Raw genomic sequence first — 1,089,441 nt, forward strand, 5'->3', positions numbered from 1 at the left:
TGGCTACATGATTACTATTATTTTGAATATGGTGTTCATGCACAGTAACACATTGAAAATAAATCAGAGATTATCATTGCTCCATGCAACAGGACACATGGATAGTTCTCAGTATGTGTTATTTTGATGTATTAGGGACCTTCAGCTACTCAGGTAATGACTGAAGACAGCAGCTGACTCACACTTTCCGGACTCATTCAAATCTTCCCTTAAATATTCTGTCATTTCAAATTAATCCTGGATTTCATCTTGTCTGGCCAGAAAGTAAAAAGAATCGATGTATGGAGAGTGGGAGTCACCTTCTAGGTCCTGGAAGTGATGTGCAAGTGTCTTACACTCATGTATGACCACACAAGATTCTTGTATTGAGAACCAGAAAAAGGCAGCCACTTCCACAATTAAATTCTTTACAAGGTGGGAACTGTACTAAGCCTTTCCTCTGCAAACAGTGAGAGAAAGCACACTCCCCAAACTGCTGAAAACTGACTGGACGAACAGTCATTAGAGATTATGGAGACCTATACTTTAATGTGCAATCTCTGTTTTAGACAACAGACACGAATCTGCAACCTGACGGTGTACTGTAGGCACTGGCCACTCTGGCAATGTTCTCTGTCACGTTGCATCAGTATTTCAGCATTCACAGGGACCATGAGGAAAGCCATAATATCCACAGCCTTCTAAACTGGATCCCTCAACTGGAATGACAGAAACTAGACCTTGAAACCTCACTTTTCAGATATTCATTGAAGTACCCTCTGCAGAAGACCTAAAATCTTGGCTATGGTACTCACCTGGTAATGAATAGTCAAGTCTGTGCTCCTATCATCCCAACCTACCAGGGGCATAGGGGCCTGCTTTGGTATTTTGGTATCTTTTGTATAGTCAATTACCTGGCAGAACAGTTCTTCGAGCAAGGTCAGATCCAAAGATGCATCCTGAAGATTTCAATTTGATTCCTGCAGAGGTCTGGTTTCCCAGCCCAGACCAGGCTTCAATGAATCCAAACACATTCAATGTCAGAGATTAAAATCTCACCAGTTCCTCCAAGCTCTGTAGTGGCTGGGGTAAATTACTGTAGCCTAAGTAGCACACAAAACTTCTGAGGACTAGAGAGAGATGCCCAATGACATTTGAGAGTTGGAGTTTGAAGCTCTCTGATTCTAATATCTGTGAAAGGACTCTGTGATTATTATCCTCCTTTGCTGAAATCCATGGATAAAAAAGCTATCTAAAATGTAATGATAAATATTAATGAATAATACCAAATGCAAATTGAAGCTATGAAAAGGCAACCAGGACATACCATTAATTTAGCAAATGAAAAAGGAATATACATAGCCAAAAGCATTATGTTACTAGCACTGTTAGAGTACTAGTATATATGCTATTTTGTAATTATTGAGCTTGGTATTCAAGATACCATAAGTTTTCGGAGCAAGTTACACCCACAGTATTATTTTTAATTGGAGAAAAAAGAAGGAAAAAGGCAGTGGTTGTACCCCCAGTACCGTCCACTGTATGATGTGATTGCACTGTCTCATGTCTCACCTACAGCCTCGATATTTGGTCCTCACAGAGGGACAGCAGCCTCTTAGAGGTACCTCATGGGTATGATTGCTGTTAGGTGCATACATCTACCACAGGCATGCTTTGGGTTCCTAAGAAAACTCGGGAAGATCACAGGCTTATCATACATGTCATCATTTGATTTTGACAGGCACACCACTCCTCTTATAATTAGGAGCTTTGAATATTAATTTCCCAAATTCCCACATCATCAAGAGGATGAAATTTAATCTCCTTCTATGTCACAGTGGACTGCATCTGGGATTTGATATGTTAGGAGAATGCTGGACCTTGTGTATTTATATGAAGAAGGAAATGGCAACATTTCAGTGTAACACTGTACTATGCTTGCCCCTCAGGGGAGGGTTTATATAAAGAGTGTTTCAGTAGCGGAGGGTCATTTTTGAAACTGACAGGGCATTGATTTCTTTAAGGTCACAGCATCTAGCAAGACCCCATAGATAGCGGTGAGTCAGCCTCTGATGCTCAGGAACAAAAGATCGCTGGAACAAGTCTAGTGACTAGTGGCTGGGGGCAGAAGAAAGGCAACGAGCTAGCAGGATACCCAGCCAGGTGAAAACCTGTTGCCTGAGACTAACTATCAGACTCCTGATTGTCTGCTGTGAAACTGAGGACTGCAGATTTAAGTAGGAGCAAAAATGAGGGAAAGGCTACAAGCTAAAGGGAGACATTTCTCGGATCCATAATAGGGAGCTGCTGTCACAATGAAAAGAAAAAATACTGAAAAAACGGAGCTCTTATTAACAACTCTTACTAACAACCTCTAATAAGGTGAACTTTTTGTAATTTAACAGGAAAAAAAAAAAAAATATTCAATTTCATGAACTTTCCAGAGGAAAGCCAGTGTGGGTATTTAACCTGTACTTTGTCAACTCTCCCTACAGAAATTATCTTTCTTCTTTGGGGATTGAACACTCCGCAGTAGTAAATGACCATACTATCTTTTTCCACAGTCCCATATGTGAAATAGCTACATTTTTGCCCATGATTAATGAGATAAGTTCAAATAAAGGTTATGTATTTAACTAAACCTCAGCAGCAGAGTTATGAGACACACATTTAATATTTTTTTCATCAGAAGCTACATGCTGTTCTAATTTGCTGATTGCCAAATTATGTCATCCAGCTACAGAATATTTTTTTTTTGTTGATATTCAGGACTACAGAGATGTCTTATTTTAAATAGCAAGATAGAGAGAAACTATGTAATATAAAGGAAAAACAATGACCTAAACTACAAAATATGGTTATCAGACATTGCCAATAAATCCCCCTGTTAACTGAATAAATATGATCTGAGGCTACCCATATCATTCTTATATGTAAGACCACAGTTAAATTAATAAATCTCCTACTGGTATAGATTTACAGCATAAACAGGCAGTAGGCTAGAGAGGTTATACAATCTTCACCTTTTTGCTTTATTTGGGAGAACAGTGCATGGGAAGAAACTGTTTCTACTTTTTCTTCTCATTTACTCTCCTTTTTTTTCTCTCTCACACCAATAGAAAGAGATAACCCAGTCATTCCAATTTTTTGAAAGGCTTGTCAACTCATGTCATTTGTTCAGACATCTTGCTACCAGCTGTAGAATGGATACAATTAAAATATGAGGGAAGTGATAAAACTTTCCCTAAAGAGACTGGAGTGCAGTACAAAGGAATCAGCTGAGGGTTTTATGATAATATTTTTTGGCTTATGCCTGCACTGCAGTCTGCAGAGCTGCACAGAGTTACTAGAGCAAGATTTATATGAAGCTATTGAGCTATGGCAGTACCAAGCCTTGTGGGGGCAAGGTGATCTCAACTCTCTCTCACTCCACACATTGTCCATAACTATATGGAATGTTTCTGGCAGGGCTTCAGTAGGATTTTCAAAAAGTTGGAAAGAGGTTGATGATCCTTTTTCTCACCTATTTATGTTTCCCTTTGCTTCTGAAGAAAGGGTGGATTGCAGAGTCCATGGATTTCTACAGCATAACATCAGGCAAGCCATAAATGAAAACAGTATGAACTACAGTCAATAAATGGACAATTATAAATTTTGTATATTTGTGTGCATGTGTGTTTTGCACTGCACATCACTGTGAGCTACGTATGTTTTGTTTTGTTGTGGTCACAGTCTGTTTAGAGCAAGAAAATTCTGCTTGTCCCATGCAATCCAGAGTCAGAGTTTGGGAATGTGGAAGAAGGATGACTGAAGAGCATCTTAGTGTCACTGACAAAATTTAATGACAGATGAACTGTTTAGGGAGAATGGAGAAATTTGCATCTAATACAAATTTTTCAACCTTGAATCCTTAGGTTTTAAGCAAAGAATACTTAAGTTTTCAGGTGTAATAAAAAGAGCTGTAATAATAATAATAATAATAATAATAATAATACATAAACACAACAATGAGAAAGTATTTTTTTCACTTTTTAGAAAATCTTTGAATTTCTGTTGTGTCTGTAAAAGTATTGTGTTATGTACACAATTTCTTTGCTCTAATTCAAAAGGGATAGGACAACTGAAGTATGTTAATTGGGAACTGCATTATATTTTTCCTTCTGCTCTCTCCTTTTTCATTTGAATGAATTTTCAGACTCCAAAGCCTTATGGAAAGGGAACTCTTTTAGACAGGCAACTGAAAATGATCTTGGAAGAAACAAAGCCGCTTGAAAATACTCTATAAGGTCAGCACAGAAAGCACAGAAAGTATGGTCCTGAAAGACTAAATCAGAAGCTTATTGTTTGTTCTTTTTCTCTGATTTCTAATTTTCTCTTGACAAAACTGAAAACAATGAAATACTGAGCACTTTTCAAAATGTGTTTTCTTTTTTCATATCTTTGCAACAATTGGTGGAGGGACATTTGGCACATAACAAATCTGACTATTCGGCACAGATATTTTAAAACTCAGAAGCCTGAACGATAAAAATCAGAATAACTGCTTTGAAATACTGTGTTGTGCAATGTTTTGTAATCTGTATGTAGTTTGCTAAGCAAGATATTGTGCTTTTTTGTTATTATTTTTCTTTAATAACTGTCTTTCCTGTGCAGTAAAGTTGCATAACAAACCTTTGCTTCATTACAGGTCAATATGTCTAAACCCAAATCTCAAATGTAGTTGAGCAACTGCAACTATTTGCAATATTGTCACAGAAACTTCATGGAATAACAACCTGAAGACAAATGTAATAGAATTTTAAAAGATGTCATGCAATGCAATGCTATAAATATCCTATCATTCCTCAGAATATTGATATTTAAAAAGGCATACGTAGTCTTCTGAACAAATACAAAATATTTTGTAAACCCATAAACATCATATTAAGTTGTCCCATGCTAGAAATATCCAGCTCAATATTTTCACCAAAGCAGGAAAATTAACGACTCAGCCAAAGGCAAAGAGTGAGATGTACAATTGTTAGTTCATATTTCAAATACAAAAACTTCAACAGATAGAAACATTAAGGATACAATTCCATATATACGTATATAAAACCTTAAATGTCAATTTAATTATTAGACATTGTCAGTTCTCAAATACTTTGTCTAGCTTATTTTGTCAGTCCCTACTCAGTACTCTTTGAGTATGGAAACAGAAGAAAAACATAGTCATTACACAAGAGCTTAACTTGACAACAGTACTATTCCTGTGCATAAAACTATTAGAATTCCTATAAAACACTGGAGTTATTACAAAAACACAGGGCTATGGATTAACTCAGGGCTTGTGTGAAAACAATCGTGCACTAATATGTAATTTCTGAAGAACGAGGAAGCTAAATTAGATTTTTTTTCTAGAGAAAATCCTTCACACACACACAAAATAGCAAGACTTGAAAAAATGTCATATTATCTGTTGGAGTAATGAAATTCATTAAGTTTCAAACAACTTCCCCATAAATTTAAATAATCATTGTTCACACTCCTATCTATTTCAAGTGTATTAACACAGGTAGCACCATGAAGAACTAATCCCATGTGATTGCTTGAGTAAATATGGGTGAAGCACACTGTGGGTGTGATATTTAATTTTATACAACAAAATGTTGTAATATTATGTTATTCTTGTGATGAATGAAAGAGAAAAAGAGCAAAAAATCCAAGATTAATCTCACTTCACAATTTCATTTGAGTGTAAATAAAAACATGAGTGTAGCTAAGGAATTCTGTGTTTGGTGTTACAGATCAGAAAGAACTTGCTATGACCCATACATTAATTTAGTCTTTTAAACTTCTCTATAATTTTAATAAAAATTACAGATTTCTCTTGTTATACACAGACACATTTTAAGAGATAAAATATTGAAGCAATTTTACTTGAAACTTGATTGAGACATTTGAAAGAGAAGGAAGGAGCTTTAAACCACTAGGTTGGATTGATGTAAATTGATTTGTGCAAGGTTATTTGTTTAGGTAATAGAAGTAATAGAAGGAAAGCCCTGGGTCTCACAGAAGTGATGCTCTGAGACGTCTCATCCTGTCATCATGCTCAAAGCAGGTTCACAACAGGGCATACTCCATTTAGGCAGGGAAAATTCAATTAGGATCATTCTATGGACTTAAGGATCCCAGTGGGGATCAGGATGGGCAATATTCAGATTTCATTGTCTCACAACAATATATGCCAATGAAAGACCTTTTTTTGCTCTGCCTTGTGCTCCCCCTTGTGTTTTCAAAAACACTGTTAATACGATTTTGGTATCAGAAAAAAGAAAAAAAACTATTTGTGTATGGTATATTTTATTAATTAAAATAATTTTTAAATGACTATAATTAACAACTATCAGCAGTGGAAAAAAAACTATTTGTTTATGGTATATTTTATTAATTAAAATAATTTTTAAATGGCTATAATTAACAACTATCAGCAGTGGGAAAAAAAAGAAAAAAGAAAAGAAAGAAAAGGCCCGCCAAAACTATGGAAAGCTCTGATTTTGGAACTGCATAATGACTAGAATTTAAAAAAATTCCACATATATATAAATGAAAAATAATTAAGGAAGAAGTGTCATTAACAAAATGAAACAATTAAATAGTTTAACAAAGTATGTATGTCAGCACAGGTCTGAAAGTCATAGCAATATCTTAGGAAGGCTGGGAAACACTTTAAGAAGACTATGATTTTAAATATGCAAGTAGGAGAACTGACAACCCTAAAATTCCAAAATCATGAGTCAGACATCCAAAATTATGAGACTGGCTAAATAACTGATTAAAGGTGATACTGTTTTTGATCTGTTCTTGTGATTTTTAATGTCTTCATACCCCCTCAAGTCACTGTTACAGAAATGTCAGTTGTCCAAAACATAAATAAGCTGGTCCTGGTCCACAGAGCAAGAGCTGTTGTAGCCCAATAATCCAGTTCATCTGCTTTTCCCCAGTATCAGAATGTGATTAATCAGTCATTACCCCTTGGTCATACTAATACCATTTTCTTATCCAGAATTCTTTTCTACCACTGAAGAACTCCTGCAGCAGTTTTCATGAATGTCTTTTCCACAAGAGCAGCAAAGGTATGTATTCAGAGCATCCTTCCTTGAGGTAAAACCCAAATTCATGTGAATCCTATTAGCTCTGTGGTAAAATTCTATGGAGACTTATAAGACACTGTACTGAACATAACAGATGAAAATTAAAAACACAAAGAGAAGAAAAAGCTTGAAGGACAAATTCCAAGGCATAAAATTAATAAATTCTATTTTAAACACATCAGGAGCAGGAAACTTGCCAAAGCAGATGTAGGGCCAATAAGTACAAAGGTATAGAAGAAACATTCAGAAAAGATAAAGTTACAGTAGGAAAGCTCAACAAATGTTTTTCATCTGTGGTCCCTGTGGAGAAGTATGGAAAGTATTCTCCCAAAGATCCCTTTTTCTATGCAAGACTTATCAGAGAGTCTTTGTTATACTGAACTGCTGGAAGAAAATGGAACAAAAAGACAAGATTTAAAATAACAACTCTGAGTTCTAGGAACTCAGGTCTCATCTCTTCACTGACCTATAGGACTACTTTAAAAGAACAAGGATGATCACATAAGAATAAGGAAATCTGGACAGTATAATCTATCTGGATTTCCAAATGATCTAAAAGTTGCTAAAGAAATGAAACAGCTATTGGGCAATGTGAAGGTCCTAATCCATGTAAGTAGTAGTTTAAAAATAGATAACATAGGATAGGAGAAAATGAAAATTTTCACAGTGAAGAGAGGTAACCAGTATAGGTCTACAAGAATAAGTGTCACGATTTGTCCTTAGAGACCCTGTCTCTAAAGAACAAAAAGAGGGATATTATGAGACTGAGTGACAACAGTGTAAAAAGGTAAGTGGCATATGAAATTCAAGGTATATAAATGTAATGTGATAGACAAAAAGTGAGAACCTCTAAGAAGGTTTCACTTGGATCTGGGGATTAAAACAGTTCCATGGAAACTTCAGCTCAATAATGATGCAAACAGAAATTTGGATATTATAATTTTTTAGGGATCAAACAAAGAACAAAACAGAGAACATCAGTATGGTATTGTACAAATCTTTAGCATACACACATCTTGAGTAGTACTCCAATATTCCAGTGCTCCCAAAAAGGAACCAGTAAAATATCACAGGTACAAGTGAAATCAAATCTATGGGAAGGATTCTTTACGTGGAACAACTGGAAAGTAGTGGAACAGTAGAAAAACAGTAGAAAAAGGTAAGTGGCTGCAGGCTTGAAAAAGAGACAGCTAAAAATCTGTATGCTAGACACTTATGAAATTCTGAGTAGCATGGAGAACAAAGTCTGTGAATCAATTGTTCATTGGCTTTTCCAGAGCAAGAAATTGGAGATATCATGGATAGTAAACTCACAGAATCACAGAATCACAGAATTGTAGGGGTTGGAAGGGACCTCAAGAGATCATCGGGTCCAACCCCCCTGCTAAAGCAGGTTCCCTAGAGCAGGTTGCCTAGGTAGGTGTCCAGATGGGCCTTGAATGTCTCCAGAGAAGGAGACTCCACAACCTCCCTGGGCAGCCTGTTCCAGTGCTCCATCACCCTCATCGTGAAGAAGTTTTGCATGTTGGTGCGGAACTTTCTGTGCTCCATTTTTTGGCCATTGCCCCTTGTCCTGTCCCCACAAACCACTGAAAAGAGGTTGGCCAAATCCCACTGTCTCCCACACTTAAGATATTTGTAAACATTGATAAAATCCCCTCTCAGTCTTCTCTTATCAAGGCTGAACAGACCCAGGTCTCTGTCTTTCCTCATAGGGGAGATGCTCCAGGCCCCGTATCATCTTTGTGGCCCTCCACTGGACTCTTTCCAGGAGATCCCTGTCTTTTTTGTACCGGGGAGCCCAGAACTGGACACAGTACTCCAGGTGAGGCCTGACCAGGGCAGAGTAGAGGGGGAGGATCACCTCCCTTGATCTGCTGGCCACGCTCCTTTTAATGCACACCAGGATCCCATTTACCTTCCTGGCCACCAGGGCACGCTGCTGGCTCATGGTCAACCTGTCATCCACCAGGACCCCCAGGTCTTTCTCCGCAGAGCTCCTCTCCAGCAGGTCATCCCCCAGCCTGTACTGATACATGTGGTTGTTCCTTCCCAGGTGCAGGACTCTACCCTTGCTCTTGTTAAACCTCATCTGGTTTCTTCCTGCCCATCTCTCCAGCCTGTCCAGGTCTCGATGAATGGCAGCACAGCCTTCTGGAGTGTCGGCCACTCCTCCCAGCTTTGTATCATCGGTGTACTTGCTGAGGGTGGACACTATTCCCTCATCAAGGTGGTCAATGAAGATGTTGAACAGGACCAGACCCAGCACCGACCCCTGGGGAACACCGCTAGTCACAGGTCTCCAGCCGGACTCAGACTCAAAGCAAACAGAAAGGCCATTTCTTTAGGCAATGTTTAAATAAACCGCGGAGTTCCACATAGCATGTTCTTGATGCTAAAGGCTTATATGTGTTCAAAAAGCTGCTGAACAAAATCATTGGAAGATATATCTATCAAAGGCTATTACATGGAGAAACATCACCTCTAGATCCAACAGTTCCTGAGTCACAGATTTCTGGACGCTGGGCAGGTATGGTTGTTTTGTCCATAATTTTTTCCTGAGTATTTGGCATTGACCAAAGTTCAAGACAGGATGCTGGCGTAAGCAAGCATTTTATCTGGCAAAGATTCACCTTCATCTGTTTAAAACATCAGTCACGGAGAATTCAAGAGATCCATTAAGTTCCAGTCATTGCTTACCTTCAGTATTAAATACTGGTTCATACCTATAGCTTGAGCTTGTCAGAAGACTGGATGCTCTCTAAGCACTTTTCCTAAAAAGAATTTATCATCAGATAGGTCTCAGAAATAGACTCCCACATCAAAACAGAAGAGGTGTGGACTTACTGGGCTGAGGGATGAAAGGCAGACAGGAAAGCTTTCATCTCAGCCTCTGCATCTGTGCAGTATGCACTGCTGCATCACATCATAAGGTCATGGCTCTGCAGGCCTGTCAATCAGGCAGGCCGGTGTCTGACCTTACCACACACCTCAAGCATGTAGATATGCATTCTACCCAATGGCGGAAACTCTTTATTTTCCCTTTCCCCCAGCCCACATCTGCCTCCAGTTCTGAATTCATAGAACTCATAGAATCATAGAATATCCTGAGCTGGAAGGGATCCACAAGGATCATCAAGTCCAACTCTTGGCTCCACACTGGATCACCCTCAAATCAGACCATACGTCTGAGAGTGTTTTCCAAACACTTCCTGAACTCCAGTAGGCTTGGTGCCATGACCACTTTCCTGAGGAGCCTGTCCCAATTGTTTCTCTTGGCTCTCCAGCCAACTGCAGAAGCAACTAACCACGTACTCAGTACTCTTCCTATTTCTATCTGCCTCCAGCTATGTTCCTAAACCCCATCTGCCATTTAATATGGAAATTCTGTAGAAGAGACAGCAGGAGAATGTGCTGTCCTGTGATAGGACCACAGATGTTTGTATTGCATACCCAATACCTGAATTCTGTATTCCTGTATCAGATAGGTCTACAGAGCCATTAATGGCAGAGAGCAGTGCTTTGATATATGATTCATCATCAACACTAACCCTCTGTCCCCAGACATGCTTTAAGATACAACACAACACATATAAAAGTAAGGCAAAATAAAGCATAAGAAAAATATATCTATGCTTTCTTCATAGCTGTAGTTTGCCAGTTTATCATTCAGTTATAAATAAGAACAAATATGAAGAATAATCTCTAATACCTCATCTACCTTGTCATTACCATATCCCATTATTTTTCAAAATGTCATTTAGTAGCTATGGTTTTACCTTAGATTTGTTTAAGACCATTGATCTACCCTTTAGGAGGACTTTCAAAACACACCAAGATACATTATTCTCTATAATTTAAATGCTTTCAAGCTACATTTTAAGAAGGTACCTTAAGTTCTCTGATAGGAGTCTGCACTTGTGATAAAGGTAGGAGCCTTTACTATATAGGTTTCACTCCTGGATGTTGGGTCAATAAGTGAAGAGAACAGAGATACAGCAGGCAGATAACATTTTGTTTCTGTCAGTATATTGGACCAGCTGGCTGCATAGCAGACTTTGACAAATAAAGAAAACACTCTTTGTCCATTGCATTTTAATTATCTGGGAACTAAGAACTGGTCAATATCTCCAGCCTGAAGCTTTCCATTCCTCCACCCATACTTGCTTGTTCCACAGGATGCTACTTACATGTTTTCTTGTCCTTTGCTTTCATTTTGGAATTTCATTCTAATTTTATTATATACATATCTTGCTTTAGCAGTCCCAGCTTTTGCACTGAGTGACTATTGTATGGAAGGATCTTACTTCTGTTACTTAGAACACAGCTAACTGCCCATCTTTGTTTTCCTTTGAAATATCTGGTGTTTGAATCTCAGATCAGTAAGACTATCAGAGCTAGAAGTGAAGATTATCACAATATCCTAGGCTTACTCTCTATCAATTGAAGACATATATATGCAAAAACACAAATAGGAATACAATTGCATCTAATTCTTTGCAAGGAAAATTGTATGAATATGTAGATATATGTACGTGCAGTTAAAATGTACCAATAGTAGTGTGTGCATAATAATAATTCCATGTCCTGTATAGGCATTTGGAATAGTTTTTCCTTTGGCCATGCAAAAATTGGTTAGCTTTGGAAGTTACACAGTTGTGAATTTTGTGTGCACAGTGGTACGTCGTCCTGATTGCATGGACAAATATTTGCATCTGCTGAAAAGAGCAGGAATTTGTGTGACAGCACAATGTGGAGCTCCAAAAGGGTGGATAACTGAAAATAAGAAGTCACAGACAGAGTCAATGTAAATAATTAGAAATGTGGTCATTCCAGTAGGAAGTCAGTAGGAAAAATGAATGAGATGACTGCAATTATTTAATTCAGAGCAAAAATGAATAAAATGGAACAAAATAATGAATAGTTTAAAAGGGACATACAGGGCACCTCTGTGCATCTTTTTTCACAATGTAAGACCAAGGAGATATTAATTTTTCAACTGAAGATATTTTTAAGTATGACAAATTTGAAGATGAGAAATGGTATTATAATTCCATGGAACATTATTAACTGATGAAATGCACCCATATGTCAGAAGCTTCATAGCATACAAAACCATTTATATGAATGAGGGAGCAATGATAAAATGATTTAAACACACACACACAAAATCCCGATTTCTAAGTTGTTATTCTTACAGTGGGTGTTTCTCTTTTGATCATTTTAAATTGTTCATACAATGATAAACCAATCCTGCATTTCTGTATATTATTTTGAAAATAATCATAATAATAATCTGGAGCTCAGCACGCTAGGTGGCATAAGAAATCAAGTAGGTAGACCTGTTTTCTGATCAGTTGTGGCATTCGGAACTCAGGAAAATGGTCTTGAGAGTTACCTGTAGCTTTTTTCAGTTTGACCCATGATATCTAGGAGGAACCCTTGTTTCTATGTCTTTCCCCTAGGAACACAACTATGTTTATGTAACCCCAGTTCTTTTGTTTATGTGTCTATGGTTAAGATCTCTCACTTTCATAAGACCTGATTCCAACATATCCCTGTCAGTGATGCAGGAGATAAAAGTGCAAAGGGGGTAAAAAAATGGAGAAAACAGACTGCCTACAACATGGGCAGTATCACCTCTTGAGTACAATATGAGGAGATGGGGTTATATTTTGGTTTACTTTTTTTTTTTTTTTTTTTTTTTTTTGTGGGACCAACTGGTGCTTTTTTTTCCCCTCTCTATTAATGGCTTTGATAGGAGAAAAGAAGGTGTGGGGTTCACCCCTTTCCGGAGAATTAGAAATTAGCCAAGGCTCTAGAAAAGATAAAGCAGTATGCACAGCTCCATCTAGTTGTATTTGTCTAGTATAGGAACACTTCTGAAATATATATCTAATTCCATGACTGCTTTTTAATGTACAGGACCAAGTATGTATTTTCAATGTCCTAAGTGATCCCTCCCACACCTATGGCTCCCAAGCCCATGTGTGGGCTTGAACAATTGATCCGAATTCAATGGCCATGACAGATAGACTTGAAAAAAAACATCTTCAAAATAAATAATGAACTCAGATGAATGAAACTCCTCAGTTCTCTGAAGGTAAGTTTATTTGACAATACTATTAGAACAGTATTAGAACTACACAGTTCTATCCAAGCAATTGATGAGGAAAAATAACTGACCCCCTGGTGTGTTGTCCTGAGCATTTTCTGTTTTGAAGTTTTTTTGCAGCTATGCTTAGTGGTAGTAGCATAGCAGACAGGAGAAGATCAGCGTTCATGATACACTATTCTTTTTTTACTTTGTGTCAGACAAACTAAAAATTAACATCTCTTATTTGGGACGGAAAAAAAAAAAAAAAGACTAGGTAGAAAGACTGGGCATGGCACAAACCAATAGCATAATTCAATAGACAGTCAGTATGTTTCATCTTGTTAGAAAATTATGCCTCTGTTATTGCCCTGCCTGTTCGTACACCTGGCAAACAATTGTCCCTCCCCCTACAATAAGTTTTGAACCAATTGGCCAACCATTGGACAATTTTAGTCAAATTCAACTCAGAAGTTAAGTCCTCAAGGAATAAATTCCTCCAAATTTCATGAAAACAGACAGACAATGCAAAGACAAAAACCTAAATTAGTATCATCACCAAAGGAAAAAGTGCACTGTGAGCTGAAAAGTTTTGTTTGAGAACATGGAATGCATTTCAGATAGGACTGAAGGAAAGTAGGATATAAAAGCATTATAAGTCCAAAAAAAAAAAACTTTATCTTGAAAGTCATTTTGTATATGAATTTGAATATTGTCAATAATATAAGGTACATGATGTTTCTCACCTAGGTCAGATTTTCATTCTAGATACTTTCTACAGTGAAAATTGCAAATTTGCAACATTTTTGCAATAAGACATTTTTTCATATCCTATACATACCAGTAATGTTAATTTTCTTAATTACATATACAGGTATATAGAGAATTAAGGCATGATGTAGGCAGCAGGATCTCTGGGTGCATTTTCTTGGATGAATAAATAATTCATTATTTGATTAATAAATAATATTTTGTTACCATTTTTTCTCAAGCATGTAAAAATAAAATAAATAAATAAATAAATAAGGCCTCCCCTGACATTTTTTTCTTGGATGTTACCTAACAGCACTCTTTTGAGTTTCAGAAGTATTTTTGCCTAAATTTTGCAACTGGAGAAAGTGGGGTACATGCAGATTTAGAAATATATTTTGCCTCCCTGGTAAAGGCATAGTCTATCTGCTGCAAGTTTCTGTGCTTTTTCAGACACGGTGAATAAAAGGAAGAGTAAAGGGAAGGATGTCCAAAATATGAGCATTTGCTTTTTTCCAGGAATGGATTTGTCCAGCCAGATTTTACATATGTAACTGCTGCATTTTGTGATTGCCATTGAATCACGGCAGCACTACTACAGATGCAAATTTTACTTACAAACAATATTGACTATGTGGAAAATCTGACTAGAAGAATTATTGGCAGTGATCACTTTCACTGTGCATAGACTGGTGGTCAGGTAATCTCCAGTGCTTTGACTGTCAAGAAAGAGGTCATCTGGAGTCTACCATGACCTCCCTTATGCTCTTTATGACTTGTTTTCCTTCCTACACTAACTAGGTATTCCTGGGGGAGTGTGTAGGGAGACAGTGCAACCCCAAATATTTCCTTCATGGTCCCATATATTGTTTACAGTCAGTAAGCAACAAGAATAAAACTTCATTGATGTCTTGTCTTTCTTTTTGGTTTGTTTAATTTGTTCCTTAGTCACTGGATTACTTTGCCTTCCTTTTACTGTCTCAGCTCCTCCTAATTTTCCTGACAGTGTTTTTAGAAAGACACCTCTGAAGATGGATTACCATCTTTCCCAATCCTTATCATTTTGAAAATCAGCAGAATTTCAAATCATAGGCATTCAAATGCCTAAATCAAGGATGAAATGTAAAAATTGTTTGTTTGTTTTTTCTCACTGCATAAACTCAGCAGAATCAAGAATAAATTTTTCAGCTGGCCTGATGCTGCCTTACTGCATGAGGCATGAAACTGGTAACAGCTTTGTAAGCACTCAGTCGCAAGCCAATTGCACCAGTTTACCTGTCAGGATACAAAGATCATGTCCACCAGACCATTCTAAATGAAAGGATTCCTAAGGAGTTACTTGGGGCTACATATTCAAAGTCAGAGTCTGGAGGTGGCTGCTCACATCCCACTCCTCGGGGAGAGGAAGACTTCTCACATCCCTCTAATGGGGGACATGATGAAGCGTTTTCAGAAGTTGTGTCATTATGCAGAATTTCAAATCCCAGGTGCCTTGTGGGATATATTTCTAAACCAAATGTGTTTGTTGTTGGTGGTAGGTGGTTGGTTTGGTTTGGTTTGGTTGGTTGGTTGTTTTTGTCACAGACCTGAATATTCTGTAAGAGGAGATATTCTGGAGTTAACTGTAACTGAAATAGAGAAAAATAAAGGAGAATCTCAAATGCCAAAAGATTTACTCAGGCCTGATAATGAACAGCACAAAGAACTTAGCTTTCGAATAACTCAGAAGAAGCCAGACAGTTAAAAAGCAGCACCTATTTAAAGTTCTTACTCAATTTCTAAACTTACTGACTCAGGATAAGTAAAACAAACAAACAAAAAAAAAACCTCCACAAGCATTTTTATTAGACTCAAGTTCTCCTTGGGCTGATATTTGTAAAATTGCTTCATTAGTGAATATACTTTGATCACCCATCTTTTTGCCAGAAATGCTGTTTTGGGGAATTTTAGGAAAGGATCTCAAATTAAAGATGAATATAGTAGCTCTTACTTGTGGAAGGAATTGGTCTGACAGTGCCTTCTATTAAACTGTACTATAAACAAGGCAATGGTTTGATGCCATACTGCTGCTAAATGTTTATAGTACTTCTCACATTGTGAACACCTCAAGTTCAGATCTTCCATAAACAGAAACTCCGATAGTGTCTTGCTTAAAAAGATAATCATAGCATGCAACAAATGGCTGTATTAAACTGCATTAAAAGGCTTTTCTGAACACATTGTTTGCATTCTTCAGCCTTGCTGTGGCCGCTAGAACCTTTACATAGATGTCCTTAAATCCAATAATAGAATAAAGTAGAAATTTTACTACAGACCTCAACACAATGAACACAACTTGCATAGCATAAGCAGCTTACACGTTTATTAAAATTGACTAAAAATTGTCACAGAAAGCAGTTGTGGATCTTGCTATTAGAGACAGAAATGTAAAGATCTTTAGAAATATTATTATATTTCTAATATTATATGTGCACTCAAGCTTCAGCAACACTTGCATTAATTTTAAGCAAACTGTTTCAACTACTGCCTGGAATCAGTCTCACGGCAGCAGCATGGAGTTCCATGAAGGCTGATTTACTTTGCCCTGCTGAAGTGTACAGTGCAGGTATAACTTTTCTGAAATTTTGGATACATGACTAAAAACAATATTATATGCGTGTGTTTATATGCTACTATGTGTACAGCATTATGGTTAAATGTCAGAAAAGTTGCACAGAGTTAGAATTTTGAATAAGAAGTCTTGCCTCAAAAGTGCATTTCCATAGAGAGAAATTATTTTTATTTTTTTGTTTCTTTGTGGTAAAGTTTTACAAGCTGCAACAACGAAAGTTCAGCACATAAGGAAATGCAAGAACGCTACCAACACACAAGTGTGTTAATGTAGGGTGTAGTGTTGCTGCTACTATTTGTTTTCTATCCAATAAAAAGGTCACTTCAGAATGGTGATGCAATGCAGTAATATTATTTAAAGCATAAAAAAAATTCACCAAGGATATGTCATAACTCGATAAATTTAGGGATATCTGAACACTGAATCATTTGCATAGCACATTTTAAACTTCGATTTTAGAATCACTTTGGGCAGTAACTAGCTGGGAGCAATGTTACTTTGTGTGTAATTCTCAGAAAAAAAAATGCTGAACTCAGTCATTAATAGAGCTACAAAAAAAACAGCTGCCTTGTTGGTTTTTTTAGTATTTTCACAGTAGATTTTCCAAAAGCGTTGACAGTACAGGACTGAATGGCAACATTAATATCATATTACTGTAAATTTTAACTGATACTATAGAGGACTCTTAAGTGATGGCAATTGTACAAGAAGTACTGATAGTTAGTGGTTTTTTTTTTTAAGAATATAATTAACACACAACAAAAATGTGCTGAGATTAGACCCAAATTGAAAGGGTTTGAAAGGGCAGGAAAACACAAACAAAGGATTTACACCACACTGCTGTGTAGTTTGAATATTTTGCTGTTCAGAGAAAAAAAAATAAAAAAAAAAAAAAAGAGAAAACACCACACCATTCTCAATGATGTCAACTATTTACCAGGCGAACTGAAGAATACTGCATTTGGGAAAATTTGTCAGGGATAAAAACTGGACCTACCAAAATCTAGGATTAACTAATAAAAATAAATAAATGGTTTGCTGGAACAAATAACATGATGCTATATTATGGAAACCCATATATTTTCCATTCTTAGTATTTGCTGGTATTTTCTAATGCTGGTTTAATAGAACAAATACACTTCAGAACTTCTCAAAGTGCTAATGCGGAGAAAACACCATCAGCAGAAACAGCCTTTCTACTCTTCAGTAACTTTCTTTTACTTTTTCTTTTACTTTTACTTGGTGACTACTAAGATTTTAAAGAGCTGACACATTGCTAGGCATGTTTTTAGCAGCCAGAAACAACAGCATGGAACTGAGACACTAACAGGTAAAAACAGAAAAAGAAATCATTATCATGCGATTATAGACCAAAAGCTCACATTACTGACAGACAAATTATGCCCATGTATTTCTTCTCCTGCTTTCCTCCTGTGTTCATCAGAGCAACCACAACACTAGAAAAAAATAATAATAGTTCTCATTAACATAAGATATCCTTGCTCCTGATAACATTTATTCCGTCATCTTTGATCCCTATTGTGCTATGTCATTTCTCTATTTATATTAGATACTCTAATAGAAGAAGTTTCTCCTTTATGTTTGCAGAATGTCCAGTAAAGGCTAGGGGAAGGGGAAGGTAAATTCTTTAAAACAAAAACATTAACATAGCTGGTATCTCCATTATTTGGTCACAAGAAAAGAAGGAAATCTTCCAAATGAGTCTTCCATCTATTATTCCTAACCATACTAGTTTCCAAATACAAAACAAAGCCCATTTATGTTTTTCTGTTAACTCTCTTTTTACCACTGCTTGAATTAATAGGTATATAGTAGTAATATAACACTGGTTACTCTGCAGCTGTGATATTGAGAGAGAAAACAGGAAAAGGTGTGGATTTGTCTGTAAAATAAATAAATAAATAAATAAAAACTCCTTTTGGTTTCTTTTACTAGAGAGAAACTTACAACTAAACAGAGAACTGATGGCTCCAAAATTGTCAGTCTCTCTGTCAACCATAGCAACTTCTCAAGCTATGGAACAATTTTCTTTGGAACACGTAAGTAAACTTTGATGTCCTTCTCTGAGTATTCCCTAAATCATTGATATCCTCCTTCATTGGACCTGACTCTGCACAGAATACCTTTTCTTTCAGAACAGTAACCTGCAGTTTTCCTAGACAATATCTTCCTTTGAAGCTGAGTTACAGGATAGAGCCATGCAAATGTCATCCCAAAATAATGCTTTCCATCCAGGGACAAGCACAAGCATGCTGTACACAAGCTTGGAGCTTCTCAAGGTCATTTCTGATCACAGGTATTACTATGTAATTATGACACCTTTCCATCCTTACTTTTTTAACACTTATTAGTTATAGTTGAATAAATGTTCACTATTCGTGCATATACTATCAGATCTTTCTTCTTTATTTAATTTTATTTGTAATCTAGCATTAGATAAGAGGATTTAAGTTATGATATTACTACTAAAGAATTTGATAGGTCAGAAGGGACACAGCTCAAAGTTTAACTTTTACATCTTTGCTTTGGTTTGTAAGCCTCACAGTTTGAAACATTTTCTTTTCCTTCCTGACAGACAAACTTGATCTGACATTTACATAACATGATTAACTTGGAACTCTTTGTTGCCATTTTTACAAGGTCACTTTTAGAGTATACCCATACTTTTCTTTAGAACAAACTGCAAGCAGGAGGATGGATATCATATAGTATCTCAAACAAATTAAAAGCATAAAAAGTATAGTTAGAAATACTATGAGAACATTTTCACAACCAGGAGAGAAACCTTGCATGAGAGGTTCTGAGATATGTTAGTGTGTAAAGACGGAAGTTAGAGGGGAAAAAAAAATGCTACACTTTTCTTTGCTTTATTTATTACAGTTTTGAATCCTCTAGTTAATAATATTCGATTTTCTTTCTCTCTCCTCCCTACACTCCCTCCTCCCTTTCATCCCCTTCAACTAGATTCAGGCTGCCTGATCAAAACAAATTACAGGACAGCCTTATAAATTAGTTACAGTAGACTAATGTCTAATGGTGACATGTCTGTTTTGCCATGGTGATGCTCATCCTCTAGAGGTAATGTCACCTAGGTTGTCAGACAAGCAACAGCATTTTCATAAATAATCCATGTGATGCTAATACAGGATGATTTGTGATGCCTTATAAAAAGTTTGGTTGAGTTTGATTGAGTTTCTCTCAAGGTACTGTACAGTTAACACTGTGACCTGATCTGACTTGACTGACTGATTTCTGAAAAGGCTACTCTAAAATATTGGTGTGTAACGTGAAGGCACTATGTCAACCAGACACAGCTATGAAGATAATACACAGAAGACCGTAATATTTGGCATGTATCTCTGATTAGATCAAAAATTCACAAATGCATTAAAATACTTATAGAGCAAAAAAAAAAAAAAATCTGACATTTTTCAAGCATAGATTGACTAGGTGAGAAGAGAAAACAAAGGGAGTTGAATCTCTTCCCCCCAATTACCATGGCCTAATACAGTTTGCATGCTTCATCTCACATGACACTGACTTGTCATTCAACTGCACAGACCTTCTCTCACTCTTCCTGCCCAACCAGATCATGGTTTATCTGGCCCCAGTTTTACCTTTTAAAAATGCAAACATCCAAGCTGGTATATAAACATCAGCTAAAGCTACAGAGAAAAAAAAATCCATTATGGTTAATCTAATGAGGTTATATACCTTATTTGTAGAATAGCACCTCCTTTTCAACTAAAAAGGGCAAAAGTACAAATACACGACTGTAATGTAAATGAGTCCCTAACTGCAGTTTACAAATAAGAGATACTCATAGTAATATTTGAAAAATGTCAGGATGTCAGAATGTTCCACCAGAGACGCTGAACTGGAAACCACCATCAAACTACCCATGTTTCCATGCAATGGGTTTTAGTTCTACTGGATGATTGGCTACTTCTAGTTAAGGGCAGCCTGGACTTTTCACATGTGCTGCATTTACCTCTCTTGTTTGTTTAACAGGGCATGTTCTGCCATGTCTTGGCACACATCCTGGGAAATTACACCGGCCTCATGCAGAGCTGACCAAACCTGTGAAAACAATGTTGTTCTTGTTTTGAAGAGAGTATTAACCATAAATGTGGTGTTTCTGCAGCACTTTTGAGTATGACTGAGGTGTGTTATGGTTTGACGTAACAAATGTAAAGACACTCACTAGGTCTTTAAAAGCCATGACATATTTTCTTGAGGGTCAGAGTGAATGTGTGCATGTGCATGTGAAAATGGAGACACAAACTGAGAGGAAAGAAAGAAAGAACGCAGGAAGATAGAGGACTTGAGAACAGAAAGCTCTGCTTAAGAGGAAGAACTTAGTATGGATCAGTTTTACCAAGAAATGCAAACCTCACTTGTCAGATTTCCTATATTCTTTGTTTTTCACAAAATAGTTTATGATGCAAATACTATAGTACTCACATATAGAAATCAAAGGGCTTATTGAAAAAAAAAAATAAATTAAAAAAAAAAGGAAAGAAAAGAAAAAACTCCTCCAGCAAATATGCTCCAGCATACCGCTCACTCTCTGATCAAAGGCAAAAATATAATGCCAAAATAAGACAATAATTCAATACTGAGATCAAGCTATAGAATAACATCCAAGGATGCAAGGATCAGCACAGCTGTCTATTTAATATGAAGAGAAAGAGAGTTTTGATATTGTTTCAATTTGATCTCTTGGGCATGCAGCTTCCCATGTTAGTAGCATACTCAAGTTCCAGTGCTTCAGCCATGTAATTGCAATTGTTCCCTTTTAGCTCTTACACTCTGCACTAAGCTGACAGTTTTATCAACTGACAAGCATTCCTGGAGAAATGGAGACTCTCCAAACTGGAACACCTTTGGTAATGTGTTGGTGACATTTCTTCTCTGAAAACACCAGTGCCTTTTAGAGTCTATGATATTTTTCTCCCAAATGTTTCTGCAGAGCTTTGTGGAAACAAATGAAGCCACCTTGGCAAATAAAGTGGATTCCAGTTTTCAAAATTTTGGCTCCATCATGCCTCCCTTATGACATTATTAAGGTGCTCCAAGAGTGCTTACACTTCATAAGGCAATTCACAGGTGAAATCAAAGCAGTTCTTCCTCAAACCTGAAGGGTCACTGCAAATAGACAACATCCACCTCAAAATTAGACTATTAGACTGCTTGACTTCTGGTAAGTTATCCCAAAGGATGAATAAAGACACCTACACAGGCTGTTAAGCATCCTGTACCTCCAGTCATCAGTGCGTATCTTCAGATTTCATTTAGGACATGTTTACAGCCATAGTGGGAGAGGTCCACGATATACAGGTTGCTCAGGACAGTTTTTAGCATGTCAGGAAGCTTTTCTTTCACAGAAGCACAGAACGGCTGCAGAGGAGTTTAGAGCAGCACTCCTTGGTTTAAGCAACATCTGATACTGTCCCTGCTCATTCCTCTAAAGCCACTTATTCTCGGATGACACACTGGCACAACAGAAAAACAGCTGCCAAAGTTTCCTATTTGCCCTCTGTGGTCATGCAGGCTTTAGTTCTTTTATTCGTTGGGCTGTTTCACAGCTGTAGACCTCAGTTCTTTTAGAGGTTTTGAGATACCAGCTACAAGAGATTGACTGATTTTTCATTAACTGCACATTTGTAATAATGACTTCTCTCTCGAACTCACAATTTGGTACAGCCTGTAACTGCTTCTCCAAACATCATTCCCAGCTGGATGTTTGTGGTTTAAGACATTTCAACAAGCACACTGCTGTAGTCCTTTATTCATAAGAGGTTTATTAATATGAAGACCTCGTGAAACTGAAATCCTAGTTTGAACTGCTTGAAGAGAAATATTATGCACTAATTAAAGGCATTTTTGAAACTAGATGTGCCCATGTGCCCTCCCTGTTCTAGTACAGGTATCTGACTACTACAAGGAAAACAGTTGTCCAACAAATGTCCCATTCTATGATCTTTCAAATGATATCCACCTCTAGGGCAACTACAATGCAAATGTTGAATAACCTGGAAAGATCTCACGTTCCACGTACACTGTCAGACCTCTGACTGTCCCACCTCTGCCCACAGCAGAGAACCAACCCTACTTCAGCTCCTCCCCTGTGACCATAAGTCCCAGCTTTAACTATGCTGTAGGTGTGCTTTGGAGCTCCATCACAGCCCCACCTCTGTCTGGCCACAGGTGCCACTGACTCAAACCCTGACACATGGACTGACTTCCTGGCTTGACCTTGGACCTGCCTCATCACCATGGAAGATCTGGACTCTGTGCTGCCCCAGCTGCCCCCCAGCCTGCCCTCCTCCCTGGCTGGCATGGTGGAAGAGGCCTTGGCTCATGAGGTCCCTACCCACATGCATGGGGACCCCACCACCACTCCCAGCCCCTGGCCACAGGCTCCCACAGGGCGCAGACACAGAGATTTTAATTTCAATGGAACATTTTGGATCATCTACAGTAGCTGATCTTTAATAGTCACCAGTGTAAGTCTTATACTATAAGCTCTTTTGAATTATTTGGAAACCCAACCAAATATCAAAGCAACAATTTAAGACTATGATGAAAGTACAAAGGTGTTGCCTACACAGTCATTGTGGCATATATGCCATGAAGCTGAATCAGTAAACTCTGTCTCCCAAAAACAGAACATTAGTTAACTTCTAGAGAAAGAACTGGAGCTCTAGTTAGAAAGGATTTGGGGGATGCAAATCTCAGGGTAGGCTTATTTTCCTGGCAGTAATATACCATAGCTGCTTAGGACCGGAAACTGGAAAGTAAGCAAGCACTTTTTCTACAGCAGAAAAAAATATGTACCAATATCTGTAACCAAACAACACAGCAACATAGGCAGCAGGGATACATCAGTGATTAACAGGCAGCATCAACTGCTCTTCTCTAATCATTGGCATTGGTAATGGACTTTCTCCCTTATCACTTTTTTTTTTAAAAAAAAAAAAAGTCAGATATTAATCATGTTTTCAATGGAATTGTTCAACAGTTCTCCTGCCCTTCATTAGCACCTCTTGATGAGATGCATATTTGCATGTCTCAGTATTAGCTCTACCCTGCCAAATACATCAAGCTTCTATTCTTCCTCGACATAATTTAAATGCATGCTAAAGAGCTACTGATATCTTTAAAAAATAGCTTCAAAAAAGCCCTTCTTGACAACTAATGAAGTGTGCTAGAGAGAAGCAAAATGGGATTTTTCTGCATGGCATATGTATGATATATCCACAGATTGCCTCAGATCTTCTTTTTTCCATATCTGGATTGCTTTGGATGGGATACTGTTTTCCGATAGATACTTTTTTTCAGGCCTTTTCAGGCTGCATTGAATATAAAGGTCCAAGGCACACGAATTATCCAAGAAGTTTATGTCTTTGGAGGAAACACAGAATATAATTAAGCAACAGTTTTCTCAGGAAGAGAATACTGTCCATGTTTCACAGGAAATTCCAATTCGGTAAATTTTATTTTAATTACCTGGTTTCATTTTTTTATGTGAAATGACAGCTGTTCTACAACAAGGAAAGGAACGTAGAGACGATCCAACAAAGAGAGTTGGCTAAGACAAAACTGCTCAGTTCGGGGAAGAATATAAAGAATCATGTCTTTAGCAGATCAGTGCTTCAGGAAGCACTGCAGCTAAAATTTCTGAATATTCCCATTCAATTCTGGGATCAGAGACACCCGTCCCTGCATTTTACTGATATTTAGGTGTGAAGATGAATGACTTGTTCTCTTCCTACTCTAGAAGTGAAACCCCTCTTTATCAGTAGTCCTGGATTTTCAAAACACTTTTCTAAGTGGTTCTAAGTGGCTGGCAATGCCAACTTTATGATCATTTTTAAAACTATCAAGCTACACTGCATCTTTTTGTAAGAAATCAAATCAAAATTGAAGAGACATACTGTATTTATTATTTACTTCCTGAGAGGAAAAGAGTTTGATAAATATAAAGGAAATAAACACTAATTTTTCTTAAATGACATTTTAACCAATCAGAATGCATCCCCTGAATATGGGTTATGACTAGGTAAAATTGCTCCAGGCTTCAGTGTTATTGTCATTTGAGAAAGCAAACAATAGAAGCCTATTTTCAGTCTGTTGTGATCCAGTGGTTGTTTCAACGATGTAACCATATCTTCTATATTCATGAACGAAGATAACTACAGAACATTCCTAATCCTTTAGTGAGAAATATAATATTGCAGTCTCCCTCCCTGTTTTTGTTCATCCCTGCACAAACGCACCTACCCCTCAACTATTAGAAGTACAGTCTTGTTATGTTCCTTTTGCATTACAGATGCATTAGAGCTCTGCTTAGGCTTCATAATTGAGTTATAGCAGTCATCCACATATTAGATTCTACGCTGAGCTTTGGCAAGACTAAATAATAGATTGAAAAATACAATTATTGCTTACCTACAGAATTCCTTTCCTTGGAAGGTAAAGCATATATATCAGAAAAGTTTTTTTTTTTCTTTTTTTTTTCCCTTTTCCCCAGGCCTATTCAATAAATGAACGTTACACCAGGATTCTTACACAGAGTATCTTTGAAATGGGTTTTGTATTGATTTTTGTAACTACCCTGTTAGATGACGTTATCCCTTAGTGTGTCATGTTTAGATGGGTCTGCCCGAAGCAGGTCACTGAGGTGATAACTGTCATTTGGAGGGACAGAAAAGCAATCATAGCTTTTTCATTACTTACTGTTTTCCCCCTGCAAGTGTGGGATCATTTGACATATTATGGCTTCTGTGATTTAAGCTGCATTCTGAAATTAAGTGCTAGAATATCAAGCTGTGGGTTTAGAAAAATAAACTTCATGTCAGAGGAACCACATGCCCTCTAGGTCATAACTATGATCCAGAAGAAGTAAGAGTCTTCAGCAAAAAGAAAAGGAAAAGAAAAGGGAAAAGAAAAGGAAAAAGGAGAGAAGGAAAAGAAAGAAAAAGAAAAAGAAAAAGAAAAAGAAAAAGAAAAAGAAAAAGAAAAAGAAAAAGAAAAAGAAAAAGAAAAAAAGAAAAAGAAAAAGAAAAAGAAAAAGAAAAAGAAAAAGAAAAAGAAAAAGAAAAAGAAAAAGAAAAAGAAAAAGAAAAAGAAAAAGAAAAAGAAAAAGAAAAAGAAAAAAAGAAAAAGAAAAAGAAAAAGAAAAAGAAAAAGAAAAAGAAAAAGAAAAAGAAAAAGAAAAAGAAAAAGAAAAATAAAAAGAAAAAGAAAAGGGAAAAGGAAAGGAAAAAGGAGAGAAGGAAAAGAAAAAGAAAAAGAAAAAGAAAAAGAAAAAGAAAAAGAAAAAGAAAAAGAAAAAGAAAAAGAAAAAGAGAAAGAAAAAGAAAAAGAGAAAGAAAAAGAGAAAGAAAAAGAAAAAGAAAAAGAAAAAGAAAAAGAAAAAGAAAAAGAAAAAGAAAAAGAAAAAGAAAAAGAAAAAGAAAAAGAAAAAGAAAGAAAAAGAAAAGGAAAAGGAAAAAGGAAAAGGAAAAGGAAAAGGAAAAGGAAAAGGAAAAGGAAAAGAAAAAGAAAAAGAAAAAGAAAAAGAAAAAGAGAAAGAAAAAGAAAAAGAAAAAGAAAAAGAAAAAGAAAAAGAAAAAGAAAAAGAAAAAGAGAAAGAAAAAGAAAAAGAGAAAGAAAAAGAGAAAGAGAAAGAAAAAGAGAAAGAAAAAGAAAAAGAGAAAGAAAAAGAAAAAGAAAAAGAAAAAGAAAAAGAAAAAGAAAAAGAAAAAGAAAAAGAAAAAGAAAAAGAAAAGGAAAAGGAAAAAGAAAAAGGAACAAATATGTTTTGTAAGAGGCAATAGGATCCAAAATCGTTAAAATAATTGCTGTGTGGACTGTGCTTCCTGTAGTAAATGAACAAAATTATATGCGATTTATAACCCGAATCTCTTAATTTTCCAAGCTAAAACAAAAACATTGTGAGAACATGACCAGATTTTTAAATAAAACTCAAGCCAGTTGAACACTAGGTTACAAAAAGAAGCCAAAGAACTTGCTTTACCAGCCTTCAAAAAAACTACTGTACTTCCATATGACAGAGTCTGCAAAGCTTTTCTGAGTATGACCAGCTGTCTAGGAAAATCTAAGGTGAGTTTTAAACCAATCTAAACTCACTGTAAAACAAATCTATATTAATGCATAGACAGAAAATGCAGAATATGGTAGATATTAACTTATTCTGATACAGAGCAAGGATACTTACTATACTTAGACTGAACTTTTGTAATTTTTAAAAATTGATCAGATAAATTCAAAATCATGTTTGTACATGAATTACATGAATAAATTAATCCTCTATTCCAGATAAATTTTTATATACAATTTTTACAACATGGCATATTTTTAAAAACAAGGCATAAAACCAATTTATCCCTCCCCCAATTAATCTTGTAATTTTCAATGTAAGAAAAAAAAAAAAAAAAAAAGATTCTTCTTTTCTGATCAAAAACACATTTAATTCACAAGCCAGATCATATACATTACATGAAACTTATTTTTACTATTCTCAGCCTATACTTGTCTGAAAACTCCTCCTACTACAATACTTTATTACAGAAATGTTTATATATTATATGGTCACTGGGTAGACTGCACAAACAATCCTGGAAGCAAGGACTAGAAGGCAGTGCTGCAAAATATCCCACATATACACCAACTTGCAGAATTTGCTCTGATGTATTTTCTCACTCTTTAAACCTGTGAGCATTGAAGGTTTTGACATACTGAGAAACAGTTTCCGCCCAAGGCAAGGATTGTAGTCTGGTGTAGTCTGGTACCCTCTAGGAGCAGAATGTCTTGACCTAAACAACTTTAGGCTGAAGAATCTAGGCCACACCCAAGCTGTGTGAAGGTTTTAACCATGAAGTTATGCTCTTCTACTATGTTTCAAAGAGTAAGTGTAATCTATTTCTCCAGAAAAAAAAAAAAAAAAAAAAAAAAAAAAAAAAAAAAACCTTATAATTCTCTTTTATGATTCCAGAGTAGACGAGGTCCCTAGACTCTGGAGAGAGAAACACATATGCTTATGCTCAAGCTTGTCTGTCTAGGCTAGTTCTTAGTAGCTATTACATTAGTAGTCAATTTGAATCTCGTGCTGAAATATTTAAATTGCCCTACTAACCATGGGAACCACAAATCACTAACTAAAATGCTAAATACTACCAGACAGGGATAAACTCTTCAACAGGTTAAGAGCAAGATTAGTAAATCACACCACCATCCCTCTACCCTTTCACTTTCCCCAAAGTAAGCTAAAAAACTAACATAGAAACAAATTATTTTTTAAAAAAAAGTAGACAATTATCACATTCATCAGTACTGAAGTGGATATGGATATTTTCTTCCTAAACACAAAAGTTCAAAAACTGAAAGCCATAAAGCATTCAGTTAGTCTTCATCTATTTTAAAATGCCCCACAACAGATTTACTATCTAGCAGCTAAAAATAAATGTTTTAATAGGTGTTATTTTACGTGTAGGTTTTGTAAGTGATGTTTCTATAACATTCCTATCTCATTTAGTTAGAAAAAAACTTACCATAAGTAAAATCAAAGATTTTCCAAATATGTTCAAAGTACTCTGCTTACTTGGTGCTAATTAAACGTGACTTGACAGTTGAAAATGGCCATAAAATATAAGGTGATCAAGTTACATATTTCTCTTTTTGTTGGATACTTGACTGTTTAAATAACTACAGTATATAAAATCAAAATAATGGATGCTTCCTGAATTGAAAAGTGACAATTTCACAGATCTCATAACCAAACATATTGAGAAAGAAATTGGTGGAATTAATAGTGAATGCTACCAGTCAATGTATTCAGTAATTCATAAGAACATAAAACTGATGAAGTTTATAGATGACACAGAGATTGGTGGACTCAAAAATAATGGTGAGAACAGGTCTCTTATTCATAGAACTCCAGATCACATGGCATCATGGGTATACTCAAGTAATGTGCATTTTAATATATATTTGATACAGTCAGTATTCAGCCAGAGGCATGTTTTGAGAAAGTGCAAACCCAGGTTTCTGATGGAATGCTAGTCACACTCTTATTAATTATGATTCTTTTTTCATTCATATGACAGCTTAAAATTTAACTATTTATGATTTAAAAGAATTTTTGAATTTCTTTTTCATATTTACAACAAAAAAATCACCAACAAATATTCAAAAACAGTTGTTTTCATTTAGTGTTTTTATTATTATTATTATTTTATTTGGTATTGATATGCCAAGTCTTATGTTTTCTGGTTGTCATAAAATTCAAACTGCTGGTACACATTTTTTCCTTGGAAACAAACAAAATCATTTTAACATTGATTAGTGCACTCATTCTCCAAGATTCTAGAGGAGTTCTGATAATCTAAGCTTTTTCAAATTATTTAAATAAACCCTACTAGAAATATCCAATGTTAACTATCAGGAATTAATAAAAGATGCATACTATTCTTTTCAACATTAATATGCTTCCTACAAAGGGGAAGTAATAGAGTATTGTGAAGGAAACTTTATTGTTCCTACAGAAAGCTATAACTGTGGGTTAACTGTCAAGGAAGTATGACAATACTATCCTTTTCTCACTGACATTATATTGTGAAAACACAGAATATTAAATCAGGATACTATCAGTTATTCTTCCTTACTTAAATTCAAGCTACAAAAGGTAGTGAAAATTGAGTGAAATTGACACTTTCGAACTTCTCAAATCTCTTTCATAATAAAATGAGTCACTCTTTAATTTTATTTTTATTATTATTATTATTATTATTATTATTATTATTATTATTATTATTATTATTATTATTATTATTCACACTTTCCTTTCTACCTTATTGGGTCATAGACTTGCCAAATGACTTTACATTGTATCATCTTACATATGCATTATTGCCTATCATGTCAACTTTCAGAGATATAATTCCAAAAATGTATTAAGGTTATTTAAAATCCATGCATATAATTCCAATATAGAAACACTATAAGAATCCATTGTAAAAAAATCCATTCAACCACAATGTATTTATAACTTCTCACAGACTATTAATATGCATCATCCCAACAAAGACTCTCATTGTTCCAAACTGAAAATGGAAGAACTGAGTGAAGCTGGGAGGATTCTTGATCCACAGGCTTCTGTTATTCATTCTTAAGCTAGCATGGCTTATTTTTCGTGGATATACTTATTTACTTTGTCTTCTTTCAGGAACGTAAAAGGAGTTTAAAGTAGCTTTAGCTGGGCCGCGAGATTGGGTTAATAAGATTATAACAAATCTTTTCAATTCTTCAGTCGTCTTGCCTTAGGTTTGACTATGTGGTCTGAGGAAGCCTTTGAGCCTCTGCTGGAACAACTTTCACATTTCTCAATACGCAAACTTCTTTTTTAACTGCAAGCTTCATTAACAGAAGCCAACATTTAGACGGCCATTGTGTATTCACCATAAAATTATTGCAGCTACTTTGCAAGTCTACTCTTCAGCATGACATATACTGACCAGATGACCCCATTATCTCTAACTGGGTCAAGAAAGAGGCCAGACAGGAAGCATCAGCACAATGTGCTCACATATTTCTAGATGTTCCATAAGCTGAAATGGTGCTACTTCTGGGAGCCTTGGGCAAAGGTTAAGCCATGCATTTCTTCTTCCTCACATCCACACAGTGTCTGGCTTACTACCTAATTTGACATAGTGCCAACCATGTCCCATGCTTTTCCCACTCCCTGTCAGAAAATTCTATAATTTTTAACAAAGCATCTGCCCTTTTTAAACATAAACAGACCTTTAAAAAAAAATGAAATATTTCAAGGAAATTCAGTACCTTTACATCATGTTCACCTGACACTGCCGAAGAGCCAAAACTACCCAATAACCCATAAAGAAAAAAAATATTATAGAGGCCTCTTCACTTTCTAAAGAATACCTCTCTATAATACAGAGACATGTAATTTCTATAAGGTCTTCTGTAAGATATTTATTTTATTCTCTCTACACTTTTATTGACAAGACTTTCGACAGAGGGTTCTGATTTAATGCATGACTTTTTGTAATTAAAATGTTACATTTTAGAAAAAAAAAGTAAATAAATAGATTTTCTATAAATAAATGGCATTCTATGCACTTAATAGAAAGGCAAGAAATTAAATTGCCAGCAAGTCAGTACCAGCCATTCCAAACATTGATTTACACATCTGTTCTTAGCCAATGTTAGTTTTGTCAATAGTTGTGATCCATAATACCAATTTCTAAACACTATAACTGTTTGTAAACACAAGATACCTTTTTTTTTTTTTTTAATGGCCTAAGTGGAGGGAAGGATCTGGGGAACTTCAGATCATGAAGTACAGTAGTAAAACTGTAAAAACTGTAAAAAAAAAAAAAAAAAAAAAAAAAAAAAAAAAAACAGACACAAAAACATATAATTCAGCAAGGAAGAAATAAACTGGAATTCACAGAGAAGGTCTGTGCTTACAGTTTATTTATGATCTCTGTAGGACTGAAGGAGAATATTAATGAGCACGATCTGTTTGACATAATATATTTGGACTTTTAAAAAGTTATCTGCCACATCCGTTGTGATAGGCTACAAAATAAATTACAATTCCAAGAGAAAAGACAAACACCTATTTGTATAAAATGAAACAAAGAGGTAGGATAAATAGTGACTCTGTAGAGGTAGGTCAGCAGCAGAGTCTTGTAGGAACCTGTAGTAGCATCTGCAGTGTTCAAAATATGCTGATGTTACTAAGTTATTCAAGGAAATTCCTAGTTAGCCATTAAATGTTAACCGCTATTAAGAGGAAAATAGAGAATCAAATAGAACATATTAAAATTTCATTATCCTCTGACTACAGGTGCAGTTCTGGTCCCATAATGGGTAAAACAGCACGAGAAAAGGTACAGAGATGTGTGGCACAGTGTCTGCACAAAGAACAGTTAAAGAGAGAATAAGTTCTACCACCTGGAATAAAGATAAGAAAGAGCTTTAAATAGATTTATGAGAAAGTGATATAAAAACAAAAGTGGCTCTGGGTGAATCAAAATCATGAAATGGCAGGCTAAAAAGAGGAAGTATTTTTTCACATAATGAACACAAAAAGGAAAAGCAATGACTCCCAGCTATGTTTATCGAAGAAAAATCAGAAAGATACTGCCTCTGACTCACCAAGTCCACATATTGCTGGCAGTCAGAAGGGTACACAGGGAATTATCACTGTATGCTTCCCTAGGCATCTGCTGCTAGTCACCAATGAAGAAAGGAAACTGGGATAAGATGGACTCTTTCATCTGATCTAGCATGGCAGAACTAATGTTTTTATTCAGGAGCCCCTGGCATTACAGAGGCAGAACAATGTCAAATAGCTGATTAGCAGTATCTTGCAACAGGGAAAAACAGATGTTCTTAAACTAAATTGCTTTATTTGGAATGCATACAGGACTGCAGCAGAAGTTCCCACAGAGATCCTGCAAACGGTCCAAACTCAGTGCTTCCACCACAACTCTGTGTCCATCTTGGGAGGGGGGAAAGTCAGGATGAGGGAGGGCTGGAGGGGTTATCACATATCTTTTTGATATACCCATCCATACTCACTGTAAGAGCACCTATTTTAAAAGCAAACCAACCATACAATCCTGGTATTATTTGCTTTTTCTTCTAATTTACTGACACCAAAAACCACAAGCTTTTTGAGATCAAGTCTGTCTAAAACTTTATAAATGAGAAACAGACAAATGTCAATGTCCACCTCTGTTGCTTTACTGGCTTCAGTTATGTCCTTCATTTATGGTTTTCATAATTGTAAAAATACTGCTATCCTGCAGAAAAAGCCTCTCACAATCAGATTCAATACAGATCTCCCCCTAGTTATGAAGAAGAGATTGTCAGTCAGGAAGAACTAAAAGGAGACAGAAGGAGCATAATGACTTTAAAAAACTTTTAAATATAACTTGGATCTCCAGAGCTAGTATTCTATAATCATAAGGTTTTGCTCACTGCCAGGCATCATCAGAGATCAAAAATGAAGTCTTTGGGGAGGTTGGTACTCCCATATTTTTGGTTTTCTCTTAATTGCAACTTAGCTCTGAATTTCTTTGGTATTTTTACATTATCACTATAATGTTTTATTACCATTAAATGGCATGTTCACTTTCAGGTGTAATTGACATTTTCTTGTGTGGTAATGTAGGGTCTGGTTATAGGACTTTAGCTAAGAGCCACAGTTTGTAATTCATAGAGTACTTTGAGATTTGCAAAAAGAGTCTCATAAATCAATTTAAAGAATAATAATGGAAGGCAATGGAATTAAGTTATTTACATTACATTTACACTCACTTTCACTTCAACTGACTTTTCCATGACATATAAATATGAAGTTCTACAGAAGAGGAAGATCTTTCATTGCTTCAGCAAGTAACTGACTGGTATTACAAGCAAAACTAAATATTCCTTATAGAGATTGTGCTAGATAGTGAGCTCTAATCATCTATCTTCTTTGTTGCATTTAGGCATAATCAAGTGGAATAGGAAAGGAAGCGTGCTGCATGGGAGTTGTACAAGATGCACTATAATGTAAAGATTACCTCTCAGAGGTCTCCATTGTACAACGTTGAACGCAGTGACTGCTGAAGCTCATTATTGTCATGTTCTGTCCGGTTTTGCAATAGTCTCCACAAGACAACTCCTTAAACCAGGAATCACAAAATCATCACACAGAAAAATATCTGTGTCCAAGAGACATTACCATCTCATGGTCAGATACTGAAATGAATAAAGCTTATAAAATACTGTTTCTTTTTCTAGTATTCCAGTTCTGTTCCATTGACTAAAAAGAAAAATAGAGATTTAGGCCTGCCCCATCATTTCCTTCTGCTATTATAGCTATCATTGGTCCACAGTGGATGAAGCTGTTTTTGTCTGAAGAGAAGAGAGACCGCAATTCTCCTTGGAACTCAGGAGCAGGGGAATGAGAGGTTTATTCTTTCTCTTGCACTTATGTAAGAATTAGGGAAAACTATACCCAAAGGTGTCAGCAATGTACAAAATCCCATATTGGTTTAATTTTGAGATTCAAAACCTTCTTTTAACAGAAATAAAACTAAAGCATTCTTCACACTTCACAACAACATGTTGGGAGCGTAGATGGTCCATTTTTAAAGTTAAGAAACATGTAGCCAATGATCTTTTCATCATTAACATGAGTAAAACTTGCTGTTTGCACTTCTACATGACCACTAGCTCTGAATTTTAGAGGCCTGATACTTTCCTGAATCACAGAGCTGGAATGTTGGAATAGAGGGTTACAAGCTTTACAGGAGAGACATGCAGGGAAGGAAGGGGCCAAGGAAGAGGGGGGTGGGTTGCCCTCTATGTTAAGAAATGGATAGATTGTGAAGAGTTCCCTCTAAGAAACAGCCAAGAGCAGGTTGAAAGACTGTGGGTAAAAATTAAGGACTGGACAGACAAAGGACACCTTGTGGTTGGAGTCTGCTACAGGTCACCCGATCAAGAGGAGCCTGTTAATGAGGCCTTCTTGCTCCAACTACAGGAAGTATCACATTCACAGGCTCTCATCTTCCTGGGGGATTTCAACCACCTGGATGTTTGCTGGGAAAGCCACTGAGGACAACTTCCTCGTCCAGGTATTAGACAAACCAAACAGAAGTGTTACTGGACCTGGTGCTCACCAATGCAGAAGAGCTCATAGAAGAGGTTAAGACTGGAGGAAGCCTGGGTTGCAGCAACCATGCCCTGGTTGAGTTTGTGATCTCAATGGATATGGGCCTGGCTAAGAGCATAGTCAGGACCCTGAACTTCAGAAGAGACAACTTCCATCCGTTCAAAGAATTAGTGGATCAGATCCCATGGGACACAATCCTTAGGGACAGAGGATCTGATCAGAGCTGGCAACTCTGAGGGTAGGAAACCAGCATGGTTGAACAAGGACCTGCTGGTTAAACAAGAAGGAAATGCACACATGGTAGAAACAGGACCATGTGCCTGAGAAGAGTACAGAAATGCTGTCCAGATGTTCAGGGATGGAATCAGGAAAGCCAAGGCTATGACAGAACTAAACTTAGTAGGGGATGCAAAGAATAACAAGAAGGGGTTCTACAGGTACATTGGCCACAAAAGAAAGACTAAGGAGAGTGCATAACCTGTGTCAAATGAAGACGGGGAATTGGTAACAACAGATGTGGAGAAGGCAGAGGTACTTAACAACTTCTTTACCTCAGTTTTCACTAGTGGCTTCCCACATCTCTTGAGTCCACGAACCTCTAGGTGGGGGCTGGGAGAGCAGAGTCCCTCCCACTGTAAGCAAAGAGCAAGTTCAAGACCACATTATGCAACTTAACAAGTACGAGTCTATTGGCCCTGATGACTTGCATCCCAGGGTCCTGAGGGAACTGGCTGATGTAGTTGCCAAACCTCTCTCCATCAAATTTGAAAAATCATGGCAGTCAGGAAAATCCCCGGTGACTGGAAAAAGGAAAACATCACTCCAATTTTTAAAAAGGCTAGAAAGGAAGACCTGGGGAACTGCAGACTGGTGAATCTCACCTCTTTGCCTGGCAAGATCATGGAATGAATCCTCCTTCAGGCAATGTTAAGGCACATGCAGGACAAGGAGGTGACCCAGAACAGCCAGCATGGCTTCACCAATGACAAAAAATGCTTGACCGATCTGGTGGCCTTCTTTGATGGAGTGACGACACCAGTTGACAAGGGAAGACCAACTGATGTCATCTACTTGAACTTCTGTAAGGCTTATGACACAATCCCACATGACAACCTAATCTCTAAATTGGAAAGATTTGAACGGTGGACCACCCTGTGAATAAGGAATTGGCTCAATGGACACTCCCAGAGAGTAGGGGTCAATGGTTCTATGTCCACGTGGAAGCTGGTGACGAGCAGTGTCCCTCAGGGGACTGTCTTGGGACTGGTGCTTTTCAATATCTTCATCAATGATGTAGACAATGGGATTGAGTGCACCCTCAGAAAGTTTGCCAATGACACCAAGCTGAAGGTGGTGTCAACAGAAGGAAGAGATGTCATTCAAAGGGACCTGGACAGGGTGGAAAAGTGGGCATGTGTGAACTGCATGAGGTTCAACAAGTCCAAGCGTGAGGTGCTGCACCTGGATTGGGGCAATCCCAGACCGGAGTACAGACTAGGAGAAGAACTCATTGAGAGCAACCCTGAGGAGGACTTGGGGGTTCTGGTGGATGAAAGGCTCAACATGAGCAAGAAGTGCACTCCTGCAGCCCAGAAAGCCAACTGCATCCTGGGGTGTATCAAAAGAGGTGTGACCAGCAGGTCAAGGGAGGTGATTGTACCCCTCTACTCTGCCCTTAGAAGGTCCCACCTGGAGTACTGTGTCCAGGTTTGTGGCCCACAGCACAAGAAAGATGTGGACCTGTTAGAGTCCAGAGGAGGGCTACAAAGATGATCAAGGGGCTGGAGCACCTCTCCTATGAAGAAAGGCTGAGAGAGCTGGGGCTGTTCTTCCTGAAGAAGAGAAAGCTCCAGGGAGCTCCAGGTGGTCACTTCCACCTTTCAGTACTTGAAGGGGTCTTATAAAAAAGATGGAGAAGGACTCTTTACTCAGGTAGATAAAGATAGGACAAGGGGAGATGGACTTAAACTACAAGAGGATAGAATTAGCCTAGACATTAGGAGGAAATTCTTCACTGTAAGGGTAGTGAGGCACTGGAACAGGTTGCCAAGAGAAGTTGCAGATGCCCCATCCCTGGAGGTGGACAAGGCCAGGCTGGATGGGGCCTTGGTCAACCTGATCTAGTGTGTGGCACCCCTGCCTATGGCAGAGGGGTTGGAGTTAGATGATCTTTAAGGACCCTTCCAACCCAAGCCATTCTATGATATGATTCTACGATTCTGTAGTACAAATGGCTGTTTATCAACAAATTCTTTACCAGAAGAGCAATATTTCCTGCTTATCATGCAGTTAGCTCCGTTCTTCTCTATAAATGAAAATAATACAGTGCTTTGGTAACCAACAGAACACAGTACTATACATAAGACATCTACAACTTGTTTTGTTTTGTTCAGAAATAAACTTGATATCTTTTAAGGTAAAATAATTCTGAATAATTAATAGGTTTTATACATCAGATGCAGTATGTGAATTGCTTACATGCCAAAATGGGCAACATTTGACAACAGTTATTATTTGCAGTAAATAATCCAACACTTTGAACAACCAGTGTTATTATGGTTTAGGATAAACTCTTGCCACATCTTAATAATATTTTGTACTGTCTGCATGTTTTTATCTTATCAATTAACAACTCTGGCATTCACTTCATTGAGACTGACTTTCCCTAAATGTACAAAAATACCTAGGTACCTAGAGTATCTAGTTGCTATACAACATATACACCTGCCTTTGTTTATTCATAGCCTCAGAATCAATTTTAACTTATTATCCACTTTTATGCAGTACATAACAATTGTATTTTTACTGTACCCTACTCAGTGCATTTGCTTTATTACTCATTCCTATACTGCAGTTTCTTTTCATTATATAGTAGGCATTTGAGTTATGAAAAACCACTGCTTGCTTTATTCTTTCCCTAAAGTGGATTCACAGAAATTACATAAATTGCCTTATATTATTCTTCATTATCTTTAGCAATACAGTTTCCTACTAACCCACTTCATGGATCACTGCAAATGCAGAGGACAGGTGGAATGTCCAAAGGACAATGAAATATCCATATTTCCATAGGTGAAAATTCATTCAGTCTACTCTGTGTTCAATTCAGTTTTCCTTTACTTCTGATCATACTTCAGATAAAGAGAAAAAGTGATTGTCTCTTTGAAACAGACCCTATGTGTGGAATGCTATCATGTATCGAAAATATTATAGGAAGATTCTTAGTGATGAGATTGTTTCACAGTATGCCTTCAGCTTAGTACAAAACAAGACTAGTTTCAGTGGTGGTTTTTTTGTTTGGTTGGTTGGTTGGTTGGGTTGGGTTTTTTTTGTTGTTGTTTGTTTGTTTTTGGTTGGTTTTTTTTTTTTTTCATACCAGGCAGCATTATTTCAGTAATGCATTAGGCTAGATGTTCTACAAATAACGGTAATTGCAATTATGATCACGTTAGGTGAAAGCTACCAATTACCAGCTTTTCTGATTATAACCACTGACCATGTTCTCCAGCTTTCTGCTCACGTGTTTTCAGGTTGTATTTATCTCACGTAAGAGTCCTAATTTCCCAACCAAATTCTTCTCCAAAGACCTTCTGGGTACTAGAAATGACATTACACTTATGAAAATGTGAATGGTGTAAAATATCAGCTAGCTCAGCAAACCATTCTGTGAACAACTTTTTGTTTTATTTGTAGGGGATATCTGTAGACAGAAATACAGAAATAGAATGGAGACAAGCAGGGCATTAGTGACTAAATGACTCTGCCCTATAGAAATTAGATCTTAGAACTGTTCAGAATATTTTTAATAGAAATTCATGTCAGAGTTACAGAGTGACTCTCCCCTGAATAGTGAGAGCCAAGGACACTGTTATCCAATGCTCAGGAGAGGCCTATGTAAGAACCAGTCCCGTAGCATAGCTCCTTGCGTGCAGCCAATAGATACCGCATTTTGTACAACAGTGAACAAAGGAGAGACCAGAAACCTTGCTGTGTCTAGCATATGCTTTCTTAGCCATGGTGACAATGTGCCATGCAGCATGGTACCCAGGAGCCACTGGAGAAACTGTCCTTTCGTTGTTAGACTCTTGGACCCAGATGAAGCTGCAGGAGGATGCAGCTCTGCAAGTCTCGAGCTACAGGGAGTGCCTGGAACCTCTTGCTGAGCCTGGATCACATGGTTTTCTAGCCTGCAGGAGGTGTGCAGTTGTTAAGGAGCTGTGCTGCCAAGTGAAAGAGTTGCAGGCAAAGTGACAAGATAGACCAATGGGATGAGAAAGAGATCAACTCAATGTTCTCTGAGACCCAAGAGCTTCACGAGCCTGAGTCTTCAATTGTAGCAGAGAAGCAAGAAGAGCCTGTCCCCATGAAGTTGGAAAGTGGAAACTTTTCATCATGACAAAATGGGGAAACTGATGACTTCTCACACTAGGAGGAAGGCTCCTGCTTTACCTGAAGGCTTGCAGTTACACAATAGGTTTAGTGTCCTTATAGCTGGGAGTGTTATTAAATGGAACATCTTTGGCAGCTGAGCCTGATCTACTCAGGACCACTAGGAGGAAGTGGTGAATGATACTGGCAGCAGACTCCCAACTGTGGGGAACAGAAAGCCCCATCTGTTAACCAGAGCTGCCTTCTAGGGAGATGTGCTGCTTGTGGGGGCCTTGCATTCACTATGTTGTGGAGAGGCTACAAAAGATCACCTGGCCCTCTGACAAGTACCCTTGCTGTTCTTCCATGTAGGCACCAATCATAATGTTAAGGGTGACTTGGAAAGTCAAGTGTGACTACATGACTCTGGTGGTCAAGAGCACAGAGGCCCAAGCTGTGTTCTCCTCAATCCTGCCAATGCAAGGGGTAGTCTGCCTAGAACTGGATGGGTCCTATGACCATGGGACACCCTTCAAAGGTCAACAACTGCTTGATATAGACAGGATCCACCTGACTGAGTGGGGCTAAAGTATGCTTGCCAACTGGCTGGACAACCTGTGAGGAGAGCTTTAAACTAGAAATGACGGAGAAGAGATTCCTCAACAAAAAAGTGAGGTAGCTGTGGATGGAGTAGACAAGCCAAGGGCTGGATATGATGGAACTGAAAGACAGCAGTCTTCAAAACAAGGACAAAGTGAAATCAAGTATACTCGTAAAAAGGAAAAAGCTCATGGAACAAATTTATGGTGAAAACTCTCAAGCCTATTCTGCGGAATAAGCACACTTGGATGCCTCTCTGAACTGCCTGTACACAAATCATAGAATCATAGAATCATGGATTCATTAAGGTTGGAAAAGACCTCCAAGATCATCTGGTCCAACAATCCCCTTACTACCACTATCACACACTAAATCTCATCCCCAAGTACCACATCCAACCTTTCCTTAAACACCCCTCTGGTTTGGGGTGGTTTGCAGTGAAAACTGCCCTCAAGTAGGTAGAGTGAAAATCTGAATCTTTGTCTCACACATCCCAGGTCAGCCTGTTAAGATACATCAGATTGTCTTGAAAGTTTTACTGTTGTTTTTTCACTTCACAACTGTGCTACTTTTCCAGCAATTGCTTCAGGGTAATAATTTTGAAACATCAAAACTTAATGCAAACTGAATCACTGTGTCTTGCACAATAAGATGAGCACCACATCACTTTAGAATCTGCACCATTACAGATCAGAGTTATGCCTTGTAATTTTTCCTCTTTCCTTTTTAATACTGGTACCACATCAACATTTCTTGACCTTCTTACTAATTTTTCTGCTAAGGTAATTTTTCTACTGTTTTTCCTCTTTCCCTTATGTAACAGTCATCCTACCCATTGTTCTTTATGTTGTCCTCAGTCATTTCAAGAAAATTGCCCGTGAGAGACCATCCAAAGCATTCATTCTACTTAAAGGTTAACTAAGAAAAAACTACTATTACTACCATAGTCTGACTAAAAATGCTAAAGCATATTTGTCACTGCATATTTCATAATATGAGTGCCTTGTAATTAGGGGGCAAGGATACGTTTACAAAGCATCTTTTGGATCAAAAATACTTTCCTCATATTTTTTCACAGTAATGACGTACTGGTGAAGACTGCCCAAAACAGTGCACTGAATCATATACCTCAGACACATCAAAATATATAGAAAAGCTTCAACATTATCTACAAATGATGCCAGCACAAAAACCTTCCCATAACTGTTTTTCATTTCTGCTAGGAATGCTAAAAAAAAACTGCTGTCAAACTCCATTTTATTTGATGTATGATGACAGTTTCAAGAAATATACTAATTTCTCCAAATAAATTAGATTACCAGCATATTTAATGAAAAACAAGTCTCTGCTGAAGTTCCTAAAGCCAACCTATTGAATAAAGTACCAGCATTGGCTCACACTGTTATCTGCAGCACAGTTTATGAACTGTAAGACAAGAACAAGTTAATTATATCTCTGTTGCCTCAGTAATATGAACTAATCAGGTGTTGAATGGACTGTGAAAGTGAATTTATTCTACTGAAATCACATAATATGTTTGTATGAAAAAGACTGAGAGTCTACTTTTGAAGCCAAAAACAAATTAAAGTTTTAATAACAAAATGCACTGTGGCCTCAATCCAACTTATCACGTAAAATAAATAATCACAGCATACTTTTAAATACGAACCATTACTGTTGCAATACAGTCATCTCTAGACTAGCTGCTGATGTTCTCTTCTCTTTTGTATGCTAATTATCTAGATCAGAAGGTGTGCATACATATATGTTTGAACTTACTAAATGCACAAACACATATATAAACTAAAGTCAAATGGGATAGACTGAATTAATGTTAAAAATGGACAGTAGTGAGAAACAATTTAAAACAGTCTTTTTAAGAGTATGAAGTATATTTTGGAAGCAGATCTGGTAAAATGGCATTAACACAAATGGGAAAGCGTAATGAGCCATTAGATGCACAGTGAACAGATTACAGAGTTAAAGACTAGAAGAATTTGGCAAATTTTCTAGTAGTCTAGATTCTTAAACAAGACAGTTACTTCTGTTATAATCTCCATAATTTTCATTTTTCACTAATATTCAGTCATCTATGCAAATAGTCTCTTTTTTAAACCAATATACCTGTTTCATAATACAGCAGTGGTACTATACATTTCCTCAGCAGTTTTCATCTAGTAATATTCATTTGTCTGTAGTACCTTGTGGTCACATTTAAACACTGTTATTTATCTCCAATATTACCTTCAGTATTTCACTAGTGATGTTTGCAGCTACAAAACAAGTAAATATATATGCCATTACAGGATTTAGATTTACAGGGGGGTTCACTTCACCTGGTAGAAATAAATTGGCCTATGGCATAGATTTGTTGCAAATTCAGAAATACACTGCTTTCACTTTTTATACTTCAATTAAAAAAAAAAAAAAAGGAAAACACTTTAAATTGTTTCATATCAAGTCTTAATATAAAATTACAATATATTGAACCATGATTTACAGTCAAAGTGGAGCTTGCAGGGATTCCTGTAAGGGAAGTCACACTGACATAGCATGAGACTCATACACATGTTTTTCCCTAACCCCTGTTCATTTGCTGAGAGACAGTTGTCTCCAGGCATCTGCAGTATGGTGCCATTTTTTATTTTTCACTCATTTCAGAATCCATTTACTACAGAGACATAAGCATCTATTTCCATTTTAAGTCATATCAACTGTATTTGTCCAAGTGGGCATATATAAATTAATTTTGTATTATTACTATTAAAATACATAAGTATTCTTTTATTCAGCTATATCCATAGCCTCCTGCTTCTACTGATATCAATTTGAAAATCATCTTTGTCAACCACTGGACATAGTAGATCAATAAAATATTTAAATTCCTTCAGAAATAGGAACTGTTGCTAATTATAGTTAACAGATACTTGTTACGATCAAAATGTCATTTCTGTAATCTTCACCTATAAAAAGTCTTATTATTAACTAATAAAATACAGAACAAACGTATTTTTCATTGCATGTTTTCATTTCTAGGATTAATTTGATTACTCATCTGTATGCAGTGAAAAGTTTATGCAGTCTAATTTGTATTGGGAGTAACTAAGGATCACATTTTGACTTGTCTATGCAACATTTACCTTGCGTGATAATGCCTCACCTTCCCAACTGAGTAACTGAAGTTTCATTGGCAGATGATTAATATAGAAACAGCAATAATACATGCATCTGTCCAAAGAACAGTAATTCTCTAAACAACAATATGAACAAAATCTGTGTTGCAGAAATGCCATCATGATCTGACCACTTCACAGTCTTGTGAAGAAGAGCTGTTCATCTGGAAGAGAGTGGTGGACTAGCAACTACTCACCACTTGCCTGAGAACTGCAACTTTTTCATCTGCCTATGAGAAGCTGTGAACTCCAGTGAAGAAGTGCCACGTGTGTTAAGTACACATTGATTTACATCTACTTACAAAATTAATAAAAAACTGTTTTGAGCAGAGAATGGAAGAGTATCACTTTCTATTCCCCTAATCTGAGATTTACTTTAACAACATTTGCATATTTGTTACATATAGACTACATGGAATTTACCAAAAATCTTTATATCAAGTCCTCTGTAGCTCAGTGGTCTGACTCTCATACTAATCCTGCAGTCCCTGTTCCCAGGCAGACACTTCTGCTGTACCCTGAGCAACTCTCCTGTGATCCCCTTTGAAAAGAAACCCAGGGATGTGAATGAGAAAGGAGTCACTTGACTAAGCTGTCCAATCTGGATGGTCCACAGACAGGTGTGCAGTACATGGCATGGTTATCAGCACCACAGTGTATACATGAGCACACAGATACAGCTCTCAATTAATGCTGATGACCAAATGGAAGAAAGAAAAAGTAGACACTGTTTTGCTCTATACACATTCCAAGATGGTTAGAGACAAACTGAAACCCTACAGGTGTAGTCATGTTTCTCTGTAGCCTTACTACACTTTCAGCAGACTATCTTAGCTCAGAAACACTAGAGACTGGAAGTGGGTGGTGTCAAATAATAGTATAGTATAGTATAGTATAGTATATATAACATATATATATACTTCATTTTTATCAATCAAGCACTATGAATTCCATTAATATTTAACTTCTGTTTACTTCTAAAAAATTCACTTTCTTTGAAAAATCATGCATATGAGTAATGAAGGTGACAGGAGATGTGCAGCTTTAAACTAGATAAGAATCTGGCCCAAAAAAAAAACTATCCAAAACTAAAAATGCCTCTTCTGATACACCATTTCCCACAGCTGTCCATAATACTTTATTTTCTACACTGTTCTGTCATTATATATACGCACAGGCATGGATACACACACACAAACAGCTGTGCGGATAAATTTCTGATGAGATATCATGTGCCTTTACTTTTGATCAAAAGCACTGATGGACACAGTTGATTCTGAGATATGTGCTTTCAGGAAGCATATTGGAAATAACTTTAGGAACATTTTTTTTTCTTTTTCTACTAATAAAGGAAAAGATTCAAGCCACATCTGTAATGCTGTGTTTCTGCTTGTTCTACCAAGGATATGCCAATAATTCAAGGTAATCAGCAGGGTACATTACAGAGGAAACTCTGAACCAACAAGCTGTACAAACAAAATAGCAATCAGAAGATTTAATGCATTTCTGATGTACGTTTAAGGCATTGACACTGGGCCACAGATGTACATGTGTTGTGTTTTATCTTGTTGAGATATGGCCTGTGAGAACCTATTACTGCACATCATCACCCACAACTACTGGGCCCAGCAAAGGAAAAATTCCATCACACATTACTCCTGCAGATATATTAGAGAAACAAATTGTACTTGGAATTGAAAAGTCACAGGCTTATTCTGTCTTAATAAATTCCTGCCAAAAGGCTAAGTGTAAAACCAGAAATACTTCCCAAATGTTGTTACTGTATTATCATCTTTGACATCTCAAGGGCTGCTCAGGGGATCATCTAGATATCATTTCAGAGTTCTCACAATAAATCTGCTTTTTTTAACCTGTGCTTGGTTTTATGTAGCTCTTTTGAGTTTACTGTACTTGAAATTTAACATCCCCTGTACCAAAAGACAAAGGCTGCTTTATAACAAGAGCTCTGGCACTTTGGTGATCTGATGATACAATACACTTTTCAAAATCATAGATAAAACTTCAAATGTTACTTTAACTTTTCCAAAGAGATAGTCTAAAATCCTTTAATGCAACAATCTTTATAGATCTGATAGTGTCCTGCACTGCAACCTTTCTATTCTAAATTATGCATTATATTTTGATCATTTTTTATTTTTTACAATACTTACCAACACTCTCAAGTGTTTCCTATCACACATACCTTGTAACTTTTCCATATCTCATTGTAGTGTATAGCAATATAGTGAACATCTCAACAACATATATTATTTCTATCTTCTTTTATGTTTTTAATTCTCTACTTCTATTCAAATACATGAGGAGTTTAAAATATATCAGTATGACAATGACAACATTAAATAGAATGTACTAGGAAAAAGCACATATTCAAAGTTATTCCAAGAAAAGCAGTCTTTCGTGTCAACCAGCAAAAACATTTTGTCCCATTTTATTTCTGCTTCATCTAAGCAAGGGAAAAAAAAAAAAAAAAAAAACTATGCTGCTTGTTTAATTACACTGTTTTATTTTGAGGTTTTGGTTTTTTTTTTTTCCTTTTTTTGACATGCCACACTTCAGACCTGCCAGATATCCTGGGATGGAACAAAAAGGTCTTTAGGCAGAACCCAGGCCTGGTGGAAAATTTAAGTAGGCAGGTACAGGGGCTAGACAGCTTGCTCCTTTGCACAGACCAGTCTGCCAATCTTATACCCAAAACCATATTCTTACAACCCCCTCTACACATAGCAAATGCCCTCAGTGTTGTGCTATTAAAGCAGAAATATGGAGTGATGAAAGCCATCCCTGTGATCATCTTGGTTCCAATATAAATAAATACTCATTCTTAAAGACCCTGAAACAAATTTTCTTAGTATCCTAATCCCAGCAAGGAAGAACACTCTAGAAGAAGAAAGTGCCTCAACAAGTGCTTCTAGCTGTCCCATATGTGGGGCTAGAAGCTAGTGCTTCTAGATATACCCAGGTGGTATAATGAGAAGATGGTGACATGCTCTCTTAAGGGTGTTTCATGCTCTCATCAGGTTGTTTCACACTGAGGTTTATAAACAGTGCAACCCCAAGGTAAATATCCCCAAATGGCTTCCATTCAGGTTAGAGCTAGTAAGATCATTAAAGAAAACAGACACATGCAGCAAGTGTGCCATGAGTAATGGTACACTAGAGAGTCCTATTGGTATAGATGCAAAGGCCTTTGAAACAGATACGACACAAGAGATTCCCCTGAAGTTCCAATGCAGATCAGTCAGATCACTGTTGGAGGAGCTGGCCGTGAGTGGTATGGATGCCAGCCACCCTCACTCAGCATACCAGGGAAATGGAATGACTTTGAAGCAATCATAATCATATGGGGGTAGCCAAACAGCAGAAGCAACCTCTCATCTGCCTATGCTAAATCTGTCAAGGGTCATGAAAGCAAAAGCTGTAGCTGGTGATCTGACATGGCTGCCATCCCCTCACAGGCAATGCTACCTCACATCTTTCCCACCAGTCATTCATTTTCATCCTTGTCCATGTCCTCATATGTTCTTTTGGAGGTGAAGAATTAGAAGGCTACAGTGAGTACTCTGGGTGACCAGTATGCTTTTCCCAGAATCTTGCTTATCTGGGGGATGTCTTTCCTCCTTTTCTTTCCCACATGTGTCATTTTTTCTAACAGCATTAAAGTCGATATGGCTACTACTACTGAGGTTTACATGAGCTCACATGTAGTGTTTCAAAAGAGCTTCAAACCTCTCCCTTCTGACACCATGCTCAAGGTGTCAGAACATAGTGATCAAAAATTTCTGTCTTCGCTTCAGTGTTTGGCAAAATCAGAAGAGCAGATTGCTGCTTGCTGTGTACAGGCTCCTCCGCACAAATTTTTTACATTAGCTATAAACAGGTAGGCTTAGCCAACCACAGATCAAGTAGCAACTTGTCATTTCCACTGTGATGAAAGTCAACGAGTGTGGTGTGAGATATGAAAGTACACTGCAAAGAATGATGTTCTCATTTTTCTGGCATCCAAGCAAGACAAAGAAGACAAGTGGGTTTCACAGTTGTGCATCAGTGCCTCATAGTTTAAAACTTGTTAATATTACCAGGCTCTGGTAAATGAATGAAAAGCAAATTGATCATTAAATGGTGTGATAAAATGTAGGAACAAGACATCCAGATACCAGGAGCTTTCTACATACTGGATGTACCAGACCTATAAGCAACAAGCCTACAGTGTACACCTGCAGACCCCACTAAATTGTTTAGATTGCACTCTTTACTGTAGGTCAGGGCTGTTAATCACCAGAACGCCCTAGGGCAGTCACATACAGCCTTATTTATGGGCAAATCAAGAAACTGAAATACTCAACCGTGCCTGATTAGCTGCACTAATATGCTACTTGTGGCTAATTTCTGAGCTGCTTAATTCGCAGGTGTTTGCCCCAGCCAATAAATCATGCTTTCTGCCTCCTCTTTGCACTCATGGACCTGCAATGCATATGTGGAGCCTGTTTAAGTGACAAGCAGGAAATAATTGATGGTGCATTAAATCACTCTAGTGTTTAGTGAACTGGCTCCCCTTTGAAACAAGCCTTGCTACGTTCCCACTCCCAGGCTCATTTCGGTTGTTATTGTAACCCAAGTCTTCTGTGCCACTGCTTGCAACCTTTCAAAGGTACAATGTGTACATTTCCTCGTTTTTATTTGTTTTACTTGTAGAGCACACTATTTGCATAAGACATTGCTATTAAAATTTCCACAACAGTTAGTCGTCAATGCAGTGAAGCAGAACAAAATTGTACTGACTGAGAAGTTGAAAGGGGATATACCAGGAGCCCTAGCAGCTCCAGCCTTGCAGTTTCCCTTTAAACATTCTGAAATGAAGCTGTCAATAACTAGGGGTTCTCAGTCATGTTTTATGTTGATCATCATTAACTTGCTAGTTTTGATATTTATTTTTTTTCTGCATTAACGTTTCAAGCAAGAGAAAGTAATCTGAAAGTTGAACTCATGGAAATTCTGAACTCTTAACTCAAAGTCAAAATTGGGTAGATTCATGTTGCTTCTTGTATTTTGACGCAAAACTGAGGTTTTCTCAAGGGATGCACAGAGAAGCAGGACAATTTCAAGACTTCAACTGAAAATGCTGTCTACTGTATCCTGGAAGGCCTGAAGGGAAGGCCTCGCACTTCTTCGTCCGTCTTGCAAGATTTTGTTACATCCCATATTAATATGTGGTTGCCTAAAGCAATTTTTATTGTAGTGGAATCTCTGTTTTTCAGCTTGCATTGTAACTGAGATGGGCACAGTTCCTCAGGGAATTCTGGATGAGTCTCACAAATCTTTTTTATATGGCTTATGGAGAACCTTTTGGAGCAAAGGATAAGAGCCAGAACTCAAACACTTCTTTCCATTCCAAGGAATCTGTTATCAATGTCCATGATAGAATTGTTTTGTCAGTATTTTGGGGTCTAAGTAAAATAATCTCAAAGTAAAGGATTTCAGCAAAAGATTCTATTTTTTGAACATTTTTACTGGCTGCTTACGCCTTATTCTGAGAACAAACAAATTGAAACTAATGCGAAATGAGGTTGTCTTCTTATTAGTGTACCACACAAAAAGAATATATGTGTCCTGCAAGCCACAGTGTTTCCGAGTTTTCTGGTTATAGCTAAAAGTGGGGATTTCTGTAGAAATATTTTCTGAAAAGTGATATTAACTTAGCAGAATGTCACAGTGTCTGAGGCACATTTACCTCAGGCTTTCTGTCTTGCTGCTGCTAAGACCAGCACTAAAATTTCAGCTTTCCAAAATCAAGGCAGCTAGATAAAAATAAAAGAAATAGCAAAAAGCATACAAGTGGTACAAAAAGTTTTCAAAGAGAATGTATTAGACTTTCATGACAAATAAGAATCACCCCTGCCATCAAAAAAAATGTTTCTCATAGCTCCAGAGGAAACCATATTGTTAAGCAGAAAAGGTAAAGGAGACAATGGCAAATCTGGAAAAAAAAAAAAAAAAAGAAAGAAAAAAAGAAAAGAAAAAAAGAAAAAAAAATCTCCTCCTTAGTCATATCCTACTAAGGAAGTTTTAAAAAATAATAAATTGTGAAAAATTCAGTGTAAAATCACTGTTAGACATATCAAAAGAATTTTAGGACTAACTTCCTAAAAGCATAAAAATAATAAGAGCATAACCAAAAACAAAACAAGAAAATGTTTTGTTTTGTTTCAAAGCAAGAACAAACATGAAGCTTGATATGTAATCTATAAACAGAAGGTCAAAGTTTAAAAAGAGAACTTAAATGCTCTGTACTAGCCATTGGTGAAGATGCAGTACTGAGTTACATGGTCTTTTACCTTGACCTAATAAAATAATATTATGCTCTTATCATCTGAGGTTATAAAATGAAAGTTCTGCTGTAATGGTGTTCATTCTTGCTTTTCCCTGCTTTCCTTGGACGCCAAGAACAGGATCTGTGAGCTTCTGGAGAAGCTGTAAAGTCATGTTTTGCCACAGACATGCAAAATGGTTAGGTTATGAAATGGGTTATAAGACATTTTTTAATACATTTGTAAATTTTAAATCCAGAAAGAGCCAATATGTTTACCCAAAGTAATTTCCTTTGCTATACAGTTATAACATTTTTCCTAAGTTGTTCCTGAAATCAAAGGAACTGTTCTTTTCTATTAAGAATTTGTTTAGATTCAGAAACTAGAAACAACTTGGGATATAAGATTTTTGTTGTTGTTAATTTTGTTTTTTAATTTGGCATACTTTTGCAACTTTTTTTAGTGGTAATTCAGTTATAAAAGCTATGTGTGAGATTTTGCATTTTGATTTATCTCAGGCACATTGAGAGGCTATTAAGAAAAATTTCTAACAAACAAAGGTGAGTCATAATGTTTGACCTGAAAAATTTAGGGTGAGATTTTCAAAGTTCTTCTGTACTGCATTTTTGTAAACCAGCCTGCCAGCCCCAGTTTAAGGAAGCATAAATTTCAGTAAGGGGGCATGACATTTTTCACCTATTCATCAGTTTTGTGCTTTCTTTTTAATATTTAGATTGCAAAGATGGGTAGTCAAGAAAAATAAAATGCATGCATTTCAATTTCAATTAATATCATTTCAATATAACAGCATTATATTTTTGACTCAAAAATATATATATATTTTTGGAAGTTTTTAACGCAAAAAAAAAAATCCCTAAAAAGTCTTTTCATGGAAGTGAATGTTTTGGGTTTGTTTGGTTTTTTTGTTTTTTGTTTTGATTTTAGTTAAAATGGGCTTTTCACTTGCTTATGGCATTTCGTGAAAATTTCACAATCTTCTTGCTAAAGACTTTTAAAGTGTTTTCTCAGGGATTAGGTTATTAAAACTCATTATATAATCAATACCACACTTTTATGAAAAAGGTAACATTTTCTACAACATTCAGTGGATACTGGAGGTAAATAGTACTGTTGAATTGAATGACATTTGAATAAAAAAGTGCAACAAATTTAAACTTGATAATAATGTCACAAATAAATAACAGTATGACTAAAACAAGGAGAATAAATCTGTACAGAGCTTCAGCTCTTCATTTAGAATCTGTTGGAAGAATTTCTAGGAATAACAAATTACCTTTGGGCCAGCTAAAGACCATGAGGAAACTGCAACTCCATTAAATGAGGACAGGGGAAAAATACATATATGCATTGCCATTATTTCTAATCTGACTTGGTATTTTGAATATATTAGGAGTTTTTATGTCAATCTAGAGTAATACTCAGTATTACTGAGTAAGAGTAATGAAAGCTTAATGCTCATTGGCTCAATTCTGAGTACTTTTTAACATCCAAGACCTTGATCACATGATAAATTGAACACTGAAAGCAGTTCCTGAAACCTAACCTTTAAATAGATTTAGTTTTATGTTATCATAATTTTCACTACTTTTTAAGGAAAACTACTGAAATGTTCATTAGGATTTTCACACAAGGCTCAGCTCAGGATAATAAATTTACTTGTTATTTCTGTTTACATTTTTCATTTGTTTCCCCACTCATCTTGTTTAATAAAATAGATAAACCTATGCCTCATTTATGTTAACTTCATACTTAACAGACACACAAAAAAATCTGAAGCAAGGGTAGTCACTGGTGATTTTCAGACCAATTCATCACACCCATATAATAGTCTGGAAATCAAGCCTGAAGTTTCTGTTCTTTCAGGAAAATAATAAATAAATAAATAAATAAATAAATGTATATCATAAAATAAAGTAAAATTTACTTAGAAATATCTTTAGACTATCTTTATTTATTTATTTTTTAACCAACATATGTCCTAATTCAAACGCCAGTGAATTCAATAAAGAGATCCCTCTTAATTTCAAGAGTTATTGAAGACTCCCAGGCCTAAATACTAAGTGAATACTAAGTATTCACTTTTAATGATATTCCAATGTAAAATTTAAAAAAAAAATCTAAAAAAAAAAAAGTTGAAAGAATGTCCTCCAAACAAATATTTCCTAAAATAAAAAGGTTGTGTTTTACAATTGCAAATATTCCGAAAGAATATAAATTCCAAAATTGGATTCCATCTTCAAAAAAAAAAAAAAAAAAACTAAGCACATTCAGGAGTAGAAATCAGAGTTAAGATCATCCAGAAAGCCTTACTCACAAGTATAAGCAGAAAATAAAACAAGCTCCTACTTTATGCAGTCTTAGAGAGGTTTATTAGGATAAGGAGTAACATTGGCTTGTGATCACTACTGGGTGATCTTGTGATCACTCCTAGCATTCTGGTCAAGTTCTCTGAAGTTTCACTACTATTCTGAAATAGTGGTGAGGAAAGAGTTAATATTGTTTGGGTTCTCTTAGATATTCCTCTCCATATTTCACTGAGTGTTTTACAAAATGAAACTAAACCATGTCATTTTTATGATTTCTGATTTTTGAGAATAATTCTGAGAATACACTCTGAAGAGATCTGTGCTGGAAGCAACCAAAAGATATTTGCCATTTAAACACATAATAACAATGATTCCTGTTACTATTGAATTTGATTTTTGTTTGCTTCATTCTCCTTGAATTATTTTCCCAGAAGAATAACCACTGTATATTTCATCACATTCTGGATAAACAGCAAAGGAATAATGTATAACAATTTAAAAAAAAAGAAAAAAAAAAAGGAAAACAAAAATATATAATGCAACTTAGTAACACTATGTAATTGTCATATTGCTGAAATGTAAGCATCAAAGAGGGATATGGGAATGTCAAAAAGTGCAGTTTCTGTATTTAAGAATTAAAGGTGTGCCTGCCCTTACTGTCAGAATACACTTTCAGGAGGCAGCAATGAAAGTTTATATTACAAAGGTCACTCAGAGAAGAAGAATGTCACAAAGTTAAGTACATCCAGGGAAGATCAGATAATAGGGAATATGTTTTTCAAAGCTAAAATGATAGATTGCAAGAATAGTAAAATAGAGCACATGGCAGATAGAATGGGAAATCAAGACAAGAAAAAAATAAAATAAAATAGAAAGGTAATACAATATAAGTGAAGCTGTAGAAATCATAAAAGAAATGCCTGGAAACAAGAGGGAAACTTATTGAATAAAATAAAATTTATTCAGAGTATTCAGATGGCAAGATTGAGAAAAATAACCAGCAGAGTGGCATCTTAGCTGATTGCAAGATGCTTGACGAATACATTTAAAAAAAAAATTGTCATGTGTTTTCATATAACACCATATGAATAATTTAACACCAATGCCAAGATTTATGAAACGAGTATCATCAGTGAAATGTTAATGCCTGAGACAAGAAATTGTGGGGGCTTAGGGTAACTATACAGTTCTAATTTATAAAAACTTACAGCATTAACACAAACTCCTAACACTGGGACAAGATCTTTTTGGATTACCACAATATTAACAAAGATGAAAGCTTGATGATATTTGGAAATTCTATTATAGTTATCATTTAATAAAAAATTTGGCAACCAAAATATGTATAATACTGTCAAAGCAATATTTATACCGAATAGCAAGCCTAACTATTTTTACTTAAAATTACACTTCCTTTGATGAGCCCATCATAAAGTTTCTTTGTGCTGAACAAGAAATTTTATGATGTCATTAAAATGTTACCGACACAATCATTATGTAATGCCCTTGGAAAACCTATAAGAAAGGGCATGTGTGAGCTGATTGATTTGCTTACTTGCATGCCTGGCCACAACATGAGTATGTCTATTTACTGTGGATGGCATTTGTTGCATCTAGACAAAAATAATAATAATAATCATCACCATGCTAGGTTTTCCTATTACGCATAATATCTGGCCTTGGTCTGGACCACGAGATACCTCCAGTTACAGAAATACAAGCTTTGTGTCAGCCCAAGAAAATACATCTTGCTGTGGAAATGTTGAATCCCAAATGTTTGAAGATTCTGGGGTCAACCCATCACACCTTAGAACTGTGAATGTTACTGTAACAATTGACACTATGCAGGGAGGAACACTGGAACATTCCTGCTTTTGTGTTTTTCAGACTGCTGTATATCAGGCTTGACTACCAGTAACAGTCATCTCTATTTTTCTCTTTCTTTCTCTTTTTTTTTATTTTTTTTTCAGTACATTGTGGCTGACTTTGAAAATCAGCTCTTATTTTGAAACAGCAAAGAGATGAAAACTGGTAATAAAAAATGAATAACGTATTAATATATTAGACAAACATCACAGTGCAGTATTGGCATACAACAGTAAGGGTGGGATTCAGAGTGATTATTTAGTTTCTTTGCACTGGTGTGGTATAAACATCCACACACACACACACACACACACACACACACAATATAATTAGTCTGCAAAGGGTTTTTTTCTTCTCTGTCTACGACTAGTATTCTAATTTCAGTAGTCATGATTTATTTTCATAATAAAGGAAAATCTGCTGATTTGTTAGCCACAGATTTACTTGGCCATCTGTTCCAAAAAGTAATAGGAAACAGGAAAGGAGGTCATTTACATGGTCATCTTATCCTTCCACCTGCCCAGGGCCACCTCTGCTTTCATCATTCATGACAGACACTTGTTACAAGTCATTTGAAAACTCACATGATGAAGATCCCATAACCTCCATGGAAGAACAGTACACTTGTTACTTTAAGAGAAGCATTTATTTGTTTGTTTTAATGCATAATGTATATGTCTTTTGGTGAAAAGGAAAAAAAGTTTATTCCTATCATATACAAAACCAAAGCTATCATGCCCCTCTTTCTCTAAGCTAAACACAGCTTCAACCAACCTTTACTTATAGGTCATATTTTCTGTATTTCTGATCTTTCTCATTCCTCTGCTAATTTGATCTACCTCTTTCTAAAAGCATAGTGTTAACAAACTGAATGTGGTATTCCAGCTGGGACCATTCCAATACTGAAAAGGGTAGAAGCATTAGGTCACAGGTCTTTCAGGCTATATTCTTGACAGCCCACAGTGGTAGCTGTCTTTTTGTAACACCATTGACATTGTTGACTCAGGATGAGGTCCTCTTACATACACTTTTCTTGACTAGCCAGCTTGTTTTTATGCAACTGTTTATTCTTATCTAAGCACAGTGTTCTGATGATTCCGTATCTTTATCTTTTCAATTTGTCAGAATATATATGTATATATATATATAAATTCTAATCATGCCAAAAACACACTTCAAGCCTAAGCATATATACAAATTCCTTAAACATCCTCTCAAGTCCTTGGCCCAATTCTCAAGTGACAAACTCAAACCAGGACACATCTCCATGAAGTCTCATCCGCTGTGGTCTTCCACTTTGACAATCAACCACTAATATCTAGAAACAGCGCATGGTTTCCCTTTTTTTTTTTTTTGTGCTACTATTTTAATCTAAACCATATTTGCCAAGCTTTCATGTAATACCATAGTGCAAATCATCTTACCAAAGGACAATGTCAATTTCTTCTCTGCTTTCTACAAGTCTTTTCACTTATCATGTATTTGTTTTCGTATTTGTTTCTCACCATTTCCTGTTGGGTGTTTGTTCTTCTCTGTTATCAATTCTTTGATTATTTGGTGCATATTTTTTTTCTAGGAACTAAGTTACTGTAACCAGCATATATTTCCTACTTCTTCCTCCTTTTCTTGTTTGCATCTAAAGACCTGCTTTGCCATTTTCTCTTCTTCTGGAGCTTCCAAAAGGTGTCAGAGAAAATGGCTACTGCCTTGCAACTGCTTCAGTCAGATCTAGAGTGTCACAGGGTGATTTTCCTCTGGTTCACATGATTTACAGTACCTGCAGAACTGCTCTCTCACCTGCTCTTTCCCTACTATTGTCTGATTTTTTTGCACCCTGACTGTGATAACTGTGTGGTCATAGTCATTACTTATACTGAAGGTGGTAAGCTGCTGTACTTCCCAGTAGCCTTTGTGTTACAGCACATCCATAATTATTGAAGAGGTAGAAGAATAGCAGCAGAGTGAACTGTTGCCAAACTAGTAGACTATGTTTCTCTTTAATTGACAAGCATGTTCTTTTACATTACTGTTTCCTATCTTTTGCCTGAAATATTTCTTACAGATAAAGGAAAGCTCTCTCCTCTATCTCTTTCCATAAGTCTGTATTCTTCCTTTACTTCTTGATTTCTGTTACTGGGAGTTACACATCTTGCATGATCTAATGAGATGAATGTTATAAAGTGAGAATGGGAAGCTGTGTGCTTTCACTGAACTAATCTCTACCCTGGTCTAAGGGGTTTATTTGCAGCTGAAAGTCCTGGCAGTCTAGAAGTAAATGCCTCATAAAGAATTATTTAATTTAGTTAATAATGTTTGAATCAAGTCATTCTTCATTTTCCATAAAACTAGAATAGGCCAGAAGTAATTCAATTATTTTTTACAAGTACTAATGAATAAAGTAAATGTGTAATTTCCAATAAATTACATAGTTACTTGTGGTGTGAAAAATTGTGCACTCAAAACAAGTAAAAAATGTGTCACTTTTATTTTTATAGTATGTCCTTTAGAAGAGATATTAAAGCACTGTTTACTTTATCCCATGGTACTCTATAGAAAACTGTAGATTAATTTTCCCTCAGAGAAGCCATACAGTATTTCAACCCTGAAAGAAAAAAAATGCCTCAGAGAGAATCATTCAGGTACCTTGTATAAATTCTTCGGTAATAAGAAATAGGTATTTATGCACTTCACACATAGCCTGTATCTGTTGAGGAAACATATTCTTGCCCCATTAAAGGAAAGATTTGGATTTTTTTCTGTCTGAGTCTTTTTGCCCCAGTTCTAATTAAAATGCAAACTGAGGCATAATCCTGCCCTCTCAAACAGTATTTTTCTGTTCTGAAGCATGTGGTTAGACTTTCTTTTCTCTGGGCAATGGATAGGACAGAGGAGTCATGAAAGGAAAACAGGGAATGAAATACCACTCCTGCCATGCACTTCCTTTCTCTCCTGTTTTCCTTCCAAAGCTCAAGAGAATCTCTATGTGTTCATGGAAATGACAGAAGTATTGATTTCATATTCTCAAATATAAAAAGAGGCAACTTAAAAGAGTACAGTATTTATAAAAATGTGACTTACTGCAAGCTGGGATCCCTCTTGGCATACCTGCATGCAAGTGCTGTCTGTGAGTAATGCACCCACTGATTGTGCTGGTACACTGGGGGGAAAGAGGAAAATACAGAGATTTAGAAAATATGTATCTCAGTAACCATAAATGAAGCAAATCTACTTTAGCTTTACTGTGACCTGCAGGAAGCAGAGCATGAACTGCTTTGATTTATCACAAAACTGGAGCTTGCATCCAGAAATGTAAGTGTGAGATCATTTACTTAAAAGCTGTAGTCACCACCATAATCTTTAAGGAGCCAGATCCTGAAGCAAGGTGCTGATGTGCTAAGGCCTAGAAAGCAAGTCAGGCTTCCAGGATGCTTTACAAATATGGCAATATTGATAGGCTGTAAATTGGTTCATTTGTGCATGCTTCCTAGCCAAACAACCCTTAAGGAAAGCATGATAATAGCACAGATCACCAAACACATTTCACTAGGCCTCTGTGCCTGAAGACGTAAGTCTTCAGAATAAAATAAACCAGCTATGCTAGTTTTGAAGACAAGGTATGCTTACTTAGTTCTGAAATAAACCACCATGTGGCACAATACAATCTCCTTCTCTGCAGGAGGCTTTGCCTACAGGACATGAAACCAGTTCCTTCATAGATAGCACTAGCTGCAGTGTAGGAGGACGGGCATTGATTCAGTGAAGTACTGGCCACTGAGACAGCCCAGAAAAAAACAGTGCCACATATTCAGGTATAGACAGAAGGACAATGATTTGTAAGACCTCCAAGCTCTACATATTTCTGTGTTGTAGAGGTGAACATAGTTTTTGCCAGAATTTCTGTAGGTGTAATGACCCTTTGGGCATAGCATTTGCACTTCTGGTAGAGAGAATTTAGATTGTGACCCTGGTCAGCTCCACTGATCATCACCTTTTTTCCCATCTCCTTTTCCAAGTACATCTCATTACTGCATTCTCTGCCTTAAAGCAAAATTGCTCAGAGAACTGATAGTAAAACATTAAATAAGTGTTGAATAACTGTTCACTTCTTACAATGAGTCTCCAGTATCATTCTTTCACTAATCTAAAGACACATAAATACAAAGCATGCAGTGAACCAGCTTTTACAAAGGAGGCAGGATAACTAAATAGTAAAATAATAATTATATTTTTAAAAAATAGTTTGTTTTTCAGTAACCTGACTCAGAACAGAATCTCCAAAACTAAATAACAAATTATCAGGTTTTTCACAGTTATATACTAAGAGTCCATAAAATAGTGTTTCTTATTGTTAGAAATGCTTGGAGTACCTTATCTTCTGTAATATGCTAATGGCACATGCTGATTTCCAAACCAGTAACCAGTGTAGGCTAACTGCTGGAAGATATAAAAACATTTACATAGATGAACAAAACTGTGTGTGGTAATGTATTTGTAAATCTATCTTTCAGATATAATTTCCAGACATGAAGACATGATAATTGCTCTGTAACTAGCTCTAATTAATTAGGACCCTAAAAAGCTATAACAAATTGCCATCAACATATTTGAAAGCACTTTAGAAAGATATTTCTGAATTTTTCACTCAATATAGAAATGTGGTGATAATTCAGTTATTCATACTCCTTCTTGGATTTGTTTCCACATGCTGTATCTAGAATGAACTAAGAAATTATGTTTCCTTCTTAAAAATATCAGGGCTTTCCAAGTTTCCAGTACATATTTACTTTTTAATTTATTTTCCAATGGGGAGAGAAACAGAGCTGCACAGCAATTTTAAATGTATTTTTGCAAAAACCTACAGCAAAGTAAATAAAAATTGAACCACCCTAAATTAAAGGGTTCACTTACATATCCTATATCCTGTGTATATAGAAAAATATTAAATACTTTGAAAGGAATTCACAAATACCAGAAACTGAACAAGGAAGAACTTGAACTAGCCAGTAAGAAATGGTGAGAAACACGACATTCACAGTCCTGGGAAGAAGGCAGATGAGTCCTGGGTACCCAATGCAAGGATCCCAGCAATTCCCTTCTGCCAATACAGCTCTCTGACCCCTGATATGAAGTTATACACCCTCTTGTTTCCACTTTCTCCAAACCCAAGGATTTTGCATTCATGACTACTCTATGGTCCAGCTTCAACAACAAAATGGAGAATCAGTCCTTCCCGGACAGCCTCACAGAGACGTGGTGGTTATGCTGCACATCTATGGGACATGAAAGCTGTGAGCCTGAACCCATTCAGGCCGAGCCACTTTTTGATCCAGCTCAGTCACTTGTTGTGAAAGCTCAGCCAAGACAATTAAAACATCCCTGGTCAATATACAGTAAACCTAAGCATCTAAATCATCAAACTAAAATCTACTCCTGAAAGGTGTTACTTCATTTCAAAGTGTTTTAGTGATGAGTCATCTTTTCGGTACTTTTTTTCCTAATAGCAACATATATCCAAAACAACGAGTCCCCAGGGTCTGCATTTTTAGAAGATGTTCTATAAATGTTTTCTCAGTTCCTCACATTATGTTCATAGAGCATAATATTTTAGTATGCTATTATTTTTGTTGTCTTAAAGTTACAAACACGTAAATAGCATTTATATTAAGTTTTGTGCAGATGTAAATCTTGGCAGGAAAAAGCATGACCAATACAAATTGAACAGTTTTAAACATTCGTTTGACTTTTTAGAACACAGTTAACCCTAACTTATGAGTGCTTATAAAATCTGACAGTTCTGAATGGAGATACAGAGCAAAATTTCTTTTAGAATAAGGCCATTTTCTCATGGAAATTGGCTCTTTGTATTCCTGAGTTATTCCCTTTTAACTTGGCTTTTTTATGTGAAAGGTTTTTTTAAAAAGTCTTTTTTTTTTCTCCTTTTTATGAAGTTGAAAGACTACTTTGCAAACATTCTGCTTTACAAAATCAAAACAAAACAAACAAACAAACAACAACCAAGAGTTATGAACAATGGTCAGGAAAATGGATATGACCATAATTTCAACTCATTTTTTTCACCAAAACATGGTGTAGGCACTTTATTCACTTCAGCACATATCACTTTAGCTAGGGGGAACATAGGCTGAGGACATTTTGTCCAGTGTAGCAATGTCACACTTTGTCATAATATTTAGAAAACAAGAGACGAGCATTACGTAAAAAGCTTGAAAACTATGATATCCTGTTAGAAAGCAAACCAGGAGTCCTACCCACAGGTATGCTGTACGGAAATGGCACGTGGAAGCAGTTCTCACTGTCCCTTCCCCACGTCTGCTGTATCCATCTCTCCAGGATTCCCACTTCTGCCATCTGCATGAGCTCTGAGCATCCCCATTTGCTGCTTTTGTACTGCTTGGTGAGAAATATTGATCAGAGCCATTAGCTGCACAAGAGTAGAAGAAACAGCAGCTCCTAATGCTTCACCTGAAACAAGAACAGTAGCTCAGTTACACTACTCAGTGCCCACCTGTGTCAGTTTGGCGAGCAGATTGTTTGGCGAGCAGGTTGTTTGGTGATGCTGACTGAGGACTGCTGCCAGCAGGTCAAAGAAGGCGATCCTTCTGTTGAAGCTGCAATTAAAGTGGTGTGTCCAGTTCTAGGCTCCTCTGTACAAGAGAAATGGAGCCACTGGACGGGGTCCAGAAAAGAGCCACTAAGATGATTAAGGGCCTGGAGCATCTCCCTTATGAGGAAAGGCTGAGAGAGCTGGGACTGTTCAGCCTGGAGAAGAGAAGGCTCGGGGTAACCTTATCAATGTATATAAATACCTGAAGGGAGGGTGTGAAGAAGACAGAGCCACACTCTTTTCAGTGGTGCACAGTGACAGGGCAAGAGGTAATGGGCACAAACTGGAACACAGAAATTCTGCCTGTGAGGATGACAGAGCATGGCCACAGGTTGCCCAGAGAGGTTTTAGAGTCTCCTTTCTTAGAAATAAAGTCATTTGGACCTGGTCATGGTCAAGCATCTCTAGGTGGTCCTGCTTGAGCACGGGGTTGGACCAGATGGCCTCCAGAGATCACTCCCAACCTCAACCGTTCTGTGATTCTGCAAAATATGTCCTGAGTCAGAAGCAGGGAAAGGTAGCAAAAGCCAAACATTGTAGGTATGTCTCTTGGACTTAGCCAGGAGGTCATCAGTTTATAACATACATGCATACATATATATATATGGGAAGGAAAGGGAGCGTATCCTCAATTTCCCCTCTCCTGAAGACTTTTCCCCACAAGATTATGTGCTCACTTAGCATTTGACAGAGTTCTTTTTTTTTATGTCCTTAACAAAGGGACTGTGCTCTCTGAAGACTTCCCTGCATTTCCGAAGGATGTCCCTTCTGAGTTCTTCATCTCATGAATGTCCCCCATGAATAATTTCTCCTCCTAAAGTCAGTATTCCCCCTGAAGGCTGATTCACGGCAAGAAAGTCTTCCTCAAGTGATTCCTCTTCAGTGACTGAGGTGCCATGTTTATGGAAAAAAAATAAAAATAAAAATCTTTTGAGAGTCTCAGGGCATTGATATCTTGAATCTCAGCAAATTGCCATGGGGTAGAGCATTCTGGTGTTATCTGTTCATACCAGAAGGTGCAGTCTTACAGATTTTTATGTTAAGATGCAAAACAGTGGCACCTGGCGACTCCAGTTCCTTGAAGAGAAACAGTATTTTTGTATTGAGTCTGTTCCGTTCCTGTATTCATCAAGTCACTTTGCTGAGCAAGAACAGATCAGTTAATTTTTTGGCCCAGCTTGCTGCATAGCCATATTAATTGGAATTTTCCATGACGGATTTATAGGGCACACTTAAAATGAAATATACTTGCTAACACCTCTGCAGAGGAGTTTATATTAGAAAATAGATGAGGACTAACTGGGTTCCCTTTAGAAAACAAATGTACATGTATACACTGCACATTGCAAACCAGGTAACATACATTGCTCAGGGTATGAATTAAACACAGAGAAAAAAAAATAAGGGAATGAAAAGATCAAGAACTTATATTTTAAAAGCTTCCAGTTGTCTTTTCCCTTTTCTGGAAAAATAATAATGCAAAATATTTTTCTACTTGTTTTTTTCCCCACAAACCAGCTACCTCTCAGCCACCGGGTGGTGAAGTTTCGCTCTAAATAAAGCATTGATGGTATGAAAGAACAGCTGAAAAAAAAAACGACAGTCAGTTCTGACTGTCAATCTACACATTTAATGAGAAACTCTGCTCAATTTAATGAATCCTGGTGCTTCAGTCTACCATCACTTTAAGTAGAACCTGCATACACAACTACGTGGTGTCAGTTTGGGGCGTACATTATGGCAGTGCAATACACCTCTGAAAGAAGAACTTCATTTTCTGAACTATTAACCATATAAGCAATTGTTACTAACTTACTGTGAGAAATGTGTCTGAAAATGCATGTGTCCACATGATTGGCTTGGTGAGACAGATTGAAAATGTTTAATCAAGACCGAATAATTCCATGTCTACAGTAGCAGCTAGATTAAAAACAATCAAAAGAAAAAAAATGCACTATCACTTCACCAGCAGACATGCTGGGTGAAAGTCTAATTGGTTTCTAGTTGAAGATAAACTAACTTTGCTGTGAACTGACTAGTTGAAATCTGGTGGCAAGAGGGGGGTGTTCATCATCTTGGACTTGATCTTTGACTCCTGAGTCTGATAAAACTTGAAAAGGAGTACTGTTCTTTGGAGTGTGCATTTGGGGGGAATGGGGGCACAACACGGAAGAGAACAAAAATGAAAAAAACACAACTTTTTCAAAGCTGCTATATTTCCTATCAGAACTAATAAGCTGGTAATAACGCCTAGTTCAGGACCGTTCACTCATTGCAAGAATATGGGCATAAAGTCACCACTAACAAACGCCTGAATTTTTGCTTGTGTTTATCAGCACAACCAAAACATTCAGCTTGTTTTAGGGAGCCCTCTAAAAGCCTGGCTTTGAAATTCCCCACAGAATCACTGACTTTAACAGTACCTGATCACTGACTCTGGTGATTGCAGGCCATAAGCAAGCCTGAGCCTCTTCCCCTCCCGCACTCCCTCGCACAAGCCCATCCTTGCAGCCTCACAATGGGCTGCAGCCTGGTTCTTCTCTGCGTGAGGCTGAGAACCGGCCAATGCAAATACAAGCTGGAGAATTTAGGTTGTGTCACGTAGCAAAAAACAGTGAGTGGAACAAATGAGTCAAGCAGCTCAGAGAGCTGGAAATCTCTAATTACCAGACCCAGCCAGAGACAAACACTGAAGCTGGGGCGGACTATTTGCAACTAGTGTCACTCAAAGAGGGCGACAAGGAATTTATGAAAGGTCAAAGAACTTTTCCATATGTAAAACTTCCAGTGGGAACTCACCGGCCAAGCTGCGAGACTTTGGCAATGCTGCCACCTGCCGACTTCTTGCTCTCCGCTGTTTATTTCAAGACTGCTTTGCTTTTTTCCACCCTTACTATTTCTGCAGGCAACATAGGCTGGTTTTGTTCTCCTCACCTGACAGAATTTCCAGTTACTCATTGAGATTATAACATTTACTTGAAAATTTCTCTTTATGTCCTTGGGTTGTTGTGGCATTTTCTTGTCTGCTGAGTACCAACTATCCTGCATGCAACCACAATATCACCCGTGGGAAAGATAAACATAAATATCAGACAGCTATTACTTGCCTTTGTTAAATATAGCCTCCTCTCCTAAACGAAGCTTTCACTCGTATCACTTATATAGCTGTGGACTATGGTATATTCCTTGTCAACATGTCCCTTATTGCTTGATTATCAGACTGTTAAAAACACTTTTCTTATAAAAATACCTCTCACATAAATACAAAAAAAACTTCCACATCAAGCTCTGTTAACAAAACCTCTATACTAGCAATAAATCTTAATTATAAAATTTACACAGAAATGTGTATAAATGTATACAAATGCATACATGCAGGGAAAAAGGATTAATTAAATGAATGAGAGAGAGAGAAAGACAGAGAGAGAGAAAGAAATATAACCTGACCATATTAAAGAAATATTTTCTCTGTGATTTGCTGCTTCTGCTTTCTGTGGACATCTAGTTCAATTTAAAAAGAGTGGGGAAAAAAAAAAAAACACATTGCAACAGTATTCCCCTTGCAGGCTTCTGATTGCTCTGTATGTTTGTGTGTAGAATGAGACTCGAGCATCAAGGAGAGAAGAGTGGAATTAAGGGACGAGCTGCTCCGGCATCTACTCTTGCTGCCCAGCTGTGCGGCAGAGCAAAAAGTCTGCTGCAGCGCTGGTGGACTTGCAGGGACATTCTAGAACTGTGCCTGGACAGCAAGAAGGGCTGCAAGAGCCACTTGGTCATCACGAGGTGGGAGTGCATCATTTCCATGCTCGTACAGTCTCATTGTGAAGGAGGATCTGATACAGAAGTCCTTCCAAAGAACAGTTTGGGTATGGCAATCTGCAGCCAAACTCTCAAAATCAATTCAGCAGCTGTGCCCTTAAGTGAATATTGCCCCTCTCCAACACACACACATTTTCAGATAGCTGTTGAAAAAATATCACAAGGGATTTGGAGGAGAGTATGCTGGCCCTTCTCCCTCAAAATCCTGATTTTGTTTAATTGTGTGTGAGAGACTGTTTGGGATGATGGCATCCTGTTTTCATTTAGCTCTCTTCTCTGCACTTTCCTACAAATATGTCTGAATTTTCATGTTCATTTGTTTCACATACCAGCATCACTCTTGCTTGTGCTGCAAGTACATCTGGGCCAGAACCCAGACACAGAGTGCTTTTGTCTCACAGGAACGGCAGGAGCCAACCCATCTGTGTATCACTGAGTCGGGAATCAACTGCTTTTTTCAGCTTGCCCCATCCCAAAACCAACCTACAGTGGTCACCCCATGGCCAAACCCTAGAGGCAGCACGTGGTAGTGGCAACAGCCTCTGACCTCAGGGTGAAACCACCAGCCCTTGCACACAGTCAGCCCAACACAAGTATGATTTTCATTTCTTTGTTCCCGATTAAGGAATCTGCACCTGAATTTTAATTGTGAGAAAATGTGCCCAATACAGAGCAAGAGACAGAGAAAGCGTGCCCTTGGAGGAACTCCTGCTGCAGTTATTTGGCCTAAATCACTAAATATCTTACATTATGTTTAATCATTATAAGACAGATAAACTAAGGGTAATGACTGCAGCAGTGGACAAGCCCTGATGATTAGCTAAGGTACCTAAGGGTGTGCATTTTAAAAAAACATTTGCATAACGATGTGACTGTTTAAAAATTACATAACAGTACAATAAAACTGCCAGAGAATGGCACAGTCCAGCTGCCTCAGGTTAGCTGATGTGGTCCTGAATCTCTCCACCAGCTGCTTTCTTTTCTGAACTGCTTGTCCACTTGAAATGTAAAGGCACACTTTTCCAAACTCCACCGGCTCTCACAGTTTTCACTTACATATAAAGCCTCTGGCGGGCTGCATGCTGTTTTCTCAGAGAAACATTTCATACCTGTAACATATATTAGCACCTTAAGAGTTACTGCCAAAGGAATACCAGCATTTACAGATCACCTTTATCTGCTGTTATGAAGTCGTGTGCTAAATATTGCTCACAAATGTATGTGATAATACAGATTGTGTAAAGCAGTTTTCTCTTAAAAAAAAAAAAAAAAAATCAACGCTGCCAACCACCTGCTAAACTCTCAATACATCTTAATCGTTTAATTGAACGGTGAGCTGGATTGTTAAAAACCTGTTACCACTAATGTGCTCTGCACTCCAGCTCCAGCACTATTATTTATGATTTTAAATCTGCATTTAAATACCAGTCATTAATTATTCATCAATAATTAAAAATTAGGGGAAGGTCAAATGTAACCTCCTATCTGTGACTCATAGAATTGAAGATACTGAGCACTGAGCAGTCTGACCAACTCTAAACATTGGGCTTCCTGTGGTAGATTAAGAGTTATACAAGACCAATGACAAACGAATCACCAGCCAGTGGAGTTCTTTAACAAAAAACTGCAAAAACATGACAAACTGAGTAAATAAATGACTGTTTTCTAAACAAAAGGTGCTCAATTTCATCCCAGTTTCATTTTGCTAAAAAGAACTTTGCTACCATGAATTCTGAGCTGCTGCCAGGATTATTGTTATGTAGCAGTCATCATTTTGTATTGAAATTGACGTTTTTTTCTAGAGAAGTTGCAGATTGGTTCAGAAACATCCTTTTACTTTTCTGAACAAATGAATGCAGCTTCTATAACATGTAAGAGGAACATCTTACAATGGATGCATGACAAACTGTCCCTGAGGAGACTTTCTTCAAGCTAAAAAGATAAAGTGGTTCCCACTTGGCAAAAATTCACTATTGTTTTAAAGAAGCAAATGAAGGGGGAAAAATGTATTTTATGTTTACTAACCATTTAGTAAAAGAAAATTCTTCTTCAGAAATAAGAAAATACATTACAAGCTGAAAAGCAGCCCCCCCACCACCACCCCAACACCACCACCAAGAAAACCAACAGTTTTTGTTGAGAGTGACATGCCTTCAGCTTATTAGCAGGGTTTACACTATTTACTCTATTTATTACTTGCAAAGACAACAAAGGGAAGAAAGTATGGAGAAGTAGCCTTTTCTCCCAGTAAAACAAATTGTCTAAAGAACATCACTTTTCAGTAGAATGAATATGAAATAAATAGGTCCAGGGACTCCATTAGCATGTAAGCAGACATTTCACATGAAATTTGTGGTGGCAGGTAGAGAGAAACACAGAAGAGAAGTATTTGTATTTTTTTAAATCCTGGAAAATAGAAGTATATTTTAGCTATGTCATAACCACTGTAATACTACTTTCACACAATAGTTTATAAACCAAGCTATTATTAAGTGATCTGTGAGTAGGCTGGTGTATTTTTTCCCAATGTCAATGTAACTCTTTCCTGAGGAAATGCACATTGCAAATCTGAAATATTTTGTGATTGAATGAATCACAAAGGATTCTTCAATGGCTGAGGCATACTTTTGCTTCCTCTCCTCTCACACATTTGGTATTTAATCTGTTCTTAAGCACATTAGCCTCATCTTCTCTGCCATGAAGTATCTGTGGAAGCTGAAATATGCTGACTCCTCCTATGCTTTAACTATAGCCCAATTAAACTTCTGCTTCTGTAATATTTCCGTGGGCCGGAAATTACAGGGAAGAGTAGAATGGCATTGTCCCATAGCTCTAATGAGGATAAACACAGGGTTAGGAAGAAAAATACCTTTAGCTGGTAAGAAAACTACGTTATTTTTTGCAAATTAATGTTGGATACTATGGACATAGAATGAAACGGATATAGTGCTCTAACACACGCACAAAGATGTTTGCATGCACAGTTATCACTCTGAACAACAGGAAACATTTAAGAAGGGTGTTTGAATGACATTTATTCAAACTGAGCCCTATTATCCCTGTTGAGTAGACAGATTGGACATAGGTCTATTAAAAAGAAACAGTGTTTAAAACAGTTAAAAATGCAGCACTTAATTGTTCATTTCCAATATATGTAAGGTCATACCTTATGTGTGGTATCTATGTACTGACTACGTACTGATTAAAATGAGTTTAATATATTACTTTCCTGGAAAGTAGGTACAAATGAGTCAGAAAAAAAATTGATTAGTTCTGTTTTGCAGGTATCAAATGTGGGAAAATTAGCAGTGATCAAAAATGTTCTTGTTCTGCAAAATACACTGACTTCTTGCAGTGTTTTAAAGTTTGTTTAAATATGCAATGCAAGGAAATCCTACGTATCAACACAGATCTTGCTTCCATCTGAGGTACTGTAAACCACTGTTGATTTCAGTGGAGGCAGGATCAGGTTCTTAGAAATGATAACAAACCAACTCTGAATTCTCTTATATTTACCAAAGATAGTTGTCATCTTTGACAGAGATGCAGAAATGGCAAGAATATCTATTCATGTGCTTTAGACAGTGGCTTTTAACAGCAGGAAAAAAGATATCAAAGGGGCCAGCTTTACAAGCATATGCAAGAGTCGTATTATAGATGACTTTTCCGAACAAAGGTTTGCAAGATCAGGCCAAATTAATTGTGAGGCTTTCACCAAGCTTTCAGATAGTGAGGAAAAAGGGGAGAAATGGTTATTAAAATGGTATTTTTAAACTTGTTGCAGGGTACTGACAGGGTTTAAATTAAAGTACAGTCGTTCAATATCCTTGAATTAGTACTTTTTTATTAACAGACAAAGAGCACTCCATTAAACTTCTGTTTCAAATCACACTACGTGTCACTAAACAATCAGAGCATGTTTTCTCTTTCTTTTGACCTTGGCAATTAACATATAAACTTTCAAAGCACTACACTCAGACCTCTGAAAAGAAATATGATACAGAACACAATTAGTGACATAAAGATGAAGGAGACAAATAAAGGGTATCTAAATATAAAGAAATTTCCTAAAAAGTCTTCCTGAAAATGAGACAGTGTTATTAGAGATTAGACAGTTTAAAGTGAAAAGACATCTGACATTTGCATTGATGCTGTAGTAGTGTAGCTCTGACTTACAGTAGGTGTAATTAGAGCACTCACTCTATGGAGGAAGAAAGACCTGTCACTCTTCGGCAAAGCCCCAAGCAAGGCAGAACAGCTAACAATGTCTTATCCTTAAATTACGCTTCTGTTATGAAAAAAAAAATAAAATAGAAAAACAAGGTTTGAGGTGGATTGTGTAGTGTTAGTAACCGAACCTTTCTCTGCTTCTTTGTTAATATTATTACAGCAAGTTATTACATATTTTTTTGAAGCCCAGAGGACAGCTCAAGATTCATCTGCTTGAGTAAATGCACTGATAGGATTATTTTGGAAAAGCATGATGTAAGCAGGCTTTTTCTAATAGAATGAAACCCCTCAAGATACTCATAATTAAATTGATTAATTTGGCTTGTGAAGGTGCACTGTGTCATCTGATTTTGGAGGCAGACAAATATCCAAGTGTTAGAATATCATTGCCTTCTTGTCCTTTCTTTATTTACAGATAACGTACTGTTGGCTAACATGGGAAACATCTCAGACAAAAGCTTCTTTTCAGCTGAGCTTATTGATCAGAGTTGTAAATTTTAGTTTTCTCAAAGCCTGGACAGGAAAGAAGTTCCATGCATTGGAAATGGCTTTGAATGTTCTAAAATACATGAAATGCAAACAGTTCAATTCCTGTTCAACCTTGAAGACATCCCCTGTAAACCCCACTGTTCATAAAAAAATCACCTCTTCTACTAAGAGGAGTTTAGACAAAACAGATGAGGTTCTCACTCTTACATGACCAGGCACAGAGTACATGATACCCACAATGATGCCTTCCTCTTTTCTTGCAATGCTATTGATTTTTCTGTCATCTGCCCTCAGAGATGCACTGGAACTATTTTGTCATTATGTTGCTTGCTGTGAGACACACGAAGGACAACAAAAAATCTAATGCTGTTCTCTGAAATAGTAATCGTTTTACAAATTTCAAAATGGAGATTGAGACTCCTTGCCAGATAGTTTCGTGAAGGGTAGCTGACTTCCAGGCAATGGCCTCACACCTTTTCAGGCAAGTAATGAAGGTTTTGTTTTCTAAGGATACCTAAACATTGTCTATTTAGATGGAGCAATACCTTTCCAGGGAAGTTGAAAACAAAACAAAGAATTATTGACAGTTTCAATTTGTAAGGATCCTTTTGGCTACAGTGACAATGAAGAGAATGTTATGGGCTTCACTTGCCAAACTCAAGAAAATACATAACTGAAATCTATGCCAGCAAATGAAATATAAGGCACATAAGCAAAAACAATACAATATAATGGAAAAATCAGAGCTACTTGGCCAGTAATCAATTTAGGACTACCAGGAAATAAAGCAAACTGGACCATCAAAGAAGAGTTTCTGAATAGCTAACCTACTTCTGTTGAGTAGGCATTGCATTAAAGTTGATCGTCATTTGAACTACTTATGAATAATTGATTCAGGAATAATTTCACCAACAAAAATCTCCAAGTTCAATTTGCTATGGTTTGTGGAACATATTTATATCCATTTATAACAATGCTAATCGACAGCAATCCAGACTTTGGAACCCTTAAAAAATTAATTGAACATCACAAACTCAAATACAGTCGATCAACATAATCTAATAGAGTGTCTTCAATAGATTACCTAAGAAAGTTCAATCATAATCACAGGACCCTTAACTATTTCTATTCTCCTGTGGTTATTAAAATAGATGGGATTTGCCAGTATGTCCTGAAGATTAATGAATCAGATTTCTGGCAGATCAGAGTGGGAAACTAAATCAGAAGAACGCTGAACAGCAGTCTGTCCTCACATGCAGTTTTTGTCAAGAGTTCCATTTGGAGTATCTTTGTTGATCACAATAACAGAAGCATGACCCCAAAATGAACCTAGATTCCTGTAAGAGAACTGTACCTACAGTTGCTCCCCAAGATGAATAAAATAAATAAATAAATAAATAAAAATAAAGCAATCTTGAAATATTATGTCATCTTAATGAAAGATTTTCAATTTTTAATTATTAATCACAGAATCACAGAATTTTAGGGGTTGGAAGGGACCTCGAAAGGTCATCGGGTCCAACCCCCCTGCCAAAGCAGGTTCCTTAGAGCAGGCTGCCCAGGTAGGCGTCCAGACGGGCCTTGAATATCTCCAGAGAAGGAGATTCCACAACCTCCCTGGGCAACCTGTTCCAGTGCTCTGTCACCCTCACTGTGAAGAAGTTCTTTCTCATGTTGGTGTGGAACTTCCTGTGCTCCATCTTGTGGCCATTACCCCTTGTCCTGTCCCCACAAATCACTGAAAAAAGGTTGGCCAAATCCCTCTGTCTCCCACACCTCAGGTATTTATACACATTGATGAAATCCCCTCTCAGTCTTCTTTTCTCCAGGCTGAACAGACCCAGGTCTCTCAGCCTTTCTTCATAGCGAAGATGCTCCAGGCCCCGTATCATCTTTGTGGCCCTCCGCCATCCTCTCTTTCCAGGAGATCCCTGTCTTTTTTGCACTGGGGAGCCCAGAACTGGACACAGTACTCCAGATGAGGCCTGACCAGGGCAGAGTAGAGTGGGAGGATCACCTCCCTTGACCTGCTGGCCACGCTCCTTTTAATGCACGCCAGGATCCCATTGGCCCTCTTGGCCACGAGGGCATGCTGCTGGCTCATGGTCAACCTGTCGTCCACCAGGACCCCCAGGTCCTTCTCCTCAGAGCTCCTCTCCAGCAGTATTTATTATTAATTAATGAGATAATATATTTCCTTTTTCTTTTTGAATTGATGAGTGAATGCTACAGAAGTAGACATTTAATGTCATATTAGTTATGGACATACAGACAGCTAAACAGAAAATGTATGTGCCCTGTAGTCCTACACTGAATGTCTACTTACATACAACAGGAGAGATGAAGCATATTTAACTCAATGCAACAACAAAAGAATGATGAGTTATAAGATCTCTGGGTTTCATGCATATTTACATGAGAGGACACTAAATGCAGAGTGTCTTTTCACTTAATACTGTCTAACTTTTTGCTGTTATCTATCTCCCTTCCCACCCCAAAGGAAATTACATTGATTTCATTATAAATACATTTTTATGTACAAGTGCATGTGCCTTGCTATGTAGGACAGCAGCACAATGAAAATAACATCTCACTTGCAAATCCAGAATAAATATGAGAAGGGTCTCTAGTAAAAGAAATGGTTACAGCACAAGCTCTGCACAATCAAAAAACATACCCTGATGTACCTGAAGTGATGAGGTAAGGTACTACGTCTTCTTTCACCTCATAGGTACAAGAGACACAATGTTCAGTGACAGCAACACTCTTCCTCCTCATAGGCCCTTCACATGATGATCAAATTGGTGGCTGGTATAGAGCACCTCTGACATTGAGAATAAATTTTGGCTACAGAAATCTGAGTGTTACAAAAAAAAAATCAAGAAAAGAAGTAAATCCCAAAAGAGATCTTAATAGAAAAAATGTACTTTTATTCTACTTCTCCAGTTCTGTTCAGTTTGCGTTCCTAACCAATTTTTCAGGTTTCCTACACAGCTTTATCCAAGAAACTGATGTTACAAAACATCAGAGAAACTGTTTACAAAACAGTTGTATTTATCACACATCTTTGCTCAGAAATGAACCTGACACAGCAACATTGACAAATAATTTGGAAAATTACCATGCTCCAAACATCACTTTCAAGAAATCCCTCCTGGAACAGTCCAGTGAGTGCTAAAAGAATCAGCAGCAGAGTATTATTCTTGCTTTCACGGAAGAGGGCTACTGGGCATGAAGGAACTTCTGCAATAAGCATACATTTTTGTGCATGTCTTCCTTTCCAGATTATTTTGGTAATTATGTGGCTAACCCTTCACCTACCAGGGAGAGGAGAATCCCTTCAGGTTTCAGGAGTGCAACAGCTAGCAGAAGAGCTCCTGACGAGCCAGCTTCATCAAAGCCACACTGCCACAGAACCAGAATGTCAAGTACAGATGGACAAGGACAAGTAAACCTCTGCACCAACTGAAAGCATCCAGTGGTTCTTCCTAGAATCAGATTTTCATGTTTGATGGGTTCTCTTTGATACAAGAAAAGAAGCAAATCCCAAGTGAATTATATGGTGAGAATGTTACCAGGTTTCATGCCTTCACTGCCTCTTAAGATGACCTGAACAAAGGTGCCCTATAATCTAAGAAAGTGAAAGCAAGTATTTGGAGATTCTGTAGCAGGAGACTGGACCTGCACCTTATAAACTACATAAACAAGGATCCCTAATTCTCCGCTACCAATGCAAAGAGAAGACTCAAATGTGTTGTGAAGCAAGCAGACCAGTCTTTCAACACTGAATTGTAACGACCATAGTGAGTTGCATCTAAGTAGTGCACTTTGCATCTAAGTAGTGAGCAGAGTTAAGTGTGGTACCACATTCTCCCCTGCAATGCAATGTCAGTTCCAGTGGAGAAGTAGTCTGGTTCTTGCTTCCTTCAATGTGCATGCAGCAGTCATCATCGGCTTGCACATAAGTAAACCACACACTTCCAAGGCTACTAAGGTTAAACCAATATGTCAGAACAGATTGAGCATTAATTTGTGATATGAAGATACGAAAAAAAATTTGGAAGTTTGATCTTCAGATCCTTTTTAAGATAGAGCCTCCTGAGTTCAGGCAAATAATGCTGTTTAGGACTAATACTGAAGCAGACATAAGGTTTAAGAAAATTGCCTTAAAAATGGCAATTTTATATTGTTGGCATTCTTCCTATAAGGAGATTCACCGTTTCCTTTGGTGATGCTTGAAATGAACCAGGATCTAGAACCACAACCCCCAGTAATATAGTGGTGTGAAGCTATTGTATTTATAGAAATACATTTTCTACATACATAAAGAATGCATGCCTCAGCACCTACATTTTCCCTTTCCTACTTCATACCACTTTCATTGTCAAGGTCTGGCATAAGTGTCTGGTTTGGCAGAACACTGAGGGATGTTGTCCTGAGAGACCTCTCCACTGTGCCTATAGGGACAGGGCAGCAGTGAGGTTCCCCCTTCCTAAGACACTCCAGAGAAGAATCCTGTTGGGGGAAGCAAAATCATAGCAGCTGCTCAAACGTGGTCTGAGCAGAAGGGAAGAACTAGCTCACTGGAAAGCAACCACCTCCTTAAGTAGGTCTGCAGACACAAGTGAAGGACACAAGTTGGAATTTTGCAGCCCCTCTCAAGGGGTCCTTTCCTCATAAATGAGTCTCAAAAAAAAAAAAAAAAAAAAGACAAAAGAAAATAACAGGGCTGATACAGGCTGTGGATGATAATGAGATATCTTTTTGTCATCCATTTCAAACTGTTCTTCAAAACACTTAGAAGTATATTTTTCTTCATGGTCACTCAGTATTTTTAATGTTATGACATGCTATGCAGCATACTGGTAGGAGATTCATATTCTCTGTTCAGGGGGGGAAACATAGAACTGAACAACTGAAGAAGTTACAAGACTTTTATTCAGGGAGTAATGTGCGTTGTCGTGGAATAGCAGGAGAAGACTCGGATTATAGGTTTATCTGTCCCTTTTTATGGGTGACCTTGAAAATGCTTAGAGAAAGCTGGAGAGAAAAGCAATTACATTTTTGAAATTACACACCACTGTTCTCATTCATCTTGATAAGCACTTTTAAGGAATCCAAAAAAGGCTGGAATAATGCTTTTATAAGAGTTATAGAGACCTTGGTTCTGCAGAGTCAGTTTTAAAATAAATTTAGATGTACAAAGATGAATTTTTATTTCCTTTGTGTTGCTAAATTGGCCAGTTCTAGAAAAAAAAAAAAAAAAAAAAAAAAAAAAAAAAAAAACCACTGCAATTCTATACTGGGGCAGTTGGCAGTTGGAAAAAAAAAAAAAAAAAAACGTGTACAGGATTTTTTTCCTTGTTCTGAAAAGATATACAGCAACTTGGTTTATGTTGTGCAGCCATCCCTAATGCATCACAAGAACCTGCATTCGTCCGTTTCTGTGTGTTTAGAAGTGTGACTGAAGTGTTGATAGGAAGCTGCATTTATAGAAACAGGACGGTATGCAAACAATAGGCACAAGATCTTAGTTATTCTTATTCCTGCTCTTTAAGCTCCCCCGTGTTCATTTAGGCATGATCTGTCTTCGTGTCTCTTTTGCTCTCGTTATTATCTTGCCTTACCAATTAGGTAAGGTACTGAATGGCCTGTTATTCCAGCCTGGGAGGGCCGAGGGTCAGAAGGAGTCATGTTTAATGCTAAGTAGCTGTGAAATGCTAAAGGCTGTAAATTCATCAGGGCAGTTGGCCTGGCCCACTGCAGGGCAACGGGTGTAAGTGCTTTTCTGCTTGAATTACGCGTTGAACTGCGCTAGCTTTGAAATGCCAGCATCCAGGCTGAGCTCAGCGAATGCTCTACAAGCGCAAAACTCCAGCCTCTGCTCTAATAGCAGGAGCAATAGGGGTTATATTTGGAAGCTCTTGGCAGCAAGATAGAAAAGGAAACTTCAAAAATCATTCTGCTTCTTTACTGAGGACCCCCTTAGGAGTACTACTGGGAGGAATTGTGTCGACCTGCCACCGTTAATAGTCACTCAGCAACCCAGCGCAACCACCGCTCCAGAATCAATGTGTGGCAGCTATTCAGTAGCAGTACCACATCTGATGCTTGAAAGGATGGAAAACACGATATGTGACAGCTGCTTATGAATGATAGTGATAGTGAACAAAAAGCCTAATGGGTACTGGAGTCTTCCCACCCAGCATACAGAAAAGGCGAGGAAGGGAATGATGACTTTTCCTAGCACGGCTGCACTCTTCAGCAGGCACCGTCCTGTGTGCCAGATTGGCATCTCCAACAGCTCAGCAGCAATTATTCACATGCCACCTCTGAAGCTGTGGCTTGCTGCTCTCATAACCTGCACTATATCACATACCATACTGCTGACTGTACATCAAGAGGTTTTCATTTCTTGGACAAGAGAATAAGAGACCAACGGACAAATCAGAAAATGATAAAATCTATTTGTCTAGATTTGTGCAAGGAAAGCCAGTGTTTTCATAACCAACATGCACAAGGTTAAAATCTAAGCAAGGCTAGGTTAGCTTTAGAAAGGTTTTCTGATACACCAGAAAAATGGCCAGGCTTTATGATATATTTTTACAACTGGCTTTGTTGGGAACGTGGTTTTATATGTCTTGGCATGCTTGAAATTTAGTATTTAGAAATATCTAAATAATTTCTGGAATTGTTGATTGCTTCCTGAAATCCTATAATCCTCAAATTTGATGTACAGCAATGCATTTTCTATGGTAGCTTTGCTTATGTCTACTATATGGCTTAGCATAACAAACTTTTAACTCCACATCTGAATAGATACTTGTTATACCTTACTTCAGTGCACTTCACTCTTCACTGTGTGTGCATAACTATGACTGGTATTTAGATAAAAATATTCACTTGTTCTGGGAGGGAATCACATTTGTTAATTTGACTGAAACTTTAAAATGTGCCTCAAAACAAATGTCATAAGTTATTCATTGTGACAAGCTCCTATAGAAAGTCTTCAGTGTAAAACAATAACATCTCTAGCATGCAGAATGGCACAACACCTGCTCAAAAGGAAAAAAAGAGGACAAGAAGAAATATCATCAGGAAATAGCCTATTTATTAAAGACATTATAAAAGCAGAGGTGACTATAAAGTTGGGGTAAAAAAATGGGTGTTATCACAGGTCTAGGTCAGTCATCTGTCTGTAGAAGAAAATCCTACACACAATTGTCAGTAGCTCCTCTTAACCTTTTAAAAGTCCTAAGAAAGTATTATTTTGTAGATGTCAAATAGAAAGACTGCATTAATATTCCCATGTGTGTTAATAATTAAGAACTATTTTTACTAGGTATTTTTTAGTTGTCTTAGCAAATGCTTTCTGATATTATGCTCAAATTTTTGTACTATGGTATAATTTCTTTTGGTTTAAAATACATAATCAGCTTTTCAAATATTTATATACCACCAAGAAACAATTTCAAGGCTATCTTTGACTGTGATTTTATCTTCATTCTAAGGAACAAAAAGGTTAAGATTTTAATCCACTGTAAGGGTTTTGCTGAATAAACCTCTTGTTTGTAAGAGTTGGATTAAGACAACACCGAGCCTACTTCACATAACTACAACACACTGAATCTTGTCAAGAAAATAAACTCTTTTGTTTATCCTTACTTATGCACAGGCCTACGAACAACTCTTATAACCACCTAGTGATCCTGCCTACGTTATCTTGTCTGCAAACATGTTCTGAATGCTGAAATAGCTGAAAGGAACATACAGGATTAGGAAAACACACAGAAGCTGAAAACAGGTTTTAACTCAACTATGGGAGAAAAAAAATCCCCTGCACCAGGTGAAGAGCTTTACAGTCTCTCTGATCTCCCCTCATCCTCTCACATTGTCTGGAATTGCCCCACTTTGTGAGAGAAAAGCTATGATGAAAAGCTCCTTAGAATGATCCAGCCAGAAGGAATACATCTACTTTAATTTTCCTAAGAACAAATAAATCAGTATATAGACAGCTGCTTTTATATTATGTTTTTCAAAAGATACAGTTAGCACTGGTTAGAAAAAAATGTTAGATTTGAGCACATAAAACAGAGACCCCAAGTTGTTTGCAAATCTGAAAAATACTGCTTAAAACAAGTTTCAGCTTTTGCATTTTAGCCCAGGATGTCCCATGTATGTTACAAACTTCATCAGCTGTCCTTTTGCCATTAATGACAGTTGACAGCATCAGCTGAAGAAGTAGTGAGGTAATTGTTTAAGGACATTATCTAGCATTAGGCTGCAAAGGAACAACTGCTTAACAGCGTAAAGGAACATTACACAGCAATTTAGGACAGTTATTCTGGTTTCCTGACATACCCTTCCAATGACCCAAAATGGACTTGCGCCAGAACTCTGCATTTGTTAAATTTGCAGAATCTCAAGACTGTAACTGATCCAGTAGTTCTCTTCAAAAAGATTCTCTACCAGTATCTGGGTACACCTTCTGTCACAAGACCAGCAACTTCAAGCCAACTTCTCAGGGTCTACAGGCCTCTGTTTATCAAGTGGAATGAACATAAAGCCCTTGATATTTTACTATCATAGTATTTGACTTGCATTATGAACATTAGCAGCACCTCTTCTTTTGTAATTGAGGTGGAAGACTGTATCTGTGGCACAAAACAGTTGCTAATACCAGCATTTTAAAACCTGGATTTGTTATTGAATCTATCTGACAGAAGCAGGCTTCTCTGCCCTCTTCTAGCAGAGAAGCCTAATAACCTGTGCTGATGTTATGGACATAGAGCAGCTTCAACCCATGCTTTAGAAGTGGAAGCCACCATAGCCTGAGATCCTATAGGTTCTGTAAGAACTTACTGTCACACACAAAGAAAGAGATGCATTTTCCAAGGTTTAGACTCAGCAAAACCCTCTCATCAAATCTGAAGTGATCCTGGTTTTTGCTACCTTGAGACTGCACTTTTGCCCGACTCAACACCTGCTGACAGGAGGGATTGTAAAATGATTCCCTGCCTCCTCAAGGGTAAAGACAACTTGCAAGCAAGAGGAAAAATGCCCATCTGCAGGTCACTCAAAATTATCTGGTTTGTTTGCCATTCTGAGGGGAAGAGGGAGGTTGTTGCCAGAAACGGAAAATCTGCTCAACAGGGCACATAGGTCAGTTTCAATAAACTTCATGATCCACATGAAAAGAACTCTGATTTTCTGACTGCTGTTTTCCAGCCATCAAGCTCTTAGACCCCAACCTAACCACGCCTCTCTACAGGCTCATGACAAGCTCTGGGCCTGCAAAGCTGCAGAAGGCCAAGCCAGGACCTCAGTTTGTCTAAAAATATGAGGAATTATTTCTTTTTTAGAGAACACATATTACTTTTTACATGAAATTTTAAGTTGATGGTATCATTTCAGAAAAATTGGGGTTATTTCAGATTTTTAATTTTTTCTAGGAAAAATGGCATCTATTCTTGACCAGTTGGACACGCGCACACATGACATTACATGATATTACACAGAGAACCAATCAGTAAATCATAACTCATGACACAGGCAAGAGAAGATAAGGTATTCCCTTCATAGAAGGAGGCCTCAACTACAACTCACAGGTAAGAGTGTCAAGTAGGTTTATGTTTCTCTGAACAAAGACTTTAAAGTTCTAGAGTACTCTGTATATAAGAAGTTGAGTCAGAAAAACAGATACAACTATTTTTCTAGCTTAATGTGGTCACATGCCTATAGTTACTGTTTCCATCTTTTTTGTTTGGTTAGGTTGTTTATGATCAGAAATATAAGCTGCGGTCCTTCACTCATAATTTGAATGCTACTACTGGCATTTCTTATGAAAACAGTCAGCTCTACTTCAAGGCTGTACCACAGGGAAGAAAATCTGGCATAGTCTATCTTTAAATCCAGTGGTATTACTCCCACTTTATGATGTGAGATAGTTTAAGTAGCATGGGACATATCACAGATCAGAGTCCTCTGCATAACAATTTTTTCCTTTGGCAATTGGCAAAATGTCGATATTACTGCACCATTACATCCTCTAAAATGCTGCTTTTACCAGAAAGGAGTACAGCAATGAAGTACATTCGATTAAAATCACTGATTGAAACTAGAAATGTTCACCTGCCACAGACTCCGCAGAACCAACAGCAGAAATAAGTTTAATAATACCAGTACATAAGAGCATCTTAACAGCACTGTTGAACTACAAGATTGAAAAGCCTAGTCCTTTCTTTCTTAACTTTCTGTTACAGAAAAAGTGGCAAACGGTCAAAAATGCCACTGACATTCCTCTTTTCTCCTTCACAGGAGAAATCTAAGCATTCCTATAAGCAGCCTGAGAATCTGGTGCATATACAGTGTCTGTCTAATACCTGTTATATTATGTGCCAACAAACAATAGAAGTGCTAAAGTGCTATCCTTTCCTTGGAGTTCATTTTATAACACATATAAAATTAAATGTTAACATTACTAAGTACTACTGTGTTTGTACATGATTACAAGAAAAGCAATGCTTTTCCCTGCTTCAAGTTAAACACTAATGAGACCCAGCAGAGCAGTTGCATGTGGAATGATAAACAAGGACAGAAAAGCAAAGACCAATCACACAATCTCCAAAACAGACAGAACAAAACAGGAGCTAGAGAGAGAATTTAATGCTGCTAGTACTTTCTGATAATTTGGTCCATTTTTCTTCATACACAAAGAAATATTAGAGGTCCAAGAAAGTAATCTGGAAATATCATATATTTCATTCACCACATTTCTTTTGACACAAAACCTCAGGCCATAACTGAAGCACAGACTGACAGAAGTTTGGCTCTAATGAAAAAGAAAGGTTTGGAAACAGATACATAACTGTTACTCATCGCAATGGAAAAAGTATTATAGTTCCATGTAAGTACTGCACAATGCCAAATGCACAGGGTACATTTTTTGTCTCAAGCAGATCACTGCATTTTGCTTATTGACAAATTCAATCACAAAATCAACTAAGAAACAGATTTATTTTTTTTCTGTTCAGTGTATAGAAACAATCCCAGGGGATATGATTTTGTAAAACTAAGATAAAATTCCTATATAAGTTGCTGAGTTGGAAAAGACAAGGTAAGATAGAGCAGAAATTCTACTTGCAAAGGAAAAATATTTAAGTTGCTGCCTGGACTTAAAAATCTGATTGAAGACACTAGACAAAGACGAGTCTAGTGTGTTCTTTGTGTTTTCTTTTCAGATTCAAAAGAATCCAGCTAAGTCCATGGAAAATGTGAATTACTCCAGTGACACAGTACTTCATATATGATCCTGCACACCACTGGCCGGTTTCAAGTAAATTTGAAAGGGAGGCAGAAGTCCCAAATATAGTCACTTTCCTACAAGCAATGTAGCTCAGAACACGTAGAACTCTGCCACTTGACATTCTTTTTGTTTGCAATAGTGCATGCAGGTCAGCTAATCTCTGCAACTATCGCAAAAGGGGTCACAAATCTGCTCTCTCCAGGCTGTTGGGTGACTCCAAGGAACTGGTCAGGCTATGGAGTCAATTAGGATTAGGCAAATGAGGCTAGATAACAACAACAGAAAATTCCATTAGATTCCTTAGAACACCATTCAGAGACAAATCTGGTTTTGCATTTTTTTTTCATTTACAAGTAAAACAAAACAAAAGTAAACAAAGCAAAGCCACAGTGTTCTTTTTGCAAATAAGGGCAGTAAACTTGCTCTTCCTTAGGTGTTCTATAAAGCACTGCATGATCATTGCTTAAGTGTTGCTCTTGCATTATACATTTGGAGGTATGCAGATTTGTCTGGTAACCAAACATATTTTATTATTTAATTTTATTTAAGTTTTATTTCTATTCTACAATGAAAAGGAAAACTTGCTTTCTTCTTGTCACCTGCAAACTAACAAAAAGGATAATTAAAATGATTACGTGTACAAATTGGGACATTCTAGTTAGTTAATTTACTTTTCTACAGGAAGCGTAGCTTTCTGGATTTCCATAATGTAAAACCATTTACTCTTCTACTGAGTAGGAATTTCTAAACACAATATCCCTGTGGTATGGTTTAAGGACAATTTCCACAGTAATACATTTTTTTCCATAATATATATGAAATAAACATATGGGTATAAAACACCACCATTTCTTTCAGCAGCAGCAGTAGTAAAAGGAACAGTTAGTGAGCTCAGCAAGTGGACCTCAAGCAAGTTTTTACAATTCTTTGTCAGGAGTTTTCATTGTCTGGTGAGAAACATCAGCCACTTTTCTAATAATTTATCAGTAAAGCCATAAAGAAGGGACCTCTGCTTAGTATTCATTGATGCTTCCATAATTAAAAATATAGCACAGATTTATTCATAAAATAAAGAACACATTCACTCGGTATATGTGATCATCTTTTCCCTTCAAATAGGTTCACAGGATCAGGAGTCTACACTCATAATAAAATCTTCCACTCCTAATAAAATGGAGAAAAAATATAAACTGGTGAAGAAACACACTCACAGTTCACAAAGATGAATCACTATATATGTTGGTTAATAATGTCTCAATTTAAAACAATATAATTCCTGAAAATGGTGTATCATTTGCTTCATTTGAGCATTATTTATATGGCTTTGTCAGTAATTACCAGAAGAAAACACGCACTTTTAAATCCTTGGTCCTAAAACTTGCATGTAGGCATCCACTACTCAAAAACTAGATTGATAGCTAACAGCAATATAAATGTTAATCTATTTCTAATCCTGTAGAGAGCTGTTTTCTCTAACAGTTATGGAAATGGAAATGATGTTAAAAATGAACATACTACATTTCATGCAGCCTACATATATATTCTGTGCAATACATATTTGGAACATAAAAATGTAAGCATCCTAAACAGAATGCCATAATATATTAAAGATCTTATACATCAAAATACTGGATGCTCTTTGAGAATAGCAGAAGCAGGATCTCTGCTCCCTTGGACCACTGATTTGGGAATACATATGTTCTTATCCTTCATACAAGTATACTTATCTATTATACTTATTCTACAATATTCAGTATGTCTGGATTGGCAAGTAATCCATTTGACATTGACAAAAGAGCTATGGAGAAGTCTTTTAGAGTAAAGTCCTGCATCTACTGGCTTCAGGAGAGGTAGCATTTTCCCTCATCTTTCCCATTTATTACAAAACTGATTTGGTTCCATGGGAAGAGATGCAACAAATACAAATCTATTTCTATATCTGCCTTCCTATACTCATGCCCTAAATCTGGGGATATTTTTCCTTAAATGTATAACTCCTCCCCTCTTCCCAAAATCCTACTGCTCTTGTTTCGATGAGTGTACCGAAGACATATTTGGTACCTAAACTGAGGAAGGTCAATTTCAATCTAAGTGATGGGGGAAAATTAATGAAAAGTCACAGAACTTGGGGGATTGGGGAGGAGGAGAAGAGGGGGGAGGGGGAATGTATTATAAAAATAACATATTTTTGCCTAAAGGTGTATTGAACAGTTTGTTGACTTATTTATACACAATGATTTATAGATAGGGTACATAAGGACTATATTCAGTTATGAAATGTCCATTGTGTCAAACTTTCTAATACCCTGGGGGAAAAAAAAATCTACTCTCTGAACATTTTTTCTAATGTGTCATTTATTAAAAATATTACACAAAAATATGTACCATTTTTCTAATTCAAGGATGGCTGCAGTACAAGGTTTCATGTTATCACTCAGAGAAAACGGCATATCAAACTTAGAGCAACATCGGCTCTGGTGAGGCTGCACCTCGAGTACTGTGTTCAGGTTTTGGCCCCTCGCTACAAGAAGGACATCGAGGTGCTCGAGAGAGTCCAGAGAAGGGCAACGAAGCTGGTGAGGGGTCTGGAGAACAAGTCTTACAAGGAGCGGCTGAGGGAGTTGGGATTCTGCTGGAAAAGAGGAGGCTCAGGGGCGACCTTATCGCACTCTACAGGTACCTTAAAGGAGGCTGTAGCAAGGTGGGGGTTGGTCTATTCTCTCACGTGCCTGGTGACAGGACAAGGGGGAATGGGCTACAGTTGCACCAGGGGAGGTTTAGGTTGGATATTAGGAAGAACTTCTTTACTGAAAGGGTTGTTAGGCATTGGAATAGGCTGCCCAGGGAAGTGGTTGAGTCACCATCCCTGGAGGTCTTTAAAAGACGTTTAGATGTTGAGCTTAGTGATATGGTTTAGTGGAGGGCTTGTTAGTGTTAGGTCAGAGGTCGGACTCGGTGATCTTGGAGGTCTTTTCCAACCTAGATGATTCTGTGATTCTGTGATCTGAACATCTGGACACCCAACAGAATTCCCTTGAATCCCTTCACCTCATCTGTCTTTGCTGTCCCTTCTGAAAGAGATGAAATGCATGTATCTGAGCAGTGTCCATCTACTAGGCTCATACGTCTTGCACCAGAGTCAGAGGAGTCACGCAGTGTTCTCCCTTCCCTCTTCCAGTCCTGACATTTGTTTCTGTATGAAAAGGCACTGAAGCATTCTTCTGCAAAGTCTGAAGATGCAATCCAGACCTATAAAAGACCTTCATTTGAATATCAAATCAAAAAGACAGCCTTTCTTCACAAGAAAACTGTGGGTCAGAAAAAGTCACCATAAATGAAATGTGGTCTTCAAAAAACTCATTTTTGTGAAGAGTGCTGTTATCTGAACAGAAGTGCATTTTACCTGTGACCTTCAATCAAAACATCTCTGTGATCTACTCCATGGCAGTGTTTCAGTAGAGTTTCATGTCGTCCTGACTCAGCAGCCTGCACCTTTCCAAGCCAGAAATGCTGATGAAGTCTAATATCTGTGTTCCATTTGTGTGCAAATACTTCAAAGACACAAATAAATTCCACTGCTTATTTATGAAACACTTCAGAGCTGTGGCAGTGGACAGATATTAATGCACAGCTAGGGACTTATTAGTTTCTACTGAAGTTCCAGTGCCAACAGTATGGAAGTATTTGTAGCAAAACTGAGATGCTCACTGAAGTCAGAGACTCGAGAGAATGAATCTAACTCTGAACTTCAAAACTTACCAAAATGCATTTTTTTCTGTCAATCTAAAAATGTGGTTTTTATTGTTGTTTTCCTAAGCTTACTGTCTGTTCTCCAGTGTTGGAAAGCTGGGGGATGGGAACGAGGGGCAAGAACCAAAAATCAAGGAAGCTTTCTCAAAAGATAGCTCACCTACCTGTTCTCATGCTGTCCAATTTCAGATTTTGAAGGTGTGAATTGCTCCAATAATCTGAGACAATTTCCTGGCTAAAGCTCAACTAGTTGCTTTAAAATGTGAAAACTATTTCCCATAATTTGCACTCTTCACTCTTGCCTTAAAACTATTCTGTAAGCCGCTCCTGAAAGGCAACCCAAACCATCTTATGACAAAGGATAGAGAAATATTATTACTTCAGCCTAAGTCAATCTATTAGTTTATAACAGCACCCACAAGAAATCATCCTTGCCCATCAGGCTTCAGTACTCAGAAACAAAGCACCCAACATCTCTTTCCTACTGACACTTCTGTTCATTTTTCCTGTACATGTTGCTTAACCTTAGAGGGTGTTACATCTGAATTTAGTTAAAAGTCAGGTCCTGCATTACCTTTCAGTATCTGTGCTTTGCCTTGCACCAGCACCACACATGGAAATAAGATGCTCCGCTTCTTGGGCTGCATGTTCATGAGTGGAAAGAGAAAGTGAGAATGTATATTAGGAATGGAGCAAAACTGGGCAGATCCAGTAAAGCTGTAGCTTCTACCTTTGCATCTGCCAGTATGTTGAATGTGACCATGAACTCTAGTAGATATTTGATGTAAGATTAAAACGAAATGGCAAAAGTCACCATTCCTTGCCAGCCATGCCACATTAACTACCAAAAATGCAAGGACATTTTTGCATAGTCCATCAGCAGTCACAGTCATAGGCTTGGTAATATTAATATAAAAGTTAAGGTGAAAACTGTGAGGGTTTGGGGAGAAAACAGGATTTTTCTGTCACAACAACAGCAGACAACTGGAGAAGACACTGGGACTGTATAGCTCCAGCTTTCCTGGTTGTTTGTGCAGTTCCTGTGCTACAAGTTTTATTCCAGAATGGAAATGCAAATACACTGTACCTACAAAAATGACCCAGATGATATCAATTCGCAAATATTGTCCTCCAAAAAGTTTACTGGTACCTTATATGATTAAACTCTAAGACATCTACATTGAACATAAAACTAGTATGATCAAACTCTACCTTCCAGTCCTGACCTTCTCCTTCATTACTTTTAGTTATGTTTCTAGATATTACTATTTAAAGCTTTTCTGTGATTTATAGCACATTACTCTTTTACACACTTTCTTTGGTTTCCAATGCCAGGTCCTAAATAAAGGCCAAAAAACACTTCAAACAACTTAATCCTTCCTAGAAAAGGCTGTTAGCATTCAAAGATGACATTACATCAAAAGCAAAGGTTAAACTCCAGAATGCATTCTTTGAATGAAGTAACAAAAGCTCTATTATATCCTTTGATCACTTGAGCTCACCTGTAGGAAATGTTACACCTTTTTATTAAACTGTTGAATTGTCTTTGCTGTACAAGCTAGAGACATTCTTGACAGGCTTAAAGTTATTAACACCTCTGAGGAATGCTCAGCAGAGCCTATAATACTCTCTCATGTCTATTCATGTTCCTACACCAACTCTATAGTTTCCTAACATCCCAGGCACTCTTTCCACTTCGTATTTGTGTAATAAATTTATTGAAATGAGTGAAATAACAGCATATTGGCAAAATTCTCTATGACACAGATGTGCCCAGTAAAATATTTGATGGTTACAAATAAAAAAAACTAGCACTAAATTAGCAAATTTATTGGGTTACCAGGACAGATTTGTAAAATAAATCACTAGTTAATTACTGTCAAAAATAAAACTTTGTGGCTTTTATTAGTATCTGGCCGGTGCATTTACCACTGCCCATTACCAACTACTGTGCACACAGTCAACCCATCTTCCATTCACATAGCATATTTTCATATTCTCACACAAATTGACCCACACAACCGATACACACTTTCTCTGTCTCTCTTTACACTCATAGACATATCTAGTTTATAAGCATGCAAATATGGCCTATTAAAATAAAAATCAATGCTGCATCTTTAGATTCTCTTCTTTTAAAGATTTTGTTAGACACTTATTTAGTTTTAGAAGTATAGTCAACTATAAACATACCTTCTCGTATATTTAAAAAAAAAAAAAGAGGAAGAAAAAAAAAAAGGTTTATAAGAAATTTCTGGCAATCCAGACTGCTATTTAGTTTTAATATCTTCAGCAATGAACAGCTGAAAGTTATTTTCTCCCAGCCTCTGTGGGTCCTTTGTTTCCTTTTATTTCTCTGGTTCTTTTGCAGAGCTCATCTCTTCATGCTTAAACAATATTTATATGAAAGCCTAGCACGCCTGCATTGGCACAGTCTTTCAGACACACACAGGACTCAGAGCTGATTCTACTTTTCACCTCAAGTTCTTCTCTACACACATTATTTCCTACATGTCACAGAGCTTTTGAATATTTCTAATACACCTTACACTTCAGGTTCTGAGCTGTCTTCTGCTGAATAAGCACTCATGCATAAAAGCTAACTACCAGGCCATCACTACATACGTATACAAAAAGAATTCTAACATAGGAATGAATGCGATGAGACAGCTAAAAAACACAGCACAAACAAAAACCAAGTATGAATGCCAGTACCTTTTCAAAAGAATAAATATCTTTTAATAAAGAAATGCACATGCTATCTGTATTGTAGGCATAGCTCTACACACAAGCTAATACAATCACTAAAAATTAAGTTTATATCCTTCTTTCATACTTGACCTATGATTTTCCTAGAGAACTTCTGACTTACTCATGCTTCTATTCTTGGCCTATTTAGAGATAACTATTCAGTGGAGGCTTACAGTGAGCTTCTGGATCTTAATCCTGTTGTCTTGATTAGTCTCTCTAATGATTACACAGTTTGATTGCCTCAGAGGGAGGAGGAGAAGAATGGGGTAGAGGGATAGGAGCAGTTTGTATAGTCCCCATTAGCTTTTGATTACAGGAAAAACAAGATAGTGTCATGTTGGCTGAGTTCAGTGGGGAGGAAGGCAACGTGCCTTGGAAAAATTCTGCACAATCAAGAGATTAGTAGGATTAAATGTAACCAAACCTTTCCTAAAACAGAAGGATAAGCAATATGTTTTTAAATGGTAAACACCGCCTCAATTGTTGACTCATTTGTGAACCTACTAACACAGTGAGAATGTGAGTAAGAATAAAGCAGCTGCCTTTACCTGTTTCTCTGCTGAATCCCATGGAATAGATTTAAGATCACTGTACCTATCTGACTTTGTTCACTAAAGATTTATGTATCTCTTCAACCTTCAACTCCATTGGGCAACAAAATGTGACTCATTTCTAAAACTACAATTTTTTCTGTACATGTGGGTAACCAGAATGAATGAGTAAAAGCTACCTCACTTGCAAAATGTTTTCATTGGCACTTTCCACAGGCTTTGAGTGATTTAGAGCTTGTTTTTCATAAAACTTGAAAATAGATTTCATAGCAATTAACCCAGAAAAAAAAAAAAAAAGGCAATTTCCTTTGAAAATTTAGAGGATGTAAAAATGAACTCAATAGACTTTTCCTTTTTTATTTTTGATCCCTTCTTAAGTTAACAATTAATTTTTTCCTTTTCTCATTTTATGAAAATAGCTCATTATTTGCAGTGACATGTGGAAAATTGCTCTACTTCAAATGTCCCCAGTTTCCAGAGAATAATTTCATCTTTTCCATAATCCTATTGCTGTCTCATGCAGAAAGAAAGCTTCGTGCTTCCCAGAAAAGCCTTTTTCAGTCCCATCAGGAACTCTATTACCAGAAAGAATATTCACACCAGTGAAAAAACATACTCAGTACCATCCTCTCCTAAAAGCCCATCTGGTGTGATGGCTCTCACTGGAGACAGCAGCTCCTACGACTGGAAAAAAAATATGTCACTTCCTCACCAAGCACTTCAGTATGTGCTGCTAACTTTTAAGTCATCCATCACTGCTCATGTCAGCTTGCTCATCCCTCCAAGTCACAGTATTTAGTTGAGAGGGCTAATTAGAGTGAAGTATGCAAGATACATGATCCTAAAGGCCATGAAAAGTTGTAATAATTCCCTCCTATATGTGCAGAAACACCAGAAGAGTGGAGGAGCTTTGGCCTGTCAGGTGCTATTCTTGCAACATTAAAATAAAGATGTTAAACAAGACTTTATATGGAGTTTATGTAATAGGCTTAAGAGTACCTATTGTGTCAACACAAATTGGTTGGTCAATAACTGTAAGGAGAGAGAATATCTTTTATGAGGTCAGGTGATTTAGCTATAAAATACAAAAAAAAAAAAAAAAAAAAAACTGAAGTCCTTCATCAAGTGAAATACTCTTGGTTTCCAAATATGAGTTAGCCCATGTAACTCCATTTCCAACCAACCTGAGGATCTAAAAATGAAGGTAGCAGCATAAGAGAACTGAAAGTCTACAGCTCGTGTAGGTATATGGGCTGAAACTCACAACAAACTCAAGCATAGCCTAGAAAAAAAAAAATTAATTTCCTTTAACTTCAGATAATTGGCCTTATTACTCCTCGGGATGAGTGTCAGATTAGCATTCCCATAAATATGAAGTAAGCAAAGTTCTTTACATGGACCTTCCTACAATACCTAAACCAGAGAGCAGTCAGTATCATTCTTTTTCTGTTAAGAATCAGAATCCAAGCTTTACACCGCTTGTGGTAGAGCATAAAGTGAGTGGAAAAAAAAAAAAAAAGGGGGGGTGGGGAAGGGGAGTGTTTTTCACTTTCTCGGGACTAAGATTTCCAAATGCAACCCCCCCCTCTGTTAGGAGTTCAGACTCATTTGGGGGAAAAAAATAATAATCTTATTTTGGAAAAATATAAGGAAGCTGAATAAAATAATCTGAAAGATCAGGTTAACATGGATATTTTAAAAAAAGGAAAGTGATGATTTCCAAATAGCCACCTCAAAGTTGGATTATTTTCCAGATCATTTGTTCAGCAACCTTAGTAATCAGTAATGGAGCTAGGGATTCTTTTGACACATTATTCATCACAAGCAGAAACTAGAAAGTCGTAATACTAAAAAAAAAAAATAAAAAAAATTTGCTGCCCTAGGCATGTTTTAGCTTACTGTCAGCTCAGTCTGTTTTAGTGATTCACCTGTAACAGTTCCCTTGCTGAACTTATAACTAATAACAATAAAATATTAACAAAATAGTTTTGCTTGCTGGTGACTCTAGAGATAGGAATGAAAGCTGTCGTGTTCTTTGTTTTGTTTCAAGTCTGACAGCTACTTTTGCTCCCATTACTGCTGTATCATTTCAGTACCAAAAGTATCATTGACAGCCGTAGCACCATATCCCTCACCAGTGTAAAACTAAACAGGAGAACAGTAAGTTCTCTTCACCTTAGAGAGAATTTGTTTTCTTGTAGTGACTCTTCTTCCTCAACAAACTCAACATCCTCCAATTCTCTCCAGCTTTTCCAGTTCCTCCCTGATGTTCCCAGAAAGCATTGCAATGTTTTTCCTCCTTGAGCTGCCTCGTTTCCTGTGTTGAGCTCCCTTTCACCTCCTCCAGCTCTTTCTGCTCTCCTGCTTTATCCAGCCCGACTCCTTATAACTGCAATAATTCACATTCTCCAGTGCAATGTTTTTGTCAAAAGCCGGCTCTGTCCCACTCTGTACATCTCTCTCCCTCTCTTTCATAGCTGGTGGATGTGAAAGGTTTGCCAGTTCTCACAAAGCTCTCCTATAAAATCATCCCAAAATATCTCATAGGCCTCATAGGCTAAATTTGAAATTTATATATATATATATATATATATATATATATATATATATATGATTGCAATTACCATTTACCTATAAACATGCCTACGGGCCCAAGGAGAGATTGGGTTCCATCTCTACCCATAGCAATAAACAGCCCTCAATGCAGTTTGTAGTTTTGTAGTTAATCAGTTGTTTACTAATCAGACCAAAGATAAAGGAAGCAGATACTATAATTTGGAATATCACATTTCACTTGAAGCTACATAAGTTTGTTTAAAATCTTTGGCAAAGGCAGGAAAGCTTTCAGGTAGTACTATGAGCTATCATTTTAGGTTTAGTGTCTATTGTTTCCATCAATTTGCTGTATGATTCCCACCTTGTTACCACAAAGTAGCATGTGTTGTTTTTGATGTGGTCAAACAGTATGGTGTTTGAAGGCTTGTGAACTTTAAGATGTCTGGAGGGTTTGCAAGCTAGTTTGACATAACTGGGAGACTGAAGTGGGATCTGAGACAGCTTGAGGGGGACAACCACACATAAGTGGATAACACCAATATCTCTAAATTCTAAGCCAGAATATTTCTGTGAATAAAGTATATTTCAAAAATAAATAAATTCTAGATACATGGAAGCTTTTATCTACTATGATAATTTCTACACATCTAGATGCACTAAGCACTACATATGTCACAATACTCTGCTTTTGGAATTTGTCTTCTCCAGGTGTTTCCTTTTCCTATACTACAGTCCCCACGCTTTGCCCGATTGCCTGTTCTTTGCTACTGTTGTCTACCCACTCAAGTTATTCCAATTGGACTATGTCTGTAGACTACCAGCAGAAGCAGAGGAAGGACAGATCTACTGGGGGATCTGGGAATAAATCAGCTTTGGTTTTCATGCCAACATGTGATATGCCCTTTGCTTTAATTTCTTGGGCTGAACACCAGAGATACCTTTACTAAACCAACCTTTTGAACTTCCCCAAGAATGCTGAACGAATGACATTGGATATGACCACATTATTGTTATATATAGTTAGAACTGAGCTTGGCTTTCGATGAGACCAAACACATTTTTTTCATTGAAGGCATCTCCAGCAAGACAGGCCAGAAGGGTGATGTTCACTATTGTTTAAATATCTGCCAAACTGCAGTTTTAATATTAAAGGCTCATTCAGGTCATGCCAATTTTTAACATTTTTGGTATCATCCTCAATGATATTTATGCTAATTGCCAAATGCATTCAGTGAACCTAATTTTCAGCTTCAGTGAAATAACTTCTACACATCTAATTTAAAAAATAGAACACTTAATTTAAACAGAACATACATAAAGGGTTTTTTTTTCTCTCTCTTTTGCCTTATACTGCTATTGTTAAGCCTGAATCAGATATGAAATCTAAGCTTGTTAGTGGAAAAAAATCCATTCACATTCAAAGTTTAATGTTACTCAGCTTTTCATACAATCACTGCAATAACACTCCATCTGCCTATTATGAGTGTCCTTGACAGAACATTCACAGAGCTAATCTTTCACAGAGAAAAAATAAAAATAAAAAATGAGAGTGATAGGGTATGTATATATGCTTTTATATACATATATATATAAATGTGTGTTTGTGCACACATAGAAGCATATATACACTTAGAGTGTATCTATGGAGGAACTTTTTTTTGCTCTGGATATTTGTGACTACTCACTGAAGCCAAAAGAAGTTATAACCTGAGCAGGGAAAACAGGGTTTCTGGATTCAGTTATGTTTTTAAATTCTTACAACGACATAAATGGTTCTGAAATTCTCATAATAACAACCATTGTTGCATGCAGCTTCACTACCTGTAATAAACAAAATATTGCTGTCAAAAATAATCCTATTCAGTGTTTGTGGTGAAATCATATACCCAAGCAACAAAAAGTTTCAGAAAGTTATGACTCCATTCAACTATTTACAGCTGCTGGCCTAATATACATTTTGGTACAACTTCTTTTTTAACCTCTTAATGAAATCTAATACTGCAGATCACAGTCTAGCTCCTTAAAACTGCAGCTTGCATGATACCTTTGTGGTGCATTAATCTTTAAGCCCCTTGAGGCACACTGAACATCAATTACACAGCGCTGTTGCCCAGAGGTGAGATATGTGAGATGGAGCTGAAGACAGACTGCAGCAGCGGCATCTTATACACAGATCATGAACAATCCATCTTCTTCAGGGTGTGGGGGCAGAACAACTTCAGAAAGCCATCAGTGCGTAATACGGTATTTGAGTGTATTTGCGGCTAAAACTAACTTGTCGCACAAGGAAGAGCTCGCAAATCATCCTGACCTTCCTGACCCCATGCAATCTGTGCTGAGGAGCACAGGCTATTAAAGAGTCTTGCAAGGTCCATACAAAAGGAGCCAAAAGAGACTTTTATAACTACCTTGAATTTCTCAGAGCAGCCAGCTTAGCAGGAGGGTGGAAGGCAAATAACAGCACCAAAATTGAGAAGAAATACTAGTTTTGCTTAAAGACAGACAAGTCCAGTCTCAGAATAAAGGGGAGACTCAGTTCAAAAATTTGAAATGAACTCCATGCTACTGAGATTTTCTAGCAGTTCTAAATCTTAAAGAGTGAGTCTGTAGTCATTTTTCCTACAAAATAAGGCTTCTGTGGAAACTACGATAACTATCAGCCTCCTCTATATGTTCTTCCAGGTGCTAAGTTTGGTCTTAAGGTGTTTACAGATTAAGATAGTAAGATGCTCATTGTCTGAAGAAGTACAAATCTAAAACATACCAAGTAGCTCTTATGAACATCAGCTTGCTTAGCTAGAAACGGTAGACAGATAGAAATGGCACCATCACCTTTAAGGTCATCCAGCGTTTCCTGTTATAAGCCTAGCTGCTTGTAATATGGATATATGTATACCCTTTACAAGCAGCTACTTGCAATTTCATCAAAGCTTGCCATGATGCTATGACATGCAACCACTTTGAAAACTCTCCACAGCAGCCAGTTCAAGAAAACTCTAAAACACTGAATAACAAATATATTTACTTATTCAGCATTGACTGAATAAGCATAACACCGAATAAGGATGACAATATATCAAATAAGGGATGTTAGAGTATGATAGATACATTGCCTAAAGATTTTCATTGGGACATCATGGGGCTGAAGAAAGAGAATGAGTAGCCAGGAACCAAGATTCTTGTCATGCTCCAGAACTAAGAGCTTATTATTTGCTTTTTAATGTTTACCTATTTCTATTAGTCAGAGTAACATGAAAGTAAAAGAAGTTTGCACCCATCTGAGTTCAAATATTGCACGTATCTTGATACCTATTGCACAGCTAATGAACTATCAAAATCAGTACACATTACTGGATGATTTCTTTCTTCAGAAAATACTGGGTACACATCTTGTTGCAAATATTTTTTTTAAGTTAGTATTTACTACCTGCTCAATTCCTTCCATTAACAGGCTTACTCTGAACTCCTTAGCAATTTTTGTTTCATCTGACATTACTATCTTCTGTGTTTCAAGAACCTTTCCCATTTTAGAGATATCCTTTGCTGTAAATAATGCTCAATGCTAGCTGAATGTGTAAAAGCATAAATATTTCTCAAGTAATCAGATAGAAAAGCCACTACTGCAAAAGTTCATTAACTCCTTCTGTTTGCTTGTCAAAAGTCTGACTATTGCCTGTGACAGCCTAAGTCAAACAAGGAGTCTGCTCCTGCTCATAGTGATCAGTACCCTTTCACAGGAGGCAGAAGTTTTGAGAAACCACAAAGAAGACCATTGATTTCTGAGTCTGCCCAAAGTTTCTCAGTAGCATAGGCAAAATTCAATTTATCACCTTTAAGGTAAAAGTAACTTACTTTGTTTTCATGCATGGGATAGTAAAATTCATTTTTTTATTGCAGCAAAATAGGTGCTGCCTTCTACTTGTGCTCAGTCTCTGCTTAAAGATGGCCTCTGTTATCCCTGTTTGTCTACCATTTCTACTTTTCTCATAATTTGCAGACTATCAGTGTTTTATGTAACTAAATAAAAGCAGAAAATTTTAGGCATTTGCTTCAACTGTATAAACAAATAATTAAATGCAGTAAATGCTCACTTCTGTAAAGAACAAACATTACGTAGATTATATCTCTTCCTAGATTCAGTCTTGCCTTCAGTATGTTGCTGCTGCAAAAGCTTGCTTTGCTCGTAAATTAGCTTCACACAATCACAACTTTTGTTCAAGAAGAACAAAACCGAGATTGAAGTTGGATATTTTGCAGACACATAAACGGACTTGAACCTGACAGCAGCTGTGCTGGCCTTTATGAACTTTGTGGAGTCATTGGTTTTAGTAGGGCCAGGGTCTCATTCCCTCTTTTTTATTAAATATCTGGGAGGTTTGGAAGTATCTTTCACTAATAGAGCAGCAGGGGAGATCTTGAGCTCCGTGAGATCTTTAACTTCTAGATAGCTAAAGCTAATCTAAAATAGGCTCCCTCTAAAGTTAATGGATGTAGATAGACATCTCTAGAGTGTGTTTCATCCCACCTAGTTTTGATGTATACCAATGAAGAACTGCCCTCAGGAGATGCATGCTTTTCTGTGCTGATTACAGAGAGAATACAAATGACTAGTGTGTTTAGACATCTAGCTTTCAGATAGCTAACTTTACATGAAACAAATACCACTCTCAATAGATATTTACAGGTAGATATTCTATAAAATCTTGTGATCTTATTTCCAAAATAAAAGTAAAAATGAAGAATAAACAAGTTCTGTAAAGTTCGGTATTAAAATTGTTATACAGATGCATGCAAAGAAAATAATAGGTCTCTCCCCAAACCATTAACTTTTCCTTAACATGCTAGACAATTCATATTTCTTTGGCCAATACGAGAACAACTTTTCTATGTTACATTATCTGTAGCATCACACAGCTATAATAATATTCAGTGCCTTTATATATAAGCATTTTCAAAAAGTACTTTCTGTGTGTAGATCTCAGAATGTCTTAAAAACGTTAACAAATTTAGCTTCCCTGTGAGCAAAGTAGTAGTATTGTATTTCCTATCTAACTGTTGAAACTAGATCAGCACATTTGGGATGGATTCTAATGCTTGAGAACTACAATTTTTCATTCAATATTCACCCTATGAGCACAAGTATAAAACAAAAAAAATTTTGAAAGCTGCCTTCTGGAGGAAATGGTGTTTGGCAGCAGTGCCAAAATTACAACTGTCTCTCTTTTTATATGACCTGTGATTGGCGATTATCATATAACAAAAGATTAAAATCAGACATGCTGAGATATTTTAAAATCTTATGAAATGAAGGAATATATTTCTAACACAGTTTGGAGGAAAGCTTTCAACTTATTACTAGGTATATTCTTTTCCATCACAGTACACTATGCATAGTATGTTGAGTGTGTATCACAAGAATAGTCTGAAAAGAGGTACTGCCATTATTTTTAAAATGTTTACTTCTTGAACACAGTGTTTGCTCTGTATTAAAATAAAAATCAAAAATATTCTTGAAATCTTTTTTTTTAATACTATACTTGAACTCATGAGAAAATGTCATTTAATTTCAATTGTCACAAATAACTTATAGCTGCATACTATTAGGTAAGCATGTACTCTATGCATTATGCAGTGTTATGAGTATAAATATACACATATATTCACAGGGATATATTCACATTGGAGACTGCTAAAATTTTCAGGGGATTTTCTTTTATTATTTTGATAATTGACAAATGTTTCCAGTAACTTTCTACTAGCATACAGACCTCACTGGAAAAAAAAAAAAAAAAAAAAAAAAACACTTCAAAGACTATTTTCTAAACTTGTGTCTTTGAGTATCACAAGTGCTTTGTATTTCAAAAAAGAGATTTATTCACAATAATATTAGTTAGCCTGGAATGCTTTATTTATTGAATGAAAATATAAGATCATTCAGTCATTTAGCTGTTCAATCCTTTCGTATTCTTGATCATTAAAAGGATCACTCTCTAATTAATGAAAGTAGCCTGCTAGACATTTTTCATGCATATCCTTTATATATATATATACATCTATATGTACACATATACACATACACAAACATGGAAATTACAATGTCTCTGCAGTATCTTTCAATCTGTTAATCACTGGTGAAGAGTAGAGGATGAATAACTCTATCACTATCTACTCCAACTGTTAGAACGTTTGCATCCTTAGGAGCACATTAACTGTCCATTAACTGTGGAGACACAAAAGCATTACCGGATTTGCTTCTAAAGGTACTTTGTGGTCCAGATCAAAATCCATGGACCTCCAGAGATCAATGTTAACTGTTTGGCGCCATCTATCTTAGTAGTAGCAATTTCCCTGGCAGGCTAGCTACTACCAAAATAATACTGTTGCGTCTGTATATAGCATGGTATACCTGATCCCCATTTCCAATAAGTACCGTGGACTAGAAGTTATTTATAGCTAATTTTGATCAGTGTGTCTGCTCCCTCGCCTTACTCTGTCCAAGATACCTCTCTCAAGGTCTACAGTGTATTGTTTTTTTTTTTTTTTTTCCCCAGCAAGAAGCAAATAGTTCACACAAGGCTACTCTTTCTCTGAATGTGACATTTCTTGCCTTCCAGCTCATGAAAAGAGAATAGATAACACTGGCTGAAGACTCAAGACAAAGAACACTGAACATCTGAAACATGCAAGGAGTTACAATATATGGCATTTCTCCCTCAAGTTAGCAGTCTGTTGCAGCCACAGGGCTTTTCTCATCAGATGAGCTTACCTGCTTTTGGATCTCAGTGCCAGAAATACTTTAAAAAGTATCTACTAATTATCTGATAAATGTGTTTGTTCATGTCTGAAGTGCAGCTTATCTAATTGCCAGTGCCCTTCCTATTTTCCTCCAAGGGGTGGGTTTAGTTGAGAATTCTCCCAAAGAGCTTGCTTTTCATGTAAGTAATTATGTGCTTTGCTTGCTTGGAAGGGATATTAGCTCATCTGCCAACGGCAGCAAGCAATAAAAAACTATTCTCAAGGAAGATTCAAATCTAAAATAAAGCAGAAGCAAAGAATTTTGGATTTGTGGCTTTAGACTTTATTAAAACTCCAACTGTGAGGCTTGCTAGAAAGTAATAGCAGATCTGTGTTACTGGAAGTGCTGTCTTAAGGGCATAAACCTGTAAGGCCAAGTTACAAACCAGCTTTGTACTTGTGAGCCAGGAGACTGAAAAGTTAATAAAAACAATCAAACAAACAAGAAAAAATTAGGTGTTATTAAGAGGGTAAACTCAGTTCCTCTTGGCAATTGCTTCTACACCTGAGCTTCCCATTACTGGCTAGGTCCTACCAATCTAACCTCCAGGCCCAGGTGTACCTTTCTTTATGTTTTGCAGGTGTTTTCCTGCAAGAGGCAGGATATGATTCAGCTTCTTATTAGGTTTCTTAGGCTTGAACAAGAGGAGGAGGACCCAAGAATCCTGCTTGTAGGATATATTCTAAACATTACCTTCAATGTTTCTTTCTGAGGTTATAAGTACATATGTAAAACTCCAACCCAACTAATCTTGCTCAGAAATTGAAAGTTTTATTCCAAGGCAATTTAAAAAAATTATATATCTTCCTAATCAGAAAGAAAAAAATCAAATGTATAGATCCTGCATACAACAGAAATCCTGAATTCTTTAATTCATGTTTATGAAAGCAAACCCTTGCAATAAAGTAAAACTATTTCATTTCAAAAAAGTAGAAAGCATTAATCTTGATAATACTGAAATATTTGAAACAAATTGTGACAGGTATCTTTTGCATATAAAATTTTAAAATGTTAACATTTATCATTAGATTAAGCATTTGGGTGAAAGAGAATAAGCTACACAGATTTATAGACAGTTATATAGGTTAATTTTATGATGTCCTTCACCAAAGGCTTTTAAAGAGTCTAAAATACTGTGGGACAATATATATATGCACACAGAACCGAGTAACAGTAAAAGACAGAAAACAATGAGCAGTTTTCACTGTTTCAAGTGGTTGTAACTGAAATCCCACAGAGATGTAGGCCATAGGCTGTGTTATGTAATGTAAATGTTCCATAAAAGAGATGAGGAGACACAATTTATTGTTGCTCATGAAGGCTGACAGCTAAGCACTACAGACTAACCTCATCAGACTCAGTGACAGAATGGCAGATAAAATTCAAGATAGATTAATGTAAATAAAAGGGGCAGAAAGAACTTTTCTTATTCTCAGACATAGGGATGGTCTCTTAACTTATTGTTACCTCAAGATAAAAAGTCTTGAGGCTATACCGGGAACTTTATGAAAGTGCAAACTCAGTGGTAAAATACACTTTGTGAGCAAAAACAATATCCAGACTAGGACACTTCACCTTGGAAAAACAAAAAAAAAAAAGAGAGAGAAGAGAAGAGGAGAGGAGAGGAGAGGAGAGGAGAGGAGAGGAGAGGAGAGGAGAGGAGAGGAGAGGAGAGGAGAAAAAAGAAAAGAAAAAAAGAAAAGAAAAGAAAAGAAAAGAAAAGAAAAGAAAAGAAAAGAAAAGAAAAGAAAAGAAGAAAAAAAGAAAAGAAAAAAAAGCAGAAAGAAAAGAAAAGAAAAGAAAAGAAAAGAAAAGAAAAGAAAAGAAGAAAAAAAGAAAAGAAAAAAAAGAAGAAAAAAGAAAAGAAAAGAAAAGAAAAGAAAAGAAAAGAAAAGAAAAGAAAAGAAAAGAAAAGAAAAGAAAAGAGAAGAGAAGAAAAGAAAAGAAAAGAGAAGAGAAGAGAAGAAAAAAGAGAAAAGAAAAGAAAAGAAAAGAAAAGAAAAGAAAAGAAAAGAAAAGAAAAGAAAAGAAAAGAGAAAAGAAAAGAAAAGAAAAGAAAAGAAAAGAAAAGAAAAGAAAAGAAAAGAAAAGAAAAGAAAAAAAAGAAAAGAAAACAGACTGAAAGGGATATAATAGAGGCCTCTACAATCAAAAGTGACAGAAGATGATGAACTGAGAACAGTTGTTCACCATTTCTTAACAATACAGGAATGAGGGGCAAGAAATGCGATTAGTAGATTGCATATTCAAAACAGCAACAACAACAAAAAAAAGGACACTTCTTCTAACAACCCTTGTTAAGTTATATGGCTGTTTTCCAGACAATATTGTGGCTGCTAAAATTTATGTGGATGCAAAAGAATGACAGAAAAAAAATCATGGAAAATAAGGTTACTATATATTGTTACAGAGCCCATCACTAGTAAAAATAGGAAGGTGGTGTGACATAATTTGTTGGATGGTGGGTTAATATACCCAATAAAAAACATCTCACACCTTCTTCTTACACTATTGCTTATGCTTCATCTGTTGTGAACTTACATTCTGTAGTTAAAACCAAAATACACGACAAGAAGGAAGCATGTTTGACTATCAAAGATATCAAATCTACTAAAATGACATCATGTAATTTCTTGCAAAAGATGAACAACTTCTACTCTGAAATGTGCCTAATGGCTAGCCTCCACTATCCTTACAAAGTCTTACTTATCCAAAAATTAGAAGCTTCATTTTCAATATTAAGTTATTTCAAGAAAATTTGTAAGCAGTTTTTATAGCTACCACTGTCTCCTAAAAGCTCTTTGTCCCCTCGTTGTTGACTGTTGTTCCTTGGTCTTCCCTTCATCCTTAACGTGCAAAAGAGGCAGAACAATCATGCCTCCCTCCAGCCTTCATTTTGCTGGTTTAAGAAAAAAGACGAGCTGTTTATGAAATGAAACTTTTGGACTTGATGAAACTTAGCAAACTGACATTATTTTATACACTTTTTTAAAGCAAGAAATATTTCATTTTGATAACAATGCCTTTTACAATGATTGGGTCCTTCAGCCCTTAACAGGTTATGCAGTATCCAAGTATGCAGTCTGGCTGCACTAATGCTGCTTGGGAACCTCTAAATCTTGACCACCCAAATAAAAATATCAGCAAAGCCAGTTTCATAAGTGGCAAAAAGGAGATCATATTTGGTTGATTTTGCTGTTGCACTTGTTGTCTTGTCTTTGGAATTAATTATGGCACCCTGAGTGGAAACACACAAACAAAAAAAAATGTAAAGAGAAAATGGAAATACAGCAGTACAAGAAATAACAATAAAAATATCATTACAAAAGCACTCCAAAAAGTCAAAATGGATTAGCAGCTAGTTAGATAATAGCTTGTTGAACAGCAGTTATAAGGATCTGTATAAAATGGAGTACACAAGTAGTGTACAAGGGTTGTTGAAGACAACAGTAATCTGAAGATCACAGTGGGGGGCATAATACAACAGATATAAAATATGTTATTGTTTGTGCAATACTGGAGATAACTTCGCTTTTCATTTCCTTTTTTTCAATGTCTTTATGTCCTGTTCAGAATGTGTGTAATAACTTCCAAGGCATACAAAAAAAATTAGGTATTAGTAAATACTAGCAGTGGGTTCAATATTCTGCATATATCTATATCCTTATGGTTTAATATTATTTTAGTAATGATAGTCTTTCATCTTGAACATCCTTCTCATCCAGCTAGATACTACCTCTTCCATCAGTATATATGAAACAGCTTCATCTCAGCAAAACACATTATAATTCACTATCATTTCACTGAGGGAAAAATCACAAGATTGATAAAATTCACAGAAGACAAGCAATGATAGGAGATCAATGAATCATTTTTTTATTTTTTTATCATCTCCCAGTAAGTATCCTCATGCATCCAGAAAGAAAAATGGATGAAAAAGAAGTAAAACAAAAGTATGGAAGTGTCCAACACATCTTAATAACCAAGAAGTAAATCTGTTTCTCAGTGGAATAGATTTATGCCAACTCTCAAATACCCTAATCTGACTATAAATTTACCCTTCCTACACTTTATCACTCTCTATATTATTTTTTTCTCTGAATAGACTACTACTAATATTGTTGGCTGCAAACCCCACCAAAGTATGAAATTCAATTAAATAAGTGTCTATTGCTATGAGTACTGCAAAGAGCTGCTATTCCTATAGGAATATATTTTCAGCAAGATAGTGCAATTTGATGTGGCTGTCTTATTTAGAAATGTGCAATTTAACCATGGAAGTCAAGTATCCCTGGTTGATTGGAAATATCTACATCTATGTCATTTTGATATGTTATCTGTATCACAGCAGCTGTCTCACAGCAATTTACCATGCAAGTGCTGTCTTGTGAGAGGGGATGCCAATACTGAAGCACAGAGGGGTGCCAGCTCACAAGGGTACAGACCTTCAGTAATACACCTGCAGAGTGTAGGAGTCCAGTCATTGTAGTAACCTAGTAGGGTCTTTTGTTTTTTTCTGTGAAAAGTGTGTGTGTGAAGATACCATTAAAAACAAAACAAAACAAAACAAAATAAAACAAACTACTGGGAACTACTGCACTGTTACTACAAATAGCAAAGAAGATGGAGACAGGCTCTTATCAGTGGTGTTCAGTGGCAGGACAAGAAGCAATGGGCAAAAACTGAAACACAAGACATTCCATCTGAACACCAGGAAGCACTTCTGTACTGTGCAGGTGACAGAGCAATGGCACAGATTGCCCAGAAAGGTTGTGGAGTTTCTCTCCTTGGAGACCTTCAAAAGCTGCCTGGCCATGGTCCTGGGCAGCCTGCTCTGGGTGGCCCTTCTTGAGAAGGGGAGTTGGACCAAATGGACTCCAGGAGTTCCTCTCAATCTTTACCAATCTGTGATTCTGCTTCACACAATCTCACACTCCTTTCCAAAATGAGGTACGGCAAAAGCCAGATTACTTCTCTCTGAAGTGCAATAGAGAAAAGTGTAAGCAATAATACACATTAATAGTTCTTTGATGCACCAGGAAACAAGTAAGAAGTGCAAGGAGCCGGTAGGAAGCTCAGGGAGAGGGATGCTTGAAGTTCCCTGATACTGTTATGAAACAAGCATGCTCCTGCAAAGTACTTTTTGCTTCAGTGTTGGATCTGCAAAGAAACAAAGGCTCCACATCAGCCTAAAAGGAACTGCAATGAAACCTCCCCTTCCTCTTCTTTCCTGCCCTATTCCCCTCCCTGCCTCTTTTCTCTGTTCGCTGTCTTGCTCTCCTATAGAATCATAGAATGGCTTGGGTTGGAAGGGTCCTTAAAGACCATCTAACTCCAACCCCCTTGCCATAGGCAGGGATGCCACCCACCAGAATAGGTTGGCCAAAGCCCCGTCCGGCCTGGCCTTGAACACCTCCAGGGATGGGGCACCCACAGCTTCTCTGGGCAACCTGTGCCAGTGCCTCACCACCCTTAGAGTGAAGAATTTCTTCCTTATGTCTAATCTAAATCTATCCTCTTCTAGTTTTAGACCATTCCCCCTTGTCCTATCATAATCTACCCAAGTAAAGAGTTCTTCTCCATCCTTTTTGTAAGCCTTTTTGTAAACTTAAGTATTCAAAGGCAGCAATAAGCTGTCTCCCTGGAGCCTTCTCTTCTACTACTTCATCAGCCAGTATTCAGTTCAGTTTCAATTAGACCTTCTAGTTTGACTGGGAAACTAATAAAGTGCTCAGTAAAGCAACCATGGTTGATTTTGATATGGGACTTGAATATTTTTGCCTTTTAAAAATGTTTTTGACTCTATTACTTCGGTTTATCATTTCTTGTTTTATCCTGTTTTAAAATCATTCACCTAACCATCATAAACATGGTATATAGCCACTTTATTAGAATTTCTGTTCTGATTAATTAATTGAGCCCATATTTCAATGCAAACAAAATGCATTTGTGAGAAACATATTGAAGGACAAGTGATTCCTAATCGCAGCTATTTTACTAGCACATCTTACCACAGCTACTTTGTTGTTTTCAACACAAGGAAGAAAATTGGGTCACGTGAGAATTGTCACCTCTACTTTCAGAGCAGAATTCAAAGTCTGGTCCCAGTCTATTGTAGTGATTTTCAAACACTTTGATAAACTTACCAAGTATACTTATGAGCTTAAATGTAATTTCAGCTCCTTTGAAAGTTGGGACCCGAAGGCTTGATCCTGCACGATGCTGGATTACATGTGTAATATTTCCATGATCTTTTCTCTTCTGCTACCTTCAAAGTAAGTCTTCCCTACCACTACAAAATAGACTTCCATATTCACACACACACACAAACAGACACACACAGGAAGACCCTTCTCTTTTTCTGTACTTTCTCTTTCCTTGAACCCTTCTACATATTCCTTTAACATACTTCTGGTACTCCCTTCTAAAGGAAAGTTCAAAGACTAAGTAGTTTAGCACTATTTGGATAAGCATGAAATTCTAGTTGCTTATCCAAATTACACAAAACCTCTAAGTCTTTTGAACTTTCCCTCAGATGGGAGCACGCAAAATTTTATGCTTATCCAGGACACCTGGATTTTCAAACCTGAGAAGGAATTTTAGGAGAACAGTATTTCTCCCATGGGGCAGTACACGTACTGGAGTGAACACAGGAATAAGAATTGAAAAGCATGGATTTATAACCCTGAATTTACTACTGTTTTTTTGAGACTGACCATCATCTAGTCTTATTTTCTTTTTTTTTTTTTTTTCAATAAACTGAAACAAATAAAATAACCTTCCCATCACAAAGTAGCTCTTGAGACTTTTAATTCATATCAAATTTTATAGGCATTACTCTACAGAATGAACATAATGTGCTGTTACCTCTTAATGCATTTCAGCACCAGAAGTTCCAGACTTCTGACAGTGCAGAACAAAGAAAAATACTGTAAGGAATCAAAAAACTTTTTTGGTTATGGTAACAGCAGCAAAATCTATATCTAGGTTGCATATATTTGATATATTCCTTTCAGCTCATCATGTAAGTTCTGGCATCATAAAATGACATTCAAGTGTCCCTTTATGACTTTGCAGGTTGATCAACATCTTTGAGACAATGATCATGTCTTTTAGTTGGAAAATGTCCTTCTATTTCTCAGCAATATCATCAGAATGGCCGAGTGCTTCAGTTAAAACTTTCTTTTCTATAGTTATTTCTGTTCACAAAAGTATGATTCTGAGAATGCCACTAAAGAATACTATTGCAATGCGTGAATGAGAGGTCTGATGATTGCCCCACAAGAACGGAGTGATGGAGACAGAAAGGCATCTGCCCTTCTTGTGGGACCTGTGACAGGCATCTTAGCCAAATTTCTTTCTGTGTCTCTAGTTGTGACAATACCATCAGAAAAAATTATGTTTCATACCTGTCGTTCTTATAAGAGTGCAGCAGAAACACAGTAAAATAATGAAAGCAGCATTATTAACATTAAATGTCATAACACTTGACAGCTTTGTGTAAATGAGGACCTTACTGAGAAGAAAGAAAGAAAGAAAGAAAGAAAGAAAAAGAAGGAAGGAAGGAAAAGAATAAGAAAGAATGCAGCTTTTTCTTAAAAGTGAATTCAGGACTAAAATAACAGCTGATCCAGGCTGCAGTACAGGAATTCAGTGTGTCTAACACACACAAACACAAATTAGCTTCTCTCACTCCCTCTTCTTTTTCAGTCAGGAAAGGGTAATTTGCCTATTTCAACATGAATTGCTTATTTCTTAGCAAAGCCTTCTGCTATTTTACCCTTTCTTCAGCAGTTAGGAAGGGAGGGGAAAGAGAAAGGCATGAAGGAGCAGAGGGGCAGAGAGAGAGATGCAGGCTTGACTGAGCGACAGCACAGGAGAGGAGCAGAGGTGCCGGGTGCCCACCCTCTCTCCCCCTCTGTCAGACACACACATACGGAGCAAGTCGGAGCATCCCTCCCCTGTTGTCACAACGGACTTAGCAGGTCCTTCTGATGAGGCTTCCAGCATTCTCATCACCTTGCCTTGTCAGAAGGTTGCTATCATTTAGAAAGGCACACAGTATTTTGAAAGGATTAGGGGATAAAACACAGCTCAATCCTTTACAAAAGAGAGACAGAGAAGGGAAGGGGGAAAGCAAAGTGTCAGGTGCTGCAGAGGGACTGGACAAGAACAATGTACACAAATAAAGATACCAAATTGCTGGGATTCCTGTTCCTGTGAAGCAGGGGCAGAAATAAATGATATATGACAAATATTTAATGCAAGAGCAAAACAACAGGAGTGAAATGTAGATTATGACATTGTATGAAGGTAGAGGACCAGATGACACCAGCAAGGGTGAATACACTCCCACACAGAAACTCATTTTCCACATCAGGGGAAAAAAAAATCACTAGTTTGGCAGTTATGTAATACTGACAGTGGATGTTTGGGCTTTACAATAATCATATTAGCTACAGATATTTACTGAAATGGCAAAAAATATTGCTCATTATTGTAATAGCAAAGCCTGCCACGTTTCTTTTACTCTTTCTTGGGTTTTTATCTTAAACTGAGTGTCAGGAAATCCGCTTAAATATTCAGGCTGTCCACACTTTTCCCCCCACAGAAAAAATGTTGTGTTGGAGGCTTCGAGATTTTTCTTCTATTCTGTTTCACAAACTGTTAATCTTCTCATGAACCTGACATGTTTTAATTGGTTGTACTGATGAATGACTGCTCACTCTGTTCTTAACAAATACCATTAACAGATTAAACACCTGTAACTTCATTGGGTATTTAGAGCAAACACTAGCAGCATTATGAATGATACATAGTCTCTTATGAAAGTCAGAATTTAGTTATGATTTGGCACTAACAGTTTCTAATATAAAATACTGAAACACACCACTCATTTAGAGAAAGTGATATTTTAAAAATCGCTTTTTTCAGCACCTCAGTATATTTCTTCTTGATTTCCATGCCAAATCAAAATCAAGAGACAAGGGTTTATAATACTCTGTTTACCAAAGAGAACATCTTACTTGTTTCCCCTTAAGTGAATGCAAGAACTATTAATGACAATATTTATAGTCACAAGAAAACTTGATCAATCACAGCTAACCAGTTCACAGAAGCCTTCTTTTGCTATCTTCTTTGAAGATATAAAACAGATTTCATTAGTATCTTCTGCCAAGATATAGCTAATTTACTTTTCCATTGCTTTCTCCATTTCTTTCTCTTCTTTCACTGTTAAAGTACTTTTGTTTAGAGATCAGTGGTTACTTAAGTAAGCCAGTATGTAAGCAATCACTTGTGTACACAGATTCTGAAATGTGATACATAACAAAAATTTTACTATTGCAAAACTGTCCCAACAAGTTTTGCTGAAGTGTGCATACTGACCAGCCAACCCATTGACAAATGTGAGGCTTCTGCAAATGTGGTTTCCTTGTGGCACAGGAAGAAGTCCAAGTCATTTTGAATTGCCTCCAATCACCTTAAATGCTTAAGAGACCTGATAAGCCTGCTCCATTGCTTTAAACAATAATGCTTGTTAAGAAAAAAATACAATTCAAAATAAAAAGGCTGATAGCAAAGACACATCTTTGCTTTCTTATGTTCTGAATTTTTAGGTTGTCTATAAAGAACATATCGTCCATCAGCTCTAAAACATGACTTACGAATTTTAAAATGTATTGACATACTTATTACAATAAAAATTATTACAATGTTTATTTTTAAATACCTCATAGCTATTTTTACATGGTAATTTATTTCTTTTCTTACCAGAATTGGTAATATTCAGAATCTTACTAGAATTGTTTGTGTGGTATTGGGTGTTAGTAACATGTTTACCACACAAAATCTCTTGCATGCTGTACTCATATTTTTGTTTTTAAAATGATTTGTAATGTCACTAACATGGCATCCCTCTAGACTATATTTAAACTTCCTTGCTGATCTGGACAAGGAATAAATTCAAGTAGTTATGCCCATTCATGCCCTGGCTTAGCTGATCACTAAGTAAATGTCTCTGTTCATTTCCTGCCACCACTGGCTTTCCCCTAGCCACCCACGGGCTGGACAAAACAGATACACACTGACCCTGTAAATTAAATTCCTACTGATACCAAGAACTTTGTAGAACAAACTTGTAAATAAAAGAGATGGTAATATAGGCCTAATCCTGAGTCCTACTGGCAGAAAGACTTCTTTCAGTCACTGAAGATCTGAAACTTGAAGAAAAATGACATATACATAAAAAGAAAGTGTTGTTCTTTTCTATTAAGATGTGCAATAAGGAAGAGATTAATTATGTATTTTTTCTTTTTTGGATGGAGTTTAGTGGTTACATTGCTGCAGCAATGTATATGTATATATATATAAATATATGTTTAGCAAACCAGGTCAGCAATTAGATGGATGAAGAAAACAGGTGCATCAGACTAGTTTTGCAGTAGAGTTTATAAGAGAAGTGCCACATAGGTGCCATACTCTCTTCAGTAGCCCATCATGCAGCAAGAAGATCCTGCAAGAAAAGAACTTAGCAACGAACTTAGTCATGCAAGAACCCTCTGCCCAAGGGCATTTCTGACTAATAGAGTACCCACTGAGGTTATTATACACTGGTTGCCCACATTTCCTTCTAATTGGTAAAAAAATGTCTGCCCTGCCCTCATGGTTGGTTTGCTGTCTGACCTCTCCTGAAGATGAGAGGTTCACATCAAAACTTCTAACTGAGGGTAGTAGTGTCTTATTGCCTCCTTTTATTTTCCCTGCTAGTCAATGGAGAAGGACCAAGATAATTATTCAGTGCATTTAAACAAGCACCAGGAAACACTATGGTGTGTGATGCAGCTTGAAGAAGAAGCTCCGACTAAGGGGAAGACGGAGCAAGAAGATTCTGAACCATAAATCTTGGAGATACCATGAAGGCATAGCAGAACGCAAATTCCAGTTAAGCTACCAAACATGACAAAGCCATTAGTTTGAAGAGAAATAGTATCTTTCATTTCAGATCCCACACTGGACAGCCTCCCCATTTTCACTGGGCTTCAATTATATATATATATATATAAAGAATTATATATATATATATATATATATATAAAGAATTAACATTCCAAGTCAAGTAACACACTCAAGTTTTATCTTTAACTTGTATTTTTATGTTGTTCTTTTTTTGTTTGTTTGTTTGCTTGTTTGTTTCTTTTTGCTACTTTTTTAAGTTTTTACTTTTGGTTAATCACTCATCTAATTCACAAAACAAAGAAAAAGCAATTTTTCTTAATCTTTTCTAATTTTTGCTCCTCTGCTTGTAGCTGATGAATCCTGTCTGGCAGCAAACACCATTGTAACTCCTAAAAATAGCACTGCAAAGCCAGGGATGGGCTCTACTGAAACCAGTCAATTTGTTAATTGCTTAGAGGAACTTGACTTAATGTGACAATGGCTGCCCTCAATCAAAAGTTTCAAAGGATTTTGTGTTACTAAATGGCTGTTTTGGAAAGGATATTACCTGACTCAGAAACTACAGCAGGGTGTTGGCAAGCTTTAAGTTCCCTGGGAAGGACTTCAGCAGTCAAGCTTTAGCCTTTTCTACTCTCTCTCAGCATCTACTTGGCCACAACACAATCCCATTTATCCTGAAATACCAGAACCAGAGCACACCAGGACCAGACTAGACAAAAGGGGAGAAAATAGTGAGTTAACTACTGTAAGTACATGTAGCTCCCTAAATTGCTGTGGTCTGTCCTGAACGTGATTCACATCAAATATGTAGAGTGTGTGGACAGAAAGTTCAAAGTTATCTACAATTGTATGACATACCACAGTTCTGGTAATTAAATTGACAAGTCTGAGTATATGAATTCAAAATATATTTATGGCTATTTAAATGTTTTATTCTATTTTCATTCCACTTAAAACTGTTCTTACTACTACATTTAAAAGATGCAATTAAATCACTGTCTTAATTAAGAAAAATAACACCAGTTACCATTAAAATAATAAGGACATGATATTATGACAGAAGACTTTGCTATAATCAAATGTAAGTAAAACCTGGTCAGTAATGTGTCAGTCATTGCACTACCTTGCCACCTTCAGATTGTGTATTTTTCTCTCTGAAATTAATGACTAGCTCGCTTTCCAAAAAAAAAAAAAAAAGTTTTAATAAAAATAAATGAATAATAATAATTGTGCATAATTAGTAATGTTATTATCCAGATTAAGCATGTCCCACTTTTGTTTGGCTGCTTTGGAATAAAAGGCTTACAAACCAACTGAATTTGAGGGGTTGGTTGTTGTTACTTTCTGACTGTTCTTCATTGTCATCTATTGTCAAGGGGCTAGTGATTTACAAACTGCAGTAATTCTCTGCTCAGTGGCTGCAGAAAGTTTTAGAAATAAATCTTTGCTATAAGCTGCGTATACAGAAATTTTGAGCTATTGGAGAAATTAAACCTTACACTTCAGATCATTTCTCATCACTAGTGATGTGCCAGCCATTACCACCCCTCTACCAAAAACATTATGGTGTGCACGAAACAAACTCTTCTTCTTCTAGGGTGGAGAGTGACAGCCAGTCAGTGCATAGTACATTTCAGGATAAGACAAGGAAACTTGGTCAAAGACATCCAGATTCTACTTTTTACAAAATGAGATTTATAATGAGGTTGCAATCTTCAAGCAGAGCTGGGCAGGATCTCAGTCTATGAGACTTTGTCCTAAAACTCATACAGAGAATTTCAAAACAAATTTGAAAAGTCTGCAGAATTAAAGGTCTATAAACTGACACGCAATGGATAGTGCTTAGCATACATCAAATGTATGTCAGTAATAAGGACTGCCACTCAAGAAAGAAATTTTGCTGGACGTTGCAGGTTGTCATCTTTAAGGCTGCAGTTCTGATGCAGACAGCTCATCTGTTATGCTCCACAAGTCTTCAGTTTGTGGATATCTTAGTACAGAACTATCCAATAAATTGCTTAAAGCTGTAGTAATGTTATGCATGACAAGCAGGAAAATTGCTCTGATCAGGCAAAAGTGCAGAGTCAGACAATGCAGTTGTATTTCCTTGTGAATATACAGGACAGAAAAATCAAGACAGCTCTTCTCTTTGAGTGGATATGAAATATGTACTTGATGCTTTCATTAAAAATCAAGTAAATGGCATTTTTATATCATCACTGTCACAGAGGGCCACCAGACCTCTTTTACTGAGAGAGAAAGATCTGTCTTTCAATGGCACGCTTGGAACAATATCTCTTACTCTTTCCATTGGAACATAAACAAAAATTTTCTCTATTAAAAATACATGAACAAAAGTAAACGTTCTTCATCTAGGATCACTGCAAATATATTGCCATTTCTTTTTCTTCTACCACTGAGAATGCCTTCCCTTTTCCTAGGAATTCCTCCAGATATTTTGGCAATGAAGGCACAACACTCTGCACTCTGCACATGGAACCACTTCTGGAGAGCACAAGTTCCAGTTCGGCTGCAAGAGGGGCATTAAAAATGAAGTCAGTGTGTCAGTCACAGACACACACACACACACACACACACAAAATAAATCAGCAAAGTGTCATATGTTAAGAAAAAAACTCATTTGGACATTCCATTGACCAAGACAAAAAGACACAAATTATATATCTAGTGCTATAGTTTCACAAGTGAGTGGTGTATGTTTACAAGTCAACTTGGAATGCAAAGAAAGTTAAAATAAGAATTAAATTACAGAATATAAGAGAAATATCAGTAATAACTGATGAACTTCAGTAAGCATCAGGAAGAAATAATATGCAAGTAATGAAATGTGGCTCCCTGTATTTTGGAAATCCTTTTAGGCGAAGGCCATTAACGCCATGAAATCAGAAAGTAAATGACCTGAATAAGCTGAAAAGACCTAGTTAAAGCAGTAATATCCAGGAATATTGTAATATTCATTTCTCACAGTCCTTGCAAACCAATCATTTATTTATATGACACTGTATAGCTTTGCACGATACACCACAGTCTGAAAGGTATGTTGATGTATGCCTATGCACTAAAAATGTACAGTGACATTCTAATATTTTTCTGGACCAAGGACCTATGCAATGAACATTGTATATATAAAAAAAACACTACACATAATTAGTATATGAACAAGAAATATGAAGAACAACAGAAATGGGACACAACCTAACTCTGAGGTTAGTCCTGCTTTGAACAGGCAGTTAGACCATACAATTAAAAGAGATGAAAACGAGACAGGTTTTCTTTGGCAAATGTTGAAAAAAGCAGAAGAAATCCAAATTTAAAAACTACTGGTAGAAATGGTAATAGCACTTGGACTGAGTAACAAAAGTTAAGGATGATAAACAGAAAGAATTGAAAACAGATCTCAAAAAAAAAAAAAAAAACACCACCCTTTAGTGTACATATGCTTGGGTGGCAAATCATGTTTCTTCAGTTACTAGTTTATTATAGAGACAAAGTATTCAAAATTATGGAGACTGTACACCAGGTTTTTCAAAGCAGTAATGGGAGTTAAATAGCATGTTGATCGCATCTGTGCTGTAAACATAGCATTGTTGCTCCATTCATCCTAAGAGCAATTCCAAGTGAAGTGTTGGGTTCACATTATATATTTGGCCCATATCTATAGCTGAACCCAAATAATTGAATGTTTTTCTATTGCCCTGCGTCAAACAAGCAAATATGCTCCAGGTGGACACAGAAGAGCTGTCAGAAATTGTCAGAAATTGTCAGAAATTGTCAGGACCCAAAGCAGCTCAAAAACTGAGATGAGAGTCGACAGCAGGCCTGGAGTAATCCTGACCCTCTGCTGAAGTCACATTAACTACATTTGGGTTTGCAAGACAGAGGATGAGAAAGTACCAAGACAGCTAGCCTGGGGATAGGCTTCAGGTTATTAAGACAGCTACGGGGTTAGCCAGGAGGGATACAAACTTCGGTGAATTTTCTTGAGGGGAAGGGGGGAAAAATGGGAGTGAAGACCAACCGAGTAGCCTGCCTGGTAGCAACAGTTTTACAACAGCAGCCTTCAGCTAGCCAGAGGCGTCCATGAAAACTGCACAGAATCACTTCTAAAATCCATCTGTAATGTCCATTTGTTGTAAAAATTAATTCCCCAAAGAAGAGAGCAAAGGAAAAAAAATCAAACATAGCAAATTTTTCTGACATTACAAAATGAATTGCAAGTCTATACCCTTCTCAACATAGCATCTCTGTTAAAATAAGTACTTCCTTGGCAGTTCATTTCCCACGACAGCCAAATCCCCAAATATTAGTACCATGAAGCATTATTAGATATTGAACCACTGAAGAAATACAGTAGCAAAAAAAATAGCTGTGCTGTTCTAGTTCATTGAACTAGACTTCTGAAACAAAGTGTGGGTCTTTCTGATAGCTATACAGGTGTGACAGACAAACAGTATGACTGAATAACGAAATAAAATGTTTCTTTGTTAAATACATTAAACCAGTTTATGTAGATGAATAGGTACTGCTCACTTGCTTTCCAGTAGCATTGGCTTACAAATTATTTGTGGGAGGATGCTAAATTCTCTCTTTGGTATGGATCCAGCAAAACTATTGCCAGATTGCACCCCCTGGGAAATGTGGGACTTGGCATGGGATTTGGCACAGGACTTTACAAATGTCAGCTTTCCTGTAAAAACATCATGTCTGTTGTCATGAAAACATCAGCTATGAGTAATTTCTTTTCTTAATATTACTAGCCAATACAAATAGAGATGGGATGTCAGTCATGTGCAGCCATGCACCCAGAACTGGATTTTTGTAACACAATTGACCAGAATAGCAATGCACAGAATTTCAGTTTTTAAAATGGATGTCCACACTTTGGATCAGTACATGTTGTTTTTAAAAGTGTATCCGTGCTGTACTTCAGAATACTTGTCATTAGGACAACTTAGGAGGGAAAAAGCAAACAATATGAGCTCAGTACTGATATTCAACCCAGAGCTGCTGGGGTATCACTCTATTTCATTTTCTTTACAGACATTTGTCTCTGGAGAGTATGGACTTTATTTTTATTTTTTATTTAATGAATAAGCCCCAAGAATATAATGCACTGGCAAAAATCTAGGATTTGAATGGGACAGTCATGGAAATAAATTCAATTGTCTGTGATAGCTTTTTTCCCAGTCTGGCAAGCGATGAACTGCACGAATGCTTTGCTGAATCAGTACCCATAAACTAAACTGCTGGCAGGTCCAAGACTTTAAGTGTTTAATTAGTACCTCATTTCTAACATAGTGCTTAATGTGTGGGAAAGTAGAGAATACCTGCTCCAAGCAAATGAAAGCAAATCATTTTTGGAAGACAACTAGTAAGCTCAAGAAGCCAGAAAACACTTTTTGTCTGAAGGGACATCTTACTTGATGCAGATATTCAATAGATCTTAGTCATTTCTGTATGTATCAACCTGACAATGCATACATTTAGCCCCTTGAGTCACACATTGTATTTGCACTGGGATCCCCTCAGAAATCTCACACTGATGGCAACAGCATTTACATCTGAACCTTATGAAAAAACACTGCTGAAGATCCCCAAATTAAGCTCTAACCATTGCATAATCTTGTCTTAAACTCCCCTCTTTATACAAAATTAATTTAAGCCTGTATTTATATCTAGTACTTGTGTAGAACAATTATTCATGAAGAAGTACACAGAGCAACTCTTAGAGGTAAAAGCTTCACTATCGGACCAGTGTCAAAGTAGGTCAATTTTTAGGAGTAACAACCTTGACAGTGTCCCTTTAATATGTTGATCTGTTTCTGTAAAGCACATTAAGAAAAGTTTAGCGTGAAAGAGGCTACAAATGTGTTTGATATGATATGGCAATGTGTACATTTTGAGCATACTAAAGCTGCCAAAGTACTTTTAAACTGCTTTTCTTTGCTAGCTAAGGGCCCAGTTCAATGGGGAAAAAAAATCCAGACTTCTGTACACTGAGAGCTGCAGAAAATCTGTTTTTCTGTGACATCTGTAACCCACTGAATGTATTTTCAAGGTGGAATCTACATCTTTCTTTGAGAGAGAGAGAATGAAAGTTTATTTACTTATCATTTGTCTGTTTGGACCACTGAGAAACTTCAAATGAGATCTGGTCTGGATGTTTTCTGGATAGTAAGGACAAAGTCACTTGCCTTGAGGATTTACAAGCTCTGAGTACTTTGTTTTCAAGAATACTGCTGAATCACCTCGCCTGCTGCACTGTGTTACGACTGACTTGCTCATGATGTCTGTTTTACACATCTGAATCTATCTACTTGAAGAGTGTTTGGTGCTGCAAGAGATAGACAGTCTGCATCACCTTTACAGGCACTGTTAAGAAAAGCCACGCTTGCCACAGGGAGTTCTTTTAAGAAGAAATCTTACCACTTCGTTTGTTTTTCTGCATTGATTAAAGAAGATGTTAATTCAGGAGGCAATGCATACAGAAAATGTGTAAATAGTACAGATAGTTCAGGATACAGCTCTCTGTAAAATGGGTACCGTTTAAAAGGCAGTCTCAAATTTTATAAAGAACAATTCTTAAATAAACTTTAAATAGGAAATTCCAAGCTGCCTTTATTTTTGAAATGCTTTGCACAACCCCTGTCTAAATACTCTATTATAAATTATTACTCTTATGAAGCACTTACTGATGTTTTATGATTACATCATCATTCCCACTGTTGCCCACTATTAAAATAAGCTAGAATTACATTCAGTAGATTTGTTTTATTTCTTTCCTTTTAAAAAAATTATCCTATAGTAGTCACCATTTTTGTATCATCGGCAGTAAAGGGGATAGTAATCACAGTCTCTGTTTTAGTATCTGATATTACACCAGCAGATGCAGTTGAAAAAGCAGACAGGTTTTCAAGTACATAAGTCTTTCTTCAGGTTTGAAATAGAAGCAGCGAGACTTTAAAGCACACAGGTTATACATACATACAAACCTGTTAAGTGAACACTATTAAATAAATTTGAGTAGCACTTCATTCAAACTATTTTCCAGGCATGTTTCTGGAGTTGCTTCCAAAATATTTTAGAACTATAAACATATAAATAAAAGCACTTAAAAACATGGCAAAGAGATGGTTAAAAAAAAAATTTAAATCACAAAGTAATCCCTAAAGCTTAACAAAATGAAGACTGATGTTCTACAAAATGTCAAAGAATTAAAAGGTATAAAATATATATTAACACAAAAGTGTACTTTCAAGGAATATATGCATAAGTGTTAATTATTGGCAAATGACAATCAAATATTTTTATTGTGCACAAATAACAAAGTGTAAAATTTGACTTACTGTGCAATTTAATATATAAAAAGAAACAGATCAACAGGAAATACTTGACAGCCCCAAGCAAATAACTCACAAAATGTCATCTTCAGCCAAAATATCCTTAGAGCAGCTTTGATTTATAGCAATTTAGTGTTTCCCTTTAAAGGTCAGGGGGTAGGGGAGTCAAAGATTCTCCATTTCACCATACAGCTTCAACTCTTCGTATTCACTCTCAGCACACCTGCTTTGAAAGAAGGCACCAGTACCTGTCAACATCGAGTGTTTAAGTTGTTGGTTTTTTTTTTTTCCTTCCTAAAATTATAGTTATTAGCAATGGATCCCTGCATTGTTTCAATATTCAGAAACTTGCCAAATTACAGAAACTTGCCTTTATGGAAAGCTGCCTAATTGCCTGATCCTTCCTTAATATCAGACCACAGTGCACAAAAGCATTATCAGACCAGAACACTGTGCTACTGCAATTAATACAGGGAAGCAGAAAGCCAGTGTCTCATCTTTGCAACAAAAATCCTTCTGCACTGAACATCTCTGTAAAAAACTATCATAAGCAATGAGTCTTTATATATATATACATATGTATTTAAGTCTTGTCCTAGAGATATCTCACTGGCTTTTCTACAGAACAAAAAGCTCTAAAACAGAATTAAGAAGTTCCCTCAGACACTGCTGGCATGTAAAAGTCAGTCCTGAAACTGAGCATGCAGTGAAAAAAAAACTACAAGGCTACAGCAACAGTATGTTGTGTACACCTCTTCCCTACAGCTTTGTTAACATGCCGCCAAGCCAAAAATCATAAATCAGCTCTACCTCCCTGGAGAGCCTAGCTTTACATATGGCTGCGTCCAAAGACTGGTGAGGTGCAGTTGGAATAGACTCAAGAGTGGGAGAAACAACTCGAATGGACAACACGTCCAACAACATACCCACCAAAGCAGAAATGTAGCTGCAATACTGACAGGCAGCCAGGGATGGAGCAGGGAGGAGGAAGCCATGGCCAAGTGTTGTGTAATTAATAATGCCAAAGAGAAGTCTGAAGTGTTTCTACTTTCTCTTTCTTTGCTAGTAACCAAATACTGGCAGAGCTGAAGATTTATGCAGACATTTACAAATGAGGTACTACGAGGCAAATGGCTTAGGACTTTGGGAGGGCTCCCAGTCTGGTGGCTGAGCAACCTTGCTGTAGGGACAATAATCTCCTTAATCCTGCACAGGAAATTTGACATGCACAGTCTGAAGTCACAGAAGTCAGTTTTAGCACAAGACCTGAATGCAACAAGTCTTGTTGGGTGTTGAAATCACGTGAATCGGTGTAAATCAGCTGTGTACATGTGACAGCTAAGAACAAGAGAATTACATGAGTATTACTAAATGTATCTTACCCAATAGAGCCAAGTAAGTGACAATTGCTAGAACCTGAAGAACACTTCCTGTTATTTCTCAGAACCACTTAGAAATAACCAAGTTATGTTAACTACTGTGTTAACTTCACCATTCATTCAGGACAAAGTTAACTCATCCATATAATTTAAATAGGGAATAAGCTTGCTACAAAGCAGATCAGACAGGCTCTACATATTTTCTACCTGCCACTCCAATCCCGTACAAGATGAGAGAAATAAATGTGTTTCTTACATTATATTGTACCTTGTGAGCAAAAAACATATCACTGAGCCTGGGCAGACAAGAAAACAATCCCTCCTTCAGGGCGTCGCATTGCAGAGTTTCAAGCACTGAAGAAACAGCATAATGTAAAAAGAAAGCTCCTGAGAAGTAGAGCAATCTCAGAACCCAATACTGAGTATTTGTGCACATACAAGTACAAATAGGGAAAAAGAATAGGGTAGTTGCAGTAGCCTTTAACAAAATTTAAAAAAAAAAAAAAAAACTTGCAGTGAAAGACAGCAGCACCAAAGGAGTGGCATATTCAAGACTAAGGCACTGAAAGAAACCTTTCCCATTTATAGCCAAATTTATATGAAGACAAAATATTTAGGATTAGAGAAGATAAAAGATCAAAAGACTGAAATTATGTTTGTTTAACTGGCTTTATGAAAGGGTATTTTAAGAGGTGAGCTGCACAAACAAATTAAGTTTATGTAGTTTTGACAGATTCGACAAAGGGTAATGAAAACCACAACTACCACTGGGAAGCAACAGCAGGTAATCGGCTCCTGCAAGGGTGTGGTCAGGAGATGAGAAAAAGATCAGCTGATAAAAAGATATTGCAAAGAGCAAAGCCTTAATGTGCTTTATCTTTTGATACTTCAGATTTCAGCCTTGTCATGGTTTACTATTATTAAAACGCAGGTAACAACAAGACGCAGAAATGGAAAGTAAGCCGGAGGGTATTTTCACCTGAGACACTGGAGCTGCCAACATGTTAATTGCTGAGAACTATTTGGCCTCCAGAACTTATCTGTCCTCTTTTCAGTCCAGGAGCTAACAAGACAAATAAAAATCACTCAGGCTCCAACCAGGTGTCTGGAGGTACCAGCCTAAGTCGAGGCTGCAAATATTTGGTAACTACATCTTCTCAAATCACTGTAACTACCTGAACACCCCTCCTGTGCCATCCTCTCTCTCTATCTCTCTCTCACACACATGTACACACTCCCCAAGTGATAATTCATTTGCCTGAAAAAAAAAAAAAATCAAAATATTTTCTAAGAATAGATGAAAATCCTCCAGTTCATCTCCCCAGTTACTGGTCAGGTGTATTGCTGAAGAGATCCCAGTGTGAGCTAAATGCTATGTTAGCTAATGCACTGTTTCATACACTACACATTTAAGAATACCACTGCATTGCTCCATAATATTACAAAACTTTCTTGATAAAAGCTCACACACATTTTCAGCTGTAGATTGATTCAGTGGTGTAAGCTGTACTTATTTTCTGGTATTCAAATGCACTTCCACTGACTTCCTGGCATGCCCTGTGAAGTGTTTGGAGATTAACCAAGTGCTTTTTAAAATCCATTTATATTACTGGTTAAGGAATGGATGTCTATCACGTGGAAACTTACAATAACCTTGTCTACATGGAACTGTTTTGTCATTAGACTGAACTCACTCACCCAGTAATCCACCACAAAACTACCTAGATTTCTAATGTGTGTGTGTTTGTTGTTGCTGTTGTTTTGTTTTGTTTTTTCCTGCTTTTTTAGCAAATAAAGTCGCCACACATATCCAGTGGGTGCTGGAGGTAGTACAGTCATGTATCACAAACATGGAGAGCATTCAGCCAAGAAAGGAAAAAATGGAGGGAATGGTACCCTTTCCCTTTCAGTGGCTGCAGATTGGATGACACAAATAAGTGAGCATACCTAAACAAGTAAGGTAATTAGTGCAAAATATAATGTACTTTCCATCAGCTAATGAATGTATCTGAATAATAAATATCACAATACTGTGAGAAAATATACTGCTACTTTTCATTTTGTGTATAAATGTAGGTGTATAAACCCCCATGTATATATTAGATTTGTAAAATGCTTATATAGACAGTATATATAATGTTTTTATTTATACCATATAGTAAATGTTTTATTTGAATGGAAATAAATATATCAAAAAACTTATATATGTGTGTGTATAGATATAGATATATTTACATATGTAAAGGCTCATTTCCCTGAGGATGCATGAAAAAAAAATCGTGATTTTGGAAAACAGAAACAGATTTTTGGCAGTATACATAATTTTCATAAAGAACTGTACTATGACTAAGAGTTTCCCTGAAGACAAGTGACAGTCAAGTGAACAGAAGTTGTACAATTCCAAGCAATAACTCCAACATACCACTACAGCAGCAATAAAACAAGCTATCAACTCCCTTTCTAAATTTGCTTCATCATCTTGCTGGGTAAGCATATATCCAGTAGCTGGCAGAGTACTAATTCGCACATCTCCAGAAAGACATTAGAACTACTGAAGAGGTTTAAGGAAATGGCAGCTACTTGGAGCCATTAGAAAAACTGAGACCGGGCTAGCTGAACTAAACAGATTTTATTTTTTTTTTATTGGAAAGGTAGAAGTTGTGTGTCAAGAAACAGCTTAGAGACAGAGCTCAATGTGGTAGAGGGTAAACATCAAACTGACTGGGCAAAACAACCAACATGAGAAAGAAAAGGTGTGAGTAAATGGCTTGATAAGGAACGTGATGAGAAAGATGAGAACTATTGATCCAGTGAAGAGAATGGCAGAGTTATTAAAAAGGAAGGAGAAGCACAAGGTTAATTGTTTAAAGACACCAGGAATGGTTATAGGAAGATGTCTGAGGTCTTAAGCATCAAGCTCTAACTGGGGAAATGAGGTGCAGGAGAATAAACGTTGCATGAGAAGCCTAGGAACTGGAGACTGGGATCTGGTTATAAAGAGAATACTTGCACCTAAATCAGGATTCTCCATCACAAAAAATGCATAGATTTGCAATACAACTTTTGCTGACACAAAGGCCCCAGCTTGGTCTGATATAAATTAGAAGGATAGAGCACAAATATAAAAGAATATGTGACTACAAAGCTATTATATAATATGCAAGAGGGACAGAATTTGTGGCCTATTAATGTTTAGGATATTCTGAGTAGTTTAACAGCACACCATCTCTTTTTCTGCTGTTGAACACAATGTCATGGAAATGGTGGGAGTCATGACTGGGACATATTTATGCTCCCTTCAAATTTTTCATTCATGTTTCTGTTTATTCACTTGCTTTGCAATAAAAATTTCTACAATCTTTCCAAGAGTTCAACATTACAATGCTTCAGTATTGCTACAGCATACATTTTTATAAGCAGAGATCATAGAGATGACTGCACCATTACATTCTGTGTTTTCACACAGACATTAATTATTAAAAATGCCTTGAACACTGCAGCTCTGATTACAGCTTCTGGATATTTAATTAATATTTTCAGTGGAAGTAAGATAAATTATATTTATTACATTAATATCAGCAACTGACTGATACTTTCCAAACAGAGACTAATCCTTTAGAGCTTGAGAAAGGAGGTTAGAGACAGTGGGGGGAAAGGAAGATATAAAGATATCTCTGTTCTGCATACCCTCCACAAGACAAGATGGCAAATTTCTGGTAAGAAAAGGAGCACTCTATGTGGAAGTAAGTTAAACCTGAGATTCAGTAAAAAGTGTTTCTTTCTGTTTGGAGTGTGCTACAGGATTTAGCTGCCAGCTATACAAAATATCTTGGTGTGTTCTAAGATCTGTTTCATATTTACTTTGCACAGTATTATGAGGTTTTAGCTTTCTGCTTGGAAATAACTTACTCTTTGAAAAACTAAGTATGACAAACAATCATTTGGTATCACAATGGCTTCTGAGGGTTAATATTAATCTCGGAATTGCAGAAGAAGAAAGAAACAGGCATGAAAGAACTATTACTTGTTGGTGATATAGTTTTACTGCTTAGGAGAACTGCAATAAATCACACCAGAAGTTCTAGTTGCAGGATTTTTTTTCTCAGATTTTGTTTAACTCTCTTAAACAATGAGCTTGTTTGATATTTTTTTTCCCTATCAGATTCCCTATACTAGAAAGATCATTAAAGAGTAAATGTTTGTCTTTTTTTTTTTTTTTATTGACCATATGGTCACCTCAGAGATTTAGGAATTTTGTTTAGGCCCCATCTGTGCCAGTAAGAGTTTACTGGCAATGTCAAGAACTCCATGTTGTACAGAAGTGGACACAGAGTAGACACAATCTAAATCTGAGGTGACATGGTGCCACAGACAGTTTGTATATAGATCTGATATCAGATGCTCAAATTCTGCCCTGGGTCATACACGCAAAGACTGACATATTATGGAAAAAAAAGAAATTCATAACTTTTACAAGGTAAGCAGAGAACTTTTAATTCATACAAAAATTACATAGCACTATCTGCTGAAAAGAATTGGCTCTCTAGCAGTCTGAAGCTTCAAAGTAGAAAATCAGAACTCATACCTTTGCAGCATCTTGAGATTTGAATCACAAAAATTGTCTTCTAAAACCAGGGCCCTGCACTACGAACGGTAGTACAGGAAACTTTCTAAAGGAAGCCAAAAGGCTGGGTGATTACCTAAAATCATTAAACTAGAAATTTACTCTGAATGGTTGGATTTCTTCTTGAACCTGGCACTGAAGGAAGTGGTTAGGAATAATCTTTGGAAATAACACACAGAACCTTTGTTCTAACTGATTAGGTTCACAAATAAGAATGCATGTTTCATATTCCTTTTGCAAAATTCTCCACTTGTTCATGCTCTTTGTTACAAGGACAGAAGCTAAATACTCTCTGTGCTGTTCATGATTGTTTTCACTGATTCTGGGCTGGGCTGAAAATGAGAAGTAAAATGTAAGAAGTAAGGTTTAGCCCTTCGAGGGTCAACAAAAAGATTGGCATTAGTTTGTTCGAAGCAGTTCATAAATGGGGGGGGGAATAAAATTGAAAACATCACAGTTTTTCTCTCCCCCCCTCATGCCTCATCCCCAACCCCCAGCTCCCACCCCCCACCCTGGTAACACTGGGAAAATGTGTATTTTAAAAATTTAGTGAAAAATTAGTCAAATTACAAGTAAAGAATTTCCTTTATCAGCTACTCTTTTTAGATAACATTGTAAATTGTAAATGAAATACCCACTAAACACATTCAGTTAGATTTCATAATGAAATGTATCAGGCAAGGTATTAAGGGCAAGATTTTGAAGAAAGTGACTGTAAGTTCCAAGTTCCAAAGCATTTCATAAGGGTGAACAAATGTAAGGAGCATGGTCACTAGTACTCTTGTCACTAGCATAGTTACTAGTAGCATGGTAATAGCAATAGCAATAGTTTAGTCTCTAGTAGTACCAGAGTTACTAGCATTCATTAAAGAGTAGACTACTACTTCCCTGTATGACATACCTTGCCTGAAATACATTGTGACACTACCAAAACTAACTAGATTGATATGGTGTAAATTAGTACAGCAATAAGCCATTCCATATTATATACTTAATGAGAACTAGCTGTTTACAGACTCAACAGATCCCTTACAAAGAGATATTAAAGGGCAACAGAAATTGAAAAAAAAAAAAAAGTGTCATGCTGCCTTTTCAATCTTTATGGGTCAGTTGCAACCTACAGTCCTAGACAGAGAAAATGGGGCAGTGGTCTAGGCCAAGCCCCCTTCTCTAAATCCCTCTTGAAATACAGCAGTGGAGCACAACTAGGCTCACTTCTGTCCCTAAAGCAAAAGGTCTGTATGCTTCTTGCAAAAGCATTGAGTGGATAGTGCCATTGCATATGTTTATATACAATAGTTTTCTAACATTCAAAGAACAAATGCAAATGTAAAATATGCTGTGATGTTATACTCAGAGAAAAGTACTCCTGAGTTACACAGCATATGCATTTAAAGATTATTTCAGGAGGATTATCACAGTCTCCTGTAACATCAGGCTGTAAGGTTTTGAGTTTTAGATGTGGCTGACCAGACTGACTTTTACATGATCTCCTTGTCATCACACACCACACTCAAGACTAAATAAATAAATAAATAAGTGAATAAAAAATCCACCCACAAATCACAAGTAGGTTTTTGTCTCTTTTTTCAAATTGTCACATATATATATATTCATGCCATGTGCATGCTGACAGCTGAAACATCAACCACCAAGAAACAGTAAACAAAGAAAAAGCAGAAAAGCAGTCTGCAAGTAAGTTTGGACCAGCTCTAAAACTGTGGTAATTTAAATGTAAAGTCAAAATGCATAGGGACGTCCTGCTTCAAAAGACAACGAGTTAAAAAAAATAGGAACCCCTAACAACTGATGGTGCTTCTTAGTTGAAGGTTCAGATGTGGACCACTGATCTTGGCTGACTTGAGAGCTGACTTTATTGCACTTTTATATGAACCATTGACCCGGTAAAAGGTTGTTAAAGTTATTATTGTTATTGTTATTATTGTTAATTTGTCTAGCCAGCCACAGTGCTGGAGTAGAGTGATAAAGCCACACCCCAGGTTGGAAAGAGCAGCCTGCAAAACTTGCATTTATTTCTATTCATGAAAGAAGGAGCATATCCCAAGAGGGAGAAGTTCTTTGTCTCCATCTTCTTTAGGAATGACAGTAAGGACATCATTATATTTTCTGATACCATAAAAGCCCTAGAAGATGTGTTGAAACAACACTACTTGTAATAGCCTATTTGTTACGTAACCTTTTCCAGTCATTTTATGATTGTATCTCCCATGCCCTTCACATGAGTCCCTAACTTCAACCATAAGAGTCCAACTGATTGTGATTCAGTGATCAGAAACTCTCTCACCTACTCTTTTCTGGACTTTTTTATTACACAGTAGTACCAAGTGCTACTGAAAATAAATATGTGTAAGACAACTTGTATGACCTAACATGTGTCTGAATGTTTTGCATATAGCATGAGGCTGTGGTCTACACTCCTTCACTAGACAATGGTAGGTTTATCTCAGGTATCTTTGACCCCTTCCTGGAACAAATCACACTCTGTCTCCTGATTACAGAAGGAGCTTAGTGAACTTAAACTTGGCACAGGACCTTAAAATTAGATAAGTCCCACCCATGCACAGTAGTTTTCCTACTCAAATTCTGGATCATGTTCCAGATTCAGTTTGCCAAGGCTGTTACACAGTAAGTTTCATATCCTGAGCACAGTGCTCCAGGGCTTCTATGTCAAACATCTTGAGAAGAGAAGAAAGAGGAACAGCCATACTTCTTTTATTCATACCATACATACAAATAAAGACAAATGAAGATGATCTTACCATTTTAACAAATGAAAACAGACCTCAGCTACAGTAGAGCAAATTAAGAAAACAGTCTTTCCTTTTGATGAAGCAATATACTTTAGGCAAGTTTTTGAGGGCATGTTTAAAGTTTTGAGACTGTGCTTACTAATGAAAAGTTATTCAAGACCTTAGGCTCCATTGAGGTAGGTGCTGGACAAACACTGCCAACTCCCTAAGTCAGAAAAGGGACCAGGGAAAGGACCAGGAAAAGGGAACAGAAGTTACAGAAGTTCTTCTTTTTAAACATTCTTAAGAATGTTCAAATCATTTTCATTTTGTAAATCCATTCTGTTTTGCCAGCTTTCACCCAACAAAATGTCTTTTTTTTTTTTTTTATGGTGGTGATCATCCTTTTTGAATGCTATAGTTGATACATCTCTTCTTTTAGTCCTCCTCCATTTTGAAGAGTATATGCATGTACAAGTTTGGTCTTCAGGTACACTAAATGCAGTTCCATCATACAATCAGTCCAAACCTATGCATCCTACTAGCATAGCTTCAGTTTTCTTTAGTAAAAAGTTTCATAACCAAAACCAGATTCACTACAGTAGAGGGCCGCCTACATAACAAAAATGAGACTTTCGCAACCTTATTTTTAACGTATTAGATAACGGCTCCTTTTTGAGGCTTAATGAGTTGATGACACAAAAAAAGCTTCCTCCAAAGCTACACAGACTTTGTTCATCATGTGTGTGGGGAAGCAATGTGTTTCAGTATCCTCCCTTTCTTTAAAACAAATGTTGAAGCTTTGTTAAATTACATGAAACTTTTTTTTTTCAGCTTCTTCCTGCCTTCAGTAGAGGAAAAAGTGCTAAGAGATGCTGAAAGAAAAAGAAATGTGCTTTTGTCTCCACAAATAACAAAGACATGAAAGATTGTCAGGGCAGGGTTTCTTTTATTCATATACCTATCTTACTGAACAGGGTAAAAGACAGTGAGATAAAAGAACAAGGTGGTACTTGACTACATATATTCCTCATAAATCTGTAGAAGGGCTGCTCAAAATAGCAGGTTTTGCACTCCATGTGCTCTGATAAGCATAGCTTCTGTTCATTCTTGCTTCCCTCAGACAGCAGACAGAAAATACGTGGGGAAGACATGCCTATAGCAGAGCAGTTTCACGTCTTGTTTGCCACTACTGAATAGACTAAGCACAAAACATGAAAAGAAACTTTGAAACAAACAGTCTGGGCTACCCACTTCTACATGCCAGAACCTCATCTGCTCTTCAAGGCAACAAGGTTCTTCTAAAGCCCTCCTTTATCTGAAAACACAACCTGAAAAATGCACTAAAAATTCAAACTGTCCTTGATGTGACTCATTTCATGTCTTGTACCCCTCCCCAGCTATGTAAATTATGGAAGTAGTTCTTAATTTCTGCTATACAAGAAGCTGTGAAGACTAGTCACTAGTCGTATTTAAATTCAGGGTTGCAAAGAATTTGAGTCTCTGCATTAAAGATCAGACTTGAATGTTATCTACTTCCCTGTAGGACAAACCTTGGCTGGAACAAACAGATGCAGTGAAATATCAGATGCACTAAAATGCTAGGACCCAGTAACATATCAATGGAAATATTCTTTGGTGCAGTCCCAAACTAGTCAATTCATAATGGAAGAGAGAGACGGGGGAGGGGAGAGGAGGGAAGGGGACCCTCTTCTTCTCTAGTTATGTACAGTACAGATGCAAACAGATTCCACAAAGTATATCTAATTAGCTGAACAATGCTTAGAAAACTGAAAGGCTCCACCAGATGGGCTGCAGGACCCACTGCAGGCTTTGATCAACCCCTGAATAACCAGTGGTAGATTTTCTAGTTTAACCATCAGGTTTATAAAGCTTAATTTTCAGGTATGTCTGAACTAAGATGAGCAGTATTTCTTTTTAAAATGAAAGCTTAATTTTGGTGTGGAAGGCACCTCACATTCTGTCGCCATTCACTATGAAGTTTTAGAGGAGTCAGGAAAATGAACCCCAGACTTTGCACTGAGAAGTACACCATTAGGAAACTGTGCTGTTACTAATACTGCAATTTAAATGGTAAGATTTGGTGTGACCAAATCTTTTCTCCTATTTCTGAGAAAAAAAAATCCTCTAATAATAGGTAAACTGTTTCTTCAGCTGAAGAGTGTTACAGGTCCCTGACTCTTCGATCCAAATATCCAGCCACTTTGTCACTCACATTTAAACAGACAAAATGAGCACTCCAATATATCAACACTCCTTTTCTTCCATGAATGTTTCTACTTGTTGTTTCTATGCATTTGTTCTTAGAAAGTATTTACTGATTTGTAAACATTTTTGACAGAAATTAATTTCCACAACTATTAATTAATGTGCTAGAAAGTAATTTCTGATTAATATCAAGTGGCTTTCAGGTGTCACTGGTCATATGTAAGTATGCTGTACTAATAATTTTAAATTTACTATGCAATATACAATTAAAAAGAAATTAAAAAGAAAGATATCAATCTTGGGGCAAAATATGTTCTAATGAACTTTTGGCAACTAGTCTTAAATTAGTATTTGTTCTTGAACTGTCAGGAGAAAGACAGGTAGATGGAATTAGGTCACCCCTGGGTCCACTAGCAATTGTTATCTGTTTTCCTTTCTTCTTTATTTACTCAGAAAATTTATGGTAATATATATATATATTTGTAGTAAACAGACCATAAAATTTATAATTTTACCCTCTTCTAATGTACATCAAAAGTGCACAATGTAACCCAAATACATACAAACAGATGCAGGAGTAATGAAATGCTACTAAAAGCTGTACTTCAGTGCCCTAGGTGTTAACAGGTACAGTATTGCAGTAAGGGTGTCCTTCTTAACAGAAAGATTACCAAGACCTTTTAAGCCTTACATCCAAAGTCCTGAGATCTGAGGAGAAAATAAACCAGACTAATCTTGTTTTCTATTGCTTTAATGTATCACTTTCTGCTAATTGAATTAACAACAGTAAGTTTATCTTCTCTGAGTCTGCCAGCTTTGTTTCCATTTAAAGTGATAAGGCCTCTTGGTTTTGAAAAATTCATTACCTTACAGTTTCAGACATTGAGAAAGTCTTTCAGAACTCACCACCACTGCAACACTAAAAAGCTTTAAAAACTTTGATCTTTATGAGTGACATATTGCCAAGCAAGGCTGAGAAACGACAAGCCTGGCAATCATATGCAAAGCAGAGGTTCAAGCAATGGTCACCCAAAGAAGGGTGGATAGCTGAGTAACGCACTTGTTTTCTTTAGTCACAAAACTCAAGGAAGAAATACAATTTCATAAAGATTTGGTTTTCACACAACTTTAGAAGGAATTTCTGGCAAAGCAATTCTCCTATTCTTTGGGGCTTCATTCAGGCTTTGACATCTTATTATGAATTATTACTTAATATAGCTGTGAATTTCTACTGAGGAAGCAGACTACCCATTCTCAGCACCTCAGGATGCATGCCAAAGCAAGTACGTAAGAAAACACAACTGAGGGAGCACTGCCTGTGCACATCATTGTAGTTTTTTTTTCCCACCATTGATGCTCCACGTAATTCACCTCTGGCTAGGTTACTGCAGAGGAAAAAACATAATTAAACATGCAGTCTATCATGGTAGCAGGGCTAGCTGTATCCCTCTTCCCTTCCTTATTTGTCTGAATATATCTTGCCCTCTCCAAGGATATAATTCTCCAGTCTACCCTCTTTGGATGGACTGCTGCACAGCATGTGCTTGCCTCCCTCCTCTGCCTGTGCTCTGAGCTGGCTGGACACAAACAGATCGGATCCAGAAGCTGGACAGGCAGCAGTAGAGCACTGGACCTCCGTTGGTAAGCCCCACTGAGAGACTGGCTCACGTCCACACGGGCAGATACCTCAGCTCCACCTCAGCATACAGCAGTCTGTGCCTCAGCTCTTACTGTACAGCCTGTTAAGCTGATGTTGGCACATGTGAAATTTCTGTTCAGAAATCTATGATCAGCACTAAATAGATCAGACAGACAGACCACCTTATTATTTAATAATACCTTGACATAGAAGAGTAAATTTTGTATAACAGATCTGAAAACAAGAGCTTACATTCAACTCCACCATAATTCAAGCCTTTCTGTTCTTGCAGTGAATAGTACAGCAAGCTTCTTTGGGTGCCTCAGATTATATCTGTACAAGAGCCTGGTTCTTCCCCAGAACATCCCCCATCATAAATTGCTGCAGCCCTCCTGGTCATCTGGTTTCAAAGTCTAAGATCTACCCTTGGAAATCAGTCTCTGCATGGCTCAGAGAAGAGCTAACAGTACACTCAGTTCTAGGTTTTAGGGGGGATAGATACCTAAAATGTGGCTCTGAGAGTCCACCTATCAATAGCATGATTGATGCTAGCAACAGGAATGGATTTCAGTAAGAAAACTGTCGTGCTGTATATCATAACTAACTTCATATATAAATTGCTTTTATGAGTCCAAGCTCTTAACTGATCGGCTGCGTTCAAATATTTCACTGCTCTGGAGGAGGCAGATCTGGTTAGCTGTCTTTAGTCACAGTTCAAACTGACAGCAAGGTGTTGTAGAACAACAAGAGAGTCACAATAAGCTCACCCAGGTAATACTGTAAGCACTTCACCTAAATGTCAAAGAGACCATCTTGTGTCTTAAATTTAAATTGCAGTTACATATCAGTCAAATTTCACCAGATGCTGCTCCATGAAGGAGATTTTATTTCAGAGGGGAAAAAAGTACTACAACTTGCCAATGTTTCTAATGACCTAAAGAGCGCAAAGAAAAAGATGAGATGAATTAAAAAAAAAAAAAAAAAAAAAAGAAGAAAAATATGCTAGTGCATTATTGCATATGATAAGTCCACTGTGCATTGCTGATCCTGCTCAACGTTCAAAGCCATGCACCATGTTTTGCCCATCACTGAGGCCCTAGACAGGACGACTCAGTAGGGGTGGGGTTGGTGGGGTTATCATGGAATAATCACACCCTTGGGTATTGGGTATGCAACCAAATCTCAAATCTCATAACACCCCAGAGGTGTGATTATCTGCTGTCATGCTTTAATTCTTAATTAAAACAAGAGCTGCAGCTCAGATAAGATCTGTGAGAGGATTATGGTCACTCTTAGTTAGACAAGGGGGAACATGTATCTTTGGAATTAAAATTCAGGTGCTTGGGTGAACGCTGCAACGCTGAGCTGTTCTTGAATCCAGCTTGTCTAAGTTTTCCCTTTGATATGATTTAACCAGGAGGCAGCACACACAAAAAGCTGCAGTCCCCAGGAACCAAACACTGAGCAGCCCCATAAACTGCACAGAGCTGCCACCATTTGAACATTCTTGCACTTCAGTAACTTCTACATTTTGACTTAAAAAAAGACCTGTAAGCTTAAAGTGTGCTTCTAATGATGCTAAAAAGACTGATTCTTGTTACTAAACATTAATACAAGCCACAGCAGCCATAAAAACACTGGAGGAATGTCATGATGAAATGTGTACTAAAATACTCAACTAGCAAATATAAAGATGGATATACGGCCCGAGGAAAAATGAACATAAAGCACTTTGTGATTTTTTTAAACTTAATTTTATTTTTAACAAATATTAACCCAACTTAAGGTCTCTTTTAAAGGTTACATTTGCATTTACAAAGAACTTTCAAGCAATTTAACTACAATGAATTTTAACAAGGCAGCTTCCTGTCCTCGCTCCTTAACTATTTTTAAATTTTATGAGACTCTTCTGGCAGAGTTTTGTAGCTGTTAAGATGAAAGCCTGGATGCATGCATACTTTAAAAGTGGAGGAGGAGGAAAAAGAAGAATAAAAAGAAGAAAGGAAAATAATCAATTTGGTATCAAATTTATTCCAAAGCCGAAAAGTGCATTTTTTTCTGATTGTGAAAGAAGACATGCAGGGAGGTCAAAGGTCAAGCAAAGAGGAGACAGTATTGTGTAGGAACTGTCACGCATCACCACCTATTTTGACATGCACAGGGCCGTTTGTTGTCTGTCGAACATGCAAATTAAGTGCCTGCTGTCATAGCTAGCCGATATCTGAAAGTGGAAAATGAGACCACCTGTAACCAGTGAATGGAGTGATGGACAAGCATTCAGAGCTCGTCATTTCCAACGCCATTCACACCACCTCCGAATTGCATATGACATGTAAAAATCTTTTCTTAATATTCACAACCGGGAAGTTTGGGGAATTATGGAGGCTTCAACTGCTGCATCTAATGGGTTCTCCAAGCAGACAGCTGTGACTGTGAGCTGGCTTGATAATTAGGTGTCCAGGAAGATTTTATGCTATGAATCAGTTAAAAGGGAGAAAAGAAAAAGAAAATAATGGCAAGCAAAACTCGCTGGAATGGAAATCATATTAACCCTTGCATGCCTTCCTCAGCACTTGGCTTTACAACTCCTGTGAAGCAAGATTTGCAGAAATCAGACACATAATGATTTGTCTTCTGTCGCTGAGCAGCACTCTCTTCCTACTCAGAAAATTGCATTCCAGCCCTGTTTGATGCTTTGTTTTCCTGAAGAGATCTTAGAAGCATTAAATCTAAATATGCCATTTCCTATTCTATATGAAAGCAAAGGCAAGACTTAATTTGAATTTCTAGTTAATATGGTGCACAGAATTTTAAGAAACAGATTCATTGTACTAAAGTCATGTCCTGTCATGTGCCTGTATATATGAAAATCAAATAGTTTAGCTAGCTCTTCTGTAATCCTTTGTATGTTATCCCCACTTCTGTATGCATATCTGTCTTTGTGCATGGGACACCATAAATACTGCACGCAGTATAATGCCAAGAAAAAAATAGGATCTTTCTCATTTTTACTTCCACTTGATAAATATAGCTACTCTAAAATGTTTAAGATAGGAGAGTATGGATGTGCCAAGCAGCACAATAAGCTCACAAAGCTTGATATTTTATGCAGGGCCTAACTAATTAATGCCAGTGTTCATTCCTAAATAAAAAATAATAATAATAATATCTTCAGTGTGCAACTTCTGTGCTGTGTTCTGAAAGCCATTCTGGCTGGGTTTCCTCACAAACATAAACAAGACATGCATATGTACAGCAGACAGCCAGCATTCATAAGAGTTATTCAACCCGCCGAGGACGTCAGAATTCAGCCATGGAATATTTCCCACAAATGTTTCCAAGAATAACCAGAGAGTCTGTGGACCCCTTCCTGCTGCACAAAGATTGCAGCCCTGCTCCAGAGTCCCAGGGAGTGAAGCCAGGTTCTCAAAACCAGAGGCAGGCGAGAGTTACTAGTACAGGCTGCTCTCAGTCATGCAATAGAAAACTCATATTTTAAAATCCGTCTTATTTTTTAAAAAGCATTATATCTTTTTTAAAATTATTATTTGTGTTGTGCCAAACTTTAAAATGTGGTAGCTGTCCCACCATTCCCTATGACCAGCGTTCACTGCTTCTCTGATTTAGGTCTCTGGTGCTACTCTCTTCCCTCCTGTAGGCAGGGAGAGTTTAGAGAAGCTGAAATGGGACTCACTCACCCCTTAGATGGGGCAGGGAGGAGAAATCAGAAAAGGAAGGAACGAAGAGAACTAGTGAATAGAAACCCAAGGAAAAAAGAGCAGAAGAGACACCGGACAAAGATAGATCCTAGCTGCACAATAATCCTACCTGTTCAAAAGCCATCCCTATCCCATCTTGAATAACATGGCTGCCCTGTCTATTCTTCTCTATTCTTGTCCCACTTATGTGCAAGCTTCTTGGAAGCGCTATTTCCCTTAAGTTTCTGTATGCTCTATAGAAAAGAACAAGACAAGCATTTCAAGGAGTCCTGTTTCCCAGTCACATGCCAACAACCCCCTTTGATGGTTTACATCTCGAAGACTGTTGGGAAACAAAGCCAGATAGCCGGAATCTGATACCAGTTTGTACTACACTGCCAGGCACAGCTGAGAAATCTCCAAAGGCAAACCTAAACACAACCCTGAAATGCTATCACTCTGTTTCCTTGTTGCCCCAAAACACCTTAGTTTGCTGCTGGGCAGACTGAAATGGAAAAGACAAAAAGCTGGCAAGCTCCTTCATCCCTCACACCCACTCCAGAGAATGAGCTTGTTTCTCTGTGCCTGAAATCAACATCCACAGGAGGCTTGAAGAAGGCAGCAGGAGGGTGGTGTGTTGCTAATCAAATTCTAATCTATACACAATAGAAAATCTAAAACACCAACAGTTAAAACCATCCAAAGGCCACAGCTCCAAAGTACAGAGTGCTTGGCAACAATGTCAGATTAAAGATTTCTTCTTCAAAACACCTCACAATTACTATCCACTTGCAACATACAAACATGCCCCAGCAGTGCCTTCACAACTGCCAGACTGTCAGTGTGACCTGGGTTGAAAATTTTCCTCCTCTTTGAGCATATTCCAGCCTCTTATCTTGTTGAACTCACTGTAAAATGATGAGAAGAATAAGCATAAGCCTCACTGACTGTTTTCTGATGTGTCCCTGAGCCAGCTCACTGCCTGCAACATCTGTGCTGGCACAAGCAGGACAGCAGCACACTGCCATGCAAAAACAAAAACCTGCAGATCCAAGTAGGACTTAAACTGGCATTGTTGCTGAAGGACTCTGCTGCATAGATCTGCAATCTGGGGCACACTGTTCGTCTGCCTACTAGGGAGATAAATTGGAGGCCAGAAAGTTGGGCTCCACTTCCCAGCGTGGCCCTACGCAGTCAGTTCACCCCCATGAGCATGGGAATACCAGGGCCCTCATGCTCTTAATGACAGATAGTCACTAATAAAAAGTCTTCTTATATGCATTTTACTTTTTTCTATTTTACAAATTAAAGCTTTGTTTTCTACATACAAGGTAGTAAAATACAACTATAACATTCAACATTTGCCAATGTACTCCTCAATGTGTCTTGCTCCAAGTTTCAAGTAAGAGCTAATCATTTTCAGACATGGTAAAACTGGCAGTCAGGTAACACCAGGTCGGTATATCCATTACACAAGAAGTCAGAGAGAGATCAAGGTCTGTCAGAAAGCTGTTATACAGGCAAGGAGGGAGATGTGACCATCACCTTCCTTCAAGTCAAACCAAGGAGAGACTTGTACACTGCAGTCGGGTGACAGCAGTGAGACAACCATCTCTCATTCAGGCCAGACTTCTTAGCTAACCAACACATTTCCTAAATTTTAATTTCAGGTGAACGGCTTCAAACAGGTCACAAGCTGTCACTAAATGCTTTTCCAGTACACATCTAAGTATCAGAGGAAAGGGTGTGATTTTTTAAAGAGAATTCTAAGCATTTCCTAACTATGTTTTGCAATTCCAGGAACCCAAAACAATCAGATCTGAAATGTCTGCCTGCATGCTGCCACATGTTGCCACTCTTCCCATGCAATAAGCAACATGCCAAGCAGAACACCTGATCTGCATAACGGCACAGGTAATAATGGTAGAGTATTTGTGGAAAAAGGTCTTATGGACACAATTTACAATTATGTAAATCCTACTACTCACTGGGACAAGTCACAGTCCTTGGAGCAGATCCAGAAAAAATAGTACATGGGGTGAAGTGTTATATAGCCCAACCTTGTCTGACTTAGGCATGCCCAGGTCAGCATAAGCCACCAAATACTCATCACTTCTGAAAATTTATCTGCTACTTGCATTTCTTCAGTAAGTATTTTACCACCTAATCTGGGGCTTGTGTTTCTGCACATTCCTTCTTGTGGAGGCTTTATTTGGTTTTCTTAACTTATTTCATGTGCCTGACTTGAACAGTCATCCGGTTGGCATGAAGACAATCCATGGGCCCAGAAGTTCCTTTATTCTAGAAAGATCTGCAATATAGGTCGGGCAGACAAATACAGCCCTTCACTTTGTATGATGCTTCTACAGAACGGTACTTATTCTGTCAAAAGTATCTGTCGCTGAGGAGCAGCAGGACTGAAAAAGACACAGTAGATGACCAACTGAACTTCAGGGAACTCTAGGTTCAACCTTAAATGAAATGAGACAATTTATCTTTCTATACAAACAGAATTTACCGAAATACAAGACATGTTTACCACTCAAACACAAGTCCCACTTAACCCTAATACTAACAGCTAAGTGTGACTTATAGTGGTGTAGATACTTTGAATTGTCTCTTTTCTAAAGGCAAATTTTCATCCTAATTAAAAAAATAAAATAATAAAAACTCTCAAGAGATCTCCAGTAAAATTTCCAGGCTACATTACCTATTATACATTATATTATCTTTAATATGCATTTACACCACTATCTGTATTAAGGAAAGTTACTTTAAGCTTGCTTTGATACACACAATAATTAAAATATGCAGTTACTCTTAATATGTAGAGCATCACCAGAAAATTTTATTCCTACATTAATTTTTCTGCTTATATTATTCATTTTCCAAATAAATATACTGAAGCTTTCTGCAAAAATTTTCTAATGGATTGTGCTGTAAGAAGGAAAAAGAAAAGGACAAATATGCTTTTCTACTCACATTCCAGATAAACTTAACTTCTCACATCATTTTTAATTGATGGTTTTATAAGTATTTCTTCATGTGACTTTCTCTCTCTTTTAGAAATACTCTCACTACAATCTACATATTTCTGATACATACAAAAGCAAATGAGAAGAAAACAGCGTGACTATAAAATACACTATCAGAGGAAGTAAATAGCAACAAGCTAAATAGCAGCAACAAAAAAGTGAGCACCATGCATTGTGATGAAGTCCTCAAACTGGAGTTTTATGATGGCAGCTTAAAGTTTCTTACATGCCCTTGTGTTGCAGCCCTGAATGAGCCAGGGACAGCTGCACCAATTCTCCACAATTAGTCAAGGTCAGACAGTGGAAAGGGAGGACATTCACTATTTGTCAAGAGAACAATGGCAGGAGGCTCAGCCTTTCTCAGCGAGGAATGACTGTTCACTGCATTCATTCAATCAGTGGTGAAATTATGCCTGGCTTTTTTTTTTTTTTTGTATAGTAGAAAGGGGCAACCTTTCTAGACAATCGAAGTGTAAGAACTAACAAGGCAAAGCAACAGCACAAAAACAAGCTTGTTTTAAGTACTGAAAGCATATGTTCTTGACACAAATTAATGTTTTGACACTTGCAGAGATGAAGGCAGTAATTTCCACAAGCTTCAAGTAAAAATACTAAACCCACTTAAACCTGTTACTTTATTATTGATCACTAGAGTTGCAGATTTAAAGAAATGGTGTTTTGTTTTAGTTTTTGTTTTAAAGACATATTTTTCATAAACCTGCAAAAATATTCAGAAAGAAAAGAGTTACATTTTGGGCAAAGACTTTCCCTTAATGTAAGTAACCAAGTTAAGGTGGAAAACTTGAAAAACAATCCAAAATAGCTGTCATTCACAGGAGGGAAAACAAGAAAAGTTAAACATTTTTATTAACAATGAAATTTTATTTTAGTGTTTAATTCTTTGCACATGGGGCTGCCTTTTGAGTTTCTTTATGGTACTGCACAAATACAGAAGAGCCAAAATGTAGTTATAAATAATGGATATGAAGTAGTAGTTTTGATATAAAACTCTCATGGTGCTGCACTGGAATAAACGGCTTTACTTGTGTAAATCCTGTCACTTGCATTAACAAGTGCAGGGTGCAGAATGTGCTTAAACTGTTACATGGAGACTATACTGAGACCACCTATTTTAAAACTGTGATGTGAATTTAGATATATTAAAAATTATCCATATTCACTGTAAACAGTATTTAAGCAAGTTTATTGTAGTACTGAATGCTAATATGCTTTTAAATGTTTTGTCATATTTGCATTCTTCAAAGGCAAACAATTTTTAGATACTTAGGGCAGGAATTCTTACAGTTAAGGAGTTTGAAAGCATTACTGTGAGTTTGTGTAATTAAAAACATCAAAGGGCAAATACTGTTTTTCTGGACACCACCTGAAAAAATAGATTGCATTAGCTCTAGAAGAAAGGAATTTCTCCTTCAGGTAGTTTTTGCAGCTACTAAGGCTGCACAAGCCACACCTGTACTTGCACACTACCATAAAAGAGGAAAAGATGGAAATCCATGAACCATTGTAGTATCAACTTCTGCGGATTACTTCTACTATGACCCCAGCCATATTTACCTCTTTTGTTGTTCTTTTGTTGTTGCTCCCCTGCAGACACATCAGGATGTTTGAAAACATTAAAAAAAAAAAAAAAAAAAAAAAAGCTCACCATCTGTTTGGTGGTTTTTCCTCCAAAAAATCTTTCCCCCCCGTGACCTGAAGCTGCATCAACCCTGCAGTTAAGGATCCATCTGCCCCAGCTGAAAAACTGATTCTAGAAAGATTCTGTAACGGAAGGAAATGGGAGAGACTTTACCTTTACTTAACTTTACAGCCCAAATATTCTACATTCGTGATAAGGCTTTACTGAATTACATCTGAAAAAATGGGTATTTTAATACATTTACTTTAGAACATCCCTTTTCACCTGAAGCAATTCCAAGAAATCCTTTAAACTAGTATGAATTGAATTCTTCATATATCTAATAAAGACTATGAATAGACTGCGTGAACTGTGCCTGTTAATTGAGACAAGAAACAAGTGTACTACCTTCTAATTCTGAATCTTTAACAGCACTTTGTTATTGCATTGTTTACAAAGCAAGGCATCCTTGACTGGTTTCTTTATCATATTTCCTAGGTCAACTGAATGAATTAGAACAAGAGAATGTCAGAGTATAAAGTACCTTTTCATGCCATTTGGATAGATTCAGGCAAAATTACCTCTTTTCCAGCCTTGTGGATCTGCAGGAAGTTAATGCTTTTTTCTTTATGTTTAGCAGCCCCTTCCAGTCTGTCTTTCTGTAGAAAGAAGCCCTGCAAGGTAAATGAAATCTGCAAATGGGAGTAAACATTGAGGACATCTTTAAGCTGCTTGTCATACACCTTCTGTATTGATAAGTATGGTTACTGCTTCCTGTGATGAGACTTTAAACTTTAATTTTGTTCATTTTAATCTTCCTCTCCCCCAACCTAAAGCAAAAGCTTTGCACCATCCTCCCCACATTAGCTGCTATCTATTTGCTAGGTGAAAACAGCCCCCCATGTTTGAAAACAGTGCTGATCAACAGGAAATATCTGTTTCTTCTAACACTGAAAAAAAAAAAGGAAATGTATTAGAATAAGAAAGACACCATTTCTTAAGCTATTCCAGTCTTTTCACTAAATCTATCATAAATCAAACCAACCAAAAAAAATCAGCTTGGGAATTATTGGATCTGAGAAAAAACTTATTCAAATGAATTCTTCTAGCTAAAGGCAACTGTTATTTAACTGCATATTTTGAATTTTTCAGACTGAAAAACTAGATATTTCTATTTCATACTGACTTTTCATATATTTGGAAGGCTGAATTTTGAAACCTCAGAGCACATTAGGAGATAATATTTTGTGGCATTATTGAGAGTTTTTTTTTTTTTTTTTTTTTTCCCCAAATGTGTCTACTGCCATATCTGGTATCAGTACCTGACTGGCTTGCAAATTTTTGCACACAGCCCAAAAAAGGAAAAGTATTTCTTGAAACTTTTATCGAGTATAAACTATGCAAGTCATAGCACTTTACATAAAAGTTTTACCCACAGGGAAAAAGAAAAGAATAATGAAACTGATATTAGTGTTGAATATCTAGTAACTTACAAGCTATTTTTACAACCTTCATTTAAAGTCACCATGTCATCTTTTCTCAAAACACCATTAAATCTAACTAGAAATGCCTCAAATTAGAGTAAAATTCTTCCTGAACACTGCGGGCTGCAGAATGTTCCCAATATATCTATTCAAATATACATGTTGCCTATAAAAAGTAAATAAATCTTTTTATGTGATTGCAAAACATGTCTAAAATGTTTTAATTCATCAGCATAGTTTTATGATAGACATGTATTCTCTTTAAAACTAGGTCTAAGACTGATGGATGTACAGTTTACCCAGTAATAAGAATATACAGTAGCTTCAGGTAGTTTATAAAAAAGAAGTCACTGATGGTGAATCAAGTGCTATAAACAACATTCAGCACAGTATCCAACCTGCCATTTGGATAGTACATTTATGCATTTGACAGTGAGTGTCTTTTCTTCTGGAGGTTAATAGAGTCACAACTTATGTATTGGCAAAGTTGAACTAATCTATACAGACTGTCAGGAGAAGGCCAGGTGGAAGGGTAACTTAGAAAATATTGAAATAACTTTCTGCCTGCAATAACAAGACTGCAAATTAGGAAGAACTAGGATTCTGAGTATTCCAGTTCCCTCTTGACGTTGCTCATAGTGTACTAACTTCTGTCCCCATCAACTGAGAGCCTGAAACACAGAAAAGTCACAGAATCATAGAATGGTTTGGGTTGGAAGGGACCTTAAATATCATCTAATTCCAACCCACCTGCTATGGGGAGAGGCACCTTCCACCAGACAAGGTTGCTCAAAGTCATCTATAAAGACCTGGGTATATAGCAAATTATTTATGAATGGAAATGTATACCACAAACACACTTGTTAAATCTTAATGTACATCTCTATGAACCCAAAATGTCACTGACTGCTGAATTTGTTCATTCTAAATACTATGCTGTACTGAAAACCTATGAAATTAAGCTGTTTGAAAGAGAGCAAACTGATCAGGTACCAAGACTTGATGGACAGACCAAATAAACCACCTTTATTTAAACCTATTAAACTATTTCTAGTTTAACAATATTCAGTACTAAGGGGAAGCACTAAGGCAGGCAAAATGCAGTTCCCACAAAATTTATATCACAAAACAAATTATTATGAGAAGAATTAGCATTCTTTAAAGAGAGGGAAAAAAAAAAAAAAAGCTGAACCAAAATTGTAACAAAAATCTTTTTTCTGGCTTTCTAAAATCAACGGAATCACAACCACAAGTGTGGTAGAATCCTGAAATTCGATTCTAAACTCCCTCTGAAATTTGTTATGAAACAAGGTCAGAAATTCTACTGTAGACCCAAATAAAAATAGGAATCAAGGTTAGAAATTCTACTGTAGACCCAAATAAAAAATAGACAGAATTATACTATAAATCTGAACATAAACTCTTCTTTTCAAATTACAAAATTGTGAGCATGTATCACTGTACACTACCAATAACTTCTGTTACTATTATTTTTTGCTGCTATAAAACCCATAAATTGATATACTACTATAAATTGCAGAAATGCAATTTGAATAATTTCACACTTATCTGTTGCCTGGAATAGTTGCAGGAAGAAAAGAACATAAGAGTAGGAACATTTATCAAAGCATCTAATTTAAAATCAGGATAAAAAAAAAAAAAAAAGAGAGAAAATTTAGAATGTGCATTTATCAGCTATTCCCTCCAATATCTGCTAAAACCAATGACTAAGATAAGACCTCAAGTTCTTGGTATTCAATAAAGGGCCTTGACTTTCAGAGGACAAGTGCTCACTGCTTTCTGAATCATTAAGTAGAAAATTAAGGGCTGTGCTCCTCCATCCTGGCAGAAGCATACTATATGATTTAGGTGATGAGTCACTGAGCTGGAATTTCGATGATCAAATATTCACAATGAGATCCTTGAGAATGAGCTACAGACCAAGACCAAGAATTATTCACAGAAGTTATCGGGTGAACAGTTTTAAATAATGAGCACATATGAGAGTCTTTGCTTATACAATTTGTGAAGGAAAAAAACCCAACACATATAAATTGTGGAATAAATAACTAATTTTAAAATATGCATCTGGCTCCAAAACATATTTACTACATTACAGTGAACTAAAAGCCTGTAGACTGAGTGCCCTTTGTATTTTCTAAGCATAAAATTTTCACAGCAGCCATGCACTGCAAGAATACGTCTGAATTGAAGTGATGGTGAGAGTTGTTGTGGAAAACATAATGTATTGCTTCTTTGATCAAAGGTCAAACCTAGAATAGTAATGCAAACGCAAAGCGGCTGGGCATAGGTGAGAAATCTTTCATAAATCCAGCAGAAGTGAAAGCTGTCAGCAGTTTCTTTTTATGAGCTTGTCTGATGACAGTGGCCTGAGGTACCAATTAAAGGGAGTTACTTTATGACATTATTAGTGCAAAGTGTGTTCAAAGGTGAGCCTATTTGTCATGCCTGATTAGCACCAAGTATGGGAAAAAAAAATTAAAATGGCAACAAACCAAGCAAAATCTGTTTTTAAAAAGATCCAGTCAAATTGATTTGACTTTCATTTGCTCAACTACAAATTCTATTTCCTTCAATTTTTTTTGCATTTTTTTTTAATTAATGATTCTGAACAGAATTTCTTGCCATCCCACTGGTGCCATAAGACCTATTAATACTCTAGTGCAGATAATTTTATTGAGAATTTGGGTGGGAGGTTTTGATTTACTGGACTGTCTAATCATGTTGTTATTCTACCCTTTGCTTCTCTCATTCTAAGCTATTTGACCAACACTCCACAAGCCCATGACTTAAAAAATTGAGCATGTAATGCAAAACTTTCAGCAATTATACAAATTAATAACGAGGCTTGGTATGAATATTTTCAGCAAAACTTGAAACCCCCCTGAAAAACTCCAAGACTTTTGCAAACTCTTCTTGAGAGAGGGTCTAGAAAAACATTTTTCATCACAAAGTCAGGAAACTGGATGAAACTTTGAGAGCAGACCTCCTGTAAGGATAACCTTTTCCTAGTGTAAACGTCAGTAGGGCTTTCCCATTTTCCCACTTCCTCAAGTAAAGAAAGGAGGTTTTGTTAATCACTCCCCAAAATTCCTGATTTCAAAATCTGAGATTGATCAGAGGCAGTCAATAGGTTTCCATTTTATTAACTGTCAGTAAAGCCACCTTCTCTTCCTAGTGTGGAACCAAAGCAAAGCATTACAACCAAATGCAACCATACTTCAGACAGCTCAAGAGGAAAGGGCAATTCTATTGATTTAAATGTTGACACTTTTTTTTTAAGTACAACCTATGAAAAGTTGCATTAAAACATCATAATTTGCCTAAAAGTCATCTTACAATGCTATCTAGAATTTAAACTATGAAACTGACTCTTCTTGCCATCTTTTTGGCTTGACAAAAGCCAAAAAACCCACCCCCAAAAAACAGCACCAAACCTGTCTAGTCATTTCCCTCCATCCACAATATGAAAACAAACCTTTCGTGCCATTATGAATCCTAACCATGAGTCTAACTACAGAATTCACTAAGGTGAGTGGCATTTCCTAGACAGTAGCATTTTACCTGAATAAACATGCTTGAATCTAGTCCAACATTAACAGTGGTTGCATCCAATTCATGTTAAGTAACAGGAAGGATGTGTACATACAGAATGCGTGTCTCAGGTACTGAGAATCTAGTCTCACTAGGTATGCAACATAGAGTCCCCTACAGATTTGCAGATGGAATACATAATGCATGCAAACAGAACATCCAGAATGTTTTCTGCTGAGTCCTTAGCTCACTGGCTGAGATCATCTATACAGAGGAAACTCAACACACTAAGATAAGCTCTACAGCAATGTCTCAACTGCCTGTCCACCACAAACACTGAAAAGGCCGCTTAAAATTTGTACACTCTTCTAAAAATGGAAATGTTACTGCTGTCATTAAAATTAATAAAAAAGCTAAAGGTATAAAACTGTAATCAGTTTGGCTGCCCTAAACTGTTTTAATATGTTGGGATGCCAGTGTAAGACAAGAGAATTCCATTCAAATCAATTAAAAATAAATCAGACGCTAAATAAACAAAAGTACAGTGGACAATGAGAAATGTTTTTCCTCCTTTGACAGAGAAGAACAAGTCTTATTTTAGATTTTAAAAGTCTAACCACATCTCTTAGCTGTGTACCTGTGCAACTTGATGGGAGCTTTTCCAGGGCTTTTAGTAGTCATTAAATGAGTAAACCTACAGTAATTCTTGCTCTTTCCTTACCCTCTCCTTGCCATGAGCAAGGATAGTTACAAAAGCTTGATAGTTACAAAAGTGACCTCACGCTCTGTCCCTCATTTCTGTTCTTAGTTCCTTTTTTATGTCTCTTCTTTACCTATCATTTGTTCAGTAGTATCCAGGTGTCCTCCAAATTTCCAATGTAGAAGTTACCAACAATCTCACATATTAAAACCATTAAACTTAAAAGAAGTACTGAGGAAAATACAGTTATCAGCTTCACCACATTAATTACAAATGACTTATGGCTCCAGTGTGGGTGTGAGTCTTGGAGTACTTATTAACATGGGAAAATAAAATACTGAGAAAAACTTTGAGGCCAGGTAGAGACAACGTACAGGCAAGAAAAAAATTACAAAGGAATTTCTGGGAGTACCAGTGCAGTACAAGCACGGGTAGTGGAACTTGCCACTTAGTTAGGTCAGAGCATGAAAACAAGATTATGAAAACCAGATAATTACAACATCTTGTAGAAAGCTATTCCTTCTAATGGAAAGGCCAACCAAAAGGAGATGAAGTAGTGGGGGGGAATCACACCTAAGCACCATGTAGGAACTAATAGCAATGGTAAAAAATTTATTCTTTCCTAAAAAGATTGAGGTAAATTGAGTCAAAACAGTCAAAAGATTTACAGAGCCAGAGAGAAAGAGGTGATAGCAGCAGCAGCAACGTAATTTCTCATTTTCCCTCAAAGGCTTACTTTTATTATTTACGGGAGATTGACTATTGACCAGCTACTTCAGAGAAAATTAAACTAAGGAAATGAATTTTGCATTCTTGCCTGTGGAGTCCGTTGCCATTCTCGCAGGAGGAAGACAAGCTAGGATCCGTCTCTGTCTCTTTTGGGCTCTGCTCTTAACACCTGAGAGTTCTGTTGTCCCTTTACACCATTTTACCCATCACCAACAAGTCAGTGCCCTAACATCAGCACTTTTCTCCGCTGACTCAAAAATAGTAGTTATGGTAAAAATATATGAGTATGTGGCACTAGCACCAGACTGTTATCCTTTAGAAATCATGTTTTCACATTTGTATAGTAAAAAAGTTCTCCAGTGGAGATGTTTATTAAGTATTAAACAAGTTCTGAAGACTGCGAAAAGCAGATTGAGACTGCAGCTCTTCTCATAAGAATGCCAGAGTAATTAATCCAAAAAAAAATAAATCATCAGAGCTTCAAGGGGCTCAATGAAATCCAAGAGAGCTGAGCCACACTAACCGTTCAAAGAATGTGACCAGCTTAGGGACTATGTAATAGTTAATGCTAAATATACAAAATACAGTAGTAGTCTTCTACTACTTCTCTGTCTAGAAGATACTCTGAATATTTGTTGTTCTATGCTGAATTCAAGTATGAAAATGAGTATTGTCTTCCAGGCCCAACTGCCCATGGAGCTGAAAAAGATTTTTCTCCTCCTTCACTGCCTATGTGGAGGTCAGGACAGGTTAGAAGCATCAGAGACCACCTACCATCAGAGACAGAGGTCTCTGATTTTGAGCAGTGTGAAAGAACACGAGACAAGGCAAATGCTGAGCATCTTCTCCCACATCTCTGTAATTCTTCTCGTACACATCATACCAAGCATTAAAGGTGTGCTGAGAAGGAATTATCATCATTATCATCTGGATCACAGGACTACCCAATACACAGTAACATTGAATCATAGAATTATTAAGGTTGGAAAAGACCTCCAAGATCATCTGGTCCAACTATCCCCTTAATACCAATGTCACCCACTAAAACATGTCCCTAAGTACCAAGTCCAACCTTTCCTTGAACACCCCCAGGGACAGTGACGCCACCACCTCCCTGGGCAACCCGTTCCAATGCCTGACTGCTCTTTCTGAAAAGAAATGTCTCCTAATTTCCAACCTAAACCTCCCCTGGCACAACCATTCCCTCTTGTCCTACCACTAGTTATCTGTAAGAAGAGGTGAACCCTCAGCTCCCCACAGCTTCCTTTCAGGCAGTTGTAGAGAGCAATAAGGTCTCCCCTGAGCCTCCTGTTCTCTAGACAACAACCCCAGTTCCCTTAGCCGCTCCTCACAGGACTTGAGTCCCAGGCCCTTCACCAGATTCACAGCCCTTCTCTGGACACATTCCAGGGCCTCGATGTCCTTCTTGCAGTGAGGGGCCCAAAACTGAACACAGTACTCAAGGTGCGGCCTCACCAGAGCAGAGTACAGGGGGATGATCACCTCCCTGGTCCTGCTGGCTATGCTATTCCTGATACAAGCCAGGATGCCGTTGGCCTGCTTGGCCACCTGGGCACACTGCAGGCTCATGTTCAGGCGAGCACTGACCAACACACCCAGATCCTTTTCCTCTGCACAGTGCATGGGGTTGTTGTGGCCAAAGCTCAGGACCCAGCACTTAGCCATGTTGAACCTCATCCTATTGGCCACTGCCCATCGACTCATCCTGTCCAGGTCCCTCTGCAGGGCCTTCCTACCCTCTGGCAGATCAGCACTTCCCCCCAGCTTGGTGTCTTTGGGATTATTTGCAGGGATCTTGCCTAATCACTTCCCTCATATCACTGAGGTATTTGCAATTAATGATGTCCCAGTCCCTCCTGTTACTAATCAACATGTTTTTCTAAGAATCACACTACCTGCTATAACCAATCTGTAAATTTGTTGCAAGGGATTTCTGGAGCACTTAGAGCCTTGCAAAGCACACAGAGAGGATGATGTGAAACCCCTCTGGCCTTAATTTCAATGTACCTCAATGAGACTGAAAGGTACATTCTTTTTCATTGGGTTAATGATGCTAAACAAAATAAACACCTGAATGTACTGCCTACACATTTCCCAGCACACAAAGAAAACAGATTTCCAGCTCAGTAATGTTACCTGTACCTCAAGACCTATGCACGTTGCCAATCACAAACAGAGAGCAAGGACTAATGCAGAATTATACTGCACACTTAAAAAAAATTAAACTTTTGCTGAAGCAATAATAATTGGTATTCCTCTTTTTATACATTCTCTTTAAACAAATCCAATATACCAACATTACTTAACTACAAAAAAATTCACTGCCCTAAGAAGTCCTGCTATTCACAACAGAAGTTAACTTCCAGACAGCTAGTTCTCCACCCATGATCTTTTCTTTTGTTTCAGAACTTCAAAATGCTGAAGGTACTCTGCTTATTTATCTTAACATGCTAAATTCAGGTGGTTGAGAAATACCTAAGATAAAACTCCATACTCCTGTCATGATTTTATTTTTTTTTAAAGTTACCTCCCAAAACTTATTCCAGCAAAGCCTGCTGGCATTACAACACAGAAATGAACAAACATTTCATTCTGGGCTTTCCGATGTTACATTCCTTTCTTTCAGTTGTTTTCAGTTCTACAAGATCTGCCTCTTTCATATCAGTTACAAAAATATCCAGATAAATTCCAAAATTCTGTTACTTAGTGCCCTTTAATAATCACTGAGAAATCTTCTAGGACTTTTTTTTTGCAAGTCTTTCTGTTTTCTGAGTTTAGATTTACCATTTTCAAATCTCAAAGTACATCTTCATGGAGAATCATCAGACATAAAACATAAAGAGTAAAATATTCCGTAGTAGTTTCACTATTTTATAATCTAAGAGGAAGGCTTCTGAACCTATTCTGATCTTACACGATTATCTAGCGTGTACCAATTTGAACAGGAAGCCCTTAATGTCCTTCTGCAATGCTGATAGTCAAGGTGACAAAAGTCTTGCTTACTTTATTGTGCTGCAGTTGACCCTAGTCAATGTATTTATGACTTCTTTTGAAGTGTAATTCAAATTTAAGTGTTCCCATTATATTGCAAACTGTGTTTGGTATACTAAGTGATATAAGTCTGTAACTCCCAGATAGGGTGACATATTTAGAACAAGAATTCTTAATGCTAAGGACATGAAATATACTCTTAAACCTAGCTAAATCAATTAGAAACAACTTCCATATCTTAAAAAATCTAACCAGCAATCTCATCTCACATAGTATGATGAAGGCCCAGCATCACTAGGAGAAACAAAAATTATTATGTAATACAACATTATTCTGCCTTTCTTTTTCAGCCCAGGATTCTAGAGGAAAACACAGAAGTATCCTAAATTGCCATTGCTTCATATATCACTTTACTCTTTAAAAATGAGAACACAGTAATATTTTAACAAACAAAATGGTTAAGTATTTCCAGGTATATTCAGAGAATAACTCATTGTTTGATCAAAGACATTTTTACACAGTTGCACAATGAAAACTATCTGTATGTATGTAAATCGAAAATAGTGAATGCAGCACAATGGAAGAGCCATTTAACCTGTGAATTGCAAGGTTATTTTTGTAGCTGTGTCCTGTCTAACCAGTGCAGCAGATGATTTATGGTCTCCAGCAGAGCTTCATCATCATTGTTCTCACCTTTATTTCCATCATAGTTAATTAAAGGGAAGGTCATTGTCACCTTATGTTTTAAACCTTCTTAACATAATATATCACCCTGGGTATGCTTTAATAAGGGGACCTGTGAAGGAATGCTGTTATAAGAAGAAAAAAAAAAAGAAAGAAAAAAAAAAACTTTACAGCATAATCCATCCTGTTAACAATTACGCCTTAAATTTACACATAATGAAAGTTAATAAGCAGACAAAATGAAGGCTACATCTTGATACTCATTCAAATCTTGATTAATTGGCTGCACGATCTAATGATCTAATGAAATAAACAGTACTATATGCTTTTCCTGGCTTCAGGCGTAGGTACAAGAGTGAGTTTCAAAAGTAAAGATCTTCCCCTGAAATAATTTTTGCATACAAAACACTGTGCCAGTAAAAAGAAGAAAAAAGCAAAGTACGTATTTTAAATATTACCAAAGAAACCTCTTCTGATGTTATGTGTACAAAATAAACCACCTTTAAGTTGAAGACTGGCTCAGACAGATTAAAAATATTCAGACAATGAAGACAATGGTTCTTAATACAGTTTCAGTAGGTGTTAGCATTTTTAAACCCCCTAAGGGAAAAATTCAAACTGACATATAATTACCTACTAAAGTGAACCAACTCTCTAAAACACACACACATCTAAGGGAAAAATTGTTTAAATATATATTTAAATACTTACTCCAGAAGATCTCCAAAAGTCTTCTGTGCTTAATCTGTTTTAAACAGTTTTCAAACTATTATGCTGTTTAAATGATGGGCCAAAATATGAGCTAAACATATATGGAAAATGGAGTTCTCAGTAGCTGTGTTTCACAGAATCAATATTCTCATTAGCCACAGACAGTTATAGGAGTCCAGAATGCTGAACACTTTTATGGCTTTGCAAGCTCATTTCCATGCTGGAAGACAAAGCTGATTTTTATTACAGCATTATTGGACCGTAGTACAAGCCCTAAAAGAGGCAATGTACAAAAGTATGGTCTTCGTCATTTGTATGCATAGTACCTGCTGTCCTTCCATTGTAAATACAGCAGCCTTCAACTTGCCTAAATGGTGTCAAGTTTTCAGCTCAGCCAGCTGGCCTCTGCAGGTAAATCATGGACCACAGAACCAGTCTTTTTACTGGCAGCTAAAAAATGGGATTCATGGATGAAAGTCCTGTCCATCAGTTTAGATGTTACCACTAATTTTGTCTTCCTGTACACACCAAAGCTTCCCCATCAGTGGAGAAAATAACTGCTCTATATAGGACTAGAAACACCGATTCAGCACCTGCTTGTGCTGGTTGCTACTGCTGCTTCCAGTGGGGAACCTCCGACATATTATTACACTTCTAGATGGTAGCTCCAAGATCTGTCTTGTGCCTCTGTGGTTTGAGAAGTCAGGAAACAATTCCATTATTTTCCAGGAAGGGAAATTTTTATCAACACCTTCCAATGACTGGGCTGGAAACATCTGCAGAAGAGTGGCTAATAACCTGCCCCCTGGACAACTTGCTCTTGACCCCAGCTATGCTTTTGAAAGTAACATATACCTGTCCAGACAACATAAGTATGACATTATTACTCTCTGGAGACAATATAAATACATTAACTCCTTATTTGTCTTGATTTGTTTCCTGACAACAGTAATGAAAGCCCTAAAGGCCTGAGATCCAAGCCTGTGAGCAATTCCATGAAGAGTCACAGACTGGGTAATGGCAGCATAAAAAAGGTTGCCATACAATCATGACCATACTGAAAAACTCTGGCACCTGAAGACAAACATATTAGGATACTCATGCAACAACAAAACTCATTCATGCATGTGCAATACGTTGCTATGTAATTACAAGAACTGTGAGTTAAGTAACTCCATACGCTCTATTCAGAAGTAGACCATTCTAAATACAGTGATGTAAAACTTACACATCAACAAATAATTTCAATTAATAAGATAAATAATATACTACAATAATGTTGATCTTTTCAACACATCCTGTGCTTTTATCTAGCCAACACTCCAGGAGCTCCAGACTCAGTATTATGTTATACAGCAGCAAAAGAACAAATCAGAGAGGTGGATGAGGATGAGTCCAGCTTCCTAATAACCTAACTGGCTTATTCTGCTGTGTAGTTCTCAATCATAATCATTAGAGCAGTTCATTTTGCTTCAGGACTAAAGTATGTAATAGAGCAAAGCCTAAAACCAATGTCACTGCTTTAAACATCCAACTAGATAAATCCAATAAAAATTATACTCATTAGACAAAATAGAATAGATCTTAAAAAGAAAAAAAAAATAAATGAAAGGAAAAAAGTACTGTGGAAGCCATACAAGAGGCAGAGCACTTCAGTTTTGACTAGTGACCTGAAGACAATAGAGATCTAACTTAAAGAACCACCTAAGCATTGACCAGTGCAAGATAAACTAAGGGGAGCAAATAGGGAAGGATGTTTGCCAGTAGCTTTTCTGAAAGAAAATCCCTCCTCATCAATGTCATTTCTGTTAGTCAACATTTTACTTTGGTAATGCTGAAACAAAAGTGTTTCTTCTACATTTTTCGATAGGCAAATTTTATTTGCCAAATTTTATCTTAATTTATTAAGAATCATAAGCTGACTGAAAAAACTTTATATATTAAATTAGCCAGTAATTTGAATTTTGCACACCTGAAATAAAAATGCAAAGAGAGTGACAATCATATATGGCATCTTCTGCCTTAGAATAACCATGGAATCAAATAAGACAGCTTTCTGCCTCTTCCTTTTTCTACCCTTTCCCCCTTTTCTGTCTATCCACAGGATGCTGTCACATTTTGCATGACCCTGTCACTCTTCTACCCTCTTCAAGAACCAGTTGAGCTTGCCAAGTCATCCAAAAACTCAACAGACAAAATAAGGTCAATAATTTCCTGCATAGGGAGTGGAACCATGTGAAGTTCAGTAAGTGCAAGGCCCATCATAACGGAACAGGACAGAAGAAAAGGATGCTGAGAGGACAGAGTATAACCACCTGAAAATACAGAGGCAGTCCTTGCCATATGTACATCTCTTCACACACATTCTTAAAAGGAATCATGGCCACAAAGCTTAATCTACCGGATGTTTTAGCTCACATCTCTGGCCTTCCAATTGTGTTCAGTTCTCCTATGTTATTGCACAAAAAGAGATATTTAGTTAAAGCACATCCTCTGTATAATCGGTGTATTGCTTCAGCTTCTCCTGAGATGTGAGGAGATGTCTTTTAAGGCCTTAATATCATAAAAACATAGAATATCCCAAGCGGGAAGGGATCCATAAGGATCATTGAGTCCAACTCCTGGCTCCACACAGGACCACCCAAAAACCAAGTCATGTGGCTGAGAACATTGTCCAAGCACTTCTGTCCAAATGGTTCTGATGTAACCCCCATTTACTATAAGCCTTTGAGTCTGACCCATCAGCCAATTGTTCACCCATCATGTTATGTATTTGTCTAGCTGTATGCTGGACATTTTGTCCAGAAGCATACTGTGAGAAAACTTTGCTGAAATCCAAAAAGTTGACATATTCTGGCTTCCCTTGGTCAACTAGATGGGTAACCTTGTCAATAAAGGAAATTAAGTTAGTTAAGCAAGACTTTGCCCTCCTGAATCCAAGCTGGTTATGACCAATCACTGCAGTTTTCAATAACATTTTTCATTTAAGACTATTATTATCAGTCTCAAATATTCAGCTATTGTGAGTCAAACAAGAAAAATCATGACCTGAATGCCTTTAAAAAATATACCTCTATTACACATTTGGCAAGTCCTCTGACCTCGCGTTATGGAAGGTGTGTGCAAGTAACTGCACCAACTCTGCCTGACATACAAACATAAACCTGGCTCCTGCTTCAGAAAGTTCTGCTCATTAACAAGTAGTACAGAACTTACAACATCTTATCAAATCTAAGGACTAATTAACTAATTACTAATTGCATGAAGCTTCTCTGCTCTTCATACACCCATCAAAGATCTATAATTAATATAATTTCATAGTTCCTACATGGTTTTGCACCCTTTTGCTGACAGCAATGCACTCACTCCTTAGTTTTCAGGAGTTCCCCTTTCTCCTCTTTCCCTCCCCAGGCTTGGCTTGGCATTAATGGATTAATGGAAAGGATGACCTCTACTTGCTTTTCACAGTGACCTTCACTATGTATTCTCTTACACACACACACACCAAAAAAAAAAAAAAAAAAAAAAAAAAAAAAAAAAAGAGAGAGAACAGGAGTTGTCAGGCAATCAGATTAAGTGTTTTTACGTGCGTGGGGGCTGGCACTTCCCTCCTCTGACGGTGCCTGCAGCAGAAGCCAAAATCAAAGTTATTCAATACGTCAGCTCTGACAGACTTCCTGCAAGGGAAGAGAGATGATATGCTAGCAAGCACAGAGCCTCTGCCTCAGAAGGATGGGGCAGTTCTGCACAGCCACACAAATCAGTGTCTTCACCTTTTTGAACTTTGCAGAGATGGATTTGTTGTGATGATGTAAAAAAGTCTCCTCTGCAAACAGCTTTGAAAAAGGTTCTCAAGGTTCACTGTCTGCACACCTAACAGAATTTTAGTACCCCCACTAATCTGCAAAAACTGATTGACCCTGACACTGATTATCTAGTAATAGCTCCTGCCTATCTTCATGATGACTTGTGTGGTGTCTTAACGTGAGATTATGAAAATGAGACAGTTGCCTGCAAAGAGAGACCACAGGATCCCCCTCCTAAAGCAAATGTCCTCTACTCAGGTAAGTGATCCCCTTAAGTAGTATCACCTCTCTCTTGGTACCTGTCAATAAGCCCGCCTCTGTTAGGAAGCTCCTCTTAGACAGGAACAAGCAATCCACAGAGTGCAGCTATGTAGTGACCTGAGCCTTCAGAGCTGCTGTGGGACAGGTAACAGGAGGTTTTCTTAGGCTGTCTTCGACATGCAAGGGTATGAACCAAGCCTCCTTTTTCTCCTCCACAAATTAGAGAACCACTAAATATTAAGTACTTCAAGGAAGAAGTTTTGTTTGGGTGGTTATCATCAGCAAGAAAGGGATGAAAAAACATATTGCAAGAGAAGGTAAGTCCTAATATGCCTTAATTTATAGTGGAGGAGAGTGTGAGTGTTTTGGCCTGAGGGACTTGGAGTCTCTACTTGACACTGGTATTTAAAGTGACAGATGATTACCCAGAAATGGAAATACAGTGACATTAAAATATTCCCCAAGACATGTATTATTTGATACCCTAGCTACTCTGAAAAAAAAATAGAAAAGAAAATAATGATAATTCAGACTGGCTTGAAAGGTAGCACATGCAGGCTGAAGTGTGCTTAAAAAAATATGGAAAAAATAGTGAAATGACTCTATGTCTATATCTAAGACCAAGATCTGGTCTTAATGGCTAAAAAAGACATACAAAGGTTGGGTAGAAATCAGTAAAAGGATTCACATGGGAACCATTGTGAATGGACTTTACTTACTCAGATGCCCACTTTTTCCCGATATGAAAGATCTCATGATCAATACCATCCCATCTATCAGTCTACAGAGACACAATCTAGTGTTATATGTAGCAGTACATTCTCTATTAATATCCAAAAAGTAAAGCACATTCACAACTCACTGATAACATTCATAGGTTGTAAACAAAGGTTTGCACCCCTAAATATCAGTGGTCTTCTTCCTCTACCCATCCTTGAAACAACCCTTTTTCCTATTTCCTCCCAAGGAAATTCATACAGTTCAAAAGCAAAGCCAGAGAGTTCTTCAACAGACCAAATATCATCTATCAAAGCCCCCACTTCTTCTAGATCTCCATGGTTTAAAATATAACAATAGTGCCACCTACTAATAGTCTGAGGCTGTTTTTACATGACTTTTTAAATTTCCCTATTGTTAGGTTTCAGAATCCTAGCTGGTCTCATGGTTGTCTGCCAGTTCGGCATGCCCCTCTCCAATGCGAATGATTTATTGGAGACAAAAAGTTAAAATTTGTGAAACAAGTTCAATTTTCACCATTACACAGTGGAGTTAGAGAATAGCTAATGATAAAAATATATATATTTCAAGCACTGTTTACTATTTATATCTTTATAAATCATGTATAGCATCCTGCTGTATTCATATTTTTACAGCATAAATTACATAGGTGACACGTTCTGACAGTCATACAAAATCTGATTCCATGACACATTTCCACTTTCTGCTTTTGGTATTTAAAAAAAAAAAAAAAAAAAGTTAATGTCATTCTGCCTCATATTTATAGTTCCTATAGAGCGACATGGAGGAATTTCAGAGTAGATTAGTCACATTGATATGCATTTGTTTTCTTACATAAGTGAGACTGCTTATACATAAAATCAGTAATTTTACTGTAATCCACATCTCAGCAAGGCAGAGCTTTCTATACTAATTTGTGTAAAAATCCTGTACACTAAGAAAGGTCTATAAATATTCTCCTTGGGATTTCTAAATACACCTGCCTCTTTCAAAACAATTCACATTTCTCTAGTGATTCTGAGGAGAAAACACACAAAAACATAATGGAATATTTCTATTCCCCTCAAAGTGATCAGCATTATGACATAAGGTGGTGAGAGTAGGGCTAGGTACTTTTTAACTGGATGAAATTCAAAAACCAAGACTAATCAGTTAACACTTTCCCCTGACTTAGCCTACAAAACATTAAAAAAATAAAAATAAAATAAGTGCCTGGATGACAGAACTCCAAACACAAGTCAGACCTTCATTTTTCTTCAATCAGAGAAGCACCAAAATATACTATTAGTTGTCTCAGATATACTAGAAAATATACAATATTACTTATGTGTCCAGTCTCTCTTGTAAAACATGTAGCAGCAAACACAGACACTCACTTAAAAAAAAAACAATCAATCAAACAAACAAACAAAAAATGCATTGGTTTTTATTACATTTATTAAGGCAAGCAACACACCCTGTAGACTTCTTCAAATTATGGCAAGAAGCTATGGAGAAAGTGATGATGTTGTTGTCTGGCAAATCAGAACAGCTTTCTTGTTCCTAGCACAGAATTGAAAAGTGTTTCAGGGTCCAACAGAGAGTTAGCAAAACAAAAGACAGAACTCAAAAAATTACGCCCTTACTACACTTGTTTAGCACCAATGGTGATAGGTCAAAATTTCAGTTATGGTACAACTTCTCTAGACATCTTTAAAAGGAAACATGCCAAGCAGGTGGTGGGGCTCAGGAGGGGTTGGTTGTTTGGTCTTGCTTTTTGGTCATTATTTTTTATTTAATGGGCTTAGGCTTGTTTTGTTTTCACTTAGTTTTAAGAGAATGTTTGAATACTAGTTTTTGGAGGGTTTTCCTCCCACCTGCAGTCTTTAACATTGCCCTTCCAAATTTAAGCATAGTACATGATACTCCCTCCCTCTCTGGAATGCAATTCCTATTTCTTTTGCATTGAGAAAATAAGGGTTCAGAAGTCCATGCTAAAAGGGTTTTAGGACTGATTGTCCTAAACAGGAAAGAACAGAGGAACCCAGGATCTAAACCTATAAACCTGTAAAGGATCTGTAACACGAAGTAAAAATGAAAAAGATAAAATGCCAACCCTCCCTCTACTGGAGGTTATGGAATCATTTACTCCTTTTCAGACAAACACTTCTTAAATAGCTGTATGAAGAATAAGGATTGAATATGAAGCAGAGATATACTAAACCTTACTGATATTTGAATTATGAATAACCTGTCTTCTGCAAGTTCGATTAGGCACTCCCAAGTTAAATACCATTAATATAATTAGATAATTTGCAAGGCAACCATATAAAACTGAGTTTATCCGAGACAAGTTTTGAACATTTTTTGATTACTCACTTTAATGCTACATTACTTACAACTAAAATGCAAGACTGACAAAAACAAAATGATGGGAGCTGAATTTGCTTTTTAAATCGAAGATCACACAGAGACGCTGTGAGTCCAAAGGCTTCATACCACACCCAGCAAAATAAGGTCTTTGCAAAATTTTAACAACCAAAGCTGCTGGGTATGACTTAATTCAGGTTTTAATAGGGCTGGAGGATGTATAAGCCTCATAGCTTCAGTCTTGAGACTATATACATAGGAAGACAAACTAGCAAATGTCCTAGACTCTAGAAGGCAAAACGTAATGCTTAACAAACATTGCCTACTTTTTATTAAACAAAACATTTATTTTCTCATTAAATGTGTGATGTTTTATGCATCTCTCTCATTTTATTCATCCAAAAACTATTCTAATGGTCCAAGGAAGCTTGCAAAGGCACAAGCAAACATGAAATCTACTTCAGTGATGGGAGGCCAAAAGATAAAAGCTCTTATAAATCTCACTACCTAGCTTTACTGTGTAGTTTTTTAAATAGGCCTTTACAATGAACTCTACTTTGCAATGAACTTTTAATCTTTCAACAAGTTATTTCTGCAATTCCATAACAGGACATAGTATGTCAGCCCTTTCAGCCTGTTTTTCAGATAATATGCTAGAGCAATGTTACCCATGTCACTCGGTCACAGTGTTTATTAGAAGACAATCCCTATGAAGAAAGTAAGTACGTTGGAAGAAATGCATTAACTAAATGCAAAGGAAACTAGTAATGACTATGCAACATGTTAATCTGAAAGTACTATCAATATCTCATGTTAATTCTGTCTCAAAGGAGCACCTTCTTGTATGACTACGATATGCTTTTATCCTTTAAAGATGTCTGCCCTCTCTAGTGACTATTAGAAGGATTTCTCCCAGGCGTTCTGATCATGTTTCAAACCACTTATACTCTTGGACAGCCAAGGGACTGCATTTGCCCTATCAGAAACCTAATGCTGAATACTCAATACTTCAATGCGTCAAATTTATGTACTAGCATGAATTAAAAAGCACCAGGCAGTGAACTAGTAAAACTTCAAGGAAAACACACAGTACTGTTCTGATCTTATATGCGTATCTCTGACAAGTTGCCATCTTTTCATCAGAAACGTTACGTTCATCAGAACTTTACGTGTCACCAAATCCAAACCATAGTACATTGGCTCCATAAATAGTTTTGTTATGTTTAAATAAGTCTTGGCTAAAAGTTATATATTTCAATTCTCTTGGCTTAGAAAATAGAATTTCAGTGTTTTTTTTTTAAACTTGAAATCTGCTAGGAATTTGTCTTCTAATTCTAGGTGGAAGATGACCGCCACAAAACAATAAAATTTCCTCAGTGAGAACTGTCATAGAATCTTTGAGACACAAAACTTAGCCTAAGTAGTATGTAAGTACACAGATTCCAGTTACTCCACCCAAATTATTGCTGTTTTACAGGAACATCTGATGATTACAAGTTGTACATTTCATGTATTGTGCTTCCTATAATTTTGCTTTCTCTTACATTGAGCACTGCTTCGTTGCCCAGCCCAGCCCCGGTCCAATCACAAAGGAAAAGTTGTACAAAGTTTTCTTCCAACCTTTACTGTTCAACTGCTTAACTCTTGTCCCTATCCATCCTGGCCTGAGATGTGACTCCAGGAATACACAAGGCACAAACAGCCTCTCCCCGACTCCACTTGAAGGGCATGAAATCTGGCCACTCAATACTCTGGCCACAGAGTTTTGTCTTCAAGGCCAGGATTTCACACAGTGTGTCCATAGTTGAATGATACACACAAAAGAACTTCAAAAGTGCCATGCTCTTAAGATAGATGTCACAGCTGACAGTTATGGTATGGAGCTGTCAGCTGGAGCAACAGTACATTCACTGCCTAAATATTCTGCTCTCCCTCCACCCTAGGGCTGGTACCGCCTAACTTTTGAATAACTCCAGGCCAGGATTTGGTGCTTAGGGAACAATTCATGAAAACCTGCATCTTCAGATAATTCATCCCTTTCCGTAGATCACCTCTTCAAGTTTTGTGAGCTCTGGGCTAAAATTACAAATTTGGAGCATGCTTTGTCAAGCTTGTGCTGATCAAGGGAACTGACAGCATAATTGCTTTATCAAGATGAGTATCTATTTGATGTTCTTTTAAGATTCTGCCCAGCTGGACTGCTAAGCAGAAATTTATGAGGTTTTAGAACAGATGTAACCAGGCTTAGAGCTATGGGGATCCTTTTCTTCCTCCAGATGTACATGTACTCATGTACAAGAGTTTTAGATTTAGTTTCATCTCTCTCTTCTGCCCTCTCTCTCACACACACAAACACGCGTTTCTTGTGCTGCTTATGCCAGGGACATTTTAATTAATCCACAAAATGCCTAAAATAATATACTATGTTTACGGGATCAGGGGAATTTAAAAATTAATAATACTTTAAAATGCTTTCAGCCTCACTATATATTGTTTCAGGCCACAATTATCCTTGCTAGCAAGTTGCCAAATCTTTGTATCTGCCTGCATGCAGAATGCATGGAAAGAAAGTAGTACTGGAGATATTTTAAGACTAAATACAGAGTATTCAAACAAGTATTAGGTAACGTATTGATTTAAAAGGTCAAGTATATTTCACTGTATGGCAATACTATGAAGTTTAGAAGAGCAATTTATCAACCAAAAATGTGTGAACCTCAAAATTATACTTTTAATAAAGATATTTGAATATTTTTCTCTATGTAATGATTGCAGTCAGTCCAGATTCAGAGGAAGTTAAACTCACATTGTCATTAATTTTTTATAACTGAATTTAAAATACTTTACCAAGAGAATCCCTGGGAGGAACATTTAAAATAATTGCATGCTTACATTAGTTAGTAGCAATTCAGAACGATCACTCTCAAGTACAGGCACTGAAAGAACTTCCATGAAGTTAGGATGAAAGCTCAAAGTCTATCACATGCACAACATTCACGGAAGTTTAATGCAATTAAAGGAAATTATTTAAAGTGATATAAATAATCCAACATTATATGTATTTATCTTCTGTAAGATTCTTTTGTGGAGATACAGAAGAAAGATGATCACAGCTGGAAGATCTATAGGACGATAGGTTTGATGATTGAGCTTTGATTATGTCTTGCATTTCAGAGATAAAGGACAAGTCCTTTACTAACCTGTTTACAGTCCAGCAACTAAGGGATGAAAACTACATAAAGAAACCACCCAGTGCAAGATTCAGAGAGATTCTGTTAGCTTATCAAGGTAGACTTCCAGCTAACAAAATACAAATATATTCTGTGATAATACTAAATACTAAACACTAAAAATACCAATAAAATAAATACAAAACATTATTTTAAATTATTATTGTCTCATTTAAAGTAATTTATTAAAAGAATTTTGATTCAAATATTGACACTAATTCTTAAATTCTTACACCCTTTTGCTATGATTTTTCGCAAAAATAAGAGGTAGCTGACTGTGGACAGTGAAGGGCATTTGTTGAAGCTTTTTATACTTTATGGGCTAGAGTTCTTTCTAAAGATTTTAGCACTAGAAATGTATCAGTGAGTTCACATGTTGCTAAATTCTGAGCAATGATGAGATGAGGAAGAGTCATTTGGGTTATTCTAGGCCTAAGGCCAAATCCTGGCTACAGTTTTAATTCTGATTCAGTATTCCACATCTTGAAAGATATTCTCAAGAGATTTTGGCTGCATCCAAACTAAAACCAGGAAAGGGTCTCTTCCAATTTAGGAGGCAATTGTAAGAAAAGAAGCAGGGGTAGAATCAGATTCAAATCACAAAGTAATCACCAGGCTCCATCTCCACACAATTCAAAGGAGAATTGTTCCCTTTGTTTTGTCTGTTTTTTGTGTTTTGTTTTTTTTTTGGTTTCTTTTTTTTTTTTTCTTTAAAGAACAGTAAGAACTACTTTACCTTTTCATCTCTTTCTCTTCCTTGCTGCAGTTTCGTCTTTAGCTCGTATAAACGCTTCCTTCCCTGCCTTCTTACTCTTTTCTTACCCAGCATTATGCCACTGCAGGTTCCCCAGTCTTCCAGAGATGCTTCTGCTCAATACTTGCAAATCTTTTTAGATGACAAAAGAGGACAAACAACAAAACCACACATGAGAAACAGAATTCCTATATGTATACTCCTATACTGGAATTCCTTGAACTGCCATGAATAAGAGTAGATCTTCATCCAAGTGCTGAAACTCAAAGACAATTCTAATACAAAAATTTACAATGTAAATTGTAAATAATTAATTGTAATAATTACTCCCCCATCTCACCAACATAAGATCTTGCACCAGTTTTGAAAAGAAGGCAAATAGGATGTTAAAAAAAATAGTTTAATAAAATCCTGGACTTGTATGTGGAGGTTTTCCGTTTGAACTCCTTTCTTTCTTAATATTCTATTAAATAAATTGTGAAATCATTATATGATCTGAAATAAAAAGCCACTGGTTCAATTATGCCTAATTTTTAAACACATTATTGCAGTGAATTTAGTAGAAATGTATGATGCTTAACTCTGGGCAGAATATGGTCCATTGTAAATGACTACTGTTTCTCTCATTGTAATTTAATTCTGATAAAACATAAAAGCGTTTTGTGCATCTGTATTTAAACACAAGGTAAAATGCATATTTGACAACGCAGCTTTGTTTTTGGACTGTTGTGCCAAGCTCTAACTTATTTTTGGTGTGAAAACATTTATGCATGTAAGGAAAACATTGATTAATTTGTCTGACAATTTAACTCTGATTTCCGAATTAGCTGGAATCAATTCTCCTCATCTGCCATATGATTTAAATTTCCATTAATATATATTTTAGAAGAAAAGCTAAATATAGAGATCTTATTCACACATTGTTTTCTCTCCTGCACCAGTATAAATCAAAACCAAAAAAAAAAAAAGATTAGATGGCAACACAAAAAAAGGTAGGATTTCTGTAAGACCCCATGTTGCAGCTATAAATGGAAAAATATATGAACGTGTTCAATGGAGCTGAAGTTTAATATTACTATCCAAATTCCATTTTATCCCACTGTCACTGCCACCAAAGGAGGGGTTTTATGTTGGAGATAATATGATACTGCAGTATAAGCCCTCCTCAGATTTCAAACAGGTCAACTTGTCAAAGCTTTTTAAGGGAGCCAATTACATTAATTTTCCACAGCAGAGAAATACATATTTCATTTCCATCTCCCACTAGAGATGGGGCCCAGGGATTCTGTTTCGAAAGGCTCTTATCACTAAGTAACATTCGTACCCCCAAAGGAACCTTTGGCAGTCACTGGTCCATTGATATAATTGAGCAAGGTATGAGCTGTCTGACACTGCCATGGCATTGCTCAATAGCGCTGTGCACTAAGCATTCGGAACAATGAAGCTTCAGCAGACGGCCGCATTGTCAATAAATTTCAATTACACTAATTGCCAAGAGTTCAATGAGTGCACTTTGAAAGGGGAGGGGGAAGGACGGATGGAAGATTAAAAAAAGCCTGTGCCTACTAGGGCTAAAGAATAGGATGCAATAAATAAACTGCAGCTTTTAATGGGGGCATTAATGTATTTTTTTTAACATGGCTTAACAAGATTTTACAAGCTGTACCAGTTTCAGGGATCCTGTTTTACATTTCTTTGTTACTGTCTCCAAACAACCTATACAGAAACTCAATTATGTGGCATTATCTTTCAGGGAAGAATCATTTTCTTAGGTTTTTATGTTGTTCGTGTTCTGTTTAGGATGGATAATGCATTTGAAAGCAGAATGCTGTAATGTCAATTTCATGAGCAAACGAGGCTGCTCACTGAACAGGCAGAGAGCGACCAAGTGCCTCACCTCACTGGAGTGACACAGCCCCATACGCCAAATTAATTAGACCTATGTAGGAAACTTGCATATACACATGTGTATTCTCTACAGTCACTGTTCATATTAAACACACAGCAATGTGCACGCTGTAGATACAAGTAACTGCGATATTTACCTTGTACCCATAGCTTATTTACTGCAATGTCTCAACTTGCATAAAAATACTGGTGACTATTCTGAGACAAATATGGGAGCATTAAATTTGCCTCATATGGGCCAAGACTCTCCAAACGTATTTCCTGCGATAATAATTCTGCTTGGTTTTTCAATATAGTCCTCTGTATAGAAGGGAGCTCAGAGAAAAAAGCACTTTTTTCAAATCTATAAAAATTCTAAGTGAGTAGTTAAATGCTTAAATTAATAACTATAGGATGAAATGATATGAGAACTTACAGGACTGTTAACAGTTCCCACTTCTCTATGAAGTGTACGTTTGAATGTATGTATGTATGTATGAATTGTTTATGTCGGAAGGGACCTCAGGAGGTCTCTACCTCAAACTCCTGGTCCTAGCAAGGTCAGCTCTGAGGTCAGATGGGGTTGCTCAGGGTGTTATCCCATTGGGCCTCAAAAATGCCAAGGACAGAGACTGCCCAATCTCACTAAGCAACTTGTTCCAATGCGTGACTGTCCCTGTGGTGAAAAAGTTTTTCCTTATAACTTCTTGGATGTTCTCATGTTTCAGCTTAGGCATGTTGCCTCTTTTTGTCCCACAGTGCCTCTCATTTATCTGTCAGTGAAAGTCCTTGTTCTAAACACAGTTTAATTGCATGGACAAAATTCAACAGTTCCCACAAACCTATAACACAAAAAGGCACACCTAAAAGTGTGGCAGTATCAAGATAAGGATTTGAAAGTTGAAAGTGGGTCTGCCCCAGTCCACACTACTGGCTCTACAGGTATTCAGGAAAAAAAGAAAAAGAAAAAAGAAATAATTAAAAAAAAAAACAAAACTGTATGTTAACTTTTTCAAGATTTGTTTCTTTTATAAGAAACTAGAGAACATAATAAAGCCAGTTCACTTTTAAAAATTAGGTCTTTTACATCCCAATGCATGACCACTGACAATAATGAGTAAAGCTGTAAATGCCTCCCTAAGACATCAGAAAAACTCACAGAACTCACAGTACACTAGCTCAAGGCACAAGACTGTTAGGAACAGTCACTTGTCCACTTAACAGATTTTTTAACAATTAATTTGAAAAACATGAGCAGATCACCTCGGTTTTCTGGGTAGAAAGAGCAAATAGAGAGGAAATGAAGCAAAAGAGAGGAAATGAAGAACCAAATGGTAGAAGCAACTTCCTGTTCCGTTTTGCTTGCTTGTGTCTATGAGATGACAGACATCTACAGATTAACCCCCCTTTTTACAGCACAGGCTAGTGTTTTATGTAGCACAAAACTGGAAAACAGCACACAGTATAGGAGGAAGGCTCAAGAAAGAGCTTGCATCACTAATATCACGGTTAATTGCACTTTAAATGCAGAGTAGAAGTGAATGTGGTATAGCATCAGAAGGCCAGAGGTAAGGAACTTCACAGAGAGCACGGGGTTGTGGAGAATCCCCTGGACAACTCTAGAATTGAAGAAATGATGAGTATTTTCAACGTGAAGTGCAAAACAAGAAGCAGAAATAATAAACAGCATTCTAGAGCTATTTACAGCAATTTGTTAAAATTCCAAAACACTCAATTACCCCAGATCCCAGAATCACCAAATATCCCAAGTTGGAAGCAACCCACAAGGATCATTGAGTCCAGCTCCTGGCTCAACACAGGACCACCCCAAAATCAGATCATGTATCTGACAGCACTGTCCAAACGCTTCTTGGTCTCCAGCAGGTTCAGTGCCATGACCACTGCCCTGGGAAACCTGTCCGAGTGCCCAACCACCCTCTGGGTGCAGAACCTTTCTCTAACACCCAGCCTGACCCTCCCCTGTCCCAGCTCAATGCCGTTCCCCTGGGTCCTGTCGCTGTCCCCAGAGAGCAGAGCTCAGCACCTGCCCCTCCACTTCCCTCATGAGGGAGCTGCAGGCTGCCATGAGGCCTCCCCTCAGCCTGCTCTGCTCGCGGATGAACAAACCAAGGGACCTCAGCTGCTCCTCATGTGTCTTGCCCTCTAGACCCTTCACCATCTTTGTAGTCCTCCTTTCGACACTCTCTAATAGTTTTATGTCCTTCATAAACTGTGGCACCCAAAACTGCCCACAGTACTTGAGGTGAGGCCGCACCAGTGCAGAGCAGAGCGCGACTATCCCTTCCCCTGACTGGCTGGCAGTGCTGTGCCTGATGCACCCCAGGACTAAACCTGGCCCTTTGGGCTGCCATGGCACACTGCTGGCTCATGTTCAACTTTCCTTCGACCAGAATCCCCAGGTCCCTTTCCATGGGGCTGCTCTCCAGCCTCTCGTCCCCCCAAGCCTGTACATCCAGCCAGGGTTGCCCCTTCCCAGGCACAGAATCCAGCACTTGTTTTTGTTAAACGTCATATTGTAGGTGATTGCCCAGATCTTGTCTCATCTGTCAAGATCTCTCTACAAGGCCTCTCCACCCTCAAAGGAGCCAACGTCTTACTCAATGTACCTTCAAGTCCTACATCCAAGTCATTTATGAAAACATTAAAGGGAACTGGCCCCAAAATGGAGCCCTGGGGAACCCCACTGCTGACTGGCCGCCAGTCTGATGTAACCCCATTTACCATAACCCTTTGAGCCTGACCTGTCAATGTAACAGTATGTGTAATAAAAGGCTGTGCTGTTGTTTGTTTGTTTTCCTAAAATTACTGCAAAAATAAAAGCACATTTTGATGCTTCTGTCTTTTCCTCAACCCAAATAAACCAAATTTATTGGTTCTCACTCTCAGACTCCTCTTTCCCATCCATCTTTCTGCATTCAATTTCCAACTGCTAACCTGGAAGTGGAATTCAATGGGAAAACTGTGAAAATTTTAAGGAGCCTTCTGAAAAATCAGTGCTTGCAAGGAGGAATAGGGACCAAGTGTTTTTTGGCCCCAAAGAGGTGAGTAGTGCAGTGTGCTAGCCACCCTGCCCACCTGCACATCTAGCCTCATCACGGCTTGTAATTTCGCTTATTTAAGGCAGGGTGCTGCAGCCAAAGGACACAAAGCTTGTTTCTCATTCAGCTCACAAAACAGCTTGTTCAGGGTAAGAATTCTGTGCCAGGTATTTTTGTTAACTCCAGCATTTCCTTAGCAATTTCTAAACACTTTTAGGAACTGTTAGTAAAAAAGTAACTGTTTCACTGTTTTGAAGTGAAACAGGGCAGACTGTTTAGGTTCAGCTGCATTAGATGTTCTGATCACAGACTTTTTTTTGACTGACGGCACAAGTAATATTATTAACAGCAACAACAAACACCTCGGCTTTTACACAGAAAGAGTGCCAGCTGATAAACAGATTTTCTCTCTTTGTGTTTTTTTCACAAAAATTTTAGATACCAAAACCAGCCCAAGTATGTCTCTATTTCTCATGAAATTATGCCAAAAAAATATCACCACAAAAATCTAGAGAGTCAAACCGTTCTTTCATCCAGGCATTTATATAGTGCTAATTACAGCAAGAGGAATTATTTTTAGATTTAAGATCAGGATTCGTCATGATCCTGTATTTCAACATCCTGCAGAGGGTAGGCAGTACAATGGCACAGAATCATTCCTGCATTGACCAAAATCTTCTGGTTGAACAAAAGCTATTTCTGATCAGATATCTGACCTTGATTTAGTGACAGAAATTCCACCAAATTTATTGGTAATGTTGCCAATGGTTATTTTTTCTTAAAAATGTGTACTTGGTTTCTGTCGTTGCCCTCACCTGTATGCACTGCTAGAATTGTGCCTGCTTGTTTGAAAAGACCAGCAGGTAAATACGGATGCAAATAAAAATGAGAGAGCATCAAAGGTGCTGTGTGCACCTTTGACATGAAAATCTCCCCTGAACCAACACCTTCACATCTTTTTGAAAATTAATTCTAATATCAAGTTGCACATGCTTCCTGTTTTCCATAGAATATTTTGTTTATAGGTTACAGGATCGTGCCTATAGAAAAATCTATGTGAAATAGATAAATCACATATGAATTAAATTATCACACTTATAACAAGTTTAATTTTATACTTATTATATCAATCCTGGATAGTTATCCATCCACTGGAATTTATTTTTCTAAGACTGAATTTTGTGTACACTGCAAGGTACTCCACTGGTAAAACCGAATTTTCCCCTTTCAGTGCCACACTTACGAACAAGCCCTGAAAGATAAGAAGGTGGGAAGAATCTCTCCATTTTCACTTCAGAAGCGAAGATGTTCCCTAGTGAAAGAAAAAAAAATACTTGCTTGTGAACTGTAACAAATAATGTTTGATTTCCTTTTTATTGTTTTGGAATATGCTTTCATATATGTCCAAAAAAACCCCACCAAGTAATAGTTAATGGTACTTAGACAAAAGACCTTCAAGAAAAAGAGAGGTCTTCTGTAGGAAGGTATATGTGATGCTATAGCATCATATCAGCATAAATAGTGTGGTTTACATGTGAATATTGTGGTTGTGTGCTTTCTGATTTTACGGGACAATCATGTAAATTCATTGAACCAAAATAATTTTAAGCTTAAATCATGATAACTTTGGATATACTAACTTTCCAACTGGAACCTTTTTATTAATATCAGCTTTTGAATCTACAGTGCTAGACTTCAAATTTAAAAAACAAACAAACAAAATATTTCCTGGTTTAATCCCACATTTATAAGACCTGTGAGACTTAATGACGTCAAATGATTCCTGATGTCTGAGAGTCAGTTTTTTCCTTCCTTCCATTTACACGATAAAGCACTACTTCCATGATAACAGGACATAGCTATATGCAACTTTCTGCGTGATCCTGCAGCACTTTACAAGGTTTTTGCTTTCCACAGACATAAATTCATTTAACAGCATTTACTGTGTACCCAGATTGTAGTAAAAACTCTCTTTTGAACTCCTAAATACTTAGTTCCTCTCAGAACTTTTGTCTAAAAAAAATAAAGCTTGTAAGTGTTGTTGAAAATTCTGAGAATCTATCAGAACAGTATCCTGTCCAAGTGTACTAGAGAAGTGTGATATATTAAACCTGACAGGATGATGTTCATTAATCTTTGAAATGTAGTCGGGACACTGGTAATTCCAAGAGGCATTACATTAAAATGAAAAGCCCCCTTATGGCAAATGAAGCTGGTTTTTTGTTTCCTGTCATCATCCATTTGTAACTGCCAATAGCTGCTAGTTAAATCAATGCACCTGATAAATATTGCTTGGCTGAGGAAATCTAGAGAATCATCGTTTCTTTGCACTGGGTATTTATCTTGTTTTCTTATTGCATTTATTTTTCAGCAGCACTGTACTCTGAAAACCTCCTCATACCATTTGGCTTTTCAGCAATTAACGGTGGCCTAGGGGCAAATTGAGGGAGAGATGGTTTCAGACCAAAGCACATAGTACAGCTGTTGCTTTACCACTCTTCCTTGCAGAGGAAGAGGCTTGTGGACAGAATCTTGTGATGACTTTATTCGCTATCTGCCTCTCTCAACTGTACGGTAACATTTGGGACAATTTGGAACAGAAAAGCTTTATTTCTCCTTAAATCCAGGGAAATACTGCATCTACAAGACAGATCTGGAAATGGACCCATATACCAGAATCAAGTGAAGACTGGATCTAGTCAACAATTCACCCCTCCCTCATCTTTAGACCATTACATTATCAAAATTCAAGGGGAAAAGATGAAAGTGTTTTACTGTTTACAGTTTAACCTTTTCGCTTCAAGTTATGTAGCTATGACTTGTAAAGGAAATGCAGACAAATGAGTGGGGGCAAAAGGTGTGTATACTTGATACAGTCTTTAAAACTCTCATTTGTTTATTGTTTTTGCCTGTGGTGTATAAAATATGAATTTTAAGGCTTATCCATATTTCTCTACACTATATATTTCTAGATCTTGCTTATGAAAATATAGTGTTCTTGAGAAGTGCCCATTTACTTTGATTGCTCACTTATTTCATGTGTCTAGCCTGTGATCTTGGCAATCCAGTATTAGTGATCATTTTTAATTATGGGCACATCCATTGGACTGAGTTTGCTCTGAATTAAAATTTTAACATAATTTTGCGTAGCTATTCTATAATACCTGTTGTTGTCAGAGTTTAAAAATGCTGATATGCTTTTGTCTATTTTTCTTTAATGGTTAAATTCCTGAGATATTAAAGGTTTCTTTCAGTGACATGCAAAAACTTTTACAGGAGGCAAACTTTTCATCAGGGCAAGTGAAAAACTATTTTATTTAATTTTCAACAGAAAGAAGCTCTCTCTAGTGATTTACTGGTGGCATTTATTTTTCAGATATGTAAAGAAGCAGAGAAAGCAGTACTTTGAATGCTGTTCTGAAACATAGGGTCAATGGTTTTCTCTACCAGAAATCTCCTATTTGATCTTGGGCAAGCCGATCTGAACACTAGCCCTCCATCTTTCAAACAGGTTAACAATTCCCCCTGTGATGCAGTAGTAGTGTGAAGACACAGATATTATACGACATGAGGCCTACAGCTAGCATCTCTGAGAGCTGGCAGCTCTGAGAGCTGTGTGGATACAAACAATATACCACCAAAACCAGATAATGTCTCAAGATGAAGTTATCTGGCAAAAGAACAAGATCCACTTAGCAAATCTGCCAACACTTTTGGTCTACAGTTGGCTATATCCACTGCCAAATCCAATACCATTCTTCTCTCCCAAGACAGAAAATGCATTAGAACTTAATTTTGCCTCATTTTCACAAGTAGGTTTTGGTCCATGACCTCCATACTAACGTAGTTGGACGTGTTTAGTTTGAGCCATACTTTTACCTGAGTTTTTATGGGCAGATTTGGTTCAGGTTTTGTACACACACCACAGTAAAGGCTTCATCTAGCAAAATAATTAATGCATAACTTGAAGCATTAAAATAATGTCACAGAACTCAATGCAGCTGACTATGTATTTAAGGTTGCACATACATACGTGCCCTGTAACTGAAGTCACAAGTTTGCAGGGTTGCCCTCTGCATTAATCCCTTTCCACCACACCATGGAGAGGGCTACTATTTTGACTGAAGAATCATGACCAAATCCTTCAGCACATGCTGTATGGTTTTCCTGAAGGTAAATGCCAGGGAAAAGGAGGGCGAAGAAGACTACGCTGCTGCCTGGTACTACACAAGCATGCAAGGTAAAAGCTGCCAGAGGACTGCTCGTGCTCTACTTCCAGCACTGTGGATCACAAACATAACAACGCAGACAATGTCATGCACGAAGGCCATGAAAAAAGCTATTGAAAAGCGAAATCTTAACACACTGAGAAGGAAGAGCAAGGAAGCACTGATGTATTTTATTAGAAATAACCAATCTTAATAGCATATAAGTATATAAATATCCGCATCCCATTTTTGCATCATCTTTTATTATCATTTGGTAAAGTCTTGCACTTCTGTCATCACTGCCTTTCAACGTGCTTTACCATAACAGTGGCCATCATCAGGAATGCTATTATTATCTCTGCCATAAATACAAATCTATCATCTCTGTAGCAAGCTTTAAGATCGGGCTTAAATACAAACAATACAAACTTACACCACTCCACTGATCCCCTTGAACCTGTGAAAACTGTCAGCCAATTCAGTGCCTCAGCAGCCAATTTTAATGGAGCTGCCTTTAGAAATCCAACCGTGGCTGACTGGTATTCACTGTCTTGCTCACATCCTCATTTTCAGTCAGGAATAGCTTGCTCCTATGTTTGACAATATATATTTCACATTTGGTAATTATTCTTCATCACATTATCATAATGTACCATGTCCTAAGGGCAACAGCCCTTTGAGATTCAGTTCTCTTGGCCTCTCCCATTAATACAGGCCTACTGGCTGTTTTACATGACTGAGGTTTGACTCACAGAAATACAAATAACATAAATTTAGGCCACTGGCTTTTTAATCTCCCCTTGGCTCCCCAGAAAGGCAAATGACAGTATTCTAATCTGTTTTCCATTATAATTAAGGCTCTCATTTAGTTTACGGTTTTATAATTGGAGCACCAAACCTCGAGAAAAATCACAGGTCCTTTCCACTTCACAGGCACATCAGGGCAATTCTGTACGTAACAGAAGAGGCCATAGGCAGTAACAGAAGAGATATTTATTTAAGAGAACAGACATGGTTCATAAGGTTCACATTTCCAAGGTGATGAAAAGCATGTCTACACAGCACAAGTGGACACATACTAGCACTGAGCAAACCACAAATAGTTCATATCTGGTGCAGTAAAAGCAACCCCTGCCCCATGACATGCCCCATGACATGATTTAAACACGCTCATCACAGTAAAAATAGTTTGGGATTTATAATAGTGCTTCCCTGAGACTGGATCTTTCCAAGAAGATAAAGTTTTCATGTGGACTTTGGGGAACTCTAACTTTGTTGGCTTTGACTGGGGGGATGAAGCCAGCTGAAAAGATGGTTCTTCTTACAGCAAGGAATTATGAAAAAGTGCTCTCAGCTGACAAAGACAAGCAGCAGAGATATGCCAAAGGCTGGACTACATATCCCATAACAAATAACCTTGGTTTTGTTCTGAATGAGGTATTTCAGTTGTTAACAATGCCAGGAGACTGGAGTGTGTGTTTGTTCTTTCTGCTTTGTGTCATTAATGCTATTCCAGAACAGGAAAACTTCATTCAAACCATTATCAACCTACACACATAGTGCCGATTAAAAAGAATACATTTTGACATGTTTTAATTTTAATCATCCACAGTTAGGGCAATACAAGTTCCCAAGGAAGAAGGAAGTGACAATACAGGATTTTTTTTTCCCCCACAGTCTAAAGAAATCTGTAAAAGAAACTTAGGGAAGCAACAGTGAAGTGACACACAGATACGCCAGCACATACTTAGGAGCAACAAGGGTGAAACTGAACTGTAGGATTACAAATGCAATAGGGTTAACGCATGTGGCAAAAATCATCATCCACCAGCATGGGAAAACCAGGCACGGTAACAGCAGCGTGCACAATGAAACAGGGTTAAAGAATTTCCAGTTCTTTCAGGATGCCCACAGCTCCTCGATTGCACAAGGGCCACGACCACAGAGATGTTGGTTATATTCAAAACAAGTGTCTGCCAAGAGAAGTACTGGTGCATCTCGGGGGGGATTTCTGACCTGCATTTTCTCGAGTAGCTGAGCTTTTCCCAAACTGCTGGTGTATACTCAAAGCTGGTGCTTAGTGAAGCAGATGCTATTGTAAACGACATGTGAGCTGGTCTCTCTGAGGCAGCACGGAGGGGCACATCTTTATTAAAGTAAGCCAGCCCCTCTTATCATGAGATTGCTCCAGGAGTCAAAACATGGTCCCAGCAAGGACAATGACAACAGGGCTTGTACCGTAAGCCTCTTCAAACCCTAACTTTAAAAACCAAGGCAGGCATCGCGTGACATGATGGCTCCTTGCTGTTTACTGCCACACATGCATTTTGACATGTATCGTCCACAAACCTTATGTCACTTTCTGTATCCCCACCCTCTCGCTTACAAGCTCAGTTTAAACTAAAAAGAGCTATCATTCCTTATCCAACCTTTAGTTTGGGCAAAGCGCTTCCATTTTTTTTTTCTCTTAGTCCTCGGTGGTACCAGTTTGGGTATTATTTACATGATGTATAAAAAATAATTACAAAAAGTTGTTGGAAGAAAGCTATTTCACTTTGCTTCCAGATCAGGTATTAAAATCAACTTCACTTAAACTCCAACGCTTTGGCCAGCAGTCAAAAAACTACGCAGTGAGGTGATTGTGACTTTGTTGCTAGAGGAGCATGTTTTTAAAAGAATTACATGGGAAATACACTACCTGCCATACATACCACAGGAGATGGCATGTAGCACCGCAAATGTTCAGAGGGAAATGGGATGCATGTACCTACTACACAATAGCTGTCCTCCAAAGAAGCCCATTGTTGAGATGGTTCAATGCTTCTCCACAAAAAAAAAAAAAAAAAAAAAAAGCCCTTTAACCTTTTTCTAACAATGCCAAGGGAAAAAAAATGATTCAGCTTTTCAAATGGTAAATTAAACTATCTACCAACTAAGGTTCAAATTGGAATTATGTCACAGTCAGGAGAGAAGAGTCTGGAATTCTTCTACCTGCCCTTTTTTTTTCCCTTTGATTTGACATGAAATCAAATGAAATGAAATGGAATGAAATGAAAAAATAAGAAATAATAAAATAAAATAAAATAAATTATAATAAAAGAAAACAAAAAATAAAGCAAAATAAAATAAAATAGAGAGGGGTATTTTTACTCATTTTTTTTTATTGCTATTCTGCAACTTCCTCAAAATGTAAGAGGCTCTAAAATTGCAGAGCAGTAAAAGGAAAAAAAAAAAGAAGAGAATAAATCACAGATATTATCAATTTCATTGCAAGAAGAAAGATAAGGATGAGAAAAGAACATGTTAGGCCTGCATAAGTTTGATGTTCCCATTTCATCTAGTCTATAGTGTTTCCCACAAATGGAAAAAAAAGATGAAGATAAAAGTTGCTCTACTTATATCATGTTAAAGGTAAAAATTTTGAAGTTGTTTCTATTTTGGAGAAATTGTTCTGCCATTTTTCAGCACAATCTACTGACATGTTATCTGGCTTCATCAAACACATGAAAGAGCCAGTAAGAGAAATGGTTTGAGCAGGTTTTCTCAAAAGCAGTCAAGTATTTCCAAAGACTATTTATGTCAATAACATAAGCAATACTTACTATATAAGCCATAGCTCAAGTGGCTGCAAATCAGCCTTTATAACCCTAAAATCTTACCACCAGCTACTGACCGAGTGGAACAGCGTTAACTGAGTTGAACCATTTGATTAAATCTTAGAGGTCATATACTTCAGTGAAGCTGCTCAAACACTGCAATTTTTGCCAGATTGTGATACCTGAAGTTACCACTGAGCTACAATGAATTTAGCAGTGAAGCAAACTCCAGTTCTACTAATTTTGCCACTCTAAAGTTTATAGAAGCTGAATTTCCTTCATCCTTCGTAACATGTTTATGAAGCGATTTGCCAAACTTCACTACTACTTCACAGACAAGGCAGTAAAATGTACAAGCTAATTTGCAACAAGAATCTGCAAATGTTACACACATTTATAAAAAAAAATGATATGCAAATTAATCTGACAAACAAAAGGGAGACAGCATGTTTATGTCTAAGGCAGAAACCACTGTAGCTTTGGGAAGACGGATGAAGACCATTAAATATAAAATCTGACTAAGTCAGCAATGGTTAACACTGAATATCTGAACCACTAATCTTAAAGCAGATAGGACAAAAGAATCTATTGCAGCCCTAGAAAATGTAGGGGTGAACATGTGCTTCACACAGTGTGACAGTATCTGTAGATTCTATGTCATAGGGATGAGATGTTACCTGTAACTCATGGAAAGCCTAATTAATGCAATTACCTTGTGCAACGAGGTGTGATATGTTTAAAATTAACTCATAAGCAAGTTGTGGTTGTGAACACTTCACAGCCTCACAAAATCAAGGAAGCAGAGAACGCACCTGGTCAATAATAACTTATTGGTTGTCAGATCGCTTAGAAACATGCTCTTACATGGAGTTTCAAAATTTTCTTATGATTCTGCAAGACCAGCCAAAATTATAGGCCAGGTCTTACGGATGCATGGGCTAAATGAAGCACGTGAGATACAGGAGTCCTAACACAAGTCAACGACATTAAACACAGGAGTCAGGAAAAAAATCAGGAATTATGGCAAAATGCTCTTAAAAGGGGGAAGTTAGAAAAGAAAAGGATCATTGGCAAGTGAAGTGGCAATAAAAATTAAAATCATTTTATGACAGAAATATGGGCATAACCCCAGAATTCTAACAGGTACATTTTCTAGTCAAAAATAAATAAATAAATAAATAAATAATCAAATCTGATAATAGATTTCCATGGGCAAATTTTCTTTTGCTACTGGGTTTTTAAATTTTACTTGTCTTCCTGTAAGGCACTAAGAAACTGCAACACTGGAAGCCAACAAAAGCTAAACTGTTTTAAGGTGTCAGGGGTGAACACAGCCACCAGACGTATAACTAGAAATATCCACCTGTACAATTTGTATTCTTATATTGAACAAAGATGCACATGTTTTCCTCTCTGGTTCTTACGTATGAGGTAGCATCAGAAATGCGAGACTGACCTGGTACATGGAAATAAACTGAAGACATGGCTCCACTGTAGCGGGCAGATGACACGAACACAGGCGATGCGCAGTAAGTGCTTTTTTTAGCTTTGAACACCAGGCTTGTTGTTCTGGCACAAACTTGTCACCTACCAAGTCTAATACACTGCTCCACCCGTAGCCAGCACCAGATGCTCTGGAGAAAGATACAAGAAACCCCCGCAGATGCAGGATAATCTCTCTCCCTTGAAGGTCTCATCCTAATCCCTTTAGTTATAGATTCCCTCAAATCCTGATGCATGAGGGTTTTTATCCGTTCAAATACTCTTTTTAGCATTACTATCATAACTCTGGATATTCTTGTTATCCATATAAATGCCCCTTCCCTCTTTGAAGCTTGCAAAACTCTTGCTTTCCTCTTCATCCAGAGTCAATGAGTTCCACAGTTTATATAGGCACCTTTTGCTAAGTGCTTCTTTATTCTTAGGAGACAGGGAAATCTGCGGTCTCCTGAGCTTTGTTCTCTGTTGCATCACTTTTTTTGTGTTTTTTTTTTTTTGTTTTGTTTTGTTTTGTTTTTTTCATAAATCACATACTTCATCACTCTGACTCTCATCTGACTCCTCAGGTAAAATAATTTCAGGTATTTTTATGTCACTAGCCTTTCTCATTACTTTTATCTGAACCTGTCCAATTCTGCAGTATTTTTTCCAAGACGGACTTCCCATTAATGCCCAATAAATCTTCAGTAACACCACACTGCTGGATGAGACAATGTCTGTGTGTGCAATTACTTTGATTTTTTTCCATATTTCTTCAAAATGAATGGTAACTTAACATATTATTTCACAGTTACCTAGTTTGACTGTGTTCATGTGATATTCCATAAGGTTTCTCTGGAGTTGATTAACAAGTAACTCATGAGGAGGTTATTTAAAGTAACGTCGTTTTGCTGTCTCATTTCTCCTTCATCTTCCCAGATAACTAATAAATACATTACACCACAACAGACCTAGTACAGAAACTTGTGGCTATTAACCTTTTGCCATGACGAAAATGGACCATTTGTTCATGCTTTGTCTCCTGCCTCTCAGCTACTTTTTGATCCATGATATTACATTGCCTCACGGCTACTTGGTTTCTTTTAGCAGAGATATTATCAATCCCCAACCTTCAAAAAACCATGCATCGCTACCCTCAGAATCACGCGATAGCTTACAAATCATGACATATTAAGACATAATAACTGTTCTGTGTCTCTTGGTGTCTGATTTCTGAGCAAGACTGATTCATGACCGTAAGCTTTAATCCTCGAGCTTCTGGACTTTTTTTTTTTTTTTAAAGAAACTTTTCCTTTTTTTTTTTTTTTTTTTTTTTTTTTTTTTTACAAAAACTTCTCATTCTTCGGTAATGAAGAATTTAAAAGAAACAGAATCAGGTGATATGAGACTTAAGAAAAAAAAACCTAGGAGCTAGCAATGCTGAGTAGTCTCTCACCTATGACTCTGTCAGAAGCCTTCTCAAAGACATACTTAACATCCCCTCTATCCATTTGCTGACATGTTTAAAGATTTTAAGACGTTAGGTTGCCAAAGTTTGCTCTGCAGAACCATATGATTAGCTATACATTATTATCTTCCAATTCCTTCTCCTATTTTGTTACTGCAGCCAGTTTTCCAAGTAGCCAGGAAGGTTTATCAATAAGTAGTCCCACAGAGTTCCTCTAGAGCCTTTTTAAGAACATGGTCAGCACTGCTATCAGTTAGCCATTTTTAAGCAAGCTGTTTTTTTTTTTTTGTGTGTGTGTGTTTTTGTTTTTTGTTTGTTTGTTTGTTTTTTAGCAGTTCAGCCTGTTCACACTTACAACTTCTTCAAAACTCTTGGATATATCCCATTTGGGCACAGTGACTTATTTCTTTTGAAATTATCACTGTTTAAGTACACTTTTCAAAAGTGTAAGTTGAAAAAATTATCTGCACTGTTACAGATCATCAAATTGCAGACAGAAAATCTGTGCAAATAATCAAGTACTCTATGTGAAAGAATAGATGAATTACATATTTTTTTTTGGAATGAATTCAAATTGAACTCTAATTGTGAAGGGGAAAAAAATGACAGATTAGAAGCAGAGAAAAATAACAAGATATTCTGGGCAAAACTAGCAACAAGGATTACTTAAGCGATTTCAGAAACCATACTTATGACTATTTTTTTGTTTTTTCTTTTTTCTTTTTCTTTTTAGTGCTTCATGCACATTGCTTTATTTCCTCTAGCTATTTAATCTGACCTGTTGGAGAAAAAGAGATGTATCATACTGAGATAATACAATGCTATAAGACCTAGATGAAGTAGGAAGTTTTACAACATAGCTTACAAAAAAAAGTGTGCACTCTTTGGAAAGACCCATGCGCATTTATGCTTTTAAATGCAAACTCTAAGGCTTCACTCCTCAGCTGTTATTCCCCAACATCTTTGAATTTTTTGCAGTTGTGGGTGGATCTGTGGGAGAACCCTGGAAAACATGAAAGTCCCTATAAGAAATTAACATACTTCAGGTCTGAAAAATCACACAGGATTAGATGGTATACAGGATAAAACTTGGGCTGGTCTGCATAATTCTGTTACCTGCAGCACCTAAAAGCAGACCTGTAAAAGTTCTGCACAGACCATTGCTAGCCATCAGCAACCAGGAAGATAAACAGATGAAGAAAGTAGGCCGGAATTCAAAGGAGGAAAAAAATAAAATAAAGATAAATAAATAAGCCCTCTCAGACAGAGTACTTGATGTGGGGAAGGAAATACGGTTCCTTTCCCAAATCACTAATACAAATACTGGCAAGAAGTTGGGAAACATAGCTTGCTTGTTTCACTTGATAAATAAAAACCTTTTGAGTTCAAGGTTAAAGGTTTGTCTTGTACCTCTGTACTTGTTCTACCATATATTTGACATGTGGGTTCCAGAAACTCAAAGTTTCAGCTCATAATATTTGAAAAGTGAGGTTTTAAAAACAAGAAAAAAAATGTTCTCTTGTGAACTTTTACATGGCAGACTTGTACTTACCAAAGTGCACAAATCAATAGGAAATTCTGCCATTTTAGACCCTACCCTGATGAAGAACATCCCCAGAACTGGTCACTCCAAAACCAAAAACTACAGAGCACAACAGAGCACACTGGTCAAATCTTGCCATCTCTGTAAATCTCCTGAATTTGTATTGTACATTTTTATATCATTATTGTGGTCTGACAAGGTCACCATGCAATGCCATACCTGATGCTGCTGTATCAGTTTGAGAACAAATTGCTTAGTTCTCCTGTATCTGGAAAGCACACCACATAGGAAATATTGGTTTACATATAATTTTAAAGCAAAAGCTCATTTCCTATAAACACTGTAATTGCAAGAAAACATGAATTTACTCACAAATGCCAAACAGCGCTTACAATTTTCCAAGATTTTTTTGGCACAATAGTTATATTACAGTGCCATCCACTGACTCACTCCTGCAAGTACGTGCACCGACACAGCTGCTGTTTTACATCGACTTGGTTTAATTCCCACTGAAGGGCCAACCATCCCCAGACAGATATATTCCCAATTCATTTCCTCCTGCAATGATAACTGTGAAATTTACCCAGCTCACGAAGGAAGAGAAATAATTTCTCTAATAGCCTTAATGGGTTTTTAGAGACCTTGGCTAGCGGCCAAGTGAGACTTAGACATGGCTTTGCAGGCAGCGTGAATGCAGAGCTTACTTTCATATGTGTGTGCACACGCGTTGTGTGCAGGGTTTTATTGTAAGATACGTTTCGGAAAAAAAAAAAAAAAAGTATTAATTGAGCCCCATCAGCACTGATGCACCCACCAAGTTTTCCCTCACTGACATCAAGGGATATGAATGAAAACTAATTGTGCTTCAAAGAAAAGGCAAATCACAAGTCTGTTGTAGGATTAGGTTTTTCTTTAATTAAGATTGTTGAAATAAACAGCAAGAGAGCTGTTACAGACTTTTTCATGTATAGTTTAGTTCCAGTTTCTCTATTGAAATGTGAGACTATCATGTTATTACAAAAGGAGATCAAAGAAAAGAATATACTAGAAAAGCCTGAAAAGCTTTCAGAAAAAAATAAAATAAAATATAGCTTTGCTTAAGTAACACTCCCTGAAATAGTCCACCAAAGAGTATTTCACTTACAAAGAGTTTGATAAAAAAAACTCTTACAATTAAGATTTCATAGTATGTGCCTTAATCACACTTTTATGCAAACAGAAGAGAGCATGTAGAAACAGATTTTAGAAGAAATAACTTCGACAATTCAGGGGCTGTGCTTTAACACAGTAAAATACATTCACTCGTTTTTTGTTATAATGTATGTCCATGTGTGTTGTACACTGACTGGCACACACATGTCAGCATGGGAGAATGCATAGGCACACCAGCATAACCACACCGCAGCGACTCTGCAGTGCTTTAAAAAGCCTACAGAGGAGGATCTGTTTGTGTGACAATTCCCATGCTTAGAAAAGGGTGACGGAGCCACGAGGAGCTTCAAACTAAGAGCACGTTAGGCAGAAAGGAGCCTGAGGAGCAGAGGGTAGTGCAGCTGGTCAGACTATTTTGTGGCAGCACACACACAGCATGCTGTTAGGGACAATCCGGGGTTATGCACTCTGCCATACCTGTAATGAGTACAGTGTGAAAAGAGTTTTAAAAATCCTCCTCTGTGGCAGACTGTCACAACAGCACTATTGCAGTTCAGCAGTAGTACAATCCCCACCACCACTACCACAATTTCCTTACATCTGCTGGCACTATCCTTCATCATCTTATTTGCCATTGTGGAAAAAGAGAAGAGGACAAGCACTATCATAACAGAGGGAGTCACATATCCAGAAATAAATCTCCCTCTGTGGTTGCAATGACACAAAATTCAAGAAAATATTTGGCTACAAACTTGTTGCCAATCACTTTGCTAGATGACAATATCTGCTATTGTTTCTCACTGTCACAACATCAAGAACAAATTAGTAATTAACATATAAAAGTAGCTTTACAGCCACAAAGTAGTACAGATTTCTCCAGCTGCAATATTGCAGGTTTTTTAGCAACTACAACTCTTTGCACGTAGTTGGGGCAAACTACAAATCTATTACGATTACATGAAAGGTTTTTAGTACACTGATATTGATGTTTTCATAGTGGAACACAGAGGAGTTCAAAAGGCTACCCCGTCAGTTCATTAAAGCTGGAAGAAGATGTTGCAACTGGGAAGTTTTCCTTAGGAAGCTAAGTTCTGGTTAATGTAAAAGTAAAAACTCAGCACCATGGGTTTCAGGTCAGTTGAGTGACACCCGACTGCAGAGTCCAACTATGCTAGAGACCACCTGCATAAACCCAAGAAAGTGTTAGACATAAAACTAGAGTATTCAGAAGGAGAAGGGAAAAAGAAATCTATTTGAACAAAGACAAGAGTCATGAAGCACTACGTTTGCACTCCTGAATCCCGAGACGCTGCCTTTTAAACTGTTCCTTTTAGTATTACTGGAATAGAGTGGTTTTATTTCAACTAAACCTCCTACCTGCAATCATCTTGACATTTTTGGTCTCAAAATATGTGAGTTATTTTTCACAATGGCACTGGAAGCATGGAATAATCTTGTTCTTGCAGAAAAGGAACAAAAGTCCCAAATTCACCAGTTTTGCTTTACAGAAACATTCTTTCCCAGACCTCTAGTCTCAGCATACCAGAGATTAAATGATGGTTTAAGCTTGACTCCCTTGAGACAGACACTTAGAGTTGTTTGAGCATTTCTGTTTTATCCTTTTTCTAAGACCTACAGTGCTGAAAAGAATTCTCTTCCTCAAAGACCACTGAAGTCTGACAGAGATAGTACTAAAAAATTGGTGGATTTTAGCACTCAGGAAATTTGGAGACTGAGCATATCCTCTAGAAGTAAGCCATAGATATGCATCTCTTCAGGCAAAATTGCCATGTGTCTGCAGTAATCATTTTTGTACATAATATTGTTCCCAGCATCTGGAACCCCATCTTCTGTTTTCCCTGGTTTTTTTCCAACATCTGTTTATGTCTTCTGCTGCACATGTATATCAATTGGCCAACGTATTGCTGTCATCTTTTAGGCACAGAAAACTCAACTTTTGAATAGCCATTAAGTGCAGTACATATACTGCAGTGCCTAAACTGACAAACTGTACAATGAATGTCTGTGATTGGAACATAATAGGACACATTTTAGGTCTACAGACTTTAATATCATATCCCTAATACTGCTTATTGTTCAGAACTACTGCAGAAATCCACAGTCCAGTCCTGCCAGTTAAAATCTGGTGTCCACGAATACATCTAGACTGTCACTTGAAAGGAGCTCTCCCTTCACCAACTCTATAGGTAGCAACTCTGGACATGAAGCCCCAGCAAAGCAGAAGGCCATCCCCTAAAACATGCAGAAACCTATTTCCCTGCGGACTCTGGAAAGCTTTGTATGGTTAACGTGCTGCCAGGCTGTCCTGGTTTCAGGTAGGACAGAGTTAATTTTCCTCCTAGTAGCTGGCAGGGTGCTATGCTTTGGATTAGAATGAGAAGAGCGCTGATAACATGCTGATGTTTTAATTGTTGTAGAGCAGTGCTTACACCAAGTCAAGGACTTTTCAGCTTCTCGCTCTGTCCTGCTAGCGAGCAGGCTAGGGATGCAGAAGGAGCTGGGAGGGGACAGACCCAGGACAGCTGACCCAAACTGGCCAAAGGGGTATTCCATACCATCTGATGTCATGCTGAACAATATATAGGGGTGGCTAGCCGAGGTGGAGGGGGGCCGGCTGCTCGGGGATAGGCTGGGCATCGGTCAACGGGTGGTGAGCAATTGCATTGTGCATCACTTATTTCGTACACATTATTACTATTAATACTATTATTATTATTATTATTATTATTATTGTCATTCTTTTTCCTGTCTTAATAAACTGTCTTTATCTCAACTCACAGACTTCACTTTCCCGTTTCTCTCCCCCATCCCAGAGAGGGAGGGGGGAGGGTGAGCGAACGGCTGTGTGGTGTTTGGCTGCCAGCCGGGCTAAACCACAACACAGGCATACCCAGGCAAGGTTTTCCTCAGCTGCTTGCAATGCCCAGGAGGTGGACAGAGTGCAGTACACATCATGTCACAACCACTCTTGTGGCCACTTATCAGAAAAAGCTGTATAGATGTAAGCAACAAAAATTAACCTTAACTTTAACAAAGAAAACACCCATTCATAACTTCTCCTGAATGCTTTTTTCCTTTTTTTTTTTTTTATTGATGGCTCATAAGATCACTACTCTACCCATTAAGCTGTGTTCTAGTTAGGTTTTCTTATCTATATTCCTCATGTTGCACTTCTGTTTTTGTTCTACCTGGTTAAAAAACAATGGCAAAGTGGTTTAATACCTCTTCCAAAAAGATAGTGGAGAGACCAAAACCACACATATTTAGAGGCTCCAACTTCTGTAATTGCCTCCAGATCATACATGCAGAACATCTAATTTGTCATTTCACTTTCTCATTTAAGTTCATCCATTTTCTGAGGCAACCATTCCTGTTTAGAGGCTGTACTCGTCCACATATGTGAAAATACGCAGGTGCTGACCTGCAATATCATGTTCTCCTACTAGTTTATAGCCACAGCGATGGTTGCTCTGACATCCATCCTCTCATAGAAGTACTTTAAACCTTTCCTTTCTCAGGCCAGTTTCAGAATTATCAATCTTCTGTTAGGATCTCTACCTACATTAGTTCTCCTTGAATCTAAAATTTGAATGTTATTTTTATCCTGTTTAAGTCAGTAGGTAGTATAGAAATGTTTTACTCACATTTAGAGGAAATCTGACCAAACTAAGCAGTCCATGCAAGTTGTTTTGAAGCATTTTTTTTTCCCCTGAAAAGATTATGGCTTAGAAGTATACCCTAGATTCATACTGCATAGTCAAGCATCCAGTAGTGTGTGAGGGGCAGAAAACAGGATGAGAAAACTCATAGATCAAGATAAAGACAGGGAGATTGCCTACCAATTACTGTTGCAGGCAACACAGACTCAACTTGGGGAAAATTCATTAACTGCTCCATTGTGGGCTTTTCCCATGGGCTGCAGTCCTTCAGGAAAAAACCTCTGCTGCAGCATGAGCTCTGCACAGGCCGCAGCCCTGCCAGGAAGCCTGCATGGCTTAGCATGGGGAGATCTGTCCTGGCATCCTGGAGCACCTTCTCCTCCTCATCTTCCCCCTGACTTCGGTGTTCCTTTGGCTGTTTCTGACTCTTGTTATTCCCCTCCTTGCCTTCCCCCAGACTATGCAGCATTTTGCCCTTCCTTAAATGCACTTCCCTGAGGCGCCGCCATCTTGGCTGCAGGGCGCAGCCGTCCCCTGCAGTGTGGTTGCTGGGGCCATTGGGGCAGCCCCGCAGCCCTCACTACCAGTGCCCAGGCACCCACGCCTGGTACAGCCAGAAAGTTACGAACCAGAGAGTAATAAGGCCAGAAGGAACTAGTAGAAGGCTCAGCCTAACACAAAGTTTTACATTTTACTCAGATAAGCCCTGCGCTGTCTAAAAGCCTACATTCATCTTCAAGGTACTTTCCAAATGGTAGCCATTTGGGGTTTGAAGACTATGAGTGAGAATACACTGCTCATCAGCTTAGTTTGTTTCACCATTTCAAAAGTGTGCCTTAATTTTCATGTGAACTTGCCTGGCTTCAGTTGTGTTTCTTGTTCTCATTAATGACGAGACAGTATGCAGCACTCCCGTACCAGCCTTGGCAGCTCTGCATACACACTGCTTTTGGTGCTCTGAAGTTCTTACAACATTCACTCCACAACTTCTCAATAATACTTTACCAAATCTCTGATAGCATAATATTGGTCACTGTTTTCTCATCTGTCACCACTTTTACTAATTTTTCACTAGATTTATCAGGTAGAACAAAACATTCCAGGTGCAGGGCTGTCACCTGCATGTTCCTACCATACAATTCCATACCAAGGACTTGTCTGATGAACCACTCAGAAGTTGAAAATCAAAGGAAACATCAAAATCCAGCTGTAGGGTATTGACACCTATATAGGTGGTTTCAGGCACAGCACTGAAAATATAACTGTGCTGCACCAAGCACAGCAGAGGAATGGCTCACATACATGGAGGAATGACTTTCCTACACAGTGCAATACGTTGGCAAGTGTGATGGCAGACTGAGGTGCAAGTGCAAATGGACGAGCTATGTGGGCTGAACATTAAGAAAGCATATGTTATGCTTTAAAGATGAAGAATGTTAGGTCACCACAGAAGGCAAGGCAGGCATCTGATGTAAAGCACACTTGAACAAACTTTAAATGTGGCTTTCAGAAGTATTTGCTGACAAGGTAGCATTGGTCCAATGTCCAGTGCTTCAGAAATTTCAGCTTACATTTTTTATTTTTTGTGTCATCACATCCATTTTTCTCTCTCTTTTCTTTTGTATATGAGTGACTATGCTTGTTGATTCCTTAATTCGGTATCTTTGTTGTTGTTTTGTGTTTTTTTTTTTTTGTTATTATTGTTGTTTTTGTTTCTCTACTTTCACTAAAGTATTATTTTGTTGGTTCTCAGGTCTCAGGAGACACTTCTGAGGATTGGTGTCTCCCACTCCTGGTTAGCAGTACTGTGTATGCCCTCCTGAACTCAACCAGGGATAGGGGAAAGGAAATAGCTTCATATTAGAGTAGGATGCACTTAGTTGAAGGATTCCTTCTAACTAATAATACAGAAGGCAATAATCAGGATGACTTACTAGCAATTTTTAATTTCCTTTGCATTGCTAGTCCATAGTGGTGTATCAACGTACTCTAAAATCAGAAGTGAATGTCATTGCTGAGAAACTGAGGCACAGAAGGCTTAAGTGACTCACACCAACTTACACAGCAGAATAATTATGAAGCCAGTCAAGGAATGGTTTTCTAGTGCATTTAGATCAGAACCTGGCTAGCAGGTTCATACATTGCTGTACAGCCATTGTGTTACATAGATTTGTGTAGATTAGAGATGAAGATTCCTGGGTTTTAGGAATTTAGACCCCAAATTCTATCTAAAATGTTAGACACACAGCTGTATATTTCTGGTGTAGTTCATATAGTAGTTAGCTGTGATGCTGAGAACTTTATTATATTACTAAATCACAATATCTCAATTATGTTCTGTTATTATACTGAAATATTATAGTATTCTTCAGTCCCAGGTGACTAGAAGAGACACAAAAAAATGCTCCACTGTACATAGCATAAAAATTAATTGGCCTCCAGATATAGAACTGTATCTGGAGAAAAGTGGAATTGTACTGTAGATAATTAGGTCAGACTTGAGGGGCTCCTAAACCTGCTTTTGACCCTTAATATTTTTAACTCATGGACGCAGTTACAGTCAAACTGTTATACTCCAGAGGGACTGTAGATTTAAAGGTCTTTGCTCATCATACCGTTTGGGATTTTCTCTCAGATAATAAACAAGAGAGACCAAAATTTGTAGGACTGAGGAGTTAAATGTTATATATAAGCATTGCAACTGATACTAATAACATTGTTTCACAGCTCAGAAGAGATGCTAATATTAATACATTTTAATGTATTAATCGTTACAGTATATGCAATGCTTTGGAACTTTGACAAACGCTAACGCATTTGTAATTCCAGATTTAATTAACTTGTGTAATAAATATATTTATCAAATCCTAAACACCTCACTTCACCTCTCTGCTCAACCCACTCACCAATGCAAGCTCATTCAAAGAAATCTAACAAGTAGAATTCAGTAAACTGCAGCTGCTGTTCTGTCTGCCTTTTTTAATGAGAAAGTATAATAAGACTTTAATTGCGTTCCGTGACTATCTAAAATCTAACACCCAGCCAGCCTACTTCCATGAGCAATGAGTATGTCTGTATTAGTGTTTTAGTCAACTGAGGAATACACCTCTGAAGCAAATGTCTCAATCCACCTAAGTTACTGTGTGTTTGTTTATACTGTGTAGTGTCTTGGAAAGTCTACTTGGATTAAATTAAACTGAAAGATGCCTCCCAAGACCACACCTAAATGCCCATCAGGTGAAATCAGGCATTCAGCCCACAGGACTACACTAGAACTAGCCAAAAGTAAACCTCTCAAAGTACGTATAGTATGGACGTTGGATCATTTAGCCTTACCAGGCTAATCCTATTAGGCTGGACTAATTTAATGACCAATGTAGACATAGCCTGTGAAGGTGTGCCTATAGGTCCAAATTCTGATGACAGTTCATATTGGCATGCCTATGCTTTAAACTGCATCGATTTTTAAGGCTACAGTAGTAGATTATAGAGTACAACAACAGGACAGTCCAGGCAGCTAGAGCCCAGTAAGGCGTAGATCTGTACTTAAGTACTATACTTCCCAGATGTTTTATTTTATATTTTATATTTTATATTTTATATTTTATATTTTATATTTATTATACTTTAAATCCAGTTTCTGAAGCTATGTCCACAAGCTGACTGTTGTTCAAAAAGAATGTGCTGTGTCACTCAGATGCAAGGTATGCAGTCTGTCCCTCTGTAAAGACTGGGCAAGACAAATCTTCACTGAGTAAGGAGGGGAAGAGTCCTGGTCTCCCACATCAGATAAAAGCACAATGCTGAATAGCTGAGCAATCACAGTCTGAACTGGCTTGGATTAATTAACCCTGCTGCAACTGCTCTGAATGCAGCTGTTTACCTAACATGCATTTGGTATTGTAGTGAATAAAGCTCAAAGCTTTGAGCTCCAGGGATAAATCATGTAAAACTTATTTTTCACACACCCACAGAAACACATACAAACATAAACACACCCATTTCATTTGAAAAGCTTTCTCAGACCATACTCACTACCCCCCCCCCCCGCCCCCGTCCACAAGGCCAGTACTAAACCTGCTACTTCAGTTTCCATCCGTCTAAATCTAGTGGATGGTGGACTAGAGGAATTGTGTCTCTCTTTGATGCCTGTTTTTCATTGTTTCCAAATTTATCAGGTGAATGCAGCATCTCCTAACTCTTCCACATTCACACATTCATTACACCTCTTTTCAAATACCTTTAGCCAAGATTTTTTTTTTTTTTAAGACACTGAAGTCAGTCTGGATCTAAACAACCAGAGATGCCCCTGCTTTTTGAAACTCATTTAGAGCTTAATAGCTTCCACTGTTTTTTGTTTTTTTTTTTTTTTTGAGCTGTTGATGGCAGAAGTGTGGAGCTTGTTACCCCTTAAATGACAGAGAAAAATTCCTGAACCTCCTGAAGGATGTAGCCACATTGCCAAGAAAAACACCAGAGAAGAAAAGTCTACCAAGTATTACACTAAATAGGCAGAAGAATCAAATCATTTTTTTTTTTCCTGTGGAGTGAGCAGTCCTGACAACTTAATTTTCAGAAGATATTTGTGGTATGTGAACTAATGCAAAATATGCACCATTCCCTGGTTTAGTGTATTAGAAAGAACTACTCAAATAGCTGGGTTTTGCATGGGTCTTGCGTACCCAGAGTTTCTGTGACTGCTCAAATGGAAGACTTCAAAATCTCTAACCTGATAAAAATAGAATTGGTCAGTTAGTCTTTGTCAAATATATTATTCAAACAGTAATGCTGTTGTTCATCAGTACCATTATTCAACAAACAGCTTTTAGCAGCATTTGACCAATTCCATAGCTGGCTGAATATTATTCGCTGATTAAGTAAATTCGTGCATAATGTCAATATTTGTTGAATAATTTGTTTGAGGAATTTTTTTTCAAGAATTTGGCTAGCTCCATTATATACCAAGAGAATCTAAGACATCACCTAATTAAAAATAATTAAAAGTCTGTTTATAAAAATTGGCCTTATTTATTGGTAAATTGTACGTGCTTTATGGCATTGTACTATCTCTCCGTTTCCAGATAAAGTTTAGATAACCAAGACAGGAAAGAAGACTCAGACAGTTCTGAGAGCATTCAACTCATATTTTCACTATTTACACAAGCCAAGACACACAGAGTATACATTGAAAGATGCTGTGTATATATCCATATCTGTGTAAGATTTCTTTCAAATTGTGTGACTTACATTTCAGGCCATTGACATAATATAGAAAATATTAAGAAAATTATTTTTAATGGATTATTAGCAGTAAACACATTTTTATGTAACAGTTGTTTTTTGTTTTGTTTTGTTTTGTTTTTGTAACTGTCCTTTTGTGAATTTTTCTATGGAAGCTATTTTAACATTACATTAAATCTTATGTTATAAATATGTTTTGTACAATATGTACACATACATGTGCAAGTATAGATGCGTACTCTTCTACATACTCATTGAAAGATGACATTTAGATTTCTATGTAGTTAATTTCCATTGAAATTATTATGATAATTGCAATCTCCATATTCCACAGCCAATAGATAGATATTAATAAATTGAGTAGTGATGTATTAATATTATTCAGAAGCTTGTCCCTCTTTTTGTCACCAGTATTTGAGTATGAAACCACTTTTTAATCTTGCAGTTCTTTCATCTATGTCAGCGGTGATCAAAACATCAGCCTGGTTCTCTATCGCCTAACAAAGAAATTATGCAAAGCACGAGGCTAGTATGTCATTAAAATCTAGTTAGTCTTAGGGGAAAACTAGATATACACAGGTGAGATCCATTAATTTAATAGATAAAAATGATTCACCCCTTAAAGAATGGTGAGAAGGCAGCAGAGGGAAGCTGTTCACAAGATTAGCCTGTTGGAAGGATTTTCAGTACATGGGATTATCTGTAATGAGATTAACCACTGGGAGATCAAATTCTGAATGGATGCTTCAGGGAGACAAAACGCTTACTAAAACAAAAGAGAAGTGGGAGGTAAAAGGTACTGGATTTAAGATAAAGTCTGATCCTAAAAGTCCTGTTGGTTGGGCAGCAATAACAGGAGGAAGACTGGTTGACTAACCAGCCAAGACAACTGGAGAGAGACACAAGAGACACATCAGTAAAGGTCTAAAGGCAGTGTGAGGAAAGGGTTTCTAGAGGATGGAGTAATGTGGAAATGTGGTAGAATGAGGCCACCAGTCCTTCCGCATCAGTGAGCTACTGAGAATTCCTATGCAAACAGAAAAAAATGATGCTGCAAACAATCATGATGTGCATCGCATTTCCTGTACCATTATGGAGATAGCTCAGACAGGATTTTAATTACGGGCCTAGAATAGCCCATGCATTAAAGACTGCAAGACATTGTAAAATAAACAGTAAAGTTCATTTTTAAAACCAGGCAGAAAGTTTGTAAAGAGGTACATTTCGCAAAGCGTTAGTGGTTCTGGTAACTAGTCATTAAACAAATTTCTGAACTTCTTTTCAGTGGTGCAATATTTAGATAAAGCAAGTGATTTTTGGGGAGGGAGTTACCGGCATATCATAAAAACATATGGAAATGAATTGTCACTAAATCTAAACTAAAGTATAAAATGAAGAATTTTCCAGAAGTTTCAGTCCAACCCAGCATTTTGCCACTTCCAGTTAACATCAGGTGCCACTTGTGGGTAAGGTTAAATTTTTGAGGCATAGCCTAGAGAAGAGGTAGACATTGTACTTCTGCCCAGAAATGCAGCTCTGGCTTTGCCACTCAAATCCTAGGCATTGTGCATATATTTTCCTGTTCTTGAAAAAGAATTTCCTGCCAAAGACTCCTCACCTGGCAATTGCAGCACACACATGAGAAGCAATAGAATGGGCTCTAAACCATATGTAACTTAAAGGGATTAAAAAAACACCCCCCACACACACACACCATAGTGTCTGATAAGAGACTCCAAACAGGAGTCCAAACTATTTTTCCTTGAAAAGTTTGTTTCAATGAATATTTTAGGGGAACGACATTTAGTTTAACATGATTTTGATAAATCTCTATCTATATGTGTGCATGTTGTATGCACACATTTATTTTCTTTGGCTTCAGACACACAATTCAGTATTGTAGGTTTAAATTTTAAATGATACCTACTTAATGCAGTTCCATGCAAATAGACTCTGTAAATCAATTCATAAAATTTTTGTCATGTACAAGTGAAATAAATTTTAAATTGAAACAGTCTACAGAATCCATGTTTATCATGTTTCTGTATTCTTAGCAAGACTGTTTACTCAAGGAAATATTATTCCTACAGTTGTATTAGAGTGAACACAAATTCCACAGGTTTTAAGTAATTAAGATACTCAGGATTTGAAGATTGAAATGTTGTTTCCTCACACAACACTTCTGAAGCCGTATGCATGCTCTGCTAAGCATCTCACTACAGAATTCCTCACAAACACTCTACACCCAGTCTCTTTCATTACTGAGCCTTCAAGAGTGCTTGACATTTTTGTTCAAAAAGTGACTGGATCAGGTAACGGTAGTTTTGTTTGCCAAATCAAAAAGTGAAGTCAGATACTTGAGAGCAATTGTATATCATTAGAGGGAGACTACTTACATTTTTCCTGACTTACCTTTTAACACACTCTGAAAAATATATAATTAGTATTCAGGCACTGGATGTGAATCCATCATCCCCATTTCTCTGTCCTCTGAGAACTTAAGAATTTCAGTCTCATCTGACATTCAATATCTAACTTTTAATAGCTAGGAAAAATTCAAGAATCATTCAAACATATAAAAATAATCTTAGGGTTATATACCTCAATACAGTACTTTCTTTAAAGTTGGGAAAAATAAATATTTACAGTAACTAGAAAACTGCAGTAAAACATAATTGAGAATTTTGTTGTTTTCTACGTGATCAAATGATAACTAACCTCTAGTACACTTTGGTACATTATGCAGTATATGAATTTAGTAATTAGCTAGAATTACTAGAATTAGTGCTATGTTGCAGTAGAGGGAGAAAATTATTTAATGGGTAAAATTTCATGAATCAACTCTGTGATCTGTATTTCATGCATCTAGCTCAGTGTGCTGTTAGATCAGCACTTTTTTTTTAAATTTTATTTTATTTTTTAATTTTTGAGATTAACTTAAGGTTCCTTTATGCTGTTTAAGGATTCTTTAAGCTCAGTGCTGAAAACATCTTTAGTCAACTCTTACATTGTTCTCCAAAGGTTTGATTGATCAATTCAGTCTTCCTCTTATTCACAGAATAGAAGAAATAGAAGAAAAGCCTTAAAAATAACGCATTGCTTGCTTTACAGAGATGAGAAATTAAAGGAGTAGGAGACATAGAGTAACTGTATGCACTTTCTATCCTTCTTATAGAAGCCATGACATTGCGCAGATAGGGACAAGTAACTCATGCCCTGGTTAATGCCCAACCCTGCGAGCATGTATAGGTAAGTTTATAACATGCCTACTGGTAAAGATTGAATAGGGAATTTAAGCCCTGCTCACAGAGTTACTGCTTCCTGCCCCATCAGAAAACATCTCTATATGTGCAGGTGAGAGCAAGTATAAAAGGGCAAGGAAGAAACGAGAACAGCAGGAACATCACAAACTTTCTGGTCAAACTGGAAAGTGTCTCTACTATTAGACAGCTGCTGAACAGGTTTTTTTCAGATCACAGCTTTGTACCAAGGTGTCCAAGCATATTTTTTATTTTTTATTTTTTTATTTTTTCCCCCTCTGACATTTGCTTAAGTACAGGAATTTCAACTAGTTCAGGGCAGGTGTTTTGCAAAACTAGCCATTGAATCTGCGTATCACTTCTGAACGGCCCTACTATTACACTTTGTCTTTAAAAGAGGTGAATTATATCTTTTGGTTAATGGACCAATGACTGAATAAATAGTCACTAACAGTGTCTTATTTTACCACTAACTAGTATCATTAATGCTCTCTCCTTTCTAAAAGGCAATCTTAACCTACTGCCATCCCTCACTGGGAAGTCATTCTTGGCTAAGCTCCTGGTGATTCTGTGTGTCAGGTCAGCTCCTCAAAACTGTGTAAGTAAGGCAGGTTGAATAACTGAAAAGCTGCCTGGCTGTAGCATTTCAGAGCCATGTTCATTAACTTAGTACTGCACACATCTGCAGTACATATCTTAGTACACATCTTAGTACATATCTGCAATCTGCTTCATTATTTCCTTTTCAAATTGGCGTGACTAGAATCCATCTCAAGTCCAAACAGAATATAATGTTGCTTTCAGCAGCAAGATGCTAGGCTGTCTTAATTTTTTACAGATTCTGCTTAAGAAAATCTGTACTATCACAGCATTTGAAAAAAGAAAAGAAAAAAAAAAAAAAAGAATAATTTACAGGGATATATAATTAATTTAATACCTAATAGCCATCACAAAGAACCATATTACCACATAACATAACTTATCAGCTCATACGCTATATTTTTGATGAACAGAGAATGAATTACAATGAAAGGTTAAGCTGAAGTAAAAAGTAGCTATACATCTTCTATTATTTGTGCTTCTTTTTAAATATCTATTTTTCACTTTGGAGTTTCTCATTCCCTTAGGTACAACATGAACTTAAAACCAACCTAGATTCTTCACAGGACTTTTAGAGCATATGATGGATCAATAATTTGTTGGTTTGTTTATGAAATATGCCAACTTACTGGGACAGAGTCATTTTTAAGAGGAAAGAAAGATCAATATATATGTGCATAGATTTATGGGTGTTTTTGTTACAATTGAAATAAGTCCTTCTGTTTAAAGAACCCTAAAAAGGCAAGCTCAGCTTGCTTCTTTTTTTTTTCTTTTTTTTCTTTTTTTTTTTCATTGTTACACTGATTTGAGCAGGCCATTTTAATTCTAAATGCTAAGAAATGCTACGTGTGAACCTTTCATTCTGTTAAAGTCTTTTTGGAGCTTAAGCAGAGTTCTAAAAGGTCAAGCAACAAAGATTTCTTAAAACTTTATGATCACCACGACTTGTCCACTTCTTCAGATATGTCAAATGTTCACCTAAAATTATGAACCTTGTCCAGTATTGCACTTTTTCTTCCACCAAAACATATGGATAGAAGGTTTTTAGGAGAAAAAACAGCACTAGGTTTACTAGATGGGAGGAACAGAGGTGCTCAGACCCTTTAATAACCTCCAGTCCCCAGCCGCATCCCACACACAGGACCACAGCTTTTTCACAGCTCTTGCACCAGCAGTGCAGGTGTGATGGGCAGAGAGACTGAGCTTCATAAGATTTAGGTTTCTTACCCTGCAGCTGCAGGATACAGTACCCAGTCCATACAGTACAGCCTCTATAGGAGTGGGGAACTTCCCTGTCTACATCAGCCTTGTGTTAGCTTTCAATACTCTCAGTGTTGTGCTACCCTTTAAATTTTAAATATTAAATTCGCCTGTCTCCTTCCCTTTCTGCTGCCAAATCTGAAGACACAGAAGTCCCTCAGGGTTTCAGTGATGCCAACCCTGTTCTCTTAAGTTTCTGCTGCCAGCCATGAGAAGAGCTACCCACCTCCTGATGGCACACAGCACTCTGCAGACATTCTGCACACTTCAGCTAAAATTTCAAGCCAGGCGCATCTCTGCCTATCTCACCCCTAGGGTTCACTTTGGTTATTATCTTGTTCCCAGAATCCATGAAAAACATAACAGTTAGAGAGTGATAATGCTGTATACACAACATATAACTTCTACCCAGTAGAAACAGCATTTCCCTGGCATAGAGGTAAGAAGTCAGTCTTTCTTCTTCCTGGGCAAGCCAGGTGTTTGACCCCACCTCTCATGGGACTATTCTGCAGAATAATCCTAGGAAGAGAGATTGCATCTCCTTCATAAAGCTGCTAAGCAAACCTTTTATGTACGTAGCCGAGGGACTAGAACCTGTTTCTCCTAGGCAGACTACTGTAAGATGATCCTACAAGTGATGTGAGTTTTGTTATCTGTCTGTCATGAACATATCCAAAATCCTTGAAACCCACCCTGGTCACTTAACATCTGTGATCTCACATTTACAAATAGGTGAGAGGCATGCCCATACTGAATGAGGCACGTTTAACGTTTCTGTATGTTGCTTCTAGAGAGGATGGATTTGAAAGAAAAAAGTAAAGCTCAATGCAAATCCCACTGCAGTCAGTTTTTCGCTGAATCCTAATCACTGTTCTCTCACTGAATACAACAGATCTGAGATTCAGACCTTTCATGTGATTGCACCTTCGTTGCTGCTATTACGGATGCATATTGAAGTTACTGAAAAAAATACAGAACAAACTGGCCATTGCCCCTCTTAGCAAATCTGCTCTACTCATGTGACGGGAAAGGTCTGTCTTTCATAACTGTAATCACAGACACAAAAATCTCTTCTTTCACGTTACACATGCAAAGCTTGGAGATGAATTATTGCATACATATTATATATTATTACATACGTATTGTATAGAAATATAAACAAAATATATATTAGAAAAAAATATTTAATGAATAGATAACTACTAAATGATACCTTTTTTGTTGAAAATGTCATTAAAGAATTTAATTCAAAACTGATTGTTAAGGAAAAAAGTATACAGTTGCACATTTTCGGTCCTTCATGGAGGTTGTTTTTTTGCATACTTTGTCCACAATTACAGGGTAATTCCACAAATTTTGCTTAGAGAACAAGACACCACAAAATTGGTTTTTACTGCTTGAAGAACTAAGCTAGTTTATTGATCTTTCAATTCACTGTGTGATTTCAGATATCTCCCTTAAAATACACTAGAACACTTGGGGGTTGTGTGTAGGAAGAGGATAACAATGCAAGCCCCCTACTAAACACAGCTAATTCAACACTGCCAAATTCTGCTCTCTTCCCCACTGAATACATTCGCTTGAACATTTTCTTTCTTTCTCACTTTCCTTCTCTCGGCTATACTAGCCAGAGATATCATTAAATTAACAAAAAGAAAAAAAATGAGAAAAAAGCAAGATCACCTTGAAGAAATTCAAATGAGCTCCTTAAAAAAATAAAATAAAATAAAATAAAATAAAATAAAAATAGCTAATAATAATGATAAATAAAATTTAAAAGATACTGTATTATTTGGATTATTTCTATGAAACTGTGATGTTTAGTGTCTGGAAGTGTAACTGTCCCACCTCTTCAGTAATATCCCAAATGCTTCAAAACTCAGCAGCTAACACAGGGTAATATAAAACTTTAACATCTTGTTAGCCTCAGAATTAAAACAGGTGCTCAAATTATCTAGGAAATTTATTTTCCGTTGCTCTAATCTGTTATTTTATTCCTTTATCAACAAAACAGCTGGAAAATCTTAGATTGAATAAAGATTTCAAGGTATTGAGAGTTGCCTGTAACTGTTTATAAAATATACTCAAGAAAATTTATCTTTCTTGATTTGTTCTGATTCTTTCGCTGTCCTGGATGAAATTCTTTGTTTCTCTCCTACTGATTAAAAACAACATCAAAGGTGGAGAGAACTATCCGAGACTTTCTGGTCATTCTTTGAATAAAATGAAGAAAAAAGAACACATTTATTTCCTTTTTTTTTTTCTTTTTTTTTTTTTTTCCCCTTCACAGTATTTGTCCAAATCCGAACATAATTCCTTCCTGGGCTTCTTCTACCGCTGCTGATTATATTTCCTAGTTTGAAATGAATTCATTGCAACTTAAGTAGATTACATATCACAGATAAATATACTGGATGTGAGTGCCTACACAAGCGGTGGCCCACTTCAATGAATAATTTATAAATATTTACTTTGCTCTACCAAAACATACTACATTATGCTAAATGTTACTAATTAATATTTCTATTGTGAATTATGTCTCTGTTAACTGTTGTAACTACATGTAGTAACTAAGTAAAATATGAGGCTGTATAGCAGACCTTTTACAAGAGACTTGAAATAATACTCTTTTAATAGTTAACAATTAATATTCCATTCTTTTATGCTTTACAGTTTAATTCACAAGTTTACTCAGAGTTAAAAAGCTCTATATCACCCCAGAAAGTATATATCCAAGAAGCTGTGCTAAATTTTGTGCTTATTTATCCCCTAAGTCTTTAGATTAATCCTGTTTGTTGAATTTGAGCTGATTAAGAAGGTACACAGTCAAAGATAAGTATGTTAGACCTCAATAATGCACAGTTAATTGATGAGTCTACTTAAAATTACTAAGCTGTTCACATTCGCTGTATTCGAGATATTGTTTTCACAGTTATTTTACACACTACTCTCCAATAATCAAATGCAGCTATTGCACTATTCATCTTTTCTTCGGTCTCTGTTATTTAGACAAAAATACTTACTTCAAAAAGTTCATCTGTTCTCAAACATAGCAATACTCTGCTTTTCCAGTTTTTTTTACAACATGAACAAATAATTCCTAGTGATAATAATATGAATAATCTAATCTAATAAAACATTATAATGAGACGCTGGTTTAGGAATTTTGCTACAACATAAAATGCCCAAAGTAACAAATAACTCTATTTGAACTTTCAATATGAAAATTAGAATCTCCTTTGTAAAGAGGCTCATTTACAGATTTCATTAGGTTTTGCTGAACTGAGTAGGAAACTCTTGTTTTTGCTATTTTTCAATTTGCTGGAAAAAGATGTTCCATGACTGAGCAGTTGTTGACTGTGCTGAATGCTAGAATTCCTGAAACAATGACTAGTTTTGTTAAAACCCTTGGAGATCGGATTACACCTTACCTTCAAAGTCCCAAAGGAATGAAATTCATTATGATTGTGATCCCATTCTTTGTGCATGTTGACAATGTCTTCAGAAAAAAAAACCACAGTGATTGAAAAGACCACACAAAACAATTTCAAAATGCTTTAGGCACAAACTACGTGAGTGACAACTACAAATTTAAGTGCTGTAATTCTTGGATTAATATAAAGAAAGTGATTTAGATTATTTTGATAACAGCCTTTAGGGAAAAAATGACACTTAAAGGAATATAAAGATTTGAGGTTTGAATTACTTGCCTAAGATGTGTTTTCATAAATAACCTGTCACCTATATTTTGGAGGGAGAACAAAAAAAAAAAAAGAAAAAGAAAAAAAAACTGAGTTATTGGCTTTTTACAAAGTAAACTACCTACTGTATACTCCACAAGTGACACATACATTTTCTTACCCATATCCAAAACCTTGAGAACTTGAAACATATAATAACCTATTACAGAGCCAAAGCATGGACATGGTAAGAAAGCAAATTCACAATTTACTTTTAGTTGACTAGAAAGAGCAAAATGGTTCTCTCTTCAAAATATGCTTCCAAACAGAGACTTCTCTTTATAAACAGCTGTTTTGAAGACTGGCTAGAGAAATTAATACTGTATCATAACTTACGGCCTTGTATCCTTACATGAAATAAAATTACCTGTTTTAAGAAGTGTATTTGTAGCCTGATTATGCTCAAAGGTTCTACTTGTTTGTCATAAGGGAAAACAACGTCACTAAGTTGGTTAATAAAGAATTAGACTAACTTTGAAACATCCTGCTTTACCATCATTAATTTTTTTCATAGGGATACCTGGTACTTATCAGTGCTTTTAAACAACACCCTGGCACATCCCAGGATCTTTATAGAAAGGAGAAGCCTGGGAACTCTGTAGATCTTCAAAGAAATCCAGCATGCCATTCCCTTCTATTCCTAAATTTCTATAGGAAATTTGTATCCCATATAACATCCTTGTTCATTGAGGCTTAGCCCACAGAAGAATTATTCTGCCACTTACCCTGCTATATCTACTGCCTGATTTTGTGTTAAAAGCTAAAATGGAAAGATTCCAAAGAAGAGTATTACATCTCTCCTGTATCACTTGCTTCCCCTTCTGACAATCCAAAAGGTCCCTGCTTAGACAAAGTTTCAGCTCTCAGCCCAATCAGTGCTGAAACCAAATAATGTAAACTGTGAGAGGAAGCAAGAGACAGCATTTGTTGTGGTTGTCATTCTCTCACTTTTGTAGATGCTTTCACATCTGTTTTATCATTCAGCCTGTTATTCAAGAAAATAATTTGACCTTACCCAAACAAGATATTTTTAAGGTGCATCTTCACAAATTCTTTATGGAGGACTGTTAAATGCATAATACTTGTATGTAATATGATTTTTAAAGAAAAGTAAAATTTTAACTACTTTTGTGAGCTTTCTTGGTGCAAATAAGTACCAATAAATTAGGAAATCTGCAGACAAGCTCAACAAAGAATAATCAAAACTGGCATCTGTTTTGCACCTCAGAATCTTTGCTTATAGAAACTGCAGAGATAGAAATGCACAGCCTGACTCATTGCTGAGGGGCAAACTAGAAAAGCTCACCTGGACCACGGAAACTGCAGATGAATCACAGGCCCCTTTCAGTAACTGTGAAAGATTATTGAGTCAAGAAGGAAGAAAAAGAGGAAGAAAAGTAAATTTACCTTTGTCAAGACATTAAAAAAATTCTCTCTTCCTCCTCCTCAGAAGAAAAGACACACATAGCAAGAGCATTCGGATAGAGCACACATACAAAAAACACAATGCAAAAATTCAGTTAAGTCCCTACTGAAGGTACCAGCCTACAAATAAGCTCAGATCATCATTACTATTCCTGATGAAACTTTAGGTGAAAGCATCACATACACCCCTATTCACATGGACTTCGCATATTTGGGATTGTCATATTTGAGATAAAGTATTCTATAGGTTCATTGGATATATCAGGTTAGAAGGGACCTGAAGAGGTCTCTAGTTCTCTAGACCTCTTATAGCAGGGTCGGCTATAAAATCAGACCAGGTTGCTCAGAGGTTTTATCTCGTCTTGTCTTGAAAGTGTCCAAAAACAGAGACTGCACAACCTGTCTGGGAAACCTGCTCCGCTGCCTGACTGTGCTCATGCTGAAAAGTTTCTTCTTTCACCCAGTCATACATTCTCTTCTTTCAGCTTATGCCCACTGTCACTTGTCCTGCCACCATGCACCACCAAAAAGCCTGGTTCCATTTTCATGATGGCCTCCACACAGATACTGTAAGGCTGCTGTAAGGTGCTCCTGAAGCCTTCTCTTCTCCAGACAGAAAAAGCCCCATCGCTGAAGCATCTCTTCATAGGGCAAGTACTCCTGCCCTCAGTCGTCTTGGTGGTCCCCTGCTGAACTTGCTCCAGTTTATCAATGTCTTTCTCGTTTTGGGGACCCAAAGTTGGATATATTACTCTAGATGGGGTCTATAAGTGCTGAACTCATAGATGGGAATAATCATTTTCCTCTACCTACTGGCTATGTTCCTGTTAATATAACCCAGGACCTTCTTTGCTGCAAAGGCACACTGCTGGTTTATGCCCAGTTTGTTGGATGGATACCTGAGCATCCGCCAGGATGTCCAAGGCTTTCACAGAGCTTCTCCCCTGCTACTCTGTCCCCAGCCTGTATTGTTGCACAGGGTTCTCTCTTCCCAGGCGCAGGACTGCTGAATTCCATGAGATTCCACCCCATCCCTGGAGGTGTTCATGGCCAGGCTGGATGGGGCCTTGGCCAACCTGATCTGGTGGGTGGCATCCCTGCCAATGGCGGGGAAGTTGGAGTTAGTTGATCATTAAGGTCCCTTCCAACCCAAGCCATTCTATGATTCTATTCCTGTTGATCCATTCCTTCAGCCTGTCCATGTGTTTCTGAATGGCAGTCCTGTCCTCAATCACAGTTGGTTACCATCACCCAGTTTGGTGCCACCTGCAAGCTGAAGCAAGCATTCCATTGCCTTATTCAAGTAATTGACAAGCATATCAAAAAGGACACCTGTGGTCAACTAACTACTGTTCTCTGAGCCTCAGCATCCCTGACCTCCATATCTTTTTAAAGAAGTCAAAGAATCGCTGAATGGTTGAGGTTAGCAGGGGCCTCTGGAGGCCATCTGGTCCAACGCCCCGCGTAAGTAAGGCCACCTAGAGCAGGCTGCCCAGGGCCACGTCCAGGTGGCTTCTCCAAGGAGGAGACTCCACAGCCTCTCTGGGCAGCCTGTGCCAGTGCTCAGTCACCTGCACAGTAAAATCTTTGGAAACCCGTCCACACCTATAAAGGCTTTTAAAAACTGTGTAGATCAATGATTATGGAAAGGTTTCGCCCTCACATGCTTTGAAAGTCAATGCTAATTTTTATTTAATTAAAATGTAACCTAACAGGAAACCAATCCAGAGGACAGAGAGCAGTAGTGGCATAGCATAATCATTTTGAACTAGAACACATGGTTGCTGCTGCATTTAAACATGTCAGAGCCAGAAGCAATTTATCTGACAGTATAAATGATAAGGAAATACAGCAGTGTTACCCTGAAGTGATCAAGCATGCACCAAACTCCAGTGTCACTCATATTTCACACAGCCCCATCCAGGAGCAGCCACTCAATAAGAGGTCTTATTGTGCACCTATTCTATAAACAATTAACATCACTGAATAGGAAGCAGGCATTAAAAATGTTACTGTCAATGCTTCACCAGAACCTATAATGAAAGAAAAATGCCGTTGGCCAAATTGTTCCATTGAGTTCAGTGGAATTTGGATCTGATCATACTGTTTAAATATTACAAATACAAGGAGAATAACAAGTACTCTTCTCAAGGAAATTACTGTTACAATCAGACTGAACACAGCACATTAAGAAAAAGATGGAATGCATATGGGGATGCACATGTAATATGTATTATATATCCAAATTTATATATAAGTATATGTCATTGTATTTACCTGATCAATGATTCATAGGTTTTGTTCCCTTTTGCTTGAATGGAGCATTCACACTTGCTTCAAATGCAACTTTGGAAGATCTGTGCTATCACTTGGAGACAGCTCATGCCCCATCTTTTCCAGGCCTCCTTAAATACTTACAAGATGATCAAATTTAAATTCTTGCCCAAAGAGATTTTACTGACCCAATGACAGAGTAATATGGGTCATCACAGAGTAATTTAGGTATGAAATCTCCATGGGAGGCTGTCCAGTCAAACATATGGCTTAAGGCACACTTAACATCAAAGCTAAATTAGATTGCTTAGGGCCTTGTGCAATCACATTTTGAAGTTCTCCAAGGACGGGTACTTCACCACCTGTCCGGGAAACTGTTCTAGTACATTAATGTAGTAACAACACTAGAAAAATAATGCAAGCAAAGGGAGGTGTCTGACAGCCACTGGGACATCGAGGATTTCCTCTCCATCCAGCAATAAGCTATGTTGGGCCCCATATCCACAGGTCTGCTTGGACAGAGGGTTCCCAAGAAGTGGGGTATGTACAGGAGCATGAGGGCTGAAGAGTACAGGGCCCTGCAACCACAAGCAGTTCCTAGCCACACCAGAACCTAAGAGGACACTGTAGATGTGGCCTACCAGACCCTAGTCTGAAGCAACAGAGTAGTTTGTGATACCAAAGGACCAACCTAATAAATTAGAAACTGGCTTGTGTTAAAATTGAGGAAAACAAGAACAGGGTGGAGGAGAGGAGCTGAAAGCTGTGGTCACCCCCAGGTTTGCTTTGACTGTTCTGAGTAATAACACACAATGTTGGAAAAATGGCTGAAATCATGTTATTAGCTTGCCAGCAACATAAGAAAGTGTGTTGCTCTCAATAAGAGTACATGTGAATATGGTTCTGAGCACAGGTTTAATGTCAATTATCAGGCTCTGATTTTCAGTTTTGGAGGAGAGTGATGATAGTAGCTGATAGTAGCTGATTGTCACTTAATAATGAAGCAGTTCTTACTTTGTAAGCAACTCTATGACACTGATGTCTGCTTAGCTTTTTCCATGTTCTTCCTTTTTCTGCTCTTCCTTCACTCCATAACTAACTTCCTTTCGCTTCTCTTTTTGAATGATTCATGTCTTTCTAAAATTCATTGCGAACCTGACAAGATGGGCCCTCCTATGACCAGCTCATTGTCCTACATCGTTTGCAATGTCTCTAGTTAGATTGTCAACTCTGTTTGTGCAGGGCCTAGCAAAATGAGGATCAATACTTGGCTGACCCTTAACCGTGGCAATAAAACACATGATTAATTACAATGCCAGGACTTTTGTATTTTATTTAATTGTTTATTTAATGGTCTAAGAACACTAACAGAAACAAATTCATTGATGAAATATGAAAAGTATAGAGATTCCCATTACTCTGTTCTCTCCATTCCACATGCTCTTTAAATCCACATTTATAAAGAGAAATAAACAGACATTCTGCCTCAAACTTTGCTGACTTTTTTTCACTGTATGAAAGATAAGCCACTGCTACTATACAGAGAGCTATAGTTTATTCAGCCTCCAATATCTGATATCCCTTACCTCCCAAAGTTACCTTTAGATCATTAAAGAATTTTATCAGCTAGAGCTAGACCTTTTGCACACTGATACCCATCAAGAAGAGAAGGGAGCTTCCAGTGTCTGCACACTGATAAGAAAGTCCTGCTCAGAAAAAAATAAATGACCATCTTCTGTCTTATTTAACACTGTTTATTCCTTTTTTTTTTTTTTTTTTTTTTAACTATAGTCTTTCTCGGAGAGTGATTAACTAAGATTATTTCTTTTTAGGCAAAGTAAGATCATTATGCTGTCCCAACATCTTCCCCTCCTGTATTTATCTGGTTATATTTTATTGTGCTTGTCATAATGTTACCTTATAAATATTTGTAGGCATGAGTACTTTTATTACATCTTAATCAGGGCACTCTTACTGTAAGTACTACCCATAATTTAAAAATATGGAAAAGAAAGTTCTTTTTATATTTAAACAATTGTATTTTTTCTGTCTGAAAAGGTGTGGAGTGGACTGCAGTGGACTGATACAGGTTCCTATGAGGTAAAAGGATACAAAACCTGATAACTCCCTTTACTTCTATGAGCAGAGGGGGACTCAAGTGAGCAGCTTTTGATTGAGGATGGACCTATGGATATCTCGGGTCTGAAACTGGGCACAGTCACTGCCACAGCAGGCAATTACTATCACCAGACACAAATATACAATTTCTTGTGCAAGTGCCCCTATTAAAATCAGAAGTGTATGCAATGGCCACTATATTCAAGATTGAATATATGTGGTAAAAGCAGTTACTTGAGAATAACTGTGTTAGCTCCTTGTAATAATTTTGCCACAAAGGTTTTTGCATAGGGGAGGGAAAGAGGTAGCATTGACATATGCTTTTTGCCTCCATTGTTAAATGCATTTTCACCTCTCTTCTTTATACCTTGATTTGCTTATGATGCATTCATAAAAAGTCTAACAGTTCATAAATTGATGGAGAGCACTGTTTCCCATGCAAATTACTGTGGCAGAGGGATAATGTAGGCAGGGACGCATATGTTTTATATGTACAGAGAGAGTGTGCATGGGGTGGAGGATATAGAGGCAAGAATCAGATCACCCTGATCATCATCAACTGCAGGAGATGCTTGTTTTTTAGTGGCTGGCTTTACAGCAACTGAGATCTTTTGAAGTCAGCCTTTACCTATCAACTCACACTGAGCTCTGCAATTCCACTTAGCACTACACTGTTTTGCTGTCCTTCCCTCTGCTTGGACAGGCTGACCTTGATGCAGTGAAGGAAGATGATGATGACAAAAGAAAAACTGTTCAAACAGAGAACACTCACATTTGTACTCACCCTAATAGATTTATGCTCAATATTCTGGCTCACAGCTGAGGTGGCTGAGTTTGACAGCACATCAAATTCAGAAAGGTCTCAGGCACTAAAAAGCCAGCACCTTCTTCCAGCAGGTTGTACTGATAATCTTGCCGTACATTTAGAATAAGGAAATCAGGACCTAAGCAGCATGGTGGTTTAGACAACTAACAAGTAGAAGACTGCTAAAGCTAAGGACCCAGAAGCGAGTGTCTGAGAAAGGAAATAAATTTTATCCAAACTGTTTTTTTTGTTTTGTTTTGTTTTGTTTTCTGTAAGAATTGTCACCTGTAGCAATATCAGCTTAACTCAAGATGATTTTAAACTTTCAATTGTCAAACAATTAAGTATAAGAATACTTATACCAAATGAGGGTAAATAATATCTCACATTTTTGATTTGAATATGCATTAAGCAGTAAAAAGAATCCTTTAAATACAACAAATATTTAGAATGTTTGTCAGCAAGAAACAAAGAGAAAATGAGCTAATTTTTAAGTGTTGTGCAGAAAATTTAAAGGCATAACCTCTTTATAGTCAGTCTTATAATACCAATTATTTAGTGTAATGCTCCTGCAATATGTTTAAGCAGATTCTTTTTTAAAACATGAAGTAGTCAGGCCAGTTACTCTAGCTTGTCTTTGCTACTGTGGCCTAGAGGCAGGTATTTGCATTACCCTCCAGCCGTGCCTTTCCTAAGGTTCCGGGCATACTCTGGCCTCCAGAAAGTTTGCAATCTGGAAGGCAGGGCCCAAGTCCATTACACTCAATGCATTATGCTACCAATATTTTATTTTTTAAGTATAAGGGTAGAAGATTCCTGACAACAGTTCCAGCAGTCGGTCCAGAGATGGTAAAGTATGACCACTGTACCCCTAACATGAATTCCCCCAGTATCTACAGGACGGTGAGTCAACCTATGCTGCACTTTTGTAAGGGCCAACTCTGCCCAGTCCTGCCAAGAAGAAAAGGCAAAGTATAAAATTATATTGGCTAGACAGAGCAGGTATCATTGCCTGGGAAAGCTTCTCTTTCTCATGTTGTTAACATAAGCTTTAAATTCAGTGATAAATAAAGTGTGAAGGAGAGTCCTGGATATCAAGCCTGAGGAAAGACAAGTTATAATGATTCCATATTAGCTGTTAAAAACCTCATTCAAGACACAAGATCCAGGATTTTGCAGCAGTGCACAGTGTCTCAGGCTTCATAAAAACACATATTCAAGGTTTTAATTAGCACTGTGACAGTTTTGAAACTGCTGTCAATCAATCTTTGGAAAAAAAAAAAAAACCACTTGTCAAGTTTGCATGCCCAGTGAGAGTTAAATTGAAATTAAAGTGAATTTTAAAAGATGGGAAATAATTAGGGCACCAAGAAAAAGAAGCCAGAGAAAAAGAAAACTGCAAGAGAAATATGTTACTAATTATGGTTTTTACTTTTTCTAATTAATCCTCATTCCAGTCCCAGCACACCTTTAATAAAATTAATGAATGATTATACAGGGAGTGTTCTACTGTTCAATATTTGGTTATGCAGATTGGCCACACCAAGTGCATCCATAGAAGCTTGCCCAAATGACCACGAATGTGCCCATCGGAAATGCAGAAGAATGGTCTGCACTATACAAATGGGATTCCCAAGCTCCTATGTACAGTTTATTAGCATATTCACACAGCTCAGTTTCAAGTGCAAAGGCAAAGTTGTGTATTCCCTAAAGCCTGCTCAAGAAGATTACAGAGGATGTTCGCATAGAACAAAAAAAACATATCAGCATCAAACATTTCCATTCTCCCATGCAAAAGCTGGAATCTGTGAGGACTGGAAACATTAGCTCATGAAAGAGAATTGTGGGGGGGAAAAAAAAAAAGACATAAAACAAGTGTGAGGCAGGCAAACGAAACAGTAAGCTAACACAGACTGCAGAAAGAAAAAGCAACAAGGGAGGGAAACAGAGGAAAACCTGATATTGTGTTCTTCAGCCAGGTGAAATGAATGCACCAGAAGCCCTCACAGAAGACAAGCAGGACTTTATTTCACTAAAGCCAAAATGGTCAAGCATTGTCATATCTCCTTAGGCTGCCACATTCAGAGATATACATACCTGGGAAGCAGAGAATGTGCACACATGCACATAGAAACACTGACAAAACATACAAAATGTCCTATGTAAATATAGACAAGAAACCCTTTATCTGCAAGGCTAGTACACAAATGCAGTGTGATTTATACTTTTTCAAGCAACCAGCTGTTAAGGGTACCTACCTGAAATGTCTATTGCTTTAAGGCAAAGATACTGATGCTATTGTCTCTGCATAGGTCTATAAACAGAATGAAATTACGTACCAGTGAATAGTGATATCTGTAACTGCTGCAGCTGTCCTAAAACATGGTTAATACTGTACGTCTGACTCACTCTAAGCAAAAGTAGCATCCTTCTGGCAATGCTATGTGAACTCGTACCTGAAGATTAGGTGGCAAGTAATAGAGAAGGAAAATGCTGCATCCAGCCACCTAGTGAAGGGGTTCAGTTCCCACACATTGCCCTATTTCAGAAGCCCTAGCTTTATCATTAATGTGAGGCTGTTCAAAAGTGATGGTGCATAATACAAATGTTCTAAAAATAAAATAAAAAAAAACACTGACAAGGGCAAGCTTTATCCTACAAAATTTTTTACTATAAACTCAGACAAGCTGCTCTTGCAGTGTCTCCATGCATTCATGGAGTTCTACTTCTGGGGAAAAAAAAATTTAAATAGTGACATACAGTACTCTGGAGAAGTCTGTGTGCTTTCCATGTTGTCTCACAGTCAAGCCCTCCAGAGGAAAAGCTCTTAGAGGAAAAGAAAGGTGATGTCCTTCCCAGCCTTTTCCACTTCTTCTCCTACCTAGAAAATGCTAAGAGTTCAGAGTTGCTTAAATATGAAACAAAATGCTACTCTATGATATTGATATAAGTAAGTCAGACGCAGTCTCGTTCACACCCTTCATACTTAAAATCTTATTGAGTACATGAAAATAAGTCCAGGATGTCTCCATGGCTCACTATACATCTTAATAATTCTGCAGCTTGCCCATAAGATGAATCAACAAGCCACATTGCCTCCCACATCTTCTTTCTTTCTTTTTTTCTAAGCCTCTTTTTTTTTTTTTAATCCTTACTTTCTCTCTTATTTCCCATGGTAGAGATGCTAGACCATCAAGGGAGATCCTCAACCAAACAGCCTCCTGCAATGCTCCCAGTGAAACTGTATTTTATCTCACCTTTTAAACAATAAGGGTATCGTTGCTTTTAACACATACCTAAGATATAAATAGCCCAAGTCTGAACTCGTTTTTCTCAAGAACCATTTTGAAACAAGGTCACTGCATTAAAATTTTATTTTACAAAAATGATAATTTATTTCCCCAAAAGGCGAATGTTATTGTAACATTTCTTGGCAGGGTGGTTCCACCTCCTTCAGAATGACTGCTGTTAAACATTTTTTGCAAGGGTATAATTAGATACATCACAATGTTATAGTCAGTTTCACAAACAGGTACTGCTAGAACTACTGATACACCAACAGCTTTCCATGACCCCTATCTGCCTTTATGCGTGTATAGTTCTGCAGCTGCCAAATATATACTTTACCTGAAAACGTACTGCGAACTGAAATTATATCAACTGCTTAACTTATCCCTGTGTGTTAAGGCTGTATTTGCTGCAACTTCCAATATATATACTGTTAAAAATATGTTTTGAAAATGTAACCTTTAGTGCCTACTGTTTTATGAGATATGTCACTCAAAACAAGTCCAGACAAATATTGTGACACTTGAGTTCTTCATTAGAATAAATACTGATCCACACAGTTTTTCTTTTGTGTGTAGGGAGTAAAGCATCAGATAGCTCCAGAAAGTCAATTAAAGGGAGAGACGGTGCATCTTAATCACAGGGCTTTTCCTATCTATTTTTTCCAGTAGTTACTTAAAACCGCTAACTTGAAATCACAGTCACACGCTGTCTTCAGAAGTTCACTCAATCAAAGGGCCAAGCTCTGAGTAATCAAAGATCTTAAATCACTGGAGCTCCCAACATCAGCCACAGGAGGATTAAAAATCCAGTAGCCAGAACTCAATTCTTCGATCTAGCGAGCACCAACGCATTATGAGAAGTCCCTAAAGCCCTAGATCACAGCCCAGCCTTTGCCTACTGTGGAGCTAAGTGGAAACCGTCTTTAATTCCTTAGGAGATCCTATCTTGCCAGATGAAAATAGATATTGGCCTCTGTGTGTAGGATGATTAGAAGAATGGAAGAGGATTAAACAAGATGCAAGGGGAAAGGCTCAGAGTGGCTCATTTACATGGTATTACCGCTGACAGATAGGTGTTAACAGAACAAAGCAACCTAAAGGCAAAACTGTATCTGAATTAAAGCTGTATTTATTTACTGAAGTTATAAAGGGATTAAGTCCTGTTTATTTTACCACATCCAGCACTGTTTTATCTATTAAGCACTTTGATGCTTACTCAATCATTCTGTGTCATGCATTGCACAGCTGTTTGGGGATGTGTTTATCTTCATTTAAAACAGAAGCTTTTAAATGTTTCAGACATAAAATATAGATGCTAATGGCAAGTTAAACATGCACGGCTGTCTGCTTGTCTCCCAAAATAGAGACATTTTTAAAACAGACAATGGGAAAATTAAAAAGCACATTCATAAGTACTTTGTAGATTGCTGACAGGAAGAATCAAGTACAGGACAGCATGTGTCACACACACGTGTGAACACAAAGGCAGTGTCACTAACAGAGTCATTGCATTTCTATTCATTTCTAGTTATTTGGAAAGCTTTCATAAGGCAGGGAAATAATTTAGTAAAAATTCCAGCCAACCCAAATGACCAGTCTTTATGGCAATTAATAAGATTTCTCAAAAGGCAGCTTGATGTTTCATAAAGGAGCTCCCTTTTTGCTCTGGCTGGAGCTCTGTAACAGCTGCTCCCAAGTGACCTCAAGGGACAACAGAAACTTTTCCCCCTCTGCCAGCAACACCACAAAATCAGTTATTTGTAAGGCCCAGTGCTGCTTGATTACTCTTACACCCTTTACCCGCCTCATTTACCATCCTAAGCTTGCACATGACCTCTGACAGCCAGTCTTCCCATTTCCCTTCATCCAACCTTCCAAGTGCCTTTTCTTCCTAACCATCCCAGCCCCTCCTTATTATCCTCTGGGAACTGAAAAGCTACCTGTGCCACTCACCTGGCCCTTCCCTTCCTGCACTACAACAGACCTGCTTTTCTTCTCTCTCCTTCTCTTCCTGCTCACTGCAGTAAGATCCCATTGCGAAGGCAATGTTTGTGTCACAGCCCAAACTTAACCAACACATTTTGCATGAAGTGCAGTGAGAATGGTGAGAAGAGAGAGGAGGAGATGAAGACCAAGGCATAGAAAATCTTTCAGAGTCTCATTTTGCAGTCCCGTACAGAACTACCACTGCTCAGTGCTATTACAGGTTTGCCTGCTTGTACTCCCTGCAAGAATATATTTACAAAGTCATTAGGAATCACTTGAATGCAGTCCCAGTCTTATTAATCCTGTCAGCGACATCGAGACTTTTGTCTTCTGATGCTCCACTTTCTGGTTTCAGCTGGGGCAGAACTGAAGTGGTAAGAGGCTGTGGGAATAGGCTTTTGCATGATTTTGTTCTCAGCAGAGAAAAAAAGAGCAGGTAAAAGAAAATGGAAAATAACTGCTGTCCCAAATAGTACAAAAAATAGTAACATGTTTCTATAGTCTGAACACTCAGCTCCCTACAAACCCACAGCTAATATTACTTGACACTGTACCCTAGACACATTATGAGAGGCCCACTCTAGATGAAATAGAGGCAAAGCTAGCTGCTTGGTAGGAACAGCTTCCACGTACTGCTAGGAAAAGCCGTGCTTCTTTTGTTAATAAAGTATTCCACTCCTTTTTGCAGAAGGCTTATTACTCATAAGAAGCTAGCCATGCTGGCAAGTAGAAGTCTGTGCAAATACAGATGAAGCCAAGCCCCATGTCCCAGAAATGTTATGATCAAATGGGCAAGAAAAAGAAAACACGCACATACACCCTAACACAAACAACAACAAAAATGCACAGAAGACATAAGTAATAGATTCAGTCCTGCCTTCAGAAAGCACCTGGGAACCTTCATGTCACATTGGGCAAGTTGCCCCTTCTTTATAAAGTGTCTAGCAGCACGCCTGTAGCTGGGTTCATATCTCCATGGTCACCACAATTAGGTCCTTCTTCCAGTCACCTGAACTCTCTCGACTTGCTTCTCGACTGTCCCAAGCACTTTCTGCAGTAATGTTCTCGACCTCGCCTGCAGCTGAAACATGACCTACTTACACTCGATTTTGAAAGATAGTGTGACCCTGTCATTGTTGAAGATTTTTTCTCAGTAGTGCAGTTTCTTGTATTCTCCTACAAGATCAGACTCCACCATTAATACTTTAGATGTGAATACCGGCCCTGTTACGTCAGGTACACTATTATGCACAAAGGAAACAAGATTGAAGTAAACAAGATTTCCAGGCATTAAATAATAATAAAAGAACCCAGAGACTTTAACTAGCCTTTTTATAGAGCTTCAATGCCTCTTAAAATAAATAGGTCAGTGTTGATAGAAGGACTGGGCTCTGATTTATCCTTCTATATTTTCAGAACACTTTCCAGCATGCAAGCAGAATACAAAGGAAAACCACAGGCCTATCTGTTCATGCTTCTCTTGCCTTAGTATTGATATTAATGCCAACAAAATTAGTAATTTGACAATTAGTTTTCCACTTACCTGAAAAGACATGAAAGGCAGAGAGAAAGTAGTTTAACTAGATTATAATGTGGCTGTGACAAGTCAGGTTCCTGTCATGTTATAGCCTTCCAACTTTAACATTTTCATGTCTGCTTGGCAGGTTATTAAAATAAATGAGGGTGTGTTGGACTGCTGTTGCACTTTTCTCTAATGGGAGTTCAGGAATTTGCAAGCCACTACCGTAAATTGACCGATCGTGAAGTCTGAAAGAAGTTGGCTAAAGTGGACAATTAGGAGCATTTCTCCACAGCTGAGTGAAATATTCCTTGTTATTTTAATAATTCAGGCACAGGCTAATTTTCGGAGGCTGAGTTTGTCAAGATAATGTGCCTTGTGCTTGTCTGCTTGTCATTTTTAACTCAATCCCACATGTTACAGGTGCAGTCTAGCTTACAAAACAGGCAAATCACTCACAGTGAAATTTGCATATGGAATATAGATATATTGTACTAAAGAAAAACAGTCCAAGAAGTCAACAGATAGCTGTGATAGGAATGCACATGACAGTAAAAACTTTTGATGCTACATAGCTGTTGTAGCCCTCTTTATGCTGGTATAATTAAAGGCATTATTTGGCAGTATGCATACACAAATATGTATAACGTGAACCATCATGTAGATTTCTGCAGTAAAGAGAGATGGTAAGGCCACAGGATTCCCATGTGGCATGCAGATGTCCTGGGAAGACTCGGTTGCTTTTTTCAACTTAAAACATCTTGATGTCAAAGAATGTGGAACATGCAGGACTCAACTGAGAGGGTGAAGTCTTCTTTATAAAAGATGAAGTGGGTTCTGTAGGCATTATTAAACCCAGCTTCTGAATGCTAAGACTGCACTATTGAGACAGCATTTTGGAACCTTCCGTTCTCTTTTCTTCTCTATGTCACTTACCAGTTGCTGCCTCTCTGAGAGGCAGTGGGAATGGCCTTCTCACCATGCATTTCTCTCTCATTTTCTCAGACTGGATTTCTAGCCTAACCCAAGCACATACAGAGGTGGAAGAGAAACTCTTTAACCTTCTGCAAGCTTCCCCAGAAGACTTAGGACTTAGGGATGAGCCAGAAAAATTACTTCCAAGACAAGACAATTGCAAAGTTGCAGTGGATGAAGCATTTCTAGGACACAGCATCTTGAAGGTCAGCTCAGACCTCTAAATTACTAGCCTGTAATCTTCACATGGCAGCACCCTCAGGGAAGGCCTTATATACCTTCCCTGACATGCCTTGCTTAGCTCCATAACCCCAGCAGCACGTTATGACGACCATCAGGGATGGACATACAGGGAAGAAACACTGTACTAATGAGAGTGCAGTTAGGTGTTTACACAGAGGGTAAAGGATTCTAAATTATTTGTTAAAGCTGGACAATAGCTGCGTCTTAGTTTTCTCAACTGTGATACATCCATATAGATATACACAGACAAATGTATGTATGTAGATATATATGTATCTGTTTTTATATGAATGTGTATATCTGAATATATATTTGTTTATCTAAACATATTTTTAAGGTATAGGCAGACTCAAGTCATTACTGGCATTTTATCAGCTCATATAGGTAAACAAATTTCTCCCTTGAGGCCATGCAAAAGAGCTCTTTGCTAGAAGACAAAGCCACACACCACGTTGAACTCACCAGTCAGAAGGGTCATGATGCCACCTGATCTCTGGTGTTGCCATCACCACTGCATATTCAAGTAGCAATGGAGCAACGCTACCATCTCCCAGTATGAAACAAAACTGAAGGCGATTTTATTAAGTGGGTTGAGAGATGGTGGATATGGATCCCCAACGGCAACAAAAAAGAGCCCATTAAAATCTGCAGCACCATGAAAGGTCTCGTGGAGAGAGAGTGTACTTATGCTTAACAGTGATGTGGCTTGAATGCTTAAAAGAATGCACCGTGAGAGCTCCTGTTCTCAGGCCATTCCTAGAGATATTCTAAAACACCGAGAACAACCTGAATCCCGATATTTGCATGCAAGTCAGGCTATCCATATGTGAACATGAGCATTTATCATATATTATTCATTTCCAATTCCATTTTGAAAGTTTCAGTCATTCAGTCAGGAAGCAAACTCAGTCCTAGGCAGCCGAGGTGGTCACTCACTCAGCATGAAGAATGAACAGCACAGAGTGAACAGCTGAAGCAAACAGTTCAACAAATCACTCACAAAGACTATTCTTATAAAATTGCCAGTTTAAGAAAGCACATCTGTAAACAATTAACTTGCACTCACAACAATTTGCAAACAGAATTCATGGAATGAATCACGTGTTAGAAATCAGTCTGAACGGCTCTGGTCTTCATACATGAGAAAGAAACGTCTTTATGTCAGAGCTAAGACACTGCTAAATAATGAAATAGTGGAGAGGAGGATTTGCGGCATATGCACACCACCCCTTTCCAAGAATTTAACTTAGAAGCTTCAGAAAGGCTGCCATGGTTGCTGGATCTGGGCTTGAGAGAGAAAAAGATCAAGATATGATCCAAAGACCATTCTTGAGGAACATGCTATCTCTGCAAGGGAAACAATGAGCAGTTAAGGTAGCCGGGCCAAACTCTCTGGTCAGGTAGGGCATGAAATACTCCAAGATCAACACTGGGTCAGATCAACAGAAATGTCAGACCTCCAGCTTGACAGGTGCCTTCATCAAGGAATAAATCAAAGCCAAAAAATCCACAATATTATGCACAATGAGATGGCAAGAAAAATGTCTACTATCTCATACCCACAAGTACCATCCTATGGTATATCTAGTTAAAAAAAAATAAATATTTCCCAGGAAAGGCAACAAAATGAGCAGAGAAAAAAAAACTGTGAGCTGAATACTTCACTCTTCCTGCAAAGGAACAATGTCTCAACATGTTACTGATGCCTATTTACTCATTTATTTCCCCTAATCTGTAGCAGATTTTAGCAGGAAGCTGCCCTCTGTTGTACTCTCCAACCCTTTGGCTCTCTCAGAGGAGAAATGGGAAGAAGGCAATGGCTTTTTTGTTTATGTGTCAAACTCATACTGATGTAAATATGATACACTGTGTTGCTTTATATAATGTTGCAGGATCAAGAAGCATGACATCACTTCTGGTAGCACTGACTGCATGCCGTTTCAGGACCAAATAAATATATAGCCAATTACCTCTGAGAATGATTGAAAGATCTTGTCTGCTTGTGGTTCAAAAGCCACAAAAAACCTATAAAAAATACACTTTTAAAGGCAGGCACTTGAATCCAACATGTGTCAGCAATACAAATTAAACTCACTGCATATGGAACTTAAAATGTCAAGAACATTACACCTGATGTTTTAAAGTTGTAACAACACAAAATGTGGTGCATATGTGGTCCTCAGAATATGTTTTAGTGGCCAAGTGAAATGCTATTATCAGCAAAGCATTGAGACCAAAACCTAACCATAAATAACCCTGCAGTATTTAGAGGTTAAAGAACACATCACATTCACAAATGTTAGTGTTCGCTTAATTGTTTATGAGCCTAACACTGAGCAAATCTGAGCTCACACCTTGTCTCTTTAGCACTTAACATTTAAAGATTTGCAGCCATTACTTTACAGAATGAAAGCACACCAGTGTGTGTGAATGCAGATAGTCCTGGTATGAACATTCAGATGTAATATTTCAATGTAGATGCAGTGAAGGGCTTTTTATAAACTTAAAATTGACTTAAAATGTACTTGATCTTAAAAATACTTTAAAATATCTGCATGTAGAACTGATTTTGAGGCAGTATAGGTAAACTCTTATGCACTATACTCTCAGCCTGTTTAATATCTGCAGTTCTCTTTTGCAGAAGCATATAATTGTTAATGTCTACATTTTATCACAAAGTTGTAAATCCTCAATTTTCTCAGAACAACAGAGCAACTACATTTCTATTGTCACGTTCCCTCCTTTTTTTAAAAAACAGCACAATTACTGAACAATTCTATTGTATGAATCATTTATGCTGCTTCACCTGAGATGTAATAAACTGAGACTGAAACTGGCTGAAAGCCTCTCCTGAATGGAAGACGATAAAATGCTTCTTTTTAACAGAAAAACTGTAGCTCCATCACCCATTCGTTTATGACTGTTCACAGAGACATACATAAGTCCAAGCACACTTAATTCTGTGCTGTTACACGTAATGAAGTCTGAAGTATTTCAGAGAGAATAAGCATCTGACATTTGCAGACTGCTTTTAATATAAACTGTATAGTATAATTTACTTTGTAGGTTTGTAACACAAATGTTAAGCATAATTAACAGATGGATTAAAGAAGCTTTGCTTGCCAAGATACAAACATGGACAAAAAAAGCATGACAAAAATTTTCATTATCTATTATTAAAAATAATAATATCAGACAATATCAGTGTATGATCATCAAACATATATGGTACTTGATGCAGCTTCATGAAAAAAGGTAACATCCCTCGGTGTTTGGGATTTTATCTACCTCACTCCATTGTGAAAATGGTTGTCTAGCACCTAATATGTAAGCCTGTGGAAAGTGTAGAAATATGCTGAAATATGTTTTCATACACACACCCTCAAGGAGACTGCAGAGTTGTTAGTCCACTGTCTGAACATGGCAAACATGTTTGGTTGTGTCATGATGTATATATCATGATATATGTGGATGATAGTATGCAGTTGCATTGTTATACAATTATCTAACTACACAAAATATACATAAAACTGCATACAAACGTTAAGAAGAGCCCTATTACAAACAGCTCTTCTCTGACTATCTTCTCCCCTTCAGGAAGCTCTTACAGAGAAACCTGCCCTTTACAGGAAAATTACAGTGATTAGTTCCAATAACTTGGACAGCTAAATAAATATTTACAGTTTGAGACCATACAGTAAAAACTCATTTGCATGGACCTAGGTGACCTCATATGGATTATCAATTTTTGCAATTAGTGTGTAAATAAATAAACAGGATTAAAAAAGTCAAGGATACTGAATCACACAGTGTACTTTGTTCATTTATTTTGACAAGCAAGGTTTTGTTTTAATTGTGAATAATAATGCTACCAATCATCTTTTAGTTAAAGTATTATGGGATATTTGATAAAAAGGACATACTATGAAAATACACCTGCAAGGTTACAACTCTTTGCAAGGGAGATCAGTTGAAAAGCAAATTTGATCCAACAATGTCTATATTTTCAAAGGAGTATTAACTTTTTTTCTTTCATTTTATCACAAAATTTCATTATATGTTTTAGTTTCAATAAACCACAAAATGTATTTCCAGTTATCAGTTGCTGAGACATTTATTTTTTTTTTAATTTCATGCTTCCACATACTTTTTCCTTACTTTACTCTTTGTGTAATCTCAGGCAAAGCAGATTCTCCACACTTTGGCTTAGCCACCTACAAAAACTGTGTAAAATGCTGATTCTGCAGAATTAGTACAATTAATCAATGTTCATAGAAGCACATAGCTTCAGAATGATAGCAGGATGTATGTAGGAAGTCTCGACACTTACTCAGTTTCCTAAATTTGAAGCCTCAACAGAGTAGTAAAAACAGGTTAATTCCACTTTAAATGTTAAAACTATTAATGAGTCATGATTTTCACATTTTAGAGACAGAAAGTGCCATTATTTCTCCAACTTAGAGCTGCCATTTTGCTAATGCACCCCAGAATACACTGTAGGGGTATTAAGGTATAAATGCCATGCTTCTGAGACAGAAGGAGTGCCAGAGTTTTTCAGCAAGTTCCATTTTATGGTTCTCCGGTGTGTAAAAATATTAATGCTTACGAACAGGACTTTCCATATGTCATCAAACTGTCTTTAATGTCTCCCTGCTCTGAGCTGTATTCCCTATGACCAATTCTGCTACCAGACTGCTAGAGCAGCAGCCACTTAAATAACTGTTGAAGATTAATTATTCTCATTATTTCGCAGGACTTCCCAGCACATATAAAATGGTAGATAAACTTTATGGCAAGACAGGGACTGTGCTGTCTTCCACACCCTCACCTTCCTCTTTCCTCCCCACCAAATCCACATGATGTGGAAAAATATTCAGAACTGTTCCTAGTTCATCACCTGTGAAAGTCAATGGACAGTAGATCAGGCCGTAGTCTTGCTACTAGAGGTCATGCTTATAAGGGCTGGAGCACTGTACTGCTGCTTAGATATGATAGCAATTGTAGTGCAAATGCTTACTAAGTAAAACAGCATGTTTTACTCATCATTAGCATTGTTTTTATCTGTTAAAATATCTCTTTAAATAGATTTGTTGGTTAATAACATTTTATATTAATGCCTCATGTTGATCATTAAAGAACAGATTGGAAACTGAAGTAGCTGTGCCTAATTAAGTAACTATTACTACTCCAGTAATGGCACATGTGAAGCATTTTATCTGCTTTCTTAGCAGATTGTTAATTTAAACGGCTGGCATAAACCAGTTAGAGTTAATCAGCTGAACAAAACTGTGCAAAGACGATGTAAGGATCATTTTAATGCTAACTTGGAAGGATACAGCTGCTGTAAAATATAATAATTAATAATTAATAGAGTTGATGAGAAACTAATTTCTGAAAAACTGGACATCATTCTAAAGTTACTCATGGGTAAAAGTCCCTGAATTTCTTCAGCATAATGGCCTGAAAAAGCCTCACATTCTAAGGAGGAAAACAGACTTCTAGCAAGGGAAGCCAGTATTTCTCTGCCTCTATATCCACACTGAAAGCAACTGCAAGGGCCATGTACAAGGCCACAGCCCTGAAGGACTATGTTTTCAACAGTAAAACACACAAAAATGTGCTTTATGTGCTTTCAAAATCTCAGTTAAAACCTTCTTACCATGTACCCAAGGTTTCAGTTGCCTATGGACCCTTAATAAAAAACTGTGCTTTCAAATTATCAATGTTTAATTAGGTTGTTTGTTTTCTTTTGGTGGTGATGGCAGTGCTCATTTTTGTTGTTGTTGTTTATTTTGCATGTACAGGATTTCAACTAATTTACTCAAATATTAAGAGAAACTTCGGGGGTGGGATTTTCTGGGGGTGTGGGGTCAGGGTTGTTTCATAGCAATACAAAGTGAACACAGCTTAAAGGACGAGGACCTTGGCCCTGCTATTTTATAAGTATTGTCTTATTTGGAGTGTCACACCAGTTCCATCAAGATTTGAAAAACTCTGGACTTTCTACTGTTTGGAAAAGGAAGGGCAGTGGAGAGAAGACTTTTGTCTCAATATTAACATTTGATTTTGTGAACTGAGGAGATATCACTAAACATTCAGGGGATTGGATGCTCACTGCGATACACTCTTTGGGAACCTGTGCGTATATGCCCAACACAAGTTATCAATCCAATGATCCTACAGCTATTAGAGATGTCTCCAAACAGCACTTCTACATCAGAATGTAGAGGAACCAAATGGATGGAAAACTATCTATTTTAACAAACGACCACTTCAGGCTGCACAACTCCTCTTGAGGCCTATGCACCTTATTACCACCATAGCTACGTCTTGTTCATAATCATTGAACAACACAGTCAATGGAAAAATATTAACAAGAAATTCGGTCCCAAATTCTTGCCTCAAATTTGTTCAGTTTTAGACAGTAAATCTCACGAAGTTAGTGTATTGTAATCTGATTACTCAGACCTGTAGAGCACAAAGGATTACAACTGTAAACATGGTTTCCAGGTTAACAGATGAGGAACTCCAAGGGGACAAAACATTATACAAACACTGAAATCAGTAGGACTAAACAGCAGTAATAGTCTGCTGAATTTTAATCAAGTTTAATAATGGTCTGGATTTTAGGAATAAATAAAATCACCATGTCTGAACTGCTTTCCCCTGAACTCCACGGAGATGTGCTGGAGTTACTCTGCAGGGCATCCCGCTTCAAATTATCAACATACTTGGGACAGACAGTTAAAATTACCATTGGATTAAATCTGTAATGCGAGGGTTAATTTATACAAATCAGACCGTGACTGACATATTAGCAGTTTTTATGTTCCATAGATCTATACTGCAGAAGAGGATGAAAATATCTTTAATGAAATTATGGCAATGAAAAATAATCCATCTCTTCAGAATCTATAGGCAACAATGAAATAGCAGATTCTTCAGTATTGTATGTTTTATAAATTTCTGCTTAAAGAAATGCAGAAAGGAAGAAAGCCAGCTTATGTTTTTGCATAAATCTGCAAAGTGGAAGAAGCAGCACCTATGGTAAGGAACAGACATATTAAATATATTTTTATATAGGTTTTTAAAGGATGACATATCAAAGACATTTGCAGGTATATGCACTGGGTCACTCAACCTGATAGAATGAGGACTGCAACATTTAAAATGCCTTCTCCAGAGTCTTTTCAAGGTCAGAAAAATGTTTAAAATAAACTAGGAAATGAGGAAAAATAGAGGAGCAGGTAAGCGAAATGTACTTATCAGCCTTGTCAGCCTTCTTTGAGCTAGCAAGAAGAACAGCCATGAACCAGCACATCCTCAGAATGCCACAGAGATGCAGATGTCTTTGAAACGTCTTCTTCTTAAACATCTGTCTGGGCAAACACATCAGGAGGGTTTCTTGTCTCACCACCCCTTTGCCAGTCTGACATTGATGTAAAAATTGCCATTTCCATTAAAATGCCAGCCCTTATTCAGAAATGTATCCAAAGTCCCTGTGAGCACAGAGAGCTCCATATTCATTATCCACATATTGCTTGTGTCATGTAACTGGACTACTTTTTGGCTTTAAGTTGATATGCCTTTTTTTTTTTTTTTTTTTTTTTACAGTATGTATGCTGACGTACAGTAAATGTATGACTGTATTATTCCTCCTTCCCAGCTGGAAACCACACTTCATTTGGAATATTTTTTAAGATTATCAGCAAGAAAGCCAAATGCTGGGTGAATCATTATTAAACACAGTAGGCATGACTTTTCCTATAAGTCCTACGGCAGCTTTGTTTTCATTCAGGGATCACTAAAATATCTTCAGGTAACATTTCATAAGATTTTTTAAATCGTTGTCCTTGACCTCTTAAAAAAATAATAATAATCCTTTTATTCTTCTAATCTGCATAATTTCACAGCACTACTGATCCACAAAATTTCATCCCCAACAGGGTAAGTCTGCTGCAAAACAGAGATGCCAGACAGAGATCAGTGAGTGACTGCACATTCCCCTGACCCTCGAGCTTACTGTACAGGGATACTGACACGGGAAATCAGATGGACCCAAACACAGCAAGGGTTGCAAAGAATAACGAGAAGGGATTCTACAGGTACACTGGCCAGAAAAGAAAGGCCAAGGAGAGTGTACCCCCTCTGACAGACGAGGAGGGAGAATTGGTAATGACAGACATGGAGAAGGCTGAGGCACTCAACTACTTCTTTGCATCAGTCTTCACTGGCAGTCAGGCTTTCCATGTCTCTTGAGCTTCTGAACCTCTAGGTAGAGGCTGGGGGAGCAAAGTCCCACCCACTGTAAGTGAAGAGCAGGTTTGAGACCACCTGATAAATCTAAACAGGTACAAGTCTATGGGGCCTGATGACATGCATCCCAGGCTCCTGAGGGAACTGCCTGATGGAGTTGCTACGCTTCTCTCCATCACAGCAGAAAACTCCTGGCAGTCAGGTGAAGGCACTTGTGACTGGAAAAAGGGAAACATCACTCCCTTTTTTAAAAGGGGTAGAATGGAGGACCCAGGGAACTACAGACCAGTAGACTACAGACCAGACCACATCACAATGAGGTGATCTGAAACAGCCAGCATGGCTTCACCAAGGGTAAATAGTGCCTGATCAATCTGGTGGCTTTCAATGATAGAGTGACTGCATCAATCAACCAGGGAAGATGGACCGATGTCATCTACCTGGATTTCTGTAAGGCCTTTGACACAGATGCACGTCGAGTTAGACTGAGTGCACCCTCAGCAAGTTTGCAGATGACACCAAGATGAGTGGTGCAGTCAATACAACAGAAGGCAGGGATGCCATCCCAAGCAACCTGGACAAACTTCAGAAGTCGGTCCTTGTGAACCTCATGAGGGTCAACAAGTCTTAAGTGCAAGGTCCTGCACCTGGGTGGGGGCAATCCCAGGCATGAGTACAGACTGGGAGAACTCACTGAGAGCAGCCCTGCAGAGAAGGACTTGTGGGTTCTGGTGGATGAAAAGCTTGACATGAGCCAGCTGTGAGTGCTTGCAGCCCAGAAGGCCAACTGCATCCTGGGCTGCATCAACAGAGGAGTGGCCAATATATTTTTCATTTAAAATATTGATATTCATGGAGAAAACTCTGTAACTGCATCAAAATGCCTTCTGATATGAAATAAAATATTCTTATTTCCATGCTACATTGTGGCTTGTGATCAGTCTAGATATTTGCATTTGTGAGGGTATAGACACCTTAGCACTCTACAAAGTCTGTGGAGCAAAAGCTTCTCTTTAAGAAGTAATCTACAATAACCAAAAGCCGAATGGCCAGAGAAGATTCTTGTTGAATAATGCCTGCCACTGCATGGGAAAGGTCACTCCAAATGAAATGTTTACTTCACAAAATAAAGTGAATAAATTTAATCTGTAAATTTAAAACTCCTCTGGTCCTGCATTAATGTTCCTTTTCCACTTATTCCACAAGTCACAGAATGATCACAAGAATCCAATGTTTTGACCCCACCGGTCTTATTCAACCCATACAAAAATTCTTGATGCTGAAATATTTTCTGGCACCAGTGCCTTCTCACTGCTAAGCACCAAATGTTGTCCCATGAAGTACCTGACAGCACAAAATGCCGCTCATCCAGACATGAAAGCCATATATGAAGGCAGCCTTCAAACAAGTGCTGAGCACTCCAAATCTTCTTTCAGATCCAGCTGCTATACACATCTGTCTATAAGTACCAAGCTAAAGTTTATTTATGCTTTCTCAGCAAGCAGACTTTGTTCCAGACTTCCTCAATGCTCATATTATTAGTCTATGAATGCTGAATTATCAGAGGATAAGCAAGAAGCAAAGCTGCTCTGGTTGCTTACAGCAGAGGAGATGGGAAGAAGCTGCAGAAAATGAGAACATTTAACAACAGTACACGTAGATGGTTTCTCCTCTAAAAAAGTAAAAACAAAAGGACTCCCCTCTCCAGGAATCTCCTCTTCAATTATCCTAATGGAAGCATGGTCTACCTCTTCATGATAACATCAGTCATTCCCAGAACTTAAATAAAATATAAAATTAATTCTTATCAAATATCAAACCTGCAAACAGAAAAACGTGAGAAGTATAAATTACATGTATTCAAGTCTATACAGACTGGCAGAAATCATGAGAGAAGAGACTTACACCCTTTCTGTAATCAAGCCTTGTTCAAGAAATTTAGCAACATTCTGGACTTCCACAGGGAGAGCATCTCAACTGGAGAGCAGCCCCACAGAAAGGGATCTGGGGTTCTGATCAATATCAAGTTGAACAGGAGCCAGCAGTGTGCCCCGGCGGCCAAACGGGCCAGGTTTAGTCCTGGGGTGCATCAGGCACAGCACTGCCAGCCAGTCAGGGGAAGGGATAGTTGCGCTCTGCTTTGCACTGGTGCGGCCTCACCTTGAGTGCTGTGTGCAGTTTGGGTGTCCTGATATAAGAAGGACATAAATCTATTAGAGAACATCCAAAGGAGGGCTACAAAGATGGTGAAGGGTCTAGAGGGCAAGACACATGAGGAGCAGCTGAGGTCCCTTGTTTTGTTCAGCCCAGAGCAGAGCAGGCTGAGGGGAGGCCTCATGGCGGCCTGCAGCTCCCTCATGAGGGGAGCGGAGGGGCAGGCGCTGAGCTCTGCTCTCTGGGGACAGCAACAGGACCCGAGGGAATGGCATTGAGCTGGGACAGGGGAGGGTCAGGCTGGGTGTTAGGAAAAGGTTCTGCACCCAGAGGGTGGTTGGGCACTGGGACAGGCTCCCCAGGGCAGTGGTCACAACGCCAAGCTGCCAGGGTTTAAGTGTTTGGACAGTGCTCTCAGGCATATGGTCTGGTTTTTGGGTGGTCCTGTGTGGAGCCAGTAGTCGGACATGATGATCCTTGTAGTCCCTTCCAACTCAGGATATTCTGTGACTCTGTGATTCTTCCTTGCTGCCTCAGCTTCAGCATGGCCACTGTTCCTCCTCTACCACAGGAACAGGTCTAGCATCAGTAGCCATGGCACCTCACAGGTGATACACTGGCTTCCCTAGTGAAGAATTTGTACCCTGCAACATTTAGGAAACCATCAGTGTGATCTTTAAACTATTCATTTTTGAGAACTTGGAGAGATTGCTAGAGTAGCAAAAGAGAAACAGACTACCTAAAAAGAAGGAAAAGAACAGAAATTAGAGAAAATGCTAAGGAGAACAATGGTGACAGGTTTAGGCAACATGGCCTGTGAAGACAAGTAGAAGGAACTGTATTTGCTCAGCTTTGGAAAAAACACTGAGGAGAATCTCCAAAAGTAGTTTAAGATTTGTAGTAAAACACAAGATGATCAATATTCTTTCATATTATAGAGAGGGACACAAAAAGTAACCAGCTTCAATGGTAGCAAAAGACACTTTAGGAGAGCTCTCAGGCAAACCTTTAAGAACTGTTCCAGTCTGGACAAGGTTGCCCAGGGGGCTGCAGAATCTCTCAAACATTTTTAAGAAAATATTACACAGTTGTCTGTGAGGGATGGACCAGGCATATTTACCTTATCATGATGAACAGAAAGGCACTAGCTGGCTTTTTGAAGTCGTTCCTAAGCCCACATTGCTATGAAAATTATCTGCTTTGTAAAGGACTTAAGGAATGCTTTCAGAACCCTGTGTGCAGACTGCAAGGTGGGGTAAAGGTTTTGCTCAGCACAGAGGCCAGGCTCCATGGTGCTTGGCTCAGGGCTCAAGAAGGTCCGAGGCAAACAACAGGGAGCAGCAAGGCTGGCTGCTCCATGAAGGAAGGGGAACAGGGAGATGAGGGTGAAGCAGGGCAGGCAGAGGCTTCATCAGCAAAAGCACAGCTCCATGGTACCTAGACAAGATCGGCAAAGCAGGTTTAGTGGCGGTGATCAGGTTAAACAAGAGTCCAGACTACCAGACAAGTCTGCAGAGCTGAGGCAGATCCACAGCCACGACAGGGTGTCTTTCTCAGTGGAGTGCGTGGCCAGGCACCAGCACAGCCACTATGAAGGTCAGGCAGCAACAAAGAACAGGGTCTGAGCTTAAACACAGCTGTCAATCAAAAGGGGAACAAACCCACCAGGACCTCTCACAGCCGTTTCCCACACTTCTTTCACAGCAGTTGGACTCTAGACCAGGCAGCTGCACCAGATTAGCACTGACTAGAGGGAAGGGGTACACTCAGAGACCTGACAAAAACTTAGGAAATGATATAGAAACCAGTGCTGTATTTATTTACCTTTCCTCATTAGGTAATATTTTTGTGCTGTTTATAAGTATTATCTCCAAATTTCTACTCTGGTGTAATTTAACATTTTAGTTGCCTCTTCAGGCGTGCAAGTACAGTTCCAAAGTAAAACAACTGATCCACCTTAATAATATAAAATCCTGGCACACACACGGATAATACTAATATACTGAAAACTTGCCCCCTTGGAATGAATACCAAACAGGTAGAAAATTATAGCAAATGAGTATGAATGTTTGGATTGCTGATAGTAATTGCAATGTTTTAAAATGTTAACAATATTTAAGTCAGATTTTGTTAAATAGCTCAAGTTCAAATAAATTCTGTAGTTGCAGTATCTTTATAAAAATTGAGAGATGAGGTTTGCAGCTATTCTTACTGATACAATAAATAGAAGTGGTTGAGATTATGCTGTCTGTGGAGTAAAAATCATAATGTAAATGTGATCAAAATTTTGTTACTGATTAGTAGAAATGCACTATCTTTTTCCTTTTTTTAAAAAAAGCTTCATTTATTTCATGGCTACCCCATTACAGGAGCAGCATACCTAGCTTCTATCCAAAGATCAGCTATAACCCTTTATAGCAGATATTCACCTGACCTTCTAATCTAAAGCTTGTGCTTGCTACTTTACAGTCAGTTTTTCTTCAAGCCAACTTGTCAAACAAATGGGTTACGTCTTCCAAATGCCAGTGATAATCTAAAGTACGATCACCCAGGATGCCTTATCTTTTGGAAAGCAAGAGGTGGGGTCATTCTCTTCTGTTAAGAAAACAGAAATAAGTGTTCAACATGACAAGTCTCAGATCTCTGAGACTTGGCTAGCCATGCAAAGTTTCATTTATCAGAACCCACAATTCCCTATCAGCTTGGATTCTACTCTCTCCTTTTGAAGAAGAACTCTACTTGCCTGTTTGAACTGCCTCTGGGCTTCCCGAGAAACCTCCTCCAGAAGAAGGAGCTCTTCTCTAGTTCTGTCATGTTCCTGCAGCAAAATACTTTGCCAAAGTCTCAGCAGAAGGGCCTATGGTGGGCTGATGATAGGACTACTGAGAAGAACAAATAGCAACCGCAGCACCAAGTGTTGTTTTAGCTATGAAGGAAGCTCCAATGCTGCAGAAACCAAGGGCCAAAGATCCATAACAGGTTCAGATTTTCAAGATGGCATAATCCTTTCACCTTTATACGTGTGAAAAGTTCTCCACAGTGTTTAGTTCACATGTTGGAAATGTAATGTATTACCTGTTAGATAATACTGTGATTTTTACAGCTTATCTAGGCATGAGATGGAGAAGATGCTGCTTCTGTGTTTACATTCGTTCTGTCCAACATTAGTCTTTACCTAAACTGGCACATACTGAGGAATCATCCTGCCTGTAATAACCGCTATCAAATCTTTCAATGTACATATGTATATATGCAACTGATTCCTTTTAATATACTACCACAGAATATGTAATTTGATGAGTTAATTCAGGTTAAGTGATGCTTAAAATGATGGAACTTGCTAAATTACACTGACTTGGGATATTGTAAGAATGTGTCAAAAATTAAACCTAGTTTGGTGATAGATTATGAGGCATTGTGTTCATCATTCACTTTAAGATTTCTCCGCCTTCTTGTTTTCCAGAGCCCTGAATGGTGTTGGATACTTTGGCATATTTCTGTTAAAAGACCCTTGCATTATTAACCACATCTCAAGAGCAATAAGTGACAAAAAAAATAAATAAATAAAGGCTTAGAGTTGTCTTTCAGCTCTTGGATTTTCTTATCACAGGTTTGTGGGGCAACAACTTCTGGAAATCAAAAAAGTAAATTGAACAAATGTTCTGCTAAAGGACAAATAGAGAACTTTCCTTTTGGATATGAAATGTGATAGCATTTGATATTATATATTAAATAATTCTTATCCTTTTCTTAATCATATACTTTTCTAAACAAAAACCTCAAACTTCCTAATTTTTCATGTTGAAATGATTCCTAGCAGATCCTGGACTCCAACCCTTCCCTTCTTCACTGGAGACCCTTATTTTCTTAAAAACTTACTGATTTTTTCCTCTGGTTCTTTTCATTTTAAAAAGACACGCAAGATACTTTTGTTTCATGAAAGTTACAAGCAGGTAAGAATTTAACAATTAACAGCATGTTTTTCATACTAGTAGTGCCAGTTATATGCTGTTTAAGCCTATAATCTAATTGCATGCTAGTGCTGGCTTCAGAGATGGCATGACATTAAGTCAGACTCGCACTGCATTCCCCAGCAGTGGAATATTCAATTATTTGTTCTGACTCATGTAATTCCCTGTATTCCAAGCTTGTTAATGTCATTACAGGGCTGAAATAAAGTGATTACTCTAAATGAGTATTTATCCAATAGGCAATGCAATTCCTGCCCTCTCCAGCTGACAACAGATGATTGCAAGTGTTCTTCTCCACTCCCTCCCCTGCACCTCCCCCTCCCCTGTCAAGGAGGAAACCATAACATGGTGGTGCTCTGTGAAATACTGTCAGATGGCGTAAAATATATATAATAAAATAAAAGGAAGCGCAACCTTCCCCGGTAGAGTTAAAGCTAATGACCACTGCTTCCACTCCCAGTCAGTGATGACAGGTTGAACTAACTGATAATGGCATGCCTGCTGTTGAGCTGGCCACTTATGTTATTTCTCTTGACATGGTTCTGGGGAAGGCCTAATTTTTTTGACATTTGACCATGCAAATTTGAGTCCTGATACATTATTCTGCATTTACATCCTCCCAGTGTTGCTGTTTAAAATGTGCTACAAGCTCCTTGAGCTCAGCTAATAAAGGCCACAGAATGAAAGAAAGTTAAATATGAATGTAAGAGGAGACCTAAATGAAGGGCTAGCTTGTACATCTCACAGATGACCTTCTGGAAATGAGCAAGTGGAAAATCCTTTTTAAAGCAAATGGTAAGAAGTGTAACATTGATTTCCTTTTCTTCAATTTTTTTTAAAGATTCTAAAATATTCACAAAAAGGAAAACATTAAGTTTTACACAGACATCTCTTCAGTCAGCAATTCAGCCGAGTGTATTTTAAGCCCAGGTTCCATTAATGACTCTTAGTAATACACCTTTCCCAAAGAGCCAGAAATTCAGAGTGCTTCATTAAATATAAGGAAAAAATATGGCTTGCTCTCTTTCTTTCTCTCTCTCTTTTTTTTTTTACTTGCTCTTAAATTTTTCACACTGTTGAAGTCCAAATGTATTACCTGCGAGCAAACTCAACTTTTTTCCATCTCTTAAAATTAATTTGTATGAATTTACTTCTTATGAATGGCACTAGTCTGACAGCTCTGAGAAAAGCACATCTCTTTTTAGCTACCGAGCAGGTGTAGGCTGGACCGCAGTTTTAAGGCTTTTACATCAAATTTGAATGGTGTATACACAGGGAGAGGTCAGCCTTCCACTGGCCTTCTACATGGTCTGGAGTCACAAAAACTATGATAAAAGTTTAATTACCAGATTTTTCTCTGTTGTCTTCTCTCTTATTGACTGTTTATTACAGTGAACCTCTCAGTGCATAACCCAATATCCACTGAATACAACAGAAATATTTCTGGCTTACGTGCTCTGCTTCACTCTCACATAAAAACTCCAATAATGAGCTGGCTGCAAGAGGATTATGCTGCATGCAGCCTCCAGTGTTTGGCGTGTAGTTAGCACCCAGAAGGTATCAGGCTTCTCCCAGTCACTCACCCTGCAATATAATGTATTTTATAAAGAGCATAAATCAGCACCACTAAGCACAAAGAAAGCAGCAATCTGCCATGAACAAGAAAACTTTGATCACTGTGCAATCTGGGCCTCTGAATAAACCATCAACTCTAGAGCTACTCTATCCTTTTCTTTAATAATACTTTCCTTGCAATTTACTGTGATTTCATCTGCCAACAACTAAAAACTCTAAAATGCAAAACGAAAGACATAGTCTGTGTGATATTGGTATGTTTTACCTGGAAAACTTGAAGGTGTTGATGATGCACTGTATCTCATTATTACATTATATCATATTGTTTATTACCTTGGGATATTATGCTATAGACAAAGCAAAATAACATCAAAAGTCTGATTACTTTTCATTATTATTATTATTTCTAATATCTGACCCGATCAAGACCTGATGCTCAAATTTCTTTTTTGATGCATACATTATATGTGTAACAAATCTAGCTCAGACTGACCAACAGTGGGGAAAAGATAAATGATCTTATCGTTGCTCACTAGCCCTGTAAATATGAAGTTACTTCCTTCAGTTTTCAAGTAAGTGTTTCTTTTGCAAATACAGCACTGGTGTCACCTTCATTAGTCATCTTGTGGTTATAATGAGGACGAGGAACACAAATGATTTCCTCACTCACTCTAAATAGATGGTCTCTCCAGAAGACTCAGTCAATTTGCAGACATATCTGGTTGTTGACCCTTAGTATCTCTCCTCCCCTTCTCTCCTGATCAGCAGGGAATAGCTATGAGAAGAAGCCGTTTGCTCTATCCATTCCCCAAGACTAATGAAGAACCATTCACCATCTTCTTCCCAACTCTGTGGCTTACGCAATCGGGTTCCATCCTTCCTTGCCTTGCAGAGGAGCAAGTGCCCAGCAGGCAGCTACCCCAAAACACATTAAACAAAGGAATACAGCAGTCCGAATAACAGCCTGCATATTCTTATTTTACCAGAGTATTCCTACTTCTCCTATGATACCTGCTGTTCATAAAATGTTTCCTCAAGGTACCTGGAATAACCCAGTTTCTCCTTTCCTTCATTTTTAAGAAATCTAATTAAAAGTAAGTAAAGCCATAGTGCTGTACTGAACAGATTTTGTTTATCATTCAACAGAAACAAACTGGAGTATGTATTCACTGTGCTAGATAGTGTTGTGAGTGAAAATCAAAGGAGAACGGAGACTATAGGAGTCTTTCTTTTACTAAAGTAAATGCTAATGACATTTGAACAGCTAATTTAATCAGAAATCAATTAGATTACTACCAGAAAGCCTCCACTTGAGCAAATACCAGTATCTCTAGTTGGTCAGAAAGTGGTTGTAACAGCACCAGCACCTTAAAAAATCCTGTATATTTTTCTTTTGTATAACTGTCTAAAATATGTTCACAACCTGCTAAAGCACGAATCATCTTGAAAATCCCCCCATCCGAAGCGCTGTTTCATCCCTTTGCAGCTGAGGCTGCAGGGGAAGCCATGTGAAACAGCTGGCTATGCAATATCCCCCTACCAATTACCGCAGTTAAACTATAGAGGATGCAATCTAAGGCACATACTCCAAATCAAATAGCATTGTCCTCTGCAACACTTTAATTCCTCCAGGACTGATACCTGAGATCCAATTCGAACATCTATATTGGATAGCCATGTTGCAATTTTTAAAATGACACTGTAGGCAAAAGAAGTCCCAAATTTGCTTTCTTTTGAAAATTCAACAGACACCTGCAACATTTGCTTCACTGAAAGGAAATCACATTTTGGAGCTGTATTTTCCTGGGAGAAAAAGTCATGAACACCCCAGTATTCATCACCAGTCTGTTTTAGTAATCCGGTAACACAATAACCATGAATCCAGCAATACCAGAAAATAAAATATCTGAGGCAGTGACCAGCTTTTCAAAAAACTGTGATGCAGGGAGATTTTAAACACTGCAGTGTGTTTGTCTGCGAAAAAAAAAGAAAAGAAAAAAAAAGAAAAAAAAAGATCCAAAAGCACAGTGACATAAGTGGAAACTTGAAAAGGGAAAAAGGATACAGGCTAAAGCTATAAGCACCTTGAAGACCACAATTCCTCCCCTTTTATCACTGGAAAAAAAAAAATCCACTGACTGCAAATGTTTCTCGGTAGTTACTTAGTTCAAAAGGCTGATGTCCAGCAATGTACCCTCAAGAGTTTCTAGACTTTTCCAAATTGTCTCCATTTCACTTCCAATGTTTCTCATCTAAGCACTCCCAGGGGAAAAGAAGAATTATAATAAATGTTATGAGATGACCACAGGATGCAGTCCTATTAACCCCTCAGTAAAGAGTAAAAACATATGAGTTGCTATTCTGGTCCAAATATATAAGGTCCATTCTCAATGTCAGTTTATTACACATCCCCTGTACCAACAAAGTAAGAGCTAGAATTTGCACACACCTTACAGCTCTGCAGACAGAGACCCGGGAGTCCTGGTGGACAGCAGGCTGATCACGAGTCAGCACTGTGCCCTTGTGGCCAAGAAGGCCAACGGTATTCTGGGCTGCATTTGGAAGAGTGTTGCCAGCACGTCAAGGGAGGTGATCCTCCCCCTCTGCTCAGCCCTGGTGAGGCCACACCTGGAGTATTGTGTCCAGTTCTGGGCTCCCCAGTACAAGAGGGACATGGAGCTACTGGAGTGAGTCCGGAGGAGGGCTACGAAGATGATGAGAGGACAGGAGCAGCTGTTGTACAAGGACAGGCTGAGAGAACTGGGCCTGTTTAGCCTGGAAATAGAAGACTGAGGGGAGACCTCATCAATGTATATAAATATCTGAGGGAAGGGTATCGAGAGGACGGAGCTGGTCTCTTTTCAGTTGTGCCCAGTGACAGGATGAAGGGCAATGGGCACAAACAGAAGCACAGGAGGTTGTGGCTCAATATGAGGGGGCATTTCTTTACTGTGAGGGTGACAGAGCACTGGGACAGGCTGCCCAGAGAGGTTGTGGAGTCTTCTTCTCTGGAGATACTCAAACTCCGCCTGGATGCCATCCTGCGCAGTGTGCTCTAGGCGATCCTGCTCAGCAGGGGCGTTGGTGAGATGATCTTCAGAGGTCCCTGCCAACCTCGGCCATTCTGTGATTCTGTGATACAGTCCTAATCTAATTTGTGTATCACGTCACAGCACTGGGCAAATTGCAAGTGCTGACTATCTTCATGCAGATTCAATTTAGCCTATACCTACAGCAAAGTACTTTAAATATTAACATTTCCCTATTTGTATCTCAGCAAAAACAAATTTTGTAGCAATACTGAATAACAACTACTTCCTACATGATTTATCACCTTCTTTTTTCAAGTGAAAGTGACTTTATAATGAATAAAACTAACATTGTTCCTCTTAAAGTATTAAATATATGTATCTATACCACTGCCCTCTGCAGAACAGAAATAATAACTCTTGCAATACTCTTTTTTCAAGCCAGGGTGTTTTAAAAATATGTACAATAGACTTAGCTTTCAACTGCTATCTATGTACTCACAGAATCACAGAATGGTTTGGGTTAGAAGGGACCTTAAAGACCATCTAATTCCAACCCCCTGCCATGGGCAGGAACACCTCCCACCAGACCAGGTTGCCCAAAGCCCCATCCAGCCTGGCCTTGAGCACCTCCAGGGATGGGGCATCCACAGCTTCTCTTCTATCTAAGAAGATATTTCTTCCTTCTATCTAAGCTAACTCTACCCTTTTCCAGTTTAAAACCATTACCCTTTTCCTGTCGAAGCAAGCATATGTTTCATCCTTTTCCAAGTTAGGACCATATTTTATGAAATCACATTACACCTAGGCAGATTTTCACTTTGCAATGGAAAAGTATTTAGGGAGCAGCTGTATCTTCAAAAACCTGAATTACTGACCACATATTTGCACCCTGAATTACTGACCACTTATTACAACATCAGTAAAACTTCCAAACTGTGACCACTAATGATAAGTAGAATTTAAGGGCTATTACAAGGATTTAAAATAAACTCATAAAACTCACAGATAAGTAAGCAGTAAAGCTTAGCTCCCTACTTAACCTGGTTATCAACAGCAAAATCAGAATAACAAGTTCAGTTAATACCTAAGAAGAGAAATCTGCTCTATGCAGAAGAAGCAAGTAGATCCCTCCCAAAGACCTCTATTTCTCAAAATCCCATCTCTTTACAAGATTAATGCAGGATTAATACCAGGGCAGCTGTATTTTTGTCACTTTAGCTAACCACAAATATTCTGCTTCTACATGACATTACCTTAATGCTAGCTAAGTATAACTTACCGTGCTCTGGGGTTATTTGCTGTTGCAATTTTAGCTTGCGTTCATACTTTGTCCCAAGCATTAAAAAAAAAAAAAAAAAAAAAAACCTGTCTTAAATAACTTTTGCCAGAGCCTTGCTCTCCATTTTGATCTTGTCTGTCCCTACGTGCAATTTCCACTACCTTTGCAGATTCTGTTATTAATATATATAACCTCCATTAAGCAATAGAGTTAGGCCACAGGCTTTCTGCCCTGTTAGGCCTTATGCTTTGTTAGACCGGTCTTTATGCTCAGGTTATAGAAGTGACCTGGATTTTTCCATCTTTCAGGGAATCTGTAAAGTAGCAGTTAGTTAATTTGGAGAGAAGAAACAGCAACATTTAATGCTAATGTCTTAACCATGAGACATAAAAGATTGTTTCAAGCCCCATCTGAACCAGCAGAGAATAAAGTAACACTGAGAAGCAGGGCAGCAAAGAGCAAATGACCTGAAAGACTGAGACTGCATGCGCGACAGGGAGGCTATAATGACACAAGCTGGAAATGATGTGACAATACAATATATATATATCTGTTAATAAACGGTCAGAGGCTCCTGTTCAAAGTCCACTGACTGATGCTTCTAAAAAGTGAAAATCAAAAGAGAAAGACCACAGGCTGTGAGTGCCTTGAAACACAACCCCGTGCTGCAGAGCTATTGAGAAGGGAAATACTGTCCTGGGCTCTCCATCAAAACCTCTGCTCAGTTCTCCCTGCCCTCATCCTCAGAAACCCAAGAAGGGCAGCTCTGGCAAGTCCAACACTTACTACCTGGATGAATTTTTATTTACTACTGTTGCTTTCTCACTGCCAGCACGAAGCACAAACATACTACACATACAGTAGTATGGACTGAAAGGAACATGAAAGGAGGAAGGGAGGCAGACTTCAGTCAGAAGTGGAGGAGCAAGAGAAGGCTGAGCAGTGAAGCATGTGCTCCAAATAACTTCAGGTAAATCAACAGTAGCTGCAGTAAAGCATCACCAAGACTTCAGACAATCCTGAAGTACCTCTGCTGTAAAATGGCATCTTGATACAGCAGCAATGAAGAATCCTTAGCAAACCTAAAAAGCTAGTGATGCTGTTTCTATACAGGACTTGAGCTACTGGAGTCCCTAAGAGATTAAACACAGCAGCCAGCAATATAATGCAGATTGTGCCACAGCCAAAGAATATTTCAGTGTTGTCAAGAAGCAACTGGGTCAAACACAGTCTGAGGTTTAGGTTGGAAATTAGGAGACATTTCTTCTCAGAAAGAGCAGTCAGTCATTGGGACGGGTTGCCCAGGGAGGTGGTGGCGTCACCGTTCCTGGGGGTGTTCAAGGAAAGGTTGGACGTGGTGCTTAGGGACATGGTTTAGTGGGTGATAGTGGTGGTAGGGTGATGGTTGGACCAGATGATCTTGGAGGTCTTTTCCAACCTTAATGATTCTGTGATTCTGTGATTCTGTGATCTCAGTACAATATATTATCAGTGGTCATTTCTATCTTTCTTGAAAAGTGGCTGCCCATCACTTCCTGTGTACTGATCTATTTACCTCCCATGTAGCTGCCATTTATTTGCCTGCACTTCCACAAATATGATCTCTTGTTCTACTTGAAACACTTCCCATAGGAAAAATGGAATTTGGACATTTGTCCTGGACTACAGGCAGAGCAGAAGCAGTAGTTTTGTCTACTTGCCTGATGCCCAGAACCCCTTCACAAATGACCACGCTCTCGCATGACACAATTTGGATTTACTACATGGTTGCACAGGAGTCACTGGACACCCACTGTAAACTCAGTGAACCCACAGTGTGTCAGATTTGCTGCGCACCCAAAGCCTGTGTGCACGGTGAGCCTGACATGACTGGTTTGTCAGACTCACCACATGCGAGTGTGTGTGCAAATGTAGCTGGGTGCTAAGCTGCTGGGCAAGTAAAGCCCTAACTGTGCTACAGCCAGGCAAGGGGCCATTTGCAGGCTCATTGTACATACAACAGACTTGAGGGTAGAGTATGATAGACCTTTGGGGACAGTGCAAACCTACCTGTGAATCTCAACACATTCCTGACCCAACAGCCTTGCAGCCAAAATGGTCACGGCAGTGTACAAAGGAACAGCTGCCACTACAGGCAACAAACCAAAGTGACTCCCTATAAAGAAAAATAGAAGTGGGCTATCTATGAAAGGAAATACAAAATTGTCATCCTCTTTCCCTCCGTTTCATGGAACTGCTTGAATATATATGGTGGCTAAATCTCCTTTGCTTTGCCAAGCACATAAAATCTACAGCAGTGTTATCTCACTCTTGACCCCACAGTTGAAAATGTGCAGCAAGCACAATGGTGCACAGTTTAGTCATAAAGAAACTGGCCCAAATCAGTTGGTCCTTCTACAGAAACCAGTGCTATGCAGAGAGTGTCCTGAAAAAAAATTGTAGTTTTATTACCACAGTATAGCCCTCTGCCTAGGCCAATTTCCTCTTTGCAGAGCTAATTAGAGTAGAACACATTAATCCAGACACTCTGCCTAGTTTGCCAGCTGCTCCACAGAGATGCAGAACATAGTTCTGTCCTCTCAGCCAGCCACAAGACAAACACATGCATGTCTGTTGTGGAAAATTCATTGTTAATACTCGTTCCATAGTTGGCAAGCTCTCATTTGTTTCCAGTCTCATGGAGTGACTTCAAAAGATGATGAAAAGGTCCTTGCAAAACTAAGAATCTGGCCACACATTTCAATATGACAAACACAAAGGTGGATGTATTAACAAGACCTTTTCATGGAGACAAAAGCAGAACAAGCATCAGGGAAGGGAAGCTGGCACCCAGTATACCCAGCATAGCAGTGATGCTAGGTGAGTGAGATCAGATACTCTGTCAGGGCATTCACATGAACCAGTAAAACAAATGTTACAGAATGCTAAATTCTAGCTTGTGAGTCCCAGCCTCTTTGCTAGTGCTTCTGCAATGTAAAAATGCACCGTCGTGCCTGGGGGAGAAAAATCACAAACTTCTGTTTCATAAAATAGCTTTGACAGAATTTGCTCAGAAATGTCCTCTGTATTTGGTTACTCTTTTGGAAAATTACCGTATTTTTATATAGCAAAAGAAGTAGAACTCACTTTGGTTTCCATGTAACTCTCAACTCTCATTTGAGAGTTTTCCTTCTCTTAACATCAATATTGTTTTGTATTGCTTCAGACTCTGACCATTTCATGACTTTGCTATAGTGGTCATACTTTAAAATTTAAACTTCAGACTTGAGGAAAATTGGTTATACTAGGCAATAAAATTGTACAACAAAGTAAAATTTTACGATATTGAATCATACACTGAAATTTTGGTTTTATACATTTTAAAATCTTTGGATGACATATGAAATTTGAATGCATCTTTTTATTATTAGTATTTCTCTCTTTGCAGTGCTAGTTTTCTTATACTTTTGTGAGGATTAGGCTGAAACAAACTAAACCTTTTTTGAAGAAGAACTGAAATCTGGACTGTATCCTCATTTTCAGTAATCTGGAATTGCTATCAGAGCTTTGATCGTATGAGGTCCTACAGATGGAAAAGTTCTACTTGAAAATTCCCCACATGTTGGGGAATGTCAATAAAGTTCTTTTAAAGTGTCAGGAGCGATTGCTCTGTTTGTAGTTTTGCTAATACTAATTACAGTGGTATCGTCTCCAGTCGGAAGAAGATATAAAGAAAGAACTAAATGAATGCTTCTTATTCCCCTAGACACTGCAGATGGTAAACTACACACCAGCACCTAGGCACATAAATGGATGTAGTCATACACACGCATGCCACTCTGTTTCTTTGGGAGGAATACATTATAGTATCTGCACTTTGGGATAATGAAGGAAACGTAAATATAGCATTCTTTTCTTTCAAGAAATGCTTTCAAAATGCACATACTCCACTCCCCCTAAATTATGATAGAAGATGGGTCATAATAGCTGATGTAATAGGCAAGAAGGGAGAATGGAGCACAATTCCCTAAACTCAATAAAATAAGCAATTACTCTTGTTATCTGAATGGCTCTGTCAGTGGAGAAGTTGTCTGTGTCATAACAGAATCTAACAATGCCTGTTGCCTTTAAGCATCAAAGGCTTTGGCCTTATTATCTTCCTAAGATGTGCATGTATAATAAGTTTTCCCAACAAATGACGAAGAAGCGTCTCTGGCAAAATATAAAATGGTGATAAACTATGTCCAAATGATTAATTCACAGAAATTCTCCATCATACCGCAGCGACATGTGCCCGTCTCTTCCGTTATGCCCTTGGAGATTTTCATACTAAACATATGTGCATATTTTTCATGGCCACTGATATTTGAATCGCAGCCTGCTCCCATGCAGAACATAAAACACTTCAAACTGCATAATGCTGACTAAATTATAAGTTCTCCAGTGGCCTGAGGTAGCAAGGGCCATAATAATGAGTGTGCTTAATTGGTTTGTGTAGATTTTTCCCCTTTAATTTTAATGCCCTGACTTGCTGCTGCCTTTTCTAAAGCTAGGAATTGTCTCATACAATCATAACAACAGAAACTGCATTATGCTTTGAAAAAATGTAGGATGCAAAGCAGAAGCTTCAGTCATCAAGCACAGTGATAGCCAATTCAGCCCTGTCGGTCACATGGAATAGGAAATGCTTTGGTGACTTTATTCATATTTGTAATCATATTTGGGCTGTTTCATGTGTAAAGACAATTCAGATCACGTTTACTGGATACGCCAAAAGGCTGTAATCCTTCCAACCACATTCATATTGCACATTCATACTGCACATGCAAAAAAAGAAAAAAAAAAAAGAAAAGAAAAATAAACAGCTGAAATTTCATTTGATTTAATGATAATGAAATCAGGTAAATGAAGCCTGCTAAAATACTGAGAACCTTACTCATGGCATTACAATAGGTCAAAGTGGACATCTGTAATGAACACTCAGTGATTTTGCAATGTTTTCAATGTTCTGGTATTGGTTATTTTTCTTGGTTTTACTCAAAAGACAAATGGATGAAAATGCTTACACTGCAGCAATATTCACTTCCATGGTAATTGGAAAAATATACACAAACTGTGCTAATATCCACGGATGTTTATAGTCAGGCAGATAAAAAGCGCCTGGGCACATTTTAAATGTTTCCATCAACTTCCACCACCTCTAAATGGAGACCACTTTTGGCCAGCACACTGAGAAGCACGGAGCTATTGACTTCACAGATCAGTGCAGAGGAAGACAGGCTCTTTGCAAAATCCTTTTCATGTGCCCCTCTTTTGTCCCACTGTGTTTTGGGAAGCTCATTTCTACATTCCCTGCTCTACATGATTGAGACAGATGTTTAAAATCACTTCTCACAGGATTCAAACCAACCCCCATCTGCACCTAACCACTTCATCTGGCCTACAGCCTGAGGCCCTCTTTACAGAAGACTCTCAACTGATAGAGCCCAAGTGCTCCTGTACTAATATGGCAGCTACATGAATCTTCCGGCACCAATTTGCAGACCTCTTCTTCATTGTGAGAACAGACTGAAACTCTTTTTGTAAGCTTCTCTATATCTTATAAGAGACAGTGTTGAAAGCCTTACTGAAGTCAAGGTAGACAATAGCCACTGCACTTCCCTCACCTACCAAGCCAGTCATTTCATTATAGAAGGTTATCAGGTTGGTCAGCATGACTTCCCCTTGGTGAATCCATGGTGATTACACTTACCTCGTTGTCCTGCATGTGCCTGAAAATGGTTTTCAGAATTAGTTACTCCATGACCTTTCCAGGTATCGAGGTGAAGCTGACAGGCCTGTAGTTCCCTGCGTCCTCCTTCTTGCCCTTCTTGGAGACAGGAGTGGCATTTGCTTTCCTTCAGTTCTCAGGCATTTCTCCCAGTTGTCATGATAACTCAAAAATTATTGACAGTGGCCTCACAGTGACATCAGCCAGCTCCCTCGGCACTCATAGGTGCATCCCACCAGAGTCCGTGGAATTGGGTAGGTCCAGCTGTATTTAACCATTCTCTAACATGATTCTCTTCCAGCAGTGATCTCTTCCTTGCTCCAGACCTCCTTGTCTCTGGGCCCTCAGATTTCTGAAGGCAGGTCTTGCTCGTAAAGACTGAGGAGAAGACGGCATTCAGTACCTCAGCATTTTCCCTGTTCTGTGTCACCAGGGCCCCTGACCCATTCAGCAGCAGGCACAAATTTTTCCCCAAGTTCCTTTTTCTACTTACGTACCTTCAGAAGCCCTTCGTGTTGTCTTGCTAGATTCAAGTCCAGGTGGACTTTGGCTTTCCTAACAGCATCTCTGGGTGCTCAGACAGTGTCTCTCTTTTTTATGTTTGAGTTTTACCAGGAGCATCTTGTTCATCCCTGCAACCCTCTTGGAATTTTTGCCTGACTTCCTGCTAGGTGCAGCAGGCTGCCCTTGAGCTTCAAGGAGGTGATCCTTGAATGTCAACCAGCTTTCCCAGGCCTCTTTTCCCTCCAGGCCTTATCCCATGGTACTCTGCCACCAGATCCTTGAAGAGCCAAAGATTGCTTTCCTGAAGCCCTGAACTGTGATCTTGTTTTTTGCCTTGCTCTCTCCTCTCAGGATCCTGAACTCCACCACCTCATGGTCACTGTAGCCAAGGCTACTGCAGCCTTCAACCTTCACAACTCCAACCAGGTCTTCCTTGTTTTCAGTCATGAGATCCATCAAAGCACCCCTCCTCACTGGCTCCTCTATCATTTGGGTCAGGAAGTTGTCGTAAATCTTCTCCATGATCCTCCTGGATTGCTTAAGCCCAGTTACGTTGTTCCTCCAGTAGATACTGGGGTGGCTGAAGTTCCCCAGGAGGACCAGGGCCTGCAAATGTGAGGCTATTTAAAAAAGGCCTCATCCACTTCTTCTTCCTTGTCAGGCACATTACAGCAGACACCTACTAAATGTCACCCATATTGGTCTGTTCTTTAATCCTCACCCATAAAGTCTCAGTTGGCTCATCATCCAGCCCTAGGCAGAACTCCAAATACTCCAACATAAGGGGCATTTCTCTCACATTTCTCTCACATAAGGGGCAACTCCATCATCTTGTCCTCCTGGCCCGTACTTCCTAAAAAGCCTGTATCCCATCTCAGCACTGCAGTGACATAAACCATCCCACCAAATCTCTGCAATCCCAATATCAGAGCCCTTCAACTGCACGCAGACCTCTAATTCCTCATGGTTATTCCCCATTACTGTATGGACACTTTCAGAGAGGCACCCCAAGATGCTAATTTCCCAGTAAATGTCTGTTGTTTCTTTTTGTTTGGTTTGTTTTTAATTATTTTTTTTTTCTGTATTGGTGCCTTGTAGGCACTTCCTTTATTACACTCAAAAGCTTGAGGTGACACTGCCTAAGGCCCTGTTTTGTTGATTTTGTTTACTATCATTCTTACCACGGTTAATAATACATAAGCTCCTAAAAGCCCTGTAAACAGGAAGGTGTTTGGTCCTGAGAAGTTTCTTTGGTCATGAGTATATTTGGCTACCCATGAAAAATAACATTTATATTTATTCATGATTGTAGTACGGCAGATACCAGCAAAACAGGCAAGATTAACTCAGCATTCCTCATTTGATTTCAAAGGCCATCAGGTATATTTCATAATCTCCTGAAACATTTAACTTCATGTTTTGGTACCTTAAACGGTCTGAATGACTGAATTTCCAATCTTCAGAGACATCACTAGATGATCCATTTGGCACGGGCACCTTTTTCTTTGTATAATCTGTTCAATACATTGTCTTTACTGACAAAATTAAATAGGGACTCTATTTTAACACATTAAAAGTCAACAGACATGTTGGTTCATCAGTTCAAATTCTTGCTACAGATATTCTTAAAATGCAAAAAAAAAAAAAATTATTCTATTCACATGTGTGAAGACCCTTGCTTGCTAAAAAAAAAAAAATCAGATCATTGAGCTTCAAGCTTTCTCTTTGACTCTCTCTCTAGTGTAACTTGTCCTCTATTTTAAAGTGTTGAAACAGTGACTGTATAATACATCAGAATTCTCCTGCTCTGAAGTGCTCGAGGGTACTGAAGGCCTGCAATCATCTGCAGCGCAGCAATCTTCTGGAAGTCAAAGGTGCTTCATTCAGTCCAAGTGGACAGCTAACTTTCAAAGTGGCTTTCTGAGGGAAGTGCCAATTTTGATTTGTATCCCTGTTCAGAGAGCAGTGAGCTGAGAACTCATCTGTGGCTTCGGGCAGCTTTTAATTTAAAACTAAAAATTATAATACTACAAATAAAAGAGAAGAGACAAGTCCACTGACGGTGTGGCATGCAGCCATCCCACATAACACTTCTCTGAGGCAGGCATTCCAGCTCTTAAAGCTGAATAAAACGTTCTCTTTATCATACTGAACTTCACTTATCCCTAGAGGTTTTTCAGACAAGATTTAGAAACAAAGGTGGATTTTATGAAATCTCATTTAAAAAACAGTATGCAAAATAGCCAGATTCCATTATATTTTAATGAGCAGGTAAGCTTTGTTTAGACCTAGCTTTAGAAGTGGAATATTTATACCGCCTTCTAAAGTAAAACAATACATCATGTATCTCTTCGGCATTCACATGTGAATCTTGTCAAGATCTGTTGCAGAGTTTTCAAGTGTCATTTTTAGGATGAAAGGTTCTCACAGAAGTTCCTCACAAACAAACTTTCATGAGCTGATCGATGTCTGAGGTATCTTGCTGTGAGTAAGACACTGTAGTTTGTTCAAATTAGCTTACAAGATTTCTCATTTCAGCTCATTAAAAGCACAAATGCTGGATGCTAATGACTTACAGAAGAAAGGGGATACATAGAAATTACCTTGGAACACACCCCATGTTCCCTAGCCCTCTTAGGATTTAATATGTGATGAAAGGTTCAATTTTGAAAAGGCTAAATTACCAATAAAAAGGGCTTCTCCCCAGTACTTCAAAAGGACATTTATGACATGCCTCTAAAGTTCTACCTTCAGTTTATGCTTTAATTAACTTCTGAGTGAAATACATACATGTTTTTCAATCCCACTCAAATACACAAGTTTTGAGCACCTATATCCACCTGGTCCTCCACTAAACTGAGTCTAACCTCTTCTAAATCCAAACCTAGTGCTCAAAATTATGCCATAAACAATCATAAATATATATATATATATATATATTTTCCAGGCAAAATGCTGCACAAAATGATTACTCAAAACAAAAAACTTATCTAACAAGGCCCTGTTTGTGGCCAAGACTCATTGTTAAAGGATTTCCTTTCCCTATAAGAAAGAAATTCAGCTTTTCTACCAAAAGCAGCCCTAATGTGGCCACCTGTCAGCTAGGCAGTTGTCCAGTGTTTCTGACTGATTTCTTACAGGCCACAGAAAAAGCATTAGTTTGTAGTAACTTTCAAATATAACTGATATGGGCTGAGTAGATCCAATGGCCCAGAGGCAGTAGTTGGTTTATACTGCAAAATTTTAGTCTCTCTATCTTAGAGCAACATCTCCCTGTAAGCTGAAATAAACTGTGGACATATGTACCCTTTCTTTAAATTACTCCTGGTCTGATGTCATTCATAGTATGATTTTAAGATTGCATAAATAAAATATATATGGGGCTGTTAACCAAGTGCTAGGCAGAAATATAAGCGTAACCTAATTTTACTCATGACTTGAAGTAAATGTAAGCATTGTAAGAGTTACTCTCTAGCTTCTGTGTACCTAACACCCAAGTACCTGTGGCCTGGGTCTGTGACGGATTATTCAGTCAAAAGGAAGCCAAAAAAGACAAGTATTTAACCCTTTACACATACCCAAGTAGTTGGGCATCACACTCGGATTTAGAGTTACACTTCCCACACATTACCTAATAGCCCTCCAATTTTTATCTGAAAGCTAGTCAAATCATTTCTCTATCCCACATCTTGCCACTAGCTGAACAAATGTAGTAGCTATGATTCTTGTGGTTCAAGAGATATCATTGTCACTATCAAATTTTCCTATTAGCATAATTGAACAATTTCCAAAGCAATTTGGCCCACCCTAAAGAGATGTTGATGAAAGAGATAAAAAAGAATAATAACTAATTACCGAGGTAGTCTATTGTCAGAATCATATACAGCATTTGCTCTTTCTGTTGTTTAATTCAGTTTGGTGACTGCAGCCTTCTGATGATGAAGACAAGTCAAAGAGCTTTAGTGATGAAAATGAGCACCTTCAATCCCCTTAATTTATAAAGTATTTAAATCTTTGTACTTCTGCAAGGGCTGTCACTTGTGTTATTTGTCCTTCTCTTTTTAATGGATAGTTGTAGTTCCCCTACGTTGATCTGAAATCTGACACATTCTTTTCTAATTAAGGACATCTAATGGGAAAGTTACACTTTCCCATGATGCCTGCTGCAATAAATCCTTCTAATTATTAATGTATCCAGGCAAGTGACATCTCATTATTTTGGGTGACTTCACAAAACCATTTGACAGGAAATAATGATGACTCAACCACAAGCCTCATTTGGAAAGAATTTAAGCAGATCAGAGATTTTCACAACCATAAAAATTTTTGATTCATATGGCTTAAACTAATATATACCTAGCCTTAAGGGGGTCTAATGAGTTAAACTTTATCCCAGCAGCTGACTGCAAAACGGAACAATGTTGATGTGTTTTGAGGGCTGTGTGGGAATGGTATCGCTTTACTTCCTTTGGGCTTTCTGTTTTATAGTTTTACAGCAGTTATATGTTGGAATGACAGGAGTAGGGAATGCACAAGGCCAGTTTCAGGTAGCACTCACAATGTGGTTCACCACTCACGCACCAATGTGGGTGTTTCTTTCCTGTGTGTAAACAAGAAGGAAGCTTTGATGTGCATCAATTTTATAAAGTCTCGGTTGATCTAGCTTCCCAAGGCCCTGCCAGCATATGAGCTGACACACTGCACCGGTGTTACATGGAGAGCCACAGACCAAAACACTGGGGCACGGCATGAAGCACTAACGTGAGTGCATGCCCCCAAGTGCAGGTGGGGGGCCTCCTCCACCGCTCCCCGGGCTCCCCCAGCTCCTTGCCGGCTGCCCAGCTCCCTTCTCCCTTCATGGCAAGGCCGGGCAGAGCCCCGGCCCCGCTGGGCTGCGCTGGGGGCCTCTCTCCCCCTCGCTGCGGCCCGGCTGAAGCGGCCATGTCCGCCCCTTCGTCTCCGCCATCGCCGGGTCGGCAGCTCCCCCTGACGGCCGGCCGCCGCCACCAACAGACCGCGGCCGGCGGCGAGGCCGAGCCCCGGGACCCCGGGTTGAGGGAGGCGGCGGTAATCTGGCTTCATCTTTGATCGTTGCTATCTCGCAGCGAGGCTTTTGGGGAGGGAATGTTAATTTCTCTCGCCGTCAATAGCCATGAATAATTCAAACGGCTGTCGCGGAGGCTGAGGTGCCCGCGATAAGGGGTATGAAAGGAGACAAACTTTTTTGCAGCATGTGGAACTGCTGGAGAGCTGCGGGGTGGGATTTTTCCTCACAAAATGTCAGGTTCTTCATGTGGGGAGCTGGCAGGAGGTGGAAGGGAGTGGGGGGCATGCTGCATGGCAAACAACTTTCATTACAGATCCGTGGTATCAAGGGACCACGGGAGGTCTGCTGGCTCTAGTCCATAGTCATAGGATTCATAATCAGCTATGTGGTGAGTCCAGGCCGTCCTGGGCTTTACCCAGTCAAGTCTTGAAATCCTGCAAGAATGGAGACTGCACAGCCCCTCTGGATAGCTGCTGCACTGCTTGACTGTTTTCATGGTGAAAAAGCAACACCTGATATGCAGTCTTGTTTCAACCTGTGCCAGTTGTCCCTTGTCCTCCTGCCATGGATTGGGTTGGTCGGGTAAACCCATGCTGACTGTTCCCAACCACCTTCTCCCAGCTTTCATTGTGAATCTGGGGAAGGAGAAGGATCCAAAGCATGGGGCATATAGCAGTGTGCCTCTCTGGTCACCAACACATTTGCAAATGTTGTTTCAGTATTTCTACTTCCTCATTTCAACACTTCAAAAAGAATGAGCAGGTCAAAAAGTCATTTATCACTAATGACAATGTTAATTCTTTCTGGAGCTTTCTCTTGTCACCGTTGGCCTCTCTCTTACCAGCTAAGTAAGTAATATTACTAGCTGTCTATTACTGAAAGGGAACTCAAGCAAAAAAAAAAAAAAAAAGATATCACACAATGTGTCTTGTCATGACAGGAGCAGAACTCAGGATGTACTCCCTCCTGGTCACATATTAATTCCCAAATTCATCACATGACAACTACTGCCAAGAACATACTCTTCTATTCAGACCTGGTGAGACAAACAATCTCTTCTTCCATCCAGTGACCTCCACATGAGGCTTCACTGCATTTTAAATAAACATGTCTAATTTACAAACAAAAAAGCAACACAATGGTCAAGTGAATTATTCAGATTGCAACATGCACTTGAATCTGATAATAAGCACTTAACGGGGAACAGAAGCTCATTGGGGAATGTTAAAAAACCTAGGGTGACAGACTGAATAAAGCAGGTACATTAAATGAAAACAGCAAAGCTGGTAAAATGCTTTCTGTTGGAAATTATAAGTACAAATATCTTATTGGGATTGTTTTTATGGGAAATTTCTAAATAAGTTTTTTTGTGTTTGATTTAAAAAAAATGTAGTTGCAGAGCTTTCATTCATGTTTTAAAAATTTCCATGCACTTTTTCATTTTAAAATGCAAAAAGAATGGGAGAGTTTCTTTTTCCCCCGTTTTTTTCCTTCCTGAATCATCCTTGCTCCAATGAAGGAATCACTATTGTGTATTTGTCACAAGTCTTCTTAAATGCATGAAACAGAGGGTTCCGGTTGTTTGTTTTTTTTTTGTGTGGGTACCTGTGTGGAAGTACACTTGAAGGAATCCAGCATAACATGGGAAACCATACACAGCAGGTAAAAAAGGCATTAGTATTTCTATCCCAACATCAGCTCTGGCTTTTGCATTTGTTTTTTCTTTGGCTTTTTCTGCCTGTGAGGAAGAAGCAAGTTGGAGCGGAGAGCCAGAAATGCCTTTGTAAAATGGTGGTGCAACCCTTCCTGTATTATACATTGTCTCCAGGAGTGAAAGAAGGTGTTAGCCACGCTATGTTTATGCACAGTTTTCCCAAATTAAAATATACACCCATAGATCGATCATGGCCAATATATGACAAGGCTTTTGCAAATCCCCACATAACAAACAGGCTAAATCAGTTTCTTGGTTTTGTTGCTATATCCAGCAAAGACAGAGGTTGTTTTTTTTGGTGTTTTTTGTTAGTTTTCTTTTGTTCCTTTCATATGAATTGCCCACATGAATTGCTCTTTATGGTAGCTGACAGAAGAGAAAGGCAATGTAAAACAAGCCAACTATTAACATTTGTAATACTTGTTTTATCAAGCTGCTGCTTATCAGATCAGAGAGTGGCAGGGCCTTCCAAGATGCTAAACAATGGTAGAGTGAATGCCAAGAGGAAGATGAGCTCCAACAAATTAAATTGATGTCTAAAGGAACACAACTTCTTCAGCTACTTGACTCAGAACATGCCTACCGTCTCCTTGTTTACACATTGTGCTTGCACAGAGGTGATGCAATCCAAAATAGTGAGTTTCTAAATTATCTCAGCCCAGACTGTCACTCTTCTATGCATATAAATCCAGGGTGGCCTGAAGTTGATGGAGTTACATCAGTACAAATTAAGCCAATATTTGGCTCTTGACTTCATCACTTATTTACTGGAAAGTACAAAAGAACGTTTCGTTTTTGTTAGAACTTCTCTGCAAGCATTTTGGCAAAAGTATAAAATGATTATTAGGTTTAAGCAACACCATCAGAAAACACATTACATCCATCAGCTGTCACAAGGGCACTGCCTAATTTGAGGTCCTCATTGTCCTCCAACTGCGAACAACAAAGTGTCAGTAAGAATGTTAGAAGTCAATACCCTTGGTTGATTATCAAGGTTAAAGTCTCAGGATACTTCAGAAGGTGCATCTCTTCTCAGGGGGAGGAAATAAGGAAGAGCTTGTCTGCAAGTAATTAGTGCTGTGTGGAAAACAGCACCTGGAGAAATTGGCTTGCTTGAGAATTGGACCCAAGTCCGCTGGCTGGCTGAATCATACTATTAGTCAGTCTGTTATCCGGATGAAACCTAGGAAAACACCTCTGGCTAAACCAACAAGAGACATTCAATTGTTTCAGGCTTTGCTATCTGTTTCTAAATCTAATAACTTGTTTCCTAACTCTGCATTAATTTGAGTTATTATTTTTCTTTATTGTACTCCTCAATGTGGTGAGTGTCAAGAGTGATAATGGAAGCAATCGGGTATTGTGCTCTTCAGTATGTACTACATTTTTTCTCAGACTATTCAGAGCCCACCAAGGTATCAGCGTTTTAGAGTAGATCCTCACCCACATCATGATGATGCTGAGCTTGCTTGAACGTTAACACACACACAGAAAATGCTGGCAAAGGTTGGCTGTAACACGTACACTGACTTTGTCCCAGGAAACGGGAGGAAGACCCCAAAGCTGGTGGATCACTGTGTAGTCTAAAAAAGTAACACAGCAAGCCCAAAGAATGGGAACTGTGGATGCAATAGTGATGCAACTGAAATGATGGGATGCTTGGAACACAACTGAAAAACTACTATGAAGTGCACTGCAAAAGAGGATGTCTATAAACCACCAAAAGACAATCATCAAGGTATGCAGAACACCCATGGTATTGGCTGAGGCGGGCATCAAGACCACAAAATATCCTTATGTGGTATTCCCAGAGATGTCTGATATACACGTGTCCTTGGGACCTGGTGGGATGCACTCACAAGTACCAAGGGAGCTGGCTGGTGTCATTACAAGACAACTCTCAATGACCTTTGAAAGGTCATAGATATTGTGTAAGGTTCCTGAGGACTGGAAAAAGCCATCCTCATCTTCAAGAAAGTCAGGGAAGAGGATCCAGCCTCACCTTGATGATGGGCAACATGATAGAGAAAATAATCCCGGTAATCATTTCCATATATTTTAAAACAAGGAGGTGCTCGGCAGTAGTCAGCATGGATTTACAAAGGGGAAGTCGTGTCTGACCAACCTGACAGCTTTCTATGGTAAAATGTTTGGCTCAGTGGATGAGAAAGAGATTGGACCTTATTTTCCTCAGCTTTAGTAAGACTTTTGTCACTACCTCCCACAACATCTTCGAAGAGAAATTGATGACGTATGGGCTACATAAATAGACAGTGAGAAGTGAAAACTGTACAAATTACCAGGGTTGTGATCAGCTTCACAAAGTCCAGCTGGAGACCAGTCAAGAGTGATGTACCCAGGGGTCAGTACTCAGTTCAACACTGTTTAGTCTTTTTATTCATAACCCAGATGATGCCATCTGAAGGGACCTCAACAGGCTGGAGAACTGAGCAGAGAGAAATCCCATCAAGTTCAACACGGGAATGCAAAGTCGTTAGGAGGAATAACCCCATACGCCTGTACAAGCTGTGTGCAGATGACTGGAATGCAGCTTTGCAGAAAGGGCCCTGGGGGTCCTGGTGGACACCAAGTTAAAATGAGCCAGCAATGTGCCCTTGTGGCAAAGAAGGTCGATACTGTCCTGGGCTGCGTTAGGAGGAGTGCCACCTGCAGAAGTGAGGTGATTGTTCCCCACAGTTCAGCACCACTGAGAGCACATCTGGAGTGGTATAGGCAGACCTGGGCTCCCCAGTACAACAAGGACGTGGACATCATGGAGCAAATCCAGCATAGGGTCACTGAGATGATGAATGGATTGGAGCATCATAGGAAGAGAGGTTGAGTGAGATGGGACTGTTTAGCCTGGAGAAGAGAAGGATGAGGAGGGATCTTATCAATGTGTAAAAATAGTTGATGGGTGGGAGTAAAGATGACACAGACAGATTCTTCTCAGTGCTGCTTAGTGACAGGACAAGAGGAAATAGGCACAAACTGAAGCACAAGAAATTCTGATTAAGCGTAAGAAAAAAAAAAAACTTTTTGATTGAGAGTATGGCTGAACACACTGTAACAGGTTGCCCAGAGAAGTTGTGGAGTCTCAATCTGTGGATATATTCAAAACCTGAATGGATATGACCCCAGACAACCAGCTAGAGCAGGGTGGTGGCCAAGATGATCTCCAAAGACCCCTTCCAGCCTTAGTGAGTCTGTGATTCTGTGAAATAAAGCTGTGGCATTGTTAAGGACTAGTTTGTGTGTGTGCATGACACGTACACTAAGTTAGCAATTAAAATGCATGATAGGAGATAAACGATACAAGGTATTGAGAACACAAGGCTGTGTTTTGTCTTCTGTGGCTCGGACTGCTGGAAGGTCTGCAGGATGGACCTCTTGACTTACCAGCACAGAGAACGATGCTGTCTGTTACACTGTGAGCAAAGGAACAAGAGCAAGTCTGTGATAAAAAGTGTGTACGCTTTGGAGTCCTGAGATGGTGAAGAAAGTGAACCCCAGTCTGACTATGAAGTCTGACTATTCAAAAAACTATCTAAAGGAGAGACAGATCCTGGATCCCAATCAAAATACTACCTGTGCTTCTCTCTCTGGTGTTTTTCAATCTGTTGTCCTTTTAATCCATCTTCCCCTTCTGTGGACAAACTGGCAGCAGAGAGTGACTTGGAAAAAAAACATACATGAAAAATTTACATATGGAATTCATACATGAATCTGTTGAGAAGAGCTGAAAGCAGGCTCATAGTGATCAAATCCATTGCACTTGACTGCAAAGTGATTTTGTTGTGCAGCTCAGCAAAATGGAAATCTCTGCTCCAGCTAATTGGAGGCCACTGATTCTGTGGTGTTACAAATAGCTCAGGCTTACTAAAAACAAGAACTTGGAGCCACATATCAAGTATATGCATTAACACAGAATTCTTTCAGACTACTTATAAGAAAGTATGCCTTGAATGGGCCCTACATTCACCTTTACCTGTTTAATCACCTTCAAGAACTGTGCCTCAATTCACTCTCCTGACATGATATGGCACTCTCAAGACCAGGCAGACCTATTTTGAGTGTTGCATGCACGCTTTAAGGAGGACACTGCATTAACAGTTTATTTCAATAATACAAACTTCTGAAAGACTGGAAATTAAGTATTCCAAATGAGCTTTAAATAAAGCACAAGTTGTTTCGGATTTAATGGACAAAGCTTGTTCCCACTAAATGTACTGCCAGGAGGGCTTTGAAATAAAATAAAATAAAATCTAGAGGTGGCAAGTTTGGGGCTATTAGTGTCAGAGTCAGACAAGCCAAGCAGTTCTAAACTCAGATGATCTTAGTATTAAAGATATCTGTTTGTGAGAACTTTTATGTTCCCCCTTCACTCTGGAAACCAAAGTTGTTCCCTTGAGAAGCTACCTGGCTTCTGAGGCATTTGCTGAAGCATGAAAAATACTACAGATGACTGCTTAAATCATTTCCAAATATTGAAATACCTCTATTTAAAATTTGATCTCGATTAATGCTCAAAGTGTAGAATAATGAGAATGAAATTCCATAAGAGCTTCCTGTAAAATAGCAGTACTCCTCTGTAAAATAAGACATCCTAGGGTTATCAACTACAGGTTTATCAAGTTCATAATTCCGGGCTAAACTTTTACCTCTAATGCTTAATTCTACAATTCTCAGAAGGTATTATCATTCATTATCACGTAAGCAGTCCAAATTTTGCTAGCCAAGATTTTCATTTAAACTAAAAAGCAGGACACAGAGAGTAAACAGCAAATGGGAAACAGCTTTTCACTTTTGACATGTCAGGACAGGTCAGTGAAGTGATGGGCTTAGTCCCCGAATGGTCTCTTTGTCCGAGTGAGTGCCTGCAGCCAACAAACAGATCGTAACCTTCATTTTGCATCATGTCTGGCACCCTGTACGCTTGCTTTGGATACCCCTGGGCATGCAAGTGCCAGCAGATGTCTGGACAACTGAATCAAGCTCCTGGGCTAGGCTGCTTAGAAACTGGTGTCTGAGGGTCCAGTGGCTGTACTGACTAGACCTCTGCTGACCGCAACAGAGTGTATACAGCTACATGTCATAGACACAGAGATGTAGGTGTTGGTCTCAAACATAACTCCTTGTTCCTCCACTTAGAATTGCAAATGACTCAGGCAGAAGGAACAGACCACCTTTTAAGAAATAAGTGCAGCACAAGATATGGAAAGTCCCCAAACTCTAAAAATGCACATTTTTGTTCCTGTATTAATAAAGCTAACTCTTTAGATACTGAGACTTCTGGATGGGACAGCGTAAGAAAGCTTTTCTACCTGTTTGGTAGACATAAAGAACCTATACTTGTGCTCCAATCTCCTTTGTTAGGCTTGTGTTCTCTTTAAATCTCTTTGCTGCTCATTCTTTGAACGTTTTCCCTCACGTTCCCAAATTTATGCTGTTTATATCCTTGGTCACAGGGAAAGTAAATCCTAATTCTTCCCCATTCATGCCTTGTAGGGGCACACCTGGTGAATTCTGAATTATTTTCTGCACAGAGAGGATTCAGCTAGAGAAATAAACCTTGCCATATAGCCTTGAGATTACTGCAGCCTTCTGGGCAGTGGTATATTTTAACTTAAACCCTCAGACTGCAGAAAGAATGCATCTTTCAACCTTTAAGCTGCCATTCAGTACCCTTTGGAAAAGGGACCTCCACCAGCCACATTTTAAAAGAAAGAACTTCCCCAGCTCAGTTTATTGCAGGTGAGTATTTCTCCTTTTAAAGAATACGGTCAGCAAGCTCGGAACATGAATTGCTGAAGTCCTCTCACCTTCGGGTTTCCCTGTTAGCTGGCTTGAGCTAACTCTCTGCACAGTGTATTGTTATTTCAAACATGGCTGTACTGTTAACATTGGAAATGGCAATAGAATGACCACCAAGGGCCTCAGGGCAATAACAGCCCTTGATGATCATAACCAGCTGGTAACCATCTTTTTCTGCCTTGCCCCTCTATAACCTCTTCTCCTCCTCCTCAGGGTTGGGCTACCTGTGTTCAAGGTCAGCTCCAGTGTGGCACAACTGTACAACTAGTCCTTGGGCATTTGGACTGAAGCAGCAGTAAAACATTTGCAAAGAAGAACCTCTTAGCAAGCCACAAAATCAACACTGAAGGCTGGCATAACTTACCAGGACCAGTGGCTCTTGTTGAACATGCAACCAAAGGAAAGCACTTCTTTTTTGCAGATTATTTCTGTTCCTTACACCTGTTTTCGAAGGCAGATTACATTTTTACATGATTATGGCTGACATACTTCACCAAGGCTGTCCTCTTCTTTTTCCTTCCACCTTTATTCCTTACTATATTTTCCTTCAGTAAAGTCTCCACAAAGGTACAGCATCACACCTTTCAGCCTATATTCCTCTAAACTCCTAACCATAATAGACTGTTTCTACTTAAGAAAAATGCCTCCCTTCCTAGCTAATTCATTCGACAGTTACTTTACATGCATATTTTTAAAAAGGTTTGACTTCTGAAAGTTATTGTGACATTTTTAACGTAAATAAACCCAAAGAAACAAAAAAGCCAAACGAGCAGTTTTCAGTGGCTGCTACCTGATACAGCTCAGCTGCTCTACTGGCTGCTGTTGGCACCTTGGAGCCTTCCCTCAGGTGGCTGAATCAATGAAGCCATCTCAAAATCAGCTGCCAAACCTGAGGCAAGATGAGAGATAGCAGGCACTTCACTCCTTTCACTGCTGCTGTTGCCTCTATTTGTCACTATGCGCACTTCTATCCCTATTTTTGCCAAACTCCACTAAAACCAGAACAGTGAGAAGGAGAAAGACAGAATTTTTAGATGCATAGAGAATTATTTGAAATCACTCCTCTGCATTGGAGCTCTAAGATCTTTTGGATTTCTCCTGCATTAAGTACCCCCTGACTCACAATGACTTAAACCAGTGGTCAAGTAATGGATTTGTAAGATTTCAGACAGATAAAAATAGTATCAGAGGTTTCTGATGACTTGTATTGCAATTGCTCAATTAAAAAAAATGTATTAAGCAGAAAATTACTGTACTAATCCTTTCAAACATAAAAGCTAATAAAAAAACATACTTTGAAGATCTGCTGGTGTTACTGTTCAGAAAACCCAGACAACATCAGTTATATGGTTTTATTCTCAAAACAACAGATCAACAATATAAAATACTTTAATACTATTTATGTTTAAATATCAGTGACAGATTATGCAGTTCCTTAAATAAAGTGCTATTTTTACAAATAGGTATTTTGTGTTTACTTTTACTGCTGTTCTAACCTCTTAATATTGAGTAGATAAAGTGTATTTTAGTTACTGAAGAATGCAGCATTGCTTTTCCTTTAGACACCTCCTCATGAAACCACTGTATTTTCAACTTGGACTCGTCTGTATTCAGCCAACAGTGGTATATTCAGCTATATATTTCTCCATGTAGAGGCTCTCATAATTCATGGTGATTTTCATGACTTCTTCCATGCTTCTGTTCTTCTTGACTGTGCCCAGATAGGCTTCCTATGGGTTCTTCATCTATAGGCACTAAAAAGTAGGATGAAAACATGAATCTTATATGGCCATTCATTCTTCCTCCTTCTCTTTGTTCTTCTCAAGTCCAAACCACTGAAGCCTTGAACAGTTCAACTCGTAAGTTGAACTACAAAAGCAATCTTTTCATTACTTTCTTTGATGCTTTGTGGCATTGGAATTATAATCGACATTACTTCAGAAAGTTTTGTACAGGTGCAGTTAGGACTAATGTTTCAAATTTTCCTTTGTACACTTGGATTGACTCAGCCAGATCCCAGACTTCACCATAAGAACAAAATCCTTTTTTTCCAGTAGCTACCTCTTAGGAGCAATAGCTTCTTGGGGTTTTATAGAGCAGCCAGGTGCTGTAAAGAAAAGAATAAAATCTGATAACCTACAGCCAGCAAGACTCACAGCTTTACTCGAAGAAGACAGACTAATTCCACAATTACCACAAACAGGTTTGTATTTCCTTATCTCGTTGTTACACCAGACTCCAAAAACTTGACCCTGTAAATTCACTTTACTCATCTTAAGCCCTCTCCTGTATGGAGAACATATGAAAAGTCAAAACCAGGGGCGAAAAGGTCATCTGCTGCCATGAACCCTTCCAGTATCTCTTTTCTCAGTGTGCACCTTTCCGTTTGCAAGTCTATACTGGTTTTGCTCTTATTTTTACTTCTTACTCTGCAATCTCTCTAACTCTCTCCTCTGGATAATTTCTATTTGATATTTTTGACTCTGAACTCAGAAGTGGAAAGCAAATACACAAATCCCTCCCCGCTGTCTTCTACTTTATTCTGTCACATCTTTTTAAATACCTATACGTTTATCTGCAGGTATGTATGTGTAAATATATATCAATATGCAACATAAAATATTAGGTAACGAGAAACTGGAAGATCAGAATTACTGCAGAAAATTAATATTAATCACAGATTGAATGGCACCATATTCCTTTTTCATCATAGGCATAGTTTTTCTTCATCTAACCTGTATCTGCAGAACATTCAACTTATTCTTCCGGTACCTAAACCCTCCCTTTGTTCAGTACTGCCCAATGTCAGAGCATTCCCTTTTCTTCCTGCCTGCTATGAGAACAGCATTACATTTAGGTGAGGGAGGGCAGCTAGAAGTCTACAGCAAGTGGTGAGGCTCATTTTTTTTCTTCCAAGTATTTCGATAAATTTGATATTAGAAGGCAAACTAAGCTAACTGGCAGTTACATTCAACAAACTTCGCCCCCCCCCCCCCCCCCCCCCCCCCCCGAAATGAGGTTAAAAATGCCCTAGGAAAAGAAGAAAATGGTGTCCTTTAGAATATAAACCTTGGACGCTCTCTTTCTTTTGCATGTCATTTTTGTAGTGACAAATTCTGTTACAAGTCTCAGACTTTGACAAGGGAACTCCATGAGCTATTTCCATTTTTCATCACAGAGCTGAAATTTAACACTTCCTTACATGAATTTTTTTAACTAGCACACAGAATTTTATTTCTACTTTTAGGAAAGAAATCCTATTTCTACTTTTCAGGAAGAAATCAAAATTCTCCTATGAAGAAAGGCTGAGAGAGCTGGGGATGTTCAGCCTGAAGAAGAGACGGCTCCAGGGTCACTTTCCAATACTTAAAGGGGGCTTATAAAAAACATGGAGAGCAACTTTTTGCTTGGGCAGACAACAGCAGGACAAGGGGGAATGGTTTTAAACTAAAAGAGGGCCAATTTAGATTAGTTGTTAGGAGGAAATTCTTTGTTCAGAGGGTGGTGAGGCACTGGCACAGGTTGCCCAGAGAAGCTGTGGATACCCCATCCCTGGAGGTGCTCAAGGCCAGGCTGGATGGGGCTTTTGGCAACCTGGTCTGGTGGGAGGTGTCCCTGCACATGGCAGGGGGTTGGAACTGGGTGGGCTTCGGGGTTCCTTCCAACCCAAGCCATTCCATGATCCTATGATTCTATAAAATCATTTTAGTTTCAGTTATTTTGCTCCTTTTTGCTTTTTTCCTGCCAATATAATGTCATATAATACACATGAGCTTTTTTCATCTTTTTGTTTCTGATTTGGCAAGTTTGTATTGAGATGCAGCTCTCCCTCCGTTGATGTTATTTCTTTCAGTGAACCTGCAGACCCATGCCAGCTATGTTCAACCTCTTAATTAACTGCTTGATGACTGAACGGATCTTGATCGAACTCGTATGCAATTAGTCCTGGCAACTAGGTATCCAAAAAGTCTGATTTGCTTCATTACCAGAATCACATAAGCAAAAAGGTTGCCTTGAAGTACAAACAAACACTTGTTGGGATAGCGTCATTTCTTAAATCCAGACTTTGTGCTGCTGCTTGCTGTTTCAGTGAAGTCAGAGTACAGACCAAAGCAGAATGTTTTGTTTCTCAGAGCAGTCATCTTTCCACATGCTTCCATGGGCTGGTCACCTGCTCTAAATTTAAAAGATGAAGCAGCAAGCTAATTCTATGAGGGCTTTTTTGACACAGTTCACTGGGTTATAAAAAAGCTCTATCTTCCTAGTAGTTCCTGTTGTCAGGAACAGGGTGACTAGAACACTTTGGCAATTTTCCAAGATAATTTTTTTTCCCCTTGGAAACTCCCAAAGTGTCAAAAACAACATGACATTCACACTTGCAATTAATTTGTACCAACAGAATTTTCTGAAGGTTACCAATTCATTTCCCCTAAAAAAGAGACAAAGGCAACATTCTCTGTGCAAGTTCTGTTTCGCCTGTTCAGAACAGGGAGAAGAACTGCAATGCCCCAGATCCTAACAGTTTATGGGTCCAGTAGCCACTGCATTACTTACAGGTAGAGCAGTCATTTGTCTTATGCAGTTCAGGTAAGAATTTAAATACGGAGCTCTCACAGCCCGGACATACAGCCTAACCTAGTATCATTGGCAGCAGCCAAGAAGGAAGTGGTCTCAACATCCTTCTGACAGAAAACAAATGTATGTCAAAGCCTATTGTTTTCTGCAAAGAAGAATCATCTCACTGCCAGCCCCAGGGGTGACACAGAACCTGATATACAAAGTAATCTCTCTTCCCACGGTGAACCTTACTGTAACTGAAGTAGCTCAGCTGCCAAAATCCAACATACAGTTGACAACTTTTCTACTAGTTCTTGTAGCGAATATCATAGAGAGTTCAGAAGCAATGACCTCAGAAGGAGCTGCTCAACCAGGAGGTAGCTGAGGATGCAACAAACTAGCAATTGAGTTTGAACTGCCAAAAAAACATCATGAAGAAACTGCAGCATCTTCTCTAAACAAGCCTGTTGTGTGAAGTTAGTTATATGATCATGCCTTTATTTCTGATGGTATTGCTTTTACTTTTTCTGCTTATTGTTTTTTCCTTCTAATGCTTTCTTAGAGGTATAAATGTAAATAATTACTGCTCTTCTCTTTTTCATCCTTGAAACGTTCACATAGATGTTTTTCTTTTTCTTCTGCCTGACATCTTGAAGCAGGTTTGATGAGCTCCTAAGCCAGGGGCAGCAGTAGAGGTGCTGAGCTCAGGCATTGGGAATGGGGTGTTTCCTGGGGAACTGAAGCTAACTGGAAAAATGAAGCTGCTGATGTGGGAAGCGTAGGGAAGTTGTAGACAGTCACGAGTTTGGTGATGGTAGCCAGTCTGCAGACTTCCCAGAATTATAAGCTACATTCCTAGAAAGTGAGAAATTAGTTTCTTTTTCCCCGCTTTTTCATTTCTGAGCCTTAAGGATACGTTCAAATCTCATTTCATTATCTTCTTTACATCCCTAAAGGCTGGAAACTTCATAAAGGCAAAGGTATACTTGCAGCCAATTCATTTTAGGTACTGAGCTTTTAAAATTACTCCACATATTGAGCAAACCACAGTGATAGGTATGAAACAGTGACACTGACACAGTTGGAAGAGCAGGATATTACTATTATCCTATGAGTTACATCTAGCTTTCTGAAAGGGAGAATCATCAGGTGGCTTTCTTGATAATGGTGTTCAGACACAAAGTGCCCAGAAAGGCTCCTAGGAAGAGTTCTAGAGAAACTGGTGGTTGTGGACCATGCAAAAAGCATAAAAATTTCACATATTTTTCAAACACATCAGACGAGGCAGCCTGTTACAGATGCCACGATGCCATCCAATGATTAGAGTGTAATAAGACTGGGACTCATTCCAAGGTATTTTAACCTGAAGTATTGGTAAAAAAAAAGGTTACGAAACAAATGCACAAAGCAAATAATAACAAATCGCTAAGTCACAAGTTCTAGAGGAACTTAAATGGTTAAGCAGCTGAACTGCTGAGTACAGAGTGCAGGTTCTTGTTTAAATTGACAGGTAACTGAGAATTGATGAGAATTGATGTTCATCTTTCTAAGGGTTCCAGGGAAACATCAATCACAGACATGACAGTAGTAAGAGGCAGATTAGTATGAACTATAACAAAGAACTGAAATAGTGAACATTTGAAACTTTGTGGAAAAGAATTTCCTCATCAACCTAATGGAATTCTTTGAAGGTACCAACAATCTTGTAGACAAAAGAGATCCACTTGTGTGTGCAGTTTTCAAAGGCATTTCACAAGATCCAAGGTTGGTTCTTAAGACAACAAAGAAGCCACAGGGTAAAAATGTATCTTGTGTGGATAACTAACAGGTTAGAAGGCAGAGGACAAAAGGTGGGAGTAAATAATAATTTTCCATAGTGGAAAGATTCACCAGTAGCATTTCCCAGAGTTCTGCACGAGGACTCAGGATATTCAACATATGATTTGGAAACGGGCATGTAGATTCAAGCAACAAGTTTTCTTAAGTTATCCATGTAAATAAAAACAAAGGCAAACAGAAATCTGGCAAAAGGACTTCATGAGACATCGGTGACCAGACAGTATGGCAGACAAAACTTGATGAAGATAAAAATGAACTAATATGAAGCAAGGCATATTATATAAAATGGTAAGATCTGAGCTCACACTCAGTAGATGATCCGGGTTGTAACACACAGTTCCAATAAGGATCGATTCAGTCTTCTATTGTAGCCAAAAAAGCAAAGTACTAGAAATAACTAGGAAAGGGCAAGAGAACTGAAAACAGAGAACACAGCTGAAAAACAATGACTGTATCATGTGTAAATTAATGGTATGCCTACATCTTGAATATTTTACGGTATCTTCAAGTCTGAAAGGATATAGTAGAAAATGAAATGAGGATAGAACAACTATAGCAAAGGGAATGCTTAAGCAGCCTATAAAAGTCTTCAATGCAAAAAAAAAAAAATACTGAAGAATAATGTCAGATATCTGTAAAACCATCAGTGGCATGGAGGTAGTGAAGAGGAAACAAGTTGTCCACTATATCTTCTGATCCAGTAGGATGAAGCAAAAGACATTGCAAGTTCAAAACAAATGAAAGCAAGCAGCTCTCACACAAATGTCAAATAAGACCAGATGAAATAGCCAAACACAGCTGTATGAATCTTGGATCTGATTCAGTATAGCTGCTCGTATATTCTAAAACATTACACATTCCTGGAAATCACTTCAAGTTCCAGAAATTGCATAAGGGTCCCATTGCTACTTTTTACAATACAAAGCAGCTTACCTGGTGCAGAAACTTCTTTTATCTACATGCTCTTTTCCTCCTCCTCCTCTGTTAGTGCTTCTGTTGCTGTCACTCAGCCAAATCTACTTCATGAAGCTCTCACACACAAAAACCCATAAGCTAGATCTCTGATGAGCCTCCTTGCAGCATTTTGTCAACTGGTCAGCAGGAGCAACTGTTGCCTCAATTCATACAAAAGGATGTTCTAACCAACTCTGTGCCACCATTACTGTTTTCTGCTGTCTTCAAGACACCAACAAGTTGCTTGGAGACACTTTACATCTGTATGTTTCTTCAGCTCTTGAGTAATTCCAGTTCACTGCAGCACGTTACCAAATCCCAAATATCAGCTTCTGCTCACCCAGCAGTACCTACAGAAGAGGCTCTTCAAGTCTGGGATGTTATCAAGAGACATCCAGAAGTTCCCACACAATGATGACTGCTCTGAGAATGGGAAATAAGCTGCACTACACGTACAGTGACACCTGACAGTGGCTTTTCAACCAAGCAGACCACACAGAACTCAGAAAGTAGCCTAACTACCCCAGCAATGCCCGGTTTTCACCAAGACAGCAGTGAGACCTACGGTTTGCACCTGCTTTCACAGATCTAGTGACATTCAGCTGATTGAGATTGGAACAACTGGGACTCACACTCACTATTTAGGCCTGCTAAAGCATACAATAGCTCAAATGTTATTTAGCATAACCACTAAACGAGTGGAACAATTTTGTGAGTAGATGCAAACAGCAAAATAAGCAGCTGAAGGAGAGCAAGAAGTACCTAAGAAGGTAAATTTCTCAAGGCCATTCAATGGCTTTCTTGTTCCTCCCAAAACACAGATCCAGAAATGCTGGTAGGAATAGGTTTTGCCCTATTTCTTGATCTTGAGTAACAGATGTATACCTGCCTTTGGCTCAGGTGGTTAGCAGGGCAGAGGTTTAAACCTTTATATCTAGGTGTGACGGTAGTAAATGTATTCATTTGCTGTGGGTCAGGAATGTCTTTCTATACATTTTAATAGATCTACATTTTTATTATAGATACTACATTTTAAAATGCAGGGTTTTATCCAAAAATGGCTAGCAATTAACACTGATGATTGGAATAGATGTATTCCAAAGCAACTATAGGCAATCATATAAAAATATTACATATAAAAAATAAATGCATACACACATGAATACATAATTAAAATAGCTATTTAAGCCAATATACTAAATTGCAAACCTCAATTATATTGAATCTACTTGATCACACCAAGGAAAATTGTCTTATATGAACAGTATGCAAAAGCAAACTATGTATCATACAAACTCACCTCCCACTGCTGCCCTTCATCATATACTATAGTTTGCTACACTTATATCCATTTCCTGTGTTCAGTAATAATAAATGTGTAACAAAAATCTTGTTTTCCTTTTAGATAATGTTGAGGTGTGCATAAAATCTTCAAGATACCTCTCTTTATCTTGAAATCTTCTCTACAGTCTTAGCAAAAGACACAGACGTGCATCGATCATTAACCCAGAAAGTGGTTCCCTAGCTTGTTTGTCACATTCTGTCCTCTAGCTATTATTAATTAGAAGTACTCATATATTGTTCAATTAATGCCAGGTGCTACTTACTTTGGGAATGAGCAGGAGGTCGTGTGTTACTAACACTACTCTCAAAGGAAGAGTGGAAGTTGTGTATAGTTTCTTGTAAAATCTGTCTCTCTCGTCCCTGCGAAAGAAAAATAAATTAAAATGAAGTATTTCTGTTTTACGAATTAATTTATCATGAGTTCATAAAAAGATATGAAAACATCCATTTCTATGCCCAGAGAGTCACAGTGCACTACTAGCAATAATGACAAATCCTTACCTCCCAGATACATAGAAAGCCTTGTGGTCATCTTTTCCTGAAACTGCCAGACAGCAGTAGAAGCATTTTCAGGATATTCTCCATGGCTATATAGCATGGAACATTACCCACCTCCCCAAGTTTTTTTTTTAGTCTTATCACCTGCTGCTTTTGATTTTAACTTGGGGGAATTATCTTTATATTTTGTTTAGCTGAGCTTCCTGTATCACAGAGATAAAATGAACCTTGAAACTTAAAAAGCAGCTGAGCAGTGTCAGCAGGTGTAATTAAAGAGATGCTCCAGTCCATAATCTCTCTCTGATGCAAATATTGCTTACTCTACACCATTCCTCGAACTAGTAACTGTGAATATAAAATTAAATGGCATCAAAAATGTAAGGAATGAGAGAAGTGCTATTTATCTAGTAACAAAAAAAAAAATCAAAAAGGAGACCTTTTCCATTAAATTCTTTTTAGTGTCACTGAAATCAACATTCACTAACTGTAACAGGACCAATGTTCATGTTAGTGTTAGCTTCTCATATGATTGTCAATACTCTGTAAAAGAGCTGTATAGTTACTGAACTAGGAAACAGTTAATGAAAGAAGTGGGAATACCACAAAGCAATGTACTTTTAACTAACCAAATACGTTAATGTTTTGTTTGGAAAACATTTGTTTAGCTTTTCTATCTAACATCTGCAACTGAATTTTCAAATATATGTTGAATTAACAATACAAACAAACCTTGAATTAGTTTACTAAGCACAGTACTCCAAAACGTACCTTTCCTGCATTCAGTTCAGAAATAGCTGCCAGAATTTGCTGCCTTGATCCATCAGTTTTAATACCCAACTCTTTCAGATCGCCATCAGTAAGAGTAAGGAAGGCTTCCATATCCACCTGCATATGAAGAAGCAAAAAGTAGTATTTACCTAAGTGTAGATTCATTATTGATGGAGAATTTTTTTTTTTAGTTCTATAAACTCACTGGAAATATTGGTGAAACAAAAACATTTAATTAATTAACAGCACTAAATGGTACCCACTTTTCCACTGTGCTCTTAGGTTTTAAATCTGCTGTTAATAATTCAGCTAATTATGATAATACGGTAACACATTTTAAATATTCCTAGATTTTATTGTTTTTAGAAAAGCACAGTCAATACAAAATATAGTCTCAAAAAAAAATCCTCTCCTTATTGTAACAATTATTTGGATAAGACAACAGTTTTTCTCTCTCCTCTTTAAAAGCATTTTTTGATTTTCAGAATCTTATGTGTACTTTTCCAGTGTCTCCTGAGGAAAACTTAGGGTTTGTTCATATATCAGTTTATACTATATCAAAACATCTATAAAGCTGTGATAAAAACAAACATCTGAAACTTCATATTGATACAAACTTCACACACAAAACGTTTCTACAAAATGCTTCCTTCTCTAAAACTCAAGGGAAGGATAATAAGCCCAGTGCACTGTGATGCAGCTAAAGCATTTGTATGTGGTGCTGAATCCTGAACTCCGCAGCAGTGGCAATCTATTACATGTCTATTCACTGCCCTCTGCCTTCAAACAACTGAACGCACAGGTATTACTCACATCTGATAATGTCTTAAACACTGTAATAAATTATTTTTGCTTATTTTCAGTAATGTGTCTTAATTCCATCCTTCAGGCAAGTCACTGTCACGGGTCTCATCTACAATAATGTTTAGGTTTCCCAAAAATCTCCTACTTATTCACAGCAGATAAGAGAAAACAGCCGTCTCAGTGACTCGCACCCTGCTGCTCTCCATCTGCAAGGGAGATTCCAGCTGTGATTCCAGGAATGATACAGTGTGTCCTATAAACTCTTTATGCCCATTGTATACAGACAGAAAGAGAGAAATCAGGATTTAAAAACAGAAGGGGAAAAAAAAATCTGAAGCATCTATCTATAACAAAATTGTAGATTCACTTTAAAAAACACTGATACTTGCAGTTTCCTGGAGAACTCCAGAAATACCACTTGGTCCATGTTTCAAGGTCCTTCAGCCAAAAACTGTTGTACAACTTCAAAGTTGATAATTTGGATCACAATTCTAATGCAATGTGTGTTGCACCATACTTTTCTAAAACGGTAATTTTTTTTTAATTACCTCTTGTTCCTCAAAAATAGGTTGATATTTCTCAAGTGACAATTTTTTAAGGATGCCAGTCAGCTCATCTGCAAAAACAAAACAAAACAAGGGTCACAAAAGATCAATTTTAGTGATCTCTAAGGAGATCACTAACTGCTAAAGATATATTATTAAACGATATATTTCACACAATGACATATGATAGCAAAAACCCAATCACATTTACTCTGCATCAGAAATAAAAATATTGTTGTGTTCTCACCTAATTCAATATACTGTAATTCTATCTAATTGTACCTTGCTAGGATAAAATTCGTTTTTTGCATCCTTCTTTCTTCCTCATAAAAAGGATCTTAAATAAGTGTACCTCTGAGGGCAACTTATGCACTTTCATGTCTAAAATGCAGGTGCTTGGCCCCAGATGGCTGATCCAGATCATGCAGTCTATCCAGCAAAACTCCTCAAGCAGGCACTGAACTGAATGAGGTATTTCTGTATCATGATCCAGGAAGGCAAGATGTAATGCAAGCAACTACCCAGTCACTCATTCAAAACCCTGATATAACAAGGGTATATCGAAACTCTTCTCCTCAAGTACCTGGCATCCAGTATTAAACACAGATAGCTTTAGTCCAGCTAAGATAAAGCTTGGGCAGAATTTCAGTTCCATAAGCTTACTTTCCCAGGATAACAGCACTGGATATTGGGTTTCCTCTCAAAGAGCAAGGAAATTAGAAGTTGGAGAACCTGATAGCAATTCTTAACACACATTTAAAATGTCACTAGCCAGTTAAAAGACAACTGCAGTTTTACAACAACCCACTATTAACTCTCTTAATTACACAGTACCTCTCTCAATTCAGGATCCTGTTTATTTTTATCACTTTGCTGTCACAAGTGACTAACGTTTTCCCCCTCACCCTCAACAGTATCACCAGTGATCAACTGAAGAAGAGAATCAAAGTCAAAATGAAGAACATGAATGAAAACATTACAGCACAAAACAATATTAAATATACTCTATATAAACTCACATTTATTGTAAAGATAATCACCATTCCACTCCCAATTTTGCTTTTGTTTATTTCACTTCTTTGACTGTCCTATTTCTTTCACCACCAGTAGAAACATGAAAGAGAATTTCACTCTCTAAGCTTCTCAAAAGACATCAGGTATCTTGAGATGAACACGTTTTTCTGTTCAGCATTCTGGAAGCCTCCTTGTTCACACAGAAAAGCTCACAGAAAACTGAAGTGATAACTCTAGCTGAGTCTTATTTTTGTTAGAGTTTGGCTTTTTACCTCAAGGCCAATTTGTTTGGTATGCTTAACATGATTTGTAAGGGTTGACATGGTTTCAGGCTAAAAGCTTTAGCACCCTAACTGAGGTTAGTCCACAGGAAAAGATAGCCAGCTGTAAAAACGCAGTGAGAGAACTTCACACAGCTTGATGAAAAATACCATCTTAAAGAAATAAAATAAAAAAGTTACATTAGAACCCCTCAGATATATTATTAACTTTTTTCTTCTTAGGTTGGCTACCCTTGTCATTTTTCAGCACACTGGTGTGCTTAAAGTTTAGGCTGGAAGAATACTGGAAGAAACTTCCAGGATCTTCAAAACCTAGAGACTTGCTGTCATAAATAATGTCATAGAGTGGCCAGTCACTTTCTTCTATTCTGGGAGCAACTGGAAGAAGCCTTCTACTGAAACTGGGATGCATCAAGCACGGCATCGCTAGTCGGTCGAGGGAAGTGATTGTCCCGCTCTACTCTGCGCTGGTGCGGCCTCACCTCGAGTACTGTGTGCAGTTCTGGGCACCACAGTACAAAAAGGACATTAAACTGTTGGAGAGTGTCCAGAGGAGGGCGATGAAGATGGTGAAGGGCCTAGAGGGGAAGACATATGAGGAGCGGCTGAGGTCACTGGGCCTGTTCAGCCTGGAGAAGAGGAGGCTGAGGGGGGACCTCATCGCAGTCTACAACTTCCTCACGAGGGGGAGTGGAGAGGCAGATGACCTATTCTCCATAATCACCAGTGACAGGACTCGTGGGAACGGTGTGAAGCTGAGGCACGGGAAGTTTAGGCTGGACATCAGGAAGAGGTTCTTCACCGAGAGGGTGGTTGCACACTGGTACAGGCTCCCCAGTGAAGTATAGTCACTGCACCAAGCCTGTCTGAATTTAAGAAGTGATTGGACTGTGCACTTAGTCACATGGTCTAAACTTTTGGGTAGACCTGTGCGGTGCCAGGAGTTGGACTTGATGATCCTTATGGGTCCCTTCCAACTTGGGATATTCTATGATTCTATGAAACGACAACGGTGACCATCCACCACCTCAGGCTGAGGCTGAAATCCTGATGGTGGGACCACAACCTCCCCAGGCAGATGCTTACATCCAAACAGACCTCAAGAGGAGCAGAAGAGCTGCCCTCAATTGCAGGGACCATTTAGTAGATAAGCAATGGCTTGAAGGTCTCACCCAGAGAGTGATGGTCAACTCTATGTCCAAGTGGAGGCCGGTGACGAGTGGTGTCCCTCAGAGGGTCTGTCCTGGGACTAGCATTGTTTAATATCTTTATGAACAACAGACAGTGGGATCGAGTATACCCTCAGCAGGTGTGCAGATGACACCAAGCTGTGTGGTGCAGTCGATACAACAGAAGGCAGGGATGCCATCCAAAGGGACTTGCACAAACTTCAGAAGTCAGTCCACATGAACCTAATGAGGTTCAACAACTCTAAGTGCAAGGTGCTGCACCTGGGTTGGGGCAATCCCAGATGTGAGCACAGACTGAGAGAACTCACTGAGAGCAGCCCTGCAGAGAAGGACTTGGGAGTTCTGGTGGATGAAAAGCTTGACATGAGCCAGCTGTAAGTGCTTGCAGTCTGGAAGGCCAACTCTTGGAACTAGGGGGTTGGAAATACCTAATCTTTAAGGTCCCTTCCGACCCAAACAACTCTACGACTCTTTGATAAACAACTGTAATTCTAATACTTTTCACAAACTTAGACAACATTTTAAACTGTAGGCCTTTCAGGATTTCTTTTCCTCTTTCCCTCTTCCTGTATTATACACGAAGTTTGAACAACCTCAGAATCCTCTCATTTTTTTTTATATCCTGCACTGCATAATGTTTCACTTTTGCTTTTTCACGAAATCTTTGTTTTACTTATCCTATACCCATACCTAGTCTCCTTACCTACATCTTTATAAAGGTTCTGGGAGCTTTGACACATTCCTCCTATTTAACAACTATTAGTACTATTCTATAGGAGTAGGGTAAAATTACCTTTCTCCAAGTTTTCACAGCCTCCTTTTACTCTCACATGGTTTCTTCTTTCAGGATTTTCTACATCACTGGTTCTCAGAATAGGGAAAAACTGCTGATGGTCCACCAACTGATTGCCTAAAAAGAAACCATGCGCACTTCTGAACCACGCTGCCTACTGGTCCTTCACAGTGATAATCAGAGAAAATGAATTAGAAAATTAATTTAAATTTTCTTGAAATAAAAAGAAAAAATTTAACATTGCATAACTTACTCTTCTGATTGCTGCTGGGCCTCTGACTTGCTGCTCCTGACTAAACTCACAGTAAGAGAAGCCCTTGAATTAAAGGACCACTCAAGTATGAAAGCTCACAAGCACAACGAACCCCAAACTACTTAGGCTTCTCACAACCTACACTTCTGCTACAGAGAAAACTCACTGTATCATGGCACTAGCGGTGTAGTCATAAAGCCCTGCTTCTCAAGGGGAGAGTGTAACAGCTGATAGCTTGGAGAATTCCCCTTCTTATCCAAGAACCAGTTCTCTTCCCTTTATATATTTCTAAACTGACAACTCTTACATTATCAAGCCATCATTACAAAATGGCACTAAAATGTGAAAGGATTTTCTCCAGCAGTCAGTACAATATGTTACAGCTAAGCCATGATAAGAGGACAGAAAGTGGGTCAAATACCACCTCCTTTTAGTGTCAACTACAGGGAAGTACAGTGCCAGTACAAAGTTAAAATAAACGAAAATAAAAATCAATCCTGACACTTGCTAAAACAAACAAAACCCACCAAAAATAGGAAGCGTGCCTCTTGAAGAAACTAGATAAAAGGTACCCACATCTCTTATTTAAAAGATTCTGAGTCATGTTATTTTTCTCACTTTTTTGAAATGTTTACAGGGGAAAAAATATGAAGTAATTGATATCCTGTTTCCAATATGGTAAGAGAACTTTTTAAAATAAATGTAATTTAGATCTAAAATTTAAAATTAAAAGGCAGTAATCTCACTGGAAAAGTAGTAACCTAAAATTAAAAATAAGGTCAAAATAAGGTTACTTTTTGCAATTTAAAAAAAAAATACAGCTCTTAAAAGCAGATCCATGTACCAATGAATTGTTATGAAACAAAATTGTATTTCTGTAATGAAATGTACTGAATGTAATCGTCACTGAATTTATTAAAAATACACTTTCACTCCAAATTTGGAGAACGTACATTTTCTACCCTTAGTAAAGAGCAGAAAATCAGTATTTAAGCCACAAAGAGGGAGAGGGGAGAGAAAGGATGTGCTGTAAGAGTGGCCTACCTACATGCTCTATGCTAGCTTTGAGATGGTAATTATCTCCCTCTAAATGGAAGAGATCACAGCTTTTGGAAGATAAACAGACACAGCTACTGCTGGAATGTCAATCCCAAATCAGAAAACACTAAGGTATTTTTTCTAGAAAGAAAACAACTCTCACTCTCATGCTGATAAACAATAATCCAGTACAATTACAGTTTTAAACACTATGTGCTCTTGATACATCAGTCTCCTGTAATTACAGAGACCTACTCACCATCTTCTGTAATAGTACCACTGCTGGAACCATTGCTCTTGGCCTGTCTGTGAGAAGAAGAGAGAGAGGACTCCACGTTGTGAACCTTAGGAGACGGGGAGGGTGATGGGGAAGGCGTGAGAGTTGGTGATGTGCTTTTAGATGTAGATGAAGTCCCAGATGGAGGTCTTTTGTTCATCTCCAGTTTTTGCTATAGTTAAAGATATAATCATTTCATGAATGAAAAATAGAAAAAAGGTGTTTACCTATATATGTTGCTTCAATATTATTTATGATTCATAGCTTTATATTATTTCTGCAGAGCACATATTCACAACTGGAAGTATCTGCTTGATTCATATTGAAATACTTGGAGTAATACTGGCATATCCCAGGTGAGAGTCAGTCCCTCAAACTCATTAAGGAAAACACATTTATTAAGGCCGCTATTTTGGAATAAGAAAATTATTTTTCATAAAGCAATTCTACATATAAGCCTTATAACTACTCTGTATAAAAGCTGAAGTTATTTTGACTCAGGTGAACAGAACAGAGGTCTTTTTCACTGAGAAATTTAATCAAATAAACAAAGCCTCAATTACAGCTTCTCAAAGTACATCAGATGATATTTTAAAGTAACACTTCATGCTAGATTAACAGAAATAAGTAGCAAGCACAAACCAAGTTTTAGGTGCACTTAAACACCTTGCTTCACTGGAATTAAAGTTTCCAGTCAATCCTTAAACTTGATATTATCTAACATCAGTTAAATGATTCCAAATTTATTAATATTTTACAGATATTTAATTAATGTGGAGGCATGGAGGCATGGAAATGGGAAAAGTAGTGAATTATAAATATGTAAAAAAAAAAAAAAAAACAACAAACCAACACACCAAACATAAGTAGGTATATCAGTCTTTTCAAAGAATGGTTAATATAACTCACATCCTAAATTCCTAGATCTACCTACCACTTCAAACATTTTGATGTTTGCACTATATGACCTAAAGAGAAGTCTACGTGACATTCTCCTGGATTCCTGAACTCAGAGTTTAACTTAAAATACTTTTGTCAGTCAGGATGCTACAATAAAGACATAAGAAAAACACTGAGGTAGGTAACAAGGCAAGAAGGAGAGAGAGTCTGTGACTCCTGGCTCTAAGTTTTGTTACTGTGTTGTGGCATAAAGGGAGCATTTGTAGTTAATCAACACGATGCAGATTAAAAAGATAAGACTAACTTAAGTTGGTAGCATTCTTCCATTACTCTGTCCTACACCAGAATGCACTACGCCCTCAGCCCTGCATTTGACTAGAAGCATGATACAGATTTGAGAGGTTTCTGCAGAGCACTCTGAGCTCATTTCTATGTTTTGTCCCTTGATACATTCCGAAATTTCTCTCTGTAGTCTATTATTTTACATTTGTGCTTTAAAATGTTCCTCCTTCTTTGGTGCATTGTCTGCGTTTATGTAAATTACATCACTCTGTAAATTGTTACTCAGCCTTTTGCTTCTTTTCTTTAAGGCTTGTACAATCTCTACCCTCATGGACAGCTTTTGCAAATGGAGCAGTGTAACATCGCAGCACTTTTTAGATCGGTTATTTCCAAGTTTAGACAGCATGATCTTAATGGGAGGGCACAAGCATTTCCACGATGGATATGCGTGGTAAATTTTCACCACTTAAGCTGTTTACTACAACCACAAAGTAGCTTGCTTAAGCTCTTGCAGCCAGCGTGGATCCCTATGCAATTGCATACTGCCAACAGAAAACTCTTGTTTGTGTATCATGTCTGAGATGATTTTCTGGACACCTATACTGAGATCCATGTTCATTACTTTTTTTTTTTTTTTTTTTAAATCAATGAGTAGAGTGAACTTCATCTAGACATCTGAGCAAAGAGCACTGAAAGAGTTGTTGCCTTTCCAACACACAGGCATCAATTCTATTTAAAAAAATATTAAACAGTATGATGAACTGCCTTCCCAGAAGATGATTTACAGGGCATCACTGCTCTCTACTTCTCTATCCCCTAACGTCTAACATCTTTCACTGTGAGTAGGAATAGTAATTAAACTTCTTACTAGCAACATTGCTGTAATAACAGGCCCTAAGATCTGCAGCTCAAAAGTTATAGGCACAGGTATTATCTCTTAATAGGCTAACTAATATAATCGCGGAAAAAAAAATGTAGTAATATTTTTTGGACATACAAACTTTCTGAAATTATTTCCAAGCTAAGATGAGCTGAGAGCAACTGCTGGGAGTTTAATTAGAAATATATTGGTCAGACCACCTCTGAAAGGAAAAGCACATGGTACCTGTTCAGAAAAGGAGAATTTAAGGAGTGAAAAGGATAATGAAGTGGCTTTGTCTACAGGAAAGAAAGAGACAGATCATTTATAACCTGGGGAGCAGTTATGTGGGTAGAAGGGAGAAAAGATTATGAGTCCATAGCTTCTGGGGTCCAGCAGAGTTGTAGATTTTAGCTCCCAATCCCATCTTTGAAAAGTGACTTGTAGTCTCTTTAGAATCAGGGCTGACAGATCGGAGACGAAGTGACTGTTCATGGAAACCATTCTGACACTGGCAGTTGCACACTTTTCTTTTTCTGACCATTGTTTGCCAGAAATTTCACTTATTAAATCACTAAACTATTTTGTAACTTCATTTATCATCAAATTTAACTTATTAAATATATACTTTGCTTATTGTTGCCATATAAGACATCACAGAATGAGATAGCAAAGGTAGTAATTTTGTATTATGGCCATTTTTGTTTCTTGAGGCACAACTCTAAGAAGAATCTCACGAACAAATGCAAAGAACACAAAACAAAATAAAGAATTGTTTGGAGATTCCACAAGCAAAAAAAATGAGAAATTTTGCTCTTGGTCATGTATACTACCATTTGCAGAATACCAGACTTACGAACTAAAACCCTGAGTCATGTGCTTTCTTTCTCTTGCTCTCTGGAATTTAAACTTTCCCCATGTGAATCAACAGAAGTCTGTTATGATCACATCTTCTGTTACAACGCTACTCTCTAACTTGTCTCTGTGAAGAGGAAAGATTTTTGATCTTTACCCTTAAAAATTTTGCACTATACAGCTGCTGGCTTCAAAGTACACAAAAAAAATAAAATGGGCAGGTCATGAGGGCAAAGCTATTTCAGGAAATTCACAGGAAATTCAGCACAGATAATATAGCCTGCATTTGTGAGCAAAACCTGGCTTTGGTAATGACAACTTAACGCTCATACTGTTTGAAAATAAAACCTCATGGATGAGTACATGCATACTGTTGGAGTGGACAGATCCCGGTACACACAATCTCATGTTCTTCACTCAGGTTGTGCCTTTGGAGGGAAACTGGCTATACCATTTCAGAGGAAAGCTCAGGAATAACTAACATGTAAAATGCTGGACTCAGTCAGGGCCATAGGAAGAAGTCGTAATAAACCAAAATAATAGTACACATTTACCCTAAGATCAAGTATTACATTTATTGTTTTTTAAAGAGAGTGAAAATAATAATAAACCAAAATCATATTTTATTATGTCTGACCTTCTGAGAATTTGTAAAGAGAATGAAGGTTTGTAGAGCTGAAAAGTTTCCACTACTGTAGCAGCTTATTCATTCATTTTAGGCTGTGCAATGTCATGCAGTTTTATTTATGAATCACCCATGACTGAGGCATGACCTATTAAAATAAATCAATTTAGAAGCAGAAAAAATGGCATTCATCTGTACCTTTACTACATGGCCATTGCCAACAGTTTGAGCACACTGCAAATCAGACAGGGTGGATGAAGGAGTTGGCTGGACTGGACTATTCTGTTGGCTGGGCTTCTGTTCAGGTAAGCCTGCTGCTTTTCTTCTCTGGGCTGCGATTTGAGACAAAACATTATCTGCACTGCCACCTAAGAAGAAAAAGAAACCAAACACAGAGTCAAGGAGACCATCATTTTTAAAAGTCTGTTAATTCTCAGTTTACATTTCTCCACCATTCACTCCCTCTTCAAAACTGACTGCATTAAGTAAGAGACAGAACTGTAAGGTTCGGATCTGTTCAGCAACTTTCAGCATATAATAAAATATAAAACTAAAAAATAAAAAAATAAAATATAAAATATATAAAATTTTATTTTTAATTTTATTTTAAAAAATATAAAATATAAAATATAAAAAGCATATAAAAAATACACGTAGCAATGAACAAGTATACGCCTAATCCACCATGGGTGGACTCAGTAAAATCAATAAGGTTTCTCTCAGACAGGGGTTAACAAGTGAGATGTGAGGTTTTGTTCCCTTACATTGGTATCCAAAGTTCAGTCCTGTTCCAACAGCTTATAGAATTTTCAAATATGCAGCACTACAAGCCCTCAGAAGAGGTTTAATTTCTTCTACAATCATGAGAAATACTTTTTTTTTGGTGAACCACATTCAAACGACTTTTGTATTAAAAACAAGAGAAGCGTGGTACCTGATCTGTTATGCAGTTCTCCTCCGTGCCTGTTAATTCCTGCAATGTTATTGGATCCACCAGAAGAATGGGGAGAATGGTTGAAGTTGTTGGAATTTGAAGGAGATGCAGGTCTTCTTGCAAATGCTGGTAATTTGACTGGCCTTGTACCTTTGCTAACAGACATCTGGAAAATAAAAATAATTTTTATCTTTCTTATTTGAGCAAAACAAAAAAAACTTCAACTACTATTTTATTTATTGTAAGTTCAGAAACTTTCTCTGTAAAATAATCTTATCTTACATTTACAAATACATTTATAAAAAACATACATAATGTATTGAATATATGTAGTTATATAAATGCATGTAATATATTGAATATATATCTTCAATGAATGACATGATATAATAAAGGCATTAATTCTCCTTAACCTTTGGCCAACATAAAATGTGCATATGTGTGATGCACTTGAGAAACAATATAGAAAATATTACGAACAGTGGCAAAAAAAATCACACGTAAAACTTCTTTCATGCAGAATCCTTTTTTTTGTTTGTTTCTCCTATCTTACAGAACAGACTTACTACATTTCTTTCCCCTACACCCTGATCAACACATTTCTTTCCCTACAGAGGGAACCATGGCTAGTTCTCCTCTACTTGCCCTGCTCCTCATGTGCTCCTCATGGGACCCAACTATCCACTTACAAACATCTTACTATACTCATTTACTACAGCCATCCTTCCAGGACGATGAACCAAACTTTACCTTCCCGGGATCTATCACTTGCCTTCTCCACCACACTCCACCTAGATTTCCTCTACTGGTATTAAGCTAACTTTCAACTAAAATAGGAATACAAAAAATGTCTAAATGTCTACTAAAATGTCTTTATTGTCCCATTTCTAGAACTGACAAGAAATACAACTCCAGGCTAGTAAAATAAACTTTTCTTTAACCTTCGATATTAGAGTCCTAATTCGAGGAAGCAAGACCTTCTCTTTTTTCCTATGAAAGCAAAGGTTGTCAAGGTTGTTTTGCTTCCTGCAAACAAGGCATTTTCCTTTTGTTTTGTGTTTTCACTACTAAAAAAAGTAAAATCAGGCAAGCTCCTTCTATAAAAATTAGACTTTATTCAGACTTTTCCCCCTTTTACACTATTTGTACTGAGTCTGTACATCTTCAAGCCAATGTGACCACTAATTGCTAGTTTTATCACATACCAACCCTTTCAGCATATTATGTCATTATATTTTCATATACATTGTATCTCACCAGTATTTCTTCTCTTCCCTTCAGGTCCTAAAAATTGAGAATCTTCTATTCTTTTCTTCTCCCCCATGCTGTCTTCAAAACCAGAGCAGTTTCTGGCACACTAGAATGACTGTGCCTAGTTTGGCAACTAAAATGTATGGGTGTAACCCGTTGTCACTTTAGCAGTTTGCAACAAATTCATTATGGCTAGACATTATTCTGGTTTACAGCGAACAAGTAGTTTTATTTTATAGAGACCTTTCATTCTATTGATGTTCCTTCGACAGAGACATATATTCTTCTTAAACAGGAGATCTTAAAAGGACAAGCCATTACTAGAGACAATGGATTCAAAATCATTTCTAAACACAAAACGAGCATGGTTTGCCAGCCAACACGCCCTGGACATATTTTTTCACATATTTCATTCACTTACTACATCAGAGTTCCCACTGCTGTTAAAATCGTGCTTGATCACTCTCTGTGGCCAGGCAGTTCTCATCTGTTCAGCTTTGCCATCTTTGTTGATTCGTGTTCGGTCAGAATTCCAAAGCTCAAAACTCGAGGGTGGTAAGAAAGGGGGTATCACTGCTTTCAGTTTATCGCTGGGCAGCCTGGTAAATGGAGCACTACTTCTCAACTGAGAGAGGAAAAGAAAGAAAGGGAAAAAGAAAAGAGACTCTTCTTAGAAAGATATCTGGGAGCTAATGATGTAGTTTCAACATTAAACAAAAAGATGGAGACAAATGCATTTTTAAACAAAATTAAATGGAAATGAGATATAAAAGTAGTATTTGTGAAGATGTACAACATATAACAGACACAATCCAATGTTCATACTGGCACCAGTAAGGAAGCTCGTTCATTCAATACAATGAATACAGTTCATTAAATCATAGAAGCTGTTTCTTTCTTCATTCATTTCAGCAGGAATGTTAACAAGTAGTTTCCAAAGAAATAACAAACAGGATGCTTGGTAAGGTTCTCTTCTCTGAACCCCTAGATAAGACACCTAGAAATAGGGAACAAATATTTGTTCCCCCTCTACGTGTATTCTCCAGAAAGAGAACCACAAAAATGACACTGGGTCCCTGAAGTTCTGTCAGTCAGTCATATCAAAATTTGCTCAATCTTCTTAAAAGAACACACAAAAAAAATCAACAGCCAAACTTAATGACATCTCCAGGGAGTAAACTGTGGGGGAACTTAACGCTCCAGTGTAACAAAAATAGAAAGAGAGTAATATAAGCACAACTCCCAAAGTAAGTTTCATGGTTTCCTCCATTATTTCTCAGTTTCACATTGCACTGTGCTCCATGTTTCCCTCATAGCATACTTCTTGTCAACTGTTCAGTCTACTTTACTAATTCATTGCTGTTCATACAAAGGTACAGACAGCTGTTTAAAAAAGTTCTTGAAAACTCGAAGTGAAAAAAGTATCTATTAAGAGCTGCCATACTGTACTATTTGTAGTACTTACTAGTCTACAGAACTACAGATGTACCACAGCTTGTCAGTTCCTGTTTAGTGATTATCAACAACTGATAGCTCTCTTTTTAATGGTGACTTGGATAGCAGGTTAAAAACCAAAAACAAACAAGAAACATGTAGCTGCATGATCTTCTGAATTGGACTGAAGATGCCAAGAGCACTGCAACATACCATGGTTGTCAATAATTCATCATTCTTCCCTCCTTTTGCAGTGTTTACACCTGAAAAAAAACATAAATGAAGTGTTATTATCTGCATGCCCCTGCTACTTATTCTCAAGGGTAGCTTTTGTTTTCAAACATTCAACAGCTGTACCCCCTGTAAGCACACACAAGCAAATTTTCCACTGAGACTTTTAGTTATTTCAATTAAAGTTAAGCTGATAATCTTATTTCACATCACAAACTGGAGGGGTTTTGCACAGAGAGCATAATTTCACTAGATGTGCTTTACAATTTGGGTTTTTCTGATCTTTTGTCTCAGGTTTATTTTTTAACATAAATCGGTTGTCACTATAAAAATTAGTTCATCAAGGATACTAACAACTTTTGACTGAGCTGCCTCGCCTGTCAAATTTAACGGTGCTTGCTACAGAACAGTAACACTGCTACATTAGCATTTTCCTGCTGAAATGATGTTGCAGGTGTTCAGCACAAATACATTATGTGATTTTTCAGCTATATTAAACTAAACAAACACTAAATCAATAAATTAGAAATAGTATCATCTTGACTATCCCCATGACAGTTCACTTCCCATCAGACAACTCTGGGTTTACCACTACCTTTGTTATTTGTGACCCAAGCTGTAGGAGCATCAGGGGTTCCAGAGGTGTCTGTATCACTCTGTGAAACTGCTTTAATGGTGGAATTTAATGAAGATCCGGGCTCATCAGGAAAAGGCCCAAACTGATTGGAAGAAAACCCGTGGCGCAACGTCTGAGTCAGCTTCAGCTTGCGGAATCGATTGGACATCCTGCTCCACCAAGACTAGATTGAGAAGAAAAAAGAGCAAATTAGTTCCAACTAAAAGAGGAAAAGAAAAGTACAATTAAGTACTCTTTACTGCAGTGATAAAGGAATTTTACAGAGAAACTACAAAAGCAATGTTAAAATGGTTTGCAGTCATCAACAGAATCCTTCCCCATGATTTGTACAGGTAAGATTTACCTTTCTCCTTATGTTTCATTTGGCAAATAAATAGCTTACAATATTTTTCTACTGTATCTAGAAAGACAAGTTAGATAAAAGCATTAGGACAATTTGAGTGGGATTTTTTTTTTGCAGCTACATGGCAATTTCTTAATCTTACAATAAACTTCCAACTTCACCATCTATTCCAGCACTCTGACATCAATGAACTGGCATACATGTTTTCTTCTTTTTAGAGGCATGCACGAAAGTTTATCTGATCCGCACGAAAGCCTCTCCTTGAGATTTTAAAAACCGGTGGCAAACTGAAAGAGTTCTAATAGCATTCCTATCAGAATCAAGATTCGCAATACATATGGTGCTGCTATACAGTTAACTTAAACCCTGTCAGACTGGAGAGACTATAGACTGACAGGCAAGAAAGACTAGCTGTGAAAACAACACAAGCCTAAGGACTACTGCACCTATAGCTTCCACCCATATAGGTATTGTATATGTGGCAATTGTCGGAGCTTTGCTCAAGAATTTATGCAAATAGATTACAGATTTCTACATTTTTGTAGGCAGATGATATAAAATGCTTCAACTATTCGGGATGATTACACTTTTTCGTTATGTTTCTCCAGACTATACAAGACTTATAAGTCAATATTAAGAAAGCCCATGCAGTCCATTAAACTTCATGTGGCTTGCAGGTTAATAAGTAAAAATTCTAAATATGTCCTGATTATTTCTTAGTAAAGCTACTTCGCTTTCTGGAACACTTTAAAAAAAATAAGATACTTTAAAATGATGATATTTCATCAAGGCTATTTTATAAGATATCCAACCCAGACCTGTACTTTCCTCGTTTACTCTTTATTCTTAGCCATTCCTTCTCACCATATATATTCCCCTCTCTCCCTGACATTTAACATTTCTGAACTGCTTTCTGATATATCTCTTCCTAACTGTCACGGAGCAGAACTAAGTAATATAGATTGTAAACTTACTCCCCATAAATCAATCCTTCTAGCAGATGATCATTAAAAAGATTTTAAATCTGCACAGAGCATTACTAATGGACAGAGTCCTCAGACCTCTGTATCTCTTTGGAGTCATAACTAATAAAGATATACATTACTTTCATCAACAAAGACCTGGTGGAAAAAGAGAGACAAATAGTTCCGAGAAAGCAGTAAAAACCACACAGTTCAGCATTTATTCACCTTCCAAAAGGAACTGAAAGGGCAAAAATCCATCTAGTTTTAATATGGAGAACAGTGAGCTTACAAAAGAGACTGTTTGTACAACGTGGCTTGCTTGTTACAGGAACAAGCTAGCTTCACTGGGCAAAAAGATCACTTCTCAGTTCCTCTCATCTTTGCTACTCTTTATAGGCTTCTGATCTGCTAACATAGGCTCTCACCACAAAGTCACCTAAAATGGAGTAAGTGTAGCTACTACACTACCATACAAAGTACTCTACTACTCTCTGGCACCGAAGGAAAGCTAGTAGAGAAGCTCATCTTGTCTTCTGGTGTTCAGAGTAGGGTCGTCTGAGCTGCGGAGCATCCAGCGTGTTGCTGCAGAAAGTTGTGGTCTATCCATATACCTTGCCCATGAGAGACATATAGAAGCTAGAACAAAGGGCTTTAAGCTAGATTGAAAAAGCCAAATAAAAATGCACCAGTGGTTAAAATAGCGTCTGTCAAAAGGCTATGATCTAGTAGCAGTGGGAGAATGCAATAGTATCAAAAAAAAACATAAAAGAGGTGTTGCCACTTGAGAAATATCTTATATACTTCTAACAATATTAGAAAAGAAAGAATTAGGGGAAGCACTGGAAATCTCTGTCTTCAAACAACTTTATAAACAACTTTATCCTAAAAAAGAAACTGAATGTGATAACTTACATTGCTCTGCTACTGACATTGAGGGTATTGTTTGCTGAAAAAGCACGGGCAACAAGAAAAGAGGAAATAAGATCTTTGCATACACCAAGGACACAACTTTGTTTCCAAGTCCAGAAAATGGTGGGAAACGAAGTACTTATTAGTTCCTAAGTGAACCTCTAAGTAAAAGGGGTAAAGGATGAGAAAACAGTCATTGACCACATAGAATCACAGAATGGTTTGGGCTGGAAGGGACCTTAAAGACCATCTAATTCCAACCCCCCTGCCATGGGCAGGGACACCTCCCACCAGACCAGGTTGCCCAAAGCCCCATCCAGCCTGGCCTTGAGCACCTCCAGGGATGGGGCATCCACAGCTTCTCTGGGCAGCCGGTGCCAGTGCCTCACCACCCTCCGGGTAAAGAATTTATTCCTAATATCTAATCTAAACTGACCCCTCTTTTAGTTTAACGCTACTACCCCTTGTCCTATCCCTACACTCCCTGACACAGAGTCCTTCCCCAGCTTTCCTGTAGGCCCCCTTTAGGTGCTGGAAGGCCGCTATAAGGTCACCTTGGAGCCTTCTCTTCTCCAGGCTGAACAACCCCAACTCCCTCACCCTGTCTTTGTAGGAGAGGTGCTCCAGCTCTATGATCATACTTGTGGCCATCATATGGACTTGTTCTAATACTTCCATGTTCTTCTTGTGATGGACCCCCAGAGCTGAACACAGTACTCCAAGTTGGGATCTCATGAGAGCAGAGTAGAGGAGGAGAATCACCTCCCTCGACCTGCTGGCCACGCTTCTTTTGATGCAGCCCAGGATATGGTTGGCTTTCTGGGTTTTAAGCGCACACATTGCCAGTTCATGTTGAGCTTCTCATCAGCCAACACCCCCAGGTCTTTCTCTTCAGGGCCTGCTCTCAATCCATTCTCCACCCAGCCTGTACTTCTGCTTGGGATTGCCCCAGCCCAGGCACAGGACCGTGCACTTGGCCTTGCTGAACCTCATGAGGTTCACACAGGCCCACCTCTTGAGCCTGTCCAGGTCCCTCTGGATGTCATCCCTTCCCTCCAGCATGTCGACTGCACCACACAGCTTGGTGCCATCGGCAAACTTGCTGAGGGTGCACTTGATCCCACTGTCCATGTCACCGACAAAGATGTTAAATAGTGCTGGTCCCAGTACTGACCCCTGAGGAACACCACTCATCACTGATCTCCACCTGGACATTGAGCTGTTGACCTCGACTCTTGGAGTGTGACCATCCAGCTAATTCCTTACCCACTCAGTGGTCCATCTGTCAAATCCATGACTCTCCAATTTACAGACAAGGATATCACAGGGTAAAGTGTCAAATGCTTTGCACAAGTCCAGGTAGATGACATCAGTTGCTCTTCCCCTATTCACCAATGCTGTGATCCCATGGTAGGAGGCCAGCAGATTTGTCAGGCACAATCCGCCCTTAGTGATGTGCCTTTGGTTAACAGACTATTGAAATGAGCTTGCACAGATTAAAACAAAAAGAACTGATTACCCAGAGTAATTATAGACAACACAAACTCTGAACCAATATTATCTTCAAGGTAACTGGAGTGGATGGAAGAAATTACAGAAGCAAAAGGCAAATACATTACCACACCTACCCCAAAGAAGAAAATCTAAAAATTTACTGACCAATCAGCTTAACTTAGAATCACAGAATGACACAATCACTTAGGTTGGAGAAAACCTCCAAGATCATCAAGTCCAACCATTAACCTAGCAAAGTTACCTTGCCAGGTAACTGCGTCTATCACTAAACCATGTCCCTAAGCGCCTCATCTACATGTATTTTGAAGACCTCCAGGGATGGTGACTCAACCACTTCCCTGGGCAGCCTGTTCCAATGCCTCACAACCCTTTCTGTGAAGAGCTTTTTCCTAATATCCAACCTAAAGCTCCCCTGGCACAACTTGATGCCATTTCTTCTTGTCCTATCATTTGTTGCTTGGGAGAAGAGACTGATCCCCACCTCTCTACAACCTCCTTTAAGATGTAGCGAGAGATAAGGTCTCCCCTGAGCCTCCTTTCCTTCAGGCTAAATAACCCCACTTCTCTCAACCACTCCTCGTAAGATTTGTTCTCTAACTTGAAAGGACATCACTGAAAGAACTTTTTATGTAATCACAGCTTGTAAGAGACAGCTGGCATAGGTTTGTCAGGAATAAATCACACCAAATCAATCTCTCTGACAGACTAACTGGTGAAGTGGAAGAAAGGAGGAGAAGCTGTACCATAGCTTAACTTTAATAAAGCTTTTATCAATATTCCATGTACCATTCTCTGAACAAATGACGAAAATATGCTTCTAGTAAAATTAATAGAGGAAAAGCATGATAACCAACAGACACATTAACAGACAAATTACCAGCAATTTACTCTAGAATGGGGAGGGCATATTCAGTGGTGTGAAACATGAGCTTGGAAATATTCGTTAACAACATCAATGATGAAACAGAATTCATTTTGCACAGTCCATGTAAGACATCTATCTGGACAGTTTTGTGAGCACCTTAGATACTCTAAATTACACTGATGAATTGACTTTAGTAGGTCATTACACTGATGAATTGAATTCAGTGCGGGGGGGTCAAGGTCATATGTAAGCAGAAGAAATCAAGTGTATAAATACAGAAAAAGGAACAATAAACAAAGCAGTTGTACTGAAGAAAGAAAATCGGAGTTCCAACATAGCACCAACTAATCATAGGTCCTCTAAGAATAGGTCCACAGTGTCTTACTGCTGCAAAAAAATGGCAAATTTCACTGACCACCCCATGAGATACACAACTGTGCAAGTGGCTTTTGTACCCTGCTATGTAATATTGAGACTTTAGTTAGAATCTCATGACTTGTTTTGGATACCTCACCTTAAGACTAATACAGACAAACTACAAATAGTAAGAAGTTTAGGAAACAGTCTGCGAACAAGGAAATTTGAATACATTTTACTATTATTATAGAAAATAAAAGATTTAAGAGAATTTCCGTCTTTTCTAAGTACGTATATAGTTCCTATAAAGGTGAAGGTGGACACTGATAACTGAAAAACAATTAACTTAATAAGCAGCAAGAGAGATTTAGCTTATACCAAGGGAAAAAAATCTGACTGTAGGAACAGACAAGCAGTGGAACCAGCTGCAAAATTACACTATGGACCTTTTTCATCACAGTGAAAGAAGAGAGAACAGAAACTTTGTCAAGGATGTTCTTGGCATATTCATTCTGTCTCCTTACGTAAAGACAGGTGGGCTCATCGAGTTCCCTCTCATTCTTCCATTTCTATGATTCCACGTTTTGCCATCTGCACTGACCTAGACAGAAAATTTATGTACTGTCTGAGTCACTATAAATATCTCACTGAAACCTTCCGGGCAATTTGTTTTACAGTCCTGGCTCAGCACAGACAAGTTGTCCACATGGAATCATCACTGCTACAAAGCCAAGGACAAATCCCTCACTTGTGCATTCTCCTCACACACTGGTCTAAAGCAAGATGTGTTTGATGACCACCTCAGTCACTCTGAAAATATAATTTTTCATCTCTTTATTCTCTGTATGGAGAATAAGATATGTAACACACTCGTGATCAGACAGAATGGTTAATAAAGCACTAAGCAATGTTGGAAGAGGAGGTTATATTGGCTTTATATACGTGTATTTACACATGCACATGTATACAGGAGAATTGAGAATTATATAAAATATTTCTGCTGAAAAAGTGCTTAAGGCTTAACTTGTAAATACTGTAAAGTTTTGATGTTTTGCAACCAAGTATTCCAACACATCAAAATATTAAATGTCAGTACTCATATTTAAATCTTTATCGACAAATCCTACAAAATTGTTTTTTTTCTAATTTCACCTCAAAATCTTCTATGACCCCAGTTCAAGCATTTGCTTGAACTCTGCAAGAGTTGCAATCTGACCTGCTGTTGATCTGCTTTCTATAATGCCAAAGACTGTTCTGAAATCCCCAAGCTAGGTAACAAAATTCCTAAATAGGCCCATCTAAACTGATACTCAAGTTGTATCATATCAAATAATAGAACAATCATATGAAAATATCACTTGTCACTTCATTGTTAAAATTGCAAAATGGATTTGAGCTAAAGTAGAACTATAAATGGTCTTTAAAATTCATGTCAGAAATAGCCTGGAAATTAGCATGTGTGTTTCCAAGACTCTGATAACATTTATGCTAAAAATGCGAGATTACAGAATCAAGGAAAATCTGAGGTATAAGACCATAAACAAATTTTCACCTAAACAAATAAAATCAGCAACAACAACAAAATAAGCTAATACTTTTTTCCTTCTTTTTTTAAACACAGACAATATAAGTCACAATGTCCTTGTTCAAATGGCACACACTTATCTCCTACTGGATTATTGCCAATTTCTAGATAAGCATACAGCATTCCAGTGACTCTCCAGAGGACGGGTAAGCATGAATTGCACTCTCTTCCATTTTTCATATTAAAACCTCTGCTATGCCCTTAATTTTCAGTGCCAACCTCCATTCATGGTTGAAATAAAGTCTACCCTCTCTCGTAGAAGTCTGCAGCTTCATGATGAATCTAAACTTGTCCCTTTTATTCTCCTTACAGCACTATGATGAAGCCTCAGTCTGGGCTGTCCTGCACATAGTCACAGTATTTTCAAGTACACTACCTGAACTTCAGTTTACTTCCTACATCATGCTTTTCTTCTTCTAGGGCCCACTAAATACCATAAAAGAAAATTATAAAGAACAATTGCTGGAAATCCTACACAAAGCAAATACATAAACAGGCAGCTTCTCACTTTTTTTTCGGAGATCCCAAACACATTCACTTCAACTTCAAAGAAAAAAGATCAGCTATGAGTAAAGGAAAAGTTTACTAAAAACGGAGTACAATTGGATGATTTAAAATTAAGATCATAAGGGAAATTCATTTCCAAACTCATGAATGTAATACATTCTACTATTTAATTATGACATCTATTTCTAGGCACTGAAATGTGCTTTGATGCTGACTCTTCTTTAGAAGTCTTCCCTTTGCCTTGTTACTTGAAGAGAAAGAAAGCTGAACATACGCTACGTATCATAAAACCAGGAAACAACTAGGAATTCAGAAGGGGAAAAATCCCCACAACTAGTTACATATTAGATCCAAAGTACTTCTTTCTTAGCAATGACCTTCTCTGCTTCATTCAGTAAGAGTGACTGAATATATTTACCTTTAAACCTCCTTTGTCATCTGGCAGCATTGGGACATTTAAGGATTGCCTACTTCTGGAACAAGGCAAAGATGATCTGTTGTTGAGTTTATTCTTGTCTTTGTCTACTTGCATGCATGCTGATGCGAGTAACCGTACAAGTTCTGTGTCTAAAAGAAAACAAATTCAGATACTTTTTAGTCTGTTTCGCTTTGCCAAATCATGACTGATATGCTGAAACACCTCTCAAACAAAGCAGATGAATACCCAAAACTTTGTTTCTTGGCCTCTGTTTCCCACCCCTTCTCCCCACACAGTGGGCTGCAGTCTTATCAACGCCTCTCTAAACATTTATCAGTACAAATAATCATGCCATTCAGTCATGTGTGACCAAATGAACTGCCTGCTCACACACTTTGTAGAAGTTAAGAACAGCACTGGGATGCTCCCCTTTCTCACCTGACATAGAAGAAAGCAGAGAAAAAGGAATATTCTTTCTTCAAGCACAGGTTGCAGAAAAGAAGCTTGAAATTAAATCCCAAAGAGAAAGAAGATGTTCAGCCTAGACAATGAAGGGACTGAAAAGACATGGTAAGAAAAACATAGAGGAAAAAAGGTAAGAAAAAAAAAAGGAAGGAAGAAGAGGAAAAAAAAGAATAAGATGAGGACAGGAAAGCAAGAAATATTCTGTAAAACTGTATTTTATACAGAAATAAGGAAAGATTTTCAGAAGGACAGACAGAACCAACTTATATCCCCGTTGCTGAACAGGTAACAAGGTGAACTATTCTGTCTTACAGGGAGCTAGTTACAAGAAAAACACATTCACCATTTTTTATTTTCTAAAATTTTATACTATTAGTTATCAACTTTTGGCAAAGCAAAGATACATGCTAGTGATCAAAAACAACACTGTGAGTAAATACAGAGAACATAAACATTCTTTCTGTTAGCACTACTGTTTTTCACCTTCAGAGAACGCAATCTAGCTTCCAGGCAGGTTTAATAATAAAGTCCCAAATTAGGTAGGCTAAACAAACTACAACAAAATCTAAATGCGTTTCATCCAAGTCTCCCCAAAGCATGCTGTCTTTTTCTAAAGCACTCCCATGACTAAAAACTTGAATGCTGAAGTGTGAGTTAATCTCAGCCTTTACAGACCTAGTGGGAGCTCCAGCCAGTTCACTAGTCTTGTGCTGATTGCACTTACTTCGTCCTGTCCCTTTACTGCTGCCAAGTGGAAACTCCTAGCTCCAGTTCCTAGCTCAGAGCTAATGACACTACCTGAGCCACCACAAGTAAATGCTATTGAACTGGCTGTGATGACATAAACAACATTTTGTAGCACCTTCAGAAATAAAGACAAAAGGACCACACAAAATCTATTAGCCCATAAATGTATATATACATGTAAACAACTAATTAAAAAAAAAAACAAAACATTTTCAGGCAGTATCCATTCTTGGTCCAGTCTAGCACAGACCGCAGTCAGTATCTTGAAGCAAATTTGATGCAATTTCTACATCAAAAGAAATGTTTATCTGGTTATATTGCAATTACAAACATTTCCTCAGTGCTCTCTAAAATAACATACCTGGATCATTCAGGAGCATTATCAGGTCAAAAGCTGTGTATCCATTTTTTGCACGAAGATTGATGTCAGCTCCTTGATTTAATAAATACTTTACCACTTCTTTGTTTCTTCAAGGGAGAAAAAAAAAAAGCATTGCTTATGTTAAAGAGAGAGACGGAGTACCCCAATACACCATTTCCATCCTTTTATATCATTGCTCCTCAATTAATGATCATAGTTTTACCTCTTCAACAGCTAACCAAGCCCACAATGTGTCCACAATTTATTCAGGAGCTCCCATGACTCTTTTGTCAGTCACTGTTTACTCATTATAAATCACAATAATTGGCATGCAAAGAGTCAGCCTAAAAAAAACATAATCTGAATAGTCAGATTCTTTATCTGACCCTTTAGAAATGATCATGGTATTTGTTGCCAGTTTCCCTTTGAAAGGCCATTATCGCCTAGGGCAAAACAGCAAGTGGAAATACGAAGGTCAGTCCAGAAGTCATCACACAACATCGCTAATACTTAAACACAGCTTCATATTCAGAACAGATAAAAAAATTCCATTTAATAAAACCCCAACTGACTAAAGATAATTTATGAACTCCAAACAGTAAAGCACTTAGAGACACAAATTTCCTTGATGTATCTAAAATGCAAAAACAAATCAGCAGTAAATGATAATACAAACACCTCCTAATAAAAGCTCATAAAAGCAAGTTGCATAAAAGGAATCATCATCCCATTCCCATTAACCCCTCTCCCTTCTCATATACCTGAATAAATAATAGATAAATAAAAAAATAGCAGGACTAGCCTTGCAAATTAAAAACAATACAAAATAAGCAATGACAACAAAGCTGTGGAAAATATTTTTAATATAAAATTCCTCTTACACGGAGACTAACCTTGTATAAAAACAAACTCTGACACACATAAGCCATACTGAAGAACAATGTGCTTAAGTAGCAATAGTTCACTGCCAGCTCTAACTCTGAAGCTGACAGATCTCAAACAGATCTCTGAAGATCACTTCAGAGCATTCCTTCTATCTGAACATACTCCAAATAAAGTCAACCTAAAATGAAGAATGAACGTTCTCTCTCTCTTCTAACAAAAACTCTGTTTTATCCCCAATGTAGCTCCTCTGCACATTTCCCATTACTTCTTTTCCTTAAAAATGTGTCCCAACCTCCTTTCCAGTCCTGCACCTTCAGGGTGCACACAGTGACTCAATCCTCTACTGCCCCTGGCTCACACAGACCTTGCTTGCTCCTTCCTTCTAACTAGAAACTGCCCCCAACTACTGTTGCTCCTAAGAAGGGGTAAGCTGAGATTCTTCTGAGTATAAGGATTTCCAGTCCTTGTTATCACAGATGAGAGGAGTGTCTGAATTCAGACAGGAGTGTCATGTATTTCGACATTGCCAACTTTATGACAGAGATTACACGTGAAATTCAATTTATAAAATAGCTTTTGATTTAAAAAAAAAAAAAAGTCTGTTCTCCAGTGGACACACTCCAGAAAAGTTAAATGAAAACTTCTGAAGAAAGGAATTGTAAGAACGGTTTTAAGACTGGCAAACGTGGCACACAGAAAGGTGATTACATTGAGTTTCATAACTTGGTGTAGGCTTACAACCCTGATCTGGGGTGATAATATATTACAAAGGACTAAAAGCCATCAAAGGCTGGAAGTCGAAATCTGCATCAAAGCTCCTAGTGCCTGCCTGGAGCACAATGTTCCCAGTGCTTACAGAGCAAGACTCGTGTTTCCATATATGCCACTCATTTCTGAAATCCAAACTTGTTTGGGTTTGTTCTGAAAAATTGAGGGCATCCTACGTGTTTTAGAAAATTGAGGTCACAAGCCTCCACAATTCTTGTAAGAGCTCTCTGCTTCCAAAGTCAATATCAGAAAGATCTTTTCTATCTGGATATAAGAAGAATGAAACTTCTTTTCTGTTCGACCCAGAGAGCATACAACTTACCCATGGTATGTGGCCTGCATTAGTGCTGTCCAGCCATGAACATTATCCTGTTTGTCAACCTCAGCATTTTTCTCAACAAGGAGCTGGACAAGGGGCAGCTGCCCAGTTACAGCCGCAATCATTAACGGAGATGCGCCATCAACATTGGTAATATTGACCTGACTTGGGTCTTCATCAACTATCTCTTTAACCAGCTGAAAGTTGCCTGCAAAACAGTGATATAAAAAAAAAAAAAAAAAAAATCTACATCAGCAACATAGAACTGCTTAGCCACTGAATTAATATGTACTTTGATTTGCTGACACTGGTCTACGTTTAGTGGAATTAAAACAGAAGAAATACGGTATGTATCACTTCAATGTATATAGTCCTTTAAAACATTTTGCACATTAAACAATAAAGCAGTATCAATAACAACAGACTTATAGAACTGTCAGTACTACAGAATTGCAATACTACAGCTTCAAACATTAAAAGTAAGTATTTGTACCGATCTCTGTTTCTTCGTTTCGTCGATACATTTTCACTGGCTACGGGAAGTTGTGATATAAGCTGGAGGCACTGTTTTCCCTCATATTTTTACATACCTGCACACTTACAGTACAATTCTGTTACAAGAATAATTTTCTCAAATAATGACTAAGCCATTAATGCTGTATAAACTGCAGTGTATCTCATGTGAAGACACGTGTAGGGAACTTTTCCATAAAATTGTCTGAAGATGATGCAGAAGGAAAAGCAACGATGCTGAGACACTGCTGATACAACTGCTTTGCCATTCAGCAGGACTAAGATCCCCCATTGCATTTCTTTAGACAGGTATCACAGAAAACCACAATTCTAGAACCAAAGAAGGTGGGTACAAAGGCACTCTGAAGGTGACAAAGGTCATTCTTGCCCCGAGCAGGTAGAACAACACCCTAGGTCATATCGACCAGTAATTCCTCCTACAAAGGTTGTTTGCTGCTTCTAAAAACCACGACTGATACAATTCCACAACCTCCCAGTGAATTAGTCTATACCAGTGCTCAAACTTCTTATATTCAGAATGTACTTTTGTTTTAATTCTACTTCTGATATTTAATTTCCAATGCAAAACTTCCCTACTCCTTCCTCAAGAGTAATGCACTATTCCTGTCATCCTTTTTTAGAAGTAAACCTAACAGTCAAGTTTCCAGATAAAAGAGGCTGGCAGTCACTGAGTTCTTGTCTAGATTACAAAAAGCAGTGCAAAATCTGCTACGGAACATACGTTAGCTAGGTTGTGTTTCTTTTTTTTTTTTTTTTTTTCCTAAATCTTAATAAAGGTAGGAACAACAATTTAAAAAAATGTCTGAGGCAGTCAGGGTCATCCTAAGCAGAGGGCTTAAATTTGCCCAGCTCCCTTACTTTTTTGATGACATATGGTTGACAAAAGCACAGAAGAAGCTGAGAGGAAAGAAAGATCTCGGACTGAATATGTACCATTGCAGGAACAGAGGCAAAAAGAAGCAGACTGTCAACTGCCATGCAAATGGAAAAATTCTTACACTTTAAAAAACAAAACAAAACCAAAAAAAACCACTTCAAACAGTAAACTGCTTTATGGCATGGACTGCCTTCAACTCAATCACTGGTGTCAGTATTTTCCTTGAAAGACAGTCAGAATTCCAGATAAACCCTGCAGACACTTGAATGCATGCACTGAAACTAACATCTACCCCCACCCATCATCTAATTTCTTGGAAGGGGAAAGAAAAGCACAGACCTCATTTTCCATGTCCCAATTTAGTAAAAGACACCAAGTGGCTTTTTTAACACAGAACTGCATCAAAAATTTTGTTAAACAGAAACCCTGGAACCTACAGAGACTCCAGAATTGACTTCGAACTCTGTCCTGGATACTTCTTAACCTAGCAAAGTCTTCTTAAACAATGCTGCAATCCACAGCTGTGTATTCTAGAGAAAAACAAATGCAGCACACTGACTAATATTCATTTGACTCCTTCCTACCCAGCTTTAATGTTTTTAAAACTCAAATCAAAAGTCACACAGGTATGAGAAGGACGGCTGAACTTTCTAAAATGTAGCTGACATGAGGCTTTCCAGAATAAGTTCTGGCAGCTTATGTGTGAAGAATTGACATGTATGACAGAACTCCCACTACTGCTACCTATCATCTCTTTCTTCCTCACAATTATGTCTGCCCATTTCCAGTTCTGTTAGCCCCAAAAGCCATAAAGTTTCCGAGATGGTGACTTACAATAGTTAGTTAAAAAGCAACTGTTTAGCTGCAGTACCAAACCCTGGATTAGATCTCGATGCTAAGGCCAGGCTTGACCATTTGAAAATACAACTCTGGATTTTCAATAGGAATGAATGCAGTAAGAATAAAACTTGGAAGATAACTGTTGATTTAAAGGTGTGTTGCTGAAATCCATTTGGACAGATGTTGAGAAACAGTGGTATTTTCCTTCACAATTTTATTTGCATACAAATAAGAAAAGACACAAAAACTCATCAAAAAGGTACTAACTCAGAATTCTCCTTCGGGTTGCACTTCCCCACTGAAAGCAAGAAGATAAACCTCATCAGAGCATTCATGATTACCTTACAGGCAGAAGCAGGTAAATGGACAAAAAGCTGGAAGGAGAGGTAGCTGCGCTCAACCCTGAAGTTCACTTATTCTACATACACACATCACATCAACCCTGAAGTTCACTACATGCATATATCACAGTCTGGAGGGGTACAGCCAGCTTTCCATGGATCAGGTTTTCTTTGCCAGAGCCACAGAAAGCACAGCTTTGTTACACAGCACAGTATTACTACATCCACTGCATCCACGAGGCTGTATTACCAATGGCACCTCACTGCCTGGGACGTCTTGGCCCCAAGTAAGGGAAGGCTGACTGGGGAAAAACCCTTATGAGACTCTCATAGGTCTCATGGGACACCTCTCATTAGTTCACTGGATGTAAGATTTAATCTCACGTGAGAACGACTTCTTTCCTTATTTGAACTGATATTAAATAAATCCATCAAGTCCTTTACTTTTACTGCTCAGTGACTTTTTTTTTCTGTCCACGTAGCTAGGACCGCTGACAGTAGGCTACAGGTGCTATTGTATAGCTCAGAACATGTTTAAAAAGCAAAACACCAATTATAAAAGCAGGAATCAGAGAAGGCTCAAAGACTGAGCCTCTCTAAGCTGTCAAACAGATTGCCAACAGGGTAGAGTTTCTGATCTCTGGCATTATCAGCAACCTCAGCAGAAAGTGAATAGTCCTGTTTCCCAAGCCAATGCCATCAGATGGCAATACTCAGGCCAAACCCACAATTTCAGCACATATTCCTATGCTAGAAGATCCAGGAAAATAGGTAACCAGCAAGCAGTTAGCCATTCACCAGGAGTGCAACCCATCACAGCTTGAATCGAATTTAAATCAACAGGATGGCACCGTCTTTTTCTCTTTGTGACAAAACAGATTTATCAACTTTGTGCTCATGAAAAGTCGCTGCCAGTCATGAAAGAACGTGCAGGATTCGAGACAATTGCCCTTTTCCTGAAGCAACTTTAAACAGCAATGAAAACGTCCATATGGAGTAAAGACCAGTGTATTTTTTGCAGTTTTATTTTCATACTTCAAGATTACCAGGAAGGAAAAAAAATCATGTTAAAGGTAGCATGGTCTTGGAAACTACTAAATCACACCATTGTGGTATGAAGGGCACAACAAGGAGCTCATAAGGACTTTTTCATATTGGAATGTGAAAAAAAATAAAAACTACAGAAATAAATGTACTTTTTAAATGAAAAAGAGGGAAAAAAAGTAGTTGTGGGTTAAAACAGAACACAATTCAGTTTCCCATGTTAGCAAACAAGCGTACTCTGTAGTTGCAAGAACCAGACATGATGGAAAAACCCTGTCAGTACTTACCCAGTTTCAAAGCATGGAAGACATCAGGTTGCCTCTTTTCTGTATCTGAAAAACACATATTTCTATTAAGAGTCATTTAAAAGGCAAAAAAAATCTAATAAAATTTTATAGAAAAAATACACAATATATAGGAAAAAATATATACAGAAATATACCATAAAAGATGCTTGCACATGCATTTAGTAAGAATGAAGAGAGCACAGATTTTTATTCCCTTTGGGAACAACGACTCACCTGTATGGTTCTCTGTGCAGAGATAAGGCTACACACTGTAATATACCAGTACTGGCTCTGCCTTTCAACTTCCATTCTGTATCAGGAAATTTTATTTGGAAACTTCTGTTTCCTGCCTGGAAGACTTAAATATCAATGAAAGAACCACAGTGCAGTTCTGTGGTCTGGTGTAATTCTCTGTACAACGGCAAACACTCAAATAACACAGGACTATTTTGGAAAGGGATTCAAAAGGAGTTTTGTAAGATGCTCCCTTTTTACTTCCTCTTGAATATTGACAAGCTTATTTTTGAAGGTGACAAAAATAATAGTGATGATTCAAATACACAGTTTGTGCATTAATAGGGATCCTTCAGCTCCCAGATCATCATCATCTTAAAAAGAACTGTAATTATTACAATTGTAAGACTTTGAGTGAAGGATCTTTAGTTCTACGTGCCTTCCCAGTGCTTTGAAACGGTTGGCAACATACACAAAGAGGAAAAAATAGTGACATATTTTGCACCTTCCATTCAAACCAGAAAAATATATCCTTCTCTGTCTTCCAAAACATTACTGTCACTACAGAGCCAATGGGGCAAGAAGATTTGTAGGAAAACAAGTGACATTGAGAGGTCTCTCGGGTCCGATTCTGCCATTTTATGGTAAAACAGAGAAGGTTCATGTTCATGGCTTGACTTCAAAGGAAGTCATTTGAAAATGCTGAACAAAAAACAGTCGCTGAAAAGCCCCCCAAAACATGAGAAACTCTTAATTTAAGACTGGGAACTGGAGCTGTGGGTCCTAAGTTTTCTCCTGATTAAGAAACTGCTCTATAGAAGGAACTGTGTATGAACTCACTGATGGAAAACAGATCTCAAAAGACTAATTGAGGAAAGGATGGGACTCTGCACTTGGCATGTGCAAAGCCTGGAAGAGACGCTGCCTCGGGGAGCAGGAGACCACGAGGAGGTGCCAGAAGACACAGGCAACACCCAGGCTGTTAGGGGCAGTTCTGATTTTGCTACTGAAAACAGCTCATAGAAGAGAGGTGCTTTCATTCGAGATGCAATTCACCTTATCTATATAGGGTCACGGTTAATGGTTCGGAAGACAATTTCCTTTTCTGCTGCCTTCCACAGGAGAGAAAGGATCTGTTTGTTTGTTTGTTTGTTTCCCCCAGGATATACTGATTCCAGTGCCAGAGGAGGCTAAAGCCATGGCCAAACATTGATGCAGAAATTTATGTGGAAGCCTAACACTGTTAACCTCTTCTCCACCCCAGTTACTACCTTACTGCTGATGGAAACTTGCCCTCAGCAGAGGTGGCAGGCACACTCACCCGCTTTAATGCAAGTCCACTCTAGTTTAAACAGACTTCAATGCTTTAAGTTGGATGATTATAGAAGACTTTCCAGCAGCATCAGGCCAACTCTGCATGCACAGAAATTACATGCAAATGCACAGGCAAGATATAAAGCACTGCACTAGCAAATCCCCCAGATGTCTGATTCTGCACACTGTAAGCAACCAAGGTCTGTCAGAGGCTCATCATGAGCAAACGTCTGCAGGCAGACAGTTCTGCCTGGTAGCTTGGCTGTATGAAAGCCCTTGCTCCAACTTAACCTATGAGTCAACATCTGAGCGAGTTCAAACTTTCTCTGGGGCAGAAGGAAATGTCAGATTTCGGTCCTGAGTCTTAAAGTACAAGGGAAGCTTGACCTGCAGGAATAAGACCCAATTTAAATAAAAATTAACAAGCTTTAAGTAGGAGACTGGGATTGTGGGTATGTCTACGCTGCAGTGTAACAGAAAAATAATTAGCTAAGATTTAAATAAGCCTCTTTGGGTATCACACGTGGCAGAGAGCTTAGAGCGGACTAACATAGCCTGCAGGCTTTCTGCCACCATGGCTGAATGGGTGGTAGCACCTGGGAAAGCTGTTCTTTAGGGTCACTCCTACCCTTACTGAAAATTCTAGAGCCGGAAAACTAGATGCCTATCCTGCCTCGCTGCTTTTCCAAACCCTCTAGTTAAATGTCTCCCAGCATCAGTTTGCATTATGAGGCACAAACACGTCGAAAAGAGTCCCCGGTCAGCCACACACAGAATAAGGTCTCAACCTCTGAAATGACTTACTGATGTTCAAATGTCCAACACAATGTCCGGACCAAACTGCCTGACTTCATGAACAGATTTAATACATTTCTGTATTAAATAAATTTCTGGAGAAGGAAAAGGAAGCAAATTCACAACAAAACTAGAATAAGCCAATCATAACATTATTCTATAGAACCACCTAGCAAGAAAAGCTAAGTTAATTTGGAAGGAAATCAGAGATATCTAACAATAAGTAGATTTAAAAAAATAAAAATCATTAGGATTTCAAATGAACAGGTGACAACAGATAGGCTTAACCTTTATCTTCAATAAAAATGAAAATCCTACAAGCATGCATACAGAAAGCTGTCAACAGAATACAAATTTGCTTCGTAATTCAGAAAGAAAATAACTAGTAACAACATACAACATACTATTATGCCCTTTTGGTTGATTATGTGGCACTGGACATATTGTTTGACACTTGATAAAGTTATAGTCAAAGTTAGCTCACATCTTTCAAAACCGTTCGATCATCAACACAAGGTATTACCTCTCTACAAAAACCTGGATTTTTTACATCCTTAAGCTCTCCTGGTTAAAGCTACACCACTACACACTCATTAACTGCACAGTCAGACTGTTTATCTTCCCTTATCTCATTCAACGCACATAATGCATGTATTACAGTGCAGAACTAAAACCACCATAAAAGCAGCATTTCTGCAGTTCATCTTACTTGAGATTTGCATCAAGATGATGTACTTCTGATCTAATTTTGTACATAAATTAGCACAGCATGTGTGTATATGTGTACATGTGTGAGCACGCACGCTGCAGGCACATCGATGCTTGAGTGGAGAAGGTTGTTACAAGTTTTATGAAGTTCTGAAATTAAGTATTCCCCTCACCTTCAAGGATCAGAAAAGTGGAGCACATGATAACTTGTTATTCATCCACATTAATACTTCATCTTCTTATACTACACAGTCTACTATCAAAGGGCTTTGAGAAGGGTTCATACCCTCAGAGAGCTGAAGACCAGAAGAAACTATCAGGTTAACCTAATCTGTTTTTCTGCATATCACAGACCTTGTATGTGACACATAGCAAAGACAATCTGATGATAAGTTTTAGAAAAGCATTCAACCTTGATTGCACACGTCAGGGTTTCTACACCTTTTCTAAGTCATTCCAGGTCTAAACTTCACTGCAAAGATTGCTGTCTTATTTCCCATTCAAATTCTTCTGACTTTAAACTTGCAGGTTTTTTTCTTTGGCTGCTGTACAAAAAGACCCTCAAGTACTGGATGTCCTGTCCTTAACGTGGAAGCTTTATTAATCACTTCTCTTAACCACCTCATGAAACTAGGCAGACGGAACATCTTTAGTCTCTCACTACAAGGCAGGTTTTCAAGATTTTCTATCTTTTAAAAGTTTTCTCCAAGTTCGTGATATCCTTTCTTTGATGTCCTTATTCTTTTCTCTAGTATCTCTTCTTTAGACCCCTATCAAGTAGGCCTTTTTAAATTTTCTTCCTAAATGAGTGCCTCTATCATGTGTTTTAAAGGTTAAAAAACCCAAAACATTACAATATTTTAAATGTTTTAAACATTTTTACTGCAGAACAGGAATTCTACCATGTTAACCTGGAATACATCTGCTGAAGTCGAGTATTCCTGCATCACCCAAGGTAGGTAGGTATACCTACTCCAACATTTTCAGTCTAGTTACAAATTTTAAAGAACGTGGTGTACATACAACATAACACCTTCAATTTCCAAATACGCAATCAAAACTCCAAGAAGACAAAACAAAAATTTAATGCTCCATACCTGCCTGGGGTCTAATTGTTGTGAGAGATTCCAGGTAGTCCTTCATGTCTTTATGTTTGAAGCCAACAGAGATTTCGAAAGGTGTTTTATGTAGTACATTCAGGTGATCGGGATTGGCACCCTTCTCCATGAGCTGCTGTGCCAAGCTCACCTTTCCACTAACAGCTGCCAGCATTAAAGGACTCCAGCCCATAGTCTTCACAGTGTAATTGCAATCAGCTCCCCAGTCTAATAACAGATGTACCACTGCCTCATGTCCATGTTGAGCGGCTGCCATCAGTGGAGTGATATCAGGAAGGTCGTCTCTGCTGCTGTTAAGCACATTTGTGCTAAAATGGTCGTAATTGTCTACAAAAGCTCCAGATTCCAGCAACAATTTCACCATGCTGACGTGGCCACCTCTAGAGGCCATTGTGAGGACGTTGGCTCCCAACTTATTCTGTGCGTTGAGATCAGCACCATTTTCCAGCAAGATGTGAGCCACGCTTAGATGTCCAAACCTTGAGAGAAATAAAGAGGAAAGGGGAAGAAGAGAATAAACACCTTGGACGGCAGAGGCTTCTGACATACTCTGAAAACAGTCATACTCCAAACACAGAAAAATTTGTTACCAATTCAGCGTATCGACTAATGGAAATGACTGAGATACTTGCTATGTGAGATCACACACACATCACTGAATGTGACCATGGTCACCTTACTGGTGGACTGTACCTTCCTGAATTGTTTCACATGCACCAGTGACCATATCCATAAAAAAGGCATTTGCATCACCCCTTGCTTTGCAGTTGGGAAAAAAAATCAACAAACTCCCAGAACAAAAGGCGGCTCAGTGAAGACAGGCAACTGTGATGCGTTCATGAAGCTCAAAAAAGAATATAGCGAGTGGCCACTGCTTTCATAAAGGAAGCTGAACTTAGCACCAGGGGGACCAGATGAGCTCTCCTCATGTAGAACACCTCAGGGAAACTGGACTCTGACACTGGTTTCACCAGCAGCACCGCTCTGATAGATGTTGACTGTGAGAGGCTCTGGTAATTTGTCATTAAGCAAAAGACAATCATGAAAGCCATACGTGGTGGTTTTACTCAGCTGGGCTCCACCACAACCGCTCTCTCACTCCCCCTCCTCAAAGAGAAAGAGGGAGAAAATATGATGCAAAGGGTTCAAGGTTTGAGATAAAGGACGGGGAGATCATTCAATTATCATCACAGGCAAAATAATGATCATAGACTCAGCATAGGGAAATTAGTAACATTTATTACCTATATAAATATATACTTATATATTTGAGAAACTCAAACTAAAAACACCTTCTCCCAACCCTTCACCTTTTTCTACCTCCTCCCCTCAAGCGGAGCAGGGGAACAGGGAATGGGGGCTGTGGTCAGTCCTTAAAGCTGCTCCTTCACGGTCACTCCCTGCCCCTGCTCCACGTGGGGTCCCTCCCACGGGATGCCGTCCTTCCCGAACTGAGCCTGCAGGGGCTTCCCACAGGCAGCAGCTCTTCAAGAACTGCTCCCACACGGCTCCCTACCACGGGGTCCAACCCCCAGGAGCAAACTGCTCCAGCATGGGTCCTCCACGGGCGGCAGCTCCCCCCAGACCCCCTGCTCCTGCGTGGGCTCCTCTCCACAGGCTGCAGCTCCGACCCGGGGCCTGCTCCTGCGGGGGCTCTCCATGGGCCGCAGCCTCCTCCAGGCCACATCCACCTGCTCCACCGGGGGCTCCTCCACGGGCTGCAGCGTGGAGATCTGCTCCATGTGGGACCCCTGGGCTGCAGGGGGACAGCCTGCTCCACCAGAAGCCTCTCCACAGGCCACAGGGGAACTGCTGCTGCATGCCTGGGGCGCCTCCTGCCCTCCTGCTGCACTCACCTTGGGGTCTGCAGGGCTGTTCTTACTCCTCACTCTCCCAGCTGTTGTGCTGCAGCAGGTTTTTTTCCCCCTTCCTTAAATCTGCTCTCCCAGAGGCCCAACCAGTGTTTCTCACTGGCTCGGCTCTGGCCAGCAGCAGGTCCCTTTGCAGCCAGCTGGAGCTGGCTCCGATCTGACATGGGGCAGCTGCTAGGCTCTGCTCACAGAGGGCACCCCTGCAGCCCCCCGCTACCATACCTCATACCTACACCATACCTCAAACCAGCTTGCTCACAGTGAGAAAATGGAAACCTTTTATCCCTTCCCAGTTGAGGAGCAATCCCACACTTTAATAAACATAATACATTTATAAGATGTGTACTTTTGCACTGCTTGTTGTAGCTATCATAAGTTACTATATGCTTGTGCAGTGTTTAACACAACCAAGCTTTGTTCCTGAAAGCTGCTTTTGCACTCTGAAACAGAACAAATAGTACTTGAGGAAATCCCCAGGAACGCTACTGACCACTAACAGAGACATGAGACACAAAACACAAACTCCCTAGCTTCTTTCCAGAAAACATTAAGTTGCAGAAGAAAGTTTCCAGGGACTGTCAAGTTGTGAGGAGCCTGTCCTTGTAGCCTTCACTGTGCCACTTCAGTAGATCCCGCAATCTCTGCAAACGTGATTACGTTTATACATATATGATATCTCACCGATTTCAATGGGACTAAACACAGCCAGAAAATTCAACATGTACATAGTTTGAGACCTATGCTTGCACAGTCATTATATTTTCTTTTCGGTTATCCATTAAAAAAAAAAATGTTCTTCCATTTGAAGCTTCCTCCCCAGGCTTCAATATTTATCATACGTTTCAAATAGTAGCAAGTCATTTCTTTAAAACAATTAGAAGACTATGGTCATTTAGTTTATTGTTTTTAGAGAATGAGGGTGAGGTTTTCATTAAGGAAAAAATCTAAGAATGTTTTTGGGGCTTTTTTTTTTTTAACCTTTGTAAAATAACAGAACTGCTGAACCTTGTCTTCCTTGTTCTTACTGGAAAACCAGCTGTGTGACTCATTCTTTGGGAAGTTTCTGAGGGCTTTAATTGAAAAGAGAATGTTGACTTTCAAACAGACTTTTTTTCTTCCAAGTATTTTAATCGGTTATGAAAGAAAAAAAAAAAATCTCCTCTCAATTAAGCACTGATTTATCAAAGTAGAGCACTGCCCCCCAACCTTGCAAAATATGTAAACCCAGCGGGTATTTGTATACATTGAGATAAGCAGAAACTCAAGCATTAGCAATACTGGAACCATCCGCAGCTCTGCGGTGAGTGATACGAGAATGGTACGATACTAAAAACAACCCAGCTCAGCCACTAATACCCAAAATAATGATTCTGCATATCCTCCAGCGAGCCCTTTAGGAAAATAAGGAAAAGGCAAGCAAAATGAATTGTTTATATTTAGTTCAATCCGTTTTAAATCGGAGGTGATTTTCCAACAGGTAGGGCTAAGAGAAGAAGGACTGAAACTGGTCAGGAGTTTTGCACGTATATCCCTGCCAAGGAAGGGAGGATGAGCATGCAGCATTTTGGGGTTCGGGTGACACCTTGCAGCTTTGGGGTGCTGGCTTCACCCTGGCAGTATCAAGGGGTGCCCAGCTCCAATACCTGGATACCTGGGTTGGATGCCTCTCCACACCAGCCCCGCCAGCCCCTCCTGCCCCCCGGGGAGCCGCGGGGAGGGCGGCAGGTGGGCGCCCGGGAGCGGCCCGAGGAGCCGGACGCCCTCCCCGGCAGGGACCGGGGCGCAGGGGCTGAGCCCGTCCTCCGAGCAGGCCGGTGCCTGCGGGCGCGACCCGAGGCTGGGGACCGGCGGCAGCGGCTGCGGGCGAAGACCCCCCCGGGTGGGGGTGAAGCGTGCGCCCCTACCTGGCCGCCTGCATCAGCGGGCTCCAGCCGTAGTGGTTCCTGCTCTGCACCGAGGCCCCCTTCCGCAGCAGGAACCGCACCAGCTGCTCGTGGCCGCCCGCCGCGGCGAACTGCAGCCCTGTGTTGCCGGCCTCGTCGGTGCAGTCCACGGGGACGGCAGCGGCTGCCGGGACCGGGACCGGGGTGGCGACGACCGCCGCCGCGTCTCCGCGGGGCTCCGCCGGCTCCTCGCTGCCGCAGGCGGAGGCGGCCGCCGGCTCGGCGCTGCCGCCGGGCAGCCCGAGGAGGCGCCGGGCGGTCTCGCAGTCGCCCTGCTCGCAGGCGCGGAGGAAGAGCTGCACCTGGGGGGGAACCCCGCACTCCCCCATCGGCGGCGGCGCCGAGCCCCGGCCGGCCCGGCCGCCCCCGGCCCTCGGCGGCCGCTGGGAAGGCGGCGGGGAGGAGGGGAGGAGGCCGGCGGGAGGAGGCCGGCCGAGGGCCTGCGTCGTCCCCTCACGGCGGCGCTGCCGCCGGCCCCCGCGCCATCTTCGCGCTGCTTCCACACAAAGAGGCGGCCCCGGCCATCGCGGGTGCCGCAGGCGCTTTGGGCTGGCAGCGGCACCTTCCTGCCTCCTCCTTCCCTCCCTCACAGTCTCCTTCGATACAATTCTGCGCTACAGAACCCAGTCATTACCCAACAAACATCGCTTTGCACCCCAGTAGTGCCCAGCGGCTGGTCTCCGAGCATAAAACTCCGATTTTTGTTTCTAAGTCTCTTCTCTCTACCTTCAGCCTCCTAGGTAGCCTGGAACCTTTTCCAGCTTAAAGTGATGTACAACACCTAAACTAAAAAAATGATGAAGCTCTGGTGAAATAACTCCTGAACCACAGTTGACCAGTTAACTTAAGAATATGTTATCATGCCCCTATAACTTCTTTAACTTCCAGCAGGTTGCTCTCTATCAAAACTTGTGACTTCAAGGGCAGAACACGGCACTTGTTACAATGGTGGAGGTTTGGGGCAGAGAGAATTAGGAGATGTTGCACGGGGTGTAGTTGAAACTGCCAGGTGTCACTACAATGAAGCCATCCACTGGTTTTATTCAGAGACACCCATACTTTCCATGTTATATGGCTTTCTTCCTCTGATGCACTGGCAAATCCAGATCACAGGACCATCATGGCAAAGGGCCTAACAAGCTGCACTTCAAGAAAGGCTCCATCAAAAAAGTACTGACTGTGTAAGGCTGCTTAAACCCATCCTCTGGGAGAGTACCGCTCACAGCAGGTTAAAAATGACTTAGACTTTTGCAAATTTATCCTCACAGAAACAATAGGACAAATTCCTAGACAGGGTAAGTATTCAGTGATGCTTCCTCCATTATAGATATCATACATTAAATAATGTAAAACATGTAAACATTTAACATGGGTACTTTTGTTAAAAAAAATCCGTAAGCACAAAGATGTTTATGCTGACCATCATCAGAAGCAAGATAACACGGCTAGGCAAACTTTTGGTCTAGCCAATAAAACCGCTCTCAACAGTACAGAAGTGTGAGGAACTCGCTGTGATGAATAAAACTGGACGGTGTAATTAATTTCATGCAAGATTTCAGAGCTTGGAAGAATGGAATGACAAGAGTGATTAATGCAATACATTATTCAGGATTCAAGAAAACTGGGTCATACTTACCATATCAAAGTGCATGCTTGGATACAGTCAAATTAGTGACAGGATCTCTCCAGTTTACCTTTTGAGATAAGCTGCTGAATGTGTTGATCATACAAGTTTATGTTATGTAGCTGATGATCATGCTATCAAATTCTACTAATGGTTTGAAACTCCAGACAAACATATCACAAATATAATTAGAAAATTAGCAGCAAAAGATGCAACTCTTCTTTGAAGAAACTCATAAGCAACAGGAGATATTTGCTGGGGTTTACAAAATGAAAGAGAAAATTATTTATGCTAAATTCTGCTATCGTTATCTGATGATCATTGCTATCTTCAGTCAGCTTTCTAGGCATTTATAGAGATGTGATCACATAGTGATTTCTGCCACTGATAGGAATCAGGTAATAATCAGATCTCTTCTGAAATGAATAAAGTGCTATTGGATATTCTTATGGTGATGCATTACCAAGTCCTCTGGGAAATGCACAACTTAGTTTCTTCAGCAATGGAAGAACAGCCAAAGCCTTTCAAACTGGTCATTAGGGTAAGAGAATGGAGAAGGCTTAGGCTACAAGAGAATATAGGAGAAAACAAAACCAAGGCTTTCAAGTGCACATGGTGCATTGATCATTTGGAAGGCATCTGCATCTGGTTTGTCCAGTCACTGAAAAACACATTGCTTTTCACATGGAATTCCTTTGTGCCACCAGTGTGCTCATTTGGATAAGTCAGTGTTGGATTGCAACGAGGGCAAAAAAATGAGAAAAGTGCAAGGACAAGAGCAGGCACACCAAGGAAGCAGAACAGATGGGTCAAGAACAGACATGTGAGGCCAACACTTGTGAACCTTTTCCAACAGAAGTCCCCACTGCGAGTGATATCTAAACACCAGCAGGGAGATAAATGGGCCAATATAAGCTTTATTAAAGCTACTTACAATACAATGTAACATAAAGGAAATAAACTTAGAGCCATTGCTCTGCAAGAGATGGAGCTCCTCATTTGCAAAACAAAACACGGGAAGCCATTAGGGCATGTAATGCACCAGTGGAGCTAGTAAAATAACTATAATATGGCAAGCGTGCAGTGATGTAGAACTACAAATTGCCCAGATAACATGACAGAAAATGTGGTTGCCTTTACGGTAGTAGTAGGGTATAATACAAATGGGCATGTCCTCACACCATGATACCTGAGCAAATTTCTACCTCGTGTATCGTTCAGGGTCACACAATATGAAAGACTGCAGAATTACTATCACCATAAAAATATCTCAGAAAGGACAAATGCAAGTAGTCAAGAAATCTGTTCCAAAAAAAATCCAGAAAGCTGCAGGTAGCTGACTCAGTCATAATCTTCATTATGAGAGTCTGGGGATGATGGCACCTCAAATCCCCAAATACGATGGCATTATTTTTATGGCAATTCAAGGAATAAAAGGCTTATTTTCTATTGAAAGACCTTACTGATGTGAATCACAAGAAAGTCATACTTCTGAGAAAAAGAAAACTGAAAGTTTTAGCATCTGTTTTGTGTGAAGATACTTGTCTATCTCTTACTGAAGAAGGTTGACCTATATTAGAAATGTCATCAGAGAAAAGAAGATACTTCTCCAGTATCATGAGACTCATAAATGTTAACTTTGGTCCTTTCAGACACAGAAGCAGAAACAACCTTGAAAAAATGACTAAAAAAATGGTAAGTGCCTACAGTATGGGATGACTACGGCTAATTCCACCACTCAATTTCTCCTTGAGTCCTTGGATCAGAATTTTAATCATGGCATATATGTAACAAGTCTCCACTTTGTCTTCTATAACCAGCTGCTGTAACTTTGTAATTACTTCACTTACATGTTTCTGAATATGCCACATTTTTCATCAAACTTTCAACAATTATTTGGAATCCAGTATTTCAATTTACTATGCCCCACAAGAATTTATGAAAAATCAATTCATACAAATTTCAAAGAAAAATTCAAATGCAATAGACCTCAAACAGTCCCTTTGGTAACATGTCCTGTCATACCGTATTCTGTGCGCAGAACTGCAGTTTTGTTTCAATAGTTCTTGATACTCAAGCTTACAAGCCAAGACTTCCTTTATGTGTAGGATTTTTTCTAGTGTCTACAGTTCACGCTTTCTATTTAAAAAAGGAAATTTATGTATGAACAACACATACCCATAGCAAACAATATACTGAATGATGCCTTTGGCATGCACATCCTTATTATCTTTAAGCTATCCTGGCTTGCACATTGTCATTTGAACGAGGTATTTTGTATATGTGTGTGTGTATGTGTACATATACCTATATATGTCTACGTATATATGTACATATGCACATACAGTGTTCTGCAAACCAGTACAGGCGAGGTCTTGTATAAGTAGCATCCACCAAATCAGTCTGTTTTTATTGGCTTGTCAGTATCAGAATTATACAGCATTCATTCTTCAGTCTGGTACGAGATGCCTGAAATAGTTGATGGTTTCTATCTCACTCATCAAGTCTGTGTTTTTAACCTATTTTATTTTTAGGCCTCCATACCCTCTGTTCTTCCTCCCATTTAAATTCCTGATATGCTCTGCCTCTGCCTACTCGTTACGCAGTCAGGCTGTCTCCTGCCACAGGGGCTATCCTGTAAAATTGGGGTCCCCACTGCAGCACAAAGGACCTCAGCACCCACCCCAAATTCACACAGACCTGCAGCTGGGAAAGCAGCACCCATCCCATCCCATGTTTTGCCTGCATTATGCAACTACACCAAATAATGACACTTTCAAGACAAACATTTTAATAATAATATAAAAAAAAATGCTTGGCACTGGTCAAAAAATGGGATGAAATAACGCTTAAAAAAAGACAAGCACACTTGTGCTGGCAAAGGAGAGAATAAGCTGCCAAGGTGGGAGTCAGGGGGAGCAGTTTTTTTGCGGGCCAGTGCTGTGTTGTGCCCAGTTAAAGCGACTGTGAACAATGACCCATCACTGGTCCACAGCTCTTGCCAATGTACGTTTCATAACTCAACTGAATCTTCTCCCTGAACAAATTTCCTATCTCTCTGCAGTGTATCTGTATACCATGTTCCTCTGATAATTTTTTCCTTTTTTTTGAGAACACCTCAATGTTGGTTGTTACTAAAACTAGGAGTATTATCCTGAAGCACGATATGGTACTTTCTTTTCCCCAGAAAGTATGAATTTAGGAAGCCATTTGAACTTTGAGTTTATTCAAAATGCAGTCTCTATCTGCTCATACATCTCGAAACCCCACTTCCCCTCTGTAATTTTGCTTTATTTTGACTAAAAGTACAGATCTAACAAATAAAATCTTGTAAAAAGAAAACTTTGGATGAGGAAAATTTTAAAGCATTTGCAATATTTAATACCTCTATTTTTTTCTGTACTGCACATCATCACTATAAAGGAAGAATAACTACTACTACTGATACACATGTAAAATAATTCATCTTACTGCTTTAAGTTTTCGTTGTCTGTAGACCAATTCCTTCAACAAGCCCATGTATTTTAGATAAACCAAATATTGTCTGCAATTTAAATGAATGTTCCAGTGAGCAAGAGATATACTCTTACTTTCAGGTATTATATTTACTATAATATAAATTCTTACGGATAACTACATACTGTAGTTTTCTCTTACCGTTTCTTAGTTTTATGTCTGATTGCTTTTTGACAGGTTTAGTCAATATTTTGTTTCCTCCTTTTTTTTTTTTTTGTGAAAAAACACTATTACACTTTTAAAAAATAAACTCTTCAAATGTATTATTCCACTGACCTTCTGTTTTGGCAATTGAGGGCATATTAGATCTTCCTGATAAGCAATTATAGATTTTATATTACTTGTCTGGTTACTCTACTTACTTATGACTGAAAATCCTAAAGTAACTGAATTTATATCTCACTAAATATTCTTACTAATCTTGAAAAAACAAAAATCTCAAAACCAATTGTTTTGTTATTAAACCTGAAAAAGCCAATAGAATTTCTGAAAAGTAACTTTTCCGTTAAAATGCTGTTGCAAGCTTTGTGGATAGTAGGAAACTCATTAACCTTATTAATAGTTTTTTTTTTTTTTTTTTTTTTTCTTCTGGGGCTTATTTTTACACTCAGAGCAGAGGTTTTCCCTAAGTCTTTATACCTGGGGTATTTTAGCTCAGACATGTCAGTCTCCCCATTTTAATTAAACTGTACAAACTCTAAAAAAGGTTGAGAAAAAGTGTCTTTGACTTCACATTTTTTATATCTTTTCCAGATGTATTTGTGAATGCAACTGATTTATTTTTTTTTTTAATTTTTATTTTTTTTTTTTGCATTAGCATCGTTATTGTACTTTCTCTTGCTGAGTTTCCTCAGATTTATGTGCTTGAATATCATCCCTTAGGGAACTGCCTTTTATTAGCATTACTTCCAATCCTCGCTGCAATGATGATCATGGAAAGCCTTCCCAGTTACTTGGCTTAATGGCGTTATTACTACTGAGAGCCAACCATCAGACAGAGTAGCACACTTCTAATGTACTACCTGCTGCAACCTTTCCTACTGCTGTGAAAGATAGGTTAACACTCGGATTAGGTTAACAGTTGGACTTGAGGATCTTAGAGGTCCTTTCCAACCTAAATGATTCTATGACACCATGGAAGAAAGCTGGTGCTCTCCTATTTTGGTTTCAAGTCCTTTCTTCCTATGCTGGTTATCTTCTTCAACAATCTTGTCTGACCGCATCCTGGTTACAGGATGTCTCTTGCAGTATTTTCACGTTTTCAGTTTCCCATTTTTTCACCCCAAACTTGTTTTAGTGATGTAATCATATTCTTGTGCACCCTCTGTATTGTTCTAATAAGTAAAATTAACCCCTGCAGCAGAATACTCCTGTTTTCTTTCCCACTGTTCTTAGTTAAATCTCAGCCCTGAATTTTGATCTTTACATGTTCTGAATTTTCCCCAATAATTCCTTTTGGGAAGAACTCCTTCTCCTTTGATTCATTCCAAGAAAGCCTTGTTTGGTTCCTCATGCTTAATATTTGTTACCATCTTCTAAGTAATTTGCAGCCTCCCACAAAGGGAGAAATCAAGACTACTTATTCCAAACAACCAAACCTAAGCCCACAGCATGCACCAGAAATGTCACCTGCATCTTTAGGGTTTTAGCTTCCTTTACATACAATGTATATTCTAATGTTCAGCATGTTGGTATTTAAAAGTTGGCTGCAAAGCATCTTTACACATATATACATTGCTACTATTAAACTTAAGTTTTATTGCAACATGTAAATATAATTTGAAACTAGGTTTTATGTACATATAGTTATCTATAATAGACAACTGTATTGCTGGATAAGAAATTATTAAGTTATATCTATACACACACATACTCATCATCAAATCCACCAAAACTCCTTGATTTATGGTAGTTTTCCAGCATCAGGGTGACTCATTATTATTCAGCAACCTTCTGTCCAGAGCAAGGCCTCCAGAGAAGTTGACTGCCTCTGTGTTTGTTGTCCCATCTACTATTTGTTAGCATCTAAAATCGGAAATAGCTCATAACTGCATGCTATGACCCTGTCTGGTAGTGACCAGGTTTTTCCTCTTGCTTAGCATCAGAAATGTTTTCGTTCACTCCTCAGCAGTGCTGGTGAGCACACCTAATTCTGCTGCGTCCCTCTGGGCATGGCCAGAGTCCTCGGCTGGGTTGAGCTTGACAGGCCTCCAAAATCAGAGGACAAACACCTCTTTGTAAAAGGCATAGTGCACATAACACTTCAAAAACAGTGTTTCAGCTCCCTGCTGCTCTTGAGAGATAAAACTGCATCAGCTGTATTATGCCTAATTTGTTTTCAACAGCAAAACCACAAATTCTCATGTGATCGCGTGGCCTCAGGATCTTAAGTTTAAACAAAGAGGGCTAAATGCCATTAAGGGGTAAAATGAAAAAGCCAAACAGAAAGTTCAGACTAAGTGCCGTGGTTGCTTTTTTCCATAGTTCTGTCAAGTCATGGAATGGGCTGCCTGTTATCTGGATAGTGAGTTTGGGATTTCACTTGTCTTCTGGACTTCTATCTATGAGGTCATGTTAAAGACTTTTTTCAACAAAGAGGACCACTTTCTCCAGCGAAAAAAGAGCTTGTCATTAACTCCCACAGCTTCTTGGCCCATTTTCTGTTCATTTTTGTCAAATCACGTGCTGTCCTGGAGGCAGCGGAGCTGATGAAGCCTGGTTTCCTACAGGATTCTTTCCTTCCACCCCAAAGCTCTTCCTAGTCCCTCCACGGCACGAAATGTCCCTTGTCACCCTCCTGGATGCCTTGGGGCCAACCTGGTGATCCCCATGAGGTAAAGCTGCTCGCCGTGGCCATGGTAGCCCTGTGCCATCCTAACTTTCCCTCACTGGGGGTACATACACGTGTCCACCACACAGCTCCCTCACGCTCTGGGGTGACCACATCCCCCCACCACAGGTAAGAAAGGTTCACTCTACACCCACAGTGCCTCGACCAGCAGCACAGGGCCTATCCCCACCGCTCCCTCCCTGCCCCTCACAGCCCCCGGGGCCAGCGGGAGCTCCGCCACCGGGACATCCCGGAGCAAGCCGCAGGCTGCGCCCACCCTGGGGCCGCCAGGTCCCGCCCGGTGAAGGGTCTCGGTGCCGAGCCGAGCCGGCCCGAGCCGTGCCCCGCGGGCTGGCCGGCAGCGGGGCGGGAAAGAGGGAGGAGCCGCGGCGGAGGAGCCGGGCGGGTTTCCTGGCGAAGCCGAGGGGGGCAGAGCAGGCGCCGGCTACGCTGCGTGGCCGGTGCAGGTTGGCGAGAACTTATTGCCGAGCTCCCCCGGGGCGAGGCGTGCCCGTGTCCGCCTCTGTGTCCGGGAGAGGCGGCTCCTCCCGCCCGCAAGCCCGCTCGGCATGGCCGGCCGCCTCGGCCGCGGCGTGTGCCGGGGCAAGCGGGGCCGGGGGTCCCGCGGCGGGGGCGCGCTGCTGGCGCTGGGGCTGCTGGCCGCCCTCGGCTTCCTCGCCTGGCGGCGCGGCCCCCCGCCCCGCCGCGGCGACCCTTCGCCTCCGCCGCCCGCCGACGAAGCCTCGCTGCGGAAGCCCGTGTACGCCAAGCCCGGCCCGGAGCCGGGGGCGCTGGGCGAGCTGGGCCGGGCGGTGCGGCTGGAGCTGAGCCCGGCCGAGAAGCGGCGCCAGGAGGAGAGCATCCGGCGGCACCAGATCAACATCTACCTGAGCGACCGCATCTCGCTGCACCGCCGCCTGCCCGAGCGCTGGCACCCGCTGTGAGTACCCGGGGGGCAGCGGCGGGGCCTCTCCGCCGCCCCTCGCACCCCGTCGCTCTTCCCAACCCGCTAAACAGCTTTAAAACCGCAGCCCTCACTAGCAGGCTTGAAGCCGTCGATGCTTTTCCTTCTGCTCCCTTCTGAAAGGCATAAAAAGGCGCCCGGTGCAGGTGCTTGTGTGACTCGGGAGAAGCGAAGTCCCTCCGCTACCCCCAGCAGCCTGGTGCCAGCCCGGGAGCGCAGTGCTTCTCCTGCTGCTGTCCCTTGGGTAGGTCACCGCAGCCAGCACGCTTTTTTCCAACCACTCCCAGCTCTGCGAACATCGTACTTCCCAGAATTCAGCCTTGCACGGCGCTTGAGGGGCTGATGCCGTGCAGGATGAAGCAGGCTGTTTTATCACCAAGCAGGCTCAGATACAGACTTAGCAGGGTCACATGCTGTTGTGTCATGTAGAAATGCGCCCTGAGATGCATAATGCTCTTCTAAACTGGTGCTTTCCGTGTTCCTCAATAGTCAGTTGTTGGGACAATTTACCAGAGATAATGGCATCAGTGCTTTAAAAATAAGGGTTAGATACTATTCGATGGTCCTAGTTGGCAGGCAACAGTTTGGTGCGGTCATGAAGCTGCTACTGCACAACAGGTTGGGTTATATGGTTGGTTCTGGCCTGATGCAAATGCTTTGCTCGGTGGTTCAGAGGTATTCTGTCCTTTGGTTCAGTGGTGCACCACGAGTGGGCAGCCAGCTGGGGAGAAGAATGGTCTTAAACTATACATTGACCAGTTGTGGGTATGTGCCTTCAGCCAAAGAGGGCAAAGCCATGGTTGCTACCAGCCCCTCCAAGTCCTTTCCTCTGTTCCTCCAGGCCTTGACTTCCACCAGTTTATTTCATTGCAGCGGGCTTGTGTGGTCGCAAGGAGCTGTGGAAAGAGCAGGGCTCTGCCTCCACCGTACCTTCTCTTCGTGTCAGTGTGTCCTGGCTGGTAGCTCACCCGATTCTAGTTACAATTGCTCAATCTAAAACATGAATCTTATGGTAGCTCTTAAAAAATCACAGTGCGAATGCAAGGCATTTTTATCATAAACTTAAGCCTGGTGGTAGGCTTGTTTTTCTTAGTTAGGTTTTACCCTCCCTTTAGAAGCAGTCTTTAGATCGTAGGCTAGAAAGGACCACTTTAGTCGCGTTCCTACAGGAAGAATTTAAATCATTTTAACAAATTTCTTTGGACTCCTGCCATTTCTCTCAGACAGGATGTTGGAGGAAATGGAAGATCACAGTTGTTGAGCAGGGGACATTGTAAATAAAGGGGGGAGATTCCTGAAATGAAAGTAGTGTAAGTAGACAGATAAATCTTGCTACAATTAAGCATCCTTTTTGATTTTAATACTTCGATGTTGAAATGACAAAAGAGATCCAAACTAAAGGATTGCAAAGCGTCAGTGATGTAATCTTGGAGATAATTGTCTTCTGAAGATAGGGCTGTATTGTACTGCTTTAGTATCTGCTGGTACACTGAAGTTCTTCATGCCTTTCTGCACAGTTAAATCTAAATTATGGCAGGAATACCACAGAACATGTATCCAACTCACACAGGAAATGTAAACAAGAAATCCCCAAAGACAATTTTGCAATAAGGTTGTTATTACCTTTCCTAAGAGGGACGACTGTGTAAGAGATAAGTGGAGAAAAAAAAAAAAAGTACTAAAAAAGGTATCAACAAGCTTGCACTGACCAAAAATTCATTGCACTTCAGTGTAACGTTAGAAGCTGTATGGATATGTCAAGTCTAGGAAATACCTGGTTTACTTTATTTTCAGGTTGGTAATGCTTGACCAGCCAGTTCAGTTCAGCATTTCATGATCTTTAATGCACATTGGGGCGTTAGGAGAGGCTGATGGCAGGAAATAAGAAGTAATGGTAGACTTCATCTGTCCCTAAAAATGATGCAAAAGCTATATTTTTAGATGTGATCAATGAAACTATTCTGGTACCTAATGACGGGAAAGTGACAGATATACCACTTTTTTTTTAGTGGCGCTCTGGAGGAGAGGAAGAGAACTGTGTACTGGTAAAGCTTGGACCTCTTCCAAGTTTGTTATTTAGAAACTGCGGTAAGGAATAGAATTAGTTGCATGTAGATAGGTGTGATCTATTGAGAAGGAGTTGACCTGGCTTTTGTCAGGCACGGCATGTCTCAAACCTATTGGAGTGCTTTGAAAAAACAGAACAACTGTATGGATAAGAAGGCATAATGTGTTGGTATTCTCGCAGCCTTTTGATGAGTTCCTTAAACAGGTGTGAAATAAGGTGGAAATTCCTTAATTATCCATAACTGGATAAAAGCTGGGAAGCAGTCACTTACTTTTTTTTTTGTAGTGAAGGAAGGCTGCTGGTAAAGTTCCACAGAAATCTTGCGGGACCCAGTGCTGTTCAGCTTATGGGAAGGCTCCTATAATGAAATGACTAACGTGCAGCTCTTCAGCCTGGAAGACAAGCTACTGAGGGGTGCCTCTTGCTGAGTCACTGCAGTGCGAGGTTGGTGCATGAAGTGGGTGAAGCAAATTGAGCCACCTCCTTGCTCCAAGAATCCGTTTGCTGTAAAGTATAAGGAAGTCTGTCCACTGTGAAATTCAAATCAAGGATTCATCAGATATTAACAGATAATGGGCTTGGAGACATTCTGCATTCTGGGCTATGTGCTTTTGGTCTGTTTCAATATATTCTTATATGTTTAGAGGTGAGTCTGGAAATTTAGATCGAAGGAAAATGGGAAGATGAAAAGAAAGGCAAATAAATATTGGCAACGTCCCCATTACCTGAATGCTCCACTGCTCCTTTTAGTCTTAATGTCCTGCCACGTTCATTAGTGACCTACTCTCTGGGTGATACCAACTATAATTTTTGAATATAATCTTATAATAAGATGGAGAATATCTGAACTATTAAACCTTTAAACCTGATCTGCAAAATTACGGATATAAAGTGCTGCTTTATCAGAAACTAGTGACATAATTTTTTTCCTCTTGATGTGTATTGTACATCCTGGGCTTGCTGTCAGACCAGACATGTAGCAATAACTATTCACTAATAAAAGGTAGTTGTGGAGGTGTCCAGTGTTGTCTGGCTGTAATGGGCGGGAAGAGAAGGATGATGGTCTGAGTTTAGCCCCCCAAATAATATAGTGTTTGACTACAAATTCTATACAGATGTTATACACTGTATTACAAAGTTTGATCGACATTAGATATTTCTCCTACTAATAGATTCCTGCAGATGTAAATGTTCAGAGGACCTTTATTCCTTGTTCTCACAGACTACCATAACGTGTTATTCTTGGAACTGATCATGTTTCTCTAGATTTACAGACCTAGAGTGTTTGACAACTTCTATAGTTTCCTTTAGATGGTTGCTGCTTCCTTTAACTGTCTTAACTTGAAATCAGTAACTGATAATACTGTGTTTCATCACACAAAAACTTTTTGGTCTTAATTGGGCTAGAACTGTGTGCATATAGACATTATATACATAAATAATTAAACCATAATCATATTTTCTATAAAATATAGGTAAGAACGTATGATTTACCAGGAAATTACCAAACGGTGATACAATATGTGAAAGGCTGGGTGTGAAATATGTCAGAGGATCATAGAGTGACTGAGGTTGGATTAAATCTCAGGGGTTTCTGGTCTAGCGTCCTCAAAGCAGGCCAACTTCAGGGTTATTGCTGCAGGCTTTCCTTGTCTGATCAAATTCAGAAAGTCTCAAAGGACGGGTACTCAGCAGCCTCTCTGGGTACCTCTTTCAGGGCCACTGTGAATTTTTTCCCAATCATCATGTTACCTAGATGGGCCAGATTTTCTTCTCAAAGTCTGTCCTTCATTTTTTCCATTTATACAGTGTGAAACAACAAGTAAGCATCCTGTCAACCACTGACTTTCTGAGGGTCCTGCTGGGTCTGTTCCCCTGCAAGTGCCACACAGTGGGCTCAGGCCTGTGCGTTTTGGCTCCTGGTGCTGCTTAGCATTCCCTCCCAGGCAGCATGGCACGTCCCCTCTTGTAGGGTTTCTCCTGATGAGCTTGTCTTCTGGTCTGTGGGACTGCACAGCTCCAGGATCTCTTGGACAGTCTTGTACAATGTGTGAGAAAGACATTTCTAGTTTTTCTGCCTGAGGTCTTTTCAGTTAAGGACTGTGCCCAAGAGTTTTTCCTGATTTTAGACATTCTACCTCTTTTTTTTTTTTTTTTGAGGGGGGTGTGGAAGGGAGGTATATTCTTCACAGTACGTGTGCATTGCCCATTTATTCAGGGATGGTTTCCTTTTGGCTGGCTCTAGTTATAGGAGGAGCAAGGCAGGGAGAGGCGCTTTCGTGCTGACTCAGTATTTTTCACATACTCGGCATTTCATGCTGTCTTTTTCATGGTGGAAGCCCGAATCAGCCCTTTAGGCTTCATTTCACTCATGCTGAAAAGCAAACGGAGTTGCAAGTCTTTTCTGTCATTCCTTACCTGGCAAGTGATTTTGGGTCACCACAGAACCCCCCCTCCAAACCCTGAATCTGGTCTGCTTAATCGTTAACAGCTGTAAAAAGTCTTAGAGGTTCGTTCTTTAATTCTAGATAATTTTCTGTGGTTTGGAGAGAGGGCTTGTTTAAATATATGTAGATATGTCTTTAAATATACATGTGCTTAAATACATGCACACACAGAGCTTAGTTCCTCTATCACCATCGTTATTTATGCCTGTAGTATTATTTCTTTTGGGGGATGTTGTCCTTGAGTTCAGAGTAGCAGACTTCTGCTAAGATTGTCCTGACTTTCAAAACTGCTTTTTCCACCTATTCTGGGATTTGAGTGTGAGTCACTTACCGTTCCTCTTGGTACCGTGTTTTGTTTAGTTTGCTGGATTGTAAATACCAAATTACGTAGTCTGCTCATCTGGCATTATCTCACTAGCAAATTCCCCGAGCAACCTTCAAGACTGGTTTTGCTCCACACTAAAAATGACAGCACCTTGTTTCTATGGGCCGGCGGCTCCCGCCAGGATTTTCACCTGCTGCCGTGCTGCAGGAAATGGCGCCACAGCTGGGGGTTTCCTCTCCAGTGCCCTGGCTTCACTGTGAGCTTCTCATTTCATTTTCAGATAGCAGATAAAAAACAGTAGTGACTTCTTAATGCCAAGGAGTCCACTTTCACCATAAGTGCTGTGCTTATCTGCAGAAGTTTGAACTTGCCCGTGTGCCTCTTTGCAATGCAGGCATTGCCTGCACCTGGGTTTATTAGCTATGCTCTTGCTTTACAGCTGAGCAGAGTCCAAACCAGACCACACTTCCCTACTCAAGAGCAAACATTTTGCGTAAAACACTTGCAGTTTTATACACTTTCAGTATCTTCATAACACTGTGGTTTAGGTTTTTTTTGCTTGTTTTTGTTTTTCTGAGCTTTTCTGGAAGGGATGATTGGTTATCAGCAACTACATTAATCATGATACCTTGTAGTCATTACTTTATTAGTTTGCAGAGTTGTTCACTTGCGTAAATATAGGCTTTAGACCCACAAAGCGGAGTGTAACTGGGCCTTCTCATTCCTTCCTCCTGCAGTTAAGTGGAGGAGTAATAAATCTCTAGCACTAATACTATTTTTTAATTTTTTTTAATAAGTAGGCTTTCATTTTGTAGCAGTACAAATACAACAGTGCTTCCACATGTGCTTTGGTACTTTGGGATATCTTACTATTTTTGAGATGCTGTTTCCTATCTTCTGTAAAAAATGTGTCGATTGTCTTTGCCATTATGCTTCTGTTCAGTGGTCACCCTCCAACATCTAGTAGAGCTCGCAGTGTTATTTCGTGAACGCTTTTCTTTATAGTTCTTTGCGGAGATCCTCAGCTTCCCCTGACCTCTAGATGACTGCTTGGTTTCAGTTGGTTTCATTTTGATGTGACATAGTTCCCAGATCAGTGACAGTAAAGCACAAAGTGCTTTTTTTTTTTTTTTTTTTTTCCAAACAGTGCTTTCACTATACACAAGTGTCTCTAAGGACCAGGTGCATCTGCACCCTGCCGTTACTGATGGTTGCAATAACTTTCAGTTATTGTATTACTTTGCAAAATTTTTTTCTTGTCCTGAATCAAATTACTCACTTGAAGGTAAATTTTTGAATGTAGGTATAGGAAATCATATAGCTTGGTACAAATGTTAAGTGTCTCACTGATTTGGAAGAAGATTGCAAATGTGGGTAGCCATTTGAGCAAATGACAACACTGCTTTAAATCTGCAAAATAAATAAATAAATAAATAAATAAAAACGTATTTTTTTCCCAATGGATATGTGCAGAAATGCTTTCCAGAAGCTGGGCTAGGTAGGAGCATCTATAGTCTTTTTATAACATTACAGAATTAGGAGGATCTATAGATTAAAAAAAGAAAGTGAATATTAGGATATGGATTTATAGACAATTTTTTTTCTTAATACATTTTTAATCTGGTTTAAAGAGGTTTGTATTTTTCTTCAAACTTCTTCACTAATATTTACTTGTATATCAGAAGACTTTCTTCCTTGCATCTTATGGTGTTTTTATAGCAGCCCTTTATGACCTGAAATCCCAAAGAGGTGTTTGGAAGTCTTATCTTTTCAAGACCTTATTGCCACCGGTAAAATAAGACTTTAAAATAATCTGGAAAACTGCTCCATAATCTAGCTTGCCTCGCTTTTCAAAGACTTGGTCACATTACAGTCTCATAGACTGTGCTGTGTCCTGGGGAGGGAGTCTTTCCTATCGTGATGTATTCCCCCAGATGCATGTTTGATAGCATGGATCCGGACTGTGGCTTCCTGCCAGGATAGAGGGAAGTGGGTGGCAAGAGGTACAGCTGGTGTCTCTCCAACTCGCCCTGCTGACGCCTTCATCCTGATAATTTGGCCATCCTGGCAGTTATCGGGAGCTTGCCGCTAATCTGCTTTGCTAAGCAGAGCAAGGCACACCTTCCGTAAACTTCAACACCTTTTTCTGCAATATCTGAGTGCTGTGCAGCTCGGGGGTGTGCAGAACCAGGTGCAGTCTTTGCATTCCTTGCTCGGATAAGGCTTTAAGGCTTTTAATTTTTAAGCAGAACTGATGCTTATTTCAAGGTACTCTCAGCTGAGAAAATATATAAGAATGAAAAGTTGGGTGGTGTTTGGAGGAGATAAGAATAAGCCTATTTATCATATCCTTCAACTGCGTTGAAAATGTTGCACTTACATACCTTGGTTTGGGTTTTGATGCAGTAGGGCTGCGTGGCTTTTGGCGCAAACAATGGGCATTATGCATAGATTGCTCTCACAGGGAGGAGCGAGGAAGGCTTTTCAAACACAAATTCATCCTGGAGCAGGTAGTACAGCCACAATAACTGCAGGTTGGCTCAGAAAGCAAGGCTGCAACCTGTGTCATGCTTCTGAGCTTGGGATGCTCATGGCTGGCTAAGAGGAAGGCTCAGGGGAGGTACAGCTTTGGGAGGGTGGGACAAGGAGGTATTTTCTCTTGGCAGTCCCTCACATTGATACCTCTGTGATTTATGGGGTGGAGGAGGTGAAATTGGATTCAGATGCCCACTGTGTTCAAATTAGGAAGAGAAAAGGCACTTGTGTGGTGAGCCAGTGTGCCACTGCCTGCCCTCACAAACCCAGCAAGCCTGGTCCCTGACCTACTGGGTCAAACCCAGCCCAAAGAAATGTCTAGCTCTGCTGGCTGGGTGATACTGTGACAATGCACATGTGGCATGTCAAGTACCACGGTCGCATAAATAACGTTAAATCAGGTATGGCAATAGCACGTACTCTTTTGAACTTCCTGAGAATCTTGAGCTTGCCTATGGTTTTGGACTATGTAGTGAAAATTTAAAAAACAAACTTAAAAAATGTTAGCAGTCTAAAACAGTTGTATTGTGGTAGATTACTGAGAATAACTGAAACCTACTGATTTTCACTACAGACTTTTTCATTAAAATGTAGTAGTCTGTTACTTCTAAAAGAGAGGTATATCTTTACAAAATACTAAATTATTTGTGAGCAGATTGTGTTCTTAACAAACCTCTGAAAACTGTTTCATTTTTTTTTTTCTTAAAATACGAGTATCTGGGCATGTAGAACATAAAATTTGGATATTAAAAATGTATTTTCTCCTGCCATGTTGCTGTTAGAGCTGTGGTGGAAGTCTTGCACAGAAGTATGTCAGCAGCCATTCTTTATGAACTCATGGCAGCGTGCCCAGTCTACACACGTCCATGCTCTCTCTCCCTGCGTATAGATACGCATCTCTGAGAGAGACAGCTCTTTAAAATGAAATAAATTGAGTGATTACGCTAATTGACACAAAAACTCCCCAAAACAGCCCATTTAATTTTGTTTAGGATTCTCCTGACTGATGTCTCCTTAGTTTCTAATGGATAACCTAATTGCAATGCTTGCTAACAACGTTTTGTAGTATAGTAGATTCCACAGTTAAATTATTAAACTTGTCAGCCTTGCAGCCTCAGTTAGAATGGAATTTGCAAAGGCAGTGTAAAGAAATAAAATGAAAACCCCACAAGACTGTTGCTGTATGGTGATACGTTTTCATTTGGTGAAGGTAAATGTTTGAGTAGGTGCTATAGAGAAGGATCAAGAAAAGATGGTAGACAGTGAATGTGTTTTTAAGTTTGTGCTCCCTGAAGGGAAGGCACGTACCAGGGTTATTCTCTCTCTCTTCCTGTCTAGGAATTTAAAGATTTGTAGCTGAACACAATTAGAATTAAAGTTGAATTAGAATATAAGTTGATAAACAAAAGCTTTGCTTTGTATAATGCTTATTTGTATAAATACAAACAAATACAAACAAATCCCTGTGGTAGAATGAGGCAATGAGAAGAGTGGTGGAATTTGTTGGAATTCAGATGACAGAGCTGTTGTGTTTATTTCCCATGCTTAGAAATGTCACGTTTACTAGCAGCTCTTTCCTTGTAACCACATGGTGCTTCTTTGAACTGTTTGGTGGTTACGATACTGAGGTTCAAGGTGGTGTATCAGTCACTAGTAGGGGCCATGGGTAGTTCCCTCTCACTTAACTTCAGCCACGGAAAGAAAAGCATCTACTCTACTGTGAAACCTCTGTTGACAAAGGAGAGGTGAGGGCCTACAGAGGCCTGTTTGTCCATCCTGAATAAGTATCCCAGGGAATGTGAGGGGGATCACGTTCTGTGTTTGTCTTTATGGACACGCAGAGCCCAGACAACCAGTTCACGGATGGCACCTGGCTTTCAGATGGTTGCCGTGAGGTGCAGGTAATGCTGTCTGACCGTGGGCCCCCGGCCTAGGCGAGGACAGTGTTGGACGCTTAGGGTTGGCGCTGGAGCGTGCCTTAGGAGCGGAAAGCAGCTTGCAATATAGGCAGTATAAATACACATTCTCTATCTGCAAAAACATATTTTTGGACTACTGTCACCAGTTTATATCCTCCCTGTCATTTTAATGACATATTGTAACTGATATGCGTTTGTTGTTCTCAGTAACCCAAAGTAGGAGTGAAGTGATTCACATAGAAAGTAGGGGCTTGGATACTTGAGTGACACATGGGGAATGGAAATGCATCTGGAAGTTTGCAAGGGTGGATACAGAAGATGTGATGTGAAGATGGTTGTTGTAAGTAGACTCTGGGAAATGGAGGAGACCACTAGTCGTGAAGTCAGGTTTCATATCTGTAGTGTTTTTTTTTTTTTTTTAAAGCTTGTTTTTCTTTTTAAGTGTTAATGTTTAGTGTTGATATGTATCCTTAATTGTTAAGCAATGACACTTCTAAACATTTTTATTTCAGAAAATCATTCTTTTTCATGATTTTCTTGCATCATTATTTTTCTAGGGTTTAAGCGCTTTAGCTTTGTGATCTCTACAATGACGTTATTTTTTAAGACTGAGCAAAACTATCTGAAATTTCCTTCAATGTAGGAAGATAAAAGTATGCTGCGTTTTAGCGACAATATTTGAGACTGGCAGCCATTTAGCAATAATCTAGGAATGGATATGTGTCTTGGAAATAACTTCTGAGTTAAACATGCAAACTTGCCTAGAAGCTAAATGACAATTTTTATTTTTATTTTTTTTAAGTTAGAAGTTTTCAAAATGTTAGCTGGTACATGCATGCTGATTGTTCCCCCCCCCCCCCCTCCCAGAATAAATGCAATGCACTAAGAAACTGAGCTTTTGATAGTGCTCTGGGTGTTTTGGTATGTCAGGTGAGTGAGGTTTTCCTGCTAGGTGGAAGCTGGCTGCAGGGACTGAGGGCTGAGAGCAGGCACAGGCAGCAGCCACAGGGAGCCAGCTCTCCTCCTTGCCATGCTAATAGATCACTGTGCTTGATAAGAGTTTTTTTTTTTTTTTTCAGTTTTAGCCTCTTTCTTGACTTCACAAACCTAAGAAACACGGGCTCTGCTCTGTCCTGTAAGAGACTTTAAGAGACTTTTCTCCACAGCCTTGGTAATGCTCGATGGAGGAGGCAGAAATGCACGATGAATCAGGAGCAGTCTGGGGACTAACATATTCTCTGCCAAATTATGTTTCCTGTCTCCAGCATGTAATTTTCAAGCAAATCCATTGAAGTCTTTAATCTATAATTAGGTTTATAAGCTTCTTTAGACCTTTTGGATTTCCTTTCCCTTTTTAAATAAGGGAATGCAACTTTATTATTCCATGAATCTTCTTGAGACATTTTCCAGAGAAAGCTTTCCTGGAGGTTTTCTCCTATTTATTTTCTCTTTCCTTAAGTTTTCTAAAATGGGTAGGTAACGATCCTGTTTCCATCAAGAAATGAACTGAAATTACCTCTTAGAAGTGATTGTGATATATAACAAGATTTTTTCCTGGCAGTAATGAACATAATTGCTTTTCAATAGGCTGAAGTAAATATGTATTTCTAAAATTGGGTTCATATGGTTGGTTTTCTGTGATGTTCTTAGAGAAAAAAAGTTAATTAAAATGTTACTCCTTTTCATGTGTTAATACATGAACATTTGGCAAAGTAAATTATTTCTGTCACCAGGCACTGGTGTGAGGTAGATCTCTGTGAGTAGTGTCTTAGCAAAGATTACAGCTTGGAGGGATGAGCAATTTTGTACTTCACTGTGTGAGTGCGTGTGTGTGTCTACGTGTGAGTAGATGCGTGTATACATATATAAAATGAATGGTGTTACATAGCATTCTTGTTATGTTTGAGAAACACATGTCTGTGTTCCTACTCTGCCCAAGTATCGTTTCTCGTCATTGCTTCCTCATTTTTCAGGTATTTATTACAAAAGTACTCTACATACCTTTTTTTTTTCTTTTCCACTCATAAAAAATTTAATTTTGGGAGTGTTTTCTCAGATACAAACTTTGTTTCACTTGTTATACCACAGATCTTAACAAATATTGCCTACTCTTTAAACAAAACTATAAGAAGTCTCTTTATTGCTAGCACAGCAGCATTGCATAGCAGTAAATGTGGTCTCAGTGTGCTCTAGTTCTAGGTAAGCAGTTCCCGTATCATTCTCTGGGTGTTTTGAGGGGGGGACTACTGTACGTTGCTGCCATATTTGCTTCTTTTTTTTTTTTTTTTCTGGTTCTGCTTTGGTTTACCCATTTAGCCCTAAGTTGTGTGGGTTTTAGAGGATTTCTGGTCTTGGTGGGAGAGACATCTTACGTGCTGCAGTACCTTCTGGTCCTCAGCAATTTACAGAACCTGAAGTGTGACCCTGTGCTCCCAACAAACCTTGGTGTCTTCCAGGCAGTAAGCAGGAAGCACAGAAAGCCTCTCAAATCTCAAAACCATTTATTTTGGTGGGTAGCAAACTTGCCAATACAGAGGGCTTGAAGAAATGGGGAAAAGTGGTGATAAGTACTGACGTTATTTTAAAATTCTTTCAGATGAGGGAAATCTTTAATTTATACTTTTGGCTCATCTGGAAGTTTCTTGGCATCCTTATGTTCATTTAGGGAAGTTCATATATATTTTTATAGGAAATACATTCTGGAGCTTAATTCAAAGGTTTGCAAACCTGCTGGCTCTCCACGGAGTGAAAACCATGCATTTTTAAAATTATGTGTTTTTGTGGATTTCACTATTATATCTTGGCAGCTCTGTGGTCTTCCTGAATTATGCTTTAGTGTACATACTTCTTAGTTTTGTTACTGCTTTTTTTTCTTTATATATTGCTGTTTCTTCACAGTTATATTTTGACTGTCTAGCACTTGTTTTATTTTCCAAAATACAAGTGTACAGTAATTTATATTTTTTTTAACCCCACTTCAGTTTTTTATTTCTCCTTTTTTTTTTTCTTTCCGTAATCTGTGAGTCGTATTTTAACCACTGCTTGCTCCTATACCTGTAGTAATTTTGTGCAAAGGCAGCTACTGCACATACACCAGCCCTCCTATTATTTTTCTGTTTAGATATTTTTGAGGGCTGCAGAATTTTAGTCATAATGTTGCTGTAGAAATAGGACTTCTGGAAGGCCAGCTTTCTAAAAGTGTTTGTATGACTACTCCATATACACAGGGTTCTTCTAAGATCCTTTAGATAGTCTTTTTTACAGTTAGTAAGTAGCATATGGACTCTTCATTTGAGAGTATTTTTCTGAAAATTAACAAATTCTTTTGCACTTTGACTAAATGTAGTCCCCTTGCTTACAGATGCAAAGAGAAGAAGTATGACTACTATAGCCTGCCGAAAACATCAGTTGTGATAGCTTTCTATAATGAGGCTTGGTCAACTCTTCTGCGGACTGTTCATAGTGTTCTCGAGACATCTCCAGATATACTTTTAGAAGAAGTTATCCTTGTGGATGATTACAGTGACAAAGGTAGGAAGAATAATTCTAAATAATGTTGGGTCTGTTTTGTGTGGTTTTTGGTTTTGTTTTTTTGTCAGCCAGTCCACAGGAGGAAAAGATCTGCTCTTCTGGTAACATACCATGAAATTGTACAAAATGGGAATCTAACTGGAAACATTTTGCCTCTTCCATGGCAGTGAAAATTTCAAGTTCTGGATGAAATTTAGTTTTGAATGGGGCAGCATGTTCGCTTTGCTGTAGTGCGAGTGCCTGCATACATGTATAACTGCAGTCTGGTCAGAGCATTTCACGTTTGCTAATTTGAGCATGTTTTGGTTGCTCCAAGGTTGTGCTGGTGTCATTTATAGTAATAAGTAAAGAGTTTGTCCGTTTTTATGTGAATTATGGGACACAAGCCAATGCTGACTTTTTCTACCACACATGAATTGTGTTAAGAACAAAACGTCTGCATGGTAAAGCCTTTACATTTGAGATACACCTAACAATTTGGAAGTGACTTGCAGAGGCAAATATGAAGCATTCTCTTTCTTAAAAGAACTGACTTTTGTCCATCCTTACCCTTTCCTTACATAGACAGGATAGCAGAATCAGAGCTCTAAGTCCAAGCATCTTCAGAGCACTACTGTAAGTTCTATGCTTCTGGAAAAAGATCATTCTGTAGCGTGCCATAAATGAATAAATAGAGAACTATATTATTTTCTTTCTGTTGTTACAGAGCATTTAAAGGAGCGTTTGGAAAACTACGTGGCTGGCTTACGCAAGGTGCGTCTTATCCGTGCAAACAAGAGGGAAGGGCTGGTTCGAGCCCGACTGCTGGGGGCTTCTATAGCCAAAGGGGACATCCTGACCTTCCTGGACTGCCACTGTGAGTGCCATGAGGGCTGGCTGGAACCACTTCTGGAAAGGTAGAGTTACGCTCTGTCCTGACTTTGTCCTGAGGCAGAAGGAAAAGAGTCAGTTTGGCACATTCCTGCGCTCTGCAGGGGAAAAATTGCTCTTCACAGACCTTTTCCAACGGTTACCACAGTCTGGTCCCTCACGCAATGCAAGTATTTTTCTCCTGGCAGAGGGATAGAAAGTAGGAGTCTGGAAGATGAGGAGGTAGACTATTTATTTATTTATTTATTTTTCTTGAGAGCCAGGCTGCTCTTTTTCTTCAGAGAAGTGAAAACTTTGTTTTCAGGAGGAGAATCCACCCCCAGCTGTGAAACTACCTTAGGTAATGTGGTTATCAGCCTGGGTGAGTAAGATGATCATCTCAAAAGATATGGATCCTGAGACATCCTCTTTTTCAGGACAGCATACACATAAGGAGGTTGGAAGAGAAGTCAATAAACTCCATCTTCCTAGTCCTGAGCTAATCCAAACTGCTTGCGATACAGAGCATCATGGGGCAGGTAGGACAGGGAGGAATTAATGTTATGTCAGCAGTGACTACTACTTGGAACACCATTTGTCCTAGGATACTGTAATTTAAAGCTGTGTAGTTTCTCTATATTACAGGTCTTTAATATTATTAAAATAATATTAATATTTAATATTATTTTAAAAAGAAACCAGAATACTAGATGTCTGGTACAAATATTTATGATAGGCCTCACCCAGTCAGCAGCCACAGAGATGCTCAAAGAGCGCTTTTCCTACTGTGGGTTCAGCCACTGGTATACCTTGCTGCGGCACCCCACCATCCCATCACTGCATACATGAAGTTGTATTGCTTTTGCCCCTTTTGCTGAACCCTTAGATCTCTGCCCCCTTTGACATCATTAACAGACAATTAGAGTACCTGAATCAGACCTCCTAGATACTGCATATAGAAAAACATCTCCATTTAAAACATTTTGAAAATAAATAAATAAATCATTTCTGCAAGATCAGCGGCTTGATTTGCCTTCTGTAAAGGTCCCATCTCAGATATTGCCTATGTCAGAGAAGGGCTGTGCAAACTGGAGAGAGATTTCCAAGAGGAACAAACGCCCCATTGTACATTTGAGATTGTATCTGGAATAACTATTTTCATCTTAGAAGTGTCTTTTTTTTTTCTTCTAAATTTCATGCTGGATATATTCCAGATAATTGTGGGTTAACTATGAACAGTACAGATAGTGTGAAGAAAGAAAAAGAATTACAAATAAAAAAATAAGTATGAAGAAACAGAGGGCAGACTTCACTTTTTTTAGCAAACCACTAGATGGCAGTCTTGAGAAAGAGTTTGGGTAATTCCAATGTGTGAAAAATTGCCTTCTGTAAAAAGTTATCTTTGGATGTGTCTTGGAATCGGTGCCCTTTTTGCTCTAGATGCAGATATCCAACTCTAGGGGATTGTTTGTATGGCATTGGCTCAAATGTCTGGAAACAATATGACAGTGTTAGCATTTTGCCATGCAGCCACTGCTGTATTTGTAAACTGTTTGTGCATTGTACCAGCTAGTTACATCTTAATTTACAGGAAAAGTTATAGTTTTTCACTTACCAGATGACTGCAATCATGTGCCAAATATTTATTTTTTACTCCTTTTCAAGAACAACAAGGCTTTTTTCCATTTGATAGGGATTTCTTTTCTCTCTGTGTTTGTAACCTTCTCCTTGCTTTGTGCATAACCTTTATGCAAGTGAGACAGGAGACAGCAATATTTGTATAAGCCCTTTTGTGGACTCTGCCAAATAGGACTTCAGTGTAGGATTTTAGAGAAGAAAACAGCTGTGTTGCGTTTACCCTGTGGCAACAAGAAGGGACCGTTTCATATTTAAGGCAGTCTTTCTCAGCTCACACAATACTTTTTTGGAGCCACTTCTATTCTCCTCTGTATTTAACCACCACAAGATGCTCTAATTTCAGAGAGTTGAGTGCAACAGGGCCGGAGCCCCTTGTTCAGCCTGTGGGTTTTAAGCCTTATAATCCCATGAGGAACCAACTCTCCTTGAATGATAGATACATCAGATCTTGTATGGCCATAGAGCATGTTCTTTTTTTTTTTTTTCTTCTCCCAAAGAAGAAAAACAGAAGAACATGCAAATCAGCAGATGCAGGGCTAAGCAAGTCCCAAAGTCAAGCAAGCTACTTTTTCATTGAACTAACCAGAGATGTCTAAGACTAGCATGGAAAAGACTGCTGAAGAGGGATTTAGGAGAAAAGCCTTAGCTTCAGCTTGCATGCTTGAAGTTGATCTCTTGTGGTATTAGGAGAGGCTTTTCAAGAAATTAAGGCAAAGCGTCCCACTATCTTTTGTGAGGGCAAATACTTTTGGAAAGGAATCCAGAAAACCCTGCATGGCATTGAGACATGGGAGGAAGTTTATCTCCTTGCAGAAGTAGGCTTGCAAGGGATGTCCTCAGCTCTGATGTGTTCTTAGTACTGATAAGGATCTTAACTTTCTTTAGATCACACTTGCTGATAGTGATGTTATCTGCAGGACTATCTTGTTTGTCCTTTTAACTTCCTGTGGTGGTAGGGTTTCTTGAGGCCTCCTTGGTGATCTAATTCCCACATGGAAACATCTCGTGGTTTTTTTTTGTTTTAAGCTCATGGCATCTTTTTGAATTACTGTAGTAGTGTTTAGTGTAACCTTTTGAAGATGATCACATTTATAAGAACAACTGTGACTTTGAGGGTCATAGACCCTAGACACCTTATTTGTCCCTGGAGAATGATAATGGCCATGCTGAAAGATGACACAGTTTTGCCTTTGAGAAAATCCAGGAGTCCCACTTAGATCCTCTTCTCTCTTAACATTTCAGAAGCAGCTACCTGTACAAAACAAAATAGATGTTTTTTGTTGAGAATGTGATGCTAGATATGACAGCTGAGCCAGATGCAGAACCTCTTATCTCAAGCCAGCTGACGTATCTCTCACTTCCACTGTCCAGGAAGAACGCTGCTTGCCAGATGCCTGCAGCTGAGTCCATCCTGGTGCATCCTCCTGATGCATCCTCAACAAAAAATTGGTGATTATTCTTGTAGCTGCTTTTTGCTTGTATTGCAGCATGAGTTGAAACAGGGCAAAATTTTGTGTTTGGTATTCACCATTGTTTTCTTTTCTTGACAGTTCTGTTTTTGAGAGAAGTTTCTAATAGAAGTCACCTTTCTCTTATTTTAAAAACATCTTAGGATTGCGGAAGAAGAATCGGCTGTTGTCTGCCCTGTTATTGATGTTATTGACTGGAATACATTTGAGTACTTGGGAAATGCTGGTGAGCCACAGATTGGTGGATTTGACTGGAGGCTGGTCTTCACTTGGCATAGTACCCCTGAAAGAGAACAGAAACGAAGAAAGTCCAAGATCGATATGATCAGGTTAATTTTTATGCATCCTGTTCTTAAAATGTCAATGTTGTGAGTGCTTTTGACTTGAGTTGGAAATGTCAGGTGCTGACAAAATATGTAATAAATGAGTGCTTACCACTTACAGTTACATTACATATTTTGTTTGGTTCCCTATTTTCTGAAGTAGCTCCAGAAAAAGCACCATGCTGCTGGAAAAACTACTGCTCTAAAAAATCAAATTCCCATGTAATCTTTTGTGTGGAATCCTTATTGCACAAGTAGTCACTTCTTCAGACAAACTGCCAGACACTTACCAGCGCAAGGAAAAGTTGTAACTTCTTAATTAATAAAGAAGGATGTCCTTTATGCAAAACGAAGAGATCCATGTTGTAAAAAGTGTGTCATGGTCAACAGTGAAAAAGGGGAAAAAAACATGAAGCAACTAGAGAGCGGAAGTCATTCAGAAGACTATCTGTGCTGTAGCAATAGTGGTGGTTCCTTGGTCTGTTTTCAAAGGTGAACCTGTTTGCAAGTTCCTCATTTCGGTTGAAATGGTGTAGTCTACCCACCGTAGTTTCTGAGGGACTAACTGAGGAGTTCATGTGAATGTATTCATATAGAGGCTTTTAATTATGTTTGCAAGAGTTGCTATCTGTAGGTGTTACTGTACATACATACTGTATTTTAGGAGAGGTGGGGTAAGTCTGCAAAGGATGCATCTGGAAGATGGGCACTGTAGACAGAATCCTGAGAGCTGAGAGCATGCTGCACTCCACTTGGAAGTTGCTGTGTTTCAGCAGTGCATTGTGAGAAATGAAGCAGCTGTTCTGCACTTTTAACGTCACGATTTTGTTAGTCCTTGCTTTTATTTATAATCTGTCATCTTATAGCCTACAACAAATACAGAATGATTCATTCTTGCCCGTCTTTTTTAGGTCGCTTATCATGATAATAATACCCAGTACTTCACAAATATTAATGAATTTATCCTCAGCGTAGAGAAAAGAAGCTTGCTTTTTTTTTTTTTTTTAATGGGAAAAGTGAGGCAGTAAATTAGCCCTTCTCAGCATATATTAGTTCACATACTCCAAAAAAAGTTTCAAAATAGAGTCAAAACTTTTAAAGCTGCTAGCTTAAACATGATGCTTTTCTTCTCCACAAGAAGGAATTGTTTTTGGAATGCCAAGGGGAAAATGATGAGGGATAAAGCTTCAAGGTAGACTGAGGACCGAGCTCTGCAAGTGGTACAGTAATCTGGAGAAAGCAGCAGTGCTGAGAGGCTGATATCACTGACAGTTATGTTTGGAAAGACTAGATTTGGAGTGAGACAGAAGAGCTTGAATGTTTATATTTTTTCCCTTCTGTCTCACCTTATCTCTTTCCGTTCTTTGAAACAACGTATGACAGTATAAGACTGTGTTGCTTCAAAAAGATGGCTGGTAAAATTAGTTTTGACATATTAAGAATAACTGATCGCTACACCTAGCATTCGTTAATTTGTATATCAATAGCAATTTAGTAAATTTCATAAGTGTCAGCTGAATTTATTTCCAACCTGCATTATTTGGTTGGCACTTTAAAAAGGGTCATTTGCTTAGACTGTAAACAATTAGGAGCAAAATTGAACATACTCAATTTTATATACACAAGCACACGCTACCCTACTGAAAGAACATCCCTTAACTATGCTGTGGCTCAGGGCCTTGTGCCCTTTTAGCATGCCCCATCAGTGTGGTTCCAATCTTGGCCCCTGATTGTTTGTCAAAAATAGTAAACAAACAAACTAACAAAAAATACAGGAGGGTAGGTCTTCTTAGAAAGAAAAAATCTCTCCAGAGGCTATGTTTATTTAATTCTGCTCTGCTGATGTCTGAGAGCTTTCCTGCTTGATATTAATGGAATGTCGTTATTAATTGTTAACGCACAGATCTGTGTTTGCTTACCACTTAAGGAAAATACAGATGTATATTGCACTTGGAATTTCAGAACTGACTAAAATAGTTCTGCTTATGGTCTGTGTTTTGAAAGTAAGAGGCTAGTCATTTATGGGCAGTTTCAAAGATGCTGTAAGTGCAAAAATTTATCAACATAATTTTTATCTTCTGTCATTTCATTGTTATTTTTATTTTAATACATTCTGGAGCTCGTTTATGATACAGTTTTATTAGTAAAAAGTTAAATTCAAATGGCCTAACAGTGTAGTACCTAACTGATTAATGGCTGACTGTTACTTTGTGTTCAGAAGACTGAGAAAATGGAAAGTAAAAATGTATTTATAATCCATTGCATTGGTTCTTTAATTTATATTTTTTTCTTTTAATTCAATCCAGAGTTACTGTTCTCTCTTATAGGTCTCCAACCATGGCAGGAGGATTGTTTTCTGTGAGCAAGAAGTATTTTGATTATCTTGGTTCATACGACACAGGAATGGAAGTCTGGGGAGGAGAAAACCTTGAGTTCTCATTTAGGGTAGGTGGTTCTATTGAATGTTTTTTTTTCATAAGCATAAAAATATGTTTCTTACTTGTTTCTTCACATCCTTTTACTCAAAGAGATGTTCTGAATGTCAGTATAAAATATAAGCAGCTGTATGATATTAGAATATGAAGTTTACATTCTGTGGCTTGAAGCGGATAGCTGGAAAGACATGTTTGTAATTGACTCTGGAGTGCTCTGTAGCAGTTGATAGAGAGAACAGACAGCAGCTGATGGATGTTATCAGTGGGACAGGATGAGCTAGCCTGTGTTTCTTAAAGGCTTTATTCTGTTTCATGTCAGGAAAAGTTTGTATAAAGGTTACGAAACACAAGGGGAAAATCTCCAGGAAGTGTAGTGAGGTACCCCACCAGAGGGTGGACCTGGGCTCAGGCAGGAAGCAGACACATAGCTGTGCTGGAATGGAAAGGACTTAGGGCAGAGGAAGAGAGAGGTCTGAGCCAGACCAGGCTGAGGAGTAAAGCAGTCGTGTCCTCCTCAGCTTTGCTGTTACGTGTTACTACTGCTGATTCCCACTGAGCACTGCCTGCTCCTGGTTTGTCCCACATCACCCTTAGTGTGTTGAAGTAATACAGTGGTGCTTTAAAATGTACCCCACAGTTGCATTTTTGACTTGCAGGGAGTTCACAATTTACCATCCATGCCTTCCCTTTTTGTTTTTTTCTGTTCCTCATTAGATACATGTTATGGTCATATTTGCATTTTTGTCTGTCGCTGGATTGCAGGGGGTGGGGATCGGTGGTTTGGTTTTGTTTTTACTAGGTGAGAGCAGCTTTCAGGGATAAATAGTATTTTTATGTTAAAAAAACACTCTCACGAGGAAGGAAGCATCAGCAGAATACCTTGCTTTAGATGTCTGCCTGTTAATAGAAGAAATGTGCCGTCTTTGTGGCTGCTGTGCCTGTCTCCTGTACTGCAGAAATCCGAGCAAAGAGGGCACAAAAATTAGGGAAGAAAAGGGCTAAGGAGGACAATAAGCACTGACCCAGAAATGATATGGTTTCTTTCTGCAGGAGGAATTCTCAGTTGTTTGATCTGAAGTCCTGACTGCCTCCTATCTCATGTAGAGATAAGTTTCTCTGGCACCAAAGTCCAACCTCACAGCTCACTCGTCTTAGCAAATTCAGGGGGCCTCAGCCTGAGGCTCAGAGCAGCTTACCCACCTCCGTGAGGTCTGTGAGCTTCTGAAGCAGGCATCTCCCATCTGGCTGCAGTTCTGGTGCAACCTGCATTGATGTGTGCATAACAGTAGTCTCTTCTTTCCACAGGAAGGCACTTCTCTTTAGGATAATCACTCAGTCACAGGGTCAGGAGCTACAAAATAGCTCTTGATGAAATGTTTTTTGTGCCTCCTTTTGCAAGGCTTCTCAGGAAGCCGCAAGCAGCAGTGGATTGGGTTCATATTTGTGGCCCCAAAGAATTGATGGTGCTTGTCACTGTGAAAAGGCAGTCTTAGCTAGGGTAAGACATTTCATGTGGTGTAGGAGGGGGCTCCATCACTCACAACCCAAGGTAGGTTAAGCTGGACAGCAGCCTGCTTGTGGATGCCAATCCCAGCTCTCTTTGGTGAGTGAGAATTGTTTTTCTTGCTTATGAGGGACGAGGAAGGGGTGATGGCGATGCGGTAGTCGTGCATTTCTGGGGAGAGATGCTTGCCCTCCTAGGGCAATGTACATGCCTGGTGGTGCGTCTCTTCCTTGTTCAGCTGTGACAGCGTTGCAGCAGACAACTAAGGAGAGATTGGAGACTTAGCAGCCAGCTGCCTCAGAGAGCAAGACACCGTCTGCTGCAAACGTGCAGCATCACAGTAGCAATCACAGTAGGCGTGCACATCTCTTGAGCAAGACTGGCTCTTGGAAGCAATTGTTTGTGTCTGCTAGTACATGCACAACCAGACCAAGCACCGGTGAGGTGGAGAGGATGCTGGTTTTGAAAACAGTACGGTATCCACTGCCTCTCAGCAGAAATTTGCACCTCTCCCAAAGCAACAAGCTTGGAAGCAACAACCACAGTTGGCAGAAATGGGCGTTACAGGATCTGCTTCGTGGTGGTGAAATGTCTGCTGGGATCCTGACTGCCACAGATTTGGTGGCCCTGAAATGGTTGCCTTCTGACCGGTAGGAACTAGGGGTAGCACTGCCCCAGATGACAGTGATTTTCTTCTCTGAGTTGGGTTTTGGAGCTGTGGGGCTTGCAGGCCAGCACCAGCTCCTTGTAGAAAGCCTGGAAGATGGCCGTCTGCATGCAGTTCTTCACTCTCTGCTCTTCACACCTCACTTTTTAGGAAACTGAGGTTTGCAGACAGGAGGACAGGCCCAGCCCCTGCCCTATATTACAGGGACTGGCCCTGGTCTGTCTGCTGCTGTCAATCCAAGCTATTGCCATTGACCTCTGCTGGGCTCTTGCAGGGGTCTCTGTTTTTATGTTGCTACTTCCCCAAAACAGGCATTTGACCCTGTGTGACGCAAAAGTGTGACTGAGCAGTGGCTTTGCCTCTTTGACCCAGGGAAAGGTTTTCTTCTCAGGGGCTGGTCCAGCTCCCTGCAGGCTGCAGATGGACTGAGTGGCTGTCAAACTGGGGACAGACAGTTTGGCATGGTCGACCGTGCCATGGCAGCTGCTCCAAGGGCCAGCAAATACACCTGGGCACGTTGATTTCACCAGTGCAGATTGCCAGAAAGACGTAGGCATTTGGAACCAAACAGCAGGTGACACGCTTTCCTCTGTTTTATTTCAAGCCCCCCTGTGCGTGCCTCCTGCAGTGAGGCTGTTTGTGGAAGGGAGCAGAGCACTAGGAAAATGTTCTTTGTGTGCTCTTCTTGCTGCTCACAGTGCTGAAGAAGGTCAAGAGGGATAAATCAGTGCTAATCCTCATCTGTGTGGTTTCTGGACCTACCGGACCTGAAACTCACTGTAAACTAATTCATTCTTCTTCTTGTCTCTGAAGACACCACCCCCTCCTGGGGACAAGAAGGGACTTGTTCTCAAGCCTCCTCTTTCTCTTACTTCATTTATTCTAAGCTGAAGAAGTTCTTTGTGGTTTTGAGAGGTGCAATAAGGACAAAGCTTTGGCTGAAAGCTTATGACTAAGAGAGATTGAGGCGGTGTACTGAATGCAGAATTGAGTCAATGCACCTTGATTTGGGATAGCATTAAGCTATTTGGCTAGATAAAATTTTACTTCATGGGCATAATGGGCACTGAAGCTCCTCTTCCCAAGGGATGCAAAGCAGTGCCCTCTCATCTCCTTCGCCAATTGATCTGGTTGCAGATTTTTTATTTCTTTTTTTTTTTTTTACCCTGCAGCACCACTAGCAGGGAAGTTTTCTTCTGGGGAAGGCTGGTATGTCTGTGATCTGTCCTTTCACCCACCATCACAGCACAAAGGAAAAATGCATATATTCAAAAAGGCAAAATTACTTACTGCTAAATCCTTTTTTTTTTTTTTTTTCTTTATAATTTCCTTGTCTGTTGGTCCTGCTGCAACTCCAACTGACTGGGCTCTTCTCTAATCTTTTTGTATTGTTTCACAGTGTGGAAATTTCTTCTGCAATAGCAGTAGCTTGCATGGGGGACAGGCTGCATCCCCCCTGTCTTTCTTCAGGATGTACCATCTTTTTTTTTCTTTCTTTCTTTCTGGAGAGTTCTAAAATGCTACCACAGAGAATGTAGCTCATAGGGCAAACTACTTTCTTGACACCAACTTGCTTTTCTTATTTAGCATTTGTTGACCCAGCAATTGGGTCACTTCTCCAAGGAGCTTGGCAGGGACAGGGATCCCAAGGTGAGAGCTGTGGTGTTATTGTTATTCTTCCCTAATGCAAGCATTCATCCCTGTAAAGAAAAGAAAAGATGTTTATAGCCTGTGTACATCAAGATGAAAGTGAAAGTAAAACCAATGTCACCTTGTTTTTTTCTTGTAGTCGGGAAAAAAAAGGTATGCTTTTATAATCAGAGCTGCTAGCCAGACAGACCTAGTGGAGAAACATATTTGCATGCACACGAGCAGGCAAAGTATAAATGACATCTAACGTGCCTCTCTATTACAGGACGTGGAAATAGTTTCAGGGGAGAAGCTTCCACAGAGTCATTTATTTAGCGTTTAGTGATCAAATTTGGTGTCTCTGTTGAATTCCTTGATTTACTTTCAACTCTCCATTTGTACCTGATTCTAGATAGAAGTCAAAATATGCTTTCTTTTAAAATAAATAAATCTTTTGAAGAATCAGCTGAAATATATCTCATTTTTTGTAATAGGAAGACAAGAACTTTTAAACCTTTTTAATGAAGGAAGAAGAATTTAATGAGCACTGCTTAGCAACCTACAGTTATTTTCTTAGGGAAATTCAGAATTTTAATTACTGAAAATTCAGATGTTGTGGAATTCTCATTTTGGCAGCAATTTAATAAATAGAGTGGGGCTGCTTTACTCCATTTAAATCAGACTTTCTCATGGAAGAGTTGAAGAAAGTGCATCTTTTTATAACTCCACACTTTTGCTTCAGTAGACTTTATGGTCCATTGCTCACACGTTCTTTTTGAAAACAGACTGATCAAAACACAAATCATCAATGAAAAAATACTTATATGGAATAAAACGAATATGGAAATTGATAGACTTTAATAAATTTAATGGACCTTAATATTTGCTGACAAAATTTTTGTCTGATAAATTTCAGTTTTAAAAAACTGTAATTTTGGATGTAAAAATTATAATGTAAGATAGCTGTTGTTTTGAAACAGAAATCTCAACAAGGGAGGTCCTAAAGTGAAAGTGGTTGGCTGGTTTTCTAGTGGCTTTTGAAATAGCAGTAACTTATATTTGTAAAAATGGAAGTTGTTTAAGAAGAGATCAGTATGGAACTGTAAGTTTGCTGTGTAACTCCTTTAATCATTTTTCTGTTCAAAAGAAGACCATATCTCTTTCCCATATGAGAAAAAAAAAACAGAGAAACCTCCTGTGAAAGCCAAGAAATCAGTTTAAATCCAGGAAGTGAAGATTGTCCAGTGCTCTGCACAGTTGTGCAATGAATTACCTCTACCTTTAAGAAATCCTTTAAGTTGCGTTAAAAGTAAACGTATGTATTAGAGGGCTTAAATTTTGTCAGTAAGCACAGTATTGTGCCACTCATAGAAGTGTTTGTCAGTCTAACATCATTATCCAAAACCAAACCAGCGGAACTGAGACAACATTCAATGATCTCTAAATTAAGATATTTGAGAGAAATCACAAGTAACTTAAGAAAGAAATTAGCCATCTGAAGGCAACATCTGTCTTGTGTGTGCTGGAGGCCTTCATCTGTAGTGACTACTGGATCCCTAAAAGTTCTGGGAGGGAGCTGGGGGAAGGCCTACCACTGATCTGTTAAGATCGTTAAGAACCAAGGTTTCATTTTCTGCTTCATGGTTTTCCCGCCTGCTGTGTTCATTTCCATAAAAGGTAATTAAATATGTATGCGTCATACAAAGGGGTCATCAGGCAGCAAGCCTCTCTACCCCTTAAACAATTCTTAGCCAATTTCCCTTGTCCTCCATTTACTTGGGAAAGATGAGTTGCCACCTACATGTGGTTGAATAAGCGAGGAGAATTAGCTCACTGGAGTGCCAGCTTGCAAAAAGCTTCTAAAGAAAGTCTGTGGGAGCCGTTGGTGATAGCCTGAAGGTTGTCCAAGTGCAGCAACGTGTCTTCCCTTTCCTCCCACCTGACTAAATCTCAGGAACCATGTTTCAGGCACCCTTCAGAAACCGGGAGCCTGCCACGTTGTGCTGATGCGCAGCATTACATGGCAGGCACCTGGCTGTGTTTTTCTTTCCGTTACCTCAAGCTGGACATCTGAACCGATGGTAGGGATGTGGCCATGGGGTTGGACTGCAAAAGGTCTGTTAAGAAGCGTTGGCCACAGTTTTCAAGGGCAGGGAGTATAATTATGGAAATTTGTACAGAGTGCTGAGGCTCATGTCCATGCTTGGCACTTGGCTCTACCTCCTGAGGTGTACATTTCCTGGCCTGGGGAGCCAGAGCCCTGAGTTCTGCCAGTTCCCCATTAAGCCTCATGTACTTCCCTCAACAATAAGTAGAAATACTGGTTTACTTAGACAGGGGAGGGCTTTTCTCCACTGATACTGGTTGGCCCACTGTGGGTCAGTTACAGAATTTGTTTGTTTGTGTGTCGTGTCTTGGGTTCCTGTTCCAGTTTTCCTATTAAAAAGGTTAGTCACATTTTATGACTAGGCACCCATACCTCTATTCTCATATGGTGAATATACAAATGGGAGCACAAATAATCATATTCCAGCATGACAAGCTTACAGGTTTTGACAAGTCAGCTTGCCAGTAGAATACAGGCAAAGAAAGGTTAGATTTCTGGTAACTGTCATCGGTTTCTTTCTGAGGAGGCTATTCATATGATTAATTTGGACTAGAAATACAGCTCTTTTGTTAATAATGCCTGTATAACTTGAATAGTAGACCACATTTAGGCCTGTAGAAATATTGTGGACCGTTTCTTATTGTGCATTCAGAGAAAATAAAACTAAGAAAGGGATAATTGCACACCTGATAAAACCAGAAATGGGGTTATCACCTTGTTACTCCCTGCGATTTGCTCTGAGTTCATGAGGAAGTAACTTAATCCACCTTATTTGCTAGATGAGACACAAAATTATTGCATGCATTGCTCATAATACGCTGTGATATTCTTGGGGAAAGTGTTATCCTTGCAAGGGTTTGCTGTCCCTATATCCTTGTGCGTGCGAAGACTCAAATTAATGGTGCACAATCTATATTCTTTGTTCAGATATGGCAGTGTGGAGGAAGTCTTGAGATCCACCCATGCTCACACGTAGGCCACGTTTTCCCCAAACAAGCTCCCTACTCACGGTCTAAGGCTTTGGCGAACAGCGTACGTGCAGCTGAAGTGTGGATGGATGAATATAAAGAGCTTTATTACCATCGAAACCCACACGCTCGCCTGGTGAGTTAAATCCATTGTTCTTGGAATTAGAGTTGAATTTCTTTTCAATGAAATAGCTGATAATTTAACTAATGTTTAATGTGAAGGGCTTTTTAATATTTTTTTATTTCTTCTGAAACATTTTCCCAAACAGTTAATAAATGTATATATAAATATAAAAATGTATAAATGTATATATATTTTTAATTTCTTGGGAAAATTAGAAATTTGGTAAGTTGGGAAGGCAGCTAAGCTTGTGACAATAATGGGTGAATGAATAAATAAATGAAAGAATAAAGTTAAACAGTTCTTCCTTTCTTGGGTCAATTGCTTATCTTGAAATGTGTGCTTCTGTGAAACAGGTGATCTGGTGATCCAGGATTGTATCGATTAAAAATAACAATAATAATAAATTACAGAACAGAAACAATTAATGCATGTTAGTCAACACAGTTCAATGGACCGTAGATCTTTAAGTGACCAGCTTGGTAATTATATTTAGTAAGATCACCAGTCTTGTGTTAATGGTGAAACTTTGTGTTTATATAAAAACAAAATGGATTTTCCCAAGTTTGATTTACTGTTGCACAATGTTCAATTTAAATAAACAAACAAAAATAAAAGAAAATCAATATTGAAAACATTAAATTGATGAAAATCAATTCTGGGAACTCAGATGAAAATAATTTTATTGGAGTGTTTGTACTGTCTGTTCTGTTAGTTCTTGTTTTTTTCAAGTTAATATTTTTATTGTCAGTGAAGAAGAAAATATGTTAATTGGTTAGCAAGATATTTCAGAAGATAAATAGTGTGAAATTTGAGCAGGTCAGAACAGTAAAGGAGTGTGCAAATCGGTAGCTCGCTTGTATTTATAAGGATGGGCCTGTAGACTGGAAGGCAGAACCAAGCTGTGCAGCACAGGCTGCTGGACACCCGCCTCTGACTACACCTGATCAGAAATGAGAGGTGACACAGTGAGTTCCTAACATGTGCGAGTGTCCCATATCCCGGTAGAAATGCCTGTGACAAGAATATTCTTCAAATCACCATGTTTTTAAAAGAAGTGCTGGAGGAGACTGGGGAAGCAGAATTTGTTTAGCTTCCACCTCATGTTCCTTAAGATTAAACTGGGCAATTAGGTTATTATAGTCCATGTGTTAGTAATAATTGTTTTAATTTAACGTCATAAACTGCATTTAGGTTTTATCCTTGGAGTCTGACTTTGAGAGAAGTATGTTTTTTGTCTATCCAAAGACTTTGGGAGTTCACAGGCAACACTAGCCTGATTCTGCGTGTGTCATATGCAAAGAGGAAACAGCAATACATGCTGGCAGTTTTTCTTTTTAAGTTCTGGGCGGCTGATGCCTGTCATGACAGAACTTTAAAGGTTATTTGCGTGCTAGTAACATAAGCTTCGCATGTTGGCTTGCTTGTAACATGGTGGCTGTAAGCTGAGACTCTTGCATTTTTTTTCATGCAGCAAAGCTGCCACCAATGCGTTGTGGTTTCCATAGTATTCTGTGCACCATAGGCTTCAGTAGCTGAATTCAGAAACTTTTACTTCATCTAACCCAAACATGCAGTTCCACGGTATAATGGAAAAATGATTGATGCTAAGGCTGCGGAATTTGGTTCTGTGAAGTTTTGCTTTAAGATTAATGTTCAGACCTTGGAGCTAATATGTCATGCTGTTTGTTTATTCAAGCAGGCATCTCTGCCTCTGTTTTACATCTGCTTTGTGTTTTCAGTGATATTTCCACAGTTTTGAGAAAAGCAAATATATTATTGGTGTGATAAAAGAGTGTGTCAAGTGACCTGCAAGAATCTGGAGACTGCAAACAGTAAATCATGCCTGAGTGTCTGAAGTCCCTAGTCAATATAAAGATAGATTTGGAAGATAGGCATGAAAAGATGTGAACTGTGCTCCCATCCATAGACAGGAGAAAGTCTACATTGAAGGCTTTTCTCTGAAGATTTAAGATTTCACACTTCTCCACCCAAAAAATACCCACATGAATTTCAAAGGAAACCTTGGCAGATTTTACAAATTTCATCAGTTAAGTGGAAAAACGTTTTTATAGGTAATTTACAAATGGATGATGGAATAATTTAAAATTCTCAAAATTCATTCACTGCTTTTGAGATTTTCAATTATCCAGCTAAAAGAAGTGTATTTTTCACTACACTTTCTCAGTTTCAGCAATCTGTATTCAAGGACTTCCTCACTTGCGGATATTCTGGAGTTTTCTCAGGCTGACTGTCTTCTAGAACGTTTTAAAATTCTGTGTGTACCATTCCAATTCAATTCCTTTTTTGTCAACATTTTACAAATGGAAGGATAATGAAATCAAGTGCAGCACCCAAACATGGGGATTTTTCCTGGTTAAAAATCCTACTTATCACTTTAGCATACGGTTCCTAATAATGTATACAGATAATTTAAAAGGGAGCATCTGTTCTTTTTTTTTTTTTTCTTTCAGGAACCATATGGAGATGTGACGGAGAGGAGACTCCTTCGAGAGAAGCTGAAATGTAAGGACTTCAAATGGTTCTTGGAGAACGTATACCCAGAGCTTCACGTACCTGAGGACAGACCAGGCTTCTTCGGCATGGTATGTGGTGGCTGGGAACGGGCTTCCTCGCAGTTCCCTGAGCTCTCCTGCTAACTCACTACGAAGGTATTTTTATGCCAAAACCAGTTTGGAATTTTGATAGAATTTAGTTAGAATTGGTAGACTTCAAAATGTGGTTTCTATCAGAATCTTTATGTGGAGGGATACTATTTATAAAGGAGTCCTGTGAAAGGGTGGGAGAACTGGTAACGTTGCCATGAGATACACCTTCAAAATGACATCTTGAGAGTGTTAAACCAAGCAAAGGATGACTTTTTAATTTCTTGAAATGTTGCATAACAACAACAACAAAAAAAAGCACTGAAGTATTTTGTTCAATTTTTCAATTAGAAAATAGAAACAGTGTGCTTTGACACATGTATTTGTACATTTTATCTGATTAAAATTGATGACCAATCATACAGAACTCTATATCAAAACCAACGTGTCAATTTTTAATCTGGAGGTCACTTTTGACCAGCATTCGTTCATAAGCAATTTTCATTGGCTCAGTATAAGAATCTTCTCCTTTTTTAAGAGACAACAAGTTTCTATGCTAATTGCAACTTACAAATAACTATAAACTGTAGCTTCATGTATATATATATCATGTTACTGTAATCTCAGTTGGAAGGGATAAAGACAGATAATGAAGCAAATACCTCTAAAAAATCATCATATACCTGCTGCATTGTCATATCAGGAAGATGAGGCTGCACCTTTCTGCCTGGCAAAGATGTATAACATACCTCCCTGATTACACATGTCCCATTGACTTTTAGGTACTTTTGTCGTATCTCAGTCACTCTACAAATCTAGCTAAGCTGCATTCCAGCACTGCTTCATTGCATCCAGACAGTATCACAACAGCCCTGGCTTGCTGTTGTCTGCACTCCAGTTACTCAGTTTCTGCTGGGTCTTCTTTGGAGGAGGGAAGAAGACTGATCACTGTGTGCATACGAAACAGATAGAGAAGACGCGGGGAGATGTGGTTCCTAATAGCTTTGTTACCTGTTGAATGAAAAAGATTCTCATAGGGAAATGGCACAGTTTTCCCCAGGGAGCTACATTTCCCTCTGGGTGAGCATCGGTCAGCAGCAATGCAGCAAAGCCACGAGGAGCCTCTAAAAGAGCAGCCACCCTGCTCCGCTTGTCTCTGAGCTTGCACATGAATTGGCAAAACTATGTGATCAGTGGTAGGAAGGGTAGTATCCTCCGTTACCCAGCACCTCCACTCTGACTCCATCCTTCACCTGCCAAAAGAAAGCCTGGACTCGAGGTGGTGATAGAGTTTCTCCCTTCTTGGGAAGGGAAGAGATTTGTGCAGTTCTTTTCATGATTAACTGTGTGTGTCATCCTCAAGAAAGGTGTCTAGGACAATACCTTGAAAAAATAATTCTTGTTCAGAGCTCCTGGAGGTATCAACGGGGTAATTTAGCTGTGCTCTATATATTTCTCTAAAAACAATTCGTAAATGCTGTCATCTAGTTGTGAGCATAATGAGAATACACCATTTTCTGGCAGGAAGAATTTAAAATGTGATTAAAGTACAGTTATACTCTAAAAAAGTGACAGTACAAAAATGACACCTACTGATTCAACTGATTTATGGATACTGAGTCCCATCTGCTAACTTCAATGAATCATTGATCGTGTTCTTTACTCCTGTGTTAGTTGTATAGTGCTTTTTTGGTTCACAAAAACACGGTGTTTAAAAATGTTGGCTTTGTTAACATCTCTGCTTAGCGTGAGGTTATTTAATTGTTCAAAGAAATTGCCAAGGGATATGGGGATTTCTCCCTCCCTTGAAAATCTTTACACTGAATTTGAAAATCTTTCTAAGATTACCCACAAATCACACAAATCACACAAAACCCACAAATCTGTCAGCCACAAAGTAATGAAAGAAATGCAAGAATTGTTGAGTGGAACTCGGTGTCCTGCACTGGCAGTTAGACACTTGTGCTAATGTTTTTCTCTTGATACCTTGACAAAGTTTTATTATCTCTACCAGGATTGGCTGTCTGAAAATGCTTGCTGCCTACAACTTTTATTTAAACATACAAATTTTTGGATATTTTTGCTCGAGTCATGATTACCTTCTTATGAACTCCCTGAGGCCTAGAAATAGGGAAAGGTGTCTTACTAATAAAATTACTATGCTTCATGCAAAAACCATTTAGCAACAATGAATCTGGAATGTCACAATGGTGATTTCACTAGGTACTCTGAACAGAATCATACTTTGAGAAGGGGTACTATGAATATTACTTGTGTTCTTGTTTGTGATTTTTTTTTTAATATGTCAGATTTTTCTTTAAAGTTCCAGAGCTGGAACAGTGAAGTTCAAAACTTAAAATTTCCCCTTTTATATTATCTCAAACATTAAGCATAAAGAGGTCGTTATGAGAATAAATTTTGGAAAAAGTTTTAATTGCTGTTTGAGATACCAACAGTAGACAGAAAATAACCATAAGGACAAATTCCCTAAAAATATCTTACCAAAACTCCATTTGATCAAAACCCTTTCTTGCATAGCATCTGTGCAGGAGCACCTTGTAAGTCCCTATTCACTATTTTCACTGAAGAGTGAGGAAAATTTGGAGAAGTCAATCCGGCTTCCCATCTGAGCTCCTAGCAGTGTTTAGCACAGTGGCATGGTGAAGCAAACCGCACTAGAAACTTCGAGAGCTCTCACTGAGAGTGCAGGGTGTTTCTTTGTGGGACACCTCAGCTGTCAGGTTATAGGCATAGTCATGGTCCATCTCCTTCCTTGGCTCAAGCCACCTGCCTTTTTTAAGCCATTTTAAAGCCTTGGACAGGTATATAAGTAGTCCATGGGAGTGCATGTGCAGTTTCGGAGCTCTGCATAGGACAGAAATTAAACCTTTTGACTTTGATTCTGTTGTTGGTGGTTTGTTTGTTTTTGCAGCTTGCAGTGGCTGGTGTGGGCACCTCTAGGAAGGGCTCTGAGCCATCTCAGGTTTAATATCAGCACTGTGACATTGCTGCATCGTGCAGTTATGTGAAGATAGGGGGACTGGGCAGTGCTGTGACCTTTTACTGTTAGTGGTGAGTGGAAGCGCACAGCTACAAAGCAAGGGAATATTCAGGCTGAATGTGAAGCAACTAAGCCAATAGATATCTATTCTAACTATCTAGTCCATGACTCTTCACCACCTATCCTTAAAGACGTCTGTGGCCAACGGAGTCAACTGAGAGGCCAAAAACTTGATTTTTTCTATTAATAGCTTACTTCCACATTCTTCCCCAAGAGCATCTGATGTTCAATGAATTTCCAAATGCTTAATTATAATTTTCTTTTAATTAAGACCAGACATAACCTTAAAAAAGATCAGGAAGGAAGACAGCATCAGCCTTTAAAACTAGGAAGAATTTTGTTCTGCTAAGAAATTAGAGATCGTGTTATGAATTACCTAAATAATGTGGTATATATGGACAGGCTTTCAGAAGAAGGGATCTGAGCTATGTAGCTCAAGATGTATAAGCAAAAAAAGTATTGCATGTCCAGTGTTACAAGTTCTTAGAGGTATCAGACTCCAGAACAGCCTCCTGGGGGTTATACCTCTAAAACATCATTATAATAAAATTTGTAGAATTTGCCACTTGAGATTGAGTTGGTACCTAAGATATTACCACTGACTAGATCTTGAGATTTGATACCCAACATAGGATACCCGTGCAGGATTTTGCATGGTCCAGGGGCTTTTCCACCACTTCGTTAGCTGTGCAGTCTCTTAAAGCTTGAGACAGACTTCTTTAAGGAAGTGGGAGAAATTCAAGTGTTTGATACTAATTTCAAGTGAACAAAACATAGCTTGAGATGTGCTTGTATATTCTTGAGCTTCCTAGAGAGATCTGCACTTGTTGAGGTGAGCAGCTGAATTGCAACAACAGTGTCATATCATCAATTCATTCAATCTTAGTCATCAATGTTGTACATGCAGTTCAGGAGTTAACAGGAATCTGAGGATATTACACTTTTTTTTTTTTTCCCAAAAAGGTGATATGAAAATAGCATGCACTCAATAAAATTGTTCCCTGTGACTGCTGGAATTACCTTTGAGGTAAAAATTTACGCTTGGTCAGTACCATGAAGTTGTTGGCTTGCTACAATTTCATGTCTTATTGTGTCACAGGATATTATCTGCCCATGCCAATAATGCATCAATACCAGTGTCACAGTGGAGGAATAAAGAGGATTCTCTTCTATTCTGTGGATGAAAAGGAAGGTTGGCTGTGCTCTGCTGGCTGTGTTTATCAAATAGTATCATGAAGGTTTAATGTTAAAAATCTGTTGTTCATTCAGTGCTTACAATCATATGAAATTGATTTTATCTTGAAAAAAATGCAAAGAATTGTTTACAGAATGTCATCTGTATCTCTATAGCTATATGCAAGTGTCCAGAAATTAGGAAAAAACAGACTATGTTTCTCCAAGTAGTAAAAGGTAAAGGTCTGAGCTGATTATCTCAGTGGTTGCTATTTATTACCTGTCCCAGCCTCCAAACAGAACAGTAGATAATTGGCATTGTAAAGTAGACCTGCAATGTTTCACCACTAGACAAAGGTGGAGAAAAGGCACAGCCAGTAACACAGCATGGGCAGAACTTTTTAAAACTGAACTCTGTGTTTTAATGGCAAGGTGATCAACATTTTTCTTGCTTCTGTTTCTCTAATGCAGCATTCTGCAAAAGAATTGAGGTAAGTCATGGAGAAAATTTTGTTCTTATTGCATGACTTGTTTACAGTGGATATTGGAACAAAGATAGCTTCAGCAATGAATGGACGATTACTATTTTGATAGAACTACTGTATGTAAAAAGAACTTAAACTGTCTATTCTCATTTAACAAGGGAAACACTATTTTCACAAGTTCTCCTAGGCTTTTTTCTGCCTAGGAACAGACCACTAATTTTTCAGCGTAAATGGTGCTGCAATCAGATTTGAAAATCTGATTACTTTCAAATCTTTGCCATCTCAGGTCAGGTCGTTTATCTATTTATCAGGTCATCTGCTATCCCCACACATAAGGTCTAAAACATCTATTTGGTTTCCTGATAAAGTGTGGGTATGAAAGAACATCTACCAATGTCTGATAAAATAAGCTAAAAGAACCAGGTAGAAATGTGGACCATGTATGTTTAGGAATATGTCTGCATATATCACAAGTATTTATGCCTCAAAGAAGAAAATGAGAGAGCAAATGAGAGTAGCATCATATGAGTACAGAATGAGTTTTAAACCATCTGAAGTGGAGCTTAAGCTAGTAGTCTTTTATACAGTTTTTTTTTTTTTTGTAGTTGGGCATCATGTAACATGCATGGGAGAGCATTCTTGTGCCCAAGTTGTGGTAGTTCTGGTGGTGCATGGCATTTTAAAATAAATTATTTAAAATTACAGGCCACAAAAGGCACATGCTAGAGCAAATGCCAGGTAATGACAGTGAAGGGCACACACTTGGAGTGATAGCAAAGGCTTCAGGTTGTCTGGAAAGGCACCAAGGATAAGTCCTTTGCTATGATCATCTTCCTCCTGGAGTCAGTAGACTGTCAAGCAAAGTCATACATTGCTAAAAATACTAATGAGAGACCCTCTGATCTGGAGGACAGCCACCGACAACAACAGAAACTGATTTATGTTTTCAGAGAGATGATTATCATTTTTAAGTGGGTATGGCTTTAAGTTGAATTTTTTTTACATAGAATGTAGAAATGTCAGAAGCTTATTGTTTTGTCTGTCCTATGGTGTGTGTTTAAAAAATCATCTGTAAAAGAGTTTTCTTTCCTGTTTTGTTTGTTTGTTTTGGTAAATATAGTTCTTGCCTAGTGCTACAAAGGTAAAAAAAAAAAAAAAAAAAAAAAAAAAAGTGTCTTCTTTTGACAGCTCAGAATTGAGGTGCAATAGTATATCGTATTCCCATCAAACCAAGCAGCATTGCCTGTAGAAAGAATGACCAGAGGATTTATTTCACTTCTGGTATACTTGGATGCTAAAAATTTGAATAATTTTTTATAATATGCCAAAATTGGACGTTTGATGAAACAACAATTTTAATGAAAAATTGCACCAAATGTATAGCAATAACATGTTCAGAAAGGAATTAAAAGGCACAGCCTGCAGTTCTACATTTATACATTAGCCAAATTTATACATTAACACATTAGTAGGTTTGCCAAAAGAGGTGGAAGACTGGGGGAAGGACGTGCAGGGGGAAAGGAGGTGAAGACTGCTCAGTGCAGGAGAAGTGGCTCTCCCTGCTCTACCCTCCTGCTACTTTCTCTCTGTCCTATAACATGGCAGCTTCGTGGGCAGTTGTGGAAATCCTTCCCGTAGGCCTCCTTCTGCAGAGGGTGAGAGGAGGAGGAAGAGCCTCTAGCTTGTCTCCGTAGGACCAAGGCACCATGGCTTTTCTCCCTGGCCCTAAGTATGTTCGTTCCTCCTGGCTTGGGCTCACAGCCAAAGCACACCGAGTGCTGGGAGCTGGCTGCTTGTCAGTGGGAGTGGGTACAAAGCAGTAGAAAGAAGACATCAGGTAGTAATAAAATTCGATGTTGGGAAAGTAAAAATATATGTAGAACACAAGTGTTTAAATTTCTTACTTCTGTGGTTTGTTCTGCGGTGTGCTTGGGTCTTGTGAGGTTTAGTTGGTTGGATTTAGCCTTCCACAATTCCTTTGTGTCTTGCTTTTTCTCTGCACTAAGAACAGAGGATATAATTATTACGGCTACCAGTGAAGAGAAGTGAAATTGCAAGCTGCTGAAGTAACTTCTGAGATTTGCTCTGCTTGTTCTTTTTGTCTGTTATGTAATTACACCCAGTAATGGGGGCATTCAGGTTGAACGTGTGTTTACAAAACTTTTGTTCCTTTTTATTTTTTTTAAATTTGGTTAATTGGTTAATACTAGGATTCTGTAATTGTTATGGCATTGTTCCACTTAATTTCAGTTACCTTTGGCTCCTGAATACTTAAATGCGAATCCTTGTTAATTAGCCTGATTTTTTTTTGAAATGATGTAGCTTAATATTTTAAAATTTATGTAAAATGTACGTACTTATTTTTGTCAGAGATCAGCACTAGTAGTAAAGAACATCTAATGCCATATCTAGTGTCTCTTCCAAATGATAAATCTTACCTGTTTTCATGGTTTCAGGTTTTAAAATCTGACTGTCTGTTCAACCTCAAGAGGGTACTGGTGTACTTTCTAGAACAAATCTGTTTTACATCTCTTATTTGAAAAGCTGAGAAAAGGGTGTAGTCTTCTTTTCATAAGCAAATTGAAGAAGTAGATCCTGGGTGGTGGAAATTCAAGACGCAGCAGACTCTTTCGTTCTGTATGCATTGCAGGCTTGCTGGATTTCAACATAATTTGAAAGTAGGGAGCTGGGTTTCAGTATAGCTTAATGGTAGGTGATTCCTGCCCACTTCATTTGACATGGTGTCCTTCCTAAGGGAAGCCATCGTGGCTGGCTGGCTCAATGCCCAAAGTCAAGACAGTCCCAACAGTTTTATTTTGCTTTAGTCTGAGAGAAGTGTTGCTACCAGATCCATTTGGTTCGTTCTAAATCATTTGAACCAGCTCTGGGATATAAACCTCACAGTCTAGCAGCATGGCTGTAAAGTGACTGCAGTGTGTTTTCCTTACTTTAATATATTCTTTTGTTTTGATTAGCTGAAAAATAAAGGAATGGTCAACTTCTGTTTTGATTATAACCCTTCAAATGAACATGAAGTAACTGGACACAGGGTCATACTATATCCATGTCATGGGATGGGACAAAATCAGGTAAGATTCATTTTTTTAATGTTCATTTTGGCTAATACTATGGTTTTAATGTGAAAACTATGGTAAAAAGCATTGCAATAGGGCTAAGAGAATATATTGCCACAGTGAGATGATCTTAGATCTGATTTTGATTCTCCCACTGGATGCTTTTAATTTCAATGTATCCTGAGGTCAGATATTCATAGTTCTAAAGATGTCTCTCTCCAGACCAGGGAATTCATGAATACCTTAGTCATGCCTTTCCACAGAGCTCATTAGCAGGGGTTAATAGCACAACAGTGCAGTTATCAGGCTTACAAGCCAGTGTTCCCTCATCTCCATCTGGTCTTTGGACAGACTGGCACATCTGTGATGTTTGGCCTGTCCATGTCACCAAAGCCCTTAATAACACTGCAAACCTCACCTAATTCTGCCTGTGTCTGTCACTGGCCTCTTCTTCTTGGTACTTGTCTAACTGCACAAGAGGTTTGGAAAAGCATCTTCTTCTCCTCTACTCTCATCTGCAGAAACATCCTCCTGGGCTGAGACAATACAATCCTTGAGAGTATGGATCCGTTCTAATGTGTTTTTTTGCTTTCTTGCTTTTTAAGTAATAAAGCTGAAAATGCTTGCTAGTATCTTTCTCCGTGCTCATTGAAACTCTGTGCAAGTGGTTAGATATGATAGCCATAAAGCCCTCCACATAACGCCACGATAAAAATGCCATGGGGCACCAAATGCCAATCTACAATGGCTGTTTTGCATGGCTTTTAATAACCACCTTCTAAAATTAGTATTTGGAGTTTGACATGTGGTGTATAACATACTTGGTTTTTGGCTTCAGACTCAGATTAGACTATCTGGCATGCTCCTAGTGGGGAGGGGTAGAGACATATGTACTTTGAACAAGACCCTACATAACTGTGTGATGGTTTCAGTGGCTTAACTGTGTTTTTATGAAATTAATCCAAACATTTGTTTCAGAAAGGAAAAACAGGTTTGGAAAAGGACCAGAGATCTGTGGAACATAAGCAGTTTATCAGCTGTCTTTCTGAGCCCTGTTTTAAAAAATGAAAAAGCTTGAGGACTGAAAACAAGTCTGTATTGAGGAGGAAGCTTCTAATATAAATTGCTTTATAAGTTAGGAAATAAAAAGAACAGTCTGAGCGCTCTGTTTCAATTCTTAACAGAAGTAGATTTGTTTCTGCCAGCAAGTTTATTGCCTTAAGTGGTAGAACTATTGTTTGGTATTATTTATTAGTTTGTGTAGTTTGTCTTAACTTGCCTAAAGTTTCTGTCCTGGATGGAAGCGAATCATGCATTATAAAAGCCAAAGTGTATCGATACTGACAGATGTATGTCAAGCACGTTAAGCCACACCAACCCATTTCACTCCCTCAGCTCAGCTTCCTGCCCAAGCTGAGCATGTGTCTCTACACCTATACAGAAGATGAATTAATAGCAAGATAACATAGTTAAGCCAGTTCCTTATCACAAATTTGATTACATTCATAGGCTGAGAAGTGTCTCATTTACAGGGTTACTTGCTCACACCCAAAAGGCATTTACAGATTTGTTTTTTCTTGTATTATGAGGTAGAAGGCTAAAGAAAAAAAAGTACAATTCATAAGAAAAGAGTTCTTACGAGATTACATTTTTTATAGTTATACTTTGCTTATTGAGCACTAAAAAATCTAGTGAGTCCACTGTGAAGATACCACATCACTGGATTTTGATGCTCTCATGTCTCTGCTTACGGTGTGATGCTTCCAAGTACCTGTGACAGAGCAAGCACCGGCCTGACAGCAGTGGTGCTCTCTGAGATGTGCAATTACTGCTCCCTCTGCTGGCATCCAGGGAGCAGGAAGGAGGAGGAATGGAGTAGATAACCTGACAGCAATGTAAACCCACAAAAGCAAATATGAAATGACAGAAGAGAATTGCAAAGCCTGCAGAGGGAAGGCTATACACAGAAAATGGGCAAAACAGTATTAGTGAAATTGGGAAAAAGGCGTGGAAGGTCTGATGGGAGCCAGGTTAAGGGGGGGGCAAGGTAACAGAGGGCAGAAGAAATACGGGACAGAGGTAGGACAGCAGGTATGAGTCAGGGCATGTGCAGCAGAGGAAGAAATAGTTAGGAGCTCTGCACAGTTAAAGTGAAAGAAGCGGGATAACTGGAGACTGATTTGGTGGAAGGGGGTAGGAGGACTTGACTTGGAATCAGAGAGAGCAGTTGGCAAATGAGGCCATGAGTAAGGCTGAAAGTAGTAGTTCCATGACAAAAAGTGGACAGCAGGAAGAACTGTGGGTGTGGGAATAGAAGGAGGCTAAACTAAGATGAGATGTGGAAACACAGGTGAGATGGGAAATAGGAATCGGGACTCCTGAAGTTGCAGTTCCTTTTTCTGGCTCACAGAATGCTTCTCTCAATTTCCTTCCCTTCTCCATGGCCTGTAGACAGTCATTCTTAACAATGACAGGCTATTCTCAGTCTTGTGAGTTTCTTAGTTCATCTCAAATCTCCCACATGTACATCCGCCACTTTAAGCAAATGGAACTGGTGGTAGCAAGGTCATCCTCTGGTTGTATCAATGCTGAGAGCAGGGGGCTTCACCACAGTTTTGTAGGTATTTACTAACAACAGGTAGCCAGTATCTTCTGTATCATCTTTAGAGGGGGATCTTCCATCCTGATCCTGAGCTCTTCTGCTTGTTCTCCTCCACTCTGCTTGTCGCTCCATTTGTAGGGCTTTAGCAGCAAACCCTCACAAGCAAGTTTCAACTCAGTGCTCTCCTCTATGCCACGTGTCTCAGCTCCTGTTTCTCTGCGTAGTTCTTTACCACTTCCCGTTTCACACTGGCTGGCTCACAATCTTTCTCTAACTTCCTTGCTGTGTCTCTCTCCTCAGATATTCCTTCTACCAGTTAGTTCCCCACACTAGGTCATGTTTTACACCTTGTCATGTATTTCCTTTTCCCACCTAGCTCCCATTTTTTCTCCTCTATTTTCTTCCTTCTGATCCCTTCCTCCACTTGCCATGTTTGTTCCACCATTCACCACTTTCTTCCCCAGACAGTGATCATCACTGTTGCACATTCACACTATCTTGTGGTGTGCAGGGAGTGAACTTTATTCTCCAGTGTACAGCTCAGGAAAGTTATTCTCCAAAAACATCGTGGTAGAATTTAACATGAGTGAATGTTAACTTGGCCAGCCATACGTATCTTACACTCCAGTGCGCCCATCCTCTGGCATGATGCACCAGTGGCAGGTGGCTGTTTATGTAGGGGACAGCTGCAAAAGCTGTTTTCACTGAAAGCAGTTCTCTACTTAAGGTGACCTCTGAATATCTGTGTGCACTGTGGCGAGAGGAGAGAGCTCTGTGCTCTTGATTATTTATGAAGTCCAGTTCCTATTCATTTTATCTCTCAGTAAGTAAAACTACTCTCAGAAAACTGTCTGAGGTCCTTGGTAATTTGTTGCTGTTTTGCCTGGAATCCAACTGAACAGTGCCATGGCCTAAGGGATAGGGTTCCCTTCAGTCCTTTTGAATTGCTTTTGTGTAAGCAGTAAGAAAACTAACTGGGGGTGGTTTAAAATTTGTGTATTCTTTATAGCAAGAAGGTGAAGATATGACTGAGGTGATAGAAACTAAGTGCACGTGGAAGAGAAGCAGAAAAAGTGCAATACTTTGGCTACTGAGTGCTTGCACCCCAGGCTATTGTGTGGTGGAAATGTCTGCCCAGGTAGAGAAGAGTAAGGGGCTTTGAAATTCAAGACCAGGAAAGTCCATTGCCCTTCTTGGTATGGCTAGGAGGCTGGACAGAGGGACCAATGTGTGCTGGCAGGAAGCCTTCCTGATGTAAGAGGATTGGTAATTACTGAGCTGTGTCTGACGATACCCCCAGGCTAGTCCCATTTGAGGCAAACAGGGAGAGACAAACAAAGAGCTTAGTAAAGCCCCTGGGTTTCCATGAAAGGGGGATCAGACCTGGTAAGATCACTGCTGGTTCTTTCACCCAGAAAGTACCTGTTAAGTGCAAGCATCTACCAGTGTGCAGAAGAGCAGCAGGTAGCCAGATAGAGGGCTGAGAGTTAGGTTTCAGAATCTGGTGAGGTAGCCACCATCCCTTGTACCAGCGTGCCCAGATGCAGCTGTGGCATGTCCTGCAGATTTCCCAGTAGTGGCAGGCACTGGGCAGAAGGCCTCAAGGCCTCATCAGGTAAGGCCTCAGAACAAGGTGTAACAACTTTAAACTAAAAGGGTGGGTTTAGATTAGATACAAGGAAGAAATTCTTCACTATGAGGATGGTGAGGCCCTGCAACAGGTTGCCTAGAAAGGCTGTGGATACCCCAAAGTATTCAAGGCCAGGTTGGATGGGGCTTTAAGCAACCTGGCCTAGTGGGTGGCATCCCTGCCTACGGTGGGGATGGTGGAACTGGATGGTCTTTAAAGTCCCTTCCAGCCCAAACCATTCTATAATTCTAAGTTTCTCTATGGCACTTAAGGAGTCTACCAGCTCTCTGAAGGAAAGAGATGCAGTAAGGCCACTAGTTACTGGGCCACAGATCAATTTGAAAATGTTTCTTTTCTGTTCATAGAACCCACTGAGCAAGGAAAGAGCACTAAAAAAAGTCCTCCTTTTGAGGAGGAAGAGATTTACCTGATGTATTACTGGAACTTGAAAAAGCCTGAAGCCAGAAGAATTTATTCCGTTTGAAGCAGTATAGGTAGGGTAAAGAACTGTATAATCATTAGGCAGGGAGACACATGTACTTGGTTGTTAATAATATAACCCTAATCCTTAATGTTATCCAGAAATTAACCATTTTATTAGCTTTTCTCTTCCAAGATCTGATGCAAGACCTTGAGATGTTACTCAGGAAAGACGTTAATAGTAAGAAGCGCTCTGCCCTAGTAGCTGCTTTATCTACTCTTGGTATATCTGGTATAATCAGCAGCTTGCAGGCTTTCACTAATATTCAATGCCAGTTGCTCATTGTGATGCCTGAAGAAGCAGGATCTTCACGTGCTAATCAGATACCAAACTTGTGAACTAGTGCTTAAAGTATAGGGAGCAACTATGCTTTTTGGGGTAGAAAATAAAACATCAGGTCAATGTTACCACATTTGACTTTTGATAATGATGACACATTTCTGGCATAAAACAAATGTTATAAAGCAGCCTACATTAGGCTGTAGGTCCGAATAATATTTTTCAAGGGGAAGTCAAAGTCTCTTGGATGTAATGCCAGGTGGTAGATTTCAAGCTTGAAGTTGCTTTTCAAAACACTTTTATTTGTGGCTTGCTATAAATGAATGATGGTGAAAATGTTAGTGCAGGGGGATCTCTTCCATTACTACCCCCGCAAAACAGCCATGAAGCTCTGCAAGCAGTGGGCAGTATTTGCCTGCATACAGCTGCAACTGCCATCTCAGCAGAGAAGTTCCTCCACAGGAGATTTCTTGAAATGGATACCACCAGTTTAGTCTAAATCAGAGCTCTGGCACCTGGAACTGGATGTTTGCAGACTTGGTAATCATATAGTCCTATTTACATGAAAAGTGCCTTTCCAGTTTCTCTTTAAAGGCTAATTAGCTTCTGGTTATTAAGGATGGTTCTGTGAGAAGTTCAAGTATGTATGTTTCTAAATTGATATAGTCCCTTCATACCACCTTACAATCTCTTTCTCCAGGGGATAAGCAAAACAAAAGAGGATCCCTTCTCCCCCTCATCCTTTTATTGCTTTCCACTAATGCAGCTATACTATTGGTAACAAGCAATTTTCTGATGTGCATAAACCTCTTGCTAGCCTACTGAGTATAATCTAAATCAGTTCTAAACACACATCTGTGCACTATAGTCATCTGAATTATTTACAAGCATGCTAAATACAAACAACTCTCATACTCTGCTATCCCCTTTAATCAAGTCCAAAATTTGGCAAATGTCCATGATAAATATAAAAATTTTAAGGAATGTTTCAACCATAATTGCTGCAGAAGCCAGTGTTTTAGGGCATGTTCAGAAAATCTCTGTAGAATATTGTACAATAAGCAAAGGCCATAAATTGGCTTTATTAAAGTTCTTCTCATGTTTAAAGGCATCTGTAGCTGATTTGCTCCAAATATCTTAAAATGTCATATAATAAAATGCTCATCACCATGCATCCTGAGTTCTTTGTAACCAGAAATGAACCTTGACCAAACGGCACTTGAACTGTCCAGTGAGCAGCTCCTTAATTAAAAGTAACATTATTTTGAGATAGATGAATTAAGAAGGTATAATGTCAGGGTGTAAACTGGTTCCTGTTCTACTTTTAAAGGTGGGTGAGAATGTGAAAGTAAAATATTACACTCAAGTTTGTAAGTTGTTATTTAAAGTTGGAATGTCTGTTTTCCAGTGCATTTATTCAACATTTCTTGTGTTTTAAGTGCTACCAGGGTAAATCAGTGCTGTGGTGGGATTGATTTTCTATAAAATAGTAAGCAAAGAACAGCAGTGAAGGCTCCTTGAATATTTTTGGCAGAATTTCTCTCCACAATAGCACCTTTAATATGTGAACTTAATTATAGTATCTTAGTATGTCCTCCTTATAAACACTTGCTTGCGTACATACGAAATTACTGTTGTCCCCTGTTTCTTCTCTTGCATTTTTAGTTTTTTGAGTACACATCCCGTAATGAAATACGCTACAACACCCGACAGCCAGAAGCCTGTGCAGCAGTTGACACAGGGACTGACTATTTGACAATGAACTTGTGTCAAGAAAATACTCCTGATATTCCTGAAAACCAGAAGTTTATTTTCAGAGAGGTAAGGGTACCCATTTGGTTTTAGGTTTGTTTTCTGGGAGGAGGGAGTGGAAGAAAAATTGTTGATTTTTGGGGGGAGGGGATGGGATAAAAATCGTTGTTTGTTTTGTTGGTTTGTTTGTTTTCTTTTTATTTTACTGCCTACAAATTATGCAGGCCACAAATACTCCTGTGTCTGGAGTGGGATTGTATTTACATAGAGTATTGTTCCTAGAGATTTATGACTGTCTTGGCTTTTAATATCTAAACTTAGAACAGGGTAGCAGCAGAATGCAGATAAAGAATATCCCAGTCATAAAAGAACAGAAGGCTGAGGAAAGAAAGCACCCTTCCTTAACCCCAGAAGAATCAAGAAAGTTGAAACATCTATCTTTGTCCTGTGCTTTCAGTACTTCCCAGTGCTTTCAGCGGACTGCTCGGTTCTTTCTCACATCCCGGTCCTACTGCCTTTCCCTGAGAACTGAAGTGCTTCCGTACCCCTTCCCCAGCCAGTCTCGTGGATGGCCTAGTTTTGCTCTCCTTTCATTGACATCTTTTATTTTCCAGAATTTTCACCGCCATATATCCCTGATACTTCACCATTGCTTTAAACTTCCCTGCTTTGGAGAAGCTGCTGGTTCTCTTCTGCAAACAATCTGTCTTGAACCCTCCCCACAAGCACCAGAAGTCCTCTTTGAGCTTCTCAGAGTGATGTGATGCAAGTTGTATAACTTGATGCCCCATCAAAAGATACCTTCTGTCTGTACACAGAACACATCTTACTGGCTGTGGGGGCTCAGCAAATCTATACTTCTTTTCTTCCATCTTAATGCCAGCTCCCAAAGAGAAGAAATACTGAGAAGTACAGAGTATATTAATAAACATAACATGTGATCTTAGAAAACCTCGTGTTTAGTAGGTTTTAATCTCTGAAGGAGTTCCGGAATGCCTCAGAGAAAATAAATTGCATGAAAAATGATGGCCTTGGACAGCTTCTGGGGTGTTATTATTCGGCTAAGGGAAAAGGTCAAATAATATATCAAAATGGTATATTTACATAATGTATCTACATAACGCATCTAAATTCTACAGGCTCCACAGCTGACAAATTCATGCCCGGATAATACCACCAGTGGTAGGTGGCAGAGTAAATTCTAAAGAAAAATGTGAAAACTACTGTCTGTCCACTGAATCTAGTCTATGCTGAAGCTCACAGTGATACTACTGAGTAAAACAAAATATTTAAAAGGCTGGCTTGAGAAATGATGTTTCATTTTTAATGCTGACTTCATAAAGTTTTTCAAGGTCATATGTGTTAATCCCTGAGAGTGACATATTTTGAATGAACTTCAGTCATGTCAGGGAATGACTAAGAAAACACAATCTTGGAATACATTTGTTTCCACTGCATTCCTAGCCATTAACTTTTAAAATAATTCCTTAAGTTTCATATGCTAAATCATCTTTTCTCATGACCGCTTTGTTCTTGGGTGTGATTTGAATCTACTGCTCTGCACTGGTTCCTCTTCTTCTGTTGCGTTTGATCAAAATCACTGTTCCCCATGTTTCAAGGCAAGTAGAGGGCCAGGTATCATCAGCACTGCATTTCTCTTGCGTTGTGTAGAGAAGCATCAGGCACTAGCAAAGCTGTCCTCACAAAAATAACAGAGATGTAGCATAATCAAAGATTTGAACAGCCTTCCCAGCTGCCTGGCCAGAATTAAGTTCTTCCTGGCACCAAGTCAAAAGTGAGTGAGGCAGATATAGATTAGTCCACTCAAGAATTTGAGTTAATCACAGATGGAAACAGGAAAGTCATTCAGCAGCTAAGCCTGTGAGCAAACCTGTGAACAAGCGCGCATCACTGGACGTCAGAGGCTGCGGTGCAAGGTGCCGTTTGTGCAACATTCCTGATGCCTGAACAGCAGCGTTTCAGAGGAGTCAGGCTTAGACTCCTAAGCAGGGTGTTGGCGTTTTTATTTCCAAAGCCTCTGACAGCTTTGAAAGAGGTGTGGGGATGTCACCTGGGCCAAGAAGGGCCCTCGGAGAACGGCTGTTCTCCAAAGTTGGGTACACAGCCTTTCTGCGACTTTCTTAGTTGACAGTGCTCCTGGATAGGAGCGAGCTATATGAACTGGAGATAAAATGTTTTTGGAGAGTGCCATAATAGGAGGGCCTGAGGGCTCAAATAACGTTCTTTGGGGAACCTGACTGTAGAGGCCAATCAGACCTTACACCTAGTGAGGCAGATGTGCTCCCCTCAAGCAAAGCAAGCTGACTGCATAGAGATTAGCAGGGAAGAGGTACGCTTTGAATTTTTTGCCTTTTCCACCAGAAATACACCCTCTAAAGAAAGGGCAATTTTCTTTTTGCCAAAAATATATCCAGCATATACAATTAACTGACATGTGAATTTTACTTGCAAAGTGTGCAGTAAGTTGGTGAATTTAGGTAATGTATTTTATTTGTCTTTGATTTTTTCCACCTATACTCTGATGCAGTAACAAAAGGGAATGAAAGGGAGCTGAGCGAGTTTATCCTTTACAAACTTAAATGTCAAGACACAAATTAAGTTTAAAAATGGGGCCTTTTGATAAAGTTTTAGAGATTCTCAAGTTAGGCATTTTGGATTCACTGCGTAGCTCATGAGAAGGATGTGTGTGATGTTTATTATGAGTGCGTTCTGTTACTTTTAAAATACAATGATGTGTTTGTAATTTTTAAGACACAAAAAGCAAAAATTATTTCTCTCTTTTGCAGGATGGTACTTTGTTTCATGTACAAACCCAGAAGTGCTTACAAGCAGAGTCGAACTCTTACAATGGTAATCCAGCACCAGTATTACGACCGTGTACTGATTCAGAATACCAAAAATGGTTCTTCAAAGAAAGAAGTTGATCCAGATGTCATCTAGTATATAGCTGAATATGAAAATGTTCTCTTTCTAGTCAGCAGATAGTCAGCCTTTTGAAAATTACATAAGTGATATATTTTTGTATGAAAAGAACTGTAATTAGTTTACAAGCATTGAATTTTGTTTTCTGGAGCATTAAAAGGCACTAAGCATTGGGAGCTACGTGAAGTAAGTACTGTGGCTGTATCATGCCACAGAATCTGCTCCTCTTCGGTTCCCTGTATTTGGCAGCTACATAACTGTTTTTGAAGTGTCTTAGATTATTTTTCACAAGTGACAATATATTTTTTAATCTACTGTGTGAAAGTAAGGCAGTCAAAATAATTGCACTAATGTTATCTGCCAGTAACTAAAATGTTTATTTTTCTACTAAAGCATTCTGCAGTTGTGCCTTTTGACAGATGCTGGTTAATAATTCTCCTTGTCTTTTTAATACCAAGAGGATAAATGTAGGCCAGATTCCACCCCTGAGTGGCTACAACAGACCCCTCACTGAAGACTGTGGGTTTGCACATGAAGGCTGAGAAGGTCTGCATATCTTTGCACAAATAACAGTCTAGATGCATACATATTGCACATGCTTGACAATACTATACATTAAATGTTGTGACAATTTCAGTTGCTCATGGCACTTGATTAGATTCTGATCATGCTTAAGTCTGATTTTGGAGTAAAATGGGGATTTTCTCATCTTTATTAATTAAGGCAACAACATTTAAAGGTGATGCTCTGTTTAGATATAAATGGATCTAGCTGTGCAGCTAGACTGCACAACTGACTTTAACATTACGTGGATTGCATACATACAGCATGCATACAACCTGCAAGATCAGACCTAGCAATAATTCTTTTGACATGAAGAGGTTGTTTCAAACTTAAAATTACAGAAAAATCTAAGAAATTAATATCTTTAATTAAATTGTAATTGTTTAAATGGCTCTTTAAAATGAATGGATAAATTAAAAAAAACGGTTTACAACTAATTGATAGGATATGCAGCTGCTATTAATTAAAAAAATGTCTTTCATATATAACTTGCATTTTGTCTGGGAACTCCTTTTCTGATAACTTGTTTATGCTAACACACACAGTCCTACAGAAAACACAGGGTTTAATCTGCATCAGTGCAAGATGTTTTCAGCTGTGGTGTGTGGGGTCTGCTTTACCCATTCAGACAAGGAGTTAAGTATAGCTATATGTTTGGTCATTGACTATTATCATTAAAGTGTTGATTAAAAGAGTTTCAGCTCATGAGGAAGGTGTCCTTATGTCAGCTGGAGGTATGTTTTATGCATAGAAGCATGAAGATTACAACCTTTTTTCCCCCAGAAGTCTTGGCATCTGTTCTGGTTAGTTTTAGATTTCTTCCATTATTTGTCTTTGTTCTTGTTTTCTATATGAAATGTACAGACCTTTCTTTAAATTTTCATAAGCTCATGTCATTTTGGCATATCTATTTATATGATTAGGGTGTGGGGGGAGGGTTTCTGCCTGTAGAGGATGCCTATGGAGGTTCTTCCAAGATCTGTCTAAAACCCTGTAGCTGAAATGTTATTTGAAGACCTTCAAAGATCTCTGTGGGTTGGACTGATGAAATTGATGTTAGAACTAATAAAATATTTTGTGACTCGGTAGAGTGGCAACTGTCTTTACAACTATTTTTTTTTTCGTATGGTCAGTGGTTTTCTTTTAACCCTCTCTCTGATCTCTTAGGGTCTGATCCCTGCAGCACTTGGTAGAAGACAGCTTTATTTTATGCTCTCTCAAGTTCCCATTACTGAACTCATTAATGCTTTTGTTCACCTGCTAGCAGCAACTGTGTTCAGTTTGTGGAGCCACAAATCAAAGCTGGGTGTCTGCATGAGAGAGCTGTTAGAACTCCACCAACACAGCAAGGTTTTTCTGTTCATTTCTGTTTTGCCTTCGTGACTGTTGATTGCATTACATTAATAAGTTAATGAAAGCCCAGCAATTACACTTGTAGACAAAACTCTCATTGACCTTCAAGGTCAATGAGGTTTTCTTAGTTTTGAGACTTCCAGATTTTATCAGCAGGTGTTCATATGCAAATGAAATTTAGTAATTGGAAATTGTTTTCTGTACATCTTGCTACTCTGCATTTTTTTTTTTTTTTTGGAGGGAAGTACTGATGTTCTGGGCTTCTAGTTACATGCAATTGAGCTGTTTTCTCCTGCACCAGCAAACCCGCTAGCCTGGGTTGAATATTTGCTAGACAAACGTGCTTATGTTTAGTTCAAAAGCAGTCACTGACTGTAGTAATATCACCAGCTTGCTCCATGTATGTTGTTGGCCCTTTAGTCCACCTACTTCACAGTTTTCTCCTTGATACTTTCCTTCTTGTCAACTCAAAGGAATTGTATTAATGTCTGGCTTCAGGTTTGGATGATGAAGGAATCGATCAAGTGCCTGATTCACAATGCACATTTTCAAACTTCCTCCTGCAGGAGGTTGTGGCCATCTGCTGAGGAACGCACTGTAGACTTTGGGCTTCTCAGTAAAGAAGGGGCTGGATGCCTCAGAGAACCGGAAAAATTGGAGGACTTAGTCATAAATTCACACTCCATCTGGTTCTGGCCTCCTAAGACTCTTTTTTGAAAAAGAGAGATGAGGAGTTTCCACATTGTCCAAAACATCAACCAGTACTTCCCCCATTTCTTAGTACTCATCTTTTATGTTTAAAGACACACTTTATTTTTTTCCTCTTTGCCACTAACATTGTGAAGCATCCATAAAAGCAAATCAGGCAATTCAAGCTTATTGATAAACTTATATTAAAATAATGTGATACTGGCACTGCAAGCAGGGAAATCAAGGGTTCTTCTTTCATTTTGTGCTATTAGGTTGTTCAAAAAAAAAAAAAAAGGATTTTTTAAAATGAAAAATGGAGATGGGCTAACAATGGTATGCCAAGAATGTATCATCCCAGCACATGATTTGCTGTATACAATTTGAAGATTGATACACAGAAATCTGTCTTCCAAATGGATTTTAATTCCTTCTTCATTGTCTAGCAGTAAATGCAACCTCTCTGATGTTTACTGCCATTTTTTGGATATAAGGGATCAGCTTGATGTTGTGTTCTCCCAGGTTTCTTCCCTTACTTTTTTCTGGTGTTCCTTGAACATCCCTAGAGATGGGTCATATTTGGCACAGCGGAGGCACAAAAGATTAAACCAGAAGTATTTCACAAAACCGAACTGTGCAAAATACTTTCCCAATGTTCTGTTCTAGATACACCTTGTGAGAGGAATATAAATATGCAAAGATTTTTTTAACTCTTAAAATACCTGGTGATATTATCCTCAAGATGAGAATTTGGGGTAGTAACTGCTGATTGAACTGGCTGTTTTGGGGGAATTTAGGTATTGTCTTAAAAAAAAAATATGCTTATGTCTTTGTATTTCTGTATCAAATTAAAAAAAAATAAATGCACTCTGATACCCAATTCTTTATTATATGTCTTTGAACTCTTCAGGTAAGTATTTTTGCTGGTAGTTTGTTTGTTTTGAATTATTATTTTTTTTCTTTTATTCTTCTGTAGTTCTCCCTTCATTTAAGTATTGTGGGTCTTCGACATGGCCAAGACCTTAATGGACTTTTTTCTTCAAGAAAAGACAGGACATAAACCTTCTTTCTAAGAAATAAAATAAACCACTAAAACCTCTGTATGCACAGTATTGGCTGAACCTTTATGATGGAGGATCGTTGCAGCTTGCACAATCACTCTGGAACAGCAGTTGTCATTGTATGCACATAGGTCAACATGGATTGGAAGCAGTAGTTCTTGCTAGCTCTGCTGAAACAAAGACTTAGAACTGTGTTCAATTTTTGCTATATTTATAGGAAGTGAAAAGATCTATTTGACGGAGAAATTCCTGTTGGTAACACTGATGGAATCGTGCTCCTGTTTCCTATGTCTGGAAACGCTGGCAGATACACAGCGATACTGCTGGCAATTCAAAATCTGATGTTGTAATTTCATTTGGCTCTCTTGGCAGATTAATTTGAAGTTGAGCTTTGTTCTGATACCTTGACGGAATGACAGCGATCAAGATGTCTAGAGAGACGGTAGGGTTAGGATCGCACGTCTGTCTGTATACAGTTAAAACTGTAGGATTTTTTGGCAGTGTGTGAGAACACTATAGAAGCTCACGAGGAAGGCAAACTCATGACTGCTAGCAAGTTAGCAGATGTAGGTGGAGAAGCCCTTGGGAGGGAGAAGAGATGGACAGTGGAGCTCCCGTGGTTCTGCCAGGTTGCTAGTGCTTGGCTCCAACCACTGGAGTTTGAATTAGAGCATTGCAGTATTCTTCCACTTCCCATTTACATAGCAAAACAATTGCGTATGTGCATGTGGTACTAAAATTGCTATGCCTAGATCAACAGTTTTCAGGCTATTTTTCCAATCCATTACTCACACTTATATGAAGAGGCAAAGCCTGGTTACACCAATCCTCGTCAGCGCTGGCAGGACTGACGTGGCTGTAGATGACAGACTTGTAAAGGCTTCCAGGATTTCCAAAGGGGGCTGGAGACTAAACCAGGTCAGGACCTTCTCTGTGTTTTTTTCCTAACTCCACAAGCAAGAGCAAAGAAGATGTAAGACACGGGGAGCGAGTCAGTGGTCTGATGGGTGGTAAGACATGCTGCATGCAGCGTTGGGCCGTCTCCTGGCGTGGGGGAGGACTTGCAGCAGAGGCAGTTTCTTGGTGGCAAGGGAAAAAGCAGTCTTCTGGGTTTCTTGAACTTACACATCCTCTGAAGGGATTTAATATGCAGCTGAAAGGAAAGCGATGGAGGGAGTAATAGCAGTGCAGATATTTGGACCTGAAATGCGTGAATTGGGTGCTGTGTGATGAGCAGATCTAGGGAATACATAACAAAAACTGTTAATTCTGCATACTCTGAGAGAAGGCTTGGTAATGACTGGAAAAAAATGGAAATTATCATTAGCATGAAGGTATTTGACAGAACTGTTGTTTACTGGCATGTAGTTGAAGGGCTCACATGAGCAAAATGCTGAAGTGACCGGGTAACATGCCAAAGAAGAAAATTACATTTGTTTTTCAGGCAAAGAGAGATGGGTTTACAGTTCCTACAACCTGATATTTTAGCCAAAAAAGGAATAAGCAGATACAGAGGGTGTCTGGTGTAGACCACCAAATAAAAATAGAAAGCATTTTTGCATTGCATATAAACAACTTGTGCTGCTTTAGAGGATTCCATCCTAGGGGATGCACTTCACCAATTTTATTGTAGCAAAACATTCTGGGGATGTCTGGGGAAAAAAAAATAGATAGTTGGGCAGGAGGATGTGTCTGACATAATTTTTAAAAATAGGTTTGGTGCAATTCTCCTTTAGGCCTTTTAGTTAAAATGAGGTAGTACCTGGTTGTCTGTTATGCATAAGCAAAGAATAGTATGAAAGGACAAAATTCTGAGTGCTGATAGCAGGAAAGATGAGGATTTACAAAAGATAACTCTCTCTATATATCATATTTAAACTTATATGCGTATTATATGAAAAACGTTGATGGGATTGCAAATGCAGTCTTTGAAAGTGTCAGAAATGAAGTTCTTTGTTAAGCTAAACATAGCTTAACTGCATCTACGTTACAGCATTGTCTCTAATTACATGATCATAAACTATTTCTTGCATTGTTTCCTTTTTTTTTTTTTAATACAAAAAACTGTCTTTTCAATGCCTCGCTGAGTATACAGGAAGGATTTGAAGAGGCTTATTTGGCTTAATCCTCATTGTTCAATGTATGACTTTATTTACTTCTCTATATTAAGTCCCCTGCCTGAAAAATAAAGGTTATTTTCTCAGCATTTTTCAACGTGAAACTTGAATGTTGCAGTGTCTTAGTGCTTCCTAAACCTTTATTACTCTATCTTCACGCCATGAAGCATGAGCATCCCTGTTTTACTGACAGAGAAGACAGCAACAAAGACATCAATGTCAGAAGTACCACCTTATTTGATGCTCTAACTTGATGCTTAGCTTTGGTTGGTACAAATGACACCCAGCAATACCCAGACTTCTGCAGTTCAGGTGCAGGAGCTAGGACTCGTTTGACCAAAGGTGGTGGTGTACAAAACAGAAATGTGTGTGTGTGTGTGGTCATCCCAGGGTAGGGCAGGATCTCCTGCCGAGCGTCCAGAAAGGGGGAAGGCATCATCAGAGAGTGCCCCTGAAAGGTCTGCCTTGAGTTTCCCAACAAACAGGTAAGTGCTGGCTTTCCAGGCCTGCTTTTGGAGCTGGTTTCGTGCTCCATGGTACGCATTAACTGAGCAAGGCAGCACTTCCCAGGTGTGTTTCTTTGACCTGCATCCCCAGCATCTGGTTTCCCCATGCCCACATGGGCACCACCAGCAGCTGGGCTCAGGCTGCCACGCTCTATGCTGTTTGTGGCCTGTGGCTGGAGAGAAGCTAGGAGATGCATCCGATTCCCAAAATAATAAAGAGTCCGTTGCTGCTGCATTAGTAACCCAGACGGATGTTGAGCAGCTGCTGCTAATATCCAAGGTATTAATTCTGTTGTACCATATAGCTTGGACTCGAGCTCTCTTACAAAAAGGCTGACTTCCCTATAACTAGGAGATTGATTTTGAAATAAAACTCAGAAAGCTGATGGCATTCCAGAGACAGTGCGAGCGCGTGTGTTAACAGAGTGCCAATATTGCAGAATGATAACCAAAGTGATCCAAGTAGCTGTAGCCCTCGTGGCCAAGAACTAGAGAAAATCACAGAATGATGTGGGGATACAAGCAGTGAGGAATGGTTTTACGTGAAATGGGTTTTGATGAACAAACTCAGGACCTATTGCAGATACAGCTGAGAAGGGCGAAATGTCGTTTAGCATATGAAATTCTGATTAAAAATAATATTATGCAAAATCAATATGGCCTCTGCTCCTGTTGGGATCCTAGGAAGAGCTGTTGGTGTTGTGATAACCGGTTTTCTAGAAGGAGACGGCTTACTGTAAGTTTGCAGGTGACAAATTGGGGGCAGGCCACATGTACAAATAACAAGTGCACATTTGGCTTTATCGCAACGCCAGGTCAGCCACATGGGAGCAAAAGGGTAACGTGTGCTTTTTGGCAGAAGGGGTTCAGAAATGGGCCATGGATGGCTCCACAGGGAGGCAGCCCCTGAGGACAGCTTGGCTCTCCTGCCTCTGGGGGCTGCTTCCCACAGGGCCGAGGCTGCCATGGGTGGCCCAGTGCAGGCAGCTGTGCCTACATGGAGCAGAAAAGGCAGAGGTGCCTTGGAAATGCCTCCAAGGGCAATTCCTGAGGTGAAATTCAGTACAAAAGTGAGGTGCAGTTATTAAGCTTAGCTTATGGGTATGAGGGACAATCAGTGATGCTATGTCCCCTTGATTTGATACAGGCACGATGAGAGCCGGTGCTTGGAACCTGGAATAAGGTTATTAATGAATCTGGTGTGCGTGTTAATGACTGAAATAACGTATTGGGAGAGGTGGCAGACCCTTTAGGACCAATGCCTTTCAGTTACCGCCGTTGGGCAGCATCCCGAGGGAAGGGCCACAAGGCTGGGCACGTTACAGGGTTACAAGCACAGGATTTAGGCCCACAGTCTTCTCAGCAGGCTGCAAACCAGAGCAGGGCTGCTGAGGGCCCTGGCAGGACACCGGCAGGGGTGGGCGGCGTGGGAGTGCGCTTCAGGCCTTGGAGGCGGTGTGTGGAAGGGCTCGTTGGGTGCAGGGGGCTCCTGACCCCCACGCGGGGCTGTGGCAGCCCTCTATCCCCTCGGGAACCTCATGTTTCTTCTGTGCATTGCTGGCAGCCGCAAGCTGCAGGTGCAGGAAAACAGACACAGACAGAGCCAGGCTCTGGGAAACGGTGAATTCTGTGGGGAGAAAAAAAACAGTAATATAAAAAAAAAATAATAACAATTAAAAAAAAATCCGATTTTTTTTTTTTTCAAAACGCCCAACTCCCCAGCGTGCTGCAGAGTTGCCATGGCCCGGGCTGCGTGTGTGTGTGTGTGCGCGCGTGTGCCAGCGGAGGTGCCAAGCCGGAGTGGGAGCGCGTTTGTGTGCCGGGGGGGCTGCGGCGGGGAAAACTGGGGGGGGCCCGGGGGCTGCGCCCTCACCCCGCACCCCCGCGGGTGGGCAGCGGCCGCGGAGCCCCCTCCCCGTTCCCACTCGCGATCGCGGCCAGGTCCCCGCCCCGGGGGCGCTTTGCTCTGCCCCCGCACCCCGTTTTCCCCGGGTTTGGGGCGGGGGGTCCGTCCCCGCATCCCGTCCCTCTGCCCCCCGGGAATGCGGCACTAACCCCCCCGCCCCGGCTCGGCACCGCTCCCCTCCCTCCTCCTCCTCCTCCTCCTCTGGCGTTTTGGGGGGGGGCTTTTTCCCCGTCGGTGTTTTCTGCCGGAGCATCCTCATCCTTTTTTTTTATTTATTTTCTCCTTGGGGAGGAGGAAGGTGTGCAGTGACCACCCCCCGCTCCGCGCCTGAGAGGTGCCGTTCCTCCTCCCGGAGCGGAGAAGAAGGCTTTTTTTTTTTTTTTTTTTTGGGGGGGGGGGATGAGAAAGAGCAGCCGGGAGGCAGAGGCAGGTCCCGCTCCCCTGCTTCTGCCGCCGGGGAGAGGAGGAAGAGGGCGGTGGGGAGTGCGTGTGTGCGTGTATTTGGGGGGGTTATTTATTTATTTCTCGCTCCTGGTGGTTGCAGCTGGCAGACCTGGGAAGGAGTAGGCGCCATTGCCAGAAGGATTATTGCCAGGGGAGGGGGGGGGGGGGAGAGAAGAGAGGAGACCCCGAGGCTCCCGGGGAAGCAGAGAGGCGTTTCTTTTCCTCCCGCCTCGGCTCCTGCCGCCGGGGGATGCGCCCGGGCTGAGAGGGGCTCGGCTCCCTCCCGACGCTCAGCCCTCCTCCTCATCCTCCTCCTCCTCCTCCTCCTTCTCCTCCTCCTCCTCCCCCCCATCCAGCAGCATGCATCCCTCTCCGCGGAGACCGGCCGCTGCCACCTCCAACCCTGCCATGCTCCTGCTGCTCCTGTGCCTGGGCTGGGCTCCGCCGGGCTGGGGCTGGCCGCGGGGCAGCTCCCGGGGGGCTGCCGGGCTGCCCCCCAACGCCACCACGCCGATCTCCATCATGGGCTTGATGCCCCTCAGCCAGTCCGAGGAGGACCAGAAGAGCAAGATCGGCCGGGGGGTGCTGCCCGCCGTGCAGCTGGCCATGGATCAGATCCGCAACGAGTCCCTGCTCAACCCCTATTTCTTGGACCTGCGCCTCTACGACACGGAGGTAGGGACCGACGCCCAGGGCCGGGGCGCTGCGGGCGCAAGGGCAGCGCGGACACGGGGGGGCCGGGGCTGGGGGGAGAGGGATGCCCGGCCGGCCGGCGGGCCCTATCCGGAGCGGCTCCCCTGACACCCCCGCGAGGTGCCCGGGCACCCGCCTGCCAGCCCCCCAGCAACAGATGCACGCCGGCCGCTTTTCTTGCCGGGTTTATTTTGGGGGGGAAAAACGGGCTGGATTCGTCCCTGCAGCCGGGGCAGGAGGCAGGGCTCCCGAGGGGGGGGTCCCCATTGCTCCGGCCCCGGAGCCCCCCGGGGCCGGGTGGAGGAACTCGGAGGAAAGAGTTAAATCTGCGGTGCCTCTGCCCGGCCCCGGAGTGCTGCCCCCGGCCCGGTCCGGCCCGGCTCGGCTCGGCCCCGAGCCTCTCCCCCCTTCCCCCGAGGATGCTCGGCGAAGTTGGGTCCCGGCGGCGGCCTCCCCCGCCCCCCCTCCCCTCCGAGCCAGCGGCGACGGGTTCGGGTCACAACTTCGGGAGCCGTGCGCTTGCAGAGAGAGGCTCGGGCCCCTCCTGAAGATGGCACTCGCCTCGCGTGGATCGCCGCAGCTCCTTTTCCAGCACAACCCCCGGCAGAGCGAGGGGATGCTGAAAAAAAAGCTCAAACCCTCCCGGGTGACATTTAAGGCAGCCCCCATCTCTTCTCCTCTCCGACTCTGGGAAGCCGAGGGGAGCGCGGCTCTATCGGGATGCGCTGCGCCGTAGCAGGGTCCCCGTCCCCCAAAACCTCAGGCAAATCTCTCGTTTTGGGGTGGCAGCGCTTGGTTTTGTCGGGGTACGGTTCAGGTACCTTGGGGCAGAGAGGCGCAGAGGGCGGCATCGCTGGAGATGTCGTTCAGGAGGAAGCGTGTTGCCACCGTGTTTCGCTGTATCCAGCGGGAATACAGGCAGGATCAGCCCCGAGGAGTCTTTTGTGTCCTTAAAAAATGAATCCTGGGGAACTCTGCAATCATAATGAAAAGAATTATGGGGGATTTTCTGAATGACATTACCTGTTTCATAAAGTGAGGCACTGGCTGGGAAAAAAAAAATCAGTTCTCCTAATCCTGTTTTCATTACATTATTCTATTTAGCTTCATCCCTTGGAAGGAATTGTTACAGAAATAACACATGCAGGGGAAGCAGATCTTCCTCGGCAACATCTTCCCTCTTCATCCAGAAACGCCGTAATCAATAAGGTGCCACGCTTTATTGCAGTCCAAACATTTTGAAGTTGTTAATACAGATTTTGGGTTCCAAAGAAGGTACTTGGTATTAAAATATTCAGAAAAAAAAAAAAAAAAAAAAAAAAAAAAAAAAAAAAAAACATACCCTATTTGTTCTGGAATGAGTATCAGTTTCTTAAAAAATTGCATTTTTTTACTGTTTTGTACTCTAGGGACATAAAGAATCAGGATCATGTTGCCAGCTTGCTGGGTAGCCTTGAATGCTTTTAAAGCAATTAATAAATGGATGGTTATGGAATGCTAAGTTGGGTGAACGTATGTATTTGGAGAGCAGCTGGATCATTATTGCATGCTTAACAGTGACAAGTAAATAACTTAGCGTTCCTAAGGAGCGCTAGATTGACTGCACCAAAACGGAGCAGGCTAATGGCTGGAATAGCCATTAAATATGTAGTGGCAGTGCAAACTTTTTCACTCAATTCAGACATTATCTTATTTCTTCTGGGCACTTACGGGAAGCAGAAGGGTAGATTGCTCCTTGTGCCCGCTTGGTGCTCAGCCTCTTTCCTGAGGTTGCCAATAAATAGATACGCCTGACGGGCCTGGATCCTTGTCCTTACATAATCACAGACCGGGGATACGTTCTCCCTTTCAGGACTTTGCAGATGCTCGTGACATTGTCAGCTCTTGAAAAGAGAGTGTGAAACCTTGAGCACACGGGGTTTTTGAATGGCTCGAGAAAATAATTGTAATATTTCTTTAGTGCTTCGGAAATGTATGGCAGTGATTCAGAAACTCCCTCACAGAGTTCCAAAATCACCCATTGCTACGAACCGATGTTTGTGTGGCAGCTTTATGTAATGCTTTAATAAAAAGAGCATGAAAAATAATTGTAGAAATATTATGAAAATGAAAAAAATGGATCTTTTTATTATTATTTAAGTAGTTTTCTGGCGAAGTTGAACTGAATGTTGTTTGCTTGATATCTCTGACTTGTGCAGTGGAGCATAAGAATGCCCTTACTTTCTGACCAACCATCTGAAGAATTGCAGAGGGTTTTCTAAGTTGGGCTGTTGTTTCTCGATATGTAAACTCGCTACCCTTTGAGTACACGAGCAGCAGCCCTGGTGTTTATCAACACGTTTAAGCTGAATTAAGCACATAGTTCCCTACAGTCCTTTATCCATGTCTCAACCAGCTGTGATTCTGATTTGTACCTTTGACACAAAATCTAACCACAGGTCACAGCAAGTACATGCAAATGCAGAGGCTGCTGGCTTGAGTGCTGTTGTTGATGGTTAAATGAGTCTGGAGTGTGACCCTGATCCAGTTCAGTGAACCCCATTTTGCTACCCATGGGCGCATCTTTGTTTGTTTGGACCTTCCTGCCTAGGTTCGGTGAATAAAATACAGCTCGGGTGTAGGTGTTTGCAAAGGCCAGTCTAGGTTAGTGACTTAAGGTAGTCCTGTTCATTTCAATGAGAACAGGAGCAAACTCAAGATGAGACTCTTAGACACGGTGCCATAATTAGGTTATTTTAGAAACAAGAGTGATCATCTGTAAGGAGTCTTATCCAAAGCCCATTGAAAGTAATGGCAATAATTCACTGATCCCCATGGCCTTTGGACCAGGTCCAAGAAGTTAAGGGCACTTGGTAGTTTATGATGTTAGGTCAGTAACTGTGATATAATATTTCTTCTTTTTCCTGTCCCTGTGATTGTAACATCAGTTTGCTGAAAATGCAAATAAATCCATTGTAGAGCAGTGAAATAAGCTCTATACATGCTTGATGCAGTTCTCAACTTCATGTAAATCAGGAAAGATGATAATTACTTAAGCATCCTGGCACACATCTGTTGGAGGAAAAAAAGCACAATAACCCTAAAATAAAGAGCTAAGCAGTCTAATAGAGAATGTTATGAATTTCAACAGTATTTAATTTGCATCAGGCAAAAACTGACCATGCAGAAAGCAGAGGAAGAGGCATAGTGGAAGAAGACAAGGGCTTTAATGGAAGTTGGATATCTGCCCTTCCGCATCTGAATATCTTCCCTTGAATATGGAATATATTTCCTGATTTCTTTTAGGATTGATGCTGCAAATGTTGCACAGAGAGGCTGAATTTGTTTTGAATCTAAACATGTATAGCTGTGAATGCAGGTTAGGAGTCTGTCATTTGTTTGGGAAGATCAAAGGGAGTCTTGACAAGCTGAAAAAAAAATCTTCCAGAACTAAGTGGGATATATTATCACAAAGAAAGAAGAAAACTCATACTATGAGATTATTTCATTTTCTCTAATAACTACAAATAACTTGTAGTAATCCTGATGTAATCTCATCTTTATATAATAATAACATACTCTAATACATTTAAAGAGCAAGCTGGTATAGAAGGGTGGACTCGGAAACATACACAGGACTCCACAAAATCTTATAAGGAAAATGTGAACTTCTTGACATTTAATACATATTTGCTCTCTTCTATTCTGCAATTAAATAGAAAGTGCCTTGCCTAATTTACCTGACAAGAAGTTACAATCTAGGTATGTTATAAATAGTCTTTCTCTTTATTTTCCTCTTTTACTAAGAAAATCTCAGTGTTTTTCATCAACCCCTCCCCCCCTCCCTTGAGGTATAAGAGAGTTGTATGTCTATACACCAGTCTGGGTTACTCCTACCAGCTATTCTACGTTAAAAAGGGCCTTTGGCCTCCAAATAAAGGTGTTTTTTTTTTTGCAAGTCATGACTGGTGTCGGCAAAGTCTACTCATGTCTTGTTCCTGCATACTAGAGTCAGTAACTTATTAAGGACAGTGAACATATTCTAGAAACAGGAGGGATGGTTTGTGTCAGTGGTGCAAAATAAAGGATCCTCCCAGGAGCGTGGAACAGAGTTCAGGGGCTGGTCCTCAGAGGAGGACAAGCAGCTCCTGGCTGCCACCTGACCAGCTCTGCCCCAAGAGAATGGAGCAAAAGCAGATCCCCTGAGAGAAATGCACACGGTGTGCTGGCTAGGCTCGCTGTCTCAGGAGGCACAGGTTGGAGACAGCCACTGGATTTGTGCAGGGAAGCGTGGTACATCAGATCCAAGCCAGGATACTTGTTCCTGTATCATCAGAAGAGCTTGTGCCTGGTATATGTTGAAGTAGAGGGGTAATTTCTTACCTTTAAATATCACCAAGTACTTAGTGCTTTCTGATATATGCAGAGAGTTTAGACGTTAAGCTGACGACACACTTGTGTTGTCACATGCATTCTGCCTGGAATGAACATATATTATAAAACAGACAGCATCCCCTCTGACTTCCATGCAATATGGCTCCACTTGAGGCATATAATCTCTTTTTGCTTTTGAGTTTTATAAACTTGGAGGGAATCATCTAAAAGTTAAGCGCTTATGTTAATTCTATGCTGGCTTTTCCACTGATGCTAAAATGTGGGTGGGGAGAGGAGAGAAATCATGTATTCACGGCACCCACTCCTCTGGGTGTGGATCTCAGACCTGCAGAATGTATATCCTCTAAATATCTCTGCAAAGAGATTAAAGCCAATGTATCATTTTTCTGGCATATGTCTTGCAATTTCATCTATAACTTATCCTATACACACTGCAAAACACACTGTTATGGGATCTTTTGATTCAAATGCCAAACACACTCTGTCAGCATGGAAAAGTTATTTTTTAGTAAATCCAGGAAGGAGTTTCCTTTTACATTTGCAGAAAGAGGGGGAAGACCCTATCCTCTGAAATGGTTACCAGCTGAAGCAAATTACTCAGGTTTGTGGAAAAGATGGGGTGTAATGTCTTGGCGATAACTGTGAAGAAAATATTTGTGGTAGGAAAAGGGAGAGGAAGGAACTAGAAGACAGACATTTAATGATGGCATTCACACCAAAAGTTGTCAGTTTAATATATGCATTGTTTTAATTGAACACATGCAACTATTTGGGGAGACAACAAATAGCATCACATGTCAAGGCATCTCCGATCAGGCATCAGATCAGCATCTCACATTATTGATATAAGCACAGCAATATATGCATTTGTGTCTCGAGCCTTGTTCTTTGCTTTAAATTTCTTTGCTTTATGGAAATTTTCATGGCGTATAGCAGAACAGCAATGCATTTGAGGAAACTGCAGAAGCTGGGAACCAAACAATTCTTTCATGACACTCAAGCGGAGGCCATTGCCACCACAGAAAAGAAGAATTTTTCTTAGGAAGGTTTGAACCACTGCATACAGAATTCTGGCTCAGGAGATGAATGGTGGAAGTTAAGAGAGGAAAAAAACCGTGATCCATTGTGGCTCAGCTAACTTTTGGGAGCAGCTGGGGCAAGTGGAAAAGTACACTGAGGGCAGTCAGCACTGATGTGACTCAGTCCTGTGGAGATGTGTGTTGGTATCTGGCAGCCCCATACATTGCCAGTGCTCCATTTCAAGCAGTGAGATTCCAAACGGAGAAGGGTGCGGTACAGATACATCACTTTTTTTTTTTTTTTTTTAAATTGTTTTTGTGCTAGGGATCCTGGAACTAAGCCTGAAGTCTTTGAGGAGGCAGTCACACTGTTGTCTGATTTGTGGGTCTACCTGAGCTAGAAACGATATTTTTAGTTCTTTCCTTGTCCCCTGGTTCTGGCGTTTATATACCAGTAGCCTGACTCCTGAAGCAAACTGGTTCAGCCACAACATCATTCTGACTTAAACAAAGTGCCCCTAAGAATAGCTGAAATATATCTCCAGTCATATGGTGTTTCCCCATGCCATCCTGATTATGCTTGAGGGATGACAGAGCCTTTTTTGCTAGCCAGGGGTGCTTCTCTTTGCAGAGGATTTTGCTATGGGTAACATCTGCTGGATTTGGGGGCTGTTTTATGCTGCCTGCTGCATGGGAACAGCAAACACCAAACTCTGTTCTTTCAGATTTATTTTTTTTTCTTCTGTTGGAATAACCGTGTAATCTCATCGCCAAGTCAGTGATTGATGTCCAATTTCCATGTCGTTAGCTTTTCATTATCATAAGACTTCACCTCTGACAATTTTATCCATAGCATTTTCCAAATAAGTATTCCCGAGTGTGAAAATGAAAGCTAACAGATTAAAGGTAAATATCCATCAGAAAATAAGTCACAAAGATCTTAGAATATAAGGGCTAATTCAGCAGGGCTGTCCAAATTGTTTTACTGAGGCTCCTGAGAGATGAAGGCCCAGATAATGGACTAATTGCTTGAAAGTGAGCAAAGTGAGGGGTAGGATTAGAAAACTTAGGTTTCCTGCTATGGCCATGGTACTTCTCTTAAATAATTAACATGTTCTAAGATCAGAGGACCATTAGGATTAGCCAGCAACTACAATATAGGCCATATATTTCACTTGGGGATCTCTGCCTGTTCCTCAATCAATGAGTGATTGAGCAAGCCCTCCAAACGTGTCTTCAGGATCCCCCAAATCCTCCTCCCTGCAAAACTCTTCTCTGTGATTTGCATGAAATCCCCTTAAAGGTGCATTGCTATTTCCAGCTTACGCTCTGCTGATCCTCTTCCTTTCCGTGGATGTAAAGACCATTTTGCCACAATTGCCACTGGAGGAGCTGATGATGTTATCTCAGTTATTTTCAGAACCTTTTTATTTATTTTTTCTTTTCTTTCTTTTGATTAAAGAATCACTAGCACATACCTTTGAAAGAAGATATTTGTTCGATCTGTTTCCTTCAAGCAGCTATGCATTTTGATTTTGATACCCCTTATCTGAGACTGGCCTCAGTCTCTGCTGCAGCTTCAATGACCTCCAGAATTACATGAAGATACAGACACACAATAGGTGTCCAAGTAACCATTTTACATCCAAAACCTCCAGGGAAAAGTAGTAAGAGGCCCCTTTTGGGTTGCTAATTAACTTCCTTTCCACTGTTTACTGCTTCTGTTTTCACAGGGAATTTAATGTTTTTCTGGCAAAGAACACATATCTTTCTTTACAATTGTTATTCAATATAAAGTGACAGCTTTTGACAGATTAACACTTAGTATGGTAAATAATATAGCCTGTAATGTTTTTCAAGCATTGTGATTTTCAGACATTCACTCCTGTGTATCTCAACTGCATCATATAGAAATATTTCAATATACATGTATAGTATGAAAACATTAAGCTCTGCCTTTCTCTGGGGTCTTTCATATCACTTGTAAGTTCTGTAAAAGCACCTTGAGTTTTGCTTTCCCCTCACCTCTGTGAATTTGGAGAGCTCTGAGTATTAATAATTTACTGGAAGTTGACTGAGAGAGAGCCCGCTTCTTCTTTTTTCTCTTCCACTTTCTCCCTTTCTAAAAATTGTAGGCAGGACTGAATTCCATGATGTTGGTGAGAATCTAGTCTGGAGGGATGTACTGGTGGCAGGACGACTTTATGTGATATAGTAAAAATAAATTAAATAGTAATAGCTACTGCTACATAAAGAAAGCAATATAAAGACATTTTACATTCCAGATCTTTAAACGTAGACAGGCTTCCCTCCTCTCATCATTTCTTCTTGTAGCGAACGCTGATGGTATCAGCTCCAGATCACTTTTTTTTTTTTCTTCTCTTTTTAAGTTTCAAGTTAGGTTCCTGAACTGAAGATTTGCTTTCCAAAAGCACAGAGTGATTTTCAGTTCCTGTCAACATCAGTGGGATGCTCAGCACTTTAGCACGCCAGCCCACCTATGAAAATGCAATGTGCTTCTATGAGAAAGAGAACTAGAATTGCCACATTTAATTAAGAACAAAGGCATTCATAATTGCTGGCTTTAAACTTTCAGATTGCCTGGTGAAATAAAATGCTAGTTTTGTTCAGCCTTTGGGATACAGCTCCTTTCAGGATTGATGTCAATATTATTGGAATTAAATATCCTTCAGGATTAGATTATTGCATCTCAAAGATTGTAAAGAAAATGCAAGGTACAGGTACTTTAAAAAATCAGACATTTTTAAAAAAACAGTCATTTTGGTAACTAACACATATCCACCAGATTTTTACTGCCTATGGAAATGGCATGCTTGACCTTGACAAAGGTTATCTCATTTAAAGGGGATAGTTAACTGAAGGGTAGAGAACACGTTTTCCTTGACCGGTGAGTTCAAAACTTTGGTATTACTAGAAATCATTTTTCCATTCTAGATTATTATAGAGCAAGTTACAGATTAAGGCCCCCCTGAGCATTAAACTAGATAGACCAAGCTGCCTCGTTTTTTTTTCAGCCTTTTGTGTGCTCCTGTGGCTTTCTTCTGAATCTTTTACAGTTTGTCATCTTCATTCTCGAAGTGCTACCACTAGAATTTGATGGATTACTTGAGGAATAATCTCACTGATGCGGTATATACTAGTAATATTATCTCTTTTCTTCAAGCCTGCTGTTGAGCATGAAGGAAATGAATCTGATCTGTGTGCTGCAATGCTGGGGAAGGAGGAAAGGAGCTGAGCTGAGATTTTCAGGCTACACAGGAGAAGCGAGACACTATGGTTTGCGGCACAATTAATTTTCATTTGCCTTCTTCAGAGGAAATCTGGCTAGCTACAAGCAAATTTGGTCAGTCCTGGTTGGGCAGCAGAAAGCAGATACCCTGATCATTTGGGTAACGCTGTGGGAGGTAAATAGCTCTAGCTAAACAGCCGGCTACTTGAAAAGCTGAGACACACTAGAGCAGATAATGGTGCCTCGATATTGGAGCTGCTGTTGGCACAGGTGGAGGCTTGGTCTTGATGTGAGAACAGGAACTGCCATCCAAAATAAATTGTAATGGATTCCAATGCATTACTGAGGTTTCTCAGGATATGTGAATGCTCCATACTCTAATTACACTGAGCGATTAAGCAACAAGATGGGAGACACAGGGGACAAGAGGGGTGAATGATAACCTACTTTGAAAAAACTAACATTTGAGACTGGGATTAGAATATCCTATAAATGTTAATGGGTGTTACTCAAGGGGGATGAAGTTTTGTGTGGGAGGAATGAGGTTACATATAGCTTGAATATATAGCCAGCCTTTAACGCAGTTAACGTAGTGTATAGTCAACCTTTTACATGAAACAATAATTCCTAAAGTGATTTATGGTTCAGAAATACTGATCAGGAGATTGAGAACTCAATTTAAAATACTATAAAGACAGAGGATAATGTGGTAAAAAAGGCAACACAAAAAAGATTTCCCCTATTGCCTTTGAAATATATTGGCTATAGGCAAGACATTTTTGCTATTTTTTTTTTTTTTTTTTTAAGTTCTCAGGGACTGTGCTCCTACAAGGGGGCATGGTTTCCTCCTACAGTTTCCCTCTCTGAAAATTACTCAGCTTGTCTGTGCAGATGTCACAATGGAGATGCCAACAGTGAGTCATCTAGTCACCAGTTGTGTCCTAAAGGCTTTAAGCTAGCTCTTGCAAAACCTAGAGTGGTCCTTACTGTGCTGAAGAACAAGTATCTACCTTTAGTAAATTCCCCCAAAATAGCAGGGAAGGCAAGGTGTAAAATGAAATTGCCTTAATTTTCTGACACTGAAATCAAATTTTAAAATGATTAGCATTTCAAATAATTGTAAAAATTCGGCTTCAAATTTGAGCACTGCATGCAAGATGCAGTTACTTGATTTAACAGGTCAGCATTTCACAATCTCTGCATTTCATAGTAGATTCTGAGGGTGTTGAAGATAGTTTCTTAATTGAATTTTCTCAAAGGTGTGACAAGGACATTAAAATGTGTTTTTATAGGTATTAACCCTTGGGAGATGTTATTCTGAGACTGAAAATGATATCTGTATGATCAATCATATATATGGCAAATATGGTTAGTTATTTCATCAAAATGAAAACATATGGGCATGTTTCGGCAAATATCATGGGATTAATTAGCAATAAGAATACTGTATAAGAAATATTCATCTGGTTAGAGAGCTAAGTGCTTCTCTCAGGAAGCAAACTATAAGGAAGCAAGTAACATGAGGCTGCACTTGTCCATTATCTTGTTGGTTCCTTTGCCAGTTATGGGTTAAACGCAGCATTGCTAAGGAGGCCCAAACGTAGCACAAGGAGAAAAAACAAAGCAAAACAAATAACACTCCTCTAGATTGAAGCCACTTACATACCTATAAAGCGAGGTGATGCCCCCTAAAATCCATTCTCTTAAAATTTATGTCCATTCATACGTTGCCGAAAATGGTTTCATAGTCTCTGATACACCATTTCTCTCTCATGAATTTAAATCCATCAGCAGGGGCGACAGGGGTTGAACAAGGTGTGGCAGCAGATTCATGTTTTGAACACAGAGGAGGATATTCAAACCACATTTTTTTGTTGCCTAAATATGAGTCAAAGCTGAGACCTCATGCAGCCCCATGTTCCCTGTTGAGTTGGTGAAAAGCTTTTAGGCATAGGAGGAGAGCAGTTCAGATCACCTTAGTTGTTGAGGTTTGGCAGCATAAGTGTTCTGCTTTCCTCCCTTCCTCTCCCCTGGTGTAGTCAATATTGAAATAATGCTGGTAAGGAAGGCTGGCCCAAAGACTATTCACCAACAAAATCCTTTTTAAGCCTCTAAGAAAGGTATTAAATGGGATTTAAGCAACATCTTGGCCTACATTGGCCCTCTGCTCAGGAAAGAATTTCATCCTGAGTTTAAAAAAATGCTTAAAAGATATATTTTCAATAATCATGTTATGGAATTATAAGAATAAGGAATAGAAAATACCTATCAAGCCATGGCATGAAATTGTTGCTACGTAGGACTGCGCTTCCAGAGTGCGCCTCCTACTTAGTCTTGTGCCCAGCTAATGTGCTAAATTTTTGTCTAGGGGATTCCCCTAATGAATTCTGACCCTGCTGCGTTTGATTTGGACATTGCCTTGCACAGGAAGAAAAGCTGTATTTCCTTCCCCACACGAAGGGCTCAGTACAGCCTTGTGGCTATAGGCAGTGGTGATGAAGACAAGCGAGGGATGTACGTTGGGTACTGCTATGTCACCTCGTGTTTGTGCCTGAGAATTCACGGAGAGCAATAATAATAATTGGTTGGGCTCTTTTCTTGCCCACCCAGTTGCACGAGTGAGCTGGCAGAAGAGACACTGCGGACAGTTAGCAATAAATTGAGCTCCTGCTTGGGGCTAGTCCCTGGGCCCAAGGCAGACATTTATTGCCTCTTTATTCAGTATTATTTTGCTCTTTTTGCTTTTATTTATCTATGTATTTCCCTGACCTTATGTCACACAGTTTATAGACTGTAATTGTAAATTAGAATGCTTATAATTAGACTTCACTGGGAGTTTTTCTCTTGAAGCTTTTTGGTTGTATGTCAGTTTCAAAAGAATTTATTGACCTGAAAATGTTTTGAAACACTGTGTTTTGAAAATTTAAAATAAAAAAACCTTACTTTCTGCATCAAACTAGTACTTTGTTTTGAAATGTCAACTATTCATGAAATAAATTGCCAGGCTCTGAACATATTATTTCAAATTTGATTTGTATCAAATCAAACTTCTGCCTATGAGCCCTTCCATTTGTTTTTCTTTCAGATTATTGAGTCATGAAAACCTTTGAGGTTTTGGGTTTCCATCCCAGCTTGGCACAGGGCATTTCTTTTGAAATCTTGCATTTCCACAAGATGGCAAAACAATTTGCTATTCAGCTGTGTGTATAATGAGACTGCCCAGAAAATCGGAGCTTTTTTCTCCTTGGATAAACAAGCATCTCCCAGGCCAGATGTTCCTCCCCTCCCCATCTGTGGGCTTGGTGCTTGCATTCCCCCCCTTTCCAGTATCAGTATCCCAGTAAGTGTGGGGTCTTTCTGGGCATGGGTGGGATGGAAAGATGTGGCTGCTGTCTATGACTGCTGGATCTCCTGTGGTGTGGTGGTTGTGTTTCTGTTCCCTTCTCCCCCCGTGAATTTAGGTAATCCTGCAGCAAAGATTTTCTCTGGCAGCACTGCTCTCTTTGCATTCCTGGGTACACAGCACATGCTCCATTCCATGGCCTGCATTATTACCTGGAAAGCTGCAAATAGAGTGACGAAAGTACTTAGCTAGCTAAGACGGTATGTGAAATGCCTGTCCAAAGCTAGGCGAATGTGCATGGGAGAGACAGACCTGAATTCTGTGCATGCTCAAAACTTTCACTGATCTTAATGAAAAAAAGGTGTTTTTGAGAAAAGCAGAACCAGGCACGGGATATATCGCTTTGAGCTAACACAGCTTTTGCACTGGAGACATATGAAGTATCATCAATACACAGCACTCTGTATTCTCTGTTCGGTCTGTATGAAGCTGATTGAAAATTTGATATGTGCAAGATGAAACAAGCGGAAGCAATCTTCCTGCCCAGCTGCGTACAGAATGCTGAAAATAGGAGTTCAGTGCACAACCATGCTGATCAGTCCCTCGAATACCCATTTTCAAAGGAATCATACTGGTTTGTTTATTGATTTGTCACCTATGGATGAGTATTTCTGCTACAGAAATGTTTAAAATGACACGTGTTTAAAATTAGACTTGGCAGAGCAATTTGCCTAGAGATTATTCTTGTGAAGTATTGATTCACAGCACTGCTGTGAGCAGGATTACTGTCCAAATTGGAAAAGCCAGCCGTAGAGAGGTCTTTATCCTTTAATAACAATTAGCTCCTTTCTTAGAGGGCCACAGCTGACTGAAGCAGAGGAAAGCTGCAGAATGTCAGGCGACCAGAGAGTCTGAGGCCTGCCGGCTCCTCAGGGATGCGGACTGCAGGGGAAGGAGGAAAAAAAGAAGAAAAAAAACCAGAAATATGGTTATCTGGAACTGGAAAGTAGATGTTCTGGTGCTGTTGGTGTTACTGGTGGCCAGGTGCTCTGAAGGACTGAATCGCACTCGCCTCTCCCTTCTTGGGCTCTCACCCACCAGCTGCCTGATTGACCGCAAAAACCTGACAGCAGGCATCCTGCCTGCTGTCCGCCTGGCCCTGCAGCACTTACACAGGCATTCCTGGATGCTGAGGAACTACGAGCTCCAGGTTACCTTCCACGATACGCAGGTAAAAGGGTGCAGGTGTGTAGCTGACTCCCATCCTGGCCAATTTTCTTCAATCTTCTGTGCAGAAATTAAACATGGAAAATAAATTCTTAAGGTGTGCCTATTCAGCTGGCCAAAACACCTCTGACAAAATTAAGAGGAAGGACTCCCATAGCAGTGTGATATGGGACTGACAGCCTATTCTTAAGGAGAGCACTGACCTGAGCTTCTCCCTCCACATCCCAGGTGTGCTTTGGAGCAGATGTCCTCAGACACACACACACATGCTCTATACATGTATGTATGTATATGTTCTCCATATACAGTAGCAAATTGCTTGATATTTTGAAGTTACAAAGCAGTGCATCAAAAATATTTGCTTATCTATAATCCTTTAAACATGAACTATGCTGTTATGATTAAGTTATTAAAATTAGACATTATTACACCGATAACAATTGCACCGCACTATATAATGGGAAGAAGGCTCTATATGTCTTTTTGCGAGACTCTAGAAAATTATCCAAGGGAGAAATTCTAATGTAATTTTAATTGTGCCTTTCGTTCATAAGCACTTTGTGTTATTTTTGAAGTGCTTCAACATACAACAAATACGATCCCATATGCTATAAAGTCACTTGAAGATAGCTTCCATGTTTAATAATGTAACACAAATGCATCAACTATATATACTCATTATGATTTTTTTTCTGTTTTGTAAATTACATTTAGTACAACTCACTGTTTTATTTGTTTATAAGACCTTATGGGAAATGTAATTATAGATATGCAGTCCTGAAAAATACGTACATCTTAGTTTCCCATGTAAAACTACAAAGATGAACAGTAACAATTCAGCTTAAGTAACTGGAAAGTGTGGATATGAGTGTAGGTGGGCAGCAATTAAAACCTACTGGTATTTGCTTATATACAGTGCTTTTAATTCTGTTTCGCTGGGACTGGGGGGATGTTTGTTTGTTTATTTTATTTGCTTGGTTTCTAATTCTAGGAGTAACTCCAAAATATTTTTCACCACATAAGCCTTCAATAGATTTATATTGCAAAGCTTCAGCTATGTTGCACTGGCCTCTACAATTCAAACTGAAACATCCAAGAAACTTGTAATTATATTTTTGAATCAGCCCGTGGAAAAAAAGACATGTCATGATGGCTTGTGAGAGTTTAACAAAATGTGGGGCATGAAGATTTCTGATTTTTCTTCTTGGTTCTGAGAGTGTAGAATTTTAAGTACTGATTACAGACAAGCTGCAGAGGTCCTTGAATTTAATCGTCTCTCAGGAGCAGTATGGCTGTGAGAGAGCTGATTGTTTATTAATGTTGTGAACCCAGATCTGCCATAAGTGACCCTATACAACCGTCCAATTAACTTTCTTTTTAGTATAAAAAAGAGGTGCTTGGCTCTTTGGATGTGAGATCTTTCAGGACTGTGACAGATAATTGACTTTTTGGCATAGTTAACTAGGAAGAGAAAAAAAATGCATCTAGAAATATTTGTGTTTTGTTGAAAAGTAAAAATAAAAAAAAATCACGTCATCTAACACATAACATTGCATAGGGCTTGAAGAGCATTGTAGCTTCTTTCACGAGTACAGGGCAGTGGAGCTCCTCTCTGTCTTGTGGCTTTGAATCCACACTTTCTGTTTCCCACGAGAGAGCACTGCCCTACTGCACAGTAGGGTGTTTTGGGGAGAGTTCTCAGTCTTTTGTTTTGCTACTGTTTTATTTCAGCTAATTAGGCCTTCACTCTGGCATGTGAATGGTAACTATGAGGTGAAAGAAGGACTCTTGCAAGAACTATCTGAATTCTTTATATCAAGTGAAGCTATTTTAACAGAGGTCTTTCAGAAAACTTTCTTCAGCAGAGCTCTTATAGCTTGGTGGCTTAGGCACTGAGCTGAGAACTGAATGCTTTCTTTGACCGATTTCTTTTAGCTCCTATAATTTAACATGCACTTCCAATTACAGTATTGAAATTCGTTGAAAGTGAAAATGCCTTGGACACTCATGATGAAGCACTCCATGTGTAAAATAATAATAATAACAAAAATGCTTAAGTACTCACTGGGATGTGTTTCCTACCTGTAACTGAAGCAAGGCTGAACTTGGGTTCTGCAGAGAGCCCAGATCCTTGTGCTGTTGGACAGGAGGTGTGGGAAGGCAGAAAAGCTGCATCTGCAGATTTGTGAATCCAACCATGGAGCAGCTTTTTAGTATTGTAAGGGAAACTGTTCCCTTGAGATTTTTAACTGTAGGGGTGGGCGGCCAGGTGTAATTGAGCTGTCTGTGTATCACTTTATTTCTGTCTTTCACTGTGTGACTGACATCTGGAGGTTCTTCATCTTTATCTTCAGGGTGACCAGGTTGGCAGATTCTTACAGGCTTAGGCAAATCTAAAAATAGTTTTAATGGTGGAAAAAGAACAATGTTTCAGTCCTTCAAAGTTATTCTTCTGTTCTTACCCAGATTTCTGAGAGCTAGTAGCCAGTAGAAGGACTGTGATGTCAGTGCTTTGACCAGCACTGAAGCTGACGGGAAGCATTCACATTCTGTGACAGGGGCATGGCTTAAGCATATAACCAGACTTAACTCTACCACTGTTTTTTTTTTTTGTTTGTTTGTTTGTTTGTTTGTTTTTCCTGAGGAGTGCTGATTTGCACTCTGATTGCTTTTTGGCACTTGACTAAGTCTATCCAATGCGTAACTTCTCTGACAAAGATGATACATGTTCTGGTCTGACTTATAGGTTGGTTGTCTTTCCTATGGTAATAAACTGGTTCCTTTGTAATGGAATGACACAATAACATGATAGCTGTGTGTCAGCTTCTTTAAGGCATAGTTTTTATGCTTATAAAAATAAAAAAGCATATGATCTGTAACTCCATCTTGTACACATGCATGTCCTCTGCAATTCTCTATGAAACCATCTTCCAGGGCAAACATAGTAAAAAAGTGTCTTATTATTCAAAAAGTCCATGCTTGGTGATACATTCAGATAGGCGGGTTATTATTGGCTTGCTCAGTGACAAAATTATTTGACAAGAAATTTTGAAAACTTTTGTAAATTGGTGTTCTGTGAAACTTACTAAAAGATGGCATGTTTAGTAAGTCAATTCTTGACATTTAACATTCATATGAGCAAGGTACTGTGTTTTACCTCTTAGAGAGTACAGTTTCTCAATACCTTATCACAGGCATGAAAATTGTGAACCATAAAGTACTTGTCAAATGCTAATTTTAGCTTTCCTAAACTGCTGTATCACTATCTTTATTATTAAAATTGTCTAACTGAAAACAAGAAGAAAAGGTGTTCTGTTATCTATTTTTTCCCCAAAAAAAGGACTTAATTATGATTCTTGGCAGTAGCTCTTTGTTTTCTAAATCATATATTTAAGACAAAGTGTAAGTACACAAGTCTGACTAAATTCCTTGTAAGCTACTCTTGTGAACTGCCATGGAAGGTATCCAGTTTCAGTTTCATGCTAATATTTTATTTTTCAGTGTAGCCAAGGTTCAGAGATGTACAAAGGATACACAACAGTTGCCTTACACTAATCCTTTCTAAATGTTATTCTAACTAGTTCTCATACAGAAAAAGGAGATGTAGCTTTTGCTATGTTTTTACCCTAAACTACTCAGTCTGCTACTCTCATCTCTGCGATTCCTTAGTGTCACCTTTTGTTTATTTCAGGCATTTGAAGTGGATCTTTATAACGCACCTGAATATATCAATAATGTATATGCAGGCATCTGGTGTGAGAAAAATGATTTGGGCTTTGCATTTGTTGTATTCCCCTTCCTACTTCCTAGCCATAAGGAATTTGAGTGGAGGAGCTAGCTGGTGGATTCAATGAGGGCTGACAGCCCTGAAGAGAGGTTTGGCATTATGAATCTGGCAGTGTTTTTGGGTGTGAGAGAGCAGAAGGGCTCTGCTAGGGCTGTGGTTCATCTGATCTGGCTTTAGAGGTTTGTGCTGTGGGTATCTCCCTTCAGCTAGTGAGGCGGAGTTCCCTATGCCGTCAAGGAGCTGGCACTTCTATGTGGAAAAATTCATCTGACCTATTTTAGGTGGCTATTTTAAGATAAAAAGAATTGTGTCCTAGAGAAAGCTTATCTCTCTCTGCGAAGTATAAAGGGAGGCTCAGATGGCTAGTATAGATGTAGATGTCTTCTATGTAGAGATTTGTGTTGCATCAGCTAAAGCCTACCCTACAAGCCTGTGGGAATTTTAATGTAAAAAGCTGTGGTAACAATGTGTTTCCATCACCTCCAGGTTTCAGTGGGATTTCAGCAGAGGGTCCTGAGAACTCAGTTCCCACCACCCCCACTTCATCTTTATCAGTTTCAAAAATTCCTTCTTTGGTCTCTCATGTCTAGCCAGAAAACCTGGAAACCAGGCCAGCGAGGCCATACAGTGTGCTGGGAACCCGGGAGTGGAGCATGGGGAGCTCCTCCATGGGCACTCAGGCCACTCCTCACCTAAGCTGCTCTCTGGCCTTGTGTTTAACTCTTGTATAAAGAGAAAATTGTTCATGCAGAGCGCAATTTCATTCAAAATCACATGAATTGTGAATTCATATTGCTGTCACCAAGCCTTAGTTTCAAAAGCCAAAAGGAAGAATAGCTCAGATAGTTTTGACATAATTTTTGAAATTACATGTGCTTATATTTTGCTTTCAAGATGAATTTCAATTGAGATGTTAGGGAGTTTTACAGTGTATTAAACATTAAAGTCAAAGCTAAAAGTCAAAATAAAAACATCTAGCCATGTGGAGATTAAAATTTCTGTCAGCACAAAGTGTACTTTCCTTTTCCAGAATTCTCTTTCATGGAAAAATTAAATATTTGAGATTTTCTGTTTGTACTAACATGAACCCCCCCCCCAAATTTTTTTTTCACAAAATCACTTGCTCTTGTTCTGCACCTCTCCACTCATGTCTCCTTATAGATGACTTGCTGGTGCAATATTCTACACAGATGTATATTTCATAATCTTTCTTGTAAAGTTTCACAAAATGCCTCTTTTCAGATTCTAACATGAAAATGGAGATCTGGCAGAATAAAGAGATTCTGGAAAGATTACTGCATATACTACACTTCCATTCAGGGAAACTTTAGCAGATCTTGTTATGCTGGTGTCTTCTGTCTGAATGAATCCAAGTCTCTGGTGAATACTATTGCTCTTGGAGCAATTTACATGATTTTGATTTGTGACTTGTGCAGAATTGTCAGCCTCTACAAGAAATATGACCAGTGATGTCTTCATTCTGCTGTCATTTGCAGGCATAGCCTGCAATTTTCTTAGCTTCCACTTTAAAGCAGTAAGAAAACCATGCAGGGGCCTGTTTTACTTTTGAAGGCAAGTCACTTTAAAATAAAAATTCATTAAGTTCTGGATCTATTGGAGTTAGGCTAAAGTATGGCAGCCTCACAAACTACTCTGAGAATGGTGGACTACTAGTTGACTAATAAAGTATCCAAAGAAGTAAATCAGGATTTCTTTCAAAATAGGTTGAGGTGGTCAAACTGCTTGATTGAAAGTGAAAAAATAGTTTTGCATAATAATTAAAGTTTATTTATCTTTCTTTGGCATAGACAATCTTCTAAAATAAAAGTGTCTTGCACTTTCAGATGCTGTCTGTCTATTTCTGATACCAGCTGATACCATCTCATTAGAAGCATTTCCTTGTTTAACACAGAGCAGCAGTAAATATTTTAAACATATAGAAGGGCTTTGGAATAAAAAAGGAATGAAGCACTGTTCTCTGAGGTTGTTCATACCCAGTTCTGATTATTTTCCAAACCTTATATATGCATCATAGGAAATTCCTGAGTCCTGCTGCACCCATTCCACGGCTCTTATCCTTGATTCCCGCTACAGGGATCTTCTTCCTTGTTGTTAGCATATACATTATCTTGATTCACATCATTACTGCTCCAGAGCTCCTTTCTGCTGCCCGTGACCTCTGACTCTGAGCACCCTGTGTTTTCTCATCTGACCACAGTCAGCAGGAGAGGCAGGGATACAACAGAGAGGAGTCATCAGCAGGATGTCTGTTGATGTCGTGAAGAAGAAGTAGGTGTTTCACAGGATTTTCTTTTTAAGAAAAGTATCGGGATAAAGTACCTCCCTAACAGCTTATGAGCAATTTCCCAGCACAGGACTCCTTTAGGAGTGCATGACTTGCTACCATCTAAAAGACAAGAGATGCAAAGACTCAAACGTTTTTCATAGACTGCTGTATGTGAAGAAGTGAGGTTTGAAGATATAGTGAGGGATGTTAATTCTGGAGGCATTTAGCAACAGGAGGAATAGCAGAGAAATGTATTCCTTTTCACATTTTAACCTGGAATGGGCTTACTGTTGCTGAGCGGATCCAGTATTTCTGCTGTATTTCATAGTTTGGAGGCTAGAATGGCAAAATTTCTGAATTTTTCTCCCTCAGAACCGTAGTATCTCTTTTTGAAAGACATGCAATTTTTATTCAGAATCTTCCAAGGGTGAAGAATTTACTGCATCTCTTGCAAAGTTGTACCAGTGGGTCTTTTCACATGTTATTTCTGGTTAAATTTTGCTTCTGCTGTTTTTCAGTTGTTGTAATATATAATGCCATATCTATTAGATTTGAGATCATACTGTCATCTCTGCACAGCTGATTGTGGATCATGTTCATCTCATCCCTTTCTATTGGCTGTGATAAACAGATGAAGCATGTTTGTTTTCCTGCTGCAAGGCACAGTCTCCAGGAGTTACATCATTCACTGAATGAGCTTTCTGGAGAGAGAGCAGAGGAGTGTCACCATTCTCTGTTCGCCTGCTTGACTCCTACTTCACCCTCACACAGTAGAAGCATGGTTCCCATAGCAATTGCCTCTCTTATTCCTACTGATGTGCTGAGGTCCAAAGAACAGTGGGGATACAAATCTGATATAGGAAGAGAGCTCTATTTATTTCTAAATTGTATGTGAAGGTAAAAGTATCTCTAGAAACTTTCACATGTCCTTGAGTTATCAGCATATAGAGAGTACTTACTCTTCCTTCTTGGAATAATGCTGAGAGTCAGGCGGTGTTCATGAAGTATAAGGAGTTTAAACTGTAATTGTTTCACTTTGGACTTCTTGATAGACAGAACCACAGTATGACCTTTTCCGCTCGAGAGAAATTAGAAACCCATCTCCCTGATGACAAAAAAAATCATTAGCATGAGAAACTGAAGATATTTTAAGATTTTAAAATGTTTCACGTATCAGTGAAAGATTGCTAATCTTTATTTACTGAATACTGCATATATAAATTTGCAGTTCTTTCAGTGGAAATTATATGATAGATGTGTTGTATACTTTGGCTTTAAACTTACCTGCATATGTAAATGTGTGTTCCTATGTAGTACTATAGGAAAATGTGTGGGACTGTGGTTGGTTTTGGGTCCAAAAGGCTAGTTTCTTGTTTTCGGTTTCATTTCTCCTGTATGAGACCTCTTATGTTTCATATACTTTTACTTGAATTTCTGGAAAGTAATTACTTTCAATAAAATTTTCTAGTTTGAGATGTTGGTCTTTCTAATGCTCCCATTACTTTCTTTTTAAAGAATTACTTTCTAATACACTTAGCTTGTAGGGCTTTCTGCCTTGATAGTCATCCAAAATTATTTCATTCTTACTTTTATCTAAATACTGCTAGTTTAGACTTCTAAGGTTCCTAAAAAAAAAAAAATAAAAAAAAAAAAATAAAGGCTCTTCTTAAGACCAGATCCAGAGCCAAGATCCATATGCATGTGTAGGACCCAACAAAGCTGAATTGAACTATGTGATGGTAGGTACTAAGGTGACATATTGTCTGATTCATCACACCTATTTTTAGAAATGTATGTCTAAGCTAGTTGGCTTTTACAGTCAAGGTGGATATACATTTATATGCCTTCAGGATGAGATGAATCCTGTCCTAGAAGACGCTGTTTTCTTCCACTGTCTGTAGAACTAACAGAATATTTACCTTAAATGTCTAAGTTTGGTCAAATTGATGTATCTGGTCATATAGATGGGGATTTGTTGTTTGTGTTGTTCAGATACATGAAGATAATTAGCTTGTTGGCCAGTTGCTTTGCAAAACTGTGTATTCATAATTTTCTTTCTTGTTCATATTCATGAACTAATCTTCTCTAACCCAGGGAATACCTTCATGTCTACTTGTGGTACCTGGGTGCCACCTATGTTTTTACATAACAAACCAGTTATTTTATGTCTGAGAATTAAACCCACTAATGGAAGTATATCTCTGCACTCGAAGGACTGTTACCTCCCAGCATCTGCTTATGTTACCTGACACTTTTTTCTTTGCCTTCTCTGCGTACTTCATGTCTAATTTTCTGCTTCTAGTCCTTCTTTTAGCACTGCATTCAGATTTGTTTTTGTTATTGAATATCTTCATTTTGCAGGATGCTTTGATAATTAATGATTTTGCAGCATCCAAAATTTAATCTCTTTTGTTATTTTCTAAACATTTTTCTAAATTAAGTTCCTTGCTGTTATTGTTGTTATTGCTGTTATTTTCTTGTCTTCGTTAGTATTCTCACTAGCACCCAGTTTAATAACATCTGCAAATTTCCAGCAAATTAACCAGTTGTTTATTCCTTCCATGTAAAAATTAAAATGTTAAGCAGGACCATTCTGACACTGATCCTTTGACAGTCTAATTATAATCGCCTTTGCAAAACTTAGCAATTAGTTGTTTATCATCCCTGTGGTACTTCAGCTACAGTTCAGACCATCCTGTCACACATATGTAATCATATGTAATTAATTGGTGAGATCGTATAAAATGATATGCTAAATTTCAAATATTCTAAGTGAGTTCAAGTTTAGTTTTCAATTAAAATTCATTTTCACTGGGCAGATGCATCAGGAAAGGAAATACATTAAAATCAAAGTGCAATGCATAACAAATGAAATAGAAAATAGTGGATACAGTATTATAAACATATTAGATAAATCAGTGATACATATCTATACACAAGCTGTGCTCTACTCCATCATAAATATGAATACAGGAATAATAGAAGGTGTTCAGAGATGAATGACAAGACTGCTTCAGTTGGAAGAGAAACAAACACAACTGGGAATGTTTAATTTCAAACAGTATTTGCCTATCTTGTAAATACTTAAGCACTGTTTCCAGCCACTTGATCAAATCCCCATGCTGCCTGATTTGAAAGAGGAGGTCAATCCCAAGTATCATGCATTCTATGAGATTTACTCAACTGAGTTTCCCTAAAATAAAACAAAACAAAATAAATCAACACAACAACAAGAAGAAACCCAACCCCCCAAAACTTTTTTTTCACTGTTGTATTTTAATAGGATTAATTAAATATTCATTGGCCTAGACATCGCAAGTAGGACCCTATGGTTGTGATTTCTGCCTGCACTGGACTATCCACATGGTCTCTTAGTATTGCCTATCTTATTTGACTATCAGTTGATTCACTTTTTGTATTGTCTACCGCATAATGCACAGCACTTCCTTTCATTAGTTTGAGCTGATATATAAAATTGCTGCTTCCATTGTTGCCCCCAATCAACCTTTCCTTCTTTTGACTTGGGATTGCCCCAAAAGGGCTTTTTTTCAGGCATACGGAAATGTGGGAGAACTCTAGGTCCTCTAAGTGAAGTTAACTGTCTTGGAGACTTTCCATAGCACTCGAGAGAAAAAAGAAACAAGCAGAAGAGCTCTCTGAAGTGAGTGCTGGAAAGAGCGAAGAAGGTGGTGTGATGAATTATCAGTCAGGAAGCCACTCTAATGCTCCTGTTTAAAAATAGAAGTCTCTTGTGTGGTTGCAGGGTAGAACTTGAAAAGGTAATAGGATGCATTCAGAAATCAAAAGGCAAATAAAATAGGCAATAAAAATTTACCATGATTAGATTCAGTTTCATGATATTTTGGAGCCTGACTCATGATTTTTGAATATCTGGGATGGACGATACTAGAAAAATATGAAAGAGCTTTGTAATGTGTAGCAGAAAATGAGGAGCATAGTACCTGCCAGCCCTTTTGCAGTGGCACTTCCTGCCTTTTTTCCCTGTGCAAAGTAGACATTTTCTTTACAGTATTATTTTTCTCTGTACTATTCTCTGTATTATTCCATTTGAAGAAATATACCTTGCTAACAAATTCAGACTTATCTTAATTAATATAGTTTATCTATCTGAACCTTTCTTTTGGGTTTCTTCTTTGTAATGATAAGAGATTGAGAATATATTTCTTATGAGCCTTTTGCATTTGCCTATGGTAACAGCGTGCAATTCATATATAGGTCCAATAGTAGCAAAGCAGAAATATGAGTTGAAATAGCATGTGTGATACAGTAAGTAATTCATAAATAAAGAAAATGAACTTGATTAGATAAGAGTCTTCAAAATTTCTGAAAACAGAAATGTAGTGTAATGATATTTTACATTTAAGCTTTGCTATATTGAATGGATTTTATGGATCAGTAAATAAGTAAAGACAGATCCTTAAATAGACAAACAAATTCTAAATACTCTTTTTCAGTTCTAAAAGCTGTCATTTAAAACTTATCCCTCTAACCAAATATATACCTCCTAAAGACTGAGAAGACTGTGCATTTGCCACTGGTGTCCTTCAGAGGTCCAGCAACAGTGGAGATAATTTTGTTTAATGCCTATATTATTGACCTGGAGGATGGGTTGGAGTGCACCCTTAGCAAGTTTATAGCTGACACCAGGCTGTAGGAGTGGTTGATGACTGGGTGTAGGGATCTGTACAAAGAGAACTCAACAAGATTATGTTAAGAGGAACCAATCTGGGGCTATTGAGTAAGAGACATTGACAAAATGGTATGAGTCCTGCAGAGGGTTACCAAGACGGTTAAAACATTTGGAGGACATGATATGCAAAATTTAGTTAAAAATTTATTTTGAAATACTGTTTGTAAGGGAAGGTGAAATAACAATATCTGGTGAATCACTAGTAGGAAGGGAAAGTGGAACTACTGTATTGAGCTATCATCTCTCTTCATCTCATGGAGTACTTATATTGCTCTTATAGGTGCTGGAGGGAAAACAAAGCAGAGCACAAGCAGTCCTGAAGGTTTCTGAAGGGCATTGATGATAAATTCCTAACAGAAGTGATCAAGGAGCTCATGAAGCGATGAAGTATGGGCTACAGAAATGGACAGTAAGGTAGACTGAAAGCTGTCTAAACCCCGGCATCAATACTGGGGCCAGTATCACTTAATCCCTTCATTAATGATCTGGATGATAGGGCAGAGTGTGCCCTTAGCAAGGCTGCAGATGATACAAAAGTGGAGAAGTGGCTGATATACCAGATGGGTGTGCTGGTTTTCAGAGGAGCATTGTCATACTGGCGAAATGGGCAGACAGGAACCTTATGAAGTTCAGCAAAAGAAAATGCAAAGTCCTGCCTCCGAGGAGCAGTAACACCAGGCAGCTGTACACACTTCCTCTGAGCAGCTAGAAAGTAGCTTTTTCAGAAAAGGCCCTTGGGGGTCCTGGTGGACAAAAAGCTGACTATGAGCCAGCATATGCCACTGTGGTAAAGAAGGTTAACAGGCTTCTGGGCTGCATTATGAAGAGCATTGCCAGCAGGTCAAGGGAAATGATCCTTCACCTTTACGTAGCATTGGTGAGACTACTTCTGGAGTGTCAGTTCTGGGCACTCTCGTACAAGACAGACATGGACCTATGGAGTGAGTCCAGCCAGGTGTCACGAAGATGCTCAGTGGCCTGGAACATCTCTCATATGAGGAGACGCTGAGGGAGTTGGTTTGGCCTGGAGAAAAGAAGAGTCAAGGGAAAGTCTTAGTAACACGAAGTAGTGCAGCTTAAAAAAATATCCTAAACAAACAGCAAAGCAAGAGAGAAAAGTGCATAGTGAAACAAATGCAAGGAGGGACATTACACTCTCATAATCCCTATACATCTTAAATTCTGTGGTAATAATAGAAATGTAAATGGATTGATGCTAATTAATGTTTGAGCAAACCTGCATTTTGTCATTAGTGATTTGCAAAAGCATAGTGAAGTAAATGAGTAAATTGTTCACTACTCCTGCACTCTGCATTTCAACAGTCATTTGGCAGATAAACAAATTCTCTTAATAATGAACAGGCGAATGAAAAGATCTCCCCAATAAAGCAAACAGCCTGAGAAAAGAGTTCTGTGTTTCAGGATGCTGTTAATTCCTCATCCTGGAAGAGAAGTAAATTTTTTTGTAACTCTGATAAGTCACTGAACATTTTAAGATAATGGGAACCACTCAGCAGTTGAGTTCATCTGTTGTATTGAAAGTGACTCAAATGTCAATCTATATGTAAGATTAACAGCGGTAGAATCATAGTCACTCATCATGAGGCTCAAAATGTTTTTAGGGATTTTTGGGTAGAATTTTTAAAATACTTCAGGAAAAAAATGTAGAAAAATCTTTATTATTTGAAAACAAGATATTTTGTATATAGAAAAAAAAAAAAAAAAAAAAAAAAAAAAAAAACAAAGAGCTTTTCTGGTTCTTATGAAAGTGTCCCCTGTTTGGTAGCCATGATTATTTCAAATCTGAAAGAAAGGCATTTCAATATAAAGGGAGAGCATTATTACAAACTTACTGTTGTTGGCAGCAATAGCAGTAGCAGCAGCAGCAGCAGCAGTAGTAGTTATAGCAGCAGCGATGTATTCTCACACATCACGTGGTCTTAGAGAGAAGCAGCTGTCAAATTCCCCATCATCCTGAATCATCAGATGATTTCTGATCAGTTCCTCTGCATCAGGGAGCCCACAACACTGTCACTTGGCTGTTTGCAAGCAATGCCTTGGGTGAATACTCTCACAGGTTTTCTCAGAGGCCACCAGTTCTACAGTTTTATGACACTCTGACATGGTGCTGACAGTGTAGCTATCTGGTATAATCCGAGGTGTGACCTGATGCTTCTTGTGTGGGGCACTGCAAGGTGAGAATTTACTAAGGGGTGCATGCAAGCCTGGTAGGAGACTGTATGGACAGTGCTCTGAGAATGAAACAGGGGTGTATCAATAAGACACAAGACAAACATAAAAATTATTTTAAAGAGATTCTTCCAGTGTGGCCAGAGCCTGAAATACTATCCTGTCCAGTGAATGCTGTGTTGGGTTGACATGAAGGTTCTGGTAGCAGGGGGACTGTAAGGGTTGGCCTCTGTGAGCAGAGCCCAGCAGCTGTCCAGTTCAGGTCAGAGCCAGCTCCAGCTGGCTCCAAAAGGGAACCCCCGCTGGCCAGAGCCGAACCAATAAATGATGTTGTTTGTGCCTCTGGGAGAGCAGATTTAAGGAAGGGAAAAAACCTGCTGCACTACAGCAGCTGGGAGAAAGAAGTGAGAACTGGCCCTGCAGACCCCCAGTTCGGTGCAGCAGGAGGGCAGGAGGTGCTCCAGGCATACAGCAGCAGTTCCCCTGCGGCCTGTGGAGAGGCCCCAGGTGGAGCAGGCTGTCCCCCTGCAGCCCATGGGTCCCACATGGAGCAGATCTCCATGCTGCAGCCTGTGGAGGAGCCCCCGGTGGAGCAGGTGGATGTGGCCTGGAGGAGGCTGTGGCCCATGGAGAGCCCCCGCAGGAGCAGGCCCCGGGCCGGAGCTGCAGCCCGTGGACAGGAGCCCATGCAGGAGCAGGGGCACAGAGTGACTGTGAAGGAGCGGCAGAGACGAAGCATCAGGGACTGACTGCAGCCCTCATTTACCATTCCCCTGTGCCCTTTGGGGAGAGAACGTAGAAGACGGTGGATGAGGGGAAGGTGTTTTTAGTTTGCGTTTAATTCTCACTGTTCTAGTTGGCTAGTGATAGGCAATAAATTACATTAATCTCCCTATGCTAAGTCTCTTTTGCCCGTGATGATAATTGGTGAGCAATGTCCATGTCCTTATCTCAACCCTTGAGCTCTTTCCATCGTATTTTCTCTCCCTTTCCCTTTGTGGAGGGAGTGAGAGAGCTGTTGTGGTGGAGTTTGGTTGCCCAGCAGGGTAAAACCACCAGAAATGCCTTTCTAAAACAAAGAATTGGTGGGAACAGCACCTCATTGGTTTGTTTATTGAAAACTCTGTAAGTCATAGGTCTGATTAAACAGAATGAATATTTCTAATGCAGTATAAATTGATGATCCTAAAATTGGGGACCATTTCAGTCAGATGACTTCCTGCGGCATTCTGTAGCTTTAAGCCGTTTTTGCGGTAGGACTTCCATAGCTACTGAAGGGAACTGAGTAGTTTTAGATAATACATTTGAAAGCCTTCTGAGAGTCAGAAGTCAGCAAACTCAGGGCCGTAACCTGTGAACATTTTTACTGGACGTGATCTGTAGATTTCTGTTTTTATTTATTTATATTTATTTATTTATTTATTTACTTATTTATTTATTTATTTATTCCTGATGTTAGCTGGTGGAGGAGATTAAAATTTAATGGGATCTTTAAAGCCTAAGTTTAGCGCCTTCTTCTCCTCTGTCTTCAACACTGATGATGGGCTTCGGGACCCAGGGTACCCTGAGCTGGAGGACCATGACGGTGGGAATGACAAACTCCCAACCGACCCTAAACGTGTGCGGGATTTGCTGCTCCACCTGGATACGTACGAGTCCATGGGTCCGGATGGGATTCATCCCAGGGTGCTTAAAGAGCTGGCTAACGTCATCGCGGGACCTCTCACAATTATTTTTCAATGATCTTGGGAATCTGGAAAGGTCCCATTGGACTGGAAGCTGGCAAATGTTGTGCCAATTTTCAAGAAGGGTAAGAAAGAAGACCTTAGCAATTACAGGCCTGTCAGTCTCACGTCAGTGCCTGGTAAAATTATGGAGAGGATGATCCTTGAAGTTACTGAAGCACACCTGGGGGACAATGCAGTCATTGGTCCTAGCCAACATGGGTTCATGAGGGGTAGGTCCTGCCTAACAGATTTGATTTCCTTTTATGATAAGATCACCCATCTAGTCGATCAAGGGAAACCAGCTGATATGATCTTTTTGGACTTCAGCAAAGCTTCTGACACGGTTTCCCATAGGATCCTACCAGACAAAATGTCCAGCATACAGCTAAACAAAAGCATCATACGATGGGTGAGCAATTGGCTGACAGGCAGGGCTCAAAGGGTTGTGGTAAATGGGGCCACATCTGGCTGGCGGATGGTCACTAGTGGGGTCCCTCAAGGCTCCATTTTAGGGCCAGTCCTCCTCAATGTTTTTATAAATGATTTGGATGTAGGACTAGAAGGTGTTTTGAGCAAATTTGCTGACGACACCAAACTTGGAGGAGTTGTGGACTCGGATGAGGGTGGAAAGGCCTTGCAGAGAGATCTGGACAGATTGGAGAGCTGGGCGATCACCAACCACATGAAGTTTAACAAAAGCAAGTGCCGGGTCCTGTACCTGGGATGGGGCAACTCTGGCTATACGTACAGACTGGGCGACGAGACGCTGGAGAGCAGCCCCGCGGAGAGGGATCTGGGGGTTGTGGTTGACAGCAAGTTGAATATGAGCCAGCAGCGTGCCCTGGCAGCTAGGAGGGCCAACCGTATCCTGGGGTGCATCAAGTACAGCATTGCTAGTCGGTCGAGGGAAGTGATTGTCCCGCTCTACTCCGCGCTGGTGGGGCCTCACCTCGAGTACTGTGTGCAGTTCTGGGCACCACAGTACAAAAAGGACATTAAACTGTTGGAGAGTGTCCAGAGGAGGGTGATGAAGATGGTGAAGGGCCTAGAGGGGAAGACATATGAGGAGCGGCTGAGGTCACTTGGTCTGTTCATCCTGTAGAAGAGGAGGCTGAGGGGGGACCTCATCGCAGTCTACAACTTCCTCGCGAGGGGGAGGGGAGAGGCAGGTGACCTATTCTCTGTTATCACCAGTGACAGGACCTGCGGGAACGGTGTTAAGTTGAGGCAGGGGAAGTTTAGGCTGGACATCAGGAAGAGGTTCTTCACCGAGAGGGTGGTTGCACACTGGAACAGGCTCCCCAGTGAAGTAGTCACTGCACCAAGCCTGTCTGAATTTAAGAAGAGATTGGACTGCGCAGTTAGTCACATGGTCTAAACTTTTGGGCAGACCAGTGCAGTGCCAGGAGTTGGACTTGATGATCCTTATGGGTTCCTTCCAACTCGGGATATTCTATGATTCTATGATTTATGAACTGAAGAAACAGTCTGGAAAAAAAATCAGATACAATTGAATATTGACATGTGCAAGTTCCAGCCTTAGCAATAGACAAAGAAGATATTAAATACTTCCCTTACTTGTCTTTAGATTTTTGAGGCATGTTACTGAATTTGGAAGTTTTCCTCAGTTTTAAATAAAGAGTTAAAGATATGTTTGTCCATTACCAACAAGAGGACATATCTTTTGACAAAAAAACATGATTAGTGATGGTTTGGTACTATATTTCTATACCAAGAGAATTCCTAAATCTTCATTGATATATATTTTTATTTATTGTACTATGTGCGAATATAGTCAAGATCTCTTAACTTAAATACATCAAAATCTTATGAGAAGTCATGACAAGAACAAGAACATATAACAAAATTCATTTATGATCTAAAGTATTCTTGAGAAAGTCATTTGAAGTAGGATCTACTATTTTTTTTTCCTTTGCTTATCTCTTTTGCTACTCATTTCTGCAGCTTTTTCTCAGTTCTTCTATGTTGGGCGTCTCCTTCACTGAAAATCTGCATTTCTTCCTGTCTTACCACGCATGAATTCACATATTAACATCTGACAAATTCTACCAGATGTCATTGCAGTTGTTTCTTAGGTTTGGTGCTGGAGATGTTGTCTCCACCTCAGAGACTCAGGAGGTTTGTGATGACTGTGGTGGTCTGTCCTACTGCTTCTGTGCTCTCCACAAGTTGTGCATACTGAGTGGAGCTGCCAATGGAAGGGAAATGCCAGAGTTATAAATACACTTGCTGCATCATATAGAACAAACAACCACCATAACCTCTCCTTGTCATTGTAGAACAGCTTGGAAGAAGATTATAAACTATGGAACAGATATTTCAACTTGTGGAATGTAAATTACTGAATATGCTGGTTTTTATTGTGCCAGTGGTAGTATAACATGGAAACGTCTCAATCAGTTTGTGCCTTTCTCAATCACCAACAAAGGATCTGTATTAGGGGGATTGTCCCTTACCTTTTAAAAGGGAGATCACCTTTTCTGCAGCCCTCTAATTTCCCTTTGCCCACCATTCCTTTCACCTCTTGCAGCTATCCCCTGCATTCTCCTTCTATTCATGACTAGTTCTTACTTTTCACTGTATCTTTTAAATTGTTCTGTCATCTAGCTCTTGCTTTCCTTCTTTACAATTTTTCCTTCACACATACACTGCCATTTCTACTTGCTTTCATAATTAGCCAAGTGATTATCTATAAGGTTTTATATACTGTGCATAAAAATAGTATCAGGAAATTAGCTTGCTGCTTAAACAGCCCCATTGCCCTGCAACAGCCCACTGAATCCGTTATGCCAGATATTACTGGAAGCATTGATTGCTGCACTATTCCTAAATGAAATACAAATTTATGTGCTTTATCTTCGCACGACAATGGCAGTCTTAAATTATACTTTTGAGCATACTTTATTTTACTGTAGTTTATTCTGGGCAAATGGCTTTCACACATAAATCATGCGGTTGTTCCTCCAGCCAGCCTAGCTGGGAGGCATAAACTGGTTATTGTAAGGTGAAGTTGTAAATATTAGAAGACATGGTGTCACTGAAATTAGAGGTGGAAAAAAACTGTTTTGCTGCACTGTTAGTGATCTTCTAGTTGAGGATAATCTAACAATACATTTCTGTGCTCAGCACTCAGGAATATGTTTATTCAGGTCCTTACTGTTAATCATCTGATAGAAGTTGCATGTACTATTCCACGTGGAACAGACTGCAAAATGTTACCTTTTTGCTGCTGATAGAGGATCCAGGATTAATATTTGGCATAAAAATGCCAAAGGAAGTGGCTGATCTTTCAGTCGAAGGACACAGATAGTTTTTGGCAGCAGGAGGCTGATGCTGGATGATATACCAGAGACTTAAAAATTACCAGTCAGACAAATAAACAAATAAATAAAACAAATGTCATTAAGAAATCATCTTCAGGCTCTTGACTTAGATTTCATAAAAAATAAGGTGGAGAAAAAAAGAAAATTTATTGCAAAGGTTTACTTATGACTGGGTGCAAAGAGGAAATTTGAGAAGGAGCATTTGTATGTGATACCAGCAGAAGGTAGAGTTAACACACGGAGTTAATCCTAGGAGTTACTGCACACATTTTACACAGCATCAGTTCTTCAGGGATTCAAGCAAACAAATGTGGCATCACTGCTTTTGTGGTAAATTGAAGTAGCTTAATTGTTTAGAAAGCTGTGTGATCTTTGAAGGGTACTGTAATAAAACATGTAGTCTGGCCTCTGTGCTGATCTGATAAAAGGAAAAATAAAAACAGCAGAGAATGGATACATTGATGTATGCAGCATGTTGTCAGAAAATACATAAAAAATATATGCAATCCTAGACTTTTAACCTCCATTTCAGTCGTCTTGGCAGATTTGGAAGGTAGACAATATAATCGCTGATTATAATTTTTTCAATCTCTCTGGTCTGTGTATATTTAATAGCTCACTATTATCAAAAGGTTATCAAATCTAATGTACTTTTTTTTTTCTTGCCTTTGGAGTCATACATTGGGGATGGAAGAAGGGGTAAAGCAAGTGCATTGGTCTTTTTTGCAATCTGAAAGCATGTTGCCTATTGTCCCTTTGTACCTTGCCAGTCGAAAACATTCCCTCACAAGACAGAATCTGATCTCCATGGTTTATTGAGCAGAAAGATCCATCAAGCTGTTTTTCTTTATTTATTGGGAAGGACGTTAAGTATTTCTGATTTAAGTCTGTACTCTAAATCTATATGCTGATTCTGATATGCTTAGAATAGGTGTTTTCCATGCAATACATTAGCACAAAGCAGGCAACATAGCTTGTCAATCACACTGATATGCATGTTAATCACTACTTTCCTAGATTCCTTGTCATCCACAAGAAATGCCTTGATGGCATTGGGACCAGCGGCATCAACACCAGTACAACATCCACCTCAACATGCTGTCAAAAACCCTTCTCATCTTCCTGCAGCTCTTGCTCCAAACACTCCTTCCCCTTCCCCCCCCCCCAACAAGACCCTGATGTGAGATCACAGGACAAGACCAGGCATCTGCGCATCAGGTCAAGAGGAGATATAGGAGAGGCATCAGGTATGAACCATCCTCCTGCAATAAATCCCCCCCTTTTTATAACTTAACTGACGTTTTAACGTGCCATGTTCATCATAAACGGATTAGCTGCCATGACCGAACAGACTCAGAGTTTATCTGAACTCGGCCTGAGAGCTGGCTGGCTCCACCAGGAAGGCGACTCCAGGCTGTGCCCCTCCTGCTTCACTGCTCACAGCGGAGGCCAAATGCAGCAGCTACGGTACTGAGGGGTGCTCCCGTCCCACCGGCACCAAGGTGAACAGAGACTGCACTGCTACCAGAGGCTGACGTGTCACGGTGGGGCACAAGGTGTGGCTGCCGACTGCTCTACCTCACTTTAAATGCCCTTGCAATCATCCACTCCAAAGGCTTCTTTCACTTCTGTGGACTGCTACGCTTCCTCACCGTCTTTCTTCAGAAAAAGCTTTCAAATCCATCTTTAGGCTGGTGAAAGAGCATCGTTTCTGTCCTCTGATAAAGATAATAATCTAGGAGGCATCACTTGAATATTTTTCCTTATTTAATCAGATACAGTAATACAACAGCATTGACTCAGTGAAGCATAATTTAGTAATAACTTACATTCTGTAGTGGTTTTGATCCAGCTGTCTGAAAACACTTTAAAACATTAATACATTAAATTTAACATTGTCTCTCTTGTGAAGTAGGTAGGCATTATAGCCTTAATTTTACAGATGAGAAAACACAGGCACAGAGAATTTAAATGCTTTGCCCAAGGTCAAATGAGAGATTCCTGCTAGAACTGAGAAACTGGGAAGAGAAATTGCCAGTGTGATGTCAGCACCATCAAAGCTGCAGCACTCCGCCCAGGTGTTAGCATTTTAGGGAGCAAAATCTATGCATCAGTGAAATCTACATACATTAATGAATATATTTGTTTATCTTCATAGATGTAACAAGACACCAGGATAAAAGACTTCATAATAAACAACACATTTTTAAATTGTGAGTGCGTCCAAGTGAGGGGTAAAGGAAAGATGTCTTTTGGACCAGCAAATTAGTCACAACTTTCTTTTCCAGTGTTGTAGCCTAGCCATCTATACCTTTGGTTTGGTTTGGTTTGGTTTCTTCATATAGTTGTTTCTGAGAAATAAACGCACTAAATAAATAAATGAGTAACCCTTGCAGTGGCTGACACAGGTTAATAATAGTCTGGACTGCTGTCTCTGGAGATGAACACAGTTCTTGGGCATTCCTTCATCGTTATTATTATTATTAATAATAGTAATAATAATAATAATAAAGGAGGGGGGGAGGGAGAGAGGCAAACAACAGGGAAGCAAAAGGTTGAGGCAAAAGCTTGATTACAGATGGTCATCATGACTTTGGTGGTTTCCCATAAGAAAAATGAAGGTCTGGAGTGCTGTTAGGGGCTGCTGTGCAAGAACAGGGATCTCTGAGACATTCCTGGGTAGGTCTGAAAATGTTAGCCAGAATAGGGGAATGTGTAAAATCAGTTTTTCTTCAGAATTCTCCAGGATATGTGTCTGATTAAGTATAACTGTCAAGGAAGGGCCATGTCATGAGCATTATGATTTTGAGAGAGTCTACAGAAGGGTTCCAATGTTGTATTTAGAAGTAGAGCAGATGGGTCTGTGTAGAGATATTATTTATTCTTAGGTTTCTGAAGCAGGTTGAGAACAACAGTGTCAGATGGTGTCAGACTTGGCCGCCTGAATGGCCAAGTCACAGCACAGTCAGATTGTCACAACAGAAGACAGGACACGGACAGAAAAATGAGGATGCCAGTCTCAGGATAATAGGGAATAAATCATCCTGGTCTTTATGTTGCCTGTTTCTAATCTTACAGTACTGCCCAGCTGTGCCTCTTGCAGTGTGTTGGGATGGTACCTTTCTGACTGTGTCCGCTTGGCAGATACAAGAAAGGGTTTTAAACCACCTTGCTTTGTAAGCCTAAGCACTGCACCTCAGAAGAGTAGGCAACGTCTCCATGCAAAGCAGGTCTTAAATAAGGTTTATTTAATAGTAATGAGGACTGAAAACAAAAGTCTTAGATTTATGTGTGAGAAAGTAACAGTGAAAAATGGCTTATATGGTCTACAGAGCTGAAGTCAGTTTTCCATTTCTGTAGTGTTATATTCTCCCATTTCATAAGATAGAGCGTGCATGTTGCATCCAACTTCTGTTTTCCCTGGGGCCAAACAAGTAATGTTCTCCTAAGCAGATTTTTTTGTGGCTCTGGAAAATCATTTTCTTCTCTTCAGCTGTTCCATCTTGTTACATGGCTGCATATATCCTAGAAGCACTTGCAAATCTCTGATTTTTCCTCCCCTCCTTTTCCTGTAATCAGTTGCTGTCAGCCACTTCCATAAGTGTATATTGGCTTGTTGTCAATTTGCCCAGCTTAATCTATGTAAATACATATAAATGCTTTTATGTCTACTCTCTTTCCCTTCCCACTTAATTTATTCTGAGATTCTCTGCATCTACCCTGATTTATATGGCATGCAGCTCTGTTCCCAAGTTCTGAATAGACATATGCATCCTGTACATCTTTGCTGCTACCTGGTATCTACACACTCTATACATCTTTCATGCAGTGCCTCTTGGGCTCATTCATCCCTTTAAGGAGGTGTTAGATCTTTTTAGGAACCATGGGTAAAACCCTTTGTGATATGGAAAAGTCCTACTAGATTGATTTTTCCTTGTTTTCTGTGGAGAACAGGAAAAAAACATCATATTCAGATAGAAATATGATCTAACTGCATATTTGAAAATCACAATTCTTGCTTCCCAGCTGCAAGTAGCGAACTCCCAGCTCCTCAAGCCAAAAGGCAAAGGCTCTGTTTCCGTCCAGAGAAGTCCAAGCTGTGAGCTAGCAGAGGTGGGGGAAGTGGAGAGGAGTGATGGTCCCAAGTTAGAACCTAGAGTATGTTTCTAGTTATTGTTTTACTATTGCATATTTTTTCATACCTGCACCTGTACCCATTTGTTAGTCTATTTTATGATGCTCCACAAATGTCATTTGTTCATCATATATCTCAATTCTTAATTGTGTGCAAATTTTGGGACCCCAGGCCTGGAAGTTCAATATCCTTTGAAAGCTGTCCTGTTTTATCCTTAGAAGCCATTTATTTCTGAGAAAGAGAGAAATAAGCTGTTTTCACTTGCACGTGTTTTCATAGTCTCCTTATGGAAAGCGGACCTTGGATGACTTTATCACAGTGGGAACAGATGTATGGGTAATATAAACACACATCAGGTCATGGCCTCCTCCCCTGAACTTCTCAGCCCCAAATTCCTAGCAGAATAGGAGGAATGGGAGACCTTCCTTCTCTATCTATGTAGCTCATTAATACTCCGTTAGAAACGAACCTAATGCAGGGGGTTGTTTTGTGTCATTACTCCTGAACAGTACGTAACAGAGTCTTGGACTGAGGGTAGCGTGTGTCCTTGTGTTGTTTAGAGGAATGGACAATGAGAAACATTGCTTTGTTAGAACACAGCAAAACAAAAAAATGCTGAAACCAGAAAGAAATCCTCTATGCCTTGCCTCTTGCCTCATTAAAAGATATGAGGCAAAAAATACACAGTGGCAGTTAAGCATTTCCCAGCTGAGACAAATGAAGATAGACCTGACGAAGGTGCTTAGGAAGGCATTTGTACAGCAGTATGTGTGCGCTGGGCACAAGGGAATGAGTTTTCATTCCCTTTCCTAGCTGGAAAACCAGAGTGTTGCTGCTGACAGTAGTGTTTGGAAATGCATTTACACTGCAGGGTGTTGTCACTCTTACTGGGGTATGGGACTGACACTAAAAACAGCTTTGAGTGTCTCCTGTCTCATGGGGAATGTAGTAGATAGAGGTTTTCCTGCTCAAAGATATGGCTACACTGATTTAGTTTTGATGCAAGTGTGTATGGACAAATTAACCATCATGTAAATGCTGTTTCCCATGAAGATAGGGTAAACTAATAAGAGCTAGGAAAAGCCAGAATTGTGGAAATATGAGGGAAAGAGGATTTATATATGTTAACTGGCAAGGAAGAGAAACAAGATACTCTATGCATTTCGGAGAGAGGAAGACAAATTGATTCCTGCTAAAGGCTTATATTTTATATAGACTGATGCATGATGTGAGTGTGATGCATATGTTATGCTGGTAGCCGATGGAGGAACTAGGGCCCAAGACCAAGACCAAAGTGTTTTTTTTTTTTTTTTTTTTTTTTTTTCCTATGAAACAGCTACGAAAATTATTTTTTTTTATAAACTGATCTGCATAGATTGGCCTAAACTGTATGGATTTTTATATACAGATTTGTACAACATAAGACACTTCTCTTCCTCAAGGACTGACTTAACATGACCTTTTAGAATCCTACACCTCCACAGAAATGGCTTTTATCACAGAAAGTGTTATGCAAATGAAAAATACTGAGGGTTGCCAGATAGCTGGTCAGAAGGTCCCAGTGTTACTTCACCGTGAGAGTAAAGTAATGGGCAGAGAGGAGATATAGCAGCCAGAGGTTTTCTCAGAGGCATTTGCTACATTGCTCTCATTGCCAAGTTTTCCTCCCTCCCATAATTTATAGAACACTCATTGGTGTACTGTCTTCTCTACTGTCGGAGAATATAATAGTATGCTTTATACCATGTATAATATACTATACTACTCATTCTAAAATAAAATAATGGTAATATAAAATAATAGTGTCAGAGATGGCTTCAGACCTTCAGGCCTCTTCAAGGAACTGGTTTAGAGCATTTTGTTGTGCTCGGTGCTGATGGCACAGAAAGATGGCTCAGAGGTGGTTATGATTCTGTTTTTGACCTGACTTAGGTTTCCTTTTATACACTATTGTGATGTTGTATTTTGAAGTAGGTATTGTCTCTCAAATGCTGCAATTTTAAAGACAGACACAAAAATAGAGTTAGACAAAATAGGAGTTATTTACCACTGAGGGGAGACTCCTCCTTTCCCACTCACTTGGAGGTGAGTTGATGTTAAAAGAGAATAGGAAGGACATGGATAATCAATTGTTTCAGATAGATCAGAAAGGACCTATTGCACAGACCAAAAACAGAAGGAAACTCTGACAGTGCAGTGGCAGCCAAAGCATTTTCATTATTGTGACCCCTCTCTTAAAAAAAAAAAGGTTCATCTTTCCAGGAACAGCGTATGCCTGCTCCTACCCTTGGGGGTGGTAGGGTTCTCCTTTGCAGTTGCACAGCTTCTTTCAGGTCTTTTTTGGAAACTGAACCTAGATCTTTTGGCATCAGAAGTAAAAGCTCACTGAGTTGCTAGAAGAGCAATTACATCAGCAGGTTGCAGTGCTAGGCTCCTGTACCAATTCATCTGCCAGCAATAGAAGACTGGTCCATTATCTTTCTATTTTAGGAATGTCCAGGATTTCTTTTTCAAGAATCTAGGTTTTGATTTTCATCTGAGAATATTTTCTGAGTGGTTTGGTATGATTTTAAAATTGAAGTGTTTTCAGTCAAGCTCTTTGCCAAAGGGAAATCTTTTCCCCAGTTGCTCTCTGCCGTTTTGGGGGAAATTTCAGTGCAAACGGCATGTACCGTGGGCAGAAGTTGTCCTTTCCACACACAGACTGCTGTTCTGCTGTTCGCTGGCTGCCTGCTGGATCTCAGAGATCTAAGTCCAAACACACAGACAATGTGGAGCTGGTTTTCAGCATTTTTCTCATCCTGCTATTTTGGTTTAATACAACCCTAATTTTCATGAATGTATAAGAAAGACAAATTCTTTTATGAAATGGAAGTTATAATTATTACTTGAATCAAAGGTTTTGGTAGAAGATGGAAAAGTGGTTTTGGCAGACATTGTAACGTAATGAAAACTTGCGGATTCATTATGTCCTATGCTGTGTTCTCAAGGCATGCATTATTTAACAACAATAACAATCCTTGCACCAATTTTTTTTTAATTGACACTTTAATAATAATTTCATTATATATTACTAGATTCAGGCATAGCTTTGTATTTGCACAGTCTGTCAAAGTCCGTATATCTTTTGCTATCAAGATGGATGATTTAAAATATACAACTTAGTGTCTTCAGGCAATAGGAGATGCAAACTGACATGTAATGTTGGTCAAATAAGAAAAAAACTATCACAAAATTAAACAATAATCATTTCATGTTCAATATGAAATGTGCTGATCTAAAACATTCTCCTCCTCTTGCTGAAATACTGACGATCCAGGATAGGAAACCATGTAAGAAGAATCTTTGTATGAAGGAATTTGTTCCACAGAACCACATTTTACTTTTCCCCTGACAAGTTCTTTGAAGATGAATATTTTAATGGGTGTTGAAAATCTTTTAAAGATCTGGAAGATAATCAGCATTAACCAACTTGCTTCCTCTGTACTTTTGTAGGATTGTCAAATACAATCTTAATTTTCCACAGGCATTGTATGTTTATTAGAGATGACATTTTCCCATTTTTTCTCCAACCAGATGGTTCATATGTACAAAGAAATCTGAGTTAAAAAACAAAAGACTGTATGTAATTCCTTAATACTCCTCAACTGCAATATTTCTGAATTTTCTTACAGACTCTTCCAGTTGCTACCTGTATGGCAAAACTTTTTAATTGAAGCATTTACAACACAAACTGCCTACATAATTCTTGCATAACTATTTTTTTAATGTAAACTTCATCTGTGTGTGTATGTGTAGGTGTATACATAAACATGATTACAAAATTCCCACATGCTTGACAGTATTTTTTTCCCAAAGACCACATTTACTAACCACAGAATGGGTTAAGTTTATATTATAGCCCATTTCTGTCTTTTATTAGTAAGATCAGATGTAATGTATATTACGCTTGATCATTTTATCCTGGACATGTGCTTTACAAATTTAATTTAATACAAATAGGCTTTTTTGAGCTATACTACGTAAAGTCTTATGCATGCACAGAAGGAATTAGTGAGATTAGTGCCTGTGAGCACTGTGCAGGATATTCAACATAGAGCAATAATTTGGGTCACAATACCTTATAAGGTCAATGGTAGTAAGATTTTTAGCATAACTTTAAGCTGATGCATCATTCCAACAAGCAAAACTTTTTGGACTTTTGACCCGGTAAGTATTGCCTGAAGATCACAAATGTTTGGTTAACAGCTCCTTCTGGAAAAATTCATTCATCTGTCTAGAAAGAGTTTGCCAAATGCGCACATAGCCAGATTAGCCTCTTACATGGATGGATAAATGTAAACAAGGGACTAATGCTACCCTGTAGGTCATGCATTGGAGCTAAGAGGTTCAAATGAAAGACCTTTCTTTCCACCTTTCCTAATCTCATATTATACTCAAATCAGGTGCATTCTGAGGAACATTAGGAGTATTGGTAGTTTTTTTCTTTGGATATCTTCAAGTGAATAACAACAAAATTGATCATTTCTTGGTGAAACTGTGAGTAGCACGTAAGCACTCTGTAGAATCAAGAACTTGCTCTTTTGGTTTTCATACATTCATTTGAAATGCTTTATTTGCTTTGAAAGGATTAATCTTAATAGCTTTAAAAATGAAAGCCTAAAACTAGCAGGAGTTGTTGGCTTAGGACCTACAACAGGGAATTAGTTGCTTCCCACTCACCACTAATGAGTAGATTTTTTTAAACACTGTTTATTTATGAGCAATGTTGAATACAAATCCTTTTTAAACAAGTTATTTTAGGGAACCTGCTCTACTTGACTTTGAAAAATATTCAACAAACGTATTAATGTATTTGCCCAAGTAGTGGCATAACTTAATCTCATATTAAAATTGCAGCACACTTAAAGAAAAAAAATCTAGATTATTAGTAACTATGGACTGCTGAAAAGCTACCTCCAAAAATGATTCTTTTCTTAGCATAATTTACTTTTGGGGCAACCTAAGATATATCATGCATAATATCATGCACTCCATTCTGTATTATGTGCTACATAAAAAAGCCAGAAAATTCATATTTAAGGTGGTCAGCAAAATCATTTTCTGATATTGAATACCACATGGTTTAAGCAGAACAGGGGAAAAAACTCAGTTCTTTGAGATAGTGTAAGTGTCACTCAGTAAGTTTCCTCTAATTTACCAGTGTTATTCCTGTCTCATGCTGGCAAAAATAGACCTTTGAACAGACCGGAATAATAAAGGGGTGAATCAGATCCCCTATTTTAATATATGAGGACACAGATAATTTTTTTTGTTTGTTTTCTTGGTTTTGGTAATTGACCAGTAACACTCTTTCTGTAAGATTGTCTTCCAGATTTCTAATTTGAATAAAAAAAAAAAAAAAAAAAAAAACTATTTAATCAAGCTTAAAATATTATTTTCCTTCTTCCGTGACCTTAGGTTTTGTTTTAAAATTTTATTTTTCATCACCGTTACAAAATGAAATTTTCTTTGTTCTGTAATGTTCTCAACTTCTCTACTTCATGTGTTTTTTCTCTTTGTGTTTTTCTGCTTTCATATTTCCAATTGTAATGTTCCTTTCCACCCTTCACATTCTTGTGCTGTACCACAGGCACTTGCTTTTTCTGACGTGCAGCGATTCTTAAGTAAGGGCTTGCCTGTATCTTCTTTCTTTACATACCTAACAATCCCAAAAAACAAATTACTTTTCACTGAGAAGCAGAACTGCGCAGCCCTGGCCATCTGCTACTGCTTAGCAGGGGGGCGATTTTAGTCCTGCAATAGCATACCAGAAAGGTCAACTAGTTATAGTTGTTCACATTACTCCTTTGACAGGTTGACCTATAATTGTCTTCTCCTGCTGTAACAAATTAAAACTCAGTTACAGTGGGTAATGATTTGCTCCATTATCTGTAAGATGGAGGTGGGATAATTTATTGCATTCCCATTCTGTACTAGAATTGCCCAACAGATTAATTTGGGAAAAAAAATGCAGCATGATAAAATGTAGCATTAAGTGGATTGTACTCCGGCTCCTCCATCACCCGAGTGGATATCTGATTTCATATTTCTGAAGCGATATGCACAGTAAAAAAGTGTTTACACTGCAGGTTTTGCTGATATGTATATGTAACATGCTACCAGAAAGTATTGAAAGGTGTTGGTTCCTGAGAAGAAAGAGAATGTCAAGATTGTCATTGAAATAATTTATTTGAAAAACAGATATATTAAAATGTATAGCAAAGGAGCTATTTGCATGCATCCTGCAATTGTGTGAGTATCTACAAATGTAGCACTGATTTTTTTTTTCTTGTTTGTCCCTTGGCCGTTTCCAGCCGAACCGCTGTGCATCAGACTCCATTATTATGTTTGGCAGCTGCAGTGCAATGTAGTTTTAGAACTTTGTGATTTCATCAGTGTAGCACAGCAAGCACTTTGCTGGCCAAATTAAGAAAAAAGAAAAATAGCCAAAAAACTTGAATTGAGATATTTTCTGTATCCATGGTAATGATGCTCTGTAAGGCAAGAAGCCTCCATTACATTGTCATTAATGACAGTTCACAACAACCTACCCAGTTCTAAGTTGCCTTATACAGACAGGATCAGCTCCCTCTCCTAGCACCGCTTTTTGCACAGTTTGACCCTTACTTCTTCCTCAACAGCTAGCTCCCTCAAGATTTCTTTTCTGAATCTCAAATGTCATGGTGTTGGAAAGAAAAACAAACAAACAAACAAGCAAAAAAAAATTACAAACACACAGAAAGTTAAAAAAGTTGCCCATCAAGTGTAGGTTTGGTTTCCTTCAGATCCTTCGATGAAGTGGTGACTTTTCTGGATCTTGCAAGATGAGCAGATCCTTTCCTTCTCAAAAGACTGTTTTCACGCATTTTACCAAGGCTCCTTTGGATGTACTATGACATGAAAATCCCTGAATAGCCCAGACTTTCAAGTAATTCATATAAAGGCTAGGAGATCTGGACAAGGAGACAAGGAGAAGTAGGTTCAAGAATAGTGGAGGGAAGTTGGTAGATGTTAACCAGAAAGGGTTCTAAAATATGCTTTCTTCGACCTTTAGTACTGCTGGAAAGAAGCTTTCCATCGTGCACATATGCTTTCTTTTGTTTTTGGGGGTAGCACGGGTGTTATACATGTGAAAATGATGGACCTCTTCACTGTGTCTCTAGGGACAGTGCACATGCTTCTCATTTTTCCTAGTTTACTTTATCAGTAGAAAATGTATATTGTTTGGTTTTAAGCTAGTGGGTTTATTTTATTTTAGAAAATCTGAAAGGCATATAGATGGCAAAGCCACTTTGTGAGTTGAATGGAGTGTCTCTCCTGTCTTCTCTGCATGCACACATTTAAGAAGAAGAATGAGAGTTAAAGCAGTTGAGGGTAGACAACACAAATGAGAACTGGCTTCAAGTAAGTGAGTGAGCCCACTTTTTTAAATCTCTGAATCAGTCTTCAGAGAAAGTACTACCATTGAAAGCCATGAATATGTTTTAGTTCTTTTTGAATAAGGATAATGTGAGGAGGTGTGTAACTCCAGTTCAGAACAGTTTTATTCCATTTTAATTTAAAGCAGTTATTAAAGTTGGATAGTGCTCATATCTCAAAGTACGTCTTCAGGGTTGGTCAAAGATAGGGTACATTTATATTTCAGGTGTAACTACCATTCAAGCTCTATAGCACCTTTTATGGATTTAAATATTATTCTTTCCTGTCCCTCCTTACTTGTGCTATTACATGAAGATTTCAAACAAGAACTGAACCGACTACAGCAGAAATGTTAGACAGAAGGGTACAGAAAATACTAAAATTCTTTAAAGCAAAAATATGTTAGGAAACATTTTGATCAGCATTCTTAATGGGTTTGTAACATATGTGGATATCTGTCAATAGGTATTTGTAGTACGTGTAACTTTTAGCTGGGAGTCTGCTTTCAAACATGCTAGTACGGGCTCTGTCCAGCTTTGTGCATACCTCATTAGAATCCCTGAAACACTGGTTTGAAGGCACATCTGGAGGTCATCTAGTCTAACTTCTTGCTCCAAGTAGTTGCCCTTGCCAACGCTGCAGCAGGACAGCCCTGGCTCTGGTTAGCCAAACCTCAAAAACAACCAGAACAGAGACTCAGCAGCCTCCCCTAGGCCACCTGCCACAGTACTGCTCCAGTGAAAACATTATTCCTAATGCCCAGAGAGATCTCCCAGGCTGCAATATGTAGCCATTGCCAGTCGCTGCATCATATGCCTCTACAAGAGGTGTTCAGGACTGTTACCTTTTCAAGTACTGTTAGGTAGCTTCTATATTACGACACAGCTTCCTCAGCCTCTCCCTGTTGGACTGACTGTCCTGGTACCTAGACTTTTTCTGGAGAGTATTCCAGACACAGTGTCAAATAGAAGGGAACAATATCATCCCTCTTCCAGCCTAATCACATCTATTTACATTACAGTCTAACTACATCATCCTTGTGTTTGAGAAATGCTTGACAAATACCGTAAGATGTTTTCTAAAAGATCTGTTCTTACAAGTTCCACAAAAATGGAACTTCATCTGAAGTTCACAGTTGATGAAGTAACAGAAGGAAGGTACAGAAGGAAGGCAATTGTGGCCTAGCTTCATCTTTTCTTTCATGTTTGTGGATTTAGATGAGTATCAGCAGCACACGTCACTTTCACTGCTGGTGACAGGGATGACAGCAGAGGAGAGATCTGTGCCATCTCTGTGTGCACAGATTGCCTTTCAAGCAAGGAGACATAGCTGGTCTCCACAAAGGCGTTGAGGTCAATATATGAGATTTGCTTCATTACTACTTTTAAAATACCTTTTTAGTTGTTTAATTTAATGGCAGTATTGTTAAAAATGTGTTTTTTAAAGCAGAGATGACTAATTACTTAAAAAAGTAACTGGAGAACCCATCCTAATACCATACAGTATATGTTATTAATTTTTAAGGATATTAAGAAAGTAGATGCCTCCTATTGCAAACTCCTTTTGTAAGTCATGTAAAGTTCTATGTATAAATTGTAAACCAGCAGAATTTCACTTTCTTCTGTAACTAATTCTAAACTCTTGACTTTCTTTGTAGCCCTTTTTCCAGTTTGACACTTAGAACAGCTCTCATTTTAATAAAAAAGTGGATACTTATTTAATGTTCTGCTTGCTTTTTCTTCAACTCAACTTAGAAGGATATTTGCTTCCTCTAGAACTGTATTCTCTGTGAGCAACCAGATCAGAAATGGGGTTTAAATGAAGTACTACTTGGCATAAAGAGGCAGTGACAAATTTGTTTTTAGTCACAAAATAATTTAAGACTTGGTGACCAAAACACCTAAAGTTCTTTATGCTGTGACAACAAATAGGGACTCAAAAAGAGTACTGTTTCACAGGATGTATCTTGAGTAACCAAAAAGATACTCCTAGGCCAGAAATCCTGTCTTGGTACAAAATCAATGATAACAGTGGCATGAAGCCAAAGTGAGAGAAAAACATAATAAGCAATTAGTATGAAAAAAAAAGGTTAAAACATTGACAGGTGCAGAAAGACTTATAAGTGCCCTGTTGGGGCAGACTTAAAGGAAGTGTCTGATAGAATGCATTTTTATGCATAGATCTTTTTCTGTAACAGAGCGCATGGAAGTATGAAGATTTTTGTAGGGAAGATGACTAACATGCATTAAAAGCTTCTTTTGATGGGGAGGAGACAAGACGTGATGAATTAACTGTATATGGAATTATCTGAGAGTTACAAACGGTAATGGCAATAAAGTGGAAAAACAGTATGTTAAATGGTGAATACGGTAACGTGAATAGCAGTGATAACAGAAGCTAGCCATAATAATAAAGAAGTAACTATACAAAAACATTACAGTTTTTACAAAGAAAAAGTCTCTCCCTTCCCCTCCAATTCACACGGAAAACAATTTTCTGAAAGACAAAAACGGACTTCCTTAACTGTTTTTTTTTAAATTTTATTTTTATTTTTCTGACTGGAGTCTTTCATTGTATTGCCAGTCTCACATCCTGCAAAATTCAACATGACATAAAATTTACAGATGGAAAGAAGTAACCGAGTAGGCAAGCAGAATCAAGAGCTGGTTTAAGAAGAAATGTCAGAACACAGATCCATGTTGAGTAGAACGAGCTGTAGGAGGAGGAAAAGATGAGGAGATAAGAGAATGAAGAAGGAGAAGGGAAGGGTTAAGTTAAGGCTGAATTTCTGAATTGTGTGGAGGGGTCTGCAAAGAAAGACAACTATCTCAGTTTTACTGACAGACTGAAAAAAATGTGAGAAGGGGTTGGAATAAAATGTGGCTGGGAGACATCACCAATGTTATATTTCATTTAGAGTGGTTTTTGTTTATTTTAGGTTTTTGTTTTTGCTTTATTATCTCTTCTTTTATTTCTCTAACTGGGACAATTTGTTTGGGCAAGCCCTCTGTGGGGATGGGAGGCTGCTCTTGCTGGGCAAGCTGGACAGAGGTCTGCCCAGCAGGAGGGGCGCAGGGCAACAAAAGCATCCAGGCGGCTGTGGGGAAGAGCAGGGACCAGAGCACCAGTGACTGAAAAAAAAAATCCTAGAGACAGAGGGGACTGGGCACACTTTGCTGCAACTAATTCACTGAGCTGGCTAAGACCAAGCTGTGAAGCATGGACCTGCCTACATCTTCCATCAAAAAAAATAAAATAAAATAAAAAAAGAAATTTGAAATAGTTGAGAAAGACAACTTATGGGTCTATCTTGATGATTTCAAATGGTTCAGGGCATCTGTGCCAGGCTATTTCTTTCCAGAACAATCAACACATTGTATTAACACTTTCAGTACTAGTTATGAAAATAAAATCATATTAATATGTACTCAAAAAATTGTGTCTACAATTACTTTGCCTGCTGTATAAAGTAAGTAAACTAGATTTTTGAATGCTTGATATGAATTCTGCCTGGGATGTAACAGTGCCCATTGCTTTCATGATAATCTTTCCATTCCCTGGCTCCAAAATAAAAACTTAATTCAAACCAGTTAGATGAATTTTAGTACACTAGCCAAACAATTTGTATAAAAAAATAGCTTCAGATTCAAAGTACTAATGGTTTTGATGCAATAGCTACTACTGATATTCAAACCTTTTTTTTTTCCAGGATTTTTTTTTTTTTTTTAATTCTGCTTTCTCAATTTGTTCATTGAAAAATCTCTATTTGACAAAAAACCTTCTACTTTTTGGTTGACTGTTTTTTAGCTGCTAAAAGTGCTGATTTCTATCTACAGCTGCTGGTGGAAACAAGCGACGAAAAAGAAGACTGAAACCAGTCTTCAAATAATTTTTTCAGATTTTTTTTCCATTCATTGAAAGAAACAGAATCTTCATAGGAAGACTGAGGTGGGAAATCCTTTTAAATTAATAGTCACAATACCAGTTTCATGACTCTTTTCAAGATAAGGCACAATACCAGCGCTTTTTCCACCTCCTCAAACGTTCCCATAGAATTTGTAATGCAGTAAGTGAATGTAACACAGCTTTTCAATTAAGAGACTACTCACATCTTCTAGCAAACACTGCCAATACAGCACTATGCTCACAGGCTGCGTGTTAGCTGAAGTCTGTGTTTGCTTCATGCTCTAAAGTGCTGGCACCTCAACTGTGCAGATGTGGCAGTCTGGTAAAGTACACAGCCTCAAAGCTCCTACCCCCAGAAACCAAAATACAAGAGGACCTAGAGGACAATGCACCCTAGCCTCATCATACCACAGGATGACTTGGGTTGGACAGTAATGGATGAATCTTACAGAGTCATTTACTGCTCTTTCAGTGTTTCTTCAGAGAAAAGTATTTTCATACCCATGTGCACTCACCCTGAGTTCGGCCAGCAAAAATTTCTTCATTTACAAGACTGAAAGGGGAAGGGAGGAAAAAATTATGCCTAAAAATCTAAGTGCAGTCTAATAAGATCTGACTGTTTTTTGGGAACTCTTAGTATATTGTCTGCTTCCAGCTGGAAATGTACCAAAGTGAATCTTAAGCTACATCTTCCTTGCAAAATACTCTGGTCGCTGCCTAACAGAGGTTACTGATCTGTGGGGGTCTTTGGGCTGATCCAGTGGTCAGTTCTTATCAAGCTGCTGGACAGAGAGACAAGGGAACCTAGTCTACCAATGCAGACGTGTTCACTCCCCCCCCCTCCCCCATCAAATATCAAAGCAGGTGTTTATTTATAAATATTTATCTTCTAAGATATGATGTTTATCTTTTAGGAGTGCAAAACAGTACTACACTGCCTGTTGTTTTCCTCCTTATCATTTCTGCATCTTGTTGAAAGTGCATGAACATATGCAGCATTCAAATTAGAGTTTGCAAATCAATAAATAATAGTATTTGCACTACTGCAGATGCAAAATCTGATGTCAAGTTATGGCCATTTAAAATGGTTTTATCAGCATGTCTCTTTATCTTGACAAAAATAACTAATTTCTGGAAGGAATAACTGTCAAGCAAGCCATTCAACTATTTTAAATAACATGTTTGCTTTTAATGTTTTAGATGCCTTTTGATACTTAGTGGGCTATTTGCTCTATGCAATGCAGCCAATTTGTGCAAATGCAACATGAAAACTACTTGCTTGCTGGTAAACCTGTCGTTCAGAAGGCTGGCCACTGCATGACATTTTTGTAACTTCTTGTACAACATCTGGATTAAACAATGATTTCCAAGTAGAAGCAAAGATGAAGCATGGGAAATGAATTCAGCTTACATGAGCTTCTTACTTCTTGGGCTGCAGCTGTGAAACAAAGAAGAAAAATTGCATAAATGAAGATTTGGACATCAATTTCAGAATTAAGAAATAAAAATCTGCCAGAACACGTGGATAGAGAAGAACAAATTGGGTAATAGCTTGATATCAGTACTAGAGGCATATCCAAGCCTATGCCTTTACAATGACAAACATCTGCAGTATATAGAAATGTATATGTCCTTATGCTGTAATGCAGGTTTTTTTATAAAAAACAAAATCACCTGGATATATTAGGCAAAAGCTTGAAGCAATTCTCTTTAAATTAATATTAGGAGATCAATCCTGCAGAAATATTACAAGTGTCTTTGGAAGAAGAAACCAAACCGAGTTGATAGCTTGGGGGGGAAGTGGAAGTCCTAAGAACAATCATCAGATGGAATCAACAACTCTTATAGAAACAGAGGTACATTCATAGCTGTTGACTGACTGATTTTTAACTCCATATTAAATTATTCCTAACTGAAAATTCTTAACAAGCTAGCAATCATAAACATAAGGGATTTTGTGTTAGACGCTTCCATTTAGAATGCTTTCTATTAACAGTTTGCAAAGAAAATTATTTTTTTGATCTTCTGGTTGCCTTTCAGCTGATCCACCAAGCTATGAAGGACATTTGCATTTTTTCCTATTGCCATAGCAGTGCTAGTGACATTAGTTTAGCTCTATAAGGCCTCAAGGGTGTTAGATACAAACACAGACGACACTAGAATGTTTGGCTGAGGAAATTCTTGATTGTAACCTGATAGCATAATGAACAACAGAGCGCGTCAAGTGTTATTACAGTTAATGGGCCTCAGTTTTCTTGTCAGGAGCTTGAATGTATCTAATCCTCTTTGCAGAACAGCTTCCACAATGACAAGGCAATAAAAAAAAAAAAGTCAGGACTGCCAAAACCCTGTTTTTTTTTTGTTTGTTTTGTTTGTTTGTTTTGTTTTTTTTTTCCCTCCAGATGGAGAGAGATAGGTAAGTGGGAGCATATCAGAATAACAAAGCCTGTAGAAAGAATCAGTACACTAGAGAAAAACACCACCAGAAGGCAAAGGCAGCATTCCAGTACAGCTCATGTCACACCATACACAGACTATCTTGTTTACAGCAAATGAACTTCTGAAGCCAGCAGTAGCTGAAAATGTGACTGTAAGCACTAAGCCAGTGGTAGCAAATCTAGTATTACTACACAGAGATGGCCAGTCTCCTGGAACTTTCGATATTCTGGCTGACCAAGAATGCAACTAGCATTTAAAGCAGAGGTCAGACGTGAAGGGCAAAAGACAAAATATATACAAGCCTGTTTTTTTCACAACAGAGAAGTGACAGATTCAAATGTACAGGTGACTAGTTCAGCAGCTACTTAGCAATATGGCTGACTAAGGAAATGCAAGAAAAGCATTCCAGACAACTTGCCAAAAAAGAAAAAGTAAAGCGCTCAATAAGCAAATTGTAAACCGTTTGTTTATAACTGAAGAAAATTTATTGTAGAAACATGGTGAAGGATAATATGTCATTTATAAAAACAATTATATAAACAATTAATGTAAAGGACAGTGGTCTTCCAGCACAAAATAATGTTTTCCTGTTCATTAGTCTGAATGTTTAATGCAACTTATTTATAGAATTATTATATCTAAATATGAACAAAAAGGGAATTAATAGAGTGATTAGCAACAGAAGGTGTAAAGAGTACACAGCATCATTTAGTTTTATAAACTTTAATCAGCTACTTTAGCTGAACAGAATTCCTCTAAAAATTTTTACTTTCAGCATACTGCCATTAGTAAGTCAGATATTACTATTGTAATTCCTTGTTGTGGGTGGCCACAGTCACTGCCCAGTACTTAATGACAGAGACAAGAGATTTATAGCAGAGACATAAATACTCTGAGTAGCAGCAAGGTTATATATGCTGGAAGTGCAAGTCATGCACTTCTACAACCATAATTCTGAAAGAATAAATATTAAGCTGTGGCCCTTAGGGTGCAGCTTGAATTATTCCTACAGCTTGGTTATGAGGAAAGCTTACTTACTGGAAGACTTGAGGTTTGGCAAAAGTGAGGCCAGAAAAATCAAAGCATGAGAGAGCATCTTGAAGGCAAACATGAAAAGAAGAACATCACCTGGAATAAGATAATGGGTGAATTGTAAAGTGGCCTAAAACCTCCGTATACTTTAAACCCACCTAATATCCCATTTTTCTCCTTGTAGGGAGAGAATCAGTACAGGACTTCCACCTGTGAAGAGCTAAGCAGGAATGACTAGCTTGCCACAATTACATCTTGAACACAAGCTCTTGTGGCTCTTGCATTCTTTAAGCTCACAACTTTAAGGCTGTCCAAGAGCAATTTTTGAACTGAAGCAAAGTCACTTTCCTGTGAGCTAGCACAGCTCCTGCTTGGTATGGTGGATCCTAGCTGCTGTAGGCAAGGAGCCATCAGGGCTCTACAGACTCCTGCTAACCCAGGCCTGCTCCAGCTCAGGCCTGTACTTCTCTGTAGCGAGATGGGAAGTTGTTCACATGCGGGAAATACTGTTTACTTCCATGGTCTGAGTGAACTCTTTGTACCCTGCTTTTAGATCCTCACAGAGGACCAGCCAAAGTCTCTGGAACATTCACAGCCACGCAGCAGCATCAGGGCTAGCTGCTCCAGGCATGTCTCCACAGCCAGGGCTGCTTCAGATGAAGACCTTCTGTAGAGCCTTCCTGCTTGCTAACCTCTACGTTAACTGAAATCAACCTGAGCTTATAAATAGTTTACAATTTTCTTTAGAAAATAAAATATATATATATATATATAAAGAAAAACAACTCCACAAAACAAACAGCTATCTTGCCTAGCCTTAGTCACAGCTAAACAGCTGTGAAAAATCATTTCTGCTAATACAGCACCAGTCACGGCAGAGAAATACAGCTTTTCACAGGTGGCTCTCATTTTCTGGGTTGATGACTTGAGACCTAAGCATTTGATTTTTCAGAAGCACTGAGTAGTTACAGCTGCAGCTGAAGTTAATAGTAGCTGGGCTTTGAGGATGGGAGGAGCACTATGTAACAAGTATCCCGAAAAAGCACTTTTCAGCATTTTCAGGATGAGCACACAGAATTAATAGTAAGTTTTATTTTTTAAAATCTCAATTTCTTCAGGACTTGTTTTAATATTAGACATTGTGCCATTTGTTATTATTACAGGTATGTTGTGAAAATGATGTTTTAGAATGCCATAAAATATCCAGGTGAACTTAGTGAACTTAGAGAAATTGTGGAGGAAATTAATGGCTTTTAATATGAACTCATACTGAGCTCACAAAAAGAGAATTTGGGGCAGTAAAATGCAGCAGAACTGAATCAAGTGGGATAGAAAAAAAGAAATACTGCTGTTTCAGTTTCTTCTGTCATGTTCTCCTAGTAGCGTGAAATAATTCAAATGCATGCTAAAAAAAGTAAGGTTAGGTATAGTCTCTTCATTCTGTGTAACTCCCTCTATGTGAATTAGTAAAACCTTATCTTGATGCAAATGAAAACAAAAAGATCTTGGAGGAATGGAGTCCTTTGCCCTAGTGCAAGGAGAGATCCCATGTTCTTGTGGTCTGTAAATGCACAACTGTAAGCAGTTAGTCCTCTGGCAAGGGACCTGCTATAGTGCCAGGTGGACCCTACAATCAAAGCTTTAGTTTCAGATTTTGGTGGTAGCTCATAAGTAAGAGTAAGCAAATAAAGTAGTTATCCCTAGCTTTTGTGGTGACTGATGTTTTTCCTTTCCTAGCAGGAGGATGTAGGGACAGGAATGCATCAAAGGTTCAAAAATATTAATGTGGCAGTCTAATCAGGTCATCTCCTGAGATAGGAGGAGAAACCAACCATGTGCTGAACTGCTGGGTTTCTGTTACTTGTTAAAATATTAGAGGGAAAAGGTGACCTGGCAAAGCATAAGGAATCCTTAAAGTTTTGTACTTTCTTTCTTCACTGCATAGCTGTGACTGATGTAAGAAATACTGTAGCTAAGTCTGGTTCATATCCACATATCTAGTTGCAGTTGGCCTGTTTCTGATTATGCTTAGGATTTTATTGTGGTTTTGCATTAGAATTAGTTAATGACTTGAAAGGTGAGTTTTGGTGGATCTGCTTGTGCTCATTTAAGATTTCCCCTGGCTGTTGGAAATTACCATCTTCATTACAGTCAGAAGAATGAGGCAAGTGTTTGTGGTTCATCCCCTCCACTTTTATAACCCACATTAAGAAGGTTTCTGGTAAAGAAGTCAGACTGAACAGGAGGAACTGAAGTGCAAGCTCATGTCTTGTTCTCTCAGCTCTTTACTAAGGTTCAGCTAGGGCAGAGCAAGTATGTTTGGTGCTCATATTAGTACCCGAGTGTCAGGCTCAAATGACTTCTAAAGCTTTTGCCCACCTTCTTGCCCACTTCTGCTGGCAGTTCCTTGTCAGCAGGAAACTGTATTCTTCAGCAGATTTCTGCAGAGGCCACTGTAAGCCCTGGATAACAGTTCTAAGTGTTCCTCCCATTAAGTTTTTCAAAGGCTGGATTTTGTGTCCCTGAATTTCAGCTTTGAAATGATTCCAAGCATTGCCCTATGCAGCAGGATAACAGTACCTGAAAACTGGGACAGCATGGTCACAAGATTGCATGCTTTCAGTGATGCACAAGTGTAGGAAACTTTCCAACTCCTAGTAATAATACTACCTCAGATGGGAGAATAAAATTTTGCTAGGTTTTGTTGTTATTTTTGTAAGCTATGGTCTCTGAAATAAGTCACTATCAATTCATCTGGTTTGACCCAATTCAAATTAACATTGAGGTTTATCTGCCTTGATCTGATCAGGAGCTACACAGCTGCTTGGTAGCCATAATGGATGTGGTTATGAAGCTATGTACAATGATTAACAAAAATATTGTCACGTACTGTGTTGCTCAGAAGTGTGTGTAACGTTATGTCAGCATGTGGTGTTCTTCCGTGCTAGCTTTTTTAACATAAAGAATCCTTGTTTCACCTCTTACTTCAGAATACCTTTACTTCTGGCTGCTCTTATTTCTGCTGCTTCTGCTTTCTGTTGATGTGCCTCCCTGAGGGACTTTCACACTGGCCAAATTTGTCAAGTTTTGCAGGTCAGTAACTGGTAAACTGAAACTTAAAGTTCTTGCTGGTTTCTACTCCTGGCCTGTGCTGAAAGCACTTTCTGGGGTCCTACAATGTTGTATCAGTGTTTCTATACTTCTGCCTCTCAGTGCTGTTGGCAGGTAGCTGGGATTCAGTGAAAAAGGAACCTTTTAAGATCTGCGAAGATGTGATTATAATGTTTTCCTTCACCTTTTTGTTACTGTTGGCTTCATAAGCGTATTTGTTCTGGGCTATGAACTGTGGATGGTGAAACGCATGCAGTGCAACGCTGCAGCCTGCTCCTTTGGTGAAAATTAGTTCTGCTATTCACTGTCTCTTATCCCAATTTGTAGTAGTTTCTTGAAAGTTGCTTATCCTTTGGCATTAAACTGGCTGTAGTATGGCAAAAGTGTGATATGTTCAAGTTATGCTGGTGAAATAAACTCTGCGAATCCTTAACAGGAAAATTGGAGAGAAGAGAGGTGGAAAGGACTCAAAGAGGTTGTGTTTTCCATGTACCTGTCCAAATATAAATGGATTGATTGCAACTGTAAGTTCTCACAAGTGTTTGTCTAACCTATTCTTAAAAACCTCTTGTGATAGAGAGGTTCTAAATCCTCTTGTAGTCATATATCCTAGCTTTCAGCATTGGGCATGGGGAACATTTCTGTCTTAAATCTGTGATGTAAGCCAATACTTTACTACCAGCAGAAGTGGAGGAGAAAATGGTACACCATACCCCTTGAATTTACTACTTACGAACTTGAAGACTGATAAATGATGACCAGTTTTCACTTTCCAGAATGAACTGTCATAAACCCTTTATCCTCTTCTCTATAGACTTCTGCATGGCTCACTCAAGAGTCAACTGTGCAGAATCTGAGTATTTCTTTAGTTTTAGCATTCAGGCTGGATATTCTGATAAAGACTTTACCAGTGCTCCACAGAGCAAAAGGACTGCTTCAGTTGTCCTATGGACAATACTCTTTCTTATTGTGTTGTGTGGTGTTTTCTTTTTCTTAATTTGGTGTGGTACAGTAGATCATCGGCTAGAAAGAGGTCAGCACCTGCCCCTGTTTTCCTTAGTATAGTCCTACATCTATGGAACTGAAAATGTAAAGTTTCTATTTGCACTTAATTCAAATGGAGGTCCGTGCTTGTAATGGGAACCGCCTAGAAGGTTAGACAAATGAAGTTGTTCAATGTAGAGGCCTTTTTTTCCCTACTTAAAAACAAATGGGGGGAAAAGAGTGCTGCTCTTCAATCAGTTGGATGTTGGTTTTGCTAGACATGTATGTTGTCTCTAACCTATTAAAGATGAAGTGTCAAATCAACTTGGAATATACATAACTGGAGTCTGTAATTTGGGTGAGGACCTGTGAAGCCATCTGACAGCAGAGACTTCCTACTGAAACAAATGGCACTCAGACCTGTATGTGTAGGAAGTACATGTTTTTTGATGTATTTATGGTAATAAAGTAGGGATTAGACCACTCACTTCTTCCTGGCTTTTCCTGTCCTTCATATGAAGAAGATATTTTCTGTTCATCTGCTATATAAAATGGTGCATATATGTTAGCTACAGGCTTACTTCTGCCCAGAAGTAATCTTTGTCATACTCCTTGAGACTAAGTCTTCTGTGGCTTTTAGTTTCGAAACTTGCTAACAAAACCCTGCCTCAAAGTCCTTGCATACTGTCAGTTTCACAGCTGAGCGGCCTTTGAGATACAGCACTCAAAAACGAGGTCACCTGCAAATCTTGACTTTAGGCTGTCAGCACAGAGATGTTAGCAACACATATCTTTAGTTCAGACTAGCAATATATGGAATACTTCAGAAAACAGTTTGATAACCTATCATTCAAAATAATGTCTTTTACTTCACTTCTAATAGATCTTTTATAGAATGTGCCTCCGTACATGTAGGGTGGCACTATCTAAAATAACATTTCAGATTTATCACAACTTTGGATTGTTTTTGTCTAGAAGATGAACTAAGACCAGGTATTAGCTCCCATTTACTATAATAACACCTTTAATCCTGTTAAGCCACCACATGAGCAAAGGAAGACAGAAAAATAAGATTTTGTCTATGGCTGTCTTTAATGGTGTTACTGGTGATGATTACTGATACACTATGTGAGGTTTTTAGGTTGCTCATAGAACAACCTATGAGAATCCCTAGTGTTCCCAGGTAACTAATTACTTCTTATGCAGAGAAACTATTATGCTCTACACTTATGTTTATCTTTGCAGCACTAACAACTTCTTGCTCTTAGCAAATAAATTGCTTTATCAGTGCTTTTTCTGTGAAGATCTCCTTCCTTCCAGACTTCCACCCCTTCTAGAAAAAAATAATTCATTCTATTAACTGTTTGTATTGGAACAATGAAGCAGGCATTTTCTTATCAGCTATGTCCTTGACTTACCTAGCAAGTAAGAAGTTTTCTGACACCCTGAGACAGAGAAAGGGTGTCTGAAACAAAATATATGAAGCATTTAGCTGGGAATGGGGGCAGCCTGGCCACTGCTCTGAACTTTCCTCACCTAACCTGCCTTAGTCAACCCATATGAAAACTTCAAGTAGAAAACTATATGAGTCTGCAAAGTTTTTAGACGCCCTCTATATAAGTTATCTGTGTATCTCATACCCTTAAGGAGAGAGTCCAGCCTTGACTTAAGGTGGGGAAGTAGATGTGCTGGCAGTTGAGTAATTTGTGTAAAATAATCCAGTTAATCAGGAGCAGAGCTAGGATTTAAAATCTTGTTTTCTCAAGGATGACAATTTAGGTCTTAAATCATGTTGTGATGCAACGACGTACTTAGAAAACAAACTAGCACTGATTCTGAAACAATACCAGCTAATAAATGTGATGGAAAAACGTTTGCATAGCTGCATAGTGTATTGCCCAGAATGAACTATATGTGGAAAGCTGCAAAGACCAAAAAAAAAAAATAAAAAATTAGGGGCATCTTGCAGATGGTAATTTATAAAAGGCTAAATTAAGCCTATGCAATAAGCTCATGGTTAGAACAGAGCTGTATATTTCTCTAAAATGTCCATAAGAAAGCATGATTTACTCTCATTTCTAGTGGTGACTTTCTTGTTTCAGAGACAGGTTACTGCCTTTCCAGCCCTCTAGTCTTGGCATGCCTTGCTGCCTAACAATTGGATTAAACTGACAAGCAAAACTGTGCTCCCTCCCTGCTGCAGCTTCTCACCTCTCACCCTGCTCCTCTGTCCCAGCTGGATGTAGGATGTGGGTGAAATCTTGCTCCTAGGTTGCATGTGTTCATGGCCTGGTCCAGGAGAGAGTTCAGTATCATCCCATAAATTCATGGAGTGTCAGCTAGAGCAGCTGACTGCATCCTATAAACATAGATGTTTCTTCCTTCCAAGAAAGTGGAGTAGCCTTTGAAATGAAGTATGGTGAACATCAGGAATGATGCATATCTGTCTGTTCTAAAAAGCAGAATTCTTTCCTTAGAGCTAGCAAGTGCAATTGGAGATGCTTATAGATAGAAATATGATATCAATGGAAATTTAGACAGGAAACTTAAAATGTTGAACAGTCTTTTTTCTGCCATGCTAATCCCCTGACTAACCTTGTAATTTAACATTTGCTTCATAATTGGATTAAGTAGAGTAAAGAAAAAATTTGCTTAATGGAAGTAAGTGGAAGCAATGAAGTGAAACATGTAAAAATAACTTGGACAAAATTCTTTAAAGTATGCTGTGGAGAATGATGGGGGGGGGGGTGGGAAGGCAAAACAAACTAACAGCCTCTCCTCATGTTCAGTCAGGTACATATGAAGCAGCGCTTCTCGTAGGTCTCTAAGATTGCTGTATTTGTGTAACACCCTAAATTGAGAATATAAACTTACTGGGGATTAAAAAGATAATCTCATGAGGTCCTTTACAACTGTAATTCTAAAATAGATTAGGTATTTTTCTAGGATGTTAGTTCTGTGTGTTATTTTTAAATACATCTATTTAAACATTTCTATTGATAATAAATTTTAATATTCAGTTCATTTTATAAAAATTCAATATTTTCTCATGAACAGAAATTTAAGAATTTTGGGGAGTTTGAGCAAATTTTTTTGTTTTGTTATTTGACACAAAGTGGAAATAATGGTGATTTACCTAATTATCTCTTGATTAGTTTCCTGTGGGAGATAAAGAACAAATCTTTTTGGCACATGTGGTTTTCACTGTCCTCCAGTGACTGCAGGTGACAAAGGCTCTCTGCCATTCAATACCATGCTTGGACCTGTTACAGTGAGAAGTCTCTTTTTTTGTTGTTGTTCCCTTGTTATCCCCTCTTTAGGAGGTTACTGAGAAGGAGGGTTGTGTAAAGGAAGCTCACAAATTGTAATCTTAACTGAGACTCAAGTGATTCAGCTGGGAAATAGGATTATATATAGTAATTCAGACACATCTCTTGTTTTTTATTTAATATCCAGCAATGGGCTGACTTGGCCTTAACTGTAGCATCATAATTTTTCTACACTTGTCTATATATACACACAAAAACCCCTTTGCTTCTAAACAACTTGCATTTCTATTAGACATGTGAGATCCAGTTATTGAAATGCACATGCTGTGCTGTACTGAGGTTTTGGAAAAATGTTACAACTTCTCAACAAATCAGAAAGCAGTTCTTTGTCTTATGGTTTCTTTAATCCAAATACTTCTAAGAATCAGTACAGAGCATGCTCCCTTACTTGTGTGTTTTTTGTTTAAATGCGTGTCATTTTTCTGATCTCATGTACGTGATCTAGCTGGCAAGTAAGAGTCAGTGCATTGTGAGGCACTGGAGCAGGCTGCCCAGAGAAGCTGTGGATGCCCCATCCTTGGAGGTGTTCAAGGCCAGGCCGGAGGGGCCTTTGGGCAACCTGGTCTGGTGGGAGGTGTCTCTGCCCATGGCAGGGGGTTGGGACTGCGTGGTCTTTAAGGTCCCTTCTGACCCAAACCATTCTGTGATTGACTTCATTTTCACATAATTGGTGCACATGTTATTTAGAGATATAGGTCTTTTAAAATAAGTTAAGTAACTTTAAAGCCTGTATTCTCAAATTTCAGAAGAGAATTAGACATGTAAATCACTTTGACATTTCTGAAAATATTGCTTCAGTCCTCTTTCATCCTGTAACTTAAAAGGACAGGCAAGCCTTTAATCCTTTGAAGTCACAAGTCTGCATTATCACTGGAAAAAATGGCACTGTATTTCCACATGCATAGAGCTATCTATCTGTCCTAGAAGACTTCTGAAGGAATGCTTGTAAACTCAATTGAAGTAAAGATCCTCCTGAGGATCAGGATGTCTACAGAGGCATGGGCAGCTCTGGGAGTGCTGTTTTGGCGATTTACAGTGTAATTAAAATGCCATTTATTTTAGTATTTATTTACCAGACTGATGCAACTGTTTGAATGGATGCTGCTCTTGGGTAAAGATAAACAAAGTAGGGTAGCAGATAAACAAAGCTGGTAAACTCTTTGGGACGAATAGAAGAGAGTGTATATGAGGATCATAGACTATCCCAAGTAGGAAGGGACCCGCAAGGATCATCGAGCCCAACTCCTGGCTCCACACAGGACCACCCAAAAGCCAAGCTGTGTGTCTGAGAACATTGTCCAAATGCTTCTTGAACTCCGGCAGGCTTGGTGCTGTGACCACTGCCCTGGGGAACCTGTTCCAGTGCCCAACCACCTCTGGGTGCAGAACCTTTCCCTAACACCCAGCCTGACCCTCCCCTGTCCCAGCTTTGTGCTGTTCCCTGGGTCTTAGCTTCGCTTAGGTCCATGAGTTTGGGGCTTAGTCTAAAATACCACTATAAATGCACTGATAAAAAGATGGCAAAAACGGTTTAGCTAACACCACTCCTTTTTGCTATCAAAATAAGGTGAGATCAAACATAGCTGTTATGTATAAGGTGAAAAAAAACATTCAAATATAACTTGATGTATTTCTTTTAGAGCTGCTTAGCCTGTGTACTCAGGCAACAAAGTCGTTTTAATATTTATACAATATTACTGAACTATTCTTTCTCTTCCTTGCCCTTAGACTTCCCATAATTAGTCATGATGTTGATGGATGTCCAAAAATGTATTTAGTTGCACAATGAAACGGTGGTCTGTTAAAGGAAAGTATTTTTCCAGTGACTGCATTGGCAACAGCTATTCTCTAGCACCCTGCTGCAAGGCCTTCCAGTGTAGCATACCTTGCTTTCCTTAAACGTCTCTTTACCTGGACTTGCTTGCATTTAATGACCTTAACTTTTACAGCTTTTACAGTTGTTCAGTGTACCTCTCCTTTCTTCAAGGTATTTCATCAAATATTTCTTCCTCCTAATGGCTGTCTGTTGCCTCCTTTCTCTGGTCTCTGTGCCAGTCCCATCTGCTCTGCTCCTTGCCAGTGTCCCAAAATGTGGCATCAGTCCTCCCATGTGCCACTTCTCCACAGTGCTCCCTCCAGATATAGTTTTGATTTACAATGAAAACAAATTTGGAGAGAAAAGCATTTAGCTGCATTGGTTTAATCTATATCCAGAAGAATAATGTGAAACGTATCGTTCTTGTTCTCTGCAGTGCTAGAGAATTTTACTGAGGAGTGAGAAATCCTTGTACTTCAAACTACAGGTAGAATTTGAAATCACAGATGGAATCCCACTGTGAATGATTTGATTTCAAATCTTCATATCATGTCTACTGCAGTGAGGGAGTCATAAGCCTGTGTTTTCTGCCGTATTCCCATACGGTGCACAAGGGAGAGCAGAAAAGCTTCACATTATTTCATACCCACACAGAGCAGTGAGCCAAACAAACAGATGAAGAGGAAGTGAATATAGCTCAGCATAATGCAAAAGAATGGACAACAGCTTATATATATGTACATTAAGCATCTTAATTGAAATTAATCAATTATGACGCCTGATCATGTAGATCTTATAGCAGAATTGAGAAAGCAGATGAGGATTTCCCCAGAAACTATATGGCATGAGGGACGCTTCGGGGGTTGTGTATAGGGCTGTCTTAAAGCAGACCCAAGTGAGGAGCTGTTAGCCTCAAATTACATGTTCTTTTCCGTTTGGAACTTCACCCATTGGTCATTCATCCATCCCCATAAATTCTGGTAGAACTAGGCTGTATTTCTTAGGAAATCAACTATAAGATGTTGGAAAAATGTCATCCCTAAGTGATTTGGGTAAGTACTTCTTAATTTTGCTTTAAGAATTTTTGTACTCTTTTTACTTCTATGTGTTATGTAGACATTTGAATTTCATAAATCTGTTCTCTGGCTGGTAGGTTGTGTCTCTACAAATATTTTATTTCCCACAGACTTAAAAAATGTGACAAAATGAATCTTGATTTCACCTTTGAGAAATGGGAAGAGGTCTTCAAACTTCTAAAACATAACCACTTTTATAAGCTGCATTTGCTTACCTAGTTTATAGGTTAGATTACTGAGGATGGGCATAATTACAGTTTACTGCTAACAAAAATAATGGTAAATGTTGGTGCTTCCAACTGCTACAGATTTCAGGGCAGGGAGGAGAGCACAGATGTGTGAAGTGGGATAGATATCATCATGGGAGGGCTGATGTTCTTATAGATAGTTTCTGTTTGAGAAGCGCAAGATTTAAACTTGGATGGGGGAGGAAAAAAAAATCTGTGCTCTTTGCTTCTGACTCCAGAGACCTTAAACTGCAGTGCTCTCAAATGAATCCTCTCTGGAGGAAAACTATACCCTCTTGTGGAGACTCTTTGCCTTCTTTTTGATCTCAGTGTGCTTAAGAAAAAGACATTATTTTTTCAGGAGCCTACGGAGACTCAGGTCTCACACAGACCAAAATCTGCTAACGTCTTATCACTGTTTTCTCACAACTACCTGTCTTGACTGTTGCATTCTTCTGAGGCTGCTAAAGTGCTAAAGAAGCACAAAACACCTATTGCCCTGTGTTTGCCACTGATCCTATATGTGAATGGAAATGCCACTGTGATACTAGAGCTTTCATTTTTGATTGTGACCATTTCTATAAACAAAAAGAAATGGAACTAGCAAGTTTTGGCAGAAGTTTTTCAAACCATCCCCCCCCCCCCCCCCCCCCAATTATCTTTTTTTTTTTTTCTACAGCTTGCATTGACTTTTCTTGAAGATAGATAGTTCTATCTGTCTCACTGACTTGGAAGTCTAATAAATTTCAAGTTTAATAATCAATTCTGTTTTGAAGTTGGGATCTGAAATCAACTAAGAGGAACTTAATTATGTTCTTAATTCAGGATGTTGAGCTACCACAGCTAATTGTACTTATGCTGTGTACACAATATCAGTGTGAATAAATAGCTTCCTTTACATAAACTAATGTGCCCCTGTCTTGAGACATGTTCTAAGCAAAGGTAATGATCATGTTATTTATCGTTACAAGTCTTCCAGCCTGCTAGTGGTGCAAATTTATAGTAATAATCATGATGGGTGTACTCTTTCTGAAATTATTTGTTACTGCATTGTGGATGATTCTTATGACTGAATTACTGAATCTGTTCCCTTGAACATCTTACTAGACATTCATAAAATAGCTTTGTGTGAAGACCTCAGATACACAGAAAGAGATGCCTATCTTTTTCTCTAGTCTGATTTGTGGCATGAGATATATGAAAAATAACTACAGAATCATAATGTTTTCAGCTCACTTTTCCAAAATTGGGGAAAAAAAATGGCTCCATCAATAATATATTTTCGTGGCTGTTGCCCAGCTAGTTCTCCAGGAACATCTTGCTTGGCACTGGAGACACTCAGGATGTACAGCAGCCATTTGTCCACTGTGTTAGGTTTTACCCTATATTAAAAGGGGCGGACCTAACACTTCCTAACCTAGGTTTAATAACTTAACTCAAATTCTAAAGTAAGTGTTATGAGTGTGGATTAGAGAGCAGATAACCAGTGGAAAAAATGATAATTCACTAGGATCAAGGGATCACAATAAATGTATTTATGTGCAAACAACTGGTTTAAAATGGCAGTACGTTTATTGAGTGTTTAAAAAAGCCTGTTTGCAAAGACTGAAATAAGTAGGTAAATATACTAAAGCACTTCTTTAAAAAGATAAAATTGACATCTTGAAACATTTAAAGGAAAAACTAGTTTCATGGAAAAACATAGTTTTCACTCTTCAGGAGACACTTTTTAGAGGTAATACCTTTGAAAGTCTTTTTAGTCAAGAAGTTGATAAAATAGAAGGAATGAAGTAATAAAGCATCTTTATTAAGAAAAGATACATGAATTGTAAGAAATTTGGTAGGTGAAGTTAAGGAGGTAATGAAAGATGTTCTTCATATCTACAGAAAATGGTATAGGGTACAATAACTAATTTAAGAGAGGTTTTATAAAATTTGTAGATAAGTAAATGATGATTTAGGACTCCAGTCTCTCTTAAAAATAAAGTAGTCCATCCAAATACAAAAAAGGCAGACTTCTTATTTTTGAGGAAAAGCAGGTTGTGCTTTTTGTGGCAGTCAAAGCTGCCACTGATGATAAGAAAACGAAATTATTACTGGTTAAATTTTCAAATGAGACAAGTCTTGTGTAAGCCAGTTATAGAGCATAAAATCAGTTGTATGATCCTGGGTTCATTTTGAATATTGTTTGACCTTATGTTTCTTTATCTTTTAAAGATCAAGGAGCAAAGGGTCTTGGCTGCTTATACGTAATGGAGAGATTTATAAAGAAACTTATGTAAGATATTTGGAGAAGAGTACAAAAAATGGGTACAGAGATAAAGTAGCAACTCGATGGATTTGGGGATCACTTAATGGCTGAACAAGTGTGATTTGTAAGCATTTGAGAATATCAAGGTGATGAAAAAAGGCGGTATTTGGAAAAATAATCATGAGGGGGAAAAAAAATAGTTTATTAAATGAATGCTTAAGAAGTAACCTGACTATAGCCTGTGGCAGGATCATGCTGAAGATTGTTGTGTGGGATAGAAATGTGGCTGTAAGCAGGCAGGTAAGAAACTCCTGCTATTCAGACCACCACCTGACCCTCCTTGGGCTGTCTTTAATTTGCAGCAGGCCTCAGCTTAGTAGGAATCTCTTAACTTTAACAAAATATAACAATAATTGAAATAATTTTCTTTCATTAGGAATCAGAAGGATTTATAGGCTACAGACAGCGTAAGCACATAACAGGCATGCAGCATCAAACAGTACATTTCCACCCACTGAGAGATAAAAACAGAGTTACAAGTGATTCCTGAAATTAAGAAGCATCCTCTGAGATGTCTGTCTTCATAATTGAAGTACTATTGTGAAGAAATTGGCTCTTTACAATGATGTCATTTTTTGAATACAAGGAAAGGGTATGTTCGTGCAACAATGTCAAAATTTTGGCTTAATGATTAGGAAAACAGAAGCATCCTAAAGTTCTGCTTCTGGTAAGGAGCAAAAACCCTGAAAGAAGAGCAACCCCGTGCTCTACTTCCAGCAAGTATGTACAGGACATCCAGTCAGTCTTGTCTGGAAAATCTGCAGAAACTTAATCTGCTAATTAGTATATCTTTCTGGTTGTATTCTGTCAGCTTGGCCTACACGGCATGTATGTGAGGGGATTATTTGCTAGCCAGATAGAAATGGCACAGCTTCAAGAAAGCTCACTGAATTTCCACCCCATGTATTGGGAAAGTAATTGCTTATGAATTTAAGATCACCTGAATAAGCATGGGTATGGCATCAATATTGACAAATAGCCACAAACAAGACCTTTCATGGTGGCTGTTGATTCCTAATTCAGAAATAAAAATAGAACTGAAATTCTTATTCTGGTGAATTTTCAAGGTTGGGTCTAGGAAATCCATAATGTATTAGTAAGAACAGAACAGACACATCGCAACCTAGATTATATCAAGGTAGGAGTCCGGAGTTTCCTCATTATATGGAGAACTTTTTCTTTGAAATAACTACTAAAAGTATTTGATTGAGGATGGGGTGTGTTTAAGTAAGATCTGTCCCTGATGTATAGAAGATGTTTGGGACAGAAAAGCATGTCTGTGACTAGTGAGGGGCTTACCCTGCGTCCCACCAGCAGCTGCAGGAGCACAGCAGCAGGGTCCCAGCCTGGGAGCTGTGTGTGGTGTCCTGGTGGCTGTGCTTTGCCCTGGGAGCCTGCACCGGTGGTATGAGGGACGGAAATGGAAAAATCATGCAGATGGCTCGTCTACGACAGTGAAAACATCTTAAGTTTGTCCACTGTTCCCATGGTGACCATGCCAGCATATAGTCTCCCTGGGTAACAGGCAGGAGGAGGAGAATGCTCGGAGTCATGAAATACATAAACCAGCATATTCTTGTCAGCAAAACAATTTCTCAAATAGCAAGTGGGTAAGTGTATTTTGAAGAACGGCACCTGTGCTTGCACTTGTTCAGTCTGATGATGGCAGTGGCTCTATTGATGGCACTGTCAGCTATTCAGACAGCTGTGTGTAAGAAGTGACTGCTTCACATTGGGTGAACTTATTCAGAGCCTTGTGATACCTGAATAAAAGGCCAATCTGCACACTGCATCTGTTCTGGTTTTGGGTGTAGTCCATGTGTATTTTGAAACCGGGTGACCCTGAACCACCTGCATTTCAGTAGCCTTTGTGTTTGTCTAAAATGAAGTAGGCTCAGAAGATATCCACCCCTTTCTCATGCTGATAAAATATTCTGTAATAATGGAGCTTTGCCCACAGGTTCCACCAGCACAGATCAAACTGGGGGGTTTTCATCTTGGGACCCAAAATGGGCTGTAGTTACATCTCCATGTGTCCTGAATCCCCCAATTCCTCACCAGAATCGCATTCGTTTGTTCCTCTCTTATTGTAGTTAGATGGAGTGGTGGGGGCTTGGCCATCAGGTTCTGTATAACCATACCTTATTCCATCAAATTTTCAATTTGTTCTTTTGACTTCAGCTCTGCCTCTGCCCACACCTTCCCCTTGCAGGTGCCAGCTCAGGTGGCCCAGCTCCTGGGCACAAGGTATGCCTATTCAGCTGAGAGCCCAGAAGAATACTTCATGAATATGTGAAAGACTTTTTTTTTTAAACATAAATTTATATTATACATATGCAAATATGCAGTGCATGTTTATCATCTGCATCAGCAAGACATGTGCTGTGTGAAACAGACTTTGTACAGATATTTTTGCAAATTTGCCTCAAAGAAACTCCTGGGAAATGTTCCATTTGTGCTTCCTACAGACCTAAGGCATATAAAGGTGGATGTGAGAATCTTAGTCCAGCAACTCAAATTAGAGTACGATAGGCCCCGTTGATTCTGTTGACAGGGTCTGAAACACTTTGACCTTGTATTATGCTGAAAATTTTGTTTATGGGCGAAGAGGAAGCATATGACTATTTACATAAATATAAAGCTAAGCATTTATAGTTAGTATAATTGAAATCATAAGAGTTTAATTATTATTAGCTGCAGAAAAAGAGAGAATAACAATGCTGATAAAAATTGTTACATGCACATCTTTAGTTTCTGCCCCTTTCTCAGTTTAAGTCTTGCCTGTCTACGCTGCTCCTCTGGATCCTGAGGTTGGTGGTTTCACACTGGTGTTGCCCATGTGGGGCAGGGTCTTATGGTGGGTTGTCAGCATCCATACCTCTTTGCTGGGAGGGATGTGATGTTCATCTTGATGTATTCTTCTTCCTTGCTGTAGAATCTGCTTAGGGTGATTTTTTTTTGTTTGCTAGAATATATTTCCACCTTTTTCATTGGTCTGCAATTCCAGATTACATTCAAACTTTCTGTATGTGATGACTTCTTCATGTGTTAGATGTTTTTTTGTTACCTTCTAACACCAGTTTTGTCCAGCCTGCTCTTTTGGTTAGTTCTTGGTATTTGGTTCAACCGTTTTTTTTTCTTTTTGATTGACCATTAAAGACCTGTCTGTGGTTAAAGGGTGTTATGCTACACAGTTGCACATACTATGCCAAATTCCATGGTCTTCTCTCAGGTACAGGACTGGAACAAGTCTGTCTGCAACACCCTCACCCATAAAGGCCACCCATAAAGAGGGTGAATTTGGAAATTCTGACTTTCACTACAAGGTTGCTGACACCGAAAAGATGTTAAAGTACCTTACTAATCAGTACGGCAGGAAGAAAAGAAAAGATGTATACAGAAACACTTCTCAGAAATGAAAGAGGAAACTGCTACAAAGCATTGCTCTTGGGTCCACATTTGGACACAATGCAATATTTCCAAATGGAGGAGACTGTTTTCATGCAGGATCCCAACACCTAATGCTATGTAATTGCAAATGAAAGCACTGAAGTCACCCAAATGTGCCTATATACATGCTGATTCTTCTTCAGATCCCAACCTCCCCCCCCACCCCAAAAGTAGCAGTCACTTTCCTGCCTATCAGTGTGTATCTGGTGCGTTTGCAGCTGGAGACAAGTTGAGAGCATGGGGGCATTCCTTGACATAAGTACCACCTAGCAGTGAGGAAAGCAAGGTCTCTGAACTGTTAGTAAGAGCTGTGTAAATGGTATTTCTATATACCACTAAAACCTGAAATGCTTGCCAAGAAAAATGAAGGATGTTACCAAAGACACTTTCTCTCTGTGAGATGGGATAAATTCATACACTTGACCTGAACAGTTTTTTTTGTTTTTGTTTTGGAATGTTTTCTAGCAAGCTCTTTTTTTTTTTTTAAGAGGGTCTCAGCCATAGATTCTATAAGGACCTGGTGATTTTGAGACTTCCATTACAGCTCTCTTGACTTGCATCTGTATCACAACCCATGGAAATTCATTCACTAATTCTTACGTTAAATGGATATATTCTGAATTGCATAGAACTAATTCTTTTTTTTTTTTTTGAAAGATATCCAAACTTGATTTTTAATGGTCTGGAGGTTTTTGTAAAATTTCAGTTTATTTTTTTTATGGTATAGTTATTAGCTCTCCCACTTTTTTTTTAAAAAAGCATATCTTCTTCTAGACTATGTTCATCCTTCAGTGGTTAGAACATATCTTTTCTTCAAAGTTAAAAAGCCCTCAACTCTCAGCATTATTACACTTACTAAGACATGCCTTCCTTGTGTTTTCTTTGTGTGGGTTTAACTAGGTAGAACAGTTTTGTGTTTTATGTTTTGGGATGCTTCTTTTTAGGTAGACTATAAAAAAAAATCTATGTTAAGATTTCAGTGTTTCAGACTTTTTTTTTCCCCTGAATTCTTGTTTTCAGGATTGAACACTGTCTTATATATTACCTCACTACTTACTCTGATCCTTTCTTGTTTCAACTTGTACCTGCTGCCTCTCATCCTCTCACTATGCACCACTCTGCACAGCCTGGCTCTGTGTTGTTGACCTCCTCATAGGTATGGGAAGGCTGTTAATAGTTGCCCTCAAAGTCCTCTCTTCCACAGTCTGAAGCAGATCCAGTTCTCTCAGCTTTTCCTCATGTGGCAAGTGCTCCAGTCTCTGACTGTCCCCACGATCCTTCCATGGACTCATTCCAGTTAATCAATAGTTTTCTCATATTAATGTGCCAAAAATCAGATGCAGTATTCTACATGGAGTCTAACGAGCACTGAAACAAGGAAGATAATCACTTCCTTCCTCCTGATGCCTTCACTCCCGTCATTGCAGCTGGTAATACTGTGGGCTTCTGCTAGCAGGCCATGTTGCTGCCTCATGTCTAATGAATGATGTGGTCAGCCAGAAGCTCCAGGTTCTTTTCTATAGAGCCACTCCACCACCATTCTGTCCCCAGACTTTTTGGTGCATGAGGTTCTTCCTTCCCAGGTGCAGGACTTGGCATTTGTCCTTCCTGAATCGCACAAAGTTCCCATCAACTCATCCCTCCAGCCTGCCTGAGTCTCTCTGGATGGTAGCTGTGCTCACAACTTCATTGATTGAGCCTGGTTTGGTGCATATACAATGCTGATGAGCAAGCACTGCATTGATAAAGATCAAAGGGACAAGTCCCAGGATAGATCTCTGCAGTACTCCACTTGTTGCTTGACTCCAGGCAGAGTAAAACTCATTAACCATGAGCACAGTCATCCAAGCAGTTCTCTGTTCAGCTGGTTAACCACTCATCCACATCATGTCCTAACTTGGAAACAAGAATATTGTGTGAGACAATGTCAAAAACTTTGCTAAATTTGAGGTAAATGACATCTGTTGCTCTCTTCTCAACTGCAAATCTAGTCTTACCACAGAAGACAATGAGGTTGGTCTAGCAGGATTTACTCTTGGTAAACCCCTGCTGACTGTTCCCAATGACGTTTTTCTTCTTCCTTTGCCAGAAGTGTGTTCAAAGAAGGCTTGCTTCATGACTTTCCCTAGAATCAAAGGAAAACTGATTGCCTTGTAATTTTTTTCTGGGTAATTTCTCTTGGTCATCTTTGAAGATGGGTGCATAAAGCCTGGAAACCCTTCTTGGTGAAGGCTGAGGCAAAGAAATCTCAGGTATTCTCAGACATGCCTCAGGTATGTCTGTCATCAACTCATCAATCCTGTTCAGCAAGAGGGCACGCATTTTCCCTGTTAAGCCTTTTATTACTAGCATAGCAGTAGAAACTTTTTTCTGCCCTTAGCATCTCTTTCTATGTCTCAAATCTGTTTGAGCTTCAGCTTTTCTGACACTATCGTGCATGATGGGGCAATGTTTTTGAATTCCTCTGGTGGTGGTTGCTGTATGGGGCTCCAATGCTTGTTTGCACTGGACCTCCATCATGAATTCCGTGCTTAGCCAAGCTGGTCCCTGATACATCTGCTAGTATGCCTGAGTGTTAGGATGAATCATTCTTGTGCCTGGAGGATGCTGTCCTTAAAGACTTGCCAGCTGTCCTGAGCTCCTTTGCTTTTCAAACCTGCCTACCATGAGATTCCACCTACAAGCTTCCTGATCAAGCTAAAATCTGCTCTCATAAAGTCTGGAGTCTGTACTTTGCTTCTTCTCTTCCCCACAGGATGATGAACTCTGTGTCAGGGTCACTACAGCTAGTGCTACTGCTGATTACCCTGTTGCCAGGCAGTTCTTTCCTGGTTAGTGAATAGCAAATCCATGTGTGCAGCTTCCAGCCCTTGTATGGTCACCACTATAGAGTTCACAAGGAAAAAAGAATAGAAACTATGCTCTGGAGTAAATATACTGGCTGGTATCTGTAAACAGTAGACCTCAGGCGCAGCTGAGAGTTTGTGTTTATCTTGCATATTTTTACTGTGATGCTGAGAAGTTTAATCCATCGCTGAATGGTCCCAATTACTTGTTGCTGAATCTCAGTTGATATGCATGTTTTCCAGGAGATCAGGATTTTGGAGCAAGAGTAGGAGGAAGAAGGGGAGAGGAAATACTTTGACCTCCCATCCAGCTTTCTTTACAAATACAGTAAACTTGCATGCATTTCTGAAGTCCAATGGATTCTACTCTATTCACCATTGGTGAGGCTTTACCTGAGTACTGTCTCCAGTTCTGTGATGTCCAGCACAAGAGACACGTGGATATACTAGAAAGAGTCCAATGTATCAACGAACCAAGATGATCAAAGGACTGGAGCATTGCTCCTATGAGGAAAGGCTGGAGCCTGGCACTGTTTGTCCTGGAGAAAAGGAGGTTCGGAAGGATTGTATCAATATGTTTAAATGAAGGGAGTATACAATGAAGATGGAGCCAGCCTCTTCTCAGTATTGTTCAGTGCTGGGAGCTGAGGCAATGGGCACGAATTGAAATATAAGAGGTTGCATCTGAACACCAGGTACCACTTCTGTACTGTTCAGGTGATGGAGCACTGGCACAGGCCGCCCAGAGAGGTGAGGAGAGACCCAGAGGGTCTCCTCCTTGGAGATCTCCAAAAGCTGCCTGGACATGGTCCTTTGCAACCTGCTATAGGTGGCTCTGCTTGAGCAGATTACCTCCACAGGTCCCTTCCATCCACATAGTACATAGCCGATAGTCTAGCATTTTTTTTGTTTGTTTTGCTTTGTTTTTGTTTTGTTTGTTTTTGATAGGACTTTGGCTTCATAGATTCTTACCTTGCACTAATTCATGGGAACTTCTTTACCTCTCACTATGATTATTTTCCTCCTTATATTTATTTCTGTTTTAAGAAATTCCATAGAACCAGTTAAGAGAGAAGTTGATTTCACCTTTCTCACTTGCAAGGCAGTGTCTGCTCAGAAGTGGAAAATCTCTGATTCTACTGTTTTATTTTATAAAGCCAGATAGGACAATGTGAGATTTTGGTGCCAATAAGTTAGTTGTAGTGCAAATAATAGAAAAAGCTCAGTGAGTACTCAAAGATATCTTACATTTCATTGGACTACTCCCCCACCCCTTAGGTGTTCAGTAACCAAAAATATAATTGTGGAGAAAAAGAATAACCATAGTGCAATTTTTATTAAATGTGCAGAATCCAATTAGAAATTAGTTATTCTGTGAAGAGTATTAAAAAAAGCCTGGTGTCCTAGAGATTTGAGTCCCTCTGCCTGATCTCTGCATACACAGTGATAAATATAATTTCAAGCTTTCTTTGTTACCACTGTGATTTTTCTCCCTTCTCAGCCATTATAGCACTGCCAGCTACCTCATATTCCCTAACACCTTGGAAAGAGGCAGATATGTCTAATGTGGGACTTGCATGTGGCTAGTCAGCACCTGTGTGCCGACTGCTCAGTGGATAACTGAACTCATGGTACCGTCTCACCTGACAAAATCAAAAGCTCTAATCTGGATATTCCTGGTATTTGGTCATTAGCTTTCATCAAACTTAAAGTAAGCTTCTGGGACTTCAGGAAGGTGGAGGGTTGTGAAAGGGGATTATGGATTGGGAGAGGGTGAATTTCTATGGGTAGGCTGAAAACAACTAGTACAGTTAGGAAGTCACTCAAGAAATAAGGGAAGAGCAAGATGTCTTTTTTTTTTTCAGCTTTAGAATTCAGTGTCTGAGTATCAAAAATAAACTTGTCCTCATTGTGGCTTATTGCTATAGGAAAGACAAATCCTTCCCACACGTAATTCCTTCGGTCTAGGGGAGAATCTGTGCTAACACCTCTGTTAGGGACTGCTCCTTAGGGCAGGATTCTGACCTTGCTGATTCTGAGATCACATTGATTACTCCTTAATTCCACTTGTTTCAATTTTCAGTTGTCAGCATAAAATGCAATTTTGTGAACAGCAACAGAAGCAATGTGGAGGAGGGGGAAACAACACTAAAATGAAAATCAATTGTATTGAAGTAGCAGTAAATTTTAAGTTATCCTCTCAGTAAAGCAAGAGGAAGTGTCACAACTAACAGCTCAGGGTACTTCCTGAAAAGGAAAACCACTTAAAGCTGTTGATAGGGCAGAACTACTGTACGGATCCCAAAGTGTTAACAGAAGTGGTATAGATGCAGTTCTAAAAATACACATTTAATAAGAATGTCAGTGGAACTGCATGAGTTTTCACCAGGGCTGACTTCCTTTCATATTTATAAATTTTGCCTGCCTGCGTGGTCTCTAAAGCAATTTGAAATTCTGTATTTGCATATTTATTTCTTAACCTTAACATAGCAGTAGAATATATAACTGTCTCCATTTTATTATGTATCTCATGCTGGAATTTAAATTAAAGAAAACAAGAAGAAAAGAACCAATTCATTAAACCATAAGCTATGACAACTGCAGAGATTTTTTTAATGAATTTTCCAGTGAGAGGAACTGTTTCTGTGATTTTAACTGCAGCTATATTCTGATATGATCATGAAATATTTTAAGTTTTTTTTTTTGTATGCATAAGGAGCTGATATCAGATGTGGATCAGGTAAAACAGAATGTGAGTTTGCTTCTGCAAGAACTACAGTGTCGATACTACATTAACAAATGCTTCTATGAAGCTGCTTTGTGATAGAGAACTCATATTATTCCCTAGGACAAAGGCTTAGGGAAAGGCTCCCTGTTTTTACAGATCCTTCTGAAATCATTCATAAATATTAGCTCACTTTGTAGGAGTAATGTTTACTACATAACCACAGCATGTCTGTTCAGCCAGCCAGTCCTCTGTGATTATAACTGCTTTTATAAATGAGATGTTTCTAGAAGTAGACTATTACCAGAAGACAAGATAAGAAAAATACTCCCTCCCTCAAGGCAATTGCACAGAGTCCATAAGAACACATCTCATGGAAACATTTCTATGGCAGCTCTAATAAGTGTAAAATAAAATACATGCTTATACTATACCTATGTAATTCATCTATGTGATCTTCAAATGGAAAACATACACTAAAAGTTCTCGGTAATACTGACACTTCTTACTGAAAGAAGGGCTGAGAGCATTGAGTGGTTTTCTCGTTTACTGTACATTGTGCTTATTCTCTTTGGGAAGAAAGAATTGTGTTTAAATCTCTGTGTTTGACTCACACAAGTACTTAAATATACAAATTGCTTTTCCAGGTAATAGACACAGTGTTCCAATATGTGATGTTATAAAATTAAATAGTTTAAATTTTAGCTTTTATATAGCATTTTAGTGCTGTAAATATACAAAATTAAATTCTAGTGTTATCTTCTCTGTCTCAAAGTCTTCCATTTCATGCTTTCACATGTCAGGCATATTAATCTATCTAAAATGTCCTTGACTTCAAGTTTCAGCTTGATATGACTCAGGATTTTTGTCACCATGTTGGAAAGTGTCATGCTCTTCACATACCGGGCGGGCTAGGTCTGATCTGACTGATAAATGTATATACTCTGAAAGATATTTCAGGATGTTCAAAATCTGAATGGCTGTTTAAAAGGAGAGGTGCATTCCCATCTTTGGGGTTATAAAGTAACCTAAACATATTCAGTTCAAAGGTGGGATATTCAGAATGCTGTAAACATAATGTAGAAATAAAAATTAACAGGATTTTACATTCCTATTATCATTGAACTACGTCATTGTGTGGACAACATTCTCCACCTTTTATCACATGGGATAAGTAAGTCAAGCTCATATAGCCTTTCCCTAAGATAAGCTATCCATTCCCATTATTATTTTAGAAGCCTTTCTCTGCATCTGTTGTACTAGGAAGTAAATATTCCTGAATGTGGTGATTCAAGATGCACATAGTATTCCTTGGGTTACCATCTATGCTTGGAAGCACTTTAATAAGTTTTAAAATTATATTTAATGTTTTCATACCTAAATGTGATTAGTTGTTCAATTAAAATATTTTTTCCCTCTGTTTCCAGACTGTGAGCTCCAAACTTCATTTTATATTTCTCTTTTCTTGTTTGTACACATACGCACTGTAGGTGTATGAACAAGCTCTATTAAATTTTAGTGTTTCATTATTTTAGTCCTTAAAGTTCTAATATGCTAGAGAGGATATAGACTACTGCAATAAGTAAAATAAGGCTGTTAATTTTTAAGGAAACTTTCATGTACTTTATATTACATGGTGTGGTAGAAAATCAGCAAGAAATATATGACCACACAACCTAATTTCTATATGTAGAATAGATAAAGATCTGTACGTCAGCTCAGGAAAAGAATAAATGTAGTTTGCAAAACCAGAAATTACTTCCCTGCCTTCTGCCAAAACAAGCTATGCTGAGTGGCAAGAAAAATGGATTTTTAAATTTTCTGAAATAAGAGTTTGTTACCTTTACAACTCAAACTTAGCCCAAAAATGGTGTGAAAACAACCTTAGATATGCACAGTAACTGTACCAACACATACATAGCACAGGTAACTGCAAAAAATCATTAACAGCTGCTATTTCACTCAGACTCTTAATTCATGTTTTGAAATTGCCCCAAGCTAATTAATCACAGCACAGCAATATATAACCTGACAGCTACTTCTACTGATGCATTTGCCCAAGTCAGCCACCCCTCTCAAACTGGACAAGGAAGATCAGGCAACAAATCCTGGAAGATGAAATATATGAGTCAGTGGGATAGTAGCACAAAAAGAAAGTTCATCTCTACTCTCCTCTAATAAGTGCAAGCTTCTGACATGTACAGCACCAGGGTAAGCAGGATGAAGCCCTGCTTTTGCTCCTTTCTTTTGCCTAGTACAAGGCTGGTGCTGGTCTGCATTGTGGAGTACTAGCAGGAGCCTCACCAGTGTCCACTGCAAGATGGTAAAAGAGGAAAAATCAAACCCAATGCAACCCCAACTCACTTTCATCCTCTCACTGTGTTCCTTCATGCTTAAGGAAACCCTAAGCTGGAGAAATGTGGCTAAATATATCGTGACAAAGGCAAAGAATTATTGTAATTGCTGAAAGTACTCAGTATCTCCTTCTGCAAAGTGGGCCTGTTAACCATATTGTAACCTCATGGAAGAAAATCTAACTGATATGTAAAACTTCTCTCGTACCTTTAGAAACCACTTGCAAAACAAACAAGCAATGTTTATCTCTTTGTGCATGACGAACAGCAACTTGGATAATCTTAAGCTTCGAGGCACAAAAGGAGACCCTGAAGTCACTTACAAAAAAGTGTTATGTGGATGTTGGTGCCTAAATAGAGATAATATCCCATGTCTTTGCTATTGTGTTTCTTCGTCAATTCTGCAGATTAAGAAAATTGCTGTTCACCCATGTATGTAATATATGCAACCATGTTATATGGTCCAATTATTAGCTTTAGGCTAGATCATAATGTAGTTATTGTGTCTGCTGTAGTCAGAAGTGTGTTTTCATCCTGTTAAGCCTAGTCTGAGCACGTTTATATAGTTAGCCTGGGTGCAAGCAAAACTCTGGAGCAAAAAGCATGAACTACTGAGCCACTATGCACAATTGCAGCACAAAGGCAAGGCTGTGCAAGACAGACTGTTATCGTCCAAGCTAAATGGATTAAAACTAGTTTGCTCGTATGCAGTGCAGCACTTTGCTGCAAGGCATGTGTTTGCCTTCAAAGTGGGAGAATCCTGACCATCAGTCCTAAAAGAGTTACTTGCCTGGATAATCTGCCCCCTTGGCCCACTTCCTTCTTCAAAATAATAGGAGTATTAAATTTCCCTCTTAGGATATTTCCTATGCAATTCTGGCTTTGTTGCACTCATCTAGGAGGTAGAGGGGAGATGGAAATACCAGATTTCTTACAGTTGTACAAGAAGAATAGTAGTATATGCCAATAGGAATAATTATTTACAAAAGTTAAAGTTCTAAGGTCAGCTTTAAATTCTGTGATATAACTTAACTTACTAATAGGGACAAATGTAGATCTGTCAGTGCAGCTATAACCAGCAGAATGTCTAGTCCTAATATCTAGTCAGGTGTACAGTTCACTGGGTGAAGAACTGGCTGGATGGATGGATTCAGTCACAGTAAATGGAATTCAATCTGATGGGCAGCCAGTTATCAGTGGCATTCCCCAGGGCTCAGAATTGGGTCCAGTTTCGTCTAATATTTTTATCAATAATCTGGATGAGGGGATTGAGTACACTTTTAGTAAATTTGCAGATGGTACCAAGTTAGATGGGACTGTTGATCTGCTTATGAGTCAGAAGGCTTTGCAGAAGGATGCAAATTGGACTCGGCCCACCAATTTAGCCTATTGCTTGACATTCAACAAAGCTATGTTCCAAGTCCTACAGTTGGGTCATGGATACTTGCAGAGATATGAGCTTGGGAAGAGTAGCTGGAAAGTGGATTAGAAATAGTGTGGCCAGCAGGACTAGGAAAGTGATTGTCCCTTTGTACATGGCACTGGTGATTACTGCATCTCAAATAATGTGTTCAGTTTTGGCCCCTTACAATGTGTAGGATATTGAGTTGCTTGAGCATGTGCAGAGAAGACCAAAAAACAGGTTGATGGGACCAGAAAACAAGGCTTATGAGGAGTGACTGATGGATGACTGGCTAACTGGAGAAAAGGAGTCTGAGGGGAGAGACCTCATTGCTCACTACAACTGCTCAAAAGGAAGTTGCAGCAAAGAGGGTGTTGGTCTCTTTTGTCAGGTGACAGGATGTAGGGAGGTCTCAGGTTGTGTCAAGAGAAGTTTAGATTGTATATGTGGAAGAATTTCTTCATGGAGGTGGTCAAGCATTGGAACAGGGAAGTGGTGGAGTCCCCATCTGTGGAGGTATTTAAGTGCCCTATAAACGTAGCACTAAAAGATGTGTTTTAGTGATGGGACTGAGTAGGACAGGTTGATGTGATGACCTTGAAGGTCTTTTCTGACCTAAATGATAATTCTATGAAAGCTTAATGTTTATGCGTCCTGTATCTGATATTTAATCTGTTTAACACTCTTGGTGTCTACCTCATAAACTACCTGTACTGGTACTGTATACCTTGCTAGCATGTCTTCAAGAAACTAGAATTCCCATTACTCAGAACGTAAACTAGATAGAGGAACTAGGAAACTAGAACAAGAGGCAGATGGAGACAGAAAGATAGATACTGAGTGTGTTTTGTGTGGAACCAAAGACATGCAGATTGCAGATGCTGACTGTAGGAACTGGGAAAGGAGCGTTATTTAGAAATGTTAAGTTCGCATTCCTAAAAACTACTGCTAGTTTCAGTTTCTGGTATTTTGGTGTATATTCACAGATTGTGACATATTTTTTTCATAACATACAGGCCCCTAGTTTACTGAAGGTCAAGATGCTCTCATACAGCCCTATCTGGAGATGAAGAGGTAACAAAAATCTCGAATTCCTTCTGAAGATTTGTGATTAAGATTTGAAGTCTCACTATGGATTCCTCGTTTCTACCATGTGAAAATCCTTAGATTGATTACTCATTTCAGTTATTTTTTAGATTGCAAAGGCTTTTTCTGCTGTGAATGTGTAGTCTTACATATTAACTCTGTGAGTGACTGGCCTGAGTCTTTTTCACATCAGTAGTGTTTCCAGTTGTTATAAATGACACTAGTAAGGAATACTGCATCAGATTTCTAACTTACTGCAGGAACAAAATGACTCTTAATAGTGTGCCAGCATGAGGAAGAAGGTTGTAATTAAGAGACCAAAAAGAGAACTAATAGGTGTTAATTATCTTGTCCTTTTGTATGTTTGTCAGTTTTTAACTGGCCGCTAGTTTTAATGTAGAAAAGAACTCTATCCTTTTTCCATTTTGTTGCCTAAAGCCAATTCATTGGCATGGCTGTGATCTTTTTGTTATAGCATAACCTCAGAATTTTTTTCTATGAGGAAAATGAAGACTTTTTTCAGTTTTTTAAATCAAGATGTTTTAATCCAAATGAGTAATGAGGTGATCCTAATCTTATTAGGAAGATGTTGAAAAAAATAAATTGCATCTCGACTATAATAAAGCTGTTTAATTGTGTTATCTTGTATAATAATACAGTACAAGATGAAAATACAAAGTGAAAATTAACAAAATGAAATTTTTGTTAAATAAAACTCTAATCTTTACTATTATAAGTGAAAAGTGTATGTATATATATATATATATATATATATATATATATATATATATTTTGGTAACAAACCACAACAGTGGGAGAAAACTTTGCATCTCTTTCTGAAGACACTGTGATTCAGCTTTAAGAAATTTCTTCTGGTAACTAGATATAGCCTTCAGTCGGCTGTTTCATTACCTAGATTCTGTGTCTATTCTTGTTTTTCAGGGAGGAATATTAATCTGAAGTTACAGGAGAGATTTATGCTGTTAGATGACCAACGTCAGAAGTGTATGCTCATTTTTTTTAGCATGTAAACTGCATGGCAAAACCAAAAGCAGGCTTCTACCCCAACACTTTCAAAACCAAACTGAATCATCCTTTAGTCCATACATAAAAGAAAATTTGATAGTTTGGTGAGGAGAGGTTTTACGCATTTTTAAGTGAAAAAAGGGATGTTGGTATGCATTATTAAGGTCAAGCTAACTTCTGTTAGGTAATTAGAACAGGGATGAATGTATAGGAATGGAGCAGTGTGAACTGAGGATTGCAGTGGGACAATAAATACAGAGGATACAAAAAAGGTATAAAACAAAGAAAAGGCAGAGAAACAAAAATAAGAAGTGGTGGGGACTGACCTAACAAAGAGACCCTCCCCAGCTTTTCTGTAGGCCTCTAGGCTTAAGCATAGACATAAGCATTGCTCTAAATTCAAGGAGATGAGACACAATTACAACAAACTGCAAAATAGAGCATGAACAAAAGAGATTTTTGTTCATTTCTTACCCAGTTTTTCTAACCTTTGCAGTGGTCTATCTCCACCTATCTTTGAGGAACTGAGGTTCATGTTGCTGTTTAAAAATAGAAATAACTTGTTCAGGTAAACGTAGATAATGGCAATGTATTTATGACTCATATAAGGATATCAATTTCAGTGACAAAGTATCTTTTCCTTTTATTAGAAAGAGGGTTATCTCATGTATGTGAAGAGACTAGAGCTTTCATTCAGGGTTGTATTTATGTGGCTTCCTTCAGGTCATACTGAATGGGCACCCGGAGGTCAGTGCATCTATTCAGTGTTTAGGTAAGTTCAGAGCACTGTTGTGATGAGGAAGAACGGAGATCATCAATCCCTTTCGCTGAAATCTAGTTGAGATTATAATTTGCTTCCTGCATCTGACATCATTAACCTACTTTAGCTGTGTTGCACATGCTTGATGGCTACAGAGCCAGGTGTCCGAGCTGTACATTGAAGAGCCACATGGTGACTTTGAGGCACCATGAGGGTGGAAGGGTGAGTGGCTGGGTGGAGAGGTCAGCACGGCAATAGGAAAAGGAGCTAAGAGGCCTTTGGAAGACAACAAACTTTATCTTGTCCTCTATTTGACTTTGAAAGGCCAAAATACAACTGTGACAAATGTGTTTGGGACAGCCTTTTGGGACAGATAATTGTGGGGCTGAGCAAAAATGTCTTGTGCTTCCCAGCACAGTTCAGAGAGCAGAGTCTGGGAAGGACTCCATGCTGTTAACAGTGAGGAGTGCACACAGTCTTAAACACTGCATTGTTTCTGTCCTTGATTTTAAGGATTAAGGAATTGATGTGTAGGCCTGCTCAAAATATTAATGTATAATTAATATATGGCATTTTAATAAGTACAACATTTTGCACAATGCTGACCAGCAACTTCAGCATATTGTAATACTGCATCTTCATTTTGTACAACATCTACCATAAGCTAAATGACTTGATGAATTATATTTATAGGATTGTGACAAATATTGTGATTTTTTAAAATATACTTTTTGACAGCAGTAAAGGGCCACATTTTACTTGAAGAAATTTCTCACATCGATAGAGTGCAAATAGCTATGCTCTTTAAAATTTGACACACAAATATGGCTAAAAAGGCCAAATATTTATTGTGGATTAGTGTTAGAAGGAGCAGTTCTTTACTTCCTTGTTTAATTAGCAACAGCCAGTGTGGCATGCAATTCTGTGTCGTGAGAGAGTTATATTTCTGCTATTGCACAATTCTCTTGCCTTCTAAAGAGAAAGTCTCTATCTGCTGCTGTAGCAACGTATGTACTGCAGTGCCATGAAAGCAGTCAATTGCATTTTTGAAACACAAAAATGTAAACAGTTTTTAGTGGGTACTATATACTGAAGTTTTAATGTAAAGTATCCCATATTCTCATAATTTTCACCTGAAGTTACACATGTAATGGCCTTTTTTAAAGCTTAAATTCTAAGGAGAAATTATTGGTCAAGAAAAATCTATTCGTTTCCTTAGGTACTCAAGAAGTAGATATTTTTCTTACTATATCAAGAGAAGTAAGTGATTTATATATATATATATGTAGCCCCAATATTGAAATGTATTTCACGAGCAGTTATGATCTAGCTATAGAATAGGCTGAGAAATATTGACATAAAAGAAGATAACAGACAATGCAGTCGTAGTGCCAGTTATGAAGCATGATCTTTCACTGAATTAATGGTGTTTAGGCTGGCTAAATGGTAGACCAAGCTATTAGTGTTAGTTTACTTTGCTGGGATATCAGGGAATTGATAGCGATTGAAGATCAGTCCCTACAGACCTAATTCCAGTGAATTCTTTTTGTACCGATGTTTTGCTTATATGCTTTGTGTAAGCAACAGCACCTGTGTTTTGGAACATATGCCACCCATGGGCTCTGTATGGAATAGTGCTGTGGTTTTGATTTGCCGCTTTTCTTCAACTGAAGGAAACTAAGCAGCAAGGAAAGATGGAAAAAAAAAAAAAAGAAAAAAAAAAGAAAAAAGAATGCCCCTATTTTAAATGTCTGATCCAAACAGATGAAATAATCTAATATTCTGCCAAAGCACAAATAAGCCTTTTCTGTGATGGTCCCATGGGTGCTATGCAATAGCAGATGAGAAGCCAAGTGATTACTTGATTCTCTATGGGAGGAAAATTGACTTACACAGTGACAGAAGTGAGAGACAGAGTGCTCTTGAAGAAATTATTCATTAAGATGTCATCCATATTTTGTATTAAGCTAAAAAAGCATAAAAACAAATGTAATTTCTTGTTGGGAAAGAATCAGGACAAAACATACTTTCACTATAGTTTGAGTAAGTTTGAAATCATGAACTTGGAGCTATTCACAGAGATGGCGATAATTTTTGTTTTACTGAGTTTTGTTAAATGTGATCTGATATACGTGGAAATCATTGTAGTGAAATCTCTGGAGATGCTTAAATGTTGTACAGAAGGAAAAGTAATTAGGGTGCATAAGAATTTTTAAATGTCAAGATACATGAGTAAATGTAACCTCATCATTTGTAGAGTTTGCAATTATTTATGTGTATTTATATATTCAGATAATATTGTATATCATGGCCATTGATAGTATGTAACTGCCAGGAAGCCAAGCAAGCTGTAATATTGCCAGTCTTATGCTGCATTTAGGAATGGATCTACTTGTAAACAAATATTAGTATTTTCATCACATGATGCTGGAATGCACAGAAAGGTGTAGATCAAATGCTTACAATACTAAACACATTTTACTTATAAGTGTTTTAGATGTTTTTCTCCCCAAAATAAAGCATGTCCATAGCATGAAATAGTAAGGGGAACAAGTATGGACACAGTCTCTATCAACTGTTGTCTGTTCCCTCTTCCAAATAAGTTAACCTTTACAATATAAACCAGCTATATATAATCATAAGATATACCTAAGTATTTGCTGAGAAAGGAGTTTTGAACTTTGAATGGCCCAATTTATTTTAGTGCTATTCAGGTGGCAGTGCTGGTAAACAGACTTTAAATGTTCTCCTTGCTCAATGACTGCGGAAATTTCCAGATTCTCCACTTGTCATGGCAGAGAAGGGTTGTGGAGCATCAGAGAATCACAAGAATGTTTGGGGTTGTACAGAATTAATTTTTTGACCTACACTACCTACACTACAAGCTGAACTCAGAGAGTACAATTACTCTAGAGGTTAAAGCTCCTGGGTTTTACAAACGCAGTGTTTGAATAAGCACAGTTATTTTACTAAGACTGTTAAAGCCATATAAATGTTTAATTTCATTAGTCAGTACTGCAGTTTCTCATTCAGCTCAATATGCATGCACCAATGTGAGAATCTCAGTGGTTGGTTTAACTCTATTTCAGCCTGTTTGCAGGATGTTTTGCACCTTTTTTTTGTACTGCAGCTTCTTCTTGTTGCTAGCAAAACACTGTAGATCTGTCTAAGTTTCAGACTCCATAGCACTTTTTCAAGGTGATGACTGTCCTTTTTTCTTTGCCTCATGCCACCATGACCTCTCTTCTAAGGCAAAATATCATAGGACTGTCTACTGGCTAGACCTTGAGTTTAGAAATAGAATTTTCCCCTAGATCATTACCCACTGCTTATTTAGGTATAGCAAGGCTTCCATAAAATATGGGAACAGGTTCCCTCCATGATTAAAATAGCTCATTGTAAACCATAACATCAAGCTATCAGGTAATGTAAGTACCTATTTTTTATTTTTTTAATGCAGTGAACCTAACACTTTACAGGATTTCAGTGTTGTACAGTGCTTGGCTTTTCACAAACTTTGGAGATAAATCCCAGATTCAGGGAGAGGAAGAATTTATGGTATATTGGCTTTATTTTTTTTTAATTTTTTTTTTTTTTGTGACAGATATGTGAATCAGAATAGAAACTGCACTGCTAGGCTAAGTAGTGTGGAGGTATATTTGTGGACTGAGTGCAAGAGGTGTGGCCAAAGAGCCTTGTTAAATTCTGTTTATCTTATGGCACACTAAACAATTCCATGGATATTAATGTTGCACATTTTGAAATCCATTTATTTATACTTCAGGAGGTAGTGGGGTAATGTACCAACAAACAACATAGTTTGGATCAATAATCTGTAGGTATAACATATTAAAAGAATATTTTAATATGGTCAGGAATATTTTGTGTGTGTATGGCTTTTTAATAATTACAACAATGTGGTCTAATAATGTGAAACTCCCTTCTGAGTAGGTGGCTTAGCTTTTTAACTTATAACTTATTTTCTTTGCTGGCTGAACAAGGCAAATGTGATAAATTCTGTAAGGAGATTTCAACAGCTTCTGATGCACTCCAGCTGAACAATTTTTGTCAGAACAACAAAAAAGAGTGCCCTGGTGTCTAAGGGCTGCTCCTCTGCCAAATGAAAACATCCATTTATAGAACATGGAGCTATTAGGGCTCTTTCCAAATTGAAAAATACATCTGGAAAAAAAAATACATATTATCAGAAAGCTTCAGGCATTGTTGTTGTTTTTCCGGTGATATGCAGCAAAAAGACTTCAAAGATGGAGGAGTGTAGCACGGTATAGCTGTTCGCTACAGAATGGTGGTGTAAGTGAACAGAGCTTCATGTGTTCTCAAGCCCTGTTAAAAATGGTTGAAGTCAAGGAAGTCAAGGTCTGATGCCTACTGGTGGGTTTAATTATTTTGCCCAATTTTACAACTAAATGGCATTAAACATTATCTACCAGGCACAGAGATACTTCCTAAGTGTATCAGCAGTGTTTAACACCTTCATTTGCTTAAATACTCTAACATCTTTTCATGATATATGACATTGTTTTCAGGGGTATTTATGGTTGTAGTGACACAAAAATCATAGCCATTGGGGGCTAATTTTAACTCTGGCACATGGAGGTGCATTTGCCAGCAATTACAGTGGGCTTGCACCTGCTTTTTTCAGATTTGAAGTTATCGCATTACTCTTGTTCCCTCTAACATTCATCTTGTTTCATTCCTTCTGTGTCGTAATGAAACAGATTGCTTTCTCTAAATCATTAATTCAAGATGAAACTCAACTGAACTCCAAAGTCTTAGGAAATTTGGGCAGATGAATAAATGTATGAAAGCTCCAAAGACAGAATTGCTTGTCTGCCAAGTCACTTCGTTGAGATTAAAAGATGCTGTCATTTAATTGAAATAAATTATTGCTTAAAACTCACCAACCAAAGACTCAATAAAATGACTTCTAGGATTAGCAATCTTTTGAAGATGACAATGCACCCCAGAATAAAATCCATATTTATTTTATATGTCAAATTAAATGAGACTATTGAAGAGTTTTTGCACTTTGCTCATCCTTCAATTTTTTTCATGGCCTACTTTTGAATTTACTTAAATTAATGTAGTTAGAACTAAGTCATCTGAAGATAGGGAAATTATTGTAGCAAATAGCTGCTGTAAGGAAGAAGATCAGGCGAGTATGTGCAATATTAAAAGAATTCTTTACGAAACTGCCTTTGCAAGGAACTATTGAAAACCATAACTTAAAAATAAGTCCACAAGGCCAAATTTTTAGAAATGCTGCCAGAAAGAGAAATCCCCATTGCCGTTGGTCATGTAATGGCTACCACTGATTGCGCATTTGATCTGTATGCAATCATGGGTCTGTCTGAAGCTGTGTGTTTTAATCCTGTTTTAGTAAAGCTAAATGGAAGTGGAGTCAAATGGCCTACTTCACAGTGATACCTACAAGTGATAGGATGTTAGCTGGATGCCTAGTAAAGCCAGAAGACTGTGTTTTGAAAAGGAATTTTTATTTTTGAACTGATTGCAGTCATAAGCTGAAGGAATATATTGAAAGGCTGTGCATGTGTGTAAGCACTCAAAGCAAAAATGTGGCAGAGAAAGAATGGAAAATCAGCAAGTGAACAAGAGAAGAGGTGTGAGTGTGGCCTGAGTAGAAGCAAAGACATGCCCTTTGTTATAAAACTCACTGGGGAGGCAGCTTTGTAATTATCATCAAGAGTGCATTCGTGGTGTGGCCAGCACAAACTACTAGCTTGATGCTGCAGCAAGGGAAAATTCTTGTGCTTTCACCCTTTCCCTCCCCATGGTGCTTCCTTATTTTGAACCTCCCCTCTGTTCTCCTTCCCCCAATTTCAGCTGATTTATCCCACTGATCAGCACGGGCAAAAATCAGCTCTTTACTTTTCTGCTGTTTTGTAGTTCCAGCCTACTCACCATGTCAGATGTATGAGAGGATGGCAGGAGCAGAAGGCCAGGCCCTCTTGCTCTTGTCAACAGCAAGCTGTTAGTTCAGCTGCGGTCATTTTGATAATCCGTGCCCTCAGCTGCATCAAGGGCATGCGTGGAAGAAATGCACGCAGGTTCTTGTAACACCTTGGCTTTTAGGCTTGTTCTGCTTGCTGTAAATTCTTGTTTTTCAATAAGTGCCAAGGCTTTTAAATAACAGCTCAAAAAAAAAAAAAAAAAGGCAGCAAAGCATCTACCTTCCTATTGGATGAATTTCACCCTAAAAAAAAGCATATTTCTCCTCACTGGTAAGGATGAGAGTTAGACTGCCCTCAGAGGAAATTTTAGTGACCCGCAAACTGCTTTTACTTTGCCCTTTTGAGGACAGGCTCACTGTGGCTTTATAAAAGGTCTTGTGGTTGTGAGGGGAATGTAACTAGACACAAGACACTGAAGTGACAGAAGGAGACAGACACAGCAGAGCAGGAACTCTACCTGCCACTTCCTAGGTGTTCATGAACTCCATGTACTGTTCAAAAGCAGTGAAAGCAGCAGTATGACTTTTCTCATGGTAATGCTGTCTGGTTCTTGCCTAGTCTGCTCAGGCTGTTGCAGCCTCAGCCCATTCATTGTGCACCTCCAACATGTACGGAGATGGCAGGGTGATAGCTCTGAATGTCAAATTCAATTTTTTGTCTATCAGGTTCCTTGGACAGCTCAATCTGTCCCCACAGTATCTTTCTTAAAGATGGCTAAATGGGGAGTGATGGGGGGCAGTAGTTCACCCCACTCATTACTGTGCTCATCACTTAGACTTCAGACATCAGTTTGTGTGTAATTTCCTCTTGTATTCTCCCTTTTTAATGACCAGGAAAGATTTTAGCATAGGCTTTGAATAAAATCAGTAGATTTACTGGGTTGGATACATCTAATCTTCCCAGTACTTGTTGACTGTTCATAAAACATTGTTGTACAATAGGCTTAAATGGATTTTTGTTACCTTGAACAATTCAGAGTGTAGGCTTTTGGTGATAGACAGCATCAAGGTTAGAAAAGAGAAAATTCACAGTAAAAATCTGTATCTCCTGAATGAAAAGAATAAATGGTAGCAGAAGTAAACTATTTCCTTATGGGTGTGAACAGGGATTAACTTTGTTAGTGATTAACCACTACCATTAACTAAAAATGCTAGGAATTGCAGAGCTCTGTCTTCTATTCTGGGCTAAGAAGAATGTTTGTTCTAATATTTGCTGATGGCAGTGTTGAGTCTAGAAATGAACTAAGATCCTATACATAACTTATGGGACTTTAATACACTGTATTATTAACCAAAGGTTGGATTTTACCTGGCTTGCAGACTATTGTTTTGCTTTAAAGTTTTCCACAGATTATTTTTCCTGATGGAATCCATTGCTATATGGACAGCATAGGGCTGCTGAATAACCTTTACTAATCTTGCTTGCTTTTTACCAGCAACCTTCAGTCTGAGAGTAGCTAAGGAGGCAGGGGCTGGAGCAGACTTTGCAGATCACCAAGAGTGTGGGAAGGATTAAAGATTAAAGTGGAATTAGGTCATCTCTTGTATGGTGCTTTGGTTATGCCAAAGAATATTGCTTCTAAAGTTTGGTCCTGCATTACGGGAAAGAACCATTTGCAATGGAGGAAGAAATAAAAAGCATGGCCTAATGGCAAACTACAGGTCAATAAGAGAGTCAGGGATGCAACACTATCTCCTCCCCTCTTGCAAAGAAATTCATATAATGCACTCTAACAGGCTCAGCTGTAATGTTGGGCTTACTGAATTCTTATGCTGCTCAGCTGCAGACTGGCTGTACTCCTTCCTGGCTTGAACTTTAATTAGTTAATTTAAATTTTTGTAGATCATAAGTTTTTAACTTGCCTTGCCTACACGAGGTGGATGATAGGAAGCTGGCTATTCCTGACATACCAGAAAGTGCCAGTTATCCTCTCTCTCTGGTCTTATAGTTTGCTGAACACTGTTGGGGGTGGGGAAGTATTGTACAGGAGCTGTTATGGCTGCTGCTTGCTGCTCTTCTCTGCTGAGGCGATGGTCTGATAGCTGTAGAGATGTAGTTGCTTTGTATTAGTCTGCTGACGCAAGGGTTTGTATCCCTCTTTTCATTGCTAGTGGGCTAGGAAAAGATGAGGAAGAAACAAGGGGAAGCATATAGTGTGAGATGCTTCTCCTGAAGCTCCTAAATTACCTCCCATGGATAATCTAACAGTCAAATCAGAACAGGTATGTTACATTGAAGGGAGTATGTTAAGGTCATGAATATTTGGCACTGACATCTTGTTCAAGTTTATTGGAAAATAGAAAAAAGGATAAGATCATGTTGATAGTACTATATAAAGCATAACGATAACATGTGCTGTTTTCCATCTCCTTATACTAAGAAAATTTCAAATGCAAATTTCCTTAAAAATACATTTTCTACACTGATACTGCAATGTGTTGGATCATTTCCTTCCTATTTGAATGCCAACATTTGAGAATGCTAGATCTGAAAATGCCTTGCATAAAATACACTGAATAACAGAGTATTCAATAGTGGGGTAACATACATGGTGTTCTCTCAAGTGAAAATGATACTGAATGCTCAGTAAAAAATTTTGGATGTCTGGTAGAAATCCAAGTTAGAACTATGGCAAGGCTATCTTATAAAAGTATTTAATTGGTTCCCAGAAGTCCAGCACAGAAATGGTTTCTCAGAGGATATTTGCTGTATTTACATCTGCTGCAGTAATATGCCCAGCCCGTTGTACTTTAAGAATCTTATTTGGGCTAAGTGTATTCCTTGTATTTAAATTAGTATAAATTTTAATATAATTTACATCTTAATATATCCTTTTTTTCTCTTTCTTCTACATGTCTCTTACTCCTCCATCTCCCATCTTATTTATGTGGACATCTCAGGTTGTACCCAGTGAAGATAGATGCCAATAGTCAGTGGGACTGTAGGACAGAAGTACTGATGTTGTGGGAGAAGTGTTGGGTTAGACACAGGTCAGAGCTCAGGATCAAGTATTAGTGGAGCTGTGAGATACAGCTACGGCAGATACTTATTTCTCTAACTCTCTAGAAGAAAGGATTATGATTACATTTATTTTTAATTGCGTTCTGTAAGTAACCTTGGCCCTGGGGTAAGAGAATGCAGAAGGCATGAATGGGGACAGATTTTCAACAGAGTGTGAAAAAGAGGGATTGGAGTTAAAATAATTAGGATGTCTCAGGACAGAAGTGGTGCAAGGGCTACGGAATACTGAGGGAAGAGATGGGAACTCTACATAACAGTACATCCATGTGCACAGAACTGCCATCTGCTATTCCTCTGCCTCTTTTGATCAGATGGTAGGAGCACAAAATTATTTTTCATTTTATTACTTAAAGGATGTCATTCAAATGAGAACTGTCTTAAAGGACAAGGGGTCACAATCAATATTTAGATGAAGGGTATTTTAGCACAGATTCACTAGGTTCCATTCCTGTCTGTCAGGACTGTTTCAGGTCCTTTTACCTTTTCTATCTTCACCATCTCCCTGTTCCCACCCCTTTTTCTAGCCAAACTAAATCTTCCCAATTCTATTTTCCCACCTCCTAGATCTATATTTCCACGTTCGCACCTGAAAGGCAAGATCCTGATGCCAAAACATATGAATTTCATTTAAGTACCGTTCTCTTGTAGCTGCAGGTTTCTGTATGTCATATAACCTATAGCAACTTTACTGTGCACGTATGGTTGAGGAATGACTTGACTGGGAGCAGGGATTTGGTTCCCAGAGAGTAGCATATGTTGGCAACTTCTGTGGCTGCTCTCAGTTCAAGGATTGGTCCTGAGAAAAGCAATGAATGGATATTAAGAATGTATAATCTCAAGCAGATCCCACTTTTCTGCTCTGTTTACCAAGATAAGCAGATGCCTTCTTTCTAGGAATGTAGCCTAGACAATCTGGTGCTTTCTAGGGGATGTTGTAATTACATTGTTATAAATACCTTAAAAGATTATAGTATTTCAATATTTCATTTAAATGATTGCAAGGAAAATGACTGTCATTATTTTCTACTGAGCTTTTGCAAACTGACTTGTAAGGAATTATCCTGGGACCTCAGCAAGAGGTGGCACATCCCATGTTTTGGACTAATTATTGTCATATTGTATTTTTCCTTACCTCTTCGGAGCTGCTGGATGAGCATGAGACAAGTGCATAAAAATGAAGAAATATGGCCATCAATTGCTCAACTAAATAATATTGAAAATAGAGAAAAAGTTTTTAACTAGACAAATTGAAATTCTTCTAGTTAGACAAATTGCAGTAAAAGTCTGATGTTAGTACAAAGAAAACAACAGATGATACCAATTGCCCAACTACCCATAACAATTTGTAAACAATGTTCTTTATGCTAGCAGAGAGAAAATCATGATAGAAATGCAATTTAAAAAATCAAAACAAAAAACAAGATTTCAAACAAAATCTCATGAGAGCCAGAGATCATACTGTTGTTATGTGAAAGTTAACAATGCCATTTGAAAGAAGCATTTCATATGTATTTTTATTGCTGTCTTAAATGCTAACCGAAGTTGTCTTCAGCTTTCCCAATTAAGATTGATTCTTCCCGGTGGCAGAAAGATGTGATACAACTCTTTAACCTAGAACCTTTGCAGTTGTGAGCTGCACAGCTTCATCACAAAAATAATAGGATAAAAATGCTATTTTTTCAGAGCTCATGGGTGCTGCTCAAAATTGTGCAGATTTTGTTGCATCCATGCTGAAGTTACTGCTGGATTAGCTAGAATTAGTGCTGCATTGGATACCGCAGTGACTGGACATGGTGTTGTGAAGATGATTTTTGCCTTGTTTTCTTTGTTTCAGTTCTTGTGGCTACTTAAATATAATTTTGAATGAATGGGACCTCTGGGGGTCATCTGGTCCAACATCCTACTCAAAGTAGAGCCAATCCTGGAGATACACTAGGTTGCTCAGGACCTTGACCTGTTGAAAATCTCCATGGATCTGTGTTCCCCAGGCTCTCTGGATAACCTGTTCCAGTGCTTGATCACTCAGTGTGCCCTTGTTCTTCTTCAGTCTGACCAGAATTTGTATTGCTGCAGCAGCACTGTGTCCTGTTGTTCTTTCATTGGTCACCTACAAGAAGAATCTGGCTCCATCCACATTCCACCTCCTGGGCTTTAGGCACTGGAAGACAGCCCCTAGAGGCCACATTAGCTCTCTCTTCCTGACGCAACAGGAGGCCCAGCTCCCTCAGCTGTTCCTTGTGTGCCCCGTGACCTTCTCAGTGGTACTTCTTGGATTCTCTCCTGTTTAGCAGTAATTATTTTGTACCTGAAGGTTCAAGAATGAACACAGAACTTGAAATGTAGCTTTATCAACAATGACCAGAAGGTAACAGTGACTTCCCTCAAAACACTGGCTATGCTTTTGCTAGCGGAGTCCAGTCTGCAGTTACCCCTCACTGTGGCATAGGAACACTGCTGACTCACCCTAAACTTTCCATTCACCACTTTCCTTCCCACTTTCTTTTTCTCCAAGTGTGCTACTTAGCCAGTTGGTTCCTACCCTGTACCGTTGTGTGGGGCTATTTTTTCCTGCGTGCAAATCTTTGGATTTGCCTTGATGATATTCATGAGGATCCTGTCAACAATGAACACCTTCAGCTTGTCAAGGCGAGCTGAATGGCAGCCCAGCTCTCCTGTATATCAACATAACAATTTGACTTGGCTGAGCTCAGGTGAATGAGTTACGAGCAGAGCACTTCAGTTTGCTGTTCCAACAGCTTCCCTGAAGGAGACAGCTGTGTCTTTCAGAGGTCTGGCAGCCTGCAGTTTTGGCCTCTGTCCTTTTTCACTTGGCTCCACATTTAATAGGGTTGCCTTGATGTTTCCTTTAGTTCATTCAGTTTCTGCCTTTTTGAATCTACCGAATTCTTGAGTCATTCCCATAACTTACTGAATTCCAAGCTCATATTCTGTACTTTGCTAGCTTCTGAGGGTATTAATCAATTACATCAAAACAGAATTTTATATTTGTATATCACAAAACTATTTTTTTCCCTCAGGGATCAATGGCATTGAGGAATTACTGCATTTAGATTCAAATCTAAAAAAGAGTTAATCTGACAAGCATCCACTGGCAGGGGTTGGACTCGGCATAAGAGGAGGATTAACTGACTTTGACCTTTGTGTTTAGAGCATTAACTGATATTTTGAGCTGATGTTTGTGTCTCTTCTCAGCTTGAGGTAATTCAGGCTTGCGCCTCAGACGTTTTTTAACCTCCAGAACCAAGGTATGCTTTTCTGCTGAAGATGTCCTGTTTTTTTTTTTTTTGTTAGAAGAAACTTTACTCTTTCTAGACATGCAAATCAAAGAAAGATTATCTTCTTCTCGGGTCCTTGATCCCTGATTTTGTATTTTATATTAAAAGGAAACAAAATCATCCCACCTAAAATTACCATTTTTCATTAGGCAGAAGAAATATCTTTTTGAAAACATTACTCAATCAAAAATATTTTCTTAAAGTTTGACGTCCCAGAGTGGGTAGTATTAATGAGTGCTTACAGAAACTCTTTGAGGTCTTAAAATGGGGCTTATTTGCAAATGGCAGGCAATTAAATTATTTATAACAGAATAAAGCTCTGCCAATATCACTTCTGTTTTATTATTTCTAAATAGAAATCAGTGCCAACTGCATTCTTTCGCACAATCCAGCTCAAGCTGTGTATTACTTTTAACACAGATACCTTATAAAATGTGATTTCTTGCAAATAGGATTGTCTCTATACTGAACTTACATTTCACATCAAATTAATGTACTTTGGTCTTTCATAAGGTTTTCTTACATTGTTTTTGTATGCTTTTGTTAAATCATAGTATCCAATTTGTTGGATGCTAAAAATTTGTAATCAAGGACTTATCAAACATCTACTGAAGATGGAAAAATACAGGAAATAATGCTGCTAAGTGTTTTTTGAAATGACCAAAGCAGACTGTTAAATGATATTTCAAGATGTGAAAAAATTCAAAGTGGTAAAGAATTGCATTAGAATGCAAATTACTTCTACTCAGTGAGGCTTGGGGAGGTGGCTAGCATGAAGTTGCTCATAATACATCTGATGGATATAATTTACAAACAAGTTTAAAACAAAAAACAAAAACCACCAACTCTTAAAAGACTCTTAAGACCAAAAAGACTCCTAAGAGTCTTTTTTAAATAGTCAGGAGATAGTCAAAAGAAGAATTAGTACTTTGTTAGCTATAAGCTCACCTCTGTTTTCCATATACTGTGATATAGAGAAGAAGTACTAAAAAGTAAATTATTGGTATTCTGTGTACCAAATCTTAAGTCCTGAAAAGCCTTTTGTAAGTTTATTGAACGTTAAAATACAAACTTTTGAAATAATTTGTCAGAGGAGTAGAGTAATACCATAAATAACTCTTGTAGTCTCATTTTTCTGGTGTGATCTCATTATTTATAAATTTTGTTCTTATTTATTTCTAATGTTTATGATGGGAGACACGTTGTGCATAATTTATGAATTCAAGTACATTCACAGAAGTGATTACAACACCATGAAGAAAGCAGTGGACAAATCTTTCTATTTTTCCTTGCCTCAATAGAGTTTTGTTATCACAGTGAATTTAAAGCATGAGAAGTTCTGAAATCTGGAGGTGTAGTTGTTTTGTCATATCTACTTCTAACTGATATCTGTTGAAAACATTCTGGTAAGCTGAGCTTAAAAGAGTGAATAAGCTTGTGTGGTTAGGGGTGACATATGACACTTCCCCCCCCCCCCCCCCCCCCCAACTCAGGCACATGTTTGCATGCTAACACCATATGCCACCCAAATCCATGTTAATATTGTGCATTTTATGATTAATACATATCTTTGCCTGTCTCTTTTCTTGTTCAGTGTGGGTGTGAGTCTCCTATCTTCTAACTCGTATAGTAGCTGAAAGTAAATTTTGAGCACACTGGAAGCCTGTACTTGCTCTGTCTCCCTTTGGTTTGCATCTAGCAGTATAAGTAGGAGGCAGTGGGAGAATCAGTCCCTGTTTGTTTTACTGGCTTTGCTGTTGCCAGGGAATACAATCTCCACTGTGAATGAGGAAGGGGCTGTTTCATGTTCTCATAAACCAGCACCTGTGATGTTATTAATGATAGGACTAGAGGGAATGGCCTCAAGTTGCACCAGGGGAGGTTTAGGTTGGAAATGAGGAGACATGTCTTCTCAGAAAGAGCAGTCAGGCATTGGAATGGGTTGCCCGGGAGGTGGTGGCGTCACCGTCCCTGGGGGGTGTTCAAGGAAAAGTTGGACCTGGTGCTTAGGGATACAGTTTAGTGGGTGACATTGGTAGTAGGGTGATGGTTGGACCAGATGATCTTGGAGGTCTTTTCCAGCGTTAATGATTCTTTGATTCTATGATTCTATTTATCAGCACTTTCTTCATAACTCAGCAAGTTGTGCTTCCAGCACCATTTGCTGGAGGTATCAGTGGGGTGGGCTTTTTGGTTCGCTTGTGGGTTTCTTTTTAAAAATTGAATATGTAGAAATCTGCCAGCAAACTGTAATGTTCTTGAAGCTCAGGTATGAGGTGTTGGAAAAAGCATCTCCTTTTGATTGCTGTGTTTTCTTTCACCTTAAAAGCATAGCAGTCAAAGTAGTGCTGCAGGAAGATCTATGGCAACCAGCAATGCTGTTGTCCTACTACCCCTGCATGCATGCACCAACACACACATGCGCTCATACCTGTGATTTGCTGAAATAAAAAGGATGATACAAACTCTTCTTATCTGCCTGTCTGTGAGGTCAGCTGACATATTTGAACAACTGTCGATATCAGCTGCAACTAGTCAAACTCACTTTGTCCAAAGTGGAAACCACTTACATAAACTTCTCACACATTTATAGACAAGTAGCATGGAGTTTCATGTAATGAACAGAAAACCTGTTTAAGTCTCTTTTATTGCATGGCCTCTTTGTAACAGGAGATGTAATGACAGTAACCTCTTATCTGCCTTGGAGTGCTTGGAGTATCATATTTAAGCAAGGCACTTGAAAGCTATTAAGTTATTCAGAACACTGGTTCATTTTAAGATAGGTTACCTTGGGCACAGTCATTGTCAATTTAATATATCACTTTCAGTTTGTTGCCTAAAAAACTACCAAGAAAAAATTGATTCATTCACACTTTTTCTCTTCCTTTTGAGATGCCATAGTAAGAAATAAAATTGATCTAGAGCTTTACAAAGTACCTTTTTTTTTTTTTTTTTAATACTTGACAATGTGGTGTCAGCTGCACTTGACAAAATGATTAAAATCACCCTATTAGCATTTGATACCATTTCAACCTGTTAGGATTCTGGGTGACAGTCAGTACGTACTTGGCAAAGAGATGTCAAGAATCTGCTCAGTGCAATCTTAAAGCAATTTAGCTCTGTTAGAATACGTAGTGTAACAGAAAGCAGGCTGTCCTCAAGTAGCTTGTTATTTGGATGATTTTTTTTTTAATCTCTCGGAAAGTTAGGACTGAGAGAGTCTGGCAAAATCATGGAGATTTGATAGATGGATAAACTGATCTGTTTGTCTATCCAGGTATTGAACTGGTCTGACAATTTTCCACTATAAAAATTTAGTAAAGTTTGGCAATTTAAAGCTTTGCAGAGTTTAGCTGAGCCACTTTTAGTAGAGTTTAGACTAGTGAAAAAAGTCAACTAACATAGCCACAAATGCTAATCATGCATTTGCCTCAAGTGTAGCAGTGCCTAACAGAGCATTATGTGCCAAACTAATAGCAGCAATCAGTGAGGTGCCAAACGTAACCACAGTCTGAAGGTAATTGGACAAATGATAGAATTTGGTCATTTGGAACTACTTTGTGATGGGTGTCAATGAAATTTTCCATAGAACTGGGTTTAAAAAAATCAGTAGGATCTACTAAATCAGTATTCAGACCAGAGGGAGTCTGTGATTTTATTATAAAGAATAGCACACATAGAGACAAAACAGTCTCTTTTTGGGTTTACAGCTCTTAGAGTTCATTCTGCATGGCAAGCAGGCCACAAGAACAAATCAGTTTGTTGTGGATGTGTCACAATCATATAACATATTTAACTAGCTAACCAAACTAGTTAACTAATGAAGAGAGTTAGGCTGACCTTATAAAGCTGAGCTGGCCAAGCTAGCAGGTCTTAGCTTCTAGTATGGGTTGTTTACACTTTCCGGACTTGCACTAAATGTATTTGGTTGATTTGGGGACAAATGCAGGTTTAATCTATGTACTCTGTGGGTATTTCACCTGCATACAGCCCAGCTATATTTCACTTCTGGTCCACATGTACTATTTTTAATGGAGCATAAGGTGGGAACCCCCAACAGTTGATACATCAAGGTGAGTAATGCTGTGCTCTTGGGAAGCTTAATTAAGATTCTCCTTAGGTACTCCAAAGGGGAAAAGTATTGGTAATTCTACTTGCAGAAATCACATATCATGCTGTAAAATGTGAGTGTTAGGGATTTATTTGGCAGTCTGCTAGCTTGTTTTGATCTTGCAGAGGAATAGCTCTTTGTTAACCAGGTTGCACAGAGGCAATATCTTGCTTGCATAGCTTTAAAGCCAGAGAAATTTGGTGTCCATTTGTGAATGCAACAGGATCTCAAGTAAGACAGGTCCACCATTCCGTGTTTTTGAGGTAGTTCCTAATTTCTACTAATTAATTTCCTGGAGTATAAAACCAAACTAGGTCAATGTGAGCCTTTAAGTAGGGAAATCTCAAAAACATTGCACAAGTTATTAAATAAAAGGCTAATAACACACCTGCAATAACCCTGTCCATAGTGCCCATAAAGTTGGAATTCTATACATCTCCCTGCCCTTCTAGGGTTGCTTGTTTGTTGCAGCCAAGTCCATGACACCTCAGGTTTGTGTTAATCTGCTGGTTCCCTTTGGAAAGTCTCTATTGCTATCTGCTTTCCTGCCCCATTCTGCACTCTGGAAGTACGTGTGTGGGGGGGGGGAATGGATAATACACCAATATAGCACAATGGTGGTATTTGTCACAGTAGTTTTGAACCAAGAGCACATTTAGTCTCTCTGATACTAGAGATCCATTTGCTGCAGGTTGTCCCTGTCTGACCATGGGTCTGGATACCATTTCTAACCCATTGTTTAAAAAGTCTATGACTTCTGTAAAATGGGGGGTTATTGTAGTCTGGTGTTATATTACCATTTAATCCAAATTAAGGCATATCATGAATTTCATTTGACTTTTATGGGCTAAATGAAGTGATAGCTTATCCAAATGATCATACATTATTCCTCCTTAAATAAATTAGCTCAGTAGAGTTTTATTCACTGTAGACAAAGTTCAGCTATTTTACATCACTAAGTGATTTTAATTTAAAATACATAGACGTGATGAAGAATATCATACCAGATTTTCTTGACCTCTGGGCCAAGAAATACATTTTTGCCATTCTTAATTCATTAAGCCTTTTTTAAACTCTTACTTTGTCAGTTATATTGTTTTTTCTGCCCTATGTCTGTGTTTTCAAAATTCTTACTGGAGGAAAAAAACAAACAAACAATATGGCATCAGAAAAAGCCATGCTGGGAGTTATCTACTTTGTGCCATGTAACACTCTTCATACACAAGGTTTCCCTCTAAAGAAAAAGTTTGATATTATTTTTCAAAAATACTTGATGCTTTCTGGACTTTTATTGGAATTCAAATATAGAATGTCACAGATATTCTTGTGGTATTTGAAGAGATCTTCTCACATTTCCTAGGTAACCAACTTTCCGAAGCTCTAAGAACAATTCTAAAGGCCCTTGTAGTCATCTGTATCTCTTTTATCTCATTTTTGCACACTCAGAATAAAGTTTTATTTTAATTTCATGTCATAAAATTATCAAGAGGGAGGTTTTTGTATGTTTTTTTAATTTTTTTGATGAAATTGGAGCATCTTTCAGGAGGGAATAGGTTGTGGGATAGGAAAAATACATATAACAAACTTCCCTCACAACTGATTCTTGCTGATTGCTGAGAGCCAAGAGATTTTGCAAAATATCATTGCACTTCAGCTGCAGTTTTGGTTGTAGCTTATTACTGAAGAGTGGGATGTCAGACATACTGTGATGTATGTTGCTGTTACTTCCAGTGTTTTGCATTAGTACATTTCCATTTTCTTCCATCTACAAGAGCTTCCTGATTGTTATTTATAAATTTGGACTTCTTCCTTCTATATTCTTTCATATTCTGTTTCTTTGTACTTGCTGCAAAGAGCGTAGCTGCAATTAAAAGTTTTGCCAGTACACATCAATTTTCAGTATACTAAAGAGATGAGTATCAACAGTTCAGAGGATGATGACCTTCCCTGCGTTAAGTAATTTTTCCTCCAAAATAACCTGACAAATATAATTCTCCTATTGAAATTGAGTATTAATACTTTTTAAAAAGGTATATATAAAGAACATGGATGTATCCAAATGTGCAATGTATAATATGTGTGAAGTCATCAAGGCATGATTTAATCCCTAGTAAATACCTTATTGAGTTTAGTGACATTCAGGTAGCACTTACAATGTTCACAGAACTATGCAGAAAGGAACATTACTTTGTTGACAGTAGGCATAAGGAAAGAAAAATGTTGGTAAAATTAAACTTTAAGGCATTTTCAGAAAATTGATTTTACTAAACATAGAATGAAGTACTTCTGTATTGTTTTTATTTGTTGTCTTTGATTGTTCATGCTGAGTAGTATTTTTTACAGTGCTCGTACATTAGCTGTGAAAAAAACCTCTATATATTTAAATGTGATCACACACACCTTTTTACTTTTGTGACCTTTTTTCTTGTATTCTAAAATGACACCAGTAATGGGATGAAAGGAAATCTAACTGAAATATTCCAACAAATTGTGACTAGATCTGGAATAGTCTATGAAAATATAGGTTCTATATATAATATATATATATATATATATATATATTATATATATAATATATATAATTTCTATGAGTGTAAAAATAAATGACAGGGAATTAGGGGGAAAGGAAAAGAAACAAGAAAGCATCAAGCAAGATGAGTACCAAATTGAACAATTGATATTAGTGACTGTGTGTTGAGCTTGCCAAAATTATCTTCGTTAGCACTTCATTTTGTATTCGATCTACGACTGGCAAATGTCTTGTAAATCTACTACTGCATAAGTCTTTGCCTCAAAAATGAGGCAACAAAACAGTAAGTAGCTTGCATCAATAAATTTAAGTGATAATGATCTTGGGGTTCAAGTGTTTGAAACAATTAGCACCTTTTGAGGTTACTTAAATGCCAAAACACAACTGATTTCCTAGGGGAATTTTAAAAGCCTCATGCTGCAAATAAAGAACTGAGACATTTTCGTCTTGATGAATAATTAAAATTAATTTTCTGTTTTGTTAGAAATCATTGTAGTATTGAACTTCTTTGGTAAAAGTTAGAAAAGCTGGAGAAAATTGAGCCACAATATTCTCAACAACAGGATATGTTATTTGTTTTTTAAACATCCCTCTATATCTTGTTTTTTCCTACACTGTTCCTCCAGACTTACATGCTTTTCCATAATTCCACTAATTTCCATAAAACATAGGAACAGCAGTATAGATTACATAGGAAGGAAGAAGAAGCAAAAATGAGCAAGATATTTGTCTCCCAGTTAATACCGAACTATACCAAAATATCTGATAAGTGCTTTAGCACTGGGATGTCAGAGAAAACAAGACAATACTAAGAATTAGGTTTGTTTTTTATGTATTCACGCTATATATATGTGAAAACAGATGTCTACATGCTGCTAAACATCTATAAAACTGTGTTTTGTAAAATTATTGAATTGATGCAGAAACGAATGAGTTAAATAGAATGGACTGTATGTTATCTGTGATCAAATAGTGTGGATTTTATAAAAACCCTTCTGTCCCAGGAATATTTGAATCAACACCAATTTGATTCTTGTTAGATGATGGGCCCAGCTGCAGAATAATCCAGGAGAACTCAATAAGTTATACTGAGGGATCTGACTAATTGCGTATATTGCACGATAGGATCTCTCTAAGGCTTTGGCCCAAGTGTTAGCTTGCCATTAGCAATTCAGAATGAGATGTTAATGAGAGATTCAGGATGAGAAGTCCTGGCCAGAGTTACCTGAATTACAAATTTTGTCATGGCACAGCCTTAGAACAACTGCATTTGATCAGTTTTACAGCCAGAGAAAAGAATACAGTGGGCCCTGTGTAAAATTATACATGGAGAGGAGAAGCAGAGTGAAGGTTGAAACTGAATTCCTTGGGTTCAGTGAACCATTTGTGTTTACTAATGCTGCTTGAGCAGCTGAAGAAGGAACTGTCATCGGCTGTTTCTCCTTGTTGTTGTTGACTACGTTGCCTTAAGAGCATGAAGTGGTCCTACAAGATGAACAAGGTTGTGAAGGAGTGACAGATATACTGCAATCTGTTGACTGTTTCTGTCTGTCCAGCATTTTTCACCTGTTCTTAAATAAGCTCTTACAACCAACATCACTCATTGGCTCAGCTTTGGCTGGCTGTGGATTCCTGTTGGAGCTGGCTGCATCTGCCTTTGTGCAGCCTGGAGCAGCTCCTGGTCTCTTCTCACAGAGGGCACCCGTGGAGCCCCCTGCTACTAAAACTCTGTCATGTAAACCCAATACAGAGTCACTTTATTGAAAGGACATGATCTTCATATCATGCAAAATGTTTCTTGAACATCTTCTGAACTGCTGTCTGTGCAACAGTTACAGATCAAAGGGAGGCTTCAACTTTCTTTGAGGAGAGACTTCAACTTCCAAGCTGAACACAAATTTTTTGTGAAAAGAGGAAGCCAACTTGATCTCTGCTCTTACTGCGTGCTTAATCATGGTGGAAACTTAGGCAGAGTCAGCTTTGGTTACACAGGATTTATCAACTTTTTACACTTCAACTCCATTTTATATTGCAATACTTAAATTGGGTTCATCCAGTGTAAATGTTATATACTAGAGGAACTACTAAAAAGAGAGAAAATATAAGCCATATTAAAAATAATAATAATAAAAAAGATAAACAGGGAAAAAAAGGGAAAATGCATATACTCCTTGTATAAGGACAGATGGGAAGTTTTTGTTTGTCTTGCTGGATGGACTCAGCTCTCAAATAGTAGTGAACTAAGAAAAAGAAAATAATATTGAGCAAGAAGCCAAACCTTCACAAGGTGTTTAGACGGTCCCTAGAAAAATTGGCAACAGAAGAGTTAGTTGTCACCATTGCCGTGAAATCAGCGATTTATGAAGAGACAGGCAGTACCAGAGATGGAATACAAGATGTGAAATGGGATGCTAAACACCAGTAGCTTAGTGGTGACACTCTGAAAATTATTCCCTGTATAGCAGGCAGGATCAGATAAAGAAGTTGCTAGGGAAGGTCCCAAAATGTGGCTAAAAAAAGGTGTCAAGCTGAGAGGGTTAATTCAGTGGGAAATATTTCATTGAATTAATTAAGTCCTCCTCTGCTGTAGCCACTTCTTCTATACCAAAATGAAATCTAACTGCTCGTAGTTAAAATTAAAAGATGATAGAGAAATCATATCTAGAAGAGCCTGCAGTTTGGGATGAATTGGCTACAGTTCTGAGGTAGAGAAGTCTGGTGTAGTTGGGGGGTGGTATTTTTGTTTCAAATACAGTACACATGAATGGCTATTAGACCACTGAATGGCGATCAGACCAAGAAGTGGTATTGGTATTCTCCATTGTACTGGAAAAGATGATCAGCAGAGCATGTAAGGACAGGGCAAGCATTTAATTGTACATTCCCAGAATAATATACTAGCCACCAATGATTTGTGATTCAAGAGTTTTCTAAGAAAATCATTGGCTCTATATAAGAAGTTTTTTACTTTTTTTTTTTTTTTTAACCTATGAACTAATCCAATTTCTTTTCATGTATTTGTGAACTTAAAATATTCATAACAACTGATGGCAAGATGTTTCACTTGTACTTATCATGGCATGAAGAAATTTAGAACAAATAAAAGTAAGTTGTTTTTCCTTTGGTGGTTAATTACATTGTCACAGGATGTTGTTGATATCAAAGTGGTGGTTTCAAGAGCCATTGAACAAATTTATGGAAGGAAAATCCAGCTAGAGTGATTAAATGCAAAAACAGAACTTCTGACTCTGAAAGTTCCTAAGTTGTAGATACCTGAAAACCAAGAGGATACCTTAGGAAAAGTATGCCCTGCCCATAAGTCCAGGCACAGAATGTTAATCTGATTGATCTTTGGTATAGCTCAGATCAGTTTCCATATGTTCTTCACTGAATCGTCAGTATTGCTTAATGACCTTAAAATTGAAAGAAAACCAAATGAAAATCATTTTGTTGTTCTCATTCCGTAGCTCCTTCCACACTGATAGTCTAACGTAGAGTTAGTTTCTGAGCAAGATTTTGTAAAGTGTAGGAAAATTGCTTTTTAACTCTGTTCTCTCTGTTCAAGGAGGTCTTATCAGGTATTTATGAGCATTTCCTTCTTTCTCTGATGATATTAGCACAAAGTGCTGCTGAAAGCTCTCATATTGCTTGAAAAAGTTTGATATTTCAATATGCAGATGACAGCTGTGGGTTATTCCTTCTCACCATAATGGATATCTAACCTAAGTGTTCAGCATCTCAATAGATACCAAAACAGTTCCTTGGGTTTCATTTTGCTCAGACAACTAGAGTTGTGCCAGAATGTAGCTAACTGAGAAACAGCTGGGCATGGCTATCCACTAGCTATAAATCTAAATATAATTATACATCTGAACAGTACATCAATTCACAACAGTTCTCATTGCTATTTGTAAAACTGCAGGTTTAACTAGATCCATCAAATTACAGGTACCAGCTCTCTTGCTAGTCCTGTAATTACTCAGACCTGTCAATGCCATAGGAGTCAGCAAACTTCATGTATCAATTCCACGCAAATTCTCATTCTCTGCATTGAGGATTAACTCTGTGTCACTCCTGTGGCCCTGGGGGTTTGAGAGTACACCCAGGCATCTCACTATCTGCCAGACAGCCCTCCTGACAGCCAGCAACCCTCAGAGGTTGGTTCAGCTTCTTCTGATTTCAGTGTTCTGCTCTTCATACGGCCCTGCGCAGCGGAGAGGAAGGATGACCTGCTACAGTTTGGGTAAACTAGAAGGTCTCACTCGTGTTTTCAGCTGCTGTGCTGTCCTCTCCAGAGAGGTTTCTTATCCTTGTGCATCTGTTACCCTTCAGGCAGTACTTTCTCCCTGTTTGTCCTGATTCCTTTCTTGATAGATGATGATAGTCTTTATTTGCCAGCCTCTCCTTCAAAGAGGGTTCAGAAAGGTCAGCACTTCAATCCCTAAACTCATTCAACTCCTCTCCTATGCAGCAGTTCATCTGCTATTTTTCATAATTAAAATAAGTAGTCCTGCTTCCTTCGAAATGGAAACTATGACTTTGAGAGGCATCATCTGTGATATAAGTCTTTGTCTCAATGAGAAGTAGAACTTCTCACACATTTCTGCTTGGTGAATTCCTGGTGTGACTTGTCCATACGATCTCTACCAAGCCAGTGTGTTAAGAGATGCATTTAATGTAATTATCCATTAAAAGGTTTGTTTGCTATTTGTACATGGATTATTACTGACTCCTGACTGAGGCTAAGCACAACAATCGATATGTTTGGGATGAGTAGCTCTGAGGCCCTTCCTCCAAAGCAAATTGTATCATGTACTAAATCACATGTATTTGAAGTTATAGTTATGGTACTAGATTTCTCTGACAAAATGCATTGCAGGCATCCTCAGTGTCTCAACATGCAGTCAAGATCAACCACACGGCATATCTGTCTCTTTTTATATGTGAGTCAAAAGTGAGCTGGCTGCAGTTCAGCTCAGCAAAATAGAGATGTTAATGACAGTTTAAGTGAAAGAGCAAAACTATCTAGCAAAAGCCACATTGGCTCCTTTGAGTAGTATTTTTAATTGTTTAATTGTTTGACTTTTTATGACGGATTCTTTCCCCTTCATTGCTGTTAGTCATGCTCCAATTAATAACCAAGTCAGTTTCTTGTCATCTACATGTGGCCTACTCTGTAGCCTCTGCGTTTTTCTAAGGATTTTAGTTCTTATGCAAGCTTTTGTTGTATTGTAATTAGATTGCTGTGTAGCATTGCTCATGGACCTATTTACCATCACTTGGTGAGAACAACTCAAGAACTCATTTGGTTATAGGGTGAGCACTTCTGTGGTGCCTGATCTTTTTGTCCTTCAACAACCTTGCCCACATTTAGGGATATATTAGGGTTTGGCAATAGATGATGATGAGTGGCAATAGGGTCTTCTAGGATCTCTGAAAAAGTGATGTTATAAAAGGGCTTTAGGAACTCACTAAGATGAATTTCCCATACTAAAGGCAGGAAGAAACCTTTTGTAACTGCTTGTCTCTCTGGCTCAGTAGATCTATTATCTTTATCTGAATGTTTATTTTTTAATGCTTGTAACGGACTGCTCTGTTGCTTGCAGGAAAGAATGTTATATACAGTATATGTTGTGAAATGTGACATTAAACAAATGTGAAAGTCTGCTTTCTTCCATCTTTATCGTTTTTCCTTTTGTTTCTGTCCAGCTTTCTGTCCATCCACAGTATTAAATCCTTTTTCTTCATTTCTGGGAAATATTTTGGACCATTTTGACAGTTTTGCTTAAGGAGCAGACTGACTCTTCTAATTAATTATGGTGGCTTAAAAGACAACATGGTAGGCTTGTAACTGAATCTCATTCAATAAAACCCCACGCATACTTTGGACTGATCATTAATATATCTCTGCAGTGCAAACCTTTACACTTTAGGAGAGACAAATAAAGCTTTCAGCGTGTCTTCCAAAGAGAAATGATGAGTGATTGGAAGAGTGTTGTTTTCATGAAAGTGTCTTTATAAACATGCAGAGATTAAATAAATAAGAAAGAGGAACCTTGATTATAATAGCAATTCTGAACTTCCCGGCAAATTTACCCACTGTGATTCTTACAACTGCACATAGTGACTTTAATACAGTGAGAAAAAAAATTGTGGGCAAATAGTAGTTAAAGGATGTATAAAAGTTTTGTAATGTAAAGGTAAATTTTAGTATGAAGTATACTTCAGATAACAGATTGTACATCTTTATCATTTAAAACACAGAATTTTATTTCTCCATAACTACTTATATGTATACCCACTTCATGGGCTACAGCTTCCAACTGCTATTTTACTATCAACATCCTTCTTATTTTATGTATGTATTCTTTTTAAACCATTATTCAGTGAAACACTGAAAACATATGACATAATGAAAAAAATATGATTGTATTCTCTGGTTTTAAGTTGGTATGAAAATCAAGTCAATAATCTCTTTTGCTGCAGGTTGAAATGGTGGGGTGGATGAGGGCAAAGACTTGGCTAAATGTCACTTAAGTTCAGTTTCTATATATTATATTTAAATGTCTAGAGTCCTTGGTTGCTTATAGAAGTAAAGAAGTAGTAGAATATTTAGCTGCACTTGGAATTAAAAACTGATCTTTAAGTAGGGGGCGGAGGAGTAAGGATGGAGGACTCTGCCTGATCACAGTCTTGATTCCTACACATTATGATCTTGCCAACGATCCATCAAACTGACAAGGGAGCCTCTGCCATACTGATTTTTTTTTCTTGTAATAAGAAAGAAAAAGTTGTTCTATATTATGCAATTTTAAACTCTTCAGCAATAATCTGTATCCTTCTGAATAAGTAAGAGGAATAATTCTATTCTTGCAAGTAGTATGCAAATAGAATATTTTTTCTTTTAGCATATTAATTCTGTAAGAAGATTAATATAAGCTTGAAAACTTCTTAGGCAAAATCTTTATTCTTTCAACAGAACGCAAAACAATTACTACTTGGATGCTGATAGTAAATGAACTGTTTTATTGAATAGTTACAATGAAACAGGAGGTTGGTGTACAATAGTTCATGTGAAGATTATGAGGAAGAATTTGTAGAGGAGGGAAAAAAGGGCAGAGGATATTGTTTCAAAATGGGAGATAAAGAAGTGGCTGCTACTGGAGAAGTGGTAGCTACCATTAGAGCCTTTTGGCAGGCTGACTTCCAGTACAGTTTGGAATCAAATTCTGAACTTCAGGTACATGTTTTATTAACATTCTGCTGCAAGCTCAGGAATTAAGGTGGGACTACATAAATTATTGTGAATAATCAATACTACTCCAGACAATGACTGATATTCAAATATTTTGCAATACTGACTATTACTCTTTATTTCTATTGTCAGTCCTGGTCACAATTTATGTTATAGATCTTTAAAATTGAAAAAAATAAATTGTGTAATTATTAATGCAATTGGATAATTACCAAACTAATTATCAGAAAATCCCAGAACAAGCCATGTTGAATGGGTCCTCAGAAGGTCATTTAGTCCAGTCTTCTGTTCAAAGCAGGGCAAGCTATTAGAGCAGACAAATTAATTCCTAGTATATTCTAGGAATACTCCTAGAATATTCTTTTGATATTTTTTGGAGGCTTAGTGTTGTCCTTCTAAATGACAGGCTCTCTAGTATATACACACACACACACATATGCACGTGTATATATATACATTTTGCACAGAGTGCTGAGCATGGACTTTAAGGAGAAGTTTCTTAGGAGCCTTGTTAGAGACGGAACTTGCTTTACAAAGAGACACAATTGGTAATGTCAAACTTTCCTTCAACTATGAAAGTTCTGCTGACATCTAGTGTTACATTCCAAATTTTGCTTTGGGAAATGGTAGCTCTGAATGCAGAGTAAGTTTTCAGTCAGTCATATTTTATTGATTTTTTTTTTTATTCTTTGTCAAAAGATAGCATCAAAATTCAGATGTCCCAGCTCTGCTTTGGAAGGAAGACATAAGGGGTTTTAGTGATGTAAGGAGGGGGTTTCCTGTTTTACTGTAGTGTGTTAGGGGTCCAAGGCAGAGTGCTCGAGTTATTCATGTCTGGGCCGTAAGATATTATATGTTGTACAATTTATACAGTGCAACCCCTCACATTTTTCCCTACCCAGTTGTTTATTTCTTAGTTCATTAAGTTATTTGTGATGGTGAATATTTTCTCTTTTTTTTTTTCTCTTCCCCAGTGTGACAATGCAAAAGGACTCAAAGCCTTCTATGATGCAATAAAATATGGACCTAATCATCTGATGGTTTTTGGTGGCGTATGTGCAACAGTTACATCTATCATTGCTGAATCTCTAAAGGGATGGAATTTGGTTCAGGTAAGACATGAAATGAATTATATTCAAATGCTGAATATTTTGTACATATATATTTTTAAATTTAGAACCTTAGCGTTTGATGCTTTTTAAGCTTAACATTTTGTGTAATTAGTATACCACCATTCTGAAGGTCAGTGCAGTTACATGTAAATAAGGACAGTCTCTTTTTATATAGTACTAGATTCCAAGGCATGGCATTGTGCTCAAAATATGTGAGTGTAGGACAACAGTTGTGCATCTCAGTAGATTAATTAAATAAAATTAATTTGATGTATCTCAAAAAGCAACCTAAAAGTTCAGTCATGCTAGGTGAGCAAATCTCAGCCCTAAACAAGGTAGAGGAAACAACTTGTCAGTCCTTAAACTATGGTACACTGGGGTCTTTACTCAGTCTCTACTCAATCATAATGCAATAATTCCTATTGACTTTAAAAGTGTTAGGAGTACATAAATTGTAAGTAGTAACTGTGCAAGAGTTTCAGTATTTGACTCACAGAGCACATTTATTCCCAGCTGTTCTTTCTGACTTTCTCAAAGGTCAAGTTTGTGGAAAGGTTTCTTCTGCTGAGGAATCAGAATTTATTAATATTAATCTTTAAAATGCGGATGATAGCAGTATGATTTTCTTCATTTCTTCAGTCATCTGCCCAGTAACGATCTTGAGATTGATGGCTGTTCAGGCAATGCAGGCAGCAGGTTTTGTTTTTCAGCTGTGGAAAAACCTCGGCGTCCTACTCAATATTTGTATTGCCCGAAGATATAATTTGTATCTTGCTTTATTAATATATATGTATATATAGTATAGCAGAGTGATAAAATAATAATATATAGCAATCACCTGAGGTTTCACTTACAAACAGATCCCTCTTTTCCACCTGGAATACGCACTGAGCAGAGTGCAGAATGAACAAATGAAGCATAATTACGTTTGTGAAGAAGATGATGATCAGAGTACAAATGGGAAATTCTTAGGAGGATAATTAAAGTAGCTTGTTAACTGTGTTTGCAGTGCTTGTCATATCAGACTTTTTTTATGCTTCAGGATTCTTTTTTTTTTCTGATGTGAAAAACGTCAGTTCTACTATGGAAACAAAATAATAGAATATCTCTGGGGAGAGCTGGGAAAGGAAGGGAAAGCTTGAAACTATCATTTACCACTCTTTTAGAAATGGCCTAGTACATGGGCTATAATGAAATGTGTGGCTGGAGCCCTGCTATTTTGGAATTTTTCACATGGAACTTCCAGATGATGTAGCTTGTTTTAAGGAATGGGATTTCATTGTGCTAAATCCTTTTATTTTACGCGCAAGTTCTGCCTGCTAGAGTCTGAAAATCTTTTTTTTTTCATTTTTTTTAATGCAGTTGCTCAGTCAATAAGTAAACACAATTAGAAAGCTTCTAGTTGCTTTTAAATGGCTGAGTTTGTCAATATATGTGTTAACTTATATAATGATATGAAGCATTGCTACCAGACAGAATCTATTTCTCTGTATTTAACAACTACAACTGTGACAAAATCCTAAACGTTATTAATGATACCAGTATATCAAGGGATTCTCTGTTGCTTTGGCTCAGTGTCCTGCAGGCACTAGATCAATCCTCACATGGCATAATTCCACTTTGTGGCAGGTTTTTATATATTGATTGAATGATGAAAGAACACAAATGATAGTGTGGCTGGGGAGTGTGGTGAAGCTTAGTGGATGGTACAGCAAGAATGGAAACAGTTTGTGGAAGTGTCATGTCATACAGAAACAGCAAATCAGCAAAAATATCATGTATAAGATAGTGGGGAAACGGAGTATAAATCCTTCCACTCCTCAGGATCCTCTGTCTTGAACATCTTTGATTAAATATGTAACTTGAATAGATGGAATAGACAGAAATCTGTAGTTCTCAGTACTGTAGAAATAATGTTCAGCCTGAAAAAATACAGGACTGTCCTCCCTCCCTTAAAGCTTGAAAATTCACCTCAGAGAATCAGCACACTCCCATAACTAGTTATGTAAATTTGTGATCATGCTAAAGTCATTTTGTTTTGCAATCTAGAAGAAGGAAAACAGTGTATATAGACAAAACCTAAGGTGACATTGTACTGCTGAGAAGGGGATTTGCATTTGGATGTCTGACTCCATTGTTTTTCTCCGGTGCAGGCGGTCATGAACACAGAGCTCTTAACCCTAGCATGAACATTTGATTTGATCTGATTTATGCAGGTGTCCTGTGACTGTGCAAAGTGATGACTGTCTTCCCTGCAAGAGAAATGCAGGATACTGAGAGTACTGGGGAGAATAGGGAAGAAAAGAAGGACAACAGAACGTTTACCTTAGCAAATCTGATACAAGGCTGAATGCCTGGAAAACTTTTCTAGAAGCCTTTTAGCCCTGAATTCCAAGTTTCTGTCTAACTGTTTTTCTTCCACTTGGGAGACTTTTTTTTTCTTTTTCTTTTTTTTTTTTTCATTTCTGCCTCTTCCCTGTTGTCTCCAGTAAAAAGTCTCCAAAAACAAGAAATCAAATAAAAGGCAAAAAAGTACAAATGTGCTGGAAATTATTACATTGCCTTTGTTACTCAAACAATGCTATAATAGTGATGAGAGGAAGGAAAGGGAGATAATTCTCTGCAAGAGAGCTGTGGTCTCTATACTCCTTACTGTGTTCTGTTGATAAAGACAGTGTCTTTACTTCACTGTGTGAAGTACAGTGACTTTTGCTTCACTGATAAATTGAGTTCGCTGGTGTCCCACAACAGTGTGAAATAGGAGAGACTATCAGAGCTTAAGAGTTTCAGTCTGAAGGTGCCTTGTTCTGTCTTGTTTTCATACTATGTCTAAACAGAAGGTACTTTTCTTCTCCCATCTTGGCAAATTTTGATTTACTTATGATCAGCAACAGAATGGGAGATTTTGTTCTCAACCGGCAGCCTTCAGCTGCTGGCTGATTCAATTATCTCTTACTGTAACAAAAGTAATGATTTTTTAATGGCGCTCTTTGTGGAAAAAGCAAGTTGTTTTAGACAGCAACTACTTATTTCATCCTTAATGACTTTCACTGAGGTATGCTAGGTGTCACAACCTGTTTCTGAACACACATTCTTAGAAGGAGAGGCACATATACCCATTCCTTAGCTTCTCAAACCTGGAAAATTGAGAGCTTCCCTGTGAGCCATTCCTGTGTGCCAGCAGTCATTACTTTGCTGACTGACAGCCTGAACATAGGCTGGGAACTGCTGCTTGTGGCTTTGATCTCCCATCTGTGGCATGCAATCGGTTTGAATCTTTGGCATTTTGCTTATAAAGTGCTAATAGTATTCTCTGTATCTGGCAATGGGTCATAAAGGTGCGGAGGTGTAACATGGGGCATTTTCTTTGCTGTCAGGGAAATACTTAAGTATCAAATTCTTCAGGGTTCATCTTGTCTCCATTCCCTTTCAATGAGTATTTGAGGCAGTGTGAAGAATTTATTTGAGGCAGTGTGAAGTATTTTAAGCAGTGTGAAGAAGAATTATTGGCAGTATCTGCACTATACTGAAAATGACCAGTTATGTATTTTATTTTATACACCAATACGTTCCTGATAGAATCCAGGTTGTCCAAAGTGGAGGAGATTGTTCATAATTCAGTCTTTCTCTTCTGTTTCAGGCTATTCATCAACTGTTTATCTTTCCATGTGAATTTCTTATACTGTCAAAAGTGCCTGATTTGTTTAGACTGTTGTTTCACCTATTTTCCATTGTCATCTGTCACTTTTTGTTTCCCAATTGCCATCTTAACATAAGCATTTAAATGGGATGAGGGTTTTGACCAAACTGGTCATCTCTCACAATTTGTTGAACTACTTCTCCATTTTGGAGATTTTTCTTTTTTCCTTTATTGTGATGTTTACATTCTCTTACAGTCTGCTTCATTTATCTTTTCTGTCAACTCTGGAATAAGCCTCTTCCAGAATCAGTATAAATATTACTGCTTCCTTGAAATATCCTCCCTCCACATATTTAATGTAATCTAGTCATAACAGCTGGCTTCTAGACAGGTAACTGCTACAGGTCCAGTGATTAGATCATAATGACATTCACAACACAGAAACCTTGTTTTGGATTCAGAGTCTCATGTTGGAACATTTTCTGAGAAAACTGTAGGTACTCTAATCATGGTGTATTACTCACTTCGTGGGCTGGACTTCCGGAAAAAAAAAAAAAGTCTCCTGTATTAACATGGGGCAGCTTCACATGTTAGAAAGGAAAACTCCTTTACTTCTCTAGCTTGATGTCATGGAGTATTAAAGAGCCTACCCTGAGATTTGTTATATTATCACAGAAGTCCATAGGCATTCAAGATCCAATATCTGAATTGTCAGAAAGACTCCTGATATTAAAGAAAATCACTGATGCTTCTAGCCTTTGGTTTCCTTCTGAAACAAGGCTGATGTGATTTCATTGTCAGTTCCTCCTGATAATTTCTGACCACTGTCCAACTGAAACCAGATTTTAACAAAGAACTTCCTAAAGATTATTAGCCTCTACACATTTCTGCATAAAGGAACTGCTGGGGAGAGGGATCCAAATGAAGGAGAGGCTGTGACATGAGCATGGAGGTAACTGGGAGCCTGCCATGGTATGTGCTGCTTCTTGTCCAGCTGCTGATTATGAGAATGTGACTGATTGCATTGAGAAATTAAATAGCAGTGGAAAAAGAGGTGGAGAAAATGTGGACGAGGGGTAAAGCACAGAGGATTATGAAGCAGGATTTAAGGTGTTTTTGTGTGTAAAAGTGTAGGACACACTATACAAAAATAGACTTTATTTGTTGGCTCTGTTACTCATTAAAATACATGTTAATACAGCCTATAACCAGCGTTTTTTAACACCTCCATAACACAAATCATCACAGAGGTTTCTATACTGCCCACTGAATCATATTTCTTCTTGTTAATGTCTGGATTTTCTAAATCCTCGTGCTTGTTACTTGGAGCTCTGGCATGGACACATAAACATTTTGAAAAAAAAAAAAAAATCACATTCCTTGTCACGTTTGTTCCAGCACAGTAAGTTTGTGCTACTTTTGCCTTCACTGCACAATTTCCATGTATTATTAGTCTGAGCAATGAAAAGGGCATTTAAACTAGTCTTTGGCTAAGAAGATTAGCTACTTCTATCTATGAGATGCAGGCGGTCCCATTTGAACAGGCCAGTCTCCCATTGGAATATGACCCAGCACACCACAAAACTAGAATCTTTGGCTTCTCAGCCCTCAATTCACCATCATCATCATTTTTTTTTTTTGTTTTCTTTGCTTTCCTATTTTATATCCTGGGATTGGAGGGATTTTGTAGACTTTCTTTGCTGGTGTTGTAATTTTAACAGGCAAAGTGTGCTAGGGAAAACACCTCTTGAGGACTTATTATGTAAGGTGCAAACCTGATGACGTTCTGGTCCTGCTTTTGGGAGTTAGTTGTGCACATAAGGAAGTTTTGCTTTCTTCATCATAGGAATGCCTGGGAGCTCCTGAACAGGAAGAAAACACAGCAGGACTGACCTTCAGGTAGAATTTCATGTGAAGATTCTCCTCATTTGAGAGAGGCTCTGTTGAATTTGGAGGGAGAGAGACCTTTTAGTTCTACAAATCCTCGCCTTGATACAAGCTGCCAGCAGGAGCTTTGCTGTTATTGACACAGCCCTCCTGAAGCTGTGTGATTGCTGCTGGGGAAGAAAATGCATGGGGAGTTAGATCAGCAGTATCATGCCTCCTAATTAGACTGTGTCTCCGTGGGTAGCACAGATGTGTACATGTGCAAGGTGGGATGGATTAAGGCTTGGGAAGTTAGTTGTATATTCATCCTTAAACTTAGAGAAACGAATGTTGCCGTACACCTGTGGGGACAAGCCCAGAGCAGAAGAATTAACTTAGTAGTGGAAGTTCTTTCTTTCTGATGCTGATTCCTGGTGCATTATTTCGGTTGTACCTCAGTGGAAACATTAGTCACTGTTAATCACAGAAATTTGGTCCACAAAGTTTAAATTGAAAATTTCAGAAAATTTCCAGACTGAGGTATGGTGAAAAGTGCATCTTCTATAGCAGACACACTACAAGATGTAACAGGACCGTCCTTCCCCTTCTTTCTGTCTTCTGCTTAAATGTATGAGACTGATTTACAGTTAGATGAGTTGGCTTAATCTGGCTTTCTCTCAGTTTGAAATTGGCTTCTGTCCAGTATTCACTTAATTTAAATATGATTAGCTGTTCTTTTTCATCTCGTTTGTCTTGTATTCCTACTGTTGGAGAAAATAGCAAATGACAGTGTACACTGTTTTTGCGTTTGATGTAAAGTCAGCAAGTTCAGTTTGTTACATAAAATGTGAATGAAAGTGTTTAAATAAAGTTCTAGAGTTAGGTCAAAGCTATCAAACTGATAACATACTGATATCAAAGCTATCATACTGAACCTCTATCTATATTCTAACTCTGATCTGCATGTTCTGAGGGGAAAAATATCCTTTTATTACTTTTTTTCTTCTTAGCTGTTTTTCCATATCTATTAATTCACTTTTGTTCAGTGTTGGATCAGTAATGCAGAGTGAATAAGTAATGGTCTAAAGAGCAAACAGAAAAATTTAAAACTTGTTATGAAGCATATTGTTGAATAAATACCTCTTCCTTTTTAATTTTTATTTCACTGAAATCCTGTTAGAAGATAGAAATATAGGATTTAAATTTTGAGCTAGTCACATATTACATTTTCATTCAGTATAGAAAATTTGCCTATTTTCCTATTCCTGGTTCTGAATGAAAAAGGTGTCAGCAAAGTACACCTGTTGAGAATTTTGTTTCTGGAACAACAAAAACAATGCCATTGCCTTTTGCTTTATATGAAGATGTTTATTGATTTATTCTCATTCAGCTTATATGTTGAAGCCTAAATCACGTGTAAGTTCTAAATAATGTAAAATACATGTGGTCCATTGAGCATGGATCTCATAAACTATTTTATTTATTTTATTTTATTTATTTGTCCTTTGTTCAATTTTGGATTTAATTGGGACAAAGTAGAAAAAAATGAGGAAAAGAATTGTCTGTCTTAAATACTGCTTTAACAAAAATTTCAGGACAGCTCTACTGTTATTCACATGTTCCACAGCAAATGCTTAAAAAAAACTGTGGTACAATAAAGTTGAGAAAATTTTGGAGATTCAGAAATCTCCAAATTGCCTTTTTCCAAGATTCCCTGCTTAAGGGCAGTAGATTCTGAAGTCATTGACAGTTACAAGACATCAGCTGAAATGCCTAACCCTTTGACAACCTATGCTTAGAATTGCCGCAGCAGAAAAATACTTATGTGTTTCTCCACAGATCTGGAAATGCTTCATCTGCATTGCAGGTTGGCCACAAAATCACTTCTGCCAGCTGCTAGCAGCAGGGGAATATTTACCTCTCCCAGTTCAAACACTTTCAGAGTTCTTTTCTATTATGTTCTTTATAGTAAAGCTAATTAGAAAATTTCTGAAAAATCAGAGGAAGCAACATGAGGCCAAAGCAGGGTGATCTGGGACTGCCTGGGTCTCTGGCTCAGGGCTGCTCTCATGAGAGAGCCTCTCTGGTTCCAGGATGCCCATTGATGGTACTGGAAAAGCAGGGATATAACTTTGCTACGAAGTATCCTCTGCGTTTGGGAAAATACATTTAATTTTGAACACATCAGATACTCCTTCTCCTCCATATATTCCTTCCTTCAATCTACATGGTCTCTTGAATAAAAAGAAAGGGGAAAAACAGACAAACAAACAAACAAAAAAACATAACATATGAACATTGATGTTTTTCCAAACATAAAATCTTGTTTTAATGCTAGCTCAATTAATTGGTGAGGTAAAGTGTTTACAGCATCCAGTTTAATATATTATCATAGTAAACAATGTCTGTTTGGATTTTTTTACGTGTTTATTTTTATCAAAGTCTTGTGTCTTATTGTTTATCTTTGTTTTGGTTTTGTTTCTTTCTATTTGGTAGTTTCTGTAAAAGACCATTGAAGTCTTTTCTTGTGCGGTTTCCACAGCCCCTCACCTAGTGTGGACCTGCCAAATAGAATCTTGCTCAGTTACCAAAATGTTTCAGTATTGCCCCTTGCAGCCATTGCTGCAGCTTCTTTCACTGCTACAAGAGGTATTCTGTCATGTCCCCCTAGGCTGGTTTATTACTGCTTGCCGCTGCTTTTTCTGGAGGTGCTTCTGCGGAGATGCTTGGTTTTGATCATATCGCTTCCTTCTCTCCTGCTCCCTGTCCTGATATGATAGACAGACCTAAGGTTTTCTTTGTTGGAAAATCAGCTTGTGTTTTGGCATCTTTGCTGTGCCAGATGAGGCAGACTGTGATATATGCTGATTTGTTTTCCGGGTCTGAGATATTTATTTTTTTTTTTCATCGTGCTTTTTCTAGTACCTTATATCTGTCTTATATCTGTTTTCTGTATGGTCCAAGATACTGGACAGTAGTGCTACTAAATTTCTATCTAACCCATAGATGGTCAGTGTCTTCTCTTGACTATCTCTGGGAAAGGACACATGATTTGTGGGGATATACCTGTGTGACACTAAAATCCCATTAACGATAATCTTGCATGGATTCTGTTCTCAGTTCTGTCAACCCTGTTGCATTTTGATTCTTTAATCCTATTGTTTTTTTTTTTTTTTAACTTTGTGACCCACAGACATGGCTTCAAGTCTTCCATTGTTGAGTGGGAGCAATATTATAGTTTCTCAGCAATTGCACTACTGCATTTTGAGATCATCTTTGCATTTTTCTCTGTGTCTGACTTCACACAAATCTTGTTTTTATGTCTGTTATCTGAAAGTTAGTTTAGGGAAATCAGATGCTAATTGGTTGCCCATCTGCATATGATTCTTCTGCTTTGCAGTTTATAATGATCGAAAACTACCTTTCTTCCCTAAAAATACAATAATTTTGTCACTTTTTAGTTGCGTCTTGGCCATCAATATTAATTTAATCCAAAATCTTAAGATTGTACTATTTTATTTCTGTAATTATTGCAACATTTAAAATCCAAAAATTTAGTTTCCATCTTCTTTCACCACTGATCCCCCAAATATGGCCCATACCTAGAATTTCTGTAAAGCTGGAGCTGGTGATTTTGGTACAAGGTATGCTGGAGTAACTGCTTTATTTTTTTTTCTTTTGAAAGGTAGCTTGGGTATGTTCTGTAAGACTAGCTTGTTGACTTGTTTCTTAGTAGCTACATTGGAAAACCCTGGGACTGCTTTCTGTACAGTTCCTTTCACCAACTAACTCAAGGTATGGTATGAAAAAATTTATTGCTTCATACTATTACTCCCACAATCTTAAATACATTTCTTTGTTTCATTCTCTTTTACTTCTATATTTTATTTCTTGTTACTATCCCATTATAAGACAAGGAAAGCTTCCTCATGTGGTGAGTTAACCTGCATTCTCTCAAATGTTGTTGTGCCAGCAGTGACTTAATTACTTATTTGGAGGGATAGAATAATCCATACAAAATTGAGCAATAGCAGCTCCTGGGCATAGATTAGAGAACAAATGCATAAACTAAGCAGTTGCAAAAAAGATGATCTTTACATAATTTTGAAATTTAAATAAAATACTTCTGGCCTTTAAAACCAGAAAAATCTTAATTGTGTTCCATTGAAGAAGTAATAAATTGCTCATATGTTTATAGAAAAGTAAGATCTGAAGTACAAATCCTCTTATAATAGAGGCTGTTCAAAGGGCTTGATTCTCTAGTGCACTGTGCTCTTGCACTCTAGTGCTCTTAGTATATGATTCATCTGCGTTATGACCAGTATGGTATTTGTCTTAATTCTTGGTATCCTCAGTGCTCCATAACTCTAGAGCGATTCCTGGGGTACCATTTTAGAGCAGTACTTCTTGCTGCATGCTTTCCTCTGGCATCAGCTAAGTTTTAACCCATCTTGAGAAAAATAAGGGATAAACAAGGCATACTTGTGTTTTAATTGAAGTTAAAGTGATTTGGAAACACATTTCCTTTAGCCTTAGTTATCACAGATATCAAAACCAGAATTTCACAGTCACGGAAAATAGTTACGATGATTGCAGCGTAAAAGCCCTAAAGCTTTGTTGGAAAAGCACTAACACATGCGTACAAAATTGCTGCTGAAATAATCCATATTTGGAGTAAGAAGGTTTGGTCCTAAGATTACACTGAGAACAGGAACACATTACACAGCTCTTCAGCTCAGACTTGTACTAAGGCATTTTCTTTGCCTTCTTATCACATTCGAGACTCATAACTATAGAAAGTTAAGTAACTGACTCTAAACTTTTCCTTGAAGAATAATTCCAGAATTGTACCTTTCTTAACTGTCTTTGAGAAGCTCTTCCTGGCTTTCTGTGTTATAATTCCTATCTGGAGTTACAAATCCAGATTTAATTTGATTTCTTCTCTTGCCTTGGTTTTGTTCATTTTTTATGAAATGAATAGCCTGAGATTTCTGAACTCTGTGTTAAATTATGTCACATTCTGTTCTTAATTCTCAAAGAAAAAGGAAAGCATTTCCCCACTGAAGTTCAGTCCTCATCTTTCTGTGTTTTGCTGAAGTCCATTAGACTATATGTTATCCGATGTACAGCATATCGCAGGCTGATTAATAAGCTACAGAAGGATTGACAGCATAACCACTAAGAGCTTTGTTTGCTTTATGATACTACACTAAGCTAGGAAAGTTCTCTGGCTACTTATAATTAAGCTACTGTGAGGGCACAATATGTATCAGGAGGTGGATTCATTATGTCAGTTTTCTTCCCAAAAGTAAAAAGATTAGTGGCACAGCTTCTGAAAGATTCATTCAAATCCTTCAATATTCAGATGATGAAACAAGAAAATATATGGCTGGGGGAGTGAAAGATCTCCAACCAGGCAGTCTAAATTATTGCATGAAGTACTTTAGAGCTGTATTCATTATTAAACATTGCCATGTTGACACAAAGAAAGATTTAATTAGTTCTTTAAAACAGAGCAAGAAAGTTCTTCATCATAACCATTTGGAAAATAAGAGTTTGTAAAAGAGCTATGACAGTCTCAATTTGAAACAGTCTACAATTAGAAATCAGAAGTTGTATGCTGGGTTTTGCATTTGTAAACAAACTCCCAGACTAGATCCACTATTCTGTTTAAGAATTCTGTATTTGCAAGGAAAAGGTCAGTTCTGGGAAAGTGGGGTAGACTTGCATCATTCATAATAATGTTTTTGTTTCTTTTTTTTTTGTATTGTCTTCTATAAAGACATAATCATGCTAAAGAGATTATTTTCCTAATGTCTATTGTTTAATTTAAAAGATCAATCCAAAGACTTGTTTAAGTAAGCAGATTTTTATTGATTATTTTTTGAAGACACTAAATCCTACTGAGAAAAGCAGAGTGATTGAGCAAGCAATAGCGATCAGTATTATGTTTAGGTCTTGTTAATAAAATGAAAAGCAAATAATAAAGAAAGATGTGAAGACTAAGGTTGGTGCTGATTCTTACAGGTTTATATATATTTACATATATAGACAGACATATTTAGAATTATCTAAAACTGTCTTCACTCCTTCTGATGGCTCAGTTTACTGCTGATGGGGCAGCGTTACATTTCAAGTAAATGTGGTTGCATTTTCTTGCATTGTATCAGAATTAATTTTCACTCAGGAATGTGGCTGACATGCCTAGGTGGGTGCTATGTATGCAGCTTTGTTTGACTTTTTTTTTTTTTTTCCTTTGACTTACTGCTCTCCAGGTGTTTTGGCCCTTCACCTACATTATTCTGCTTGCTTATGAGAAGTTAAAAGATTAAAAAAAAATCTGATTTGCAAATCAGAAAGAGAAGGATAGATCAGGGAAACCAATAGCTTACTGTTGTATAAGGAGCCTGTATGTTATTTGTGTATCCTGATAATGGTGATAAGAAATTTCCTGTGATCAGATCACTCCGGAAGAAATGTGTCTTCAAGCAAATTTGATTTTTCATCAGTGACCTTCATGAAATCTTTTCTGATACCTGTGTCTTAGCTAATGAAATTCAATAATGTGGCAGTTGCCAAAACTGATATTGCTTCAACATAACATTAACATTGATAATGAATTCTTCGATTAGATAATGTAAAAAATCTCGTGACCAATGCAATTGTGTCCTTACTTTTGGACGTCTTCCTGACAATGTGATAAAATCCTCTCTTTATGTTGTTTCTAGCTTGGGAAGAAAAGAGAAAATGCAGATTTTATTTATTTATTTATTTATTTATTTTTTTAGAGGAAATGGCAGAAAGGTGCAGCTATGAGGCCCTAAGTTTCACTTCCTGAAACATCCACCTTTATTGATCAAGACCTCAAGCTACAATTTTGGAACTATAATTATCATAGAGTCACCTTATTCATAGATTGCACTCAAGGTTGCATGAGGCATATATCCAGTTATAAAAAAAGGTCTACCCTCCTAACAAATGTCCTTGCACTAATTTGACGTCTCCTATTCTCCTATTCATTTGTCTAATGGTTAGACCACAATAAGAGATTTATGAATTTGCTACTTACGTTGTCTTAAAAGTTTTTTTTTCTTTTTTTTTTTTTTCATTTAAACCATTAAAACAAGACAGACAAAATCTGTAATAATCTTTGTAACAATAATTCTGTGGTTTGTTCTTCATTTTCAGCTCATTCTTAACTTTTTAGTTTTCCATTGCCACAAGCAGTGCTAGGAAGACTTAAAGGAAACAAGTTGCCAATTAGTCATGGCTTGCAGCCTGTTCCTTTGAACAGTAAGCATTTATTTTTATGTCTAAAAGTTCATGTTTGTTCCTGCAGATGAACCAACAGGGCATAATTTCCTAGTTAGTTCAATGGCTCAACTGGTTATGTGAACTGGGAAAATGAAACTTTAAATGTTGTTGCCCAACATTCTACTGCTTTGCAGATGGTCTTGTAATTGCCTTGCAAAGACAGCTTGCATCTCCAACCCCAAATGAATTCACACAGTATAGGACATCCTTAGCATAGCTGTAAAGGGGAGAGGGCACTGTGCAGCAAATTTGATGATTCATGTCTACTGAGAATATGTGGATTGTGAGTGTTACTTTGGAATTCTTAGCTGTATGTCCAAGAGACTGTATAAATCCTGCCTGAATTTGTTGCTCAATTTGTTGCTTTTTGCATTTGCAGCCCAGAAAGACAACCATATCCTGGGCTGCATCAAAAGAAGTGTGGCCAGCAGGGCAAGGGAGGTGATTCTCTTCCTCTACTCTGCTTCTGTGGGACCCGACCTGAAGTGCTGCGTTCAGCTCAGGGGTCCCCAGCACAAGAAGGACATGAGGAGACCTAAAGGAGGCCTACAGGAAAGCTGGGGAGGGACACTTTGTCAGGGAGTGTAGGGATAGGACAAGGAGAAATGGTTTTAAACTAAAAGAGAGTAAATTTAGATTAGATATTAGGAAGAAATTCTTTACTCTGAGGGTAGCAAGGCACTGGACCAGCCAGAGAAGCTGTGGATGCCCCATCCCTGGAGGTGCTGAAGGCCAGACTGGCTGTGACCTTGGCCAGTCTGATCTAGTGGGTGTCATTCCTGCCCATGGCAAGGGCCTTGAAATTAGATGATCTTTAAGGTCCCTTCCAACCCAAACCATTCTATGATTCTATATATGGAGAAATAAGCACAGCCACATAGCCACGTTCCAGGTTTACCTGAAAAGAGTGAAATACAGTGAAGTGTAGACATTCTCAGAGCATGCTTTGGTCCCTGAGAGCATAGAGTTATAATGTCTGTTGCCTAAGCCCTGAGGAGGGTGGGATTTCAGATGCGCTCCTCAGTTTGTAATGGCTCATTGCTCCAGCTCTAACCACCTCCAACCCCAGTATGCCAGATGTGTTTGAGTCCCATCCTAAGGCACTTAACTCTCCCTGTGTGCTGTACAGTGAGCTTAAGTGCCTAACTTCATTTTCCATATCTCTGAAAAAAACATTGATGTTCTCAGAGTATGAGTATTTGCCAGGAATTTCTGAAACCATGTCTTTCTTTCATCATACTGCAACTGCTTGTTCTGCTTAATCACCATACATAAAATTGCAGTTCTAATTTTACCCTCACAATCGGCTGCTGTGGAAGTGGCTGTAATGAACAAAATGAAAAGTTATTAGCCAAATCCTTTTTCCTGCTCGGCGATCTAATAGTCATCTGGAGAAATCTCTTCAAAGTTGTTATAACAGCTTTATGGGCTCAGTACAGAGTAAGTCGTATGCTTCTACTGAGGATTTAAGCTAGTATTATACATGGAAGATCAAAACACTGATTGAAAAAAAATCCCCTTCATGGAATTTTAGCCTGCTTTTAGGAATGCATAAATGTACAAGTCAGCTCCCTTTTTGTCTTAGTTGGCTCCAGGTGCTGGACATTTATGAATCTGCTTTTTGTGCATGCTATCTAGACTGGCTCTAGCTGATACAGGCCGCTATTACTTAATAACAGAAATAGGCCTTAATAAAATGCATTGTATTTCTGTAAGATATTTCCAGCAGATAAAGTGGCAAGGAGATACTGGTATTTATGACTATTGCAATAATGCAGTCAGAGCACTTGCCCAGGAACTTGAAGTTTTACATAGTTTCTTCCATAAGAGAATCAAAATCATATTTTGGTGCTGTAACAAGTAGGCTATGGGATCACTGTCCCTCACATGCTGTTTTTCTGGACACGCAAACCTTTTAGAAGCCTTGTTTTGCAGTGGGGCATAGATGTGCCCTGTTTAGTATATGGCTTTTTTTGTTTGTTTGTTTTGTTATGTGTTTTGCACCACTGTCATTTCCAGTTCATTGCATAAAGAAGCTAAGTGCATGCAAGAGTCCAGAGTTCTCTTCTGGGACCTGGCTTCCACAAGTTACTCTTGCAGTATTTAACTTTTAGATACTAGGAAACTTAATGTGGTCTAGAACTGAGTTTGTATTCCCCATGCTCCTTCAAGTTACCTTGTACAATATAAACACATAGTAAGGATAAAACCATGAAATACCTAGTTTATTGATTATAGCTTACGGCTCATTTTAAAGATTCTAGGTAATATATAAAGGAATAAAATGTGTTTTGTTCTCCCAAAGATATAATTTAAAGAGCATGTGACTGATCTTGCCAGATTTAAGTTTTATTCAGTGTATGATGTGACATTTGGTATGTCTGAACTTATATCCATGTAGAAGATGAAGATTGTGGATTCTTTGGAATCAATTCAGGATAGGGCAGTCAAATTATCTGTTTATAAGGAACAAGTGACTGGAGAATGTTTTTATATATAAACAACAACAAGAACAACAACAAAAAAAACCACTTCAGTTTATTCATAAACTAGTGGATAAGTTTCAAAAAATATTCAAAAGAGAAGAACATTATAAAATTTAGGTATTGATTACAGTTAATTTTCAGAACTTCAGAGCAAGCATTTTTGAGAATTAATACAGTGATCCTTCACCACCTTAACATAACAATCACAATGTTCATTATTTTACCAAAAGGTGAAGCTAAGGGATAGTGGCATCATATTTGGAAGTATTCTACATGTACCAAAATCTTGGTACAAAATATGTACCAAAAAATCTTCCAGCTTTTATGGTTCCATACACAATCTAGGAATATAAGCTCTAATATTTTAGAACCCAGACATTAATAAAAATAATGTTACTATTTTCTAAGCTTTCTTCAGGTAAATTTAGAGACTAAGTATATCCATATTTTGTATATATAATATAAGTATATCCATATTTTCTCGGTGCTAATTCCTTGACACCATGCTCTGCTTTGATTATGTATGAACAAACACTTATGAACCTCCAGAGTTTAATTTATTTATTTTTCCATGGCGGTATCTCTATATTTTCTTTGAACATAAAATTCAGCACTGTAAAAGTATGACACAACATGCAGATCAGAGCTAAGAATATTGAAGTATTTATAAAAATAGGTATAATTAGATGAAATCAAGCAAAATTAAAAACTGATGTTTGGCAGTATTTCTAATCCTGTGGTTTGTTTTTGTTAGTTTTTATAGCTTTCTCTTGGATGAGGATATAGATTCTTGATTCTGCATAAAAGTTTAAAAGTATTCTTCCTTCAGGGACAAATGCCTTATGATTCTGGTTGGAGGTTACAAACTGTAAATTCTGATATGTCCATCTGACCCTAAGTTTAGCTGTTTCTTTAGAAATATACTTCGAATATCTGGAGCCATGAAAAATGGGAACTACAATCACAATGCATGATTGAGATCCTGTTTTAAATGTATTATCTGGTTTTAGCATAAATATGTATCCTAGACAGGGCACTTTAAAGAGGCAACAAAGGAAATTCTGAGTAGATAAGTAGAAGAATTTTCTTTATCATGGGAGCGGTGAATCATTGAAACACATTGCCCAAAGGCTTTATGGAGTCTCCATGCCTGGAGTCTGGCAGCATTAGGCACACTACCACCAGCACATTGAGGAAGGTGATCCTTCCCCTCTTCTCAACCCCAGTGAGAACGCATGCAGACTGGTGTCTCCAGGTCTGGGCTCCCTGGTACAAGAGATACACAGACATACTGGTGTGGCCAGTAACATGATGAAGGGATCAGGGCATCTGTATAGTGAGGAGACAATGAGAAAACTGGGAATGTTTAGCCTGGAGAAGAGAAGGCTCAAGCGGATTGAATCAATTAGTATAAATACCTGCAGGAAGTAAGTAAAGAAGAGAGAGCCAGGCTCTTCCAAGTGGTGCCAGGGACAGGACTAGAGGCAACAGGGACAAACTGAAATGCAGGAAATTCCATTTTTGGGTGACCAAACCTAGAGAGACTGTGTAAACTCCATCCTGGGAAAAATTCACATGTTACTGGACAGGGCCCAGAGCAACCTCTTTGAATTGCCCCTGCTTTGAGCAGGGAGGTTAAGCTTGACAGTCTCCAGAAGTGCCTTCCTACCTCAGCTGTTCTGTCATTCTCCAAATGTAGCCCACAGTCATAGCCTTTTTATTTTTCTTTTTTTTTTCCTTTTTTTCTGTAGAAAGTTGAAGTAATAGCAGCAAAATTATACTGATTGGCTGAATTCACTACAGATTCCCTTATCAACCAAAATGATGAGCAGACTTTATTTTAATCCTGTTTAATTCAGTATGCATTTATTGTTACTGTTTTATTCCAAATCCTTCTTCAGGCTTTGAAAGCAATAACAATGAAGCAGAGAGCTATAACCTCCGAGTTGAACTGAGTATGACTCCATGTGCAAATAAATATTTCGGAAAAACAAGGAGTTTAATAATACAAATAACATTGGTTTGATCCGCCTTTGAGGAAGAGGCTGGACTATATGATCTCCTGAGCTTCCTGTTGTTCTGTGATCCTGTGATTCTGAAATTGCTGAGCTGTGGCAGTTCTTGTTACATTTAAAACACTAAAGATGGTTTTATCTTTCACACATTAGAATTCTGAAAGTGTTGGCATTATTGGCAACTGAAACATTTAATTCTGTGTTCAAGTATTTCTAAATGACAGCAGAGACTGCAAGGTGATCCATTTGCTTGCTTTTCACTAACAAATAACTGATTCATTTTATCACAGTTCTACAGATTATATATATTTATATTTCTGCAGAGGAGGTAGTGATTTTTATAATGATCATATTGGGGAGACGGGAGTAATCTCTAAACTAGGTGTAAAGTGAGTCCTTATATGGAGTTTTTTTATTTATTTTTTGTAATAGACAAATTTTATGGTTTTGTAATAGATTATATATTACTTTTGCATTGAGCTGCCATTCAGATTCATGAAACCTCTCATCTAATGCCATTTTCTAGATAAGTCCTAAAGTAGTTCCATCAGAGAAATCCTGCAATAGCAACAGCTTTCAAGAAAGCAAAGTATCAGTTGTAAAGTCACTTTTAGTACTTTCCTCGAACTGTGGAAATGACAGTGCTTTACTTATCAAGTATTCAAACTAATGACTTACACTACAAAGAAGTGTGAAATTAGAATAGGCATTTAGAATTGCTTATTTTACAACCTGCGTTTGGGGCATATGGAAAGTAGCTGTTTGCCTCAGTTGTATGTGATGATTTCTGGATCCAAATGTGGTGTGGCCTTATGTGGCTGGATGTAGAAGGTATAACTTCTTGCTGAGTATACCGACAAGAGGATTGAAAAGTTCTGAAAGTAAATGGATTTCAGAGAACTCCCTGTGGCAGGTAGATATTAATATTAAAAGGTGTGCAACATGTGATGTGTGCTTATGTAGGCTTAAAATTATTCTCAAAAAAGGAAAAATTGCTTTCCTGAGACTGTGAACAGTGCTGAAAACATACTGCTTCCCAGCTGATAATAAGCACTTTTCCAAAAACTGCAATAATAGCATTTATGTTCAGATAACTGGAACTTACAACATCTCTTGCCATAATGACATCTGATGGTTACTAAAGTGTTAAAGCTCTTTGTTCATTACCAAATAGTCCTAATAATCAAAAAATTCAACAGGCAGTAACATTTAAAAGATCATCTAAAAAAATCTTATCATGCCCAAAAGTCAAAGAAGAGAACAGGCAGAAATGTTCATAAATAATGTAATGCAATGATGTCTGCCCTCTACGTGGAGCAGACTGAAAAGAATGTATGGCTTGCTCTTTACTAAAATAAAGAGAAACTCAGGAAGACAGGTTGACTAGGATGGTGAGAAGATCACTGCACTGAAAGTATGAAAGAATATAAAGAAGAGAGAAAGTCCACCTATTTAATGCAAAATCACTGTTTTGCACAGTCAGTCAAGACTTTTTTCCCTTGGTTGTACTTGAGTTTTACATGAAAAGAACTATAATTGCTCATCTATAAACATAAATTCAACCTTATATATTACTGAATCCTGTTGGAAAGATTGGCATGACTAGAGCGCTAAATTCAACCATTGCAGCCTTCTTAAGAAAGATCAAGTGGGCAAAATTCAAGAGGGAGCACTCTCAAAAATAGCATTTCTATTGTTTTTCTGTCAGTGACCTCTTGAAAGAAAATGAATATTTAAGGAATTACTGTCAGGTTAGAGAGATATGAAGCAAGTAATCAGTATAAAGTTATTTCCTGATTGTTGTGGTTTAGCCCGGCTGGCAGTCAAACACCACACAGCCGTTCGCTCACCCTCCCCCCTCCCTCTCCGGGATGGGGGAGAGAAACGGGAAAGTGAAGTCTGTGAGTTGGGATAAAGACAGTTTATTAAGACAGGGAAAAGAATAACAATAATAATAATAATAATAATAGTATTAATAGTAATAATGTGTACGAAATAAGTGATGCACAATGCAATTGCTCACCACCCGTTGACCGATGCCCAGCCTATCCCCGAGCAGCCGGCCCCCCCCTCCACCCCGGCTAGCCACCCCTATATATTGTTCAGCATGACATCAGATGGTATGGAATACCCCTTTGGCCAGTTTGGGTCAGCTGTCCTGGGTCTGTCCCCTCCCAGCTCCTGCTGCATCCCTAGCCTGCTCGCTAGCAGGACAGAGAGAGGCTGAAAAGTCCTTGGCTTGGTGTAAGCACTGCTCTACAACAATTAAAACATCAGCATGTTATCAGCGCTCTTCTCATTCTAATCCAAAACATAGCACCCTGCCAGCTACTAGGAGGAAAATTAACTCTGTCCTAACTGAAACCAGGACACTGATGTTTGCAGAAGACCATCAAATCACACTAGAAACAAGATGATGAACTCAAGTTGTAGTTGTGATATATACACAGGTAAATGAAGATGTACAGTAGAGGACTTCAGCCTGGATGAAATATGTTGAGGTCCTGCCTCAACAAGAAGAAGGACGTTCAATACAAGAACATTCTTAACCTCTAACTTTTAGAAAATGCAACTTAAACAACAACAACAACAAAAAAAGGACTATTGAACATACAGATGCTTAAATTTCCAAAATTTGTAATCAGGAATAATTTATTAATATTGTTGCATAACCAGAAATCTACAGGCTGCCCTGATTAAAACCAAACCAAAACAAAAATCTAACTGGTTTTCTGTCTGCCATTTACTGAAAACAGAGAAAAGGAGAACGTGATAACAGCTGTTAGAAAGCAGAAGATGATTTGGAGCCTAGCGAGGCTCTGAGCAATCTCATATGATTGAAGTTATTCTCAGCAGGGATTTGGTCTAAGCAACTTCTGGAGGTTACTCCCCACCTAAATTATTCTGCCATTCTAGGATGGTAAGAGAAAGGAGTAGGGTAGCAATAAGACACATTTAAGTTTATCAGGACCAAAGGAAATCTAGCAGTAATACTAGTTCATTGTTAGGAAGAAATAGTATTGTCAGTAATGGATAAACAGTAGGTGTTGATTTAATATTTATGTAATTTCTGTGTCTGTTTTGGGGGAACAGATGACAAAAACAAATGCTGAAAGCTTTTCTGCAGTAATGCTTTACTGCATCTTGGAATCTATCAACCTACGAGGCTGATAGATGGTTAGGTATTTTAGAACAGGTTGTTATAAATAATTTTGTATATAATGATATGAATTTTAGTGTCTTGGACCACTGGAGAGCATTAAAGGAACAGAAAGGAAGCTAATACTGCTCCAGTATCTTAAAACACTATAAAGGGTAGTCCAAGTTGTTATAGGCTGAAATGGGTCCTACAGAATAAAACACATAATGCAGGTATTGACTAATGATGAGTTGACAGAGGAAAGAGAAAACTAACTCATATGCATTAATGAAAATTATCTCCTGCTAAACTGGTCTTGCTTTGATGAAATTATAATCTCTGTTGAAAAAAAATTATTTTTTCAATAACTTGAGTTCGTTTCTAAGTAATCTCCTAAGGCACTTATCTTGCAAGAGTTAGCAAATCACAAATAACAAAAACACGTCACTAACACAGAGTGATCCTGATTAGTGAGAGAACAGCATGTCTTAATAGATATCATACTCCTCTCTTCTGGATCATATTCTTCTGGAAAGCAGTGTCTCCAAAGGGTCTGTAATCTTGGTAAATAATTAGCCTGTCACCACAGTATAATGCTGTACTTGACACAACAGATTTCCTGTATGGGTAGACAAATAAATAGGGGAATTTTAGAAGAAATTCTGTGTCCTATTCTGTCGTCAATAATTTCAGAAGATAGTCATAAATTCCAAAGCTTTCAGAGAAGATCCATGGAAATGGCTAAAATGCAGTAAAACAATCTTTTTATATGGAAAGATTCCAAGAATTATGCTCATCCCCTCAGGCAGATGATGGTGACATTTTGTCACTTCAACTATATAAAAACTTTTGATAACAGCTTCAGACTGCAAAGAAAAATAATAAGACTGAATAATTCAAAGTAGAAGCTAGACAAAATAAGTCTAGAAATAGGTTATATGTTTTAAGATATTTAATAATTAGAACAATTTATTGAGGCTTGCATTGAATCCTACCTTACTAGTAAGCCAAGAGTAAGTGTTTTTTTCTAAAGCTATGCCTTAGGTCAAAGAATATGCAATTTGGGGCAGTTAGTTGGCTTATGAGGTCACCCTAGATTCTCAAAATTACTTGGTTCAACCTTATCTTCCGGTCAGCTGAACACATATTTTTTACAGGAAAATTAGGTATTATCATTTATAGTATGGAAAGCATGGAAAATGACCTTTTAAAAAATATCAGAGAACCTTCCCTAGATAACAGAGAAAGCTACTTATTGTCTTAAATTGAGGAAAAAAGTATTAGAAGGAAATTATTCATCTGGAATTTACATGAAGCAAAATATTAGCGGATATTAACAGTACACTGGATAAAGTAATTGGAAACAAAAAAAAAAGAAAGAAGAAAAGGAACAAGCATGATTGACTAAGTTATTTGCTCAGATCTTTTAGTAATTTAGTGATTTTTTTTTGGACAAAAATCCATAATGAAAACATTGAAACACTGTCCTCATTTTGAGGACAGACTAGAGGCACATAAATTTCTTTCGGTAAAGAGACAATAGCTAGCCCTTTGAGGTAAGAGAATATTTTTAATTTTCAACTGGAAAACGTGTTCATGTGAATTTGTTTTCTGGAGGAAAATAGGGAGAAAATAGTGTTCCAGATCACAGTAGTTGACAAAGAGAAGAAGGAATTATATCCATTTATTTTTTCCTTTACTCTTAAATTAAAACAGAAATAATGTTATTAAATGTTTGAACATCAGTTTCTCAAATCACATTTAAAAAAAAATTAGGTTCTGTTTCCATTATTGTAACTTTCTATCCTTAGTATTGTGCCCCAAGATATCACAGAGACATAACGGACACTTTCGCAGCTATGGAGACATGGAAGTACCCTATCAGAAAAATTGTCCTTGTGCTTTTCAACTACATCTGGGCCAAGTTGGCTAGGACTATAGGGGAATAACTATATGGCAATTCTGATCTGGAGCGCCATTTTGAAATAAATCCTCCTATTGTCCTGACTTACTATGCTTTGGTTCTTACCGTGGAGAGGTTTTGGAGTGTATGACCTAGATGCCTCACAGAAGAATTGAGAGGAATGTGTGCTCCAGGAACACAACTAACTTTTCCTCTACCAGAAATTGGTGCTCATCCACAGATATAGAGCTAATCTATATGGTGTTGTGGACGCTGGGTCCTAAGAACCAACGCTTTTGCTTGGCAAATTGTCTCTTCTTTCTCTGCACTTCTCACTGATGTTCACACACCCTGTCAGAACTGCAAGCGTGCAGTAGATCCCTGTCCCAGGATCTACTGATCCAGGAGCAGCAAACTACTGAGAAGGAAAGATGATGTCTTCTGCTGACATCTGTGCCTGGTAAATATTGCTTTTGAACAGTTGTTGGGCTTCTCTGTTTTTTGTTTCTGCATCCATGGAAGCCCAAAGAGTCATCTTGCAGTCAGATACCCTAAGTGTCCACACTAAGTTCCACAGTGTTGGAACATGATATAATATGGGTGGAATTACCACATAGAGCGTGTTCCAGCTGAGGCCTTTTACATTCTTACTCTGGACCTTACAAGCTTTTACTGAAACTACTGTTTTGTAGAGGTTGAAAATAATTTATTTGCACAGTTCAAGATCTTCAGTCCAGAAGAAGCAACTATGACATTTAGTTTGACATCCAATTAATACACAGGTCATTTTTTTATTATAATTATTTTTTTAATCTAGTATGCATCTTTGTACAGCCTAGTAATTTATGTTTATGCTAGATCATATCTTTATAAAAGACATCTAATTTTGATTTAAAATGTTCTTTGGAGAATCCAGCATACCCTTAAGTGAGGTGTTCTACTGATTAATTGCACTCAGTCTTAAAATATTTTCAGTCAGACTTTGCTTAGCTTCAATCACCAGTCATTCATCTTTGTGCCTTTGTCTGTCATGGAACTGCTTGCCACTGAAAAATCTTTTAATACAGAGGTACTTACAAACTGAGACTTTTCTTTTCAGTTCAGTAAAATCTACATGTATTTTCAAAATACTTTGAAAATAAAAAATCAGAATTTAAAACAACAGTTTTCAGCACTTTCCAATTTTAGGGGAATAGAAAGGAAAGGAGAAGTACCTTTTTCTTTCTTTATATATAGTATAGTTATACTGAGCTTGCAGGAAGGGGTAGAAAGAGTTTTTTTTGTTTGTTTGTTTGTTTGTTTGTTTTTTTTTCATTTTCACCAGGCCATGGCCAGGAGTTCAAATGAAGAAAGCCTGCGTTCCTCTTTGTTACCTCTCAGATAACATCATTTTCAAATATATGCAACAGTTTTGTTTTTTTTTTTTAAACAGTTGTGTCTCAGAAAGTTTTTCTTATTGCAGCTACTACTAGGTAAAGGCACACACACACAAATGATAGCATTAGAAAAGTAAGTACCTAATGGGAATTGTAGAAAAGGTGGAGCCAGGCTCTTCAGCCTGAGGTGTTGCAACATGAGAAATTCCAATTAAATATAAATATATATATTAATTATTAGTTTAATATCAGACTGATCAGACACTGGAACAGGTTCCCAGAGAGGTTTTAGAATCTCTGTCCCTTATGATGTTCAAATTTGACTGTACATGGCCCTGAGCTACCTGAAATAGAAGGCTCTGCTTAGAGCAGGGAGTTGAACTTAGTTGATCTGCAGAGGTCCCTTCCACCCTGAATTTTTCTTTAATTCTGTGAATACTACAAGTGGGGTTACATGAGTGATTCAGCCTTTCTTTCATGGAGGGCTCCCTGCTTGGCCTGGCTGAGCACTTGCCTTGGAGTTTGTTAGAAGTTCCTGTCTTTTAGATTCAGAGAACACCACTGCAAACAAATGGCCTGAGCAGCTAATTTTCATTTCCCTAGACCAGTATGCCCAAACCAGACACCAGGTCTGTGTTTAAGCATGTCACCTAAGCACATGCTGTATGTGAAACAGTGCACTATTGAGCTGGTAGTCTAAATTGGTAGCTTTGTTGACATTAAAAAAAAAAAAAACAAAAAAGGTTATAAATAGGTCTAGGATTTGAACTACTTGTGCGGTATTGCTGGTTACTAAATCTCAATTTCATAACATGATCATTTGCCAGACACTCACATTTTGGTAAATGGTGATACCTAAAATTTATCCCAGTGTTGTTTTTTCTTTGCTTGTTTGTTGGTAATGAGTAATTTTATTGGCATGGTGTTTGCGTTTATTGAAAATTATACAGAAAGACACTAAAGATCAGGAAATAGAACTCATTTCTATTCACTTGCAGTTTGTCTCCCGTTTCTCTAGCCATTACAAAATATTGCCTCTCTCAGATAAGCCAATGTTCAGGCAATACAAATTAATAGGTAAAAGAAAAATGAATCTTTTATTCTAGCACAGTGTATTGTGTCACAAAATTTAAACAAGTATTATTCTATTACCTAATTCATTCCTTTTAATCAAACAAAGGATATGACAGTCTCTGTGATTTTTTCCATAAATAAACCAAGAAGTCTGGAAATTTTTAAATTGGGGAAGCCAGGCTGTCAGTAAAGTCACGTGTGCATCTTTCAAACTCAAGAACATCTCTAATATTATCATCTTTGATATACATCTGATAAAAATAAACTTGTTACATAAGGTCTTGATTCAGCAAAGAAATTAACGACATGCTTAACTTTTAGGCATGTAAGTGATCCCAGTAGTATTCAATAAGTACATGCAGATTTTAATTCAAAATTATTGAATACAGAGAGTCATTGTTAGGAACATAACTGCATTTCAGTTCTACTGATAATATGTTTGGTGGATTGTTTGTTTGGTTTGATTGTTTCTTTTAGCATGGTCATATATTTCTGTTGCTATGGACCTACACAGAACTTATTTCCAGCAAAATTTTCAACTCGTTAGGTAACAGCAGTGGTCAGATAGGCAGTATATTTGATCAAATATGGTTACTAAAAACACCACACAATTCAACTGTTCTAATTCCATGACCCCTTTCTCCTCTTCCTTTGTACGCTCTATATTCAATTGTGAATCGTTTCAATTATTGCTAAACTCCCATCTCTTTTCTCTTCCTCTGTTTCTCCCGTATTCTTCTCAAAATTCCTGTTACTAAAACTAAGCTAGTATTTTCATTTAAGTTATCATCTTTGTCCCTTTTACATTATCAGTGCCACCATTAACATATTTCTTTTACATAGTGCTTGATTGTTTCTGTGTGAGAACAAAACACTATTTTTGTTTCTTTTATTTTGAAAGCGCTGTTTCAGATTATTTTTTTTATTTTTATTTTTATTTTGGTAGTAGTAGTAGTTCAAAATAAAGAATATCTCAAAAATTGCAGTGCTTATCAATTTCTGTTTTCTATATGATAATAGCGACCAGTTATAGGGACCAGTTCCCTCTTTTGGTTTGAATCCACTTGGAATATCACAAAAATAGAAGCTGGAGAATGCATGCTGATTGTACACAGTTCTGCATGTGTGTATTAGAGTGTGTGTGTGTGCTCTGTTTTGTTTTTACATGAAATGATGATTCAGCTCTTAGACTAGGAAATATTTTGTTTTGAATGATGATGTCTTCTCATAAATAAATTGATCACAGTGCACACGTGGTTTGAATGTCTTTTAAGCAGATCATGAATTGAAGTTTTTCATACAAATTGTTTGAAATGTACCTGAATTCATTTGTGTTCTGCAGCACAGTGGCATCAAATTCTCTGACAGTGATGTCTGTATTTTGCAGTAGCAGCCATTAAATTCCATGGAAATATCAATTTATTTTATTGCTGAGGAGTATGCTTCTTTTTCTTCACTTCTGCCCCTTGCAAAGACACAAACTATGACTCATAGCTGAAAATAATCGACAAATTTTACGTTGGATTAATATTTTCAACAATTACTTTTACGAGCTCTCTAAGTAGTATGGCCACATATCTTAGGCTTTGACTAGTATCATCACAGAACCTCTGTCTGAACTTGCTTTTTCCAGTGTTCTGGAGAAGAGAATAAGCTTGAAGCCTATTACAGCAGTTTTTCTCCATAATTTCCACAAGTCTGTACTACTGCTTTGGTGATAATGTTGCTTCAGGTCTACGGTGCAAAGTGCACTGTAAGAATCTCTGTGGAACTGATAGTCTAGGTTGTGTAGCTGAAGTTACTGTCCCCTGTTCCCAGCTCTTCCAGTTCTCCCTGTAAATCTAGCACTAGTGTTTGATCCCATCTTTTGAACCATTCATTGTAATCTAACGAGAAGTACTCAATGGATAAATCTTCAGAGTAAGACTCAGCTGTGAACAGGAATGGCTGATTGCTTTCTTTACATGGGTCAGGAAGATAAGGTTTTATCTTTTAGCTTATGCAGCTTTTTGGTATGTTTAAGTTTAAAATGAGGTTTCTCAACAGTCTTTGTAAAGTGGCTAGACTTGAAATAACAAGGGACTGGATCCTGACTCAAGAGGTTCTGCCCAGCCTATGTTCTGGCCAAACAGTGAAATTAGAAATTAATAAGTCAATATAATAAAAATTGAGAGAGGCAAGAAGAGACAAGACACTATTCAGAGCTGTTGTTTCAGCAAATATATGCAGAATATCCACATCAATTTACACTACAAATTTAGTCTCTTCATTGTTATTTAGCTTCCTTATTGCCTGTTGATTTTAGTGTGTGATTATGAGAAGGAGAGGAATTAGGTACCTGCTGAGCTATAGTCCAGCATTCTGGGATGTAATTTTTAATGAAAGAAGAAATTCTGGTGTATCGTTCTATGAAGAAGATGAATTGTGAAAGGAAATGCTTGTGATTTTTTTTTTTATTTATTTTTTTAAGAAAAAGTACCTTTTTCATACTGAAGACCATGTTAATAGTACATTCTTGACAATTTTATGCTTTTGTTCTTCTTCATTTTTATCTGTTCAAATCTTTTCAAGCCTTTTCCATTCAGATTATGGTAGGTTTTCCAAGTGTGATCTCCCTTGAAATTCACCAAATATATGGGGTCTAGAAGTTCTTTAACATGAGACAGGGGGTATTTTCCTGACACAAAATAAATTGAGTAGAAAGTTTTCCACTTCAGAGTAAATTTGATAAAATCAATTCTAACTTTATATACATTTTTTATATCAAGCATAAAGACTTGTTAAGATTCAGCACTGTGAATTTGAAGTTGTTTGAGTGGTCTTGGTAGATGAACTGAACACATGGTTCTGTGTTTTTAATAAAGTAAATGCAAGAAAATATAGGAAAGAATGATATGATTTACTTCTCCAGCATAAGTGGAATTACTGGATTATTTGTTGTACTTATGTTTCAGAAACTATAGGAAGAATGGTTTGAGGAGGACTGGAATACTATATTCATTAGAAGACCTTAATATTTAAATTTATGAAAATGGTACTATAACTATCTGGGAAGGTTTTGGACAAAGGTTTTGTTTGTTTGTTTGTTTTATTTTTGTTCTTTTTTCTGTCTAGTTTCTCTGAGATCAAATAAAGATTTAGGGAACTTTACTTTTACACAGGGAGTTGATCAATAATCTTACTGTCCTTTCTGACTTAGCATACTAAATGTGATGGAATTCAATGTTCAACTAGAAAAAATTCAAATGTGTGTGTGGGGAAACATCATCTTTCTTTGTGAATGGTAACTGCAGTCTCCTAAGTGTTGTGGGAGCTGTGCTCTTACTGGAAGTCTTCCACATGGTATATTCTAGGTAAAGCACAAGTTGTTGGAAGTTGTTGTGGAAAGTGTTAAAAAACTTTCTCTTGCCTACCTTAAATGAGGAGCTGGATATGGGGACTTTCAGTGGTCCTCTGAGCCTCACACCATACTCATCTTCCTTGTTAAGCGTGTAGGGAATGTTTGCCACCATGCAGCTAACAGATAGAGGTGAAAGTCTGAAATAACAAAGGCATTTTTCTGTTTGCTTGTCTGTTCCCAATCCTTTTCTTTCACAACTCTTGTGACTACAAAGAGGTTGCATTGCTGCTTGGGATCTCTGTTGACATACCTAGAGGCTTTTAAAACCCAAGTTACAATGATTATTCTCTGCATTAGTTTCTAATGGTTATAATCAACAAGAAAGCTATGTAAACTGTTGAGTAACTTATAGAGGGAGACTTCACAAACAGTGAATTATTTACTCTATAGGAGGAAGATTTAAAAATGTCTCATTTTTTCTGTCAGTTTTCAACATCTACTGTTAAAACAACAGTGTAGTATCTATGACAGGAGGGTTAGTCAGGTATTATGGCTGTTTTTACAGTGAAGATACACTACAGGCTTTGTCAGCAAGCAAAAAGTCTAAAAGGGGAAAAGTAATTCACTAGGGAAGCACTAGAAAAGATAATGGATTTACTTTCAAAGGCTTTCAAGTGTGTTTTTGTAAGTTGTGTTTTGATATATACCTTTACTGCAAATAAAATCAAGTCTGAAAAGTAATATTAGCTTCCTACTGACTGCTTGGGTACTCAAGCAGATCAATGATATAGATTACTTTTATTTTCTTTAGTGATATATTTAATATAACCAGAAAAATAGTTTTAATACTGACAGAAAATCTACTGAAAGTGATATAATTTCTTTCCACTAAGTTTCTAAACTAATATTTACTCAATTAAATGAAGTTAGAATATTGTTTCCCCCATGCAGAATCTAGTGCCCTTATAAATAATAAATATATGCTTAAAAACAAACAAAAATTTACCAAATTTGTTTTGACACTGTAGATAGATATAAATCTATTTTGTAGAATCAGTTTCTGAAAAACAAGCTTTGTCAGCTTTTTGCACATTTAAAGCAAACAACTTCATCTTTCTTCAGTTGATTTTGTTTTTCACATTATAATATTTTTTTTTTGAGAGAAGGGCAGCATTTGTTTAAATAAGGTATTTTTGCTTTTTTGCTTCATTGATTTTTTTTTGCAGACTAGGCTAAAAGAGGCACGTGGATTATTAATATATGTCTGTTCTGACTGGAGAAGCAATTTACACATTATGACACTTGAATCTTCTCTGAGAAAGTGACAAGGAAGACTGCATGTGGTATTTTTTTTCCCACTTTGCTGCTTTAATATTGGCTTACAGGAATCTGTTCTATTTTCAGTTATTTTATCAGAAATATTCTCATTGTTTGTAATTAGGGATTTAGCTGGGTGACTTCTGAAATTTAAGGGACAAATTAGGGTAAGATTCTAGTAAAGAAGAGTATATTTATTCATGTGTATGTGTAAGAGTTTTTGAATAGTTTCCATTTTTCTGGCTCCAGAAGGAAAAATCTGATACATGCACTATGGCTCTTACTGTAAGAATATTTAAACAGTTCTCAGAAAAATTAGATCTCTCTACACACCTAGTTTAATGTATGCTCCTTTTTGGGAGAGAGAAAGAGAAAAAGTGTTAATAAAGTTATTTCAATTTGACTGTATTGATTGACATTACTATAAAGGTGTTTTATAATCTGTTAGTTCTAATGGCTTTTGTCTAACCCTAAAAATTTAGAAAGATTTTATCCATTTTCCGTGTGTGAAATTGCGAATATCAATCATGGGTTTTCTCTGTTTCTAACGGTAATCCATTTTTTACCTTAATAATGTACGTTTGTCATTTTTACTCAGCTGTCCTTTCAGGTGATAGGTTATGTCACTATAATTCACATGCACGATTTGTTTGCAGTGACATAGTTTAATATGTGCAGTGGAAGGTTTCCGCTTCTGATATCAAAGGTACCGAAAGATATTCCTTTGTCAGTCACCACTTCATTCTTTACAAACAAGATGAGCCCTGCATTTGCTGTCATTCATTTTAATAATCAACAAAACTTTGAAGTAAAGAATATTTTTAACTGATTGTGAATTGAAGGAAGTTTCATTTGTCCTTGTTTCTCTGTAATACTTAGGGTTTGCTTGCTGAAACACGTTTAATTTCAGAGTCATAAAAAAATATCTTTTTATGTGTCTATCATTCAGTACCTCAGTGTGTTAGAACTCAACACTGTCTGCAACTCCACAGCTTTCCTCAAGGATAATTTAATACATCTGAAAGATGCCTGCTACTCCGTCACCTTAAAATACTTTCTCAGTTTCTTCTTATTGCTTAATGAACTCTTGTCTGTATTATTAGGCAGTGTTGATTGTTGTCTGACTAGTGCTGTCAGCCCTGCTAAAAATGAATTCACTAGCAAACATTGTAAAATCCTATTATTGTTGTACAAATCACACAGTCCGGTATGCAAGATTTTGCAACAGATGCTACAAATCCACCCCTCCCCTTTTAATGCTACTACTACTACTACTAATGATAATAATGTAATACTAATAATAACATATAAATTGTAATAAGTTTTCTACTTTCTCCTGTATGCCATCTCATCATGGATTATTGAATATTCTTTATTGCACACTTATTATAACTTTTCCATGAAGGCCAAGTGCATTTTACGTCTTCTCTGCTCTTGCAGGCTCCAGGCAAGAAGGTATTTTTAGTCAGAAAAGAACATGCCACTTGATTTGATGCCCAGAGCACTGTATTAATAACTTGTTTTGCATTTAACTAAAATTAAAATGCCCTTCTGCATTAGACCTTAGGACTGAACACATCTCATGAGGAGGCCAACTTCTACTTTTGCAAGCAGACCCTGAACTGTCCACCTCCTCTTCCCTTCTTAAGTGTATGAAATAAATAATAATATCTAAATGTACTACTGGTATATATAGGAAACCTCTTTGTGAGTTCAAATGTCTCAAAGAGCTGGAAAACCAGTCAATTTTAGGACCACTGTTTTTTGGCTTTTTATTTTCTTCCTGGCATTCCTAGAATTTTCTTTCCAGATCATCCTGTTTCTCATTTACTTTTTTCTTCTGTTTCATTGTTTTTGAGAACTCCCAGTTGATCCTCCTTTGCTTAGGCTCCACTTCTTCTCGCAACTCCTTTCCAAAAATGTATCATTGAACAGTTAATGCCAGCACTTAAAATGAGTGAACAACCCAGTTAGATTAACTGAGAGTAGAAGAACTCACGTCTCAGACTTTTATTCTCTGCCAGCTGAGGAAGACAAAAGAACATCAAACAGCTCCCAGGTTCTGCCAGGCACAGCAGTGCAACATATAATTGGGTCCATAATGTCCATGCTGGTGATGATGTCTCTCTTTTCTGCCTTTAGAGGGTAAGGACGTTTGCTGTTTGCTCAGATAAAATTAAAGAGAAGAAATGAGAGAATTTCACACATTCAACCTTTAGATTTGGGGTGTGAACAAATATCGGTAACTACCTAAGTTTTGCTGGGAGCTAAACCCAGTAGCTAGCCCTGCTGATCCAGTTTGTGGATGTTCACTACTCCATCCATACCTACAGCTAGCTTCCCACAGATCAAGAAGTTACATGCTTGCTCCTACATTGCCCTCTCTCCCCAGCATTGGAGAGAGAACAGAATCACAGTGCTTGTATGTTTGTAGACAGCTATCATGGACATCTTCCAAGTGGGAACTGCAGGGAATACTTTGATCAGAACACAGTGGAAGTTTTTGTGTAACAGCTTGTAGAGAAAGACGTAAAGTGCACAAAAGGATATGATGATAAGACTGATTTTCTCTCAGTGGAATATTTGTTCCTCTCAGACAAGAGATCAGAGGTCTTAGAAAGGTTAAAAAAAAAATCATTAAAATGACTGTTCTGTGGTTCACTCAATGTGACTGATACAGAAAGAAGGTGATTTTTCTGGCCGAGAATATACTCTATTCTTCCTTCTGGCCTTCCTGATCAAGCTTCATATATCTGTGAATTGTTTGCAGCTGTACTGCTTATGCTTTATGTGTTTTGGTTGGTTTTATTTTGTTTTGTTTTTTAAAGCTCTAAGACAAAGTTATTACTGAAGTACTGGTGAAGTACATATATATATACATATATGCATATATGTACAAATATGTCTCTGCTCCTCAGAAAAAATGCTAACAGGACCAGGATCTAAGCAGTGTGTGTTTCAGACATCAGTCCCACTGCCACAGATCAGAGGTCAATGCCACCACCTTTATCAGATGGCATGTTGATAACTTGATTTCAGTTCCCCTCTTTCCCCCACCCAGTGATGAATAAATTTTCAGTGCTAGCCAGGACATGGGCATAAACTAGTCTTCCAGAGGTTTCTATCTGAATATGATGTGCTCTTTACATCTCTCCTCATCCTCAGAATAGAGATAAGGTCTTGAACTCCTGAGATGAATTTCTAAATTTGACGCTATTCTCTATAACTTATTCTCACCTTTCCCCATCTTCTAATCTTTCCCTCAGTGAAGGAGATAGCACAAGTGGTTTGGTTGCAAGAAGTACTGCCTACAGCAGGCCCCCAAACCTGCAAATTCAGTTTATTGTGTGTGTTTTACTTAGATGTCCTTTCCTTGCCCAGCAAGACAGAAGTTCAGAGATGGTGAGGATATACAGCCTCAGCACAGGCTGGTGTTTTGGAGAGTTGCCAGACACTTTATTTGATGTCTGATGTTGCCTCTCATTTGCTCAGGCCAGTTTGTAACTAATCTCCTTGAGGTTTAATTCTGTTTTGGGTCAAGAAGCTAGTTAGGTGTTGACATAAATGCATCCTCTCTCACTTTAATCTGCATAAATTTCAGAATAAGTGGTTCTGAGAAAGTGTTTCCATTGGAATTTTTCAGAGATGCTATATATATAAAACAAACAAAAAGAATGGTGTGCAAATCATTTAAAATTTATTTTCCCACACCTTCTTAATTTCATTTTCAAAAGGTGTCATTGAGGTATGTCTGGAAAAGTAGTTTCTTACTGGCATACTATTTCATACTTAGGAGTACTTTGCAAATTTGCATCCCTTTATAAAGTCTGAATAGACATTTGTGCTAGAATTCCTGTGAAGTGATTTCCAATGGTTAGTTTGTTATGCCTTCAATAAAATTCAAATGATGAATATTTGTCAGACATAAAGTGAGAAAATAGTTTCATTGTGCTTTAGTCACTGCTTAACAAAACATGTCACTGGTTAATGAGCTGGACAGAAGCCTTCCAACCAGGTGATGTTGCATTAACTGATATCCTGGGTTCCTTGTTAAACTTGAAACATTTCAGTAAAGCTTCATACTTGGGACTATATTTAATTCTTCAAAGTAATAGCTCTTGCCAATCTTTACACAGTTTAAAGTGGAATGGGGTTATTAACAAAGGGACACTGCTAGTTATTAATCTTCCTGATTTCTGGCTGTAGTCAGCGCAGAAAGAGCAAGAGACTGCCCTCTAGAGAACAAGATCAGCTCCTGAGTCAGGCATTGCCTTCAAGAAGAGTCTCTCCATCAACCACAGAAGGCTAGAGAAACCAAAATAGCATGTGCAACTAGCCTGGATTTCTAACTCATTAGGAATGCTTAATTATATCAACATGTTGGAGCTTTTTCTGTGATATAAATTCACCTTCCATCTGCACAACCTTTTCAAGACTTATTTTTTAGCTATTCAGCTTCTAGTCAAAATATCTTCTCCACGAGTGTCGCAATTAATATGGGAATGTCACTGAAAATTGTTTCAGATTTTGTATCTGAGGAAAACGTGGAGATTATTTGCATGGGAGGCAATAAAACACTACATAACCTCTTATTGCATGTTGTTCATTTTAAAGTGGGTTTGCAAGGAGCTGGACATTCTCTATAGCTTGTGCATCCAGTTGGTAATATTTATTTTAAAACAGCACTTGAAAGTGCCAGTCAAATGAAAGCTGTTTCGTATACAGGCAGAACACCTACTTTGTAGACCCATATTCAGTATTGATAAAGATCAGGCATCACATGCACCCAAAACCTGAGTTTTCTACAGTATTCTATGTATGACGTAGTCTCAATACAGCTAGATAGATTTCACACACTTGTTTTCATTTGTTTTGAAATATATATCTGTATTACAAGTCTTAGTTTTGGATCAAACATGGTACTTTCTGTTCTGTTAATTCCATTGGAATGGTATGTCTTTTAAGTACAAGCTACATAGTTTTATTCTTTGTACCATAAAATCATACTAAAAGTTTCCTGTTACTGAACTGAGTGAGCTATGATATCTGCTGCTCTGTTTATTTACCATATCAGAGACATATTTTTATGTCTCTTTAAAAACATACTAATTTCATACTTTTGCATTGAAGAACCCAAGATGTCGGTTCTATATTGTGAGCATGAGTTTGTTGTTGTTGTTTTGTTTGTTTTTTTTTAATCTTTGGTTTTAGTTTGTACTTGTGAAAAGGTTGGGATTTCTAGTTGAAAGTGTGGTTTTGCAGAACTGCCACTTATTTTGTTTAGGTTGGTATGTTTTGTTTCCTTACATTTGTAGCCTGTTTTATTCTCTTGCATGCTGCATTCTACCTATGGACCTCCTGTCAAGTCAAGTTCATTTCCAAAAGTAACTGCTGTGTTCAGGTTCAATTCTGTCATAAATGAATTTCATTTCCAGTTAATCCACATTCATGTGATTTATCTGCATTACTTAGTTGCTTACCGTAACTCAGGGGCTCTATGGTGTAGCTGATTTCACATTAATAAAAGCGGGTTGTTTCCTGACTAGGTACTTCCAAATATCATTGAATGAGTCACTTAGAAATTCCGAACTGGCCATCAGTTTTTGGAGAGCATACAAGAGAAACTTATAATATTGGAACAAGCAGTTGTGTTGAAATTAAATGACTTATGAAACTGGAGGAATGTTACAAGAGTTTTTGCTTGAGTTTGTTGTTGACATTGTTGTTATTATTATTATTTTTAGAAAAACTGGCAAAATCATTTCAGGGAGACCAAAATGGATGAACTAAAATTAGTAGTTTCAATATTTTATAAACAAAAGAAACTTCACTGTCATTTTGAAACTATTTTTGTTTTCATTCTTTTGTTGTATAGCAAAGGAAAAGAAAAAGTGGAAATTAAAATAAGACTTTTCAGCTAGCTCAAAATAAGACTTTGTACAGAATTACACATTTTCTTACTTTGCAGTGATCCAGAACAAGCTTATCTTTTTTAATCCTTCCTCTGTGTTCCGTTACTCCATATAGTTATTGTGTTCTTTCAGCTGACTGTTCCCACTGGTATTAAGTGGAGACCTGTCATGTTTCTTGGGAGGGGGTAAGAGGATGCTACCTCAGACACCCTGGAAAAGAATTGGAAGGTTGGAAATTAGTACCTTTTCGGCTGAAAGATGCAAATGGAATTATTCTATTTTGAAGTGCTCTATTTCTGTCTACATGTAATTAGCACGCCACACAAATGAATATGGATAAAAAACATGGACTCTATGTCTAGGTGCTAGTTACAACGCAGTCAGACTGACAAGGAAAATCGCTTTGGTCACCCACTGGGCGCTTAATCTTAATGACTCCAATGACCAAAACTGATTCTATTTTAAAACCTGCAGCTCATGAAAGTGAAGTAATTTTATCTTCAGACTGTTGGTTCAGTAAGGCATATTGAGTAATAGGTGATTCTCTTTGGCTAGTTCTTTTATATTGGGAGGTAACTCACAACTGGGAACTGTCATGGTAAGATAGAACTATTAGTCCCTCTGTACTTTATGAGTCTACAGACAGGTCTTGTTAGATTCAAGTAATTTGTAACACTCACTGAATCTGAAGGTTGTTGCCCAGTATTAGCTGCAGGACCTTAATTAGACAAAAGTTGATATTTCATTTGGGTATATTTAAAAGCATCTGCATGTTTCTCCATCTTACGGTTACTTTTCTAAAGGATCTACAGAATACTGTGTTGCATGTTTTCAGGTACTTTTTTGTGTTTCCTTACTAAACAACTCTCTTAAGTCTGACCAACCTTTTCAAGTCATCCCATTTTGATCTCTAAAATCTTGATGTGGATAGTATTACTTAGAAAATCTACTTTTATTGCTGAATTTCTTAGCGGTGATATAAAGGAATCTTTTTGTCTGGTTTTAACTTGTCCCTAAAGAAAATATAGACATGCATTATTGTTTTTATTATCCATTTTAGGGTCTGTTTTCATATAAATCAATGTCTCCAGTTCCTGAAGTTATCCATTATGCATTGTGATGCTTTATTTTCTTAGGAATTTGTTGAAATTCCCGATTTCTTCAATAATTTTCAGTCATTTGCCTTCCTATTTCTCTGGGCATGGCATTTACTTTATCCTAGTATCATTGATACTACAATTTGACCTGCTTTTGCTTGGTTGTCTATGCTGACCTTTTTCCACTTGCAGATCTTTCTGCAACTGATTTTGTTGCATTTTAGTGTATTTTTAGTTCCAAATTATTTTGCTATATCCAGATCACTTCAACTTCTTTTTTGACAGAGTACCTCAGTGGAACATAATCGAGCCAGATGTGATAAAAATAATTTCAGTCAGTACACACTGCCATACATACTTGCATCAGCAGTTTAGTTTTGATATTTACAGTTCCAAGTAATTAATTTTACAATTTCTTTTATAATATAATTTGTAATTCTAATGTCCACTTTTGAAATAAATACAAACAGAACAAAAATTGCCCCCTCAAAATCTAAAAGACCTACTTAAGGTTATGTGAGCCAGGTTACAGAATCTAAAGACAGATTTTAGAAATCCACCACGTAAAACTTAAATAAAAATAAAAGAATTTGAAAGGGGCTACAAAATAGTAACCTTCTGTATGGTTCAGTCACTTTTATTGAAGTACATGGCAGGGAGCTGTTTCACTGTCAGACCTACAGAAAAGGAGTATAGTATATCTTTTGTGCTTAATTTTTCAATGATTTCATTTTATAGTGAATAAGGATGGGGAGGTAGGGGAAGTTTAGGCTATACATTTGGTGAGATGAAGGTTATTCCTTTCATGTCAGAGGTATCCTTTTTATGTATTACTGGACAGGATATAGTAAACAGAAGAAAATATATTATGAAATGCTAGAAAAATATGCCAGACATTTGTGTTATCTATAGGTAATGAATAAAAAATATTGACAGCACTTCCATTTTCTATTTCATCTGTTTTTGAGGGTTCATTTATAAGAAGCTTTCTGTCCCATTTGGCTGATGAATACTAACATCTGAATCTTGATGCAATCGGCATCTTCTCTTACTAAATCATTCATGAATGTTTCACTACTTTTAGTCTCTTTATTCTGTCAATGACTTTGTGATATAAATAGAAATAGAGCTTTTTGATTTCAGCAATTTGATGCATTCATAGTTGATGCAGATCATTAGCTCTTTTAAATGCATAAGTCATGGACCCAAATTTTACAGTCTTTGGGCATTAAACCTTTTGGTAGTGTTTGCACTCGTATCTTAAAGGAGTAACTTCACAATTAAATTTTTGTGCTGAATGGAATCAATCATCCTACAATAATAGATACATACCTACAGAACAACAATATTAAAATTAGTCTCCTAGGAGAAAGAAGAAATATTATTAGCCAAAACCATACCCAATTGAAAGAACTTGTTTTATTCAACTTAGAGGAAAAATAAGATAATGCATGATAGCATTAAGCACTGTAGGGAACAAGAACTGGCCCAAGAACCATAGGGAAAACAAAAACTGTCTCCAGCTCATTACATGACCTTCAATTAAAAGAAAATGAATTTGTGTTTGTAACTAGTGATAAGCACTTAATGCTTCAAGATGTGTGCTGTATAAGAGCTACTGAGCTAAAAGTTGAGAAAAATGTCAACCAGAAGAAAAATTGTTGCTGCAAGTAAATCTGTTGGTGTGCACAAATGTTTCTGCAGAACTTTAACAAAGGCAGAACAACAATGACAACAAAAACAGACTATGGTAATACATGCAGCTTTATTCAAGAAGTAGAAGAAAAAAAATGGCTAAAAAGAAAAGAGTTTTCTCCAGGAGCAAGGAATCTGTTATCTTTCCTCACTTGAATCATGCTGAGCAGCTGAAGAAAAAAATATTTATATCATTTATATATTTATATGTATACAATTATTTTTGTTAAGAGAGGTTTTGACTTTTCTGCATTACAGGAGCTTTAGAAATAAAGTAAGCTGCACCACTGGGGTATTAGTGAGTTAATGTATTTACATATTAATGCATTAGTGAATCCGTGCATGAATTACATGTCTTAAAAAAAATAAAATTGCTCTAGGATGTTTCAGTGGGGATTGCCTTAATGTTGATGGATAAAAATAAATCGGTAAAGACAGCAACAGTTAGATAGCTTCCAACTCATTTAAGAGTGTGACCATATGTAAAGTTTACTTTGATGTCAGTTAGCTTTTAGATATCAACGTTATTTTGTCTTACTTACTCCATTGTTAAGCCACTTTCATGACTGTGTGGAAAACTGAACATGTTGGGTTGCTTTTTTAAATCTATATTTAGTGCTAAAAGAATTTAAAATGCAAGTCAAAAAATGGAAATGCTTATATAGCAAGAAAAACAGAATTTAGATTAGATTGCAGGTTTTTGCTCTTGAAGAACAGGCAGCTGCAGTGATTTTTCTTTTTATAGAATTGAAAGAGAAGAGATGAACAAACTCCAATGGAAAACCTCAATTTGAATGGTACGAGAGTGTCTTTCATAGAAGAGGAAGCAAATTGTTCTGTGAAGTGTGCTTTGTTTACTCCATTTTTGTTTGATGAGAAGTTGCACTTCATTTAAAATTCTGTAAACCATTAATGCAACAACTTATCTCCTACAGAAAGGCTGAAATAAGTGACAGTAGTCACATATGATCTGATATAGTTATGACTACACCAGGTTTTTTGATTAGGTTGCTACACATGAACTGGTAGTGGGAGTGGGAGGCCCCTGGTATAAAGTGCTTGCTTCTGAAATGAGCGTAGGTAAATACAACATTGCGTCTGAAACTTAAGAGCACTGCTGTCTTCTGGAAACTTCTCTAACTAGTTTTCTTTACTCTTTGTTGAAGAACTGTTTCACAATTATAATACTATTAGTTTTATTATTTATTTATTTGTTTATTTATTATGAATGGCTATGCTATATAAAGATGTATTTAAAAAATCATAAAACCATAGAATCATTCATGTTGGAAAAGACCTCTAAGATCATCTAGTCTAACCTTTAACCTAGCACTGACAAGTCCACCGCTAAACCATGCTCACATGGTAAGCATAAGCTCTACATCTACGTGTTTCTTGAAGACCTCCAGGGACTCAACCACTTCCCTGGGTGGCTTCTTCTAATGCTGCACAACTCTTTCAGTAAAGAAATTTCTCCTAATATCCAATCTAAACCTATCCTTCCCCTTGTCTAATCACTTGCTGCTTGGGAGAAGAGCCCAATCCACAACTTGCTACAACCTCCTTCAAGGTAATTTAAAAATACTTAGAAAACCTGGAAAATTACCTGTAAAAATAAAAAAATAAAAAAGTGGTGCAGTGGAATGCACTACATCTTGCCAAGTTTCTATTTCAGCTATGTGATACTGGATTGTATTGTATGATTTATCTTTTTTATTTTTTATTTTTATTTTTTTCATGGGAGTACAAGAGCATGAGACAAGAAGAATAAGAAACAGGGTTTTGTTTGGCCTTTTTGTTTTATTTTTTATTTTTTTAATGTTTAATAAAATTTGCACATTTGAAGGATTGGGTGTCTAAATATATACTGAAAGGGTTCACCTTAATTGCACTGCTGAATCTGGAGAACTATTGTCCTTTTCTCACTTTACCTTCCCTCCTCCCCCCACTTAATTTCTTTCTCTCTATCTTTTCTGATAGCATTTATGTTTTCCTAGCCCCTTTGCAAACTCAGTTGTGTCCCTCTTTGTTTTCTTTAGTTTCACACTGTAGGAATCATTACATGGTTTTAGTTATTCTTGACACCCTTTGTGCTTACAGTGTAAGAGCACAGCTTTGTATACACTTAAATAGAGTTTTGGGTTTTGTATGGTTTTACTACATGAATATTGCATCAATCTGCAGGTATGCTGCAATTTGTCATAGAATTATGGAACCATTTAGGTTGAAAAAGACCTCTAAGATCATCAAATCCAACTGTTAACATAGTACATGTCCATCTTCCGCTTGCTCATCTGCCTGTGGAACAAAAAAATGTTTTGGCACAATTTAATGTCTTGTATGGACAGAAAAATATGAAGGGATTATCATTTTCACAATTTCTAGAGAGATCAGAAAACAATGACATGTGGACATGAAAGCATTTTTAGTGGATATTTAATTTATTTGTTAGCAAATAAGGTAGCAAAAAAGAAAAGGTATAGAAAATCTCTGCAGTTAAAAGGCAGTTACTAGCACAGATGTTCTTTATTGCAATCTGAATTCTGGAAGTGGCAGCCGAAAACTATGTGTATCTTTGAATGCAAGTGTTAATAACAACTGAGACAGTAAAATGTAATTATTGCATGTTATTATACTATCACCTGTGCAGTTGCGAGGTGTAGACTGAATATTTTGCCACATTCAATTAGAAGATAAAAGTAGCACAGTGGAACCAAGTCCATTAAATGAGAATTTAAATCACTGCAACTGAAGTAGCAACTGTAAAGTCCTCCCACATTCTGGCCAACAAGGCATGTTTCATGATTATCAAAGCTTAACTTTTCCAGATGTAGGTCACCAAAGCCGGTAGTTTGGGTGCTGTCTTCATTTTTGTCTTCATTTTGATTCGTTTGGCCTGTCAGATGTGTATGATTCTGTTATGCTCCCTGAGAAGTGGTAGTCACAGGAAATGTGTTGTCCTGGAGAATGGAGTGGAAGAAGATTTCCCACCATGTTTCTAACAATGTCCCTATGCACTCTTGTTGGTGCTTACCATACTGTTCAGCCTCTTATCCAGTCTCAGGGCAGTTCTCCAGTCAGCCTGGGGAAAATGCCTCTACCTTCTTTATCATACTTTCCCTTGCAAATGGTCCCTGTGGGGCTGCAGCACCTTCCTTATTAGAGCCAAGTGATAGGGCAGTGACATGGTCAGTTGACTTTCGTTCTAGGAAAGAAATCAGTTACAATGATGATTGATCTTCCTTTCATGGTAAGAGTTTATTTTTCATGATCTTAAGGCTTCACACAGGCTGAACTTGTAAAGGCATCCACTTGTACTATGATTGTTATTGCTGTGATCACGCAAACACTGGAGTTCACAGGAGATTATGAGATTTGCAAACTCAGAAATGAGAATTTAAAAATAGCTAGGAACGCCAAAATTTTAGCCACGTGTCAGATGACATTTTCTGTATTCACTATGTTTGACTACACTAGACTTATGATAAAATAAAGGCTTAGTTGGAGTGAATTAATTTAAAACACCACCTAGAAGGTGTCTGTAAGCAAAAAAAAAAAAAAAATCCATGTTTTTCTGTTATCATTTAGACTTACCTCCTGTATAAAACAAGCTGCTCAATACAGTAATCCTCATAATGAATTTATAGCTTTAGATTTAAGAATGCAGGTACTTCCTACCTACTGATATATAAACTGAGACCAATTAAAAATTTAGTTTCTTATTTGTTATGATCTTACAAGTTTCTGACATGTTGCTGACATGTTAGCATTAGCATTTGACAACTCTAGTCACTTTTACGATAGTCGCAGACCCATTGTGGCTGGAAGGCACCTCCAGTGATTGTCTGGTGCAATGCACCTGCTCAAAACAAGGTCATCTTGGAGCAGGTTGTCCAGGACCATGTCCGGTCAGCTTTTGAAGATCCCCAAGGAGGGAGACTCCACAGCCTCTCTGGCAACCTGTGCCAGTGCTCTGTCACCTGCACAGTATGGAAGTGCTCCTTGGTGTTCAGACAGAACTTCTTCTATTTCAGTTTGTGCCCATTGCTTCTATTACTGCACAACACTGAAAATGAGCCTGTATCCATGCCTTTGCACCCTTCATTGAGGTGTTTATACACATTGATAAGATCCCCCAGAGTCTCCTCTTCTCCAGAATGAACAGTTGCAGCTTTCAAAGTCTATCCTCATAGGAGAGATGCTCCAGTCCCTTAATTGTCTTGGCTGCCTCTTTGCTGGCTGGACTCATTCCACAAAGTCCATATCTTGCAACCCAGTTTCTTCACACACTTTTTCACTATTTTCTTTGACGTTTAAATGGTATATTATAATGAGTCCTCTTTCAGATCACCGTTTCTTTATTACAAACACAATACTAGAATCTGTACTAGTTGTACTTTGATGCTGACTGATGCATGAAGTTGGATTCTCTTTTCTCTGATTCTGCAAATGCACATCAAGTAAAATTGAAAAGTACTGGTTTTAAAATTGTGATACGTCAGTTATACTTCATGTCAACCAACCAGACTTGAAACTCAAATGTGTCTTTTATTTGTCATAAACAAAGAAATTTGACATCTTCACCCAATTAATGTCAGCCAAAAGAAAACAACGCAGTCCTATATAAAACTAGGCAGCGGTGCTTTAATCTGTCAGAGAATACCAGCTTCCTTTACCTAAAGAACTGCTGTCTGAATTCTTCCCACACTTTAAACTGGGACCTACAAAACAGCACCCATAGCCCCAACCAGCAGCACCAAAAACTCCCCACTTCTTGTTCGCAGTATTGTTGCTTATTTATATTACACAGTTGGGTATTGCTTTCTGAGTCTAAGGCACTCTCTTTCATTTCTAAGGTTTTATTTTGTGTTTAAAAATCAATAAAACATGTTGATTCAAAATATAATTAAAAGCTATCACTTCATAGAATTAAAAAGTAGTAATTTTCTTTATTTGAAACATTACTACAATTTCACATGCTTCAGGGAATAGTAAAAGTAAACCCTAAAAATGTCATGCAAAACCCCAAATTTCAGACCATAATATGTCACTATTTGGTATGAATAGAAAAAAAAACAAACAACAGCAATAAAAATAAGCTTCACATATAGCCTATCTTTGAATTTCTTGCTTTGTCTTGTAACCATTTGATACTGGCTATTTTCAGGCAGCAGACTACATTTCATTTCTTGTATTTTCTTTTTCCCTTTTTTATTTTTTATTTTATATAGAGTTCTAGCTGATGAAAATAAAGTCAATACTGACAGGAAAATCATATTTAGGAAATTTATGTCTTGTTCTCGTGTAGAATATTGAATAAAATCTAGCATATTGAATACAGAAATGTTATTATTTGAAGGTTAGTTTTGGAACACAGAGTAGTGATGAAGATTTATTATTTTTATATCATGTGCCATATCTCAATTTAGAAATTAAATGTCTTAATTTTGACCTTCAGGACAGGTGTAACAGGTGTACTTTTGAAGTACAGTTCCCAGTGAATTTCTTCTTATCAGTATGGAAAAATTTTGAAAAATCTTCTCTTTAAACACTAGTTTGTTATTGTCAATTTCTCATTTCCTTATTTCAGTTAGTAAAGTTAGGCTGTTGTTTTAGTAATATGTCTGGCATTCTGGCATTTGCCTTTTTTTTTTTTTTTTTAATTTTCTTTATTTATTACTGTCACACCTCGGTGACAGTGTCCTATAGAATGATTTATTCTGATCAGCTGCCAACAGGATGATACTGTGAACAGTGATGAAAAGTAAAGTAGAAACAGGTTTCAGACACCATGTTAGATCAAGAATCAGGAGCAAAGTAATCTCTTCTGGTTCTACAAACTCATGACTAATACTGTAACTGCTGCAAGACCTACAGTCTTCCACTCCAACACTTTCAGTCTGGTTCTTCCAGAAAAACTCCAGGCTTGGAGTTGGAAATCTACCCAAATGAGAAGTGAATCTTCAACAAAATTATCTTCCCAGAAAAAGACAATTTTTTGAGCATTCCTGCAACATGTATAGTATGTCTGGAAGAGCTGTTGCGTGGAAAGGTCTTACACTCCTTGACATTTGGTATCTCAAACCCCTATGGAACTGTAATACATTATTAAAAGCAAAAGGACTCAAAATGTTGTAATATTGATATTAGGTGCTGAGTTGTTTGAAATTCTCCTTTTAATAATTAAGCAACCTCATTTTGCATCAATACCCAGTTTCAATAACTCTATATTTTACAAAAAAATGATTTATCCTTAGGGAAACAAAGACACAGATAGTTGCAGCGTGACTACAACCTGAGGAAGGGATCAGAGTAGTGCTTTTGTCATCAGCTACTCTTGAGTAGAGAAAGACAAAAAAAAAAAAAAACACCTTAAGGAAGTATTAAAGACAGAAGTAAAAATAATGAAGGAAAAAAATAAAAGGTGTTACATTAAATTCACTGGTAGAGTTGATGACAGTTTTATGACTGCTGTTTTTGTCCCCTGAGAGACAGTCCGCCTAGTAGACTGTGACTCCGTGTTGCATAAAGTTCCCTGCTGACGTTCCCCTGGAGACCTGCCCGCCCCCTTTGCCTCCAGCCCTATCCTCTCTGCACACCAGCCGTGTCCTAGCAGCTCATCTTTCTAGTCAACAGGACTTCCCTGTCCACTGATTCAAATGAGCTGCAGTCTCTGCTATTTTTCTTTTTGTCTTGCAAGCTTGACTGTCCTTCTGTTCCTTCCTTTTCTTGATTGAGGACAAGGACAAGGTACAAAACTTAGTGTGGCTTCTTCTCCCCGCATCTTTCTTAATTCCTTCATTTTTTAAAAGATACTCTCTGGTCTCTCCATCTTGGGCATAAAAAATAAAAATACAGTCCAGACATCCTAGGAATGCTGTGACTAAGGTAATTTTGGAGCAGGCAATGGCAAAGCAACTTGATGACTATGAATGTCAGCATGCAGCTTTCCCCACAAATTATTTCCTACTGAGAGGCAGGCTACATTAGCTCTGTGTCACTCTGGGATGGTTTGGTGTGTTCTGGACCTGAGCTAGAAGTGCTGCCTGGCACTACACTTTGTATGTTTAAAATTAGTTCATAGTTAGTTCTGGCCTCTTATTCTTGTTACCCACACTTAACCTAAGTACCCTATGCCTCCTGTTGTTGTGCATCTGAGTGTGGCTATTTTCTACACAAACATGCACAGGCCGTTCTGAAGCAAATCTAAATCTTGCAAATCTATGAAACACGTAAATCTATGTTAACAACAGTTCTGTGGCATACATTAGAAATCTGCCTTCTTGCTTTGGTCTATTTATTTATTTATTTTAATCCAGTCTTTTTTTTTTTCTTTTTTTTTTTTTCCCCACTATCATTTCAATGTTAATATTTCGTCTGGTTTCAAAGTAGTTTCATACTGGTTTCTTCCTTAAAATTGAAATATACCCATGTTTCAATGTTGCTGAAACAATACTACAGTGCAAAAATTGAAGCAAAGCTTTTATATTTTTTGCAGTCTGTTTAGTGATATCTCTTAATTGCTCTAACAGTGGAGCAGGATTTTCACAGAAACTAGATTTTTAATATAAGCTTAAAAGTAGTCCCTTTAGAAGGATTTGGAAACCTTTGCAATATCAGCCTTAGGGGATTTCGAGTATCTGAAATGCAACAGATAAGTAAGACACTTATGTGCCTTTTTAGTACTTATATCTTTATATCTGATGATCCTATCATGCCATATATGTATAGTCATAAATATACGACTGCAAAACAAATAATGGACAAATATGAGTTCTTTCAGTTGCATAAAGATAGCTAATGCAATATTTTGCCTTTCCTCTTTTTCTGGTAGAAATTATCTCTACACAGACCAGAAACAGCGAATATCACTAGTGAATATAATTGTTCCCCTCCCACCCCTCACCTTCCAGAATCTTCCAAAAAAGAATTTGCCTAGCTTCTCAGAAGAGTTGCTTCTTATAAATAACATTCTCATTAAAGTAAAGGAAAAGCAAGTAATGATTGTGTCTTAGCTAGTCTTGCTTTGAAACTCAAATGCTCTTCTGTGTTATCACATGCCATTTGCCCTGAAGAAGGTACAAGACATGGTATAATGAAGATATGTTCCTTGAAGCTCACAATTTCCTGAGGTCATTTTTAGAAATTTTTTCAGTGTTTTTTTTTTCAGAAAGCCTTTGCCATTGCATTCAGTGGTAACCGCACTAAGTCCTTGTGATCTCCAGAATTCACCAGAACTGTTCTTTTTACAGCACATGCACAGTATTTTTTCCCTGAAAAAGCCAGTAAAATAGCTTAAAGTCAGGATAGTATGGCAGATATCAGTTTAAAGCTTATCCTTAGTAATCTTGTCCAAACTTACTTGCTGGGGAAGTTTCTTGATTTTGTTCTTAGCACAGTATACTTTTATGATTTGCAATTCTTCAGAAAAAGAGAACGTGAAGTAAGAAATTGTATGCCAAATGAAGTATTGCAATTTTTTAAGCTCGTTTAGAAAAACAATTCAACTGAAACTGAAAATAATTTGATTTCTGAAGCTGAAGAGTTCATCTGGTGTGCTGCTCGGTATCATTATGACCAAGCATGTCATGTCTTTGTTCCTGTGATCTTAGGTATGAGTACAGTAGTGTAAAGTACAGCATAATATTTGCTTAATCAATATGCCTATTAAGAGATGACTCATCTGTGGCCTTACAAGTACCTACAAAGAAAAATGTTAAGTAGGGCCCTTTACGCTATCATGTACTCAGTGTCTAGAAAGTAAAATTAGCAAATTAAGAATCATATACAAATGCTTAACAGAAACCATAATTAGGCACTGGAGCAGAGTGATGATTTAAACTCAGTGTCACTTGGAATATTTAATCAGGACTTCTCCAGTTCACTAGGAATTGGGTGAAGTCAGATGTTGTACAGATGATCTGACAAGTTCATATCATTCTTTTTCTTTAAAATTCCAGTAGTCTATCAACCAGTTTAAAATGTGATGTACACTGCTTTATTTTACAAAAGTGTAGTCATAAAAGAGAAAGAATCAATTATGCAGAAATTGAAGATAGTCTACTACACAGTCCTCTTTTCTTCCAGGTTCTTATTTTACTTGGAAGTCTTTGTAACTGAAAAATTGACAAATACATTAGGAGGTGGAGAAAAGGTGTTAAAAAATCTGAAAGTGAACAAGATACAATTTAGTGAATCTGTAAGACTGTTCAGATGCTAATATGAATTAACTATGCTTCTTGCTGATGTGACAGACAAAAACATAAAAACACAGTTTGAGTTTAATTAACAAAAATAATGTTTTTCTTGAAGGTGTATGAGCACTAATTGAAACAGTTACTTGAAAAGCTTTTTTTTTTTTTTAACAATAGATCTCATGATTTAGTTCAACATTATTAAACTGTATTCACTTCAACATTATTAAAATATATAACTGTTAGAAAACTTATAGAATCACAGAATACTTGAGGTTAGAAGAGACCTCTGGAGGTCATCTGGTCCAACCCCACTGCTCAAGCAGGGACACCTGCAGGACCACTTTCAGGTGGCTTTTGAAGATCTCTGAGGACAGAGACTCCACAGCATCTCTGGGCAACCTGTGCCAGTCATCGGTCACCTGCACAGTACAGAAGTGTTGCCCGGTGTTCAGATGGAACCTCCTGTGTTCCAGTGTGTGCCCATTGCCTCTTGTCCTGTCATTAGGTACCAATGAAAATAGCTCTGTCCTTAGGAGAGGCACTCTAATCCCTTCATCTTCTTTGTGGCCTTTCTTTGGACTCTGTCCAGCAGCTCCACATCTCTCTTGTACTGGAGAGCCCAGAAGTGGACACAGTACTCCACATGTGGCCTCACCAGTGCTGAGTAGAGGGGTAAGATCACCATCTCTGACCTGCTGGCAATTCATTGCCTAATGCAGCTGAGGATACTGATAGTCTTCTTTGCTGCAATGTCACATTGATGATTCATGTTATGTTCATCATTAATAAACAGGGAAGTGCATAGCTGGTTTGAAATCTTTAGTTACTTATTCCTAAAAAATCAGATTTTTTTACTGAGACAGAAGAACAGATGCCTCCATGATGGAAAGGTTACAAGTTGTACTACTAGGTTTAGTTTATAGGAAGCATTTATGATGATATAATAGTAAAATAGTTTGAGTGCCTGTCCAGTTGACAGTATCTGCTGAAATATAATATCAGCACAGAAGGAATTTTAGATAAGTGAATATGTTCAATATTTATTTTGTAACTATACAGTTTTGGTTGCATTAAAATAAATATTCTGAATTAAGCACTAAGATTGGCTTAGGAGCAGTGGTTTCTAAAGTCTGTATTGTGGTAAGTTTGGGCATTTAAAAAATAGCACTTGTACAGCAACAATGTATAGCAATGCCCTCATTGTTTTTCTGTTGACATATCAAAATCTGTTGCAGTGAGCAAAACCTGATTGTGGATGGCCTTGGAAAATGAAGAGGGGGTATTGTAAAGAAACAGCTTGGGTGGGAGAAGGAAAGGGGGAAAATGAAATCTTTCAAACCAGCTCCTTACCACAAGTGACAAACAGGTTGTCATTAAATGACAAGCATTAGGACCTCTTCCAATGTCTATTTATTAGCTTCCAGACATTTTTTAGTCTATCAGCTACTGCTACAAATTGAAGGCATGATTAATCCTACTGCTCAGTGAAAACCTTATGCCCACAAGAGAGAGCACTGATTTCAAGAAAAAATGTTGTGGGTACAAAACACTGTTCCTGTGATGCAAATTGTAAAAGCGGGCTCTGATTGAGAGCTATACTATAAGGATGAGAGATATCCTTGTGATTAAAAATGAGTTAAAATCATTGCATAATGAATTGGTATTCAAAAGGCTTCTGGAAAAACAGAAAATATACATATTGAGGTAAGAAAATCTTAAATAAAAACTAAAAATCAGAAGAGGAGGAGAAGCAATTCTTGTATCCCCCAAAGCTTTTTTGTTGTTGATTGTTTCAACAACTTTAAATTTCACAGCTCTTAATGACATTTTAATGTATAGTTTGAAGATACTGAAAAAACATGTATGCTAGAATGTGCATAAGGAGGGATGAAGTTTGCACCAGAAGCCTGCCTAATGCCACTGTTAGTTACTTACTGACACGGGTTCTTGATTTCCATGTAGTCTGGGCACCCAAAAGTGCTTAGCTTGTCTGCTCCTCTCTTTTGCTTAGAAAGAAAAGAGCTGGTTCATAATTTTCACCTTGTCAGACATAGCGATACAGAGGGCATCCACACTAGTACATCAACTCGTGTGTGCAAGCGACTATAATCTGACTAGTTCTGTATGTTAATAAAATACATTGCAGCCCTGAGCATTAACCTTTACAGGTATATATAAATCCTATATTAAAGGGATATAAGGAGAATGTTAAAGAAAAAAAAATATATATATAAGACTCCTATTAAACAATGAAAATAGTTTGAATATTAGAATGTACATAAAAAATTGATGTATTTTAAAAACGTTGACTGGCATGCATTCTCACAGAAAATGGGGAATACAATACCGACAACCATAGTTTTGCTCAGGTAAAGATGTTAAGACAGCAATGACTATCACACCAACACTAACACTTTGGTTGGAGGCCTGTGGTTTGCTTGTGCTGCCTGGGTGGAGAGCTGTTCTCCAGATGTCACATCCAGCAGCTCCTGCCTTGGCTGGGGAGGATGAGACCGGCTCCCATGTATGGATTGTTTCTTCCTTTATCAAAGTTGCCAATATATAGGTATGAGGATGCAGTCCTTTGGGAACTCACATCTTAAAGGTTTACTACTATTCTGCTGCGTTCTTCCCATGGAAGCAGAAGCGAGCAGAAAAAGTTGCTCTGTTAGTTGTGACTTATCTTCAGGCTTCAGTCAAGATCCCTCAGTCTTTTTGAAATTATCTTGAAACTCATTGCAGCTAAAAGGCTGAAAGACTCCCAGAGACAGATACTCTGCCTAAATCCAAACATTGAGTATTTAAATTTTGCAGTCTCATGTGAAGTTGCTTGTCTGCAATGACTGATTTTTTGTAAATGTAGTATTGATAGATATATTGATAGATATCCATTAGTACTTTAAACCTGTAGACATAAGTAAATATTTAATTATTTTACTATGAAATCAAGTTTACAAGACTACATTTTGTCCATTTAGTTCTCTAAGCCATTGGTAATGCCCTTGCTGACATTGTTACAGATGCACAATATGACTTGTGATTTACAGGAATACAAGCACACTTTATTTATTTATTTATTTATTTATTCCCCGTAATCTTTTCAGGGACGGGTGTCACAGGGATGGATCCATCACTGCACTGAGTTTCAGCCATGATGCAGCACAAGCTGTAAGGCATAAGGGGATGCTCAGTGCTTAGTGTTGATGCACTTTAATGACCATGGATAGGTGTTTACACTGTTTGCAAAACACCCTCTGTCTGTAATACACACACACGTATATATATATTTCTTCAGCAGTAGATAATGACAAAATACATAAGGATCCATTTATGATAAATATCAAAAGCAGTATGTGCCTACTCTGCATCAAACTTCCAGGCTAAAGCCAAGCCTTTAGCATGGCTTTGGCTGTAATTTTTTGGCAGAAAATCTTCCCAGATCATAAGACGCCTGAAAGTTAAATGTGCTGTGCCTGTTAGAGAGTTTTATGTTAAAGAATATGAGGAAATGTGGCATGTTGTGAATTAACGTATTTTGCTGATACTTGTTAAAAACATCAAGTACATAAGTACACTGTAGGCATTAAAGAAATAAAATCACAAAAGGCTCTGCCTTTAAGAAAAATGGAGCTCGGGGTTTATGGACAATGCCTCAGACTTAGTTGGCAGACAATATTACTTTTGTCCAGTAGTTTTAGTAAGAATTTATTTAAGAAGCAAACAAGAATGAGAAGGTGGATAGGGAAAATGATAAGGCCTATTCTGCCCTCACATGAACACTAAAAAGCACTGATTGTACTAGAATCAATTATTTCTCTGTGTATGTATTTATTCATTGTATATACAGTTATGCAAGTATTATCTTTGGTTTTCTTATTTTTTAATTAAAAATCTGGTTGCATTTACTGTTGGCCTGACATGACATTACATCCTATGCAGTCCTGATGGCAGCTCAGTAGGCTACCACAGACACTGCAGTAGAGCAAATGCCAACTCATGCCTGCAGGCAGATGGGAAAGTAAAGCATGCGTGTTAATTCCAAACAGTTTAAAAGAATAACTTATCTTGCACCATCAGATAAAAACATATTAAAGAAAATCTGTCTTTTTACACATTTAGATAAATACGTTCTGTAAGACCAATTACATTGGGTTATGTGTTTGAACAAATATGCAGCAATTAGGATATTTTGTTGAGTCTGTCTGCTGTAACTACCGAACATATTAAAACCATGTTGGTAGCAATCTTCTTTATTCTTTTTGTTGCTTAAAAAGAAATTGAGTTGTGAAAAACTGGAAGTTAACAAATATTTGACACGTTCTTTTCTCTTTAATCTGTTATATATGTTCAGTTAGAGAGTAACCACTTATTCCTCACTAGGTACTGTAAAACAGGAAAGTTAGCATCTCTTCTTAGCATTGTTCTTCTTGTGTCATGTTTCATTTGGGATAGACTGACTTTTCCAGTACAAGAAAAAATACAGACACACACAAAACAAATAAACAAAAACACAAAACCTGCTGTTCTTCTTCTGACCAAGGAGAATGTGGCTTTGCTTTGCTGAGACGCAGAAGTGCCTTCTATATTTCTGTAACTGCAGTTCTCTGTTCCCATCATTTTGGATCTTCTACATCAAAAACAAACAAACAAACAAAAAAACAGATTTTTGTGGTGGTGTTTATCTTACATGCTTACATGCTTCTTTTCTATATTTTTTGAGTATGAGTGTTCAGTTCTTTTAGGAGTAGTTTGACTTATCCAGTTATACAGAAAGAAAATAGAAAAATTGCTGAATGTTGGCAAAAGTTGAAAAAAGGTGTAGATAATTAAAACCAGAACTTGTCCAGATATTGTAAGCTGTGTATTCAGTGTAGGCTTCCAGTGTTGGAGGAAATGTTATATTTTTTCATAGAAACACACTAGGTTTAAAAATCTTGATTCATATTCTGTCAAAATGATTATTCTTATAAATAGGAGTGATAAAAATATACATTTTCATGCATCTGTCATTTAAATTTGAAGATGTAATATTTGACATATTTGACTGGTTCTCTGCATATAACTTATATAACAAGAAAAATTGCAAAAAATGTAGGTTAAACAACATATGAAAGCAAAAAAGTGGGAAATTAAGGGGTTTTAGGTAGTCTTTCATAAAACATCAGGTGTAGAGTGGAATCAGTTGAATTCTTATTCAGCTTTCTATTCATATTTAGAATGTTTGTTTCTATTCATTTAACAGTTTCTCATTTTATTTTACTTTATTTATTTTATTTTATTTTATTTTATTTTATTTTATTTTATTTTATTTTATTTTAATTTCTAAAGAGAACACAAAGTTTATTCCCAGATAAAAGACTAGGGTGATGGGAGTCTGTATGGGACGTTAGATAGGATATACAGATAAAAAAAAAAAAATCAGACTGGATCACCCTGAACTTTTAGGCATAAGCCTGAAAGACACAGCAGGTCACTGTATTAACTTGGTTACCAAATAATAATAATAATAAATAAATAAAATAAAATAAAAATAAGATTTTTCTGGAGTTTAGGATCTTGAGTTTCTGATTCATTTGGCAAGATACTGTCACTTTATTTGAACTGGAAGATTCAATCCTTCGTAAAATTTAATATTATTGCCAACTTTAACCTTATAATTACAATAGAGAAAATAAATCAGAAATTTTTACCTTGTCGCCATGGCAATCATCATTGTAAAGGACTTCAAGTTAAAGAATGAAATGTGTATCATTGCTGGCAAAGTTCTTTTACTGTTTTTAAAGCTTTTCAAAATAGCATCTGTCCAAGCTACCTTCTCCAGTTCTTGGCTAGCAGAAAGACTTTTTCATAAAATCTAACTTGAATCTTTCTTGCTGCAATATAAACTCATAATTTCTTTCTTTTTGAAAAAGATTATTCTCATTGTTTTTTGAAAGAAGCTGTTTCTATGCTTGAACACTCGTATTAGGTCCACTGTGTCTTTCAGCAAGGATAACCCCTAATTTTCCCCTAAAGGTGGTATTTTCTGGTCATTGCTTATGCTTATCTCTGAACACACTCTTTTTGCTTCACAGCCTACTTGAAGTATGTTTCCCTAAAGCGGGCCAGTGATCTTTTCTGAAAAAAAACAAAAACACTTGTTTCCCAATTTCTGTTTGTGTAGGTGATTATTTCTGCCTGCAAATGTAATAGCTTGCTGATATTTCTATCAAATTTGTTATTTATTTTCAAGTTATTTCTTCAAATTATCAAGAATTTTTGTTGTTGTTCTAATTTTGACCTTTGATTTGCTCACATTCCATCTTTAACTTATGCTGTGTGCTGACTTAGTACGTTATGTGTTTGAAGGCTATTCAGTAGCTAAAGAAACATTCCCATACTCAGACAAACGTGGTGGTGGAGTAAAAAGACAAAACACAGTAGTGGCATAAAAAGAAATAGAAATCACGGGAAGAATCACCATCTCCTGATATCTTGTAGCTGTGCTCAGAAGTACAACGTAGCCCCTGAGTTTGTGTATTGATGAGCAGCTTCTGCAAAGTTTTCTGTGTTTTACTGGTTTCACTGACAAAAAGGGCAATTCAGGAATTTGACGCATTTAAAAACAGCAACAAAAATGCCAACAAACAGCAAGAAACACCCTGACTTTTGAAGAACTGTGGAAGAATGTCCTTGAGGAGCCAAGAAATTAGCAAGTTAATGAGCTTTTTGGCTCTGTTGTTGTGTGTTCAGGTAGTTAGTACAACTCAAGCCATCAAGGGCTGTCTGTCTTTTGACCCTGCCATTACTTTCCTAAGGGAAACAACATAATAAAGCCCAAAGAATTAGTTCAGCTCTCTGACCAGCAGGAGAAGTACAAGGGGAAATATGAAACAGGAAAAGGATAAGCAATCTCTGAGCGTGACACTTGAAGGTTGTGTGCTCAGAGGTGAGCAATGAGAACGATTATCAGTCCAGAAAACCTGACCTGCAAAGAAAAAGACCAAAGGAATTGAAGTTATGCAGGAAGGATGGGAAGAAAGAATGATAACAAGTTTAAAGCATGAAGTAGGTGACTGCAAGAAGGAAGAGGACAGAGGCAGGACCTTTCCTTCACTGTACTGTGAAAGATTCAGCTCAGATTTCAGAAACAACTTTCTACTTTTAATAAGTGTTTGTCACATCATTTAGGCAAATGGGGTACTCTATCTGCCAAAACTGTTAAAGCCTTTTCCAGCCCACTGTAGGATTGTCTGACCTGACTTCTGTTATGCCACCCTCTCATACCTGACTTCATACCCAGGGTCATTCTTGCATGTTTAAAGGCTTTTCCTCAGCTTCTTTTTCTTCTATATATGTACCTACTTAATGATTATTTTTCTTCATCATGGAAAAATACTTTTTAAACTTCTAGCCTTATTTAACAGAAAGCTTGCAACCACTGACTAATGTTTTTCAGAAAGTCATTTTTCTATTTCCTAAACCATTTCTGTTTTCTGTGCTTCGAATTCCCATTCACAGCTGGAGACTACAAATAAATTTATATTTTCAGAACAAGAGGGTCTTTACTCCATCTATACCCTTTTATAGCGTTTATAAAAATACCTTGTATTCTCCTTATACTATCCTGGTTCTTGGGTTAACATTTAATTGCTTCCTCCTGTGTGTCACTTAGTACATACTCTTCCTCCAGTAGGTGGAAATGGTCTGCTTCTCGCTAGACATATTTTTCAGGTGATGTTATCTGGTAAATGGCCAAACCTCAGTCTGCTCTCAGTAGAGCTAGTCAACTGATCAACTCCCCCAAAGCAAGAGAAACCCATTTATGATATGAAACAAGTTGTTATAAAAACTTTACGGGATTATTCAAATACGAGGTAGTTCATCCATCTGTTGTCAGATGTAGGAATGCTTTGACCACCTAACACAAAAGCTGTAGAAGCCAAATTTTCATGAAATCTCTGCCTACATTTAGTCGGCATGTCCTAGTGTAACTTAATACTCTGCCAGCACCAACACCTCTACTCGTACATGCGGCTGAATTTCTGTAATCTGAGTGGTGTAACACCTGATTCTTGCTTACGCCTAATTTTTTCATAAATCTCCTGACAGCAGTGACCAAAAGTCATGCTGTGAAAGTGTGCCGTGTGGTCAGGTCTCTCATGAAACTCAGTGGTTACCCCAATTTCCTCTAAGGTGTAACAAGAGTCTGGAGAAGAGGAGGCTCAGGGGAGACTTTATTGCTGTCTACAACTACCTGAAAGGAAGGTGTGGGGGACTGGGGGTCAGCATCTTCTCACAGGTAACTAGTGATAGGACTAGAGGGAATGGCCTCAAGTTGTGCCAGGGAAGCCAACTCTCCTGATGACACTGCAAATGAGGAGAAGCAGTGAATGGGTTCTGAAGGTCTTTCACTTCATTGTGATTTCTAACTACCACAGCAGAGCCTTGAGGACTGATAGAATCACTTTGAAATGATTCAACTTTGTGGTTGAATCTGCAAGAGCTATTGACAGGTCCAAGATATGGGGGAGGTATGAAGAAAGCAGACTCTTCACTTGCCAGTCCTGCAGGGTTGAAACTGTTGGTTTGGTGATCTCACAAATAAGATAACCATCCACTAATGGGGGTGTTCTAATTTTAAGATACCTCTCTAAAATCTAGTTAAGTAATTTAGGAATATAAGGGCTAACTTGCAATGGAATTTCATTATTTAGGGAAAAAAGGGGGAAAAACTTTTTTTTTTTTAATTTTTATTTTTAAGGAGTTTTTTATTCAGACATAGACTTAAAGTTTGTAATTTGGTGACTGCTCCAAAGCCATAAACCCACATTTACACTAACTTGTTAATTAGGGCCTTATTCTTAGTAAGTGATTAACAAACTTAGTTGAGTCATCACCCACCAGCTAGCCAGTGGGTACATATCATTTGTACACAAACTCCCTCATTTTCAGCCCCTGCTTGTAGATGCCACTGTCTGTATGGACTGAACAGATCTGTCAGGCCTCAAGATTCAACTGCAACACGTGTGATATTCAGTGTTTTAACACCTCAGTTCCTGACTTGCTGTTGTTATGCAAGAATCTCTATACTCCCTACTTCCTTTTCCCAAGTGACTAGGCTTGAAATATGAACCTTTTAGAATGAATGGAGGGAAAACATGAGAAGGTCACTGTGGTTTCTTTTTAATTTTACTTTACTTGAGGAAGTCAATAAGTGTGTGTGTTTGTTTGTTTTAAATACTTGATTTTGGTAGTACTGTAAAAAGTGCTGAGGGTTTGTTTTGTTAATCTGTTTGTCTCCATCAACAGGGGTAGACAAGTTGTAATTGGCTAACTGCTAAAATGGATTATTTTAGATAACACTTCTTTTAATAATAAATACCTGTTTCTTCAGTGTCTTACAGTGAAGATTCATTCCAGATAAAACACTCAGAAGCATTTTGCTACAGCCATGTGGAGATCGTGCTCTGTTTTCAGTAGACAGCTTCTCTTTGTTTAAAAGTTCTTCTGAACTGTGTTTGGAAACACTTCAGTGCCATTATGCTGTGTCAGTGCCATGTCCTGTTAGTCCATTCAGGAAGGGCACAGCTCTGTGATGAAGTTCATCGGTCACTTATGTTATTGTAGCTGGGTGTTTCAGGACTTCTGATGTGCAACTCTTGCCACAGCCTGGTGTAGGTTACAGTGATTTTTCTCCTTTGTGAGTAATGAAAAAAGGTATGTTGTCCCTTCTGAAGCTACCTGGCTCTTGAAGGAGTTGTGGTTTTGTTTTTGTTTCTTTTATTCTGCCCCCCCCCCCCCCCCCAATCACTAAAACAGGACCTAAAATAAAAATCACATGCACGCTTTTTTTTAGACGGATTGCTATCCATAGGGTAAGTTATGTTGCTCCAGCCAAAGGGACCTCAGGCAACTACTGACAGCCTTTAAGTTATGTGAACTCACGGGACAGTAGTCCTCTGGTTCTTAAACAGTAATGTAACATAAAATTCTTAGAAGCATATTTTGCACATTATTGGCAGGATACTTCTACTAACCTTAAAACCTTGCAAGCTATTCAGCCATTGTGTTTTCATATTGCATAGGTCTAGGGTGGTTGTCATTATCTTACAATGTAATACAAGCCTGCTCTTTTACTATACTATTCCTATTCCCTTTCTGGTATGTCTGAGTATCTGTATCATTGTATTACACAAGCACATTTTTCATACTTAAAAATAGAATCAATAACCATTTTCCTTTCATTTTACAACTGCAGTAGCAGCTACATTTCCTGTCTCAATAGGACTTATGAAACAATTAGGCAAATTTGGGATAGATCTTGCCATTGAATTCTAGACAGAATTCTCTTTATCCTCACCAGGCCATGTATGTGCGAAAGCTAACAAATTACACCCTGAGGCATGGCTTTATTCATGCCCATGCAAGAAACACTCTTCCAGTTTTACACATGGACCATTTGATTTGGTTCCACAAAATTAAATCAATGGATCCTATAACTGGTCATTTGTAATTAATATCAAAAATAATGCATCTTTGTCCCTGTTGTACCTTCTGTTGTCTTCACCGACCACTGCTGGAGGAAATTATTAACACTCAAGTTAGAAAGACTTTGAAAGTAAAATAAATCAAAAAGATTAAAAACAAATCCAACAATTAAAAAAAAAAAGAAAAGTAGAATCACTGTCCTTCATCTGAAGGATTTCAAACCCCTATGTATCACCTTCTCAGAAAGACCCCCATACCACCAGGGTGCTGGCTGTTTAAGACTTTGAGGGAAGTTACATATACTCTTGTCAAAGCTGTCATTAAGGACTCATTACACTGGAAAAGAAATAAAAAATATTTTGGCTCACCATCTACATATACTAGCATCTGTACTGGGAAAGGGTTGTGAGTTGCCTCAGATTTCAGGCTGATAACCTGCTGAAAAAAACAAACAAACAAAAAACTACTACTTATTGTTTCCACTGACTGTGCAGTATGGAATAAAATACAGTCTTGAAGACTGAAACTTGAATCTTCTTCCTCTAATGCACACTACAAGATAGATTGTCCTTACCATTATACTTTCCCTTCTTTTGTCCAGAGTTAATTCAATCTGCATAGGGGATTTTGGCAATGCTTTTTATTTTTTGGTATATTTTTTGTGACCTAGGAGAATTAAGTCAATATGCTCATGTAAAATTTGCAAGTGATACAAAATTGGGAGATTTTGCCATTACTAAAGAGAGCTTTCTTGCTTAATTCCAAAGGAAAGACATGCCCCTTTAAAAGGAGCAACAGAAATGATAAAAAAGGATTCATAACACAAAGTCATGGATGTGAGAATTATGGGCAGGGGAAGAGTGTCTTGGGATTGTGCAAGACCTGTTAAGGGTTGTTTAGGGAAGATCTGGAGGCAGGAAAAATGAGGAATCAAGGTGATTTGGGGAGGAACTAACATGGGAAAGGGAATAAAAGAGGTTGGTTGTGTGTGAAGAGGCTGTGCATCTCCACCTGCCCAGCACCATTTGTCCTTTCTTCTCATTAAACTCCATTTCTAACTATTTTTCTGTGCAAAATTGTATGTATGGAGGTTTGAGTGCCAGCAGCTGGAGTGGGGACTGTGACTCACAGGGCCCATGTGTCTGGGGTGCCACAAACATAAGCTAGTGTGATTACGTATGTCTGTGTGTGGTCATGAGGGAACGTCAGGCTTGACTTGCTGGTGAGGAGCTATTGCAGCAGCCAGAAGTCTGGAATGGATGGCAGAGAGCCCAGAAGGCCTAAGGGCTGGCTGCTGGAGGGACCAGAAAGCCAAAACCAGTGATGGGAGAGACTGTGAGGCCAGGAGGTTGGCTGAGAAACCCTTAGCATGTGTGTGCCTGTGCCTGAGGAGCCTGGAACCTTTTGTTTCTTACTGCAAGTTTTAAGTTTAATAAAGCATGTAGGGAATATTTTGTGGTTTGGGGTTACTGGAGCACATGCTGTCTAGACTCTTACTACAGTTGCTGAAACCGGATTTAAAAACCAAGATCTAGTTTTATATTGCAGTAGGCAGGTCATAATGACTATATGCTACCAGCTGATAACTATTGCTTTTCAAGTCAGTAGTTGCATTGTTCATCACTTGGAGCTTCTGGGTTGGTTTTATGAATAACTTCTGGAAAGAACTATGAAAGAAATGTTTGGCTTCTCCTCCTCTGGTACTTGTAGTGCTTTTTTTTTTTTTTTTTTTTGAGGAGGTGTGTGAATTTAATTGTTCCTAAAGCTTATAGAGGTTTTTCATTTCTTCTTACTAAATTTCATCCTATTTTTTCAAGACCATTTCTCTCATTTACCATTGTTCAAGTTTGTCTCCTGCCAATAAAAACAAGAAAAATTTTCTAAAGCTCTCCTGTCAACTTTGCAGACATGATAAATCTTGAGGTTAATCGAGGATTAGGCAGGTGTTTTCCTGCTCTTTTATAGAATGATGTTAAAACATGCTTCTATGTTACAGGATTCAGAGGCTGAATTGAAATATAACTTTCATATTATGTTGATTTTGGGAATAATTTCACTTTAACATTTCCTTGACCATCTCTTTTTTGAGATGTGGTGTGGAATTGTTCCATCTCGTTTATCAGGCACTGAGCATTTCCATTTTTTGTTTTCAATTGAGATTTAAAATCATAATAAAAAAAGTCTGACATATTCATGAGTAATGGCAGTGATGTCTGAATTATTTTTTTCTGACCGTCTCTCATCTGTGTTAAAGACTTTTTTCAGTATTCAGAAGCAGAGCCTCTGTCTGTGTTCCCAGCAGTGTAGCTTTCAATATTTTCACGTTGCTCAAAATCTGTGTAACTTTATTAGCACGGTGCTGAGCCTGAGCTAATATACCCTGCTGAGGGACTTAGCTGCTGCACGGAGTTCTGGCAGAGTATCTCCTGATATTATAAGAATTACTCGTTAAACTCTATACATGTTGTTGATATAGCAGCAGTGTTTTGAAGCAGTGACTAATGCTTCCACAGCTGTAGGTAGTATCAGGCATTTGGTTATTATTAGGGAAGTTGCCAGCATATTAGCAATGTTTGTATGCAGTTACTATAGCCAAAGGTACTCTTTGTTGTTAGGCATCACCGTTAGAAATGTTCTTAAAACATCTTAAATCTCCCCTTACTGTAGCCCCAGCTGACTGTGAAAGCTAAAAGCATTGGCAAAAAGCTCCTTAGAAATGATAAGCAACACCCGTATGCCAGTGTTTGTTGCTAAGTGAAATAAATTGGTAGTAGCATCGCCAACTTGCTGAAGCTGCTTGCAACAGCTGTGAACCCCAAAGCAGGTGATTAATGTCAGCTCGAAGCATTGCCGGCTGCCTGACAGGCCGTGTACCACCCTTGAACTCTGAACCAAAGGGCTTCTGATGGCTGCAAGCAGTGCTGACTTTCAAACAATGCGTGTAACAGCTACAAGCCCTGACACACACAATTCACAACATCTTTGCTTTTGTCCATCTTCACTTAGCTCCAGTGAAATCTAATTGCCAAGGTAAAACCTGAGGAATTTTAGAAGGTCTGTAGAATTATTTTTGCTGTTAATCCAGCTGATAAATTTAATTCCATGAAAATATTACATATGTTTTTACAACTTGCAGCTGCCCTTGCAATTTCAAGAAGGGGGCTGGATTCTCAGTGTGACTTTACTTTCTATTCATTGCTAGGGGGTGAGGATACGTTTTTACAGAGCCACTTATAAAATTCTTATCCTGGGAGCAGTTCCATGCTATTTCCTATCTCAGTATAATTGAAAGCAGACTGAGGATTAGAGATTTAGTTTCCAACTAAGAATTGCCAGAGTTGCAGCATTGTGCCAGCAGCTCCCACCCTCTGCTTGTTGTCTATATGGGGAACTGCAGTGAGTATTGGAAGAGCTAGTAATAAAACATAAACCTTCAAAAACATTGGTAGGCCAGTTGTCCTACAATACTTAACACGTCATGTTGCTATAAAGGCATTAAGTTTTAAGTCATGCAAATAATAGTAACATTGTTAACGTTACCAATGAGATCAACAAAATTACCGATTAATCTATGATTATAATAGTATTTCTCATGAACATCTACTTCTTTAGTAATAAAAAAGAATATTTCCACTGTCTCTGCTACAATCACGTTTATCAGTTTTTGGACTGCCAAGCAACTGTACTCAGATTTTGTATTCCCATCCTTTGCAATAAATATACATATTGTTTAGTATGATAATAAGCACGCTGTATTGCTGAAGTAGATGGTTCTCCTACCTGTATTTCTATAAGAGAATTACAATGTTTAGTAAAAAAAATTGGGTTAAATTTATTTACCAATCACTGTATGAAGATCATAATCATGGATTCTTAGAAGGGATATAAGTATATTTTTTTTCTGCTCTGTCTTCACTGAATTATGTTCCAGATCGATGTTTGTTTACTCTCTTCTCTAAGCAAGAACTATGGCACATGAAGAAGAAACAAGCTCAGGACAAAGTAGAAAAGATAGTTCCTCGTTTAATGTATGGTTAAGTTACAGATCTCTTTGCTGTGAGTTATAGCGCATGCCAAAAACTACAACTTCAGAAAGCAACTGAATTAGATAAATTCATGGAAGAAAAAAAAAAGAAGAAAAAAAAAAAGCATGAGAGATAGTGAACGCAAAGAGGTTAGAAAGATACAAGCAAATCATTGTGCCCCAAATTTCTGTAGAATGCGAGTTTTCTTTGGAAATGTCTCTAACAATGGCTAAGAGCAGGTACTTAGGTGAAGAAAACATCTGTGCAGATTTTTGCTTTGACCTTGTATGGCCTCTGATAAGTTCTTAAATTTTCTTTGAATCAAAGCTTGTAGCTCAGGCACAGTGGACCATAGCACAGGCATTTGTCTGCTTTTGTGAAAAATCTGATGGAATAACATTGAAAGTTGTGTGGATTTTTCCCATTCACCTCCTGAGACTGCTAGCTTTCAGGCTTCATGAAGATGAGTGAAGTGATAGGAAATCCATGGTTGTGTGTTTTAGGTAACACCTAAAGTTAGTCTTATCTGTAGTTATTAGATGGATGGTAGTTTCTGAGCTCAGAAGTAATGAGGTAACTGCATTTGTGGGATTTGTGCTTTTGCATTCATGAAATCATGTATTGGAATTATGTGACTCAAATAATGGTGTTTTTTCAATGGCAGCCATCTAAATAATGAGACACTAAGCTGGATGCCTGAGCCTGAAACAGTACTGTACAGTAACTGCATATACAGAAACAATACAAGGGATTGAGGTTGAATGCTGTCAGGTTAGATTTAGTGAAGATATTTTCTGTAAAACTGCATATGAATAGTAGGGCTAGGGGGCATCATTCTTACGGAGTAATGTATTTGCTCTATGATCAATTTGTTGGCAAAGGGTGAAATAGAGGGATACACCATACCTATTATCCTGCTTTAGAGCTTTAACTCTGAACTGCACCTTAATGATTTTTAGAAGTCACCTTTATGACTGTTTTATTTTACTGGGTTTATTTTTCTGTTTTAATTTATTTTTTATTGAAAACATTCTGAGAATATGACAAGTGCAGAATTTAAGTACACATACAGGCAGTAAAAAGAAGATATTTAATATTTAGACTACAGAGGTCGATACTGGGGCCAATACTACTTAACGTCTTCATTAATGGCCTGAATGATGGATGGGATGAAGCACATCCTCAGCAGATTTGCAGATGATACAAAAACAAGACGGGTGGTTGATATACTGAGTGGTTGCACTGCCATTCAGTGGGATGTTGAGAGGTTGGGGATCTGGTTTCTCCTGAAGCTGAGCAAAGAGAAATGCCAAGTCCTGCACTTGGGGAGGAAGAAACCTTGGGCACTCACCCATACAGGCTGGGGAGTGTTTGGCTGGAAAGCAGCTTTGCAGAAAAGGCTCCAGGACTCCTGGTGGACAGGAAATGGAAAATGAACCAGCAACGTGCCCTTGATGCAAAGGTGGCCAGCAGCATCTGTGCTGCATTATGAAGAGCTTCACCAGCAGGTTGAGGGTGATTCTTCTCTGCTTGACCCTGGCAAGAGCACACCTGGAGTACTTTGTCGTGGTCTCAGCTCCCCAGAACGGTGGCCCCTTGATAGACTTTCCCAGACACTGGAACACTGGGGGAGGTCTATCAAAGGGTCACTGTGCTGGGGAAGGGATCGGGGCATCTGTCATATGAGGAGAACCTGAGAGAGCTGAGAACATTTGCTAGATTAGAAGACTCAGGAGATCTCATGTGTATAAATATGTACATATGTCTTAAAATATATAAAATCTTTAGGGATTTCCTTCTACTTCCATTTTATAAGAATAAAGGCAATAATTGGCATTATAAACAACATTTTTTTTCCATGATTCAAAAATAGGAATCAGCTATAGGAAGCCACTTGCAGCAGGCTAGTTAACAGGCTAGTTAATACTAGCTGTTATTTAATACATCCCAGTCTTTTTCAACAGCAGCAGCCTTCGTGTGCCATTAGTGCTGAGTTTGGATGTAACCAGCAAAGAGCAGTGTTGCTGTAGGTGGCTGACCAACTCTTCTCTGTGTCACGATGCAGGGGTAGGCTGTCCTGTTATCTGCTTCTTACCCAGCCAGTGGGATGGAAGCTAGGGAGAGGGATTGTTCTGGTTTATCTCCAACCTTTAGAGTTGCTTGGCTGCTTGTTCAAGCCTCAGCTTTCTATTCCACGTCTTCGGAGAGCAGCTCCCAGTTCTTGTCTCTTCTAAGCAGTTTAAGAGGAGGTGAGTTGAGGTTATGCCAGGGATAGAAGGATGGCTGTTTAGGGGACAGGAGTGTGCATTTGTATTGTGGGTCTCAAGAAGGCTAATGGCGTGGCAGGAGAAAAGGGAAAGGTAGGAAGACGTATGGGTGAGGAGCACATGCATATCTATTCCCAACATCACCCTCCAAAAATTGCAATGGCCTCTCAGTCTTTGACAGCTGTTACAAAACAGTCCTGTACCTTCCCAAAACAAGAACACAGAAATAGCAATATTCATTTTGGAGTCATTCTCCTCTTTCCCCTCCTGACCAACTCTCCTCAGGTCACAGCACTGGATTGAGTCTTGCAGGCTCACAACTTGAACGGATGATCGGTTCTGCTGGCAGTGAGACATACAGGCTGTCAATGCAAGAAAATTATGTGTATTGACCATTATGTATAGCTTATGAGTTCTCGATAGCATCAATAAGTAGTGGTGTCCAAATTTCAGAATTACTACTTTGAGTGAATACAGAAAAAACACTTTTCATCAGCAATGGGGTCATTCCATTTTCATTTGATCACTAACTTGGAAGTAGGCATCACTTTAACACAAAATGACTTGAAACAAGTATGATTTGAATGACGTCCAGACCCATCAACTTGTATTGCAGTAAAAGCAGGGAAGGAGAGTGTAATATTTCCAAATATTTTTCCTTTTTTTTTCTTTATCCACTAATTCAAAACATTTCCAGACTCTGTGTTTTTGAGGTTTTACTGTGTTTTGCCTTTTGTTTGTGTCTCCTATTATCTCCAGGGAAACTTTATGCCTGTAATGCACCATTTTCTGCTAAGAACAGTGAAAAATCCTTGACCCATCTGCCTCTCTTTCATCTTTAGTTGGATGTCATACGGGTTAATTGTGTCTGGCTCCCCAAATCAGAAATGGATTGGGTTTGGTTGTAGTATTTGTCCAGTATCCTCTTCCCTGCAATTACACCACACTTTTGCTGCAAAGCAAAGCAGATTAGTGGAGAAAAGTGTGGGTTAAAATTGTAGTCCCTAGTCTTCAATTTAGTCCTTTAAAATACATTTCATGTCATATTTCAGCTGTGTTGCACTTGTATTTTGGTAAAGCAGAAACTGCAGAAAACTGACGACAAGAGTGTGTACTCAACTCCAAGGCAGCTTACAATAGCTGAAGTATCATGCACAGTTGGATGGTATTGGAAGTGGGACCCCATGCATGTGCCAAGGATCCCATGTGGCATAATCACAAGACAGGTGATTTCAGTAGAAGTTCAGCAGCAGACTTCAGCTGGGCTTGTGTGTACCACAGGTCTGCCTGTGGCCTTAGCCACATGAACTTAAGTAAAACAGCTTAAAAGGAGCAGATGCAAGTGTATGGGCATTTATTTGTTTGGCTGTTGCTTGAGATTTAAAGTAAATGAGCTTGCTGGTCATAGAGGGATATTATATGGAGGTGAGACCATGCTCAAAGACACTGCAAAAATCACTGGTTGAAATGGCAAGCCATATTCAACAAAGTAAACCATTGCATCATGAATAGCTCTGAGTTGTCTATGTAGAAGTGAAAGTATTATGCTGTTATGAAAGATGTGACAAGGACAGGGTTAAGACTGTTTTGAGACACCCAACCTGAATCTTCAACAATTTTAAGATTGAGATAAATTACAGTGAAAATTCAGTTACCTTAAACTTTAGCACTTATAGTAAGATTTTTTCTGGACATTGAAGATATAAATCCACTTGAACATTTTGTAACATCTGCATTTATTTTTAATATGATTTTTGAAGAATTTAGGCATCATCAATTTTACTAACCATTTAGTTAAAGAGATCAATTACCTGAAAATCCTGAGGGTCTAGTAGGCCAAAGTGCCTTCTGGGTGCCTCACTGCTTAAATCACATGCTTAAATATCTATATAGATCTGATAATTTGTACAGGATTCATTTGACCAAGTGTAGTGTAGGCGGCTGCATCTGATATAGTCACTGTTGTCTCCCATCAGTGCCTACAGTGGTGAGAAGTAGATGCTTCTAGGGAGTGATTCATCTCACCTTAAAGTTTATCCGAGGCAAGTCAATACAAGTTATGATGCACCAATATAAATCACATCAAACTTGAAGCTTTACTCTGCTGTAAATGTGCTGGGAGGTAAAATTCCTTGTGTAGACATAAGGAAAGTCTTAGAAAGCACATGCTATCCTCTACTTACTGCTACCTGTGGTGCAGGTGAGCCAGGTTTTTCAGTGGCTGCAGACCTCTGAAGTTCCTTAATTGAACACAGGGATGTGTAACCATGCAGCTGGTTAGATGCCTCTCTTTACATATATCAGCTCAAGTATTCACAAAGCCCAGCTTTCACCATAATACAAATGAGGTCAAGATTCCTTCTGGAAACATAACTATTAGCATGTTCACTGCATCTGTCCACTGCGTCTGTGTTTTGTTTTTCTCTGTTCATCTCTTTTTCTTTTTTTTTTTTTTTCCTACAGCGTGTCTTGTCATGTGCTCTGAATAGTGCCTCCTTGGTTCTCTCTTGTCATTTGTCCATCTATCTCACAATCTCTTATCCTGTTCTTGTGCTGTTACTTATTTCCTGCCTGAATTTCCTCCCTGCTTCTTCTTATCTTCATAGCCCTGTTTTGGAATGGGTCAGGAGGCAGTATTCAAGCTGGCTGCCAACTGAGAACTCCTTATCTGTGCTCTAGGAGGTGTTTTACGGCTCAAACTAATCAGAATCTCTCTACAAGAGGAAAATCAGGACTCCAGGAAGCTGGAAAATGAATAAATTATTAGTACAGTAGAAATGTAATCTGGAAATTCCAGTATCTTATAGATAAAGGACTGGATGAAACTGATAACCAAATTAAGGAAAAGAAGGGAAAAAAAAAAGAAAAAAGAAGAAAATGCCATATTAATTTCTAGGTCTTTCTGTGAACTTGCTGCAAAGATTTGCCCTCTCTTTTGTTACTAGGTAATGATCAAATACACCAGGAGTCTCAAATCTCAAAGACATGGTTTTCTTTAGTAGGACACTTGTTCTTCAGTTAACAGACTTAACTATACAAAGTCAGAGGATTTCAGAATAATCTGTTTGTAGAAAAGGTAATGAATATAGTTAATCTTATTTCATTTTTCACCCAGATGCACAATACATTAATACAGGTTGTTAGTGCATCCCTTGATATATATTATTGATAAAGCTGACAGCATTTTTACCTGAGGGGCATACTTCAAAATTAATAGTGCATGTATGTTAGCATGTAGTAAAGTCTAATTCGTTAGGGAAAAAAAAATCCAGATCACCCATTTAATTTCTGAAATCTTTAGCTGAATATTCATGATTTATATTTTCTGATCTGGAATCATAATGATAACCTTTGTCAAAGATGCTTTCCATTTGCCCTCTTGTTTTTACCATAAAGTGTTTGCCCCGTCATGTTTGTCTCGTATACAGACAGTAAAAACAGTAGACGCTCACACTTGGCAGGAATATGTCCAACAGTGGCATTTGTAAAAAGTCGAAGAGAACTCAGCGGTAGCCAAAATAACAGAAGTCAAAGTCCATAAACTGTCAAGACCAAGTAGACAAAGCCATGATATATATATAAGATATATAGTTTTTTTTAAAAAAAAGACACAAGATAAAACGACAATTTAGTAAAAATGTATAAAAATAAAAGGTAATTTAGAAAACTACATCACTAAAAAAAAAGTTGAGAAGAGGCAATTGACTTTGAAAATTACTACTTAATCACCCCACATGAGAAGTGAGTAATAAATAATGAAATACATGTGATTGAATTAGGAAAGATGATATGTAAAGCAGCCTTCCAAAACTAATAAGCACTACCAAACTCTAATGCACATAGTGAGTTTTCATATGAGTGCCTTCTCTCAAATCAATGTAACTCTTGAAATATTTAAAATTAAGTGATATCCTTAAGCACTTTCCTGACTCCATGCCAAAGATCAAGCACAAAGATATTCCTTATGAGTGAAAAAATTAAGGCTACATTAGGTTTAGTATTACATATGATTGTAGAGTGATCCAGTTCAGTTTTTATCTAACATGGATGGATGGATGGATCGAAGTTATGGCAAATACCGTAAAAAGAGCAGATCGATAAAGGCTATTTTCAGGAACAGATGGGATTGTAGTGAACAGTTTTATGGAGTAAGTGGCAAAAGAAGGTAAAAAGGTCTAGAGAAAACATTCAGTTGTTGGTCAGCAGAAATGAGGATGATGGCAAGATCTAAGGAAAAATGGTTGAGAGATCTAATTGAAGTGTACATGATCTTAAATGGTGTAGATAATGTTAATGCTTTGTACCCAGAATGCATTCTAAGACCAGGGGCAAGTACTGTACTTAAAATCAAATGCAGACATAAAGAAACATTTATTAAATTAATAGTAACCGCTGAAGTGACCTGCAAGGCATAGGTATTGAGAGAAACACATTGAGGGTTACTCAGGCAACAATTAGCTGATGTCCTGGAGGCAGTGGTACAGGGAGGAAATGCATTTGCTTTGTTCCACTGTTGCCAGTGACATTCAGAAGGGATTTTTGTTTTGTGACCATACTTAGACCAAGACAGTTTGCCAGTTTGCCTTTTTTTTTTTTTTAGAAATAGAATATAATGCCTCATAAAAATTTTTATAGCCATTCTTACTTCAAGATTAGAAACCGCAGAATATAGCTTTGAGTTGACAAATAGTTTTGTAATTTAGATTGTCTGAAAAGATCTGCACGAACTTTTCCTTTCTGCATACGTTACTAGAAAGCGTTGTATGTGTAGTTTTCTGTCTAAAACATCTTGATAAAATCTCTATTCACTGCAAATAAAAAAAATTACCAAGTGTGTAATCTTAGTTATTACTTAGAATGGAATCAAATGTACATTTGGCATTTTTATGCCAAATATAGTATAATCATAATTGTGATTGGCATTTCTGCTGAAGGTTTATACTGACAATGTAAGCCAGGATGACCTTGCTGCTGGGCATGGAAGAAACGTTTTCCTTGGCAACAGTACTAATTTTGCTGGCAATGGCTGTTGGCAAATAAAATTCCCTGATTTTTTACCAGTCTATGTTTCAACACCTCCAGCAAACTCTTTGAGTTAACCCCTCTTCATCCATAATTAGAGAAGGTACATTTCCAAGCAAACAATGTTGGACTTTTCTCTGAGCATTTCTAGTGGATTGTGACTGCACCATGCAGTGCTGAGACATCAGAAAAGTTACAGACCTGAAAAAAAAGGCAAATTAGTCCAAGCAGAGTGCAGAATTACTGTTATGGTATTGCTTCCAGCACCTGATAAGGTATCTCTGAGCTGTGCTGCTCCACACAGAGTAAACAGCATATTTATCTCTACTTCGTACAGTGAGGATGTTGCCTGTTTTGGCTTGAAAAGTCTGGAATATTTTGCTTAGATTTGAAGCAAGAGAATGAAGGAATAAACAAATTGCTAATTCATGACTTAGGGCTATGCAAAAAGGATATTTGTAGGGATTTCAGTAAATCATGAATTAATATTGTGTTCTTTAGATTCACATTTCTTCAAGTTCTTCAGATTTCTCAGATGCCATATTTGCAGCAACAGAAGTAAAAAATAGAAAAAACAGAACTGGGAGTGTGTTAAGGTGTCTGACCCCCAGAAGAAATTAGGAGTTCTCATCTTAAATCTCACCAATGGTCCATCTCCCTGATTCTAACAGAATGCAATGTTGATTTGTTTACATGAAAAGACATCCAGACAACCCATACTGCACAATTAAGATATCTTTGAACTGGGGAAGCTTTTCCCTACTTTTTGTCATTTAGAGGAGGAAAATTATAAAACAAATATCTTATCTGAAGTCCAAATGTAGACAGAACAGATGTAGTTTTAACATGTGTTAGCTGGATGAAGTCTGCCGAACAAACAATACTAATAGAATGATAATAGTTTTGGGCAGCCATCCAGGAACAAACTGTTGTGAATAGGTCTGGATCTTTTTGTGTGTGTGTGTGTGCTTCCTTGTTCATTTGTTTTATTTTTATTTTTAATGTATTATTGCAGCGTAGCCTGTTTTGTCAAAGGTGACATATCTTACAAAGTTGTTGTTCTGCACTAAATTTTGAGGATAATGACTTGTAGATAGGAGACAAGAAAGCCGGGTAGATAGAGTATGAGTGTAGGACACTTTGCATGATTTGGGATAAATAATAATTCTGTGATTGAAGCAGAGCAGGGATTTGAAGCGGAATTCTGGTATAATCCAGGCCAGCAGCCAAATTCTAAGCAACTGAGTGTGACAGACAAAGATACAACCCTCTCGCACAATGCAGTTCCATTTATGAAAATGCTTAAAAGCTTTTGTCTCTTATTCTGTTTGGAAATTAAAGAATTTTTGCAGCAATCTCTGTAGATCTGATACTTGATTTCAATGCTCTGATCAACCTCCAGCAGTACACAAAACATCTGTGTTAGCTGTAAATGATTTGTGCCTACTGTAGATCTGAAAATATTCTCTAGAGAAAAAGCAATCCATAATTGCCAGATTTATTCCTTTTTCTGAAATCTGCTTCAAACTGTGCTAGATTATTTCAAGTGAATGGTCAGAAGAAATGTGCAATGAAAGGTGTAAAAGTTGTTTATTTTCCGTTAGTAGTGAAAGAATCAAGTTAGGCTAATGCTGGATGTGGTAATCTGTTTGAGATGATTATTCTGCTTCGTGTTCAGCTAGCTACCTACTGAAACAGTGTTTAAATGACAAAGTCACTTTCAACTTGACTGGTTGCACTGTTAACCATTGAATTGAAGGACACTCTCCATAACTCCATGAGGTACTTCCTTGGCATGTCTCAGAAGTAAGTGTCTCAGAAGTGAATTTATTAGGTTTATTAAGTAGCATTTGTTGGAACTTAAAATGGATCCCATTACTTGGACTTGGATTTGATCTGTAACTTTATTCTTCTTCGAATAGCTCTATTACTTTCTGTTCATCTGAAATGTTGTTCAAGGAATTCCTTTAACTTAGTTCTTCTATAAAGTTTTTAAATGTAGGCACTGGCTGGTGTGAACAGTTGGTGTGAACAGATTATTCCAATCTAAGAAGCAGGTGAAGCACTAATGTTAATGTCTAGACCATTTTCTTCCTTCTTTTCTGGGAGGGGAGGGGGCAGATCTGCTACAGTTTTCAGCTTTTGTTCAGCCTCTCCGTTACTTGAAGACCACTAAAAATAAGCAAAGAAAAAAAAAAAAAGAAACAAACAAACAAATAACAAAAAAAAAACACACCTCACTTGAGGTTCAGTTGTATCACTGTACTTTAACATAATCTATAAATTTATGGGAGTAGCAAATCTTAATACCAAAAGACAAAACTTCTTCGTCTGGTCTGATTTTCTGCATTCAGACGTTATCAGTTCCTACCATGTCATTCCGGGAGTATGCCAGGCTACAGAAGGTGGAAGTAAACATGACTGAATGGTTCTTTCCCATAAACCTATAAGTACATGTATTTCGTTTGAACTACTTGTCACATGGATTTTGTATATATATATATTTTATCTAAACCAGTTTCTATCCTCAAAAATATTGATTCATTCAGTAGCCAGAATTGCTTCCTGAAACGTCTCCAGAGCAGCATGCAGCTGAATGTCAATTTTACTGTGATTGGATTAGTTCACTGGAATGTCACCAGCATGCAGGCGGGTGCCTTCCAACCTTGAGACCAGCTGGAGGTTCTTTTTCTGGAAACTCCCAGGTGCCAGGAGGCAGTCAGTGGAAGCAATTTCAGCCACAGAATTAATGAAGGTAACAGCGGATGATACTGGGCAGGAGCGTTTGGCAAAACATCTGACTTTAAAAGGAACAGGAGCGCTAATCAGATGGGTAATATGTTATGGATGATGAAAAGGATGTTCATCCACAAGATCCATTCTTGTCCAGTGCGTTTAATACCATGTGTGATTTTATGTTCCCATTTAGATGGGGCATCCTTCTCATTTACCAGCTAGTGATCCATCATAGAGGTTCTCTTAGGCTTCTAGTTTGCTTTTGCAAAGGTCATAATGAAAGTCTTTGTACAGAGTTAACAGAACATTTTTTAATGTTCATTAGTTGTATTCATTATAGCACTGAAGTTTGTCTCTTGACAATCTCATGAAACCTTCTGGATGTAAGTACAGTGGAGACTCGAGAGCTTCATTCTGGTAAAAACTTAAGAGTACTTAAAACAGATAAAATTGTAGCTGCTATAAAGCACCACTTCTTATTATATATATATTTTATTTTCCTTCTTTCTTCTTTCTGATTATGTTAGTGCATCACCTGTGCTATTGGGGATCAGGATTTCAGTATAGCTAGTAGGGAAGATTGCCACTTTGATTCTTAGGTTCAGTTAAGAACCAGCTCCTTTACCCTCTGTATGTAGACACCCATCACCAGTGGCTGTGCAGGCAAATTGCCAAGACACATTATCATTGTTTCTTCATCTTTATTACTGTGTGTTGCTTTCATCAGCTTTGAAGATTCGTGCAATGCCTCAGTCAATGAAGTCACTGCACTTAGCTTATGTTGGAATATTCTCCAAATACGTCTGTGACTTTGCAGTGTTATTTCTACATATCTTTCTTCCAAATCATTCATCAAAATTGATTAGCTGGTGCATTTTGTGCATGGTATCATGTAATTTTTAAGATTATTTTTGATTATATAACTCTGTTTTCTTATTCCAAGTACTGTTGTTGTATTAAAACTTTATACGTAACTTGACTAGTAGTAAGATCGTTTGGTAGTAGTGAGACTGCATTTCTGAGCAAGGTGGCTTATGTAGTAGGCTTACTGTTAATCTCTAAATACTACATTAACTTTTAACCTAGATCTTTATATTCTGTGTCTTTCAGTAGTTATTGCAAAACATAACTAACTCATCAGTTACTGTTCAATAAAAATGCATTTTAATGGTTAGGCTTCAATCCATTCTCTGGTTCTGAGTTCTGAGCATATTGTTTCATTCTTGATGTGACATCACCTAATACTGTCTCAAGAGTTGCAGCAGGCAAATCTTTTAATTCTTCATTAACTTCCATTCAGGTCCTTCTAGCTCCTGGGACCATCAAGTCATCACATGCCCACAATCAAGTATTATTATTGCTGGCACAGGTTTGTCACAGCTTTAGAGCCCCTGGCAGGGCACACAGTGGAGTGGTATATGGTGTCACAATTAGGCATTGCTGCAAATTATTGCCTTCCTAAGTTTTGACTACATTACTTATGACAAGATGCTGTATGTGCAAGCCTATACCATTACATTAATATTTTCTGTGGAGCTTTCTAACATTCTGTCTTCTTTTTGGAAATAATTATTTGTGTTTTCCACATTCACAGAGAATATTGCTTCTTAACTAAGCAAATATGACATGCAATCTTTAGTTATGGTGATAATAAATGCTATCACTGACCGATTGAATCAACAGTACTTATCCTGTTTGGCAATGTTGATTTATCAGCATAATACAGGCAGTATCTGCCACTTAAATGTTTATATATGTATGTGCATATATAAAACTCTCCATCAAGACTTGTTTTGCAGCAACAGGGGCAAATTTAAATTTCTAGGGATCATTAATAAAACACTTGTATAAGCCACAGTGCAGAATCCTAGCAAAATTAAGCTAATCTCTCTGGTGCTCAATAACCCAATTTTCTAAATGCAAGTATGAATCAGTTGTCTTAGCAGATGATGTTTTATTAAAGGGAGATCGCCCTGCTACCTAGGGCATTTTTTTTTCTAGTATACTGTACTCCATGCATTCAATGTGTAGTTATGTTTCAGATGTTTCAGAGCCTTCTCCTTTGGAGAGGCAAGTGGTCAGAGTGACACCTTGTTCTGAGTTTGGGATTGTCAAAACCAGACTTTCTGGCAAGCCTTGCCAGAAGGCAGGGGTCTCCCTCGAGCTGCTGGGGAATTTGTGATGGGAGGTGCGGCTGTTTGTTTAGCCACTCTGCTCTGCTGGCCCCTCTTTGCTTTAAGAGAGTGAAGTTTTGTGTTCTACCTTTATGTACAAACAATATCTTTGCTAAGGGTTTTTGCTATTGATTTCCTTTAGGTAACACAGCCCTTGTAAATAAATTTGTCACTTAACGGACATTTTGCCTTAGGTTAGGGTGACTGTTAACCCTAAAAGTGCAGAGCGTGGGCTAGTTTTGCACTCTTATTTTTCCCAGACATCTATACACTAGTACAGTGACAAAATTTTAGCATAAATGCTTCCCTGAGATTGTAAAACAGCCAAACATCAGAAAATAGCTTCCCTTATCTGGCATCTTCCTTTCCCTCTAGAATTCTTGGGACTGCAGGGTTGCTTCAGTCTTCCAGTTTCCAATGTCCAGACTTCTATAAATAATATATACATTCCGTATATAGTGCTGTTTTCTTTTCTAATTTTGTTTCAGCTCTTTAATATCCCTCCTGTCTTCCATAACTCCTGGTATTTCCCATTGACTTCATTAGTGTTGCATCCCATTTTCTTAAATGAATGCTAGAGCTTATCCTCTTAACATTCCTGCTTGTGTGTTGACTTTCCTTAAGGGAATGCATTCTTCCCCAAAATAGGAACATGCTTGCTTTAACTTGATAGTGCTTTAGATTGATGTTCTTGACTTAATCCACCATGCTTCATTTCAGACGGATAAAGGGTTACAAAGCTAGCTTGTACTCCTCTAGTGCAGAATTGTTCCTTTCTACACTTAGTTTTAACTTTTTTTCCCCATCTCACTGAATCTACCGTTGGCCAAAACTCTTCCATGAAACTGTATGGATTTTCAAATAAAATAATATTTCCTGTTCCAGAAAGTACCATCTTTCTGGAGAAAATTTAATTTACCAAAACATATGCCTGACCCCAGCACCTTCTTAATAAAATACTTGATATAATTTTCAGTTTTTCAGCAAAGTCCCCCAGATCAAATTCCTTAACCTAGCCATCTGTCATATTAGGCTGAAGCTTTTCTCATAATTTGGTACCACATTGTATCCTCTCCTATTGTCACCATTATCAAATCCTACTTTTACCTGCAGCAAGAAGCCAAAGAAATTCCCTTGAATTCTGTGGAATAATTATATTAATTATATATATATATATATATATATATTTTTTTTTTCTGTGAAAGCAGAGTTTGTCTCATGGGGTTTTTCAATTTTGGATGATTTCCAAGATTTTTTTTTAAATATAAAAGAATCCTACATTTTATGGCCTCAAAACTCATTATTGTAAGATGCTCACACAGTGCTAACGGGTCCTTTCTGCATCACCTTTAATGTTTTGTTCCTTTCCTATTTCACACTGATTCCTGCATTCTTTTGCTTTGAACTCATTCCAGAACTGTTATTCATTGCTTCCTTTCTATTAACTGAGTGAGATAAAGCTATTAGCCTGTCTTTCTGCTCTGTTTCTCCACTGTTAGTAATGAAGCAAAACTGCTCAGCTCACTCTTGGGCCAGCTGTGTATTTATTTTTAAAACAGAAGAATCTGCATTGCCTCAGATCTGAGTGTAGGCAACTGTAATATGACAGGATCAATAAATCAAAAAGTTACAATTACATCAGTATTGCTAAATCACACTAAGTAAACATGATTTTCAGGTATTCAGAGACCTGAAAAATTGGATTTAAAGGAATTTGGTGAAAGTTTTGGCACTGACTTCAGCGAGATTGAGACTTCATCTGAAATACCGATTTGCAGTCACCCTGTATGTACCTCTCTAGTTAGCTGGTCTTTTGCTCCCCTGTCGTCCATGTGGTACATTACAGGGAGAATACCACAGAAAGCAAAGCATTGTATTAGTACATCAACTTCAGATGACAGACTTGAAAGTCATTTTGATGATTCCTTTCATACTTATTCCCAACTTGAATGATTTCTAGGATATTAACATTTTTTTTTTGTTTGTTTCTATGTTTGTGTTTTAACATTTACAGTCAAAATGCATTCTGAGGAAGTTCTGCTAACTATAATCTGCTCATATAGTGAATCCACAAGCAGTATGAATCATTTAAAAGAGTCAGAAATAGTGCATTTCAGCTGTTAATAAAGTCCTTCATTTGAGAATTTACGTAGACTAAATTAAGGCAGCAAAACTTTTACTAAATTATGGTGTGGTTTTTTGATGAAGAAATAAACATTTATTTTTCAATATCTTGGTCTATTTGCTTCTCAGTTTGAACTACAGTTAATATCCTTAGTTGAATGGTAAATGTTATCATCTTTCCCATTTAAAAGTTTTAAACTGTTTCATCTCTGAAATCTCACTCTGAGTCATAGGGTATATGTTTCCTTTCATACACTTCATTTCCCTTCATTTTAAGTTCTCAAGCAGTTGCTTGCAAACTTGTTGCAAACTGTAAGCAGATTTTGTAAAGAAAGGTTTCCCAGGGATGACTGAAAAGTAGCTTCAGTTTTTCTAATAATATTCAAACTGATATATATTAAGTACTTACATTACAGTTTTTTTCTATATATCTACATGTGCACAGAGCCTCTTTGCATATTCACATACACTCAGTTTTGATATATCACCTGGTATATATAGTGTGTCCTGCATTTGAAATTTGAAAAAAAAAAATGTTTTCTTCAGCCTTTCACCCCTTCTTGAAATTTGCCTTTTGGCCAACATCTTTAGCAGCTTATATAAAACAATCCTCTGTGAAATCAGACATCATACACCCCACAAATATTTATTGCTGAGTTATACTCCTGCATATAAGTTTTTTGATTCCCATTTTTCTTCTGTGTAGAGCAGCAGCTATGTAACATCTGTAACATTTTTTTTTTTGTGTACTCTGAAAATACAGGAATGTGAAAAATAGTACCTTTGTGATTTGCAAAAAGTTATATGAGCAGCAGGATTGCTATTTACCCAGACTTTTGGGTAAATAACTAAAGGTTATAAAAAGAAATTCCAGTAACAAAAAACAGAATTAGATTTGTATGGCTTTCTGTCCTGTAGAATGAAGAAGTAAAGAAACTGAAAAGGTTGCCTTTCAATAGGTTCAATTTTTAATCATGAATAAACAAATTTAGCCCTAAAATACAGAGGATTTATGTTCAGTAAGCAAGGCCTGTGCCATCACAATGCATATGGATGGACTGTGTTGTGGTCTTATTTGTGTTATATCACATAGATTTAATTTTTTGTCAGTATTTCTATATAACTACACTATATCACGTGCTTTTAGAGTAAGTCTGTTTCGTATCAATTTATTTATTAACATGAGCTTTCCATTACAACTTTTTAAAACATACAGTGATTTTGTTTCTTCTTTTTCCTTCTTTGTCCTTTTCAATGCAGACCATTAAGTTCTGGAGACTGCTGGGTTAAGTTCATTGCATGTTCCCAAACTCTCAGAGAGGTGATTTTGTGAGAAGTTAAATATTTTCACTGACTTACTTTCTGTGAGAAAGGGAAAAAATATGGACTGACATAACTGTTTCAGGTTATTTGTCCATCTCTAATAGATGTCTTATCAAAATGGCAAAGTGATGCAGAATGTGACCAACCATGGCATATGGGATGCGTGAAAGAAAGGCCTCCGAACATATCCAATGTTCCGAGACTTATTTAAGCATGAAATTTTCCCATTTTACATTTTAATAAAACCTGTCATCAAAAAGAAAATGAAAAGGTGAATTTCTTGTAATTTAAATGTCAGTAGTATTACACATAAACCTGGATTCACCTCACATAGCTTTACAAAGCTGAGAAATCTAAGTTTTGAATCTTCATCTTTCTTTAGTCAATGACAAGAGGTAATGTTTCACTTAATTGTTTCCTAAGGTAATTTGGACAATTAGGATCGTAATTTAGGCATTTTATTTGAGTCACTAGAATGTCAAAGGATGGTTCTGATTTTGCTTGCCTGTTTCACAGATCTTTCCCCTAAAGCCAGCTCACAGCTATAGAGATACTTCTCATTACTAAGGCTTTCTGTACTTTTGATCAGAAAATTTACTGTTCCATCTGTGAACCTTGCCTATGTTGCTTGTCACTACTGTGATTTTAGCCTTGTTTTTTACTTCTTTTCCTTAAAGATCAATCAAATTACATTCAATCCAAAACCACAATAACTTGAAAAGCAAGTCCTTTGCAGTCACCGGGCTGAAAGCAGCCAGGCTGCTGAGAAGCATTCCTCTTCATGCTGGATTTCAGTCAAATTTTCAAAGTCAAATTTTCTCTTTTATTTCTCTCTTTTTAAGTCACAGTTTTCCTTTTTTCCACTTTCATTATGCAGTGTATACACGATGTTCAGCACTACAAGGCTAGACACAAAAGCTGGCTGGTTCCACCTAGCAGACCTTCATTCTTTTTTTACTTGAAATTAGCTTTTTGCAAACTCGTTGCTGATTACTAGATGTTATGAAGTGCTGAGTGAGCCAACCAGTACAGGTTTGAAAAATCAAGATCACAATATGACAATACCTCATAGTGTACTTTCTTCATGAAATCTAACAAAAGAGCAATTGCTACATTAAACGTATTTTACATTAGACTTGCATGGCAGTAGAAGGTCTTAAAAGTCTCCTCTAGCTGCTGACAGTTGAAGAGAAAGCATCTCCTCTTTGTGAGTAGAGTGTGAACTTTAAAGTTATGCACATTTTAACTTGTTTGGATTTCAGGGTTTGTAATTAGGAAAATAAATTATATTCAGGCTTAAGAGCTTATAGCAATGCAATAAGTTCTTTGTCAGTGTAAAATCACAGAATAGACTCCTCCCCTTCCAGCCAAAATCCAGATTTTACAAACATGAAGAAACAGCTCTGTTATTTCAAAGCAAATCTGCCTATTCTGAATTTCAGAAGAGGGTTTCTAGTACAAATATACCAAAATCTTAACTGAAGAATGTATAAACTTAATACTGTGGTTGGATGTACTTACATAGGCTTGAATTCACCTCCACTTTTTTACTCTTTATTGAGTTTGAAAGATATAACATAACTGTATTAGGGATCATATTTTTCTGCAGTCAAACCAATTTGCATTAAATTGGTACTTAAAAAAACCCTCAACTGTTATGCATGACTGAAAAAAAGCTTGAGAAACACAATTCTAGTAGCTTTAAAAATATTGAAGGAAATAACCATAAGTATCTTTGGAATTAGAGCATTTTCAGAAAGTGAATATTCAGGTATTCCATACACTGCCTGAAAATCATTCACAAAAAAAAAATATATATATATATATAAATGCTACCTTTATATATACCTTTATATATATATACACCTTTATATATATATAAATGCTACCTTTAACTGGGGCATTCAGTGTCCAAAATAATTGGGAATTCACTGAAGTATTTTTGTTGTTGTTGTTTTTGGTTTTTTGTGTGTATGTGTGTTGACAGGTTTGCTCTTTTCTTTTAGTATGAACATTCTCCAACTACATTCCAATCCTGGTGTTTTTAGATACGTAGAATTAGCCACTGGGCCCCTTTTGATTACTCAGGTCACAGGGGGCTTCTTCACTGAAGGAAAATGGGAGCCAGGCAAACTTCTGTGCTGCAGTCTTGGCTGTCATAATTATTCCCTTTGTTTCTGGTACCTGGGGCTGTTTTATTACCTGATGATAGAAAGGGGTGCTTCTAGAGGATTCTGTCTTATTGCACTGAGTAGAGCAAAATTTTTCTTCTGGCTGCTAGATGACTCATGGTGACTTTCATTTCTTTGTTGTCATTTTTGTTTGGTTTTGTTCTGTTTTTCAGCTTTCATTTGCAGCAACAACCCCAGAGTTGGCTGATAAGAAAAAATATCCTTATTTCTTCCGGACAGTGCCATCTGATAATGCAGTAAATCCAGCAATTTTGAAGTTACTCAAGTATTATCAGTGGAAGAGAGTAGGAACTTTGACCCAGGACGTACAAAGGTTCTCTGAGGTAAGATTTGCATAATTTCCAGTGCACAAAGAGAACTACTAATATCAGACTTCCAAGGAGCTAGTTCCTCCATTAATAGCAATTAAATAAAAAGAAACAGATGAACTGTTTCAGTGTTGTTTGGTTTTGTCTTACTAGGCTGCATTTGCTGTACCAAATAAACTTACTTCCCTTCTGGGACTTTTTTGACTAGCTATGGTTAAAAACTACTCATGCTTTCCCTTGACTTTTTTTACACCAAGATCATTGCACCCAAATGCAAAAAATAATATTTGTTTTGTAGTAAAGGATTCTGTATATGCTTTGACTTGCCTAAGTGTGTGATTTTCAAGGAGGTTTGTATCTTGACATTGGTTGAGTTAAAAGAGAGACTAAATCTAATTTCATCTTGTTTTTCTTCTCACGCTCTGATTTACTGCAAGTGTCAGTCTGAAATACTGAGGGACAAAATCTGCTAAATGTATGGTTGAAAGAGTTGTAGGAGCTTACTGTGACAGAAATGACCGCAGCCCCCAGAACTGATAAGATCAAGTATTATGCACTCTCCAAATCCTCTGAGTTTCACCCTGAGCAACATTTTGCTCATAGAAATTGAAAGAAAGTATGGGACAATTGCCTTAAGCATGGCATTAACAACAGAACAGTTAAAAGAAAACATCCGATAAGTAATTCATTAGAGCAAGACAAGGGAACGAGTTGGCCAATTAACTGACAGGCAAAACTAATAGATGGATGCCAGTTTCATGGTTGTTTTTACCTTCCTCATCTTTCATTAAAAAAGGCTGACTGTGATCTGAAGACTAATATAATTAAAACCAGTGAAGAGGGGTAAGAACAGGTTAGCGTCTGCTTGGATGAGTCAGATATTTTCAAATTCTCTGTCACAATGGAGTACTTAATAAATCTTAGAGTCTTTCCTTATGATCTTTGAGAATTCAAAGATAACAAGTAAGAGTATTGCAGGGGGAGGGAGAGATCAGTGTGCCTGTCTTTCCAAAAAGCACACAAAGACCCAGGGAATTATAAACCACTCAGCCTAAAATAAATTCCTGGAAAGATACTTGAACAGATAATCTGTTTAGAATTACCCAGAAGGGGAAAAAAAAAAAAGTGCTAAACAACGGCCAAAGTGGATTTGTCTAGAATAAACCATGCAAAGCAAACTAATTTCCTTCTATGACAAGATAACAGGTCTCAAGAAGATGGAGTAAATGATAAATGTGATGTTTTATGGCTTATAAAAACGTTAAAGCTATTCCTAAAGAAAACTAGGGAAACTCGATCATGAGGAAGATACTGTAAGAGCAAGCAGTCTCTGACAAATATTCTTGCCACCACAAGGTTAATTGACATTAGATCAGTTGACTGTTTTTAAAATGAATGCTGAAGAAAAGTTGTCGAAATGTATGTATGCTTTATCCTTCACTGGCTTGGAATTATGATTTCAAAGAGTAGTTATCAGTGGCTCACTGTCAAACAAGAAGGATGGGATTCTGTCAAGTGGTTTTCTAGATAGAGAGAATGTTTATTAAATATGCAGTTGATACCTACTTGGGAAGATCTCCAAACACTTTTGCAGGGGACAGGATTAGGTTTCAGAGTAATCTTGACAAGTAGAGAAAGGTTTAAAATAAATATTATGTAAGTGAAAAAGTACAAAATACTAGACTACACTAATCAACTATTTTAATGAAGAATGGCTATCTAGACAGCAGATCTCCAGAGTAAGATAGGGGAAGCACTACAAGAATTACCAACTGAGTAAAATCAAAAGTAAAAAGTAAACTGTAAAAAGTAGAGAAGTAGCAAACAGCTTCCATTTCAACAATCCCAATGTAATGCATTATTGAGATTTAAGACACACAGAGTAAGCTTCAACACTACTTAGCGCTAATTAGATGGAAGTTAGAACATCAGGTCTAAAGGACCATCTTCAAAGGGAAACAGATCAGAGAGGTCTCTTAAAAAGTTAAGAAGTCTAGAAACATGTGTTCCAAGAAAGATTAAAAGTGGGAAACAGTGAAATAGAGTTGATAGGTTGTTGAACCTCTGTTGCAGAGGGTTTGTTAAGATAAGACTAGACAAACACAACGTGGGTATTCTTGGTCTTCCATTGGGATAGAGGAATGGACTTCATGTCTGTCCTGATCATTTAAGAAATGTTCAAAACTGCTGCTTTCTAGGGTTTGCTAGAGTGTTAAACTTGAGTTCAAGGTCTTTCCATTCCTCTAGAAAGGTGACACCCTTCTGTGTCAGACTGCAAACTCAATTTAGTGTGATTCATTAAAGCATTCGGGTAATGAAAGATCCGGTTAACACTTCCTTCAATTCAAGTGACTTCATAGACCATAGTGAGTCCTGAGGCTCCTGAAATAATTAAGGCTGCATCTTTTCTTTTTCAGCTCCATGCAGTTTGTCCATTCCCTCTGTATTCTTTTGTAGATAGTGAAAGCACAGGAAAAATTGCAGGAAATAACTGACCAGGAGCAGTGAGGGATAGGATCCGTGAGCAGCAGAGGGGGATAGCACCCAGTGGCTGGGCATGCTGCTCCACTGCAATGGAACAGAGCAGGCCCAGAGGATGGGGCCAGGTTCAGCCAAGGACACAGACCATCAGGCAAGTCCATGGCAATGAGTCAGTTCTGAGGCACAGCTGGGAAACCTATCTGCAGGTCAGGGTTAGGTTTAGTGATTCCTGAGAAGGTCTATGGCAGAGGTTGAAGGCACAGGCAGGACTAAGCCTAAATTGGACCTCTGGGGTCGATGTGAGTGGAGACCCCTGGTGAAAGACCTTTAAGGGTGACTTCTGGTTGCTGATACAAGTCTATACATCCACTCTGAAATCATAATCTTTCCTCTAAAGGAACATCAGCCAAAACTATCATTCTAAGTAATGCTTAAATTATTAATTTTCCTAATGTTTTATTGAAAATGAAAAAATTGTGGAGTAGTATCTTAAACATATCTTTGTTGTAAAATCCCAGTAACTTTGGGATGTGGTTCTTCTTTTCTGTGCTAAAAAGATATTGTATGCCACTAGGCAGAAAGTAGCTGAATGTCATTTCTGTTTACTCTCATATAAAATAAAATAAGCAAAAATTAATGGGGTCTTTGAGGGAGCCTGTGTAGTAACTCAGGTGGCTTTAGAGCAATTTGTTCTGCATGTAATCTCCTGCTCTCTCCCAGTTTTTCCATCTCCCAGAAAGTCTGTACCTGTTTGAAAATTTTCATTTTCTAGAATAATTTATATAGAATAATCAGCATATGTCTGAATTTCCTCCAGTTGTTCCTCCAACCCCTATATGGCGATACAGATTGCTTTCTTGTTCATGTTACACAGGAAAGACTTTGTATCCTTTTAGTTTAGACAACAGGAAATCTAACTGCCTCTCAATCACAGCCGTCTAATTTCAGTTTTTGTGGTTGATGACTTTTTTCTTTAGTTGGATCACTGTCTCCTGTCTTTGCAATTTGTACTGCAATCTTATATCCTGATGAAAAAAAAAAGTTTACTTAACTTGTCCAAATTGTTAGCTGCCCTGAAAGTCATAAAACTGTTTGTTGGTTTACCTTGTCTTGTAATGAGGCAGTTGTCTAAATTGCTTAGAGTATCAATCTTACTCTAATATATCTCTGGAAGCCAAAATTACAGAGGACTGTAATTTTCACTTGTTTCCCTTGGAACACTTCCTGCAGACACTATACGTTATCACCCACTTCCTCTTTCTTGGTAGAAAAACTCCTCTTTCTTGTAAACAAATATTACATCTTCCTTTATCTCTAGGTATCATAGATCAATCAGAAGTAGGTAGAACAGAGAATTCTTGAAGCATATACATAGGCAATATCTGTATATCTCATACTGGTAGTGGGACTTGAGGCTCCATTTCTTGACATTGCTCAGAACCTAAGGATCATGATTTTTAATGCGACCTGAATTCTGTGGTTCCCAATAGCACAGCTCACTAGTAGTATCCTCTGTAAGTTCTTTACATCTAGTTGTACAACCAGAAAGGTCTCTTCCATTGGATTAATGTTTCACTTGTTTAAGTCCTCATGGTACAAGGGTGATATACTAACTTCATCAGTTCCTGTTTTTTAACTAGGGCAAGTTCATACCCATTGTGCATACGTCCTAGATTTTTTTGGATTGCAGCCCTGTTCTCATCCTTTGGGAGAAGATTCTATTTCAAAAGTTAATAATTCTATGGCAAAGGTTTATAAATGAGGTTATAAAATATTTTTTCAGGGTTTTCAGCTTTAAGTGTTTGCTATGGCACAGTATCATAGGATAATTCTGGTTCAAAGAGACCTCAGGAGGTTGCCTGGTCCAAGCTCTTGCTCAAAGCAAAGCTAGCTTTAATGTTTATCACCCCTGAAGAATTATGGCTGTTGCAAACACAGTTCTCAGAAAAGTCCTGACTATGTCCAATTTCCAGTTCCGAGGTGAGCTTTCAGCTGACTGGAGATTCTGCAGGAACTGGTGCCTCTAATTCTGCTGCTATCTGGAACTACCTGTTTGGGACTGTATTTTGAATTAGACAAACCAAGCGATATTCCTGTGGTTTGTGCTTGCTCTGTTTCGTGGTTTGGTGTGAAGAGTCATGAGAATGAAGTCATATTTAGCTATCAATAACTCACAACTGTTGGGAGCCACCAGTATTGTAGAAAATATAAAGGCTTCAGAATATGACTGTGAAACAGAAAAGTGTGTAATGATGTATTGATTTTCAGGTAATGCTGTATTTGCTAATAAGTAATTCTAGTGTGCCTTAGTATTTTACTGTTCCTTCCTACACATTGACCATTTTGTTTATTCAAGTTTAGGTTCATAGGATGTTTCAAACTGAAAGTTGTCACTTAATTGGACTGATACACTAAAAGGGACTGGCACTGAGAAGGACACTTATTCTAAGCTGTTTCTTTTTGCTCCTCTGTCACGTTAAAATTAAGTGAAATTGCATTTTAGCTTTACTTTTGGTAGCATGTTCATGATATTTCTAGATTCTTTTAAATATATATTTCCCTCCCACCGAGTATCATGTCTGGGATTGTTTTTAAAACAAGTTAAATTTTGATCGTCTCAAGCAACTCTGTTTTTCTGTACTTCTTAATAGTCATCTCTTTGTGTGATTTCTCTGCTTCTTCCTGGAAATATTGAGAACTCCTAATGTAATTTTATCAGTGTAGGTGGCATTTCAAAAAGACAGAAGAAATGAGAAGTGTGCTGTAAGCTAATGAAACAGATTAACAATATGAAAAATAAAAGATTGCCTCATGATTCTATCACCATCTTCATTGAGTTTAATGACCTAAAAATTCCAAAAAACAGACTTCCATTTTAAGTGGACAATGCTACTTTCTTTGGCTGACATGATTAACATTCTTAGGATTTCCTGTTGTTCTGTATTTCGTATGGTGACATCTACTTCAAAAATTAGTGGTTTATCAGAGTCCATTTTTACCTAAATTGAAATCTTTTAGCACCTATAAATACAAATTCTCATCCCAGAATATGTAATACTGTGGGAAAGAAAACTGTCTAAAAAAAAACTGCTAGTAAAAAATCTTTCTCAAAGTAGTATATGTCTATTTCTGTAGAGAAAACAGGACAGAGGTCTTGTTAATCTAGAAGTATATTTACTGCAGTATTGCTCTCTCACAGTGGAGTCTGCAAACTAAGATCTGAATTAGTAAAAGTTGATTGGATAAGTAGATACAAGGAGTTACATACAGTGACAGTTACTGAGGGGCTGAGATGGATTAGGCAGGGAAAAGAAATGAGATATCCGGGCACCTTTCAAACTTGAGCCAGAAAAGAAACCTAAACATCAGTTTGTGGTGTCTTTAGTTAAAAACTGCAGAGAGGTTTGATTGCATTGTCTGACTTGTTGGGTTTGGCTTCTTTGGAAAGACAGAAGAGCAGAGACATTCATCCAGTCTCTATCTCAGGTACCAAGAGGTGTTAGGATAGCAAGAAAAATATTACTTTTTCTACAAGAATGAGCTTGGAAGCATTAAATTTACCAGATACCAGCGATGTTGAATCTGGAATCTCCAAACAGTACCCATTGATTTAATTCTTGGAAGAGCACTGTACTTTCACCTTTGAGGGTAGAAAAGTAGAAAAGACAGACAGAATTCAAGAGATGTGAGACAGAAGGCAGTCAAAGGAAAATATTGGAAATGAAATGGAGAGAAAAGAGCGAGAGCAGGCCAACTGAGACATTACAAATGTTATTGTTTAACTGTAGAACTTTTTCAAACTATCTCTTCCTAATATTTCCTTTTTCTTTTTTTTTTTTTTTTCAACCTGCCATGTCTTCCTTATATATTCTACCCATCTCTTTGTTTTCTGCTTCATTTCATTCTTTCATTCTTTCCACAAAGTCTTTCAGATTCCTTTTACTGGTTCATATTTTCACTCCTAAGGAGAACTAAAAGATCTCAGCCTGTTGTGTTTCCTTTCCTGGTGCCATCCAGGAACTTCTCCCATCTCCATGTGTTCAGCTGTCTTCAGGGAAGGATTAATTTACTCAACACAGATTGCTACAGTTGGGACAAAATAAACAAATAACTTCTGCCCAGTATTCAGTACTATTTATAAAGCCAACTGGAAATAAAATAAGTGTTGACCTTCTTTATTATACAGTTTCTTTATTGTAAAGTTTTTTAGGCAAAAGTTGTTATTTTCCTCATTGTTATTGGACGGTTATTGACATAGTCTATTCTTCCTGTGTTTGAAGGGTGCTTGACATGCTTTAAGTATTCTTCAAACATTTGTTGAAATATATATTGTATCAAAGAGGTTTTTTTTTTTTTTTTTGACTATTCTATCACTGGTTTAAAAGGAAAACAAAAGCAAATTTTCACCAAACTGGGATGTATACCTTGAAAACTGTGAATTATTGTAAATGTTCTGTAAAAATGCTAGTGAAACAAGGTCTGTATTTAATCTGCCTTTATTCACTTTGTATGTTTGCTTTTTTTTTTTTTCCTTTGCAAAATACTTCAGGTTCCTGATCCCAAAAGCCAAAATCTTCTTTTCCCCCAAATAGTGCCAGTGAGTATGATAAATAGAAATATGGAGATTCTGTCCTCTGTGGTTTCTAAATTGTTCTGCTAGGCAGAGGTACAGGCACAAATGTTCCTGAGATATTCTTTTACATCATTCTGTTCCAGATTCTTGCCTGATTGCTAGGGCAAAATCTCAGGAAAAACTTATTTCAAGTTCTCTTGAGCTTGTAAAGAAGAATGAATTTCCCTGTTCTGTCTTGTAATTAAGCTTTCCTATAATTCAATTTGATACATTAAGATCTTCACAGGCAGCCTATAAAAGTGGCTTCTAATATCATAGGACACCATCCATATAAATGAGAAAGTGCATCTTTGCTTATTTGTTTCTAATTGGTAGGAGTTGTTGCAGGAATTTAAAATGATGAAGAAATATAGAGAGACCAAGACATTCATTTTGGTAAGAAAGTTCGGAATCTGAAAGGAAGACATTTAGGCATATAAAATACAAGTTGTCACTTGCTGGAATTTTCTGAACAGCATGCATATTTTTGGTCTTTTGTGCAAATGTCATCCATGCTAAGAAACTTCTTTCTTTTTTTATGGCACTAGCATTTTATCCAGTGATTTTCACCTTTTCTTCTGTTTCCCATTACTTATTTTTGTTAACTTCCAAAAACAACCAAAAAAACAAGAGGATAGAATATCACCTGACAAAGAATTGCAGCTATGCAATGATAAAAGAAAAAAAAATCATCAAAAAAATGGTAAAGGAAAAAAATCATTATAGTTGTGTTATATCTTGCATTGAAGATTCACAGTCAACTATCAGCATAAGAGGCCACAGGGATTCCCATGAACTGAACATGTCCTTATCCAAACGTCAGGTGTCTTGAATAAAAACAAATCAAACTTAAGATTTTTTTTTCAGAGAACTGCTTCACGTTTAAACTTTATCTTGTGCGTATGTGACAGGGTGGTATTTGCAATATCACATGAAGCAAAGGAATGATCAGTACCTTCACCTGAGCTTGAACACCTCTAATAGCTCATGGCTGAGAAATTCCATATAGATGTTTCCCAATGCATATAATATAAAAATCATCACTCTATCTGAAACCAAGACTACTCTAGACTTAAACAAAATAAATCCATTTAGATTTGGTTGAAAACATGTTCCAAGACAATGCTTGTTATGACATATTGAAATTCAGTATTGCTTATACTGCTACATTGTCCTAGTTCTTTTTTAGGTTTTGCTGTGCTTTGGTGTTTTCATTGGTGGTGATGGTGGTGGTTTTTGTTTGTTTATTTATTTGTTTTTGGTTTTGCTTTATTATTTTTTTTTTCAAAATGAGAATACAAAGATAAAATATAATTTTGAACAGGAATTTACCTAGCAATCATCATCTCCCCCCCCCTCCCTGAATCCATTGTCTTTGAAGGGTAATCTCCAAGCACTTGAGTCAAGAATGTAAAATCTGTTAAACTGTTTGAAGTTAAGCATGTGTCAGCCTGGGGCCATTCCTTAAGTCAAAGTTACATTGTGACTTCTAGAAATTTTGAACACTACTAAAGTACTAGATTTGTTGTGGTTCTTCAGGGTTCTGGTAAATATTCAAAAACCATGAGATTATGGGAAAGTTACACAATTATAACATATCAGTGAGAAATCTGAGAGGGGACCTTATCCTAGGTTTGTCCCCATTTATAGAAAACAGTCTGTGCATGCTCAACTAAAAAGTATGGGCATTTGTAGGTGAGAAGTATCCTGCATTGTTAAATTGAATATCTTATCTCAATGAGAACATGTCTTTGAGAGACGTGACTTAGTAAATTTAATGGCATTCTTCATTCCCACTTTTTTTCTTAAGGATTTTTATTTGACACAGTCATATTCTGAGCTTTTTTGTTCCCAGTGACTGGCACTAAGCTAATGGTTTGCATGAAAATTAATTTCTAATCTCTTTCATAGCTTGGAAAAGGGTTCCAAATTGTGGCTGATAAAATCAACCTGTTTGTAGCAGGCCTTATACACTTGTTCCTCCTGGTCAGGTAGGCTATAGCAGACACTTACTAAATATCACCCATATTGGTCTGCTCTTCAATCCTCACCCATAAGCTCTCAGCTGGCTCACCATCCATTCCTAAGCAGAGCTCCATGTGCTCCAGCTGTTTTCACATAAAGGAGAACTGCACCTCCTCATCTTCCTGGTGCACCCTTCCTAAAAACCCTGTATCCCCCCATTAGAGCACTGCAGTCAGATGAGCTATTCCACCACATCTCTGTAATCTCACATCACAGAACAGCACACAAATCTCCAATTTAGGTTTATTCCCCACGCTGTGTGAATGCATTAGCGTATAGGGGCTTTAGAGAGGCTCTGCAGCATGCTGGTTTCCCAGAAAGGGTTTTGGGGATTGCCCCATAATGGTGCTTTGTAGGCACTTTCTTGCTTATGTGCAAATGCTTAAAGTGACACTGCATAAGCTCTGTTTTGCTAATTCTGTGATACCTTTCTGTCACATCATTCCAGGCCCTTTGCTCATCAGCCCTGTTCACTTGTCCCTCCTACAGCTGCTGGTAAGCATTTCCATCCATTCCTTTCTCTCTCCTGTTGAGATAGAGAAGCCACTTCCAACAGCCTAGGATGTGGGGGCCTGTACCCACCATCCAAAGCTCCATCTGGGTTGAAGCCTCTGCTTTGCAGGATTGACTGCTTTAAAATCTGCTGGGGCACTGCTCTGCACTGTCTTACCTGAGACTATTTATACTGGTTTGAACACATAAACTATACCTTCTTCTTTGCACCCCCTCTGCATAAACTACTGTGTTTGTTGGTTGCACCCTCGGAACTCTGCTCTAGCCCTGTCTTATATAGGGCTCTCCCTGGCTAAAAGAGTGCTTGACAGGCTGTAATTAGGGGGAAGCTATAACAAAGGCTTCAGTCACCTTGGGCTAAGGCAGCTGATCAGACTCATCAGAAGTTACAAGAGCTTCCTCATACATGCATCCTTGTGGCTCTCCTTACTTCATCTTTACCTGGCAGTAACTGGCACCCTCAAGTTTCTCAGAGGGTTCTCAGGAGTTCCCTGGTGATGTTGGGCCTTGGCCACTCAAGCTCCCAAAGCAGAGCCCAGAGACTGATGTATTTGAATAGGATGCAGGAAAAGGAAAGCTTTGAAGGAAAGAATAAACAGGGAGGCAGATGATAAATCACAATACAGTTTTATCAGCAGAAGATCATGTTGGAGATGGTAAGATAATTGTTGTTGGTGGCTTGTTTTTGTTTTTATCTAACTATTAGAGTGGATTTAAATGCTTAACTTAAATCTAAATTGGTTGGTACAGTGCCCTGTAGGAGTGGAGTGGAATGGAGATGTTAGAATGAGTGCAGGAAATTCTAAGGCAGGCAGGAGCCAGCTAGAGGCAAAACTGCTGCAAATAGTATTATAAGAACACTTCTCGGGATAAAGAAATTGATAATGGCATATTTAAAGTAGGGGGGGAGGAAGCAGGGGAATAGCCTTTCAACCAATTGTTTTCAGTGTATCAACTCATAACTTGGGGGAGAACAAAGTATGAACTCGTGAAATTTGTAGATGACACAGGGAATGGAGAAATAGCAATAACATGAAGAAACATCATCAGAAAGGAAAATCTGTATGATCTTGTTAATCGGAGTCAGAAAAAGAAGTGTAGAACAGAACACACGGTGCCTAGATTTTCCAGGACTTTCACAGATCCCAGCTATTGCAGGAAACTAGATATGGGTGATGCTTTCAAATTTTCTTCCCTCTACAGATCCTTCCTTTGAAACATTATAACTGTAGCTTTTAATGTTTTATTACAGACTGAAGTTTTGCTTTTGTAAAGTGCTGTATGGCCTACATTATCTGAAGAGACCTCTCAGTTTTAAGTTCTTGTGGTTTTCATATACACACATTCTTAATAAGAATCTCCTTTCCCTCCTTTCCTAGATCTAATCAAACTGATTTTTAACCTTGAACCCCTTCTGCAAGTGAGATTTTCAATTTCTGTAAGCAGAGTAATGTTCCATGACTTGTAGAGAAATTATTTCATATGAGCATGTATTTATTTTTGTTGGAAAATATCGTCGTAATCATGCTATCATTATTCACTTCAAGATGTTATAAGTTCATTAGATACCATTTTTGCCAGATTTCTGGCTTGTTTGTGTTTTTGCTTAGTTTCTTAGTCCAGATCAGACAAGCTACTTGGAGATTGTACTAGTATTTCCTGGCTGAAATGGATGCATCAGTACTTCTAGCACACGTTTCTAAACTTCTGCCACAGTCAATACAGTTAAAGAGGACTTGAGACAACTCTTTCTGTAAATGTCAAAAGCTAAATTGTATACTTGTTGAAACTAATAGAGGGAAGCTGTAAATAGGAGTTAAATTCATTAGAAATGTTATTGCAGTGTCTCTCGGCTTAGTTTCCAGAGCTCTTTGTAATTGCTTTGACACTAGAGGATCCTTTAGGTAGGCTCATAAAGCTAGACCTGTAAATGCATTTAGGCTCCTTGCCCCTAGATCCAAGAGCTGTGGAGTTTGATTGTTCTTCCTTATGTGACTGATGGAGTAGTGGATAAATCTTTTTTGGATGCATTCCCAAAGTCAGATTCAGAAATGACAAAAATGCAGGCAAAGAACTAGCAAAGGTATCCAAGAGACAACACTATGTTTCCTGTGTATTTTAGATCCTGGTCCTTTCGACAGAGTCTAAAACATTCCTCTAAGGCTATATAGATGTGCTTCTGAATATGCAAGATTCACATCCCTGAATCGTTTTCTGGACCACAGAGTGCTGCAGTTCATAGATAATGGAGGCCAGTTCTTTCTCCCAGAACACTGCTTCTGCAGATGATGATATCTTCCCCGCTTTCCATTATTTATCGGCAGTCCTGGCTATCAGGGGAGGTTCCAGTTGACTGGCGGCTAGCAAATCTGACGCCCATCTACAAGAAGGGCCGGAGGGTAGACCCGGGGAACTATAGGCCTGTTAGTTTGACCTTGGTGCCAGGGAAGCTCATGGAGCAGATTATCTTGAGTCACGCGGCACTTGAAGGGCAACCAGGCGATCAGGCCCAGTCAGCATGGGTTTATGAAAGGTAGGTCCTGCTTGACGAACCTGATCTCCTTCTATGACCGAGTGACGCGCTTGGTGGATGAGGGGAAGGCTGTGGATGTGGTCTACCTTGACTTCAGTAAGGCTTTTGACACCGTTTCCCACAACATTCTCCTCGAGAAACTGGCTGCTCGTGGCTTGGACTGGCGTACGCTTTGTTGGGTTAAAAACTGGCTGGATGGCCGGGCCCAAAGAGTTGTGGTGAATGGAGTCAAATCCAGTTGGAGGCCGGTTACTAGTGGAGTCCCCCAGGGCTCAGTGCTGGGGCCGGTCCTCTTTAATATCTTTATCGATGACCTGGACGAGGGGATCGAGTGCACCCTCAGTAAGTTTGCAGATGACACCACGTTAGGTGCGTGTGTCGATCTGCTCGAGGGAAAGAAGGCTCTGCAGGAAGATCTGGATAGGCTGGACCGATGGGAGGTCAACTGCATGAAGTTCAACAAGGCCAAGTGCCGGGTCCTGCACCTGGGGCGCAACAACCCCAAGCAGCGCTACAGGCTGGGAGATGAGTTGCTGGAAAGCTGCCTGGCGGAGAAGGACCTGGGAGTACTGGTTGATAGTCAGCTGAATATGAGCCAGCAGTGTGCTCAGGTGGCCAAGAAGGCCAACAGCATCCTGGCTTGCATAAGAAGCAGTGTGGCCAGCAGGTCTAAGGAGGTGATTGTCCCCCTGTACTCGGCTCTGGTGAGGCCGCACCTCGAGTACTGTGTTCAGTTTTGGGCCCCTCGCTACAAGAAGGACATCGAGGTGCTCGAGAGAGTCCAGAGAAGGGCAACGAAGCTGGTGAGGGGTCTGGAGAACAAGTCTTACGAGGAGCGGCTGAGGGAGCTGGGGTTGTTTAGCCTGGAGAAGAGGAGGCTAAGGGGAGACTTCATCGCTCTCTATAGGTACCTTAAAGGAGGCTGTAGAGAGGTGGGGGTTGGTCTATTCTCCCACGTGCCTGGTGACAGGACGAGGGGGAATGGGCTAAAGTTGCGCCAGGGGAGGTTTAGGTTTGATATTAGGAAGAACTTCTTTACCGAAAGGGTTGTTAGGCATTGGAATGGGCTGCCCAGGGAGGTGGTTGAGTCGCCATCCCTGGAGGTCTTTAAAAGACGTTTAGATGTAGCCCTTAGTGATATGGTTTAGTGGAGGACTTGTTAGTGTTAGGGCAGAGGTTGGACTAGATGATCTTGGAGGTCTCTTCCAACCTAGACGATTCTGTGATTCTGTGATTCACCTTAGCTGCTCTTTCAAGAACTCACCAAGGAAGTGGAAATTCTGTTTTCTGTTCCCTTCTCCTTGAATCCTTCAAAAGGAAATCATACTCACATCAGCCCACCACCAGGACTGAGCCCTAATCAGTAGAACAGCAGACATCTGCATTTTTTCTGGCAGTAACTCCAAGTACTTTCACAACAGTAATAAATGGGAGTGCAGCCCATTCCAGAAGGCTATGGTGTAGGTGGTGGAAAACAAGGAATGTGTCCAGATACTCTTAAACAGATGTATAACAAGAAATGCTTGTATTTGCTCTGCACTACTCTGAGGGAGGAAGGTGGGTGGTGAATTCCCGTACTTCATTCTGCAAATTACACATGTACTAGAGGGAGGAGGATTACAGAACAGAATTAGGTAGCATTATAGAGAACATTTCACTTACAAAACTTTTTCAGGTTCTGCCCATATATGGACATTGAGCTGGCAGTTGTTTGCATGATATGAAATGAGCAGATGTTGGTCTTTCTCTAGTCATTCTTCAGATATGCACAGTTAGTAACATGGCATGTGCAGGAGTGTCTTTACTGTGACTTTGTTTATAGCATACAGACATAGTGGAGGCTTTTCTCATGCAGTTTGCATTCCCAGTCTTAAATAGGTGTTGCCAAGACAAGCCGAAGCAGCCCCATGAGAGACAAGATGATGTACGGCATTAGTAAGTTCTAATGGGCAGGGCAAAGCTCCCTTAACAATTGTGTGTGATCACGTACAACTTGCCAGAAAGAACAAACTGGTATCAAGGACTGGGGGAACCTGTAGTACCATCTCAGATGCATATCTCTAAGATGCAGTCCCCATTCCTAATAAATACATAAATAAAGAGTATGTAGAAAAATACATTGCTCAAAGTATGTGTGTGGGAAGGGTGAGGCTATGGCTTTGCAGTTATCAGGAGGGGCGCTTTGCATGATGGTTGCTGAAACCATGGCTTCCTATAGAAGCAAGGTTTCCTCTGTAAGACAAACCTCCTTCTTCTCCACGGTTCCAAGGTTTTGCATTTAGTCCTGACAATCACAGTAAAAATTCTTAAGAGTTCAGAGACCCCTAGGCTAGCACAGATCCAAACTGCCATGCTCATGCAGTGTGTTTCTTGCAAAGTTCCCAGCTCTGTTATCGTTCTTTGGCTATACTGAAAAATTGTACTCCTTGTAGTTCCAGAGACTGCAGGGCTGTCTACACCCCATTGAAAAGGTATGCCCTGAAGATGGAGAGGAAAGGAATATATGAATTGTCTTTTGATTATGATATGCTGCAGTATAGTATGTAGCCCTCAGCTCTTTTGCTTTCCAGTCGTTTTCCTCACTTTAGCTTTATTTGTCTAATTTCAGCTTGTGATGTTCTGATGTACTAGCAAGCGAATTTGCCTACAGCTTAGTAAAATGTCTTTTTTTTTTTCTTTTTTTTTTTTTGCCTCTGTCAGGTCTAATGATTGCAAAAGTGTTTGCTCTTGAACTGGTGGAACAGACAAGTGCTCTGTGTTACCCTTGTCAGTCTTCTGCAATCAGTCTTAAGGCCTGTCCTCAGACTAGCTTTGTTTTGCTTGTCCAGTTTGCTGAAATGGAAAGCAATGGTATTTGCTCTGTAGGTTTCTGTGATGGATTCCATCACCCATGGTTTCATGATTGCTTTTGTTTATATGAATAGTAGGCACTTTGAGACAAATGCTTGTCAAAGACCAAAAAACAACTTATCAATCAATACCCTTTCAGCTGGTAACTACTTGTTTTCAACTTTTCTGTTCTCTTTGGAATTATTTTTTTCTTTGTGCAGCCCTACAAATACAAAACTAAAGAAATCCATGCAGCCTTGACTGCCTTATTTAGCTTAAGCCATGTTCTTTAAATATTTTACATACTTTGCTTTTTTTTTCTTTTTCTTTTTTTTCTTTTTTTCCATAGAAAATACTTCCCATCAATTTATTAAATTTACTTCCGATTGAGCCTTTCTTTCCCAGGCAGAATTCCTGTATATTGTGGACTAATACCTTTACATTTTTAACTGCAAAACTAGGTTAAAATTGATTCTGGGTAAGTTTGGTAAAACAGACTTTTTTCCATCCATTCTTCTTCAAGAACTGTGCCAGTATGGGTCTGTACCATGGGCGGCAGCTCCCCCCAGGCCCCCTGCTCCTGTGTGGGCTCCTCTCCACAGGCTGCAGCTCCGGCCCGGGGCCTGCTCCTGCGGGGGCTCTCCATGGGCCACAGCCTCCTCCAGGCCACATCCACCTGCTCCACCGGGGGCTCCTCCATGGGCTGCAGCGTGGAGATCTGCTCCATGTGGGACCCCTGGGCTGGAGGGGGACAGCCTGCTCCACCAGGGGCCTCTCCACAGGCCGCAGGGAAACTGCTGCTCCAGAACCCACCTTCTTCACCAAGCTTGGTGTCTAAAAAATTGTTCCTCTCTACATTTTCTCATTTCTCTCTTCCAGCTGCCTCTGCACAATTTCCCTTTCTTAAATCTGCTCTCCCAGAGGCCCAACCAGCGTCTCTCGCTGGTTCGTCTCTGGCCAGCATTGGGTCCCTTTTGGAGCCAGCTGGAGCTGGCTCTGATCTGACATGGGGCAGCTGCTGGGCTCTGCTCACAGAGGCCACCCCTGCAGCATCCCTGCTACCTTGCCATGTAAACCTAGTGTGAGTTTAGGGATAATAATCATCAAATCACACAGTTCTGACATAAATATGGAACATGCTTGAATTTGAATACTGGCTCTATATATTTTCATAGGAAGAAATGTGTTAAATACAATTAAATGAGTTTATATATTTATATTTTTTATTTCTTGTGTAGAAGTATCAGTTCTGCTAAATGACTGTTTACCAGTCTGTGATAATTCATAACAAAGTGATTTACATTTACTAGAAGTCCAAGTGACATTAAACAAAGCTCCCAGATCCTTTGATACAACAGTAGGAATTTTATGTCATTTTAAAATCAAAATGTTGACTGGTACTGAATACATGTACCTTTTCAGTATGATAGACCTTGTCCTTATAACATTTAATGTAAGGATGAATGAAAGGCAAGGAAAAAAATGTTTTCAGTTGTACACAGTATGGATGTTTGCATTTTGGTCAGCAATGCAAGGAGAAACATTCTCAGCTGTAGTCAGTCCTCTCTGCAGACTTTTAAAGCTAAATGCAATTACTTGATAAACAAATGCTAAACTCTGTGGGACCTGAGATTGCAAGTGTGATTCTAAGAATATGTCTCCATTAAAAAGTAAAAGTTCTCGCCTGTCTCCAGGATAGAAAGGACTTTCCAAAAGGAATTTATTTATTAGGGCTTAGATTCTGTCATCCTTCCTGTACATGATTTTGAAGCAGTACTTTCTGACTAAAGTATTATGCCCTCTATTTTGCAGGAGCTCAGACTGAACAACAGATATATTTCCTTCCTCCATTTAGATCTTGGAGTTCTTCTCCAAAAAAGTGTGTTACATACCAGTCTGTATTAATAGAATGTTGTGTGTAGCATAATGTAAACAAATTTCACTGAGATTTTATTGCTGAATACATCATATAGTCTGGAATATCCCTTTGATTTGTTTGGGTCAACTGTCTTGGCTATGTCCCCTGCCAATGTCTTGCTCATCCCCAGCCTACCGACTTTCAGGGGCTGGGAGGAGGGAGAAAGCTCTGACACTGTGCAAGCACTGGTCAGCAACATCCAATGCACTGGTGTGTTATCATCACTGTTTAAGTCACAAATGCAAAGCACAGCATGACACAGGCTGCTATGAAATAAGTTAACTTCATAGCTTCATCTCAGCCAGACCCAGTAAATTGCATTTCTGCTTTGTGCTTAGGTTCCTATCAGTGAAACAGATGTCATGAATATTTCTCATTCGTAGGTCTTTAATAGTTAAAAGGAACTTGATATTTTTGTTATCTAGAGGTGTTTATTCTCATTTTGGCAATGTAGATGCTGAGGTACAAATCAATGTAGGGTATCTTGGTTTTTTTTGGATGACGGTCAGACATAATGTCAGTAAGAAATTCAGAATATGAAGACTTGGTTATAGCTCTGACACGAAATCATTGTTCCACAATCAAAACCAAGATGCTTTTTTTTTTTTTTTTTTTTTAAGAAAAATGCTGCAAGGTCTAACTCATATATGTATATTTTTGTTGTTTGTCATATATTCATGCTCAAGAGCATCAGAAGGTGGTTAGTGATATACTTTAAAAAATGCATCTTATTTCATCTGTAGCTTCCAGTCACTGTATTTTATGTACTTTTGTCTGCTAGATTAAAGAGACCAGAGTTAGAAATTCTCCTTAAGTAGGTAGTTTATCATGTGCAGACTGTATCATCATGATTCAGTTCTGTCTTAATCCATCTTGGAGCTCATTTAGTCTCTTATTGTAAAGTCTATTTCCAAATTGCAAATCAATCTTATGGTTTTCTTCTAAATTTTCACTTTTTCTTGGCATTACTTTTAGTGGAAAAACTGGATAGAATTGGCTATCTCCAGTCTTGGGACCTTGGGAGAGGAGTGTATAGGGACTCTAGGTACTTTAAGCATATGTCTTCTTTTATAAGTGTATGTCTCGAAGAGTATGTCTTTTTGCAAGTGGGCACAAATTGCCTCCAATCCACATTGCAATCCAGATAGATGCTAGCAAAATCTGAACTATGCCCAACTAGCTGTGCGTAGAGCTAAGGATGCCATTGAGCAGTTGTATCCAAGTGTTTTTTTTGTTTGTTTGCTTTTAATCTTAAAAAATATAAGGAAGAATTTAAGCTTCGCTAATATTTAATACATGGATTGACGCTGGCGTCCTTACTCGGTCCTTACGTCAGATGGTCACATACATCATACCGTTCACAAAGTGCCCTTAGGGAAGAGTGGGTACTCCACAATGTGGAGGGGTTGACAGTGGTATCCTCAATTAATTCATATGCTTTCCATATGTTGCAATGTATTGCAGTTTATCGCAGATTAATTCTTTGCTGCATCTCATTGTAGTTACATATGTTTAAGTTCCTGCTGGTTGCCTAAAAGAATAGGCAAAGCTCATGTGTAGTTGTCTGAAAAATACCTTGGAAATTCCTGCAGTAGTCCAGAAACTGTAGCACAGTGCTTTTTGTCTATCTTATAAATATATAAGGTTACTGCTGCCACTTTACTTTTATTCAATGACCTCTATTAATAAAACCAAGAAGATGAATTAACCTGTTTTTTGTTTTGTTTTTGTTTTTTTTTTGGTCAGAGCTCTGGCATGAGCAACTATTTTTATGCATCATGAATTTTACAGAGTTTAATAGGAAGGGCTCCACCCTTTACACAATCCAAGCACCCATTCAATCCAGCATAGCTTCTGTAGGGATAGTTGCTCTGCTTCTGGATATTGCAGTTCTGTCAAAGATAAATAACCTTAGTAAATAGCTCCATTCAGTTCCCGTAGGCTTATTTCACACCATGACATAGACACCGTATGAAGACACTTAGATGTCACTTTCCCTTGTAAAGCTGAAAATTAGTCTATTAACCTCTATTATATAACAGTCTAGATAAAGGGTAGGAATCTAGGAGAAGCACAGTATTGTAAGATACTCTCACTTTTTTTCATTTCTCTTCTCCTTTAGGAGAAACTGAGGAGGAAAATAGCTGGTGATCTAGAGAATTGCTGAAGGAGTGTGTGTGAGGGGAAATTCCTCTCCTTTTCTTTCCCCATTACACCTTTTTAGATCCAGGTGTCAGTGGTAACTTTTCTGTTCCCCTTAATTTGGTGTGTTCATATAATATGGAGGAGAATCTGATCCGATGTCAATGGATTGATATTCATGCAAATTAGTGACAAATGGTCACTAATGAAAAAAATGGTGAAATGTCTTCTGTAGAGATATCATGACGATTTCTGAAGAGCTGTCATACCATCTATACTTCTGGCATTTTGGAGTGCCACCAGTTTTATGGAAACAAGCTTCTCCAGAAATTATCCACCAAATTCTCTGAGCTCTGGAATTAATAAATAGATGAAACCTTACAGAATTCTTCAGATTGCAGGTTGAAACATTCTAAATTTAAATGTCTGCACAGCTTCAACAGGAATCTTCTGTTTAGGGAAAAAAAATCATCAAAATAAAACAAATGCCCTTCTCCTAAATCCCAGTCCAATATAGCTGCTTCTTGACAAGACTCTGCTTGTATGGGCTACTGGGTTTCTCTTCCCTGTGTTTCAGAGTCATCTGTAAAGGTCCCATTCATGTGTACAGGAGTGATGTGCTTACTGAGTTCGGTGCAGTATGTGGACTGTGGAGGAACCAGAATATACACTGGAAAATTGAAGGTGTTATACAATTGGATAGATATTTGACAATGTTGTATATGGCCATTTTCAGATGTTCATAATGTCTGGGTCAGTTTGCATGCAGCTAACAGGGAAGATGGTTATGTCATTATCTTTTTAATTAAACTTATTTTAGTCATTGTCAGGATGAATGTTTCTAAAACTTGAAATTTTCTTGGTATATGAGGAAAAGTGGTGATCCAGAAGAATTAGTGGATGCTTTTGTTATAATTATTGTGCTGCTTAGGTGCAAGTGCTGGACGATTTCAAAAGAATCAGATTTTTCCCTAAATCCAATCTAGTATGCTTTGAAGTTTTTCTGAATCTTCTATGTTAGTGAGTTGGGCTGGCAGTTAACTTTAGAATAGAAACTACAGATATTTAAAAAATACTAAGTGGAAATTATCCTTCAGGTGAACTAAAAACATGTAATAAATGGTCTGGAATTTATCTAAAACTCAAAAAATATATTTTAAAGGGGATTGTTCAATTCTGGTGAAATTAAATGCATAACCTTTAATGATGCCATGTGTATTTTCTCCTCCCTGTTTTCAGAGAGCTAAAATAAAGCATTACATATGTCTATGAAGGTACAGAACATTTTTTTTATGCCAGATTGTTGTTAGTGCTTGTGGGGATACAGAAGGGTGAAGTCTGATTCCAGGTGATGTGAATTCCAAGCACAAACTGTAATGCTGAAATGGAAAGGACAGTGACAGTAGAAAGTATTAGCACACATGGTCAAGGAGATGACTGCCAGTTCATAACAGACAGACTTAATTTTCACCATGCAAGGTTGCCAACGAGTTGCCCAAAGACTACAAATGAAACTTCCTGCTTCTTTATAGCATAAAACCCATCAAGTAATTCTCAGGCAGCCTAGAAGATTTTGTCTTCTGGCTTCCATACTGAATTAGGGATTTTATCTCAGATAGTCCTGATAAACTACTTGTATTTTTGTATCATTTTCCCTTTAACTTATTCCTTGTTAAACAAGGAAAGAAAACGTCTTCCTTTAAAGTCATGGATAAAATTGGCTTTACTTTCTTAAACCAAATAGCTTGTATTAATGTGACCCTGGAGGATTCTTCTGTAAGAAAAGAGACCATAAAGCCAATGGAATGAAAAGATGCCACCATGGTATTTTTAACTACATTGCTGTAAAAGAGACAAAACTTAGGACAATATGCTAAGATGCAGGATAACGCCTGTTCAGTATCCCATTCAAAGTAATATAAAATGATGTGCAGAATTTATTTGTAAAGGAGTTGATTATAAAATATGCCAAGAATTACTGTGATTTAAAGAGCTTAAGGAAAAGTACTAGAAGGAGGACATTTCAGAATGTAGAAGTCTGTCAGAGAAGAGAAAAAGCAAGTGCAATTAATGAAAGCATTAAAGTGTTCAAAAAAGATGCATACAAGAGCCAGGGGGAATTTTCTTGTCTAGAAGGACTTTTCACAGGTAACTAGAGTCCAGCTTTAGCTGACAATTGAAATCTCAGTGGAGGAATTACGTGAACCAAACTGAGAAGCTCAAGTACAGTAAATTATCACCACCATATGGCATCCTTCTGAGGATTCTGAAGTAAATAAAGTGTGAAATAGCAGCCATACGCCATTGCAGGAAATGTTGTTGCAAGTTTTTCTTCGATATTCAAAAAACTGTTAATATAGCTTCAGTGGCCTCTTCAAAGTTGGAGGAGCAAGGGATAATCCCCAAACTATGAAACAACATTTAATCATGTAGTAGTCCTATAAAGAAAGATGAAAATGGTCTAGTAGAGCCACTACTTTGTCTTGCTTTACTTTACTTTAACTTGGATTGAAAAATTGATGTTGTTTAAAGTTAGCATAGCATATATTGACTGGATTATTTTAAACATTAAGTATTTTTTTTCTGTTGCAGATTTATAGCGACTTTCTCTCATTCCTTTAAGCAGCCTTGAACTTCAGCTCTGACATTACACATGATAGATGGGGAGAACTTTTGGGGCTTCCCTGAGAAGCACAATTTGACTTTGTCTCAAGTGCATGACACCTTTTGAAAATACATTTTAGTAGTAAAGAGTTGATATTATATGCCTGGATGTCTTTTATTAGTCTTGAATTTCTCAGCTTTATTTTTAATTTTATCCTTTTTCCTCAGGCAATGGGTGGCATTATCATGCTAATTAAATGTTAGATGTCATTAATTTTGCACGTGTAATCCTATTCCACTTCATGTGCCTTTCTGACATTTCCTAGGACTGCCTTTCCTTCTTTTGGTTTGGAAACAGAACAGTAACATCAAGACATTTCTTCGGGAAGCATTCAGTGATAGGCATACTGAGGTGAGGTTTCCTAGCAGGAATGATTCCTTGTAGAATGATCACAGCCACTGCTCACCTTATCTGGTGGCAGCAGTTGAAGGTGGGTGCATAACCCCCATACAGCTCTTACATGGCTGCTGCTTCCTTCTGCTGGAATGACTTTCACAGAAATCAGTGCTTCAGTCTTTTTAAGGTTAATGTCTCATCCTCAAAGAGGTGAGCAATTCAACAATCTCTGGATTTTGATTCATGGATGAGATGAAGGGAAAATTGTGTTGAAGATACACTGCTAATTTATTTAAAACTTTTGTTGATATTGTTGTGTACACATACGACCCAAAAAAGAATGACAGCATGATATGAGTTGTGCTGGTTACTTTTACTTTATCTAGATCATCTTGGTATCTGGATCTTTAGCTCTTGCTTAGGGCAAATCTTATGTTGTAGTATGCTTTAAGCCTATATGAAGTGCACTGAAATTACTACTTTTGTTTCCAGGACCTTTTTTTTTTTTTTTCCCCAGCCTGCTTGGTCTGGCATAAAAAAAAAACCCTCATATGTCTATGCTGCCTTAAGAAACAGAAGAGTTTGGAGCTGTTGAAAGTGTTTGAAAATCTGTAGTCCTGTATGTTTCTACATTAGGAATAACTTTGGTTTGACTGTTATCTGCCTGCATATTCTTATGCTACAAAATAGCAATGCATAATCTATTTCTTGATTAAAAAAAAGGAATTTTGTGCATTATTTTATAATGTGGATATTTTCCACCTGAACATACCAGTGAGTCATTGACATGTGCTATAGCCCTTATGAAACTACATTTCAGGCCTGTGTTTCTGAAGTGGTTCTAAAAATGCCCTTTGAATTGTTATCGATAGTACCTTGTACATCGATAGTATACCACAGGTGGCATCCCACATTCTACTTGAATTATACCACCACCACGGGATCTTCATCTTTGGCCAGTAGAGTCTTGACGTAGATATCAAAAGATTGTTGTTTCTATTTTCTCTGGAATTACATATTTAGGCTGTAATGTCCCTTTGGTAGTCTTGTGGAATCAGTGCATGCTATTTCCACACAATGTCTAATGGATTAGTCTGCATTCTGAGAAACAGGATGAAAATACACATTTGGGATTTGCTTTATTAGAAAAAAAAGTGACTCGAGTGAAATGTCTATGTAGTGTCTATGATTTAGAAGCTAGTGAAACTACTCTTTAAGTAATGTATGTACTTTTACACAGAATTACTCTTAAGCACTCTCTAACAGTACACTTTTAGAGGACAGACTCAACATTCATAGACAATTAAAGTGCCTTACCCTATTTAATCTAAAAGTTGCATTCCTTGTAAAGCTTCCTCAAAAGGTGATGCAGGTGATAGGCATTTCTATTGACAAGTACAAAATATAATGTGGCTCTTCATGATAAATTAATTTCTCCCCTTTCTCAAATCCGTTCTTAGTGTTCTGTAGTTTAATATCAGCTGTTTGATAAGTGTCAGAAGTTTGATAAGTATAATGACCTGGTTGGCAGCTCTAATTTCTTAACAAATCTGTGTCTTTATCTAAGAACCATCTTCAAGCAAGTATGGTAGTCTCAAGTGGTACTGTGTACTCCATCATGTGCATTGTTTGGTAGGGTCAATTTATCAAGAACCCAATTTTTTTTTTTTATTATTATTTTTAATGCAGCGTGTCTTCTCAATGTTGTCTGTTCCATGATTGATGAAAATACTTCTTAGGGGATTTATTTTTCATACAATTAAAACTGGATTAACTGTATCACACAAAGGTTTTAATTGCTTACTGTAGAATTAAGCTTTTAATGCAGGGTCTTTTCAAAATTTTACATGAATGAATACTGCAGGAGTTTCTGTGGACATTCACGACACTATACTCAGGAGTCACAGGTTACTGCACTGAGTAATGAATTTCTCAAATAGAAAAAATACTAGTTGTATTTGTTTATTTGTACCTTTTTATAGTGTCAAATGACAATAAAATTGAATTTATGAAATATTCTTACCAGAAATTTTACAGCACATTGCACAATGTAAAATATATAGATCAGAATGCAGTAAAAGCTAAGTGCAGCTACAGATGAAATACAAATTATTTTTTGTTTTCTCTAGCAAGTACTATTTGGGATTTTAAAGATAGTATTTACAGAAGTATTTTTTTGTATATGAAACCATGATAGGGTGTCTGGGGAAGACCTTCTTCCCACATTCCCCAGGTTATGTATCTATGCAGCTAGCTTGGAAGACATTATTTGTATAAATTAGAATATAGAATAGTCTGAGGAGACCCAGAGGGAGGAATTTGGTGCCTATTTTGAAGACTGTCACTACTGAAAATTTGGTTTTTTAACCGTCTTCTGAATTGTGGACTTGAAAGTGAGAAGGAAAGAGATTGCCTTGTAGCATTGATAGTGTCTCAGTTCCTTATGGTCTCATAACTCCTTGGTTTCTGCTGTATAGATGAATGAGTGCAAACTCTTGATTACAGTAATTATAGCCAGATTCACATTCCTTCTTTGGAAGATCTGAGCTGCAGTTGATTTGCATGGTCTCACAAATATAGAGGATCCAAAAAGAGATTGTGCTTCAGAAATATTTGTGAAATTAGTTTGTTTCTCTGCATTATAAAAAGGAATATGGTGAAGGTATCTGTCACAGAGAGTGGATGGTGAAAGGTTTTGACAGAATGATCATATCAGCAGTGCTTACAAGTCCAGAAAGGGGACATTTAGATCTGTAAATTAGTTGTTCCCTCAGAGTGTCAGTGTCCCAGTGACAAAATAAAGTTAATCAGTATGTTATGCTTCTTCCTTTAAAGACTCCAGAAGGTTTGTAAATTATTTTTATAGTTAAACATTAATATGAAGCTTCAATAAATACCAGTGCAAGAAATGCACCCCTACTTTCGTGTCATACATCTTCAGTTTGATTTCTTCTAACTTTGTTTCCAAAAGGATTAAAGTTTTAGTCTTCAGTAACACCCACTACAAAAATTCAATCTTATGAGAAGAGAAAAAAATGGCACTATTTAAGAGACAGGTGCAAGTGAGAAAAATTCTTTGTATGTAAATAACACACAATGGAGGAAAAGAGGAAACTATTTTTTGAACCTCCTGATTGCTTCTCTTTGCTCAGTAACATCACTCCAGTCAGCATCTAATTTAGTTCTTGAATGTAGCAGAAATTTTCTGGCTCAGAAGACAGAGAGAAGCAAACTTCTCACTGTTTCCTAGCTGGAAGGAACATGGGGTGGGAGTACCATTCATATGGTAAAATTTTCATGATTATTTATATTAGCATTATCATTTGATTCAACATTGTCCTGTGAAGATCTTACATCCCCGAAGTAGCATCTGTATTCCCCTTTTCACCTGGGAGAAAATTATAGACAGACTTATGAAGTTTAAACAGATCTTTTTACAAAGTTGATCTAAACAAACCTGTATGGAGCAGTATATTGCCAAGTGCGAAGTAAGTTACTGAAACGTTTTATTTTGGTAACTCAGCCCAGTCTGCCCCTCCACTCCTAAAAAGCCTAAAGCCCATATACCCCGGTGTATTGCGATGAGGACAAATACTCCCATAGTTCAGACAGAATATAGAATTAAATCTTAGTGTGATATTGTTGACCTTTCTACATTTAGGAAGACTGAGGAATGTGGTTTGCTATTTCGAAGGATTACTGAAATAGTAATAATTTCCTATTGTCTGTATTCTATTCTCACAGGTATGATTTCTATAATCCCCCTTTCATCAAAACGACATCTGCTTTTTGTGTTAGGTGAACATTTCTTTTTTTTTTTTTTTTTTTAATTTCCCACTGAAGGTTCTACTCATAGTTTTCAGTTAATACAATGCTTATTCCTGGATACAGAGGTTTTCATAAATATTGACATAGTCCCCTGAGTTTGATGTAATTAAGCATATGTGGTGATTTCACACTGGTAGGTAGCTACACTACCACATAGCTCTCTAATTCCCCCTCTTCAAAATGACGGGGGGTGAAAATACTATGAAAAAAACTCATGGGTTGAGATAAGGGCAAGGGAATCACTCACCCATTACTGTCATGGACAAAACTGACTCAGTATAAGGGAGATTAATATAATTTATTGCCTATTGGTAACAGACTAAAGCAGTGAGAAACCAAAAGCAAACCAAAAAACACCTTCCCCCCCCATCCACCCTTTTCTACCTCCTCCCCCAGAGCAGCACAGGGGACGATGGCACAGGGGCTGTGGTCAGTCCCTAACACTTCGTCTCCACCACTCCCTCACGGTCACTCTCTGCCCCTGCTCCACGTGGGGTCCCTCCCACGGGATGCCATCCTTCCCGAACTGAGCCTGCAGGGGCTGTCCACAGGCAGCAGCTCCTCAATAACTGCTCCCACATGGCTCCGTACCACGGGGTCCATCCCCCAGGAGCAAACTGCTCCAGCACACGTCCCCCACGGGCGGCAGCTCCCCCCAGGCCCCCTGCTCCTGCATGGGCTCCTCTCCATGGGCTGCAGCTCCGGCCCGGGGCCTGCTCCTGCAGGGGCTCTCCATGGGCCGCAGCCTCCTCCCGGCCACATCCACCTGCTCCACTGGGGGCTCCTCCACGGGCTGCAGCGTGGAGATCTGCTCCATGTGGGACCCATGGGCTGCAGGGGGACAACCTGCTCCACCAGGGGCCTCTCCACAGGCCGCAGGGGAACTGCTGCTGCGTGCCTGGAGCACCTCCTGCCCGCCTGCTGCACTAACCTTGGGGTCTGCAGGGCTGCTTCTCACTCCTCTCTCCCAGCTGCTGTAGGAAAGGAGTTTCCTCCTTTCTTAAATCTCCTCTCCCAGAGGCACAAATATTGCTTATTGCCTTGGCTCTGGCCAGCATTGGGTCCCTTTGGAGCCAGCTGAAACTGGCCCTTATCTAACGTGGGGCAGCTCTTCTCACAGAGGCCACCCTTGCAGACCCTTGCTACCAAACCCTTGCTGCGTAAACCCAATACAGCAAATAACTACAACAACTGAATGCATAGTATTTGAACTCAGCCTAGGTTTTCTGGAGGGAAAAAAAAAAATAAAATCCCAGGTTGATAAAACTTCCAATTTTTTCAGAAAAACTTTAATTCATACAAATCTCCTCTACAAGCCAAGGAGATAAACAACTTGTCTGTTCTCCCTCAGCAGTTGATTGGTCAGACTGAGAAAGGATGCAAGAAAACAATCCTCTCCTCTGACCTTTTCCTAAAGAAGAAATGTGAAGGTAAGGGATCTTTGGGGTTTCTAAGTTTCAGTGAATATTCCTGTTAGTGGAACAACATTTTTAGACAGGGTTAGGTTTTGAGACCTGGGATTCACCTGCAGTTCAGCTGTTTCTGTGCCTGGGAGAGTCATCTAAGCTCCATTTATAGTTAATGGAAAAAAGAGGGAGGTGCTTCCAGGGTGCAATTAATCTCACCTATTTCAGATATCAATTTATGAATGAGATGAGTCATTCTTTAGAAATGCCCATTTATCTTAACTTCAGCAATTTCTGTGTAACGCCTTTCTTAGTTAGTGTTGGAATAAACAATATTTCATCTATCACAGATGGAGAGACTGTGAATGCGTAAATGTTATTCTTGCTTTCATTCTGCTTCATCAAGAAGGATTTTACATAAAAACACTTTTTTTTTGTAATTATAATTCCTTATAATTGTAATAATATCCCTTCTGACACTGATAACCTTTTCTTAACAATTATTGTTCAAGTTGCTCTGTTTGAATTATCCACCCCTAATGAATTCTGTTTAGAATTGTTTTAGTAAATGCACTCTTTCTATGTGGTCTGAAATGTGTGTACATAAGAGTTACTAATAAATTCTATATATTGTCCACCTGTAGTAATGTAATTTGGTGTTGAGAGTCTCTAACTTTTAGTGCATTATTCACACATTTCCTGTGCCATGAGAAAAATACTGTAGAAGTCTTTTTGAGGGTGATATAATAGCTTATGCTTCAAACAAAATACATGGTACTTTTCTAAACTATGATTTTTTTATTTATTTCATACTTTACATGCTATTCCATCCATATTTCCTAATCTTGATCAAGTTCTCCAATGTAAAGCAGATTTAATATGCATTCTAAATATTTTTAAAAGTTTGTTTTTTTAAGTAGTTCTTGTTATCAAAGCACATACCCTAAAGCTTGTGATTTTTTTTTTGTCAGAAGACATATTGTATATTTTTCATTGTATGTTGTTAATTACTTGCCATCGATAATATAATAGAGTACCTTTATTTGTCTACCTCCGTATTACCTCCAAGGATTTTAACACTCCTCCTTATGTGACTGCTCGCACCAACTTTCAGTACTCCTATTACATTAATTTGCTTTAATAAACAAACATTTCTGATTTCTTGATTAATTACTTCTGGCATTGGTTTTCAAATTATTAAATAATCTATTCTTAGTATGGCCACTACTTACATTTATAGTACTTGGCATGAAACTTATTGTTATATAATGCTACACACTTCAGACCCTTCGCTTTTATTCTGCTATCTGTAGGAATTCACAGAATCACAGAATCATCTAGGTTAGAAGAGACCTTCAAGATCACCTAGTCCAACCTCTGACCTAACACTAACAGGTCCTTCACTAAACCGTATCACTAAGCTCAACATCTAAACGTCTCTTAAAGACCTCCAGGGATGGTGACTCAACCACTTCCCTGGGCAGCCTATTCCAATGCCTACCAACCCTTTCAGTAAAGAAGTTCTTCCTAATATCAAACCTAAACCTCCCCTGGCGCAGCTTTAGCCCATTCCCCCTCGTCCTGTCACCAGGCACGTGGGAGAATAGACCAACCCCCACCTCTCTACAGCCTCCTTTAAGGTACCTATAGAGAGCGATGAAGTCTCCCCTGAGCCTCCTCTTCTCCAGGCTAAACAACCCCAGCTCCCTCAGCCGCTCCTCGTAAGACTTGTTCTCCAGACCCCTCACCAGCTTCGTTGCCCTTCTCTGGACTCTCTCGAGCACCTCGATGTCCTTCTTGTAGCGAGGGGCCCAAAACTGAACACAGTACTCGAGGTGCGGCCTCACCAGAGCCGAGTACAGGGGGACAATCACCTCCTTAGACCTGCTGGCCACACTGCTTCTTATGCAAGCCAGGATGCTGTTGGCCTTCTTGGCCACCTGAGCACACTGCTGGCTCATATTCAGCTGACTATCAACCAGTACTCCCAGGTCCTTCTCCGCCAGGCAGCTTTCCAGCAACTCATCTCCCAGCCTGTAGCGCTGCTTGGGGTTGTTGCGCCCCAGGTGCAGGACCCGGCACTTGGCCTTGTTGAACTTCATGCAGTTGACCTCAGCCCATTGGTCCAGTCTATCCAGATCTTCCTGCAGAGCCTTCTTTCCCTCGAGCAGATCGACACACGCACCTAACGTGGTGTCATCTGCAAACTTACTGAGGGTGCACTCGATCCCCTCGTCCAGGTCATCAATAAAGATATTAAAGAGGACCAGCCCCAGCACTGAGCCACTAGTGACCGGCCTCCAACTGGATTTAACTCCATTCACCACGACTCTTTGGGCCCGGCCATCCAGCCAGTTTTTAACCCAACGAAGCGTATTAGGTCTGATAAACTTGTAGAAAAATACAGAAGCCAAAATATCTAGAAGCCATCCAAACCACGTGGCCTTCAGTGTTCTAGAAAATACATCACATTCAAGGAACCAGAAGTATATTTTGTGTATATTTGTTTCTTCAGGTCTGTTCATCAGTGTTCCTGAAATCTGCATGGGAACTGCTGTTATAGCTGATCTACACCATCTTTGGGATCCTTTGTGGTTTTGCAATGCCTTACACATTTTTTTCCTAAAAGGAATTCACCACGCCTTTTCCCTCCGTCCTCTACTGCAGAGTTGTGCGCTTTCTTAACAGACAGTCTTTATTGAGGACAGTTTGTTTCACTGGACTCTTCAAAGCCCTGCTTAACCTATTGTGTAGATCCTTATATACTTGTAGAGTAAGCAGAATATAAGCTTTTTATATATCTCATTGTGTGGATCCGTTTCTTCTTCCTTGTTAAATTTTAATGTCACTGTAGTATCCTGGCATTTGGTAGCAAGTGACCTCATGATGAGATAGATTGATTTTCTTTTTTTGTTACAGAGAAATCAACTTCTAACTGTATGCCAACTTTAAATAAATAAATAAATATTATAGACATCCCTCTACAACAACCCTAAATTCCGATTAATTCTTTTTACCCACAGCTATTAGGAATAACATGAGAGTTCATGATTACTGTTAGTTTCTATGACCAAAAAGCATAAGAAAAAGAAAAATCTGCTTTGGAGAATTTGGGGGAAAGTTAGAGCATTTTATCCTAACTTTATAAAAACTTATGCTTGAATAAGTATGAGCTGTGAGGTAATCATGCATGTGTAAGCTTTACGTGAAACCACATTTACCAGAAAAAATGGAAGTCCAGCACATCTCTGTTTTTATTTCTCCTTTACACACACACAAAAAGTATTTTTAATTAATTAATTTATTTATTAGGAAGTGGGATTCTATTTTTAATACCTGAGATAATATTTTACTGTTTCCTTTTAGTTCATCCATGCTTTTGTTTGGTGTTGTCTTTTTGTTCAAAATAAGGTCCTACCTGCTCTTTCATTTTTATAATCCCAAATGTTGTGTGTATCTATATAAGTATACCTCAGTTTTCTCCTACATTTAAGGCAAATGACAAGTATTAGCATTTCCAAATCTCTCTTCTCCAGATACATTATTTCTTGTAAGTAAATTTCACTTAGTGCTCTTAAGCCTTTAAATGTGAGGAATGAAAATAGGGATAATTATGCTTGCTTGTAACACATCATATATGGTGAGATGCTTCTATCTCTACTAACCCCAGAAACCATAATGTATCCATTGCAATTACTAACAATTTATGTTTGGTCCATGCAATGAGGAAATGTCTTTTTTTTTCTTTTAATTTATGTATTTATTTTGTACTCATATATTTATATATCTACACTGAAACTCTGACAATACATTTTAAAGTACACAGTATAAATCTCGGCAGCAGGAAATCTTAGTAAAATATCTGACTGTAATCTCTCTGGTCTGACCGGTTCTCATTCATTAGGAGTCTCTTATGATCAACATCTGGTAGGATTAGATTGCCCTTAACAACAAGGATTTAGCTTGCAGTACTTACATGCAGCTTTAGTGAACCAAAATGTCATTGGAAATATCTGTTAAAAGCAAAGTAGTATGATTAATCTAAAAATTATTAAATGTATTTTGTAACCAGCAGAGTTAGGATTAAATGAGCAAACTATACCTTTAAATGTATCATCTGAAACAGAGTTTGAAATATTAAGTAGTGGAGACGATTGAATCCAAACCACCATCCCTAGATTGACAATTCATCAGGAACATCTCCTTTCTTTACTATTTTCTGGGAAAAAAGGGAATAAAATAAAAACGAAGTACTGAGATAAAATGGATACTAGTAATTTACTCTTGGTGAAAGATGCTTATGTGAATAGTCCCACTGAAGTTAGTAATATCTGTTCACCTGAAATAAAATCAATACACGTCACTTTTGTATCATTGTGAAGTAGGGGGTCATTTGTACTTTGTGCAGATAGAATCATAATATGGAGATGTCAGGAAATCATCATATGTCAGATACAGGAAGTCAACAACATGCCAACAACAGAAATTCAGTGTTAGGGCCTCGAGAACACCAGTAGCCCTCTCTGCCCCTGACCAGCACACCAGGGCTCCCCAAACTTTGCCCACCACATAGGACCCCATTTCAGCTCGGCCCAGGGCCATCAGTCCCTGCCCGAATGATGCTGTAGGAGTGCTGGTCCCTATCTCCATCACAGCTGTGCGTGGCATGGATCTAGTTGGTTTGGACCCACAGACTTTATCTCCCAGCTTGTCCTCAGACCTATGTCAGTGCCCTGCAGTCACCAAGTGTGCATGACAGTAATTCCTCTCACTGGATCTGACCCTTTCCCTGTCTCAAGGATTGACTTGTAGCCTTCTTTACCTTGGACCTTATCACTATGAATTTGGCTGATGATCTAGACTCATGGCTGAAACTGGTAATATCCAGACCTGTCCTGATCCCCTCGCTGGGGCAGTGTGAGATGGAGATCTGGCAGGGGAGGGCCCTTGTCCAGTTAATGGGTAATTGCACTCACTTCCCTATTCCTTAAGGAGCAGCCAGCCCATATAGTTTCCCAACATTCATTTCCTTTTGTTAAACCTATATTTCCTGATACAGACCACAGGAATGCTGTAGTTTGATCTCATCTAGACTTTTTTTTTTTTTTTTCCAGCTCATTTAGTCATTCTGTCTATTCTCTCAGTTTGTTAGAGATTAAAGAAACTCATTTCTTTCTTTTCAATACAAGTTCTTGGCTCCTCAAAATCCGTGTATTTCTTCCTTCACAGGTGCAGGGTCAGGGACTTTGTTGTTTGGCTCTCAAACATCACTGAATTTGATACAGCAGCTATGAGGTAGGCAAGTATTGCTACCATCCACATCACAGAAAAAGAGATACAGACAGAATTGGTAGCAAACTTTAAAATCTTATTTAGGTCATATGAGCTATATCACAGAGCAGCTCTGGTAGGATGTGGAATAAAAAACAGTTCCCTTGTGTTCCATCCATTGCCTCAAGCATAAGGGCCATCCTTTTCTTCCTTTAACTGGGTTCCTTATATATGATATAAAACCTTTTTTTTTTTTTAGCTTGTTGCTAGGTAAGCATATTTTTCCTCTAGTAATTTTTGGAGATGACTATATATAGATCTATTAAATATGTAGTAAGGTGAAATCCCAGTTTCATCCAACTTTGTATGAAGAACTGTGTAAAGCACTCTTTTTTTTGCTGTGAGTGAAGGACTAGGGTCTGTCAGCAGCTTTACTGATGATCAAGTCTGATAATCCTGGTTTGGGGAAAATGAAATATTAGTTTCTTTAAAATGTATAAAATTGTAAACAGGCATATAGCTACAAGCTTCATTAAATTTTTAACAATGGACTATATCACATGGAATTATAATACCTCTGTTTTATAAATCAATGCAAAATTTACTTAGAAACTTCAGATCACCACCAGAGCTTAACGCAGTTTTATTACGACTTTGTACAGCTGTTTCCTCCACTTGAAGTTATCCCATGCTACACAATAAGCAGAAGTGTAGTGGGTTTTGTTTATTTGATTGTTTGTTTGTTTGTTTGTTTGTTTTTTTACATTTTTCTTTACTCAGAGTTGGTGGAATAAAACAATTACTGCTGAGCTCTCAAACTGCTTGTACTGCTGGTGGTTCACATTCCAGTACCTGCTTAAGCAAAATGTGCAGCATTTTGTATTCTGAGTTTCACAAATGCAGTCCAAAATTGCAATATTTTCTACAAGAATTGGCTGCTGTAGAAACTGGAGGCCAAGCTTTGCAAATTCTAATGTCAGACCCAAATCCAAATCAGAGGAATCCATAGTTAAATTATTTGAAAAAGTGAAGGACTTCTGTAAGAAGACAGAGAAACACAAGTCTCAATATTGTGTCAACAGATATTTAGAATATTTAGAAAGAAAAGAACCTGAGCAGGGTGCCAATATTATGCAAATAGAAAGCAAAAATGGAAAAATGTAGTGAAAATACCCCAAGACCAAGGCATAAGATAAGATTCATCAGGTGAGTTGTCTGACAAATTGGGGAAAAATTTTACTTGATTTGATTGGGGAAAAAAATAAAAAAAAAAAAAATGGTGATGCTGTAAATTCTGATAAAGTTTCTAATATCTAGTTGTGATAATAGAAATAGAAACATCTTCCTTTTGGCAAAATCTCCACAACAGATGCATCTGCAAAACAGCCAAAATCTGTGGCACTGAAGAGAAAGGTTTTCAACTTCTCTGGCACCAAATCTAGTAAAATGTGACTTTGGGGAGATTAAGAAATAGTTCAATGGAAAGTCCAAGAGCTATGAAAACTTCAGAGTATTGGGCTTCTAGCAGGTGGGGTGGAATGAAAAGAGATTTCTCAGTGGCTGAATTTAAATGTGTTGTTCAGAAAAAGATTCATTATGATTCTTAAGCCTGTTTCTTAAGAGAAAGGAACACCTCAAATGCAAAGTTTATGAACAAGTTCTAAGCACAGCAAGGCAGTAGCTGGTCTGAATGGATAATTCTAATCAAGTGCACTCCACTGAGTCCTATCTATTTTAGCTAGCACTGAGGCTAGTCTATTTTAACAGTATTTAATTTTTATCATTTTCCCATGGTCTAATTTGACAAGAAGGTAGCTGGCATGAATCAGCTGTTCTCTGCTCACATCAACTGAGTTATGTTGATCTAGTCTTCCTGAGATTGCAAAAACTACTAAAACTGTTCCAGGAAAAGAAAAACTGAAGAAAATATCAGAAATGCAAACCTGGGGAAAAAAAAAAAAAAAGTTTTGTTTTATAGAAGAAGGTAGGACACTAGGTTAGAAACATATGACAACTTTGGAAAGTACAGTTCTGTTAGCTAAGAGAAAATTTGCTTTTTCTAAGCATCATATGATAGTTTTAGTGAACTTTAATACTAAGGAGAAGGATTTTGAACATTGGCTAAACTATGATCAAGAGAGGTCTATTTTCTTTTGATATTACTGATGGTCTATTTCAGAAAGGCAATTTTACTCTGTATCAAGAAAGACCTGTATCATAAGGAGCAGCTAATGGGATTGCTGGGGCTAAAATATCAGTCCTCCACTTCACTAGTATACTTGGAGAAAAACAACTATTTACTGTTTTGTTGGCTTTTTTTTTTTTTTTTTGTCTGTGAATACACTTACATAGAATGTCCTTAAAAACTAACTATAACATCACAAAAGAATGAAGGATATAACCCAAATCTTGGTGGGCACATTCTGATTGTTACTTCTGTAAAACTGATTAATTTTTAATAAAATAATTGTCTATGTGTCCACTTGTTTTAAGCCTTGTAAAAGGCCTAATAATAATGTAACAATATGGCTCAGTAATTTGAGAGTATGACTAAAAGTGTTAGGATGAAGCAGAGGCCATGAAAGAAGCAATAAAGACAATCAGTGTAATAATGATCTTCAGGAAGTACTTCATTGGTCAACATGGCAAGAAACCAAGAAACATGGCATAACCAACTTAAAGGGAAATTTGCAAAAAGGACTGTTCTAGTGTAAGCCCAGTAGATAGCTCAGCACCACACAACCTCTCACTCACTCTCCCCAGGTGGGTTGGGGGAGAAAATCAGAAATGTAAAAGTGTGAGAAATCATGGGTTGAGATAAAGACAATGTACAAGTTAAAGCAAAAGCTGTGCATGCAAGTCAAGCAAAACAAGGAATTAATTCACTACTTCAAATCATCAGGCAGGTGGTCAGCCACTTCCAGGAAAGCAGGGCTCATCACATGTAATGGTTTCTTGCAAAGACAAGCACCATCACTCTGAACATCCTCCCTTTCCTCCTTCTTTCCCCAGCTTTTATTACTGAGCGTGTTGCCAAGTGGCATGGAATATCTCTTTGGCCAGCCTGGGCCAGCTGTCATTCTGTGTCCCCTCCCAGCTCCTGGTGCTCCCCCAGCCTCCTCACTGGCAGGGCAGGACAGGAAGCCAAAAGTCCTTGGCTCTGTGTAAGCACTGCTCTGCCACAACCAAAACCATCAGTGTGTTATCCACACTATTTTCATCAAAAATCCCAAATGTAGCATCATACAAGCCTCTACAAAGAAAATTAACTCTGTTCCAGCCAAAATCAAAGTACAAAGATGTCCTTATTTTTTACCCCAAAACATGTCTTTATCCAACAGTTAAGCAGCATACCAAAAATAGTTGCATAGTATTTTGTCAATAACATAAAAACATGAAATACACCCAACAGAACCACTTACACGCGTAGATCTAGGAGACACTCACAAACATAAATTAAAGAAAGGCAGAAGGATTTTGGAGAGATGAGTTTATCTGTAAAGCTGCCAGTTGAACTGAGATGTCTCACCTGTGACATTTCATGTCCCATTGCACCCTCTAGCTTTTACTGCGTTCTTAGGCATCAGTGTGACAGGCTTTCAGCAAAGGAAATATATCAATACCTAGGTCTTTGGATGGCTAAAGTGTCTTCTCATAAAATAAATTTTACGGTTACCTAAATTCAAAATGAAGTTTCACTGGTGAAGGACAGATAACACTTCCTGTTCTTTTCTTGGCCGTGTCACTGTATAGCAAATATTTTCTAATTGTTTAGAATGGACTGTGCTAAGGAGGTTAAGGAAAAGGACAGTTAGGAGGGAGATTTAAAATCTGTAATTCCACTGACCCATTGAGAGGGTCATTGGAAAGTATCTGCAAATGATTTAGGTATTTCTAAATTTTCGTATATAATGTCACATATGCATTGTATTTCCTGTGTTTGTATGCAATGTCTGTTTTTATTTCTTTTACACTGTGATTTGTTTCTCCTGTTTCTGATATTGTTACAAACAAAAAAGGTAGTCAGTGAAATGAGTGTGATCATAGTTTTATTAAATTAAAATCAGAGTGCCTCTCTCTTCACTTCAATCTGTAACCATGTTATCTCCATCTAAAATTATTTTTGCTCATGTATTAGGAACAGTAATGTGAAGCTCTGTTTTTGCAGTCATATGACTGGAGGAAAAACAGCACTGATTAAGACAGAAAACCGTGAAGTAGTTATATGGAAAAAGGAAAACAAACAAACAACAAGAGCAAACACCCTACAACTGTCCACCAGATTGTTTTGTATGTTATCTGGCATCTTTGTGCTCTTAGGCAGCTCAACTAGCTTGCCATAAATTCAGATGAGAAAATCTGTTGATAACATGGTTACTTGTGTCACCTTTAAGCAAACCTTGCTTAAACACTTGCTGCCCCATGAAAAGATGCATGCCATAAGAAAGGGGGAGGCACAGAGCAGTTCATTAAGCTTTATCAACCCTAAGTGACATAAGCTAAGCTCTGCTGATTCATGCTAGGGCTGATAGTGATTTCAAGTCAGTTGCTGGAATTCACAATCTTAGAGAATTTTCTGACAAGTCTTTCACCTGTATATGGTCTCAAACATTGCTTTGGCTACAAGAAAGTTTTTGGTCTTAGAAGCACTCGAAATTCACAAGAATTGTCCAGTCTCGCATTGCAAAGTGGGAGTCCACTATGAACTTTTCATCACATGTAATAAATGCTCTTGACATGGTAGATTGGTTGATAGTAGGTTATGGTGGTAAAAGAATTTGCCTTGATCAATTTTTAGATGAAATGGAAAAAAAATGTGGGTGCACGTTACCACCATTGAGACCACTGCTTGTCATTGCAGGGATAAATATAGACCATTTTCTTCCACCTCACTGAGTCTCAGTTCACTAGTTTGCCTTTTTCTCAACTTCTGACAGGTGAGGAATGATCTGACTGGTGTCCTGTATGGTGAAGATATCGAAATTTCAGACACTGAGAGTTTCTCCAATGATCCGTGCACAAGTGTAAAGAAGCTTAAGGTATGTGATACTCTTTGTGGAATAAAGAGAAGGTGGTGACTATGTTGTGATATTTGATTTTTTTTTCCTCTGAAGAAGGCTAATAAAATTTGCATAAGAATGACTACAGTATAAGTGGCTACAGCATGCCACTGCATAATAAGGTTAACAAATGGCATTTTGAGGGCCTAGTCCTGCTTAAGTCAATGGATGTCATCATAGAATCAAAGAATGGTTTGGGTTGGAAGGGACCTTAAAGATCACCTAGTTCCAACCCCTCTGATATGGGCAGGGTCACCTCCCACCAGACCAGGTTGCTCAAAGCTCCATCCAACCTGGCCTTGAACACTTCAAGAGATGGGGCATCCACAGCTTTTCTGGGCAACTTGGTCCATTGCCTTGCCACCCTGAGAGTGAAGAATTTATTCCTTGTATCTAATCTAAATTTACCCTCTTTTAGTTTAAAGCCATTACTCCTTATCCTATCGCTACACTCCCTGATAAAATGTCCCTCCCCAGGTTTCCTGTAGGCCCTCATATGCCCATGCATATCATAAAGTTTTTATAGTTACTGATAAGGACATAAAGCAAAGCAAGTTGTTGCTGGCTTAATATTCATGCCTAAAGCATCAGTCTTAGTCATATATATGAAAAAACTCTTGAGTTTTGGACTCAGAGCCCTTTTAAGGTAGATTATCATGTAGTGAAACACTGAGCATCCTTCTATTAGCTTCATAACATTCTAGATTGAATTATTTGCTTATAATAATTTGCATTATTTCATGTGAATAGTAGAAAAAAAGAGAAATTTGACAGAATAATTTAACATATCTCTCTTATTATAATGATTTTTTTGGTTCTTGACATCTGCTAAAATTAAAACTATATTTTAGCAATACTATGAAGTGCAACCAACAATAAACTAGACATAGGTGTTATGAATCTTATATTGCATATGAACATGAAAAAATGATTGAGCAGCAAGAGAAAGCTTTTTTAAATGGTGCTGATGGCATCAAATACATAAAATACATAATCAAAGCCACAATCCTGCAAATGCTTAAATATGTGTAGAACAGGAAAAAAATAATAATAGACTGAACACTATTGAAATACTGAAATTTAAACAAGGATGTCAACCTATGTAAGTTTAGGCCACTACAGAAACTAACTGGAAAAGGTCTGAAGCATGGTAAACTAGGTGTGCATTATTCCTACCTACTACAGATGCAAGTTTGAATGCTTAAAGTATAAGATCATGTTTATATGGAACCATATATGTGTGTCCAGTTTAAGCCAGTTTGTATTTCCCGTCTGTAGTTGAAAAGACTCCAGTATGTGTTATCGGTGAATTCCACATTTTTGGCCAGGTGTTTAACCCGTGGTATCAGAAAACTAAGAACTTTGAAGCCAGATTTTTAAACCAATAAATGATGTTAGAACAAGAACAGATGCATATAAGCAAGTGTGTTTAGGCAGGAGGTTAGAAAAAGCAGTGAGATTCCAGCCTTCCCATATGTCAACAACATATTGTTTGTTTTATAGGAAAGACCAGACGAGTCTATGAAACAATATTTTAAAGTTATCTCTTGATTTCCTCTGCAAAATGAATTACTACAGCAATAAATAAACATATATCTAGACAATCACTTATTCTTTATAGAAATATATGGTCACTTGTCCTTAGGTACATAACTTAGCTGTTCAATTCTGAAAATGCTCATTCTTGTCAAGGAGATGTAAACATAAGATTGGTAAACTGGTGTCTGTTTACTGTAATTGTGATGAAAATAGACAAAAAATACCTTTTATTTTAATAAACACAATTTAAATTAATTAATTTCAATGCAATATAGAATTTTGCAATGCAAAATAGAAATATCTAGTATGATTTGCAGAAATATATGTTCTATATTTTCCCTGGCAATGCATTAAGTTTTACTACGTATTGACTCCAGCCTCTTTGAATCACAATTGGAAAGTAAATTTAGGCTTAAGGATATCTTTAAAACTCATTTTTAAATTGTAGCTCAAAGAAAGGGATGTTGGAGGATATGCATTTGTACATCAACTTAAATATGCTTAAAAATTCTAAGCATGCACAGGCAAACTGCATGAGTAATAACACTTCTGCTTTCAACCGCCTTGTGTCTTGCATGTAGGACAAAAAAAATGCAATATATGAATTCCAATTGAACGAAACAGTTTCCATCTGATGTCCCAAATACAATAGATGTTTAGATTGCTGACTGAACATGATCTCATTCTAACAGTCAAGTTAATTAAATTTTAAAATTTGGGGCCAAGGACAGGTTTGGATGTGGCCTCAATCTAAGCAAGTGACATATGTGCTAACGTAGATAACATGGTGGTGGAGGTGGGAGCTGAAATCCTCTAGTTCACCTTCTCCACCAGTAATTCCATAGCTTAGGTTAGAGGCTCACCTGTAGCCCTGCAAATGGACATCCAGGCATTTTGGAGGCAGAACATGTGGATACCTGTATTGACAAAGCTACCCAGCTATGAGTAGATTTATTGATAACATCTTGACTGTCAGATACATGGTAAAGAATATGACAGAGTATCTGAGCAGTTCAATTTAGATATTTCATAAAGAGCTTGCCAAGACATTGACTCTTCCTGGCAGATGAGATATTGCAGCAATCCTTCTCTGGAAAGCTGTGTAATACAACATTGTGGTGTTATTCATTAGAAATGAGACAGATTAAAATCTGATCACAGCTCTGCAGGCTGAAAAAAAAAATAATAGCTGCCTATTCCAGCATAATGTACAGTGCTTAGAAACTGAAGAGGCTAAAGAGTGCCTCATATCCGGGATACCAGAAATGGCAGTGGAAGACAAGTTCTTCCTTTCTCCTTAGAGCATCTTAGATGTCTTGACCTTCATTGGCTTCAGGGTTTATACTACCCAGCTGCCAATACAGTGTACTACCCAGTGCCAAATACACTTTATATTTAGTGAATGAATAATATCCTCTCCTATAAGAAAGAAAGAAGGGAACAAGAGAGTCATTCACTTTTAAGGCTGTGTGGTAGTCTTCACTTATAAAACATGTTTTTATGGAAAGTCCAACATAACTGTGGGTAAATGAAATGTAACTGTTCTTAGTTTTCTTGTCTGAACTCTAGTTCAAAGGGTAGGAACGTATGTATTGCTTACTGAGGGACAAAGCTTAAATGCTGATATTGCTGCTCTAATCTCTGAGAAGCGTAACTATGACAGCTCACCATCTGGCAAATGGTCTAAACGCTGGTCTTTTTTTTTTTTTGTAAGTATAGTTTAGTGAGTTGCCTTCCCCATGGGATGTTTTTAATCTTCTCATAGATACCTGCCTAGTTCCATGAATTAAAACTTGTTCTGTCAAATATGCTTCAGTTCCATACAACCAATGTACAACTCTATGAAAAAGAAAGAATACTTAGCACTTGCTAGGATCCAGTGGATGGCCTCTTTGAATCCTACAAGAGAGTTGTGCTGTGTTAATTTGCATCAATCCTATGAGAGTTGGTGTAGGAGAATAGTGTATTTATGCCAGGAAATCATACTCGTTGATTTACCAGTGTGACCTAAGGAGGGAAAAAAATATGTGCCAGAAAGTGTCTGATATCTCTCTTTGCATAAGACTATAACGTGGACATATGTCCTGGTACATGAGCACTGAAATGAAACCAGTTCAGGTAAACTGCAGAGCAGATAAAATCTATGCATGGGATTTGAATTATGCCCAGACACATGAATTTGTAGCTTCAGTGTCTGTTTTACGGGACAGTCAGCAGTCCCAGTTCTGGCTTCAAATGGAACTAGGCTTATTTACCATACTGAATGCAATTCTTTAGGGACAAATCTGGGAAAAATGTGAATGGAAATGCAAAAAGCAGAGTTGGAGAGAAACAGGCTTGCTGAGGAGCATGTCATTGCACAGAGAAAGATGTTATGCAAGGAAGATGAAGAGCTATTGTACAGACTTTCCTAACTGACTTCCTTCTACATAAGTTCCTACATACAATTCTTAGTTAAATGGTTGCATGCTAAATTATTCACTCTTTTTAAACTGTAATCCATAAACCCCCCTACACTGCATTTTATGGCATTGTATTGATATCTGCATGGTTTATAAACAGGAGGAATCTCTTGTCATTTCCCTTCCAAAGCTAATCAACTAAAATAATAGAATATGAAACTGGACAAAGAAAAAGATAGTTAGCCAGATATTCACTGGCAGCTTGACCCTGCAATCCCATACCCTCCATTTAACCTAGCAACATCCTTGACTCATTCTGAGTATTCATCCCAAAGTACCTTTCTTACCCAGAGCGACATTCTGCTTCTCTGGTTTGTCTCCCTCAGAGCACCTCTGTCTAGATTGTTCTTCCATTTTCTTCTGAGAAAAGCTTGCTTTCTGAGATTGTGGTTGCCCTAACTGTTCCAAGAACTATTTGTCAACAAGAGCAAGTGCCAGATTCTGCACCCGGCATGGAGCAATCCTGGATGTATGTACAGACTGGGAATGAGAGGCTGGAGAGCAACCCTGTGGAAAGTGACCTGGGCATTCTGGTCAATGGCAAGTTAAACATGAGTCAGCATTGTGCCCTGGTAGCCAAAAGGGCCAACCGTGTGTGCTGGTTTTACTCGGGTGGGCGGCCGAGCTCCACCACAACCACTCTCTCACTCCCCCTCCTCAAAGAGGAATGGGGAGAAAATACGATGAAAAGGGCTCAAGGGTTGAGATAAGGACGAGGAGATTGCACAGTAATTATCGTGACGGGCAAAACAGACTCAGAGTAGGGAGATAGTAAGATTTATTACCTATTACTAACAAGCTAGAGAAGTGAGAAACAAAGGAAAGAAACCAAAAACACCTTCCCCCCCATCCACCCTCTTCCACCTCCTCCCACCGAGCAGCGCAGGGGAACGGGGGAATGGGGGTTATGGTCAGTCTATAGCGCTTCTTCTCTGCCGCTCCTTCTCGGTCACTGTTGTCCCCTGTGCTGTGGTGTCCCTCCCACGGGATGCAGTCCTTGCTGAACTGATCCGGCATGGGCTTCCCACAGGCAGCAGCTCTTCAAGAACTGCTCCAGATATGGGTCCGTACCGGGGGGTCCATCCCTCAGGAGCAAACTGCTCCAACCTGGATCCCCCACAGGCAGCAGCTCCTGCCAGGTCAGCTGCTCCTGCGTGGTCTCCTCTCCACGGGCTACAGGTCTGGCCTGGAATCTGCTCCAGCAGGGGTCTTCCACAGGCCACAGTCTCCGTCAGTGCAGGTCCACCTGCTCCACCGTGGTCTCCTCCATAGGCTGCAGCGTGGAGCCCTGCTCCACCGTGGTACTCCATGGGCTGCAGGTGGACAGCCTGCTTCACCATGGTCCTCAGCACAGGCCGCAGGGAACTTCTGCTCCGGCACCTGGAGCACCTCTCCCCCTCCTTCTTCACTGACCTTGGCACCTGCAAGGCTGTTCCTCACTCCTCTCACTCTCCCAGCTGCTGTGTGGCGCAGCATTTTTTTTCCCTGTCTTAAATATGCTCTCACAGAGGCACAAAACAACATCACTTACTGGCTCAGCTCTGGTCAGCAGTGGGGCCCTTACCAAACATGGGGCAGCTTCTAGATTCTTCTCACAGAAGCCACCCCTATGGCCCCCTGCTACTAAAACCTTGCCACGTAAACCCACGACACCGTGTCATGGGGTGCGTCAAGCACAGCATTGCGAGCCAGTCGAGGGAAAGGATTGTCTTGCTCTGCTCTGTGGTGTGCAGTTTTGGGTACCACAGTATAAGGAGGACCTAAGACTATTAGAGAGTGTCCAAAGGAGGGCTACAAAGATGGTGAAGGGTCTAGAGTACAAGATGTTTGAGGAGCATCTGAGATCCCTTGGTTTGTTCATCCCAGAGCAGAGCAGGCTGAGGGGAGGCCTGATGGCGGCCTGCAGCTCCCTCACGAGGGGAGCGGAGGGGCAGGCGCTGAGCTCTGCTCTCTGGGGACAGCGACAGGACCCGAGGGAATGGCATTGAGCTGGGACAGGGGAGGGTCAGGCTGGGTGTTAGAGAAAGATTCTTCACCCAGAGGGTGGTCAGGCACTGGGATAGGCTCCCCAGGGTCACAGCACTGAGCCTGCTGGATGAAATATTTGGACAGCGCTTTCAGACATAGGACTTCTTTTTTGGGTGGTCCTGTGTGGAGCCAGGAGTTGGGCTTAGTGATCCTTGTGGGTCCCTTCCAACTCAGGATACTCTATGCTTCTATGATTCTGTGTGCCTGGACGTACAAGATTTGGGTCTGAATGCTATTGCCAAACTGGTTGCACAGTGATGTTAGTATAAGACAATCTCAGCAGCCAGAAAGAATATTGAAATGGAGTAGGATATTTCTGGGGAAAAAAAATAGGTTGGACCGTACACTTTTCATAGTGCTTTACTATAAAAGCATATTTACTGTGGGAAATGTGTTGTGGCTTATGTGATAATCAGTTGGAAGTAATGTCTTAGGGCATGGTACCACAGGCGCTACTATACCTTCAGTTTGAAAGTTGTCTACAGCCAGTGAGCAGTGATGCTGCACATGCATTCTTACCCTGTACATCTTGCCTACAGCCTCTGGCACTCCTAATCTATGAGACAGCACATGTCCTGTGTTTTTTTTGTTTGTTTCTTTGGTGGTGGTGGTGTTATTTTTATTATTATTATTATTGGTTCTCATCATGTTATAAAATGAAAAGGAATTTATTCAATTTTAAGTTTAATAATTCAGTGTGTCACTTGTTTTTTTTCAACCAACCTACTATTTTTCAAATATTAAATATGTTTTTATGTTCAGAGAAGTCAAGCAGTTTGGAGTTCCAACAGTGACCAAAATGATTGCTAAAATGTGAAAACTAGAAAACATGGATGAGCTTTTTTGCCACTTACTTAATTCCTAAATCTACTTTTTGTCCTTACAAAGAATGTAATACTGTTGCTGACAGTGAGCATAATATATTTGTTTAGTTTCACATGACCTTCCTAGTTTTGTTTAAAAAGAATCTAATCTGTTTCAATAAGATTTATATTGCTTTATCAACCTGTGGCTAACTATAAAAATAAAGATAAGTAAGCTTATTGAAAATGCACAGGTTCAGAATAAGCAAAGCATATTATGTATTTTACCATTTTGACCATGCAAAGATAAATTTCATGCATTGAAGTGCAGAGGCATTATAGTATTTTTCTTCACTGTCCATAATGGTATTTTATACTGAACAGGAAATAAACATAGAAATTACCTAAACTGAAAATCTTTGATAAATTGATTTAATTAAAACTGGAATGTTTTTCACCACAGAAATTCACACTGAATCATCTGTTTCTTTTTTCCTTGGAGAGGGAAAGAGCTATTAGTAATTCTAATCCAGTATTTTATAAAAGAAATGAAAAATCATATTTGCTCAACCTATTACTGAGAACCCAGCTTTTGTGTGACATAAAAGGTAATATTAAGTTATAAAAAGCTATCTGTTCTTTGTTTTATAGAAGTTAACCATAATTTTTCACGTGAAAGAATGCCAGACCAGTTTCTCAAGGAATACTTAACTGTATGTGCTCCTGAATTTAGGAATATTTAGGAATATTTTGTTAATATACTTCTAAGTATGAAAGTAAAATGATTTCTTTTTAAGTCAGTAATACATTCTCAGTGTGATTCTTTTTTTTCTTTTTTTTTCTTTTTTTTCTTTTTTTTCTTTTTTTTTCTTTTTTTTTTTTTTCTGTTTGGATGTGGGAGGGAAAGAGGGATTGAAAAGGTGTTATAGCGACCGCAGAGGAGATATTGTATGAATAAGACCTTTTAAAGTTACCAAAAAGGGCATAATATGAACACATTTTATCTCACTTACAAATCTCCATTCTCTCATCTTCACGTGGTTAGTTTGTATAAACAGCAAAAAGTACGTTTTCAAAACATTTTCATGTTTTAATATACAAAATTAATATTAAAAGAAAAAATCTTGCAAGACATCAAAAGAGTATTTGGTAATTTAGTGTTTTGAGTAGTAATATTTCACAAGATAAACATTACAGTTTTTTTTGTTTTGTTTTGTTTTGTTTTGTTTTTTCTCATAAGTGCAATTGCTTAACCATTTTTTTCAAACACTTCAGCTGCTCCCTCTTGTGTAGTTTCAAGATCTTGAACTTGTAAAACATGGAATAGTTCTGAATGAATTTTGCTGTCTGCAGCTGTAATCTGTTCCAACTCTCCACATGATTTGAATGGCCAGCTGAAGCTGTTTCTGGAAAGGCTGTGACTGTATTTAACTTCCTTGCATCTTATTTAATCTACAGGGTAATGACGTTCGGATAATCCTTGGCCAGTTTGATGAGGAAATGGCTGTGAAAGTTTTCTGCTGTGTAAGTAAATATATGTAATTGCATATCTGAATAAAGATGTGATACATTTGAATAAAAATATATTTGACTATAAACAGTTACATATGCTTTGCTCCATTTCTGTTTCAATAAAATACTTTGCACTTGATTTTAGTGGAATTTAGGCACAGCCTTCATTGTTAGATTTTATTTCTGCTTTCCTGTTATGGAATTAAATGCCAGATTGAACTTCATGTCATGTCATAGGAAACACTTGTTTATCTAGTTGTATATGTAGCTACAGATGAAGAGAACTGCCAGATTTGCATCATGTCAAAGAGCTGTGCTCTGGTCATTAGGTCTGCATGTACGTATTTTTGCATGTTTTGCTCTGGAAGAATAAAAAAATTCAAACGGTTCCTCTAGAGGTTAAACAAACAACTCTAATTATTTCTGCTACCCAAAATGTTATTAATTGTATAGTCACCATTCACTTCCCACTTACTGTACATTTGACATATTCTTACTGAAAGAAAATATTGCTTTGTGAAGGTATACAGAATTTGAATTAAAAGAAATGTAGTAAGACCAGCATATATAATTTCACTGAATGTATCTTCACCATTTGTTTGTATGTATTTGAATGTGCTGCAAACAGTCTGATTGCCATTGAAAGAAGCAGGAGTAAAATGTGGATTTTTTTTTGTATCTGATCAATAAATAAATGAACCCCAAATAGGCAGATTGTAGTGGGCCTTGTTTTGTACTAGTATTGAATTATTAGTCTAAATAATCAGATTAATCCAGTATGAGCCAATAACACAAAGAATACAGTGGAAAAGCAATAATGATGACACTTAAACTTCAGAGGGTGTCTTTCAATGTTCACTTAGAGAAACAGAGTTGCCTATCCAAGCAAAGAAAGGAAAGGCAAATGTTCAAAATCTGAGTGCTACATGTGCCTCAGACATTGTTGGCTCTTATTCAGCATCTGTCCTAGTTGCTGGCAAAATTTGGAAAGGAGCTATTGCAGAATATGTCTGGAAGGAGCAAAATCTGTTTGCATCTAAAAGGAAATGGAAAGCATTATTTGGTTCTTCATTCTTCTCAGCTCCGATTGGTCTTTATATATAGATCTTTTTGTTCCAGCATTTAAATTGGATTGACAAAGATAATCTTCAATTTTTCCATTCCTGCAAGAAAGAAGGTTCTTTCCGTGGCTCACATCCTCCACAGATCTCTGGTGACTGGGCTTCATTTGCCCAGCCGAGGTGTCCTAATCACAGCTGTCTGCCAACCCAGTACTTGGCAAGTTTTTGACCTTACTAAGGCCACTTCCCTTAGTATGTTGTTGCTTTCCTCTACAGTTCTGTTCCATGTTTGTGTATCCATGAGGACACTGAAGAAATCCTAGAAATCCTCATGGGCAAGGTGTCTTCTTGTCCATACTCAGGATTGAAGAGTCTGAAGGACTTATGGCAGGGACTGTCTCTTGAACACAAAAGCTTGGTGCAGCTTTCTACAGGAACAGTTTGGTACTAACACAGAAAGCATGCGTAATTCAAGTTTCAAGAGTGACGGCTTCTTCTAAAGTACATTAGTGTCAAAAATAATAAGGTGGATTTTTTTTTTCTGGAGCGTGGAGAAAACCAGGAGATTATGTATTTATGCTTTAATAAATGTATTAATATGAGAGTTTCAGCAGGAGACTGAATGCAGGAGAGGGCAGTTCAAAGTAGGTCATTTATATATTAATACACTACAATGTGTCAGTAAGCTTGTTATTAGTCATAAAATATATTGTTGACTCATGCACTCCTACAGCTATGTATCTAAGGGCACAATAACTTAGTTATGTCAAGTTTTTTAACCCCCTTCCTCAGGTGTAACTTCAGACAGGTTGTGTTTGTGATTCCCTGTTATATTTTGAAGAATATAGCAGAGTTTTAGGTTTGTTAGAGAGAGGTGCTATTGTACCATTGGAAAATATATATATGCATTTCTGATAGTGGTTATAACAGGAATACTATTTGTTAATGATTTATGTAGGTGGGAAAGTCTTTAAAGTATACCTCGGTTTTCTGTCTGGATTCAACAGTCATACGCTGTGAGGTTTCCTCAGGACCTCCATTAGAGTTTATATGCTTGTTTTCATTTTACCTGGATATTCTTTGCACACACATGCATATACACACAAAGGAAGCATTGCACATAACTCAATGATAAATGGACTAAAAGGTAGCCTAATCCAGTGGGAAACTTTAAAAACATGACAGGACTAAATCAAGCCTAAGTGAACGTTAGCAGGTGTTTCCTATGATGGTTTACATAATCTAAGGTATTCATTTAACATGAGTGTCAAAAGCAGTTAGCAATTGTAGTTCTATGGGAAATCCTAGCTTTCCATTGTTTTCACCTCAGTGGGATGACTGTGATATTTTTTCATGGAATAGAAATAAGGGTATTTTGCTCAAAACTTAACAATTCAACAGCCAAACTGTTCAGCTATGTTGGACTGTTGTCAAGTTTTGTTTTGTTTTGTTTTTCATTTGAAATTGGATTGACATGCAACTGCACCATCTTCCCAAAGAAAACTTCAAATTCTGCAGAAAATTTGTCTAAAAAAGTTAGTGGAAATTTTTCCACATATCTTTAAGCCATAGGGATAATGCAGTATAGCCACATGCACATCAAGTCAGCCTAGCTGATACAATTATCTGTCTGAAGACAGTTAAAGAAGGTGAATATTACACATAGGTCACTGCATGAGCTTTGGGTGTCTCTTATAGTAAACATTTAATAATAACTAAAGCAAGGTTTAATCAGCCCTGTTGATACAGAAGGACTGGATTCTACTCTCCTTGAGCTCATAGAATTTTACTGCTGAGACTCTGCTTTGGAATTAAAGGCACCATTGATTTTTAATGAGAAACAAGTTCATGGCAATGCAGAAGTCTACAGGCATTTTGTAGAGGTGGAATGTAGGATGTGTCCATGCTGACATGACGGAAACATGATGGAAAGACAATGGGGGTGAGGTTTTGCAGCCACTTTTGCACAGTATACCAGTATTTGTTTCCTACACATAGAAAACTTTTTTACAGAGGCTGAGGTGATTCAGCTTTTTGATTTACACTTGATTCCAGATCTCAGATCTGCTATGTTGAAAGCAAAACTGGCTTTCTCTGACTACTAAGAGGTACTGTTATTTCTCACAAAATTTTGGGGGCTTCCGTATTACATATTTCCTACCAGTCTGTCTCTAATAGCATTCCGTATATGTGTTGAAGATGTGTATTTTAAATGAACACCAAATGTGCTATGCTCTGTTTTAGATATCATGAAATTTGAAATAAGGCAGCATCCATAAAATAGCTTGCAGATAAAATCCTAATGATATTCAGTGTAATGGTTCCATTAGCAAAGGCAAAAGCTCACTAAGAGCAAAGTCTTGTTTTTGAAGGGTGTAAAAATGGTTCCTTACAGAATTAAGTGTGTTTTGTTGTTGCTGCTGTTTTCTTTTAAACAACTGGAGCAGACTTTCATTTGCATATGAATGCAGATTCAGCACCAGCAAAGATAACCTGTAGCTTTTTATGAATGTGTTGCTCCTGTTTTGAGTAATGCAAGCCCATTGTACAAAACAATCAAAGGGAAGAATCAACATCCCTGCTGACACACTGAGAACCACTTCGCAGTTAAAGTTCTCTGCCACGCACAAATAATGTAGTATATCCTCTCCAACCTTACATCCCTTACAGTCTGATTAATAAATTAATCATTTCATAACTTATAAGTAATTCTGTTAATTAGCTTATTCTAAAACTAATTAATAGCAAGGGTCTCTTTAACAAGTGCATGGTGCCTGCTTGTCTGTTGTCCTGATTTCTTTATGCCCTTAATAGAATAAAACAATTTCTTCAAACTTGCTCTATAGTCATAATTAATCAAAATCTCCAGCATAATACACTTTAGAAATTAGATTTAATTTTGGCATATTATTAAAACCTGTTTGTATCTAATTCCTATAAGGCTCAGTTAAGCTTACATTTTAAAACTCATTTAAATAGTCAGCTAACCTTTAAGTATGGCCATTTATAAGTGCAAAAAAATGTTTCATTGATCATCTCATCTTTGGCTAATTTCTGGGCAGCAGCTCTGTTTGTTAATGTGAGTTTTTGAGAGAAGGAACAATGACAAAATAGGTGTGTGTAAAGTGCTGAGCCAGAGCTTCTACCTCACCAAGCATTTTGCGATTCCAAAATATTTTATTTTTTTTTGTTCTAAATAAGTATCTTTTTATGGATTCAAACAAGAATTTAAAGGTTTTATAAAAAAATACCAAATTCAGTCTCACAAGGGCAGAAAATACTGAGGATATTTCCCTAGATGCTTGGCTGTAATCAGAGTTCTGTAGCCTGCATAGGGCATACAGGAAGGATTGGGGAAGATACTGTAACTACTTTACACTGTTCTGATAGCATTTGTAAACCTTCTTTACCCTGCTCTTGTGTGCCAATTAATCTTCCTTATAGAATCTAAAACCTGTAAGAGGTGATCTATGTGCATTCAAACAGCTCAAGAAAGATCCATATGTTTCATGTCAAGGAAGTGCATCTTTTAAGCATCAGAATCATCTCCATGCAGCAGAATCAGCAGGGAGGAAACTGTGGGGCAAACAACCAAAACAAACAAACCAATCAGCCAGCCAACCAACCAACCAGTATTTTGAAATAGAAGTCTTCTTTAAGCCTAAGCACTAGTTGTGCTATCACTGGAAAAGTGACATGGTGCTTAGCTTTAAGGGAATTAATTTTGTTCCTCCTCCTTTTGGCTTCCTCAGATCACTCTTCCACCTCTGTCATTCCACCAGATCTCAAAGGAATAGCTGCCAGAAAGTTTCACTGTAGTCTTGTTGGGCATGATCCCTCATTTTCCAGGACAGAATTTCTGGCCATTTGGAAACTTAATTTTTACACAATATCCCAGGCCATTTACAGATTATTTAGAAGACAGACTCAAGTGCTCATGCAAACAGAATAATTCCAATAGCTCCAGGTTCAGGATACTTCATAGCTAATAATGCCCTGCAACATATGGTTTGATACTTCAATCTGTATAGAGCAGAGGAAGCTGTCAAATCTTGCCCTTCTCTAAAAGTGCCATTCAGTGTTAATTTGTGTCCTCGGTGATTTGAAAACTGACAATTAAAAGACACTATATCACTGAAAGGCCTTGAATCACCTCATTGTGTAGCAGAAACTTGTTTGGACGTCAAAACATATTGCAGGATGGAATTGCTATTTTCCTCAAAGCTGGACATGGGATGCAGTGTCACTGTATCAGTAGAAAGAGCGGAGATGGGCAGGAAAACAAAAACAGATGTATTTCTGGAAGGATAGAATTAAAGAGAGAGAGAAAGACAAGTAATTTATGTGGATTGTATAATAACATATGAGATGGCAAACACTGGGTTTCAGACCAGGAGCACTTTTGAGCAGCACTGTATACAAATGCATGAAATTTGATTTTGGCTGAACATCAACTCTTGCAACCAGGGGCCAAACAAAATTGCTTTGTGCATAATGGATTTCTGAACTGAGTTGGCACCATTATAACAGATTTCAAGCCCAATTTTAATTTTAGTATTAATGTATTTAGGAGGCTTTCCTATGTTGTATTTCTTGCTATTTATCTTTATATATCTGATAGGCTTTGGGGAAGATCTTTGGGATACTTTTCAAAACAGTTATGCTCTGAGTAACTAATATTTCCTCTTTGCATTCCCAGAGTTTCCTCCTTCTACTGCTGTAAAGATTCTGTAAAGAGTTAGAGGCTTTCCAGTTAAGAACTTTAAAGTTGCACCATGTATTTCTAAAAACTGGATATTTTATCTCATAAGTATGTCTTGTATCTCCAATATTGCTTACATTAAAACCAAATAAGCATAAAAACTGCTGTTTGAAATCGAGTCTACCTGAAGTGTCAAAAGAAAACTATCTAGTTACAAGACAGCGAGAGAAACATCTGAGATAAAATTTGCTAACTTTAATCCTAGAACATTCTTCACAATAAAATATCTATTGTGAATAGATCAGCTTTTAGGTACACCAGCATACGTGCCTATTAAGAAAATATTTCTGTTTCCTGTTATATGTATCTTCTGTGTATTTAAAGGGGATAATCATCATCTCAGTATCTTGAAGTACAATGGGCTGTATTCAGTATTCAAACAATCTAGAATTTCACCTGAAGAATTTTCATGCTGGAAAAAAAAATCACAGAGGTTTGCTTGCTTTATCAGTTGACCATTGATTAATGCTCATCAGAAGAAAGTGTTTACTTAATGTCCCTGTGGTCTCTATTTTATCACAGTCGTGCCATTCATATTTGCAGTGTTGGGATTTGATGGTGTCTAGGCTCCACGTTTTCTTGCTTAACCTCACCCTGTTTTATGTGCCTTTTAGCCTGATAATAATTTAGCTTAAATATGTTAGCATGGTGGTCCTACCACAATGTAAAAGCTGTTATGTAAAATTTCTTATGGAAACATGGTGCCTTCTGCCAGTGTTCCTCTTTATCTCTCCTGGTTTTAGAATCCATTATTTTATTCCTCTGATTTTGAATAAATGTTCTATTGGAAGCAAAATAGATTTTATTGAATTTTCTTCTCATGACCTTAGTTTTAAAGACAGGAATCTTCAGGAAAGAGGTATTCATTGTCAGCAAGTAATTATTCTAAACTGCTCTAAATACTTGTGTGTTCTTCAGTCAGGCCATTACTTCATTAATGATGAAAAACACAATAAACAATATTCTTTATGTTTAATATGTCTATTAAAATATCTATTAACCTTTCTATTTTTCTTTCATTGTAGGCTTATGACGAAGAAATGTATGGCAGCAAATATCAGTGGATTATTCCAGGGTGGTATGAAAACCTTTGGTGGGAATCCTGGATTAATTCCTCACAGTGTCTCAGCAAAAATCTTCTTGCAGCCATGGAAGGTTATATTGGAGTGGATTTTGAGCCTCTCAGTTCAAAAATGATAAAGACCATATCAGGAAGGGTTAGTTTTTTTCCTCCAGCTATATTTTTATACAGTCAGTAGTCTCACAACATCATGGCACAATAAAGCATGGAGGAAAAAGGTCAAGTTACAAGGTGCTTCTGCAGAGTTGGCGTTCATCATAGTTATTCTCTTCTTTCCATTGATTTGCAATTTCAAAATATTTAGAAGTCAATTCCAATGCATCTTATGCATCCCCTGTATGCATCTTACAGCTAAGCATACAATAAAGCTTGAATTAGAGTCTGCAATATTACATGCTGTATCGTGGCAAATCAATATAACTGAGCACAGAAATAGAAAACTCTTATGTTTGTCCCTAATCCTGCAAATATCTAATTTCATTGGTGATATGTAACTCAGAACGGGGGGCTAGGGTTGGGGCTTGCTTTAAACATGTAAATATGTGGCATTTCCATAAAGTACATAATACTTTATCATAGAACAAATGCATGCAAACTCTAGCCAATGAATAAACATGCCTGATTTTGCTGCTTTTCATCTTTTTTCATCTGTTGTCTTTCATGCCTTGCTGACTGAGCACGAAAGGGAACTTTACCAAAAGGCTATTCATCATAACAGAGCACACCATAAAGAGCATAGTAAACTTGTAAAATGTACACAAATTGCCACTTAAATAATTGCACATTAAGCAAATAGTCGCTTAAGTAAAAATTAATTGATTTGCATTATCCTATAGAATGTAATCAGAGCAATAATTTGCAGGGATACAGACTTAATATGTTCTGGTATTATGGCTCACCAATGTGCACCCTAGGCTGACAGCTTTGGTTAAACTAAAACTTTCTGTATGAAAGCAAAACAAACAAAGTTGTTCTTCATACAGAGAAGCAGAACAACTGCATTTCAGTCTTTTTGTCTCCTATATCCCCCTTCTGGCCCCACCATCAGTCTGTAACTCAAGCGGCACATGTTTCTGGATTTTTTTGCTTCTTTCTTTGGTTGCCTTTTCTATATTAGTCATGCAAACATCTAAATTGGAGCACGCAGTTCATGGTGTAGATTTGGACCCAAATCTGTAAAATGTTAAGTTTTGAAGTAAGACTGAAATTTTTCTCCTCTGCAGACTCCACAGCAATATGAAAGGGAATACAATGCTAAACGAGGTGATGGGCAATCCAGCAAATTTCATGGTTACGCCTATGACGGAATATGGGTGATTGCCAAGACTCTGCAGCGGGCAATGAAGTATCTCAATGCCACTAACAAGCACCAAAAAATTGAAGATTTTAACTATACAAATCACAAACTTGGCAAAATTTTTCTGGATGCTATGAATGAAACCAACTTCTTTGGAGTAACGGTAAGTCCAAAACAGGTATTTATGCGGTGGAAGGAACTTGTGGCTTTAAGTCAGTAGCTGAAGCAAACATTACATTTTAAATACTCAAAAAAAAATAAAAAATAAAAAAGAAAGATAGCTCTGTATTTCCTTTATCTTCAGAGATTCCTCAGTTCTACTTTATCTTCACAATTAATGCGAATGCCTTAAGACTCTTGTTCATTACCACCTTGTGGTGCCAAGAGATGACACTGTTCCATTACTCAGTTATCAGATTTTTAAGTATGGATGTGATCTGAATTAACAACTCAGATCTGTCTTAAGTAAACCACTAGTGTTGCAAGCTGCAGTAACATTTTTAAGTGACTGTTTTCACAGCTGAGGAGTAGCTGGGGTGTGTTCTGAAAACACCTATTTCCCCCATCTTTTATTTTCAGTAATAAGTTTCAGTAATAGTACACTAATGTCTCCAACTCCAGTGCTGTAAATCCTAAAAAATCCTCCAACATATTTCAGTAACCATTTACCTGTATTTAAAATTCGTATTCTTTCACAGTCAAGTACAAAGCATGACTATGACTGAAAAGTTGGTCACATGTAGTAATAATCTCATTCTGTTTTCAATTGCACCATTGCAAATTCATAGTAAGGTTTTTTATTTTTATTTTTTTTTGCATTGCTTCTATTTTTTTAGCAGAGTAAAAGAGGCAATAAGGAGTGTAGCCCTAAAACTTCTTAATTGCTTAAACGTATCTGAGACATCAGTCAGAAGTTAAAGGAACAAACATGTTGAAGAGAGTCTTCAGAGCCGTACTCCGTCACCAAGAGAGCTGAGCAGACTTCATTTCAGGGAGAATGGTCTTCACACTTTCCAATAATGTAATATATGTAGTAAATAGTAAATGAGAGAAGCTCCTAGAACCCATTTTGTTATGCCACATACATGGCCTCCTACATAGTTAGATAAGGAAATCGGAGTTTCGAAGAAAAGTGTAACTCAGTGGTGCATGCAAGGAATGCTTTTAGGAATGTCTCTGCAGCAAGAACATGCAGAGAACTGGCATCATTTCTGCCACTGTGCAGTAGCTTGTCACATTCTGTCCCTGAGTTAATTTAAATTGTCTTGGATATCAGTAAACCTCAAAACATGTTGAAGCGGCAGAACTAAGGCTGTCATACATGTCACAAATGGTTTCAAGGAGGAAATGTCAAAGTATAGTTATGAACAATGAAGCAGACTCAACTTTTTGGTGTCCGTATTAATTGCTAAAAATGACTGGTATGTATCACAATGCGACTGAAACTAATTTAAGATTTGTAAATAATAAACAATCATATGGCGAGGCAATACTAGAATCTAGTTGCCTGTACAATATATTTTTTGCCTTTTTTTTTTTTTTTTTACACTGCGTTTGGCTGAAGGCTTCAGTAAAAGAATTGTGCAGTTCTGGGGTATCCTGTTGCATCCATAGCAGGACCGGATCTTTGATAATTCTGTCAGTCAGTGGCAGCTGTAAACCAGACAATACAGGGACTCAAACGTGAGTCCTGAGTTACTCCAGGCACAGTATCTGTCAAACTGTAGAGCAGCCATGTAGCTCCTTTAGCTTTTTTTTTTTTTTTTTTCCCTTGTAACCTTTTTGCCTGTTGTTTTTGTCCTGACAGCCCATTATGGTAAATTGATAAATCTCATTAGCACTGCTTAATTACCATTTTATGACTAAACCCCTACCCTTCGCCCAGCCTCTTTCCACCCCAGAGGGAAAAAAAACAAACAACAACACAGTAAAACACACATGCACACAAACCCACACAAAACACCGCTAAGATGTAGATCGGTCTTTTTTATTACTTTTAGAGACACCAGCAAAAAAACAAATATGAACTGTCTCTTTTTACAGAGGGAATGAATCAAAGTTTTGCCAAACATATTCAATCACATTGATAAACTTTGTTTCTTCAGGTATAATGTTTTCTAAAGCAGTTACTGCAGGATTATTCAGTGTGATTAGTACTTGTCTGAGGAACTTAATAAAATGTTTATTTTAAAGATTGGTTCACTAAGTCACTGTGACAATGCACAGACTAAATATATATCAGTGATATTGATATTGATAAACATAGATTATATTTGTGGTTTTTTTGAGTACTTAGCAATATTAAATTCACTTTCTGTTTTCTAATCTGTAAAGGGTCATGATTCTTGTCCCTATAACACGTTCTTAAAAAAAAAGTTAAGGAGAGAATAAAATCTATACCAGCTACACTTTCTTGGGTTTTAATTAGATCAAACAATACTTAAGGTTTTTCTAGAATGTGTGAAAAAGAGTTTCATAGCAGACCTTACAGTTCTGCATTGCAATGTTCAGAAAGTTGAAGGAACAGATTGAATCCTACCAGAAATATTTTTAGACTTTATATTACTCAGTCTAATAAATTGCTGTCATTTTTGACCTACTTTAAAACTTTCATGGGAACAGAATCTTTAGGTCTGGGAGTGCCAAACTGCATTTTAATATTTTTCCAGAAAAATATTTTTGAATAAAATTTTTACAATTTATTTTTAATAACTTATCCTAAACAGGAAAAGGATATTCATTTGTTCTAGAGAATCATCTATGCCAAATATAAAATGAGTTTCTGAAAGAAGAAGTAAGAGGAGGGGCTAAATATGATCAATCTTTAACACCTCATCCAATGATACAGTAAAATATGTTGTTAATGATTAAGTAAGAAGAGAAGGTAAAGAAGCTGTAGACAAGAATCTAAAAATGCAAAATCTTAATAAAGATTCAACTTTCATTATCTTTCTGTCCATATATCAGAAACACTGTCACATCATAAAAAATAAATCCTTTCATCCAATATTAATTTTCTTTGAAATTATATACAGTAAAACACAATAAATATAATCATTGTTGAGTAGTGGGTTTTGTGGTGTTGTTGTTGCTTGTTTATTTTTGATTTATTTTGATAACAATTTTGAAATTTTTTGTTGGGAGTGAAGCGTGTAAGTTCCTGATTATAGAGAATGTCTTTTTATTTTTTAATTTTTTTCCCCTGTTTTCTGGTCTTTGATCTTTTTTTTTTTTTCTTTTTTTTTTCTTGGAGACAGGATTTAGAAAACAGTTTAGGTTTAGAAAATAGTTTAGGTTACTGCCCAAAGGCTTGACAGAACTAATCTTCCTTTTGAGCACCAGAAGTTTCGTACCTAGATGTTACTTGTGCTGTTTTACTGTTAGAAACCTTGGTGGGAAAGAAAATTGTAGGTATTCCTTAAACATCGATGAAGATTCTGCTCATTCTCCACATTTTTTTTCTTTTCTCTTAGAAAAATGGTTCCTTTTCTTATTTTTCCACTGTGATTATCTAACTTGTAGTTAAAGACATTACCATACAATGTTGTAGTGTATTTGGAATATAGACCAAGGAAACAAGTATTATTTGGTGTTTTATCAGGAAACAGTACTATAGTTATCTGCTACTATTTTTTTAAAGGCTAAGTCGGATACTATTGTTAAGGTACAAAAGAACTTTGTGATGAGAAATGCAATATGAACAAACAAAAGACCTGCAGAGGATGTTCCTATAATACTGTTAGTCTGTATATCCTAATTCTGCACACAGATCCACTGAGGTCAGGCCTTTTCAAACTGCATAAGGCATTGTGGGGTTAAAGCGGTCCAATTGCAACTACCAACTTCCAGGATAGGAGTCCTTTTGATACAGGACTAGGTTTAATTTTTTTTAATTCCTTACCTACCAGAACACTTACTTTGGAGAGTTACTATAACAAAAAGAATCCTCTGAAAGGATTTTGGATATTTTTTCCCTGCTTTTCTTAGTCAAGATAAAACTATGTAAGCTGAATGCAACCCTGCCACCTGCATGATTTATAAACCACCGGATGTCTGTCAGCTTGCTAAATATATCCCTATCCTCTTCTCAAATAGTACACATTATTTCTGGTAACCTAAGTGACAGAAAATGAAAGAAAAGAAGTATTCACACAATTTATTTTGACCTATTGTGGATGTCTGAGGAACACCCTTCTATAATTAGTAGATCCACTAGAGGTTATTTAGAGCTGGAGAATTTGCTGAGGTCTCTGTTGAAATGTTACTGGTTTGAAGCAGTGCAGAAAGACAAAATGATAAGAAACAAAATTTGTATCTGTGATACCTATATATTTATATACCAATCATATAGCGGTTAATAGCATACTTCCAAAAACATGCCCATCAAATGCGTGAAAAATAAAAAGTATTTTCCATGGAGCTAGAATAATTCTAAAGCGACATCCTTTTTCTAAAGAATTAAAAAAAAAAAAAAAGTCTAACAAGACTAACTTTATTCTGTGTGATATTTACATACTATAACTTGGAAATATGATAATTAGTGAAGAATTTGAGCTGTCTTTCATGAGGGCTTTTGTGGATACTGAGTCATACTTAGTGCATACTGAATCAAAATCCATCTAGAAGGTGGAAGGATTTATTTCAGTCTTTTTTTTTTTTTCTTTTTCCCCTTTTTAAAGGCTATGGAGGTTTACACAGTAACCTTAGAACTACAGAAATGATGATATTTGTTTGGAAAAAATGTTTTTCTTGGAAAGATTAAATACCATTTTGTTTTCAGAATGGTAAATGTTTGTAGGGGTTCTGTGGGGTAGCCAGGTGGTGAATTATTCTTAAAAAATGCCTTTTACAGATTTATTTTTTTTTTCTTGTATAATCACTTCACCTTTGGCATTTGTTCCCTGTGGTCGTTGTGGTAGGGTATTCTGCTGCTTGAGTTTATTGCTGCTATCTGTGATTATAAATCAGGCTTCAGAATTATTAATTTATTTCTCATCCTTGTGGCCTTCTATTATTTGTGTGTAATGGAAAAAGAATTACAGTGGAGGAGAGATAAAATTAAATACAGTGTTGTATTTCCTTTTACATCAACCAGAGTCTCTGTAGCACAGTAAGATAAAATTCCATCACAGTAGCTGCTGAACAATTGAAACCACTGCCATGAAATAGCTTTCATGCCTGTCTCTGGCATCCCGCATTCAGATGGATCCAGTCATGATTCAGAACTGGAAATGTTTATTGATATGAAGTTTATTTCATGTTTTGATGCTGATTATTTCTGAAGATTGATTTTAGCAGTCCGCCTCCACTTTCCAGGCTTCAGCAGCTATTGTGTTGTCCAGACATCTCAGAAATATAGGAGGTATTAGCATCAGAATAGCAACAGTGAGAACGTATTTATTTCATGGCATCCTGGAAAAAAACAATGCTCCCTAGGCCTATGAAATTGAGAAATACCTGGATCCATGGCAGAGAATCAGATGAAATCAATTAGGACTTTAGCCAAGTGAGTTTATGCTTAATAGGGGAGTCTAACAAACATTTCTGTAGTGACATTGATCACTGTAATTAATTTTGCTTGAATAGTTCAGTATCAAGACTTTAGAATTATTTATACCTTTTATACCTGGAGTCTAAATTTTCTTCCTTCCCTCCTTCCCTCCTTCCCTCCTCCCTTTCCTCCTTCCCTCCTTCCCTCCTTCCTTCCTTCCTTCGTCTTCTTTGACATGGCTAAAGCAAGGCAGATAGTAAAAAAGTTGGATGAGGAGCTAGCTCCTTGTTAACGTAGGATTCTGCTTTCAAAGTACATTTAATTTCATAAAAGGCGGGAGGAGAGGGTCTAGTGTGCAATGTAATACCTAAGTCTATAGAAATATCTCTCAGTGTTCATGTTTCTCATAGCATTCTTTTTCATGTTCCTTCAAATTTGACTTTGTCTTAATTTTCAGCACTTGAAAATTTACATTTGGCCATTATCCATAACTGGGTGATTTGAGGGACTTCAATAAGATAACAAAATGTGGTTTGGCAACTATAGGTGCATATATACTTGTATACATACACTTGCATATGCTCATAACCCTTTCCAACTATTGGCAGATCTCAGTTTTGTTGACACCTGACACCATGGGTTATGAGCGTGAACCACTCTGAACTTAATGCCTTGTCTTTCCTTTTGATTTTTCAGAACTTGCCTTCTGTGACAAGCTTTCTTGTGTAGCACAAGAAAGAAAAATACTTGGGGTCTGGCTGCATAAAAGACCTCCTACATCTCTTTGTGGCTTTCCTGAACCTTAAATCTGAGCTTCCCTCAGTGCAGTGGAGATAAATCTCTTACTTCCTTACTCCCTCCTGACTTCCACTGCATTGTCCAACTCAGATGAACAACTGAGAGTGCTATAAAAGGTTGAGGGAATAATTTACTCTCGATACAGCCAAGTCATTTATAGGAGACTCCTCCAAATAGAGAGCTGCTAAAGTAAGCCATCAGCAAGCTTGCATGGGGTCATAAATAATGCTGGCTCATTAGGAAAATTCAGTGCAAATGTTTTCATCTGCCAACAATGTAAAACTGCATACAGAAGGAAATCCAAACTTCTAAAGTGAAAACTGAGATTAACTGTGACATTTCAAGATTAGCCCTCAAGCTAACCAGCAGTTGATGATTTGATAGGTATAGTAGATGGCAAATAAAAAAAGCTTTAGTCTGAAGTTGTAGAACACTTGTTACTGCATCTGTCACTCTAATAGGTGGATATTTGATGAAAATAAATGAACAACATACATTTACAGAAAAGCTAGTAAAACGTTTTCTAAGATCTGGATCTTAGCTTCCTTTCTCCTATATTTAGTTCTGTCTTAATCTAGACAGTGTTTAACATAACACAAAATATGCCCTGAAACCTGTTTTGTTGCTACTATGGATGCAACTAACAGAAATACCTACAAATAATAATAAAGAAAAAACGCTCTAGTGAAAGTAATTGTGTTTGTGTTTCTTCAGGCTTCTGAAAAAAATAAAGTACATTTCAGTACTTTCAACACACTGTTTTTACTGAAGTGTGCTTTGATTTGTACCTGCCTGCTTACAATCCACCTTGATTTTTTTTTTTTACTGTTTTTCTGTTCTATATTGTTTAAAGTTGAATGATGAGAGATTGAAGAAAAGATTAAATTTATGAAATTTGGAAGCTCTCCAGGTCAGCAGTTAAGCTGGGAGAAGGTGTCATCACTTTTAAAAACAGTTTTCAAAATAACGTCTTCCAGTTGTTTTTATCTGAGATTGGTATAGAGGACCATTAAATATATACATATATTTATAATATATTGTGTATATATAATCTATATATATTTATGATATAACATATATAATATATTTATAATATACTTATTATATATATATATATTGAAAGAGTGGAAAGATATACATCCTGCACAACCAACATAGGAACTGTGAGTTCTGGTATTACTTGCATAAGTAGGAGATTGTTTTTCCTGATAGTTAAATGACCTCTTGCACTCCATTTAGACAGAAGTACTAAATAAGTAAGGTGTTCTTTTGCCACCCCCTCCAGCATATGGTGGAAAACGAAGGAAAAATGTTACACAGCTTCTGTGTCCTACACAGGTCGTTAGAAGAAATAGTAAATACTGTTCAGGTACCTTTTTAAAAAGGGTGACAGGATTTAAAAAAATAATAATAATAATAAAAAACACTTACGGAGAAGTGACCCTCTTGCAGTAAGTGTATCAATGAAATATCATCTCTGAAAATTAATACAAAACCCTGAGTAGCTCTATCTACCTATACTGTGACTTCAAACCTTGCCAGTAACTTATGATCAAAGTCAGCTGACACATCAGTGTGCATCTCTGGAGCTGATCTCATATCAGCAAAAGAATATACACCGCATCTCTCTGTGGTCCATGTCCAAGAGAGCAGAAAAGAGTTAATGGTTTGCAATATATGCTGTAAGAACTGTTTTGGCAAAGTCTCTGCTGCAATTATAATTCCAAATGGAAAATATGGTGCAAAATTTTGACAATGTTGACAGTTTCTAACAACCAGAGGTTGTGAAATATAGCCATTTCTTTAAGTGAAACTGTGTCTGTAAGCTCTCAAGAATGCACTAGGACACTGCTGTTAAGGGAGGTGCAGAAGGAAGGTGAGGGTTGATGGAAAAGAGAAAGTCCCAGATGCTTTAATTGCCCAGGGACCTGATGCAGTTCTTGGTATCTGTGGTAGCACATAATATGACAAGTAAAAATTATGTCAAGCCCCTTTCAAGTATTGCCTGCAAAGGCAATACTGACCCTGATGAAGAAGCTGCAACCTCCTGCCACACATGGAAGAATTGTTCATCACGGGGTGAAATACACCAAAAGTGGTGTGTATGGCTTTAGAAATACTGGATACTGCAGGCTGTGGGATCTGGATGGGGAGACCCTGAGAGAGGGTAGCTACAGATTATATCCATAACTATGTCCCCCCACCTCCTCTCACATACACACCTTTTCTTTTTTTTCTCTCTTTTTTTTTTTTTTTTTTAATTTTAACAAGTCTGGAATAGAAGACTACAGGAGAAGGTGTACTGGGGAGAATATAATGGGAAAGGAAGAAATTTCCTGGAAGGCTTTTATACAATCTGCATCACTGAGCAGTTCTGAGCTTCCATTCTCTAGTGTACCTTGTTCTGCTTTGTTTAATAGCGCATAGAGTTTAATGAGCATCATCTCACCTGACTGTGCTTCTCTTGAAGATGATTTTACTGTCCTTGTTGAGAGCAAATCATTAACGGAGTACATTCGTTCCAAGGAAATATGTCCAGATATAGACATATCTGTATGGGCTGTGTGTTTACTAGATGGGCCATGTAAGTGTTTATTAAATGGAGCTTGATGGTCCTGAAGAGCCAACAAAGCTCTTTTATGGTGAGCTGGCAGATGGTGTATGAATCAAACAGGTCTGGGCTGGTGCAGGCACAGCTGAACTGTGTTTCCAGGTGAGATTTTTGCAGATGATGCAATGACATTTAAGCAGAGATCTATGAATTAACGACCTTCCAGAGTAACAGTGGTATTCAGTGGTATAGGTATTCCTGCATTTAGTGTTGCAAAGAGAAGAAATAAAAATATATGGTGAATTTAGGAATGCTACTGCTTCTGTCTGCTGCAGCTTCATTTAAATGACAAACAATGACATCTTCCGTAGATGTTCCCAAGCTCTCAGCTGCCCAGTGGTTTGGGGATGAAATTCACCAAACATTGTGCAGCCTTCAGTTGCAACTTATTCTTTCAGTATGCTTAATGGCTGAAGCAGCAAGATTAGTTTTAGTTATCCTGCATTGGCCTCAGTCTGCAAACTCCTTTACCTGCCTCTGGTTTATCTTGCCTCCTCCTAGAAGAGATCATTGCATACGTAACTGAATTTGCTCAATTAAAAACCACTATGATGGTTAAAAACCATCTCAGTTAAAAACCACTATGATTGTAGAAAGAACATATTTTAAAAGTGGTATAAAACTGAATTCCTGAGTGCTTGAGGAGATTGCAATTCTTGTTGTATTTTCCACTGGAACAGATGTTAGCCCTGCTGCCTTGGGATTGTTCCAGCTCTGGTAATTCCATTATGTGTACCTAAAACTCTCGCTGAGATTTCAGGTGGATAAGGAAGTTATTATTTACTAGCTTTATACCAGGACTCTTTTGGGATAATGCTATAAAGATGCAAAATAGTATTTTAGTATTATTGCTCTCACTTCTTTTATTAGACATCATATTTTATTATTATTTCCCTGTAAAGGCAAAATATAGCAAGATTTTACTGGTTTTATCCTGTTCCTGTTGCAGTCAGTGGCAAATCTCTTTTAACTTCATTGTGAGCAGGAGGAGGTCCTTACCTAGCAAACTGCTTTAATAACTAACTTGTGAACATAACTCAAAATATTATTCTAAAATCCTTTTCACTTACAGAATTTGTTTTTAAAATGCTTCCAAAATGCTTTCTAGAATTAATGAATACATTTTAAGAGTGCTGATCTGTTGTAGTGCTGTGAGTTAGTAATGAATGATTAGACACAAGAGCTTGTTCAAGCACACTTGGAGAATGCCTCTAGATAGTGTGCTATGTGGAATTACATAACTCAGATGTCAAATAACTATGAGCGATGGAAATAATGTGGTGGAGTATAGCAATTTACAAAGTAACATCTACTGATGCCTATAAAAGGCTGCAACTTCTAGTGTGGATTTTGTAAATCATAAAAATGCTGAATATTTTAGTGATCAATTGCACTCATATATATTCTTTTGGCACAACACTGTAATTCTCAACTGTGTATCAGATATTTGAGTATCTGAAATAGTAATATGGAAAAGGAGAAATCTCAGAGCATACAGAGAGTATCGTGAAGGTCGAAGCAATAGGAAGACTATTCATATACCAGTTTGTGAAAATCTTCAGAATAAGTTTTTTTTTACTGTTCGTAGAGCTGTTATCATACTACTTTAAAATCTCAACATCAGTTTGGCTTTGTTATAAGTATTGAGAGTGTAAAGAATGATTAAAACATGTAAATGAGAAATATGTTTCTAAATATGTCCAAATCTTAAAGCATCTTTCTTAAAGAAAAGAAATGACAACATATAAAGTAATTCTAACTTGCATTCTTTTTTGTGCTTTACATTAGTGCTTTGGATCCTCTGGGAAAAGAAATAAAATTAATGCTTATGATAATTTTTGTGTTATATGTACAATGATTGGTTGATTTATATTAATTGGACTATTTCTCTCTGTTGCTGAATAGTTGCATGACAGTCTTTTTAATTTATATTTTGTTTTCACCTAGGTTACTCTATCAATGGGCAATTTAAAAACTTTATAAAAAGTAATCTTTTTCTGGCTTTATTGAAAGTGACCCACACTGATGTGTGAAGAACTGGAATTTAGCCTGATAGGATTTTTTATGTGCACCTAAGAGCAAAATTTTCCCTTGGGTAATTTTTTGCAGTGTGAATTTTTTACTTTCTGGCCAGCAAAAAAATTAAACATTTAAAAATGTATTTTAATTCTGTGTTCATACTACAGTACTTCTGAGATTTTGGCTTCACCAATTAACATACTCTCTGCTGTTGTTAATCTTTATGACAGCTCAAGGCAAAAATATTCCTTGAATATAGAATTTTGCTGAGTATTATGAAACTACCTGTAATATTAAAAATGGTGTTATTAGCTGACTTAGTCTGGAGAGGCTCTGAAGTTTTCAGGTCTGATGTTCAATAGATTATATTTTCATACACCACTGTTCCTCTTTTCTGGCAGTCATGGTTTCTACAATGAACTAGTTTTCCTCCTTTGAGAGGTGTTCTAGTTGTAAATAGGATTCTTGGAGCCTGCAAGCATTTTAGTTGAAATACAAGAAAATTAAAGTATTATAATGACATTTATTCTGGATATGTACATAGTACATCTTCAAACACTTTTCCAGTATTTTTCATATTAGTTTTTAAGACTTCTGTATTTGTAACCTTCTTCTCCCCACCATCGTCTTTTGGCAGTGTGTAGTCTCAAGCCTTGCTGGTGATGAGGATGATTTTTGAATTATCTAGCACCTGCTAAAGTGATGTTAAGAGTATTCTATTTTAAGATTTCACAATGCACAGAAGAACTTTCACTTCAGTAAAGTATATGGTATTGTTTATGTGTAATCAAGACTTTTTGACTGAATGACCCTTCACCCTCTGCATAATCTGCACAGTTTCTGTGTTATTCCACTCATGTGGTATTAGTGTAGTAACAGATCACATAGATGAAAACAACCCAACTCCAACTAAAACAGCATAACTCAAAGAGTGAATTTATGGTTAAACAATAGTGTAAATGATGTAAATAAAGCTGGCCACAGTTGATGTTTCCTCTTCACTACAGAGAAGAGAACGGTCTGCTCACTGCAGGGTGCCATGTAAAACTCTGAGTGCCACCATAATACTGACAAACCAAAGAATTTTCCAGAGTAAATCAACACAAATCAAGAGATTATAGAGAATGATTTGAGGAAAGAGTTGGCCATATACTGCATTTCAAAATCAACAAAAAATGCAATGTTTTTCCATCTATGATAGATTGACATATGTTTCATGTCAAATTTATTATCAGTAGATGTAAATCAGATGTATAAGAGCCAAACCTTATCAGAGAATCACAGAATGGTTTAGATTGGAAGGGACCTTAAAGCCACCCAGTTCTAACCCCCCTGCCATGGGCAGGGACATCTCCCACTAGAGTGGGTTGCCAAAACCCCATCCAGCCTGGCCTTGAACACCTCCAGGCATGGGGCATCCACGGCTTCTCTGGGCAACCTGTTCCAGTGCCTCACCATCCTCTGAGTGAAGATTTTCCTCCTAACCTCTAATTTAAATCTCCCCTCTTTTAGTTTAAAACCATTCCCCCTTATCCTATCAGTATCTGCACAAGCAACAAGTTGTTCTCCATCTTTTTTATAAGCCCCATTTAAGCTCTGAAAAGCTGCAATGAGGTCTCCCTGAAGCCTTCTCTTCTTCAGGCTGTACATCCCCAACTCTCTCAGCCTTTCTTCATAGGAGAGGTGCTCCAGCCCTCTGACCATCTTCATGTCCCTCTTCTGGACCCACTCTAACAGCCCCACATACTTCTTGTGCTGGGACCTCCGACCTGGACGCAGCAATCCAAGTGGGGCCTCATAAAGGCAGAGCAGAGGGGAACAATCACCTCCTTTGACCTGCTGGCCACTCTGTTGATGCAGCCCAGGATGCCACCAGGATCCTGCTCCATGGAGAGCCTCTAGGAGGAAACAGCTTGGTGAGTCTTTGGTGGGGGCTCAGAAACTGAAGTTCAGCTCTCAGCTTCCCTCAAGCTCTCTTTGCCAAGACGAAGGACTGCAATGCTGGGTGCTAGGGCTCCATTTGCATCTGGACACCAGATTTCTTACAGCTTTCTCTGGTATGGCTTGAAAGGCCAAGGCCTCACCTCACCCAGCTTTCTAGTCTTGTGTGGCAGTGCTAGTGCTCAAATTGCTTTCTGATGCAGTGCGGTGGTGCTGCTGCATCTGCCTGGTGACTGTGAGGCTACAGCCTCAGCATGCTCACACTGAGTTACTTTGGTTAAAAAGTTCCTCAGGAGTTACAAAGGAGTGCAGTTACATTGATCAAAAGTGCATGTTCCAGCTGAATGTGAGTTCTGTGAGATGGAGGTAAACTTCTGTAGCCTGGAGGCTGTTATTTAGCTGAATTCAGGTGTTTGCTGCATACCAGAGTAGTATGTGAGCTTCTCCAAAAGAGGCTGCAATGATATTTCCTAACTGGAAGTGTTAGATTTTCTTAACATTGAGTTTTGTAAGATCACAGGCACATCTCAGAAATTTTGATACTGGTGCTTTTATTATGAATGACCCTGAAACTTGACGTTTGAGACCTGAAATGTCTTGCCAGTTAATTATTTCTTTTTTTTCTTCTTCTTCTTTTTATGTGAACCTTTTCCTGGTGGCTTGTTACACAATTTCCTCTCCATTGTACCAGTTTCATTGACATAGCAGCAGTGAAAAAAAAAAAGGAAAAAAAAAAAAGCAATCCAGTTATGACATCGTGACACCAAAAAGTTATCTCGGGTAACTTGGAGAATACATCGGGTAAATTGCATCTAGGAGTAAACCAGTAAAGCTGTATGTACAGCTAAGTATGTACAGCTAAGGATTGTTTGCTGGTCCCTTCAGATAAGTGCAAAACCAACTAACTCAGTATTAAATGTAATGTACTGGTAATGTACTGATAGCTGTGAGCTACACATAGGCCTCAGCAGCATCACACAGCTTCTGTGAGGACCTCGTACTCTCTGAGGTAGTCACTGCAGTAGACCAAATTAAGCTTCTCCTCTGCTTAAGGTGTATTTCCCATAACACAGCTGTTAAGTCCCAAGGGACACAGCAGCAGCCGTTTCCCCACTTAGAGTCAACCCATAGCTGCAAGGGAGGCGATGCAACCTGGTCCAGAGTACTTCTAACGTGAATCTGAGCTGCTCCTGGGCTACTGGAAAAGCTGGAGCAGAGTGGGTAAAAGGCCCAGTAGATGTGGTTCAGAAAACAACTGGATAAGTAAATGTTGTGGATCACGAATATTAAGCACACTTTCTTCTAAAACCTAGCTAGTGGCATCTGAGTCACTGGGCTCAAATTTCTGTAGCTGTTACTGCAGATAGAATGTACATGGAAGGAAGAAAGGAAGGAAAACATTATAACCACCTCTCCAATTATTTCTTTTCAGATCTATTTTTTTTATATTTGGGCATTTGGGGCTTTAAAGATCTGGGTGATTTCAATTGCTATATTTGTATGGTGCATCAGTGAGTAAATGTCAGCTGTTAAAAATGTTCAGGCAAGTAAAGATGCAGCTAAGCACCTAGGATATTGATTTTCTTGGAAAACCTATCATCCAGTATGTATTTAAACGGATGCATACTGTACTGGATTTCTAATTGAAATAAATATATAGAGAGGAAAGGGGATAGGATGCATTTGATGTATATCCTGATTATCAGATCATCTGCCCTGTACATTCAGGGTATTTTAAATAAGCATTATGACAAACTGATAAATAGGTCAAAGGCTTGCCCAGTGATGAGTTCTAAAAAGGGGTGATATTAGAATTCCATATAAACTTTAAAATAAATGTGGAAGATCCTACCTGTTGCCTATTTTCAAATGTAAAACAGCATTATTTCTCCATTGTAAATCAAGTGAACATGGGATATGTAGCCAAATGTTAAAAAAAATGTAGTATATTCTTTCTCTACTTCTTAATATAGATACTTTAAAATCTTGGGGACAGAATTGTTGAATTTCATATTTTACTTCTGTAAAATATTTTCCCCAGTGCTTTCAGACTGTTTATATTGCTCTTTCTCTTAGGCTGTGATTAAGTGAAGTGCCTAAGAGCACACTGAATATTAAGCATGTGTATTCCAAACGGGCTGGTAAAGGGCTGTATTGAATCAAGTCTTAAAAGAGTAAGTTCTTTGTTTTTCAAGATAGGCTGTGTCCAAGTAAAAGAAACATTTCCTATAGAGACTTAATGTTTAGTAACCTCTCTGTGTGGAACTGTTTTACAGTATCACGAATGCTAACACTAAGAGAGAATAAACTTGTTATACAAAATGTATTATACAATTTTTAATGTGCATCTCAGTGAAATTAAAGGCATGTCAGATTTGGGCTTTTCAGTAAAGGCATGCCACAGCCCAAGGGGCTTGTCAGAGCTGAAAATCTAGTTTGTGACATGCTTTTCACTTCTCTGAACGACATGCGATGCAGCGCTACAGCCCAAACTACAATGTTAGCAGAGATATTGTGTGTTATGCTTTTGCAGACTGCATGTATTTTGTGATCTTACTGTCATAAAAGTATCAAATAGAGATAATAAAATTAAAATAATAACTTGAGTGTTAGGTTAGCTTTATTCTTTGAGTTCTCTGAATGCTTTTTAAGATGTATACATCATGGACTTGTCTCAGTAAAAATGCATGTGATGCAATCCCAATACAATACAACAACATTATTTTCTCTTGCATCTTTCCAGCTACATCTAGCTACATCTCAGACTGCCTTCCACAGCATTCAGTCATGCCTGGCACTACATAGGAGATAGTAGCCAGGAAAGAATCTGGTCCAATGCCCTGTGAGTCACCAGTGTAATCTCATTCAGCAGTGGGTTGCATATAGAAAGGGGAACAAGTGAAAAAAATCAGAAACACAGCAATTCTCTCATGCGTTAATGAGATTTTAGGATGGGAAAAAAAGGGATAGCTATTTTTTTCTGCCACAGTACTTTTTCTAAAGTACTAAAATTCATCCATACAAAAATCAAAAATCATTCATAAGAATAAAATATTTATTGTCTGTTACATTCACAAGGTTTCGTTATTGCTGTTTCAATTGTCTTTCAGTTCTAGCAATGAGAAAAGTTCCTTGTAGTAACTAGAAACTTTTAGGTAAATACAAATTTAAGTTCATGTCCCTTTAACCTTTGATAATTGGCAGCCAATATAAGGCACAGATTACGTTCATAAATCAGAGTACACTATCTGTTTGACTTAAACACTGGTTTTAGTTAATCAAATGTGTTTGGTTTGCTTTGCAGACAGTGGTACACATTCTTGAAGTCCTGTACCTGTGTTTTTTTCTTTACCACCATCTCTCTTCCACTCCGTGTTGGCACTTTATTTTGCTCTTTTCTCTGTACTTGCAACAGAATCCTGCTGGTCACGACCAAAGCTTGACGTCTATATTAAAGACATATTTCTCTCTCCTAGCCTTCTTTGCGCTGTAGATCTAATCTGCTCCTCCTGCTATAGTTCTCCTTTGACTATCTTTGCAACATTTTTCTTTGCTGATTGCCTCCTTCAGTTATTTGTGGCAAGATATGTTTTTATTTGCTATTCAGCCATTCTGTATAGATGGAAAGATCTTAATCCTCCCCAGGAAATTAATCACTATTACTTTAATTTGATTTAAATTCTTCTACCAATGCATATGTTAAGAAGTGGCAGTGAGCAGACCGTTGATTTAAATGTGTGATCTGAGAGAGGAGATAGTACTTGACATGCATGATGTTGGCAAAAGCTGCTTTTGTGCTGTGGCTTCCTGAAATTCCATTCATTAATTCATATCTTTCTGGAATGGCAATGTTTGTGAGTGATCGGAGCTTTCTCAATGTAAGATATCTCAAAGGTTATTCCAAACAGACACAGGCACTTTCACATCCACTCTTCAACATTTTATCTTGTTGCCTCTAGACTGTACATCGGTTTGTTTAGATCTACCATATTTTATTGTAAACGCTGATTGCTTCTCCTGTCCAGATTCCTGAAGCCTGGATGTTTTGTTAGTTTGATCTTATAATTAACTGCAGGAGGGTAGAAATGATCTAGGCAGGAAGAGCTGGCACCCTCCCCTGCATCCCTTTGTGCAGTCTCCTGGCAGACAAGGTTACAAAGTCTGTGATGCCATTACTGATAGTTTGCTCAGTAAATCTCTAAGGTTGACAAAGGCAAGGCAAGGTATTTTTGGCAAGGATATTTGCTATGTAGTACGTTTAAAATGTGCAGTAAGTAGCATGTGTTTGTACTCACTAACTGCAGATGTTTAACATTAAAAAATATTAACTATTTCTTCAAATCTTGGATGTGACAAAATTCACCCCAAAATCACTGACAATGCTATTTTTATGCTCTACTTTTGTCTGACAAAACAAACAGTAAGGTATCCTTATTTGGAGTCTGTGTAAGTGGGAAAAAAAAAAGAAGAGGAAGAAGAAGAAGAAATAAAAACCACACGCACACACACAAATAAAAAATAAAAACCTCCAAACCCCAAAATATGTTATCAAGAGTTAACACAACACAACAAGTCTAACACAGAGGCTTTTTCCTATTGCTTCTGTAGGAAAACTCTATATTGTATGCTACTTTGTGGAAGTTGTTGGCAAATACTGTTTTTAAAGTCTCCCTACTTGACAAAAAAAAAAAAAAAAAAAAAAAATCTGATCTGACCTGATTTCTCTTTTAAACAATGATTAAGTATAAGTTTAAAGATGATTTAACTTTCAAACCATCAGTTTTTCAAAGGGCATTAGTCCCCATATGGCCTACTAAAAAGGTGAAATTTAAAAAAAAAAAAAAACTCTTAGAAACCAGATGGCACTGTTTTCTTGAATGGAAGAGATCACAGTTCTCTTCAGATTAGTGATCTGGGATATGAAACAAAAACAATCATTTATCTTAAAGAAAAGTGTATTGTGTTCCTGTTTCAGGCTTGCTCTTCCTCTCTCCCTCCATTTTGTCTTACTCGTTCTTTTTGACTCTTGTGATATCAGCAAACCCCCCATGCTGGACAGTAAACCGAGTATGAAAAGAAGTGCTTCCTTGAGGGGTTGTTGCTCAGAGTGCAAGTAAAATAACTGAGGAGCTGGGTTATAATAACCCTTAGACTGGCAAATGTGAATCACAGTACTGGGTCCCTGTGTAGGCAGTGCTTGTGTCGAGCCTGCTCCAACTTAGGTACCATTTCCAGCCCTACCTGAGGGGATTTACCTGTTAATTTACCTGTTGAATGCTGAGGTCATTTGGTTTCTGAGGCCAGATGCACGAATCAGCCCCTAGTACTGTAGAGTATGTTAGAAATGTAACCAGCAGCCAACAAAACTTAAATTTTAATACATACCCTTATAACAACTGTCTGCGTGATCTTTCTGGTTTAATGCATTTTTTTTTTGTGCAGTGTGTTAGCATGAAAAACTTTTCTTGCATTTGTGGCACATTCAAATGAGCAGCCAGATTTAGGAAAACTTGAAACATCTTGCTGGATCTGATGCTTGTTGAAGTTCTGCAGTGGTTGTGGGTGAGATGGGGAAAGGAGTAGAGAACGAACCCAAGACACTATCTCTGCTGAATGTATCTTGTTTGCAGGAAATATGCTGCTTTTTAGTTGTTGAGCTACAATTTTTTTTGTTTGGTTTGGTTGATTTTCTTTTTACATCATTGGTAAAAGAGTTGAGTAATAGGAAAGAAGCAAAATGCCCAAAGAATCATGAAGAGTGTACTACAACAGTACATTTAGTTCATTACAGGATGGGCTAAAGTTGTGGATGGAGAGCATATCTCCGTGATTAGCACCCCTCTGAGATACACCAAATTTGATGACTGTATACAGTGATCAGATAATCTTGATTTGTCTTAATACACATAGAAACAAAATGTATAATTGTATTATAACTATTATCTATTGGCAAGTGGTTTTAGCATTTCATGTACAGTAAAATTTAAAATAAAGCTCCAATAGAAGGTTGTGCATTTGAAGCTGACTTGCTTTCCCTACCATAGAATGTGAATAAATCTGGAATTAAAGATGCCTCATCTCAAGCTATAAGTGGAGGCACTTTTTAAAGAAACTGTTTCTGATCAAAGGAAGATTTTAGTGAAAACTCTGAAATACTAAAATATCATACTAGTTGCTAGATTTTTTTTTTTTTATGTGCTGGACTGATAGACTATCTTAACACAGATTTTACAATAATTTTATTAAATAGAAGCAATGAAAATGGGATATACTTTGTGCACCATTTCCCCTATTCATCTCCTGTATGTAATACTCAGTATCTTTGTAATGTGTGACATTTTTATATACACTTTCATATCTTCTACATTTTTAAAATGGGAAGATTTTATATCCACCTGACTATCATTTTCACTTGCTGTTCAGTAATTGACTTCTGCTATAACTTCAGTAAAATGCATTTTGTTTGGACAAAGTGATTACAATGGCCTGTGGTAGTCCACATACAAAATATAAAGGCTCATTCTTCTCACTGAGAGAAGATAATCAGAAAGTTTTTCTTGCTTAGGTGTGATCTAGAATATTTCAACCCTTATTTTCCATGAGAATACTTCCAGGAGTAAAATCTTGGTGGAGTGAGTAATGGTTCAGCTTCCTCTAGGAATGAATCTTACAGAGGTTCAGAGGCTCAGAAACCCTTCAATTCATATTCTTTGCTAATAAGACCAAAGGTAAAAATAGTCATTATTTGGATTCATTTTGAGAGAGAGAAAAAAAAAAAAATAATGCTGTCCTAGAACAGAAATTTGTATCAAAAAGGCTTTGGATATTTTCTGTGCTACTGTTGTTCAAGTACAAATTAGAATGGCTGGAAACACGAAAGTTTTCCCCTGTTTCCCCTTTAAGTAGGATTGCGATAATCTCTCGGGGGTTATATATAAAAAGGTTTGCAACGAGGAGCAACTCCATCACCAGATCCACTACTTGCTATGTGAGCACCACTATACAGGGACCAAAATAAAGTTCTATCTTCAAAATGTAACCCTGGCAAGAGTACGAACATTATGTCTTCATCTGTAGTACAGACTGTATCCACCCTGGAAGACAAATCAGAGAGCACTGGAAATTGTTCCTGGCTTCAAGCCACAGAATTATTGTCAGGATTTAGTAAGTAAAATTCTTTCTCCTGAATACATTGAGTCAAAAAAGTCACATCCTCATCAGCAAATGTCTCACCTCTTCTATTCCTGTATGGTCACCCTGCCACATTGCAGAGGGAAGATTTTGAAGAAAAAAAAAAAAAAGGAAGAGCCTGAGAAATAAAGCCCTCTCTGTCTCCAGGGGTTACCAATGCACATTATCTGATGCGTAGTAATAGAAGAGAGAGAAATAAGATTGAAAAATAGTGCTGCTTAAATTCCTCTATCTAGTTGGACAGTAACATAGCCCAACAGTACCACGTGGTACCCAGATCTGAACTGAAGTTTCCTAACCACTTCCTATGAATTTCTGTCAAGGGATATTTTTTTCTTCTGTTAGCAGGAGACATAGTAATATGGGCTTCCAAGGAAGTTGACTTGGTCTAATGGCTTCAGAAAAACAATCTGATACAAGGAGTATCCTCCATATACAGTTGTTCTAAGCCCTTAAATACAAGATAATTTATATGCTAATAAGATTTCCATTATTGCAATGATTCTTTCTTGAGTCCATTAATTATGTACACTTTGATTAGTCAGCATTAGTACTGTGCATAAAATAGCTTTACAAATATTTAATAGATGGGTTCATATTATTAGTGTTTTAAAGACGGTTTTGCTGCAAATTAAAAGGCTCCTTTTCCAGCTTAGAATATGAAGATAAAATATGATCTAATTTGAGAAGCAATTGTTTGGGTTAGCTGTTTTGCAATTATTAATTCCTTTTATGAGTGATGGAAAGGAAGAGAGAAGGATCTCCTTTTAAGTGCTGTATCCTCGTTCTAGCTGGAATTCAGCATTGTCAGATCACTGCAATATAGTGCAAAAACATCATAAATATTCATTTCATTGCCAGTGGCAGAGAAAGAAATACTTTTTTATTCTAATAACAATTTCACTTGAGACAGATGAAATAAAAGGCTTCTCGTTAGTTATTTTGGAAAACTTAATACACTCTAGGAATGCCTTACACTTGGTCAATTACCATATATGATTGATGACAAGTATCAAAAAATAAAAGTCACTGATTTTTAGGGACAGCTTTGAATACTAGGTTTGCTGCCATTGTTCAGAACAGTGCAGTTTGTCAAAATATTAAAAAGAAATTTAGTTCCATTTTATTCAGTGTGATTGTGTTGACCGAGATAAGGAAAAGGTCACGATACAGGAGATAGCTGGAGAAAATAATGGAATCTGTCATTTGTCTTCCTTCAAACTGTCTAGATATTATTGCTGTCTTTCTCCATGTAGCCCTCTCTGGAAAGCCAGGAGCATCATGCAGGAGTGCTGTAATTAGAAAGTTGCCAGTGTGAACTTCAACTCATTGTACTTATTTAGAACTTGTAGTGTTGGATGTTTTCTGGAAAGATCAAGAATGCTGCATGTTTAATTTTTTTTTAATTTTTTTTTTCATTTTTTTAAAGTTTTATTTGTTTCCGTGGAGTTCTATTCAAAGTAAAATGCTTTTCAGACCTTGAAGGTCTGATCTAAGGTAGACTAGATGATCTAAGAAGTCTTTTCCAACCTGAATGATTTTATGATTCTATCTTTCAAGCAAGGCTGAAGAAAGAAGCCAAATTGCCAAGATATGAGGTTTCTATACTGACATCGACCCAGAAGGATCTTGAGTATAATGCAACCTCCTCTTTCCTTGAGAAGAGGAAAATGGGCTTAGTAAGGGCAGTGCCACTGAACTTGCCTTCAAAGATCTTGCCCTGAATGATTCAGCTTAGCATCCTCAGAAGAAAAGAGCTTCAAAGACTTGCTTCAGCAAGAGCTGAAGTGCTGCCAGCACTGGGCCCAGCAGGTTTGTATTGGCATCAGCTTTCTTGATTGCTGGAGCACACTGCTGGGGCTCTTACAGTAATTCAGTCCAGCTTAGTATGATTCAGGGGTGTAGGGCAGGGGCACTGCTGTTAGGATATTAATTTGGGGGAACAGAAAACCTATCCTTCTATTCAAGTAAGTACAGACCTTTCTGAATAAAAGTTAGGGAAATGGATGGGCAATTTTACAACTGTATATTTTATTCTCTAAGAAGTGCAATTATGAGTCAATCAAAAATATTTGTGCTTTTGAGTGAAATTCTCCAGATAGTGCCACCATGAATCAGTCTTCTGATTCACACAAATCAGATACACAAATACTTTTTTTTTTCAGATATTTAAATATCTTTTGAAATATTCTCAAAAACGTATAGATAATTGCTTTTACATTTTCAAAAGAAAACTTTCAACATTCCCTTTCAAATGAAATGTTCAAAAATCTGAAAATAGATTTTAAGCCCTTATTCCATGTGATAAAATTTTAGGTTTCTTTTGTTTTCCAGGATTTTCTTTTTGTATTTCTTTTAAAATGTATTCCTTTTCCATTTTTTTATGCCAGTAAGTAAAAGCAAGGGGCATAGCCAGTATCAAACACTCTCTTAATTATTAAATAACAGGTGTGTGTTATATGCCAAATTGCCAGAGGTCAGCTTTCATCACTTGATGAACAGGTGACAAGACACAAACTTGCACTGCACAACTTAATTAGTAATGCCCACATGCGGACATCATTTACACTACATGTTAGTAGAATGTACCAAACCAAAGCCAGGACTTTAAGCTCAGGTTGTCCGTTCTTTGGACTATGCCCAATACATTTGTCAGCTCTACCTCATGAGCTGCTGACCTCTCTGACTGCATGGCAAATGGAACAGAGAGAATCTGTTTGGGTTTAATGTAATTGTTTGATGTACTGCCACAAGAAAAAATGACTAATAAATGCAGCTGGAATATAGCTGTGTTGGTAGAGGTGGTCCCAGGCTGGACTGAAACGGCTAGGAACTTTCCTAGCAGAGTTTCCCGAAAATGCCAACATCAGTTCTCGAACTCATGTTACCAGATATTTTAATTTATGCCTAGCAATAAAAGGAAGAGTTATTGATGCAACTGGTTGATAACATGGAGTTGAAAGGCACTCTTAAGATAGAGGACAATTAAAATATCACCTGGGCAGAACTGAAGGACCTTGAGGATTACAGTAAGAGAGACTGGAGGAGATTCAGGAGTGAAAAATGCAAGGGTATGCAGTGAGGCAGCTGGCTGCTTTAGACACACCAGAAACATTTAAACATAATGTAGTTGTCCAAGATTCAGGCAGCAGTAGTTTGGAGGGTTCTTCCCCAGTCTCACCATCAGTATGCTGACATTAAAACCCTGCTGCTGTTCTGGAACATAGTGTATTATATGCAAGAGAGGTATTTTGGACAGGGTAGGTAAAAGCCGACCTTCTATATAATATCTTTTTTTTCTTATTTTTTTTTTTCCAGTGGAAAGATAACTCAGATGTTTTTAACTTAGCCCGTGATGGCTGAGAGAATACCTGGTATGCCAAGAGGAGAACTACTTGTTCTCTATGTAAATATCAGCTGACAAACATAGGGGAAAGAGCTGTTTATTTCAAATTGTACTGTAAGGCTTAAAAAAGAAAAAAGCATATGGAAGAAAACTTAAAATGTCAAGGTTCATACACAGTCTCCTGATGGGAACGAGGGAAGCTAAAAACTCACCGTGCGGAGTTTTATAATTCCAAGGGCTTAGACGTGAAAACAGCCCCCTGCAAATGCATGGATGGGTAGTAACTCTATCCTGGCACAAATTTACTGATTCTCCTTCTGCCTGTGCTCCTCTTGAAGTTAGAACTGAGAGCAGTACTTTAAAGATCTGTGCATATCACTTTGTGTCCGGAAGCTGTTTTAATTATGTCAGAGCTGAGAAAAGAGATTCACTAGACCAAGCTTGGCACCCTGGGAATCTGAGTGTACTTTCAGACTCAAACGGATCATGTTTTCCTATGTAGATTTACCAGTTCACTTGCTTGGGTGCATCTGAATTAGTCTGCATGACACAGTGTAGATACCGTCTTGGCTACAAGAACATTGGAGGGGAAAAAAAAAAAAAAAGAGATGTCCAGCCCTTAGCTATTCCATGTGATTAACTGGACTTTACACAAGACCTTGAGTTAGAAAAAATGCAAAAAGTGGACTCAATTTACCAATAACTAGAATTTTTCCTTATTTCTGCAAATTATCTAGTTTTACTTAAGGGTTGACAATGAAATACAATATGTTGCCCTGTTTTTATCACCATAATAATGTCTATAGGAATCATGAAGGGTTTACAAATATCTTTTTTTTTTTTTAATACACTTTTTCTTTTAAATGAGTGTGCATTCTATATATGTTTCAATTTTTTAGTGTAACATTGATTTAAAATTAATTTTAGGCAGAGGATGTATTTGAATCAATAAAGTATTTCTTAAAAAAAAAATTAATAAATCCATCACAGTAGAAAGATGTTTAAATATCAGTAAGCCTTCACAGCAGTGTTCTGAAAATGTGGGAAAAGTGAACCCAAAGTAGTCCCATTACTCTAAGTATCACTTTATGGCATCTGAAGAGAGCTACACCTTTGAGAGCTCTGATATATACCAGCTGGAAAGCTCTTACACTGTGTAGGATCTAATGAGATGTGATGCTGGTCTTTCACAACGCAGGGGCTGAACTGAGCATCTTCCAGGGTCTCTGGATCTGACTGTTTTCTGAAGAACATGGAAAAAGAAGTCTTTTATCACTGAAACTGCTGCAGGGATATAAATTGAGAATCTATAAAGTTTCAAAAATATTCCGACTATATCTCATTGATACTCTGCAGGCTGTTGGCACAGGTTAGAACACCCTGAAGGATTAAAATGGACAACAAAAAGGGCTTAATTTGATTTTATAAAAAAAATCCATTGGCTAAACCTCATTCCTGCCACCGGCAAGTCTGTTAAAATGTCCCTGCCCAGTGCCACTAATACTATTCTCTGCAGCTTTTGGTCAGAATTTGATGCTCATGAAAGTATCACCTGAAGGGATGTAGCACTAAGGAAGTGGAAGACGATGAAACATCTACTTCATTATCATCAAACATAGCTGTCTTCAAGAGCGCTTGCTGATATGGAAAGCAATATAAACAAAATCTGAAATTTTAAAGAAAGGTGATTCTAAAGGCCCTAAGATTAGAAATAGTTTAGTCTGGGCTCTTTAGCTTTATAGAAAAAGCCATCTTAATTGCTATAATAATTCTGAAAGTTTTCAAGCAAAGCCAAAACTACAACTGGGTTAAAATAAACAGCTGTTAGATACTTGCTGTAAGTTTAGATGAGATATTATCTTTGTTCCATTATGAAATGGAAAATCAGCCTTTTAGTGACTGCCACCGTGAACTATATATTAGAAAATTAATGACCTGGATAGTTCCTATGCTTTGAATTACCTTAATTGATTTGCCGTAGAAAGGTTTAAAATCCTTCAGTCACTAGAGACATTTCAAGAATATTGAATAGAAATATTTGAGTTCCTGTGTGAGAGCTAGTGTTGGGTAAGGAAGGAAGCTCAGTGTTTTTGTTCTAGACATGGGTGCAATAAAACAATAGACTTCTATCTATTTCCAAATGTCTTTCCTGATAGGTGTCAGCTCACGTTTCTGCCTGCAGGGGAGTTTTCAGATGTAGAGTAGCCATGGAAGACTGAAAATGAGTCTCCTATCGTAGTCTTTTCTATAGCCAGTAGTTAGAATCATCCAAGGCTAACAGGTATTCATACTTGAAACATTAATTTGTAAAACTGGCTGGTCTGCATGCCTTTTTTTCTTTTTCTTACTCATTAAGGTAATTTTGAATAAAAGTTTCGTCACTTAGAACAATAATAGTCAAAAGATCTCTGTGGTGAGATCACATGCACGTGAATAATACCAGTGTGCTCTGCTTTGGATGCAAAGACCTTGTTAATAACATAGGCTGGCTTTTTAGTGGATAAAGTGTGGTAAACAAAGCAATGTACTGTGTTCAGCAGATGTGACAGAGATGGGGCAGGAAGAAGTATGCAGAGGATAGGTAGTGGCTCCGACCGTCTTTTGGGTCATCATCAGAACAAATGAAATGCAGCCTGTGCTGTTCTCTCCACTGGGATTAATGGAGTTTGAAGACAATGGAAGAAATTACTTCAGAACATCATATGAAATTGCACTGTTGAACAGATAACACTGCTGCTTAGTACGGTGTCCTTAAAAGGCTTTATGCCATCTCTTCTGATTCATTCTTACAAAAACAGTAAAAAAAAAAAAAAACCACACACACATTGGTGGTGGAATATAATATGCTGTTATGCTGTTTCTACAGACACACAGAGCAAGAAACTGAAATCATCAGGGACTCAACCTCAAAAGAACAATTCTCAACATCACCTCTGCAGTTCAAATTTACTTTTTTTAATACACACTGAAAAGGGTTTGAATTTCTAGTCCCAGTGCTACAGACTATTTCTTCCTCCTCTTCTCTTGCCACCCTGAAAGACAGGTTATTTACATCCAATGTTTGTACACACATCTCAAAGAGATTGCATCAAGAGTGAAGGCATTATTTGGCTTGTGCTTCACAAGCCATCCACAGATCAGGAAACTGGCTAAATGTTAGTAGTCAGTTATACCACCAGACATGGAAGTACTTGTTGCAAACAACTTCAGTGTCTGTTAGTTTGTTCCCACAGTATTCAGAAATACTCGTGAAAAAAGTTTGTCAGGTATCTATTTTAATTTCTTTCTTGTCATGCTTTTAAACCTAGGACAACTAATTGTGATTGTATTTTGCCTTCTGCTAATCATAAACCTAGCTGAATGTGTACAAGCACATTCTAGTATGAGTGACAAAGCATAAAGGTACTAGATTTATTCTTTCTTCATCTGCACTAGCCAGCATGTGCGATACTGTTTGATTTTCTGCATGATTTTCTGGTTAATATACTCTTTTTTTCCATATCTCCACCTGCTTAAGAATTGCTGCTGTCTTGTCAGGAACAGCATTCCCTTAGACTTGCCTCTGTGTGTAAAACAGAATGCTCAGATGTTCACTACTTCAGCTTGCTGTGCTAAACAAAAAAGCTATGATTGTGCTGTCTCACTTCAGCATAGCTGTGTAAAATTGTATGTATACATCTAAATGCTAATCTAATGGAACAGCTTAGTCTGGGTTTATCTCATGACAATGTGCTGGCCACAGCACACTTTTATGCAAGGACAACTGATGACTGAGGACATCATCTTCTCCCCTGAGCTGAGAAGAAACTCCATCCAAAGAAATTCTGTCCATTCCTTGTCTGATTCCTGCACTTCCCTGGAAATGGAGATGCATGTCTGCCCCAAATGTGGTAAAGTTCAGGTAGCAAAATATTAGGTAGAAATAGAGGCACCCTTGTACACAGCAAGACCATCCTTTCAAAAGATATCCTGTGTTTCAGTTATAGATAGCCTTCCTTAGGAAATGAATAAGAAAATTGAAAAAGGGGTGTAAAGGCTGGAGTTAGGGAAAAAAAAAATCCCCTCTTCTGTAAAGGAGAGGTTGAAGAAACTGGAACCCCTCATTTTAGAAAGAGCTTAGTGGAAGCTTGATAAGCATGGTAAGGCTTATAGTACTGTATATTTGCACTTATGTATGGCATGATAGACACACAAAGTTATTACAATTGATTGTTTTATCCCTAAGGAAACCTTAAGGTTTCAAACCTTAAATTTGAGACTTAAGGTGCTGGTCCTCAGTTACCATTTCTTCCACCCCGGCTGTGGAAGCTGGGCTCTCTGTCATTCCTGTCATGTTTTGGAGAGATATTAGGGGATTTAAAGTGTAGTATTTTTTGAGGAATCTTGTTTTTTGGGAAGGACATGTAATTCAAGATGGTTCATACTAAAGGAACTATGCAATCTCTCTTACTGCATTATGCCATTCTCTGGTATTATCACAGATGAAAAATAGGTCCTACTGAATATATATATATGTGAGTGTATGTATATATATATATATATATATAACTTCAGTTTCTGGAGACTGTCATTTATTCTATAGGCTTATATGCTGTTAAGGGAGATGTATGCCGAAGCACAGAGCACAAATGGCCATTGCTGCAGTTTACTTATACAAGCTGTTGTTAACAGAGATGTTCTCTTGTCAAATATAAGGCACCAAGCCCATATTTTAAAATGAAAATTGCTGGATATTTTTTTCCAAAACAGTTTAGCTCTGGGGAAAAAAAAAAAAAAAAAAGAAAAAAAGAAAAAGAAAAAGAAAAAGAAAAAAAAAAAGAAAAAAAAAGAAAAAGAAAAAAAAGTGACACTTTTGTATGTCTCTCTCCTGTGTTCATTTCCAAATATTTCCAAATGGCCTCTGATGCGAACCTGTACATCTGCTTATCCTGTACGTCACTCATGTTGAAGCATTTTCTGTAACCTATGTATAAGGTCATGAATGTTTCCTGAATGCTGAGATAAAGCTGTTTTCCCATTTACTCTTCTGTCTACAAAGAGATCACAGAAGCAGCTACATAGGAACGTATGAAATGTCTCATGAGGTCAGTAGAGCGGTCCACCTCCCAGACCTGTTTCTAAACAAAATAAACATGCAATCCACACTCAATGCAAGTTTCATAAGTTTGCTGCCTGCTGTGCAAAGAAACAAAATGAAAAATGCTACTGATTTTTTGTGTTATAGACCAATGTCCTAATAATTTTGATGAACATCTCCTGGTTATAATATTACAGGATTTGGTGATCACCAGTTCTCCATTTTCCTTTTCCATCACCATCATAATTACCTGTTGTTTTTATTTATTTATTTATTTATTTATTTTTATTTTTCTGCACACTCTACCTCTGTAGCAACATCTGTGTATTTCATCTATTCTGTCAATTAATCTTTCTTTCCCACCTTCTTTCTCCAAAACCCATGTATTCATGTTTGGGAAACTTACTCATTTGCAAATATTTTTTTTCAAGCATTATTCCTGTGGAGCAGGAAAATATTTAATACTTAGAAGTAAGCATGTTCCTTTTTTCCTTTTTTTTTTTTTTTAAAGCCTACTCTGTCATAGCTAGAACACAAGTACATATTTAGTTGAGAACAATGGTAATGCTTCATTTAGAAAATGTTAACCAAGACCAGATTCTTCACACCTGTTCTTTAAGCTGCTTTGCTTCTGCTGCTCTCCAGACACCAGTACTCAGTTACCCCTTTCTCTTAGAAAATGTCTTATGAGAGAAAACAGGCAGGGAAAAAAAATCCTGTTGGATCATAAAACATTTCAAATTTAAATGTTCCATTTTGAAAAATTTGACAGAAACATCTTTACTGAAAATAGTCTTGAGTCTTGAAAAACTGCAGTAACTGGATCTGCTTTAATCACATGTTCTAAAAATGTTTTATTCACAGATATAAAATTCTCAGGATTCAGGAGCATTGTTGGTTTTACAAACCATTATAATTTTCCTCACCCCCTGCATTTGTTCACCTCGCCCTGTTCCAGAGGTGATGACTACTTCTTTGTCCTTAGGGGGGTGACAACGTTATTTCTGCCTGTCCCATATCCTCTCTCCACCTATGCTCAAGGACTCCTTTGTCTCCAGCTAGTTCAGTGACATAACTAGGTCGAAACCAGAAGAGTTCTGTGCAGGCTGAAAGTTTGCTATTTGTTTCAGAAGTGAGATTAGACTTACACTGATGAAAAATTGTTGGGTTACTGTTGTCTTAAAGGTTATGTTTGGAGGGTGGAAGAGGTTATGGTTCACAGCCTGTAGCTCTTCATCATCTAGGCATTGTGGAGCCAAGATCCAGCTTGCTCTGTGCATGGCCAGGATGGCGTGGCTATAGATAAAGAGTCCTGCATGAGTAAATCTATGTCAGTGTGTATGACGTGTAGCAGGCTGTGCAGATTGCCTGATAACACCAAAAGGCTTCTGGGACTAACAAAGGGTGCCATGCTTCTTCCTGCTAGCTGCTCCTTTGTGCTGGTTTGGAGTCTGGCACTGAAAAGTAATTCAGAAACAACATCCCCACCCCCCCACACCCCCACCCCCCCCACCCCCCAGCAAACCAAACCAAAAATAGCTGAATACATCTTGCTGGTTTAACAGGCTGCAGTAGCCCACTTAGGGGTCCAATGAGTGCTGAGCCGCCAGTAGGAAAGTGTAGGGCTGTGCAGCTGGGAGCCACATGGCAGAGCAGTATCTGCCCTTTGGGTGTTGGCAAGCTCTCAGGTTTGCTGTCCTCTGATGCTTCACCCTCCTTGTCTCCTATGTTTATTGGACTGGACAGTAAAGGATCAGAAGAACACCTTCATTTCAGCAGATATTATGAAGCTTAAAGGGATGGTTTAATTACAGGTCTGCCAATACTTTATATTCTTTCGCAATAAGACACTGTTCTATCAATAAAAAACACAACTTCATCTGCCTTAGTGATCCCACTCTTTTTCAGGTATTTCTGCAGCCCTTTATTTAAATGGTTTATGTTATCTCACATATATAACTGAAGAACCCCCAAAGTGACCGAGATAGTTTATTTTTGGAAAAACTACTGACAGTCATTTTTGGAACTAGTGTGACTATGTAGGCTATGGGCATTTCAGGGAAACCCACCAGGGATAAGCACTGTTATACGGGGAGATGACCTGCCCGTAGGGCACAGTATCCCAGATTGCTTGCCAGTGGAGTGGAACTGAGGAGGAACCCCTGAAAAGTAGTGGCACATTGGAAAATGCATGGACTAAAGCAGACTTTTTTTGTAGGCATGGTATGGAAAATCATGAAATAAATGCTGTTTATTTATCTGATGAACATACTTGAGACACTTTGCAGAAATAAAGTAAATGAAGTGATAGTTGAAGTGTAGACCTGTCCCTGACGGACAGAGCAGTTAGAAATGTTCTGAACTCGCCTTTTATAGAGTGATGAAGGAAGCGAAAGACATGAATGAAAAAATGTGTTGGCTGTGCATTTCAGTGTATGAAATGAAAGAATTTTAATACTGGCATGGGCCTATGTCCAGAGCAGAATAATAAAACTGTCAGTGATAATGCAAAGAAAATTCTAATAAATACTAGTGCTCCATAGCTCCATAGCTAGAAAAGAATTTAATATGTTCATAATAGAGCAAAGATAACTACTTAATATCAACCAAGCAAAAATTAAAATATACGAAAGAGCTGCTTCCACGGGTAGACAAATGACTAACAATGCTATGATGACAGGGGAAGTCCCATGTGTCTAAACTAAAACTAATGTTGGCTAATATTTTATGAGTATGAATGGATGATTGTTGTGAACTTCTTACTCTCACCACAAATAAAGGACCGATGACTTAAAATGACATAAATTCAAGAAAAGAAGATGAAGATTGTACATCTAGGGAGACTGTACATTTCCAAGGGGAAACTGTCTTTTTAGTAATGAGATGAAATGCAGTTATGCTGTATAACCAAGTGCCTGCAAGTAGGACAAAAACAATGCTAGGTTTATAAAAAATGGAGCACATAGAAGAAGGCAGTGTGCAGAAGAAACAGGAAGGTCATATTCTTGTATGTGGCAGTTGTAAGACTAACATTGAAATGTTTGGTCCAGTTCTGGTTTTCATAATTTGAAATGCACATTAAAAAGCTGTGGCTTTTTAGGAAAAAAAAAAAAAAAAAAAAAAAAAAAAGAGGCCAAACGATTACAAGAAAAGCAGCTGGACTTGGAGATATCACTAAATCAAAACAAAACAAATAAGCAAAACAAACAAAAAAACCCACAACATGAACTTCTACAGCTTTTAGCACTAATGAAATATATTTCAAGAACTCTGTGCCAGACTGAGCTTATTCAGCTTCTCTTCCACCTTCTATTCACATTGCTGTGTATCAGTCTCCAAGTCACACATTTACTATTTTCTTCCCACCAACTTTTCAAGAATAATTGCCAATGCAAAGGTGCTTGTCCACAGTGCAGAGTTGGGCAGATCTGTTGTAGAATTGGTATTTACTGTAGCATCACTTTTGCAACAGGTGAAGAAAATGACTTTAAAAGAAAGAAAAAAAAAGTCTGTAGATTGTAGATCGAAGAAAATAAAAGAGGCGCTATGATTTCTGTGTGATTTCTATTGGTATCCATTGGGATGATGTGTGTTAAATGAAGAAGAAATCTCTTTCTGATTAACTATTTTAATGTATAATAAAATATGTGGTTTGATCTAAGTGAACTTAATTCACTTTTTAGGTGATTGAAATGTTTGTTAAGGGAAGAGACCATATTTTGCATCTCTTGAAGTAAAATAATTACATGACTGGGAAATATTGTTTGAATCCAAGAATCATGTTCTGAAGTCAGTATTGACATTACTTCTGTTACTTTTCTTTTGAAAAGTACTTCTCATCTGTATAATCACTGTTCCCTTTGCTAATCAGTATCTAACTATGCCTATTGTCACCAAAACACAGTGAGCATTTTGGCTGTTGTTATATCCACATGGATTTCATCAGATCTTGTCCTTATCATGGGTTACACCATAAACTCCAGTCTGTTCTCGCACATGTGCTGGACACTATTTAAAAAAAAAAAAAAAAAAAAAAAAAAAAAAGTTTTAATAATTTATGGATCTCAACCATAAAGAAAATAACTCTCTAGCTAAATCTTATGGTATGATATATTGATAACAAACAAATGACTTGATGTGGGCCATAGAACACCATCAGATTTTAACTCACTTCTTATACCATAAATGCATGGTTTCTATCCATAAGCCCATTGTTTCTACAAAACAGGTTTCTGAAAGACTGACTGGTTAATAGCCATAATAGCAATCTTAATAGCAATAATATCAGTTTACAAAGTAGAATATTAAAAAAATATTGTATGTTTGTTTAGCCTTTTTACCCCAAATGTAATAGTCTTGTGTTTTATAAAATAATGGCTGTAGTTTGTCAGCAATACCCAAGACAATGTCAGGACTCATCAAATTGTATTTAGAAAATTTTTATTCCTTTTAATAACCCATTTTACTTTTTAGCATTATTCAGTAAGCTTTTTTGAAGGTAAAATATTGTGATTGAATAATTTTGTAGATAAAAAGGACATTTTCACATGAGTTATTCTATAATTCTTTCCTCCTCATCATCCATATCTTTATTTTTCTACTGGTTAGATGAGTCTAATAAATCTTAGCAAAGAGTTGTTAAAAACAAATAGTTCTGTAACTCAATTTATATATAAATATAGATAATATTTTTCCTCATATGTATTTTATCCATTTTTTTTACATTTATTCAGAACATTCAGATCTCATCTATGTTCAATTGATAGTTTCATAACATGCCAATGAATTTGTATATATTTATCTCTAGTCAGCAGATGCATATGGTATATGTCTGTCCTATTGAATGATGAAAATGTACGGTGATATTACAAGAGGCAGTGATAATATTGCAAACCAATTGCACTGGGAATCCAGAAAAATTCATGAGTTGGTATATTATACTGTCAATAATAGATGGTAGTCATAGATGACTGTCATCATAGATGATAGCAATGATTCTTGCTGTATGCTTATCTCCAGCACTCCAGTAAACTACAACTTGCAATACTGTTACCTTGTAATGAAAGAATAAGAGGAGACAGAGTTAAAGTAAAAGGCAAGAAATTTAAAAGCAAATCAAAAAGTAATTTATCCACACTGTTAAAAATTTAGCTATAGAATTCTTTGTCACAGGCCACAGAACCGAGAATTTAGCAAAAATTTATGACTGCATTGACCTTGTGCTGCTATATATCTGCCATAAGTGATACTTGCACAGCACCTTTTACAAGTCTTTTCTTTAATGTTTTCTACAATTTTTTATTTAAATGAAGTAGGCGATTGTTTTATGATTATGTTCAAACAAATTAAGGGATATTAAATACTACTCCAAACTAAGGGAGATCTAGATGAAAGTTGCTAAGGTGCACGCATAAATCTGCCTGCTAATGTTTTATGTCGTCTCCCTGAGCTCTGGTAGTAGCCACTGAATTAGATTTATTTCCAGCTGGACCTCGACTGGAGCAGTTCCTGTGCACTTCTGTAGCTGTCGAGAGAATCTGTGTTATTACCACTGTTCATTTCTCTTGCTCTCTTTTTTGTCACAAATTGGACTTTTTGGTTTCTAATCCTTATCACATGGTAGCTTACACTTGTTGAAATGTGTTTTCTTGTATTTACCAAAGGGGAATGGTATTTTGTAGCTTTGCAGGAAACATGGGGTGAGTGTTTTGTAGGCCCAAGAGCACTACACACCCTTGGTATGGTTCCAGCTGATTTCAGTGAGTCAGTCTCTTACTGCTTTTAAAATTCTGATTGACAGCATATCAGTACAATAGTATAATCAATTTATATAAGATTAGATTTTATGGCAAGTGTAAAAGTTAAGTTTTTTTTTCTTGCATTGTTCTGTAAACTGAATATGACTGTGTTTTGCATCCTTTGTGACCAGAAAGGTTATCCATAATGGGACTTACACACAAAAAAATGTATGTAGCCTTACATGCTTTTTTGGTTTCTGTTATCCTAATATCTGCTAAAACAAAGATTAATGGAGATGGATGATAATAATTATCCAAACTGGGGGTGGAGTAAAACAGCAATCTATATTGACAGCATTCAGCATTCCACTGTAAGTTCAAAATATTAAAAATACTACTTAGCATAAATGAATGAAAACCTGTTCTTTCACACTCCATCATAAAATAGCTGAAGTAAGGAGAAAATTAAAAAGATGTATTCTTAATTGAACTCAGAAAGATGGGATGAAAGATGGGAGTAATTTGCTAGGGATATGTGAGGAGATTCAGCCTCAGGGATAGGTGATGAGGTGACCTTATTTTAAAGTGTAACAACATGTAACATAACAAAGGGTAGCACTGTCTTACAGGGATCACATTTAAAAAATAACGCTTAGAAATGGATGCTGATATAGTACAAAAACACACCATAAAAGCTTCTGGTATCCATACTCATTGATATAAGTAGATTAAAGAGCCATTTGGAGAACCATATGATGAATGAAATGTAGAACCATTTCTTGCATGACTTTTAATAACTTTCATATCCTAGATAAAAACAGTCATCTGGGATTCGGCAAGTTGTTGGCTTTATTGTACCTCCATTTTCACACTCGAACTGTGGGTGATGACACTAATCGACTTTCTAAGGCCATTTGAAGTATGTGGAAGAAATCTTTAAGGAGATGTTAACTGAGTTATTTCAATCTTGGCTGAATCTACTATCTTCAGTGTTTAAACCTTACTTGGGTATTTTAGTAATGAACGAAAAATAACTGCAGTTCTAATGAAACTATATTAGGAGAGATTTATAAAACTTTTAAAATTTATTTATTTATTTTATTTAGGGTCAAGTTGTTTTCAGAAATGGAGAGAGGATGGGAACCATCAAGTTTACGCAGTTCCAAGGTAGGTTACAAACAATTTTATTTTCATTACAATTATGTATGCAGTTTCAAACTTACGTATCGGTTGTATTTGTTTCATAATGTTTTAAATATGTGCAGTTACTTTTAAAAGAAAGTGCTTGGAAGATGCAGCAAGGTACTTAGAAAAAAAATATGAGTTTTATTACCTGTTTAAAGTACTGTGTTTTGTACACATAATGGTCTGAAATATTTCCAGGTATTTTCCTAGAAGAAAATCCACATACACATAGAAACTATAGATCTATAGCAGCAGTCAACAGCTGTCGGAAAAACTGCACCGATCCACTTAGTACCCAGTCCTTAGTACAGTCATTTCTGGAAACTGAATCTGAAGAGGGTCTTGGAGAGGTGTTTTTTATTATTATTATTTTTTGTTTGTGTGTGTTTTTTTTTTTTTTTTTTCTCTTAAGCTCTTTCAAGTTAGCATTTGTGCTCTCTGAAGGCTTGCTTTTGATGTTTAGCAACTGGTTGCCAAAAGTTGCTTCTGGAGGCAGACCCTCAGCATGTAAAGAACACAAACTGCCAACCCAATCCCTTAGAGGCAACAGTCTCCTGCAATGTGACTCACCAAGACTGCTGCATCCCCTCAGCCTGGGCTTCTTCTGAAGGGAATGGTCTCAGCAGCAGAGACCACAGATGGAGCCCCTCCTTGCAGACACTAAGATTTGTCAAGGGTTGTTTGCAGCCAGGTCAAGGTGCTTGCTTGATAAAGTTTTCTGCTGAAATGGTAATTCACAGAAGACATGTCATAGTTGTTTCTAAGCTCATAGAACACAATTAATGTTTTTATTCCTAGTCTGAGACTGAGATAAAGCTGGAAATAATTACATTTGTGTGGTCTTGTGAGAGCAGTTGTGAGAAATGGAGATGGCAAATCCTTCTCAGGTAGTGCACAAGAAAGAGGCTTTCACTCTTTCTCTTTAGGGGATCACTTTAAACATAATCTTGCTGACCAAGTTTCATAGGCTCATCCTTTGAGCAGAAATTGTCTGCTGTATGGGCATTATTATTAATGAACAGCAATGCACTTGAGGGGATTTGTTACTCATTCTAATTTACAAAAGCAATCTTAAGGATTGTTCTTGTCTTCACATCTACAACTGATGCTATTAACTGATGTTCCCTGAAGCATTTCTACCCACTAAAATTTTGCAGACGCCATCTCATAATATAATTTAGAAATTATTGCTCAACACTAATGATAAATATTTATTGCTTCCTCTGCTTCTCTCCTTCCTCCCATTTTTTCATAGTAGCAACATTTACAGCAACATGAAAGAATCATCAGTAAATATTACAAGGGGATTTTACAAAAGGTGTTTATTCCTCAGAAGTCTGAAGGAGGCCCTGTGCATTCTGCCCAAGGCAGCTGCACCCTGCTAGAGCATCCAAGTGAGGAGGAAGTTTGGCACATTCCCTCTGTGTATTAATGATGTGATAGGGGGTCATGGGGAGGTGAAACATGCATCTTCTGAACTAATCTAGAGGAGCAGCTGAAGACCTGGATAGCTAATTTTAGACAGACTTCTATTGCCAACCTTTGAAATTTGAGTTTCTTTATAATGTTTTCCAGTTTTGCAACAGATGCTATTTAACACCAATGGCTTTACTATCAGTTGAAGTACTGTTGGGTCAATAAGAACAGAGGAAACAGCTGCCCATTTTATAATTCCTTGCCATTTCATAATGGCTGTTTCAGAACTGCTTCAGGCCCATACCCAGGATTTTGATAATCAACCAAATGTTTCGCTTTAACCTACAGGAAAAAAAACCTACTTGTTTTCATTGTAACCCACGCATCCTATGGAGAAATGCAGAAGAAGGGCTGGATTATCTCTCACACAATCAATAGTCCATCAACACATCTGAATTCTGTTTTAAATTTTGTTGTCACTAACTTGGGAAATGAAAACAACGTACAAAAAATATAAGAAATTGAAATAAGGAATGATATTCACAATAAGAAACAAACAATAGGGAAAAACAATACTTTTTTTTCTTTTTAACTAGAAATGCTATTCCAGCTATTAACAGATTACTTTTTCTTTTCCTCTTTCATTGTTACTGTTTTAATACATGGCTTTTATACCTGTGGCATAGTTGTAGAAAATACCTGTAGAAAATGTTAATTTTTAAAAAAAGAATCTTTAAAACATTGGTTGGAAAGCTTTCCAAAACATTCACATTAACTTTTAATAAATCTTGGACTATTGGAGCAGATCCAAATAATGGAAAGAAGCTAATTAAATCCAGTACTTAATAAATGGGCTTTTCCTTTGCAATTATAGCTGTTAGGTGCTATCAGGCTTGAGATAGATATATATCTAATTCATTAACATTTTTTTATGAACTATGATACAAATCATCATGATTTCTAGGAAAAGAAAAGACAACATCAAAGATGTCTTTTTTTTATTATTTTTTTTAATGAGATTAGTGTTAACAGTGTATAACATATATTAAACGCATTAGTAGCTTATTATCCAAATGTAACTGGGAATCATCAGTATCAGTGTTCTGCACTTCCACAGTCATTTCTTCATCTGCAATGGTTTATCGTTTTATTAATAGCTTGAATGAAAACACACAATTATCACCAGCAAATCAAAAAAATAAGCAGAAAAATAAAAAGTAAGTAGGTAATCATATATGAGAAGTAGGATTTCTTGGCCAGAAACTCTATTCCTCATTTGCCTGAGCAGAAAAACAACTCAGTCTATGGTGGACTCAGGAGCTTCAATTTCTATTTCCTGCAGTATTGGACAGACTGTGCCTGACAACTCTAACAAGAGCTTAAAAGGCAGAATGGTACAAAACTGAGAAGGCAGGCAGTGAGCAAGGCATTTTTCCCAGGTTCAAAGGGCAGTGCTCAAACTGAAACAATTTGGTGTTTCCCTGGAAAAAGAAAGCCTCCATGTTGCAAACTGAACTGCTTGACAAACTGTTGAAAAGAGAAAGTTGTCCAGGTGTCCTTAACACAAAATCTTTGCTGGAAACCGTTGTGTTAATGAGATTATCTGCAAACATTTTGGCTTTGGAAAAGTAGACAATGACATCTGCCAGAGGCATGGGAAAAGAGCCCATGAGGGTTCAGAGGGTAACTGCAGTACACTGTGATGAGATTTTGAATAGCTGCCTTAATTTTGGAGGTAGATGTAGTTTTTCCCAAACTCATGCTAGCCATTTCCCTTTTTTCAGCTTCTGTTAGTTTTGCAAGTGGTCAAACAGATGGTGCCAGGGATAGCTGTGACCAAACTACTTACTGGCGTATAGATTGTGAATATCACTCAGGAATGATTTAGTATTCAGCAGAGAACACAAAGCACATGTAACAGCATTTTGTTCCCCTACCTTACTGACAAATAAAGATCAGTCTGCCAGTCTAGCTCAAATATCCATGTAATTTTTGAAATTTGGCATCTTTCTGAATGAAGCAATTTTTCCACTGGTGCCATTAAAGGACTATTGTCATTGTCAAACATGTAGTTGGAGTAGATGGGCCAAAATCTTTTGGCTAGTGGAAGCTGAAAGAGGATCCTGGCAACTGTAAGCTGAGAGAGGGTCCTGGCAACTGTTGTGTGCATGTCAGGAAACAGGGAAGGAAGCTGCAAAACTGGGACTGAAGATTGCAGTGATACAGGAAGCTGCAAGGACAGATACATATCCATTCTTCAGAATGCTTCACTGTGGTAGATCATTGCTGATTCATCTGACTGGAGCCTAAAAAGCACCTTGCTTTCAGACATTTTCCTATTTCTGTCAGGCATTAGAGAAAACCTAAAAGACTTTGGTGCTAGAATAGATTGGAAAGGAAAAGTAAAGCTGAATTGTAAACAAACAGCATTGAAATGTACATAAATCATGCTTGTAGGTAGGAGGAAAAGTTTATGGTACTTCATATTGGGAAAACTTGAAGACAGAGGGATGGTTACCTGCTGTGTCCTTTTGGGAAGAAACGGTCAAAGAATTCAAGAGTTTCAACTCAAAACCCAGGCAGTTCGCTAGGAAGTAGGCTATGTTTTTAAGACCATTGTTTTTCTTAGAAAAGCCATTACTGATTTTCTACAGTAAAAGCCCTAGGTATTCCTTATTCAACAGATACAAATAAACAAATGTCTATTTTGTGGTCAAGAACAAGGTACACGAGATTACAGGATTGCTTTCATGTAGTCTGTGTTCATCTACTCAGTTCTGACTTGTCTGGTGTCCACAACCATTTCAATGAAGGAGACATTAGCAGTTCTCCAGAATCACCTACAGATAAAACATCTTGTTCTCCAGGGGCATCTATTCAACCATGGAAAAGTTTCTTCTATTATTTTAAATACAATTCAGCAGAGTCAAACTACTTTGGGTTCCTGCTCTCGTAAGGATTCGTATAAATAATGAGACTAACTGCCTTTCAATATTTTTTATATTTATGGTATACTGTCCAATATATATCCTGCAGAACCAGTTTGTGGATTTTCTTTCAGTGAATAATGTTGAAAGAATATAATCCAACAGACACAAAATATTCTGTTAAAACTCTGAAAAATCAAGTTTGAAATGTATCATGTCAAATATCCAGAGTCTGTGGTGGTAAACATCCAGAATCAGTGGATTCAGATTTCTCTACCTCAGCCGCATACGTACAAAATGAGAATAACATCCTTAACAATGGCTGTGCCCCACTCCCTCCCCCCTCCCCCCCCACTCCCCCCCCAAGATTAAGGATCACCTTTGAATAGTCAGATATGAACTTTGGGGAAAAGTAAATAAAGGAATACAGAATTTTGTTTGCTGAGCAGAATGTGAATAGTGAAATATAAAGACTCACTAGTTTCATGTAACAATAAGGACGTAAAACAAATTGAGTTTTGTTTATCCTGGGTAGCAAATATAGCTGGATTCTTATGGAAAAGATAACTCTATCCTTAAAGAATCATTTTACATGCAAAAAGGGAATAAATTAAGGAATTGGGAAAATTTGCTTCTGACATCCTTACTGGAGTGCTTTACTTGCAATCAAAAAACTTAGTTTGGTGAACTAAATCTTAGGTGTACCTAAGAAATGGAGTATCAACTCCAATGTATCTGCATATCAGAAGCAGTGTAGTTAAATTGTGGCCATTTATGTCTTCCTGACTACTAATTTTTTATATTAGTGATCAGTACATCCTGTTGAAGACTAATAAACAGTAACAGCATGAGTAGTAGCAATTTTCTAGCACACCACATGCAAATGCATAGACAGTAACTTTTTTCAGCTCCAAGGCTATTAGTTGTGACAATGTGGAAACTTTTAATAGGTCCCTTCCAATTGAAATCCTCCTTAAAAATAGTTTTCAACATACTGTCAAATATTTCAATACCAGTTCATCCTGGTAGAACTGTGGTATACAAAACCGCGTTGGTGCTCTCTTGTCTTAAATCTGGTCATTTAGCAGGATGATTCAAAAATTTTAGGTATTGTGCTTCAGTCACACTGCCTCTGTGCAGTACAACTTCCCTCTTTTGCTACCAGTGACAATTTCTTAAGCAATTTAGGAGAGTACTGTCTATGTGAAGGTAGAGGGTGTCCACAAAACTGAGTCTCATCTTCATGAAAAGGATAGCTTCCTAAAATGGAGAGATATAGCAAGGAGAGTCCTGAAAGGATGTGCCTTAAATCTGGAGTCACTGAATATTGTCTTTACTGATTAGGAAGATGAACTATAATGTGTAGTTATCAAATGTACAATGGTCCCTGGGGGAGCCAGCAAGCTCCAGGGGGACTAGACAAGCATTCAAAAACGTATTAACAAATTGAAGAAATAACCAGGAAAAAACAGAATTCTGTTTATTTAGGTCAAATGCCTGGTGCTACATTGGGAATAATCTGCTGGGTAAATAAAAAACGGGGAACGCTCACCAGGCCATAGTTATATGTAAGAGGAGCTAGGGGTTACAGTGGGCCACGGGCTGAATATGAATAAGCAAAACCACGTAGAAAAAAATAAATAAAAAGAAAAATCTTGTACTGGGATGTATAAATAATGGTGTACTTTTACTCTAGCCAGTGCCAAAAGTCTACAGCTACCTACTGTGTCCAGGAGTGATTTAAGGAAAATGTATAAAGATGGCAGGATTAAAAACATACCTCATCAGAAAAAGCAAAATATCTACGTTGCATAGAGAAGAGGAGACACAGTGGTCAAAACATATGACAGTTCTGCTAAAAACAGAAAAAATTGCCTTGTCCTACCCTCATCATCTGGCTGAGAAGCAAGAGATTTAAATAATATCAGTGGATATTTAAGCCACAAATTAGGAAAGACTTTCTAATGAAAAGGATATTTAGACTCTGAAGGGATCATAATACCACTACCATTGAAACCTTTGAAGAACAAATTGAACAGACCTCTAAAGTGTCATAGGTGTTTTCATTGTGCCTGGTGACAATCAAATGACTTTTTATACATCTTGAGTCCCCTGCTAGAACTACTGTATTTAATTTTGAGCTATTGCTCATCTGCAGTGTATGCTATGTGATTCTGGCATTCAATTTACAAATACCCATCTATTTACAAATACCTGTCTACTACTAATACCAGTTGTTGTATTTCTTTGAATAGTTTCTAGTAAAAGACAGGATAAGCATGAAACTGTAGACTGTTTAGGTGATTTGTGAGGAGAAAACAGATTTTGTTCCTCTTCTAGTATCTGTTTTATGTTTTGTTTTGTTTAGATCCAATGTATTATTTGAATGTAAAATTCTCAAGTAATTGTTGGGGCAAGGCTGGAGAAGAGGTGAGGATCCCTCATCCAAGTGAGGATCATAAATATAATTGTTAATGTAGTGTTAGGCCTTCTGTCCTTCTGTTTTCTGGTCCATCAGTCCTGAACTTTTTGCTGCAATATTTTTAGCAGAACAAAAAGTGAGAGTCAATACCTAGACAAATGGATAGCCCAGACATGAACAGAAAGAGGTAAACATTTCAGTCCGCTCATGCAGAACTTGAATTAAACATGGGATTTCCCAAGCATGATGTCTCTTCTAACCATTTATTTAAATAGCTACTAGGAAAGGGAAGTGTTGTGTCTCCTCTTCTGTTGAAGCATTTAAAGAAGTGACTTTCAGTAAGTTCTTGAAAGGTGTTTCCCCCACAAGCACATACTTTAAAAAAAAAAAAAAAAAGACACTGATAATTAAGTAACCTATCATAAGAGACCATTTACCCTCTGACAACCCCCAACAGAAAATGCAACTCTTCCCATGTCTGTAGGTGTGGAATTTGAAGTGCAGATATTTTGGTGTTTCAATTGCCTAATGCTGTAGTACTTGATTCTCGGTTTGGAAAATTAATTGTATGTCTGGTTCATGAAGCATTGCAGTATTGGGTCAGATGACAAGCTCTGTCTAGGTCAGTATCCACTTGACAGTGCTCAGGAGTGAAGGATATTGTGTATGTCAGTTATGGGCATATGCATAAAAACAAGCATATATAGAATAATTGTTTCTCAGTTATATCCTCCCAGTTTCCAAAGGCCAGCATCTTCATGACTTTTTGAATTGGAGGGTGTCTTTTGAATATCTAGTTTAATGGTTCCTTGTGGATTTATCCTCTACCAATTTGTCGTATCTTTCATAAATATGTTTATAAATTTGGCCTTCAACACATCCAGTTGCAATGAGCTTCACAAAAATAATTATGCATGGAATGATTAAAGCTATTCCATCTGTTTCTTTGTTTGTTTGTTTGTTTCAGACCATCTATCTCACGATTCATTGGGCATACCCTGGTCTCATTGTGTGAGAAGTGGAGAATAATTGTGCATTATTCACTTTTTCCATACCATTCATGTCTTACAGATCTTTCGCATCAATAACTCTCATTTAGAAAGGAAAGCTCTTGTTATTCACTTAGTTTTTTCCTTACGAAAAAGCTGTTCTATAATTCTAATAATCCCATACCTCTTTTGATACTCTTATTCCGTTTTTGTGATCGCATAATGAAAGCCACATATAACATTGAAATATCCATCACCATATATCAAACCACAGAATGACCTTTCCATGTTACTTTTAACTATTTTCCCAATATTCTGTTCTGCCACATTCAACCTCTCCTTGCCTCTTTGGCCACCAATGAGCACAGCAGTGATGTTTTCAAAGAACCAGCTACAGTAAGCCTAAGGTCTCTTCCCGGGTGCTATTCACTTGTGACTTATCAGTATCAACCACTTTGTACATATACCTGCCATTACTTTTCTCTTATATGTTACTCTGTATCTTACCAGCACTGAACTTCATCTGTAATTTTATTATCAGCACTGCCTCACCTTTGTACCACTCCTCTCTTGGATGACAACATAAAAGAGATTGTTTCTAGCTGTTTTTTATCAGACCTATGATTTTTTGGACACATTTCCTATTTTATCTTTTTCTTCCCTAAATACTATCAGAAATGTTTTTCCCTTGTTCTAGTTGTTCCTCTTGTAACCTATTCTTTTGGAATAACTTACTTTTATTTATTTATTTATTTGTTTACTTATTTTGATTTTTATATGTAAACATGGAATATTATATTGAGATTCAGGTATCCAAATTCTGCAGGAGAACTGTCAAACTGGAGAAAAGACAGATAAGAGCTACAGAAATTGTTTGGGGTCTTAGGGCATAAGGAAAGATTAAAGGGATTAAGTGTGTGGAGTTGCCAGAGTCGCCTCATTTGAAACAAATCATATTGCATGGATATAAATTCCAGGGCCAGAGAGGATATACAGAAAAAATATGCCAATACTGCAGCCACTGGTTGTCACAGCAGCTTATTTGGTTTTACTTGAGCTAGTTTTTAAGCTAGGAAGCTTGGGTGCTGCTATCAGTGCAGCAACAACAACACGGCTATGAGCTAGAGATATACCAAGGAGGAAAACAGGCAATTTGGCAGCTAACCTTTCATTTGGGAACAGAGCTCTGGGGGACCACAGCTTTGCAGCTATCAGCATTTGTGTGAGCAAGTTTAACAGTAGCTGGGTACTTCTGTAATCCAAAGTTGTAATAACCAGCACAGAGTAGTTGGAAAGAATTGGTTTAATTCTTTGCCCCCAGGCAAGAGAGGAAGGCCTGTGTGAGAAGCAGGGGAGACCTATTTATCTGTGTGTGTGTGTGCCTGTACAAGATTTTATGGAGCAGTTCATACCCTGAGAGATGATTTGGACTGTGCAAGTAATTATTATTATGACAAGTACAGGCATTATAGAAATAGCTGTAGTTTTCATAGGATTCCACGTCAGTTCATCTGGTATAGTCTGAGGCACAAACTGTTTCATAGGAACTGATGAGTCTCTGTCCCTATTTTCTACAAAAGTGTCTCAGGCACTTTCTTAAATAACAACGAAAAGGACTACATTTCAAAACCTTCATCAGCAAAGAAAAAAAAAAGGCTGGAAAGCAACAGGAAAGAATTTTACAGTAATTGATCTCTACAAAAGTGTAACATATCCAGCTCCAAAAAGTTACCAGAAATTATCAAACTGTAAAGAAACAGCAGATGAGAAAGACCTGAAAGAGTTGTCAAATGTCTCTTTCAGAGCTCTCCTAATAGTATTGTAACTTTTTTTTTTTTTTTTTTTCAATCAGTATTCAGACTCCTAACATCTCTCCTGTTGGCATCTTGGAGAGATGCATTTTTTCTGGAAACAGTTGTAATAAAATTTCTACAGGGGATAAAAAGCACCAGAAGATTTCTGAGAAATCCATCAGACCCTGGTATATAATGCGGGAAAATCTTTCATTTGATATAATTAATAGAGAATGTGGTCTTTTTCAATGACACTATCAATGACACCATACCTGTAGTTCAAATATTCCCCCAACAGATACTAACCCATGAGATAGAACAACTTTAATAATTAATGAATAGAAGAGAAGAAAATAAAATTTATCCGGGTCACTAAAAGTGCATAGATTTATTATTTGACATTACAGCATCTGAACAAACAAAAGCAAAACATTATTTACTAATATATCACCCCAGCACATAAAGGTTTGTGCAGTTGTAGGCTAGACATACTGAGATAAGTTTATAACATCTGACAGGTTCTCCAAGTTAATGGAATTCTGTAACAGAGAATTTTTGACAAAAATTTATTTTAGAGAGCTAGTTCTGGGATTGTAGGCAATATTATCATAGCGCTAGGAGAAAACAAAGATCACTGTGAGAGTTAAACCTATTACAGATAAACAAGATGAACAAGAAACACTTTAAAAAACAGTGAAGATGGGTTTGTTCTCTGTGTAGGTGATCAAAAACAGTTGTGAATCATACAGAAGTCATAAAGTCATTGATACTAAAACACTGACAGCACAGGAACACTATTAATCCAGACATTAGCTTTGTATAAAGGGCGTGAAAAGACAAATTCCATTTAAAATTTACTAGTCCCCCTTTCTGCAAACTCATCATTCTTCATTTTTGTTCTGTCATTGTATGTACTAATTCAGTTCTAAGTATAGCTGGTCATGTAGTCATTGTATCGGCCCCTTGTTCTCTAAGCTGACATTTTCTAGTTTCTTTAAAAACAATCTGTTTCCATACATCATCACTGGAATCTAGTAGCGGAATTAAAGACTGATTCTGTAAACATGGTACTAGAAAATGAGCATATGTAATCAATAGATTTAGGAGGAGCCAAGCTTCTCTACCCTTTTGTTTCTAAATGTCCAACCTCAAATAATACTCTGCAATGGGATAGGTGTCATTTTTTAACTTGAATCACACTACTTAAAATGGTTATATTAAATTTGTTTTACTTCCCTGATAAGCATCTCTTTATTCAGTGAATTTTGCTGACTTGTTTGAACAGAAATTTATTACACATACACCCTTTCAAAAGAAACTAAGTGGGGATGCCAGTTCAGGAAATAGTAGCTTTCAATTTCTTTATTCCCAGTGGCAGTATAGACCCTTTGTCGTCACTGTAAGCTCACAGAGTAAGCTCATTTTTCAAAATTCCCCCTTGCAGACTCTGGGAGTCAAAAAAACATAGACATTTAGGATTTAGGAAAAACCCTAAAAAAATCCTACTGTGGACTCAAACTTCCCCTTGTCCCCAGAGAGGAAGGGGCTGAGTCATAGTTATCTTACTCTTGAGTTATTGATTCAAAAACTGAAACCAAAAGGAGAACATGAGTGTGGGTTGTTAAGAAAAATATTTTCTTACAATTCCAGCCATCTTGGTATTTTTTATCTTCAGCTGGAGTGCATGTATTATATTCCCTTAAATGACTATGGCAGGCAGGAGATGAGCTTTTTGTAAGTAAACTAATTCATTAGATATATCTAGCACATCAACCTTTAAAAAACTGATTTCACCACAGAAGATTTAACAGTTTGTTAAACTACTGCCAGAATGAAAAATATATCAAATTAATACCATGTACGTAAGAAACAGGGTCAGGCAGGAATAGGGAACTGTGATTTAGAGCTAAATGCTACTTTATATGATCTTTGACTACTGACACAAAGCTGTTTGTTACCTCACTATCTCACCAGCATAGTCCTCTCTGCTTTCTTTAATGTCCATGCAGTGGACGCATGTTTCCTCCTTAAGCTGCTTTCTGCACATCGAATTCAGGCCATGTTTTGCCTTGAAAGACCATATGCAATCTTTGATGGTTAATCCCTTGTGTAGGAATGTATATGTATAATAAACGTTTTCCTTGTATTGTACTAGATATGGCACTTGTCTGGTCTCAGTAGGGGGGCTCAGAATCCCCCTTGACATGGAAGACTCTGTCACAGCCTCCCTGTCCATGGCTGGAACATCTTAGGGCTATGAATAAGGGCTAGTTTGAAGAAGAAGGAAAAGAGAAATACCTTTCTGAAAGGGTGTTCCCTAAAATGATCCTGCACAGCTGCACAACATATTTTACACTGAACAGGCTGGATAGCTTGTCCCTATGGACAAGGAAACATATATTCCTACCTATCATAAAGTGGATCCTTGCCTCATTTAAAAGTATGCTATAGTTCCCAAATTAGCAATACAGATCCACTGCTCTCATCTAAAAAGGTCAGGTAATTTGTAAGCCTTATGAGGCACATAGCTCCACATTCTGTCCTGAACTGTGTTAAAATGGAAAGCTGACAGCATCAGGAGAAGCAGATTTCTGAGCTGTTTCCATTTGTGCTCTTTGACCCGCATATTGGAAAGAACGAGATGTCTTGTGTACAAAAGGACCCAAATCCTTGAGCAATCAATTTCACTTTTTTTTTTTTTTTTTTTTTTTTTTTTTACAAGAGTGCTTGAAGAATCCACCCAGAAAGTTGGGTGGATTGTGAGGATGTGACAATTATAACAGATTCTTGAATACAAAGCATGTGCTTCTTGCATTTAGAAGAGAAAATAAGCAGAGGCTTCCCACTCAGAACAATAGGAGCTAAGCCTTCCTCTCACTCTGGCCCTTCAAAAGGTCAGTGCAGAAAATGTTATAACACAAAGTGATTTTAACCTGACTTTGCTAATGTGACATTTGGAGCATGGTTGTGGCAGTATGATGTGACAGCAGGCAAATGTTGTGCTGTATTAGTAAATGGCATGGGGCCTGATAAAAAGGAGGAAGTTGTTCACATATTTAGTCTATGCTTCCCCCTCAAAAGGGAAAGACTATGAAAGGCCCCTAAAGTATGAATCACAAAGGTCAGTAAATACATGAAGGGCTTTTTGAATTTAGAGAAGAGAGCGAAATTTTTGAAAAATCATTCATGAATTTTCACACCTGGAAAATGTTAAGTTGGATTTAAGTTTGCAATTATATACAGAAGCTATAGATCACCAGAAGCTGTTTAACTGCTCATATCCCAGGTTTGATAAATTCAGCTGACATTCCAAGTGATAACCTGCAGCCAAATACTAGATTGTTGCCTGTGTGTTACAGGTTCATTTTTCAGCACTGTGGGCCTGTTTTAATCACTGAAAACCTCCCAAGACTCTTGCAGCTTTAGGCCAATTGATGGTGTACTGTGATGGCTAAAATTACTGGTGCGGATAACTCCAACTCTGGGCTGGCTCTGAAATCAGTAGTGTTTATAGAAGCATGTGGTCTGGGAGGGAATCCGAGCTTGTATGTAACAAAAACATGTACATGTACCCTATGGATATAGAGTGCCCTGCTGATGCCCTGGATCAGCAGGTAAATATTCCATCCCTCCTCTCGGCTCAAATTGGACTTATGCTCCTGTTTTCCCTTATTGATTTATATTTTAGTAATTTTTTAACCAGAGTTCTAGGGTGGTTTTTTAGATGTCTCAGATCTAGCTACATTTAAGGAAGAGCCTGACTAAATGTAAGAAATATCCAAGATAACATTTGAAGGGGAAAGCCAAGTAAGTCATAAGACACATATTTCTAAATCAGTTCAGCATTTTGAAAATGCTACCCAAAGTGGATTCTCCCCAAATGGAGCAAATCCTAACCCTAATCGTTTGTAAGATGAATTGCCAGGAAAAAAGTGTCTCCCTCAGCTTTGTAACTGAAAACTTGAACATCTAAGCAGTTTTCCAAGTTGTTCTCCCCTTAATTTGCTGTGACTGACAAAGGAGATCTTCTTGCCAGAATAATGGTTATTTTTTTTTTATTATTTTTCTCCTTTACTGAATTAAAAAAGAAAATTTGTCTAGGTAGGAGCATTGCAAAGTTCCCCACCTCTGCCTAGTGGAATTTTGTGTTGAGACTTTCTTAGTGTGAGATCCTAAATAGAATAAAAGTTTATGGTAAATGATCTGCCAGGTTCAATTTATTTGTGGTTATTGGCCTCAGGCTCTCCCATTTAGCAAAATCTTGGCTGCTCCTGCATGGACAGAGAAATAGGAAGAAAAAAAAGTTTTTGCAGTTCAGCTAGTATCCCTGGCAGGACTTCATATCCCATAGGAGCACAGGCAGAATTATTGGAAGGATAACTTCAGCTTTCACAATCTACATGCATACTTCCTTGTGCTGGGCAGCAAACACTAGAAGAAATGTGTGCTGCACTTTTCCAGCAGATTCTGCCTTCCATGCACTCTTGGCATGCATTAAAATTATGCTTGTTTTAGCTCCTGAATTTGCAGTGCTTTTCCTGAGCCCCAAATAACTGCAAATTACTGATGTAAAGAATGTTAAGAGAAAAGCTGATTTCTAAGCCTTAGCAGTACTTGTTGCTTCTCACTTTTACCAGCTCACTAATGTGGAGACTAAAAGAACAGGTGTCAAAGTGGCTCAGCAGCATCCTTTATTGCTGTATAATTAATTTCATGACTGTCTGTAATTTACACTCATTCAAGCAGTATTCATTCCAGATGGCATTTATAGTCTCATCATTTGGAATGAATTTAGGGTGAAATATTATGAAATTCTTTATTTAAGAGTAGGTATATTCCACTCGCTTGCTTTCCTTTCATCTTCTTGGCTTTGCAAGCAGTATTAAAAACAAGAAAAAAAAAAGGGAAAAAAAAAAAGGAAAAAAGAAAAAAAGGAGGAGAGCAAAAGAGAGAAAAGTGACATTTGCGTGCTGTGAACCAAGCACTTAGAAGTCAACAATTACAGGATTAAAGGTTAAATCTCAGAAATAATTTTCCCTTCTATTCTTAAAATTATAGAATGACTAATGTTGAAAATCTCTAGCAGTTTAAAAGTTACAAGTAGCTGAAGTAAGCTTATTCAGGATCCAGATAAAGAGACTGGAATACTCTATGCTGACAGACCCAATTTTGACTAGGTGAAAGATTAGGTCATGAGAGTGGCTTTTAGTCACTTTGTATTAAGGAAGTGAACTTCTGTTCCTGAGCCACATTGCTCAGAATGGAGACAGAAACACAGAGCTGAAATGTTTCATAATGTTACTCTAATTCATTCAAATGGTTTGCCACTTAGCATTTACAAATAGTTTCTTGATTAGTATGGAAACAGGAAGGCTGCACAGAATGGGAAGAGAGGAAACACAAAATACAGATTCCTCTGAGTTTTCTCTCCATCAATTCTTTCATATTTGTCTTTGTTGGTATCCTCCCAGAATAGAGCTCTGTGGGACTTAAAAAAAAAAAAAAAAAAAAAAAAAAACCTTGAAAAATAGGTTCAATTCTTTCTATTAATTAGCATTAGTCTTTGCAATTGGTTAAATTTGTATTTAAAATAGTGATGTTCATATACACCTGTCACAGACCCAGCATCAACAACATACAGCATGCCCTCTGTTGCCATTACGCAAATTACATTTTCCAGTCTCTGTAGAAGGCCAGTAGTAATCACAGTCCCTGAAATATTGGTAAACTCCTTTCTGCTTTGACCAGAATATTTTCCCACGTATTACCTTTTCTCAGATGTTAAAAGTTTTCTGAGAATTGCCATATCTGAGAATCATGTATTGCTATTCAAGAAATTACCACTGATTACCTAAACAAAAAGATGTGGGTGCCCCTTAGAGGCTTAAAACATGAGGAGAGCTTCCTGCTCTGTACACACAGTAGGTTTCTCTTCCCATACTACAATTTAGCTGCCATTCTCAAGGATAGGAATTTTCCCTCTAGTCCATAATTATGAGTCTAGATAAAGATGTATGGGAATATTTAGATTAAATGTCAACAAAATCATTGGGTAACTCTACATGATAGTCAGGCAGTAGAACAACCTGCCAAGAAGGTTATTCCATCCACATTGCATTTTTTTTCAGAGCAAACTAGCCTTTTATCTACTAAAGATGATGTCAGACAATTAATCCTGTTGGGGTGGCCAAGGACAAAGATGAACAATAGATGTTTCCCCTTTTCATCTGGAATGATTCTGTAAATTGTGCTGTTGTGTAGAAATCAATAGCTGATCTGTTAGATGGACAAAACCCAAACAGATAAACTATAAATGGAACTGCATTGCATAGAATTGGGTCAAATTGCATTGGAAGTGGGTCAAGCCTTTAGGAACCCTGCCCTACTGTTGATTTTAATGAGAGCACAACGTTTTAAAACCAGCTTACTGGTTTTAATCAGCCGTAGCTTATGGTATGATGAATTACTGCTGTATATACAAATACTTTAATTAAGCAGTGTTTTATGAAGACGGTCTAGTTGTACTGTTGTAAACTCTGAGCCTGATCCAACAAACTTCTGAGTAGATCCTAGAACACTAAATTGATTAGGCATTCATGACTTCTAGCACCTCATACAATCAACTCTATAATCTGACAGACAACGTGAGAGACCTAATTTTGCACAACTTAAATATTCATCTGAGGCTATAGCTATTTTTAACTTTTAAGATATTGTTTTGCAACCTACTTTGATCTCGTTGTATACAATCAAAACTTTGAACTATTTTTAATAATAAGTACCCAATTACAGAAAATATGCTCTTAAGGCATATGAAATACAAATCCTAATTTCCTTGAAGAAATGCAGATATACCAAGCATATGAAAGTCTGCTGCAATGCCTGCTCACAGAGGTACAAATGAAAAAGATATGTATGTGTAGAGTTTAGTGTTTACAGAAGGGCCTGTACAGTAAATCATATCTCATTTTGAATGTTTTGTTCATCTGTTTGTTTTGACACATGCCCAAACTGTCTGTGTTTGCCAGGTGAAAATTATATTCTGAGTTTGGACAATAAATTTGTTTTATTCAGTAACTGAATATTACGGAGTCCACTGAAAAGATTTTAATTGTTTTACCTGCTATATTGGTTTTAGAAAGTAGAACCTTAGGGCCTTTCCTCAGATGCTTGCCTGATCCTAAATTCCCAGTGTGCCCATATTTACACCAGTGTTTGTCTGCTAGATGCACAGCTCCCGACTCAACTACAATAGGGCACACTAAGACCTAGTACCTCAGGACAGATTAGGTGATGTCTCACATTCCTGGGTGGCTTCAGCTCCAAGAAGGTGTCTGGTAAGGCGAGGCTTTGTTCAAGATGTGTGCAGGCAGAGCACCTATATGGATGGTGCATAATTCAGATTTGGTTCCATCTTCTACTTCATGTGGAGCAGGGATTGGCATCAAGGTCTTTCTTTATTCTGAAGTTACTGAACTGCTCCTGATATTTCTGGGGCAAATCTCTTTAAGTCTTTCATCCTGGAGCTTTTTTTTTTTTTTTTTTTTCTATTTATAAATAGCTAAGTAATTAATTTACCACAAAGAAAGCACAAAATGACAGTCCAGGAGCTGGGGCATTCATCTGCAGTGTGGGAGAGATTAATTATGATCCCTCATTGTTCTGGAGGAATTTAAACTCGTATTTGCTGTATGTCAGAGTGCTCCTGTGACTAAGCTAGGGGGCTGAATGGGGTTAGCAAGAATTCCTCTTACTTGTCACAGAAAAGTACTAGGTTAGCTCTAGGATATATTTTCACTGTTAATTGCCCATATTTGTGTCTGACCTTTGTGCCTAGGTTTTTGATAAAACACATTATTATATTTCCTGGTCAACAGAACTGGAAACGAAAGTGGAAATTCCCTAACTTGTATTTCAAGTTTTGGCCTTTTAAGTGCTCCATTACCCGGAAAAGAGAACCAGTAAGCTAGCAAAAGTGTTAGGAAATTTTAAGAAATAGCCTAAGACCAAAAATTTCTATGCAAAAGCAGTCATCTTTGGCTAAACATAGTTTCTGTCGTTTGTGTGCTGAGATCTATTAGTATAGGTGTAACTGACAGTACTGTTTTATTATTACTATTTTTATTATTTTTTAAGCAGTTATTGCTTTCTTTTGTGGCCTTTTTACAAATATTTGTTCCAAACATTTGTTCTTTAAGTCTTTCCAAAGCTCTGCTACTATGCATGGTAAATCTCTGTGTAAGAAGGGAATAATTTATGAGATCTATGTTTATTTTCATTCATCTTTCTTTTGAAAGAAAAGAAGATGAAATCGCTCACTCCTGACACCCATAAAAAGTCAAATCCAAAATGTAACCAATAGAGAAAAAAATCAGTCATCTTTTAGGGATGAAAGTTAACCGTTTTATTAAAAATAAGATTAAAGGTTCCCCACCTTTTCCAGAAACATTTAAAAACTTATTGAAATGCATTTTGTCACAGCATGTGGGATTCATTTGTCCAAGATCAGCTATTTACATCTGAGCAAGTTGCCTTGGTCCACTGTAAAGAGAGATACAGACACTTACAGAATGAAATTCACTATTCATAAATTTCTACTATGAATTCTACTATTTATTCTACTTTACTATGTGTCTACAGTACTCAACACAAATTATGCTCTAAAAGCCCTTGTTTTCCCCAATATCTTGAAAAGGAGCTTGGACAATTTAGCTGAGAGATGGAAATCTGCAGTGTACTCATGTAAGATTAAAGAGTTGAATCCCATCAAGTCTTCTAACTAAGAAACAGTGTAGTAGCTATGAAAGGGAAGAATTAATTACAGTAAAATTAATGAGCTATATCAAATACAGTTCAGTTTGCTGTTCTGTATGTTTGAAAACTATGGTGATTTCTCATATAATAAAGTTTAAATCACCAATTTCAGCCATGTATTATGCATTGGCTTTAGATCTCATAGAAATACTTTGCTACTGCTGAAGTCAAAAAAATGAAATCTGTAAATATGAAAACCAAGCATCCTTGCTGAGAAAACCCAAGATACATTTTTCTACTAAGGGCAATTAAGATTAAATTAAGGTTTAATTCATTTTAGAGCATTCTCATCGAATTTGTAACCAATACAGAGTATTCTGTCAATCACAACTCTACAGTGAAAAATACTACACTCCGTCTATGAATATATAATTTTAAATCTTCTGCAGTATAATTTTTCTTTTCTAATACTTTTGTAAAAATTTACTAAATTTTACTAAATGTCATAATACTGTCTAATACCTGAGAAAGAGTTCTAAACATGTAAGTTATTTTGCACTTTTTTCTTTTACTTGGAAATCAAATAAGGTTGCAAGATTAATTTATTTTTAGCAAGAAAAGAAAAAAAAATTATACAGTAATTAGACCTGTAAGTTGATTTCATTAATTCATGAATTATTTTCACCCAAAGCCAAATATTTTGAGAAAACTATAACTTGATTTGGAAATAGTCCTTTTAAACCTGGATTTAAACCTCTTTCTCTTATTTGTGATTGCTATACAAGTTGTAGTAATATCACTTCAGAAAAATATCATCTAAGCTGACATGCTGTTGTGGTTTAGCCCGGCTGGCAGTCAAACACCACACAGCCGTTCGCTCACCCTCCCCCCTCCCTCTCCGGGATGGGGGAGAGAAACGGGAAAGTGAAGCCTGTGAGTTGAGATAAAGACAGTTTATTAAGACAGGGAAAAGAATAACAACAATAATAATAATAATAATAGTATTAATAGTAATAATGTGTATGAAATAAGTGATGCACAATGCAATTGCTCACCACCCGTTGACCAATGCCCAGCCTATCCCCGAGCAGCCGGCCACACCTCCACCCCGGCTAGCCACCCCTATATATTGTTCAGCATGACGTCAGATGGTATAGAATACCCCTTTGGCCAGTTTGGGTCAGCTGTCCTGGGTCTGTCCCCTCCCAGCTTCTGCTGCATCCCTAGCCTGCTCGCTAGCAGGACAGAGAGAGGCTGAAAAGTCCTTGTGTAAGCACTGCTCTACAACAATTAAAACATCAGCATGTTATCAGCGCTCTTCTCATTCTAATCCAAAACATAGCACCCTGCCAGCTACTAGGAGGAAAATTCACTCTGTCCTAACTGAAACCAGGACACATGCCCTTAGCAAAAATTAGTTGTGATAACTCTGTGTGATATGATCTTCAAGAGTTTGTTTTCTTTCCTATGTGGAACTAAATTAGTCATACACAGATTCCTCTAAGAAAATGTCTCATGCAAGAAGCAGAGAAATTCAAGATTCTTCAAATGGATTTTTCACCAAATTATGTGTATAGTGCGCTCTTGATTATTAAATTACACTGTGTTCTAGGTCAAGGTATAGAATAAATGATTATCATTTGTTTGAAGTGAATGGGAATTAGATAATTAAGCATATTATTGAGTTTCAGATAGCAGGTAATTTTGTATTTAAACTCAATGAAAGGTTTGGGTGGGTTGTATAGAAGGAAGCTTCTATTAAGAAAAGAGAAGCTGGAAATTGGATATCTTCAAAACAAACTTACACAATTTCTCTTACCAAAATCAGTGGGCAGGCTTTCACAAAAACAGAATAAAGTACCGAAGGTAGCATAGAATGTACAAGCTAGATCACAAAATGTATTCAGTTTAGTTTAGGGTTTTGTTTGTTTGTTTCCTTTCATTTGAATGCAGCTATCTTCCAGTATTATAGGTTTTACAGCATTATCTGTAAAAGCCTTCTAATGTCTGGAAAGACCCATTGAAGTAAATGGAAATCATGAATCTGAGAACACCGTGCGCTGAGTTAAAAAATAAATAAATAAATAAAAATTAGAGTATCAATTTATATTTTCCATCTATTTAACGCAAAATTAGACAACTCAATAGGACAGATTTATAGACAAAATCACAAACTGAGTTCTGGTTGGTGAATAGCTGTATTGGAAAGGGACCCAGACAAATAAGGCCTGTAATTCTTTGGACCTTTTACGGAAAACTCCAAAATGGTAGTGATATGCCCCAAACTGTTGAGTAATTTTGAGGAACATAAATTCTCCAAAGATGAAAAGATTAAGGATTTAATGATAGGTAAAAAGTCCTCTAAATTATATTTCTTTTTGATGGATTATGGATCTAAATGGCAGTTTCCCGGAGCTTTGGTCTCTCCAGGGTTAGCTGATGTAACTTTTGGTAACAAAGCATGGTGAGGCGGTGTCCTTGTCTTTCCACCACCCCTCTGCATTTCCCAGTGCCTTCTGGTCGCTGTGCTTAACACTGCTCCCCTACCTGACCGGTGAGCTCTGTTCTGCAGCTGTACATTTGGTATCTGCTCCCCTCATCTCTTTCTCAGTCCTCCTGGTCTCACAAAATATTTTTCAGCCCTATAGCCTGCTGAAATTTAAAAACAAAAACTGAAATTTTGGCACAAGTGAAGGTTTTTCCTTGGCTTTATTAGTGACAGTTGAGGTATATTGTCATATAAACAGGATAGGTTTGGTATAACTGGGGGAAGGGAGGGCAGTCAAAACAGTGAAGGGATTCAATATTTTGAGGATAGGAGCATGAACTGAACGATGTTGTTAATGGCTAGTCCAGAAAAGTCCATAAAACATTCATGGACTCTCCATTGACCTTCCATACACACACACACAAAAAACATCAGAAATCCCCTGATATGCTATCCTTGAATAAAACAACAGCTACAGAATCTGCCAGAATGACTGGGGGCATGCTACACAGGGAAGAAATAGCCCCTGACTGGCCCCTGACCTGGTCTGCCTGATGCAGCAGGTTGACATCACCTCTATACCAGTTGCACAAGTGGAAATCACTTTCACCACAGTTGTATGAATTGCAACACTGGTATCCTCTACAGCTCAGGTATGAAAACATCTGCAGAAACAGTCTGTCTCCTGGATTAAGCCATTTAAGTTATAGAATATTTTCCGTGTAAGTAATAAACCTGCATTTCTAGGAATGCATTGGCTGCTGTGTGCCAGAAACTGTTCAGCAGAGCAAGGCAAAGCAAGCTGAAGTTCAGTGTTGGCGCTGTACATGTGAAACAGCGGTGCTGCCCAGCAGCAGTGCTCTCCAATGCATGACATGGTTGAAAAGAAGCCATCAACTCCTCCTGCAGCACAGGCAGAGCAGAGGAAGATGCCACACCAGTGCTGTTTTGCCCAATGTTTGTACGTGCTGATGATGCAGTGAGGAGAAATGTGGTTTAGTTGAGTAAGAAAGTGATTTCAGTGTGGTGGGCTTTTGGCACAGGCATTCCATGTCTTACCATGCTACAGGTGGTTTAAATCCCGGTGCCTTTGTTGTCCCTTCTATTTCCTGGCCCTGTAGGGAAGTGAGGAGGTGCTAGATGCAGAGCATTTAGCTCTGTGGAGGTGAGGAGGGTGTGAGTATTGAGGAAAGGACTACATATGGAATCTGGGGGCCCTTGGTTTCCAAGTATGGGAGTATGGGTCCAAGCACAGTAGTCACAGAAGGACAGTGACTGCTTTCCTGGGCTATCTTTCATATGTTTCTGGCTGATTTCTTTACATTACAGCCCATTGTTCTTGTTTAAGTCAAAGTTACAGAAGCATGTGATTCATGCTAGATTTTTCTGTACCCATCCAAAACACAGTAAAACAAAACAGCAGTTTTACATCTTATATAGAAATGCAGTTAATAAGAGCATATGACTTCTATTGCTATCTCTCACTAATTTGTAAAGGCTACTGCATAAGAAGCAATTGTTTACAAAAAGGCACTGAGAGAAAATCTGTATGTGAATTTAATAATTTTTTGCACTGAGCATCTTAAAATTTGATGGTCAAAGATTTGTGGTCAAATAGGTAAAGTACTTGCTTTTCTAAATTTTGATAAATATATAAAATAAGTGGCATAGATTATGGTTCCCCTCGGTTCAGCCTTTTTTTTTTTTTTTCTTTTTCATTCCTGAAACATTCTGTAATTTAATTTTCTGTTGAATACTGTAACTAGCAAGGTTGAAATTTCTACCTACCTAATTGAAAGATACACATGCACTGAGATATATCTTCAAGTAAGATTTAAACCCCACTCGCATAGTTTAATGGTTTGGGTTTGATTTCAAAGCTTGTCACAACTATGTTTGCAGGACTTTGGTAGTCAGCTTAGATTACGTCAACAGTTTCAGGGAGCTTTTCAAATACATTTTTCTTTGAACTATTTTCTGTTTCCAAAATTTGTCTTGCTCTCATACTCTAAACAAAACTCAGCTTTCTTTAGCCATCATACATCTGCATTTTTAATATTATCTCCAAAAAAGGGCTTAAGATTATGTGATAAAACAGGGACACATATATACCTCATTTTTGAAATATTAGAAATTTTCAGGTTTTGATTCTAGTTGTAATGAAAGACTGATAACATTACTTTTGTATACTAGTTTTATGTTTTACTCAGTTTTGTGCATCTACAGGGGTTATTTAATGTAGTCTTTTATGCCCATGTGATTGCAAAGTCTCTGCTGTTCTTCACTGTCATACTGCAATACAGTGATAAGTGAGAAGAATGCCTACTTCTGCTTTTCTAGTTTTAATCAGCTTTTCAAGGATTTTTGCCTTATATTATATGTCATTCCTACAGGCATAAATCCTGTCCTCTTGTAACAAGCTAATGTTCAAAATAAAATCATCGTTGCTTTATGTTATCAATTTTCTGGGCAGAATAGATTCTTTCAAACTATGCATGTTTTGTCAAATTGTTTTTACTCAGTACCTATAATATCAACCCTGATTCTGGAAACTTCCATGAGTATATTTAATTTTATGCACAAAATTAAAGTTATGCTTATGTATAAATGCCCATGTGATCTCTCTGTGCTTTGCCAAGCAACTTTATTCCAGAGCTGTCAGGTGCATTATGTAACTGCTCTATATTAATTATTTAATCCTTTGTTATTTAGAGTAATTATAATTTAATATCTGTAGTTTTCCATGGGATAATTTTCTCTTAATACAGGCCTATTTTCTGTAGTTATTCAAACTCCAGAAGAAGTAAAAGGAAAAATAAGTCAGAATTTGAAATTGAACAGCGTAGAAATGAGGCTTGCCATTTTAGGAAAATGTTGAAGCAATCATTAAAGATAAAATCAGGGACTATCACTTCAAAACTCTTCTTTATAACCTAATCACTCTTCTAAACCACTTCCTTCTGTTCTTAGTAAAATATATATATTGTTCCAAATTAGTACTGAGAGGAGATTACTGTTGGCTCATTTTCCTCCTTTCTGTTTCGTTCAGTGGATTAGTAATAAAAAGAGATTGCTAGAAACAGAGGTTAAAGCAAGTGGAGGTACACTGAAATAGAAGGAAAATTGAGTTACTTTCTCTGAAACTCTGACTTTTAACAACTTCCTGCTGGAGTGTGTTTCACCCCTCTTGAATACAAAATCATCTTATATGTTAAAAAAAAAAATTATATATATATATATGTAGCCAAAACAACATCATTTCCTGAGTGAGCTGTCTTGCAAATACTATCCTCTTTCCTCACGTAAGTTTTAGCACGATTAGAATTTAAAAATAAAAATAGAAATAGTAACAGTGATAAATTTTGAAGTTCAAGACTAGAATGCATCCTACTAAAAGGGATAGCTAAGTTACTAAGTTACTTCCTTCAGTTGCTAAGTTGTAACTGGAGGAAGCCAAACAGCTCTAACAACATGGAAAAAAGTATATCTGAGTGAGTTAATTCTAATTTGGCTGTTGCTAACATCTTGTTTTTCAAAACTGTTTTGGCCTCATCTTGACATAAAAATCACACATGCTTACATCCAAAAACAGTGTCAAATGGAAATTCATAAAGTGAGAAATATCACTGTAGGGGACTATTGCACTGGGCTGTACATAGAACATTTCAAATGCTGTTTTTTCAAACCCACCATTTCTTTTGTAGATCACCTGTCTCCTGTGACTGGATCCAGTTCCTGGATTCATCTCTTAAAGCTTATGAGAACTGAGTAGAGCATGGTCATTTTTTCTAGCTGCCAATATTTCACATGGAGGTTTCATGTCTTCCGGTGCCTTGGTGAATGAGGCTGCACAAGCCCATCACCTTAATTCCTCAGACCAGTGTCCCAGGCTTGAGGTTCCTTACATGTGTCCTTATGTTCTCACAACTCTATACCTGGTGGATGCCTCAGACTTCTAAAAACATCTCAGTTAGCATCTTAAGGATCAAAAAGACAGGTATGAAACACAGAACTTGAAGAGGATTTTCCCAGCAGCCACATCTACTTGTAAAAGCATTCAAAGTAGCACTCCTGAACACACTTTTCTCACCCTATGATTCATGCGATTCTTGGGTTTGATGGGTGTCCTGGGTTTGTGTAACATTTTCCTCACTTCCTAGTGAGCTACCCCTAAGTGTAGCAGTGTAAATGTAGCCTATCCCTTAAGGAGAGCATTGCTCTCTAAGGAAGGGGAAATACAACTTGTGACCCCATTTGGCTCTAAGCCCAGAGGCAGGCTTCTACATGGGGAGCTGATTGTCATGGGAGAGCTAAAGGTTGAAAGGCTTGGTGTTTATGGAATTTGGTGGGTCTTTTGCTGATGGCTTTCATTCATTTAATCACTGGAAGCTGAAGGGGTACTCTCAAGGCGTATCACTGTTTATGTGCCTTTATAGTCTTCCCTATATCTCGGCAAGGGGTCACTTGGAGATGCAAGTTATTACACAAGTGGGATCTTGGTTGCTTTAATATATATATATATATATATATATATATTATTTTTTTTTCTGAAAAGCTTCCCCTGCTCTTTCCGAATAAAGTATCTGGAATAAACCAGCCTTGCTGCATCAAAACTGCCTTTCTCATACAGGGGAAAAAAACAAACAAACAGAAAACTGGCAGCTACCACACAAATTACAAGACAGAAAATAGCATAGATTTCACAGCTTTGTATAAATGTGTTCAACACTGCCTCAGCTATCTTATTTTGAATCTTTGGACATGGGTAGTGGAATCCTGCCTTTCAGTTTGACCCTGAATGTCAAAGAAGACATTAAGAAAACTCTTTATGTGCTACAGCAGTTTCACAGGCCACCTGGACTAAGGGCAAGTAGATATACAAGGACATAGAGAGTTGCTGAGATCCAACAGTCACATTACAATATTCACACCAGCTGCTGCTCTCCTCCCATCTCAGGCACGATAACTGTGCAACTCCAACCTCTAAATAATATGCTCTTTACTCTGAAACAAACAAACAAAAAAAAGTTTTAAGGATGCATTGCATAGAAAAGAAGCCAGAGCACCTCATGTTCTGACCTCTCAGCTGGAGTATCACACACAGCTTAATGTGAAGTTGCTCGGCATGTGCTGAGCCCTCCCCTCCCATGGGAGGGGAAGCACAACAGAGGCAGATGGTGAGGGAATGCCCTAATCATACAATCAGAGGTATGCATCCAAATGTGTGATGCAAGATAACAGAGCCTTTGTTTCCTCCCTTCCTTGTCTGAGATTACCAGAAAGCAGGCATGCTTTGCTAAGTGAAGGGAAAGCGACCTTGTTATGAGGCACTCGGTCACTTCACTGCATGTGTGGGAGAGCTGACACGCTGCTCTGCCCCATCCTCTGGCTAAGCACACATCATTTCCATAGTAGGGGACATTTTTATTTGGGTCACGTTATGCTTGTATGTTTGGCTATTCTCTAAATCAGGAAGGGACACCAAACCCTCAAAAGGAGGACTTTTCTGTATGTTTGAGCAGCCATCGAAAACACAGTGGCAGAGATTTCGCTGTGTTGTTCACGACAGCTGAATCTGTGCAGGCTGGGGCTACTGTCACCGGTCGTGTTGTGCATCACTGGACTGATGAGAAAAGCATCTCTGGGGAAAGAGACAACCATCCAAGGCTTTCTAAGAAATGAGTACTTATTAATTAATCTTCTCAACCACAAGAAATAAGCAATACTTAAGAAATAAGAAATAAGCAATACTTCATATAAAATTGATATTAAAATTTCAGTTTGACGAGAAATATGTTTAGGTAAATGAGATGAAACCCTTCTTTTGGGCATCCATGACAAAATCTAATGAAATGCTATAGTATTAAATGTACAGGAGAAGGAAAAGTTCTCCCTGATCTCTCTGCTTTAACCAGAGTGAGTATCTAGGCTGGAATCAAGGTCTTCCAGGTCCTCGGGGCTGCCTTTCCTGTCAGGCCATCCTCTGGTGGTGGCCAGTCACTTCCTCTGTCAGTTGTTATGAAAGGTTTAAATGCTGAGCCAGCAGATACAAATGATGGAAACCTGGATTAGGCTACTCTCTTGGATGGCTTGCATTTCTGAGTTACAGGCAAACTGTGATCTGCTGGGACAGAAGAGACTGACAGCAGCTCTATTCCCAGTCCTTTCTTCCCTAGATAAACATCACTGCCTGGTGAATTTGACATGAACTCATGAGCGACTTTTGGTTTAGATAAAAAAGCTATAAAAACATTCTCTGGTCATTTGATAATGATTCAAATCTTGATTTTTCTACACTTTCCTGATCACACGTGCTGTGCATACTCAGACTCATTTTCCAGGGCACCAAAGGGAGCATAATTGTGTTTATTCCCTATTATTTAGAGATCCAGAAACACTGCTGCTTCATCGTCTTGGGTCTCTTTGGAAGTCTCATTGATTGTCAAAATGGATACGCTGCCTTGCTGTGGTTTGCCATCTCTTATCTTTGAATTAGTGCAGTTTCACATTATATCTTGAACTGTGCCTCACAATGTCTGATGCTTCAGCACTCCAAAACGGAGCTGAAGAGGCAACAAAACGTGGGCACAGCCTCTCTCCCTGGCACCTCCAGCCTCCCGCACAGTCCTGGCTTCGGTGTCCCTCTCCCGGAGAGACTCTGACAGATGGAGCTACTGCTGGCCTGGGCTGCTGCCAGCGGGGACTTCTCTTCAGATCAGTGGTATCCACATCCAGACCTGTCACTGCCTGGATAGGCCTTCAAACCTTGGGACCTCCTGGGAGATGTGCTAGGAAGCCAGCCCCAGCCTGCATGTGCCAACAGTTCGATTGCATGGCACGCCCGCTGTAGAAAATGGACCAGCGTGTGTGAGCAAAGGTGCTTAAAGGCACACAACAATTAATAAAGTTGTGTTATAATTTAATACTTGAGAAAATTTCCTTCTCGTGGTGCTAGGACTGGCTGCCAGTAGTTTTACTACAAGCCTGTAGTTTTACACGTTTCCCACTGTAAATTCTGTGAGTTGGGAAAAGCATGCTGATGTTGGACTTTGCTAGGAAGAAGTTGATTCCAATTGTAAATGAAATAAATATATTGATAGGGACCAATTCCTATTTTGAAATCATATTACCTTTAGTAAAAACCTTTAGGTTACTGTATGACTTCAAAGATCATTCATTTTGGTAAATAAACCCTCACAATGATAAAGTTATACAGACTATGAAAAGTTAATCAAATCATAAAAGAGAATGTACATGAGAGGAGAAAAATCCTTAGCTAGATTGAGGGGTTGCAATTATTACATACATGTTTCCTAAAATAGAATCGTACCATACCTATTCTTTGAATATAGGTTTGTGTTTGTTAACTTCCTTAATGGAGTTAAAGGTAGCTTAAATTACTGACAGATGTTTCAGTTGTTAAAAGAATATGATTCACAGTTAAGATTTTATGATAGAAGTATTAAAACCAAAATTGTGATTGCATATACAGCCTCATTTCAAACTATCAAGGACTTTATTTAACATCCTAAGAAACAGCAATTTCTTTTTAGAAGAGTCAGTGTAAACTCTATACTTTGTTCTTCTCATGTCATTCTACTTCATCAACAGTCTGCCTTCACTACTGTGTATTTGTTTACTTTTCTAGTGTCCTGAATGAAAGTTATGATTATGGTGTTAGTAATTCAGGTTTTAAGAAGTAATTGTTTTAAACTCGAAGTCATTACTTTTTTTATTTCATTATGTAGCTCATAATATTTAAATACTTAAGATAAATTTAAATACACATGAACTGTATTACTAAATTTCTAAGCAAAGCTAGAAGTCAGTCTAACAAGAAAATTGGAGACGTAAAATCTGGAAGGTAAAAACAATGTTTAAAAAGAATCAGTAAATTTAATTTTATTAAGCTTTTAAAAGTGCAGATGGTTGAACTTTTTGTGGAAAAATCTTCATGGGCTATAAAACTGGACTCAATTTTTGTTGAGATCAGGGTACTTAATGTCACTTCATGAGCTTGCTTGCTTACATACTTACTGTTTCCTGTTGGTTAAATACCATTGCTAATGTAGTGAAGTAAGTCCAACGTTAAGACTTCTTAGCTTTTGTCCTGACTCTTAGCTTTTGTCCTGACTCTAAGGCCTTTGACACTTTGGCCTTTGACCAGTTTAACCTTTTTTGTCTGTTTTGCTTTATGGAAGAATGCAAGGTAGGACTTCAGAAGTAGCAATGAAGAGTAATTAGCACATACTATACATACTATACTCTTTTCATAACTCAGGATTTCCTGTATGTTGTATGAACTGGTATCCAGGATTTCAGAACAAAAACAAACAAACAAAACAAAACAAAGACAGGAATGTCAATTGTAGGAAATAGCTATGCAGCAGTAAATGATGAAGGCAATATTTTCTTTAGCAAAGCCAATTTTTACCTCCAATTACAAATGTAAAAACTGCGGTAATTTAAATCCTTGCAAAAGTAACATATATTTTCTTCCTTTATTCTTTCTTTTGAAATGACTTCTGCTGGAGAACAATCTTTTATCTGGCCTGACATTTTCCTCCTTATTTGAACTCTGATTCTTAATCTCAGAACCTCTGTCTTCAAACAAAGAAATAGTTGCCTACAGGTGGATAGAAATTCAAGAAAAAGGCTTTGCTCATTCATTATTTATAAGCTTCCCTTGTGATTTTTTTAAACTAGAAACTTTCAATGTATATTTATTATTGCTGATAAGTGATATGGATATATGTGATAAGGATAACTAAAAAACTTCCTGATCTTGTTTGACAAGGATATATTATGAAAGTTAAGATTACATTAATTTGCTAATAGTTTCTACAGGATCCTCAACATGACATGTTTCTGTATTTCTTCTAAAGCAAATTAGCTTTCATAGCGCTTGGTTTAACTCACTAATGTAAAGGCATTTAAAACAGCATGCCCAGCTTTTGTCGTAGATGATTATTTTGTTAGAGTTTTCAAAATGACTGAGATAAAAGTAAGGCAGAAGTGTGAGTACTTCTTGGTATTTGTATAGTTGCATGATTTTCAATTCATATGTAGAAAATTGATTTGAAACTTGAAATGAAAATCTTTCCAAATGTTAAGTGTACACAAGTATCATTCTCTACCTAACTATCTTTAAGCATTTCAGATATGTATGATCCATGCTCAGTTTTGCCTGTTGGCTGTCGCTTGGGCATTTTCCAAAATTCTTCTGAGCAAGAATTGGAGAAGGGACTGCTAAACAAAATGATGTCAGAAGGTTTTCATGGGGGTACAGTAATCATTTCCTGAGTGGAGAAGCAGAAGGAACTATATAAAAAATAATTGGAAAAACTTTTATAGGAGGAGACATAGAGGCATCACCTTATAAAGATCCCTTTATCAAGGGATAAAGGACAAACCAAGACCTAGAATTTTGTACTCTTTCAGACATAAGTAGTATTTTTTTCTGCCTTTTCTAAGTTGAGAACAGCTTAAGTGGCCTTTAAAGGAGAACCCTCAGTTACCCTTAGCTTATCTAGAGAAGTTTCCGTAATAACTTTATTAAATTTACTTTAAAATATAATTTTTATTTTTTGGAAAGTGAATACTCATCACTTGTACGTGTTTGCCTTTGCAGTTTGCATGGGGTTCTAACTGTATAACATGCTGCAGTGACAGAAGAAAACACAGGCAATGTCAGCTGATGGTAGACTTTGAGGTCCTTAATCTTCTTTTACAGACATGCAGTTTGGGAACCACAGTAATGTTAGGGCTGGTTAATCCATCTTTCTTCTGGTGGGCTAAGCAAAGTTTTTACATTGGTATAATCAACTAGACATGTAGGAGTTTATTAATTCATTCACATAGCAATATACATATCCTTTTAACTCCTCCTTTATTTCAGAGTGTCCTTATCGTCATCGACATAAATTATACTGGTGATTATAATGATGCAAGCATTTTCATATTGATTTAACTGCACCACTAGAGTTATTTGCAGCATATCAGTCAGACTGACATACTTGCAACATGCTTTAGATATACATTAGATATACATTAAGACATGAAGTGGAAGGAACTGAAAGTAAACATAGTCCCATCTAGAAATTCTCAATGTAAGTGGATATCAGTCATACAAGCAATCACGATACTCTCATGTGTTTTAATAAGTTTATGTTACTCAGTTATGTCCATCGCAGAATTATATTTGCTTTTATTCAACAAGAACATTTAATTACCTGATACACAGTTGAATATCTGTTGTATTATCTTTATGAAATGTGGCCCAATTAATTTAGTAGTGTGTCGATTTGTCCACAGTTACCTAAAATGGGATATAAAATTCCACAATAAAACATGCCAAGGAAAACATCTTAATCCACCTTTAAGAGCAGTTCAGTTCTTTGTTGTCAGAAGACTTTCATGTTGGTAATAAAATTAATCTATTTTTGACAGGTATTTAATAACAAGGGTTAGTTGCTAATAATTCTTTTAAGCATAATTTTCAGTGACTTATTTCTGGGCCAGTTTTCTTTGGGTTGGTTAGTTGTTGGTTTTCTGTTCTTGTGTGAAAGAACAGCTGCAGATTCAAATTGTAAAATCACACCACTACTGTTACAGTATTGACAAGTATTATCTCACAAAACACAGATATTTTCCTTCATATTTTTCATTCCATTTTAATCTGGGGCAGGGGGTGGAGTGTTCAGTACAATCTCTCTACTGTGAGTATGGAAAGATCAAGTTAAAAATAATCAAAGTACTAAAGAAATAAGCCAACAGTGTATTCTGACTATTGTTGTAAAAGCAACAATAGTTGGTGTATTTATTTGAAGGAATTTCACTTCCTCCTGGCCAGTTGTTGTGGAACACAGAGATTTTGACAGATATGCACTGCATTAAACAATCAGTATATTGACTTGAATAATTCAGAATTTCTAAAGGGAACATGAGGGAGAGGTATATAGAAAAGGAGAGCTTGCAGATCCACCCTTGGCTATGTTGGCCTATGCAAGAGAACAGAGAGCCATGCTGCTGCCTCCCTGCTTCCTTTAATTGCTATTTGGAGGTGGCTTTGTCACTGGTCAGCACTTGTGCTTGAGGATGGATAACTCAACAGCTGTTGTCTTTTGGAATACAGAAGAGCACAAAGACTGTGTCTTCCCCCTCAGCACTGATGTAATTATATTCTGATATTGATACTATATCCTTCCTGTTAATATAATATAGTTTATTTCCCTCATAGACTACTTTTCACAAAAGCAAGTACTTTAAGATATCAAATATCTTCATGGCATTTCTTAACTTCAGTAAAACCTGTCAGGGTCTCTATGAACTGTCCTTTTCCATTTGTAAGGGACCAGGCACTGCTAATGTGCTTCACAGGTACTAAACATCTTGCGTATTTTCCACCATCTTGGGCTTCTAAATCTTGAAAGGCTCAGTCCACCATCAGAGTTCACTTCTCCAAATAAATACTTCTACCAAGCCCCATTCCTATGAGAGCTAGCTCCTACTACCTGAACTAGATAATTTGAGCCTATTTCAAGTGTGTTACACTGTATTACAATTACCATTGTAGGCATGTCCTCAGTGTTGCTTTCATCTGTGAAGGAAGCTGTGTAAGAATTTGTAAACATTGAAAAGGAATGGCATTGTGTGCATCTCCTCCCCATCATCTCCTTCCCATTTGGTATAAGTAGATGTGGTGGGCTATGTGGCATCAGATGTTCAAATTGCATATAGATACACATTCTGGGGTTTGCCTCTCTTCTTTCTAGGGTTTTTTTTTTTTTTTTTTGGTGTGTTTTAAATCTACAGATTAAAATTCTCATGCTTCCAATAAAGAAGACAGTGAAATGGTTCAGCGTTTACCAATGATCATTTTAGCATTTAGCTGATGACTGTGCAGATATTATTGTTGGGACTCTAGCTTTTGATCTGGGTATAGCAAATGCCTGGTGCCAGGAAGCACCAACTTTTATTTACTCCCTAAGAGTATGTAATGCTGATTGCAAAAGAAGAGGGTTTTTTTTTTTTTGTTTGTTTGTTTTGTTTTGTTTTGTTTTTGTTTTTGTGGACGGGCCTGGTGAAACTGCTGCTGGAAACCAGTATATTACACTTTTATGTCAAACTTGTCTTAGGACCTCATAATAGATGATATTCATGTAAAAAGGGAATCAGTTTATAGAACTGCAAACTCTAGCTTTTGATCTGGATATAGCAAATGCCTAGGTTTCTCTGCCAGATTTGCAGCACAGTGTACAATTCTGCATAAACAATTTTAACAAAAGGTAGTGTAGTTTATGTAAGGAAAACTTTTGCCTGCTGTAAGCTCTCAGATTAGTATTAATCAGCCTGCAGAATTTACTAAAATGGAGCTAGCTGCTCCATTCAGCAGAGCTGAACAGTGCACAATTGCTTTGAGTGAGAAAGGAGGAAAGGTTAATGTGGAGCTGTTGGGTAAAATACAGTCTTTTCAAATTGAGCATCTAGTTCAAGATCATCAGCTCCCCGAATCAGTGTCACAAATAGGGTCATGAGCTCAGAATTTACATGCAAATTGGGTTGTGCATTCCCAGAAATGGAGGCCTGAAATGAAATTTTTTGGCTCTGCTGAGCCAGCTCATCAAAGAACACTGTAGCCAATGTGTCTGTGTTGTTGTTGATTTTTTCTTTTTTGTCTCTGATCAAAAGTTAAAAGTTTTACTATAAAAATTATAATTTAGTAAGTTCCCGCACTTCTAAGTAATACCAAAAAAAAAAAAAAAAAAAGAGGCAGAAATTAATTGGTGCCAGATGTCATCAGGAGGCTGGGACTAATATGTGCCAGAGTTCCAGCTACTGTGTCCAAGGCAGTAGCTGAACATACTAAGTTTCTGTATCTATGTTAGGTACAAGAAGGTCATATAGGTGATGGTAATCCCAAAACTGCAGATGAGAGTACCAGTAAATATTTTAGCTCAAGTGTAAGTTAGCTTTAATTATATAACACAACATGTTTTGCAGTCAGTACACTGATGAGTTGCTAATTCCTAGTCAGAGTAAGAGATTAGATTCCCAGCATATTTATTAACTAGCCAGTCTACTCCATACAGGCTGGAGCCTGCAACTGTGACTCCCCTGGCAAGTACTTCACTAAAGCAAGATGTCTTAGTTGTTTAAATGGGAGTGGAACACATAATTTAGCCATGTCTGTTCTCCCAACAAAGTGTCTTACTCAGTATGAGCCAGTAAGTAAGTGTGTGATCTTCAAGCTGGAGATGTCTGTGCCCAGTAACAACAATTTCCCGATTATGTAAATGAGTTCTTAAAAATCTTTTGCATTTCTTTAAAAAATCAGAAATATTTCTTTCAATGATGTTAGCTGTCTGGCATTCTGCTTTAATAATCCATGCACTTCAAGCATATTTCTTTTCCTTTTGACACACTGTCAAAAAGAAGGGAAAATCAGTTAAATAATTGAGAACATGTGGACTGCCATAAACAATCACTCTTGTTTGTTTCTCTGCAGAAAGAAAGGAAGTGAAGGTGGGAGAGTATAATGCTGTAGCTGACACACTGGAAATAATCAACAACAGCATCAGGTTCCAAGGTAGGATGGGAAACTGGAAAGCGGTACAGGCATTACATGGGTAGCTGTATGTAGTTTGTAACACTGCATGCTGTTTAGAGACCTGTGTTAGGATTTTTAATATCAAAAAGGTGGGAAATTGTATAAAGAGAAATGGAACTGAGCTCTTCTTAAAAAGAAAATTATGAGAATTCTGACCAGAAATTTATAACATTTTGATGTTGTATAATTGTTTTTCATTCCAATAACTGAGATAAATTTATATTGACATGTGCACACAATGTTCTTTCTTATTTCAACAAGCTACAGATGTCTTCTATTTCATCTACACCAACCAATAATATTCTAATTTCTTCTCCATTTCCGACCCACCTGAAGGTTGCTCGTGTGCTGTGTTTGCAGATGAGATGGAAATTATTGTTTTTCTTTAGGAGGTGTCTGTTAGGTAGTTGGAAAATATGATTTCAAAATAACAGGGCTAGCTTTGTTTAAAATGTCATTTGAGAAACAAGGCTAGAGAGCGTTCAGTCCAGCAGTGCTTCCAAGGTCCACAGCAGGCATGTAGCCTGTGTACATGGACATGACTGGAATTTCACTGCAGTGACCTAACCCATGACTGTTTGTCCATTTGCTGGAGCTTCCTACATTTCCTTCTGGTATCCTTCAATGGACTCAAAAGAGCACAGCTCCATGCCCATCTCACATATATCAGAAGAATGAGGCTTTGAAAATCAAGAGTGCAGAATCTGTCCCAGTTGCCAAAGTTTGGGACCCAGCTGCTTATTTTGATGGAAAACAGAACCGATGATGCAGTTGAATATTGATTCAATACTATTAATTTCCAGAAAATATATGCAGGATGAATCAAGTAACAGGAGACAGTTATCATTCCATATATCTCCATGCCTTTTTGGACAATAAAGGATGCAAAAAACTGTTCAGGCTTTTCGCAGGACCAGACTCCTACTTCTTGGCCTGGCTGCATCTGGCATTCCTTCCACCCATGGTCTGCCTTATGTCTGTCTTAAGATGTGTGACACAAGTGGCAGTGAACCCTCCCATTGTACTCACCTTGGCTTTTTGTGGAGGTAGTCATGTATACGGTGTGTAGGACAAAACTGCTGCATCTGTCAAGCAGTATGAAAAACAGTAACTTGAGGCATTTCAAATGAAGAGTAGTAAATATAACTCTGTTTAAACCATTGCATAAAATTACACACAGGAGAACAGTTATTCACAATATTAAAAGCAACAAAATTGAGTGGTCATTCTACAAATAAGAAAATATATTTTATGGAATCACTGGTTGTTTAACGCAACATCAATATACTCTATATTTTAGACGCAGCAGGGTGAATTTTTTTCTTTAATATCAGTTCCTTTCATTTGGGCACATGCTTTATTATATTTTTGGTTTGTTATTTGTTGCCTAATTTCTTGAAGGGTTATGCAAATAAATAACCTGTAAATGCATGCTCTCAGGTAGGAAGAGGAAAAAGGGAAAATCTGAGGTACTTTTTTCTAATTTCAATGCAGCAACTGGTCCCTTGACCGATCACTTTAGTGTGATCACCACATGAAAGGAATTTTTTATTTGGAAATGTTGAAAATAAAGACCAAAGCATAAGGATCTTCCCATGTCAGAATTGTTTCAGCATAACTACTGTGGATAAATTTCTCTCTACATGTATCGGGACATTTTAGTAAGCAGGTAGTGTGTGAAGTAGGGAATGAAGAGCTTCATTTTAGCTGTCAGGAAGTAATTATTCTCATTGTACCAAGAAGCCTTTAATCAGCAGGAGCTGACGGTCAGTCTGGTATATGGCTTTAAACTTGTTTGTTTCTTTTTAAGTTCAGACATTCAAATCCATGCCTGCAGAGAACTGAAGAGTGGGTCTGTCCCTATAAAATCCTGGCTTTTCTTTCTCCCACACTGCTCCCTTCTCTAGGGCTCTGAGGGCACTAACAGCCCTGCCCACCCCCAGGGCTCTCCCACCCTGCCCATGGCCCTGGCCCCCATGTCAACCCCTGGGGCCATCAGCCTCTGTCCCAATGAGGCTGCAGAAGGGCCAGGCTCCAGATCCCCACAGCTCTGTGTCAGTCTTAGCTTTCTCTCAGTTAGTTTCAGGTGAGGTAGGCCATTTGTATTTGCCCTGATGATAATGAAAATATGCTGAGAAATGATGTCCTCTGTTTTCTACTCATGTTTCTGTCATTTGTTTCAGAAAAGCATAACCTTGTGGTAAACTTTACAGTCATTTTGGTGTTATTTACATTTTAAAAAGAAGATAGCATACATTTTATGGGGTTCTGCATTTGGATTTTGTTGTGATATTTTTTTTTCATCTGCTCCAGAAATGCAAACCTTCTTGTCAATCAATGTGACCAAAATATGTCTATCAAAGTCAATAATTTCATCAGCTACAGATGTGGTTTACAGTTGCTAAATCTAGGTATAGTAGTAAGGAGAGGCATATTTTCTTACACAAATTCTACATTTGGCTGGACTGTAGTCTTTTTTTTCTTCTTGTTATTCTAGGACTTGAGCCTCCAAAGGACAAAACAATTATACAAGAGGAGCTACGCAAGATCTCTCTGCCTCTCTACAGCATCCTTTCAGCCCTCACCATCTTAGGAATGATAATGGCCAGTGCTTTCCTCTTTTTTAATATCAAAAACAGAAATCAGAAGTAAGACATACATGTTACTTCTATTTCAATTTGTTTTCCATTTAAATGCCAGCTTCGTAGAGTGTATTATTAATATTTATGTAAAGAAAATATTTAAACTGTGGAAAGATGATATTTTAGAACTATTCAGATAGAATTACTGTATTATATATACAAAATGAAACAAACTGTCTGTTAGGACAAGTTCTTTTATACTGTTTGGAAAGTATGATTTTTTCTTTTTTAATTTAATGTTTGACTGTGTGCTATTGACATTAGCCTTCACTAATTAATCCATCAGTAAAATAGGAGACCTTTTTACTAAACATGCAAAAACCTAAAACAATGGTAGACTTTATAAAACAGTGTGTATGCTTATATATTTTATGGAGTTCTACAGAAGGTTTATAAGTTTGCCTGGTTACAAAAAAAAACTCTTCTCATTTGCTCTATTGCTCAGTAATCTTTCTTCTTTAATGCTCTATCACCTTTTGTCCATAGACTAATAAAGATGTCCAGTCCCTACATGAACAACCTTATTATCCTTGGAGGGATGCTTTCTTATGCATCTATTTTTCTGTTTGGTCTTGATGGATCCTTTGTCTCCGAAAAGACATTTGAGACACTTTGCACAGTAAGTAATTCCACATATTCTGGTTTAAGAATGTCTTGCAGAAAGCTCTGCAAGATGTACAAACAGAAGGGTTCACTAGTTGGATGTCTCATTCCTTTTCATAACAGATTTAGTTCTTTTCTGGGGTATTTTCTGGGACCAAATTCTGAAACATGCATAAAGCTTTATTATTATTGGTGAAACCTTCAGGTGCATTAGGAATTTGCCTCAGACTGAAGCTGTTGATGTATCTTCTTGTTTTGAAATAACACATATGAAGACGTATTAAATGCAGTGTTTGTGGAATTACACCTAGTAATATATTTGAAGCTACATTTTCTTTATAGATTCCATATTATTTTATACTTCATGACTGCTGCTTGCCCAGACCTTTCTACTTAGTCTTTTTTACTGAATCTTGAAAGGCTTCTACTGCTATTTTCAAGCTAGACTTGAAACTCAAACAAGCCTAAATCCATGTAGCATATATCCTAGTTAAATCAAAATAAGCAATTCTGAAATCAAATTGCGTATTGGAAGTTAGCAAGAAAGTTTTTATTTACAGAGAAAAATTCAAAGTCTGAAAGTTGCATGCCTAAAGCTAGACAATTTAGTTAAATCCCAATATTTCAGTTGAAATCCCCATACTGACTAAAACTGTTATAGAAATGAAATATCGTGACTTGTTCAGTGATACCATTTCAAAACACTGGAGTTATCATCAGCACGTGTTAAGACACACTACAAGATATAATAGTACATGTGAACATGCAGGATTTGTTGTGCAAAATCCTAGCTTCCTTAGGACACATCTGTGTTTTAGACACCTACACCTCAGCAGCCAAAGGAAGAAGAGGGACAGAATATTCGATTTTTCTAGAACTAGAACAAAAATTCTCTATATAACTAGTAGAAAGAGGTACCTCAAAGACTTCAAAAGGAAAATCCTGTTCACCTCTCCCAAGCTAAGTATATAACTCTGAATGCATAGGGACCAGCATTCATTATCCAGCAAATATGCTTTCTTTTTTGTGTGTGAACCAGTTTCCAATGGACCAGAAGTGACATTAAGAAGCCAGCTATTGATATCAATCCCCATTCTTTTTTCACCATCCTTTGCAGAAAAAGCTTGTGGCAGAAAGTGCAAATTATACGTCCTGATGTCTGCTCAACCTTGAAGGGCTTACATTCAAATCTTCTGACCTTATTGCCAGGCTGTAGGACACTGTATGACTAGGCTGAATACAACCCTCCTCTTGAAGCAGCCACGCTTTGCAGAATAGAATGAAAGAAAATGAGAAGCAGAGGTACTTACCAACATGAGGTCTGTCATAGAGGGAAAGGTCTGTACAGGCACTTGAATAAGATAACTGCTTTACCTAACTGAACTGCAAGAGAAAGGGGTAGGGGAGAATGTTGTGTTCTCAATGCCAAATTTTGATTAAGAAATATTGCCACAGGCTTTAAACAGAGATTTTACATGAACAGAGCAGAGACTGTGAGATTTCACACCAGGCTTGGCTTTCCTGGTTTTCAGTCCAGTATGGAAGCATTTCTGATTGTGATTTCCTGTACATGACTGCTGATTTATCTTATGAATCCCAGCTCTGTCAGTGGTTAGTGTTAGCAGCATAGATGCAAGAAAACCTCCAGAAGCAACCTATCAGGACTTTTTTTTTTTTTCCAACCTTCAGCTCATTAAACAATTCTTTTAAAATTTCCCTCCTCCGGTTATTATTTTTCTTGTGGAATAGCTGATAACTTTCAATGAGCAATTCTCTTCCTTTCTTTTTTTAAAAAAATCATCTTTGCATAGCCCCCATCCATCCTGCCTAAGCACTTTCTCTGTATCTAGGAAACACTAAATTAATGTTGAGTTCATAAATATGGGAGACAAACCCACTTTTCTGTTCAGTAAGTCTTCTGTCTCTCCTCCTTTCCACCCCAAAACTCCCACTAAGTGCTGAGTACAGAGTGTACGTTTGGCACCATGTAAGGAACATCCATCTCTCCATATGGGCAGCAAGCTTATTGGTTTCATAAGGCCTACTTACAGATACCGGTTCTTATAGGATCAGGCTGGCACAAATCTCTCTTATTATTCATTTCCCTGGTAATGCATGATTTGGATTATCCATTCTAAACATACTAGAAATTAGTTTAAAATTCCCATTTTATGAGAGATTGTTACTCTTTAAAAGAACCAGCTACAATAGAGAGTGATCATAAAAAGCCATTGAACCAAAAATATGTGGGTACAGCTGGAATAACTACATTTTAGGCACAGAGAAGAAGAACCACATCAATGATGGAGGCAGAGGGTTTTTTGTTTTGTTTTGTTTTGTGTTTTTTTTTTTTTTTTGGTAGGGAAGTTAAAATTTTAATTCAGCTTTTATAAGCACATGCAAAACTGAAAGGCTGTTATTAGTGCTATCCCCTCTCTAAGCCAAGTAATCACCCTCTTTGTCTTCCATATTTAAAAAATGATTAGACCTCATGAGAGTAGCAGTGTATACATAATAGCAAGTTTTTTAAAACTAGATACAAGATACATATGGTTACTGTGATTATTCTGTCTTAGTGTAATTTTCTGATAACTTTCTGCTAAGACTCATGGAAGGTCCGTAAATACACCTGAATCTACCAACTAAATTCAGGAAAAATGGTTTCCAAATTTTAAGTATTACATCCCAAATCTATTGTGTGCACTTTCTCTATAGCACAGTGTTTATAGCATTGTTTGAAGGGTGAAGTGCTTAGAATCTCTGGTCTTTTCTGACTTTTCTACAATGTGCATCTACCTATGGCATATGTTTTATTCTGTAATATTCCAAGGACAGTGAACCAGGATAAAAAATTTGAAAGAATTTCTTTGTTAAATTGTGCCACCATTCTCAACTCTGCAAGGCACTGACTGTAGGAGGATGTGGTATATAAATCAATCTGTTGAAATACAGAACCAATCGTTAAATGTATTTGAGAGTCAGCAAAGCACTTTAAACATATGGGCAAATAATTTGCTAAACAGGGGTATTATGTTTTTGAACTTCTGTATTGTTGACTGTGTGCTAGAGTAGGTAATTGGTTTCAAAATAACCCATTTTTATCTTGGTATGCCCATTTTCTATGGAAAAAAAATCAAATATATTTAAATAGTAATTTATTACTTATGGTAGGGATTCCTAATAACAAACATAGTATTATTTCATTCCATATCTGAATTAGAGAGTAGGTGTCATATTGTAAAATTCCAGCTGCATGAAATTAAAACTATCTGAAGCAGTGAATTCTCAGAAGGTGGTCAGTGCAGTATGGGACAGTTAGATGTCTTACAACTGTCAATTGCAACTGCATTGGTTGTACAGAAAGAGTAATACAGTAGTTCATTACATGCATATATATTCAAAACTCGAAACTGCTTCAGGTATGAGGGAGGGAGAGAGAACGAGGATGATCTGATCTATCTTTGTTTTCAATCTCAGAATTACCATGGTACCATAGAAAAAGAGAAGTTAGAAGTAAAGGTGTGAAACCAGATGTGATACCAACTGGAAAAATGCAAGCAAGTGGAAAAATAATTGAAAACATTCATTATATGGAAGAGAGAGACTCGAAATTAGCAATGCCAGTGACATACCCTATGAATAGAGTTTAAGCTGACATACTAAACAGGCATACTTAAAATAGAGAGAATATTAAATATGATCATAATGTTTAGACTTCTGTAATATATTCTACTGAGGATTTAATGCTTAAATTTAAGACTAGTGATGTCTCTGCAAGTTGGATCCGCTGTGGGATGAAAGGCTAATAAGAGGCAATGGGCACATAATGGAGCACAAGAGGTTCCGTGTAAACACCAAGCAGCACTTCTGTGCTGTGCTGGTGACGGAGCATGGACACAGGCTGTCCAGAGAGGCTGTGGGGTCTCCTCCTTGGAGACCTCCAGAAGCCGCCTGGACATGGCCCTAGGCAGCCTGCTCTGGGTGTCCCTGCTGGAGCAGGGCTGGGACCAGGTGGCCTCCAAGGGGCCCTGCCAGCCTCAGCTGTGCTGTGAGTCTGTGAGCCTCAGGAGAACCATAGTCTCCTTTGTTATGTGTCTCCCTCAACTAGATAACTAAAACAGATTAAAACAGATGTTATTTATTTTATTTTATTTATTTATTTATTTGTTATAAAACTGATTAGGATGTGGTTGAATGAAAGTTTTTTTTTGAGCACCTCAGGTAGCTGTAAATGCCCATAGTCTCTACCTGGAAAGGTGTTGTGTACTAGATAGTAGTAAACTGAACATTTCAGCTTATTCTCAATCCTGGTGGTCCCAATGTGTATCAGCACTTTGTCCGAGAGAATATATACTCCATGGGTGACTGGACTGATAGGGAAGGAGCAAGTGATCTATTTGGAACAGGTCATGATAGAATTCATACCATTCCAGGAGATATCTGTTCTGGAGACGTTGATCGTCTTTCAGTCTCCTTTGCACTCTGGAGTTCTGCAAAGGTGTTCCATCAAAGGTAAAAGGACGGAAATGTTGCAGATTACACTGTCACTAAAATTAAGCATGCTTTGTTTTGTACTCATTAATTAGCATAATTTATATGAATTGCCAAAATCAGACAGATATGCTGTGATTCCTGGTGATCTCACTGGGTCTTGTCCGTGTTTTGCCTTAACAAAAGGCAAAGTAAACAGAGTGCATTAAGGTTTTTGTATGCCTGTGGTGTTCAACAGTGCTTTCATCTGTCACAGGTTGTTCTCAGGTTTTCAGATTTCAGTCAGGTGCTCTCAGCTGTGATGCAGGCATTTGAAAACAGACTCTGCATAGAAAGAAAGAGCCAAGCAATGAGGTGGGGTGAGGTGGAGAGACAGAGAGAGAGAAGGAAGAAATGGAGATATCTGCTGGTAAAATACAGCTACCCACTGCAGTGTGAGACTGTCTGGACTTTGTGTTCTCATTCAGACAACCTGAGAGCAGGTGCATTCATGATAACAGTAGGCGTTAGAAACCTTATCTTCTCAAAGATGTACTTAAAATTTGACTATTCACCTTTAAATGTATCCAGATCTTCAGAAGCACTTAGGGTTTGACTACTAATATTGTTCTTAATTATGGGTGATGAATACTTGAAATCTGAGTCTGTATCATGTAGCAAAGTGAAAGGCAAGCTTTTATGCTTTTTCACTGATTTTCCATAGTCATATCTATGTCCCACTGAGAAAGCAGCTAGATGAGGTGGAACTCCGTGGTCCATATTGGTTCCACTTTTTCTTGGGAAATCCTGTGTCTGTGCAAGGTCAGGATTATAAGGTGGTATGAAAGTGGAGAGACATCCTAAAACATGCTCATCAAACACAGACTCAGAGATTACAGCAAGGAGCATGGAGGAAGTCAGGTGTGAGGGGTTGTAGAATGGTTTCCTAGGGAAGAGGGTAGACTGCAGCATGAAGGGTATGCTGGGCAATTCCATAAAACTCTGAAAGTCATAGAGTTGCCTGACAGCAGCTCTGGAAGCAGGGGCTGGTCTTTAAAGATAAAGCAGGGAGAAGAAGCGGATGTATCAACCTTTTCTCTGCTTTGTCTTCCCTCAGCACTTTGAGGTTTCTCTGTTTACCAATTTTTGGAGGCAACTGACAAAAATTAAAAATGTTGGGCAGGGCCTCTCAAATTTATGGCTGTCTTGGTGTACTATGGGCAAGAGCCACTTGCACTTGACCCTGGGCTACTAACTGACATCTAGCTTTGTTATTTGTTAAGTAGTTGATGATGTATTCCCCATTCCCTTCCTTTATACTTTTCAGACATTGCCATAGGTTTTGGGTTCCCCCCATTTCCTCCTACCCCTCCCTTTGGACTGTATACTTGCCTAATTCTTTTATTCAAATTGTTTATTCTTGGCTAGGAATTAAAAAAAAAAAAAAAAAAAAAACACAGACACTCAGCTCAGCTCAGCTCATACTGAACGGCAAAGCAATTTGGACCCCTAATCTATTTCTTTGTCTTTGAAAACCATAGCCTTTGTTTGTATTTTTAGTCCGGCCTTTTTCATTTTGTGTGTATTCATTAGTTTATTTCCTTCTTGATTGTCTAGCTGTTAATTTTAATCTCCCTTTTCTGTATAATCAATTCCATAATTGTCCTAACCATCGTTCAGTCCAAGACTGATCTCACTCCTATTACATTCAAAGGCAATTCTGTTACTGAGTTTAACATGAGCCTGATCAGCTTCTATTTTAGTAAATGACATTTTCCTGGGGAAAAAAATATAGAGGGAAAATTTACAAAGCTGAATAGATCCCTGAAACAGAATCGTTCATATGCTGAAGCAAATACACCACAACCTTGCCAGCAATTTATTTAGGTAGCATTTTTAAAACATTTTGCCTCTCTTTCAGTAGGACAATAGCTAGATTTTAAAGCCCCCTTATAGAATTGTGGGCAATTATAATATCTTTTACACTACCCTTGGATTGACTCTCAAAAATGGTCTGAAATATATTAAGAAATCACTACAGGAGATTTCACAGCATGTGAAGAGCCACTGTACTTAATTTATGTGAAAACAGCAGGATTCAATTCTGTAATGTTATTGCCACATACTTTTAGTAAGAATTGTGCTGGTGCCACACAAATTCTAAAGAATGATTTAAAAGACCTAAACATGTGTCATAAAATGTTTGAGATAAATGAGAAAAGTATAATTCAAATGGATGAACTCATTCTTTGGGCCTGCCTATGCTCACACTGGGAATTTTGCCATTGCTAATAGAAGCAGGATCAAGCCCCCAGGGAAAACGTGTTGAGATGGCACACTTTTGTTCATCATAATTATCCTTTATGTCCCCAGTCTGCAAAGAATAATAGACGGTGCTTAATTTTAAGCCCATGAATAGTCCACAAAAATCAACAGAATTGCCTACTTAAAGATAATTGTGCTCTTCAGGGCTAAACCCACAATATAGTTTATTCTCCTGTTTGTCACTTTTAAGAGCCTAAATCTAGTACCAAGATGCCACCAAGCAGCTCAGCACTAATGTTCAGCTACAGGCTGACCCAGTTGGTGCTGCAACTTCCAACCCTATGCATGTGTAAAACTGCTAATTACTGATATTGCCCAAATGAATCAGACTGAATTTCATAAACTAAATTGGAAGGTATTGGGAGTGTCTAGTCCTATGAAAGAAATGCATGAATGTTTTTATTTAAATGAAACCATTAAAATAATGGTCTTCAGGTAGTATAAACGATGCTTTCAAGAATCTTAAATCTGAGTGATTCCTCTGCAGGAACAAAAGCTAAACATTTTGCTAACTGGAGAAGTTGTCTAAAGAACCAAGCTGGTTCACTATTCAAATACTTTTTTTTTTTTTTTTTTTTAAATCAAGTATCTCTGAAGTGGTGGTGTTTGCAGTTTTTTATGCAACACATATTGAAATTCTTCTTCCTGATGTTTATTTAAATTATTCATTCTGTTTCTCTACTCCTATCTTCTTGGTTGCATGATATTGGCAAACTGGATTAATATAGCAAATTTGAAGCTGCAGCACAAAAAGAAAGATGTGGTATATGCAGTTCAATGGGTTGCTATATTTCATTCAGTTTCAATATTTTTTTTTTTACTTTCAACTTAATAGAGGAATAAAATACATCACTTTCTTAATAAGCTGCATTTGAAATTCTTGTTATTGCTTTAATAAGCTCAACACCTTCATGGGCATTCTTCAGTTCACAACTGTGAGATTTTCTGAATACATGTGCAGTGGTGGTCAAATATGGGAAAATAATAGAACTTCTTTAATAGTGAAACTTTATACATTTCATCAATTCAATCCATTTTCCAAGGTAACAAGTTACGACATCAAATAAGTTTGTGGAGTTTTTACATGGATACATTGATTTCTGTGAAGATATCGAATTGTAGCATTCAAAACATAGGCTACCCAGTGAAAGCTCAAGGTTGAGAGGAAATACAATTTACATGGAAGTAACTTTATATTAGGGTGTTAAGCTATCAATGCTTATTACATTGTGGAAGAATACTTGAACTTAAAAAAATAAATAAAAGGTCTTTTAACACCTCCTATGGGTAAGCTTAGATGGAAACTTTTTGTTGCAAAGGAAAATTGAAAAGAATTGCTATAGTTCACGCTTTTACAAAACACAGACAGTTCATAAATGCAGTGACTTTAATTAAACCTTACAAATTTTGTTTAAATATTAATATTTGACAGAGATGGATTTTTTTGTTGTTTTAAATAAACATCATGTTGGTTTTTTTTTCTTAGCCACAGACTGGAAAATGAACAAGAATGGTCTGTTTCCTTGTGGAGACACTCAGTGTTTGGTGGTGTTCAAATGGGTTGTCCACCAAGTAAAAGATTTTTAGCTTTTCCAGCTATCACTAGGAATGCGCTTATAAGAGCTCCTATTAAGCAATTTATAAAAAGCACAAATTACAATTCCTGCTTATTGAGGAGTTGCTGGGGAGAGCGTGATCTTTCTCTCTCTTCTGTTCAAATACATAATTAAAAAGTTCCAACATGACAGAATTACTGATCAATTCTATAATATCACAGTGATGGCATTCAGTGTAGGCTCGAGTGGTATTATCCAAGTATTGGTGTCAGTTTTATTGTGTCCTTTCAGGTGAGTGGCAATTGGAAGTATAATACATTTCAGAATATATATATGTATACATATTATGTATACATAATGTGATTCTTATGTGCATTGTGTACTAGTTTATTTTAAATTCAGAAAAACATTAGGGCTGATATATATATTTCAGTGGCTTTTGATATTTTCTAAATTTTTCATTTTTCTGTCTGTATAAATGAATTATAGCAGACAAATTCAAGGTCATTTTCTTCAAAATTAAAAATTTATTTTCATCTGAAACTTATTGTCTCATTCTTAGCAACAGTGATCTCATTTTGATAAAATTTCCTGATGTCTTTAAGTCAGAACATTTCTAATGTAGCCAATAGTTATATTATTCTAATTTGCATAATCCAGATCAGGAATACATAAAACTTTTGAACTGAACATGATAAAAATAACACTTTTTTTTTTTTTTTTTTTTTTTTTTTTCTGAATATCCAGTTAGAAACATATTATGAGCATAATTGAATTTATTACTATTCCCAAGAGGCAATTACTCTTTCGGGGAGAACAAAACAGATCTTATTAGAGACATGAAAATACCATGTATCTGTTTGCCAAATATATCACTAAACTGTACACAAAAGAGCTGAATATTTATTAATAGCAGCAAAAAGATTGAATACTAAGTATGGTTATCACAGCTCAGTTGATGTGAAGTTAAAAAAAGACATAACTGGCTAACAAGAACATGTTGATATGAAATGTATTTTTTAAATCACTCAAAGTTGGTCTGACTGTGTCTTTGCTGAAGTCATTAGCATAATGTATGATGACTGATAATGAGCAAAGACTTGAAAAAATATTTAAGTTAAAAATAATATGTTGCCAACCTAAAAATATGTTACCATTTTTTTGTTTGTTTGTTTTGAAATTCTTTTACAGTACTGCAGTCAAGAATGTCATTAGGTGGCAAAACTCATGTGGCTTGGGTTTAGTTGGTGTTCATTTACTGATTTTAGTAATGGCATGATTAACCAGCAATCAGTGTATGGTCAGAGTCAATATCAGCAATGTAACAGATAACCACAACATCAGTTGCCTATAAAATTTTAATATATACATACAAATGCCTTAACAGTCTTCTACAAGTATCCCAACATTTTCTAATAAACACAGCTCTTTACCAGCTACTACGAAGAAAATTGTCTCTACCCCAGCCACAACCAGGACACATACCCTCTGAGTAACATGCAGACAGCGTACAGGACATATGGGTCAGCAGCACACCCTTTCTTCTGGGAGTGCAGTTTCCCACATGCAGATGCATCCTGTAGGAGATGTGAGCTCTCTATCTTTGTGTGCGTATCTACAACCTGCTAGTGCACATGGCAGTGAGGAAGCACGTCCTGAGTTCACATCTGCATATCAGAGATGTCTGTGCAGCGCACCCCACACATTCACTTCTGCTTGATGCAGGCATCTTCCGGCCCTGGGTCTCTCAGGACTGCTGCTTTGGTACTATCCTCTTTCTTCCCACTGTTATAAATGTGTATGACTCCTCCTTTGTTTCCAAACTTCGTTGGTAATTCCTTCATTACTGTTTAATCCCACCAATGGTTGACATGCTCTTTTGTGTTATCAGTTTGGTGGTATATGCCTTCTCAGTTTTGGGTGTCCACACACATATATACCTCTTAGCCAAAATCCAAGGCACTTGTTTTACGTGTACTTTCCTCTCCCTAATTCACTATTGCTGACCATATGTAATTAATTGATTTTATTTATTTATTTATTTTAAGGAACTGTAGTTATTTTATGACTCTTATTGCTCTATCAAAATTTTTGAGTGGGTCCATGTCTTTTCTGTCTTTTCTGTCTTGATATCCAATCACCAATGCTTACTAGAAATCAGAATTTCTATTCCACAGAAAATTTGGGGGACAAAAGAAACAGTTTTTAATACAAGAACGGAAATGCTGATGATCTCTGGAAAGGCAAAAATAGATGATATGTACTTAGAAGTTAAACATTTACATTATTCTTAATATTTCTCTTAGATCCCAAGTTCTGGATCTTCCTGCAGCACATAGTTTGTCATCAACAAGCAGGTCCTGAAGTTGCAAATTGAAAATCTCAAACTCTCCAGAACTCAGATGTAAAATTAAGTTGGTTTCCAATTAAAAATTTGCCTCTAATTCACCCAAATATATATATATATATATATAAATATATATATATATCAGTCATATATATATATATATTTCTGACTGTCCTTTTTTCAACAAATCAGATTTTTTAAATCAAAAAAAACAGCTCAAATGGCCAAGGATGCATGGTTAACATGGCCAAAACAAGGCTTGCTTTCCCCTTTTTTAGATTTGCATTCCCTCTCTTTAGCCATTGTCTCTCTCACATTTTTTTCATTTGCATTGTACAGTACATTTTACTCTTACTTCTTGATTCACATTTATGCAGTGCTCCATCGTGACAGCTGTCCCAGGTGCAGTCTCCAGACGAAGGAGGAGATTATTCTTCCGGTGATTTTTCAGGCACCTAGATTCAGTTGTATGTTTCCAGCTTGTTGCTGTGCCTCTTGCGTGATCTTCCACCTGCTACACTCTGTAGTCTCTGGTCCCTCTTTGGGAAGGAAAAGAGGTCTGTTCAGGGCAGAAAAACTTTTAAACAGCCAGACCTCCAGGTCAATGAAAATAGAAACTTCCAAGGAACTAGAGTAGGCTTTGCAGAGCTTGCTACAACTCTGAAAGTTTTTTGTTTGTTTGTTTGTTTGATAGTTTTTGTTTTGTTTTGTTTTGTTTTGTTAATCTTCTGGATTTCCTTGGGAAACTCACTGTAAGGAAAATAACTAGATAGGTCTATCTCAAACCTGTAGCGACCTTAGGGTCCCATCAATTTATCATTCTATGTGAGCTCAACATCTCCTTTTTCTTAGACCCATATTGCATATATTGTCTTTGATTCAGGTCCTGCCCCTGAGGCTTGCCCACCTAGGCTTTGTTGCTTTGTCTTTCCTCTTTTACCTACAGAATAACTTTAAGGTCAGTTTTTCATATCTTTCCCGTATGCTAGGGATCTGCTTTCAGTGTTACATACCACACATAGTACAATTTCCTCTTATTTAGTCTGAATGACATCTTTACTTCTCTGTTCCATTCTGTTCAAAATGTTGCTGTTAATATTAGTTCCCCGGGTAGTTTTTATAGTCTCTGTCTCTTGTTTTCCTCCACTGGTTCCTTCCTCTGCCTGCACAGAACACAATAAAAGTGGAAAAAAAAAAAAAAAAAAAAAGAAAGGACAATATTGTAACTGAGTTTTGTTGTTATATATGGAAGAGATTGTGAATTCAGCACCCAGGTTTGTTACACTTGGAAAGGGGATGGAGGAAGAAGAAAAGAGAGAAAGCAATAAATGAGACAATTTTGAAATGTCAACATTTTTATTAAGTTCTTTGAGTATTTTTCAACTGTCAAGAAAAAATTGGCTCAAACGATGATATCCACGTTACCTACTGAAAATAAAATGGCTTTGTCTTTTTTTATATATGTATTTTTTTAGGTCCGAACATGGATTCTTACAGTGGGATATACAACTGCATTTGGAGCAATGTTTGCAAAAACGTGGAGAGTTCACGCAATTTTCAAAAACGTAAAAATGAAGAAAAAGGTGAGGGGAAGTAAACTCTTTTTTCATTGATCTGTTAATACCATTTTCTAACAGTTTTGCTGTGTTTCCAGGATTGCAATACTTGTGCTGACTCTGTTCATGTGTCACATCCAAATATCCTGAATAGTTTGGTATTGGGGCTTTCTTGGTCTTCTTTTTAGTCTGAGAGTTGGAACCAAGCCACAGTCTTTCATTCCATATAAAGAGGTGGACAGTGGAGGCAGTTCTAACCTTTTGAATTGCATTCTGTCCTCATTCTTATTTACTGTGTGGTTTCAACATCCAGAATTCTGTTTCTGCTACATTCATAGCAGTTATGAAAAGCTTTTTGTATATATCTCTTTATGATATAGGTATTACACACAAGTTTCTCATGGGTTGGTAGGAGGAGGCAAGAGAAAGTGAGGCTTATGTAGGTCTCTATTTCTAATTTTGATTGAAATTGCATAAGCTTTCTCTCAGATTGATCAAAAATAAACCACAGAAGTTGTCTAAGGCATTTTTGATACATAGTATTCTGTGAACAGCTAAACCAGGCTTACCTATAGTAAACACTTCATGTCTATAGCGTTCATTTTATATTTTTCCCATGGAGCTTCTTTTTGTATGTGAAGCACTTTTGATCACAGTTTCTTCTAGAAATGTGAAAAATGGTGAATAGAAATCATGTTAATGTGTAAAAAAAAAAAAAAAAAGAGAGAGAGAATAACATAAATATTACTGTAAAGTAAAAAATAGTGCCAAACACAGTTCCTATATGCAGCTGAACATATTTTCTCTAATAAGTAGTAAAGAGGCATTTATACCAAAACTAAGTAAAATAATATTCCAAAACTTATTCAGATTTCTCTGCTCAATGTGTGGTCACGGAAGAACTGTATGTTGTTATTGCCTATGATAATGTTTCTATAGCTGATACACGTTGGGTCACTGTCTCTATGGGATACACCTTTTGACCTAAAAAGATTTTGGCCTGAGGTAAATAGAGAGAGAGTTATCTCAGTTTCTGAGAGGATTTATTATGCCTCAGGTTATTAAGGAAGTAAGTGCCATGGCACATTAACATACAACCACCAGATCCTTCCCCCTACTATTATCTTAGATCAGGTCTATTTAAATATTTGTTAATTAAATACTAAATATATATCAATGTATAAAATAAAGAAGGATAAATAACTAATATCTTAAAATTAATTAAAATTATAAGTAATGTCTGTACCAAAACGAGGATACCCTGGATGGATGAAAGCGGAGATTGCCCTTTGTGCACCTGTGCAAAGAGCCCACTATAATATACCAGTTTAAGCTACCACAGTCCTATATATATATATATATATATATATATATATACACACATATACACATATATTAACAATCTTAGACTTCCTGTATTAAAGACTTTTCACCCAAACCATTCTTGAAAAATGAAAATTTATATTGTAAAGATGCCTTTAGCTATATTGGTACAAATCCTTGTAAATCAGTGGTTACACAAAATACTGCCAATGTAACATCACAGCATTTACTTAATAACCTTTATTATCTTGAGAATTTTATCACTTCTACAATACATGCTCTTCCAAAAAGGAATGAACAGTTACTTCAATTGACTGTCACTAAGTATTTGCTTTATTATTTTTTTTTAAGAAAACTTTTCATTTTAGAGCTTCAAGTTGCTACTCAACATTAATGCTCATTGAGTTGGTCAAACTCAAAGTAAAAAAACTCAAAGTAAAACAAGGGTGTTAGAATGTGTTATTAAATATACTGAGATTAAGTAAATAATGCACTTGGTTCTGTAAATTATGAAGAATGGCTGTTCCACAGAATAATCTTGGTTTGCATTTTGTTATATATTGTTCTAGAACACCGGCATGAATCTTAAAAAACAGCTTTCTTGAAAGAAAAATCAAAACAAATTGGCTATCCCCAATAAATGCTTACTAATGATACATTTTCTGGTTTTGATTTCCCAGGATAGATAAAAGTGTATTTAAGAGCTGATTCAAACCCATGGCATTCTTTACTTATACATTACAACAGGGACATTTCCATTTTCAGTAGACATAGTTTACAGACAAAGGATTTTGTATCTATTGAAGCATAGACAATATACATTTTCACAAACAGTACCTAAACTGACAAAAAAAAAAAACACAATGGTAGTTCTGTGTGGGGAAAAAACAAGCAAACACCACATTAATGCTTTTTGAATTAGCTGTGCCATGTCAGAGCAGACTGGCATTTCAATACAAGGAGTACAAAGTTCCAAAATTATTTAAACACTGTGGCTCCTATTCATTTGTGGTCAGTTCAGTTTCCACCTACAAATATGTTAGTAAAATCCTACACTTAGGTATACCACTTTTGCCTGTCATCCTGTATATTTTCATCAGGAAAATTTGCAAACTGATTTTTTTTTCTTTTTTTAATAGTGGGGAAGTATCTCATTGTTACACTTGAAAATATTCATTCATTTCATGGAAGTGGGTAGTAAGTAAGGCAAAGAAGAATATAGGATACATTTCTTCTCAGAAAGAGTAGTCAGGCATTGGAACAGGTTGCCCAGGGAAGTGGTGGCATCAGCATCCCTGCGGGCATTCAAGGAAAGGTTGGACCTGTTAAATAATAAATGTTAAATAATTCCACTGTTACACCATTTTAATACTATTGCACCATTTTAGTGCAGTAGAGAGTGAAACTAAATGATTTATGATGTCTTGAATTAGGTGAAGATATTTATTAACTTCTCTTTATTTATCTCTCAGAATTTCTTTTATTTTCACCTGTTTATAAATCTACTTGTATGTTATCAAAAAAAATAAAATAAAATTCAGAATGCACTCCTTCTTCTATCAGGCTGCTAACTGACAAATTTTTCAAGATTCCCAATGTACTGTTACCATCTTTGATCTTGCTAGGGCTCAAAGGAAGCAAATTAAAAATGTATTAATTTTAGCTTTTATTAATTTGATCTGAAACAGAGGGGTGCAAGGGAATCAATTTTTTTGTTAAATGGAAATAACAAAAGCAGTAGGGGAAAATAAATTAGTTTTATTTTTAAACAGGTTAGTAGAGATAATGGAAAGTTGAATGAATTAAAAATAACTGTAACATTCATAAAGGAGATACAATTCTGTTTTCTGTAAATCCGTTTTTTGTTGGTTTTGACAGCAGAATATCTACTGCTCATTGGGAGGTGGGGATTGCTCTTATGCTCACCAGCAGAGGAGGACTGGCTGTGGCTAAGAGGACAGTGTGGAGATTATCAGTGGTGGGAGTGCTTGTGGTGTTCTGGTGAAGCCATCTGAGCCATCTGAAGAAGCCAGCCCTTCTGGTGAAATTTAGAAAGTTCTGAAGTTATCTTTTTTGATGGGAGCTGCACAGTCCCTAGAATGGCAGGTCTTAGGGCTCTTTAAAGCAATCCTGCATAGTGTTTGCATGGCACAGCTCCAGCATGCCGAATAAAGACCATTCACTTTTGGAAAATATCAGAACAGTAACAAATTCAAGCCAGTGTTTTTTAAAGGCTCCATAAGTTTTATATCTTCTTCGCCTACAACGACAAGTATTTTCCGTTTGTAGGTGAATACAATAAAGCATTATGATCTGGGCCACAATGTTGCTTGGTGCATTTTGTATTTGAAAGCACAATACTTCTCTGTTGATGTTGCTATGGTAAGCTTGTCTTCCCTATAACAGTACATTGTAGCTTTGTCTATTTGTACTCAATCCTTTAAATGTGATATCAAGGGAGGGATGTTTTGTGTTTAATTTCCACTCAAAATACCGTAAATGTGCTCAGTTGTTAATACCACTGTAGAATTCTAGTGACATATGTCTTTATGTTGACAATGTTGTTACAAGGTAAATGCAGAATATAATTGCACGAGATGTATAACAGCATCTTTTCTAAGACTTTTGCTGCTACAATTTAGCCAACATAATCCTGCTCTTTGATGATATCTTGTAAGTTTTTCTCTATTCTTATATTTACTCTCTTTATACATTTCTCGCAGATGAGAAAGGGTTAAAAGAATAACAAGCACGGAGAACAAGATATGGGCACTCCCTCAGAGTTAGAAAGCTACAAACAACTGCAGGAGAGAAAAATAGCTTACAGGTCCGACTTGACTTACCTATGCCTGTCAGTCTAAAGCTAGGCTGTGGCAAACTTAAAATCTTACATTCAACCTACTAAGTCCTTAAAAGACCTCTGAAGAGGGTTGTGGTGTTCATGCATTGCAAAGATGGATAGGAGCTTGTACAGACTATTCTGTTGATGGCAGCTTGGAGAAGGGAGCCTGGCAGTGCAGGAGAACTGCAGGGCTGCGAGATATGGAGCAGGGAAGGGGCTGAGAATGGGAAATTAGGTTTTCTACTAAGGGCTTTAGAAAGAACCAGATCTTGTCCAGATAAAAAGAATAAAGAAAAGCTCGGGATTATTGGCTGGGAAAAGGAGTTGATGGGCAAATGAAGGATACTGAATTTGGATAAGAATTCCCAGAGAGTTAAAGTACGATTGAGAGATAGCAAAGAGTTGAATGTGGTGTGGGTGGGTGACACTCTAAGAGGTGGTCAAGAAAGTTGAGTATGGTGGAACATGGAGCTTGAGTTTGGGAATCAGGCAGCAAACTCTAGCGAAGGGACCAGACCTGGTTTGGAAATAGATTAGCATTGAAATTTAGAGGCAGGGTGGCAGATCTGAAGATTAGGTGCATCTTGAAGACCAGAAGGGAAAAGGATCATAAGATTTAGAAAGGAATAAGAGGGAAAAAAAAATAAGACTGACTCCAATGGTTGCACAGAATTGTGGGCTTCTTCTCAGAGCATAAAGACTGAACAACGTTTTAGAGTTTCACCCTTCTTTCTATCTATTATTATGTATCCATAAAACCTACAGGCAAAATATGTGCCTTGTCTTCCTGCTATGCTGTTGTATAGCTTGTGATAGCTGCTAGTTACTCTTTTCGCTTAAGCTGATGAGGTGTGCAAAGTTCTAAAAGTTCATTTTGCTGATGCATGCAGTTCTACATATAATTGAATTCTCTTTCTCTTCAATTTCTTTCAAAAGAATGGACTCATGAAAATGTCAAAAGGCTGATACTGTGGCTAAAAAGTCAATCATTGAAAACCTACAGCTTGCTAATACTGAGATGTCTACAGTGTACATTTGTTCTCCCATGTGCATTATAGGACATAAGTGCAGCCTTAGTTTTCTGCAGGATGCCAGTGTTACTGAGCGTACACAGTGAGTCTGCTCTGGGCATGCACATGTATAATGAAAGAGAGAGCTTTCTGCTGAAGTCTTTTTCACTTAGAATAGAAAAAAATACACAATGAAAAGGAGTTCTGAGAAAGCTGGTCTCACGTATACAACAGTTATGTGCTAACTTGGTGAAAAGGATTAATTTCTGTTTTTGCCAGAATGATTTGTTATGCTTTAGCATAACTCTCTCTGAGTACAGTTTTCAGAGGAAGATAGCACTTGTAGGATTCCTTGTTTTTCAGAGGTAAATTCATTATTTGAGTTGAGCAGAGTGGTGTTTCTCAAATTTTTTAGGTCATTGCGTTCCCACTCTGTTTTTAACCCAAGTTTAGCCACCCCTCTTCCCCAATTCATATCCTTAATTGTCCATAAATGAAGAAGCATGGTAGAGTAGAAGGGGCAAGAGACCATCCACGTCCTCTGTGAAGAGCAGACCACATAAGTTGTTCTGAGCATCTCCTCCGGTCAGAGTGGGCAGCAGCTGGCTGTGTGCTGTCACCCCATGGTACCAGCTACACTGAAACTGTCAGGAGCTGCAGCTGCACATAGCGTCCCTGCGGGAGACAACAGAGAGAAGAGAGCAGCTGGAAACCACATGCTTACAAGAGGATTTGCCACTACCTTCTCCTCACAACTTGTCTCCGTTTATTACTATCCTCATCTCTCACTTGAAAACCTTTGGGAAAAAAAAAAAAAAGTTTATAAAATAAGTGTAATCTCTAGTTATAAACTTTTCTATATTTTTTTCAAGCCATCTGTGGAATTTATAATTTATTGCAACCTATAGTCTTTCTCACAAAGGCCCCAAATGGTTTTTAACAACACTCATTATCTTAGTCACTTAAAAATAGAGAAAGCAGACTTTTCAGATTATGTTGTTTAGGTAAGAACCTCACAGGCTACATCTTATTTAATGCATTTGTAAATGTGGCTCTTTCTTATTAGCGTGAGTGTAGACCATATTAACTAATCAGTTCTTTTTGTGACTACTACTATAAAATATTCCTCCAGGTCAATTTTCAGACTTTAAATATTTATACTTTTCTAAAGCTTTTTTTTTTTTTTTTTTTTTAAATCTAGCTAGAGCTTTTTGTGTGTATAACAAAAAGCTATGTGTTGGGTTTCCCTTAGGATAGATAGACATGTATTTCAGTAAGTATATATGAGAGATCATAAGTCTGAAAAGGAGATGTGTCAGGATTCAGTAAGTTGCTTTGTGTAACCATTCCAACAGTACAACAATCTATTACAGGCCATCTGCTGAAAATGAAACAGCATATGGGTACCTAAAGAAAAGTTCAATGTTATCGGTCATTCTTTGAGAGTAAGAAAGGAGACAACAGTTTGAAATCTGCTTATGTTTGTGGGTTTTTTTTGTTTGTTTTTCCATTGTAAATACTTGCGACTGGACCAAAAAATCCATGATACTTACAGTGCCATGTAAATTATTTAAGTATAGCTTCCTGAGTTATTCATATACAGATATAGTGCTTTCTAAAGCGATACAAGTGGAAACTAAATTATTTTATTACTCCCCCCATAGCAATAACAATAAATTTTAAGTCCAAAGATTCCAAATCCTAGAACCCATATTTAGATGTAAAATAAACATCCCTATTTTTGTAAGAACTGATCAGCCAAAATGTCAGCCAGGGAACAATAGGAATCACGTTTCTAAAATTTACATTCATATAAATCTGGACTGGGGAGCTAAATCTCAAGCTCCTGTCACAGAAAAAAAAAAAAATAATAATAATGTTGAGCTAATGAACTATACATCTAGAAGAAAAATCTGCTTTTGAAGTAATTTATGTATGTAAATTTCTGCATGGTACAATTTGATAAGGCTAAACCTCAGTAGCAATGAAAACAATGAAAACTCTGTATGAAACATAAGTGCTCATAAATGGTGCTACAACTATAATTTCTATGTGTTATGAGACTAATGGATGACAGAGAAGTAAAGAACATGTCGCTATACAGTATGAGGTAATTTATTCCTGAATAGCTTGAAATTGGATTGTAAATGTAATCAAGTGCATTGATGTCCCCAGCTATTTGGTAATGATGTAGTATGCTTTCCCACAGAATTGTTCATTAAGGAAAATATTAAAGTCTAGATATTTTAATGTTATCTCAAACAAAATCAGAACATTTCTTCTAGACCTTCAAATCCTTTGTGTACTTTTTTCCTAAAGATTGGAATCCCTTTTAGCACTAATGAGGATTCACATCCCTGGTAGAAATTCCTCCATACTAAGGGCCCATGCAATCTTCAGCTCAGCAGATGCATTTCTTCAAAGGTAAATTTAATCTGCTACATGGACAGGATGTGGAGCTTTCTCAAGAAAGCCGCCTATCTAGCTCTACTTATGGCAGCATACAGAAGTAACCACAATGATAACGTCCATTTCTAAGGCTCTTCTCTGAAAGATTATATAGCAAGAGTGGTTTGATTCTAATAGTGTCAAATTGGATTTCTTTAGCACTTTTTTTTTTTTAATACTACAGTGTTTTTCATTTTTATCTTTCAAAGAGAGTTTTATGAAAGTAGCTATATTATATCACTGTGTGCCCTCTATGATTAAATTAGCAATGATAGTATAATAATCATCTCTTGGATTCTCAGGTGCATTGTGGCAATAATTGAGGTTCAAAGATTCAACTTTTTAAAGTTGGCATTGAATCCCTCTCCTTCTCTACCTTCCGTAAAATTTGTATTTTCTGCTCCCCATGCTTGTTCCTGCTATCTTTTGTATGATAGAAAAGCAGTAAGGCATCATCTAACTGGATACTTTCACTTGGCAGCAACGTGTGGGGTCAAAACATAATATATTTGCAGTGCATTGACTGAGAAGGTGAAACTGCTCAAAGATGTTTTGAAATTATTCTGAGCACAACACAGCAAAGAAGAAATGTTCTAGAAATGTGTGCTTTAGCAGGCTGGTGGCTGCAGGTACTAAATTCTGAATAACAAGCTTTTTGGTCATATCCAATTGTCCATTACTATCAGTAGTACCAGGCACTCCATTACCCTGGAAAGCAGTAAAACTCATAAAGTTCTCAAACTGAAGGGGTCAAAGCATATCATCACAGAAAAAAAAAATATATATATATATATATATATATATATATTTAAAAGTAGATATGCAAAATTTTCATTAAATTAATTGAGGTACCTCTAAGAGGGTAAAATTTCTTGAGCTCCACTTTTACTACCAGTGACTTGTTGGTCAAAAAAGCTTGCTGGTATAAAGTATGTTCTTTAAAATGTTAGGATTCACTCATTAAAACTATAATTGCAATGTGAAAAGTGTTCCCAATACTAATCATAGAACCTATAATAGGAAATACGTTAATAGCTGTTGAAAAAGTGTTGTGGAGTTATTAGGAACAAGTGCATGATGTGTTTTCAATAGTCCTCTTTTCCTCATTCCATTACACAATAGAAATTAAGAATGTATTACAGAATAGTTCTTTAAAATATTAATGGCTATAATAACTGAAAGATAGATGGCCCTTTGCCCATATATAACAAAGCTCACCTACCATTGACTCTCCATCATAATTTTTGTGGCACCATTCCATCTGTGCTGACCCACTGAATGAAGGGAGCCACCCTAAGGTGTCTGTTAATCATACTGGGAGAAATTAAAGGGTAATTTATGTGACAGAATATCCTAAAGGCAAAGGTCCATTTTTTTCCAGCCTTGTAGGCTTTATTTTTTATTTTTTTCCCACCAACTCTGTTATTTTTTCTCTCTCCAGTTCAGAGGTAGGGCTCTTACTGGCATGATTTCTGCTCAGTCTAAATGTACCAGGGAGAGGAACATTGGGTTTCAGATTTGCAAGGACTTCATTAATTCCTATTCATTTCATTGAATAAGGTCTAGCAAGCTTCACAGAGGGATCTTTTAAACATGTTTTCCCTCTATATTCCTTCCCAGGAGTTTGGGGAGGGGACAGCTAAAAAAAAGTTACTGAATTGCATTAAGAGTTCATCCAACTAAGTTCCAGAAGACAAGGGACAGATCTATCAGCTAAACTAGAAAGGGTGGATAAAAAGCATGAAAGAAAGCAGAAATACCTTCTACGCAGGCAAAAATCAATTTCTTTAAGGAAAAAAGAAAAAAAAAATATATGTTATAGCCTGTAAATAGATACAAAAATATTCCCATAGAAACTATGTTTCTATGAATTCAACAAATAAATAAATAATAAAGAGCTCATAGATCTTCCTTTAAATTCAAAGATACTTTATTCTGATAAAAAGGAGGTGAAGTTCCTGGTAACAAAGTAACTCTAATAAAAACAAACAAACAAACAACAACAACAACAACAAAACACCCAGGAGGAAATGAAGTATTGAATCCACGTTGGAAAGCTATTTGTGAAACTCAGAGGTTACAAACCTAATGTTGCATTCTTGAGAAGTCTTCTTCACATATGAGTCTTTGTTCTTGGTTTTGAACATATTTTGGCTTTAAGGTCCATGTCATAAATGAAAAGACTACATTTACATACGAAGTCAGTTTCTAATGAGTTAAGAAATAAAATAAAGTTTGCCTTAGCCTTAACCACAAAAAGCAAGTCTAATTATTTCTTGTCATTGTTTGCCAAATTACCTGTTGATCCCATACACTGGTTGAGGATAGGGTCCTGCAAAGCACAATGGATGTGCTTTAGAAAACAAACAACAACAACACAGCAACAACAAAAACCACATAGGTTCTGTGAAAAAAAAAAATAAAAATTGGGCATTTAAAGTTGCTGTGGCAGGTAGTACAGCCTGTGATATTTCGAGAAAATCCCCGAGTTTCATGAGCAGAAACTTCATCCCAGAGCCTTAGACAGATTTCACATCTTCTGTGATCAGACCACTGAGTCCAGGGCAGATAACGACTTTGATCTTGAACTTGTCTTCATGGTCACTAAGCCAGCAGTTTTCAGAAAAGAAGAAAAGTTTCATTTGCTCATATAGTAATATTGCTGAAGAGAAAATGGCCTACCAGTTTCTGTTCTGAGTGAATTTATTTTGAAGACAGATAGCTTTATATCCAGAGATATAGTCCAGACTGGTAGCAATGGCATTTATAACAGTGGGAAGATCTGCCAGGAAGAGACAGATTCACCTATCCAATCACAGATGGTAGAAAATATTATTCACAGATGCTGCTGTATGAGAGCTTGGCTTCAGCAAGGAGTCAGGAGCTCTCCTAAAAATGGATTTTATTAGCTACTATGCATTTCTCCCAAGACTGATTTTCTGTATGCTAGGAGGAGGGTGAAAAGGGGGAAAAAATCAGAATGTTCCTCTGAAAGAAGAATGATATATCTGATGGTGAGGAGCCTCAGTTGCTCATGACTTTCTTTTGTCAGTCAATAGAAATTCTGTTGGATTCACAAGATCTGAGTCAAGACTCCTTCAGTACATCTGCTGTTTCCCAAGGCGTGAATGTACTGAACTTAAGGAGCACTGGTGGGTGTGAGTAATGGCTAGAGCTAAGGAAAGCTGGGCTTCCTGCGGGTCGAGTGGGGAGATCAGCAGGCCGTTTGGAATTGCTGCTAGTGATATGCCAGTGGCAATGGCAGAGTAAATGTATGTGAGGATAAAATTGCTAATCATCTGCAGAAGTAAAGCTCTTTAAATAGCTGGGGGAAAAAGAAGCTCCAACATAGGTTAGCATTTATGTTTTCTCCCCAACAGTGTTCACATACGAAGATATTAAGATATTTTTTTTTCCTTCCTGCAGTCTAAAATAATTTCACTGAGGTAGATGTTAAGCATGAAAAGACAATATATATATATATATATATATATATATATATATAAACATTGGGCAATCCTAACATAATGTGAGAGACAAATTGGGTTACCCCTTTTCTCCCAGTAAAGGTAACACTGTTAGAATTCAGTGCTCTCAACACCCATTGATTTGGCCTCCAATTTAAAAAATAATTGAAGCTCAATGTCTGATTCTGAAAATGTAGTGTTTTGGTGAAGAGTTCTGCTCAAGAGCTACATTACTGCAACAGTTCTGCAAAGTACAAAGCTGGATCAGATTGTGTGTGTGAGGTGGCTTCAGGAGGCCTGCTTTCAGCCTGTTTACCCTGAATGCAGCATTGGCAGTGCAGTGTTTTACAGCGCTCGTTACAGATCACTTGCTCAGGTTGTCTTATAGACTTCCTTTTCCTTGCCTTCATCCTGGCAGTTTGCTGTCTGGCAGAAGTAAAGGATGAATAACACCTGCTGCTTGGGACAGCTGCTGTTATGTACCTTTCCCCTTCTGTATAGAAAATGGCCATTCACAATGAAATGCGGGAAAAAAAATGCTCCAAGAGGTGTCCAAGAAAAAGCCCTTTTGTTTGCTGTATTACTGCTTCTATTTTCTCTAACAAGGAAATATTATCTGGAAAAAAAAAAAAAAAAAAAAGAAAAAGAGAAAAAAAGAAGGCTAAGAATTATCAGATCTGCAGTAGTGTGAGGTCAGATGCAAATAAAAGATGAGCATGATCAAGAAAGGGCGCTTAGCAATATGATCCTGAATAGAAAGTGATAATGTCAGATATAGCAATTCCTTTTGACCATGCTTATCACAGGTTTATCAGTATTGCTGATTTTAATAGTCTCCTTCCATTCTTTTGCTTCTGGTATTGATGTACTGCTTTGATTAACATTGTTAGGTCTTGGTAAATCTGCATCTGATGCAACACTAGTTTCAATATCAATATAGTCAGTATAAATTGGGAAGGCAGTGGGTTAGATACCTCTTTTTTTACCTGTTCTAGTTGTCCCAATAGAAATGTTCACTATTTTAATTGGAAATATAAGGTGTCATTACTGATTTTGGTTTTGCTTGTTGTTTATGTTTTTTTGTATTGTTTTGTTTTTGTTTTGTTTCTTTGTTTGTTTTACAAGGGGCTTCTCTGGGTCAGTAGAGCAGAGGGAAGCATTTCCGGCAGATTCTTTCCAAATAGCTTAAGTTTCTCAAATGTATATCTTTAGCTGAAGTTAATGGTCTTCACACACTTGTGGCAAGGGATGAGTAGAAAGGAAGGGACACATTTCAGAGCACTCATTTCTCTGATCTGAAATTGTACCTGAGGTAGGTGGGCTGGATTCTCCTTTGGAAGACAAGGCCAGACACCTAATGGTTAAACAGCCAACTTCAATAAAATAAATACCATCAATTACAAAGAAAGACCTACCAATATATGCCAATAAAATTAATTAGCTAGCCATTTAAGAGTGAGGAAAAGCAATTTTAAAATCTGGTACATTGGAAAGTTTGTAGAACAAGAATTCCTATGTGATATTTTTCAGATGTTTCAGAAACAGGTAATGAAAGTTCTTTACAGTCTATCTGTTCATTATAATGGAAAAATAGCATTACCCAAAAGTAAGAAATACCTTAATTAAAATGTTAATTCTTAAAGAATAATGTTTCTGATAAATGTGAAAATCTTCCATATATGTATATACACACAAATATATTTGCATGTATATTTTCTGAACAGATCCTCAATGAGACCAAGATCCTAGGAAAAATATAAAATACTGTAAAATGGGTGAATTATGCATGGATTCTGTATGAATCAAGGGTAGCTGCTATGTTAGTTAACTTCTGGTTGGTATAATATGACCCTCTGAGTGCAATTTGAAAAGAGATTATGATTTTATAATCCTTTCATGTTGCTCACAAGAGTACGTAAGATTCGATGCACTTGGCTTGGTGAGTTAGCAAACAGTGAGACTGTGAGGGGTAATTCTTGAATTGTACAGTCCACTGGATCTTAGGGCAGGTGGAGGGAAAGGCTTTAGATGCAACGAATGACTCCTCCTGTGAATGGCACATTCTTGCTTTCAAAATGATTGTCTCTTAAAATCTATCCAGTGGAGGACAATGGGCTGCCTCTCTCTCTGTCTATAATACGGGTTCCTTTGCAAATCATAGCCTGAGAGTTAATACTTACCCTGATTTCTGGGCAAGAACATAGGAAGGACCATCTCCAGCACTCCTTTGAATCCAGCAAAGTATTGTGTCCCAACAAAAGCACCGAAGGTTCCAGAGATGACTGGGAAGGGACTGGGGATAGAGAGCACACTCCCAAAGGGACCCTGATGGAGTAGTGGTTGAGGGAGGACTGGCTTCTCCTGCTCATAGGCCTTCTATGGTACTTTCTACTGGACAGCTTGTCTGGTAAAAAACACTTCTAACTTTATTAGAAAGCTGTTTTCAGGATCACAGATATGGACAGAAGTGTCCAAATCTCATCTAAATCCAAATTCTATTAGGAAATGACTTCCTGTGGTTTTCTAACTTATGTCTCTGCTCTTACCAGGAGCAGCACTTAGGTATATTTCACCTAAGTCCTGTTTAGAGGCATCGGATAAAAGATGAACAATGAATGGGAATTTTTTTACAGAGGGTAATCTCAGTGATTAACAGCCCTTTTTCAGCTTTGATTGTAACTTTGTAAACAACTTAAAGGTTAGGCATAGTTGTGGTTTCCCAAAGAAGACCAGATACAGAGAATCTTGTTTTAATACCTGCTTTCCTTTTAGTTTAATGAGAAAATACATTGCAACAACCTCCTAGCCACCTCCCCACTGAGACACCTTTCCCTTGCAAAGTTCTCTTTACCAAACTGTTCAGCAGTGAGACAAAACACAATGAAAGCTGCATCTTTTCCCATCACCCTCCCTCTCTGATGAGGGCAGCATGATGGACATGCTGCTTCATTACCTGTGCAAACATACTGAAAAGTATTGTTTTCTGGTCCTTTCTGATGATGTTGGCTACATGGATTTAAATACCTGGTCACACAAAATGAAAATAATGCCTCAAGTCCTTTAAATCATTCTGATTGCTAGCCTTATTTTTACACTTGATTTACCCGAAATGTTTTACAAAATAAACTAGCAGTTTAATAGAGTGGTGTACAGTACTGCAGAAACTTCTTTCAAAATCAAGAATGGATCTCACTATATAATATGAAAAACAAACTTTTAAAGTTCCTCTTACATTATTTCAAATTATATTTATTTTTATTCTTTCCTTAAGCTTGATAGGAGTTCAATGCAAATACAGTTTTATTCTAGGCAGGAATAGCAGCCTTGCCTATATTAAGATTAGCTGACACTTCTGGCTTTGTAAAGCATTTTAAAAATCTTAACAAGTTTATCAAATTGAACTGAAATAATCACATTTTTTTAAGCCTCTCAGACTTAATATTTTTGAATATTTCATTCAGATTAAACCAACTCTTTCTAAGAAAGAAAAGTACGGAAAAGTATGTGGATTTGTTCATGTTAAAACAATTTGGTAATATCTTTTGAATATTGGATGAGTGTTCATTAGGAACGTTCATTTAAAACGTTCATTTAACACGTTCATTTAAAAAACAGAAACATAAGCACAAGAAGACTGACATAAAGTTCATTTAAGCCTGGTATTTTGAACATGCTTACAACTTTGCAAATGAAATAATGCACTTATAGTGTATTTTATCTCTGTTGCTATTTGTGAAAGAGTAGAAATAATATAGGGATTGTATACAGCTATACAAGACTGTAATATAGTTTGGCTTGTTCTTATTAGCATTTTTTTTTCTTATTGAATCTAAAATTCGTGCAAAATTAAAAACATGTTTTAAGTAGTATCTGCATAAAAGCCTCTCACTATTGTAATATAGAAAAAATACATCATCCTTTTCCACTCCCTAGATAAAAGAGGAAAGAATTATATACATAGAGAAAAACCCACACCTCCAAAACCAACTTATCTTTAAATATCTTGCAAACATGTTTTCCGGATCCAAGAAGGCTATGAAAAAGTGAACACTGTAAATCTTTGTGAAGGCTAAGTTCCTGCTCAACTCCTGGTGTTCTGAGAGATGTCACAAACGTTTTTCCACATTTGCATAAATAAACATAATAGTGGATCTCTAAAATATACTTTTTTTTTCTAAGAGTTAATATTAACCCTGGACTTCAATATTAATATTTAAGAAAACTTTTAGTTTCTCTTTAGAAGTCTGAATGTACTTTTGATATTTCTAACAGCCATGAAACAAACTAAAATAATTGTCTTCTTGCTTTCATCTTTTGATATTTCTGAAACTTTTCTCCATTCATTGTTAAAATACTTTTTTATTAGCAACTTGTGTTTTTCTCCCTATATAGGAGTAAAGCTGTACAGGGATCTATCTATGGCTCATGGGAATTTCCTTTTTTTTTTCTCCTTTTTTTTTTTTTTTTTTTTGTCTCTCCAGATCATTAAAGACCAGAAGCTACTGGTGATAGTTGGAGGGATGCTACTGATTGATCTTTGCATCCTGATTTGCTGGCAGGTTGTGGATCCTTTGAGAAGGACAGTGGAAAAGTATAACATGGAGGTATGTCCTCATGCCCAACTAATACTCACGGTTGCGTATCTACAGCTTTCTATAGGACCTGGCTATATACATTAGTTTATATGAAAGCAGGTCAAGTTGCATCTTTGAGGGGAAGAAAGGTTCAATTTTTAAAAGTACATAGAAATGGAACAAATGCAAACCAAAAGAAATCCTATCTGTAGTTGAAGGTGCCACATTTCTTTGCACTTCTGAGAGATTTTATATGAAAGTGTTGTAAGCACAGGAGACTTCTCTGCTAAGACTCTCTATTAGAGTCTGTTGCAATAAATAATAGATTATCAGAACCCATTAGCAGATTTCAGTAAGAGCTCATACAAGATAAGTGAAGGAGAGGTCACTGCTTAGATGGCATTCTTTGTGGAGGTGCTCAGGATTTATGTTTCCTACTGCTATATTTATTTTCAGTAATAGCATGTGCAAACACACATACTGATTGTTCCTATTTTAATGTCATTCCCAGAAAGGTCATGCTAGAGATTTTGTTAGGAAGGAGTAAATAGCTTAATGCCACCTGTACACATTTTCCAGCATTCTGGTAAGTTTCTAGTAAAGGTTTAGGATGGAACAGAATGGAACAGAATGGAACAGAACGGAACGGAACGGAACAGAACAGAACAGAACAGAACAGAATAGAATAGAATAGAATAGAATAGAATAGAATAGAAAATAATTGAATTTCTGGACATGGAGGCTTTGTCAGCAAGAAACATGGCAGTAACAATACAGAACCAGAAAAAAAAAGAAATAAAAATGCATTCTATCTCTATGCAGATTGACAGAGTTTGAGAGTTTATAACCTCCAACATGGAAACTGGCGACATCTGAAAAGTAGATTATATGAGGATAATCTAGGAGTGATATTCTATTCTCCAATACATGACAGCAGTGAGAAAAAAATATATATTTTTTTCTCTTGTGATGTTAACGTTTGGAAGTATGATACTTTGTTCCATTGGTTTTCCTTTGTTCCTACTTTGCATTGTAGTTCTGGAATTTTATTAGGAGATTTTACTTTTTATTGGAATATAACTTTTGAAATGATGTCTCCTAAACTGCAAGGGAAGCCTTTCAAGAAACCATTTTATAGTCTGAAAACAGCTTTCACAATCATTTCCTAGAGTTTGAACTTGTTTTTGAAGACTCCCCAGTCATTCTGATTGTCAATAAAAATGGAAAACGTAACTGAAATTTGTCTTGTGCAGACACTTCTGCCCTACATTTGCAGAGCTTGTTTCAAGCTCTGCCAATAACCCTGTTTACTTCATTACCTCCAACTGCATTGCAATTGATGAAATTTCAATTGTCAGTGTTGTTAACTGTTTCACTGCCCATATAAAACTAAACATAATATTACGAGTAATCACAAAATCCAACTGAAATAATGCTCATTTCAGTGCGTTGGTGGGTTAGAACTCTTTTTTCCTCTGAACAGAGAGAAGACAAAACTGATGGACTTGATATCTGACCTTAGCAGAATCACTAGATTGAAATTTTCGTAGACAGCTGCAGCAACTGTGAAGTTATCAAACCATAAATACATTTGAAAAATAATGTTAATTGCAGTTTCAAAGATTACAGTTTACATCTGAATGTGAATTGTATAGTGCTAAAAACATGGTGTGTTTTCTCCACGTTTGGTGCTGTCTAGACCACAGGACTGCACACTAGTTGCCTGAACTTTTTATTAGAACTGGAACTCCCTGGGAACTGTGTAAGCCCATTCAAAATTTTAAAAACTCGCATTCACTGAATGCATACATAAAAACATACAATATTTTGAATACTCAGCATGGAATTGACCAAAACTTAGTGTTAGAGTTGTTTGCTACGTAAATTAGTCAGAACGTTTTCTTAAGGTAATGGACTTGGGGAGGTAAGAAAATAAAAATATTACGAAGCAAATTATAATATTGTATGTATTTTTTTTATCTTATAGAAGCAATTAGGTGAACTGCAATTTGCTTTCCTGAAGCTAGCCTTTTCAGATCCCAGAAACTCCTTAGTGTAAAAAAAAAAAAAAAAAAATTGTATTCACTTTTTTTTTTTTTAATAGATTCTGCAGTGGTGAATTCTTTAGTTGAGCTTACCTCAGCAGGTATTGGGTTTTGTGTTTGGAAAATACCTATCACAGAGTACACACTATTCTAGTAGTATTCCTGTTTTACTTCTGGAATGAAAATATGTCACATATATTTCTTGTCCCACATGCTTCTAACAAATAATTTTAATTGAGCACTTTTTCTCAGTTAAAGTAGATCCAAGTGATAGACACTAAACAAAACGTAGGCTCCAAAGATCTGAATGCTATCACTTATTTTAGTTATCACCCATTTCTGTGCATCCATGTACTTTGAGAGAGGTTTTAACTATGAATACTCATCGGCTCCCTATGTGAAAGTTCTGAATTTGGCCTGTGAAAATTTGACTTTCAGGTGGTCTTCTATTAATTGTGTCTTCATAACCATGTCAGTCAAAATAACCAAAATGAGGAACCTAAAAACTGTATCATTTGTTGTTTGGAATTACTCACAAAATGGTTAATTTGTAAAGTCAATCTATCCTGGTCTTAAAGCTGAGGATAGGCAGTCTATATCTAAAAATACAAAGGAAAGTGAAAGGACTTCTGTTGGAATGAAGGCTCTATGCCCCTGACAGAGGCAAGAAAACAACTGGGATGTTTGGTCTGTCATCTTTCAAGATTGGTCTCTGCAATCCTGACCCTGAACATCAGTTTTCCTTGTGAAATGCACATCTACAAAAGAGACCAAGTTAACAGTTACAATGACCGAGTCCTAAGCATCCAGTCCCTCCAACCATTAGTAGGACAGTTATTCAGTATCTGATATATAGACAACAAAATTATTGTATAAAAACAAACAGGCTATGGATAAAGGCAGAGACAGGTTTAAAAGTTCTGTAGCTGTACTCCGATCTCCTACAGAAGAACTGTAAGGTTCCTCCTACATACTCTTTGTATAGAGTACTGTAGGCTTGATTCTCACATATTGCAAAAGCATTTTCTAACACAAAATGCTTCTCATTTTCAAACAGCATTGAGAAAAATTATAACGCTACTTCTATTCATCTGTTTTTCTTCACACAGAATCACACACACAGAATCATCTAGGTTGAAAGAGACCTCCAAGATCACCTAGTCCAACCTCTGACCTAACACTAAGTCCTCCACTAAACCATATCACCAAGCTCTAAATCTAAATGTCTTTTAAAGACCTCCAGGGATGGTGACTCAACCACTTCCCTGGGCAGCCCATTCCAATGCTTAACAACCCTTTCGGTAAAGACGTTTTTCCTAATATCCAACCTAAACCTCCCCTGGCGCAACTTTAGCCCATTCCCCCTCGTCCTCTCACCAGGCACATGGGAGAATAGACCAATCCCCACCTCGCTACAGCCTCCTTTAAGGTACCTATAGAGAGTGATAAGGTTGCCCTTGAACCTCCTCTTCTCCAGGCTAAACAACCCCAGCTCCCTCAGCCACTCCTCGTAAGACTTCTTGTTGCATCCTCTGTAATACTTTTTCTTTTGCTGATGTTACAGACCACTGAAGAGATCAATAGCCATTTTTCTCATTAGTTTCTTCCTAGGCAGAATTTGGAATTTGGAATTGCTTCCAAAGTTAAGATCTGATTTTGACTGTTTCTGTCAGACCAACTTACTCCAGGAGTATGAACTAGAAGGCTTTCTTCCTTGTCTCACCTGCCACGTTCTTGGGCTTGAAAGCCACCAGGAATTCCAGTTCTTCTATGTATGTGGCTGGCTGTGGAAGTTTTGCCCCACTGGCAGGGGTCTACTTCCTTCTTCAAAGCATCTTGGATTTTTCCTGGTTTCTTAAGAAAGCAATGTCTGTATGCAAGGGTACTCTGTGTGTACCTGTTTATTCCTATTGCCTAATAAATTTTGAAGCAACCAATTTCAGATAAATTTGATAGAGCTGGTACAGCTCTTAAGGCCTTAGCATTGCTACAGATTTCATGAAAACAGTCAACTGAATGGAGGAGAGGTTCTGGTAGCATCTCCACTAAGAGGAGGGTTTCAGTGAGAGTTTACTCCTCTTTCCAAAGACAAACATCATAAATACCTTGCTGCAGGGGCTCTTCATAGTTAATTAGACTTGGAGAATATAGTCAAAAGTTAAAAATACATAGGAAACCAGTTCACTCTCATTTCAGTTGCTCATGGATACACCTGCTGTGGAATGAAACCACAAGTCTGAAATCACAAAATCTTTTACAAAGTAGAATCACTTCTCCCTGTGCAACAGCCGTGTCATAATCCAATTATATGCTTAATACAGTTCAGTAAATCTTTGTGTAGACATGCAATCACACACACTTCTCTCTCATAACATAATGCTATAGTAATTCTACAGTTTAGCTTGAGCTTTTGCAACTGGCCTGTCTTCTCCCAGCACAAATATCTGTAACACTGGCACAAACTGAATGACTGTGGCCTTAGAAGGTAACCAGTAATAACATTTCACAAACACAAACTTGTGTACTAGGGGAGATAGATGAGATTTTATAGTTCCTATGGGTAAAAAGGTGATAGTGTTAGACTCAAGAAAAGATGGCAACATTTCTTGCAAAATTTTAAAGTCTGTTTATCTGTTTATAGCAATATTTGCATTCCTTGATAGCTTAGTACTAGTTGTATACTTATCATGAGATATTTCTTCTTATGCAACCATATGATAACGTTGTCAATATTTACAAATATAACAATATTTATGTTTTTATATTTTTATATATATTTTTATATTTAAAATATAAAAATATTTTAAAATATTTAAAAATTCATTCTGATATCTTCTGGAATGTTTCAAGTATTTAAGGTTTCACACTGAATTGTCCTGTCATGGTAATAAACAAGCAACAGAGAAAAAAAAAAGTGCCCTTTTAGAAGATACAGACGAGAAAACCAGATCAATGAGACACATTCAGTATGGGCTTCTAGCACTGATATAGAGGTAAAATGTGGAAACTAAGAATGCCCAACTGAGAATGTCTAACTTTATATAAGGACATTACTATAATAAAAATATCAATAAGCAGGAAAGATTGAGTAGGCCATGGCAGTGGCAGAGTAGTGTTGTCTGTTAAATAAAACTTGGAGTAAAATCAGATCAGGTTAATCAATTAGCGAGTGAGGTGGAATTCCTATACCTTTCAAATATTTAACTACGTTATCAACCACATGCTGCTAACCACTAAGTCATAAGATCAGCTTTGATTGATATACCGAGGGAATCAAAAATATTGCAAGAGCAAAAAAATGCATATGTAAACTGGACAAGTGTCACATCAGAATGTGCTACTCAGACTAACTTATTTAGGAGCAGTGACTGCTTCACACTTCAACAAATTGGAGTACCCATGAAGAGAGAATTAACCCTCGATTTCATTCTGAATAGCATACAGAATCTGTTGCGAAGTGTTGATATTTGAAGGGCTATTCTGTAGCTACAAATAAAGCCTGCTTAGCTTCAATAGCTTTGAAGAAGCAACAACAGCCAAAAAAAAATCAGCAGAGTGGTACTCAACTTCAGAAAGGGGAACAACATAAAACTGATGAAGCCTCTTAAAGAGACACTAAAGAGGACACCCTAGAGAGTTAAATCTTTGCAGGTGGCCTAGACATTATTAAGAATATCATACTGGAGATACAGAGTAAATGCATGCCACACATCAAGTAAGACTTGAAAAAGAAGAAACTCAGCATGACTAAACAGCAGGAAGACATCCTTCAAAAAAACAAAGTTGTATCCAAATGAGGAAAATAGAAAGGATCATAAATTCTGGTAGGTTAAATGTAGAACACAATAAAGCAGGCTAAAACCAACCTGCAAAAGGCACAAAAATGAATAATAAATCTTTCTCTACATATTGGGAGCAGTAAGCTTGCCAGAGAATCTTTAGGGATAATATTTGATCAGAATATAATAGCATTACTTGCAGAAAACAGGCCATATAGAATGATTAAATGACTGTTTTGCTGCTTTTTTCAGCAAAAGTATTTGTTGAAGAGCTTGTGGAGACTCCTATGCTAGAACCCTTGTGATGAACTCACTGAAGAGGGACTGGAGTTTCTGGTAGGAATAGACAAACTATTCACAAATAAATCACTAGAACCAGATTATATTCTCCCAAGCTTTTTAAAGCAATTCAGGGAAGTAGTAGTGAAACTACTGGCAGCCATACATAATTATTAGCTCAGAACTGCTTTGATATCTGAAAGAAAAGTTGCAAATGTCTTGTCATGTTTTCAAGGTAGAGTAGAAACCTCAAAGTTTTAAGCTAATGCCTGTAGCAGGCCAATTGATAAAAATTGTAATCAAGAGTGGAATTAGAGATAAATATGCTACACTGAAGAAGAGTTGACATGGCACTTGTGGAGGGACATATGATTCAAAACCTCAGTGAAGTCTTTTGAAGAAGCCAGCAAGCATGCGAACAGAAAATGACAGCCTGCTAGGTCTCCAAAAAGGACTTGACAATTTCTTTCATCAAAGGCTTTCATGGAGAGCCATTAACTAGCCATGGAAAAATAGAAACCCTCAAATGGATATAAAACTTTATCCATTCCAACAAGGAAACAGAGCTAAGGAATTACTAAAAGTTGTATTTGAGAAAGAAGTGACATAGCTAGTAGAGTTCTTCAGGGATCTGGGCTGGGACTTGTGTTCTCCAGTGGAAGAGAAAGAGAATGATGAGCTGACAAAATGTTAGTGGTAATAGTAAAGTATTCCAGCTAGTAAAAATGTGGGCTGATTGTGAAGAATTCTGGAGGGGCATTGCAAAACTTTGGTTTTGAATATTAAAATAGTAGGAAAAAATATATGTAGTGAGCCTTTAGGTGATGCATATGAAGTAAAATAGTCCTGAGTTTGGATAAAAAATGTTACATTCTGAGTTCTTCAGTGCTATGTGGGAGCAAGGCACTGGTGTTATAAAATTCCATGAAAATATGCAGAGTAGCAATCAAAACATATAGTGCTAGGACATGCTAGGGAGTATTTGGAAAGAGTCATAGAACACAGCAGAGAAAATATTTTCTGTGTGATCTTGTGTGCTGGGTCTGTCTGGGATGAAGTTAACATTCTTCATAGAAGTGCTGTGTTTTGGACTTGTGGCTAATAGTGGTGATAACACACCAATATTCAGGGTAATACTGGGCAGTGCTTTTACAGCCTCAAAGTTTTCTTTTTACCACTCTGCACACACAGTGAGTAGGCTGGGGGCTGGGCAAGAGATTGGGAAGGGACAGCCTGCACAGCTGACTCAAATTGGCCAAAGAGATGTTCCTCACCATATGCTCAACAGTATGCCAAGCAACTCATGCTCAGCAGTAACTCATGCTCAGCAATGGAAGCTGGGGTAGAGGAAGAAGGGGTGCAGGGGTTGTATTCCAAAGAGTCATTGCTCAGAGACTAGCTATGCATTGGTCTTCTTGTGGGAGGAGATGGGAGATTGCCTTTGTATCACTATTTTTCTTGTTTGTTTGTTTTCCTTCTTTTCTCCATTTACTAAACTGCCTTTATTTTTATTCATGTGTTTTCTTGCTTTTGCTCTTCCTGTTTTCTCTCCCGTCCCACTAGGATTGGGAGTGGATGCGTGGGTGCTTGGTTGCTAGCTGGTGTCAATCCACCACACCTAGTATGTCTTTTTGAAGAACCTTTTCATGCCCTTAAACCAGTTAGCATTGGTTTGTCAGGACTTACCCATCAGTTGCAGCAAGTGCCATATGTGCTTTTGACATGAAGTAGCATGGCTGATGCTTCATTAGAGAAGTTATCACTGCCCAAACCTGTGCTTCTGAGAGTTAAGCTCATAAGGCAAAATAGCCTTTTCTGATTATAACTTCTGCAGCAAACCTAGAGATTATCATCTCATTTGCTATGCAAAGTCTTACTGATATAGTGGAAGATGACATTTTAGATTTTGATTTAAAGTTCAGATAGAGGAAACACACATTCAGATTAGGTAAATTCAGTTCATTCTACATTTCTGACTCAGACAGAATAAGCTTGACTTAAAACAACTAATATTGCCTGCAGTTTTCTTTCAAATAACTAATCCAGAACAAAATCACAATGTTAGCTGACTGACAGTTCTGCAGGTGCACAAAGATGTTGTTGGGTATTTTCTTGATAGATGGATACAAGTGCAACTAGACTGGAGGAATAAATGTGCCTGAGTGTTGTAGTCTTTTCTGTGAGATTTCTCCAAGTATAGTACCTGAAGAAATGAAAATTCCAAAAATATTATTTGAACTGTAGGGGAATTCAACTAAACATACGATTCTAGAAGTTATTCAAGGTAGTAATGCTAGGCTGCTTCTCAGTGAGAGTTGTGTGGACGTAACTAAGATGTGATGTAAAGGAAACTCAAAAAGGAGTTCCTACACTAGGTGTGAAAGGAAAGAAAGGGTAAAAGCATGTTTAAGGAGAGCATGACGATGTATGCTAATAGACCATTTAACTAAGAGCAGAGACCACCAAATATAAAAACTTTCTTTAGGACAGTCTTTTGTCCTGTGGAATTAATTTGCTTGTGTGCTTCTAAACAAACAAAAAAAAATATATGTGAAAATTGGGATTCAACTACACAGATGTATATCAAATACCATTTTCATACAAAGTTGTACTTAAGTCCTAGATTAGTAACCTGAATGCTTTTCTATTTTTTTCATATCCTTTAAGATTATTTTTAATTATTTTTGCATTTCTTTATGATCTCTTTTTTTCCTTTTAATAATTGTCTTCAGTCATGAGCACTGCTACTGAAAGAACTGGAAAATACTCTGCCCTGAAAGTATATACAGAGGAGAGCATGTGTGTGTCTGTATACACAAGAGGAAAACGTGGGAGTATTGGTAAAGATATCTGGTTCTAATTTATGTAGTCAAGTAGAATTATGCAGATTCTTCACTGATTTGAGACAATCAGATCATGGTCTTTTCTCTTTCCACATATGTACATATTCATAAACAGATGTGTTTAGGGGTGTTGTTTACATTGTGCTATTGGGCTATTCAGTCAGCTAACAGCTGGATTAGAGAGAACTTTGTCAAATGTACATTATGAAATGAAGTATATAATTGGCTGAAGTAGTTTCTGGGGGTGTTCAGCCTAATGCAGGTCAGAGCTCGTTAGTCAATTTGTTCTCTAAATATCATTATGCCCATCTGTTTCCCCTACTATTTTTTAAATAAATTTAATTTCTTCCCTTCCAATTTGAAATATTACAGACAGTGGGAGCCAAATGTCTCCTAAATCTGTAGCCTGCTTTCAAACCCTACCATTGTAGCTCACAGCAGGCGGCCCGCCAGCAGTAGCTGAAACTGAGAACTCTAACTTGCATCTGCTGGGGCCCACTGGTGGCTGGCAGCCATGCCAGAGAGGACAAAAATGAATGGCCATGGAATTCAGCTGTAAACCTTCCGCTGGCCCAGAGGATCTAGAGCAGGTCCAAAGAAAGAGTAAATATTAAAAAGCAAAAGCTGTTTTACTTGTCTTTCTGATTTGACATCAGTTTCCAAGGAAACGGAACAAAACGTGAGGACTGGGAGCCAGCAGCTGAGATTGACTCAGCTGGTGGCTAGTTCTACTTCTGTTTCCATGGAAACAGATATCAAATTGGCAAAAATAAAGAAATAGGGCAGGGTCAGTTCCAAAATGACAGGATGAATGGCTGCTGCTTCAGCTACTTAATAAAATGAGGCTTGCTGGTGTTTATTCCTCTACAGTAAGCAATTCCAGTTGTAGTTCTGGCTCCATTATTCACTTCCCAATAAATGCTACTTTCCAACGTTAGGGACATAGGATCCACTATCATGGACCAGATTTGTAATCCAGCTGGTTCAGTGGTTTGTTTGCAGCAGTGGCTGGCACAAATACTTTCAAAGGTGGTTGCTAGAAATGTGCAGTGCACAAATGAGAGTTTATCTGTCCCGCCTAAATTTTTTCCCATCGTTCCTAATAAGTAGGGGCTTCAAATGTGCGGTTGTATATATCTCACAACAATGCTGTACACACTCACTATTTGAATACTTTTGCTAATCCTATAAATTTCCATTTTTTTTAACTCTTGCTTACTTTTTGCAATTCATTGTAATTGCTAATTATGTACTGTGTGAAAAACTTCCTTTTTCAGTTTTGAAAATGTTGCTTTTAAGTCCACTGAATATGCCTTATTTTTCTTCTAGGGAAAAAAAAAATTGTATCATCCTCATCTATTTTTGCAGTACCCTTCATTATTTCATGTGTGTTTACTACACGTCCTTATTTTTCTCTTCTTTCTTTGGTAGACAGTTCTACTTTTATTAAGCTTTTTTTCCTATGACATAGAAAGTCTAAAGCATCCTTTTTGGCTAAAATGACTAATATTGCATATTTCAGAAGATCTGTGTAATAATAGTTTTCTCTATTATTCATCCTGTTCCTTATGTTTTGTATATTCTTTTTCACTATCATACATTATTAAACAGAAGTTGGGGTTTTACTGTCAAAATGATTCCTGGATCATTTCCATACATTAATTAAGACCCCTAGAAAATGCATAAGTTGCTCCATTGTTTTTAAGTGAAAATGGCTTTCCAGTTACTGAAATTGAATTATATTTGTCATCATATTTCCCACTCACCTTAGCTACTTTCTTCATAAATCTTTACACTCAATTAACCTCAAGATTTGTCTGCATATTTTCCTGCTTGTGCTGTTGAGTAATCTGATTTTAGTATAAAATTATGGTTCTTAGAATGAAAATGTTACTCTGGAATGTGGAAGCATGACACTGGGTACATTTGTGTATAATTATTGTTACTTGTGTTGTTGTTATGCAGTCACACTTCTGGTACATCTCTTCTGCTTCAGGAACACTTTGCTCTAGCTCCTCTTGTTATGAGAATTCAACTACCAAAGGTACCCAATAGGACCCACCCTTTCCACTGTATTTGGCAGTCCAAACTATTGTTCCTCTCTTGGGATTTCAAGGTATAATGTTCAATCCTAAGAGAAAAGACTATCTGAGGAAAGGAAATCAGATGGCAACTATTTAACCCTAGTACAGTCATTAAGTAAATATGGATTAAAAGCAGTCATTTACTGCTTTTGGTTGCAGCACTACTGAAATTGCTATATATAGTGTTAGACTGTCAGTAAATGATTCCTAACCTATTCAGCTTGAAGAGCATGAAACATATCATGTATCAGTGATACCTGACTGGTTCATGCAGAAGGCACTGTGATAGTTTTGTTCATTCACTGAGTATATGGTAGTATATGGTAGACCTGGTGGCATTTCTTCACTTAAACATTGAATACATAGGATACATTCATTCAGATTTATTCCTCTGAAGTCTGAACCCAGAGCCAAACATAATATTGCTCTTATGCTCCCTTAAGAAAGGTGCAAACTACTACAGATTTACTAAAGGACCACACTGATGCTTTTTGGTAGTCATCTCTAGACTACCAAATAACAGCATCCCAGCTTTAGGATATTTCAGCATTCATTCAGCAATGCCACACTTGCAAGGGCTTAGAAGCTTGTCTCCTCACATGCTTTCCTTGTTCCTTCAGAGATAAATCTCTCAGGAATCTCTGGACATAATTTTATTTGAACTGCATATTAAGTGTCAAGATTTAGAGACATTATAATCCAGACAGGAACATGTTTTGCTCTTTTGTCAGTTATTTGAGTTGTTCTTAATATCAGAAGCAAAACGGACAGGAAAACTCTTCCTCCCTCCAACTCCAAAGCCTGATTAAGAAAAACTCCCAGAAAACAGAATCAAGGAACTGATTAATCTTCCTTTTGGCATTCCATCCTGTACATTCAATGTTCAGCCCTTCCTAGCCCTATAACATCTCTTTGTTTTTGTTCTCTCCTCTCCTCTCCTCTCCTCTCCTCTCCTCTCCTCTCCTCTCCTCTCCTCTCCTCTCCTCTCCTCTCCTCTCCTCTCCTCTCCTCTCCTCTCCCCTCCTTTTTTTCTTTCCTTTTTTTTTTTTTTTTTCTGTAAACATGCACCACTGTATAGAGAAGCACAGATTTTAGTGCTTATGTCAGGAAACATTTGCTGACAGATTAAACGAAGCATAGTGAATTATTCCAAGAATATGCTGAAGATGCAATAGAGACCGATAAAATCCTTCTACCAGACTTCTCTGAAGACATAAAGGTCTATTCTAAAATAGCTATTTAAGATAAGTTGTCTAATGTAATTAATGCTTCTTTGTGGGATGAATATTCCTGTGTTCCTTCAAGTGTTTAATAGGCTGACACTGAAAGACACACTGTGGGTATTCTGGTACTCCTTTAAAACCATACCTTTATTCACTGAGCAAGCTTACGGACAAGGCCAGCCTCCAGCATATCTGATTATAGTCAGTGTCTTTCACTCAGAATATCCTGAACAACACATTATACTGAAACACATTTATGTCAGTGGTGGGTAAGTGGTGCCGTCAGTAGGGAGAGGTAAGCCATCTAGTCACAGATCTTTATGCAGCGCTTGAAGTAATGCTCTTTCATCTAAAAGAGATGCCCTGGCTTTGCACTAAAACCACCTCAGTGCTTCTCGAACCTGATAAGTAGTGATGTAGTTTTACTGTGGAGGCGAAGTGCCACGTGGAGCACTTCTATTTCTAGCATACTCAGGGAGACACTTGGTGAGCTAGCTAGATGGCATGGCACATGCACAGGCAATAAGCAGATGGCACAGAGTGCTGGAAACTTAGCCTATGGAAAAGAGACTTTGTGCTGGTTGGGAGAGGCCCTGAAGAAAAACTTCCAAGAACTAAGCCACCTCTGTCTATGCTTTATAGGTCATTTCACTTCTGCGTTTAGTTCTCCAGGATAACTGACTTTGCTGGGCACTCTTTCAGAGCAGCACCCGTGTACAGTAATATTATGCCGTATTGGTATCCAAACCTTGAAGACCTAGTCTCACCCTGGCAAAGCAATGCAGTATTAGTTATTTATACCTTATAATATGCAAAACACCAATAGAATGTCTATGAAAATACAGATATTTTGAAAACTATAAAAAATAAATAAAACTGTAGCAGCACAGAATATTTACTGCAAGTGCCTTAGGCCTTCTCTGCATGGATTTCTCATACAGTATTAAGTCAAGGCCTTTGGCTGCCTATATCTTGTGTATGTAAAAATTGTTTACAGTTTCAGAAGGGACATTTGTTTCTTCTCTGAATAGCATACTCTAAAAAAATCAGATACACTTTATGTATGTAAGTAACTAAAAGTTTTTTTTCGCGGGATCTGCCAAACACTAGTATGAGCTCTTCTACAAAAGCTGCAGATTATTACAAATCTACTCACTCTTTCAAAAGCAAGGTTTGTTTCTCTATTAGTCTTCTCCAGCATAATTATCTGACAAAATGTGTTTACAGATATGGCTTAGTATTTCAAAACATCCTGATATAAATTCTCTCCCTGGAGAAAAGAGAACACACAATAGCTGTTACCATATTGTTATTGGGATCAATAAGCATTAGCAATGCTACAATGACACATATTAGAATAGTTCAGTTGCAAGGGACCTTCAAACATCATCAAATCCAAGTGCCTGACCACTTCAGCACTAACCAAAAGTTAAAGCACATTACTATGGGCATTATCCAAAAGCCTGTTGAACACTGACAGGTATGGGCCATCAATCACCTTTCTAGGAAGCCTGTTCCAGTGCTTGACCACAATCATGGTAAAGAAAAAAAGCTTTACAACTGGGGACTTTTTGCTTTACAATGGCATGAGTCACCCTAAAGTCTATTTTGAAAACTGCCTTTGTTCTTATGCCTCCAGAACTGCATCTGTGCCCTGAAAAGTGCATGAGTTTTTTAAATGCTCCTCCACCTTCCAGTAATGCTTTTGTGCAGGTGGCCCTGATTTAGGTTCCACCGTGCTGGTGTTGATGTGCCTGTGGACAGAATCAATTAAGAAGCAGTACTACCCCTTAGCATACATAGTACTTAATATATCACTTTATTCCAAATCTTCTGAATCTCTGTGGATTGTTTAATTTCTGTTACCTAAAAAGAACACACCTGATTTTTGGAATTTTGTTAATATTCTCCTCACCAGAAAATGCTGAGTCTTCATTCTTCTGTCATCTTCATTTCTTAACTCCAGCAATGTTGTGAGCCCAGCTGTTTGATTTTCAGGCGTATTAAAGTAACTCAGTGTTCTCTTTCAGCTACTTGCTTCTGAAAACCTGTATTAGCCATCCTAACTTGTTCTCATATCATTACGTCTCAAATATATACATATTTTGTATTAACTTCTGTATTATGAGGATATTATAAGGGATCTCTGGTTATCCCAAATAACATTTTGGTTTTAAGTTTCTTGGTGTGCTGGTGTCTTTAGTATTGCCTTTTTATTCAAGAGCTTCCATTCATTCTGAGATATTTTTATGCTTCCTCATGAAGTAACTGTAACCCAAGTTGGAATTTTAGAGACTGGAGAATCTTTCTAAAGCAGTTGGGAGTTCCTTCATTATTATATCAGATTAGGGTTTATAAGGCTCATCTTCATACTACGGAATACCCCTTCTTACATTTTAAAACCGTTATGCCAGCCTTTGGCATAATTCCTTATTAACAAATAAAATATTGTGTAATACTTAGCAGTTTGGGAGAATCTCTTCTGATGTTTGCTACGGAATTAGATATGCCAGAAGGCACATATTTGTGGAAAAAAAAAAAAAAAAAAAAAAAATTCTCTAAACATTTAGTTTCAATATGTTGCATATAGATTTATATGTATAATATCTATATGTATGCATGTGTGGGTGTTTTTATATATACATATATACACATATGTTTAAAATCTTGGCCATTGATATCCCTGGTCAGGGATAGCAGAGATGGCTAAATGTCCAATTAAAGAATTGTTCTTATTTTTCTTTTTGACTTTTTCTAAAATTTGAAATACATGTATTTTTCCAACAGCTACAGAGTGAGGAGTCTCCCTTGCTTTCTGGCAATCTTGAACATGTGAGCTCCTAGCTCATGTGGATTTCAAGAATCTCTTATGGAATCGTATAGGACCCAAATGTAATTGAAACAAACTGTGGTTATGATTGTGATTATATTCCTGGATATCCCCCCATTATATATTTCTGTGTGATGGTTACTTCTCGGTAGAAAAGAATTTTTGTCTAACAACTTTGATTATTCCCTTCTCATTTGGGGGAACAGAAAATAAAAGTGGAACAGAACACCTACATCAAAAATTTATAGAGCTAATTATAGAAAGCAATTTACTATGGAATTTTCTATTTCTTCAGCTCTTGTTATATAGGCTGAAGGCACATATCTTTAATGTTTTCATTGGGGTCTAATCTTACAATAATGCTGTGAGCAAAGTTTTAAAGCAAAGTATTATTTTTCATATTCTTAATTTGCATATACTAATATAGAAGAAAGAACAGCCAGTTAAAGCACTGTGGAGACACATTCAGGATAGAAATGTATATTTGATGGCAGATCATCAAACAGCATTATAGGAAATGGCATTACAAAGGAATTAGACTGGAGCAAGATGGAAATGATCGCTGGGGGTGTGATCGTTTGAAGAAGTGTGATAGTTTGGGTAGAAGTATGATAGTTTGGGTATTTTTCCAATTTTACCAGTGTGTTTTCTTGTTTGTTTAAATTCATAAAAAATTAATTAATCCAAAATGATAGAATCATGTCAGAAATGATCATAGTAGTTATTTAAGTTGTTAAAATGATGAAAATTGACAAGCTACTTCCATAAGTCACTCACCTGTCTGAGACAGGTACTGGGCTAGAAAGACCTTTGTCAGCAAGTACAACAGTTATTACACTAATCAGCTATGTGGAGGGAGAATGCGCCTGTCATTTTTTGATTCTCTTTGCTTTTAGCTTTATTTCTATTCATTATAATGTTTTCATAGAATAGAGTGATGTGTTTTGACAAACTACAGATAGCACTTCTGAACACTGATGGAAGAATGTTTAGAAAGTAATTCTCAGCAACACGTGACTTGCATTGTTTTCCTAGTATACCATGATATTGTATTTTTATAGTAGTTGGTAGTTGTGCTTCAGTGGGAAACCACATTCATCTAATATGTCTTAAAGAGGAAGAAGCCTCCACTGTTTACTCATTTTAGTTTAGACAACTCAGAGTCAAGAATTGAAATATAAAATTATAGTTGTATTGAGGCTGGAAGATTTGAAGATTTTCTAATTCAAGACCCCTGCTCAAAGCAGAATTACTTAGAATAGGTTGTTCAGGACCAGGTCCAGTTGTGTTTTGAATATTTTCAAAGATGAATTCTCCACAATCTCTCCCAGTAACATGTCCCAGTGCTCGATCACTCTCATAATGAAAAAAAAAAAAAAAAAAAGCACTTTTTTTCTGATGTTTAAATGACATTTTCTGTATTTCAGTTTGTGCCTTTTGTTCTTTCAATGGATATAACACATAAAAGTCTCATCTCATCTTCTTTATTTCCTCCCATTATGTATTTATTCACATGAATAACATTCTCCCAAGCCTTCTTATCTTAAGGCAAAATCCCTGCTCTCAACTTCTCATGTGTCAGATGCTCCAATGCCCTTAGCATCCTATTGTCCCCTTGCTGGATGCAATACAGTTTTCCACGTATCTCTTGTACTAGGAAGGCCAGACCTGGACATAGTACTCCAAACACAGTCTTACTAGGGCTGAGTAGAGAAGAAGAGCCTCCTTCAATCTGCTGGCAACATTCTTCCTCATGCAAGGGTACATTGCTGGCTCATATTCCACTTGGTTTATGTCAAGACCCTCAGGGCCTTTCCTGAAAAGCTGCTTTCCAGCCAAACACCCCCCAGCCTGTACACCTCTGGGTGCCTGTTTTCTTCTTTGCCAAGGGCAGGACTTCGCATTTCCCTTTGCTCAACTTCAGGAGATTCCTGTTAGACCAGGCATTTGCATATGTACTCTTTATATGGGCTTCCTTCCATTGCATTTTGTTTGTTTGTTTGTTTGTTTGTTTTTTCTAGCTCTTTCTTGCTTACCTCACCCTGCCTAGTCTTTTGCTGTTCAAGAATAAATCAGCGAGGTGATTTATTGCCTGTACTGGTTAAAGTTGTCAGATACCTATATTTCTGAAAACTGTCCAGTGTTTATATTCAATGCACTTCATTGATTTACAGAAACAGAACCATTGTTTCAGAAGACTTTCAAGGTTCAGGATAAATATCTAGAATTATTAAACAACAACAAAAAATCTAATTTCCACAAACTTTGTTCAGAAATTTTGAGAAATGATATTCTATTTAAATCTGGTCACCTCAGATCAGAAAAGAACTCATAAAAGAATGGGTACATGCAAGCAATATTGGATTAATCAGAAAAATGGAAAACCTCTCCTATTAAAGATGTCTAAAAAAATGTACATTTTACTTAAATTTGTGGAATGAATGCTAGGAGGTAATATGATTACTATCTCTACATGTCATGGGATAATAAAAACCAGGAAAGGGGAAGAAGTATTCAAACTGTTTGTCTGAGCTGACACATGCAAAAATAGTTAAGAATTGATCCTGAGTAATTGGAAGCTGGAAGACACTAGATTATTTGAGGATCTAGAATTGTTTTCTTGTGTGGGGTAATAATGGGACCCTGCACATTTGAAATTCAGAATTTAATACGTATATGAAGAAGACTATCTGATGTGGAGACTAGACCATGTTTCTATGTTTATGAACTGAGCACTAGATTAGTATGAAGAACTTGTGAAAACCGTTTGCATTCCTACTATTTTCCAGTTAAAGCCTGGCTACCTTCATCTGGATTTTGTGATGTTTTTCAGCCATAAATGGCTAACACAAGAGAAAGAATACTACAGCTATCACTGCATCTCCTTTAAAATGGTTCATTTGCCTCAGGCTTTAGGATTTAGCTGTAATGAAGTTGAAAGATTGATGGCTGACTGCTGACCTACTTTGAGGAAATGAAAGAGCAGGTGGCTTGCTGCTGACTAGGAAAGCAAAAGGCTGTACAAAATACAGAGAAATAAAAGCATGGCAAAATAAAGTCTCTTTCAGATCACAGCTATTTTGCTGTAGCCCAGCACAGATTAATTCACATCTGGAAACCTCAAAACCTCTTTATATATGTGTGCAAATATATTTCAACTAATTAAAATAATTATTTTCATTTTATATAGGAAGGCTCTGTGAGTTACTGTAAGGGCTTTGAATCTATCAAACTGTCACAGCATGTTGTTGAAACTAATAGGAAAAGCTAGACAAGGCAAATTACAAAAATATATGGCTTAAAATATGTCAGACTTGTGTCAATGCTTGCAACAAACTGTTCCCCAAGTTTCGTTTAACCTTTGATGAAAGAGGGGCATGTTCATCTAAACTTAGAATTATATGACTTCCAACTGTGTGACCGAAATGTTTAATAGTGACAAACAGTCCTTCCGCAAGAAACTGCCACCCTTTAACAGAGCAGAGTACTCTAATTTGCATCAGAAACTTCATCCATGAATCATGAAAAGGGGTTGAAGGAAAACATTTTTAGTTTCTCCTTAGCAATTGTGTTTGAAGCAAACTAGTAAGTACATTGTTGAATGAATCCAGTGTTGACCACCAAATATTGCTGCAACTTCTTATGACTGTCAAATTTTTAGAAAATGGCATCATTTTTAAGCTAATTGCTTTTGTTACAAAGCAATTATCTTCCATGTTTTGGAGCAGGTAGTGAAGAAAAGAGACATATTGCCTACCCTGAGATCTAATGGGATATGGACTGAGCTTCAAGCCAAGAGACTGAGTTGTAAGTGAACATCCTCCGCTTAAATCTTGCATTTCTACATTTCCAGCTGTCCTCACTGTTAACTTCAGTGTCATGCTGACACCCTGAAGTGAAAGAAATTTTTACAGTTTAAGGAGGCCCCTCTGTATTTGGCTTTGGAGGCCAGCAGAACTCCAATAAGTCATTTAAGACATCCAATTATCATTTATCTTGAGAAGATTCAAAGTTGTTTGCCTTTTCTAAATGTAGACCAGCTTTGACTTTTCCTTCAATAAATTATTTTGAAGGTTTGAGAATTTAATAAAAGGAAAATCTGTAGATCTTTAGACTCTTGTTCTTTTCCAGGCAGAGCTTTTAATTTCAGTCTTTGGGTGCAAAATACCCATCTATTAGGCTGTCTGGTCTGTAACTATTTCTAGGACCTTTACTTTTTTAAGCCTGAGAATAAAAACTGATCTTAGATCTGACACTCAGCCCGTATTCTAAAATAGCTTGGTAACTCGTTAGTCATTTTTGTGCTATCTTCCTTTATTTTCCAGTTTTGAAAGGGGTGGCAGCTAAAGGAAGTGCCCATTTTGGTGTTATTCAGATCCTGAGGGTGACTTAGAGGAATAAAGGAAAAAAACATATATGTGTGTATCACTGAAAGTGACAAGTGTAAGTGCTGTTTTGTTTTTTTTTTTTTCATCCTGTAAAAATATCTACTTAGAAGACAATTTTTTTATTATTTTTTTTTTTTGTGAAAGTTGCAGAAGACTTGCAGGCAATTTTACCTGTAGATAGTAGGAGAAATTATGTATATGTATCCTATAATGAACAAAATAAAATTTCATCTTATTTTTCCTCAAAATAAATTTGTTTTCCAACTTGTCATATTACTAATTAAGGTTGCCTTAGGGCGTAGCAATTGTGCTAGTAAGCCTCCGTTTTCTCTGGCCTGGATGTACCTCACCAGGTGCCTAGTTCATACAAAACAAACTTGTTTGGTTGAAGTCCTGCATCCCATGTCATACACTCTCCATCATATTTTTGAGCAATGTTTAGTTCACTAAGAACACAGGCTTATTCAAGCTCTGCAGAAAAGCTCCAGAAAGAACAACAGCAAAAAAAAAATATTATAAGGGTAGAGCTAAACCATAACACTGATTAAAAACTAGATATTAATCTTTTAAAATAATTTAATGTTAGGTTGTCTCATGATCTTTAAAACTTTCCTGAATGATAAGGCTGCCTATATACATTATAGATATGAAAAAAATGAGAAGTTCTCAGTTGATGTTACTCAAGCAAAAACATGAGAAAAGGGAGGGGAGGAAAAAATGACAATGAAAAAAGATAAGAGGAGCAGAAGACTGTTCCTCTTTTGGATCAGAGTCTCAGATGCCAGCAAAGAAAACAAGGCAAAAACACATGGCTACCAGTGAAAATGACTGTTCTGGACATACCTAAAATACAGCTATAAAAAATACCAAGATAATTCTTTTATTCTTTTATACATAAATTGGAAAGTAGTAATGGAATGTTTTCTTTTTAAAATGTTAATGAAGTTAAGCCATTAAAATTACAGTTTCTGGAGTGTGTTTTGGAACTTAGGCTGTTTTAGCACAGTTAGCAAGCATCAGTTAAAAAAAAAAAAAAAAAAAAAAAAAAAAAAAGACTCTTGCCTTAAAAGATCTATCCAGAAAACTGCAAGGTGAACTGATGTGAATATTTTCCTGGACTATATCAGGAATCCTCTTCACCTACATTCTAAATTTAGAATCCATGAAAATTTACTTCCATCGGTACTGAAAGATTTAAGATGTCTCTGTATCCTTAGATGTGATTTACATATGATGTTGTGACAGGTTAAGTAAAGGTATATTCTAAAGTGGACATATTTTATGACATCTCCGTGTTGATTTTGACCTGATTTATAGCCATTTAATTCACATCAGAACTCTTGCCAGTGCACTCTTTCTAATTCTGCATTTTTTTTTCACCAGTTTAACTGGAATATGTGTAACTGATTTAAATTAATTCATTGGTGTTTTTTATGTAAGGAAGTCAAGAATTTCAAAACTAGCAAGTTGCCTGTCACAAAGGCACATTCATTCTAGGTGAAATAAGTTGAAGGATTAGAATCATGTCTCTTGTCCAGCTCTCTGTCTGGAAATATTAGACATTTGAAGACTTGGATATGGGGCTATTATTGGTCTGTGTACAAAGGGATAGAAAGTATGGCTTAAGAATATCGAGTGAAAATCTAGTTTGCTTTGGAATTTTTTTCTTGTTGGTATTGTCAACTGAATTATTCATCATAAACAATTTGTGGGATTTACGATAGGAGTGGTCTGTAAAAAATGTTCAATAATGATTTAATTCTGCTTTTGCCCACATTTTTGGTCGCTACTCCCCTTTTTCTTTTTTTCTGTGTTTGCTTAAGTCTTTCAATGAACAGAACTGTAACTTTTTCTCTTTGATGTATGTCCCTTTTGATTAGGAGATCATCAATTATTTAGATTGTTCCAAACCTTGCAGCCTAATACTTTGAACATAAGACTGTAAGTAGAGCATTTTGAAGATCAGTGTTTAAAAATAGGTCATGTTTTTCCAGAGACCAGCCAATTCATTGCTTGCAAATATGGAAAACCTCCTGATTAGCATTCAGTATTTTTTAACCTAATATGGACTTGTTTTGATAACATTTGCCATAGTATTTTCTATATTTAGAAAAGTCACCTAGCTTATGCATATCATTTAATGCCAGTTGTATTAACAGAATCTATTAAAATCCAAGAATTATGATATTTAAGTGGTTTTGTTGAAGGAAATGAAGGTATTTTCCTAATTTCTCTTTAACATGCATTTCATATAGTTTATGAATCTTATGAAACTGTCAGTTCTGTTTTGCTATGTTAATTAATTGGTACATGTTCTTTATTATTATTAATAGTAATAATAATATTTTGCATTTCTGAAGCACTTTTCATCTGCCAGCCTCAATTCTCTTTGCAAACAGCTAATTAGACTTCAAAACACAGTAAGTGGTGTTATACCCACTTTTCTGGAGGGCAAACCGTGCTGCCTCTCAGTAGACGGTCTGGGATGCTTTAGAGGATGACTAGGAGCCCCCATGAATATGCATTGTGAATTAATATGCCATGAGGGAAGTTTTCTTACTTATTCCAACTAATTAGCTTATGGCCTGATAAATGAAAAGGACAGAAATTTCAAACTGTTCCCTGCAATTGCATGCTTAAAAGTATTTATCTTGTTTTGTCTTATGGCAGTGACTATTGTGACAACAGCAAAGCTTTTCACCGTGGCTTCATATGCCAGACAGAAGTTTAAACAAACTTAACTACTTCGAGATATTTTTGGATTAAAATGTATTTTCCATATTAACCTGTTTAAATGGTGACAATTCTATTCCTTCCAGCCTTGCTTCTTTAGTTTTGTTTTTTTTTGTTCTTCAAATGAGTGCTGTTCAAGTGCTTTCACCTATTACTGGCCTGAAGCTGTAGCTCCTGATACTCCACTAGTTTCAGTGGGTCTCCAAGCACTGGGGTATTTAAGGAGTGTCTGTTATATACAGGTATACTAGCAATTTTAACTCCACATAAGCCCTAATGCAGAACTAGTTATCTCATCAAATTACACAGTTGATTTACCATCCTCCTTTTTAAATAAAAAGGTGACTTTCCTAAGATTTTGACTCAGGGCTGCTTGGGATTTCCTCTCTGCTACCAATTTTACCTTGGTTGCTATGGAGCCAAAGGCAGAGGAGCAGAAGAAATCAAGTAATGAAGCCTACAAGAAGTTTCTCAAGGGAATGAGGAACTGAATAGGGTAAATTGATAATAAATAAAAACTATTGCTCACTTCTCTGAAGACTTGGGAAAATAACAAAAGCATGTATTTAAATGCAAAACACTCTGGATTAATATTTTACATTGTTTCTGAATACCTGTAATCTCTCTCTATTATCTTAGATTTATTACTGGTATCATTTTTACACAATAAAGTATTGTGGCCAGAGCAAACTGTGAAGTTTATTGTACATAATATTCAGTATGTGAAAAAAGATAAAATTGTGTATGACAACTGCTGATAGAAATTCCTTTTCTTAACACCCAGAGTACAGAAAGGCATTTTGTGGTTCGTGTCTCATAAAGCAGCTCCTCAGAACATATGCTGTAGGGTTTTGGTTTCAGTCTTTTTTTCTTCCCAATTATACTGCTGATTCAAGCCCTGACTCTGCAAGCTATTCTGCACAGCCACCAGCATGTGCTCAGCAGCTGAACTGTGGCTTTTATAAACGCATGGCTTCCTGCAGCATTCCTTTTACAGTAGATTCTGTTAAGAAATTTAAGATGACTCAGGGAAAGTGTTTGTTTTGTTTTGTTTTGTTTTGTTTTAATTACTTGTATTGCTCTTCTGCAAAGAAAATAAATATTCACGTGAGACAGTCAAGGTGAGTGAGTACTGCTTTAGGGTTCCAAGGAAGAAGTACAGCTAAGGAAAGCAATAACATGAAGAGTGGGATGTTGTAGTCAGTAACTAACAGGAGAACACCAATGAAAGGCTATTTACCAACAATTGTAATGTGTTACAAAGAAAAGCATAAGGAATTGTTCAAGAAGTCTGAATTATTTTCTATTACTTATTCATTTTTTCTAACTAATTTCTAATAATCAAAAATGTCAGGAACTCAGAAAACACTAAGAACCACAGTCACGGGAAATTACATAGATCATCAAATACAGATTATAGACCATGAAAAAACAAACAAACAAAAACAGTCTTCTGTTGATTCATTATAGACCTATATGAAATTTGAGTGAACAGAGTTCACTTCATTCCACTAGTGAGAGTGGATTAACGCAAGACAAAGTCTACAAGGCCTTCAAGCTACTGAAGAGTGGTAGCTCCTCACGTGACCTATTTTTCAGTTTTGGCTGTTACAGCTGAACAGCTGCAGATGCTCCGATTGATCACCTTCCTTGTTAGTTCTGCAAAATAAAACTGTTCAATGTGCCGAGATCACCATTTATCAGGCTATCTATAGGCTTCAGTATTTGCCTCAGGGGTAATTCTGATGGAATAAGGGCTATGGCAACAAGTGATGTTACTTGCTAAGAGAATGAGCTGTGAGCAGTAGAAGTGAACAGAGAGTTTTGTTTAGGCAAACTACAAATCCATCTTTTTTTATTTTCTTGCTCGTAATTTTAACGTAGCAGATGTCTATTACCAGGACTTCTTCCCAATATCCAGCAATACTTAAAACACAAAAATACATTTCTATTTATTTTGACTTTTTAAAATTCTGAAAAGTATTTGACACGTATTTATCTTTTGGCATGAAAAATTACATATTTTTCCTTTTGATTTATCATTATGGCAATACCTGTTGGTGTCCTGGTTGGGGTACTAAGATGATTGATATGTAAGGACTTGCTAACTTAAAGTAGCTACCACATATTACCTAGCTGTAAAATATAATGGGTGTTTGGACAACATGACTTCTTCAAAATTTCTCTGATTGCAGGTATATCTGCTGAATTGTTTCCTTTAATGTAGAGAAAATACAGCAGCATTCAGTGCAGGAGCTGTCTGGTCAAAGCTTTTTCCAGCAGTTGCTAGGCCATGTTCTGTAGCTCCCCCAAAGCCAAAACAGATTGCTGATTCTAGCTTGCTTGTGCTCTTCCCACACTCTTTCTTTGAGTTACCAGTCCAGCAATTAATTATACACCCTGGCAACCTCCAGATCAGATGTCTTCTGTGAAGACTGCCATCTCTTTTCCCTGCTTTCCTCATAGACACCTTCTCCCCAGGCTTGTTGCACAGATAGAGAGAGGATAGGAGGAAGGAGCAGAGAGGTGGGATCCATTTTATGGATAGTGGAACATGGGGAGAAGCACCCTGCTGACTGTTATGAAGTTTGACTCTGTCACACTCACTGTAAGCTACATCAGCTCCCCAGTTATGTTCTCTGAAGTTGTGGCCTTTGGTGAGCCAACTGAATGAGTCTCCTCACTTCTAAGAAAAAGGTATTTGGCCCTCTGGTTGATTATCTGATTTGCAGGAAGGTGGAATCAGAGACTTTCTTGCCTGACCTCAGGATGATTAGAATTTGTTTCTGCCTTTGAGCAGAATATATATATGTATATGTATATGTATATATAGAGGTTGCTAACCTGAAAAAAAAATAAGGATTTTATGTATCTAAGGCCTGATGAGAAGTTTGTTTCCAAGCCCTTCTTCATTTTATAACACTTCTAGCATGCATTTGCATCTCAGCATAAATGTGCTCCTTTGATGTTGCAAATATTTGACATTCGTTGTACCAGAAATGTCTTCTATTTCTTGCATCCCTCCCAAGTACAACTTGTCCTAAATGGACTTCTATTCCAAAAAAAAAACCACAACCACCAGAGGAGTGGTGAGGTGTGTATTCACCACATCAGCACATACAGTCTTTCCAGCTGCACCTATGTGAAACAGACATGAACCAAGAATAAGCTCTGAGCTCTTTTGTTGCTTATTTGGGCTGGATTATTTTGCCCTGGACTTGTCAGCCCAACATTCATGTTTATCTTAAAACAACCAGATCCTGCAAATTTTATTCCATTTGCTGCACACAATGTATATCTAATAGGAAAATAAATTCAAGTTATTACCCTGAGTCAACTCCTGTTGAAATTAGTGAAAAGGTATTACTTAAATTAGTGGGTTTGGACTCATCTATATATGTATTGAAATGCTCTTCTTGCCTCCTCCCACTCATTGCTTGTTTCCCTCTTCTCTCTGTCTCTTTCAGAGACATTATTAAAATTATATATTTTGCATTTTCTCTTTCATTCTTTCAGTTGCCTCTTTTCCTGATTACTCTCTTCCTCTTTATTCATTCACTTTTAACCTGCTACATCTCTTATCTTACCTTTTGCCATTGAGAGCTTGCATTTACTCCTCCTTCAAGGACAAATGTTTGTCTTTCTCTTCTCTGTCGAGAACATATCTGTGTTTGATTAAGTAGGATACTTCCTCTTCTGTACCTTACCTCTGTATCTAAAGAGGATGCATGGATTTTGCCCAGCTGACTGTTCCATAGTGTGCTTCTACATGAAAAAAAAAAAAAATTATATGTTAGGGTCACTGCTACAATCAGCATTTTTCAGCAGCCGACATCATACTGTTCTGGTGTTGTTTTTTGTTGTTGTTTTGTTGTTGCTACAAGTTTGAAGTTGACCACGTTACTGGAAAAACAGCTGGAAAGTGCACCCCTATTTTTCTCCCTTAAACATCCAAATCCAGTGATCAGGTCTTTATCAACCTCTGAAACCATTTTTTTTTTTTTCCCCAGAGGTTTGCTTTTCATATGTATGTAGATATAGCTAACAACGAAGCATACAGATGTGCGCCTACAGCTGGGAAGACAGTGTTCTCCCATAAAACTACAGAATCTTAACAGCAAAATAAATAGAAATAAAAAGCTAAATAAAGGAATTCAGCTATATACAATTAACAAGAGGCATTCTTAATCTCCATCATAAATTTTCATACATACAAACAATGCTTGTTTGGATGGAGTTACAAGAAGTACCCTTTTGCCATAACTGCACTGTTAGAAGTTAAGAGAGTTGTATTGTTTTTGGAGTAAAAAATGTACTTGTTTTCCCAAACTGTTCTGCTCAGTACACTGGTTCATTCAGATTCAACCACTAGTATTAGCCTTCTGTAGGGTACTTTGTGTGAAAGCTTTTCCAGCTACTGACAGTCATCTGACCCAATCTTCACTTCCACTTAAACGTTTATACAAGCTTAACACTTTCCCCAGATCTTTGATTTATGTGTCAGCCTTCCAATATGTCTTCTGGTGCTGGAAAAAAAAAATGTACAAAATACTTGATCTCCTTCAAACTGAGACCCCCAAAATAAACAGCAGAAAGAAATGTTTCATATGACAGCCTGTCTCCTACACAAAACAGAGCTGTGAAGTGCATAGACAGATGGCTGCTGCAGGCAAAGCATATTCTCAATGTGCTATAAATCAGATTTTTTTTCATAAATATTCTTGTCATTTTTTTTTGAATTGCTGTTATATAAAGATTATTATTAACAGTGAACAATGGGGTATTGATTTCGTCCTCATTGCTGAATGGGAGAACATCATAATTCACTTGAGACTCTTTATTGGCAAGCCTCTCCAGAGCGGCAGGGAAGACTAGTTCATGCTCCAAGTATCCTGGTCCTGGAGGTGACACACAGATTATATATAAATTGAAGAGCCAACCATCTTTAACAGTTTTGGCTGTATCCTTTCCATTAACCTATGCATACTTATTATTAGAGTCCAAATGGCTGACACTTAGGGAAAAATAATCATAAGCCTATTTATCCTTCCTTGAAATATAAAATTTCTGCTGCTCGCTGTTATCAGCTCATCCTAACAATAGTGAAATTTCTGAAACAGTGATATTTTTAAGGTATGATATTTTATGGCATTTATCTTTTTCCCTTTATTTAGGTTTCCTCCTCGACCCCTGCATATTTTCCATGCATCTACCATGCATCTACCAACCTGAAGCACTGACAGTATCAAATTTCACATTCACTCTCTTCAGTATGAAATTTTGCACACCTGAACCTAATAAATAAATGACTTGAGAAACACACAGATAATTTGGTTAAATAAAAAGTATATTGTAAAAACCTGAACTACCTGGATAATGGCTCTGTAACTATGAATGCAAGAAAACCTACATTTCTATTTTCCCATAGAGAGCTTGCTTTTCTGTTTGGTCTCCCAAACTCAGGACACAAATCATTTTATCCTACACAGCATGCTCAGAAAGTAGGACCCAGTGGGCTGATTTTGGTTCTTATTTTTCCTTTCTTAATAGTCTTTGTGGCACTCTAATATGTTTTGAAAGAACCATGTCTGCTTCTCCAGCTTGGGGGAACTGTCGGACCTGACAGACTGCTGAGCCTGTTCCCGTTAGCCATGCAGGTCAGGTCATAGATTGAAAGAAAAACACGTTTGGGAAAACTTGACACTGAAGCTTCATCCTGGCAAAGAGGAATCCTGAGCCAAGTCAGAGTAAGAAGCCAGGAAGAAATGGGTCAGAGAAAGTAGCTTAAAGCGGAAGTGCTGGTGGTGAACACAGTTAATGACCAGAATTAGTCAGAGGCAAGGTCAGAATTTGTCCACATTATTTGGTAGCCTAAGGCAAAAAGTCTCTAGCCAAAGACAGTGACAATTGCTGACCTTGGAGTCTGACTGGTTAGGGAAGGTACCTGTCACCAATAGTTGCAGATGTCGCTGGATTTGTTAGTAGTCCTCTCTTTCATTCTTCTAGTGCATTTGTTTAGTCCCTTCTGCCTGCAAATGCCTTGGTTGTATGAACCCATTAATTATCAAGCATCCACTTGATTTCTGTAGTGGAGTTGTGAGTAATGCTCGGGTTTAGGTTTTTGAGTCATGACTTTTCAACTCAGCCCAGCATTACCGAAACCAGAAAGATTTGCTACAATATTCAAGCTGTACAAATCACACTGTAATCTTTCACAAAAATAAAGGTCCTATCCTTAAACACTACTTTGCAACTTTACTGACCTTTTATAATGCAAGGGATTTTTTGTACATAAGGAGTATGTAGCATTGTAAGCATGCCCTAAAGTAGAATCTGCCAATCATTCCCTTTGTCATTTTGCCCATAAAATGAATTCTTTTTCTTAGCTTTTTATTTTTATTGTGTTGTTAAGATTCTGGAATACTATGAGAAGGACAGTGTCTTCCTGGGTTTTGGTGCACAACTGTTTTTCTCTTCGCACAAGAAGAAAAGCAGTCAGGAGCATGCAGGTAAGAATTAGGAAGAAGAGAAACAATGAAATGCAGGAATGCTTGGCTTTGATAACTAGCAAATGTGAATGAATGAGATCTATAACTCAGAAATTCTTACATTTAGTAAAATTAGTATGTATTAGTTTATGACTTAGGGTTCTTGATAGGCTTATAAACTCTTAGAATGCAAGAAAATATTCTGTACATGTGTGCAGCACTCTTCATGGTGACATATAATCCTGTATCAACTTCTAACGTGCTATCATAACTAAAATAGTGGTAATCTTTTTTCCATTACTTTATTTTATGGGTTTGCAATCACTTCTTTTCCCGTTATGTCTTGCTCTTTTTGAAGTTATTTTATTTGCTTTGCAGCCTTTGAGAGCAGGTTCTGGTGACCTATATGTAGTCATGTAGTCAGTGCAGCTAATATGTCTGAATAATTCACACTTCATCACTTCATGTGTAAGTTGCTCCATAGCTTGTACCTCTGCTATTAAAAAAAAAAAAAAAAAAAAAAAAAAAAAAAAAAAAAAACTTTTTCTTTTGGGCATTTCCTTCAGTTCTGTTCTTTCTCATTTTTCAGTTTCATCTTCTAAAAGGGCAAAAAGACTTGGACTCATTCTCAGGACTTTCAGCAGTATTTATGCTTCACTTAGAAATCCCTTTCCCTTTGTTTTCAGACAACTAAATTTAACCGGTTAGTCCCTTCATGCCTTAAATTCTGCATCTGCATGTACACTAAGTGGAAGTTCACCACCCATGTTGTACCTCAGGCCTTTTTCTACAAATGTCTCTTTAAGTATTCAATCTACTGTAGAATAAAGTGCACTGAAAATACATCAGTGTCAGATGCTTTTGTTTATAAAAGTACAGAAACTGTTCTTGGTTCATGTGCCCTAACCAAGATCAGGCGGGTCCCATCAGTCTACCTTTTCTCTGCTACCTTTTTCTTTCTCTTTGTAGCCCAATGTGTCCAGGATGGTTTTTGCTAAGAACAACAGCAATTTTTGTTGGTGGGACTAGAATTGTTCTGGTGGTTCAGATTCTTTTCTAAAACACAGGAGGTCAGAGTTTGAAACCTTTCGCGTAGAGGAAGGAACAGCTACAGCTCCCTGTGTCCTCAATAAGAGGTTTATTATACAAGTGGTGATTAGTACAGCTGCACTGTCTGGGTGTCCCAGTCCAAAAAAGGTTGTAGTAAATTCTCCACGGATTTTGTACGAAACCAGGCAGGTGGTAAACTCTACCAGGAAAGGCTCCAGTGTGTGACTTCCTAGCACAGCTAATCCTCTTCTGGGAGCCCAAAACTGAAGGAGGCTGGGGTTTAAGACACACCTCTCTTGTTAGCTTTTCCTAGGAGCAGTGTTTGTGGCTCACTGCTCAGTGTGCTGCTGCTTTGAACCTCATTCAGAAGAGCTCTGGAGAGAGTTTAGGCAGCTGTGGGTTGCACTTCAGAAGCAGAAGCCAACCACTTCAAAGTTAGGCACTGTGATGCCGGGTCTCACACTGTGCCTGCGTCCTTTTGCATAACTCACCTTTACATTTTTAATCTGAGACAGACAGAAACCAAACACTGAAAGACCATCCTTGAGTCATCTCTTTCATCTATTGTGTATGACAGGAGTGCTCTTCACAATAAATATCTTCATTCTGTCCATTTCAGTGTGTAGCAGCTTAAGGCAACCCCATCAAGTTACAGGTTCAGGATACGGTAGCAGGCATCAGACCACCAGTTTTAGGGATAAATAGGAAAGGTAGAGTAAAAAATGGAAACCAGCAGCACAATTATCTGGTTCAAAATGACAGTAAAGCCAGCAATTTGCTAATAAGGGACTAAACTTTAGGCATCCAGGACACACTGGTTCATCATATAACTATGCTAATCATATTTATTTCTAAATTAAATACTGAAGTCCTGTCAGTCTTATTATCATTTCTCTTTTTATTATGCTGCTCTTATCAGCTGCTCTGTTTGTGGACAGGGAGAACTATATGCTGATGATCTCTTCCCGGCCCTTTTAGAAAGCTGTGTTGTCCCCATTACAACCAACTTAAGGGATGCAGATTTTTCTAGATTTCACTAAAAACTTTATCCACTTGCTCTCTCCACAGTTTCTCTCTTAATATTATGGGCTGCTGGCCTGCAGCTTTTTTGTTGGTATCAATATTATAGTAATCCTGAGGGTAGTTTTAACGTTTTTATCCGCTTGTATTTCATGCCCCTGATCACCCTCTGCAAGTGCCTTAAGTCTGCTTTCTCTGTCCTTTGGTGGGTATAACAACACTTCAGAATCTTGTATACATTATATATATATAAATATTTTATGTGAAATACATAAAATATCATTTTATATATTACATACATTTTCCTGTAATACTATTAAGAAATACATTAGTAAAGTGATCCATTATAGTTTTCTGTTACAGGCAATGCCACATGCCTCATGGTGGTGTAAAAGTTTTGTACACACACACAAAAAACTCATGTTTTAATATGCTTTTACAGAAAGATCATTTATTTGCCACAGCGGTCTGTGGCTGATTTATGGTTGTATCATGTCCTGTAATAAGTCCCGTGTCCATCGTAGCTGAACTTGCAAAGGGAATGCCTGAAAGTATTTAATTCCCAGGCCTTATTGAAAACCAGTGACGGTTGTGTTCCTGATTCTGTCAGATCCTTCAAAATACCATGATTTTGTCATTTCAGAATCCTCCTTTGGTATATTTGTAGATATTTTTCCTCCTCTAGCCCCCAAACTGTTTGTGAAATTGTAAACATCATTATATGGTTTCCATGTGTAGCTACACTTTTCTGGAAAAAAAAAAAAAAAAATGTCATTTTGAAAATGTAATATCTGGGTTTTAAATGAAGATACCACAAGTATTTTCTGGGAAAGTTACTGAAGTTCTTTATTCTGTGCCTGGAATTCTACTGAGCACACAGTAACAAAAGTTAAAGCACACCGCTGAATCATTTCAGCTGGATTTCAACACAAGAAAGTAAATAAAGGCCATTTAAAAGGTGATTAAATACCAATAGCCATTTTTTTCTATAAATGAGAAGCCACAAAAATTAATGGTTTCAGGTACAACCTGAAGAAAAGGTCAAATGGACCAGTTTTTGTATCTGATCTGCAGATCACGCAAAGACTGCCTACCTGTATAACAGTTTTTTCTTCCAAATTCAGCAACTAATGTTTTCAAATGGAATGACAAGTATGAATTTTACTACAGCATGAATTGTCAGTTTTAGTGTAAAGCAGATAAACGTAGGATATTTTGAATATTAACTGTTTCCAGTCAAAACAAATGCAGCCATTTTTTGTTATACTTCGAACTATATTGTGTTTCAAAGACTAACACCTTCATTTTTAATTTCAATAGGTTTAAGATTTTAAATTCTCTTCAAAATGATTAAAATGGTGAAACAATTAGAGATTTTAACATCTTAATATTATTTATATGCATTCTGTTCATATGGGAAATACACTTCATATCTGTGATTGTTATTAGTTGTCTAAACAAAAATAATTACGATCCAGGAATTTTAAGGATTAATATTATTGCATTACTTCCAATGCTGATTTGCTTTTTTTTTTTTTTTTTTTTTTTTTAGAGGCTGAAGTGTATTAGACTGAAGCAACAGAATGTGAATCAAACTCAGGCATTGAAATATGTAAGCTAGGAAAATGTTATTTGATTTAACAGCTAAAGATGTTTCCGTACTAGAAGCAGATCTAATAAGACTTTAAAGGACACGAGACTAAATTCAGATAATGTTTATGTACTGAGGGTAAGATGTCTTTGCAAGCAATGATCTATGACAATAACAGCAATTTCTTCAGATGGAAATTGGCAAAACAGTGGTAGCCTCATGGTGCAGTGAAGGATGCTTCACACAGATGCTTCTGGGCTCACCACCTACCATCCAGTTAATCTGCTGCCTTCTGTATGGATCACATCTCTTGTCACCAACTAGCAATACTGTAGTTGTCGACAGTCTTTGGCAGGAGCAGGCTAATGTACATGTAGGCAATGGTGACATGTAACCAGCCACTCTGAGCTGCACCATCAGAATTTTTGACTAATAATATTAATGGATAAGGCAGTATGTAAAATGAGATTGTTTTACAATTAAGCAGATCCTTTTACTTAACACACCCAGCTTTCTTTGGTTTCATGTAGGTTATTGTAGAGATGACCGGATATACTTTGTAGCAGGTTTACAAAAAAACAGCAAAAATTTGAGACTGGCTACCAAAGTTATCAGCCGATGTCACTGCAACATGTAACTAACAACCTAAGCTACATGCTTTATAGATGCATAGGTCTCACCTATTGAAACCTATTGTTTCAGCAATTTTTTTCTTAAATACTTAAAGGTTAATTAACACCCAGACAGTGCTCTTCACAGAAATGTTTTATGAATGCTCTCTCTTGAGTTCTGACAAAACTAATGGAAAAAGGTGATTTATTATTTCCAGAAGGATGTATTTACAGGCAGAGAAGTTTAACAATTTGCCCTAGACCTTAAAAATTAATATCCAACGCCCTAGTTCCTTAACATAGGGTGGGTTATTTTGCTCTGGAAATCCAGTTGGATCCAGGAAATCCAGAAAGTACATACTACAACTTTAACTGTTTTGTCAGATTTTGAGTGTATCCTGCCTGCTGTCCACTTAAAAATGTCTCTAACTAGCTAAGGAGGGTAAGGCTTTGGTATTTACCTGGTATACTAAATATCCAGAATCATCTGGGTACAGTGCATTGCACTGGGTTATCAGCCCCCAAAAATGAAGGTCTAAAAGAAACCTGATGACATAGCCTTAGCTACAGCAGAATTCAAAGGCATTTCTATTACGGTAGAAAGCAGGGGCATGTTTTTTTCCTCTGCAGCATTGTGGAATGCCTGGACTGAGTCATTTCTTTGATGTGTAAATGCACCTTAAGAAGGATGTTAAATATTTCAAGTAATTGGTATGAACATGAAATCTCTCATTAGTGTCTACTAGATGGCTGCAAAGTGCAGATAAGAAAATGCATGTGCTAGTACAAGAAAATATTTCAAAATTCTTGAGGGAAGCTTTCTGTCTAGAAATGCCCCTCTTCTTGCTTTTCCAGTCTGTGTCTCTGCAGCCCTTGTCTACTGCAAAAATTCTGGTTAAATGGAAAATTAAAGCACTGTGCACGTTAATTTCCTTGCCACAGAGGTTTTTTATTACAGTGACATGACATCCAGGGTCTAGGCTGCAGACCAAAATTATTTTCCCACCTACTTGCAGACTAGAATTTGAATGCTTGCTTATTTAAAACACCTTAATTTGTCACATGTTTGATTCTGAAATGTTTTTTCAATAACATCCACTGAAGTCCATTCTGAAACTGATTTGAGTGTCTAAAATGAAATGACAACAGTAATTAGCATTCCATTTCATGGTTAATTAAAATTGATTATATACTAAGAAAACACAAACTTTAAATCATAGGACTAGTTAATTAGTCTTCTCAAAGCTGCTTTTTTGAGGTCTATAGCTTTCAAAAGTTTAGAATGTCTGTTAGAGTAGTATGGATGTAAAGAAATCATCGGGGCTGTTTCCAATAAAGAAGTTTTACTTCACTACACATACTTACAGCAGTTTCTGAGTAAGTCTGGATATAAGTAAGTTCATCATTCCTGAGGCTGAACAAGTTGTCATTGGGTAATAGGGAACAACCTAGGGAAGGGAAGGGAAGGGAAGGGAAGGGAAGGGAAGGGAAGGGAAGGGAAGGGAAGGGAAGGGAAGGGAAGGGAAGGGAAGGGAAGGGAAGGGAAGGGAAGGGAAGGGAAGGGAAGGGAAGGGAAGGGAAGGATTTCATAATAGGCTGATTTTATATCTTCATTGTGGTTTCTTCCTGCACTGAGGAGAGAAAGGCAGTCAAGTTTATGCAGCCAATATAGCCACATTGAATAATCTAGTTTAGTGGGGAAACCAGAGAGGAAGGCAAGAAACTTAAGTTCTTCAGAGATTTGAATATTTTCCAGATATGTGATGGAGTAGCACAGAGGTGCTCTGAAAGTATAGGTGGGGAAGTATGAGGTCCTTTATAGTGCAGAACCCAAAGGTGATGATAGCAGCTCTTCCTATTATCCATGATTGTGACCAGCATTATGCATTAACCAGGAACTCTTTTGCATATATTACATATATTTATATATGTATTACATATATAAATTGCATATATTTACATATATTTTTAAAATATGCAGAATTCTCTGAAGATTACCTTCTTTCATATAGATTTAGTACTGATGAAAAAGTACTTGGTAGTTTGGGTGTATGAAGCTTTATATCTACAGATTGGGGTTAAGGCAAATATCTATCCCACTGTGTCTGCTGGCAAACTAATGCTAGGAGGGAGAAGGAACGACTTCTGTAGGTAACAGGCATTCAAATCACAATGATCTCTGCAGCTTTGGTTTTCCAGTAAGTGTGCAGACCATGCTGATGGACAGGGAAGCTGAATCTGCCAGTGTGGGGGTTTTACCCAGCTGGGCAGCCAAGTTCTGTCAAAACCACTGAAAGGGAAAGGGGTAGAAAATATGATGAAAAGGGCTCAAGTGTTGAGATAATGACAGGGAGATCACTCAAAAATTATCATCATGGCAAAACAGACGCTGAGTAGGGAGATTAATAAAATTAAGAACAAGCTAGAGCAATAAGAAACAACAACAAAAAAAACTAAAAACACCTTCCCCCCCCATCCACCCTCTTCCACCTCCTCCCCCCGAGTGGCACTGGGGACCAGGGAATGGGGGCTGTGTTCAGCCCCTGATGCTTCATCTCTGCCGTTCTTTCATGGTCACTCTCTGCCCAGGCTCCACATTGGGTCCCTCCCAATCTGATCCTGTGGGGGCTGCCCACAGGCAGCAGCTCTTCAAGAACTGCTCCCACATGGCTCTGTACCACGGGGTCCATCCCCCAGGAGGACTGCTCCAGCACAGGTCCCCCACGGGCGGCAGCTCCACCCAGACCCCCTGCTCCCGCATGGGCTCCTCTCCACGGGCTGCAGCTCCGGCCCGGGGCCTGCTCCTGCAGGGGCTCTCCATGGGCCACAGCCTCCTCCAGGCCACATCCTCCCTCCACCAGGGACTTAGGTCAATATTGCATTTGTGTGTCTAATGTCCAGAGTCATAATAGTTTGTTCCTCTTTTGGATCTCTCTGATCTTCAAAACAAATATTTTCCTTATGTGCTGCAAGAAGAACCATAGCACAGCTCCTAGAAACATGTACAATCATAAACAATACTGAGACTGTAAATTAGATATTTGATGCCTGATTTGTCTTCCTCAATCCAGCAACAGGCAAGCAATGAAAACATTTTTGTTAGCCATGAGTGCTAACTATCCATTTGTCTCAAGTTGTCCTAAGTATATAAAATAATTAAGTTTAACTCAGAACATTTTTTCTCTTCCTGCTTTGAAACTTTTGCTTCCTTTTCACACCTGATGAAGAGCTCATAAATCCATAGGTATATCTGCTTTTTTCAGTCAATCTAACAAAACATATCACCTCCTCCTAGGAAACCTGCTTTTTTATAGGGCTAGAACACTAATATTACATATCTTTTAGAAAATTTGTTCTGCAGTGCAGTGTTGCAAGGGAAAATATCTGTAGTTATTTCATTAAAAACTTGTGGTTTATGTTCAGCTCTGGCTAAAATACCCTTAAATAACCTCATGAGTAAAATACAAGGTACGTTCTTACTCCTGAACAGTAACACTAAGAGGCTTTAACTGGTGCTAAGGAATATGAATGTTCAGAAATATTAGCATAAGTAAGTGGGAGAGCTGGGACTGCACAGCTCAGTGAATATTCCCCTGAGCTATAAATTGCTTTTGGAAAAGGTATCAAGTACAATTTTCAAATGTCCGAATACATAGAATTCATAATACTGCTGTCTTGCATTGCCAACTGCTTTTGAGCTTTTCAGAGCCTTATCTAACTTTTGTGCCAGTTATTGCAGTCTGGGTTGCTTTTTTTCAGACACATTGCATTTGTGAAGGCAAATTCAGAAGTACCTATACACAATGGAAAGATAAAAGTTAGCTAGCTTTTTGATCTGGCAAACAGCGAGAGTATGATTTACTGAGTGAAAATCAAAATTAGCACCGTCCACATTAAGAAACAAAATCAAACATTTTTAATATGGCAGTAATTAGCCATTAGACCATCCTGCTCATGTGGCAAATTCCTCTCTCTCTTTGGAATCCTCAATTCAAAACTAGATAGCTTTCTCCAAAATGTACTCTAGGGCAGATAATTTTCACTGGCATTGGAGAAAAATCTTTCTGTGAAGGTACTAATGGATAAAAGATCTTTCACTGATACAGCAGGAGAGATTATTTAACTCTAAATATGTCTTTTGGACTGATAACCCATGGCTTCCGTTCTTTGAGCATCAACATAGCATTCATCAACCCAATAACAGAGTTTACTTATGAGAAGTGCTGATTTTTACACAGAATTTGCCTGGTATGTTCATTATTATGATGAGACAGTTGAGAATTTATGTAACTAATGTTGAAGATGAATGCCTATGTAGGTATGATTTCTAGAAAAACAAGAATTTGACAGTTCTTTGTAAAACTAAATGTTGTAAAATACTAATCTTAGTTAAGCAACTCTAAGTGTTTTACTCTGGTCTTCCTCATAAAACACAACTGATATTCCAGTAATTGACCTAATACTATATTGCATGTTAGTTACTAAAATCATTTTGTATATTATCTCATAATGCCTTACATAGAATACTTTTCATATCTACTGATTTTGTGAACTACTTCATTGCTAATAAGAGTTCACAATAATAAAGTTAATCTGATATGTCTCCCCGATCTTAGAATAAATTGGGAATGAAAGCTTCTACCTTTAAACCCTCACCACTGTAATTCATTACTGCTACGAGCTTGCACTGTGATTCAGTTATATTTCCCCTAAAGGACTCTTCATCCCAAATGACCAGTGTGAAAGAGCTGAAGTAGTACTCCAGAAATTATGTGATATGTCTTAACTTGTGCTTCTTCACTTTCCAAACTAAGTACTACTAATTTAGCTTGAAGGGATTGGCCCGGGGTTTGGGGTTGGGCAGTTTGGGTACTCATCAGGGATTAACACTGAGGGATACCATTATAACCTTGAATTTCCGTGTTCATCAGCCAAAACCATTCATTGTGGTGAGTCTTCAGTCTCAGAGAATTATTTAATAAGGGCAAAAGGTAAGGAATTTGAAGTTAAAGTGCATTGTAGCATTCAAACCACAAAAGACATCATGATCCAATTTTATATTACCATGAATTAATATCCTTCTTCTAGTTAAAACAGAATATATCCCAATTATGCTGATAATTCTTTTCTATTTTTCATTTATCTTGATAAAATCAGTAAATTTTTCACATTGTGAACTTCAGTCAATTTCATGTCTCTAGAAGAAGGATATATCCTGTTTCTAACTATGGTTCAAAAAAAAAAAAAGTAAAAATGTTATGCACCTTCAGCATATGGGTAATACACTGAAGTCAACAGGTGACTCATGCTTAAAAAGAAGCGTATGGTTAAGAGTTGTTTTTTTTTTCCAGATTTGGGTCTCAAACCATACTGGAAGACTTTGAATATAACAAAACTGCTGTTATTCCAATGTGTGGAAGAGCAGGACACTTGATGTGTTTCCACATTTTCTGCCTATGTGCCCTGAAGCTATACTTTGCGGGATTCCTTTCTATATATGTATATGAGTTTAGAGGAAAAGCTGATCCTATACAACCACAAACAAAGTAGTATTCACTACATAACTGTAAAGCTGGATTAATAGTTGCACTAATGCTTTACACAGCTTATCTATTTGAATTCTATGAAGACCAACAGAGTAACGTTAGGTTTTGGTATAGTAACCAAAGTTTTGTTGCTTAGATATTAAAGAAGATAGTGTCCTATCCTCTGTTTCAGATGTGAAACTTTGTATAGCTCGGCAAACAATTTCAGTTCAGGTCTGAACATAGCACTGGGATTTTCTGTGTTCACTTGAGTCACTAACTTTGAGGGACCTAAATTCAGAAGTATTACTGTTTGCTGCTTTCATACGTGTTCTATTTTTGTAATTGTAGCAGATGATTGAGATAATGTTAGCCAAGATAATCTATTTGGCATAATGCATTACTGAAATCAGATTTTTTTTAGATTTTATATTGGCCGTTTTTGAGATACAAAGCAGAGATATCCCTGTACACAAGGTCAAAATCCAGCTGTGCTCTCTCCCTCTTGGAATTTAGCAAATGAGTGGAGTTTTACTCTCTTTGGCATTTATATGAAGACAGGTCCACACCAGCAGGAAGAATACTAGGAATTCATCTTTTCTGGTGAGTTTGCTGTTACTCACTCCCGTTGCCTACTATACATGCAGTCTTTCTCCTGTTGGAAAAGAGTGGCATATAGCTGCAGAAGAGGATTCTTAGTTCTGGATCTGAGCAGACCAAAGTGCCTACCAGGCAGCCTTTTTTCACCAGCTGAAGTACCTGGGAGGAATCAGGCACAGCTAGCATTTCTTACAGGATAGTTTCCCCTGTGGTAAAACATTGAAATGCCCTTTGGAAGCACCTTGGTTGGTTTCAGATGAGCTCTAGCAGCAGGTCCCTGGGCAATTTGCTGCCACCAAATGTCCAAGCCCATTTTATCTGCTGGGGCTCTCCAGTTCTCTGACAGAAGTGACAGAATGACATTTTGGCTGCCACAGTGTACCACTGAAGTTATTCCTGTAAAAGAAAGTCAGCAGTGATTTTAAGTTAAGGTGTGAGCATTGAATTGCAGCAAGTATATCATCCATTCTGCCATGTCTGCTCCAGTGGCAATAACCTGTGCCAGAGGTAAGCAGCTGGGATTGGTGACCTCTTAAATCATCTCTGCATGACTTCCCAGAGACTGCAGAGAAATTGTAAATCCCTCACTGACTGCACTGGGAATTTTGATGTCTAACTTAGCTACTTTGATACTTAGGTACTTCGACTCACTCTGTCTTTGAAATAACTAAAATAATAATAATTAATAATAATTAATAATAATAATAATAATAATAATAATAATAATAAGCAAATGGACCACACCTACAGTGGCATTCTAAGGCAGATGTTTAGAATCAGCCCCTTGTGTCATGTACATATTAGTGTTATATTTATTCAGTTCATAGGTTTTGCACGTATTTTGCCCATCACTTCATGGCTCTGCAGTAACATTGGCTGTAGAAATTTTTAAATGAAATATATTAACTTATTCTCCCATAGCTGCTATTTTATTTACAGTCAAAGATAATTCCTTTGCAGAATCCTTGCCAATTAGATCATGCCAGCAGGCCTGGTCTCTCAGGTCTCTTTTTATTCTGCTTAATTTATCATTTCAACCCATTTGCCAGGTTTAGATGTGAGATTTATTGGCCTAAAATTGCCAAGATCAAGCCCTAGAGTTTTTAAAAATACAGGCATAACTGTGGTTGTGCTTAAGTAGGGCTTCATTTTTATAACTACTTTGTAAGTACATTTGTTTCCAAAACAGACTCTTTTCTCCCCCATACTACTGTATTTAAGGGATGCGGAGGAAATTAACCACTGACAAGAACCAGTTAGTAGTTAAGGAAACCAGACACTTAAATCTCTCAGACTCTTCAAATCTTACCTACACAGTGAAATTCCAGCAGGACAAAGGTTTCATATTAGGGTATAAATTATTGTACTGAGGGTGACTATGACTTAAAACTGTTATTTGCCTTTTAAAAAAGTGTTTCCTGAAGAGTGGCTGATTGTAGATCATGAATTCTAAGCTGAGCACCCAGAATCCCTTCAGGAATACACTGTTTTTATCTCTGTACTGTTCACCATGTCACCTCTTGACGTTAGGTTTTCACAGATGCTGAAAGTACCTGGGAGTTCAGCTAGGGAGAAGTGTGTCATACTCAATGAATCGTGTGTAGGTTTCAATTACTGCATCAACAGCTTATTTCATCCTGATGATCTGTTGAATTCAACAGAATCACAGAAAACACTTTGGAGTCCAATGGAAGTTTTATCATATATGAAAAATTTACTCTTAGAAATGAGTGCAAATCACATAATATCAGATGTCAAAATATCACATAAAAATAAAAATCCTTTATAGTCAATCATACTATTCCATTATAACTCTAAGGGATCCATGACTAGCTATTTAATTGCTGTCACTTTTGAAAAATGAATGTGAAAAATATTTCATTTATATTGACTAACAAAATCTCATTGCAAAATTTTATTGCAAGACTTGGCCTATCCAAATTCATACAATAGCAGTTCAGAACTAAGACTCGTTACCAGTGCTTATTGAAGAATTCTAACACAGTCATGAACAAAGTTAAAACAAATAATTGAGGTTGAATTGTAATTCAGGTAGTAAATGCATGTTTCATTTATCTTGCACACCAACTGTGTACTGGCTATTTGAACACAGCTGATTTTAAATACACTCTCTCCCTAACCTCAGGCAAAGTGTAAGGGAGGGGATTGGCATCTGTGGGAAGGCTCTGATAGCCATGGCACAAACACATACACTATAAAATAATAATATTTTAAATAATTAAGCCTAGCAAAATTAATTAAGGTCTAAGAAAAATCCAGCACTCGCTTGCATCCATTGTTTTCAGTGCAGTCATGTAGACATGTCTGATGAATTTAGCCGAAACTGACGCATTGCTTTTGTAGGTCTAGTCTTGTCTCATTAATTAGCTTTCTAATATTTTAGCCTAGCTCATTCTGGGATGCTCTAGCCATTCTTTTTATTAGTGTAGCTTACAATTACAGCATCAATGTTAAATCATTATTTATTGAGGTAGATAAACTTCACCACACAGGAATAGAAAAGAATCTTTCAACATGGGTACTAAATATTTCACATGTGCAGACCATAATTGCTGCAAATTACAGTCTATAATGTTCCTACATAAGTATACGTAAAAAACATGAAAATATTTTTTTATATCCCTCAAACATGTAATAGAAACTTCATCTCTATCACAGTTAGCAATAAGGCAGAATTTCAGTGAACCTTAGAACTACTTATCTCAATCTATTCTGATTAAAGAATATGAAAGAGATAACCTACATTGGAGGGCTATTTTTTTACTAGCCAATTTCATGCTCAACCCTCTTTTTGCAATTGCTTGTGGACCAATATACCTAGTAGTGTAATTGTTATTTACTTGGATAAATATCAGTCCTATATTTCTCTTGACCTGTTGGTCTATTTAAAGCAAATGGGAAATAGATATTTATTGTTTGTCAGCCCCTTTTTTCTGTCTCATTTCACTGCATATGTTCTCGAATCCAGTTTTCTAGGCAAGCTGACTGCATTCATTCCATTTGCCATTCTGCCATCTGCAAAGTAATTAACTTTTGACTTATGGAAAAAAAATCAAGAAGAATTACAATCATTTTATTTGTTTCCCAGTAACCCTGGAAGATAAGCAATAATATAGTTTCTTTTTAAGCCAGAGGCACACATGAAAATCCCAAATCTGGAAGTTACTCACAGCTTACTTTACAGTAGCCATTTTAATGTTATTGTGGCTAAAAATTTACTCTCATTACTACAATGACTTCTATGATGCTATATTTCTGCACGTGTGTTGAGTGTGGCCCTGAAACTTAATATGAGGACTAGATTAAATAGCTTCACATAGACTAGCATCGTCCTCTGCCAAACCACAGCACTCCTAGATGCAAGGTTTTTAGAACTGTTAAGTTTTCAGTGTTTTTTGTGCTTTGGGGTAGGACAGAAAGGTATTATCAGTTTTTGTTAGTAAGTTACAAACAGAAGATTTACATTACTGTCTGTTAAAACAAGATGCTGCTGATCATCTTTACATGGTATTAGTTTTCAGTGAAAAAGAAAAACACCTTATGGACCCGTTTCAGTGCTGATTGCACTAGAAGATCACAAGCTACACTCTGTTGTGCAAGAGAGTAGAGAGTTGGCAAAACCTGGATGTACATGCTGTGCTTCTACCAACTCATAGTGTGATGAACTAGCCTGAAGCATTCAAGTTCACACTATGGAGAAACCATGTGTAGCTACTCATCCAGGTTGGTGCACTGATTACCTTTCTCCACTGCTGTTTTAGTCCAGTTGGGTTAACAGAGGTTGAATTAACGGATGTGATAGAAGTGCTTGCTGCCTTCATCTGTTTTCCCACCTCTAGCCCCAGCTGTTGCCTCTTCCAAAGCAGGGGTGGCTGAACCTCATGTGAAGTTTGCAATCTAGAAGATGGAAAAAACTGCAGTCACTGTCAGGCTTAGTTAGGCTGTTAGGCAGCAGTTTAGGAATTGTTTCACATGTGATTCAACCATTCTTTGGCATGGGCATATAACAGCTTCAAACATCCTACGCTAATCCTCACTGTGAGTCAACAATATCAAAATCTCCATTTCAGCAGCAATACTCTGTGGTAAGATTATAATCTTTCCTTTAGAGGTGCTAATATTGCAGAAAATGTTTCCTGGGATGGTCATTTCATGGCCTTTTCCCTGCAGTATTTTCTGTGGAAGTGTCTCTTGTCTCAGGAAAAACTCTTCCAAATAACTTTGTCTAATCCAACTACTGGTGATATTTCATTTATCTAGTGAGTGAGCTGAACAAACAGTGCAACTGAAGAACCATAGTTTCAAACCAGTGGAGACAGTAATTTTACCTGAAATAAGGTTAGAGCATAGCAGACTATCCATAAACCAGCTCTCCTAAAGAACTGAAGGCCCTCCCACTAGCCACCCCCCCCAAAAAAAAAAAAAAAATATGAGAGAGCTGAACAAAGATAGAGGAGGACTAAGCCAGAGAACAGATGTACTAACCACGCTCAGGCTCCATCAGATGCAATTTGAAACTGCTATGTATGTCACAGGCCTGGAAAAAAGAGTGGCACAGCCAGTCTCTGCTATCCACATATTGGAAAAAGAAAAGCATTCATCCCAATTAACCATCAAAGCGCTTGTATCCCAGCTGCTTGTCTCTGAAGCCCTAACAGCGAATCTAAAATCATATAGGTAAGTATAGGTAAATTGTTAAATGACAAAGGGTTACATATACGAATTTTTAAATAGCATCTCCATCCTATATGCTCTGAAAATTGTCCAACTATATTTAGCATTTTTTTCTGAGGGGCTGGGAAGGATTTTCAATAGAATAAAAATAGTGCACAATTTTTAATTTGACTTCATAATTTAAATGGCTGGTGAACTATGTATTGCCCAAAACACGTCAAAGTTTTATTTCTCTTTTAACAGGCCACAGATTTTGGTCACATTAATAAAATTTAGAAATGTTTATAGGCATTATGTGCACCTTACAGCTCCATCTTTTAGTTTTATCTGTGCATTTAGAATTATAACTGTCTGTATATAGACAGTGCTCTTGAGGGCTACAGATGGATGCCCTGAAACTACTGGAATCAAAAAGCTGGCATACTATTAGCTGGCATAAGCTTTTGTCTCAGTTTTCCCACCTGTGTCATAAAAGTTATTTATTCATAGTCCTGCACAGCCCAAGCCAAAATAAGTTTTTCCAGAGATTTAGTTAATGTTGGCATAGTGCTTTCAGAAGGCAAAGCACTCATTTCTGGAACATCTGGTATAAGATAGTCCAATCCCCCCAATTTGTGTAAATCCTTCTACAGTTTAAGTCTTTTGTAGTATTTTAATGCCTGAAATATTTAGTACAAGCAGCAAACTTTAGAAATGTACTCTCCGGTTCTTTCTTTATATGAACATATAATGTAAGTATAGCTTATATTAATTCTGAAAGCTATAATGTTTTGAACCTCTCGCCCTGCTGAATGGTGTGAAAATGGCAGAGTTTTGTGCTACTGGGTGTTCTAACCCAGTATAAAGCTAGACTTATTGCCACACTACTGATTTATCAGCCATACTTTGTACACCCAGGAATGGGATTTGCTTTTCTGGTAGAGACTGCTGGGAATTACTGCAGAGAATTTTCACATAAGAAAAAACTCCTAGGTACTGGCACCCTTGATGGATGACAAAATGAGCTGAAGCTTGTGGGTTTTGTGGTTTTGTTTGATAGATCATGCTAAATTTAATCATCTCAAATTGTATCTATCAGTGTTTTACTAACTTATCAACTAGATTCACAGACAGTTTCCCTGGCTGTGATTCTAAGATTGCCTTTTTCAGAGCAGCTCTGCTATCTTTAGAAACACTTTCTGTTTTTAAGAATTACTTGCATAAACAGTAGGTTTAATTGCATTGGATTATGCAAAGTGTTTTCTGGATATATGGTAGAGCTAGTTACATGCAGAAGTGCCCAGAAAAGAAGAAAGAAAATGTGCTTTCTACCTCTTAAATGTTAGGGGGTGTTTTCACCTTCAATATTTTACTAGTTGTTATTAGCCAGCCTAGCATCATTGAAATAAATGCACACTCCTTGTAAAATCCTATTATTCTACCTACTGAAATATTTGTTACCAATCTTGAAGATCTGAATGTCAGATATTAATATCAATCTCATTTATTCTATCTTCTATCCAGTGAGCTTTTTGAGCATTTGAGTATTGAATACCAGAATATTGTGTCATAGTGGCATACTGCTATAAATTAAAACATTTATAATATCTTTATACATTTACGCATTTATTTTTATTTCCTTTATATTCAGGTGAAGTTTTCTGCTTCACCATTGCAGACAAGAGGCTTATGCTAAATTTTGGGCAGCTAAAAAAGGAAATGCACAAAAATAGCCCAACTTCCAGACCGTATGAGGCAAAATTCTTTATGGTCAACAGCCATAAAACATGTGACACTTAAACGAATCAAAGGGAGATTCAGGAACTTTTCACAGGGAAGTAGTTTTATCTCAGAAGAATTACCTTACTCCAATATTCCTTTGGGTAATAACACTGTGCCATACCCTTGACATAAGAGTTGCATTGCACCTGTTTTCACATTATACATTGGCCACAGTTTGGCCCTTTGCCAGTCTTGCCAGAGTTTTATATTTACTTCATATATACAACCAATCCAGCTTGAGCCAGATGGCTTATCTATTTCAAGAAGGAACAAATTTAATACCTTCTGCATTTCTTCTAATTCTGCTATCTGAGGTTGTGGTAACCTTGGTGAGTTTCATCTTGACCTCTTGAGACCTCTCTTCTCAGTAGTAATCACTGACTGCGAAAGTCAAATTTTCTCCAGAGTTCAAATGTGATGATTTTCAAAGTTACAACATAAGATTCATTCCTTTTCTCATGGAGTAGCAAGGACCCATAGACCAGAGCTCTTGATTCAGTCACCAGAGACTCAGTGGACAACTGTCAGTGACTATTCAGCACGCTGTTCACTCTGCTAAGAGAGTGAAGCCTGACTCTTTGTAAGCTGCAGAATAAATATCCTCTTCAGTACATTCTTTCACACTATTCCTTTCAGTCCTTGAATGAAATGCCATCTGCTCATGATGACTTACTGTAATTGCGTCTCTAATTGCTCTGTAACTTCCTCCTTAGAGAGTTCAATCTCTGTGAAAGACATATTCTGATTTACCATTAAAATTGCCTTCAATACAGCAATTCAGTTATCAGGACTCCCCTCTTTCTACGTCTCACTGTACCCAGACTGTGTAGAAGGATAATGCCAACTGTAGGGTAGGATTTTTATTTTTTTTTTCTGACTTACAAGAATCCTACTTTGATTAAACAGAGATGTTTTTCATGGAAAACACCTTACAGATCAGACAAGTAGAGAAGGAAAATGGATTAAGCATTGAAAATGTTGATATTTACTATCAGTTCTACTGCTCACATCTCTCTAGACTCAGGATTGGTGTTTTTCACATTGCTTTTACTATGGAATGCGTTCCTGTGTTTAATGTCTCTGTCCTTGTACCTCAGTGCTTTATTCTGACATTGCTCAGTCACACTGACTTCCCCTACATTTTAAAGAAATCTTTTTGAAAATAATGGGAAAAAATGTTTACAGATTTGTGCATGCATCTTTCTGGGTCTGTGATCGTGGTGTAAGGTATCATGGTTCATACACAGAAGTTCTTGAAGGCATTGCAGTTAATGACAGAAGATCCCACTGAAAAGTTCACAACTTTTTGTGAAAGCTAACCATCTATTCTTTGATAAATTTCAAGCCTGTACTTTGGTTAAGGGAACAAATAAAAGAAACCTATTTTGATACAAACCAATAATGGCTGTCCTAACAAAAGAGCATCCTGCAAACTAGGCAAAATACAAGACATCTCATCTCTTCATAAGAAAAAAGCAGCATGTTTAGCCAGGTTAATAAGAACCCTACCTCTTGCTTCCCACATTTTGCAGTTGCCATTTCTCCTTCTCCAGCATCTGAAATGATTTGCAAAATGGTTTTGTATACCAATTTCTCTTAAAGAAATGCCATATCTCACCTTGATCTCAGAGCTGCAGAACTTTCTGTTGCTAGCTGTATTGCTTCCTACTGAACATCCAAGAGAAAATGGGAGGATATAACCAGTCCAGCTCTGTCAGTTCCCCATCAGTTCAGGTTGGTGACATCAGCCTTGCTCATGCTCATTAGGATCTCAGGACTTCTCTGCAGCTCTTCAGTTCAGTTCAGTTCTTGGTTCCATAGGAGCAACCCTGGGATCCTGACCAGTTTGAGGAAGGTTTCGGGTCACTATCATCAATGTGGTCATTATAAATCCTTGTATCGCATTGTGATTATTATAATTACCCCACATAGCTTCAGTTGCAAGATTTCACCTGAGGCTATTTCAGAGCTGGCTGCCAGTCCGAAGCACCATATGGGCACTTATAGTATCACTTCTGTAGCACTGTCTTCGCACAGGGATGCTGAACATACACAGTCTCAGTGTTGTATTTCCTTCCCTTCAAATGTATGGTCTTAACAGATGCCTCAACACATGCAAGCAGAAGGCATATGGACCCTCAGTAGTCCACCCTTCCTGGAAATGTATTGAAACTCAGATGATCCAATTTGTCTGCAATGATTTCCTTTTCCTAAAAAAAGATGCCACACTTCACATCCTAACAAGCTGCACTGTGCTTGTTAGATGGGTCATATTCACTGTGTAAGGGAGCAGTTTTCAGTCTTATAAATTCAACAGGAATAACTTGCACAGCAAAGCAGTTACCAGGTGTAAACAACCACCCACCAGATTATTTTAAACAGTCAACAATCCCCATGCTGCTAGGTAATGTGAAAGGTTAATCAAGATAGTAAAAGAAGGAGCATGAGTAATGAGTGGAAAATGTATCATTTTGTGCCCTAAGAGGCCACATTGCAGGCCCTCTGTGAGGTGCCCTTTGGCATCCTTATAAAAAAAAAAAAATACACATTTATTACATGAGTCCAAGCTTATTTACTTTAAAGTAATGACAGTTATTCAAATGTTTTGTCCAGGTGGACCATATTATCTGTTTTTATCTCTGTCTGCACCACCACCTCACTGTGCTTCTAGGGTGACTTAGAGTGATAGATGAAATAAAAGCTTCCAATAATGTCTAAGATGAGACATTTGAAGTCCTTAGATGTACTCACCAGCCAGAGTTCTGTATGAGGAATGCATAGAGACAAATACTTCAGAAAATTGATTATAGCAAATTCAGTGAACAGATGAATATGTCAGCTGCATTGCTTTGTTGGAGGAGGGGTTATATAGAAATAATCTGGACTATTTAATTTCGTTTTTAAGTCCCCTCCCTCTTCTAGAGTCAGTATGTGTACAAATCTGAATATTCTCTTTACAAATTTTGGTGTCTCTCCTTTTAATCTATACCACTGCTAGAGAGACTTTTATACTGCTGACATTCTTATAATCAGTATAACAGGTTAGCTATTGTATTAGTTAGCAAATCCTTCTCTGACAAGATAAATACATTCCTATGAAATGTCAGGCCCTCTTTTTTTTTTTTTTTTTTTTTTTTTTTTTTTTTTCTGGGTTTAGATTTAAATACCTAGGAAAATTATTCTCAAATCTAAAAGCATTGTGAACTGCATGGGAAATTAATATGTATTCATGGAAAAAAAAATGTTGTTGTTGTTTGTTTGTTTGTTTCTTCAACACAGTTATTGTTCACTATTTGTTCTCCTTTTTGAAAAGTACTAATTGTCCATACAGAAAATTGAGACAATACTCATGTGATAGATGATAAATCAGAAAACACTATTTCTTTGTTGGTTTGATAAGTGTCTTACTATTTATTCTCAGGTGGTTTTCTTTGTTTTTTTTTTTTTGTTGTTTTTTTTTTTTGGTGGTGGTGCTTTTTTGTTGTTGTTATTGTTTTGTGTGTGTGTGTGTGGTTCTAGCATTTATCTGGATTTGTTCAGCCAATGTTGGAATGGAATATTTTACATTAAACTGCTTAACACAGTGACAGATTAAAACATATGAAGTTTATAAATAATTCATATTTAATAAAGAGAAGAATACATAACTGGCAGAAATCTAGGAGTTATGCCCCCCCTCTTTTAAGGAACAGAGACAAAATGTGTGATTTGTCTTCAGGCAAGAATAATTGAAATGTCATCCAAGATCTGTACACCTTGACCTGTTTCGCTAAGTAACATAGCAATTGTATGACAGGAGCACTTGAAATATTAAATTTTGATGGGACTGGGAAGTATAAGTAGAGCTAGATGTGTATGTCAGCAGAAATGAGAGACGTGGCTAATCTACCAGGATGGATATTCTACTCACTTCAGCTGGAGCACCCGATCAGACATTGTATCACTGAAGTGGTGATAGAGTTACAATCAGTTTCTCTGATAGGATGATGAATTCTGTCAGTTTTTTACAAGCAAATGACACAGACTTACTGGACTGGGATTTGAGGAGTAAAGTGGATTTAATCCAGAAGTAACTGACAGCATGAGAGATTGAAGGGGTCAAAGGGGGAAAAGCAGAAAGTGCTTTCTTAGAAAAGTAATTTTTTATTCAATATATCTAAACCAATCTAGATGAGCCTTCCAGAGAGTCAGACTAGATAAAATATTCAGAAAGGCTATTTTAATCTGGTCTCTGTCTATTCTGTATAAATCTGTTTTTAATCTGTGTTCCCTTACCCAATATAAATAATATAGGAGAAAGATTGTATAGCTGAGATGAAAATACAAGGCTATAATTCCTTAATGGCCTCAAATCCAGCCTAAAAATTGAATGCTCAGATTCTGAGGCCACTTTCTAAAACTGTTGCTCATCCTCTATCCTAGTGAGGAGAACTGGAAGAGAGGAGTTCCTTACTGTGTGGAGAAAAAACATTATCCTGACTTTTGAAGGAAAAAGTGACCTTTTGGGATAAAGTAATAGGAAACTGAAGCTGAGATTCTGTCCCTCCACATCAGCAATCTCTGGGGTCAGAAAGACTGCTTCTTTCTTCCAATATCTGCATCAAACAGTACTAAACAAGCTAAGCAGCTCTGGTGCTGAGTGTAAATATCTTGGATTCTTGTGCATAAATATTAGCCCAGCGGAATTCATAGATAGAAACTGAGTTATATTAGGGCTGAGTAAGTTTTCTTTTAAGACTTGAGGCTCTGTGGGAGAAGTTTGGGCCTACCGAATAACATTACTGATTGCCTTCTTTAGTGCTCTGTTTTGCAGTTCTCAGCTGATCTGCAATATGAAGAAAAGAGGCTAGAAGGTCAACAGACCAATTAAAAACCAAAATGAAAGAAAAAAGTTCAAGCACCTTAACTGGGACTTGAGCAGAATTATGTAATTAAATCCTACACTGCTGAAGACTCCCGTGCAGCTGTCATCTAAGCCAATAGTACTTCATTTGTTGCTTTAAAATCCTTGAGAATGATAACACACATGATGAATTGCCTCTGCTCTTGACAGAATGGTGCAAACTTATACCTTGTTTTACCGCAGTACTTGGAAGGAAAGTGTCACTTGTCTTATTAAACGTGAGCAGCTTAGTCCAGACATCAGTAAGTTTAACTGACTCTGGCAAATTTAGACTTCCAAAAAAATCTTTGTGACAGCTGCCCCCTTCTTGTAAAACACAACCATTCATATAGCACAAGATGATGGTGAATCTGTTTGCCCTAGAACTGGGACACCAGCTTCAATTCCCTCCTCAGCATTTAAAGTCCCAATTCATAGATCAATGCTCTAATCACCAGGCATTGACTCTTCTTTGTATGAACATTTCTCTGTCTCCTGGAAAATTATGTCACTTTGCATTATTGGATTGGAGACACAAACTGTCTTTGTAGGTGATTGATCACTGATCTCAAGGTTATTTTTTGCATTTTATTCAATGAATAAGGAGGCAGTTCCTTTCTCTCTCTGAGTAGTGCTCTAAGATACCAACTTTTACATGAAAACAGAAGGCCGTTTCTTTAGCTTCGTTTTAAAAAGAAAAACTCAGAGGTGTATTTCAGGAGTGGATTTCAGGTTGGGGGCAGGGGTGGGGGGATGAAGAGAAACAGAAGAATCTATATGATGTGCCTCAGAGGCAAGATTTAAAAATCCTACTGTCCTATTGTCAAATTCTAGGCAGTTTTCCCCTCATGATACTAATTAGTTTGGTTCCCATTTGAGGATGTCTATCAATACCCACATATCTGATCTAGGCACCAAAACTGTGAAGCCAGATGTCCCAGCCCAGCCCTGACTTTTGGGATCATCGTTTATTAGATCCAGCCTTGAGAGTGCATTGCTGTTAGGCAAATTAACTTTATGAAATGCAGGTGTTTGGTTTTTTTTTTTTTTTTTTTAAATTCCTTCTTATCTATCTAATAAATAGCAACCTTAGAAAAGAGAAAGAGTCTGGCCTAGAGAGTTAAATTTATCATGACATTAATCTGACTATGTTTCTACTCTGCTTAAAGTTTAATTTGATTCTTTTTCTCTAATAAATCTCATTTTAATTAAGACAGCCCAAAATGAATTATAGGGACTGTTACTGGATGCTCCTTGTTGTGTATTTCAGAGATAAATGAAGCTGACTCTTGCCCTCAAGTGAAGCAGAAACAGCATGAGGACATAAATATTGATGGGCATGAAACTACATATTATAACATGAAATGGAACTATGAGGCTTCTATCAATAGGTCATGGTTACTAGACTTTGTATGGGCAGTGAAAAAGCTTGTAATTTCTACAGGGGGTAGGTAGGACATGCTGTCAGCTGTATTTAGGATTTTTTTTTGCAATGGCCATCCATGTAAATACCACATGCCAGGTGTACACAGCATAGCTGGAATGGTATGTACAGATTTGACAGTATTGCATTACAGCTAAGCCAATGAATTTCAACATTTATCTATAACAATCTGGGCATTCCAGTCAAGCACTTTTCCTCTTCTTAGAAGAAGACTATCAGTGATGCCAAACTATACAAACAGCACTCAGTTCTGCTTTCTAATTTGCATTGGCTTAAAATGGAGTTGTTCAGATATACTTGAAGGCAGAATTGAGTCCATAAAGGCCCCATTCCTGCAAAATGTGATGTGCATGTAAATAAATCATCCTACAAAGATTCCCATTGACAGGATTAAATTTATAGCCAGATGTACGGTTTTGCAAAATCAATACCTTTGATGAGAGGAAAGTTTTTTGAACACAAGTTGCATGGCTTTTCTCAGCTATTAAAAATGAGTGTTCAGTAAAAGCTCTCACATTTGAATTTCAGAAATTAAAAAAAAAAAAAAGTATTTCTTCTATGTTGAATATATATTGATATGTTGTTCTTCAAGTTTACCAACAGATACAGCCAGATATAAAACAAGATATTTCTGTGACAGTACATGCTTTCATACTCTAAAGCTGTATTTTTACTTAAAAGTCTGTTGAGCATAAAGGATTGTGAGTCCTTAAAAATGTGTTATATTCAATGATCTGTATAGATGAGAACAAAAAAGAATCTATTCCAGTTTTGTGCAGCTGGTGTTGTATATTGTGGTATAATTAAAAACAGTTATTGAATGGTGATAAGGTCAGAGTTAGTATCTCTATTAGGATAATTAACTTTTCCCCAGAGGGATAGACTCACAGGACTGGAGTTTTAGATGAAGAGTTCACAGACTGTATAAAGCAGTTGCACATGGTAGAATAATCAGTATAACTGTAAAAAGATAAAAGCAGCAGCAACTGATTGCATTATAGGTTGATGCCATCCAGTGGTTCAGCAGAGCATTGATGGACAGGTTCTGAGTAGTGTTTGGTACAATATACCATCTACAGATGGGGCTGCAGATCTTTTCCTCACTGATATTATCATTCTAACTGAACTTTATTGGCTTTAGTGATTATCAGTGTACTTGTGTTCTAACATATTGTCATGCAATACACTTCATCTATGCTTTGGTTTATATATATACACAGGCATATATTGTCTTACATGTGTTGTGTGTGTGTTTGCACATGCAGACAATAGAACTGCTATATAGTACAGTTTCCACATGAAAGAACACACCTCAGAGAATTAATAAAAGAAAATGCAGTTAATTTTTGCAGAGGTAAATCAGGTTAAAAATATGTGCTCCAGAAGTGGAATGACTGTTTCATTTCAGAGCTCCATGCATCATTAAACTTCCTATCTTATCAGATCCCTGTAAAGGGAAGATATACTAAACAAGCTGCATGCGTTTGTGAATGCTGCTTTAAGTAACCTATGACACCATTAAAATCGTTCCCGAGATCCTAATATTTCAATTTATTTTTGTGGCTTCTCTTTAGAAGATAGGGAAATACCAAAAGACTTGATGTAACGTGGGTTTCAGATTGATGCATTGCATTGCCCAGCTGCAGAAAAAAATGCCTGTAAATGTTAAATTTATAGTGATCAGTAAGCAGAACTGATACTCTGATTAGTTGCAAGTTAACAAGTCAGTGTGAAATAATAATATAAATAAATAAATAAATAAAGATCTCAAGCCCTGGGAAGAAATCTACCTGCCAAATCTGTATTATGTACAATGGTAATATCAATCCTCCAAAATATTATTCTCTTTTAACAAGTTGAATTCTTCAATTCTAAGCTAACAGGATTCTTGTTTTTAAAATAAAGAATGCAATCTTAATTGTAACAAAACACTCAAGAAAAGTACAAGTTGCATGGAAATCCATTATTAATCATCAAATGAACAAAGAACCATGGTATAAATAGCAAGGGATTTAGGATTATGTCCTGAGTTTGTGTTAATTCACAGTGAACCTCACACCTGCAAGTCTGAAAAGAACAAAAGCCACCATCTGAGTTTCCATACCTGAAGAGTTCTTATGAGCTGTTAAGGGAGTATCTGAGCCCTATGCTCCTAATTCAGGCATCTCACTTGCCTTAATTAGTTGTAAATTCTCCTTCACCAGTGTTCAGTCTGAAGAGCAACAGTGTAATCCTGAGGAGATAAGAGGCTGTTCCCCCTCCATTCAGAAACACTGACATTACTGTCACACTTTATATTGGCTCAGCCCTCACTTGTTCATCTAGAAGTAGTAGAACAGGAAATCAAATAATATTTTCTTCTACAAACATTCAACTAACATCCAAAGAATAAGTTTCAGCTCTCTCTTTCAACAGTTTTCATAGGCCAAGCCTACTACTCTTCTTCCACACCCTCCAGCCCCAACTTTCTCCTTGCTGTGGGACAAAAAATAAAATAAAAATAAATAAAAAATAAAAAATTTGAATACTTAATTGTTGCTGCTTTTCTGTCCCTTTCTTCTGCCAAGCAGCACACAGTTAATTTAAGGTGAGCCTTCTCCCAACTTGTGAAGTCCACAGTATTTCAAATACAGACCTAAATTTTTTGTATGTCTGTTAACAGGGAATTGCCTTTTCTCATCTGGCAATTATTACTCTTTTTTTTTCCACCTAATCTCAGCCACAGGCAGTTAAATTTTACTTTGATCAACTGTCTTGTTTTCGTATCACTTGTCTGAGATCTGAAGCCAAAGAAACATGACTGAAGAAATGCTTGTGAGCTGTCGTTAATGTGATTTAACTTGTTTGAATGCATTTTGATTAAATTTGGCACATTGTTATCTGTAAATTTAGATAGATAGTTTTCATGGATGTTGGGAAAGTGTGAACACGGATTTGATACAACAGTTGTAGGTGCCCACATATGCCTGAGCTCTGATTGTATAAGCTGTAAAGCATAATTCTGTGCTCCATTGTATACTTACAAAAATATTTCCCCACTTTCTTGAACTTTGAGCTTGCCTTTTCCTCTGAAATACAAGAATAATACTGGTTGTCACAGCATGCTAAAAGTTAGCAAACGTCATGGATGAAGGGAGTAAACCTGAGGATCTCTTGGGGCAAAAAGCTAGCAGCCTGTCACATCTTCTGTAGAGACTATAATTCTCTTATACCCCCAGAGACTGCAGCAAGGAATAATGATTTGGTCATGGAATTTGCTGCTGTTATTTAGATCCTTGTACGACTATTTAGGGTTTTATAGGTTTAAGTTACCCCTTTAACTTCCACCCAGAAGCTCACTGGAGTCCAGTTCAGTGCTGAGTGTACTAGCATAATGGGCTTAACTCCTATCCATCCTTCCATTTAACCAGATTTCAGTATCTCGGACATCAAAGTCAGGGTCTTTCTGGAAAGTCTGTTGCGGCAATCTTATTTTGGCAAATCCTGTAGTGGAAGGAAGTGTAGAAGAAGTAGCACAGGGAGAGTGGATTGGTCTTTGTGTTAGAGTGTGGGTGCAGCCTGACCAACTGAAAGAAGGCTTTGCGTTATAAGAAGTTACTTCTTTTTAAAATAAGTTGCTGATATAAATTGGAGTGACATTTTCTCTGATTTGCTTAACTGTGTAGCACTTAAGTGCTAACAACTTAGATATGGAACAGATATTGGATGAATATTCTACTAGTGCAGAAGCTTCAAACATGATGCATATCATTTTCGTGATGTTCAATAAGGACAAGTGCCAGGTCCTGCACTTGGGTCATAACAACCCCATGCAGTGATATAGGCTTGGGAAGAGTGGCCAGAAAGTTGCCTGGCCAAAAAGGGCGTGGGGGTACTGGTTGACAGCCAGCTGAACACAAGCCAGCAGTGTGCCCACGTGGCCAAGAAGGCCAATGGCATTCTGGTCTGCATGCGAAGTAGTGCAGACAGCAGGACTAGGGAAGTGATCGTGCCCTTGTATGCAACACTGGTGAGACCACACCTTAAATATTGTGTTCATTTTGGGCCCCTCACTACATGAAGGATAGTGAGTTGCTCAAGCATGTACAGAGAAGGTCAACGAAGCTTGTGAAGGGGCAAGAAAAGAAAATTGAGACAAAAACTGAGGAAATTGGGGTTGTTTATTCTAGAGTAGAAGAGTCTGAGGTGATACCCCACTGCTCACTACAACTACCTGAAAGGAGGTTGCAGTGAGGACGGGGTTGGTCTGTTTTCTCAAGTGACAAGCAATAGGACACAAAGAAATGGCCTCCAGTTGTACTAGGGGAGGTTTAGATTGTATATTAGAAAAAAGTTCTTCATAGAGAAGTTGGACAAGCATTGGAATGGGCTGCCCAGGGAAGTGGTGGAGTCCCCATCCCTGGAGGTAAGAGCTGTGTGGACATGGCACAAAGGGATGCGTTTTAGTGATGGGACTTGGTAGGTCAGGTTGATGGTTGGGCTTGATGAAGGTCTTTTCCAACCTAAATGATTCTGTGATTCCATGATGAAGTGGTAGGACCGTGTACCACAGGAAACATCTTGCCTTCCTTCATCCATCCAGAGCAGTACAGGGAGTCATATAATAAAGGCACACCATTCTGAATAATGGTTAAGACCAGATACTATACGACATAATACATTCAAAGCACCAAGACTTTTTATAGCAACCTTAAAGTATTTTGTTCCTGAAGGTTTTTTTTTTTGTTTTGTTTTGTTTTTTTGTTTTTTTGAGAATGACACTTGTAAACAATATTGTCTCGAGGCTGAAGCACTATCTAGTTTATTATTTCTCAAAATCCTTTGCTGCACTGCATTGTACTATGAGCTAATTAAAACTGTTGTCTTTCAGAAGTTATAGATTCCTTGTTCTGCTTTTATTTAGTCAGGCTGAACATGAAAAAAAAAAAAAAGTTTTGAAGTAATAGTAGATCTGTAATTGAGATTGCTATAGCTAGATCCCACTGGATTTCTTGTTCAGTCATGTCAGGCCACAGTGTCCAAACAGTGAGAGGGTTTGAATTCCTAAACACTTGTGATGTGAAAAGAATTGGCAAATGAAGGCTAAAACATACAGTCAGAGTTTTGGTTTTGCTAATTGTTGTTAAATGTGTGCAGACAAGCCCATAGCAAACTACTTTTGTTTGGCTAATTCTGCTTAAGGATCATGAAGAAAGATCTTCCTGAGGAAGACTTTGGAGGAGGATAAGAAAAGGAATTTGTAGCCTAATTCAGAGGAAATCAGAAATGCCTCCCTACAGTCCTCAAGAGTTCTCTGTACTCCTACAGAGTAAAGACAGACAAGGCTTGGAGCACAATTGTAATAGCAAAAGTAACAAAAGACAAAATCCAATCACAAGAGCAGGATCAGGGAACACAAGTTCTTGTTAGAATATGCAAAATTTGTAATTTAGTTAAAAGAGTATATATTATTTACAATTATATTACAAATTGCTGACTTTCAACTTAGGCATTCAAGAATGCTTTGACTACAATAGAAATCATCAACATCATCATTATTTTGTAAAATACTGCCACTCTATAAATTGTAGAACAGTCACCCTTGCCTTCAGTTGCAAAATGTTAACTGAAACAAATTGTTAAATAATCAGTTTGTAAGCACATAGATAATAAAATAAAGTCATATGAACAACCAACATCAATTTGTCAAGAACAAATCAAATCAAATCTGTTTTCCTTTTTAACAGCATAACTGACCTAGTGGATACAAAGGAAACTGTGGACGTGTTATAGTTGGACTTTAATAAGGCTTTTGGCATAGTATCAGCTATATTCTCATGAGCAACTTAGGGAAATGTTCTGTATGAAATTGCCACCTGGTGGGTGCACCCACTTGTTGCCGTGTACTAAAAATTAGCTGTGGGTAGTTCACTGTCAGATTGCGAAAATCTTTTATATAACATGCTTTGAATACTTTTCCTCTGTTTAGGTCTAGTTTCATTAATAACCAGAAAACACTCTTCAACATGTTGTGATTTTTTTTTTTTCCTACAGATAAGAAGGGAATATTTTGGAGGACAGGATTTAAAATCAGAAGTCATGGTAGTTTGAAGAAGTGGTTTGAAATCAATAAAATAACATTCAATAAAGATGAAAGAAGTATTGCAATTACAAAGAAGAATAAAATGCTGAAACAGAAAATTCATAATAAGTATGATAATACTGTACAAAGAGGCAGGAGACTGTGGTGCAAAACATGATTCTACAATTTAATACTCAAAAAAAAATGGAGCAGAGGAATTGGAATGCTTGTATCTGAAGAAAGGGAGATAGGAGGTATTTTATTTTACACATGACAATTTAACTAGAGCAGTGTGTCTGATGCTTGGATTTCAGGAAAAGCAAAACAAATTGCCTACAGTCCAGGTGTAAGTAAGAAGAGGTATAAAAATTTAGAAAATGGCTTGTAAGGAAGATTTGAGGATTTGCTAATTTGTTGTGCCTTCTTTGTTCTAAACTAAGCAAATGAGAAAGATTGTCATAAAACAGAACAGTGAAATATGAAAAGATTATTGTAACGATGAGAAATCAGAATTTCCTCCTACCCACTGAGGATAGGACAAAGGTAGTTAGCTGAATTTACCCAAGAGAGAGTTGTTAAGTTAGATGCTAGGAAAAAGTGTGGAGACAGATTGCACTGGAACGTACTAATTGTGCATTCTCCTTCACTGGAGATTTCTAAGGACGCATTAGATGAATATGCAATCAACAGTGAGCTTGGTACACTTCATCCTGTCCCAGAGGTTTCTTTCAGCCTAGCTTTGTGTGATTTCTACTTAGTAATGAAAATGTTTGAAATTATTACTTAGATGGATTCTAGAAAATAGTTCTTGGATGGATTCAGGAAAAAGAATCTCTGCCAACAGACTGGTAGCAAAGCCTGCTGGGGAGACTTAAACTAAGAATGAGGTGTGGAAGGGTTATGATGACCCACTGTCCGTTGAGGAAGTGGTGGTCTTTGTTAGCAAGAAGGATATGGCAGACAAGACAGAGCCTGAGAATGACAAAATGGGGTGAAGGTGGCCCACATCAAGTGTCCTGAGGGAAGCTCTCATACCTTCTGGAAAGTCAGCACTCTAGAGCACCTCTCAGAAATGCCTTTACATTAATGGATGCATGCAGCATAGGACAAAACCAGTAGGAATCATAACTGTGTGTGCAGCTGCAGGGCTACAGCCCGATAGGGATCAGGGAGATGTGGTGTGAAGGATCCCACAGGTTGAGTGATGCGTTGGATTGATACAGGCACTTCAAGAAGGACAGGACAGGAAAGTGAGAAGGGTTCCACCCTCCATACCTCCCTCAACAAAGCAGCATCAGCACCTGGGCTGCATTAGGAGGGGTGTTGCTACTAGGTCGAGGGAGGTGATTTTTCTACTCTACTTGGCCCTGAAAGCACATCTGGAGTGCTATGCCCAATACAAGAAAGACATGGACATAGTGGAGCAAGTCAGCAAAAACTCTGAAGAAGGAGCCTCAGACATATGAAGAGAGGCTGATAGAGAAGTGGAGCAGTCATCATTTTGCTTTGAGATTGGAAGGCTCAGGACAGATCTTATCCTTATGTACAAAACGTGATGGGAGAGAGTAAAGAATGTGGAGATAGTCTTCTCATCTGATGTCTTCTCTGGAAGAGAAGACTCTCTGGAGTCTTCTCTTCTGATGCCTAGGAGATGGCAACAAATTAGAAAGAATGGGTGCAAACTGAAATACAGGAAATTCCATTTAAACATTAGAAGAATCTTTCTTATGGCAAGGGTTGTCAAACATAGAAATATGTTTGTCAAACATAGTTGTCAAACATAGAAACATAGAAACATTCCTGAAAGGAAGTTGTGGGGAGCTGTGTATTTTGTATATAAGTGTGGGCAGCCTCTTCTCACAGATAACTAGTGATAGGACTAGAGGGAATGGTTGTGAGAGGGGAGGTTTAGGTTGGAAATTAGGAGACATTTCTTCTCAGAAAGAGTAGTCAGACATTGGAACGGTTTGCCAGGGAGGTGGTGGCATCAATGTCCCTGGGGGTGTTTAAGGAAAAGATTGACGTGGTGTTTAGGGAGATGGTTTAGTGGGTAACATTGGTGGTAGGGTGATGGTTGGACCAGAAGATATTGGAGGTCTTTTCCAACCTTAATGATTCTATGATTCTGTGTTGCCTGGAGAAACTGTGAAGTCTCCATCCTCAGAGATATTTGAAATGTGCCTTGAAAAGTCCCTGAGTAGCCTCCTGTAGTTGACTCTGCTTTTAGAAGAGGGTTTGGCCAATAGGATCTTGAGGTCCTTTCCATCCTCATCCGTTCTGTCATTCTAATTTTTCAAACCAAAATCAGACTATCATAGACTGGTGACGATTGTTTTTGGCTGGGTAGGTGTTTGGATATTGTTCTAGAAGGGAAATTAAAATATTTGGGATGATTTTTCTTTCTTTTCTGCATTACTCTTTTCTTCATTTTGGAAAGTTTCTTGCATGTGAAAAGACTCCTTCATTTTGAAAATATCCTAGGCAGTATGTAGAAGGATTACCACCATTAGATATTGCTAGTGTTAGGAGTAGCAACTTGAGCCATTATTCAAAATTTTTGTGAAGGACACTACCTTTTAAGTGTTGTATTTTTATTGTGTCTCAGGCAATTTCCAATCTTTTGTAGGAAAGTGCAAAATATCTTATCAGTTTTAGGATAGAGCACAGAGATGATATACCCACAAAGTTTAGACTCTGTTCAGCTCAATGATATTGCTAATCATGTGTCACTTGATCTTTTATGTCTCAGAAACAAGCAGACAACAACTTTTTAGTATCTCCTGAATGCTGGTGGGGCTCCACACAGCCTGACATTATTTTCCAAAAAGCACATTCCTACTTTGTGATAGGGATCAGACTTCCAACAGTATACCCACTTAGCGTGAACTAACCCATATCAGCATGATCATCCTAACACCATATCTGGGGATAACAGCTAAGTGGATCCATCTGTGTCTAGTAGATATTTGTGGGAGAGAGTGAAGACAAGATGATCTGGGTGCAGACAGATTGTAGTTGCAGAAGTAATTAATGCATTTTTAAGGGAACAATTTTCAGGAAGCTTCATTTGCACAGTAAGAGTATTAATTGAGAGCATGGGTAATTTTCATCCTTCCATCCAGCAAGGAGAGAAAACTAAAGGGAAATGGTGAATATAGTCTGAATGACAGGAAAAACTAACAATCACTCATAATTGTTCTGGGTGACAGCATAACTTTTTCAAGAGTGTGTTCAGAGGTGTCTGACAATGACTTTCAATAGCATTGAAAATATGAATGATTACCAGTCTGCCATTTATTATGACCAAAGCTGCTACACAATGTCAGACACTTGGAGGGGACAAATCCATATTCTCAAATATAATTTGTTTTAAATCAATAATTAAGTAAGATACAGATAAGGCACCCTCCCAAAATTCTGTGTCTGTGCATAAGCAATAAGTTATAAACAAAAAAAACCCTCACCTTTGTTATTTAAGAGTAAGAATTAAACAGCTTTATTAAGCAAGGCACTGCTGTGGCTGTCTATTGAAGCTGTGGGGAAAAAACTGTCTTGAAAAAAATTAAGATATTTTAACATTTGCATTTGTTCTGCATTTTCATAAAAATTAAAATATCTAGTTTTAATGACTTTTTGGAACAATCCTGTTTTCACATTCATGATGATCATGGCTCAGACGGCCTGGTTCCTGGTTCTCGTGCTGGCTCTGCATCAGTTATAGCATTAGCAGAATTTAGTGCTATTCTGGAGACTGCTAATTAGCAAGTGCGTAAAGGATTTGTTTGCCAAGCTAAGCAGAATGCAGGAAAACTACAGCTAGCATACCTCCTTTGCTAGGAATAGTGGGATACCACTGTATTTGTGATGATAATGAACTGTCTTGCACCAAAAGAATCCCTAGCTGGCAAAATGTGTCTAGTTTTTAAATCCTTGCTACTGGCTGAATTGTGAAAAGTAAGTGAAGCGGATCTGATAATCTGGCCCACATGACTCTTTTACAAAGTAAACATTATCAATGAACACTTGATTTCCTGTATCCTCAAGGAAAATTGCTTTGGAAGAAAGGACTGCTCATGAGAGGCTTTCGATGGCCTCTTTTCAAATGCTTATCTTCCTGGATCAGCCGGCAAATCTTGTCTGTTAGGAGGGTTCTGCTTTCTGTTGCCTTCTTTGGGATACAAAGGGTAATTTGCACACATCTGTAACCCTGTTTTTATCATGTTTAGTTCTGCTGTAAATATCAGTTTTATTGACAAGTATCAGCCTCTGATATTCCTCTATTGGCTGGAGATGTGAAATTCTCCATCTCGTTCTCCCTTTATTATTATTATTTGTTGTTGTAGTAAGAGCATCTCGCGGTGATATAATGAATGGAAGGGATTGGAAGGAGACATTTGATCAGTGCTCAAAACCCAGCACTGTTCATTTTTTGTGGTAATTTGCTATAATGTTTGCTGCCTTATACTGCTTACATTACAAAACAGTGCTTCCTACAGGATTATCCTTTCCCACTATTAAAATATTGCATTCTTTGTGTTTGACCTGATTGTAAAAAGAATCAGGCTGCTGCTGGAATTTTTTTATGTGAATAAAACAGGGGCTGTGCTGCAGACCCTCCAGAATCTCTGCAAAAATAAATAAATATGCTGTCACTGTCAAGGACAGAAGACAAGTACAGTCATGAAAAAGATTCCATTTCAGCAAAATCAAGGTATCTATGTAATATTTGCTTCACAGCACAATTATTATGCAAATTATAAGCTTTCATTGTTAAAAATAAATAAATCTGTCTTCAACCACACAAAAATTCTGTCTATCTCACTGTACTCTTATGTGTCTCTGCCCTATAGAATTAGCCTTGCAGAGAAATGCCTGAAGGCAAAAAAAGACAAGTCTGAACTTGACCCACATCCAGAGCTTTTTGTGGAAAACAGTCCCATGGGCTGTTGAGTTGGTAACCATTAGAATTGCAGAAAGTTTTTTCTTATCCTGTTTTTCCTCACGGCAAGGCAAAGCTACAAGAAAAAAAAATGCAAAAGCTATGTTAGTGCATCCATATCAAAAATTAAAAGCACAAAACCCAAACAAAGCCCAAAATGAGGAAATAATACTCTGTCATCAGAAATAATGATAAGTAATATATAAATTGGCAGGTAGGTATCTGTAAGTCCAACTGGATATTTGTCATAGAAAATAAGAAAAATCAGCTTACTGCTTTGCAGTTTTCATGATATTATCATGAGTTTCATGCTTGTCAGGGTTTTCTTGGCTTTCTTATTGCCACTCCTGATTTTTTTTGCCTTTTTTTTTTTTTTAAACTGGTTTATTTGTCTTATTAATTTCAACAGGATACTTCTCATGATTAACATATCGGTCGTGGCCATACTTTGAAATTAGAAGTGAACTCATTCCTGACATTACACAGTCTGTTCTTTATTTCATATTTTAAAAAATGTGGGACTGCTGCATTGTTCATTGTCACCTTAGGACTTATGTAACCTTCTGTCTCAAAATAAATAAATAAATAAATAAATAAAATAAACATTTATTTAAGTACATGTGAAGTCAATACCGTATATATTTTACAAAATACATAAGTTTAAAGTAGAGATCGACTAAGGTCATAAATGAAGTTTTTAACTACTACTTTTTCTTTGGCCCATGTACTCCAAGGCAGTATTGGGAGAGAAGTCTTCTATTTCTTTAAAATCCTGTCAACTGTAACTCCATGGAGTAGGTCTGGGTGTATATGTGGAAACACACTTGCTGCTGGCAGAAAGCATTCCTGGGTCGCCCATGCTACCACCATCTGCGACATATGCGCTATTTGGCAAAGGGATTTCTCTGTATTTCCTAGGAGGCAGGCCCCATCCCTTTGCTGTTGCTATGGCCACATTGTCTCTCAGAACATCCTTGAGTGGAGAAGAGTGATATCATGTTGCTTCCCCAGGAGATTGTCTGTGCGTTTTCCACTTCCTTGTGTGCAATATCAGCATGCCAGGATCATGGTTCTTGGTGAGGCACCCGGTGCAACACAGCAAGTTAATGAGTCTTTAGCAACAGAACCCAGCAGACCACAACCTGGTCTTCAGCTGCAGCCAGTTTCTACTCCTCATTTAAACATTGAATTTGGAAGCCTTCTTACTTACTTAAATAAATAAATAAACCAAAGAGATGTATTGTATGTATACATACTTCATATTGTATTGTATGTATGATTGTATTGTATATATACATATTCCATTTATACATAGTTATTACTCCATATATACATAGTTATCATATAATACCTTATACCTAGGGGGTAGGTTACTTTTGATTCAGGTTTCCCTGGATTATGAAATTTGGGTTCCAATTTTGACAGAAAGCAGCAGCACCTGTAAGTTGGTTCTTGTATTATCTCCTCACATACTCACCACTTCAGTTTATTTCAGAGCAACCCCACAACCTCAGTAAATATTCCTATTTTTGTAAAAATAGCTTTGATTTCTCAGTAAGTTAACCTCTTTTTGTTAGCTTGCTTTGGTGATAAAATTTTATATCATGAACAATTGTTCTGTAAAGATAGAAATGAGGAAAATGTGATAACCTCACAGGCTGTGAAGTGCTCTTTCTTTGTCCATGTGCCAGCATTATGAAGAATCAATACAAAAAGAAAAATTAAGATGAGAAAGAAAACAAACTTAAAGGTGTCTTTACTGCTGTTGCTCCCAGATGAAGTTAGTTTCCCAATGATAAAGTCTTGTTAAAGAGGCAGAGGTGAGGTAATACTCTGAGGCAGGAAAACATTGAAGCACTCAGAGTTTAAAATTCTGTCTTCCTCCAAAACAGTGAAAGAAACCATGATTATTTAAAGTTGATGATATGTGAGCCATCCTGGTCTGCGCTTCGATTAAAGCAGGATTTGGGCCTACATAATGATAATTTTCTCTGCTGCACCCTTTTCAGACTCTAACCCAGCAATAACATCTCAGTTTAGCATGATGACTTCGATAATCATTGTTATCTCAGGTATGGAGAGGTGGGGAAGAAAACAACATCTTACAAATGCCTGCCACCACAATCAAGTGACAATGTATTCCGTGATTAAGGACTGGGAGCTTCATTTCAGAACGATCATGGAAATAGGTTAAGCAGTCATGGGGAGAGGGAGAAAAGATTTTAAGAGAAATACAAGTTTCAGCCAGTAAACAAACACAGCTTAAAGGTTAGATCGCATGATCCTTTAATTGGAATATTAGTCGTGCACAAGACCTTAGCTGTAGCATTTCTTATGGTAGGCAAGCATACAGCAAACTCAGACATACATCCAGCTCCCAGATACTGAGGGAAACAGAGTTGGGTAAACATGGGATTACAGTTCTTCCATACCCAGAACAATAATTCAAAAATAACAGCCTCAAAATAAACACAAGAATTGAGCGTGAAGCTTTCACACTCTCTCCTAGGCTGAGCATCTGTTCAGCAGCTGAGGTGGATATTTAGATTCAAGAGAAAATCTGAATAATTTTGGATATGCACAAGCCACATTCTCTTCCGAAAAGGGATTTTTACAATCTGTTATGTTCCAGCATGGAGAGCCATCTGGTGGGTGTCTACAGCAGTGCTTTGCTATGTTCATGTGCAGAATCCTAGAGTGCATTTGCAATGTCCTTTTTGTTATTATTCTTAGGAGTTCTGTTTGCAAAATTTTCATTGACTCCTAATTTTTTTTACTGTTTTTGCTTTGTTTTGTTTTTGTGTTTAGCTTTCTAGGCATGCAATTGCAGTTATTCTTTACTAAACAGTATTCACTGACGAGGCCCATTGTTATGAAAGAGATGGACAAACAGTTTTAGTAAGAAAAGGGAATCACTCTGAAGTGCAATTTCACTTGCTCTGAAATATCTTACAGATGTAGCCACAATTCACCAAAATGATCAATGAAAAGAATGATCAGCCTGATGTATACATAAGCTAGGGAAGGGAAATTGGTATCTCTCTGACTGCTGCCTCATAAGTTAGAGCTCTGGTAGACTGGAAGGGACTTGACTCAGTTCTGTTAAAACCCACCCTCTGCAACATTAAAATGTGTATGTAGGTTGAGGAGGAGGTACCAATAGTCAGATTATACAACGTCTTAAACAAAGGCTTCCTCAGTCTTCCCTGTTGAGGTGGTTTTGCTATATATCAAATACTGAAAGTTACTAAAAAAGAGAGTAGAGTCTGAACCTGACTCTCCTGTCTTGTGGCTGGGACATTGGCTGGGTAGGCAGCTCATGCCTGAGAGCTCATATGTGTTAGTATCTGTTCTTAGTATGCAACGATACAGTAAAAGAGTATCTATAAGTGCAGTGCAAAGCACATTGCCCATTATGGTAGTAAGGTAAGACACTTTCTGTGGAGGTAGGAACTGGGAATTCAGATCCACTCAAGCAAAGAGGACAGCTGAGCCTGGGGTTCCAGAGGCGCTAGTTCCCTGAATGGCTGAATGAACCCATCCTTTCTTCTTGGCTTGGGGAGTCCAGGCTTTCTTTAGAACTGATTTTTAACAAGTTTCTGAAGCAATGTTTATTTTCTAAGGGCAAATGAAATGTTTTATTTAACATAAAATAACTTTTATTAGTCATCGTAGGAGAAAAAGTGGGAAAAATCTATTTGATACAGATCAGATTTGGATGTTTGACGCAAATTTTGTTTGGATCAGCTAAGATTAAAAAAGTAAAATAAAAATCTTACAGCTTTAATTCCAAGTGAGGGAAAATTTATTAAGTATTCATATTCCTACTGACATTTCATAAAGTGTTCAGAAAGTTCTCCACATATACTTTGCTTTCGAGTTTAAAGAAACAATGTTGGAAATTCAGGCAGTGAGCTATGAAGTCTTGAAAACAAACAGAAGCTTCTATGAGAATTCTGAGCACGCTTTAGCCTAAGAAATATCTGGGAAGTTTTATCTCTTTGCAAGGAGCAATGATAAGTATAGCTATTCTGTTTTCTTTTGTTTTTGTTGTTGTTGTTGTCTTGAATTACCTGTATACAATTAATGAACTGAACAGTGCAGAACCATTATGAGAGGATTGAGCGTGCTAGTTATTGTAGCTGTTTTCTTGGAAGAGAGGTTGAAGAACCTCTTATTCTGATCATTCTGCAGGGCATCCCACTTTTCTTGCAGTGCCAGGGAGACTACATCCTATACACTACATCCATTCACTACATCCTCTCCCATGTCATCCCCTTCTTTACTGTACAATTGCATTAAACTCAGTCTGGACTTGCATAATATACCCACTGCTTTTCTGAAGAGTCAGGTGACTGCATATGCTCAGATCAATTGTATTGCACACATCCAGCTGGCCTAAAATTACTTGTTATTCACCATAAAGATCTAACACACATTTTCTGCCTGGAGTCCATTTCTTCATTGGTCTCAGGAGCAGGTAGGGGTAGGCTGTGGGCTGTAGGCTATGGTCCTGGTAGGATGCACAGAGCCTTAGTAGGATGGGCTAAGCATGCATCTTTTAGAACAAAAATCAGTCCAGAGTTAACTTCCACCCTCTTCAAATTCCTCCTGTTTTAAAATACATTTAACACAATTCTTTTGTAGTTTTTGTCCTTTTTTTTTTTTTTTTTAATGCATTCTCAGATTATTGTGCTTTATGTCAGAGAAATTCTTAATCTGAGTGTCAGAATAACAGGGACTGTAGTTCTACTTACTATGTGAACTTTTGTCAACAATGTCTTTCAGAAAGCTTGTCACAGGAAAAAAGAAATTGGTAGAAAATTCACCACGCCCTTTGGAGAATGGTTAAGTAACCTTGTTGTTAACTGTTTTCATTGTACTTCTCAACTGAATTTCTGAGTTAAATTGAAAACAACAACAACAACAACAAAACACATGTTTTACCAACATAAAATATATCATTTCTCATGTTGGAAATCACTTTTAAAATCTTGATCTCAGATAAAGTATAAACCATAGTAAATGCTTCAGAATAAACTTTAACTAGTTTGCACTTTTCACCTGGTTTGTTGCATGTAAAAGCCTTCTGTAGCAGCTCTGTCTTACAGAATCAGCTACTTGCTGTGAGCATTCATGTAATTTGCTGATTTTACAAACATACACATCCATCTGTCAAAACGATAACTCATATTAAATGGAGATTGCAAAATTAACATTCTTTTTAGAGCTAGGTCACATGTGATCTTAAGTCTGCTGAAGCAAAAAAAAAAAAATAGGACAAAGCCAGTTTGTGGTCCTAAAATTCCTGCTGTTAATAAGTATGTCTAGAGTGTGCATGATTACAATGTCAGTTGGCACACCTCCTACATCACTAGAGATTCAAAAAAAATTGTAGTTTTATTTTGAGTCTTTTTTTTTTTTTTAACTTACAGTGAATTGTACTAGTGCAGGAAACAAAGCAAAGCACTGTCAACTAGCTTGTTACTGAAGCAAGTTTGGCAGAGGGCCAGCAACATGGTTGGTGGCTGGAGCACTTGCCCTGAGAGAGGCAGAGGGAACAGGGCTTGTTCAACCTCAAGAGGAAACTTCTGGGTGACTTGATATCGCCTTTCAATGCCTACAAAGAGTGGTATGTAGTGGGAGGATGAGAAACAATGGGCTCAAATGGAAATGAGTGGTTCAGACTACATATTAAGATAAAGTTTTTCATTATAACAACAGTCCTGCACTGAAACAGGTTGCCCAGTTAGGTTATGCAGTCTCTGTCTATCTTAAGATCAGATTGTGTGAATAGCCTCACCTCATTTCATAGCTGACCCCATTTTGAACAACGGGTTAAACCTCCTGAGGTTCTTTTCAACCAGAATTTTCCTGTGAACCCATGATGTGTGGTTTAAAGGAAAGCTGTCTAACAGCTATGCATCAAAATATTCAGAAATACACTTAAACCTAATATTGACACAATAAGAGCTACATGAGAAAATCTTTAAGGTTTAATCCATCTCAAGAGTATTCTAACAATGTCATGCTAAACTGGATTTGTTCTGATAAAGGAGCTTTACCAACTAACATTCCCTAAAGCAACAGGAAAAGTTTCTTTCCTTTCCTTGTCATAAGTGTGGAAATATCTACAAAAATGTTGACACAGGGAGGGAAGTATTACAGTCCCAGAAAGATCTAACATGAGGAAATGTGAAGCATCTCATGCTTGTGGAACGCAAACTACGTTCAATGTATTGTTTCTGATTCCACCCTTCTGTTTAAAGCCTATAGTAATAAACTTGCTGACTCTTTTTTAAGGTTCATAGTGTGTTTTTGTAAGATTTCCGGACTTTTTATGGAGTTATTTACATGTTATTTAGATGTAAGATTCTTGTTACGGGTAGCTGTTTGCGCTCAGTCTGAAAGTGTTCTCCAAGGCAATTTGCTGTGGCTGTCAGTTTTCACTTCTTCCACAGACAGCAAGGTAAAATCTTACATGAGACATGTTCACAGATTTCATTTACTATTGAATTCATATTTAAAATACATGTTATTTGCGACGACTGCAAAACAAGCTCTAAAATTCCCATTTCTGTATACTTTAACTACTCAGTACAGAGAAGTTCATTTTAACAAAGTGCTCCCTGAAGGTTTCCTCTTGTTCTTTATATTATTCTTGTGAATAAACAGAGATGTGCTTTAAGGTATTAAATCTGTGCTTCTGTCAAGGATGAATTTAGTTCTGGATTTATCATGTCATTAATTTAACATCTATGAGCAAAAATGATCAAAATTCATGTTGAAATATTCAATGAAATATAACACTAGCATAGATTCTAGCAAATTGTCAAGTGAAGGGTTTCTACAAAGGCAGAAGTTCTCTTCAGGCATATAAGAAATAGTTAGCTGACAACAATTACTTTGAAAATGTAGAGAACAACCACAAAGTGTGAGTCATTACATCCAGTTGTGAAAAACAGAAACTAAATATATCCTACATGCTCTAATAGGCACACATGAAGAGGTAGAAACTTTCAAACATTTTTGTAGGACAAACCTCCCACTTTCAAATATGAAACCTAGAGAGAAATGCAATTCTAATAAAATGTCTGGTACTCCATGAGGATACCTCCGGAGTTTCACTTTTCAAGTACAGCAGAAGGCAAAATGGCCTGCCTTTGAATACGTTTTAGGTGTCTTGAAAGAGTAAGAGATTGCCTTTCCTTTAAGGCATCACAAAAACAAAGTGTTACTATCCTTTATATTTTCTCTAAAGCACTTTGTGCATACGTACATTATACTTAAATACTCTCATTTCAAGAATGCCTGAAAAAAAATGTGAATAGCAGCAAAATTTGAATATATACAGACTTGAGCAATTACATATATTTTCAAAAGATTTTCTGACAGTATCTGTCTCTAACCACAAGTCACAAAGTACTAGGTATATCACAACTAGAATAGAACTTATATGTGTTATAAAAAGCAGTGATCCAGTTAACCATTACCCTGTTACCAAAGATGCATTATGGAATTATTGAATTGCATTTTATTAATGAAAGTCAGAGGATGCTGCTTTTGTTTTGCTACTTTAGTTCAAAGAGTAGCTAATAGTTCAGAAGAGGCTGCCTTCATTCACGTACTGGTTAAAAATAAATAGAAAAAAAAATACCAATCTGATCTAATAATAAACTGTCTCAAAATCAGTATGAGGATCACAGTTACTCAGCAAGTTTACATAAAAGTAGTTCTGACTATTCAGGCAAAAAATACACAACTGACCACTAGCTAATCATTCCAGTTATATATAGAAGAGTTGTGAGAAAATATAAAAGGACTGAAGAAAGGGCAGAAAAGAGAAGCGTAGTTTAAGTGTTTTCATTTTGAAGTGCAATTTTATAACCGATAGCAATTGTAGATGTTTGTGGCATGCAGTGATGAAAGTGGAAAATATAGGAAGGCAGCAACCCACAGAGAGATGAAAGAGAAATTTAAAATAATAGGACAACAAAAATCATTAGAGTTTAGTTCAGATGCTTTCTAAAAGCTCAGAAAAAAAAAAAAAAAAAAAAAAAAAGAGATAATATGACAGCAGTATATAAAATAATTAATGGCCAGAAAGGCCAACCACTGTGAGTATTTACTCTTTTTTTATGTGACATAAGCAAACTGACAGCAGAAGCCTTAATTTTAGCAACACATTTTCAAAAGATAAAAGGGTGTACTTTGCAGACTATGCATAATTAACCTGAACTCACTTCTGTAAGAAATACTGAAGAAAAAAAGTGCAGTAGTAATAATTAATAAAGAGTCTAACCTTTATACAAGTAATAAAGATTTTCCCACTCCATCTGAGAGAAACAAAATTTTCAGCTGCTTGAGGGAAGGATTTTTTTTTTTTTTCCTGGAAATAGGGTTGGCCAGCAAGCTCTCATATGCTTTGCTAAGTGCCTCTGGAAGCAAGATTCCAGCTAACTGGGCTATTGGCTTTATCTACAGTGACAGTTCCTTTGTCCATGCTGTGGTACAGTGGTGATATATTAATTACTAAAAAAAAAAAAAAAAAAAAAAAAAAAAAAACTTTAACAGAAATTATGTCTTTGAGTGCAGATTCACACCTGTCATTGTGAAAGCTGAGCACTACTTCAAAATAGCAATAGCAATACAGAAGACCTGACTTTCTGTTGTGTTCTATTTAAAGTCCACTTAAATGAAATGAAATGCTCTTTACTAGCAACAATAAATCAATTCTTTTCATAAATGAAGCAACTCATCTACCACAGCAGAAGTTTATGCTGCTTGTATGACACTTTGGGTAGGTCATACCTTTTTTCCTCCAGATCTCAGAAGCACTTTAGATATCAATGCGTAAGGTTGAAAATTTATTTCCTAACAGGTTTGTCTTTGATATTAATTCAATAATTGCTATTTATACCATGAAAAAGTTTTTGGAGCAAGTTACCGATGGGATTTTATGTTTCTTAGTACAAAGAGCAATTAAAACTATTAATACCAAGATTGGCATAATGATCTGAAAATTTGGACAATCCATTTAATCTTTCACTTTCTCAGTTCACCACCCCCTAAATGCAACAATCATTCTTTAGTCAATATACATTGGAGGTACTCTATTTGGCTTGGGAGTGAGAAAGTTTCAATAAAAGATATATTTTATATGTGTATAGATAGATGATATCCTAAAGTAGATAAAACATTTCTGCATTCTCTGGGGGCAGGAGAGGTGTTAAAAGGTATTATTTTCATTAGTTTATAACAAGATGAACGCTAAAATGTCTCGTGATAATTCTTTTCATACTTATAAAACTCCTATCAAAAGTGCAGGATTTAGTCCTTTTAATTTAATTTTATTTATTTGTTTTGTCAGTCAACTGAATGATGACACAGATAATAGAGCAGTTCCTGATACTATAAAATGCAGCTTGCCTCTGATCAAGCATTGTCCAAGCTTGGGAAGAATTATAATATTTAGTATTTCAAGTCAGGATTAGCTGTAGAAGCTGTCTTCATCCTCAGGAAACAAAGACAGCAACTGTTGGTTGAAAGAAAGATGTCAAAAAGTCAGCATAGATAATACATATACATCTTCCTCTTACCATCTTTTCAGAAACTGACTAGCCTATGAACGTATGACAGCAGTACTCCTATTTAGATTAAATTATTTGCTTACAGTGCACAAGCAGGCACTGGAGATTATTTAAAAAGAATTAAGAGATCTGTTGACTGTAGTTCACAGTGTTGATGACTGTGCTGCCTCTTTATTTTATTGCTTTCTTGGTTATTTCAGTCACATGAGGATTGAATTCTACCACACCTTGAATTTGTTTTTCTCTTCCCTAAAGCCAGCGAAACAGCTGGCAGGATTGATTTCTATGCCACATGTAATGAAAATGCTAGACCAAAAGTAGAAGAGGAGTGGAGCAGTTAATGTCCAGCCATTATGTATTCCAGTACACCATCTCAAGATTTCTCACCTTCCTTACCGATCCGCATTCCCCACCATTGACTAGTCTTCTTTCTTCCTCCCATTTCATTCACCAGTGGTCAGCCACACGGAGGAATAGGTCCATTTTTAAGTGCGCACGCAGTTTAATAGAATTTACATCTCCAAAACAGGTGTTGAAGTTCCTTATTTTTCCGTCTCTTCTCTTCCAGTTTACAGCTACGCATCAAGTTGTAGGGTACAGAAGGAGGTGACAGTTTGTGTCATGCACTCTTTTACCACTTTAGGTAAAAAAAAGTTTTAAACACTGCTGTGCTCCAGCAGTTTAGGGTACTCAGGTGGAAGATGTTGGTTCAATTTTGATGAGGTGGAAGAGAGTTTGGAAGTCATCTCTGCAACACCTTGATAGATAAGATGGGAGGAGGGAAGACGAAAAGGACTCCTCCCTTTCCTATCCATAAGACGTGTTTTACAGAGGGACAGGCACTGCCTAAGCAACTTTACCAGATCAGGCCTAACAAGTGAGCCAACTGGGATCCATTTATGATAAGGCTGATCATAAGACAGATTACACATAAATGAGTGTACTGAGATGCCATGCATTCAAGTAGCTGCAGAAGTAGTGGTGTGTACTGGAAAATTTTGCAGGAGGAAACTGATGTGTCACAGGGATCTGATGTCTAGAAACAGATACCAGTGATACCAAAATGACGGACATGCATCCCTGAAACCCAGCACTCCTGTCCCCTTTGTAATTGCAGCCTTGGGCATCTTTGTGAGTTTTCTCCGCCTTAATTGTTCCATTTTGTTGTCTTTGGTCCTGGTGAGAATAGTCTCATAAAATGTCCTCCATCTAACACATTTAAAAGAATTGCCTGCTATTTATTCCCATGTCTATATACCCATTTCCTCTTCATTTTCTAATGGCTGTGTTTGAGATGGGTTTGAATTTTCATGATATATATAAATAGGATTTGCTTTGTATTCTTATCTATTCTCCTCCAAGGAAATTGCCTTTAATTATTATTTAAGGTTCAACCCCAGTTACTGCTAAAATGAACTTCTGCTTCTAGCTTTAGGACTGAGAACTGAGCTGCAAATAAACATGAACTGAAATAATTAAAACAATTACTACCTTTGGTTATTTTACCATTAATCTGTGCAGCCTTTATAGTTTCAGAATAATAATGTCCAAATTTTTTTTAGCTAAAGTCATTTTTTAGCTGGGATTCATGCCTTCTTCTCAGTACTAAAATCTAGCTCTTGCTTGAGGCAGTCATTTTAATTTGTAAAGAACTTTCTTCCTTAAACTTTGTCCCCATATGACATTTGACCAGTTTACGGGTGGATGGCTGAAATAGTACATTGCTAACAGTTTATTAGCTTCAGTTAACATACATTACTAACAGTTTATTAGCTTCAGTTAACATCCCCTTTATACGTTCAGTTGTCTTTTTATGATTTGAAGTCCATCATTATACCCTGCCAAGCTGTGTTTCAGATGGGTTGAACGCACACATAGTTCTGGGAGTTGTGAAGTTAAACAGTCTTAGCTTGTTTGGCTTGGGGAGCCCTGGGTGCTTGTAAGCAATTATTACCAGTTTTCTGTAGTCTTACTATTACAGTCTTCTCTCAGACATTTATTTACCTTTCCCACACACCACAAGTAAAGAATTGCCTGTTGCTCAGCCTCCCACAGTGCACAGGTGATGCTGCCTCTCTAGCACTCAGGTTTTCTCAGCAGTGTCGCAACCTGGCTGTTCAGTTCTCACCTCCACAAACAGAGAGTAAGATAATCATAAACAGGGAATGTTCCCACCAGTACCAGGGAGGCAAATTCCAAGGATGCAAGGAACTAAATTAATCAGCTACTTAGGAACAAGTAGCTACTTTGGAACAAGCTCCTTTGGACAGAAGACGGAGAGTGGCCAGGGTACCAGGAGAGGAGATAGTGGCAACAGAGGCATTGGTTGTGAGTTAGCAGTATTTGTTGCATGGCAGTTCTATTCATGGAAGGCCAGCAATAACCAAAACACTGCAAGAACACAAAATAATCTGAATTTTTAACTGCTTAGATGCCTCATAGGCACCTTAGTGCAAATTGACATTCTCACAACCTCTGGTATAGTTTCCACTTCTTGCAGAACTTCTGAAATCCTAGTTGTTACACTTTCCAGATGCCCAACTGCCATTTCTAGTAGTGAACAGCATAAGCTATGAGCTCCTCCACCTCTGCCAGTGTTCACAACCTAAGCAGCACTCCTTCATCTTATCTTCTGTTTTCACTCTTGGATCGCATTGTCTGAATTAGACAACTCAAAACAGAGATAACAACAGTAGTAGTCTCCTTACTATAATATTCTGTGGGAATATAAGATACACAGTTATAAATTTTTCTTCTGCCTTATATCTCATTTCTTGCAAGAAAACCCTGGCCTTTCTGCTTGTATGAACAGGAGCTGAAAATACCACATCATGGAATTCTCTTTAACCAAGTGCTCAGTTTTTATGAATCTTACCTGGCAGTGTTCTCCTTCACTGCACTGTTCATAGACAAAATAATCATCAGATCTTTAGGTTCTAATAATTAACATACTAGGTCCTTGCTGTGAACATCACCCATAGTCCCTCCTCCCAAGGACATTGCAATTTATGACAGATTGAGCATGGAAAACAGAGGAAATGGCTTTGATTTTGAATCCGTTATTGAAATTTCTCTCCATAAATTGAGCATGCTTTCAATGCTACAGGTACATACTCACTGAAGGTCCCACAAGAGTTTAATTGTAATTATAGAATTTATTTTTGAAGACTTATTTTTTAATTGGAAATCAAATTTTTGTTGCCTGACTGAAAGCTACTCTCATTTATGTAAGTGTGTAGTAGCTCCACTCAAGCCACCGGAGTTGTATCAGGGCTGCTGAGAACAGTATCATCTTGAAAACAGTATAAACTTATTAGGATAACTATTTGATCTTATAAACAAATTCAGCAAGCTAAAATCACCCTTCATCTAAAGCACATAATTACATTAGGGTTAAGTTAATTAATTTATTTGATGGTTATATCCTGGAGCCTGCCAGGATCCTGGGAGTACCTCTCTACTGCCTTGCTTGCTTCCTGGGATGAAAGTGATGGGACTGAAAGAAATGTGCAAGTTGCAAATGCAAATGTGCTGCCACCCACTTCTCTGTTATTTATTGCTGTTTACATAGCAGCTCAGGTTTGTGTGACATATCAGAAAAGTAAAGCATCAGGTTGCTGCCTGACAGGATAGGAAGCCTGATTGTTCACCACCTGGCTTAGGCATTACGGCTTCCACAAAATGAAGGTAATATGTGCGTAAGCTGATGGTAAATTTGAATTTTTCATTCACCTATTCTCCCTTAAATTTGTGTTTTATGCTGTCTGTTCATAGAGGTATACCAGTACAAAAGGTGCATGCTCTACCAGCTGTGCTCCTGGAACAGGAAGCAGACAACAGGAAAGTTTGCTGTTGTGACTGCATAGGGCAGGAAAAATAGCTTGCAGTTGTGGTATCCTTTTCAGAAGTGACATTTAGAAAGGCAAAATGCAGGTGAGAAAGGAGTGAAAAACTGCAAGGAAGATCATCTTTATTTGTGTATATGTTTCCTTTTTTACCCATCCTGCAGTTTTTAATCCTACTTGAATCTCTTGTTTTTTAAAAGTTTTTCAAGGATGCCCATCTTTCTGGTGTAACAGAATTATGGGTCATCAATTCATAACTACTAGGTGTACCATGCATCAACTCTAGTCCCTTTAATTTTGTTTTAGCCTTCAGCATACAGGAAGTCTTATGTCTGTTTTACCTATCTTCATGTCATTATGAACACTGGTTGGATATTAGGCTTCTTCCTGTAACCGTATTCATCCTTTAGGCTTTCCCAAGAGTAGAGCATCCGTGTAAAAGAGAGGGAAAAAGAGGGGAAGAGACATAAGAGAGGGAGACATATATCTGATCTATTCAAAAAATGAAGAACATTGGAACAGTGAAGAATACTGAAGAACAGTTGGGCCTTGGACCTTATTAAACCCCTGCATCTATCAATCAAAACCACTGATTCTAAGCAATCAGGCTCCATTAGCTCCATTTGGTGCAGAATTGCTTCTTTAAACAGAGTGAGATGAAATAAATCATAAAAGTCAATCTGTTTGTTAAAACTCTTACTTCTGGTAGATGTTATGGTAATTTTCATTGAAAATTGAATTATAGAAAGTCATATGAATGTGGCTAAACACAACCTGGGAAATTGTTCTGACTAGAATATATTCTGTATCTTGGGAGAAAAGTAAAACATCCTGAAATCTAGCAGTTGCTATGGAAATGCTTAAATTAAATGTAAAGCATGCATAAATTTTCAATATACCCAGCACTTGGGGAATTGGGGACATATGTTAGGGGAAAACCATATACATGAACACTAAGCAGAAGACAAGACATGGCATTTTTGGTGCAAACCTGTGCATGGAACATTTCACTGGCATATCTAAAATTCATTTTGAATGCAGACCAAAGCCCACACTTGAAGACCAAAGTATTTTTATGTAAACTTCAGGACAAGCCAGAGACTTGGGCATGAGCTACTTGTACCACCAACTATTTTATCTTCCCTTGAAGAAGATAGAGCAAAGAAGCAGCTTGGTCAACAATCTGAATGTGGAGTCCCTTCTAGACAGACCCTGCATACCACTAAAGAAAATATTGGTATGCGGTTGACCCTAGTTGGACCTATGTGGAGCAGAGGGGACAAAATGACTCCCAGAGGTACCCTTCAACCTCATCTATTCCATGATTCTCTGATGATGGGCTATCTTTAGGTGAGAATGTCCTGAATTCCTGATAGGAATGTCATGTTGCCCTTCCAACAGTCTTTCCACTGAGCTATGGGTGTCCTTCAGAAGATGTAGATATAAAGTTACAGTCTGCATGTTACTCCAAAAATTGCCAGTTACGTCAAGAGACATTCTTTCGGATGTAACAATAAATTTTGTGGGCCCATGATTTTTACTGGGTGCTAGTAAAGGAAAGTATTAGGATTTTCTTGTTGGTGGTAGCTGTGTAAGGTGTAGCATTTGAAGGAGAAGATGCCACACTGTGGCTTCTCTACTGATCATCTTCAGTAAGACCTGGACTTGTTGCACATGTACAGACGTACCTTTACATACTACAGTATCATAAGTGAGTGGTTGTATGCAACAGCTCCAAGGAACTACAAAGAATGACTGGTATTTTGTATTACAGGACATAGGTACATAGGAGCTGTGGTCACAAATCAGGCTTACCATACAAGATCCTATGCTGTCATTAGTTAACATAAATTTAATAATTAAGATCTAGAGTAATGGTATAGTTAAAAAAATCTTCCAGGTTTCTGTCTGTGGTGGTGCTACCATGGCAAATGTCTAACCAGTCTGAAGACTGCGATTTACAGAAACATTTTGATTCTCTGCCTGCTTGAAAGACAGCTTTTGTTGGGTGGTTAGGTTTTCTGTTTTGATCTTGTTGTTAAATTAAAGTTCAGCATTGTAATGCAAATTAAAAGAGGAACTTTGAATTTTCAACCTGAAGCTTGTGAAATGTTAATTTCCTGTTAAAAAAAATGCCAAAGCCACACATACACATATGCACATTTAATAATGCAACCTATTTGGTTTAATCTAGTTTCTGACTTATGGTATGAAGTGGCTTCCCTCCCCAGGGAACTTTGTGTCTGTCTGCATCAGAGTTTTAATTTGGGAATGCTCTTGTGGAATGGTTCTCAGAGATGAAAACAAGAGGTTGTCCCATTTTCAGTGAAACTAAGTTGGAAGATGTGTTTCAAAACTGCACCCAATGTGTTCCAACCACTAATGGGTGCTCAGCCCACAGGACTTCATTCCAATAGCTATACCCAAACCAGAATGTGATATAGGTGTTAATTCAAAGAAGTTGCACTTGTACGAATGCTATCAAGCTTGAAAACATGAAAGATCAGAGGTGTAAGCCTGACTCCCCTAAAGTGAAGAATAATATTCTCATCCACTTTGGTGAAGGTATATTATACCCTGAGTAGGTACTCTCCCTGCCTTGGCAGCTGGATGACAGGAATGAACTACAGCAATCGATTTTTAGATACTGCCACTGGCTCCAAAGTCATAATGTACTCTGAATTGTACTTATCTGTGGAGCTAGAAAAAGACACCCCTTTTCACCCTCTAGTAAAGACCATTAACCCCACTGGACAGTCGCATTAATGCATAGCTTTAATAACATCATAGCCTGCTTGTTTGTGGTTGTCCATACGCACAAAAGTAATTTATCTGCTAACACAGCCTGCACCTGCCTGTCCTTTAAAGCCGTTTTTAAACACTATGTTGTACAGATGTGAGTCCTTATCATCTGTTGATAAGTGACATGCTGATGATATATATAGAAAAGTGTATTGTCATGCCCTTCATCTGTGCATTTATTATTTCTACTTGCATTGTTTTAGTCAGATAATGTTAGAATCCTGAGGGTTGGAGATGGCCATTCACAAGTGCAAATAATCCCACATCCTGTTCCAGGAGATACCAGTGAAGACACTGCTATGTCTATATAGACAAGTTTGATCAGAGAATTTCACGTATATATTTATATTCATTCTTCACCACGTGAAATATTCTGGCAAGAAACCCAGAAGCAACAAATGGTTCTTGGTGGATTTCTCTCTATATGCTACATGCTATATCTTCATGAACCCATGGCATAGGCAAATGATTTTAACCATAGAACTAAACGTTACTAGATTCTTTTGAGACTGTTCTGGCAAACATAGACCCTATTAGAGAGAGAATCAGAAATCACATTTGTGAAAATGTGTTGGGAATAGAAATTAAACTATAACATCTGCATTATGAGAATATTTTTTTTTAAAGAACATATTTGCACAGTCAATATGGATGAGAGTGTATTGGAGGCATCTCTTATTGCTTATCACAAGAGGCTGTGGTCTTCAGGTTTGATTTGATTCACATGCGAACAATTCCTGTCTGAATGTTTAGATTCACAGATACGTGATTCAATCCAAATTGCATACTGTGACTATTATATTTGGTACTGTACATGAAAGCAGTGTATATTTATACTACATTGTAAATGAAAACCTTTGATTTAGTCATAATTAGAAGATAGAATAATCAAAATGCCACAGACTTTATTCTTTTGGGAAAAAGAAGTATTTAAAGAACAATAAGAAGTTAATATGCCTCCATAAACATTTAAATACACGGGGCCAGATTGTGACAGTTTGTTCATACAGCACTAAGGTACTATTTAACATGCAAATCAGGTAATGCAGACTATCTGCTTTTGAAACACTAGATTCAGATATCCATATTAATTTTGGTCATACTTTTTTCTACATGTTGCCCTAATTACTACACTGAGAATTATTTGTGGAATAGGGTCCTATTTAACTGAGGAAGGTTATCACATAAGCTGTATGTAAGGAATGTGTTCATGTAACTTTTAACTCTAACCAGTCCAGGTAAAAACATGAAAACATATAATATTCCAGAAATTTAAAATAAGAATTCATGGAAAAAAATAAAGTGCAATTGTATGCAAACAAACCATGCCAGGTTTTCACTCTATGCAATATGTAATTCTTGGAGTTCTAACATGTTAGCTAAATCAAAATCTACTTTTTTTTTTTTTTTTTTTTTTTAACATTTTTTCATCCCACTGATATCCCAGCCGTGCTCAGTGGAAGATAAGTCTATGCATAGCTGTCATTCTTCCCTGGATAGGAACACTGGATAGGTTGTTTTTTTTTTTTCCAAGCTGTTGGATTTATTTATTTATTTTCAGCTGATGGTGTTTTTCTTAAGTCAACATCAAGACAATATATCTATATTTTGCCTAGATAGGATTTCCTGTTTCTAAAAGAGTAATATGATTTCTGATTCTTGCAGAGGTGAATTTTGTAGCCATCAACCATCTTCTAAGAATGTGTTTTGTGTTTTTGGTTTTTCTTTTTTTTTTTTTTTCATTTCAAACCAGTAATTGCTATTGTTTAATGTGTTATATTGAATGCCTGATGTGTTCATAAAATAATGTCAAGGTGATTATGGGAACATCAGGGCTTGTTGCCATGGAAGTACACATTTACCTACACAAACACATCTCAGAAAGAAAAATCACTTTTAAAAACATTCTTCAAAAGATAAAATGCATTTGTTAATACAGCTAGAATAAAATCCTGTTCTGTCAGATAGAAAAATAGTGATTGGGTGACAGAAAGAATTATTCTCTATTTTTATTCTCTATTTTTTGATTATAAATGTAAACTGGGGGACCATGTATAGGATTGTTACATAGTCATTTCATACCCCACTAGTTGCTGCAGACAGTGGCAGAAGGAGATGCTATTTAGAAGGAGCATGTGGCATGTGAAGCTGGCCTCTTTTTGCTTTATCCCCTCCTCTCTTTCTGCTTAGTTATGAAAGGCAAGAGGGAATATTCTGGCCACCATTTCCCTTCTCCACTCTCTTCCTGAATGAAAGTACTCTGATGTTTCAGTCCTTGAGGTTTAAAATTTTTTAGAAATTGAAAAATTTAATTACATCCTGATGCTCTGTGAGATCTCAGCATTTCTCCCAAGGTTTATTTCCATCTTTGATGGCTCCTCTTTCATCTTCTGACCAATTTACAGAGTGTTTGTTTCACTGAACAGAGGATCAAGTGATCAAGAATTCTCATAACTGACACTTCAAGCCTCAGATAAGTTGTGAATGCAAGCTCAAGCTTCAGTTTCTGTTTGGTAATGAAAGCGTCTTCTAGCAGAACAGCTAAAATGTCTCACTTTGCCAAGTGTGATCATTTGGCTTTTGCTGGGGCTGCTCCATATATCCCCAGTATAGGCTTAGTCTGGGGAAGATCAGCTAAGAGCCCTGTAGTGGACCATTCGGCATTTTCCTTAGCTTCTTGATGCACATCGGTAAAACTGAGATTTCCCAAGGCCATGCAGGTCCTGTTTAATCTTACCAGGCTAGTTGGGCTGGTTCTGCTCCAAGGAAGCCCTCTAGCACTGCAGGCCAGTACAAAGTACCAGAAAGTTGCAACTCCTGCCTTTCCTAAATTCTTGTTACCTTAGAGGCGATGCAGTGGCAGCATAATAATGGCTCAGGTAGCTCAAATAGAAGAGGTTTGTCCTGAAATGTGTGACAGGCTACTGGCACTAGGTGGAAACTGCAAAGGAGGTGAATGCTACTCAGATAAACCTAGCTGACACCAGCTGTCACCCTTTAGAAATCTGCTGCTTTTTCTGAACGGAAGCATTTCTGCCCTAGTGCTGATATTGCCTATCTGTCTGCTTATCTAGTCCTTTGCCTGTCTTTCAATGAGCGGTAAGAAACTGTATGGAAGAACAAAGACACTAATCCACTCACTGTTTCTTTTCAGTGCCTTGATCTCAAAAATGGAAACTTAGGTGCAAATGTAAACTGTCAGAGGCTGTGCTGTGCAAAATTTTTTGAGTGCTTTGATGTCAGCCCTAGAAGGGTTCCAGAAGAATTATACTTGTTCATCTGCTAAAATGTAATAGGCATTCCTAAAACATTAATGGCAGAAATGATAAAATTTCTAAATATAGCTTATTAAAAAAGTATGGACAGAGGATGGTGGGAGCACTTTATCTCAGAAATAACCACCTAAATGAATTCTTCAAGGCTTGTCAAGATTGCAGGCTTTGCCGCCAATACTGGATCCTGAAACAGTCTTTTAAACTGACTTTTGGCACATCTGTAGTAGGAAGGTGCTTTTAGGTAAGATAATCTGTATCTACCAAGACAACTTAGAGTTCGCATGACAAGACGCAAAATGTATAGCTATAGATATACACTGTACATTTAGCTATAGAAAAAATGTCTAAAAACACATCAGAGAACTGAAAATAAGCCATTTTGTCTTGACTGGATCTTCTAATACAAGGAGTCAATGAAGCATAATCTTATGAATAAGCAGACGAACTACTTTTGTCAAGAAGATATAGGAATTGCACTACATAATGGTAGAATAAGTTCTGAGTTATCTACTTGTACTAGATATACATCAAACATGCTTCAAAAGCTAAGGAAAATCAACCACATGATATAGAGCCTAACAACGTAAAAAACAATTCTATGGAAATATAAAATTGATTTTATGGTTTCTGGGTTTTGTTCCAGATTGTCTTGCTTCCTTACCAACTGAAATTCTTCTGTCATACACCAGAGCAAAGGACCTGCAACATTTAGAGTGTTTGGTAGACTTGTGTTATATGAAATCTGTTTTGACAGCTGCTGAAAGAAGATAAATTATTTAAGAAAAATGTTGCATAAATGTTTTCCTGAGAGAAAGAGAAAGGAAAAATTCCCAGGACTACCTGCTTTGCTCTGGATAACGTCAACAGAAGTGGCAACACTGAAATAGCTATTTGTAGAAGAAAGACGTAATGGAAAAATCAAAAATCTCCATAACTGCTATTCTTTTTGTGTTTTGGGAGCATGCAACTTTCAAGCTAGTTTAGTGTAACTATTGTTGGTTCTTACGCATGTCAATTACTCCTATCAAACCAGGAGAAATACTTGGTAAATAAGATTTGAGGATTGTCTGTTATCTTTCTTATCTTTTAAATTACCTTAACTTCTATTTGTTTAATAACTTTACATAGGTGAAAAGATAAATTTTATGGCATTTTTGGTTTCATATATATAGTTTTGTCTAACTTGCCAAAAATTATTTCCTGGTTTGAAGCTGTTGTAAGTAGAGCTAATGTGATGTCTGAATGCTTAAGCAGTGTAAACTTGACCTTGGAGGTTATGGTGGTATCCACCATATGGATAAGGCACCAGGGCAAGCACGACCAGCATAGTGTGCTCAGTCCCACTCTTCAGAATTAAGGAAGCATAGTGGCAAATTGGAGGTGGTCCAAAGAAGAGACGTAAGACTTGTTAAGGAATGGTAGAATATATGTTTGTAGTGGGGAAAAAAAAAAAAAAAAAAAAAAAAAAAAAAAAAAGTAGGACCTCAGTATTTGGCTTATCAAGGACTACATTAATAGTTTACTTGGCCAAAATGTAAATACCTATGTAGGAATAATATGTTGTTACATACCACTTCAATTTAGTAGACAAAATATAGTAAGAACTCAGAGAACCTGACACTAAATTCATTTTAGAAGTGAGGGGCAAAATGATGGCCAATTTTTTTGCAGTCAAAAGAATTGACATTAGGACAACTTAGAAAGGGTTATATAGGTTTGCCACCACTAAATGTTCATGTTTTTGTTTCATTGGTTGGTTGGTTTTGTCTTTCAGAGGTGTTTTACTTCAAACAGAAGTTAATGCAAGGGAAATCTACATCCAGTGTTTTGTTGAAGATGAAACAGTTATCAAAATGATCTCATTTAACTGCAATGCTGATATAAGCATGGAATTCTGTAAGACTCCTTTCAGATTCCCTTTTTAAGGCAGGAAAAGCATCTGTTTAAGTAAGATTCCAAGAGTAATTTTACCTTGCTCTGGGCTATGTCATTCACAGCAGAAACAGGCCTCCCCTTAAAATCAAGGTACACTTTGTGTGCTTGTGTATTGTAAAACAAGGGAAAAGCCTCCACTTAATACAACAGTTTCTGAATTATTACTTAGTACAGTCATAAGAATCGCAGCAAAATCCTCCAGTAGTGGGTTGACGGGCTGTCATCTAACCATTCTGGAGAGTATAAAAGAATAGGTGAAGAAATTCAAATTTCTTTCCTGGTGAGAAATAATCCCTTCTATTTGCCGCAGCCCAGAAACTAAATATTTATCAGTGCTTGCATAGAGTGACAGTGGTGTCAACTGATATTTGCTTCTGAAAATGTCATACGACTTTACTTCATGCTTATCTCTTCTCCCACACCTTCTATGTATGTTTTAAATGCTCTTAAGAAAGGGATTTTCACTTCCTGCATGAGACAACATCCATTTGTTGTTATTGGCACTGCAATGCAAATAAGCATGGTAATAAATATTAGCAAAATATATAAATCAAAGAAATAAAGCACTAAAAAGAAAATATAATATGATTATAGAGGCACTATTGTTGTCCTCCTTGGCCTAAATAGCTGGTCACATTCGAGAACCTCAGAATTGTTCTTGCTGGGAGGAACACCCTGCTGATAGATTCTTAGCTTCTGGGTGCTTATCCAGATTATTTACAGGAAAAGTGCTAAGTCCTGTTTCTCTAAGTGCCACAATAAAACTGTAAGCCACATCCCCACATACAGCTGAAAGCCTTCCTGCTAGCAAATCCTCAGCAAAAAAAGAGACTGTGCCTTGGTTGTTTTTAGGACCACCGTAACAGTTTGGCTGTCCTCTGCATATTTGTTTTCCTGTTCTTCTTTCTGCAGTTTCCATACTTTCACATTAACGCTGTCTGTTTCCGTTACTGTAAACAAAGAGGTAATGAATGACTCCAGCCACCACAAAGGGTGGCTGGCATGGTATCAGCAGAGCAGGAAATCTAGTTAGGAAAGGAAAATTCTTAAAAGAACATGCAAATTCAGCTTGCCACCCACAGTGCTGGGCAGCTTCACAGAAAGGGAGGGAATAATATTCTTCCTTAGTTTGCGAAGCTGATACCACAAAGTGCATATTTCTGGAGGAGTCTGTGCAGCTCAGGAGGGTCTAGGTAGTAGCAAAGGTCTTCATTCCTCTAAACTACTTCTTTTCCAAACCTTGGCCTTTTGCCCTCCCTTCGAAGAAAACCACATGTTCTACTGCTGAGAATGTTTTATGAAGTCTTTGTAACATATCCCACTGTACATACTCTGACACACTTCATTATCCAGTCCCTAGATATATAATTGGAGCAACATTCTCTGAGGAAATAATACGATGTAAAATTTACATTGAGTAGATCTCTGAGTGCAGAGTAGTCATAGTTCTTTGAAACATTCCATAATACAAGAGAAGTTTGTCTTTTCCCTTTCATTGTCAGTCTGTATTTGTTTGCAGGTATTGTAGTGGGTTATCGGTGGTGTTGTTGGTGGTGGTTCTTTACTAGGTCCACTTTATTATTTTGTATTTTACCTTAATACAAATGAAATTGCTTTTTGAGAGCCCAGAGGTTCCCGGATGTTTCTTGGTATTTTTATTAATATCATACCCTAATCCAAGCAGTTTTCTTTATAAAAAAAAATGAAATACCGCAACACTAAAATAAAAATCATTAGGTAAAGTGATGTTATAAAAAAATGCTGCTGGGAGATTTTTCTTTACAAGGAAATGCACAGACACATTCACAATGCAAGAGCTTTTAAATAGCTTTTCTGGTATGTTATTAACTTTCAATCACACTAACATACAGAATATATGATTGCTGTTTTAAGGAATTATTTGTACAAGAGGCAGATGGGGAACTAGAAAGTAGATTTGTTTTAAAGATAGTACAGCGTGGCTATCATTGCAACTGCAATACCAGACCTTATTGTTTTGCAGTAGTAGTAATTACAGTGGATATCCCTAACATGCTTTTTATTATTTTCTGTCTGTCTGCCTTTCTTTCTTCATTCCCATCCACTTGTAAAGTTAGACCTGAGTTCTGTATTTGTGGCAAGTTGAGTGGTGTAAAATAACTACATTAATATCCTTCAAACCACAAAATGTGTTAGGACTTTTTTCCTTGGCTTTTATGGTACATCTTTTTCAAGTTTTAGAAAACTGAAAGAAAGATGTTTTCTTTAACTTAAAGAAGTAAGACACAATAAGCTGTGTTCTTCTCAGCTTTCCTAGGCAATTTGCTTAACCTTCATATCACTCCCTGTCTTCTGCTACAGAAATGAAGTAACATCTCCCTTTCTGATAGTGCCCTGAGCAGTACTTCATTGTTCTGGTACAAAGTGACTAAATTCACAGATTGGCAGCTAGAGTAGTTGTAACTATTTCATGATTTTTTTTTATTATTATTTTTCACTTCAGAAGCAGCATTCCTAAATTTTTGATCCTTATGAGAAGGTTTTCTATTCAGATGGGGACGGATAATGCATGCTATCTTGTTGAAGCTGTATTCATAGTCATCAGCTGTAAACATTTTTAGACAAATATAAAGAACTACCTGATAGTAAGCTTATAAAATGTAAACACTATGAAAAAGAAAAACAAACACAAATCCAAGTCTAAAAGCAGTTTCTCCTTGGGGCCTGCATGAGTGAGCATCTAGTATGCACATCAGATGCAGTGTCCATTGTGGTTGTTCAGAACCTTGTCCTCACCTTCTCCTGAGGTCAGATTCTTTATGTTTCACATTTCTCACACATGAGTCATGGAGTCTCTAGGCATAAGGACAGTTATTTAGTCTAGAGAGTGATTTTATGGATAGAAAACTGTATTCCTATACTGGAAAACAGTCTTATTACATCAAAGAGTTGTTTGCTTGTCTGCTGGACCTGCTTGCTGTTCACGAACAGAGAAGGACTGGTGGGAGATGTTGTGGCAGGGAGCTGTCTTGGGCAGAGTGACCATGACATGGTAGAGTTCTCTATTCTTGGTGAAGTCAGAAGGGTTGTCAGTAAAACTGCTACCTTGGACTTCCAGAGGGCAGACTTTGAATTGTTCAGGACAATGGTAGGGAGGGTCCCTTGGAAGTCAGTCCTGAAGGGCAGAGGTGTCCAAGAAGGCTGGGCACTCCTCAAGAAGGAAGTCTTAAAGGCTCAGGAGCAGGCTGTCCCCGCATGCCACAAGACAAGCCATCAGGGAAGAAGACTGGCATGGCTGAACGGGGAACTTTCGCTGTATATTTGAGCGAATAAGAGAGTTTATGATCGGAGGGAGAAGGGGCAGGCAACTCGGGGAGATTACAAGGAAGTTGCCAGGATATGAAGAGAAAAAATCAGGAAGGCCAAAGCCCAGCACGAGCTCAACCTGGCCGCTATGGTCAAGGATAACAAAAAATGTTTTTATAAATATATTAATGGAAAGAGGAGGGCCAAAGAGAATCTCCATTCTTCACTGGATGCAGGGTGGAATATGACTACAGAGGATAAAAAAAAGGCTGAGGTTCTTAACGCTTTCTTTGCATCTGTCTTCACTAGCCAGACCACTTATCCTCAGGGTACTAATCCCGCCAGTCTAGAAGTCTGGGATGAGGAGCAGAAGCACCCCCCCAGGAGAGACCTGCTGCTCCACCTGGACTCACAAGTCCATGGGGCCAAATGGGATCCACCCAAGCGTACTGAAGGAGCTGGCGGAGGTGATTGCCAAGTTGCTTTCCATCATCTATCAGTGGTCATGATCATCCAGAGAGGTTCCAGATGACTGGAGACTTGCCAATGTGACGGCCATCTATAAGAAAGGTCATAAGGACAAGCCAGGGAACTACAGGCCTGTCAGCCTGACCTTGGTGCCAGGAAAGGTGATGGAACAGGTCATCTTGAGTGCAATCATGCAATGTATGCAGGACCACTGGGGGATCAGGCCCAGTCAGCATGGGTTCATGAAAGGCAAGTCCTGCCTGACCAACTTCATTTCCTTCTACGACTGGGTGACCCACCTGGTGGATGAGGGAAAGCCTGTTGATGTAGTCTACCTAGACTTCAGCAAGGCCTTTGACACGGTCTCCCACAGTATTATCCTGGAGAAGCTGGCACCCCATGGCTTGGACAGGTACACTCTTTGCTGGGTTAAAAACTGGCTGGACGGCCGGGCCCAGAGAGTGATGGTGAACGGAGTAAAATCCAGTTGGCGACCGGTCACCAGTGGTGTTCCCCAGGGGTTGGTGTTGGGGCCCATATAAAATCTTTATCGACGACTTGCATGAGGGAATTGAGTATGGTACACACTATGTAGGTTTGCAGACAACCCCATGCTGGGGGGAAGTGTTGATGTGTCAGAGAGTAGGAAGGCCCTGCAGAGGGACCTGGACAGGTTGGATCGATGGGCAGAGGCCAATGGGATGAGGTTCAACATGGCTAAGTGCTGGATCCTGCACTTTGGCCACAACAACCCCATGCAGCGCTACAGGCTTGGGGAAGAGTGGCTCAAAAGCTGTGCAGAGGAAAAGGATCTGGGGGTGCTGATTGATACTCACCTGAACATGAGTGCCCAGGTGGCCAAGAAGGCCAACAGCATCCTGGCTCGTACCATGAACAGTGCAGCCAGCAGGACCAGGGAGGTGATTGTCCCCCTGTACTCTGCTCTGGTGAGGCCGCACCCCAAGTACCGTGTTCAGCTTTAGGCCCCTCACTACAAGGAGGACATTGGCCTTGGAACATGTCCAGAGAAGGGCTACAAAGCTGTTGCAGGGCCTGGAGCACAAGTCCGCTCAGGATCGGCTAAGGAAACTGGGGCTGTTTAGTCTGGAGAAGAGGAGGCTCAGGGGAGACCTTGTTGCTGTCTACAACTGCCTGAAAGGAAGTTGTGGGAAGCTGGGTGTTGGCCTCTTCTCATAGACAACCAGTAATAGGGCTAGAGGGAATGGTTGTGCCAGGGGAGGTTTAGGTTAGAAATTAGGAGACATTTCTTCTCAGAAGGAGCAGTCAGGTATTGGAAGGGGTTGCCCAGGGAGGTGGTAGCGTCACCGTCCCTGGGGGTGTTCAAGGAAAGGTCAGACCTGGCGCTTAGGGACATGTTTTAGTGGGTGACATTGGTAGTAGGGAGACAGTTGGACCACATGATCTTGAAGGTTTCTTCCAACCTTAATGATTCTACGATTCTATGATGATTCAAAATAGTAGTGTGTAAATGATTATAGATGGCTAATTTCTTATATTAGGACTGAGTTGCTGTATCTGAGTAATTTTCTGTTATTACAAGTAGCACTGTGTGGTAGGTACCATCCTATTCTTTATTATTATTATTTATATTGCAAAACAGCCATTTTGGTATGTGGTAACTTCCGTGTGCACCTACCTGCTTACACCAGAAAGCACGTGTGCAAAGCGTACATGGGGATTAGGGCTGAAGATGCATCTTGCTTCTGTTCTTTTCCATAAAGAATAGAATGAAATTACCTCAAAAGCAGTGTTAAAAATAAACCCAGGGCACAGGATGGGAGGTGGAGGGCAGTCCCTGTGGCCAAGGGGCAGCCTTTCTCTCTGGCAAGCCAAAAGGCCTTGGGGAGCCAGCCCCAGAAAAGGGGCCCTCAGCCGTCCTGACCCTCCTCCTTCTTCCACAGGAGGGCATCTTCTAGGCAGCTCCCAACACAGCTGCCTTGGGCCATGCGTGGGCCACTCACGCTGGGCATCACAGAGGCTTGCTGAGGTCACAGTGGCCACCACTGCCCCACCTTTGCTCGGGACCCCCCTCCTCTGGAGAAGAGGAGTCTCAGGAGAGACCTTATTGCTCCCTACAACTACCTGAAAAGAAGGTGTCGGGAGCTGGGGGTCGGCCTCTTCTCACAGATAACCAGTGACAGGACTAGAGGGAATGGCCTCAAGTTGCTCCAGGGGAGATTTAGGTTGGAAATTAGGAGAAGTTTCTAAGAGTAGTTAGGCATTGGAACGGGTTGCCCAGGGAAGTGGTGGAGTCATCGTCCCTGGGGGTGTTCAAGGAAAGGTTGGACGTGGTGCTTAGGGACATGGTTTAGTGGGTAACAGTGGTGATAGGGTGATGGTTGGACCAGATGATCCTGAAGGTCTCTTCCAACCTTGGTGATTCCATCATTCTCTGATTTTCTATTTTAGTATCCCTAGTTGTCCCAAGGCTCTAAAATAAATAAAAATACATGAAGAAAAAGTCTTTAAATCAGTGTTTTGGATCAGTAGACAGTTACAGAAATGACTGACATTCTCAATTAATCTTGAGGAGAAATGAAATTGGTCACTGGACTGCAAGAATCCAGTAACAGATTTTTAGTCAGCTGAGCTACTAGGCAACATATAAAGTGTTTAACAGTGTATCTGAATACAGTCAGCTACAGACAAAGTATGCTTTTATGTTAGGTTGATTACCAAATTTTTAGTTGGAAGAGTCTAGGTGAGCTACCCTAGCACAGTATTGCATTTGCTATTTTGCATTCATGGAAGCTATGACTTCACCAAGTAAAAAAATATAGAAAACAAAGATCAATTTCCTGACCAATCTCTTTTTCATATCCAAGTTGTTTTGGCCTAAAAATATCCTCAAATAATTAAGTAATTGAAAAGTAGACAGTCTCTGTTTCTTCTTTTTCTCTTTTCATCAGTAATTGAGAGCCTGGATAAAATATACTGCATATAAAACCTGCTTAAATTCTTTTCTGAAACACATTTCCATATGGATATGCAGTTTAGCACAGAGGAGGGTCTGTTACAATGTGCAAGTAAATGTAATTTTTTACAGCATTTATAGTAAAAACTAACTATAATTATCCTTGCAAAAATGTGAATTTAAAAAAGAAGTAAGGGCAATCTTCTAATTTAGCAAAGTCTGGATTTTTAGGTAAGGAATCACATTTGGTCTCCATATGACTGATACGAGTGCCAAATTTAAAATGCCAGAGATGTCTAATTCATGGTACAGAACAATATACAGATAGTATACAGTCATTATGCCAGTTAGATGGAGACCATTTAAAGGGAAGATAAAACAGACTGTGGGATGGCATATGAAGACCATTTTAACGGTGTGATAAAAGAGTATGATCCCATATTTTCCCATATGATGGGAACTGCACAGTTTATTTTAAACCTAGTAAACAGAAGCTGGAACTATTTACCTTATGTTTCATATCCATCTTTAGAAAGGCTGAGACCTAATGTTCGAATTTGCTTACTGATGAAGCTATAGCTGTAGAAAAGACAAAATATACTGGAAATCTGCAATGTATTTTCTTAGAAAGCTTGGTGAGATCCTCCACCCCATGAGTTGTGCTATGCAGCAGCACCAGAACTGTGTAAATAAGGTTTGTCTGCTATCCTTGCAACATGATCTGGAGATATGTCCACCTAGAAGTGCCCTGAGAAGGTCAAGAACTTTTGGGTACTGTGTGGTGGCACAGTGTGAAAGGAAACCTTTTCACTGTATGAAATGCCTCAAGGAGCACAGACCCTTCCCTTTTTCCTTTTAAGTCTTATGAGACTCCCTTAAGTCCTATAGAGAAAAACTGGCATTAAAGATTCAAAATCTGTCAATAATATATTTGTCGTCATACAAATATCTTACCATTTTGCAGGTTCTTTTCCAAATGGATTTTGGCTAGTACAATAGTCCCTACAGTGAAAAATAAATAGTAGTTCTAGATGAAAAAGGGAGACATAGACAGTCTTTATATAGATCAACTAACATCATGCCTAGGTGGTACAGGTGCCTCAGGGTGGTTTGCCCTATCTTTCCACACCTCAGCCCAAGACAAGGAGAGCTGGCCACCACACCGCTCACGTTTCTGCCACTGAAACTGCACTTTCACTTGATTCTCATTGTGACTGTTTTTTTTTTTGTTTGTTTGTTTGTTTGATTGTTTTTGATGTGGTACGGGAATATGCGAGGCACTCAGCAGTTTCTGTCATTGCCCCTGCCCTGGTCTCTCTTGCAAATTTTCCTGCTGTTTCCAGATGGTTCTAATCTTTACTCCTCCATCTGGCAGTAACCACTTAAGTCCTTTCTCACCTACCATGAAGAAGATCTGCCAGACCACCAACAGACTGAAGAGCAAAGAAAATAAAAAGGCAACCAAACTACAGAGGTGACAAATAACAATTTGAACATGCATGGAAAGTGTGTATAATCGTTTTGTAGGTTTATCTGTTCACTGGCTTGAGTTGCTCCCTAGACCTAGCAGATCCAATGTAAAACAAGCATTTTACTGGAGATGATACACAACTCCTGTATGAAGTGAACGGATTAAACTGTTTATGTTCAACTGCTGAAAACATTCCAGAAACTGATGTCAATGTCAGAAACCTTATTAGGTTTTAGAGGAGGTAGGAAAGCTTCAGCCTAATCATAAGATAGGAGGTCTTCAGGCTTTTGAGAATGACATCTGAAGGGCATTTAGATTGTTTTCTATAAAAGGAAAGGGCAAATTTCCAGTACATATATAATCACTGGTAGCATTTATGTTGTCATCCTCTCTAAAGCAGTAAAAAAGTGCACAAATGGTGGATGATTGGAGAGGTCAGTGAAGTGCTCCATTCAGCTGTAATTGTGGAGTTTTTAAAAATTCTTTTGACATCAGAAAATATCATGTTTTTTTAACTCAGCTTTTTGCTATGATTAGTTAATTCATGCAAAATCAGTAAAGAAACAGAATGGCAAATTAAAAGCAGTAAACCAGGAATGTCATTTTGCACTAGTGATAAGTAATCAGCAAAATAAGTTCACTTTAAAATTACTGCTACCTTCCAACACTTAACCCCAAATGCACAAATGCTCAACAAAATTTGTTTAATATGCTACCACCTTGCAGATCTGGAAAGAAGTGCTGTCCCGTGTTCAAAACTGCTGATGCTGCAGAGAGTATTCTCCCTTTTCCTGCTCCCTCTGGAGCACTTCACAAGACTTTCTTATCTCACATGGAAGATGTGGATACACTGCATTATTTAATCAACATTTTTAAATTATCATGGCCTTATAAAATCTGGCTATCTTCCTATTAGGGAAATGATGTGAATCCGTTCTCTCTAATAGGATTTCAAAACAAGTTATGTTTTTCAGTTCATCATTTTTCTGCCTGAGTTTTTCAGTTTTGAGTAATGAATGGACATATGCTTTACAATTTTGAAGCAAATTTGCATTAGAGAATAACTACATAGTGGAAATAAAAAGGTTATCTGCAACTGACCAAACAGGAGTTCAGCATTTCAGTAATACCTTTCAAAATAATGAATAATTCCAATTACTTGTACTTGGTTAAAAGTGGTGGGATGCTTCAGTCAAAGCATGAGGGGAGGTTTCAATCCAAGAACAAGGGAAACAAAGCACTGCACCAAGTGGAAGCTTATATTGTTTGTAAACCTCTTCATTTCATAAAAGTATGAAACTGGAAATACATGACAGAAAGAATGCAGAGCTGGGGAACTGAAGGGACAGTCCTGTGGCAACTCCGCAGTATGAAGAAAAAGTCATTCTGATGACCATGATTCACCTTAAATTTTATGTAATTTCCGTAATTCCAGACCATGAGGAATGGCTTACTGTAATATGAAGATTAAAAACAACAACAAAAACAAAATTAAAACTTTATATTAATCTCAGGCATAATTTAGAATTTCAGAAAAAAATGTGTCTGTAATGCAGTCCTGTTCACATGTAAATTACATATTTAGAGCTATATTTGATCAACTTATCACGCAGATTTCATTTCATACTAGTCAAAAATGATGTTGAACATAGAAGGTTGTAACAGAAATTTTAGAACTGGACTTTTATCATTGATCAAGGAGAATTGGGTAGCTGTACTGATCCCCAGACCAACATTTGTAGCATCCAAAATGTTGTACTGCCACTTCATGTTGTCACTCATTTGAGTTCTGTGGTCAATGATTATTTGCTTTCCATCAGCAGCTGTTAGGGTGGAGTCATAAGCTCTCAGGGACAGTAAATATTGCCTTCCTGATTTCTATTTTATTTTAGGAGATATTTTTTACAAAGATCTTTATTCTTCTGTTCAGGGTTTCTACAGAAGTCCAGGATAAGAATTGGTTTTAAATGTTATTGTGTTGCCTACTGCAGGATTTGCAAGGAAAGTTACAAATCCTGGGACTGTGCAGTGCACAGCACAAGGCTGTTTGTTCTTCTTTTATCCCCATGTCTATCTCTTTATTTGTTACATTTTTATTTATTTATTTATTTTTACACTATATGAGTCCAGGAACAATGCCTCACATCCAAAAAGTTTGATGGAGGAAACAACTGAGCATTAATGTTGTTACCACTAAAATCTATAGCAAAATTCACACTAGCATCAAAAGCAGCAAGCATAAGCTCTAGCAAATTACTTAGACCTCTCTAAAGTCCTTCACCTACAATTCTGTGTTTCAGTTGGTGGAAATGTGATTTTTTTCCTTAGCTTATGTAATAATCATTATTGTCCTGCATGAGACATTTTACACACATTTTTTGTCACAAAGGGAAATTGCAGAGCCTACAGGGACAACCAGGTACAGAAAGTTATGTTTGGGTTGATCTCACTTTAGCTGAAGATCAGATCCAGTGTTTCAAAGCAGAAAACAAAAATAGCTTTCAGGATTTCAGAGTATTCTGTAAAGCAACACTGAATAATAGCACACACAGCTCTGAATAGCCAAAAGGTACTTTCTCTGGTACCTAACAAAAACAGCATCTCTTAGAAACACATATAAGAAGCACCTTGTGTTCTTAAATTATGTACACCATTAAAAAGCAGTTTCACCATAACCTAGTCCATACCCTAATCGTAGGCAGCATAGTATCTAGTACCTGTTTGCTCTTTGTGCCAACTCTTTGATTTATTATTATTATTTTATTATTATTATTTGTTTGTTTGTTCGTTTTGGGGTGTTTGCTTTTTGTTTTTGATGTAAAAATTGAGAGGTTCTTGCAGGTTTCTCTGAGCATTAATTATAACTTCTCCATCATTCAAACAGTCGTGGGAGTTTGCAAGTCCTTTTGATTCTGTGCTTTTATACACTCTGCTTTCAACAATGCTACAAAACTTCCAGCCATATTAAATTTTGCACAGGTTTGCTCCAGTTTTTTGATGATTTATACTCCCTTCTAAGCTACTGCTGCAGTTTCCATAGTAAATGGTCTTTGATTTAGCTCATAGTTATCATTGAGAAAACATCTAAAACACAGCAGTGTTTCATACATTGTTTATCAGCCATTTGCCAGTGACACAAGAACTGCAGGTGAAAGGAAGGATGACTTCAAGTATATTTATTTTCATGGCTATGTATTCAAGCTTTCTGCCTTGTAAAAAAAAAAAAAAAAAAAAAAAAAAAAAAAAAGTCCTAAAGCTGATAAATGTGACTGACACTGTTAAAGAGAGTGATTTCAGACATTTTCTTTCTGTTTTGCAGTAGAGGTGACCTCATCTAGCGGTAACTTATCATGCAGTTGTTTCCTCTGATCTTTGCTTTTTACTACATTCCTTTGCAGGTTCTTGGGACTGCAGCCATCACAGGTTTCTTTTGAGTTGTTAATGCGTATCCTACACATCCTCAGTCTACTGAGAATAGATTTAACTACCTCTGAATCTGTGAATAGAGATGAAATCTGAATTCAAATATTTCAACCTTTATTTTTATAGCCGGACCCTGCGGGCAGAGACATCTCCATCCGACCGATCCTGGAGCACTGCGAGAACACACACATGACAATTTGGCTTGGGATTGTCTATGCATATAAAGGGCTGCTGATGGTAAGCATAGTTTGTTCTGCATAATGTTGCTTTCAAGCTGCTATTTACTGATAGGCATGAATGGAATTATATTTGCTTTCCTTATGGCTGAGAGTGAGTTAAAACTTTCCTGAATGCATCTTTCATAATTGGGCCTGCTCTAAAGTTTATTAAGTGGTAATATGTGGATATAAGAATACATAAAACTAATAGAACACTAATAGCATTAAAGCTGAATGCTATAAATACACCACAAACCAAGAAATTAAATAGTGAAAAGATGGGTCTATGAATGAGACGACTTAGTAAACTCAGCAGCCTGATCATCTGAATTCCTTTACGTTCTCCAAAAGGGTGGGGCTAGCTTATTCTAAAAGTTTGCCTCTGAGTTGGAAATGTCCTTCAGGAATTGTCACAGGATATGCGAGATGAATTTGAAGTCAGAGTCAAAATAGCCCTGTTTTCACTGAGACCCATCTCTAACAACAACAACAACAAAAAAAATGTTTTGTTAATAAAAATGAAATTCAAGAACCAGCAATCTCAAACCTTGATAGATTAAAAAAAAAAAAAAAAAAGTAAAAGTGACCATTCATGATTAAAAGCTCCTGAGAACCTAAGCCTGAAGGCTTTTAAAATATCTGATTTTTGACAGCACTGACCAGCTGAAGACCTACCTTGAGCTAAGCCCCATCTGTATCCTAAGACTAGATAAACATTTGCTTACACTGCCTGAAGGGTTCAATCTGTTCTGTGCATTTGTAGCATGCCTGCTCACTGGGACACCCATGAAAGACTGGGTCAGCTGCTGCCACTCAGCACTGCTGGTGCTGCTGCCTTTGGGAAGCCAGGGAGAGAAAGCGCCTGGAGAGCACATCTCACTGCTCTACAGCAAACGGCTGCTCTACCAGGCTGCAGAGTCCTGCTTGTTTTCATGCTGCTTTTTGCAGGCTGAAAGATCTTTAAATACGCAACACAAAGTTCACAGGAAGGGACGAGAGCTTTTTCTATTTATTCCAAACACTCAGTTGCTTTGTGGTCAGGCTGGTCTGCTGGGGGCAGAGAAGGGGGTTGCACTGAGCCCCTCCACTTCCTGGGCTCTGATCCTGGAGCTACTCACCAGAAGAAAGCCTTCCTACCTTCCCATTTAAAAATTAAATACAAAAATATGACTAGCTGTAGACGCCTATTTTTAGGAGGGTGTCCAAGCAGGCTGTGAAACCAGGAGTTATAGGACATACATGATCACCCCACAGGGATCAGGATTTAGGAGAGATTCCACATCTCAGCGTTTCTTACTGGGTAGCTGAATGTAGCTCTGGATTCATGGCAACCACAGCATGCAGGACGGCATCAAGAGACTTTTGTTTTGAGGACAAGGCTGCCAGAAGTTAGGAGCAGTGACACTGACCAGTACTGAGGCCACGGTTTGACAGTAAGATAGCTAACTAAGATGTCAGCTTTAGTACCCAATTGCTGACAAGGTATTTAACCTTATTGTCTCTTTTCTAGCATATTCCTTGATTACTATTCGGATGTATTTGTCAGTAAATTTATCCTCTTCACTTAGAGTATTTTTCCCTTTAAATACTTAATTTTGCAAGAGTTTTTTAGGTAATACGTTAAAAGGAATAACTGGTTTTCCATACTTTTATTGCTTTCCAACCTCTTTGTACAGAAATTTCAAACAGTTCATTTCACATTTTCCCAGGTAGAAGTTGTCAGTGTTCCCTATACAATGGCTAAAGACATTTTTTCCCTGCTGTTCTGTTCAAAAAGCAACATGTAAATAAGTTTGTTTTGTATAGGGCAGTGTAAATGAACAAATGAAATTAAAATCCATTAAATAAAACACTGCAGTTGTTTTTTTTTTTTTGTAAAAATAACTTTAGTAATATTTTCAATGAAAATTGCCATTTGTTAGTAAAGACAGGAAAAATAATGTTAAATATTAAAAAAAATAAAAACAGGTAATTTTCTTTGAAATGTCTATTTGTGTTCAGGTTGTTCTGGACAGTAGTTAAACTGCACTGGTTCTCACTGGATCATTGCCCTAGATTGGTTTGTTGTCATGTCGTTTTACTGTATTCTACAAGATATGTGACTCAGTTTGTTTAAGTTTGCAAATGCCATTTGGTATTAGTCATTATAATTATTTCAGGCACACAGTGTTTCATAACCACCAGTGAAATATATACTTTTATTACTCCAATGCCATTTATCACATAAATCTCTATATATGAAAAAGAAAGGCACTGTAATGAATTGATCAAATAATTGCTATGGTGTCCCACTCTTCTGTAATGCATACAACTGTGTGATATCAGGAGAACAGGATTGATGCTTTTAATCTCATCACCAAACATGTTTCAGACTTTTTTACACCAGATATAGCTTGCTTTTGGAATAATAAAACAAAACAAAGCAAAGCAAAACAAAACAAAATCAAAACCAAAACAAACAAACAACAGAACCTCTCACATTACTGTACCATTTTATAATGCTTTATCTAATATGAATCTCAGCAGTTTGTAATAATAAGATATTTAGTTATTTATTTATTTTTTCACATACTTTATACTAAGAGCTAGTATTGGCAACTACAGCACAGTGCAATATTTAAGGTAAAATAACTTATTGATTTCCTTGGGCCAAAATTATGTATGGTGAATTCTTGTTGTCTCAAAGTGAGAAAACAGAAATTAAGTTAACCTAGAAAAGTACTTTCCACTATGTTTTGAACATATAGACAAACACTGTTCATGCTTGTGACCTAAATGCACTAATACAGTAAATAAATCATTCAGGATAGGGCAGAGCAGAGAAGGGCAGGATAGGGCAGGGGAGGCAGGGCAAGGGAAGACAAGGGAAGCCATTAGCTGCCAGGAGGAACAAGTTTCTTCTGTATGAAAGTAAGCAAACATTAGAAATCAGATTCATAGTTCTTCAATTTCCTTTAAAGTCATGCTTACTAACTGCATGAAAGCCTCTCAGTTGTTGGCTTCAAATTCTTCAGGACCGGTGACCAGAGGATAATAGAAAGATGACAACCCTGAATCTTGCCTTTGTCATTACATTAGTCTTTTTAGTGACCTTGGCCAACCCCCATCCTGTACTGGATGCAGTTTTTTCACATCTCAGGTTCAGCTCCTAAAAGGCTATGTGCAGGCTCAAGGCCCCTCTGTGATTACATGGCGACCATCAGTTGCAGCATGTCTAATTTTAATTTCTGATGGTGTAGACACAGTTGAAAACTACCTTTATTTTGCATATTCCAAAGGATGATAGAAATCACATCATCTCGATCTTGCCAGTGCTGCATTACTAGTATCTTTCTGGGCAGTATGAATTTATTTTCCAATCTCAGAAAGAACAATACCAGATTAAGGATGGATTGGACTCCTCTAGCGTACTTTGTATATTAATCATACACACTGGATTTGTCTACAGTTTGATTCCCCTCTTTCTGCTAATGCATTTAATTATCATTAGATTTAAGGTGTTCATATGTTGGAAGTTTAATTTTTTGCTGATGTAATATCACATATTACTGAGAAACACAATCTCAAGGTCAAGGTATATTTTCAACTTGGCCATTGCTGTGCATATCAAATCCTACTTTTGCCATGTAAACATTAACATATTTTTTTAGAGCTGTAACTATTATTACTGACCACTTCTGATACACAGTTTTTAATGTATGGTCCTTAGTTTACCTTGCTAAGGACAAAAATATCATGGTGGAGAAATGAAAAACTGATGCATATACATGATGGGACTTGGTAGAGGTCACTAAGAGGACTGATAAGAACAAGAAGTCAAATTCCTTCTCGTGATTCACATTCCAGTGTTCTGTTTTGGTCACTATGGTTGACACGTTGCACAGCATGACTCTGTAATTGATTTATGATGCTAAAACTACTATTAATTCAACTAAAATATATCTTTGTGATAAATGTTCAATCTTAATTTCAAGTTTGAAAGAATCCCTGTACTTCTTGAGGATCTATAATCAATAGGCTGAATTTTGTCTAGCTCTGGCTAAACAAATCTTGGTGGGTCCTGCTTATCTATTATCCCTCTTTCTATAAAATAACCTGATATGTTTATTGCTAGACAAACTACCCTGAGTGTGGCCAAATTTCTGTGACTTTTCTAAAAATCTTACTGTGTTATGAAAATGACATCTATTAATTGTTTACCCTTCTCCACCTTTGCTTCCTCTGTATCATTCTTAGCAATTCTGTTATAGTCTACTTCAAGTCAGAAGTAAATGTGGGATAGCATTAGGTTAGGAGTTTTTGTAAACCTATCCATTTTCATTGCCTTCTCGTTCATACATGTCTAGATCTATCACTTAGACTTCAATCAGTTTAAATTTGTTATATGGATTTTTTTACATATTATTTTAAAATCACCATACTATATTAAAACAAACACTACTGATAAACCCAAGCAAGCTGCATAAATCTGACTATCTTTGTTAAGTCTTACAATCTCACTGAAAAACTAATAGCATGTTGAATTATATCGCTTTTTTTTTCTTTTTTCAATTTATTGCCTGAGTTCAGGTATCAGCCATTTCATTAATTTATTTAAGATATAAATTACAGCAATGGCTCTGTAATTGCTGAAGTTGTTCCATTTTCTCTTTTCCCATACAACCCCTTTATATCTTAAGTGGAGCTTTGCCAGAATTCCAATAAATATCAACATTTAAGTCCAGCAGTCCAGAGAGTTTCTAAATCAATTCCTAAAGCTACTGTGTGCAAACTACCAGGTATCTCTGATGACAACAGCTAGTCTTGACAGTGTGTTCAAGAGCTCTCTAGCTGCTGCAATATACTGGGTTTCACTGTTTTGGCAAGACATGGATGCATTGTTCCATCTCTTTATAAATATAGGACAAAAATATTAATTAAGAATATCTTATCATGCATCATTACTATTGAATTTGTCAACTTCCAAGGAATGAATCAGTCAGGAATCTTTTTTTTCTCACACTTGTTAAAGAAATGTTAATTAATACTCTTAATGCTGTTAGCCATTCATTTTCTTTATGAATTTAACTTTGTATATACTTTTGTAGTGTATAAAAATACACTATTTCCATTTTAGAACCTTAATTCATAATCGCTAGGATTTCCTCTTTTTAAGTTTTGATACATTCTGTCTATTCTTCTGCCAATTTTATTGCTTGTTTGTTCCAAATTCCACAACAACCAAAACATTTTTTAAGCTGAGGAAAGCTTTTTTACATTTATGAAGTTTAGGGCAGACAGTTTACAGCACATACCCAAGCATCTTTCTGTAACTGTTTGTAAACATTCCACTCACTTCCCCTGTTCCCCCTCTTTCTCAGCTACCCTTCCTTCACTTTGATAGTTAATAGAGCAATCTATTCATATTATTTTTCTAATGGTTCCACACATTTGGGAGTAGATTTGCAATAAGTCATTAATATCATGTTTTAGAGTTTAGGCTGCAGTGTCCAGTTGCACAGTCGGCGCCTCGTGCTCCTGCATTGAGGTGATGGAGCATCTCACTGTCGCATCAGGTGCTTTAAACCCTCACTGTACATCTAGCCTATGAACACTGCAGCTGTGATTTGTAACCTGCACTGCTCATTTTTTCTGTTTTTACTCTCTTTTATTTTTTTTTCAGTATTCACTCAATATAGATTGGATATAAAGATATATTTATTTATTTATTTTCTCTATGAGGAAAATCAAGCAGTGGAGCAGGTTACACAGAGAGGCTGATCAGTCTCCACCCTTTACTATTTTCATCACCAGACTGGATAATGTCATGGTCAGCCTGGTCTGGTCTCCTAGCTGAGCCTGCTTTTTGAGCAGAAAGTTGCACTTGATGATCTAAAGCCAGGTTGGATGGGGCTTTGGGCAACCTTGTCTGGTGGGTGACGTCCCTGCCCATGGCAGGGGTTGGAACTGGGTGGTCTTTAAGGTCCCTTCCAACCCAAACCATTCTGTGATTCTATTTCCTGAAGTCCTTCCCAATCCTATGGTTCTATATGAATAATTTGTATATTCTTAATTAATCTCCTCATCAAATTAATACATGTTCTGTGTAGAAGAAAAAATATATAAATGAATAGTCTCAAAACTCTGTGAAAATTCCTAATTATATCTCAAAACATCTGTAATTTTTAATGCATTTGCTTGCATTCTTTATTAATTCTCTTCATGATCAAAAAGAGTACTCGGGAGAAGGGACTGCTTCCTCAGTTAAACTACATGGTTCCAACTCATTTATGGCACGTTTAACATCAACCCATCTGTCCCATCTTATAAGCATTAGAGAGGAAGGTAGTTAAGTTTTACGGTGGAGGAAGGTAGTTTATAGTGGTACCAGAGATTTTTATACATCTTTAATTAAACATTGACAGTATTTTAGTGTCCTAAACATAAGTTACCATATGGTTTCATAGGATAATTTTTCCCTACTGTGACCATAAGGAAGTTTCAAATTTGTTTTTGAAATACTGCAGATATTGCATATTCCCTTATGTGTCTCTTTGCATCACTTTCATAGAACAGAAATAGATTTAAATTGTAACACACCCTCGTTTTTATCAGAGATGTTTGATCATTTTAAAGTGTGATTGTGGTGATCTTTTGCCAGAGACCATAGAAAGCTATTCCAAATGGATATTTGCTAATAACTGTTACTATAATGTGTTTCATGACTAAGTAGAGTTTACATGGAGGAAAATCAAATACCACCAGAACAGAAAGAAGGCAGAAGATGTTATTAACCTGTTTATTTGAAAGGTTGGAACATAAAGTGAAAATTTTTATCTGGATGCATGTTAGTGTCCACAGCTTTGTGCAGCTGCTGTTCCACCTTGGTCTGTGCAGGACCCTACTAAGTGACCTGCAGCTTGAGGGACTTTACCGTGACCTTTAAGGAAAAAGCTCTTCAGCTGAATAGCTGAATATCTCCTCTTGCAATTCAAAAAATGTTTAGCTGTTGTCTTAATGCTCAGTAGAAATATTAAGCTTCCCTTTAGTACTTTCTATCTAGAGCAGCTCTGTGAAAACGAGTTTGTAAAAAAAAATAAAATAAATGCTGACTCCTACCTGATCAGGGGAGTGAATGGTGTTTTAGTCAGATTGTGCTGTGTAGGTAGGAGACCTGTAAGGGTGTAGTTTGTTGTTCAGTTTGCCAACTTGACTTGGTGTGCTGGCAAATAGGAAAAAAAAATAGATCACTCTTCTATAAATTTTCCTGAAAACTGCTCTGTATTCTTCATTGCTTGATTCTCCAGTAAAAAACTTAAAATGCTTTTTTTCCAGTTTTGAAAATTCTCATTGGAAAAATGTGCAGCCATTTCACTGAAATGCTTATGTCTGTGATGATATAAATTTAATGAATGAACATGAATCTGGAAACCCACAACTCCAACTTTACGATTACTTCAGACTGAGAGATGTTTGCAGGCCAGAGTCCAGAACTGCCTTTATTTCAAGGGGCAGCGGGAGGGGAAATCTCCCAGAACCCTAGCTGGATATAAAAATAGCTGTAAGATCTTTGAAGTAAAAGCTTGCTTTTATGTGGCACAGCAGGGCTGTGATCCGCAACTGAGCTCAGTAAGTGCTACTACGATACAGTAATTAGCTGCAAAGCTGCAGACTAATCCAATATATAATCTTTCCAAAACCATAACCTCTAGTTATTGGCAAGCATGATTGTGATTTTCTCTGATTTTCTCTGTTATTTCTCTGCTTTTATCTGATATCCTTGCTATAATTTTCCTTCTTCATCTTTACCCTTGTTCAGAGTATAAGCAAACATGACTTTGAAATGAAACATATAGGCAAACTGGTTTATGGTAAGCACAGGGCAAGAAGGAAGACAGGAAGAGAAGTAATCTCCTGCCTGTCATCTGCCAGTCTATGTAGTCCAATAGCAAATTCGAATTTTGATTGTATTAATGTATGCTGTGGATCAGTAAGCAATCATCAATGTCTTTAGCAGTAATTCTCTTGAACAAGATTTAACATGAACTAGCTAGTCAGGTTCTTAAAACAGTGCTAAATGTTTTCCCATACTTCAGCTACAAACACTTTTACTCTATTCCCTGCTATCACTATTTAGTTGGTAAAAGATAAGTAAAAATTAAAGTTTGCCTGTTAAAATCTATGAACACAACTAGCATATTCTCCATAGTCCTGTTATTCCTCTAAGACTTCAGTATGTGAAGTGACCGAAATTCCATCATTATTTACGGTGGTATAATTCCATTTTCTTCAGACACTGTTTTCCCCAAATTTATACAATAGTCCTCTCACTGCCTTTTTAGGTACACTGACAACACAGCCTAAAAACCACCATGTCAACAGCTGCAAAGGTAATGATCTTGATCAATGTGGTGCCAAATTGAAGCTGCGTACCCACAAACAAACGAATCTTTCCTGTACAGCCCATACCTCCAGAAAAAGCTCAGAACAACATTTTATGACACCTTCTACATCAATGAGATGTGTATTTAGTAGACCAAAATGGGAAAAGGTATTTTTTAAAAGTTAATGACTCTAAGGATGTAGTAAGCCTTCCTAGTTGCATTCTCAACTTATCTTTGGTTGAGATACTCAAAGGGACTTAAATTAGACCATTAGGCTCAATAGTAGACTATTGTGCTGCTTAACCTTTAGATAACTGCTTTCTATAGGAGAATGCATTGCCCTGAGTTGTTCAAACTCCTTCTGTGATGCACAGGATCCATCAGGAGCCTCAGGAAGGGATTTTTAACTGTCAGCCAGAAGCTGCCTAAGCTAGCTGGTATAAAACAGTGGGGACAGATGTGTCCTGTCCTTCTGTGAATCTTGCACGTTAGCACTACTAACAGCTGCCTCCCTTCATCCTGGTGTGTTTATGCACACCTTCTCTAAAGACTGTTTAATCAAAATCCTCAGCAGAGATTAGAGCTAACATCCCACACAAGTGCCCAAGTAATTAAGACAGCCAGTCTCTCATTACATAAAATCTGACAACTCTGAAAAAAAAAAAAAAAAGAAAAAAAAAAGTTTGAGAGCTCCTGAAAACAACCTCTAATCTGGACTCTGAAAAAAAAAAAAAAAAGAAAAAAAAAAGTTTGAGAGCTCCTGAAAACAACCTCTAATCTGGGGTTAGGGAGCACATTTCAGCCAAAATTAAGAACTGTGCCGTGGTGTCCAAGCAATGCACTGATCATCACCAGCATCATTGTCTTGAGCGAAGATGGCTGATGCTGCGTTTTGTGTGGAGGCCAAGCTGGCAGATGTGCTCGGAGAAGCCTTACCAGCTTGAGCCCTCCAGGAGCAATAGGAGAAGAAACAGCTGCTTTGCTAATCCCAGCAGGCTTTAAATATCAAATAGTCCTTAAATTCCTCAACAATCTCAAGACTTAGGTGCCTCCAAGCATAATGAGGAGGTTGATTTATATAGCTGGGGAAGATTAATGTTTAAAATTTAGATACCAGGAGCAGAGAGCAGCTGAACTGGGCTGCTGAGAGGCTGTGTTTTTAACCGGAGCTCATACATTTCATATTCAAAACTATATCGGAGAACTATAGAAATCTGGACCTTTTGCTGACAATGTGCATCCCATTCCTTAACAAAGACATTTTAGGGAGTTTCAGGCTTTTTGAAGTCAAAAAAGTGAATCTTTCTGCAGATTGATTGAGCCTCAGGAAGGGAGAACATGAGAAGGGCAAATGGAGGGAAAATGAAGTGTCATGTTCTCTCTGGAAGGCTCTGTCTCGGAGGAGGAATCTCATCAGCTCTGTGGAGCCCTTCAAACTCCTAACAGGCAAACAAGGAGCATCTTTGTGATCACCACTGTCCTGGCAGCAGGCTGTGGAAAAATCTTTGTTTTTATCCATGTTTGAGTCTCAAAGATGAGCTGCGACTTTTAGAAAAGCACAGTTCTGTTCTTGAGGCAAATATTTTACCCAAAATGCCAATAAGAATTAAAAACAATGCTCTCAAATTTATAGTGCATCATTCAGAGGAAACCCACTTGCTGCAAGAGCCTCTCTCTTGCTTTAGTTATCAAGTAAATAAATATCTTCCTTTCAGCTGGAAGATACTTAACCATTTTCCATGCTGTTTTTAATTATAAATGAGAATGGGTCAAACCTTAACACCCACAACAGTGTTCAAATGATCTTTTTCCATTATAATTGATATTTTAGATAGCTTTCTAACTGCCTTAGCTATAAATTCATGCCCATTATTTGTAATAAGTGCTGGCCTCATTTAAGTATGTTGGCTGTGTTCCCAGAATAATGCTTTTGGAAAAGAGTCTGTTCATACTGGAAGAAGTGGGGGGAGAGCAAGGGATGACCCACGACCCTAAACATCTCATTAATGATTGTAGCAGAAAACAGAAATTCTGCCAAGTATACACTGGCCCATAAACATGGTCACTATGGTTAGAGGCATCTGGGTTAGAACTAAAATAGTTACTCAGGGTTTCATCCCTTTTAAAACATATTATAGACACACACAGACCAATGTCCTTCCTATCCCTCAAAAGGCTCAGCCCAGCCCAGCCTGTTTGTCAATTCAGGCACTGACGAAGCATAAATCTGCAACACAGCTGAGCTGCACAGCAGCAAGAGTGCAGGGAATGCAGAATAGTCATCTGCTGATTTGGTGGAGTTTCTGGGAGGGATACATTTGTAGCCTGAGAAAAAGGCATTGCCAGTGTTCGTCCCCAGTGCAACCAGGTCAATACAGTTGACAATTTGCTTTTGTAAAACAAAAGCCTGTAGAGAAGTCTGTAGGTTTTCTGCTCCATTTTTGCACAGTGCCAGACTCAAAATTTGGAGAAATAGTGCCTACATCCTTCATTATTAGAAGCTTCACTTTGGTTACCTGATGGGATCTAGAAAATCCATTAGGGGATGAGCTGCTGCTCAAAGCTACCCAGCTCAATACACAGCTTCCCCACCTAAGTCCTAACAAAAGGACTCTGAGACACCTCTATCCTCCAGGTGCCATCTATATTTATCTTGACCCCTCAAGAGCAGGTGTGGACTTTGGTCCTACAAGAGGAGATGGGTAAAACAAAAGAGGTAGTCCTATGGCAAGGAGCCAAGGACTTGGAGAATACCATGTTCTGCAGGAGCATGAGGAGAGGGAAAGGTGGGAATGGTGCCAAAGAAGGTTTCAGTAAGGATTTCAAAGGCAACTGCTGCTGCTGTTGCTGCTGGAGGGCCACCTCTTTCTACAAGTGTTGACTCAGGTTGTGGCAGTGACAGCAGCAGTGGAAAGTGGATGATCAAGAGGCTTGCCTGCCCTATAAAGGCAGTATTTCCAGCCTGCCACACTCCATAGGCTGAGACTAGATGCATAATCTGCCAGAGCATTTCAGCCAGGTCTTCTCAGGAATATGCGGCATGGTAACATGTGCTGTAGGCAAGAGAGTTAAATAAACTATCAGTAAACCTCAGCGATGGGAGGACAAGGGTGGCAGTTCAGCAGTCAGTCCAGGATTGAAGAGTCTGGGTAAGGAGGTAGGTGGCTGCAGCCTGCTACCTTCTGTGGGAGTGCAAAGCAGATGAGTCACAAACAGTTGGGTTTGTTACTGTTGTTAGCTGAGTTTAAAAAAAAAAAAAAAAAAAAAAAAAAAAAAAAAAGCACATTATGAAGGAAACGTGCAATTATTAATGTCTGGTCATTACCAGAGTTGAAACATGTAAGGGCAAAACTGAGTTTGCAAAGCAAACATAAATCTGTCAATTCCTAACTCTCCTGTGCTTGTCTTTGCAATCGGACAATGTTCTTCTAGTCCAGGTTATTTGCCTTTTAAATTTTAAAAGTCTTCCCCCCCCCCCCCCCCCCCCCCGCCCCAGGTAAAAAGCAGATGTTAAGTTTTTACTAAGCAACTGTAATTAATCCCCAAGAGGCATCATCACAGATCTCTACTTTTCTGGATTACCACATGGGTTGCAGTTGTTTAAGATAAAAGATTATCCCTGTGAAATAGCAATGGATAAATGTGGTGGTCTGGAAGTGTAGCAAGATCAGTGGGAGTGCATCTTTTTTACTTTTCCCTTCCTGTTTGTCTATGCACTGTGGTCAGAAAAAGCTAAATAATAGAGGCACCATGTCTTGGGTCTTGATGATGGTTCCTCTCTCTGTCCTTCCCTTCCTTCTGACACCGTCTACTCTTTACTGTTCTTCCCAGGGCACCATACACATTTACTGGGCTTTGCCTAGGCTGTAGGCTGGGCTACCTATTTACAATGTCTTGACTTCATTTATGACTTTCTTGTGTTGCCAGAATTTCCCTGAGAAACGCAACTGAAAGAAAATAATCATTTGTAGTCATTCATGTTGTAGAAAAATACAATTAACTTTCAAGGGATGAAGAAGATTTCCTTATACTAAAGACTTTACCCTGCTGATTTTCAAAGGCATATTGCAAATAAAAATGGGGCTAGAACTTTAAAATATGTCAAAGAAACAAGCAAATAAAAAATTGCCACCAGAATGCTTTATGCCAGAAATCCTCAGACAACTTCAATTGAAAGGCCATTACCAATCCCACTACAATAAAAGACATTATATTTGCAGTCTGAGCAACTACGGTGACACTTTATATATTGGATATTCGTCTGTTGTGGGACACATCTTGGCACTGCTGCTTATTAATGTAGGTGATAATCATACAATGAATAACTGGATTGATAAGAGTATACTGAGAACAGCTGCTAACAATAGCTAAAAGAATAACACGTCTTAGATCTTTACTGGAATCCTTGAAAACAAACAGGAAGAACTATCTTCAAAAATAACAAAAAGTATAAAATGAAAATGTCCATAACATTTAGAGAAATTTGTTCCCATCACTACTACTACTACCACTACTTCCAAGTTTCACATTTTTCTTGTGAAAGCAGGAATCTGTCCTGCTGAGCAAAAGAAATCAAAAAGGTAATTAGATATCATATAAAAGGTAGGTGTATATCTCTGTACTGTAATATTGCCTATATTTATCAAGTTAGAAAACATATCAGTTAAATTATTTTTTTTCCTGGATGTTAACCAATTCTTCTTATAATTGTCATCTTCTTTTTTTTTTTTTTTTTTTTCCTCTACCATTTCAGTTATTCGGTTGTTTCTTAGCCTGGGAGACACGAAATGTCAGCATTCCTGCTTTGAACGATAGCAAATACATCGGAATGAGTGTATACAATGTGGGCATAATGTGCATAATTGGTGCTGCTGTTTCATTCCTTACTCGGGACCAACCCAACGTGCAGTTCTGTATCGTTGCTTTAGTCATAATATTCTGCAGCACCATTACTCTCTGCCTTGTGTTTGTACCTAAGGTAGGTGAATTCGTTTAGCATGGGTCTGGATTTTTTTTTTTCTTCTGTTTTATAATTGTGATTTAATATGTAAAAGTTCGTTACCTTTTCCAGCACACAGGATGTGTGAATTCTAAGCCAAGCCTGTCTATAATCTCTTATCTCTGTATTCTGAGATGAAGAACAAAGCTTCGTGAGATTTTAGAGAAAGTGGAAAATAAAAAGTTACAGCAATATGAAGACTTGCGTTTCAAATGGCTACACCTTTCCTGAATGTGTGACTGGGAAAACAAAGGTTGCTTTCTGTAATTTCAGTGGAATAGAAACTTTTTGGAGAGGTGCTTTGTGGAGATTCAGGAGGGACAGGTCCAGTTGTCTATTCTGCCACATGTTTTTTATGTGCCCTAAGCAAGTTAATCTGGACATTTTCTTCAATTCTTACAAAACAGTAAGACCTTTGGAGTTAATGGCATGTTGTAAGGTTAACTATGTTGAAACCTCTAAGGGTATACAAGTATGGTAGTAAAATATGATTTGTCAGCACTTCAGAAAAAACAAACAAAAAAAAAAAAACAACTGTACATACATTGCAGATGCCAACATTAAAGATATTTTTAATAACCAATATTTTAGAGGACTAAGTGAGGCATGGACTGTAAGGCATATATTCTCATCTCTTTTTGCTCCTTTTGGCTCTGAGGATATGTATATTACGTGTTGTTAGAAGAACTAAGATACCCACAGAGTGCTGGAACTTGGTCATTTTACTTCAGAATTAAGCTTTAGACACGAGTATAACAGACCTTGAATGAAGAGAAAGCTGATTTCTACATAAGATTGCCTTAGCTAAAACAAAAGTTCTTGAGAATGCATGTGATATTTTGTGGAAAAATATATAATTGTGGTCATTTTAAACGACTTGCATAAACCTAGCATATCACCCCAAATCAGATGTATATGCAGTTGGACGTCTGGAACATTTGCAAGGCAAGATTCACAATGCAGGTCCATTTACCTCTAGAATCTCAGTTTTTAAGCTTTTCAGTTGAGTAGTGATAAAATATTTGTGAATGAATTGAGCAAATTAGAGTGAGCACGTATTGGTGTTAACTGGCATCCCTAGTGATGGTTCTAGGAGGGAGAATTTATCTCAATGTGTTCCCTCTGAGAGAAATACGGGACACAGACAAGCAACAGAAGCTGACTTCCGATATGCAACAAAGCAGAGCAATTCATTCTCTAGGACTGTTTTTACAACCCGGATGTTTTTATAAGTTTTGCAATTCACTTCTTAAAAATTAAAAGCTGCACAGACATAAATAGTCATATTCTTATTCTGGATCCTAAGGAAAAATCACAACTTCTTTCTAAATTAAGGAAAATTCACAAACACAGCAAAGAACAGTACTTCAAAATACTGCAAGATTTAAATGTGTGAGCTGTATGAAAATGCATATTAAAGCTCTGCTGCCAAAAATACCTCCATAGAATTTCAGAAGTCTCTTCAAAGAGAAAATATTATTAATGCTGTGACATGCTCTTCTGACCCTTTGATTTCATGCTCCTTTGCCCATCCTTCTATTCTGCTGCTGTAGGCTCTGAAATGACTTTTCTGTTTCCTCTTTTAACCCCTTCATCTGCTCTTCTTTTAACCCGCAACTACCCTGCCTTCATTTTTCCTCTCAGTTCTCTGTACTCAAAATGCAAACATGAACCCTAGCCTCCTAGCAAAAAGTACTTTATCCCATTCCATGTATTCTCAGGTTTCCAAATGCTTAGCTATTTTGCATTATAAATGGTCGTTGGGTAAGGTATATAAAAAAAGGTCAAAGCAGGAGCTGGAATGCAGCACCTCCCATGTCCATATGAGTACTTCCACAGCTGGGCAGTTTTTCTTCTCACAAGTATATATTTTGCCCTACATTTCTTCTTGCTGTGCTTTGCCACAGTTGCAGCAGGACAGCTGGCAAGCACTCTCTCCTGCAACCTTCTCCAGCTTAGATTTCATGATTGCCTGCCTGGACCCCACGGAATATTAGATCCAGGAACAACCAGGTTGTACATCTAGGTAAGACTTCAGTGTGAGACAGGCACCAAATCTCTTCCCTAATTGTAATCAATTGTAATTATAATTAATAGTTGTAATCAATTAGTACAGTTTTGGTGACATAGGAAGATTGTTGATTAAATTCTAAAGCCTGTGGCTCATCAAGAACAGGAGAAGATACTGAAGACTTGGAAGCTTGCAATTTTTTATTTATTTAACCATGGTCAGACAAATGCAAACAATAAACTATGCTTTTGGGCCACGCGAGTACTTCTGTTTCTCTCCAATACAAAGTAAAACACATTCTTTTTAACTAACCTTCAGCTGTCTCTAGGTCCAGTGATAGAATTCATTTTTTTTCCCCACAATCTCTTTATGGATCTGAACAGGCAACTATTCAATTATGTAGGCAAACTAGAGAAAGAAACATGACATTTTTCCATTACTACCTGTCAGTTCTATTAGTCCTATTTATGTATACTGTGGCAATTACAGTACTGCTCCAGTTAAAGGCCCACCTCTTCCTCTGCCATTTTGTTAAGCACCAGGTACCTAAGAAAAACATGAGGAAAATCTCATAGTAGAATTAGATCAGGGAAAAATTGTTCATTCCTCTCTCCATTTAAAGCTGTCCTTAAATACAAATGTTGATATCCATTTATACTGCCCCTACTTACAATAACCATGGATGTTCTCATTATCAAATCAAAATAATAATAATAATAATAATTCAATCATTTTTTAAAATACTTTATATTTCTGGGTACAAGAATATCTTGTAGAAACAATCTGTAAAATTCAAGCAAATATTATGTATATTTTTCCTACTGGAAATTAACTATTATGCCTAATTATCTTTTTAATGGAGAATAGGGATGTAATATTTTTCAACACAACCACACAACCACAACACAACACAACAACACAACCACAAGCTTCTTTAAGAGAAGCAATCCTAAAATGCATTTTCTCTTCATGGAGCAATTTTCCCATGTTTATCCATATCTATTAAATTTCCTCATCCTCATATTTTTTCTGCTCCATCCTTTTTGAAGTAGAACATTGCGTTCACTTGTAGTCATCCACTGAGTGCATACCATCCTCCACTGCAATGGCATAACATGTTAATTCACATCCAGTTTCCAGTAGAGCAGCAAGGCAAAATCAGTTCCAGGGATCAGGAATAAAACACTATTTTTGTGTATTGATAGCATTTTTTGTCTATTTGGTATTGACTCTTTGTAGATATCAAGCTTTGACTCTTTGTAGAAATTGGAACCACATAGATGCAAGGCAAAAAAAAAAAAAAAAACCCACAAGTTCCACTGATTTTCTGGTCAGAAAAAAACAAATGCTCATCTAACTTCATCCCTTGTACACTGCGAAACAATATCACCCATGGACTTCTCCATCAAATCTACATTATGTGAATGAATTCATTACAGCATACATCCTTGTGGCAAAAATATCCCTTCTTTAGCTATAAACTCCAAAATAAAGCTGAGTCAACTGATGGAAAGTTATACTTCTGTCTTATATTCAGTTTGAACTTAGACCACATCAAATTGCAGAGCTTTTATCTTGTAACAGTCTTTTGCCTAATAATTTAAGAAGCCTTGTAATTACTGTTCTTCACCTTTAACTTCAATTTAATGGAGTTTTTGGCCTGGGAGTTAGATACACCAGTCATTATAACCAGCCTAATTAGAATCATAGAACTGGGGGAAGGGAGAGACTGGGAGCTCTAGGAAAATTCAGACAGAGCAAGTTGCTCAAGGCCTTGACCAGTTGGATCTTGAATAACTCCAAAGATGGATACTCCCCAACCTCTCTGAGCACCTATTCCATTGTTTGACCACCCTCACAGTAAAGTTTCTTCTGATGTTTAAGTGAAATAACCTGTTTTTCAGTTAGTGGTTTCTGTCCTTTCATTTACTCTTTGTTATTGTGTGTTACACACATTAATAAAATCTCCCTTGAGCCTTGCAATCTCAAGGCTAAACAACCCTCTGCTTGTATCATAGAGACTCCAATCCCTTCAGCATCTTTGTGGCTCTTCACTGGGCTTTATTCACCATGCGTGTACCCCTCTTGTACTGGGGAGCCTAGATTTGGACGCTCTGCTGCAGGTGTGCTCTCACCAGAGTACAGGGGAAGGATCACCTCCATTGTCCCAGGGTACTGCTGGCCACCTTTGCCACAAGAGCACATTGGTGGCTCATGTTCCACTTGGTGTCCACCATAATCCTCAGAGCCTTTTTTGCAAAGCTGCTTTCCAGCTGGTGTGCCCCCAGGCTTCAGGAGTGGGAGCGGAGTTTCTTCCTCTCCAGGTGTAGGACTTAGCATTTCCCTGTGCTCAGTTTCAGGAGATCCCTGTCAGCCCTGTTCTCCAGCCTCTTGACATACCACTGAATGACAGTGTAACCATCTGCGGTATCAACTATTCCTTTGCTGATCATCTGCAAACTTGCCAAGGGTGTGCTCTGTCCCATCATCTAGGTCATTAATAATGTGTTAAGTGGTAGGCATCCTAGTATGAACCCTGGGGTACAGCAATAGTGACTGGCTTTCATGATCCTTTGAGCCTGGAAGGTTAACAAATTTTCAGTGCACCTCACAGTCCACTTACCTAGTCCCTACTTTAACAGTTTGTCTGTGAGGATGTTATGGGAGATGGTTTGGAAACCCTTGCATGCGTCAAGAAACATATCTCTCTCCCCTTATCTACCAGCCCTGTCACCTCACTTAAGAAAGCTATCAGATTGATCAGGCAGGATTTCCCCTTCATAAATCAGATGACTGCTTCCAATCACATTTTTGTTCTTAATATGTTTGGAAAAAGATCCCAGGATGATGCGCTACACCACCTTCCATAGACTGAGGTAAAGGTGACTGGCCAGTAGTTCCCCAAATCTTCCTTCTCATCTTTCTTGAACACAGGTGGTATATTTCCTTTCTCCCAGTGCTCAGGAACCTCTCCTGGTCAGCATCACCTTCCAAAGATAATTGAGAGTGGCCTCACGGCAACATCAGCACTGTCAGTCCTTGAGAATGCACCTTGTCAGGCTGCATGGATTTATGTTCAGTTAGCTGGGGGATCTCAGGTGTTTGGGATTCCTGAAAGCAAGTATTATCAGTAAAGGCTGAGGTGAAGCAGGTACTGAGTACCTGAGCCTTCTCCATGCCCTTTATCACCTAAAGAAATGCAATTTATTGTCTTCAAACATAGTTCACCATCCCAATCTGCAGGTTTGTCTGTAAATCTATGTCAGGGAAGAAGTGCTTTGGTGCCTGGTCAGTCATAGAATCACAGAATCATCTACGTTGGAAGAGACCTCCAAGATCACCGAGTCCAACCTCTGACCTAACACTAACAAGTCCTCCACTAAACCATATCACTAAGCTCTACATCTAAATGTCTTTTAAAGACCTCCAGGGATGGCAACTGAACCACTTCCCTGGGCAGCCCATTCCAATGCCTAACAACCCTTTCAGTAAAGAAGTTTTTCCTAATATCCAACCTAAACCTCCCCTGGTGCAACTTTAGCCCATTCCCCCTCGTCCTGTCACCAGGCACGTGGGAGAATAGACCAATCCCCACCTCGCTACAGCCTCCTTTAAGGTACCCGTAGAGCGCGATAAGGTCACCCCTGAGCCTCCTCTTTTCCAGACTGAACAATCCCAGCTCCCTCAGCCACTCCTTGTAAGACTTATTCTCCAGACCCCTCACCAGCTTCGTTGCCCTTCTCTGGACTCGCCTGAGCACCTCGATGTCCTTCTTGTAGCGAGGGGCCCAAAATGTCATGTCTCTCTCTATCAGAAGCTAGGTCTTTACCTTGTGCCACCACAGCTGCAGAACAGCCACGCTTAGAGAAGGTCAAGGTGAACCAATTACAAAATACAGCTATACCACAAAGTCTGACGGCACTGTGCTTACAAAATAACTCCCCCCTTCTGTCTTTTCAAACGACTCAACAGCTTCGGATTTATGATACCATAACTATGTTCTCAGGACAGGAAGCTCCTTCAGCTGCGTCAGTATACAAATATATATGTATGACGCTTGACAAGTAATCGCAAATTCTGTGCTCTCCAGAGTACTCCAAGAATCTCTCTCCCCCTTGCCAAACAGCTAGTAGCTTTTTCTCCTCATGTCAAGGCAATATTTTCACATTGTCACTGAGTGTTAAATCTTAAACATATTTAATTTAAACAAATATAAGAAAGTTTAACCTTTTTTTTTTTTTTTAAGTGGCTTATTTAATATATTTGAACAGATTTGTTTTATTTTGGGTCCCTAAAACCTAATTAAGTTTCTGTTATCTCCAGAGTGCAACCTCCCAAGGATTCTTTCTGTTAATACTCCTACTTCATGCCTTTCTCTGCTTGAGTGTTACTTGTAACAGTAGGAAAGAAGAAATTTCATGTGACGTGTTTGGGGAGTGAAGGGCTTGGTGGGTTGCGTTGTTTTTTTTTCCTTGAAGAAAGAATATATCCTTTGAAAGTATAAAAATGTCGATGAAAGAGAAATAGATGTTTGATGAAATATTAAAATATATCTTTAATGTAATTAAAATCCAGTTTAATATATTTTAAATGGGTTTTTCCTAATTTTTGGAACAGTTCCTTTTGCAAAAACGTTTTGATCCAAACTATTCTGTAAAGTTATTCAGAAATTGCCTTAAGTAATACATATGGCAAGCAAAGCTCACTTTCCAGAATTTTGTACTTGAAAGTCAGAAAGGAACTGTTGGTTTACCTTTGAATATTTGGGGATACAAAAGGAAGAACTGCAGAAATAAAACCATCTACAGGATTTCTTAAGGCTTTTAAACCTTTTAGCTCATCACACTGAGAACAAATCCAGATGCAGCCACACAGAACAGAAGATTTCAGTTCACTCAAAATCAAAAGAAAGAAGACTCAAAAACATCAACATCGGTCACCAGCGTCAATCAGGCCAGCACATCTCGACTAGAAGGATTGCAGTCAGAGAACCACCGCTTGAGAATGAAAATTACAGAGGTATTGTTTATTTTATCCATACTGCCTAAGCAATTTATTTTCAATTGTGTATGCAATTCTGAAGTCTGCTTAAATGTTGACTACTTTTTAGAGGAAAAAATTGGTGTTGGCCCTTAGCAAAATATTGAAATAATAGGAAACAGATGATTTATATGAATAGCTAATTAATACAGTGAATACTTAGCAGATGTGATGAATTTAGATTGTGCCTTAGCAAATTAAAGTGAAACTTCCTCTATTCCTTTATATCAGGCAAATCACCCTGCTGCTTCACATGGCCATGCTGAGCACCATACAGCAATAGCTGTAGAAGGGCAACTTTTCCATGCAAGTGTAACAGAGACCTTCAACCCCAAGGGCAGTTAAGAGCTGTCTTTGTTTCTGTTTGTGGTTGAGTTCAGAGACTGTTGTTGCTGTTATTTCTTGACCTCTCTGAGAATTCACTCAAAAATTTGCTAGACAGGTCTTCCATCTGCCTATGAAACAGTATTACATATTTCGTAAAGTAGAAAGGACCTTTATGATTGTGTAAGCTGACCTTTTACAGAACAAAGGCCATGAAGTTTTTTCAGTCTGTACTGAGGAGGACTAAGCACATAAAATACATGAATCCTATCTGAGCTATAACATGGGTATTTTCCATTATGTCCATCCTTGCTCAGGAGACTTCAAACAATGGCCAATCAACTCTGAAGACTGCCCATTTTGTGAGACAAAATATCCATAATCTTATAAAAATTATTATTTTCTTGCCTATATTGTGAACTATTCTTATACCTTGAAGAAAGGGTATTTTATTTAAACCATTACTTCTTTGTCTAGATCTTAAGTAATGACAATTGCCTAGGCAACAGAAAGGTGTTTACTCAGACAACCAATGACTTCAAAAGCAAAAGTTATCCCTGCCTTTTTAAAGAAATGTAGTTCTTCAGCTTGGCCAGGTGCCTTTCGTGTGATAGCCTTGCAATTTTTGATAAAGGCTCTGCTGGCTACTCACTATTTTCATTTCTATATCCTGATGTATATTTCCTATGAAGCCTCCTAACTCACAAGATCTCAGTCTGTGCCTTGCAAGGCTCATGACAATGACACAGGTAAGGCTGGTCAGGGCAGTTGTGCTGTGTTAGTGCACACAGGGCCCTGATACACTTTTTAGATTTTGCTTCAACAAATTAAATTAAATACCCAGACCCTGTGGGTTCAAAAAAGTAGCGTCATGGACACTTGGAGCATATTGGTCTGCATAAATAATGATTAGTTGAAAGGTTTTCAGACCGGGCATTCTTATGCCCATTTCTTTCTTATTCGGCAGTGCATCTGGAATTACTTAAACCCTTAAATACTGAAGCTTATTCTTCTATATGCTATATCACAGTTGAATGCGATTTGCTACCCGTAGCATGATTTTTAGTGTCATTGTAGTAGTGCCATAAGAACACTGTATTTGGCGCTGTGTGGCCATTGCATGACCACCTGCCTCCTGGTCTCATTATAGATAGCTATGCAGTTACTGCAGATACCTGAAGCAATGATCCTTGAACTTCTAGCAATTCATGCCCTTTCTGTTTTGCAGCTGGACAAAGACCTAGAAGAGGTCACAATGCAGCTTCAGGACACTCCTGAGAAAACAACATACATTAAGCAGAACCACTATCAGGATCTTAATGACATTCTCAGTATACGGAACTTCACAGACAGCAAAGGTGAGAGTTAGTGAAATCTATAAGCAGTGTAACCCACCAAGGTTTTGAACACCAGAATACAAGTCCTATTGGTCTAGTTCCAGAGCACTCAGATCTTGGTAAGATAGAGCTTTACATGTTTTGGTTACATTATGAAAAGCATGTCAAGTCGCATCATAAGCTTATACAGTACCCACTAAGTAGTTATTTCTCTGTATATCTCTTCTTTTACTGTATGCCTTACGTGTGTAATAGACATGATAAAGTAGGAAACTTTTAAAAACAAATTTGTGTTCAGAAGCCAAGTTTTCTGTACTGTATGGAGGGAGAGAAGTCATAGAATGCTTCAGTTGTGAGAGTTAATTGTGCCAGCCTTCAACAGTAGGAAGCCCAGTTTAATATGTGCTCTTCTGAATAGGATACTTAAATCCTGCTTTTGGACACTGCTATCAAGCACATAGAAGAGAAACATGTAAATATTTCAGTGCTGATTTGGACTCTAAATGTAGAATTGAAGGCACTTATATATGAAAATTCTTCCCTAGGAACGGATAAAAAGGGATTTCATGACTACTGTAATATTCCTAAGTTGTTCCTACAATGTTTCTTGCACGGCTCTCCAAAGAAATATATGCAAAAGAATTTCACTTTTGGGAAGCAATATTGCATAGTGCAATAAAGTAGAAGCCAGGACACCCAGCTTACATTTCTGACTCTAGAACAGATCTACTTTGTGAATTTTGGCCAGTGACTTCATACAGCTGAACATTATTACCTTAAGTAAAAACTAAAAAAAAACTAATTGCCACGTATTGGGAAGTTGTCGAGTTGCATGTTTGTTGCAATGCTAGGCTCAGGTTTCCTATTGCTGTGTGTGGCAGGGTAAAAAATGTAATTGTTGAAGAATTATTTTAAAATAATAGCAATTGTTCATATATGCTTTTGAAGCATATTGTAATTATTGTAATCTTGGTTGGATAAGGTTACTTTCTCATGGGGTTCTTTGTTTTAGCCTGGGTAAACACTTGGTTGTGTAACTTTTGGCCAAAAAGAAAAAAAAAAAAAAAAAAGGAAGAGCTCCATAGCATTCCCAGTGTCCTTTTTAAAATTAAAAAACAGAAGGGGGGAAAGGAGGAAAAGGAAAACGTAAATAGCTGCTGGAGGCGTGTGATTATTGGGCTGAGATCAGCAACAAGAACTAACATCAGTGAGTGGGATGAAGCAGTTTTACCAAGTGTTTGAAAGGAACACATAGAATGTTCCACTCATGTCAGATGCTCCAGGAAAAATGATAAATCATGAATAATATTTCAAGCAGAAAAAGATACATTACATTGTGCCAAATGGCCATCTGAGTTTGGGTATGAGAAACAAAAATGATTCTCGAGAGATACGTTGGGTATAAATTTAGGACTGGATGCTTCCCACAGCAGGTTGCACTCCATTAGCAGTAGGATGCTGGCAAAGAAATCAAGGAGAAAATACAACCTTTCTTCACTTACTTGTGGCTATATCTACAGAAGACATTGATGCTTTACTGCTGTTATAAACACCAGCATCCAAGATTCTCTGCATTCCCAAGTTTAGCCCAGTATGGTACCTTAACTTCTACATTGCTGCTGCTGGGTACATATTTAAAACCATCTTTATGCACTGAGCCTTAATGTACTGAGAAGCTTTGAATTATGTACTATTTAAACATACAGGATAAATATTCTTCTGCATACTGCAGTTTCTGGACCCAGTTTTCTGAATAGACCAACCATCTATAGTTCAAGGAAGAGAAGAGAAGGAAGGATGTTTTTTTTCCTGGCCTTGTTTATATTAAATAGGTTAGAGCATTGACCTGGGAGTGAGGAGGACCTGGATCTCAATTTCCATCAGGTGTTCAAAGCTTGGTCACACACTTGAAGATGAAGGCCCCAAATATGAGTATGACAGAGTATCCTGATCCTGTCTCAAGTGACATCAGTTATTCATACCTCCAGGCTTTGAGACACCGTGTTAAACAACCCTCGACAGCCTTTTTTTGTCCCTCCATTTCTGTCTTCTGCTCCTTGTTTTCTCTCTTTCCCTGTTTCCCTCCCCTTAGCTTGATGTCTGAATCTCATCTGTATTTCTATCACTGCATCATATCCCAGCAGTCAACCTATGTGCTTAATTTAAATTTGCCATTCCAATAAAAATAATAAGGCTTTGGAGAATTCGTGCTGCTGAGTCACTGCTGCTTCTGTGCAGATACAAACAAACATCACCTAAATGGTACTTAAAAAAATTCTGGCCCTTACAGCTACTAACATAACTATGCTTTCTGTAGATATGTATTTCATATTGTTTTCTGTAAATTAAAGTACAGAACCTTGAAATTATGCATCTCTGATGGTACTTCAGCCAAGCTTTAGAAGATGTAAATATTTTATTAGCATGACCTAAAAGTGGCCATGTGTATCATCTCCACCCCGCAACTGGGAAAGCCAGTCCAATGGTGCATTTCAGTTAATGACAAGGCTTTTGCCTAGCTTGGACCTTGTAAAAAATGTGAGCTGAGAGAGAGGGACTAATACAGTGAAGAGAAATGCTGAAAGAAACAGCTGACTTGGAGCTAAAAATCATAGCTGATCATTTGCCACCGCTCTTGTGGACATGGCTGAATCCTGTGTCAATATTCTTTGCAAAACATCATGCTGTTCTGCAAGAGTTCATATAGATGATGTAGTGCACGTGATGTGCTGTGTCCCTGTTGCTATTGCTTGCACAACTCCAGAGCTCTGCACTTCAGAGGACAGATAATAACATGGGATTTATGCAATGCATCTCAAACAAGGCCTAATGAAACTTTAATGTCATAGCACTCTTCAGTAGATTTATGATCTGTAAAAATTGTTCAGAGTCAAAACTCCCAGCCTATAGCTGAGTGTCAAAAGATGTTATCCGATTTTTCCCATCCCTCTCCACCCCTGCCATTTACCTCAAACATGGATTTAGGAGCCAAACATTAAATTTAGGTGTCTAAAGCCTATTTAGACAGAAAAGACAGACACAGCTGAGCACTCTTATAACTGCCTGATCTTGGGCAAAGCCTCATAGCTTTGGGAGTTCATGGTTAGTTATTAACAGGAACAGCTCCTAGCATAGCCCACTCTTTGCTGGCATGGCGACTCCTTCTTTATGGCACATTTTAATTTAGTAGGTCTCATTTAAGGAGAGAGATTATCCAAGATGCTCATCTTTTGTTCAGAAACCCATATCATCCCTGAGACATCTACAGCAATCGGCCATGTAAGAAAAGCAATAAGGAAAATGTGGTTTGTAGTTTATGGTTTAGTTTATATATATCTATATATACATAAATATATATATATTTAAAAAAAAAAAAAAAAAACAGTTTTTTTTCTGCACTGCTAGCTAGCTTTGTCTGATCAGGCAGTTCTCCATGTGCTCCACGGACTGTGGCTCTGGGACCTCAGATGGCTTCCCCAGTTGGATATAAAATATACATACAGGACATCCCCTTAACTTCACTTGATACCTTCCTCAGATCATTTTGAATCACGGTGTCTGCTAGCTACCTCATCTCTGTGCACAGCACAACATGAGCTTCTCTCCCAGCTTGCTCTTTGCTGGATCTGGTCACTTTGCCTGAGCAGCAGAGCTGCATCACAGCCTGGGTGTAAGACAGGGACATGGCTGTAGGTGAGTACAGTTTTTGGCTCGGGCACTTCTTGTAACTGGTGGTGACACTCAGCAAAGAGCCCAGATTGAGGCTTGGAGATGTGGATGAGTTTTCCAGGCTGATGTTTGGAAAAAGGAGGACACCTGCTTATAGCTGTGGTGCTATGTTAAGAGTGAGGTTGTGCTGCACAATTCTAGGGAAGAAATACCCCAGCACGGACACCAACCAGAGCTTCCCAAAAGGGCTCCCTGCACCCCTGCCACCAGTGCATCAGAAGAAGGGAAGACCTTGTGAAGGCAGAATTTATTTCTACCACGCAAGTGACTGCAAAGAGAAAAGTTACTGAGGCTTTTACCACACATCCCTAGAAGCTGCCATAAACTAGAACACTCTTGGTGTTATTTGGATTTATACCTGGAGCCACTTCACAGGCAGCACAACCTGGGCTGTGTCACCTGGTTTTGTCCCTGTAGGAGCTGCAGCACAGGGTATCTATCAGCTACCACCATAATTCCAGAGGAGCCCATGCATGCAATAACAGAAGACTCCACCATGCAGTTTTAAGATTAACTTTTCCACAACATTTATAGCAGGCATTGTCAATAAACTAATGGAAGAAACTGCTATAAAAAGGTTTCTTTTTAGCTTTTACTACTGCTTTTCATCAGTTCCTGAACTCTTCTCTCTTTCTGTTCTTCAAGGGACAAATTCTGTTCTCTGACAGCTATAGGTGAGTGAAAAGAGCATGCATATCAGGACTGAACTTGGTTCTGCAAGAAAAATGCATCAGTAATACACTGTGGGTTTTTTTTGGATTGGCTAATTTTGTTATGCTTAGAATCCTACAGTCTTATTCTATTTGACTTCTATCTGATATTTTTTAATGAAATTATTTCTGCGTGAATGATTGATAGATAGTGAGAGTTTCACCTAAAGCCAAGCTGAGAAAAAAAACATACAGTAATATCTTCATTTATTGCTACCTTTGCCTGTACATTTCAAAGTAGTGTATTAGAAAAAAAATAATGAATGACAGCCACAGAATCAATAGTCCCCACTTATGAGCAATCTCTTTTTCCTAGTCACATTAGCAAGTTCTCTCTCTGCAGGCACCCCAGCTTGCTCTGAAAGTCATTTCTGTTTTGAGCCAGAAAACAGTCTTTACTCATTGCTGTAAATGGACTGGGAGCATTCATTTGCATGTCAGATATGCCCACATTCTGTCAGTTGTCACCCCACTCCAATGTTTCCTAGTGTTAGTTTTTCCCCATGTAAAAGCAGCACAAAGAAAAAAAAAAAAAAAAAAAAAGATTTCAAAGGCATGTTGCTAGTAAATGCAAAGCAAAACAGAGTTCATCTGCGATAGAGGGGAAAACATTACTTCTATGAAGCTGGTTTTATTCAAGCATTAAGCTTGAGATTAAAACCACAGATTCAAAGGAAAGGTTTTCAAAAACAGGTGTGCAAGGCTTTAAGGAATGTTGGTTTAAAGAAAAGATATAGTTCATTATATCCTGAGAGAGAGAGAGAGAGAGAGAGATTCTAGTTTCTGTGAAGCCTAGCAAATGTATTCCAATCTTGAAACTGGAGCTTGTTTCTATTTCTACAGAGAGACCAATCTGCCAGAGGTTCAGTTCTTGCTTTTGCTTGCATGGAAATCAATCTGTAGTAAAGGGACTTTCTTCTGATTCACAGTAGTATAAATCAAAAGAGAATCTTACTAGCTTTCTTTTTAAAAAAAAGTCTTCCTCTCCAAATGTAACTATGAGAAGGCATGACTTAGACTTCCTGGTGCTGTGAACTTTGTTCAGGAGAATTTTTTCACGTATAACCAGCAGTTGATGTGATCATTTTAATTTGCTTTTTGGCTTTATTTTCTTTCCACCCTGCTCACATACAAAGCCAAAAGCGACTAGTCTTGTTTCACAGTCCCAACAACAGAAGTGTGGAAAATAGCAGTAGATTTTTAAGATCTACCCTTACCTTTAAAGTTTTCAGAGCTCTTCAGTAAATTGACTAGAGTATCTCTGCCAGCTCTTGCAAGTCATTATTAAACCACATTTACTTCTTTGTGGAGCATAAAATATGTTTTCTAACAAAGAGAAGACAAGAGCGGACTTGAAAAATGCAGGGTGAACAGCAGTCCTGACACCAAGTTGTAAGAAATTGGAGGAATATTGCCACTAAAGCGTAATGATGAAGATACTCAATAAAGCCATGGTGTACAAGTGCCAACAAACTCCTAGGTGAAAAAAACACAGTTTCTAGAATCCTGGGAAAAAAAAAAAAAAAAAGCAGCAGTGGCAGTCATGTGGTACTTTCTGCCTGCAGCTGAACAATGTTTGCTAAAATGTATGAATTGTTTAAGCCTACCCAGGTAATTTTGAGGGAGGCAGGTTGTGAAGTGGTTACGGGTATGGGAGGTCTGAGGAAGGAGTCACCTCTGGCAGAGAGAAAGGCAAGCAGCTGGCAGCAGTGACCTCCTCACTGAGCCTCTCTGCAGCAGCAACTGAATGTCCTCCTGCGGCTTAGAGCTCTGTAATTGGAAGTCATTTCTCTGCTGCAGGTGGGCAAAGGTCCTGAGCTAACCCCTCCTGGCTCTCGCTGACAACCGGGTAGCTGCTTTTGTTTTCTAATAAACCAATCAGTGAATGCTCTGCGAGGCACTTGAGATCTATTTGTCTCTTTTTCTCCGTGGTTTTCTGAATGGAAAGTGCTCAGGCATCACTTATTCAGACTTCTGAGTTCCTGTTTGAGGTCTAAGAAGGTGAAAATTACTTAGAAACTGCTTCTGGCTAATGTAAATGCAATTTTGAAGGCAGTCAGACCATCCCAGTGCAACTTATTCAGTAGCATCTGCAGTGGCAGACAGTACTCTGAGAATGAAGGACATTTTTCAGGTGGCATACTTAATGAACAGAGGAAGAAAAAATAGGGAAATACTAAAGCCAGTCCTAAACTTCAGAGAAATCAGGAAAGCCAAAAGTTTACCATTAGCTTTAATTCATTTTCTTTCAGCTGTTCACCTATACAAAATCAATTTCCTCCATCCTTAAGTTGTTTAAGTGCATATGGTGATAGTGTTTCTTCTTTAAGCTCCAGTTCTTGAAAGCGTATGACTAAGTGAGAATCTTGATCTTCATTATTTACGTGAAAGGGAAGGGAAAGGGAAGGGAAGGGAAAGGGGAGGGGAAGGGAAGGGAAGGGAAGGGAAGGGAAGGGAAGGGAAGGGAAGGGAAGGGAAGGGAAGGGAAGGTGAAAAGATTCTAGTTTCCATAGCTGCAGAATAAAAATCTAAAAACTCCTCTCCCAAAAAGTTTAAAGCCATAGGCAACAAATAAGAATTACCCAACTGTTTTCTATTTTTTAAGAGAGAGAGAGAGAGAGAAACAGGGGGGAAAAAAAGTCTCGATGTTGTGGCAGTCCTATGTGGCTTCTGTCTGCACTTTTTTAACCTGGGATATTAAAACTCGTGTTCAGTCACCTTGTATACAGAAATACATGCAGTGTATTAAGAGAGAATCATCTGCAAGAGTGGTAGAAGAGGGTCTATTAAGAATAACACCCAGAGTGATATATGGGCAGTTGGTGTTAAGGAATGAGTAGGCACTGAATATATGATTTGTGCTCTACTTTAAACTAGATCCCCCACCTTTTTGACAGGGACCACCTCCTTCCTCTCCTCCCTCCCCCCAGCAAAACTAAAAGCACAAAAAATCCCTCCAGGGCGTACAACACAGATTATTTTCTGAAATCATGCACTCCCAAAGTCTGGCAGTTGCATATTCCAGTCATTTGGTGTAGAATTGTATTTTCAGTGGTTTTGCAAACTGCTTATCTTTGCCAAAGGATTTGGGGCCCTAGAGCAGTTAAATAATAGGCCTTTTCTTTCCCTAATTACAAGGATGAAATGAATTTTAACTTTGGTCTGTGTCATAAAGTCAGCATTTTTCATTGTCAGTTTAGATCAGCTCAGCATTGACATTGTTTTTAATCACGGAAATAAAGAGTTTTTTTTCTATGTGTCTGTTTATAGACATCACACGGCTCTTATGCAAATGTCAAGCTCGATATACATAGAAATGTGATATATGGAAAATAAAATCTGAACTCTTGTGACAGAAAGTGCCACACCAGCAAACTTCAGGCTGCCCTGAGATGATAGGTTTCACTGCTCCTTATCTTAGCCACTGTCAGATTTGACTCCTTGCTGTCCTTGCTTCACATCTAAGCCATCACCGAATCCTGTTGTGTCCCCTCCCTTTAAAGCACCTCTCTTCCTACAGCTGGATCCCTTAGCTCTCTTTTACTGACATTGTGTTGCCTCAACAGAAGCAGCTTCGTGTGTTCCGGTTGTCTGCTTTCTCACCCAGCCCTTTGTCTTCCATGCAACATAAGTGAAGAATCTTTCTTGCTCTTCTGAGCCATAGCAATTCTTTTCCAAGTTGCTTGTTAGACCTGCACAGAGGAAAGTGAATCCTACAAATTAGGGCCAGTTATGGCCACAATGGGAGGGTAGACATACATATAGGAGCACTTTACCATGTTCATTGGTAGCATGGATGCTCCTAGCATGCTGGAACCTGAATGTTCTTTGGGGCTTCTAGCTGTTAGTGGTAGAGAAAAGCATCTTAAACCTTCAATGCGTGCTGCATTTTTCAGGCTATTTTTATTTCTCTCAGATGTTCTCCTGCTTGTGTCACTCCTGCCCACTTTTGCATTCAAATCCTGCAAGATCCTTTTCCAGCTTCTACCTTTGAGTCCTCCTCCATGTTGCCTTAGTGCCTGCAGCAGTCACTGTTTCTGCGTGCGTAGCAAACAACTGCCTGTGATAGATTTGGAGCTGCTCTGTAATTATTTATGAAAACTCTTCACTGTCCTCATTACTCAGATGTTTTCCATGTGACTTTGCTTGGCTTAACACAGCAGGAAACTTTGGAAAAGCAGGCAAGAACAGAAAGGATCTCCAGTTAAGACAGCCTTCTTTAAATGGCTGCATTCTGCTTTTTGCAGAGGGACTGATGCATGCCACAGACCTCAGCACAGCTAGCCCCTGACTCCTGTGTCTCCCATGGGAATTAAGTGATGCTACCTGCAGAGAAAATATGTTATCATTACACAGAAGAGAGAACTGCAGAAGAAAGCTTTATGAAATCATTAGCTGCCCTTTCTGTAGACAACCTGTGGGCCAGTGCATCTGATATGAATGATATTTCTGTGCTAAATCATAGTAGATAGATGGTTAAATGATAGCACTTAACTGCTTTTGTGAGATAAAGAGTACCAAGGTTTCATAAATCAGTGAGATCATAATTTTTCTGGGAAAATATTTAAACAAGTTGTGTTTTTTTTTTTTTCATATAGAAAAGTAATGTTTGAGTTCAAGATAATATGATGATACTATATTTTTTTACACAGCTCAAGACTAGGGAAAGGCGTATGATAAGGCACATAAAGGCATGAAAGAAGATATTTAAGAGAGAGGGAGAGGGAGGGAGGGAGAAAACAAAAAAAAGGACAACAGAGGTTTTTTTCACTTTTCTGTTTCTTCCTGGTAGTTCCCACGAAGGACCACATCACCAAAAGTGTACGAGTACCAAAGACTCATGGGGAAACCTGAGCTTGTATTGCAATATGGGCAGAAAGAGTTTATTTTGTGGCACCGTGTATACCTGTATAAACTTTTACAATGAAAGAATTTTAGAAAGATCACTTGATAACAGTAAAATAAAATTGATTATGTTGTCCATCTAGATGGCGAGAAAGCAATTTTGAAAAATCATCTTGATCAAAATCCACCAGTACAGTGGGGCACATCAGACCCTTCCAGAACGAGCAAAGATCCTATAGAAGACATCAACTCTCCAGAACAGTAAGTAGTACACCATTATATACTGGTAGAGAAAGGCACACCCTGCTCTCTTGTGTATGCATGTGCTTGTGTGCTCACACTTTCTACTGTTTAAAACATAAGGGACAGCTGGAACATCAGCAAGAGAAGATGTGAGTGGCAACTCCTGAAGCACCCACAATGCCTCCCTGCCCATAGCTCACCATCATCACCAAATTTAGAGGGTATTAGGCCCACTGGACCCTAAAGTGCCCCAAAACAAACATGTTTTTTTTTTTTTCTCTTGACAGAAATACCCATAGTGTGATGTCTAAAGTTTCTATAGAGTTACAGGACAAGTTGTGCTCAGCCACCAACATAAAGGAGAGATGAGGATGTACATGGGAACACACACACATTATGACCTTTATCAACAGTCTAGGTCCTTCTACACAAAAGCCAGAGGGGTTCATGGTGTGCATAGTCATTTTACTCCATTTTGGTCTTAAGCTAGAAAAATAAAAGCAGTTTTGGGGCTCAATGTTACCATAGCAGCTGGAGCTGAGTGGGACATAGAAAAGCATTTCCTTAGAAACAATGCTGCATCCTCAAGGAGAGGATCACAGAATCACAGAATTCTGTGATTGATGGCACAAAGCACTGGTTAGATTCATGGAGAAGGTAGGAACTTATGGTATCAGCCTTGCTTTCCAGGAACCTATATAATAAATTCACATAATACCCCCTAACAGCTCAGCAGGGCTTGCTGTGGCCCAAAGCTAAGGGAAGTATCATGCTTATTTGTCCCTAGAATAAGTCATTTCCCTAAGGTAGCCTAATTACATTGGCACCACTTTATGAACATCTGAACTAATAGCTGTCAGACTCCTGTTTGGTACTTGGGCAACTTAAAAGCTTATTAAACAGAATAAATTAAATAAATTACCAGACTCAGTCACATGTTACATCAGTGACAGCAAACCTGATTTCAGATAGCAGTCACTGCCTTGTATTACATGGTGCAGGAAAATACAAGGAGTTCTATCTCTGTCCTCACTGGAAAAAAAAAAAAAAACACAGCACAAACTTGTGCAGGAGCTAACCTTAATGCACATGCACACACAAAGAAAGCCCTTATTAGTCGAAATCTCTTGATTATTTCACAAAAACAGGGCCCTCACTGAGCAAGCTCTTGTGACTTGATGAGGTCAGCAGAGTGCTTTAATGCATAGCTATTAGATGTGCATCTTTTTCCAGCACCATTTGTGAGACATAATGTAGTGTGAATAGATAAATGCGCTCATCTACATGTGGTCCCCTTGACGTAAGAGAGATACTAAGAAAAACGCAGATCATAGAATCGTAGAATACCTGAGTTAGAAGGGACCAACAAGGATCATCAAGTCTTCTCTTGATACAGATTATTAAAAAAAAAATGTTTGGTGAAGAAAATAAAAAACTTCTGGTGAAGACAGAAGTTCCTCTGGGCTAGCAGTGACTGATGAGAAGACTGAGATTTCCTAAAGGTCTTAAGAGTCAGGTCAGCACAAATCTGAACAGCCACTGACATTTCTGGAAAGCAATCAATACAGTCCTGCTAAATCAGAACAGCATCTTTCAGCCCTTGCACAGATGTGCATGTGCCATGGGTCAGTGTCTTCCCTAAGGATACAGTTTGGCTACCAGAGCTGCACAGCCCAGGCCCAATGGATCCTCCAGAAAGAAGCATAGCAGTCTTCGGGACTAGGGTTTTATGATTCTCTCTCTTCAACAAGAGATTATCTCTTGCCAAACTTTGCCAAACTCTTGCCACTTTGTGCTCTGCAAGAGTACCCTTACTCATTCATGCACATCAGTATAAAAGTTTTTGTAGAGAGAAGAAAAGATTTGGTTTTGGATTTTTTTTTTTTCATTCTTTCTTACTACTAGCGCTACATTTGAATAATGTGACTGTGATTCCCTACCATACAGCTATGTCCATAGTGCAGGCACAGCCATACTTTTCAGGCCCAGTAATGCCAGAGGTTGTTTCATACTTGCTTGCAGGATGTAGTTTATATCATCTCAATCATATTATGAAAAACATTTGTTTTGCACATAGCTAAGACTTTGATCCATGCACCTATAGAAAATTCTGTCTACATGATTGTAGTGAAGCCTTAGCATATGACAGTAGGCAATTAACAATTTCCTTTGCCTCTTACTCCCTTTCCTGCTGGGCAGGACCTGGTAGGTCATTCATAGTGCCATGTAAAATTTGCTGTTTCTTTGATTTTTTCATTTTCCCTGGGTGTGTGATCTGCTGGGGAAGATTGGTGTACCTGAGCTGCACGTGGCAATGGTACCTATTTTATCAGTACAGCGTGCTGAGATATTAATCAGGATATTATTTGTATTCCAGCCTGACAGTGCTTGCTTATCTAAAGATCACATCAGTCAGCTTATCTGCACTGTGGCCACACACATAAATTCAATGGGATATTTTCTGTAACCTCTAAAGATATTTTTCTGTGCACCTTCATTCCCGCACGTTGTCCCTTCTGACCAGTGGTGAATTCAGTCAATTAGTTTTTGGCACTGTTAAAATTTACACAGTGCTCATTTTAGCAGTGCCAAAAGCATGTAACAGCCTTGCAGATCTTTGAGTAAAAATAATGATAGATTTCTGCCAAACCCCACTAAAAGCTGGTACTTCAGCAGACTGTTTCCTATATGTGCTCATTTTTGTAACCTCCAAAGAAGCTAGTCACTGTGTAACTCGTATAGTAGAAACCACCTTGATATTTTTTGAGCTAAAGCTCTGCTTTTATCAGCATTTAAAAGACAGTCAAATACCCTGTTGGGGCTAGTTATGTCAATTTTAGTAACTGAAAATTCTTATCCAAAAAGTCAGTTATGACTGGATTATTGCAGTACAGCCATATGCCTTGGCATGAAATACCTCCTTTATGAAGTTTCTCTACTGATGGTGCTTCATATTTGCCTATTCTACTCGAGGCTGTTGTTAAAATAAGGTGCATTGAGAATGGTTAGTTTACTTGCTAGTACAATATCTTGCTTTACTGTAGCCTTTTAGAACTTCCCTAGCTTCCCAGCAGCTGCTAAAAATCAACATTAATGGGCTGAAGAATCGATTGAAATGATCTCTGAGCACTTAGGCGCAGTTTACACACTCCCACAGATCTTAAGAGGTTTGACTGCAGCCGCAGTTGTTTCACTCCCCACACTTACCAAATGGATCTCATCAGTGTTTTTGTATAGCAGAAGCAAAATATTTTTCAAATGCCTCTGCCCTCTTTGCAGCATCATGCACACAGTTCCCACCTGCATTGCATTGTGCTCCTATGTGCAATGGCACTGGAAGTCAAGCTTTTACTTGAATCTATTTATTCCTAATAAATGACATTTCTGTAGAGCTGAGCATATACACCCTATCCTAACACCCTGATGAGTGACTGCTCTGTGTGTGGCACCACCTTTCCTTTCAGTCTCCTGGAGCAGTTCTTGAAAGCCACTTCCCACCCCCACCTACTTGACCATACGCTCTGACATATCTATATCGTACGGCCAACTTGAAAAAAAATGCCTGCCACCAGTCTGAAAAGCATTGACAAAATGTGGCAGGGTGGAGGAGGGGGTGAAGCACTGATGTTGGAGAAAAGGAGAGGAGAGGAGAGGAGAGGAGAGGAGAGGAGAGGAGAGGAGAGGAGAGGAGAGGAGAGGAGAGGAGAGGAGAGGAGAGGAGAGGAGAGGAGAGGAGAGGAGAGGAGAGGAGAGGAGAGGAGAGGAGAGGAGAGGAGAGGAGAGGAGAGGAGAGGAAAGGAAAGGAAAGGAAAGGAAAGGAAAGGAAAGGAAAGGAAAGGAAAGGAAAGGAAAGGAAAGGAAAGGAAAGGAAAGGAAAGGAAAGGAAAGGAAAGGAAAGGAAAGGAAAGGAAAGGAAAGGAAAGGAAAAGGGAGGGGAGGGAAGGGGAGGGGAGAGGAGAGGAGAGGAGAGGAGAGGAGAGGAGAGGAGAGGAGAGGAGAGGAGAGGAGAGGAGAGGAGAGGAGAGGAGAGGAGGAGAGGAGAGGAGAGGAGAGGAGAGGAGAGGAGAGGAGAGGAGAGAGAAAAGAAAAAAAAAGAAAAAACAGAACATGGAGAGTGAAGCAAGGTTAAAGATCTACTTTCACTTGAGGAGAAAATGGCACTTTTGTTTGGATTTTGTTACTTTTTTTGTTTATTTTGTTTTTCCTCCCTATGAGTTTTGCCTAAGTTCTTAATTGTGTACTAGTCTCCAGGCTATCTTCCTCTCCCTCGATTCCAGGAACAAAGTTTTCAAGTGAAAGTAAACTTTAAGTACAGTTAAAGCAAAATTTGCCACCCACTGCAGCCACCATGTGCATAGCCAAATAAACATGCTTTGTCCATGGTATGGCTAACATTTAAATGGGTGAAAAAAAACAAAACACTACCATTCACTTGATTATGCAACTGGATTCTCTTGAAATAGCTTCCAAAGCCCTCTTTAATGAGAAGTCTGTAACAGTTGAACAAAGTAAGCATTTCCACCGGTGGGAAAATAAGCACAGGCAGTTCTGTGTCTGACCCTGCAATGAGAGGCAGAATTACAATCTGCAGTGTCAGGCTAATAAGGATGCAGCGCATGGAGGCAGCAAACCGTGCCACCTCTGCACTCCTTGAGAACCAGGAACGAGTTCGTTGATACCACCAAAAAGAGTCAGAAACAGTGGCAAAATAACCACGAGTGGATTTGCTTTTATCCCAAAGACACATGGCCAGCAGTACGATCGTAAATACTGTGGATTAATATTGCTCTAAACTTTTAGAGAGGGTTTGTGAGGGAAAAAGAATGAGGAAGAGCTTCCTGTCTATGCAGGCTGCAACCATTTTCCACCCCATCCCTGTATATAACAAGCCTTAATGCCGTAGTGGAGAAGCTAAAGAGAAATATCATTTCATTTCTTTCTGTTTTAATTTGATAGCTATGCTGTTTGGTCCCTGAGCAGTGCAACAGATGCATTTGTAGCTGTCTCCACTTGCTAACACAAAGCAAAAAGAAATGAAATGTTTGAATCAGAAAGGCAGTCAAAAGGGAAACTTCCAAACATACACTTTTTATAAGGGTCTGTCTATACAGTGAACATGGCAGGGAAATATAAATTGAAAACTCCATTGAACTGATCCAATGCCACATATGGATATTTTTCTCCTGTAATTAAAGACCTGGCCTTCATTTCAGCTCTGTCACTTTAACAGCTGTCCTCTCTTAAAGAAAATCTCTCCTCGTTTCAAGAGCGAATGTGTCCAAATGCAGGCACAATCCTAGTATGATCCCATCCTAATCACCAAAAGCATCTCGTGCACTAACAAACCTCAACTGGATTTGGCTTTTGTGGAAGGTGCTAGTATATCCAGAGCATGGGGTAAGCAGAGCACTGTCTTATGGCACTATCCTCTCCATGGGGATGGGTTAGGTGGGCTAGCTGTGATCATGGCTTAGCATCCCTTTTAAAAACAATCAGAACAAAGCCCTTTCGTTGCTGATGATGTCAATCTTCTATGGAAATTGGATGGAGGATGCTGGGTTCCTAAACACTGAATTTTGGTGTGGGTGGGAGGACAGACTGCTTTTCGAGTGCCGACTCCGCGGTCCCATGGTGCTGAGTGTGGGAACCTGAGAGCAGTCAGCACCTTAAAAGCACAGACCTAAACTGCAAAGGTGAACTACTTGGAAATGTCAGCAGTCTGAATTCCCTCTCTCCGTGCACCTGTATGCGCCTTAGCTGGAGTTGCAAAAACACCATCTTTAATTCCAGGATCCTTGTGCTAAGTGACGCGTGGCTTAAAACTGAGTCGGCGACCTCATGAATGTCCATACAGTTAGCCACTGCTCTGCATGCAGTAGATCACTTTGCAAGGAGCGGAGGATTGCTATATGCCCACATGCGCTCCTTGCAAATGTAAGGCTTTCCTTTTTTCGAGTATCAGCAGTCTAACAATTAATCTGAAAGTGCCCAGGAATTTCAGGAGGTTGTGAGATGCTGACAATGCACCATTAGATTCTTTTGTCATGTCTAGCCTGTCAGAAAAATTCCCCAAAGGGAAATAACACCGAGGTGGCAGAGCTCAACAGCAGCAAGTGTGATGCTCTTGGCATTAACTCTCTCCATCACAGCGGCAGGCACTGGAAATCTCCTCACAGCAACCTGCAGACATACCAAGCATGTAATATATGACATTTTCCTCTTGGCTAATGCTTCTCTCTCTCTGTCTCCCTCCCAGCATACAGCGTCGGCTGTCTTTGCAGCTGCCCATCCTTCATCACGCCTACTTGCCGTCCATAGGAGGAGTCGACGCTAGCTGTGCCAGTCCCTGCGTAAGCCCCAGCGCCAGCCCCCGGCACAGACACGTGCCGCCATCCTTTCGAGTGATGGTTTCTGGGCTGTAGGAAAGGGAGATCAGTGCTTCCTGAACTGCTTTTAAGTACTCGATGACTGGACTAAACATCTGACATAGAACTCAGCTACAAACACATAACATTGGCTCTGACCACAGAGGAACTACTGCTGAGGCCACCGCCACAGGAGTGCCAGGGTAGCTCATGTGGGAAGGCAAAGGAGAAGGACGCAAGGAGCTTGATCTGTAGCCTTATTCATGGAGTTTTTATTTCTTCACAAAGAAGTCACTGGAAACATTTCTTCCCAAATTTCTACGAGCAACAAGGAGGCTGGGAAATACGGATCTTGCAAAAAAGACACTAGGAAACAAAAACAAAACAAAACAAAACAAAACAAAAACAAACACTCAAATGTCACTGAGCTTTACGTGGCTGCTGAGAACATGCAATCCTATACTGTATCCATGTACGGAAAAATACAGCGGTTGAGCTATAACATATTTATTGAAATAGATACACTCATTTTTACAAGAGTTGTGTTAAATTGCTGGAAACATTCTGCACTGGTTAGTCTTGCTTGTTTTCATTTCAGGGATGATGTTCGGTAGGAAAGGCGGATTGTGAAATGGTTCCTCGGGTGTCACTGAGACTCCACAGTGCTGCGAGCAGGGTCACCTCTAACTAGCAACGGTACGCAAAGCCCAAGCAGAGGCTGAAGCTACAGCTCCGCATCGCTACCAGCTGGAGAGCTGCTGGTTGGGGTCAGAGCACTTTACCCTTTTCCGGGGATGGTGGTAGTGAGTGCTGACCACCTGCAGCTTTGTTTTAGCAAAGTTTTGGCATCTATTTCAGAGTAAACACCACCAAGCGTAACGTACTACACTGTCTGGAAACGTCCTAGGGCTGATAACTCAAGAAGCTGGGGACAGCTGGGTAGTAAAGTCTTAATGTCACAGGGTGGATTGTTTTTCATAGTTTGTTTGAATTTTGTCACACATAATTACAATAAAATTAATTTAGCGGACTTGGGGGGGGGGGGGAGGGGTTGGGGCACAGCACTTTGCGGCTGCAGGCTTTGCCTGCGGAACACATAGAGGTTAATATACACTATGTTTGCTTTGTACCTGCGTGTGTGACAGTTGTAGCGGACAATAGACAGGACAGATCAAATTTACCAACAGAATATTTCATTTTAATCCTAAAAGGACTGTGAAACAACAACAATAACAATGGGTTTTACACTTTAGCTCCCTCCCCTGAACAGAAGTAATTAGGAGGAATGATAGTGGCACACCATCTGGACCAGCTCTGGAGCCAAACCCTCCGCCACAGGTGAGATACACATGCAGCTTCTTTTTCCAAGGGACTGGAAATGTGGCATCTCCCTGCCAAGGCTGTTTACTGGGAGCAGGGGGAAAAAAATACATGAAGCACCCACTGGGCTCTCAGTCTTCTTTGACCAATGCCTGTGCACCCCAGCTCAGACCTGGGAACGACGTTTCTACAAAGGTTTACAAATTAGCAATGACTGAAGCACAGCTGAAGAGGTTCATTAGCTGAGGGACTTAACTGCGGCTTTGACAAGCTAGCATAAATCTCCATTAAAAAATAAAATACACCTCATAGTGGCCAAAACCAACATGAATATATATCTGAATCTTGCAATCAGGAGCATCACAAAATATTTCACTTGGCACATACAGTAAGAGAGGTTATGGAAATATCTGTAGCTTTTAGAACAAAAACATGTAAGTATAAACACAGGTAAAATAGAACTCATTACTCTGTTTAAGCACTAAACACTGACGTTGTCACTCGATGTGTGTTGACAGTATTCTCTTGCTTTATTAATATCATCAGGGCCTGGTTTATTTTAAAAGGAATGTTAATTTTTAAAAAAGAGAAAAATTACAATATTGTATATAATGTATACACAAAGATCTCTGTAGAAATATTATTCCAATTTAGCAGGAAAAAAAAATCAGAAGTATCGGACCATTGGAGGTGAGTGTGTGTGTGTGTCTGTAACTTCGTGAATACTGACTGTGTGACGTTTATTAGGTTTAAACCATGCAGTACATTTTTTGTCTCAATGATACTGTAGTTTCTCCCATAACATTTTTTTTTTTTTTTACTTTACTGCGGATAACAAGACCAACCAAGTGAATATAGCTATTTAATGTTTCTGTTCTTTTATACTGCAGCAAAAATGTACTGTAAATTTATGAAGAGGCTGTGCCCCAATGGCATTTTCCAATGATGTTAGTGCACAAATGCTTTAAACTAGACTGGAACTGCCAGAATAAAATGTAAATGAAGAATTTCTTGTATAACCTTATACTGCATGAGATCAATTTTTAATAAATTGTTGCAAATCTGTTTTTATGAATAAAATATAGAAAACCTAGCTTTTTGGATTCAGTGTCCTCTTTCCCTACAACAAAACCATTCTTTATGTGTAATACACATCTATACATAAAAGTCTTCCCTGGAGAAGGAGAAATCCTATTATAACACCACAGTGTAATAAAAAGTCAAAATACAAATCCAAGTTGTTCAAGGGTTCACATATAAAGAAAAAAGACAAATGAGTTTCTGTCCTGTAATACAATTGTTGTAGTGTTTCTAAGTGAAACTCAGACCTTCTTTAAATGGGAAAATAACATGCATCAAACGTATTCTAAATATTTACATCCAAACCTAACTAAATGCATACACTATTCTCTCTTGCACCATAGCAACTGTGAGTTCAGGAGAAAGAGGAAGATCTGAACATTTCACATAAGTTACTAAAGGCAAGGCAATCTTCTAGCCATATACACAGACCTCTGCTTCAGAGAATAAAATCTATGAGAATGATCACAAATTGTTTCATGAAGGAAAACATTAAACCTATCCATACAGTTTTGCACAGGTTTTGTCTTCTAAACAAGTCTCTTCTGCTTGGCAGCACATGAGGAGGGTGGGAGTATATTGAGTGAGGTGGAGGAAAGAGCACTTTTAGTTGCTTGTTTTTCAACATGAAAAACCTCAAGCCAGCATAAAATGACATAAAATCCATGAGAGCCATGGCAAATGTGTTTCCTGTAGATTTCTGATGCAACTTCAGAGTCGCGCAGAACACATGCTAAGGAGAAAACATGAGTGAGGAGCCAGCAGCATGGATCGTGGATCTCAATACAGAATACCAGATGGCAGGAGACACTCACGCAGATACATCAAAGCTCATTCAAGAAAGAAAGAAAGAAAAAAATGTCTAGAACAACTCTATTGTGAAGCCTATATTCAGCCAGAAATTGTGGGAGGGTGTGAGTGACTTAGAGTTGCTCAAGAATGATAGGAAACAAGAACAAAACAAACCATTGCTCTGAGAGGTCAAGGAAAGTAAGAGGGAGATGTCAGGGGAGTAAGTTTACTCAAACAGCTGAGTTTCTATAGTCACAGCAACTACACTTTCCATAAAATCATAAAAGCGCCATTGAATCCGTGGAAGATGAGCAATTCTGCAGAACATCTTTCAAATAATTAATAACATTAAGGATGGTAAGGGAAGAGCAAGAAATGCACTTTTTCAGTCTTCTCTTTCTTTTGAAACATATAATACCTTTTCTTGAAGTTTTATAATCAAATCTTCTCTGTTCTTTTCAGACGTGCTTGTTCATCACAAATCCTGATACAGCGTGCCTGTTCTCCCTGAGACTGGATTAGTGCTTCTGGCTCTTTCTGCTCAGCCTTGCCTAGGTTCTGGAAGGCAGCCCAGGAGGACCTGTCCTTTCCTTCCACAGCAGCCTGCTGCTATCAGCAGGGGTCTGCAATGCGCTCACATCACAGCCCAAAGGATGAGCCAGTCTGCCCCTTGGTGGGCTGACTCTCGCTGCCACTGGCTTGTTTAATCGGGATTTGCTTCTCACTGCACGAGGAGACTGACAGGTTTATTACAGTGCTTTAAACATTGTGATTTTTATTTGAGTTCAGTTCTCATATTTACTGACTGCCTTTTCCATCTGTCGAGATGGTGAATGGCACTTATGTCCATTACTTTAATATACATGAATATTATTCTCAAGTGCACTTCCAAGAGCAGTCTACCTCTTGAGCATATCAGGATCCTGCTGGTGCACAGCTATACTTAGCACTGGTCTGCACTCACTAAGGGATGTTGCAGGTCTAGGGATGCATTTCAAGCAGCCCTATTTGTTTGGTAGCTGGCAAAGGCAACCTGGGGTGCCAGTACCGCTACATCAGTGCTGCCACTGACCTCCCTTGCCTTCAGGCATTTTAAACCAACAGCTTGGCAAATTGCAACTTCTTTAGACCCCCTCTCCTGGTGATGAGGTGCTGAAATGGGCTAAATAAAGGGAAAGAGTGATGGGTAGGCAAGTGGAGAAAGGAGAGAAGGTCATCTTCTATCTCTGAGCATGTCTTTAACCACCTCCAAGAAGGTGGTCACCACTGACTCCATCAGAGCCACGCATAGCACAAGCACTTAAACAAATTACTGGATTGTAGAGGCTAAATGTAGTCAAGTTACAACGGATGTGAGGACAGGAGCAGGAGATGGGAGTGCAAGCTGTAGGTACCAGGCAGCAAGCAGCCTCTGGCCTGGCTCACTAGAAAAAAACATAGCAGAAAGAGGCTCAGAGGACCTTGAGCTTCAGAAGAAAGGACAGACACCTTCATGAGCTGGCAAACACAGAACACTAGTACAGAGGATTTCTTTATCTCTATGCAGCAGCAGCAGCCCTGTACCCACCTGCAAAGGGTACAACTTAAGCCAAGAAAAGGAGCGAATAAATTTACAACCTACAGCTCTAACCACTTCAGAGACCACATCACCCACCCACCGACTGTTGCAGTCAGCAGTGTGGGAGGCCTGCTTCAGCAGGGGAGCTGCCACTGTCAGCAACCACCCCACAGGTTTGAAGTAACCCATTCTGGCAAGTCATTTTGACTGGGAAATAGTGTGTGCATTGCAGCAGAGTGCTGGTGGGACACTGTGCAAATGCAAGCAGCCCAGCGTTAGTGGCCTGGAAAACACTATGAGACCCTGCACGACACATCCATGCTACCTATCATTTTAGGATTTTGCCAAAAAACAAAAACAAAAATGCAAAACCCATCCTAAGGACACAGGCACGCTAACCATTCCCAGCTCAGTAACTCCTCTCCTTGGCTCTGGCCCACTCTGACATACAGTGCAAAAACACAAGCCTGCACAACTCAGCATCCTCTGTTTGTCCAGGACTGCAGAAAAAGGAATATGAAGCAGAAACTAAAGATTGCGAAAAAGAGCTGGCATGAAATATGTACATGCCTTTGTACTCATAAAGTGCTCTGCTGAACTGCTCCTACCCCAAGTGGCTCCTACTCTCCTCTATTTGTGGGCACTCCAGTACTTCCAAACACCAGGGAACCATCCCAGTGGACAGGGGGATGGACAAATCTGTTCTAAAGGAGGGAGGAACGTCACATCCTCACCAAATAAGCTAACTGATGTAATAGTTAGTTCATATTATTAAGTAGTCCATCAACTGGTGATGCAAACCAGCACAGTCCTTGTAATAAGACAGTGTTCCTCTCCTGCGTGTGGACATCTCTCTTCAGGAAACCTTGTGTTCCTACCGCTTTGGACACAGCTGTACGACAGCACCACTATGGCTCTTGCTTCCCCAGAGTACAATGCTGTTTGTCCATCCTGTGAAACCCTTCAGTTTATCCATAGCAAAGCTGTGTCCAACAGCTGATGCCTCTGCAGCAAAGAGCCAAAGACAAAAAAAAAAAAAAAATTAACTCTTGGCTGGCTCGGGAGATAAAGCAGAGGGAGGCAGCAGTGCTAGGACTACCGGCCCATCATGCTCTGAGGGGCACCTGAAGATGTAGGTGCCACTAAAAGACCTGCTGCAGAAGAGCAAATTGCTGACTATAGATCAGCTTCTCCTCAAGAAAGGTAAAAGGAAGTAAAGTCTTACTAGATTGTCCTAAAGGCCTTCACATTTCCAAAGACATTGACTCTCCCTGTGATGAGTGGAGGGAGGGCAGCAGAGCAGCAAGGAAAGAACCAGAGCAGGAGGGGCAAGGACAGCAGATTCACACCAGAGTTGCAGGGAGAGGGTGATGAGATGAAGGTAAAACTGAGGGCACCCAGAGAGCAAAGCATGGAGCCACTCACCAAACAGAGCCAAACAAAGGCTTCCTGTAATGTCCCTGCACACCGGAGCCACATGCTTGGCTATGGTGTAGAGGCAGGGACAGGGCCATTTTGGTAAAAGAGCTTGAGGATGAATGCTCATTGAGCAGGAAGGAGGGCAGAAAAGAAAAACATGCAAAGGTTATTAAGGAAAGATCAAAGCATGTATTGATTGACCTTGCTAGTTTGAAAAAGCTACCAAAACACTCTGAGGAATAGCATAGTCCTTGGGGCTAAAGGCTTTAGGCCCTAACACTCCTGACTCTCAATGTTGGAAATAAATCCTCATGGTCTTGGCTTGGCCCATACTTAGGTCTCTGGAAGAAACTATTCCAACAAAGTAACAGAGTTCATAGGGGAAAAAGGGGGGGGGGGGGGGGGGGGGGGGGAACAAACAAACAAACAAACAAAATACAAGAAGATGGCTTGACAGTCATAAAGATGCAAATGAACAAGGTGCTCAGCTGCAGTCACTTCTGAGGAAGGAATATCAATGTCAGCACCAGACACAGGCACCACTAGCAGAAGATAGTCACTGTCATCCCACAAAGTTAGCTGTACACAGGAAGCTGCTAAAATTGTCAGAACCAAAGCCAATGCCATCACTAACTGCATTGGTGTTGCTAGTAACTAAAATGGGAATGACCTTCCTCCAAATTTTGACCTCATCTTCTAGTAGGCTCAAAGTTTGAAATTCAATGCAATACTTGAACAGCCTAGGCTATTTCCAGGCTTTCGGTATTACTGGGTGGCTGGAGGGGCGTGAAGTTTGCAAATTACCAATCCTTATGAAAATCTGACAGAAATGGGTTCTGCACACATAAAAACATGTTTTTATAACTGGACTGTCAGGATGTTGGGAGAGGGCATATTTCATTATTCTCCCTACATATAGATATTTTACTGTTTTCAGAGGTCTTAACAGAATTTCTCTTTGAGATTATATATGCTCCAACTTCAAGCTGAAAGTGTACAGCTGAAATGCTGCCATATGAGGAATAGCAACAAAATATGTGTCCTTGTTCTGTAATATGTGCTCTCATTCTTTGAGGGCTTTTCAGACTTCTCCATCCCCGCCAGCTAATATTCTATACTTACTGCTTTGTTTTAGTTTAGAAGCTCGAGAATTCCTTCACATAAGTATTAACTGACATTTGGACTTAAATAAGCTATTTATGATGAGAAGCCCAGCAAAGTGGAAAAAATGCATGAGTTGTTCAAGCATAATCCATGTGTACAAATAAGAATAGTACTTGCTACAAAACTCCCACAGGTATTTTACCAAGACAAATGAAAAGAATTTCAAAAAAAAAACAAAACTCAAACTGTTGTAACACAGGCTTAATTGACTGCACAGTTGTGGAGCAAAGCCAGTGCTGCATTACCATGAGAGGCTGGTTCAAGCCCTGCTCCACCCGCCAGGGCCCCTCCCTCGCTGTGCATTACTGCTGCCTGCATCTCTGCAACAGCTGCCTGATGAGCTCTCGATGGCAAACTGTGGAATTCAATACTGCCATTCGATGTAAAATTAACTTGAAATTGTAACAATGGCGGAAAGACATATAAAGGTATTCATTTAATTGCATTGTGGCAAAGCATTCCAGTATTAGGAATGGTAAACTGATGAATAAGGATCTGGGGGTGTTAATCGATGTTCGCCTACGGCAACGCCAACGGCATCCTGGCTCATATCAGGAACAGTGCAGCCAGTAGGACCAGGGAGGTGATTGTTTCCCTGTACTCTGCTCTGGTGAGGACGTACCTCGAGTCCTGTATTCAGTTTTCGGCCCCTCACTACAAGAAGAACATCAAGGTCCTGGAGCATGCACAGAGAAGGGCTACAAAGCTGGTGAAGGGCCTGAAACACAAGTTCTGTGAGGGGTGGCTGAGGGACCTGGGGTTGTTTAGTCTAGAGAAGAGGAGGCTCAGGGGAGACATTATTGCTCCTACAACTACCTGAAAGGAAAGTGTGGGGAACTGGGGGTTCTCCTCGTCTCACAGGTAACCAATGATAGGACTAGAGGGAATGGCCTCAAGTTGTGCCAGGGGAGATTTAGGTTAGAAATTAGGAGACATTTCTTCTCAGAAAGAGCAGTCAGGCATCAGAACGGGTTGCCCAGGGAAGTGGTGGAGTCACCGTCCCTGGGGGATGTTCAAGGAAAGGTTGGACGTGGTGCTTAGGGACATGGTTTAGCGGATGACATTGGTAGCAGGGGGACAGTTGGACCAGATGATCTTGGAGGTCTTTTCCAACCTTGGTGATTCTGTGATTCTATGATTCTATGATAATATGAAGGCAAATACTCTGGTTTAAAGTTAGATTATTTGTTGGGTCGCTGGATGGGAACAGTGGCAGCAATGCTCATGGGTTCCTCCCAGCACAAATTTCCTCAATGCATTATTCTAAGTTATCCCAGGGTGGCGAGACTCACTACCTCCTCTCTGCTTCCAGTCTTGAATGAATTCTCCTGCCTGAGTCGTTTTAAATATTCCGAGGTGAAACTTCTCCTTCATCTTTCTGAACCTGCCCAGGTTACTGCACCCTGTGCATTTGCAGGCAGGCGGAGCAGCGAGGACACTGGAAGCCAGACAGACCCTCTCCAAACAGCATCACCTTGCAATGAAATGTGCAGAAAGGCTGCAGTTTTGCATTCCTTTTTCTTTTTTTTTTTTGTTTTTTGGTTTTTTTTTTTTCCTTTTCTGCTGTTTTACCAGCTTGACTCCATGTCTCACTTCCATTGTTCTTCAGGTAGCTGTTACCAGTGCTTGAACATCAGATATGCTCAGATCCTTCTGAAAAGGCTGTCATACCTTACTTGAGATATCATCAGGAGCAAACAATTCCTTCAGGAGACCCAAATGTGACCAAAATAGCTTCAAGCATTAAAAAGTTTCTATTTTAATACTGCCTCCTCTAAATAAGGTCTCTATTTTTTCCCAGCCTACGTCAGCAATCAGAAACCACTCATTGTCTTCTAAAAAGAAAAAAGTGCACACTCAGCTCTGCTTCAAACCTAGCAGGCATGCTTGCATCTTTTTTTCGTACCCCTTATTTGCTGCTTTATTTTTTCATTTTTTTTATGGTCTTGTTGCTGATTTATTGTTTGTTTGTTTTCAAGCAAGACAGAAACAAAATGAACTTTCCCATATGGAGAACACCAACCACAGAGTGCTCACGTCTGTGCAGTGCAAATGCTCAAGTACAAACTGCTTCTCTTCATCCAGCATGCAGAGTGCGTATCCAGGGCTGCGCGGGTAGGAGCTTAGAGCTGCAGTCAGATAAAAGATAATAAAATGAGCTTGGGCCTCATTAACTTACCCTGCTGATGTGAATATTAACATAGATTAAAATCTATGCTCCAAAAAGAAAACTCAGTCCCAGCCCTTGTCATAGGCAAGCTTCAAGCAATAATGAGTTCCTTGAATTAATTTAGTACATAATATTCTGAAGCTACAGACGGTCTACATAAAGAAGGCCTTCTCCACATGGTTCTGAAAATTTTGTAGCCAGATGCAGCTTCAGGAATTATATCCATGGTTATGTACTTTGTCTATGCTTTGATGAATACTCTGTTGTTCTGGCTGCATATACAGAAAATGCCCGGGAAGACACTTCTCCTTTATCAGGACCTAGTTCAGCCTGGCATGTGTAAAAACATTTATAAACATATCAGAATTTAGACAACCTTGCTCAGATTATTTCAATAAGGTATATTTGAAATGAATAAAAAGTGTTTCTCATTAATTTCTCTCTCTTTCAGAATAAGGCTTTCCTTTCATTCAGTTCTTATAATCTATCCTTTATAGACGTTATATTTACTTCATTATATTAACATTATATTACTGGCACTACACTAGTGATGCTAATCATGCATCTTCATCTTATTCTTCCCTTTTCTATTCCTGTAGGGGAACAGTGTTTACAGTATACAGTTTTGCAATTATATAACTTAAAACTAAGTTGGGGTGAGGAAAGGACTTGCTTTTTTGTGTTTCTTTTTACAATACAAATTCATGTTTATAGTGGAAGTTCACATATATGTTTAGCATCATAACAAAGAGAAGGTGATTTATGGAGGTAATGAATTCCTCCAAAAGTCCATCCTAGTTTTGAACTGGCCCTTTGGAAAGCATCACCTTCTCCATGGGGTGGGTAGTTCATCACACGAAGCAGTCATCAGTGATCCTCATCCCAAAGCTTTAGGTCATCTTTTAGCTTTACTAATCCCAGTCACCAGCTTATTATTTCAAAAGTACTTTCCTTCAACTCCACCGTATCACTTGAATTCTGGCACAAAGTTTCTCTGCTACACAAGATGAGATTGCTCTCTTCTTTCCTCGTATAGCTGGCAAGGTGAGATGTTACAGTTGTGGTAACTTTCAGAGTCCCCTTGCTGAATGAACACTCTTGGCCAGAGGGATCTTATTCATTGTGGACATTCCCCTACTCTTTGGAATTTACTTGCAGATTTCTCCACTGAAAGGGATGTTATAAGCTATACAGTGTAAACAGTGGTGGTCTAACACAAGAAATCTGGTCCTGCACCTACAACAGAGAAACTTTCTGTCTGATTTTATGTCCCAAAAAGGTCACATTATCCCATGAGTTGAGGAGGGTAGCCTATCACATGCCTTTCAGGGATGTATTTGTGCAACTAGAAAAGATTTATTTGGATCTTTGTGGTACATCATGCAACACACTGTTTTGTGAACTGTAGTTTACTTTATATTTAACACATGCTTAGCGTGCAGTGGATCCCTCTTTGCCAATAACAGTTCTGTACATCAGATGCCTTGGCTGTGGCACAGCTCCAGGCTCCATCGCTGTGTGCAGAACTGCTCTTCCCCGAAGACAGACCTTTCTGCATAAAAACATCCCACACTCTGCTAACTTGCTTTTGCACCTGTCAGGCAGTCATTTGGCTACCCATAAATTACAATATTCTTTCTTGCCCTACCTAGTTCCCACCTATTTTTTCTTCAGTCTTGTTTTTGAGAGTATGTAGCTTCAAACCCTAAGAATTCTCCTAGGTTTTTCTCTGACTATTCATTTTCATCTCTTTTTATTTCTTTAGTGGCCAAAACTTCCTCACAACTGCCAAGAGCATCTGGCCATCTAATGGTTTGTTGGACTAATGCCTGAGCTCTTCTTTGCCAGGTGAAATGGCACGAATCCCAAGAACAAAAACTATTGAAGATGTAAACCAGTAAATGCAGCGTTGCTATTGCTAGTGGTGGGCTATGTAATATGCATTAACTGCATGATGACTCTGCTATTGAGACTCAAGAAAAGTGAGCATAACACCACAAAGAAAGAGACAGAAACTAGAAAATCTGTGCATGACAGTTTTAACTGACTAGGAATTAACAAAAATTAAGTAACTTGGACTACATATGTGTCATGGTAACTGCATTATTCATATGCCTTTCTTGTATTTTGATTCTGCTAATATACTAATTGCATTAATGATAAATTCCTGTTTAAAAACTGTTCATTTAGGCCCACAAAAATTGCATGGGGTCTGATGCAACAAAAAAACAGTGACATCTCATTTATCTCAGGTCAATCAATTCCCTGAGAAAAGTGCATCTGTTGCTTTTCTCCATCCCCTAGCATCAGCACTAGAGATCAATACAGCATGGACTTCACCAACAGTGGGAGATGAAAAGTATTCTCTTGTCAAACAAGTCTACATCCTCAGTTTCATAAACTGAGTGATTCAATGTTTGCTGAAATCTTCATTAAAAAATGCTGAAAACAGTGAGATGTATTTTCCTGCTTCTGCCTCAACAGTCACCATAATTCCTAATATATCTTCTACTTTGTATCATTTAAGTTTTACGTTAATGAAACAAGTTTTTCTCTATAAGGGACAGCACAGAGTGTTGTCTTATGATCATTTTGTAATCAACACTTTAAACATAGTCAAGTATCTAGAAACCAAAGAAAATAAATGAGAAGTAAGGAATAAATTAAGAAGGGAGAGGAATGCTTTCCCCTTTCTCCTTGGGAGAAAACATTTTTATACTCAATTTTTAGATCCACCTGAACAACTCCCCAAAAACAGTAAAAATAAAACAAAAACAGTAAAAATAAAACAAAAAAAAAAGATAGTTACAGTGAGTTTTTCCATGATTTTTTCACCCCTGCTCCTCAGTTTTTATGCTGGTACAACCAGTCATTGGGCAGAAAATATTAGTTGCAAATTGTTCGATATTGAACTATGGTTATTTCATATGCTTTCCCAGATGGAAAACTGTAAAGCTGGGGCAGGGGTATATTACAAAACAAAACAGAGTCTGGAGAAGGGGGAAAACATATGTATGGTTGTAAATATTAAACACAGTTTTAGAAAATCAGTTAGTCTTCCAGAAAATGATTAAGGAGTACAGAATAAGATTCACTCTTTTCCAGCCAAAGCTCTACATCAGAAGTTGCTGTCTGGATGTAGTGACAAGTTGCATAGGTTCAAGCACAACAATTTTATACTGAAGAATTAAACCTCCTTGCTGCAAAATTAGGAATGTTGGAGCCCTATTTGCAGGGTTAATACAACCCTATATGCATGAGCAGATAACAAATATTGCATAAATATTATGTTGATTTATTTTTAAGGAAGTTTTGAAAGAATGTTCTGGGCTCTTTTTTTTTTTAGTAAATTTTTGCTATTTTGGTAGAGCAGAAATGTGGGGTGGATGATGCCAGCAAGTATTTATGATTTTCTCTGTTATTACTACACAGCATGCTAAGATTTATAGCCAACTTTGTCAATAGCTTTCATTGCCCTGCCTTTATACGTTTTCTTTATTCTGTCTTTTGTTGTGTTGTTTTGTTGTTGATGGTGGGGTTTTTCATTTGTTTGTTTTTTTTAATCATTAAGTTCAAATTGACATCCTTGGGCCAATTAATTTTTAATTTAAGAGTGTAAAACAAAAATAGCTTTGTGAGTCAAGAATTAAACAAATGAGAAATGAGCATATGCCAAAAGCCAAGCTATTTTAGCTGTTCTTTGAATGTACTGCGATTTATAACAGTGAGGTTATGTGGTAAAGTTTAGAGTACAAAGCTTACTAAATAATGAATACAGTATTTCCGTATAATTTTGCTGGCAATAACCCTGAGCAATTTTAATTAGCTTCACCTCCCCTTGACTGCAAGGACAGCTGTGGATGTTCAGCCTTCCTACAAAAGTAAAGTTCTGCAAGTTGTGTTATCTTGCTTTCTTTCTTGCTTGTTGCTTGTTACCTAAACTCATCTTTTCAGCTGATTTACCAGAAGCAGGGAAATCCCAATAACCCAGAGAGAGAAACAGAGCACCCTGACATCACTACTGCCCAGGCATCACAAGAGAGCAACGAGCTCAGTGAAGGTCCATCTCCTGACACGCAAATCTGACAGGCAGCCCCCAGAATTAATCACCCTTACCTGGCTATTTCCAGGCCCATCACTGGGGGATGCTCAGACCACTGTACTGGTGTGAGAGCCTTTGAGATGAGGTTCTGCAGGAGAGGCTCTCCAGATTGCCTTGCAGCCTGAGGGGGGGTCACTGCCTTAAGGGATGCATGACTCAGCCTGGGGTGCAAGGGAGGAGCATTTGGGGGTTGTGCAAGATTCACTACAGAATGTCTAGATAGAGGACCAGGCAGGGACTGTGAGGGATCAAGGTGGTTTGGGAGGAATAAGCATGGGGGGGGGGGAGGGAGGGGGGAATGGAAAAGGGATAAAAGTGACTGATTGTGTGTAAACAGGTGGCTGCTCAGTACACGTCTCTGTCCATGCCCTGTGCCTGATTGCTGCAGCCTGTCCTGTCTTCTCATTCAGCTCCACTTCTAGCTATTGTCCTGGGTGAGGGGCTCTCTGATCTGTGTGCACGGAGGTCCAAGTGACAGAAATAGGGGTGGGGGACCATCACTCACAGTGCCTGTGTGTCTGTGATGCCAGCAACTGAAGAGACCACTACGCATGTGTGTGTGTGTGGACAGACCATGTGTCTCAGACCAGCACCCTGCAGGGTCCTTATTGTATATGTATGTACGTTTTCCACTAATGTACTTTCATCCTTATCACACAGAACAGGGAAACATTTCCTGAATGAAAGGTTAACAGGGCATCTCGCTGCTACTGGAAGGCCAGAGTCCCCAGAGAGACCAACTGTTAGTCCAGCAGATAGTTTATTCTGCTGCTTGCATGCCCAGGTAGAAGCAACAAGACTTATGTCTGTGGTTACTCTCTGCTCTCTGAAGCTGGGTGTTCACCTAGGTCATTGACCTCAGCTGCTGTCCCCAAAAGGCACCACTCAAACAATTAGCCACGGTTCAGTACTCTTTGTCCTTACCACTTAGCTGATGGAGAATTCAGACAAATTATGTTCTTCTTTTCCTTTTCCTCCTTATCTCAGCTGTGAGGCACTGATCCCTTCCTGCTTTTCAGCATTAGTAAAAATTTGGGGAGACAGCATTAAGCAGAGGTAACCTCAGGACCAGAGACCAGGTGATTAGACAATGACTATGGCTAGATCTGCCCAAAGGGTTTTAAATACGTCCTTCCCTGAAGCACAAGACCTTTCTAGTCTCAAAACCTGCCACGTACAACGAATTTCTCTGGTTAGCATGGATAATCCAGCAAAGTAACTGGTCCCAACATGCTGGATAGATAGTCTGTTCAATGCCTGTCCCAGTTTTCACTTACTTTAAGGGAGGGAAAAACAGGTATTGTTGTTGTTGTTTTTAATAAAATCTAATGTCTTGTCTGTATTATTGCCCAAGGCATGTTATAAGAAACATTAATCTGACCTCCTAGTTCTCATTATCTTTCATTGGCTAATAGAAATTTTTATGTTTTTTCTTTTCCAGTCACTAAGGAAATAAGAAAAGTTGACCTACACTGTTTCAGTGTAACAATTTGCTACAAAAAGTTGATTTTCTTAGACAGCAGATGCTTGTAGTATTGCCAAATGGGAGAAGAAAATTGACATTGGTTTTCTGTTGTTCTTACAAGAGTACCGTATATTTATTTATAGGTCTATAACATATCCTCACCTCTGTAACAGTCTGTCAGACAGCTGGAAGACTTCTAAATTACACGAAAATACCAATTTTAGGTTCTGTCACTACAGATATTTAGAGAGGCCAAATCGACAGAACAGAGCAGAAGTCTACACCACAGGAGAAGCTAGATGGGAGTGCTCTGCATGGTGGCATACCCCGCCAAACAGGCTGACTGCACAGAGAAAGCTGAATGAATTACTGAAGTAGATTTTCCTTAAACATCCATTCATGATACGTGAGCCCAGATGTTTTCTCCAGTGGTATTTGAAAAGATCTTGTACTACACTGTCTGTAACAGTATATGCATCTAATTTCTTCAACAGTTCTTGGTGAAGAGCACACTGATTCCAGCTAATTTGTTAGGGACGATGAGGAACAGTCTGTGAAACTAATGAAGGGGGAACACCAAAAAGGAGACGGATTCAAAGGACAATAAGTGGTTCATATTTTTTGTTTTTCAGAACATTTTTCCCCAGCCTTACACACCTTCAAATCAAGAAGCATTGACTATCAGGAGATGCTCAGGTGATGACTTCACAGCCAACACTTTCTTAGTTTAACTGCAACACTGCTGGAACATGTATGCACTAGGCTGTTTTAGTAGTGCTAGGCATCCTCAAATCAAGAAGCTCCATAAGCAGAAGGATAGGCAACCAGGCCTTGAAGTTCCTAACACTATTATTTGAAGGTGCCGGCACTGTTGTTTCATCAATGACTGTATAATAAATTGTTTGAGCTTTCTTGATCTTTTAGAAAGGCAGTTTTCTGGAGGTAGCAGGCTAGCTTTTGCAAATCAAAAGGGCTTTTCTTTATTTTGGCTTCTTTGGCAAACCTGTGGCCAAAAAAAAAAAAAAAAAAGTACTACTCCTTTCAGTACAAGACAAAAGATAATAGATATGAGAAAAGCAGTTGAAAGGGTTGACTGCTTGAAAAGTATTTAAGGGATTTGAGTTTTCAAAAACACTTGACCCTAAGAGTAGTCTGTAATCAAACATGCAAAACAGATATCTAAAAATCAACAACCATTACTGAAAACATAAGGCAAGAGGTCTCCCCCTCAAGAAAGAGACAAGGTACTCTCTCTTGACAGTTATCTAGTTTAAGGAATAAGTTCTCTTTATACTAAGTTGTTGGCAGTCCTAGCTAGCTCTTATCTTCTCAGTTTAGGCTTCCTAACAAGACATCAAATGGCAAACTAGGAAATTAAAGAAAGTTTCTAGTTAAATGGTTAACTGACAAAGTAATCTGCTGTTTAATCTACAGATAAGATAGGTGTTTAATAAATCATCCAAACCTCTGGGCTTAGGAGAAAATGTATTTTGCCCAGGGAAAATATGAAACAAGAAAGTATCAATACATACACCAACGTCAACCATGATCAGCCATTCACAAACCACACTAAATTTTACTCTTGATCTATCCAACTCTTCACACCTTGGAAATTTTGCAGCAAAACCTTCAGATGCACAGGTACAGTCCCTGGAAGGTGAGCATAAAAGTTATTTCTAAAGTCAAGGCCTCTTCTGTTGAAAATACTGTGTGTCTCACCCTGCTTTGGCTAAGCTGTGAGATGTCTGCCTTAATGCTTCAGGCAACTGCAGTTGTCGCCAAATGACTCAAGAGAAGGTTGGTCTTTAAGGTATTTGAGAACTTTAACTGCCTTCTGGAGTACTTCAGTTTGCGACAAGAAATGAACTCGGGTTCATTTTGTAATGCAGAACATGGGGTTAGTCAATTTCACTGACGGGCACATTCACACAAGAAAAACAGTGCGCTTGAAGAGTCAACTAATAACTTTTAGAAAGACTAAATCTCTTGTATTGGGTACTGATTGGCAGAAATAGGTCTGGTTCAATTCTGAGAGGTCACTAAAAGCTTCCACTGAGAAATCTGGAAGTTTAATTGTATTTTCTGGGGGCTAAAGAACAAGCTGAATGCAGAAGTGGAGTTATATAAATGGGCTTTAAATAATCAGAAAGGGAAAACAGGGGAGCCAATATGGAAAAAGTGAATCAAGCCTACCAAGTAGGATATTCACATCTAAGAGGACAGCAGTGAGACCCTTGACCATGTCCTCTTTCAGCCCGTCTCCTGGTTGTATCACTTTGATGCCTAAGCACGAAGAAATCCACATAAGGCACAAATTAATCTGTTGTCCCAGAGGAAATATCACCTTTCCCACCTAGCTAAGGTGGGAAATATTGCCTTTCCCACCTAGCTTTATCAGAGTTGATGCTCCAGGCTTGCTAATCTTGGGCTGACCCATCTGTCCATCACTAGCTAGGCCTACTTTGATCCTATGTGTTATTGTTATTAAGTGCTTGTGCTACAAATCTTTCTCCTCTGCTACTTGTGCTGCTGTGTCTTGCTGGGCTGCCACTGACAGAGATCCCAGCTGTTTCCTTCAATGGATGGTTCGGTGCTTACTGACAGCCACAGAGACTCTGAATGCAAACACCCTTCTGCAGCCTCTTCCAGGCAAGCAGGTTGTTCTCAAAGATTAAAACAGCCACTCTTCTGCAGCTTCTTCTTCCAGGCAGGCAAGTGTCTGTCATTGATTAAAACAGCCCTGGAACCCAACCTCTTCCTTCAGTCATCATTAAACTGCAGACATGGTGAAACAAAGAACTCCATGGGCCTTACTGCAGTGAAACTTGCTCACGCCTACAGCAAGTGTACTACTTGCTGCCCATACTTTCTCTGTCCTACTCCCTAAAAATGACTTTGACAGATGCAGAAAAATTAGGGTCCTATCCTTGCCATTGGTCTCTTCTTCCCATTGCTCCTCCACAACAAAATAATAGTCCCATCTTTCTCTTCACAGAACATCTGAGGTCAGAAGGAGTCTCTGGAGATCATTTGATCCAATGTCCTGCATCAGTCAGGGTCACCTAGAGCAGGTTGCCCAGGACCATGTTCAGATGGCTTTGAATATCTCCAGAGGCTGAGACTCCAGAACCTATCTGGGAAACCTGTTCTCGTGTTTGACCACTTTCACCAAAAATATTTTTCTGATGTATAAATGGAATTTCCTGTATTTCAGTTTGTGCTCATTGCCTCTCATCCTTCCCCTGGGGACCACCATCCTCCCCCAGGAGCTCACTTTGAATTAAGCCTCTGCTGTGCCAAGGGCACTTGCTTTAGTGGCTACACGGGGCCATGTCCTACAGTGTGTCACCTGCACATGGCCCTCAGCAGAATCTCTTGGGTGCCTCTTAGCCCTGCTCTTACTTTCCACCTTCATTTTTAGCTTCTCTTAATTATGAAAAAAAAAAAAAAAAGAGAAAAGCCAGAGCTCAGCTGCCTCCCCACATCTAGTTTTCCCTGCCCCAGATTCCTTCCCTGCTCTTTTGCTTGGATTATTCCTGCTCTGTGCCTGCCCCCACTCTGCTATGCCTTCCTCTCCACTCTCTACCACTCACACCTTTCCTTTACTAGCTGCACCTTCACATCAGCCCTGCCACCAATTCCTGGTCCTGGTGATCCAATAATATTATTTTGTATTCTTTCCCTAGTCTCTTCTGCAGTTACTCAAGATAAGGTAACAGAATGGGTGGGTTTTCTATGATTTGCTAATCTAAGATGAACTCTGCTGTCAGGATCCTTTCCCCCGAAATGTCCACCCTTCTCCAGATGGTGGGAACGGGGAGCAGACACTCAGCTCTCTCACACACCCACTCCCTGCCTACTGGAAATGTATCTCTCATGCCCACGCTCAGGAGGAAGAAATAGAAGTGTGGCAATTTCAGCATGCTCATTTTTGTTGTAAATTTATGCAACCTGCTTGCTCTCGGCTTCCCCCATCCCCGAAGGCTCAGCCAGCCAAGCGAGAGAGTTTTCAGCTGCCCTGTAAGCTGCAGAGGTGGCCGGGGGCCAGATCCTGCATCACTCCAGCACTGCACAGCTGGGGCAGACTGGGCTACGGGCTGGTAGTACCACAGCAATACCAAACAGTGAAACCTCAATGGGACTTAAAGACCCGTGACCTCTGTAGTGCAGAAGAGGCCTTTGGTTGGATCTGATTCCTATCCTGGAGGAGCACACAAATTGAATTTCAAGGCATTTTTGTCCCCCCGGCAAAGGAGGGTGGATTCTTCCTGGTGTCTGCTTCAGAGGACTGGATCTCACATGCCCTTACACACTTACATCTTAAGGTTGTTGCTTTATTTTTTCCACCTCCCTCATGTCATGTAACTTAAATTTCTTCTCTTCCTTAGAGGGCTGTTACGGTTTTGAAAAAGCTTCACTTCAGCCTTGGATGGGAGAAGAAGGCTCCCTGCCTGAGCCTGAGGCTTACAGGAAAGCCCATGCGGGTTTTTTAAATATGCATCGTCCTGCTGCCTGTTATCAGGGAGGACTGCTGTGGATTTCCATTGCTTCATTATACAAAAAATATATAATCAAATATTCTGCCAACCAAACTAGCTGTGAAAATGAAATGTTACAAGTGACCCAAAAAAAATGTAGCTAGTGCGTCTCTCACTCGCTCACAGCAAAGGCACAGCCATTGCCAGCTCCAAGCCCCGACTACAAAAAAAAAAAAAAAAAAAAAAAAAAAAAGTGTTGTAGAATGATTCAGATAAAGGATTCTAACCTGCATTTCTACAATCTTTCAGGAAAACACTTGTTTCAGCCTAAATGGACATAGGTTTGCTGCCTTTGTGATGAACCTGATGCAATTTCACACATCATCAAGGGCTTTTACTGTGGCATAGCTGATCGGAGGGGAAGCAGGCTCACAGGTGACACTGTAGCTGTCTAGCTGGTTTGTAAAAACATCTCGCTTCCTCACTTTTTCATTTTTAATACTACGCAGAACTGTTACTAGTAGTGCAGCAAAACAGAATAAGGAAGAATATTAAATTAGTTTATGTAGTGTAAGCAGCAAGGTGGCGATGAGACCCCAGAGGAGGCTGCTGATCGATTTTGTTGTCACAGAGCAAGACAATTTCACTGCCAAGAAGCACTGCTGAGCAGGGAGAAATTGCTAATAGCACAGCAGCTCCACGTCACATCCAGGCTTCTGCTTAGCCGTGTGCTAGGGCAATAGGATGTGCAGTGAAGCGGAGAGATGCTGCCATCGTCCCCAGGATCAGCCAACAGTAAAACACAGCATTGTTTAATCCTCCAAATGGAAACACTTTTGTACTTTCCTACAACATCAATTGCTTCCTAACCTCAATTTAGAGCTTCTTTCCTCAGTTAGTTAAAATTGTTTCCAGAGACACTCATTCATCTGCTATGTCTGAAGGACAACTTAAACATTTACACAGCAGCAGCAACTTTTAAGGCAAAAGCAGGATGCTCTCCTAGCAGCAAACTTCCCTTGTCACTTAATTTTGAGGTTCTATTGATTTTTTTAAAACAACTCAGGCCATTGTTTTTATGAAAGATGCTTTGGAAAGGTACTCTATATTGGTTTTCAAATTATTTACTAATGCACTCTGATACTGATGCCTGTTATCTTTGCTGTCTGTCCCCCTGTATTAGAAAGTGACTCTAAGCAATTATCTTAATTCATCAATTATCCCAAAGCATCAAGGTGTCTTGGTTCTGTCAGCCCTTAAGTCATTCTCAAAATCACTGAACTGCCCAAATTCATTGCCATGATTCTTTGCAAAATCCCATTTCAAAGTATCTGTCAGGTTTCTTAGCAGCTCAAGTGACTTTCCAGTCAACACTTTGGCATGGAAAGTCATTAGCAGGAGTACCCTGCACACATGCTGTATCCCCAGTAAACATCGAGCTGTGTAACTGCTGTGTACCCCACGCACAAACAAGGCATTTTGTTTTTCACAGTCTGCAGCAGCAGCCGCCCCCCCAGGACAGCAACACCCCCACAGCCACCCTGCAGCCAGGTAACCCAACTCTGTATAAAAATGCAGGATATTTACAGCTTCATTTCGGTGGCAGGTGCAACCCATTAACCCGCCGCTGCTTGCCATCTCCTGGGGAGCACAAGCAACTCATCTCTGCTGGAGAGAGAGGCCCTGTGGGGAAAACACGCTGAGAAGCGGTGCCTGGGGGAGATGCTGAAGCCAGGTGATAGATTTCTCAGTAGTTACATCTGCTCTCTAGCCTCTGGGGTCTGCTTCTCCCACAGCCAGGGATCATCAGACCTGCCAGCCTGACTTCAGCTCACTACTGGGCTCATCCTCAGGTTTCCTTCTTTTAGGTACGATGGCAGGCAGGCATTTTGTCTTATACCAGGAATGAAATGTGGACAAGTGGTACCCGGCATCCCAGCAGTGAAACTCCCAAGCACCTTGGCCATGACTTCACTTATGCACCTTCTGCATCGCAGCTTTTGAAGCTTTTTGACTCAGAGGGGATCTCATCAATGTCTATAAATACCTGGGTAGAGGGTGCAAAGAAGACAGAGCCAGGCTCTTCTCAGTGGTGCCCAGTGCCAGGACCAGAGGCAATGGGCACAAACTGGGACACAGGAGATGCCCTCTGAACATCAGGAAACACTTCTGTGCTGTGTGGGTGATGGAGCACTGACACAGGCTGCCCAGAGAGGCTGTGGGGTCTCCTCCTTGGAGACAGACCTCCAAAAGCCACCTGGACGTGGCCCTGGGCGGCCTGCTCTGAGTGTCCCTGCTGGAGCAGGGGGTTGGAGCAGGTGACCAGATGGAGAGTGACTTTTTATTCAGGAAGTAATGATATGACAAGGAGTAATGTTTTTAAACTGGAAGATGACAGATTTAGATTAGATATAAGGAAGAAACTCTACTCTGAGGGTGGTGAGGCACTGGCACAGGCTACCCAGAGAAGCTGTGGATGCCTCGTCCCTGGAGGTGTTCAAGTCCAGGCTGGATGGGGCTTTGGGCAACCTGGGCTGGTGGGAGGTGTCCCTGCCCATGGCAGGGGGTTGGAACTGGCTGGTTGTTAAGGTCCCTTCCAGCCCAAACCATTCTGTGATATGATTCTATGACCTCCAAAGGTCTCTTCCGGCCTCAGCCAAGCTGTGATTCTGAGACTGTGTGATTTATACATTTCCCCACCAGTTTGATTCTGCATTTCAATATCTGACACAGTGCACATACATTTGGCACGTGCACCTGGCTGCTTCTGGAGATACCCATGCCTCAAGCAACCTTGTCAGCAAATGATGTCCTGTCTATAGCAAGCTGTTCCGCCAGGTGAACTACACTCCCTTTGTTTTCATTAATCTGCTGCCATTAGCATTAATCAGCCTATGGCAGGAACATGATGCTGTTGCATATGTTTCTATGCTCACCCTTAGACTGTAGTTACTAATAAAATCAAACTAGGCTGGGAAAAAAAAAAATCTTCACACAGCTGGGAATTGAATGGAGACTAGTTGCTTAACCTAAAAAAAAAAATCTTCTTATTTCAGGTGCTTTTTCAGGTCTAATTGCTGTGGTCTGCTTTATATTTTAATTAATGTTACTTGATTTGTTCAGGCAGTTTAACTTGCTTGTTCATCACTCTGTGGGTAGGAGGTGTGCTTTGTAATTAAAAGCAAGTCTGCTTGTAAGATCAACAGCAAGGAAGTCATAGTTTTTAAATAAAGCACTTTGTAGTCACTTAGAAAATAAATGTGTAAAGCATTTAGGAACTGTGATCAATTAGTCTCCCCGCTGAAGCAGAAACTGGATGGAGGAGCAGTGATATTATCAGGGGAAACGGAGGAACAGACTTTTAGTGACACACCAAAAATTTTGGATGGAAAAGAAGCCCAATAAAGCAAAGTTACAATCAGTATTCAGCTCAGCCCACTGGAGGTCTGCATACATGCCCCACTCCATCCACCTCACTCACTAATTGCCTCGCCAGCCTCAGTGGCTCTCAGTCGTGGGGTCACCCAAGTCCCTCGTTAGCAACCTGATTGCCAGTGACAGCAAAAGGCTCCGAATTGCCTCTTTTAATTATGGTTTCATTGCCAGGCAATTCACAGCCAGTCCATAGTGAGAAGGTGCTTCTTTCTGTTTGCTTGGCAGTCCAAAAACCCACACCAGAGAATGAGGATAGCTGCCACACAGTGGGAAGCACACGCCTAGAGCTCCTGGTCATTTGAGGGCCCCCAAGCACCAGCAGAAGCTCTTTCCTCCCAGGTGCTTGTCACAGATGTGCCTCATTCCCCAGCCTCTTCTCTGTCAACCTTAACAGATATTTTGGGTTCCTCCGGTAAAGCTGTCTGAAAAATATTTGCTGTGCAAAGATCAATGAGAAGCAACAATTAAAACCGAATGAGGGAGTAGCTGCAGTGGAAGGGAGGAACGCTGGAAGATATTCAGGGAGAGAAATGTAGCGATGATGGGCATGTCACTCTGCAGCACTGGAGCTCTTTCTGACGTGTGATTTCACACAGCCATAACTAGTGGAAATTTTTCAGGAGACCTTTTCAAAATGAAGGAAGTTTCAGAAACACTCCAAACTTCCTTAGGCACAGCCAAATCAGCCCTGAGTGGGGAAATTGGGGTGGGGGGGTGGTGGGGATTAAAAATAAATAAAGGAACAGAGGCCAGTACCGCTCCCTTTGCTTCGTAGATTTTCCCTTCCCACTTGCCAGACCCCAGAGACACTGGGCTGGCTGTTATTGCAAGCAGGCGATTTTCTCCAGCCTCATGCAAGCAAACTGCAGCACCCCGAGTGCCTGGTGCAGTGGGCAGGGCTGACAGGGATTCAATTTGTCTTCCTCACACAGGCACTTTGCTGCAGCCACCACTGAGCCCCTGGAAGAAGGGCTGGGAGGGAGAAAGAGAGAGGTTTTGTTAGCTGGCCGGTGCCTAATGCTCCTGTTGAAATATCCAGGGACAGAATAAGGTGTATTCCTACATCCGTCTCTTCTCTTTCATTTCCTGAAAGGTGATCCTAGCGTGATCTGTGAGGATCACCCACTATCTCATAATCCATTTAAGATATTTAAGGTTGCATCCTCCTGGCATAAATATGGGTGGGACATTGACAGCTTCGAGGTACTAAAGAGAAAGAGGCGATGGGATTGCTGCATGGCAGCAATGCTGATCTCATTCACAAGAAATGGCGAGGGCCAGAGAGATGTCTCTTCTCGAAAACATTCAAAAACATAAAGGCAACAAATATCAGTAACGTGATGGAAAAGAGGCTCTCAGAATGGCTTTTAAATAATTGAACAAGGAGTTTAGATGCTGCTGAATGGTGGTGCTCCAGCTTTCAGGTCAAGTTTTCTGAAGCTTACTACACTCAAAAGACTGAATGCACTCTGGCTTGAAAACAGAGATGAGTGAGCATTCAGCTGCACTGGGATCAAAGTTCGTTAATATTTTAATGTCTCTAACATGATGCAGAGTGCATGAAATGTCTAAGCCTTGGGGACCATCCTGCTTAATTTATGTATTGAGTCACTACCCAAACCCAAGACTATAGCTCTCTCTTCCTGGTGGCAGATCAAATTCTGGCTATTCTCAACAATCTAATATCGATCACTGAAATGACCTCTTCTTCCCTTCCTACATTTTTTGAACAAGAAAATAGAAAATGAATCTGGTTCAGGACAATAATAGGCAATCATGAAGAGATGTTGGAGCTGACTGTCGTTAGCTAAACCACTTTACAGTCTAATATAGATATAAATTAGATCAGCATTTGGCAAACAAAACAGCCATACTGGTGTTGGAATAATTGCACACATTGTCAGAAATGCCAGCAAAGGCCCTTCCAGTGTTCTGGGTACCTTAAGTCAACCCTTGTCTATTTAAAATAGAAGTCCGTGGAGCAAATGCGATCTAGTGAAAAGCAGCACTGTGAGGCACAAACGGGCGAGATCAATCACAAAATAAAAGCTGGGATTAGCAGCATACTCGTGAAGACCTTGACCACTTAGAAACCGCAGCAGGCTGGCTGCCCAACAGCAGGGCGTGCAGGTGGATTAGAGCGGGCGGAGACCAGCCAGGGCTCTCCTTTGCCCATAGCAATCCCACATAAAAGGCAGTTCGTCCAGCTCTGCAGGCAGAGGTGTGAGGACAGGACTCTTTCCAGCAAGAGGGTGAGGTAGCACAGATCTCTACATCCCCCAAAAAAAAACCAACCAAACAAACAAACAAAAAAAACCTCTAGCCTAAAGGCCTTAGTTCTGCAGTAAGCAGAATAAAGAAAAGTCTGAATCCAGATAGCTTTGGATGCTGAAAGCTCCTGTGCTGTCCATGATGCATTTTGTCTCTCCAGCTGTCTCTGTTGCCTCTTTAAATTCGAGTTTGCTCAGAGCACAACACCAAGGTGGGACCCCAGACAACTCATTTTTGGCCACTGGAACAGGAAAACACTTCCTGAGCAGGGCCACACCTGTCCTCCTGATGGTAACCCTGCTGCAAGTCAGAAATGTGAGGAGGTGACCCCCCTCCAGGGGAGCCCATAGACCCCACTGCACTGCAATAGCTCCTATTTTTACCTCCTAGGGCATTACGGGAAGGTCTTCTGCAGAGTAGGCACTTGGATTTGATTCTGGTTTCTGGGCTCCCAAGGCGGTGAGTTGGCTCATCCTGCCATAGCTACTGCCCTGCAGTGTGCGGTGGGTGGGTGGGAGTGGGAGTGCTGGATTCCCGTGGTTAGGGTGAGACCTTGCCAGTTTTTGAAGTGACCTGAATGCAAGCAGGGACTTTGAGTTTGGTTTGGTCACCAATCCCACAGCCATTTCATTTGTGCAGCCATTGTGAGCCAAGCCATGAAATGGATTCAGCTAACTTACGTGAACTTTCAGCCTCAGAGGAGAAGAAGAAGGGAAAGCAGATTGATATTTTCCTGTACCTGATAAGGCAACAGACCTCAATATATCAGGCAGTCTTTTAGACTGACAAATAAGGAAGCAAAAACCGTGCAGCTCCATGTGTACCAGTAAGACTTGCTTTCAACCCATTATAAAACACTACTTACAGTGACATGGGTTTCTACCCTAGTTTGAAAAGACCAAAGAAACCGATGATTTTGCTACAACTTTGCTCATCCTTTCACAATGTGATTCCCCAGACGGTTTCACTGAGAGCAATACATCATTCTGTTTGTGTCGCGGAAGACTATCACATCTCAGAGATGTCACATCATGACATTGGTTCAGTGTTTGAGGAAGACTTAGAGCAGCTAGAGAGGCCAGGAACTTTAGGCAACAGCGTGACACTGCGCAGGGACCAGCTGATCCTGTCACAACCTGGAGAGTGCCACTGCCTGCTGCTTTGAAAGAAGCACTAGTCATTGATCTGGGCCTGCAGTGGGTCTCTCAAAATACCCTGGTACTGACTATCCTCCTGGAAATGAGAAGAGCACAGCCAAAACCCTGCAAGCATCTGGCATCAACATGCCTCCACATGTCACGAATGCCTGCTAGCAAAGCTTCATATGGCCATTATCCTATGAAAGGTTGATTTGCATATCTGTGCCACTTGGGAAGTGAATGTTGTTTATATTGGCCAACAGCTGATGACAAAAAAAAAAAAAAAAAAAAAAAAGAGAACGTCTGGCTGGGACATGGCGTGCTTTCAGGAGCCGAGGTGATTTGGTTGTCTGCAGACTTACTGCCACAAGACACGACAAACTGCTTCTAGATCCAAGGACAGGGACGATGTCACAGTCAAAGTCATAACTCTGGCTGGTTTCAAATGCCACACGGATAACAAAAGATTGCACTTGCCTAAAATAAGGGTTGCCGCTGGTCAGAAATGTGAGTGCACACCTGCAGTACAGGATGGGGAGATGTCTGCAAGGAAAAGACCTCACAGAAGAATGACCCCAAGCCCACGTCAAGAAGATAGGCTCACCTCCCTGCTGGAGCAGCCTTATCTCTGCAGCCCCTAAAAGAAAAGCAAACACATTCTCCTCCAGAGCATCTCAGACAGGGTTTTATATAAGCACGAAAATCTTTACCTGTGCAAGGGCAGCCTCGTGCAGGATGTGACAGGATTTTTGCAAGGGGAGAGCTTCCCTCCTCCCAGTGACTCAGAGAGCGCATATGGCACTGCTGGAACAGAACAGGGACACGAGAGCTTCTGCAAAAACATATGTTCACCTTTCTCCCACACCTACACAGAAACGCAAGGTGCCTGTCACAGGAACAGCAGAGTGTGCGGGCTGCTCCCAGGCAGGGCTGGTGCTGTGCAGCCACCTCCAGTCCATCTCTGAACTCCACGATATCTTCATCTGATGTGATTCTGCCACACACGTTTGGGCTGAAATCCAGCAGTTCTGTCTGGTTTGGGCTGGCTCTTCACCTGTGCCTGAGACACCAGTTCTTACTCTTAGCCAAACAGTCAACCACGTTTTCCCAACATTTGTTTCCTTTTAGAAAAAAATCAAAACCACACATTCATTTTCTTCCCCAAGACACATGGAGACAAGTAGGTACTGCCTTTTTACATGACTTCCCTAAACAGTTATTAGACCATGTTTTGATGTCTTACAGATGGCCAGTCCACCCCAACTTTGCAATAGCACAACTCTCCAAAATCAGCAGTCCTGCAAGCCCTTCCTTGCTTTCAGAGGACCTCTTTCAGCCACATTATAGTAGGCGAGCTGCAGAGGAGCAAGGAGATGTTTCACACTTCATTTGCCTTTTAAAAGATCTTCCTGGTTAACAGAGTGATACCATGGGGAAAAAAAAATAGTCACTGCATTGCTCACAAACTCAGCAGGGTACAATAATTTCTATATTATGCAAAAGGACAAACGAAGCAGCTACAGCACTTTCCTCTGGACTTCAAAATCAATGATTTTTTTTTGTTTTTAAATCTGTAAAATCCTATGGAGACTTTTCCTCTCCGCTACTTTCATTGGCAAGGTCAACTGGAAATGGCTTCTGGTGTCCACCACGCCTTTTCGGAGGCCTTGCAGGCAGCCAGAAAGCCTTTCTTCTGGCATGGCTGGCAAGGCTTTCACCCACCCACAGAAGTCACTTGCCAGCCTCCTCTGTTTCTGCTGGGCCAACGAAGGAAATCCCCACTGCTGTGACTGATTCTCTGACAGAGTTGCAAAGGCACCGGAGGCACAACACCAGGCATGCAGACCTCCCAGACATGCACTACCAGTACCTCCATCCAAGGTTACCCTGTTATTTTAGTGCTAGGTTTATCCTTTGACACCAAGGGCTAATTATTCCACACCATGCAATCATTCAGAGGCCCCTGACAAGTTCCCGCTGCAGTCCAGGATGATATTAGAAAAATCAATTTATGACTTAGATGAGGAAAGAAAAAAGCAGTCTGAAGGCAAGAAGCAGCTGCACTCTGTCCCACAGATACCCAAAAAAAAAGACAGAATTACATTCACATCATGCATCTTAACTGCTTCAAATAAAGTTTTGATTTGTTTCAAAACAAAATAACAAACACATTTGCCAGTACTTTAAATAAGCAGTTTGGTTTACTAGGCCCTTCCAGACAAATATTTATAAATTGAAAGGTTCAAAAAGAATAGTAAATGCTTCTTTATTGGTAGAAATATTGGAGTGCGGAGGAAGAGGCAGTAAGGCTGATGAAAGGAAGAGTACAGCCACCATAAGAGGGATTCTTAACTACAGTAGGTCTTTTCAGTCTGGAAGAGAAATCCATGGGTTGGGAGGGTCTATAAAACCAGGGATGACATGGAGGCAGTGGAAAACAACTAATGCTTTGTCTTTTCTAATACAAGAACAAACAGGCATTGAATGTCCAAAACAACCAAGAGCTGTTTCTTCATATGGCACACGCTTAACCTGGGGAATTCTTCTCCATGGAAAAACCCACGAGAGGAAGAAGAAATCCATTAACAGCTAATAAGCACACAGATGCTTCCTATGGTTTAAGACAGGTCTGAACCATAAATCACTGGAGTTTGGGAGAGATTCACCACATGGTCCAATTTGGTCACTGCTCATTTACAAATCACAGCTGCCTTCAGGAATTGCACAGGACTTCACAAGCCTAAGCCCTCTCTGGGACATCAGCATGGTTAGACAATGTTTCAAAAAACAAAACAAAACAAAAAAAACAGAGATTCTGTGATGAGGCAGCAAAACGGAGGCAGGAAAGTCCTTTTTTGCATTTCAACAAAGTAAGAAAAATATAATTTTCATATCCTCTTCAAATGGAGATGTTGGGGTGAGAAAGAATGCCTATAATTGATGATAAGACATTGTGATTAGGAGTTGCACATTATTTTCTGAAGCTGTATGGATGGTTTCCCATCTACAGGACGAAAACAGGAAAAAAAATGTTTTCAAATCAGCATTTCATGATGAGAAATGATTATCACTGAAACACTGCATTTAAACAATGCAGAGCAGACCAAATACCTGTCTCTGAATATATTTGTAATTTATTCTGATTTTTCATGTGTACATGGCAGGTTCTGGAGCTGTGTATTTATCCTTTTTCTTATATTGCCCCCTGGTGGTCCTAGGCATACTGAAGTAATAAATCACCAATTTTTCAGTGAAATGGCCATATATAAACATTTTAAATAGCATCCATTTATTTTCCTCTGAGACAGACGACAAGTGTATTTTTAATATAGAACTTGTGAGGGGCTGTTTGGTTTCACTACCAGTGTGCCATCTCCTGTATTAGCGCAGTCCGCTCCTGGCTGTCTCAATAAATGGCTGCGCTGCACACCCCAGATTATAGGGAAATGGTTAATGGAGCTTGCAGCTCTGCTACGGGGCCTGGACCCCTCCTGGGCTGGAGCAGTGGAATCCACAAGGATCGTCAAGTCCAGCTCCTGGACTTGGTACATGGCACAGGGACACTTAGAATGGATGGGGGGGGGGGTGTCTTTTGTCCCCATTAGCAGCATTGCCACAGTGAAGAGAGCATTAAAGAAGAATTATAGACTTGGACTTCATAGGACTGGCCTCTTGGGGGTGGAAATTGAGCAACGGGCACCAGAAAGGTCTCTTGTAACAGATCTTGTGCAGGCTGTGTCCAGTTTTTGGGCTCACTATACAGAAAAGATGTTGTTAAGCTGAAGCATGTTCAATGGAGGGCCACCAAGGTGGTGAGGGATCTGGAGCAGTCACCCTGTGAAGGGAGACAGAGGGACAGGGCTGGCTCAATAGGGGAAGAGAGGGCTTTGGGAGCACCTGACAGCAGCCTCCTGATACCCAGGAGGAGGCCATGAAGAAGATGGAGGGAGCCCAGATCTCCAGATCTTCATTGTGGGAAGATGAGTCAACAGGTATAAGCTGAAACAAGAGAGGTTCCGAGCCAATGTAAGAAGAAACTACTTGTCCACAAGGACAGTCAGCAATGAAACAGATTGTCCAGAGAGGCTGTGCAGTGTCTATCTTTTGAGATTTTCAAGACCATACTGGGTAAAGCCCTGGGCAGCCTGGTCTGATCTCATAGCTGACCCTACTTGGAGCACAAGTTTGGACTAGAGACGACCTGAGCTCCTTTCCAAATTGTAGTTCTTACAGCAATAGTATAACAGAATTGTGCAGTCCATATTTTATTTCAGTTATTAATAAAAACATTGTGCTAACAATTTTCATTACTAGCAACTTATGGAAATGTATTTTTTAGCAATCAATGGGAATTGCAGAATTGCACATCCCAGATGTAACACCTGTTTTGAGCTATGAAAATAATTCTTACATTGTAAAACACAGCCAAATTCTTTTTGATGGGTACAAAAAGTTGAAGCTGTGCTTTTCCTAGTAGCAGCCAACTGAAAACAGCTTTTACACCTTTTTATTGGCTTTACACAATTACCAGATTACATTTCATTTCCCATTTTACTGTGTAGCTATAACTATAGTGGCAGTCTGCCAGCCTTAATCAATACTCACCAGGTGGAGAGGGGCTCCCGCCTCGAACAATCCCAGTGGGCTTGGTGAACTGGGACTGTTCCTGAAGGCACAGCAACATCTGAGATACAGGGACACCACCTGCACACACCGAAGAAGCAGAAGCTTGAGCAATGCACCCATGGTAGGTTTCTACCACCAGCAGCAACATCACACCTTCAGGGCCTGCGTAGTTGAGACACTCACCCCGAAGACCCACATGGATCAACCCACAGGAGTCTCAGGCTCTTCCCTGCAGAAAGGAACATCTTTGCTCAACCTCTTCTGCACAGAGAGAGAGAAATTTGTGCCACAGTTCAGTGCCCTCTGCGGACAGCAGTGAAGTCTAGTAGCGTCTGGTAGTGAATTGATACATGACAGGCCCATATAGGTCTGCCTGCCATGTCAAAGCAAAGGGTTTGACTGGTAGAAAGCTCCTAAGCTCCAAAAAGAGAGTCTGCAGAGTACTGATATTCTCTCAAAGATGTACACCTTTATATGAAAACTCCTCGGATAGAGGCTCTCCAAGATTATGAAATGAAAAGGCAAACATAACAATTGTTTTATCTTGAGAAGTGCTGGGAGAGCTTACCTTGGAGAGACTGCAGTCAATTCACTTCTGTTGAGGGGAAGAATTCCCCCCAGTGGCAGGCAGACAGCTTATGCTTTAGGAAGAGAGGAAGGTGTGCTGCTTGCACATACGCGGCTTCCAATTTGCTGTCAGGGAAAAAGAAGGTAACGAGGGTGGACAGCCTGTGTAAATACCAAAAGCCAAAAACCCAGCAGAGGAGGAATCGTACACAGAGGCATAGAAGGCAGAAGATAAAATACCAAGAGAATGTTATACTTGATATATATGCACTCCCTTAGGATTTTGTATTAAAAAGCAGAGGATTATCTTACAAGAAGAGAAGAGGATGTAGAGAAAAGAAGGATGGATTGTATGAGGATTTAGAGCCTACAAGAAAGGAGAAGGGACCGAGAAGGCAAAACACCTTCTTAAAAGAAGAGTTGGTGAGTAAAGAGAGGAGAGGTTTAGGAAAAAACACAAGAGCAGAAATCCTTGTTTGCACAAGCAATTGATTCAAAAGGATCCTCTGCTCCTCTGCAGAGAAAATTGATTGATGAGTCCTTTGTTATTTCAGTTTGGATCAGCTGGAGTCTATATAATGGTGACACTATCGTAACTTGGCAATTGCCTCAGGTATAACACCTTCTCTCTTCTCATCTGTACAGCATGACAGTTGGCTGAATCACACATGCACCAATTACACGGAGCAGATTTCTTAGAGGACTTCAAGTCCAGGGCATGCCTAGTTGGTATACAGCTACCCCGGGGTACTGGGGCCAGCCCTGCCACTATGTTGAGGCACTGTGTTTTGTCATACAATCCACTCTAAATTCCTTCCATTTTTAGTTTCACCTCCACATTACAGCACTGATGAATTACTGCAGAAAATAAAATGACAGTGCTGGCAAAGTTTGAAAACGCCACTCAACACAAACCGTTCAAATGCAGTCACCAGAATTCATCACACAGGGTGAGAGAGAGCACAATCTGTGCTCGAGTGTGAATATCAGGGAACTGCAAAGGCAGCCTATAGGCCACTATAGGAAGAAAGCTGGTCTCCAAGGGTTTGGTCTGATACTCTCCTGGAGGTAGTGCTTCAGGGTGCAAAGTTCCAATCCAAGTGGGATATTTGCGGCCTAGGTCTTGAGTTCTCCAGCCATGGGGTGGTGCAAGTACATGGAGGTGTTACTGGGACATCCTGGCTCTGCTCTTCTCCCCAGGGTGACAAGCAGCAGGGAGGCAGTTCAGGTGACTGTGGCACAGCATTGATCCTGTGATCTTTGAAGGGGATGGAGTTGTGAAATGTGTAAGAAAAGGTAGAAGCAGGGTAAGGGAAAGCTGGGGGTTGGCACAGGCATCAAAGTGGGTAAAGAAGGGCGGCTGAAGGTCCTGCAATCATCCAAAGATGTAGCAGTACACAGGGCAAAAGTGGGAATGGTCAGAGGCTCAAGGGCTGGGAAAGCAATTGGGTAAACACCCTCCCCAGCCACCTCAAAACTACTGCTCAGAGCTGCTGTAGATCCCAATAAATTGCTGTTGGTAAAAGAGTAGTAGTGGAGCACCGCTAAGCTGTGCTCAACAGCTCCCACCTCCAACAGCTTCCTAGTGCACTGAAGGCAACTTCTGATTTTTGTACTGTCAGAGATTTTGTCTCATCCTTTGTGCAGCTCCAGATGCTCCTCGAAACAGAGCAAGCAATATTTTTTTGCTGCCCATCTCGGTTATTTTAAAGTTTTCTTATTTGCAACAGTCACTTCTTCCTTAAAGTGAGATTTGAGTCTAAATGAGGACACAGCTGCTTCCTCCTCTTCCCTCATCTCTGCAATAGCTGCAATCGGCAGCGAGCCTCCGAGCATCCTCATCTCTTCCCATTAAATATTTGGGAAAACAGAGATTACTCACAGTTGCCAAAGTGATATTCTCAATAGCTGAGAGCTCAATAAGTGACTTCCTTGAAATTTTCACCAGTTTCTAGTTGCTTCTGAAGTTCCAGCCCACAAGACAGATAACAACAGAAGAATATACACTTAAAAAAAAAAAAAAAAAAAAAAAGGCTTAGTTTAGTGTGAGACCTGTTCTTTCCTTCCAACTTCATAACTGAAAAATATGCACAATCGATAGCTCGCCATTGGCAGCACTGTTTAGCAAGCCTGCCATGTGGAGCCCAGGCAGGTGCTCCTCAGGTTGAATGTCAGCACCTCTCGTCTTTCCATTTTACACAAGCTCATTTTCTCCAGGTCTTGGTGCAGCACCCTCCCCATGAGTCAGGGATACCACATCTTTTCAGTTCAAAACTGACCAGAGGATGCCTTTGTTTTGGACTGACAGACTTAAGATGGCTTTGGATATTCTCAGTAACCACCTGGTGTTGTCTATAGATCTCAGATTATAAACAAGATCCACACTTTTTCTTGCCCCCCCCCCCCCCCCCCCCCCTCTTTTTTCCCCTACAGATGACTCTCTCTTAAGATAAGACAATCCTACTTCTTTAAGTCTAACTTCATAAAATAGTTCACATCCTTGGCCCTGTAGTCTCCTCAGAACAAGCATGAAGCTAGTAAAGTACTTTTGACAGCGTTCGTCCAAAATATTAATGGGATGGCTTTAGTTCAAGTATATCAAAAAGGTATTAGAATATTCTCTATAAATTTTAGCTCATGCCATCAGTTTTTACAACTCTATTCTCAATGGCACTGTACAGTGAGCATATTGTATAATGTATGTAAGAACTATTACACGGTCACAAAAATAAAGAAAAGGCCTTCAAGAAACTACAAATGGCTTTCTCCTTTTGTCATTCCTGTATACTAACTCTTTAATTTATAAGTCTAAAGACTTTATAGATCATTGCTGTGTGATAAACACACAATTATTTTCCATCCACATGAAGACAGCAGAATCGAGATTTCCCACTGCAAAACATGCCGCTCTCCTTTTTCATGACGTGTTTTCCAGGTGTTCCTTAATGGGATACCTTGGAGAAGTGAATGGCACCATCTTAGTTACATTTCCTTGTGGCTTTGAATCAGGTAGGAGATAACGCAGCAGTCTAACTTTGCAACTCAAATTTGAGTGGGGATAAGAAGCACTAGGGTATGTAGCATTTGAAAGCAGATGCCTCAGAGATTCAGACTATGATTACAGACTTTTGAAATGTATTTATGGCTTTAGTTGATGCAGAAAGATACAACAACCCATACTTCAAAATAAATAATAAAAAAAAAAAAGCTACATATTTGGAAACTTACCCACCAACTTCAATGCAGGAAGCAATTTGCTTCCCAGAATTCAGATTTTGGGCTAAAAGCTGATACTGCTATTGAGGTATTTTTCAACAGCACCCATATGAACAAACCAGTAAGCTGGTTTGCTTTCTTGGTCCAATGCAAGCCATACCGCAGGGAAAAGGAAAGGAAAAGAAGCATTAATTACAAAGGGACAAATATGAGGCAAGTGTTAACATTTTGTCAGAAGTGCATTTACATTTTTGTAGATGGGTTTAAGATTACCCTGGCCTTTTAAGAGTACACCAATCTTTTTTCATGGTTTACACATGTGCATATATTCTTATAAATTGTTTTAATCCACTGGATCAATTCAACCCCAGTCTGTCTTAAACACGTAAAGTTTAAAGGTAAAAATACACTAATTTTATAGGCTTGAGACAGAAGAGAACAAATTCAGTGTCTAGACAAGAATCGGCACCTTAAGGTCATGCTGGAGGTGAAAATCCACACATAAAGCTGTCCTAAGTAACTAATCATAAGAAAACTAATGAAAACTCGCAATTAGCTGAGAACCCAAATCTAGGGGAAACAAGACCTCATCTGCCTTAGCGTTTATGGCAACATTTAATTAAACATGTATTATTTAATGGTAAGCTACACATCAGTCAGCCCACAGTACTTCAAGAAGTTACCATTTCAACACTGCAGAGGCACTAAGCAGCTTAGCTTTCTAAACCTGCACAGACCCAGTTCTGCACATTTCAGATGCGAGGTTTGGTTAAAAAAAAAAAGACAATAAATTATAAGTAGTACTGTGGAAAGCCTCAGTTTATAAGGGATGTCACATTAGCTTTGTATGCTGCTAGACCACTGGGATTTAAAATAAGCACACTGCCCTTGTCCGGTCTGATAACAGAAATGAAAACAGAAACTCAGAAGTTGTAACCAGAGTTAGAAAATTCATATGGAGGATTAGGCTGCTATAGATGGCTGCATTTTGTCACGTACCATTTGCCTCTGGCTTTTCATCACTGCAACAGTGTCACTAAGCCTTATTTAAATGCTGGCAGGAACAAGTAATGCAAAGATGGGGAGCACCATGAATTCCAGACAACAAGTTTTTACCTCTGACCACTGCACACAGTCACATTGTTAAGGGAAAACAAATGAAATGAGGGAGGCTGTGTCGTGAAAAGTTGGAGCCTCCTAAGATTAGAATTGGCAGAGCCTATATGACAGTCTTGAAGGTAAATTGGAAGAAAGAAGATTAAATTTACTTCTTATTTTATTGTATGACACAAACTATCTGCTATAAAGAGATACAAGCAACTTGCAAAAGTATACAGGCTAACTCCATCTTCCAAAAGAACACCTGAGACCAGCAAGAGCTTTCATTTAAGGAAAGCCATGAACCATAAATGAATTTTAAGAAAAAAGGATGTGTAGGAATGGAAAGAGGCATGGAACCTCACAACAGAAGAACAGCACTGACCAGGGCAATAGTGAAGAAAATGCAGAAATAAAAATGGATACATATACTGGTTGGAGATGTTGGCAGGTAAACGAGACTATGCTCAGGTGAGTAAGGTACATATGACTAAAGCCATAACTTTTTTTTAAAGTGTATGAAATTATTCATGACTGTATGCACTATTTTAATGTATGAAAATGTGTCTCAGCAAGAATAGACGAAGGAAAAAACACAAATGGAAAAATATAGCAAATAAAAGTGACAGCCACTCAAGTGGACAAAAACAACAGTAGATTCTTCCAAAATAATTGAGTTTTTGCAACAAGAAGGAAATATAGCAAGAAGACACTTTATTCCAGCAGTATTTACAAAATCAATAAAACAAGAATAATGAAATAGAGTGAATACAGTCAGAGTCTGGAAAATGCTTGCTGTTCTCTTTTTTTTTTTTTTTAATAAAGAAACCAAGCAAACCAGAAATTCTTTAGGGACTTTATTATAAAGTGTACTACTATGCTGTTTAAAGAACCCTATTCTTCATTAGGCAGCCCAATGTTATCCCCAAAATGACCTCTAAAATTACACTAACTTTTTCTTTGTATCACGCTTATGTTGATCCAAATAGTTTTCTGATATGAGCTGAGATAATGAAATCAGTATCTGACCCAGGTGCCGATTTACATGCTGGTTTAAGAAGACTACAGTTGATTTGCTGAGAAGATAAAGGCATACATAAAAGTCAGGCCAACTAAATGCACAGGAAAGTTATAATGTAAACAAAGAAAGCTGTACTTTTAAAAAAAATATCATGTGCAAGTCTCCTGACAACCTCTAACAACTGAAAATAAAAAGTGTCTGTTACAAACAGTTAAACTGTGGAGATGAAGTCTGATCTGATACATTTAAAGTTGGAAAAATGAGGTATACTCTTCCATATGATTGAGCCACAAAAATCCCAGGTGTAATGGAATGGTTTACTAAACCATGTAATAGCTGATGCTTGTTTAACAACAACACTGGTATAGGTAAAAACAGTTTCTTTAATGACAGCACAAAATACAAGTGAGGGACAATAATATTATGATTCACTTTTCCCTGTAGGCAAGAGAAGCCTCATGGCAAGACATAACTAGTATTGAAAATTATTATCTGGTATTATCATCAAATTCAAGTATCAAGTGTAAGATACTGAATTACAATTGTGACAAAGTTCCATTTTTGGCAACATTGTGAAGCCTCATGAATAGTAAGTTATAACTTGCTTTTGTCAGGATACAGTCTAGGTTTAAGAATTCTTGGACAAGATACATTAATAAAGTGTTTAAAATACGCATGTGAGGGAAACACTGGGTACCACAAATAAAATGAATATAGCAAAGCATCTTTATTAAGGTGTAGGGCTTTAATTTTAAAGAATTTTAAAGAATTGCTTTTTTTGTTGTTAAATACTGAAAAATAGAATTGAAAATAAAAAGAAAATATAAAACCCCTTTAAAACATAAATTATAATTATTCTGAAAAGAGTTTGGCCCACACTGTATTCTTTAGCTAAGGATGCAACACAGTAAAACACAATTCCAATTTATTTCTGCACTACCAGTTTGGGTAGCAATTGGTTCTAGAACAAAAATCGTTTCAACCCCAAAGTTTAACTAATTTCTAATTAGACTTTGGAATCAGAGACAGACATGCTGAGGGCAAAGGCACCCTTTTTGAAGTACTCACTATCTACCATCATTCTATGCTAATTACAGTACAATTAGACTGTTAAGTTAACCCGCTCAGCCTCTCAACAGAACTCTCAAAAGCCAGGAAGAGTCAGTAGAAGAGCCAGGAAGAGTTAGTAGAAGGTAATATAAGGGAACAGTTGCCACCTTTCAGCTCCTGCCCACTAATATTTGTAAGCTTTTCCAGCCCAAATTGTAGAGGAAGCAAAGAAAGAGGTGGTTCTTCTATAGCCGTCTGCATGGGAAAGGTTCACAGTTACTCAGAGGAGATGGAAGAAGATTTAAGTTGCCTGCGAGTTAGGCTTTAAGCCCCACTTGATAGGAAAAACAAACAAGCAGACCACTCCAAGCATAAAGAAAATCTACTCCTTCTAAAGTAGGAGTAGGCTAGTCTAAGAGTTGGACCAGCACTGTAGTAAACAGTGAAAAGAAGGCCATTGAAGAAAGCTGCATAACTCTTATCTCTGGTTAACTACAGATGCTTAAACACACAGTGTCAGCACTGGCAGGCTTACCAACAGTTGCATTTAACAGGAATAAGGTGCTCAGAACATTTCAGTACTCCACTTATAACCCCAAGCACAGAAGAACCTAAGTACTAGCAGCTTCCCATCAACCCCAGAGTCACAGTGAACAAAGCCATCTCATTATTGTTCTTCTGTGCCCTAGGCCACCTTCTCTCTCTGAGTTCCAAGAGATTCACCAACCACACTATATCAAATACTTCACATTCCTGGAACTACAAAATTAGAAAAATATTTGGTGTTTTAAACAACCATGAAAAATGCTTTAATAAGTTACATTTCAGATGTTTCACTTTCCATGGCAGAAAACAGAATTCAAAAATCAATATGGTTAAACAAAGTTGAAATAAAATGTTGTGAACCCATTTTGCACAGACAGGCCTGCTGTTTTTTCTAAAGAGCAAATCTGTTGACGTTGAATATTTTAACACAGTGATCAGCTCCACAACTTGCAAGCTGCAACCATTCGCTGTTTTTCTGATCATTATGTCCAGCTCTGCCCTCATGATGTCTCCAACACAAACGTTTCACAGCAAGAGCGTGACTTTGGCTGCAACAAAAAGAAATCCATACATAACTGCAAAATGTCAAGCACAGTTGGGTATGTGACTGTAAACATCAACATTTATATAATTAGTACTCTTAACACTACCAACTGAGAAAAAACTGACTTGTGACAACCAGCGGGTATTAAGTTTTTAAAATAAGTAGGGCCTCGAGTACCAGTGACATTTTATCCTCTCACTCATCAATAATTTAAACAGCCATTGATTTCAAGTTTTACCACATTAAGCTGCAGGTCTAGCATCTCATTTATTGAGATATGACAGATTTCTGGCTTTTTGTCTGCAATTTCCTGTTATTTGGTGTCTCTTTTGAATTCACTTCAAGTACACACAGGCCAAAGTCACCATCAACTTTCATTTCTGGTACTATCAATGCCAGATGCCACAAAGAATCTAGGAAAATGCTCCAAATGAAATATTCAAAGTCTCTCCGCAGAGATTTTCTCTAGCTGTCACCATAGCAGCACCACATATAGCTTAACATTCCTTTGGTTTCTGCTAGAAACTGCTAAGAAAACTTTCTGTCATCCACTCCAAAATGCTTTACTGACGTACATAGACAGTGAATCTTTCTTCCCCCTTCAGTGTTTTCTATCATCTTATTTTATGGTTAACAACATTTTTTTTTTAAATGGAGCTTTAAGCCAATGAAGGGGTAATATTTCTCAGACCGTTTACACGCGCAAAGTATTCTGGAGTTTAACCTCCCCTCCTTGTGTGTTTCATGTTTGTTTATTTTTTTTCTGTGTTTTGATAAAAACATCTGTAGGCTTTCAGAGATCAGCCTTTTCCTAGAAGGATAACAAATTCTGATATAAAAATAAAGCAGTTTCATATCATTTTATGATATAAGAACAGAACTCCAGCACTATCATTCTCAATAGGAACACTTCCTTGCTGCTAAGTTACTTCAAAAGACATACCTGTTATCCATCTCAGTGCATTTAGTCCAATCAGCTAGTGCTGGTTCTTGCCCACTCTGCTTCCATGTGTACAAGATAATATTCCCATTCTCTAACCCTACTGCAACAATATACCTAGAGAGAACAAATACATTATTTCTAAGAGACTATAGTAGGCAGTTCAGCAAAGCTTGCTCTAATGCAAGCTAGAAAGACCTAGCACTCAAAGATGGTGTGTTGCACCTTGCCCTTCAATTCAATACACAGTTTTTCATGAAAAAAAAGTTTAAATCAGAGCTTCTTCATAAAAATGAACGAAGCAGAAACCTGCAAAATATATTTGGTTAGAATAAAAAAATACAACAGTCATAATGAGGTCATTACAGCATCAGACCAGTCAATATTGTAAGAAGAATGAATGTGTTTCAGATGCATTAGCCCTTCCCTCTTGCCCTCCCCTCCCTTTCTTGTTACACTGTTTGAAGAAATTACTGTGTACCTGAAAAAGGCTGGGAAAGAAGAAAGGAAAGTTAATTAATCCAAAAGAATGGTCAAAATATCTGACAGTTAAGTTTTAGGAGCTGTTTAGTCACAGAAAATTGACTAAAGGGGAAAAAAACATGAATACTAATTTCAAGTTAAATGTAAAATAGCATTATAGAAAACAGCAATACCTTCCATCAGGAGTTAGCACATGGCTGATACTAACGGCAGTAACAGAATCCCTGGCATCCAGTACTGTTGAACAAGGCTTGATTGAATCCAGCATATTCCCTTCAGTTGTCATAGATAAATCGCACTGGCCCCAGATAATGACCTGTTAGAAAGAGAATCATCTAGGAAGTTTCACTTTATTCTTTTTGTAAATGTATTCACAAAGGAATTAAGTAATTATGTAGTTAAATGCTCTCAGAGCACAGAAAAAAGAGGATGACTACTAAAACAGTCACAAATTTATGTTTATGAAAATTCAACTTTTAGAAAGTCTGCTTGATTGTATTAAATATACTAATAACAAACACGGATTCTATTACAAAAAAAGAAAAGAAAAACCTAAGTAGAGTCCCATAAGAGTTATGCGACATATGCTTATCTTAGTGTGTGAAGTTCAGATGGGAGGAAGTCCAACTGACAGACCACTGTTTTGTACATACATATTCGAGCACTTTATTTAGCATATGAAAGTCTCCATGATCTTTGTGGTAACACACACTACAAGCTTTTTGTGTTTATAAATTATGGGCCCATGAGAACATAGTATTTGCTAACCTAAAATATATTTTAAATAATTCTGGGCTTTTAACATTCCTTTTATATTAATTACCTTTTTGTCTCGACTGCCAGTAACAAAATACTTGCTATCTGGTGTCCAATCACAGGACCAAATGATTCGACTGTGAACAGCTGTATTTTTGTCTGTGTATGCACAGCAACTGAAAACTGGGCCTGGAATAAAGCACAGAGAGGAAAAAACCCTTGCTTCAACTATTTTGCTTATTAAAAATAACTGTTACTCTCACTTACTATAGTGAGAACTGCAGGAATAGCTGGACATTATTCCACTCATCTTTAAAGCAATTGGGAGTACGTTAATCACACAACCATAATTACTACTGGTTTAAGACCACACCAGTCAGCCCTTACAGCACAAAAACAGTGGGAACAGTATCTTTTACACACTTAGCTATTTCAAAAGAAATTAATTCCAAGCATAAGTCATCGAGGTTCTTTGGACAATTTTAATAAGAACACTGACTTCAAAAGCCTTAGTATAGAGTAACTTTTACTGTGTGTACGCATACACACCAACAATCTCATTACAGTTACTATTTACCAGTAAAGCCCCAAGAACTCAAATCATAATGATCCAATCCTAATCTGCTCCCAAAGAGACTGGCTGCCATTTCACTATACATACAGTCAGGCAATAAATCTGATTAGCAGATCACTAAATAGGAAAGCTTTTCCTAAGTAGGAAGTACTGTCATTTTGGAACATAGATGTTGAATAACCACTTGTTGGGAGGAAAACAGAAGCAGTTTTGCTTTATACTTATAACAATGTTCTTTGTAGACAGAAAAGTTATCGATGAACAGATGAAAAGAGGGTTTCCTCTACTTACTTCTTATATGAATTTGTACTGCTTAACCCAAAACATTGTGTAACTACTGTGAACAATACGCCAGGCTTTAGAATAGAAGCATGAATAGAACAGAAATCTCAAGCCAGAACACAACCAGACACAGTCTGATGGGGCCAAAACTCATTGCCAAGTCTAGAAAAAATCTACAGAGCTCAGTAACCTTATAAGAGCCCAGTAGTGTTTATGCGCTACTAAGTCAACAGTGCAATGATAATCGTTTAAGCACAAGCATCTGTTCAAGGAATCCATCGAAGTGTTCAATAGCAACCTCCTCATGATTTTACCAGGCTGAAAGTCCTAATGACAAAGTAAATGGAATCTTTACTGTCTGCTCTATTTTACAGACAGAGCCAGCCCTAGTCAAATTAATCAATTGTGTAGGATTATCAGAAACCCACACCAAAGACAGAAATTAATCCTGTCAAGAGTGTCAAAGAGTCATGTCCTGCAAAAAGGGATAAGACAGTACTATGCGGGACACCAGTATAATTATGAACCTTCTAGCCTAGCCTGCACAGAACACCAAGGCAAAGGTTTTGCATGGCAGAATACCAGTTTGAAATTCAGACATTACGCTCTGGCACGTATACGTGATTTCAGTAAATCAGAAGTGCACAATCACAAGCAGAAGGCAGGAGGACAAGCAGCAGACCTCATTATGTCCATCAATTAAACGTCATTTACTGCCTGATTATATCCTTTTCTAGCGTTTCTATACACCATTAATTGCTGTTCCTAAAACCACAGGAACTTATACCACTATTAATTCTTAAAAGTTGTACGGAAAACGTCCATTTATTTATTTATTTATTTTTAACCAAGTCTCTTTCAAATATTTTAAGCCAAAAATGTTGAACAAATCTTAGAGTTCTCAAATGAATGTATCCATTTCACATAACTTACCTGACTCTGAGTCCTGTTTCCTCCACAGTGACCAATTCCTGTCTCTAGAAACTGCTAATAAAAATTGGTCATTAGGAGAAAATGCCAGCTGAGTAACAGTCAGATTGTGAAATGACAAACTCTGTAGTTTCTTCCAAGAAGTAGTGCTCCACAAAATAATTGCTGCATGTTCTTTTTTAGAAGCCTTTGAAAAAATATCAGTGAGAATTAAAAAAAGCAAATATAAGAATCACACGTCTCAACATACTAAAATATTAAGGGGCTTACTTTAAGGCTTACAATGGAGTTGGAATGTTGCCTCTGCAAAATTTTGTTTCACTACTTTCTATCAGAGTTGACAACGTATCAATAAAAATGTTTTATACCTATATTTGTTAGAATTCATCTTACTAATATCTTCGAACGAACTACATATCATTTATGAATAACACAATTTCTGTATTCGCTCTCACCTTTGCAAGGCAACTGTTACTTATACAAAATCTTTCACATTCAGAGCAGATTCAGCTCAAACTGAATTCTGACACCTGCTCTGTCAGCCTGAGAAATATGACAGCACTTTTCACTAGATGGTGCTAGAATCTTTTCTTACCTTACACGCTGAGGCAATTATAGTGTTTGAATTATTGCAAGCAACACAAAAAATTTCATATCCATGTCCATATCTGAAATAAATGTGAAAAGATATTTAACACATCACAGTCATGTTTGTAATATGCATCAAGGCTTTTATGTTAATTTCAATCCCTTTGCAAAAAAGAAAGGTACAAACCAGGAGCATCCCACCACTTTCTGTACTGCATCCGAAATAATTCCTGATAATGCTCTGCATTCAATTTAAACATCTGCGTAAATTCTTCCACGCTTAGGAACTGTCTACAGAACAATCTCTCCAGCCTATTCCACAGTCCTAAAGCGCCAGCAATGCAGACACTACTGCAATGATTAATAAATCAGACAAAGACAGCATTTAATGCATTCTTATTTTCTTGTACAGCAATTTTAACATTACTGATAAAAATCAGAAGCCACATATTTGAAGATCACAAAATAAATACACCGCAAACACTCAGCTAAAGGATGCCAGCTCTGTGAAATACTGAAAGATTTCTGAGTTAGAGGACAAGAATCACATCAGAAGAAGAAAACTGTAAAAAAAAAAAAGCTTCACAAAGATCTTTACACAAATTCTCTTGGAATGTCATGTATTTGGATTGGGGTTTAACTAATAAACAGAAAAACAACACAGGCTAACATAAACTGCAATTAGTCACAAAACAGGCTGGAAGCAGAATAAAATTGGGAACATCTAGAAACAGTAGAAAAATATCAGCTAAATACTAGTTCCTGCAGGGAGGTTTTGCTTTCTAGCACCTATGGAAGCATTTCCCTTTCTGTTCTGAGCAAAGGTATAACAATTATAGGATAAAATCTAGACCATGCAACTTGCCTACACAAATATGCAAGGAATAATACAGAAATCCCTGTTAACGAAAGGTAAATGACCTTTGTACATGGTCAGTCTCACATGGAGTCTCCTCCCTCTTTTCTACCTTTTCCAGCATCATTCTTGAACACAGATGACATAAGGACACTGTTTTCAGTGTCATCAAGTACAGAGGCACCAGAATCTGGTTATTTCTCCTCATGGCCTTATACTCAGAGATTGTTACTTCTGCACAGGCAGCAATCAAGTAGGCTAGACTTCCTCTGCCTGGAGAATATGACAGGGGTAACAAAGCTGATCTGCAAAAAACACAAGGGTTGGATGGGAAACCAAGTTTTTGTTGGTTTTTCTACTACCAAAAATAGCTAGGAGGATTCTTCACACTTGTTGACCTCTGTGAGGCAGGGTATCAAGAGAGTTGCAATTTTACATTGATTCAAGCAGGCCTACAAAAGCGTATGGAAGAGAAAACAAGTGAGTGTTGTTGAAACAAGACAAAAATGCATATTCAGCTTGAGAAGCTCCTGGACTGAAAACAGCTAAGCTGGGAGAACACTCCAGAGAACAACTTTCGTTTGGGTGCCTGCTTACGTGCAGCTGTCCTCTCCTTCTTCGGAAGGCAGCGTAAGTAGTGCTCCTACACCCCTGCAAACAGCATCTCCTACTGCCACTGTCTTCACTGGAGATAACACTGATCTATATAGGCTCTTGGTCTGACCTATGATAGTCCTGATCGCGTGACTTTGCAAAAAGATGTTATCTTAGGTCCTATTTTCTTTTAAGGAGAAAGATTAGATTTTAATGCCTCTATTTAACAAGAGCAAAGCGGTGTGCAGAAGCTCAAAACGTTACTGTTAAATGCTCTGCAGTACTACATTACACGAGATAAAAGCAAAGCAACTGCAGACTTGTTTCACAAGTTATTCCACAGGTTATTTTTCCTTCACTGAATTTCATTGAAAGTATACTTTTCATGGAAGAAATGTTTTTTTTTTCTGTTCAAGGAACCAGACTTTTAATCGTTTTCAATACACAGTAGCCTCCAGAAATCTGCCTTAAAGGTAAGCATTATGATAAAACTCCTACTGGTAGCAGGGCGAGAGGAAGAAGCACGTAACTTCATCATTATAAGACACAATCAGATTAGCAAATTAACATTCCAATTAAGCACAGCCACCCGTCCCTCTCCCCCCAGACAGTCTGGGCACGGTTACTCTTCATAAAAAGGCAGTGCATGCCCAAACTTCAGACACGAGTGTGGGAGTCTGTCTGCGGGATATATCCAGCAGCTACTCTTCTGGACTCCATTCAACAGATACAGACAGTAATTTGTCATTTAAACAGATGGCTGTTTTGGCTGCAAGTAAAATCCCATGAACATCAATCCCATGTAACGACGTCTTTGCAATGCTGCTGACCAAGGAAGTCGTTCTGAGAACTGTCCACCTCTGTAGAGCTAAATCAGAACAGAGTTGTCTCCTAAGCCTTGAGGGCAGAACCCTGCAAACTGGGGGAAGGGATGAAAAGGAAGAGAGGAGAGGAAGGAGCCTCCCACTGCTACGATGGTTGGACATCGTCAGCCACAGCTTCACTCCCCCAGACCGATCCCCAAAGCTTACAGCAACGCTGTGAACAAGTGACAGTTTGCGCCATTTAGTTTCACGCAATACCTAGAAGGCTGAAGGCAGTACAATCCCCACCCCCAAGTAAATACATAAATAACAAACTGAACTATAACATGCATCTCTAAAAGCAGGGGCTCACTTCAGAGATCACTGAAGTGTGACTTCATTAAAGATGAAGATTGCAAGTACAGAAGCCTCAGTACAGCCCCATCCTCTGCCCCCACGCATTCAATCTGATCTCTCCCTTATGTAACACAGCACAAAAAAGCTTCAGAATGGAGAGAGAAGCAACTGCATGAATGAATAACGACGTGACATTTCCAGCCACAAGCGATTTTGCCCTAGCGATGTGTAATTCATAACGTTTTTTATGCACAGATAAGTTGACTGGACATTCAAAGTTTCCAGACAAATGATTACAGTAATTTTCTACTGTTGAAAAGGATCTCTCAAGACTTCCCAGTGTATTATACGAGATGTACATACTGCATATAAACACTCTATGGTAATTTTCCAAGCGGATAAAGATTAGCATACTCTCACAGGATTTATCATATTTTTATTTTAAAGTTATCAGATTATGTAAAAAATTCATCAAGTTCTTCATACTAAAACCCACTCAACCAGTTATCAACACCAAACACTAATCCTTCAAAATCTGGTGTTGAGTTATAGCTGGGAATACACAAATGTCAATAACAAACAAGCTATTTTTAGCAAGTCAGTTCCTCATGCTGTTTTTCTGCTGCTATGGCAACCTGAAATCTGCATTATGTGATTTCGTGTTACTTCTTTCAAGATTATCCTGAGGAAAAAAAAATTGAAAGTCTATAGACACTCTACATGTTGTTGCCTTTGCACAAAGGAATTGCTATCATTAGCAGTTTCTCTAAAAACAGAGGAAAAACTGTTCAAATCAGTCACCTGAAGACAATCATAAAATATAGGATATTTTACTGAATGGAGAATAGAAGAGTTGATAGCCAGTATTCCTGCAATAGAGTATCAAGGATTAACACCGTATTAGATGTTGAGAACTGTCAAAGGCAAACGAAGAAAAATTTTTGCCTTGTCCCCTTTTCACTACTTATGTAAGCGGCCACATTAGCGGCACAGCATGCACAGGAGAGACATTTAACAGAACAATTGGTAATTACAAAATGTACAGATACAGTCTAATTCTGGCCAGCTCCCCTGGCAGTAGAAGTGTTTAAAAGTATTCAAAGAAGATTAAATGCCCAGTTGAAGGTAAAGCTGACCTCCTACAAAACCTCCTGCTCAGTCAAATGAAAGCAACTTGCAGGCTCTCATCCCCTGTCCGCCCCCCCCCCTTTTTTTTTTATTTCCCTTCCAAATAAAATCATAAAACTGGTTATGCATGAAGGTAAATGTAGTTATCAGCAAAGGCTCAACATTTTTGTTTCTGCCCAAGACCACTGTTTCAGGAGATTCGCATAAGTAAACCTGTAAGAGCTTGAAATGATTCATGTTTTTGTGCTGTAGAATCAAGATCAGAAATAAGAATGCTGCCCAATACATATAAATATTCAGTTTCCCATTCACGTCTCTGCTTCCAGAGCAGCATTGCTAACTAAACTTTCTTAAAACAGTCTTGCAAAAGCTGCAGTTGAAAAACCTGTTTGCATTATCCCCTCCAGTTCCTCTCAACTCCCTAGCACTGCCACTTGCAACCGCACTGAGAGGTTCAAAGAACTGATATGAGCAACAGCCAGACAAGAAAAAAAAATTGATTAAGCTGACAAAGGTTAGAGGCAGCAACACATAGCTAAGACCAGCTCTTCTGGGTGAGGCCTGCAAGTATGAGAACTTTGAAGACTGCAATTCATGTTACTGAGACCCTGAATGAACAAACAGGTTACAAATCTTCATTTGCAAATTGTTATGAAATCACTACTTAAGGTGAATCTCGGAATAGAAGAAACAAAAAACTGTAGAAGAATTGTAAAATCATGCCACCTCAAAACAATTATTGGAAGGACCTATTATCTTTGCAATCCATAACCTACCCTGTCAGCATTCAACACCCAAACTGGGTCTGTAAACATCTTACTCAACATTAACCACTTTGCTCCACCACTAGCCACAACCTGTTTCAGCTGCTGTTTCCACCTATTGCATCTTATAACTTTGTTAGCCTTTAGGGGAAAGCTCCTTATTTGATACTTCAACCTTTAGCAGTGGCGCTACATCCATACCAGAAAGACAGACTTGATCTGCAAAGTCTGCCACGAAGCAGAAAGCAGCAGAAAATTCCTTACACTGTGAGACCTTCAGTATGGGCAAGGTTTTAAGTAGATGCACTGAGCAGACAGACGTAAACCAAGGTCACAGCATGCAAAGAGCCTATCATATTCCAGAGCAATAGCTCCTGATAGCAGACTAGAGAAGTTACTATTATCTTGGTACAAGGAGGGAAAAACAGGGATCTGTGCCCTACACAGACCTCCAAAAGACAAAAACCCAAAGGGACAAGTCTGATCATTACAAATTCAAAAGAAGAATAGCCTTGTGCTAAAACATGAAAAAATTCACGTGTACAACTAGTGAAACACAGTTTTAAGACACACAAGTCCTAACTGCCATTTTCTTCAATTTCTTAACTTTTTGATGCATGTATTTATTTAACAAGGTATACACTGCATGAAGTCAAATCAGGTAGTAAGTCAGGCAGAGTTGTAAGATCAGACCAGATCAAATCAAATCAATGTTACAATAGTTTTCTAGAAAAAAAAAAAAGTAAATTAAAGAAAAAAGAAAACTTACAACTTCTGAATTTCAGGCCACAAAGTATTCTGCAGCAAGTGATCCTCTGGGGGAGGTTCTAAAAGACATTTGTACGACACGTTCAAAATTTGGTACTAGATTCTAAAGTCAGCTAAATAATGCTTCAAAGTTAATATCCAATGAATCTCATTTTCTACTTCATAAAATCTAAATTAATCTCATACCTGTAAGGATCAAAGGTTGAAAATAAATCTCAGGATACTGATTAGAAATGGTATTAAAAGTTTCTTCATCCTCAGCTGGTTGAACAGGCATATCTCCTATTCAAAACAAGGACTTTATTAGCTATAGAGAACATACTTGGCACAGTGGAAAACATGAACACATGTTATACAAGTGAAAACCCTCTATTATTTCTAAAATCTAAATACGTTTCTAAAATTTGAAATTAGGTTTCTCCACTTCCAGAGCTACAATAATACAAATATTAGAATCTAGTTATTTTAATGGACATGAGACTAATACAAAAAAAAAATTTATATTAAAATAACACCCTTTGGACCAATTCGAGTATGGGACTGACCTCTCCATTGACACAGTCTCTTTTAGAGACTCCTGAAGAGATTTTGATATACCTGAAAGAATCAGTCACTTAGAGCTCTGAAACTGTGCTTCCCAAAGTTAAAACTTGTTCCTTCTGCACTGGAAAATTTTAAGCAAAAATCTCAGACACAAGTGAAGAACTTCCAGATTTCATGTAGACACTTACACGAAAAGCCATACTTGTAGAAGTCTATCAACAGTGTGCAAACTTCAGCAAAACGGCCAAGAGCTTAGCCTTTAGCTTTAGGCGAAAGTACTAAAAGTAACTGAAATTACTCAGTTATGTTAAAATTCATCTCCATCCTTCACTTTGAAGGTATTATTTAAGAAAAAGATACAAAGGCGCAGAATAGTGCCTTTTTGCCAAAAGTGCATTTTAAATACAGCATTTAAAAAAAAAATAAAGTACAGAGAATTCAGCAGAGGAGAGATCACCTTATCCATCCTGCCTTCTCCACTTGAAAAAAAAATATACTAGCATTTATCTAATTCGAGATCATCGTTCACCATTAAGATTCCTCTGCAGGGTAAGCAGGAACAGAGTTATAAGGCACTTTAACCTAAGCCATCAATGCTGACAGCATTTGGTTGACAATAACAGACAATAAAGGAAAATTTGACAGTTTCTATTTATAGTGCTACTGCTGGATGTGCCACATGAAATCAGTTGAAATTAGTTATTGTATGCATGAAGATACTCTAGAAGATGGAACTTTTATTTCCTTTTGTCAGTGGAAGGATTGAAAGAGGTGAAAGAGCAGAAAAAGGCAGGTTTTACCAAATTACGTTTTATGAATTACTTCACGTACAACAAAGCCACTTCCCATCTAGGGGATAGGGAGAAGCATGGAAAAAAAACAGCAGGTGGAGGAATGCAAATAATAGCCTGCCCCAGACACTTCCAAGTCCATCTCAGGAAGGCAACGAGCCCCAGCACCTGGGTATGAAACCCATCCAGATCAATTGACAAGGAGAAGCTCTTGGGAGCACTGCACAGACTGAGTGGGGTTACTTCCTCTAGGGTATGGGTCCTAGTACTGAAGGCAGGGAATGAACATTTGGGGTTTGCACAAGGCTTATTGTGGGATGTTTAGGGGAGGAACGAAAAGTAAATAAAGGGACGATTCAAGGAAGGATTCTCACTTGTGCTATTTTTGTTAAGCACCAGATTTAGGTGCTGCCAGACAAATAAGCACATTGCACAACTTCACTTCTAGCTTCTAAACTTGCAGTCAAGCCCACAATGATAGACCTAACAAAAAGACAAACACTAAAGCAATTATTTAAAAAACTTTACACATGAAGCACTATCACCATTATTTCTCATTAACCATACCTTCAAAAACAGCTTTATTGGATAAACCCAAAGCTGGCACAGTTGCACCTTCTGGAAGGTCAGATGATTGCTGAATGAAAAAAAAAAGAGAGGTTTCACAGATTGTCATGTAGGATCAAGTTTTAAATTGCACAGGTTAATGAATCCCTGTGATAATAACAGCGACTTTTCTAGAGAGAGGTAAAGGGGAGGCACTTTGAAACACTCCCAACTCATCCAGAGCACGCCCCAGACAAAATGAAGAATGCTACTCCACAAAAAAAAAAAAAAAAAAGATTTCTCTAAGGCATCAGTACGAGAGTTTTGCCATCAAGCATGCATCTTCATTCCTACTTAAAGGTTTTCTACCACAATTTAATTTATCCTAGAATGCACATGATAAGCGCTCAACTGAGAGCACTGCAGTTTTAAATGCAGTAAGATTGGGCACAATCTGTTCAGAGGTGAAATAAGAAGGAAGCATTTTGGAAATGTGGACAGAGGGTGAGCGTCTCTGCTCATAACTTCAAACACAATCCAGCACATAACAGATGTGGCTGGAACATGTGCCCATTTAGAGAAGCCAAGAGGAAAGACAAATAATCAGAAAATATTGCCATAAAGATGTGGTAGAAAAGCCCAAAATCAGAAAGGGTAAATACGATTGAGGCCCTTTGTGTAGAGATGGAAAAGGGTTTGATCTGACAGCTATAAAACCTCTTTGTTCAAGGGTCTGGAAAGTTCAAAGACTGTTTTACATAATCTGACACTTAAATTGTAAATCCAATTAAGAAAAACAATGTTATTTATTTAAATGTTCATAATTTGATGAGACAATGTGTGATACAAACATACCAGTCTGAGGCTTCTAAAACAAAAAGTGCTTCTTCATAACAACCCAAGGTATAATACAAGTCCATGGATTTAAGCTGAATAAAATCCTATTCATCTCCTTTTGAATATAAACTTGGCTTTTTTGGTTTTAAGTAAATTTTATGGGGAGAATGCACGTGAGCTAAATTAAGAAAAAGCTTACGCACTAACGAAAAAAAGCATTCACATAAAATTATTTCAATAAAGCTATAGGATCATAGAATCACAGAATATTCCGAGTTGGAAGGGACCCATAAGGATCATCAAGTCCAACTCCTGGCACCGCACAGGTCTACCCAAAAGTTTAGACCATGTGACTAAGTGCACAATCCAATCGCTTCTTAAATTCAGACAGGCTTGGTGCCTGTATTTAAGAGTATCTATATCATTAGAACTCGTAAAGCCTTCCTCTTTAAACGAAGTCCATGTGAAACACTTTGTGATATCATGGATCAAAAAATAGCAGTCAGAGGAAGAGCTGATAAGGAAAGTCTACAAAGAAGTAAAATAATGACAGCTGCCAGCATTATAATAGAACAATGTTATTTGCACGTCATTAACACAAATGCTTACAAAGACTTACGGAATTAAAGCAATAAATAGCTACTTATGTAACTTCTTGCTATCAAAAATGAAGAGATTTCTTTCCCAGATATTTCAATTGTTAAATGAAATGGAAGGGCTAATCCACCAACAAGCAGCTACACAGAAAACATTTGCTTTTGAGACAGAATTGCAAAGAGCACGCAAGGCACTGTACAGGGGTAGCTACCCTGAATGAGGGCTGCTCTACAAAACTCAGAGAAAACCAAAATTAGACCTTAAAGTGAATGGGTAGCAAACAAAGGATGGCAATGCTGCAGTCTTATCTTTCCACAAAGTAGGAAAGCGTATTTATCTACAAACAGCTATAGGCCTAAGAACTGAAATTTAAAGGACTCACAAGAAAATTTCCACAGCCAAGAGGAAATAAAGCATGAACAAGTACATATTTATAAAATATTTATATATAGCAACTAACAACAGTGCTGAAGGCTTTATGCTTTTTTTAATCAGATGGTTGGAAATAAAAAACAACACCACACAACCACACAATAATAATTAAATCTAGACAAGTCTACTACACCCTTAAATTAAGGAGAAGTACATTTCCCGGCTTTATTATTTGTTTTCAAATCACCAATTGCATACAGTAGTCTACTTGGGCTGATTTTTTTTTTTTTAAATTACCAATGGTCTTTACAATCTTCAGACATCAGGCCTTGCTTTGTTTCAAAGACAACCTGTTTTATAAGACAGCACCATAAAAATACATTTGAAATAACATACAAGGAAGCCAATAGAAAGGAAAGGAGAAATAAAGTTAAGTTTCAGAACCATTAAAAGCATTTTTATGGAATTTAGTGCAATCTGATATTTTCTAAAGCACTGATTTTTATCTACATGGAAGAGGCTTGCCTTCATTTTGTATTGCTGTAAAACACTTACCTGAGAGTACAGCTTCTCCATTGGAATACCAGTGATATTACTGAAATTTTCTATAAAATTCTTGGGAGCACGAAAAACTCGAAGCACTTTTTCATCTGCTCCTGATACAAACTGGAACCGGCCAATCATTGCCAAACAACGCATGTCATACCCATGTACTTGAGGCCTTGCAATTTCATGCCAGGTTACCTAAACAAACAAAAATACAGTTAAAGTACAATTCTTAACCAGAGAAGCAGCAAGATTTTGAGTTGCAAGAAGTACTAATACTTCTCTTTACATTGATAAAATCAGCAAGTAAAGTTAATAACAACCTTCTACTGATGTATGCACACATACATCAGTTAAATCTCATTCTTCCATTAAACAATTCTTATAATTAGTAAATGGTGTCCGTGCCCAGGTGCTCCAAGGCATTTGCTTACCTTTCTTACTAAAAACCAAGCAAGAGTATTAGATTTTTAGAGAAAAAAAAATGATGTAAGTAGTTTATTCTACACATGAAAAAAATGATTCTTCATGAAAAGATTTTTAGGAAGTGTTATTTGCTGCTACTTATATGTGGTATTTCAGTTGGAACAATACAGTGTGCATTTCTGAGTTAATTCTAGTTCTTCTAGTTGTTATTTAAATTGAATTTACTTTATATTACTTCAGAATTAAAGTTTGAAAAACTGCAATAAATACAGAATTTACATTATACTAAGTACACAAACATAAGGAAAGGCATTACGTTTACAGTAAACTGCCTATACCACACTAAAAATTCATTTGAGTTTCATTTTTAAACTTCCATGCCACATGAATGGAGTATTTGAGAAAACCTACAAAAACCTCATTTTTCACAAGAGCGTGATTTGATTAAAAAAATAAGAGTACAATAACCCTTCTTCCCCTTCATTACGTGCATCTTCACATACTTTAGAACACAGCACACAATAGGAACGAAACAAACAGGAAAAAAAAACGAAAAAAGACACCAAAACCAAGGGAGGGTTGCCTAAGTTGTACAATAAACTTCATCCAGAAAAACCCTGGTACAAGTCTTCACGACAAATTGAAGCTAGCTGTTATCCCTTATTTCTGGTATATGAACCCAGTACAGTATCAGAACTGGAATTTTAAGAAGGGATAATTCTCATTTAACTCTGAGCACTCTTAAAAAAAAAACAATCCTGAATACTGAGCTTTATTACTAACTTCTCATAGATATCTGAACCATTGTATCTTAAGACAAACATCAGGTGTTACCTATTGCAATTTTTCAAATGCTAAACTCTGTATGGTAAAGAAAGGCAGGCATTTTAAAAGCTTACGTTATCTCCATTCCCCTTCAAATGACCCATTTCTACCTCAACCCTTCACCTCACTCCACCTACAGGATACTACAGTTTTTTTCCCAGACCCTATGACACAAAGTGTTGGCACTACCTGGCTTTTCACGTGGTTTATCCAGCCAGAAGGCTGCTCTTTGTCAGAACAGGAAGGGGAAGTAAAATAATTCAGTCCACTTAGGTATGAAGACTACCACCACTCTGCTACATTAGTTGATTAATTTTAAAAAAATCAGGGACAGCAGGAACAGCTGCACAAGTAAATCATATAAACCTCAGTTCTTCCCGATAAAAATTTATCAAACAGTACACATAATGAAAAGTGGTACTTTAGTAGGTCACAGAGGATGTGCTATCAGTAACTCTTTTGAACGCTGCCAACTTACATAGCGTGCTAGTCCTGGACTTGGCTTCCGTATGTCAAATCCAACATACTATCTTTTCCACAGAGGTGTTGTACCCTCCAGCTTGGAGATTAGGGGAAGAGGCAGGGAAGGAAATTGAAGATGCCCTTCCTACAAACACAATGCAAAGCTTAGAACTTGAGCTGGGATTGCTACCACTTATGTGTGGCCTGGAAGTAAATCAAGGAACTGGTGCCAAATTCACTCTTCCCTGAAACATAAGACACCCTGTGCTGGTCTACACTACAGAAGCTTTGCTAAGACAGTTTTAATAGCTACCCTTTACCTTCCCCAGCTAATAGCACAGCTTACACAGTGACTTCAATCACTCTAGTTTCTGGCAGTTGCCTAAATGGAACATTAGTACAATCTTGCCAGAAAAAAAAAATAAACGTACTTGTAGACTACCAAAATGCATGACCGACCAGAAACAGAAAGTTCTGCATTCCCAGACAGGGTTTCCCACATCAAACTTTAGACTTCTTTTGTAACAAAGTTGTTTAGGAATAGCTGTTCCTGAAAAGTCGCATACATAGGTGCCAAATGCAGTTCAGTGGCAGGTAATCATTCTGATAAAACAGTCACATTCATAAACAAAATACTGTAAAAAAAAAATACAGTGAGAGGTTTGCTTAGATTAAGCATGTGGGTAGGGGGAGAAAAAAAAAAGTATCTTTATAATTCCCTGCCACAGTGCTAAACCAAATGTTAAGTGAGGACAATAAATGGTTACTAGAATCAGGCAGGTATTTCTCCTCCTGCCTTATTGCAGAGGCTGGTTTTTAAGAGCCTACAAGAACACTAACTGAAGGTAACCCAGAGGTGAACTCAGAATTAAACAGCAGTCAAGTCATTTGAAACTAAAACTTGCCACTAGTATTTTTAAAGTGAAAACACATACTGAGTGACCAAACCAAACATTTACACAAGCAGTTTTGAAGAGATCATGGTTTAGGGAAATTTGAGGTAAGAGTTATGCTTGTTCCAAACTCAGGACAGGCAAGACCTCTATAACAACCCCACAAAGTCTTTGAAGACCATACCTCTGTCTCATGTTTTCTTTTCCATGGAGCAAATAGTCTAGTAGTTTGATCAGATCCAACACTGATGATAAATTCTCCTTCTGGATCCCACTTTACATCCTCTACACTGTTAAAATGTCCTGAAATCACCACATCTGGAGTCCATTCTTTCTATAAAAATTAGAGTCACCAAAGAAGCAAAAAGTTTTCAGTTGACTGATTAGCATATTCTAACCAAAATAAGTAACAAAGACCTTATTGGGAAAGAAATAAACAGGATGTATGAGAACAGCAAACAGTTGTAATAGAACTCAGAGTGCCTACAAGGACACATATGCCGATTCATTGCTCCAATTTAGAACAAATTAGTGTTATTGGTTTAGATGCTATTTCTGAGCAAAGCAAAACTACAGATGTACTCAGTTTACTCCACCAACTTAGTGGTTGCTGCAAGAAGGCATAACATTTAGAGTTTGGGTAATTCCAACCTCCCTTCTATGCAGGAGTGAGGCTCCTGCAGAATGCTGTATTCAGAGGACGCACGTTTCTATTGTTAATTTTAAGCTGCACTGTTACATTTGATGTTTTCTGTTAACAATACAACTCAACTGAAGTGACAAATTTAATTTCTTAAGCATTCATAATAATAAATAAATAACATACCTTATTAACCGAAGACTGTTTCCAAAGGTGAAATGCTCCATGAAAAGCATGAGCAATGATCATTGAACCATCTGGACTAAACTGGCAGTCAAAAAATCCAAGGGTATTGCCCCCCACTTCACCTACCCGCACCTGAATTAATGAACAGAAGTGAGATATCCATGAAAATGGCCTTCTGTTCATATAAACTCATCCTAATCTCTTGAGATGCAAATTTAGTTATAGGCAAGAGTTTACATTATACAATATTCTTCAAATGTATTTTGTGTAACTGCAAAGTTGAGCACTAAAATATCACGGGAATTAAAGCTGCATGCCACTGCTGCACGCAGTCTCCCTTCATAAACATCTCAGGAGGGGGATCTTGCTCAGTCTGAGGTCTAATCAATGCAAATGGAATCTAAAAACAAAGTAATGACTCACAAGCTTTACAGCACAACTGCTTTTTAGAAGCTTGTAAATTTAGGCACAAGCACAGACAACAAATAGAGTCTCTGTATGATCACTCTATTATGAACTAACTTATACTTCAAGTAGAAAGGCACATGGACTTTTCAATGGAACAGGGGAAAAAATACATCCACTACTCTAATTCTCTTCTTTCCCTCGAGAGAGTATTAAACCTTTCTTTGTGACCGGAAGTCATAAACAATGGTTGGCATAACCCAACACAAACAAATTCAGCTGAAATACTGCTATATGTTTTTAGTTAATCTGCTTTTCCAAAAGCATCTACCAAAGCATTAAATCAATCTGGTTGTACTACTTGTTTATTTAAGATGATCCACATTAGAACAGCATTCAAAATAATACAGTGAAACATGAGCACCCAGCTCAAATGGAAGAAAAACCTCATGTCACAACCCATGAACAAGTTACTGTGAATAAAACACAGATTGTGAATTCTGCATCAGCTGCTCTGGAGAAACTGCTTCCGCGCATGTTCCCACAAGGATTAACTATAAATATTTCAGGGTGATTTCTTCCTCTTCTGTCTGAGTACACAGTGTGTTACTATATAGCACCTGACTTCCTATTCTGTGAATGACAGTTGAGCGCAAACTGTTGTCAGAAACTCCCCACTATTGTAATAAGCAAGTGATAAAAATTATACTGCACCACATCATTTTTGATAAACGTAGTTTTACTTGCAACACAGTGTCAGAATGAGTATTCTTCAAGAAAAAAGTTGTTGCCTTCTCTCCCAGCACTGTACAGAGTTTATGTTTCTTCCTGTATACATACAACGCTGAAAAGCCACTTTTAATACAGTATATATTGTGAGGAAGACTGGCACTTGCCTGTTCTAGCCAAACTCCAGATTCCTTATCAGGTTCCCAAAGGATCACAGTTTTGTCCATTGAAGCAGACAATATTCTCATTGGTTGTTGTATGCTGCCACCTACAGTACAAGGAAAAAGATTACCCTACACCATGAGAATGCTTTCTAAAAGAATTTGCTCATACTGAAATGCAAACAAGCTAAGAAATTAGTTCAGCAGTGGGGACGTGCAATGCAGCACCTAAATGCCACTTTTTATAGGCCTTCTTTGGGAGGTATTGCATTTTTTAAAACCATAATCTCCCAAATGAAGTGTAAAATACATACATGAGAACAACCATATTCTACTGTTTATTCACTCCATCATCAATGGATGTTGAAAAAACTTATTCAGAAGAAAAGCTAGAGCTTCACAGAGAGACCACATAGAAGTCCTCGGTTCTTTTCTTCACGTAAGTTCTTACCAGGAGATTTCCAGTTTAAAACAACAATCTCTATGCCAATATTCACTGTTTTTTTTCAAATTCAATGTTAGATTCACTAACGGATTTCAGTTGACTATAGCACCTTGCAATAAATACAGCAGTAAGGACAGCTCCCAGAAGTCAGTGAAGTTCCCCAAGGAGCTAGGTGGTTCACCATGCATTGGGGAAACACCTAGGAAAACTGTTGAGGAGCCCTTCAGAACAGAGATGTTGGTGGGCATCTCCTGAGGCAGTATCTATTGTCAGCACCAGATCTCCTAGATGCTGCATTGAGAAGTCGTAAGCAATGCCCTTGATCTGTCTCTCCACTCAGCCTGCCTCTGTTGAACAAGAAAATCTATTTTGGGGAATGCAAGGTTGGGTAGGACCACAGAACAGAAGCAGCTGTATGTACGTACAATTGCGGTGTAAGCTACCTGGAAAGCTTCATCGCCTAACACGACAAAGGTTTTTGGATTGCAATGCAAGATTTGCACGCCTATATTTTGCCGAAACCCTGACTTAAGAGGCAAAACCTTGTATTGTCTTGACTGATATTGTATTGTCTTGACTGGTGTCCCCGCTGTCCCCTCCCACAAAAAAAAAAAAAGTTGGGTAGGGAAAACAGCCTAAGGCAGCATTTCTAAAGCAAGTGCCATGTCTTTCACTACAGATATTAACCATCCTAATTGCACTCTACTGTTCAAGTGCTGTATACATACTGTCAAAGCTGTGCTTTGTACTGGTTAAGTCACCTGCCACCAGCAACTAAGACATCTCAAAAAAAAAAAAAGGCAGCTTTGCCAATAACAATACACAGGGGCCTTTTGATGATGCAAGTGTATCAAGTCAAGAATTTCAATCCCTTACATGCCAGGCAGACATGCACGAGCAAATCAGTACTGCAAACAAGGCTGTCAGAATTTAAGGATTTAAAAAGAAAAATAAAGACTAGATCAAGATGCAAAATTAAAGTAACTAAATAACAATTTTTCAATAAGATTCTGTGTTAATACCTTAAAGCTACACGCTAGCTAGAGAAAACTGATACTCGAGGAATTCCTGGCATGTTAAATTAATGCATGGAAGACTGGAGATTAATCTTCTGAATGTTGCTATTTGTTCCTTTGTAGTCCAAGAAAAAGAAAGGAGCGCTCTTGAGTTAATAATGACCTTCCAAAAAACATACATTTCAAATACATATATCACGAGAACATATTGCAGCTATTAATTCATAGTTATAAATTGATTTATTTTTTTATCCTGTAATAAATCAATTACAATGAAGCAAGTAGAATACAGCATCTTGCAACAGACTGAGCCTGTGCAGCATGAACAGCAGATGTGTTACTGGCACGTTCAGCCAAAACAATCCACTTACTTATAAAATGTTATTTGCAGAATTTAAACATTTTCATAGTCCACAGTGACAAGTGAACATGCAAACACAACGAAAAGACACATGACTTTAGTCATGCATACAACGTTTAATATAACTGCTACGGTGTTTATCGGTTTACCTTTGGAAAAGGAAGGTTGCCAGTGGACTGCATACACCCAGTTTTCATGACCAGCCAACACAGACTCCAAAGTAACTGCGTATGTTGTACCAGTATCTACCAGAAATCAGAGAAAAGCACATTTCTTTCTAAAAGCCAAGAAAAAACAGACCATTTCTGATATCTTCAGTGATAAAAGCAACTACTTTCATCATCTATCAGTATTTCAATAGCCTATTGACATTGAACAGGTCCTTGAAAACGTACTTCGCTGCAAGCCCTGCATACCATGTTGACACCAACAGGTCACCTATTGCCTCAAAGTGGTATCACAGAACTCCTGTAGAGCTCTCAAGGAATTTTGAAGTAAACTCTCTGACATCATCTCTGCCCATATTCTTAGACATATTTACATCTCCAAAAGACTGTAAAAACAATGATCCATTAGAGAAAGTAACATGAGCACTTGTTACACGCATCATACAAACCTCGTTATATTACCTAAGTTGTCTAGTAATTTACCCCACTACGTCAAAATTGCAACACCCTGACATTACAGTGCTCATATAGTATGTTAAATAACCACAAAGTAAGTCTGCACATACTTATCTGTTGTCTCCAATCCTTTCCAAAGGTTTAAGTAACAGTGGTACCTCTTAATGCGTTGAATTTAAAAGAAAGTAAGAAGTATGTTATTAAACTGGAGGAGAGCTGCCTAACAGCATACCTCCCACAGACAAATATATCTCCTGGCTACGTACTGCATTTGGAATGTGTGTAACAGTACAGGTTGATATTAAGCTCTCTCACTGCTTTACCATTTTTGTAACACATTGTTAACTTTACACAATCATTGCTTTAAAACAGTAACTCTATTTTTTCTAACAGCTGAACAAAATAACACAGTCAAACTGGTCTCTGATTCTTTTAAAACAAGAAACAAAACAAATTAGACGGTAACCAGCTTGAAAGCCCCCCTGAAACCACTAACAGATACACAAGAAGCCATATATGAGAATTTTACAGCTGATACCTACCTTTAACAGTAAAAACATTCTCTTTCAGTCTTATGGAATAATCTTCAGTTTCTGAAGATTCCTTTGATTTCATACACACTTTCCAAATTCTTATCAAACAATCCTGAGCACAGCTTGCTAAGAATAGGTCTTCATCTATTTGGTTAAAAACATGATAATAATTAAAGAGCCGTATTTTCATTGCAACCAATGCCATGACTAAACGACTATCTTTCCAAACTTTCACTACAGCATTATCCTCATTTTCCCCATTTTACACATATTATAAATACTGCTATTTTATTTCAACATCAACTTATTCTACCATTTCAAACTCTATGCTTGTTTAGAATATACTGACTATAGACATTTCTCTGCTTATTAGATAGAAAGATGTCTCGTGGTAATACTATACTTGAGCTTCCCTGTTACTTATGGCCTTCGCTCTCCCAATTCCAACATCCACAACGAGTAACCTAATACTGATAAGAACTTTAATCCATTTCTTTCTTTGGGACTGTAACATCCTCTAATGCTATTTTATTTTTGCCATTGCAATAAATATTTGATTAGTTAATGTCTGAATAGGTTCTCTTCTTAATCTCCTATTCTTACAAAAAAAAAATATGCATGGGGGGGAAGAAGAAAAATACTTTCACTCTATTTTTACCCCTTTGAAGAAGCAGCAAACTATTCCTCATTCAGATATAGACACTGCCATACTGAGAAAGACAAATTGCTAAAAATCCTATTTGTTTGCATTAGGCAGCAGTTATGTAAACACATTTGAAGCAAGCGAAATACAATGAGGAATGCAAACACAAGTGTGCTCTGTTTCAATCTTACTATAGTAGTAATTTTGAGAACTGAAATATGGTTGCAGTATATGTTCAACAATTCTTGGTTTTAAGAAGTCACAAAGTTCTACCTTGATTTTTAATATTTATATCACCAACTCAAAAAAATAAATGCTCAATCACAAGAGCTTAGAAGCTACAGTGCATCAAAAACATCTGCTGGAGTGGTAAAACATCAGTAATGTTATTAAACCAGTATTCCACTTTATTTATCTTTCATACTGACCACACACTGCCCATTCAATGCCTCTTATCCAATCTTCATGGCCAGGGAGGATTAATGTTTTCTGAAACTGAATAAAATTTCCTGTTAGATCATAGAAATATACTTAGTTACCATGCACATAGGGTCAATTAGCTTTGGATTTTGAGGTCTTCTATATTTACAGCTTTTATTATTTGAAATTGGAAAAATAACCTGTTACAAAAGATTGTAATGTAATGATAGGTTCTAAATAGGCCTTTCTGGTTTTGTCACGATTGTGTAAACATGTTACATTATGGCACTTCCCACATATGAGCAGGAAAGCATAAGAATTTAAGGAGCTGAATGTATTTTATTTTAGCTTTTTCATGCTGACAGTGGTACACAAAGAATAACATAATTCAAATATAACACGGTAAATAATTTGTATTAGACAAAGCAGATGCTACTGTAGATGTGAAGAATGAATACAGGTAAAAATCAAGCATAAAAGGCTAGATGTGCCTTAATTTATTTCCATAATTATTTTTTAATATGATGCTGTTAAGAACTACGACTTATGAGGCTAGAAATATTCCCTGTGCTTCTTAAATTTATTACTAAGTTTCAAAGGGTGTTATACATGAAGAACTGTATCTCAGATGGAAACCTCTGTATGAACACAGGAACACACACACAGTCCAGGTTCTCTTTTGAGAAATTTCATTAGTAGAATGTTTTCATTTGTAACACTACTATTTTACAGACTGGAAAACAGGGCTGACATGTACCTCATGAAGTTCAACAAGTGGAAGTGTAAAGTCCCGCACCTGGTGAGGAACAACTCCAGGTACCAGCACAAGCTCAGGTCCACCCAGCTTGAAAGAAGGACATGGGGGCCCTGGTGGATGCCAAGTTGAACGTGATTCAGCAGTTTGCCCTTGCTGCTAAGAAGGCTAACGGCATTCTGGGCTGTATTAGGCAAAAAGTATAGCCAGCAGGTTGAAGGAAGTGATCCATCCCTTCTACTCAGTGCTGGTAAGGCCACATGTAGAGTACTGTGACCAGTTCTGGGCTCCTCAGTACAACAGAGACATGGAGCTACTGGAGAGAGTCCAATGGTCACAAAAATGACAAAGGGACTGGATCACCTCTCCTATGAAGAAAGTCTGAGACATCTGTTCAGTCAAAGAGGAAACCTGGGGGAATCTCATCAATATATACAAGTATCTGAAAGGAGCGTGTAGAGAGGATGGACAGAGGCTCTTTTCAGTGGTGTCCAGTGACAGGACGATAGGTAGCAGAGGTCCAAGTCTTACTGCTTTTCTCTGCCAGGCACTAGATGTGAGCTCCCTCCTCCATACAGCTGACAATCTTCGTGGAATTAGAAAAAGCCCAAATTATCTTGACTCTCTTACTTCACTTTTCAACTAGACTGAATTATTTCAGGGAAGACATACTCAAACACACACAGCAAAATCTTCTTACGTAAGCCAAGCTCAACATACAGATGTTGTTTTAAAGCTATATTTTGACAGTCTGGTTTGCTTTGCTTCCCCTTCACAGGGCCATAGTATCTCTAGCAGGAAGACAGAATGGTTTTTGAAGATTTTTCCCTGAGTGCTTCTATAAATCAATACCCTCTTTCAAGAACTCAGAAAAGTAAAGAGAGAAACAAATTTTCTCTCTACTAAATGCTTTAAGGGATCTTCAAATAAATTATCTTTAAGGATGTGAAGTTTGCCCTCTGAATTTCAAAACCATTTTTATGAATAAATATATTTCATCTGTAAGATTCATGAGATTACCCAAAAGGCAGCCTGAATCAGTTAGTGAAAGAAACCCGAAAATACCTCATCCTTCCTCTAAGTATAACAATGCTGTCTGAATTTCATTAGTATTTCCCACAAACTCACATTGTACCTTTGCATTCCTACAGTCTTTGATCATGAACTAAAGGAAGAGATTTCCAAGAGTTAACAGGACAGAGCTATGGAACCTTACCACAGAGGGAAGAAGGCAAAAGTTCCGGTTCTAGTCACTCTCCTACATCATGTTTTATTGAAAAGTGGCAGGACAATGTTAATTTCTTCAAATACCTCTAAAAGTAGAGCTACAGAAGCCACAAAAGGTGTCAACAGATCTGAGAGAACCTGACTAAATAGGAGAACCAATCAAACTGAAAGTTTGGTCTGGACCATAGAAGTAAACAAGTTCCAGATTTTGAATCTGGAAAATCAGCTGCACATTGACAGAGATAGAAGTCTTTCTTCAGCACCACTGCACACTAAGAATCACGAGAGGGATTCTGCCACTGCTAGCTCTTAGAGAATGTCATTAAAATGATTTAACTCATGAGCTTCCTTTTTTCCTTCATAGGAAAAAATAAAGCTAAGAAACCAATCCTCCCTTCCTGCTTAGCGGTCAAGATATCACTGACATAGGAGATAATAGGATGAAGCATTTTTTTTAATCAACAAAAAACATTATTATGTACATGACAGCCTGAACAAGCAAAATAATCTATAAGAGGCATTCATTTGTCTCAACAAGCAAAAAGGAATACCTATTTTTCAAAATCTCAGGAAACTCAGAAAAATAATTGGTTCCTATACATGTTAGTTCAGTAAGGGGTTTTGGTTGGTAAGCTCATTTGTGCATTGTTGAGGGGAAGGGTGGAATCCCTGTTCGTTTGTTTTTTAAAGGGACTGATAAGAGACATTGACTTCTGTTTTGGAAGACAAGTCATGGAACACCTTCTTTAGAGTCTAACAAAAGAACAGCTGCAAGAGAGAACAGAACTTCTTTGTAGTGCACCACAGGAACATTTAAATACAGTTCAATAAATAAAAATCATACCAGTTTTTCTGTAACTATTTATAGACTGAAAATAACATTTCCATGTGAAACACTCAGTGCATGGATACTGAATAAAGACGCAGTCATAGTTATTTCATGTCAGTGGGGATAGAAACACAGGGTATCTTCAAGTAGGGAAAAAATAAGGAAAAATAACACTTTTACAAACAGAATCCACTTCAGCATTCTGTACATGCATTTCACCATTATCAAGAAAATGAATGAACTATTTGAACAGGGGTATGGTGCGATGGTTATCTGGAGACAGTAGTTATTAAAGAACTTCAAAAAAATCAGCAGCACATATGAAAAGAAAAGAAGCAGAACTGTGTAACGTTCTGAGCAAGACACGAAAGCTATGATTACCTGACTGTTCTGCTGTATAAACAAATGTATTTTGCAGTCATCACCACCACAAGCCAGTATTGGTACTGAAATGGAAAAAAAAAGTCCATTACTGAAGTTACAAAATCTGTTGTTCTAGGATATGAAAAACTACATAGATAAAAAACAAATACAATAATATAAATTTATAGGAAGGCATGATAACACTTTTTAAAAACTGTTTTCTAAAGACACACCTTATATTTTTTAAAATAAACTAGTATTTCAGGAACACAAAACTCAAGAAGTTATTTTGGCACATAAGTAAACACAGCTCCCTGTTCACACAAAGGCTATGGAGTCCTTGCCTTACACAGGGTTGAAAATATTGGACTAGAGGTAATGAACTGTTCTGAAAGAAGAGCTGGTTTCAGGTCCACAGAAATTCAGCAACAGTGAGTTTTCTTTCCACATAACACAATACATGTTCTTGGAGCCTGTATCCTGCTTTCCTAAAGAATACATTTTATGGGCCATTAAAGTAATTACATACTTACTGAATAAAAGTTTGAGTAAAAAAAATGAGAATTGTGATCTAGTCACTGTATCAGACAAATGCAAATGTTCTCGTTCAGAAAGTTCTATCAAGACTTATCAAGAAGTATATAACTGGCAAAAATGGCCTATTATACATTTTTTGCAAAAATGCTCTACAGTAATGTAATTTGCATTGAATGAAATGAAGTCCTGCAAAAGAAAATGAAAAAAAATAGTTGGAAACTGAGGTCCAGTTGTAGTGGAGACAAGATGATTTGCAATGCTTTCTCAAGTTTGCTCTCTTTTTCACCTGTTGCAATTCAATTCTGAAGAGATGAATGAATGGTTCTCAACATTTTTTTTAAATATATTTCAGCAACAGTCAGTTAAAATACTAGGCATCATAAACTTCAATGTCTTCTGAAAGTTAAAGCACCCATTACATATGAATCAATTTTCAATGTGAGCTTTAAATTTCTTTGATTGGTGAAATCAGTTTCCTGTAAATGCTTCTAGATCAGGAGTGTAGCCTATGACTTTCACAAAATTAATTCTTTGTTTAATTCCTGACTTCAGAGCTGCAGGTTGCCCTCAACATGAAAGCTTCTCTAAATCTTAATACAGGTGTCAGCATAGCTTTCATAAAGATTTCAGAGCAACTCCAAAAGTTATCATACATCATTTTTTCCTGAAACTCATTAATCTTCTGAATTGCCACTATAATGTATGTTATATATATATATGTAATAATGTTATATATATATATATATATATATATAAAATATGTATAATGTTTGACTAAATGATCAGCAATTAGATTTTTAATGTTTTAAGCTATTTTATTTAATTTTATACAAAATCATACATAACAATCCTTTGAACCAGTTCAATTGCATGGACTTTTTGGGGGAGGAGGTAAAGTACAGAATACGATTATGCTCTATTAAAAGTTTCTTTTCTGGGGAAATAATTCTAAATATATATTTACAGTTCAAAATTTAAACTGTTTCTGGACAATCTTAGCAACGCAAATCATTTGTACTCAAAATGGCATTCAAAAGAAATATAGAGGCTTTTTGTTTTGTTTAATGTTTTGTTAATTTTCCTTATAGAAAGTAAGTTAAGAGTTTGTGAGTTAAAACTAGTTCCATCTCTTCAGAAAAGTAAAGTACTCTTTTTCAGGTTATGAGCATTGTGCTATTTGGATAACTAATTTAAGTCAGGATGGGAAAGAGGCCATAATAAAGGATTGCCCTGCTTTGAATGCAACTTTAGGCAAAACTGGGCTTTGGGGACTTCAGTAGATTTTCCACAGTAAAGCAAGGTGTTTGTTATTCCACCATTTCAAGAAGATTCAGTACAGTAAGTGAAGAAATAATCTAATACTTCACAGTATGAATTTTATCCTCATTAAACTGGTACCGCAGACACTTCACTTCTAAAGAAAATTCACACTGGAGTTAGTATGATTTAACCTAAGCCTTTTAACATCATCTCAGCAAACACCTACTAGTGTATTTACAAGAAAAATAAGAGAGAGAGGTTTGAAGTGTAGACACCACCAGTGTAGACACTGTTTTTGATATCAGACATGCTCTGGAAGCAGATATAAATATTTCCAAATGGGACAACACATCTTGAAACAGCTTTCGTATCTCCCAGAATTATCTCAAGCCAAAGAATATAATAAGCTTCTGTAACTGCCTTGGAGGCATGCAATCTAAAAACACATCAGTGTGGAACACATGCAGCAAGTAGATGGAACTCCAGAAACTGTAAGAAGCTTCAATATGTTTCCTCTTAGGAGCCTATCGCTCTTCCATCCAAATGAGGGGCTCTAATGATATTTAAACACAAACCTAACTGAGCATAAGTATTTGGCTTGCATTGTGCTAGAGGATACACCTAGTTTTAAAAAAAGACTTCTACAGATTTCCAACAGAAGAATATGTCTCTGGTAGGACATGAAAACAGCTTTACTATCTATTCTAGCTTTACTAGAAAAAAAAAAAAAAAAAACACAAGAGATTCAGTTCTGAACATTTACATTAGCAGAAAACTCTGTAAGCCATACTGAAAAGTCAGGTTAAACTTGTTCAGCACCTTTTTTTCATGTTTAAGACTGGACACATGCTTAGCACTGCTCGTTAACATGCAATTTCTAATGCAGCCCTACAGATTCTTTTTATGTATCTTGCCCTTCAACCCAAACAACAAAAAATATAAGGTGCAGCACCACAAGGAATGAGTGAAACCATCTATATCAGCCTATCCCATTCACTTCTATCTCTGTTACCCCGCTTTTGTGCTGTCTTATAGTTCAACTAAAGAACTTTGAGCAGCATTTTCAAAATGCTACAATCAGCCAGTAGTTTTCTAATTCCTATGAAACGTTCACGTGAAATATTTAAATACAGGCACGAACTTAGGCTAATTCCCTAAAAAACAAAATATATGACACAAGGGTCTGGAGTTGGTTAAATGAAAATCCTGTTACGCAGTTGGGAAATTTCTTAGATTTGATTTTTCCTGCATTGATATTCAAGATATGCAGCTGTACTTACCATTGCTGCCAGGCAAGAAGGATAAGGAGACATCCATAACAAATCCATTTCCAAATTGCAGAATTTCAATGCATTTAGCTGAAAATGAGAACAGAGTGTTGATCTTGTTCATCATATTAATTTTACATTGTCATCTCCTTCTACATCATGTAGTTAGAATTCCCCATTCAATTTTATTTTAAGGAGCTGCAAAACTTCTACATTTTGTCAGAATCCATTGATTTTTAGAGAGAAAATATAAGATAACACTATTATTGAGGGTTAAGGGGTCATGGCAATCCATCCACAGTTAGCTGAGTTAGAAGATAAGTCACTATTCTTCACTGAATATTAAAGTTGTACAGTTTCACTCCGGTGAAGCAATGAGTATTGCAAATTACATCCTGTGACAAACAGCATTCACTACACAGAAAGCTAAAACTGGACTGGCTACAAGAGCAGACAGAGATAGAAGCAAAAACCAGACCTCCTCTTAACACCCTTGAGACCCTAGAAGTAATTAAACTGGTGACACATCAAGATCAGAGTAACAAGCAAGATGGCTGAACAACCTTCCTACAGGAGCAGGATTAAGACAAAAAATGGAAAGGAAAGGACAACTTCTCTGGGAGCATAAGAAATGCCTTCTAGAACACAGGGGTGAAGACCGACAACTCACATCTTTTAATCTCACTTAGGTAGGGCAACGGGAAATCCTCAAGTACAACAGATAACAAAAAGTAGCATGAGAGATGTAGTCAATACAACTCAACTATCAACTGCTAGAATGACACTTTAAACCTAGATTATCTGTCCTAATTATTTCTTATGTATTTCAAAGAGCAATTCTCTGATGTGTCCATACAAGGGCCTAGTTCAACAGAAGATCAAGATTTATTATCCCACACTTCACACAAGCAGACCCAGAACTAGTTTCTTCCCAGTTACCAAGGACAAACAGTGGTTCAGAGCACCAGACTGAACACATTAAAAAGAAACTGGTAATTTCAGCCAACATATCACTGACAAGAAATAAAAATAAAATATTCTGAGGAACAAAACTGACCCAAAGCTATTAAATATATCATTTTTATTAAGCCAGTATGTTGTTGCTACATTCAAAAAAAAAATTACCTTCTGAACCATGCCGAGACCAGATTCTCACAGTAGAGTCAGATGCTGCAGAAGCTATTAACACATCTAAATCAGGTTCATCTGACTGGTAGACAGCATCCACTGCACAAACAGCTTCAGTATGACCTTCGAGAGTAACGCTTTTCACAAGCTGAACACATCAGAAAGTTTTACAAAGTCATACAAACTAACAAAATTAAAAATTCTCTCAGAAAAGTTAATGGAGTTTAAAGACATCTTAAGGAAAGGGGGAAAAAAACACTTAGTACTGAAAACAAGTTGTATGCTTGTGGTAGTGGTGCTTCTGTCAAACTACGCTTAATCTAAAGCACATTCCAGAAAGTGCAGAGAAGGGGTACAACAGTAGTAATCATTAACTTGACAGGACTGAATCAAAGCTGAAGAGAATTAAATGTTCCTGTGCACACTATACAAATTCCTTGAGGAAAGCTGGAAACAGTACTGAGGTTAGGAAGAGTAGTTTTCCTTCCTTTCTCTCCTTCTCTTGCCCCTAACCCTAAGGAACATCTCATAAAAGTTTGGAGAACCTTAGTGAAGGAGATTGAGCAGAACACAATGGAATAAATGGCAACTATAGCAGCTCTGTTTAGTATGTTTTAATTTGCAAGAACACCTTTTTGTCCTTTAAAATACTGACACAAAACCTAAAACCTCTAAATTTAAACTTAAGCTTCTCAGTGAATGAATACAGGTGATTCACTTTGTAATCTGTTTGTCATAAATACAGACGACGAAACAAGATCTTAATTCTCTGACTAAAAGATGTCTAGTATTTATCCAGATTTTGTACTAAATACACTTGACATCTCTTTCAAAAAACAAAACAAAACCTCGTAAGCCCCACTGCCATTTTTCAATTGGTTCAATGCAGAACTTTGCCTGTTTAAGTATATAAGCTAGTATAGAAGCGTCATTAAAGTATAAACGTTTAGTCACATCCTTTTTCAAAGACTGCTATGAGGCTGTGTACCACGTTAGTGGAAAAGGTTAAAAAAGAAATACGTAAGTAATTTTAAATAAGTATGCAAAGATTTAAAACAGGACAGGAACTATTTGTTTCAAAGAACATTCCTTCATCAAACAAGCCTGATGATTATGATATGTGCACTTTTCCCTAGTACATTTCTGCTCTTGCACATTTGAAAACTCACAGTCTACGCTAGTTTGAGATAGCCTGTAAAATGGATTACCTACACAGCCATTCACAAGCTAATGCCTAATAAGCAATATTTTAAAAACTAGATAATTATATAAAGCATCTTTTTTTTCTAAATTTCAGTTTATTCTGAAGACTCTTATGCCATACGGCATCTTTTCCCTTTTATTTATTTCTACAGTATGAGTAATAAGTTAGGTAAGTCGCTTGTCTCAATTTTTCTGACAAAACTCAACTGTTGCACATGTACTTTTAAACACCTACTCCAACTTGTATTCCATCCCTGTAGGCTGCCTATATGTAAATACTATGTTATGTAGATTGACCAGAAATCACTAGAAATAGATATAAAGAAATGAGGAAGAACTAAGGAAATATATACTAAAAATGAACTTCATAGTATCAGGATTTCAAGGCCATTTAAAGAAAAGTGTTACATGAGATCAAAAAGTTGAAGACTCAAAACAGGTTCTTTTAGACATGGTAGACAAATCAGATGATGACTGGTTAGTTAATATCTTAACGAAGTCTGATTTTAAAAGACAAACTACACAAGAATAAAAGACATTTTAGATTAAAACATGGCACGACAACAATCTGAAGAAAATACACATTAGATCCAACAGTAATGGTACAATGAAGAAGCATGAATAGGAAATACGGGCAAAATAAATACTTTCACTTCACAGATAGTTTTGATGAGAAACAAGAAAGGGAAAAGAAAAGTTTTAAAAGGATGCTATTTCTATTTACCTGATCATTCCACACTCCTTTTCCATTCCATTCCCAAAGAATGAGCTGCTTATCAGATCCACCAGAAACTAACTCCGTTTCAGTTGCTAGAAAAATACATTTGCGTTAGTTGTGTGAACTCTTTGTAACAGAAGCCAACAACACATACCAGTGACACTAGTTACCACTTGCACAGCATCACACCCATGAAGCGTAAACAAAGTTTCCATTAAAATAAAGCGTGACCAATACGAATTGCATTACACAAGACACCTCAAGAGCAGAGGTATTATTTTCAAGCAACAGGAAGCTCAAAGTAGCCGCTCCCGGAGACCCTGAGCCACTCACCTCCGTCCCGCCGGCGGACCCAGCGCACGCAGTTCACCCTGCCGGTGTGCCCGCGGAGGGCGGCGACCGTCCGCCTCGCCTGCGGGGGGGGGAAGAAAGCACCGAGCATCAGCTCGCCATAGCGCCGGTGTCGTTGTCGGTGTTGTTGTTACCACCCGCCCGACCCCACACCGCCGCCCCCCGGCCCCGGCCGCTCACCGCCGGCTGGTAGAGGATGACGTCTCGGCAGCTGCCGAAGGCGAGCAGCCCCCGCCGCCCCCAGGAGACGGCCCCGCCGCCCGCCCGGTTGGCGCAGCAGGCGACATGGCTCACCGACACGGGCGCCGCCATCTTGCCCCGCCGGCCACGTGCGCGGCCGCACGCAGTTCCCCTAGCAACGACCCCGCGCCGCCAGGGGGCCGCCATGTTGTGGTGGCCTCCGCTCTCCCCCTCCCCTCAGCCGGGAACCGCTTGAAAATAAAAACTATTGATCTTCCTTGTAGCCTTTATTACGCTTTTCATTAAACGCCCGCGGGTTACTGCGAAGTTGTGAAAGGTTAAAACTTTTCTGGGTTTGTTTCTGTGTGTTCATTCGTTTGTTTTAAATAACTGTCTGGCTCCTCACCTAACGTCACGACCGGGAGCTGTTCATACCATAAAAGTTGGTCAAAGAAACTCTCCAAGACTCAGTTTGGAGTATTATAAAGAAGGCATTGTTTAACTGCAGTGCCAGATGCACAGGGGATCACTCCACCTAGTGTACGTAATAAGTTGCTCAACTGCAAAGGTTATATGCAATCAAAATATACATACTCGTTAGATTTCCAAGGAATAATTGACATATTCATATTATTTCCCATAACTCATTAAAATATGCAAATGTCCTTGGGGCATGTGCATTTGTTTCTACTGGTGGTCTTTGGGGGTCTTCTGGTGGTCATCGATAGTCTTCCACACTGTGTTCACTGGTTGAACCCAGTTCTTGTGCATGCTCAAGCCATCTCATTCTTTCTTGTCGTATTGTTTCTACTTAGGCATGCATACTGAGCTTAGCTGGTTACACATCCAAGGACATATGCACAGCATGACACATCCTCCAGGCCTGGGTCCTCTTGCTCTCACTTAGAAGTACAAGTCTGTATTTTCTTACAGACAAAGCTGGCAAGGTAATAGAAAGTTTCTAAACTTCCTTCTATCTAACTAAACATAGCAAAGGTTAGACCTATCTGCTCATAAAGCATTTCAAATTTTTTTCTGTCCAAAAGGGGGGAACTGTATGTCCTTTTGGTTCGGTATCACTGTGGCTGCCTGCACACCATCAGATGGCCAAAATGGGTACATAAATAGGTACAAAGGATTGACTAGGATTGAAAGTTTTCATTCTGTAAAGTCATTTTTTATGCCAACAGAAATAAATTACATCAATTGAAGAAGAAATGGGTGCAAGAGGGGCAGAGGTTGGAGTCTACCAGACTACCAGATCCACAAGTGGTATACAAAGTGCCAGCAGTGGGCCAGATTAACTGGATATCTTGTGCATATAAATCAATGCCATGTGTGCTAGGAAAGACCTAAATTGAATATCTGAAATCATATTCCTGTGGTTATTATCTTTTTTTTTTTTTTTTTTTTTTTTTTGAGTTGGCAGACTGCTTAATAGCTTAACATCTCTTTTTCTCATTTTCCTTCTCAGAACTATTTTAGATGTTTTGGTGAAGTATCCTTTTCCCAGTATTTCATATTTTGGACACTGGAAATCATGGGCCACAAATACAATCAAGGGGCTGGAGCACCTCTCCTATGAAGACAGGGTGAGGGAGTTGGGTTTGTTCAGCCTGGAGAAGAGAAGGCTCAAGGGACACCTTATAGTGGCCTTCCAGTATCTAAAGGGGGCCTACAGGAAAGCTGGGGAGGGACTCTTTGTTAGGGAGTGTAAGGATAGGACAATGGGTAATGGCTTTAAACTAAAAGAGGGTAGGTTTAGATGAGATATTAGGAAGAAATTCTTTACTCAGAGGGTGGTGAGGCACTGGAACAGACTGCCCAGAGAAGCTGTGGATGCCCCATCTCTGGAGGTGCTCAAGGCCAGGCTGGATGGGGCTTTGAGCAGCTTGGTCTGGTGGGAGGTGTCCCTGCCCATGGCAGTGGGGTGGGAACTGGGTGGTCTTTAAGGTCCCTTCCAATCCAAACCATTCTGTGATTCTATGATTTCCTGTTTCTAAAGAGTTCCAGGCCTGTTTGTCCTTGCAGATGTACATTAACACATTACAGATCAAACCTGTCACCTGTGAAGCATCCCTCCAAGAAAGGATTACCAAATTAAGTCACTGGGTACAGACTGTGTTTAATATTGCAGTTTATTATGATGTCCTGGAATAACTGCCATAGAAATCACAGGAAGTTGCAACTAAGCAACAGCAGATGTACAACAGAGTGATCTGAATATGTCTGAGTACACCTATTTTTCAAGAAAAAAGATGAGATCATAGCAGATTAGAGAATTCCATCCATTATATTTTTATTTCTTGATTTATTTATGTTTATTGCCCTCCCTGCCCAAGACATTGAAGCCTAATCAAGTGACATCCAAAATATGTATACGCATATATATATATACTACCTTAGTATTCTAGTTTTCTTTGTACAGTAATTGGCTTAAAGAAATGGAATCATTGGAACAGAGTATAAATGAACTACACTGAGACAGAAAGCGAGAAAAGGGATATGAAATACAGATGTGACTGCCTAAAGGTGTTCTTGGCCTCTGTCCCCAAAGAGTACCTGCCACATCCTGAAATAAGTGAAGCTGCTCTGAACTGGAAAAGCTGGAAAGCCCATGGCAGAGGGAAAAGACAGCTCTCCATGGCTGTGCAGAGAACAGGGATGGGTGGGAAGAGAAGCAGCAGAAGGCAAAGAAGCAGGCATGCAGGGGAGGCAGCGTCTGCTTTGCACACGGAATACTTTGGACCCTAAACCACCCCTGTGTGGCTTTTGCCTCCCCGTGTGCCTGCATGTTCATGAATACTGGCTGTCAGCTGTAACCTGACACAACACTGTTGCAGCTGGGCACAGCTTTTGCCAGTGAGTGCAAGAGGAAGGAATCTGTGCCTGATCACATACAGGATACAGCTGGAAATGTTAGCTGCTAAGAGAAGAAATGGCTCCTTGAACAAAAATGCATGGACACAGTCATCAAAGTGCTGTAGTTGACAAGTACTGTCCAGAGGATGGCTGTGCTGCAGCATCCCTTCTCAGCGTGCCCTGCCAAGGCCAGAGTCAGGGCTCCAGCAGGAGGAGGCCTGGTGCTGCCAAAGAGCTGGGGCACGTTGTAGGAGTTGTGTTTGTTGTTGTGGGAGTGAATCTGGATCTGAGTGCAACAGTGGGCATAAGCATGATGTTCTTCAAGACAGATTTGGGCTGGGGACTCCTCTGTGACATATATGAACTTTACTCTATGGAATAGTATATGAGAAATTTAGAAGAACAGATAACTACAGCAGAGCCAATACACTTTTTAAGAACATATGCATTGTAAGAAAGTACTGCTGGTGGTCAGTACAACAGTGGAAGAGGTCATATTATGGGCTAGTCACCAACTGCCAATCTTCATTCATATCTAGTATCCCTACTGAATCCAAATTGGTCCTTGCTATTTTCCTTCCTAGAAAATAACTTCTTCATTTTTCAGAAGTATATGTAAAAATATTTTCTTTTTTTTTCCCTCTTTGGTGTAAATTTTCTGGCACAGGAAGAATTTGATTCACCAAATATCAGAAAAGGTTGTGATACCTAAGCAGACTTTAGAAGTCACTCTATAGCCTTCTCTACATGTTTTACATGTACTGGTTTAGTTCTGCCAATGGGGTTACAGGGGTATAGTGACAAATCCCAACAAGTCAGTTACTGCTTACACCAAAAAAAGAAGAGGATTTTTTTTTAGCTTAAAACAAATTCACCAGTTACACTGGATTAACTTCTTACTTCTTTTTAGCTTTTATACAGAGATCAAGAAAATACAATTCATCAGAAACTGAGGAATAGTGTGAATATAAACATTTCGCTGTCTAAATATGTTCTCACTTCCTGCAGAATTCATTCCAACCTATTAAACAGCATATTTAGCCTCATCTTTATTTTCGTGTCTTATGAGGAAAATAGTGTTGGGTATATATTATATGCATTGTTAATTGAGTGTGTGTTGAGAAGAAATCTGATCTTCAGTAGATTAAATCAAAGTTCTGTGCTTTTATCGTGGAGTTTTTTTGGTGCAAAGGCTTATGTATTAACAGATCATTCTGCAGCATGATACTGTGAAAAGCAGCAATCATATGTTAGGTTTAAAGTTTAATTATATCCAGTCTACTTCTATAGAAAAAAAAATGTTCAAATGTTGTTACAGTAGCAAAGCCAAGTACTTTAAAGTTAGCAGCCTAGTTGTTCCTGTAGCTGTTGAACTTAACCTGTGTTTGTCCTCATTGTATACATGCCTTATGAAGTAATCATTAATGAAGTTACCTCGTACTCAAATTACTGCCTGCTATTTTTACTGTAGTTTGCTTGCCTCCAATAGCAACCTGGATGAATAGTGCCTGGCGAATGAGGCAGCTATTCAATATTTCAATTTCTCCTCATTAATTATATTGTGGCCCTAGGCCTAATTTGCTATACATCATTTGTAGACAACAAAGAATTATCCTTTCCCTCATAGACTTTTATTATTATTTGTGTGATTTCTGCTACTGCAGAGCCTGAATGTCTCAGAAAAACTGTGTGAACTATATTTTTCTATACAATATCACTGTTAGGCAAAGGGGTATTATTATATTCCTTTTCTGAGCTACAATTTCTTCCTAGGACTAGAATTACTAACAAAAGCCCAATAGTTACTCAGTGATGAGTGCCCAATGTGGAAGACACAGAATGGTTTTCACAGAAAGGTTAGGGGAACCCAGCACCCCTCAGCTTTGGCTGTGATTGCAAGTGTTCAAAACTTGGAAAACAGATCCCACAGCTGGCACACTTTTCATGGCTTCTACAGGGCCAGGATTTCACCTGAGGGATCAGAGCTGGAAGGGCTGTGAAAATAAATGAGAAACAGCAGTGACCAAAAACATAAAGATGAGTTTAAATTATTTGGCGTCTTCACATAGGATACCTATACAACAGCAAATAACAAGAGGGAATAGCCTCTTGTTGTGCCAGGGGAGGTTTAGGTTGGAAATTAGGAAACATTTCTTCTTGGAAAAAGTAGTTGGACATTGGAACGGGTTGCCCAGGAAGGTGGTGGAGTCACTGTCCCTGGGGGTGTTCAAGGAAAGGTTGGACGTGGTGCTTAGGGACGTGGTTTAGTGGGTGACATTGGTTGTAGGGGAACGGTTGGACCAGATGATCATGGAGATCTTTTCCAACCTTAATGATTCTATGATAACAACTCCACTGCCATAGATGTCTCAGCCTTTCCCTTTTTTCCAACTACGTGATGTGCTTCTGAAGGATTTTCTTTCCCTTGAACCTACAGCTACCAGATTCACTGTCAGAAGAGATGATCAAGGACAAATGTAATTCATAACATTGCTGTCTGGGTCCACTAAAATTCAGTGTCAGATTTCATTTTCTTAAGACTGATTTTTAACTGCCATTGGTTGATTCTGGAGTTGTTGGTCCTACATTCAATAAAAGTTAAGAATGCTGCTGTATCTTGAGCATAATATAAGCCTGTGGCATCCTTTTCAAATTCATGTCTCAAGATTAAAAAAAAAAAAAAAAAAAAAAAAAAAAATTATTGCTTGAATAGAGTTCATTAAAAATGTTTAGAATAAGTTTTAGACCCAATTTCTCCTTTAATTCATCTTATTGAAGACTGAAAGTTTAATGATGCTGGTGAAAAATGTTGAACTGAACAAATGTTAACTATAGCTATTTCAATTTTTTTTTCAGAATGTATTTTAAATATTCTATGAATGCCTCACATTCCGACTGCTTAAATGTATTTCTGATTTTCTGAGGAAAAAGGAAACTAATTATTTAGAAATATCATGAAAATTAGCTCTCCTAACAATGAATGTAATTGCTTGCAGAAAGAAATCCCACAGAAAATATCTCAGAATTTTTATTTTTTTTTTTAAAGGAAGATGTGATGCAAACATGACCTAGAAAATTACTTGGGAAAGGGAAAAAAAAAAAAAAAAAAAAAAAAAGAAAGAAGGATGAAACAGCTTGTCACACAATCAAACTGATTATACATTATGTTTTTGAAGCAGAAGGTCTAAAAGAAGATGTGATAATAAGCATGCATTCCAGAGGGCATGTAAAAAAAAAAAAACTCCGAAAGGCAATCTTTAGTAGTTAAAATCCTATTTTACACTTAAATTCTGTATTAGCAGCAGTTTTTGTATGACTTGGATAGGTTATTGTTCCACTCTATAAAAGGACATCTTGCAAATATATATATATATATATAATATTTTCCTGACACATCTCTTCATGCTCATTAAAAAAAAAAAAAAAAAACGGCACCAAAAAACCCCATTGAGTTAATATGGGGGGTTTTATCTGTACACACAGGTGCATGCAACCACATCCACTCTATGTGTATGTATGATGGCTTTGATCAAGTAGGATCATTGCACAAGTTATGTGATATATAATAAACTCCAGAAGAATGAGCCTGATCCAAAGCCTTCAATGGTCAAAGAGATGTCCATTACTTGATCAAGCTGTAAATTGGGCTACTGCTTACTGACATTAGATGCTGGCAGCCTAATGTATCTGTATAATTTCAAATTTCCTTGCTACTTGTTGCTGTTTTACAGTAACTTAGTAAATACAGGTATGGAAAGTAGTACACTTCCAGCCTGCAAGTCTAATTTTAACTTTTAACTAAGATTTTAGTTAGAGGGAAATGCAAACAGCATGATGGAGTTGTATTAGAAAAGCCCAATTGCCTGTGCTAAGTGCAGAAAGACAAACATCTAATGAACCTCAGAGCTACAGGGGAAAGAAGAATACTGTACAGGATATTGACCTGTCACAGAACAGCCTGCCTTTGTTAGGTAAATCTTCATTTCCTAAAAAAGGTAATGGAGAAATTCCCCATTTTCTGTCAAAATACAGTTTTCTTTTTAAAAATCACTTTTTTTCTTTTGCCATTGGTATATTAACATACAATGTCTCTGTAGTAGGCAACAGTTTATTTGTAGAATTTCTTGGACTGATTTACCACCTATTATAAGTGAGGTTGTAAGGAGTGTCCGAGTCTGTCCCACGCAGAGGTCACAAAATGACCATAACCATTAAAGTAAGAGCATGAATTGCAGGTGCCTGGTCTTATTTCCTCCCTGTCATCACGTTGCATCTATCTAGGCTACATTCCCCCCCTCCTAGCTGGCAGTACCATCCATGCTATTATCCAAAAGACCGGCTACAGCAGTTCCTGGCATAGCCTGCCTGCAGCCAAGTGGTCTGGACTTGGCAACATGTGTAATGCAATCTGTTGGCACAAAGAGGCCGTGGGCTTCACTCAGAGACACTGTGTTACTGAGCAGCGACATAATGACTCCTTTTTTATACACCGATAAACTGAGACTGCACTTCATTCAACGCTAGGCAGCTCAGTGCCAGGAGGAAGTTGAGAAACTGGGTATAAATGGTGGCTATGAAATGGTTCCTGAGTTCAGGAATTACATTTTGAAGCAGAGCTGGGAAGTGTTTTCCATTTAATACGGCCCAGATTAAATAAGCAGCTCAAAAGCAGACTTCATGCCACACCAGTTTGTAGAAAACATTAACAAGAAAAGCATTATTTCTTATAAAAACTTGAGACCGAGTAGTAATAGTTGTTGAGAAAAAAATTTAGAAATGACAAATATTGACTGAACATGAGGAAAAAAATTCCCAACTGTAAATCAGTCTAACTACTCCAGATATAGGAAACTTCAGTGTACTGAATAGAAGTTCTTGATATACATTCAGATTTAAGGTAGTAAGTTCTGCTTTGCACCCAAAGCTGGAATTTAGCCTCCCTCTTAGGCTTAAAAGTTCTAAAAAACATAGTCTTTGAACACTGATTAAATGTTTTAATAGTTAAAATAATAAGACGTCAATCAATAAATTTCATATCTATGTTCTTCCTTTCTTTATATAGGACTACTTTGTTTATGAAAATGCAGGTATTTTTCACATGTGAAAATATACAGGTAAAATAACTTTAAACAACAAGCAGCCAGACAGTACACTGCAAATCAGACATAATTATTGAACAAAGACGTTTCATTATTTTATTATTGTTTTCCACCTCCTAAATGGAGAAAGCCACAAACTAGGCATCTCATTCTGTTTCCACCAAGAGATGAAACCTGCCTGATTTCTCCAAGTAACTGTTGAAGATGTGAAGAGAACTGTTGTGACCAAGTTCCAAATCACCAAACTAAGTTAGGAACCTAATTTCTATTCAATTTCCTAAATGCTTCTGAGGATCCATACCTGCCTCGTTTAGCTTAATCTGCAAGTGACATAGTTATTTTGAATTACCAGATGAAACAGGGAAAAAAAAAAAAAAAAAAAAGTGAGTTTGCATCAGGAAAACACCATGAAATGGAGAAACTGTGAAAGAACATTTTATAGAAACAGTGAAAGAAGTAGCAGGTTAATCATTTAGACAATTGCCTACAACATAACTCAGGCTGGCATTTCCAGGTATGAGAGCTTTAACTCTCATATGCTAATGCATTTTGAAGCAAATTACTTTGTTTCATATTTCTTTACATTTTCAGTGGCAAATACAAAGAAATAGAATAGTGAAGCAGGAGTGTCTAGAAAATGAGGTCAAAAGCAATCTCTGCACTAGCAAACCTTACCAGGCATTTTGCAAGTAGCTTTTTATTAAAGAACCAAGCAGAAGCAGCATATGCCAAATACAGCCTGCAGTGCACACTGAAATTCACTCACGAGAAGCAATGTGAGGTAAAATTTTGCACAGTCAGCAGTAATAGTACTTAAGGAGTAGATATTTACCTTTCATGCTGCAACATAACCAAACTTAGGCAAGGTTAGAGTGAATTTTTACCTCATTTTGAGTACATGAAAAATTGTCATTTCACAGAGTAATACTGGCAAATTGGATTGCAACATTCTTCATAGATCTTTCCTCAGTTCCTCCATCCAAAAAGTCCATCTCCCCTGCAAACAGCAACAGCAAAACTTTTCTTTGCTTCAGACTACCTTCTCTGGATGTGGAAACCTGCATCCACCACCTCTGCTCCAGCTTCTTACTTGCACCAGCTTTGGATTAATCTCAACATGACTGTCAATTCAGCTCACCAGAAGAGTATTATTAACCCAGTTTTTTGGCCAGGTTGGCTTTGGAGAAAGAGAAGATGCCAAAACAGTGCCAGCCCCCTGCCCCATTCAGCTGCAGGCCCACACTTCCCCTCCTTTTGCTGCTGATAGACCTGTAGGAGTCCTTCTTATCGCCCCTCATATCCCTCTCGAGATTCAACTGCAGGTGATCTTTGACTTTCCTAACCTTACCTCTGCATACTTGGACAACGTGCCTGTATTTTTCTGTGGTCACCTGCCATCCCATTGTGCACCCTGCTGTACTGGTTTCTCATAATGGATATGAGAGCTTTCCCCATAATGCTGTCCTTAGACAGTTCCTCATTTATAAGCACATGCTTGGGGTGAACCCACTTCAGCCCCTTCTGATCAAATCACCCTACAGACCTTTATTTGCCAACCGAGTCCTCTACTTTTTCACTTGATTGTTATCCTCACTCTCTCTCATCATCCCTGATTTAAAGATCTTCTTACCAGTTTGGCCAGCCTAATAACAAATACTCTTGTGCTCAACTTACCAGGTGAGTCCCATCTCTTCCAAGCAATTCTTCATCTTCAAAGAGGGATGCAGGATCATAGGAAACAAAACCCTGCCAACAACAGCTGTACAAACAATTATTGACCCACAGAACCTTCTCAGTTCTCTTCAAGCTCTTTCCCCTCACAGGGAGGATAAAAGAGAAGACCACCTGGCCCCATGTCCTTGACTATCACCCCCAGAACCCTGTAGTCATGACTGATATGCTCCAAGGCTCCCCTGCAAGTGTTGCTGGTGCCCGTGGAGAAGCACAGCAGGGGATAACAGACTAAGGGGCAAGCTTCAGCAGTCTGTCAAAGTCCTGGGTCCACCAACTTGGACAAGAGGTCAGGTCAGCAAACAGGTGCCTCCATCACCCACAGCAAGGTGTCTCCCACTGCTAACACTTGTCACTAACTTGTAGTGTGGCTCAGACCAAGCCAGCACAGATGCTTCAGCAGACATAGCTCCTCATCAGCTATGATGGCAATGAAACTACTCTGCAGCTACAGGTCTTCAGATGGAGAAGGAGTCTCCCTCATGGTGCCAGAAATCAACAGCTTCTGGCCTTCACCACCACGGGAGTCTCCAAGTCTCCACTTGCAGATCTGATAGGTAGACTCTGTCTGTTCCTCCTTTGGTGTAGATGTGAGTTGACTTGAAGCTGCAGGATATCAGAGAACATCCAGTCTATCTTTTTCTCATCACCTCTGATATTGAACACCTGCTGATCTCCTGCAGTCCCTTGACTTGGTAACATGAGCACACATCTTCAGTAGGCTAGAAGACCATCTTCTGTTGCACCAGCCTCCTCAGCAGGCCCTAGGCTTTCCCTGCATCCCAAGACATGGACAGCTGCATCCTCCTACAGCTCTGTCTGGGTCAAGGCCTCTGACATTACAGGGAAATTGTTCCAGTGTCTGCTGGGAACCTTGTTCTGTGCACCACCACCATACCTGAGGAAATGGGTGCTGTTCAGAATTGCTGGCCCCTTCTGCACAAACTGCTGCATCTCTTTGATGCTTCTGTCACCTCCTTTATGAAGTGTTTTCCTGACTGTGTAATTTATCCTCTCTTCCAGTAGGCCCTCTTGTAATAGCAGCAGTTGGATCAGGTGACCCCCAAAGATCCCATCCAGCCTAAGCCATTGTATGCTTCTCATAGCTGTCCTAACAGCCAATTGTATTTTCTACAGCCATTAAATCCTAAGTCTATTCATCTCTTCTATGCCACCTTCTCCCTGTGGTTATATCTTACTATTTCTAGTCTGTCTTTACCTTCTACAGTCATTTTTTCCTTCTCACATCCGTTTCCTTCCCCATTGCCTCTGTACTGGGAGCCTCACAGAAGATGTCCTATACAAGGATTTGGTGATCTTGAGCATGTCTGCTCCACTGGGCCTCATACTTGGGGCTTGAGCAGCCTATATTCTGCAGCCTGCATTCTGGCATGAGAGCTGCTGTATGGGAACCTGCTGCCCCACACTGCTGGAGCTGTGCCAGTTTGTGTTAACACCGAGATAACCTCCCAACCTGCCAGGAAACTTTCTGGTAGCTGAACACCCAACCAATATAATGAGTAACTTATAGTAATTTTGAGATAGATAAACTGTGTGAATGCAGGGGTGGATACTGACCGGGAGGTTGTTGCACATTGAGGATGCAGTGACCATATCATGGTTAAGCTGTGCTGGCACAGGTCTGTGCAGTGCTGCAGGTCCAAGCCCAGGGACCACAGAACCACCTCAGCCAGCTGCTCCTAACAGAGGAGCCTGCAGGCAGCTCCCATGCAGTGCTGATGGTGATGCCACCTGCGTGGCCTTGCCTTTATCTGACAACATAGCAAGGAGTTCCCACATGCACGTCCTTTCTGTCTGATGTTAGAAAAGATGAACAGAGCTTTTGTGTTGTAAGAACAACACATAACATTTCAAATGACCAAAAAGGAGGATTTCTCCATGGATGGGATCTGAACAGCTTGCAATGGGTAAATCCATCCAGGCTCCATCTGTTGCTGCATGAATAAGGGGTTCTCCCCAGAAGATTTACTCACAGTCTATATGCTTCTTCTTACTCTATTTTCCTATAACAGCTTTTTTATTAATCCATTTATTGTTGGGCCTTTCTCACAGACATTCAGGAAGAGCCCTTCTCCATCCCTCTTCATCTACATCTCTCTCTTCTATCCTGGTGCAGAACAGCCTCCTCTGTTTTCCTCATCCCAAATGACAGATTCCTCAACCCTGCCTTCTCAGCCCTCCACATTCACACATACTTAGTTCAGGCTCCATGCCACAGCCCAGAGAGCTAGTGCAGACTGTAAAGCTGCTCATGACCCAGCATGGAATTGACCTACCAACCATGGGCTGAAAGAGCCCATGACCCACTTCAAGGAGCATTCATTGCATTTACATTTCTCAGATAGTACCATCTTCCCAAAATGCTGTGAATTAGTAGTATTTATACTGGAGGGAGAAAAAAAAAAGCAAACTTATAGAAGTTGGGAGATCTGAGCTGACGAGTTGCATGGGTTCTTCATACAAATATCAGCTATACTGAGCTGGGGAGCTGTATATTATTCCCAGACTAGGAGTAGTACATGTGCTTGATAAATGATGTTAAGTCACCCCAAAGCATATATAAAGCAAGAAACAAAAGGGAGCTGCTGAGATTACTTTTATCCGCCCTCTTTTCTGCTTCTTTTTTTGCGCTTTGTGAGAATGGCTTTACATTCTTCTGCTTTCAAAAGCCTTTTGCCTAATTTTTTGCCTGTCATTAGTCATTACCTGACTTGTATTGGAAGCATTCAGAACCCCAGGAAGCCAAGACATTTTAGTTCAGCTGTTTCCACGAGACTTGCAACAGATGGTAAAACCTTATTCTTAATGAGGATTTTATTTATTTATTTATTTAACCAGAGCTCTTCAGCAAAGGAATGCTCTGCAGGACTGAGGGGAACCCAAGGTCACTGAGGTATGGCAGCATATTGGGAAAAAGGAAAAGCACAGACCCTCGGGTAGTCTGTAACAGTCTGCACGCACTGTGGGCTTAATAGACTATCTTGTCACCTGTAGCACAATTCTACCTTGTGAACACTGGGGCATAATACCAAGGAGAGCAATAAAGGATACAACTTTAGCCTCAAGGGAAAGTGAAAAAGAAACAGGCACATTCTTACTGGAGCCAAAAAACATTTTGTGTTATTTACTTGGACTTTATTACAGCCTGCATTCAACTGCATCAAAGATTAGTCATCTTTATCGAGCTTTTAGTAAAAGGAATGACTAATGTAATTACAAAAAAATACAACAAGCTTACTTTGTAATATGGTATAAAAACAACTAAAATACTAGCAGGTAATTTATAAAACCATAGAGCCAGATTCTCATTGTGTTTGAATGACATAATCTGTCATCATTCTGTCATGCTTATTTTTTTTTGTCCACATTTATACCAATGGAATGGTTATCATAACCTGCCCCAAGTTTTCCTGGTCAAAGGCATCAGTGTGAATAAAAAATTATGGTGTGAGGTGGTGATTAGCATAGATAAGAGTCATTGTGATCTCTGTTTTGTATGTTTGTCAGTTCCTATATCAAACATTGTATCTAAACAGTGTTTGCTGATTCCCTTTTAAATACGTAACTTCTGATAGGAAGCAAACAGATTTTCTCATACCATACGAGAGATGTTCTAGAAAATGCCAAAGAAATGTTTTAAATATTTTTTTTTTTTTGAGATCTGTGAAGAGAATATGTTTTCTTTCTTGCTGTTTCCATCACATATGGGAAAATGTTATTTTCCCTTATTCAATCAATTCATGACTCAGAGAATTCCTAAAATAAACCTAATCTCTCTCTAGACATGCAAGGCATAAAGAGTTGATATAAATTGTTATACTTCCATTGGAGCAAATCTTTGATTGCATACATCTTCTGAGGGCTTGCCTCTAGAACCGTGAAAAGAAAATGGCATTGTATTCTTAGTTTTAGTAAGCGTTTGGTATTCCTGGTAAAATATGACATCATCCAGTTTTGATATCTTGCTGTAGCCAGATTATATTATAAAAATATCTAATGAGTTCTGGGAGTATGATCTACCTTTTTCAGTGCTGCAGTTTAAAAACAATTGGCATATTGACATATATTTTAGGTGGGTGTTCATGAAGTAGGAAAAATGGATCAGAGGCCTCGTGGGCTGTGTTTTTCCTTTCTATTATTGGCTGATTTTTTATTTTTTTTTTAATGTGTGTGTGTGCTTTTTTTGGTTTGGGTTATTTAATCATATTTTTTTAAGCCATAAAAACAGGATCTGCCTTACCTATTTTGTGACAAATAATTGCATCCAAAGCTTTCTAAATACTAAAAATATCTCATCTTCATGTATCTGTGTAAAATACTTGTTTTTTTCCTGCTTTCTGCATCAATATTATTCTAGATACTGCTATTTCCTTTTTTCCAGAACATTCTTCATTATTTCAAGAGGGATTATCAGATGCAATTTGACAATATGTTGGAAGAAGCTTTAGTAAATAAAAGATGACTAACAGGGCTTTAACCATTATTTCATATCATTGTTATCTTCCAAGTGAAAATATTATGGAAGTTATTTGTACGAACAGCCTATTGGCTTGTTCAAATAAGCAGAGTAAGGTTAACATTTGCGGTTTTGTCCATATTTTCTTATATATTAGTTTCCTTTCTTTCTAGCAGTTTTATGTCCTACCTTGATTCTTATAAGCACTTTTTCATGTGAATATTTTATTTTTCAGTACATGAATATCCTTTGCTTTTAGCTTGTATATACTTTGGCATTTCAAAACTTTGTAAATTACTTTTGTGTCTATGGGGATTAAATATGTTAATGTGCATTTTGCTTTACTGACAATCTGCTTCATTCTGACTATGACTGAATTCTAAATAACATCTAGTGGCAAACCAAATCATATGCACCGTTACAAAATATATTAACCTACATAATTGAGTAATATCGCAATCATTTAGTCATAAAAGGAGAATCACATTTTAACTCAACAGTCCTCTTGGATCTTCAAGTCTGAGTTAATCTGTTTTAGGATTTACATTTTGTGCATTGCTCAGTTGTTGGTTGTTGGTTTATGTTTCTCTTGACAAGAAGGTCTCTGTCTGAAGATAAACTGTCTTCTTGAGGTATAGGACAGGCAGGTTAAAGATATTTGAAGTTTTTGCATCTTTGGAGGGTGAAGCTGGGCTCCAAATCCAAGTTAATCACCATAAAATAGAGGTGACCTCCCTTGTAAAGGTGCTAACTCCTAGCCTGTGTGGACATAAGATGTTTCTACTCAGGTGTTAGAGCCCTGTGCTCTTCAGGACAATTTCTTCATCATGCTGTCCCACAAAAGTTCTCATGTCTTGTTCTCTTTGCTCTGTATTACATGTGGTGTGTCTTCTCTGCTCATCCATTCTCTCACTGGATTCTCTTCCCTCAATTTTTGACCCCAAACCTCTCTTCTCCTTAAAATCTTTCAGCAAAACTCTCTGTATCCTTATATATCATTTTAAATTCCATGCAGAATTTTAAAAGTCAAGCCAGCAAGTAAAATATAACCATGACCATAGTAAAACATAACCATGACTTCATAGTCTGTCCTCCCATAATCTCAATTTTTTTCCATGGCGTATTATTTATTTCCCCCTCACGTATCCTATGTAGAGATTTACATTATTCTCTTTCTATAAAGAGATTTCCCATTTTGACTTCTTTACAGACAATTATTTATTCCAGACTATCAAACTTTTTTTGTCTAAGCAAATACTTGATTAAGCACTTGCCTGTATCAATCCATGACAAATGCTCTCCATCCTGGAAATCTGATTGAGTTTGGTCATTTGCAGTTCTTCTCTTATGGTGTCAGTGACAAGTTGGTGACCAACAGCATTCTTAAACTAAACTACATCTTGTAGTTAGCAAGAGAACAAAAGCTCACTCTAAAGTATTTTGAAAGCAAGGAATACTCCACCAAACTGTGTGCTGCTTAACACCCCAGCATCTCATGGTGGCAGCATTAATTAGATCTACCTTCTTCAGATAGCCTCCAGCTCTTACCAGTGAAACTGGGGTTCTCCAATTTGCTTTTCTGAGAAACCAACATTTTTAACCCTTAAAAGGTCTTAATGTTCCTTTTTTAAAATAAAAGAGGACAGATTTAGATTAGATACAAGGAAGAAATTCTTTCCTATGAGGATGCTGAGGCACTGGAAGAGGTTGCCCAGAGAAGTTGTAGATGCCCCATCCCTGCTGTATTACTTGCACATCCAAATTTCCTTTCTGTAGGACTGGGATCACAATGGAAGATAAAACATTTCTGCCTTCTGCCTCCCCCACTTCTACAATGCTGTCCTGATGTGTAGTCAGGGATATGCACACTAACCCATGAGTCTGAAAGTGACCTGAAGTCTTATAACTTAAATGCAGCTTAAGATGGCAGGCTTTGCACCAAATTTCTGAGCAAACATTTCTTCCCTGTCAGCTCTGCATGTGAGAACTGTTGCCTGTAGCTGTACAGCGGGTTGGTACATTTTGTTATTTCTTAAATTGCTGCAGAAAGTTTTGCCTGATTTTTTTGATCAATCCCCTAAGCCCCAAAAGCTAATATAAGAATCAGGCCAAGCCACAAGATTCTTAAATGAGGAAGCCTCTTATCTGTCAGAAATGTTGTTATTTTTTGTACTGTTTTCTTCTTCAGCAGCCTCATAATAAGATCCAAAGTTTCAGAACTGGCATCTTTTATCATGAATTATTGTGCTATTCCTACATCTAGTAAGCAAGACATAAGTAACAGAGTTCCTTTGAGGCAAGATGTAGTTATGTTTTCCATTAAAGCACAACATCATACATTTGTTTTCATTCCTATTTCATTGACAGTTGTTGTAAGTGAAGAATATATAATGTATTTTTGGTCTGGTTTGCATTCAGTGGTCCAGGTATTTGAGTACTACTCACAGAATGGTACTGCAGGGCCCCTGTGTCTCAGAGTCTATGTAGCTTCTCACATGTAACACACATTTGCACCAGCATGCCTAACTCTCAAAAGTAGCTCCATCCTTTCAACATCACTTGTTTTCAAGCAGTGATTGATTTCTCTCATTCTGCGTCATTTAGGTAATAACTGTGACACCAATGTTCTCCTCTATTTTAAGTACTGAGATGTTTGATCTGTTTGAGCAACTGCCCTCCTACAATGCATTGTGAATGCATTGTGAATGCAAGTGAAAGATACAGTTCTGATCTGCACTACCTGGACACCTACTGCTCCAACAGAAAAGTATTTTGGTCCCATTTTCAGGGTCCAGCAAATATTTTTACATTTAACATTTGCATCTCTAATAAAAAGCATTGTCAATGATACAAACCATACTGGTAGCACCTAAGAAGTGCAGGTTTTATATATGTAGCTTGGTTTAAAATATACTTGGTTTGTTTAGGTGAGCATCTTTTATATAGGCCTGGAAGGAGGCAATAAAGATATCTGCATGTGTTATACATTGAGCCCTACATCTAGGGGTATGGCCACTGTGTAAGCTACACTATATACCTTGTGTATGGCACTAGCTGTGTAGCCTTCAGCATGGTAGCATACTGAGGTTGTAACTTTGCTAATTACAAAACTTAACTGCATTTAGTCTCCAAAGTAGAACCTAAATCCTTTCGCTTGTTTAAAAGTTAGGGTTTCAGGAATTGCAGAGCCAGTCCTCAGTGTTGTCAGCTACATAAAATGCAGATCACCCAACTCTCTATGACACATCCTAGAAACTTTCCAGAGCTTCTTCTGTACAGTCTACACAGGCTGTCATTGGCCTCCCATTGACAGGCTGGTCAAAACCCTATGTGGGCAATTTTCTTAAAATTTGGCAAGTGGATCTCCTTATTTATTCCCATTAAGATGAGCTTCTGGTGGTGATGAGCCTGGTGGTTGCTTTTTGCTGCGCTACAAAGGCACACATTTTCTGCTAATGAAGTATGATAGCCTTGCTGTTCTTTGCACTACTCCTTGATTTTCTTCCTTAGTCTTCAGCTGAGGCAAGGATTTTCAAATCTTTTGAAAAAAAATTTAATGAGAAAGAATTTTTGCATGGCTTATCCTCCCTCCCACTCGCAGTAGTTGTTACCATTTTCTCCTGTTATTTGAGGCACCTGTATTTCTAAAGAGACATTACTTACATGGAAACAATATTACCTGGAAAATCTTATCTTCTCATACTGCTGTTTTTTCCCAGGTTATCAGGTGGGATCAAGCTAAAATGACTAATCCTATGTCCAGCTTGCAGTCAGTAAGCCACAAATAAGACTCTGAGGTCAGTACTTTGAAGACCAGCAGCAGAAACAGGAGTGGTTGTATGACTCAGATTAAAAAGGCTGCGTGTGTATCAGGAAACCTTTTCTTGGTCAGTCTGTTGTATTGGGTTTACACGGTAAGGTTTAGGTAGCAGGAGGCTGCAGGGGTGGCCTCTGTGAGCAGCACCCAGCAGCTGCCCCATGTCAGATCATAGCCAGCTCCAGCCGGCTCCAAAAGGGACCTTCTGCTGGCCAGAGCCAAAGCAATAAGCAATGTTGTTTGTGCCTCTGTGAGAGCTGATTTAAGAAAGGGGAAAAACAAAACAAACAAACAAACAAAACTGCTGCACAACAGCAGCTGGGAGAGGGGAGTGAGAACAGCCCTGCAGACCCCAAGGTCAGTGCAGCAGGAGGGCAGGAGGTGCTCCGGGCACGCAGCAGCAGTTCCCCTGCGGCCTGTGGAGAGGCCCCTGGTGGAGCAGGCTGTCCCCCTGCAGCCCATGGGTCCCACATGGAGCAGATCTCCACGCTGCAGCCCGTGGAGGAGCCCCCGGTGGAGCAGGTGGATGTGGCCTGGAGGAGGCTGCGGCCCATGGAGAGCTCCTGCAGGAGCAGGCCCCGGGTCGGAGCTGCAGCCCGTGGAGAGGAGCCCACGCAGGAACAGGGGGTCTGGGGGGAGCTGCTGCTCACCCGTGGGGAACCCATGCTGGAGCAGTTTGCTCCTGGGGGATGAATGGACCCCATGGTATGGAGCCGTGTGGGATCAGTTCTTGAAGAGCTGCTGCCTGTGGGAAGCCCATGCCGGATCAGTTTGGGAAGGACGGCATCCTGTGGGAGGGACCCCACGTGGAGCAGGGGCAGGGAGTGACTGTGAAGGGGCAGCAGAGACAAAGCATCAGGGACTGACCGCAGCCCCCCATTCCCTGTTCCCCTGCAATGCTTAGGGGGAGGAGGTGGATGAGGGTGGATGGGAGGCAGGTGCTTTTAGTTTGCTTTTAGTTTCTCATTGCTCTAGCTTGTTAGTAATAGGTAATAAATTACATTAATCTCCCTCTGCTGAGTCTGGGACAATAATTGTTGAGTGATCTTCCTGTCTTCATCTCAACCCTTGAGCCCTTTCCATCGTATTTTCCTCCCCCCTGTTCCCTTTGAGGCAGGGGAGTGAGAGAGCGGTTGTGATGGAGCTCAGCTGCCCAGCTGGGTAAAACCACAACATCTGTAAAAGATTAAACAACATTTTCTCCAGGAAAACAAAAACAAAACAGAACAACAACAACAACAAAAGCTTGCCAGTGGCTTGAAATGTTGAAAACAAGGTTGGACGCAATAGCTTATAGAGGAAGAATGTTGTGGCAATGCAGGTAATAAACAAAATGGCTTGAAAGTCCTTTCTGATGTCTCACATCTATGGAAGGGCAATTAGGTGTGGGCACAGTTACAAAGCAAGTGGCATGCATTGTGTTTTCCTCAGTCAGATTTGTTCTTCTGTTCTAATTTGCCTGTAATTAATACTAACACAAATAGGTGTTGGATTTTTTGTTTTGTGGTGTTGTTGGTTTGTTTTGTTTCAGAATAAAACCAAAGATATATACTGGACTGAGGTTTTAAATCGTGTCAATGATTCATCTGGACAATTTCTTTTAGTGTTAGGGAGAATACCACTTTTTATTTATGGGTGCAGGTGGAGCAAATGGTACCCTTGGGTATAACATGGATAGTCATGCTTCGTTGCACACGTGAAATTTAGAAAAGGGCATTAATGACTGAAACAAGTGCTCCCACATGAAGAATAACATTAAACAAATCTAGATTTAAGTCCTAACCTTCCTACCCATAATTCCTGTCAGGAGCCTTTGAAGTCTGATACTATAAAGGCTGTGAAGCTTTGAAACCGAAAACAGAATTTCACAGGTATTAGCATGATAATTAGGAGTCTGTTTTACACATAATTTTAATTTGAAAGTAAGTAATCAGAGTTTAGATGACACTTTGCTTAATTATGTTGAGTGTTTGACATGAAAGTAAATTAATGGCAAATTGATTTACACCATCTGCTACTATAAACACAGGGAACTTCAGACTCCAGAAGAACTTCAAACGCTGTATCTTTATCCATTTTTAATATTATTACCTGAAATAAATCTCCCATTATTTTTGTTAGATTTGTCTGGTTTCCCCTTTGTAAGAAACAGTACAATGCTCTTGCCAAGTCCCTCCCTGATGAGGAACAGAGTGGCCAAATCAGCTCTATAGAGACACAGGAGTGTGTGGTTGTAGTTGAGCCTGTAGCATGTAACTCACTCACTGCCCACGACATGTGAGATGAACTGAGTTTTCAAAATGTTAAGCTTTGCAGACTTTGCAGAACATTTTGGGTGCAACTGTATAAAAAAGGGAGAGTGCCACTCCAAACACTCAATCCTCTACAACATGGAGAGAACTGGAAACAAAGAGCACACATATTCAAGTTTATCACTAGCCCTTCTTCTTAGGCGAAGTCTTACACATCCCAGCCTGAGGTCAGTGTCAAGTATTAGCATCCCCCCAGTTTTACAGATTGTTTCATTTTTTTTTTTTTAATCTCACAGTGAAAATTACTTGACAGTTTAAACACAGGAACCATTATCACTCTAATGTTTTCCTTATGAGACATATGTAATTGGAAATTGCTTCCTCTCCTGAAGAGCACGGCTTTCCATATAAAACATACAATTCGTATCCAACAAAAAAGAATACAGTAAGAATGAGTTATGGCAGTAAAACAGTGAGGCTATTTTAGAGTGCTAATATTTATTTGCTTTCGTGATAGAATTTGAAAAAGCTATACCAAGTCTGGAGTATTTCAAAGCCAAACACCATTTCCCACCTAGAACTATTGCCCATTGTTATGCGTTGTGTCACACAGTGGGTACACTTAATTTAAAACCTAGGACTCTATTGCATGCAGCAAACACATGCTGTTCCTGGGATTTGATAAAAGTTAAGACAGACTGTGTTCACTTTGTTGGGGTGTGGCAATTTAAAAATATTCACATTTCTGTGTCCATAATGGAGAGACACGTGATACAGGTGGGTCGGGTATGGTACTACTTCATGGTAGTTTAGGGCTAAATGGAACAGCCATGTTATAATTCTTGAGATTAATGTACTTTGGGGACAATTTTTAAAATAATGTGAACGCTCTAACAATGTAGGTCTCTTTTCTCATTTTACTAATCGATGTGCAGGACTACTGTGCTTGTGCTGTCTTCTTTATACGGCCTTTGGCCAATGGTTTTCAGATCACTTTAGAGAACAGATTATGTAAAAGAGATTATTTTAGAGAACCTGCAGAAGAGATAGGCCCTGGAAGATGAAAAAGCTCAAATGTGCTTGAGCAGACATTTGACATATACACTACCCTCAGCAGAAATATACTAATGCCTTTGATTTATGCTGCAGTGACAATTTAAGCTACATGGATGGTAGGTTTGTATAGGTTTGTGAACAGAAAAATAGCAACTTACAAATGATTCTGCACTGGCTGACACTTTTCCAAACAAATTAATTTAGCTCTCTTAACTCCAGTGGCAAAATTCATGTGATCTCTTTATGAGAAATATCCCTTACACCCTATTTCATTTTCAGAGAGCTAAGAATGGTTATTAAATTGAGACCAGTTTATCAATTATCACATTCACAGAATAGCAATTTTAAGTCCATTTTCCCTTGAAAGTCTCTCAGATTAGGTAGGCGGAAAGATTGAATGAGGAAACTAGAAATAATTTCCCTTTCTCTCTCTCTCATATTTTTTTCCACATTTAAATAAATGGATAATGGTTTTTCTTAGATACAAAAACTAATGCTATTCATGAGCTAATTTTCCCTATCGTGAACATCCCACATTTGATTTTATAGTAAGCCATAAAAAAAAAAAAAAAAGGTTTATAATCTATGATTAATTCTTCTCTAAGTATTATCCTGTAGTCCCTCACAGATTTTCTTGCTGCCCACTGACACCACATTATATTTAGTGACACATCACTGTGGTTCTCATATACATTCTCATATAACATGACGGGAAGGAAGTCTAGTTCCAGATGGCTTGGTCAAAACTTCAGGCAAAAAGGTCTGGCCTTCTGAAACAGTCCCCAGGTTTCTGTTTGCCATCAAGCATCAGAAGAAGAAATCCAGAAGGTAAACCAGGAGGGTTCCCTTTGTTTTTCTTTTATTAATTTATGTGTTACAAAATTTAGGCAACTTTTTATTATCTCTTCAACAGACCATCTTTTTTTTCCCATCCTAGTGGTGACTTGCTCTATGGAACTCCAGGGCCAGGGAACCCAGATATGGTTTTATGATAATTAAAATTTTAACTGGACTGGTATGTGAGAAAAAATAAATAACATCATTATAGCCATAACATAAAGGCAAAAAAAAATATATGCTTTTAACAGAATAATTAGATTTTCTATGCTTGATTTTCATGACAAGATTGGAATGTTTCCACACCAAAGTGGGATCTGTGCATGTACAGTAGAACTGCACAACCTGTGTGATATTCCACTGTGGGGTTTCCCTCTCCCAGACACATAGCGTTTGATAAAAAAATGAAGAGATGAGATTTAGAGACTTAGATTTTAACAAAACCTGTTTGATATGAAATTCTAGGGAGACAGTATTTGCAAATGGTGCTAGAAGTAGGCAGAAATTATTAGCAGATTCTGCTTATCTACTTTGCATCTTTGGCTTAAAAATAGTTTATCTTTTTTACTTCATTAAATATGCAGTTTAAAAAAAAAAAAAAAAAGGGTAAAAAATGTGAGAAGATGCCACCAGCCTCTTTTACAAAGTGACTTTAACCACAATAGTATCCAAATTTTTGTGACTGGCTGCTCTGACCTCTATAACCTACACAGAAACAGTCAAGGAAAAAAAATACCTTACTCTCCCATGTCTGTCTGTACTTGGAATTTAGATGATGATTCTTGCTGGAAACTTACCTTGTCCTTAACAAGAAAAATAAGAAAAAGATACACCTACATGCAGGATAAGCCTGCAAAATCTTGTCAAGTCAGTGGGCCATATTAGGATACACAAATTTATTTCCTTGGATCTTATGAATAAAAGATTAGTCTATTATAACTGAATTAAACCTGTATTTCTAAAAGGTTATGGGTCTTGACATTCAGGATGGCCTTCAAAGGCAAATTTGTCATTTTTACTTACTGATTTACATGTCTAATTATAATGCTACAACAATCAATTGCAAGTCCCTGAGGGAATATAGGCTCCCAAACACAAAAATATATTGCTGAAGTGACTTTTAATGCATAAGAACAACTGCAAAGGTCCATTCTCCTAGGCCAGAGTGTTCTAGCAGTTGTACTTATATAAATACAACATTGGAAGTGGATCTGTTTCTATTAAACACATAGTCCTGTGAACAGTTGTTGGTCTGACCAATATTTTTGCCTGAATTTGCACTGGGAGCCATCTGATCTCCCCGCTGAGGTGCAGTTTTCAAAGACACACTGGCAGCAGGCTAGGTTCCCCAGCATCTAATAAGGTGGGGGCACTGATGACCATGTCTATATTAGCAAGGAACTGCAGACAAATAGTGCTGGGTCTGTAGAGAGCAACAGGATATCACAGTCTCTGCTATCAACGTTTCAGGGAGCTTTGAGCATGGCTTGCCTAGTCCCACAGACTATATGCCCATATGAGACTGAAGTGCATTAAAAACCATTCTGGAGAGCATCTCTTACTTGAGTTGCATCTGAGAGGAATCCCATTCGTACAGACTGAGACCACTCCGTGACATGAAATGGCACACAGCAAGAGTGGGCAATGGGAAATTTTCTTCAAAAGTGTGCTCAGAGTGCTCCCCGTATATACAGCCTCTCTCTTTTCTCACCTGATTTGTTCAAACCTGTAGGAAACCACCTCTCTGAAACATTTGTCTTTTTGCTTTTTCAAATTTGGTTGAAATATCCAGACAGATATGTTGACCTTGGCTGTGACGTATGTTCAGAAGTTGCTATAGGGAAAATGAAACAGACATGAAGCAATACCACATATTCTAAGTACACTAACAGGGGGCACTTTAGAGTTATACAGGCTTCCTTGTCAAGCATATGAGGAGAAAAGTTAACTCTTAGGGCCAGGATGTCATCTTGTTTCAAAGTTGACTGACTTGAGAATATACGTGGTGTTTTACCCAAGTCAAAGACTTGAACCATTGTGTTTACAAAGTGCAAACTCATTTAACTGAATTGATCTGAGAAGGACTCCTGATTAAAAAGACTTTACTGGGGATAGCTGCTCATTATGCATACCCACAGCTTCCCAGAGAAACTCATTCTCAGCACCCTGCTGTGGCAGAGGTTAGTCATTATGCAATAAAGCTGCACTGCTGGGACTGCATTTGCATTATTAAATGAATTAGAGTATTACTTAGTAAAAAGCAGCCACATAGCTGTGATCACCACCCCAGAACCTAGGCTGATGCGGCTGGCAAACGTTACAGGTACCTCACAGTTTGGAAAGAAGTGCATCCTCATCTCTCATTGTTCATCAGACTTGCACTGGAGTCTATAAAACACGGTATAAGGGAGGCCTCAGTAGGAATTTAACATTAATATCCAAGGACCTGCTACCAAAATCAAAGCTACAGTAGATGTTTTTTATAAAACATTACAAGAATGAGTTTTCAGTGTTTTTTTTCCCCACTACACAAAGTCTGCAGCAGCACTGGACAGGTCTGGACCAGAGCTTCTCCCCATGTGCTGCCTCACCACAATGCTCCAGCCACATCAATGTGCAGGCAGGTACTCCTCAGCCAACACCACTAACATGGGATGTGCCAGTGGGGAAAGCTTGCAAACTGTCTTTGCACAGTCACCACATCTCTTGGAAGTTCTCTCTTCTTCTCAGCACAAGTTTGAAGCGCGTGTGTGGAAAGCATCTTTTTCAGTTCGAGCTAAAAGACACTAGGAGGACTTATACTGTCCATATCACGTTTGTTTTGGGAGGCCGTGTAAATGAGCTGAGGCGTTTCACCTTCTTAAATTTCCTCTTGGCCTCCCCAGGCCACTTAAGCTTTTCCAGTCCTTTAGAAGGTAAAATTGAACACAACTGTAGTAAGGTAATGTATGCGACTTTGAGTTGATGTGAATTAGGAGCTTTCATGAGTTCAGTGCAGTTAAAAAAAAAAAAACATCCCCTCACTCTTCACAGCTACTGACCACGGCTTAGTAGCCTCCATGCTTGCATGACTTGCTCATTCCAGCCACACAGCATGCAGAATGTGGCTCATGGCCACCTATAGAAATGCTGGCTGCGTGTCTTGCCTCTGCTCTGAATCGTATCCCCAAGGGCATTTCAAGAGCTAAGCCAGAGCGAGCTACAGTCCGGGGCTGGTGGTGTGGCTGGGCGGTCAGTTAGGTCATATGCTTTCACTCAGGTAAAGGTTTAGCAGTTCAGGAGTCATGTGCTGTAATTCAGGCAGCCCAAAATGCCATGTGAGGAAAACCAGGAAGGGAAACTCAGCTGCAAGCACATCCTGGATACACAAAGGGGTGAGAAATGGCTGGTGGCCAAATGCAACAAACTGGTGGGTTTTAGGGTACAAATACTGATTTCGGTATTATCTTAGAATAAATAAATAAATAAAAAAGTCAAAATCATGCACTCCAGAAGTACATAGTTCCTGTTTGAAATGCAGACGACTTTTTTACCCCCTATGGTATCTATTATTGCAAGCTGGAAGCAAATGGGTGATATAAACTTGGTTCATATCGTCAAGGTTACCACCATAACAGCAATCCCATAGACACAAACTCAATAAGGTATAGATCCTAACCATTACCAAACTCCAAGAAGCAATTAAATCAGCAGGAAGTTAAAAGTTTAATAAAATAACAGGAGCTCACATGTTTTGTAAGTCTGGGTCTAAATGTCTTAACTAGGGAGACTTTGGTCTGTTGTCAATCAAGTGCAGAGCACCAAGGGTCCAGGCTGATCATACAGACTATGCTGATCCCACAGCTCAAGGATAATGAAAGGAGCAGTACTTCTTCCTCTCCTCCTCCTTTTTTGTCACTGATGCCCTCCATCTCACCCCAATGGTCCCAATATCTTCCCTGAGCAAACGTGGCAATATATGACCTTTAAAGAGGTAGCTGAGTGTATGGAAATGACAGAAATTAACTTACAAAAAAAAAAAAAAGACATTTTTTTTTAGCAATAACAGACTGTGAAGTCAGCTCAGTCATCTCATGTGATTGCATTGTTAGTCCTGCTGAATGTAACACACACAAACACTGGTAAAAAATTATGCTGAGTTTTCAGATCACAATATATGGCAGGCAGAAAGCTGCCTTTCCTACTCTTGCAAGGTTGTGTGAAGGTGCAAGAAAATAGGGCCTGGCTCAAGACATGTACGGTCCCCCGTGCTGATTAAAAGTGGTCTTTCCTTGCACTGGTGCCAAGATGCTGCCTGAAGTTTCAAGTGGTTTTGAAAACAACTCCAATTTCTTGCTTGAAATGAAGGACCAACGGCTTAATATTTAACCTGTAGCTGTTGTCAGCTATTTAACCTTGCCCAGAAGTGGAGGTAATTCCCCCTTGCTAATGAAACTGTAAAAAAAAAAAAAAAAAAATTAAAACAACATGTGCCAGTTTTCTGGTGGAAAGTCACAGTTCAGTAAAGCCATACAGCTAATAAGTGTCGACCTTTTGTTCCTAGCCATCCACATACATTAAAATCTTACCGAAATGCAATTATGCAGTCTTAGACATAAAGTGTAGGGAATTGAATAGGTATACTTAAATGAAACAAGGAGAAAAAAACAAAAAGGCTGTAGGGAAGATCAGTCAGAGCAAGCTAAGCGTTGTTTTTGTGGCAGGCCTGAGAAAGAACTGTTCTAATTTTATCACGTTGGTTCTTGGCTAGTTGTAACGTTTTTGTTATCAGAGCAGATTTCTTTATTTGGACAGAGAGTGACTAAGAAGGGGTGATTTATTCACGTTAACAGACAGTCACTACTAATGACTCATTAACATATGATCAGAGAGGGTTGGTAACCCTCCAGACCTGTGAACAGGGCAGCGCAGATTAGCAGAAGAGAGTCTGCCTTCAAAAATTTGTTTCAGGAAAGTAAGCCCGACAAGGAGGCTGTTACTTATTAAGCACCTAGACGGAGTAGTGGAAATGCCTGCTCAAGGAATGGGCAGATAGAGATTTCTCAAACTTCTTGAAGTCATATTAAATTTGAGACTTACACAATCCTTAGCTCTTAATAGCCTGGAGGTGCCAGCCTCATGCATTCAAAGGGAACAAATGAGGTTTTGAAAAATGCAGCCCTGTACCACAAAACCTGTCTGTGGCACTGGAGGCTGAAACTTGCTGTTTCATTTCACTGTATCAGTGTAGGAACTACCTGATGTAGCCCTGTAAAAGCTGTAAAAGGTACTTTGCTAATTTTTAATTTGGTAATTTGGTAATTTTTAGCCCACTGCTCTGCTACAGCGTCATGATAGGTTTTAACACATTCGGGCTTATCTGGGCAAGAAATCCCACTTCTTGCATCTCTTGATCCAGCAGCTTTCCTGATTTCCACTAAATGCCATCTTTGCGAGACCTTGCCTCTCTCTTTAGAGAAGAAAAAAGCAGTACAGATCTCCGCAGAGAAAATCCTATTGCCTTCTGACTCAGTCACCAAAAAAAAAAAAAAAAAAGAAAAAAGAAAAAAAAAAAAGATTTGTTTTGATGTAGAATTGTTCCTGCATGCACATAATCAAGCAGAGTTTGAAATTTTGGTGCAGAATTTGTTCATTTGGCGTAGCTTGCTGTCTTGTGCATAATTTCGTTTTGAAATGCTCGATTTCATCATCTCTCTGTTGCTGGACTGGATTAAGTCCAAGTGAGCTCTTATCATCCCTCTTTTCCTGTAACCAGGCTGGTCTCACATCCCCCATAACCAGAGCAGTGACTCCGTATTTTGAAAGAGGTGAAGCTAGCTTCAATTTCCCAGCTCTAATAAGTGATCATCTTCAGACTCCCTTGCAAAGCCTCTAGCAGCCAGAGGTAGGATCAAACTGCAAGTTCAATCTCCTCCTTATCACCAGTTCTGGGAAGGGATTGCAGTGAGAAACCGTGGCTTGGCTGGAGGTCCCAGCTCTTGTTGCGGGCTCTGCGAACTCTCCAAGCAGAGAGATCCAGAAGCCAAAAATATCTGATGCACATATCCAGCTGTCACTTTGTTTTACCACAGATGACCTTAACGCCAGTGGGGACAAAAGGATGCTGCACTGTTTTTTGCTAAATACCCGTGTCCCATCACATTCCCTCCTCAATTATAAAATTTGCTCTGCCTGGGAACCTGGAATGAGTAGTGGCTAGAGCACATTTAATGTGGTCCTAAAGCACATGTTTGGTTTAATTTCATCCAAAAGGAAGTTTCAAGAACCTTAGGAAGACCTAGTTCATGTAATCCAAGTCAGGTCTGTGATACAAACCAAAGTGAAGTAAGTGAACACAATCAGGAGAATGACCTCAAAAGCATAGTTCTGATCTGGATTATAGCACTAATGACAACACATTTGGAGTGACACTGCACCTGTCTGGGCTTAGCAAGTAGAGGTAGGTTTAAAGGGCAATGTCAAAAAAAGGGCAAACTGATGCACTCATCTGTAAAGGCTGATGAGACCTACAAGTGTCATCACTCCCTCCTGGCAGAAGAACTTTTTCACCATGGGTACACTCTATCCTTAATTTTAAGGTACATCTCTTTTCTGCTTTTGTTTTTGTTTTTATTTTTGTTTTTGTTTTTTCATTTACTTGTCAGAAGGCCATGGAAAAAAAATGAAACACTCAGTCAAATGCTACTGGGATGAGCTTTGCCAAAAAATACCAGCCAATCTAATTGCTGACTAAACCTTGTTTCAGGCTGGAGTTTAGCCTGAGGGAATGAAATCTTGTAAAAATATCTGAAGACAAAGCCTAGGAAAAAATATAACCTTTTCTATTTTTTTTTTCCTGTAGCTATTCTGAACTGCAGACTTGAAATATAAGGTGATGGTTGTGGTGGTGTATCGATCTGAGCCATTGCCAATTAAAGACAGATGCTCTCCCACACTTTTATTCCTGCATCTGTAACCCAGTGAGGGAAATGGCATGCAAGAAAGAAATTTTTCAAACGCTTCATGCAGGCTACATGAAAGGAAAATACTTATGTTATTTGAAGTCTTATATGTTTTATTGCAAATGTGCAGTGAGTACTGTGGGGAAGGCAGAAACAAACCATCCCCTCTGGTTTCTGTAATTTAAGTTGTGACTTTACCAAAGCTTTATGGAAGTTTCATAACAGGTTCAGCATCCTATAAATAAAGGAGAACTTAAGTCATTGAGGGGTTTGCTTTGGCATTGATATATTCTCCCGCACACATTGGACAAAGAAGAGCTATGGTCTTTTGAGGGAATTGGAAAGAGATCTAGGATCCCTCTGAGCCCAGGACAGAGGCCACATGTGAGATCCAGAGACAGCACATCTTCAAAAAACCCTGAAATGGAAATCGCTCCTCTTTTCCAAAGACTAGGAGTAGCTGAGAGGTATACGATAAATGTTCACTCCTACAGAGACTTGTGAGTAATTGAACTAAATCCCGAACCCCAAATTTCATAAGTTTGTAAACTTCACATGGAAAGGATTTCAGCTGCTGCTGAAATGTAAGATGCATTATGTGTCATCCAGAAAAAGCTCTACTCTCAGTATGTAAAGCTAAAATCACTCCCTATAAAGAGTATGCTATGCTACCTGTTTAAAATCTCATATACAGCTATATGTGACACCTGCCTATTTAATGGACTGATATACAGGCACTAAAGAGATGAGTTAGGGTTGGCTGCATCACTCATATATTTATGTTTTGATAAACTATATACCTCTATTCATGATGGCCATGACTTTAAAAATGATTGAGACTTTCCATTAGCAAAATAAAAGACACCTTTTCACTGTAGAATAATTCTACATAGATCAAAAAAGACAAGAGTTTTCAAATTTTTCATGCTGGATTGTCAGACATCAGATAACAAGTTAAAAGAGAAAATCATAAAATCTGTCCCAACATTTCTACTGATAAACAGCTTATTTTGTTGGTAAGAAAGAGCAAAGGCAGAAGTGACTGCTATAGAAGCAATCAAAGTATGCCAACCAAAGAAGGCAATATTATGGCAGTGGAGTATTTAATCTGAAGTGGGTGACTCTTTTACCTATAACTTGGAGGGTGTGAGATGTGTGCAGGCTTTGAATCTTAGGATCTTTGAATCTTTGAATAAAAGGAGAAAATAATTAAAGACTTTGATGAAAAGGACATGCTTTTCTCAGTGGCCTTTGATACTTTAGATAATTGGAATGAACATAGTTATTATAGTCATGTTTAATATAGGTTAACAAGGGGAATATTCTAGTATCTGTGTGAATAAATTGAAGCATACTTGCTCCCATCTGCCTGCTCAGATTATATGCTGTGTAATACAACAAAGAATGTTACTGATAACTCTTGATTTGAAAGTTACATAAAAATCTCTCAGAGACCAAAAAGTTCGGGAATTTCAGGATATGTATCACCTTGTCAGCGGAATACACAAATATTCTGAGTCTTATTCACCAAAAATGTTTGTCTTTGTGCCATGCCATTGAAAAGAATCTGAAAGCTTTTCCAACTTCTACCTGTTTTCCAGTTTCTATAACTTTCTTCTGTATGTTAGGTGAGGATTTCTCAAATGCAAACTTTGAATTGTTTAAAGATGATGAAGGTATGGATGATGGCAAACTGCCATTGGTAACTGAACGTGACTTTTATTTCTTTTACAGCACGTTAAAATCTTTTTTTATTATTGTGTAACCCTTGAGCAACTTCATTTTACATGCCGAGGTTTCTGAAGTGACGGGTTCTCTGAAGATGGTGTTATGGCAAAGAACTGATGACAAATTCTTTTGTCATAATGGTAACTCTTATCTGAAAACACATCAGAACAAAGCACAAGGTGTGAGAAGGGATTAATTCAATAACATACCTCAGCTCTCAGAGACCTGACTTCACAAGTCGGTATCAGTAAACGAATTTCCGGCCGCCTCCTGTGGAAAAAATATCAATTTTCAGCATGCCATACGTATGATTGAAGGGCTGAAGAGTGACAGAAGGCTGGCATTGCTTTGTTTTATAATAATATGTATAAAAATAATACACATTGAAAGATTCAGTAGAGGATTATAAATCTGAGGGAACTGTGAACATACACCTAAAGCTTACAGAGTTCCAGCTTAAAACATTTTCTGACATTTTTTGCATAGTTATCCTCTTTCCTCCCTTCCTGAGGTGATCACAGCTTTCCAATTGCTCTTACAAAGACCAGACTTCTTTAATCTTGCCTGACAATTCTACCAACATGGGAGGAGAGAGAGAGGTTACAAATAGAAAAGACATATGGGCTTCAATACTTGGAGATCAGAGTGATCTGAATACTTCTGTCATGGCATGGTGGTTACTTTAATCAAGTGATACTTGGGAGGTGAGGATGAGAACTTTACTTTCGAGTTCAGGAGTTAGTAGCTTTCCATTAGGATCTCACCAAACGGTGTACGTTTTCAGATGTAGGATGGGGGGTGGCTGCACTTCATTTCTCAGTGGGAAGTCACAGAATCACAGGATCACAGCACTGGTGAGGCTGGCAGGGCCCTTTGGAGGCCACCTGTTCCCACCCCTGCTCCAGCAGGGACACCCAGAGCAGGTCACCCAGGGCCATGTCCAGGCAGATTTTGGAGATCTCCAAGGAGGAGACCCCACAGCCTCTCTGGGCAGCCTGTGCCAGTGCTCCGTCACCCGTACAGCACAGAAGGGCTGACTCACCAGTCAGATAGCACCTCCTGTGTCCCAGTTTGTGCCCACTGCCTCTTGTCCTGGCACTGGGCACCACTGAAAGGAGCCTGGCTCAGTCCTCCCTTCCTTTGCACCCTCCTGAGTCTTCTGCAGTAGTATCAACTACCAGGGGTCTTCCAAAAGTGCAATTACTATTTCTTGCACTCATTTTCCAAAGCAAAGTCATTGTTCTCTTTCAACCCGGTGGAACTGCTCACCAGGCAGCTCATCACAAAAGAGCAGGCAATCTTCTTGTCACTCATGAGTGCTCACCCCATGCCCCAGACCCAGAAGTGACGCGTTGTCATGAGAAGGAGTTCATAAATATCACAAAAAAAAAAAAAAAAAAAAAAAAAAAAAAGATGTGTATCAAAGAAAAAAGGCATGAGACAGCTGTAAAAAAAAAATAATTATGCAGCTGTTGGTCTCAATTTCCATCTCTCTACCATTTCCCCCTACTTCACAACAGCTGCTGCATAGACCTTGTGGAAGATTTCCAACATCCTCAAGAGAAGCTGTTTTACCCTATGAGAAAATGGCAATTTCATTTTTAATTCCGATTTCAGAAGAGAACAGCACCAGCTTCTGGGGGTTTTAACCCACAACCTCCTAAACCCTGAGAAGGCTCTCTAAAATCACCTGGAATTTGCCACTGAGAGAGCAGCGCTTGAAGTTCAGCACAACTGCTGCTGTATAACCCAGGTCAGTGAGGACAAGAGGCTGTGGTAATAAAATTAGCAATATTTAAGCTTTGGGAGGTCTGGCTGAGAAGTTTATCCAAACTAAAATCTCTTTCAACCGAAAGCTAGCAGTCCATGACTGCTACCACTCACCATGTCTGAGCTAACACAGGGTGTGCCACTGCCACGAGTGGCAGCAAGGCATCTCCCCACGCTACCGTGTAGCCACTGCTCGGTGTCTTCCCAGAGCTGTGGCACTTAGCAAGCCACTGCAGGAGTGCTCCCCTGCCAGGGATGGGTACCTGGCCTTGTTAATGTTGGGATGGTTGGTTTTCCTCACCACTTTCCTTTTTTTCCAAAACAGTGTATGGGTCAGGGCTCTGCCTTCACTGGGCAGTGATGGGAAGCAGAGCGGTAGATGCTATCCACATGTGCTGTCACCATGATCATAAAGCTTGTGTCTGACTTGTCCTCAGTTGTGCTTGCATTATTATGCACTTGAAGTACAAGAAAAATAAGTGCAGCTAAAACTGCTCAGCTGTGACATAAACATTGCACTTTTCATATTCTGACGGATAGCATGCCTTCAGACAACTCGAGTTTAGGTCAGAGTCTGGACTCCAGGATCCAAGAGCTACATCTTTTCCTACTCTCTTATACTTCACTGTAATGACCTCAGTCTGACCACACAACAAGAATTGTAAGTTATCTCCTAGCAAACAGTTTCTTTTATGCAAGCAACAGGAGTTGTTAGAAACCGTTAATGGTAGAGTAGCAGGATGGCCCCACAGGCATAAGCAGACTGTCACTGCTGATGAGTATTCACATCAAGAGGTTGCTGCCTCTAGCTGCTCCACTCTGTCTGCAGAGCTGCTCTGTTACTGGCCTGGTTTAGTCACCGTAGCTGCTCACTTTGTTCTCCCCTAATGAGTTATGCAAGACAGAAAAAAAACAAAAAAAAAAAAAAAAAAACCAAAAAAAAACCCACCCTTCATCCAGGTTCAGGAGCCATGAAAACAAAAGTTAAATAGGCAGGATTTAGGAGCAATTATCTCTAGCAGACTGGGAAACATCTAAATACCATTCAGCAGCAACTAAAGCAGAGTAGAGGACTACTGAAACTGTCTTAGCTGGGCACCACCTGCAGAAATCCTAACTTCACATATCTTGGCTGTATCAGTATGAAAGAAGATCAGTCTCTGCATGTCTCCTGGGTGATGAGTGATTTCACATTTACTATTCCTGGTGATTTGAATAGTTATGCCATCCATTCAACTAATCAGCTGTATCAGTCATCAAGGCAGGAGACAATGATAAATAGTAATGCTCCGACCTGGAGATCCTTCTTAAATATTGTCAGTGTCCTGTCAGAAGCCAGTTATATGAAGATGATTTATTTCTGTAGAACAAGAAAGATGACAATATGACACAACAGGAAATTAGCAGAAAGGCCTTTAAGGAAAAAATCTGGGATTCTAAAGAACAGCACTTAAACAGACTGGAACAGTACTGTTAAAACAGACACTCAAATGCTGCTTTAAAATTGCTACTTATTGTCTGAGATGTCATTTATCTTTAACTTAGGTTTAAGATTAATTATTAAATGGTAGGAGGAAGTATGTTGAAATCATATCAAAATACATTAAACGATCTTAAAAATCATCATTGATGAGACAAGCCTTGCCCCAAAATGGTATTTAGAAGATTTACCCTACTGTAAGGATTTTCAGAGGAGGACAAGAATACTAAGGAATGACAGTTTGAGACTTAATATGCAAAAAAAAAAAAAAAAGGGAAGATTATCTGGATGCATAAATTAGTGGGTGCTTGGAAAGTACTCATGCCTCTCCTCAGTGTCCCAGTGCCTTATCCCCAGAGAGCCCAGAGACCTGTGTTTGTTTCCTCTCTCTGTCAGAGCAATGTTAAGTATCTTATCTTTCGGTAGTTTATTTACTCTTTAATCTCTGAGGTATAAATAGTTCAAGATGTTTGTGTTTTAATGTAAATGAGAATACAGCACTGGTTAAAGTATTCATCAAAGTAAAATGTCAGGACCCTTTACAAAAGCCTTAGTCCTCTGACTAGGCAAAGTTAATTTCAGAAATGTCAAAAATAAGTATGTACTCTACAGTAATCATTCCCTGGAAATTTGAAGTATCTGGTATCATATCCAGAACTCCAGAAATATAGCAACAAGAAATATATCTGAAAAAAATAATAATAATACCGTACCCCAATCACTGTAAGGTCACATTATTTCCTATTACATCTTCCCATGCTGTTCTCCCTTTTTCTGAAGAAGTCCCATTTAAATCCATAAAAACAATTACATGGTGTGAGTAAAGGAGAATGAGAGCATGGGGAATGAGTGGAATTTATTCACTAGGCTTGTGCAGAATAACCTGCCAGTAGCAAATTATATTCATATAAAACACCGATAAACTTAATGTAGTGAAGTGACAAAGTCCAAAATACCTAGGAAAAAATGCTGCTGGACACTAGGAAAAACAAACAAACAAACAAAAACATAAAAATGGCAAGAATAGTGAATGCAAAGTCAAACCAGTCAACCAATAAGAACATCCCCCAACAAGAAAACAAAGGCAGCCTGTCTCCTTCCACCACACTGTGCCAGTTCCTAAAGGCACAGCTTGTTTGGACCTCTCACATTGCCAGAACAACGTATTCCATGAATCAAATTTGAGTTCATGAGCTCATTAGATGAAATTCAAACGAGGACAAATCTGCTTTTAATGGATTAGCCTAACTTGTTATGTTTCTAATTCACTACCTCATTATCACACTAATCCACAAATTCACATTCCTGTGCTTGGGGGCAAGACATTCCCCAGCCAAGAGTGCTGATCCATCCTCCTCCTCCCTCGTGGTGCTGGTATCCCCCGTATCACACTGGGGAATGTGAGAGCCTCAGCAGTCCTGCTGCCCTTGGATCAGCTCCAGCGTCTTTTCAGGTGAGCTGCCATACCTTGCAGCTTGGGCCTGCGGTATGTAGTGCTGCCCTAAGTCAGTGGAGCTGGGGGAAACTGCCCACAGGGACTGCTGCAAAAATGCAAAAAATCCTCTCCTCTCCTCTCCTCTCCTCTCCTCTCCTCTCCTCTCCTCTCCTCTCCTCTCCTCTCCTCTCCTCTCCTCTCCTCTCCTCTCCTCTCCTCTCCTCTCCTCTCCTCTCCTCTCCTCTCCTCTCCTCTCCTCTCCTCTCCTCTCTCGTTGGAGAAAGTGAAGCAATCTGTAGGGCTAAATTCTGAAGGAATATACTCTAAACCATGAAAATTCTTTTGATGGGATTCTTTTGTTTGTAGCAATGAGAGAAAATCTTTGCTGATGCACTGTTCCTAAATACTCTGGGACCCCCTGCAGTCTGCTGTACATGGAGTACTGCTAGCTTCTTCTGACAAACAAGGCATGCTGACTGTCACCGTCTTGGATATGAAATTTCCCTTTCTATAAATGAAATATGAGCTTAAGAATCCAGCAAACAGCCAAGCCTAGGAAGGCAAAACTGGAATCCAGGCTCCCTGTGTCCTACTCCACTGCTTTACACCATGACCTGTTGTTTTATCTCAGCCCACGTTCTCATGTCACCCCGATCTCCACAGTACTGACAGAGTAATGGTATGACAGCCCAGCTGCTCGTGACCCAGAACTTTCACAGATCTGAAATAAACCCTCTGAATCAGCACTAGCATTTGAGTAATTTGTAAACCTATTACGTTTATGTCCCTGTGACCTGTAAAGCTGAAGTCTAAATGAGACGTTGTTCTTAGTTAACTATTCCTGTAAAATGTATTTAAGAGGTCCACTGCATATTTTAGTTTCTAGTATATTATAAACGAGAATTTGTAGTTCCTGGGAATTCCACTCTTGAAAAATGGATGATTTCATCTTGAATACCCCAAAGCCAAAATACTGATTTATTCATTTTCAATTAGACATTTTTGGTTTAGAAATGTAAAAACACATAAATCTGTCTTGGCTTGAAATTAACTTCTCCCTTGGCCTTACTTTGGTACCTGAGGTGCGAGTGGTATTCCTGTTCTTCTCAACAGCCTGACCTCCCCACTCAGATTGCCTTTGCAGTTGCCCATGGCTCCTGCAGTGCATTATATCAGCTTATTGAGAAGGGAGACTGCCTAACTGAGACTAATTTGAACTAAGAAATAAAAACATTTCAAGCCAAGCTGTCTCAATTCAAGTCAACCACATGTTAAATCTCCTAATGATTTTTTTTTCCTAGATAAGTTTTATTAATAAAATAAATCAAGTGAATTTTTGGACTAGCCTGACCTACATTGAGAAAGAAATGTTTTTCTAGATGTGTTTTACTATTGGAGCTTAACTGGGAAGTAATTTGGTCTGTGAATAAGTAAAATCTGATAATTTTCCTTTAATCTCTACATTCTCTTTCAAAAAGATATTCAAAAGAATGATAATTTATACTATCATGATGGATATCCAATAATTTGAAAGTTAAAGAGAAGAAGAAATCTTTTGTCAAATGTTACTGATTTAGAACAACCCTGACATAGTTCATGTTCATATCCACTGCCTATTCATTTTTCTGTTTCCATTTTTCTGTCATGTATATTACCCAGTGCAGCTGCCAAGTACAGCTTATGTTGTGCACAGTTTTTCCTTTGATTTTTCCTTTTATGTTCATGACGAAATTACAAAGCAATTTATTATGAAAATAAGCAGTACAAGAAAAACTTACAAGACATTTTTATGGAGCATGTCAAAAATTTTACAGTTTAACCTGGGAAGCAGTGACGGTGAAGTCATTGCCATACGCATGGTATATCTTAGTGATCATCCAACAGGATATATAAGCTGGAAGGAAAAGGTTTTTTTAAAAAATTTAGGAGCTTTTCCCCTTCCAAGGAAACAACAGAAATAAGATTCTGAGATTTGGAGAGTGTCATTGATATCAACTCCCTGCAAAGATAACAGCAATGGAATATTGCTTGTGGAGAATAGGCAGGCTTAGTGTCACTGATAAGCACTGGCCTTGGGCAAAGGGGAGCTGAGCAGCGTGCTCCTCCTTATCTCTTAAACAAACTTTGTGGGTGGGGATCTGCAAGCTTGGTATGAGAGGCTGCCAAAGGAGAAAGTCTTGCGGTGCCAGGGTGGCCCTGTTTCAGTAGCAGAACAAAATCTTGAAGGCCACCATGCTCGGAGTGAAACCTTTTGCTTCATTATGTGTAAAATGAACATTAAATGAATATTAAAGTTAACACCCCTGGATATGGTAAAGAGCTTAATGAAGTACATGGTAAACATATATGACTGTAGTACTTGACTCTTCACCCACCCAAATCATGCAAAAAGTCTCGGGGTGGGGGTGGGGGGGGTGGGGGTGGGGAACAGATAAGGTTAGGATATAAAAGAGTAATAGAAGTGAGTGTTAAAAGTTAGTCATCCCATTAAATACTTTCAACTTTATCAACTTCATGAAGCTGTCTCAGTGAAAGCCCTTAGCAGGGCTCTGAAACATGCAAATATTTCACTCTGAAAAGTCCCCTTTAATATTACATTGATAAAGGAATTCTATATACGGATAAATATGTATCAGGATAAATCATATGTTTTTTAAACTTTTGGATTACAGTTGTGCTATGTGATAGCTTTAGTACTTCATGAGTAAAGCACACCATGAGCATCAAGTGGACAAATGATAATGGTTTGACAGAACAAGAGGTAGCACTTTTAAACAAAAAGAGGGTAGGTTTAGATTAAATATAAGGAAGAAATTCTTCACTTAGGGAGTGGTGAGGCACTGGCACAGGCTGCCCAGAGAAGCTGTGAATTCCCCATCCCTGGAAGTGCTCAAGGCCAGGCTGGATGGGGCTTGGGCAACCTGGTCTGGTGGGAGGTGTCCCTGCCCATGGCAGGGGGGTTGGAAACAGACGATCCTTAAGGCCCTTTCTAATCCAAACCATTCTGTGAATTAATTCATTTTTTTTTTCATTGTCTCTTTTGATACTTCATGATGTATCAAAGTCTTTCAGCTAAAAGTCTCTGACTTGAAGTTGACAGCTGCAAGGTCACACAACACAGGAGAAAACACAGCCTCACGAAAATAAGTCATGGGCGAGCTAGAGATTCATGTATTTAAAGCAATACTTCTGAATCTCCGGCTATAATCCTCAACCAGCTTTTGCAGAACAGAGAGTACTAGCTCTCTCACTCACAGTAAAATATCCTGCTTAATGAAGTGGTACATCTTGTAACAACCTCAGCCTCCAAGTGGACTGGAAACAGTTACAACTGCGTTGTTGCAGCAGTCTAGCTCTGAGGTACAGAGGCAATGTGTGTATATTTGCTGGAGGGGAGCACCATATGCATTTGATCTGTCCCCAGTTTGACTCAGTATATAAACCAGCAGATTGGAGGGGGAAAGAGAGATCTCAGGAGGACTCATGAAGGAGTGGGGTAGGAGAAAAAGGCAGTGGAGTGGATTCTTTCCTCCAAGAAAGTGGAGGATGCTGTTTGAAACTAGTTTTGGACAGAGAGTGCCATTCCAGAACCATGGGATCTGGCTCTAATTGCAGTACTTTTTCCAGTGCTTTGAGTATGAGGAGAACAAGAAGAGACTGATAAAACTTGCAGAGGTTGAGGTCCAACTTACAGAATTAGGGATCAGATGAAGAGATCTGTTACAGACCTGGGTCGTACTCTGTTAGGTGACTAGAGAGAAGTGAAGGGGGCACTATGGTGCCCTAACCACAATGGAAAGGGAAATTTCCAAATAACATTGTCAAGATCCAGAATATGTTTTTTTCCTGGGTTTGCATATATAAGTAGCCCATTTTCTTTACTTTTTTTTTTTTTTCTTTTTTTTTTTTTTTTTTCCCCCTGAACATTACTTCCTCCAACAAATTCAGTTGCCTCTTTGGAGAAACAAGTCTCTCTCTTGTCACATAGAGAGAACCTATCCCTTCTCAATCACAGCTTCTTTCCACTCTTAAAGCATGTTTGCCTGCCAAGTTTACTTCCTGCATTTTTTTCCCCAGAAGCATCTAGCTCACACTTCACAGATACAGAATTCTTCAGGATCTCAAGAAGGCTCTGCCATTTAGCCACTTGCAAGTTTTCTTAAGATGGTAACAGGAACAGTAAAACTACTAGTCAAATTACCATGATACACGTTCCTCTGTCTTAGTGTTAGTGACGACAGCATCTTCTAAATTTCTTTGTGATATTCTCTTTAATCCCACAATCTATTTCAGGTGATGGATACAACTGCTGTCCTAGCTCTTCTGCTGTGTGTATTCCTAACCAAAACAACATTACATCTTAGTCTATACCCAAATTTTTATTAGTTCCCCTTGCAGTCCATCAGTCTGAAGTAATTTTTTTTTCTTCAACATGTCACATCTTTGTCTTGCATCTCATGTAACTGCTCCAACAGCAGAAGCAGATGTTACCCTTGTCCTTCCTACATCCAGCCACAACAGAATATTTAGTTATCTATGCAGTAAAAACAGTGTTCTTATAAGCTCTGTCATTCAGAGTAGGTGTCTTGAATGTCTCAGGAAACAAGTCTGCCTCATAACAGTCCTGTTTTCATTCTTTCCCAGATCCACGAGCAAATTAGCAGTATCCTATATAGAAGGAGGTATCTATAAAAACAATTAGTGCTGTGTTATTTCAGGAAGGAATTAACCAATGTTTTTTAGTATTGCCTCTTCATGGAAGTGGTGTCATTGAAACTATGGGGCTACTTACATGATTGGGGTGCATTTAATAACATCACAGGTAACCAAGATCCAGTGATATTTAATGTCACAAAGGACCAGTACCACATCAGTAGCTGAACTCCTGATGCTTTACTAGACCTTAAAAATTAATTACAGCATAACTACTGAGAGTGCACCCTTCAATTTAATCCATTCCATGAATGGACAGGAGAAGAAACCAGTAAATCAGAACTGATGGTTAGCTTTGGGAGGGCTAGCATAAAGCCTTGTCTGTACGTTCAGAGTCATCCACCATACTTGATGCATTTAAGTGTTAAGTACACCTTTTCTGGCAAATTAACAGCATTTTTGAGATAAGATGAACAACAGAAGTTTTCACTGTGTTGAAGTTGCTGAAAATGTGCCAAGAGGTAACAGTAAACTCACTAAAGAACTGGTCGAATTAGTAACATTTTGATTTATTTTAAGAAGCTAAAACATCATCCAGAATGTCAACATTTGCACAAATATTTGAAATCCTTTTGTGAGCCCTTCTGAATGCCTGCACAGAAGAGCAAGGACTACCTGCTGTTCTGTATGAGACAGCAAGGAGATGTTGGTGGACGGATCCATCCTCTTTCTGAAGTGGGCAAAGAAAGTAGAGAGCTGTGGTCTCACGGGTCAGTGGGCTGGGCTGCATTCAGAGCTGGAGAGGAGGAAGCAAGCTGTGCCAGGAAAAAGGGTGGTGCAAACTGTTTCCCCTCTGGAACAAGGAGGACGTGTGACACTGTGAGTCAGAGTTCCTAGGGCGGTGTAGCTACAATTCCCCTTTTTGTAGGTTGAATTGCTTGGTGAAAAGCCAGTGTTCTGGCTGTTTTTCTTTTTTGTTTGGTTTGATTGGTTGGTTGGTTCCTTGTTTTTTGTTTATTTGTTTGTTTTTTGTTGCTGTTGTTTTGTTTTGTTTTTCTAGAGAAACCATTAAATTGTTTTGCTAAAAGTATCTGTTCTTGGTTTAGTGCAGTAAAGTTTCTTCATTTTATTATGCAAGGATTGGAGTGGTCCCCTATGAGATTCAACACCAGTGTCTGAAGGGTGTTTTTCCATTTAGCATTGTGCTGCAACATACAGTTATATTAGTCAACATTCATATTTGCTCGACAACTAGAAAACCCTGCCATTCTGTGCAGTCTCTCTGCTTTCATTGGCATTATCTATCTTTGTTGTGATCCTTGTATTCTTTCATTATGAAACTTCATTAAATGTTTTGGAAATGGTAACATCCCCTTTTTATGGCTGGTATAGTTTCCCACTGCATTAATGGTAATAACAGTCAGCATGAAAGTAAGCCTGAAGCATCTTTGGACCGTACTATCAACATGCCTATTAAGGAGCCATCTACTACACATATATTATCTTTGGCATATTTTGCCTCTACAGTCAGAACTGTATTTTAGTTATAAATGATTTCTAACTGCCTCTTATGTTGCTCTTAGGTTGCCAGTTTCTCCTAAGTGGTGTGTTAGAATATCACGAGAGATTTGCATTCAGTAGAGAAGGATACTGCGGACCAGCTTAGAAATCCTCTCTGACAATAATAGAGTAGAAGAAAATGGATGGCCTGCAAGAGAAAGGTACAGCCAAACTGATGCTGGGTAGAGTGAGTGGTGAGATGATGACATCAGTTAAAAATATAACCTAGCAATGACTAAGCTTCTACTTGGGCTGCTTTCTAACTATCCAGAATGTTATCTGTTCAAAAACCATGAGCTATCACATATATATCAGCAAAAACACACAGCAAATCTAATTGTTAGAGCAGTGGCCTGAAGAACCCAGGCTTCTGTTTCTGCCTTGGCTACAGATTTGTTGTGGAAGTCTTAGCAAATTGAATTCTTTATGTTCCTGTAATCCAGTCTGTAAACCAGAGACAAAAATAAATATCTAGTTATTTGTAAAACAAAAGTCTTGCTTTTAAGGAGTTAAAGGAAAAGCAAGTATTTTGAAATTAGTTTTAAATCACTAGTTCTTTTTGCTGTAGCTACTAGTAACTTTCTCCTTGTAAGAAAAGCCAAAAATAATTTAAAGTTCACTCTCTCCTGCAAGTCTTACACTTTTGAGAAGGAGTGGAAAGGCACCAGGCACATAAAGGCGTTCACTGTAGAACTGCAAATGAGTCTGCACAGTGTTTTATCCTTCACCAGTCCTCTTTGTCTCCTTCTCTTCTGAGCTCTGACTGCATTCTTGGAACATCTTGTACATGAATTTATAAGACTGTTTTATTTCCACATTTTAACTCTGCAGATCACCTTGCAGCCTGAGAAATTCATTTGGAAGGAATGGCAGACTGTGTTATTTTGGTTTAAAAAAAATCTGGCTAAAACTGAAAGTTATGCATTTTTCTCACATGCGAATTAAAAAAAGGCATTACTTTGGCAGAATCAGGACATGAAAGGTAACTGAAAAGTTGAATTGTGTAAAGACTGAAATGTTATCGAGTGGTGTTTGGCTGAAAAGTACAGGATGGTGTATCATTTACAAGCACTCATGACCTTTACCTACTTAAAATATACAAAAGCCATCTCAGTTTTCTTACAGTAAATAAACAAGCATCTATTGCAACTTGGCAACAATAAAAAATAAACATAAAAACATAAACCTGTTCTTAAACAGTTACTATTTACATCAGCTGGAAGTGTGTAGAACTTGAGCAAAGCTTTTATTAAAAACAGACCTGGAAGTTGAAAGCCATGCCTGGAAGTGAGTGAGCACTGGGATCAGTTTGATGTGATGGGTGTGCAGTAGCCCTTTACAGGTAAGTTTCTTCCAGTTCCCTAACTTCAGCAAGCTTTCAGTGATTTCAGACTGCATTATTGAATATCTGGATCCATATAGCTGTATTGAAAGTAATAAAGAAAATATCAAATTGATGGCATTAAAATTATAACAAAATAGAGTCTACATATCTGAATCATTCATATTCCCTTGCGATGAAGTTTCCACGTACAGAAAATAATTACAGAGAAAAAACACAGGTTACGGGCTTTCGAAAATATTTGTGGGAGAAATTAATAGAGAAGGAAAGCTTAGGAGTTGTGGGTCTACACTTCGTGATGTAAAGACATGTTTCTTTAACAAAATCACTCCAATCCCTTGTCATAAAAGTTGGTGGGATTTGCTAATTTTTATGAGAGAATACAAAATCTGTAGAAAAGAGCATTGGATGGATAATACATTTTTCCCCATAGATATTTAAATTTAAGTTAATTTAATACATCAGTTTTTACATTATATTCTATACCTATTCATTTGAATAACACCATCTGTGATGTTTGCATAAAATGAATTTCAGTGACACAATTAAATATTTGTTGAAAGCAACCCTGAATTGACTTTGGAAAATATTCTCTGTAGTAATGTGATAAAAGCTCTATGTTCAACCAAGGAAAAGCAATGAGCAGGGAATCTATAAGCAGCGAAGTCAGGTTAATTCTGAGCTTCCAAATAGCAGAGGACAAGGAATTCAAGGAAGCCTTTTTTAACATTTTCCAGTGAAGGCTACACTGGGAAAAAATAAAAAATAAAAAGTAATTAATTAATTAATAAGAAAAAAAAAGAAAGAAAGAAAGAAGTGATAGTCATTGTATCTGTTGACACCTTGTCAGCAAAAAAAGCTAACGTTCTTCATAGTCTTCCCTAAATTTTCACAGGTTTCTCTACTGTGTTACTGGTACATAAGTAGATGCAGCTGCACAAAGGCACTTCTCTTTTTATGTAACAGGTTAGTTCAGGTTTTCCTTACCACAACTTTAAATAGTTCCTGAGACTTTTGGATGCACAGGCATTTTAGGGAACCACTACCTTTGTAACTTAGTACTAGATACAGAAACTTAACCCAATATCTTTTTATTATGTTGAACTAAGGCATTGCATACATATAAACATTAAGATCCGTATTCATGTACTATATGGGAACGCAGCTTGTCATAGGATTGCTGTTGGAATCAAATGTAGTGATTCACAGCCCTCTACAAGTATTTACCTCCTAGGCCAGAAGTGGTGATAGCTGAAATTTCCTTTCTATGTGTTATACTGGAGCAACAAGCTCCATAAATATTCAATCAATAATTTAACATCTTAGAGAAATCTTTCTAAAAAGAAAGATTTGTGTGCTAAAAACCTGCTCAGGATGCCTGTATTGTATGTTCTCTTTGCTTTAGTGCTGTGGAACAGAGGAGACTCAACTACCTCTCTTTGCTTATATTTTATACGTGTTTGTAAAAGCACTGAACATTTCCATTTTTCTTCTTCCATTCCTTCTTTCTAAATGGAAGAACATAACCTAAACTGCATGACTTAGCAAAAAGAAAGGCAACAATTAACAATAAGACCTTGATCTCAGATAAAAATTTGAAGGGAATGGGCTAAATTTAGCTTTTCTATACTTGATCATAGTTCCCTGTATTGTCTTCTACCAAGGCTGAACTTAATGCAGTCTTACCTTCTCAGCTAAAAGCTCATCTAAGTTTCCCTTCAATTGCCAGTTTCAAAAACTTGTTTCTCATCCCTTGGAAGATGAAAAAACTATGCACAGCAGCATGTCTCAACCAGAAATCATTAAAGCACTTACTCATCTGAATCATGCATTTCCTCTCTTTCTTGGAATAGTATAGGGTTATGTGTGACCTATTCTGTCCTAGGATGCTCTTTAAGGGTGGGATCTACAGAAAGTAAAAGCCAGAGAATTTAATTCCAGCTTTTAACATCAATTCTCCCAGCAGCCTCACATAAATAATCCACAGAAGGAAACGCTAACTTTGGTTGGATGATCTGTCATTGCAGTTTTAGGAACAAGGAAAACACTCTTTAAACCAAACCAAACCAAACCAAAACAAACCAAAACAAAACAAAACAAAACCTTTCCCAGAAAATCTGCAACCAGTTCTTCTGAAGCAAAACTCCCAAGACAGGACAAGAAGAAGAAGTTGTCTCCTTATTGGAAACAAATCTACTTCCCCTCTATGCGAGGTTGCTACGGATGTTTGACTTGAAGAGTCTGTGCCTCTGCAAAGCAGCTCCATCAGTGGTACTCATCATTAGGAGGTGAAGTCCATCCCTGGGGTACTGGGTGCTCAGCCCTACCCAGGGTGAGCAGCTGCAGCGCACAGCCAGCAGATAGCAGGGAAAGGATCCCTCACCTCCCCTGCCCCACAACCCCCAGTGTGCATCCATCTCATTACAAAGGAAATAAATGTAAGAAAGCTGAGTAAGTAGGAATGAAATGTCTCTCATTATCAACTGTAGTAGCACAGGACAAAAGTAGAGTCGCAACAACTGTACATATTGTAAGGTTCAGAAGGTTCCCTGCACCTAATTCCTTCTAACAATTCCTTCACACTAAGCTGCCAAAAAAAAAAAAGAGCCTCAATAGTGCTAAACAGAGAATACCTTGATACACACGAAAAGTTATCGGACGGTAGGAAGCCAGAATACAGCCAAGTCTCTGCAAGAGAGTTTGAGATTACAAGAAGATGGGTGATAGGATTCAGGGATTAACAAAAGTGCCTTTTGTTGGCCTATGCCTGTTCCCAGAGCACCGAGGAGGTGAGAGCTGACTTCCAAGTCTTTAGCTCTTGCCAAAGACTTTCATTCAGTGGAATCCTAATGGGGTAGGTGTAAGGTACTGAAAGAGTTAATTGGTTTTTACTCTTTTTTTGCTAGAGGGTTGCAGCCAAGTATAACAGAACCAACTCTAGGGTTTCTCTATTAAAAATGAGGAGTATGAAAAACTGGTGATTCTAATAATTTGAACATGTTGCTCTGTAAAAACAGGTAAATAATCTCCTGAGGGATAACAGTCTTGAGGTGTAAATGAGAAGAATGTTAACTGGGAAGAGGAGATGGGAGATATATAAGTAACAATATAATACAAACTGCATGGCTATAATACAATTTCATCATGCACATTGTCCATTTTAATCTGCCCGGATACACAAAATCCCTGGCAGAAGAACAGTGCTCATGCCTTTTTTAAGGTACTCTTGGAATGCTGAAATTTTTCTGAAACTCATATTTCAAATATGACTTACGTGGGGGAAAGTTTTAAGGGAAGGAATCAAAATGTTGTATGATTTAGAAGTCAAGAGTATACATTCAATTTTCACTAAGAAGGTGTTTAAAGGGGAAGAGGTATCTTAAAGTATCTTCAGACATTGAAGAGAATATTAGGAATGAAAAAAATAAGCATTTATGCTTAAATCCTTATGTGGAACGTAGCACCATTTATTTAGGATGAAATATTGCTCAACATATTATGAACTGTTCCACATCACATGTTTTAATTCCAATTCTATTTTCATGTGAAAAGAACATAAATCATAAGTATACTGGTAAAATGTTAATACTGAAATTTTATTATTGTCTATTATTATTATTATTCAATTTGTTATTGCATCTATTATTTTTTCTAGGGTTAGGTAAGATTTGTAAGGGAACAAAGCTGTGTCTTGTACCAGGATGGAGTCAAAACCTGTCTCGGACTTCTCTGAAAAAAGGCCACCACCCTGAAACATCCACAGCTGAGCACTCACATGGGAAGAGAGAATCTGTTTTCAAGAGTATGGTCTGAAACTGGATGAGCAGGGATTTTAATCTGGTTCTGTAGGCTACGTATGTGACCTGGACACAAGACTACACTGGTCAATGTGGATTTCTTTTACTTTCCTTCTTGTCTCTGCTTTGCCCGTTTCTTTAAAAAATATGAATCCTAACCCGTTCTCTTTCAACATCAAGGACAAGCTCTGCTAGGGCTAATAGAAACATTATCTTGTTTGCTGTATTCCCTCAATCCTCACTTTTGAGAAGGCCAGAGAAGCAGATAAAACACAGCTGTTGCACAGTTCCTGCTGAAAGGGCTGAGATTCCCTGCTTGAATGCAGATCAGTATTTGAGCATGACAGAGGTCAACTCCATCACCATGTAACCATCAGTATATATTGCCCTGTAATATTTTACATTTCCAAAAATGTGCCATTTTAAGAATATTTTTCTAATTATGCTGCTCTACTATGACACTAGGTATTATAAGAAATCAAAATGGATACACGTTTAGGTTAAAACACTGGATGAGGTCCCGAAGCCACTTGTGGGCTAAATAGCAGCTGATAAGAAACCTGAAGCTCTGAAGGCACAAACTGTTTCCTATTGCTTGGTTTCTGTTGTCTTCAGAGAAGCAGGACTTTTATCATTCCTCATTAATAAACAGAATCAAAGAAACATATGACTATAAAATTATTTTCTTCTTAACCAAAACACAACTAGATTTCACATCCTGATTAATTGCTGGAAGAGACTAACAGTGAAGCAGGAAAGCTTGGACTCTGAAGCGACTTCCTTCTGTGTTTTGCAAACTTGCTCTTTTCGGAGGAACATCTACAGCGTCCTGAGCATATCTGAACATGCAGTCCTTGTCTGACAATGCACCAACCTACATCAGTAGGCATGTTGCTGAGTAGGGGCTACTGCTAGTGAGTACAACACAAAAACAATCTGTCAACATGCTCTTTACACTTAAACACCTTGTTTAGCTTTGAAAACTTTTGCCTATTAGGGCCTGTCTATATTACGATGGTTCATGCAGCACTGGCAATTCAGTGTAAATGTCAAGCTCTATGAAATACTTTTAGTACTAAATTTGCCATTATTTACATGATCTTTTCCAGAGCTTTTTATATTTGGTATAAACTCAACAAACGCACTTATTACAAAAATCCCTGTGTTCCCTTGGCAATAGCTTGCTGCTTCCCTTTCCATTTCAGCTGCACTTACAATTTTCTGCTCCAATTCTGATACTCCAGCATGTACTCTCCTGCTGCCAGAAAGAGAATTGAATCCTACCAGCTGCCTGTAAGGGGCTAGACTAATGATTTCTCCAAATAGTAAAGTAGTCTAATTTAGGAACAATGCAACATCTTCAAGCATTAAAAGTAGTTTGTTAGCAATGCATATTAATCATGTATTTGTTGGGTTGGCGTTGGTTTGTTAACTGAGACACTATAGCCTGTGTTCTAAAAATACCATGTATTGAAATAAAGTATTTTTTAGTACCCTGCTAAAGGGAAGTTTAAATAATACAATCACAAGTCTAGAAGCTGCCTTTATTTTTATTTTTTTCTATTTTATTTATTTTTTTTTTCACAACAGATCCAGGTTAATTTAACAATGTCACATGGGTAACATTCCTTAACAAGTATCAACAGTTCAGAGGTCTGGGAGGCATGAAAGACACAGTGTCCTTGGATATCCCTTGTTTCTTTCCTCAAAGAAAGAAAGAAAGAAAGAAAAAAAAGCAGGAAAATAGAGCAAATGGGATAACTGATATACAATGAAACACATTCATAGATGTTGCAAAAGCTTATGCAGAAGAGTAGGCTAAGAAGAATTCTTGTGCCTTAGCAGCTGTGTAATTTTTCCTACGTATTCATTAGCATCACAAAATGCAGACCAATAGGATTTGGATAGCCAGCTCATGCATGTTGCAATTACACTCCCTCTCATAATATTCCCATACTTTCCCTGCATATCCCCATGCAAACTAACAGAGTACCTGTATTTTTGAATCGTTAACATTTGCAAACAGCACATTTAAAAATAATATGCAGATAATTCCAGCTTCTCAAGGAATGTGGTATTTATTGCATGACTAAGCTAGTAAATGCAAATTTGAAAAGAAAATAGCTTCTAATCTAAGTATTCATTTGCTGATGAATTGAAATGACCAACTTATTCAGCACAATTCAAAATGAAAAAGCTGACATTTATTGTAAAGGCCACTGCTGTAATAGGAACGTTATTGTTTCCCTTTCTGCTGCTCTCACACATTCTTTTTCATCTTGATTATTTGTCACCCTGTTAGGGACTTCTTATGGTAATGAAATCCCTTTGTCAGTGATGTAACCCAAATCTTTTGCTATGTTTTTCCTTCCTCCAGAAGTTACAGTCGTGCTTAAAAGCAGCGTGGAGGTTTCTTGTGAATCACCCAATTCCTGATTGTTCTAAGCACACACATGGTCCTGGCTGTTGCTAGGTGGCAAATGCTCTTAGAGATTTTGCAGGCTAGAGATTTCTTCAAACCTTTAATCCTCCATATATATTTTATAGCCTACAGGAATGGTTAAAATAAAATGCTCAGTACTAGGATAAGAAAAGATTTGAAAGAAAGAAAACATTTTGCATCAAAGATTAATCTAATCCCTAACTACAGGCCTGTTTAAGACTTTCCAAAGGGATGATCATCCTGCATTGTGAGGCTGCTCATACCTTTTCCTAAAACTAGTTTCTTAGCTATTGTTTAGAACAGGATCCTAGAAGTAACAAGCCACAGCCACAGTCCTGTGAAAAATAAAAATGTATGAAAGAAGAATTTCATAGACTGCAAAGAAAACAAGCCTAAATTATTGCTTATCATCCAGGAACAGACCATCCAAGAACTGATTTTGCCTGATATGTTACAGCAGCATTGAGAGTTTTGAAAAGTGCATTAACTCATTGCTAAATCTATATAGTGTTAGTCTCAAAAAGGTCTCGTACTCCACCATTCCTAGGATATGATTTTATAAAAATGCACTGTAACTCCTACTCACTTTTCAAGATGAAAATGTACTTTTCAGATGTCCTTTTGAAAAAAGGCCAAATTCACAGGTGACACTAAACTAAAGAGGCGTTTCACCTCTAAAAGTTGTCACACCACTCTCAGTGAATGCTAGACTCATGTCCATATACCAGTAATACTTTTAAAGGACAATGCAGGGAAACTAAAAATAAAGGAAAAAAAAAAAACAGATTTGATTACAGAACAGTTTCAACTTCTTCTGCAGTATCTCGTACCTGTGGAAAAGGCAGAAGTCCCTGGTTGCCACACAGAGGAGACTTTTGAAGGTAATTCCTGCAGCTGGAGAATGCTGAAATCCAGCATAGTTACTTCCTCTTACAAAGCCCCCTCACACTCTGGCCCTTGTTCTCACATCATTTGCTGTGCCCTCCTTCAGCTTGTCATTTTTTTCATTTATTCCAACTCATCACATTTGTCTTGTTTATTAAGCTCTTAAATAAATAGTCTTGCTTAAACTACGTGGAGGTTTCAGAAAATTTAGTTGTTAACCTCCAAACAAATTCTAAAAAATGTCTCCAAAAAAAGAGTTTTCAGAAAACTATTTTTCATCTAAATCTAGGCAAACTGTTCATTAAGAGATGACAAAAGGCATTTCTCTGACTGTTTCATCCTGTTTACATCCATGTCACTAAATTTTACCTTCTTGAATCAGCCTGGGTCTTCTCCACAAAACAAGGGTAAGAATCATTCAGTTTTGGCAAATGCATTTTTTTCCCTAACCTCACTTAAAAACAAAAACAAAAACAACCTATGTCGTTTCTTCTGAAAATTAAATGAACAAATAAATTTTGAGACAAACACCCGTCAGATAACCACACCGAAGGTTTGAATTTTAGTGTTTTCATATAAAGCCAAAAGCATGGGTTTTACAGGAGAAAGTCTTGGGCAACTCTAGCAGTCTTCACTTGTGTCGATCTTTCCTTGTCAATAAAGTCTCATAGTAACATTAAACAAAAAACATGTTATAGGATTGAAATTTTTTCCTTTGCTCTTTTTTACCTCAGACATACTTCTGCTATGACTTTGGATAAGAAACTTCAGTGAAAAGGTGGGATATATTCTCCAGACCCTGATTTTAACTATTTTTCTATAATTCTGATCAGTTAACTGAAACTTCTGCGCTCTTCACAGTCAGCAAGTGACGGGTAATTTACACTGTATACCAATTCTCAAAAATGAGCTACTGATTGCAGAAGTCTTTTGATGGTGTTAGGAGTTATGAACCACATTGAGTCCATAGACTTCTCTAAGAACTATCAGGGGGAACTGTATTCTTGGGTGCTCTGTAAAAGAGGTAGTCAATCCATGATGGGTTATCAATATCCAACCATTCAAACAAGGTTCCTTATTTTATTTCTGATAGCCATAGCAAACAGAAGTGTTTCGGAGGGATACTACATTTGGTAGCACGGCCAAATAATTGCTGCTTGGTGAAGATTTTGGCAGTTACAACCTTGTAAACTCAGAGACACGGTCTGAAACCATCCTCTGGCTGTATAGGCACACAGGCATCCTGAATAAACATTCAGAGTAAAAATTGACACTAGCTGTAGTCCTTGGAATCTTTTATGTATTATTTTTACATCCCTTTCTTCTTAATAGTCCCTGTAATAAATGTTATAGTCATGTAGCAAAACTAGTAATTCAGAAAATGACAAACATATATAGTAAATACATAGTCGCATAAAATACTCTCCATTTTTTAAAATGCTATTTTTTTGTGAAGTGAAGTATTTTACTACAGGGTAAGAAGTAAACATAAGAGAGTTTTTGGCTTTATAAAGAAAAGTAATGTACTTTGGAGTTAATAACCATTAATAATCAGGATTAGACATTTCAAGCAATGTTTGTCTCCCATCTTTTGACATTTCTGAAAAGCCTAAAAGTTTTAGTCATCTTTAAAATGACTGATTTCATGAGTTCACTCTAAAGCATCCACACCGAAACAAAAAAGAAATATTACTTTGTCAAGTGATAGAGGCAACTGGAGGTAATCATGGGAAAAGTTTAATTTTAGAGTCGATTTCTAAATTTCGTCTGGAAAGATGATTGAAGTGCTTTCCCCTCCCACACTGCTCTTGCTTTATTCTCACCTGGAGGAAAGAGAAAAGGAGCTGAAGGTGAGCAATCTGACACTTAGCCCACGCAGCTCTGCTTTCCAGACTGCAGCTGTGAGATAAGGAAGCAACAGTGGCACTACTTCCTCTCACCCCTGGATATTTGGGATGTTCTCCATGGGAGGATAAAGAACAATTACCTGCTTTTGGAATTCACCCTCAAAGTGTTACTAATTTAGATAATTTATACATCTTATCTGATTACTTATAAATATGCATGGAAAAATGCTCATTATCAAAACTTACTGAGAAGCCCTTTGATCCCATCAGCTGGTCTTTACCAGTATTTTCTTGTTCTCCCTGCAGTTTGTGTTTCCTAGACCAACTGCTCTCTGTGGCCAGAAACTTTTAGGCTCCTCTTCACAAAACACAAGTTCAAACCTGTCTTGACTGGTTCAATGGCATCTGTATTACTGCCTCTGCCTTGACAGCACACATGTCACAAGTATAACAATCTGTTTCCTAAGGGTTAGACACAAGGTTTCTCCCAGTGGAAAAGGTTTCAACCCTGGCCACTGACCTTATGCCACTCAAAAAGGCCACATTAGCAAAAACACTTTCAGTGTTATACATCTCATTTTGCTTTAAACAGACCAGGGAACACACATCTCTTAGCTGGAAGGTAAAAGCAGGTGCTAGATCACCAAAGTGAGGCTGGCTGACAGCCTCTGTAGACAAACCATGGTGCAGACAGAACAAAAGCCTGCTCATTAGTACATTTCATATCAGTCCCACCAAAGCTAAGACACCAACATTCATGGTCAGAAGCCTAACCATGAATAAAAGCTCAAAACAGCCTTCCTTCTCAAGAGTGTTGTCACTGTCAAGGTGTGGGGGATATTAATTCAGAGAAAAGATAGTGTTTTGGCTCAACACTGTACTGGATATTAATCTTTCCTCTTAAAAAAACTTGCTTCAGATAGGAAAAAAAAAAAAAAAAAAAAAAAAGGTGAAGAGCTAGATTAGAGAAAGCTATTTTACCTGTTGTGTGGGAACCCAAGCTTGTGGGAGATCATGGATAGAGGAGCAGAAGGTGCCACATCCCTGAGTGAAGTCTGGAAACAGAATGAGGAGGAACAGATTGCCACGATCATAATGCTATGAAGGTATGAATCACTTCCTTCCCTTTGATCGCTGACAAATTTATGAAGTTAGAAGTATAGTCTGGTAGGTGTTACTTTTGTCCTCTATCCTTGTACTTCAAATGCCTTTCATATGAAAAGCAGAGCTAAATGGTAGTAGCTGTCTAGAAACTGGCCAATAGTACACCTCCTGCATTACAGGAGTGAGGGGCATTCTTTTTGGGGTGAGGGACTGCTGCTTTCCTGGATCCATCACATGAAAATATTCATATGCAAAGCATTCCGGTGCTGTGCATTGCAAATTCAGAGTGCTCCCTCAGAAGTATGTGTTGGCATGCCAAAGGTGTGGTTGTAATCTATCACACTGGCTTATTCAAACTGTCTCAACATAATTAAAAAAACACAATTAGGCTCCAGGCTATCATTTTTGAAGATCTCCTCAAGAAGTCTTCAAACATGTTAGTCTGCAGCATGCTAGAGCTTTTCAAATGTATTAAATTAAACCATCACAGCATGCATTCTGCTTGCCCAACACAGGACCCAGAAGCAGAGCTTGTGGTTTCCATGTCTGTACTGAAAGTACCTGAAGAGAAGTGGGAGAATGAAACCTTCTTGTCACTAGCATGGCCCACTAATGTTGCTTCTCTAGTGAAAACAAATTGAAAGCAGAAATAGAGAGTGGCAGATTGGGAACAGGACTTCTGTCTGCAGAAAGTCAGTGTAATGTTTCTATCATTCAACCAAACTGGGTAGAAAATGATTTTTGAACTGCTATTTTGCTACCATTTTTTTCATACCCAGCTTGTTTTCCTTTTCAATGTGAAGTCAAAAACTGTAAAATTCACTGTTAACCTCTGCTAATAACTCGGCTTTGAATAAAAAAATATTTATCAGACCCTTGATGTCTGATCTCTTTACTGTATTGAAGAAGACAGGTGGCAGTCTTTGAAATTAAGTGACATGAACTTAGCTGACCACACCAAATTATGCATCCAAGTGTGCGTGTGCTTCTGGTTCATTTCTAATATGAATCACAGATTCATATCTGTACATGTCAATGTGATTTATATTATGACAATATTTAGAAAACAGTCAATGAATGGGAATTAACAATTCTGAAGGACGAAATAGAAGGGTGTAGGGAGGGAAGAGGACAAAGAAAGGCACTTCTCTCTTGTGTTACTGACACTTTGTGTAGCGTATGTCTTTACTCACATGATCCAGCAGTCTCCTGTACCGGTCAGTGTGCAGGCTTGGGGAGGCTGCAGCCACAGCTGTCCTAAGCACTCTACCAAAACATATCAGAAAATAACAATTGTTTCCAAAGGCTTAGAACCTAGGTATTGAGAAAGACGTAAAGGGAAATCAAATGACCTGGAAAAGAACAAAATAGATTGTAAGAAAATGCATAAAATTTAGGAGAAAAAAAAACAAGAAATCTCGAGTGTGCTCTAAACCACTTTGATCAAACATGACTAGCATTTATTTCAAGTCTATGCCATCATTTAGATGTTTTTGTACCATGGTAGATTTACGTCTTCCTCTCTCTCATGTAGCACTCGATGTTATATAAGATGTCATTTTAGAAAATATGAGATGGTGCTGGAAACCAATTTCCTGAAGAGCTAGGAGTAGGGTCATATCTTTATCTAGGGTTATACTTGCAGTCCTGGCAATTTTCTTTTTTCAATAAATATAGATAACTCCGTGGGACAACAAACGCTGTCCTTCATCTTATATCTAGGTTTCAAAACCGTGCAAAGGATGTTTTGTGCAGAACAGGTCAGAAATATTTCCGAAGACACGGAATGATACAACATAAGAAAGCCAGATACATGTCTTTAGGGCTGCATTGTTTGAACTCTGAGAAACCAGACACAGGTCCTGGGCTCTGACTGGGAAACTATGGTGGGGTGGTAGTGCGGTTTGCTCACCTCGACGCTGGGCAGTGCATGTGGCCATGCATATGGCGCTGAGCTAGGTTCTCTCATTTCTGGATGGGAACTGCTTTGCACCTCAGTGGCCCATAGCCCCAGGAGTTTGGTCCTGATACCACAGGTTGGTGTGGACGTGCCTTGGTGGGACCAACCGGAGCTGAATTGGAATGGGAAGCCTTCACGGGACGATGCGTTAGGGAGCAAGTTCAAATACAGGTTACAAGCTGATGCTGAGGAGCAAGTTCAGCCCATTCCAAAACCAGAACACGAAATAAATAAATGGATAACAACTTTTGTTCCTCTTTGAGTACTTTTTATTTATTCAGCCACAGACGACGTGCCCCGGCACCAAGGCCGGGCCCAACCAGAGACCCACGGCAGGCCGGCTCCCGTTCCCCCGGAGGTCTCCACAACCGGGCCGGGACCCCCCGGCCGGGACCCCTGAGCCGGGTCGGGGAGAGCCGGGTCCAGGGGCAGTGTGAGGGGATGGGGATCGGGGAATGAGGAGCGGCGCTGCCGCTTTAAATCCCGTCCCGAGGGGTGGGAGGGGGGAAGCTGAGGGCTGAGCCCGCGCAAGGCAGCGGGGGGCGGGGCGGCAGCGGAGTTGGAGGGGCGAGGAGGAGGAGGAAGAAGGCGGTGGCAGGGGTCGTCTCGGCGGGCTGCTCGCCATGGCCACGTCCCCGTGCAGCAGCAGCGGCGTCTCCTCGTCGTCCTCGTCGGGGCTGGGGGCGGACGCGGGGCTGGAGATCCGCACGCGCTCCGTGGAGCAGACGCTGGTGCCGTTGGTGTCGCAGGTAGCAATCCGCTCGCTGCGGTCCGTCCGTGCGTCTGTCCGTCTGTCCGAGGGGATGCTTCAGCCACCCGAGAGGGAAAATATAAAAACAGCAAAACAAAACTCGGGGGAGCCGAAGTTCCCTGCAAGGTCGCGGGGCCGTTGCGTAACGGCCGCCGGGGGGCGGTTGGAGCCCCGGGATGGGGCTGTGGGGTGCGGGGTGCTCTGAGGTGAGGGAGGCTCCCTCCCTCCCCCCAAGGAAATAGGTGAATTTTAAGAGTTAAATAATACATAAAAGCAGCCTTAGGGGCCTCTCAGCAGGTCCCACGCCGCCCTGAGCGAGGTTAAAAAGGGAAAAGTTTGGCTTTTTGGCGGTCTGCTGGGTAGTTGTGTGGAAGCCACTCCGGGGGCTGTTTGTTTGTTAGTTCTCCTTGGGCTCTGCTTATAAAACTGGAGTTTGAAGTACCCGGTACAACCGCTCTGTCTTGAAAAACAACGAGTGAAAATAACATACAATGTTTACTTTGTAGTGTTTTTGAAAACTGATCATAAAAGTAAGTCAAAACCTGTTTCCACATCTGCACAGAACGCTTAAAGGATGTGTAACAGCGACACAAAAAGCATTCGTCCTGGTGATACCGAGTTGTCTTCGTACTGTCCTGGCTGTCTGGAAGCAAACTGTCGTAAGCCTCGTCCTGCGTTCGTGCAGCCAGGCTGCAGGACAGGCTTGTGATGGGCTTTTGGGGTTCTACACTTACCCCATGGCAATTTGTCTTCCTCCAAAGAAATCCCAGTCAGTTCAGAGTACCCTATCTCAGGGATTCAATCATTTGTTCCAAGGCAAAGTGAAATTAATGATAGAGTTCAATCAGCTTTCTGCCCCTGAAACAATGGAGAGAGGTAAAATAAGGTGACCCCTTTCAGGAAGCTTAGGAGCAAACAAAAACCTTTCCAATTGCAAAGGCTTGACGGACTTAATTACTTATGTCAAATTCTTACTGTTAACAGACTTCTGCATCCTTATTTCCCACTAATACTGCTTGAGAGAGGCTGTCTTGTTCCTCTGTAGATTCCATGCACGTGTAATATGCCATGTATGATTTTGTTAATGACCACAAAACCCATGACTACATTTTCCAGAAGTGCATCTTTCACTTCCTCTACGTGCCATATAAAGTGTCTGAGCATTTCTGAATACTTCGAGCTTACTGTTTTCTTGCTAAAGTGCTCCAAACTTCAAACAAGCTTGTTCCCTTGAAGCGTGAGTGCTGAGCTCTGTTTGCTGATGGTGTCAGCAGCAGTTAGCTAAACTTGCCAGATAGCATGCCCTACTTACTGTACAGGTTTACCTGCTCCTTTTTTACTGTTTCATGAAGATTTTTAAGTAGAGATATGGAGATTTTTTAAGTAGGGATCTCACTAGCTTGCTTTCTTTGAGTATTTTTGCAGAAATTATGTTTGTAGGTTACTCGATCTCTTGAAATGTGTTCTGCATAAGCTGTGTATCCACAGTAACTGCGGGACTTCTGCGTGTGCTTGTACAAAGTACAGTTGCAAAGGGAACTTTTGTTCTTGCTGTGAAGTTAACTTCATAGCGGACCATTTGGTAAAAAGGTGGGAAGTGCCATGTGATACTTGTTTACCACTGAAAAAAGTAGTCAGAATGTTGCTACTGCTTTTCGCTACTGCTTTTCACTACTGCTTTTGAGCAAAGAAGAAATTACGGGCTGCCCTGAGAAATTTGCTTTCAACCTCCCTTGTTTAGCTAAATCTTTTCCTTTCTTAAACAAACAACAACAACAACAACAAAAAAACCCTGCATTAATTCTTATTTTTAATTCATGCAATACTGCAAATGCATATTTGACTACTTGTTTTTACTTAGCAATTAAAAAAAAATAAATAAAATTGCACTTTCTAGCTTGCTTTACTTACAGACTATATGCTATCAGAGTATATTTACTACCAGCAGCGATAAGAGATTCTTGTTTTCCTGGTAGGAGAAACTACCCTTAGAGTCAGTACTGGATATGCTTATTAGTAAATTTTAATTAAAAAAAAAAATAAAATACAGAATTGAACCAGATCTTCATTTTATGTAGATCTATTCATAGCTTCATGCTTCCCTTTTTTGATTGTGCCACAACTGACAAAGGAAAATTGCAGACTTAAGCCACAGTATTAAGTGTATTAGCTAACACTTCTTTTTAGCTATCCACTTATCTGTACTGTGAAGAGAATTATTCTATAGTATTGTGTAAACTATTTGGCATGCAGTTCAGAAAATATGGTTTTATGGGTCAAAACCCACTTTGTTTGGAAAAAAATCTCTTTTTCTGGGTAGGTGCCTTTAGTTCTGTGTTTCACTTGAACACTGTACCATTTACATCTCCTTAGCTCTTCACTGCTGCTACCGTTTCCAGTTTAATTGTGTTAAGTTTTTTTTTATGGAAAGTTTTTGGCAACACAGGTCAGGAAGGGTGTTTAACGTGGTCTGTGCTGACTCACTTAATAACAAGTCATTTAAACAGTTGAGGAAAGGCAAAGATGAGGGAAAAAGCACTTTCCAGGATGTGGCTCCACCAGTGACTTCCTCAGCTGCAGTTATGTACCTGCTCGCTAGCCTAGCAGTAATTGGGTACCTTCACAGCTGGAGAGGAGCCTGTCTGGGTGGATCTGTTCCAGGGAAGTGTTCTGAGAAATGGCAGAATAGCTTTCTGTAAGTCTTCACGGTAAGGCACTTGAAAAAGTTCAGAGATGAAACTTTGAGCTTTGCCTGCATTCATGAAAGAAGACAGTCACTTTTCAGTCGAAGGTAACCTATCTGCCTGTGTGTAGGCCTGTCGGATCACAGCTAGCTACTCAATATTCACAAAGCCTATTTGTCACGGGCACTTTGGAAAAAGATTGTGTGCCCCCATGTTACTGAACATGTTTTTCCAACTTCCTTGTTATGGAAGATACCACTACAGGCTTTGGAATTTGTTTGGCCAACACATTCAAAGCCTAAATAACTTAAAAAAAAAAAAAAAAAAAAAAAAAAGTCCATGATACCAATGTTGCTGACTTTTATTCCCGTCAGTCTTGGATTCTGAACAAATTACAATGGTATGTGCCTTGAGAAGGAAAAAACCAAGTCTGTTCTTTATTATGGCATTGTTTCTCTGAAGCAAGCTATAATAATTCCCATTTCAGTAAATATTATATAATTATATAATGTATGTAGTGTTCTGCCAGTGTCCTGTTTTTTCCAGAATTATCTGGATTTGTGTTAGAGCCTCAGGAAGAGCCAACAACTGATGCTTTCCCATGTATGTGAAAAGCTCACTGATGTAGTTTTCAGATTGAAGGCATGACTTTAGAATGACCACACTGGATCAAGCTACAGATCGGCATAGAATCAGCGATCTTTCTGTCTTGTTGTCCTTATCAGATGCTTTTTCTTCTGCTTTTGAATCTTGCTCCTACCACCTATATTACTTGCTCTCTGATACATCATTGGAAGAGACGTTGCCAACTTGATCTTTATCAATTTTCTTCAGTGGTATAAAGTTTTCCTAAATTTCTGTCATCCCACTTTCAATCACATTTTTAAGCGTTAGTCTAAAGTTACTTGGAGATATTCCTTATGTAAACTGTTACTTACATTTGTTTAATACTTAATCATCCTTCTTTGGCCTTTTTTGAAGTTTCTGCTGTATCTTTTGTTTGTTTGTTTTCTGTGGTCAAGGTGGAGAGCAGGAACTAGAACTCATACAGTATTACGATGTGGATGAAGTCAATAAATAGAAGCATAGTGGTCTCTGTTTCTTTCCTAATAATTCGTAAGAACAGCTGCTGAGTGTATATCTGATGTCAGTAGTATCCTTATCATCCTAGTACCCTTGCAAATAATTCAACGCAATATATACTGAAAAGGTGATGTGATAGAGTAGGTCAAACTTGGCTGTAGTGTCAGGCTCAAAGGGTGGTGATCAGTAGTACAAACCCCAGCTGGCATTCTGTTACCAGTGGCGTCCAACACGGACTGTTACAGGGCCCAACTTAACATTTTTGTTTTGTTCTTAAGCTTTAATGTTTTTACTGATGATCTGAAAGTTGGGATGATGGGCTAGCTTGTTCAGCAAGGGTGTGTGAACTGTGAATTGTTTTATTACCAGCTTATCTCCTCTCCCTGTGATAACACAGAATAATCCATGTCCCAGCACAGGTTTCTGTGAAACTCCATTGGTGATCTCCCTCTATTACAATAAGCAATCATTTACTTTCTGCCTTCCTACTCCATCTTCCTTCTTCTCATTCCGTCTCTTAATTAGTTAAATATTTGTGCAGAGGATCTTTTTTTTGTTGTTCAGAATTGCTTGGTTTTCTTTGAAACTTTTGGTATAAACTTTGATTCCTAGTTCTCTTTCAGCAGAGTCTATCCTTATCCATGTAATCCCTGATCTCTACAGAGAGCTCTGGTTGTTTTGTGAGGCAGGATTTCCCTTAACAAACACCATGAGTTTTTCCCAGTACATCATATTTATTCAGGTGTCCGCTACTTCTGTTCTTCCTCATTTTCTGTGTCAATGTGTCAGGCAACATCCATACCTCAACTATCAGTCTAGTTTTAAGTGGCATGAGAAAGTTGGTATCATCTGTGGCATCTTTGAGTTCCTTGAAATATTAGTGAATGACATCTAATGTTGGCAAGTTGTACCAGTTCATTGTATCTAATGTTTTCATGGCCTCTTCTACCGTCACTTTGATTCCACAGAGATTCTCTGAGCAGGTCACAAAGATGCCTTCTGCTGTAGGGATTTCTTCACTTTCTGTCGTAGCTGAGCACAAGTATGAGTAGCTGCTCTGCTCTGTTCTCATCTTCTGTCAAAGGGTTGAGGCAAAGCTGTGTTGAGGAAGTAAGCAAGTATATCAGACTTAGCCTCCTGAAGAAATGAACTGTAAGAGCCGGTAAGTTACTTTCAGTGGAACTGCTGTTAATCTTCATGCAACTAAACAAACAGTCTATTGAAGACTTTTAACAGAGCTATGTTAAACTGTAGACACTGAGTTCAGTATGACACTGGTCTATGAATGCTATCTGTGGACTAACACTGTGTTTGGGAAAGCTGTTTTGTGGTCTCATTGGCTTAAAAAGTCCTCAGGTGCCTGGAAACTGCTAGGTTGCTCCTGTTGTATCTAGTAGCAGCAAAACTGGGAACAGCAGCTCACCTTCAGGTAGATCCACAACGCTTGTGGATATGGAGGTTAGTACGTGTCTTTAATGACGGACATTTTTTTTCTGGATTTAGCTAAGGAGCTTCATGAGAGTTTTCTGGGAATGTATGCATGTATGGTGCCAACACTGGCCAAAACATCTATGAAAGATTGTTGCATCACATAGGTGAAAAGATACATATAACATCTTCCTACAAGTGTTTGTTTCTTCTAAATTTAACAGTTGCAAAACTAGTCATCTTGGAGATTATTCAGTCATGGATTTGCCTTAATGGACTTTCACTAACAACTTTAAAACACAGAGTGATATCTTAAGAGCACTCAGACTTTCAACTTGCTATCACTAGTTTTTTATTCTTGGAAGCCTGCAAAAACTGGAAAAGTTTTCTTGCTTTTCATCTGCATCATGTGTTAGTCTTGTGTATGTCCTGGTGTTTGAAGGTCTGTAGCTGTACCATTGTGTCGAACTACAGGCTCAGTTACATACCTACTTTTGAGCTTTTTGCAAATCAAATAATACTCTCTTCTTCATTTAGAGACTGTCAAAACATTTCTCATACATTCTCTGGACAATATTCTTAAAATTAAGAATAAGTGTACTCTCATTCCTGAACTTCAGTATTTAGTCCAAGCTATTACCCATTTCAACGTATTTGCATTTCCCATGTGGCAGACACACTGAGAGATTTGTTCCAGCAAGTCCTGTGCCTGTCATGTTTCGCTAGGCATTTTTGGTACCTCTAGGCCACCTGCAGTGTTCTAAAGGTTTTTTATGTTGCTGGCTGTTCTTGTTCCAAGATGGTGCCAAGGCTTGGGATTTGTTCCTCATGGTAATCTTTGGAAACTTCCTTTTTGGAAAAAGTAGGGTAATCCATATTTGTCTTAAACCTACTGCTTTCTTCAGTGTATCTGAGGAAAGAAAACACAGTGCTCCTCTCTTTAAATACTTCTTGGGTACTAGTCTTTCTCCTTCGGTACTTTAAAAATTCCACTAACTCACAAGCAGCCGCTTCTCCCCTCTTCCAGGATTTTCTTCTGTGTGAATTAATTTGGTAGAGACTTTACTTAACAGTAGTGCCAAGTCTAATGAAATTATGAATGGCTGTGTAGAGGCTTGCGTTGTTACTTGTACTGAGTGAAGAAAACCTCCTGTTTTAGCGCTGCAGAGAAACTACTGTGGAAACAGTCGTACGTGTTAACTCTGCTGCTGAGTCGGAAGCATGTGGTATGCTGCTTGTTTACAGGGTTGTACCTCATTAGTTTCAATTAGTGACTAACTCATTGACTCTTCTCCTCCCTTTGGCTCCACAGGTGTTGTGGATTAAGTTTTGTGTGTATTCTGTATTACCACTCTTCTACCCTATGCAAACAACAAAGCTTGCAGCAGTTCTGCTGTTACCCGGTGTACACGAGGTACCCTATGCCCCTTAAGGAGCCTGCTTCTTTGTCTGGGATTTCTGCAGGAAAGTTAACCATATGAGTTTGTCACCTGACTGTAGATCCCGTGATTCCTTCAGTCACAGTACACCCGCAGTTGGGTCTCTGGGCTGATGTAGTTGCAGGTTTCTCTTTACTGAGGCTAGTTTTAATCGGCAGCTGTTTAGTGATTGAAGCTAGGTTGTTAGGAAACAGTGAAAGGGACATAGCTGGTCAGTTATGGTTGTGGTTTTTAAGGTATGCTGGGGACTGCAGGAATACCTTATACTTTGTTTACCTATCCAGAATATTCTTTTTTTTTTTAATGCTAATTACTGATGATAATTGGTATCACTAATGGTAATCTACTTCACAAGAAAAACTACATTTGAAAACTTACAACATCAGCAACAGCACAGGCATGGAAAAACCTGTGGCTTTCGTTCCATTCCATGAACCCTTGAATGGTGAAATTGGCTTTGAGTTAAGCTTCGCACCTCTGGTATGATGTTCAGTACCTTAAGCTTTGATACAATTAAGTAAGAGTAGCACGTCAAGTAGCTGAAGTAAGGTTCTTCATACTGACATAGCTGAAAGTCAACTGCTCTTTTTCAGCGGAAGCTTGTCTTTTACACTTAGGAGATCAGATTAACAGCTTTCTTGTAGATTAAACAAAAAATTTTTTTTGAGTTCTCCAGCAGAATGAATTTTAAGTCAAAACTGCCTCACAATGATACTGCACAAAAAGAATGAGAGCGGCTTTCTTGCTATTCAGCGTTGTGAACAGATGGTTTTAGACAGATTAGGTATGGAAATCCCCAAAGGATGAATTATGAATTAATGATTGCAAACAACTCTGATTATAGTTTAATAAAATTGCTGTATGGTAATATGAGCCTATTGCTTTTAGCATGGATTATTTTCTGTTTATGAATTCATTGGCAAAACATAACCCTTACTAGCCAGAGCCTTAAACAATCATTTCTACTCGCTGAATTGTACTGTATTCCATCAATAGCCTCGCTTAAAGCTAGTGGGGTAACTGAGTAGTAATACAGAGTCTGGACCCAACTGTAACTGTTAATTTGCTCTAAACAGTGAATGGGATGATTTCTTTGTTTTATACATAAAATGAATAATCAGACACCATTTATGAGCAAATACTACAGTACTTTCAGAGGTATACAGAAAAATAAAGTATTACACAGTTGCCTTTGTCCTAGAAGAAAACTTTTTTGTATTGACTTTTTATATTAAGCAGAATCAATATAACCTCTTATAAACACACAAATTATTATATTCTTTCAAATAAGAATGAAGTTGAAAATGAGTTCTAGAAACTTAATGTTTTAAGTGTGTGTGTGTGGGTGTGGGGGGGGGTTATTAAAAAAAAATACACAGGTGTCAAAATTGTTTAGAAAGGAAATATTGTCCAAAGTTACACATAATTAAATGTAGGAGTTAAACCAGTGTATGGATGTTCCCTTTTATTATCAGAGTTTGTTACTGAATTTTGGTGTTGCATTTAAATTTCCTTAAATTTCACAACTGAATGAATTTTTGTTGCCCTTCATGTAATGGTTCCTGAATTATATGCAAGTTTTGTTTTGTTGTTGGTATTTTATTTTTCTTATGCTCCTCTAAATGGATGATAGTTGCACATGCAAAGCATTTTCCAGTGTACAGTATACTTCTCTGTTAATCCCTAGGCAAGTATGTGCTTTTCAAGAAGAAATGCCAGGTGTTTCTCTGTATTGAAGTGGTATGCCAAAAGCAGCTAAGGAAGCTTTCTCTAAAAAAGGCCCGAAGAACCACCCTGTCTGCAGCCCGCAGTGAATGGCTGGTATTCATACCAGTGAAGCTGCCTATGGGGCTAACAACTTTTTGCACATCTACAGGAGCCAGTCCCAACTTGAAGTGAAAGAGTTCTCAACTGCAGGCAGTATCAGTGTTGTTCCTGCTACGTCCAACATTACAATATCTGAATTTTTAGTTCCACAGCAGTGACTTTTTCTAAATGAGAAGTTCAGAGTTGTCTCGGGCATTGTTTGCACAAGCAATAGAGCTTTAAGTATGCTAACAAAGGAAAGTTAAAGTTTGACAGGAAAGCCACAATAATTAAATAATTATTTGACATTGAGTCTCTGGTTTTAGGTTTACCTGATGGTATTAGTAAGTTCAGTTATTTTTGAGACTTGCATCTCTCTGGTGCTGAAAACTTGTCTGCATTTGTTTTGACCACATCTGAAAGTACACTTTAAACAATGCGCTCCCATCTGAGTGGGTTTTGTTTTCTTAGATGTGCTCATGCCCTGGATTTCTAGGTGCAAAATGAAAAAAAGGTAATAGCTTTGTTTATGAAATCTACCCCTTTAGGTTAGAAGATATTGAACAACAGGAGGGGAGGAAAATGCACTTTTGCAGGCTTGCACACCCCTAAGACCAATTGTTTGTTAGCTCAAGCTCACTTTTCTAGTGAGGCAGTTGTGCACTTCAGCAAAACTTCAAGATGGTGGTTGTTAGAAGGCCAATTTACAAAGAAAAGGGCATGAAAGGCTGTTTTATCCTTGGATGTGTTTCAGGACAGGTAAACTCATTCTGTGATCAGCGTACTTGATGCACGTATAAAATCTGAGGAGGTTAAATTGGATTTTCCATTTTTTTTGTTAACTTATAAGTGTCAAGTTGCTCAAAAGTGCAAATTTCAGTCTGTAAACTTCCACACATCTTTTCAAAAAGAGAAGGAAATTGGAACTTGGATTGTTTGAAAATGAAGATCTTTGCCACTGTCACTCATTTCTATAGAAATTCTGAAGACACCTTTTCTTGGGGGAAGATAAGGCAGTCCTCTGACTTGTAAGGCATGTAAGAGTGAAAAATGTTAGCTTTGTTTGATCAGTGGTGAAGCATTGCTGAACATTCTTCAGGGATTCTTTTCTGCTGCTGTTCTGGGGGGAGGTTGGGGGGGAGAATGGCAGGAGTGCACATCAGTTTTCATTTACTTTTCTGCCTTGTATCTGTGGATCACTGGTGTTCCCTGGTTTTAAAGGAGTCTGAAAAGTGAATGTTAAAAAAGCAAGTGTATTTCTCCTTTACAACAGTGTCATTTTAGTAGTACTATTAAAGTATTTATAAATTCCACATAATGTCTTGTACTAGTGTGAGTTGTGTTTATTCTTTCTCTTGCTTCTCTAGAGCTCCTGCAACTCCCCCCCCCCCCCAAAAAAAAAAAAGTTCAAAATAACTTAACCACACTGCAAAAAAAAAAAAAATCGAGTTTTCATTACTCTAGGGGGGAGGGAAAATCGAAATACCCCTCACCCCCTTCCTGTGTGTGGGGGGTGGGGGAGGGAACCAAACAGGCTGGAGGAAATAAATTAGCGTCATAAAAGTCAATTGAACAAGGTCATCTGTATCTTCACTTTTTGGATAATCATTTTGTTGGCGTTTGGTTTGGATCTTGAAGTTTAAAGGACCCTTGGATTTCTAAGAATGCATTCGGCACAAAGAAAGGGCATTCACTACTATAGTATGGCCATGCTATGAATTCAGTCCTTTCTTTTGTTCTCTAAACAATTCCAAGAATGTGTAACAAGTGAATAGTAATGATGCTAATAATCCGAGGGGTGTATTCAAATTAGAAGTTGTGTACTCTTGCCTTTCTTGGCAAACTTTACAAAGAGAGGTCTGAAGTAGGTTTTGAAGCCTAGATCTGAAAGAGCTGAAGAGGGCTGTTCCGACCCCTTCCAAATGATGTTGTGTGTTGAAGCTGTTATGCATAAGAAATACACAAATATTTTTAATTAAAACTATGATTTGCAGTTAACCAAAACTCTGGATACAAGTGTAATTAGCTAGTACCTCATTTACCTCTTTCTTTTTTCTTTTTTTTCCTCCTGGACACCCTTGCTTAGCCCTTGTTGGAGGTAATCAGTTAGGCAGATCAATAATCTGAGTTGGTAGGGCTCTTTTGTTGCTTGTCAGCTTCTGCTTGTCACTGCCTGCCCTTTGTTTTTCCTTCTTCCTCTCCAGAGGTGAGGTAGCTTATCAGCTTGTTAGGCACTAGGTGTGAAAGATTGCCAGAGGCTCCTCCAAGCATTTCCCTGCAGATAAGCGAACCAACTTAGGTTGTTAAAGTGGTTTATTTCATTAGCTTCCCTGAAGGCTTTTATGAAAGGCATGTACCAAAGCAGTGAGAAGATGCTTTTGGAAAGCCTTCAGGTAAAGATGCGACTACAACAGTCCCAATACTATAAGTCTAACAGAACTCAGCAGTCTTGGACGTGCAGCATATTTGTACTGCCCTTTGCATACTTCCTGCAGGCAGTATGAGGTAAATACATAAATATGGGTAATGGGATCATACCACTTGGAAGCTGTTCTTTTACAGAAGCTGTGATGTGAGGTCCTTAACGATGTGTTGAGGTCTCTGCAACTTCTGCAAGGAAGGGTTGGTTGCCGCTCGGTAATGTGCAGAAGAAACTTCTGTTTCAAGTGTTCATAAAGCAGAGGCAGTGGTCTCAAATACTGTTTTCAGGATAAATAGAATATGGGTATATACAGTTAATTAGTGCGCTAGCAGTTAATGCACTTGCATTTCATAGGATCTTAGAATATCCTGAGTGAGAAGGGACCTGCAAGGATCACTGAGTCTGGATCCTGGCTCCACACAGGACCACCCAAAAACTAAACCCTATGTCTGAGAATGTTGTCCAAACATTTCTTGAACTCCGGCAGCTCAGTGCTGTGACCACTGCCCTGGGGAGCCTGTCCCAGTGCCCAACCACCCTCTGGGAGCAGAACCTTTCCCTAACACCCACCCTGACCCTCCCCTGTCCCAGCCCCATGCCGTTCCCTCGGGTCCTGTCGCTGTCCCCAGAGAGCAGAGCTCAGCGCCTGCCCCTCCGCTCCCCTCGTGAGGGAGCTGCAGGCCGCCATGAGGCCTCCCCTCAGCCTCCTCTGCTCTGGGCTGAACAAACCAAGGGCCCTCAGCCACTCCTCAGCTGTCTTCCCCTCTAGACCCTTCACCATCTTTGTAGCCCTCCTTTGCATACTTTCTAATTGCATACAAAATTTCTCTTTGGTTGATCTTTTCCAGCATTTGAAAAAAAACTTTCAAAGATGAATTCTTACAAAGGAAAACGGAGTAGGAAGATAAGGTCTTCCAAATCTTAAATAAATAATAAAAGATCTGCATGTTAGCCAGACCTCTAAAAAGTATATATACACACATATATGAGTGCTTAAAACTATAGAAAATGGTTAATAAGGCTTTCAATAATGCCTAGATGTGCATTTAATTTTAACACTTCTGATTTCTAGGGTGAATAAGCAGGTAGTCCTTGTCAACTTCTCAAGTTCCCTGAGGCTTGTCCTTTGTGACGACGGTAAGTCTCCCTGGCAGTTCTGCTGGCAGTCTGGATGGGCTGGATGTCGAATGCCAGCTGCTGCTTCTGCACGCTCTCAAGTGAGGTTGCATTCTGTAGCAGATGTGGATGTTAGAGTGATGTGTGTGGCTGACCTGCTAAATGAGTCAGAAGACCTGTCTGTTTGTCCTTGGGTAGTTACACAAGACTGAATGAGATGCCGTACCTAAAAGTAGTATTAGAAGTCATTCCCTGCCCTCCCCCATCTTGATACAAGCTAACAAAAGCACGAACCAGGTTGGAAAGTCTGTCATGATCAAGATTTTTAGGTCCCATCAACTGCAACTAAATTTGCTTTACAGTACACTTATGTTGTAGGGGTTTATAACTTCTTGCCTAGCATGTAGTACTATTGCATTTTCTTAGCAAAGGCTTTCGACTGCTTCTATTATACTTCCCTCAAAAATGGATTTCTAACCTACATGAACTTAATGGAAGATACAAATGTGAAAATACACAGAATGTAAGAGGAGCTGTTACTCTAAGGATGCTACGGGGCAATAGCTAATCCTCACTGCATAGAGAAAATACCTTAAATATTTGCTCTAGTAGGAAAACTGATTAGTGTGAGGCAATAACAAATATTACTCACGCAAGTATAAATCATCCTACGTACACTGTGTGTAAGGAGGTGTGTAGGGTACCTTCCAACTTGATTTCTCAATTTAACTTCTGTTTGTGGGAGTGGCTGTGAAATAGCTACGTTTCCGCTGGTGTTATATATAGTAGTCTATAAATACTTCCTGAAACCCAATCTCTTAAATATCACTTTATTCTGTCATGCAAGACTTAATTACACTGATAATAAATAGACATTAGAATATTTTTAGCTAAGCATGCTGTCATGATGCTTCCTGTGCATGAAGCATATAACAACTTAAATATCACTATCTGAAGGCTCTCCAAAAGCTTTGAAAACAGCTGCTTGAAAAGTGCCATGGTTGAACTTGTTTCCTTAAATATCAAGTACATCTTGATCTATTATGACTGTAAGTTAGTTTCAGTAAAGTTGTGGGAAAAGACAGTTTTCTGGGGGCTGCTCATAGCAAGTGACTGAAGATTGTAACTGACAATCTTTTGAGACAGCACAATCCTTCAGCCGATCATCTAAGTCTCATCCAAGCATTTCATGCAAAAAGTATGAGTCCTTATTCAACAGAATATAAGTATTATCAAAAGGACTGCTTCCTTTCTAGCACCTGACTGGTAAATTCTTAAGTAAACAGCGTGTAGTGTATTGTTCTTGTTCAAAGAGGCTTGCAGGTAATCTCCTCAATTCTAAACTCCTGCCCAAACACCACAAATGTTAGTGACTGGGTGATGCATGATCAGTATACAGCAAATTAAATATTTGGGAGGTCTTAAGTTTAAAGCAGAGCTTAGATAATGTTCTTGGAGTCATAGGGGATTTTATTCAAAAATAAAAAACAAGAAAGAAACACAGCAGTAATAGTTCTGGTCTGATTACCACTGGATGGGCTGTGAGTCACAGCCGTATACAGGGCAAAAAGTAATTTTTTATAATCTAAAACATCCTTAAACACTAGATTCATAGAATATCCCGAGTTGGAAGGGACCCATAAAGATCATTGAGTCCAACTCCTGGCACCACATGGGTCTACCCAAAAATTCAGACCATATGACTGAGAGCACAGTCCAAACGCTTTTAAACTCTGACAGGCTTGGTGCTGTGACTATGCCCCTGGGGAGCCTGTTCCAGTGTGCAACAATCCTCTTGGTGAAGAACCTCTTCCTGATATCCAGCCTCAACCTCCCCTGCCTCAGCTTGACACCATTCCCTGTGGGTCCTATTGCTGGTCACTAAAGAGAATAGATCAGCGCCTGCCCCTCCACTCCCCTCATGAAGAAGCTGTAGGCCGCGACAAGGTCCCCCCTCAGCCTCCTCTTTTCCAAGCTGAACAGGCCAAGTGACCTCGCAGCTGCTCCTTGTACGTCTTCCCCTCTAGGCCCCTCACCATCTCAGTAGCCCTTGATTGTTTGTTTTAAGCTTAATTCTTCACCGAAAAAGTCTGAAACTGCAGTGGCTATTGGCTTGAAATACAGTATTAAAATTAATTTCCTCCAATAGATTTGTGCCTCTGCTTTTTCATAAATTTGAACAGAGGATATGTCTGAGTATATCCTGTCACGCTTAACATTTCATGAAAGAAAGAGGTATTTCTCAGAATTATACATTCTTCTTGCTTGCACAGCAATGCTTTCTGCAGGTGACAGGTTATGAGCAGCCCATCTATATCTGAAGAATTTTGAACTTTCATTTCTTTGACATCATTAAGCTTTTTTTCTGTTTGGAATATCTAACTCATGGTTCTAGAACCAAAGAGCCTTTATTCCTTTAGTTGATCTATATTTCATACATTTCTCTACCTCATTCTTTTATTACGAACTACCTACTCCTATTTCAGGGCTGCTTGCTACTTTACCTTTTTTTTTTTTTTTAATAAGCATCCTACACAAAAGTTGCTGTATCAGCACAGGCTGCATGTGCCACATCTAATGTTATAATGTTGATCACACTTGAATAGGCGTGAAGCTGTTTATGTCTTGGTATGTTTCAAACTTCTTGACCAACTTCTGTTGGAACTAGTTTCCTTCCTTTCTAATGTTGAGAGAGTTCCTCTAGTGGCCCTAATGCAGCTAGTCCCAAAGAAATTATATTACCCAGCTAGGACTTCATTATTCCAGGAAATATCTGCAAAGCATCGTCTGTCATGTGTAACCATAGGTGTCCATACTAAACTTAATCTGCATTTAGAAACTCCTTCAGTGGGTGTTACAGACTAGATGACACTGGTGGTGGTACCTGCCAAAACAGTTGCTGCTTCTTGCTTCACCTTACGTGGTGGAGAATAAGAGGTGGCTATTTCTGAAATCGTGCGATACTTATGACCCCTATAAAGAGAGTGCTAAAGTGGTAGAATCGTGAAGTTCTCCCATATCTCAAATGAAAGTGTTTCTAAAAATGTTTTGTAGCACTTTTATTAAAGCAACTTAAACTGACATAACTGACATCTTAGTGATTTTTGTCATTTGTGTACCTTTACAGTAGCATATGGGATTAAAATGCCCTCGATGATTTGTAACAGACCGTGGGATTCCTTTCATTCTGCAGTGTTAGTTCTGTATGCATTTTTTCAGGGTTACGCTGAACATGTTTAAACTTCTGCTATTATAAAATGCTGTGGGAGGCAAACTTGCAGCCAGGACGTGCATCCAACTTGTATTTTATTTGTTATTCTATATAATTTTGAAAAGTCAGTAACTCAACGGGTTTATATTAGTCCTTTGTTTGCATAACGTTGGGTTCCTGTTTGCTTAAATATCTGTTGAGGAAAGAAAGTTGTGCCCCTCTGTCAAATTGGTTTTCTGCAGCATTTGGGCTGATGCTCTTATTACGCTTACTGTCCATGGCTAGTCAGGAGTTAGCCAGCTGGGCTTGTTAGGTTAGCTGCAGGTATTTGGTGGTTTGGTGTACCCAAGGCATCCACAATGCTGGAATTTGGAGAGCTGCACATTGCAGGCGTTTTTAACATCTGCTTTTAACATAAGCTGAATTTCCACAGAAGTGATGGTAATTGGGAGGGGTATCCATTTCGGGAATATCATTCCATCTCTAGAATGAACTTGGAAGTGTTGACATATATGCTTGGATTACTCTTTAATAGGACTGTTTTCATTCTAAACTGGTCTTTTTGCTGGAGAGACATCAAGGGTTTTTGGGCTTTGGGAATGGAGGTTGGTGAACTGTGGTGTGGGCCTCTTATAGGGACAAATTTGTTGTATGAACTGTAGAAAGTGGCATTCCTTTGGAACTTCTGGCTTGGGAAAAAGATGGAGAAAGAAGAACACAAAAATCTTGGGCATTGATCAAATTACGAAGCAGAACAGTTCTTACACTGCTTCCGGCTCTTTCCTTGGATGTGATGCAAGCATTACGGATACAGCTTCGAGGAGGATGTATGAATGAATGGTGATTCATGTTTTTTGAGGAACAGACAGACATCTGTGATCAAGCTGATACAGCCGAGGTGTTTAAGCACTTGATTCATGTAATTCTGTGATTCTTTTAGTAGACTTCTTTGAACTCCTAAGGATGTGGCTAGTACTGCAATGCATTTTAAACCGCACTGCTACTGAAAGAAGCACTTCTGCCATCTTTCTAGTCTGTACGTTTTCTCTTTTGCTGCCAAAAACTGATTATGGGCAACTGATTATGAATAAAATTAAACTAATAAACATCAACTTCTCCACAGCTCAATTTTAACCCACATCAGATAAATTCATTGCAAAAATGGGGAGGAGGGGGGAGGGGAGGCAAGGATAAGCAGGACTAACTTTTTTTTGGCAACAATAACGGCTTTTATGCTGGTTTAGGATTTTTGGATAGGCCAGAATAGGATGCTTCAGGTAGTTTCTAAAAGGTAAATGGTCTTTCTTTTTGTGTAAAGACTGTGTTACTGTTTGTTCTTTCTTAAAGCTTGCCTTATTCAATTGGATAAAACATCTTTTAGAACGGCTTATTTCAGTTAAAGGAGCCAAAGATCCTAAATCCTAGTAGATGAGTGAGTTTAGTTACCTGGCAGCACAAATGCTTTATAGGATTTCCAATGCTGGCAAACCCCAAACAGTGTTGATATGCCTACAGCTGGACTCCTCAACTTCTAGTCTGTCCTTAATGTGAAAGCCTGTTGAGACCTAGGGCAGTTTATTTTAATATTGCAAGTAGGAGGAAAAAAAAAATCAATTCATTTCAGATCTGAGATAAGCTGAGATCACAGCAGATGAGCAAACTTATGCTCCATTTTTTTTCTTTCTCTAAGAAGTTAAATGATAACTCATGACCCCACACTTGTTTTATTAGTATCCTAAAATCTGTTACTGAGTTTAGTAACAGCTCAAAACTTGTCTATAATATTAAAAACTCATCTTGTATACAGTTCTAAAAATTAACTCTTACTTGTTCACAGATAACTACTCTTATTAATCATAAAGATAAACCAAAGCGTTCAGACAAGACTCTGCAAGCAATCCAGCGAGTGGGCCAAGCAGTTAACCTGGCAGTTGGAAGATTTGTTACAGTAGGTGAAGCTATAGCCAACGAAAACCATGAATTGAAAGAAGAAATGAGTGTTGCTTGCATCGAGGCAAGGAGAGCAGGTATGTAGTTACTCACGAAATTTGCAACCTTTTGTGCATGTGCCAGTTTTGGCACAGCATTTTTAGTGTCAGGAATAATGTAAGAACTTTAATGTGTTATGTAATTGCTTAAACCTCTGCTGGTTCATTCAAGGCCTGATCTGTCACTCATTTTTGTCGCTTGCTTAAACTGCTGTCATCTTATGAGAGGTGGATGGGGTTGTATGTTGGCTTTGATCTTTTGCCACAAGGAATTACCTGATGTTTATAGTAAGATGTAACTAGAGACAGAGAGCAGAATGTTGAGAAAATAAGCTTAGAGTTGCTCTCAAGCTAAAACAGTGGAGTGTATAAAGTAATATGAGATCATTCTAAATCTGAATGTGTGAATGAAGGTCAGTGTCAACCCATATTTCATCAAGAGTCAATAAGATGACTCACATCAGTCATCTTATGACTTCCCTCAGTAAAATGAAAATCATACCATGCTTGTCTTTTTGCTGGATTCAGTTTTTGTTGCAGACTTGCTGGGTGTATGGATTGAATTTGAAGTATGTAAAATTGATTGAGTTGACTTTGTCACCCTTCTCCCTTCAGAAGGCCCTCTCTAGGCAAACAGTAGGTTACATTCTCTGATACTGTAAGAGAATGTCAGTGTCATGTTAGAAACCATCTTCCCGGATATGTCCCTTGAATGATGTTTTAGTGACTATTCATAAATGAATATTCTTACAACTGCAGTGCAGCCTTCAAAAAGATCAGATCTAGAATAATGCTCCTTTTGTTGTTTGTGGTGGTTGGGTGTGGGGTTTGTTTGTTTTCTTTCAAATACTTTCAGATAATGGGAAGTTTTGCTTGAAGTTCTTCCTTTTTAAGCAGGCAGAAGTACCTCCTGGCATGACAGATTGTCTCCCTGAAGCCACAGGAAGCATTAAGTCTGTCTTAAGTTTCCAGATGTGATGGCAAATAAATGACCCTTCCTTCAACACTAATGTCTTGTCTGCAGGAAGGAGCCGTTCTCCACTCTAAGACATGGATTACTGTAATTGATCTGTTAAGATAAACAGTGGACTCGTGGGTGTTTGTGTGATTTATTTTTGTTTATTTATTAGTTTGTTTGTTACCCTTTTAGTAGCTGCAGAAGCCTTGAGGATCTTGCCTATTGGTGTCCTAGCTGGTGTATTTGTTGCTAAATCCCTGTGCTGGCCTCGAACTTTGGGGATGCGTGTTTAGTACATTCAGCGTGTGCAGTTAATACTGGTTTTGTGCTTAAAAAAAGAAAAAAAAGCTTACAGATTAGGCACGGTAATGTAAGAAATCCTCTGAAAATTCCTCATCAATGAGTAGCAACAAAACACACTGGTGGTAAAGGACTGTTTTTGTTACTTGAAAAACTCTTCTAGATAAACTTGAGGCTGAAGATTCATGGCTGCTTCACTAAGCTTGGCTGCAAACAGAAATGTCCTAATTTGAAAACATTCCATTTGTTATGTAAAGTATGTCTTTTCTCTCCAGAGATCCAAGTAAAATGCTGACAAGCCAAAAGCTCCCATTGATAATCTCAGCTGCTAAAAGACCAGTGTAGTGTGAATCTCTGTTTCTTGACTTGGCAGTTGTTTTGTGGCCAAGTGCTTCTCCCCCCGTTCTCCATCAGTGTATCCAGGAGGAGCTCAGAATCTAAAAATAGTCTGGCTGCCCTATTTTATCTCACCAAATGGTTATACTTCCTCTACATTCTAAGTTTTATTTCCTCAATATAGAGGAGGGAGGATATGGGTTGTTTACTTTTCTTTCAAGACTTAAATTTACCATGGCACAGGTCAGTTATTTTCTCAGACCTATGTATTTCAGATCTAACTGAAGACTTGCATGGAAAACTCAGTATATCATATGTGTTTGTTGCCATTTTTGTGTTGTAGTTTGTTTTTGTGTTCATGTTATCTCTGTGGACTGTTAAGTGTTGGACAAGGCAAGAGAGCCCTTTGTGCAGAGACATTTTTAAGGATAGCTGTCTTCTGAATTCAGTCTCAGAACACAGTAGCCCAAGTGCCATTTTGAACAGCTCTGGTGTTTCTGAGCAAGCCAATAAAATCTCCCGGCAAATTATATCCAAGAATATTGACTATAAAAGAATCAGCATGGAAACATTGTTTGTCACTGATAGATGTCAGCTAATGTGACTAGTTTAAAAAGCCCAAACTGCCAGCTCATTGTTCTGCTTTTGTATCAACCACTCTTCAATACTGGAGATGGCAACATTAAATACTGGATTTATGCATTACAGTACGCATGACAAGCATAAAGCTTTGTATGGAGTGGAGTTCCCACAACAAATTCAGCCAATCATGCATCAACTCTTCTTATGGGAAGCTGTAGTTTGCCTCAGTTACTGAGTTCTGTGAGGAAGGTGTGAACTTCCTTTGTTTTTATCTCTGCAAGGGTAAAATGAAGGGAAAAGTGGGAGAAGAAGCCTTTAAGATATCCTCAGTGTAAGTCGTAACTGCTTCTTGTTGACTGAGATTGTTCTGGTCACCAAGTTTCATTTGTTTCTAGTTGCACATGCATATTAAGGAAGCAAAAAATTTAGAAATTGACCTGAATGAGCTTTCTGTCACTTAAGAAAATGTTCTATGTTGTAAAATTATATGTACATTAATGAAGTGTTAAGGAGTAGCAGTAGAGTGAAGTTTGTGATATCACATGTGAGGTAGTAATAGCTTAGCTCTGCACTTCTGAACATTCTTACTCTAATGGAAACAAAATTTCTGTAATGCAGATTTGCATGTAGCTAAAGCATATGTTTTTCATGTCTGTGTGCTGGATTTTGAAACTTTGAGGTCCCATGTTCTGATGGCATGGGCAGCAGAAAGTCATTGGTGATTAGGACAGGATGTTGTGGAGCTGTTTATACTTCCTTTTAAGCCAATAAATTAGATGAGGCTCCAAAAATTAAAGGGAAGATTTGTCAGCCAAAGAAAATAGATCTCAATCCTAAAAGATTTAGAACGTTAAGAGTCTGAATTGCTGAGAAAAGTAGCGAGTCTTCAGATTGCACATCCTGCAGAGGCTTTGAAGGATGACAGATGTAGTATCTGACTCTTGTGAAGGGTATAATCAGTGATCTGAAGTGTTTCAGACTTGTTATGACTATTTCCTTGCAATAAACCTTGTAATTTGATTGACTTGGAAAAGAATCATCAAACACTGCAGAGGGTCATGTAGCAGATTTTGCCTAACACTATTCTTGCACTGTGTCAGTGTTTACAGTGACAGTATAGTAGCGGAATGTAACTCAAAGAATCACATCTTTAGATGCCCATCTGTGATATTTTTTTCCCAAAACTAAGGAAAGACTGGTTAATTTAAAAGAAAAAACACATGTCAAGAATGAGTTAGTGTCATAACATTTTCAGTATTCTCTGCCAGTTGACTACATAGCCCTAAAGGAAGACGTGGAGTAAAATGGGAGCGACAGCTCTCTCCTACTTTTGTCTTGTCTTTTAGTACAGAGAAGGAATAAACTAAAAAGTCTGACAAGCAGCAATTTAAAATGGATACGTAGAATCGCAAGATAACTGAGGTTGGTAAGGACGTTTATCTTCAAGAATGGAGACACTGCAATTTCACTTGTATACCTCTTGCAGTGTTTGACCACTCTTATATTCATAAAAGCCTTTTATATCTTGTCCATTGTTCCTTGTCCTATCACCACTGGGGGCAGTCCGTCCCTCTTGTCTCTATCCCTGCCCACTAGATGGTTATAGATAGCAGTAAGCTTTGCCATTAGCCTTCTCTTCTTGAGGGAGAACAAACCTGCTTCCTTCAAACTCTACTGTCACATGCTTCAGTATGTCAATGTTTTTCTTGTACTGGGAGGCCAAAACAGGCCTTTCAGCTGTGGAATTCATTTTGTCAACCATCTCGGAGTGTACTCTGTTTATCACATTTGCATACTTCTAACAGAGAAACCTTCTGATTATTTCTGGCATTACTTTTATGACCTGATGTGGTCCTGGCAAAGGACTGCAAGTCTCTTACCGTAGTGAAATATATATTCAGGCAACTTGAGAGCTCAAGGGATTATAATTATCAGAGGAGAAAAATTATGTGTAAATTGTATGAAGTGTGGAGCTGTCTTTTGAAGGACTGTCAGGCCTTCCTTTTTCCATGGAGTTTGTATGTGTCATTTCCAGATTAATAATGCACCCCCAGGTTCTTCATATGAGAGCCCTGGCTTTATCAGATTTTTGAAGTGATTATCTTGTATGCTTAGGTGAATTATCTTAGTCATGGTTTTGGACATGAATCCTAGGGGACTCAATCAAATGTCCTAGACACTATCTTCAAGGATGATCTGCAGGTTAGCTGTGGTTTGGTCATCTTGCCTTGGGTGCTAATAAAAAGTATGCCTTATTTCAGAGCTTGCTTGTGTTTGGTCTCTCAGCAGTCCTTCTGCAGTTGTGGAGTAAGGAAACTGCTCTGTGCCCTTCCTGTATTGGACTATTATTTAGGACTATCTGTTATTTAACAGGGCAGGGTCCTGTGATTTTCTCAGACAAGGAGAAGATTCATTGACTGCATTGGACCGTGAACTTTCTAACCACATTAAAAATAAAAGTTGTCAAATAGCCCTATTTAACTGTTGCTATATTAAATGCTAGTTGACTAAAAGATGTTCATGAACCAAAAATCAGTGATTCATTGTTGTTTTTCTCTTGTGTTTCTGACAATGTGGTGTTTGATGGTGTTTTATATAAAAAGTGCAATAGGCTCACTGTCGTGCTTCAGTCCTATAAATTAGGATGTTGTTTTTTGGAATCTCTTTATACTTCATGCCAGAAAACTTCCACGGGAATATGAAATCCATAAATTATGAGAATACTAACTGGAATTTGGAAGATGGAGGGGAATTTGTATTTCTTTACTTGCTGCATCCTACTCCTTCAGTGTGATGGTGCTGCAAGAGTTGGTATTGATTTGATTTTTGCTATTAAAATTGGAGAAATACCTTCCACTTAAATTAAATATCAGTAGACTCCTGTAAGAAAATTAGTGTTGCTTACAGATGGTTGTTTGAGGCAGTACTGAGTCATCTAAATTTAAATTTGGAGAGGGTGCCACCAACAGTCAGCCAGAGGAAGTGAAATGAAGTAAAGAGTGGTTGTGGATTGCTCTGAAATACCTCAAAAGTAAAAGTTGAGAATACCCCAGTGTCTTTTTTCTTAGTATGAAATGGTAACTGTTTACAATTTTCCTTATAGGTGAAACAATTGCACAACTTACGGATGTAGCAAGCTTGGATCATCCGGAATCTGATAGCCACATAACAATCTTTACAGACAAAACAGGAGTGGTAAAAGCTGCAAGGCTGTTGCTTTCTTCGGTCACAAAAGTGCTGGTGTTAGCAGACAGAATTGTTATTAAGCAAATAATAACTTCCAGAAACAAGGTATTTGGAGCTTCTTTTTTGTTTTAACTTCTTTTTAGTTTTTAACTACTATCTGCAGTCAATGCAAAAGAATGGTGCTACATGAAGGGGTATTTTCGTTGTATCTCTAGGGGAAGTGCAAAATAAAGAGGTAAAAATGAATGTCTTACATTATGTCCACCTATACCAAATATCTGAAATGGGATGACTATAAAGTCAAGAGGAATAAAATTTTCAATGACTTGTTACATTTTATATGATCCATATTGCACTATTGACTTAGCATGCTGGAGAAGAAATGTGTAAGTTTTCTGTGAGATGGGAAGAGTGTCTGTCAGTAAAAAGGCCAATAAAAGCTACTAAAAGACAGGATCTTTCTACTGTCAGGAACAAGACAAGGAGACCATTCAGCATGTATCTAAGGCAAAAAGCTGTGAGGAATGCTGATGAAAGTATGTGCTAGTGCAGTGAGCCTTACAGATTAAAAGATTTTTGTGTAGTTTAGCTTATGGCTTGAAACTTAGTTGACCTAAATAGTGCATGAAGGCCATTTAACTTCGAGTGTAATCTATTTCAAGTACTGCACTGTCTTGACTGCAGAATATCTCCCTCCCCCCCCCCAAAGTGTACTAAGATTAAAAAAAAAAAAAAAAAAATTGAAAAATGAGAGCTTCAGAAGGCCTCTTTTTTTTTTTCCGTTACTTTTCAACTCGTAATCCAGAGCCTTTCTTTCTTCTTTTGACTCCTTATGCTTCATATCTCTCTTATTTTCTCCCAGTTTGCTTTCTAGACTGGCTGTTCTTTATTAAGCAGCTTTTAGATTCAAGGCACTTAACTGAGTCCCAAGATTTAGAAACCATGTTGCATGTATTACCTGCTTCAATCTGGCTCAGAGGCTTAGCAACACTGATTTGCTGTTTTAGTGGTCTTTTCTTCTCCCAGTGGTTGGGGAAGCTAGCATCAGTTTCATCATATTAATTTCCTGTTGTTACTTGCAATTTGGTCTTTTCTTGTAGCGGAAACCAGAGTGACACATTTGATAACTTCTGCTGCCTTTCTTGAGCTTTTCTTCTTTGTCTGCAGCCATTCAGACAACTAATGTCTGAGTGTTATGGTGCTATGAGTACAATAACCGTAGGTACAGAAATTAGTTTTAATTTGGAAAGTATTACAATATATAAAATGAAGTCTTGTATTCCAAAGTAAGTGTGTCTCACTGTGATTGCTGTAGTCACTTAGTCTTTGTGGTCTTTTGGGTTTCACTTCATTCTCCTTTCCACACGTATTACATGTGTTTGAGAATGTCTGCTTCTGTTTATGGAACCAGTAGAGCAATTCACGTATCTAGGACCAAGTCAAACAAATGATGGTGTCTTATACAGGCACACTCTGCGAGAGTACACTGAAAAGTGTGTCAGGTAGTGGTATGATGGATGGCAAAGCAGTTCTTCCTTTGAGAAATACTGTGATAGAGGGATGATGTAGGCAGGGACTTGAGCAGTGCATACAAATACTCAGGGACAGTGTAGTATAGTATGGCATAGAGGATGGAAAGGCAGAAGTGAGATCATCATTTATGTCAACTGTAACAGATGCTGACTTTATGGATCGTGTTACTTTTCCAGAACATCTCACCTGTATTTTCATCTTAGAGACTGAATGCCCAATGTTAAATTCTTAGTGCCAGTTTTCTTGCAGCCTCTTTACGAATAGTTTCATTTTCATTGTCATGATCATCTTCCACATATGAATCAAGAGTAGTTAAGTCAACCAAGGGTGAAGGATAGAAAAATGCCATAATGGTAAGACATTCAACTTCATAGACTGATGAAGTGATTGAGATCTTTTGGAATGGTGATCTATTGCAGAAAAGCAATCTCTTTTGATGATCCTAATGATTCTGTTCCTGCCTCTGTATCCTCAGCACCTCTGTGTTTTTAGATTTTGTACATCTTAAGTCCATGCCCACATCTTTCCTACCTTTCAAAATTTGTTTCATTCTCCATCATACTTAGTAGGTTTACATCTTGCTCCGCTTACTGTCATCAATCAGGTTAGGAGCACCAGAACAATGAATAGAGAAGTGACAGATAGCGGGGGTGTTGCTATCCTGTGCAGAATGAATCAAAATATGGACACGCCCTGAAGTGATGCCAGCCTAAGACTGCAGTCTGAAAAGTGGCATTCATAGTGCAGCAGTAGCTGTGTAATAGTAAGTTCTAAATTAGGTATTAATAGAAACTTAGTCTTCTCTCTATATATTTTAACCTTGAATTTTAAAAATGTACATTTTAATTAGTGTCTGTATGTTTCATGTTGAAAGCTTAAAATTTAAAAAAAAAAAAAAAAAGAGACACCACAGATACTTTGCATTTTAGAAGCTTATTGAATAAGCTTGAGATGATTTAGGGTTGGCTATACTGTTTCTGTAAGTAGTTCCTTAGAACGTCAGTTATGCTGGAATGTCTAGAATCATTAGCTGTAATAGAAATGTGTGTGCTCTCACTGAAATTTTTACTTGATGAGATTTGTCATGACAGAAACACTTGCTCTAGGGTAAGTGTAACAGAGGTTCATTGCAATCAAGACCATACTCATGAAGTACTCTACTTGCTTAAATCAAAAATGATTAAGCATAGTTACTCTATTATTTTTTTTCATCGTTGGAAAAGAAAGTTGGGTCTTGTATGTTTTCTCCTTTCCCCACATTGTTTTCTACATCCTCACTTTCCCAGTCCTGTGGTTCTTTGCTTCTTACACTCATACACGGCTTTCCTATCTTCATTATTGTACGGTTTTCTTTCAAGTCCTTTATGCCCCAGCCAGGCTCCCACAGGGATTAAACACCTGAATCACTAAAGTTCTTGTTTCTGCAGCATTTGTGGAAGTGGCTACATGACAAAACAGACTGATACTGTGGTCTAGTATTGCACAGCAAGGCATTCAGTTTCACATTGCTCAGGATTTAGTGGAATGCTTGCTGTAGAATCATAGAATCATTCAGGTTGGAAAAGACCTCTAAGATCAATCTAGTCAAACCTCTAAGATTGTAACTATGAGACTGAAGAGTTACCCTCTTACAAAGAATGGCTGCTTCTATGAGTGTTTTCCTAGGTTGCAGGGAGGGGGAAATTATCATAATCAGTTATGTAGGCTGCTTTTTTACTTGAGAGAAATATTTTTTTTGGCACAGTAAAGAAAAACTGAGTTGAAGTTTCTCTCTTTTAAGTACAGTTTGCTAGTTCTCCAGTCTGAAACACATCAAAGATCTGCTTTAACTGTCTTCCCTTCTGAAAGTGGATTTGAAAAATCTCTTTGGTGATACTGTACATCTAACCTGAAAAACCCTAATGTTAACCTCTGGTGGAAACCATACTTCACTGCACTCAGCAGTATAGCTTCAGTAATTTATAAGCTATGTGATAGTTTTTACTGAATTTTTACAAAATGCTGATTTCACGTGTTGTTATGTATCTTAACTAAGAGCTTGATATAGCTTGGGTTCATTTAGTACTTTGCTTCATATAGAAATAATAAAAAATATTTCAAATCCATTTTTATCTTCAGAGTTAGAATAAGTTGTTATAGGAAGCATAAAATTATATTAACGCATTTCTAACTTTTTAAAATTTTCTTTTGTGAATGAATTTTTTATTCACACTGCCAGTCACCAAACACCTGTTGGACTGACTGTTCAGCTACAGCTTTAAACTTTGAAAATTATGCGTCTGATATTAAACTTTGAAATCGAGAATTCCACGCATGATATTAACAGTATACTATTTTTAAGTACTTGTGTTTATAAATTTAATATGACAATAACATTTTTCCTAAATATGGAAACTGAATCCTGTAATAATATTTCTCTTGATATTGGGAAGAGTGAAGAAAATGGTTTTGAGGGTTCAGAATAAGTGACTCATTTGACTGAAGCATGATTATTAATTTAGGCTTTGATTTCCAGCTTTTGGGTTATTAATACTTCAATTGTAACAAAATATGTACGTTTTAAGTAACATGATTAAAAATAAATAATAAAATTCCTAATTTAGTAGTAATGGTTTTTATTTAGTATCTTGATAATCCACAGTATTTTTCCCTTCTCTTTCAGGTTCTTGCAACAATGGAACAGCTAGAAAAAGTCAGTAGCTTCCAAGAGTTTGTACAAATATTCAGCCAGTTTGGAAATGAAATGGTTGAGTTTGCCCATTTAACTGGAGACCGGCAGAATGTAAGTATTAATAAAAAGCTATGAGAAATGTTATAAGTATCACTTTTCACCTGATTCACTTGAAGATTTGTGTTCTTCTGTGATTATTAACTATTAAAAAGCAAAACAATGTTGGTGTTATATCTCTGAAACCCAAATTTTTCTCCTTGCTCCACACAAAGTACCTCCTTTGGCTTTAAAGCTTAGCTTGGGGTGTTTGCTGTGTGTATCTTCCAGAAGCCTAGATGAATGTCATCTGAGATGCGCTTTAGCTTCATTTGTTATCCTTGGCTCTAGCATTTCTGGCTTGTTACTGTGGTAGAGAATTTGTTTGCTGTTACTTGACAGAAACAATTGATGTTTGCACATAATAAAAGGCTTTGAAAACAGAAGAATTAATTTAGGAAGCTCAAAACTTGAAATCTTTACATCTTATTAAAGCATCTGCTTGTATTTTTTCATTATTCTGAAATACCTTTCTAGGTTTAGGTCAAAGCCTTTTTTCATCATTTACAGAGGGACTCTACTCATCTTTGTTGTTCAGTTCATCAGGGAAATTGTCCTTCCTGTTTACTGATACTTTCCATGTTAATAAAATTTGCTGAAGCTTTAGACCTCTGCTTGGAGCTCTAGTTGCTTCCCCTTGGCAATTAAATCCCCCTTTCAGAACTGGACCAGGGTCTGATATAGATATACAGATTCCCTAATACACAGCAAAATTCAAATTAAATTTGTATGAAAAAATTGGCCATCCTCATGCATATGGAAGTAGTTTTTTGTGACATGGCACAGCATTTTCATATAAACATTGGAGTAGTTTGCTAAAATCATATCACGCTCTTGTTGTGTCCTGAATCTGCGAAGAACATGCTCAGTATCAAATAATGAGGTCTGGAAATGTTACATGTAATTAAAGGAAATCCCTGCTTGGGAATGAGCTGGTTTTAAATTTTTTTTTTTTGTTCAAATATTCATGTTCCTTGGAAAGAGAAGGATGCATTGCTAGTAATGATACTCTTTTCATCTATTTTATTACCTCAGCTTTGGCTCTCCCTTTCTTTTCTACTTGACTCTTTTGGAAAGAGTATTTCATTAGTGTTTTTTTTTTTTTTTTTAATGCTGTCAGGACATGCTTGATATGCTCACTTTGCAGTGTGTAGGCTGCTGTGCGGTGCTGTTAGTTTTAGGTATTTTTCTTTAATATAATTATAGTAGGTATGCCTGCAATTCTTGAGTCTGGTCAGATTTATCATCACGTAATGCAAGAATTTCTGAAATAAGCTTTTTTAAAAACAAAACAAAAAAAAACACTTGTTTTTTGTTGATCTAGAGTAAATCTAGGATTAATTCCATCCTGTAGACTGTTCCCTTTTCAGCCATTAACAACTTTGTCCATTCTACAGTATGTATTTTGAGATGAATAATAAGAGTCTTGATGCAAAATGCACGTCACTATTTTTGTAGAAACAGAATTATAGACAGCAAATGAATGCACTTAGGTTAGAAACTAAGTTTTCTAAACTTTGCTGTGACGAGGAGCTTAGATGTTCTAGTAGCAATAAGATCTAAAAAGTTGCTAGTTCTAAGAAAAATCTTAATCGGCTTGTAAAAACTATCGTATGACACATGGGTAGCTGGCGTACGAAAGAACTAGGCATGGTTTCATTGGAAGTTGCATTCAGATGCCCATTTATTAGCACTCAAAAAGCAGTTGGCTATCTTTGCTGGAGGGTTCTTGGGAAGTTCCTTTGCTCAGTACTTTCTATACAGGAATTGTTTTTTAAGCCTGTTAAAACATTTTTTATTAGTTGGTTTATGGTAAATATAATATTTAAGCAGATAAAAGATACATTTTCTATTTCCTTCTCTCATTATAACAAAAATCTGTTTTTCTCTGTCTTTTCCTCCCTGCCATTTCAGACAATATTTTTAGTCTTTTTTATTGTTTCCTTTCCTGTTTTATAAATAATGTTCTATGATAAGGATAGAGAAATTAGTGACAGTTTATGTAGTATGCTCTGTATCTCTGAGATCTTCCTTCTTTGAAATCTGAATTGAAATGAGCCAAGAATAAATGCATAAATTAAAATCCATCTAAAAGGCAAGTTCTAGATCATGAGCTAGGCTCAAAATAGCTGTTGTCAGACGTCATAAAGAAGCTTCTTCACAACCCGTCCATCTTCAAGAGAGTCTCTTTTTTCCGGTCTCATAAGCGGTAAACAAAATATGCAATACTCAAATCATTTTTCTTTTGGTGTTTAGGATTTGAAGGATGAGAAGAAAAAGGCTAGAATGGCAGCCTCTAGAGCTGTTCTTGAGAAGTGCACCATGATGCTCCTAACTGCTTCAAAGGTGAGTGAGTATTCACAGTCTTACACAACTTAGATAAATCACCATGTATGGCATCTGGCAGGAGAGCTGACTGTTCTTTCTCAGGCTTACTTTAAATTTCATACTCAAAGGTATAAGAGTAAAAAACGTGTAGAGAAATATCTTTATATTCTGAATAATTCTATGAATTCTGCTTAACACGATAGCACTTTAACAGAAGGAATTTGTTGTATTCTAAGACATTCTTTAGACTTGTCTTAGCAGGAAGCATTCATTTTGCTACTCTTTCATATAACTTTGTTTTCTTTAAAAGACTTGTCTTAGGCATCCAGACTGTGAATCTGCTCGTATAAACAAAGATGGTGTTTTTCATCGGATGAGACTAGCTTTGGAACAGGTAATAGAAATTGTAACTGACTCTAGAGCAAATGGCGAAAATGAAATGGCACCCATCAGTATATATTCTGGCATCAAAGAATTCAAGGTAAGAATAGAAAGAGTATTGTTTTATACAGCTTAAAAAATTACCCCAAAACCAGAATCTTGATTTTTTTTCTTTATTTCATTTTGTTTTTAGTTATAAATGGTGGAGTTACATCTTTTTAGCAATGTAATTTAAATAAGTGTCTCAAAATGTAAGAGAACCTGACAAAAGGTGATGATAAGTTCACTGATGTGGCCAAAATATACCTTTCGATATTTTCCATTTCCTCCTGGGTCAGAATACATTCAAAACTCTAATGTTTTTGGTTGTTTTCTTTTCTTTTTTTTTTTTTTTGAGGTGATGCTTTTAATGTTGAATAAACCTAAGTATCAGGATATCAGAACTTCATTAAAATTGTTGTTGTTGAAGAATCTTTTCTTCATAATTGGTAACATTTTGAAAACTATGCCCACAGATACTCATCCAAATATTTAGAAGAGCATACTGTCATTCAAAGGAAATGTTATGAATTGAAATTGTATCTTGTAGTTCAGTGTATTTTTCCTGATAAAGGCTCATCTAAATTTCATATTCAGTTAAGAAGAGTTAATGAACAACTGTGTCTTATTTCTTCAGGGTCTATAAAGTACTTTGTTTATTTTTTTTTCCCTCCCCTCTTTAGAATTTGGTTGGAATTTTTGAGACGTACTCTCAAAGTATTCAATATACTATATGTAAATATTTAGAAAAATACTCAAAATTGATGATATGGGTGTGGAAAATCTTGTAAAGATCAAACAAACTGAATACACAACTAGTTTCTGAAACTTGCTGAACTGAGAAGCATCTTATTGACTGCAGGACAACAATGCTGTTAGATCTGATGAGTGGTCAGGAATTTTGTTTAAAAACAAACAAAATACCCACCCTAAACTGGAGGTCTGATACAAGAAAGTTATTGGATTATTTTGAAAATACGTGAATACTAAAAAGCACTGAGAAGAAAAATAAAATGTAAATTGATGCATCTGCTTTTCCATCACAACAGTATAACCACATAAATTCTCAAGAATTTTTTTTTTTTTTCAGAATAAGGTGGAGGGTCTTCGTGAGAATCTGTATTTTCTCTCAAAAGAGAACCTTTCAACAATGCTGGAGGTTATCTTGGAACATACGGAGGACTTCACGGATTCCGCCTATACCAGTCATGAGCACAGAGAACACATTTTGGAGCTGTCTAAGCAGGCTAAAATGGAACTAGAGCAGCTGGTTTCAGTATGGATGCAAGCTGTAAGAGCTTTTTAGCAAAGTAAATCTTTTCACCTCTACTTTTAAAAGAACTTTTTAATGCTATGCTTCCTCTGGTTTAGGAAGAGAGGATTGATTGCATCCTTCAGAGTAAGTTAGCTAATCAAGGAAGTCAGAGTTTGTTCTATGCTTCTGCAAGTTCAATACTGTCTTCCCTCTGCCCTAGTGATATTGCTTTACTGATTCATTAACACCTAAATTAGGCTACCCTGATGATAGCCTAATTTTCATGAAGCTGTGAGTGGAAACAAGAAGGCTAATAGAAATGTCAATGCACAGTCTTAAACAACTAAGTCTTTTGATGAGGTTCTTCAGAGACTTCAGTTGTCTTAATCCCACGAAAATGACCACCGTTTGTATTTCTGTTCTTCAACAGAATATTGGAAATACTTAAACTATTGAAAAGTGAAATATTCTAAAACTTGACTTTTTTCTTTTTTTTTTCTTTTCCTTGTGGAGAGAAGGAGTGAAGAGAGAGAAAAGATGCTATGACTACACGGTATTTTTGTTCATCCTTTTCAAAAAGGTTCAATGATGGTAATTTTGCTTTTTAGAGAAGAAGCACATTAGGCTTCTCTCTGTCATTTGTCATACATTGTTCCTTGAAGATAGTAGAATATACATGCAAAAGGGTGAGGAAAAACAGAGATGGAAAATGCAGTTTCTGTTCCTGGTACTGACTTCCTTTCAATCTTGTTCCTAAGGAAATGTATAGCACAAAATCTTAACAGTCTGAAATATGGCAGATGTGTACTAGTATAGGATACATTTAATACTGAATGTATTAAATTCTTCTACTTCTGAGAAGGCATTTTTCTTCCCTTTCTCCTCTTTGAATCAGATGTAGCCATCAGCTGTTCTTAATGCAGTAGTGCAGTTTGAAGAGCATATAAATCTTTTTGATAATACAGAGTGTTGTTATTAAAAAGAAGACATATCTAGAATGCTTATTGCATAGAATACAATAACTATAAGAAACTAAAACTGTTTAGCTTGGGTAGTTCTAAGCTGTGTTACTGGTGGAAACTCATCACCTCTAGATCATTTACATGCTCCAGTTCAGGTGATAGAAATGAGAGCCTAGTACAAAACTATGCATATATATGGTCCGTGAAAATGTTTGAGTGTGCACATGTGTGCTTATGCATTAAATATTTACATTAATAAATAATCTGGTCTAGCTATAAATGAGGACTCCGCAGTTAAAACAGTATCAGCTCACTGAAGCGGCTTTTCAGTTTTAGCTCAGCAGCTTTGTCAGAGGGGGAATATTTTCTGAGGGGCTTAATGGAATTCACATGGAATTGTTGATAACCAAAATACTTTCATGCCTTGGGATACATGAACTGAGTGATATGTAGAGCTCTTAGAGTGCCCAATTATCTCCATTTTCACTCATCGTACTTCCTTTCAGTAGGCAGAGTAACCGTGAGTCTTCAGTGAAGAGTGGATTTTAAAGCAGAAGTGTCTTGTAATGTAGATCAATTTTAAATTATAGACTGGCATCACTGGCCTGCTTGTTTGTGTTCTTCTGTGTGAACGCAAACTGGCTGGAACGCACCAGAGAATCTAATGCTATTGATCGAATGTTAAATGTTTCTGAAATCCTTGCTGTATATGTTTGAGCTTGTAAAATTGGAAGATAGTGTCCTGGTTTAGGTTTTCCTGTAAGCTTATTTGGACTGGAAAATTCTTTTAGTTGTGTTTATTGAAAAGAAAAAAAAAAAAGTTGCACATAAAAGGAGCTAAATTGTGCACATTAAATAAATACATAAAAGAATAAAAAAGGACACTATAGTGAATATAAAATATTATGATCCTTGAGTTAAAAAATGATTTTGTGATGTTACTTTTCTTTAAGTAATTTTGGTAACATTGCATTATATTTAAGGGGCAGGTAGCTTTGAGACTTGGAACAGATAAGAATACCTGAAGAAATGATGATAGTAGCTTGGGGGGATTTTTTTTCCTTTAAAATAAGTGAGAGTGTGTATGTCTTTATCTACATACATTTTGTGTTTGTGTTTATGTAAATTATACTCTGAGGGGCTAGTGGCTTTGCAGCTGTGCCCTTGTTAAAGGTCCCACCTTGGATAATTGTTTCCAATATCTTATGGATGTGGATGCAAACTCACTGCTACTTGACTCTTTTCCCACTGTATGTGTTTTGACATTTGTTTTGTTCCACAGATGGGTATTTTTTTGCAGAAGTTGGAGCTCTGTCTTGAAGCTAACTCAACAAAAAGTAGCTACCATAGTTGTTTAAATTAGACAATGAGTTAAAGTCTTACAAGGATGCTGCCTTTTTTAATTCAATATAAAACATTTAATATAACTTTTTAGGTCATACTTTATTTACAAAAGGTGTTTGTTGATATTAAATAGGAAAAAAAAAAAAAAAGGTTACTTTTCTGTCTAAACATCCTAAAGTAGATTTTTGGAAGCTCTAAATCTTAATGGAACGCTTTTGCTGAAAAGAGGTCAGTAAGATTCAGAAATAAATTTCTGTTGAACTAAAACAGTCAATTAGCTTTCATCATGATTAATTTTAGATTTGATTTAGTGATAAATAACTCTATAAAGGAATTCTTCAAGTAAAATGTACACGGGATATGCATATGAAAACATTACATCTAGAACTAAATAACTGTCTTCTAAGGAAACTTGAAGTAATGTGTGAAGGTGGGATTTGCTGTGTGGGGTTTTTTGTGTGTGTGTGCACGTAATTTATTGTCTGCTTTCTTTCTTTGGCTTGTAGCAAAACCAGAAGACCAAGGATCTTATGGAAGACTTGGAAGTAGCCATTTTAAAAACATGCCAGTGCATGAATGAACTTAAAAGAGAGGTAAGTTCAGTTTAAACAAACAAAAACTGAAAAAACTGAAGAAAACCTTGCATTTTTTACTTTTCAGATACAAAGTTGTAAAATAGGATCCTGGACCTGAAAACACTAGTATCTATTTATAGATAAGAGTAGCCAAATCAGAATTACGTAAGTGAGCTAGTATGCAATCACCTTCTCTTTCATTTCTTATAACTGATTAGAAATCTGTTGATTTGCTGACTCTGACAAGAATCAAATAAAAATGTGTTTGGTAGAAAGTACCATGTATGTAATTGTTACTTTGAATGTAACAGCTAAATTCTGCTTGCATATGCATGCAACTCTGTTTTTAATGCTTTTTCTTGTTAGTATATGCTTAAATGAATAACTTACATTAGTTGTTCATTTGTATATGACCTCCTCTATTGAATTCTAAAGCAGAAGTGTGTTATGACTATGCATTATACTGAGGTATTTTTCTGGATAGTTGGCAGCTGTGTATGTGCTCGTTGTAATTGTTCTTTTCCTAAATGCAAGCATGCCAAATGTCACCAATCCTTACATACAATATGAGATAGCTGCCTCATTTAGCACATGGGATGGATTGTGCTTATTGATCAGGGCCCTACCTTCCCCCCCCACCTCCCTTTCACTTTATGGATAGCATTGGCGTCTTGTCTGTTCCACAGACTTGAGCTAAATAAAGAATTACCGGCAGCTGGCAGCTTCTGAAATGTTTGAAAAGCATTCAAATATCTTTTAAAGTCCTCCCTATTATTATTCCATTAAACAGATGGCAAAACGAATGTTAAGGACAGTGATGGTTTCTATACAAGCCTACAGAACAGTACAAAGATGTTACAGAGACTCAGTGAACTTGCTCAGACTGTGCTCCGAGCTGCTTTAAATGCAAATACTTGGCTAACAAACCACTTTCATCTAGTTTGTTACCTGTCACATACTAACTTTGTGTACTCAAAAATCATGCTGTATATTTTTTAATAGAGGCAAAATGAGAAATTTGAACCTGTGGATTATAATAATTCCTACAGCTGCCCTGAAGGTTTGAACTGTGTTTCAAATCTATTTCAGGTACTGTTAAGCTCTTCGCACTTCTGCTGCTAGGCAGTGTGTTGGGCCCCCAGGAAACGGAGTATACATAATCTGTGCTCTTTGACTAATATTTTTTGCTTTGGTCATTGTTATGTAGTAAATCAGTAGCAGAGCTTTTCCAGAGTGACATTCCCCTGTAAGACTGTCCTTTTTGGGTGACATCATTCCTGTGTACTGAATGAGAAGGAAGGATTCCCAGTCAAAATAATATGAAAGTATGTAATTACAGAGACCATAAAGCTAAAGGAGTTGTCATATAGTATGTAGAAAAAATTACAAATATTGTGGATTTTTTTTTAGCTCCATAAATGTAGATGTTACCATACTATCCTGCCCACAGACTTCTATTTGTGAAAACATCATGCGACAAATACTACATACTCATTACACTTATGCTAAAGAACTTTTTCAGGTGACAATAAAAGAAAATTACCTTCTGTAAGCTAGCTAACAGAGGTGGCATAAAATATAAAATAGTGGGTTACCTATGCCCTGTGATTTAGTCCCATATTATGCAAGTGAAAGTGTATGAAGCTATTCTAGAAATTCTGGAACAATCTGAGTGGGTTTGAATTTTTAAACTAACAACCCTTAGTTTTGTATGCCTTGATTTTGTGACCTGTAAAGTACTAAAGCTTTCTTAGTTAAAATGTGCAAGATTAATGCTAATCAGTAGAAACAAATTTAGAGTATTATGTCATTTATCTTGTTCCCTATGCAGTGATTGGATTTGTATCTGATCCCAGAGTAGCCAGAGTGTTTGATTGAGGACTGTCCTGCCAGTCTTTGACTTCTGGTGCCACAGTGTATCAGTCAGTAAACAGGCTCTCTGTTGATGAAATTAAATACTGTGACACTAATTAAAATGTTCTAATAGCCTGGGTTGCTGAGAACACAATACAACCTTGTTATAATAGCATTTCCCCATCTCTTGTCACTTTATGAAAGAAACTAGAGGTACATTCCTTCCCTGAGATCATTTTCCTGCTTAATGCTCTGAGACAGCATTAATATAAGTAAATTTCTTTTTTAGATCATGGTGAAAAGAATCTTTAATGAAATGGTAATCACAGTGTAGTCTATATATAAATGAGAATTGCCAGCTCCTACTTCAACGTTATAAGTTGCAGATATCCTTTCTTCAGAGCTGACTTCATTTCTGAGATTAGTAGTTTATGCTAATTTTTAATGGCATGGAAGCAACTCCATATAAAAAGTTCATAATACGTTGTCATGGCATTATTTCTTTCTGTTAAAAAGTAGTAGAAGGTTTTAAGGAAGCAATTCAGGTTTCTTGCACTAAATTAAAAAAAAAAAAAAAAAAAGAAAAAAAAGAGAGAATCAAACATAACCTCTTAATTTTGGACTGCATAGGAAGTACTCAGGGGAGACCTTATCGCACTCTACAATTACCTTAAAGGAGGCTATAGTGAGGTGAGGACTGGTCTCTTCTCTCAAGCACCAAGTGGTAAGACAAGAGGAAATGGCCTTAAGTCGTGCCAGGGGAGGTTTAGGTTGGATGTTAGGAGAAATTTCTTCACTGGAAGGGTTGTAAAGTATTGGAACAGACTGCCCGGAGAAGAAGTTGAGTCACCATCCCTGGAGATCTTCAAAAACCTTGTAGATGTAGAGCTTAAGGACATGGTTTAATGGTGGACTTGGCAGTGCCATGTTAAGGATTGGACTACATGATCTTAGAGGTCTTTTCTAACCTAAATGACTCTATGACGCTGCATAGTACTACGTAGGGGAAGGGAGGAAAACAGGTAGAGTCCAAAGGAGAAAAAAAATACATATAATTCAAGAAAACATTCTATTCTATCCACAGCCAAGGCTCACCAGCATCACATTATCAAGGTCTTTGTATTCATAAGAACTTGAAAAATAACCTTCTGGAACAGCCAAGTGTGTTGTATATTCAATGCAATCCAGTAAAGTGAACATTACAAGACTCAGCAGTCAAAAGAATGCTCTGCTATTTCTAAAACAGGATGCTGCGTTTGTTTTACTCATGTTTTTAAAATGGGGCTGGTTACAGGGAATAGGTAAAGCCAGTATGCCTAGTCACTAGAACTAGCAGCAGCTGTTGCTGATAGCTCTTGTCAAGCAGAGTTCTCAACAACACAGTTTGAGCAGATCCATGGGTCTGAAAGTGTCTGGATTTAAGGATGCATTTCAAGGGGGAGCTCCTTGAAGAAAAGGAGTTTTTTACTTTTCTAAAGCTGTGTCACAAGCCAATGGATTATTTTCAAGCCTTTTTTTTTTTTTTTCTCATCACTGGCAATTTATTGATGGAAGCTTAATTTCTAATGTATTATAAATTCAGATGCTGTAGCTTTGTTCTGGTTCTGTTAATGTGTGTTCTTCATGAGGAGTGGTCACTGTGCCATGCTTATGCTGAACTTGGTGCCCCACGAATTCAGGCACCTGTTTTTTTCCAGCTGTAACATCATCAGAAAGCAGCTGTGTGATAATCTCATGTCCTGATTCTACCCAGCTGCTCTTTTGTTCTTCTTCATGTTTGGTTGGGTTGTTTTTGAGTGCAGTGGATTATATATCTTTGTACTTTGAATAATAATTGAAGAATTAAAGCACCAGGCTGTCTATGAGCTTTCATAGCAGTAAATTTTTTGCTTCTTGAAAAAATCGCTTGATCTTTAAGTTGATTCAGTTTGATACTGGGTGCATTTCTTTCCTTCCAAGGTTTTTCTCTCCTTTTTTTAATGCTATTCAAGGTCCACGGTGCAGCAACATCTTTGGCAGCAGATCTTCTAAAATACCATACAGATCATATGCTTCTCAAAACATTAAAAATAACAGGAGTAGAAGGAAATCTAGAAGCTGTAGCAGAATATACTTGCAAGCTATCAGAGCAGAAAGAACAACTTGTTGAGGTGAGTTCACGGTTGCTTTGATTTTATAAGACACACAGCAAATGAGTGGCTGGATTTGTCTTAATCTATTTTTTAGGAAGGCTATGGTTTGTTTTTTTGTTTATTATTATTACTATTTTTTTTCCTAGCATACTGTTGAATTTTGTGGTGTTCTTGGTATGGTCTGAGCCAGCTGTATAATTGTGGAATATGGCTGTTTAGAAGGGGAGTGTACATTTTACAGTCTTACCAATTCTCCTCCTGGGTCAGGTCTGCGGTTAAATTCATTGTTTGACTTGTTCTTATCTGTATGTATCTTTTGGGGCTAAAGGATTCATAAAAAAGTAGGCTTCTAGATCCAAGTAGAGATTATAGCCTTTTCTTCAAGCAGTGGCTATCCAGCAACAGCTGAACCCAAAGACTTATTTTAAGAATGCTGAGAACCTAAGGTTAAGTTCCTCAGTCCAATGAACTTCACTGTTTTGAAGATTTTTTTTGTCAGTCAGAGGATCACAGAAGATCTTGTCTTTTTTGTGAAAAGCAATGTTTATATACTGCAGGTTCTATTGCATCCACAGTTTTGTATGTCAGTACTCATACATGTGAACAACAGAGTAAGGCCTATTTTTGTTGTTGTTGTTCCTTTCTAAGGTGATGAAGATTGCCTTTCTGCCTGCCATATTTGTGATGTGTGGTGTTAAGTAGATGTATTGAGTTGCATGAAGAAGCAAGTGGTTTGAAAGCAAGGCTTGCTAAGATAGTGTTGGAGCACTGAGATAGACAGACTGAGGAAGACTTGAGCTTCTTGTGCCAGGAATATTTAGGACTGTTTCTGGAATTTTAGCATTTATGCACTTCTTAGTGTGCTGAATTTGTCGGAGGACAGATTGTAGTATCTATTTAAATTGAACTTCCCAATTCCCTTATCTTTCTCCATAGTAAGTCAGAAAACCTTTCAAATAATTCCAACTATTTAAAAATAAAATAAGAGTGTGCATACATGGTTTTGCTTCACTTCTACAAATTCTGTCACATGCTATGGTCTTAAGGTGGAGCAGAAGTAACTGCACCAGCAGGAGATACAAAAAGATATGTATCATTTTGATCTGGAACATGGCGACACTGGTAGCTATACTTATGCGACATCTAGTACTCAATTTCTAAAAATTTCTGATTTAATATGGGGCTTGAGAATTCATCCCAGTATAGTGACTATGCAGAAGCAACATGCTTGAACTTCAGGGACTAACAAATCAACTCTGGTCATTTTTAATTTCAGCTTTAATGTCCCCTTCTTCTATGACTTCTATTAGTGTTCCTAGTGTCTTCTATTAGTGTTCTTCTTTTAGTGAGACACTGATTTTTTTCCAGGCATTATTGTGAGGTAAAATAGTATTTGTAGCTAGGCCTTAGAGCATTTCTGGTAATGGACAAGGTGTAGTTAGTTTAGTATGTGCTATATCTGTCTTATAAATTCTTCTTTTGATCTGAAATCTTCAGTGTTCATCCTCAGCCCAAAGTTCACTCTTAATCTTACTACAAAAAGATAGGTGGCTACCTTTTGCCTACTGTGGAAGTAAACAATATTTCTTCCCTACGTGAATATGGCACTGTTTTGCTCAAATTCAGTCCTCTGGATGATAAAAGCCTTAAATTTTCCACATAGTTGATGATCGTTGAATAAGCCTGTTTTGGTGATGTCATTTATGCTACAAAATGTCTCCAGGTTCTGTAGATGTCTGATTACTTTTAGATTTATTAAGTCATAGGTATATTTATGTGTGAAATTGTTGTTGGAATGATTTTTTTAAAGAATTTTCTTTCTCCTGGTGATTTTTCTGCACCTTTCAAGCCAGGATTTTTTTTCTTTATTGTAAATGCTCCCTGAGAAACACCAAGTTCTGCAGCCCCCAGTAAGTTTCTGACAGGACTGTCAGTAATTTTGTGTGTGTGCGCCTTTTATCGTTACTAATGAAACCATATTTTTACCACTCTTTTCTCTTTAAAATATATATATATTTAGATGTGTCGCTTGTTGAGGCATGTTTCTGGAACAGAGCCCCTTGAGATTACATGCATACATGCAGAAGATACCTTTCAGGTCACTGGCCCACAGGTATGCTTAGCTTTTATCTGGCCACTTCAACTGGACATAAATAAAAATTACTTGCATGAATTCTTTGGAGATGTCACGTTAAACTGTTCAAAGCAGCTCTGAGAAAGAGTTACAATTCAGTGTTGGGTATTGGCTAAAATAACGCACAAAGAAGATCATCAAACCTGCAAGTGTCAGATGAATACACTATAAACATAAAATAGTAACGGTTTAAATTTTGTGGTTTGCCTGTGGAGGCATTTGTGAATTCATGTGCAACACTGTTTACCAGGATGTCTTCCAATAACAAATATTTTGTTCTCTGTCCAGATAATTTCTGCTGTAGAAACATTGGCATTGCATCCATCTAGCAAGATTGCAAAAGAAAATCTGGAGGTGTTCTGTGAGGCCTGGGAGTCTCAGCTGAGTGACATGTCTATGCTGTTGAGAGAAATCAATGATGTGTTTGAAGGAAGAAGAGGTAAGAATGCTATGTACAAATAGAAAAATTAAGTTTCCAAAACAAATGAAGTCTAAGAATTTTAGCTGTGACTTAAGAAATATTGCTTTCTTAAGACAAGAGCACAATACACTGTCCCATATCCCATACAGCAATGTGAAATCTGGTTGGTAATATACAAATATCTTCTTCACTTTGTAGAGATGTCGAATTAGGGTAAATGTCGAATTAGGGTATGTTTTTCAAGGAAGAACATAGCCAGAAATTTAAAGGCCTTGTTTGTGTAAAATTAAGAATGTTTAACTTCCTGCATGGTGATTACTTTCAGCAAAATTGAATGGAACTTTTCAAAGTACTCAAAAGTATTCGACACCACTCTTTGCCAGTGGTGCCCAAATGTTAGTGATTTAAGGCTTTCATCCTACCTTTTGATTTGAATAGGACATGTTAATTCATGACAATCAAGGCATAACTTAATTGTGTGGCATGTTTAATTCATTTCCTATATTTCTGGATAATATATATACAAATACATTCTGTACTGTCAGCTTGCATTTTTGCATTGTATTTACTTCATAATGTAGTGAATGTAGTTATTTGATTTTTAAACTGCTGTCCTTTCTCCTGGATGGAATCTCTGATGACTCTGCACAATCTTGGGATATTTTCTTTGGTTGGTAAGTTTATTGGTATTTGTACAACATGTAGAAGAGAACGTTGGAATCTTACGAGACAGATCTGTGTTTACTTTTAGCATAGGTTATCTTAAAAAAAAAACAAAACACAAAAACACTTATTTTTCATTTTTATTTAACGTAATTTTTTTTCAGATTGTGTTTATTGTAGCCTGATGTTATACTTCTTGCAGCTGTGTGTTTGTTTCAGTCTTCAAAGTATAATTGCATACACATAGAATGTAATATATAATAATACTGAATGTCTTGTATTTCTAAGAATATTGCTCAGGTTAAAAAGTTCAGATTTAATTAAATACAGGGACTTCAATTTTTTGTACCTAAGATACAGAAAAAAGTAACTCCTTATTCAGGTTAGATGACACTTTATCAATGATATAGTACTTCATCTTGCTATTAACATGAGACTTTTCTTCATTATTAGAGTTTAATTTGGAAGTTTAATTTTCTATATTTGATTGAGTTTTCATGCAAGTACTTCTTTTCTGCCAATTTGTTGTGAGGACAGTAAACAAGCAACCACAGGGCAGTGATATCTTAAATTGTTGCTGCTGGTTGCTAGGTGGAAATGTGCATTGGCCTGAAGACTTGTGAAAGGAAAACATATAGTGAAATTCTGAATGGGTTTGCAATAATTGTGGGTAGCACACTTTATTAGGAATGTGAGAAATATGTGATTGTTATCTTACTTGTTCTTCCACCTTAGTCTGGAATGCTATATGAAGATGTGTAGCAATCTATTAGATCAGAGATCCTACTTATGGGCCTTTTAACTTTCAGCGTCTTTTTTCTTTTGTTTTGAGAGCCAAGGACGTATTAACTTTCTCTAAACATAGCATTAAATTTTATATAATACAATTAAAAACACAGGATTGCTCTAATAGCAATAAATTTGAAATTTGCAGGGCTGATTATGCAGTTGATTTTTTTCATATTCATGCAATGGTCTAGCAGAGTTGAGTGATAACCTTTCTATATCTGTGTGTGTGTGTCTATACGTATAAATATCGATGTAATTAAAGATATTAGGACAAGAACCATGCAGCCACAGTAAAACATACACTTGGCTCTCAAAACAAATAGTTCTTGAAGTGTTATGGCATATTCCCAGCATCTCCTTTAGTCAGTAACTTTCTCTCCTCTTGTGGATGTTGTCAGCAGATAACAGACGTTTTCCATAAATGGATGTTTTCCAATTTCGTTAAAGCATCATTTCACAAAGCTGCCCCAACTTTGTTGCTTGTAGGAGACAGAAGAAGATGGGTAGGTGTTGCTGAGCATGGCAAAGTGTATAGGGTATGTGGGCCTGAGTGCAGTGAAGACTGTTTTTTTCTGGTTGGCATAGGTAGATGAGTCTGTGTCAGTTAGTGTTTCTTGTTTCCCCAGTCTTCAGCATTAAGTGCTCTGATACCACCTCTGGTAAGATAATGAGCATACCTTGTATACTTTGTATTTCCTTAGGTGCATTGGGTCTTAAAAGATCTTAAAAGATGCTGAAGAAATCTTGTCTCCATTTTGCTTGTTGCATGGCCCAGCCTAGTAAGGGATTTCTTTCTAGTAAGGGATTTCTTTCAGTGAATCTGGATGGTTTCATATTAACTGTCAGTTATCTCCTTGGAATTAATTTTGGTTTCCTATATCCACTGGTTTTCTACAGTTTTCCTCTGTGTTGTGCACAATTTTTTTTCTTTGCTTGTTTTCTGTTGTTGGACTTCAGGGTGACTCTTGAAGAAGAAAAGTCCCACCGAAATTACCCTCACCTCTTTGCTTTCAAAAAATACCCTAGAGTTACCTCACCACTTTCAACATTTTTTCTTCTAGAAAACACTACAGATAACCCAATTAATAAATTAGACTAAAATATTTGTTTGCTAAGAGATTATAAAAGTTTTGTGAATGCCATTCTTGCTCCAAACACAATGGAGTTTCACAATATTTTATAAGATTTTACTTGCTCTTCTTGTAACTCATGCTACTTGTCTTAATGTTGAGGTTGGTAAAAAGTACCTTCATTTTACCCTACAATGTAACAAGTGCTTTATTCCTAGTAGAATTGTGATTGTGTGTTAACAAAAGATAGCATTACAGTAAGAAGGTGTATATATATTTTTTTTCTCCTTCGTTTAAAAACTTGTATTTTTGTACCACTAATGAAAATGTTTGGCTTTGTAAGAGAGTACAGAATACAGCATAAGAGGCAAGAAACTGAATGGTGACTAAATGTGCTGGACACATCTAATAAAATAAGCATTTTTATGATTACGGGAGATTCTCATTGTTTAAACTTTTGTTTTTTTTTTAACAAGCAATCGCATAACTCTTTATCCGGTGTTTCTTTCAGACCAGCAAACTAAGTATTTCTGATAATGAGGTTCAAAATTAGTATGGATAGAGAGCAAAATTTAGGTTGGAAATGAAGCCTTGTTTTTATTCAGTTGAAGTGGAATCGCACCAAAAATGCCTAAACAGAAGTGGGCACATTTTGGGGGTAGGAAGGGGGGAGCACTGCACTTTCAAGTACATTTTGAAAATCTCTCTATGCTGTGCAGAACTGTCAAGTAAGGTAGAGCTGGAACTTCTTCGTTAATCCTAAAACCTCATATAATCCAACGGTGAGGAGACCCGTTCTGCGTAGTGTTAGCCTTACCTAGTCTGAACTAAGGTCAGCCTGTGTGATGGGCACCTCTACAGGGAGGATCACAAAAAACGGGTGATTTGGCTCAGCCAGTGGAGGTGATCGTTTTCTCTCCAATGACCATGCAGAAAGCTGGCAATACCTAGTTCAGGCTAGATACTTAAATCTCAGGTTCTTGCTCTTTGAGGTGAATCACCTAAAGAAAGCATCCAATCTGTTGGGTATCAGCCAGTGTTCCAGTCAGTTTTTCCCACTTTTAAATTTTGGTTTCAACGTGTTGAAAAAAGAATACAAACAATCCCCTGATTGTTTCCTTGTAACCTGGCCGTAAGTGTGAGAATGATTTATGAGATAACTTCCTTTTCTGCCCTCCTTTCGTTTTGCTCACTTGATTTGAGAGGAGTGATGACTGTTAGGATTCAGGAAGGCCATAGTTGATGAATAGGGGATACAGATCCTAATTTTAGAATTTAGAAATTAGAGTTCTAAGAATAGACAGGTGAAGTAGGGACGTAGCTATCCTATTCACAGGTAAGACATGAGGTCAAAAGCAATATTTAGAAGTTAAAATTTCAAAAATGTGGAAGGAAAAACATGGGCTAGAACTACTAGAAACACAAGAACACTAGAAAGTGGAAGATTGCAATGTAAGGAGGTTGAAATAAAATTATTTAAAAAAAAAAAAAAAAAAGAAAACTACATTACAGAAAGCCCATTAGGGAAAACAAAGACAGACTGGAATAAGTGAAAGGAAGATCATAATATAGCAGAAAGCCATTTAGTATTTTAGCCTAGATCTGACTTCCAAAATATGAAAATTAAATGCCTGAAAAAAACGTATTCTGTTAATGAAATCAAATATAAATTCTGTGCTTATACTGTTGTAGATGTATTTTCTGATGAAGGAGGATTATCTCTGGCTTGAGTTATCTGTGCTTCTGAAAGGAATGATGTCTGTGGGTCCACTCAGAGTGGGGGTGGGTTTTAATTAACATTCCAAGAAATAGGCAGATCCTTCCTCTTTCTGAATATGGTAAGTAATTCAAACTTCCAAAGCCAAATAATGGGAATTGGTAGATGAGCAAAAGTATTTTTTTTAATTATTTGTTGTGGTTTAGCCCGGCTGGCAGCCAAACACCACACAGCTGTTCGCTCACCCTCCCCCCTCCCTCTCCCGGATGGGGGAGAGAAACGGGAAAGTGAAGTCTGTGAGTTGAGATAAAGACAGTTTATTAAGACAAGGAAAAGAATAACAATAATAATAATAATAATAATAGTATTAATAGTAATAATGTGTACGAAATAAGTGATGCACAATGCAATTGCTCACCACCCGTTGACCGATGCCCAGCCTATCCCCGAGCAGCCGGCCCCCCCCTCCACCCCGGCTAGCTACCCCTATATATTGTTCAGCATGACGTCAGATGGTATGGAATACCCCTTTGGCCAGTTTGGGTCAGCTGTCCTGGGTCTGTCCCCTCCCAGCTCCTTCTGCATCCCTAGCCTGCTCGCTAGCAGGACAGAGAGAGGCTGAAAAGTCCTTGGCTTGGTGTAAGCACTGCTCTACAACAATTAAAACATCAGCATGTTATCAGCGCTCTTCTCATTCTAATCCAAAACATAGCACCCTGCCAGCTACTAGGAGGAAAATTAACTCTGTCCTAACTGAAACCAGGACATTATTATATCTGTTTCGTACTACTATCAATTCAGTTGGCATAATTCTGAACGCTCACCTCTTTTGCGTTTATGTCTTCTCAATACGTATTTCTTTTCCATCTATGTCAAAGCTTTCAGGGCTTTTGAACTCTTTTTCATTTTAACAGGGTGCAACATGTTTTTACATAATGTTAAGGAGATATTTTATGTTACAGCATTTAGCTTCTGTTCTTGGTACTTCTTACATGATTTCTTGCATCCCGTTTAGCTGATGTTTTGATACAGGGGACGTGGTAAAGTGGTTCGCATAATTTTTGTCAGTCTTTATTTAGAAATCTGGTGTGCTTGGATGCGTGTGTAGGCAACTAATATCTAAATAACTCTGCATTCTTAGAAAAATAGTTAGGCAACTTATGCCCTGATAGTTTACCCTTTTGTAAAACTGGCTAGAGAAGACAGAGGTGATCGCAGAAAAGAAGAATTCAATTTCCCATACTTATCAAGTGGGTTGTGGGATACTTGTCAATTTGCTGAAATTTGTTTTTTAAAAGTCCGTTGCCTAAACATGGAGCTCATGATCTTTCTGTGGTGCCAGGAGATAAAGACCATCCTTTCAAAAAATCATAAATGTATAACAGAGTTGTCCTCTGAGCACTCAAAGTGGAATTTCTTTAGGAGCTGATACAAGAGGAGGAAATAACAATGATAGGGTTTTTTTGTTGCTTGCTTATTGGTTGTCCAGGTGCATTATCTCCTTGCAAACATGTTACCGATATCCGTTATCTCAGCCCTTTGTTTCTTCAGGACACACCTATTTTTCACTAACTCTGAGGATTTTATTTATTTACTTATTTTTATTTAGCAGACTTTCCTCTCCTGAATCTGTTGTAATAAATGTAAGTCTTTATTGATATTTACATTGTCTGGTAACTGGAGCTCTAATAGTAGGCTATTAGCCCTGTCTTTGTTTCTACCTGCCAATAAATTCTTCTTATCCACTTTCAGTTAATACCTGAAAAGTTGTTTTTTTTTTTTTTTTTTTCCCAATTTGTTTTGCTTGGACTTGGAATAACTGAGAGTCCTGGAGGTATAAGAAATAATTTAGTAAGTGTGCAAAATGGTACAGAACTTTTTTTCTTCATAAAATACAGAGCACATGGGATACATATAGTACGGTACAACATAGGGGTTTTATTGTTGTTACTTTAAAAAAAAAAAAAAAAAAAAAAAAAAAAACAACAACTCCATAGCTTTCTTATATCTTTCTCGCTATTGACTTTGCCTACTCCAAATTTTATACCATCCAAGGCCAAGAAAAGCCTTACATGTAACTACCACAGTATGTTCTGTATTTGGCAACAACATGAGTGCATGTAGTGGATAGCTACTAGTCACTGGAGAGAGTTTCTTACGTGGGACTGCACGCTGGGGACTAGAAATCTTAAGGAGTAAAGCTGTTCAGATACTTAGGTGCCAGTTACTGAGAGCTAAAATCTAAACAGAAGTTCTTAGCTTGTCTCTCTCTGAAAACACAAGATAGAGTGCTATTCCTCTGCAATATTCAAATTACAGGTAAGTAATTCACTTTTATATGTAGTACTGCAGCTTGAGGAAAGACGAAATAAGGCATGTGGTCTGATGATTAAAATCTGCATACAAATTTTGGTGTAAATGTGTGTTCTTCCTAGGAGAGAAGCGTGTCTACCTGTCACTGCCCAGACCAGGGGTAAGTTGCTCTTGGGACTGTTTTATATACATTATACACTCTGTTAACTAACTGACTTCTTTCCGTATTGCATTTAATGAGGATATAGCAATATCTTCGTAATATAGAATCACAGAATCATCTAGATTGGAAGAGACCACCAAGATCACCTAGTCCAACCTCTGACCTAACACTAACAAGTCCTCCACTAAACCATATCACTAAGCTCTAACATGCATCTTGACTGGATGACTGTCAGTAAAATACCAAACTTTGTACATTTACTAACTGAACAATAAACATACTCAAAACTAGGGTAACTAGTCATGTAATATGTTTTAATAACTAAATTTGTATGTGACCTTTAATTGCTGCTTTTTAATGTGACATTTTGTACCACATACTTGACTCCTATGCTGTGTAATAATAAATGCCTGGTCGCTATTAAAATAGTAAGAATACACTCAACATACTGTAAAATAAGTCTTGGTACTCCTGACTTTTTGTTTTGGTATTGTTCTCTGAATTAACCTATTTTGAAGAAATGGACATGGTTAAACATATCATAGGTTCTTCAAGTAATGGGTTCTCGTTTCCTTATTTGATCTTAAAGGTTTATAATGCAGGAAAAAAAAAAAAAGCAACACCAAATGTCCAGGTTTGGTTGTGAGGTAATTAATACCCTTACCTGAATAATTGATATTACTTTTTCTGAGAGCATTTCTACGTTAGGAAACCACCTAAACCTTGTAATCAGTCATTTAACTTCCTTGTTACGTACTGAATCTTTTCACTGGGAGGAGGAAGGGGAAGAATGATCTCGGAAGTTACAGTAAGCTCTGGGTTGTTTCTTTCTCTCCTTGCTTTCTCTCTTTAACCAGTAGTGTTGAGGAATTTGGGTGTGAAGTAACCACCTATCTCCATGTCTTCTGTTGTGCAATTCTTTGACTTGAAACACAATATTATACTTCTGACCCTTAATGAAAAACGGGTAAGAGAAAAGGTCATCGTTATAAATCCAACCTGCAGATTTAAATAGAATATAATTGTAGGCTGGGTGAGCATGGGTGATGTTGTGGAATTAGATTTACACAACTGTAATGTAGCAACAATTAAGGATTTATTATATACCTTTAGAGCAGATAAAGTTAGATTATGTGATTTTATCAACACTTGTTCAGTATCTAAGTATTAGTTAATTAACACAATGATCTAAAGAAATTTGCTACAATAGGAACAGTGACTTAGTTAAAGATTTGTGAATGGCAAGGTTCTCTTGAGACTTACTTGCAGGGTACTGGGGGGGAGCAGTGTTTCTAAATCCAGTTGCGTGCTTCCAAAATATCTCCCTAGAGTGAATTACTCACCCTTCTCCCTCGTTGGCATTTGTCTACGGATGAGTTTGTTCCTTGAGGAGTCAGCCCTGAGGCGCACTTCTCCTCAGGGTACCCTGAGAGGCATGTCAGCACCGGGGGAAACTGAGGGTGCAGCCTGCTGTGGACCCTGGAGACCTCTAAGAGTTCTTGTTTGGGATCACTGTTTGTAGGATTGCGAGGCCACTGTCATTTGGTCAGTAATTTTCCAGAATTCAGATCGGCCAATTTGTATAGGAATCAGGTTGTGCAGCCCCCCTCCTCTTAATGCTTAGTTGTGCCCCTGTCAGTTAGTCACACTACAGGGCCCCGATGCGATCGGAGGGGAGCCCCGACCATCCGAGGCCTGTATCGTATAAACAACAGGCCTTAAAGGAGTGAGGCAAAAGTCAGGCTTCACCGCGCTCCATAGATAAGACGGATTGTGTCAGGATGACTTCTCCTTTGGTTATGGAGAAGAAAGAGATGAGGCTCAGTATTTATTAGATAAAGTGATTGATTTGTAGTCAAACTCAGGTTCCTTCATTACTGCCCACAAGAGATTTCATGGGAATGAGCTCTGCCTGGGGCCCTGTTGCTACCAAGCTGTCCAGTTCAAGGAGCGATCATTGAGGCCTGCTGTGGCTCACAAGCCTCAGCAAGACTTATGCCAAGAACAGGAGCAGAGCCCACCTGCCACAGGTGAATTTCACAGCTGTGGCACAATATACTGGCACTGGAAAACAGACTGGTTTGGTGACCTGGTAGGGTTTTTGTCCCTGTCAGATTGTTCAGATTTGACTAAGTTACATAGCTTCTGAGCTTCAGCCAACATTTGAAGAAACGTTTTAAGTGATATTCCCACATAGTGGTTTGTATGCCTTTTAAAAATACTTTTTTTTTTTTTTTTCTTCCCAAGATTTAAATAGTTCTACTTTGCTCTCTTCTGGAATTTTGTCTTTTGAATTTTGCAAGGTGCATAGGTTTGGGGGAGCTGGTCTGCTGTCTGTGGCTAATGCCAAAGCTGTCCCTCCACAAAGCCACACTGTTCCTGTAGATCTAATTAGTTTACCTTTTTATTCCACCTTTAATTGCAACAGTGCTGCTTGTTGGTGTGAATGGCATGCTAGACCATGGTGTCCTAGCTGAGCACAGAGCAGTGGTGATGATTCACGTGTGCTTAATGCACAGGTTTATTTTCCTCTGTAGTATTAGATGTCAAATCATGTTTTAAAAGCTGACTGGTGACTGCTCATGTGATTTTTATTTATTTATTTATTTATTACCAATTTTCCTATTCAAATAGTGTGAGTGAACACTAGAATGGAGAAAACTATAAAGTTGACAAACACTTTGAGGTTTCTTTAGTTATTTGTGGATAAAGAAATATGTGCTGGTTTTCTTGAATACCCTTCACTCAGCAGCTTAAATTTTTGCCATATCTTGTAGCCCAAAGTTTGTATGTAAATAGGAATCTAGTTTGGCTTTGTATTTGTTTCTTCTTTTAAGACTCTGCCTTAAAACTAATATTTCTTGAACAGCAATATATACAGTGTAACCAAACTTAAATGGCAAGTAGGAGCATCAATTCATACTTTTTTTTTCTAAATCTTTTGCTATGAGATCAGCTTGTCCTATGTGTAATACATAGGCAGAATTACAGCGTGTAGTCTGGGTAGACATTAAGATCCAGAATGTTTAAAAATTTGGGGATGGGAAAGAGAAATGACATGACAGCTAAATTCAGAGCAGCAAATTGCAGTAGGAAGTTAACAGTACTGTTTTATTTTTGCTCAGATTCCTCAAGTCAGAGATGAAGACCACACCTGGAGCTTATTTATGATGCTATTCATAATGAGTAGTGCTCCCCCTCTTCACCCTCTGGCAGGGATTCCTTAGCTTAATTTGCCTGAGTATTCCTACTAATTAATAGCAGCTCTTTTTAGATCCTCAGGCAAGGTTCTCAATCCTGCACTCTTTGTCATCCAACCTCCTCTAGTGGCTGACACTTACCTCTCCAAGCTACAACACCAGCTTTGCTCTTTTCATTTCCCTGCACTCCAGTGCAGTTTCTCAGTGTGGACTCTGGCTCCCACATTTATTAGTTTCCACTGTCTTTTCACAGTGACAGCATTAGCACATGAAGTTAAAGCCTGAAACTGCTGTTCTCTACATGCAAATTAATTTACAACAAATCATGTATTACTGTGTACATCTGTTATGCAGTTTGCAAGCTCTGTCTTATCAAGTATTCCACTCACATCGGTACCACTAATTATTGTTTAATCTGAGCCAATATTTGGCTTGCAGTCAAACATATTTTAGATAGTTTGTGGCTTAAATTGGAGATGGAAAGAAAAAAAGCTTCAGAATTTCAATATTTGTTTCCATCTACTTCAGCAAACTGACACGGAATGAAAGCATGATCAGCTATGTTGTCATGCCAGCATTTACGTGGGTTGTACCCTAGATCAGCTTGGAAGTTGGTTCAGCTAGTACCAAGTCACTGTCACAGCAATGTCATATTTGTAGGGAAAATCAGCACAGTTGTACTTGATTATGACTATTTAGCAATACCTGTTAGTCAGGATTTTGAGGGTAAGGGGAAAAGATGGTACTGTGTGAAGAAGTAGAGAAGAGACATGAGCATGAGAACTATGGAAGAGGTCTTCTCCTTGAAACTTTACTGTGTCTGCAGGCACAGACCCTGTCTGCACTTGCCATTTCAGAAGAACAGTCAAATTGGAACAGGTTCTCAGCTTCTATTGAGAAGTTTGTCCGAACTGCTGGAACTTTCCTGCACAGTCTGAGTATACAGCCATCTCTTTTTGATTTGTTTGTAAAAAATATTACCAGTTCTTTTTATTTAATAAATGTTATTTTTTTGTTTGAAACAGAAGCATAATGCAAATCTGAAAGCATTAAAGCCAGTCAAACTAGATACTGAGGTAAGACACCATCATTTTAAAAAAATATAAAAAAATCCTCATGTCTGAATAATGTATTTTCATGTGTTATGAATATTGTCACCATTTATAGGAACAGGCAAAAATTGCAAAACTTGGATTAGAACTGCACCTGCTCACATCTGATGTGGACTCTGAGACAGAGAAATGGGAGGATCAGGAGAATGAGATTGTGCAACATGGGCAAGGCATGTCAAGTATGGCTTATTCCATGTATTTATTTACCAGGTAATTATGCTGTATGCAGTATGTTTCAATGGGGAGAAGAGAATTAGAAGCATTTATAAGAAATAAGGCAAATTTATTTTCAGAGTATAAGTACTGGGGGACAGTCGGAAAGGAGCTTTAATTTCTATCCTTGTATTTTATAAATTGTAATTTTTAAACTGTTTAGTAATAAACTAGTGTTTTGTGTTTTTTTTTTTTTTTTTTTAGTGCTAAACATCTGTTTTGTTGCATAACAACTAATTAAAGATCTGTCGTGTAGGGAAATACTTTAAGATGGATGGTCCTAAATATTTTCAAAACTAAGGGAAATAATGCACAGTTATATTACTGCAGATCAGAGTTACTGATCTTTGCTGTACTGAAGGGTGTTCTGAAATTTGTCTGCACATTGTCAGCCTCTTTGAATAATTTAGGATTTTTTGATGAAAAATTAGAGATTAATCTCACCTAGTATTCCAGTATTATTCAGTATGCCAGAGACCCAGATTTCTGTCCTTGCTCAGCTGATGAGGACTGAGCAACTTCTGTCTAATTTCCCAGCAGTGCTCTAGTCACTGAAGTATTTATGTAATACTGTGAAATGGGGCTCCTGTAATAAGTTCTGTGAAACATCTTCCAAAAGAGTGGAATTTTACAGTTCAGTGGTGTTAATGCTTACATAAGTGGAAGACCTAAGACTTTCTGGGATAGAGTGCTTTAATAGATAGGTAAAACGTTTTAAGCAGTAACTGTTTTTTTTTTTCTTTGCAAAAGCTCTTTGGGTGTTATCTAGCTTTATGGCTTAATTGTCTGTGGTCCACTATTCATTCTGCGCCCTCGTGTGTTCGTTTTTAAGCATCATGCTGTCACCATTCAAATACAACTTAGTCCCTTTTCTTAGCTATGAGACACTGAGTATTAGTACTTCACTGTCTTTATTGGTAGATTTTCTACTTTCAATAGTTAAATATATTCTGTGTTTGCTAAGATTTTAGCATGCCCTTTTTCATTCTTGTAATTTTCAGGTCCTTCTGTGTTTTGCAGAAATACTTCACTCTAAAAAAGAACAGAGGCTTAGTTACTGGCACAGGGGGAGGGGAGCACACAACCTCTTTTCTAGCCGATAAATGAAATAACACTCCTTTCTAGAGCCTACACTTCAAAGAGTATATCAGTGTACCCTTCTTTTCAAATAGAATGGGAGGAAAATGTTAGAATGCTAGCTACTGAAAACGTATTGCTACTGCAGCATGCAGGTTTGCATTAATGAAAGAGCTCTGACTGATGCTTTTTAAATACCTAGGCAGAGATGCTTTGTTACATTTATGATGCCAAGTATTTATTTATTTATAATAGTTACATGGAGCATATTAAGAGATGTATCAAGAAGATAGGTAATAGTACAAACCATCCAACAAGGATGTAGGTATCACATCCTGCCTTTTGGTATTACAGATGTGTCCCCATTCCCCCCACACCTGGTATGTTTTTGTGAGAGACAGAGAAAATAAATTGTACAGGCAGCCAGCAAAATATTCTGCAGTCTATACATGGCATATATTCTGTTTTCGTTGTTTCCACAGAGGAGAAGGACTTCTGAAAACTACTCAAGATTTATTTCATCAAGCAGAGGTAATACATTTATAATGAACTGGGAGTTAGGGATTCTGAATGAAGAACAAAATGCAACTTTAACTCTTTGATTCCTTATACATGAGTACAGAGTATCAGAAATTGACTGGCAACTGTAGTTCTTAAACAGCATAACTCTGGTACTTTCTGAAAGCTAACATTCCAGGGCTCTGGTGGGACCTTATTTAAGACATTACTTAAACTGAGATTCCAGTTAGGAATGGGAAATAGTGGCCTTCAGTGTAATAGTATTCTTCATTGTGTCACTTAGTTTAGTCCCTGATGGTGTTAACAGATACTTATCCTAATCTGAGCAGCAGTATTCTATTGGGAAAGGAAGAAGATGCAAAAATATGAATAATACAAACAAAAGACAAGGGACCAAATGAGGGACTATAATGTGACATTTCTATGGTATGCATGTTCAACAGGAGACTGCTTACCTGCGTTAGGACAGTAAGCAAGCATGGCAGGGTATCATCTAACCACAAAATTTTTGTGAGCTGCTCCAATTCAAAAAATGTTTTTTCATATGTAAAGGGAAAAACTTTTAAAACTTTGCTTATGTGGGAGAATGGCAATGCGTTAGTGTAGGTTTTTACTTCAGAAGTCACTGCAAACTTGTTAATTATAAATGTATGCAACTTGCGCAAATATTTCCTGTTACCCTTTTAGAGTACACTGTGTATTAAAACAAAAGGTAAAAGGAGTGGTGGTTCATTTGCTTCACCTTTTTTTTTTAACGTGTTTTTTTCCACTTTCAGATTTTTGCAACAGAGGGCATGAAGCTTGCTTCGGCTTTTCAAGCCTTTTCTGATCAGGTGACGTATGACAACTGAAAAGCCATTCAGCTTATGATTTTAATGATACTACGTAAAGGCTGGTTGTTTTGTCTTCTCCATTAACTTAGTATTGGAGGCTAACACAGAGTGGTTTTGTCTTCTTAAAACATACTTCAGATACACGATGACGACAAACCTTTGCTTCTGCTGGAAGCTGAAAAACTGATCCCTATGTGCAAGCAGCTCCAAGTAACAGCAAAAGCTTCTGTTCAGGGTAAAAGTGCCATATTTACAAAGGTAAAGTAAAAAATTATATACATCTCTGAAAATAAAACCTAACTTGTTTTAAAGTATGGTATTTTACTAATTTATGCTCCTGATAAAACATGAAACAGTTAATGACAGCTGAATTTCATCGACTGCCAGAGGTCCAAAAAACTAACAAGTACAAAATCTTATGTTGCAAAAGCATTTTTCTGCTATGCAATATATCATTGTTGCCATTCCTTATGTAGAAGAGGAATTTACTTCAACTTGAAGTAAACTATTTTGCACTTAACATGGTTTGAGAAGCTGATGTGCAAAGTATAGAGGAAGAACAGTAAGAACTGTTCCTCTTGATGAAAATGTTTTGTCTACTGTCTCACTGGTCACTGTAGCCGAAGCCATTTACTGCAGTATCCTGTGTTAGGAAAGGATGTTCTTCAGCACAGGTGCAACTTTTTCTGGACTTTTTTTTTCCCCCAGTAGCAGAGCAGGGCTTCAGTGAAGTTTATCCTGACCCCTTCATTCATGGTGAGAGTTTGAAAGGAGGCAAAATACGATACACTGGCACCCAGCATATATGGAAGCCTGCAGGTGGATACTTTGAACATTATTACTCCCAGGCTTATATGACTATTTTCTTAAGGGAGCATGGATATCCAAATTTTGTCTAACTGGCCCAGATTTATCATTAATATTAATGTTTTAATGAACAATTTCCTTACCAGTAACTTATCAACTTATAGAGTGTAAGTATCAGTACAATAAATAAGACATTTTTTTTCCTTGTTATTGTTAAAAATAGTGAAATTACCATTTGGGTTTTGGATTTCACTGTTAGTAAAGAGTTTCCCAAGACAATGATGTTGTCAAAAAAAAAAAAAAAAAAAAAAGGAAAGTTGTTCACAGACTTCCACTACATTGCTTTTTACTGCTGAGAACATTTTTCAAGGAACTTCTCAACATCTCCCTCAACTTTTACCCACTACATAAGTAGAGGTACTGGAATTTTATCATGGTGAAACTGAGAATTCTCAGCTGAATAATATGAGATGGTATTTATCTTACTGTAAGCCACAGAACTTTATTTATATGAACCATAGTTAAGTGTAGCTCGCTAAGAAGTGCTCAAAGCATTAACTAAGGCAATTTGTATTACCACCACTGTAATAATTATTGTTATTCTCTTGTTATTGATACTTTACATAAACATAAATTCCAAACCCCAAAGACTCTATTCGTGAAGTACATGCTTGCTTCTCAGAAGGTAAAGAGTCTACCCTACACTGCCTACTTTATTCTGCTATTACTCATTTTGTTATATGTAAACTTATACATAGCTGCCATAAAAGTTTCTGCATTGTTACCATAAGTAGATCTACAAACCTGAGTGGTGAATGGAGGTCAGGCTTGTTAAGGAGCAGTAGTAGGATCCATTTTTCTGTGCAGCTGGGTGTTTGTTTCCAATTAGCTATGTGGGAGATGTTTCAATTTCGTGGGAGGGACAGCTGAGTTCTGAAAGGGGCTAGTCCATCCAAGCTAATCAAAACCAAAGTCAGCACCTGAGAGCTACTGCTTGGTTTGTTTTACACTCACTAGCTAAACTAAATGGGAACTCCAGTCTCTTTATAGTTAGGTAGTGCTGAAAGGCTATCAAAACAATGTTTCTGAACAGCCCGAACTTGTGACCTCTGCTGAGTGTTATACATAAAGCTTAAATTCAAATGCTTCAAGATTTAGTTAACCTTTAGTGTAACTCATATCAAGGTAAGGCTTACATGTCACACTGCTTTCTAAATCTTGCTGACAGGACATTGCCAAAAAAAAAAAAAAAAAAAGAAAAATACTGAAACACATAATATTACTCTCTAATACTATATTATTTTTAGTTCCTTCTCCTGAGCTGTGTATTGTTCTCTTCTGTTTCCCAGCCCAAGTCTCCCTTTAACAGAAGGGATGCTGTTGCTTTATGAACACTAGAGAAATTCAAAACAGCTAGGTAAAACTGTCTGATTAGATGAGATATTTACGAAGGACAAATGTTATCCATTCGAGCTCAAAATAGATTATCATCTCATGTACTAAATAGTTGCATGACAAAAGTAATCAGTGATCTTACTCTACTGTACTTATCTTGTTTAGGTTGATGCATGCATTCAGAAAACAAAGAACGTGATGACTCTGTTATGTCAACTTCTTCCACTTTGCAGCAAATTAATGAGAAAGGTACTTGATTCATCTGCAGTATTTTAGTTTTTTCTTGCTTGCTTTTTGTTCATTTGCTTATTTTTTTTAATAAATCTTCATTTTTTACAGAATAAAGCAGGAAACGGCTATCTTAAACCTGCTCCACCATGGAGAGAAGACAGAATACGAACTGGCACAAACGCACACGCTCCAGAAAGGAGAGCTGAGACATTTGGCATCAAGTCTTTGGAAAATCATGTAACAAACATGACGTTTTTAGAGAGCAAGTAACTATAGCACTTAGAAATGCAGGGACTCCACCAGAGAATAACACTTGCTGAAGTTTCAATTTTGCTTTCATTTGTGGAAAGTCAAACCAGGTTAATTAGAATTAAAACCCTTGACCTTTGTCACATCTAATAGATGTCCCATTACTTAACAATTACAGCACCAACTAGTGTAATCGTTATATATTTTTATAATGTGAATGAATTTCCTACGCTCGCTATCAATACTGGTTTTGTAGTTAATGCTTCTGAATGTCTTAATGGATGTTCCAACCCAAAGATGCTGCTAATAGACATTTCACGTAAAGAACCTTGTGCTCAATATGCTATATGGAACACTACTGCTGAAGTCTGTAAACTCATCTCTGGCCTGCTTCAGTCTATGAATTTATAAAGCCCAATCAGGAATATAGTCTGAAAGGCTGTGGCCTAAAGCACTGAAATGTTACCTTAGTTTTGAGTTATACCTGCAATGAAGTATACTCCTAGGAAAAAACACTCCTGCAGTAGCTGAACAAAGAATCTTAATTTTGTTGGCATGATTCATTCTTCCCAAATTATACTTCTATCTCATTAGTACTCCTGTCTCAATACCTTTTTCTTTTACTATCTTTATTTGTAGATAGCTGTTGTTGCTTCCTTTCTGATTAAAACTTATTGAGCAGAATTTGAATTGCATGTGGAACCACTGAAGTATTATGTAGACTTTATAGCATTTAAAATTGAAGTAAGTAGATACTGATTATGACAAACTTCCGTAGAAAGGGCATTATTTGACTTCAGGATGCTAGGAAAACATAGCCTGGTGTGAAATACTCATTTTCAAGTTTATCTGCTCTTTGTATACAGGCTCCTGTTGCATTTTATTTTCAATTCGCCTTTGTCAAACTCCATGTTGTATTAGTTTAGCTAAATTACATGACAACTAAATTATGTGATTCTTCTGTATTATGCTTGCACTAAGCAGAAGCAAAGAAGCCTGTGGAACACAAATATTCTCCAAAATATCCATCTGTGCTTATTTAAAAGCTTGTTGTGGCACTAGAATTGAGGAAAAAAAAAAAGAAAGCAGATTTTCATATACAAAATGGACTGTTTTATTCTTGTGTGAAACCAGTGTTTTAAGTTCCACGTTTAAAAACAGACACACAGGCCTTTCAATCCTATGAAAGTTACAGTGTCCAAGAAACTTATTAAATATCAAATACAGATGATGCCTGTATAATTAACTTCATGCAGAATTATTATGACGTTTCAACAAAACTTCCTCGTATTCCTCCTGCGTCAGAAGTCCCTGAGTTATACTCTTGCTCTCTTCAAATTTGGGTAGAACCACTGCAATGTATCCCTCAGTTGATGGCTAAAAAGCAAGACTGAAGTTAGTAGTAAAATAAAGGTTAGAAAATAAAAAGCAAGAAAGTTTCTTACCTTCTCTTGCAAAATAGCTGGATTGCTAAGAATGTTTTCATTCACTTCTATCAGTCGCCCTCGTATACAACTGTGAAAGTAGTTAGATTCAGTAAACGTGCACGGTATGTCAGGCTGTAGGGGGGAAAAGGAGGACAATATCCTTACCTATAAATGGTGTACTCTTCTCCATCTGTTGAGGATATCCTGCACAGTGGGGCAAGTTCTGTTAAAAACTGAGCTCCCTGCATTTGAAAAAAATAACACACACATATATATATACACACACACACACTTGTAATTGCACAGGTCTTCTAAGGTATCATCAGCAACGTAACAAGTTTGTAAGCTGTAGAACAAAGCAAGGAAGTGGAACAGTTACAGGTCATTGCAAGTTATGTATTTATGCTTTCCTACTGAAGAGATGGCAACTGTGTGCACAAATAGAAGCTTGTAAAAGCTTACAAATTTACTTATAACTGGTTGTTGTGGAATAACAGATTTATAGTTTAATGAAATTAGAATAAGCAAAAGTAGGAGAAAAACATAGCTTAGTTAACTTTAGCATATGCAGTTTTAACCACACATTTGAAAACCCACCAGGAAAAACTGAACTAGGCCATCTGCTGTCTAGGTCTATTTGACAAAAACAGTAGTTTCCAAATCCTTGGCATTTTGGTGAAAACAGTTTTTTTTTTTAATCTGTTACGGGATGTTTAAGTCCCTCTATATACCACAACAAAATGACTTAAGAGACTTTTAACATTGGTTTGAGCAACACTGGAAACCACCAGAGCTGTATGATCACTGTAACACCCTGGTTGGGATGCTCTCTCTCTCAAGTCATAATTATTTAACTAGGAAGGGGCTTAAAATAAAACACAAAGTTAAGTTGCTAAGTTTCAATTCTAGAAAGGACAAAGTTTCAGGCAGTTTGATTTGGTTAGCTTTCATTTTAGTCTCTCAAAGACATACCCTTTTTGACTTCCCAGAGACCTTATTCTGAAGTCTGCTACAGTTGGGGCTGATTTGGTAATTAATACTTTTAATTGTTTTTCCATTTTGAAGAAGAGGGTGGGCTTCTGCCAAGGTGATGACGCAGATTCTGCAACAAGAGTTATAATTATTATGCTGTAGTTGTGAAAACCCATGCCTTTATATGCCCTAAGCAAGCTCCACCATCTTCTCTGCCAGTACTGGTGGGATTTAAAACTGAGACTGGGACTTCACTTGGGCATCTAGTCTGAAACGCTACCAAGACTTTCTCTGTTGGATACTTGATCTTCCATAGTCTATAGTGGAAGTTTAGTCCCTCTACAGTGTAGTAGGAAAGTTCAGCTGATAGTTCAGCTTATTGCGGCTGGGTCACTCAGCAGGCCCAGAGACAGCACGGGGGTTGAGCAGGGTAACGCAGAAAGCTATTTACCTGAGCTAATGACGAAGAAATTACGGTGATTATTGCCTGTGGATGAGACAGAAATTTAGTTTCCTACTTAGACAAATGTCAGCTACTGGACGAAACTGGACTCGCTTTCTTCAGGGCATCTTACTTGAAGCGAGCTCTACCAGACTGAATGGAAATTGAACTCTGACCTAAAGCAACCCACAGAGAAGACGCTTCATTTTGAGACACTAGGCTGTCATCAAAAAAACAGTAAACTTGGTAATTACACAGAACCAGAGCTTTTATCCAGTGTTGCACTCCACATGAGCATATTTAATTTACTTGTGTTGGGACTGCTGAAGTAGCTGCTTCAAGATGAAGTAAAGCACGGTTTGCTTTTGAAGGATGATGTTGTAGCAGAGGGCAACAGTTCTCGGACTAGCCAAAGGTGAAGCTGGGGGCTGTCAGTGCTCTGCCTGTGAATTGGGTTTTAGCTAACCTGCTGCTTGCATCCCATCTTTTTCTAAAGGTGGAGAATTTCTTGTCACAAAACCGGAGTGCTCAAGACAAACCCAGCTGTAGCGCTGAGACCTAACTTCACCCCTATTTTAGACCTGCACTTAATGCACAAAGCCCACAGCTGGCACTCCGATGCCACTGCAGCACCGAAGCTCTGCAGGGTCTGGGCAAGCAGCTCCCCACGAGAGGGAGCTGGATCCTGGTGAACACGGGCAGCATGCCCCGGCATTACCGGGAAGCTTTACAGCAGCTCAGAGGAACCAGAAAAGCCGCTTCCTTTTGACCCCGGCTTCCTGCGAAGAGCAGGAGGATCTGAGAGCTGGCACCTAGCCATTAGAGCTGAGACCTCGCAGTGCAATTCAAAAAGGATTTTTGTGATGCTAAAAGGCACCAAACCAAGCCACGGCCCCACCCATTTTCAGGGCAAAGAGACTATTTTACTGAGCACCCAGCCAGAGGTACTGTAGGAAACGTCAGCAGCATGGTTTAGCTGGTGTCAAGCTCTTGCTTTTACTTTGAGCTCGTAAGAGCAGTGGGCAACCTGCTGGGAACAACAGACACGCTTCTCCACCTCACCTTCCCTCAAAAGATGAGAAATTTGAAGCTGGGAAGATGAAGGCTGCCTTTTCCTGCAGCAGACAGCAGGCAAGTTCTGCTCATCCTGCAACAACTGAGCCACACCACAGATGCCTGGCATGCACAAGGAGCTGGGCATGTTGTGTACAGACCATTCCCCTGCACAAGGGAGAAGCAATGCACACATCTCTAGTTCCTATCTCGTGCCCGCTACCTACCTCTCTGTGAACGTACAATTAAAAGCGAGTGCGTAGTGCCAAACGGAAAGGGCTGAAACTGAATTGAGCCAACTGATTTCCCGGAATCCAAGTGAAGCAGACTGCTTCCAAATATCACCGTGGAGAAGGCTTTGAAGCGCCTCTCATTTAGGAGAGCCCTTGCAGCAGGGGAGGCTGCAGGGACTGGAGGGCAGCGCCGCAGCCGCTGAGGCTGAGCACGGCGGGCGGAGCAGGGCGCCCACACCCGGTGCTCCTGGGGAGCAGTGACCGGAGAGGCGCAGGACAGGACGCGGGGTGCCCCCGGGAAAGCCGGGCCCCCACGGCCTGCTGCTGCTTAGGGGGAGCCCGGGGCCCGCCGCCACTCGCCTGTTGGAGTGCTGCAGCACGCAGAAGTCCTCGCACGGCCGCCCCTTCACGTCTGCAAAAGGCCACAAACACGGGTGAGGCCGCGGACCCGCTGCCCCGGCCCCTTCCCTGCATCCCTCCCTCCCCGGCCGCCCCGCACCTGGCTTGTACCAGCGGGTGAAGTACCGCGCCGCCCCGCCGCCGCCCGCCCGCCCCGCCGCCATCTCGCAGCCCGGCGGGCGCAGGCGTGGGGGATGCCCCGCCCCGAAACCAGGGCGGGGCGGGAGCAGAGCGGGGGAAATCCCGCACCGTGAGGGAGCGAGGCGCGGGCACGGGCTGCACGGAGAGGCTGGGGGTGCCCCATCCCTGGAGGTGTTCAGGGCCAGGCTGGATGGGGCTTTGGGCAACCTGGGCTGGTGGGAGGTGTCCCTGCCCACCGCAGGGAGTTGGAACTACACGATCTTTAAGATCCCTTCCAACCCACGCTGTTCTCTATGAAAACACTGAGAAAAGAGCATTTTGTTCAGTGGTTTATTCTTTTTAGCACACAGCAATACAATAGAGTCTGTAACGATTATCATATGCACTAAAACCGTACCTTACGTAAAAATACACTTCACGAAAACAGCTTTTCAGCCCCTCTGTGCCAAGCAGAGGGGCCCAGCTTTCCACAGAAGTTTTAACTACACGTGACCCTACGTTCAGGCACAGCAGAAGATCCACTACTGCATGTTAGCCTTGAATGAATTTTAAATAAATCCAGTCCTTGCGTCCCTTGCAAGACCTGCGATGTGGCTCTTGGCATGAGAAACACCATCCCGCTCTGAGCCCCACAGGCCTTGCACTTGACAAGCACTGCCATGGGCTGATTTTAACTCTCCCTGTGCACAGGAACTTCACCTGACAGCTTTTATATACAAACCCAGGCAAAAATCTGAGAAGAATAAATACATTACAAAGAAAATCACTTGGAATCCATCCTTATTTGCCTATTCTGTATACGCCAGCCTAGCACAGGCACTCCAGCTGCACATAAAATTAAGATCTGTACCGTAGGTAGCACACAGGGAGACAGACAAAAAGGTGCTGCTGTTGATCAGTCACAGCTGTCATGCACATCACCACAAGCTGCTGCAGAAATGTACATGTGTAACAGCAAAATGCTCTTAGAGGCTCAGCCCCATTCATTTCCCAAACTGTGAGAAATTTCAGTGCAAGTACAGTTAAGACATAGAAGATCTGCTTCCACTACAGGCTGACAACAGAAATCTAAGCCACTTTTGTCAGCTCACTGGCACAAACCTGCAGCAAGTTTCAGCCCTCAGTTTGCTCAACGTCCCACCGAAGACAAAAGTACCAGAGCTGTGAGCCAGTCTGAAATGCCCGTGGCCAGCTTACCTAGTTGTTCTTCCCCCGCATTCCACAGGGTGATTTACTTTTCACATTGCTACATGAGCAGCACGTTTGATATGCAGGTATTTTAATGTCAATTTATTACATTGCAAGCCAGCCAAGAACTCCCGGGAAGCAGCTCTAAAGGGGACACGTCCAACTGCAATAAAGATCAGAAAGAGACTTCCAGAGGAGAAAGAGCTGCCATGCTCTGAGACCGCTGTCCCATGACTGGGACCGTAGACGGAAGGGCATTAGAGTAGAAAATACTAGTCAAGGTATGAAAAGCTTCAGTTTAGGCATGGGAAGGTGCATAGGGGCATTGTTTTAGACTCATGTATTTGTTTTTCTGAAGAAGATAGCAGCAATGTGCACATGCCAGAAACTGACCAGTTCTCCATGAGCCAGAGCTGATGACACTGAAGCACTAGGGGTAGTGAAAGAAAGAATACGATCAGCAGCTGGCCTTTAGGGTTCAGTTATGACAAATTCTAGAATTTAGACTGAATTAGGAGTAACAATCTTGGAAACACTGGAATAGGACTGCTATAAAAGACAGAGGTAGCACAGAACAGCAGACCAAAGAGATGCTACAAAGACATAGCAAATGGCTATTGTACCGTGGCGTGACTCCTCTGCACCACAAGCTGCAGCATTCCTCCTGGCAGACTGCATATGCTGTTTCTTTAGAGGTGTGCTTCTGAAGAAAGTACAGAGGCCTAACCAGAACACAAAAGTGTAGAACAGAAAACAGTAGAAAAGAAAAACAAAATGCAGAGTGCTTGATGAAAGGAAAGAATGTACCAATGTACCTGTATTTTGTTAGTATTCTTCTCAGAGATGGAATGGAGAGCTCTAAAACACAAGTCTATTCTCTCCAAACAACTGCTGACCAAACCAAAAAAAAAAAACAAAAACACAGGTTCATACACATGAAGATTTGGGGGAACTGGTAAGACCCCACCACACCTGAGCACTCCCCTCAGGATGCTTCAGCTTGAGGACAAGTTGAAGAAGGCTGCCTTTCTCTGCCTCCTGACTCAAAAGAAAACAAGACAAATCCTGTCTCAAATGCACCGGCCAAGTACTGAATACAGGATGCAAGGAGTGAGTTTCCTTTGAGGGTGAGGTCCCCCGATGCGGATCAGGCAGTCTAAAGAATGACAGGGAGCTCTGCTGGCTCCTGCTCCACTCACACTGCTTCCCAAGAGAAAAGGTTACAAGGGAGCTGCCAGCAGCCGTCTCCCAGCCTTAAAGACAATCTCTTGCAGGACAGAAGTGAGCTGTATTTGCTCCTTTTTCTTTTGCTCACAGTTTAGATGCCACAGATGTTTTATTGGAGCACACTATTTTTTTCCCTTCCATAATTTTCTACTATTATGGAGAGATTGATATCATTTGACCTTTAAAGAAAGCACAGAAATGAAGTTCAAGACATTGCTTATTCTACATTAAAAAAAAGTGGTAACAATTCACCAGAGAAAACTCAGAAAAAAAAATCTATTCTTATGTAAATTCTTAATATGAGCTCTGATACTGGCATTAAAACCTTAACAGATTTATGCTGATTATTTCAGCTTGCTCAGAGAACACTGATAAAACAGTATTTCATCACTGTGGAAAGAAGTTTAAATGAATTTGTCTTGTTAATCTGAGTAAAGACTTGAGGAAGAAAAGATAATAGTCCACTGCCTGCACAAACTCCTGCGGGCCCCATTTCTCAACTAGTTAAAATAAAAATCTTTCGATTCCTTCCAAGCATCTATTTCTGATGTGATAAAATGAAAGCCAATGCTACTCTATGACAGAGCAACATATGCCAGATTTTTTGGACTTGTCAGACATGGTATGATCAAATAGGTCCTCTTTGTTCCAGTTTTCTATTCAGCTGGTGATTTGAAAGAGCAGTAAAGTTGAATCAGAAAAAAGTTCTAATGTTTATGGGGCTTTTTTCCCCTCCGTTAACCTAGCTAGTTAAGGTAGCCTATCTTCTTATTCTTACATAAAAGTTGAGACACACGACAATTTAACGTTCACAATTCCTGCAAATGCAGGATTCTGGTTGCTGGGGTGTGCCTTGTTCTTTTTTTGTGAACAGTTGTCTCTTTCCTTCCTGGTTACTTTCAGGATGGTTAAAATATTAAGACCATAATACAGTAAGCTCAAACTACATACTTATATCTACACTGGTTATTATTCTTAATATGCTGTTTCCCTATACGTGCTATCAAAGAATTTTTTGCTTTTTGGATCTTTCAGGTTTAGTTGTTGCAAAGAATGTAACTGTTGAGCAAGCACAGGTTTATTGTCTGTAATCACACAGAACTAGAGCTGAGTGGAAGAGCTGACTAGTTCATTTCCCAAAATAAATCAAGACTTAAGAAAGTTGTCGCAGTAAATAACTGTTTGTCTCAACCTGTAACACTACTCCCCTTGATATCAAACACTGTAATACAACTTCACCGCTCCAGGCAGCATAAATGTGATAAAGCATTGCTTTCAGCCTTTTTAATGGAATTCAAGTGTATTACAGACACAGCTATGCTTTTACGACATAATAGCTGTACCGTTGTTGCTGATTTGAGTAATCAGTGAAGAGTAACACACATCAGAAGGGATGAAGCAAGTAAAACACACTTGTTGCAAACAACTGAAACGGGATTTCACATGAAACCATTTGGAGTAGAAAGCAGCTGGAATAGGAAACACAGAATCCAAAAGCAGAACCACTGCGAAAAGGATGGAGTGGGCTCATCTGCCACACCATGTAAACCAGGTGGACGCAGAAGAGATCAGTTTCTACCAATGTAAGCACACGCTACACACTGCCTGCCTTTATTTTACGCTGCTCATGGTGCTTTCTACTCACTGGTTTTGATTGTGCTAAAATAAGAACCACTGATGTGTTTTATTGGCATAAAGAAATAAATGCGGTAAAAACAAATACCAAAGTAAAAAAACACCAATGTTACATGTAATTACTTACAGTAAATAAACTCACAAAAAAAGACTAGATCCCCACCACCACCACGGGTGATAATGCGGTCATAGGTTTGGCACTTTCACGATGACTTCCTAAGTATGCTTTCCCACAGTACCATATGCAGAACTAAATTCTGAGTGAAAACACTTAGTTTCATTTCTACAGGAGGGAAAAAGATCTGCATGGGGGGAAAAGTGACGCAATACATACACCAATAAAAATATCTAGCTTCTATCACGCGTACCCCTCTGTTATGGAATAGAAAAACAGCTACCTGTTGCTTCCAACGTAACGCCAAGCTCTGTTCCCAGCAGCAAAGGTTACAGGTTTATGCTGAATACAATTTTATGTTCAAACACAGAGATAAGTAACATGATCCCAAAACCCAGCAGAATACCAGCATTCTGTAAGAGGAAGTATCCCCAGCGGCTACATCCATGGTCACTAGCATCGTTGTGAAGCATTTCGGGCACCTAAACAAACAAGAAAGGGTTAAACGCCTTCAAAACAAACAGTTATTTAGAACCCAGTGCTTCAGCCATGAAGCATGCAGTGGTTGGGCCTCACTCCTTGAGACTCTCCTGTTGCCTGCATTCACACTACTCCTTGAGTTAGGTGTCACTCAACGTAAATAACTTTATCAGTCTACTTTCACATAAGCTAGAGACAGAGTCTGTAATGGTATAATTACTGTTTTCATGATAATTATGCTGATGTCTTAATTATAATCTGAGTAAATGGCTGGCTTATTTACCAATTGATTTAATCAAGCCACACCAAGTATTTTATTCTAAGATGATGGTTAAACTTCCATGAGCATCCATTAAGTACTTTGTTGTACCTTTGAGGTACAGTGTGGATTTTAACACAATTCGGGCTTCATCACAAGAAGCACTAACGATTTGCTGCAAAAGCCGAAGCACATTTGGTGCTGCAGAGAGCCCCTAAGACTGCAAGTTGAGCACTACCTGCTACAGTAGCCACTGTCAGAGCAAGTGTTTTACTTTGTTTCTGCCTTGGTTTTTAAATCAGATGCTTAACAGCAGAAGTAATCTCTGCACCAACAGTAACCTTTAAGTAATCTTGCACCTGGACATTTAACTGAACACTCCTCCATACCTTCAGGTACCAAAACATATCAAGGGAGAACAGGTGGAAGAATTTATGATCAAAATGCAACTGGCATTCATTTTTAAACTATGTTACGTAAAACATAGCCACTTACCATATCCACAAGAGCCACATACATGAACAAGCCAGCAGTAAGTGCAAATATCCACATGGAAACGTTGTCAGCGTAATGACCGATAAGGATCCCGGTTGCCATTCCAAGATAGGCCAACATTGCTGACAGCGCATTGTAAAGCACGGCTTGCTTGACAGTCATACCAGCCTTCAGAAGCACAGCAAAATCTCCTACAGCAGGGTAAAACAAAGCAGGTGTTTACACCCTCAGGTAATTACTGCAGTATTCATGATCTCTGTTCCTTCTTACAAGATTAATAGGAAGTTTTTATGTTGTTATCTGCCTTACATTTTTCTTCACAAAATTAGAAAACACTGGGACAAAAAATTAAAAAGCACACATGAAGAACAACACTACTGTGGTAAGTTTACAGCCTTAATGTTTCCTGATTTTTGGAAGCGGCAGCTTGTAGTGTAGCTCGTATTTAAACCAACACATTGCAGTCCTTGACATGTACGAACACTCCAAGTCAGTTTCTAAAACCAAGTATTCCCACTTAACTGCATAGAACAATGGTACCAAGATGAATTCATTTATTATCCTCTAACTTTGCTTTGTACTTTAAGTCTAGCTTGCTTAAATTTAGAAAGTCATAATTAATTTCCATAAGCAATCATAATGTCTTAATTTTATTTGAAAGAATGGTACATTACCAGATTTTTTTCATCATTCAGAGTAGAAATCTGTTTTAAGATCAGTATAATATATTTAAACAAAGCGTAAAGTAATACAAGCTTATTATTTGGAAATGAAATTGATTCTACGTAGAAAATGTAACTTCACTCCAGTTTAAATAAAGGCAGTTTTCAAAGCTGAGTTGAGAAATTTGTTACAACAGCTTATCCCACGAGAGGTTACAATTAAGATGAACTGGTATAATCTTATCAACAGGTGCTCAGCACTAACAACAGAACAATCCAATTTCTTCCCTAGTTAACTTTAACCAGTCCAATTTGTCTTAGTATTCCTATGCCATTTCACATTCTCTGTTAAAGAAGGTATTTGCATCAAGTTTTCTGTGTTGGTTAAAAAAAGCATGATTTAAGTTTCAGATTTTTCCTGCTTGAAGGTAAACAGGACATTTGAATCCAAAGTGTCGGACTTGTAACATGAATTTATTTTGTATACTTGTACTAAATGTCATTAGTACACGTAGTTAATACAAGTTCCACGACTTCCACAGAATTTAGATTAAGATGAACAAGGCTCAATTCCCCTCGTGTTGTAAAACCAGGTACATTCTCCAGAGAAAGTAATTTATTTCTGTACAACATGATTGTACCGACAGCCAAGTACATCTAATTGTTTAATAAATGGTTTGATACATACACACGCTGGTTTACAAGCTCTGTTAAATGAAATTGAACAGTGCACTTTCTAGAGAATTAAACCTTAAAAAGTGTAAGCAAACTGTTCTTTCCTCATTCTGTATACCAGATGTGACCACGGCTGCTAAGACAGACATACCAGTTACATGTTCAAAATGCTTCAACAACTGGAAAGAAAATCATTCTGAGTTCAACCAAACAGCCAAGTCCTGTTCTCAGGAGCTTCACTGCAAAAGGGCACAATACCGAACTTACAACACATGCATTCCTTTAAAAAATTACTGTCATGAATTTAAATCACTCGAGCTTCAAAGAGACAAAGTATTTCCAGGAAAGATTTCTGAATAGTGCCAAGCTTAATTTATAGCTACTGCTTCTTTGTAAGACTTAACAGGAAAAGTAGCACATGCTATGCACAAAGGAGTCATTTCAACAGCACAAACAATAAAATTAGGCAGAGATGTGACTAAACAAATTCTGACATGTATTCTCCTGAATCTATGTTATGAAGAATACGAACTAGAGATGAACCGCACAGAACAAGTTGTAAGTAATTGCAAAAGACAACGAGCTTTAGAATTAGTAGCAGGGGTGTTTGGGGTTTTAAAAGGAAAATTAGTTCATAAATAAAACGTTCTTTTAAATACGTTAAGGGTATTATTGAATAGACAGTCTGATATGGCTGAGGCTTTCTAATCAAGAAATTTTACTGTGCTGCATAATAAAATAACCTTTAATTCTCCAGAGGGCACTTATAAGTACCTAGGTAGCTGCAGCATAGCAAATTATTTGGGTCTTACCTAGTTCATGAGGTAATTCATGGCAAAATACAGCCACAGAAGTGCTTAAACCACTTGATAACCCTTCAGTAAAGGCTGCTCCTATGAAAAGGAAAAAATAAGAGACATTACTTCACATTCAGTCATCAAGTGCAGAAGCATTGGTGCACATGCTCATATTAGGTCAGGACATATGATTAGTCTCACTCAAATTTTGTTATGCTTCCACAAGCATTTAAAGCGTCACTGAACAGTTCTTGTTTAAGATTCAGAAAGGTCAATCCAAAGCAAGACGAAATCCTCTAATCCTCTACAGCAAACCAAGTTTCACCATCTAATTTCTGAACTAAGCCCACTACTGTTCAACAACGCAACTCACAAAAAAAAAACCCACAACATATGCAGATACCATTAGAAAGGACACTGGTTTTCAAAAGATATAAAGGGAAGATTTCATCTCAACTGCCTCTCCGAGTCAGGCTCTAGAAGAAGGCAAATTCAATGACACGTGAGGCCACGCAGCCACATGAAGCCAGCAGTGAAAGATTAGGCAATTCTGGACAGCTTGTATGCACAGTGAACCACCCTACTTTAAATAGGGAAAAAAACAAGCACACAGCTCCTCAGATCAGTCTAGCAGCCACCTTTCTCCCCAAGTCTCACCAAGGGGTGCTGCAGAACCACATCCAGCTTCTTGTCCAGCTGATTCCCCAAGTGTGCAGCAAACGGTGCAGCCACCGAGGGCCGAAAAAGGCACGAGGTCACGTTGCAGCAGCTGGCACACAGGGGTCCCAGGAGCACGGCTCGGAGGGAGAGCTATAGTGGTGAACGCAGGAGACCATCCTCTCTCTCTCCACCAGGGCAGCCGCCACCAGTACTCCAGCAAACTCCACCCAGACAAAGCTCCTGGGGGTGGACGCTGCCACCCAAGTACCTGGCTGCAGGAGGTGATCAGCGCTCTCCCCTGCAGGAGCAGCAACAACAGCTTTACCTGCCACTGTTGCACCTAGTGAAGGAGGTGCAAAAAAACATGCAGGCATCTCTGGACCTGGTTTAATGAGGAGGAGATCGAGAAGGTCTTCAGAAGTCATTCTACAGAAGCAAAAGCCTGGGACCAAAAAAAAAAAGCCTAGGACCAAAGGAGCACGGGACCAGGAAGCCAACGTGAACTTCCAGATGAGTAAAATTGGAGAGTAGCAGTGCCTAGCAACAGGAGGAACTCTCCCACCTCCATATGCAGCAGCTGATCTAAAGAACATGGTTGTGATCTTGGCAGCAGTTAGAGGAGAAATGAGTTCTGCCCAGCCCAGAACATTCACCCACCACTTCAGATGATCTGATTAGCGCCAGCACCATAAAAAGAAAGAATTTTAGTGTTAGGCAACTCCCTCACATGCAAGGCAGACGACAGAGGCAGACCTGCTGATAAGATCTATTGCCCAGGGAAGTCCACTGCGCAGAGCCCACCTTGGTGGTGGTGTGGAGATCCACCAAAGCTCATCTGACCCGCCACAAACAGGTACAGGCTGCTTGAGGACAGAATGCAAACATTATCCCTCTTTATTTTTTTTGCCTGAAAGGGTTTACATGAAAGGGTTTTCTTGGCTGTACAGAGCTCCAGTACAAAACCAAGCACGAACGCAGTTCTTTGTGCCTATTGATAGTCTCTTGATCAAGATCAGAGTAACGCCAGGAACATGAGAACTGATGGAAAATAGAGCAAAAACGGTCAGATTGTGCTCCAGTGAGCACAAGGTAACTGAGCTGAGGATAGAGAAGAAAGCTGGGAAGGGAAGCAGTAAAATTAGGACTTGATCTACCAGCAGGTATCAGCACCATTCCAGAAAGAAATGGACAGCCCACAGCAAAGCAGCAATAATTTAGAGATTATTTAGATAAAACAGAAGTACTCAGATGCATGGGATGAGATTCACCCAAGGGTGCTGATGGAAAGTCACAGCTATCCAAGTCCCCAGGGCCTTAAAAAAGGCCTCAAATAATACTCCTCATGCTGGGGAGGCTGTTCCCAGGATAAGAGTACCCACTTTGGGGTGCAGAAGATTTGACCAGATGACCTCTAGGAAACATCCATTTTTATGGTTCTAGTTATGAAGTCCAATTCAGGGAGGTGCAGTGTGCAAGACTAAAGTTATTTTGATTTAAGACCTCAACAGGAGTATTTCACACTGCACTCCAGCACACTTTGTCATAGCAGTCCACACAGCAATTAATATGTAAGTGACGAGCTAATGCTACTTGACTAGCAAGAGCTAGTATTAGCAAACACTATCAATCTTTCCTAGGCAGTCTGTTTTCTTCCAAACATCGCTTTATAGTTTTTGAGTCAGATTTTTGAGAGAGAACAGCTGCAGTTATCTCCTAAGACAGGAAAACTCAACAGCATTAATTGGGCTTCAGATCCTGAAGAGACTAGATAAGGAAAGGAAGGCAGAAGGTAATTACTTTCTCCCATGTCTGCATCCTCAACAATCTACCAGTTCTTCTAAATTATTGCCTTTATACAATGTTTTCCCAGTCTTAGAGCTTATTAGAATAAAAGGAAAAATACAAGGATCCAGCTAAATCACAGAAAGTAAGTCTGAGTTGGGGACCACGAAGGCAAGCAAAACAAAATCTGACAGTGTTACAAAGTTCCTAGGTGGCTGATATGGCTGAATACTGTCCAGATTCACTAAAGCAGGACCTTAAATATGAACAGGAATATCTGTTTTTATTTTTCACTGCTAAAAATAGCTCTTAAAAACGTTAATACTCAAACTGAAGACAACATTAACGTACCCGACTGATAGCACGCCCTCCCAAGAAACTGAATTAATAGTGCTATGGTATTTTAAAATATACCTAAGACATCACTTTTCCCCCCAGTAAAGAAAAAAATATAGATTAGTATGGAAATAAACAGTTTTCTGCATTTTAGTTATTTAGTTGAACCTACGCAGAGTTCAGATCACAGATCATTTTAAACAAGATAGTCAGATACAACTGTTGCATGCTTTAACAGAAATACAAGCACTTAAACCTAATTCCTACATACTTACCACAACAGCTTTGAGGGGGAAAACTGATGGAAGTTATCAATAGCAATCTCAAGAAATAAACAAACTTAAGTGAAGGGTTATTCTGGCTACACCTATCTTCACAGAAACATTCACGCCTTCATTTAAATATGTATAAAAATTATACGAGTAGTATTGGCATTCCCACAGCATCAGTGTTTTCCACAATATTTTCAAGCATACCCAGAACTGACGGAAAGCCACATTTCCATTAGTCTGAACAAGCCACACAGCAGGACTTCTAAAAGCTATTACTCTCACTTGTTCAATAAGCTTTTATTAACCTCTCATATTTTTCCTTTCATAACTATCAAATCACAGCTCCTTCCCAAATCTCCCTAATGCTAACAGATAATTGGTTCTGCATGTAATTTGTATGCAAATCCTCCTTCTACCACATTTTCAGTACTGATCTGCTAGGAAATTTACATTCCACTCTTCTACTTTCATAAAAGAGAGATTAAATCAGAAGATCTCTTTTCACATTATTCTTCGAATTGACTGAACCTGAACAACTGCAAATACTGCTCTGAGAAAATAGTTACTATAGGGCTTCCTCCTCAAACAAGAATGAACTTGTTTATACAAGAAAATTTACAGAGCGTTACTGCTGAACTGCCCCCAGTATGCTATACAAGCTGGAAATGAAGCCAATAGCGATAAAACCAGAGACTAGTCTTAATTACTGAAGTCAAGATCACGAAAGACTAGCAGAAGGACTAAGGATTACTGATTTCACTTCACTTTATAACTTACTTTCACCATCTAGCTTTCCTTCTAGAAAGAAGGTGACCCCCAGATCTGACCTCAAATCCAGAAGCCCAAAACACAAACCTTCGATCTGTTCTTTTTGTCCTACTTTTATCCTAAGAGTGGGAATTAGAGCAAAAATTACAGATTTCCTAAAGAAATGCACCTGTAAGCACAACATTTCTGCTTTACTCGTCACTGGTCTGCAGGTTGTTAAACTGGAGAATTTTATCATTCATTGAGAGCTGCTGTAAGATAAAAGTTTAGCAGTGTGGGTTTTTGAAAAACTAATTAGTTATATTCCTAACAAAAAGATAAGTGACAGCAAGACCTTGCTATAATCACACACGACAAAGCTGCAGCATTCATACTAACACTTACCAATTGCTAGGCCGTCACTGAAGTTGTGCAGTCCGTCTCCCATGATCACCATCCAGGCCAGAGTTGCTATTCCAGCATCCTTCAGCTCCTCACGCGAGTAGCGCTGGCTGTGACTGTGTGGATGATGGTTCTGATGATGATGATGATGCAGAATGTGGTGGTAATCATGGTGGTGGTGGCTGAGATGATCCGTCTGTCCCAGAGTATCGTGTAAGTGAGAATGACATTTGTTTCTACAGCCCCTGGACACATATTCATTGTCAACCTCCTCGTGATGAGAATGAGCTATCATGACTTCTTCTTCTTCTTGCATGGCTGGCTGCTGAGAAATGAAGGGCGATGGATCTTGTGAGTCTGTCCCTAGATAGCCCTCAGACCCTGTTACAAAAACCCAGAGTATAATATTATACATTTTTAGAGTCACTCAGGAAGCAAAAATACAATAAACAAGCTGAATAAATGATACAGTAAAGAAACAACTAGCAAGTCTGAAAGTTGAGGCGAATAACCCAGCTCCTTGTACCAAGTGCCTCCACAAGCTATTTTTCCTTCAATCAGATTTCCGAGAAAATTCCTGTTATTCCAAAACAATAAGTACATTTTATTTTGTCCCCTAACACTAAAGCAGCCCCATACAATATGGCCACAAATGCCTTCTTAAAAAAAAATCAAAAAATAAATAAAGCTTTTCATCTAAGACCCAGTGCAATTTAAGTACAAGAGCATAAGGCTCTGCATCTCAATTTCACAGCACAAAGGCTGTTAGTTCAACTGCTTCTGAAGGGAAAAGCCTGACACGCATATGCCATTTATTCATCTTGGGGCTACAGAGTAGGAATGCAAAAGAGCAGGACTACATTACAGATAATCTTGGCAAACTTCCTGTATTTCATGTGGAAGTAATTGATTATACACAAGTTCTTAAGCTTGAACACCTGAAAAATATACTCAAAAATTTCAACAGACTGAAGTGTCCTCACAGAAACATTAAGAGCACAATAATGTTAGTGATTTTAACTGACAAACCCCAAACTTCTTAAGTTCTTTCCCTTCTGTTGAATGAAAAAAATGCATGTTTTATCCTGCACGGCTGACAACTACTTTCTGAAAAAAATGGAAGCCTCCCTTAGCTACAAGGGCTAACAAGTATCTAGTTAGGTGTGGCTTTGCTCACAACACAGTATTGAGGACACCTGATTATTTGCAGTCCAAATACTTCAGCACCTTGGATTTTAGGTTATCAACCTTAAAAATAAGTAAGTACTCAAGTCTGGATTTCAGATACGCATGGTCTATTATTTAGATTTCTGTAAATGGCATCCAACAGTCTAATACAAGAAGTGTAGAAGCCATTAGGTATGGCTACATCTGCAACAGGCATAGCCAGAAGAGCTTCTCAAAATTACTTCCACTGGTCAATCCAGAATTAACACATTTGTTTCTAAACTGAATCCACTACTTCCAACCTATCAATCCTTTTTAAATGGAAGTAGCAAACAAAGCTACTGCTCTACAGATCAGTGCACATTCAGGTTTGTTTCAGAGAGAATTTAAGTAGACAGTGATTGAACCTACAGTAAGAATCAAATCTATGAGCTGCCATCAATCAGTTGTTTGGTTTTTTAAACTGTGCTGCTGTGCTTTTGCACAACAACAACTGTTCAATAACATTACTGAGACTTACGATCATCTGTATCTAACTTTTCTTCATTCGCTGAAAACTTCTTACTTTCTCCATCATCTTCATTTTTTTTCTTATTCCAAAAGAAAATACTGTAGTTATGAACATTTTACTTATTTTTCAGGATATACATGAGCAACATAATATTCACAACATTTACACAGCCTGCACAGAAAGAGGACAACATGGAAGCCATACAAAGAATGCAGAAGAGGAACATTAGAAACCTCTAAGTACAATAAAGAGACGGAAGTTCCTCAGGCTCCAAAAGGGGGGAAAAAATGAACTTGCATAAATACCATGTACTTCTGTGAAAGGACTAAACAGAGGGGGTCATTCGGTAAGTAAAATGCAGCAAATGCTGAACAAGAGCTACTCCACTAGTTCTTTTCCAGTGTAATGTCAGTGTGATGCTTTTTCCTAATGTATTGAAAGAAAGCCAAATAAAGTCATCACTCACTAGTGTCGGCATCACAAAAAATTATGATCAGTGACTCAGTATCTAGAAAGGCACAATTAGCCTAACAGAAAATCCATTCTCCGTGGCTAAGAGATAAGGACACAGAAAATAATTGCTTTGCTTGGAACTCAAGTCATCTCTTGATGAATACACTTAATAATAGATTGAGAAAGTGATCCTGTCACTCACAGTTAATTTAGCTTACTCCAGCACCAACCACACCAACACAACCTGCTGTGACGCAATTCAAAGAGCACACAGCACCAAGTCTGCTGAACCAATGTTTACAACCCACCCAAATCAATTATTTACACCTTCCACATAAAACACAGCATCGTAATGCGAAGGCTGTATTGCTCTCCTCTTTGCAGATAGAGAAGGGAAAGAAGAGGAACTTGGCAGCTGATATTTTCAAACTGAATACTATCTAACAAGGTCACCTTCTACAGCATAGTCAGATGCTTACTTGTCTAAGGAGTGACTGCCACCCTCACCCGTTTTGGGGAAGTGCCCCCTCAGCAGTAGTGCAATAACTGCAAGAGGTCATCTTACTTCAGCCAGTAGGAGATTTAAAACAATAAAAAAAATCAGTTGCATAATCTCCTTGAGAGGTCAGAAAGAAGTCACTAATAAGCAATGACCTTAAATAACTTAAAACAAAGGCTGTAATCAGGTGTTTGCTTATTAAAAAAAATTCACCACGTTAACCCTGTGCTACCTGTCTGGTTAAGGAAATAACTCAGAGGGCTTCCTGAAGATGACCACAAAAAACGTTACCGCCTAGTTTGTAAGTGTAGATGTTGCTAATATAAATTAGAGCACTAAGCAAGTCAGCAACTGCTAGCAAATCCTATCAGCAGAATATACATGATACTTATGTTTTCATAGAAGCGTATTCAAAAATCCTCATGCAATACAACACAACTTCAAAATAGTAGTTATACCTTTTTCTTCTTGTCTTTGAACTGCTTTATTAAAGTGATCAAATGCTCCACTAGAAACATGAAATACAAGCCGCCAAGTGCTGTAAGTCCCTTCCACGTAGAATCCAGGTAAGCACTCTCCTCTGTACTTTGAAAAACAAGATGTTTGAACAGAGGACCTTTGTTTTGTTCAAGGGGAGGCTTTTCGTGGTGATGGTGGTGGTTTCCATGAGACTAAGGGGAGAACCAAACAGGCAAAATCATTATATACATAACAAGAACTGATAACAAGAGAAACACACAAAGCTTTCTTCACATTCTTTTCCTCAAGTCTGGAGTCCAGATTTAGCGCTTGTAATGGGATAAATGCTCTGGATACAAACTCAAACAATTACAAGGACAAATTGTTGATAGAAAAACACTGAGAGCAGGACTGGTATTCACTCCCTTACTGAAATTAATTGCATTCTGCTGAATACAAGACGCACAACTGCCCCTACAAATACCCTTGATGCTAGCAAGGAAACTGCATTTTAAGTAGTAATCAAAGACAGAACAATAATTATTTTCCCACCTAAGACAGCTACCTGACATCAAACACCCTTTTCTACAAAGCACTTAACAGTAATTTCCCTCTTTCAAGCAAATATGGCATTCTTGAAAAAATTTTTGGGTATAATCCACAGATGCACATACATTCACACACACATTTAGATTTGCAGTGACCTCACATGACAAGTTCAAGATTAACTGAAAAGGAAAAGGAAGAACCCTAAGGACAAGGCTTTGAAACCAGCACAGGATCTGTGGTTTAGTGCATCTTACCTGAATGCTGGATCCATAAATATTTTTAAGAGTTTCAAGAAATTCAGAAATTTTTCAGTCATATTCCCATATCTTTGCCCAGATTACGTAACACTAGCAGTTCATTTCAAAGCCTATCGAGCAATATTTTCCTAGGACTTCAGAAATGCTAGATTCTGACAAAAACATTACAATGGATAAGCAACCGACACAAGTGACTGGTAATAGAAAATACAAGATTTTCTATTCCACATTTGTCATGGTTTTGGCTGGGGTAGTTAGTCTTCTTCCTGGTATGGTGCTATGTTTTGGCTTTAGGATGAGACATGGCACTGCAATAAGAGACTAAAAAAATATTTACCCAAAGTTCTTGGTGCAAGGAACTATGAGTGATTTGGCAGCACGCATGACTGAAAACAGGAAATAGATTGAGGGAACATGGTGTGAAGTTCTTACATGGTAAAGACTGAGGAATAGTACAAACAGCTCCAGATAGGTGCTTATTAGTAGAAGCAAAGTTATTTCTATCAAATAATCTACCCTACAAGGTTGAGAAATTATCCACCATGTAGGTATTAATACATATCAAAATTACCACTAATAGGTACTGGCAGCTGTCAGTGTTTCTGTTTTGAGATAATTAACAAAATGGTAATTAATACTTACGTGCGGAAGGAGATGTAAGAAGGCATCTCCACTTAAAGTCCCCACAGCCAATGCCACAAGGAAACTTAGAAGAAATTTGAAAAATACACGATTCATCAGAGGTACCAATATAACACCCAATAAGGAAAGAAAACTGATGACGGAGATGGATATGAAGCCACCAATCCAAGCTGGTAAACAAAAAAAAAAAAGAGAGAAAAAGCAATTAGAATAAACAACTGCTGTATGAGATTGTTTGCTTAACATTCCTGTTGTCAAATACTCCTGATCATCTGATTAATTAGATGCTAACAAATGGTAGGCCACAAAGATTTCTCTCTACACATGGTAAGGAGAAGTGCCAGAAGAAAATCATAAGCTTCTTTCAACTCTGGAACATGTTTCTGAAACGTATAACTAACATAAACGAGTTTCCAATAGGCTTTTATTCCATATTAAAAAAGGGAACCTACCTATTTGCAAAGAGTAACCTTTTGGAGGAGTTTCAGTTTTTTCAGTACTTGCATGGACTATGCAGCACTTGCCATCAATCTGATTAATAAGAGCTGGACAAAGATAGCTAAATTCCGTAGCAGTCAACAGAGCCTGAGTGCCTATTCCGTGGGACTGCATCAGCTTGGATGCACTGGAGCACTGTGGAAAGACACATTTGTTAAAGGTGAAGCAGAGCCAAAATACCATATATTGAAACGACGGCACATCTCATTTTAATTGAAATGAATACAGTGACCCTGCATGAAAAACGGTGTAACAACAGCAATTAAAAACTGGTAATGACCCAATTCTGGAAGAACCATACCTTCATCCCCTCTTCGGGCCCAGAGGCTGGCTGGGTAGCACCGATAGATGACGCGCAATCAGTACACGTTCTCAGCTCAAAGGTGGGTGCCAGATGCTTTGTTTTGAGGTTAGAAAAAAGCCTGATACTTTTGAGGCTGTTTTTGGAGGCCACGCAAGGAAGCAGCAACATGGTTGAAGACCTTTTTGTATTACTATGGGAAGTCTCAGACAGAGCATATTCTACCCCACGTTTCCTCCACTACACGACCTACAGTCACACCGGGTTCAGTAGCCCCCCCCTAGTCCCCCTGTAGCACTCCTGGTCTGATTGTGCAGAAAGCAGAGTAACTCGTAACCAGCACCCACAAATCACACACTGCAGATACCCACCCGGAATTATCTAGGACGACTGCATGCATTACGACGCCAGAGAGACACTTAGTTTTAAAAACCTTTCATGGAGAAAGATACGATTGTGTAACAGAACTGTCTACAGCAAAATTACAGGCTTTATCAGCACTCATTTTTACTATCTTAAAGTAATAGATATCATTTTGCAGCAATATTTTTTCTTATTCTGATTTTACAGTTGGTCCTTAAACACAATCTTAAAAGAAAAATGTGAAGATATAAGTGGAAAAAAAAGAGAATGCGTGTACCTGTTAATTCCCTACAATTCTGCCCTGCCTACCTGATTATCTTATGCCTGTGAGGCAGCTCTCATAAGAATAACACTATTTTAGCCGTATTTTCTTTTCCTCTTTCACCACGTTACTTGGAAAACAATACAGATTCTGACTTTACGGCAGAAAAAACAAGCTGAACCAAAAAGAAGTCAGTAAGATTTAAAAGAATTTACCATTCCCTTCGCTACATTTTACTAAGAATTTAACGTTGATTTACTTATATCTGAAATGAGAAGCAAATAGGTAATATAGTTAGTCTAAAATTCCATCAGCCCTCAGTTATTTCTAACTTGGGGGAGCATATTACTCATTTCCTGTCCACAAGCAGAAAAATACAAGCTCTAAAAACAAGCTCAACAACCGCCATATACTTGCATGACTGTTTGGCTGCACTTACAAAGCAAGAAATTCATTTTGGAAAAAAATGAAGTACCATTCATTTCAAAGTACCTTGAACACCTGATCTTTCCCTGCTGCTTTTACGTGAAGAGTTTTTCCGTGGAGTATGCAAACTTTTTATACTTGCCTGAGTTTTGTGTTCTTCGTTTTTAGTATATGTTTAAAAACATGTCAATATTGGTAATATAAATATATATTGCCGTTTAAGGAAAGAAAATTATATTAACTGGATAGCATATTTTCCTGAGCGCATGACCGTAACATTCCTTCAAAGCAAAGGGTTAAGATTCGAGGAAAGCTGCTTGCATGCATTTTGCTACAAACACTGTTAAACAACAAAGCTTGAACCAAGCTAAGCGTAAAGCACCCAGCAAATAAAGCTGTAACAATACCGCCAGTGGACCTGGATTCCCAGAACACAAAAGAGTCAGTCTCACCTCTTGGGTATTTTGGTTTTTAAGTTTAGAATACAGGTAACTTCCTCTTTCTGATTCCTTCGGAGAAGCAAGAGATTCATTTGCTTTGCTGTTAGCAAGCCAACTGGTATTGCTGCCATCTGTGATGTTAATGGCGTTAGAGCTAGTCAGACCTAACCGAGCAACTGACTTGCCTTCTCCAGGATCCAGACTCTGCAGCTCAGGATTGCCATCTGTGGGGGTAGTGTTGATAGACACCACTATTTCATTAACAGTGTTCTTGCTGCGTACCAAGTTCTGCTGATGATCTACGTTCTCCGCTTTATGAGGTTCTTTCGGATGACTGTTCTGGGGGTCTTTGCCAGCATCAGATTCGTGGTTTGGACAAACAGTCTTCTCCGCGTTTTTACTCAGTGAAACGTGGTTATGATGAAGATGATGATCATGGTCATGATCATGGTCTATTTTAACCCTTTTCATCTTATCTATACCTATGTTCTGGAGCAGTTTTCTAAATCCTTCAATCGTCAGAGAGTTATTTTCCCCATAACGACGAAAAAGTTCTTGAAGGTGGAGTTTCTGTATTAGTCCTGCCAAGTCAACGTTAATGCTGGCTGCCTTTTCCGGAAAAGTTCTCTCCAATGTCTGCACAACTGTCCCCGTCTCCACTCCATGATGATAACTTTCACACAATAGTATGGAAAACAACACAAGGAATGTGACCGATACTGTGCTCTCCATTCCAGTTTCCTATTAGGAGTTAAAGACTCTAGGAAAAAGAAAGAAAAAAGAAAAGTTTTAGTATTTTCATGCAGTGCAAACGGTGATTGTGTCTTCCTCTGCAATGTATTTCCACAGTTAGCTGAAATGCCCTGCTCAAGCTATCTACACAGTATGAGAAAAGCCAATTACATTTCTTACACACACAGCATTTTTCCCAGATGTGCAGCCTCAGGCAACACAGGATGAAGCTGCATACCACAGCGCAGTCACTGGCCTGAAGCTCTCGCCCAGGCGTAGCCTTACCTTTGTTTTGCTTGGCCTGACTCAGTTTTCTAACGCAAGATAAAACGATGATAGCATCCTCACAGCCGCGCCACTTGAGTTCTACATTAGGCTCTTCTCGTGCTTGAAATAAGCCTTTTAATTTCAGTTTTCAACCATGTATTACCAAGGAATAACTGTTATAAATTCAACGGGGCCCCCTAAACCCTCCATAAGGAACACACACACCGGCGGCACAGACCCAGCCACGCCACGCCACGCCACGCCACGCCACGCCACGCCACGCCTCGGCCCCACCTCAGCGCCCCGGCTGCCCCCGCCGCAAGGCGAGCACACACCTACCCGGCAGCCCGGCCGCCGCCGGAGGAAGAGGAGGAGAAGACGGCTGCTGCGGCCGCCGTTAGGGCCGCTAAAACCGTTGGAACCGTTCCGACCGTTGCATCCGTTACGGCCGTTGGTCCGCCGCCGAGCCGGGCCGCCCGTCTCCCCTCAGCACACGCACGCGCTCCAAGCGCTGCCCCCCCCCTCCCCTCCCTTCCGGTGCGCGGCGGCCAATGGGGAAGCGCGGCGGGGCGGAAGGTGCAGCGCGAGAAAAGTCGCGGCTCCTCAGCGGCGTGGGCCTGGGGCGGGATTTCGCGCAGCGGCAGGCGGCCCGGCGCTTGAAGCGGGGCTGCGGGCGGTGCTGCAAGGGCGCGGCTTGGGCGGGGGGCGAGGGGCGGTGGAGGGCCTGATGCACGGGCGAGCTGAGAGAAAGCAGGGAAGGGCAGAGATGGCCAAGGAAAGGCTTAGAGCTTGCTGAAAACTAAATAAATATAGTGTTTTTTTTTTTTTTTTAACTTTGTGGTGTTGTTCATCCTTTCACAGACCCCAGCCCTGTGCGTTTCTACATCCCCAGCACAGGCTCTGTTGTATTCCCTATTCCTCCTTTCACAGCTCCCAACATTTTGCCTGCTGCCGCCATGCACTTAATGCTGCCGCCACCCCACGCTGCTCATGCACCCTCGCTGGGTCTGGAATTCGGCCTCTCCCCTGTGACCCATGCCAAGTCTTAAGGCTCGCTGGAGCATGAAGGCACCGGCCCTAGAATATGGCTTTCCCCATGGCTCCTCGTTCGCTGCCAGCGGCTTGAACCTAACGTCCACTCTGTGCTCAACCTTTGGTCTCCTTCTGTTGCCTGCTGCTACAGGCAGAGCCACCTTGCTTGCCAGGAGATCACAGAATCATCTAGGTTGGAGGAGACCTCCAAGATCACCTAGTCCAACCTCTGACCTAGCACTAACAAGTCCTCCACTAAACCATATCACTAAGCTCTACATCTAAACGTCTTTTAAAAACCTCCAGGGATGGTGACTCAACCACTTCCCTGGGCGGCCTATTCCAATGCCTAACAATCCTTTCGGTAAATAAGATTTTCCTAATATCCAACGTAAACCTCCCCTGGCACAACTTTAGCCCATTCCCCTTCATCCTGAAACCAGGCACGTTGGAGAATACACCAACCTCCACCTCGCTACAGCCTCCTTCAAGGTACCTGTAGAGAGATAATGCAGAGGTCATGGAGCTTCTTTGTACACAGCACTGCCAAGTCTCCAGCTGAATTAAACCTGTTTGTTCAGGGGGTCGGATGACTGGAGGACAGGACAGAGATAGGGGGTTTGGACAGTTCTGGAAACAGAGAGCAACAGATACCGCTTACGGATTTATTCCACGTACTAGCTTTTGAAGTATTGAGAAAATGCTGTGTCCCTCAACCTTATTCATTTCTTTTCCCCTAGAGGGTGAGCATGAGGATGTAAAATGCAGGAGGGCTGTGCATTTTTTTTCTTAAATGCTAATTCATTTTGCATGAATACTGTTGACCAGATGCCTTTATTATGTTTCAGTAACACAACATTTATGCCTAAGCTGCTAATGTTAAGCATTTGATTGTTATATATATATATATATATATTTAATTTTATTACTTCCAAATACAGATGGCAAATGGCAGAGCCTGTTTTTCTAGCCTCTTGAATGTATCTGCTGTCTCCTGCTGTTTCATTGTGTCAAATCTGCCCTCTCCTCTCACATCCTGTCAAGGTCATTTACAGATTTAAGTGTCAGAGCTTAGGTTACAGAGAACTGATCTTCAATGCTAAAATGCTATCTTTTTCTTTTTTATTATTCCTTTCATATGAGTAGTGAACACACATCGGCTAGGCCAAAAATAAATAAATAAAAAATAAATAAGCTAGTAAATACAATCCTTTTAAAAAACTTATTTGCAGTAAAACTTGAGGTCAGACCTGTTTTACCATACCTGAACTAATCTAAGTAAGTTTGCCTCATGATAAAATTAAAGCGCTTCGGTTGTCGTTGCTCTATCTGCTACCCAGTGCCTTGCTCTGAATACCTGCCCAGCTGTGAGGTCCGGACCACACATAGCTCTATAAATCAGAGCTGTGACCACATAAAATAGGGGCCCTCGTGTCCCTAGTGGATAGTTCAGTGACCATACAAAGCATGGGCAAACAGGCAGCATTATGTAGAGAGCAGAGAGCAAGGCAGGAGGCAGCTCGGCTGCTGTCTGGATCCATCTTGTGACTGTGCCTTAACTGCAGCCTGCATCTCCAGGCCTCTTTCAAGGACAGTGTAATGGCACTTACAGGGCCCATCCTCACTGCGATTTTTGTTTGTTGCTCTGTTCAATAAGGCTTTCAGGAGGTGATGGCCTTTTCAGCTTGGAAAAGAGGTGAATGAGGAGGGATCTGATGGATGTGTACAGTAATTGCTGTGAAGCACGTGAAAGGAGCAATGATTTGCTCTTGCAAGCACTAGGGTTGCTAACTGACAGTACAGCAGGCTTAAAGCAAACTTACCTTCCATGAATAATTATGTCCTTTATAATTAAGCTGTAGTAGTCATGGACCTAAGATGCTGTTCTGGACAAAGTCGGGACAGTCATTAACTGCCTATAATTGAGATAGAGTATGGTGGTTTTATACAACAGGCCTTGAGTTACACAAACCACACTGGCCATATTAGACCTTGGGACTTGTCAGGCCTCACCTGGTCTTTAGTCTCTTAACTTAGGTTTAATGTCACACAGCTGGGAGTTTCAGAAGTCAATATGAGCAAAAATGTTAATCGACTCACAGACAGTGTAAGGAACTAATTAGTTGTAGTGAGAGGTACTAACAACGTGTGTTAAGTGGGGGCAGGAATGTGTGAGATGGATCCAAGGAAGTGCTAATGGAGAAAGTGTTCTGTGTACCTGTAGTGAATTAGGGGACCTAAGTCCTCAGCCAGCTGCACTGCCCCCCCAAGTTTTGTTCCCAGCCAGTCTAGCAAATATTGCAACTGGTTTCCCAGCCAGTCTGAATTTAGAGTAGATAGGTTTATGACATAATATCACCTGCTGCACTGTTGGTGCTAATGTCACCCCAAAATTTCTTGATTGCTCTGCTGAGTGTGTGTCAGGGCAAATGCTTTAAAACTCGGCAGTTTTAAATTTGCCATGAGGCAAACTTACTGAGATTAGTTCAGGTATGGTAAAACAGATCTGGTCTCAAGTTTTACTGCAAATAAGTTTTTTTTAAAGGATTTTAAAATTTACTGGCCTTTTTTTGTTTGTTTTTTCTTTTTTCCTAGCTGGTATATTTTAACTACTCAAATTAAAATAATAATTATAAAAAAGAAAAAGATAGCATTTTAGCATTGAAAACCAGTTCTGTGTGAGCTGGCTGGCAGCCACATCTCTTTCTTTCTTGCCATTTCTAGCTATTGCAACACTTCATCAGAAATGTGTTGTATGAGCGCAGTTTTACACACCTAATGGAAGTGATGATAAGTAAGTGGGCAGGGGAGTGCTTCTGTGAATGATGCTGTTTCTCTAAGAAAATATCTTACAGCTTCTACCTCTGAAAGTTTCTTAAAATTTGGAAAGTTTGATATTTCCTTGCCTCTTAATCTTTCAACAAGAACAGCTATGCAAATAGAAATATTAAATGTATAAAATAAATGAAAACTCTGAAAGTTACAAAACATATTTGTTTTAAACTGCAGACCTGTTATCACACAACTTCTGGGTAGGTTTGACCCCAGACAAAACTCCATTTGATTTCTTAAAAATCTCCAGTAATCCTTCTATTTTATTAATAGAATTTCACAATTATAAAGAAATCCCCCAAACAATTCCTTCTGTTATTGTTGCAAAAGGTTCCTCTGTCCAAAAAAACTAGTTAGCAATTGCATACTTGATGGTACTATATTTTAAGTCCCAAGGATACATTTAATGTAGCATTATCCTTAGTTTTATTCACACGTGTTCTGTTTCGGTTTTCAAAATACTTAGAATTATATCTGGAAAAAAAAAAAAAAAGGTATTACTAGTTATGGCTGCCATATGGCTGCAAATGTTCAGCAACCTGCAAGCTGAGTTTTGGTGGTTTTTATTAGCATATGTGCACAGCAATAATAAAACATAAATAAGCATACGTCCTTCAGTAGAGATGGAAACAAGCAGCATGCAAGTGGTTTCCGTATGTAAGAATTGCAAGGACCTTCTGCTGTGCTCCTGTCTCTCTGTAATGGCTCATTCTCATTTCAACAAATTCTTTTCCTTTTTCCTCTCATAAAAAAAGAGATTTTAACAAAAGAAACAATTATGTGGAAGTTGGACAGCAAGAGCATTAAATCATTTTGTGTTGTGCATAGATGCACAAAAGCCTGGGAAAGAACTAACTGCCAGGGTAGGGCTTTGACTTGTATCATTTTCTTGCAAATCTTTGGTTACAATCGCTGCATTTCATTCTAGACCTGTTTACAAATCACTTTGAAAGAGTAAGCCTTGAAATGATTAAAATATTAAAGAATGGAAATAAAATGTTAAAGTTATGCTATTTTTTCCCACAGAACATCTTTTACCTTTAGCTTGATCCGTCAGCTATTGAAGTCAGTGGAAAAGCTCCTAGTGATTTGAGCATGTCATCACGCGGTATTTATAAACCAAGAAGTTCACAGTTTGGGTCTGGAGCAATTCTTGCTTTCAGTAGTTTTGCTGCTGTGTTCTTCAATGCTTATGATGTATCTAGAATATCAGTATTGAATCCAGATGAAAACTCCCGGATTTCACAGCAGAAAAGCCCAAATTTTTGTGTGAGTCAGTCACAGGAAAAATGCAAATGATTTGCTGTACTAAAATAACACCAGCAGGCAGAGAGAGAGAGTAAATTCTAAATTGTTAATTTTTTCTTGATGATATGACCCTAACAAAAAAGTACTGTAGTGTAAGGTGTATGTGACAAGTTATGTGATTAGAGGCTCATCTCCATGAACACAGAGGAGCAGTGACAGGTGGTGAAACTCCAGTCACCAAGTCAGGGAAAACACCTGGACCTGGGTCTATAAAAGGAGGAGGATCAACCCCTTGTCCAGGTTTGAAATTCAGCAGATGAGTTAGTGGGGCTTTGGGTCACCCTGTCAGGGACATCTGAATCATTATGGAATGCACGTGTAAAGGAACTTGGGATTATGCAAAGTTTATTATGAAATGTTTAGAGTAAGGATGGGGAAAGCTGGGGAAAAGGAAGATCAAGGTGATTTAAGGAGTAACAAATGTGAAAAGATGGGGAAAAAGGAACAAAAGGAGCCAGTTGTAAGGCTACTGTTCAGTGCACTTTTCATGCCCTGTATGTGATCACTGCAGCCTGTCCTCTCTTCCTACTAAACTCCATTTCTAACTATTTTCCTGGGTGAGGGGCTCTCTGTTCTTTGTGCATGGGCATCTAAGTCCCAGTGGCTGAAGAGGGGACCGTGAGTCACAGGGGCCATGCTTCTGTCACAGGGGCCCAACAGCTGAAATGACAGGAGGGTGTGGAGGTTTACAGGCCAGCAACTGGAAAGAGGGACAAGGGCTGTAGGTGTCTGGAGTGGTAGCAACTGGAGAGACTGGAGTGCATGAATACTGTGTTGATGTGTACGTCAGTGTGTGCAATTGTTAATGGACATCAAGCTCTACTAGCAGGATAGTAGGATACGAGGCTTGGGAGCCAACTACTGGAATAGACATCAGTCTGGCCTAGATACTGGAGAGACCAGAGCACACTGAGTGTTGGCTATGGAAGGAACCAGGAGGTCCAAGGCATCTTATGGAATGACCCATGGGATCAGGGCTCTAAGAGAGCTTGTTTGCATGTGTGTTTGTGCATGAGGCAACTAGAAGACCCAGGAATGCAGGAGGCAGGTATTAGAGAGCCCATCTAAGGCCAGTTACCAGAGAGATTCACAGGGTGTGTGCCCCGGTGTGCACACATACATAGAGGGTCTGAGTACCAGCAGCTGTTGTGGGGCTGTGGCCTTGGGGGCTTACACATCCAGGTGCCAGCAAATGGAGGAACCAGAGGACCCAGAGTCCAGCTTACTGGATAGACTGAGTGCCTGGGAGAAGCTACTGGAGGGATCTATGTTGTATAGATGTATATGTTCCTGCTAACAGGCTTTCATCCTAATCAGCCTGACAGGGAAACAGGATGCGGCTGTTGGTGCTGTTTGTGACTGTGAGTGCTGTGTTTTCTGTCTGGGTTGATCTGCATGGCCAGCCACGTGTACTGTGCACCTACTGACAATACACGCTCAGCCTTGCTACTCACTGGACCTAGGGAAGTGGCAGCCTCACCTCCACTGCCCAACAAGATTCAGTAAACCACAGTAATTATTGTTGTTTGGGCATTCTGCTGGTAGCAGATCTAGAAAGAGAGGCTGTTTTTTCAAGAAGGAAAAGAGGATAAGCACCAGAAAAGTATATCAGAAAAGAACATGGAGAAGAGGAATAAGGAGAAAAATAAAGACTTCAGAAAGACCTATTCAGAACTGTAGAATATTCACTTTTATATATACTGTATATATGAAGACTTACTATATAGCATACAATAATATGCAATAATTTTAAAAATTATTGTAAATGCTATTGACTGGAAGACGCTGAAGCAAGAGAATAAGAGCATGTCATGCTTTTAAGTAGCATAAGTTATTATATATCTTCACAGGGGAATCTACAACATAATTACAAGGTATTCCAGGATGCCGAGTCTATTCCTTTGTGCCTTAGGACTATACTAGTTAAAGTGTCTGAGTATTGTTTATCATCTGGAGCCTAGAGCTTTTATTTACTTCAGAAAGCTGCCAAAGAAATTCTGCATCACAGAACATGTACATTTTATATGTGCCTAAAACACACAGAGGTAGCAATTCTTTCATCAAGTAACTTCTTGTTAATTAGAAAAAAAAAAAAAAAAAGTTTTTTCCTACACTTTGCTCATTTGAGTGTGTAAACAGAAACCTGAATCTCAAATGGCCTGGCCCAGTTGGCATGGATGAGGGCTGCAAATCTTGCTGGGATAGCATTGGGTTTTATGACACTCATTGCCCTCACTTCTTTACCTGAGCTAATTAGACAAGATTCACCCACAGTGAGAAAATTCATGGTGAAGAATGAAGTTTATGATAGTAGCATATTCCTTCCAGTTTTAGGTGCAGGGTCCTGTGAAAGGGATGTTGCCCCAGGGTGACCTCTGTTGTGGTTCTTCCATTTGTGCTGAAGATAGTATTGGATTTATGGCTGGCCACCTTTCCCTTTGACAAATTCTGCATTTTAAAATGTTGTCTTTAGTGAATAATGTAAGCTTAAATTTTAATGAATTAAGCTCTTATGACTAATACTTGAAGCAAACTTGTTCTGACACGAGGGTTAGATCACAGAAGCAAGCGTTTACCGTGTATTATGTGCATTAAAACAGTTGCCATGTTTCTCTCTGGAGCTTTCTGGAATGAAACAGGAGTGCATGTGTGAGGTAGGTCTAGAGACATGCCCCAACTACTTGTTTGTGTTCTGCAGAATAGACAGTGTCCAAAATGTGTTATATTAATTGTGCTTAACTAGATGAACTCTGAAGTTATGTATACCACTTCTAACACTACAGATACACTATGCTACTGCAAATACAACGTAGAACTATTTGGCATATTCTGGGTTTCTTGATGTCTATCAGCCCAGCACTAATATTCCGGAACTCCTGTAACATTTCTAGTAGGAAAAAAGGATATGTGGGTAGGAGACCAGCTGTTGGCCTCAAGACTTGCCTGTTTTGATAAATTGGCACTCAGAAGTCTTCACTCTTGTTAAACTATTGCTGTGTTCAGGTGCACTTGTTTCAAATATGTGATAACCTCATACAGCATATGACAGATGCCACAATAATGTTTAAGATTATTGTCATTGTGGTTTCTTCTGCCTGGTATGTATTAAATTTGGATGGTATAATATCTCTTGTGAAATGGAACACTAGTAGATAACTTGAAAATTTGGCACTGCAATTTTTTTCCTATCAAACTAATTTCCTTTAAACCTGTATGTTCTAGAAGCGGCATCAATCAGATCTTGTCAGCAGCACAATGAGGTACCTACTGTATATTGTCAGTGGAATACCAATTAGCCTTTAATTTTACTGCATGTCCAATCAAAAGAGCTATTGCTTTCACATGATGGCAGGAGGTCATTAAAACAAATGATCTCGCTGCCAGACAATGACAACAAAACCACAGCTCAGTAGGTAGCATATCTGCTATTGGGCACTGACAGCACACTAAATGCTGGGCTTCACCGATTTTTTCCATTCTGACTTGTTTCAGGTGATCTGAAGGCCTGAGAGCTATAGCTAAAACTTGCTCTTCTAACTTAACCTTTTAAGGTGCAATATTATTTGCCTCAGGCACATAAGTACACAGGTACTTTTAATGTCATAACTGTCAAATTCTGTAGTTCTTTCTTTGCTTTCAGCTGTCGCTTGCAGTTTTAGTTCTTAACAGTCCCTTCTAGAAGAAACAGCAATCTGTCCTTTAGTAAACTGAATGATTGTTCTCTAACCCCGTGAAAATGAGTGCTGGTGAATTGCTTAACATGTCATCATTTTCCTGGGCTTAGTCATCTGGATTCTGTTCAGTCTTTCACTTCTCATTCTGGTGTCAATCACGACAAATTCAATGATTTCTTCTGTTCTGGACATCAGAGAATTTTCTGATTCAAACTATGTAAAAATTCTCTTATTCCTCACCTTACTCAGTTTTGAACTTTCTTCTTGTAAGACAATCACCTGGCTTCCTTTCTTTACCCGGAGAGCAAACTACGTTTCAAAATTCCAGAGTAACCCAGTTGCTACAGTAAAATTGGAAGTTGCTACTCACAATTCTGAGTCAATCAGCACAAAGTTACTAAGAACATGTTAATGCTTTTGCATCCAAAAAATAGCTAATCTCTCCATACGGATAACAAATGCTATTTACCCAACCATTTATGCTGTCAAGATGTCTGTACAGAAGTAAAAGAGAGAAACAGAACTGGAAGTAGAGCACGAGTGACAGCAAAAGAACTCTCCTATTATATATGTATTTCAGGCCAAAATTTTGCCTTTTCTTTTTTCCTTTTCTCTTTTTTTTTTTTTTTTCCTGTGCGGCATTGCTCCACGGGTTTTGCTCGACAATACAAAATACAATCAACACTGAGAAACATTGCAGAGATGCTGCACTGATAGCAATCAAAGTAAACAAATAAATAAAATGTGTAATAGTCAAGTTTAGGCATCCAGTTTGTGTTTTGTTGTTGTTTATGTATGCATATATTTTCAGGCTATGCTTTCTGATTGCTTGTTAGAAAGCAAAACTTGCACTTATGGTAAATGGTCCCATGACAGGTTCTCAGCATATCTGTAAGTCAGGTTACACAAGAGTATCCAGAAAATGAGCATTACATAGAATCGTAGCATCACTAAGGTTGGAAAAGACCTCCAAGATCATCTGGTCCAACCATACAAAGATCATTGACCTGATCGCCACATCTCTTCCCCACCCTCCAAAACTTAGAAGAGTTTACTTTCCTCAGAGGGTCACCGGAATATTTTTAACAGGGAAGAAAAAATGATGTAGAGGTTACACCAGTCAGTTGTAGTCTCTGAGCCTCTTGCTGATAAGCAGCTCCTTTTGTAAGCGGTGACCTGAGAAAGGATGGTGCCTCCAGTCCCGCAGTCTCAGAGATCTACAGGTGCACGAAACCATTGCCTATACCATCTGCTCCAACCAACCACAGGAAAGTGTCCTGACTTGAGGACAATGTGCTAACACAGTGTAGCAAAGCTCTAGTAAGTCTGGCTTTCCACTGGCATATATCCTTAAAGTTTTACTTGAAGCCATTGACCCAGTGCCCAAGGATTAACTTTGACTCATTATTGCAGGTTGGTGAAAGGATGGAACAAAAGTGAAACCTGAAGTGAGAGAAGTCCTGTCTTCCAGGGATAGTGTTTTAACTAAAAATATAGCGTTGGGAAAAGGATAAAGGTATATTTTCATCATCTTGTGTCTCACACCACTAACTCAAATTTTGTGGATTCAGAAAAGCCTTCAGGTATTCTCTGTGCTCTGTCTCCTGAGCAGTTTCAGATTAGATCATAAAGAGGAGAGTGGAGAGATGTAAGAATTTTCATGAAATGTATTTGGTAGAGGGGACTTAATAAATACCCATTGTGTATTCATGACTCCATATTTAATTTTGCTTTCTAAAGGTTATTTTAAAGCCCTAAAGTACAGTTTATTTAATCATGTCTTTGAAAGAGAATTTCAGTGTTCGTGTCTTTAAAATACATTTCTAGCTCTTGCAGTTGCAGTGGAAAAAAAGGAAAAAAAAAGAAAAAAGAAAATTTGATCCACATGCACCTTGTTACTTCAGAAATGAGCAAAGAAAAGAGAAGGCCAAGGATCACTAATTCACTAATCATAAGTATTAAAAACAATGAGCCAAATGCTGAAAGCGAGCCTGTATGGCTGAAAGTCTATACTCTTTTAAGAAGAAAATAATAATAAAAGTTATCTTCTGATGTCAGAGATACATGTCTGGTTTCAGTTTCTTTTACAACCATGGTCCCAGAAACTCAAAATAGACTTCTTCAAATAACTCAAAAAGCTGAACACTGGGTATTTCTGGACTGTATTTCACACTTCGTCATGTATTTCTCAGCTCATGATAAAACCTCCACAATTGCTAGTGCTATAGTCCTAAGCCAGAGGAGGCTCCTATAGAAAGAAACAAAGGGCAGAAAAATCTAATACTGCATTTACAGTAATGGTTGCTGTATGATTTCCTGCAAATGCTTCTCTTATAACTTTGTCCGATGACCTGTATATGCTGATCTTCTTTTCTAACTACTTTCTGCTCCTTAAGAAAGGCATTTCTTCATCTGAGTTTTTTAATGCAGTTAACATGCCTGAACACAACAAAAATATTCCTTGCACATGCAACTGCCATTTTTTCTATTAGGGAGGAGAAAAGGAAAGAACAGGCTTTACATACTTAAAAATACCCAAAATATTCCATTGTACATGCAACTGCCTTCTTTCCTTTGGGCAGGAGAGAAGGGAAGGATAAAAGAGAGGTACCAAAAGGCACGTTAGTAATGCTTAATTACTTTGCAGGTAGCTTTGTAAATACAGGTGGTAAAGCACAGGTAGCTTTGTAAAGCACAGCTGCAGTGTTGCACTGATGGCAGGTATGGACATGCTCTCTTGCACTCTGAGGAAGCAGCTTATGAACCTGCTCTCGTCCAAAAGCCTGAGACCCCCTTAGCAAGTCACCGAGTCAGAGCTCATGTATCCAGTCTCTCAAAGCAACTAGGGGGGATTTGGTGCTGTATAGCACAGTTCGCCAAGAGCCCAGGCAAAACCTGCATCTGCCTGCAACATTGCACAAAGATAAACTCTTCTCTGTGGACAAGCCATCTCACATAATGCTAAGTATGCTAAGTAGGTTTGGGGGCTGAAGCTAATTGAACTTAAGTAGTGGAATGTGTAAGCACATGTACGTGAGTATAAGCATACATAAATACATACATAAACATACATATGCATAAAATGTGTTCCTGAAATGCTTAGAATAATTTGTTGAAGATGTAAAGGTATGACTTAAGTTGACTGTACCCTCTTGATTACAGGTCATATCTTAGTGCCAGCTGCAAGAGAGGGGTTAACCACAGAGTAGATGTTACTGGAAATCTGTTGTAGCACCAAAATAATGGAAGCCCCAGTGTTTGATTTTGTGCTTTCTAGCAACTGAAATTCATCTTGTGCCTTAGCCAAGAATCAAACTGAGTGGTAGGGAAGGGTGATTGTAACAATTTTACAAAACTAGCCAACAGCTTGTTGCTTGTGAAGTAGTACTAATGCTATGTTGGCAAAGTAGCCATAGAGATGAATCAGACCATTAACTCAGAACACACATAAAAGAATTAGGTGAATAAACTGATATTAACCTGGCTACTGAAGTCTGACAGCATCCCTGGGCTCTACACAGCTTTGTCCAGCAGGCTTTTGATCAAGCCTTTTGTAAATAGGTGTACATCTTTTCTTCTCCATGGTAGCTACTCAGTTAACTCAGTTCTTTGGTTGCCTACCTGCATACCAGCAGCTGTGGACATCAGTCATTCTTGCACTTACTAAAGTGAGATAAACATACAGCAGTGCTACAAGTGGAAGAGATGGAAAACTCTGTTGCCAATGGAATAAAGAAAACCAAATTTAGAATATAGTGCCATTTAGGTAATAACTTAGCTTCCCAAATTTTACTGTAAATAACATTGCAAATCGTGAAGTAACTCACACTTTAATCATCTTTTTCTATGATGATAACTTTGTGGTTGGATGCATACGCTACAACTAAGTCCACATAGGATGTTGTTCATTTGAAGCTGAGGCACAATTCTGGGACAGATTCTCAATAATTATTGTACTATATGTATATGTACTGTTCATTCTAATTATGGGCAGCTGAGAATGCAGCTGCAAAATTGTCATATCATTCAGTATATACTGTTCGTATTTATTACTGGCAAAGTCTTTTTATTTTTAGAATACAGTATTTTAAGCTCTCTATATTCCTTGTGTCTATCCACACAATGTTTTGAACATTGTGTTCAAAAACTAAATTTTAGAGTTTCTGGACACAATATTTTTATATTTAGGGGCTTTTTGTGGAAAAAAAAATAATAATTTTGAATTAAGTGAATGCTTATGAGAACATGTATACAAGTATTTTAACAAGGCAAAAGCTTATAATTATGAACTGAGAAGCAGAGAGTTTATCAAGTCTACCATCTTCCTTGAAAACACATAAAAAGTAATCAAAGGCAAAAGCCAAAGAGCAGCTTTAAAAAGTTGCTTTGTTTTAAAACTTCAAAAATGGTAATTCAAAATTTGAGTGGAAATTCAAAAAAGGATATTAAATTCTTCAGACTTGAAGATACGTTTCCAAATAAGGAAAAGAGATACATATTGCCTACCAAAGAGAAGAAAAAAAGCTGCTGTGAAACCTTAATATTTTGGACACGGTTTTCTTGCCGAAACCTTAGTATCTTTTACTGAATTAATGTCTAAAATTCAGTTTTTAAATCTTCCAAAAGATCTGTGGTGTCCTTAAACAAATCTGAAATAGTTATTTTAACTGAAAGTTTCTTCTCTACTATCACAGAAAAGCAGACAAACAAACAAACAAACAAAAACCAGCAAACAATTCTTTCTCCTAAAGACATCCTTTGCTTTGGTACTCATGCGAATATATAATTTTTGACACCACCATCTAGAAGGTTGGATGTTTATAACACTTCAGACTGTGTTCTCTGAACAGGAGATGTTTGCTACCAAGACTGTTTTACTGTCATGCGGTATGTGTTGATGCAAATATGTGATTCTAAATTCTTTTGTCATTTTCTCTCCATATATTTTTTTATAAATCACAGCTTTGGTGTCTCATGACACCATTTACTGTTTAATTTGAAACCTATCCTTTGTTGTTGTTGTTGTTGTTGTTAGTTTTTTGTTTTGGCTGTGAGAAACATTTTCTGTGGAAAATTTTGCTAAAATTAAATGTTCTGGTAAACTGATATGAATGGGAACTTTATATCAGTAAAAGATTTTTTTTGGAGGGGGGGGATGTGAATCAGAGGCTTGTAAATCTTTGGTACCTTTTCAAATTAAATGTAAGCACCGTATTTCCAATCTTCAATATAGATAGCTTTTAAGAACCATACATTCAAAATTTTCAAGGATATTTCTTTTGGAAAGTGATTGGCATAATTACTTCATTACTATATAGGCATTCTGACAGAAGGAATTGCAGCCTCTAACCCAGTTTTACTGCTTTCTGAAATAAGGAAAATGGTTAGATCTTCAGCAACTCCAGTTCCTTCATGATTAGCTGCACATTTCGGAAGCTTGGCAAAAGAGTCTTTGGGTTAGATAGGTGCCTTTATTGCCATTATGAAGAAAATCTACATCATTGGCAGCATTGTAAACGAATGATAATTTTCTCCATGTATTATATGGTGTTCAGGTTTTTCACTTCCTGCACAAACCCTTGATACTTGATAGCACTGTGTGTACATCAAGAAGGTATCGTGGTTCTTCATTTTATACAGAATTCAAGGTCTGAATGGATCATGGGCAAAATGAATCTTCCTCTTCTCCTCTTTAAAAAGTTTGAAAAAGAATAAGAATGGGTCAAGTAACATATTCATTCTGTACCTTACTTCTTGTCCTCACTGTGATCTCTACCCTTTTCTCTCCCTATTAATAAACAATGCTCTTCACAAAGGATATGCACAGGCTGGAAAGTGAAGACATCTAGGGTGGATACACAAACCACCCATGAAGTTATACTAAGAAAGCATTCTTAAAGATTATTCCTTGTTTAGCCCACTAAAACAAGGTTTGTAATGCATAAACGAGACTTTAAAAAGCCTCTTTGTACCTGTGAATAAAACAGCTGTGTGGTGCGGTAGACATGCTGGAGGGAAAGGATGCCATCCAGAAGGATCTGGACAGGATTGAGAGGTGGGTCCATGCGAACCTCATGAAGTTCAACAAGGCCAAGTGCAAGGTCCTGCATCTGGGCTGGGTCAATCCCAAGCACAAATACATAGCTGCCTTCCTGTACCCAAAAGGGGCCTACAGAAAAGCTGGCAAGGGTTTATTTGTCAGGGAGTGTAGTGATATGACAAGGAGTAATGGTTTTAAACTAAAAGAGGACAGATTTAGATGAGATGTTAGGAGGAAAATCTTCACTCAGAGGGTGGTGAGGCACTGGCACAGGCTGCCCAGAGAAGCTGTGGATGCCCCATCCCTGGAAGTGTTCAAGGCCAGGCTGGATGGGGCTTTGGGCAACCCGGTCTGGTGGGAGGTGTCCCTGCCCATGTCAGGGGAGCTAGAACTGGATGGCTTTAAGATGCCTTCCAATCCAAACCATTCTCTGATTCTGTGATTCTGGGATTCTGTAATACCTAATTGTTGTAGAGCTCAATTAGAATGAAAAACAATTTAATCTCCTGTCTTAAACTAATGTCATCAAAAACCTCTTCAAATTTCCCAATGTATGTTACACTAATATTTATTCTTCTAACACCAAGATGCTACTGATAGGAAAGTTTCTGACTGGAAAGGTTCTGAGGGAAAAAAAAAAAAAAAGAAGAAGAAGAAGAAGAAAAAAAAGATTAAAGAGATAGCAGGCTGTTATAAATCAATCTGACATTTAGACAAATCTGAGATACGCTAGTCAGTCCATGCATCACAATGAGCAATTTCTGTCTGATAGCATGACAAGATTTTGGTCAATAAAATCACAATAACAATAACTTGAATACAGAGTGGATTTCCTGAATGTCAGGATTTGATTTTCATAATTGTCATGAAGGTGTCAAGAAGCTGTAGAGCTGCTATATATCGTATCCATATAATGGAGAGGATCACTGAGAAATAACCGAAACTCACTGGCATGAAGTAGGCAGGGGAGTTCTGTAAATGTAACTGATGTGATTACATCAGCTCAGACTTGCAACAAGAGATGAGATGACTTGTAGGCAGACCCCACTACCTGTTCTCGGCATGCCCATAGACAACTGCCATGAGGACAGCACGGCATTCTTCAGGAAAACACTTTTGTACCTAACAAATCCTCTGGACATTCGTGGTGGTGTTTTACCTCACAATGGATGTTCTGCTTTACATATATTTTATGTTAAATCAGTGATTCTTGGAACACTTGGGAAGAAAGCATTAGTACTAGGGCTGTGATAAGACAGCAATCAAATGTCTAGCTGCTAGTTACCAATCCAACACCTATGAAATAATATAATACAGAAATAAACACAATAAATGCAGTAAATGTAGTTCTGCAAGATAAGAGTATTAAAAACATGGCTAAGATAATTTGAAACATAAGCTAAATTTGTGTAGTGTTTTGAGTCCCAGAAGTAGCAAGTACATTAAAGAACAGCAAATGATTACAAGAAGTTATCTGAAGTATGAACAGATAAAAAAAAACTTTTGTTTCAGATTATATTGTTTATGATATGTACTGCATACTTAGAATACCATTCATATCTAAATGAACACACTATTTTCAAACCAAAGCAGTTTTAAATTAGTGTAAAGCCGTACTTAAGTAGATTCATTGTGTTGAGGAAGGCACACAAATTCCTGGAAACTAATACGAATGAGCTAAAATAGTTTTCTGTTGACTATTATGAAAAATTTAAACTTGTGGCCAAAAATTCACTCATCGAGAAATCCTTTCTTTGATTAATTTGTTATTTATGGTGGCACATCTGAAAAGACATAGCTTGTGATGTTTCTTTATCTGGGTTGTTTTGTCTTCTGTACTGTTGCTTTATTGCCTGATATGTTTAACACATTTTTCTTCCCTGGAGTGTCCCGTCTGAGGTCACCAAATCAGTTTCAATTTTATTTAATTGAATATTATAATTCTCATTTGTAAGTATGTGCTCTGGCCTGCAGAATTAATAAGGGACAAATTGCCAGTTACATTTAGACACAGAAAGATTCAGAGAGGTGCACTAAGTCATTTTTCAAGTGTTCGAGCACTATGGACACAATTTGTAGATTTCAATGTGAGTGATGCATATAACACACCGAGGTGCATCTGAAAGTCCAGATAAACCCTTTCCTACCTCTTTAGGTTTAAAGTTTCAAAAATATTTACGAGCTTAGGTGAAACAACTACTGGCATCTTTTTACCAGTTCATAACTCTTTGGGAGATAGTGGTAGGTCTTCAGATATCCCATTCTGTGATGTGTTCATGCTTCTCCAGAAATTCAGAGCTAACTGCTTTTTTTGTATAGAAGAGCAACTTTCATTGCTATTAATTCTTAATTTTTATTATCTTTCTCATGGTTATACAATAGATACTGTTAAAAGCTATATTAAAATCCAAAAAGCAGAATTTCCTTGGACATTTTTTAAAAGCTTGTTCTTTATCCACTTCATCTTCTTGACTTATTTTGTAAGATGCTACAACAATTAAGTTTATTTCTAGCAATTTTATTTAAATAATGATCAATTTATCTTTACCACTAGTGTATCAGCACAGACTTTCCAGTAGTTTTGATAGAAATAACAGCCAGAAAAATATCAACCCATAACTAACTTCATGTTATTTTCCTCACACGTTTTCATGTATGGGTTTTGCAGGCTGTATGTATTTGTATTTTTAAAACATTTTTGAAGTACAGAAATTAATTCACATAGGAGAATAAGGAAGTGGCATTATCCTTCTGCATCTACAGATATCACTCTATCTACTTTAGTCAAGGTTTAATTACAGTGTTGAAAATTCCTTTCTGCCCAGAAGAAAATACACATTTTAATAGATTTTGTTATTCGGAAATGTCTCTTGATGTTCATTGTTCACTATAATGTGCTTAACTTTATCTCATTCACTACATTCAAAATCCAGTTGACATTTTCCCAGTATTTTTGTTGCCTCAGGATCCAGAACTTGAAGTACTCGGGACCTTTCATCTTTTATTTTTGCCTTTATTGTAAAACTTAAGCCGGGATTTGATTGACTGTCTCTGTTTAGCTTTGACTGAAGCTAAAAAAATAAGAGACCAAGGGAGCCCTCAGAGCACTGAAGTCTGAACTTCCCAGATGACAGAAAAAGATGTTATTTTTCTCTGAAACATAAGAACTAGTTGCTTCAGTGAACTGTTTTCAAAAGCTAGTTTCTGAAACATATCTCAAGGAGAAATAGAAATTATTCTCTCTTTCGACATTCTCAAAAGGTTAAACTGGAAGGGAAACTGCACATGTATTTGAGGTTCTGGTAAATAATGGGGGAAGGCAAGGGATGCTTTTAGTCAATACAAGATAAAAGTTTAGTAGTGCTTTTCAGTACAAAAATGCTAAGTGTTTAGAGACATGCTGCTTTCATTAAACCTGGATTGGGAAGGTGAAAAGATAGGCACTGAAGCAGATTACATAGTCACATTGCTTTTGTAAAGTGGCAGTAGAGAAAGGACATAATCATACCTTAATTGTACACAAAACACTTTTAAGACAGAAGTTAAAGTAATTCATTTCAGTGTTAAATGGGAAAAATCAGTATAAGTAGGAGATCTGAGGAGGTGGCCCAGATTTTATAACCTACATTCTTTATAGTCCTCAGTGCTCATGGATGTTTATGTACCTGCCTCTCGTTTAACACCATCATCTCCTTGGTTGTTTAGGAAATAAAGCTTCTAAATAAAAATTTGAAGCATTAGTTCTCCTGTGAATCTGGTTCTGTACTTCGTTCAATATCCAAATATCTAGAAAATCAATATTGTCTGCCTTCGCTTTATCTCATTTCAATAAGGCAAGGGGATTATGAATCCCTGTTGAGGAATGCAGATGATCTCGTGAAGGTTTTTTTTTGAAGATTAAAGAGTAGAAGTGATATCTTCAAATAACCTTAATAGTAAATGGGAATGTAGCTTGGGAACACAGATAAATGCAGAAATAAGTTTACAAGCAGTGTGGGGAAAGCAAGTGATAAACGGGCTATTGTAATAGAAATACCAAGAAGTATTCAGAAAATCCAAGTAAAAACTGGTGTTAATTTAGTCATTCTTTCATGCAGCTCAGTAATGTGTGTAAGTCAGTTTCCACATTTATCACTTGAATCCATCATTGCCACTGACAGTTTGTCCACATATATATTTATTCTATCTTTTTTTTTTTTTTTTTGGCTGGATTTTGCTCAAGAAGATAATTATAGAATCCAGAAATATTACCTGAGCATGTGTCACTCACAAATGAACAGGAACTTCATTATTTTTTCAGCTGGTATTTAATTAAAATGAAGTCCACTTGATTGTTTTCATTGCTGTTTCTGCTTTCGCTTTTTTTAGCCTATCATAGTTTTTTCCATGTTTTACCCTTTGAATCTCAGATGATATATGTCTGATATTTAAAATGAGGACAATAATCTTAAACTGCATTCATGTTCCTAGAATTTCTTTTGTTCTGGTCTTTGCCCTCACCAGATAAAATGTCTGCATATTTACTATGACTGTAGTGTCATCTGTAAGTGTTAGCGTACCCAGCTGACATTTTAGTTAGCTCCTTATTTTGTCTTTTCATCACAACTATATATAAATCATCAGCATTAAGTTTAGAGTCAAGATTTTAATTTTATGCTACCATAATTTAGAAGAAATTGATTCATCTGGTAAACTACCTCATTTATATACACATTGTATAGTTTTTAAAGCAATCAAATTGCAGATCAGTTACTCTAGGTTTCAATTGTATTGGATTCACTGAAGCTTTAACTATTCACCCTAATTATTTAGAGACCCCTTGTGGATAGTCATGGCCTTGATTACGTACAGACACAGGCAGAATAATAAGTATAAAAAATCTTTTACGATATGTAAGATAAAACAAGGAAATATATATAAATCAAATTATACAAAAATTGGAAATGGATCAACTCTGTATGCCTGCAAAATTAATCCTTTGCCTTTTTCCTTCACTATAGCTTTGAATACACCTAGTAAAGTTTTTTCCACTATTTATTGATGGGAATTACTGTAATACCTTAGTTTATAAATTCCATCTACATAGCATTTTTCATCTTATTGCTCATAGGATAGTGATGTAGGTGTTAAATTAGAAACATTCAAAGCTGACAAAGTTGAATTAGCTTAAGAAATTTTTCAGCAAAATGCACATCACCAAACTGTGAGTTGTTCAAAGCCATTTTAGCCAGCAGTCTGCCTAGATGTGTGCGGCAGCATTTCCAAAGCAGTCATAGGTAGCAGGAAAAATTGTAAACTGCTTTGTGGAGTCTCCCCAAAGGTCTCAAAGAAATTATAGAGGGGAAGGTAAAATCTCCTTAGGGTCTACCCTAGGTATCCAGAAGCTAGCATTATTCAGAATGACTCTCAGAACACACAACACACAGACTACTCTGAATGAGCTGTCTGTCCAACAGCACTTGAAATCCTGACATTACTATAATCTGTCTGCGTGTCATAGTTACAGATTCACAAGGGGTCGGTTGGTCTGAGTATTCTGTTGAAAAATACCTAGGATGGGTTTCTCCACCCAGAGTTGTGGGGAAGGTCGAAATCATTACCTTAAGAACTTTTTAAGAACTTCCATTTTATAAGGAGACTGAAACTCTACAAGGACATAGAAAGTCATAGTTGTCCACATGTCTCTTTGCTGGCCTCCTCCCTCTCCCATGGAGGATACTTTCCACCTAATCCATAGTGATTCAGTTTTACTGAGGTGCTCAGTAGACATGGCATCATCAGAGTTTACTCAGATCTCTTGCTTCACCTTCCAGCATTATTTTTCAGAGAAGCTCCTCAGAAGTGGAATCAGAAATTTAGAGGGAACCCTGACTTGGTGGAAAAAGATCTGTCCTTATTTCTGAACCTCTCTCAGAGCCTACTGTTCCATCAAATACAATTTCATATTTGTTGCAACTGCTCTTCAAGTGTGTCTAGAGAAACTGAGGGAATGCTTGTTTACCTGGATAAATACCTCTGTAAAAATACTTTTCCCTTTGCATACACAAAGAACGGAGCTCTTTCAGCTTCTTACATAGGAAGTGCTTTTCAGAAACTCTTGTAGAAACTCACCCATTTGCATTGCTATCCTCAATAAAATGCATCAGGATCTCCTAGTTTCAGTAGTCAAGGTGAGAGTGTGTTCAGCTCAACCTGTTTCCTCTTGAGATTAGCTTATCTCAGCTAGGGAATCTGAGGTAGGCTTACTTCACAGTGCTTGTCCAAGAAAATTTAAGTATTATTTCTCCACTTCTCTGCTTCTACAACTCAACCTTTGTGCTTGAACTTGTCAATTCAAAATACACATAATATTCACATTAAAAACAGACAGTTGCACATGGTACATTTAAAGGAAACATGGCATTTGCAACTCTAATCAATCTGTTGCCAGTCTTTTGCCTCTGGTGGTCATTCTAAGATTTCACCCCTGAGGGGTGTAATGGATTTTCTTATGACATGCTTGTGGCCTGTTATGGATGTCTGGGTTTCCTCTGCTGGTTAGGACAAAATGAATTTTGGGATCTGTTGTTCTTTACCTATTTTTGAAATTTAGATGGATGCATAAGAATATGAAGATTTGGGGAGATGACTTTCTCTCTCTCTCTCTTTTTTTCTTTTTTTCTTTTTTTCTTTTCTGTACAGGTGAATCGCTAACCCATAGGTTAATTAGAACTATGGCCTATGTAAAACCAAAGAAATTTATCTGCTGGAACTGGATGATAGCCTGAACCAGCTGTTTTGGAATGTGGATTGCATCATTCATGTCAATGAGTTGCCAGAACCAAAAGCCACTTCTCTGAAGCCTGTTCTTTAAGAGAATGCTGTGCAGATGGCTAACTCAACCTAAACACCAAGGAGCTAAGGAGAAAAGAAGTCTCTTGTTGCAACCAAGGGGAGAAGAGTCAACTTTTTCTCTTGAGAAGTATAGGAATGGCAATGGGAATGGGAATGCTTTCACACCTTCCTTTTTGGGCAGGAAAGAGGTGTCCCCTGTCAATGTCAAAATCTTTCCTGTGAATATCACACTAATTATTTTCAGTTTGATCCTCTTCATCAATGCAGCACTTTTTCTAACATGTTTAGCCAAAATCACATTGAAATTCCATACATCTTTTCTTTTTAATGGCTCTAAGATCTAGTAGAACATGTTTAATTTAAAAGCATTACATTTTTTAGAATAGTTAAACTTTGAGCTCGGTTCTCATAATAATATATGAGGAATTTAAGCAGATAATCTATTAATACTAATGGGATTAATTCCCCAAAAGCAAGGGAAAAAAAACTTCAAAAGCCTTCAGAAAATACCTTCTGCCTTTATAATGTAATTAACTTGCAGTTAAAGTTGCATTATACATTGTTAATTAAAGGGAAAAAACAGCACTAACATCTCCAATTAATTTTTTAATATTATTAATTTGAAGAAAATACCCATGCATCAATTTTCTTTAACTAAACATTTCAGGCAAGATTATCCCAGGTCAGAGAGAAGGGCTGAGGCAGAATGCGCTTTACCTGCTGTGATCAGTATAGGAACCAGCAAGATACACTCATGGAGAAAGCTTTAAGGGCAAAGATGAGATGCATTTCTGTCTGTTATTTAGAAAGAGTGATGTCCTACATTATTTTCACAGCTGTCTATTTGATTCAAACTTCCTTTGAGTTTATGAGGGTTATTAAATTTTCTAAAGACTAGAGTGTAAACTCTTTGAAGCAGGCATGCTTCTTCGTGTTTGTACCATATCTGCTATAATGTAGATTCAATAAGAATACAAACAAACTTTGAAACCTGCCCCAGACAAGTAGGTTCAAGTTGAGGGATATGTATAAACTGCTACAGAGAACCCTAAAAAAGCTCTTTTGGGGGGATACCCTTTTTTCTGTCCTGTATCCACTTACAAGAATCAACCCAGTCACAGCACCTGTAGCACTGGCTTTGCAAGGATACAAATCTTTTTTTTTTTTTTTTTTTTTTTTTTGTCACTTAGAGGCTGTACTGCCATTAAGTATGGGAGACATCTTCAGTGCAGAATCAATAATCCTTAGTGGACTATTTATGGAACAGTTATTGCCCTGTTTCTGGATCTTGTACAGCTTTGATCTTGGCTTTGTGACATGCCATAGTGGCAAGGGAGTACAGTCATTTCTGTGACTAATATAGCTGGGGACTGACCCATTATTTCAATTGAAAATAAAGATGAAAACATTATAAACCTTTGTATCTGATAGGGAATTAGTGAAGAAAAGCCATGCTACATTTACAACAATGGGTTATTATTAAAGCCAGAATGTTTCATGGAAATGTACAGGACTCTGAGAAATTTTAGTAAGGAAGATTATATTGACATTGCATGGAATTGCTAAGGACAGGAAAAAAAAAAAAGGTTCAGGATCTTTCTCTTTTCTGAGTCTGATTTTCTGAGTCTCCTCACTGGTACTGAGGAGACAGAGGAGAGAAAAATATAGACTAATGTGGTCAGGTGTTTGTATGGAAATTAGAGTGAAATTTCCCAGAAAATCTGACATAAATTATCATCTCTGTAGAAATGACGCAGTCTGGCGTGTTGGATTGCTTTCTAAGGCTTGCAGGGCACAGGTGAGCCCTCAAGCTAATGACTGGGGACCACATGCTCTCCCAAAGCCTCACAGTTAAACTCATTGAAGTCGTTAATCTAATGCGCTTTTTTTCCTACACTTTACATTATTTGTGCTTACCACATTTCTTTCAATTTTCAGAGACTTTTAACACTTATATCAAGTTGATTACAAAGGATTTTCCACATGATCTTTGAATACTTAGATACAGATTTTTTTAGCATAGATTTTTCACACCTGATGCCTGGAGCATGGAATGGTGTTGTCTAGTGAAATGAGATTTATTATTATTATTATTATTATTATTACAAATGCTACTATTCTTTTATTGGGATTTGATTATCTGTCCCTGTTTTGCTTTACTTAATTTCAACTTCATGAGTATTCTTTCAACACTTTTTGGTTTTATACATTTAGTCTAGTACTTCTAAAAATTTCATATAATCTTCTATGTTAGCAAGTACTTCTTATAACCAAAACTCCGAAGAATAACTTTACCAATCACTTCTAGGACATTCTGTGCCCTGTGCCTTCCACCTAAATGTCTTCAGTTTATTGCTTGCTTTCTGCTCTTCATGCTACTCCTCTCTAAGCTACAAGTTGCACAGAGCCCCTTGTATAAGACAAAGAGACTCTGAGCTTAAAAAACAAAACAAAACAAAACAAAACAAAAACAGAAGCCATCTCTGAAAAAAATATCCTACCAATTTCATATGTCTCAGATACTGTATTATGGTCAAAGTGTTTCATCTATAGTAGAGTTCCGAGTCATAGCTTAAGAATAATGTTTACCACGACCTGTAAGGAAAGGTCAAGAGGTCTCATGACAAAGGCCATTGAACACTTCAAAGGATTAGAGGTGCTTTATTTAGGGGACTATTTTTACTAGCTCAAAGCGAGGGAAGCAGCAGAGAGTTTGATAAGATAGCAGGAGAATCTCATCCTCCTGGAACACAGAAATCGCCAGTCAAGCTCAAAGTATGAGTCTAGATAATGCTCGAGATATGTATGGCATTGAAAATGAGCTCTACTTTCTTGTGGTTTATCTTTTAAGAACAATGGTTATTTCAAAGTCATGTTTAAGATCTTTGGTATATCATGTGCTAAATTTAATACTGTCTCATAATTAAATAACATATCACCTTGAGGTCTTATATCTTGGATGAGATTTTGGGGGAGCTGCTTGGGAATTGGCAGGTTCTAATTTAAGGATCTAAGCAAATGCTAGAAGGTTTTTGGTTATATAATTTACAATTAAAGCACAAACCTAGGCACCCAAAGCCAGGAAAGAATATGTGAGCAGTGAACTCACTAACCTGAACTCAACACAGGCTTCAGGTTTTGGATACCCTCACAGAGCTCTGAGAACAGCAAAAAGGGATGCATCTCCAAACCTGTGTCAATAAATCTCACGTGCTTTATCTTACAGCAGACTTGGTTTTGACAGGAGGTTCATTGTTAAAAAAAAAAACAAAACAAAAAAAACATTATACCTTCTGTTATGTGGTACCATTTTGCCTGCATTTTTCAGTGACTGTTTAGGGTTGAACTCCTGATATTTGAGTCCATTGCAGACTAGCTAGTAGTACTATAATTTAGCTTTAGATCAGCTAATAGGCACAAAACAACTACTTTTGGATGATGAAAACAGACCAGAATCATTCATTATTTTAAATAACTAGTAGTTAATAAGCGAAATGCAGGGATAATTTTGTAGGGAGTGACTTCCTTATAAGATCTTTATAGAAAATACACCATGCCATGATTTAATATATTGCAGCAGGATTATATTAATATTTATACAATCTGATGTCTGTCAGCCAAGATAGGCAAATTTAGGAAGATGATAGCTACTGATCAAATGTACAATGATCATGAAGAACAGACACTGCCCACGTGTGGCTGAACCATGCAAATGAATGAAATATTGAATTAATTGACCAGTCAACATACCCCCTCAGTGGACAAAGGCTCAGAGGAGATGGGCCCAGATGATGTGCTCATGAAGCTCAGGGAAGAATGTAGCAAGCAGCCACAGATGTTGTAAAGAAAATTGCACTTCTGTGAACACAAGGGGGAACAGATGTTGGCCTTTGTTTTAGAGACACAGTTGTGTCGGTTGGGTGGATCATCTGCTTGTGTAAATGGCCATCCCTGAGATGATCAAAAAGGAGCAAATGTCTTCCTGAGCCAGCCAGACCAGCACAGGAGTAATGTCTGCGTGGCTTAGCCCAAGACAGAGGATCAAAAGTGAGCAGCCAATAAGTGAGCGGTGAAGAGAGCAAGAGGCTTGACCTGGCTGCTGGCCATGTATTTCCTTCCCAGCATCATGACAGCACAGCACACAGAGACTGGCAATGGGCAAGCCATCTGAAATGTGGTTTAACTGAGTATTGCAATTACTGTATTATGCTTGTCTTGTGATTTCAGAATCTTGCTGTCTCACTCTTTTAAATCAAAAGCATTAAACTCTCCTTGTGTAGAATATCTAAAGGAACTTGGCCAGAGACTGTTGGACTCTGACACCACGAGAGATCCGGAAATTGTTCAAATGAGGTGATTTCATGCATTATTTATAAATGCATTGTATCGTCCTGATAGCAGATGCTGTTCAATAATAATACATTTCTGAGGTATGCATTTCTTTTTCATTGCAATGTGGATCACTTTGTTCTAAAACACCACATTTTTCAGGACATGAAAAAGTAATAATGGGTCATATAAACTCACCAAATAGACTGGATTCAGCCATAAGTTCAACATGTGTAATTCCATACCTTTAAAAGTAAAGCTTTTTGCTGAAATACTTGGGAAAGAAGCAAAGCATTATTACACTATTCCTGATTAGCAATAGTCAAAATGATTATTCTTTTATAGATGAAGTTCATGACCAAATGAAATACAAACTAAATGACACATTTCATATTATTGTCCAGTTACAAACTAAAATGATGTGTCTAAAAGCTTCAAGTATTTATCCGGGCTAAGAGAGGTGTTAAATGAAAGTAGAAATTGTGGTTTTGTTTGTTTTGTTTTGTTTTTAGTGTCCTGCATCTTAGCTATACCGGTCATTTGGCCAGGTATTGGAAATATCTATATAAAGTTGTATTAAAAACACATTATAATCTCTCTTTTTCTCTTTTTCTCTGTGAGTATACCACTGAATATTTTTGATGTTCCCACTTATTTTTCATTATTTACTGTAGAGTACCTTAACAGGTTTTCTTTAAAATCTCCATTTTTTTTCTAAATTCTATTTAATATAATCCACTATATTCCTTGACTAAAAGTGAATTTTCTGCAAGGACTGTATTAAATTTGTTCTTGTCTTATATCACTGACTGATGAACAAAGTACAATAAATTTAAGCATAAATTCACAAATCACCATCACTTTATTTGAAAGTTTTAATGTGTTAATCACGTTTATTCATCAAATCACTGACAATTTAGCATAAGGTTGGGCATTCAGTACATAAATATCCATAAAAAGCATAAAAGCTTTCTGGAACTGATATAACAAAAATTTGGAAGCTAAAATGGCAGAAATGCAACCATAGTTTCAAAAACATTGCTTGAAAAGCAATCACAACAGTAGTTACTACTGGTAGGTCATATCACACACAGTTGTGATATGTCTGAAAAAGTAGGACGTTGAAAAATTTAAGTCATAGTAATATTTAAAACAACTCCTAGCATATATCATTAATAAGATGTTTGGAAAGTTGCTACAAAAATAACACTTTTACCCAGCCATTTGGAATATTCAGTGCCCAATGCGCTTCTTTCTTTTATTTCAAAGAAATCTCAGACTAATCTTTGTTCCCTTTTTTGTTCTGTAGAAAACTTCTTTAGCTACACCTGGAATGCCGCCCATATAAATAGCACAGACATTTATGTATAATATATATACATGCTCATGTAGAACAAAACAGCAGTTAAATAATCCACAATGCACAAGAGAACAAGCCCATTTTACTTCTGAGAATTGACAAGTGTCTTTTCAGATAAGAATATTGTATTTTTTTCTCCTTTACTGAAAAAAAAATCATAAATCTGAAACAAATATTCACTGTCTTTGTACATGAGCATTTTTATTTTCTCTAGTTATGAGCCTAACAAACCTGTCAGCTTAAGACAGACTGACTCATGGCCATGGTTAAGCAGAAAGTTTTCCCAACACACCTGGAAGCTTGACCAGGGATCATTTGCAGCTGATCTCTATCCTCTCTGTCTCCATGGAAGAAATATGCTGCAGAACATGGTGTTTCTTTCTCTGGGTGAAGTGATTTGATTTCTTTCCATGAGCCAATGGAAGCCAAGTCTCCTTGATTTCCCTTCTGGAGTAATTTATGGCTTCATCAGGGTAACAGTCCAGTGCTATAGTTCAACTTTTTCTTTCTTTTTCCTGACAGACTAAAGATTGGCATTGCTAAAAATGTATACCTTATGCCAATCTTCATATTAATTATTGCTTAGCCATTAATATTGTTAAACACAATTATCCCTGCATAAGATAATATACTGCCCATTAGCACCTGTCAATGGGCTGCTGTTATAATGGGTAAGCGTTTGGCTTAAATACATGGCCCACAATTACTGAGAAAAAAATAGTTGCATGTTCATTATATTCTTTCAAGATATCCACATTCTCTGTTTCTAAGCAGGAAAAAATGGTGTTGCTGAAGAACAGCTGATTTTACCCCGTCTGTTCTGACAGATTATCTGAAGTGAGGAATGGCAGATGCAGAGAGGGTGCAACAAAAGTGCCAGCTAATTCCTGAGTATTCACTGAAGAGAGTTTTGCATTTCAAGTAGTTGAGCAAAAATTGAATAATCTCAGCTTCTTGTAGCACAGAAAGGGAAATTTATGTATTTAATTGTACCCTCCAAACACAGCTCTTTAAAAAAAAAAAAAAAAAAAAAAACTTGAATTAAGTCATTTTACAGAAATGAGCCTACTATTCTGTAATATTTTATGCAATACAATAGCTACAATGGAATTTGAGGAATATAGTTTTTATTCACAGACTTGCTGAAATAATAGGTGGACCCTGAAAGAGGAATAAACAAATGTCGCTTGAAAATATCTGAATTATATAACTGTTATTTCTATTCTTTGAAAATACACATTTAAAAATAAATCAAAATGTATCAGAATGAAGCAAGTAAGAAAAGTAAAGTTCAAGTAAAGTGGAGCATAATATTTTTAGGGCAGAAGAAAACTGAGGTATAGTAACTGCCCCTCGCTGTACACTGGGTCAGAGATAAGTTCCCAAAGAAGAAGATATATGTTCTATTAGAAAATGTCCAGGGGAGTTCACTAAGAGATTAATGAGGGTGATGTTTTAATAAACTTTTTAAAGAAGATATTAACAGTGGTAACTTCTAGAAATACAGTTTGATTTATTGGGAGCAGCCTCGGTGTCTGAGTACAGTCAAGTACAGTCAGTGTCTGAGCCTGTGAGTTGTGAGCGGCACCTCAGCTGTGCCGGAGCTGAAGGAAAGTTGGGACACAACATGTTCCGTTCCTCACACCCTGTTTAACAGAAAAGCAAAAAGGACAGTTCCTGCTTTTGACTTGTTCTGGCATTGTTCACAGGGTTAGGAGACGATTGTGTTGGGTATGTTGTTTCCTACATCACATTTTCTGTTATCAGAAGTTGGAACATAGATGCATTTGAGATTCTGGAAGGATTTAGTGCATCATTGAGTAACTATGAATTGTATATTCATGAAGTTTTGAAACAGATGATTTCCTTTTGCAAATTAATTTCTTGTCACTTCCATGTTTCACAACCAGGCAGTCTTCCTCCACTGCTTCTGGAGCTTTTGGCAGTGATTACAGGAAACAGTGGTTGTATTTTAGTCTTCTCTCTCCTTTGTCCATCTGCTTCTCTCCCATCACTCACATGCCCAGCATCCAGTCTTCTACATCTGCCCATTTTAGCCCTCTTTTCTTCAAGGATATAGCACACACTGAGGAGCTGAACAGAGAGTGATGGAGAAGTTCAGTGCAGGAATGGACTCTTCATGGAATCATCTGCAACTTGTTTTCAAAGAACAGAAGTGGACAAGATGTTAAAGGTTTAAGCCAAAAATGAACTCATCTTAAACTTTACACACATTCTGTCTTCTTTCCTATACACTTTCTCTTGCATCACTTTGCACTGACATTTCCCTCTAAGAGCAACAGTAGAGGCAACAGGAAAAGTCAATTGCATTTTTTTCTCTCTTCCACTGAGAGCACCAGCATAGGAAAGAGAGAATTTGAGGTCTTCCCTCAAATTTGAGGTAGTGGAAAGGAAGCATCTCCTGAACATCCTTTAGTGGAGCTGGTGAGCAAACTAAGCATCAGAATATTAGGGGTCATAGCATACCTACTTTTTCAACAGTAATCTGTGTTCTCCCTTACTATGGTAGCAGCATATAGCAGTGCTCTGCCACAACCATGTGGTACATATGTAATGTCAAGCCTGATAAGCAGATCAAAATCCCTTTGGCATTACAGGGTAAACAGTGGGCATGACTCTACCTACAAAAATGTATGTAAAGCGTGATTTGCTTTATTGCTACAGCATATCTGCAGCCTGAATCCTTGGTTCATATTTGATTATTCTTCTTGACAAGTTTGACAGCAGTGATGAAAATCAAAAGGCTATATGTGGGAGAGGAGAGAATTTGTATATAATAAGAAGAGTTTGCTTTTTTTTTTTTTTTAAAAAAAAAAAGGAAAATCATGCAAGGTCTATATATTGAATATTGTAAAGTAAGCAGACTTGGTAAACACTAAGAAAATAACAAAACAGAATGCAAAATGTGAAAGTAGAATATTTAAAATTGATAAAGGATATATTGCAGCCAACACAAACACCGTTACTGATAAATGTCATTGAGTCAGAAAGTCCAGCAGGTTTTGAATGGGAATTACATTTTTGTTATTATGAAATAGAAATATTACAGAAATGAGGAAAAGCAGGATGAATCACATTCAATGTTTGTCATATATGTCATTTGGTCGGGAGGAAGGTGTAGAACAGTATCCATTACTAATTCACCATGTCTACAATACTTCATGAATAATACTACAACGTCACAAGAATGTAGCGTCCTTACTGTCTGCTGTAACTGAGCAATACCCAAGGTCTAATACAAAGTTCACTGAAAATCAATAAAAATATTTTCAGTGACTTCAGGATGCTTGGGATCAGTTAGTGCAGACATAAGGGAATGACTTATGCTACTCTTGCCCCTAATAGCTTGTCTAATTAATGCTTGGTTGCAAAAACCTCTCAGAAGTTGTTGCAGCAGCCCAATGATAACCAAAATGCCACATGCTGTGGAAACACCAGTTTGGGTTTACCCAGACCTGGACACAACCCTGTGTTACTACTGAGAGAGTAGAAAGCAGTTAAACCTTAGCTACTACCGAAGGACCTATGAACCAAACAATTCTCGCAATCTATGAGCACATTCAAATGAATTCTTCTTCAGTGTCCTCATGTATCTTTGTAAGGACATACTTAAACCTGAGACGTAGCCAGCATTTGAGTCCCTACTTCACTGCTATCCAGATCTTAGAAAACATACTTGGGCCCAGGCTCAGGTATTGGGCAATATGCAGTGTGATGGAAAAGTTCAAGCTCCTACATGATTTCTTGCTGCTGACATTTTCGGAGTATGAATGGACTGCAGATGAAGAGGGCCATGTGCGCTCAACCCAGGTTCTTTGCTGTATAACACGATACCTTGCAGTACCAGGCAAGTCTGACTCAGGATGACTACACTACCAAAAGAAACAAGAAAATACAGCATTTCATCATAGTCTGATCCAAGTTCTTTCACTTCAATAGAAATTTATTCAAAAATTAGTTGAAAAGACATAAATATATGCTAATATTCAAGATTTGGAAGGACTTTCCTCTCAGTAATCACTACAGCCACATCTACACTAGCTAATGAATGCCAGAGTAGAGGCTTGAGCACTGGCCTGAGATTATCTGTGCTGTTTCTCATGTGCTGCTTGCATATTTTTGGTCTCTGCCAACCAGCTCTCTCCCAGGTAATGCCTGGACACTGAGGGACAGAAGTACAAGGGGACATTCCTCCTAAGATGGTGCAGACAAAGCCACTCTATTTGGGGGCTGGGGAGGAGAGGGAAGAGTCATCTGGAGACAAAGCATGCTGTGTCATTTGAGCCAAAGATAATCTTTGGCCCCAATTTAAAACATGCAGCCTGCAAGGATACCAGACTTATCAAGAAAAAATCTCTAAGAACATGTTAGCTTGTGCTAAGAGATAGCTGGAATGCTGAAAAGTTTCTTCAAGAAATGAGCTTTATGCTGCAGTTGTCAATGTAACAAAGACCATGTAATGATTAATAGTGTCATTAGAGAAAAAAACATTGTGTTTTCTTGCTTGCCTACGTTAGATTTATTCTACTGCTACACTGTGCACTTAAGTCTCAGAGAAATTAGAGTTGTGTGAAACTACTGGCAAATGAGAGCTCAGCAACGCTCTCAGAATTTTCTCACCACTGTACAGACAAGCACCATCCCATCCCCGTTGCCTCCAGAAAAGATTATTACATTTATTGTCATATTAACTGAAATGAAGTGCAAGACAAGGCACTTTTAAATCTTCATATACAATATCCTTGGGGAGGAAGTATACCAAGGTCTGGCCTTACTTTTAAAGATATAAGGAAGCTCAAAGAAGGGCTACAAGTCATAAAGTCATAGAAATAAATGTGCTGTTTAATTGATATCTTCTTAGAATTAGATTCATTTTTTTTTCATATCCTAAATGAGACATATGGTGTTAGATCGCAGACTGAAGCCTACATTACTACAGAAGACCATGGATTTGCATGTAAGTTAAGGTAAAACAAACAAACAAACAAAAAATGAAGCAAAATAAATAAAACAGTATTCTTTTTCATTACTAAAGAAAAGGATCTGATATTTCCTATTTGCCATCACCATATCCGTAAATCTGAAATATTGGTGTTATTTTTCATACAACTGCAATTAAGGAGGCTGAAAGGAACATCGCCTGCAGAAGAGGCAGTCCATTCTGGAAGACACCTGAGGCCAGAACTCAGTGTCTAACATAAGGTTGTATCCTCACAGGCTACCAGTTTAAGACTTAAGCATCCACCCATTGCACTAGCTGATGTTCATTAGGTAATTCAGTCCCAGACAGAAAAATACCTCAGTCCCAGGTATAAAAATTTTCACTTCCACATATAGTATTTTCTTTCCTTCAAGAGATATGGGTATGCAAGACCAGGTTGCTCAAAAACCTGCACTCTTACAGTCACTTCCTCCAGCTAATACGAAACACAGAGTTCTCTTAAATATCACCATCCATAGCATTTAGCCACTTAACTCTGGACTGTAGGGTTTTATCCATTGGCCTGAAACATTTTAACCTTTTTTTAAAGTGCCTAAGCTCCTTCTATATACATAAAAGCAAACAAATAAAAAACAAACCAAATCAGTAACAACAAAAAATCCCCCCCACAAAGGTGTAGAATACCCTTTTACTTCAAAGTGCTGTAAAAGGAAGGTGCTGTTCATCCTCTTTTATTCAAAACCTCAGAGGACACCACAAATTTTCTAGTATGCAGAAGAGAGCTGGAAGGCCAGAGTCACATTCCCTGCTCTAGCTGACAGCATGTACGTTATTTCTCCACAAAGAGAACAATCTCTTATGCCCAGTAGACATCTGACTGTTCTATGCAAAGTTAAACAGCAAGAAGGACAGATACATGGGAGCAAGAAAGTCCCTTCCCAGAGCAGTTCACAGCAGGGAGGCACAGCTACACTGCGTAGGGTAGCAAGTCCAGCTACCATGACAGATCCACCTTGCTCCATTTTTGTCTGGAGTTGTGGGATCTGTTTTCTGAAAGCAATGTGTGTGGAGATCACTGTTATGTCCAGCTGTTTAGTCCCCTACGTAGGTGTTTGACAACACCATCTGCTCTGATCCCAACTCTGAGGCTCTCATATCTCTTTCAAAACCCTCTGGCTGTTGGAAGCCAGTCCAGTCCTCACCCCTCAGCTGTCCAACCTCCATAACCTATTTTCCAACTGTATGCAACCACTTCAACATTTCCAATCCTCAAGTACATGTTTATTCCTCTCTACTGCATACCCCTGCCTTCTTAGCCTCCTCTTCCATTTTCCACACCCTTTGTCCTACCCCATCAACCCCAAACTCCCATTTATTTATCATTTCCACCTTCCTCCCATATACCACCAACCCTGTCTTCTTCACCTCTCAAGCCTTCTGCCCCACTGACTCATGCAGAAGTGTTGGAGGCAGGATGGATGCAATTGCTACACAGGCTACAGCACTTAGGAAGGGAGATTACAAACTCAGAAATGACTTACTGAAGGACAAGAAATTATCAGACAACAGTAAGAAATTATCAGGCAACAATAAGAAACTACCAGGCAACAACTGCTCCATGACAATGACACTTAGTCACACTATTACCTCATAGAAAACAGGAGGTGGTTTATCTCTTAGTGAAAGTGTATCACATTTACTGTGGGGTAGGAATGTATCCCTGAGCAGTTACCAGGTAAAGATTTCTTTATGTGTGCACACAGCTTGCTTTGTTAAACCAAATTATCACGCATCACATGAGTGGTAAAATCAGGTATCATACTTGATCTTAGCACCCCACTTCCTCTCTTTTGACGATTACCAGGGATGGGGTTGAAAGGAGAAACTAGAGCAATTCGCAGAAATGAAAACAATTTTCTGGTCCGACAGCCAGAAGAATGATGTGGATTACCAATAGGGAGTGACATGGAAAGAAATAGCTTAACAGCGTGTGAAACAGTTTGCAAGATCGATCCAAATTACCAGTGTAGCTGTACACTAAATGTAACTCTGGTACTAATTACCATCTGAGCTTTGAGAAACTAGATTTTTGACATATGCAGCTGAAATGGCAGTCAGTAACAACTTGTGCACCTATGTGATAAAATTTCCTGCATTTAAATTCTGAATTTCATAACTAAAAAGAAAAAAATCCAAAAATGTTATGAAACTTCTCTTAAGAGTGAAATCCATTAGAGAAAAATTCTTGCTAGCATTATATTCTGGCACCAACTGTTGATGCTGATCACTTATATATCAACAATAGAAATTGGAAATTTTTCATATTCTTCATTAGTTCTTGCCTGCTTAACAGGATTTCATTTAGGAAGTATGTGAAATGGCCCCTGTTACTGTTGAGCAACTGGCTACAAACAAAATTTAGCCTCAGATATCAATAATCGTTTCATACCTTTTGCTGGTTTTGGACTGCATTCCTGTTTAGTAAGACGGACGGCATCTTAGTCTGTAAGCAGTAGCTGCAAAATAATGTACTGCATGCGTGTGGCTATGCCTACTTTATTATCTTCCTGAATATAGAATACTTTTGCAGTGTTATGTCTCAGTTCACAGAAAGTACTATATATATCCATACTTTCAGAATAAATGGTTTGTTTTAGACAAGACAAGAAAGAGATTGTTTGTACAATGTCTTATGTGTCAGTCCACAGAAAAATTCATAACTGTTTACCTGCACTGAAAGCAGAGGTGATTGACATTTCATATACAGTGAAAAAGGCATACCAATCTAAGTAGAATTATACGCAAATATCAGTTTCTGAAAGATGAGGATGGAAATAGCTATAGAAAATCTTACCTTATATGACCTAAAGCCCTCAGAAGCCTATATAACTTTCTTAAAGTATATGCATGAACTGACTGCAGATATATTATAATTTTGAAAGTCATATAAGACACAAAATCCAGATGGTTTTGCTTTCTTTGATCTAAAGTGGTAAAACTGATGATGACTCATGCATAAGCACTGTAATTTTTCACACTCAGCATTGAAGATTCAGAAGTATCCAACCAACATAAAAGTTGGATTTCCAGCATAGCTGCAATACTGTCAAGTACAGAGTAAGCAAATAAATGCAAACACATTTTGTGCACGTGGTAAACAAAATCAGAGTCTGAGTCTTATGAGGCGTTGGAACCAGGGCAGCAATTGAAGGCTGCATGCTCCTTACTTGGGGAACCGTGAGATGCAGAAAAGCCACATGTAGTTCACAAAGAGAAGACAACCAGTGGCTTCCCTGGGGTCCTACTGATCTGTTGAGAGATAGGGGTTGGCTGGGTGTGCAGCTGGATGTTGGAGGTGCCTGGTGCTTGCCAACTTGCTTCCTCATGCTGTTGAGCATTTAGTGAGCAACCCCTGCTCCAGCTCAGCCAGCTGCCACTCACGTCCATGCAGTCCTGGCATAGGAATTGCTCCTGAATTTTTCACAAAGTCACAAACAGCTCGTCAACCACAATTGAGCTCTCGTGTCATAGATGAATGGAAATAGCCTGCCTAAAGTTCATTTTGTCTGGAAAGTGACTGATCCCACCAAAAGCTTTGGCAAGCTTTTATTTCCCTAGGTTTTCTAAGATTTTTAAAAATGTTTATTTAGCCTTTGTTAATACTGTCATCAATAGCAAACACTAAACCATTTGATTGAGCCTCAGTTGGTAAACTACAAAATATTATTTATTTCACAATGAAATACATCAGGTGCTCTGCAGCTATCAGATCTTGGATTATAGAGTGCCTTTATTTCCAGTCAATGGTCAAGGCATCAAGTTGGATGCTCAAGGCAGCATCCAACTCCAACTCATTGAAGTCATCAGACTGCAAGATAGCATGTGATTCAGTTCCAAATTTTCTGGTTACCCTCTTCTAGTAAGACAGGGGTGCTCTCTGGTTGTAGCACCCACAGCTGCCAGACACCTAAACAGCAACTCTGTCCTGAGAAAACAGGTTGAAAATAGTTTGTGTGTAGAGACAAAGACAGGGAGATCATGTACCAATTACTGCCATGTGCAACTTGGGGGAGATTAATTTATTGACAATTAAAATAAATGTGGATGGTGAGAAACAAAGACAAAAGATGAAACACCTTCCCCTTACCGCTCCCTTCATTCCAGGCTCAGCTTCTGTCCTTCTTTGCCAGCTCCCCTAGCTCCCTCCCCATGAGTAGTGCAGGGATGGTGGGGAATGAGGGCTGTCGTCAGCCTGTTATGGGTCTTCTCTGCTTCTCCTTGCTCCTCATACTTTTCCCTCCCTCCAGTGTGGGCCAGGGCCACAGTCCATCAGGATAGACCTGCTCCAGCATGGGCTCTCCATGGGCTCCAGTTCCTTGGGGAAATAACCACCTGCACTGTCATGGGGCCCTCCTTGGGCTGCAGCGTGTATATCTGCTCCACCGTGGTGTCCTACAGCAGCTACAGGGGAATCTCTGTTCTGGTGCCTGCAGCACCTCCTTTCCTCTTTCTTCTCTCAGCTTGGTGTCCTGCAGTGCTATTTCTCACCTTTTTTAATGGCTGCCAGGCAACGTTTTTCTCTTTTTTCCCCACTCTTCCCATGTGGCACCGCCATCTTGGATATGCAGCCTAGCCATGCCCAGTGGTGGGGCCACAGGGGCTGGCTGGAGCCAGATGGCGCCAGCATGGGGCAGCCCCGGCCTCACCTCATGGAGCAGCCCCACACCCTGAAGGCACCTGCACCCACACACTGGAGTTTCAAATGCTTTGGTCATGCTGTATTTTTACTTGGCAATTATAGCTCAGGTATCCAATGATTGATAAGCAAACTTCAAAGTTATCTGAAGCTGATAAGCAACATTCAAGATAAGTTATCTTTAAATAGGTGTTAAATAACATATACAACACCTATATACAATTCTAGTTCAATTTAGAACTGCACAGAAAAGTCAAACCTTAAAAGCTTTGAGAGAAGCTGGTAGAAGAGAAATGTTTACATTTATGTAATAGTTTTACACATGTTTGAAAAAATAGTCAATATGTGGGGAAAAAGATGGATCACTCCATACATCAGCAGGGCTTTGTCATCCTATAGGTGTTTTGTCAAAACTGAGAATAGATTTTTTTGTGTCTGTGTGGTACTGTACTACCTGAAAAATTAGGCAGAGAAAAACCTGTCTCAAATATGATATTGCCACCATGAAGGGAGAGCTGCTACACTGTAATGGCTATTGCAGGCAAAGTTCTTCAGAAACCCTGAAAGAGCAAAACACCCCAAAAGTGGTAAAAAAAAAAAAAAATTAAATTAAATTAAAATAAAAGCCGTCAGTTTCTGCCTGAAATATTTTTCCATCATTTTTCAAGTGCTGAAATGAAAGATGGTGGTTCTCTGTCTCCCTCCTTTTGCAAAGTGTCATGATAAGGTAAATAAAGGATAGATGCTAGCATCTGAGCCCAACAAGGGCAACTGAAAAAGTTAAAATGCAGAGAGAGGAACAGTTAAGGACAGGAACCAGTAATCCAAGAAGATATTATGCAGGCAAATGGAAAAATATATTTTTATATAGTGTGTGTGGCTGTTTTGCTGTCATCAAGACCCTGTAAAAGCAAATCTTTTGAGAATGTATCTACTAATGTTTCTGTAATCTACTTGCAAATAAAATACATAGGCATTTTCATAATTAGCAGCAAAAATCATTCACTTTCTGTCAGGATTGAGTCTGCGTGACTTCTTTTAGGCCAGAGCTCAGGCTCAGAGATGGAATAGTTGGTTCAAATTCAAAGAAAGATTTGGCTACCACTGCCAACTACTGGACACTTCCATCAACTGGGCTTTGATTTTAACAGAAACACGATGATCAGGCCTAATAGAACATCTTTTTAGACGATAAATCAATAAGATTATGCTACACAATTCTAAATTATAAGATGGTTAATAAGGGTGTGTGGCTTAACAGTGCTTTGTAAACTCGTAGCAGTGTACTGTCCCTTTCCTATTATTTCCTCAAAAATGGGGCAAAGCTCAGCAGCAATGCCATTTGCTTCCTGTGGGTTCATGCACTGTGTTACTAATAAATGCTCAATAAATAAAGCAAATGTTCAGATTGGTATCCTCGGTGATGTAACATTGCCTTGTAAGCACCAGTAGCTCTTCTCTCCAGTTCTCTTCTTTTCCTCCACAGCTCCTGGGCTCTTTGGTTCAACTAGGGAATAGCAGCAATACTCTGCTGCCATAGTTCTTTACCCAGCATTGCATTTTCATCATCTTCCTCCTGGAAGAACAGCTCCCCATGGAGGAAAGCACAGCAAAGCTCCCTGGAGAGAAAGAATGCCTTTCAGACACAGAAAACACGGCTGTTTGCTGTTTTGAGTGCATCTATGTTATTACTTCAGTTTGAATTGGGAGTGCAGTCCCAGAGTGCTTTTCCCAGTCATCCTTAATGACCATTCACATTACAGAGGGGTCCCTGAACACTGGAATTTGATTCCTTTTGAAGCTGCATAAGGGTAGGGCTTTTTTTGGGCATTTTAAGGGTTTTTGCCAGTGTTTCAGGTTGGACAAAACAAATACACAGAAAATGCCAGGGTCTAGATGTTAGTAACTTGCCCTTTTCTGATTTTTATTAAGTCCAAAAAAAGGAACCTGGCTTTTTGATTCAAGGCCAGCTCTGGCACCAGACTGTAAATCATGGAGAAACAACAGTTCTTTAAAAAACTGCTGCAAGACATTTTATAATGGAAAATTCTGGTTATCTTAAATACAGGTCTCACCACTTCTTCCCTTACCATGCAGAGTTTAAAAATAATACAACAGAGCTTGCTGATTCACTTCAAAAGAAATGCTGCTGTGCTGAAAGCATAATTGGAACATTACTACCCAGAATAAATTAATATACCAGAGTTAGGAACAATTGAAAGGTGGTGGGAAGATGCTGTAATAGAAGTTTCAATTCTCTTCTAGTTAGAACGGTCTATGTCACAACTTTTATTTTAAATAGATGATAAATGAAGCAGACTCTAAGCACAGGATTTTTCAGAAGAGTTCAGCAAGCCATCAACGTTTAGACATCAAAGTAGCTGGACAGGTTTTCCACCGAGCCCAGATCTGGAAACTTCAGGCACCAGGCTCTTTGGAGCATGAAGGTCCACTGGGTTTCTGAGCCTTTGGAAGCGTTAATAAAATATTGCCAAACATAGTTCTAGCCTGAGGACTTAACTAAACTCCCAGATGTCATTCTCTTCTACATTTTCTTGTGCCTACTCTTCTATGATCAGCTTTTCTGAAGCAGTCTGTGTATTAGTATGCACAATGTATAGAGTGGTTGCCTATGCAGGCAGTAGTTAGTACCCAGAGCAGTCAAAGGCAGATCTGCCACTGCCTTTCTTAAAACCCTCTCTGGTTTGGATCTAGCTACGATATTGATGGGGGTAGCATGGTATCTCTAAATGCATCAGTTTATTTTCTAGATAATACTGGCCTTTTGCATCTTACAAGTTAACAAATTTTTAAATACATCTTAGAGTCTACAAATAACAAGTATCTATTTTTATATCTTCATATTACCCTTCACTTAATTTCATATTAAATTTCCTTTGTCTTATTACATTTTTGTAATATAAAAAAGATTATCTATTCCCTAATAATGCTCTCTCTGTATCTCATTAGTCAGGTAGCTCAAATTGTTAATAAGACATTAGAAATAGCAACATTGTGCTATTGTAGTGCTGTATTTTATTTCTCTCCCCTAATGGAAAAATGCCTTTCCAACATTAGTAATTTATGTACATTTGTCTAGTCATAAAAATAAGAACTTTTGGAACCAAAATTAAAAATTAATTTATTAATAATTTATCTCAGTTCTAATCTTTTCTTGTGAAGACATCTTGCACATCATTCCTTCCAGATAGCGCAAATCAGTGAAAGCCTTTTTCTATTTCTCTCACAGTAATCTTTAGAACAATGGAAGCAAATCAACCGCATTGTTTTCTTCTCAGGTGTCCAAGTGCATATGATAGAATTAGATAAGACTGTTAGTTATGTATCGCAGGTATCTGTAAGCTGCTTTTCAACCCAGCTTCTAAATACTTAAGGGAAATAGAGATTTTTTCAAGTGGGTAGTTGTATCATCTTTTTGAGAAACATAATGCTAAGTCCACATTACTGTTTGTCAGGGTCAGATTCTGAAAATCGAAATAATGTAGAAAAATAAAATAATGTAGAAAAGACCTGCCAGCAAGACAGCGATATTTTACAAGAGTGCTTATCACCAACAGGAATCAGTCAGCAAATAACTAAAGTATACAGCAATACATGCTCACGTGCACTTGTGCTGTTCATCATCGCTATGACTACAAAGTTCCTCACAGTTCAGTGTCTTTCATTTCAATCTTAAACTGAAATAAATCAGGGACGTGACAAATCCATTTATCTCCTGATTTGTCAGAACCGGAGGCTCCGGCAAGCGCCAGCTGTAGTGCTTCTTGCCGTACCAGCCTTGCCGTGGCCGGCATCTCAGCAAAGCGGGGAGGTCTGTCTAGCCACCCATTGAGGAGCTTTCAAACTCTGCCTGACGCCAAAAAACGAAGGCCTGTGTAGCAGATGAAGTTTCCTCTTCCTTCCTAGTCCACCATCTGCCTTGCAGAGGGGGTTTTAAGAAAGGTGGTGGAAGATCCGGCTTTGACAGCTCTGAGTACTGCAGGTTCCCAGAAGGCAAATAGAAGTTGGGTTTTCATCCCACCTGGTGGTGCACAGTGAGAGGAGAGGAACACCAAATCCACCTCCGAGACACATCCGTTGATTTGTTCTTTTTGGTTCTCTGGGTAGCAAGCCTATCCTCTTCACATTTGCAAGCGTGTGAAGCAGCACAACCTCAACATATGGGTCTTATCCTGGAAGAGGATGTGCAGACTGGGATGAAAAAAAGGGAGGACATCCTGGTGGGGTGGGAGCCTCATGTATGAGGAGGCTATAAACGAGTGCATATGCACACTGGAGGTCAAATTAAAAGCACCTTGTTTCTTAGTGTAAGAACAGCTTAAACGTTTTCTCCTCAATTACGCTGACTATACTTGGCCCTGAGCTCATCCTAATGGCAGCTATGCTGGAGGAACAGCATAAAGAGACTTGGACAGCCCTTCCACCACTTGTTCCCAGGAACTGACTTTTGCTAAAAAAATCTGTATGTACAGGAAGGTGAAGGCACTTCTGTGGAAACTTTCAAGCATTAGCTTCCTTACCCACAGCTGGTGCAAGCCAGATGCATATCTGGGGTACTGGAACCAATACATCTATCTGAAAAACATATTTTCCTGCACACTAAAATTTATTTCAAAGTAATGTATGTAAGTAATACAGATGTTGCACATTTCAAACACCACGAGAGAGATAAAAATAGAATTTAAAAAGTGTGATATAACCTCTAGCTCAATTTAAAGCATAATGCTGAATAAACAAAAACATTTCTCATTCCAATAATAGAGCCTTGAAAGTGGGTTACATCTTATCATCATTCCTGCAGATTCATACAAATGTTCTTTTAAAAATTAGTTATCTCAATGATACTGGTCACTAATCAATGAGAGATTAAAAATGCTCCATAACATTTAACTTAATAAAAGCAATGATTTTCTTGCTTTCCCTCAGTCTTCACATGAAAGTTCATTTTGTGCAGAATTGAAATTCAGAACACAGTCCAGAACAAGTTCTCTTTCCTTCAGTAGCAATCCCATTGTCAATCTCCACATGACATTCAAAATCATGTTGTGCTATTCCAGAAGGAATATAAATATCCAGAGCTGTGTCAACAATAAGTTCACTACATATTATGCTACTAGCTAGGCATAGAAAGCGCTTTGGTAGAATATGTGGTTTTAGCACAATCTGCAGTTTTTGAGACTCTGATGCAAATCCATTTCTCCCTTTGTAAAAGCAAGGAGCATAGCAAGTTCAGGGTCTTGTGAAGAAATACCCGTTTCATGCTCACAAGCATCAATAGGATGCATGACCTGATGAAGAACAAAGGGATTAATGATACTCTGAAATTTAACTATGACTTATGTCGGTATCCACAAAGTCAGGTCTCTCAGGGACAGGAGAAATAATACAATTAAAATAACATTTAATTGCATCTTTTAGGACTGCACAATAATCATATAGTATCTGCATTTCCCTCTATGTGAGATGCAGTGCATCTCACTTAACAGTTTTAGTCAGTGCTTTTATATTGATTGATATGTATCAGCCAATTTAGCCTGTTCTCCACTTAAAAGCAATTAGTGCCACTTCCCAACACAAAACCCATATCCCAGGGCAGGGAGAAGTACTTTGAACCTTGCAACTTTAGAAGCATTTGTGATACAGGGGAAAGTTCCAAATGGGAAAATTGCCTGTAATTGATACTATCCTCCAAAACCTACTGAATCTGCGTCCTACCGCTGCCTGTATTATCTACAAAGGAACCCCGACCATTAAATATAGAGGGTCCTGCTTCACGAGCATACGCAAATGCTGCAGGTTTAATGTGTTTCCACCAGCCATGTCCCTCTGAAAAGGAGAAGGTGGGCCCCCCTACTCCAGGCAAGTGTTTGAGATATTGTGAAATGTTAGGAGGCAACAGGGACCTCCAAGACTCAAAGCCTGTGCCCACACAGGGTGGCAGAGCAGGCAGAAGGAGGAGAAGAACCCTGCAGCCTGCTGGTGGCCAGGGAAGCCTGGTTTGCAGAGCCCCACCACCAAACCCCAGCTCTGCTGCCCAGGGAATATCCTGCAAAAGGATCTCAAACAGAAAGTACTTTTAATCTGTCAGAAGCAGGTGGTCTTTGAGGAAATTTGGGCAATATATCTTTCTAGCGGAAAAGAAGTAAAATTTCTCGAGGGGGAACTGGGGCAGGAGGCATGGTTACATGCAATCAAATCATGTGATTGCAGCAAATCAAGAGATCGGTGCTACCTGCAAAAAGCTATATTCATCTCCTATCTTGCCAAGTAGAAATTTCACCATTGATATTAAGGGACTACTTATTAAATCACTTTGTCAAAAAGATTGAAGCTGGATTCAGACCGCTATTACTGTTGCATAACCGAATGGTAGGAAATGCTTCGTTCAGCTAGCTTTTATTTTTATTTTTTTTTGAACAGGCAAGCCATTGTTAAATCTTCCTAATTCACTACAACACCTCTATTAGGCATCTGCCAAAAGCGCCATATTTCCAGGTGTGCCCTCACCAAGGTGCATCAGCTGCCTCTCGTCAGATGGCGCGATGGTTCCCACCACAGGCCTTGTTCTTATCTTGAAAACTTCCAGCAGACAGAAAGAAACGCATGGAGCAGGAGAAACAATGCTCTGGCCAGCTTACGTCCCTAATAGTCTCATATTTCTGGATACAAATGTAATAATATTAGACAAGTTCCTATGGAAATTTATTCATTTGCCTTTATTATCCACCAAAGGAGATTTCACGAGGTTCTGGAAATCCAATAAACCTCCATAAACCATCCAATAAACCTCCAAAGTCATGGCTTGCAAATACTTAGTGATGTGCTCCACTGGAAAAAGCATATTACTATGTTAATGGACACACACTGGCCTTCCACGAGATTTGGAAATTCTTTCTGAATTTTTGTGGAGAACCAAGATAAGAGTATGTTATCATTTAAGAATGTCATTATTCCAGACCCTAATCTCTCATTAACCTGAGAATGCATTAAGTTAGAGTTGGCAACTTGCCTAATTCTTATTTTATATGCTGCAATCACTGGGCATGTTAAAAAAATACACAACTTTTCTGTTTCTCATTGTCCTTGACAGTTTCTTTTTTTTCTAAGTGTATAGTTTCATATTAACATAAAGATAATGTAATTGCTTTTTGTGCTTATAAGCATTACGTATAATGTGGAGCAAGAAAAATGTAATCTGCCTCTTTTGTGTAAAACATCATTAAAATAGCTAGGAAAATGAAGGTTGGACAGTTTGGTGATAATACAAGCATAAGAAATATAGCCATTGACACAAACGCATCTGGCTATGCTTGAGAAGGCTAGCTAGCTGTATAATGATAGAAATCAACTTGCAGCATCACGGAAATAGTTAATAAACTTTAAAAAGTTACGCAAAACTAGAGTGCAAGAAGAGCAGAAGGCCAGAGAAAATTAGGCTGGGAAATGCAATGCAATATAGCAATAAAGAAAAGCTTATGCAATTCTGAATTACACACTGTCACAGCACAGGGAGGTAATATTCCCTTTCTGTATGTCTTTAGTGGGCTGACAAGTAGTATGCTGCATTCACTTGTGTGCTTCTGTAACAAAAATTAAAACAAAATAAAATTGAAATTACAGAGCCCCTTGACAAAAATGTTTGAGAATATTTTACTATATAATGTACTACTAAAACCAGTCATTGGGGACAATTAAATGCAGCATAAAGCATGTCATTCTTTAATCTGCTTTTATGTTTTGATTAAGAATTGCAGATAGCAACGTGAAGGGTATTCTCAAAGCAAGGGGCATAATTGGCAAGATCCCTAGTAGTCATTAACTGAAGATTATACTTAAACTAAATACCCATCTGATTCAGAAGACAGAAATCTTTTGGGGCAGTACAGCTCAGGTTCGGTGAAATATATTATATTTTTGCCTTTCAGGATGCCAAAAGCTAAAAGAAGAATTTCAAATCTGCTTTACTTTATGGAGATAGTGAAAGAACTGCAGAATTGAATAACGTGTGACCTTCCTGGTATCCCTTGGAGCACATAGGTTACTATGTTGTGAACTAGCTGCAGTCTAGATATGATTCACTGGTGTCCACATTAACAAAGAATTGAAACAGTTCAATTAATAAGAGACAAAAACATTTATCGACATCTGGAAATCCTTTTTACTGATCAGCCGTTAGAGGCTGGCAGTATTTCTTAGTAAGAGAACGATGTCAACAAATGAGAAGAAACTGAGAAAATGGTAACAAAATGATTAATGTGCTGAAGAATTGATTAAGGAGGAAAGATTAAAAGACCTGAATATGCAAAGTCACTAAATGACAGGTCATACTTTATTATAGAAACCAAAGAAGGAAAAAAAATGTTTGGAATAGATTAGTAAGATCCAAGAATGCATATGCAATGGCAATGCAAGATGGGCACACCTAACAGGTAAGCGTATTTGTGCCATGAAATTTTTATGCAGATTCTACCACTGTTCCTGCCACCACTCAGAATAAAAGCCAAGACAGGTTTTAGTGCTGGGAGGAAGCAGAATTGAATAACAAGGAAGAAACATGCATTTGAAACTGGGTTTTAAGAGAGAAGTATTTTGCTCTGAAATGGCTACAGAACCATTTGTGACCCATGGCTATCACTGAAACAAAATAAAACAACAAACAAACAAACAAACAAACAAAAAAAGCACATCACCCCTAAAAGAACAGCAATCACTTCATGCCTCAATTTTCTCAGCTCCAAAATGGGCTCAGTGATATTTCTTGATTCCTGTAGATGTTGTGACACCAAATCCAAGAACATGTATGGTCCAGCAGGCTAGCGTGGGGACAAGGATTTATTATATTAATGGAGAGATGAGCTAAGATTGTTAAGATATAAGAATAAATGTATCTCTATCCTGGTTCTTAAAAATCATCTTGTTGAGCCAAATGGGTTTTTGGTCAAGTCCTTCAGCTGAAGAAAGATATTCTGGAAAAGGAAAGGCAAAACAACTGCAAGAAGAGAAACAGATCCGGCACCATAGTGAATGGAAAAAGTGAAAAGCAGAAAATTAGGAAAGAAAGATGTAGGTAAACGTTTGAAAAACTGCCCTGGAGATGTTGCTGCCTCCAAAATTGGTGAGTCATTGGGGCAGCTTTGAGAGTTGGGAAAGGACATTAGGGTGCTGGGGAAGCCACAAAATGGCTGCTGTCCCACTGCCAGTGTTGCTTGTCCCAGAGCCGTGATCAGTTTATGGGGGTGGCTTTGTGAGGTGTTGAATCGCTTCATCAAGCTTCTGCATCGAGAGTTGGACGTGCCCTAAATCCTGGGCCACGCACTGGGGAGCTGAAGTGTGTAGGAATAACACAGAAGAAATTCTGTGGTGCTGAAAAATAATTTTAATGTGAATCAATTAAATACGAAATTTAATAGCTAATTAACTACATATGGAACTAAATGACATAACCGTTACCACCTGGTCCTTTACTGACTGTTTTGATTGTGCACTCATTTTATATTAACAAAATGCAGCAGGATCATATTCTGAAGATCCTTATTTGTATTTTTCAAGTTGTAAATGATGAAGGTGGCAGATTTCGGTGGGTGTCAGATGAGATTTGGGGCAGTGAGGAGAAGCAGAAAAAAATGGGGACAGAGAAATGAGTTCAACTGTTGGACAAACAGAGTATTTTTGATGAAAAGAACAAAAATTAAATAGTTTGT

The 1,089,441-nt window shown here is 38.3% G+C and overlaps 7 protein-coding genes and 4 long non-coding RNA genes across 18 annotated transcripts; 4 read left to right on the plus strand and 7 right to left on the minus strand.

Moving 5' to 3' along the window:
* Positions 1–17,949: 17,949 nt before the first annotated feature.
* On the minus strand, positions 17,950–52,698 carry LOC121066582. Its single transcript, XR_005817847.1, has 3 exons — positions 52,639–52,698; positions 20,580–20,668; positions 17,950–18,024 (listed from the first exon to the last, which is right to left on the minus strand). It is a non-coding gene; the product is annotated as an uncharacterized LOC121066582 (long non-coding RNA).
* A 29,643-nt stretch (positions 52,699–82,341) lies between these two features.
* Positions 82,342–86,529, minus strand: LOC121066674. Its single transcript, XR_005817912.1, has 3 exons — positions 86,467–86,529; positions 83,742–83,808; positions 82,342–82,666 (listed from the first exon to the last, which is right to left on the minus strand). It is a non-coding gene; the product is annotated as an uncharacterized LOC121066674 (long non-coding RNA).
* Positions 86,530–157,236: 70,707 nt separating this feature from the next.
* On the minus strand, positions 157,237–202,430 carry LOC121066359. The gene is made up of 3 exons (XR_005817708.1): positions 202,396–202,430; positions 202,198–202,253; positions 157,237–157,276 (listed from the first exon to the last, which is right to left on the minus strand). It is a non-coding gene; the product is annotated as an uncharacterized LOC121066359 (long non-coding RNA).
* Positions 202,431–248,388: 45,958 nt separating this feature from the next.
* ANKS6 (ankyrin repeat and sterile alpha motif domain containing 6) lies at positions 248,389–294,488 on the minus strand. Of its 2 annotated transcripts, XM_040549348.1 has the most exons (17): positions 294,087–294,486; positions 290,291–290,790; positions 286,143–286,187; positions 282,223–282,427; positions 280,248–280,354; positions 278,675–278,823; positions 271,169–271,373; positions 270,556–270,605; positions 269,330–269,533; positions 267,658–267,823; positions 266,922–267,091; positions 263,185–263,374; positions 261,635–261,751; positions 258,360–258,427; positions 257,008–257,124; positions 256,005–256,101; positions 248,389–249,154 (listed from the first exon to the last, which is right to left on the minus strand). In XM_040549348.1, exons 1-17 carry the CDS (start codon positions 294,452–294,454, stop codon positions 249,105–249,107), a joined length of 2,808 nt encoding a protein of 935 aa, XP_040405282.1. In that variant the 5' UTR covers positions 294,455–294,486; the 3' UTR covers positions 248,389–249,104. The 2 variants fall into 2 exon arrangements, with proteins under 2 accessions (XP_040405282.1, XP_040405285.1); XM_040549351.1 differs by lacking the exon at positions 261,635–261,751 and having other exon boundaries at positions 294,087–294,488.
* Positions 294,489–302,555: 8,067 nt separating this feature from the next.
* On the plus strand, positions 302,556–353,132 carry GALNT12 (polypeptide N-acetylgalactosaminyltransferase 12). Its single transcript, XM_040549352.1, has 10 exons — positions 302,556–303,035; positions 315,715–315,884; positions 316,591–316,780; positions 319,984–320,169; positions 322,491–322,608; positions 329,433–329,609; positions 332,069–332,200; positions 339,895–340,008; positions 346,651–346,806; positions 349,545–353,132. Exons 1-10 carry the CDS (start codon positions 302,665–302,667, stop codon positions 349,680–349,682), a joined length of 1,752 nt encoding a protein of 583 aa, XP_040405286.1. The 5' UTR covers positions 302,556–302,664; the 3' UTR covers positions 349,683–353,132.
* Positions 353,133–358,487: 5,355 nt separating this feature from the next.
* Positions 358,488–835,701, plus strand: GABBR2 (gamma-aminobutyric acid type B receptor subunit 2). 2 transcript variants are annotated; one of them, XM_040549353.1, is made up of 19 exons: positions 358,488–358,993; positions 464,927–465,064; positions 544,921–545,091; positions 582,573–582,674; positions 590,986–591,051; positions 597,888–598,079; positions 599,167–599,403; positions 634,559–634,619; positions 668,934–669,014; positions 671,533–671,683; positions 672,164–672,296; positions 684,454–684,561; positions 700,106–700,228; positions 796,225–796,335; positions 809,433–809,657; positions 816,526–816,708; positions 818,282–818,411; positions 827,818–827,935; positions 834,174–835,701. In XM_040549353.1, exons 1-19 carry the CDS (start codon positions 358,679–358,681, stop codon positions 834,337–834,339), a joined length of 2,811 nt encoding a protein of 936 aa, XP_040405287.1. In that variant the 5' UTR covers positions 358,488–358,678; the 3' UTR covers positions 834,340–835,701. The 2 variants fall into 2 exon arrangements, with proteins under 2 accessions (XP_040405287.1, XP_040405288.1); XM_040549354.1 differs by lacking the exon at positions 358,488–358,993 and adding an exon at positions 410,204–410,326.
* On the plus strand, positions 371,982–392,732 carry LOC121066034. Its single transcript, XR_005817471.1, has 2 exons — positions 371,982–372,228; positions 391,288–392,732. It is a non-coding gene; the product is annotated as an uncharacterized LOC121066034 (long non-coding RNA).
* Positions 835,702–870,879: 35,178 nt separating the features above from the next.
* ELP2 (elongator acetyltransferase complex subunit 2) lies at positions 870,880–906,139 on the minus strand. The gene is made up of 22 exons (XM_040549356.1): positions 905,985–906,139; positions 905,787–905,865; positions 905,460–905,545; positions 903,530–903,680; positions 902,417–902,494; positions 899,358–899,422; positions 896,175–896,241; positions 895,113–895,247; positions 894,097–894,192; positions 892,132–892,232; positions 890,831–890,962; positions 890,189–890,338; positions 887,408–887,596; positions 885,068–885,137; positions 883,353–883,448; positions 883,168–883,225; positions 877,904–877,976; positions 877,312–877,495; positions 875,590–875,711; positions 874,940–875,082; positions 874,287–874,400; positions 870,880–873,347 (listed from the first exon to the last, which is right to left on the minus strand). Exons 1-22 carry the CDS (start codon positions 906,114–906,116, stop codon positions 873,191–873,193), a joined length of 2,478 nt encoding a protein of 825 aa, XP_040405290.1. The 5' UTR covers positions 906,117–906,139; the 3' UTR covers positions 870,880–873,190.
* Positions 906,140–961,323: 55,184 nt separating this feature from the next.
* Positions 961,324–1,019,526, plus strand: CTNNAL1 (catenin alpha like 1). The gene is made up of 19 exons (XM_040549360.1): positions 961,324–961,809; positions 978,838–979,027; positions 984,268–984,455; positions 988,546–988,665; positions 990,907–990,996; positions 991,289–991,459; positions 992,489–992,689; positions 995,466–995,552; positions 999,380–999,538; positions 1,001,541–1,001,633; positions 1,001,943–1,002,093; positions 1,008,750–1,008,787; positions 1,013,016–1,013,066; positions 1,013,158–1,013,312; positions 1,014,875–1,014,923; positions 1,015,688–1,015,744; positions 1,015,883–1,016,002; positions 1,018,112–1,018,195; positions 1,018,286–1,019,526. Exons 1-19 carry the CDS (start codon positions 961,684–961,686, stop codon positions 1,018,445–1,018,447), a joined length of 2,292 nt encoding a protein of 763 aa, XP_040405294.1. The 5' UTR covers positions 961,324–961,683; the 3' UTR covers positions 1,018,448–1,019,526.
* Positions 1,019,523–1,023,175, minus strand: ABITRAM (actin binding transcription modulator). The gene is made up of 6 exons (XM_040549361.1): positions 1,023,053–1,023,175; positions 1,022,914–1,022,965; positions 1,020,826–1,020,955; positions 1,020,019–1,020,095; positions 1,019,872–1,019,941; positions 1,019,523–1,019,803 (listed from the first exon to the last, which is right to left on the minus strand). The coding sequence occupies exons 1-6, from the start codon at positions 1,023,114–1,023,116 to the stop codon at positions 1,019,675–1,019,677; spliced, it is 522 nt and encodes a 173-aa protein (XP_040405295.1). The 5' UTR covers positions 1,023,117–1,023,175; the 3' UTR covers positions 1,019,523–1,019,674.
* Positions 1,023,176–1,023,409: 234 nt separating this feature from the next.
* On the minus strand, positions 1,023,410–1,043,165 carry SLC39A6 (solute carrier family 39 member 6). Of its 6 annotated transcripts, none has more exons than XM_040549365.1 (10): positions 1,042,991–1,043,165; positions 1,041,665–1,042,412; positions 1,039,815–1,039,995; positions 1,039,363–1,039,478; positions 1,037,914–1,038,126; positions 1,036,513–1,036,582; positions 1,034,829–1,035,206; positions 1,030,642–1,030,722; positions 1,028,493–1,028,683; positions 1,023,410–1,027,740 (listed from the first exon to the last, which is right to left on the minus strand). In XM_040549365.1, exons 2-10 carry the CDS (start codon positions 1,042,382–1,042,384, stop codon positions 1,027,588–1,027,590), a joined length of 2,103 nt encoding a protein of 700 aa, XP_040405299.1. In that variant the 5' UTR covers positions 1,042,385–1,042,412; positions 1,042,991–1,043,165; the 3' UTR covers positions 1,023,410–1,027,587. The 6 variants fall into 6 exon arrangements, with proteins under 6 accessions (XP_040405299.1, XP_040405301.1, XP_040405296.1 ...); XM_040549367.1 differs by having other exon boundaries at positions 1,039,363–1,039,532; positions 1,041,838–1,042,412; positions 1,042,991–1,043,164; XM_040549362.1 differs by having other exon boundaries at positions 1,039,363–1,039,532; positions 1,042,991–1,043,164.
* Between the last annotated feature and the right edge of the window lie 46,276 nt (positions 1,043,166–1,089,441).

The sequence above is a fragment of the Cygnus olor genome, chromosome 2 (assembly GCF_009769625.2).
Source record: "Cygnus olor isolate bCygOlo1 chromosome 2, bCygOlo1.pri.v2, whole genome shotgun sequence".
In the NCBI taxonomy this organism is placed as follows: Eukaryota; Metazoa; Chordata; class Aves; order Anseriformes; family Anatidae; genus Cygnus; species Cygnus olor.

Bases quoted from the DNA above. Each gene is read 5' to 3' on its own strand.
- ANKS6 (XM_040549348.1), bottom strand. From the start codon at position 294,454: ATGGGGGAGTGCGGGGTTCCCCCCCAGGTGCAGCTCTTCCTCCGCGCC. The intron at 280,355-282,222 runs GTAAGTTGTATG...TCTCCCTTGAAG, and splicing joins ATGCAGGCCACATACCATGG to AAACAAAGAAGTGGTAAAGT. The intron at 278,824-280,247 runs GTATGTTATTTT...GTTTTCTTTTAG, and splicing joins AATGCTCCTGAATGATCCAG to ACACAGAACTTGTACGGTTA.
- ELP2 (XM_040549356.1), bottom strand. From the start codon at position 906,116: ATGGCGGCGCCCGTGTCGGTGAGCCATGTCGCCTGCTGCGCCAACCGG. The intron at 894,193-895,112 runs GTAGGTATCAGC...GATTTCTGGTAG, and splicing joins GAATGTTTTTACTGTTAAAG to ATACTGGTACAACATACGCA. The intron at 874,401-874,939 runs GTATTGCTGTTT...TGTTCTCTCTAG, and splicing joins GTGCTAACTCCTGATGGAAG to GTATATTGTTGCAGTAGGGT.
- SLC39A6 (XM_040549362.1), bottom strand. From the start codon at position 1,042,384: ATGGAGAGCACAGTATCGGTCACATTCCTTGTGTTGTTTTCCATACTA. The intron at 1,039,533-1,039,814 runs GTAGGTTCCCTT...TTTGTTTACCAG, and splicing joins AGGTTACTCTTTGCAAATAG to CTTGGATTGGTGGCTTCATA. The intron at 1,038,127-1,039,362 runs GTAAGTATTAAT...TTCTCCCCTTAG, and splicing joins TCTTACATCTCCTTCCGCAC to TCTCATGGAAACCACCACCA.
- GABBR2 (XM_040549353.1), top strand. From the start codon at position 358,679: ATGCATCCCTCTCCGCGGAGACCGGCCGCTGCCACCTCCAACCCTGCC. The intron at 634,620-668,933 runs GTAGGTTACAAA...GTTTCTCTGCAG, and splicing joins CAAGTTTACGCAGTTCCAAG to AAAGAAAGGAAGTGAAGGTG. The intron at 816,709-818,281 runs GTATTGTTTATT...TCTGTTTTGCAG, and splicing joins TGAGAATGAAAATTACAGAG to CTGGACAAAGACCTAGAAGA.
- CTNNAL1 (XM_040549360.1), top strand. From the start codon at position 961,684: ATGGCCACGTCCCCGTGCAGCAGCAGCGGCGTCTCCTCGTCGTCCTCG. The intron at 979,028-984,267 runs GTATGTAGTTAC...TTTTCCTTATAG, and splicing joins CATCGAGGCAAGGAGAGCAG to GTGAAACAATTGCACAACTT. The intron at 1,016,003-1,018,111 runs GTAAAGTAAAAA...TATCTTGTTTAG, and splicing joins AAAGTGCCATATTTACAAAG to GTTGATGCATGCATTCAGAA.
- ABITRAM (XM_040549361.1), bottom strand. From the start codon at position 1,023,116: ATGGCGGCGGGGCGGGCGGGCGGCGGCGGGGCGGCGCGGTACTTCACC. The intron at 1,020,096-1,020,825 runs GTATGTCTTTGA...TTTCAAATGCAG, and splicing joins TCTCTGGGAAGTCAAAAAGG to GGAGCTCAGTTTTTAACAGA. The intron at 1,019,942-1,020,018 runs GTAAGGATATTG...CTACTTTCACAG, and splicing joins GAAGAGTACACCATTTATAG to TTGTATACGAGGGCGACTGA.
- GALNT12 (XM_040549352.1), top strand. From the start codon at position 302,665: ATGGCCGGCCGCCTCGGCCGCGGCGTGTGCCGGGGCAAGCGGGGCCGG. The intron at 329,610-332,068 runs GTGAGTTAAATC...TTTTTCTTTCAG, and splicing joins GAAACCCACACGCTCGCCTG to GAACCATATGGAGATGTGAC. The intron at 346,807-349,544 runs GTAAGGGTACCC...TCTCTTTTGCAG, and splicing joins AGAAGTTTATTTTCAGAGAG to GATGGTACTTTGTTTCATGT.